Consider the following 1,075,209-nt stretch of genomic DNA (forward strand, 5'->3'; position numbering starts at 1 on the left):
CCAGACTCAGCGCCAAACCGAGTGCACCAGGTTCCCAGGGCCCCTGGCTGGGGTCTGCAGCCACCCACACCCGGAGGCTGACTCCCTGGACGCCCAGCAGCTGCCTCACACACGTAGCTTCCCTAGCGCTCTCCTCCCCAGCAGAGACGTGTGCAGCTGGTTGGGGCCTGCCCCTGCGTGCCTGGGCTCCCGCCCACAGCCCCAGCTCAGGGCAAGCAGCCCCTGAGCCAAGACCTGCAGGAGGCGCAGAGCGCCCCACCTGGAAGCCGAGTGAACAGCTGGCGGGGAGGCGAGCTTCCTCGAGGGAAGAAGAGGCAGCCCAGCCTCTTTGGCTCAAGCCCTACTTGGCTGGAGCCGAGTGCGCCTCAAGGACGGCAGAGCTCCAGCTCTGCTCAGAGGCCCGATCTGGCAGAGTTGCTGGCGCGAGGCTGCTCTGCCCTGGGCGAGCCTTGCCCAGACTTGCCTCGCTGCTAGGCTTCCTGCCCAGGAAGGAGCAGGCTGCGCGAGGCTGGGAGACGCCACTGGCGCCTTCCTGGCCTCAGCTCCGCTCCTGCCTTGCCTTTGCACGTAGGCCCCAGGCGTCCTTTGGGAGGGCTTAGGGGCTGGTGGCTTGCACACTGCCAAGGGCTCCAGCAAGGAGAGCTCTGTGCGAGGGAAGGGAAGGGCTAGTGCAGGGCTCCTCCAGTGGTTGCTTGGCCGCCCAGACTCAGCGCCGCAAGGAGTGCACCAGGTTCCCAGGGCCCCTGGCTGGGGTCTGCAGCCACGCACACCCGGAGGCTGACTCCTTGGGCCCCCAGCAGCTGCCTCACACACGTAGCTTCCCTAGCGCTCTCCTCCCCAGCAGAGACGTGTGCAGCTGGTTGGGGCCTGCCCCTGCGTGCCTGGGCTCCCGCCCACAGCCCCAGCTCAGGGCAAGCAGCCCCTGAGCCAAGACCTGCAGGAGGCGCAGAGCGCCCCCACCTGGAAGCCGAGTGAAGAGCTGGCGGGGAGGCGAGCCTCCTCGAGGGAAGAAGAGGCAGCCCAGCCTCGTTTGGCTCAAGCCCTACTTGGCTGGAGCCGAGTGCGCCTCCAGGATGGAAGAGCTCCAGCTCTGCTCAGAGGCCCAATCTGGCAGAGTTTCTGGCGCCAGGCTGCTCTGCCCTGGGCGAGCCTTGCCCAGACTTGCCTCGCTGCTAGGCTTCCTGCCCAAGAAGGAGCAGGCTGCGCGAGGCTGGGAGACGCCACTGGCGCCTTCCTGGCCTCAGCTCCGCTCCTGCCTTGCCTTTGCACCTAGGCCCCAGGTGTCCTTGGGAAAGGCTTAGGGTCCGCTGGCTTGCACACTGCCAAGGGCTCCAGCAGGGAGAGCTCTGTGCGATGGAAAGGAAGGGCAAGTGCAGGGCTCCTCCAGTGGTTGCTTGGCCGCCCAGACTCAGCGCCGCACGGAGTGCACCAGGTTCCCAGGGCCCCTGGCTGGGGTCTGCAGCCTCGCACACCCGGAGGCTGACTCCCTGGGCGCCCAGCAGCTGCCTCACACACGTAGCTTCCCTAGCGCGCTCCTCCCCAGCAGAGACGTGTGCAGCTGGTTGGGGCCTGCCCCTGCGTGCGTGGGCTCCCGCCCACAGCCCCAGCTCAGGGCAAGCAGCCCCTGAGCCAAGACCTGCAGGAGGCGCAGAGCGCCCCCACCTGGAAGCCGAGTGAACAGCTGGCGGGGAAGCGAGCCTCCTCGAGGGAAGAAGAGGCAGCCCAGCCTCGTTTGGCTCAAGCCCTACTTGGCTGGAGCCGAGTGCGCCTCCAGGACGGCAGAGCTCCAGCTCTGCTCAGAGGCCCGATCTGGCAGAGTTGCTGGCGCAAGGCTTCTCTGCCCTGGGCGAGCCTTTCCCAGACTTGCCTCCCTGCTAGGCTTTCCTCCCAGGAAGGAACCGGTGCGCGAGGCTGGGAGATGCCACGGGCCCCTTCCTGGCCTCAGCTCCGCTCCTGCCTTGCCTTTGCACCTAGGCCCCAGGTGTCCTTGGGGAGGGCTTAGGGGCCGGTGGCTTGCACACTGCCAAGGGCTCCAGCAGGAAGAGCTCTGTGTGAGGGAAGGGAAGGGCTAGTGCAGGGCTCCTCCAGCGGTTGCTTGGCCGCCAAGACTCAGCGCCAAACCGAGTGCACCAGGTTCCCAGGGCCCCTGGCTGGGGTCTGCAGCCACCCACACCCGGAGGCTGACTCCCTGGACGCCCAGCAGCTGCCTCACACACGTAGCTTCCCTAGCGCTCTCCTCCCCAGCAGAGACGTGTGCAGCTGGTTGGGGCCTGCCCCTGCGTGCCTGGGCTCCCGCCCACAGCCCCAGCTCAGGGCAAGCAGCCCCTGAGCCAAGACCTGCAGGAGGCGCAGAGCGCCCCACCTGGAAGCCGAGTGAACAGCTGGCGGGGAGGCGAGCTTCCTCGAGGGAAGAAGAGGCAGCCCAGCCTCTTTGGCTCAAGCCCTACTTGGCTGGAGCCGAGTGCGCCTCAAGGACGGCAGAGCTCCAGCTCTGCTCAGAGGCCCGATCTGGCAGAGTTGCTGGCGCGAGGCTGCTCTGCCCTGGGCGAGCCTTGCCCAGACTTGCCTCGCTGCTAGGCTTCCTGCCCAGGAAGGAGCAGGCTGCGCGAGGCTGGGAGACGCCACTGGCGCCTTCCTGGCCTCAGCTCTGCTCCTGCCTTGCCTTTGCACGTAGGCCCCAGGCGTCCTTTGGGAGGGCTTAGGGGCTGGTGGCTTGCACACTGCCAAGGGCTCCAGCAAGGAGAGCTCTGTGCGAGGGAAGGGAAGGGCTAGTGCAGGGCTCCTCCAGTGGTTGCTTGGCCGCCCAGACTCAGCGCCGCACGGAGTGCACCAGGTTCCCAGGGCCCCTGGCTGGGGTCTGCAGCCACGCACACCCGGAGGCTGACTCCTTGGGTGCCCAGCAGCTGCCTCACACACGTAGCTTCCCTAGCGCTCTCCTCCCCAGCAGAGACGTGTGCAGCTGGTTGGGGCCTGCCCCTGCGTGCCTGGGCTCCCGCCCACAGCCCCAGCTCAGGGCAAGCAGCCCCTGAACCGAGACCTGCTGGAGGCGCAGAGCGCCCCCACCTGGAAGCCGAGTGAACAGCTGGCGGGGAGGCGAGCCTCCTCGAGGGAAGAAGAGGCAGCCCAGCCTCGTTTGGCTCAAGCCCTACTTGGCTGGAGCCGAGTGCGCCTCCAGGACGGCAGAGCTCCAGCTCTGCTCAGAGGCCCGATCTGGCAGAGTTGCTGGCGCGAGGCTGCTCTGCCCTGGGCGAGCCTTGCCCAGACTTGCCTCGCTGCTAGGCTTCCTGCCCAGGAAGGAGCTGGCTGCGCGAGGCTGGGAGATGCCACTGGCGCATTCCTGGCCTCAGCTCCGCTCCTGCCTTGCCTTTGCACCTAGGCCCCAGGCGTCCTTTGGGAGGGCTTAGGGTCCGCTGGCTTGCACACTGCCAAGGGCTCCAGCAGGGAGAGCTCTGTGCGAGGGAAGGGAAGGGCTAGTGCAGGGCTCCTCCAGTGGTTGCTTAGCCGCCCAGACTCAGCGCCGCACGGAGTGCACCAGGTTCCCAGGGCCCCTGGCTGGGGTCTGCAGCCACGCACACCTGGAGGCTGACTCCCTGGGCGCCCAGCACCTGTTTCACACAGGTAGCTTCCCTAGCGCCCTCCTCCCCAGCAGAGACGTGTGCAGCTGGTTGGGGCCTGCCCCTGCGTGCCTGGGCTCCCGCCCACAGCCCCAGCTCAGGGCAAGCAGCCCCTGAGCCAAGACCTGCAGGAGGCGCAGAGCGCCCCCACCTGGAAGCCGAGTGAACAGCTGGCGGGGAGGCGAGCCTCCTCGAGGGAAGAAGAGGCAGCCCAGCCTCGTTTGGCTCAAGCCCTACTTGGCTGGAGCCGAGTGCGCCTCCTGGAGGGCAGAGCTCCAGCTCTGCTCAGAGGCCCGATCTGGCAGAGTTGCTGGCGCGAGGCTGCTCTGCCCTGGCCGAGCCTTGCCCAGACGTGCCTCGCTGCTAGGCTTCCTGCCCAGGAAGGAGTAGGCTGCGCGAGGCTGGGAGACGCCACTGGCGCCTTCCGGGCCTCAGCTCCGCTCCTGCCTTGCCTTTGCACCTAGGCCCCAGGCGTCCTTTGGGAGTGCTTAGGGGCCGGTGGCTTCCACACTGCCAAGGGCTCCAGCAGGGAGAGCTCTGTGCGAGGAAGGGAAGGGCTAGTGCAGGGCTCCTCCAGTGGTTGCTTGGCCGCCCAGACTCAGCGCCGCACGGAGTGCACCAGGTTCCCAGGGCCCCTGGCTGGGGTCTGCAGCCACGCACACCCGGAGGCTGACTCCCTGGGCGCCCAGCAGCTGCCTCACACACGTAGCTTCCCTAGCGCTCTCCTCCCCAGCAGAGACGTGTGCAGCTGGTTGGGGCCTGCCCATGCGGGCCTGGGCTCCCGCCCACAGCCCCAGCTCAGGGCAAGCAGCCCCTGAGCCAAGACATGCAGGAGGTGCAGAGCGCCCCCACCTGGAAGCCGAGTGAAGAGCTGGCGGGGAGGCGAGCCTCCTCGAGGGAAGAAGAGACAGCCCAGGCTCGTTTGGCTCAAGCCCTACTTGGCTGGAGCCGAGTGCGCCTCGAGGACGGCAGAGCTCCAGCTCTGCTCAGAGGCCCGATCTGGCAGAGTTGCTGGCGCGAGGCTGCTCTGCCCTGGGCGAGCCTTGCCCAGACTTGCCTCGCTGCTAGGCTTCCTGCCCAGGAAGGAGCCGGCTGCGCGAGGCTGGGAGATGCCACTGGCCCCTTCCTGGCCTCAGCTCCGCTCCTGCCTTGCCTTTGCACCTAGGTCCCAGGCGTCCTTTGGGAGGGCTTAGGGTCCGCTGGCTAGCACACTGCCAAGGGCTCCAGCAGGAAGAGCTCTGTGCGAGGGAAGGGAAGCGCTAGTGCAGGGCTCCTCCAGCGGTTGCTTGGCCGCCCAGACTCAACGCCAAACCGAGTGCACCAGGCTCCCAGGAACCCTGGCTGGGGTCTGCAGCCCGGCACACCCGGAGGCTGACTCCTTGGGCGCCCAGCAGCTGCCTCACACACGTAGCTTCCCTAGCGCTCTCCTCCCCAGTAGAGACGTGTGCAGCTGGTTGGGGCCTGCCCCTGCGTGCCTGGGCTCTCGCCCACAGCCCCAGCTCAGGGCAAGCAGCCCCTGAGCCAAAACCTGCAGGAGGCACAGAGCGCCCCAACCTGGAAGCCGAGTGAACAGCTGGCGGGGAGGCGAGCCTCTTCGAGGGAAGAAGTGGCAGCCAGCCTCGTTTGGCTCAAGACCTACTTGGCTGGAGCCGAGTGCGCCTCCAGGACGGCAGAGCTCCAGCTCTGCTCAGAGGCCCGATCTGGCAGAGTTGCTGGCGCGAGGCTGCTCTGCCCTGGGCGAGCCTTGCCCAGACTTGCCTCGCTGCTAGGCTTCCTGCCCAGGAAGGAGCCGGCTGCGCGAGGCTGGGAGACGCCACTGGCCCCTTCCGGGCCTCAGCTCCGCTCCTGCCTTGCCTTTGCACCTAGGTCCCAGGAGTCCTTTGGGAGGGCTTAGGGTCCGCTGGCTTGCACACTGCCAAGGGCTCCACCAGGGAGAGCTCTGTGCGAGGGAAGGGAAGGGCAAGTGCAGGGCTCCTCCAGTCGTTGCTTGGCCGCCCAGACTCAGCTCCGCACGGAGTGCACCAGGTTCCCAAGGCCCCTGGCTGGGGTCTGCAGCCCCTCACACCCGGAGGCTGACTCCCTGGGCGCCCAGCAGCTGCCTCCCCCTCGTAGCTTCCCTTGCGCTCTCCTCCCCAGCAGAGAGGTGTGCAGCTGGTTGGGGACTGCACCTGCGTGCCTGGGCTCTCGCCCACAGCCCCAGCTCAGGGCAAGCAGCCCCTGAGCCAAGACCTGCAGGAGGCGCAGAGCGCCCCCACCTGGAAGCCGAGTGAACAGCTGGCGGGGAGGCGAGCCTCCTCGAGGGAAGAAGAGGCAGCCCAGCCTCCTTTGGCTCAAGCCCTACTTGGCTGGAGCCGAGTGCGCCTCCAGGACGGCAGAGCTCCAGCTCTACTCAGAGGCCCGATCTGGCAGAGTTGCTGGCGCGAGGCTGCTCTGCCCTGGGCGAGACTTGCCCAGACTTGCCTCGCTGCTAGGCTTCCTGCCCAGGAAGGAGCCGGGTGCGCGAGGCTGGGAGACGCCACTGGCCCCTTCCTGGCCTCAGCTCCGCTCCTGCCTTGCCTTTGCACCTAGGCCCCAGGCGTCCTTTGGGAGGGCTTAGGGTCCGCTGGCTAGCACACTGACAAGGGCTCCAGCAGGAAGAGCTCTGTGCGACGGAAGGGAAGCGCTAGTGCAGGGCTCCTCCAGCGGTTGCTTGGCCGCCCAGACTCAACGCCAAACCGAGTGCACCAGGCTCCCAGGAACCCTGGCTGGGGTCTGCAGCCCGGCACACCCGGAGGCTGACTCCCTGGGCGCCCAGCAGCTGCCTCACACACGTAGATTCCCTAGTGCTCTCCTCCCCAGCAGAGACGTGTGCAGCTGGTTGGGGCCTGCCCCTGCGTGCCTGGGCTCTCGCCCTGAGCCCCAGCTCAGGGCAACAGCCCCTGAGCCAAGACCTGCAGGAGGCGCAGAGCTCCCCAACCTGGAAGCCGAGTGAACATCTGGCGGGGAGGTGAGCCTCCTCGAGGGAAGAAGAGGCAGCCCAGCCTCGTTTGGCTCAAGCCCTACTTGGCTGGAGCGGAGTGCGCCTCCAGGACGGCAGAGCTCCAGCTCTGCTCAGAGGCCCGATCTGGCAGAGTTGCTGGCGCGAGGCTGCTCTGCCCTGGGCGAGCCTTGCCCAGACTTGCCTCGCTGCTAGGCTTCCTGCCCAGGAAGGAGCCGGCTGCGCGAGGCTGGGGGACGCCACTGGCCCCTTCCTGGCCTCAGCTCCGCTTCTGCCTTGCCTTTGAACCTAGGCCCCAGGCGTCCTTGGGGAGGGCTTAGGGTCCGCTGGCTTGCACACTGCCAAGGGCTCCAGCAGGGAGAGCTCTGTGCGATGGAAGGGAAGGGCAAGTGCAGGGCTCCTCCAGTGGTTGCTTGGCCGCCCAGACTCAGCGCCAAACCGAGTGCACCAGGCTCCCAGGGCCCCTGGCTGGAGTCTGCAGCCACGCACACCCGGAGGCTGACTCCCTGGGCGCCCAGCAGCTGCCTCACACACGTAGCTTCCCTAGCGCTCTACTCCCCAGCAGAGACGTGTGCAGCTGGTTGGGGCCTGCCCCTGCGTGCCTGGGCTCCCGCCCACAGCCCCAGCTCAGGGCAAGCAGCCCCTGAGCCAAGACCTGAAGGAGGCGCAGAGCGCCCCCACCTGGAAGCCGAGTGAAAAGCTGGCGGGGAGGCGAGCCTCCTCCAGGGAAGAAGAGGCAGCCCAGCCTCGTTTGGCTCAAGCCCAACTTGGCTGGAGCCGAGTGTGCCTCCAGGACGGCAGAGCTCCAGCTCTGCTCAGAGGCCCGATCTGGCAGAGTTGCTGGCGCGAGGCTGCTCTGCCCTGGGCGAGCCTTGCCCAGACTTGCCTCGCTGCTAGGCTTCCTGCCCAGGAAGGAGCCGGCTGCGCTAGGCTGGGAGACGCCACTGGCCCCTTCCTGGCCTCAGCTCCGCTTCTGCCTTGCCTTTGCACCTAGGCCCCAGGCGTCCTTGGGGAGGGCTTAGGGTCCGCTGGCTTGCACACTGCCAAGGGCTCCAGCAGGGAGAGCTCTGTGCGATGGAAGGGAAGAGCAAGTGCAGGGCTCCTCCAGTGGTTGCTTGGCCGCCCAGACTCAGCGCCAAACCGAGTGCACCAGGCTCCCAGGGCCTCTGGCTGGGGTCTGCAGCCACGCACACCCGGAGGCTGACTCCCTGGGCGCCCAGCAGCTGCCTCACACACGTAGCTTCCCTAGCGCTCTCCTCCCCAGCAGAGACGTGTGCAGCTGGTTGGGGCCTGCCCCTGCGTGCCTGGGCTCCCGCCCACAGCCTCAGCTCAGGGCAAGCAGCCCCTGAGCCAAGACCTGCAGGAGGCGCAGAGCGCCCCCACCTGGAAGCCGAGTGAACAGCTGGCGGGGAGGCGAGCCTCCTCGAGGGAAGAAGAGGCAGCCCAGCCTCTTTGGCTCAAGCCCTACTTGGCTGGAGCCGAGTGCGCCTCCAGGACGGCAGAGCTTCAGCTCTGCTCAGAGGCTCGTTCTGGCAGAGTTGCTGGCGCGAGGCTGCTCTGCCCTGGGCGAGCCTTGCCCAGACTTGCCTCGCTGCTAGGCTTCCTGCCCAGGAAGGAGCCGGCTGCGCGAGGCTGGGAGACGCCACTGGCGCCTTCCTGGCCTCAGCTCCGCTCCTGCCTTTCCTTTGCACCTAGGCCCGAGGCGTCCTTGGGGAGGGCTTAGGGGCCGGTGGCTTGCACACTGCCAAGGGCTCCAGCAGGGAGAGCTCTGTGCGAGGGAGGGGAAGGGTTAGTGCAGGGCTCCTCCAGTGGTTGCTTGGCCGCCCAGACTCAGCGCAGCACGGAGTGCACCTGGTTCCCAGGGACCCTGGCTGGGGTCTGCAGCCCGGCACACCCGGAGGCTGACTCCCTTGGCGCCCAGAAGCTGCCTCACACACCTAGCTTCCCTAGCGCGCTCCTCCCCAGCAGAGACGTGTGCAGCTGGTTGGGGCCTGCCCCTGCGTGCCTGGGCTCCCGCCCACAGCCCCAGCTCAGGGCAAGCAGCCCCTGAGCCAAGACCTGCAGGAGGCGCAGAGCGCCCCCACCTGGAAGACGAGTGAACAGCTGGCGGGAGGCGAGCCTCCTCGAGGGAAGAAGAGGCAGCCCAGCCTCGTTTGGCTCAAGCCCTACTTGGCTGGAGCCGAGTGCGCCTCCAGGACGGCAGAGCTCCAGCTCTGCTCAGAGGCCCGATCTGACAGAGTTGCTGGCGCGAGGCTGCTCTGCCCTGGGCGAGACTTGCCCAGACTTGCCTCGCTGCTAGACTTCTTGCCCAGAAAGGAGCAGGCTGTGCGAGGCTGGGAGACGCCACTGGCGCCTTCCTGAACTCAGCTCCGCTCCTGCCTTGCCTTTGCACCTAGGCCCCAGGCGTCCTTGGGGAGGGCTTAGGGGCCGGTGGCTTGCACACTGCCAAGGGCTCCAGCAGGGAGAGCTCTGTGCGAGGAAAGGGAAGGGCTAGTGCAGGGCTCCTCCAGTGGATGCTTGGCCCCCCAGACTCAGCGCCGCACGGAGTGCACCAGGTTCCCAGGGCCCCTGGCTGGGGTCTGCAGCCACGCACACCGGGAGGCTGACTTCCTGGGCGCCCAGCAGCTGCCTCACACATGTAGCTTCCCTAGCGCTCTCCTCCCCAGCAGAGACGTGTGCAGCTGGTTGGGGCTTGCCCCTGCGTGCCTGGGCTCCCGCCACAGCCCCAGCTCAGGGCAAGCAGCCCCTGAGCCAAGACCTGCAGGAGGCGCAGAGCGCCCCCACCTGGAAGCCGAGTGAACAGCTGGCGGGGAGGCGAGCCTCCTCGAGGGAAGAAGTGGCAGCCAGCCTCGTTTGGCTCAAGCCCTACTAGGCTGGAGCCGAGGGCGCCTCCAGGACGGCAGAGCTTCAGCTCTGCTCAGAGGCCCGATCTGGCAGAGTTGCTGGCGCGAGGCTGCTCTGCCCTGGGCGAGCCTTGCCCAGACTTGCCTCGCTGCTAGGCTTCTTGCCCAGCAAGGAGCAGGCTGCGCGAGGCTGGGAGACGCCACTGGGCCTTACTGGCCTCAGCTCCGCTCCTGCCTTGCCTTTGCACCTAGGCCCCAGGCGTCCTTTGGGAGGGCTTAGGGGCCGGTGGCTTGCACACTGCCAAGGGCTCCAGCAGGGAGAGCTCTGTGCGAGGGAAGGGAAGGGCTAGTGCAGGGCTCCTCCAGTGGTTGCTTGGCCGCCCAGACTCAGCGCCAAACCGAGTGCACCAAGTTCCCAGGGCCCCTGGCTGGGGTCTGCAGCCCCGCACACCCGGAGGCTGACTCCCTGGGCGCCCAGCAGCTGCCTCACCCTCGTAGCTTCCCTAGCGCTCTCCTCCCCAGCAGAGACGTGTGCAGCTGGTTGGGGCCTGCCCCTGCGTGCCTGGGCTCCCGCCCACAGCCCCAGCTCAGGGCAAGCAGCCCCTGAGCCAAGACCTGCAGGAGGCGCAGAGCGCCCCCACCTGGAAGCCGAGTGAACAGCTGGCGGGGAGGCGAGCCTCCTCTAGGGAAGAATAGGCAGCCAACAGCGTGCTGCTCAAGCCCTGCTTGGCTGGAGCCGAGGGTGACTCCAGGGCGGCAGAGCTCCAGCTCTGTTAAGAGGTTGATCTGGCAGAGATGCTGGCGCGAGGCTGCTCTGCCCTGGGCGAGTCTTGCCCAGACTTGCCTCGCTGCTAGGCTTCCTGCCCAGGAAGGAGCAGGCTGCTCGAGGCTGGGAGACGCCACTGGCGCCTTCCTGGCCTCAGCTCCGCTCCTGCCTTGCCTTTGCACCTAGGCCCCAGGCGTCCTGTGGGAGGGCCTAGGGGCCGGTGGCTTGCACACTGCCAAAGGCTCCAGCAGGAAGAGCTCTGTGCGAGGGAAGGGAAGGGCTAGTGCAGTTCTCCTGGAGCGGTTGCTTGGCCACCCAGACAGCGCCAAACCGAGTGCACCAGGCTCCCAGGGCCCCTGGCTGGGGTCTGCAGCCCCGCACACCCGGAGGCTGACTCCCTGGGCGCCCAGCAGCTGCCTCACACACGGAGCTCCCCTTGCGCTCTCCTCCCCAGCAGAGACGTGTGCAGCTGCTTGGGGCCTGCCCCTGCGTGCCTGGGCTCCCGCCCACAGCCCCAGCTCAGGGGAAGCAGCCCCTGAGCCAAGACCTGCAGGAGGCACAGAGCCGCCCCGCCGGGAAACCGAGGGAACAGCAGGCTGGGAAGCGAGCCTCCTCGGGGGAAGAAGAGGCAGCCCAGCCGTGCGCGGTTCAAGCCCTGCTTGGCTGGAGCCGAATGTGCCACCAGGACGGCAGAGCTCCAGCTCTGCTCAGAGGCCCGATCTGGCAGAGTTTCTGGCTCGAGGCTGCTCTTCCCTGGGCGAGCCTTGCCCAGACTTGTCTCGCTGCTAGGCTTCCTGCCCAGGAAGGAGCAGGCTGCGGGAGGCTGGGAGACGCCACTGGCGCCTTCCTGGCCTCAGCTCCGCTCCTGCCTTTCCTTTGCACCTAGGTCCCAGGGGCCCTTAGCGAGGGCTTAGGGGCCTGTGGCTTTCACACTGCCAAAGGCTCCAGCAGGGAGAGCTCTGTCAGAGGGAAGGGAAGGGCAAGTGCAGGGCTCCTCCAGCGGTTGCTTGGCCGCCCAGATTCAGCGCCGCACGGAGTGCACCAGGCTCCCAGGGCCCCTGGCTGGGGTCTGCAGCCACCCACACCCGGAGGCTGACTCCCTGGACGCCCAGCAGCTGCCTCACACACGTAGCTTCCCTAGCGCTCTCCTCCCCAGCAGAGACGTGTGCAGCTGGTTGGGGCCTGCCCCTGCGTGCCTGGGCTCCCGCCCACAGCCCCAGCTCAGGGCAAGCAGCCCCTGAGCCAAGACCTGCAGGAGGCGCAGAGCGCCCCACCTGGAAGCCGAGTGAACAGCTGGCGGGGAGGCGAGCTTCCTCGAGGGAAGAAGAGGCAGCCCAGCCTCTTTGGCTCAAGCCCTACTTGGCTGGAGCCGAGTGCGCCTCAAGGACGGCAGAGCTCCAGCTCTGCTCAGAGGCCCGATCTGGCAGAGTTGCTGGCGCGAGGCTGCTCTGCCCTGGGCGAGCCTTGCCCAGACTTGCCTCGCTGCTAGGCTTCCTGCCCAGGAAGGAGCAGGCTGCGCGAGGCTGGGAGACGCCACTGGCGCCTTCCTGGCCTCAGCTCCGCTCCTGCCTTGCCTTTGCACGTAGGCCCCAGGCGTCCTTTGGGAGGGCTTAGGGGCTGGTGGCTTGCACACTGCCAAGGGCTCCAGCAAGGAGAGCTCTGTGCGAGGGAAGGGAAGGGCTAGTGCAGGGCTCCTCCAGTGGTTGCTTGGCCGCCCAGACTCAGCGCCGCAAGGAGTGCACCAGGTTCCCAGGGCCCCTGGCTGGGGTCTGCAGCCACGCACACCCGGAGGCTGACTCCTTGGGCCCCCAGCAGCTGCCTCACACACGTAGCTTCCCTAGCGCTCTCCTCCCCAGCAGAGACGTGTGCAGCTGGTTTGGGCCTGCCCCTGCGTGCCTGGGCTCCCGCCCACAGCCCCAGCTCAGGGCAAGCAGCCCCTGAGCCAAGACCTGCAGGAGGCGCAGAGCGCCCCCACCTGGAAGCCGAGTGAAGAGCTGGCGGGGAGGCGAGCCTCCTCGAGGGAAGAAGAGGCAGCCCAGCCTCGTTTGGCTCAAGCCCTACTTGGCTGGAGCCGAGTGCGCCTCCAGGATGGAAGAGCTCCAGCTCTGCTCAGAGGCCCAATCTGGCAGAGTTTCTGGCGCCAGGCTGCTCTGCCCTGGGCGAGCCTTGCCCAGACTTGCCTCGCTGCTAGGCTTCCTGCCCAAGAAGGAGCAGGCTGCGCGAGGCTGGGAGACGCCACTGGCGCCTTCCTGGCCTCAGCTCCGCTCCTGCCTTGCCTTTGCACCTAGGCCCCAGGTGTCCTTGGGAAAGGCTTAGGGTCCGCTGGCTTGCACACTGCCAAGGGCTCCAGCAGGGAGAGCTCTGTGCGATGGAAAGGAAGGGCAAGTGCAGGGCTCCTCCAGTGGTTGCTTGGCCGCCCAGACTCAGCGCCGCACGGAGTGCACCAGGTTCCCAGGGCCCCTGGCTGGGGTCTGCAGCCTCGCACACCCGGAGGCTGACTCCCTGGGCGCCCAGCAGCTGCCTCACACACGTAGCTTCCCTAGCGCGCTCCTCCCCAGCAGAGACGTGTGCAGCTGGTTGGGGCCTGCCCCTGCGTGCGTGGGCTCCCGCCCACAGCCCCAGCTCAGGGCAAGCAGCCCCTGAGCCAAGACCTGCAGGAGGCGCAGAGCGCCCCCACCTGGAAGCCGAGTGAACAGCTGGCGGGGAAGCGAGCCTCCTCGAGGGAAGAAGAGGCAGCCCAGCCTCGTTTGGCTCAAGCCCTACTTGGCTGGAGCCGAGTGCGCCTCCAGGACGGCAGAGCTCCAGCTCTGCTCAGAGGCCCGATCTGGCAGAGTTGCTGGCGCGAGGCTTCTCTGCCCTGGGCGAGCCTTTCCCAGACTTGCCTCCCTGCTAGGCTTTCCTCCCAGGAAGGAACCGGTGCGCGAGGCTGGGAGATGCCACGGGCCCCTTCCTGGCCTCAGCTCCGCTCCTGCCTTGCCTTTGCACCTAGGCCCCAGGTGTCCTTGGGGAGGGCTTAGGGGCCGGTGGCTTGCACACTGCCAAGGGCTCCAGCAGGAAGAGCTCTGTGTGAGGGAAGGGAAGGGCTAGTGCAGGGCTCCTCCAGCGGTTGCTTGGCCGCCAAGACTCAGCGCCAAACCGAGTGCACCAGGTTCCCAGGGCCCCTGGCTGGGGTCTGCAGCCACCCACACCCGGAGGCTGACTCCCTGGACGCCCAGCAGCTGCCTCACACACGTAGCTTCCCTAGCGCTCACCTCCCCAGCAGAGACGTGTGCAGCTGGTTGGGGCCTGCCCCTGCGTGCCTGGGCTCCCGCCCACAGCCCCAGCTCAGGGCAAGCAGCCCCTGAGCCAAGACCTGCAGGAGGCGCAGAGCGCCCCACCTGGAAGCCGAGTGAACAGCTGGCGGGGAGGCGAGCTTCCTCGAGGGAAGAAGAGGCAGCCCAGCCTCTTTGGCTCAAGCCCTACTTGGCTGGAGCCGAGTGCGCCTCAAGGACGGCAGAGCTCCAGCTCTGCTCAGAGGCCCGATCTGGCAGAGTTGCTGGCGCGAGGCTGCTCTGCCCTGGGCGAGCCTTGCCCAGACTTGCCTCGCTGCTAGGCTTCCTGCCCAGGAAGGAGCAGGCTGCGCGAGGCTGGGAGACGCCACTGGCGCCTTCCTGGCCTCAGCTCCGCTCCTGCCTTGCCTTTGCACGTAGGCCCCAGGCGTCCTTTGGGAGGGCTTAGGGGCTGGTGGCTTGCACACTGCCAAGGGCTCCAGCAAGGAGAGCTCTGTGCGAGGGAAGGGAAGGGCTAGTGCAGGGCTCCTCCAGTGGTTGCTTGGCCGCCCAGACTCAGCGCCGCAAGGAGTGCACCAGGTTCCCAGGGCCCCTGGCTGGGGTCTGCAGCCACGCACACCCGGAGGCTGACTCCTTGGGCCCCCAGCAGCTGCCTCACACACGTAGCTTCCCTAGCGCTCTCCTCCCCAGCAGAGACGTGTGCAGCTGGTTTGGGCCTGCCCCTGCGTGCCTGGGCTCCCGCCCACAGCCCCAGCTCAGGGCAAGCAGCCCCTGAGCCAAGACCTGCAGGAGGCGCAGAGCGCCCCCACCTGGAAGCCGAGTGAACAGCTGGCGGGGAGGCGAGCCTCCTCTAGGGAAGAAGAGGCAGCCCAGCCTCGTTTGGCTCAAGCCCTACTTGGCTCGAGCCGAGTGCGCCTCCAGGACGGCAGAGCTCCAGCTCTGCTCAGAGGCCCGATCTGGCAGAGTTGCTGGCGCGAGGCTGCTCTGCCCTGGGCGAGCCTTGCCCAGACTTGCCTTGCTGCTAGGCCTCCTGCCCAGGAAGGAGCAGGCTGCGCGAGGCTGGGAGACGCCACTGGCGCCTTCCTGGCCTCAGCTCCGCTCCTGCCTTGCCTTTGCACCTAGGCCCCAGGCGTCCTTTGGGAGGGCTTAGGGGCCGGTGGCTTGCACACTGCCAAGGGCTCCAGCAGGGAGAGCTCTGTGCGAGGAAGGGAAGGGCTAGTCAGGGCTCCTCCAGTGGTTGCTTGGCCGCCCAGACTCAGCGCCGCACGGAGTGCAGCAGGTTCCCAGGGCCCCTGGCTGGGGTCTGCAGCCACGCACCCCCGGAGGCTGACTCCTTGGGCCCCCAGCAGCTGCCTCACACACGTAGCTTCCCTAGCGCTCTCCTCCCCAGCAGAGACGTGTGCAGCTGGATTGGGCCTGCCCCTGCGTGCCTGGGCTCCCGCCCACAGCCCTAGCTCAGGGCAAGCAGCCCCTGAGCCAAGACCTGCAGGAGGCGCAGAGCGCCCCCACCTGGAAGCCGAGTGAACAGCTGGCGGGGAGGCGAGCCTCCTCGAGGGAAGAAGAGGCAGCCCAGCCTCGTTTGGCTCAAGCCCTACTTGGCTGGAGCCGAGTGCGCCTCCAGGACGGCAGAGCTCCAGCTCTGCTCAGAGGCCCGATCTGGCAGAGTTGCTGGCGCGAGGCTGCTCTGCCCTGGGCGAGCCTTGCCCAGACTTGCCTTGCTGCTAGGCCTCCTGCCCAGGAAGGAGCAGGCTGCGCGAGGCTGGGAGACGCCACTGGCGCCTTCCTGGCCTCAGTTCCGCTCCTGCCTTGCCTTTGCACCTAGGCCCCAGGCGTCCTTTGGGAGGGCTTAGGGGCCGGTGGCTTGCACACTGCCAAGGGCTCCAGCAGGGAGAGCTCTGTGCGAGGAAGGGAAGGGCTAGTGCAGGGCTCCTCCAGTGGTTGCTTGGCCGCCCAGACTCAGCGCCGCACGGAGTGCACCAGGTTCCCAGGGCCCCTGGCTGGGGTCTGCAGCCACGCACCCCCGGAGGCTGACTCCCTGGGCGCCCTGCAGCTGCCTCACACACGTAGCTTCCCTAGCGCTCTCCTCCCCAGCAGAGACGTGTGCAGCTGGTTGGGGCCTGCCCCTGCGTGCCTGGGCTCCCGCCCACAGCCCTAGCTCAGGGCAAGCAGCCCCTGAGCCAAGACCTGCAGGAGGCGCAGAGCGCCCCCACCTGGAAGCTGAGTGAACAGCTGGCGGGGAGGCGAGCCTCCTCGAGGGAAGAAGAGGCAGCCCAGCCTCTTTGGCTCAAGCCCTACTTGGCTGGAGCCGAGTGCGCCTCCAGGACGGCAGAGCTCCAGCTCTGCTCAGAGGCCCGATCTGGCAGAGTTGCTGGCGCGAGGCTGCTCTGCCCTGGGCGAGCCTTGCCTAGACTTGCCTCGCTGCTAGGCTTCCTGCCCAGGAAGGAGCAGGCTGCGCGAGGCTGGGAGACGCCACTGGCGCCTTCCTGGCCTCAGCTCCGCTCCTGCCTTGCCTTTGCACCTAGGCCCCAGGCGTCCTTTGGGAGGGTTTAGGGGCCGGTGGCTTGCACACTGCCAAGGGCTCCAGCAGGGAGAGCTCTGTGCGAGGAAGGGAAGGGCTAGTGCAGGGCTCCTCCAGTGGTTGCTTGGCCGCCCAGACTCAGCGCCGCACGGAGTGCACCAGGTTCCCAGGGCCCCTGGCTGGGGTCTGCAGCCACGCACACCCGGAGGCTGACTCCCTGGGCGCCCAGCAGCTGCCTCACACACGTAGCTTCCCTAGCGCTCTCCTCCCCAGCAGAGACGTGTGCAGCTGCTTGGGGCCTGCCCCTGCGTGCCTGGGCTCCCGCCCACAGCCCCAGCTCAGGGCAAGCAGCCCCTGAGCCAAGACCTGCAGGAGGCGCAGAGCGCCCCCACTTGGAAGCCGAGTGAACAGCTGGAGGGGAGGCGAGCCTCCTCGAGGGAAGAAGAGGCAGCCAAACCTCGTTTGGCTCAAGCCCTACTTGGCTGGAGCCGAGGGCGCCTCCAGGACGGCAGAGCTCCAGCTCTGCTCAGAGGCCCGATCTGGCAGAGTTGCTGGCGCGAGGCTGCTCTGCCCTGGGCGAGCCTTGCCCAGACTTGCCTCGCTGCTAGGCTTCCTGCCCAGGAAGGAGCAGGCTGCGCGAGGCTGGGAGACGCCACTGGCGCCTTCCTGCCCTCAGCTCCGCTCCTGCCTTGCCTTTGCACCTAGGCCCCAGGCGTCCTTTGGGAGGGCTTAGGGGCTGGTGGCTTGCACACTGCCAAGGGCTCCAGCAGGGAGAGCTCTGTGCGAGGGAAGGGAAGGGCTAGTGCAGGGCTCCTCCAGTGGTTGCTTGGCCGCCCAGACTCAGCGCCGCACGGAGTGCACCAGGTTCCCAGGGCCCCTGGCTGGGGTCTGCAGCCACGCACACCCGGAGGCTGACTCCTTGGGTGCCCAGCAGCTGCCTCACACACGTAGCTTCCCTAGCGCTCTCCTCCCCAGCAGAGACGTGTGCAGCTGGTTGGGGCCTGCCCCTGCGTGCCTGGGCTCCCGCCCACAGCCCCAGCTCAGGGCAAGCAGCCCCTGAACCGAGACCTGCTGGAGGCGCAGAGCGCCCCCACCTGGAAGCCGAGTGAACAGCTGGCGGGGAGGCGAGCCTCCTCGAGGGAAGAAGAGGCAGCCCAGCCTCGTTTGGCTCAAGCCCTACTTGGCTGGAGCCGAGTGCGCCTCCAGGACGGCAGAGCTCCAGCTCTGCTCAGAGGCCCGATCTGGCAGAGTTGCTGGCGCGAGGCTGCTCTGCCCTGGGCGAGCCTTGCCCAGACTTGCCTCGCTGCTAGGCTTCCTGCCCAGGAAGGAGCCGGCTGCGCGAGGCTGGGAGATGCCACTGGCGCATTCCTGGCCTCAGCTCCGCTCCTGCCTTGCCTTTGCACCTAGGCCCCAGGCGTCCTTTGGGAGGGCTTAGGGTCCGCTGGCTTGCACACTGCCAAGGGCTCCAGCAGGGAGAGCTCTGTGCGAGGGAAGGGAAGGGCTAGTGCAGGGCTCCTCCAGTGGTTGCTTAGCCGCCCAGACTCAGCGCCGCACGGAGTGCACCAGGTTCCCAGGGCCCCTGGCTGGGGTCTGCAGCCACGCACACCCGGAGGCTGACTCCCTGGGCGCCCAGCAGCTGCCTCACACACGTAGCTTCCCTAGCGCTCTCCTCCCGAGCAGAGACGTGTGCAGCTGGTTGGGGCCTGCCCATGCGTGCCTGGGCTCCCGCCCACAGCCCCAGCTCAGGGCAAGCAGCCCCTGAGCCAAGACCTGCAGGAGGCGCAGAGCGCCCCCACCTGGAAGCCGAGTGAACAGCTGGCGGGGAGGCGAGCCTCCTCGAGGGAAGAAGAGACAGCCAAACCTCGTTTGGCTCAAGCCCTACTTGGCTGGAGCCGAGGGCGCCTCCAGGACGGCAGAGCTCCAGCTCTGCTCAGAGGCCCGATCTGGCAGAGTTGCTGGCGCGAGGCTGCTCTGCCCTGGGCGAGCCTTGCCCAGACTTGCCTCGCTGCTAGGCTTCCTGCCCAGGAAGGAGCCGGCTGCGCGAGGCTGGGAGACGCCACTGGCGCCTTCCTGGCCTCAGCTCCGCTCCTGCCTTGCCTTTGTACCTAGGCCCCAGGCGTCCTTGGGGAGGGCTTAGGATCCGATGGCTTGCACACTGCCAAGGGCTCCAGCAGGGAGAGCTCTGTGCGAGGAAGGGAAGGGCTAGTGCAGGGCTCCTCCAGTGGTTGCTTGGCCGCCCAGACTCAGCGCCGCACGGAGTGCACCAGGTTCCCAGGGCACCTGGCTGGGGTCTGCAGCCACGTACACCTGGAGGCTGACTCCATGGGCGCTCAGCAGCTGCCTCACACACGTAGCTTCCCTAGCGCCCTCCTCCCCAGCAGAGACGTGTGCAGCTGGTTGGGGCCTGCCCCTGCGTGCCTGGGCTCCCGCCCACAGCCCCAGCTCAGGGCAAGCAGCCCCTGAGCCAAGCCCTGCAGGAGGCGCAGAGCGCCCCCACCTGGAAGCCGAGTGAACAGCTGGCGGGGAGGCGAGCCTCCTCGAGGGAAGAAGAGGCAGCCCAGGCTCGTTTGGCTCAAGCCCTACTTGGCTGGAGCCGAGTGGGCCTCCAGGACGGCAGAGCTCCAGCTCTGCTCAGAGGCCCGATCTGGCAGAGTTGCTGGCGCGAGGCTGCTCTGCCCTGGGCGAGCCTTGCCCAGACTTGCCTCGTTGCTAGGCTTCCTGCCCAGGAAGGAGCCGGCTGCGCGAGGCTGGGAGACGCCACTGGCGCCTTCCTGGCCTCAGCTCCGCTCCTGCCTTGCCTTTGCACCTAGGTCCCAGGCGTCCTTGGGGAGGGCTTAGGATCCGCTGGCTTGCACACTGCCAAGGGCTCCAGCAGGGAGAGCTCTGTGCGAGGAAGGGAAGCGCTAGTGCAGGGCTCCTCCAGTGGTTGCTTGGCCGCCCAGACTCAGCGCCGCACGGAGTGCACCAGGTTCCCAGGGCCCCTGGCTGGGGTCTGCAGCCACGTACACCTGGAGGCTGACTCCATGGGCGCCCAGCAGCTGCCTCACACACGTAGCTTCCCTAGTGGCCTCCTCCCCAGCAGAGACGTGTGCAGCTGGTTGGGGCCTGCCCCTGCGTGCCTGGGCTCCCGCCCACAGCCCCAGCTCAGGGCAAGCAGCCCCTGAGCCAAGCCCTGCAGGAGGCGCAGAGCGCCCCCACCTGGAAGCCGAGTGAAAAGCTGGCGGGGAGGCGAGCCTCCTCGAGGGAAGAAGAGGCAGCCCAGCCTCGTTTGGCTCAAGCCCTACTTGGCTGGAGCCGAGTGCGCCTCCAGGACGGCAGAGCTCCAGCTCTGCTCAGAGGCCCGATCTGGCAGAGTTGCTGGCGCGAGGCTGCTCTGCCCTGGGCGAGCCTTGCCCAGACTTGCCTCGCTGCTAGGCTTCCTGCCCAGGAAGGAGCCGGCTGCGCGAGGCTGGGAGACGCCACTGGCGCCTTCCTGGCCTCAGCTCCGCTCCTGCCTTGCCTTTGCACCTAGGCCCCAGGCGTCCTTGGGGAGGGCCAAGGGTTCGCTGGCTTGCACACTGCAAAGGGCTCCAGCAGGGAGAGCTCTGTGCGAGGGAAGGGAAGGGCTAGTGCAGGGCTCCTTCAGTGGTTGCTTGGCCGCCCAGACTCAGCCCCGCACGGAGTGCACCAGGTTCCCAGGGCCCCTGGCTGGGGTCTGCAGCCACGCACACCCGGAGGCTGACTCCCTGGGCTCCCAGCAGCTGCCTCACACACGTAGCTTCCCTAGCGCTCTCCTCCCCAGCAGAGACGTGTGCAGCTGGTTGGGGCCTGCCCCTGCGTGCCTGGGCTCCCGCCCACAGCCCCAGCTCAGGGCAAGCAGCCCCTGAGCCAAGACCTGCAGGAGGCGCAGAGCGCCCCCACCTGGAAGCCGAGTGAACAGCTGGCGGGGAGGCGAGCCTCCTCGAGGGAAGAAGAGGCAGCCCAGCCTCGTTTGGCTCAAGCCCTACTTGGCTGGAGCCGAGTGCGCCTCCAGGACGGCAGAGCTCCAGCTCTGCTCAGAGGCCCGATCTGGCAGAGTTGCTGGCGCGAGGCTGCTCTGCCCTGGGCGAGCCTTGCCCAGACTTTCCTCGCTGCTAGGCTTCCTGCCCAGGAAGGAGCAGGCTGCGCGAGGCTGGGAGACGCCACTGGCGCCTTCCTGGCCTCAGCTCCGCTCCTGCCTTGCCTTTGCACCTAGGCCCCAGGCGTCCTTGGGGAGGGCCAAGGGTCCGCTGGCTTGCACACTGCAAAGGGCTCCAGCAGGGAGAGCTCTGTGGGAGGGAAGGGAAAGGCTAGTGCAGGGCTCCTTCAGTGGTTGCTTGGCCGCCCAGACTCAGCCCCGCACGGAGTGCACCAGGTTCCCAGGGCCCCTGGCTGGGGTCTGCAGCCACGCACACCCGGAGGCTGACTCCCTGGGCTCCCAGCAGCTGCCTCACACACGTAGCTTCCCTAGCGCTCTCCTCCCCAGCAGAGACGTGTGCAGCTGGTTGGGGCCTGCCCCTGCGTGCCTGGGCTCCCGCCCACAGCCCCAGCTCAGGGCAAGCAGCCCCTGAGCCAAGACCTGCAGGAGGCGCAGAGCGCCCCCACCTGGAAGCCGAGTGAACAGCTGGCGGGGAGGCGAGCCTCCTCGAGGGAAGAAGAGGCAGCCCAGCCTCGTTTGGCTCAAGCCCTACTTGGCTGGAGCCGAGTGCGCCTCCAGGACGGCAGAGCTCCAGCTCTGCTCAGAGGCCCGATCTGGCAGAGTTGCTGGCGCGAGGCTGCTCTGCCCTGGGCGAGCCTTGCCCAGACTTTCCTCGCTGCTAGGCTTCCTGCCCAGGAAGGAGCAGGCTGCGCGAGGCTGGGAGACGCCACTGGCGCCTTCCTGGCCTCAGCTCCGCTCCTGCCTTGCCTTTGCACCTAGGCCCAAGTCGTCCTTGGGGAGGGCTTAGGGGCCGGTTGCTGCCACACTGCCAAGGGCTCCAGCAGGGAGAGCTCTGTGCGAGGAAGGGAAGGGCTAGTGCAGGGCTCCTCCAGTGGTTGCTTGGCCGCCCAGACTCAGCGCCGCACGGAGTGCACCAGGTTCCCAGGGCCCCTGGCTGGGGTCTGCAGCCACGCACACCCGGAGGCTGACTCCCTGGGCACCCAGCAGCTGCCTCACACACGTAGCTTCCCTAGCGCTCTCCTCCCCAGCAGAGAGGTGTGCAGCTGGTTGGGGCCTGCCCCTGCGTGCCTGGGCTCCCGCCCACAGCCCCAGCTCAGGGCAAGCAGCCCCTGAGCCAAGCCCTTCAGGAGGTGCAGAGCGCCCCCACCTGGAAGCCGAGTGAACAGCTGGCGGGGAGGCGAGCCTCCTCGAGGGAAGAAGAGGCAGCCCAGCCTCGTTTGGCTCAAGCCCTACTTGGCTGGAGCCGAGTGCCCCTCCAGGACGGCAGAGCTCCAGCTCTGCTCAGAGGCCCGATCTGGCAGAGTTGCTGGCGCGAGGCTGCTCTGCCCTGGGCAAGCCTTGCCCAGACTTGCCTCGCTGCTAGGCTTCCTGCCCAGGAAGGAGCCGGCTGCGCGAGGCTGGGAGACGCCACTGGCGCCTTCCTGGCCTCAGCTCCGCTCCTGCCTTGCCTTTGCACCTAGGCCCAAGGCGTCCTTGGGGAGGGCTTAGGGGCCGGTTGCTGCCATACTGCCAAGGGCTCCAGCAGGGAGAGCTCTGTGCGAGGAAGGGAAGGGCTAGTGCAGGGCTCCTCCAGTGGTTGCTTGGCCGCCCAGACTCAGCGCCGCACGGAGTGCACCAGGTTCCCAGGGCCCCTGGCTGCGGTCTGCAGCCACGCACACCCGGAGGCTGACTCCCTGGGCGCCCAGCAGCTGCCTCACACACGTAGCTTCCCTAGCGCTCTCCTCCCCAGTAGAGACGTGTGCAGTTGGTTGGGGCCTGCCCCTGCGTGCCTGGGCTCCCGCCCACAGCCCCAGCTCAGGGCAAGCAGCCCCTGAGCCAAGACCTGCAGGAGGCGCAGAGCGCCCCCACCTGGAAGCCGAGTGAACAGCTGGCGGGGAGGCGAGCCTCCTCGAGGGAAGAAGAGGCAGCCCAGCCTCGTTTGGCTCAAGCCCTACTTGGCTGGAGCCGAGTGCGCCTCCAGGACGGCAGAGCTCCAGCTCTGCTCAGAGGCCCGATCTGGCAGAGTTGCTGGCGCGAGGCTGCTCTGCCCTGAGCGAGCCTTGCCCAGACTTGCCTCGCTGCTAGGCTTCCTGCCCAGGAAGGAGCCGGCTGCGCGAGGCTGGGAGACGCCACTGGCGCCTTCCTGGCCTCAGCTCCGCTCCTGCCTTGCCTTTGCACCTAGGCCCCAGGCGTCCTTTGGGAGGGCTTAGGGGCCGGTGGCTTGCACACTGCCAAGGGCTCCAGCAGGGAGAGCTCTGTGCGAGGGAAGGGAAGGGCTAGTGCAGGGCTCCTCCAGTGGTTGCTTGGCCGCCCAGACTCAGCGCCGCACGGAGTGCACCAGGTTCCCAGGGCCCCTGGCTGGGGTCTGCAGCCACGCACACCCGGAGGCTGACTCCCTGGGCACCCAGCAGCTGCCTCACACACGTAGCTTCCCTAGCGCTCTCCTCCCCAGCAGAGACGTGTGCAGCTGGTTGGGGCCTGCCCCTGCGTGCCTGGGCTCCCGCCCACAGCCCCAGCTCAGGGCGAGCAGCCCCTGAGCCAAGCCCTGCAGGAGGCGAAGAGCGCCCCCACCTGGAAGCCGAGTGAACAGCTGGCGGGGAGGCGAGCCTCCTCTAGGGAAGAAGAGGCAGCCCAGCCTCGTTTGGCTCAAGCCCTACTTGGCTGGAGCCGAGTGCGCCTCCAGGACGGCAGAGCTCCAGCTCTGCTCAGAGGCCCGATCTGGCAGAGTTGCTGGCGCGAGGCTGCTCTGCCCTGGGCGAGCCTTGCCCAGACTTGCCTCTCTGCTAGGCTTCCTGCCCAGGAAGGAGCCGGCTGTGCGAGGCTGGGAGACGCCACTGGCGCCTTCCTGGCCTCAGCTCTGCTCCTGCCTTGCCTTTGCACCTAGGCCCCAGGCGTCCTTTGGGAGGGCTTAGGGTCCGCTGGCTTGCACACTGCAAAGGGCTCCAGCAGGGAGAGCTCCGTGCGAGGGAAGGGAAGGGCTAGTGCAGGGCTCCTTCAGTGGTTGCTTGGCCGCCCAGACTCAGCGCAGCACGGAGTGCACCAGGTTCCCAGGACCCCTGGCTGGGGTCTGCAGCCACGCACAACCGGAGGCTGACTCCCTGGGCGCACAGCAGCTGCCTCACACACGTAGCTTCCCTAGCGCTCTCCTCCCCAGCAGAGACGTGTGCAGCTGGTTGGGGCCTGCCCCTGCGTGCCTGGGCTCCCGCCCACAGCCCCAGCTCAGGGCAAGCAGCCCCTGAGCCAAGACCTGCAGGAGGCGCAGAGCGCCCCCACCTGGAAGACGAGTGAACAGCTGGCGGGGAGGCGAGCCTCCTCGAGGGAAGAAGAGGCAGCCCAGCCTAGTTTGGCTCAAGCCCTACTTGGCTGGAGCCGAGTGCGCCTCCAGGACGGCAGAGCTCCAGCTCTGCTCAGAGGCCTGATCTGGCAGAGTTGCTGGCGCGAGGCTGCTCTGCCCTGGGCGAGCCTTGCCCAGACTTGCCTCGCTGCTAGGCTTCCTGCCCAGGAAGGAGCAGGCTGCGCGAGGCTGGGAGACGCCACTGTCGCCTTACTGGCCTCAGCTCCGCTCCTGCCTTGCCTTTGCACCTAGGCCCAAGGCGTCCTTGGGGAGGGCTTAGGGGCCGGTTGCTGCCACACTGCCAAGGGCTCCAGCAGGTAGAGCTCTGTGCGAGGAAGGGAAGGGCTAGTGCAGGGCTCCTCCAGTGCTTGCTTGGCCGCCCAGACTCAGCCCCGCACCGAGTGCACCAGGTTCCCAGGGCCCCTGGCTGCGGTCTGCAGCCACGCACCCCCGGAGGCTGACTCCCTGGGCGCCCTGCAGCTGCCTCACACACGTAGCTTCCCTAGCGCTCTCCTCCCCAGCAGAGACGTGTGCAGCTGGTTGGGGCCTGCCCCTGCGTGCCTGGGCTCCCGCCCACAGCCCCAGCTCAGGGCAAGCAGCCCCTGAGCCAAGACCTGCAGGAGGCGCAGAGCGCCCCCACCTGGAAGCCGAGTGAACAGCTGGCGGGGAGGCGAGCCTCCTCGAGGGAAGAAGAGGCAGCCCAGCCTCGTTTGGCTCAAGCCCTACTTGGCTGGAGCCGAATGCGCCTCCAGGACGGCAGAGCTCCAGCCCTGCTCAGAGGCCCGATCTGGCAGAGTTGCTGGCGCGAGGCTGCTCTGCCCTGAGCGAGCCTTGCCCAGACTTGCCTCGCTGCTAGGCTTCCTGCCCAGGAAGGAGCCGGCTGCACGAGGCTGGGAGACGCCAGTGGGGCCTTCCTGGCCTCAGCTCCGCTCCTGCCTTGCCTTTGCACCTAGGCCCCAGGCGTCCTTGGGGAGGGCTTAGGGGCCGGTGGCTTGCACACTGCCAAGGGCTCCAGCAGGGAGAGCTCTGTGCGAGGGAAGGGAAGGGCTAGTGCAGGGCTCCTCCAGTGGTTGCTTGGCCGCCCAGACTCAGCGCCGCACGGAGTGCACCAGGTTCCCAGGGCCCCTGGCTGGGGTCTGCAGCCACGCACACCCGGAGGCTGACTCCCTGGGCACCCAGCAGCTGCCTCACACACATAGCTTCCCTAGCGCTCTCCTCCCCAGCAGAGACGTGTGCAGCTGGTTGGGGCCTGCCCCTGCGTGCCTGGGCTCCCGCCCACAGCCCCAGCTCAGGGCAAGCAGCCCCTGAGCCAAGACCTGCAGGAGGCGCAGAGCGCCCCCACGTGGAAGCCGAGTGAACAGCTGGCGGGGAGGCGAGCCTCCTCGAGGGAAGAAGAGGCAGCCCAGCCTCGTTTGGCTCAAGCCCTACTTGGCTGGAGCCGAGTGCGCCTCCAGGACGGCAGAGCTCCAGCTCTGCTCAGAGGCCCGATCTGGCAGAGTTGCTGGCGCGAGGCTGCTCTGCCCTGGGCGAGCCTTGCCCAGACTTGCCTCGCTGCTAGGCTTCCTGCCCAGGAAGGAGCCGGCTGCGCGAGGCTGGGAGACGCCACTGGCGCCTTCCTGGCCTCAGCTCCGCTCCTGCCTTGCCTTTGCACCTAGGCCCGAGGCGTCCTTGGGGACGGCTTAGGGTCCGCTGGCTTGCACACTGCCAAGGGCTCCAGCAGGGAGAGCTCTGTGCGAGGGAAGGGAAGGGCTAGTGCAGGGCTCCTCCAGTGGTTGCTTGGCCGCCCAGACTCAGCGCTGCACGGAGTGCACCAGGTTCCCAGGGCCCCTGGCTGGGGTCTGCAGCCACGCACACCCGGAGGCTGACTCCCTGGGCGCCCAGCAGCTGCCTCACACACGTAGCTTCCCTAGCGCTCTCCTCCCCAGCAGAGACGTGTGCAGCTGGTTGGGGCCTGCCCCTGCGTGCCTGGGCTCCCGCCCTCAGCCCCAGCTCAGGGCAAGCAGCCCCTGAGCCAAGACCTGCAGGAGGCGCAGAGCGCCCCCACCTGGAATCCGAAAGAACAGCTGGCGGGGAGGCGAGCCTCCTCGAGGGAAGAAGAGGCAGCCCAGCCTCGTTTGGCCAAGCCCTACTTGGCTGGAGCGGAGTGCGCCTCCAGGACGGCAGAGCTCCAGCTCTGCTCAGAGGCCCGATCTGGCAGAGTTGCAGGCGCGAGGCTGCTCTGCCCTGGGCGAGCCTTGCCCAGACTTGCCTCGCTGCTAGGCTTCCTGCCCAGGAAGGAGCCGGCTGCGCGAGGCTGGGAGACGCCACTGGCGCCTTCCTGGCCTCAGCTCCGCTCCTGCCTTGCCTTTGCACCTAGGCCCCAGGCGTCCTTGGGGAGGGCTTAGGGTCACCTGGCTTGCACACTGCCAAGGGCTCCAGCAGGGAGAGCTCTGTGCGAGGAAGGGAAGGGCTAGTGCAGGGCTCCTCCAGTGGTTGCTTGGCCGCCCAGACTCAGCGCCGCACGGAGTGCACCAGGTTCCCAGGGCCCCTGGCTGGGGTCTGCAGCCACGCACACCCGGAGGCTGACTCCCTGGGCGCCCAGCAGCTGCCTCACACACGTAGCTTCCCTAGCGCTCTCCTCCCCAGTAGAGACGTGTGCAGCTGGTTGGGGCCTGCCCCTGCGTGCCTGGGCTCCCGCCCACAGCCCCAGCTCAGGGCAAGCAGCCCCTGAGCCAAGACCTGCAGGAGGCGCAGAGCGCCCCCACCTGGAAGACGAGTGAACAGCTGGCGGGGAGGCGAGCCTCCTCGAGGGAAGAAGAGGCAGCCCAGCCTCGTTTGGCTCAAGCCCTACTTGGCTGGAGCCGAGTGCGCCTCCAGGACGGCAGAGCTCCAGCTCTGCTCAGAGGCCCGATCTGGCAGAGTTGCTGGCGCGAGGCTGCTCTGCCCTGGGCGAGCCTTGCCCAGACTTGCCTCGCTGCTAGGCTTCCTGCCCAGGAAGGAGCAGGATGCGCAAGGCTGGGAGACACCACTGGCGCCCTCCTGGCCTCAGCTCCGCTCCTGCCTTGCCTTGGCACCTAGGCCCCAGGCGTCCTTGGGGAGGGCTTAGGGTCCGCTTGCTTGCACACTGCCAAGGGCTCCAGCAGGGAGAGCTCTGTGTGAGGGAAGGGAAGGGCTAGTGCAGGGCTCCTCCAGTGGTTGCTTGGCCGCACAGACTCAGCGCCGCACGGAGTGCACCAGGTTCCCAGGGCCCCTTGCTGGGGTCTGCAGCCACGCACACCCGGAGGCTGACTCCCTGGGCACCCAGCAGCTGCCTCACACACGTAGCTTCCCTAGCGCTCTCCTCCCCAGCAGAGACGTGTGCAGCTGGTTGGGGCCTGCCCCTGCGTGCCTGGGCTCCCACCCACAGCCCCAGCTCAGGGCAAGCAGCCCCTGAGCCAAGACCTGCAGGAGGCCCAGAGCGCCCCCACCTGGAAGCCGAGTGAACAGCTGGCGGGGAGGCGAGCCTCCTCGAGGGAAGAAGAGGCAGCCCAGCCTCGTTTGGCTCAAGCCCTACTTGGCTGGAGCCGAGTGCGCCTCCAGGACGGCAGAGCTCCAGCTCTGCTCAGAGGCCCGATCTGGCAGAGTTGCTGGCGCGAGGCTGCTCTGCCCTGGGCGAGCCTTGCCCAGACTTGCCTCGCTGCTAGGCTTCCTGCCCAGGAAGGAGCCGGCTGCGCGAGGCTGGGAGACGCCACTGGCGCCTTCCTGGCCTCAGCTCCGCTCCTGCCATGCCTTTGCACCTAGGCCCCAGGCGTCCTTGGGGAGGGCTTAGGGGCCGGTGGCTTGCACACTGCCAAGGGCTCCAGCAGGGAGAGCTCTGTGCGAGGAAGGGAAGGGCTAGTGCAGGGCTCCTCCAGTGGTTGCTTGGCCGCCCAGACTCAGCGCCGCACGGAGTGCACCAGGTTCCCAGGGCCCCTGGCTGGGGTCTGCAGCCACGCACACCCGGAGGCTGACTCCCTGGGCGCCCAGCAGCTGACTCACACACGTAGCTTCCCTAGCGCTCTCCTACCCAGCAGAGACGTGTGCAGCTGGTTGGGGCCTGCCCCTGCGTGCCTGGGCTCCCGCCCACAGCCCCAGCTCAGGGCAAGCAGCCCCTGAGCCAAGACCTGCAGGAGGCGCAGAGCGCCCCCACCTGGAAGCCGAGTGAACAGCTGGCGGGGAGGCGAGCCTACTCGAGGGAAGAAGAGGCAGCCCAGCCTCGTTTGGCTCAAGCCCTACTTGGCTGGAGCCGAGTGCGCCTCCAGGACGGCAGAGCTCCAGCTCTGCTTAGAGGCCAGATCTGGCAGAGTTGCTGGCGCGAGGCTGCTCTGCCCTGGGCGAGCCTTGCCCAGACTTGCCTCGCTGCTAGGCTTCCTGCCCAGGAAGGAGCCGGCTGCGCGAGGCTGGGAGACGCCACTGGCGCCTTCCTGGCCCCAGCTCCGCTCCTGACTTGCCTTGGCACCTAGGCCCGAGGCGTCCTTGGGGAGGGCTTAGGGTCCGCTGGCTTGCACACTGCCAAGGGCTCCAGCAGGGAGAGCTCTGTGTGAGGGAAGGGAAGGGCTAGTGCAGGGCTCCTCCAGTGGTTGCTTGGCCGCCCAGACTCAGCGCCGCACGGAGTGCACCAGGTTCCCAGGGCCCCTGGCTGGGGTCTGTAGCCACGCACACCCGGAGGCTGACTCCCTGGGCACCCAGCAGCTGCCTCACACACGTAGCTTCCCTAGCGCTCTCCTCCCCAGCAGAGAGGTGTGCAGCTGGTTGGGGCCTGCCCCTGCGTGCCTGGGCTCCGCCCACAGCCCCAGCTCAGGGCAAGCAGCCCCTGAGCCAAGACCTGCAGGAGGCCCAGAGCGCCCCCACCTGGAAGCCGAGTGAACAGCTGGCGGGGAGGCGAGCCTCCTCGAGGGAAGAAGAGGTAGCCCAGCGTCGTTTGGCTCAAGCCCTACTTGGCTGGAGCCGAGTGCGCCTCCAGGACGGCAGAGCTCCAGCTCTGCTCAGAGGCCCGATCTGGCAGAGTTGCTGGCGCGAGGCTGCTCTGCCCTGGGCGAGCCTTGCCCAGACTTGCCTCGCTGCTAGGCTTCCTGCCCGGGAAGGAGCCGGCTGCGCGAGGCTGGGAGACGCCACTGGCGCCTTCCTGGCCTCAGCTCCGCTCCTGCCTTGCCTTTGCACCTCGGCCCCAGGCGTCCTTGGGGAGGGCTTAGGGTCCGCTGGCTTGCACACTGCCAAGGGCTCCAGCAGGGAGAGCTCTGTGCGAGGGAAGGGAAGGGCTAGTGCAGGGCTCCTCCAGTGGTTGCTTGGCCGCCCAGATTCAGCGCCGCACGGAGTGCACCAGGTTCCCAGGGCCCCTGGCTGGGGTCTGCAGCCACGCACACCCGGAGGCTGACTCCCTGGGCGCCCAGCAGCTGACTCACACACGTAGCTTCCCTAGCGCTCTCCTCCCCAGCAGAGACGTGTGCAGCTGGTTGGGGCCTGCCCCTGCGTGCCTGGGCTCCCGCCCACAGCCCCAGCTCAGGGCAAGCAGCCCCTGAGCCAAGCCCTGCAGGAGGCGCAGAGCGCCCCCACCTGGAAGCCGAGTGAACAGCTGGCGGGGAGGCGAGCCTCCTCGAGGGAAGAAGAGGCAGCCCAGCCTCGTTTGGCTCAAGCCCTACTTGGCTGGAGCCGAGTGCGCCTCCAGGACGGCAGAGCTCCAGCTATGCTCAGAGGCCCGATCTGGCAGAGTTGCTGGCGCGAGGCTGCTCTGCCCTGGGCGAGCCTTGCCCAGACTTGCCTTGCTGCTAGGCTTCCTGCCCAGGAAGGAGCCGGCTGCGCGAGCCTGGGAGACGCCACTGGCGCCTTCCTGGCCTCAGCTCCGCTCCTGCCTTGCCTTTGCACCTAGGCCCCAGGCGTCCTTGGGGAGGGCTTAGGGTCCGCTGGCTTGCACACTGCCAAGGGCTCCAGCAGGGAGAGCTCTGTGCGAGGGAAGGGAAGGGCTAGTGCAGGGCTCCTCCAGTGGTTGCTTGGCCGCCCAGACTCAGCGCCGCACGGAGTGCACCAGGTTCCCAGGGCCCCTGGCTGGGGTCTGCAGCCACGCACACCTGGAGGCTGACTCCATGGGCGCCCAGCAGCTGTTTCAAACACGTAGCTTCCCTAGCGCCCTCCTCCCCAGCAGAGACGTGTGCAGCTGGTTGGGGCCTGCCCCTGCGTGCCTGGGCTCCCGCCCACAGCCCCAGCTCAGGGCAAGCAGCCCCTGAGCCAAGACCTGCAGGAGGCGCAGAGCGCCCCCACCTGGAAGCCGAGTGAACAGCTGGCGGGGAGGCGAGCCTCCTCGAGGGAAGAAGAGGCAGCCCAGTCTCGTTTGGCTCAAGCCCTACTTGGCTGGAGCCGAGTGCGCCTCCAGGACGGCACAGATCCAGCTCTGCTCAGAGGCCCGATCTGGCAGAGTTGCTGGCGCGAGGCTGCTCTGCCCTGGGCGAGCCTTGCCCAGACTTGCCTCGCTGCTAGGCTTCCTGCCCAGGAAGGAGCAGGCTGCGCGAGGCTGGGAGACGCCACTGGCGCCTTCCTGGCCTCAGCTCCGCTCCTGCCTTGCCTTTGCACCTCGGCCCCAGGCGTCCTTTGGGAGGGCTTAGGGGCCGGTGGCTTGCACACTGCCAAGGGCTCCAGCAGGGAGAGCTCTGTGCGAGGAAGGGAAGGGCTAGTGCAGGGCTCCTCCAGTGGTTGCTTGGCCGCCCAGACTCAGCGCCGCACGGAGTGCACCAGGTTCCCAGGGCCCCTGGCTGGGGTCTGCAGCCACACACACCCGGAGGCTGACTCCCTGGGCGCCCAGCAGCTGCCTCACACACGTAGCTTCCCTAGCGCTCTCCTCCCCAGCAGAGACGTGTGCAGCTGGTTGGGGCCTGCCCCTGCGTGCCTGGGCTCCCGCCCACAGCCCCAGCTCAGGGCAAGCAGCCCCTGAGCCAAGACCTGCAGGAGGCGCAGAGCGCCCCCACCTGGAAGCCGAGTGAACAGCTGGCGGGGAGGCGAGCCTCCTCGAGGGAAGAAGAGGCAGCCCAGCCTCGTTTGGCTCAAGCCCTACTTGGCTGGAGCGGAGTGCGCCTCCAGGACGGCAGAGCTCCAGCTCTGCTCAGAGGCCCGATCTGGCAGAGTTGCTGGCGCGAGGCTGCTCTGCCCTGGGCGAGCCTTGCCCAGACTTGCCTCGCTGCTAGGCTTCCTGCCCAGGAAGGAGCCGGCTGCGCGAGGCTGGGAGACGCCACTGGCGCCTTCCTGGCCTCAGCTCCGCTCCTGCCTTGCCTTTGCACCTAGGCCCCAGGCGTCCTTGGGGAGGGCTTAGGGTCCGCTGGCTTGCACACTGCCAAGGGCTCCAGCAGGGAGAGCTCTGTGCGAGGGAAGGGAAGGGCTAGTGCAGGGCTCCTCCAGTGGTTGCTTGGCCGCCCAGACTCAGCGCCGCACGGAGTGCACCAGGTTCCCAGGGCCCCTGGCTGGGGTCTGCAGCCACGCACACCTGGAGGCTGACTCCCTGGGCACCCAGCAGCTGTTTCACACAGGTAGCTTCCCAGGCGCCCTCCTCCCCAGCAGAGACGTGTGCAGCTGGTTGGGGCCTGCCCCTGCGTGCCTGGGCTCCCGCCCACAGCCCCAGCTCAGGGCAAGCTGCCCCTGAGCAAAGCCCTGCAGGAGGCGCAGAGCGCCCCCACCTGGAAGCCGAGTGAACAGCTGGCGGGGAGGCGAGCCTCCTCGAGGGAAGAAGAGGCAGCCCAGCCTCGTTTGGCTCAAGCCCTACTTGGCTGGAGCCGAGTGCGCCTCCTGGACGGCAGAGCTCCAGCTCTGCTCAGAGGCCCGATCTGGCAGAGTTGCTGGCGCGAGGCTGCTCTGCCCTGGGCGAGCCTTGCCCAGACTTGCCTCGCTGCTAGGCTTCCTGCCCAGGAAGGAGCCGGCTGCGCGAGGCTGGGAGACGCCACTGGCGCCTTCCTGGCCTCAGCTCCGCTACTGCCTTGCCTTTGCACCTCGGCCCCAGGCGTCCTTGGGGAGGGCTTAGGGTCCGCTGGCTTGCACACTGCCAAGGGCTCCAGCAGGGAGAGCTCTGTGCGAGGAAGGGAAGGGCTAGTGCAGGGCTCCTCCAGTGGTTGCTTGGCCGCCCAGACTCAGCGCCGCACGGAGTGCACCAGGTTCCCAGGGCCCCTGGCTGGGGTCTGCAGCCACGCACACCCGGAGGCTGACTCCCTGGGCGCCCAGCAGCTGACTCACACACGTAGCTTCCCTAGCGCTCTCCTCCCCAGCAGAGACGTGTGCAGCTGGTTGGGGCCTGCCCCTGCGTGCCTGGGCTCCCGCCCACAGCCCCAGCTCAGGGCAAGCAGCCCCTGAGCCAAGACCTGCAGGAGGCGCAGAGCGCCCCCACCTGGAAGCCGAGTGAACAGCTGGCGGGGAGGCAAGCCTCCTCGAGCGAAGAAGAGGCAGCCCAGCCTCGTTTGGCTCAAGCCCTACTTGGCTGGAGCCGAGTGCGCCTCCAGGACGGCAGAGCTCCAGCTCTGCTCAGAGGCCCGATCTGGCAGAGTTGCTGGCGCGAAGCTGCTCTGCCCTGGGCGAGCCTTGCCCAGACTTGCCTCGCTGCTAGGCTTCCTGCCCAGGAAGGAGCCGGCTGCGCGAGGCTGGGAGACGCCACTGGCGCCTTCCTGGCCCCAGCTCCGCTCCTGCCTTGCCTTTGCACCTAGGCCCGAGGCGTCCTTGGGGAGGGCTTAGGGTCCGCTGGCTTGCACACTGCCAAGGGCTCCAGCAGGGAGAGCTCTGTGCGAGGGAAGGGAAGGGCTAGTGCAGGGCTCCTCCAGTGGTTGCTTGGCCGCCCAGACTCAGCGCCGCACGGAGTGCACCAGGTTCCCAGGGCCCCTGGCTGGGGTCTGCAGCCACGCACACCTGGAGGCTGACTCCTTGGGCTCCCAGCAGCTGTTTCACACAGGTAGCTTCCCTAGTGCCCTCCTCCCCAGCAGAGACGTGTGCAGCTGGTTGGGGCCTGCCCCTGCGTGCCTGGGCTCCCGCCCACAGCCCCAGCTCAGGGCAAGCTGCCCCTGATCCAAGCCCTGCAGGAGGCGCAGAGCGCCCCCACCTGGAAGCCGAGTGAACAGCTGGCGGGGAGGCGAGCCTCCTCGAGGGAAGAAGAGGCAGCCCAGCCTCGTTTGGCTCAAGCCCTACTTGGCTGGAGCCGAGTGCGCCTCCAGGACGGCAGAGCTCCAGCTATGCTCAGAGGCCCGATCTGGCAGAGTTGCTGGCGCGAGGCTGCTCTGCCCTGGGCGAGCCTTGCCCAGACTTGGCTCACTGCTAGGCTTCCTGCCCAGGAAGGAGCAGGCTGCGCGAGGCTGGGAGACGCAACTGGCGCCTTCCTGGCCTCAGCTCCGCTCCTGCCTTGCCTTTGCACCTTGGCCCCAGGCGTCCTTGGGGAGGGCTTAGGGTCCGCTGGCTTGCACACTGCCTAGGGCTCCAGCAGGGAGAGCTCTGTGCGAGGGAAGGGAAGGGCTAGTGCAGCGCTCCTCCAGTGGTTGCTTGGCCGCCCAGACTCAGCGCCGCACGGAGTGCACCAGGTTCCCAGGGCCCCTGGCTGGGGTCTGCAGCCACGCACACCCGGAGGCTGACTCCCTGGGCGCCCAGCAGCTGCCTCACACACGTAGCTTCCCTAGCGCTCTCCTCCCCAGCAGAGACGTGTGCAGCTGGTTGGGGCCTGCCCCTGCGTGCCTGGGCTCCCGCCCACAGCCCCAGCTCAGGGCAAGCAGCCCCTGAGCCAAGCCCTGCAGGAGGCGCAGAGCGCCCCCACCTGGAATCCGAAAGAACAGCTGGCGGGGAGGCGAGCCTCCTCGAGGGAAGAAGAGGCAGCCCAGCCTCGTTTGGCCAAGCCCTACTTGGCTGGAGCGGAGTGCGCCTCCAGGACGGCAGAGCTCCAGCTCTGCTCAGAGGCCCGATCTGGCAGAGTTGCAGGCGCGAGGCTGCTCTGCCCTGGGCGAGCCTTGCCCAGACTTGCCTCGCTGCTAGGCTTCCTGCCCAGGAAGGAGCCGGCTGCGCGAGGCTGGGAGACGCCACTGGCGCCTTCCTGGCCTCAGCTCCGCTCCTGCCTTGCCTTTGCACCTAGGCCCCAGGCGTCCTTGGGGAGGGCTTAGGGTCCCCTGGCTTGCACACTGACAAGGGCTCCAGCAGGGAGAGCTCTGTGCGAGGAAGGGAAGGGCTAGTGCAGGGCTCCTCCAGTGGTTGCTTGGCCGCCCAGACTCAGCGCCGCACGGAGTGCACCAGGTTCCCAGGGCCCCTGGCTGGGGTCTGCAGCCACGCACACCCGGAGGCTGACTCCCTGGGCGCCCAGCAGCTGCCTCACACACGTAGCTTCCCTAGCGCTCTCCTCCCCAGCAGAGACGTGTGCAGCTGGTTGGGGCCTGCCCCTGCGTGCCTGGGCTCCCGCCCACAGCCCCAGCTCAGGGCAAGCAGCCCCTGAGCCAAGACCTGCAGGAGGCGCAGAGCGCCCCCACCTGGAAGCCGAGTGAACAGCTGGCGGGGAGGCGAGCCTCCTCGAGGGAAGAAGAGGCAGCCCAGCCTCGTTTGGCTCCAGCCCTACTTGGCTGGAGCCGAGTGCGCCTCCAGGACGGCAGAGCTCCAGCTCTGCTCAGAGGCCCGATCTGGCAGAGTTGCTGGCGCGAGGCTGCTCTGCCCTGGGCGAGCCTTGCCCAGACTTGCCTCGCTGCTAGGCTTCCTGCCCAGGAAGGAGCAGGCTGCGCGAGGCTGGGAGACACCACTGGCGCCCTCCTGGCCTCAGCTCCGCTCCTGCCTTGCCTTTGCACCTAGGCCCTAGGCGTCCTTGGGGAGGGCTTAGGGTCCGCTTGCTTGCACACTGCCAAGGGCTCCAGCAGGGAGAGCTCTGTGTGAGGGAAGGGAAGGGCTAGTGCAGGGCTCCTCCAGTGGTTGCTTGGCCGCCCAGACTCAGCGCCGCACGGAGTGCACCAGGTTCCCAGGGCCCCTGGCTGGGGTCTGCAGCCACGCACACCTGGAGGCTGACTCCATGGGCGCCCAGAAGCTGCCTCACACACGTAGCTTCCCTAGCGCTCTCCTCCCCAGCAGAGACGTGTGCAGCTGGTTGGGGCCTGCCCCTGCGTGCCTGGGCTCCCGCCCACAGCCCCAGCTCAGGGCAAGCAGCCCCTGAGCCAAGACCTGCAGGAGGCGCAGAGCGCCCCCACCTGGAAGCCGAGTGAACAGCTGGCGGGGAGGCGAGCCTCCTCGAGGGAAGAAGAGGCAGCCCAGCCTCGTTTGGCTCAAGCCCTACTTGGCTGGAGCCGAGTGTGCCTCCAGGACGGCAGAGCTCCAGCTCTGCTCAGAGGCCCGATCTGGCAGAGTTGCTGGCGCGAGGCTGCTCTGCCCTGGGCGAGCCTTGCCCAGACTTGCCTCGCTGCTAGGCTTCCTGCCCAGGAAGGAGCCGGCTGCGCGAGGCTGGGAGACACCACTGGCGCCCTCCTGGCCTCAGCTCCGCTCCTGCCTTGCCTTTGCACCTAGGCCCCAGGCGACCTTTGGGAGGGCTTAGGGGCCGGTGGCTTCCACACTGCCAAGGGCTCCAGCAGGGAGAGCTCTGTGCGAGGAAGGGAAGGGCTAGTGCAGGGCTCCTCCAGTGGTTGCTTGGCCGCCCAGACTCAGCGCCGCACGGAGTGCTCCAGGTTCCCAGGGCCCCTGGCTGGGGTCTGCAGCCATGCACACCCGGAGGCTGACTCCCTGGGTGCCCAGCAGCTACCTCACACACGGAGCTTCCCTAGCGCTCTCCTCCCCAGCAGAGACGTGTGCAGCTGGTTGGGGCCTGCCCCTGTGTGCCTGGGCTCCCGCCCACAGCCCCAGCTCAGGGCAAGCAGCCCCTGAGCCAAGACCTGCAGGAGGCGCAGAGCGCCCCCACCTGGAAGCCAAGTGAACAGCTGGCGGGGAGGCGAGCCTCCTCGAGGGAAGAAGAGGCAGCCCAGCCTCGTTTGGCTCAAGCCCTACTTGGCTGGAGCCGAGTGCGCCTCCAGGACGGCAGAGCTCCAGCTCTGCTCAGAGGCCCGATCTGGCAGAGTTGCTGGCGCGAGGCTGCTCTGCCCTGGGCGAGCCTTGCCCAGACTTGCCTCGCTGCTAGGCTTCCTGCCCAGGAAGGAGCCGGCTGCGCGAGGCTGGGAGACGCCACTGGCGCCTTCCTGGCCTCAGCTCCGCTCCTGCCTTGCCTTTGCACCTAGGCCCCAGGCGTCCTTTGGGAGGGCTTAGGGGCCGGTGGCTTGCACACTGCCAAGGGCTCCAGCAGGGAGAGCTCTGTGCGAGGGAAGGGAAGGGCTAGTGCAGGGCTCCTCCAGTGGTTGCTTGGCCGCCCAGACTCAGCGCCGCACGGAGTGCACCAGGTTCCCAGGGCCCCTGGCTGGGGTCTGCAGCCACGCACACCCGGAGGCTGACTCCCTGGGCGCCCAGCAGCTGCCTCACACACGTAGCTTCCCTAGCGCTCTCCTCCCCAGCAGAGACGTGTGCAGCTGGTTGGGGCCTGCCCCTGCGTGCCTGGGCTCCCGCCCACAGCCCCAGCTCAGGGCAAGCAGCCCCTGAGCCCAGACCTGCAGGAGGCGCAGAGCGCCCCCACCTGGAAGCCGAGTGAACAGCTGGCGGGGAGGCGAGCCTCCTCGAGGGAAGAAGAGGCAGCCCAGCCTCGTTTGGCTCAAGCCCTACTTGGCTGGAGCCGAGTGCGCCTCCAGGACGGCAGAGCTCCAGCTCTGCTCAGAGGCCCGATCTGGCAGAGTTGCAGGCGCGAGGCTGCTCTGCCCTGGGCGAGCCTTGCCCAGACTTGCCTCGCTGCTAGGCTTCCTGCCCAGGAAGGAGCCGGCTGCGCGAGGCTGGGAGACGCCACTGGCGCCTTCCTGGCCTCAGCTCCGCTCCTGCCTTGCCTTTGCACCTAGGCCCCAGGCGTCCTTTGGGAGGGCTTAGGGGCCGGTGGCTTGCACACAGCCAAGGGCTCCAGCAGGGAGAGCTCTGTGTGAGGGAAGGGAAGGGCTAGTGCAGGGCTCCTCCAGTGGTTGCTTGGCCGCCCAGACTCAGCGCCGCACGGAGTGCACCAGGTTCCCAGGGCCCCTGGCTGGGGTCTGCAGCCACGCACACCTGGAGGCTGACTCCCTGGGCGCCCAGCAGCTGCCTCACACACGTAGCTTCCCTAGCGCTCTCCTCCCCAGCAGAGACGTGTGCAGCTGGTTGGGGCTTGCCCCTGCGTGCCTGGGCTCCCGCCCACAGCCCCAGCTCAGGGCAAGCAGCCCCTGAGCCAAGACCTGCAGGAGGCGCAGAGCGCCCCCACCTGGAAGCCGAGTGAACAGCTGGCGGGGAGGCGAGCCTCCTCGAGGGAAGAAGAGGCAGCCCAGCCTCGTTTGGCTCAAGCCCTACTTGGCTGGAGCCGAGTGCGCCTCCAGGACGGCAGAGCTCCAGCTCTGCTCAGAGGCCCGATCTGGCAGAGTTGCTGGCGCGAGGCTGCTCTGCCCTGGGCGAGCCTTGCCCAGACTTGCCTCGCTGCTAGGCTTCCTGCCCAGGAAGGAGCAGGCTGCGCGAGGCTGGGAGACACCACTGGCGCCCTCCTGGCCTCAGCTCCGCTCCTGCCTTGCCTTTGCACCTAGGCCCCAGGCGACCTTTGGGAGGGCTTAGGGGCCAGTGGCTTCCACACTGCCAAGGGCTCCAGCAGGGAGAGCTCTGTGCGAGGAAGGGAAGGGCTAGTGCAGGGCTCCTCCAGTGGTTGCTTGGCCGCCCAGACTCAGCGCCGCACGGAGTGCACCAGGTTCCCAGGGCCCCTGGCTGGGGTCTGCAGCCCGGCACACCCGGAGGCTGACTCCCTGGGTGCCCAGCAGCTGACTCACACACGTAGCTTCCCTAGCGCTCTCCTCCCCAGCAGAGACGTGTGCAGCTGGTTGGGGCCTGGCCCTGCGTGCCTGGGCTCCCGCCCACAGCCCCAGCTCAGGGCAAGCAGCCCCTGAGCCAAGACCTGCAGGAGGCGCAGAGCGCCCCCACCTGGAAGCCGAGTGAACAGCTGGCGGGGAGGCGAGCCTCCTCGAGGGAAGAAGAGGCAGCCCAGCCTCGTTTGGCTCAAGCCCTACTTGGCTGGAGCCGAGTGCGCCTGCAGGACGGCAGAGCTCCAGCTCTGCTCAGAGGCCCGATCTGGCAGAGTTGCTGGCGCGAGGCTGCTCTGCCCTGGGCGAGCCTTGCCCCGACTTGCCTCGCTGCTAGGCTTCCTGCCCAGGAAGGAGCCGGCTGCGCGAGGCTGGGAGACGCCACTGGCGCCTTCCTGGCCCCAGCTCCGCTCCTGCCTTGCCTTTGCACCTAGGCCCGAGGCGTCCTTGGGGAGGGCTTAGGGTCCGCTGGCTGGCACACTGCCAAGGGCTCCAGCAGGGAGAGCTCTGTGCGAGGGAAGGGAAGGGCTAGTGCAGGGCTCCTCCAGTGGTTGCTTGGCCGCCCAGACTCAGCGCCGCACGGAGTGCACCAGGTTCCCAGGGCCCCTGGCTGGGGTCTGCAGCCACGCACACCCGGAGGCTGACTCCCTGGGCGCCTAGCAGCTGACTCACACACAGCTTCCCTAGCGCTCTCCTCCCCAGCAGAGACGTGTGCAGCTGGTTGGGGCCTGCCCCTGCGTGCCTGGGCTCCCGCCCACAGCCCCAGCTCAGGGCAAGCAGCCCCTGAGCCAAGACCTGCAGGAGGCGCAGAGCGCCCCCACCTGGAAGCCGAGTGAACAGCTGGCGGGGAGGCGAGCCTCCTCGAGGGAAGAAGAGGCAGCCCAGCCTCGTTTGGCTCAAGCCCTACTTGGCTGGAGCCGAGTGCGCCTCCAGGACGGCAGAGCTCCAGCTCTGCTCAGAGGCCCGATCTGGCAGAGTTGCTGGCGCGAGGCTGCTCTGCCCTGGGCGAGCCTTGCCCAGACTTGCCTCGCTGCTAGGCTTCCTGCCCAGGAAGGAGCAGGCTGCGCGAGGCTGGGAGACGCCACTGGCGCCCTCCTGGCCTCAGCTCCCCTCATGCCTTGCCTTTGCACCTAGGCCCCAGGCGTCCTTGGGGAGGGCTTAGGGGCCGGTGGCTTGCACACTGCCAAGGGCTCCAGCAGGGAGAGCTCTGTGCGAGGAAGGGAAGGGCTAGTGCAGGGCTCCTCCAGTGGTTGCTTGGCCGCCCAGACTCAGCGCCGCACGGAGTGCACCAGGTTCCCAGGGCCCCTGGCTGGGGTCTGCAGCCACGCACACCTGGAGGCTGACTCCATGGGCGCCCAGCAGCTGTTTCACACACGTAGCTTCCCTAGCGCCCTCCTCCCCAGCAGAGACGTGTGCAGCTGGTTGGGGCCTGCCCCTGCGTGCCTGGGCTCCCGCCCACAGCCCCAGCTCAGGGCAAGCAGCCCCTGAGCCAAGACCTGCAGGAGGCGCAGAGCGCCCCCACCTGGAAGCCGAGTGAACAGCTGGCGGGGAGGCGAGCCTCCTCGAGGGAAGAAGAGGCAGCCCAGCCTCGTTTGGCTCAAGCCCTACTTGGCTGGAGCCGAGTGCGCCTCCTGGACGGCAGAGCTCCAGCTCTGCTCAGAGGCCCGATCTGGCAGAGTTGCTGGCCCGAGGCTGCTCTGCCCTGGGCGAGCGATGCCCAGACTTGCCTCGCTGCTAGGCTTCCTGCCCAGGAAGGAGCCGGCTGCGCGAGGCTGGGAGACGCCACTGGCGCCTTCCTGGCCTCAGCTCCGCTCCTGCCTTGCCTTTGCACCTAGGTCCCAGGCGTCCTTGGGGAGGGCTTAGGGTCCGCTGGCTTGCACACTGCCAAGGGCTCCAGCAGAGAGAGCTCTGTGCGAGGGAAGGGAAGGGCTAGTGCAGGGCTCCTCCAGTGGTTGCTTGGCCGCCCAGACTCAGCGCCGCACGGAGTGCACCAGGTTCCCAGGGCCCCTGGCTGGGGTCTGCAGCCACGCACACCTGGAGGCTGACTCCCTGGGCGCCCAGCAGCTGACTCACACACGTAGCTTCCCTAGCGCTCTCCTCCCCAGCAGAGAGGTGTGCAGCTGGTTGGGGCCTGCCCCTGCGTGCCTGGGCTCCCGCCCACAGCCCCAGCTCAGGGCAAGCAGCCCCTGAGCCAAGACCTGCAGGAGGCTCAGAGCGCCCCCACCTGGAAGCCGAGTGAACAGCTGGCGGGGAGGCGAGCCTCCTCGAGGGAAGAAGAGGCAGCCCAGCCTCGTTTGGCTCAAGCCCTACTTGGCTGGAGCCGAGTGCGCCTCCAGGACGGCAGAGCTCCAGCTCTGCTCAGAGGCCCGATCTGGCAGAGTTGCTGGCGCGAGGCTGCTCTGCCCTGGGCGAGCCTTGCCCAGACTTGCCTCGCTGCTAGGCTTCCTGCCCAGGAAGGAGCCGGCTGCGCGAGGCTGGGAGACACCACTGGTGCCTTCCTGGCCTCAGCTCCGCTCCTGCCTTGCCTTTGCACCTCGGCCCCAGGCGTCCTTGGGGAGGGCTTAGGGTCCGCTGGCTTGCACACTGCCAAGGGCTCCAGCAGGGAGAGCTCTGTGCGAGGGAAGGGAAGGGCTAGTGCAGGGCTCCTCCAGTGGTTGCTTGGCCGCCCAGACTCAGCGCCGCACGGAGTGCACCAGGTTCCCAGGGCCCCTGGCTGGGGTCTGCAGCCACGCACACCTGGAGGCTGACTCCCTGGATGCCCAGCAGCTGACTCACACACGTAGCATCCCTAGCGCTCTCCTCCCCAGCAGAGAGGTGTGCAGCTGGTTGGGGCCTGCCCCTGCGTGCCTGGGCTCCCGCCCACAGCCCCAGCTCAGGGCAAGCAGCCCCTGAGCCAAGCCCTGCAGGAGGCGCAGAGCGCCCCCACCTGGAAGCCGAGTGAACAGCTGGCGGGGAGGCGAGCCTCCTCGAGGGAAGAAGAGGCAGCCCAGCCTCGTTTGGCTCAAGCCCTACTTGGCTGGAGCCGAGTGCGCCTCCAGGACGGCAGAGCTCCAGCTCTGCTCAGAGGCCCGATCTGGCAGAGTTGCTGGCGCGAGGCTGCTCTGCCCTGGGCGAGCCTTGCCCAGACTTGCCTCGCTGCTAGGCTTCCTGCCCAGGAAGGAGCAGGCTGCGCGAGGCTGGGAGACGCCACTGGCGCCTTCCTGGCCTCAGCTCCGCTCCTGCCTTGCCTTTGCACCTCGGCCCCAGGCGTCCTTTGGGAGGGCTTAGGGGCCGGTGGCTTGCACACTGCCAAGGGCTCCAGCAGGGAGAGTTCTGTGCGAGGAAGGGAAGGGCTAGTGCAGGGCTCCTCCAGTGGTTGCTTGGCCGCCCAGACTCAGCGCCGCACGGAGTGCACCAGGTTCCCAGGGCCCCTGGCTGGGGTCTGCAGCCACGCACACCCGGAGGCTGACTCCCTGGGCGCCCAGCAGCTGCCTCACACACGTAGCTTCCCTAGCGCTCTCCTCCCCAGCAGAGACGTGTGCAGCTGGTTGGGGCCTGCCCCTGCGTGCCTGGGCTCCCGCCCACAGCCCCAGCTCAGGGCAAGCAGCCCCTGAGCCAAGCCCTGCAGGAGGCGCAGAGCGCCCCCACCTGGAAGCCGAGTGAACAGCTGGCGGGGAGGCGAGCCTCCTCGAGGGAAGAAGAGGCAGCCCAGCCTCGTTTGGCCCAAGCCCTACTTGGCTGGAGCCGAGTGCGCCTCCAGGACGGCAGAGCTCCAGCTCTGCTCAGAGGCCCGATCTGGCAGAGTTGCTGGCGCGAGGCTGCTCTGCCCTGGGCGAGCCTTGCCCAGACTTGCCTCGCTGCTAGGCTTCCTGCCCAGGAAGGAGCCGGCTGCGCGAGGCTGGGAGACGCCACTGGCGCCTTCCTGGCCTCAGCTCCGCTCCTGCCTTGCCTTTGCACCTAGGCCCCAGGCGTCCTTGGGGAGGGCTTAGGGTCCGCTGGCTTGCACACTGCCAAGGGCTCCAGCAGGGAGAGCTCTGTGCGAGGGAAGGGAAGGGCTAGTGCAGGGCTCCTCCAGTGGTTGCTTGGCCGCCCAGACTCAGCGCCGCACGGAGTGCACCAGGTTCCCAGGGCCCCTGGCTGGGGTCTGCAGCCACGCACACCTGGAGGCTGACTCCATGGGCGCCCAGCAGCTGTTTCACACAGGTAGCTTCCCTAGCGCCCTCCTCCCCAGCAGAGACGTGTGCAGCTGGTTGGGGCCTGCCCCTGCGTGCCTGGGCTCCCGCCCACAGCCCCAGCTCAGGGCAAGCAGCCCCTGAGCCAAGCCCTGCAGGAGGCGCAGAGCGCCCCCACCTGGAAGCCGAGTGAACAGCTGGCGGGGAGGCGAGCCTCCTCGAGGGAAGAAGAGGCAGCCCAGCCTCGTTTGGCTCAAGCCCTACTTGGCTGGAGCCGAGTGCGCCTCCTGGACGGCAGAGCTCCAGCTCTGCTCAGAGGCCCGATCTGGCAGAGTTGCTGGCGCGAGGCTGCTCTGCCCTGGGCGAGCCTTGCCCAGACTTGCCTCGCTGCTAGGCTTCCTGCCCAGGAAGGAGCCGGCTGCGCGAGGCTGGGAGACGCCACTGGCGCCTTCCTGGCCTCAGCTCCGCTCCTGCCTTGCCTTTGCACCTCGGCCCCAGGCGTCCTTTGGGAGTGCTTAGAGGCCGGTGGCTTGCACACTGCCAAGGGCTCCAGCAGGGAGAGCTCTGTGCGAGGAAGGGAAGGGCTAGTGCAGGGCTCCTCCAGTGGTTGCTTGGCCGCCCAGACTCAGCGCCGCACGGAGTGCACCAGGTTCCCAGGGCCCCTGGCTGGGGTCTGCAGCCACGCACACCCGGAGGCTGACTCCCTGGGCGCCCAGCAGCTGCCTCACACACGTAGCTTCCCTAGGGCTCTCCTCCCTAGCAGAGAGGTGTGCAGCTGGTTGGGGCCTGCCCCTGCGTGCCTGGGCTCCGCCCACAGCCCCAGCTCAGGGCAAGCAGCCCCTGAGCCAAGACCTGCAGGAGGCCCAGAGCGCCCCCACCTGGAAGCCGAGTGAACAGCTGGCGGGGAGGCGAGCCTCCTCGAGGGAAGAAGAGGTAGCCCAGCCTCGTTTGGCTCAAGCCCTACTTGGCTGGAGCCGAGTGCGCCTCCAGGACGGCAGAGCTCCAACTCTGCTCAGAGGCCCGATCTGGCAGAGTTGCTGGCGCGAGGCTGCTCTTCCCTGGGCGAGCCTTGCCCAGACTTGCCTCGCTGCTAGGCTTCCTGCCCAGGAAGGAGCCGGCTGCGCGAGGCTGGGAGATGCCACTGGCGCCTTCCTGGCCCCAGCTCCGCTCCTGCCTTGCCTTTGCACCTAGGCCCGAGGCGTCCTTGGGGAGGGCTTAGGGTCCGCTGGCTTGCACACTGCCAAGGGCTCTAGCAGGGAGAGCTCTGTGCGAGGGAAGGGAAGGGCTAGTGCAGGGCTCCTCCAGTGGTTGCTTGGCCGCCCAGACTCAGCGCCGCACGGAGTGCACCAGGTTCCCAGGGCCCCTGGCTGGGGTCTGCAGCCACGCACACCTGGAGGCTGACTCCATGGGCGCCCAGCAGCTGTTTCACACACGTAGCTTCCCAGCGCCCTCCTCCCCAGCAGAGACGTGTGCAGCTGGTTGGGGCCTGCCCCTGCGTGCCTGGGCTCCCGCCCACAGCCCCAGCTCAGGGCAAGCAGCCCCTGAGCCAAGCCCTGCAGGAGGCGCAGAGCGCCCCCACCTGGAAGCCGAGTGAACAGCTGGCGGGGAGGCGAGCCTCCTCGAGAGAAGAAGAGGCAGCCCAGCCTCGTTTGGCTCAAGCCCTACTTGGCTGGAGCCGAGTGCGCCTCCAGGACGGCAGAGCTCCAGCTCTGCTCAGAGGCCCGATCTGGCAGAGTTGCTGGCGCGAGGCTGCTCTGCCCTGGGCGAGCCTTGCCCAGACTTGCCTCGCTGCGAGGCTTCCTGCCCTGGAAGGAGCCGGCTGCGCGAGGCTGGGAGACGCCACTGGCGCCTTCCTGGCCTCAGCTCCGCTCCTGCCTTGCCTTTGCACCTCGGCCCCAGGCGTCCTTTGGGAGTGCTTAGAGGCCGGTGGCTTGCACACTGCCAAGGGCTCCAGCAGGGAGAGCTCTGTGCGAGGAAGGGAAGGGCTAGTGCAGGGCTCCTCCAGTGGTTGCTTGGGCGCCGAGACTCAGCGCCGCACGGAGTGCACCAGGTTCCCAGGGCCCCTGGCTGAGGGCTGCAGCCACGCACACCTGGAGGCTGACTCCCTGGGCGCCCAGCAGCTGCCTCACACACGTAGCTTCCCTAGCGCTCTCCTCCCCAGCAGAGACGTGTGCAGCTGGTTGGGGCCTGCCCCTGCGTGCCTGGTCTCCCGCCCACAGCCCCAGCTCAGGGCAAGCAGCCCCTGAGCCAAGACCTGCAGGAGGCGCAGAGCGCCCCCACCTGGAAGCCGAGTGAACAGCTGGCGGGGAGGCGAGCCTCCTCGAGGGAAGAAGAGGCAGCCCAGCCTCGTTTGGCTCAAGCCCTACTTGGCTGGAGCCGAGTGCGCCTCCAGGACGGCAGAGCTCCAGCTCTGCTCAGAGGCCCGATCTGGCAGAGTTGCTGGCGCGAGGCTGCTCTGCCCTGGGCGAGCCTTGCCCAGACTTGCCTCGCTGCTAGGCTTTCTGCCCAGGAAGGAGCCGGCTGCGCGAGGCTGGGAGACACCACTGGCGCCCTCCTGGCCTCAGCTCAGCTCCTGCCTTGCCTTTGCACCTAGGCCCCAGGCGACCTTGGGGAGGGCTTAGGGTCCGCTTGCTTGCACACTGCCAAGGGCTCCAGCAGGGAGAGCTCTGTGTGAGGGAAGGGAAGGGCTAGTGCAGGGCTCCTCCAGTGGTTGCTTGGCCGCCCAGACTCAGCGCCGCACGGAGTGCACCAGGTTCCCAGGGCCCCTGGCTGGGGTCTGCAGCCACGCACACCCGGAGGCTGACTCCCTGGGCGCCCAGCAGCTGACTCACACACGTAGCTTCCCTAGCGCTCTCCTCCCCAGCAGAGAGGTGTGCAGCTGGTTGGGGCCTGCCCCTGCGTGCCTGGGCTCCCGCCCACAGCCCCAGCTCAGGGCAAGCAGCCCCTGAGCCAAGACCTGCAGGAGGCGCAGAGCGCCCCCACCTGGAAGCCGAGTGAACAGCTGGCGGGGAGGCGAGCCTCCTCGAGGGAAGAAGAGGCAGCCCAGCCTCGTTTGGCTCAAGCCCTACTTGGCTGGAGCCGAGTGCGCCTCGAGGACGGCAGAGCTCCAGCTTTGCTCAGAGGCCCGATCTGGCAGAGTTGCTGGCGCGAGGCTGCTCTGCCCTGGGCGAGCCTTGCCCAGACTTGCCTCGCTGCTAGGCTTCCTGCCCAGGAAGGAGCAGGCTGCGCGAGGCTGGGAGACGCCACTGGCGCCCTCCTGGCCTCAGCTCCGCTCATGCCTTGCCTTTGCACCTAGGCCCCAGGCGTCCTTTGGGAGGGCTTAGGGGCCGGTGGCTTGCACACTGCCAAGGGCTCCAGCAGGGAGAGCTCTGTGCGAGGAAGGGAAGGGCTAGTGCAGGGCTCCTCCAGTGGTTGCTTGGCCGCCCAGACTCAGCGCCGCACGGAGTGCACCAGGTTCCCAGGGCCCCTGGCTGGGGTCTGCAGCCACGCACACCTGGAGGCTGACTCCATGGGCGCCCAGCAGCTGTTTCACACACGTAGCTTCCCAGCGCCCTCCTCCCCAGCAGAGACGTGTGCAGCTGGTTGGGGCCTGCCCCTGCGTGCCTGGGCTCCCGCCCACAGCCCCAGCTCAGGGCAAGCAGCCCCTGAGCCAAGCCCTGCAGGAGGCGCAGAGCGCCCCCACCTGGAAGCCGAGTGAACAGCTGGCGGGGAGGCGAGCCTCCTCGAGGGAAGAAGAGGCAGCCCAGCCTCGTTTGGCTCAAGCCCTACTTGGCTGGAGCCGAGTGCGCCTCCAGGACGGCAGAGCTCCAGCTCTGCTCAGAGGCCCGATCTGGCAGAGTTGCTGGCGCGAGGCTGCTCTGCCCTGGGCGAGCCTTGCCCAGACTTGCCTCGCTGCTAGGCTTCCTGCCCAGGAAGGAGCCGGCTGCGCGAGGCTGGGAGACGCCACTGGCGCCTTCCTGGCCTCAGCTCCGCTCCTGCCTTGCCTTTGCACCTCGGCCCCAGGCGTCCTTTGGGAGGGCTTAGGGGCCGGTGGCTTGCACACTGACAAGGGCTCCAGCAGGGAGAGCTCTGTGTGAGGGAAGGGAAGGGCTAGTGCAGGGCTCCTCCAGTGGTTGCTTGGCCGCCCAGACTCAGCGCCGCACGGAGTGCACCAGGTTCCCAGGGCCCCTGGCTGGGGTCTGCAGCCACGCACACCCGGAGGCTGACTCCCTGGGCGCCCAGCAGCTGCCTCACACACGTAGCTTCCCTAGCGCTCTCCTCCCCAGCAGAGAGGTGTGCAGCTGGTTGGGGCCTGACCCTGCGTGCCTGGGCTCCGCCCACAGCCCCAGCTCAGGGCAAGCAGCCCCTGAGCCAAGACCTGCAGGAGGCCCAGAGCGCCCCCACCTGGAAGCCGAGTGAACAGCTGGCGGGGAGGCGAGCCTCCTCGAGGGAAGAAGAGGTAGCCCAGCCTCGTTTGGCTCAAGCCCTACTTGGCTGGAGCCGAGTGCGCCTCCAGGACGGCAGAGCTCCAACTCTGCTCAGAGGCCCGATCTGGCAGAGTTGCTGGCGCGAGGCTGCTCTGCCCTGGGCGAGCCTTGCCCAGACTTGCCTCGCTGCTAGGTTTCCTGCCCAGGAAGGAGCCGGCTGCGCGAGGCTGGGAGACGCCACTGGCGCCTTCCTGGCCTCAGCTCCGCTCCTGCCTTGCCTTTGCACCTAGGCCCGAGGCGTCCTTGGGGAGGGCTTAGGGTCCGCTGGCTTGCACACTGCCAAGGGCTCCAGCAGGGAGAGCTCTGTGCGAGGGAAGGGAAGGGCTAGTGCAGGGCTCCTCCAGTGGTTGCTTGGCCACCCAGACTCAGCGCCGCACGGAGTGCACCAGGTTCCCAGGGCCCCTGGCTGGGGTCTGCAGCCACGCACACCTGGAGGCTGACTCCCTGGGCACCCAGCAGCTGTTTCACACAGGTAGCTTCCCTAGCACCCTCCTCCTCAGCAGAGACGTGTGCAGCTGGTTGGGGCCTGCCCCTTCGTGCCTGGGCTCCCGCCCACAGCCCCAGCTCAGGGCGAGCTGCCCCTGAGCCAAGCCCTGCAGGAGGCGCAGAGCGCCCCCACCTGGAAGCCGAGTGAACAGCTGGCGGGGAGGCGAGCCTCCTCGAGGGAAGAAGAGGCAGCCCAGCCTCGTTTGGCTCAAGCCCTACTTGGCTGGAGCCGAGTGCGCCTCGCGGACGGCAGAGCTCCAGCTCTGCTCAGAGGCCCGATCTGGCAGAGTTGCTGGCGCGAGGCTGTTCTGCCCTGGGCGAGCCTTGCCCAGACTTGCCTCGCTGCTAGGCTTCCTGCCCAGGAAGGAGCCGGCTGCGCGAGGCTGGGAGACGCCACTGGCGCCTTCCTGGCCTCAGCTCCGCTCCTGGCTTGCCTTTGCACCTAGGCCCGAGGCGTCCTTGGGGACGGCTTTGGGTCCGCTGGCTTGCACACTGCCAAGGGCTCCAGCAGGGAGAGCTCTGTGCGAGGGAAGGGAAGGGCTAGTGCAGGGCTCCTCCAGTGGTTGCTTGGCCGCCCAGACTCAGCGCCGCACAGAGTGCACCAGGTTCCCAGGGCCTCTGGCTGGGGTCTGCAGCCACGCACACCTGGAGGCTGACTCCATGGGCGCCCAGCAGCTGTTTCACACACGTAGCTTCCCTAGCGCTCTCCTCCCCAGCAGAGACGTGTGCAGCTGGTTGGGGCCTGCCCCTGCGTGCCTGGGCTCCCGCCCACAGCCCCAGCTCAGGGCAAGCAGCCCCTGAGCCAAGACCTGCAGGAGGCGCAGAGCGCCCCCACCTGGAAGCCGAGTGAACAGCTGGCGGGGAGGCGAGCCTCCTCGAGGGAAGAAGAGGCAGCCCAGCCTCGTTTGGCTCAAGCCCTACTTGGCTGGAACCGAGTGCGCCTCCAGGACGGCAGAGCTCCATCTCTGCTCAGAGGCCCGATCTGGCAGAGTTGCTGGCGCGAGGCTGCTCTGCCCTGGGCGAGCCTTGCCCAGACTTGCCTCGCTGTTAGGCTTCCTGCCCAGGAAGGAGCAGGCTGCGCGAGGCTGGGAGACGCCACTGGCGCCTTCCTGGCCTCAGCTCCGCTCCTGCCTTGCCTTTGCACCTCGGCCCCAGGCGTCCTTTGGGAGGGCTTAGGGGCCGGTGGCTTGCACACTGCCAAGGGCTCCAGCAGGGAGAGTTCTGTGCGAGGAAGGGAAGGGCTAGTGCAGGGCTCCTCCAGTGGTTGCTTGGCCGCCCAGACTCAGCGCCGCACGGAGTGCACCAGGTTCCCAGGGCCCCTGGCTGGGGTCTGCAGCCACGCACACCCGGAGGCTGACTCCCTGGGCGCCCAGCAGCTGCCTCACACACGTAGCTTCCCTAGCGCTCTCCTCCCCAGCAGAGACGTGTGCAGCTGGTTGGGGCCTGCCCCTGCGTGCCTGGGCTCCCGCCCACAGCCCCAGCTCAGGGCAAGCAGCCCCTGAGCCAAGCCCTGCAGGAGGCGCAGAGCGCCCCCACCTGGAAGCCGAGTGAACAGCTGGCGGGGAGGCGAGCCTCCTCGAGGGAAGAAGAGGCAGCCCAGCCTCGTTTGGCTCAAGCCCTACTTGGCTGGAGCCGAGTGCGCCTCCAGGACGGCAGAGCTCCAGCTCTGCTCAGAGGCCCGATCTTGCAGAGTTGCTGGCGCGAGGCTGCTCTGCCCTGGGCGAGCCTTGCCCAGACTTGCCTCGCTGCTAGGCTTCCTGCCCAGGAAGGAGCCGGCTGCGCGAGGCTGGGAGACGCCACTGGCGCCTTCCTGGCCTCAGCTCCGCTCCTGCCTTGACTTTGCACCCAGGCCCCAGGCGTCCTTGGGGAGGGCTTAGGGTCCGCTGGCTTGCACACTGCCAAGGGCTCCAGCAGGGAGAGCTCTGTGCGAGGGAAGGGAAGGGCTAGTGCAGGGCTCCTCCAGTGGTTGCTTGGCCGCCCAGACTCAGCGCCGCACGGAGTGCACCAGGTTCCCAGGGCCCCTGGCTGGGGTCTGCAGCCACGCACACCCGGAGGCTGACTCCTTGGGCTCCCAGCAGCTGCCTCACACACGTAGCTTCCCTAGCGCTCTCCTCCCCAGCAGAGACGTGTGCAGCTGGTTGGGGCCTGCCCCTGCGTGCCTGCGCTCCCGCCCACAGCCCCAGCTCAGGGCAAGCAGCCCCTGAGCCAAACCCTGCAGGAGGCGCAGAGCGCCCCCACCTGGAATCCGAAAGAGCAGCTGGCGGGGAGGCGAGCCTCCTCGAGGGAAGAAGAGGCAGCCCAGCCTCGTTTGGCTCAAGCCCTACTTGGCTGGAGCCGAGTGCGCCTCCAGGACGGCAGAGCTCCAGCTCTGCTCAGAGGCCCGATCTGGCAGAGTTGCTGGCGCGAGGCTGCTCTGCCCTGGGCGAGCCTTGCCCAGACTTGCCTCGCTGCTAGGCTTCCTGCCCAGGAAGGAGCCGGCTGCGCGAGGCTGGGAGATGCCACTGGCGCCTTCCTGCCCTCAGCTCGGCTCCTGCCTTGCCTTTGCACCTAGGCCCCAGGCGTCCTTGGGGAGGGCTTAGGGTCCGCTGGCTTGCACACTGCCAAGGGCTCCAGCAGGGAGAGCTCTGTGCGAGGGAAGGGAAGGGCTAGCGCAGGGCTCCACCAGTGGTTGCTTGGCCGCCCAGACTCAGCGCCGCACGGAGTGCACCAGGTTCCCAGGGCCCCTGGCTGGGGTCTGCAGCCACGCACACCTGGAGGCTGACTCCCTGGGCGCCCAGCAGCTGACTCACACACGTAGCTTCCCTAGCGCTCTCCTCCCCAGCAGAGAGGTGTGCAGCTGGTTGGGGCCTGCCCCTGCGTGCCTGGGCTCCCGCCCACAGCCCCAGCTCAGGGCAAGCAGCCCCTGAGCCAAGACCTGCAGGAGGCTCAGAGCGCCCCCACCTGGAAGCCGAGTGAACAGCTGGCGGGGAGGCGAGCCTCCTCGAGGGAAGAAGAGGCAGCCCAGCCTCGTTTGGCTCAAGCCCTACTTGGCTGGAGCCGAGTGCGCCTCCAGGACGGCAGAGCTCCAGCTCTGCTCAGAGGCCCGATCTGGCAGAGTTGCTGGCGCGAGGCTGCTCTGCCCTGGGCGAGCCTTGCCCAGACTTGCCTCGCTGCTAGGCTTCCTGCCCAGGAAGGAGCCGGCTGCGCGAGGCTGGGAGACACCACTGGTGCCTTCCTGGCCTCAGCTCCGCTCCTGCCTTGCCTTTGCACCTCGGCCCCAGGCGTCCTTGGGGAGGGCTTAGGGTCCGCTGGCTTGCACACTGCCAAGGGCTCCAGCAGGGAGAGCTCTGTGCGAGGGAAGGGAAGGGCTAGTGCAGGGCTCCTCCAGTGGTTGCTTGGCCGCCCAGACTCAGCGCCGCACGGAGTGCACCAGGTTCCCAGGGCCCCTGGCTGGGGTCTGCAGCCACGCACACCTGGAGGCTGACTCCCTGGACGCCCAGCAGCTGACTCACACACGTAGCATCCCTAGCGCTCTCCTCCCCAGCAGAGAGGTGTGCAGCTGGTTGGGGCCTGCCCCTGCGTGCCTGGGCTCCCGCCCACAGCCCCAGCTCAGGGCAAGCAGCCCCTGAGCCAAGCCCTGCAGGAGGCGCAGAGCGCCCCCACCTGGAAGCCGAGTGAACAGCTGGCGGGGAGGCGAGCCTCCTCGAGGGAAGAAGAGGCAGCCCAGCCTCGTTTGGCTCAAGCCCTACTTGGCTGGAGCCGAGTGCGCCTCCAGGACGGCAGAGCTCCAGCTCTGCTCAGAGGCCCGATCTGGCAGAGTTGCTGGCGCGAGGCTGCTCTGCCCTGGGCGAGCCTTGCCCAGACTTGCCTCGCTGCTAGGCTTCCTGCCCAGGAAGGAGCAGGCTGCGCGAGGCTGGGAGACGCCACTGGCGCCTTCCTGGCCTCAGCTCCGCTCCTGCCTTGCCTTTGCACCTCGGCCCCAGGCGTCCTTTGGGAGGGCTTAGGGGCCGGTGGCTTGCACACTGCCAAGGGCTCCAGCAGGGAGAGTTCTGTGCGAGGAAGGGAAGGGCTAGTGCAGGGCTCCTCCAGTGGTTGCTTGGCCGCCCAGACTCAGCGCCGCACGGAGTGCACCAGGTTCCCAGGGCCCCTGGCTGGGGTCTGCAGCCACGCACACCCGGAGGCTGACTCCCTGGGCGCCCAGCAGCTGCCTCACACACGTAGCTTCCCTAGCGCTCTCCTCCCCAGCAGAGACGTGTGCAGCTGGTTGGGGCCTGCCCCTGCGTGCCTGGGCTCCCGCCCACAGCCCCAGCTCAGGGCAAGCAGCCCCTGAGCCAAGCCCTGCAGGAGGCGCAGAGCGCCCCCACCTGGAAGCCGAGTGAACAGCTGGCGGGGAGGCGAGCCTCCTCGAGGGAAGAAGAGGCAGCCCAGCCTCGTTTGGCCCAAGCCCTACTTGGCTGGAGCCGAGTGCGCCTCCAGGACGGCAGAGCTCCAGCTCTGCTCAGAGGCCCGATCTGGCAGAGTTGCTGGCGCGAGGCTGCTCTGCCCTGGGCGAGCCTTGCCCAGACTTGCCTCGCTGCTAGGCTTCCTGCCCAGGAAGGAGCCGGCTGCGCGAGGCTGGGAGACGCCACTGGCGCCTTCCTGGCCTCAGCTCCGCTCCTGCCTTGCCTTTGCACCTAGGCCCGAGGCGTCCTTGGGGAGGGCTTAGGGTCCGCTGGCTTGCACACTGCCAAGGGCTCCAGCAGGGAGAGCTCTGTGCGAGGGAAGGGAAGGGCTAGTGCAGGGCTCCTCCAGTGGTTGCTTGGCCGCCCAGACTCAGCGCCGCACGGAGTGCACCAGGTTCCCAGGGCCCCTGGCTGGGGTCTGCAGCCACGCACACCTGGAGGCTGACTCCATGGGCGCCCAGCAGCTGTTTCACACAGGTAGCTTCCCTAGCGCCCTCCTCCCCAGCAGAGACGTGTGCAGCTGGTTGGGGCCTGCCCCTGCGTGCCTGGGCTCCCGCCCACAGCCCCAGCTCAGGGCAAGCAGCCCCTGAGCCAAGCCCTGCAGGAGGCGCAGAGCGCCCCCACCTGGAAGCCGAGTGAACAGCTGGCGGGGAGGCGAGCCTCCTCGAGGGAAGAAGAGGCAGCCCAGCCTCGTTTGGCTCAAGCCCTACTTGGCTGGAGCCGAGTGCGCCTCCTGGACGGCAGAGCTCCAGCTCTGCTCAGAGGCCCGATCTGGCAGAGTTGCTGGCGCGAGGCTGCTCTGCCCTGGGCGAGCCTTGCCCAGACTTGCCTCGCTGCTAGGCTTCCTGCCCAGGAAGGAGCCGGCTGCGCGAGGCTGGGAGACGCCACTGGCGCCTTCCTGGCCTCAGCTCCGCTCCTGCCTTGCCTTTGCACCTCGGCCCCAGGCGTCCTTTGGGAGTGCTTAGAGGCCGGTGGCTTGCACACTGCCAAGGGCTCCAGCAGGGAGAGCTCTGTGCGAGGAAGGGAAGGGCTAGTGCAGGGCTCCTCCAGTGGTTGCTTGGCCGCCCAGACTCAGCGCCGCACGGAGTGCACCAGGTTCCCAGGGCCCCTGGCTGGGGTCTGCAGCCACGCACACCCGGAGGCTGACTCCCTGGGCGCCCAGCAGCTGCCTCACACACGTAGCTTCCCTAGGGCTCTCCTCCCCAGCAGAGAGGTGTGCAGCTGGTTGGGGCCTGCCCCTGCGTGCCTGGGCTCCGCCCACAGCCCCAGCTCAGGGCAAGCAGCCCCTGAGCCAAGACCTGCAGGAGGCCCAGAGCGCCCCCACCTGGAAGCCGAGTGAACAGCTGGCGGGGAGGCGAGCCTCCTCGAGGGAAGAAGAGGTAGCCCAGCCTCGTTTGGCTCAAGCCCTACTTGGCTGGAGCCGAGTGCGCCTCCAGGACGGCAGAGCTCCAACTCTGCTCAGAGGCCCGATCTGGCAGAGTTGCTGGCGCGAGGCTGCTCTGCCCTGGGCGAGCCTTGCCCAGACTTGCCTCGCTGCTAGGCTTCCTGCCCAGGAAGGAGCCGGCTGCGCGAGGCTGGGAGATGCCACTGGCGCCTTCCTGGCCCCAGCTCCGCTCCTGCCTTGCCTTTGCACCTAGGCCCGAGGCGTCCTTGGGGAGGGCTTAGGGTCCGCTGGCTTGCACACTGCCAAGGGCTCTAGCAGGGAGAGCTCTGTGCGAGGGAAGGGAAGGGCTAGTGCAGGGCTCCTCCAGTGGTTGCTTGGCCGCCCAGACTCAGCGCCGCACGGAGTGCACCAGGTTCCCAGGGCCCCTGGCTGGGGTCTGCAGCCACGCACACCTGGAGGCTGACTCCATGGGCGCCCAGCAGCTGTTTCACACACGTAGCTTCCCAGCGCCCTCCTCCCCAGCACAGACGTGTGCAGCTGGTTGGGGCCTGCCCCTGCGTGCCTGGGCTCCCGCCCACAGCCCCAGCTCAGGGCAAGCAGCCCCTGAGCCAAGCCCTGCAGGAGGCGCAGAGCGCCCCCACCTGGAAGCCGAGTGAACAGCTGGCGGGGAGGCGAGCCTCCTCGAGAGAAGAAGAGGCAGCCCAGCCTCGTTTGGCTCAAGCCCTACTTGGCTGGAGCCGAGTGCGCCTCCAGGACGGCAGAGCTCCAGCTCTGCTCAGAGGCCCGATCTGGCAGAGTTGCTGGCGCGAGGCTGCTCTGCCCTGGGCGAGCCTTGCCCAGACTTGCCTCGCTGCGAGGCTTCCTGCCCTGGAAGGAGCCGGCTGCGCGAGGCTGGGAGACGCCACTGGCGCCTTCCTGGCCTCAGCTCCGCTCCTGCCTTGCCTTTGCACCTCGGCCCCAGGCGTCCTTTGGGAGTGCTTAGAGGCCGGTGGCTTGCACACTGCCAAGGGCTCCAGCAGGGAGAGCTCTGTGCGAGGAAGGGAAGGGCTAGTGCAGGGCTCCTCCAGTGGTTGCTTGGCCGCCGAGACTCAGCGCCGCACGGAGTGCACCAGGTTCCCAGGGCCCCTGGCTGAGGGCTGCAGCCACGCACACCTGGAGGCTGACTCCCTGGGCGCCCAGCAGCTGCCTCACACACGTAGCTTCCCTAGCGCTCTCCTCCCCAGCAGAGACGTGTGCAGCTGGTTGGGGCCTGCCCCTGCGTGCCTGGTCTCCCGCCCACAGCCCCAGCTCAGGGCAAGCAGCCCCTGAGCCAAGACCTGCAGGAGGCGCAGAGCGCCCCCACCTGGAAGCCGAGTGAACAGCTGGCGGGGAGGCGAGCCTCCTCGAGGGAAGAAGAGGCAGCCCAGCCTCGTTTGGCTCAAGCCCTACTTGGCTGGAGCCGAGTGCGCCTCCAGGACGGCAGAGCTCCAGCTCTGCTCAGAGGCCCGATCTGGCAGAGTTGCTGGCGCGAGGCTGCTCTGCCCTGGGCGAGCCTTGCCCAGACTTGCCTCGCTGCTAGGCTTCCTGCCCAGGAAGGAGCCGGCTGCGCGAGGCTGGGAGACACCACTGGCGCCCTCCTGGCCTCAGCTCAGCTCCTGCCTTGCCTTTGCACCTAGGCCCCAGGCGACCTTGGGGAGGGCTTAGGGTCCGTTTGCTTGCACACTGCCAAGGGCTCCAGCAGGGAGAGCTCTGTGTGAGGGAAGGGAAGGGCTAGTGCAGGGCTCCTCCAGTGGTTGCTTGGCCGCCCAGACTCAGCGCCGCACGGAGTGCACCAGGTTCCCAGGGCCCCTGGCTGGGGTCTGCAGCCACGCACACCCGGAGGCTGACTCCCTGGGCGCCCAGCAGCTGACTCACACACGTAGCTTCCCTAGCGCTCTCCTCCCCAGCAGAGAGGTGTGCAGCTGGTTGGGGCCTGCCCCTGCGTGCCTGGGCTCCCGCCCACAGCCCCAGCTCAGGGCAAGCAGCCCCTGAGCCAAGACCTGCAGGAGGCGCAGAGCGCCCCCACCTGGAAGCCGAGTGAACAGCTGGCGGGGAGGCGAGCCTCCTCGAGGGAAGAAGAGGCAGCCCAGCCTCGTTTGGCTCAAGCCCTACTTGGCTGGAGCCGAGTGCGCCTCGAGGACGGCAGAGCTCCAGCTTTGCTCAGAGGCCCGATCTGGCAGAGTTGCTGGCGCGAGGCTGCTCTGCCCTGGGCGAGCCTTGCCCAGACTTGCCTCGCTGCTAGGCTTCCTGCCCAGGAAGGAGCAGGCTGCGCGAGGCTGGGAGACGCCACTGGCGCCCTCCTGGCCTCAGCTCCGCTCATGCCTTGCCTTTGCACCTAGGCCCCAGGCGTCCTTTGGGAGGGCTTAGGGGCCGGTGGCTTGCACACTGCCAAGGGCTCCAGCAGGGAGAGCTCTGTGCGAGGAAGGGAAGGGCTAGTGCAGGGCTCCTCCAGTGGTTGCTTGGCCGCCCAGACTCAGCGCCGCACGGAGTGCACCAGGTTCCCAGGGCCCCTGGCTGGGGTCTGCAGCCACGCACACCTGGAGGCTGACTCCATGGGCGCCCAGCAGCTGTTTCACACACGTAGCTTCCCAGCGCCCTCCTCCCCAGCAGAGACGTGTGCAGCTGGTTGGGGCCTGCCCCTGCGTGCCTGGGCTCCCGCCCACAGCCCCAGCTCAGGGCAAGCAGCCCCTGAGCCAAGCCCTGCAGGAGGCGCAGAGCGCCCCCACCTGGAAGCCGAGTGAACAGCTGGCGGGGAGGCGAGCCTCCTCGAGGGAAGAAGAGGCAGCCCAGCCTCGTTTGGCTCAAGCCCTACTTGGCTGGAGCCGAGTGCGCCTCCAGGACGGCAGAGCTCCAGCTCTGCTCAGAGGCCCGATCTGGCAGAGTTGCTGGCGCGAGGCTGCTCTGCCCTGGGCGAGCCTTGCCCAGACTTGCCTCGCTGCTAGGCTTCCTGCCCAGGAAGGAGCCGGCTGCGCGAGGCTGGGAGACGCCACTGGCGCCTTCCTGGCCTCAGCTCCGCTCCTGCCTTGCCTTTGCACCTCGGCCCCAGGCGTCCTTTGGGAGGGCTTAGGGGCCGGTGGCTTGCACACTGACAAGGGCTCCAGCAGGGAGAGCTCTGTGTGAGGGAAGGGAAGGGCTAGTGCAGGGCTCCTCCAGTGGTTGCTTGGCCGCCCAGACTCAGCGCCGCACGGAGTGCACCAGGTTCCCAGGGCCCCTGGCTGGGGTCTGCAGCCACGCACACCCGGAGGCTGACTCCCTGGGCGCCCAGCAGCTGCCTCACACGCGTAGCTTCCCTAGCGCTCTCCTCCCCAGCAGAGAGGTGTGCAGCTGGTTGGGGCCTGACCCTGCGTGCCTGGGCTCCGCCCACAGCCCCAGCTCAGGGCAAGCAGCCCCTGAGCCAAGACCTGCAGGAGGCCCAGAGCGCCCCCACCTGGAAGCCGAGTGAACAGCTGGCGGGGAGGCGAGCCTCCTCGAGGGAAGAAGAGGTAGCCCAGCCTCGTTTGGCTCAAGCCCTACTTGGCTGGAGCCGAGTGCGCCTCCAGGACGGCAGAGCTCCAACTCTGCTCAGAGGCCCGATCTGGCAGAGTTGCTGGCGCGAGGCTGCTCTGCCCTGGGCGAGCCTTGCCCAGACTTGCCTCGCTGCTAGGTTTCCTGCCCAGGAAGGAGCCGGCTGCGCGAGGCTGGGAGACGCCACTGGCGCCTTCCTGGCCTCAGCTCCGCTCCTGCCTTGCCTTTGCACCTAGGCCCGAGGCGTCCTTGGGGAGGGCTTAGGGTCCGCTGGCTTGCACACTGCCAAGGGCTCCAGCAGGGAGAGCTCTGTGCGAGGGAAGGGAAGGGCTAGTGCAGGGCTCCTCCAGTGGTTGCTTGGCCACCCAGACTCAGCGCCGCACGGAGTGCACCAGGTTCCCAGGGCCCCTGGCTGGGGTCTGCAGCCACGCACACCTGGAGGCTGACTCCCTGGGCACCCAGCAGCTGTTTCACACAGGTAGCTTCCCTAGCACCCTCCTCCCCAGCAGAGACGTGTGCAGCTGGTTGGGGCCTGCCCCTTCGTGCCTGGGCTCCCGCCCACAGCCCCAGCTCAGGGCGAGCTGCCCCTGAGCCAAGCCCTGCAGGAGGCGCAGAGCGCCCCCACCTGGAAGCCGAGTGAACAGCTGGCGGGGAGGCGAGCCTCCTCGAGGGAAGAAGAGGCAGCCCAGCCTCGTTTGGCTCAAGCCCTACTTGGCTGGAGCCGAGTGCGCCTCCTGGACGGCAGAGCTCCAGCTCTGCTCAGAGGCCCGATCTGGCAGAGTTGCTGGCGCGAGGTTGCTCTGCCCTGGGAGAGCCTTGCCCAGACTTGCCTCGCTGCTAGGCTTCCTGCCCAGGAAGGAGCCGGCTGCGCGAGGCTGGGAGACACCACTGGCGCCTTCCTGGCCTCAGCTCCGCTCCTGCCTTGCCTTTGCACCTCGGCCCCAGGCGTCCTTGGGGAGGGCTTAGGGTCCGCTGGCTTGCACACTGCCAAGGGCTCCAGCAGGGAGAGCTCTGTGCGAGGGAAGGGAAGGGCTAGTGCAGGGCTCCTCCAGTGGTTGCTTGGCCGCCCAGACTCAGCGCCGCACGGAGTGCACCAGGTTCCCAGGGCCCCTGGCTGGGGTCTGCAGCCACGCACACCAGGAGGCTGACTCCCTGGGCGCCCAGCAGCTGCCTCACACACGTAGCTTCCCTAGCGCTCTCCTCCCCAGCAGAGACGTGTGCAGCTGGTTGGGGCCTGCCCCTGCGTGCCTGGGCTCCCGCCCACAGCCCCAGCTCAGGGCAAGCAGCCCCTGAGCCAAGCCCTGCAGGAGGCGCAGAGCGCCCCCACCTGGAAGCCGAGTGAACAGCTGGCGGGGAGGCGAGCCTCCTCGAGGGAAGAAGAGGCAGCCCAGCCTCGTTTGGCTCAAGCCCTACTTGGCTGGAGCCGAGTGCGCCTCCAGGACGGCAGAGCTCCAGCTCTGCTCAGAGGCCCGATCTTGCAGAGTTGCTGGCGCGAGGCTGCTCTGCCCTGGGCGAGCCTTGCCCAGACTTGCCTCGCTGCTAGGCTTCCTGCCCAGGAAGGAGCCGGCTGCGCGAGGCTGGGAGACGCCACTGGCGCCTTCCTGGCCTCAGCTCCGCTCCTGCCTTGACTTTGCACCCAGGCCCCAGGCGTCCTTGGGGAGGGCTTAGGGTCCGCTGGCTTGCACACTGCCAAGGGCTCCAGCAGGGAGAGCTCTGTGCGAGGGAAGGGAAGGGCTAGTGCAGGGCTCCTCCAGTGCTTGCTTGGCCGCCCAGACTCAGCGCCGCACGGAGTGCACCAGGTTCCCAGGGCCCCTGGCTGGGGTCTGCAGCCACGCACACCCGGAGGCTGACTCCTTGGGCGCCCAGCAGCTGCCTCACACACGTAGCTTCCCTAGCGCTCTCCTCCCCAGCAGAGACGTGTGCAGCTGGTTGGGGCCTGCCCCTGCGTGCCTGCGCTCCCGCCCACAGCCCCAGCTCAGGGCAAGCAGCCCCTGAGCCAAACCCTGCAGGAGGCGCAGAGCGCCCCCACCTGGAATCCGAAAGAGCAGCTGGCGGGGAGGCGAGCCTCCTCGAGGGAAGAAGAGGCAGCCCAGCCTCGTTTGGCTCAAGCCCTACTTGGCTGGAGCCGAGTGCGCCTCCAGGACGGCAGAGCTCCAGCTCTGCTCAGAGGCCCGATCTGGCAGAGTTGCTGGCGCGAGGCTGCTCTGCCCTGGGCGAGCCTTGCCCAGACTTGCCTCGCTGCTAGGCTTCCTGCCCAGGAAGGAGCCGGCTGCGCGAGGCTGGGAGATGCCACTGGCGCCTTCCTGCCCTCAGCTCGGCTCCTGCCTTGCCTTTGCACCTAGGCCCCAGGCGTCCTTGGGGAGGGCTTAGGGTCCGCTGGCTTGCACACTGCCAAGGGCTCCAGCAGGGAGAGCTCTGTGCGAGGGAAGGGAAGGGCTAGCGCAGGGCTCCACCAGTGGTTGCTTGGCCGCCCAGACTCAGCGCCGCACGGAGTGCACCAGGTTCCCAGGGCCCCTGGCTGGGGTCTGCAGCCACGCACACCCGGAGGCTGACTCCTTGGGCGCCCAGCAGCTGCCTCACACACGTAGCTTCCCTAGCGCTCTCCTCCCCAGCAGAGACGTGTGCAGCTGGTTGGGGCCTGCCCCTGCGTGCCTGGGCTCCCGCCCACAGCCCCAGCTCAGGGCAAGCAGCCCCTGAGCCAAGCCCTGCAGGAGGGGCAGAGCGCCCCCACCTGGAATCCGAAAGAACAGCTGGCGGGGAGGCGAGCCTCCTCGAGGGAAGAAGAGGCAGCCCAGCCTCGTTTGGATCAAGCCCTACTTGGCTGGAGCCGAGTGCGCCTCGAGGACGGCAGAGCTCCAGCTCTGCTCAGAGGCCCGATCTGGCAGAGTTGCTGGCACGAGGCTGCTCTGCCCTGGGCGAGCCTTGCCCAGACTTTCCTCGCTGCTAGGCTTCCTGCCCAGGAAGGAGCCGGCTGCGCGAGGCTGGGAGACGCCACTGGCGCCTTCCTGGCCTCAGCTCCGCTCCTGCCTTGCCTTTGCACCTCGGCCCCAGGCGTCCTTGGGGAGGGCTTAGGGTCCGCTGGCTTTCACACTGCCAAGGGCTCCAGCAGGGAGAGCTCTGTGCGAGGGAAGGGAAGGGCTAGTGCAGGGCTCCTCCAGTGCTTGCTTGGCCGCCCAGACTCAGCGCCGCACGGAGTGCACCAGGTTCCCAGGGCCCCTGGCTGGGGTCTGCAGCCACGCACACCCGGAGGCTGACTCCTTGGGCGCCCAGCAGCTGCCTCACACACGTAGCTTCCCTAGCGCTCTCCTCCCCAGCAGAGACGTGTGCAGCTGGTTGGGGCCTGCCCCTGCGTGCCTGGGCTCCCGCCCACAGCCCCAGCTCAGGTCAAGCAGCCCCTGAGCCAAACCTGCAGGAGCCGCAGAGCGCCCCCACCTGGAATCCGAAAGAACAGCTGGCGGGGAGGCGAGCCTCCTCGAGGGAAGAAGAGGCAGCCCAGCCTCGTTTGGCTCAAGCCCTACTTGGCTGGAGCCGAGTGCGCCTCGAGGACGGCAGAGCTCCAGCTCTGCTCAGAGGCCCGATCTGGCAGAGTTGCTGGCGCGAGGCTGCTCTGCCCTGGGCTAGCCTTGCCCAGACTTGCCTCGCTGCTAGGCTTCCTGCCCAGGAAGGAGCAGGCTGCGCGAGGCTGGGAGACGCCACTGGCGCCTTCCTGGCCTCAGCTCCGCTCCTGCCTTGCCTTTGCACCTCGGCCCCAGGCGTCCTTTGGGAGGGCTTAGGGGCCGGTGGCTTGCACACTGCCAAGGGCTCCAGCAGGGAGAGCTCTGTGCGAGGAAGGGAAGGGCTAGTGCAGGGCTCCTCCAGTGGTTGCTTGGCCGCCCAGACTCAGCGCCGCACGGAGTGCACCAGGTTCCCAGGGCCCCTGGCTGGGGTCTGCAGCCACACACACCCGGAGGCTGACTCCCTGGGCGCCCAGCAGCTGCCTCACACACGTAGCTTCCCTAGCGCTCTCCTCCCCAGCAGAGACGTGTGCAGCTGGTTGGGGCCTGCCCCTGCGTGCCTGGGCTCCCGCCCACAGCCCCAGCTCAGGGCAAGCAGCCCCTGAGCCAAGACCTGCAGGAGGCGCAGAGCGCCCCCACCTGGAAGCCGAGTGAACAGCTGGCGGGGAGGCGAGCCTCCTCGAGGGAAGAAGAGGCAGCCCAGCCTCGTTTGGCTCAAGCCCTACTTGGCTGGAGCGGAGTGCGCCTCCAGGACGGCAGAGCTCCAGCTCTGCTCAGAGGCCCGATCTGGCAGAGTTGCTGGCGCGAGGCTGCTCTGCCCTGGGCGAGCCTTGCCCAGACTTGCCTCGCTGCTAGGCTTCCTGCCCAGGAAGGAGCCGGCTGCGCGAGGCTGGGAGACGCCACTGGCGCCTTCCTGGCCTCAGCTCCGCTCCTGCCTTGCCTTTGCACCTAGGCCCCAGGCGTCCTTGGGGAGGGCTTAGGGTCCGCTGGCTTGCACACTGCCAAGGGCTCCAGCAGGGAGAGCTCTGTGCGAGGGAAGGGAAGGGCTAGTGCAGGGCTCCTCCAGTGGTTGCTTGGCCGCCCAGACTCAGCGCCGCACGGAGTGCACCAGGTTCCCAGGGCCCCTGGCTGGGGTCTGCAGCCACGCACACCTGGAGGCTGACTCCCTGGGCACCCAGCAGCTGTTTCACACAGGTAGCTTCCCAGGCGCCCTCCTCCCCAGCAGAGACGTGTGCAGCTGGTTGGGGCCTGCCCCTGCGTGCCTGGGCTCCCGCCCACAGCCCCAGCTCAGGGCAAGCTGCCCCTGAGCAAAGCCCTGCAGGAGGCGCAGAGCGCCCCCACCTGGAAGCCGAGTGAACAGCTGGCGGGGAGGCGAGCCTCCTCGAGGGAAGAAGAGGCAGCCCAGCCTCGTTTGGCTCAAGCCCTACTTGGCTGGAGCCGAGTGCGCCTCCTGGACGGCAGAGCTCCAGCTCTGCTCAGAGGCCCGATCTGGCAGAGTTGCTGGCGCGAGGCTGCTCTGCCCTGGGCGAGCCTTGCCCAGACTTGCCTCGCTGCTAGGCTTCCTGCCCAGGAAGGAGCCGGCTGCGCGAGGCTGGGAGACGCCACTGGCGCCTTCCTGGCCTCAGCTCCGCTCCTGCCTTGCCTTTGCACCTCGGCCCCAGGCGTCCTTGGGGAGGGCTTAGGGTCCGCTGGCTTGCACACTGCCAAGGGCTCCAGCAGGGAGAGCTCTGTGCGAGGAAGGGAAGGGCTAGTGCAGGGCTCCTCCAGTGGTTGCTTGGCCGCCCAGACTCAGCGCCGCACGGAGTGCACCAGGTTCCCAGGGCCCCTGGCTGGGGTCTGCAGCAAAGCACACCCGGAGGCTGACTCCCTGGGCACCCAGCAGCTGACTCACACACGTAGCTTCCCTAGCGCTCTCCTCCCCAGCAGAGACGTGTGCAGCTGGTTGGGGCCTGCCCCTGCGTGCCTGGGCTCCCGCCCACAGCCCCAGCTCAGGGCAAGCAGCCCCTGAGCCAAGACCTGCAGGAGGCGCAGAGCGCCCCCACCTGGAAGCCGAGTGAACAGCTGGCGGGGAGGCAAGCCTCCTCGAGCGAAGAAGAGGCAGCCCAGCCTCGTTTGGCTCAAGCCCTACTTGGCTGGAGCCGAGTGCGCCTCCAGGACGGCAGAGCTCCAGCTCTGCTCAGAGGCCCGATCTGGCAGAGTTGCTGGCGCGAGGCTGCTCTGCCCTGGGCGAGCCTTGCCCAGACTTGCCTCACTGCTAGGCTTCCTGCCCAGGAAGGAGCAGGCTGCGCGAGGCTGGGAGACGCCACTGGCGCCTTCCTGGCCTCAGCTCCGCTCCTGCCTTGCCTTTGCACCTCGGCCCCAGGCGTCCTTGGGGAGGGCTTAGGGTCCGCTGGCTTGCACACTGCCTAGGGCTCCAGCAGGGAGAGCTCTGTGCGAGGGAAGGGAAGGGCTAGTGCAGGGCTCCTCCAGTGGTTGCTTGGCCGCCCAGACTCAGCGCCGCACGGAGTGCACCAGGTTCCCAGGGCCCCTGGCTGGGGTCTGCAGCCACGCACACCCGGAGGCTGACTCCCTGGGCGCCCAGCAGCTGCCTCACACACGTAGCTTCCCTAGCGCTCTCCTCCCCAGCAGAGACGTGTGCAGCTGGTTGGGGCCTGCCCCTGCGTGCCTGGGCTCCCGCCCACAGCCCCAGCTCAGGGCAAGCAGCCCCTGAGCCAAGCCCTGCAGGAGGCGCAGAGCGCCCCCACCTGGAAGCCGAGTGAACAGCTGGCGGGGAGGCGAGCCTCCTCGAGGGAAGAAGAGGCAGCCCAGCCTCGTTTGGCCAAGCCCGACTTGGCTGGAGCGGAGTGCGCCTCCAGGATGGCAGAGCTCCAGCTCTGCTCAGAGGCCCGATCTGGCAGAGTTGCAGGCGCGAGGCTGCTCTGCCCTGGGCGAGCCTTGCCCAGACTTGCCTCGCTGCTAGGCTTCCTGCCCAGGAAGGAGCCGGCTGCGCGAGGCTGGGAGACGCCACTGGCGCCTTCCTGGCCTCAGCTCCGCTCCTGCCTTGCCTTTGCACCTTGGCCCCAGGCGTCCTTGGGGAGGGCTTAGGGTCCCCTGGCTTGCACACTGACAAGGGCTCCAGCAGGGAGAGCTCTGTGCGAGGAAGGGAAGGGCTAGTGCAGGGCTCCTCCAGTGGTTGCTTGGCCGCCCAGACTCAGCGCCGCACGGAGTGCACCAGGTTCCCAGGGCCCCTGGCTGGGGTCTGCAGCCACGCACACCCGGAGGCTGACTCCCTGGGCGCCCAGCAGCTGCCTCACACACGTAGCTTCCCTAGCGCTCTCCTCCCCAGCAGAGACGTGTGCAGCTGGTTGGGGCCTGCCCCTGCGTGCCTGGGCTCCCGCCCACAGCCCCAGCTCAGGGCAAGCAGCCCCTGAGCCAAGACCTGCAGGAGGCGCAGAGCGCCCCCACCTGGAAGCCGAGTGAACAGCTGGCGGGGAGGCGAGCCTCCTCGAGGGAAGAAGAGGCAGCCCAGCCTCGTTTGGCTCCAGCCCTACTTGGCTGGAGCCGAGTGCGCCTCCAGGACGGCAGAGCTCCAGCTCTGCTCAGAGGCCCGATCTGGCAGAGTTGCTGGCGCGAGGCTGCTCTGCCCTGGGCGAGCCTTGCCCAGACTTGCCTCGCTGCTAGGCTTCCTGCCCAGGAAGGAGCAGGCTGCGCGAGGCTGGGAGACACCACTGGCGCCCTCCTGGCCTCAGCTCCGCTCCTGCCTTGCCTTTGCACCTAGGCCCCAGGCGTCCTTGGGGAGGGCTTATGGTCCGCTTGCTTGCACACTGCCAAGGGCTCCAGCAGGGAGAGCTCTGTGTGAGGGAAGGGAAGGGCTAGTGCAGGGCTCCTCCAGTGGTTGCTTGGCCGCCCAGACTCAGCGCCGCACGGAGTGCACCAGGTTCCCAGGGCCCCTGGCTGGGGTCTGCAGCCACGCACACCCGGAGGCTGACTCCCTGGGCACCCAGCAGCTGCCTCACACACGTAGCTTCCCTAGCGCTCTCCTCCCCAGCAGAGAGGTGTGCAGCTGGTTGGGGCCTGCCCCTGCGTGCCTGGGCTCCCGCCCACAGCCCCAGCTCAGGGCAAGCAGCCCCTGAGCCAAGACCTGCAGGAGGCCCAGAGCGCCCCCACCTGGAAGCCGAGTGAACAGCTGGCGGGGAGGCGAGCCTCCTCGAGGGAAGAAGAGGCAGCCCAGCCTCGTTTGGCTCAAGCCCTACTTGGCTGGAGCCGAGTGCGCCTCCAGGACGGCAGAGCTCCAGCTCTGCTCAGAGGCCCGATCTGGCAGAGTTGCTGGCGCGAGGCTGCTCTGCCCTGGGCGAGCCTTGCCCAGACTTGCCTCGCTGCTAGGCTTCCTGCCCAGGAAGGAGCAGGCTGCGCGAGGCTGGGAGACACCACTGGCGCCCTCCTGGCCTCAGCTCCGCTCCTGCCTTGCCTTTGCACCTAGGCCCCAGGCGTCCTTGGGGAGGGCTTAGGGTCCGCTTGCTTGCACACTGCCAAGGGCTCCAGCAGGGAGAGCTCTGTGTGAGGGAAGGGAAGGGCTAGTGCAGGGCTCCTCCAGTGGTTGCTTGGCCGCCCAGACTCAGCGCCGCACGGAGTGCACCAGGTTCCCAGGGCCCCTGGCTGGGGTCTGCAGCCACACACACCTGGAGGCTGACTCCATGGGCGCCCAGAAGCTGCCTCACACACGTAGCTTCCCTAGCGCTCTCCTCCCCAGCAGAGACGTGTGCAGCTGGTTGGGGCCTGCCCCTGCATGCCTGGGCTCCCGCCCACAGCCCCAGCTCAGGGCAAGCAGCCCCTGAGCCAAGACCTGCAGGAGGCGCAGAGCGCCCCCACCTGGAAGCCGAGTGAACAGCTGGCGGGGAGGCGAGCCTCCTCGAGGGAAGAAGAGGCAGCCCAGCCTCGTTTGGCTCAAGCCCTACTTGGCTGGAGCCGAGTGCGCCTCCAGGACGGCAGAGCTCCAGCTCTGCTCAGAGGCCCGATCTGGCAGAGTTGCTGGCGCGAGGCTGCTCTGCCCTGGGCGAGCCTTGCCCAGACTTGCCTCGCTGCTAGGCTTCCTGCCCAGGAAGGAGCCGGCTGCGCGAGGCTGGGAGACACCACTGGCGCCCTCCTGGCCTCAGCTCCGCTCCTGCCTTGCCTTTGCACCTAGGCCCCAGGCGACCTTTGGGAGGGCTTAGGGGCCGGTGGCTTGCACACTGCCAAGGGCTCCAGCAGGGAGAGCTCTGTGCGAGGAAGGGAAGGGCTAGTGCAGGGCTCCTCCAGTGGTTGCTTGGCCGCCCAGACTCAGCGCCGCACGGAGTGCACCAGGTTCCCAGGGCCCCTGGCTGGGGTCTGCAGCCACGCACACCCGGAGGCTGACTCCCTGGGCGCCCAGCAGCTGACTCACACACGTAGCTTCCCTAGCGCTCTCCTCCCCAGCAGAGACGTGTGCAGCTGGTTGGGGCCTGCCCCTGCGTGCCTGGGCTCCCTCCCACAGCCCCAGCTCAGGGCAAGCAGCCCCTGAGCCAAGACCTGCAGGAGGCGCAGAGCGCCCCCACCTGGAAGCCGAGTGAACAGCTGGCGGGGAGGCGAGCCTCCTCGAGGGAAGAAGAGGCAGCCCAGCCTCGTTTGGCTCAAGCCCTACTTGGCTGGAGCCGAGTGCGCCTCCTGGACGGCAGAGCTCCAGCTCTGCTCAGAGGCCCGATCTGGCAGAGTTGCTGGCGCGAGGCTGCTCTGCCCTGGGCGAGCCTTGCCCAGACTTTCCTCGCTGCTAGGCTTCCTGCCCAGGAAGGAGCCGGCTGCGCGAGGCTGGGAGACGCCACTGGCGCCTTCCTGGCCCCAGCTCCGCTCCTGCCTTGCCTTTGCACCTAGGCCCGAGGCGTCCTTGGGGAGGGCTTAGGGTCCGCTGGCTGGCACACTGCCAAGGGCTCCAGCAGGGAGAGCTCTGTGCGAGGGAAGGGAAGGGCTAGTGCAGGGCTCCTCCAGTGGTTGCTTGGCCGCCCAGACTCAGCGCCGCACGGAGTGCTCCAGGTTCCCAGGGCCCCTGGCTGGGGTCTGCAGCCATGCACACCCGGAGGCTGACTCCCTGGGTGCCCAGCAGCTACCTCACACACGTAGCTTCCCTAGCGCTCTCCTCCCCAGCAGAGACGTGTGCAGCTGGTTGGGGCCTGCCCCTGTGTGCCTGGGCTCCCGCCCACAGCCCCAGCTCAGGGCAAGCAGCCCCTGAGCCAAGACCTGCAGGAGGCGCAGAGCGCCCCCACCTGGAAGCCAAGTGAACAGCTGGCGGGGAGGCGAGCCTCCTCGAGGGAAGAAGAGGCAGCCCAGCCTCGTTTGGCTCAAGCCCTACTTGGCTGGAGCCGAGTGCGCCTCGAGGACGGCAGAGCTCCAGCTCTGCTCAGAGGCCCGATCTGGCAGAGTTGCTGGCACGAGGCTGCTCTGCCCTGGGCGAGCCTTGCCCAGACTTTCCTCGCTGCTAGGCTTCCTGCCCAGGAAGGAGCCGGCTGCGCGAGGCTGGGAGACGCCACTGGCGCCTTCCTGGCCTCAGCTCCGCTCCTGCCTTGCCTTTGCACCTCGGCCCCAGGCGTCCTTGGGGAGGGCTTAGGGTCCGCTGGCTTTCACACTGCCAAGGGCTCCAGCAGGGAGAGCTCTGTGCGAGGGAAGGGAAGGGCTAGTGCAGGGCTCCTCCAGTGCTTGCTTGGCCGCCCAGACTCAGCGCCGCACGGAGTGCACCAGGTTCCCAGGGCCCCTGGCTGGGGTCTGCAGCCACGCACACCCGGAGGCTGACTCCTTGGGCGCCCAGCAGCTGCCTCACACACGTAGCTTCCCTAGCGCTCTCCTCCCCAGCAGAGACGTGTGCAGCTGGTTGGGGCCTGCCCCTGCGTGCCTGGGCTCCCGCCCACAGCCCCAGCTCAGGTCAAGCAGCCCCTGAGCCAAACCTGCAGGAGCCGCAGAGCGCCCCCACCTGGAATCCGAAAGAACAGCTGGCGGGGAGGCGAGCCTCCTCGAGGGAAGAAGAGGCAGCCCAGCCTCGTTTGGCTCAAGCCCTACTTGGCTGGAGCCGAGTGCGCCTCGAAGACGGCAGAGCTCCAGCTCTGCTCAGAGGCCCGATCTGGCAGAGTTGCTGGCGCGAGGCTGCTCTGCCCTGGGCGAGCCTTGCCCAGACTTGCCTCGCTGCTAGGCTTCCTGCCCAGGAAGGAGCAGGCTGCGCGAGGCTGGGAGACGCCACTGGCGCCTTCCTGGCCTCAGCTCCGCTCCTGCCTTGCCTTTGCACCTCGGCCCCAGGCGTCCTTTGGGAGGGCTTAGGGGCCGATGGCTTGCACACTGCCAAGGGCTCCAGCAGGGAGAGCTCTGTGCGAGGAAGGGAAGGGCTAGTGCAGGGCTCCTCCAGTGGTTGCTTGGCCGCCCAGACTCAGCGCCGCACGGAGTGCACCAGGTTCCCAGGGCCCCTGGCTGGGGTCTGCAGCCACACACACCCGGAGGCTGACTCCCTGGGCGCCCAGCAGCTGCCTCACACACGTAGCTTCCCTAGCGCTCTCCTCCCCAGCAGAGACGTGTGCAGCTGGTTGGGGCCTGCCCCTGCGTGCCTGGGCTCCCGCCCACAGCCCCAGCTCAGGGCAAGCAGCCCCTGAGCCAAGACCTGCAGGAGGCGCAGAGCGCCCCCACCTGGAAGCCGAGTGAACAGCTGGCGGGGAGGCGAGCCTCCTCGAGGGAAGAAGAGGCAGCCCAGCCTCGTTTGGCTCAAGCCCTACTTGGCTGGAGCGGAGTGCGCCTCCAGGACGGCAGAGCTCCAGCTCTGCTCAGAGGCCCGATCTGGCAGAGTTGCTGGCGCGAGGCTGCTCTGCCCTGGGCGAGCCTTGCCCAGACTTGCCTCGCTGCTAGGCTTCCTGCCCAGGAAGGAGCAGGCTGCGCGAGGCTGGGAGACGCCACTGGCGCCTTCCTGGCCTCAGCTCCGCTCCTGCCTTGCCTTTGCACCTAGGCCCCAGGCGTCCTTGGGGAGGGCTTAGGGTCCGCTGGCTTGCACACTGCCAAGGGCTCCAGCAGGGAGAGCTCTGTGCGAGGGAAGGGAAGGGCTAGTGCAGGGCTCCTCCAGTGGTTGCTTGGCCGCCCAGACTCAGCGCCGCACGGAGTGCACCAGGTTCCCAGGGCCCCTGGCTGGGGTCTGCAGCCACGCACACCTGGAGGCTGACTCCCTGGGCTCCCAGCAGCTGTTTCACACAGGTAGCTTCCCTAGTGCCCTCCTCCCCAGCAGAGACGTGTGCAGCTGGTTGGGGCCTGCCCCTGCGTGCCTGGGCTCCCGCCCACAGCCCCAGCTCAGGGCAAGCTGCCCCTGATCCAAGCCCTGCAGGAGGCGCAGAGCGCCCCCACCTGGAAGCCGAGTGAACAGCTGGCGGGGAGGCGAGCCTCCTCGAGGGAAGAAGAGGCAGCCCAGCCTCGTTTGGCTCAAGCCCTACTTGGCTGGAGCCGAGTGCGCCTCCAGGACGGCAGAGCTCCAGCTCTGCTCAGAGGCCCGATCTGGCAGAGTTGCTGGCGCGAGGCTGCTCTGCCCTGGGCGAGCCTTGCCCAGACTTGCCTCACTGCTAGGCTTCCTGCCCAGGAAGGAGCAGGCTGCGCGAGGCTGGGAGACGCCACTGGCGCCTTCCTGGCCTCAGCTCCGCTCCTGCCTTGCCTTTGCACCTCGGCCCCAGGCGTCCTTGGGGAGGGCTTAGGGTCCGCTGGCTTGCACACTGCCTAGGGCTCCAGCAGGGAGAGCTCTGTGCGAGGGAAGGGAAGGGCTAGTGCAGGGCTCCTCCAGTGGTTGCTTGGCCGCCCAGACTCAGCGCCGCACGGAGTGCACCAGGTTCCCAGGGCCCCTGGCTGGGGTCTGCAGCCACGCACACCCGGAGGCTGACTCCCTGGGCGCCCAGCAGCTGCCTCACACACGTAGCTTCCCTAGCGCTCTCCTCCCCAGCAGAGACGTGTGCAGCTGGTTGGGGCCTGCCCCTGCGTGCCTGGGCTCCCGCCCACAGCCCCAGCTCAGGGCAAGCAGCCCCTGAGCCAAGCCCTGCAGGAGGCGCAGAGCGCACCCACCTGGAAGCCGAGTGAACAGCTGGCGGGGAGGCGAGCCTCCTCGAGGGAAGAAGAGGCAGCCCAGCCTCGTTTGGCTCAAGCCCTACTTGGCTGGAGCCGAGTGCGCCTCCAGGACGGCAGAGCTCCAGCTATGCTCAGAGGCCCGATCTGGCAGAGTTGCTGGCGCGAGGCTGCTCTGCCCTGGGCGAGCCTTGCCCAGACTTGCCTTGCTGCTAGGCTTGCTGCCCAGGAAGGAGCCGGCTGCGCGAGGCTGGGAGACGCCACTGGCGCCTTCCTGGCCTCAGCTCCGCTCCTGCCTTGCCTTTGCACCTAGGCCCCAGGCGTCCTTGGGGAGGGCTTAGGGTCCGCTGGCTTGCACACTGCCAAGGGCTCCAGCAGGGAGAGCTCTGTGCGAGGGAAGGGAAGGGCTAGTGCAGGGCTCCTCCAGTGGTTGCTTGGCCGCCCAGACTCAGCGCCGCACGGAGTGCACCAGGTTCCCAGGGCCCCTGGATGGGGTCTGCAGCCACGCACACCTGGAGGCTGACTCCCTGGGCACCCAGCAGCTGTTTCACACAGGTAGCTTCCCAGGCGCCCTCCTCCCCAGCAGAGACGTGTGCAGCTGGTTGGGGCCTGCCCCTGCGTGCCTGGGCTCCCGCCCACAGCCCCAGCTCAGGGCAAGCTGCCCCTGAGCAAAGCCCTGCAGGAGGCGCAGAGCGCCCCCACCTGGAAGCCGAGTGAACAGCTGGCGGGGAGGCGAGCCTCCTCGAGGGAAGAAGAGGCAGCCCAGCCTCGTTTGGCTCAAGCCCTACTTGGCTGGAGCCGAGTGCGCCTCCTGGACGGCAGAGCTCCAGCTCTGCTCAGAGGCCCGATCTGGCAGAGTTGCTGGCGCGAGGCTGCTCTGCCCTGGGCGAGCCTTGCCCAGACTTGCCTCGCTGCTAGGCTTCCTGCCCAGGAAGGAGCCGGCTGCGCGAGGCTGGGAGACGCCACTGGCGCCTTCCTGGCCTCAGCTCCGCTCCTGCCTTGACTTTGCACCTCGGCCCCAGGCGTCCTTGGGGAGGGGTTAGGGTCCGCTGGCTTGCACACTGCCAAGGGCTCCAGCAGGGAGAGCTCTGTGCGAGGAAGGGAAGGGCTAGTGCAGGGCTCCTCCAGTGGTTGCTTGGCCGCCCAGACTCAGCGCCGCACGGAGTGCACCAGGTTCCCAGGGCCCCTGGCTGGGGTCTGCAGCAACGCACACCCGGAGGCTGACTCCCTGGGCACCCAGCAGCTGACTCACACACGTAGCTTCCCTAGCGCTCTCCTCCCCAGCAGAGACGTGTGCAGCTGGTTGGGGCCTGCCCCTGCGTGCCTGGGCTCCCGCCCACAGCCCCAGCTCAGGGCAAGCAGCCCCTGAGCCAAGACCTGCAGGAGGCGCAGAGCGCCCCCACCTGGAAGCCGAGTGAACAGCTGGCGGGGAGGCAAGCCTCCTCGAGCGAAGAAGAGGCAGCCCAGCCTCGTTTGGCTCAAGCCCTACTTGGCTGGAGCCGAGTGCGCCTCCGGGACGGCAGAGCTCCAGCTCTGCTCAGAGGCCCGATCTGGCAGAGTTGCTGGCGCGAAGCTGCTCTGCCCTGGGCGAGCCTTGCCCAGACTTGCCTCGCTGCTAGGCTTCCTGCCCAGGAAGGAGCCGGCTGCGCGAGGCTGGGAGACGCCACTGGCGCCTTCCTGGCCCCAGCTCCGCTCCTGCCTTGCCTTTGCACCTAGGCCCGAGGCGTCCTTGGGGAGGGCTTAGGGTCCGCTGGCTTGCACACTGCCAAGGGCTCCAGCAGGGAGAGCTCTGTGCGAGGGAAGGGAAGGGCTAGTGCAGGGCTCCTCCAGTGGTTGCTTGGCCGCCCAGACTCAGCGCCGCACGGAGTGCACCAGGTTCCCAGGGCCCCTGGCTGGGGTCTGCAGCCACGCACACCTGGAGGCTGACTCCCTGGGCTCCCAGCAGCTGTTTCACACAGGTAGCTTCCCTAGTGCCCTCCTCCCCAGCAGAGACGTGTGCAGCTGGTTGGGGCCTGCCCCTGCGTGCCTGGGCTCCCGCCCACAGCCCCAGCTCAGGGCAAGCTGCCCCTGATCCAAGCCCTGCAGGAGGCGCAGAGCGCCCCCACCTGGAAGCCGAGTGAACAGCTGGCCGGGAGGCGAGCCTCCTCGAGGGAAGAAGAGGCAGCCCAGCCTCGTTTGGCTCAAGCCCTACTTGGCTGGAGCCGAGTGCGCCTCCAGGACGGCAGAGCTCCAGCTCTGCTCAGAGGCCCGATCTGGCAGAGTTGCTGGCGCGAGGCTGCTCTGCCCTGGGCGAGCCTTGCCCAGACTTGCCTCACTGCTAGGCTTCCTGCCCAGGAAGGAGCAGGCTGCGCGAGGCTGGGAGACGCCACTGGCGCCTTCCTGGCCTCAGCTCCGCTCCTGCCTTGCCTTTGCACCTCGGCCCCAGGCGTCCTTGGGGAGGGCTTAGGGTCCGCTGGCTTGCACACTGCCTAGGGCTCCAGCAGGGAGAGCTCTGTGCGAGGGAAGGGAAGGGCTAGTGCAGGGCTCCTCCAGTGGTTGCTTGGCCGCCCAGACTCAGCGCCGCACGGAGTGCACCAGGTTCCCAGGGCCCCTGGCTGGGGTCTGCAGCCACGCACACCCGGAGGCTGACTCCCTGGGCGCCCAGCAGCTGCCTCACACACGTAGCTTCCCTAGCGCTCTCCTCCCCAGCAGAGACGTGTGCAGCTGGTTGGGGCCTGACCCTGCGTGCCTGGGCTCCCGCCCACAGCCCCAGCTCAGGGCAAGCAGCCCCTGAGCCAAGACCTGCAGGAGGCGCAGAGCGCCCCCACCTGGAAGCCGAGTGAACAGCTGGCGGGGAGGCGAGCCTCCTCGAGGGAAGAAGAGGCAGCCCAGCCTCGTTTGGCTCCAGCCCTACTTGGCTGGAGCCGAGTGCGCCTCCAGGACGGCAGAGCTCCAGCTCTGCTCAGAGGCCCGATCTGGCAGAGTTGCTGGCGCGAGGCTGCTCTGCCCTGGGCGAGCCTTGCCCAGACTTGCCTCGCTGCTAGGCTTCCTGCCCAGGAAGGAGCCGGCTGCGCGAGGCTGGGAGACGCCACTGGCGCCTTCCTGGCCTCAGCTCCGCTCCTGCCTTGCCTTTGCACCTCGGCCCCAGGCGTCCTTGGGGAGGGGTTAGGGTCCGCTGGCTTGCACACTGCCAAGGGCTCCAGCAGGGAGAGCTCTGTGCGAGGAAGGGAAGGGCTAGTGCAGGGCTCCTCCAGTGGTTGCTTGGCCGCCCAGACTCAGCGCCGCACGGAGTGCACCAGGTTCCCAGGGCCCCTGGCTGGGGTCTGCAGCAACGCACACCCGGAGGCTGACTCCCTGGGCACCCAGCAGCTGACTCACACACGTAGCTTCCCTAGCGCTCTCCTCCCCAGCAGAGACGTGTGCAGCTGGTTGGGGCCTGCCCCTGCGTGCCTGGGCTCCCGCCCACAGCCCCAGCTCAGGGCAAGCAGCCCCTGAGCCAAGACCTGCAGGAGGCGCAGAGCGCCCCCACCTGGAAGCCGAGTGAACAGCTGGCGGGGAGGCAAGCCTCCTCGAGCGAAGAAGAGGCAGCCCAGCCTCGTTTGGCTCAAGCCCTACTTGGCTGGAGCCGAGTGTGCCTCCGGGACGGCAGAGCTCCAGCTCTGCTCAGAGGCCCGATCTGGCAGAGTTGCTGGCGCGAAGCTGCTCTGCCCTGGGCGAGCCTTGCCCAGACTTGCCTCGCTGCTAGGCTTCCTGCCCAGGAAGGAGCCGGCTGCGCGAGGCTGGGAGACGCCACTGGCGCCTTCCTGGCCCCAGCTCCGCTCCTGCCTTGCCTTTGCACCTAGGCCCGAGGCGTCCTTGGGGAGGGCTTAGGGTCCGCTGGCTTGCACACTGCCAAGGGCTCCAGCAGGGAGAGCTCTGTGCGAGGGAAGGGAAGGGCTAGTGCAGGGCTCCTCCAGTGGTTGCTTGGCCGCCCAGACTCAGCGCCGCACGGAGTGCACCAGGTTCCCAGGGCCCCTGGCTGGGGTCTGCAGCCACGCACACCCGGAGGCTGACTCCCTGGGCGCCCAGCAGCTGCCTCACACACGTAGCTTCCCTAGCGCTCTCCTCCCCAGCAGAGACGTGTGCAGCTGGTTGGGGCCTGACCCTGCGTGCCTGGGCTCCCGCCCACAGCCCCAGCTCAGGGCAAGCAGCCCCTGAGCCAAGACCTGCAGGAGGCGCAGAGCGCCCCCACCTGGAAGCCGAGTGAACAGCTGGCGGGGAGGCGAGCCTCCTCGAGGGAAGAAGAGGCAGCCCAGCCTCGTTTGGCTCCAGCCCTACTTGGCTGGAGCCGAGTGCGCCTCCAGGACGGCAGAGCTCCAGCTCTGCTCAGAGGCCCGATCTGGCAGAGTTGCTGGCGCGAGGCTGCTCTGCCCTGGGCGAGCCTTGCCCAGACTTGCCTCGCTGCTAGGCTTCCTGCCCAGGAAGGAGCCGGCTGCGCGAGGCTGGGAGACGCCACTGGCGCCTTCCTGGCCTCAGCTCCGCTCCTGCCTTGCCTTTGCACCTCGGCCCCAGGCGTCCTTGGGGAGGGGTTAGGGTCCGCTGGCTTGCACACTGCCAAGGGCTCCAGCAGGGAGAGCTCTGTGCGAGGAAGGGAAGGGCTAGTGCAGGGCTCCTCCAGTGGTTGCTTGGCCGCCCAGACTCAGCGCCGCACGGAGTGCACCAGGTTCCCAGGGCCCCTGGCTGGGGTCTGCAGCAACGCACACCCGGAGGCTGACTCCCTGGGCACCCAGCAGCTGACTCACACACGTAGCTTCCCTAGCGCTCTCCTCCCCAGCAGAGACGTGTGCAGCTGGTTGGGGCCTGCCCCTGCGTGCCTGGGCTCCCGCCCACAGCCCCAGCTCAGGGCAAGCAGCCCCTGAGCCAAGACCTGCAGGAGGCGCAGAGCGCCCCCACCTGGAAGCCGAGTGAACAGCTGGCGGGGAGGCAAGCCTCCTCGAGCGAAGAAGAGGCAGCCCAGCCTCGTTTGGCTCAAGCCCTACTTGGCTGGAGCCGAGTGTGCCTCCGGGACGGCAGAGCTCCAGCTCTGCTCAGAGGCCCGATCTGGCAGAGTTGCTGGCGCGAAGCTGCTCTGCCCTGGGCGAGCCTTGCCCAGACTTGCCTCGCTGCTAGGCTTCCTGCCCAGGAAGGAGCCGGCTGCGCGAGGCTGGGAGACGCCACTGGCGCCTTCCTGGCCCCAGCTCCGCTCCTGCCTTGCCTTTGCACCTAGGCCCGAGGCGTCCTTGGGGAGGGCTTAGGGTCCGCTGGCTTGCACACTGCCAAGGGCTCCAGCAGGGAGAGCTCTGTGCGAGGGAAGGGAAGGGCTAGTGCAGGGCTCCTCCAGTGGTTGCTTGGCCGCCCAGACTCAGCGCCGCACGTAGTGCACCAGGTTCCCAGGGCCCCTGGCTGGGGTCTGCAGCCACGCACACCTGGAGGCTGACTCCCTGGGCTCCCAGCAGCTGTTTCACACAGGTAGCTTCCCTAGTGCCCTCCTCCCCAGCAGAGACGTGTGCAGCTGGTTGGGGCCTGCCCCTGCGTGCCTGGGCTCCCGCCCACAGCCCCAGCTCAGGGCAAGCTGCCCCTGATCCAAGCCCTGCAGGAGGCGCAGAGCGCCCCCACCTGGAAGCCGAGTGAACAGCTGGCGGGGAGGCGAGCCTCCTCGAGGGAAGAAGAGGCAGCCCAGCCTCGTTTGGCTCAAGCCCTACTTGGCTGGAGCCGAGTGCGCCTCCAGGACGGCAGAGCTCCAGCTCTGCTCAGAGGCCCGATCTGGCAGAGTTGCTGGCGCGAGGCTGCTCTGCCCTGGGCGAGCCTTGCCCAGACTTGCCTCACTGCTAGGCTTCCTGCCCAGGAAGGAGCAGGCTGCGCGAGGCTGGGAGACGCCACTGGCGCCTTCCTGGCCTCAGCTCCGCTCCTGCCTTGCCTTTGCACCTCGGCCCCAGGCGTCCTTGGGGAGGGCTTAGGGTCCGCTGGCTTGCACACTGCCTAGGGCTCCAGCAGGGAGAGCTCTGTGCGAGGGAAGGGAAGGGCTAGTGCAGGGCTCCTCCAGTGGTTGCTTGGCCGCCCAGACTCAGCGCCGCACGGAGTGCACCAGGTTCCCAGGGCCCCTGGCTGGGGTCTGCAGCCACGCACACCCGGAGGCTGACTCCCTGGGCGCCCAGCAGCTGCCTCACACACGTAGCTTCCCTAGCGCTCTCCTCCCCAGCAGAGACGTGTGCAGCTGGTTGGGGCCTGCCCCTGCGTGCCTGGGCTCCCGCCCACAGCCCCAGCTCAGGGCAAGCAGCCCCTGAGCCAAGCCCTGCAGGAGGCGCAGAGCGCCCCCACCTGGAATCCGAAAGAACAGCTGGCGGGGAGGCGAGCCTCCTCGAGGGAAGAAGAGGCAGCCCAGCCTCGTTTGGCCAAGCCCTACTTGGCTGGAGCGGAGTGCGCCTCCAGGATGGCAGAGCTCCAGCTCTGCTCAGAGGCCCGATCTGGCAGAGTTGCAGGCGCGAGGCTGCTCTGCCCTGGGCGAGCCTTGCCCAGACTTGCCTCGCTGCTAGGCTTCCTGCCCAGGAAGGAGCCGGCTGCGCGAGGCTGGGAGACGCCACTGGCGCCTTCCTGGCCTCAGCTCCGCTCCTGCCTTGCCTTTGCACCTAGGCCCCAGGCGTCCTTGGGGAGGGCTTAGGGTCCCCTGGCTTGCACACTGACAAGGGCTCCAGCAGGGAGAGCTCTGTGCGAGGAAGGGAAGGGCTAGTGCAGGGCTCCTCCAGTGGTTGCTTGGCCGACCAGACTCAGCGCCGCACGGAGTGCACCAGGTTCCCAGGGCCCCTGGCTGGGGTCTGCAGCCACGCACACCCGGAGGCTGACTCCCTGGGCGCCCAGCAGCTGCCTCACACACGTAGCTTCCCTAGCGCTCTCCTCCCCAGCAGAGACGTGTGCAGCTGGTTGGGGCCTGCCCCTGCGTGCCTGGGCTCCCGCCCACAGCCCCAGCTCAGGGCAAGCAGCCCCTGAGCCAAGACCTGCAGGAGGCGCAGAGCGCCCCCACCTGGAAGCCGAGTGAACAGCTGGCGGGGAGGCGAGCCTCCTCGAGGGAAGAAGAGGCAGCCCAGCCTCGTTTGGCTCCAGCCCTACTTGGCTGGAGCCGAGTGCGCCTCCAGGACGGCAGAGCTCCAGCTCTGCTCAGAGGCCCGATCTGGCAGAGTTGCTGGCGCGAGGCTGCTCTGCCCTGGGCGAGCCTTGCCCAGACTTGCCTCGCTGCTAGGCTTCCTGCCCAGGAAGGAGCAGGCTGCGCGAGGCTGGGAGACACCACTGGCGCCCTCCTGGCCTCAGCTCCGCTCCTGCCTTGCCTTTGCACCTAGGCCCCAGGCGTCCTTGGGGAGGGCTTATGGTCCGCTTGCTTGCACACTGCCAAGGGCTCCAGCAGGGAGAGCTCTGTGTGAGGGAAGGGAAGGGCTAGTGCAGGGCTCCTCCAGTGGTTGCTTGGCCGCCCAGACTCAGCGCCGCACGGAGTGCACCAGGTTCCCAGGGCCCCTGGCTGGGGTCTGCAGCCACGCACACCCGGAGGCTGACTCCCTGGGCGCCCAGCAGCTGCCTCACACACGTAGCTTCCCTAGCGCTCTCCTCCCCAGCAGAGACGTGTGCAGCTGGTTGGGGCCTGCCCCTGCGTGCCTGGGCTCCCGCCCACAGCCCCAGCTCAGGGCAAGCAGCCCCTGAGCCAAGCCCTGCAGGAGGCGCAGAGCGCCCCCACCTGGAAGCCGAGTGAACAGCTGGCGGGGAGGCGAGCCTCCTCGAGGGAAGAAGAGGCAGCCCAGCCTCGTTTGGCTCAAGCCCTACTTGGCTGGAGCCGAGTGCGCCTCCAGGACGGCAGAGCTCCAGCTATGCTCAGAGGCCCGATCTGGCAGAGTTGCTGGCGCGAGGCTGCTCTGCCCTGGGCGAGCCTTGCCCAGACTTGCCTTGCTGCTAGGCTTGCTGCCCAGGAAGGAGCCGGCTGCGCGAGCCTGGGAGACGCCACTGGCGCCTTCCTGGCCTCAGCTCCGCTCCTGCCTTGCCTTTGCACCTAGGCCCGAGGCGTCCTTGGGGAGGGCTTAGGGTCCGCTGGCTTGCACACTGCCAAGGGCTCCAGCAGGGAGAGCTCTGTGCGAGGGAAGGGAAGGGCTAGTGCAGGGCTCCTCCAGTGGTTGCTTGGCCGCCCAGACTCAGCGCCGCACGGAGTGCACCAGGTTCCCAGGGCCCCTGGCTGGGGTCTGCAGCCACGCACACCTGGAGGCTGACTCCTTGGGCGCCCAGCAGCTGTTTCAAACACGTAGCTTCCCTAGCGCCCTCCTCCCCAGCAGAGACGTGTGCAGCTGGTTGGGGCCTGCCCCTGCGTGCCTGGGCTCCCGCCCACAGCCCCAGCTCAGGGCAAGCAGCCCCTGAGCCAAGACCTGCAGGAGGCGCAGAGCGCCCCCACCTGGAAGCCGAGTGAACAGCTGGCGGGGAGGCGAGCCTCCTCGAGGGAAGAAGAGGCAGCCCAGTCTCGTTTGGCTCAAGCCCTACTTGGCTGGAGCCGAGTGCGCCTCCAGGACGGCAGAGCTCCAGCTCTGCTCAGAGGCCCGATCTGGCAGAGTTGCTGGCGCGAGGCTGCTCTGCCCTGGGCGAGCCTTGCCCAGACTTGCCTCGCTGCTAGGCTTCCTGCCCAGGAAGGAGCCGGCTGCGCGAGGCTGGGAGACGCCACTGGCGCCTTCCTGGCCTCAGCTCCGCTCCTGCCTTGCCTTTGCACCTCGGCCCCAGGCGTCCTTTGGGAGGGCTTAGGGGCCGGTGGCTTGCACACTGCCAAGGGCTCCAGCAGGGAGAGCTCTGTGCGAGGAAGGGAAGGGCTAGTGCAGGGCTCCTCCAGTGGTTGCTTGGCCGCCCAGACTCAGCGCCGCACGGAGTGCACCAGGTTCCCAGGGCCCCTGGCTGGGGTCTGCAGCCACACACACCCGGAGGCTGACTCCCTGGGCGCCCAGCAGCTGCCTCACACACGTAGCTTCCCTAGCGCTCTCCTCCCCAGCAGAGACGTGTGCAGCTGGTTGGGGCCTGCCCCTGCGTGCCTGGGCTCCCGCCCACAGCCCCAGCTCAGGGCAAGCTGCCCCTGATCCAAGCCCTGCAGGAGGCGCAGAGCGCCCCCACCTGGAAGCCGAGTGAACAGCTGGCGGGGAGGCGAGCCTCCTCGAGGGAAGAAGAGGCAGCCCAGCCTCGTTTGGCTCAAGCCCTACTTGGCTGGAGCCGAGTGCGCCTCCAGGACGGCAGAGCTCCAGCTCTGCTCAGAGGCCCGATCTGGCAGAGTTGCTGGCGCGAGGCTGCTCTGCCCTGGGCGAGCCTTGCCCAGACTTGCCTCACTGCTAGGCTTCCTGCCCAGGAAGGAGCAGGCTGCGCGAGGCTGGGAGACGCCACTGGCGCCTTCCTGGCCTCAGCTCCGCTCCTGCCTTGCCTTTGCACCTCGGCCCCAGGCGTCCTTGGGGAGGGCTTAGGGTCCGCTGGCTTGCACACTGCCTAGGGCTCCAGCAGGGAGAGCTCTGTGCGAGGGAAGGGAAGGGCTAGTGCAGGGCTCCTCCAGTGGTTGCTTGGCCGCCCAGACTCAGCGCCGCACGGAGTGCACCAGGTTCCCAGGGCCCCTGGCTGGGGTCTGCAGCCACGCACACCCGGAGGCTGACTCCCTGGGCGCCCAGCAGCTGCCTCACACACGTAGCTTCCCTAGCGCTCTCCTCCCCAGCAGAGACGTGTGCAGCTGGTTGGGGCCTGCCCCTGCGTGCCTGGGCTCCCGCCCACAGCCCCAGCTCAGGGCAAGCAGCCCCTGAGCCAAGCCCTGCAGGAGGCGCAGAGCGCCCCCACCTGGAATCCGAAAGAACAGCTGGCGGGGAGGCGAGCCTCCTCGAGGGAAGAAGAGGCAGCCCAGCCTCGTTTGGCCAAGCCCTACTTGGCTGGAGCGGAGTGCGCCTCCAGGATGGCAGAGCTCCAGCTCTGCTCAGAGGCCCGATCTGGCAGAGTTGCAGGCGCGAGGCTGCTCTGCCCTGGGCGAGCCTTGCCCAGACTTGCCTCGCTGCTAGGCTTCCTGCCCAGGAAGGAGCCGGCTGCGCGAGTCTGGGAGACGCCACTGGCGCCTTCCTGGCCTCAGCTCCGCTCCTGCCTTGCCTTTGCACCTAGGCCCCAGGCGTCCTTGGGGAGGGCTTAGGGTCCCCTGGCTTGCACACTGACAAGGGCTCCAGCAGGGAGAGCTCTGTGCGAGGAAGGGAAGGGCTAGTGCAGGGCTCCTCCAGTGGTTGCTTGGCCGCCCAGACTCAGCGCCGCACGGAGTGCACCAGGTTCCCAGGGCCCCTGGCTGGGGTCTGCAGCCACGCACACCCGGAGGCTGACTCCCTGGGCGCCCAGCAGCTGCCTCACACACGTAGCTTCCCTAGCGCTCTCCTCCCCAGCAGAGACGTGTGCAGCTGGTTGGGGCCTGACCCTGCGTGCCTGGGCTCCCGCCCACAGCCCCAGCTCAGGGCAAGCAGCCCCTGAGCCAAGACCTGCAGGAGGCGCAGAGCGCCCCCACCTGGAAGCCGAGTGAACAGCTGGCGGGGAGGCGAGCCTCCTCGAGGGAAGAAGAGGCAGCCCAGCCTCGTTTGGCTCCAGCCCTACTTGGCTGGAGCCGAGTGCGCCTCCAGGACGGCAGAGCTCCAGCTCTGCTCAGAGGCCCGATCTGGCAGAGTTGCTGGCGCGAGGCTGCTCTGCCCTGGGCGAGCCTTGCCCAGACTTGCCTCGCTGCTAGGCTTCCTGCCCAGGAAGGAGCCGGCTGCGCGAGGCTGGGAGACGCCACTGGCGCCTTCCTGGCCTCAGCTCCGCTCCTGCCTTGCCTTTGCACCTCGGCCCCAGGCGTCCTTGGGGAGGGGTTAGGGTCCGCTGGCTTGCACACTGCCAAGGGCTCCAGCAGGGAGAGCTCTGTGCGAGGAAGGGAAGGGCTAGTGCAGGGCTCCTCCAGTGGTTGCTTGGCCGCCCAGACTCAGCGCCGCACGGAGTGCACCAGGTTCCCAGGGCCCCTGGCTGGGGTCTGCAGCAACGCACACCCGGAGGCTGACTCCCTGGGCACCCAGCAGCTGACTCACACACGTAGCTTCCCTAGCGCTCTCCTCCCCAGCAGAGACGTGTGCAGCTGGTTGGGGCCTGCCCCTGCGTGCCTGGGCTCCCGCCCACAGCCCCAGCTCAGGGCAAGCAGCCCCTGAGCCAAGACCTGCAGGAGGCGCAGAGCGCCCCCACCTGGAAGCCGAGTGAACAGCTGGCGGGGAGGCAAGCCTCCTCGAGCGAAGAAGAGGCAGCCCAGCCTCGTTTGGCTCAAGCCCTACTTGGCTGGAGCCGAGTGCGCCTCCGGGACGGCAGAGCTCCAGCTCTGCTCAGAGGCCCGATCTGGCAGAGTTGCTGGCGCGAAGCTGCTCTGCCCTGGGCGAGCCTTGCCCAGACTTGCCTCGCTGCTAGGCTTCCTGCCCAGGAAGGAGCCGGCTGCGCGAGGCTGGGAGACGCCACTGGCGCCTTCCTGGCCCCAGCTCCGCTCCTGCCTTGCCTTTGCACCTAGGCCCGAGGCGTCCTTGGGGAGGGCTTAGGGTCCGCTGGCTTGCACACTGCCAAGGGCTCCAGCAGGGAGAGCTCTGTGCGAGGGAAGGGAAGGGCTAGTGCAGGGCTCCTCCAGTGGTTGCTTGGCCGCCCAGACTCAGCGCCGCACGTAGTGCACCAGGTTCCCAGGGCCCCTGGCTGGGGTCTGCAGCCACGCACACCTGGAGGCTGACTCCCTGGGCTCCCAGCAGCTGTTTCACACAGGTAGCTTCCCTAGTGCCCTCCTCCCCAGCAGAGACGTGTGCAGCTGGTTGGGGCCTGCCCCTGCGTGCCTGGGCTCCCGCCCACAGCCCCAGCTCAGGGCAAGCTGCCCCTGATCCAAGCCCTGCAGGAGGCGCAGAGCGCCCCCACCTGGAAGCCGAGTGAACAGCTGGCGGGGAGGCGAGCCTCCTCGAGGGAAGAAGAGGCAGCCCAGCCTCGTTTGGCTCAAGCCCTACTTGGCTGGAGCCGAGTGCGCCTCCAGGACGGCAGAGCTCCAGCTCTGCTCAGAGGCCCGATCTGGCAGAGTTGCTGGCGCGAGGCTGCTCTGCCCTGGGCGAGCCTTGCCCAGACTTGCCTCACTGCTAGGCTTCCTGCCCAGGAAGGAGCAGGCTGCGCGAGGCTGGGAGACGCCACTGGCGCCTTCCTGGCCTCAGCTCCGCTCCTGCCTTGCCTTTGCACCTCGGCCCCAGGCGTCCTTGGGGAGGGCTTAGGGTCCGCTGGCTTGCACACTGCCTAGGGCTCCAGCAGGGAGAGCTCTGTGCGAGGGAAGGGAAGGGCTAGTGCAGGGCTCCTCCAGTGGTTGCTTGGCCGCCCAGACTCAGCGCCGCACGGAGTGCACCAGGTTCCCAGGGCCCCTGGCTGGGGTCTGCAGCCACGCACACCCGGAGGCTGACTCCCTGGGCGCCCAGCAGCTGCCTCACACACGTAGCTTCCCTAGCGCTCTCCTCCCCAGCAGAGACGTGTGCAGCTGGTTGGGGCCTGCCCCTGCGTGCCTGGGCTCCCGCCCACAGCCCCAGCTCAGGGCAAGCAGCCCCTGAGCCAAGCCCTGCAGGAGGCGCAGAGCGCCCCCACCTGGAATCCGAAAGAACAGCTGGCGGGGAGGCGAGCCTCCTCGAGGGAAGAAGAGGCAGCCCAGCCTCGTTTGGCCAAGCCCTACTTGGCTGGAGCGGAGTGCGCCTCCAGGATGGCAGAGCTCCAGCTCTGCTCAGAGGCCCGATCTGGCAGAGTTGCAGGCGCGAGGCTGCTCTGCCCTGGGCGAGCCTTGCCCAGACTTGCCTCGCTGCTAGGCTTCCTGCCCAGGAAGGAGCCGGCTGCGCGAGGCTGGGAGACGCCACTGGCGCCTTCCTGGCCTCAGCTCCGCTCCTGCCTTGCCTTTGCACCTAGGCCCCAGGCGTCCTTGGGGAGGGCTTAGGGTCCCCTGGCTTGCACACTGACAAGGGCTCCAGCAGGGAGAGCTCTGTGCGAGGAAGGGAAGGGCTAGTGCAGGGCTCCTCCAGTGGTTGCTTGGCCGACCAGACTCAGCGCCGCACGGAGTGCACCAGGTTCCCAGGGCCCCTGGCTGGGGTCTGCAGCCACGCACACCCGGAGGCTGACTCCCTGGGCGCCCAGCAGCTGCCTCACACACGTAGCTTCCCTAGCGCTCTCCTCCCCAGCAGAGACGTGTGCAGCTGGTTGGGGCCTGCCCCTGCGTGCCTGGGCTCCCGCCCACAGCCCCAGCTCAGGGCAAGCAGCCCCTGAGCCAAGACCTGCAGGAGGCGCAGAGCGCCCCCACCTGGAAGCCGAGTGAACAGCTGGCGGGGAGGCGAGCCTCCTCGAGGGAAGAAGAGGCAGCCCAGCCTCGTTTGGCTCCAGCCCTACTTGGCTGGAGCCGAGTGCGCCTCCAGGACGGCAGAGCTCCAGCTCTGCTCAGAGGCCCGATCTGGCAGAGTTGCTGGCGCGAGGCTGCTCTGCCCTGGGCGAGCCTTGCCCAGACTTGCCTCGCTGCTAGGCTTCCTGCCCAGGAAGGAGCAGGCTGCGCGAGGCTGGGAGACACCACTGGCGCCCTCCTGGCCTCAGCTCCGCTCCTGCCTTGCCTTTGCACCTAGGCCCCAGGCGTCCTTGGGGAGGGCTTATGGTCCGCTTGCTTGCACACTGCCAAGGGCTCCAGCAGGGAGAGCTCTGTGTGAGGGAAGGGAAGGGCTAGTGCAGGGCTCCTCCAGTGGTTGCTTGGCCGCCCAGACTCAGCGCCGCACGGAGTGCACCAGGTTCCCAGGGCCCCTGGCTGGGGTCTGCAGCCACGCACACCCGGAGGCTGACTCCCTGGGCGCCCAGCAGCTGCCTCACACACGTAGCTTCCCTAGCGCTCTCCTCCCCAGCAGAGACGTGTGCAGCTGGTTGGGGCCTGCCCCTGCGTGCCTGGGCTCCCGCCCACAGCCCCAGCTCAGGGCAAGCAGCCCCTGAGCCAAGCCCTGCAGGAGGCGCAGAGCGCCCCCACCTGGAAGCCGAGTGAACAGCTGGCGGGGAGGCGAGCCTCCTCGAGGGAAGAAGAGGCAGCCCAGCCTCGTTTGGCTCAAGCCCTACTTGGCTGGAGCCGAGTGCGCCTCCAGGACGGCAGAGCTCCAGCTATGCTCAGAGGCCCGATCTGGCAGAGTTGCTGGCGCGAGGCTGCTCTGCCCTGGGCGAGCCTTGCCCAGACTTGCCTTGCTGCTAGGCTTGCTGCCCAGGAAGGAGCCGGCTGCGCGAGCCTGGGAGACGCCACTGGCGCCTTCCTGGCCTCAGCTCCGCTCCTGCCTTGCCTTTGCACCTAGGCCCGAGGCGTCCTTGGGGAGGGCTTAGGGTCCGCTGGCTTGCACACTGCCAAGGGCTCCAGCAGGGAGAGCTCTGTGCGAGGGAAGGGAAGGGCTAGTGCAGGGCTCCTCCAGTGGTTGCTTGGCCGCCCAGACTCAGCGCCGCACGGAGTGCACCAGGTTCCCAGGGCCCCTGGCTGGGGTCTGCAGCCACGCACACCTGGAGGCTGACTCCTTGGGCGCCCAGCAGCTGTTTCAAACACGTAGCTTCCCTAGCGCCCTCCTCCCCAGCAGAGACGTGTGCAGCTGGTTGGGGCCTGCCCCTGCGTGCCTGGGCTCCCGCCCACAGCCCCAGCTCAGGGCAAGCAGCCCCTGAGCCAAGACCTGCAGGAGGCGCAGAGCGCCCCCACCTGGAAGCCGAGTGAACAGCTGGCGGGGAGGCGAGCCTCCTCGAGGGAAGAAGAGGCAGCCCAGTCTCGTTTGGCTCAAGCCCTACTTGGCTGGAGCCGAGTGCGCCTCCAGGACGGCAGAGCTCCAGCTCTGCTCAGAGGCCCGATCTGGCAGAGTTGCTGGCGCGAGGCTGCTCTGCCCTGGGCGAGCCTTGCCCAGACTTGCCTCGCTGCTAGGCTTCCTGCCCAGGAAGGAGCCGGCTGCGCGAGGCTGGGAGACGCCACTGGCGCCTTCCTGGCCTCAGCTCCGCTCCTGCCTTGCCTTTGCACCTCGGCCCCAGGCGTCCTTTGGGAGGGCTTAGGGGCCGGTGGCTTGCACACTGCCAAGGGCTCCAGCAGGGAGAGCTCTGTGCGAGGAAGGGAAGGGCTAGTGCAGGGCTCCTCCAGTGGTTGCTTGGCCGCCCAGACTCAGCGCCGCACGGAGTGCACCAGGTTCCCAGGGCCCCTGGCTGGGGTCTGCAGCCACACACACCCGGAGGCTGACTCCCTGGGCGCCCAGCAGCTGCCTCACACACGTAGCTTCCCTAGCGCTCTCCTCCCCAGCAGAGACGTGTGCAGCTGGTTGGGGCCTGCCCCTGCGTGCCTGGGCTCCCGCCCACAGCCCCAGCTCAGGGCAAGCAGCCCCTGAGCCAAGCCCTGCAGGAGGCGCAGAGCGCCCCCACCTGGAAGCCGAGTGAACAGCTGGCGGGGAGGCGAGCCTCCTCGAGGGAAGAAGAGGCAGCCCAGCCTCGTTTGGCTCAAGCCCTACTTGGCTGGAGCGGAGTGCGCCTCCAGGACGGCAGAGCTCCAGCTCTGCTCAGAGGCCCGATCTGGCAGAGTTGCTGGCGCGAGGCTGCTCTGCCCTGGGCGAGCCTTGCCCAGACTTGCCTCGCTGCTAGTCTTCCTGCCCAGGAAGGAGCCGGCTGCGCGAGGCTGGGAGACGCCACTGGCGCCTTCCTGGCCTCAGCTCCGCTCCTGCCTTGCCTTTGCACCTAGGCCCCAGGCGTCCTTGGGGAGGGCTTAGGGTCCGCTGGCTTGCACACTGCCAAGGGCTCCAGCAGGGAGAGCTCTGTGCGAGGGAAGGGAAGGGCTAGTGCAGGGCTCCTCCAGTGGTTGCTTGGCCGCCCAGACTCAGCGCCGCACGGAGTGCACCAGGTTCCCAGGGCCCCTGGCTGGGGTCTGCAGCCACGCACACCTGGAGGCTGACTCCCTGGGCACCCAGCAGCTGTTTCACACAGGTAGCTTCCCAGGCGCCCTCCTCCCCAGCAGAGACGTGTGCAGCTGGTTGGGGCCTGCCCCTGCGTGCCTGGGCTCCCGCCCACAGCCCCAGCTCAGGGCAAGCTGCCCCTGAGCAAAGCCCTGCAGGAGGCGCAGAGCGCCCCCACCTGGAAGCCGAGTGAACAGCTGGCGGGGAGGCGAGCCTCCTCGAGGGAAGAAGAGGCAGCCCAGCCTCGTTTGGCTCAAGCCCTACTTGGCTGGAGCCGAGTGCGCCTCCTGGACGGCAGAGCTCCAGCTCTGCTCAGAGGCCCGATCTGGCAGAGTTGCTGGCGCGAGGCTGCTCTGCCCTGGGCGAGCCTTGCCCAGACTTGCCTCGCTGCTAGGCTTCCTGCCCAGGAAGGAGCCGGCTGCGCGAGGCTGGGAGACGCCACTGGCGCCTTCCTGGCCTCAGCTCCGCTCCTGCCTTGCCTTTGCACCTCGGCCCCAGGCGTCCTTGGGGAGGGCTTAGGGTCCGCTGGCTTGCACACTGCCAAGGGCTCCAGCAGGGAGAGCTCTGTGCGAGGAAGGGAAGGGCTAGTGCAGGGCTCCTCCAGTGGTTGCTTGGCCGCCCAGACTCAGCGCCGCACGGAGTGCACCAGGTTCCCAGGGCCCCTGGCTGGGGTCTGCAGCAACGCACACCCGGAGGCTGACTCCCTGGGCACCCAGCAGCTGACTCACACACGTAGCTTCCCTAGCGCTCTCCTCCCCAGCAGAGACGTGTGCAGCTGGTTGGGGCCTGCCCCTGCGTGCCTGGGCTCCCGCCCACAGCCCCAGCTCAGGGCAAGCAGCCCCTGAGCCAAGACCTGCAGGAGGCGCAGAGCGCCCCCACCTGGAAGCCGAGTGAACAGCTGGCGGGGAGGCAAGCCTCCTCGAGCGAAGAAGAGGCAGCCCAGCCTCGTTTGGCTCAAGCCCTACTTGGCTGGAGCCGAGTGCGCCTCCAGGACGGCAGAGCTCCAGCTCTGCTCAGAGGCCCGATCTGGCAGAGTTGCTGGCGCGAAGCTGCTCTGCCCTGGGCGAGCCTTGCCCAGACTTGCCTCGCTGCTAGGCTTCCTGCCCAGGAAGGAGCCGGCTGCGCGAGGCTGGGAGACGCCACTGGCGCCTTCCTGGCCCCAGCTCCGCTCCTGCCTTGCCTTTGCACCTAGGCCCGAGGCGTCCTTGGGGAGGGCTTAGGGTCCGCTGGCTTGCACACTGCCAAGGGCTCCAGCAGGGAGAGCTCTGTGCGAGGGAAGGGAAGGGCTAGTGCAGGGCTCCTCCAGTGGTTGCTTGGCCGCCCAGACTCAGCGCCGCACGGAGTGCACCAGGTTCCCAGGGCCCCTGGCTGGGGTCTGCAGCCACGCACACCTGGAGGCTGACTCCCTGGGCTCCCAGCAGCTGTTTCACACAGGTAGCTTCCCTAGTGCCCTCCTCCCCAGCAGAGACGTGTGCAGCTGGTTGGGGCCTGCCCCTGCGTGCCTGGGCTCCCGCCCACAGCCCCAGCTCAGGGCAAGCTGCCCCTGATCCAAGCCCTGCAGGAGGCGCAGAGCGCCCCCACCTGGAAGCCGAGTGAACAGCTGGCGGGGAGGCGAGCCTCCTCGAGGGAAGAAGAGGCAGCCCAGCCTCGTTTGGCTCAAGCCCTACTTGGCTGGAGCCGAGTGCGCCTCCAGGACGGCAGAGCTCCAGCTCTGCTCAGAGGCCCGATCTGGCAGAGTTGCTGGCGCGAGGCTGCTCTGCCCTGGGCGAGCCTTGCCCAGACTTGCCTCACTGCTAGGCTTCCTGCCCAGGAAGGAGCAGGCTGCGCGAGGCTGGGAGACGCCACTGGCGCCTTCCTGGCCTCAGCTCCGCTCCTGCCTTGCCTTTGCACCTCGGCCCCAGGCGTCCTTGGGGAGGGCTTAGGGTCCGCTGGCTTGCACACTGCCTAGGGCTCCAGCAGGGAGAGCTCTGTGCGAGGGAAGGGAAGGGCTAGTGCAGGGCTCCTCCAGTGGTTGCTTGGCCGCCCAGACTCAGCGCCGCACGGAGTGCACCAGGTTCCCAGGGCCCCTGGCTGGGGTCTGCAGCCACGCACACCCGGAGGCTGACTCCCTGGGCGCCCAGCAGCTGCCTCACACACGTAGCTTCCCTAGCGCTCTCCTCCCCAGCAGAGACGTGTGCAGCTGGTTGGGGCCTGCCCCTGCGTGCCTGGGCTCCCGCCCACAGCCCCAGCTCAGGGCAAGCAGCCCCTGAGCCAAGCCCTGCAGGAGGCGCAGAGCGCCCCCACCTGGAATCCGAAAGAACAGCTGGCGGGGAGGCGAGCCTCCTCGAGGGAAGAAGAGGCAGCCCAGCCTCGTTTGGCCAAGCCCTACTTGGCTGGAGCGGAGTGCGCCTCCAGGATGGCAGAGCTCCAGCTCTGCTCAGAGGCCCGATCTGGCAGAGTTGCAGGCGCGAGGCTGCTCTGCCCTGGGCGAGCCTTGCCCAGACTTGCCTCGCTGCTAGGCTTCCTGCCCAGGAAGGAGCCGGCTGCGCGAGGCTGGGAGACGCCACTGGCGCCTTCCTGGCCTCAGCTCCGCTCCTGCCTTGCCTTTGCACCTTGGCCCCAGGCGTCCTTGGGGAGGGCTTAGGGTCCCCTGGCTTGCACACTGACAAGGGCTCCAGCAGGGAGAGCTCTGTGCGAGGAAGGGAAGGGCTAGTGCAGGGCTCCTCCAGTGGTTGCTTGGCCGCCCAGACTCAGCGCCGCACGGAGTGCACCAGGTTCCCAGGGCCCCTGGCTGGGGTCTGCAGCCACGCACACCCGGAGGCTGACTCCCTGGGCGCCCAGCAGCTGCCTCACACACGTAGCTTCCCTAGCGCTCTCCTCCCCAGCAGAGACGTGTGCAGCTGGTTGGGGCCTGCCCCTGCGTGCCTGGGCTCCCGCCCACAGCCCCAGCTCAGGGCAAGCAGCCCCTGAGCCAAGACCTGCAGGAGGCCCAGAGCGCCCCCACCTGGAAGCCGAGTGAACAGCTGGCGGGGAGGCGAGCCTCCTCGAGGGAAGAAGAGGCAGCCCAGCCTCGTTTGGCTCAAGCCCTACTTGGCTGGAGCCGAGTGCGCCTCCAGGACGGCAGAGCTCCAGCTCTGCTCAGAGGCCCGATCTGGCAGAGTTGCTGGCGCGAGGCTGCTCTGCCCTGGGCGAGCCTTGCCCAGACTTGCCTCGCTGCTAGGCTTCCTGCCCAGGAAGGAGCAGGCTGCGCGAGGCTGGGAGACACCACTGGCGCCCTCCTGGCCTCAGCTCCGCTCCTGCCTTGCCTTTGCACCTAGGCCCCAGGCGTCCTTGGGGAGGGCTTAGGGTCCGCTTGCTTGCACACTGCCAAGGGCTCCAGCAGGGAGAGCTCTGTGTGAGGGAAGGGAAGGGCTAGTGCAGGGCTCCTCCAGTGGTTGCTTGGCCGCCCAGACTCAGCGCCGCACGGAGTGCACCAGGTTCCCAGGGCCCCTGGCTGGGGTCTGCAGCCACACACACCTGGAGGCTGACTCCATGGGCGCCCAGAAGCTGCCTCACACACGTAGCTTCCCTAGCGCTCTCCTCCCCAGCAGAGACGTGTGCAGCTGGTTGGGGCCTGCCCCTGCGTGCCTGGGCTCCCGCCCACAGCCCCAGCTCAGGGCAAGCAGCCCCTGAGCCAAGACCTGCAGGAGGCGCAGAGCGCCCCCACCTGGAAGCCGAGTGAACAGCTGGCGGGGAGGCGAGCCTCCTCGAGGGAAGAAGAGGCAGCCCAGCCTCGTTTGGCTCAAGCCCTACTTGGCTGGAGCCGAGTGCGCCTCCAGGACGGCAGAGCTCCAGCTCTGCTCAGAGGCCCGATCTGGCAGAGTTGCTGGCGCGAGGCTGCTCTGCCCTGGGCGAGCCTTGCCCAGACTTGCCTCGCTGCTAGGCTTCCTGCCCAGGAAGGAGCCGGCTGCGCGAGGCTGGGAGACACCACTGGCGCCCTCCTGGCCTCAGCTCCGCTCCTGCCTTGCCTTTGCACCTAGGCCCCAGGCGACCTTTGGGAGGGCTTAGGGGCCGGTGGCTTCCACACTGCCAAGGGCTCCAGCAGGGAGAGCTCTGTGCGAGGAAGGGAAGGGCTAGTGCAGGGCTCCTCCAGTGGTTGCTTGGCCGCCCAGACTCAGCGCCGCACGGAGTGCTCCAGGTTCCCAGGGCCCCTGGCTGGGGTCTGCAGCCATGCACACCCGGAGGCTGACTCCCTGGGTGCCCAGCAGCTACCTCACACACGTAGCTTCCCTAGCGCTCTCCTCCCCAGCAGAGACGTGTGCAGCTGGTTGGGGCCTGCCCCTGTGTGCCTGGGCTCCCGCCCACAGCCCCAGCTCAGGGCAAGCAGCCCCTGAGCCAAGACCTGCAGGAGGCGCAGAGCGCCCCCACCTGGAAGCCAAGTGAACAGCTGGCGGGGAGGCGAGCCTCCTCGAGGGAAGAAGAGGCAGCCCAGCCTCGTTTGGCTCAAGCCCTACTTGGCTGGAGCCGAGTGCGCCTCCAGGACGGCAGAGCTCCAGCTCTGCTCAGAGGCCCGATCTGGCAGAGTTGCTGGCGCGAGGCTGCTCTGCCCTGGGCGAGCCTTGCCCAGACTTGCCTCGCTGCTAGGCTTCCTGCCCAGGAAGGAGCCGGCTGCGCGAGGCTGGGAGACGCCACTGGCGCCTTCCTGGCCTCAGCTCCGCTCCTGCCTTGCCTTTGCACCTAGGCCCCAGGCGTCCTTTGGGAGGGCTTAGGGGCCGGTGGCTTGCACACTGCCAAGGGCTCCAGCAGGGAGAGCTCTGTGCGAGGGAAGGGAAGGGCTAGTGCAGGGGTCCTCCAGTGGTTGCTTGGCCGCCCAGACTCAGCGCCGCACGGAGTGCACCAGGTTCCCAGGGCCCCTGGCTGGGGTCTGCAGCCACGCACACCCGGAGGCTGACTCCCTGGGCGCCCAGCAGCTGCCTCACACACGTAGCTTCCCTAGCGCTCTCCTCCCCAGCAGAGACGTGTGCAGCTGGTTGGGGCCTGCCCCTGCGTGCCTGGGCTCCCGCCCACAGCCCCAGCTCAGGGCAAGCAGCCCCTGAGCCAAGACCTGCAGGAGGCGCAGAGCGCCCCCACCTGGAAGCCGAGTGAACAGCTGGCGGGGAGGCGAGCCTCCTCGAGGGAAGAAGAGGCAGCCCAGCCTCGTTTGGCTCAAGCCCTACTTGGCTGGAGCCGAGTGCGCCTCCAGGACGGCAGAGCTCCAGCTCTGCTCAGAGGCCCGATCTGGCAGAGTTGCTGGCGCGAGGCTGCTCTGCCCTGGGCGAGCCTTGCCCAGACTTGCCTCGCTGCTAGGCTTCCTGCCCAGGAAGGAGCAGGCTCCGCGAGGCTGGGAGACGCCACTGGCGCCCTCCTGGCCTCAGCTCCCCTCATGCCTTGCCTTTGCACCTAGGCCCCAGGCGTCCTTGGGGAGGGCTTAGGGGCCGGTGGCTTGCACACTGCCAAGGGCTCCAGCAGGGAGAGCTCTGTGCGAGGAAGGGAAGGGCTAGTGCAGGGCTCCTCCAGTGGTTGCTTGGCCGCCCAGACTCAGCGCCGCACGGAGTGCACCAGGTTCCCAGGGCCCCTGGCTGGGGTCTGCAGCCACGCACACCTGGAGGCTGACTCCATGGGCGCCCAGCAGCTTTCACACACGTAGCTTCCCTAGCGCCCTCCTCCCCAGCAGAGACGTGTGCAGCTGGTTGGGGCCTGCCCCTGCGTGCCTGGGCTCCCGCCCACAGCCCCAGCTCAGGGCAAGCAGCCCCTGAGCCAAGACCTGCAGGAGGCGCAGAGCGCCCCCACCTGGAAGCCGAGTGAACAGCTGGCGGGGAGGCGAGCCTCCTCGAGGGAAGAAGAGGCAGCCCAGCCTCGTTTGGCTCAAGCCCTACTTGGCTGGAGCCGAGTGCGCCTCCTGGACGGCAGAGCTCCAGCTCTGCTCAGAGGCCCGATCTGGCAGAGTTGCTGGCGCGAGGCTGCTCTGCCCTGGGCGAGCGATGCCCAGACTTGCCTCGCTGCTAGGCTTCCTGCCCAGGAAGGAGCCGGCTGCGCGAGGCTGGGAGACGCCACTGGCGCCTTCCTGGCCTCAGCTCCGCTCCTGCCTTGCCTTTGCACCTAGGTCCCAGGCGTCCTTGGGGAGGGCTTAGGGTCCGCTGGCTTGCACACTGCCAAGGGCTCCAGCAGGGAGAGCTCTGTGCGAGGGAAGGGAAGGGCTAGTGCAGGGCTCCTCCAGTGGTTGCTTGGCCGCCCAGACTCAGCGCCGCACGGAGTGCACCAGGTTCCCAGGGCCCCAGGCTGGGGTCTGCAGCCACGCACACCTGGAGGCTGACTCCCTGGGCGCCCAGCAGCTGACACACACGTAGCTTCCCTAGCGCTCTCCTCCCCAGCAGAGAGGTGTGCAGCTGGTTGGGGCCTGACCCTGCGTGCCTGGGCTCCGCCCACAGCCCCAGCTCAGGGCAAGCAGCCCCTGAGCCAAGACCTGCAGGAGGCGCAGAGCGCCCCCACCTGGAAGCCGAGTGAACAGCTGGCGGGGAGGCGAGCCTCCTCGAGGGAAGAAGAGGCAGCCCAGCCTCGTTTGGCTCAAGCCCTACTTGGCTGGAGCCGAGTGCGCCTCCAGGACGGCAGAGCTCCAGCTCTGCTCAGAGGCCCGATCTGGCAGAGTTGCTGGCGCGAGGCTGCTCTGCCCTGGGCGAGCCTTGCCCAGACTTGCCTCGCTGCTAGGCTTCCTGCCCAGGAAGGAGCCGGCTGCGCGAGGCTGGGAGACACCACTGGTGCCTTCCTGGCCTCAGCTCCGCTCCTGCCTTGCCTTTGCACCTCGGCCCCAGGCGTCCTTGGGGAGGGCTTAGGGTCCGCTGGCTTGCACACTGCCAAGGGCTCCAGCAGGGAGAGCTCTGTGCGAGGGAATGGAAGGGCTAGTGCAGGGCTCCTCCAGTGGTTGCTTGGCCGCCCAGACTCAGCGCCGCACGGAGTGCACCAGGTTCCCAGGGCCCCTGGCTGGGGTCTGCAGCCACGCACACCTGGAGGCTGACTCCCTGGGCGCCCAGCAGCTGACTCACACACGTAGCATCCCTAGCGCTCTCCTCCCCAGCAGAGAGGTGTGCAGCTGGTTGGGGCCTGCCCCTCCGTGCCTGGGCTCCCGCCCACAGCCCCAGCTCAGGGCAAGCAGCCCCTGAGCCAAGACCTGCAGGAGGCGCAGAGCGCCCCCACCTGGAAGCCGAGTGAACAGCTGGCGGGGAGGCGAGCCTCCTCGAGGGAAGAAGAGGCAGCCCAGCCTCGTTTGGCTCAAGCCCTACTTGGCTGGAGCCGAGTGCGCCTCGCGGACGGCAGAGCTCCAGCTCTGCTCAGAGGCCCGATCTGGCAGAGTTGCTGGCGCGAGGCTGCTCTGCCCTGGGCGAGCCTTGCCCAGACTTGCCTCGCTGCTAGGCTTCCTGCCCAGGAAGGAGCCGGCTGCGCGAGGCTGGGAGCCGCCACTGGCGCCTTCCTGGCCTCAGCTCCGCTCCTGCCTTGCCTTTGCACCTAGGCCCCAGGCGTCCTTGGGGAGGGCTTAGGGTCCGCTGGCTTGCACACTGCCAAGGGCTCCAGCAGGGAGAGCTCTGTGCGAGGGAAGGGAAGGGCTAGTGCAGGGCTCCTCCAGTGGTTGCTTGGCCGCCCAGACTCAGCGCCGCACGGAGTGCACCAGGTTCCCAGGGCCCCTGGCTGGGGTCTGCAGCCACGCACACCTGGAGGCTGACTCCCTGGGCGCCCAGCAGCTGTTTCACACACGTAGCTTCCCAGCGCCCTCCTCCCCAGCAGAGACGTGTGCAGCTGGTTGGGGCCTGCCCCTGCGTGCCTGGGCTCCCGCCCACAGCCCCAGCTCAGGGCAAGCAGCCCCTGAGCCAAGCCCTGCAGGAGGCGCAGAGCGCCCCCACCTGGAAGCCGAGTGAACAGCTGGCGGGGAGGCGAGCCTCCTCGAGGGAAGAAGAGGCAGCCCAGCCTCGTTTGGCTCAAGCCCTACTTGGCTGGAGCCGAGTGCGCCTCCTGGACGGCAGAGCTCCAGCTCTGCTCAGAGGCCCGATCTGGCAGAGTTGCTGGCGCGAGGCTGCTCTGCCCTGGGCGAGCCTTGCCCAGACTTGCCTCGCTGCTAGGCTTCCTGCCCAGGAAGGAGCCGGCTGCGCGAGGCTGGGAGACGCCACTGGCGCCTTCCTGGCCTCAGCTCCGCTCCTGCCTTGCCTTTGCACCTCGGCCCCAGGCGTCCTTTGGGAGTGCTTAGAGGCCGGTGGCTTGCACACTGCCAAGGGCTCCAGCAGGGAGAGCTCTGTGCGAGGAAGGGAAGGGCTAGTGCAGGGCTCCTCCAGTGGTTGCTTGGCCGCCCAGACTCAGCGCCGCACGGAGTGCACCAGGTTCCCAGGGCCCCTGGCTGGGGTCTGCAGCCACGCACACCCGGAGGCTGACTCCCTGGGCGCCCAGCAGCTGCCTCACACACGTAGCTTCCCTAGCGCTCTCCTCCCCAGCAGAGACGTGTGCAGCTGGTTGGGGCCTGCCCCTGCGTGCCTGGGCTCCGCCCACAGCCCCAGCTCAGGGCAAGCAGCCCCTGAGCCAAGACCTGCAGGAGGCCCAGAGCGCCCCCACCTGGAAGCCGAGTGAACAGCTGGCGGGGAGGCGAGCCTCCTCGAGGGAAGAAGAGGTAGCCCAGCCTCGTTTGGCTCAAGACCTACTTGGCTGGAGCCGAGTGCGCCTCCAGGTCGGCAGAGCTCCAACTCTGCTCAGAGGCCCGATCTGACAGAGTTGCTGGCGCGAGGCTGCTCTTCCCTGGGCGAGCCTTGCCCAGACTTGCCTCGCTGCTAGGCTTCCTGCCCAGGAAGGAGCCGGCTGCGCGAGGCTGGGAGACGCCACTGGCGCCTTCCTGGCCCCAGCTCCGCTCCTGCCTTGCCTTTGCACCTAGGCCCGAGGCGTCCTTGGGGAGGGCTTAGGGTCCGCTGGCTTGCACACTGCCAAGGGCTCCAGCAGGGAGAGCTCTGTGCGAGGGAAGGGAAGGGCTAGTGCAGGGCTCCTCCAGTGGTTGCTTGGCCGCCCAGACTCAGCGCCGCACGGAGTGCACCAGGTTCCCAGGGCCCCTGGCTGGGGTCTGCAGCCACGCACACCTGGAGGCTGACTCCCTGGGCACCCAGCAGCTGTTTCACACAGGTAGCTTCCCTAGCACCCTCCTCCCCAGCAGAGACGTGTGCAGCTGGTTGGGGCCTGCCCCTGCGTGCCTGGGCTCCCGCCCACAGCCCCAGCTCAGGGCAAGCTGCCCCTGAGCCAAGCCCTGCAGGAGGCGCAGAGCGCCCCCACCTGGAAGCCGAGTGAACAGCTGGCGGGGAGGCGAGCCTCCTCGAGGGAAGAAGAGGCAGCCCAGCCTCGTTTGGCTCAAGCCCTACTTGGCTGGAGCCGAGTGCGCCTCCTGGACGGCAGAGCTCCAGCTCTGCTCAGAGGCCCGATCTGGCAGAGTTGCTGGCGCGAGGCTGCTCTGCCCTGGGCGAGCCTTGCCCAGACTTGCCTCGCTGCTAGGCTTCCTGCCCAGGAAGGAGCCGGCTGCGCGAGGCTGGGAGACACCACTGGCGCCTTCCTGGCCTCAGCTCCGCTCCTGCCTTGCCTTTGCACCTCGGCCCCAGGCGTCCTTGGGGAGGGCTTAGGGTCCGGAGGCTTGCACACTGCCAAGGGCTCCAGCAGCGAGAGCTCTGTGCGAGGGAAGGGAAGGGCTAGTGCAGGGCTCCTCCAGTGGTTGCTTGGCCGCCCAGACTCAGCGCCGCACGGAGTGCACCAGGTTCCCAGGGCCCCTGGCTGGGGTCTGCAGCCACGCACACCCGGAGGCTGACTCCCTGGGCGCCCAGCAGCTGGCTCACACACGTAGCTTCCCTAGCGCTCTCCTCCCCAGCAGAGAGGTGTGCAGCTGGTTGGGGCCTGCCCCTGCGTGCCTGGGCTCCCGCCCACAGCCCCAGCTCAGGGCAAGCAGCCCCTGAGCCAAGACCTGCAGGAGGCGCAGAGCGCCCCCACCTGGAAGCCGAGTGAACAGCTGGCGGGGAGGCGAGCCTCCTCGAGGGAAGAAGAGGCAGCCCAGCCTCGTTTGGCTCAAGCCCTACTTGGCTGGAGCCGAGTGCGCCTCCAGGACGGCAGAGCTCCAGCTCTGCTCAGAGGCCCGATCTGGCAGAGTTGCTGGCGCGAGGCTGCTCTGCCCTGGGCGATCCTTGCCCAGACTTGCCTCGCTGCTAGGCTTCCTGCCCAGGAAGGAGCCGGCTGCGCGAGGCTGGGAGACGCCACTGGCGCCTTCCTGGCCTCAGCTCCGCTCCTGCCTTGCCTTTGCACCTAGGCCCCAGGCGTCCTTGGGGAGGGCTTAGGGGCCGCTGGCTTGCACACTGCCAAGGGCTCCAGCAGGGAGAGCTCTGTGCGAGGGAAGGGAAGGGCTAGTGCAGGGCTCCTCCAGTGGTTGCTTGGCCGCCCAGACTCAGCGCCGCACGGAGTGCACCAGGTTCCCAGGGCCCCTGGCTGGGGTCTGCAGCCACGCACACCTGGAGGCTGACTCCATGGGCGCCCAGCAGCTGTTTCACACACGTAGCTTCCCAGCGCCCTCCTCCCCAGCAGAGACGTGTGCAGCTGGTCGGGGCCTGCCCCTGCGTGCCTGGGCTCCCGCCCACAGCCCCAGCTCAGGGCAAGCAGCCCCTGAGCCAAGCCCTGCAGGAGGCGCAGAGCGCCCCCACCTGGAAGCCGAGTGAACAGCTGGCGGGGAGGCGAGCCTCCTCGAGGGAAGAAGAGGCAGCCCAGCCTCGTTTGGCTCAAGCCCTACTTGGCTGGAGCCGAGTGCGCCTCCAGGACGGCAGAGCTCCAGCTCTGCTCAGAGGCCCGATCTGGCAGAGTTGCTGGCGCGAGGCTGCTCTGCCCTGGGCGAGCCTTGCCCAGACTTGCCTCGCTGCTAGGCTTCCTGCCCAGGAAGGAGCCGGCTGCGCGAGGCTGGGAGACGCCACTGGCGCCTTCCTGGCCTCAGCTCCGCTCCTGCCTTGCCTTTGCACCTCGGCCCCAGGCGTCCTTTGGGAGTGCTTAGAGGCCGGTGGCTTGCACACTGCCAAGGGCTGCAGCAGGGAGAGCTCTGTGCGAGGAAGGGAAGGGCTAGTGCAGGGCTCCTCCAGTGGTTGCTTGGCCGCCGAGACTCAGCGCCGCACGGAGTGCACCAGGTTCCCAGGGCCCCTGGCTGAGGGCTGCAGCCACGCACACCCGGAGGCTGACTCCCTGGGCGCCCAGCAGCTGCCTCACACACGTAGCTTCCCTAGCGCTCTCCTCCCCAGCAGAGACGTGTGCAGCTGGTTGGGGCCTGCCCCTGCGTGCCTGGTCTCCCGCCCACAGCCCCAGCTCAGGGCAAGCAGCCCCTGAGCCAAGACCTGCAGGAGGCGCAGAGCGCCCCCACCTGGAAGCCGAGTGAACAGCTGGCGGGGAGGCGAGCCTCCTCGAGGGAAGAAGAGGCAGCCCAGCCTCGTTTGGCTCAAGCCCTACTTGGCTGGAGCCGAGTGCGCCTCGCGGACGGCAGAGCTCCAGCTCTGCTCAGAGGCCCGATCTGGCAGAGTTGCTGGCGCGAGGCTGCTCTGCCCTGGGCGAGCCTTGCCCAGACTTGCCTCGCTGCTAGGCTTCCTGCCCAGGAAGGAGCCGGCTGCGCGAGGCTGGGAGCCGCCACTGGCGCCTTCCTGGCCTCAGCTCCGCTCCTGCCTTGCCTTTGCACCTAGGCCCCAGGCGTCCTTGGGGAGGGCTTAGGGTCCGCTGGCTTGCACACTGCCAAGGGCTCCAGCAGGGAGAGCTCTGTGCGAGGGAAGGGAAGGGCTAGTGCAGGGCTCCTCCAGTGGTTGCTTGGCCGCCCAGACTCAGCGCCGCACGGAGTGCACCAGGTTCCCAGGGCCCCTGGCTGGGGTCTGCAGCCACGCACACCTGGAGGCTGACTCCATGGGCGCCCAGCAGCTGTTTCACACACGTAGCTTCCCAGCGCCCTCCTCCCCAGCAGAGACGTGTGCAGCTGGTTGGGGCCTGCCCCTGCGTGCCTGGGCTCCCGCCCACAGCCCCAGCTCAGGGCAAGCAGCCCCTGAGCCAAGCCCTGCAGGAGGCGCAGAGCGCCCCCACCTGGAAGCCGAGTGAACAGCTGGCGGGGAGGCGAGCCTCCTCGAGGGAAGAAGAGGCAGCCCAGCCTCGTTTGGCTCAAGCCCTACTTGGCTGGAGCCGAGTGCGCCTCCTGGACGGCAGAGCTCCAGCTCTGCTCAGAGGCCCGATCTGGCAGAGTTGCTGGCGCGAGGCTGCTCTGCCCTGGGCGAGCCTTGCCCAGACTTGCCTCGCTGCTAGGCTTCCTGCCCAGGAAGGAGCCGGCTGCGCGAGGCTGGGAGACGCCACTGGCGCCTTCCTGGCCTCAGCTCCGCTCCTGCCTTGCCTTTGCACCTCGGCCCCAGGCGTCCTTTGGGAGTGCTTAGAGGCCGGTGGCTTGCACACTGCCAAGGGCTCCAGCAGGGAGAGCTCTGTGCGAGGAAGGGAAGGGCTAGTGCAGGGCTCCTCCAGTGGTTGCTTGGCCGCCCAGACTCAGCGCCGCACGGAGTGCACCAGGTTCCCAGGGCCCCTGGCTGGGGTCTGCAGCCACGCACACCCGGAGGCTGACTCCCTGGGCGCCCAGCAGCTGCCTCACACACGTAGCTTCCCTAGGGCTCTCCTCCCCAGCAGAGAGGTGTGCAGCTGGTTGGGGCCTGCCCCTGCGTGCCTGGGCTCCGCCCACAGCCCCAGCTCAGGGCAAGCAGCCCCTGAGCCAAGACCTGCAGGAGGCCCAGAGCGCCCCCACCTGGAAGCCGAGTGAACAGCTGGCGGGGAGGCGAGCCTCCTCGAGGGAAGAAGAGGTAGCCCAGCCTCGTTTGGCTCAAGCCCTACTTGGCTGGAGCCGAGTGCGCCTCCAGGTCGGCAGAGCTCCAACTCTGCTCAGAGGCCCGATCTGACAGAGTTGCTGGCGCGAGGCTGCTCTTCCCTGGGCGAGCCTTGCCCAGACTTGCCTCGCTGCTAGGCTTCCTGCCCAGGAAGGAGCCGGCTGCGCGAGGCTGGGAGACGCCACTGGCGCCTTCCTGGCCCCAGCTCCGCTCCTGCCTTGCCTTTGCACCTAGGCCCGAGGCGTCCTTGGGGAGGGCTTAGGGTCCGCTGGCTTGCACACTGCCAAGGGCTCCAGCAGGGAGAGCTCTGTGCGAGGGAAGGGAAGGGCTAGTGCAGGGCTCCTCCAGTGGTTGCTTGGCCGCCCAGACTCAGCGCCGCACGGAGTGCACCAGGTTCCCAGGGCCCCTGGCTGGGGTCTGCAGCCACGCACACCTGGAGGCTGACTCCCTGGGCACCCAGCAGCTGTTTCACACAGGTAGCTTCCCTAGCACCCTCCTCCCCAGCAGAGACGTGTGCAGCTGGTTGGGGCCTGCCCCTGCGTGCCTGGGCTCCCGCCCACAGCCCCAGCTCAGGGCAAGCTGCCCCTGAGCCAAGCCCTGCAGGAGGCGCAGAGCGCCCCCACCTGGAAGCCGAGTGAACAGCTGGCGGGGAGGCGAGCCTCCTCGAGGGAAGAAGAGGCAGCCCAGCCTCGTTTGGCTCAAGCCCTACTTGGCTGGAGCCGAGTGCGCCTCCTGGACGGCAGAGCTCCAGCTCTGCTCAGAGGCCCGATCTGGCAGAGTTGCTGGCGCGAGGCTGCTCTGCCCTGGGCGAGCCTTGCCCAGACTTGCCTCGCTGCTAGGCTTCCTGCCCAGGAAGGAGCCGGCTGCGCGAGGCTGGGAGACACCACTGGCGCCTTCCTGGCCTCAGCTCCGCTCCTGCCTTGCCTTTGCACCTCGGCCCCAGGCGTCCTTGGGGAGGGCTTAGGGTCCGGAGGCTTGCACACTGCCAAGGGCTCCAGCAGCGAGAGCTCTGTGCGAGGGAAGGGAAGGGCTAGTGCAGGGCTCCTCCAGTGGTTGCTTGGCCGCCCAGACTCAGCGCCGCACGGAGTGCACCAGGTTCCCAGGGCCCCTGGCTGGGGTCTGCAGCCACGCACACCCGGAGGCTGACTCCCTGGGCGCCCAGCAGCTGGCTCACACACGTAGCTTCCCTAGCGCTCTCCTCCCCAGCAGAGAGGTGTGCAGCTGGTTGGGGCCTGCCCCTGCGTGCCTGGGCTCCCGCCCATAGCCCCAGCTCAGGGCAAGCAGCCCCTGAGCCAAGACCTGCAGGAGGCGCAGAGCGCCCCCACCTGGAAGCCGAGTGAACAGCTGGCGGGGAGGCGAGCCTCCTCGAGGGAAGAAGAGGCAGCCCAGCCTCGTTTGGCTCAAGCCCTACTTGGCTGGAGCCGAGTGCGCCTCCAGGACGGCAGAGCTCCAGCTCTGCTCAGAGGCCCGATCTGGCAGAGTTGCTGGCGCGAGGCTGCTCTGCCCTGGGCGATCCTTGCCCAGACTTGCCTCGCTGCTAGGCTTCCTGCCCAGGAAGGAGCCGGCTGCGCGAGGCTGGGAGACGCCACTGGCGCCTTCCTGGCCTCAGCTCCGCTCCTGCCTTGCCTTTGCACCTAGGCCCCAGGCGTCCTTGGGGAGGGCTTAGGGGCCGCTGGCTTGCACACTGCCAAGGGCTCCAGCAGGGAGAGCTCTGTGCGAGGGAAGGGAAGGGCTAGTGCAGGGCTCCTCCAGTGGTTGCTTGGCCGCCCAGACTCAGCGCCGCACGGAGTGCACCAGGTTCCCAGGGCCCCTGGCTGGGGTCTGCAGCCACGCACACCTGGAGGCTGACTCCATGGGCGCCCAGCAGCTGTTTCACACACGTAGCTTCCCAGCGCCCTCCTCCCCAGCAGAGACCTGTGCAGCTGGTCGGGGCCTGCCCCTGCGTGCCTGGGCTCCCGCCCACAGCCCCAGCTCAGGGCAAGCTGCCCCTGAGCCAAGCCCTGCAGGAGGCGCAGAGCGCCCCCACCTGGAAGCCGAGTGAACAGCTGGCGGGGAGGCGAGCCTCCTCGAGGGAAGAAGAGGCAGCCCAGCCTCGTTTGGCTCAAGCCCTACTTGGCTGGAGCCGAGTGCGCCTCCTGGACGGCAGAGCTCCAGCTCTGCTCAGAGGCCCGATCTGGCAGAGTTGCTGGCGCGAGGCTGCTCTGCCCTGGGCGAGCCTTGCCCAGACTTGCCTCGCTGCTAGGCTTCCTGCCCAGGAAGGAGCCGGCTGCGCGAGGCTGGGAGACACCACTGGCGCCTTCCTGGCCTCAGCTCCGCTCCTGCCTTGCCTTTGCACCTCGGCCCCAGGCGTCCTTGGGGAGGGCTTAGGGTCCGGAGGCTTGCACACTGCCAAGGGCTCCAGCAGCGAGAGCTCTGTGCGAGGGAAGGGAAGGGCTAGTGCAGGGCTCCTCCAGTGGTTGCTTGGCCGCCCAGACTCAGCGCCGCACGGAGTGCACCAGGTTCCCAGGGCCCCTGGCTGGGGTCTGCAGCCACGCACACCCGGAGGCTGACTCCCTGGGCGCCCAGCAGCTGGCTCACACACGTAGCTTCCCTAGCGCTCTCCTCCCCAGCAGAGAGGTGTGCAGCTGGTTGGGGCCTGCCCCTGCGTGCCTGGGCTCCCGCCCACAGCCCCAGCTCAGGGCAAGCAGCCCCTGAGCCAAGACCTGCAGGAGGCGCAGAGCGCCCCCACCTGGAAGCCGAGTGAACAGCTGGCGGGGAGGCGAGCCTCCTCGAGGGAAGAAGAGGCAGCCCAGCCTCGTTTGGCTCAAGCCCTACTTGGCTGGAGCCGAGTGCGCCTCCAGGACGGCAGAGCTCCAGCTCTGCTCAGAGGCCCGATCTGGCAGAGTTGCTGGCGCGAGGCTGCTCTGCCCTGGGCGATCCTTGCCCAGACTTGCCTCGCTGCTAGGCTTCCTGCCCAGGAAGGAGCCGGCTGCGCGAGGCTGGGAGACGCCACTGGCGCCTTCCTGGCCTCAGCTCCGCTCCTGCCTTGCCTTTGCACCTAGGCCCCAGGCGTCCTTGGGGAGGGCTTAGGGGCCGCTGGCTTGCACACTGCCAAGGGCTCCAGCAGGGAGAGCTCTGTGCGAGGGAAGGGAAGGGCTAGTGCAGGGCTCCTCCAGTGGTTGCTTGGCCGCCCAGACTCAGCGCCGCACGGAGTGCACCAGGTTCCCAGGGCCCCTGGCTGGGGTCTGCAGCCACGCACACCTGGAGGCTGACTCCATGGGCGCCCAGCAGCTGTTTCACACACGTAGCTTCCCAGCGCCCTCCTCCCCAGCAGAGACGTGTGCAGCTGGTCGGGGCCTGCCCCTGCGTGCCTGGGCTCCCGCCCACAGCCCCAGCTCAGGGCAAGCAGCCCCTGAGCCAAGCCCTGCAGGAGGCGCAGAGCGCCCCCACCTGGAAGCCGAGTGAACAGCTGGCGGGGAGGCGAGCCTCCTCGAGGGAAGAAGAGGCAGCCCAGCCTCGTTTGGCTCAAGCCCTACTTGGCTGGAGCCGAGTGCGCCTCCAGGACGGCAGAGCTCCAGCTCTGCTCAGAGGCCCGATCTGGCAGAGTTGCTGGCGCGAGGCTGCTCTGCCCTGGGCGAGCCTTGCCCAGACTTGCCTCGCTGCTAGGCTTCCTGCCCAGGAAGGAGCCGGCTGCGCGAGGCTGGGAGACGCCACTGGCGCCTTCCTGGCCTCAGCTCCGCTCCTGCCTTGCCTTTGCACCTCGGCCCCAGGCGTCCTTTGGGAGTGCTTAGAGGCCGGTGGCTTGCACACTGCCAAGGGCTGCAGCAGGGAGAGCTCTGTGCGAGGAAGGGAAGGGCTAGTGCAGGGCTCCTCCAGTGGTTGCTTGGCCGCCGAGACTCAGCGCCGCACGGAGTGCACCAGGTTCCCAGGGCCCCTGGCTGAGGGCTGCAGCCACGCACACCCGGAGGCTGACTCCCTGGGCGCCCAGCAGCTGCCTCACACACGTAGCTTCCCTAGCGCTCTCCTCCCCAGCAGAGACGTGTGCAGCTGGTTGGGGCCTGCCCCTGCGTGCCTGGTCTCCCGCCCACAGCCCCAGCTCAGGGCAAGCAGCCCCTGAGCCAAGACCTGCAGGAGGCGCAGAGCGCCCCCACCTGGAAGCCGAGTGAACAGCTGGCGGGGAGGCGAGCCTCCTCGAGGGAAGAAGAGGCAGCCCAGCCTCGTTTGGCTCAAGCCCTACTTGGCTGGAGCCGAGTGCGCCTCGCGGACGGCAGAGCTCCAGCTCTGCTCAGAGGCCCGATCTGGCAGAGTTGCTGGCGCGAGGCTGCTCTGCCCTGGGCGAGCCTTGCCCAGACTTGCCTCGCTGCTAGGCTTCCTGCCCAGGAAGGAGCCGGCTGCGCGAGGCTGGGAGCCGCCACTGGCGCCTTCCTGGCCTCAGCTCCGCTCCTGCCTTGCCTTTGCACCTAGGCCCCAGGCGTCCTTGGGGAGGGCTTAGGGTCCGCTGGCTTGCACACTGCCAAGGGCTCCAGCAGGGAGAGCTCTGTGCGAGGGAAGGGAAGGGCTAGTGCAGGGCTCCTCCAGTGGTTGCTTGGCCGCCCAGACTCAGCGCCGCACGGAGTGCACCAGGTTCCCAGGGCCCCTGGCTGGGGTCTGCAGCCACGCACACCTGGAGGCTGACTCCATGGGCGCCCAGCAGCTGTTTCACACACGTAGCTTCCCAGCGCCCTCCTCCCCAGCAGAGACGTGTGCAGCTGGTTGGGGCCTGCCCCTGCGTGCCTGGGCTCCCGCCCACAGCCCCAGCTCAGGGCAAGCAGCCCCTGAGCCAAGCCCTGCAGGAGGCGCAGAGCGCCCCCACCTGGAAGCCGAGTGAACAGCTGGCGGGGAGGCGAGCCTCCTCGAGGGAAGAAGAGGCAGCCCAGCCTCGTTTGGCTCAAGCCCTACTTGGCTGGAGCCGAGTGCGCCTCCTGGACGGCAGAGCTCCAGCTCTGCTCAGAGGCCCGATCTGGCAGAGTTGCTGGCGCGAGGCTGCTCTGCCCTGGGCGAGCCTTGCCCAGACTTGCCTCGCTGCTAGGCTTCCTGCCCAGGAAGGAGCCGGCTGCGCGAGGCTGGGAGACGCCACTGGCGCCTTCCTGGCCTCAGCTCCGCTCCTGCCTTGCCTTTGCACCTCGGCCCCAGGCGTCCTTTGGGAGTGCTTAGAGGCCGGTGGCTTGCACACTGCCAAGGGCTCCAGCAGGGAGAGCTCTGTGCGAGGAAGGGAAGGGCTAGTGCAGGGCTCCTCCAGTGGTTGCTTGGCCGCCCAGACTCAGCGCCGCACGGAGTGCACCAGGTTCCCAGGGCCCCTGGCTGGGGTCTGCAGCCACGCACACCCGGAGGCTGACTCCCTGGGCGCCCAGCAGCTGCCTCACACACGTAGCTTCCCTAGGGCTCTCCTCCCCAGCAGAGAGGTGTGCAGCTGGTTGGGGCCTGCCCCTGCGTGCCTGGGCTCCGCCCACAGCCCCAGCTCAGGGCAAGCAGCCCCTGAGCCAAGACCTGCAGGAGGCCCAGAGCGCCCCCACCTGGAAGCCGAGTGAACAGCTGGCGGGGAGGCGAGCCTCCTCGAGGGAAGAAGAGGTAGCCCAGCCTCGTTTGGCTCAAGCCCTACTTGGCTGGAGCCGAGTGCGCCTCCAGGTCGGCAGAGCTCCAACTCTGCTCAGAGGCCCGATCTGACAGAGTTGCTGGCGCGAGGCTGCTCTTCCCTGGGCGAGCCTTGCCCAGACTTGCCTCGCTGCTAGGCTTCCTGCCCAGGAAGGAGCCGGCTGCGCGAGGCTGGGAGACGCCACTGGCGCCTTCCTGGCCCCAGCTCCGCTCCTGCCTTGCCTTTGCACCTAGGCCCGAGGCGTCCTTGGGGAGGGCTTAGGGTCCGCTGGCTTGCACACTGCCAAGGGCTCCAGCAGGGAGAGCTCTGTGCGAGGGAAGGGAAGGGCTAGTGCAGGGCTCCTCCAGTGGTTGCTTGGCCGCCCAGACTCAGCGCCGCACGGAGTGCACCAGGTTCCCAGGGCCCCTGGCTGGGGTCTGCAGCCACGCACACCTGGAGGCTGACTCCCTGGGCACCCAGCAGCTGTTTCACACAGGTAGCTTCCCTAGCACCCTCCTCCCCAGCAGAGACGTGTGCAGCTGGTTGGGGCCTGCCCCTGCGTGCCTGGGCTCCCGCCCACAGCCCCAGCTCAGGGCAAGCTGCCCCTGAGCCAAGCCCTGCAGGAGGCGCAGAGCGCCCCCACCTGGAAGCCGAGTGAACAGCTGGCGGGGAGGCGAGCCTCCTCGAGGGAAGAAGAGGCAGCCCAGCCTCGTTTGGCTCAAGCCCTACTTGGCTGGAGCCGAGTGCGCCTCCTGGACGGCAGAGCTCCAGCTCTGCTCAGAGGCCCGATCTGGCAGAGTTGCTGGCGCGAGGCTGCTCTGCCCTGGGCGAGCCTTGCCCAGACTTGCCTCGCTGCTAGGCTTCCTGCCCAGGAAGGAGCCGGCTGCGCGAGGCTGGGAGACACCACTGGCGCCTTCCTGGCCTCAGCTCCGCTCCTGCCTTGCCTTTGCACCTCGGCCCCAGGCGTCCTTGGGGAGGGCTTAGGGTCCGGAGGCTTGCACACTGCCAAGGGCTCCAGCAGCGAGAGCTCTGTGCGAGGGAAGGGAAGGGCTAGTGCAGGGCTCCTCCAGTGGTTGCTTGGCCGCCCAGACTCAGCGCCGCACGGAGTGCACCAGGTTCCCAGGGCCCCTGGCTGGGGTCTGCAGCCACGCACACCCGGAGGCTGACTCCCTGGGCGCCCAGCAGCTGGCTCACACACGTAGCTTCCCTAGCGCTCTCCTCCCCAGCAGAGAGGTGTGCAGCTGGTTGGGGCCTGCCCCTGCGTGCCTGGGCTCCCGCCCACAGCCCCAGCTCAGGGCAAGCAGCCCCTGAGCCAAGACCTGCAGGAGGCGCAGAGCGCCCCCACCTGGAAGCCGAGTGAACAGCTGGCGGGGAGGCGAGCCTCCTCGAGGGAAGAAGAGGCAGCCCAGCCTCGTTTGGCTCAAGCCCTACTTGGCTGGAGCCGAGTGCGCCTCCAGGACGGCAGAGCTCCAGCTCTGCTCAGAGGCCCGATCTGGCAGAGTTGCTGGCGCGAGGCTGCTCTGCCCTGGGCGATCCTTGCCCAGACTTGCCTCGCTGCTAGGCTTCCTGCCCAGGAAGGAGCCGGCTGCGCGAGGCTGGGAGACGCCACTGGCGCCTTCCTGGCCTCAGCTCCGCTCCTGCCTTGCCTTTGCACCTAGGCCCCAGGCGTCCTTGGGGAGGGCTTAGGGGCCGCTGGCTTGCACACTGCCAAGGGCTCCAGCAGGGAGAGCTCTGTGCGAGGGAAGGGAAGGGCTAGTGCAGGGCTCCTCCAGTGGTTGCTTGGCCGCCCAGACTCAGCGCCGCACGGAGTGCACCAGGTTCCCAGGGCCCCTGGCTGGGGTCTGCAGCCACGCACACCTGGAGGCTGACTCCATGGGCGCCCAGCAGCTGTTTCACACACGTAGCTTCCCAGCGCCCTCCTCCCCAGCAGAGACGTGTGCAGCTGGTCGGGGCCTGCCCCTGCGTGCCTGGGCTCCCGCCCACAGCCCCAGCTCAGGGCAAGCAGCCCCTGAGCCAAGCCCTGCAGGAGGCGCAGAGCGCCCCCACCTGGAAGCCGAGTGAACAGCTGGCGGGGAGGCGAGCCTCCTCGAGGGAAGAAGAGGCAGCCCAGCCTCGTTTGGCTCAAGCCCTACTTGGCTGGAGCCGAGTGCGCCTCCAGGACGGCAGAGCTCCAGCTCTGCTCAGAGGCCCGATCTGGCAGAGTTGCTGGCGCGAGGCTGCTCTGCCCTGGGCGAGCCTTGCCCAGACTTGCCTCGCTGCTAGGCTTCCTGCCCAGGAAGGAGCCGGCTGCGCGAGGCTGGGAGACGCCACTGGCGCCTTCCTGGCCTCAGCTCCGCTCCTGCCTTGCCTTTGCACCTCGGCCCCAGGCGTCCTTTGGGAGTGCTTAGAGGCCGGTGGCTTGCACACTGCCAAGGGCTCCAGCAGGGAGAGCTCTGTGCGAGGAAGGGAAGGGCTAGTGCAGGGCTCCTCCAGTGGTTGCTTGGCCGCCGAGACTCAGCGCCGCACGGAGTGCACCAGGTTCCCAGGGCCCCTGGCTGAGGGCTGCAGCCACGCACACCCGGAGGCTGACTCCCTGGGCGCCCAGCAGCTGCCTCACACACGTAGCTTCCCTAGCGCTCTCCTCCCCAGCAGAGACGTGTGCAGCTGGTTGGGGCCTGCCCCTGCGTGCCTGGTCTCCCGCCCACAGCCCCAGCTCAGGGCAAGCAGCCCCTGAGCCAAGACCTGCAGGAGGCGCAGAGCGCCCCCACCTGGAAGCCGAGTGAACAGCTGGCGGGGAGGCGAGCCTCCTCGAGGGAAGAAGAGGCAGCCCAGCCTCGTTTGGCTCAAGCCCTACTTGGCTGGAGCCGAGTGCGCCTCGCGGACGGCAGAGCTCCAGCTCTGCTCAGAGGCCCGATCTGGCAGAGTTGCTGGCGCGAGGCTGCTCTGCCCTGGGCGAGCCTTGCCCAGACTTGCCTCGCTGCTAGGCTTCCTGCCCAGGAAGGAGCCGGCTGCGCGAGGCTGGGAGCCGCCACTGGCGCCTTCCTGGCCTCAGCTCCGCTCCTGCCTTGCCTTTGCACCTAGGCCCCAGGCGTCCTTGGGGAGGGCTTAGGGTCCGCTGGCTTGCACACTGCCAAGGGCTCCAGCAGGGAGAGCTCTGTGCGAGGGAAGGGAAGGGCTAGTGCAGGGCTCCTCCAGTGGTTGCTTGGCCGCCCAGACTCAGCGCCGCACGGAGTGCACCAGGTTCCCAGGGCCCCTGGCTGGGGTCTGCAGCCACGCACACCTGGAGGCTGACTCCATGGGCGCCCAGCAGCTGTTTCACACACGTAGCTTCCCAGCGCCCTCCTCCCCAGCAGAGACGTGTGCAGCTGGTTGGGGCCTGCCCCTGCGTGCCTGGGCTCCCGCCCACAGCCCCAGCTCAGGGCAAGCAGCCCCTGAGCCAAGCCCTGCAGGAGGCGCAGAGCGCCCCCACCTGGAAGCCGAGTGAACAGCTGGCGGGGAGGCGAGCCTCCTCGAGGGAAGAAGAGGCAGCCCAGCCTCGTTTGGCTCAAGCCCTACTTGGCTGGAGCCGAGTGCGCCTCCTGGACGGCAGAGCTCCAGCTCTGCTCAGAGGCCCGATCTGGCAGAGTTGCTGGCGCGAGGCTGCTCTGCCCTGGGCGAGCCTTGCCCAGACTTGCCTCGCTGCTAGGCTTCCTGCCCAGGAAGGAGCCGGCTGCGCGAGGCTGGGAGACGCCACTGGCGCCTTCCTGGCCTCAGCTCCGCTCCTGCCTTGCCTTTGCACCTCGGCCCCAGGCGTCCTTTGGGAGTGCTTAGAGGCCGGTGGCTTGCACACTGCCAAGGGCTCCAGCAGGGAGAGCTCTGTGCGAGGAAGGGAAGGGCTAGTGCAGGGCTCCTCCAGTGGTTGCTTGGCCGCCCAGACTCAGCGCCGCACGGAGTGCACCAGGTTCCCAGGGCCCCTGGCTGGGGTCTGCAGCCACGCACACCCGGAGGCTGACTCCCTGGGCGCCCAGCAGCTGCCTCACACACGTAGCTTCCCTAGCGCTCTCCTCCCCAGCAGAGAGGTGTGCAGCTGGTTGGGGCCTGCCCCTGCGTGCCTGGGCTCCGCCCACAGCCCCAGCTCAGGGCAAGCAGCCCCTGAGCCAAGACCTGCAGGAGGCCCAGAGCGCCCCCACCTGGAAGCCGAGTGAACAGCTGGCGGGGAGGCGAGCCTCCTCGAGGGAAGAAGAGGTAGCCCAGCCTCGTTTGGCTCAAGCCCTACTTGGCTGGAGCCGAGTGCGCCTCCAGGTCGGCAGAGCTCCAACTCTGCTCAGAGGCCCGATCTGACAGAGTTGCTGGCGCGAGGCTGCTCTTCCCTGGGCGAGCCTTGCCCAGACTTGCCTCGCTGCTAGGCTTCCTGCCCAGGAAGGAGCCGGCTGCGCGAGGCTGGGAGACGCCACTGGCGCCTTCCTGGCCCCAGCTCCGCTCCTGCCTTGCCTTTGCACCTAGGCCCGAGGCGTCCTTGGGGAGGGCTTAGGGTCCGCTGGCTGGCACACTGCCAAGGGCTCCAGCAGGGAGAGCTCTGTGCGAGGGAAGGGAAGGGCTAGTGCAGGGCTCCTCCAGTGGTTGCTTGGCCGCCCAGACTCAGCGCCGCACGGAGTGCACCAGGTTCCCAGGGCCCCTGGCTGGGGTCTGCAGCCACGCACACCTGGAGGCTGACTCCCTGGGCACCCAGCAGCTGTTTCACACAGGTAGCTTCCCTAGCACCCTCCTCCCCAGCAGAGACGTGTGCAGCTGGTTGGGGCCTGCCCCTGCGTGCCTGGGCTCCCGCCCACAGCCCCAGCTCAGGGCAAGCTGCCCCTGAGCCAAGCCCTGCAGGAGGCGCAGAGCGCCCCCACCTGGAAGCCGAGTGAACAGCTGGCGGGGAGGCGAGCCTCCTCGAGGGAAGAAGAGGCAGCCCAGCCTCGTTTGGCTCAAGCCCTACTTGGCTGGAGCCGAGTGCGCCTCCTGGACGGCAGAGCTCCAGCTCTGCTCAGAGGCCCGATCTGGCAGAGTTGCTGGCGCGAGGCTGCTCTGCCCTGGGCGAGCCTTGCCCAGACTTGCCTCGCTGCTAGGCTTCCTGCCCAGGAAGGAGCCGGCTGCGCGAGGCTGGGAGACACCACTGGCGCCTTCCTGGCCTCAGCTCCGCTCCTGCCTTGCCTTTGCACCTCGGCCCCAGGCGTCCTTGGGGAGGGCTTAGGGTCCGGAGGCTTGCACACTGCCAAGGGATCCAGCAGCGAGAGCTCTGTGCGAGGGAAGGGAAGGGCTAGTGCAGGGCTCCTCCAGTGGTTGCTTGGCCGCCCAGACTCAGCGCCGCACGGAGTGCACCAGGTTCCCAGGGCCCCTGGCTGGGGTCTGCAGCCACGCACACCCGGAGGCTGACTCCCTGGGCGCCCAGCAGCTGGCTCACACACGTAGCTTCCCTAGCGCTCTCCTCCCCAGCAGAGAGGTGTGCAGCTGGTTGGGGCCTGCCCCTGCGTGCCTGGGCTCCCGCCCACAGCCCCAGCTCAGGGCAAGCAGCCCCTGAGCCAAGCCCTGCAGGAGGCGCAGAGCGCCCCCACCTGGAAGCCGAGTGAACAGCTGGCGGGGAGGCGAGCCTCCTCGAGGGAAGAAGAGGCAGCCCACCCTCGTTTGGCTCAAGCCCTACTTGGCTGGAGCCGAGTGCGCCTCCAGGACGGCAGAGCTCCAGCTCTGCTCAGAGGCCCGATCTGGCAGAGTTGCTGGCGCGAGGCTGCTCTGCCCTGGGCGAGCCTTGCCCAGACTTGCCTCGCTGCTAGGCTTCCTGCCCAGGAAGGAGCCGGCTGCGCGAGGCTGGGAGACGCCACTGGCGCCTTCCTGGCCTCAGCTCCGCTCCTGCCTTGCCTTTGCACCTCGGCCCCAGGCGTCCTTTGGGAGTGCTTAGAGGCCGGTGGCTTGCACACTGCCAAGGGCTCCAGCAGGGAGAGCTCTGTGCGAGGAAGGGAAGGGCTAGTGCAGGGCTCCTCCAGTGGTTGCTTGGCCGCCGAGACTCAGCGCCGCACGGAGTGCACCAGGTTCCCAGGGCCCCTGGCTGAGGGCTGCAGCCACGCACACCCGGAGGCTGACTCCCTGGGCGCCCAGCAGCTGCCTCACACACGTAGCTTCCCTAGCGCTCTCCTCCCCAGCAGAGACGTGTGCAGCTGGTTGGGGCCTGCCCCTGCGTGCCTGGTCTCCCGCCCACAGCCCCAGCTCAGGGCAAGCAGCCCCTGAGCCAAGACCTGCAGGAGGCGCAGAGCGCCCCCACCTGGAAGCCGAGTGAACACCTGGCGGGGAGGCGAGCCTCCTCGAGGGAAGAAGAGGCAGCCCAGCCTCGTTTGGCTCAAGCCCTACTTGGCTGGAGCCGAGTGCGCCTCCAGGACGGCAGAGCTCCAGCTCTGCTCAGAGGCCCGATCTGGCAGAGTTGCTGGCGCGAGGCTGCTCTGCCCTGGGCGAGCCTTGCCCAGACTTGCCTCGCTGCTAGGCTTCCTGCCCAGGAAGGAGCCGGCTGCGCGAGGCTGGGAGACACCACTGGCGCCCTCCTGGCCTCAGCTCAGCTCCTGCCTTGCCTTTGCACCTAGGCCCCAGGCGACCTTGGGGAGGGCTTAGGGTCCGCTTGCTTGCACACTGCCAAGGGCTCCAGCAGGGAGAGCTCTGTGTGAGGGAAGGGAAGGGCTAGTGCAGGGCTCCTCCAGTGCTTGCTTGGCCGCCCAGACTCAGCGCCGCACGGAGTGCACCAGGTTCCCAGGGCCCCTGGCTGGGGTCTGCAGCCACGCACACGCGGAGGCTGACTCCCTGGGCGCCCAGCAGCTGCCTCACACACGTAGCTTCCCTAGCGCTCTCCTCCCCAGCAGAGAGGTGTGCAGCTGGTTGGGGCCTGCCCCTGCGTGCCTGGGCTCCCGCCCACAGCCCCAGCTCAGGGCAAGCAGCCCCTGAGCCAAGACCTGCAGGAGGCCCAGAGCGCCCCCACCTGGAAGCCGAGTGAACAGCTGGCGGGGAGGCGAGCCTCCTCGAGGGAAGAAGAGGTAGCCCAGCCTCGTTTGGCTCAAGCCCTACTTGGCTGGAGCCGAGTGCGCCTCCAGGACGGCAGAGCTCCAACTCTGCTCAGAGGCCCGATCTGGCAGAGTTGCTGGCGCGAGGCTGCTCTTCCCTGGGCGAGCCTTGCCCAGACTTGCCTCGCTGCTAGGCTTCCTGCCCAGGAAGGAGCCGGCTGCGCGAGGCTGGGAGACGCCACTGGCGCCTTCCTGGCCCCAGCTCCGCTCCTGCCTTGCCTTTGCACCTAGGCCCGAGGCGTCCTTGGGGAGGGCTTAGGGTCCGCTGGCTTGCACACTGCCAAGGGCTCCAGCAGGGAGAGCTCTGTGCGAGGGAAGGGAAGGGCTAGTGCAGGGCTCCTCCAGTGATTGCTTGGCCGCCCAGACTCAGCGCCGCACGGAGTGCACCAGGTTCCCAGGGCCCCTGGCTGGGGTCTGCAGCCACGCACACCTGGAGGCTGACTCCCTGGGCACCCAGCAGCTGTTTCACACAGGTAGCTTCCCTAGCACCCTCCTCCCCAGCAGAGACGTGTGCAGCTGGTTGGGGCCTGCCCCTGCGTGCCTGGGCTCCCGCCCACAGCCCCAGCTCAGGGCAAGCTGCCCCTGAGCCAAGCCCTGCAGGAGGCGCAGAGCGCCCCCACCTGGAAGCTGAGTGAACAGCTGGCGGGGAGGCGAGCCTCCTCGAGGGAAGAAGAGGCAGCCCAGCCTCGTTTGGCTCAAGCCCTACTTGGCTGGAGCCGAGTGCGCCTCCTGGACGGCAGAGCTCCAGCTCTGCTCAGAGGCCCGATCTGGCAGAGTTGCTGGCGCGAGGCTGCTCTGCCCTGGGCGAGCCTTGCCCAGACTTGCCTCGCTGCTAGGCTTCCTGCCCAGGAAGGAGCCGGCTGCGCGAGGCTGGGAGACACCACTGGCGCCTTCCTGGCCTCAGCTCCGCTCCTGCCTTGCCTTTGCACCTCGGCCCCAGGCGTCCTTGGGGAGGGCTTAGGGTCCGCTGGCTTGCACACTGCCAAGGGCTCCAGCAGGGAGAGCTCTGTGCGAGGGAAGGGAAGGGCTAGTGCAGGGCTCCTCCAGTGGTTGCTTGGCCGCCCAGACTCAGCGCCGCACGGAGTGCACCAGGTTCCCAGGGCCCCTGGCTGGGGTCTGCAGCCACGCACACCCGGAGGCTGACTCCATGGGCGCCCAGCAGCTGACTCACACACGTAGCTTCCCTAGCGCTCTCCTCCCCAGCAGAGAGGTGTGCAGCTGGTTGGGGCCTGCCCCTGCGTGCCTGGGCTCCCGCCCACAGCCCCAGCTCAGGGCAAGCAGCCCCTGAGCCAAGACCTGCAGGAGGCGCAGAGCGCCCCCACCTGGAAGCCGAGTGAACAGCTGGCGGGGAGGCGAGCCTCCTCGAGGGAAGAAGAGGCAGCCCAGCCTCGTTTGGCTCAAGCCCTACTTGGCTGGAGCCGAGTGCGCCTCCAGGACGGCAGAGCTCCAGCTTTGCTCAGAGGCCCGATCTGGCATAGTTGCTGGCGCGAGGCTGCTCTGCCCTGCGCGAGCCTTGCCCAGACTTGCCTCGCTGCTAGGCTTCCTGCCCAGGAAGGAGCAGGCTGCGCGAGGCTGGGAGACACCACTGGCGCCCTCCTGGCCTCAGCTCCGCTCATGCCTTGCCTTTGCACCTAGGCCCCAGGCGTCCTTTGGGAGGGCTTAGGGGCCGGTGGCTTGCACACTGCCAAGGGCTCCAGCAGGGAGAGCTCTGTGCGAGGAAGGGAAGGGCTAGTACAGGGCTCCTCCAGTGGTTGCTTGGCCGCCCAGACTCAGCGCCGCACGGAGTGCACCAGGTTCCCAGGGCCCCTGGCTGGGGTCTGCATCCACGCACACCTGGAGGCTGACTCCATGGGCGCCCAGCAGCTGTTTCACACACGTAGCTTCCCTAGCGCCCTCCTCCCCAGCAGAGACGTGTGCAGCTGGTTGGGGCCTGCCCCTGCGTGCCTGGGCTCCCGCCCACAGCCCCAGCTCAGGGCAAGCAGCCCCTGAGCCAAGCCCTGCAGGAGGCGCAGAGCGCCCCCACCTGGAAGCCGAGTGAATAGCTGGCGGGGAGGCGAGCCTCCTCGAGGGAAGAAGAGGCAGCCCAGCCTCGTTTGGCTCAAGCCCTACTTGGCTGGAGCCGAGTGCGCCTCCAGGACGGCAGAGCTCCATCTCTGCTCAGAAGCCCGATCTGGCAGAGTTGCTGGCGCGAGGCTGCTCTGCCCTGGGCGAGACTTGCCCAGACTTGCCTCGCTGCTAGGCTTCCTGCCCAGGAAGGAGCAGGCTGCGCGAGGCTGGGAGACGCCACTGGCGCCTTCCTGGCCTCCGCTCCGCTCCTGCCTTGCCTTTGCACCTCGGCCCCAGGCGTCCTTTGGGAGGGCTTAGGGGCCGGTGGCTTGCACACTGCCAAGGGCTCCAGCAGGGAGAGTTCTGTGCGAGGAAGGGAAGGGCTAGTGCAGGGCTCCTCCAGTGGTTGCTTGGCCGCCCAGACTCAGCGCCGCACGGAGTGCACCAGGTTCCCAGGGCCCCTGGCTGGGGTCTGCAGCCACGCACACCCGGAGGCTGACTCCCTGGGCGCCCAGCAGCTGCCTCACACACGTAGCTTCCCTAGCGCTCTCCTCCCCAGCAGAGACGTGTGCAGCTGGTTGGGGCCTGCCCCTGCGTGCCTGGGCTCCCGCCCACAGCCCCAGCTCAGGGCAAGCAGCCCCTGAGCCAAGCCCTGCAGGAGGTGCAGAGCGCCCCCACCTGGAAGCCGAGTGAACAGCTGGCGGGGAGGCGAGCCTCCTCGAGGGAAGAAGAGGCAGCCCAGCCTCGTTTGGCTCAAGCCCTACTTGGCTGGAGCCGAGTGCGCCTCCAGGACGGCAGAGCTCCAGCTCTGCTCAGAGGCCCGATCTGGCAGAGTTGCTGGCGCGAGGCTGCTCTGCCCTGGGCGAGCCTTGCCCAGACTTGCCTCGCTGCTAGGCTTCCTGCCCAGGAAGGAGCCGGCTGCGCGAGGCTGGGAGACGCCACTGGCGCCTTCCTGGCCTCAGCTCCGCTCCTGCCTTGCCTTTGCACCTAGGCCCCAGGCGTCCTTGGGGAGGGCTTAGGGTCCGCTGGCTTGCACACTGCCAAGGGCTCCAGCAGGGAGAGCTCTGTGCGAGGGAAGGGAAGGGCTAGTGCAGGGCTCCTCCAGTGGTTGCTTGGCCGCCCAGACTCAGCGCCGCACGGAGTGCACCAGGTTCCCAGGGCCCCTGGCTGGGGTCTGCAGCCACGCACACCCGGAGGCTGACTCCATGGGCGCCCAGCAGCTGTTTCACACACGTAGCTTCCCAGCGCCCTCCTCCCCAGCAGAGACGTGTGCAGCTGGTTGGGGCCTGCCCCTGCGTGCCTGGGCTCCCGCCCACAGCCCCAGCTCAGGGCAAGCAGCCCCTGAGCCAAGCCCTGCAGGAGGCGCAGAGCGCCCCCACCTGGAAGCCGAGTGAACAGCTGGCGGGGAGGCGAGCCTCCTCGAGGGAAGAAGAGGCAGCCCAGCCTCGTTTGGCTCAAGCCCTACTTGGCTGGAGCCGAGTGCGCCTCCAGGACGGCAGAGCTCCAGCTCTGCTCAGAGGCCCGGTCTGGCAGTTGCTGGCGCGAGGCTGCTCTGCCCTGGGCGAGCCTTGCCCAGACTTGCCTCGCTGCTAGGCTTCCTGCCCAGGAAGGAGCCGGCTGCGCGAGGCTGGGAGACGCCACTGGCGCCTTCCTGGCCTCAGCTCCGCTCCTGCCTTGCCTTTGCACCTAGGCCCCAGGCGTCCTTGGGGAGGGCTTAGGGTCCGCTGGCTTGCACACTGCCAAGGGCTCCAGCAGGGAGAGCTCTGTGCGAGGGAAGGGAAGGGCTAGTGCAGGGCTCCTCCAGTGGTTGCTTGGCCGCCCAGACTCAGCGCCGCACGGAGTGCACCAGGTTCCCAGGGCCCCTGGCTGGGGTCTGCAGCCACGCACACCCGGAGGCTGACTCCCTGGGCGCCCAGCAGCTGCCTCACACACGTAGCTTCCCTAGCGCTCTCCTCCCCAGCAGAGAGGTGTGCAGCTGGTTGGGGCCTGCCCCTGCGTGCCTGGGCTCCGCCCACAGCCCCAGCTCAGGGCAAGCAGCCCCTGAGCCAAGACCTGCAGGAGGCGCAGAGCGCCCCCACCTGGAAGCCGAGTGAACAGCTGGCGGGGAGGCGAGCCTCCTCGAGGGAAGAAGAGGTAGCCCAGCCTCGTTTGGCTCAAGCCCTACTTGGCTGGAGCCGAGTGCGCCTCCAGGACGGCAGAGCTCCAACTCTGCTCAGAGGCCCGATCTGGCAGAGTTGCTGGCGCGAGGCTGCTCTGCCCTGGGCGAGCCTTGCCCAGACTTGCCTCGCTGCTAGGCTTCCTGCCCAGGAAGGAGCCGGCTGCGCGAGGCTGGGAGACGCCACTGGCGCCTTCCTGGCCCCAGCTCCGCTCCTGCCTTGCCTTTGCACCTAGGCCCGAGGCGTCCTTGGGGAGGGATTAGGGTCCGCTGGCTTGCACACTGCCAAGGGCTCCAGCAGGGAGAGCTCTGTGTGAGGGAAGGGAAGGGCTAGTGCAGGGCTCCTCCAGTGATTGCTTGGCCGCCCAGACTCAGCGCCGCACGGAGTGCACCAGGTTCCCAGGGCCCCTGGCTGGGGTCTGCAGCCACGCACACCTGGAGGCTGACTCCCTGGGCACCCAGCAGCTGTTTCACACAGGTAGCTTCCCTAGCACCCTCCTCCCCAGCAGAGACGTGTGCAGCTGGTTGGGGCCTGCCCCTGCGTGCCTGGGCTCCCGCCCACAGCCCCAGCTCAGGGCAAGCTGCCCCTGAGCCAAGCCCTGCAGGAGGCGCAGAGCGCCCCCACCTGGAAGCCGAGTGAACAGCTGGCGGGGAGGCGAGCCTCCTCGAGGGAAGAAGAGGCAGCCCAGCCTCGTTTGGCTCAAGCCCTACTTGGCTGGAGCCGAGTGCGCCTCCTGGATGGCAGAGCTCCAGCTCTGCTCAGAGGCCCGATCTGGCAGAGTTGCTGGCGCGAGGCTGCTCTGCCCTGGGCGAGCCTTGCCCAGACTTGCCTCGCTGCTAGGCTTCCTGCCCAGGAAGGAGCCGGCTGCGCGAGGCTGGGAGACACCACTGGCGCCTTCCTGGCCTCAGCTCCGCTCCTGCCTTGCCTTTGCACCTAGGCCCCAGGCGTCCTTTGTGAGGGCTTAGGGGCCGGTGGCTTGCACACTGCCAAGGGCTCCAGCAGGGAGAGCTCTGTGCGAGGAAGGGAAGGGCTAGTGCAGGGCTCCTCCAGTGGTTGCTTGGCCGCCCAGACTAAGCGCCGCACGGAGTGCACCAGGTTCCCAGGGCCCCTGGCTGGGGTCTGCAGCCACGCACACCCGGAGGCTGACTCCCTGGGCGCCCAGCAGCTGCCTCACACACGTAGCTTCCCTAGCGCTCTCCTCCCCAGCAGAGACGTGTGCAGCTGTTTGGGGCCTGCCCCTGCCTGCCTGGGCTCCCGCCCACAGCCCCAGCTCAGGGCAAGCAGCCCCTGAGCCAAGACCTGCAGGAGGCGCAGAGCGCCCCCACCTGGAAGCCGAGTGAACAGCTGGCGGGGAGGCGAGCCTCCTCGAGGGAAGAAGAGGCAGCCCAGCCTCGTTTGGCTCAAGCCCTACTTGGCTGGAGCCGAGTGCGCCTCCAGGACGGCAGAGCTCCAGCTCTGCTCAGAGGCCCGGTCTGGCAGTTGCTGGCGCGAGGCTGCTCTGCCCTGGGCGAGCCTTCCCCAGACTTGCCTCGCTGCTAGGCTTCCTGCCCAGGAAGGAGCAGGCTGCGCGAGGCTGGGAGACGCCACTGGCGCCTTCCTGGCCTCAGCTACGCTCCTGCCTTGCCTTTGCACATAGGCCCAAGGCGTTCTTGGGGAGGGCTTAGGGGCCGGTGGCTTGCACACTGCCAAGGGCTCCAGCAGGGAGAGCTCTGTGCGAGGAAGGGAAGGGCTAGTGCAGGGCTCCTCCAGTGGTTGCTTGGCCGCCCAGACTCAGCGCCGCACGGAGTGCACCAGGTTCCCAGGGCCCCTGGCTGGGGTCTGCAGCCACGCACACCCGGAGGCTGACTCCCTGGGCGCCCAGCAGCTGCCTCACACACGTAGCTTCCCTAGCGCTCTCCTCCCCAGCAGAGACGTGTGCAGCTGGTTGGGGCCTGCCCCTGCGTGCCTGGGCTCCCGCCCACAGCCCCAGCTCAGGGCAAGCAGCCCCTCAGCCAAGACCTGCAGGAGGCGCAGAGCGCCCCCACCTGGAAGCCGAGTGAACAGCTGGCGGGGAGGCGAGCCTCCTCGAGGGAAGAAGAGGCAGCCCAGCCTCGTTTGGCTCAAGCCCTACTTGGCTGGAGCCGAGTGCTCCTCCAGGACGGCAGAGTTCCAGCTCTGCTCAGAGGCCCGATATGGCAGAGTTGCTGGCGCGAGGCTGCTCTGCCCTGGGCGAGCCTTGCCCAGACTTGCCTCGCTGCTAGGCTTCCTGCCCAGGAAGGAGCCGGCTGCGCAAGGCTGGGAGACGCCACTGGCGCCTTCCTGGCCTCAGCTCCGCTCCTGCCTTGCCTTTGCACCTAGGCCCCAGGCGTCCTTGGGGAGGGCTTAGGGTCCGCTGGCTTGCACACTGCCAAGGGCTCCAGCAGGGAGAGCTCTGTGCGAGGGAAGGGAAGGGCTAGTGCAGGGCTCCTCCAGTGGTTGCTTGGCCGCCAAGACTCAGCGCCGCACGGAGTGCACCAGGTTCCCAGGGCCCCTGGCTGGGGTCTGCAGCCACGCACACCTGGAGGCTGACTCCATGGGCGCCCAGCAGCTGTTTCACACACGTAGCTTCCCAGCGCCCTCCTCCCCAGCAGAGACGTGTGCAGCTGGTTGGGGCCTGCCCCTGCGTGCCTGGGCTCCCGCCCACAGCCCCAGCTCAGGGCAAGCAGCCCCTGAGCCAAGACCTGCAGGAGGCGCAGCGCGCCCCCACCTGGAAGCCGAGTGAACAGCTGGCGGGGAGGCGAGCCTCCTCAAGGGAAGAAGAGGCAGCCCAGCCTCGTTTGGCTCAAGCCCTACTTGGCTGGAGCCGAGTGCGCCTCCTGGACGGCAGAGCTCCAGCTCTGCTCAGAGGCCCGATCTGGCAGAGTTGCTGGCGCGAGGCTGCTCTGCCCTGGGCGAGCCTTGCCCAGACTTGCCTCGCTGCTAGGATTCCTGCCCAGGAAGGAGCCGGCTGCGCGAGGCTGGGAGATGCCACTGGCGCCTTCCTGGCCTCAGCTCCGCTCCTGCCTTGCCTTTGCACCTAGGCCCCAGGCGTCCTTTGGGAGTGCTTAGGGGCCGGTGGCTTCCACACTGCCAAGGGCTCCAGCAGGGAGAGCTCTGTGCGAGGAAGGGAAGGGCTAGTGCAGGGCTCCTCCAGTGGTTGCTTGGCCGCCCAGACTCAGCGCCGCACGGAGTGCACCAGGTTCCCAGGGCCCCTGGCTGGGGTCTGCAGCCACGCACACCCGGAGGCTGACTCCCTGGGCGCCCAGCAGCTGCCTCACACACGTAGCTTCCCTAGCGCTCTCCTCCCCAGCAGAGACGTGTGCAGCTGGTTGGGGCCTGCCCCTGCGTGCCTGGGCTCTCGCCCTGAGCCCCAGCTCAGGGCAACAGCCCCTGAGCCAAGACCTGCAGGAGGCGCAGAGCTCCCCAACCTGGAAGCCGAGTGAACATCTGGCGGGGAGGTGAGCCTCCTCGAGGGAAGAAGAGGCAGCCCAGCCTCGTTTGGCTCAAGCCCTACTTGGCTGGAGCCGAGTGCGCCTCCAGGACGGCAGAGCTCCAGCTCTGCTCAGAGGCCCGATCTGGCAGAGTTGCTGGCGCGAGGCTGCTCTGCCCTGGGCGAGCCTTGCCCAGACTTGCCTCGCTGCTAGGCTTCCTGCCCAGGAAGGAGCCGGCTGCGCGAGGCTGGGGGACACCACTGGCCCCTTCCTGGCCTCAGCTCCGCTTCTGCCTTGCCTTTGAACCTAGGCCCCAGGCGTCCTTGGGGAGGGCTTAGGGTCCGCTGGCTTGCACACTGCCAAGGGCTCCAGCAGGGAGAGCTCTGTGCGATGGAAGGGAAGGGCAAGTGCAGGGCTCCTCCAGTGGTTGCTTGGCCGCCCAGACTCAGCGCCAAACCGAGTGCACCAGGCTCCCAGGGCCCCTGGCTGGAGTCTGCAGCCACGCACACCCGGAGGCTGACTCCCTGGGCGCCCAGCAGCTGCCTCACACACGTAGCTTCCCTAGCGCTCTACTCCCCAGCAGAGACGTGTGCAGCTGGTTGGGGCCTGCCCCTGCGTGCCTGGGCTCCCGCCCACAGCCCCAGCTCAGGGCAAGCAGCCCCTGAGCCAAGACCTGAAGGAGGCGCAGAGCGCCCCCACCTGGAAGCCGAGTGAACAGCTGGCGGGGAGGCGAGCCTCCTCCAGGGAAGAAGAGGCAGCCCAGCCTCGTTTGGCTCAAGCCCAACTTGGCTGGAGCCGAGTGTGCCTCCAGGACGGCAGAGCTCCAGCTCTGCTCAGAGGCCCGATCTGGCAGAGTTGCTGGCGCGAGGCTGCTCTGCCCTGGGCGAGCCTTGCCCAGACTTGCCTCGCTGCTAGGCTTCCTGCCCAGGAAGGAGCCGGCTGCGCTAGGCTGGGAGACGCCACTGGCCCCTTCCTGGCCTCAGCTCCGCTTCTGCCTTGCCTTTGCACCTAGGCCCCAGGCGTCCTTGGGGAGGGCTTAGGGTCCGCTGGCTTGCACACTGCCAAGGGCTCCAGCAGGGAGAGCTCTGTGCGATGGAAGGGAAGAGCAAGTGCAGGGCTCCTCCAGTGGTTGCTTGGCCGCCCAGACTCAGCGCCAAACCGAGTGCACCAGGCTCCCAGGGCCTCTGGCTGGGGTCTGCAGCCACGCACACCCGGAGGCTGACTCCCTGGGCGCCCAGCAGCTGCCTCACACACGTAGCTTCCCTAGCGCTCTCCTCCCCAGCAGAGACGTGTGCAGCTGGTTGGGGCCTGCCCCTGCGTGCCTGGGCTCCCGCCCACAGCCTCAGCTCAGGGCAAGCAGCCCCTGAGCCAAGACCTGCAGGAGGCGCAGAGCGCCCCCACCTGGAAGCCGAGTGAACAGCTGGCGGGGAGGCGAGCCTCCTCGAGGGAAGAAGAGGCAGCCCAGCCTCTTTGGCTCAAGCCCTACTTGGCTGGAGCCGAGTGCGCCTCCAGGACGGCAGAGCTTCAGCTCTGCTCAGAGGCTCGTTCTGGCAGAGTTGCTGGCGCGAGGCTGCTCTGCCCTGGGCGAGCCTTGCCCAGACTTGCCTCGCTGCTAGGCTTCCTGCCCAGGAAGGAGCCGGCTGCGCGAGGCTGGGAGACGCCACTGGCGCCTTCCTGGCCTCAGCTCCGCTCCTGCCTTTCCTTTGCACCTAGGCCCGAGGCGTCCTTGGGGAGGGCTTAGGGGCCGGTGGCTTGCACACTGCCAAGGGCTCCAGCAGGGAGAGCTCTGTGCGAGGGAGGGGAAGGGTTAGTGCAGGGCTCCTCCAGTGGTTGCTTGGCCGCCCAGACTCAGCGCAGCACGGAGTGCACCTGGTTCCCAGGGACCCTGGCTGGGGTCTGCAGCCCGGCACACCCGGAGGCTGACTCCCTTGGCGCCCAGAAGCTGCCTCACACACCTAGCTTCCCTAGCGCGCTCCTCCCCAGCAGAGACGTGTGCAGCTGGTTGGGGCCTGCCCCTGCGTGCCTGGGCTCCCGCCCACAGCCCCAGCTCAGGGCAAGCAGCCCCTGAGCCAAGACCTGCAGGAGGCGCAGAGCGCCCCCACCTGGAAGACGAGTGAACAGCTGGCGGGGAGGCGAGCCTCCTCGAGGGAAGAAGAGGCAGCCCAGCCTCGTTTGGCTCAAGCCCTACTTGGCTGGAGCCGAGTGCGCCTCCAGGACGGCAGAGCTCCAGCTCTGCTCAGAGGCCCGATCTGACAGAGTTGCTGGCGCGAGGCTGCTCTGCCCTGGGCGAGACTTGCCCAGACTTGCCTCGCTGCTAGACTTCTTGCCCAGAAAGGAGCAGGCTGTGCGAGGCTGGGAGACGCCACTGGCGCCTTCCTGAACTCAGCTCCGCTCCTGCCTTGCCTTTGCACCTAGGCCCCAGGCGTCCTTGGGGAGGGCTTAGGGGCCGGTGGCTTGCACACTGCCAAGGGCTCCAGCAGGGAGAGCTCTGTGCGAGGAAAGGGAAGGGCTAGTGCAGGGCTCCTCCAGTGGATGCTTGGCCCCCCAGACTCAGCGCCCCACGGAGTGCACCAGGTTCCCAGGGCCCCTGGCTGGGGTCTGCAGCCACGCACACCGGGAGGCTGACTTCCTGGGCGCCCAGCAGCTGCCTCACACATGTAGCTTCCCTAGCGCTCTCCTCCCCAGCAGAGACGTGTGCAGCTGGTTGGGGCTTGCCCCTGCGTGCCTGGGCTCCCGCCACAGCCCCAGCTCAGGGCAAGCAGCCCCTGAGCCAAGACCTGCAGGAGGCGCAGAGCGCCCCCACCTGGAAGCCGAGTGAACAGCTGGCGGGGAGGCGAGCCTCCTCGAGGGAAGAAGTGGCAGCCAGCCTCGTTTGGCTCAAGCCCTACTAGGCTGGAGCCGAGGGCGCCTCCAGGACGGCAGAGCTTCAGCTCTGCTCAGAGGCCCGATCTGGCAGAGTTGCTGGCGCGAGGCTGCTCTGCCCTGGGCGAGCCTTGCCCAGACTTGCCTCGCTGCTAGGCTTCTTGCCCAGCAAGGAGCAGGCTGCGCGAGGCTGGGAGACGCCACTGGGCCTTACTGGCCTCAGCTCCGCTCCTGCCTTGCCTTTGCACATAGGCCCCAGGCGTCCTTTGGGAGGGCTTAGGGGCCGGTGGCTTGCACACTGCCAAGGGCTCCAGCAGGGAGAGCTCTGTGCGAGGGAAGGGAAGGGCTAGTGCAGGGCTCCTCCAGTGGTTGCTTGGCCGCCCAGACTCAGCGCCAAACCGAGTGCACCAAGTTCCCAGGGCCCCTGGCTGGGGTCTGCAGCCCCGCACACCCGGAGGCTGACTCCCTGGGCGCCCAGCAGCTGCCTCACCCTCGTAGCTTCCCTAGCGCTCTCCTCCCCAGCAGAGACGTGTGCAGCTGGTTGGGGCCTGCCCCTGCGTGCCTGGGCTCCCGCCCACAGCCCCAGCTCAGGGCAAGCAGCCCCTGAGCCAAGACCTGCAGGAGGCGCAGAGCGCCCCCACCTGGAAGCCGAGTGAACAGCTGGCGGGGAGGCGAGCCTCCTCTAGGGAAGAATAGGCAGCCAACAGCGTGCTGCTCAAGCCCTGCTTGGCTGGAGCCGAGGGTGACTCCAGGGCGGCAGAGCTCCAGCTCTGTTAAGAGGTTGATCTGGCAGAGATGCTGGCGCGAGGCTGCTCTGCCCTGGGCGAGTCTTGCCCAGACTTGCCTCGCTGCTAGGCTTCCTGCCCAGGAAGGAGCAGGCTGCTCGAGGCTGGGAGACGCCACTGGCGCCTTCCTGGCCTCAGCTCCGCTCCTGCCTTGCCTTTGCACCTAGGCCCCAGGCGTCCTGTGGGAGGGCCTAGGGGCCGGTGGCTTGCACACTGCCAAAGGCTCCAGCAGGAAGAGCTCTGTGCGAGGGAAGGGAAGGGCTAGTGCAGTTCTCCTGGAGCGGTTGCTTGGCCACCCAGACAGCGCCAAACCGAGTGCACCAGGCTCCCAGGGCCCCTGGCTGGGGTCTGCAGCCTCGCACACCCGGAGGCTGACTCCCTGGGCGCCCAGCAGCTGCCTCACACACGGAGCTCCCCTTGCGCTCTCCTCCCCAGCAGAGACGTGTGCAGCTGCTTGGGGCCTGCCCCTGCGTGCCTGGGCTCCCGCCCACAGCCCCAGCTCAGGGGAAGCAGCCCCTGAGCCAAGACCTGCAGGAGGCACAGAGCCGCCCCGCCGGGAAACCGAGGGAACAGCAGGCTGGGAAGCGAGCCTCCTCGGGGGAAGAAGAGGCAGCCCAGCCGTGCGCGGTTCAAGCCCTGCTTGGCTGGAGCCGAATGTGCCACCAGGACGGCAGAGCTCCAGCTCTGCTCAGAGGCCCGATCTGGCAGAGTTTCTGGCTCGAGGCTGCTCTTCCCTGGGCGAGCCTTGCCCAGACTTGTCTCGCTGCTAGGCTTCCTGCCCAGGAAGGAGCAGGCTGCGGGAGGCTGGGAGACGCCACTGGCGCCTTCCTGGCCTCAGCTCCGCTCCTGCCTTTCCTTTGCACCTAGGTCCCAGGGGCCCTTAGCGAGGGCTTAGGGGCCTGTGGCTTTCACACTGCCAAAGGCTCCAGCAGGGAGAGCTCTGTCAGAGGGAAGGGAAGGGCAAGTGCAGGGCTCCTCCAGCGGTTGCTTGGCCGCCCAGATTCAGCGCCGCACGGAGTGCACCAGGCTCCCAGGGCCCCTGGCTGGGGTCTGCAGCCACCCACACCCGGAGGCTGACTCCCTGGACGCCCAGCAGCTGCCTCACACACGTAGCTTCCCTAGCGCTCTCCTCCCCAGCAGAGACGTGTGCAGCTGGTTGGGGCCTGCCCCTGCGTGCCTGGGCTCCCGCCCACAGCCCCAGCTCAGGGCAAGCAGCCCCTGAGCCAAGACCTGCAGGAGGCGCAGAGCGCCCCACCTGGAAGCCGAGTGAACAGCTGGCGGGGAGGCGAGCTTCCTCGAGGGAAGAAGAGGCAGCCCAGCCTCTTTGGCTCAAGCCCTACTTGGCTGGAGCCGAGTGCGCCTCAAGGACGGCAGAGCTCCAGCTCTGCTCAGAGGCCCGATCTGGCAGAGTTGCTGGCGCGAGGCTGCTCTGCCCTGGGCGAGCCTTGCCCAGACTTGCCTCGCTGCTAGGCTTCCTGCCCAGGAAGGAGCAGGCTGCGCGAGGCTGGGAGACGCCACTGGCGCCTTCCTGGCCTCAGCTCCGCTCCTGCCTTGCCTTTGCACGTAGGCCCCAGGCGTCCTTTGGGAGGGCTTAGGGGCTGGTGGCTTGCACACTGCCAAGGGCTCCAGCAAGGAGAGCTCTGTGCGAGGGAAGGGAAGGGCTAGTGCAGGGCTCCTCCAGTGGTTGCTTGGCCGCCCAGACTCAGCGCCGCAAGGAGTGCACCAGGTTCCCAGGGCCCCTGGCTGGGGTCTGCAGCCACGCACACCCGGAGGCTGACTCCTTGGGCCCCCAGCAGCTGCCTCACACACGTAGCTTCCCTAGCGCTCTCCTCCCCAGCAGAGACGTGTGCAGCTGGTTTGGGCCTGCCCCTGCGTGCCTGGGCTCCCGCCCACAGCCCCAGCTCAGGGCAAGCAGCCCCTGAGCCAAGACCTGCAGGAGGCGCAGAGCGCCCCCACCTGGAAGCCGAGTGAAGAGCTGGCGGGGAGGCGAGCCTCCTCGAGGGAAGAAGAGGCAGCCCAGCCTCGTTTGGCTCAAGCCCTACTTGGCTGGAGCCGAGTGCGCCTCCAGGATGGAAGAGCTCCAGCTCTGCTCAGAGGCCCAATCTGGCAGAGTTTCTGGCGCCAGGCTGCTCTGCCCTGGGCGAGCCTTGCCCAGACTTGCCTCGCTGCTAGGCTTCCTGCCCAAGAAGGAGCAGGCTGCGCGAGGCTGGGAGACGCCACTGGCGCCTTCCTGGCCTCAGCTCCGCTCCTGCCTTGCCTTTGCACCTAGGCCCCAGGTGTCCTTGGGAAAGGCTTAGGGTCCGCTGGCTTGCACACTGCCAAGGGCTCCAGCAGGGAGAGCTCTGTGCGATGGAAAGGAAGGGCAAGTGCAGGGCTCCTCCAGTGGTTGCTTGGCCGCCCAGACTCAGCGCCGCACGGAGTGCACCAGGTTCCCAGGGCCCCTGGCTGGGGTCTGCAGCCTCGCACACCCGGAGGCTGACTCCCTGGGCGCCCAGCAGCTGCCTCACACACGTAGCTTCCCTAGCGCGCTCCTCCCCAGCAGAGACGTGTGCAGCTGGTTGGGGCCTGCCCCTGCGTGCGTGGGCTCCCGCCCACAGCCCCAGCTCAGGGCAAGCAGCCCCTGAGCCAAGACCTGCAGGAGGCGCAGAGCGCCCCCACCTGGAAGCCGAGTGAACAGCTGGCGGGGAAGCGAGCCTCCTCGAGGGAAGAAGAGGCAGCCCAGCCTCGTTTGGCTCAAGCCCTACTTGGCTGGAGCCGAGTGCGCCTCCAGGACGGCAGAGCTCCAGCTCTGCTCAGAGGCCCGATCTGGCAGAGTTGCTGGCGCGAGGCTTCTCTGCCCTGGGCGAGCCTTTCCCAGACTTGCCTCCCTGCTAGGCTTTCCTCCCAGGAAGGAACCGGTGCGCGAGGCTGGGAGATGCCACGGGCCCCTTCCTGGCCTCAGCTCCGCTCCTGCCTTGCCTTTGCACCTAGGCCCCAGGTGTCCTTGGGGAGGGCTTAGGGGCCGGTGGCTTGCACACTGCCAAGGGCTCCAGCAGGAAGAGCTCTGTGTGAGGGAAGGGAAGGGCTAGTGCAGGGCTCCTCCAGCGGTTGCTTGGCCGCCAAGACTCAGCGCCAAACCGAGTGCACCAGGTTCCCAGGGCCCCTGGCTGGGGTCTGCAGCCACCCACACCCGGAGGCTGACTCCCTGGACGCCCAGCAGCTGCCTCACACACGTAGCTTCCCTAGCGCTCACCTCCCCAGCAGAGACGTGTGCAGCTGGTTGGGGCCTGCCCCTGCGTGCCTGGGCTCCCGCCCACAGCCCCAGCTCAGGGCAAGCAGCCCCTGAGCCAAGACCTGCAGGAGGCGCAGAGCGCCCCACCTGGAAGCCGAGTGAACAGCTGGCGGGGAGGCGAGCTTCCTCGAGGGAAGAAGAGGCAGCCCAGCCTCTTTGGCTCAAGCCCTACTTGGCTGGAGCCGAGTGCGCCTCAAGGACGGCAGAGCTCCAGCTCTGCTCAGAGGCCCGATCTGGCAGAGTTGCTGGCGCGAGGCTGCTCTGCCCTGGGCGAGCCTTGCCCAGACTTGCCTCGCTGCTAGGCTTCCTGCCCAGGAAGGAGCAGGCTGCGCGAGGCTGGGAGACGCCACTGGCGCCTTCCTGGCCTCAGCTCCGCTCCTGCCTTGCCTTTGCACGTAGGCCCCAGGCGTCCTTTGGGAGGGCTTAGGGGCTGGTGGCTTGCACACTGCCAAGGGCTCCAGCAAGGAGAGCTCTGTGCGAGGGAAGGGAAGGGCTAGTGCAGGGCTCCTCCAGTGGTTGCTTGGCCGCCCAGACTCAGCGCCGCAAGGAGTGCACCAGGTTCCCAGGGCCCCTGGCTGGGGTCTGCAGCCACGCACACCCGGAGGCTGACTCCTTGGGCCCCCAGCAGCTGCCTCACACACGTAGCTTCCCTAGCGCTCTCCTCCCCAGCAGAGACGTGTGCAGCTGGTTTGGGCCTGCCCCTGCGTGCCTGGGCTCCCGCCCACAGCCCCAGCTCAGGGCAAGCAGCCCCTGAGCCAAGACCTGCAGGAGGCGCAGAGCGCCCCCACCTGGAAGCCGAGTGAACAGCTGGCGGGGAGGCGAGCCTCCTCTAGGGAAGAAGAGGCAGCCCAGCCTCGTTTGGCTCAAGCCCTACTTGGCTCGAGCCGAGTGCGCCTCCAGGACGGCAGAGCTCCAGCTCTGCTCAGAGGCCCGATCTGGCAGAGTTGCTGGCGCGAGGCTGCTCTGCCCTGGGCGAGCCTTGCCCAGACTTGCCTTGCTGCTAGGCCTCCTGCCCAGGAAGGAGCAGGCTGCGCGAGGCTGGGAGACGCCACTGGCGCCTTCCTGGCCTCAGCTCCGCTCCTGCCTTGCCTTTGCACCTAGGCCCCAGGCGTCCTTTGGGAGGGCTTAGGGGCCGGTGGCTTGCACACTGCCAAGGGCTCCAGCAGGGAGAGCTCTGTGCGAGGAAGGGAAGGGCTAGTCAGGGCTCCTCCAGTGGTTGCTTGGCCGCCCAGACTCAGCGCCGCACGGAGTGCAGCAGGTTCCCAGGGCCCCTGGCTGGGGTCTGCAGCCACGCACCCCCGGAGGCTGACTCCTTGGGCCCCCAGCAGCTGCCTCACACACGTAGCTTCCCTAGCGCTCTCCTCCCCAGCAGAGACGTGTGCAGCTGGATTGGGCCTGCCCCTGCGTGCCTGGGCTCCCGCCCACAGCCCTAGCTCAGGGCAAGCAGCCCCTGAGCCAAGACCTGCAGGAGGCGCAGAGCGCCCCCACCTGGAAGCCGAGTGAACAGCTGGCGGGGAGGCGAGCCTCCTCGAGGGAAGAAGAGGCAGCCCAGCCTCGTTTGGCTCAAGCCCTACTTGGCTGGAGCCGAGTGCGCCTCCAGGACGGCAGAGCTCCAGCTCTGCTCAGAGGCCCGATCTGGCAGAGTTGCTGGCGCGAGGCTGCTCTGCCCTGGGCGAGCCTTGCCCAGACTTGCCTTGCTGCTAGGCCTCCTGCCCAGGAAGGAGCAGGCTGCGCGAGGCTGGGAGACGCCACTGGCGCCTTCCTGGCCTCAGTTCCGCTCCTGCCTTGCCTTTGCACCTAGGCCCCAGGCGTCCTTTGGGAGGGCTTAGGGGCCGGTGGCTTGCACACTGCCAAGGGCTCCAGCAGGGAGAGCTCTGTGCGAGGAAGGGAAGGGCTAGTGCAGGGCTCCTCCAGTGGTTGCTTGGCCGCCCAGACTCAGCGCCGCACGGAGTGCACCAGGTTCCCAGGGCCCCTGGCTGGGGTCTGCAGCCACGCACCCCCGGAGGCTGACTCCCTGGGCGCCCTGCAGCTGCCTCACACACGTAGCTTCCCTAGCGCTCTCCTCCCCAGCAGAGACGTGTGCAGCTGGTTGGGGCCTGCCCCTGCGTGCCTGGGCTCCCGCCCACAGCCCTAGCTCAGGGCAAGCAGCCCCTGAGCCAAGACCTGCAGGAGGCGCAGAGCGCCCCCACCTGGAAGCTGAGTGAACAGCTGGCGGGGAGGCGAGCCTCCTCGAGGGAAGAAGAGGCAGCCCAGCCTCTTTGGCTCAAGCCCTACTTGGCTGGAGCCGAGTGCGCCTCCAGGACGGCAGAGCTCCAGCTCTGCTCAGAGGCCCGATCTGGCAGAGTTGCTGGCGCGAGGCTGCTCTGCCCTGGGCGAGCCTTGCCTAGACTTGCCTCGCTGCTAGGCTTCCTGCCCAGGAAGGAGCAGGCTGCGCGAGGCTGGGAGACGCCACTGGCGCCTTCCTGGCCTCAGCTCCGCTCCTGCCTTGCCTTTGCACCTAGGCCCCAGGCGTCCTTTGGGAGGGTTTAGGGGCCGGTGGCTTGCACACTGCCAAGGGCTCCAGCAGGGAGAGCTCTGTGCGAGGAAGGGAAGGGCTAGTGCAGGGCTCCTCCAGTGGTTGCTTGGCCGCCCAGACTCAGCGCCGCACGGAGTGCACCAGGTTCCCAGGGCCCCTGGCTGGGGTCTGCAGCCACGCACACCCGGAGGCTGACTCCCTGGGCGCCCAGCAGCTGCCTCACACACGTAGCTTCCCTAGCGCTCTCCTCCCCAGCAGAGACGTGTGCAGCTGCTTGGGGCCTGCCCCTGCGTGCCTGGGCTCCCGCCCACAGCCCCAGCTCAGGGCAAGCAGCCCCTGAGCCAAGACCTGCAGGAGGCGCAGAGCGCCCCCACTTGGAAGCCGAGTGAACAGCTGGAGGGGAGGCGAGCCTCCTCGAGGGAAGAAGAGGCAGCCAAACCTCGTTTGGCTCAAGCCCTACTTGGCTGGAGCCGAGGGCGCCTCCAGGACGGCAGAGCTCCAGCTCTGCTCAGAGGCCCGATCTGGCAGAGTTGCTGGCGCGAGGCTGCTCTGCCCTGGGCGAGCCTTGCCCAGACTTGCCTCGCTGCTAGGCTTCCTGCCCAGGAAGGAGCAGGCTGCGCGAGGCTGGGAGACGCCACTGGCGCCTTCCTGCCCTCAGCTCCGCTCCTGCCTTGCCTTTGCACCTAGGCCCCAGGCGTCCTTTGGGAGGGCTTAGGGGCTGGTGGCTTGCACACTGCCAAGGGCTCCAGCAGGGAGAGCTCTGTGCGAGGGAAGGGAAGGGCTAGTGCAGGGCTCCTCCAGTGGTTGCTTGGCCGCCCAGACTCAGCGCCGCACGGAGTGCACCAGGTTCCCAGGGCCCCTGGCTGGGGTCTGCAGCCACGCACACCCGGAGGCTGACTCCTTGGGTGCCCAGCAGCTGCCTCACACACGTAGCTTCCCTAGCGCTCTCCTCCCCAGCAGAGACGTGTGCAGCTGGTTGGGGCCTGCCCCTGCGTGCCTGGGCTCCCGCCCACAGCCCCAGCTCAGGGCAAGCAGCCCCTGAACCGAGACCTGCTGGAGGCGCAGAGCGCCCCCACCTGGAAGCCGAGTGAACAGCTGGCGGGGAGGCGAGCCTCCTCGAGGGAAGAAGAGGCAGCCCAGCCTCGTTTGGCTCAAGCCCTACTTGGCTGGAGCCGAGTGCGCCTCCAGGACGGCAGAGCTCCAGCTCTGCTCAGAGGCCCGATCTGGCAGAGTTGCTGGCGCGAGGCTGCTCTGCCCTGGGCGAGCCTTGCCCAGACTTGCCTCGCTGCTAGGCTTCCTGCCCAGGAAGGAGCCGGCTGCGCGAGGCTGGGAGATGCCACTGGCGCATTCCTGGCCTCAGCTCCGCTCCTGCCTTGCCTTTGCACCTAGGCCCCAGGCGTCCTTTGGGAGGGCTTAGGGTCCGCTGGCTTGCACACTGCCAAGGGCTCCAGCAGGGAGAGCTCTGTGCGAGGGAAGGGAAGGGCTAGTGCAGGGCTCCTCCAGTGGTTGCTTAGCGGCCCAGACTCAGCGCCGCACGGAGTGCACCAGGTTCCCAGGGCCCCTGGCTGGGGTCTGCAGCCACGCACACCCGGAGGCTGACTCCCTGGGCGCCCAGCAGCTGCCTCACACACGTAGCTTCCCTAGCGCTCTCCTCCCGAGCAGAGACGTGTGCAGCTGGTTGGGGCCTGCCCATGCGTGCCTGGGCTCCCGCCCACAGCCCCAGCTCAGGGCAAGCAGCCCCTGAGCCAAGACCTGCAGGAGGCGCAGAGCGCCCCCACCTGGAAGCCGAGTGAACAGCTGGCGGGGAGGCGAGCCTCCTCGAGGGAAGAAGAGACAGCCAAACCTCGTTTGGCTCAAGCCCTACTTGGCTGGAGCCGAGGGCGCCTCCAGGACGGCAGAGCTCCAGCTCTGCTCAGAGGCCCGATCTGGCAGAGTTGCTGGCGCGAGGCTGCTCTGCCCTGGGCGAGCCTTGCCCAGACTTGCCTCGCTGCTAGGCTTCCTGCCCAGGAAGGAGCCGGCTGCGCGAGGCTGGGAGACGCCACTGGCGCCTTCCTGGCCTCAGCTCCGCTCCTGCCTTGCCTTTGTACCTAGGCCCCAGGCGTCCTTGGGGAGGGCTTAGGATCCGATGGCTTGCACACTGCCAAGGGCTCCAGCAGGGAGAGCTCTGTGCGAGGAAGGGAAGGGCTAGTGCAGGGCTCCTCCAGTGGTTGCTTGGCCGCCCAGACTCAGCGCCGCACGGAGTGCACCAGGTTCCCAGGGCACCTGGCTGGGGTCTGCAGCCACGTACACCTGGAGGCTGACTCCATGGGCGCTCAGCAGCTGCCTCACACACGTAGCTTCCCTAGCGCCCTCCTCCCCAGCAGAGACGTGTGCAGCTGGTTGGGGCCTGCCCCTGCGTGCCTGGGCTCCCGCCCACAGCCCCAGCTCAGGGCAAGCAGCCCCTGAGCCAAGCCCTGCAGGAGGCGCAGAGCGCCCCCACCTGGAAGCCGAGTGAACAGCTGGCGGGGAGGCGAGCCTCCTCGAGGGAAGAAGAGGCAGCCCAGGCTCGTTTGGCTCAAGCCCTACTTGGCTGGAGCCGAGTGGGCCTCCAGGACGGCAGAGCTCCAGCTCTGCTCAGAGGCCCGATCTGGCAGAGTTGCTGGCGCGAGGCTGCTCTGCCCTGGGCGAGCCTTGCCCAGACTTGCCTCGTTGCTAGGCTTCCTGCCCAGGAAGGAGCCGGCTGCGCGAGGCTGGGAGACGCCACTGGCGCCTTCCTGGCCTCAGCTCCGCTCCTGCCTTGCCTTTGCACCTAGGTCCCAGGCGTCCTTGGGGAGGGCTTAGGATCCGCTGGCTTGCACACTGCCAAGGGCTCCAGCAGGGAGAGCTCTGTGCGAGGAAGGGAAGCGCTAGTGCAGGGCTCCTCCAGTGGTTGCTTGGCCGCCCAGACTCAGCGCCGCACGGAGTGCACCAGGTTCCCAGGGCCCCTGGCTGGGGTCTGCAGCCACGTACACCTGGAGGCTGACTCCATGGGCGCCCAGCAGCTGCCTCACACACGTAGCTTCCCTAGTGGCCTCCTCCCCAGCAGAGACGTGTGCAGCTGGTTGGGGCCTGCCCCTGCGTGCCTGGGCTCCCGCCCACAGCCCCAGCTCAGGGCAAGCAGCCCCTGAGCCAAGCCCTGCAGGAGGCGCAGAGCGCCCCCACCTGGAAGCCGAGTGAAAAGCTGGCGGGGAGGCGAGCCTCCTCGAGGGAAGAAGAGGCAGCCCAGCCTCGTTTGGCTCAAGCCCTACTTGGCTGGAGCCGAGTGCGCCTCCAGGACGGCAGAGCTCCAGCTCTGCTCAGAGGCCCGATCTGGCAGAGTTGCTGGCGCGAGGCTGCTCTGCCCTGGGCGAGCCTTGCCCAGACTTGCCTCGCTGCTAGGCTTCCTGCCCAGGAAGGAGCCGGCTGCGCGAGGCTGGGAGACGCCACTGGCGCCTTCCTGGCCTCAGCTCCGCTCCTGCCTTGCCTTTGCACCTAGGCCCCAGGCGTCCTTGGGGAGGGCCAAGGGTTCGCTGGCTTGCACACTGCAAAGGGCTCCAGCAGGGAGAGCTCTGTGCGAGGGAAGGGAAGGGCTAGTGCAGGGCTCCTTCAGTGGTTGCTTGGCCGCCCAGACTCAGCCCCGCACGGAGTGCACCAGGTTCCCAGGGCCCCTGGCTGGGGTCTGCAGCCACGCACACCCGGAGGCTGACTCCCTGGGCTCCCAGCAGCTGCCTCACACACGTAGCTTCCCTAGCGCTCTCCTCCCCAGCAGAGACGTGTGCAGCTGGTTGGGGCCTGCCCCTGCGTGCCTGGGCTCCCGCCCACAGCCCCAGCTCAGGGCAAGCAGCCCCTGAGCCAAGACCTGCAGGAGGCGCAGAGCGCCCCCACCTGGAAGCCGAGTGAACAGCTGGCGGGGAGGCGAGCCTCCTCGAGGGAAGAAGAGGCAGCCCAGCCTCGTTTGGCTCAAGCCCTACTTGGCTGGAGCCGAGTGCGCCTCCAGGACGGCAGAGCTCCAGCTCTGCTCAGAGGCCCGATCTGGCAGAGTTGCTGGCGCGAGGCTGCTCTGCCCTGGGCGAGCCTTGCCCAGACTTTCCTCGCTGCTAGGCTTCCTGCCCAGGAAGGAGCAGGCTGCGCGAGGCTGGGAGACGCCACTGGCGCCTTCCTGGCCTCAGCTCCGCTCCTGCCTTGCCTTTGCACCTAGGCCCCAGGCGTCCTTGGGGAGGGCCAAGGGTCCGCTGGCTTGCACACTGCAAAGGGCTCCAGCAGGGAGAGCTCTGTGGGAGGGAAGGGAAGGGCTAGTGCAGGGCTCCTTCAGTGGTTGCTTGGCCGCCCAGACTCAGCCCCGCACGGAGTGCACCAGGTTCCCAGGGCCCCTGGCTGGGGTCTGCAGCCACGCACACCCGGAGGCTGACTCCCTGGGCTCCCAGCAGCTGCCTCACACACGTAGCTTCCCTAGCGCTCTCCTCCCCAGCAGAGACGTGTGCAGCTGGTTGGGGCCTGCCCCTGCGTGCCTGGGCTCCCGCCCACAGCCCCAGCTCAGGGCAAGCAGCCCCTGAGCCAAGACCTGCAGGAGGCGCAGAGCGCCCCCACCTGGAAGCCGAGTGAACAGCTGGCGGGGAGGCGAGCCTCCTCGAGGGAAGAAGAGGCAGCCCAGCCTCGTTTGGCTCAAGCCCTACTTGGCTGGAGCCGAGTGCGCCTCCAGGACGGCAGAGCTCCAGCTCTGCTCAGAGGCCCGATCTGGCAGAGTTGCTGGCGCGAGGCTGCTCTGCCCTGGGCGAGCCTTGCCCAGACTTTCCTCGCTGCTAGGCTTCCTGCCCAGGAAGGAGCAGGCTGCGCGAGGCTGGGAGACGCCACTGGCGCCTTCCTGGCCTCAGCTCCGCTCCTGCCTTGCCTTTGCACCTAGGCCCAAGGCGTCCTTGGGGAGGGCTTAGGGGCCGGTTGCTGCCACACTGCCAAGGGCTCCAGCAGGGAGAGCTCTGTGCGAGGAAGGGAAGGGCTAGTGCAGGGCTCCTCCAGTGGTTGCTTGGCCGCCCAGACTCAGCGCCGCACGGAGTGCACCAGGTTCCCAGGGCCCCTGGCTGGGGTCTGCAGCCACGCACACCCGGAGGCTGACTCCCTGGGCACCCAGCAGCTGCCTCACACACGTAGCTTCCCTAGCGCTCTCCTCCCCAGCAGAGAGGTGTGCAGCTGGTTGGGGCCTGCCCCTGCGTGCCTGGGCTCCCGCCCACAGCCCCAGCTCAGGGCAAGCAGCCCCTGAGCCAAGCCCTGCAGGAGGTGCAGAGCGCCCCCACCTGGAAGCCGAGTGAACAGCTGGCGGGGAGGCGAGCCTCCTCGAGGGAAGAAGAGGCAGCCCAGCCTCGTTTGGCTCAAGCCCTACTTGGCTGGAGCCGAGTGCCCCTCCAGGACGGCAGAGCTCCAGCTCTGCTCAGAGGCCCGATCTGGCAGAGTTGCTGGCGCGAGGCTGCTCTGCCCTGGGCAAGCCTTGCCCAGACTTGCCTCGCTGCTAGGCTTCCTGCCCAGGAAGTAGCCGGCTGCGCGAGGCTGGGAGACGCCACTGGCGCCTTCCTGGCCTCAGCTCCGCTCCTGCCTTGCCTTTGCACCTAGGCCCAAGGCGTCCTTGGGGAGGGCTTAGGGGCCGGTTGCTGCCATACTGCCAAGGGCTCCAGCAGGGAGAGCTCTGTGCGAGGAAGGGAAGGGCTAGTGCAGGGCTCCTCCAGTGGTTGCTTGGCCGCCCAGACTCAGCGCCGCACGGAGTGCACCAGGTTCCCAGGGCCCCTGGCTGCGGTCTGCAGCCACGCACACCCGGAGGCTGACTCCCTGGGCGCCCAGCAGCTGCCTCACACACGTAGCTTCCCTAGCGCTCTCCTCCCCAGCAGAGACGTGTGCAGTTGGTTGGGGCCTGCCCCTGCGTGCCTGGGCTCCCGCCCACAGCCCCAGCTCAGGGCAAGCAGCCCCTGAGCCAAGACCTGCAGGAGGCGCAGAGCGCCCCCACCTGGAAGCCGAGTGAACAGCTGGCGGGGAGGCGAGCCTCCTCGAGGGAAGAAGAGGCAGCCCAGCCTCGTTTGGCTCAAGCCCTACTTGGCTGGAGCCGAGTGCGCCTCCAGGACGGCAGAGCTCCAGCTCTGCTCAGAGGCCCGATCTGGCAGAGTTGCTGGCGCGAGGCTGCTCTGCCCTGAGCGAGCCTTGCCCAGACTTGCCTCGCTGCTAGGCTTCCTGCCCAGGAAGGAGCCGGCTGCGCGAGGCTGGGAGACGCCACTGGCGCCTTCCTGGCCTCAGCTCCGCTCCTGCCTTGCCTTTGCACCTAGGCCCCAGGCGTCCTTTGGGAGGGCTTAGGGGCCGGTGGCTTGCACACTGCCAAGGGCTCCAGCAGGGAGAGCTCTGTGCGAGGGAAGGGAAGGGCTAGTGCAGGGCTCCTCCAGTGGTTGCTTGGCCGCCCAGACTCAGCGCCGCACGGAGTGCACCAGGTTCCCAGGGCCCCTGGCTGGGGTCTGCAGCCACGCACACCCGGAGGCTGACTCCCTGGGCACCCAGCAGCTGCCTCACACACGTAGCTTCCCTAGCGCTCTCCTCCCCAGCAGAGACGTGTGCAGCTGGTTGGGGCCTGCCCCTGCGTGCCTGGGCTCCCGCCCACAGCCCCAGCTCAGGGCGAGCAGCCCCTGAGCCAAGCCCTGCAGGAGGCGAAGAGCGCCCCCACCTGGAAGCCGAGTGAACAGCTGGCGGGGAGGCGAGCCTCCTCTAGGGAAGAAGAGGCAGCCCAGCCTCGTTTGGCTCAAGCCCTACTTGGCTGGAGCCGAGTGCGCCTCCAGGACGGCAGAGCTCCAGCTCTGCTCAGAGGCCCGATCTGGCAGAGTTGCTGGCGCGAGGCTGCTCTGCCCTGGGCGAGCCTTGCCCAGACTTGCCTCTCTGCTAGGCTTCCTGCCCAGGAAGGAGCCGGCTGTGCGAGGCTGGGAGACGCCACTGGCGCCTTCCTGGCCTCAGCTCTGCTCCTGCCTTGCCTTTGCACCTAGGCCCCAGGCGTCCTTTGGGAGGGCTTAGGGTCCGCTGGCTTGCACACTGCAAAGGGCTCCAGCAGGGAGAGCTCCGTGCGAGGGAAGGGAAGGGCTAGTGCAGGGCTCCTTCAGTGGTTGCTTGGCCGCCCAGACTCAGCGCAGCACGGAGTGCACCAGGTTCCCAGGACCCCTGGCTGGGGTCTGCAGCCACGCACAACCGGAGGCTGACTCCCTGGGCGCACAGCAGCTGCCTCACACACGTAGCTTCCCTAGCGCTCTCCTCCCCAGCAGAGACGTGTGCAGCTGGTTGGGGCCTGCCCCTGCGTGCCTGGGCTCCCGCCCACAGCCCCAGCTCAGGGCAAGCAGCCCCTGAGCCAAGACCTGCAGGAGGCGCAGAGCGCCCCCACCTGGAAGACGAGTGAACAGCTGGCGGGGAGGCGAGCCTCCTCGAGGGAAGAAGAGGCAGCCCAGCCTAGTTTGGCTCAAGCCCTACTTGGCTGGAGCCGAGTGCGCCTCCAGGACGGCAGAGCTCCAGCTCTGCTCAGAGGCCTGATCTGGCAGAGTTGCTGGCGCGAGGCTGCTCTGCCCTGGGCGAGCCTTGCCCAGACTTGCCTCGCTGCTAGGCTTCCTGCCCAGGAAGGAGCAGGCTGCGCGAGGCTGGGAGACGCCACTGTCGCCTTCCTGGCCTCAGCTCCGCTCCTGCCTTGCCTTTGCACCTAGGCCCAAGGCGTCCTTGGGGAGGGCTTAGGGGCCGGTTGCTGCCACACTGCCAAGGGCTCCAGCAGGTAGAGCTCTGTGCGAGGAAGGGAAGGGCTAGTGCAGGGCTCCTCCAGTGCTTGCTTGGCCGCCCAGACTCAGCCCCGCACCGAGTGCACCAGGTTCCCAGGGCCCCTGGCTGCGGTCTGCAGCCACGCACCCCCGGAGGCTGACTCCCTGGGCGCCCTGCAGCTGCCTCACACACGTAGCTTCCCTAGCGCTCTCCTCCCCAGCAGAGACGTGTGCAGCTGGTTGGGGCCTGCCCCTGCGTGCCTGGGCTCCCGCCCACAGCCCCAGCTCAGGGCAAGCAGCCCCTGAGCCAAGACCTGCAGGAGGCGCAGAGCGCCCCCACCTGGAAGCCGAGTGAACAGCTGGCGGGGAGGCGAGCCTCCTCGAGGGAAGAAGAGGCAGCCCAGCCTCGTTTGGCTCAAGCCCTACTTGGCTGGACCCGAATGCGCCTCCAGGACGGCAGAGCTCCAGCCCTGCTCAGAGGCCCGATCTGGCAGAGTTGCTGGCGCGAGGCTGCTCTGCCCTGAGCGAGCCTTGCCCAGACTTGCCTCGCTGCTAGGCTTCCTGCCCAGGAAGGAGCCGGCTGCACGAGGCTGGGAGACGCCAGTGGGGCCTTCCTGGCCTCAGCTCCGCTCCTGCCTTGCCTTTGCACCTAGGCCCCAGGCGTCCTTGGGGAGGGCTTAGGGGCCGGTGGCTTGCACACTGCCAAGGGCTCCAGCAGGGAGAGCTCTGTGCGAGGGAAGGGAAGGGCTAGTGCAGGGCTCCTCCAGTGGTTGCTTGGCCGCCCAGACTCAGCGCCGCACGGAGTGCACCAGGTTCCCAGGGCCCCTGGCTGGGGTCTGCAGCCACGCACACCCGGAGGCTGACTCCCTGGGCACCCAGCAGCTGCCTCACACACATAGCTTCCCTAGCGCTCTCCTCCCCAGCAGAGACGTGTGCAGCTGGTTGGGGCCTGCCCCTGCGTGCCTGGGCTCCCGCCCACAGCCCCAGCTCAGGGCAAGCAGCCCCTGAGCCAAGACCTGCAGGAGGCGCAGAGCGCCCCCACGTGGAAGCCGAGTGAACAGCTGGCGGGGAGGCGAGCCTCCTCGAGGGAAGAAGAGGCAGCCCAGCCTCGTTTGGCTCAAGCCCTACTTGGCTGGAGCCGAGTGCGCCTCCAGGACGGCAGAGCTCCAGCTCTGCTCAGAGGCCCGATCTGGCAGAGTTGCTGGCGCGAGGCTGCTCTGCCCTGGGCGAGCCTTGCCCAGACTTGCCTCGCTGCTAGGCTTCCTGCCCAGGAAGGAGCCGGCTGCGCGAGGCTGGGAGACGCCACTGGCGCCTTCCTGGCCTCAGCTCCGCTCCTGCCTTGCCTTTGCACCTAGGCCCGAGGCGTCCTTGGGGACGGCTTAGGGTCCGCTGGCTTGCACACTGCCAAGGGCTCCAGCAGGGAGAGCTCTGTGCGAGGGAAGGGAAGGGCTAGTGCAGGGCTCCTCCAGTGGTTGCTTGGCCGCCCAGACTCAGCGCTGCACGGAGTGCACCAGGTTCCCAGGGCCCCTGGCTGGGGTCTGCAGCCACGCACACCCGGAGGCTGACTCCCTGGGCTCCCAGCAGCTGCCTCACACACGTAGCTTCCCTAGCGCTCTCCTCCCCAGCAGAGACGTGTGCAGCTGGTTGGGGCCTGCCCCTGCGTGCCTGGGCTCCCGCCCTCAGCCCCAGCTCAGGGCAAGCAGCCCCTGAGCCAAGACCTGCAGGAGGCGCAGAGCGCCCCCACCTGGAATCCGAAAGAACAGCTGGCGGGGAGGCGAGCCTCCTCGAGGGAAGAAGAGGCAGCCCAGCCTCGTTTGGCCAAGCCCTACTTGGCTGGAGCGGAGTGCGCCTCCAGGACGGCAGAGCTCCAGCTCTGCTCAGAGGCCCGATCTGGCAGAGTTGCAGGCGCGAGGCTGCTCTGCCCTGGGCGAGCCTTGCCCAGACTTGCCTCGCTGCTAGGCTTCCTGCCCAGGAAGGAGCCGGCTGCGCGAGGCTGGGAGACGCCACTGGCGCCTTCCTGGCCTCAGCTCCGCTCCTGCCTTGCCTTTGCACCTAGGCCCCAGGCGTCCTTGGGGAGGGCTTAGGGTCACCTGGCTTGCACACTGCCAAGGGCTCCAGCAGGGAGAGCTCTGTGCGAGGAAGGGAAGGGCTAGTGCAGGGCTCCTCCAGTGGTTGCTTGGCCGCCCAGACTCAGCGCCGCACGGAGTGCACCAGGTTCCCAGGGCCCCTGGCTGGGGTCTGCAGCCACGCACACCCGGAGGCTGACTCCCTGGGCGCCCAGCAGCTGCCTCACACACGTAGCTTCCCTAGCGCTCTCCTCCCCAGTAGAGACGTGTGCAGCTGGTTGGGGCCTGCCCCTGCGTGCCTGGGCTCCCGCCCACAGCCCCAGCTCAGGGCAAGCAGCCCCTGAGCCAAGACCTGCAGGAGGCGCAGAGCGCCCCCACCTGGAAGACGAGTGAACAGCTGGCGGGGAGGCGAGCCTCCTCGAGGGAAGAAGAGGCAGCCCAGCCTCGTTTGGCTCAAGCCCTACTTGGCTGGAGCCGAGTGCGCCTCCAGGACGGCAGAGCTCCAGCTCTGCTCAGAGGCCCGATCTGGCAGAGTTGCTGGCGCGAGGCTGCTCTGCCCTGGGCGAGCCTTGCCCAGACTTGCCTCGCTGCTAGGCTTCCTGCCCAGGAAGGAGCAGGATGCGCAAGGCTGGGAGACACCACTGGCGCCCTCCTGGCCTCAGCTCCGCTCCTGCCTTGCCTTGGCACCTAGGCCCCAGGCGTCCTTGGGGAGGGCTTAGGGTCCGCTTGCTTGCACACTGCCAAGGGCTCCAGCAGGGAGAGCTCTGTGTGAGGGAAGGGAAGGGCTAGTGCAGGGCTCCTCCAGTGGTTGCTTGGCCGCACAGACTCAGCGCCGCACGGAGTGCACCAGGTTCCCAGGGCCCCTTGCTGGGGTCTGCAGCCACGCACACCCGGAGGCTGACTCCCTGGGCACCCAGCAGCTGCCTCACACACGTAGCTTCCCTAGCGCTCTCCTCCCCAGCAGAGACGTGTGCAGCTGGTTGGGGCCTGCCCCTGCGTGCCTGGGCTCCCACCCACAGCCCCAGCTCAGGGCAAGCAGCCCCTGAGCCAAGACCTGCAGGAGGCCCAGAGCGCCCCCACCTGGAAGCCGAGTGAACAGCTGGCGGGGAGGCGAGCCTCCTCGAGGGAAGAAGAGGCAGCCCAGCCTCGTTTGGCTCAAGCCCTACTTGGCTGGAGCCGAGTGCGCCTCCAGGACGGCAGAGCTCCAGCTCTGCTCAGAGGCCCGATCTGGCAGAGTTGCTGGCGCGAGGCTGCTCTGCCCTGGGCGAGCCTTGCCCAGACTTGCCTCGCTGCTAGGCTTCCTGCCCAGGAAGGAGCCGGCTGCGCGAGGCTGGGAGACGCCACTGGCGCCTTCCTGGCCTCAGCTCCGCTCCTGCCATGCCTTTGCACCTAGGCCCCAGGCGTCCTTGGGGAGGGCTTAGGGGCCGGTGGCTTGCACACTGCCAAGGGCTCCAGCAGGGAGAGCTCTGTGCGAGGAAGGGAAGGGCTAGTGCAGGGCTCCTCCAGTGGTTGCTTGGCCGCCCAGACTCAGCGCCGCACGGAGTGCACCAGGTTCCCAGGGCCCCTGGCTGGGGTCTGCAGCCACGCACACCCGGAGGCTGACTCCCTGGGCGCCCAGCAGCTGACTCACACACGTAGCTTCCCTAGCGCTCTCCTACCCAGCAGAGACGTGTGCAGCTGGTTGGGGCCTGCCCCTGCGTGCCTGGGCTCCCGCCCACAGCCCCAGCTCAGGGCAAGCAGCCCCTGAGCCAAGACCTGCAGGAGGCGCAGAGCGCCCCCACCTGGAAGCCGAGTGAACAGCTGGCGGGGAGGCGAGCCTACTCGAGGGAAGAAGAGGCAGCCCAGCCTCGTTTGGCTCAAGCCCTACTTGGCTGGAGCCGAGTGCGCCTCCAGGACGGCAGAGCTCCAGCTCTGCTTAGAGGCCAGATCTGGCAGAGTTGCTGGCGCGAGGCTGCTCTGCCCTGGGCGAGCCTTGCCCAGACTTGCCTCGCTGCTAGGCTTCCTGCCCAGGAAGGAGCCGGCTGCGCGAGGCTGGGAGACGCCACTGGCGCCTTCCTGGCCCCAGCTCCGCTCCTGACTTGCCTTGGCACCTAGGCCCGAGGCGTCCTTGGGGAGGGCTTAGGGTCCGCTGGCTTGCACACTGCCAAGGGCTCCAGCAGGGAGAGCTCTGTGTGAGGGAAGGGAAGGGCTAGTGCAGGGCTCCTCCAGTGGTTGCTTGGCCGCCCAGACTCAGCGCCGCACGGAGTGCACCAGGTTCCCAGGGCCCCTGGCTGGGGTCTGTAGCCACGCACACCCGGAGGCTGACTCCCTGGGCACCCAGCAGCTGCCTCACACACGTAGCTTCCCTAGCGCTCTCCTCCCCAGCAGAGAGGTGTGCAGCTGGTTGGGGCCTGCCCCTGCGTGCCTGGGCTCCGCCCACAGCCCCAGCTCAGGGCAAGCAGCCCCTGAGCCAAGACCTGCAGGAGGCCCAGAGCGCCCCCACCTGGAAGCCGAGTGAACAGCTGGCGGGGAGGCGAGCCTCCTCGAGGGAAGAAGAGGTAGCCCAGCGTCGTTTGGCTCAAGCCCTACTTGGCTGGAGCCGAGTGCGCCTCCAGGACGGCAGAGCTCCAGCTCTGCTCAGAGGCCCGATCTGGCAGAGTTGCTGGCGCGAGGCTGCTCTGCCCTGGGCGAGCCTTGCCCAGACTTGCCTCGCTGCTAGGCTTCCTGCCCGGGAAGGAGCCGGCTGCGCGAGGCTGGGAGACGCCACTGGCGCCTTCCTGGCCTCAGCTCCGCTCCTGCCTTGCCTTTGCACCTCGGCCCCAGGCGTCCTTGGGGAGGGCTTAGGGTCCGCTGGCTTGCACACTGCCAAGGGCTCCAGCAGGGAGAGCTCTGTGCGAGGGAAGGGAAGGGCTAGTGCAGGGCTCCTCCAGTGGTTGCTTGGCCGCCCAGATTCAGCGCCGCACGGAGTGCACCAGGTTCCCAGGGCCCCTGGCTGGGGTCTGCAGCCACGCACACCCGGAGGCTGACTCCCTGGGCGCCCAGCAGCTGACTCACACACGTAGCTTCCCTAGCGCTCTCCTCCCCAGCAGAGACGTGTGCAGCTGGTTGGGGCCTGCCCCTGCGTGCCTGGGCTCCCGCCCACAGCCCCAGCTCAGGGCAAGCAGCCCCTGAGCCAAGCCCTGCAGGAGGCGCAGAGCGCCCCCACCTGGAAGCCGAGTGAACAGCTGGCGGGGAGGCGAGCCTCCTCGAGGGAAGAAGAGGCAGCCCAGCCTCGTTTGGCTCAAGCCCTACTTGGCTGGAGCCGAGTGCGCCTCCAGGACGGCAGAGCTCCAGCTATGCTCAGAGGCCCGATCTGGCAGAGTTGCTGGCGCGAGGCTGCTCTGCCCTGGGCGAGCCTTGCCCAGACTTGCCTTGCTGCTAGGCTTCCTGCCCAGGAAGGAGCCGGCTGCGCGAGCCTGGGAGACGCCACTGGCGCCTTCCTGGCCTCAGCTCCGCTCCTGCCTTGCCTTTGCACCTAGGCCCGAGGCGTCCTTGGGGAGGGCTTAGGGTCCGCTGGCTTGCACACTGCCAAGGGCTCCAGCAGGGAGAGCTCTGTGCGAGGGAAGGGAAGGGCTAGTGCAGGGCTCCTCCAGTGGTTGCTTGGCCGCCCAGACTCAGCGCCGCACGGAGTGCACCAGGTTCCCAGGGCCCCTGGCTGGGGTCTGCAGCCACGCACACCGGGAGGCTGACTCCATGGGCGCCCAGCAGCTGTTTCAAACACGTAGCTTCCCTAGCGCCCTCCTCCCCAGCAGAGACGTGTGCAGCTGGTTGGGGCCTGCCCCTGCGTGCCTGGGCTCCCGCCCACAGCCCCAGCTCAGGGCAAGCAGCCCCTGAGCCAAGACCTGCAGGAGGCGCAGAGCGCCCCCACCTGGAAGCCGAGTGAACAGCTGGCGGGGAGGCGAGCCTCCTCGAGGGAAGAAGAGGCAGCCCAGTCTCGTTTGGCTCAAGCCCTACTTGGCTGGAGCCGAGTGCGCCTCCAGGACGGCAGAGATCCAGCTCTGCTCAGAGGCCCGATCTGGCAGAGTTGCTGGCGCGAGGCTGCTCTGCCCTGGGCGAGCCTTGCCCAGACTTGCCTCGCTGCTAGGCTTCCTGCCCAGGAAGGAGCAGGCTGCGCGAGGCTGGGAGACGCCACTGGCGCCTTCCTGGCCTCAGCTCCGCTCCTGCCTTGCCTTTGCACCTCGGCCCCAGGCGTCCTTTGGGAGGGCTTAGGGGCCGGTGGCTTGCACACTGCCAAGGGCTCCAGCAGGGAGAGCTCTGTGCGAGGAAGGGAAGGGCTAGTGCAGGGCTCCTCCAGTGGTTGCTTGGCCGCCCAGACTCAGCGCCGCACGGAGTGCACCAGGTTCCCAGGGCCCCTGGCTGGGGTCTGCAGCCACACACACCCGGAGGCTGACTCCCTGGGCGCCCAGCAGCTGCCTCACACACGTAGCTTCCCTAGCGCTCTCCTCCCCAGCAGAGACGTGTGCAGCTGGTTGGGGCCTGCCCCTGCGTGCCTGGGCTCCCGCCCACAGCCCCAGCTCAGGGCAAGCAGCCCCTGAGCCAAGACCTGCAGGAGGCGCAGAGCGCCCCCACCTGGAAGCCGAGTGAACAGCTGGCGGGGAGGCGAGCCTCCTCGAGGGAAGAAGAGGCAGCCCAGCCTCGTTTGGCTCAAGCCCTACTTGGCTGGAGCGGAGTGCGCCTCCAGGACGGCAGAGCTCCAGCTCTGCTCAGAGGCCCGATCTGGCAGAGTTGCTGGCGCGAGGCTGCTCTGCCCTGGGCGAGCCTTGCCCAGACTTGCCTCGCTGCTAGGCTTCCTGCCCAGGAAGGAGCCGGCTGCGCGAGGCTGGGAGACGCCACTGGCGCCTTCCTGGCCTCAGCTCCGCTCCTGCCTTGCCTTTGCACCTAGGCCCCAGGCGTCCTTGGGGAGGGCTTAGGGTCCGCTGGCTTGCACACTGCCAAGGGCTCCAGCAGGGAGAGCTCTGTGCGAGGGAAGGGAAGGGCTAGTGCAGGGCTCCTCCAGTGGTTGCTTGGCCGCCCAGACTCAGCGCCGCACGGAGTGCACCAGGTTCCCAGGGCCCCTGGCTGGGGTCTGCAGCCACGCACACCTGGAGGCTGACTCCCTGGGCACCCAGCAGCTGTTTCACACAGGTAGCTTCCCAGGCGCCCTCCTCCCCAGCAGAGACGTGTGCAGCTGGTTGGGGCCTGCCCCTGCGTGCCTGGGCTCCCGCCCACAGCCCCAGCTCAGGGCAAGCTGCCCCTGAGCAAAGCCCTGCAGGAGGCGCAGAGCGCCCCCACCTGGAAGCCGAGTGAACAGCTGGCGGGGAGGCGAGCCTCCTCGAGGGAAGAAGAGGCAGCCCAGCCTCGTTTGGCTCAAGCCCTACTTGGCTGGAGCCGAGTGCGCCTCCTGGACGGCAGAGCTCCAGCTCTGCTCAGAGGCCCGATCTGGCAGAGTTGCTGGCGCGAGGCTGCTCTGCCCTGGGCGAGCCTTGCCCAGACTTGCCTCGCTGCTAGGCTTCCTGCCCAGGAAGGAGCCGGCTGCGCGAGGCTGGGAGACGCCACTGGCGCCTTCCTGGCCTCAGCTCCGCTACTGCCTTGCCTTTGCACCTCGGCCCCAGGCGTCCTTGGGGAGGGCTTAGGGTCCGCTGGCTTGCACACTGCCAAGGGCTCCAGCAGGGAGAGCTCTGTGCGAGGAAGGGAAGGGCTAGTGCAGGGCTCCTCCAGTGGTTGCTTGGCCGCCCAGACTCTGCGCCGCACGGAGTGCACCAGGTTCCCAGGGCCCCTGGCTGGGGTCTGCAGCCACGCACACCCGGAGGCTGACTCCCTGGGCGCCCAGCAGCTGACTCACACACGTAGCTTCCCTAGCGCTCTCCTCCCCAGCAGAGACGTGTGCAGCTGGTTGGGGCCTGCCCCTGCGTGCCTGGGCTCCCGCCCACAGCCCCAGCTCAGGGCAAGCAGCCCCTGAGCCAAGACCTGCAGGAGGCGCAGAGCGCCCCCACCTGGAAGCCGAGTGAACAGCTGGCGGGGAGGCAAGCCTCCTCGAGCGAAGAAGAGGCAGCCCAGCCTCGTTTGGCTCAAGCCCTACTTGGCTGGAGCCGAGTGCGCCTCCAGGACGGCAGAGCTCCAGCTCTGCTCAGAGGCCCGATCTGGCAGAGTTGCTGGCGCGAAGCTGCTCTGCCCTGGGCGAGCCTTGCCCAGACTTGCCTCGCTGCTAGGCTTCCTGCCCAGGAAGGAGCCGGCTGCGCGAGGCTGGGAGACGCCACTGGCGCCTTCCTGGCCCCAGCTCCGCTCCTGCCTTGCCTTTGCACCTAGGCCCGAGGCGTCCTTGGGGAGGGCTTAGGGTCCGCTGGCTTGCACACTGCCAAGGGCTCCAGCAGGGAGAGCTCTGTGCGAGGGAAGGGAAGGGCTAGTGCAGGGCTCCTCCAGTGGTTGCTTGGCCGCCCAGACTCAGCGCCGCACGGAGTGCACCAGGTTCCCAGGGCCCCTGGCTGGGGTCTGCAGCCACGCACACCTGGAGGCTGACTCCTTGGGCTCCCAGCAGCTGTTTCACACAGGTAGCTTCCCTAGTGCCCTCCTCCCCAGCAGAGACGTGTGCAGCTGGTTGGGGCCTGCCCCTGCGTGCCTGGGCTCCCGCCCACAGCCCCAGCTCAGGGCAAGCTGCCCCTGATCCAAGCCCTGCAGGAGGCGCAGAGCGCCCCCACCTGGAAGCCGAGTGAACAGCTGGCGGGGAGGCGAGCCTCCTCGAGGGAAGAAGAGGCAGCCCAGCCTCGTTTGGCTCAAGCCCTACTTGGCTGGAGCCGAGTGCGCCTCCAGGACGGCAGAGCTCCAGCTATGCTCAGAGGCCCGATCTGGCAGAGTTGCTGGCGCGAGGCTGCTCTGCCCTGGGCGAGCCTTGCCCAGACTTGGCTCACTGCTAGGCTTCCTGCCCAGGAAGGAGCAGGCTGCGCGAGGCTGGGAGACGCAACTGGCGCCTTCCTGGCCTCAGCTCCGCTCCTGCCTTGCCTTTGCACCTTGGCCCCAGGCGTCCTTGGGGAGGGCTTAGGGTCCGCTGGCTTGCACACTGCCTAGGGCTCCAGCAGGGAGAGCTCTGTGCGAGGGAAGGGAAGGGCTAGTGCAGCGCTCCTCCAGTGGTTGCTTGGCCGCCCAGACTCAGCGCCGCACGGAGTGCACCAGGTTCCCAGGGCCCCTGGCTGGGGTCTGCAGCCACGCACACCCGGAGGCTGACTCCCTGGGCGCCCAGCAGCTGCCTCACACACGTAGCTTCCCTAGCGCTCTCCTCCCCAGCAGAGACGTGTGCAGCTGGTTGGGGCCTGCCCCTGCGTGCCTGGGCTCCCGCCCACAGCCCCAGCTCAGGGCAAGCAGCCCCTGAGCCAAGCCCTGCAGGAGGCGCAGAGCGCCCCCACCTGGAATCCGAAAGAACAGCTGGCGGGGAGGCGAGCCTCCTCGAGGGAAGAAGAGGCAGCCCAGCCTCGTTTGGCCAAGCCCTACTTGGCTGGAGCGGAGTGCGCCTCCAGGACGGCAGAGCTCCAGCTCTGCTCAGAGGCCCGATCTGGCAGAGTTGCAGGCGCGAGGCTGCTCTGCCCTGGGCGAGCCTTGCCCAGACTTGCCTCGCTGCTAGGCTTCCTGCCCAGGAAGGAGCCGGCTGCGCGAGGCTGGGAGACGCCACTGGCGCCTTCCTGGCCTCAGCTCCGCTCCTGCCTTGCCTTTGCACCTAGGCCCCAGGCGTCCTTGGGGAGGGCTTAGGGTCCCCTGGCTTGCACACTGACAAGGGCTCCAGCAGGGAGAGCTCTGTGCGAGGAAGGGAAGGGCTAGTGCAGGGCTCCTCCAGTGGTTGCTTGGCCGCCCAGACTCAGCGCCGCACGGAGTGCACCAGGTTCCCAGGGCCCCTGGCTGGGGTCTGCAGCCACGCACACCCGGAGGCTGACTCCCTGGGCGCCCAGCAGCTGCCTCACACACGTAGCTTCCCTAGCGCTCTCCTCCCCAGCAGAGACGTGTGCAGCTGGTTGGGGCCTGCCCCTGCGTGCCTGGGCTCCCGCCCACAGCCCCAGCTCAGGGCAAGCAGCCCCTGAGCCAAGACCTGCAGGAGGCGCAGAGCGCCCCCACCTGGAAGCCGAGTGAACAGCTGGCGGGGAGGCGAGCCTCCTCGAGGGAAGAAGAGGCAGCCCAGCCTCGTTTGGCTCCAGCCCTACTTGGCTGGAGCCGAGTGCGCCTCCAGGACGGCAGAGCTCCAGCTCTGCTCAGAGGCCCGATCTGGCAGAGTTGCTGGCGCGAGGCTGCTCTGCCCTGGGCGAGCCTTGCCCAGACTTGCCTCGCTGCTAGGCTTCCTGCCCAGGAAGGAGCAGGCTGCGCGAGGCTGGGAGACACCACTGGCGCCCTCCTGGCCTCAGCTCCGCTCCTGCCTTGCCTTTGCACCTAGGCCCCAGGCGACCTTTGGGAGGGCTTAGGGGCCAGTGGCTTCCACACTGCCAAGGGCTCCAGCAGGGAGAGCTCTGTGCGAGGAAGGGAAGGGCTAGTGCAGGGCTCCTCCAGTGGTTGCTTGGCCGCCCAGACTCAGCGCCGCACGGAGTGCACCAGGTTCCCAGGGCCCCTGGCTGGGGTCTGCAGCCCGGCACACCCGGAGGCTGACTCCCTGGGTGCCCAGCAGCTGACTCACACACGTAGCTTCCCTAGCGCTCTCCTCCCCAGCAGAGACGTGTGCAGCTGGTTGGGGCCTGGCCCTGCGTGCCTGGGCTCCCGCCCACAGCCCCAGCTCAGGGCAAGCAGCCCCTGAGCCAAGACCTGCAGGAGGCGCAGAGCGCCCCCACCTGGAAGCCGAGTGAACAGCTGGCGGGGAGGCGAGCCTCCTCGAGGGAAGAAGAGGCAGCCCAGCCTCGTTTGGCTCAAGCCCTACTTGGCTGGAGCCGAGTGCGCCTGCAGGACGGCAGAGCTCCAGCTCTGCTCAGAGGCCCGATCTGGCAGAGTTGCTGGCGCGAGGCTGCTCTGCCCTGGGCGAGCCTTGCCCCGACTTGCCTCGCTGCTAGGCTTCCTGCCCAGGAAGGAGCCGGCTGCGCGAGGCTGGGAGACGCCACTGGCGCCTTCCTGGCCCCAGCTCCGCTCCTGCCTTGCCTTTGCACCTAGGCCCGAGGCGTCCTTGGGGAGGGCTTAGGGTCCGCTGGCTGGCACACTGCCAAGGGCTCCAGCAGGGAGAGCTCTGTGCGAGGGAAGGGAAGGGCTAGTGCAGGGCTCCTCCAGTGGTTGCTTGGCCGCCCAGACTCAGCGCCGCACGGAGTGCACCAGGTTCCCAGGGCCCCTGGCTGGGGTCTGCAGCCACGCACACCCGGAGGCTGACTCCCTGGGCGCCTAGCAGCTGACTCACACACAGCTTCCCTAGCGCTCTCCTCCCCAGCAGAGACGTGTGCAGCTGGTTGGGGCCTGCCCCTGCGTGCCTGGGCTCCCGCCCACAGCCCCAGCTCAGGGCAAGCAGCCCCTGAGCCAAGACCTGCAGGAGGCGCAGAGCGCCCCCACCTGGAAGCCGAGTGAACAGCTGGCGGGGAGGCGAGCCTCCTCGAGGGAAGAAGAGGCAGCCCAGCCTCGTTTGGCTCAAGCCCTACTTGGCTGGAGCCGAGTGCGCCTCCAGGACGGCAGAGCTCCAGCTCTGCTCAGAGGCCCGATCTGGCAGAGTTGCTGGCGCGAGGCTGCTCTGCCCTGGGCGAGCCTTGCCCAGACTTGCCTCGCTGCTAGGCTTCCTGCCCAGGAAGGAGCAGGCTGCGCGAGGCTGGGAGACGCCACTGGCGCCCTCCTGGCCTCAGCTCCCCTCATGCCTTGCCTTTGCACCTAGGCCCCAGGCGTCCTTGGGGAGGGCTTAGGGGCCGGTGGCTTGCACACTGCCAAGGGCTCCAGCAGGGAGAGCTCTGTGCGAGGAAGGGAAGGGCTAGTGCAGGGCTCCTCCAGTGGTTGCTTGGCCGCCCAGACTCAGCGCCGCACGGAGTGCACCAGGTTCCCAGGGCCCCTGGCTGGGGTCTGCAGCCACGCACACCTGGAGGCTGACTCCATGGGCGCCCAGCAGCTGTTTCACACACGTAGCTTCCCTAGCGCCCTCCTCCCCAGCAGAGACGTGTGCAGCTGGTTGGGGCCTGCCCCTGCGTGCCTGGGCTCCCGCCCACAGCCCCAGCTCAGGGCAAGCAGCCCCTGAGCCAAGACCTGCAGGAGGCGCAGAGCGCCCCCACCTGGAAGCCGAGTGAACAGCTGGCGGGGAGGCGAGCCTCCTCGAGGGAAGAAGAGGCAGCCCAGCCTCGTTTGGCTCAAGCCCTACTTGGCTGGAGCCGAGTGCGCCTCCTGGACGGCAGAGCTCCAGCTCTGCTCAGAGGCCCGATCTGGCAGAGTTGCTGGCGCGAGGCTGCTCTGCCCTGGGCGAGCGATGCCCAGACTTGCCTCGCTGCTAGGCTTCCTGCCCAGGAAGGAGCCGGCTGCGCGAGGCTGGGAGACGCCACTGGCGCCTTCCTGGCCTCAGCTCCGCTCCTGCCTTGCCTTTGCACCTAGGTCCCAGGCGTCCTTGGGGAGGGCTTAGGGTCCGCTGGCTTGCACACTGCCAAGGGCTCCAGCAGGGAGAGCTCTGTGCGAGGGAAGGGAAGGGCTAGTGCAGGGCTCCTCCAGTGGTTGCTTGGCCGCCCAGACTCAGCGCCGCACGGAGTGCACCAGGTTCCCAGGGCCCCTGGCTGGGGTCTGCAGCCACGCACACCTGGAGGCTGACTCCCTGGGCGCCCAGCAGCTGACTCACACACGTAGCTTCCCTAGCGCTCTCCTCCCCAGCAGAGAGGTGTGCAGCTGGTTGGGGCCTGCCCCTGCGTGCCTGGGCTCCCGCCCACAGCCCCAGCTCAGGGCAAGCAGCCCCTGAGCCAAGACCTGCAGGAGGCTCAGAGCGCCCCCACCTGGAAGCCGAGTGAACAGCTGGCGGGGAGGCGAGCCTCCTCGAGGGAAGAAGAGGCAGCCCAGCCTCGTTTGGCTCAAGCCCTACTTGGCTGGAGCCGAGTGCGCCTCCAGGACGGCAGAGCTCCAGCTCTGCTCAGAGGCCCGATCTGGCAGAGTTGCTGGCGCGAGGCTGCTCTGCCCTGGGCGAGCCTTGCCCAGACTTGCCTCGCTGCTAGGCTTCCTGCCCAGGAAGGAGCCGGCTGCGCGAGGCTGGGAGACACCACTGGTGCCTTCCTGGCCTCAGCTCCGCTCCTGCCTTGCCTTTGCACCTCGGCCCCAGGCGTCCTTGGGGAGGGCTTAGGGTCCGCTGGCTTGCACACTGCCAAGGGCTCCAGCAGGGAGAGCTCTGTGCGAGGGAAGGGAAGGGCTAGTGCAGGGCTCCTCCAGTGGTTGCTTGGCCGCCCAGACTCAGCGCCGCACGGAGTGCACCAGGTTCCCAGGGCCCCTGGCTGGGGTCTGCAGCCACGCACACCTGGAGGCTGACTCCCTGGACGCCCAGCAGCTGACTCACACACGTAGCATCCCTAGCGCTCTCCTCCCCAGCAGAGAGGTGTGCAGCTGGTTGGGGCCTGCCCCTGCGTGCCTGGGCTCCCGCCCACAGCCCCAGCTCAGGGCAAGCAGCCCCTGAGCCAAGCCCTGCAGGAGGCGCAGAGCGCCCCCACCTGGAAGCCGAGTGAACAGCTGGCGGGGAGGCGAGCCTCCTCGAGGGAAGAAGAGGCAGCCCAGCCTCGTTTGGCTCAAGCCCTACTTGGCTGGAGCCGAGTGCGCCTCCAGGACGGCAGAGCTCCAGCTCTGCTCAGAGGCCCGATCTGGCAGAGTTGCTGGCGCGAGGCTGCTCTGCCCTGGGCGAGCCTTGCCCAGACTTGCCTCGCTGCTAGGCTTCCTGCCCAGGAAGGAGCAGGCTGCGCGAGGCTGGGAGACGCCACTGGCGCCTTCCTGGCCTCAGCTCCGCTCCTGCCTTGCCTTTGCACCTCGGCCCCAGGCGTCCTTTGGGAGGGCTTAGGGGCCGGTGGCTTGCACACTGCCAAGGGCTCCAGCAGGGAGAGTTCTGTGCGAGGAAGGGAAGGGCTAGTGCAGGGCTCCTCCAGTGGTTGCTTGGCCGCCCAGACTCAGCGCCGCACGGAGTGCACCAGGTTCCCAGGGCCCCTGGCTGGGGTCTGCAGCCACGCACACCCGGAGGCTGACTCCCTGGGCGCCCAGCAGCTGCCTCACACACGTAGCTTCCCTAGCGCTCTCCTCCCCAGCAGAGACGTGTGCAGCTGGTTGGGGCCTGCCCCTGCGTGCCTGGGCTCCCGCCCACAGCCCCAGCTCAGGGCAAGCAGCCCCTGAGCCAAGCCCTGCAGGAGGCGCAGAGCGCCCCCACCTGGAAGCCGAGTGAACAGCTGGCGGGGAGGCGAGCCTCCTCGAGGGAAGAAGAGGCAGCCCAGCCTCGTTTGGCCCAAGCCCTAATTGGCTGGAGCCGAGTGCGCCTCCAGGACGGCAGAGCTCCAGCTCTGCTCAGAGGCCCGATCTGGCAGAGTTGCTGGCGCGAGGCTGCTCTGCCCTGGGCGAGCCTTGCCCAGACTTGCCTCGCTGCTAGGCTTCCTGCCCAGGAAGGAGCCGGCTGCGCGAGGCTGGGAGACGCCACTGGCGCCTTCCTGGCCTCAGCTCCGCTCCTGCCTTGCCTTTGCACCTAGGCCCCAGGCGTCCTTGGGGAGGGCTTAGGGTCCGCTGGCTTGCACACTGCCAAGGGCTCCAGCAGGGAGAGCTCTGTGCGAGGGAAGGGAAGGGCTAGTGCAGGGCTCCTCCAGTGGTTGCTTGGCCGCCCAGACTCAGCGCCGCACGGAGTGCACCAGGTTCCCAGGGCCCCTGGCTGGGGTCTGCAGCCACGCACACCTGGAGGCTGACTCCATGGGCGCCCAGCAGCTGTTTCACACAGGTAGCTTCCCTAGCGCCCTCCTCCCCAGCAGAGACGTGTGCAGCTGGTTGGGGCCTGCCCCTGCGTGCCTGGGCTCCCGCCCACAGCCCCAGCTCAGGGCAAGCAGCCCCTGAGCCAAGCCCTGCAGGAGGCGCAGAGCGCCCCCACCTGGAAGCCGAGTGAACAGCTGGCGGGGAGGCGAGCCTCCTCGAGGGAAGAAGAGGCAGCCCAGCCTCGTTTGGCTCAAGCCCTACTTGGCTGGAGCCGAGTGCGCCTCCTGGACGGCAGAGCTCCAGCTCTGCTCAGAGGCCCGATCTGGCAGAGTTGCTGGCGCGAGGCTGCTCTGCCCTGGGCGAGCCTTGCCCAGACTTGCCTCGCTGCTAGGCTTCCTGCCCAGGAAGGAGCCGGCTGCGCGAGGCTGGGAGACGCCACTGGCGCCTTCCTGGCCTCAGCTCCGCTCCTGCCTTGCCTTTGCACCTCGGCCCCAGGTGTCCTTTGGGAGTGCTTAGAGGCCGGTGGCTTGCACACTGCCAAGGGCTCCAGCAGGGAGAGCTCTGTGCGAGGAAGGGAAGGGCTAGTGCAGGGCTCCTCCAGTGGTTGCTTGGCCGCCCAGACTCAGCGCCGCACGGAGTGCACCAGGTTCCCAGGGCCCCTGGCTGGGGTCTGCAGCCACGCACACCCGGAGGCTGACTCCCTGGGCGCCCAGCAGCTGCCTCACACACGTAGCTTCCCTAGGGCTCTCCTCCCCAGCAGAGAGGTGTGCAGCTGGTTGGGGCCTGCCCCTGCGTGCCTGGGCTCCGCCCACAGCCCCAGCTCAGGGCAAGCAGCCCCTGAGCCAAGACCTGCAGGAGGCCCAGAGCGCCCCCACCTGGAAGCCGAGTGAACAGCTGGCGGGGAGGCGAGCCTCCTCGAGGGAAGAAGAGGTAGCCCAGCCTCGTTTGGCTCAAGCCCTACTTGGCTGGAGCCGAGTGCGCCTCCAGGACGGCAGAGCTCCAACTCTGCTCAGAGGCCCGATCTGGCAGAGTTGCTGGCGCGAGGCTGCTCTTCCCTGGGCGAGCCTTGCCCAGACTTGCCTCGCTGCTAGGCTTCCTCCCCAGGAAGGAGCCGGCTGCGCGAGGCTGGGAGATGCCACTGGCGCCTTCCTGGCCCCAGCTCCGCTCCTGCCTTGCCTTTGCACCTAGGCCCGAGGCGTCCTTGGGGAGGGCTTAGGGTCCGCTGGCTTGCACACTGCCAAGGGCTCTAGCAGGGAGAGCTCTGTGCGAGGGAAGGGAAGGGCTAGTGCAGGGCTCCTCCAGTGGTTGCTTGGCCGCCCAGACTCAGCGCCGCACGGAGTGCACCAGGTTCCCAGGGCCCCTGGCTGGGGTCTGCAGCCACGCACACCTGGAGGCTGACTCCATGGGCGCCCAGCAGCTGTTTCACACACGTAGCTTCCCAGCGCCCTCCTCCCCAGCAGAGACGTGTGCAGCTGGTTGGGGCCTGCCCCTGCGTGCCTGGGCTCCCGCCCACAGCCCCAGCTCAGGGCAAGCAGCCCCTGAGCCAAGCCCTGCAGGAGGCGCAGAGCGCCCCCACCTGGAAGCCGAGTGAACAGCTGGCGGGGAGGCGAGCCTCCTCGAGAGAAGAAGAGGCAGCCCAGCCTCGTTTGGCTCAAGCCCTACTTGGCTGGAGCCGAGTGCGCCTCCAGGACGGCAGAGCTCCAGCTCTGCTCAGAGGCCCGATCTGGCAGAGTTGCTGGCGCGAGGCTGCTCTGCCCTGGGCGAGCCTTGCCCAGACTTGCCTCGCTGCGAGGCTTCCTGCCCTGGAAGGAGCCGGCTGCGCGAGGCTGGGAGACGCCACTGGCGCCTTCCTGGCCTCAGCTCCGCTCCTGCCTTGCCTTTGCACCTCGGCCCCAGGCGTCCTTTGGGAGTGCTTAGAGGCCGGTGGCTTGCACACTGCCAAGGGCTCCAGCAGGGAGAGCTCTGTGCGAGGAAGGGAAGGGCTAGTGCAGGGCTCCTCCAGTGGTTGCTTGGGCGCCGAGACTCAGCGCCGCACGGAGTGCACCAGGTTCCCAGGGCCCCTGGCTGAGGGCTGCAGCCACGCACACCTGGAGGCTGACTCCCTGGGCGCCCAGCAGCTGCCTCACACACGTAGCTTCCCTAGCGCTCTCCTCCCCAGCAGAGACGTGTGCAGCTGGTTGGGGCCTGCCCCTGCGTGCCTGGTCTCCCGCCCACAGCCCCAGCTCAGGGCAAGCAGCCCCTGAGCCAAGACCTGCAGGAGGCGCAGAGCGCCCCCACCTGGAAGCCGAGTGAACAGCTGGCGGGGAGGCGAGCCTCCTCGAGGGAAGAAGAGGCAGCCCAGCCTCGTTTGGCTCAAGCCCTACTTGGCTGGAGCCGAGTGCGCCTCCAGGACGGCAGAGCTCCAGCTCTGCTCAGAGGCCCGATCTGGCAGAGTTGCTGGCGCGAGGCTGCTCTGCCCTGGGCGAGCCTTGCCCAGACTTGCCTCGCTGCTAGGCTTTCTGCCCAGGAAGGAGCCGGCTGCGCGAGGCTGGGAGACACCACTGGCGCCCTCCTGGCCTCAGCTCAGCTCCTGCCTTGCCTTTGCACCTAGGCCCCAGGCGACCTTGGGGAGGGCTTAGGGTCCGCTTGCTTGCACACTGCCAAGGGCTCCAGCAGGGAGAGCTCTGTGTGAGGGAAGGGAAGGGCTAGTGCAGGGCTCCTCCAGTGGTTGCTTGGCCGCCCAGACTCAGCGCCGCACGGAGTGCACCAGGTTCCCAGGGCCCCTGGCTGGGGTCTGCAGCCACGCACACCCGGAGGCTGACTCCCTGGGCGCCCAGCAGCTGACTCACACACGTAGCTTCCCTAGCGCTCTCCTCCCCAGCAGAGAGGTGTGCAGCTGGTTGGGGCCTGCCCCTGCGTGCCTGGGCTCCCGCCCACAGCCCCAGCTCAGGGCAAGCAGCCCCTGAGCCAAGACCTGCAGGAGGCGCAGAGCGCCCCCACCTGGAAGCCGAGTGAACAGCTGGCGGGGAGGCGAGCCTCCTCGAGGGAAGAAGAGGCAGCCCAGCCTCGTTTGGCTCAAGCCCTACTTGGCTGGAGCCGAGTGCGCCTCGAGGACGGCAGAGCTCCAGCTTTGCTCAGAGGCCCGATCTGGCAGAGTTGCTGGCGCGAGGCTGCTCTGCCCTGGGCGAGCCTTGCCCAGACTTGCCTCGCTGCTAGGCTTCCTGCCCAGGAAGGAGCAGGCTGCGCGAGGCTGGGAGACGCCACTGGCGCCCTCCTGGCCTCAGCTCCGCTCATGCCTTGCCTTTGCACCTAGGCCCCAGGCGTCCTTTGGGAGGGCTTAGGGGCCGGTGGCTTGCACACTGCCAAGGGCTCCAGCAGGGAGAGCTCTGTGCGAGGAAGGGAAGGGCTAGTGCAGGGCTCCTCCAGTGGTTGCTTGGCCGCCCAGACTCAGCGCCGCACGGAGTGCACCAGGTTCCCAGGGCCCCTGGCTGGGGTCTGCAGCCACGCACACCTGGAGGCTGACTCCATGGGCGCCCAGCAGCTGTTTCACACACGTAGCTTCCCAGCGCCCTCCTCCCCAGCAGAGACGTGTGCAGCTGGTTGGGGCCTGCCCCTGCGTGCCTGGGCTCCCGCCCACAGCCCCAGCTCAGGGCAAGCAGCCCCTGAGCCAAGCCCTGCAGGAGGCGCAGAGCGCCCCCACCTGGAAGCCGAGTGAACAGCTGGCGGGGAGGCGAGCCTCCTCGAGGGAAGAAGAGGCAGCCCAGCCTCGTTTGGCTCAAGCCCTACTTGGCTGGAGCCGAGTGCGCCTCCAGGACGGCAGAGCTCCAGCTCTGCTCAGAGGCCCGATCTGGCAGAGTTGCTGGCGCGAGGCTGCTCTGCCCTGGGCGAGCCTTGCCCAGACTTGCCTCGCTGCTAGGCTTCCTGCCCAGGAAGGAGCCGGCTGCGCGAGGCTGGGAGACGCCACTGGCGCCTTCCTGGCCTCAGCTCCGCTCCTGCCTTGCCTTTGCACCTCGGCCCCAGGCGTCCTTTGGGAGGGCTTAGGGGCCGGTGGCTTGCACACTGACAAGGGCTCCAGCAGGGAGAGCTCTGTGTGAGGGAAGGGAAGGGCTAGTGCAGGGCTCCTCCAGTGGTTGCTTGGCCGCCCAGACTCAGCGCCGCACGGAGTGCACCAGGTTCCCAGGGCCCCTGGCTGGGGTCTGCAGCCACGCACACCCGGAGGCTGACTCCCTGGGCGCCCAGCAGCTGCCTCACACACGTAGCTTCCCTAGCGCTCTCCTCCCCAGCAGAGAGGTGTGCAGCTGGTTGGGGCCTGACCCTGCCTGCCTGGGCTCCGCCCACAGCCCCAGCTCAGGGCAAGCAGCCCCTGAGCCAAGACCTGCAGGAGGCCCAGAGCGCCCCCACCTGGAAGCCGAGTGAACAGCTGGCGGGGAGGCGAGCCTCCTCGAGGGAAGAAGAGGTAGCCCAGCCTCGTTTGGCTCAAGCCCTACTTGGCTGGAGCCGAGTGCGCCTCCAGGACGGCAGAGCTCCAGCTCTGCTCAGAGGCCCGATCTGGCAGAGTTGCTGGCGCGAGGCTGTTCTGCCCTGGGCGAGCCTTGCCCAGACTTGCCTCGCTGCTAGGCTTCCTGCCCAGGAAGGAGCCGGCTGCGCGAGGCTGGGAGACGCCACTGGCGCCTTCCTGGCCTCAGCTCCGCTCCTGGCTTGCCTTTGCACCTAGGCCCGAGGCGTCCTTGGGGACGGCTTTGGGTCCGCTGGCTTGCACACTGCCAAGGGCTCCAGCAGGGAGAGCTCTGTGCGAGGGAAGGGAAGGGCTAGTGCAGGGCTCCTCCAGTGGTTGCTTGGCCGCCCAGACTCAGCGCCGCACAGAGTGCACCAGGTTCCCAGGGCCTCTGGCTGGGGTCTGCAGCCACGCACACCTGGAGGCTGACTCCATGGGCGCCCAGCAGCTGTTTCACACACGTAGCTTCCCTAGCGCTCTCCTCCCCAGCAGAGACGTGTGCAGCTGGTTGGGGCCTGCCCCTGCGTGCCTGGGCTCCCGCCCACAGCCCCAGCTCAGGGCAAGCAGCCCCTGAGCCAAGACCTGCAGGAGGCGCAGAGCGCCCCCACCTGGAAGCCGAGTGAACAGCTGGCGGGGAGGCGAGCCTCCTCGAGGGAAGAAGAGGCAGCCCAGCCTCGTTTGGCTCAAGCCCTACTTGGCTGGAACCGAGTGCGCCTCCAGGACGGCAGAGCTCCATCTCTGCTCAGAGGCCCGATCTGGCAGAGTTGCTGGCGCGAGGCTGCTCTGCCCTGGGCGAGCCTTGCCCAGACTTGCCTCGCTGTTAGGCTTCCTGCCCAGGAAGGAGCAGGCTGCGCGAGGCTGGGAGACGCCACTGGCGCCTTCCTGGCCTCAGCTCCGCTCCTGCCTTGCCTTTGCACCTCGGCCCCAGGCGTCCTTTGGGAGGGCTTAGGGGCCGGTGGCTTGCACACTGCCAAGGGCTCCAGCAGGGAGAGTTCTGTGCGAGGAAGGGAAGGGCTAGTGCAGGGCTCCTCCAGTGGTTGCTTGGCCGCCCAGACTCAGCGCCGCACGGAGTGCACCAGGTTCCCAGGGCCCCTGGCTGGGGTCTGCAGCCACGCACACCCGGAGGCTGACTCCCTGGGCGCCCAGCAGCTGCCTCACACACGTAGCTTCCCTAGCGCTCTCCTCCCCAGCAGAGACGTGTGCAGCTGGTTGGGGCCTGCCCCTGCGTGCCTGGGCTCCCGCCCACAGCCCCAGCTCAGGGCAAGCAGCCCCTGAGCCAAGCCCTGCAGGAGGCGCAGAGCGCCCCCACCTGGAAGCCGAGTGAACAGCTGGCGGGGAGGCGAGCCTCCTCGAGGGAAGAAGAGGCAGCCCAGCCTCGTTTGGCTCAAGCCCTACTTGGCTGGAGCCGAGTGCGCCTCCAGGACGGCAGAGCTCCAGCTCTGCTCAGAGGCCCGATCTTGCAGAGTTGCTGGCGCGAGGCTGCTCTGCCCTGGGCGAGCCTTGCCCAGACTTGCCTCGCTGCTAGGCTTCCTGCCCAGGAAGGAGCCGGCTGCGCGAGGCTGGGAGACGCCACTGGCGCCTTCCTGGCCTCAGCTCCGCTCCTGCCTTGACTTTGCACCCAGGCCCCAGGCGTCCTTGGGGAGGGCTTAGGGTCCGCTGGCTTGCACACTGCCAAGGGCTCCAGCAGGGAGAGCTCTGTGCGAGGGAAGGGAAGGGCTAGTGCAGGGCTCCTCCAGTGGTTGCTTGGCCGCCCAGACTCAGCGCCGCACGGAGTGCACCAGGTTCCCAGGGCCCCTGGCTGGGGTCTGCAGCCACGCACACCCGGAGGCTGACTCCTTGGGCTCCCAGCAGCTGCCTCACACACGTAGCTTCCCTAGCGCTCTCCTCCCCAGCAGAGACGTGTGCAGCTGGTTGGGGCCTGCCCCTGCGTGCCTGCGCTCCCGCCCACAGCCCCAGCTCAGGGCAAGCAGCCCCTGAGCCAAACCCTGCAGGAGGCGCAGAGCGCCCCCACCTGGAATCCGAAAGAGCAGCTGGCGGGGAGGCGAGCCTCCTCGAGGGAAGAAGAGGCAGCCCAGCCTCGTTTGGCTCAAGCCCTACTTGGCTGGAGCCGAGTGCGCCTCCAGGACGGCAGAGCTCCAGCTCTGCTCAGAGGCCCGATCTGGCAGAGTTGCTGGCGCGAGGCTGCTCTGCCCTGGGCGAGCCTTGCCCAGACTTGCCTCGCTGCTAGGCTTCCTGCCCAGGAAGGAGCCGGCTGCGCGAGGCTGGGAGATGCCACTGGCGCCTTCCTGCCCTCAGCTCGGCTCCTGCCTTGCCTTTGCACCTAGGCCCCAGGCGTCCTTGGGGAGGGCTTAGGGTCCGCTGGCTTGCACACTGCCAAGGGCTCCAGCAGGGAGAGCTCTGTGCGAGGGAAGGGAAGGGCTAGCGCAGGGCTCCACCAGTGGTTGCTTGGCCGCCCAGACTCAGCGCCGCACGGAGTGCACCAGGTTCCCAGGGCCCCTGGCTGGGGTCTGCAGCCACGCACACCTGGAGGCTGACTCCCTGGGCGCCCAGCAGCTGACTCACACACGTAGCTTCCCTAGCGCTCTCCTCCCCAGCAGAGAGGTGTGCAGCTGGTTGGGGCCTGCCCCTGCGTGCCTGGGCTCCCGCCCACAGCCCCAGCTCAGGGCAAGCAGCCCCTGAGCCAAGACCTGCAGGAGGCTCAGAGCGCCCCCACCTGGAAGCCGAGTGAACAGCTGGCGGGGAGGCGAGCCTCCTCGAGGGAAGAAGAGGCAGCCCAGCCTCGTTTGGCTCAAGCCCTACTTGGCTGGAGCCGAGTGCGCCTCCAGGACGGCAGAGCTCCAGCTCTGCTCAGAGGCCCGATCTGGCAGAGTTGCTGGCGCGAGGCTGCTCTGCCCTGGGCGAGCCTTGCCCAGACTTGCCTCGCTGCTAGGCTTCCTGCCCAGGAAGGAGCCGGCTGCGCGAGGCTGGGAGACACCACTGGTGCCTTCCTGGCCTCAGCTCCGCTCCTGCCTTGCCTTTGCACCTCGGCCCCAGGCGTCCTTGGGGAGGGCTTAGGGTCCGCTGGCTTGCACACTGCCAAGGGCTCCAGCAGGGAGAGCTCTGTGCGAGGGAAGGGAAGGGCTAGTGCAGGGCTCCTCCAGTGGTTGCTTGGCCGCCCAGACTCAGCGCCGCACGGAGTGCACCAGGTTCCCAGGGCCCCTGGCTGGGGTCTGCAGCCACGCACACCTGGAGGCTGACTCCCTGGACGCCCAGCAGCTGACTCACACACGTAGCATCCCTAGCGCTCTCCTCCCCAGCAGAGAGGTGTGCAGCTGGTTGGGGCCTGCCCCTGCGTGCCTGGGCTCCCGCCCACAGCCCCAGCTCAGGGCAAGCAGCCCCTGAGCCAAGCCCTGCAGGAGGCGCAGAGCGCCCCCACCTGGAAGCCGAGTGAACAGCTGGCGGGGAGGCGAGCCTCCTCGAGGGAAGAAGAGGCAGCCCAGCCTCGTTTGGCTCAAGCCCTACTTGGCTGGAGCCGAGTGCGCCTCCAGGACGGCAGAGCTCCAGCTCTGCTCAGAGGCCCGATCTGGCAGAGTTGCTGGCGCGAGGCTGCTCTGCCCTGGGCGAGCCTTGCCCAGACTTGCCTCGCTGCTAGGCTTCCTGCCCAGGAAGGAGCAGGCTGCGCGAGGCTGGGAGACGCCACTGGCGCCTTCCTGGCCTCAGCTCCGCTCCTGCCTTGCCTTTGCACCTCGGCCCCAGGCGTCCTTTGGGAGGGCTTAGGGGCCGGTGGCTTGCACACTGCCAAGGGCTCCAGCAGGGAGAGTTCTGTGCGAGGAAGGGAAGGGCTAGTGCAGGGCTCCTCCAGTGGTTGCTTGGCCGCCCAGACTCAGCGCCGCACGGAGTGCACCAGGTTCCCAGGGCCCCTGGCTGGGGTCTGCAGCCACGCACACCCGGAGGCTGACTCCCTGGGCGCCCAGCAGCTGCCTCACACACGTAGCTTCCCTAGCGCTCTCCTCCCCAGCAGAGACGTGTGCAGCTGGTTGGGGCCTGCCCCTGCGTGCCTGGGCTCCCGCCCACAGCCCCAGCTCAGGGCAAGCAGCCCCTGAGCCAAGCCCTGCAGGAGGCGCAGAGCGCCCCCACCTGGAAGCCGAGTGAACAGCTGGCGGGGAGGCGAGCCTCCTCGAGGGAAGAAGAGGCAGCCCAGCCTCGTTTGGCCCAAGCCCTACTTGGCTGGAGCCGAGTGCGCCTCCAGGACGGCAGAGCTCCAGCTCTGCTCAGAGGCCCGATCTGGCAGAGTTGCTGGCGCGAGGCTGCTCTGCCCTGGGCGAGCCTTGCCCAGACTTGCCTCGCTGCTAGGCTTCCTGCCCAGGAAGGAGCCGGCTGCGCGAGGCTGGGAGACGCCACTGGCGCCTTCCTGGCCTCAGCTCCGCTCCTGCCTTGCCTTTGCACCTAGGCCCCAGGCGTCCTTGGGGAGGGCTTAGGGTCCGCTGGCTTGCACACTGCCAAGGGCTCCAGCAGGGAGAGCTCTGTGCGAGGGAAGGGAAGGGCTAGTGCAGGGCTCCTCCAGTGGTTGCTTGGCCGCCCAGACTCAGCGCCGCACGGAGTGCACCAGGTTCCCAGGGCCCCTGGCTGGGGTCTGCAGCCACGCACACCTGGAGGCTGACTCCATGGGCGCCCAGCAGCTGTTTCACACAGGTAGCTTCCCTAGCGCCCTCCTCCCCAGCAGAGACGTGTGCAGCTGGTTGGGGCCTGCCCCTGCGTGCCTGGGCTCCCGCCCACAGCCCCAGCTCAGGGCAAGCAGCCCCTGAGCCAAGCCCTGCAGGAGGCGCAGAGCGCCCCCACCTGGAAGCCGAGTGAACAGCTGGCGGGGAGGCGAGCCTCCTCGAGGGAAGAAGAGGCAGCCCAGCCTCGTTTGGCTCAAGCCCTACTTGGCTGGAGCCGAGTGCGCCTCCAGGACGGCAGAGCTCCAGCTCTGCTCAGAGGCCCGATCTGGCAGAGTTGCTGGCGCGAGGCTGCTCTGCCCTGGGCGAGCCTTGCCCAGACTTGCCTCGCTGCTAGGCTTCCTGCCCAGGAAGGAGCCGGCTGCGCGAGGCTGGGAGACGCCACTGGCGCCTTCCTGGCCTCAGCTCCGTTCATGCCTTGCCTTTGCACCTCGGCCCCAGGCGTCCTTTGGGAGTGCTTAGAGGCCGGTGGCTTGCACACTGCCAAGGGCTCCAGCAGGGAGAGCTCTGTGCGAGGAAGGGAAGGGCTAGTGCAGGGCTCCTCCAGTGGTTGCTTGGCCGCCCAGACTCAGCGCCGCACGGAGTGCACCAGGTTCCCAGGGCCCCTGGCTGGGGTCTGCAGCCACGCACACCCGGAGGCTGACTCCCTGGGCGCCCAGCAGCTGCCTCACACACGTAGCTTCCCTAGGGCTCTCCTCCCCAGCAGAGAGGTGTGCAGCTGGTTGGGGCCTGCCCCTGCGTGCCTGGGCTCCGCCCACAGCCCCAGCTCAGGGCAAGCAGCCCCTGAGCCAAGACCTGCAGGAGGCCCAGAGCGCCCCCACCTGGAAGCCGAGTGAACAGCTGGCGGGGAGGCGAGCCTCCTCGAGGGAAGAAGAGGTAGCCCAGCCTCGTTTGGCTCAAGCCCTACTTGGCTGGAGCCGAGTGCGCCTCCAGGACGGCAGAGCTCCAACTCTGCTCAGAGGCCCGATCTGGCAGAGTTGCTGGCGCGAGGCTGCTCTTCCCTGGGCGAGCCTTGCCCAGACTTGCCTCGCTGCTAGGCTTCCTGCCCAGGAAGGAGCCGGCTGCGCGAGGCTGGGAGATGCCACTGGCGCCTTCCTGGCCCCAGCTCCGCTCCTGCCTTGCCTTTGCACCTAGGCCCGAGGCGTCCTTGGGGAGGGCTTAGGGTCCGCTGGCTTGCACACTGCCAAGGGCTCTAGCAGGGAGAGCTCTGTGCGAGGGAAGGGAAGGGCTAGTGCAGGGCTCCTCCAGTGGTTGCTTGGCCGCCCAGACTCAGCGCCGCACGGAGTGCACCAGGTTCCCAGGGCCCCTGGCTGGGGTCTGCAGCCACGCACACCTGGAGGCTGACTCCATGGGCGCCCAGCAGCTGTTTCACACACGTAGCTTCCCAGCGCCCTCCTCCCCAGCAGAGACGTGTGCAGCTGGTTGGGGCCTGCCCCTGCGTGCCTGGGCTCCCGCCCACAGCCCCAGCTCAGGGCAAGCAGCCCCTGAGCCAAGCCCTGCAGGAGGCGCAGAGCGCCCCCACCTGGAAGCCGAGTGAACAGCTGGCGGGGAGGCGAGCCTCCTCGAGAGAAGAAGAGGCAGCCCAGCCTCGTTTGGCTCAAGCCCTACTTGGCTGGAGCCGAGTGCGCCTCCAGGACGGCAGAGCTCCAGCTCTGCTCAGAGGCCCGATCTGGCAGAGTTGCTGGCGCGAGGCTGCTCTGCCCTGGGCGAGCCTTGCCCAGACTTGCCTCGCTGCGAGGCTTCCTGCCCTGGAAGGAGCCGGCTGCGCGAGGCTGGGAGACGCCACTGGCGCCTTCCTGGCCTCAGCTCCGCTCCTGCCTTGCCTTTGCACCTCGGCCCCAGGCGTCCTTTGGGAGTGCTTAGAGGCCGGTGGCTTGCACACTGCCAAGGGCTCCAGCAGGGAGAGCTCTGTGCGAGGAAGGGAAGGGCTAGTGCAGGGCTCCTCCAGTGGTTGCTTGGCCGCCGAGACTCAGCGCCGCACGGAGTGCACCAGGTTCCCAGGGCCCCTGGCTGAGGGCTGCAGCCACGCACACCTGGAGGCTGACTCCCTGGGCGCCCAGCAGCTGCCTCACACACGTAGCTTCCCTAGCGCTCTCCTCCCCAGCAGAGACGTGTGCAGCTGGTTGGGGCCTGCCCCTGCGTGCCTGGTCTCCCGCCCACAGCCCCAGCTCAGGGCAAGCAGCCCCTGAGCCAAGACCTGCAGGAGGCGCAGAGCGCCCCCACCTGGAAGCCGAGTGAACAGCTGGCGGGGAGGCGAGCCTCCTCGAGGGAAGAAGAGGCAGCCCAGCCTCGTTTGGCTCAAGCCCTACTTGGCTGGAGCCGAGTGCGCCTCCAGGACGGCAGAGCTCCAGCTCTGCTCAGAGGCCCGATCTGGCAGAGTTGCTGGCGCGAGGCTGCTCTGCCCTGGGCGAGCCTTGCCCAGACTTGCCTCGCTGCTAGGCTTCCTGCCCAGGAAGGAGCCGGCTGCGCGAGGCTGGGAGACACCACTGGCGCCCTCCTGGCCTCAGCTCAGCTCCTGCCTTGCCTTTGCACCTAGGCCCCAGGCGACCTTGGGGAGGGCTTAGGGTCCGCTTGCTTGCACACTGCCAAGGGCTCCAGCAGGGAGAGCTCTGTGTGAGGGAAGGGAAGGGCTAGTGCAGGGCTCCTCCAGTGGTTGCTTGGCCGCCCAGACTCAGCGCCGCACGGAGTGCACCAGGTTCCCAGGGCCCCTGGCTGGGGTCTGCAGCCACGCACACCCGGAGGCTGACTCCCTGGGCGCCCAGCAGCTGACTCACACACGTAGCTTCCCTAGCGCTCTCCTCCCCAGCAGAGAGGTGTGCAGCTGGTTGGGGCCTGCCCCTGCGTGCCTGGGCTCCCGCCCACAGCCCCAGCTCAGGGCAAGCAGCCCCTGAGCCAAGACCTGCAGGAGGCGCAGAGCGCCCCCACCTGGAAGCCGAGTGAACAGCTGGCGGGGAGGCGAGCCTCCTCGAGGGAAGAAGAGGCAGCCCAGCCTCGTTTGGCTCAAGCCCTACTTGGCTGGAGCCGAGTGCGCCTCGAGGACGGCAGAGCTCCAGCTTTGCTCAGAGGCCCGATCTGGCAGAGTTGCTGGCGCGAGGCTGCTCTGCCCTGGGCGAGCCTTGCCCAGACTTGCCTCGCTGCTAGGCTTCCTGCCCAGGAAGGAGCAGGCTGCGCGAGGCTGGGAGACGCCACTGGCGCCCTCCTGGCCTCAGCTCCGCTCATGCCTTGCCTTTGCACCTAGGCCCCAGGCGTCCTTTGGGAGGGCTTAGGGGCCGGTGGCTTGCACACTGCCAAGGGCTCCAGCAGGGAGAGCTCTGTGCGAGGAAGGGAAGGGCTAGTGCAGGGCTCCTCCAGTGGTTGCTTGGCCGCCCAGACTCAGCGCCGCACGGAGTGCACCAGGTTCCCAGGGCCCCTGGCTGGGGTCTGCAGCCACGCACACCCGGAGGCTGACTCCCTGGGCGCCCAGCAGCTGCCTCACACACGTAGCTTCCCTAGCGCTCTCCTCCCCAGCAGAGACGTGTGCAGCTGGTTGGGGCCTGCCCCTGCGTGCCTGGGCTCCCGCCCACAGCCCCAGCTCAGGGCAAGCAGCCCCTGAGCCAAGCCCTGCAGGAGGCGCAGAGCGCCCCCACCTGGAAGCCGAGTGAACAGCTGGCGGGGAGGCGAGCCTCCTCGAGGGAAGAAGAGGCAGCCCAGCCTCGTTTGGCTCAAGCCCTACTTGGCTGGAGCCGAGTGCGCCTCCAGGACGGCAGAGCTCCAGCTCTGCTCAGAGGCCCGATCTTGCAGAGTTGCTGGCGCGAGGCTGCTCTGCCCTGGGCGAGCCTTGCCCAGACTTGCCTCGCTGCTAGGCTTCCTGCCCAGGAAGGAGCCGGCTGCGCGAGGCTGGGAGACGCCACTGGCGCCTTCCTGGCCTCAGCTCCGCTCCTGCCTTGACTTTGCACCCAGGCCCCAGGCGTCCTTGGGGAGGGCTTAGGGTCCGCTGGCTTGCACACTGCCAAGGGCTCCAGCAGGGAGAGCTCTGTGCGAGGGAAGGGAAGGGCTAGTGCAGGGCTCCTCCAGTGGTTGCTTGGCCGCCCAGACTCAGCGCCGCACGGAGTGCACCAGGTTCCCAGGGCCCCTGGCTGGGGTCTGCAGCCACGCACACCCGGAGGCTGACTCCTTGGGCTCCCAGCAGCTGCCTCACACACGTAGCTTCCCTAGCGCTCTCCTCCCCAGCAGAGACGTGTGCAGCTGGTTGGGGCCTGCCCCTGCGTGCCTGCGCTCCCGCCCACAGCCCCAGCTCAGGGCAAGCAGCCCCTGAGCCAAACCCTGCAGGAGGCGCAGAGCGCCCCCACCTGGAATCCGAAAGAGCAGCTGGCGGGGAGGCGAGCCTCCTCGAGGGAAGAAGAGGCAGCCCAGCCTCGTTTGGCTCAAGCCCTACTTGGCTGGAGCCGAGTGCGCCTCCAGGACGGCAGAGCTCCAGCTCTGCTCAGAGGCCCGATCTGGCAGAGTTGCTGGCGCGAGGCTGCTCTGCCCTGGGCGAGCCTTGCCCAGACTTGCCTCGCTGCTAGGCTTCCTGCCCAGGAAGGAGCCGGCTGCGCGAGGCTGGGAGATGCCACTGGCGCCTTCCTGCCCTCAGCTCGGCTCCTGCCTTGCCTTTGCACCTAGGCCCCAGGCGTCCTTGGGGAGGGCTTAGGGTCCGCTGGCTTGCACACTGCCAAGGGCTCCAGCAGGGAGAGCTCTGTGCGAGGGAAGGGAAGGGCTAGCGCAGGGCTCCACCAGTGGTTGCTTGGCCGCCCAGACTCAGCGCCGCACGGAGTGCACCAGGTTCCCAGGGCCCCTGGCTGGGGTCTGCAGCCACGCACACCCGGAGGCTGACTCCTTGGGCGCCCAGCAGCTGCCTCACACACGTAGCTTCCCTAGCGCTCTCCTCCCCAGCAGAGACGTGTGCAGCTGGTTGGGGCCTGCCCCTGCGTGCCTGGGCTCCCGCCCACAGCCCCAGCTCAGGGCAAGCAGCCCCTGAGCCAAGCCCTGCAGGAGGGGCAGAGCGCCCCCACCTGGAATCCGAAAGAACAGCTGGCGGGGAGGCGAGCCTCCTCGAGGGAAGAAGAGGCAGCCCAGCCTCGTTTGGATCAAGCCCTACTTGGCTGGAGCCGAGTGCGCCTCGAGGACGGCAGAGCTCCAGCTCTGCTCAGAGGCCCGATCTGGCAGAGTTGCTGGCACGAGGCTGCTCTGCCCTGGGCGAGCCTTGCCCAGACTTTCCTCGCTGCTAGGCTTCCTGCCCAGGAAGGAGCCGGCTGCGCGAGGCTGGGAGACGCCACTGGCGCCTTCCTGGCCTCAGCTCCGCTCCTGCCTTGCCTTTGCACCTCGGCCCCAGGCGTCCTTGGGGAGGGCTTAGGGTCCGCTGGCTTTCACACTGCCAAGGGCTCCAGCAGGGAGAGCTCTGTGCGAGGGAAGGGAAGGGCTAGTGCAGGGCTCCTCCAGTGCTTGCTTGGCCGCCCAGACTCAGCGCCGCACGGAGTGCACCAGGTTCCCAGGGCCCCTGGCTGGGGTCTGCAGCCACGCACACCCGGAGGCTGACTCCTTGGGCGCCCAGCAGCTGCCTCACACACGTAGCTTCCCTAGCGCTCTCCTCCCCAGCAGAGACGTGTGCAGCTGGTTGGGGCCTGCCCCTGCGTGCCTGGGCTCCCGCCCACAGCCCCAGCTCAGGTCAAGCAGCCCCTGAGCCAAACCTGCAGGAGCCGCAGAGCGCCCCCACCTGGAATCCGAAAGAACAGCTGGCGGGGAGGCGAGCCTCCTCGAGGGAAGAAGAGGCAGCCCAGCCTCGTTTGGCTCAAGCCCTACTTGGCTGGAGCCGAGTGCGCCTCGAGGACGGCAGAGCTCCAGCTCTGCTCAGAGGCCCGATCTGGCAGAGTTGCTGGCGCGAGGCTGCTCTGCCCTGGGCGAGCCTTGCCCAGACTTGCCTCGCTGCTAGGCTTCCTGCCCAGGAAGGAGCAGGCTGCGCGAGGCTGGGAGACGCCACTGGCGCCTTCCTGGCCTCAGCTCCGCTCCTGCCTTGCCTTTGCACCTCGGCCCCAGGCGTCCTTTGGGAGGGCTTAGGGGCCGGTGGCTTGCACACTGCCAAGGGCTCCAGCAGGGAGAGCTCTGTGCGAGGAAGGGAAGGGCTAGTGCAGGGCTCCTCCAGTGGTTGCTTGGCCGCCCAGACTCAGCGCCGCACGGAGTGCACCAGGTTCCCAGGGCCCCTGGCTGGGGTCTGCAGCCACGCACACCCGGAGGCTGACTCCCTGGGCGCCCAGCAGCTGCCTCACACACGTAGCTTCCCTAGCGCTCTCCTCCCCAGCAGAGAGGTGTGCAGCTGGTTGGGGCCTGCCCCTGCGTGCCTGGGCTCCGCCCACAGCCCCAGCTCAGGGCAAGCAGCCCCTGAGCCAAGACCTGCAGGAGGCCCAGAGCGCCCCCACCTGGAAGCCGAGTGAACAGCTGGCAGGGAGGCGAGCCTCCTCGAGGGAAGAAGAGGTAGCCCAGCCTCGTTTGGCTCAAGCCCTACTTGGCTGGAGCCGAGTGCGCCTCCAGGACGGCAGAGCTCCAACTCTGCTCAGAGGCCCGATCTGGCAGAGTTGCTGGCGCGAGGCTGCTCTGCCCTGGGCGAGCCTTGCCCAGACTTGCCTCGCTGCTAGGTTTCCTGCCCAGGAAGGAGCCGGCTGCGCGAGGCTGGGAGACGCCACTGGCGCCTTCCTGGCCTCAGCTCCGCTCCTGCCTTGCCTTTGCACCTAGGCCCGAGGCGTCCTTGGGGAGGGCTTAGGGTCCGCTGGCTTGCACACTGCCAAGGGCTCCAGCAGGGAGAGCTCTGTGCGAGGGAAGGGAAGGGCTAGTGCAGGGCTCCTCCAGTGGTTGCTTGGCCACCCAGACTCAGCGCCGCACGGAGTGCACCAGGTTCCCAGGGCCCCTGGCTGGGGTCTGCAGCCACGCACACCTGGAGGCTGACTCCCTGGGCACCCAGCAGCTGTTTCACACAGGTAGCTTCCCTAGCACCCTCCTCCCCAGCAGAGACGTGTGCAGCTGGTTGGGGCCTGCCCCTTCGTGCCTGGGCTCCCGCCCACAGCCCCAGCTCAGGGCGAGCTGCCCCTGAGCCAAGCCCTGCAGGAGGCGCAGAGCGCCCCCACCTGGAAGCCGAGTGAACAGCTGGCGGGGAGGCGAGCCTCCTCGAGGGAAGAAGAGGCAGCCCAGCCTCGTTTGGCTCAAGCCCTACTTGGCTGGAGCCGAGTGCGCCTCCAGGACGGCAGAGCTCCAGCTCTGCTCAGAGGCCCGATCTGGCAGAGTTGCTGGCGCGAGGTTGCTCTGCCCTGGGAGAGCCTTGCCCAGACTTGCCTCGCTGCTAGGCTTCCTGCCCAGGAAGGAGCCGGCTGCGCGAGGCTGGGAGACACCACTGGCGCCTTCCTGGCCTCAGCTCCGCTCCTGCCTTGCCTTTGCACCTCGGCCCCAGGCGTCCTTGGGGAGGGCTTAGGGTCCGCTGGCTTGCACACTGCCAAGGGCTCCAGCAGGGAGAGCTCTGTGCGAGGGAAGGGAAGGGCTAGTGCAGGGCTCCTCCAGTGGTTGCTTGGCCGCCCAGACTCAGCGCCGCACGGAGTGCACCAGGTTCCCAGGGCCCCTGGCTGGGGTCTGCAGCCACGCACACCAGGAGGCTGACTCCCTGGGCGCCCAGCAGCTGCCTCACACACGTAGCTTCCCTAGCGCTCTCCTCCCCAGCAGAGACGTGTGCAGCTGGTTGGGGCCTGCCCCTGCGTGCCTGGGCTCCCGCCCACAGCCCCAGCTCAGGGCAAGCAGCCCCTGAGCCAAGCCCTGCAGGAGGCGCAGAGCGCCCCCACCTGGAAGCCGAGTGAACAGCTGGCGGGGAGGCGAGCCTCCTCGAGGGAAGAAGAGGCAGCCCAGCCTCGTTTGGCTCAAGCCCTACTTGGCTGGAGCCGAGTGCGCCTCCAGGACGGCAGAGCTCCAGCTCTGCTCAGAGGCCCGATCTTGCAGAGTTGCTGGCGCGAGGCTGCTCTGCCCTGGGCGAGCCTTGCCCAGACTTGCCTCGCTGCTAGGCTTCCTGCCCAGGAAGGAGCCGGATGCGCGAGGCTGGGAGACGCCACTGGCGCCTTCCTGGCCTCAGCTCCGCTCCTGCCTTGACTTTGCACCCAGGCCCCAGGCGTCCTTGGGGAGGGCTTAGGGTCCGCTGGCTTGCACACTGCCAAGGGCTCCAGCAGGGAGAGCTCTGTGCGAGGGAAGGGAAGGGCTAGTGCAGGGCTCCTCCAGTGCTTGCTTGGCCGCCCAGACTCAGCGCCGCACGGAGTGCACCAGGTTCCCAGGGCCCCTGGCTGGGGTCTGCAGCCACGCACACCCGGAGGCTGACTCCTTGGGCGCCCAGCAGCTGCCTCACACACGTAGCTTCCCTAGCGCTCTCCTCCCCAGCAGAGACGTGTGCAGCTGGTTGGGGCCTGCCCCTGCGTGCCTGCGCTCCCGCCCACAGCCCCAGCTCAGGGCAAGCAGCCCCTGAGCCAAACCCTGCAGGAGGCGCAGAGCGCCCCCACCTGGAATCCGAAAGAGCAGCTGGCGGGGAGGCGAGCCTCCTCGAGGGAAGAAGAGGCAGCCCAGCCTCGTTTGGCTCAAGCCCTACTTGGCTGGAGCCGAGTGCGCCTCCAGGACGGCAGAGCTCCAGCTCTGCTCAGAGGCCCGATCTGGCAGAGTTGCTGGCGCGAGGCTGCTCTGCCCTGGGCGAGCCTTGCCCAGACTTGCCTCGCTGCTAGGCTTCCTGCCCAGGAAGGAGCCGGCTGCGCGAGGCTGGGAGATGCCACTGGCGCCTTCCTGCCCTCAGCTCGGCTCCTGCCTTGCCTTTGCACCTAGGCCCCAGGCGTCCTTGGGGAGGGCTTAGGGTCCGCTGGCTTGCACACTGCCAAGGGCTCCAGCAGGGAGAGCTCTGTGCGAGGGAAGGGAAGGGCTAGCGCAGGGCTCCACCAGTGGTTGCTTGGCCGCCCAGACTCAGCGCCGCACGGAGTGCACCAGGTTCCCAGGGCCCCTGGCTGGGGTCTGCAGCCACGCACACCCGGAGGCTGACTCCTTGGGCGCCCAGCAGCTGCCTCACACACGTAGCTTCCCTAGCGCTCTCCTCCCCAGCAGAGACGTGTGCAGCTGGTTGGGGCCTGCCCCTGCGTGCCTGGGCTCCCGCCCACAGCCCCAGCTCAGGGCAAGCAGCCCCTGAGCCAAGCCCTGCAGGAGGGGCAGAGCGCCCCCACCTGGAATCCGAAAGAACAGCTGGCGGGGAGGCGAGCCTCCTCGAGGGAAGAAGAGGCAGCCCAGCCTCGTTTGGATCAAGCCCTACTTGGCTGGAGCCGAGTGCGCCTCGAGGACGGCAGAGCTCCAGCTCTGCTCAGAGGCCCGATCTGGCAGAGTTGCTGGCACGAGGCTGCTCTGCCCTGGGCGAGCCTTGCCCAGACTTTCCTCGCTGCTAGGCTTCCTGCCCAGGAAGGAGCCGGCTGCGCGAGGCTGGGAGACGCCACTGGCGCCTTCCTGGCCTCAGCTCCGCTCCTGCCTTGCCTTTGCACCTCGGCCCCAGGCGTCCTTGGGGAGGGCTTAGGGTCCGCTGGCTTTCACACTGCCAAGGGCTCCAGCAGGGAGAGCTCTGTGCGAGGGAAGGGAAGGGCTAGTGCAGGGCTCCTCCAGTGCTTGCTTGGCCGCCCAGACTCAGCGCCGCACGGAGTGCACCAGGTTCCCAGGGCCCCTGGCTGGGGTCTGCAGCCACGCACACCCGGAGGCTGACTCCTTGGGCGCCCAGCAGCTGCCTCACACACGTAGCTTCCCTAGCGCTCTCCTCCCCAGCAGAGACGTGTGCAGCTGGTTGGGGCCTGCCCCTGCGTGCCTGGGCTCCCGCCCACAGCCCCAGCTCAGGTCAAGCAGCCCCTGAGCCAAACCTGCAGGAGCCGCAGAGCGCCCCCACCTGGAATCCGAAAGAACAGCTGGCGGGGAGGCGAGCCTCCTCGAGGGAAGAAGAGGCAGCCCAGCCTCGTTTGGCTCAAGCCCTACTTGGCTGGAGCCGAGTGCGCCTCGAGGACGGCAGAGCTCCAGCTCTGCTCAGAGGCCCGATCTGGCAGAGTTGCTGGCGCGAGGCTGCTCTGCCCTGGGCTAGCCTTGCCCAGACTTGCCTCGCTGCTAGGCTTCCTGCCCAGGAAGGAGCAGGCTGCGCGAGGCTGGGAGACGCCACTGGCGCCTTCCTGGCCTCAGCTCCGCTCCTGCCTTGCCTTTGCACCTCGGCCCCAGGCGTCCTTTGGGAGGGCTTAGGGGCCGGTGGCTTGCACACTGCCAAGGGCTCCAGCAGGGAGAGCTCTGTGCGAGGAAGGGAAGGGCTAGTGCAGGGCTCCTCCAGTGGTTGCTTGGCCGCCCAGACTCAGCGCCGCACGGAGTGCACCAGGTTCCCAGGGCCCCTGGCTGGGGTCTGCAGCCACACACACCCGGAGGCTGACTCCCTGGGCGCCCAGCAGCTGCCTCACACACGTAGCTTCCCTAGCGCTCTCCTCCCCAGCAGAGACGTGTGCAGCTGGTTGGGGCCTGCCCCTGCGTGCCTGGGCTCCCGCCCACAGCCCCAGCTCAGGGCAAGCAGCCCCTGAGCCAAGACCTGCAGGAGGCGCAGAGCGCCCCCACCTGGAAGCCGAGTGAACAGCTGGCGGGGAGGCGAGCCTCCTCGAGGGAAGAAGAGGCAGCCCAGCCTCGTTTGGCTCAAGCCCTACTTGGCTGGAGCGGAGTGCGCCTCCAGGACGGCAGAGCTCCAGCTCTGCTCAGAGGCCCGATCTGGCAGAGTTGCTGGCGCGAGGCTGCTCTGCCCTGGGCGAGCCTTGCCCAGACTTGCCTCGCTGCTAGGCTTCCTGCCCAGGAAGGAGCCGGCTGCGCGAGGCTGGGAGACGCCACTGGCGCCTTCCTGGCCTCAGCTCCGCTCCTGCCTTGCCTTTGCACCTAGGCCCCAGGCGTCCTTGGGGAGGGCTTAGGGTCCGCTGGCTTGCACACTGCCAAGGGCTCCAGCAGGGAGAGCTCTGTGCGAGGGAAGGGAAGGGCTAGTGCAGGGCTCCTCCAGTGGTTGCTTGGCCGCCCAGACTCAGCGCCGCACGGAGTGCACCAGGTTCCCAGGGCCCCTGGCTGGGGTCTGCAGCCACGCACACCTGGAGGCTGACTCCCTGGGCACCCAGCAGCTGTTTCACACAGGTAGCTTCCCAGGCGCCCTCCTCCCCAGCAGAGACGTGTGCAGCTGGTTGGGGCCTGCCCCTGCGTGCCTGGGCTCCCGCCCACAGCCCCAGCTCAGGGCAAGCTGCCCCTGAGCAAAGCCCTGCAGGAGGCGCAGAGCGCCCCCACCTGGAAGCCGAGTGAACAGCTGGCGGGGAGGCGAGCCTCCTCGAGGGAAGAAGAGGCAGCCCAGCCTCGTTTGGCTCAAGCCCTACTTGGCTGGAGCCGAGTGCGCCTCCTGGACGGCAGAGCTCCAGCTCTGCTCAGAGGCCCGATCTGGCAGAGTTGCTGGCGCGAGGCTGCTCTGCCCTGGGCGAGCCTTGCCCAGACTTGCCTCGCTGCTAGGCTTCCTGCCCAGGAAGGAGCCGGCTGCGCGAGGCTGGGAGACGCCACTGGCGCCTTCCTGGCCTCAGCTCCGCTCCTGCCTTGCCTTTGCACCTCGGCCCCAGGCGTCCTTGGGGAGGGCTTAGGGTCCGCTGGCTTGCACACTGCCAAGGGCTCCAGCAGGGAGAGCTCTGTGCGAGGAAGGGAAGGGCTAGTGCAGGGCTCCTCCAGTGGTTGCTTGGCCTCCCAGACTCAGCGCCGCACGGAGTGCACCAGGTTCCCAGGGCCCCTGGCTGGGGTCTGCAGCAAAGCACACCCGGAGGCTGACTCCCTGGGCACCCAGCAGCTGACTCACACACGTAGCTTCCCTAGCGCTCTCCTCCCCAGCAGAGACGTGTGCAGCTGGTTGGGGCCTGCCCCTGCGTGCCTGGGCTCCCGCCCACAGCCCCAGCTCAGGGCAAGCAGCCCCTGAGCCAAGACCTGCAGGAGGCGCAGAGCGCCCCCACCTGGAAGCCGAGTGAACAGCTGGCGGGGAGGCAAGCCTCCTCGAGCGAAGAAGAGGCAGCCCAGCCTCGTTTGGCTCAAGCCCTACTTGGCTGGAGCCGAGTGCGCCTCCAGGACGGCAGAGCTCCAGCTCTGCTCAGAGGCCCGATCTGGCAGAGTTGCTGGCGCGAGGCTGCTCTGCCCTGGGCGAGCCTTGCCCAGACTTGCCTCGCTGCTAGGCTTCCTGCCCAGGAAGGAGCCGGCTGCGCGAGGCTGGGAGACGCCACTGGCGCCTTCCTGGCCCCAGCTCCGCTCCTGCCTTGCCTTTGCACCTAGGCCCGAGGCGTCCTTGGGGAGGGCTTAGGGTCCGCTGGCTTGCACACTGCCAAGGGCTCCAGCAGGGAGAGCTCTGTGCGAGGGAAGGGAAGGGCTAGTGCAGGGCTCCTCCAGTGGTTGCTTGGCCGCCCAGACTCAGCGCCGCACGGAGTGCACCAGGTTCCCAGGGCCCCTGGCTGGGGTCTGCAGCCACGCACACCTGGAGGCTGACTCCCTGGGCTCCCAGCAGCTGTTTCACACAGGTAGCTTCCCTAGTGCCCTCCTCCCCAGCAGAGACGTGTGCAGCTGGTTGGGGCCTGCCCCTGCGTGCCTGGGCTCCCGCCCACAGCCCCAGCTCAGGGCAAGCTGCCCCTGATCCAAGCCCTGCAGGAGGCGCAGAGCGCCCCACCTGGAAGCCGAGTGAACAGCTGGCGGGGAGGCGAGCCTCCTCGAGGGAAGAAGAGGCAGCCCAGCCTCGTTTGGCTCAAGCCCTACTTGGCTGGAGCCGAGTGCGCCTCCAGGACGGCAGAGCTCCAGCTCTGCTCAGAGGCCCGATCTGGCAGAGTTGCTGGCGCGAGGCTGCTCTGCCCTGGGCGAGCCTTGCCCAGACTTGCCTCACTGCTAGGCTTCCTGCCCAGGAAGGAGCAGGCTGCGCGAGGCTGGGAGACGCCACTGGCGCCTTCCTGGCCTCAGCTCCGCTCCTGCCTTGCCTTTGCACCTCGGCCCCAGGCGTCCTTGGGGAGGGCTTAGGGTCCGCTGGCTTGCACACTGCCTAGGGCTCCAGCAGGGAGAGCTCTGTGCGAGGGAAGGGAAGGGCTAGTGCAGGGCTCCTCCAGTGGTTGCTTGGCCGCCCAGACTCAGCGCCGCACGGAGTGCACCAGGTTCCCAGGGCCCCTGGCTGGGGTCTGCAGCCACGCACACCCGGAGGCTGACTCCCTGGGCGCCCAGCAGCTGCCTCACACACGTAGCTTCCCTAGCGCTCTCCTCCCCAGCAGAGACGTGTGCAGCTGGTTGGGGCCTGCCCCTGCGTGCCTGGGCTCCCGCCCACAGCCCCAGCTCAGGGCAAGCAGCCCCTGAGCCAAGACCTGCAGGAGGCGCAGAGCGCCCCCACCTGGAAGCCGAGTGAACAGCTGGCGGGGAGGCGAGCCTCCTCGAGGGAAGAAGAGGCAGCCCAGCCTCGTTTGGCTCAAGCCCTACTTGGCTGGAGCGGAGTGCGCCTCCAGGACGGCAGAGCTCCAGCTCTGCTCAGAGGCCCGATCTGGCAGAGTTGCTGGCGCGAGGCTGCTCTGCCCTGGGCGAGCCTTGCCCAGACTTGCCTCGCTGCTAGGCTTCCTGCCCAGGAAGGAGCAGGCTGCGCGAGGCTGGGAGACGCCACTGGCGCCTTCCTGGCCTCAGCTCCGCTCCTGCCTTGCCTTTGCACCTAGGCCCCAGGCGTCCTTGGGGAGGGCTTAGGGTCCGCTGGCTTGCACACTGCCAAGGGCTCCAGCAGGGAGAGCTCTGTGCGAGGGAAGGGAAGGGCTAGTGCAGGGCTCCTCCAGTGGTTGCTTGGCCGCCCAGACTCAGCGCCGCACGGAGTGCACCAGGTTCCCAGGGCCCCTGGCTGGGGTCTGCAGCCACGCACACCTGGAGGCTGACTCCCTGGGCTCCCAGCAGCTGTTTCACACAGGTAGCTTCCCTAGTGCCCTCCTCCCCAGCAGAGACGTGTGCAGCTGGTTGGGGCCTGCCCCTGCGTGCCTGGGCTCCCGCCCACAGCCCCAGCTCAGGGCAAGCTGCCCCTGATCCAAGCCCTGCAGGAGGCGCAGAGCGCCCCCACCTGGAAGCCGAGTGAACAGCTGGCGGGGAGGCGAGCCTCCTCGAGGGAAGAAGAGGCAGCCCAGCCTCGTTTGGCTCAAGCCCTACTTGGCTGGAGCCGAGTGCGCCTCCAGGACGGCAGAGCTCCAGCTCTGCTCAGAGGCCCGATCTGGCAGAGTTGCTGGCGCGAGGCTGCTCTGCCCTGGGCGAGCCTTGCCCAGACTTGCCTCGCTGCTAGGCTTCCTGCCCAGGAAGGAGCCGGCTGCGCGAGGCTGGGAGACACCACTGGCGCCCTCCTGGCCTCAGCTCAGCTCCTGCCTTGCCTTTGCACCTAGGCCCCAGGCGACCTTGGGGAGGGCTTAGGGTCCGCTTGCTTGCACACTGCCAAGGGCTCCAGCAGGGAGAGCTCTGTGTGAGGGAAGGGAAGGGCTAGTGCAGGGCTCCTCCAGTGGTTGCTTGGCCGCCCAGACTCAGCGCCGCACGGAGTGCACCAGGTTCCCAGGGCCCCTGGCTGGGGTCTGCAGCCACGCACACCCGGAGGCTGACTCCCTGGGCGCCCAGCAGCTGACTCACACACGTAGCTTCCCTAGCGCTCTCCTCCCCAGCAGAGAGGTGTGCAGCTGGTTGGGGCCTGCCCCTGCGTGCCTGGGCTCCCGCCCACAGCCCCAGCTCAGGGCAAGCAGCCCCTGAGCCAAGACCTGCAGGAGGCGCAGAGCGCCCCCACCTGGAAGCCGAGTGAACAGCTGGCGGGGAGGCGAGCCTCCTCGAGGGAAGAAGAGGCAGCCCAGCCTCGTTTGGCTCAAGCCCTACTTGGCTGGAGCCGAGTGCGCCTCGAGGACGGCAGAGCTCCAGCTTTGCTCAGAGGCCCGATCTGGCAGAGTTGCTGGCGCGAGGCTGCTCTGCCCTGGGCGAGCCTTGCCCAGACTTGCCTCGCTGCTAGGCTTCCTGCCCAGGAAGGAGCAGGCTGCGCGAGGCTGGGAGACGCCACTGGCGCCCTCCTGGCCTCAGCTCCGCTCATGCCTTGCCTTTGCACCTAGGCCCCAGGCGTCCTTTGGGAGGGCTTAGGGGCCGGTGGCTTGCACACTGCCAAGGGCTCCAGCAGGGAGAGCTCTGTGCGAGGAAGGGAAGGGCTAGTGCAGGGCTCCTCCAGTGGTTGCTTGGCCGCCCAGACTCAGCGCCGCACGGAGTGCACCAGGTTCCCAGGGCCCCTGGCTGGGGTCTGCAGCCACGCACACCCGGAGGCTGACTCCCTGGGCGCCCAGCAGCTGCCTCACACACGTATCTTCCCTAGCGCTCTCCTCCCCAGCAGAGACGTGTGCAGCTGGTTGGGGCCTGCCCCTGCGTGCCTGGGCTCCCGCCCACAGCCCCAGCTCAGGGCAAGCAGCCCCTGAGCCAAGCCCTGCAGGAGGCGCAGAGCGCCCCCACCTGGAAGCCGAGTGAACAGCTGGCGGGGAGGCGAGCCTCCTCGAGGGAAGAAGAGGCAGCCCAGCCTCGTTTGGCTCAAGCCCTACTTGGCTGGAGCCGAGTGCGCCTCCAGGACGGCAGAGCTCCAGCTCTGCTCAGAGGCCCGATCTTGCAGAGTTGCTGGCGCGAGGCTGCTCTGCCCTGGGCGAGCCTTGCCCAGACTTGCCTCGCTGCTAGGCTTCCTGCCCAGGAAGGAGCCGGCTGCGCGAGGCTGGGAGACGCCACTGGCGCCTTCCTGGCCTCAGCTCCGCTCCTGCCTTGACTTTGCACCCAGGCCCCAGGCGTCCTTGGGGAGGGCTTAGGGTCCGCTGGCTTGCACACTGCCAAGGGCTCCAGCAGGGAGAGCTCTGTGCGAGGGAAGGGAAGGGCTAGTGCAGGGCTCCTCCAGTGGTTGCTTGGCCGCCCAGACTCAGCGCCGCACGGAGTGCACCAGGTTCCCAGGGCCCCTGGCTGGGGTCTGCAGCCACGCACACCCGGAGGCTGACTCCTTGGGCTCCCAGCAGCTGCCTCACACACGTAGCTTCCCTAGCGCTCTCCTCCCCAGCAGAGACGTGTGCAGCTGGTTGGGGCCTGCCCCTGCGTGCCTGCGCTCCCGCCCACAGCCCCAGCTCAGGGCAAGCAGCCCCTGAGCCAAACCCTGCAGGAGGCGCAGAGCGCCCCCACCTGGAATCCGAAAGAGCAGCTGGCGGGGAGGCGAGCCTCCTCGAGGGAAGAAGAGGCAGCCCAGCCTCGTTTGGCTCAAGCCCTACTTGGCTGGAGCCGAGTGCGCCTCCAGGACGGCAGAGCTCCAGCTCTGCTCAGAGGCCCGATCTGGCAGAGTTGCTGGCGCGAGGCTGCTCTGCCCTGGGCGAGCCTTGCCCAGACTTGCCTCGCTGCTAGGCTTCCTGCCCAGGAAGGAGCCGGCTGCGCGAGGCTGGGAGATGCCACTGGCGCCTTCCTGCCCTCAGCTCGGCTCCTGCCTTGCCTTTGCACCTAGGCCCCAGGCGTCCTTGGGGAGGGCTTAGGGTCCGCTGGCTTGCACACTGCCAAGGGCTCCAGCAGGGAGAGCTCTGTGCGAGGGAAGGGAAGGGCTAGCGCAGGGCTCCACCAGTGGTTGCTTGGCCGCCCAGACTCAGCGCCGCACGGAGTGCACCAGGTTCCCAGGGCCCCTGGCTGGGGTCTGCAGCCACGCACACCCGGAGGCTGACTCCTTGGGCGCCCAGCAGCTGCCTCACACACGTAGCTTCCCTAGCGCTCTCCTCCCCAGCAGAGACGTGTGCAGCTGGTTGGGGCCTGCCCCTGCGTGCCTGGGCTCCCGCCCACAGCCCCAGCTCAGGGCAAGCAGCCCCTGAGCCAAGCCCTGCAGGAGGGGCAGAGCGCCCCCACCTGGAATCCGAAAGAACAGCTGGCGGGGAGGCGAGCCTCCTCGAGGGAAGAAGAGGCAGCCCAGCCTCGTTTGGATCAAGCCCTACTTGGCTGGAGCCGAGTGCGCCTCGAGGACGGCAGAGCTCCAGCTCTGCTCAGAGGCCCGATCTGGCAGAGTTGCTGGCACGAGGCTGCTCTGCCCTGGGCGAGCCTTGCCCAGACTTTCCTCGCTGCTAGGCTTCCTGCCCAGGAAGGAGCCGGCTGCGCGAGGCTGGGAGACGCCACTGGCGCCTTCCTGGCCTCAGCTCCGCTCCTGCCTTGCCTTTGCACCTCGGCCCCAGGCGTCCTTGGGGAGGGCTTAGGGTCCGCTGGCTTTCACACTGCCAAGGGCTCCAGCAGGGAGAGCTCTGTGCGAGGGAAGGGAAGGGCTAGTGCAGGGCTCCTCCAGTGCTTGCTTGGCCGCCCAGACTCAGCGCCGCACGGAGTGCACCAGGTTCCCAGGGCCCCTGGCTGGGGTCTGCAGCCACGCACACCCGGAGGCTGACTCCTTGGGCGCCCAGCAGCTGCCTCACACACGTAGCTTCCCTAGCGCTCTCCTCCCCAGCAGAGACGTGTGCAGCTGGTTGGGGCCTGCCCCTGCGTGCCTGGGCTCCCGCCCACAGCCCCAGCTCAGGTCAAGCAGCCCCTGAGCCAAACCTGCAGGAGCCGCAGAGCGCCCCCACCTGGAATCCGAAAGAACAGCTGGCGGGGAGGCGAGCCTCCTCGAGGGAAGAAGAGGCAGCCCAGCCTCGTTTGGCTCAAGCCCTACTTGGCTGGAGCCGAGTGCGCCTCGAGGACGGCAGAGCTCCAGCTCTGCTCAGAGGCCCGATCTGGCAGAGTTGCTGGCGCGAGGCTGCTCTGCCCTGGGCGAGCCTTGCCCAGACTTGCCTCGCTGCTAGGCTTCCTGCCCAGGAAGGAGCAGGCTGCGCGAGGCTGGGAGACGCCACTGGCGCCTTCCTGGCCTCAGCTCCGCTCCTGCCTTGCCTTTGCACCTCGGCCCCAGGCGTCCTTTGGGAGGGCTTAGGGGCCGGTGGCTTGCACACTGCCAAGGGCTCCAGCAGGGAGAGCTCTGTGCGAGGAAGGGAAGGGCTAGTGCAGGGCTCCTCCAGTGGTTGCTTGGCCGCCCAGACTCAGCGCCGCACGGAGTGCACCAGGTTTCCAGGGCCCCTGGCTGGGGTCTGCAGCCACGCACACCCGGAGGCTGACTCCCTGGGCGCCCAGCAGCTGCCTCACACACGTAGCTTCCCTAGCGCTCTCCTCCCCAGCAGAGAGGTGTGCAGCTGGTTGGGGCCTGCCCCTGCGTGCCTGGGCTCCGCCCACAGCCCCAGCTCAGGGCAAGCAGCCCCTGAGCCAAGACCTGCAGGAGGCCCAGAGCGCCCCCACCTGGAAGCCGAGTGAACAGCTGGCAGGGAGGCGAGCCTCCTCGAGGGAAGAAGAGGTAGCCCAGCCTCGTTTGGCTCAAGCCCTACTTGGCTGGAGCCGAGTGCGCCTCCAGGACGGCAGAGCTCCAACTCTGCTCAGAGGCCCGATCTGGCAGAGTTGCTGGCGCGAGGCTGCTCTGCCCTGGGCGAGCCTTGCCCAGACTTGCCTCGCTGCTAGGTTTCCTGCCCAGGAAGGAGCCGGCTGCGCGAGGCTGGGAGACGCCACTGGCGCCTTCCTGGCCTCAGCTCCGCTCCTGCCTTGCCTTTGCACCTAGGCCCGAGGCGTCCTTGGGGAGGGCTTAGGGTCCGCTGGCTTGCACACTGCCAAGGGCTCCAGCAGGGAGAGCTCTGTGCGAGGGAAGGGAAGGGCTAGTGCAGGGCTCCTCCAGTGGTTGCTTGGCCACCCAGACTCAGCGCCGCACGGAGTGCACCAGGTTCCCAGGGCCCCTGGCTGGGGTCTGCAGCCACGCACACCTGGAGGCTGACTCCCTGGGCACCCAGCAGCTGTTTCACACAGGTAGCTTCCCTAGCACCCTCCTCCCCAGCAGAGACGTGTGCAGCTGGTTGGGGCCTGCCCCTTCGTGCCTGGGCTCCCGCCCACAGCCCCAGCTCAGGGCGAGCTGCCCCTGAGCCAAGCCCTGCAGGAGGCGCAGAGCGCCCCCACCTGGAAGCCGAGTGAACAGCTGGCGGGGAGGCGAGCCTCCTCGAGGGAAGAAGAGGCAGCCCAGCCTCGTTTGGCTCAAGCCCTACTTGGCTGGAGCCGAGTGCGCCTCCAGGACGGCAGAGCTCCAGCTCTGCTCAGAGGCCCGATCTGGCAGAGTTGCTGGCGCGAGGTTGCTCTGCCCTGGGAGAGCCTTGCCCAGACTTGCCTCGCTGCTAGGCTTCCTGCCCAGGAAGGAGCCGGCTGCGCGAGGCTGGGAGACACCACTGGCGCCTTCCTGGCCTCAGCTCCGCTCCTGCCTTGCCTTTGCACCTCGGCCCCAGGCGTCCTTGGGGAGGGCTTAGGGTCCGCTGGCTTGCACACTGCCAAGGGCTCCAGCAGGGAGAGCTCTGTGCGAGGGAAGGGAAGGGCTAGTGCAGGGCTCCTCCAGTGGTTGCTTGGCCGCCCAGACTCAGCGCCGCACGGAGTGCACCAGGTTCCCAGGGCCCCTGGCTGGGGTCTGCAGCCACGCACACCAGGAGGCTGACTCCCTGGGCGCCCAGCAGCTGCCTCACACACGTAGCTTCCCTAGCGCTCTCCTCCCCAGCAGAGACGTGTGCAGCTGGTTGGGGCCTGCCCCTGCGTGCCTGGGCTCCCGCCCACAGCCCCAGCTCAGGGCAAGCAGCCCCTGAGCCAAGCCCTGCAGGAGGCGCAGAGCGCCCCCACCTGGAAGCCGAGTGAACAGCTGGCGGGGAGGCGAGCCTCCTCGAGGGAAGAAGAGGCAGCCCAGCCTCGTTTGGCTCAAGCCCTACTTGGCTGGAGCCGAGTGCGCCTCCAGGACGGCAGAGCTCCAGCTCTGCTCAGAGGCCCGATCTTGCAGAGTTGCTGGCGCGAGGCTGCTCTGCCCTGGGCGAGCCTTGCCCAGACTTGCCTCGCTGCTAGGCTTCCTGCCCAGGAAGGAGCCGGATGCGCGAGGCTGGGAGACGCCACTGGCGCCTTCCTGGCCTCAGCTCCGCTCCTGCCTTGACTTTGCACCCAGGCCCCAGGCGTCCTTGGGGAGGGCTTAGGGTCCGCTGGCTTGCACACTGCCAAGGGCTCCAGCAGGGAGAGCTCTGTGCGAGGGAAGGGAAGGGCTAGTGCAGGGCTCCTCCAGTGCTTGCTTGGCCGCCCAGACTCAGCGCCGCACGGAGTGCACCAGGTTCCCAGGGCCCCTGGCTGGGGTCTGCAGCCACGCACACCCGGAGGCTGACTCCTTGGGCGCCCAGCAGCTGCCTCACACACGTAGCTTCCCTAGCGCTCTCCTCCCCAGCAGAGACGTGTGCAGCTGGTTGGGGCCTGCCCCTGCGTGCCTGCGCTCCCGCCCACAGCCCCAGCTCAGGGCAAGCAGCCCCTGAGCCAAACCCTGCAGGAGGCGCAGAGCGCCCCCACCTGGAATCCGAAAGAGCAGCTGGCGGGGAGGCGAGCCTCCTCGAGGGAAGAAGAGGCAGCCCAGCCTCGTTTGGCTCAAGCCCTACTTGGCTGGAGCCGAGTGCGCCTCCAGGACGGCAGAGCTCCAGCTCTGCTCAGAGGCCCGATCTGGCAGAGTTGCTGGCGCGAGGCTGCTCTGCCCTGGGCGAGCCTTGCCCAGACTTGCCTCGCTGCTAGGCTTCCTGCCCAGGAAGGAGCCGGCTGCGCGAGGCTGGGAGATGCCACTGGCGCCTTCCTGCCCTCAGCTCGGCTCCTGCCTTGCCTTTGCACCTAGGCCCCAGGCGTCCTTGGGGAGGGCTTAGGGTCCGCTGGCTTGCACACTGCCAAGGGCTCCAGCAGGGAGAGCTCTGTGCGAGGGAAGGGAAGGGCTAGCGCAGGGCTCCACCAGTGGTTGCTTGGCCGCCCAGACTCAGCGCCGCACGGAGTGCACCAGGTTCCCAGGGCCCCTGGCTGGGGTCTGCAGCCACGCACACCCGGAGGCTGACTCCTTGGGCGCCCAGCAGCTGCCTCACACACGTAGCTTCCCTAGCGCTCTCCTCCCCAGCAGAGACGTGTGCAGCTGGTTGGGGCCTGCCCCTGCGTGCCTGGGCTCCCGCCCACAGCCCCAGCTCAGGGCAAGCAGCCCCTGAGCCAAGCCCTGCAGGAGGGGCAGAGCGCCCCCACCTGGAATCCGAAAGAACAGCTGGCGGGGAGGCGAGCCTCCTCGAGGGAAGAAGAGGCAGCCCAGCCTCGTTTGGATCAAGCCCTACTTGGCTGGAGCCGAGTGCGCCTCGAGGACGGCAGAGCTCCAGCTCTGCTCAGAGGCCCGATCTGGCAGAGTTGCTGGCACGAGGCTGCTCTGCCCTGGGCGAGCCTTGCCCAGACTTTCCTCGCTGCTAGGCTTCCTGCCCAGGAAGGAGCCGGCTGCGCGAGGCTGGGAGACGCCACTGGCGCCTTCCTGGCCTCAGCTCCGCTCCTGCCTTGCCTTTGCACCTCGGCCCCAGGCGTCCTTGGGGAGGGCTTAGGGTCCGCTGGCTTTCACACTGCCAAGGGCTCCAGCAGGGAGAGCTCTGTGCGAGGGAAGGGAAGGGCTAGTGCAGGGCTCCTCCAGTGCTTGCTTGGCCGCCCAGACTCAGCGCCGCACGGAGTGCACCAGGTTCCCAGGGCCCCTGGCTGGGGTCTGCAGCCACGCACACCCGGAGGCTGACTCCTTGGGCGCCCAGCAGCTGCCTCACACACGTAGCTTCCCTAGCGCTCTCCTCCCCAGCAGAGACGTGTGCAGCTGGTTGGGGCCTGCCCCTGCGTGCCTGGGCTCCCGCCCACAGCCCCAGCTCAGGTCAAGCAGCCCCTGAGCCAAACCTGCAGGAGCCGCAGAGCGCCCCCACCTGGAATCCGAAAGAACAGCTGGCGGGGAGGCGAGCCTCCTCGAGGGAAGAAGAGGCAGCCCAGCCTCGTTTGGCTCAAGCCCTACTTGGCTGGAGCCGAGTGCGCCTCGAGGACGGCAGAGCTCCAGCTCTGCTCAGAGGCCCGATCTGGCAGAGTTGCTGGCGCGAGGCTGCTCTGCCCTGGGCTAGCCTTGCCCAGACTTGCCTCGCTGCTAGGCTTCCTGCCCAGGAAGGAGCAGGCTGCGCGAGGCTGGGAGACGCCACTGGCGCCTTCCTGGCCTCAGCTCCGCTCCTGCCTTGCCTTTGCACCTCGGCCCCAGGCGTCCTTTGGGAGGGCTTAGGGGCCGGTGGCTTGCACACTGCCAAGGGCTCCAGCAGGGAGAGCTCTGTGCGAGGAAGGGAAGGGCTAGTGCAGGGCTCCTCCAGTGGTTGCTTGGCCGCCCAGACTCAGCGCCGCACGGAGTGCACCAGGTTCCCAGGGCCCCTGGCTGGGGTCTGCAGCCACACACACCCGGAGGCTGACTCCCTGGGCGCCCAGCAGCTGCCTCACACACGTAGCTTCCCTAGCGCTCTCCTCCCCAGCAGAGACGTGTGCAGCTGGTTGGGGCCTGCCCCTGCGTGCCTGGGCTCCCGCCCACAGCCCCAGCTCAGGGCAAGCAGCCCCTGAGCCAAGACCTGCAGGAGGCGCAGAGCGCCCCCACCTGGAAGCCGAGTGAACAGCTGGCGGGGAGGCGAGCCTCCTCGAGGGAAGAAGAGGCAGCCCAGCCTCGTTTGGCTCAAGCCCTACTTGGCTGGAGCGGAGTGCGCCTCCAGGACGGCAGAGCTCCAGCTCTGCTCAGAGGCCCGATCTGGCAGAGTTGCTGGCGCGAGGCTGCTCTGCCCTGGGCGAGCCTTGCCCAGACTTGCCTCGCTGCTAGGCTTCCTGCCCAGGAAGGAGCCGGCTGCGCGAGGCTGGGAGACGCCACTGGCGCCTTCCTGGCCTCAGCTCCGCTCCTGCCTTGCCTTTGCACCTAGGCCCCAGGCGTCCTTGGGGAGGGCTTAGGGTCCGCTGGCTTGCACACTGCCAAGGGCTCCAGCAGGGAGAGCTCTGTGCGAGGGAAGGGAAGGGCTAGTGCAGGGCTCCTCCAGTGGTTGCTTGGCCGCCCAGACTCAGCGCCGCACGGAGTGCACCAGGTTCCCAGGGCCCCTGGCTGGGGTCTGCAGCCACGCACACCTGGAGGCTGACTCCCTGGGCACCCAGCAGCTGTTTCACACAGGTAGCTTCCCAGGCGCCCTCCTCCCCAGCAGAGACGTGTGCAGCTGGTTGGGGCCTGCCCCTGCGTGCCTGGGCTCCCGCCCACAGCCCCAGCTCAGGGCAAGCTGCCCCTGAGCAAAGCCCTGCAGGAGGCGCAGAGCGCCCCCACCTGGAAGCCGAGTGAACAGCTGGCGGGGAGGCGAGCCTCCTCGAGGGAAGAAGAGGCAGCCCAGCCTCGTTTGGCTCAAGCCCTACTTGGCTGGAGCCGAGTGCGCCTCCTGGACGGCAGAGCTCCAGCTCTGCTCAGAGGCCCGATCTGGCAGAGTTGCTGGCGCGAGGCTGCTCTGCCCTGGGCGAGCCTTGCCCAGACTTGCCTCGCTGCTAGGCTTCCTGCCCAGGAAGGAGCCGGCTGCGCGAGGCTGGGAGACGCCACTGGCGCCTTCCTGGCCTCAGCTCCGCTCCTGCCTTGCCTTTGCACCTCGGCCCCAGGCGTCCTTGGGGAGGGCTTAGGGTCCGCTGGCTTGCACACTGCCAAGGGCTCCAGCAGGGAGAGCTCTGTGCGAGGAAGGGAAGGGCTAGTGCAGGGCTCCTCCAGTGGTTGCTTGGCCTCCCAGACTCAGCGCCGCACGGAGTGCACCAGGTTCCCAGGGCCCCTGGCTGGGGTCTGCAGCAAAGCACACCCGGAGGCTGACTCCCTGGGCACCCAGCAGCTGACTCACACACGTAGCTTCCCTAGCGCTCTCCTCCCCAGCAGAGACGTGTGCAGCTGGTTGGGGCCTGCCCCTGCGTGCCTGGGCTCCCGCCCACAGCCCCAGCTCAGGGCAAGCAGCCCCTGAGCCAAGACCTGCAGGAGGCGCAGAGCGCCCCCACCTGGAAGCCGAGTGAACAGCTGGCGGGGAGGCAAGCCTCCTCGAGCGAAGAAGAGGCAGCCCAGCCTCGTTTGGCTCAAGCCCTACTTGGCTGGAGCCGAGTGCGCCTCCAGGACGGCAGAGCTCCAGCTCTGCTCAGAGGCCCGATCTGGCAGAGTTGCTGGCGCGAGGCTGCTCTGCCCTGGGCGAGCCTTGCCCAGACTTGCCTCGCTGCTAGGCTTCCTGCCCAGGAAGGAGCCGGCTGCGCGAGGCTGGGAGACGCCACTGGCGCCTTCCTGGCCCCAGCTCCGCTCCTGCCTTGCCTTTGCACCTAGGCCCGAGGCGTCCTTGGGGAGGGCTTAGGGTCCGCTGGCTTGCACACTGCCAAGGGCTCCAGCAGGGAGAGCTCTGTGCGAGGGAAGGGAAGGGCTAGTGCAGGGCTCCTCCAGTGGTTGCTTGGCCGCCCAGACTCAGCGCCGCACGGAGTGCACCAGGTTCCCAGGGCCCCTGGCTGGGGTCTGCAGCCACGCACACCTGGAGGCTGACTCCCTGGGCTCCCAGCAGCTGTTTCACACAGGTAGCTTCCCTAGTGCCCTCCTCCCCAGCAGAGACGTGTGCAGCTGGTTGGGGCCTGCCCCTGCGTGCCTGGGCTCCCGCCCACAGCCCCAGCTCAGGGCAAGCTGCCCCTGATCCAAGCCCTGCAGGAGGCGCAGAGCGCCCCACCTGGAAGCCGAGTGAACAGCTGGCGGGGAGGCGAGCCTCCTCGAGGGAAGAAGAGGCAGCCCAGCCTCGTTTGGCTCAAGCCCTACTTGGCTGGAGCCGAGTGCGCCTCCAGGACGGCAGAGCTCCAGCTCTGCTCAGAGGCCCGATCTGGCAGAGTTGCTGGCGCGAGGCTGCTCTGCCCTGGGCGAGCCTTGCCCAGACTTGCCTCACTGCTAGGCTTCCTGCCCAGGAAGGAGCAGGCTGCGCGAGGCTGGGAGACGCCACTGGCGCCTTCCTGGCCTCAGCTCCGCTCCTGCCTTGCCTTTGCACCTCGGCCCCAGGCGTCCTTGGGGAGGGCTTAGGGTCCGCTGGCTTGCACACTGCCTAGGGCTCCAGCAGGGAGAGCTCTGTGCGAGGGAAGGGAAGGGCTAGTGCAGGGCTCCTCCAGTGGTTTTTTGGCCGCCCAGACTCAGCGCCGCACGGAGTGCACCAGGTTCCCAGGGCCCCTGGCTGGGGTCTGCAGCCACGCACACCCGGAGGCTGACTCCCTGGGCGCCCAGCAGCTGCCTCACACACGTAGCTTCCCTAGCGCTCTCCTCCCCAGCAGAGACGTGTGCAGCTGGTTGGGGCCTGCCCCTGCGTGCCTGGGCTCCCGCCCACAGCCCCAGCTCAGGGCAAGCAGCCCCTGAGCCAAGACCTGCAGGAGGCGCAGAGCGCCCCCACCTGGAAGCCGAGTGAACAGCTGGCGGGGAGGCGAGCCTCCTCGAGGGAAGAAGAGGCAGCCCAGCCTCGTTTGGCTCAAGCCCTACTTGGCTGGAGCGGAGTGCGCCTCCAGGACGGCAGAGCTCCAGCTCTGCTCAGAGGCCCGATCTGGCAGAGTTGCTGGCGCGAGGCTGCTCTGCCCTGGGCGAGCCTTGCCCAGACTTGCCTCGCTGCTAGGCTTCCTGCCCAGGAAGGAGCAGGCTGCGCGAGGCTGGGAGACGCCACTGGCGCCTTCCTGGCCTCAGCTCCGCTCCTGCCTTGCCTTTGCACCTAGGCCCCAGGCGTCCTTGGGGAGGGCTTAGGGTCCGCTGGCTTGCACACTGCCAAGGGCTCCAGCAGGGAGAGCTCTGTGCGAGGGAAGGGAAGGGCTAGTGCAGGGCTCCTCCAGTGGTTGCTTGGCCGCCCAGACTCAGCGCCGCACGGAGTGCACCAGGTTCCCAGGGCCCCTGGCTGGGGTCTGCAGCCACGCACACCTGGAGGCTGACTCCCTGGGCTCCCAGCAGCTGTTTCACACAGGTAGCTTCCCTAGTGCCCTCCTCCCCAGCAGAGACGTGTGCAGCTGGTTGGGGCCTGCCCCTGCGTGCCTGGGCTCCCGCCCACAGCCCCAGCTCAGGGCAAGCTGCCCCTGATCCAAGCCCTGCAGGAGGCGCAGAGCGCCCCCACCTGGAAGCCGAGTGAACAGCTGGCGGGGAGGCGAGCCTCCTCGAGGGAAGAAGAGGCAGCCCAGCCTCGTTTGGCTCAAGCCCTACTTGGCTGGAGCCGAGTGCGCCTCCAGGACGGCAGAGCTCCAGCTCTGCTCAGAGGCCCGATCTGGCAGAGTTGCTGGCGCGAGGCTGCTCTGCCCTGGGCGAGCCTTGCCCAGACTTGCCTCACTGCTAGGCTTCCTGCCCAGGAAGGAGCAGGCTGCGCGAGGCTGGGAGACGCCACTGGCGCCTTCCTGGCCTCAGCTCCGCTCCTGCCTTGCCTTTGCACCTCGGCCCCAGGCGTCCTTGGGGAGGGCTTAGGGTCCGCTGGCTTGCACACTGCCTAGGGCTCCAGCAGGGAGAGCTCTGTGCGAGGGAAGGGAAGGGCTAGTGCAGGGCTCCTCCAGTGGTTGCTTGGCCGCCCAGACTCAGCGCCGCACGGAGTGCACCAGGTTCCCAGGGCCCCTGGCTGGGGTCTGCAGCCACGCACACCCGGAGGCTGACTCCCTGGGCGCCCAGCAGCTGCCTCACACACGTAGCTTCCCTAGCGCTCTCCTCCCCAGCAGAGACGTGTGCAGCTGGTTGGGGCCTGCCCCTGCGTGCCTGGGCTCCCGCCCACAGCCCCAGCTCAGGGCAAGCAGCCCCTGAGCCAAGCCCTGCAGGAGGCGCAGAGCGCACCCACCTGGAAGCCGAGTGAACAGCTGGCGGGGAGGCGAGCCTCCTCGAGGGAAGAAGAGGCAGCCCAGCCTCGTTTGGCTCAAGCCCTACTTGGCTGGAGCCGAGTGCGCCTCCAGGACGGCAGAGCTCCAGCTATGCTCAGAGGCCCGATCTGGCAGAGTTGCTGGCGCGAGGCTGCTCTGCCCTGGGCGAGCCTTGCCCAGACTTGCCTTGCTGCTAGGCTTGCTGCCCAGGAAGGAGCCGGCTGCGCGAGGCTGGGAGACGCCACTGGCGCCTTCCTGGCCTCAGCTCCGCTCCTGCCTTGCCTTTGCACCTAGGCCCCAGGCGTCCTTGGGGAGGGCTTAGGGTCCGCTGGCTTGCACACTGCCAAGGGCTCCAGCAGGGAGAGCTCTGTGCGAGGGAAGGGAAGGGCTAGTGCAGGGCTCCTCCAGTGGTTGCTTGGCCGCCCAGACTCAGCGCCGCACGGAGTGCACCAGGTTCCCAGGGCCCCTGGATGGGGTCTGCAGCCACGCACACCTGGAGGCTGACTCCCTGGGCACCCAGCAGCTGTTTCACACAGGTAGCTTCCCAGGCGCCCTCCTCCCCAGCAGAGACGTGTGCAGCTGGTTGGGGCCTGCCCCTGCGTGCCTGGGCTCCCGCCCACAGCCCCAGCTCAGGGCAAGCTGCCCCTGAGCAAAGCCCTGCAGGAGGCGCAGAGCGCCCCCACCTGGAAGCCGAGTGAACAGCTGGCGGGGAGGCGAGCCTCCTCGAGGGAAGAAGAGGCAGCCCAGCCTCGTTTGGCTCAAGCCCTACTTGGCTGGAGCCGAGTGCGCCTCCTGGACGGCAGAGCTCCAGCTCTGCTCAGAGGCCCGATCTGGCAGAGTTGCTGGCGCGAGGCTGCTCTGCCCTGGGCGAGCCTTGCCCAGACTTGCCTCGCTGCTAGGCTTCCTGCCCAGGAAGGAGCCGGCTGCGCGAGGCTGGGAGACGCCACTGGCGCCTTCCTGGCCTCAGCTCCGCTCCTGCCTTGACTTTGCACCTCGGCCCCAGGCGTCCTTGGGGAGGGGTTAGGGTCCGCTGGCTTGCACACTGCCAAGGGCTCCAGCAGGGAGAGCTCTGTGCGAGGAAGGGAAGGGCTAGTGCAGGGCTCCTCCAGTGGTTGCTTGGCCGCCCAGACTCAGCGCCGCACGGAGTGCACCAGGTTCCCAGGGCCCCTGGCTGGGGTCTGCAGCAACGCACACCCGGAGGCTGACTCCCTGGGCACCCAGCAGCTGACTCACACACGTAGCTTCCCTAGCGCTCTCCTCCCCAGCAGAGACGTGTGCAGCTGGTTGGGGCCTGCCCCTGCGTGCCTGGGCTCCCGCCCACAGCCCCAGCTCAGGGCAAGCAGCCCCTGAGCCAAGACCTGCAGGAGGCGCAGAGCGCCCCCACCTGGAAGCCGAGTGAACAGCTGGCGGGGAGGCAAGCCTCCTCGAGCGAAGAAGAGGCAGCCCAGCCTCGTTTGGCTCAAGCCCTACTTGGCTGGAGCCGAGTGCGCCTCCGGGACGGCAGAGCTCCAGCTCTGCTCAGAGGCCCGATCTGGCAGAGTTGCTGGCGCGAAGCTGCTCTGCCCTGGGCGAGCCTTGCCCAGACTTGCCTCGCTGCTAGGCTTCCTGCCCAGGAAGGAGCCGGCTGCGCGAGGCTGGGAGACGCCACTGGCGCCTTCCTGGCCCCAGCTCCGCTCCTGCCTTGCCTTTGCACCTAGGCCCGAGGCGTCCTTGGGGAGGGCTTAGGGTCCGCTGGCTTGCACACTGCCAAGGGCTCCAGCAGGGAGAGCTCTGTGCGAGGGAAGGGAAGGGCTAGTGCAGGGCTCCTCCAGTGGTTGCTTGGCCGCCCAGACTCAGCGCCGCACGGAGTGCACCAGGTTCCCAGGGCCCCTGGCTGGGGTCTGCAGCCACGCACACCTGGAGGCTGACTCCCTGGGCTCCCAGCAGCTGTTTCACACAGGTAGCTTCCCTAGTGCCCTCCTCCCCAGCAGAGACGTGTGCAGCTGGTTGGGGCCTGCCCCTGCGTGCCTGGGCTCCCGCCCACAGCCCCAGCTCAGGGCAAGCTGCCCCTGATCCAAGCCCTGCAGGAGGCGCAGAGCGCCCCCACCTGGAAGCCGAGTGAACAGCTGGCGGGGAGGCGAGCCTCCTCGAGGGAAGAAGAGGCAGCCCAGCCTCGTTTGGCTCAAGCCCTACTTGGCTGGAGCCGAGTGCGCCTCCAGGACGGCAGAGCTCCAGCTCTGCTCAGAGGCCCGATCTGGCAGAGTTGCTGGCGCGAGGCTGCTCTGCCCTGGGCGAGCCTTGCCCAGACTTGCCTCACTGCTAGGCTTCCTGCCCAGGAAGGAGCAGGCTGCGCGAGGCTGGGAGACGCCACTGGCGCCTTCCTGGCCTCAGCTCCGCTCCTGCCTTGCCTTTGCACCTCGGCCCCAGGCGTCCTTGGGGAGGGCTTAGGGTCCGCTGGCTTGCACACTGCCTAGGGCTCCAGCAGGGAGAGCTCTGTGCGAGGGAAGGGAAGGGCTAGTGCAGGGCTCCTCCAGTGGTTGCTTGGCCGCCCAGACTCAGCGCCGCACGGAGTGCACCAGGTTCCCAGGGCCCCTGGCTGGGGTCTGCAGCCACGCACACCCGGAGGCTGACTCCCTGGGCGCCCAGCAGCTGCCTCACACACGTAGCTTCCCTAGCGCTCTCCTCCCCAGCAGAGACGTGTGCAGCTGGTTGGGGCCTGCCCCTGCGTGCCTGGGCTCCCGCCCACAGCCCCAGCTCAGGGCAAGCAGCCCCTGAGCCAAGCCCTGCAGGAGGCGCAGAGCGCCCCCACCTGGAATCCGAAAGAACAGCTGGCGGGGAGGCGAGCCTCCTCGAGGGAAGAAGAGGCAGCCCAGCCTCGTTTGGCCAAGCCCTACTTGGCTGGAGCGGAGTGCGCCTCCAGGATGGCAGAGCTCCAGCTCTGCTCAGAGGCCCGATCTGGCAGAGTTGCAGGCGCGAGGCTGCTCTGCCCTGGGCGAGCCTTGCCCAGACTTGCCTCGCTGCTAGGCTTCCTGCCCAGGAAGGAGCCGGCTGCGCGAGGCTGGGAGACGCCACTGGCGCCTTCCTGGCCTCAGCTCCGCTCCTGCCTTGCCTTTGCACCTAGGCCCCAGGCGTCCTTGGGGAGGGCTTAGGGTCCCCTGGCTTGCACACTGACAAGGGCTCCAGCAGGGAGAGCTCTGTGCGAGGAAGGGAAGGGCTAGTGCAGGGCTCCTCCAGTGGTTGCTTGGCCGCCCAGACTCAGCGCCGCACGGAGTGCACCAGGTTCCCAGGGCCCCTGGCTGGGGTCTGCAGCCACGCACACCCGGAGGCTGACTCCCTGGGCGCCCAGCAGCTGCCTCACACACGTAGCTTCCCTAGCGCTCTCCTCCCCAGCAGAGACGTGTGCAGCTGGTTGGGGCCTGCCCCTGCGTGCCTGGGCTCCCGCCCACAGCCCCAGCTCAGGGCAAGCAGCCCCTGAGCCAAGCCCTGCAGGAGGCGCAGAGCGCCCCCACCTGGAATCCGAAAGAACAGCTGGCGGGGAGGCGAGCCTCCTCGAGGGAAGAAGAGGCAGCCCAGCCTCGTTTGGCCAAGCCCTACTTGGCTGGAGCGGAGTGCGCCTCCAGGATGGCAGAGCTCCAGCTCTGCTCAGAGGCCCGATCTGGCAGAGTTGCAGGCGCGAGGCTGCTCTGCCCTGGGCGAGCCTTGCCCAGACTTGCCTCGCTGCTAGGCTTCCTGCCCAGGAAGGAGCCGGCTGCGCGAGGCTGGGAGACGCCACTGGCGCCTTCCTGGCCTCAGCTCCGCTCCTGCCTTGCCTTTGCACCTAGGCCCCAGGCGTCCTTGGGGAGGGCTTAGGGTCCCCTGGCTTGCACACTGACAAGGGCTCCAGCAGGGAGAGCTCTGTGCGAGGAAGGGAAGGGCTAGTGCAGGGCTCCTCCAGTGGTTGCTTGGCCGCCCAGACTCAGCGCCGCACGGAGTGCACCAGGTTCCCAGGGCCCCTGGCTGGGGTCTGCAGCCACGCACACCCGGAGGCTGACTCCCTGGGCGCCCAGCAGCTGCCTCACACACGTAGCTTCCCTAGCGCTCTCCTCCCCAGCAGAGACGTGTGCAGCTGGTTGGGGCCTGACCCTGCGTGCCTGGGCTCCCGCCCACAGCCCCAGCTCAGGGCAAGCAGCCCCTGAGCCAAGACCTGCAGGAGGCGCAGAGCGCCCCCACCTGGAAGCCGAGTGAACAGCTGGCGGGGAGGCGAGCCTCCTCGAGGGAAGAAGAGGCAGCCCAGCCTCGTTTGGCTCCAGCCCTACTTGGCTGGAGCCGAGTGCGCCTCCAGGACGGCAGAGCTCCAGCTCTGCTCAGAGGCCCGATCTGGCAGAGTTGCTGGCGCGAGGCTGCTCTGCCCTGGGCGAGCCTTGCCCAGACTTGCCTCGCTGCTAGGCTTCCTGCCCAGGAAGGAGCCGGCTGCGCGAGGCTGGGAGACGCCACTGGCGCCTTCCTGGCCTCAGCTCCGCTCCTGCCTTGCCTTTGCACCTCGGCCCCAGGCGTCCTTGGGGAGGGGTTAGGGTCCGCTGGCTTGCACACTGCCAAGGGCTCCAGCAGGGAGAGCTCTGTGCGAGGGAAGGGAAGGGCTAGTGCAGGGCTCCTCCAGTGGTTGCTTGGCCGCCCAGACTCAGCGCCGCACGGAGTGCACCAGGTTCCCAGGGCCCCTGGCTGGGGTCTGCAGCAAGGCACACCCGGAGGCTGACTCCCTGGGCACCCAGCAGCTGACTCACACACGTAGCTTCCCTAGCGCTCTCCTCCCCAGCAGAGACGTGTGCAGCTGGTTGGGGCCTGCCCCTGCGTGCCTGGGCTCCCGCCCACAGCCCCAGCTCAGGGCAAGCAGCCCCTGAGCCAAGACCTGCAGGAGGCGCAGAGCGCCCCCACCTGGAAGCCGAGTGAACAGCTGGCGGGGAGGCAAGCCTCCTCGAGCGAAGAAGAGGCAGCCCAGCCTCGTTTGGCTCAAGCCCTACTTGGCTGGAGCCGAGTGCGCCTCCGGGACGGCAGAGCTCCAGCTCTGCTCAGAGGCCCGATCTGGCAGAGTTGCTGGCGCGAAGCTGCTCTGCCCTGGGCGAGCCTTGCCCAGACTTGCCTCGCTGCTAGGCTTCCTGCCCAGGAAGGAGCCGGCTGCGCGAGGCTGGGAGACGCCACTGGCGCCTTCCTGGCCCCAGCTCCGCTCCTGCCTTGCCTTTGCACCTAGGCCCGAGGCGTCCTTGGGGAGGGCTTAGGGTCCGCTGGCTTGCACACTGCCAAGGGCTCCAGCAGGGAGAGCTCTGTGCGAGGGAAGGGAAGGGCTAGTGCAGGGCTCCTCCAGTGGTTGCTTGGCCGCCCAGACTCAGCGCCGCACGGAGTGCACCAGGTTCCCAGGGCCCCTGGCTGGGGTCTGCAGCCACGCACACCTGGAGGCTGACTCCCTGGGCTCCCAGCAGCTGTTTCACACAGGTAGCTTCCCTAGTGCCCTCCTCCCCAGCAGAGACGTGTGCAGCTGGTTGGGGCCTGCCCCTGCGTGCCTGGGCTCCCGCCCACAGCCCCAGCTCAGGGCAAGCTGCCCCTGATCCAAGCCCTGCAGGAGGCGCAGAGCGCCCCCACCTGGAAGCCGAGTGAACAGCTGGCGGGGAGGCGAGCCTCCTCGAGGGAAGAAGAGGCAGCCCAGCCTCGTTTGGCTCAAGCCCTACTTGGCTGGAGCCGAGTGCGCCTCCAGGACGGCAGAGCTCCAGCTCTGCTCAGAGGCCCGATCTGGCAGAGTTGCTGGCGCGAGGCTGCTCTGCCCTGGGCGAGCCTTGCCCAGACTTGCCTCACTGCTAGGCTTCCTGCCCAGGAAGGAGCAGGCTGCGCGAGGCTGGGAGACGCCACTGGCGCCTTCCTGGCCTCAGCTCCGCTCCTGCCTTGCCTTTGCACCTCGGCCCCAGGCGTCCTTGGGGAGGGCTTAGGGTCCGCTGGCTTGCACACTGCCTAGGGCTCCAGCAGGGAGAGCTCTGTGCGAGGGAAGGGAAGGGCTAGTGCAGGGCTCCTCCAGTGGTTGCTTGGCCGCCCAGACTCAGCGCCGCACAGAGTGCACCAGGTTCCCAGGGCCCCTGGCTGGGGTCTGCAGCCACGCACACCCGGAGGCTGACTCCCTGGGCGCCCAGCAGCTGCCTCACACACGTAGCTTCCCTAGCGCTCTCCTCCCCAGCAGAGACGTGTGCAGCTGGTTGGGGCCTGCCCCTGCGTGCCTGGGCTCCCGCCCACAGCCCCAGCTCAGGGCAAGCAGCCCCTGAGCCAAGCCCTGCAGGAGGCGCAGAGCGCCCCCACCTGGAATCCGAAAGAACAGCTGGCGGGGAGGCGAGCCTCCTCGAGGGAAGAAGAGGCAGCCCAGCCTCGTTTGGCCAAGCCCTACTTGGCTGGAGCGGAGTGCGCCTCCAGGATGGCAGAGCTCCAGCTCTGCTCAGAGGCCCGATCTGGCAGAGTTGCAGGCGCGAGGCTGCTCTGCCCTGGGCGAGCCTTGCCCAGACTTGCCTCGCTGCTAGGCTTCCTGCCCAGGAAGGAGCCGGCTGCGCGAGGCTGGGAGACGCCACTGGCGCCTTCCTGGCCTCAGCTCCGCTCCTGCCTTGCCTTTGCACCTAGGCCCCAGGCGTCCTTGGGGAGGGCTTAGGGTCCCCTGGCTTGCACACTGACAAGGGCTCCAGCAGGGAGAGCTCTGTGCGAGGAAGGGAAGGGCTAGTGCAGGGCTCCTCCAGTGGTTGCTTGGCCGACCAGACTCAGCGCCGCACGGAGTGCACCAGGTTCCCAGGGCCCCTGGCTGGGGTCTGCAGCCACGCACACCCGGAGGCTGACTCCCTGGGCGCCCAGCAGCTGCCTCACACACGTAGCTTCCCTAGCGCTCTCCTCCCCAGCAGAGACGTGTGCAGCTGGTTGGGGCCTGCCCCTGCGTGCCTGGGCTCCCGCCCACAGCCCCAGCTCAGGGCAAGCAGCCCCTGAGCCAAGACCTGCAGGAGGCGCAGAGCGCCCCCACCTGGAAGCCGAGTGAACAGCTGGCGGGGAGGCGAGCCTCCTCGAGGGAAGAAGAGGCAGCCCAGCCTCGTTTGGCTCCAGCCCTACTTGGCTGGAGCCGAGTGCGCCTCCAGGACGGCAGAGCTCCAGCTCTGCTCAGAGGCCCGATCTGGCAGAGTTGCTGGCGCGAGGCTGCTCTGCCCTGGGCGAGCCTTGCCCAGACTTGCCTCGCTGCTAGGCTTCCTGCCCAGGAAGGAGCAGGCTGCGCGAGGCTGGGAGACACCACTGGCGCCCTCCTGGCCTCAGCTCCGCTCCTGCCTTGCCTTTGCACCTAGGCCCCAGGCGTCCTTGGGGAGGGCTTATGGTCCGCTTGCTTGCACACTGCCAAGGGCTCCAGCAGGGAGAGCTCTGTGTGAGGGAAGGGAAGGGCTAGTGCAGGGCTCCTCCAGTGGTTGCTTGGCCGCCCAGACTCAGCGCCGCACGGAGTGCACCAGGTTCCCAGGGCCCCTGGCTGGGGTCTGCAGCCACGCACACCCGGAGGCTGACTCCCTGGGCGCCCAGCAGCTGCCTCACACACGTAGCTTCCCTAGCGCTCTCCTCCCCAGCAGAGACGTGTGCAGCTGGTTGGGGCCTGCCCCTGCGTGCCTGGGCTCCCGCCCACAGCCCCAGCTCAGGGCAAGCAGCCCCTGAGCCAAGCCCTGCAGGAGGCGCAGAGCGCCCCCACCTGGAAGCCGAGTGAACAGCTGGCGGGGAGGCGAGCCTCCTCGAGGGAAGAAGAGGCAGCCCAGCCTCGTTTGGCTCAAGCCCTACTTGGCTGGAGCCGAGTGCGCCTCCAGGACGGCAGAGCTCCAGCTATGCTCAGAGGCCCGATCTGGCAGAGTTGCTGGCGCGAGGCTGCTCTGCCCTGGGCGAGCCTTGCCCAGACTTGCCTTGCTGCTAGGCTTGCTGCCCAGGAAGGAGCCGGCTGCGCGAGCCTGGGAGACGCCACTGGCGCCTTCCTGGCCTCAGCTCCGCTCCTGCCTTGCCTTTGCACCTAGGCCCGAGGCGTCCTTGGGGAGGGCTTAGGGTCCGCTGGCTTGCACACTGCCAAGGGCTCCAGCAGGGAGAGCTCTGTGCGAGGGAAGGGAAGGGCTAGTGCAGGGCTCCTCCAGTGGTTGCTTGGCCGCCCAGACTCAGCGCCGCACGGAGTGCACCAGGTTCCCAGGGCCCCTGGCTGGGGTCTGCAGCCACGCACACCTGGAGGCTGACTCCTTGGGCGCCCAGCAGCTGTTTCAAACACGTAGCTTCCCTAGCGCCCTCCTCCCCAGCAGAGACGTGTGCAGCTGGTTGGGGCCTGCCCCTGCGTGCCTGGGCTCCCGCCCACAGCCCCAGCTCAGGGCAAGCAGCCCCTGAGCCAAGCCCTGCAGGAGGCGCAGAGCGCCCCCACCTGGAAGCCGAGTGAACAGCTGGCGGGGAGGCGAGCCTCCTCGAGGGAAGAAGAGGCAGCCCAGCCTCGTTTGGCTCAAGCCCTACTTGGCTGGAGCGGAGTGCGCCTCCAGGACGGCAGAGCTCCAGCTCTGCTCAGAGGCCCGATCTGGCAGAGTTGCTGGCGCGAGGCTGCTCTGCCCTGGGCGAGCCTTGCCCAGACTTGCCTCGCTGCTAGGCTTCCTGCCCAGGAAGGAGCCGGCTGCGCGAGGCTGGGAGACGCCACTGGCGCCTTCCTGGCCTCAGCTCCGCTCCTGCCTTGCCTTTGCACCTAGGCCCCAGGCGTCCTTGGGGAGGGCTTAGGGTCCGCTGGCTTGCACACTGCCAAGGGCTCCAGCAGGGAGAGCTCTGTGCGAGGGAAGGGAAGGGCTAGTGCAGGGCTCCTCCAGTGGTTGCTTGGCCGCCCAGACTCAGCGCCGCACGGAGTGCACCAGGTTCCCAGGGCCCCTGGCTGGGGTCTGCAGCCACGCACACCTGGAGGCTGACTCCCTGGGCACCCAGCAGCTGTTTCACACAGGTAGCTTCCCAGGCGCCCTCCTCCCCAGCAGAGACGTGTGCAGCTGGTTGGGGCCTGCCCCTGCGTGCCTGGGCTCCCGCCCACAGCCCCAGCTCAGGGCAAGCTGCCCCTGAGCCAAGCCCTGCAGGAGGCGCAGAGCGCCCCCACCTGGAAGCCGAGTGAACAGCTGGCGGGGAGGCGAGCCTCCTCGAGGGAAGAAGAGGCAGCCCAGCCTCGTTTGGCTCAAGCCCTACTTGGCTGGAGCCGAGTGCGCCTCCTGGACGGCAGAGCTCCAGCTCTGCTCAGAGGCCCGATCTGGCAGAGTTGCTGGCGCGAGGCTGCTCTGCCCTGGGCGAGCCTTGCCCAGACTTGCCTCGCTGCTAGGCTTCCTGCCCAGGAAGGAGCCGGCTGCGCGAGGCTGGGAGACGCCACTGGCGCCTTCCTGGCCTCAGCTCCGCTCCTGCCTTGCCTTTGCACCTCGGCCCCAGGCGTCCTTGGGGAGGGCTTAGGGTCCGCTGGCTTGCACACTGCCAAGGGCTCCAGCAGGGAGAGCTCTGTGCGAGGAAGGGAAGGGCTAGTGCAGGGCTCCTCCAGTGGTTGCTTGGCCGCCCAGACTCAGCGCCGCACGGAGTGCACCAGGTTCCCAGGGCCCCTGGCTGGGGTCTGCAGCAACGCACACCCGGAGGCTGACTCCCTGGGCACCCAGCAGCTGACTCACACACGTAGCTTCCCTAGCGCTCTCCTCCCCAGCAGAGACGTGTGCAGCTGGTTGGGGCCTGCCCCTGCGTGCCTGGGCTCCCGCCCACAGCCCCAGCTCAGGGCAAGCAGCCCCTGAGCCAAGACCTGCAGGAGGCGCAGAGCGCCCCCACCTGGAAGCCGAGTGAACAGCTGGCGGGGAGGCAAGCCTCCTCGAGCGAAGAAGAGGCAGCCCAGCCTCGTTTGGCTCAAGCCCTACTTGGCTGGAGCCGAGTGCGCCTCCAGGACGGCAGAGCTCCAGCTCTGCTCAGAGGCCCGATCTGGCAGAGTTGCTGGCGCGAAGCTGCTCTGCCCTGGGCGAGCCTTGCCCAGACTTGCCTCGCTGCTAGGCTTCCTGCCCAGGAAGGAGCCGGCTGCGCGAGGCTGGGAGACGCCACTGGCGCCTTCCTGGCCCCAGCTCCGCTCCTGCCTTGCCTTTGCACCTAGGCCCGAGGCGTCCTTGGGGAGGGCTTAGGGTCCGCTGGCTTGCACACTGCCAAGGGCTCCAGCAGGGAGAGCTCTGTGCGAGGGAAGGGAAGGGCTAGTGCAGGGCTCCTCCAGTGGTTGCTTGGCCGCCCAGACTCAGCGCCGCACGGAGTGCACCAGGTTCCCAGGGCCCCTGGCTGGGGTCTGCAGCCACGCACACCTGGAGGCTGACTCCCTGGGCTCCCAGCAGCTGTTTCACACAGGTAGCTTCCCTAGTGCCCTCCTCCCCAGCAGAGACGTGTGCAGCTGGTTGGGGCCTGCCCCTGCGTGCCTGGGCTCCCGCCCACAGCCCCAGCTCAGGGCAAGCTGCCCCTGATCCAAGCCCTGCAGGAGGCGCAGAGCGCCCACACCTGGAAGCCGAGTGAACAGCTGGCGGGGAGGCGAGCCTCCTCGAGGGAAGAAGAGGCAGCCCAGCCTCGTTTGGCTCAAGCCCTACTTGGCTGGAGCCGAGTGCGCCTCCAGGACGGCAGAGCTCCAGCTCTGCTCAGAGGCCCGATCTGGCAGAGTTGCTGGCGCGAGGCTGCTCTGCCCTGGGCGAGCCTTGCCCAGACTTGCCTCACTGCTAGGCTTCCTGCCCAGGAAGGAGCAGGCTGCGCGAGGCTGGGAGACGCCACTGGCGCCTTCCTGGCCTCAGCTCCGCTCCTGCCTTGCCTTTGCACCTCGGCCCCAGGCGTCCTTGGGGAGGGCTTAGGGTCCGCTGGCTTGCACACTGCCTAGGGCTCCAGCAGGGAGAGCTCTGTGCGAGGGAAGGGAAGGGCTAGTGCAGGGCTCCTCCAGTGGTTGCTTGGCCGCCCAGACTCAGCGCCGCACGGAGTGCACCAGGTTCCCAGGGCCCCTGGCTGGGGTCTGCAGCCACGCACACCCGGAGGCTGACTCCCTGGGCGCCCAGCAGCTGCCTCACACACGTAGCTTCCCTAGCGCTCTCCTCCCCAGCAGAGACGTGTGCAGCTGGTTGGGGCCTGCCCCTGCGTGCCTGGGCTCCCGCCCACAGCCCCAGCTCAGGGCAAGCAGCCCCTGAGCCAAGCCCTGCAGGAGGCGCAGAGCGCCCCCACCTGGAATCCGAAAGAACAGCTGGCGGGGAGGCGAGCCTCCTCGAGGGAAGAAGAGGCAGCCCAGCCTCGTTTGGCCAAGCCCTACTTGGCTGGAGCGGAGTGCGCCTCCAGGATGGCAGAGCTCCAGCTCTGCTCAGAGGCCCGATCTGGCAGAGTTGCAGGCGCGAGGCTGCTCTGCCCTGGGCGAGCCTTGCCCAGACTTGCCTCGCTGCTAGGCTTCCTGCCCAGGAAGGAGCCGGCTGCGCGAGGCTGGGAGACGCCACTGGCGCCTTCCTGGCCTCAGCTCCGCTCCTGCCTTGCCTTTGCACCTTGGCCCCAGGCGTCCTTGGGGAGGGCTTAGGGTCCCCTGGCTTGCACACTGACAAGGGCTCCAGCAGGGAGAGCTCTGTGCGAGGAAGGGAAGGGCTAGTGCAGGGCTCCTCCAGTGGTTGCTTGGCCGCCCAGACTCAGCGCCGCACGGAGTGCACCAGGTTCCCAGGGCCCCTGGCTGGGGTCTGCAGCCACGCACACCCGGAGGCTGACTCCCTGGGCGCCCAGCAGCTGCCTCACACACGTAGCTTCCCTAGCGCTCTCCTCCCCAGCAGAGACGTGTGCAGCTGGTTGGGGCCTGCCCCTGCGTGCCTGGGCTCCCGCCCACAGCCCCAGCTCAGGGCAAGCAGCCCCTGAGCCAAGACCTGCAGGAGGCCCAGAGCGCCCCCACCTGGAAGCCGAGTGAACAGCTGGCGGGGAGGCGAGCCTCCTCGAGGGAAGAAGAGGCAGCCCAGCCTCGTTTGGCTCAAGCCCTACTTGGCTGGAGCCGAGTGCGCCTCCAGGACGGCAGAGCTCCAGCTCTGCTCAGAGGCCCGATCTGGCAGAGTTGCTGGCGCTAGGCTGCTCTGCCCTGGGCGAGCCTTGCCCAGACTTGCCTCGCTGCTAGGCTTCCTGCCCAGGAAGGAGCAGGCTGCGCGAGGCTGGGAGACACCACTGGCGCCCTCCTGGCCTCAGCTCCGCTCCTGCCTTGCCTTTGCACCTAGGCCCCAGGCGTCCTTGGGGAGGGCTTAGGGTCCGCTTGCTTGCACACTGCCAAGGGCTCCAGCAGGGAGAGCTCTGTGTGAGGGAAGGGAAGGGCTAGTGCAGGGCTCCTCCAGTGGTTGCTTGGCCGCCCAGACTCAGCGCCGCACGGAGTGCACCAGGTTCCCAGGGCCCCTGGCTGGGGTCTGCAGCCACACACACCTGGAGGCTGACTCCATGGGCGCCCAGAAGCTGCCTCACACACGTAGCTTCCCTAGCGCTCTCCTCCCCAGCAGAGACGTGTGCAGCTGGTTGGGGCCTGCCCCTGCGTGCCTGGGCTCCCGCCCACAGCCCCAGCTCAGGGCAAGCAGCCCCTGAGCCAAGACCTGCAGGAGGCGCAGAGCGCCCCCACCTGGAAGCCGAGTGAACAGCTGGCGGGGAGGCGAGCCTCCTCGAGGGAAGAAGAGGCAGCCCAGCCTCGTTTGGCTCAAGCCCTACTTGGCTGGAGCCGAGTGCGCCTCCAGGACGGCAGAGCTCCAGCTCTGCTCAGAGGCCCGATCTGGCAGAGTTGCTGGCGCGAGGCTGCTCTGCCCTGGGCGAGCCTTGCCCAGACTTGCCTCGCTGCTAGGCTTCCTGCCCAGGAAGGAGCCGGCTGCGCGAGGCTGGGAGACACCACTGGCGCCCTCCTGGCCTCAGCTCCGCTCCTGCCTTGCCTTTGCACCTAGGCCCCAGGCGACCTTTGGGAGGGCTTAGGGGCCGGTGGCTTCCACACTGCCAAGGGCTCCAGCAGGGAGAGCTCTGTGCGAGGAAGGGAAGGGCTAGTGCAGGGCTCCTCCAGTGGTTGCTTGGCCGCCCAGACTCAGCGCCGCACGGAGTGCACCAGGTTCCCAGGGCCCCTGGCTGGGGTCTGCAGCCACGCACACCCGGAGGCTGACTCCCTGGGCGCCCAGCAGCTGACTCACACACGTAGCTTCCCTAGCGCTCTCCTCCCCAGCAGAGACGTGTGCAGCTGGTTGGGGCCTGCCCCTGCGTGCCTGGGCTCCCGCCCACAGCCCCAGCTCAGGGCAAGCAGCCCCTGAGCCAAGACCTGCAGGAGGCGCAGAGCGCCCCCACCTGGAAGCCGAGTGAACAGCTGGCGGGGAGGCGAGCCTCCTCGAGGGAAGAAGAGGCAGCCCAGCCTCGTTTGGCTCAAGCCCTACTTGGCTGGAGCCGAGTGCGCCTCCTGGACGGCAGAGCTCCAGCTCTGCTCAGAGGCCCGATCTGGCAGAGTTGCTGGCGCGAGGCTGCTCTGCCCTGGGCGAGCCTTGCCCAGACTTTCCTCGCTGCTAGGCTTCCTGCCCAGGAAGGAGCCGGCTGCGCGAGGCTGGGAGACGCCACTGGCGCCTTCCTGGCCCCAGCTCCGCTCCTGCCTTGCCTTTGCACCTAGGCCCGAGGCGTCCTTGGGGAGGGCTTAGGGTCCGCTGGCTGGCACACTGCCAAGGGCTCCAGCAGGGAGAGCTCTGTGCGAGGGAAGGGAAGGGCTAGTGCAGGGCTCCTCCAGTGGTTGCTTGGCCGCCCAGACTCAGCGCCGCACGGAGTGCTCCAGGTTCCCAGGGCCCCTGGCTGGGGTCTGCAGCCATGCACACCCGGAGGCTGACTCCCTGGGTGCCCAGCAGCTACCTCACACACGTAGCTTCCCTAGCGCTCTCCTCCCCAGCAGAGACGTGTGCAGCTGGTTGGGGCCTGCCCCTGTGTGCCTGGGCTCCCGCCCACAGCCCCAGCTCAGGGCAAGCAGCCCCTGAGCCAAGACCTGCAGGAGGCGCAGAGCGCCCCCACCTGGAAGCCAAGTGAACAGCTGGCGGGGAGGCGAGCCTCCTCGAGGGAAGAAGAGGCAGCCCAGCCTCGTTTGGCTCAAGCCCTACTTGGCTGGAGCCGAGTGCGCCTGCAGGACGGCAGAGCTCCAGCTCTGCTCAGAGGCCCGATCTGGCAGAGTTGCTGGCGCGAGGCTGCTCTGCCCTGGGCGAGCCTTGCCCAGACTTGCCTCGCTGCTAGGCTTCCTGCCCAGGAAGGAGCCGGCTGCGCGAGGCTGGGAGACGCCACTGGCGCCTTCCTGGCCTCAGCTCCGCTCCTGCCTTGCCTTTGCACCTAGGCCCCAGGCGTCCTTTGGGAGGGCTTAGGGGCCGGTGGCTTGCACACTGCCAAGGGCTCCAGCAGGGAGAGCTCTGTGCGAGGGAAGGGAAGGGCTAGTGCAGGGGTCCTCCAGTGGTTGCTTGGCCGCCCAGACTCAGCGCCGCACGGAGTGCACCAGGTTCCCAGGGCCCCTGGCTGGGGTCTGCAGCCACGCACACCCGGAGGCTGACTCCCTGGGCGCCCAGCAGCTGCCTCACACACGTAGCTTCCCTAGCGCTCTCCTCCCCAGCAGAGACGTGTGCAGCTGGTTGGGGCCTGCCCCTGCGTGCCTGGGCTCCCGCCCACAGCCCCAGCTCAGGGCAAGCAGCCCCTGAGCCAAGACCTGCAGGAGGCGCAGAGCGCCCCCACCTGGAAGCCGAGTGAACAGCTGGCGGGGAGGCGAGCCTCCTCGAGGGAAGAAGAGGCAGCCCAGCCTCGTTTGGCTCAAGCCCTACTTGGCTGGAGCCGAGTGCGCCTCCAGGACGGCAGAGCTCCAGCTCTGCTCAGAGGCCCGATCTGGCAGAGTTGCTGGCGCGAGGCTGCTCTGCCCTGGGCGAGCCTTGCCCAGACTTGCCTCGCTGCTAGGCTTCCTGCCCAGGAAGGAGCAGGCTCCGCGAGGCTGGGAGACGCCACTGGCGCCCTCCTGGCCTCAGCTCCCCTCATGCCTTGCCTTTGCACCTAGGCCCCAGGCGTCCTTGGGGAGGGCTTAGGGGCCGGTGGCTTGCACACTGCCAAGGGCTCCAGCAGGGAGAGCTCTGTGCGAGGAAGGGAAGGGCTAGTGCAGGGCTCCTCCAGTGGTTGCTTGGCCGCCCAGACTCAGCGCCGCACGGAGTGCACCAGGTTCCCAGGGCCCCTGGCTGGGGTCTGCAGCCACGCACACCTGGAGGCTGACTCCATGGGCGCCCAGCAGCTTTCACACACGTAGCTTCCCTAGCGCCCTCCTCCCCAGCAGAGACGTGTGCAGCTGGTTGGGGCCTGCCCCTGCGTGCCTGGGCTCCCGCCCACAGCCCCAGCTCAGGGCAAGCAGCCCCTGAGCCAAGACCTGCAGGAGGCGCAGAGCGCCCCCACCTGGAAGCCGAGTGAACAGCTGGCGGGGAGGCGAGCCTCCTCGAGGGAAGAAGAGGCAGCCCAGCCTCGTTTGGCTCAAGCCCTACTTGGCTGGAGCCGAGTGCGCCTCCTGGACGGCAGAGCTCCAGCTCTGCTCAGAGGCCCGATCTGGCAGAGTTGCTGGCGCGAGGCTGCTCTGCCCTGGGCGAGCGATGCCCAGACTTGCCTCGCTGCTAGGCTTCCTGCCCAGGAAGGAGCCGGCTGCGCGAGGCTGGGAGACGCCACTGGCGCCTTCCTGGCCTCAGCTCCGCTCCTGCCTTGCCTTTGCACCTAGGTCCCAGGCGTCCTTGGGGAGGGCTTAGGGTCCGCTGGCTTGCACACTGCCAAGGGCTCCAGCAGGGAGAGCTCTGTGCGAGGGAAGGGAAGGGCTAGTGCAGGGCTCCTCCAGTGGTTGCTTGGCCGCCCAGACTCAGCGCCGCACGGAGTGCACCAGGTTCCCAGGGCCCCAGGCTGGGGTCTGCAGCCACGCACACCTGGAGGCTGACTCCCTGGGCGCCCAGCAGCTGACACACACGTAGCTTCCCTAGCGCTCTCCTCCCCAGCAGAGAGGTGTGCAGCTGGTTGGGGCCTGACCCTGCGTGCCTGGGCTCCGCCCACAGCCCCAGCTCAGGGCAAGCAGCCCCTGAGCCAAGACCTGCAGGAGGCGCAGAGCGCCCCCACCTGGAAGCCGAGTGAACAGCTGGCGGGGAGGCGAGCCTCCTCGAGGGAAGAAGAGGCAGCCCAGCCTCGTTTGGCTCAAGCCCTACTTGGCTGGAGCCGAGTGCGCCTCCAGGACGGCAGAGCTCCAGCTCTGCTCAGAGGCCCGATCTGGCAGAGTTGCTGGCGCGAGGCTGCTCTGCCCTGGGCGAGCCTTGCCCAGACTTGCCTCGCTGCTAGGCTTCCTGCCCAGGAAGGAGCCGGCTGCGCGAGGCTGGGAGACACCACTGGTGCCTTCCTGGCCTCAGCTCCGCTCCTGCCTTGCCTTTGCACCTCGGCCCCAGGCGTCCTTGGGGAGGGCTTAGGGTCCGCTGGCTTGCACACTGCCAAGGGCTCCAGCAGGGAGAGCTCTGTGCGAGGGAATGGAAGGGCTAGTGCAGGGCTCCTCCAGTGGTTGCTTGGCCGCCCAGACTCAGCGCCGCACGGAGTGCACCAGGTTCCCAGGGCCCCTGGCTGGGGTCTGCAGCCACGCACACCTGGAGGCTGACTCCCTGGGCGCCCAGCAGCTGACTCACACACGTAGCATCCCTAGCGCTCTCCTCCCCAGCAGAGAGGTGTGCAGCTGGTTGGGGCCTGCCCCTGCGTGCCTGGGCTCCCGCCCACAGCCCCAGCTCAGGGCAAGCAGCCCCTGAGCCAAGACCTGCAGGAGGCGCAGAGCGCCCCCACCTGGAAGCCGAGTGAACAGCTGGCGGGGAGGCGAGCCTCCTCGAGGGAAGAAGAGGCAGCCCAGCCTCGTTTGGCTCAAGCCCTACTTGGCTGGAGCCGAGTGCGCCTCCAGGACGGCAGAGCTCCAGCTCTGCTCAGAGGCCCGATCTGGCAGAGTTGCTGGCGCGAGGCTGCTCTGCCCTGGGCGAGCCTTGCCCAGACTTGCCTCGCTGCTAGGCTTCCTGCCCAGGAAGGAGCAGGCTGCGCGAGGCTGGGAGACGCCACTGGCGCCCTCCTGGCCTCAGCTCCGCTCATGCCTTGCCTTTGCACCTAGGCCCCAGGCGTCCTTTGGGAGGGCTTAGGGGCCGGTGGCTTGCACACTGCCAAGGGCTCCAGCAGGGAGAGCTCTGTGCGAGGAAGGGAAGGGCTAGTGCAGGGCTCCTCCAGTGGTTGCTTGGCCGCCCAGACTCAGCGCCGCACGGAGTGCACCAGGTTCCCAGGGCCCCTGGCTGGGGTCTGCAGCCACGCACACCTGGAGGCTGACTCCATGGGCGCCCAGCAGCTCTTTCACACACGTAGCTTCCCTAGCGCCCTCCTCCCCAGCAGAGACGTGTGCAGCTGGTTGGGGCCTGCCCCTGCGTGCCTGGGCTCCCGCCCACAGCCCCAGCTCAGGGCAAGCAGCCCCTGAGCCAAGCCCTGCAGGAGGCGCAGAGCGCCCCCACCTGGAAGCCGAGTGAACAGCTGGCGGGGAGGCGAGCCTCCTCGAGGGAAGAAGAGGCAGCCCAGCCTCGTTTGGCTCAAGCCCTACTTGGCTGGAGCCGAGTGCGCCTCCAGGACGGCAGAGCTCCATCTCTGCTCAGAGGCCCGATCTGGCAGAGTTGCTGGCGCGAGGCTGCTCTGCCCTGGGCGAGCCTTGCCCAGACTTGCCTCGCTGCTAGGCTTCCTGCCCAGGAAGGAGCAGGCTGCGCGAGGCTGGGAGACGCCACTGGCGCCTTCCTGGCCTCAGCTCCGCTCCTGCCTTGCCTTTGCACCTCGGCCCCAGGCGTCCTTTGGGAGGGCTTAGGGGTCGGTGGCTTGCACACTGCCAAGGGCTCCAGCAGGGAGAGTTCTGTGCGAGGAAGGGAAGGGCTAGTGCAGGGCTCCTCCAGTGGTTGCTTGGCCGCCCAGACTCAGCGCCGCACGGAGTGCACCAGGTTCCCAGGGCCCCTGGCTGGGGTCTGCAGCCACGCACACCCGGAGGCTGAATCCCTGGGCGCCCAGCAGCTGCCTCACACACGTAGCTTCCCTAGCGCTCTCCTCCCCAGCAGAGACGTGTGCAGCTGGTTGGGGCCTGCCCCTGCGTGCCTGGGCTCCCGCCCACAGCCCCAGCTCAGGGCAAGCAGCCCCTGAGCCAAGCCCTGCAGGAGGCGCAGAGCGCCCCCACCTGGAAGCCGAGTGAACAGCTGGCGGGGAGGCGAGCCTCCTCGAGGGAAGAAGAGGCAGCCCAGCCTCGTTTGGCTCAAGCCCTACTTGGCTGGAGCCGAGTGCGCCTCGCGGACGGCAGAGCTCCAGCTCTGCTCAGAGGCCCGATCTGGCAGAGTTGCTGGCGCGAGGCTGCTCTGCCCTGGGCGAGCCTTGCCCAGACTTGCCTCGCTGCTAGGCTTCCTGCCCAGGAAGGAGCCGGCTGCGCGAGGCTGGGAGCCGCCACTGGCGCCTTCCTGGCCTCAGCTCCGCTCCTGCCTTGCCTTTGCACCTAGGCCCCAGGCGTCCTTGGGGAGGGCTTAGGGTCCGCTGGCTTGCACACTGCCAAGGGCTCCAGCAGGGAGAGCTCTGTGCGAGGGAAGGGAAGGGCTAGTGCAGGGCTCCTCCAGTGGTTGCTTGGCCGCCCAGACTCAGCGCCGCACGGAGTGCACCAGGTTCCCAGGGCCCCTGGCTGGGGTCTGCAGCCACGCACACCTGGAGGCTGACTCCCTGGGCGCCCAGCAGCTGTTTCACACACGTAGCTTCCCAGCGCCCTCCTCCCCAGCAGAGACGTGTGCAGCTGGTTGGGGCCTGCCCCTGCGTGCCTGGGCTCCCGCCCACAGCCCCAGCTCAGGGCAAGCAGCCCCTGAGCCAAGCCCTGCAGGAGGCGCAGAGCGCCCCCACCTGGAAGCCGAGTGAACAGCTGGCGGGGAGGCGAGCCTCCTCGAGGGAAGAAGAGGCAGCCCAGCCTCGTTTGGCTCAAGCCCTACTTGGCTGGAGCCGAGTGCGCCTCCTGGACGGCAGAGCTCCAGCTCTGCTCAGAGGCCCGATCTGGCAGAGTTGCTGGCGCGAGGCTGCTCTGCCCTGGGCGAGCCTTGCCCAGACTTGCCTCGCTGCTAGGCTTCCTGCCCAGGAAGGAGCCGGCTGCGCGAGGCTGGGAGACGCCACTGGCGCCTTCCTGGCCTCAGCTCCGCTCCTGCCTTGCCTTTGCACCTCGGCCCCAGGCGTCCTTTGGGAGTGCTTAGAGGCCGGTGGCTTGCACACTGCCAAGGGCTCCAGCAGGGAGAGCTCTGTGCGAGGAAGGGAAGGGCTAGTGCAGGGCTCCTCCAGTGGTTGCTTGGCCGCCCAGACTCAGCGCCGCACGGAGTGCACCAGGTTCCCAGGGCCCCTGGCTGGGGTCTGCAGCCACGCACACCCGGAGGCTGACTCCCTGGGCGCCCAGCAGCTGCCTCACACACGTAGCTTCCCTAGCGCTCTCCTCCCCAGCAGAGACGTGTGCAGCTGGTTGGGGCCTGCCCCTGCGTGCCTGGGCTCCGCCCACAGCCCCAGCTCAGGGCAAGCAGCCCCTGAGCCAAGACCTGCAGGAGGCCCAGAGCGCCCCCACCTGGAAGCCGAGTGAACAGCTGGCGGGGAGGCGAGCCTCCTCGAGGGAAGAAGAGGTAGCCCAGCCTCGTTTGGCTCAAGACCTACTTGGCTGGAGCCGAGTGCGCCTCCAGGTCGGCAGAGCTCCAACTCTGCTCAGAGGCCCGATCTGACAGAGTTGCTGGCGCGAGGCTGCTCTTCCCTGGGCGAGCCTTGCCCAGACTTGCCTCGCTGCTAGGCTTCCTGCCCAGGAAGGAGCCGGCTGCGCGAGGCTGGGAGACGCCACTGGCGCCTTCCTGGCCCCAGCTCCGCTCCTGCCTTGCCTTTGCACCTAGGCCCGAGGCGTCCTTGGGGAGGGCTTAGGGTCCGCTGGCTTGCACACTGCCAAGGGCTCCAGCAGGGAGAGCTCTGTGCGAGGGAAGGGAAGGGCTAGTGCAGGGCTCCTCCAGTGGTTGCTTGGCCGCCCAGACTCAGCGCCGCACGGAGTGCACCAGGTTCCCAGGGCCCCTGGCTGGGGTCTGCAGCCACGCACACCTGGAGGCTGACTCCCTGGGCACCCAGCAGCTGTTTCACACAGGTAGCTTCCCTAGCACCCTCCTCCCCAGCAGAGACGTGTGCAGCTGGTTGGGGCCTGCCCCTGCGTGCCTGGGCTCCCGCCCACAGCCCCAGCTCAGGGCAAGCTGCCCCTGAGCCAAGCCCTGCAGGAGGCGCAGAGCGCCCCCACCTGGAAGCCGAGTGAACAGCTGGCGGGGAGGCGAGCCTCCTCGAGGGAAGAAGAGGCAGCCCAGCCTCGTTTGGCTCAAGCCCTACTTGGCTGGAGCCGAGTGCACCTCCTGGACGGCAGAGCTCCAGCTCTGCTCAGAGGCCCGATCTGGCAGAGTTGCTGGCGCGAGGCTGCTCTGCCCTGGGCGAGCCTTGCCCAGACTTGCCTCGCTGCTAGGCTTCCTGCCCAGGAAGGAGCCGGCTGCGCGAGGCTGGGAGACACCACTGGCGCCTTCCTGGCCTCAGCTCCGCTCCTGCCTTGCCTTTGCACCTCGGCCCCAGGCGTCCTTGGGGAGGGCTTAGGGTCCGGAGGCTTGCACACTGCCAAGGGCTCCAGCAGCGAGAGCTCTGTGCGAGGGAAGGGAAGGGCTAGTGCAGGGCTCCTCCAGTGGTTGCTTGGCCGCCCAGACTCAGCGCCGCACGGAGTGCACCAGGTTCCCAGGGCCCCTGGCTGGGGTCTGCAGCCACGCACACCCGGAGGCTGACTCCCTGGGCGCCCAGCAGCTGGCTCACACACGTAGCTTCCCTAGCGCTGTCCTCCCCAGCAGAGAGGTGTGCAGCTGGTTGGGGCCTGCCCCTGCGTGCCTGGGCTCCCGCCCACAGCCCCAGCTCAGGGCAAGCAGCCCCTGAGCCAAGACCTGCAGGAGGCGCAGAGCGCCCCCACCTGGAAGCCGAGTGAACAGCTGGCGGGGAGGCGAGCCTCCTCGAGGGAAGAAGAGGCAGCCCAGCCTCGTTTGGCTCAAGCCCTACTTGGCTGGAGCCGAGTGCGCCTCCAGGACGGCAGAGCTCCAGCTCTGCTCAGAGGCCCGATCTGGCAGAGTTGCTGGCGCGAGGCTGCTCTGCCCTGGGCGAGCCTTGCCCAGACTTGCCTCGCTGCTAGGCTTCCTGCCCAGGAAGGAGCCGGCTGCGCGAGGCTGGGAGACACCACTGGCGCCTTCCTGGCCTCAGCTCCGCTCCTGCCTTGCCTTTGCACCTCGGCCCCAGGCGTCCTTGGGGAGGGCTTAGGGTCCGGAGGCTTGCACACTGCCAAGGGCTCCAGCAGGGAGAGCTCTGTGCGAGGGAAGGGAAGGGCTAGTGCAGGGCTCCTCCAGTGGTTGCTTGGCCGCCCAGACTCAGCGCCGCACGGAGTGCACCAGGTTCCCAGGGCCCCTGGCTGGGGTCTGCAGCCACGCACACCCGGAGGCTGACTCCCTGGGCGCCCAGCAGCTGGCTCACACACGTAGCTTCCCTAGCGCTCTCCTCCCCAGCAGAGAGGTGTGCAGCTGGTTGGGGCCTGCCCCTGCGTGCCTGGGCTCCCGCCCACAGCCCCAGCTCAGGGCAAGCAGCCCCTGAGCCAAGACCTGCAGGAGGCGCAGAGCGCCCCCACCTGGAAGCCGAGTGAACAGCTGGCGGGGAGGCGAGCCTCCTCGAGGGAAGAAGAGGCAGCCCAGCCTCGTTTGGCTCAAGCCCTACTTGGCTGGAGCCGAGTGCGCCTCCAGGACGGCAGAGCTCCAGCTCTGCTCAGAGTCCCGATCTGGCAGAGTTGCTGGCGCGAGGCTGCTCTGCCCTGGGCGATCCTTGCCCAGACTTGCCTCGCTGCTAGGCTTCCTGCCCAGGAAGGAGCCGGCTGCGCGAGGCTGGGAGACGCCACTGGCGCCTTCCTGGCCTCAGCTCCGCTCCTGCCTTGCCTTTGCACCTAGGCCCCAGGCGTCCTTGGGGAGGGCTTAGGGGCCGCTGGCTTGCACACTGCCAAGGGCTCCAGCAGGGAGAGCTCTGTGCGAGGGAAGGGAAGGGCTAGTGCAGGGCTCCTCCAGTGGTTGCTTGGCCGCCCAGACTCAGCGCCGCACGGAGTGCACCAGGTTCCCAGGGCCCCTGGCTGGGGTCTGCAGCCACGCACACCTGGAGGCTGACTCCATGGGCGCCCAGCAGCTGTTTCACACACGTAGCTTCCCAGCGCCCTCCTCCCCAGCAGAGACGTGTGCAGCTGGTCGGGGCCTGCCCCTGCGTGCCTGGGCTCCCGCCCACAGCCCCAGCTCAGGGCAAGCAGCCCCTGAGCCAAGCCCTGCAGGAGGCGCAGAGCGCCCCCACCTGGAAGCCGAGTGAACAGCTGGCGGGGAGGCGAGCCTCCTCGAGGGAAGAAGAGGCAGCCCAGCCTCGTTTGGCTCAAGCCCTACTTGGCTGGAGCCGAGTGCGCCTCCAGGACGGCAGAGCTCCAGCTCTGCTCAGAGGCCCGATCTGGCAGAGTTGCTGGCGCGAGGCTGCTCTGCCCTGGGCGAGCCTTGCCCAGACTTGCCTCGCTGCTAGGCTTCCTGCCCAGGAAGGAGCCGGCTGCGCGAGGCTGGGAGACGCCACTGGCGCCTTCCTGGCCTCAGCTCCGCTCCTGCCTTGCCTTTGCACCTCGGCCCCAGGCGTCCTTTGGGAGTGCTTAGAGGCCGGTGGCTTGCACACTGCCAAGGGCTCCAGCAGGGAGAGCTCTGTGCGAGGAAGGGAAGGGCTAGTGCAGGGCTCCTCCAGTGGTTGCTTGGCCGCCGAGACTCAGCGCCGCACGGAGTGCACCAGGTTCCCAGGGCCCCTGGCTGAGGGCTGCAGCCACGCACACCCGGAGGCTGACTCCCTGGGCGCCCAGCAGCTGCCTCACACACGTAGCTTCCCTAGCGCTCTCCTCCCCAGCAGAGACGTGTGCAGCTGGTTGGGGCCTGCCCCTGCGTGCCTGGTCTCCCGCCCACAGCCCCAGCTCAGGGCAAGCAGCCCCTGAGCCAAGACCTGCAGGAGGCGCAGAGCGCCCCCACCTGGAAGCCGAGTGAACAGCTGGCGGGGAGGCGAGCCTCCTCGAGGGAAGAAGAGGCAGCCCAGCCTCGTTTGGCTCAAGCCCTACTTGGCTGGAGCCGAGTGCGCCTCGCGGACGGCAGAGCTCCAGCTCTGCTCAGAGGCCCGATCTGGCAGAGTTGCTGGCGCGAGGCTGCTCTGCCCTGGGCGAGCCTTGCCCAGACTTGCCTCGCTGCTAGGCTTCCTGCCCAGGAAGGAGCCGGCTGCGCGAGGCTGGGAGCCGCCACTGGCGCCTTCCTGGCCTCAGCTCCGCTCCTGCCTTGCCTTTGCACCTAGGCCCCAGGCGTCCTTGGGGAGGGCTTAGGGTCCGCTGGCTTGCACACTGCCAAGGGCTCCAGCAGGGAGAGCTCTGTGCGAGGGAAGGGAAGGGCTAGTGCAGGGCTCCTCCAGTGGTTGCTTGGCCGCCCAGACTCAGCGCCGCACGGAGTGCACCAGGTTCCCAGGGCCCCTGGCTGGGGTCTGCAGCCACGCACACCTGGAGGCTGACTCCATGGGCGCCCAGCAGCTGTTTCACACACGTAGCTTCCCAGCGCCCTCCTCCCCAGCAGAGACGTGTGCAGCTGGTTGGGGCCTGCCCCTGCGTGCCTGGGCTCCCGCCCACAGCCCCAGCTCAGGGCAAGCAGCCCCTGAGCCAAGCCCTGCAGGAGGCGCAGAGCGCCCCCACCTGGAAGCCGAGTGAACAGCTGGCGGGGAGGCGAGCCTCCTCGAGGGAAGAAGAGGCAGCCCAGCCTCGTTTGGCTCAAGCCCTACTTGGCTGGAGCCGAGTGCGCCTCCTGGACGGCAGAGCTCCAGCTCTGCTCAGAGGCCCGATCTGGCAGAGTTGCTGGCGCGAGGCTGCTCTGCCCTGGGCGAGCCTTGCCCAGACTTGCCTCGCTGCTAGGCTTCCTGCCCAGGAAGGAGCCGGCTGCGCGAGGCTGGGAGACGCCACTGGCGCCTTCCTGGCCTCAGCTCCGCTCCTGCCTTGCCTTTGCACCTCGGCCCCAGGCGTCCTTTGGGAGTGCTTAGAGGCCGGTGGCTTGCACACTGCCAAGGGCTCCAGCAGGGAGAGCTCTGTGCGAGGAAGGGAAGGGCTAGTGCAGGGCTCCTCCAGTGGTTGCTTGGCCGCCCAGACTCAGCGCCGCACGGAGTGCACCAGGTTCCCAGGGCCCCTGGCTGGGGTCTGCAGCCACGCACACCCGGAGGCTGACTCCCTGGGCGCCCAGCAGCTGCCTCACACACGTAGCTTCCCTAGCGCTCTCCTCCCCAGCAGAGAGGTGTGCAGCTGGTTGGGGCCTGCCCCTGCGTGCCTGGGCTCCGCCCACAGCCCCAGCTCAGGGCAAGCAGCCCCTGAGCCAAGACCTGCAGGAGGCCCAGAGCGCCCCCACCTGGAAGCCGAGTGAACAGCTGGCGGGGAGGCGAGCCTCCTCGAGGGAAGAAGAGGTAGCCCAGCCTCGTTTGGCTCAAGCCCTACTTGGCTGGAGCCGAGTGCGCCTCCAGGTCGGCAGAGCTCCAACTCTGCTCAGAGGCCCGATCTGACAGAGTTGCTGGCGCGAGGCTGCTCTTCCCTGGGCGAGCCTTGCCCAGACTTGCCTCGCTGCTAGGCTTCCTGCCCAGGAAGGAGCCGGCTGCGCGAGGCTGGGAGACGCCACTGGCGCCTTCCTGGCCCCAGCTCCGCTCCTGCCTTGCCTTTGCACCTAGGCCCGAGGCGTCCTTGGGGAGGGCTTAGGGTCCGCTGGCTGGCACACTGCCAAGGGCTCCAGCAGGGAGAGCTCTGTGCGAGGGAAGGGAAGGGCTAGTGCAGGGCTCCTCCAGTGGTTGCTTGGCCGCCCAGACTCAGCGCCGCACGGAGTGCACCAGGTTCCCAGGGCCCCTGGCTGGGGTCTGCAGCCACGCACACCTGGAGGCTGACTCCCTGGGCACCCAGCAGCTGTTTCACACAGGTAGCTTCCCTAGCACCCTCCTCCCCAGCAGAGACGTGTGCAGCTGGTTGGGGCCTGCCCCTGCGTGCCTGGGCTCCCGCCCACAGCCCCAGCTCAGGGCAAGCTGCCCCTGAGCCAAGCCCTGCAGGAGGCGCAGAGCGCCCCCACCTGGAAGCCGAGTGAACAGCTGGCGGGGAGGCGAGCCTCCTCGAGGGAAGAAGAGGCAGCCCAGCCTCGTTTGGCTCAAGCCCTACTTGGCTGGAGCCGAGTGCGCCTCCTGGACGGCAGAGCTCCAGCTCTGCTCAGAGGCCCGATCTGGCAGAGTTGCTGGCGCGAGGCTGCTCTGCCCTGGGCGAGCCTTGCCCAGACTTGCCTCGCTGCTAGGCTTCCTGCCCAGGAAGGAGCCGGCTGCACGAGGCTGGGAGACACCACTGGCGCCTTCCTGGCCTCAGCTCCGCTCCTGCCTTGCCTTTGCACCTCGGCCCCAGGCGTCCTTGGGGAGGGCTTAGGGTCCGGAGGCTTGCACACTGCCAAGGGCTCCAGCAGCGAGAGCTCTGTGCGAGGGAAGGGAAGGGCTAGTGCAGGGCTCCTCCAGTGGTTGCTTGGCCGCCCAGACTCAGCGCCGCACGGAGTGCACCAGGTTCCCAGGGCCCCTGGCTGGGGTCTGCAGCCACGCACACCCGGAGGCTGACTCCCTGGGCGCCCAGCAGCTGGCTCACACACGTAGCTTCCCTAGCGCTCTCCTCCCCAGCAGAGAGGTGTGCAGCTGGTTGGGGCCTGCCCCTGCGTGCCTGGGCTCCCGCCCACAGCCCCAGCTCAGGGCAAGCAGCCCCTGAGCCAAGCCCTGCAGGAGGCGCAGAGCGCCCCCACCTGGAAGCCGAGTGAACAGCTGGCGGGGAGGCGAGCCTCCTCGAGGGAAGAAGAGGCAGCCCACCCTCGTTTGGCTCAAGCCCTACTTGGCTGGAGCCGAGTGCGCCTCCAGGACGGCAGAGCTCCAGCTCTGCTCAGAGGCCCGATCTGGCAGAGTTGCTGGCGCGAGGCTGCTCTGCCCTGGGCGAGCCTTGCCCAGACTTGCCTCGCTGCTAGGCTTCCTGCCCAGGAAGGAGCCGGCTGCGCGAGGCTGGGAGACGCCACTGGCGCCTTCCTGGCCTCAGCTCCGCTCCTGCCTTGCCTTTGCACCTCGGCCCCAGGCGTCCTTTGGGAGTGCTTAGAGGCCGGTGGCTTGCACACTGCCAAGGGCTCCAGCAGGGAGAGCTCTGTGCGAGGAAGGGAAGGGCTAGTGCAGGGCTCCTCCAGTGGTTGCTTGGCCGCCGAGACTCAGCGCCGCACGGAGTGCACCAGGTTCCCAGGGCCCCTGGCTGAGGGCTGCAGCCACGCACACCCGGAGGCTGACTCCCTGGGCGCCCAGCAGCTGCCTCACACACGTAGCTTCCCTAGCGCTCTCCTCCCCAGCAGAGACGTGTGCAGCTGGTTGGGGCCTGCCCCTGCGTGCCTGGTCTCCCGCCCACAGCCCCAGCTCAGGGCAAGCAGCCCCTGAGCCAAGACCTGCAGGAGGCTCAGAGCGCCCCCACCTGGAAGCCGAGTGAACACCTGGCGGGGAGGCGAGCCTCCTCGAGGGAAGAAGAGGCAGCCCAGCCTCGTTTGGCTCAAGCCCTACTTGGCTGGAGCCGAGTGCGCCTCCAGGACGGCAGAGCTCCAGCTCTGCTCAGAGGCCCGATCTGGCAGAGTTGCTGGCGCGAGGCTGCTCTGCCCTGGGCGAGCCTTGCCCAGACTTGCCTCGCTGCTAGGCTTCCTGCCCAGGAAGGAGCCGGCTGCGCGAGGCTGGGAGACACCACTGGCGCCCTCCTGGCCTCAGCTCAGCTCCTGCCTTGCCTTTGCACCTAGGCCCCAGGCGACCTTGGGGAGGGCTTAGGGTCCGCTTGCTTGCACACTGCCAAGGGCTCCAGCAGGGAGAGCTCTGTGTGAGGGAAGGGAAGGGCTAGTGCAGGGCTCCTCCAGTGCTTGCTTGGCCGCCCAGACTCAGCGCCGCACGGAGTGCACCAGGTTCCCAGGGCCCCTGGCTGGGGTCTGCAGCCACGCACACGCGGAGGCTGACTCCCTGGGCGCCCAGCAGCTGCCTCACACACGTAGCTTCCCTAGCGCTCTCCTCCCCAGCAGAGAGGTGTGCAGCTGGTTGGGGCCTGCCCCTGCGTGCCTGGGCTCCCGCCCACAGCCCCAGCTCAGGGCAAGCAGCCCCTGAGCCAAGACCTGCAGGAGGCCCAGAGCGCCCCCACCTGGAAGCCGAGTGAACAGCTGGCGGGGAGGCGAGCCTCCTCGAGGGAAGAAGAGGTAGCCCAGCCTCGTTTGGCTCAAGCCCTACTTGGCTGGAGCCGAGTGCGACTCCAGGACGGCAGAGCTCCAACTCTGCTCAGAGGCCCGATCTGGCAGAGTTGCTGGCGCGAGGCTGCTCTTCCCTGGGCGAGCCTTGCCCAGACTTGCCTCGCTGCTAGGCTTCCTGCCCAGGAAGGAGCCGGCTGCGCGAGGCTGGGAGACGCCACTGGCGCCTTCCTGGCCCCAGCTCCGCTCCTGCCTTGCCTTTGCACCTAGGCCCGAGGCGTCCTTGGGGAGGGCTTAGGGTCCGCTGGCTTGCACACTGCCAAGGGCTCCAGCAGGGAGAGCTCTGTGCGAGGGAAGGGAAGGGCTAGTGCAGGGCTCCTCCAGTGATTGCTTGGCCGCCCAGACTCAGCGCCGCACGGAGTGCACCAGGTTCCCAGGGCCCCTGGCTGGGGTCTGCAGCCACGCACACCTGGAGGCTGACTCCCTGGGCACCCAGCAGCTGTTTCACACAGGTAGCTTCCCTAGCACCCTCCTCCCCAGCAGAGACGTGTGCAGCTGGTTGGGGCCTGCCCCTGCGTGCCTGGGCTCCCGCCCACAGCCCCAGCTCAGGGCAAGCTGCCCCTGAGCCAAGCCCTGCAGGAGGCGCAGAGCGCCCCCACCTGGAAGCTGAGTGAACAGCTGGCGGGGAGGCGAGCCTCCTCGAGGGAAGAAGAGGCAGCCCAGCCTCGTTTGGCTCAAGCCCTACTTGGCTGGAGCCGAGTGCGCCTCCTGGACGGCAGAGCTCCAGCTCTGCTCAGAGGCCCGATCTGGCAGAGTTGCTGGCGCGAGGCTGCTCTGCCCTGGGCGAGCCTTGCCCAGACTTGCCTCGCTGCTAGGCTTCCTGCCCAGGAAGGAGCCGGCTGCGCGAGGCTGGGAGACACCACTGGCGCCTTCCTGGCCTCAGCTCCGCTCCTGCCTTGCCTTTGCACCTCGGCCCCAGGCGTCCTTGGGGAGGGCTTAGGGTCCGCTGGCTTGCACACTGCCAAGGGCTCCAGCAGGGAGAGCTCTGTGCGAGGGAAGGGAAGGGCTAGTGCAGGGCTCCTCCAGTGGTTGCTTGGCCGCCCAGACTCAGCGCCGCACGGAGTGCACCAGGTTCCCAGGGCCCCTGGCTGGGGTCTGCAGCCACGCACACCCGGAGGCTGACTCCATGGGCGCCCAGCAGCTGACTCACACACGTAGCTTCCCTAGCGCTCTCCTCCCCAGCAGAGAGGTGTGCAGCTGGTTGGGGCCTGCCCCTGCGTGCCTGGGCTCCCGCCCACAGCCCCAGCTCAGGGCAAGCAGCCCCTGAGCCAAGACCTGCAGGAGGCGCAGAGCGCCCCCACCTGGAAGCCGAGTGAACAGCTGGCGGGGAGGCGAGCCTCCTCGAGGGAAGAAGAGGCAGCCCAGCCTCGTTTGGCTCAAGCCCTACTTGGCTGGAGCCGAGTGCGCCTCCAGGACGGCAGAGCTCCAGCTTTGCTCAGAGGCCCGATCTGGCATAGTTGCTGGCGCGAGGCTGCTCTGCCCTGGGCGAGCCTTGCCCAGACTTGCCTCGCTGCTAGGCTTCCTGCCCAGAAGGAGCAGGCTGCGCGAGGCTGGGAGACACCACTGGCGCCCTCCTGGCCTCAGCTCCGCTCATGCCTTGCCTTTGCACCTAGGCCCCAGGCGTCCTTTCGGAGGGCTTAGGGGCCGGTGGCTTGCACACTGCCAAGGGCTCCAGCAGGGAGAGCTCTGTGCGAGGAAGGGAAGGGCTAGTACAGGGCTCCTCCAGTGGTTGCTTGGCCGCCCAGACTCAGCGCCGCACGGAGTGCACCAGGTTCCCAGGGCCCCTGGCTGGGGTCTGCATCCACGCACACCTGGAGGCTGACTCCATGGGCGCCCAGCAGCTGTTTCACACACGTAGCTTCCCTAGCGCCCTCCTCCCCAGCAGAGACGTGTGCAGCTGGTTGGGGCCTGCCCCTGCGTGCCTGGGCTCCCGCCCACAGCCCCAGCTCAGGGCAAGCAGCCCCTGAGCCAAGCCCTGCAGGAGGCGCAGAGCGCCCCCACCTGGAAGCCGAGTGAATAGCTGGCGGGGAGGCGAGCCTCCTCGAGGGAAGAAGAGGCAGCCCAGCCTCGTTTGGCTCAAGCCCTACTTGGCTGGAGCCGAGTGCGCCTCCAGGACGGCAGAGCTCCATCTCTGCTCAGAAGCCCGATCTGGCAGAGTTGCTGGCGCGAGGCTGCTCTGCCCTGGGCGAGACTTGCCCAGACTTGCCTCGCTGCTAGGCTTCCTGCCCAGGAAGGAGCAGGCTGCGCGAGGCTGGGAGACGCCACTGGCGCCTTCCTGGCCTCAGCTCCGCTCCTGCCTTGCCTTTGCACCTCGGCCCCAGGCGTCCTTTGGGAGGGCTTAGGGGCCGGTGGCTTGCACACTGCCAAGGGCTCCAGCAGGGAGAGTTCTGTGCGAGGAAGGGAAGGGCTAGTGCAGGGCTCCTCCAGTGGTTGCTTGGCCGCCCAGACTCAGCGCCGCACGGAGTGCACCAGGTTCCCAGGGCCCCTGGCTGGGGTCTGCAGCCACGCACACCCGGAGGCTGACTCCCTGGGCGCCCAGCAGCTGCCTCACACACGTAGCTTCCCTAGCGCTCTCCTCCCCAGCAGAGACGTGTGCAGCTGGTTGGGGCCTGCCCCTGCGTGCCTGGGCTCCCGCCCACAGCCCCAGCTCAGGGCAAGCAGCCCCTGAGCCAAGCCCTGCAGGAGGTGCAGAGCGCCCCCACCTGGAAGCCGAGTGAACAGCTGGCGGGGAGGCGAGCCTCCTCGAGGGAAGAAGAGGCAGCCCAGCCTCGTTTGGCTCAAGCCCTACTTGGCTGGAGCCGAGTGCGCCTCCAGGACGGCAGAGCTCCAGCTCTGCTCAGAGGCCCGATCTGGCAGAGTTGCTGGCGCGAGGCTGCTCTGCCCTGGGCGAGCCTTGCCCAGACTTGCCTCGCTGCTAGGCTTCCTGCCCAGGAAGGAGCCGGCTGCGCGAGGCTGGGAGACGCCACTGGCGCCTTCCTGGCCTCAGCTCCGCTCCTGCCTTGCCTTTGCACCTAGGCCCCAGGCGTCCTTGGGGAGGGCTTAGGGTCCGCTGGCTTGCACACTGCCAAGGGCTCCAGCAGGGAGAGCTCTGTGCGAGGGAAGGGAAGGGCTAGTGCAGGGCTCCTCCAGTGGTTGCTTGGCCGCCCAGACTCAGCGCCGCACGGAGTGCACCAGGTTCCCAGGGCCCCTGGCTGGGGTCTGCAGCCACGCACACCCGGAGGCTGACTCCATGGGCGCCCAGCAGCTGTTTCACACACGTAGCTTCCCAGCGCCCTCCTCCCCAGCAGAGACGTGTGCAGCTGGTTGGGCCTGCCCCTGCGTGCCTGGGCTCCCGCCCACAGCCCCAGCTCAGGGCAAGCAGCCCCTGAGCCAAGCCCTGCAGGAGGCGCAGAGCGCCCCCACCTGGAAGCCGAGTGAACAGCTGGCGGGGAGGCGAGCCTCCTCGAGGGAAGAAGAGGCAGCCCAGCCTCGTTTGGCTCAAGCCCTACTTGGCTGGAGCCGAGTGCGCCTCCAGGACGGCAGAGCTCCAGCTCTGCTCAGAGGCCCGGTCTGGCAGTTGCTGGCGCGAGGCTGCTCTGCCCTGGGCGAGCCCTTGCCCAGACTTGCCTCGCTGCTAGGCTTCCTGCCCAGGAAGGAGCCGGCTGCGCGAGGCTGGGAGACGCCACTGGCGCCTTCCTGGCCTCAGCTCCGCTCCTGCCTTGCCTTTGCACCTAGGCCCCAGGCGTCCTTGGGGAGGGCTTAGGGTCCGCTGGCTTGCACACTGCCTAGGGGCTCCAGCAGGGAGAGCTCTGTGCGAGGGAAGGGAAGGGCTAGTGCAGGGCTCCTCCAGTGGTTGCTTGGCCGCCCAGACTCAGCGCCGCACGGAGTGCACCAGGTTCCCAGGGCCCCTGGCTGGGGTCTGCAGCCACGCACACCCGGAGGCTGACTCCCTGGGCGCCCAGCAGCTGCCTCACACACGTAGCTTCCCTAGCGCTCTCCTCCCCAGCAGAGAGGTGTGCAGCTGGTTGGGGCCTGCCCCTGCGTGCCTGGGCTCCGCCCACAGCCCCAGCTCAGGGCAAGCAGCCCCTGAGCCAAGACCTGCAGGAGGCGCAGAGCGCCCCCACCTGGAAGCCGAGTGAACAGCTGGCGGGGAGGCGAGCCTCCTCGAGGGAAGAAGAGGTAGCCCAGCCTCGTTTGGCTCAAGCCCTACTTGGCTGGAGCCGAGTGCGCCTCCAGGACGGCAGAGCTCCAACTCTGCTCAGAGGCCCGATCTGGCAGAGTTGCTGGCGCGAGGCTGCTCTGCCCTGGGCGAGCCTTGCCCAGACTTGCCTCGCTGCTAGGCTTCCTGCCCAGGAAGGAGCCGGCTGCGCGAGGCTGGGAGACGCCACTGGCGCCTTCCTGGCCCCAGCTCCGCTCCTGCCTTGCCTTTGCACCTAGGCCCGAGGCGTCCTTGGGGAGGGCTTAGGGTCCGCTGGCTTGCACACTGCCAAGGGCTCCAGCAGGGAGAGCTCTGTGTGAGGGAAGGGAAGGGCTAGTGCAGGGCTCCTCCAGTGGTTGCTTGGCCGCCCAAACTCAGCGCCGCACGGAGTGCACCAGGTTCCCAGGGCCCCTGGCTGGGGTCTGCAGCCACGCACACCCGGAGGCTGACTCCCTGGGCGCCCAGCAGCTGCCTCACACACGTAGCTTCCCTAGCGCTCTTCTCCCCAGCAGAGACGTGTGCAGCTGGTTGGGGCCTGCCCCTGCGTGCCTGGGCTCCCGCCCACAGCCCCAGCTCAGGGCAAGCAGCCCCTGAGCCAAGCCCTGCAGGAGGCGCAGAGCGCTGCCACCTGGAAGCCGAGTGAACAGCTGGCGGGGAGGCGAGCCTCCTCGAGGGAAGAAGAGGCAGCCCAGCCTCGTTTGGCTCAAGCCCTACTTGGCTGGAGCCGAGTGCGCCTCCAGGACGGCAGAGCTCCAGCTCTGCTCAGAGGCCCGATCTGGCAGAGTTGCTGGCGTGAGGCTGCTCTGCCCTGGGCGAGCCTTGCCCAGACTTGCCTCGCTGCTAGGCTTCCTGCCCAGGAAGGAGCCGGCTGCGGGAGGCTGGGAGACGCCACGGGCGCCTTCCTGGCCTCAGCTCCGCTCCTGCCTTGCCTTTGCACCTAGGCCCCAGGCGTCCTTTGGGAGGGCTTAGGGTCCGCTGGCTTGCACACTGCCAAGGGCTCCAGCAGGGAGAGATCTGTGCGAGGAAGGGAAGGGCTAGGGCAGGGCTCCTCCAGTGGTTGCTTGGCCGCCCAGACTCAGCGCCGCACGGAGTGCACCAGGTTCCCAGGGCCCCTGGCTGGGGTCTGCAGCCACGCACACACGGAGGCTGACTCCCTGGGCGCCCAGCAGCTGCCTCACACACGTAGCTTCCCTAGCGCTCTCCTCCCAGCAGAGACGTGTGCAGCTGGTTGGGGCCTGCCCCTGCGTGCCTGGGCTCCCGCCCACAGCCCCAGCTCAGGGCAAGCAGCCCCTGAGCCAAGACCTGCAGGAGGCGCAGAGCGCCCCCACCTGGAAGCCGAGTGAACAGCTGGCGGGGAGGCGAGCCTCCTCGAGGGAAGAAGAGGCAGCCCAGCCTCGTTTGGCTCAAGCCCTACTTGGCTGGAGCCGAGTGCGCCTCCAGGACGGCAGAGCTCCAGCTCTGCTCAGAGGCCCGATCTGGCAGAGTTGCTGGCGCGGGGCTGCTCTGCCCTGGGCGAGCCTTGCCCAGACTTGCCTCGCTGCTAGGCTTCCTGCCCAGGAAGGAGCCGGCTGCGCGAGGCTGGGAGACGCCACTGGCGCCTTACTGGCCTCAGCTCCGCTCCTGCCTTGCCTTTGCACCTAGGCCCCAGGGGTCCTTGGGGAGGGCTTAGGGGCCGGAGGCTTGCACACTGCCAAGGGCTCCAGCAGGGAGAGCTCTGTGCGAGGAAGGGAAGGGCTAGGGCAGGGCTCCTCCAGTGGTTGCTTGGCCGCCCAGACTCAGCGCCGCACGGAGTGCACCAGGTTCCCAGGGCCCCTGGCTGGGGTCTGCAGCCACGCACACCCGGAGGCTGACTCCCTGGGCGCCCAGCAGCTGCCTCACACACGTAGCTTCCCTAGCGCTCTCCTCCCCAGCAGAGACGTGTGCAGCTGGTTGGGGCCTGCCCCTGCGTGCCTGGGCTCCCGCCCACAGCCCCAGCTCAGGGAAAGCAGCCCCTGAGCCAAGACCTGCAGGAGGCGCAGAGCGCCGCCACCTGGAAGCCGAGTGAACAGCTGGCGGGGAGGCGAGCCTCCTCGAGGGAAGAAGAGGCAGCCCAGCCTCGTTTGGCTCAAGCCCTACTTGGCTGGAGCCGAGTGCGCCTCCAGGACGGCAGAGCTCCAGCTCTGCTCAGAGGCCCGATCTGGCAGAGTTGCTGGCGTGAGGCTGCTCTGCCCTGGGCGAGCCTTGCCCAGACTTGCCTCGCTGCTAGGCTTCCTGCCCAGGAAGGAGCCGGCTGCGCGAGGCTGGGAGACGCCACTGGAGCCTTCCTGGCCTCAGCTCCGCTCCTGCCTTGCCTTTGCACCTAGGCCCCAGGCGTCCTTTGGGAGGGCTTAGGGGCCGGAGGCTTGCACACTGCCAAGGGCTCCAGCAGGGAGAGCTCTGTGCGAGGAAGGGAAGGGCTAGTGCAGGGCTCCTCCAGTGGTTGCTTGGCCGCCCAGACTCAGCGCCGCACGGAGTGCACCAGGTTCCCAGGGCCCCTGGCTGGGGTCTGCAGCCACGCACACCCGGAGGCTGACTCCCTGGGCGCCCAGCAGCTGCCTCACACACGTAGCTTCCCTAGCGCTCTCCTCCCCAGCAGAGACGTGTGCAGCTGGTTGGGGCCTGCCCCTGCGTGCCTGGGCTCCCGCCCACAGCCCCAGCTCAGGGCAAGCAGCCCCTGAGCCAAGACCTGCAGGAGGCGCAGAGCGCCCCCACCTGGAAGCCGAGTGAACAGCTGGCGGGGAGGCGAGCCTCCTCGAGGGAAGAAGAGGCAGCCCAGCCTCGTTTGGCTCAAGCCCTACTTGGCTGGAGCCGAGTGCGCCTCCAGGACGGCAGAGCTCCAGCTCTGCTCAGAGGCCCGATCTGGCAGAGTTGCTGGCACGAGGCTGCTCTGCCCTGGGCGAGCCTTGCCCAGACTTGCCTCGCTGCTAGGCTTCCTGCCCAGGAAGGAGCCGGCTGCGCCAGGCTTGGAGACGCCACTGGCGCCTTCCTGGCCTCAGCTCCGCTCCTGCCTTGCCTTTGCAACTAGGCCCCAGGCGTCCTTGGGGAGGGCATAGGGGCCGGTGGCTTGCACACTGCCAAGGGCTCCAGCAGGGAGAGCTCTGTGAGAGGGAAGGGAAGGGCTAGTGCAGGGCTCCTCCAGTGGTTGCTTGGCCGCCCAGACTCAGCGCCGCACGGAGTGCACCAGGTTCCCAGGGCCCCTGGCTGGGGTCTGCAGCCACGCACACCCGGAGGCTGACTCCTTGGGCGCCCAGCAGCTGCCTCACACACGTAGCTTCCCTAGCGCTCTCCTCCCCAGCAGAGACGTGTGCAGCTGGTTGGGGCCTGCCCCTGCGTGCCTGGGCTCCCGCCCACAGCCCCAGCTCAGGGCAAGCAGCCCCTGAGCCAAGACCTGCAGGAGGCGCAGAGCGCCGCCACCTGGAAGCCGAGTGAACAGCTGGCGGGGAGGCGAGCCTCCTCGAGGGAAGAAGAGGCAGCCCAGCCTCGTTTGGCTCAAGCCCTACTTGGCTGGAGCCGAGTGCGCATCCAGGACGGCAGAGCTCCAGCTCTGCTCAGAGGCCCAATCCGGCAGAGTTGCTGGCGCGAGGCTGCTCTGCCCTGGGCGAGCCTTGCCCAGACTTGCCTCGCTGCTAGGCTTCCTGCCCAGGAAGGAGCCGGCTGCGCGAGGCTGGGAGACGCCACTGGCGCCTTCCTGGCCTCAGCTCCGCTCCTGCCTTGCCTTTGCACCTAGGCCCCAGGCTTCCTTTGGGAGGGCTTAGGGGCCGGTGGCTTGCACACTGCCATGGGCTCCAGCAGGGAGAGCTCTGTGCGAGGAAGGGAAGGGCTAGTGCAGGGCTCCTCCAGTGGTTGCTTGGCCGCCCAGACTCAGCGCCGCACGGAGTGCACCAGGTTCCCAGGGCCCCTGGCTGGGGTCTGCAGCCACGCACACCCGGAGGCTGACTCCCTGGGCGCCCAGCAGCTGCCTCACACACGTAGCTTCCCTAGCGCTCTCCTCCCCAGCAGAGACGTGTGCAGCTGGTTGGGGCCTGCCCCTGCGTGCCTGGGCTCCCGCCCACAGCCCCAGCTCAGGGCAAGCAGCCCCTGAGCCAAGACCTGCAGGAGGCGCAGAGCGCCCCCACCTGGAAGCCGAGTGAACAGCTGGCGGGGAGGCGAGCCTCCTCGAGGGAAGAAGAGGCAGCCCAGCCTCGTTTGGCTCAAGCCCTACTTGGCTGGAGCCGAGTGCGCCTCCAGGACGGCAGAGCTCCAGCTCTGCTCAGAGGCCCGATCTGGCAGAGTTGCTGGCGCGAGGCTGCTCTGCCCTGGGCGAGCCTTGCCCAGACTTGCCTCGCTGCTAGGCTTCCTGCCCAGGAAGGAGCCCGCTGCACGAGGCTGGGAGACGCCACTGGCGCCTTCCTGTCCTCAGCTCCGCTCCTGCCTTGCCTTTGCACCTAGGCCCCAGGCGTCCTTGGGGAGGGCTTAGGGTCCGCTGGCTTGCACACTGCCAAGGGCTCCAGCAGGGAGAGCTCTGTGCGAGGGAAGGGAAGGGCTAGTGCAGGGCTCCTCCAGTGGTTGCTTGGCCGCCCAGACTCAGCGCCGCACGGAGTACACCAGGTTCCCAGGGCCCCTGGCAGGGGTCTGCAGCCACGCACACCCGGAGGCTGACTCCTTGGGCGCCCAGCAGCTGCCTCACACACGTAGCTTCCCTAGCGCTCTCCTCCCCAGCAGAGACGTGTGCAGCTGGTTGGGGCCTGCCCCTGCGTGCCTGGGCTACCGCCCACAGCCCCAGCTCAGGGCAAGCAGCCCCTGAGCCAAGCCCTGCAGGAGGCGCAGAGCGCCCCCACCTGGAAGCCGAGTGAACAGCTGGCGGGGAGGCGAGCCTCCTCGAGGGAAGAAGAGGCAGCCCAGCCTCGTTTGGCTCAAGCCCTACTTGGCTGGAGCCGAGTGCCCCTCCAGGACGGCAGAGCTCCAGCTCTGCTCAGAGGCCCGATCTGGCAGAGTTGCTGGCGTGAGGCTGCTCTGCCCTGGGCGAGCCTTGCCCAGACTTGCCTCGCTGCTAGGCTTCCTGCCCAGGAAGGAGCCGGCTGCGCGAGGCTGGGAGACGCCACTGGAGCCTTCCTGGCCTCAGCTCCGCTCCTGCCTTGCCTTTGCACCTAGGCCCCAGGCGTCCTTTGGGAGGGCTTAGGGGCCGGAGGCTTGCACACTGCCAAGGGCTCCAGCAGGGAGAGCTCTGTGCGAGGAAGGGAAGGGCTAGTGCAGGGCTCCTCCAGTGGTTGCTTGGCCGCCCAGACTCAGCGCCGCACGGAGTGCACCAGGTTCCCAGGGCCCCTGGCTGGGGTCTGCAGCCACGCACACCCGGAGGCTGACTCCCTGGGCGCCCAGCAGCTGCCTCACACACGTAGCTTCCCTAGCGCTCTCCTCCCCAGCAGAGACGTGTGCAGCTGTTTGGGGCCTGCCCCTGCGTGCCTGGGCTCCCGCCCACAGCCCCAGCTCAGGGCAAGCAGCCCCTGAGCCAAGACCTGCAGGAGGCGCAGAGCGCCCCCACCTGGAAGCCGAGTGAACAGCTGGCGGGGAGGCGAGCCTCCTCGAGGGAAGAAGAGGCAGCCCAGCCTCGTTTGGCTCAAGCCCTACTTGGCTGGAGCCGAGTGCGCCTCCAGGACGGCAGAGCTCCAGCTCTGCTCAGAGGCCCGATCTGGCAGAGTTGCTGGCGCGAGGCTGCTCTGCCCTGGGCGAGCCTTGCCCAGACTTGCCTCGCTGCTAGGCTTCCTGCCCAGGAAGGAGCCGGCTGCGCGAGGCTTGGAGACGCCACTGGCGCCTTCCTGGCCTCAGCTCCGCTCCTGCCTTGCCTTTGCAACTAGGCCCCAGGCGTCCTTGGGGAGGGCATAGGGGCCGGTGGCTTGCACACTGCCAAGGGCTCCAGCAGGGAGAGCTCTGTGAGAGGGAAGGGAAGGGCTAGTGCAGGGCTCCTCCAGTGGTTGCTTGGCCGCCCAGACTCAGCGCCGCACGGAGTGCACCAGGTTCCCAGGGCCCCTGGCTGGGGTCTGCAGCCACGCACACCCGGAGGCTGACTCCTTGGGCGCCCAGCATCTGCCTCACACACGTAGCTTCCCTAGCGCTCTCCTCCCCAGCAGAGACGTGTGCAGCTGGTTGGGGCCTGCCCCTGCGTGCCTGGGCTCCCGCCCACAGCCCCAGCTCAGGGCAAGCAGCCCCTGAGCCAAGACCTGCAGGAGGCGCAGAGCGCCGCCACCTGGAAGCCGAGTGAACAGCTGGCGGGGAGGCGAGCCTCCTCGAGGGAAGAAGAGGCAGCCCAGCCTCGTTTGGCTCAAGCCCTACTTGGCTGGAGCCGAGTGCGCCTCCAGGACGGCAGAGCTCCAGCTCTGCTCAGAGGCCCAATCCGGCAGAGTTGCTGGCGCGAGGCTGCTCTGCCCTGGGCGAGACTTGCACAGACTTGCCTCGCTGCTAGGCTTCCTGCCCAGGAAGGAGCCGGCTGCGCGAGGCTGGGAGACGCCACTGGCGCCTTCCTGGCCTTAGCTCTGCTCCTGCCTTGCCTTTGCACCTAGGCCCCATTCGTCCTTTGGGAGGGCTTATGGGCCGGTGGCTTGCACACTGCCAAGGGCTCCAGCAGGGAGAGCTCTGTGCGAGGGAAGGGAAGGGCTAGTGCAGGGCTCCTCCAGTGGTTGCTTGGCCAGCCAGACTCAGCGCCGCACGGAGTGCACCAGGTTCCCAGGGCCCCTGGCTGGGGTCTGCAGCCACGCACACCCGGAGGCTGACTCCCTGGGCGCCCAGCATCTGCCTCACACACGTAGCTTCCCTAGCGCTATCCTCCCCAGCAGAGACGTGTGCAGCTGGTTGGGGCCTGCCCCTGCGTGCCTGGGCTCCCGCCCACAGCCCCAGCTCAGGGCAAGCAGCCCCTGAGCCAAGACCTGCAGGAGGCGCAGAGCGCCGCCACCTGGAAGCCGAGTGAACAGCTGGCGGGGAGGCGAGCCTCCTCGAGGGAAGAAGAGGCAGCCCAGCCTCGTTTGGCTCAAGCCCTACTTGGCTGGAGCCGAGTGCGCCTCCAGGACGGCAGAGCTCCAGCTCTGCTCAGAGGCCCGATCTGGCAGAGTTGCTGGCGCGAGGCTGCTCTGCCCTGGGCGAGCCTTGCCCAGACTTGCCTCGCTGCTAGGCTTCCTGCCCAGGTAGGAGCCGGCTGCGCGAGGCTGGGAGACGCCACTGGCGCCTTACTGGCCTCAGCTCCGCTCCTGCCTTGCCTTTGCACCTAGGCCCGAGGTGTCCTTGGGGAGGGCTTAGGGTCCGCTGGCTTGCACACTGCCAAGGGCTCCAGCAGGGAGAGCTCTGTGCGAGGGAAGGGAAGGGCTAGTGCAGGGCTCCTCCAGTGGTTGCTTGGCCGCCCAAACTCAGCGCCGCACGGAGTGCACCAGGTTCCCAGGGCCCCTGGCTGGGGTCTGCAGCCACGCACACCCGGAGGCTGACTCCCTGGGCGCCCAGCAGCTGCCTCACACACGTAGCTTCCCTAGCGCTCTTCTCCCCAGCAGAGACGTGTGCAGCTGGTTGGGGCCTGCCCCTGCGTGCCTGGGCTCCCGCCCACAGCCCCAGCTCAGGGCAAGCAGCCCCTGAGCCAAGCCCTGCAGGAGGCGCAGAGCGCTGCCACCTGGAAGCCGAGTGAACAGCTGGCGGGGAGGCGAGCCTCCTCGAGGGAAGAAGAGGCAGCCCAGCCTCGTTTGGCTCAAGCCCTACTTGGCTGGAGCCGAGTGCGCCTCCAGGACGGCAGAGCTCCAGCTCTGCTCAGAGGCCCGATCTGGCAGAGTTGCTGGCGTGAGGCTGCTCTGCCCTGGGCGAGCCTTGCCCAGACTTGCCTCGCTGCTAGGCTTCCTGCCCAGGAAGGAGCCGGCTGCGGGAGGCTGGGAGACGCCACTGGCGCCTTCCTGGCCTCAGCTCCGCTCCTGCCTTACCTTTGCACCTAGGCCCCAGGCGTCCTTTGGGAGGGCTTAGGGTCCACAGGCTTGCACACTGCCAAGGGCTCCAGCAGGGAGAGCTCTGTGCGAGGAAGGGAAGGGCTAGTGCAGGGCTCCTCCAGTGGTTGCTTGGCCGCCCAGACTCAGCGCCGCACGGAGTGCACCAGGTTCCCAGGGCCCCTGGCTGGGGTCTGCAGCCACGCACACCCGGAGGCTGACTCCCTGGGCGCCCAGCAGCTGCCTCACACACGTAGCTTCCCTAGCGCTCTCCTCCCCAGCAGAGACGTGTGCAGCTGGTTGGGGCCTGCCCCTGCGTGCCTGGGCTCCCGCCCACAGCCCCAGCTCAGGGCAAGCAGCCCCTGAGCCAAGACCTGCAGGAGGCGCAGAGCGCCCCCACCTGGAAGCCGAGTGAACAGCTGGCGGGGAGGCGAGCCTCCTCGAGGGAAGAAGAGGCAGCCCAGCCTCGTTTGGCTCAAGCCCTACTTGGCTGGAGCCGAGTGCGCCTCCAGGACGGCAGAGCTCCAGCTCTGCTCAGAGGCCCGATCTGGCAGAGTTGCTGGCGCGAGGCTGCTCTGACCTGGGCGAGCGTTGCCCAGACTTCCCTCGCTGCTAGGCTTCCTGCCCAGGTAGGAGCCGGCTGCGCGAGGCTGGGAGACGCCACTGGCGCCTTCCTGGCCTCAGCTCCGCTCCTGCCTTGCCTTTGCACCTAGGCCCGAGGCGTCCATGGGGAGGGCTTAGGGTCCACAGGCTTGCACACTGCCAAGGGCTCCAGCAGGGAGAGCTCTGTGCGAGGACGGGAAGGGCTAGGGCAGGGCTCCTCCAGTGGTTGCTTGGCCGCCCAGACTCAGCGCCGCACGGAGTGCACCAGGTTCCCAGGGCCCCTGGGTGGGGTCTGTAGCCACGCACACCCGGAGGCTGACTCCCTGGGCGCCCAGCAGCTGCCTCACACACGTAGCTTCCCTAGCGCTCTCCTCCCCAGCAGAGACGTGTGCAGCTGGTTGGGGCCTGCCCCTGCGTGCCTGGGCTCCCGCCCACAGCCCCAGCTCAGGGCAAGCAGCCCCTGAGCCAAGACCTGCAGGAGGCGCAGAGCGCCCCCACCTGGAAGCCGAGTGAACAACTGGCGGGGAGGCGAGCCTCCTCGAGGGAAGAAGAGGCAGCCCAGCCTCGTTTGGCTCAAGCCCTACTTGGCTGGAGCCGAGTGCGCCTCCAGGACGGCAGAGCTCCAGCTCTGCTCAGAGGCCCGATCTGGCAGAGTTGCTGGCGCGAGGCTGCTCTGCCCTGGGCGAGCCTTGCCCAGACTTGCCTCGCTGCTAGGCTTCCTGCCCAGGAAGGAGCCGGCTGCGCGAGGCTGGGAGACGCCACTGGCGCCTTCCTGGCATCAGCTCCTCTCCTGCCTTGCCTTTGCACCTAGGCCCCAGGCGTCCTTTGGGAGGGTTATGGGCCGGTGGCTTGCACACTGCCAAGGGCTCCAGCAGGGAGAGCTCTGTGCCAGGGAAGGGAAGGGCTAGTGCAGGGCTCCTCCAGTGGTTGCTTGGCCGCCCAGACTCAGCGCCGCACGGAGTGCACCAGGTTCCCAGGGCCCCTGGCTGGGGTCTGCAGCCACGCACACCCGGAGGCTGACTCCCTGGGCGCCCAGCAGCTGCCTCACACACGTAGTTTCCCTAGCGCTCTCCTCCCCAGCAGAGACGTGTGCAGCTGTTTGGGGCCTGCCCCTGCGTGCCTGGGCTCCCGCCCACAGCCCCAGCTCAGGGCAAGCAGCCCCTGAGCCAAGACCTGCAGGAGGCGCAGAGCGCCGCCACCTGGAAGCCGAGTGAACAGCTGGCGGGGAGGCGAGCCTCCTCGAGGGAAGAAGAGGCAGCCCAGCCTCGTTTGGCTCAAGCCCTACTTGGCTGGAGCCGAGTGCGCCTCCAGGACGGCAGAGCTCCAGCTCTGCTCAGAGGCCCGATCTGGCAGAGTTGCTGGCGCGAGGCTGCTCTGCCCTGGGCGAGCCTTGCCCAGACTTGCCTCGCTGCTAGGCTTCCTGCCCAGGAAGGAGCCGGCTGCGCGAGGCTGGGAGACGCCACTGGCGCCTTCCTGGCCTCAGCTCCGCTCCTGCCTTGCCTTTGCACCTAGGCCCCAGGCTTCCTTTGGGAGGGCTTATGGGCCGGTGGCTTGCACACTGCCAAGGGCTCCAGCAGGGAGAGCTCTGTGCGAGGAAGGGAAGGGCTAGTGCAGGGCTCCTCCAGTGGTTGCTTGGCCGCCCAGACTCAGCGCCGCACGGAGTGCACCAGGTTCCCAGGGCCCCGGGCTGGGGTCTGCAGCCACGCACACCCGGAGGCTGACTCACTGGGCGCCCAGCAGCTGCCTCACACACGTAGCTTCCCTAGCGCTCTCCTCCCCAGCAGAGACGTGTGCAGCTGGTTGGGGCCTGCCCCTGCGTGCCTGGGCTCCCGCCCACAGCCCCAGCTCAGGGCAAGCAGCCCCTGAGCCAAGACCTGCAGGAGGCGCAGAGCGCCCCCACCTGGAAGCCGAGTGAACAGCTGGCGGGGAGGCGAGCCTCCTCGAGGGAAGAAGAGGCCGCCCAGCCTCGTTTGGCTCAAGCCCTACTTGGCTGGAGCCGAGTGCGCCTCGAGGACGGCAGAGCTCCAGCTCTGCTCAGAGGCCCGATCTGGCAGAGTTGCTGGCGCGAGGCTGCTCTGCCCTGGGCGAGCCTTGCCCAGACTTGCCTCGCTGCTAGGCTTCCTGCCAAGGAAGGAGCAGGCTGCGCGAGGCTGGGAGACGCCACTGGCGCCTTCCTGGCCTCAGCTCCGCTCCTGCCTTGCCTTTGCACCTAGGCCCCAGGCGTCCTTGGGGAGGGCTTAGGGGCCGGTGGCTTGCACACTGCCAAGGGCTCCAGCAGGGAGAGCTCTGTGGGAGGAAGGGAAGGGCTAGTGCAGGGCTCCTCCAGTGGTTGCTTGGCCGCCCAGACTCAGCGCCGCACGGAGTGCACCAGGTTCCCAGGGCCCCTGGCTGGGGTCTGCAGCCACGCACACCCGGAGGCTGACTCCCTGGGCGCCCAGCAGCTGCCTCACACACGTAGCTTCCCTAGCGCTCTCCTCCCCAGCAGAGACGTGTGCAGCTGGTTGGGGCCTGCCCCTGCGTGCCTGGGCTCCCGCCCACAGCCCCAGCTCAGGGCAAGCAGCCCCTGAGCCAAGACCTGCAGGAGGCGCAGAGCGCCCCCACCTGGAAGCCGAGTGAACAGCTGGCGGGGAGGCGAGCCTCCTCGAGGGAAGAAGAGGCAGCCCAGCCTCGTTTGGCTCAAGCCCTACTTGGCTGGAGCCGAGTGCGCCTCCAGGACGGCAGAGCTCCAGCTCTGCTCAGAGGCCCGATCTGGCATAGTTGCTGGCGCGAGGCTGCTCTGCCCTGGGCGAGCCTTGCCCAGACTTGCCTCGCTGCTAGGCTTCCTGCCAAGGAAGGAGCAGGCTGCGCGAGGCTGGGAGACGCCACGGGCGCCTTCCTGGCCTCAGCTCCGCTCCTGCCTTGCCTTTGCACCTAGGCCCCAGGCGTCCTTTGGGAGGGCTTAGGGTCCGCTGGCTTGCACACTGCCAAGGGCTCCAGCAGGGAGAGCTCTGTGCGAGGAAGGGAAGGGCTAGGGCAGGGCTCCTCCAGTGGTTGCTTGGCCGCCCAGACTCAGCGCCGCACGGAGTGCACCAGGTTCCCAGGGCCCCTGGCTGGGGTCTGCAGCCACGCACACCCGGAGGCTGACTCCCTGGGCGCCCAGCAGCTGCCTCACACACGTAGCTTCCCTAGCGCTCTCCTCCCAGCAGAGACGTGTGCAGCTGGTTGGGGCCTGCCCCTGCGTGCCTGGGCTCCCGCCCACAGCCCCAGCTCAGGGCAAGCAGCCCCTGAGCCAAGACCTGCAGGAGGCGCAGAGCGCCCCCACCTGGAAGCCGAGTGAACAGCTGGCGGGGAGGCGAGCCTCCTCGAGGGAAGAAGAGGCAGCCCAGCCTCGTTTGGCTCAAGCCCTACTTGGCTGGAGCCGAGTGCGCCTCCAGGACGGCAGAGCTCCAGCTCTGCTCAGAGGCCCGATCTGGCAGAGTTGCTGGCGCGGGGCTGCTCTGCCCTGGGCGAGCCTTGCCCAGACTTGCCTCGCTGCTAGGCTTCCTGCCCAGGAAGGAGCCGGCTGCGCGAGGCTGGGAGACGCCACTGGCGCCTTACTGGCCTCAGCTCCGCTCCTGCCTTGCCTTTGCACCTAGGCCCCAGGGGTCCTTGGGGAGGGCTTAGGGGCCGGAGGCTTGCACACTGCCAAGGGCTCCAGCAGGGAGAGCTCTGTGCGAGGAAGGGAAGGGCTAGGGCAGGGCTCCTCCAGTGGTTGCTTGGCCGCCCAGACTCAGCGCCCCACGGAGTGCACCAGGTTCCCAGGGCCCCTGGCTGGGGTCTGCAGCCACGCACACCCGGAGGCTGACTCCCTGGGCGCCCAGCAGCTGCCTCACACACGTAGCTTCCCTAGCGCTCTCCTCCCCAGCAGAGACGTGTGCAGCTGGTTGGGGCCTGCCCCTGCGTGCCTGGGCTCCCGCCCACAGCCCCAGCTCAGGGCAAGCAGCCCCTGAGCCAAGACCTGCAGGAGGCGCAGAGCGCCGCCACCTGGAAGCCGAGTGAACAGCTGGCGGGGAGGCGAGCCTCCTCGAGGGAAGAAGAGGCAGCCCAGCCTCGTTTGGCTCAAGCCCTACTTGGCTGGAGCCGAGTGCGCCTCCAGGACGGCAGAGCTCCAGCTCTGCTCAGAGGCCCAATCCGGCAGAGTTGCTGGCGCGAGGCTGCTCTGCCCTGGGCGAGCCTTGTACAGACTTGCCTCGCTGCTAGGCTTCCTGCCCAGGAAGGAGCCGGCTGCGCGAGGCTGGGAGACGCCACTGGCGCCTTCCTGGCCTTAGCTCTGCTCCTGCCTTGCCTTTGCACCTAGGCCCCATTCGTCCTTTGGGAGGGCTTATGGGCCGGTGGCTTGCACACTGCCAAGGGCTCCAGCAGGGAGAGCTCTGTGCGAGGGAAGGGAAGGGCTAGTGCAGGGCTCCTCCAGTGGTTGCTTGGCCGCCCAGACTCAGCGCCGCACGGAGTGCACCAGGTTCCCAGGGCCCCTGGCTGGGGTCTGCAGCCACGCACACCCGGAGGCTGACTCCCTGGGCGCCCAGCATCTGCCTCACACACGTAGCTTCCCTAGCGCTATCCTCCCCAGCAGAGACGTGTGCAGCTGGTTGGGGCCTGCCCCTGCGTGCCTGGGCTCCCGCCCACAGCCCCAGCTCAGGGCAAGCAGCCCCTGAGCCAAGACCTGCAGGAGGCGCAGAGCGCCGCCACCTGGAAGCCGAGTGAACAGCTGGCGGGGAGGCGAGCCTCCTCGAGGGAAGAAGAGGCAGCCCAGCCTCGTTTGGCTCAAGCCCTACTTGGCTGGAGCCGAGTGCGCCTCCAGGACGGCAGAGCTCCAGCTCTGCTCAGAGGCCCGATCTGGCAGAGTTGCTGGCGCGAGGCTGCTCTGCCCTGGGCGAGCCTTGCCCAGACTTGCCTCGCTGCTAGGCTTCCTGCCCAGGTAGGAGCCGGCTGCGCGAGGCTGGGAGACGCCACTGGCGCCTTACTGGCCTCAGCTCCGCTCCTGCCTTGCCTTTGCACCTAGGCCCGAGGTGTCCTTGGGGAGGGCTTAGGGTCCGCTGGCTTGCACACTGCCAAGGGCTCCAGCAGGGAGAGCTCTGTGCGAGGGAAGGGAAGGGCTAGTGCAGGGCTCCTCCAGTGGTTGCTTGGCCGCCCAGACTCAGCGCCGCACGGAGTGCACCAGGTTCCCAGGGCCCCTGGCTGGGGTCTGCAGCCACGCACACCCGGAGGCTGACTCCCTGGGCGCCCAGCAGCTGCCTCACACACGTAGCTTCCCTAGCGCTCTCCTCCCAGCAGAGACGTGTGCAGCTGGTTGGGGCCTGCCCCTGCGTGCCTGGGCTCCCGCCCACAGCCCCAGCTCAGGGCAAGCAGCCCCTGAGCCAAGACCTGCAGGAGGCGCAGAGCGCCCCCACCTGGAAGCCGAGTGAACAGCTGGCGGGGAGGCGAGCCTCCTCGAGGGAAGAAGAGGCAGCCCAGCCTCGTTTGGCTCAAGCCCTACTTGGCTGGAGCCGAGTGCGCCTCCAGGACGGCAGAGCTCCAGCTCTGCTCAGAGGCCCGATCTGGCAGAGTTGCTGGCGCGGGGCTGCTCTGCCCTGGGCGAGCCTTGCCCAGACTTGCCTCGCTGCTAGGCTTCCTGCCCAGGAAGGAGCCGGCTGCGCGAGGCTGGGAGACGCCACTGGCGCCTTACTGGCCTCAGCTCCGCTCCTGCCTTGCCTTTGCACCTAGGCCCCAGGGGTCCTTGGGGAGGGCTTAGGGGCCGGAGGCTTGCACACTGCCAAGGGCTCCAGCAGGGAGAGCTCTGTGCGAGGAAGGGAAGGGCTAGGGCAGGGCTCCTCCAGTGGTTGCTTGGCCGCCCAGACTCAGCGCCGCACGGAGTGCACCAGGTTCCCAGGGCCCCTGGCTGGGGTCTGCAGCCACGCACACCCGGAGGCTGACTCCCTGGGCGCCCAGCAGCTGCCTCACACACGTAGCTTCCCTAGCGCTCTCCTCCCCAGCAGAGACGTGTGCAGCTGGTTGGGGCCTGCCCCTGCGTGCCTGGGCTCCCGCCCACAGCCCCAGCTCAGGGAAAGCAGCCCCTGAGCCAAGACCTGCAGGAGGCGCAGAGCGCCGCCACCTGGAAGCCGAGTGAACAGCTGGCGGGGAGGCGAGCCTCCTCGAGGGAAGAAGAGGCAGCCCAGCCTCGTTTGGCTCAAGCCCTACTTGGCTGGAGCCGAGTGCGCCTCCAGGACGGCAGAGCTCCAGCTCTGCTCAGAGGCCCGATCTGGCAGAGTTGCTGGCGCGAGGCTGCTCTGCCCTGGGCGAGCCTTGCCCAGACTTGCCTCGCTGCTAGGCTTCCTGCCCAGGAAGGAGCCCGCTGCACGAGGCTGGGAGACGCCACTGGCGCCTTCCTGTCCTCAGCTCCGCTCCTGCCTTGCCTTTGCACCTAGGCCCCAGGCGTCCTTGGGGAGGGCTTAGGGTCCGCTGGCTTGCACACTGCCAAGGGCTCCAGCAGGGAGAGCTCTGTGCGAGGGAAGGGAAGGGCTAGTGCAGGGCTCCTCCAGTGGTTGCTTGGCCGCCCAGACTCAGCGCCGCACGGAGTACACCAGGTTCCCAGGGCCCCTGGCAGGGGTCTGCAGCCACGCACACCCGGAGGCTGACTCCTTGGGCGCCCAGCAGCTGCCTCACACACGTAGCTTCCCTAGCGCTCTCCTCCCCAGCAGAGACGTGTGCAGCTGGTTGGGGCCTGCCCCTGCGTGCCTGGGCTACCGCCCACAGCCCCAGCTCAGGGCAAGCAGCCCCTGAGCCAAGCCCTGCAGGAGGCGCAGAGCGCCCCCACCTGAAGCCGAGTGAACAGCTGGCGGGGAGGCGAGCCTCCTCGAGGGAAGAAGAGGCAGCCCAGCCTCGTTTGGCTCAAGCCCTACTTGGCTGGAGCCGAGTGCGCCTCCAGGACGGCAGAGCTCCAGCTCTGCTCAGAGGCCCGATCTGGCAGAGTTGCTGGCGTGAGGCTGCTCTGCCCTGGGCGAGCCTTGCCCAGACTTGCCTCGCTGCTAGGCTTCCTGCCCAGGAAGGAGCCGGCTGCGCGAGGCTGGGAGACGCCACTGGAGCCTTCCTGGCCTCAGCTCCGCTCCTGCCTTGCCTTTGCACCTAGGCCCCAGGCGTCCTTTGGGAGGGCTTAGGGGCCGGAGGCTTGCACACTGCCAAGGGCTCCAGCAGGGAGAGCTCTGTGCGAGGAAGGGAAGGGCTAGTGCAGGGCTCCTCCAGTGGTTGCTTGGCCGCCCAGACTCAGCGCCGCACGGAGTGCACCAGGTTCCCAGGGCCCCTGGCTGGGGTCTGCAGCCACGCACACCCGGAGGCTGACTCCCTGGGCGCCCAGCAGCTGCCTCACACACGTAGCTTCCCTAGCGCTCTCCTCCCCAGCAGAGACGTGTGCAGCTGGTTGGGGCCTGCCCCTGCGTGCCTGGGCTCCCGCCCACAGCCCCAGCTCAGGGCAAGCAGCCCCTGAGCCAAGACCTGCAGGAGGCGCAGAGCGCCCCCACCTGGAAGCCGAGTGAACAGCTGGCGGGGAGGCGAGCCTCCTCGAGGGAAGAAGAGGCAGCCCAGCCTCGTTTGGCTCAAGCCCTACTTGGCTGGAGCCGAGTGCGCCTCCAGGACGGCAGAGCTCCAGCTCTGCTCAGAGGCCCGATCTGGCAGAGTTGCTGGCACGAGGCTGCTCTGCCCTGGGCGAGCCTTGCCCAGACTTGCCTCGCTGCTAGGCTTCCTGCCCAGGAAGGAGCCGGCTGCGCCAGGCTTGGAGACGCCACTGGCGCCTTCCTGGCCTCAGCTCCGCTCCTGCCTTGCCTTTGCAACTAGGCCCCAGGCGTCCTTGGGGAGGGCATAGGGGCCGGTGGCTTGCACACTGCCAAGGGCTCCAGCAGGGAGAGCTCTGTGAGAGGGAAGGGAAGGGCTAGTGCAGGGCTCCTCCAGTGGTTGCTTGGCCGCCCAGACTCAGCGCCGCACGGAGTGCACCAGGTTCCCAGGGCCCCTGGCTGGGGTCTGCAGCCACGCACACCCGGAGGCTGACTCCTTGGGCGCCCAGCAGCTGCCTCACACACGTAGCTTCCCTAGCGCTCTCCTCCCCAGCAGAGACGTGTGCAGCTGGTTGGGGCCTGCCCCTGCGTGCCTGGGCTCCCGCCCACAGCCCCAGCTCAGGGCAAGCAGCCCCTGAGCCAAGACCTGCAGGAGGCGCAGAGCGCCGCCACCTGGAAGCCGAGTGAACAGCTGGCGGGGAGGCGAGCCTCCTCGAGGGAAGAAGAGGCAGCCCAGCCTCGTTTGGCTCAAGCCCTACTTGGCTGGAGCCGAGTGCGCATCCAGGACGGCAGAGCTCCAGCTCTGCTCAGAGGCCCAATCCGGCAGAGTTGCTGGCGCGAGGCTGCTCTGCCCTGGGCGAGCCTTGCCCAGACTTGCCTCGCTGCTAGGCTTCCTGCCCAGGAAGGAGCCGGCTGCGCGAGGCTGGGAGACGCCACTGGCGCCTTCCTGGCCTCAGCTCCGCTCCTGCCTTGCCTTTGCACCTAGGCCCCAGGCTTCCTTTGGGAGGGCTTAGGGGCCGGTGGCTTGCACACTGCCATGGGCTCCAGCAGGGAGAGCTCTGTGCGAGGAAGGGAAGGGCTAGTGCAGGGCTCCTCCAGTGGTTGCTTGGCCGCCCAGACTCAGCGCCGCACGGAGTGCACCAGGTTCCCAGGGCCCCTGGCTGGGGTCTGCAGCCACGCACACCCGGAGGCTGACTCCCTGGGCGCCCAGCAGCTGCCTCACACACGTAGCTTCCCTAGCGCTCTCCTCCCCAGCAGAGACGTGTGCAGCTGGTTGGGGCCTGCCCCTGCGTGCCTGGGCTCCCGCCCACAGCCCCAGCTCAGGGCAAGCAGCCCCTGAGCCAAGACCTGCAGGAGGCGCAGAGCGCCCCCACCTGGAAGCCGAGTGAACAGCTGGCGGGGAGGCGAGCCTCCTCGAGGGAAGAAGAGGCAGCCCAGCCTCGTTTGGCTCAAGCCCTACTTGGCTGGAGCCGAGTGCGCCTCCAGGACGGCAGAGCTCCAGCTCTGCTCAGAGGCCCGATCTGGCAGAGTTGCTGGCGCGAGGCTGCTCTGCCCTGGGCGAGCCTTGCCCAGACTTGCCTCGCTGCTAGGCTTCCTGCCCAGGAAGGAGCCCGCTGCACGAGGCTGGGAGACGCCACTGGCGCCTTCCTGTCCTCAGCTCCGCTCCTGCCTTGCCTTTGCACCTAGGCCCCAGGCGTCCTTGGGGAGGGCTTAGGGTCCGCTGGCTTGCACACTGCCAAGGGCTCCAGCAGGGAGAGCTCTGTGCGAGGGAAGGGAAGGGCTAGTGCAGGGCTCCTCCAGTGGTTGCTTGGCCGCCCAGACTCAGCGCCGCACGGAGTACACCAGGTTCCCAGGGCCCCTGGCAGGGGTCTGCAGCCACGCACACCCGGAGGCTGACTCCTTGGGCGCCCAGCAGCTGCCTCACACACGTAGCTTCCCTAGCGCTCTCCTCCCCAGCAGAGACGTGTGCAGCTGGTTGGGGCCTGCCCCTGCGTGCCTGGGCTACCGCCCACAGCCCCAGCTCAGGGCAAGCAGCCCCTGAGCCAAGCCCTGCAGGAGGCGCAGAGCGCCCCCACCTGGAAGCCGAGTGAACAGCTGGCGGGGAGGCGAGCCTCCTCGAGGGAAGAAGAGGCAGCCCAGCCTCGTTTGGCTCAAGCCCTACTTGGCTGGAGCCGAGTGCCCCTCCAGGACGGCAGAGCTCCAGCTCTGCTCAGAGGCCCGATCTGGCAGAGTTGCTGGCGTGAGGCTGCTCTGCCCTGGGCGAGCCTTGCCCAGACTTGCCTCGCTGCTAGGCTTCCTGCCCAGGAAGGAGCCGGCTGCGCGAGGCTGGGAGACGCCACTGGAGCCTTCCTGGCCTCAGCTCCGCTCCTGCCTTGCCTTTGCACCTAGGCCCCAGGCGTCCTTTGGGAGGGCTTAGGGGCCGGAGGCTTGCACACTGCCAAGGGCTCCAGCAGGGAGAGCTCTGTGCGAGGAAGGGAAGGGCTAGTGCAGGGCTCCTCCAGTGGTTGCTTGGCCGCCCAGACTCAGCGCCGCACGGAGTGCACCAGGTTCCCAGGGCCCCTGGCTGGGGTCTGCAGCCACGCACACCCGGAGGCTGACTCCCTGGGCGCCCAGCAGCTGCCTCACACACGTAGCTTCCCTAGCGCTCTCCTCCCCAGCAGAGACGTGTGCAGCTGTTTGGGGCCTGCCCCTGCGTGCCTGGGCTCCCGCCCACAGCCCCAGCTCAGGGCAAGCAGCCCCTGAGCCAAGACCTGCAGGAGGCGCAGAGCGCCCCCACCTGGAAGCCGAGTGAACAGCTGGCGGGGAGGCGAGCCTCCTCGAGGGAAGAAGAGGCAGCCCAGCCTCGTTTGGCTCAAGCCCTACTTGGCTGGAGCCGAGTGCGCCTCCAGGACGGCAGAGCTCCAGCTCTGCTCAGAGGCCCGATCTGGCAGAGTTGCTGGCGCGAGGCTGCTCTGCCCTGGGCGAGCCTTGCCCAGACTTGCCTCGCTGCTAGGCTTCCTGCCCAGGAAGGAGCCGGCTGCGCGAGGCTTGGAGACGCCACTGGCGCCTTCCTGGCCTCAGCTCCGCTCCTGCCTTGCCTTTGCAACTAGGCCCCAGGCGTCCTTGGGGAGGGCATAGGGGCCGGTGGCTTGCACACTGCCAAGGGCTCCAGCAGGGAGAGCTCTGTGAGAGGGAAGGGAAGGGCTAGTGCAGGGCTCCTCCAGTGGTTGCTTGGCCGCCCAGACTCAGCGCCGCACGGAGTGCACCAGGTTCCCAGGGCCCCTGGCTGGGGTCTGCAGCCACGCACACCCGGAGGCTGACTCCCTGGGCGCCCAGCATCTGCCTCACACACGTAGCTTCCCTAGCGCTATCCTCCCCAGCAGAGACGTGTGCAGCTGGTTGGGGCCTGCCCCTGCGTGCCTGGGCTCCCGCCCACAGCCCCAGCTCAGGGCAAGCAGCCCCTGAGCCAAGACCTGCAGGAGGCGCAGAGCGCCGCCACCTGGAAGCCGAGTGAACAGCTGGCGGGGAGGCGAGCCTCCTCGAGGGAAGAAGAGGCAGCCCAGCCTCGTTTGGCTCAAGCCCTACTTGGCTGGAGCCGAGTGCGCCTCCAGGACGGCAGAGCTCCAGCTCTGCTCAGAGGCCCGATCTGGCAGAGTTGCTGGCGCGAGGCTGCTCTGCCCTGGGCGAGCCTTGCCCAGACTTGCCTCGCTGCTAGGCTTCCTGCCCAGGTAGGAGCCGGCTGCGCGAGGCTGGGAGACGCCACTGGCGCCTTACTGGCCTCAGCTCCGCTCCTGCCTTGCCTTTGCACCTAGGCCCGAGGTGTCCTTGGGGAGGGCTTAGGGTCCGCTGGCTTGCACACTGCCAAGGGCTCCAGCAGGGAGAGCTCTGTGCGAGGGAAGGGAAGGGCTAGTGCAGGGCTCCTCCAGTGGTTGCTTGGCCGCCCAAACTCAGCGCCGCACGGAGTGCACCAGGTTCCCAGGGCCCCTGGCTGGGGTCTGCAGCCACGCACACCCGGAGGCTGACTCCCTGGGCGCCCAGCAGCTGCCTCACACACGTAGCTTCCCTAGCGCTCTTCTCCCCAGCAGAGACGTGTGCAGCTGGTTGGGGCCTGCCCCTGCGTGCCTGGGCTCCCGCCCACAGCCCCAGCTCAGGGCAAGCAGCCCCTGAGCCAAGCCCTGCAGGAGGCGCAGAGCGCTGCCACCTGGAAGCCGAGTGAACAGCTGGCGGGGAGGCGAGCCTCCTCGAGGGAAGAAGAGGCAGCCCAGCCTCGTTTGGCTCAAGCCCTACTTGGCTGGAGCCGAGTGCGCCTCCAGGACGGCAGAGCTCCAGCTCTGCTCAGAGGCCCGATCTGGCAGAGTTGCTGGCGTGAGGCTGCTCTGCCCTGGGCGAGCCTTGCCCAGACTTGCCTCGCTGCTAGGCTTCCTGCCCAGGAAGGAGCCGGCTGCGGGAGGCTGGGAGACGCCACGGGCGCCTTCCTGGCCTCAGCTCCGCTCCTGCCTTACCTTTGCACCTAGGCCCCAGGCGTCCTTTGGGAGGGCTTAGGGTCCGCTGGCTTGCACACTGCCAAGGGCTCCAGCAGGGAGAGCTCTGTGCGAGGAAGGGAAGGGCTAGGGCAGGGCTCCTCCAGTGGTTGCTTGGCCGCCCAGACTCAGCGCCGCACGGAGTGCACCAGGTTCCCAGGGCCCCTGGCTGGGGTCTGCAGCCACGCACACCCGGAGGCTGACTCCCTGGGCGCCCAGCAGCTGCCTCACACACGTAGCTTCCCTAGCGCTCTCCTCCCAGCAGAGACGTGTGCAGCTGGTTGGGGCCTGCCCCTGCGTGCCTGGGCTCCCGCCCACAGCCCCAGCTCAGGGAAAGCAGCCCCTGAGCCAAGACCTGCAGGAGGCGCAGAGCGCCGCCACCTGGAAGCCGAGTGAACAGCTGGCGGGGAGGCGAGCCTCCTCGAGGGAAGAAGAGGCAGCCCAGCCTCGTTTGGCTCAAGCCCTACTTGGCTGGAGCCGAGTGCGCCTCCAGGACGGCAGAGCTCCAGCTCTGCTCAGAGGCCCGATCTGGCAGAGTTGCTGGCGCGAGGCTGCTCTGCCCTGGGCGAGCCTTGCCCAGACTTGCCTCGCTGCTAGGCTTCCTGCCCAGGAAGGAGCCCGCTGCACGAGGCTGGGAGACGCCACTGGCGCCTTCCTGTCCTCAGCTCCGCTCCTGCCTTGCCTTTGCACCTAGGCCCCAGGCGTCCTTGGGGAGGGCTTAGGGTCCGCTGGCTTGCACACTGCCAAGGGCTCCAGCAGGGAGAGCTCTGTGCGAGGGAAGGGAAGGGCTAGTGCAGGGCTCCTCCAGTGGTTGCTTGGCCGCCCAGACTCAGCGCCGCACGGAGTACACCAGGTTCCCAGGGCCCCTGGCAGGGGTCTGCAGCCACGCACACCCGGAGGCTGACTCCTTGGGCGCCCAGCAGCTGCCTCACACACGTAGCTTCCCTAGCGCTCTCCTCCCCAGCAGAGACGTGTGCAGCTGGTTGGGGCCTGCCCCTGCGTGCCTGGGCTACCGCCCACAGCCCCAGCTCAGGGCAAGCAGCCCCTGAGCCAAGCCCTGCAGGAGGCGCAGAGCGCCCCCACCTGAAGCCGAGTGAACAGCTGGCGGGGAGGCGAGCCTCCTCGAGGGAAGAAGAGGCAGCCCAGCCTCGTTTGGCTCAAGCCCTACTTGGCTGGAGCCGAGTGCCCCTCCAGGACGGCAGAGCTCCAGCTCTGCTCAGAGGCCCGATCTGGCAGAGTTGCTGGCGTGAGGCTGCTCTGCCCTGGGCGAGCCTTGCCCAGACTTGCCTCGCTGCTAGGCTTCCTGCCCAGGAAGGAGCCGGCTGCGCGAGGCTGGGAGACGCCACTGGAGCCTTCCTGGCCTCAGCTCCGCTCCTGCCTTGCCTTTGCACCTAGGCCCCAGGCGTCCTTTGGGAGGGCTTAGGGGCCGGAGGCTTGCACACTGCCAAGGGCTCCAGCAGGGAGAGCTCTGTGCGAGGAAGGGAAGGGCTAGGGCAGGGCTCCTCCAGTGGTTGCTTGGCCGCCCAGACTCAGCGCCGCACGGAGTGCACCAGGTTCCCAGGGCCCCTGGGTGGGGTCTGTAGCCACGCACACCCGGAGGCTGACTCCCTGGGCGCCCAGCAGCTGCCTCACACACGTAGCTTCCCTAGCGCTCTCCTCCCCAGCAGAGACGTGTGCAGCTGGTTGGGGCCTGCCCCTGCGTGCCTGGGCTCCCGCCCACAGCCCCAGCTCAGGGCAAGCAGCCCCTGAGCCAAGACCTGCAGGAGGCGCAGAGCGCCCCCACCTGGAAGCCGAGTGAACAACTGGCGGGGAGGCGAGCCTCCTCGAGGGAAGAAGAGGCAGCCCAGCCTCGTTTGGCTCAAGCCCTACTTGGCTGGAGCCGAGTGCGCCTCCAGGACGGCAGAGCTCCAGCTCTGCTCAGAGGCCCGATCTGGCAGAGTTGCTGGCGCGAGGCTGCTCTGCCCTGGGCGAGCCTTGCCCAGACTTGCCTCGCTGCTAGGCTTCCTGCCCAGGAAGGAGCCGGCTGCGCGAGGCTGGGAGACGCCACTGGCGCCTTCCTGGCATCAGCTCCTCTCCTGCCTTGCCTTTGCACCTAGGCCCCAGGCGTCCTTTGGGAGGGTTATGGGCCGGTGGCTTGCACACTGCCAAGGGCTCCAGCAGGGAGAGCTCTGTGCCAGGGAAGGGAAGGGCTAGTGCAGGGCTCCTCCAGTGGTTGCTTGGCCGCCCAGACTCAGCGCCGCACGGAGTGCACCAGGTTCCCAGGGCCCCTGGCTGGGGTCTGCAGCCACGCACACCCGGAGGCTGACTCCCTGGGCGCCCAGCAGCTGCCTCACACACGTAGTTTCCCTAGCGCTCTCCTCCCCAGCAGAGACGTGTGCAGCTGTTTGGGGCCTGCCCCTGCGTGGCTGGGCTCCCGCCCACAGCCCCAGCTCAGGGCAAGCAGCCCCTGAGCCAAGACCTGCAGGAGGCGCAGAGCGCCGCCACCTGGAAGCCGAGTGAACAGCTGGCGGGGAGGCGAGCCTCCTCGAGGGAAGAAGAGGCAGCCCAGCCTCGTTTGGCTCAAGCCCTACTTGGCTGGAGCCGAGTGCGCCTCCAGGACGGCAGAGCTCCAGCTCTGCTCAGAGGCCCGATCTGGCAGAGTTGCTGGCGCGAGGCTGCTCTGCCCTGGGCGAGCCTTGCCCAGACTTGCCTCGCTGCTAGGCTTCCTGCCCAGGAAGGAGCCGGCTGCGCGAGGCTGGGAGACGCCACTGGCGCCTTCCTGGCCTCAGCTCCGCTCCTGCCTTGCCTTTGCACCTAGGCCCCAGGCTTCCTTTGGGAGGGCTTATGGGCCGGTGGCTTGCACACTGCCAAGGACTCCAGCAGGGAGAGCTCTGTGCGAGGAAGGGAAGGGCTAGTGCAGGGCTCCTCCAGTGGTTGCTTGGCCGCCCAGACTCAGCGCCGCACGGAGTGCACCAGGTTCCCAGGGCCCCGGGCTGGGGTCTGCAGCCACGCACACCCGGAGGCTGACTCCCTGGGCGCCCAGCAGCTGCCTCACACACGTAGCTTCCCTAGCGCTCTCCTCCCCAGCAGAGACGTGTGCAGCTGGTTGGGGCCTGCCCCTGCGTGCCTGGGCTCCCGCCCACAGCCCCAGCTCAGGGCAAGCAGCCCCTGAGCCAAGACCTGCAGGAGGCGCAGAGCGCCCCCACCTGGAAGCCGAGTGAACAGCTGGCGGGGAGGCGAGCCTCCTCGAGGGAAGAAGAGGCCGCCCAGCCTCGTTTGGCTCAAGCCCTACTTGGCTGGAGCCGAGTGCGCCTCGAGGACGGCAGAGCTCCAGCTCTGCTCAGAGGCCCGATCTGGCAGAGTTGCTGGCGCGAGGCTGCTCTGCCCTGGGCGAGCCTTGCCCAGACTTGCCTCGCTGCTAGGCTTCCTGCCCAAGAAGGAGCCGGCTGCGCGAGGCTGGGAGACGCCACTGGCGCTTTCCTGGCCTCAGCTCCGCTCCTGCCTTGCCTTTGCACCTAGGCCCCAGGCGTCCTTTGGGAGGGCTTAGGGGCCGGTGGCTTGCACACTGCCAAGGGCTCCAGCAGGGAGAGCTCTGTGCGAGGGAAGGGAAGGGCTAGTGCAGGGCTCCTCCAGTGGTTGCTTGGCCGCCCAGACTCAGCGCCGCACGGAGTGCACCAGGTTCCCAGGGCCCCTGGCTGGGGTCTGCAGCCACGCACACCCGGAGGCTGACTCCCTGGGCGCCCAGCAGCTGCCTCACACACGTAGCTTCCCTAGCGCTCTCCTCCCCAGCAGAGACGTGTGCAGCTGGTTGGGGCCTGCCCCTGCGTGCCTGGGCTCCCGCCCACAGCCCCAGCTCAGGGCAAGCAGCCCCTGAGCCAAGACCTGCAGGAGGCGCAGAGCGCCCCCACCTGGAAGCCGAGTGAACAGCTGGCGGGGAGGCGAGCCTCCTCGAGGGAAGAAGAGGCAGCCCAGCCTCGTTTGGCTCAAGCCCTACTTGGCTGGAGCCGAGTGCGCCTCGAGGACGGCAGAGCTCCAGCTCTGCTCAGAGGCCCGATCTGGCAGAGTTGCTGGCGCGAGGCTGCTCTGCCCTGGGCGAGCCTTGCCCAGACTTGCCTCGCTGCTAGGCTTCCTGCCAAGGAAGGAGCAGGCTGCGCGAGGCTGGGAGACGCCACTGGCGCCTTCCTGGCCTCAGCTCCGCTCCTGCCTTGCCTTTGCACCTAGGCCCCAGGCGTCCTTGGGGAGGGCTTAGGGGCCGGTGGCTTGCACACTGCCAAGGGCTCCAGCAGGGAGAGCTCTGTGGGAGGAAGGGAAGGGCTAGTGCAGGGCTCCTCCAGTGGTTGCTTGGCCGCCCAGACTCAGCGCCGCACGGAGTGCACCAGGTTCCCAGGGCCCCTGGCTGGGGTCTGCAGCCACGCACACCCGGAGGCTGACTCCCTGGGCGCCCAGCAGCTGCCTCACACACGTAGCTTCCCTAGCGCTCTCCTCCCCAGCAGAGACGTGTGCAGCTGGTTGGGGCCTGCCCCTGCGTGCCTGGGCTCCCGCCCACAGCCCCAGCTCAGGGCAAGCAGCCCCTGAGCCAAGACCTGCAGGAGGCGCAGAGCGCCCCCACCTGGAAGCCGAGTGAACAGCTGGCGGGGAGGCGAGCCTCCTCGAGGGAAGAAGAGGCAGCCCAGCCTCGTTTGGCTCAAGCCCTACTTGGCTGGAGCCGAGTGCGCCTCCAGGACGGCAGAGCTCCAGCTCTGCTCAGAGGCCCGATCTGGCAGAGTTGCTGGCGCGAGGCTGCTCTGCCCTGGGCGAGCCTTGCCCAGACTTGCCTCGCTGCTAGGCTTCCTGCCAAGGAAGGAGCAGGCTGCGCGAGGCTGGGAGACGCCACTGGCGCCTTCCTGGCCTCAGCTCCGCTCCTGCCTTGCCTTTGCACCTAGGCCCCAGGCGTCCTTGGGGAGGGCTTAGGGGCCGGTGGCTTGCACACTGCCAAGGGCTCCAGCAGGGAGAGCTCTGTGGGAGGAAGGGAAGGGCTAGTGCAGGGCTCCTCCAGTGGTTGCTTGGCCGCCCAGACTCAGCGCCGCACGGAGTGCACCAGGTTCCCAGGGCCCCTGGCTGGGGTCTGCAGCCACGCACACCCGGAGGCTGACTCCCTGGGCGCCCAGCAGCTGCCTCACACACGTAGCTTCCCTAGCGCTCTCCTCCCCAGCAGAGACGTGTGCAGCTGGTTGGGGCCTGCCCCTGCGTGCCTGGGCTCCCGCCCACAGCCCCAGCTCAGGGCAAGCAGCCCCTGAGCCAAGCCCTGCAGGAGGCGCAGAGCGCTGCCACCTGGAAGCCGAGTGAACAGCTGGCGGGGAGGCGAGCCTCCTCGAGGGAAGAAGAGGCAGCCCAGCCTCGTTTGGCTCAAGCCCTACTTGGCTGGAGCCGAGTGCGCCTCGAGGACGGCAGAGCTCCAGCTCTGCTCAGAGGCCCGATCTGGCAGAGTTGCTGGCGCGAGGCTGCTCTGCCCTGGGCGAGCCTTGCCCAGACTTGCCTCGCTGCTAGGCTTCCTGCCCAGGAAGGAGCCGGCTGCGCGAGGCTGGGAGACGCCACTGGCGCCTTCCTGGCCTCAGCTCCGCTCCTGCCTTGCCTTTGCACCTAAGCCCCAGGCGTCCTTTGGGAGGGCTTAGGGGCCGGTGGCTTGCACACTGCCAAGGGCTCCAGCAGGGAGAGCTCTGTGCGAGGGAAGGGAAGGGCTAGTGCAGGGCTCCTCCAGTGGTTGCTTGGCCGCCCAGACTCAGCGCCGCACGGAGTGCACCAGGTTCCCAGGGCCCCTGGCTGGGGTCTGCAGCCACGCACACCCGGAGGCTGACTCCCTGGGCGCCCAGCAGCTGCCTCACACACGTAGCTTCCCTAGCGCTCTCCTCCCCAGCAGAGACGTGTGCAGCTGGTTGGGGCCTGCCCCTGCGTGCCTGGGCTCCCGCCCACAGCCCCAGCTCAGGGCAAGCAGCCCCTGAGCCAAGCCCTGCAGGAGGCGCAGAGCGCTGCCACCTGGAAGCCGAGTGAACAGCTGGCGGGGAGGCGAGCCTCCTCGAGGGAAGAAGAGGCAGCCCAGCCTCGTTTGGCTCAAGCCCTACTTGGCTGGAGCCGAGTGCGCCTCGAGGACGGCAGAGCTCCAGCTCTGCTCAGAGGCCCGATCTGGCAGAGTTGCTGGCGCGAGGCTGCTCTGCCCTGGGCGAGCCTTGCCCAGACTTGCCTCGCTGCTAGGCTTCCTGCCCAGGAAGGAGCCGGCTGCGCGAGGCTGGGAGACGCCACTGGCGCCTTCCTGGCCTCAGCTCCGCTCCTGCCTTGCCTTTGCACCTAGGCCCCAGGCGTCCTTTGGGAGGGCTTAGGGGCCGGAGGCTTGCACACTGCCAAGGGCTGCAGCAGGGAGAGCTCTGTGCGAGGAAGGGAAGGGCTAGTGCAGGGCTCCTCCAGTGGTTGCTTGGCCGCCCAGACTCAGCGCCGCACGGAGTGCACCAGGTTCCCAGGGCCCCTGGCTGGGGTCTGCAGCCACGCACACCCGGAGGCTGACTCCCTGGGCGCCCAGCAGCTGCCTCACACACGTAGCTTCCCTAGCGCTCTCCTCCCCAGCAGAGACGTGTGCAGCTGGTTGGGGCCTGCCCCTGCGTGCCTGGGCTCCCGCCCACAGCCCCAGCTCAGGGCAAGCAGCCCCTGAGCCAAAACCTGCAGGAGGCGCAGAGCGCCCCCACCTGGAAGCCGAGTGAACAGCTGGCGGGGAGGCGAGCCTCCTCGAGGGAAGAAGAGGCAGCCCAGCCTCGTTTGGCTCAAGCCCTACTTGGCTGGAGCCGAGTGCGCCTCCAGGACGGCAGAGCTCCAGGCTTTGCTCAGAGGCCCGATCTGGCAGAGTTGTTGGCGCGAGGCTGCTCTGCCCTGGGCGAGCCTTGCCCAGACTTGCCTCGCTGCTAGGCTTCCTGCCCAGGTAGGAGCTGGCTGCGCGAGGCTGGGAGACGCCACTGGCGCCTTACTGGCCTCAGCTCCGCTCCTGCCTTGCCTTTGCACCTAGGCCCGAGGTGTCTTTGGGGAGGGCTTAGGGTCCGCTGGCTTGCACACTGCCAAGGGCTCCAGCAGGGAGAGCTCTGTGCGAGGGAAGGGAAGGGCTAGTGCAGGGCTCCTCCAGTGGTTGCTTGGCCGCCCAGACTCAGTGCCGCACGGAGTGCACCAGGTTCCCAGGGCCCCTGGCTGGGGTCTGCAGCCACGCACACCCGGAGGCTGACTCCTTGGGCGCCCAGCAGCTGCCTCACACACGTAGCTTCCCTAGCTCTCTCCTCCCCAGCAGAGACGTGTGCAGCTGGTTGGGGCCTGCCCCTGCGTGCCTGGGCTCCCGCCCACCGCCCCAGCTCTGGGCAAGCAGCCCCTGAGCCAAGACCTGCAGGAGGCGCAGAGCGCCCCCACCTGGAAGCCGAGGGAACAGCTGGCGGGGAGGCGAGCCTCCTCGAGGGAAGAAGAGGCAGCCCAGCCTCGTTTGGCTCAAGCCCTACTTGGCTGGAGCCGAGTGCGCCTCCAGGACGGCAGAGCTCCAGCTCTGCTCAGAGGCCCGATCTGGCAGTTGCTGGCGCGAGGCTGCTCTGCCCTGGGCGAGCCTTGCCCAGACTTGCCTCACTGCTAGGCTTCCTGCCAAGGAAGGAGCAGGCTGCGCGAGGCTGGGAGACGCCACTGGCGCCTTCCTGGCCTCAGCTCCGCTCCTGCCTTGCCTTTGCACCTAGGCCCCAGGCGTCCTTTGTGAGGGCTTAGGGGCCGGTGGCTTGCACACTGCCAAGGGCTCCAGCAGGGAGAGCTCTGTGGGAGGAAGGGAAGGGCTAGTGCAGGGCTCCACCAGTGGTTGCTTGGCCGCCCAGACTCAGCGCCGCACGGAGTGCACCAGGTTCCCAGGGCCCCTGGCTGGGGTCTGCAGCCACGCACACCCGGAGGCTGACTCCCTGGGCGCGCAGCAGCTGCCTCACACACGTAGCTTCCCTAGCGCTCTCCTCCCCAGCAGAGACGTGTGCAGCTGGTTGGGGCCTGCCCCTGCGTGCCTGGGCTCCCGCCCACAGCCCCAGCTCAGGGCAAGCAGCCCCTGAGCCAAGACCTGCAGGAGGCGCAGAGCGCCCCCACCTGGAAGCCGAGTGAACAGCTGGCGGGGAGGCGAGCCTCCTCGAGGGAAGAAGAGGCAGCCCAGCCTCGTTTGGCTCAAGCCCTACTTGGCTGGAGCCGAGTGCGCCTCCAGGACGGCAGACCTCCAGCTCTGCTCAGAGGCCCGATCTGGCAGAGTTGCTGGCGCGAGGCTGCTCTGCCCTGGGCGAGCGTTGCCCAGACTTGCCTCGCTGCTAGGCTTCCTGCCCAGGAAGGAGCCGGCTGCGCGAGGCTGGGAGACGCCACTGGCGCCTTCCTGGCCTCAGCTCCGCTCCTGCCTTACCTTTGCACCTAGGCCCCAGGCGTCCTTGGGGAGGGCTTAGGGTCCGCTGGCTTGCACACTGCCAAGGGCTCCAGCAGGGAGAGCTCTGTGCGAGGAAGGGAAGGGCTAGAGCAGGGCTCCTCCAGTGGTTGCTTGGCCGCCCAGACTCAGCGCCCCACGGAGTGCACCAGGTTCCCAGGGCCCCTGGCTGGGGTCTGCAGCCACGCACACCCGGAGGCTGACTCCCTGGGCGCCCAGCAGCTGCCTCACACACGTAGCTTCCCTAGCGCTCTCCTCCCCAGCAGAGACGTGTGCAGCTGGTTGGGGCCTGCCCCTGCGTGCCTGGGCTCCCGCCCACAGCCCCAGCTCAGGGCAAGCAGCCCCTGAGCCAAGCCCTGCAGGAGGCGCAGAGCGCCCCCACCTGGAAGCCGAGTGAACAGCTGGCGGGGAGGCGAGCCTCCTCGAGGGAAGAAGAGGCAGCCCAGCCTCGTTTGGCTCAAGCCCTACTTGGCTGGAGCCGAGTGCGCCTCCAGGACGGCAGAGCTCCAGCTCTGCTCAGAGGCCCGATCTGGCAGAGTTGCTGGCGCGGGGCTGCTCTGCCCTGGGCGAGCCTTGCCCAGACTTGCCTCGCTGCTAGGCTTCCTGCCCAGGAAGGAGCCGGCTGCGCGAGGCTGGGAGACGCCACTGGCGCCTTCCTGGCCTCAGCTCCGCTCCTGCCTTGCCTTTGCACCTAGGCCCCAGGCGTCCTTTGGGAGGGCTTAGGGGCCGGTGGCTTGCACACTGCCAAGGGCTCCAGCAGGGAGAGCTCTGTGCGAGGGAAGGGAAGGGCTAGTGCAGGGCTCCTCCAGTGGTTGCTTGGCCGCCCAGACTCAGCGCCGCACGGAGTGCACCAGGTTCCCAGGGCCCCTGGCTGGGGTCTGCAGCCACGCACACCCGGAGGCTGACTCCCTGGGCGCCCAGCAGCTGCCTCACACACGTAGCTTCCCTAGCGCTCTCCTCCCCAGCAGAGACGTGTGCAGCTGGTTGGGGCCTGCCCCTGCGTGCCTGGGCTCCCGCCCACAGCCCCAGCTCAGGGCAAGCAGCCCCTGAGCCAAGACCTGCAGGAGGCGCAGAGCGCCCCCACCTGGAAGCCGAGTGAACAGCTGGCGGGGAGGCGAGCCTCCTCGAGGGAAGAAGAGGCAGCCCAGCCTCGTTTGGCTCAAGCCCTACTTGGCTGGAGCCGAGTGCGCCTCCAGGACGGCAGAGCTCCAGCTCTGCTCAGAGGCCCGATCTGGCAGAGTTGCTGGCGCGAGGCTGCTCTGCCCTGGGCGAGCGTTGCCCAGACTTGCCTCGCTGCTAGGCTTACGGCCCAGGAAGGAGCCGGCTGTGCGAGGCTGGGAGACGCCACTGGCGCCTTCCTGGCCTCAGCTCCGCTCCTGCCTTACCTTTGCACCTAGGCCCCAGGCGTCCTTGGGGAGGGCTTAGGGTCCGCTGGCTTGCACACTGCCAAGGGCTCCAGCAGGGAGAGCTCTGTGCGAGGAAGGGAAGGGCTAGGGCAGGGCTCCTCCTGTGGTTGCTTGGCCGCCCAGACTCAGCGCCCCACGGAGTGCACCAGGTTCCCAGGGCCCCTGGCTGGGGTCTGCAGCCACGCACACCCGGAGGCTGACTCCCTGGGCGCCCAGCAGCTGCCTCACACACGTAGCTTCCCTAGCGCTCTCCTCCCCAGCAGAGACGTGTGCAGCTGGTTGGGGCCTGCCCCTGCGTGCCTGGGCTCCCGCCCACAGCCCCAGCTCAGGGCAAGCAGCCCCTGAGCCAAGACCTGCAGGAGGCGCAGAGCGCCCCCACCTGGAAGCCGAGTGAACAGCTGGCGGGGAGGCGAGCCTCCTCGAGGGAAGAAGAGGCAGCCCAGCCTCGTTTGGCTCAAGCCCTACTTGGCTGGAGCCGAGTGCGCCTCGAGGACGGCAGAGCTCCAGCTCTGCTCAGAGGCCCGATCTGGCAGAGTTGCTGGCGCGGGGCTGCTCTGCCCTGGGCGAGCCTTGCCCAGACTTGCCTCGCTGCTAGGCTTCCTGCCCAGGAAGGAGCCGGCTGCGCGAGGCTGGGAGACGCCACTGGCGCCTTCCTGGCCTCAGCTCCGCTCCTGCCTTGCCTTTTCACCTAGGCCCCAGGCGTCCTTTGGGAGGGCTTAGGGGCCGGAGGCTTGCACACTGCCAAGGGCTGCAGCAGGGAGAGCTCTGTGCGAGGAAGGGAAGGGCTAGTGCAGGGCTCCTCCAGTGGTTGCTTGGACGCCCAGACTCAGCGCCGCACGGAGTGCACCAGGTTCCCAGGGCCCCTGGCTGGGGTCTGCAGCCACGCACACCCGGAGGCTGACTCCCTGGGCGCCCAGCAGCTGCCTCACACACGTAGCTTCCCTAGCGCTCTCCTCCCCAGCAGAGACGTGTGCAGCTGGTTGGGGCCTGCCCCTGCGTGCCTGGGATCCCGCCCACAGCCCCAGCTCAGGGCAAGCAGCCCCTGAGCCAAAACCTGCAGGAGGCGCAGAGCGCCCCCACCTGGAAGCCGAGTGAACAGCTGGCGGGGAGGCGAGCCTCCTCGAGGGAAGAAGAGGCAGCCCAGCCTCGTTTGGCTCAAGCCCTACTTGGCTGGAGCCGAGTCCGCCTCCAGGACGGCAGAGCTCCAGCTCTGCTCAGAGGCCCGATCTGGCAGAGTTGCTGGCGCGAGGCTGCTCTGCCCTGGGCGAGCCTTGCCCAGACTTGCCTCGCTGCTAGGCTTCCTGCCCAGGTAGGAGCCGGCTGCGCGAGGCTGGGAGACGCCACTGGCGCCTTCCTGGCCTCAGCTCCGCTCCTGCCTTGCCTTTGCACCTAGGCCCGAGGCGTCCTTGGGGAGGGCTTAGGGTCCGCTGCCTTGCACACTGCCAAGGGCTCCAGCAGGGAGAGCTCTGTGCGAGGAAGGGAAGGGCTAGGGCAGGGCTCCTCCAGTGGTTGCTTGGCCGCCCAGACTCAGCGCCGCACGGAGTGCACCAGGTTCCCAGGGCCCCTGGCTGGGGTCTGCAGCCACGCACACCCGGAGGCTGACTCCCTGGGCGCCCAGCAGCTGCCTCACACACGTAGCTTCCCTAGCGCTCTCCTCCCCAGCAGAGACGTGTGCAGCTGGTTGGGGCCTGCCCCTGCGTGCCTGGGCTCCCGCCCACAGCCCCAGCTCAGGGCAAGCAGCCCCTGAGCCAAGACCTGCAGGAGGCGCAGAGCGCCCCCACCTGGAAGCCGAGTGAACAGCTGGCGGGGAGGCGAGCCTCCTCGAGGGAAGAAGAGGCAGCCCAGCCTCGTTTGGCTCAAGCCCTACTTGGCTGGAGCCGAGTGCGCCTCCAGGACGGCAGAGCTCCAGCTCTGCTCAGAGGCCCGATCTGGCAGAGTTGCTGGCGCGAGGCTGCTCTGCCCTGGGCGAGCCTTGCCCAGACTTGCCTCGCTGCTAGGCTTCCTGCCCAGGTAGGAGCCGGCTGCGCGAGGCTGGGAGACGCCACTGGCGCCTTACTGGCCTCAGCTCCGCTCCTGCCTTGCCTTTGCACCTAGGCCCGAGGTGTCCTTGGGGAGGGCTTAGGGTCCGCTGGCTTGCACACTGCCAAGGGCTCCAGCAGGGAGAGCTCTGTGCGAGGGAAGGGAAGGGCTAGTGCAGGGCTCCTCCAGTGGTTGCTTGGCCGCCCAAACTCAGCGCCGCACGGAGTGCACCAGGTTCCCAGGGCCCCTGGCTGGGGTCTGCAGCCACGCACACCCGGAGGCTGACTCCCTGGGCGCCCAGCAGCTGCCTCACACACGTAGCTTCCCTAGCGCTCTCCTCCCAGCAGAGACGTGTGCAGCTGGTTGGGGCCTGCCCCTGCGTGCCTGGGCTCCCGCCCACAGCCCCAGCTCAGGGCAAGCAGCCCCTGAGCCAAGACCTGCAGGAGGCGCAGAGCGCCCCCACCTGGAAGCCGAGTGAACAGCTGGCGGGGAGGCGAGCCTCCTCGAGGGAAGAAGAGGCAGCCCAGCCTCGTTTGGCTCAAGCCCTACTTGGCTGGAGCCGAGTGCGCCTCCAGGACGGCAGAGCTCCAGCTCTGCTCAGAGGCCCGATCTGGCAGAGTTGCTGGCGCGGGGCTGCTCTGCCCTGGGCGAGCCTTGCCCAGACTTGCCTCGCTGCTAGGCTTCCTGCCCAGGAAGGAGCCGGCTGCGCGAGGCTGGGAGACGCCACTGGCGCCTTACTGGCCTCAGCTCCGCTCCTGCCTTGCCTTTGCACCTAGGCCCCAGTCGTCCTTTGGGAGGGCTTAGGGGCCGGAGGCTTGCACACTGCCAAGGGCTCCAGCAGGGAGAGCTCTGTGCGAGGAAGGGAAGGGCTAGGGCAGGGCTCCTCCAGTGGTTGCTTGGCCGCCCAGACTCAGCGCCGCACGGAGTGCACCAGGTTCCCAGGGCCCCTGGCTGGGGTCTGCAGCCACGCACACCCGGAGGCTGACTCCCTGGGCGCAGAGCAGCTGCCTCACACACGTAGCTTCCCTAGCGCTCTCCTCCCAGCAGAGACGTGTGCAGCTGGTTGGGGCCTGCCCCTGCGTGCCTGGGCTCCCGGCCACAGCCCCAGCTCAGGGAAAGCAGCCCCTGAGCCAAGACCTGCAGGAGGCGCAGATCGCCGCCACCTGGAAGCCGAGTGAACAGCTGGCGGGGAGGCGAGCCTCCTCGAGGGAAGAAGAGGCAGCCCAGCCTCGTTTGGCTCAAGCCCTACTTGGCTGGAGCCGAGTGCGCCTCCAGGACGGCAGAGCTCCAGCTCTGCTCAGAGGCCCGATCTGGCAGAGTTGCTGGCGCGAGGCTGCTCTGCCCTGGGCGAGCCTTGCCCAGACTTGCCTCGCTGCTAGGCTTCCTGCCCAGGAAGGAGCCCGCTGCACGAGGCTGGGAGACGCCACTGGCGCCTTCCTGTCCTCAGCTCCGCTCCTGCCTTGCCTTTGCACCTAGGCCCCAGGCGTCCTTGGGGAGGGCTTAGGGTCCGCTGGCTTGCACACTGCCAAGGGCTCCAGCAGGGAGAGCTCTGTGCGAGGGAAGGGAAGGGCTAGTGCAGGGCTCCTCCAGTGGTTGCTTGGCCGCCCAGACTCAGCGCCGCACGGAGTACACCAGGTTCCCAGGGCCCCTGGCAGGGGTCTGCAGCCACGCACACCCGGAGGCTGACTCCTTGGGCGCCCAGCAGCTGCCTCACACACGTAGCTTCCCTAGCGCTCTCCTCCCCAGCAGAGACGTGTGCAGCTGGTTGGGGCCTGCCCCTGCGTGCCTGGTCTACCGCCCACAGCCCCAGCTCAGGGCAAGCAGCCCCTGAGCCAAGCCCTGCAGGAGGCGCAGAGCGCCCCCACCTGGAAGCCGAGTGAACAGCTGGCGGGGAGGCGAGCCTCCTCGAGGGAAGAAGAGGCAGCCCAGCCTCGTTTGGCTCAAGCCCTACTTGGCTGGAGCCGAGTGCCCCTCCAGGACGGCAGAGCTCCAGCTCTGCTCAGAGGCCCGATCTGGCAGAGTTGCTGGCGTGAGGCTGCTCTGCCCTGGGCGAGCCTTGCCCAGACTTGCCTCGCTGCTAGGCTTCCTGCCCAGGAAGGAGCCGGCTGCGCGAGGCTGGGAGACGCCACTGGAGCCTTCCTGGCCTCAGCTCCGCTCCTGCCTTGCCTTTGCACCTAGGCCCCAGGCGTCCTTTGGGAGGGCTTAGGGGCCGGAGGCTTGCACACTGCCAAGGGCTCCAGCAGGGAGAGCTCTGTGCGAGGAAGGGAAGGGCTAGTGCAGGGCTCCTCCAGTGGTTGCTTGGCCGCCCAGACTCAGCGCCGCACGGAGTGCACCAGGTTCCCAGGGCCCCTGGCTGGGGTCTGCAGCCACGCACACCCGGAGGCTGACTCCCTGGGCGCCCAGCAGCTGCCTCACACACGTAGCTTCCCTAGCGCTCTCCTCCCCAGCAGAGACGTGTGCAGCTGGTTGGGGCCTGCCCCTGCGTGCCTGGGCTCCCGCCCACAGCCCCAGCTCAGGGCAAGCAGCCCCTGAGCCAAGACCTGCAGGAGGCGCAGAGCGCCGCCACCTGGAAGCCGAGTGAACAGCTGGCGGGGAGGCGAGCCTCCTCGAGGGAAGAAGAGGCAGCCCAGCCTCGTTTGGCTCAAGCCCTACTTGGCTGGAGCCGAGTGCGCCTCCAGGACGGCAGAGCTCCAGCTCTGCTCAGAGGCCCGATCTGGCAGAGTTGCTGGCGCGAGGCTGCTCTGCCCTGGGCGAGCCTTGCCCAGACTTGCCTCGCTGCTAGGCTTCCTGCCCAGGAAGGAGCCGGCTGCGCGAGGCTGGGAGACGCCACTGGCGCCTTCCTGGCCTCAGCTCCGCTCCTGCCTTGCCTTTGCACCTAGGCCCCAGGCTTCCTTTGGGAGGGCTTAGGGGCCGGTGGCTTGCACACTGCCATGGGCTCCAGCAGGGAGAGCTCTGTGCGAGGTAGGGAAGGGCTAGTGCAGGGCTCCTCCAGTGGTTGCTTGGCCGCCCAGACTCAGCGCCGCACGGAGTGCACCAGGTTCCCAGGGCCCCTGGCTGGGGTCTGCAGCCACGCACACCCGGAGGCTGACTCCCTGGGCGCCCAGCAGCTGCCTCACACACGTAGCTTCCCTAGCGCTCTCCTCCCCAGCAGAGACGTGTGCAGCTGGTTGGGGCCTGCCCCTGCGTGCCTGGGCTCCCGCCCACAGCCCCAGCTCAGGGCAAGCAGCCCCTGAGCCAAGACCTGCAGGAGGCGCAGAGCGCCCCCACCTGGAAGCCGAGTGAACAGCTGGCGGGGAGGCGAGCCTCCTCGAGGGAAGAAGAGGCAGCCCAGCCTCGTTTGGCTCAAGCCCTACTTGGCTGGAGCCGAGTGCGCCTCCAGGACGGCAGAGCTCCAGCTCTGCTCAGAGGCCCGATCTGGCAGAGTTGCTGGCGCGAGGCTACTCTGCCCTGGGCGAGCCTTGCCCAGACTTGCCTCGCTGCTAGGCTTCCTGCCCAGGAAGGAGCCGGCTGCGCGAGGCTGGGAGACGCCACTGGCGCCTTCCTGGCCTCAGCTCCGCTCCTGCCTTGCCTTTGCACCTAGGCCCCAGGCGTCCTTTGGGAGGTCTTATGGGCCGGTGGCTTGCACACTGCCAAGGGCTCCAGCAGGGAGAGCTCTGTGTGAGGGAAGGGAAGGGCTAGTGCAGGGCTCCTCCAGTGGTTGCTTGGCCGCCCAGACTCAGCGCCGCACGGAGTGCACCAGGTTCCCAGGGCCCCTGGCTGGGGTCTGCAGCCACGCACACCCGGAGGCTGACTCCCTGGGCGCCCAGCAGCTTCCTCACACACGTAGCTTCCCTAGCGCTCTCCTCCCCAGCAGAGACGTGTGCAGCTGGTTGGGGCCTGCCCCTGCGTGCCTGGGCTCCCGCCCACAGCCCCAGGTCAGGGCAAGCAGCCCCTGAGCCAAGACCTGCAGGAGGCGCAGAGCGCGCCCACCTGGAAGCCGAGTGAACAGCTGGCGGGGAGGCGAGCCTCCTCGAGGGAAGAAGAGGCAGCCCACCCTCGTTTGGCTCAAGCCCTACTTGGCTGGAGCCGAGTGCGCCTCCAGGACGGCAGAGCTCCAGCTCTGCTCAGAGGCCCGATCTGGCAGAGTTGCTGGCGCGAGGCTGCTCTGCCCTGGCGAGCCTTGCCCAGACTTGCCTCGCTGGTAGGCTTCCTGCCCAGGAAGGAGCCGGCTGCGCGAGGCTGGGAGACGCCACTGGCGCCTTCCTGGCCTCAGCTCCGCTCCTGCCTTGCCTTTGCACCTAGGCCCCAGGCGTCCTTTGGGAGGGCTTAGGGGCCGGTGGCTTGCACACTGCCAAGGGCTCCAGCAGGGAGAGCTCTGTGCGAGGGAAGGGAAGGGCTAGTGCAGGGCTCCTCCAGTGGTTGCTTGGCCGCCCAGACTCAGCGCCGCATGGAATGCACCAGGTTCCCAGGGCCCCTGGCTGGGGTCTGCAGCCACGCACACCCGGAGGCTGACTCCCTGGGCGCCCAGCAGCTGCCTCACACACGTAGCTTCCCTAGCGCTCTCCTCCCCAGCAGAGACGTGTGCAGCTGGTTGGGGCCTGCCCCTGCGTGCCTGGGCTACCGCCCACAGCCCCAGCTCAGGGCAAGCAGCCCCTGAGCCAAGCCCTGCAGGAGGCGCAGAGCGCCCCCACCTGGAAGCCGAGTGAACAGCTGGCGGGGAGGCGAGCCTCCTCGAGGGAAGAAGAGGCAGCCCAGCCTCGTTTGGCTCAAGCCCTACTTGGCTGGAGCCGAGTGCCCCTCCAGGACGGCAGAGCTCCAGCTCTGCTCAGAGGCCCGATCTGGCAGAGTTGCTGGCGTGAGGCTGCTCTGCCCTGGGCGAGCCTTGCCCAGATTTGCCTCGCTGCTAGGCTTCCTGCCCAGGAAGGAGCCGGCTGCGCGAGGCTGGGAGACGCCACTGGAGCCTTCCTGGCCTCAGCTCCGCTCCTGCCTTGCCTTTGCACCTAGGCCCCAGGCGTCCTTTGGGAGGGCTTAGGGGCCGGAGGCTTGCACACTGCCAAGGGCTCCAGCAGGGAGAGCTCTGTGCGAGGAAGGGAAGGGCTAGTGCAGGGCTCCTCCAGTGGTTGCTTGGCCGCCCAGACTCAGCGCCGCACGGAGTGCACCAGGTTCCCAGGGCCCCTGGCTGGGGTCTGCAGCCACGCACACCCGGAGGCTGACTCCCTGGGCGCCCAGCAGCTGCCTCACACACGTAGCTTCCCTAGCGCTCTCCTCCCCAGCAGAGACGTGTGCAGCTGGTTGGGGCCTGCCCCTGCGTGCCTGGGCTCCCGCCCACAGCCCCAGCTCAGGGCAAGCAGCCCCTGAGCCAAGACCTGCAGGAGGCGCAGAGCGCCCCCACCTGGAAGCCGAGTGAACAGCTGGCGGGGAGGCGAGCCTCCTCGAGGGAAGAAGAGGCAGCCCAGCCTCGTTTGGCTCAAGCCCTACTTGGCTGGAGCCGAGTGCGCCTCGAGGACGGCAGAGCTCCAGCTCTGCTCAGAGGCCCGATCTGGCAGAGTTGCTGGCGCGGGGCTGCTCTGCCCTGGGCGAGCCTTGCCCAGACTTGCCTCGCTGCTAGGCTTCCTGCCCAGGAAGGAGCCGGCTACGCGAGGCTGGGAGACGCCACTGGCGCCTTCCTGGCCTCAGCTCCGCTCCTGCCTTGCCTTTTCACCTAGGCCCCAGGCGTCCTTTGGGAGGGCTTAGGGGCCGGAGGCTTGCACACTGCCAAGGGCTGCAGCAGGGAGAGCTCTGTGCGAGGAAGGGAAGGGCTAGTGCAGGGCTCCTCCAGTGGTTGCTTGGCCGCCCAGACTCAGCGCCGCACGGAGTGCACCAGGTTCCCAGGGCCCCTGGCTGGGGTCTGCAGCCACGCACACCCGGAGGCTGACTCCCTGGGCGCCCAGCAGCTGCCTCACACACGTAGCTTCCCTAGCGCTCTCCTCCCCAGCAGAGACGTGTGCAGCTGGTTGGGGCCTGCCCCTGCGTGCCTGGGATCCCGCCCACAGCCCCAGCTCAGGGCAAGCAGCCCCTGAGCCAAAACCTGCAGGAGGCGCAGAGCGCCCCCACCTGGAAGCCGAGTGAACAGCTGGCGGGGAGGCGAGCCTCCTCGAGGGAAGAAGAGGCAGCCCAGCCTCGTTTGGCTCAAGCCCTACTTGGCTGGAGCCGAGTCCGCCTCCAGGACGGCAGAGCTCCAGCTCTGCTCAGAGGCCCGATCTGGCAGAGTTGCTGGCGCGAGGCTGCTCTGCCCTGGGCGAGCCTTGCCCAGACTTGCCTCGCTGCTAGGCTTCCTGCCCAGGTAGGAGCCGGCTGCGCGAGGCTGGGAGACGCCACTGGCGCCTTCCTGGCCTCAGCTCCGCTCCTGCCTTGCCTTTGCACCTAGGCCCGAGGCGTCCTTGGGGAGGCCTTAGGGTCCGCTGGCTTGCACACTGCCAAGGGCTCCAGCAGGGAGAGCTCTGTGCGAGGAAGGGAAGGGCTAGGGCAGGGCTCCTCCAGTGGTTGCTTGGCCGCCCAGACTCAGCGCCGCACGGAGTGCACCAGGTTCCCAGGGCCCCTGGCTGGGGTCTGCAGCCACGCACACCCGGAGGCTGACTCCCTGGGCGCCCAGCAGCTGCCTCACACACGTAGCTTCCCTAGCGCTCTCCTCCCCAGCAGAGACGTGTGCAGCTGGTTGGGGCCTGCCCCTGCGTGCCTGGGCTCCCGCCCACAGCCCCAGCTCAGGGCAAGCAGCCCCTGAGCCAAGACCTGCAGGAGGCCCAGAACGCCGCCACCTGGAAGCCGAGTGAACAGCTGGCGGGGAGGCGAGCCTCCTCGAGGGAAGAAGAGGCAGCCCAGCCTCGTTTGGCTCAAGCCCTACTTGGCTGGAGCCGAGTGCGCCTCCAGGACGGCAGAGCTCCAGCTCTGCTCAGAGGCCCGATCTGGCAGAGTTGCTGGCGCGACGCTGCTCTGCCCTGGGCGAGCCTTGCCCAGACTTGCCTCGCTGCTAGGCTTCCTGCCCAGGTAGGAGCCGGCTGCGCGAGGCTGGGAGACGCCACTGGCGCCTTACTGGCCTCAGCTCCGCTCCTGCCTTGCCTTTGCACCTAGGCCCGAGGTGTCCTTGGGGAGGGCTTAGGGTCCGCTGGCTTGCACACTGCCAAGGGCTCCAGCAGGGAGAGCTCTGTGCGAGGGAAGGGAAGGGCTAGTGCAGGGCTCCTCCAGTGGTTGCTTGGCCGCCCAGACTCAGCGCCCCACGGAGTGCATCAGGTTCCCAGGGCCCCTCGCTGGGGTCTGAAGCCACGCACACCCGGAGGCTGACTCCCTGGGCGCCCAGCAGCTGCCTCACACACGTAGCTTCCCTAGCGCTCTCCTCCCCAGCAGAGACGTGTGCAGCTGGTTGGGGCCTGCCCCTGCGTGCCTGGGCTCCCGCCCACAGCCCCAGCTCAGGGCAAGCAGCCCCTGAGCCAAGCCCTGCAGGAGGCGCAGAGCGCTGCCACCTGGAAGCCGAGTGAACAGCTGGCGGGGAGGCGAGCCTCCTCGAGGGAAGAAGAGGCAGCCCAGCCTCGTTTGGCTCAAGCCCTACTTGGCTGGAGCCGAGTGCGCCTCGAGGACGGCAGAGCTCCAGCTCTGCTCAGAGGCCCGATCTGGCAGAGTTGCTGGCGCGAGGCTGCTCTGACCTGGGCGAGCGTTGCCCAGACTTGCCTCGCTGCTAGGCTTCCTGCCCAGGAAGGAGCCGGCTGCGCGAGGCTGGGAGACGCCACTGGCGCCTTCCTGGCCTCAGCTCCGCTCCTGCCTTGCCTTTGCACCTAGGCCCCAGGCGTCCTTTGGGAGGGCTTAGGGGCCGGTGGCTTGCACACTGCCAAGGGCTCCAGCAGGGAGAGCTCTGTGCGAGGGAAGGGAAGGGCTAGTGCAGGGCTCCTCCAGTGGTTGCTTGGCCGCCCAGACTCAGCGCCGCACGGAGTGCACCAGGTTCCCAGGGCCCCTGGCTGGGGTCTGCAGCCACGCACACCCGGAGGCTGACTCCCTGGGCGTCCAGCAGCTGCCTCACACACGTAGCTTCCCTAGCGCTCTCCTCCCCAGCAGAGACGTGTGCAGCTGGTTGGGGCCTGACCCTGCGTGCCTGGGCTCCCGCCCACAGCCCCAACTCAGGGCAAGCAGCCCCTGCGCCAAGACCTGCAGGAGGCGCAGAGCGCCCCCACCTGGAAGCCGAGTGAACAGCTGGCGGGGAGGCGAGCCTCCTCGAGGGAAGAAGAGGCAGCCCAGCCTCGTTTGGCTCAAGCCCTACATGGCTGGAGCCGAGTGCGCCTCCAGGACGGCAGAGCTCCAGCTCTGCTCAGAGGCCCGATCTGGCAGAGTTGCTGGCGCGAGGCTGCTCTGCCCTGGCGAGCCTTGCCCAGACTTGCCTCGCTGCTAGGCTTCCTGCCCAGGAAGGAGCCGGCTGCGCGAGGCTGGGAGACGCCACTGGCGCCTTCCTGGCCTCAGCTCCGCTCCTGCCTTGCCTTTGCACCTAGGCCCCAGGCGGCCTTTGGGAGGGCTTAGGGGCCGGTGGCTTGCACACTGCCAAGGGCTCCAGCAGGGAGAGCTCTGTGCGAGGGAAGGGAAGGGCTAGTGCAGGGCTCCTCCAGTGGTTGCTTGGCCGCCCAGACTCAGCGCCCCACGGAGTGCACCAGGTTCCCAGGGCCCCTGGCTGGGGTCTGCAGCCACGCACACCCGGAGGCTGACTCCCTGGGCGCCCAGCAGCTGCCTCACACACGTAGCTTCCCTAGCGCTCTCCTCCCCAGCAGAGACGTGTGCAGCTGGTTGGGGCCTGCCCCTGCGTGCCTGGGCTCCCGCCCACAGCCCCAGCTCAGGGCAAGCAGCCCCTGAGCCAAGACCTGCAGGAGGCGCAGAGCGCCCCCACCTGGAAGCCGAGTGAACAGCTGGCGGGGAGGCGAGCCTCCTCGAGGGAAGAAGAGGCAGCCCACCCTCGTTTGGCTCAAGCCCTACTTGGCTGGAGCCGAGTGCGCCTCCAGGACGGCAGAGCTCCAGCTCTGCTCAGAGGCCCGATCTGGCAGAGTTGCTGGCGCGAGGCTGCTCTGCCCTGGGCGAGCCTTGCCCAGACTTGCCTCGCTGCTAGGCTTCCTGCCCAGGAAGGAGCCGGCTGCGCGAGGCTGGGAGACGCCACTGGCGCCTTCCTGGCCTCAGCTCCGCTCCTGCCTTGCCTTTGCACCTAGGCCCCAGGCGTCCTTTGGGAGGGCTTAGGGGCCGGTGGCTTGCACACTGCCAAGGGCTCCAGCAGGGAGAGCTCTGTGCGAGGGAAGGGAAGGGCTAGTGCAGGGCTCCTCCAGTGGTTGCTTGGCCGCCCAGACTCAGCGCCGCACGGAGTGCACCAGGTTCCCAGGGCCCCTGGCTGGGGTCTGCAGCCACGCACACCCGGAGGCTGACTCCCTGGGCGCCCAGCAGCTGCCTCACACACGTAGCTTCCCTAGCGCTCTCCTCCCCAGCAGAGACGTGTGCAGCTGGTTGGGGCCTGCCCCTGCGTGCCTGGGCTCCCGCCCACAGCCCCAGCTCAGGGCAAGCAGCCCCTGAGCCAAGACCTGCAGGTGGCGCAGAGCGCCGCCACCTGGAAGCCGAGTGAACAGCTGGCGGGGAGGCGAGCCTCCTCGAGGGAAGAAGAGGCAGCCCAGCCTCGTTTGGCTCAAGCCCTACTTGGCTGGAGCCGAGTGCGCCTCCAGGACGGCAGAGCTCCAGCTCTGCTCAGAGGCCCGATCTGGCAGAGTTGCTGGCGCGAGGCTGCTCTGCCCTGGGCGAGCCTTGCCCAGACTTGCCTCGCTGCTAGGCTTCCTGCCCAGGAAGGAGCCGGCTGCGCGAGGCTGGGAGACGCCACTGGCGCCTTCCTGGCCTCAGCTCCGCTCCTGCCTTGCCTTTGCACCTAGGCCCCAGGCGTCCTTGGGGAGGGCTTAGGTGCCGGTGGCTTGCACACTGCAAAGGGCTCCAGCAGGGAGAGCTCTGTGGGAGGAAGGGAAGGGCTAGTGCAGGGCTCCTCCAGTGGTTGCTTGGCCGCCCAGACTCAGCGCCGCACGGAGTGCACCAGGTTCCCAGGGCCCCTGGCTGGGGTCTGCAGCCACGCACACCCGGAGGCTGACTCCCTGGGCGCCCAGCAGCTGCCTCACACACGTAGCTTCCCTAGCGCTCTCCTCCCCAGCAGAGACGTGTGCAGCTGGTTGGGGCCTGCCCCTGCGTGCCTGGGCTCCTGCCCACAGCCCCAGCTCAGGGCAAGCAGCCCCTGAGCCAAGCCCTGCAGGAGGCGCAGAGCGCCCCCACCTGGAAGCCGAGTGAACAGCTGGCGGGGAGGCGAGCCTCCTCGAGGGAAGAAGAGGCAGCCCAGCCTCGTTTGGCTCAAGCCCTACATGGCTGGAGCCGAGTGCGCCTCCAGGACGGCAGAGCTCCAGCTCTGCTCAGAGGCCCGATCTGGCAGAGTTGCTGGCGCGAGGCTGCTCTGCCCTGGCGAGCCTTGCCCAGACTTGCCTCGCTGCTAGGCTTCCTGCCCAGGAAGGAGCCGGCTGCGCGAGGCTGGGAGACGCCACTGGCGCCTTCCTGGCCTCAGCTCCGCTCCTGCCTTGCCTTTGCACCTAGGCCCGAGGCGTCCTTGGGGAGGGCTTAGGGTCCGCTGGCTTGCACACTGCCAAGGGCTCCAGCAGGGAGAGCTCTGTGCGAGGGAAGGGAAGGGCTAGTGCAGGGCTCCTCCAGTGGTTGCTTGGCCGCCCAGACTCAGCGCCCCACGGAGTGCACCAGGTTCCCAGGGCCCCTGGCTGGGGTCTGCAGCCACGCACACCCGGAGGCTGACTCCCTGGGCGCCCAGCAGCTGCCTCACACACGTAGCTTCCCTAGCGCTCTCCTCCCCAGCAGAGACGTGTGCAGCTGGTTGGGGCCTGCCCCTGCGTGCCTGGGCTCCCGCCCACAGCCCCAGCTCAGGGCAAGCAGCCCCTGAGCCAAGACCTGCAGGAGGCGCAGAGCGCCCCCACCTGGAAGCCGAGTGAACAGCTGGCGGGGAGGCGAGCCTCCTCGAGGGAAGAAGAGGCAGCCCAGCCTCGTTTGGCTCAAGCCCTACTTGGCTGGAGCCGAGTGCGCCTCCAGGACGGCAGAGCTCCAGCTCTGCTCAGAGGCCCGATCTGGCAGAGTTGCTGGCGTGAGGCTGCTCTGACCTGGGCGAGCGTTGCCCAGACTTGCCTCGCTGCTAGGCTTCCTGCCCAGGAAGGAGCCGGCTGCGCGAGGCTGGGAGACGCCACTGGAGCCTTCCTGGCCTCAGCTCCGCTCCTGCCTTGCCTTTGCACCTAGGCCCCAGGCGTCCTTTGGGAGGGCTTAGGGGCCGGAGGCTTGCACACTGCCAAGGGCTCCAGCAGGGAGAGCTCTGTGCGAGGAAGGGAAGGGCTAGTGCAGGGCTCCTCCAGTGGTTGCTTGGCCGCCCAGACTCAGCGCCGCACGGAGTGCACCAGGTTCCCAGGGCCCCTGGCTGGGGTCTGCAGCCACGCACACCCGGAGGCTGACTCCCTGGGCGCCCAGCAGCTGCCTCACACACGTAGCTTCCCTAGCGCTCTCCTCCCCAGCAGAGACGTGTGCAGCTGGTTGGGGCCTGCCCCTGCGTGCCTGGGCTCCCGCCCACAGCCCCAGCTCAGGGCAAGCAGCCCCTGAGCCAAGACCTGCAGGAGGCGCAGAGCGCCCCCACCTGGAAGCCGAGTGAACAGCTGGCGGGGAGGCGAGCCTCCTCGAGGGAAGAAGAGGCAGCCCAGCCTCGTTTGGCTCAAGCCCTACTTGGCTGGAGCCGAGTGCGCCTCGAGGACGGCAGAGCTCCAGCTCTGCTCAGAGGCCCGATCTGGCAGAGTTGCTGGCGCGGGGCTGCTCTGCCCTGGGCGAGCCTTGCCCAGACTTGCCTCGCTGCTAGGCTTCCTGCCCAGGAAGGAGCCGGCTACGCGAGGCTGGGAGACGCCACTGGCGCCTTCCTGGCCTCAGCTCCGCTCCTGCCTTGCCTTTTCACCTAGGCCCCAGGCGTCCTTTGGGAGGGCTTAGGGGCCGGAGGCTTGCACACTGCCAAGGGCTGCAGCAGGGAGAGCTCTGTGCGAGGAAGGGAAGGGCTAGTGCAGGGCTCCTCCAGTGGTTGCTTGGCCGCCCAGACTCAGCGCCGCACGGAGTGCACCAGGTTCCCAGGGCCCCTGGCTGGGGTCTGCAGCCACGCACACCCGGAGGCTGACTCCCTGGGCGCCCAGCAGCTGCCTCACACACGTAGCTTCCCTAGCGCTCTCCTCCCCAGCAGAGACGTGTGCAGCTGGTTGGGGCCTGCCCCTGCGTGCCTGGGATCCCGCCCACAGCCCCAGCTCAGGGCAAGCAGCCCCTGAGCCAAAACCTGCAGGAGGCGCAGAGCGCCCCCACCTGGAAGCCGAGTGAACAGCTGGCGGGGAGGCGAGCCTCCTCGAGGGAAGAAGAGGCAGCCCAGCCTCGTTTGGCTCAAGCCCTACTTGGCTGGAGCCGAGTCCGCCTCCAGGACGGCAGAGCTCCAGCTCTGCTCAGAGGCCCGATCTGGCAGAGTTGCTGGCGCGAGGCTGCTCTGCCCTGGGCGAGCCTTGCCCAGACTTGCCTCGCTGCTAGGCTTCCTGCCCAGGTAGGAGCCGGCTGCGCGAGGCTGGGAGACGCCACTGGCGCCTTCCTGGCCTCAGCTCCGCTCCTGCCTTGCCTTTGCACCTAGGCCCGAGGCGTCCTTGGGGAGGCCTTAGGTTCCGCTGGCTTGCACACTGCCAAGGGCTCCAGCAGGGAGAGCTCTGTGCGAGGAAGGGAAGGGCTAGGGCAGGGCTCCTCCAGTGGTTGCTTGGCCGCCCAGACTCAGCGCCGCACGGAGTGCACCAGGTTCCCAGGGCCCCTGGCTGGGGTCTGCAGCCACGCACACCCGGAGGCTGACTCCCTGGGCGCCCAGCAGCTGCCTCACACACGTAGCTTCCCTAGCGCTCTCCTCCCCAGCAGAGACGTGTGCAGCTGGTTGGGGCCTGCCCCTGCGTGCCTGGGCTCCCGCCCACAGCCCCAGCTCAGGGCAAGCAGCCCCTGAGCCAAGCCCTGCAGGAGGCGCAGAGCGCTGCCACCTGGAAGCCGAGTGAACAGCTGGCGGGGAGGCGAGCCTCCTCGAGGGAAGAAGAGGCAGCCCAGCCTCGTTTGGCTCAAGCCCTACTTGGCTGGAGCCGAGTGCGCCTCGAGGACGGCAGAGCTCCAGCTCTGCTCAGAGGCCCGATCTGGCAGAGTTGCTGGCGCGAGGCTGCTCTGCCCTGGGCGAGCCTTGCCCAGACTTGCCTCGCTGCTAGGCTTCCTGCCCAGGAAGGAGCCGGCTGCGCGAGGCTGGGAGACGCCACTGGCGCCTTCCTGGCCTCAGCTCCGCTCCTGCCTTGCCTTTGCACCTAGGCCCCAGGCGTCCTTTGGGAGGGCTTAGGGGCCGGTGGCTTGCACACTGCCAAGGGCTCCAGCAGGGAGAGCTCTGTGCGAGGGAAGGGAAGGGCTAGTGCAGGGCTCCTCCAGTGGTTGCTTGGCCGCCCAGACTCAGCGCCGCACGGAGTGCACCAGGTTCCCAGGGCCCCTGGCTGGGGTCTGCAGCCACGCACACCCGGAGGCTGACTCCCTGGGCGTCCAGCAGCTGCCTCACACACGTAGCTTCCCTAGCGCTCTCCTCCCCAGCAGAGACGTGTGCAGCTGGTTGGGGCCTGACCCTGCGTGCCTGGGCTCCCGCCCACAGCCCCAACTCAGGGCAAGCAGCCCCTGCGCCAAGACCTGCAGGAGGCGCAGAGCGCCCCCACCTGGAAGCCGAGTGAACAGCTGGCGGGGAGGCGAGCCTCCTCGAGGGAAGAAGAGGCAGCCCAGCCTCGTTTGGCTCAAGCCCTACATGGCTGGAGCCGAGTGCGCCTCCAGGACGGCAGAGCTCCAGCTCTGCTCAGAGGCCCGATCTGGCAGAGTTGCTGGCGCGAGGCTGCTCTGCCCTGGCGAGCCTTGCCCAGACTTGCCTCGCTGCTAGGCTTCCTGCCCAGGAAGGAGCCGGCTGCGCGAGGCTGGGAGACGCCACTGGCGCCTTCCTGGCCTCAGCTCCGCTCCTGCCTTGCCTTTGCACCTAGGCCCCAGGCGGCCTTTGGGAGGGCTTAGGGGCCGGTGGCTTGCACACTGCCAAGGGCTCCAGCAGGGAGAGCTCTGTGCGAGGGAAGGGAAGGGCTAGTGCAGGGCTCCTCCAGTGGTTGCTTGGCCGCCCAGACTCAGCGCCCCACGGAGTGCACCAGGTTCCCAGGGCCCCTGGCTGGGGTCTGCAGCCACGCACACCCGGAGGCTGACTCCCTGGGCGCCCAGCAGCTGCCTCACACACGTAGCTTCCCTAGCGCTCTCCTCCCCAGCAGAGACGTGTGCAGCTGGTTGGGGCCTGCCCCTGCGTGCCTGGGCTCCCGCCCACAGCCCCAGCTCAGGGCAAGCAGCCCCTGAGCCAAGACCTGCAGGAGGCGCAGAGCGCCCCCACCTGGAAGCCGAGTGAACAGCTGGCGGGGAGGCGAGCCTCCTCGAGGGAAGAAGAGGCAGCCCAGCCTCGTTTGGCTCAAGCCCTACTTGGCTGGAGCCGAGTGCGCCTCCAGGACGGCAGAGCTCCAGCTCTGCTCAGAGGCCCGATCTGGCAGAGTTGCTGGCGCGAGGCTGCTCTGCCCTGGGCGAGCCTTGCCCAGACTTGCCTCGCTGCTAGGCTTCCTGCCCAGGAAGGAGCCGGCTGCGCGAGGCTGGGAGACGCCACTGGCGCCTTCCTGGCCTCAGCTCCGCTCCTGCCTTGCCTTTGCACCTAGGCCCCAGGCGTCCTTTGGGAGGGCTTAGGTGCCGGTGGCTTGCACACTGCAAAGGGCTCCAGCAGGGAGAGCTCTGTGGGAGGAAGGGAAGGGCTAGTGCAGGGCTCCTCCAGTGGTTGCTTGGCCGCCCAGACTCAGCGCCGCACGGAGTGCACCAGGTTCCCAGGGCCCCTGGCTGGGGTCTGCAGCCACGCACACCCGGAGGCTGACTCCCTGGGCGCCCAGCAGCTGCCTCACACACGTAGCTTCCCTAGCGCTCTCCTCCCCAGCAGAGACGTGTGCAGCTGGTTGGGGCCTGCCCCTGCGTGCCTGGGCTCCCGCCCACAGCCCCAGCTCAGGGCAAGCAGCCCCTGAGCCAAGCCCTGCAGGAGGCGCAGAGCGCCCCCACCTGGAAGCCGAGTGAACAGCTGGCGGGTAGGCGAGCCTCCTCGAGGGAAGAAGAGGCAGCCCAGCCTCGTTTGGCTCAAGCCCTACATGGCTGGAGCCGAGTGCGCCTCCAGGACGGCAGAGCTCCAGCTCTGCTCAGAGGCCCGATCTGGCAGAGTTGCTGGCGCGAGGCTGCTCTGCCCTGGCGAGCCTTGCCCAGACTTGCCTCGCTGCTAGGCTTCCTGCCCAGGAAGGAGCCGGCTGCGCGAGGCTGGGAGACGCCACTGGCGCCTTCCTGGCCTCAGCTCCGCTCCTGCCTTGCCTTTGCACCTAGGCCCGAGGCGTCCTTGGGGAGGGCTTAGGGTCCGCTGGCTTGCACACTGCCAAGGGCTCCAGCAGGGAGAGCTCTGTGCGAGGGAAGGGAAGGGCTAGTGCAGGGCTCCTCCAGTGGTTGCTTGGCCGCCCAGACTCAGCGCCCCACGGAGTGCACCAGGTTCCCAGGGCCCCTGGCTGGGGTCTGCAGCCACGCACACCCGGAGGCTGACTCCCTGGGCGCCCAGCAGCTGCCTCACACACGTAGCTTCCCTAGCGCTCTCCTCCCCAGCAGAGACGTGTGCAGCTGGTTGGGGCCTGCCCCTGCGTGCCTGGGCTCCCGCCCACAGCCCCAGCTCAGGGCAAGCAGCCCCTGAGCCAAGACCTGCAGGAGGCGCAGAGCGCCCCCACCTGGAAGCCGAGTGAACAGCTGGCGGGGAGGCGAGCCTCCTCGAGGGAAGAAGAGGCAGCCCAGCCTCGTTTGGCTCAAGCCCTACTTGGCTGGAGCCGAGTGCGCCTCCAGGACGGCAGAGCTCCAGCTCTGCTCAGAGGCCCGATCTGGCAGAGTTGCTGGCGCGAGGCTGCTCTGACCTGGGCGAGCGTTGCCCAGACTTGCCTCGCTGCTAGGCTTCCTGCCCAGGAAGGAGCCGGCTGCGCGAGGCTGGGAGACGCCACTGGCACCTTCCTGGCCTCAGCTCCGCTCCTGCCTTACCTTTGCACCTAGGCCCCAGGCGTCCTTGGGGAGGGCTTAGGGTCCGCTGGCTTGCACACTGCCAAGGGCTCCAGCAGGGAGAGCTCTGTGCGAGGAAGGGAAGGGCTAGGGCAGGGCTCCTCCAGTGGTTGCTTGGCCGCCCAGACTCAGCGCCGCACGGAGTGCACCAGGTTCCCAGGGCCCCTGGCTGGGGTCTGCAGCCACGCACAACCGGAGGCTGACTCCCTGGGCGCCCAGCAGCTGCCTCACACACGTAGCTTCCCTAGCGCTCTCCTCCCCAGGAGAGACGTGTGCAGCTGGTTGTGGCCTGCCCCTGCGTGCCTGGGCTCCCGGCCACAGCCCCAGCTCAGGGCAAGCAGCCCCTGAGCCAAGACCTGCAGGAGGCGCAGAGCGCCCCCACCTGGAAGCCGAGTGAACAGCTGGCGGGGAGGCGAGCCTACTCGAGGGAAGAAGAGGCAGCCCAGCCTCGTTTGGCTCAAGCCCTACTTGGCTGGAGCCGAGTGCGCCTCCAGGACGGCAGAGCTCCAGCTCTGCTCAGAGGCCCGATCTGGCAGAGTTGCTGGCGCGAGGCTGCTCTGCCCTGGGCGAGCCTTGCCCAGACTTGCCTCGCTGCTAGGCTTCCTGCCCAGGAAGGAGCCGGCTGCGCGAGGCTGGGAGACGCCACTGGCGCCTTACTGGCCTCAGCTCCGCTCCTGCCTTGCCTTTGCACCTAGGCCCCAGGCGTCCTTTGGGAGGGCTTATGGGCCGGTGGCTTGCACACTGCCAAGGGCTCCAGGAGGGAGAGCTCTGTGCGAGGGAAGGGAAGGGCTAGTGCAGGGCTCCTCCAGTGGTTGCTTGGCCGCCCAGACTCATCGCCCCACGGAGTGCACCAGGTTCCCTGGGCCCCTGGCTGGGGTCTGAAGCCACGCACACCCGGAGGCTGACTCCCTGGGCGCCCAGCAGCTGCCTCAACCACGTAGCTTCCCTAGCGCTCTCCTCCCCAGCAGAGACGTGTGCAGCTGGTTGGGGCCTGCCCCTGCGTGCCTGGGCTCCCGCCCACAGCCCCAGCTCAGGGCAAGCAGCCCCTGAGCCAAGCCCTGCAGGAGGCGCAGAGCGCTGCCACCTGGAAGCCGAGTGAACAGCTGGCGGGGAGGCGAGCCTCCTCGAGGGAAGAAGAGGCAGCCCAGCCTCGTTTGGCTCAAGCCCTACTTGGCTGGAGCCGAGTGCGCATCCAGGACGGCAGAGCTCCAGCTCTGCTCAGAGGCCCGATCTGGCAGAGTTGCTGGCGCGAGGCTGCTCTGCCCTGGGCGAGCCTTGCCCAGACTTGCCTCGCTGCTAGGCTTCCTGCCCAGGAAGGAGCCGGCTGCGCGAGGCTGGGAGACGCCACTGGCGCCTTCCTGGCCTCAGCTCCGCTCCTGCCTTGCCTTTGCACCTAGGCCCCAGGCGTCCTTGGGGAGGGCTTAGGTGCCGGTGGCTTGCACACTGCCAAGGGCTCCAGCAGGGAGAGCTCTGTGGGAGGAAGGGAAGGGCTAGTGCAGGGCTCCTCCAGTGGTTGCTTGGCCGCCCAGACTCAGCGCCCCACGGAGTGCACCAGGTTCCCAGGGCCCCTGGCTGGGGTCTGCAGCCACGCACACCCGGAGGCTGACTCCCTGGGCGCCCAGCAGCTGCCTCACACACGTAGCTTCCCTAGCGCTCTCCTCCCCAGCAGAGACGTGTGCAGCTGGTTGGGGCCTGCCCCTGCGTGCCTGGGCTCCCGCCCACAGCCCCAGCTCAGGGCAAGCAGCCCCTGAGCCAAGCCCTGCAGGAGGCGCAGAGCGCCCCCACCTGGAAGCCGAGTGAACAGCTGGCGGGAGGCGAGCCTCCTCGAGGGAAGAAGAGGCAGCCCAGCCTCGTTTGGCTCAAGCCCTACATGGCTGGAGCCGAGTGCGCCTCCAGGACGGCAGAGCTCCAGCTCTGCTCAGAGGCCCGATCTGGCAGAGTTGCTGGCGCGAGGCTGCTCTGCCCTGGCGAGCCTTGCCCAGACTTGCCTCGCTGCTAGGCTTCCTGCCCAGGAAGGAGCCGGCTGCGCGAGGCTGGGAGACGCCACTGGCGCCTTCCTGGCCTCAGCTCCGCTCCTGCCTTGCCTTTGCACCTAGGCCCGAGGCGTCCTTGGGGAGGGCTTAGGGTCCGCTGGCTTGCACACTGCCAAGGGCTCCAGCAGGGAGAGCTCTGTGCGAGGGAAGGGAAGGGCTAGTGCAGGGCTCCTCCAGTGGTTGCTTGGCCGCCCAGACTCAGCGCCCCACGGAGTGCACCAGGTTCCCAGGGCCCCTGGCTGGGGTCTGCAGCCACGCACACCCGGAGGCTGACTCCCTGGGCGCCCAGCAGCTGCCTCACACACGTAGCTTCCCTAGCGCTCTCCTCCCCAGCAGAGACGTGTGCAGCTGGTTGGGGCCTGCCCCTGCGTGCCTGGGCTCCCGCCCACAGCCCCAGCTCAGGGCAAGCAGCCCCTGAGCCAAGACCTGCAGGAGGCGCAGAGCGCCCCCACCTGGAAGCCGAGTGAACAGCTGGCGGGGAGGCGAGCCTCCTCGAGGGAAGAAGAGGCAGCCCAGCCTCGTTTGGCTCAAGCCCTACTTGGCTGGAGCCGAGTGCGCCTCCAGGACGGCAGAGCTCCAGCTCTGCTCAGAGGCCCGATCTGGCAGAGTTGCTGGCGCGAGGCTGCTCTGACCTGGGCGAGCGTTGCCCAGACTTGCCTCGCTGCTAGGCTTCCTGCCCAGGAAGGAGCCGGCTGCGCGAGGCTGGGAGACGCCACTGGCACCTTCCTGGCCTCAGCTCCGCTCCTGCCTTACCTTTGCACCTAGGCCCCAGGCGTCCTTGGGGAGGGCTTAGGGTCCGCTGGCTTGCACACTGCCAAGGGCTCCAGCAGGGAGAGCTCTGTGCGAGGAAGGGAAGGGCTAGGGCAGGGCTCCTCCAGTGGTTGCTTGGCCGCCCAGACTCAGCGCCCCACGGAGTGCACCAGGTTCCCAGGGCCCCTGGCTGGGGTCTGCAGCCACGCACACCCGGAGGCTGACTCCCTGGGCGCCCAGCAGCTGCCTCACACACGTAGCTTCCCTAGCGCTCTCCTCCCCAGGAGAGACGTGTGCAGCTGGTTGTGGCCTGCCCCTGCGTGCCTGGGCTCCCGGCCACAGCCCCAGCTCAGGGCAAGCAGCCCCTGAGCCAAGACCTGCAGGAGGCGCAGAGCGCCCCCACCTGGAAGCCGAGTGAACAGCTGGCGGGGAGGCGAGCCTACTCGAGGGAAGAAGAGGCAGCCCAGCCTCGTTTGGCTCAAGCCCTACTTGGCTGGAGCCGAGTGCGCCTCCAGGACGGCAGAGCTCCAGCTCTGCTCAGAGGCCCGATCTGGCAGAGTTGCTGGCGCGAGGCTGCTCTGCCCTGGGCGAGCCTTGCCCAGACTTGCCTCGCTGCTAGGCTTCCTGCCCAGGAAGGAGCCGGCTGCGCGAGGCTGGGAGACGCCACTGGCGCCTTCCTGGCCTCAGCTCCGCTCCTGCCTTGCCTTTGCACCTAGGCCCCAGGCGTCCTTTGGGAGGGCTTATGGGCCGGTGGCTTGCACACTGCCAAGGGCTCCAGCAGGGAGAGCTCTGTGCGAGGGAAGGGAAGGGCTAGTGCAGGGCTCCTCCAGTGGTTGCTTGGCCGCCCAGACTCATCGCCCCACGGAGTGCACCAGGTTCCCTGGGCCCCTGGCTGGGGTCTGAAGCCACGCACACCCGGAGGCTGACTCCCTGGGCGCCCAGCAGCTGCCTCAACCACGTAGCTTCCCTAGCGCTCTCCTCCCCAGCAGAGACGTGTGCAGCTGGTTGGGGCCTGCCCCTGCGTGCCTGGGCTCCCGCCCACAGCCCCAGCTCAGGGCAAGCAGCCCCTGAGCCAAGCCCTGCAGGAGGCGCAGAGCGCTGCCACCTGGAAGCCGAGTGAACAGCTGGCGGGGAGGCGAGCCTCCTCGAGGGAAGAAGAGGCAGCCCAGCCTCGTTTGGCTCAAGCCCTACTTGGCTGGAGCCGAGTGCGCATCCAGGACGGCAGAGCTCCAGCTCTGCTCAGAGGCCCGATCTGGCAGAGTTGCTGGCGCGAGGCTGCTCTGCCCTGGGCGAGCCTTGCCCAGACTTGCCTCGCTGCTAGGCTTCCTGCCCAGGAAGGAGCCGGCTGCGCGAGGCTGGGAGACGCCACTGGCGCCTTCCTGGCCTCAGCTCCGCTCCTGCCTTGCCTTTGCACCTAGGCCCCAGGCGTCCTTGGGGAGGGCTTAGGTGCCGGTGGCTTGCACACTGCCAAGGGCTCCAGCAGGGAGAGCTCTGTGGGAGGAAGGGAAGGGCTAGTGCAGGGCTCCTCCAGTGGTTGCTTGGCCGCCCAGACTCAGCGCCGCACGGAGTGCACCAGGTTCCCAGGGCCCCTGGCTGGGGTCTGCAGCCACGCACACCCGGAGGCTGACTCCCTGGGCGCCCAGCAGCTGCCTCACACACGTAGCTTCCCTAGCGCTCTCCTCCCCAGCAGAGACGTGTGCAGCTGGTTGGGGCCTGCCCCTGCGTGCCTGGGCTCCCGCCCACAGCCCCAGCTCAGGGCAAGCAGCCCCTGAGCCAAGCCCTGCAGGAGGCGCAGAGCGCCCCCACCTGGAAGCCGAGTGAACAGCTGGCGGGTAGGCGAGCCTCCTCGAGGGAAGAAGAGGCAGCCCAGCCTCGTTTGGCTCAAGCCCTACATGGCTGGAGCCGAGTGCGCCTCCAGGACGGCAGAGCTCCAGCTCTGCTCAGAGGCCCGATCTGGCAGAGTTGCTGGCGCGAGGCTGCTCTGCCCTGGCGAGCCTTGCCCAGACTTGCCTCGCTGCTAGGCTTCCTGCCCAGGAAGGAGCCGGCTGCGCGAGGCTGGGAGACGCCACTGGCGCCTTCCTGGCCTCAGCTCCGCTCCTGCCTTGCCTTTGCACCTAGGCCCGAGGCGTCCTTGGGGAGGGCTTAGGGTCCGCTGGCTTGCACACTGCCAAGGGCTCCAGCAGGGAGAGCTCTGTGCGAGGGAAGGGAAGGGCTAGTGCAGGGCTCCTCCAGTGGTTGCTTGGCCGCCCAGACTCAGCGCCCCACGGAGTGCACCAGGTTCCCAGGGCCCCTGGCTGGGGTCTGCAGCCACGCACACCCGGAGGCTGACTCCCTGGGCGCCCAGCAGCTGCCTCACACACGTAGCTTCCCTAGCGCTCTCCTCCCCAGCAGAGACGTGTGCAGCTGGTTGGGGCCTGCCCCTGCGTGCCTGGGCTCCCGCCCACAGCCCCAGCTCAGGGCAAGCAGCCCCTGAGCCAAGACCTGCAGGAGGCGCAGAGCGCCCCCACCTGGAAGCCGAGTGAACAGCTGGCGGGGAGGCGAGCCTCCTCGAGGGAAGAAGAGGCAGCCCAGCCTCGTTTGGCTCAAGCCCTACTTGGCTGGAGCCGAGTGCGCCTCCAGGACGGCAGAGCTCCAGCTCTGCTCAGAGGCCCGATCTGGCAGAGTTGCTGGCGCGAGGCTGCTCTGACCTGGGCGAGCGTTGCCCAGACTTGCCTCGCTGCTAGGCTTCCTGCCCAGGAAGGAGCCGGCTGCGCGAGGCTGGGAGACGCCACTGGCACCTTCCTGGCCTCAGCTCCGCTCCTGCCTTACCTTTGCACCTAGGCCCCAGGCGTCCTTGGGGAGGGCTTAGGGTCCGCTGGCTTGCACACTGCCAAGGGCTCCAGCAGGGAGAGCTCTGTGCGAGGAAGGGAAGGGCTAGGGCAGGGCTCCTCCAGTGGTTGCTTGGCCGCCCAGACTCAGCGCCCCACGGAGTGCACCAGGTTCCCAGGGCCCCTGGCTGGGGTCTGCAGCCACGCACACCCGGAGGCTGACTCCCTGGGCGCCCAGCAGCTGCCTCACACACGTAGCTTCCCTAGCGCTCTCCTCCCCAGGAGAGACGTGTGCAGCTGGTTGTGGCCTGCCCCTGCGTGCCTGGGCTCCCGGCCACAGCCCCAGCTCAGGGCAAGCAGCCCCTGAGCCAAGACCTGCAGGAGGCGCAGAGCGCCCCCACCTGGAAGCCGAGTGAACAGCTGGCGGGGAGGCGAGCCTACTCGAGGGAAGAAGAGGCAGCCCAGCCTCGTTTGGCTCAAGCCCTACTTGGCTGGAGCCGAGTGCGCCTCCAGGACGGCAGAGCTCCAGCTCTGCTCAGAGGCCCGATCTGGCAGAGTTGCTGGCGCGAGGCTGCTCTGCCCTGGGCGAGCCTTGCCCAGACTTGCCTCGCTGCTAGGCTTCCTGCCCAGGAAGGAGCCGGCTGCGCGAGGCTGGGAGACGCCACTGGCGCCTTCCTGGCCTCAGCTCCGCTCCTGCCTTGCCTTTGCACCTAGGCCCCAGGCGGCCTTTGGGAGGGCTTATGGGCCGGTGGCTTGCACACTGCCAAGGGCTCCAGCAGGGAGAGCTCTGTGCGAGGGAAGGGAAGGGCTAGTGCAGGGCTCCTCCAGTGGTTGCTTGGCCGCCCAGACTCATCACCCCACGGAGTGCACCAGGTTCCCTGGGCCCCTGGCTGGGGTCTGAAGCCACGCACACCCGGAGGCTGACTCCCTGGGCGCCCAGCAGCTGCCTCACACACGTAGCTTCCCTAGCGCTCTCCTCCCCAGCAGAGACGTGTGCAGCTGGTTGGGGCCTGCCCCTGCGTGCCTGGGCTCCCGCCCACAGCCCCAGCTCAGGGCAAGCAGCCCCTGAGCCAAGCCCTGCAGGAGGCGCAGAGCGCTGCCACCTGGAAGCCGAGTGAACAGCTGGCGGGGAGGCGAGCCTCCTCGAGGGAAGAAGAGGCAGCCCAGCCTCGTTTGGCTCAAGCCCTACTTGGCTGGAGCCGAGTGCGCCTCGAGGACGGCAGAGCTCCAGCTCTGCTCAGAGGCCCGATCTGGCAGAGTTGCTGGCGCGAGGCTGCTCTGCCCTGGGCGAGCCTTGCCCAGACTTGCCTCGCTGCTAGGCTTCCTGCCCAGGAAGGAGCCGGCTGCGCGAGGCTGGGAGACGCCACTGGCGCCTTCCTGGCCTCAGCTCCGCTCCTGCCTTGCCTTTGCACCTAGGCCCCAGGCGTCCTTTGGGAGGGCTTAGGGGCCGGTGGCTTGCACACTGCCAAGGGCTCCAGCAGGGAGAGCTCTGTGCGAGGGAAGGGAAGGGCTAGTGCAGGGCTCCTCCAGTGGTTGCTTGGCCGCCCAGACTCAGCGCCCCACGGAGTGCACCAGGTTCCCAGGGCCCCTGGCTGGGGTCTGCAGCCACGCACACCCGGAGGCTGACTCCCTGGGCGCCCAGCAGCTGCCTCACACACGTAGCATCCCTAGCGCTCTCCTCCCCAGCAGAGACGTGTGCAGCTGGTTGGGGCCTGCCCCTGCGTGCCTGGGCTCCCGCCCACAGCCCCAGCTCAGGGCAAGCAGCCCCTGAGCCAAGACCTGCAGGAGGCGCAGAGCGCCCCCACCTGGAAGCCGAGTGAACAGCTGGCGGGGAGGCGAGCCTCCTCGAGGGAAGAAGAGGCAGCCCAGCCTCGTTTGGCTCAAGCCCTACTTGGCTGGAGCCGAGTGCGCCTCTAGGACGGCAGAGCTCCAGCTCTGCTCAGAGGCCCGATCTGGCAGAGTTGCTGGCGCGAGGCTGCTCTGACCTGGGGGAGCGTTGCCCAGACTTGCCTCGCTGCTAGGCTTCCTGCCCAGGAAGGAGCCGGCTGCGCGAGGCTGGGAGACGCCACTGGCGCCTTCCTGGCCTCAGCTCCGCTCCTGCCTTACCTTTGCACCTAGGCCCCAGGCGTCCTTGGGGAGGGCTTAGGGTCCGCTGGCTTGCACACTGCCAAGGGCTCCAGCAGGGAGAGCTCTGTGCGAGGAAGGGAAGGGCTAGGGCAGGGCTCCTCCAGTGGTTGCTTGGCCGCCCAGACTCAGCGCCCCACGGAGTGCACCAGGTTCCCAGGGCCCCTGGCTGTGGTCTGCAGCCACGCACACCCGGAGGCTGACTCGCTGGGCGCCCAGCAGCTGCCTCACACACGTAGCTTCCCTAGCGCTCTCCTCCCCAGCAGAGACGTGTGCAGCTGGTTGGGGCCTGCCCCTGCGTGCCTGGGCTCCCGCCCACAGCCCCAGCTCAGGGCAAGCAGCCCCTGAGCCAAGCCCTGCAGGAGGCGCAGAGCGCTGCCACCTGGAAGCCGAGTGAACAGCTGGCGGGGAGGCGAGCCTCCTCGAGGGAAGAAGAGGCAGCCCAGCCTCGTTTGGCTCAAGCCCTACTTGGCTGGAGCCGAGTGCGCCTCGAGGACGGCAGAGCTCCAGCTCTGCTCAGAGGCCCGATCTGGCAGAGTTGCTGGCGCGAGGCTGCTCTGACCTGGGCGAGCGTTGCCCAGACTTGCCTCGCTGCTAGGCTTCCTGCCCAGGAAGGAGCCGGCTGCGCGAGGCTGGGAGACGCCACTGGCACCTTCCTGGCCTCAGCTCCGCTCCTGCCTTACCTTTGCACCTAGGCCCCAGGCGTCCTTGGGGAGGGCTTAGGGTCCGCTGGCTTGCACACTGCCAAGGGCTCCAGCAGGGAGAGCTCTGTGCGAGGAAGCGAAGGGCTAGGGCAGGGCTCCTCCAGTGGTTGCTTGGCCACCCAGACTCAGCGCCGCACGGAGTGCACCAGGTTCCCAGGGCCCCTGGCTGGGGTCTGCAGCCACGCACACCCGGAGGCTGACTCCCTGGGCGCCCAGCAGCTGCCTCACACACGTAGCTTCCCTAGCGCTCTCCTCCCCAGCAGAGACGTGTGCAGCTGGTTGGGGCCTGCCCCTGCGTGCCTGGGCTCCCGGCCACCGCCCCTGCTCAGGACAAGCAGCCCCTGAGCCAAGACCTGCAGGAGGCGCAGAGCGCCCCCACCTGGAAGCCGAGTGAACAGCTGGCGGGGAGGCGAGCCTACTCGAGGGAAGAAGAGGCAGCCCAGCCTCGTTTGGCTCAAGCCCTACTTGGCTGGAGCCGAGTGCGCCTCCAGGACGGCAGAGCTCCAGCTCTGCTCAGAGGCCCGATCTGGCAGAGTTGCTGGCGCGAGGCTGCTCTGCCCTGGGCGAGCCTTGCCCAGACTTGCCTCGCTGCTAGGCTTCCTGCCCAGGAAGGAGCCGGCTGCGCGAGGCTGGGAGACGCCACTGGCGCCTTCCTGGCCTCAGCTCCGCTCCTGCCTTGCCTTTGCACCTAGGCCCCAGGCGTCCTTTGGGAGGGCTTAGGGGCCGGTGGCTTGCACACTGCCAAGGGCTCCAGCAGGGAGAGCTCTGTGCGAGGGAAGGGAAGGGCTAGTGCAGGGCTCCTCCAGTGGTTGCTTGGCCGCCCAGACTCATCGCCCCACGGAGTGCACCAGGTTCCCAGGGCCCCTGGCTGGGGTCTGAAGCCACGCACACCCGGAGGCTGACTCCCTGGGCGCCCAGCAGCTGCCTCACACACGTAGCTTCCCTAGCGCTCTCCTCCCCAGCAGAGACGTGTGCAGCTGGTTGGGGCCTGCCCCTGCGTGCCTGGGCTCCCGCCCACAGCCCCAGCTCAGGGCAAGCAGCCCCTGAGCCAAGCCCTGCAGTAGGCGCAGAGCGCTGCCACCTGGAAGCCGAGTGAACAGCTGGCGGGGAGGCGAGCCTCCTCGAGGGAAGAAGAGGCAGCCCAGCCTCGTTTGGCTCAAGCCCTACTTGGCTGGAGCCGAGTGCGCCTCGAGGACGGCAGAGCTCCAGCTCTGCTCAGAGGCCCGATCTGGCAGAGTTGCTGGCGCGAGGCTGCTCTGCCCTGGGCGAGCCTTGCCCAGACTTGCCTCGCTGCTAGGCTTCCTGCCCAGGAAGGAGCCGGCTGCGCGAGGCTGGGAGACGCCACTGGCGCCTTCCTGGCCTCAGCTCCGCTCCTGCCTTGCCTTTGCACCTAGGCCCCAGGCGGCCTTTGGGAGGGCTTAGGGGCCGGTGGCTTGCACACTGCCAAGGGCTCCAGCAGGGAGAGCTCTGTGCGAGGGAAGGGAAGGGCTAGTGCAGGGCTCCTCCAGTGGTTGCTTGGCCGCCCAGACTCAGCGCCCCACGGAGTGCACCAGGTTCCCTGGGCCCCTGGCTGGGGTCTGCAGCCACGCACACCCGGAGGCTGACTCCCTGGGCGCCCAGCAGCTGCCTCACACACGTAGCTTCCCTAGCGCTCTCCTCCCCAGCAGAGACGTGTGCAGCTGGTTGGGGCCTGCCCCTGCGTGCCTGGGCTCCCGCCCACAGCCCCAGCTCAGGGCAAGCAGCCCCTGAGCCAAGACCTGCATGAGGCGCAGAGCGCCGCCACCTGGAAGCCGAGTGAACAGCTGGCGGGGAGGCGAGCCTCCTCGAGGGAAGAAGAGGCAGCCCAGCCTCGTTTGGCTCAAGCCCTACTTGGCTGGAGCCGAGTGCGCCTCCAGGACGGCAGAGCTCCAGCTCTGCTCAGAGGCCCGATCTGGCAGAGTTGCTGGCGCGAGGCTGCTCTGCCCTGGGCGAGCCTTGCCCAGACTTGCCTCGCTGCTAGGCTTCCTGCCAAGGAAGGAGCAGGCTGCGCGAGGCTGGGAGACGCCACTGGCGCCTTCCTGGCCTCAGCTCCGCTCCTGCCTTGCCTTTGCACCTAGGCCGCAGGCGTCCTTGGGGAGGGCTTAGGTGCCGGTGGCTTGCACACTGCCAAGGGCTCCAGCAGGGAGAGCTCTGTGGGAGGAAGGGAAGGGCTAGTGCAGGGCTCCTCCAGTGGTTGCTTGGCCGCCCAGACTCAGCGCCCCACGGAGTGCACCAGGTTCCCAGGGCCCCTGGCTGGGGTCTGCAGCCACGCACACCCGGAGGCTGACTCCCTGGGCGCCCAGCAGCTGCCTCACACACGTAGCTTCCCTAGCGCTCTCCTCCCCAGCAGAGACGTGTGCAGCTGGTTGGGGCCTGCCCCTGCGTGCCTGGGCTCCCGGCCACAGCCCCAGCTCAGGGCAAGCAGCCCCTGAGCCAAGACCTGCAGGAGGCGCAGAGCGCCCCCACCTGGAAGCCGAGTGAACAGCTGGCGGGGAGGCGAGCCTACTCGAGGGAAGAAGAGGCAGCCCAGCCTCGTTTGGCTCAAGCCCTACTTGGCTGGAGCCGAGTGCGCCTCCAGGACGGCAGAGCTCCAGCTCTGCTCAGAGGCCCGATCTGGCAGAGTTGCTGGCGCGAGGCTGCTCTGCCCTGGGCGAGCCTTGCCCAGACTTGCCTCGCTGCTAGGCTTCCTGCCCAGGAAGGAGCCGGCTGCGCGAGGCTGGGAGACGCCACTGGCGCCTTCCTGGCCTCAGCTCCGCTCCTGCCTTGCCTTTGCACCTAGGCCCCAGGCGTCCTTGGGGATGGCTTAGGGGCCGGTGGCTTGCACACTGCCAAGGGCTCCAGCAGGGAGAGCTCTGTGCGAGGGAAGGGAAGGGCTAGTGCAGGGCTCCTCCAGTGGTTGCTTGGCCTCCCAGACTCATCGCCCCACGGAGTGCACCAGGTTCCCAGGGCCCCTGGCTGGGGTCTGAAGCCACGCACACCCGGAGGCTGACTCCCTGGGCGCCCAGCAGCTGCCTCACACACGTAGCTTCCCTAGCGCTCTCCTCCCCAGCAGAGACGTGTGCAGCTGGTTGGGGCCTGCCCCTGCGTGCCTGGGCTCCCGCCCACAGCCCCAGCTCAGGGCAAGCAGCCCCTGAGCCAAGCCCTGCAGGAGGCGCAGAGCGCTGCCACCTGGAAGCCGAGTGAACAGCTGGCAGGGAGGCGAGCCTCCTCGAGGGAAGAAGAGGCAGCCCAGCCTCGTTTGGCTCAAGCCCTACTTGGCTGGAGCCGAGTGCGCCTCGAGGACGGCAGAGCTCCAGCTCTGCTCAGAGGCCCGATCTGGCAGAGTTGCTGGCGCGAGGCTGCTCTGCCCTGGGCGAGCCTTGCCCAGACTTGCCTCGCTGCTAGGCTTCCTGCCCAGGAAGGAGCCGGCTGTGCGAGGCTGGGAGACGCCACTGGCGCCTTCCTGGCCTCAGCTCCGCTCCTGCCTTGCCTTTGCACCTAGGCCGCAGGCGTCCTTGGGGAGGGCTTAGGTGCCGGTGGCTTGCACACTGCCAAGGGCTCCAGCAGGGAGAGCTCTGTGGGAGGAAGGGAAGGGCTAGTGCAGGGCTCCTCCAGTGGTTGCTTGGCCGCCCAGACTCAGCGCCCCACGGAGTGCACCAGGTTCCCAGGGCCCCTGGCTGGGGTCTGCAGCCACGCACACCCGGAGGCTGACTCCCTGGGCGCCCAGCAGCTGCCTCACACACGTAGCTTCCCTAGCGCTCTCCTCCCCAGCAGAGACGTGTGCAGCTGGTTGGGGCCTGCCCCTGCGTGCCTGGGCTCCCGGCCACAGCCCCAGCTCAGGGCAAGCAGCCCCTGAGCCAAGACCTGCAGGAGGCGCAGAGCGCCCCCACCTGGAAGCCGAGTGAACAGCTGGCGGGGAGGCGAGCCTACTCGAGGGAAGAAGAGGCAGCCCAGCCTCGTTTGGCTCAAGCCCTACTTGGCTGGAGCCGAGTGCGCCTCCAGGACGGCAGAGCTCCAGCTCTGCTCAGAGGCCCGATCTGGCAGAGTTGCTGGCGCGAGGCTGCTCTGCCCTGGGCGAGCCTTGCCCAGACTTGCCTCGCTGCTAGGCTTCCTGCCCAGGAAGGAGCCGGCTGCGCGAGGCTGGGAGACGCCACTGGCGCCTTCCTGGCCTCAGCTCCGCTCCTGCCTTGCCTTTGCACCTAGGCCCCAGGCGTCCTTGGGGATGGCTTAGGGGCCGGTGGCTTGCACACTGCCAAGGGCTCCAGCAGGGAGAGCTCTGTGCGAGGGAAGGGAAGGGCTAGTGCAGGGCTCCTCCAGTGGTTGCTTGGCCTCCCAGACTCATCGCCCCACGGAGTGCACCAGGTTCCCAGGGCCCCTGGCTGGGGTCTGAAGCCACGCACACCCGGAGGCTGACTCCCTGGGCGCCCAGCAGCTGCCTCACACACGTAGCTTCCCTAGCGCTCTCCTCCCCAGCAGAGACGTGTGCAGCTGGTTGGGGCCTGCCCCTGCGTGCCTGGGCTCCCGCCCACAGCCCCAGCTCAGGGCAAGCAGCCCCTGAGCCAAGCCCTGCAGGAGGCGCAGAGCGCTGCCACCTGGAAGCCGAGTGAACAGCTGGCAGGGAGGCGAGCCTCCTCGAGGGAAGAAGAGGCAGCCCAGCCTCGTTTGGCTCAAGCCCTACTTGGCTGGAGCCGAGTGCGCCTCGAGGACGGCAGAGCTCCAGCTCTGCTCAGAGGCCCGATCTGGCAGAGTTGCTGGCGCGAGGCTGCTCTGCCCTGGGCGAGCCTTGCCCAGACTTGCCTCGCTGCTAGGCTTCCTGCCCAGGAAGGAGCCGGCTGTGCGAGGCTGGGAGACGCCACTGGCGCCTTCCTGGCCTCAGCTCCGCTCCTGCCTTGCCTTTGCACCTAGGCCCCAGGCGTCCTTTGGGAGGGCTTAGGGGCCGGTGGCTTGCACACTGCCAAGGGCTCCAGCAGGGAGAGCTCTGTGCGAGGGAAGCGAAGGGCTAGTGCAGGGCTCCTCCAGTGGTTGCTTGGCCGCCCAGACTCAGCGCCCCACGGAGTGCACCAGGTTCCCAGGGCCCCTGGCTGGGGTCTGCAGCCACGCACACCCGGAGGCTGACTCCCTGGGCGCCCAGCAGCTGCCTCACACACGTAGCTTCCCTAGCGCTCTCCTCCCCAGCAGAGACGTGTGCAGCTGGTTGGGGCCTGCCCCTGCGTGCCTGGGCTCCCGCCCACAGCCCCAGCTCAGGGCAAGCAGCCCCTGAGCCAAGACCTGCAGGAGGCGCAGAGCGCCCCCACCTGGAAGCCGAGTGAACAGCTGGCGGGGAGGCGAGCCTCCTCGAGGGAAGAAGAGGCAGCCCAGCCTCGTTTGGCTCAAGCCCTACTTGGCTGGAGCCGAGTGCGCCTCCAGGACGGCAGAGCTCCAGCTCTGCTCAGAGGCCCGATCTGGCAGAGTTGCTGGCGCGAGGCTGCTCTGACCTGGGCGAGCGTTGCCCAGACTTGCCTCGCTGCTAGGCTTCCTGCCCAGGAAGGAGCCGGCTGCGCGAGGCTGGGAGACGCCACTGGCACCTTCCTGGCCTCAGCTCCGCTCCTGCCTTACCTTTGCACCTAGGCCCCAGGCGTCCTTGGGGAGGGCTTAGGGTCCGCTGGCTTGCACACTGCCAAGGGCTCCAGCAGGGAGAGCTCTGTGCGAGGAAGGGAAGGGCTAGGGCAGGGCTCCTCCAGTGGTTGCTTGGCCGCCCAGACTCAGCGCCCCACGGAGTGCACCAGGTTCCCAGGGCCCCTGGCTGGGGTCTGCAGCCACGCACACCCGGAGGCTGACTCCCTGGGCGCCCAGCAGCTGCCTCACACACGTAGCTTCCCTAGCGCTCTCCTCCCCAGCAGAGACGTGTGCAGCTGGTTGGGGCCTGCCCCTGCGTGCCTGGGCTCCCGCCCACAGCCCCAGCTCAGGGCAAGCAGCCCCTGAGCCAAGACCTGCAGGAGGCGCAGAGCGCTGCCACCTGGAAGCCGAGTGAACAGCTGGCGGGGAGGCGAGCCTCCTCGAGGGAAGAAGAGGCAGCCCAGCCTCGTTTGGCTCAAGCCCTACTTGGCTGGAGCCGAGTGCGCCTCCAGGACGGCAGAGCTCCAGCTCTGCTCAGAGGCCCGATCTGGCAGAGTTGCTGGCGCGAGGCTGCTCTGCCCTGGGCGAGCCTTGCCCAGACTTGCCTCGCTGCTAGGCTTCCTGCCCAGGAAGGAGCCGGCTGCGCGAGGCTGGGAGACGCCACTGGCGCCTTCCTGGCCTCAGCTCCGCTCCTGCCTTGCCTTTGCACCTAGGCCCCAGGCGTCCTTTGGGAGGGCTTAGGGGCCGGTGGCTTGCACACTGCCAAGGGCTCCAGCAGGGAGAGCTCTGTGCGAGGGAAGGGAAGGGCTAGTGCAGGGCTCCTCCAGTGGTTGCTTGGCCGCCCAGACTCAGCGCCGCACGGAGTGCACCAGGTTCCCAGGGCCCCTGGCTGGGGTCTGCAGCCACGCACACCCGGAGGCTGACTCCCTGGGCGCCCAGCAGCTGCCTCACACACGTAGCTTCCCTAGCGCTCTCCTCCCCAGCAGAGACGTGTGCAGCTGGTTGGGGCCTGCCCCTGCGTGCCTGGGCTCCCGCCCACAGCCCCAGCTCAGGGCAAGCTGCCCCTGAGCCAAGCCCTGCAGGAGGCGCAGAGCGCCCCCACCTGGAAGCCGAGTGAACAGCTGGCGGGGAGGCGAGCCTCCTCGAGGGAAGAAGAGGCAGCCCAGCCTCGTTTGGCTCAAGCCCTACTTGGCTGGAGCCGAGTGCGCCTCCAGGACGGCAGAGCTCCAGCTCTGCTCAGAGGCCCGATCTGGCAGAGTTGCTGGCGCGAGGCTGCTCTGCCCTGGGCGAGCCTTGCCCAGACTTGCCTCGCTGCTAGGCTTCCTGCCCAGGAAGGAGCCGGCTGCGCGAGGCTTGGAGACGCCACTGGAGCCTTCCTGGCCTCAGCTCCGCTCCTGCCTTGTCTTTGCACCTAGGCCCAAGGCGTCCGTGGGGAGGGCATAGGGGCCGGTGGCTTGCACACTGCCAAGGGCTCCAGCAGTGAGAGCTCTGTGCGAGGGAAGGGAAGGGCTAGTGCAGGGCTCCTCCAGTGGTTGCTTGGCCGCCCAGACTCAGCGCCGCACGGAGTGCACCAGGTTTCCAGGGCCCCTGGCTGGGGTCTGCAGCCACGCACACCCGGAGGCTGACTCCTTGGGCGCCCAGCAGCTGCCTCACACACGTAGCTTCCCTAGCGCTCTCCTCCCCAGCAGAGACGTGTGCAGCTGGTTGGGGCCTGCCCGTGCGTGCCTGGGCTCCCGCCCACAGCCCCAGCTCAGGGCAAGCAGCCCCTAGCCAAGACCTGCAGGAGGCGCAGAGCGCCACCACCTGGAAGCCGAGTGAACAGCTGGCGGGTAGGCGAGCCTCCTCGAGGGAAGAAGAGGCAGCCCAGCCTCGTTTGGCTCCAGCCCTACTTGGCTGGAGCCGAGTGTGCCTCCAGGACAGCACAGCTCCAGCTCTGCTCAGAGGCCCGATCTGGCAGAGTTGCTGGCGCGAGGCTGCTCTGCCCTGGTCGAGCGTTGCCCAGACTTGCCTCGCTGCTAGGCTTCCTGCCCAGGAAGGAGCCGGCTGCGCGAGGCTGGGAGAAGCCACTGGCACCTTCCTGGCCTCAGCTCCTCTCCTGCCTTGCCTTTGCACCTAGGCCCAAGGCGTCCTTGGGGAGGGCTGAGGGTCCGCTGGCTTGCACACTGCCAAGGGCTCCAGCAGGGAGAGCTCTGTGCGAGGGTAGGGAAAGGCTAGTGCAGGGCTACTCCAGTGGTTGCTTGGCCGCCCAGACTCAGCGCCGCACGGAGTGCACCAGGTTCCCAGGGCCCCTGGCTGGGGTCTGCAGCCACGCACACCCGGAGGCTGACTCCCTGGGCGCCCAGCAGCTGCCTCACACACGTAGCTTCCCTAGCGCTCTCCTCCCCAGCAGAGACGTGTGCAGCTGGTTGGGGCCTGCCCCTGCGTGCCTGGGCTCCCACCCACAGCCCCAGCTCAGGGCAAGCAGCCCCTGAGCCAAGCCCTGCAGGAGGCGCAGAGCGCCCCCACCTGGAAGCCGAGTGAACAGCTGGAGGGGAGGCGAGCCTCCTCGAGGGAAGAAGAGGCAGCCCAGCCTCGTTTGGCTCAAGCCCTACTTGGCTGGAGCCGAGTACACCTCCAGGACGGCAGAGCTCCAGCTCTGCTCAGAGGCCCGATCTGGCAGAGTTGCTGGCGCGAGGCTGCTCTGCCCTGGGCGAGCCTTGCCCAGACTTGCCTCGCTGCTAGGCTTCCTGCCCAGGAAGGAGCCGGCTGCGCGAGGCTTGGAGACGCCACTGGCGCCTTCCTGGCCTCAGCTCCGCTCCTGCCTTGCCTTTGCACCTAGGCCCGAGGCGTCCTTGGGGAGGGCTTAGGGTCCGCTGGCTTGCACACTGCCAAGGGCTCCAGCAGGGAGAGCTCTGTGCGAGGAAGGGAAGGGCTAGTGCAGGGCTCCTCCAGTGGTTGCTTGGCCGCCCAGACTCAGCGCCGCACGGAGTGCACCAGGTTCCCAGGGCCCCTGGCTGGGGTCTGCAGCCACGCACACCCGGAGGCTGACTCCCTGGGCGCCCAGCAGCTGCCTCACACACGTAGCTTCCCTAGCGCTCTCCTCCCCAGCAGAGACGTGTGCAGCTGTTGGGGCCTGCCCCTGCGTGCCTGGGCTCCCGCCCACAGCCCCAGCTCAGGGCAAGCAGCCCCTGAGCCAAGACCTGCAGGAGGCGCAGAGCGCCACCACCTGGAAGCCGAGTGAACAGCTGGCGGGGAGGCGAGCCTCCTCGAGGGAAGAAGAGGCAGCCCAGCTTCGTTTGGCTCAAGCCCTACTTGGCTGGAGCCGAGTGTGCCTCCAGGACAGCACAGCTCCAGCTCTGCTCAGAGGCCCGATCTGGCAGAGTTGCTGGCGCGAGGCTGCTCTGCCCTGGGCGAGCGTTGCCCAGACTTGCCTCGCTGCTAGGCTTCCTGCCCAGGAAGGAGCCGGCTGCGCGAGGCTGGGAGAAGCCACTGGCACTTTCCTGGCCTCAGCTCCTCTCCTGCCTTGCCTTTGCACCTAGGCCCAAGGCGTCCTTGGGAAGGGCTTAGGGTCCGCTGTCTTGCACACTGCCAAGGGCTCCAGCAGGGAGAGCTCTGTGCGAGGGAAGGTAAGGGCTAGTTCAGGGCTCCTCCAGTGGTTGCTTGGCCGCCCAGACTCAGCGCCGCACGGAGTGCACCAGGTTCCCAGGGCCCCTGGCTGGGGTCTGCAGCCGCGCACACCCGGAGGCTGACTCCCTGGGCGCCCAGCAGCTGCCTCACACACGTAGCTTCCCTAGCGCTCTCCTCCCCAGCAGAGACGTGTGCAGCTGGTTGGGGCCTGCCCCTGCGTGCCTGGGCTCCCGCCCACAGCCCCAGCTCAGGGCAAGCAGCCCCTGAGCCAAGACCTGCAGGAGGCGCAGAGCGCCCCCACCTGGAAGCCGAGTGAACAGCTGGCGGGGAGGCGAGCCTCCTCGAGGGAAGAAGAGGCAGCCCAGCCTCGTTTGGCTCAAGCCCTACTTGGCTGGAGCCGAGTGCGCCTCCAGGACGGCAGAGCTCCAGCTCTGCTCAGAGGCCCGATCTGGCAGAGTTGCTGGCGCGAGGCTGCTCTGCCCTGGGCGAGCCTTGCCCAGACTTGCCTCGCTGCTAGGCTTCCTGCCCAGGAAGGAGCCGGCTGCGCGAGGCTTGGAGACGCCACTGGCGCCTTCCTGGCCTCAGCTCCGCTCCTGCCTTGTCTTTGCACCTAGGCCCAAGGCGTCCTTGGGGAGGGCATAGGGGCCGGTGGCTTGCACACTGCCAAGGGCTCCAGCAGTGAGAGCTCTGTGCGAGGGAAGGGAAGGGCTAGTGCAGGGCTCCTCCAGTGGTTGCTTGGCCGCCCAGACTCAGCGCCGCACGGAGTGCACCAGGTTTCCAGGGCCCCTGGGTGGGGTCTGCAGCCACGCACACGCGGAGGCTGACTCCTTGGGCGCCCAGCAGCTGCCTCACACACGTAGCTTCCCTAGCGCTCTCCTCCCCAGCAGAGACGTGTGCAGCTGGTTGGGGCCTGCCCCTGCGTGCCTGGGCTCCCGCCCACCGCCCCAGCTCAGGGCAAGCAGCCCCTGAGCCAAGACCTGCAGGAGGCGCAGAGCGCCCCCACCTGGAAGCCGAGTGAACACCTGGCGGGGAGGCGAGCCTCCTCGAGGGAAGAAGAGGCAGCCCAGCCTCGTTTGGCTCAAGCCCTACTTGGCTGGAGCCGAGTGTGCCTCCAGGACGGCAGAGCTCCAGCTCTGCTCAGAGGCCCGATCTGGCAGAGTTGCTGGCGCGAGGCTGCTCTGACCTGGGCGAGCGTTGCCCAGACTTGCCTCCCTGCTAGGCTTCCTGCCCAGGAAGGAGCCGGCTGCGCGAGGCTGGGAGACGCCACTGGCGCCTTCCTGGCCTCAGCTCCGCTCCTGCCTTGCCTTTGCACCTAGGCCCGAGGCGTCCTTGGGGAGGGCTTAGGGTCCGCTGGCTTGCACACTGCCAAGGGCTCCAGCAGGGAGAGCTCTGTGCGAGGAAGGGAAGGGCTAGGGCAGGGCTCCTCCAGTGGTTGCTTGGCCGCCCAGACTCAGCGCCGCACGGAGTGCACCAGGTTCCCAGGGCCCCTGGCTGGGGTCTGCAGCCACGCACACCTGGAGGCTGACTCCCTGGGCGCCCAGCAGCTGCCTCACACACGTAGCTTCCCTAGCGCTCTCCTCCCCAGCAGAGACGTGTGCAGCTGGTTGGGGCCTGCCCCTGCGTGCCTGGTCTCCCGCCCACAGCCCCAGCTCAGGGCAAGCAGCCCCTGAGCCAAGACCTGCAGGAGGCGCAGAGCGCCCCCACCTGGAAGCCGAGTGAACAGCTGGCGGGGAGGCGAGCCTCCTCGAGGGAAGAAGAGGCAGCCCAGCCTCGTTTGGCTCAAGCCCTACTTGGCTGGAGCCGAGTGCGCCTGCAGGACGGCAGAGCTCCAGCTCTGCTCAGAGGCCCGATCTGGCAGAGTTGCTGGCGCGAGGCTGCTCTGCCCTGGGCGAGCCTTGCCCAGACTTGCCTTGCTGCTAGGCTTCCTGCCCAGGAAGGAGCCGGCTGCGCGAGGCTGGGAGACGCCACTGGCGCCTTCCTGGCCCCAGCTCCGCTCCTGCCTTGCCTTTGCACCTAGGCCCGAGGCGTCCTTGGGGAGGGCTTAGGGTCCGCTGGCTGGCACACTGCCAAGGGCTCCAGCAGGGAGAGCTCTGTGCGAGGGAAGGGAAGGGCTAGTGCAGGGCTCCTCCAGTGGTTGCTTGGCCGCCCAGACTCAGCGCCGCACGGAGTGCACCAGGTTCCCAGGGCCCCTGGCTGGGGTCTGCAGCCACGCACACCCGGAGGCTGACTCCCTGGGCGCCCAGCAGCTGACTCACACACAGCTTCCCTAGCGCTCTCCTCCCCAGCAGAGACGTGTGCAGCTGGTTGGGGCCTGCCCCTGCGTGCCTGGGCTCCCGCCCACAGCCCCAGCTCAGGGCAAGCAGCCCCTGAGCCAAGACCTGCAGGAGGCGCAGAGCGCCCCCACCTGGAAGCCGAGTGAACAGCTGGCGGGGAGGCGAGCCTCCTCGAGGGAAGAAGAGGCAGCCCAGCGTCGTTTGGCTCAAGCCCTACTTGGCTGGAGCCGAGTGCGCCTCCAGGACGGCAGAGCTCCAGCTCTGCTCAGAGGCCCGATCTGGCAGAGTTGCTGGCGCGAGGCTGCTCTGCCCTGGGCGAGCCTTGCCCAGACTTGCCTCGCTGCTAGGCTTCCTGCCCAGGAAGGAGCAGGCTGCGCGAGGCTGGGAGACGCCACTGGCGCCCTCCTGGCCTCAGCTCCCCTCATGCCTTGCCTTTGCACCTAGGCCCCAGGCGTCCTTTGGGAGGGCTTAGGGGCCGGTGGCTTGCACACTGCCAAGGGCTCCAGCAGGGAGAGCTCTGTGCGAGGAAGGGAAGGGCTAGTGCAGGGCTCCTCCAGTGGTTGCTTGGCCGCCCACACTCAGCGCCGCACGGAGTGCACCAGGTTCCCAGGGCCCCTGGCTGGGGTCTGCAGCCACGCACACCTGGAGGCTGACTCCATGGGCGCCCAGCAGCTGTTTCACACACCTAGCTTCCCTAGCGCCCTCCTCCCCAGCAGAGACGTGTGCAGCTGGTTGGGGCCTGCCCCTGCGTGCCTGGGCTCCCGCCCACAGCCCCAGCTCAGGGCAAGCAGCCCCTGAGCCAAGACCTGCAGGAGGCGCAGAGCGCCCCCACCTGGAAGCCGAGTGAACAGCTGGCGGGGAGGCGAGCCTCCTCGAGGGAAGAAGAGGCAGCCCAGCCTCGTTTGGCTCCAGCCCTACTTGGCTGGAGCTGAGTGCGCCTCCAGGACGGCAGAGCTCCAGCTCTGCTCAGAGGCCCGATCTGGCAGAGTTGCTGGCGTGAGGCTGCTCTGCCCTGGGCGAGCCTTGCCCAGACTTGCCTCGCTGCTAGGCTTCCTGCCCAGGAAGGAGCAGGCTGCGCGAGGCTGGGAGACACCACTTGCGCCCTCCTGGCCTCAGCTCCGCTCCTGCTTTGCCTTTGCACCTAGGCTCCAGGCGTCCTTGGGGAGGGCTTATGGTCCGCTTGCTTGCACACTGCCAAGGGCTCCAGCAGGGAGAGCTCTGTGTGAGGGAAGGGAAGGGCTAGTGCAGGGCTCCTCCAGTGGTTGCTTGGCCGCCCAGACTCAGCGCCGCACGGAGTGCACCAGGTTCCCAGGGCCCCTGGCTGGGGTCTGCAGCCACGCACACCCGGAGGCTGACTCCCTGGGCACCCAGCAGCTGCCTCACACACGTAGCTTCCCTAGCGCTCTCCTCCCCAGCAGAGAGGTGTGCAGCTGGTTGGGGCCTGCCCCTGCGTGCCTGGGCTCCCGCCCACAGCCCCAGCTCAGGGCAAGCAGCCCCTGAGCCAAGACCTGCAGGAGGCGCAGAGCGCCCCCACCTGGAAGCCGAGTGAACAGCTGGCGGGGAGGCGAGCCTCCTCGAGGGAAGAAGAGGCAGCCCAGCCTCGTTTGGCTCAAGCCCTACTTGGCTGGAGCCGAGTGCGCCTCCAGGACGGCAGAGCTCCAGCTCTGCTCAGAGGCCCGATCTGGCAGAGTTGCTGGCGCGAGGCTGCTCTGCCCTGGGCGAGCCTTGCCCAGACTTGCCTCGCTGCTAGGCTTCCTGCCCAGGAAGGAGCCGGCTGCGCGAGGCTGGGAGACGCCACTGGCGCCTTCCTGGCCTCAGCTCCGCTCCTGCCTTGCCTTTGCACCTAGGCCCCAGGCGTCCTTTGGGAGGGCTTAGGGGCCGGTGGCTTGCACACTGCCAAGGGCTCCAGCAGGGAGAGCTCTGTGTGAGGAAGGGAAGGGCTAGTGCAGGGCTCCTCCAGTGGTTGCTTGGCCGCCCAGACTCAGCGCCGCACGGAGTGCACCAGGTTCCCAGGGCCCCTGGCTGGGGTCTGCAGCCACGCACACCCGGAGGCTGACTCCCTGGGCGCCCAGCAGCTGCCTCACACACGTAGCTTCCCTAGCGCTCTCCTCCCCAGCAGAGACGAGTGCAGCTGGTTGGGGCCTGCCCCTGCGTGCCTGGGCTCCCGCCCACAGCCCCAGCTCAGGGCAAGCAGCCCCTGAGCCAAGACCTGCAGGAGGCGCAGAGCGCCCCCACCTGGAAGCCGAGTGAACAGCTGGCGGGGAGGCGAGCCTCCTCGAGGGAAGAAGAGGCAGCCCAGCCTCGTTTGGCTCAAGCCCTACTTGGCTGGAGCCGAGTGCGCCTCCAGGACGGCAGAGCTCCAGCTCTGCTCAGAGGCCCGATCTGGCAGAGTTGCTGGCGCGAGGCTGCTCTGCCCTGGGCGAGCCTTGCCCAGACTTGCCTCGCTGCTAGGCTTCCTGCCCAGGAAGGAGCAGGCTGCGCGAGGCTGGGAGACGCCACTGGCGCCTTCCTAGCCTCAGCTCCGCTCCTGCCTTGCCTTTGCACCTAGGCCCGAGGCGTCCTTGGGGAGGGCTTAGGGGCCGGTGGCTTGCACACTGCCAAGGGCTCCAGCAGGGAGAGCTCTGTGCGAGGAAGGGAAGGGCTAGGGCAGGGCTCCTCCAGTGGTTGCTTGGCCGCCCAGACTCAGCGCCGCACGGAGTGCACCAGGTTCCCAGGGCCCCTGGCTGGGGTCTGCAGCCACGCACCTGGAGGCTGACTCCCTGGGCGCCCAGCAGCTGCCTCACACACGTAGCTTCCCTAGCGCTCTCCTCCCCAGCAGAGACGTGTGCAGCTGGTTGGGGCCTGCCCCTGCGTGCCTGGGCTCCCGCCCACAGCCCCAGCTCAGGGCAAGCAGCCCCTGAGCCAAGACCTGCAGGAGGCGCAGAGCGCCCCCACCTGGAAGCCGAGTGAACAGCTGGCGGGGAGGCAAGCCTCCTCGAGGGAAGAAGAGGCAGCCCAGCCTCGTTTGGCTCAAGCCCTACTTGGCTGGAGCCGAGTGCGCCTCCAGGACGGCAGAGCTCCAGCTCTGCTCAGAGGCCCGATCTGGCAGAGTTGCTGGCGCGAGGCTGCTCTGCCCTGGGCGAGCGTTGCCCAGACTTGCCTCGCTGCTAGGCTTCCTGCCCAGGAAGGAGCCGGCTGCGCGAGGCTGGGAGAAGCCACTGGCACCTTCCTGGCCTCAGCTCCTCTCCTGCCTTGCCTTTGCACCTAGGCCCAAGGCGTCCTTGGGGAGGGCTTAGGGTCCGCTGGCCTGCACACTGCCAAGGGCTCCAGCAGGGAGAGCTCTGTGCGAGGAAGGGAAGGGCTAGTGCAGGGCTCCTCCAGTGGTTGCTTGGCCGCCCAGACTCAGCGCCGCACGGAGTGCACCAGGTTCCCAGGGCCCCTGGCTGGGGTTTGCAGCCACGCACACCCGGAGGCTGACTCCCTGGGCACCCAGCAGCTGTTTCACACAGGTAGCTTCCCTAGCGCCCTCCTCCCCAGCAGAGACGTGTGCAGCTGGTTGGGGCCTGCCCCTGCGTGCCTGGGCTCCCGCCCACAGCCCCAGCTCAGGGCAAGCTGCCCCTGAGCCAAGCCCTGCAGGAGGCGCAGAGCGCCCCCACCTGGAAGCCGAGTGAACAGCTGGCGGGGAGGCGAGCCTCCTCGAGGGAAGAAGAGGCAGCCCAGCCTCGTTTGGCTCAAGCCCTACTTGGCTGGAGCCGAGTGCGCCTCCAGGACGGCAGAGCTCCAGCTCTGCTCAGAGGCCCGATCTGGCAGAGTTGCTGGCGCGAGGCTGCTCTGCCCTGGGCGAGCCTTGCCCAGACTTGCCTCACTGCTAGGCTTCCTGCCCAGGAAGGAGCCGGCTGCGCGAGGCTGGGAGACGCCACTGGCGCCTTCCTGGCCTCAGCTCCGCTCCTGCCTTGCCTTTGCACCTCGGCCCCAGGCCTCCTTGGGGAGGGCTTAGGGTCCGCTGGCTTGCACACTGCCTAGGGCTCCAGCAGGGAGAGCTCTGTGCGAGGGAAGGGAAGGGCTAGTGCAGGGCTCCTCCAGTGGTTGCTTGGCCGCCCAGACTCAGCGCCGCACGGAGTGCACCAGGTTCCCAGGGCCCCTGGCTGGGGTCTGCAGCCCCGCACACCCGGAGGCTGACTCCCTGGGCGCCCAGCAGCTGCCTCACACACGTAGCTTCCCTAGCGCTCTCCTCCCCAGCAGAGACGTGTGCAGCTGGTTGGGGCCTGCCCCTGCGTGCCTGGGCTCCCGCCCACAGCCCCAGCTCAGGGCAAGCAGCCCCTGAGCCAAGACCTGCAGGAGGCGCAGAGCGCCCCCACCTGGAAGCCGAGTGAACAGCTGGCGGGGAGGCGAGCCTCCTCGAGGGAAGAAGAGGCAGCCCAGCCTCGTTTGGCTCAAGCCCTACTTGGCTGGAGCCGAGTGCGCCTCCAGGACGGCAGAGCTCCAGCTCTGCTCAGAGGCCCGATCTGGCAGAGTTGCTGGCGCGAGGCTGCTCTGCCCTGGGCGAGCCTTGCCCAGACTTGCCTCGCTGCTAGGCTTCCTGCCCAGGAAGGAGCAGGCTGCGCGAGGCTGGGAGACACCCCTGGCGCCCTCCTGGCCTCAGCTCCGCTCCTGCCTTGCCTTTGCACCTAGGCCCCAGGCGTCCTTGGGGAGGGCTTAGGGTCCGCTTGATTGCACACTGCCAAGGGCTCCAGCAGGGAGAGCTCTGTGTGAGGGAAGGGAAGGGCTAGTGCAGGGCTCCTCCAGTGGTTGCTTGGCCGCCCAGACTCAGCGCCGCACGGAGTGCACCAGGTTCCCAGGGCCCCTGGCTGGGGTCTGCAGCCATGCACACCTGGAGGCTGACTCCCTGGGCGCCCAGCAGCTGCCTCACACACGTAGCTTCCCTAGCACTCTCCTCCCCAGCAGAGACGTGTGCAGCTGGTTGGGGCCTGCCCCTGCGTGCCTGGGCTCCCGCCCACAGCCCCAGCTCAGGGCAAGCAGCCCCTGAGCCAAGACCTGCAGGAGGCGCACAGCGCCCCCGCCTGGAAGCCGAGTGAACAGCTGGCGGGGAGGCGAGCCTCCTCGAGGGAAGAAGAGGCAGCCCAGCCTCGTTTGGCTCAAGCCCTACTTGGCTGGAGCCGAGTGCGCCTCCAGGACGGCAGAGCTCCAGCTCTGCTCAGAGGCCCGATCTGGCAGAGTTGCTGGCGCGAGGCTGCTCTGCCCTGGGCGAGCCTTGCCCAGACTTGCCTCGCTGCTAGGCTTCCTGCCCAGGAAGGAGCCGGCTGCGCGAGGCTGGGAGACACCACTGGCGCCCTCCTTGCCTCAGCTCCGCTCCTGCCTTGCCTTTGCACCTAGGCCCCAGGCGACCTTTGGGCGGGCTTAGGGGCCGGTGGCTTCCACACTGCCAAGGGCTCCAGCAGGGAGAGCTCTGTGCGAGGAAGGGAAGGGCTAGTGCAGGGCTCCTCCAGTGGTTGCTTGGCCGCCCAGACTCAGCGCCGCACGGAGTGCACCAGGTTCCCAGGGCCCCTGGCTGGGGTCTGCAGCCACGCACACCCGGAGGCTGACTCCCTGGGCGCCCAGCAGCTGACTCACACACGTAGCTTCCCTAGCGCTCTCCTCCCCAGCAGAGACGTGTGCAGCTGGTTGGGGCCTGCCCCTGCGTGCCTGGGCTCCCGCCCACAGCCCCAGCTCAGGGCAAGCAGCCCCTGAGCCAAGACCTGCAGGAGGCGCAGAGCGCCCCCACCTGGAAGCCGAGTGAACAGCTGGCGGGGAGGCGAGCCTCCTCGAGGGAAGAAGAGGCAGCCCAGCCTCGTTTGGCTCAAGCCCTACTTGGCTGGAGCCGAGTGCGACTCCTGGACGGCAGAGCTCCAGCTCTGCTCAGAGGCCCGATCTGGCAGAGTTGCTGGCGCGAGGCTGCTCTGCCCTGGGCGAGCCTTGCCCAGACTTGCCTCGCTGCTAGGCTTCCTGCCCAGGAAGGAGCCGGCTGCGCGAGGCTGGGAGACGCCACTGGCGCCTTCCTGGCCTCAGCTCCGCTCCTGCCTTGCCTTTGCACCTAGGCCCGAGGCGTCCTTGGGGAGGGCTTAGGGTCCGCTGGCTGGCACACTGCCAAGGGCTCCAGCAGGGAGAGCTCTGTGCGAGGGAAGGGAAGGGCTAGTGCAGGGCTCCTCCAGTGGTTGCTTGGCCGCCCAGACTCAGCGCCGCACGGAGTGCACCAGGTTCCCAGGGCCCCTGGCTGGGGTCTGCAGCCACGCACACCCGGAGGCTGACTCCCTGGGCGCCCAGCAGCTGACTCACACACAGCTTCCCTAGCGCTCTCCTCCCCAGCAGAGACGTGTGCACCTGGTTGGGGCCTGCCCCTGCGTGCCTGGGCTCCCGCCCACAGCCCCAGCTCAGGGCAAGCAGCCCCTGAGCCGAGACCTGCAGGAGGCGCAGAGCGCCCCCACCTGGAAGCCGAGTGAACAGCTGGCGGGGAGGCGAGCCTCCTCGAGGGAAGAAGAGGCAGCCCAGCCTCGTTTGGCTCAAGCCCTACTTGGCTGGAGCCGAGTGCGCCTCCAGGACGGCAGAGCTCCAGCTCTGCTCAGAGGCCCGATCTGGCAGAGTTGCTGGCGCGAGGCTGCTCTGCCCTGGGCGAGCCTTGCCCAGACTTGCCTCGCTGCTAGTCTTCCTGCCCAGGAAGGAGCAGGCTGCGCGAGGCTGGGAGACGCCACTGGCGCCCTCCTGGCCTCAGCTCCCCTCATGCCTTGCCTTTGCACCTAGGCCCCAGGCGTCCTTTGGGAGGGCTTAGGGGCCGGTGGCTTGCACACTGCCAAGGGCTCCAGCAGGGAGAGCTCTGTGCGAGGAAGGGAAGGGCTAGTGCAGGGCTCCTCCAGTGGTTGCTTGGCCGCCCAGACTCAGCGCCGCACGGAGTGCACCAGGTTCCCAGGGCCCCTGGCTGGGGTCTGCAGCCACGCACACCTGGAGGCTGACTCCATGGGCGCCCAGCAGCTGTTTCACACACGTAGCTTCCCTAGCGCCCTCCTCCCCAGCAGAGACGTGTGCAGCTGGTTGGGGCCTGCCCCTGCGTGCCTGGGCTCCCGCCCACAGCCCCAGCTCAGGGCAAGCAGCCCCTGAGCCAAGACCTGCAGGAGGCGCAGAGCGCCCCCACCTGGAAGCCGAGTGAACACCTGGCGGGGAGGCGAGCCTCCTCGAGGGAAGAAGAGGCAGCCCAGCCTCGTTTGGCTCAAGCCCTACTTGGCTGGAGCCGAGTGCGCCTCCTGGACGGCAGAGCTCCAGCTCTGCTCAGAGGCCCGATCTGGCAGAGTTGCTGGCGCGAGGCTGCTCTGCCCTGGGCGAGCCTTGCCCAGACTTGCCTCGCTGCTAGGCTTCCTGCCCAGGAAGGAGCCGGCTGCGCGAGGCTGGGAGACGCCACTGGCGCCTTCCTGGCCTCAGCTCCGCTCCTGCCTTGCCTTTGCACCTAGGTCCCAGGCGTCCTTGGGGAGGGCTTAGGGTCCGCTGGCTTGCACACTGCCAAGGGCTCCAGCAGGGAGAGCTCTGTGCCAGGGAAGGGAAGGGCTAGTGCAGGGCTCCTCCAGTGGTTGCTTGGCCGCCCAGACTCAGCGCCGCACGGAGTGCACCAGGTTCCCAGGGCCCCTGGCTGGGGTCTGCAGCCACGCACACCCGGAGGCTGACTCCCTGGGCACCCAGCAGCTGCCTCACCCACGTAGCTTCCCTAGCGCTCTCCTCCCCAGCAGAGAGGTGTGCAGCTGGTTGGGGCCTGCCCCTGCGTGCCTGGGCTCCCGCCCACAGCCCCAGTTCAGGGCAAGCAGCCCCTGAGCCAAGACCTGCAGGAGGCCCAGAGCGCCCCCACCTGGAAGCCGAGTGAACAGCTGGCGGGGAGGCGAGCCTCCTCGAGGGAAGATGAGGCAGCCCAGCCTCGTTTGGCTAAAGCCCTACTTGGCTGGAGCCGAGTGCGCCTCCAGGACGGCAGAGCTCCAGCTCTGCTCAGAGGCCCGATCTGGCAGAGTTGCTGGCGCGAGGCTGCTCTGCCCTGGGCGAGCCTTGCCCAGACTTGCCTCGCTGCTAGGCTTCCTGCCCAGGAAGGAGCCGGCTGCGCGAGGCTGGGAGACGCCACTGGCGCCTTCCTGGCCTCAGCTCCGCTCCTGCCTTGCCTTTGCACCTAGGCCCCAGGCGTCCTTTGGGAGGGCTTAGGGTCCGCTGGCTGGCACACTGCCAAGGGCTCCAGCAGGGAGAGCTCTGTGCGAGGGAAGGGAAGGGCTAGTGCAGGGCTCCTCCAGTGGTTGCTTGGCCGCCCAGACTCAGCGCCCCACGGAGTGCACCAGGTTCCCAGGGCCCCTGGCTGGGGTCTGCAGCCACGCACACCCGGAGGCTGACTCCCTGGGCGCCCAGCAGCTGACTCACACACAGCTTCCCTAGCGCTCTCCTCCCCAGCAGAGACGTGTGCACCTGGTTGGGGCCTGCCCCTGCGTGCCTGGGCTCCCGCCCACAGCCCCAGCTCAGGGCAAGCAGCCCCTGAGCCAAGACCTGCAGGAGGCGCAGAGCGCCCCCACCTGGAAGCCGAGTGAACAGCTGGCGGGGAGGCGAGCCTCCTCGAGGGAAGAAGAGGCAGCCCAGCCTCGTTTGGCTCCAGCCCTACTTGGCTGGAGCCGAGTGCGCCTCCAGGACGGCAGAGCTCCAGCTCTGCTCAGAGGCCCGATCTGGCAGAGTTGCTGGCGCGAGGCTGCTCTGCCCTGGGCGAGCCTTGCCCAGACTTGCCTCGCTGCTAGGCTTCCTGCCCAGGAAGGAGCAGGCTGCGCGAGGCTGGGAGACACCACTGGCGCCCTCCTGGCCTCAGCTCCCCTCCTGCCTTGCCTTTGCACCTAGGCCCCAGGCGTCCTTGGGGAGGGCTTATGGTCCGCTTGCTTGCACACTGCCAAGGGCTCCAGCAGGGAGAGCTCTGTGTGAAGGAAGGGAAGGGCTAGTGCAGGGCTCCTCCAGTGGTTGTTTGGCCGCCCAGACTCAGCGCCGCACGGAGTGCACCAGGTTCCCAGGGCCCCTGGCTGGGGTCTGCAGCCACGCACACCCGGAGGCTGACTCCCTGGGCACCCAGCAGCTGCCTCACACACGTAGCTTCCCTAGCGCTCTCCTCCCCAGCAGAGAGGTGTGCAGCTGGTTGGGGCCTGCCCCTGCGTGCCTGGGCTCCCGCCCACAGCCCCAGTTCAGGGCAAGCAGCCCCTGAGCCAAGACCTGCAGGAGGCCCAGAGCGCCCCCACCTGGAAGCCGAGTGAACAGCTGGCGGGGAGGCGAGCCTCCTCGAGGGAAGATGAGGCAGCCCAGCCTCGTTTGGCTCAAGCCCTACTTGGCTGGAGCCGAGTGCGCCTCCAGGACGGCAGAGCTCCAGCTCTGCTCAGAGGCCCGATCTGGCAGAGTTGCTGGCGCGAGGCTGTTCTGCCCTGGGCGAGCCTTGCCCAGACTTGCCTCGCTGCTAGGCTTCCTGCCCAGGAAGGAGCCGGCTGCGCGAGGCTGGGAGACGCCACTGGCGCCTTCCTGGCCTCAGCTCCGCTCCTGCCTTGCCTTTGCACCTAGGCCCCAGGCGTCCTTTGGGAGGGCTTAGGGGCCGGTGGCTTGCACACTGCCAAGGGCTCCAGCAGGGAGAGCTCTGTGGGAGGAAGGGAAGGGCTAGTGCAGGGCTCCTCCAGTGGTTGCTTGGCCGCCCAGACTCAGCGCCGCACGGAGTGCACCAGGTTCCCAGGGCCCCTGGCTGGGGTCTGCAGCCACGCACACCCGGAGGCTGACTCCCTGGGCGCCCAGCAGCTGCCTCACACACGTAGCTTCCCTAGCGCTCTCCTCCCCAGCAGAGACGAGTGCAGCTGGTTGGGGCCTGCCCCTGCGTGCCTGGGCTCCCGCCCACAGCCCCAGCTCAGGGCAAGCAGCCCCTGAGCCAAGACCTGCAGGAGGCGCAGAGCGCCCCCACCTGGAAGCCGAGTGAACAGCTGGCGGGGAGGCGAGCCTCCTCGAGGGAAGAAGAGGCAGCCCAGCCTCGTTTGGCTCAAGCCCTACTTGGCTGGAGCCGAGTGCGCCTCCAGGACGGCAGAGCTCCAGCTCTGCTCAGAGGCCCGATCTGGCAGAGTTGCTGGCGCGAGGCTGCTCTGCACTGGGCGAGCCTTGCCCAGACTTGCCTCGCTGCTAGGCTTCCTGCCCAGGAAGGAGCAGGCTGCGCGAGGCTGGGAGACGCCACTGGCGCCCTCCTGGCCTCAGCTCCCCTCATGCCTTGCCTTTGCAGCTAGGCCCCAGGCGTCCTTTGGGAGGGCTTAGGGGCCGGTGGCTTGCACACTGCCAAGGGCTCCAGCAGGGAGAGCTCTGTGCGAGGAAGGGAAGGGCTAGTGCAGGGCTCCTCCAGTGGTTGCTTGGCCGCCCAGACTCAGCGCCGCACGGAGTGCACCAGGTTCCCAGGGCCCCTGGCTGGGGTCTGCAGCCACGCACACCTGGAGGCTGACTCCATGGGCGCCCAGCAGCTGCCTCACCCACGTAGCTTCCCTAGCGCCCTCCTCCCCAGCAGAGACGTGTGCAGCTGGTTGGGGCCTGCCCCTGCGTGCCTGGGCTCCCGCCCACAGCCCCAGCTCAGGGCAAGCAGCCCCTGAGCCAAGACCTGCAGGAGGCGCAGAGCGCCCCCACCTGGAAGCCGAGTGAACAGCTGGCGGGGAGGCGAGCCTCCTCGAGGGAAGAAGAGGCAGCCCAGCCTCGTTTGGCTCCAGCCCTACTTGGCTGGAGCCGAGTGCGCCTCCAGGACGGCAGAGCTCCAGCTCTGCTCAGAGGCCCGATCTGGCAGAGTTGCTGGCGCGAGGCTGCTCTGCCCTGGGCGAGCCTTGCCCAGACTTGCCTCGCTGCTAGGCTTCCTGCCCAGGAAGGAGCAGGCTGCGCGAGGCTGGGAGACACCACTGGCGCCCTCCTGGCCTCAGCTCCCCTCCTGCCTTGCCTTTGCACCTAGGCCCCAGGCGTCCTTGGGGAGGGCTTATGGTCCGCTTGCTTGCACACTGCCAAGGGCTCCAGCAGGGAGAGCTCTGTGTGAAGGAAGGGAAGGGCTAGTGCAGGGCTCCTCCAGTGGTTGTTTGGCCGCCCAGACTCAGCGCCGCACGGAGTGCACCAGGTTCCCAGGGCCCCTGGCTGGGGTCTGCAGCCACGCACACCCGGAGGCTGACTCCCTGGGCACCCAGCAGCTGCCTCACACACGTAGCTTCCCTAGCGCTCTCCTCCCCAGCAGAGAGGTGTGCAGCTGGTTGGGGCCTGCCCCTGCGTGCCTGGGCTCCCGCCCACAGCCCCAGTTCAGGGCAAGCAGCCCCTGAGCCAAGACCTGCAGGAGGCCCAGAGCGCCCCCACCTGGAAGCCGAGTGAACAGCTGGCGGGGAGGCGAGCCTCCTCGAGGGAAGATGAGGCAGCCCAGCCTCGTTTGGCTCAAGCCCTACTTGGCTGGAGCCGAGTGCGCCTCCAGGACGGCAGAGCTCCAGCTCTGCTCAGAGGCCCGATCTGGCAGAGTTGCTGGCGCGAGGCTGTTCTGCCCTGGGCGAGCCTTGCCCAGACTTGCCTCGCTGCTAGGCTTCCTGCCCAGGAAGGAGCCGGCTGCGCGAGGCTGGGAGACGCCACTGGCGCCTTCCTGGCCTCAGCTCCGCTCCTGCCTTGCCTTTGCACCTAGGCCCCAGGCGTCCTTTGGGAGGGCTTAGGGGCCGGTGGCTTGCACACTGCCAAGGGCTCCAGCAGGGAGAGCTCTGTGGGAGGAAGGGAAGGGCTAGTGCAGGGCTCCTCCAGTGGTTGCTTGGCCGCCCAGACTCAGCGCCGCACGGAGTGCACCAGGTTCCCAGGGCCCCTGGCTGGGGTCTGCAGCCACGCACACCCGGAGGCTGACTCCCTGGGCGCCCAGCAGCTGCCTCACACACGTAGCTTCCCTAGCGCTCTCCTCCCCAGCAGAGACGAGTGCAGCTGGTTGGGGCCTGCCCCTGCGTGCCTGGGCTCCCGCCCACAGCCCCAGCTCAGGGCAAGCAGCCCCTGAGCCAAGACCTGCAGGAGGCGCAGAGCGCCCCCACCTGGAAGCCGAGTGAACAGCTGGCGGGGAGGCGAGCCTCCTCGAGGGAAGAAGAGGCAGCCCAGCCTCGTTTGGCTCAAGCCCTACTTGGCTGGAGCCGAGTGCGCCTCCAGGACGGCAGAGCTCCAGCTCTGCTCAGAGGCCCGATCTGGCAGAGTTGCTGGCGCGAGGCTGCTCTGCACTGGGCGAGCCTTGCCCAGACTTGCCTCGCTGCTAGGCTTCCTGCCCAGGAAGGAGCAGGCTGCGCGAGGCTGGGAGACGCCACTGGCGCCCTCCTGGCCTCAGCTCCCCTCATGCCTTGCCTTTGCACCTAGGCCCCAGGCGTCCTTTGGGAGGGCTTAGGGGCCGGTGGCTTGCACACTGCCAAGGGCTCCAGCAGGGAGAGCTCTGTGCGAGGAAGGGAAGGGCTAGTGCAGGGCTCCTCCAGTGGTTGCTTGGCCGCCCAGACTCAGCGCCGCACGGAGTGCACCAGGTTCCCAGGGCCCCTGGCTGGGGTCTGCAGCCACGCACACCTGGAGGCTGACTCCATGGGCGCCCAGCAGCTGCCTCACCCACGTAGCTTCCCTAGCGCCCTCCTCCCCAGCAGAGACGTGTGCAGCTGGTTGGGGCCTGCCCCTGCGTGCCTGGGCTCCCGCCCACAGCCCCAGCTCAGGGCAAGCAGCCCCTGAGCCAAGACCTGCAGGAGGCGCAGAGCGCCCCCACCTGGAAGCCGAGTGAACAGCTGGCGGGGAGGCGAGCCTCCTCGAGGGAAGAAGAGGCAGCCCAGCCTCGTTTGGCTCAAGCCCTACTTGGCTGGAGCCGAGTGCGCCTCCTGGACGGCAGAGCTCCAGCTCTGCTCAGAGGCCCGATCTGGCAGAGTTGCTGGCGCGAGGCTGCTCTGCCCTGGGCGAGCCTTGCCCAGAATTGCCTCGCTGCTAGGCTTCCTGCCCAGGAAGGAGCCGGCTGCGCGAGGCTGGGAGACGCCACTGGCGCCTTCCTGGCCTCAGCTCCGCTCCTGCCTTGCCTTTGCACCTAGGCCCCAGGCGTCCTTTGGGAGGGCTTAGGGGCCGGTGGCTTGCACACTGCCAAGGGCTCCAGCAGGGAGAGCTCTGTGCGAGGAAGGGAAGGGCTAGTGCAGGGCTCCTCCAGTGGTTGCTTGGCCGCCCAGACTCAGCGCCGCACGGAGTGCACCAGGTTCCCAGGGCCCCTGGCTGGGGTCTGCAGCCATGCACACCCGGAGGCTGACTCCCTGGGCGCCCAGCAGCTGCCTCACACACGTAGCTTCCCTAGCGCTCTCCTCCCCAGCAGAGACGTGTGCAGCTGGTTGGGGCCTGCCCCTGCGTGCCTGGGCTCCCGCCCACAGCCCCAGCTCAGGGCAAGCAGCCCCTGAGCCAAGACCTGCAGGAGGCGCAGAGCGCCCCCACCTGGAAGCCGAGTGAACAGCTGGCGGGGAGGCGAGCCTCCTCGAGGGAAGAAGAGGCAGCCCAGCCTCGTTTGGCTCAAGCCCTACTTGGCTGGAGCCGAGTGCGCCTCCAGGACGGCAGAGCTCCAGCTCTGCTCAGAGGCCCGATCTGGCAGAGTTGCTGGCGCGAGGCTGCTCTGCCCTGGGCGAGCCTTGCCCAGACTTGCCTCGCTGCTAGGCTTCCTGCCCAGGAAGGAGCAGGCTGCGCGAGGCTGGGAGACGCCACTGGCGCCTTCCTAGCCTCAGCTCCGCTCCTGCCTTGCCTTTGCACCTAGGCCCGAGGCGTCCTTGGGGAGGGCTTAGGGTCCGCTGGCTGGCACACTGCCAAGGGCTCCAGCAGGGAGAGCTCTGTGCGAGGGAAGGGAAGGGCTAGTGCAGGGCTCCTCCAGTGGTTGCTTGGCCGCCCAGACTCAGCGCCGCACGGAGTGCACCAGGTTCCCAGGGCCCCTGGCTGGGGTCTGCAGCCACGCACACCCGGAGGCTGACTCCCTGGGCGCCCAGCAGCTGACTCACACACAGCTTCCCTAGCGCTCTCCTCCCCAGCAGAGACGTGTGCACCTGGTTGGGGCCTGCCCCTGCGTGCCTGGGCTCCCGCCCACAGCCCCAGCTCAGGGCAAGCAGCCCCTGAGCCGAGACCTGCAGGAGGCGCAGAGCGCCCCCACCTGGAAGCCGAGTGAACAGCTGGCGGGGAGGCGAGCCTCCTCGAGGGAAGAAGAGGCAGCCCAGCCTCGTTTGGCTCAAGCCCTACTTGGCTGGAGCCGAGTGCGCCTCCAGGACGGCAGAGCTCCAGCTCTGCTCAGAGGCCCGATCTGGCAGAGTTGCTGGCGCGAGGCTGCTCTGCCCTGGGCGAGCCTTGCCCAGACTTGCCTCGCTGCTAGTCTTCCTGCCCAGGAAGGAGCAGGCTGCGCGAGGCTGGGAGACGCCACTGGCGCCCTCCTGGCCTCAGCTCCCCTCATGCCTTGCCTTTGCACCTAGGCCCCAGGCGTCCTTTGGGAGGGCTTAGGGGCCGGTGGCTTGCACACTGCCAAGGGCTCCAGCAGGGAGAGCTCTGTGCGAGGAAGGGAAGGGCTAGTGCAGGGCTCCTCCAGTGGTTGCTTGGCCGCCCAGACTCAGCGCCGCACGGAGTGCACCAGGTTCCCAGGGCCCCTGGCTGGGGTCTGCAGCCACGCACACCCGGAGGCTGACTCCCTGGGCACCCAGCAGCTGCCTCACCCACGTAGCTTCCCTAGCGCTCTCCTCCCCAGCAGAGAGGTGTGCAGCTGGTTGGGGCCTGCCCCTGCGTGCCTGGGCTCCCGCCCACAGCCCCAGTTCAGGGCAAGCAGCCCCTGAGCCAAGACCTGCAGGAGGCCCAGAGCGCCCCCACCTGGAAGCCGAGTGAACAGCTGGCGGGGAGGCGAGCCTCCTCGAGGGAAGATGAGGCAGCCCAGCCTCGTTTGGCTAAAGCCCTACTTGGCTGGAGCCGAGTGCGCCTCCAGGACGGCAGAGCTCCAGCTCTGCTCAGAGGCCCGATCTGGCAGAGTTGCTGGCGCGAGGCTGCTCTGCCCTGGGCGAGCCTTGCCCAGACTTGCCTCGCTGCTAGGCTTCCTGCCCAGGAAGGAGCCGGCTGCGCGAGGCTGGGAGACGCCACTGGCGCCTTCCTGGCCTCAGCTCCGCTCCTGCCTTGCCTTTGCACCTAGGCCCCAGGCGTCCTTTGGGAGGGCTTAGGGTCCGCTGGCTGGCACACTGCCAAGGGCTCCAGCAGGGAGAGCTCTGTGCGAGGGAAGGGAAGGGCTAGTGCAGGGCTCCTCCAGTGGTTGCTTGGCCGCCCAGACTCAGCGCCCCACGGAGTGCACCAGGTTCCCAGGGCCCCTGGCTGGGGTCTGCAGCCACGCACACCCGGAGGCTGACTCCCTGGGCGCCCAGCAGCTGACTCACACACAGCTTCCCTAGCGCTCTCCTCCCCAGCAGAGACGTGTGCACCTGGTTGGGGCCTGCCCCTGCGTGCCTGGGCTCCCGCCCACAGCCCCAGCTCAGGGCAAGCAGCCCCTGAGCCAAGACCTGCAGGAGGCGCAGAGCGCCCCCACCTGGAAGCCGAGTGAACAGCTGGCGGGGAGGCGAGCCTCCTCGAGGGAAGAAGAGGCAGCCCAGCCTCGTTTGGCTCCAGCCCTACTTGGCTGGAGCCGAGTGCGCCTCCAGGACGGCAGAGCTCCAGCTCTGCTCAGAGGCCCGATCTGGCAGAGTTGCTGGCGCGAGGCTGCTCTGCCCTGGGCGAGCCTTGCCCAGACTTGCCTCGCTGCTAGGCTTCCTGCCCAGGAAGGAGCAGGCTGCGCGAGGCTGGGAGACACCACTGGCGCCCTCCTGGCCTCAGCTCCCCTCCTGCCTTGCCTTTGCACCTAGGCCCCAGGCGTCCTTGGGGAGGGCTTATGGTCCGCTTGCTTGCACACTGCCAAGGGCTCCAGCAGGGAGAGCTCTGTGTGAAGGAAGGGAAGGGCTAGTGCAGGGCTCCTCCAGTGGTTGTTTGGCCGCCCAGACTCAGCGCCGCACGGAGTGCACCAGGTTCCCAGGGCCCCTGGCTGGGGTCTGCAGCCACGCACACCCGGAGGCTGACTCCCTGGGCACCCAGCAGCTGCCTCACACACGTAGCTTCCCTAGCGCTCTCCTCCCCAGCAGAGAGGTGTGCAGCTGGTTGGGGCCTGCCCCTGCGTGCCTGGGCTCCCGCCCACAGCCCCAGTTCAGGGCAAGCAGCCCCTGAGCCAAGACCTGCAGGAGGCCCAGAGCGCCCCCACCTGGAAGCCGAGTGAACAGCTGGCGGGGAGGCGAGCCTCCTCGAGGGAAGATGAGGCAGCCCAGCCTCGTTTGGCTCAAGCCCTACTTGGCTGGAGCCGAGTGCGCCTCCAGGACGGCAGAGCTCCAGCTCTGCTCAGAGGCCCGATCTGGCAGAGTTGCTGGCGCGAGGCTGTTCTGCCCTGGGCGAGCCTTGCCCAGACTTGCCTCGCTGCTAGGCTTCCTGCCCAGGAAGGAGCCGGCTGCGCGAGGCTGGGAGACGCCACTGGCGCCTTCCTGGCCTCAGCTCCGCTCCTGCCTTGCCTTTGCACCTAGGCCCCAGGCGTCCTTTGGGAGGGCTTAGGGGCCGGTGGCTTGCACACTGCCAAGGGCTCCAGCAGGGAGAGCTCTGTGGGAGGAAGGGAAGGGCTAGTGCAGGGCTCCTCCAGTGGTTGCTTGGCCGCCCAGACTCAGCGCCGCACGGAGTGCACCAGGTTCCCAGGGCCCCTGGCTGGGGTCTGCAGCCACGCACACCCGGAGGCTGACTCCCTGGGCGCCCAGCAGCTGCCTCACACACGTAGCTTCCCTAGCGCTCTCCTCCCCAGCAGAGACGAGTGCAGCTGGTTGGGGCCTGCCCCTGCGTGCCTGGGCTCCCGCCCACAGCCCCAGCTCAGGGCAAGCAGCCCCTGAGCCAAGACCTGCAGGAGGCGCAGAGCGCCCCCACCTGGAAGCCGAGTGAACAGCTGGCGGGGAGGCGAGCCTCCTCGAGGGAAGAAGAGGCAGCCCAGCCTCGTTTGGCTCAAGCCCTACTTGGCTGGAGCCGAGTGCGCCTCCAGGACGGCAGAGCTCCAGCTCTGCTCAGAGGCCCGATCTGGCAGAGTTGCTGGCGCGAGGCTGCTCTGCACTGGGCGAGCCTTGCCCAGACTTGCCTCGCTGCTAGGCTTCCTGCCCAGGAAGGAGCAGGCTGCGCGAGGCTGGGAGACGCCACTGGCGCCCTCCTGGCCTCAGCTCCCCTCATGCCTTGCCTTTGCAGCTAGGCCCCAGGCGTCCTTTGGGAGGGCTTAGGGGCCGGTGGCTTGCACACTGCCAAGGGCTCCAGCAGGGAGAGCTCTGTGCGAGGAAGGGAAGGGCTAGTGCAGGGCTCCTCCAGTGGTTGCTTGGCCGCCCAGACTCAGCGCCGCACGGAGTGCACCAGGTTCCCAGGGCCCCTGGCTGGGGTCTGCAGCCACGCACACCTGGAGGCTGACTCCATGGGCGCCCAGCAGCTGCCTCACCCACGTAGCTTCCCTAGCGCCCTCCTCCCCAGCAGAGACGTGTGCAGCTGGTTGGGGCCTGCCCCTGCGTGCCTGGGCTCCCGCCCACAGCCCCAGCTCAGGGCAAGCAGCCCCTGAGCCAAGACCTGCAGGAGGCGCAGAGCGCCCCCACCTGGAAGCCGAGTGAACAGCTGGCGGGGAGGCGAGCCTCCTCGAGGGAAGAAGAGGCAGCCCAGCCTCGTTTGGCTCCAGCCCTACTTGGCTGGAGCCGAGTGCGCCTCCAGGACGGCAGAGCTCCAGCTCTGCTCAGAGGCCCGATCTGGCAGAGTTGCTGGCGCGAGGCTGCTCTGCCCTGGGCGAGCCTTGCCCAGACTTGCCTCGCTGCTAGGCTTCCTGCCCAGGAAGGAGCAGGCTGCGCGAGGCTGGGAGACACCACTGGCGCCCTCCTGGCCTCAGCTCCCCTCCTGCCTTGCCTTTGCACCTAGGCCCCAGGCGTCCTTGGGGAGGGCTTATGGTCCGCTTGCTTGCACACTGCCAAGGGCTCCAGCAGGGAGAGCTCTGTGTGAAGGAAGGGAAGGGCTAGTGCAGGGCTCCTCCAGTGGTTGTTTGGCCGCCCAGACTCAGCGCCGCACGGAGTGCACCAGGTTCCCAGGGCCCCTGGCTGGGGTCTGCAGCCACGCACACCCGGAGGCTGACTCCCTGGGCACCCAGCAGCTGCCTCACACACGTAGCTTCCCTAGCGCTCTCCTCCCCAGCAGAGAGGTGTGCAGCTGGTTGGGGCCTGCCCCTGCGTGCCTGGGCTCCCGCCCACAGCCCCAGTTCAGGGCAAGCAGCCCCTGAGCCAAGACCTGCAGGAGGCCCAGAGCGCCCCCACCTGGAAGCCGAGTGAACAGCTGGCGGGGAGGCGAGCCTCCTCGAGGGAAGATGAGGCAGCCCAGCCTCGTTTGGCTCAAGCCCTACTTGGCTGGAGCCGAGTGCGCCTCCAGGACGGCAGAGCTCCAGCTCTGCTCAGAGGCCCGATCTGGCAGAGTTGCTGGCGCGAGGCTGTTCTGCCCTGGGCGAGCCTTGCCCAGACTTGCCTCGCTGCTAGGCTTCCTGCCCAGGAAGGAGCCGGCTGCGCGAGGCTGGGAGACGCCACTGGCGCCTTCCTGGCCTCAGCTCCGCTCCTGCCTTGCCTTTGCACCTAGGCCCCAGGCGTCCTTTGGGAGGGCTTAGGGGCCGGTGGCTTGCACACTGCCAAGGGCTCCAGCAGGGAGAGCTCTGTGGGAGGAAGGGAAGGGCTAGTGCAGGGCTCCTCCAGTGGTTGCTTGGCCGCCCAGACTCAGCGCCGCACGGAGTGCACCAGGTTCCCAGGGCCCCTGGCTGGGGTCTGCAGCCACGCACACCCGGAGGCTGACTCCCTGGGCGCCCAGCAGCTGCCTCACACACGTAGCTTCCCTAGCGCTCTCCTCCCCAGCAGAGACGAGTGCAGCTGGTTGGGGCCTGCCCCTGCGTGCCTGGGCTCCCGCCCACAGCCCCAGCTCAGGGCAAGCAGCCCCTGAGCCAAGACCTGCAGGAGGCGCAGAGCGCCCCCACCTGGAAGCCGAGTGAACAGCTGGCGGGGAGGCGAGCCTCCTCGAGGGAAGAAGAGGCAGCCCAGCCTCGTTTGGCTCAAGCCCTACTTGGCTGGAGCCGAGTGCGCCTCCAGGACGGCAGAGCTCCAGCTCTGCTCAGAGGCCCGATCTGGCAGAGTTGCTGGCGCGAGGCTGCTCTGCACTGGGCGAGCCTTGCCCAGACTTGCCTCGCTGCTAGGCTTCCTGCCCAGGAAGGAGCAGGCTGCGCGAGGCTGGGAGACGCCACTGGCGCCCTCCTGGCCTCAGCTCCCCTCATGCCTTGCCTTTGCACCTAGGCCCCAGGCGTCCTTTGGGAGGGCTTAGGGGCCGGTGGCTTGCACACTGCCAAGGGCTCCAGCAGGGAGAGCTCTGTGCGAGGAAGGGAAGGGCTAGTGCAGGGCTCCTCCAGTGGTTGCTTGGCCGCCCAGACTCAGCGCCGCACGGAGTGCACCAGGTTCCCAGGGCCCCTGGCTGGGGTCTGCAGCCACGCACACCTGGAGGCTGACTCCATGGGCGCCCAGCAGCTGCCTCACCCACGTAGCTTCCCTAGCGCCCTCCTCCCCAGCAGAGACGTGTGCAGCTGGTTGGGGCCTGCCCCTGCGTGCCTGGGCTCCCGCCCACAGCCCCAGCTCAGGGCAAGCAGCCCCTGAGCCAAGACCTGCAGGAGGCGCAGAGCGCCCCCACCTGGAAGCCGAGTGAACAGCTGGCGGGGAGGCGAGCCTCCTCGAGGGAAGAAGAGGCAGCCCAGCCTCGTTTGGCTCAAGCCCTACTTGGCTGGAGCCGAGTGCGCCTCCTGGACGGCAGAGCTCCAGCTCTGCTCAGAGGCCCGATCTGGCAGAGTTGCTGGCGCGAGGCTGCTCTGCCCTGGGCGAGCCTTGCCCAGAATTGCCTCGCTGCTAGGCTTCCTGCCCAGGAAGGAGCCGGCTGCGCGAGGCTGGGAGACGCCACTGGCGCCTTCCTGGCCTCAGCTCCGCTCCTGCCTTGCCTTTGCACCTAGGCCCCAGGCGTCCTTTGGGAGGGCTTAGGGGCCGGTGGCTTGCACACTGCCAAGGGCTCCAGCAGGGAGAGCTCTGTGCGAGGAAGGGAAGGGCTAGTGCAGGGCTCCTCCAGTGGTTGCTTGGCCGCCCAGACTCAGCGCCGCACGGAGTGCACCAGGTTCCCAGGGCCCCTGGCTGGGGTCTGCAGCCATGCACACCCGGAGGCTGACTCCCTGGGCGCCCAGCAGCTGCCTCACACACGTAGCTTCCCTAGCGCTCTCCTCCCCAGCAGAGACGTGTGCAGCTGGTTGGGGCCTGCCCCTGCGTGCCTGGGCTCCCGCCCACAGCCCCAGCTCAGGGCAAGCAGCCCCTGAGCCAAGACCTGCAGGAGGCGCAGAGCGCCCCCACCTGGAAGCCGAGTGAACAGCTGGCGGGGAGGCGAGCCTCCTCGAGGGAAGAAGAGGCAGCCCAGCCTCGTTTGGCTCAAGCCCTACTTGGCTGGAGCCGAGTGCGCCTCCAGGACGGCAGAGCTCCAGCTCTGCTCAGAGGCCCGATCTGGCAGAGTTGCTGGCGCGAGGCTGCTCTGCCCTGGGCGAGCCTTGCCCAGACTTGCCTCGCTGCTAGGCTTCCTGCCCAGGAAGGAGCAGGCTGCGCGAGGCTGGGAGACGCCACTGGCGCCTTCCTAGCCTCAGCTCCGCTCCTGCCTTGCCTTTGCACCTAGGCCCGAGGCGTCCTTGGGGAGGGCTTAGGGGCCGGTGGCTTGCACACTGCCAAGGGCTCCAGCAGGGAGAGCTCTGTGCGAGGAAGGGAAGGGCTAGGGCAGGGCTCCTCCAGTGGTTGCTTGGCCGCCCAGACTCAGCGCCGCACGGAGTGCACCAGGTTCCCAGGGCCCCTGGCTGGGGTCTGCAGCCACGCACCTGGAGGCTGACTCCCTGGGCGCCCAGCAGCTGCCTCACACACGTAGCTTCCCTAGCGCTCTCCTCCCCAGCAGAGACGTGTGCAGCTGGTTGGGGCCTGCCCCTGCGTGCCTGGGCTCCCGCCCACAGCCCCAGCTCAGGGCAAGCAGCCCCTGAGCCAAGACCTGCAGGAGGCGCAGAGCGCCCCCACCTGGAAGCCGAGTGAACAGCTGGCGGGGAGGCAAGCCTCCTCGAGGGAAGAAGAGGCAGCCCAGCCTCGTTTGGCTCAAGCCCTACTTGGCTGGAGCCGAGTGCGCCTCCAGGACGGCAGAGCTCCAGCTCTGCTCAGAGGCCCGATCTGGCAGAGTTGCTGGCGCGAGGCTGCTCTGCCCTGGGCGAGCGTTGCCCAGACTTGCCTCGCTGCTAGGCTTCCTGCCCAGGAAGGAGCCGGCTGCGCGAGGCTGGGAGAAGCCACTGGCACCTTCCTGGCCTCAGCTCCTCTCCTGCCTTGCCTTTGCACCTAGGCCCAAGGCGTCCTTGGGGAGGGCTTAGGGTCCGCTGGCCTGCACACTGCCAAGGGCTCCAGCAGGGAGAGCTCTGTGCGAGGAAGGGAAGGGCTAGTGCAGGGCTCCTCCAGTGGTTGCTTGGCCGCCCAGACTCAGCGCCGCACGGAGTGCACCAGGTTCCCAGGGCCCCTGGCTGGGGTTTGCAGCCACGCACACCCGGAGGCTGACTCCCTGGGCACCCAGCAGCTGTTTCACACAGGTAGCTTCCCTAGCGCCCTCCTCCCCAGCAGAGACGTGTGCAGCTGGTTGGGGCCTGCCCCTGCGTGCCTGGGCTCCCGCCCACAGCCCCAGCTCAGGGCAAGCTGCCCCTGAGCCAAGCCCTGCAGGAGGCGCAGAGCGCCCCCACCTGGAAGCCGAGTGAACAGCTGGCGGGGAGGCGAGCCTCCTCGAGGGAAGAAGAGGCAGCCCAGCCTCGTTTGGCTCAAGCCCTACTTGGCTGGAGCCGAGTGCGCCTCCAGGACGGCAGAGCTCCAGCTCTGCTCAGAGGCCCGATCTGGCAGAGTTGCTGGCGCGAGGCTGCTCTGCCCTGGGCGAGCCTTGCCCAGACTTGCCTCACTGCTAGGCTTCCTGCCCAGGAAGGAGCCGGCTGCGCGAGGCTGGGAGACGCCACTGGCGCCTTCCTGGCCTCAGCTCCGCTCCTGCCTTGCCTTTGCACCTCGGCCCCAGGCCTCCTTGGGGAGGGCTTAGGGTCCGCTGGCTTGCACACTGCCTAGGGCTCCAGCAGGGAGAGCTCTGTGCGAGGGAAGGGAAGGGCTAGTGCAGGGCTCCTCCAGTGGTTGCTTGGCCGCCCAGACTCAGCGCCGCACGGAGTGCACCAGGTTCCCAGGGCCCCTGGCTGGGGTCTGCAGCCACGCACACCCGGAGGCTGACTCCCTGGGCGCCCAGCAGCTGCCTAACACACGTAGCTTCCCTAGCGCTCTCCTCCCCAGCAGAGACGTGTGCAGCTGGTTGGGGCCTGCCCCTGCGTGCCTGGGCTCCCGCCCACAGCCCCAGCTCAGGGCAAGCAGCCCCTGAGCCAAGACCTGCAGGAGGCGCAGAGCGCCCCCACCTGGAAGCCGAGTGAACAGCTGGCGGGGAGGCGAGCCTCCTCGAGGGAAGAAGAGGCAGCCCAGCCTCGTTTGGCTCAAGCCCTACTTGGCTGGAGCCGAGTGCGCCTCCAGGACGGCAGAGCTCCAGCTCTGCTCAGAGGCCCGATCTGGCAGAGTTGCTGGCGCGAGGCTGCTCTGCCCTGGGCGAGCCTTGCCCAGACTTGCCTCGCTGCTAGGCTTCCTGCCCAGGAAGGAGCAGGCTGCGCGAGGCTGGGAGACACCCCTGGCGCCCTCCTGGCCTCAGCTCCGCTCCTGCCTTGCCTTTGCACCTAGGCCCCAGGCGTCCTTGGGGAGGGCTTAGGGTCCGCTTGATTGCACACTGCCAAGGGCTCCAGCAGGGAGAGCTCTGTGTGAGGGAAGGGAAGGGCTAGTGCAGGGCTCCTCCAGTGGTTGCTTGGCCGCCCAGACTCAGCGCCGCACGGAGTGCACCAGGTTCCCAGGGCCCCTGGCTGGGGTCTGCAGCCATGCACACCTGGAGGCTGACTCCCTGGGCGCCCAGCAGCTGCCTCACACACGTAGCTTCCCTAGCACTCTCCTCCCCAGCAGAGACGTGTGCAGCTGGTTGGGGCCTGCCCCTGCGTGCCTGGGCTCCCGCCCACAGCCCCAGCTCAGGGCAAGCAGCCCCTGAGCCAAGACCTGCAGGAGGCGCACAGCGCCCCCGCCTGGAAGCCGAGTGAACAGCTGGCGGGGAGGCGAGCCTCCTCGAGGGAAGAAGAGGCAGCCCAGCCTCGTTTGGCTCAAGCCCTACTTGGCTGGAGCCGAGTGCGCCTCCAGGACGGCAGAGCTCCAGCTCTGCTCAGAGGCCCGATCTGGCAGAGTTGCTGGCGCGAGGCTGCTCTGCCCTGGGCGAGCCTTGCCCAGACTTGCCTCGCTGCTAGGCTTCCTGCCCAGGAAGGAGCCGGCTGCTCGAGGCTGGGAGACACCACTGGCGCCCTCCTTGCCTCAGCTCCGCTCCTGCCTTGCCTTTGCACCTAGGCCCCAGGCGACCTTTGGGCGGGCTTAGGGGCCGGTGGCTTCCACACTGCCAAGGGCTCCAGCAGGGAGAGCTCTGTGCGAGGAAGGGAAGGGCTAGTGCAGGGCTCCTCCAGTGGTTGCTTGGCCGCCCAGACTCAGCGCCGCACGGAGTGCACCAGGTTCCCAGGGCCCCTGGCTGGGGTCTGCAGCCACGCACACCCGGAGGCTGACTCCCTGGGCGCCCAGCAGCTGACTCACACACGTAGCTTCCCTAGCGCTCTCCTCCCCAGCAGAGACGTGTGCAGCTGGTTGGGGCCTGCCCCTGCGTGCCTGGGCTCCCGCCCACAGCCCCAGCTCAGGGCAAGCAGCCCCTGAGCCAAGACCTGCAGGAGGCGCAGAGCGCCCCCACCTGGAAGCCGAGTGAACAGCTGGCGGGGAGGCGAGCCTCCTCGAGGGAAGAAGAGGCAGCCCAGCCTCGTTTGGCTCAAGCCCTACTTGGCTGGAGCCGAGTGCGACTCCTGGACGGCAGAGCTCCAGCTCTGCTCAGAGGCCCGATCTGGCAGAGTTGCTGGCGCGAGGCTGCTCTGCCCTGGGCGAGCCTTGCCCAGACTTGCCTCGCTGCTAGGCTTCCTGCCCAGGAAGGAGCCGGCTGCGCGAGGCTGGGAGACGCCACTGGCGCCTTCCTGGCCTCAGCTCCGCTCCTGCCTTGCCTTTGCACCTAGGCCCGAGGCGTCCTTGGGGAGGGCTTAGGTTCCGCTGGCTGGCACACTGCCAAGGGCTCCAGCAGGGAGAGCTCTGTGCGAGGGAAGGGAAGGGCTAGTGCAGGGCTCCTCCAGTGGTTGCTTGGCCGCCCAGACTCAGCGCCACACGGAGTGCACCAGGTTCCCAGGGCCCCTGGCTGGGGTCTGCAGCCACGCACACCCGGAGGCTGACTCCCTGGGCGCCCAGCAGCTGACTCACACACAGCTTCCCTAGCGCTCTCCTCCCCAGCAGAGACGTGTGCAGCTGGTTGGGGCCTGCCCCTGCGTGCCTGGGCTCCCGCCCACAGCCCCAGCTCAGGGCAAGCAGCCCCTGAGCCAAGACCTGCAGGAGGCGCAGAGCGCCCCCACCTGGAAGCCGAGTGAACAGCTGGCGGGGAGGCGAGCCTCCTCGAGGGAAGAAGAGGCAGCCCAGCCTCGTTTGGCTCAAGCCCTACTTGGCTGGAGCCGAGTGCGCCTCCAGGACGGCAGAGCTCCAGCTCTGCTCAGAGGCCCGATCTGGCAGAGTTGCTGGCGCGAGGCTGCTCTGCCCTGGGCGAGCCTTGCCCAGACTTGCCTCGCTGCTAGTCTTCCTGCCCAGGAAGGAGCAGGCTGCGCGAGGCTGGGAGACGCCACTGGCGCCCTCCTGGCCTCAGCTCCCCTCATGCCTTGCCTTTGCACCTAGGCCCCAGGCGTCCTTTGGGAGGGCTTAGGGGCCGGTGGCTTGCACACTGCCAAGGGCTCCAGCAGGGAGAGCTCTGTGGGAGGAAGGGAAGGGCTAGTGCAGGGCTCCTCCAGTGGTTGCTTGGCCGCCCAGACTCAGCGCCGCACGGAGTGCACCAGGTTCCCAGGGCCCCTGGCTGGGGTCTGCAGCCACGCACACCCGGAGGCTGACTCCCTGGGCGCCCAGCAGCTGCCTCACACACGTAGCTTCCCTAGCGCTCTCCTCCCCAGCAGAGACGAGTGCAGCTGGTTGGGGCCTGCCCCTGCGTGCCTGGGCTCCCGCCCACAGCCCCAGCTCAGGGCAAGCAGCCCCTGAGCCAAGACCTGCAGGAGGCGCAGAGCGCCCCCACCTGGAAGCCGAGTGAACAGCTGGCGGGGAGGCGAGCCTCCTCGAGGGAAGAAGAGGCAGCCCAGCCTCGTTTGGCTCAAGCCCTACTTGGCTGGAGCCGAGTGCGCCTCCAGGACGGCAGAGCTCCAGCTCTGCTCAGAGGCCCGATCTGGCAGAGTTGCTGGCGCGAGGCTGCTCTGCACTGGGCGAGCCTTGCCCAGACTTGCCTCGCTGCTAGGCTTCCTGCCCAGGAAGGAGCAGGCTGCGCGAGGCTGGGAGACGCCACTGGCGCCCTCCTGGCCTCAGCTCCCCTCATGCCTTGCCTTTGCAGCTAGGCCCCAGGCGTCCTTTGGGAGGGCTTAGGGGCCGGTGGCTTGCACACTGCCAAGGGCTCCAGCAGGGAGAGCTCTGTGCGAGGAAGGGAAGGGCTAGTGCAGGGCTCCTCCAGTGGTTGCTTGGCCGCCCAGACTCAGCGCCGCACGGAGTGCACCAGGTTCCCAGGGCCCCTGGCTGGGGTCTGCAGCCACGCACACCTGGAGGCTGACTCCATGGGCGCCCAGCAGCTGCCTCACCCACGTAGCTTCCCTAGCGCCCTCCTCCCCAGCAGAGACGTGTGCAGCTGGTTGGGGCCTGCCCCTGCGTGCCTGGGCTCCCGCCCACAGCCCCAGCTCAGGGCAAGCAGCCCCTGAGCCAAGACCTGCAGGAGGCGCAGAGCGCCCCCACCTGGAAGCCGAGTGAACAGCTGGCGGGGAGGCGAGCCTCCTCGAGGGAAGAAGAGGCAGCCCAGCCTCGTTTGGCTCCAGCCCTACTTGGCTGGAGCCGAGTGCGCCTCCAGGACGGCAGAGCTCCAGCTCTGCTCAGAGGCCCGATCTGGCAGAGTTGCTGGCGCGAGGCTGCTCTGCCCTGGGCGAGCCTTGCCCAGACTTGCCTCGCTGCTAGGCTTCCTGCCCAGGAAGGAGCAGGCTGCGCGAGGCTGGGAGACACCACTGGCGCCCTCCTGGCCTCAGCTCCCCTCCTGCCTTGCCTTTGCACCTAGGCCCCAGGCGTCCTTGGGGAGGGCTTATGGTCCGCTTGCTTGCACACTGCCAAGGGCTCCAGCAGGGAGAGCTCTGTGTGAAGGAAGGGAAGGGCTAGTGCAGGGCTCCTCCAGTGGTTGTTTGGCCGCCCAGACTCAGCGCCGCACGGAGTGCACCAGGTTCCCAGGGCCCCTGGCTGGGGTCTGCAGCCACGCACACCCGGAGGCTGACTCCCTGGGCACCCAGCAGCTGCCTCACACACGTAGCTTCCCTAGCGCTCTCCTCCCCAGCAGAGAGGTGTGCAGCTGGTTGGGGCCTGCCCCTGCGTGCCTGGGCTCCCGCCCACAGCCCCAGTTCAGGGCAAGCAGCCCCTGAGCCAAGACCTGCAGGAGGCCCAGAGCGCCCCCACCTGGAAGCCGAGTGAACAGCTGGCGGGGAGGCGAGCCTCCTCGAGGGAAGATGAGGCAGCCCAGCCTCGTTTGGCTCAAGCCCTACTTGGCTGGAGCCGAGTGCGCCTCCAGGACGGCAGAGCTCCAGCTCTGCTCAGAGGCCCGATCTGGCAGAGTTGCTGGCGCGAGGCTGTTCTGCCCTGGGCGAGCCTTGCCCAGACTTGCCTCGCTGCTAGGCTTCCTGCCCAGGAAGGAGCCGGCTGCGCGAGGCTGGGAGACGCCACTGGCGCCTTCCTGGCCTCAGCTCCGCTCCTGCCTTGCCTTTGCACCTAGGCCCCAGGCGTCCTTTGGGAGGGCTTAGGGGCCGGTGGCTTGCACACTGCCAAGGGCTCCAGCAGGGAGAGCTCTGTGGGAGGAAGGGAAGGGCTAGTGCAGGGCTCCTCCAGTGGTTGCTTGGCCGCCCAGACTCAGCGCCGCACGGAGTGCACCAGGTTCCCAGGGCCCCTGGCTGGGGTCTGCAGCCACGCACACCCGGAGGCTGACTCCCTGGGCGCCCAGCAGCTGCCTCACACACGTAGCTTCCCTAGCGCTCTCCTCCCCAGCAGAGACGAGTGCAGCTGGTTGGGGCCTGCCCCTGCGTGCCTGGGCTCCCGCCCACAGCCCCAGCTCAGGGCAAGCAGCCCCTGAGCCAAGACCTGCAGGAGGCGCAGAGCGCCCCCACCTGGAAGCCGAGTGAACAGCTGGCGGGGAGGCGAGCCTCCTCGAGGGAAGAAGAGGCAGCCCAGCCTCGTTTGGCTCAAGCCCTACTTGGCTGGAGCCGAGTGCGCCTCCAGGACGGCAGAGCTCCAGCTCTGCTCAGAGGCCCGATCTGGCAGAGTTGCTGGCGCGAGGCTGCTCTGCACTGGGCGAGCCTTGCCCAGACTTGCCTCGCTGCTAGGCTTCCTGCCCAGGAAGGAGCAGGCTGCGCGAGGCTGGGAGACGCCACTGGCGCCCTCCTGGCCTCAGCTCCCCTCATGCCTTGCCTTTGCACCTAGGCCCCAGGCGTCCTTTGGGAGGGCTTAGGGGCCGGTGGCTTGCACACTGCCAAGGGCTCCAGCAGGGAGAGCTCTGTGCGAGGAAGGGAAGGGCTAGTGCAGGGCTCCTCCAGTGGTTGCTTGGCCGCCCAGACTCAGCGCCGCACGGAGTGCACCAGGTTCCCAGGGCCCCTGGCTGGGGTCTGCAGCCACGCACACCTGGAGGCTGACTCCATGGGCGCCCAGCAGCTGCCTCACCCACGTAGCTTCCCTAGCGCCCTCCTCCCCAGCAGAGACGTGTGCAGCTGGTTGGGGCCTGCCCCTGCGTGCCTGGGCTCCCGCCCACAGCCCCAGCTCAGGGCAAGCAGCCCCTGAGCCAAGACCTGCAGGAGGCGCAGAGCGCCCCCACCTGGAAGCCGAGTGAACAGCTGGCGGGGAGGCGAGCCTCCTCGAGGGAAGAAGAGGCAGCCCAGCCTCGTTTGGCTCAAGCCCTACTTGGCTGGAGCCGAGTGCGCCTCCTGGACGGCAGAGCTCCAGCTCTGCTCAGAGGCCCGATCTGGCAGAGTTGCTGGCGCGAGGCTGCTCTGCCCTGGGCGAGCCTTGCCCAGAATTGCCTCGCTGCTAGGCTTCCTGCCCAGGAAGGAGCCGGCTGCGCGAGGCTGGGAGACGCCACTGGCGCCTTCCTGGCCTCAGCTCCGCTCCTGCCTTGCCTTTGCACCTAGGCCCCAGGCGTCCTTTGGGAGGGCTTAGGGGCCGGTGGCTTGCACACTGCCAAGGGCTCCAGCAGGGAGAGCTCTGTGCGAGGAAGGGAAGGGCTAGTGCAGGGCTCCTCCAGTGGTTGCTTGGCCGCCCAGACTCAGCGCCGCACGGAGTGCACCAGGTTCCCAGGGCCCCTGGCTGGGGTCTGCAGCCATGCACACCCGGAGGCTGACTCCCTGGGCGCCCAGCAGCTGCCTCACACACGTAGCTTCCCTAGCGCTCTCCTCCCCAGCAGAGACGTGTGCAGCTGGTTGGGGCCTGCCCCTGCGTGCCTGGGCTCCCGCCCACAGCCCCAGCTCAGGGCAAGCAGCCCCTGAGCCAAGACCTGCAGGAGGCGCAGAGCGCCCCCACCTGGAAGCCGAGTGAACAGCTGGCGGGGAGGCGAGCCTCCTCGAGGGAAGAAGAGGCAGCCCAGCCTCGTTTGGCTCAAGCCCTACTTGGCTGGAGCCGAGTGCGCCTCCAGGACGGCAGAGCTCCAGCTCTGCTCAGAGGCCCGATCTGGCAGAGTTGCTGGCGCGAGGCTGCTCTGCCCTGGGCGAGCCTTGCCCAGACTTGCCTCGCTGCTAGGCTTCCTGCCCAGGAAGGAGCAGGCTGCGCGAGGCTGGGAGACGCCACTGGCGCCTTCCTAGCCTCAGCTCCGCTCCTGCCTTGCCTTTGCACCTAGGCCCGAGGCGTCCTTGGGGAGGGCTTAGGGGCCGGTGGCTTGCACACTGCCAAGGGCTCCAGCAGGGAGAGCTCTGTGCGAGGAAGGGAAGGGCTAGGGCAGGGCTCCTCCAGTGGTTGCTTGGCCGCCCAGACTCAGCGCCGCACGGAGTGCACCAGGTTCCCAGGGCCCCTGGCTGGGGTCTGCAGCCACGCACCTGGAGGCTGACTCCCTGGGCGCCCAGCAGCTGCCTCACACACGTAGCTTCCCTAGCGCTCTCCTCCCCAGCAGAGACGTGTGCAGCTGGTTGGGGCCTGCCCCTGCGTGCCTGGGCTCCCGCCCACAGCCCCAGCTCAGGGCAAGCAGCCCCTGAGCCAAGACCTGCAGGAGGCGCAGAGCGCCCCCACCTGGAAGCCGAGTGAACAGCTGGCGGGGAGGCAAGCCTCCTCGAGGGAAGAAGAGGCAGCCCAGCCTCGTTTGGCTCAAGCCCTACTTGGCTGGAGCCGAGTGCGCCTCCAGGACGGCAGAGCTCCAGCTCTGCTCAGAGGCCCGATCTGGCAGAGTTGCTGGCGCGAGGCTGCTCTGCCCTGGGCGAGCGTTGCCCAGACTTGCCTCGCTGCTAGGCTTCCTGCCCAGGAAGGAGCCGGCTGCGCGAGGCTGGGAGAAGCCACTGGCACCTTCCTGGCCTCAGCTCCTCTCCTGCCTTGCCTTTGCACCTAGGCCCAAGGCGTCCTTGGGGAGGGCTTAGGGTCCGCTGGCCTGCACACTGCCAAGGGCTCCAGCAGGGAGAGCTCTGTGCGAGGAAGGGAAGGGCTAGTGCAGGGCTCCTCCAGTGGTTGCTTGGCCGCCCAGACTCAGCGCCGCACGGAGTGCACCAGGTTCCCAGGGCCCCTGGCTGGGGTTTGCAGCCACGCACACCCGGAGGCTGACTCCCTGGGCACCCAGCAGCTGTTTCACACAGGTAGCTTCCCTAGCGCCCTCCTCCCCAGCAGAGACGTGTGCAGCTGGTTGGGGCCTGCCCCTGCGTGCCTGGGCTCCCGCCCACAGCCCCAGCTCAGGGCAAGCTGCCCCTGAGCCAAGCCCTGCAGGAGGCGCAGAGCGCCCCCACCTGGAAGCCGAGTGAACAGCTGGCGGGGAGGCGAGCCTCCTCGAGGGAAGAAGAGGCAGCCCAGCCTCGTTTGGCTCAAGCCCTACTTGGCTGGAGCCGAGTGCGCCTCCAGGACGGCAGAGCTCCAGCTCTGCTCAGAGGCCCGATCTGGCAGAGTTGCTGGCGCGAGGCTGCTCTGCCCTGGGCGAGCCTTGCCCAGACTTGCCTCACTGCTAGGCTTCCTGCCCAGGAAGGAGCCGGCTGCGCGAGGCTGGGAGACGCCACTGGCGCCTTCCTGGCCTCAGCTCCGCTCCTGCCTTGCCTTTGCACCTCGGCCCCAGGCCTCCTTGGGGAGGGCTTAGGGTCCGCTGGCTTGCACACTGCCTAGGGCTCCAGCAGGGAGAGCTCTGTGCGAGGGAAGGGAAGGGCTAGTGCAGGGCTCCTCCAGTGGTTGCTTGGCCGCCCAGACTCAGCGCCGCACGGAGTGCACCAGGTTCCCAGGGCCCCTGGCTGGGGTCTGCAGCCACGCACACCCGGAGGCTGACTCCCTGGGCGCCCAGCAGCTGCCTCACACACGTAGCTTCCCTAGCGCTCTCCTCCCCAGCAGAGACGTGTGCAGCTGGTTGGGGCCTGCCCCTGCGTGCCTGGGCTCCCGCCCACAGCCCCAGCTCAGGGCAAGCAGCCCCTGAGCCAAGACCTGCAGGAGGCGCAGAGCGCCCCCACCTGGAAGCCGAGTGAACAGCTGGCGGGGAGGCGAGCCTCCTCGAGGGAAGAAGAGGCAGCCCAGCCTCGTTTGGCTCAAGCCCTACTTGGCTGGAGCCGAGTGCGCCTCCAGGACGGCAGAGCTCCAGCTCTGCTCAGAGGCCCGATCTGGCAGAGTTGCTGGCGCGAGGCTGCTCTGCCCTGGGCGAGCCTTGCCCAGACTTGCCTCGCTGCTAGGCTTCCTGCCCAGGAAGGAGCAGGCTGCGCGAGGCTGGGAGACACCCCTGGCGCCCTCCTGGCCTCAGCTCCGCTCCTGCCTTGCCTTTGCACCTAGGCCCCAGGCGTCCTTGGGGAGGGCTTAGGGTCCGCTTGATTGCACACTGCCAAGGGCTCCAGCAGGGAGAGCTCTGTGTGAGGGAAGGGAAGGGCTAGTGCAGGGCTCCTCCAGTGGTTGCTTGGCCGCCCAGACTCAGCGCCGCACGGAGTGCACCAGGTTCCCAGGGCCCCTGGCTGGGGTCTGCAGCCATGCACACCTGGAGGCTGACTCCCTGGGCGCCCAGCAGCTGCCTCACACACGTAGCTTCCCTAGCACTCTCCTCCCCAGCAGAGACGTGTGCAGCTGGTTGGGGCCTGCCCCTGCGTGCCTGGGCTCCCGCCCACAGCCCCAGCTCAGGGCAAGCAGCCCCTGAGCCAAGACCTGCAGGAGGCGCACAGCGCCCCCACCTGGAAGCCGAGTGAACAGCTGGCGGGGAGGCGAGCCTCCTCGAGGGAAGAAGAGGCAGCCCAGCCTCGTTTGGCTCAAGCCCTACTTGGCTGGAGCCGAGTGCGCCTCCAGGACGGCAGAGCTCCAGCTCTGCTCAGAGGCCCGATCTGGCAGAGTTGCTGGCGCGAGGCTGCTCTGCCCTGGGCGAGCCTTGCCCAGACTTGCCTCGCTGCTAGGCTTCCTGCCCAGGAAGGAGCCGGCTGCGCGAGGCTGGGAGACACCACTGGCGCCCTCCTTGCCTCAGCTCCGCTCCTGCCTTGCCTTTGCACCTAGGCCCCAGGCGACCTTTGGGCGGGCTTAGGGGCCGGTGGCTTCCACACTGCCAAGGGCTCCAGCAGGGAGAGCTCTGTGCGAGGAAGGGAAGGGCTAGTGCAGGGCTCCTCCAGTGGTTGCTTGGCCGCCCAGACTCAGCGCCGCACGGAGTGCACCAGGTTCCCAGGGCCCCTGGCTGGGGTCTGCACCCACGCACACCCGGAGGCTGACTCCCTGGGCGCCCAGCAGCTGACTCACACACGTAGCTTCCCTAGCGCTCTCCTCCCCAGCAGAGACGTGTGCAGCTGGTTGGGGCCTGCCCCTGCGTGCCTGGGCTCCCGCCCACAGCCCCAGCTCAGGGCAAGCAGCCCCTGAGCCAAGACCTGCAGGAGGCGCAGAGCGCCCCCACCTGGAAGCCGAGTGAACAGCTGGCGGGGAGGCGAGCCTCCTCGAGGGAAGAAGAGGCAGCCCAGCCTCGTTTGGCTCAAGCCCTACTTGGCTGGAGCCGAGTGCGACTCCTGGACGGCAGAGCTCCAGCTCTGCTCAGAGGCCCGATCTGGCAGAGTTGCTGGCGCGAGGCTGCTCTGCCCTGGGCGAGCCTTGCCCAGACTTGCCTCGCTGCTAGGCTTCCTGCCCAGGAAGGAGCCGGCTGCGCGAGGCTGGGAGACGCCACTGGCGCCTTCCTGGCCTCAGCTCCGCTCCTGCCTTGCCTTTGCACCTAGGCCCGAGGCGTCCTTGGGGAGGGCTTAGGTTCCGCTGGCTGGCACACTGCCAAGGGCTCCAGCAGGGAGAGCTCTGTGCGAGGGAAGGGAAGGGCTAGTGCAGGGCTCCTCCAGTGGTTGCTTGGCCGCCCAGACTCAGCGCCACACGGAGTGCACCAGGTTCCCAGGGCCCCTGGCTGGGGTCTGCAGCCACGCACACCCGGAGGCTGACTCCCTGGGCGCCCAGCAGCTGACTCACACACAGCTTCCCTAGCGCTCTCCTCCCCAGCAGAGACGTGTGCAGCTGGTTGGGGCCTGCCCCTGCGTGCCTGGGCTCCCGCCCACAGCCCCAGCTCAGGGCAAGCAGCCCCTGAGCCAAGACCTGCAGGAGGCGCAGAGCGCCCCCACCTGGAAGCCGAGTGAACAGCTGGCGGGGAGGCGAGCCTCCTCGAGGGAAGAAGAGGCAGCCCAGCCTCGTTTGGCTCAAGCCCTACTTGGCTGGAGCCGAGTGCGCCTCCAGGACGGCAGAGCTCCAGCTCTGCTCAGAGGCCCGATCTGGCAGAGTTGCTGGCGCGAGGCTGCTCTGCCCTGGGCGAGCCTTGCCCAGACTTGCCTCGCTGCTAGTCTTCCTGCCCAGGAAGGAGCAGGCTGCGCGAGGCTGGGAGACGCCACTGGCGCCCTCCTGGCCTCAGCTCCCCTCATGCCTTGCCTTTGCACCTAGGCCCCAGGCGTCCTTTGGGAGGGCTTAGGGGCCGGTGGCTTGCACACTGCCAAGGGCTCCAGCAGGGAGAGCTCTGTGCGAGGAAGGGAAGGGCTAGTGCAGGGCTCCTCCAGTGGTTGCTTGGCCGCCCAGACTCAGCGCCGCACGGAGTGCACCAGGTTCCCAGGGCCCCTGGCTGGGGTCTGCAGCCACGCACACCTGGAGGCTGACTCCATGGGCGCCCAGCAGCTGTTTCACACACGTAGCTTCCCTAGCGCCCTCCTCCCCAGCAGAGACGTGTGCAGCTGGTTGGGGCCTGCCCCTGCGTGCCTGGGCTCCCGCCCACAGCCCCAGCTCAGGGCAAGCAGCCCCTGAGCCAAGACCTGCAGGAGGCGCAGAGCGCCCCCACCTGGAAGCCGAGTGAACAGCTGGCGGGGAGGTGAGCCTCCTCGAGGGAAGAAGAGGCAGCCCAGCCTCGTTTGGCTCAAGCCCTACTTGGCTGGAGCCGAGTGCGCCTCCTGGACGGCAGAGCTCCAGCTCTGCTCAGAGGCCCGATCTGGCAGAGTTGCTGGCGCGAGGCTGCTCTGCCCTGGGCGAGCCTTGCCCAGACTTGCCTCGCTGCTAGGCTTCCTGCCCAGGAAGGAGCCGGCTGCGCGAGGCTGGGAGACGCCACTGGCGCCTTCCTGGCCTCAGCTCCGCTCCTGCCTTGCCTTTGCACCTAGGTCCCAGGCGTCCTTGGGGAGGGCTTAGGGTCCGCTGGCTTGCACACTGCCAAGGGCTCCAGCAGGGAGATCTCTGTGCCAGGGAAGGGAAGGGCTAGTGCAGGGCTCCTCCAGTGGTTGCTTGGCCGCCCAGACTCAGCGCCGCACGGAGTGCACCAGGTTCCCAGGGCCCCTGGCTGGGGTCTGCAGCCACGCACACCCGGAGGCTGACTACCTGGGCGCCCAGCAGCTGACTCACACACGTAGCTTCCCTAGCGCTCTCCTCCCCAGCAGAGAGGTGTGCAGCTGGTTGGGGCCTGCCCCTGCGTGCCTGGGCTCCCGCCCACAGCCCCAGCTCAGGGCAAGCAGCCCCTGAGCCAAGACCTGCAGGAGGCGCAGAGCGCCCCCACCTGGAAGCCGAGTGAACAGCTGGCGGGGAGGCGAGCCTCCTCGAGGGAAGAAGAGGCAGCCCAGCCTCGTTTGGCTCAAGCCCTACTTGGCTGGAGCCGAGTGCGCCTCCAGGACGGCAGAGCTCCAGCTCTGCTCAGAGGCCCGATCTGGCAGAGTTGCTGGCGCGAGGCTGCTCTGCCCTGGGCGAGCCTTGCCCAGACTTGCCTCGCTGCTAGGCTTCCTGCCCAGGAAGGAGCAGGCTGCGCGAGGCTGGGAGACACCACTGGCGCCCTCCTGGCCTCAGCTCCGCTCCTGCCTTGCCTTTGCACCTAGGCCCCAGGCGTCCTTGGGGAGGGCTTATGGTCCGCTTGCTTGCACACTGCCAAGGGCTCCAGCAGGGAGAGCTCTGTGTGAGGGAAGGGAAGGGCTAGTGCAGGGCTCCTCCAGTGGTTGCTTGGCCGCCCAGACTCAGCGCCGCACGGAGTGCACCAGGTTCCCAGGGCCCCTGGCTGGGGTCTGCAGCCACGCACACCCGGAGGCTGACTCCCTGGGCACCCAGCAGCTGCCTCACCCACGTAGCTTCCCTAGCGCTCTCCTCCCCAGCAGAGAGGTGTGCAGCTAGTTGGGGCCTGCCCCTGCGTGCCTGGGCTCCCGCCCACAGCCCCAGTTCAGGGCAAGCAGCCCCTGAGCCAAGACCTGCAGGAGGCCCAGAGCGCCCCCACCTGGAAGCCGAGTGAACAGCTGGCGGGGAGGCGAGCCTCCTCGAGGGAAGATGAGGCAGCCCAGCCTCGTTTGGCTAAAGCCCTACTTGGCTGGAGCCGAGTGCGCCTCCAGGACGGCAGAGCTCCAGCTCTGCTCAGAGGCCCGATCTGGCAGAGTTGCTGGCGCGAGGCTGCTCTGCCCTGGGCGAGCCTTGCCCAGACTTGCCTCGCTGCTAGGCTTCCTGCCCAGGAAGGAGCCGGCTGCGCGAGGCTGGGAGACGCCACTGGCGCCTTCCTGGCCTCAGCTCCGCTCCTGCCTTGCCTTTGCACCTAGGCCCCAGGCGTCCTTTGGGAGGGCTTAGGGTCCGCTGGCTGGCACACTGCCAAGGGCTCCAGCAGGGAGAGCTCTGTGCGAGGGAAGGGAAGGGCTAGTGCAGGGCTCCTCCAGTGGTTGCTTGGCCGCCCAGACTCAGCGCCCCACGGAGTGCACCAGGTTCCCAGGGCCCCTGGCTGGGGTCTGCAGCCACGCACACCCGGAGGCTGACTCCCTGGGCGCCCAGCAGCTGACTCACACACAGCTTCCCTAGCGCTCTCCTCCCCAGCAGAGACGTGTGCACCTGGTTGGGGCCTGCCCCTGCGTGCCTGGGCTCCCGCCCACAGCCCCAGCTCAGGGCAAGCAGCCCCTGAGCCAAGACCTGCAGGAGGCGCAGAGCGCCCCCACCTGGAAGCCGAGTGAACAGCTGGCGGGGAGGCGAGCCTCCTCGAGGGAAGAAGAGGCAGCCCAGCCTCGTTTGGCTCCAGCCCTACTTGGCTGGAGCCGAGTGCGCCTCCAGGACGGCAGAGCTCCAGCTCTGCTCAGAGGCCCGATCTGGCAGAGTTGCTGGCGCGAGGCTGCTCTGCCCTGGGCGAGCCTTGCCCAGACTTGCCTCGCTGCTAGGCTTCCTGCCCAGGAAGGAGCAGGCTGCGCGAGGCTGGGAGACACCACTGGCGCCCTCCTGGCCTCAGCTCCCCTCCTGCCTTGCCTTTGCACCTAGGCCCCAGGCGTCCTTGGGGAGGGCTTATGGTCCGCTTGCTTGCACACTGCCAAGGGCTCCAGCAGGGAGAGCTCTGTGTGAAGGAAGGGAAGGGCTAGTGCAGGGCTCCTCCAGTGGTTGTTTGGCCGCCCAGACTCAGCGCCGCACGGAGTGCACCAGGTTCCCAGGGCCCCTGGCTGGGGTCTGCAGCCACGCACACCCGGAGGCTGACTCCCTGGGCACCCAGCAGCTGCCTCACACACGTAGCTTCCCTAGCGCTCTCCTCCCCAGCAGAGAGGTGTGCAGCTGGTTGGGGCCTGCCCCTGCGTGCCTGGGCTCCCGCCCACAGCCCCAGTTCAGGGCAAGCAGCCCCTGAGCCAAGACCTGCAGGAGGCCCAGAGCGCCCCCACCTGGAAGCCGAGTGAACAGCTGGCGGGGAGGCGAGCCTCCTCGAGGGAAGATGAGGCAGCCCAGCCTCGTTTGGCTCAAGCCCTACTTGGCTGGAGCCGAGTGCGCCTCCAGGACGGCAGAGCTCCAGCTCTGCTCAGAGGCCCGATCTGGCAGAGTTGCTGGCGCGAGGCTGTTCTGCCCTGGGCGAGCCTTGCCCAGACTTGCCTCGCTGCTAGGCTTCCTGCCCAGGAAGGAGCCGGCTGCGCGAGGCTGGGAGACGCCACTGGCGCCTTCCTGGCCTCAGCTCCGCTCCTGCCTTGCCTTTGCACCTAGGCCCCAGGCGACCTTTGGGAGGGCTTAGGGGCCGGTGGCTTGCACACTGCCAAGGGCTCCAGCAGGGAGAGCTCTGTGGGAGGAAGGGAAGGGCTAGTGCAGGGCTCCTCCAGTGGTTGCTTGGCCGCCCAGACTCAGCGCCGCACGGAGTGCACCAGGTTCCCAGGGCCCCTGGCTGGGGTCTGCAGCCACGCACACCCGGAGGCTGACTCCCTGGGCGCCCAGCAGCTGCCTCACACACGTAGCTTCCCTAGCGCTCTCCTCCCCAGCAGAGACGAGTGCAGCTGGTTGGGGCCTGCCCCTGCGTGCCTGGGCTCCCGCCCACAGCCCCAGCTCAGGGCAAGCAGCCCCTGAGCCAAGACCTGCAGGAGGCGCAGAGCGCCCCCACCTGGAAGCCGAGTGAACAGCTGGCGGGGAGGCGAGCCTCCTCGAGGGAAGAAGAGGCAGCCCAGCCTCGTTTGGCTCAAGCCCTACTTGGCTGGAGCCGAGTGCGCCTCCAGGACGGCAGAGCTCCAGCTCTGCTCAGAGGCCCGATCTGGCAGAGTTGCTGGCGCGAGGCTGCTCTGCCCTGGGCGAGCCTTGCCCAGACTTGCCTCGCTGCTAGGCTTCCTGCCCAGGAAGGAGCAGGCTGCGCGAGGCTGGGAGACGCCACTGGCGCCCTCCTGGCCTCAGCTCCGCTCATGCCTTGCCTTTGCACCTAGGCCCCAGGCGTCCTTTGGGAGGGCTTAGGGGCCGGTGGCTTGCACACTGCCAAGGGCTCCAGCAGGGAGAGCTCTGTGCGAGGAAGGGAAGGGCTAGTGCAGGGCTCCTCCAGTGGTTGCTTGGCCGCCCAGACTCAGCGCCGCACGGAGTGCACCAGGTTCCCAGGGCCCCTGGCTGGGGTCTGCAGCCACGCACACCTGGAGGCTGACTCCATGGGCGCCCAGCAGCTGCCTCACCCACGTAGCTTCCCTAGCGCCCTCCTCCCCAGCAGAGACGTGTGCAGCTGGTTGGGGCCTGCCCCTGCGTGCCTGGGCTCCCGCCCACAGCCCCAGCTCAGGGCAAGCAGCCCCTGAGCCAAGACCTGCAGGAGGCGCAGAGCGCCCCCACCTGGAAGCCGAGTGAACAGCTGGCGGGGAGGCGAGCCTCCTCGAGGGAAGAAGAGGCAGCCCAGCCTCGTTTGGCTCAAGCCCTACTTGGCTGGAGCCGAGTGCGCCTCCTGGACGGCAGAGCTCCAGCTCTGCTCAGAGGCCCGATCTGGCAGAGTTGCTGGCGCGAGGCTGCTCTGCCCTGGGCGAGCCTTGCCCAGACTTGCCTCGCTGCTAGGCTTCCTGCCCAGGAAGGAGCCGGCTGCGCGTGGCTGGGAGACGCCACTGGCGCCTTCCTGGCCTCAGCTCCGCTCCTGCCTTGCCTTTGCACCTAGGTCCCAGGCGTCCTTGGGGAGGGCTTAGGGTCCGCTGGCTTGCACACTGCCAAGGGCTCCAGCAGGGAGAGCTCTGTGCGAGGGAAGGGAAGGGCTAGTGCAGGGCTCCTCCAGTGGTTGCTTGGCCGCCCAGACTCAGCGCCGCACGGAGTGCACCAGGTTCCCAGGGCCCCTGGCTGGGGTCTGCAGCCACGCACACCCGGAGGCTGACTCCCTGGGCGCCCAGCAGCTGACTCACACACATAGCTTCCCTAGCGCTCTCCTCCCCAGCAGAGAGGTGTGCAGCAGGTTGGGGCCTGCCCCTGCGTGCCTGGGCTCCCGCCCACAGCCCCAGCTCAGGGCAAGCAGCCCCTGAGCCAAGACCTGCAGGAGGCGCAGAGCGCCCCCACCTGGAAGCCGAGTGAACAGCTGGCGGGGAGGCGAGCCTCCTCGAGGGAAGAAGAGGCAGCCCAGCCTCGTTTGGCTCAAGCCCTACTTGGCTGGAGCCGAGTGCGCCTCCAGGACGGCAGAGCTCCAGCTCTGCTCAGAGGCCCGATCTGGCAGAGTTGCTGGCGCGAGGCTGCTCTGCCCTGGGCGAGCCTTGCCCAGACTTGCCTCGCTGCTAGGCTTCCTGCCCAGGAAGGAGCCGGCTGCGCGAGGCTGGGAGACGCCACTGGCGCCTTACTGGCCTCAGCTCCGCTCCTGCCTTGCCTTTGCACCTAGGCCCCAGGCGTCCTTTGGGAGGGCTTAGGGGCCGGTGGCTTGCACACTGCCAAGGGCTCCAGCAGGGAGAGCTCTGTGCGAGGAAGGGAAGGGCTAGTGCAGGGCTCCTCCAGTGGTTGCTTGGCCGCCCAGACTCAGCGCCGCACGGAGTGCACCAGGTTCCCAGGGCCCCTGGCTGGGGTCTGCAGCCATGCACACCCGGAGGCTGACTCCCTGGGCGCCCAGCAGCTGCCTCACACACGTAGCTTCCCTAGCGCTCTCCTCCCCAGCAGAGACGTGTGCAGCTGGTTGGGGCCTGCCCCTGCGTGCCTGGGCTCCCGCCCACAGCCCCAGCTCAGGGCAAGCAGCCCCTGAGCCAAGACCTGCAGGAGGCGCAGAGCGCCCCCACCTGGAAGCCGAGTGAACAGCTGGCGGGGAGGCGAGCCTCCTCGAGGGAAGAAGAGGCAGCCCAGCCTCGTTTGGCTCAAGCCCTACTTGGCTGGAGCCGAGTGCGCCTCCAGGACGGCAGAACTCCAGCTCTGCTCAGAGGCCCGATCTGGCAGAGTTGCTGGCGCGAGGCTGCTCTGCCCTGGGCGAGCCTTGCCCAGACTTGCCTCGCTGCTAGGCTTCCTGCCCAGGAAGGAGCAGGCTGCCCGAGGCTGGGAGACACCACTGGCGCCCTCCTGGCCTCAGCTCCGCTCCTGCCTTGCCTTTGCACCTAGGCCCCAGGCGTCCTTGGGGAGGGCTTAGGGTCCGCTTGCTTGCACACTGCCAAGGGCTCCAGCAGGGAGAGCTCTGTGTGAGGGAAGGGAAGGGCTAGTGCAGGGCTCCTCCAGTGGTTGCTTGGCCGCCCAGACTCAGCGCCGCACGGAATGCACCAGGTTCCCAGGGCCCCTGGCTGGGGTCTGCAGCCACGCACACCCGGAGGCTGACTCCCTGGGCGCCCAGCAGCTGCCTCACACACGTAGCTTCCCTAGCGCTCTCCTCCCCAACAGAGACGTGTGCAGCTGGTTGGGGCCTGCCCCTGCGTGCCTGGGCTCCCGCCCACAGCCCCAGCTCAGGGCAAGCAGCCCCTGAGCCAAGACCTGCAGGAGGCGCAGAGCGCCCCCACCTGGAAGCCGAGTGAACAGCTGGCGGGGAGGCGAGCCTCCTCGAGGGAAGAAGAGGCAGCCCAGCCTCGTTTGGCTCAAGCCCTACTTGGCTGGGGCCGAGTGCGCCTCCAGGACGGCAGAGCTCCAGCTCTGCTCAGAGGCCCGATCTGGCAGAGTTGCTGGCGCGAGGCTGCTCTGCCCTGGGCGAGCCTTGCCCAGACTTGCCTCGCTGCTAGGCTTCCTGCCCAGGAAGGAGCCGGCTGCGCGAGGCTGGGAGACACCACTGGCGCCCTCCTGGCCTCAGCTCCGCTCCTGCCTTGCCTTTGCACCTAGGCCCCAGGCGACCTTTGGGAGGGCTTAGGGGCCGGTGGCTTCCACACTGCCAAGGGCTCCAGCAGGGAGAGCTCTGTGCGAGGGAAGGGAAGGGCTAGTGCAGGGCTCCTCCAGTGGTTGCTTGGCCGCCCAGACTCAGCGCCGCACGGAGTGCACCAGGTTCCCAGGGCCCCTGGCTGGGGTCTGCAGCCATGCACACCCGGAGGCTGACTCCCTGGGCGCCCAGCAGCTGCCTCACACACGTAGCTTCCCTAGCGCTCTCCTCCCCAGCAGAGAGGTGTGCAGCTGGTTGGGGCCTGCCCCTGCGTGCCTGGGCTCCCGCCCACAGCCCCAGCTCAGGGCAAGCAGCCCCTGAGCCAAGACCTGCAGGAGGCCCAGAGCGCCCCCACCTGGAAGCCGAGTGAACAGCTGGCGGGGAGGCGAGCCTCCTCGAGGGAAGAAGAGGCAGCCCAGCCTCGTTTGGCTCAAGCCCTACTTGGCTGGAGCCGAGTGCGCCTCCAGGACGGCAGAGCTCCAGCTCTGCTCAGAGGCCCGATCTGGCAGAGTTGCTGGCGCGAGGCTGCTCTGCCCTGGGCGAGCCTTGCCCAGACTTGCCTCGCTGCTAGGCTTCCTGCCCAGGAAGGAGCCGGCTGCGCGAGGCTGGGAGACGCCACTGGCGCCTTCCTGGCCTCAGCTCCGCTCCTGCCTTGCCTTTGCACCTAGGCCCCAGGCGTCCTTTGGGAGGGCTTAGGGGCCGGTGGCTTGCACACTGCCAAGGGCTCCAGCAGGGAGAGCTCTGTGTGAGGAAGGGAAGGGCTAGTGCAGGGCTCCTCCAGTGGTTGCTTGGCCGCCCAGACTCAGCGCCGCACGGAGTGCACCAGGTTCCCAGGGCCCCTGGCTGGGGTCTGCAGCCACGCACACCCGGAGGCTGACTCCCTGGGCGCCCAGCAGCTGACTCACACACGTAGCTTCCCTAGCGCTCTCCTCCCCAGCAGAGACGAGTGCAGCTGGTTGGGGCCTGCCCCTGCGTGCCTGGGCTCCCGCCCACAGCCCCAGCTCAGGGCAAGCAGCCCCTGAGCCAAGACCTGCAGGAGGCGCAGAGCGCCCCCACCTGGAAGCCGAGTGAACAGCTGGCGGGGAGGCGAGCCTCCTCGAGGGAAGAAGAGGCAGCCCAGCCTCGTTTGGCTCAAGCCCTACTTGGCTGGAGCCGAGTGCGCCTCCAGGACGGCAGAGCTCCAGCTCTGCTCAGAGGCCCGATCTGGCAGAGTTGCTGGCGCGAGGCTGCTCTGCCCTGGGCGAGCCTTGCCCAGACTTGCCTCGCTGCTAGGCTTCCTGCCCAGGAAGGAGCAGGCTGCGCGAGGCTGGGAGACGCCACTGGCGCCTTCCTGGCCTCAGCTCCGCTCCTGCCTTGCCTTTGCACCTAGGCCCGAGGCGTCCTTGGGGAGGGCTTAGGGTCCGGTGGCTTGCACACTGCCAAGGGCTCCAGCAGGGAGAGCTCTGTGCGAGGAAGGGAAGGGCTAGGGCAGGGCTCCTCCAGTGGTTGCTTGGCCGCCCAGACTCAGCGCCGCACGGAGTGCACCAGGTTCCCAGGGCCCCTGGCTGGGGTCTGCAGCCACGCACACCCGGAGGCTGACTCCCTGGGCGCCCAGCAGCTGCCTCACACACGTAGCTTCCCTAGCGCTCTCCTCCCCAGCAGAGACGTGTGCAGCTGGTTGGGGCCTGCCCCTGCGTGCCTGGGCTCCCGCCCACAGCCCCAGCTCAGGGCAAGCAGCCCCTGAGCCAAGACCTGCAGGAGGCGCAGAGCGCCCCCACCTGGAAGCCGAGTGAACAGCTGGCGGGGAGGCAAGCCTCCTCGAGGGAAGAAGAGGCAGCCCAGCCTCGTTTGGCTCAAGCCCTACTTGGCTGGAGCCGAGTGCGCCTCCTGGACGGCAGAGCTCCAGCTCTGCTCAGAGGCCCGATCTGGCAGAGTTGCTGGCGCGGGGCTGCTCTGCCCTGGGCGAGCCTTGCCCAGACTTGCCTCGCTGCTAGGCTTCCTGCCCAGGAAGGAGCCGGCTGCGCGAGGCTGGGAGACACCACTGGCGCCCTCCTGGCCTCAGCTCCGCTCCTGCCTTGCCTTTGCACCTAGGCCCCAGGCGACCTTTGGGAGGGCTTAGGGGCCGGTGGCTTCCACACTGCCAAGGGCTCCAGCAGGGAGAGCTCTGTGCGAGGGAAGGGAAGGGCTAGTGCAGGGCTCCTCCAGTGGTTGCTTGACCGCCCAGACTCAGCGCCGCACGGAGTGCACCAGGTTCCCAGGGCCCCTGGCTGGGGTCTGCAGCCATGCACACCCGGAGGCTGACTCCCTGGGCGCCCAGCAGCTGCCTCACACACGTAGCTTCCCTAGCGCTCTCCTCCCGAGCAGAGAGGTGTGCAGCTGGTTGGGGCCTGCCCCTGCGTGCCTGGGCTCCCGCCCACAGCCCCAGCTCAGGGCAAGCAGCCCCTGAGCCAAGACCTGCAGGAGGCCCAGAGCGCCCCCACCTGGAAGCCGAGTGAACAGCTGGCGGGGAGGCGAGCCTCCTCGAGGGAAGAAGAGGCAGCCCAGCCTCGTTTGGCTCAAGCCCTACTTGGCTGGAGCCGAGTGCGCCTCCAGGACGGCAGAGCTCCAGCTCTGCTCAGAGGCCCGATCTGGCAGAGTTGCTGGCGCGAGGCTGCTCTGCCCTGGGCGAGCCTTGCCCAGACTTGCCTCGCTGCTAGGCTTCCTGCCCAGGAAGGAGCCGGCTGCGCGAGGCTGGGAGACGCCACTGGCGCCTTCCTGGCCTCAGCTCCGCTCCTGCCTTGCCTTTGCACCTAGGCCCCAGGCGTCCTTTGGGAGGGCTTAGGGGCCGGTGGCTTGCACACTGCCAAGGGCTCCAGCAGGGAGAGCTCTGTGTGAGGAAGGGAAGGGCTAGTGCAGGGCTCCTCCAGTGGTTGCTTGGCCGCCCAGACTCAGCGCCGCACGGAGTGCACCAGGTTCCCAGGGCCCCTGGCTGGGGTCTGCAGCCACGCACACCCGGAGGCTGACTCCCTGGGCGCCCAGCAGCTGCCTCACACACGTAGCTTCCCTAGCGCTCTCCTCCCCAGCAGAGACGAGTGCAGCTGGTTGGGGCCTGCCCCTGCGTGCCTGGGCTCCCGCCCACAGCCCCAGCTCAGGGCAAGCAGCCCCTGAGCCAAGACCTGCAGGAGGCGCAGAGCGCCCCCACCTGGAAGCCGAGTGAACAGCTGGCGGGGAGGCGAGCCTCCTCGAGGGAAGAAGAGGCAGCCCAGCCTCGTTTGGCTCAAGCCCTACTTGGCTCGAGCCGAGTGCGCCTCCAGGACGGCAGAACTCCAGCTCTGCTCAGAGGCCCGATCTGGCAGAGTTGCTGGCGCGAGGCTGCTCTGCCCTGGGCGAGCCTTGCCCAGACTTGCCTCGCTGCTAGGCTTCCTGCCCAGGAAGGAGCAGGCTGCGCGAGGCTGGGAGACGCCACTGGCGCCCTCCTGGCCTCAGCTCCCCTCATGCCTTGCCTTTGCACCTAGGCCCCAGGCGTCCTTTGGGAGGGCTTAGGGGCCGGTGGCTTGCACACTGCCAAGGGCTCCAGCAGGGAGAGCTCTGTGCGAGGAAGGGAAGGGCTAGTGCAGGGCTCCTCCAGTGGTTGCTTGGCCGCCCACACTCAGCGCCGCACGGAGTGCACCAGGTTCCCAGGGCCCCTGGCTGGGGTCTGCAGCCACGCACACCTGGAGGCTGACTCCATGGGCGCCCAGCAGCTGCCTCACACACGTAGCTTCCCTAGCGCCCTCCTCCCCAGCAGAGACGTGTGCAGCTGGTTGGGGCCTGCCCCTGCGTGCCTGGGCTCCCGCCCACAGCCCCAGCTCAGGGCAAGCAGCCCCTGAGCCAAGACCTGCAGGAGGCGCAGAGCGCCCCCACCTGGAAGCCGAGTGAACAGCTGGCGGGGAGGCGAGCCTCCTCGAGGGAAGAAGAGGCAGCCCAGCCTCGTTTGGCTCAAGCCCTACTTGGCTGGAGCCGAGTGCGCCTCCAGGACGGCAGAGCTCCAGCTCTGCTCAGAGGCCCGATCTGGCAGAGTTGCTGGCGCGAGGCTGCTCTGCCCTGGGCGAGCCTGCTCTGCCCTGGGCGAGCCTTGCCCAGACTTGCCTCGCTGCTAGGCTTCCTGCCCAGGAAGGAGCCGGCTGCGCGAGGCTGGGAGACGCCACTGGCGCCTTCCTGGCCTCAGCTCCGCTCCTGCCTTGCCTTTGCACCTAGGTCCCAGGCGTCCTTGGGGAGGGCTTAGGGTCCGCTGGCTTGCACACTGCCAAGGGCTCCAGCAGGGAGAGCTCTGTGCGAGGGAAGGGAAGGGCTAGTGCAGGGCTCCTCCAGTGGTTGCTTGGCCGCCCAGACTCAGCGCCGCACGGAGTGCACCAGGTTCCCAGGGCCCCTGGCTGGGGTCTGCAGCCACGCACACCCGGAGGCTGACTCCCTGGGCGCCCAGCAGCTGACTCACACACGTAGCTTCCCTAGCGCTCTCCTCCCCAGCAGAGAGGTGTGCAGCAGGTTGGGGCCTGCCCCTGCGTGCCTGGGCTCCCGCCCACAGCCCCAGCTCAGGGCAAGCAGCCCCTGAGCCAAGACCTGCAGGAGGCGCAGAGCGCCCCCACCTGGAAGCCGAGTGAACAGCTGGCGGGGAGGCGAGCCTCCTCGAGGGAAGAAGAGGCAGCCCAGCCTCGTTTGGCTCAAGCCCTACTTGGCTGGAGCCGAGTGCGCCTCCAGGACGGCAGAGCTCCAGCTCTGCTCAGAGGCCCGATCTGGCAGAGTTGCTGGCGCGAGGCTGCTCTGCCCTGGGCGAGCCTTGCCCAGACTTGCCTCGCTGCTAGGCTTCCTGCCCAGGAAGGAGCCGGCTGCGCGAGGCTGGGAGACGCCACTGGCGCCTTCCTGGCCTCAGCTCCGCTCCTGCCTTGCCTTTGCACCTAGGCCCCAGGCGTCCTTTGGGAGGGCTTAGGGGCCGGTGGCTTGCGCACTGCCAAGGGCTCCAGCAGGGAGAGCTCTGTGCGAGGAAGGGAAGGGCTAGTGCAGGGCTCCTCCAGTGGTTGCTTGGCCGCCCAGACTCAGCGCCGCACGGAGTGCACCAGGTTCCCAGGGCCCCTGGCTGGGTTCTGCAGCCATGCACACCCGGAGGCTGACTCCCTGGGCGCCCAGCAGCTGCCTCACACACGTAGCTTCCCTAGCGCTCTCCTCCCCAGCAGAGACGTGTGCAGCTGGTTGGGGCCTGCCCCTGCGTGCCTGGGCTCCCGCCCACAGCCCCAGCTCAGGGCAAGCAGCCCCTGAGCCAAGACCTGCAGGAGGCGCAGAGCGCCCCCACCTGGAAGCCGAGTGAACAGCTGGCGGGGAGGCGAGCCTCCTCGAGGGAAGAAGAGGCAGCCCAGCCTCGTTTGGCTCAAGCCCTACTTGGCTGGAGCCGAGTGCGCCTCCAGGACGGCAGAACTCCAGCTCTGCTCAGAGGCCCGATCTGGCAGAGTTGCTGGCGCGAGGCTGCTCTGCCCTGGGCGAGCCTTGCCCAGACTTGCCTCGCTGCTAGGCTTCCTGCCCAGGAAGGAGCAGGCTGCCCGAGGCTGGGAGACACCACTGGCGCCCTCCTGGCCTCAGCTCCGCTCCTGCCTTGCCTTTGCACCTAGGCCCCAGGCGTCCTTGGGGAGGGCTTAGGGTCCGCTTGCTTGCACACTGCCAAGGGCTCCAGCAGGGAGAGCTCTGTGTGAGGGAAGGGAAGGGCTAGTGCAGGGCTCCTCCAGTGGTTGCTTGGCCGCCCAGACTCAGCGCCGCACGGAATGCACCAGGTTCCCAGGGCCCCTGGCTGGGGTCTGCAGCCACGCACACCCGGAGGCTGACTCCCTGGGCGCCCAGCAGCTGCCTCACACACGTAGCTTCCCTAGCGCTCTCCTCCCCAACAGAGACGTGTGCAGCTGGTTGGGGCCTGCCCCTGCGTGCCTGGGCTCCCGCCCACAGCCCCAGCTCAGGGCAAGCAGCCCCTGAGCCAAGACCTGCAGGAGGCGCAGAGCGCCCCCACCTGGAAGCCGAGTGAACAGCTGGCGGGGAGGCGAGCCTCCTCGAGGGAAGAAGAGGCAGCCCAGCCTCGTTTGGCTCAAGCCCTACTTGGCTGGAGCCGAGTGCGCCTCCAGGACGGCAGAGCTCCAGCTCTGCTCAGAGGCCCGATCTGGCAGAGTTGCTGGCGCGAGGCTGCTCTGCCCTGGGCGAGCCTTGCCCAGACTTGCCTCGCTGCTAGGCTTCCTGCCCAGGAAGGAGCCGGCTGCGCGAGGCTGGGAGACACCACTGGCGCCCTCCTGGCCTCAGCTCCGCTCCTGCCTTGCCTTTGCACCTAGGCCCCAGGCGACCTTTGGGAGGGCTTAGGGGCCGGTGGCTTCCACACTGCCAAGGGCTCCAGCAGGGAGAGCTCTGTGCGAGGGAAGGGAAGGGCTAGTGCAGGGCTCCTCCAGTGGTTGCTTGGCCGCCCAGACTCAGCGCCGCACGGAGTGCACCAGGTTCCCAGGGCCCCTGGCTGGGGTCTGCAGCCATGCACACCCGGAGGCTGACTCCCTGGGCGCCCAGCAGCTGCCTCACACAAGTAGCTTCCCTAGCGCTCTCCTCCCCAGCAGAGAGGTGTGCAGCTGGTTGGGGCCTGCCCCTGCGTGCCTGGGCTCCCGCCCACAGCCCCAGCTCAGGGCAAGCAGCCCCTGAGCCAAGACCTGCAGGAGGCCCAGAGCGCCCCCACCTGGAAGCCGAGTGAACAGCTGGCGGGGAGGCGAGCCTCCTCGAGGGAAGAAGAGGCAGCCCAGCCTCGTTTGGCTCAAGCCCTACTTGGCTGGAGCCGAGTGCGCCTCCAGGACGGCAGAGCTCCAGCTCTGCTCAGAGGCCCGATCTGGCAGAGTTGCTGGCGCGAGGCTGCTCTGCCCTGGGCGAGCCTTGCCCAGACTTGCCTCGCTGCTAGGCTTCCTGCCCAGGAAGGAGCCGGCTGCGCGAGGCTGGGAGACGCCACTGGCGCCTTCCTGGCCTCAGCTCCGCTCCTGCCTTGCCTTTGCACCTAGGCCCCAGGCGTCCTTTGGGAGGGCTTAGGGGCCGGTGGCTTGCACACTGCCAAGGGCTCCAGCAGGGAGAGCTCTGTGTGAGGAAGGGAAGGGCTAGTGCAGGGCTCCTCCAGTGGTTGCTTGGCCGCCCAGACTCAGCGCCGCACGGAGTGCACCAGGTTCCCAGGGCCCCTGGCTGGGGTCTGCAGCCATGCACACCCGGAGGCTGACTCCCTGGGCGCCCAGCAGCTGCCTCACACAAGTAGCTTCCCTAGCGCTCTCCTCCCCAGCAGAGAGGTGTGCAGCTGGTTGGGGCCTGCCCCTGCGTGCCTGGGCTCCCGCCCACAGCCCCAGCTCAGGGCAAGCAGCCCCTGAGCCAAGACCTGCAGGAGGCGCAGAGCGCCCCCACCTGGAAGCCGAGTGAACAGCTGGCGGGGAGGCGAGCCTCCTCGAGGGAAGAAGAGGCAGCCCAGCCTCGTTTGGCTCAAGCCCTACTTGGCTGGAGCCGAGTGCGCCTCCAGGACGGCAGAGCTCCAGCTCTGCTCAGAGGCCCGATCTGGCAGAGTTGCTGGCGCGAGGCTGCTCTGCCCTGGGCGAGCCTTGCCCAGACTTGCCTCGCTGCTAGGCTTCCTGCCCAGGAAGGAGCAGGCTGCGCGAGGCTGGGAGACGCCACTGGCGCCTTCCTGGCCTCAGCTCCGCTCCTGCCTTGCCTTTGCACCTAGGCCCGAGGCGTCCTTGGGGAGGGCTTAGGGGCCGGTGGCTTGCACACTGCCAAGGGCTCCAGCAGGGAGAGCTCTGTGCGAGGAAGGGAAGGGCTAGGGCAGGGCTCCTCCAGTGGTTGCTTGGCCGCCCAGACTCAGCGCCGCACGGAGTGCACCAGGTTCCCAGGGCCCCTGGCTGGGGTCTGCAGCCACGCACACCCGGAGGCTGACTCCCTGGGCGCCCAGCAGCTGCCTCACACACGTAGCTTCCCTAGCGCTCTCCTCCCCAGCAGAGACGTGTGCAGCTGGTTGGGGCCTGCCCCTGCGTGCCTGGGCTCCCGCCCACAGCCCCAGCTCAGGGCAAGCAGCCCCTGAGCCAAGACCTGCAGGAGGCGCAGAGCGCCCCCACCTGGAAGCCGAGTGAACAGCTGGCGGGGAGGCAAGCCTCCTCGAGGGAAGAAGAGGCAGCCCAGCCTCGTTTGGCTCAAGCCCTACTTGGCTGGAGCCGAGTGCGCCTCCTGGACGGCAGAGCTCCAGCTCTGCTCAGAGGCCCGATCTGGCAGAGTTGCTGGCGCGGGGCTGCTCTGCCCTGGGCGAGCCTTGCCCAGACTTGCCTCGCTGCTAGGCTTCCTGCCCAGGAAGGAGCCGGCTGCGCGAGGCTGGGAGACACCACTGGCGCCCTCCTGGCCTCAGCTCCGCTCCTGCCTTGCCTTTGCACCTAGGCCCCAGGCGACCTTTGGGAGGGCTTAGGGGCCGGTGGCTTCCACACTGCCAAGGGCTCCAGCAGGGAGAGCTCTGTGCGAGGGAAGGGAAGGGCTAGTGCAGGGCTCCTCCAGTGGTTGCTTGACCGCCCAGACTCAGCGCCGCACGGAGTGCACCAGGTTCCCAGGGCCCCTGGCTGGGGTCTGCAGCCATGCACACCCGGAGGCTGACTCCCTGGGCGCCCAGCAGCTGCCTCACACACGTAGCTTCCCTAGCGCTCTCCTCCCCAGCAGAGAGGTGTGCAGCTGGTTGGGGCCTGCCCCTGCGTGCCTGGGCTCCCGCCCACAGCCCCAGCTCAGGGCAAGCAGCCCCTGAGCCAAGACCTGCAGGAGGCCCAGAGCGCCCCCACCTGGAAGCCGAGTGAACAGCTGGCGGGGAGGCGAGCCTCCTCGAGGGAAGAAGAGGCAGCCCAGCCTCGTTTGGCTCAAGCCCTACTTGGCTGGAGCCGAGTGCGCCTCCAGGACGGCAGAGCTCCAGCTCTGCTCAGAGGCCCGATCTGGCAGAGTTGCTGGCGCGAGGCTGCTCTGCCCTGGGCGAGCCTTGCCCAGACTTGCCTCGCTGCTAGGCTTCCTGCCCAGGAAGGAGCCGGCTGCGCGAGGCTGGGAGACGCCACTGGCGCCTTCCTGGCCTCAGCTCCGCTCCTGCCTTGCCTTTGCACCTAGGCCCCAGGCGTCCTTTGGGAGGGCTTAGGGGCCGGTGGCTTGCACACTGCCAAGGGCTCCAGCAGGGAGAGCTCTGTGTGAGGAAGGGAAGGGCTAGTGCAGGGCTCCTCCAGTGGTTGCTTGGCCGCCCAGACTCAGCGCCGCACGGAGTGCACCAGGTTCCCAGGGCCCCTGGCTGGGGTCTGCAGCCACGCACACCCGGAGGCTGACTCCCTGGGCGCCCAGCAGCTGCCTCACACACGTAGCTTCCCTAGCGCTCTCCTCCCCAGCAGAGACGAGTGCAGCTGGTTGGGGCCTGCCCCTGCGTGCCTGGGCTCCCGCCCACAGCCCCAGCTCAGGGCAAGCAGCCCCTGAGCCAAGACCTGCAGGAGGCGCAGAGCGCCCCCACCTGGAAGCCGAGTGAACAGCTGGCGGGGAGGCGAGCCTCCTCGAGGGAAGAAGAGGCAGCCCAGCCTCGTTTGGCTCAAGCCCTACTTGGCTCGAGCCGAGTGCGCCTCCAGGACGGCAGAACTCCAGCTCTGCTCAGAGGCCCGATCTGGCAGAGTTGCTGGCGCGAGGCTGCTCTGCCCTGGGCGAGCCTTGCCCAGACTTGCCTCGCTGCTAGGCTTCCTGCCCAGGAAGGAGCAGGCTGCGCGAGGCTGGGAGACGCCACTGGCGCCCTCCTGGCCTCAGCTCCCCTCATGCCTTGCCTTTGCACCTAGGCCCCAGGCGTCCTTTGGGAGGGCTTAGGGGCCGGTGGCTTGCACACTGCCAAGGGCTCCAGCAGGGAGAGCTCTGTGCGAGGAAGGGAAGGGCTAGGGCAGGGCTCCTCCAGTGGTTGCTTGGCCGCCCAGACTCAGCGCCGCACGGAGTGCACCAGGTTCCCAGGGCCCCTGGCTGGGGTCTGCAGCCACGCACACCCGGAGGCTGACTCCCTGGGCGCCCAGCAGCTGCCTCACACACGTAGCTTCCCTAGCGCTCTCCTCCCCAGCAGAGACGTGTGCAGCTGGTTGGGGCCTGCCCCTGCGTGCCTGGGCTCCCGCCCACAGCCCCAGCTCAGGGCAAGCAGCCCCTGAGCCAAGACCTGCAGGAGGCGCAGAGCGCCCCCACCTGGAAGCCGAGTGAACAGCTGGCGGGGAGGCAAGCCTCCTCGAGGGAAGAAGAGGCAGCCCAGCCTCGTTTGGCTCAAGCCCTACTTGGCTGGAGCCGAGTGCGCCTCCTGGACGGCAGAGCTCCAGCTCTGCTCAGAGGCCCGATCTGGCAGAGTTGCTGGCGCGGGGCTGCTCTGCCCTGGGCGAGCCTTGCCCAGACTTGCCTCGCTGCTAGGCTTCCTGCCCAGGAAGGAGCCGGCTGCGCGAGGCTGGGAGACACCACTGGCGCCCTCCTGGCCTCAGCTCCGCTCCTGCCTTGCCTTTGCACCTAGGCCCCAGGCGACCTTTGGGAGGGCTTAGGGGCCGGTGGCTTCCACACTGCCAAGGGCTCCAGCAGGGAGAGCTCTGTGCGAGGGAAGGGAAGGGCTAGTGCAGGGCTCCTCCAGTGGTTGCTTGACCGCCCAGACTCAGCGCCGCACGGAGTGCACCAGGTTCCCAGGGCCCCTGGCTGGGGTCTGCAGCCATGCACACCCGGAGGCTGACTCCCTGGGCGCCCAGCAGCTGCCTCACACACGTAGCTTCCCTAGCGCTCTCCTCCCCAGCAGAGAGGTGTGCAGCTGGTTGGGGCCTGCCCCTGCGTGCCTGGGCTCCCGCCCACAGCCCCAGCTCAGGGCAAGCAGCCCCTGAGCCAAGACCTGCAGGAGGCCCAGAGCGCCCCCACCTGGAAGCCGAGTGAACAGCTGGCGGGGAGGCGAGCCTCCTCGAGGGAAGAAGAGGCAGCCCAGCCTCGTTTGGCTCAAGCCCTACTTGGCTGGAGCCGAGTGCGCCTCCAGGACGGCAGAGCTCCAGCTCTGCTCAGAGGCCCGATCTGGCAGAGTTGCTGGCGCGAGGCTGCTCTGCCCTGGGCGAGCCTTGCCCAGACTTGCCTCGCTGCTAGGCTTCCTGCCCAGGAAGGAGCCGGCTGCGCGAGGCTGGGAGACGCCACTGGCGCCTTCCTGGCCTCAGCTCCGCTCCTGCCTTGCCTTTGCACCTAGGCCCCAGGCGTCCTTTGGGAGGGCTTAGGGGCCGGTGGCTTGCACACTGCCAAGGGCTCCAGCAGGGAGAGCTCTGTGTGAGGAAGGGAAGGGCTAGTGCAGGGCTCCTCCAGTGGTTGCTTGGCCGCCCAGACTCAGCGCCGCACGGAGTGCACCAGGTTCCCAGGGCCCCTGGCTGGGGTCTGCAGCCACGCACACCCGGAGGCTGACTCCCTGGGCGCCCAGCAGCTGCCTCACACACGTAGCTTCCCTAGCGCTCTCCTCCCCAGCAGAGACGAGTGCAGCTGGTTGGGGCCTGCCCCTGCGTGCCTGGGCTCCCGCCCACAGCCCCAGCTCAGGGCAAGCAGCCCCTGAGCCAAGACCTGCAGGAGGCGCAGAGCGCCCCCACCTGGAAGCCGAGTGAACAGCTGGCGGGGAGGCGAGCCTCCTCGAGGGAAGAAGAGGCAGCCCAGCCTCGTTTGGCTCAAGCCCTACTTGGCTGGAGCCGAGTGCGCCTCCAGGACGGCAGAACTCCAGCTCTGCTCAGAGGCCCGATCTGGCAGAGTTGCTGGCGCGAGGCTGCTCTGCCCTGGGCGAGCCTTGCCCAGACTTGCCTCGCTGCTAGGCTTCCTGCCCAGGAAGGAGCAGGCTGCGCGAGGCTGGGAGACGCCACTGGCGCCCTCCTGGCCTCAGCTCCCCTCATGCCTTGCCTTTGCACCTAGGCCCCAGGCGTCCTTTGGGAGGGCTTAGGGGCCGGTGGCTTGCACACTGCCAAGGGCTCCAGCAGGGAGAGCTCTGTGCGAGGAAGGGAAGGGCTAGTGCAGGGCTCCTCCAGTGGTTGCTTGGCCGCCCACACTCAGCGCCGCACGGAGTGCACCAGGTTCCCAGGGCCCCTGGCTGGGGTCTGCAGCCACGCACACCTGGAGGCTGACTCCATGGGCGCCCAGCAGCTGCCTCACACACGTAGCTTCCCTAGCGCCCTCCTCCCCAGCAGAGACGTGTGCAGCTGGTTGGGGCCTGCCCCTGCGTGCCTGGGCTCCCGCCCACAGCCCCAGCTCAGGGCAAGCAGCCCCTGAGCCAAGACCTGCAGGAGGCGCAGAGCGCCCCCACCTGGAAGCCGAGTGAACAGCTGGCGGGGAGGCGAGCCTCCTCGAGGGAAGAAGAGGCAGCCCAGCCTCGTTTGGCTCAAGCCCTACTTGGCTGGAGCCGAGTGCGCCTCCTGGACGGCAGAGCTCCAGCTCTGCTCAGAGGCCCGATCTGGCAGAGTTGCTGGCGCGAGGCTGCTCTGCCCTGGGCGAGCCTTGCCCAGACTTGCCTCGCTGCTAGGCTTCCTGCCCAGGAAGGAGCCGGCTGCGCGAGGCTGGGAGACGCCACTGGCGCCTTCCTGGCCTCAGCTCCGCTCCTGCCTTGCCTTTGCACCTAGGTCCCAGGCGTCCTTGGGGAGGGCTTAGGGTCCGCTGGCTTGCACACTGCCAAGGGCTCCAGCAGGGAGAGCTCTGTGCGAGGGAAGGGAAGGGCTAGTGCAGGGCTCCTCCAGTGGTTGCTTGGCCGCCCAGACTCAGCGCCGCACGGAGTGCACCAGGTTCCCAGGGCCCCTGGCTGGGGTCTGCAGCCACGCACACCCGGAGGCTGACTCCCTGGGCGCCCAGCAGCTGACTCACACACGTAGCTTCCCTAGCGCTCTCCTCCCCAGCAGAGAGGTGTGCAGCTGGTTGGGGCCTGCCCCTGCGTGCCTGGGCTCCCGCCCACAGCCCCAGCTCAGGGCAAGCAGCCCCTGAGCCAAGACCTGCAGGAGGCGCAGAGCGCCCCCACCTGGAAGCCGAGTGAACAGCTGGCGGGAGGCGAGCCTCCTCGAGGGAAGAAGAGGCAGCCCAGCCTCGTTTGGCTCAAGCCCTACTTGGCTGGAGCCGAGTGCGCCTCCAGGACGGCAGAGCTCCAGCTCTGCTCAGAGGCCCGATCTGGCAGAGTTGCTGGCGCGAGGCTGCTCTGCCCTGGGCGAGCCTTGCCCAGACTTGCCTCGCTGCTAGGCTTCCTGCCCAGGAAGGAGCCGGCTGCGCGAGGCTGGGAGACACCACTGGCGCCCTCCTGGCCTCAGCTCCGCTCCTGCCTTGCCTTTGCACCTAGGCCCCAGGCGACCTTTGGGAGGGCTTAGGGGCCGGTGGCTTCCACACTGCCAAGGGCTCCAGCAGGGAGAGCTCTGTGCGAGGGAAGGGAAGGGCTAGTGCAGGGCTCCTCCAGTGGTTGCTTGGCCGCCCAGACTCAGCGCCGCACGGAGTGCACCAGGTTCCCAGGGCCCCTGGCTGGGGTCTGCAGCCATGCACACCCGGAGGCTGACTCCCTGGGCGCCCAGCAGCTGCCTCACACACGTAGCTTCCCTAGCGCTCTCCTCCCCAGCAGAGAGGTGTGCAGCTGGTTGGGGCCTGCCCCTGCGTGCCTGGGCTCCCGCCCACAGCCCCAGCTCAGGGCAAGCAGCCCCTGAGCCAAGACCTGCAGGAGGCCCAGAGCGCCCCCACCTGGAAGCCGAGTGAACAGCTGGCGGGGAGGCGAGCCTCCTCGAGGGAAGAAGAGGCAGCCCAGCCTCGTTTGGCTCAAGCCCTACTTGGCTGGAGCGGAGTGCGCCTCCAGGACGGCAGAGCTCCAGCTCTGCTCAGAGGCCCGATCTGGCAGAGTTGCTGGCGCGAGGCTGCTCTGCCCTGGGCGAGCCTTGCCCAGACTTGCCTCGCTGCTAGGCTTCCTGCCCAGGAAGGAGCAGGCTGCGCGAGGCTGGGAGACACCACTGGCGCCCTCCTGGCCTCAGCTCCGCTCCTGCCTTGCCTTTGCACCTAGGCCCCAGGCGTCCTTGGGGAGGGCTTAGGGTCCGCTTGCTTGCACACTGCCAAGGGCTCCAGCAGGGAGAGCTCTGTGTGAGGGAAGGGAAGGGCTAGTGCAGGGCTCCTCCAGTGGTTGCTTGGCCGCCCAGACTCAGCGCCGCACGGAGTGCACCAGGTTCCCAGGGCCCCTGGCTGGGGTCTGCAGCCACGCACACCTGGAGGCTGACTCCCTGGGCGCCCAGCAGCTGCCTCACACACGTAGCTTCCCTAGCGCTCTCCTCCCCAGCAGAGACGTGTGCAGCTGGTTGGGGCCTGCCCCTGCGTGCCTGGACTCCCGCCCACAGCCCCAGCTCAGGGCAAGCAGCCCCTGAGCCAAGACCTGCAGGAGGCGCAGAGCGCCCCCACCTGGAAGCCGAGTGAACAGCTGGCGGGGAGGCGAGCCTCCTCGAGGGAAGAAGAGGCAGCCCAGCCTCGTTTGGCTCAAGCCCTACTTGGCTGGAGCCGAGTGCGCCTCCAGGACGGCAGAGCTCCAGCTCTGCTCAGAGGCCCGATCTGGCAGAGTTGCTGGCGCGAGGCTGCTCTGCCCTGGGCGAGCCTTGCCCAGACTTGCCTCGCTGCTAGGCTTCCTGCCCAGGAAGGAGCCGGCTGCGCGAGGCTGGGAGACGCCACTGGCGCCTTCCTGGCCTCAGCTCCGCTCCTGCCTTGCCTTTGCACCTAGGCCCCAGGCGTCCTTTGGGAGGGCTTAGGGGCCGGTGGCTTGCACACTGCCAAGGGCTCCAGCAGGGAGAGCTCTGTGTGAGGAAGGGAAGGGCTAGTGCAGGGCTCCTCCAGTGGTTGCTTGGCCGCCCAGACTCAGCGCCGCACGGAGTGCACCAGGTTCCCAGGGCCCCTGGCTGGGGTCTGCAGCCACGCACACCCGGAGGCTGACTCCCTGGGCGCCCAGCAGCTGCCTCACACACGTAGCTTCCCTAGCGCTCTCCTCCCCAGCAGAGACGAGTGCAGCTGGTTGGGGCCTGCCCCTGCGTGCCTGGGCTCCCGCCCACAGCCCCAGCTCAGGGCAAGCAGCCCCTGAGCCAAGACCTGCAGGAGGCGCAGAGCGCCCCCACCTGGAAGCCGAGTGAACAGCTGGCGGGGAGGCGAGCCTCCTCGAGGGAAGAAGAGGCAGCCCAGCCTCGTTTGGCTCAAGCCCTACTTGGCTGGAGCCGAGTGCGCCTCCAGGACGGCAGAGCTCCAGCTCTGCTCAGAGGCCCGATCTGGCAGAGTTGCTGGCGCGAGGCTGCTCTGCCCTGGGCGAGTCTTGCCCAGACTTGCCTCGCTGCTAGGCTTCCTGCCCAGGAAGGAGAAGGCTGCGCGAGGCTGAGAGACGCCACTGGCGCCTTCCTGGCCTCAGCTCCGCTCCTGCCTTGCCTTTGCACCTAGGCCCCAGGCGTCCTTGGGGAGGGCTTAGGGGCCGGTGGCTTGCACACTGCCAAGGGCTCCAGCAGGGAGAGCTCTGTGCGAGGAAGGGAAGGGCTAGGGCAGGGCTCCTCCAGTGGTTGCTTGGCCGCCCAGACTCAGCGCCGCACGGAGTGCACCAGGTTCCCAGGGCCCCTGGCTGGGGTCTGCAGCCACGCACACCCGGAGGCTGACTCCCTGGGCGCCCAGCAGCTGCCTCACACACGTAGCTTCCCTAGCGCTCTCCTCCCCAGCAGAGACGAGTGCAGCTGGTTGGGGCCTGCCCCTGCGTGCCTGGGCTCCCGCCCACAGCCCCAGCTCAGGGCAAGCAGCCCCTGAGCCAAGACCTGCAGGAGGCGCAGAGCGCCCCCACCTGGAAGCCGAGTGAACAGCTGGCGGGGAGGCGAGCCTCCTCGAGGGAAGAAGAGGCAGCCCAGCCTCGTTTGGCTCAAGCCCTACTTGGCTGGAGCCGAGTGCGCCTCCAGGACGGCAGAGCTCCAGCTCTGCTCAGAGGCCCGATCTGGCAGAGTTGCTGGCGCGAGGCTGCTCTGCCCTGGGCGAGTCTTGCCCAGACTTGCCTCGCTGCTAGGCTTCCTGCCCAGGAAGGAGAAGGCTGCGCGAGGCTGAGAGACGCCACTGGCGCCTTCCTGGCCTCAGCTCCGCTCCTGCCTTGCCTTTGCACCTAGGCCCCAGGCGTCCTTGGGGAGGGCTTAGGGGCCGGTGGCTTGCACACTGCCAAGGGCTCCAGCAGGGAGAGCTCTGTGCGAGGAAGGGAAGGGCTAGGGCAGGGCTCCTCCAGTGGTTGCTTGGCCGCCCAGACTCAGCGCCGCACGGAGTGCACCAGGTTCCCAGGGCCCCTGGCTGGGGTCTGCAGCCACGCACACCCGGAGGCTGACTCCCTGGGCGCCCAGCAGCTGCCTCACACACGTAGCTTCCCTAGCGCTCTCCTCCCCAGCAGAGACGTGTGCAGCTGGTTGGGGCCTGCCCCTGCGTGCCTGGGCTCCCGCCCACAGCCCCAGCTCAGGGCAAGCAGCCCCTGAGCCAAGACCTGCAGGAGGCGCAGAGCGCCCCCACCTGGAAGCCGAGTGAACATCTGGCGGGGAGGCAAGCCTCCTCGAGGGAAGAAGAGGCAGCCCAGCCTCGTTTGGTTCAAGCCCTACTTGGCTGGAGCCGAGTGCGCCTCCAGGACGGCAGAGCTCCAGCTCTGCTCAGAGGCCCGATCTGGCAGAGTTGCTGGCGCGAGGCTGCTCTGCCCTGGGCGAGCCTTGCCCAGACTTGCCTCGCTGCTAGGCTTCCTGCCCAGGAAGGAGCCGGCTGCGCGAGGCTGGGAGACACCACTGGCGCCCTCCTGGCCTCAGCTCCGCTCCTGCCTTGCCTTTGCACCTAGGCCCCAGGCGACCTTTGGGAGGGCTTAGGGGCCGGTGGCTTCCACACTGCCAAGGGCTCCAGCAGGGAGAGCTCTGTGCGAGGGAAGGGAAGGGCTAGTGCAGGGCTCCTCCAGTGGTTGCTTGGCCGCCCAGACTCAGCGCCGCACGGAGTGCACCAGGTTCCCAGGGCCCCTGGCTGGGGTCTGCAGCCACGCACACCCGGAGGCTGACTCCCTGGGCGCCCAGCAGCTGCCTCACACACGTAGCTTCCCTAGCGCTCTCCTCCCCAGCAGAGACGTGTGCAGCTGGTTGGGGCCTGCCCCTGCGTGCCTGGGCTCCCGCCCACAGCCCCAGCTCAGGGCAAGCAGCCCCTGAGCCAAGACCTGCAGGAGGCGCAGAGCGCCCCCACCTGGAAGCCGAGTGAACAGCTGGCGGGGAGGCGAGCCTCCTCGAGGGAAGAAGAGGCAGCCCAGCCTCGTTTGGCTCAAGCCCTACTTGGCTGGAGCGGAGTGCGCCTCCAGGACGGCAGAGCTCCAGCTCTGCTCAGAGGCCCGATCTGGCAGAGTTGCTGGCGCGAGGCTGCTCTGCCCTGGGCGAGCCTTGCCCAGACTTGCCACGCTGCTAGGCTTCCTGCCCAGGAAGGAGCCGGCTGCGCGAGGCTGGGAGACACCACTGGCGCCCTCCTGGCCTCAGCTCCGCTCCTGCCTTGCCTTTGCACCTAGGCCCCAGGCGACCTTTGGGAGTGCTTAGGGGCCGGTGGCTTCCACACTGCCAAGGGCTCCAGCAGGGAGAGCTCTGTGCGAGGAAGGGAAGGGCTAGTGCAGGGCTCCTCCAGTGGTTGCTTGGCCGCCCAGACTCAGCGCCGCACGGAGTGCACCAGGTTCCCAGGGCCCCTGGCTGGGGTCTGCAGCCACGCACACCTGGAGGCTGACTCCCTGGGCGCCCAGCAGCTGCCTAACACACGTAGCTTCCCTAGCGCTCTCCTCCCCAGCAGAGACGTGTGCAGCTGTTTGGGGCCTGCCCCTGCGTGCCTGGGCTCCCGCCCACAGCCCCAGCTCAGGGCAAGCAGCCCCTGAGCCAAGACCTGCAGGAGGCGCAGAGCGCCCCCACCTGGAAGCCGAGTGAACAGCTGGCGGGGAGGCGAGCCTCCTCGAGGGAAGAAGAGGCAGCCCAGCCTCGTTTGGCTCAAGCCCTACTTGGCTGGAGCCGAGTGCGCCTCCAGGACGGCAGAGCTCCAGCTCTGCTCAGAGGCCCGATCTGGCAGAGTTGCTGGCGCGAGGCTGCTCTGCCCTGGGCGAGCCTTGCCCAGACTTGCCTCGCTGCTAGGCTTCCTGCCCAGGAAGGAGCAGGCTGCGCGAGGCTGGGAGACACCACTGGCGCCCTCCTGGCCTCAGCTCCGCTCCTGCCTTGCCTTTGCACCTAGGCCCCAGGCGTCCTTGGGGAGGGCTTAGGGTCCGCTTGCTTGCACACTGCCAAGGGCTCCAGCAGGGAGAGCTCTGTGTGAGGGAAGGGAAGGGCTAGTGCAGGGCTCCTCCAGTGGTTGCTTGGCCGCCCAGACTCAGCGCCGCACGGAGTGCACCAGGTTCCCAGGGCCCCTGGCTGGGGTCTGCAGCCACGCACACCTGGAGGCTGACTCCCTGGGCGCCCAGCAGCTGCCTCACACACGTAGCTTCCCTAGCGCTCTCCTCCCCAGCAGAGACGTGTGCAGCTGGTTGGGGCCTGCCCCTGCGTGCCTGGGCTCCCGCCCACAGCCCCAGCTCAGGGCAAGCAGCCCCTGAGCCAAGACCTGCAGGAGGCGCAGAGCGCCCCCACCTGGAAGCCGAGTGAACAGCTGGCGGGGAGGCGAGCCTCCTCGAGGGAAGAAGAGGCAGCCCAGCCTCGTTTGGCTCAAGCCCTACTTGGCTGGAGCCGAGTGCGCCTCCAGGACGGCAGAGCTCCAGCTCTGCTCAGAGGCCCGATCTGGCAGAGTTGCTGGCGCGAGGCTGCTCTGCCCTGGGCGAGCCTTGCCCAGACTTGCCTCGCTGCTAGGCTTCCTGCCCAGGAAGGAGCCGGCTGCGCGAGGCTGGGAGACACCACTGGCGCCCTCCTGGCCTCAGCTCCGCTCCTGCCTTGCCTTTGCACCTAGGCCCCAGGCGACCTTTGGGAGGGCTTAGGGGCCGGTGGCTTCCACACTGCCAAGGGCTCCAGCAGGGAGAGCTCTGTGCGAGGAAGGGAAGGGCTAGTGCAGGGCTCCTCCAGTGGTTGCTTGGCCGCCCAGACTCAGCGCCGCACGGAGTGCACCAGGTTCCCAGGGCCCCTGGCTGGGGTCTGCAGCCACGCACACCTGGAGGCTGACTCCCTGGGCGCCCAGCAGCTGCCTCACACACGTAGCTTCCCTAGCGCTCCCCTCCCCAGCAGAGACGTGTGCAGCTGGTTGGGGCCTGCCCCTGCGTGCCTGGGCTCCCGCCCACAGCCCCAGCTCAGGGCAAGCAGCCCCTGAGCCAAGACCTGCAGGAGGCGCAGAGCGCCCCCACCTGGAAGCCGAGTGAACAGCTGGCGGGGAGGCGAGCCTCCTCGAGGGAAGAAGAGGCAGCCCAGCCTCGTTTGGCTCAAGCCCTACTTGGCTGGAGCCGAGTGCGCCTCCAGGACGGCAGAGCTCCAGCTCTGCTCAGAGGCCCGATCTGGCAGAGTTGCTGGCGCGAGGCTGCTCTGCCCTGGGCGAGACTTGCCCAGACTTGCCTCGCTGCTAGGCTTCCTGCCCAGGAAGGAGCCGGCTGCGCGAGGCTGGGAGACACCACTGGCGCCCTCCTGGCCTCAGCTCCGCTCCTGCCTTGCCTTTGCACCTAGGCCCCAGGCGACCTTTGGGAGGGCTTAGGGGCCGGTGTCTTCCACACTGCCAAGGGCTCCAGCAGGGAGAGCTCTGTGCGAGGAAGGGAAGGGCTAGTGCAGGGCTCCTCCAGTGGTTGCTTGGCCGCCCAGACTCAGCGCCGCACGGAGTGCACCAGGTTCCCAGGGCCCCTGGCTGGGGTCTGCAGCCACGCACACCCGGAGGCTGACTCCCTGGGCGCCCAGCAGCTGACTCACACACGTAGCTTCCCTAGCGCTCTCCTCCCCAGCAGAGACGTGTGCAGCTGGTTGGGGCCTGCCCCTGCGTGCCTGGGCTCCCGCCCACAGCCCCAGCTCAGGGCAAGCAGCCCCTGAGCCAAGACCTGCAGGAGGCGCAGAGCGCCCCCACCTGGAAGCCGAGTGAACAGCTGGCGGGGAGGCGAGCCTCCTCGAGGGAAGAAGAGGCAGCCCAGCCTCGTTTGGCTCAAGCCCTACTTGGCTGGAGCCGAGTGCGCCTCCAGGACGGCAGAGCTCCAGCTCTGCTCAGAGGCCCGATCTGGCAGAGTTGCTGGCGCGAGGCTGCTCTGCCCTGGGCGAGCCTTGCCCAGACTTGCCTCGCTGCTAGGCTTCCTGCCCAGGAAGGAGCCGGCTGCGCGAGGCTGGGAGACACCACTGGCGCCCTCCTGGCCTCAGCTCCGCTCCTGCCTTGCCTTTGCACCTAGGCCCCAGGCGACCTTTGGGAGGGCTTAGGGGCCGGTGGCTTCCACACTGCCAAGGGCTCCAGCAGGGAGAGCTCTGTGCGAGGAAGGGAAGGGCTAGTGCAGGGCTCCTCCAGTGGTTGCTTGGCCGCCCAGACTCAGCGCCGCACGGAGTGCACCAGGTTCCCAGGGCCCCTGGCTGGGGTCTGCAGCCACGCACACCCGGAGGCTGACTCCCTGGGCGCCCAGCAGCTGCCTCACACACGTAGCTTCCCTAGCGCTCTCCTCCCCAGCAGAGACGTGTGCAGCTGGTTGGGGCCTGCCCCTGCGTGCCTGGGCTCCCGCCCACAGCCCCAGCTCAGGGCAAGCAGCCCCTGAGCCAAGACCTGCAGGAGGCGCAGAGCGCCCCCACCTGGAAGCCGAGTGAACAGCTGGCGGGGAGGCGAGCCTCCTCGAGGGAAGAAGAGGCAGCCCAGCCTCGTTTGGCTCAAGCCCTACTTGGCTGGAGCCGAGTGCGCCTCCAGGACGGCAGAGCTCCAGCTCTGCTCAGAGGCCCGATCTGGCAGAGTTGCTGGCGCGAGGCTGCTCTGCCCTGGGCGAGCCTTGCCCAGACTTGCCTCGCTGCTAGGCTTCCTGCCCAGGAAGGAGCCGGCTGCGCGAGGCTGGGAGACACCACTGGCGCCCTCCTGGCCTCAGCTCCGCTCCTGCCTTGCCTTTGCACCTAGGCCCCAGGCGACCTTTGGGAGGGCTTAGGGGCCGGTGGCTTCCACACTGCCAAGGGCTCCAGCAGGGAGAGCTCTGTGCGAGGAAGGGAAGGGCTAGTGCAGGGCTCCTCCAGTGGTTGCTTGGCCGCCCAGACTCAGCGCCGCACGGAGTGCACCAGGTTCCCAGGGCCCCTGGCTGGGGTCTGCAGCCACGCACACCCGGAGGCTGACTCCCTGGGCGCCCAGCAGCTGACTCACACACGTAGCTTCCCTAGCGCTCTCCTCCCCAGCAGAGACGTGTGCAGCTGGTTGGGGCCTGCCCCTGCGTGCCTGGGCTCCCGCCCACAGCCCCAGCTCAGGGCAAGCAGCCCCTGAGCCAAGACCTGCAGGAGGCGCAGAGCGCCCCCACCTGGAAGCCGAGTGAACAGCTGGCGGGGAGGCGAGCCTCCTCGAGGGAAGAAGAGGCAGCCCAGCCTCGTTTGGCTCAAGCCCTACTTGGCTGGAGCCGAGTGCGCCTCCTGGACGGCAGAGCTCCAGCTCTGCTCAGAGGCCCGATCTGGCAGAGTTGCTGGCGCGAGGCTGCTCTGCCCTGGGCGAGCCTTGCCCAGACTTGCCTCGCTGCTAGGCTTCCTGCCCAGGAAGGAGCCGGCTGCGCGAGGCTGGGAGACGCCACTGGCGCCTTCCTGGCCTCAGCTCCGCTCCTGCCTTGCCTTTGCACCTAGGCCCCAGGCGTCCTTGGGGAGGGCTTAGTGTCCGCTGGCTGGCACACTGCCAAGGGCTCCAGCAGGGAGAGCTCTGTGCGAGGGAAGGGAAGGGCTAGTGCAGGGCTCCTCCAGTGGTTGCTTGGCCGCCCAGACTCAGCGCCGCACGGAGTGCACCAGGTTCCCAGGGCCCCTGGCTGGGGTCTGCAGCCACGCACACCCGGAGGCTGACTCCCTGGGCGCCCAGCAGCTGACTCACACACAGCTTCCCTAGCGCTCTCCTCCCCAGCAGAGACGTGTGCAGCTGGTTGGGGCCTGCCCCTGCGTGCCTGGGCTCCCGCCCACAGCCCCAGCTCAGGGCAAGCAGCCCCTGAGCCAAGACCTGCAGGAGGCGCAGAGCGCCCCCACCTGGAAGCCGAGTGAACAGCTGGCGGTGAGGCGAGCCTCCTCGAGGGAAGAAGAGGCAGCCCAGCCTCGTTTGGCTCAAGCCCTACTTGGCTGGAGCCGAGTGCGCCTCCAGGACGGCAGAGCTCCAGCTCTGCTCAGAGGCCCGATCTGGCAGAGTTGCTGGCGCGAGGCTGCTCTGCCCTGGGCGAGCCTTGCCCAGACTTGCCTCGCTGCTAGGCTTCCTGCCCAGGAAGGAGCAGGCTGCGCGAGGCTGGGAGACGCCACTGGCGCCCTCCTGGCCTCAGCTCCCCTCATGCCTTGCCTTTGCACCTAGGCCCCAGGCGTCCTTTGGGAGGGCTTAGGGGCCGGTGGCTTGCACACTGCCAAGGGCTCCAGCAGGGAGAGCTCTGTGCGAGGAAGGGAAGGGCTAGTGCAGGGCTCCTCCAGTGGTTGCTTGGCCGCCCAGACTCAGCGCCGCACGGAGTGCACCAGGTTCCCAGGGCCCCTGGCTGGGGTCTGCAGCCACGCACACCTGGAGGCTGACTCCATGGGCGCCCAGCAGCTGTTTCACACACGTAGCTTCCCTAGCGCCCTCCTCCCCAGCAGAGACGTGTGCAGCTGGTTGGGGCCTGCCCCTGCGTGCCTGGGCTCCCGCCCACAGCCCCAGCTCAGGGCAAGCAGCCCCTGAGCCAAGACCTGCAGGAGGCGCAGAGCGCCCCCACCTGGAAGCCGAGTGAACAGCTGGCGGGGAGGCGAGCCTCCTCGAGGGAAGAAGAGGCAGCCCAGCCTCGTTTGGCTCAAGCCCTACTTGGCTGGAGCCGAGTGCGCCTCCAGGACGGCAGAGCTCCAGCTCTGCTCAGAGGCCCGATCTGGCAGAGTTGCTGGCGCGAGGCTGCTCTGCCCTGGGCGAGCCTTGCCCAGACTTGCCTCGCTGCTAGGCTTCCTGCCCAGGAAGGAGCAGGCTGCGCGAGGCTGGGAGACACCACTGGCGCCCTCCTTGCCTCAGCTCCGCTCCTGCCTTGCCTTTGCACCTCGGCCCCAGGCGTCCTTGGGGAGGGCATAGGGTCCGCTTGCTTGCACACTGCCAAGGGCTCCAGCAGGGAGAGCTCTGTGCGAGGGAAGGGAAGGGCTAGTGCAGGGCTCCTCCAGTGGTTGCTTGGCCGCCCAGACTCAGCGCCGCACGGAGTGCACCAGGTTCCCAGGGCCCCTGGCTGGGGTCTGCAGCCACGCACACCCGGAGGCTGACTCCCTGGGCGCCCAGCAGCTGACTCACACACGTAGCTTCCCTAGCGCTCTCCTCCCCAGCAGAGACGTGTGCAGCTGGTTGGGGCCTGCCCCTGCGTACCTGGGCTCCCGCCCACAGCCCCAGCTCAGGGCAAGCAGCCCCTGAGCCAAGACCTGCAGGAGGCGCAGAGCGCCCCCACCTGGAAGCCGAGTGAACAGCTGGCAGGGAGGCGAGCCTCCTCGAGGGAAGAAGAGGCAGCCCAGCCTCGTTTGGCTCAAGCCCTACTTGGCTGGAGCGGAGTGCGCCTCCAGGACGGCAGAGCTCCAGCTCTGCTCAGAGGCCCGATCTGGCAGAGTTGTTGGCGCGAGGCTGCTCTGCCCTGGGCGAGCCTTGCCCAGACTTGCCTCGCTGCTAGGCTTCCTGCCCAGGAAGGAGCAGGCTGCGCGAGGCTGGGAGACACCCCTGGCGCCCTCCTGGCCTCAGCTCCGCTCCTGCCTTGCCTTTGCACCTAGGCCCCAGGCGTCCTTGGGGAGGGCTTAGGGTCCGCTTGCTTGCACACTGCCAAGGGCTCCAGCAGGAAGAGCTCTGTGTGAGGGAAGGGAAGGGCTAGTGCAGGGCTCCTCCAGTGGTTGCTTGGCCGCCCAGACTCAGCGCCGCACGGAGTGCACCAGGTTCCCAGGGCCCCTGGCTGGGGTCTGCAGCCACGCACACCTGGAGGCTGACTCCCTGGGCGCCCAGCAGCTGCCTCACACACGTAGCTTCCCTAGCGCTCTCCTCCCCAGCAGAGACGTGTGCAGCTGGTTGGGGCCTGCCCCTGCGTGCCTGGGCTCCCGCCCACAGCCCCAGCTCAGGGCAAGCAGCCCCTGAGCCAAGACCTGCAGGAGGCGCAGAGCGCCCCCACCTGGAAGCCGAGTGAACAGCTGGCGGGGAGGCGAGCCTCCTCGAGGGAAGAAGAGGCAGCCCAGCCTCGTTTGGCTCAAGCCCTACTTGGCTGGAGCCGAGTGCGCCTCCAGGACGGCAGAGCTCCAGCTCTGCTCAGAGGCCCGATCTGGCAGAGTTGCTGGCGCGAGGCTGCTCTGCCCTGGGCGAGCCTTGCCCAGACTTGCCTCGCTGCTAGGCTTCCTGCCCAGGAAGGAGCCGGCTGCGCGAGGCTGGGAGACACCACTGGCGCCCTCCTGGCCTCAGCTCCGCTCCTGCCTTGCCTTTGCACCTAGGCCCCAGGCGACCTTTGGGAGTGCTTAGGGGCCGGTGGCTTCCACACTGCCAAGGGCTCCAGCAGGGAGAGCTCTGTGCGAGGAAGGGAAGGGCTAGTGCAGGGCTCCTCCAGTGGTTGCTTGGCCGCCCAGACTCAGCGCCGCACGGAGTGCACCAGGTTCCCAGGGCCCCTGGCTGGGGTCTGCAGCCACGCACACCTGGAGGCTGACTCCCTGGGCGCCCAGCAGCTGCCTAACACACGTAGCTTCCCTAGCGCTCTCCTCCCCAGCAGAGACGTGTGCAGCTGTTTGGGGCCTGCCCCTGCGTGCCTGGGCTCCCGCCCACAGCCCCAGCTCAGGGCAAGCAGCCCCTGAGCCAAGACCTGCAGGAGGCGCAGAGCGCCCCCACCTGGAAGCCGAGTGAACAGCTGGCGGGGAGGCGAGCCTCCTCGAGGGAAGAAGAGGCAGCCCAGCCTCGTTTGGCTCAAGCCCTACTTGGCTGGAGCGGAGTGCGCCTCCAGGACGGCAGAGCTCCAGCTCTGCTCAGAGGCCCGATCTGGCAGAGTTGCTGGCGCGAGGCTGCTCTGCCCTGGGCGAGCCTTGCCCAGACTTGCCTCGCTGCTAGGCTTCCTGCCCAGGAAGGAGCAGGCTGCGCGAGGCTGGGAGACACCCCTGGCGCCCTCCTGGCCTCAGCTCCGCTCCTGCCTTGCCTTTGCACCTAGGCCCCAGGCGTCCTTGGGGAGGGCTTAGGGTCCGCTTGCTTGCACACTGCCAAGGGCTCCAGCAGGGAGAGCTCTGTGTGAGGGAAGGGAAGGGCTAGTGCAGGGCTCCTCCAGTGGTTGCTTGGCCGCCCAGACTCAGCGCCGCACGGAGTGCACCAGGTTCCCAGGGCCCCTGGCTGGGGTCTGCAGCCACGCACACCTGGAGGCTGACTCCCTGGGCGCCCAGCAGCTGCCTCACACACGTAGCTTCCCTAGCGCTCTCCTCCCCAGCAGAGACGTGTGCAGCTGGTTGGGGCCTGCCCCTGCGTGCCTGGGCTCCCGCCCACAGCCCCAGCTCAGGGCAAGCAGCCCCTGAGCCAAGACCTGCAGGAGGCGCAGAGCGCCCCCACCTGGAAGCCGAGTGAACAGCTGGCGGGGAGGCGAGCCTCCTCGAGGGAAGAAGAGGCAGCCCAGCCTCGTTTGGCTCAAGCCCTACTTGGCTGGAGCCGAGTGCGCCTCCAGGACGGCAGAGCTCCAGCTCTGCTCAGAGGCCCGATCTGGCAGAGTTGCTGGCGCGAGGCTGCTCTGCCCTGGGCGAGCCTTGCCCAGACTTGCCTCGCTGCTAGGCTTCCTGCCCAGGAAGGAGCCGGCTGCGCGAGGCTGGGAGACACCACTGGCGCCCTCCTGGCCTCAGCTCCGCTCCTGCCTTGCCTTTGCACCTAGGCCCCAGGCGACCTTTGGGAGGGCTTAGGGGCCGGTGGCTTCCACACTGCCAAGGGCTCCAGCAGGGAGAGCTCTGTGCGAGGAAGGGAAGGGCTAGTGCAGGGCTCCTCCAGTGGTTGCTTGGCCGCCCAGACTCAGCGCCGCACGGAGTGCACCAGGTTCCCAGGGCCCCTGGCTGGGGTCTGCAGCCACGCACACCTGGAGGCTGACTCCCTGGGCGCCCAGCAGCTGCCTCACACACGTAGCTTCCCTAGCGCTCTCCTCCCCAGCAGAGACGTGTGCAGCTGGTTGGGGCCTGCCCCTGCGTGCCTGGGCTCCCGCCCACAGCCCCAGCTCAGGGCAAGCAGCCCCTGAGCCAAGACCTGCAGGAGGCGCAGAGCGCCCCCACCTGGAAGCCGAGTGAACAGCTGGCGGGGAGGCGAGCCTCCTCGAGGGAAGAAGAGGCAGCCCAGCCTCGTTTGGCTCAAGCCCTACTTGGCTGGAGCCGAGTGCGCCTCCAGGACGGCAGAGCTCCAGCTCTGCTCAGAGGCCCGATCTGGCAGAGTTGCTGGCGCGAGGCTGCTCTGCCCTGGGCGAGCCTTGCCCAGACTTGCCTCGCTGCTAGGCTTCCTGCCCAGGAAGGAGCCGGCTGCGCGAGGCTGGGAGACACCACTGGCGCCCTCCTGGCCTCAGCTCCGCTCCTGCCTTGCCTTTGCACCTAGGCCCCAGGCGACCTTTGGGAGGGCTTAGGGGCCGGTGGCTTCCACACTGCCAAGGGCTCCAGCAGGGAGAGCTCTGTGCGAGGAAGGGAAGGGCTAGTGCAGGGCTCCTCCAGTGGTTGCTTGGCCGCCCAGACTCAGCGCCGCACGGAGTGCACCAGGTTCCCAGGGCCCCTGGCTGGGGTCTGCAGCCACGCACACCCGGAGGCTGACTCCCTGGGCGCCCAGCAGCTGACTCACACACGTAGCTTCCCTAGCGCTCTCCTCCCCAGCAGAGACGTGTGCAGCTGGTTGGGGCCTGCCCCTGCGTGCCTGGGCTCCCGCCCACAGCCCCAGCTCAGGGCAAGCAGCCCCTGAGCCAAGACCTGCAGGAGGCGCAGAGCGCCCCCACCTGGAAGCCGAGTGAACAGCTGGCGGGGAGGCGAGCCTCCTCGAGGGAAGAAGAGGCAGCCCAGCCTCGTTTGGCTCAAGCCCTACTTGGCTGGAGCGGAGTGCGCCTCCAGGACGGCAGAGCTCCAGCTCTGCTCAGAGGCCCGATCTGGCAGAGTTGCTGGCGCGAGGCTGCTCTGCCCTGGGCGAGCCTTGCCCAGACTTGCCTCGCTGCTAGGCTTCCTGCCCAGGAAGGAGCAGGCTGCGCGAGCCTGGGAGACAACCCTGGCGCCCTCCTGGCCTCAGCTCCGCTCCTGCCTTGCCTTTGCACCTAGGCCCCAGGCGTCCTTGGGGAGGGCTTAGGGTCCGCTTGCTTGCACACTGCCAAGGGCTCCAGCAGGGAGAGCTCTGTGTGAGGGAAGGGAAGGGCTAGTGCAGGGCTCCTCCAGTGGTTGCTTGGCCGCCCAGACTCAGCGCCGCACGGAGTGCACCAGGTTCCCAGGGCCCCTGGCTGGGGTCTGCAGCCACGCACACCTGGAGGCTGACTCCATGGGCGCCCAGCAGCTGCCTCACACACGTAGCTTCCCTAGCGCTCTCCTCCCCAGCAGAGACGTGTGCAGCTGGTTGGGGCCTGCCCCTGCGTGCCTGGGCTCCCGCCCACAGCCCCAGCTCAGGGCAAGCAGCCCCTGAGCCAAGACCTGCAGGAGGCGCAGAGCGCCCCCACCTGGAAGCCGAGTGAACAGCTGGCGGGGAGGCGAGCCTCCTCGAGGGAAGAAGAGGCAGCCCAGCCTCGTTTGGCTCAAGCCCTACTTGGCTGGAGCCGAGTGCGCCTAGGGACGGCAGAGCTCCAGCTCTGCTCAGAGGCCCGATCTGGCAGAGTTGCTGGCGCGAGGCTGCTCTGCCCTGGGCGAGCCTTGCCCAGACTTGCCTCGCTGCTAGGCTTCCTGCCCAGGAAGGAGCCGGCTGCGCGAGGCTGGGAGACACCACTGGCGCCCTCCTGGCCTCAGCTCCGCTCCTGCCTTGCCTTTGCACCTAGGCCCCAGGCGACCTTTGGGAGGGCTTAGGGGCCGGTGGCTTCCACACTGCCAAGGGCTCCAGCAGGGAGAGCTCTGTGCGAGGAAGGGAAGGGCTAGTGCAGGGCTCCTCCAGTGGTTGCTTGGCCGCCCAGACTCAGCGCCGCACGGAGTGCACCAGGTTCCCAGGGCCCCTGGCTGGGGTCTGCAGCCACGCACACCTGGAGGCTGACTCCCTGGGCGCCCAGCAGCTGCCTCACACACGTAGCTTCCCTAGCGCTCTCCTCCCCAGCAGAGACGTGTGCAGCTGGTTGGGGCCTGCCCCTGCGTGCCTGGGCTCCCGCCCACAGCCCCAGCTCAGGGCAAGCAGCCCCTGAGCCAAGACCTGCAGGAGGCGCAGAGCGCCCCCACCTGGAAGCCGAGTGAACAGCTGGCGGTGAGGCGAGCCTCCTCGAGGGAAAAAGAGGCAGCCCAGCCTCGTTTGGCTCAAGCCCTACTTGGCTGGAGCCGAGTGCGCCTCCAGGACGGCAGAGCTCCAGCTCTGCTCAGAGGCCCGATCTGGCAGAGTTGCTGGCGCGAGGCTGCTCTGCCCTGGGCGAGCCTTGCCCAGACTTGCCTCGCTGCTAGGCTTCCTGCCCAGGAAGGAGCCGGCTGCGCGAGGCTGGGAGACACCACTGGCGCCCTCCTGGCCTCAGCTCCGCTCCTGCCTTGCCTTTGCACCTAGGCCCCAGGCGACCTTTGGGAGGGCTTAGGGGCCGGTGGCTTCCACACTGCCAAGGGCTCCAGCAGGGAGAGCTCTGTGCGAGGAAGGGAAGGGCTAGTGCAGGGCTCCTCCAGTGGTTGCTTGGCCGCCCAGACTCAGCGCCGCACGGAGTGCACCAGGTTCCCAGGGCCCCTGGCTGGGGTCTGCAGCCACGCACACCCGGAGGCTGACTCCCTGGGCGCCCAGCAGCTGACTCACACACGTAGCTTCCCTAGCGCTCTCCTCCCCAGCAGAGACGTGTGCAGCTGGTTGGGGCCTGCCCCTGCGTGCCTGGGCTCCCGCCCACAGCCCCAGCTCAGGGCAAGCAGCCCCTGAGCCAAGACCTGCAGGAGGCGCAGAGCGCCCCCACCTGGAAGCCGAGTGAACAGCTGGCGGGGAGGCGAGCCTCCTCGAGGGAAGAAGAGGCAGCCCAGCCTCGTTTGGCTCAAGCCCTACTTGGCTGGAGCCGAGTGCGCCTCCTGGACGGCAGAGCTCCAGCTCTGCTCAGAGGCCCGATCTGGCAGAGTTGCTGGCGCGAGGCTGCTCTGCCCTGGGCGAGCCTTGCCCAGACTTGCCTCGCTGCTAGGCTTCCTGCCCAGGAAGGAGCCGGCTGCGCGAGGCTGGGAGACGCCACTGGCGCCTTCCTGGCCTCAGCTCCGCTCCTGCCTTGCCTTTGCACCTAGGCCCGAGGCGTCCTTGGGGAGGGCTTAGGGTCCGCTGGCTGGCACACTGCCAAGGGCTCCAGCAGGGAGAGCTCTGTGCGAGGGAAGGGAAGGGCTAGTGCAGGGCTCCTCCAGTGGTTGCTTGGCCGCCCAGACTCAGCGCCGCACGGAGTGCACCAGGTTCCCAGGGCCCCTGGCTGGGGTCTGCAGCCACGCACACCCGGAGGCTGACTCCCTGGGCGCCCAGCAGCTGACTCACACACAGCTTCCCTAGCGCTCTCCTCCCCAGCAGAGACGTGTGCAGCTGGTTGGGGCCTGCCCCTGCGTGCCTGGGCTCCCGCCCACAGCCCCAGCTCAGGGCAAGCAGCCCCTGAGCCAAGACCTGCAGGAGGCGCAGAGCGCCCCCACCTGGAAGCCGAGTGAACAGCTGGCGGTGAGGCGAGCCTCCTCGAGGGAAGAAGAGGCAGCCCAGCCTCGTTTGGCTCAAGCCCTACTTGGCTGGAGCCGAGTGCGCCTCCAGGACGGCAGAGCTCCAGCTCTGCTCAGAGGCCCGATCTGGCAGAGTTGCTGGCGCGAGGCTGCTCTGCCCTGGGCGAGCCTTGCCCAGACTTGCCTCGCTGCTAGGCTTCCTGCCCAGGAAGGAGCAGGCTGCGCGAGGCTGGGAGACGCCACTGGCGCCCTCCTGGCCTCAGCTCCCCTCATGCCTTGCCTTTGCACCTAGGCCCCAGGTGTCCTTTGGGAGGGCTTAGGGGCCGGTGGCTTGCACACTGCCAAGGGCTCCAGCAGGGAGAGCTCTGTGCGAGGAAGGGAAGGGCTAGTGCAGGGCTCCTCCAGTGGTTGCTTGGCCGCCCAGACTCAGCGCCGCACGGAGTGCACCAGGTTCCCAGGGCCCCTGGCTGGGGTCTGCAGCCACGCACAACTGGAGGCTGACTCCATGGGCGCCCAGCAGCTGTTTCACACACGTAGCTTCCCTAGCGCCCTCCTCCCCAGCAGAGACGTGTGCAGCTGGTTGGGGCCTGCCCCTGCGTGCCTGGGCTCCCGCCCACAGCCCCAGCTCAGGGCAAGCAGCCCCTGAGCCAAGACCTGCAGGAGGCGCAGAGCGCCCCCACCTGGAAGCCGAGTGAACAGCTGGCGGGGAGGCGAGCCTCCTCGAGGGAAGAAGAGGCAGCCCAGCCTCGTTTGGCTCAAGCCCTACTTGGCTGGAGCCGAGTGCGCCTCCTGGACGGCAGAGCTCCAGCTCTGCTCAGAGGCCCGATCTGGCAGAGTTGCTGGCGCGAGGCTGCTCTGCCCTGGGCGAGCCTTGCCCAGACTTGCCTCGCTGCTAGGCTTCCTGCCCAGGAAGGAGCCGGCTGCGCGAGGCTGGGAGACGCCACTGGCGCCTTCCTGGCCTCAGCTCCGCTCCTGCCTTGCCTTTGCACCTAGGTCCCAGGCGTCCTTGGGGAGGGCTTAGGGTCCGCTGGCTTGCACACTGCCAAGGGCTCCAGCAGGGAGAGCTCTGTGCGAGGGAAGGGAAGGGCTAGTGCAGGGCTCCTCCAGTGGTTGCTTGGCCGCCCAGATTCAGCGCCGCACGGAGTGCACCAGGTTCCCAGGGCCCCTGGCTGGGGTCTGCAGCCACGCACACCCGGAGGCTGACTCCCTGGGCGCCCAGCAGCTGACTCACACACGTAGCTTCCCTAGCGCTCTCCTCCCCAGCAGAGAGGTGTGCAGCTGGTTGGGGCCTGCCCCTGCGTGCCTGGGCTCCCGCCCACAGCCCCAGCTCAGGGCAAGCAGCCCCTGAGCCAAGACCTGCAGGAGGCGCAGACCGCCCCCACCTGGAAGCCGAGTGAACAGCTGGCGGGGAGGCGAGCCTCCTCGAGGGAAGAAGAGGCAGCCCAGCCTCGTTTGGCTAAAGCCCTACTTGGCTGGAGCCGAGTGCGCCTCCAGGACGGCAGAGCTCCAGCTCTGCTCAGAGGCCCGATCTGGCAGAGTTGCTGGCCCGAGGCTGCTCTGCCCTGGGCGAGCCTTGCCCAGACTTGCCTCGCTGCTAGGCTTCCTGCCCAGGAAGGAGCCGGCTGCGCGAGGCTGGGAGACGCCACTGGCGCCTTCCTGGCCTCAGCTCCGCTCCTGCCTTGCCTTTGCACCTAGGCCCCAGGCGTCCTTTGGGAGGGCTTAGGGGCCGGTGGCTTGCACACTGCCAAGGGCTCCAGCAGGGAGAGCTCTGTGCGAGGAAGGGAAGGGCTAGTGCAGGGCTCCTCCAGTGGTTGCTTGGCCGCCCAGACTCAGCGCCGCACAGAGTGCACCAGGTTCCCAGGGCCCCTGGCTGGGGTCTGCAGCCATGCACACCCGGAGGCTGACTCCCTGGGCGCCCAGCAGCTGCCTCACACACGTAGCTTCCCTAGCGCTCTCCTCCCCAGCAGAGACGTGTGCAGCTGTTTGGGGCCTGCCCCTGCGTGCCTGGGCTCCCGCCCACAGCCCCAGCTCAGGGCAAGCAGCCCCTGAGCCAAGACCTGCAGGAGGCGCAGAGCGCCCCCACCTGGAAGCCGAGTGAACAGCTGGCGGGGAGGCGAGCCTCCTCGAGGGAAGAAGAGGCAGCCCAGCCTCGTTTGGCTCAAGCCCTACTTGGCTGGAGCCGAGTGCGCCTCCAGGACGGCAGAGCTCCAGCTCTGCTCAGAGGCCCGATCTGGCAGAGTTGCTGGCCCGAGGCTGCTCTGCCCTGGGCGAGCCTTGCCCAGACTTGCCTCGCTGCTAGGCTTCCTGCCCAGGAAGGAGCAGGCTGCGCGAGGCTGGGAGACACCACTGGCGCCCTCCTGGCCTCAGCTCCGCTCCTGCCTTGCCTTTGCACCTAGGCCCCAGGCGTCCTTGGGGAGGGCTTATGGTCCGCTTGCTTGCACACTGCCAAGGGCTCCAGCAGGGAGAGCTCTGTGTGAGGGAAGGGAAGGGCTAGTGCAGGGCTCCTCCAGTGGTTGCTTGGCCGCCCAGACTCAGCGCCGCACGGAGTGCACCAGGTTCCCAGGGCCCCTGGCTGGGGTCTGCAGCCACGCACACCTGGAGGCTGACTCCCTGGGCGCCCAGCAGCTGCCTCACACACGTAGCTTCCCTAGCGCTCTCCTCCCCAGCAGAGACGTGTGCAGCTGGTTGGGGCCTGCCCCTGCGTGCCTGGGCTCCCGCCCACAGCCCCAGCTCAGGGCAAGCAGCCCCTGAGCCAAGACCTGCAGGAGGCGCAGAGCGCCCCCACCTGGAAGCCGAGTGAACAGCTGGCGGGGAGGCGAGCCTCCTCGAGGGAAGAAGAGGCAGCCCAGCCTCGTTTGGCTCAAGCCCTACTTGGCTGGAGCCGAGTGCGCCTCCAGGACGGCAGAGCTCCAGCTCTGCTCAGAGGCCCGATCTGGCAGAGTTGCTGGCGCGAGGCTGCTCTGCCCTGGGCGAGCCTTGCCCAGACTTGCCTCGCTGCTAGGCTTCCTGCCCAGGAAGGAGCCGGCTGCGCGAGGCTGGGAGACACCACTGGCGCCCTCCTGGCCTCAGCTCCGCTCCTGCCTTGCCTTTGCACCTAGGCCCCAGGCGACCTTTGGGAGGGCTTAGGGGCCGGTGGCTTCCACACTGCCAAGGGCTCCAGCAGGGAGAGCTCTGTGCGAGGGAAGGGAAGGGCTAGTGCAGGGCTCCTCCAGTGGTTGCTTGGCCGCCCAGACTCAGCGCCGCACGGAGTGCACCAGGTTCCCAGGGCCCCTGGCTGGGGTCTGCAGCCATGCACACCCGGAGGCTGACTCCCTGGGCGCCCAGCAGCTGACTCACACACGTAGTTTCCCTAGCGCTCTCCTCCCCAGCAGAGACGTGTGCAGCTGGTTGGGGCCTGCCCCTGCGTGCCTGAGCTCCCGCCCACAGCCCCAGCTCAGGGCAAGCAGCCCCTGAGCCAAGACCTTCAGGAGGCGCAGAGCGCCCCCACCTGGAAGCCGAGTGAACAGCTGGCGGGGAGGCGAGCCTCCTCGAGGGAAGAAGAGGCAGCCCAGCCTCGTTTGGCTCAAGCCCTACTTGGCTGGAGCCGAGTGCGCCTCCAGGACGGCAGAGCTCCAGCTCTGCTCAGAGGCCCGATCTGGCAGAGTTGCTGGCGCGAGGCTGCTCTGCCCTGGGCGAGCCTTGCCCAGACTTGCCTCGCTGCTAGGCTTCCTGCCCAGGAAGGAGCAGGCTGCGCGAGGCTGGGAGACACCACTGGCGCCCTCCTGGCCTCAGCTCCGCTCCTGCCTTGCCTTTGCACCTAGGCCCCAGGCGTCCTTGGGGAGGGCTTAGGGTCCGCTGGCTTGCACACTGCCAAGGGCTCCAGCAGGGAGAGCTCTGTGTGAGGGAAGGGAAGGGCTAGTGCAGGGCTCCTCCAGTGGTTGCTTGGCCGCCCAGACTCAGCGCCGCACGGAGTGCACCAGGTTCCCAGGGCCCCTGGCTGGGGTCTGCAGCCACGCACACCTGGAGGCTGACTCCCTGGGCGCCCAGCAGCTGCCTCACACACGTAGCTTCCCTAGCGCTCTGCTCCCCAGCAGAGACGTGTGCAGCTGGTTGGGGCCTGCCCCTGCGTGCCTGGGCTCCCGCACACAGCCCCAGCTCAGGGCAAGCAGCCCCTGAGCCAAGACCTGCAGGAGGCGCAGAGCGCCCCCACCTGGAAGCCGAGTGAACAGCTGGCGGGGAGGCGAGCCTCCTCGAGGGAAGAAGAGGCAGCCCAGCCTCGTTTGGCTCAAGCCCTACTTGGCTGGAGCCGAGTGCGCCTCCAGGACGGCAGAGCTCCAGCTCTGCTCAGAGGCCCGATCTGGCAGAGTTGCTGGCGCGAGGCTGCTCTGCCCTGGGCGAGCCTTGCCCAGACTTGCCTCGCTGCTAGGCTTCCTGCCCAGGAAGGAGCCGGCTGCGCGAGGCTGGGAGACACCACTGGCGCCCTCCTGGCCTCAGCTCCCCTCCTGCCTTGCCTTTGCACCTAGGCCCCAGGCGACCTTTGGGAGGGCTTAGGGGCCGGTGGCTTCCACACTGCCAAGGGCTCCAGCAGGGAGAGCTCTGTGCGAGGGACGGGAAGGGCTAGTGCAGGGCTCCTCCAGTGGTTGCTTGGCCGCCCAGACTCAGCGCCGCACGGAGTGCACCAGGTTCCCAGGGCCCCTGGCTGGGGTCTGCAGCCATGCACACCCGGAGGCTGACTCCCTGGGCGCCCAGCAGCTGACTCACACACGTAGCTTCCCTAGCGCTCTCCTCCCCAGCAGAGACGTGTGCAGCTGGTTGGGGCCTGCCCCTGCGTGCCTGAGCTCCCGCCCACAGCCCCAGCTCAGGGCAAGCAGCCCCTGAGCCAAGACCTTCAGGAGGCGCAGAGCGCCCCCACCTGGAAGCCGAGTGAACAGCTGGCGGGGAGGCGAGCCTCCTCGAGGGAAGAAGAGGCAGCCCAGCCTCGTTTGGCTCAAGCCCTACTTGGCTGGAGCCGAGTGCGCCTCCAGGACGGCAGAGCTCCAGCTCTGCTCAGAGGCCCGATCTGGCAGAGTTGCTGGCGCGAGGCTGCTCTGCCCTGGGCGAGCCTTGCCCAGACTTGCCTCGCTGCTAGGCTTCCTGCCCAGGAAGGAGCAGGCTGCGCGAGGCTGGGAGACACCACTGGCGCCCTCCTGGCCTCAGCTCCGCTCCTGCCTTGCCTTTGCACCTAGGCCCCAGGCGTCCTTGGGGAGGGCTTAGGGTCCGCTTGCTTGCACACTGCCAAGGGCTCCAGCAGGGAGAGCTCTGTGTGAGGGAAGGGAAGGGCTAGTGCAGGGCTCCTCCAGTGGTTGCTTGGCCGCCCAGACTCAGCGCCACACGGAGTGCACCAGGTTCCCAGGGCCCCTGGCTGGGGTCTGCAGCCACGCACACCTGGAGGCTGACTCCCTGGGCGCCCAGCAGCTGCCTCACACACGTAGCTTCCCTAGCGCTCTCCTCCCCAGCAGAGACGTGTGCAGCTGGTTGGGGCCTGCCCCTGCGTGCCTGGGCTCCCGCCCACAGCCCCAGCTCAGGGCAAGCAGCCCCTGAGCCAAGACCTGCAGGAGGCGCAGAGCGCCCCCACCTGGAAGCCGAGTGAACAGCTGGCGGGGAGGCGAGCCTCCTCGAGGGAAGAAGAGGCAGCCCAGCCTCGTTTGGCTCAAGCCCTACTTGGCTGGAGCCGAGTGCGCCTCCAGGACGGCAGAGCTCCTGCTCTGCTCAGAGGCCCGATCTGGCAGAGTTGCTGGCGCGAGGCTGCTCTGCCCTGGGCGAGCCTTGCCCAGACTTGCCTCGCTGCTAGGCTTCCTGCCCAGGAAGGAGCCGGCTGCGCGAGGCTGGGAGACACCACTGGCGCCCTCCTGGCCTCAGCTCCCCTCCTGCCTTGCCTTTGCACCTAGGCCCCAGGCGACCTTTGGGAGGGCTTAGGGGCCGGTGGCTTCCACACTGCCAAGGGCTCCAGCAGGGAGAGCTCTGTGCGAGGGACGGGAAGGGCTAGTGCAGGGCTCCTCCAGTGGTTGCTTGGCCGCCCAGACTCAGCGCCGCACGGAGTGCACCAGGTTCCCAGGGCCCCTGGCTGGGGTCTGCAGCCATGCACACCCGGAGGCTGACTCCCTGGGCGCCCAGCAGCTGACTCACACACGTAGCTTCCCTAGCGCTCTCCTCCCCAGCAGAGACGTGTGCAGCTGGTTGGGGCCTGCCCCTGCGTGCCTGAGCTCCCGCCCACAGCCCCAGCTCAGGGCAAGCAGCCCCTGAGCCAAGACCTTCAGGAGGCGCAGAGCGCCCCCACCTGGAAGCCGAGTGAACAGCTGGCGGGGAGGCGAGCCTCCTCGAGGGAAGAAGAGGCAGCCCAGCCTCGTTTGGCTCAAGCCCTACTTGGCTTTAGCCGAGTGCGCCTGCAGGACGGCAGAGCTCCAGCTCTGCTCAGAGGCCCGATCTGGCAGAGTTGCTGGCGCGAGGCTGCTCTGCCCTGGGCGAGCCTTGCCCAGACTTGCCTCGCTGCTAGGCTTCCTGCCCAGGAAGGAGCCGGCTGCGCGAGGCTGGGAGACGCCACTGGCGCCTTCCTGGCCCCAGCTCCGCTCCTGCCTTGCCTTTGCACCTAGGCCCGAGGCGTCCTTGGGGAGGGCTTAGGGTCCGCTGGCTGGCACACTGCCAAGGGCTCCAGCAGGGAGAGCTCTGTGCGAGGGAAGGGAAGGGCTAGTGCAGGGGTCCTCCAGTGGTTGCTTGGCCGCCCAGACTCAGCGCCGCACGGAGTGCACCAGGTTCCCAGGGCCCCTGGCTGGGGTCTGCAGCCACGCACACCCGGAGGCTGACTCCCTGGGCGCCCAGCAGCTGCCTCACACACAGCTTCCCTAGCGCTCTCCTCCCCAGCAGAGACGTGTGCAGCTGGTTGGGGCCTGCCCCTGCGTGCCTGGGCTCCCGCCCACAGCCCCAGCTCAGGGCAAGCAGCCCCTGAGCCAAGACCTGCAGGAGGCGCAGAGCGCCCCCACCTGGAAGCCGAGTGAACAGCTGGCGGGGAGGCGAGCCTCCTCGAGGGAAGAAGAGGCAGCCCAGCCTCGTTTGGCTCAAGCCCTACTTGGCTGGAGCCGAGTGCGCCTCCAGGACGGCAGAGCTCCAGCTCTGCTCAGAGGCCCGATCTGGCAGAGTTGCTGGCGCGAGGCTGCTCTGCCCTGGGCGAGCCTTGCCCAGACTTGCCTCGCTGCTAGGCTTCCTGCCCAGGAAGGAGCAGGCTGCGCGAGGCTGGGAGACGCCACTGGCGCCCTCCTGGCCTCAGCTCCCCTCATGCCTTGCCTTTGCACCTAGGCCCCAGGCGTCCTTTGGGAGGGATTAGGGGCCGGTGGCTTGCACACTGCCAAGGGCTCCAGCAGGGAGAGCTCTGTGCGAGGAAGGGAAGGGCTAGTGCAGGGCTCCTCCAGTGGTTGCTTGGCCGCCCAGACTCAGCGCCGCACGGAGTGCACCAGGTTCCCAGGGCCCCTGGCTGGGGTTTGCAGCCACGCACACCTGGAGGCTGACTCCATGGGCGCCCAGCAGCTGTTTCACACACGTAGCTTCCCTAGCGCCCTCCTCCCCAGCAGAGACGTGTGCAGCTGGTTGGGGCCTGCCCCTGCGTGCCTGGGCTCCCGCCCACAGCCCCAGCTCAGGGCAAGCAGCCCCTGAGCCAAGACCTGCAGGAGGCGCAGAGCGCCCCCACCTGGAAGCCGAGTGAACAGCTGGCGGGGAGGCGAGCCTCCTCGAGGGAAGAAGAGGCAGCCCAGCCTCGTTTGGCTCAAGCCCTACTTGGCTGGAGCCGAGTGCGCCTCCTGGACGGCAGAGCTCCAGCTCTGCTCAGAGGCCCGATCTGGCAGAGTTGCTGGCGCGAGGCTGCTCTGCCCTGGGCGAGCCTTGCCCAGACTTGCCTCGCTGCTAGGCTTCCTGCCCAGGAAGGAGCCGGCTACGCGAGGCTGGGAGACGCCACTGGCGCCTTCCTGGCCTCAGCTCCGCTCCTGCCTTGCCTTTGCACCTAGGTCCCAGGCGTCCTTGGGGAGGGCTTAAGGTCCGCTGGCTTGCACACTGCCAAGGGCTCCAGCAGGGAGAGCTCTGTGCGAGGGAAGGGAAGGGCTAGTGCAGGGCTCCTCCAGTGGTTGCTTGGCCGCCCAGACTCAGCGCCGCACGGAGTGCACCAGGTTCCCAGGGCCCCTGGCTGGGGTCTGCAGCCACGCACACCTGGAGGCTGACTCCCTGGGCGCCCAGCAGCTGACTCACACACGTAGCTTCCCTAGCGCTCTCCTCCCCAGCAGAGAGGTATTCAGCTGGTTGGGGCCTGCCCCTGTGTGCCTGGGCTCCCGCCCACAGCCCCAGCTCAGGGCAGGCAGCCCCTGAGCCAAGACCTGCAGGAGGCGCAGAGCGCCCCCACCTGGAAGCCGAGTGAACAGCTGGCGGGGAGGCGAGCCTCCTCGAGGGAAGAAGAGGCAGCCCAGCCTCGTTTGGCTCAAGCCCTACTTGGCTGGAGCCGAGTGCGCCTCCAGGACGGCAGAGCTCCAGCTCTGCTCAGAGGCCCGATCTGGCAGAGTTGCTGGCGCGAGGCTGCTCTGCCCTAGGCGAGCCTTGCCCAGATTGCCTCGCTGCTAGGCTTCCTGCCCAGGAAGGAGCAGGCTGCGCGAGGCTGGGAGACGCCACTGGCGCCCTCCTGGCCTCAGCTCCGCTCATGCCTTGCCTTTGCACCTAGGCCCCAGGCGTCCTTTGGGAGGGTTTAGGGGCCGGTGGCTTGCACACTGCCAAGGGCTCCAGCAGGGAGAGCTCTGTGCGAGGGAAGGGAAGGGCTAGTGCAGGGCTCCTCCATTGGTTGCTTGGCCGCCCAGACTCAGCGCCGCACGGAGTGCACCAGGTTCCCAGGGCCCCTGGCTGGGGTCTGCAGCCACGCACACCTGGAGGCTGACTCCATGGGCGCCCAGCAGCTGTTTCACACACGTAGCTTCCCTAGCGCCCTCCTCCCCAGCAGAGACGTGTGCAGCTGGTTGGGGCCTGCCCCTGCGTGCCTGGGCTCCCGCACACAGCCCCAGCTCAGGGCAAGCAGCCCCTGAGCCAAGACCTGCAGGAGGCGCAGAGCGCCCCCACCTGGAAGCCGAGTGAACAGCTGGCGGGGAGGCGAGTCTCCTCGAGGGAAGAAGAGGCAGCCCAGCCTCGTTTGGCTCAAGCCCTACTTGGCTGGAGCCGAGTGCGCCTCCAGGACGGCAGAGCTCCAGCTCTGCTCAGAGGCCCTATCTGGCAGAGTTGCTGGCGCGAGGCTGCTCTGCCCAGGGCGAGCCTTGCCCAGACTTGCCTCGCTGCTAGGCTTCCTGCCCAGGAAGGAGCAGGCTGCGCGAGGCTGGGAGACGCCACTGGCGCCTTCCTGGCCTCAGCTCCGCTCCTGCCTTGCCTTTGCACCTCGGCCCCAGGCGTCCTTTGGGAGGGCTTAGGGGCCGGTGGCTTGCACACTGCCAAGGGCTCCAGCAGGGAGAGCTCTGTGCGAGGAAGGGAAGGGCTAGTGCAGGGCTCCTCCAGTGGTTGCTTGGCCGCCCAGACTCAGCGCCGCACGGAGTGCACCAGGTTCCCAGGGCCCCTATCTGGGGTCTGCAGCCACGCACACCCGGAGGCTGACTCCCTGGGCGCCCAGCAGCTGCCTCACACACGTAGCTTCCCTAGCGCTCTCCTCCCCAGCAGAGACGTGTGCAGCTGGTTGGGGCCTGCCCCTGCGTGCCTGGGCTCCCGCCCACAGCCCCAGCTCAGGGCAAGCAGCCCCTGAGCCAAGACCTGCAGGAGGCGCAGAGCGCCCCCACCTGGAAGCCGAGTGAACAGCTGGCGGGGAGGCGAGCCTCCTCTAGGGAAGAAGAGGCAGACCAGCCTCGTTTGGCTCAAGCCCTACTTGGCTGGAGCCGAGTGCGCCTCCAGGACGGCAGAGCTCCAGCTCTGCTCAGAGGCCCGATCTGGCAGAGTTGCTGGCGCGAGGCTGCTCTGCCCTGGGCGAGCCTTGGCCAGACTTGCCTCGCTGCTAGGCTTCCTGCCCAGGAAGGAGCCGGCTGCGCGAGGCTGGGAGACGCCACTGGCGCCTTCCTGGCCTCAGCTCCGCTCCTGCCTTGACTTTGCACCTAGGCCCCAGGCGTCCCTGGGGAGGGCTTAGGGTCCGCTGGCTTGCACACTGCCAAGGGCTCCAGCAGGGAGAGCTCTGTGCGAGGGAAGGGAAGGGCTAGTGCAGGGCTCCTCCAGTGGTTGCTTGGCCGCCCAGACTCAGCGCCGCACGGAGTGCACCAGGTTCCCAGGGCCCCTGGCTGGGGTCTGCAGCCATGCACACCCGGAGGCTGACTCCTTGGGCGCCCAGCAGCTGCCTCACACACGTAGCTTCCCTAGCGTCTCCTCCCCAGCAGAGACGTGTGCAGCTGGTTGGGGCCTGCCCCTGCGTGCCTGCGCTCCCGCCCACAGCCCCAGCTCAGGGCAAGCAGCCCCTGAGCCAAACCCTGCAGGAGGCGCAGAGCGCCCCCACCTGGAATCCGAAAGAACAGCTGGCGGGGAGGCGAGCCTCCTCGAGGGAAGAAGAGGCAGCCCAGCCTCGTTTGGCTCAAGCCCTACTTGGCTGGAGCCGAGTGCGCCTCCAGGACGGCAGAGCTCCAGCTCTGCTCAGAGGCCCGATCTGGCAGAGTTGCTGGCGCGAGGCTGCTCTGCCCTGGGCGAGCCTTGCCCAGACTTGCCTCGCTGCTAGGCTTCCTGCCCAGGAAGGAGCCGGCTGCGCAAGGCTGGGAGACGCCACTGGCGCCTTCCTGGCCTCAGCTCCGCTCCTGCCTTGCCTTTGCACCTAGGCCCCAGGCGTCCTTGCGGAGGGCTTAGGGTCCGCTGGCTTGCACACTGCCAAGGGCTCCAGCAGGGAGAGCTCTGTGCGAGGGAAGGGAAGGGCTAGTGCAGGGCTCCTCCAGTGGTTGCTTGGCCGCCCAGACTCAGCGCCGCACGGAGTGCACCAGGTTCCCAGGGCCCCTTTCTGGGGTCTGCAGCCTCGCACACCCGGAGGCTGACTCCTTGGGCGCCCAGCAGCTGCCTCACACACGTAGCTTCCCTAGCGCTCTCCTCCCCAGCAGAGACGTGTGCATCTGGTTGGGGCCTGCCCCTGCGTGCCTGGGCTCCCGCCCACAGCCCCAGCTCAGGGCAAGCAGCCCCTGAGCCAAGACCTGCAGGAGGCGCACAGCGCCCCCACCTGGAATCCGAAAGAACAGCTGGCGGGGAGGCGAGCCTCCTCGAGGGAAGAAGAGGCAGCCCAGCCTCGTTTGGCTCAAGCCCTACTTGGCTGGAGCCGAGTGCGCCTCCAGGACGGCAGAGCTCCAGCTCTGCTCAGAGGCCCGATCTGGCAGAGTTGCTGGCGCGAGGCTGCTCTGCCCTGGGCGAGCCTTGCCCAGACTTGCCTCGCTGCTAGGCTTCCTGCCCAGGAAGGAGCCGGCTGCGCGAGGCTGGGAGACACCACTGGCGCCCTCCTTGCCTCAGCTCCGCTCCTGCCTTGCCTTTGCACCTCGGCCCCAGGCGTCCTTGGGGAGGGCATAGGGTCCGCTTGCTTGCACACTGCCAAGGGCTCCAGCAGGGAGAGCTCTGTGCGAGGGAAGGGAAGGGCTAGTGCAGGGCTCCTCCAGTGGTTGCTTGGCCGCCCAGACTCAGCGCCGCACGGAGTGCACCAGGTTCCCAGGGCCCCTGGCTGGGGTCTGCAGCCACGCACACCCGGAGGCTGACTCCCTGGGCGCCCAGCAGCTGCCTCACACACGTAGCTTCCCTAGCGCTCTCCTCCCCAGCAGAGACGTGTGCAGCTGGTTGGGGCCTGCCCCTGCGTGCCTGGGCTCCCGCCCACAGCCCCAGCTCAGGGCAAGCAGCCCCTGAGCCAAGACCTGCAGGAGGCGCAGATCGCCACCACCTGGAAGCCGAGTGAACAGCTGGCAGGGAGGCGAGCCTCCTCGAGGGAAGAAGAGGCAGCCCAGCCTCGTTTGGCTCAAGCCCTACTTGGCTGGATCCGAGTGCGCCTCCAGGACGGCAGAGCTCCAGCTCTGCTCAGAAGCCCGATCTGGCAGAGTTGCTGGCACGAGGCTGCTCTGCCCTGGGCGAGCCTTGCCCAGACTTGCCTCGCTGCTAGGCTTCCTGCCCAGGAAGGAGCAGGCTGCGCGAGGCTGGGAGACGCCACTGGCGCCTTCCTGGCCTCAGCTCCGCTCCTGCCTTGCCTTTGCACCTAGGCCCCAGGCGTCCTTGGGGAGGGCTTAGGGGCCGGTGGCTTGCACACTGCCAAGGGCTCCAGCAGGAAGAGCCCTGTGCGAGGGAAGGGAAGGGCTAGTGCAGGGCTCCTCCAGTGGTTGCTTGGCCGCCCAGACTCAGCGCCGCACGGAGAGCACCAGGCTCCCAGGGCCCCTGGCTGGGGTCTGCAGCCCCGCACACCCGGAGGCTGACTCCCTGGGTGCCCGGCAGCTGCCTCACACACGTAGCTTCCCTAGCGCTCTCCTCCCCAGCAGAGACGTGTGCAGCTGGTTGGGGCCTGCCCCTGCGTGCCTGGGCTCCCGCACACAGCCCCAGCTCAGGGCAAGCAGCCCCTGAGCCAAGACCTGCAGGAGGCGCAGAGCGCCCCCACCTGGAAGCCGAAAGAACAGCTGGCGTGGAGGCGAGCCTCCTCGAGGGAAGAAGAGGCAGCCCAGCCTCGTTTGGCTCAAGCCCTACTTGGCTGGAGCCGAGTGCGCCTCCAAGACGGCAGAGCTCCAGCTCTGCTCAGAGGCCCGATCTGGCAGAGTTGCTGGCGCGAGGCTGCTCTGCCCTGGGCGAGCCTTGCCCAGACTTGCCTCGCTGCTAGGCTTCCTGCCCAGGAAGGAGCAGGCTGCGCGAGGCTGGGAGACACCACTGGCGCCCTCCTTGCCTCAGCTCCCCTCCTGCCTTGCCTTTGCACCTCGGCCCCAGGCGTCCTTGGGGAGGGCATAGGGTCCGCTTGCTTGCACACTGCCAAGGGCTCCAGCAGGGAGAGCTCTGTGCGAGGGAAGGGAAGGGCTAGTGCAGGGCTCCTCCAGTGGTTGCTTGGCCGCCCAGACTCAGCGCCGCACGGAGTGCACCAGGTTCCCAGGGCCCCTGGCTGGGGTCTGCAGCCACGCACACCCGGAGGCTGACTCCCTGGGCGCCCAGCAGCTGCCTCACACACGTAGCTTCCCTAGCGCTCTCCTCCCCAGCAGAGACGTGTGCAGCTGGTTGGGGCCTGCCCCTGCGTGCCTGGGCTCCCGCCCACAGCCCCAGCTCAGGGCAAGCAGCCCCTGAGCCAAGACCTGCAGGAGGCGCAGATCGCCACCACCTGGAAGCCGAGTGAACAGCTGGCAGGGAGGCGAGCCTCCTCGAGGGAAGAAGAGGCAGCCCAGCCTCGTTTGGCTCAAGCCCTACTTGGCTGGATCCGAGTGCGCCTCCAGGACGGCAGAGCTCCAGCTCTGCTCAGAAGCCCGATCTGGCAGAGTTGCTGGCACGAGGCTGCTCTGCCCTGGGCGAGCCTTGCCCAGACTTGCCTCGCTGCTAGGCTTCCTGCCCAGGAAGGAGCAGGCTGCGCGAGGCTGGGAGACGCCACTGGCGCCTTCCTGGCCTCAGCTCCGCTCCTGCCTTGCCTTTGCACCTAGGCCCCAGGCGTCCTTGGGGAGGGCTTAGGGGCCGGTGGCTTGCACACTGCCAAGGGCTCCAGCAGGAAGAGCCCTGTGCGAGGGAAGGGAAGGGCTAGTGCAGGGCTCCTCCAGTGGTTGCTTGGCCGCCCAGACTCAGCGCCGCACGGAGAGCACCAGGCTCCCAGGGCCCCTGGCTGGGGTCTGCAGCCCCGCACACCCGGAGGCTGACTCCCTGGGCGCCCGGCAGCTGCCTCACACACGTAGCTTCCCTAGCGCTCTCCTCCCCAGCAGAGACGTGTGCAGCTGGTTGGGGCCTGCCCCTGCGTGCCTGGGCTCCCGCACACAGCCCCAGCTCAGGGCAAGCAGCCCCTGAGCCAAGACCTGCAGGAGGCGCAGAGCGCCCCCACCTGGAAGCCGAAAGAACAGTTGGCGTGGAGGCGAGCCTCCTCAAGGGAAGAAGAGGCAGCCCAGCCTCGTTTGGCTCAAGCCCTACTTGGCTGGAGCCGAGTGCGCCTCGAGGACGGCAGAGCTCCAGCTCTGCTCAGAGGCCCGATCTGGCAGAGTTGCTGGCGCGAGGCTGCTCTGCCCTGGGCGAGCCTTGCCCAGACTTGCCTCGCTGCTAGGCTTCCTGCCCAGGAAGGAGCAGGCTGCGCGAGGCTGGGAGACACCACTGGCGCCTTCCTGGCCTCAGCTCCGCTCCTGCCTTGCCTTTGCACCTAGGCCCCAGGCGTCCTTGGGGAGGGCTTAGGGGCCGGTGGCTTGCACACTGCCAAGAGCTCCAGCAATGAGAGCTCTGTGCGAGGAAGGGAAGGGCTAGTGCAGGGCTCCTCCAGTGCTTGCTTGGCCGCCCAGACTCAGCGCCGCACGGAGTGCACCAGGTTCCCAGGGCCCCTGGCTGGGGTCTGCAGCCATGCACACCCGGAGGCTGACTCCCTGGGCGCCCAGCAGCTGCCTCACACACGTAGCTTCCCTAGCGCTCTCCTCCCCAGCAGAGACGTGTGCAGCTGGTTGGGGCCTGCCCCTGCGTGCCTGGGCTCCCGCCCACAGCCCCAGCTCAGGGCAAGCAGCCCCTGAGCCAAGACCTGCAGGAGGCGCAGAGCGCCCCCACCTGGAAGCCGAGTGAACAGCTGGCGGGGAGGCGAGCCTCCTCGAGGGAAGAAGAGGCAGCCCAGCCTCGTTTGGCTCAAGCCCTACTTGGCTGGAGCCGAGTGCGCCTCCAGGACGGCAGAGCTCCAGCTCTGCTCAGAGGCCCGATCTGGCAGAGTTGCTGGCGCGAGGCTGCTCTGCCCTGGGCGAGCCTTGCCCAGACTTGCCTCGCTGCTAGGCTTCCTGCCCAGGAAGGAGCAGGCTGCGCGAGGCTGGGAGACGCCACTGGCGCCTTCCTGGCCTCAGCTCCGCTCCTGCCTTGCCTTTGCACCTCGGCCCCAGGCGTCCTTGGGGAGGGCTTAGGGTCCGCTGGCTTGCACACTGCCAAGGGCTCCAGCAGGGAGAGCTCTGTGCGAGGGAAGGGAAGGGCTAGTGCAGGGCTCCTCCAGTGGTTGCTTGGCCGCCCAGACTCAGCGCCGCACGGAGTGCACCAGGTTCCCAGGGCCCCTGGCTGGGGTCTGCAGCCACGCACACCCGGAGGCTGACTCCCTGGGCGCCCAGCAGCTGAATCACACACGTAGCTTCCCTAGCGCTCTCCTCCCCAGCAGAGAGGTGTGCAGCTGGTTGGGGCCTGCCCCTGCGTGCCTGGGCTCCCGCCCACAGCCCCAGCTCAGGGCAAGCAGCCCCTGAGCCAAGACCTGCAGGAGGCGCAGAGCGCCCCCACCTGGAATCCGAGTTAACAGCTGGCGGGGAGGCGAGCCTCCTCGAGGGAAGAAGAGGCAGCCCAGCCTCGTTTGGCTCAAGCCCTACTTGGCTGGAGCCGAGTGCGCCTCCTGGACGGCAGAGCTCCAGCTCTGCTCAGAGGCCCGATCTGGCAGAGTTGCTGGCGCGAGGCTGCTCTGCCCTGGGCGAGCCTTGCCCAGACTTGCCTCGCTGCTAGGCTTCCTGCCCAGGAAGGAGCCGGCTGCGCGAGGCTGGGAGACGCCACTGGCGCCTTCCTGGCCTCAGCTCCGCTCCTGCCTTGCCTTTGCACCTAGGCCCCAGGCGTCCTTGGGGAGGGCTTAGGGTCCGCTGGCTTGCACACTGCCAAGGGCTCCAGCAGGGAGAGCTCTGTGCGAGGGAAGGGAAGGGCTAGTGCATGGCTCCTCCAGTGGTTGCTTGGCCGCCCAGACTCAGCGCCGCACGGAGTGCACCAGGTTCCCAGGGCCCCTGGCTGGGGTCTGCAGCCACGCACACCCGGAGGCTGACTCCCTGGGCGCCCAGCAGCTGACTCACACACGTAGCTTCCCTAGCGCTCTCCTCCCCAGCAGAGACGTGTGCAGCTGGTTGGGGCCTGCCCCTGCGTGCCTGCGCTCCCGCCGACAGCCCCAGCTCAGGGCAAGCAGCCCCTGAGCCAAACCCTCCAGGAGGCGCAGAGCGCCCCCACCTGGAATCCGAAAGAGCAGCTGGCGGGGAGGCGAGCCTCCTCGAGGGAAGAAGAGGCAGCCCAGCCTCGTTTGGCTCAAGCCCTACTTGGCTGGAGCCGAGTGCACCTGCAGGACGGCAGAGCTCCAGCTCTGCTCAGAGGCCCGATCTGGCAGAGTTGCTGGCGCGAGGCTGCTCTGCCCTGGGCGAGCCTTGCCCAGACTTGCCTCGCTGCTAGGCTTCCTGCCCAGGAAGGAGCCGGCTGCGCGAGGCTGGGAGATGCCACTGGCGCCTTCCTGGCCTCAGCTCCGCTCCTGCCTTGCCTTTGCACCTAGGCCCCAGGCGTCCTTGGGGAGGGCTTAGGGTCCGCTGGCTTGCACACTGCCAAGGGCTCCAGCAGGGAGAGCTCTGTGCGAGGGAAGGGAAGGGCTAGTGCAGGGCTCCTCCTGTGGTTGCTTGGCCGCCCAGACTCAGCGCCGCACGGAGTTCACCAGGTTCCCAGGGCCCCTGGCTGGGGTCTGCAGCCACGCACACCCGGAGGCTGACTCCTTGGGCGCCCAGCAGCTGCCTCACACACGTAGCTTCCCTAGCGCTCTCCTCCCCAGCAGAGACGTGTGCAGCTGGTTGGGGCCTGCCCCTGCGTGCCTGGGCTCCTGCCCACAGCCCCAGCTCAGGGCAAGCAGCCCCTGAGCCAAGCCCTGCAGGAGGGGCAGAGCGCCCCCACCTGGAATCCGAAAGAACAGCTGGCGGGGAGGCGAGCCTCCTCGAGGGAAGAAGAGGCAGCCCAGCCTCGTTTGGCTCAAGCCCTACTTGGCTGGAGCCGAGTGCGCCTCGAGGACGGCAGAGCTCCAGCTCTGCTCAGAGGCCCGATCTGGCAGAGTTGCTGGCGCGAGGCTGCTCTGCCCTGGGCGAGCCTTGCCCAGACTTGCCTCGCTGCTAGGCTTCCTGCCCAGGAAGGAGCCGGCTGCGCGAGGCTGGGAGACGCCACTGGCGCCTTCCTGGCCTCAGCTCCGCTCCTGCCTTGCCTTTGCACCTAGGTCCCAGGCGTCCTTGGGGAGGGCTTAAGGTCCGCTGGCTTGCACACTGCCAAGGGCTCCAGCAGGGAGAGCTCTGTGCGAGGGAAGGGAAGGGCTAGTGCAGGGCTCCTCCAGTGGTTGCTTGGCCGCCCAGACTCAGCGCCGCACGGAGTGCACCAGGTTCCCAGGGCCCCTGGCTGGGGTCTGCAGCCACGCACACCTGGAGGCTGACTCCCTGGGCGCCCAGCAGCTGACTCACACACGTAGCTTCCCTAGCGCTCTCCTCCCCAGCAGAGAGGTGTTCAGCTGGTTGGGGCCTGCCCCTGCGTGCCTGGGCTCCCGCCCACAGCCCCAGCTCAGGGCAAGCAGCCCCTGAGCCAAGACCTGCAGGAGGCGCAGAGCGCCCCCACCTGGAAGCCGAGTGAACAGCTGGCGGGGAGGCGAGCCTCCTCGAGGGAAGAAGAGGCAGCCCAGCCTCGTTTGGCTCAAGCCCTACTTGGCTGGAGCCGAGTGCGCCTCCAGGACGGCAGAGCTCCAGCTCTGCTCAGAGGCCCGATCTGGCAGAGTTGCTGGCGCGAGGCTGCTCTGCCCTGGGCGAGCCTTGCCCAGACTTGCCTCGCTGCTAGGCTTCCTGCCCAGGAAGGAGCAGGCTGCGCGAGGCTGGGAGACGCCACTGGCGCCCTCCTGGCCTCAGCTCCGCTCATGCCTTGCCTTTGCACCTAGGCCCCAGGCGTCCTTTGGGAGGGCTTAGGGGCCGGTGGCTTGCACACTGCCAAGGGCTCCAGCAGGGAGAGCTCTGTGCGAGGAAGGGAAGGGCTAGTGCAGGGCTCCTCCAGTGGTTGCTTGGCCGCCCAGACTCAGCGCCGCACGGAGTGCACCAGGTTCCCAGGGCCCCTGGCTGGGGTCTGCAGCCACGCACACCCGGAGGCTGACTCCCTGGGCGCCCAGCAGCTGCCTCACACACGTAGCTTCCCTAGCGCTCTCCTCCCCAGCAGAGACGTGTGCAGCTGGTTGGGGCCTGCCCCTGCGTGCCTGGGCTCCCGCCCACAGCCCCAGCTCAGGGCAAGCAGCCCCTGAGCCAAGACCTGCAGGAGGCGCAGAGCGCCCCCACCTGGAAGCCGAGTGAACAGCTGGCGGGGAGGCGAGCCTCCTCGAGGGAAGAAGAGGCAGCCCAGCCTCGTTTGGCTCAAGCCCTACTTGGCTGGAGCCGAGTGCGCCTCCAGGACGGCAGAGCTCCAGCTCTGCTCAGAGGCCCGATCTGGCAGAGTTGCTGGCGCGAGGCTGCTCTGCCCTGGGCGAGCCTTGGCCAGACTTGCCTCGCTGCTAGGCTTCCTGCCCAGGAAGGAGCCGGCTGCGCGAGGCTGGGAGACGCCACTGGCGCCTTCCTGGCCTCAGCTCCGCTCCTGCCTTGACTTTGCACCTAGGCCCCAGGCGTCCCTGGGGAGGGCTTAGGGTCCGCTGGATTGCACACTGCAAGGGCTCCAGCAGGGAGAGCTCTGTGCGAGGGAAGGGAAGGGCTAGTGCAGGGCTCCTCCAGTGGTTGCTTGGCCGCCCAGACTCAGCGCCGCACGGAGTGCACCAGGTTCCCAGGGCCCCTGGCTGGGGTCTGCAGCCACGCACACCCGGAGGCTGACTCCCTGGGCGCCCAGCAGCTGCCTCACACACGTAGCTTCCCTAGCGCTCTCCTCCCCAGCAGAGACGTGTGCAGCTGGTTGGGGCCTGCCCCTGCGTGCCTGGGCTCCCGCCCACAGCCCCAGCTCAGGGCAAGCAGCCCCTGAGCCAAGACCTGCAGGAGGCGCAGAGCGCCACCACCTGGAAGCCGAGTGAACAGCTGGCAGGGAGGCGAGCCTCCTCGAGGGAAGAAGAGGCAGCCCAGCCTCGTTTGGCTCAAGCCCTACTTGGCTGGATCCGAGTGCGCCTCCAGGACGGCAGAGCTCCAGCTCTGCTCCGAAGCCCGATCTGGCAGAGTTGCTGGCACGAGGCTGCTCTGCCCTGGGCGAGCCTTGCCCAGACTTGCCTCGCTGCTAGGCTTCCTGCCCAGGAAGGAGCAGGCTGCGCGAGGCTGGGAGACGCCACTGGCGCCTTCCTGGCCTCAGCTCCGCTCCTGCCTTGCCTTTGCACCTAGGCCCCAGGCGTCCTTGGGTAGGGCTTAGGGGCCGGTGGCTTGCACACTGCCAAGGGCTCCAGCAGGAAGAGCCCTGTGCGAGGGAAGGGAAGGGCTAGTGCAGGGCTCCTCCAGTGGTTGCTTGGCCGCCCAGACTCAGCGCCGCACGGAGAGCACCAGGCTCCCAGGGCCCCTGGCTGGGGTCTGCAGCCCCGCACACCCGGAGGCTGACTCCCTGGGCGCCCGGCAGCTGCCTCACACACGTAGCTTCCCTAGCGCTCTCCTCCCCAGCAGAGACGTGTGCAGCTGGTTGGGGCCTGCCCCTGCGTGCCTGGGCTCCCGCACACAGCCCCAGCTCAGGGCAAGCAGCCCCTGAGCCAAGACCTGCAGGAGGCGCAGAGCGCCCCCACCTGGAAGCCGAAAGAACAGCTGGCGTGGAGGCGAGCCTCCTCGAGGGAAGAAGAGGCAGCCCAGCCTCGTTTGGCTCAAGCCCTACTTGGCTGGAGCCGAGTGCGCCTCGAGGACGGCAGAGCTCCAGCTCTGCTCAGAGGCCCGATCTGGCAGAGTTGCTGGCGCGAGGCTGCTCTGCCCTGGGCGAGCCTTGCCCAGACTTGCCTCGCTGCTAGGCTTCCTGCCCAGGAAGGAGCAGGCTGCGCGAGGCTGGGAGACGCCACTGGCGCCTTCCTGGCCTCAGCTCCGCTCCTGCCTTGCCTTTGCACCTAGGCCCCAGGCGTCCTTGGGGAGGGCTTAGGGGCCGGTGGCTTGCACACTGCCAAGAGCTCCAGCAATGAGAGCTCTGTGCGAGGAAGGGAAGGGCTAGTGCAGGGCTCCTCCAGTGGTTGCTTGGCCGCCCAGACTCAGCGCCGCACGGAGTGCACCAGGTTCCCAGGGCCCCTGGCTGGGGTCTGCAGCCATGCACACCCGGAGGCTGACTCCCTGGGCGCCCAGCAGCTGCCTCACACACGTAGCTTCCCTAGCGCTCTCCTCCCCAGCAGAGACGTGTGCAGCTGGTTGGGGCCTGCCCCTGCGTGCCTGGGCTCCCGCCCACAGCCCCAGCTCAGGGCAAGCAGCCCCTGAGCCAAGACCTGCAGGAGGCGCAGAGCGCCCCCACCTGGAAGCCGAGTGAACAGCTGGCGGGGAGGCGAGCCTCCTCGAGGGAAGAAGAGGCAGCCCAGCCTCGTTTGGCTCAAGCCCTACTTGGCTGGAGCCGAGTGCGCCTCCAGGACGGCAGAGCTCCAGCTCTGCTCAGAGGCCCGATCTGGCAGAGTTGCTGGCGCGAGGCTGCTCTGCCCTGGGCGAGCCTTGCCCAGACTTGCCTCGCTGCTAGGCTTCCTGCCCAGGAAGGAGCAGGCTGCGCGAGGCTGGGAGACGCCACTGGCGCCTTCCTGGCCTCAGCTCCGCTCCTGCCTTGCCTTTGCACCTAGGCCCGAGGCGTCCTTGGGGACGGCTTAGGGTCCGCTGGCTTGCACACTGCCAAGGGCTCCAGCAGGGAGAGCTCTGTGCGAGGGAAGCGAAGGGCTAGTGCAGGGCTCCTCCAGTGGTTGCTTGGCCGCCCAGACTCAGCTCCGCACGGAGTGCACCAGGTTCCCAGGGCCCCTAGCTGGGGTCTGCAGCCACGCACACCCGGAGGCTGACTCCCTGGGCGCCCAGCAGCTGCCTCACACACGTAGCTTCCCTAGCGCTCTCCTCCCCAGCAGAGACGTGTGCAGCTGGTTGGGGCCTGCCCCTGCGTGCCTGGGCTCCCGCCCTCAGCCCCAGCTCAGGGCAAGCAGCCCCTGAGCCAAGACCTGCAGGATGCGCAGAGCGCCCCCACCTGGAATCCGAAAGAACAGCTGGCGGGGAGGCGAGCCTCCTCGAGGGAAGAAGAGGCAGCCCAGCCTCGTTTGGCCAAGCCCTACTTGGCTGGAGCGGAGTGCGCCTCCAGGACGGCAGAGCTCCAGCTCTGCTCAGAGGCCCGATCTGGCAGAGTTGCAGGCGCGAGGCTGCTCTGCCCTGGGCGAGCCTTGCCCAGACTTGCCTCGCTGCTAGGCTTCCTGCCCAGGAAGGAGCCGGCTGCGCGAGGCTGGGAGACGCCACTGGCGCCTTCCTGGCCTCAGCTCCGCTCCTGCCTTGCCTTTGCACCTCGGCCCCAGGCGTCCTTGGGGAGGGCTTAGGGTCCGCTGGCTTGCACACTGCCAAGGGCTCCAGCAGGGAGAGCTCTGTGCGAGGGAAGGGAAGGGCTAGTGCAGGGCTCCTCCAGTGGTTGCTTGGCCGCCCAGACTCAGCGCCGCACGGAGTGCACCAGGTTCCCAGGGCCCCTGGCTGGGGTCTGCAGCCACGCACACCCGGAGGCTGACTCCCTGGGCGCCCAGCAGCTGAATCACACACGTAGCTTCCCTAGCGCTCTCCTCCCCAGCAGAGAGGTGTGCAGCTGGTTGGGGCCTGCCCCTGCGTGCCTGGGCTCCCGCCCACAGCCCCAGCTCAGGGCAAGCAGCCCCTGAGCCAAGACCTGCAGGAGGCGCAGAGCGCCCCCACCTGGAATCCGAGTTAACAGCTGGCGGGGTGGCGAGCCTCCTCGAGGGAAGAAGAGGCAGCCCAGCCTCGTTTGGCTCAAGCCCTACTTGGCTGGAGCCGAGTGCGCCTCCTGGACGGCAGAGCTCCAGCTCTGCTCAGAGGCCCGATCTGGCAGAGTTGCTGGCGCGAGGCTGCTCTGCCCTGGGCGAGCCTTGCCCAGACTTGCCTCGCTGCTAGGCTTCCTGCCCAGGAAGGAGCCGGCTGCGCGAGGCTGGGAGACGCCACTGGCGCCTTCCTGGCCTCAGCTCCGCTCCTGCCTTGCCTTTGCACCTAGGCCCCAGGCGTCCTTGGGGAGGGCTTAGGGGCCGGTGGCTTGCACACTGCCAAGGGCTACAGCAGGGAGAGCTCTGTGCGAGGGAAGGGAAGGGCTAGTGCAGGGCTCCTCCAGCGGTTGCTTGGCCGCCCAGACTAAGCGCCGCACGGAGAGCACCAGGCTCCCAGGGCCCCTGGCTGGGGTCTGCAGCCACGCACACCCGGAGGCTGACTCCCTGGGCGCCCGGCAGCTGCCTCACACACGTAGCTTCCCTAGCGCTCTCCTCCCCAGCAGAGACGTGTGCAGCTGGTTGGGGCCTGCCCCTGCGTGCCTGGGCTCCCGCCCACAGCCCCAGCTCAGGGCAAGCAGCCCCTGAGCCAAGACCTGCAGGAGGCGCAGAGCGCCCCCACCTGGAATCCGAAAGAACAGCTGGCGGGGAGGCGAGCCTCCTCGAGGGAAGAAGAGGCAGCCCAGCCTCGTTTGGCTCAAGCCCTACTTGCCTGGAGCCGAGTGCGCCTCCAGGACGGCAGAGCTCCAGCTCTGCTCAGAGGCCCGATCTGGCAGAGTTGCTGGCGCGAGGCTGCTCTGCCCTGGGCGAGCCTTGCCCAGACTTGCCTCGCTGCTAGGCTTCCTGCCCAGGAAGGAGCCGGCTGCGCGAGGCTGGGAGACGCCACTGGCGCCTTCCTGGCCTCAGCTCCGCTCCTGACTTGCCTTTGCACCTAGGTCCCAGGCGTCCTTGGGGAGGGCTTAAGGTCCGCTGGCTTGCACACTGCCAAGGGCTCCAGCAGGGAGAGCTCTGTGCGAGGGAAGGGAAGGGCTAGTGCAGGGCTCCTCCAGTGGTTGCTTGGCCGCCCAGACTCAGCGCCGCACGGAGTGCACCAGGTTCCCAGGGCCCCTGGCTGGGGTCTGCAGCCACGCACACCTGGAGGCTGACTCCATGGGCGCCCAGCAGCTGTTTCACACACGTAGCTTCCCTAGCGCCCTCCTCCCCAGCAGAGACGTGTGCAGCTGGTTGGGGCCTGCCCCTGCGTGCCTGGGCTCCCGCACACAGCCCCAGCTCAGGGCAAGCAGCCCCTGAGCCAAGACCTGCAGGAGGCGCAGAGCGCCCCCACCTGGAAGCCGAGTGAACAGCTGGCGGGGAGGCGAGTCTCCTCGAGGGAAGAAGAGGCAGCCCAGCCTCGTTTGGCTCAAGCCCTACTTGGCTGGAGCCGAGTGCGCCTGCAGGACGGCAGAGCTCCAGCTCTGCTCAGAGGCCCGATCTGGCAGAGTTGCTGGCGCGAGGCTGCTCTGCCCTGGGCGAGCCTTGCCCAGACTTGCCTCGCTGCTAGGCTTCCTGCCCAGGAAGGAGCAGGCTGCGCGAGGCTGGGAGACGCCACTGGCGCCTTCCTGGCCTCAGCTCCGCTCCTGCCTTGCCTTTGCACCTCGGCCCCAGGCGTCCTTTGGGAGGGCTTAGGGGCCGGTGGCTTGCACACTGCCAAGGGCTCCAGCAGGGAGAGCTCTGTGCGAGGAAGGGAAGGGCTAGTGCAGGGCTCCTCCAGTGGTTGCTTGGCCGCCCAGACTCAGCGCCGCACGGAGTGCACCAGGTTCCCAGGGCCCCTGGCTGGGGTCTGCAGCCACGCACACCCGGAGGCTGACTCCCTGGGCGCCCAGCATCTGCCTCACACACGTAGCTTCCCTAGCGCTCTCCTCCCCAGCAGAGACGTGTGCAGCTGGTTGGGGCCTGCCCCTGCGTGCCTGGGCTCCCGCCCACAGCCCCAGCTCAGGGCAAGCAGCCCCTGAGCCAAGACCTGCAGGAGGCGCAGAGCGCCCCCACCTGGAAGCCGAGTGAACAGCTGGCGGGGAGGCGAGCCTCCTCGAGGGAAGAAGAGGCAGCCCAGCCTCGTTTGGCTCAAGCCCTACTTGGCTGGAGCCGAGTGCGCCTCCAGGACGGCAGAGCTCCAGCTCTGCTCAGAGGCCCGATCTGGCAGAGTTGCTGGCGCGAGGCTGCTCTGCCCTGGGCGAGCCTTGGCCAGACTTGCCTCGCTGCTAGGCTTCCTGCCCAGGAAGGAGCCGGCTGCGCGAGGCTGGGAGACGCCACTGGCGCCTTCCTGGCCTCAGCTCCGCTCCTGCCTTGACTTTGCACCTAGGCCCCAGGCGTCCCTGGGGAGGGCTTAGGGTCCGCTGGCTTGCACACTGCCAAGGGCTCCAGCAGGGAGAGCTCTGTGCGAGGGAAGGGAAGGGCTAGTGCAGGGCTCCTCCAGTGGTTGCTTGGCCGCCCAGACTCAGCGCCGCACGGAGTGCACCAGGTTCCCAGGGACCCTGGCTGGGGTCTGCAGCCATGCACACCCGGAGGCTGACTCCTTGGGCGCCCAGCAGCTGCCTCACACACGTAGCTTCCCTAGCGTCTCCTCCCCAGCAGAGACGTGTGCAGCTGGTTGGGGCCTGCCCCTGCGTGCCTGCGCTCCCGCCCACAGCCCCAGCTCAGGGCAAGCAGCCCCTGAGCCAAACCCTGCAGGAGGCGCAGAGCGCCCCGACCTGGAATCCGAAAGAACAGCTGGCGGGGAGGCGAGCCTCCTCGAGGGAAGAAGAGGCAGCCCAGCCTCGTTTGGCTCAAGCCCTACTTGGCTGGAGCCGAGTGCGCCTCCAGGACGGCAGAGCTCCAGCTCTGCTCAGAGGCCCGATCTGGCAGAGTTGCTGGCGCGAGGCTGCTCTGCCCTGGGCGAGCCTTGCCCAGACTTGCCTCGCTGCTAGGCTTCCTGCCCAGGAAGGAGCCGGCTGCGCAAGGCTGGGAGACGCCACTGGCGCCTTCCTGGCCTCAGCTCCGCTCCTGCCTTGCCTTTGCACCTAGGCCCCAGGCGTCCTTGGGGAGGGCTTCGGGTCCGCTGGCTTGCACACTGCCAAGGGCTCCAGCAGGGAGAGCTCTGTGCGAGGGAAGGGAAGGGCTAGTGCAGGGCTCCTCCAGTGGTTGCTTGGCCGCCCAGACTCAGCGCCGCACGGAGTGCACCAGGTTCCCAGGGCCCCTTTCTGGGGTCTGCAGCCTCGCACACCCGGAGGCTGACTCCTTGGGCGCCCAGCAGCTGCCTCACACACGTAGCTTCCCTAGCGCTCTCCTCCCCAGCAGAGACGTGTGCAGCTGGTTGGGGCCTGCCCCTGCGTGCCTGGGCTCCCGCCCACAGCCCCAGCTCAGGGCAAGCAGCCCCTGAGCCAAGACCTGCAGGAGGCGCAGAGCGCCCCCACCTGGAATCCGAAAGAACAGCTGGCGGGGAGGCGAGCCTCCTCGAGGGAAGAAGAGGCAGCCCAGCCTCGTTTGGCTCAAGCCCTACTTGGCTGGAGCCGAGTGCGCCTCCAGGACGGCAGAGCTCCAGCTCTGCTCAGAGGCCCGATCTGGCAGAGTTGCTGGCGCGAGGCTGCTCTGCCCTGGGCGAGCCTTGCCCAGACTTGCCTCGCTGCTAGGCTTCCTGCCCAGGAAGGAGCAGGCTGCGCGAGGCTGGGAGACACCACTGGCGCCCTCCTTGCCTCAGCTCCGCTCCTGCCTTGCCTTTGCACCTCGGCCCCAGGCGTCCTTGGGGAGGGCATAGGGTCCGCTTGCTTGCACACTGCCAAGGGCTCCAGCAGGGAGAGCTCTGTGCGAGGGAAGGGAAGGGCTAGTGCAGGGCTCCTCCAGTGGTTGCTTGGCCGCCCAGACTCAGCGCCGCACGGAGTGCACCAGGTTCCCAGGGCCCCTGGCTGGGGTCTGCAGCCACGCACACCCGGAGGCTGACTCCCTGGGCGCCCAGCAGCTGAATCACACACGTAGCTTCCCTAGCGCTCTCCTCCCCAGCAGAGAGGTGTGCAGCTGGTTGGGGCCTGCCCCTGCGTGCCTGGGCTCCCGCCCACAGCCCCAGCTCAGGGCAAGCAGCCCCTGAGCCAAGACCTGCAGGAGGCGCAGAGCGCCCCCACCTGGAATCGGAGTTAACAGCTGGCGGGGAGGCGAGCCTCCTCGAGGGAAGAAGAGGCAGCCCAGCCTTGTTTGGCTCAAGCCCTACTTGGCTGGAGCCGAGTGCGCCTCCAGGACGGCAGAGCTCCAGCTCTGCTCAGAGGCCCGATCTGGCAGAGTTGCTGGCGCGAGGCTGCTCTGCCCTGGGCGAGCCTTGCCCAGACTTGCCTCGCTGCTAGGCTTCCTGCCCAGGAAGGAGCCGGCTGCGCAAGGCTGGGAGACGCCACTGGCGCCTTCCTGGCCTCAGCTCCGCTCCTGCCTTGCCTTTGCACCTAGGCCCCAGGCGTCCTTGCGGAGGGCTTCGGGTCCGCTGGCTTGCACACTGCCAAGGGCTCCAGCAGGGAGAGCTCTGTGCGAGGGAAGGGAAGGGCTAGTGCAGGGCTCCTCCAGTGGTTGCTTGGCCGCCCAGACTCAGCGCCGCACGGAGTGCACCAGGTTCCCAGGGCCCCTTTCTGGGGTCTGCAGCCTCGCACACCCGGAGGCTGACTCCTTGGGCGCCCAGCAGCTGCCTCACACACGTAGCTTCCCTAGCGCTCTCCTCCCCAGCAGAGACGTGTGCAGCTGGTTGGGGCCTGCCCCTGCGTGCCTGGGCTCCCGCCCACAGCCCCAGCTCAGGGCAAGCAGCCCCTGAGCCAAGACCTGCAGGAGGCGCAGAGCGCCCCCACCTGGAATCCGAAAGAACAGCTGGCGGGGAGGCGAGCCTCCTCGAGGGAAGAAGAGGCAGCCCAGCCTCGTTTGGCTCAAGCCCTACTTGGCTGGAGCCGAGTGCGCCTCCAGGACGGCAGAGCTCCAGCTCTGCTCAGAGGCCCGATCTGGCAGAGTTGCTGGCGCGAGGCTGCTCTGCCCTGGGCGAGCCTTGCCCAGACTTGCCTCGCTGCTAGGCTTCCTGCCCAGGAAGGAGCAGGCTGCGCGAGGCTGGGAGACACCACTGGCGCCCTCCTTGCCTCAGCTCCGCTCCTGCCTTGCCTTTGCACCTCGGCCCCAGGCGTCCTTGGGGAGGGCATAGGGTCCGCTTGCTTGCACACTGCCAAGGGCTCCAGCAGGGAGAGCTCTGTGCGAGGGAAGGGAAGGGCTAGTGCAGGGCTCCTCCAGTGGTTGCTTGGCCGCCCAGACTCAGCGCCGCACGGAGTGCACCAGGTTCCCAGGGCCCCTGGCTGGGGTCTGCAGCCACGCACACCCGGAGGCTGACTCCCTGGGCGCCCAGCAGCTGAATCACACACGTAGCTTCCCTAGCGCTCTCCTCCCCAGCAGAGAGGTGTGCAGCTGGTTGGGGCCTGCCCCTGCGTGCCTGGGCTCCCGCCCACAGCCCCAGCTCAGGGCAAGCAGCCCCTGAGCCAAGACCTGCAGGAGGCGCAGAGCGCCCCCACCTGGAATCGGAGTTAACAGCTGGCGGGGAGGCGAGCCTCCTCGAGGGAAGAAGAGGCAGCCCAGCCTCGTTTGGCTCAAGCCCTACTTGGCTGGAGCCGAGTGCGCCTCCTGGACGGCAGAGCTCCAGCTCTGCTCAGAGGCCCGATCTGGCAGAGTTGCTGGCGCGAGGCTGCTCTGCCCTGGGCGAGCCTTGCCCAGACTTGCCTCGCTGCTAGGCTTCCTGCCCAGGAAGGAGCCGGCTGCGCGAGGCTGGGAGACGCCACTGGCGCCTTCCTGGCCTCAGCTCCGCTCCTGCCTTGCCTTTGCACCTAGGCCCCAGGCGTCCTTGGGGAGGGCTTAGGGGCCGGTGGCTTGCACACTGCCAAGGGCTACAGCAGGGAGAGCTCTGTGCGAGGGAAGGGAAGGGCTAGTGCAGGGCTCCTCCAGCGGTTGCTTGGCCGCCCAGACTAAGCGCCGCACGGAGAGCACCAGGCTCCCAGGGCCCCTGGCTGGGGTCTGCAGCCACGCACACCCGGAGGCTGACTCCCTGGGCGCCCGGCAGCTGCCTCACACACGTAGCTTCCCTAGCGCTCTCCTCCCCAGCAGAGACGTGTGCAGCTGGTTGGGGCCTGCCCCTGCGTGCCTGGGCTCCCGCCCACAGCCCCAGCTCAGGGCAAGCAGCCCCTGAGCCAAGACCTGCAGGAGGCGCAGAGCGCCCCCACCTGGAATCCGAAAGAACAGCTGGCGGGGAGGCGAGCCTCCTCGAGGGAAGAAGAGGCAGCCCAGCCTCGTTTGGCTCAAGCCCTACTTGCCTGGAGCCGAGTGCGCCTCGAGGACGGCAGAGCTCCAGCTCTGCTCAGAGGCCCGATCTGGCAGAGTTGCTGGCGCGAGGCTGCTCTGCCCTGGGCGAGCCTTGCCCAGACTTGCCTCGCTGCTAGGCTTCCTGCCCAGGAAGGAGCCGGCTGCGCGAGGCTGGGAGACGCCACTGGCGCCTTCCTGGCCTCAGCTCCGCTCCTGCCTTGCCTTTGCACCTAGGTCCCAGGCGTCCTTGGGGAGGGCTTAAGGTCCGCTGGCTTGCACACTGCCAAGGGCTCCAGCAGGGAGAGCTCTGTGCGAGGGAAGGGAAGGGCTAGTGCAGGGCTCCTCCAGTGGTTGCTTGGCCGCCCAGACTCAGCGCCGCACGGAGTGCACCAGGTTCCCAGGGCCCCTGGCTGGGGTCTGCAGCCACGCACACCTGGAGGCTGACTCCCTGGGCGCCCAGCAGCTGACTCACACACGTAGCTTCCCTAGCGCTCTCCTCCCCAGCAGAGACGTGTGCAGCTGGTTGGGGCCTGCCCCTGCGTGCCTGGGCTCCCGCCCACAGCCCCAGCTCAGGGCAAGCAGCCCCTGAGCCAAGACCTGCAGGAGGCGCAGAGCGCCCCCACCTGGAAGCCGAGTGAACAGCTGGCGGGGAGGCGAGCCTCCTCGAGGGAAGAAGAGGCAGCCCAGCCTCGTTTGGCTCAAGCCCTACTTGGCTGGAGCCGAGTGCGCCTCCAGGACGGCAGAGCTCCAGCTCTGCTCAGAGGCCCGATCTGGCAGAGTTGCTGGCGCGAGGCTGCTCTGCCCTGGGCGAGCCTTGCCCAGACTTGCCTCGCTGCTAGGCTTCCTGCCCAGGAAGGAGCAGGCTGCGCGAGGCTGGGAGACGCCACTGGCGCCCTCCTGGCCTCAGCTCCGCTCATGCCTTGCCTTTGCACCTAGGCCCCAGGCGTCCTTTGGGAGGGCTTAGGGGCCGGTGGCTTGCACACTGCCAAGGCCTCCAGCAGGGAGAGCTCTGTGCGAGGAAGGGAAGGGCTAGTGCAGGGCTCCTCCAGTGGTTGCTTGGCCGCCCAGACTCAGCGCCGCACGGAGTGCACCAGGTTCCCAGGGCCCCTGGCTGGGGTCTGCAGCCACGCACACCTGGAGGCTGACTCCATGGGCGCCCAGCAGCTGTTTCACACACGTAGCTTCCCTAGCGCCCTCCTCCCCAGCAGAGACGTGTGCAGCTGGTTGGGGCCTGCCCCTGCGTGCCTGGGCTCCCGCACACAGCCCCAGCTCAGGGCAAGCAGCCCCTGAGCCAAGACCTGCAGGAGGCGCAGAGCGCCCCCACCTGGAAGCCGAGTGAACAGCTGGCGGGGAGGCGAGTCTCCTCGAGGGAAGAAGAGGCAGCCCAGCCTCGTTTGGCTCAAGCCCTACTTGGCTGGAGCCGAGTGCGCCTGCAGGACGGCAGAGCTCCAGCTCTGCTCAGAGGCCCGATCTGGCAGAGTTGCTGGCGCGAGGCTGCTCTGCCCTGGGCGAGCCTTGCCCAGACTTGCCTCGCTGCTAGGCTTCCTGCCCAGGAAGGAGCAGGCTGCGCGAGGCTGGGAGACGCCACTGGCGCCTTCCTGGCCTCAGCTCCGCTCCTGCCTTGCCTTTGCACCTCGGCCCCAGGCGTCCTTTGGGAGGGCTTAGGGGCCGGTGGCTTGCACACTGCCAAGGGCTCCAGCAGGGAGAGCTCTGTGCGAGGAAGGGAAGGGCTAGTGCAGGGCTCCTCCAGTGGTTGCTTGGCCGCCCAGACTCAGCGCCGCACGGAGTGCACCAGGTTCCCAGGGCCCCTGGCTGGGGTCTGCAGCCACGCACACCCGGAGGCTGACTCCCTGGGCGCCCAGCAGCTGCCTCACACACGTAGCTTCCCTAGCGCTCTCCTCCCCAGCAGAGACGTGTGCAGCTGGTTGGGGCCTGCCCCTGCGTGCCTGGGCTCCCGCCCACAGCCCCAGCTCAGGGCAAGCAGCCCCTGAGCCAAGACCTGCAGGAGGCGCAGAGCGCCCCCACCTGGAAGCCGAGTGAACAGCTGGCGGGGAGGCGAGCCTCCTCGAGGGAAGAAGAGGCAGCCCAGCCTCGTTTGGCTCAAGCCCTACTTGGCTGGAGCCGAGTGCGCCTCCAGGACGGCAGAGCTCCAGCTCTGCTCAGAGGCCCGATCTGGCAGAGTTGCTGGCGCGAGGCTGCTCTGCCCTGGGCGAGCCTTGGCCAGACTTGCCTCGCTGCTAGGCTTCCTGCCCAGGAAGGAGCCGGCTGCGCGAGGCTGGGAGACGCCACTGGCGCCTTCCTGGCCTCAGCTCCGCTCCTGCCTTGACTTTGCACCTAGGCCCCAGGCGTCCCTGGGGAGGGCTTAGGGTCCGCTGGCTTGCACACTGCCAAGGGCTCCAGCAGGGAGAGCTCTGTGCGAGGGAAGGGAAGGGCTAGTGCAGGGCTCCTCCAGTGGTTGCTTGGCCGCCCAGACTCAGCGCCGCACGGAGTGCACCAGGTTCCCAGGGCCCCTGGCTGGGGTCTGCAGCCATGCACACCCGGAGGCTGACTCCTTGGGCGCCCAGCAGCTGCCTCACACACGTAGCTTCCCTAGCGTCTCCTCCCCAGCAGAGACGTGTGCAGCTGGTTGGGGCCTGCCCCTGCGTGCCTGCGCTCCCGCCCACAGCCCCAGCTCAGGGCAAGCAGCCCCTGAGCCAAACCCTGCAGGAGGCGCAGAGCGCCCCCACCTGGAATCCGAAAGAACAGCTGGCGGGGAGGCAAGCCTCCTCGAGGGAAGAAGAGGCAGCCCAGCCTCGTTTGGCTCAAGCCCTACTTGGCTGGAGCCGAGTGCGCCTCCAGGACGGCAGAGCTCCAGCTCTGCTCAGAGGCCCGATCTGGCAGAGTTGCTGGCGCGAGGCTGCTCTGCCCTGGGCGAGCCTTGCCCAGACTTGCCTCGCTGCTAGGCTTCCTGCCCAGGAAGGAGCCGGCTGCGCAAGGCTGGGAGACGCCACTGGCGCCTTCCTGGCCTCAGCTCCGCTCCTGCCTTGCCTTTGCACCTAGGCCCCAGGCGTCCTTGCGGAGGGCTTCGGGTCCGCTGGCTTGCACACTGCCAAGGGCTCCAGCAGGGAGAGCTCTGTGCGAGGGAAGGGAAGGGCTAGTGCAGGGCTCCTCCAGTGGTTGCTTGGCCGCCCAGACTCAGCGCCGCACGGAGTGCACCAGGTTCCCAGGGCCCCTTTCTGGGGTCTGCAGCCTCGCACACCCGGAGGCTGACTCCTTGGGCGCCCAGCAGCTGCCTCACACACGTAGCTTCCCTAGCGCTCTCCTCCCCAGCAGAGACGTGTGCAGCTGGTTGGGGCCTGCCCCTGCGTGCCTGGGCTCCCGCCCACAGCCCCAGCTCAGGGCAAGCAGCCCCTGAGCCAAGACCTGCAGGAGGCGCAGAGCGCCCCCACCTGGAATCCGAAAGAACAGCTGGCGGGGAGGCGAGCCTCCTCGAGGGAAGAAGAGGCAGCCCAGCCTCGTTTGGCTCAAGCCCTACTTGGCTGGAGCCGAGTGCGCCTCCAGGACGGCAGAGCTCCAGCTCTGCTCAGAGGCCCGATCTGGCAGAGTTGCTGGCGCGAGGCTGCTCTGCCCTGGGCGAGCCTTGCCCAGACTTGCCTCGCTGCTAGGCTTCCTGCCCAGGAAGGAGCAGGCTGCGCGAGGCTGGGAGACACCACTGGCGCCCTCCTTGCCTCAGCTCCGCTCCTGCCTTGCCTTTGCACCTCGGCCCCAGGCGTCCTTGGGGAGGGCATAGGGTCCGCTTGCTTGCACACTGCCAAGGGCTCCAGCAGGGAGAGCTCTGTGCGAGGGAAGGGAAGGGCTAGTGCAGGGCTCCTCCAGTGGTTGCTTGGCCGCCCAGACTCAGCGCCGCACGGAGTGCACCAGGTTCCCAGGGCCCCTGGCTGGGGTCTGCAGCCACGCACACCCGGAGGCTGACTCCCTGGGCGCCCAGCAGCTGAATCACACACGTAGCTTCCCTAGCGCTCTCCTCCCCAGCAGAGAGGTGTGCAGCTGGTTGGGGCCTGCCCCTGCGTGCCTGCGCTCCCGCCCACAGCCCCAGCTCAGGGCAAGCAGCCCCTGAGCCAAACCCTGCAGGAGGCGCAGAGCGCCCCCACCTGGAATCCGAAAGAACAGCTGGCGGGGAGGCGAGCCTCCTCGAGGGAAGAAGAGGCAGCCCAGCCTCGTTTGGCTCAAGCCCTACTTGGCTGGAGCCGAGTGCGCCTCCAGGACGGCAGAGCTCCAGCTCTGCTCAGAGGCCCGATCTGGCAGAGTTGCTGGCGCGAGGCTGCTCTGCCCTGGGCGAGCCTTGCCCAGACTTGCCTCGCTGCTAGGCTTCCTGCCCAGGAAGGAGCCGGCTGCGCAAGGCTGGGAGACGCCACTGGCGCCTTCCTGGCCTCAGCTCCGCTCCTGCCTTGCCTTTGCACCTAGGCCCCAGGCGTCCTTGCGGAGGGCTTCGGGTCCGCTGGCTTGCACACTGCCAAGGGCTCCAGCAGGGAGAGCTCTGTGCGAGGGAAGGGAAGGGCTAGTGCAGGGCTCCTCCAGTGGTTGCTTGGCCGCCCAGACTCAGCGCCGCACGGAGTGCACCAGGTTCCCAGGGCCCCTTTCTGGGGTCTGCAGCCTCGCACACCCGGAGGCTGACTCCTTGGGCGCCCAGCAGCTGCCTCACACACGTAGCTTCCCTAGCGCTCTCCTCCCCAGCAGAGACGTGTGCAGCTGGTTGGGGCCTGCCCCTGCGTGCCTGGGCTCCCGCCCACAGCCCCAGCTCAGGGCAAGCAGCCCCTGAGCCAAGACCTGCAGGAGGCGCAGAGCGCCCCCACCTGGAATCCGAAAGAACAGCTGGCGGGGAGGCGAGCCTCCTCGAGGGAAGAAGAGGCAGCCCAGCCTCGTTTGGCTCAAGCCCTACTTGGCTGGAGCCGAGTGCGCCTCCAGGACGGCAGAGCTCCAGCTCTGCTCAGAGGCCCGATCTGGCAGAGTTGCTGGCGCGAGGCTGCTCTGCCCTGGGCGAGCCTTGCCCAGACTTGCCTCGCTGCTAGGCTTCCTGCCCAGGAAGGAGCAGGCTGCGCGAGGCTGGGAGACACCACTGGCGCCCTCCTTGCCTCAGCTCCGCTCCTGCCTTGCCTTTGCACCTCGGCCCCAGGCGTCCTTGGGGAGGGCATAGGGTCCGCTTGCTTGCACACTGCCAAGGGCTCCAGCAGGGAGAGCTCTGTGCGAGGGAAGGGAAGGGCTAGTGCAGGGCTCCTCCAGTGGTTGCTTGGCCGCCCAGACTCAGCGCCGCACGGAGTGCACCAGGTTCCCAGGGCCCCTGGCTGGGGTCTGCAGCCACGCACACCCGGAGGCTGACTCCCTGGGCGCCCAGCAGCTGAATCACACACGTAGCTTCCCTAGCGCTCTCCTCCCCAGCAGAGAGGTGTGCAGCTGGTTGGGGCCTGCCCCTGCGTGCCTGGGCTCCCGCCCACAGCCCCAGCTCAGGGCAAGCAGCCCCTGAGCCAAGACCTGCAGGAGGCGCAGAGCGCCCCCACCTGGAATCGGAGTTAACAGCTGGCGGGGAGGCGAGCCTCCTCGAGGGAAGAAGAGGCAGCCCAGCCTCGTTTGGCTCAAGCCCTACTTGGCTGGAGCCGAGTGCGCCTCCTGGACGGCAGAGCTCCAGCTCTGCTCAGAGGCCCGATCTGGCAGAGTTGCTGGCGCGAGGCTGCTCTGCCCTGGGCGAGCCTTGCCCAGACTTGCCTCGCTGCTAGGCTTCCTGCCCAGGAAGGAGCCGGCTGCGCGAGGCTGGGAGACGCCACTGGCGCCTTCCTGGCCTCAGCTCCGCTCCTGCCTTGCCTTTGCACCTAGGCCCCAGGCGTCCTTGGGGAGGGCTTAGGGGCCGGTGGCTTGCACACTGCCAAGGGCTACAGCAGGGAGAGCTCTGTGCGAGGGAAGGGAAGGGCTAGTGCATTGCTCCTCCAGCGGTTGCTTGGCCGCCCAGACTAAGCGCCGCACGGAGAGCACCAGGCTCCCAGGGCCCCTGGCTGGGGTCTGCAGCCACGCACACCCGGAGGCTGACTCCCTGGGCGCCCGGCAGCTGCCTCACACACGTAGCTTCCCTAGCGCTCTCCTCCCCAGCAGAGACGTGTGCAGCTGGTTGGGGCCTGCCCCTGCGTGCCTGGGCTCCCGCCCACAGCCCCAGCTCAGGGCAAGCAGCCCCTGAGCCAAGACCTGCAGGAGGCGCAGAGCGCCCCCACCTGGAATCCGAAAGAACAGCTGGCGGGGAGGCGAGCCTCCTCGAGGGAAGAAGAGGCAGCCCAGCCTCGTTTGGCTCAAGCCCTACTTGCCTGGAGCCGAGTGCGCCTCGAGGACGGCAGAGCTCCAGCTCTGCTCAGAGGCCCCATCTGGCAGAGTTGCTGGCGCGAGGCTGCTCTGCCCTGGGCGAGCCTTGCCCAGACTTGCCTCGCTGCTAGGCTTCCTGCCCAGGAAGGAGCCGGCTGCGCGAGGCTGGGAGACGCCACTGGCGCCTTCCTGGCCTCAGCTCCGCTCCTGCCTTGCCTTTGCACCTAGGTCCCAGGCGTCCTTGGGGAGGGCTTAAGGTCCGCTGGCTTGCACACTGCCAAGGGCTCCAGCAGGGAGAGCTCTGTGCGAGGGAAGGGAAGGGCTAGTGCAGGGCTCCTCCAGTGGTTGCTTGGCCGCCCAGACTCAGCGCCGCACGGAGTGCACCAGGTTCCCAGGGCCCCTGGCTGGGGTCTGCAGCCATGCACACCCGGAGGCTGACTCCTTGGGCGCCCAGCAGCTGCCTCACACACGTAGCTTCCCTAGCGTCTCCTCCCCAGCAGAGACGTGTGCAGCTGGTTGGGGCCTGCCCCTGCGTGCCTGCGCTCCCGCCCACAGCCCCAGCTCAGGGCAAGCAGCCCCTGAGCCAAACCCTGCAGGAGGCGCAGAGCGCCCCCACCTGGAATCCGAAAGAACAGCTGGCAGGGAGGCGAGCCTCCTCGAGGGAAGAAGAGGCAGCCCAGCCTCGTTTGGCTCAAGCCCTACTTGGCTGGAGCCGAGTGCGCCTCCAGGACGGCAGAGCTCCAGCTCTGCTCAGAGGCCCGATCTGGCAGAGTTGCTGGCGCGAGGCTGCTCTGCCCTGGGCGAGCCTTGCCCAGACTTGCCTCGCTGCTAGGCTTCCTGCCCAGGAAGGAGCCGGCTGCGCAAGGCTGGGAGACGCCACTGGCGCCTTCCTGGCCTCAGCTCCGCTCCTGCCTTGCCTTTGCACCTAGGCCCCAGGCGTCCTTGGGGAGGGCTTCGGGTCCGCTGGCTTGCACACTGCCAAGGGCTCCAGCAGGGAGAGCTCTGTGCGAGGGAAGGGAAGGGCTAGTGCAGGGCTCCTCCAGTGGTTGCTTGGCCGCCCAGACTCAGCGCCGCACGGAGTGCACCAGGTTCCCAGGGCCCCTTTCTGGGGTCTGCAGCCTCGCACACCCGGAGGCTGACTCCTTGGGCGCCCAGCAGCTGCCTCACACACGTAGCTTCCCTAGCGCTCTCCTCCCCAGCAGAGACGTGTGCAGCTGGTTGGGGCCTGCCCCTGCGTGCCTGGGCTCCCGCCCACAGCCCCAGCTCAGGGCAAGCAGCCCCTGAGCCAAGACCTGCAGGAGGCGCAGAGCGCCCCCACCTGGAATCCGAAAGAACAGCTGGCGGGGAGGCGAGCCTCCTCGAGGGAAGAAGAGGCAGCCCAGCCTCGTTTGGCTCAAGCCCTACTTGGCTGGAGCCGAGTGCGCCTCCAGGACGGCAGAGCTCCAGCTCTGCTCAGAGGCCCGATCTGGCAGAGTTGCTGGCGCGAGGCTGCTCTGCCCTGGGCGAGCCTTGCCCAGACTTGCCTCGCTGCTAGGCTTCCTGCCCAGGAAGGAGCCGGCTGCGCGAGGCTGGGAGACGCCACTGGCGCCTTCCTGGCCTCAGCTCCGCTCCTGCCTTGCCTTTGCACCTAGGCCCCAGGCGTCCTTGGGGAGGGCTTAGGGTCCGCTGGCTTGCACACTGCCAAGGGCTCCAGCAGGGAGAGCTCTGTGCGAGGGAAGGGAAGGGCTAGTGCATGGCTCCTCCAGTGGTTGCTTGGCCGCCCAGACTCAGCGCCGCACGGAGTGCACCAGGTTCCCAGGGCCCCTGGCTGGGGTCTGCAGCCACGCACACCCGGAGGCTGACTCCCTGGGCGCCCAGCAGCTGACTCACACACGTAGCTTCCCTAGCGCTCTCCTCCCCAGCAGAGACGTGTGCAGCTGGTTGGGGCCTGCCCCTGCGTGCCTGCGCTCCCGCCGACAGCCCCAGCTCAGGGCAAGCAGCCCCTGAGCCAAACCCTCCAGGAGGCGCAGAGCGCCCCCACCTGGAATCCGAAAGAGCAGCTGGCGGGGAGGCGAGCCTCCTCGAGGGAAGAAGAGGCAGCCCAGCCTCGTTTGGCTCAAGCCCTACTTGGCTGGAGCCGAGTGCACCTGCAGGACGGCAGAGCTCCAGCTCTGCTCAGAGGCCCGATCTGGCAGAGTTGCTGGCGCGAGGCTGCTCTGCCCTGGGCGAGCCTTGCCCAGACTTGCCTCGCTGCTAGGCTTCCTGCCCAGGAAGGAGCCGGCTGCGCGAGGCTGGGAGATGCCACTGGCGCCTTCCTGGCCTCAGCTCCGCTCCTGCCTTGCCTTTGCACCTAGGCCCCAGGCGTCCTTGGGGAGGGCTTAGGGTCCGCTGGCTTGCACACTGCCAAGGGCTCCAGCAGGGAGAGCTCTGTGCGAGGGAAGGGAAGGGCTAGTGCAGGGCTCCTCCTGTGGTTGCTTGGCCGCCCAGACTCAGCGCCGCACGGAGTTCACCAGGTTCCCAGGGCCCCTGGCTGGGGTCTGCAGCCACGCACACCCGGAGGCTGACTCCTTGGGCGCCCAGCAGCTGCCTCACACACGTAGCTTCCCTAGCGCTCTCCTCCCCAGCAGAGACGTGTGCAGCTGGTTGGGGCCTGCCCCTGCGTGCCTGGGCTCCTGCCCACAGCCCCAGCTCAGGGCAAGCAGCCCCTGAGCCAAGCCCTGCAGGAGGGGCAGAGCGCCCCCACCTGGAATCCGAAAGAACAGCTGGCGGGGAGGCGAGCCTCCTCGAGGGAAGAAGAGGCAGCCCAGCCTCGTTTGGCTCAAGCCCTACTTGGCTGGAGCCGAGTGCGCCTCGAGGACGGCAGAGCTCCAGCTCTGCTCAGAGGCCCGATCTGGCAGAGTTGCTGGCGCGAGGCTGCTCTGCCCTGGGCGAGCCTTGCCCAGACTTGCCTCGCTGCTAGGCTTCCTGCCCAGGAAGGAGCCGGCTGCGCGAGGCTGGGAGACGCCACTGGCGCCTTCCTGGCCTCAGCTCCGCTCCTGCCTTGCCTTTGCACCTAGGTCCCAGGCGTCCTTGGGGAGGGCTTAAGGTCCGCTGGCTTGCACACTGCCAAGGGCTCCAGCAGGGAGAGCTCTGTGCGAGGGAAGGGAAGGGCTAGTGCAGGGCTCCTCCAGTGGTTGCTTGGCCGCCCAGACTCAGCGCCGCACGGAGTGCACCAGGTTCCCAGGGCCCCTGGCTGGGGTCTGCAGCCACGCACACCTGGAGGCTGACTCCCTGGGCGCCCAGCAGCTGACTCACACACGTAGCTTCCCTAGCGCTCTCCTCCCCAGCAGAGAGGTGTTCAGCTGGTTGGGGCCTGCCCCTGCGTGCCTGGGCTCCCGCCCACAGCCCCAGCTCAGGGCAAGCAGCCCCTGAGCCAAGACCTGCAGGAGGCGCAGAGCGCCCCCACCTGGAAGCCGAGTGAACAGCTGGCGGGGAGGCGAGCCTCCTCGAGGGAAGAAGAGGCAGCCCAGCCTCGTTTGGCTCAAGCCCTACTTGGCTGGAGCCGAGTGCGCCTCCAGGACGGCAGAGCTCCAGCTCTGCTCAGAGGCCCGATCTGGCAGAGTTGCTGGCGCGAGGCTGCTCTGCCCTGGGCGAGCCTTGCCCAGACTTGCCTCGCTGCTAGGCTTCCTGCCCAGGAAGGAGCAGGCTGCGCGAGGCTGGGAGACGCCACTGGCGCCCTCCTGGCCTCAGCTCCGCTCATGCCTTGCCTTTGCACCTAGGCCCCAGGCGTCCTTTGGGAGGGCTTAGGGGCCGGTGGCTTGCACACTGCCAAGGGCTCCAGCAGGGAGAGCTCTGTGCGAGGAAGGGAAGGGCTAGTGCAGGGCTCCTCCAGTGGTTGCTTGGCCGCCCAGACTCAGCGCCGCACGGAGTGCACCAGGTTCCCAGGGCCCCTGGCTGGGGTCTGCAGCCACGCACACCCGGAGGCTGACTCCCTGGGCGCCCAGCAGCTGCCTCACACACGTAGCTTCCCTAGCGCTCTCCTCCCCAGCAGAGACGTGTGCAGCTGGTTGGGGCCTGCCCCTGCGTGCCTGGGCTCCCGCCCACAGCCCCAGCTCAGGGCAAGCAGCCCCTGAGCCAAGACCTGCAGGAGGCGCAGAGCGCCCCCACCTGGAAGCCGAGTGAACAGCTGGCGGGGAGGCGAGCCTCCTCGAGGGAAGAAGAGGCAGCCCAGCCTCGTTTGGCTCAAGCCCTACTTGGCTGGAGCCGAGTGCGCCTCCAGGACGGCAGAGCTCCAGCTCTGCTCAGAGGCCCGATCTGGCAGAGTTGCTGGCGCGAGGCTGCTCTGCCCTGGGCGAGCCTTGGCCAGACTTGCCTCGCTGCTAGGCTTCCTGCCCAGGAAGGAGCCGGCTGCGCGAGGCTGGGAGACGCCACTGGCGCCTTCCTGGCCTCAGCTCCGCTCCTGCCTTGACTTTGCACCTAGGCCCCAGGCGTCCCTGGGGAGGGCTTAGGGTCCGCTGGATTGCACACTGCAAGGGCTCCAGCAGGGAGAGCTCTGTGCGAGGGAAGGGAAGGGCTAGTGCAGGGCTCCTCCAGTGGTTGCTTGGCCGCCCAGACTCAGCGCCGCACGGAGTGCACCAGGTTCCCAGGGCCCCTGGCTGGGGTCTGCAGCCACGCACACCCGGAGGCTGACTCCCTGGGCGCCCAGCAGCTGCCTCACACACGTAGCTTCCCTAGCGCTCTCCTCCCCAGCAGAGACGTGTGCAGCTGGTTGGGGCCTGCCCCTGCGTGCCTGGGCTCCCGCCCACAGCCCCAGCTCAGGGCAAGCAGCCCCTGAGCCAAGACCTGCAGGAGGCGCAGAGCGCCACCACCTGGAAGCCGAGTGAACAGCTGGCAGGGAGGCGAGCCTCCTCGAGGGAAGAAGAGGCAGCCCAGCCTCGTTTGGCTCAAGCCCTACTTGGCTGGATCCGAGTGCGCCTCCAGGACGGCAGAGCTCCAGCTCTGCTCCGAAGCCCGATCTGGCAGAGTTGCTGGCACGAGGCTGCTCTGCCCTGGGCGAGCCTTGCCCAGACTTGCCTCGCTGCTAGGCTTCCTGCCCAGGAAGGAGCAGGCTGCGCGAGGCTGGGAGACGCCACTGGCGCCTTCCTGGCCTCAGCTCCGCTCCTGCCTTGCCTTTGCACCTAGGCCCCAGGCGTCCTTGGGTAGGGCTTAGGGGCCGGTGGCTTGCACACTGCCAAGGGCTCCAGCAGGAAGAGCCCTGTGCGAGGGAAGGGAAGGGCTAGTGCAGGGCTCCTCCAGTGGTTGCTTGGCCGCCCAGACTCAGCGCCGCACGGAGAGCACCAGGCTCCCAGGGCCCCTGGCTGGGGTCTGCAGCCCCGCACACCCGGAGGCTGACTCCCTGGGCGCCCGGCAGCTGCCTCACACACGTAGCTTCCCTAGCGCTCTCCTCCCCAGCAGAGACGTGTGCAGCTGGTTGGGGCCTGCCCCTGCGTGCCTGGGCTCCCGCACACAGCCCCAGCTCAGGGCAAGCAGCCCCTGAGCCAAGACCTGCAGGAGGCGCAGAGCGCCCCCACCTGGAAGCCGAAAGAACAGCTGGCGTGGAGGCGAGCCTCCTCGAGGGAAGAAGAGGCAGCCCAGCCTCGTTTGGCTCAAGCCCTACTTGGCTGGAGCCGAGTGCGCCTCGAGGACGGCAGAGCTCCAGCTCTGCTCAGAGGCCCGATCTGGCAGAGTTGCTGGCGCGAGGCTGCTCTGCACTGGGCGAGCCTTGCCCAGACTTGCCTCGCTGCTAGGCTTCCTGCCCAGGAAGGAGCAGGCTGCGCGAGGCTGGGAGACGCCACTGGCGCCTTCCTGGCCTCAGCTCCGCTCCTGCCTTGCCTTTGCACCTAGGCCCCAGGCGTCCTTGGGGAGGGCTTAGGGGCCGGTGGCTTGCACACTGCCAAGAGCTCCAGCAATGAGAGCTCTGTGCGAGGAAGGGAAGGGCTAGTGCAGGGCTCCTCCAGTGGTTGCTTGGCCGCCCAGACTCAGCGCCGCACGGAGTGCACCAGGTTCCCAGGGCCCCTGGCTGGGGTCTGCAGCCATGCACACCCGGAGGCTGACTCCCTGGGCGCCCAGCAGCTGCCTCACACACGTAGCTTCCCTAGCGCTCTCCTCCCCAGCAGAGACGTGTGCAGCTGGTTGGGGCCTGCCCCTGCGTGCCTGGGCTCCCGCCCACAGCCCCAGCTCAGGGCAAGCAGCCCCTGAGCCAAGACCTGCAGGAGGCGCAGAGCGCCCCCACCTGGAAGCCGAGTGAACAGCTGGCGGGGAGGCGAGCCTCCTCGAGGGAAGAAGAGGCAGCCCAGCCTCGTTTGGCTCAAGCCCTACTTGGCTGGAGCCGAGTGCGCCTCCAGGACGGCAGAGCTCCAGCTCTGCTCAGAGGCCCGATCTGGCAGAGTTGCTGGCGCGAGGCTGCTCTGCCCTGGGCGAGCCTTGCCCAGACTTGCCTCGCTGCTAGGCTTCCTGCCCAGGAAGGAGCAGGCTGCGCGAGGCTGGGAGACGCCACTGGCGCCTTCCTGGCCTCAGCTCCGCTCCTGCCTTGCCTTTGCACCTAGGCCCGAGGCGTCCTTGGGGACGGCTTAGGGTCCGCTGGCTTGCACACTGCCAAGGGCTCCAGCAGGGAGAGCTCTGTGCGAGGGAAGCGAAGGGCTAGTGCAGGGCTCCTCCAGTGGTTGCTTGGCCGCCCAGACTCAGCTCCGCACGGAGTGCACCAGGTTCCCAGGGCCCCTAGCTGGGGTCTGCAGCCACGCACACCCGGAGGCTGACTCCCTGGGCGCCCAGCAGCTGCCTCACACACGTAGCTTCCCTAGCGCTCTCCTCCCCAGCAGAGACGTGTGCAGCTGGTTGGGGCCTGCCCCTGCGTGCCTGGGCTCCCGCCCTCAGCCCCAGCTCAGGGCAAGCAGCCCCTGAGCCAAGACCTGCAGGATGCGCAGAGCGCCCCCACCTGGAATCCGAAAGAACAGCTGGCGGGGAGGCGAGCCTCCTCGAGGGAAGAAGAGGCAGCCCAGCCTCGTTTGGCCAAGCCCTACTTGGCTGGAGCGGAGTGCGCCTCCAGGACGGCAGAGCTCCAGCTCTGCTCAGAGGCCCGATCTGGCAGAGTTGCAGGCGCGAGGCTGCTCTGCCCTGGGCGAGCCTTGCCCAGACTTGCCTCGCTGCTAGGCTTCCTGCCCAGGAAGGAGCCGGCTGCGCGAGGCTGGGAGACGCCACTGGCGCCTTCCTGGCCTCAGCTCCGCTCCTGCCTTGCCTTTGCACCTCGGCCCCAGGCGTCCTTGGGGAGGGCTTAGGGTCCGCTGGCTTGCACACTGCCAAGGGCTCCAGCAGGGAGAGCTCTGTGCGAGGGAAGGGAAGGGCTAGTGCAGGGCTCCTCCAGTGGTTGCTTGGCCGCCCAGACTCAGCGCCGCACGGAGTGCACCAGGTTCCCAGGGCCCCTGGCTGGGGTCTGCAGCCACGCACACCCGGAGGCTGACTCCCTGGGCGCCCAGCAGCTGAATCACACACGTAGCTTCCCTAGCGCTCTCCTCCCCAGCAGAGAGGTGTGCAGCTGGTTGGGGCCTGCCCCTGCGTGCCTGGGCTCCCGCCCACAGCCCCAGCTCAGGGCAAGCAGCCCCTGAGCCAAGACCTGCAGGAGGCGCAGAGCGCCCCCACCTGGAATCCGAGTTAACAGCTGGCGGGGTGGCGAGCCTCCTCGAGGGAAGAAGAGGCAGCCCAGCCTCGTTTGGCTCAAGCCCTACTTGGCTGGAGCCGAGTGCGCCTCCTGGACGGCAGAGCTCCAGCTCTGCTCAGAGGCCCGATCTGGCAGAGTTGCTGGCGCGAGGCTGCTCTGCCCTGGGCGAGCCTTGCCCAGACTTGCCTCGCTGCTAGGCTTCCTGCCCAGGAAGGAGCCGGCTGCGCGAGGCTGGGAGACGCCACTGGCGCCTTCCTGGCCTCAGCTCCGCTCCTGCCTTGCCTTTGCACCTAGGCCCCAGGCGTCCTTGGGGAGGGCTTAGGGGCCGGTGGCTTGCACACTGCCAAGGGCTACAGCAGGGAGAGCTCTGTGCGAGGGAAGGGAAGGGCTAGTGCAGGGCTCCTCCAGCGGTTGCTTGGCCGCCCAGACTAAGCGCCGCACGGAGAGCACCAGGCTCCCAGGGCCCCTGGCTGGGGTCTGCAGCCACGCACACCCGGAGGCTGACTCCCTGGGCGCCCGGCAGCTGCCTCACACACGTAGCTTCCCTAGCGCTCTCCTCCCCAGCAGAGACGTGTGCAGCTGGTTGGGGCCTGCCCCTGCGTGCCTGGGCTCCCGCCCACAGCCCCAGCTCAGGGCAAGCAGCCCCTGAGCCAAGACCTGCAGGAGGCGCAGAGCGCCCCCACCTGGAATCCGAAAGAACAGCTGGCGGGGAGGCGAGCCTCCTCGAGGGAAGAAGAGGCAGCCCAGCCTCGTTTGGCTCAAGCCCTACTTGCCTGGAGCCGAGTGCGCCTCCAGGACGGCAGAGCTCCAGCTCTGCTCAGAGGCCCGATCTGGCAGAGTTGCTGGCGCGAGGCTGCTCTGCCCTGGGCGAGCCTTGCCCAGACTTGCCTCGCTGCTAGGCTTCCTGCCCAGGAAGGAGCCGGCTGCGCGAGGCTGGGAGACGCCACTGGCGCCTTCCTGGCCTCAGCTCCGCTCCTGACTTGCCTTTGCACCTAGGTCCCAGGCGTCCTTGGGGAGGGCTTAAGGTCCGCTGGCTTGCACACTGCCAAGGGCTCCAGCAGGGAGAGCTCTGTGCGAGGGAAGGGAAGGGCTAGTGCAGGGCTCCTCCAGTGGTTGCTTGGCCGCCCAGACTCAGCGCCGCACGGAGTGCACCAGGTTCCCAGGGCCCCTGGCTGGGGTCTGCAGCCACGCACACCTGGAGGCTGACTCCATGGGCGCCCAGCAGCTGTTTCACACACGTAGCTTCCCTAGCGCCCTCCTCCCCAGCAGAGACGTGTGCAGCTGGTTGGGGCCTGCCCCTGCGTGCCTGGGCTCCCGCACACAGCCCCAGCTCAGGGCAAGCAGCCCCTGAGCCAAGACCTGCAGGAGGCGCAGAGCGCCCCCACCTGGAAGCCGAGTGAACAGCTGGCGGGGAGGCGAGTCTCCTCGAGGGAAGAAGAGGCAGCCCAGCCTCGTTTGGCTCAAGCCCTACTTGGCTGGAGCCGAGTGCGCCTGCAGGACGGCAGAGCTCCAGCTCTGCTCAGAGGCCCGATCTGGCAGAGTTGCTGGCGCGAGGCTGCTCTGCCCTGGGCGAGCCTTGCCCAGACTTGCCTCGCTGCTAGGCTTCCTGCCCAGGAAGGAGCAGGCTGCGCGAGGCTGGGAGACGCCACTGGCGCCTTCCTGGCCTCAGCTCCGCTCCTGCCTTGCCTTTGCACCTCGGCCCCAGGCGTCCTTTGGGAGGGCTTAGGGGCCGGTGGCTTGCACACTGCCAAGGGCTCCAGCAGGGAGAGCTCTGTGCGAGGAAGGGAAGGGCTAGTGCAGGGCTCCTCCAGTGGTTGCTTGGCCGCCCAGACTCAGCGCCGCACGGAGTGCACCAGGTTCCCAGGGCCCCTGGCTGGGGTCTGCAGCCACGCACACCCGGAGGCTGACTCCCTGGGCGCCCAGCATCTGCCTCACACACGTAGCTTCCCTAGCGCTCTCCTCCCCAGCAGAGACGTGTGCAGCTGGTTGGGGCCTGCCCCTGCGTGCCTGGGCTCCCGCCCACAGCCCCAGCTCAGGGCAAGCAGCCCCTGAGCCAAGACCTGCAGGAGGCGCAGAGCGCCCCCACCTGGAAGCCGAGTGAACAGCTGGCGGGGAGGCGAGCCTCCTCGAGGGAAGAAGAGGCAGCCCAGCCTCGTTTGGCTCAAGCCCTACTTGGCTGGAGCCGAGTGCGCCTCCAGGACGGCAGAGCTCCAGCTCTGCTCAGAGGCCCGATCTGGCAGAGTTGCTGGCGCGAGGCTGCTCTGCCCTGGGCGAGCCTTGGCCAGACTTGCCTCGCTGCTAGGCTTCCTGCCCAGGAAGGAGCCGGCTGCGCGAGGCTGGGAGACGCCACTGGCGCCTTCCTGGCCTCAGCTCCGCTCCTGCCTTGACTTTGCACCTAGGCCCCAGGCGTCCCTGGGGAGGGCTTAGGGTCCGCTGGCTTGCACACTGCCAAGGGCTCCAGCAGGGAGAGCTCTGTGCGAGGGAAGGGAAGGGCTAGTGCAGGGCTCCTCCAGTGGTTGCTTGGCCGCCCAGACTCAGCGCCGCACGGAGTGCACCAGGTTCCCAGGGACCCTGGCTGGGGTCTGCAGCCATGCACACCCGGAGGCTGACTCCTTGGGCGCCCAGCAGCTGCCTCACACACGTAGCTTCCCTAGCGTCTCCTCCCCAGCAGAGACGTGTGCAGCTGGTTGGGGCCTGCCCCTGCGTGCCTGCGCTCCCGCCCACAGCCCCAGCTCAGGGCAAGCAGCCCCTGAGCCAAACCCTGCAGGAGGCGCAGAGCGCCCCGACCTGGAATCCGAAAGAACAGCTGGCGGGGAGGCGAGCCTCCTCGAGGGAAGAAGAGGCAGCCCAGCCTCGTTTGGCTCAAGCCCTACTTGGCTGGAGCCGAGTGCGCCTCCAGGACGGCAGAGCTCCAGCTCTGCTCAGAGGCCCGATCTGGCAGAGTTGCTGGCGCGAGGCTGCTCTGCCCTGGGCGAGCCTTGCCCAGACTTGCCTCGCTGCTAGGCTTCCTGCCCAGGAAGGAGCCGGCTGCGCAAGGCTGGGAGACGCCACTGGCGCCTTCCTGGCCTCAGCTCCGCTCCTGCCTTGCCTTTGCACCTAGGCCCCAGGCGTCCTTGGGGAGGGCTTCGGGTCCGCTGGCTTGCACACTGCCAAGGGCTCCAGCAGGGAGAGCTCTGTGCGAGGGAAGGGAAGGGCTAGTGCAGGGCTCCTCCAGTGGTTGCTTGGCCGCCCAGACTCAGCGCCGCACGGAGTGCACCAGGTTCCCAGGGCCCCTTTCTGGGGTCTGCAGCCTCGCACACCCGGAGGCTGACTCCTTGGGCGCCCAGCAGCTGCCTCACACACGTAGCTTCCCTAGCGCTCTCCTCCCCAGCAGAGACGTGTGCAGCTGGTTGGGGCCTGCCCCTGCGTGCCTGGGCTCCCGCCCACAGCCCCAGCTCAGGGCAAGCAGCCCCTGAGCCAAGACCTGCAGGAGGCGCAGAGCGCCCCCACCTGGAATCCGAAAGAACAGCTGGCGGGGAGGCGAGCCTCCTCGAGGGAAGAAGAGGCAGCCCAGCCTCGTTTGGCTCAAGCCCTACTTGGCTGGAGCCGAGTGCGCCTCCAGGACGGCAGAGCTCCAGCTCTGCTCAGAGGCCCGATCTGGCAGAGTTGCTGGCGCGAGGCTGCTCTGCCCTGGGCGAGCCTTGCCCAGACTTGCCTCGCTGCTAGGCTTCCTGCCCAGGAAGGAGCAGGCTGCGCGAGGCTGGGAGACACCACTGGCGCCCTCCTTGCCTCAGCTCCGCTCCTGCCTTGCCTTTGCACCTCGGCCCCAGGCGTCCTTGGGGAGGGCATAGGGTCCGCTTGCTTGCACACTGCCAAGGGCTCCAGCAGGGAGAGCTCTGTGCGAGGGAAGGGAAGGGCTAGTGCAGGGCTCCTCCAGTGGTTGCTTGGCCGCCCAGACTCAGCGCCGCACGGAGTGCACCAGGTTCCCAGGGCCCCTGGCTGGGGTCTGCAGCCACGCACACCCGGAGGCTGACTCCCTGGGCGCCCAGCAGCTGAATCACACACGTAGCTTCCCTAGCGCTCTCCTCCCCAGCAGAGAGGTGTGCAGCTGGTTGGGGCCTGCCCCTGCGTGCCTGGGCTCCCGCCCACAGCCCCAGCTCAGGGCAAGCAGCCCCTGAGCCAAGACCTGCAGGAGGCGCAGAGCGCCCCCACCTGGAATCGGAGTTAACAGCTGGCGGGGAGGCGAGCCTCCTCGAGGGAAGAAGAGGCAGCCCAGCCTTGTTTGGCTCAAGCCCTACTTGGCTGGAGCCGAGTGCGCCTCCAGGACGGCAGAGCTCCAGCTCTGCTCAGAGGCCCGATCTGGCAGAGTTGCTGGCGCGAGGCTGCTCTGCCCTGGGCGAGCCTTGCCCAGACTTGCCTCGCTGCTAGGCTTCCTGCCCAGGAAGGAGCCGGCTGCGCAAGGCTGGGAGACGCCACTGGCGCCTTCCTGGCCTCAGCTCCGCTCCTGCCTTGCCTTTGCACCTAGGCCCCAGGCGTCCTTGCGGAGGGCTTCGGGTCCGCTGGCTTGCACACTGCCAAGGGCTCCAGCAGGGAGAGCTCTGTGCGAGGGAAGGGAAGGGCTAGTGCAGGGCTCCTCCAGTGGTTGCTTGGCCGCCCAGACTCAGCGCCGCACGGAGTGCACCAGGTTCCCAGGGCCCCTTTCTGGGGTCTGCAGCCTCGCACACCCGGAGGCTGACTCCTTGGGCGCCCAGCAGCTGCCTCACACACGTAGCTTCCCTAGCGCTCTCCTCCCCAGCAGAGACGTGTGCAGCTGGTTGGGGCCTGCCCCTGCGTGCCTGGGCTCCCGCCCACAGCCCCAGCTCAGGGCAAGCAGCCCCTGAGCCAAGACCTGCAGGAGGCGCAGAGCGCCCCCACCTGGAATCCGAAAGAACAGCTGGCGGGGAGGCGAGCCTCCTCGAGGGAAGAAGAGGCAGCCCAGCCTCGTTTGGCTCAAGCCCTACTTGGCTGGAGCCGAGTGCGCCTCCAGGACGGCAGAGCTCCAGCTCTGCTCAGAGGCCCGATCTGGCAGAGTTGCTGGCGCGAGGCTGCTCTGCCCTGGGCGAGCCTTGCCCAGACTTGCCTCGCTGCTAGGCTTCCTGCCCAGGAAGGAGCAGGCTGCGCGAGGCTGGGAGACACCACTGGCGCCCTCCTTGCCTCAGCTCCGCTCCTGCCTTGCCTTTGCACCTCGGCCCCAGGCGTCCTTGGGGAGGGCATAGGGTCCGCTTGCTTGCACACTGCCAAGGGCTCCAGCAGGGAGAGCTCTGTGCGAGGGAAGGGAAGGGCTAGTGCAGGGCTCCTCCAGTGGTTGCTTGGCCGCCCAGACTCAGCGCCGCACGGAGTGCACCAGGTTCCCAGGGCCCCTGGCTGGGGTCTGCAGCCACGCACACCCGGAGGCTGACTCCCTGGGCGCCCAGCAGCTGAATCACACACGTAGCTTCCCTAGCGCTCTCCTCCCCAGCAGAGAGGTGTGCAGCTGGTTGGGGCCTGCCCCTGCGTGCCTGGGCTCCCGCCCACAGCCCCAGCTCAGGGCAAGCAGCCCCTGAGCCAAGACCTGCAGGAGGCGCAGAGCGCCCCCACCTGGAATCGGAGTTAACAGCTGGCGGGGAGGCGAGCCTCCTCGAGGGAAGAAGAGGCAGCCCAGCCTCGTTTGGCTCAAGCCCTACTTGGCTGGAGCCGAGTGCGCCTCCTGGACGGCAGAGCTCCAGCTCTGCTCAGAGGCCCGATCTGGCAGAGTTGCTGGCGCGAGGCTGCTCTGCCCTGGGCGAGCCTTGCCCAGACTTGCCTCGCTGCTAGGCTTCCTGCCCAGGAAGGAGCCGGCTGCGCGAGGCTGGGAGACGCCACTGGCGCCTTCCTGGCCTCAGCTCCGCTCCTGCCTTGCCTTTGCACCTAGGCCCCAGGCGTCCTTGGGGAGGGCTTAGGGGCCGGTGGCTTGCACACTGCCAAGGGCTACAGCAGGGAGAGCTCTGTGCGAGGGAAGGGAAGGGCTAGTGCAGGGCTCCTCCAGCGGTTGCTTGGCCGCCCAGACTAAGCGCCGCACGGAGAGCACCAGGCTCCCAGGGCCCCTGGCTGGGGTCTGCAGCCACGCACACCCGGAGGCTGACTCCCTGGGCGCCCGGCAGCTGCCTCACACACGTAGCTTCCCTAGCGCTCTCCTCCCCAGCAGAGACGTGTGCAGCTGGTTGGGGCCTGCCCCTGCGTGCCTGGGCTCCCGCCCACAGCCCCAGCTCAGGGCAAGCAGCCCCTGAGCCAAGACCTGCAGGAGGCGCAGAGCGCCCCCACCTGGAATCCGAAAGAACAGCTGGCGGGGAGGCGAGCCTCCTCGAGGGAAGAAGAGGCAGCCCAGCCTCGTTTGGCTCAAGCCCTACTTGCCTGGAGCCGAGTGCGCCTCGAGGACGGCAGAGCTCCAGCTCTGCTCAGAGGCCCGATCTGGCAGAGTTGCTGGCGCGAGGCTGCTCTGCCCTGGGCGAGCCTTGCCCAGACTTGCCTCGCTGCTAGGCTTCCTGCCCAGGAAGGAGCCGGCTGCGCGAGGCTGGGAGACGCCACTGGCGCCTTCCTGGCCTCAGCTCCGCTCCTGCCTTGCCTTTGCACCTAGGTCCCAGGCGTCCTTGGGGAGGGCTTAAGGTCCGCTGGCTTGCACACTGCCAAGGGCTCCAGCAGGGAGAGCTCTGTGCGAGGGAAGGGAAGGGCTAGTGCAGGGCTCCTCCAGTGGTTGCTTGGCCGCCCAGACTCAGCGCCGCACGGAGTGCACCAGGTTCCCAGGGCCCCTGGCTGGGGTCTGCAGCCACGCACACCTGGAGGCTGACTCCCTGGGCGCCCAGCAGCTGACTCACACACGTAGCTTCCCTAGCGCTCTCCTCCCCAGCAGAGACGTGTGCAGCTGGTTGGGGCCTGCCCCTGCGTGCCTGGGCTCCCGCCCACAGCCCCAGCTCAGGGCAAGCAGCCCCTGAGCCAAGACCTGCAGGAGGCGCAGAGCGCCCCCACCTGGAAGCCGAGTGAACAGCTGGCGGGGAGGCGAGCCTCCTCGAGGGAAGAAGAGGCAGCCCAGCCTCGTTTGGCTCAAGCCCTACTTGGCTGGAGCCGAGTGCGCCTCCAGGACGGCAGAGCTCCAGCTCTGCTCAGAGGCCCGATCTGGCAGAGTTGCTGGCGCGAGGCTGCTCTGCCCTGGGCGAGCCTTGCCCAGACTTGCCTCGCTGCTAGGCTTCCTGCCCAGGAAGGAGCAGGCTGCGCGAGGCTGGGAGACGCCACTGGCGCCCTCCTGGCCTCAGCTCCGCTCATGCCTTGCCTTTGCACCTAGGCCCCAGGCGTCCTTTGGGAGGGCTTAGGGGCCGGTGGCTTGCACACTGCCAAGGCCTCCAGCAGGGAGAGCTCTGTGCGAGGAAGGGAAGGGCTAGTGCAGGGCTCCTCCAGTGGTTGCTTGGCCGCCCAGACTCAGCGCCGCACGGAGTGCACCAGGTTCCCAGGGCCCCTGGCTGGGGTCTGCAGCCACGCACACCTGGAGGCTGACTCCATGGGCGCCCAGCAGCTGTTTCACACACGTAGCTTCCCTAGCGCCCTCCTCCCCAGCAGAGACGTGTGCAGCTGGTTGGGGCCTGCCCCTGCGTGCCTGGGCTCCCGCACACAGCCCCAGCTCAGGGCAAGCAGCCCCTGAGCCAAGACCTGCAGGAGGCGCAGAGCGCCCCCACCTGGAAGCCGAGTGAACAGCTGGCGGGGAGGCGAGTCTCCTCGAGGGAAGAAGAGGCAGCCCAGCCTCGTTTGGCTCAAGCCCTACTTGGCTGGAGCCGAGTGCGCCTGCAGGACGGCAGAGCTCCAGCTCTGCTCAGAGGCCCGATCTGGCAGAGTTGCTGGCGCGAGGCTGCTCTGCCCTGGGCGAGCCTTGCCCAGACTTGCCTCGCTGCTAGGCTTCCTGCCCAGGAAGGAGCAGGCTGCGCGAGGCTGGGAGACGCCACTGGCGCCTTCCTGGCCTCAGCTCCGCTCCTGCCTTGCCTTTGCACCTCGGCCCCAGGCGTCCTTTGGGAGGGCTTAGGGGCCGGTGGCTTGCACACTGCCAAGGGCTCCAGCAGGGAGAGCTCTGTGCGAGGAAGGGAAGGGCTAGTGCAGGGCTCCTCCAGTGGTTGCTTGGCCGCCCAGACTCAGCGCCGCACGGAGTGCACCAGGTTCCCAGGGCCCCTGGCTGGGGTCTGCAGCCACGCACACCCGGAGGCTGACTCCCTGGGCGCCCAGCAGCTGCCTCACACACGTAGCTTCCCTAGCGCTCTCCTCCCCAGCAGAGACGTGTGCAGCTGGTTGGGGCCTGCCCCTGCGTGCCTGGGCTCCCGCCCACAGCCCCAGCTCAGGGCAAGCAGCCCCTGAGCCAAGACCTGCAGGAGGCGCAGAGCGCCCCCACCTGGAAGCCGAGTGAACAGCTGGCGGGGAGGCGAGCCTCCTCGAGGGAAGAAGAGGCAGCCCAGCCTCGTTTGGCTCAAGCCCTACTTGGCTGGAGCCGAGTGCGCCTCCAGGACGGCAGAGCTCCAGCTCTGCTCAGAGGCCCGATCTGGCAGAGTTGCTGGCGCGAGGCTGCTCTGCCCTGGGCGAGCCTTGGCCAGACTTGCCTCGCTGCTAGGCTTCCTGCCCAGGAAGGAGCCGGCTGCGCGAGGCTGGGAGACGCCACTGGCGCCTTCCTGGCCTCAGCTCCGCTCCTGCCTTGACTTTGCACCTAGGCCCCAGGCGTCCCTGGGGAGGGCTTAGGGTCCGCTGGCTTGCACACTGCCAAGGGCTCCAGCAGGGAGAGCTCTGTGCGAGGGAAGGGAAGGGCTAGTGCAGGGCTCCTCCAGTGGTTGCTTGGCCGCCCAGACTCAGCGCCGCACGGAGTGCACCAGGTTCCCAGGGCCCCTGGCTGGGGTCTGCAGCCATGCACACCCGGAGGCTGACTCCTTGGGCGCCCAGCAGCTGCCTCACACACGTAGCTTCCCTAGCGTCTCCTCCCCAGCAGAGACGTGTGCAGCTGGTTGGGGCCTGCCCCTGCGTGCCTGCGCTCCCGCCCACAGCCCCAGCTCAGGGCAAGCAGCCCCTGAGCCAAACCCTGCAGGAGGCGCAGAGCGCCCCCACCTGGAATCCGAAAGAACAGCTGGCGGGGAGGCGAGCCTCCTCGAGGGAAGAAGAGGCAGCCCAGCCTCGTTTGGCTCAAGCCCTACTTGGCTGGAGCCGAGTGCGCCTCCAGGACGGCAGAGCTCCAGCTCTGCTCAGAGGCCCGATCTGGCAGAGTTGCTGGCGCGAGGCTGCTCTGCCCTGGGCGAGCCTTGCCCAGACTTGCCTCGCTGCTAGGCTTCCTGCCCAGGAAGGAGCCGGCTGCGCAAGGCTGGGAGACGCCACTGGCGCCTTCCTGGCCTCAGCTCCGCTCCTGCCTTGCCTTTGCACCTAGGCCCCAGGCGTCCTTGCGGAGGGCTTCGGGTCCGCTGGCTTGCACACTGCCAAGGGCTCCAGCAGGGAGAGCTCTGTGCGAGGGAAGGGAAGGGCTAGTGCAGGGCTCCTCCAGTGGTTGCTTGGCCGCCCAGACTCAGCGCCGCACGGAGTGCACCAGGTTCCCAGGGCCCCTTTCTGGGGTCTGCAGCCTCGCACACCCGGAGGCTGACTCCTTGGGCGCCCAGCAGCTGCCTCACACACGTAGCTTCCCTAGCGCTCTCCTCCCCAGCAGAGACGTGTGCAGCTGGTTGGGGCCTGCCCCTGCGTGCCTGGGCTCCCGCCCACAGCCCCAGCTCAGGGCAAGCAGCCCCTGAGCCAAGACCTGCAGGAGGCGCAGAGCGCCCCCACCTGGAATCCGAAAGAACAGCTGGCGGGGAGGCGAGCCTCCTCGAGGGAAGAAGAGGCAGCCCAGCCTCGTTTGGCTCAAGCCCTACTTGGCTGGAGCCGAGTGCGCCTCCAGGACGGCAGAGCTCCAGCTCTGCTCAGAGGCCCGATCTGGCAGAGTTGCTGGCGCGAGGCTGCTCTGCCCTGGGCGAGCCTTGCCCAGACTTGCCTCGCTGCTAGGCTTCCTGCCCAGGAAGGAGCAGGCTGCGCGAGGCTGGGAGACACCACTGGCGCCCTCCTTGCCTCAGCTCCGCTCCTGCCTTGCCTTTGCACCTCGGCCCCAGGCGTCCTTGGGGAGGGCATAGGGTCCGCTTGCTTGCACACTGCCAAGGGCTCCAGCAGGGAGAGCTCTGTGCGAGGGAAGGGAAGGGCTAGTGCAGGGCTCCTCCAGTGGTTGCTTGGCCGCCCAGACTCAGCGCCGCACGGAGTGCACCAGGTTCCCAGGGCCCCTGGCTGGGGTCTGCAGCCACGCACACCCGGAGGCTGACTCCCTGGGCGCCCAGCAGCTGAATCACACACGTAGCTTCCCTAGCGCTCTCCTCCCCAGCAGAGAGGTGTGCAGCTGGTTGGGGCCTGCCCCTGCGTGCCTGCGCTCCCGCCCACAGCCCCAGCTCAGGGCAAGCAGCCCCTGAGCCAAACCCTGCAGGAGGCGCAGAGCGCCCCCACCTGGAATCCGAAAGAACAGCTGGCGGGGAGGCGAGCCTCCTCGAGGGAAGAAGAGGCAGCCCAGCCTCGTTTGGCTCAAGCCCTACTTGGCTGGAGCCGAGTGCGCCTCCAGGACGGCAGAGCTCCAGCTCTGCTCAGAGGCCCGATCTGGCAGAGTTGCTGGCGCGAGGCTGCTCTGCCCTGGGCGAGCCTTGCCCAGACTTGCCTCGCTGCTAGGCTTCCTGCCCAGGAAGGAGCCGGCTGCGCAAGGCTGGGAGACGCCACTGGCGCCTTCCTGGCCTCAGCTCCGCTCCTGCCTTGCCTTTGCACCTAGGCCCCAGGCGTCCTTGCGGAGGGCTTCGGGTCCGCTGGCTTGCACACTGCCAAGGGCTCCAGCAGGGAGAGCTCTGTGCGAGGGAAGGGAAGGGCTAGTGCAGGGCTCCTCCAGTGGTTGCTTGGCCGCCCAGACTCAGCGCCGCACGGAGTGCACCAGGTTCCCAGGGCCCCTTTCTGGGGTCTGCAGCCTCGCACACCCGGAGGCTGACTCCTTGGGCGCCCAGCAGCTGCCTCACACACGTAGCTTCCCTAGCGCTCTCCTCCCCAGCAGAGACGTGTGCAGCTGGTTGGGGCCTGCCCCTGCGTGCCTGGGCTCCCGCCCACAGCCCCAGCTCAGGGCAAGCAGCCCCTGAGCCAAGACCTGCAGGAGGCGCAGAGCGCCCCCACCTGGAATCCGAAAGAACAGCTGGCGGGGAGGCGAGCCTCCTCGAGGGAAGAAGAGGCAGCCCAGCCTCGTTTGGCTCAAGCCCTACTTGGCTGGAGCCGAGTGCGCCTCCAGGACGGCAGAGCTCCAGCTCTGCTCAGAGGCCCGATCTGGCAGAGTTGCTGGCGCGAGGCTGCTCTGCCCTGGGCGAGCCTTGCCCAGACTTGCCTCGCTGCTAGGCTTCCTGCCCAGGAAGGAGCAGGCTGCGCGAGGCTGGGAGACACCACTGGCGCCCTCCTTGCCTCAGCTCCGCTCCTGCCTTGCCTTTGCACCTCGGCCCCAGGCGTCCTTGGGGAGGGCATAGGGTCCGCTTGCTTGCACACTGCCAAGGGCTCCAGCAGGGAGAGCTCTGTGCGAGGGAAGGGAAGGGCTAGTGCAGGGCTCCTCCAGTGGTTGCTTGGCCGCCCAGACTCAGCGCCGCACGGAGTGCACCAGGTTCCCAGGGCCCCTGGCTGGGGTCTGCAGCCACGCACACCCGGAGGCTGACTCCCTGGGCGCCCAGCAGCTGAATCACACACGTAGCTTCCCTAGCGCTCTCCTCCCCAGCAGAGAGGTGTGCAGCTGGTTGGGGCCTGCCCCTGCGTGCCTGGGCTCCCGCCCACAGCCCCAGCTCAGGGCAAGCAGCCCCTGAGCCAAGACCTGCAGGAGGCGCAGAGCGCCCCCACCTGGAATCGGAGTTAACAGCTGGCGGGGAGGCGAGCCTCCTCGAGGGAAGAAGAGGCAGCCCAGCCTCGTTTGGCTCAAGCCCTACTTGGCTGGAGCCGAGTGCGCCTCCTGGACGGCAGAGCTCCAGCTCTGCTCAGAGGCCCGATCTGGCAGAGTTGCTGGCGCGAGGCTGCTCTGCCCTGGGCGAGCCTTGCCCAGACTTGCCTCGCTGCTAGGCTTCCTGCCCAGGAAGGAGCCGGCTGCGCGAGGCTGGGAGACGCCACTGGCGCCTTCCTGGCCTCAGCTCCGCTCCTGCCTTGCCTTTGCACCTAGGCCCCAGGCGTCCTTGGGGAGGGCTTAGGGGCCGGTGGCTTGCACACTGCCAAGGGCTACAGCAGGGAGAGCTCTGTGCGAGGGAAGGGAAGGGCTAGTGCATTGCTCCTCCAGCGGTTGCTTGGCCGCCCAGACTAAGCGCCGCACGGAGAGCACCAGGCTCCCAGGGCCCCTGGCTGGGGTCTGCAGCCACGCACACCCGGAGGCTGACTCCCTGGGCGCCCGGCAGCTGCCTCACACACGTAGCTTCCCTAGCGCTCTCCTCCCCAGCAGAGACGTGTGCAGCTGGTTGGGGCCTGCCCCTGCGTGCCTGGGCTCCCGCCCACAGCCCCAGCTCAGGGCAAGCAGCCCCTGAGCCAAGACCTGCAGGAGGCGCAGAGCGCCCCCACCTGGAATCCGAAAGAACAGCTGGCGGGGAGGCGAGCCTCCTCGAGGGAAGAAGAGGCAGCCCAGCCTCGTTTGGCTCAAGCCCTACTTGCCTGGAGCCGAGTGCGCCTCGAGGACGGCAGAGCTCCAGCTCTGCTCAGAGGCCCCATCTGGCAGAGTTGCTGGCGCGAGGCTGCTCTGCCCTGGGCGAGCCTTGCCCAGACTTGCCTCGCTGCTAGGCTTCCTGCCCAGGAAGGAGCCGGCTGCGCGAGGCTGGGAGACGCCACTGGCGCCTTCCTGGCCTCAGCTCCGCTCCTGCCTTGCCTTTGCACCTAGGTCCCAGGCGTCCTTGGGGAGGGCTTAAGGTCCGCTGGCTTGCACACTGCCAAGGGCTCCAGCAGGGAGAGCTCTGTGCGAGGGAAGGGAAGGGCTAGTGCAGGGCTCCTCCAGTGGTTGCTTGGCCGCCCAGACTCAGCGCCGCACGGAGTGCACCAGGTTCCCAGGGCCCCTGGCTGGGGTCTGCAGCCATGCACACCCGGAGGCTGACTCCTTGGGCGCCCAGCAGCTGCCTCACACACGTAGCTTCCCTAGCGTCTCCTCCCCAGCAGAGACGTGTGCAGCTGGTTGGGGCCTGCCCCTGCGTGCCTGCGCTCCCGCCCACAGCCCCAGCTCAGGGCAAGCAGCCCCTGAGCCAAACCCTGCAGGAGGCGCAGAGCGCCCCCACCTGGAATCCGAAAGAACAGCTGGCAGGGAGGCGAGCCTCCTCGAGGGAAGAAGAGGCAGCCCAGCCTCGTTTGGCTCAAGCCCTACTTGGCTGGAGCCGAGTGCGCCTCCAGGACGGCAGAGCTCCAGCTCTGCTCAGAGGCCCGATCTGGCAGAGTTGCTGGCGCGAGGCTGCTCTGCCCTGGGCGAGCCTTGCCCAGACTTGCCTCGCTGCTAGGCTTCCTGCCCAGGAAGGAGCAGGCTGCGCGAGGCTGGGAGACACCACTGGCGCCCTCCTTGCCTCAGCTCCGCTCCTGCCTTGCCTTTGCACCTCGGCCCCAGGCGTCCTTGGGGAGGGCATAGGGTCCGCTTGCTTGCACACTGCCAAGGGCTCCAGCAGGGAGAGCTCTGTGCGAGGGAAGGGAAGGGCTAGTGCAGGGCTCCTCCAGTGGTTGCTTGGCCGCCCAGACTCAGCGCCGCACGGAGTGCACCAGGTTCCCAGGGCCCCTGGCTGGGGTCTGCAGCCACGCACACCCGGAGGCTGACTCCTTGGGCGCCCAGCAGCTGCCTCACACACGTAGCTTCCCTAGCGCTCTCCTCCCCAGCAGAGAGGTGTGCAGCTGGTTGGGGCCTGCCCCTGCGTGCCTGGGCTCCCGCCCACAGCCCCAGCTCAGGGCAAGCAGCCCCTGAGCCAAGACCTGCAGGAGGCGCAGAGCGCCCCCACCTGGAATCGGAGTTAACAGCTGGCGGGGAGGCGAGCCTCCTCGAGGGAAGAAGAGGCAGCCCAGCCTCGTTTGGCTCAAGCCCTACTTGGCTGGAGCCGAGTGCGCCTCCAGGACGGCAGAGCTCCAGCTCTGCTCAGAGGCCCGATCTGGCAGAGTTGCTGGCGCGAGGCTGCTCTGCCCTGGGCGAGCCTTGCCCAGACTTGCCTCGCTGCTAGGCTTCCTGCCCAGGAAGGAGCCGGCTGCGCAAGGCTGGGAGACGCCACTGGCGCCTTCCTGGCCTCAGCTCCGCTCCTGCCTTGCCTTTGCACCTAGGCCCCAGGCGTCCTTGGGGAGGGCTTAGGGGCCGGTGGCTTGCACACTGCCAAGGGCTACAGCAGGGAGAGCTCTGTGCGAGGGAAGGGAAGGGCTAGTGCAGGGCTCCTCCAGCGGTTGCTTGGCCGCCCAGACTAAGCGCCGCACGGAGAGCACCAGGCTCCCAGGGCCCCTGGCTGGGGTCTGCAGCCACGCACACCCGGAGGCTGACTCCCTGGGCGCCCGGCAGCTGCCTCACACACGTAGCTTCCCTAGCGCTCTCCTCCCCAGCAGAGACGTGTGCAGCTGGTTGGGGCCTGCCCCTGCGTGCCTGGGCTCCCGCCCACAGCCCCAGCTCAGGGCAAGCAGCCCCTGAGCCAAGACCTGCAGGAGGCGCAGAGCGCCCCCACCTGGAATCCGAAAGAACAGCTGGCGGGGAGGCGAGCCTCCTCGAGGGAAGAAGAGGCAGCCCAGCCTCGTTTGGCTCAAGCCCTACTTGCCTGGAGCCGAGTGCGCCTCCAGGACGGCAGAGCTCCAGCTCTGCTCAGAGGCCCGATCTGGCAGAGTTGCTGGCGCGAGGCTGCTCTGCCCTGGGCGAGCCTTGCCCAGACTTGCCTCGCTGCTAGGCTTCCTGCCCAGGAAGGAGCCGGCTGCGCGAGGCTGGGAGACGCCACTGGCGCCTTCCTGGCCTCAGCTCCGCTCCTGACTTGCCTTTGCACCTAGGTCCCAGGCGTCCTTGGGGAGGGCTTAAGGTCCGCTGGCTTGCACACTGCCAAGGGCTCCAGCAGGGAGAGCTCTGTGCGAGGGAAGGGAAGGGCTAGTGCAGGGCTCCTCCAGTGGTTGCTTGGCCGCCCAGACTCAGCGCCGCACGGAGTGCACCAGGTTCCCAGGGCCCCTGGCTGGGGTCTGCAGCCACGCACACCTGGAGGCTGACTCCATGGGCGCCCAGCAGCTGTTTCACACACGTAGCTTCCCTAGCGCCCTCCTCCCCAGCAGAGACGTGTGCAGCTGGTTGGGGCCTGCCCCTGCGTGCCTGGGCTCCCGCACACAGCCCCAGCTCAGGGCAAGCAGCCCCTGAGCCAAGACCTGCAGGAGGCGCAGAGCGCCCCCACCTGGAAGCCGAGTGAACAGCTGGCGGGGAGGCGAGTCTCCTCGAGGGAAGAAGAGGCAGCCCAGCCTCGTTTGGCTCAAGCCCTACTTGGCTGGAGCCGAGTGCGCCTGCAGGACGGCAGAGCTCCAGCTCTGCTCAGAGGCCCGATCTGGCAGAGTTGCTGGCGCGAGGCTGCTCTGCCCTGGGCGAGCCTTGCCCAGACTTGCCTCGCTGCTAGGCTTCCTGCCCAGGAAGGAGCAGGCTGCGCGAGGCTGGGAGACGCCACTGGCGCCTTCCTGGCCTCAGCTCCGCTCCTGCCTTGCCTTTGCACCTCGGCCCCAGGCGTCCTTTGGGAGGGCTTAGGGGCCGGTGGCTTGCACACTGCCAAGGGCTCCAGCAGGGAGAGCTCTGTGCGAGGAAGGGAAGGGCTAGTGCAGGGCTCCTCCAGTGGTTGCTTGGCCGCCCAGACTCAGCGCCGCACGGAGTGCACCAGGTTCCCAGGGCCCCTGGCTGGGGTCTGCAGCCACGCACACCCGGAGGCTGACTCCCTGGGCGCCCAGCAGCTGCCTCACACACGTAGCTTCCCTAGCGCTCTCCTCCCCAGCAGAGACGTGTGCAGCTGGTTGGGGCCTGCCCCTGCGTGCCTGGGCTCCCGCCCACAGCCCCAGCTCAGGGCAAGCAGCCCCTGAGCCAAGACCTGCAGGAGGCGCAGAGCGCCCCCACCTGGAAGCCGAGTGAACAGCTGGCGGGGAGGCGAGCCTCCTCGAGGGAAGAAGAGGCAGCCCAGCCTCGTTTGGCTCAAGCCCTACTTGGCTGGAGCCGAGTGCGCCTCCAGGACGGCAGAGCTCCAGCTCTGCTCAGAGGCCCGATCTGGCAGAGTTGCTGGCGCGAGGCTGCTCTGCCCTGGGCGAGCCTTGGCCAGACTTGCCTCGCTGCTAGGCTTCCTGCCCAGGAAGGAGCCGGCTGCGCGAGGCTGGGAGACGCCACTGGCGCCTTCCTGGCCTCAGCTCCGCTCCTGCCTTGACTTTGCACCTAGGCCCCAGGCGTCCCTGGGGAGGGCTTAGGGTCCGCTGGCTTGCACACTGCCAAGGGCTCCAGCAGGGAGAGCTCTGTGCGAGGGAAGGGAAGGGCTAGTGCAGGGCTCCTCCAGTGGTTGCTTGGCCGCCCAGACTCAGCGCCGCACGGAGTGCACCAGGTTCCCAGGGCCCCTGGCTGGGGTCTGCAGCCATGCACACCCGGAGGCTGACTCCTTGGGCGCCCAGCAGCTGCCTCACACACGTAGCTTCCCTAGCGTCTCCTCCCCAGCAGAGACGTGTGCAGCTGGTTGGGGCCTGCCCCTGCGTGCCTGCGCTCCCGCCCACAGCCCCAGCTCAGGGCAAGCAGCCCCTGAGCCAAACCCTGCAGGAGGCGCAGAGCGCCCCCACCTGGAATCCGAAAGAACAGCTGGCGGGGAGGCGAGCCTCCTCGAGGGAAGAAGAGGCAGCCCAGCCTCGTTTGGCTCAAGCCCTACTTGGCTGGAGCCGAGTGCGCCTCCAGGACGGCAGAGCTCCAGCTCTGCTCAGAGGCCCGATCTGGCAGAGTTGCTGGCGCGAGGCTGCTCTGCCCTGGGCGAGCCTTGCCCAGACTTGCCTCGCTGCTAGGCTTCCTGCCCAGGAAGGAGCCGGCTGCGCAAGGCTGGGAGACGCCACTGGCGCCTTCCTGGCCTCAGCTCCGCTCCTGCCTTGCCTTTGCACCTAGGCCCCAGGCGTCCTTGCGGAGGGCTTCGGGTCCGCTGGCTTGCACACTGCCAAGGGCTCCAGCAGGGAGAGCTCTGTGCGAGGGAAGGGAAGGGCTAGTGCAGGGCTCCTCCAGTGGTTGCTTGGCCGCCCAGACTCAGCGCCGCACGGAGTGCACCAGGTTCCCAGGGCCCCTTTCTGGGGTCTGCAGCCTCGCACACCCGGAGGCTGACTCCTTGGGCGCCCAGCAGCTGCCTCACACACGTAGCTTCCCTAGCGCTCTCCTCCCCAGCAGAGACGTGTGCAGCTGGTTGGGGCCTGCCCCTGCGTGCCTGGGCTCCCGCCCACAGCCCCAGCTCAGGGCAAGCAGCCCCTGAGCCAAGACCTGCAGGAGGCGCAGAGCGCCCCCACCTGGAATCCGAAAGAACAGCTGGCGGGGAGGCGAGCCTCCTCGAGGGAAGAAGAGGCAGCCCAGCCTCGTTTGGCTCAAGCCCTACTTGGCTGGAGCCGAGTGCGCCTCCAGGACGGCAGAGCTCCAGCTCTGCTCAGAGGCCCGATCTGGCAGAGTTGCTGGCGCGAGGCTGCTCTGCCCTGGGCGAGCCTTGCCCAGACTTGCCTCGCTGCTAGGCTTCCTGCCCAGGAAGGAGCAGGCTGCGCGAGGCTGGGAGACACCACTGGCGCCCTCCTTGCCTCAGCTCCGCTCCTGCCTTGCCTTTGCACCTCGGCCCCAGGCGTCCTTGGGGAGGGCATAGGGTCCGCTTGCTTGCACACTGCCAAGGGCTCCAGCAGGGAGAGCTCTGTGCGAGGGAAGGGAAGGGCTAGTGCAGGGCTCCTCCAGTGGTTGCTTGGCCGCCCAGACTCAGCGCCGCACGGAGTGCACCAGGTTCCCAGGGCCCCTGGCTGGGGTCTGCAGCCACGCACACCCGGAGGCTGACTCCCTGGGCGCCCAGCAGCTGAATCACACACGTAGCTTCCCTAGCGCTCTCCTCCCCAGCAGAGAGGTGTGCAGCTGGTTGGGGCCTGCCCCTGCGTGCCTGCGCTCCCGCCCACAGCCCCAGCTCAGGGCAAGCAGCCCCTGAGCCAAACCCTGCAGGAGGCGCAGAGCGCCCCCACCTGGAATCCGAAAGAACAGCTGGCGGGGAGGCGAGCCTCCTCGAGGGAAGAAGAGGCAGCCCAGCCTCGTTTGGCTCAAGCCCTACTTGGCTGGAGCCGAGTGCGCCTCCAGGACGGCAGAGCTCCAGCTCTGCTCAGAGGCCCGATCTGGCAGAGTTGCTGGCGCGAGGCTGCTCTGCCCTGGGCGAGCCTTGCCCAGACTTGCCTCGCTGCTAGGCTTCCTGCCCAGGAAGGAGCCGGCTGCGCAAGGCTGGGAGACGCCACTGGCGCCTTCCTGGCCTCAGCTCCGCTCCTGCCTTGCCTTTGCACCTAGGCCCCAGGCGTCCTTGCAGAGGGCTTCGGGTCCGCTGGCTTGCACACTGCCAAGGGCTCCAGCAGGGAGAGCTCTGTGCGAGGGAAGGGAAGGGCTAGTGCAGGGCTCCTCCAGTGGTTGCTTGGCCGCCCAGACTCAGCGCCGCACGGAGTGCACCAGGTTCCCAGGGCCCCTTTCTGGGGTCTGCAGCCTCGCACACCCGGAGGCTGACTCCTTGGGCGCCCAGCAGCTGCCTCACACACGTAGCTTCCCTAGCGCTCTCCTCCCCAGCAGAGACGTGTGCAGCTGGTTGGGGCCTGCCCCTGCGTGCCTGGGCTCCCGCCCACAGCCCCAGCTCAGGGCAAGCAGCCCCTGAGCCAAGACCTGCAGGAGGCGCAGAGCGCCCCCACCTGGAATCCGAAAGAACAGCTGGCGGGGAGGCGAGCCTCCTCGAGGGAAGAAGAGGCAGCCCAGCCTCGTTTGGCTCAAGCCCTACTTGGCTGGAGCCGAGTGCGCCTCCAGGACGGCAGAGCTCCAGCTCTGCTCAGAGGCCCGATCTGGCAGAGTTGCTGGCGCGAGGCTGCTCTGCCCTGGGCGAGCCTTGCCCAGACTTGCCTCGCTGCTAGGCTTCCTGCCCAGGAAGGAGCAGGCTGCGCGAGGCTGGGAGACACCACTGGCGCCCTCCTTGCCTCAGCTCCGCTCCTGCCTTGCCTTTGCACCTCGGCCCCAGGCGTCCTTGGGGAGGGCATAGGGTCCGCTTGCTTGCACACTGCCAAGGGCTCCAGCAGGGAGAGCTCTGTGCGAGGGAAGGGAAGGGCTAGTGCAGGGCTCCTCCAGTGGTTGCTTGGCCGCCCAGACTCAGCGCCGCACGGAGTGCACCAGGTTCCCAGGGCCCCTGGCTGGGGTCTGCAGCCACGCACACCCGGAGGCTGACTCCCTGGGCGCCCAGCAGCTGAATCACACACGTAGCTTCCCTAGCGCTCTCCTCCCCAGCAGAGAGGTGTGCAGCTGGTTGGGGCCTGCCCCTGCGTGCCTGGGCTCCCGCCCACAGCCCCAGCTCAGGGCAAGCAGCCCCTGAGCCAAGACCTGCAGGAGGCGCAGAGCGCCCCCACCTGGAATCGGAGTTAACAGCTGGCGGGGAGGCGAGCCTCCTCGAGGGAAGAAGAGGCAGCCCAGCCTCGTTTGGCTCAAGCCCTACTTGGCTGGAGCCGAGTGCGCCTCCTGGACGGCAGAGCTCCAGCTCTGCTCAGAGGCCCGATCTGGCAGAGTTGCTGGCGCGAGGCTGCTCTGCCCTGGGCGAGCCTTGCCCAGACTTGCCTCGCTGCTAGGCTTCCTGCCCAGGAAGGAGCCGGCTGCGCGAGGCTGGGAGACGCCACTGGCGCCTTCCTGGCCTCAGCTCCGCTCCTGCCTTGCCTTTGCACCTAGGCCCCAGGCGTCCTTGGGGAGGGCTTAGGGGCCGGTGGCTTGCACACTGCCAAGGGCTACAGCAGGGAGAGCTCTGTGCGAGGGAAGGGAAGGGCTAGTGCATTGCTCCTCCAGCGGTTGCTTGGCCGCCCAGACTAAGCGCCGCACGGAGAGCACCAGGCTCCCAGGGCCCCTGGCTGGGGTCTGCAGCCACGCACACCCGGAGGCTGACTCCCTGGGCGCCCGGCAGCTGCCTCACACACGTAGCTTCCCTAGCGCTCTCCTCCCCAGCAGAGACGTGTGCAGCTGGTTGGGGCCTGCCCCTGCGTGCCTGGGCTCCCGCCCACAGCCCCAGCTCAGGGCAAGCAGCCCCTGAGCCAAGACCTGCAGGAGGCGCAGAGCGCCCCCACCTGGAATCCGAAAGAACAGCTGGCGGGGAGGCGAGCCTCCTCGAGGGAAGAAGAGGCAGCCCAGCCTCGTTTGGCTCAAGCCCTACTTGCCTGGAGCCGAGTGCGCCTCGAGGACGGCAGAGCTCCAGCTCTGCTCAGAGGCCCCATCTGGCAGAGTTGCTGGCGCGAGGCTGCTCTGCCCTGGGCGAGCCTTGCCCAGACTTGCCTCGCTGCTAGGCTTCCTGCCCAGGAAGGAGCCGGCTGCGCGAGGCTGGGAGACGCCACTGGCGCCTTCCTGGCCTCAGCTCCGCTCCTGCCTTGCCTTTGCACCTAGGTCCCAGGCGTCCTTGGGGAGGGCTTAAGGTCCGCTGGCTTGCACACTGCCAAGGGCTCCAGCAGGGAGAGCTCTGTGCGAGGGAAGGGAAGGGCTAGTGCAGGGCTCCTCCAGTGGTTGCTTGGCCGCCCAGACTCAGCGCCGCACGGAGTGCACCAGGTTCCCAGGGCCCCTGGCTGGGGTCTGCAGCCATGCACACCCGGAGGCTGACTCCTTGGGCGCCCAGCAGCTGCCTCACACACGTAGCTTCCCTAGCGTCTCCTCCCCAGCAGAGACGTGTGCAGCTGGTTGGGGCCTGCCCCTGCGTGCCTGCGCTCCCGCCCACAGCCCCAGCTCAGGGCAAGCAGCCCCTGAGCCAAACCCTGCAGGAGGCGCAGAGCGCCCCCACCTGGAATCCGAAAGAACAGCTGGCAGGGAGGCGAGCCTCCTCGAGGGAAGAAGAGGCAGCCCAGCCTCGTTTGGCTCAAGCCCTACTTGGCTGGAGCCGAGTGCGCCTCCAGGACGGCAGAGCTCCAGCTCTGCTCAGAGGCCCGATCTGGCAGAGTTGCTGGCGCGAGGCTGCTCTGCCCTGGGCGAGCCTTGCCCAGACTTGCCTCGCTGCTAGGCTTCCTGCCCAGGAAGGAGCCGGCTGCGCAAGGCTGGGAGACGCCACTGGCGCCTTCCTGGCCTCAGCTCCGCTCCTGCCTTGCCTTTGCACCTAGGCCCCAGGCGTCCTTGGGGAGGGCTTCGGGTCCGCTGGCTTGCACACTGCCAAGGGCTCCAGCAGGGAGAGCTCTGTGCGAGGGAAGGGAAGGGCTAGTGCAGGGCTCCTCCAGTGGTTGCTTGGCCGCCCAGACTCAGCGCCGCACGGAGTGCACCAGGTTCCCAGGGCCCCTTTCTGGGGTCTGCAGCCTCGCACACCCGGAGGCTGACTCCTTGGGCGCCCAGCAGCTGCCTCACACACGTAGCTTCCCTAGCGCTCTCCTCCCCAGCAGAGACGTGTGCAGCTGGTTGGGGCCTGCCCCTGCGTGCCTGGGCTCCCGCCCACAGCCCCAGCTCAGGGCAAGCAGCCCCTGAGCCAAGACCTGCAGGAGGCGCAGAGCGCCCCCACCTGGAATCCGAAAGAACAGCTGGCGGGGAGGCGAGCCTCCTCGAGGGAAGAAGAGGCAGCCCAGCCTCGTTTGGCTCAAGCCCTACTTGGCTGGAGCCGAGTGCGCCTCCAGGACGGCAGAGCTCCAGCTCTGCTCAGAGGCCCGATCTGGCAGAGTTGCTGGCGCGAGGCTGCTCTGCCCTGGGCGAGCCTTGCCCAGACTTGCCTCGCTGCTAGGCTTCCTGCCCAGGAAGGAGCAGGCTGCGCGAGGCTGGGAGACACCACTGGCGCCCTCCTTGCCTCAGCTCCGCTCCTGCCTTGCCTTTGCACCTCGGCCCCAGGCGTCCTTGGGGAGGGCATAGGGTCCGCTTGCTTGCACACTGCCAAGGGCTCCAGCAGGGAGAGCTCTGTGCGAGGGAAGGGAAGGGCTAGTGCAGGGCTCCTCCAGTGGTTGCTTGGCCGCCCAGACTCAGCGCCGCACGGAGTGCACCAGGTTCCCAGGGCCCCTGGCTGGGGTCTGCAGCCACGCACACCCGGAGGCTGACTCCCTGGGCGCCCAGCAGCTGAATCACACACGTAGCTTCCCTAGCGCTCTCCTCCCCAGCAGAGAGGTGTGCAGCTGGTTGGGGCCTGCCCCTGCGTGCCTGGGCTCCCGCCCACAGCCCCAGCTCAGGGCAAGCAGCCCCTGAGCCAAGACCTGCAGGAGGCGCAGAGCGCCCCCACCTGGAATCGGAGTTAACAGCTGGCGGGGAGGCGAGCCTCCTCGAGGGAAGAAGAGGCAGCCCAGCCTCGTTTGGCTCAAGCCCTACTTGGCTGGAGCCGAGTGCGCCTCCAGGACGGCAGAGCTCCAGCTCTGCTCAGAGGCCCGATCTGGCAGAGTTGCTGGCGCGAGGCTGCTCTGCCCTGGGCGAGCCTTGCCCAGACTTGCCTCGCTGCTAGGCTTCCTGCCCAGGAAGGAGCCGGCTGCGCAAGGCTGGGAGACGCCACTGGCGCCTTCCTGGCCTCAGCTCCGCTCCTGCCTTGCCTTTGCACCTAGGCCCCAGGCGTCCTTGGGGAGGGCTTAGGGGCCGGTGGCTTGCACACTGCCAAGGGCTACAGCAGGGAGAGCTCTGTGCGAGGGAAGGGAAGGGCTAGTGCAGGGCTCCTCCAGCGGTTGCTTGGCCGCCCAGACTAAGCGCCGCACGGAGAGCACCAGGCTCCCAGGGCCCCTGGCTGGGGTCTGCAGCCACGCACACCCGGAGGCTGACTCCCTGGGCGCCCGGCAGCTGCCTCACACACGTAGCTTCCCTAGCGCTCTCCTCCCCAGCAGAGACGTGTGCAGCTGGTTGGGGCCTGCCCCTGCGTGCCTGGGCTCCCGCCCACAGCCCCAGCTCAGGGCAAGCAGCCCCTGAGCCAAGACCTGCAGGAGGCGCAGAGCGCCCCCACCTGGAATCCGAAAGAACAGCTGGCGGGGAGGCGAGCCTCCTCGAGGGAAGAAGAGGCAGCCCAGCCTCGTTTGGCTCAAGCCCTACTTGCCTGGAGCCGAGTGCGCCTCCAGGACGGCAGAGCTCCAGCTCTGCTCAGAGGCCCGATCTGGCAGAGTTGCTGGCGCGAGGCTGCTCTGCCCTGGGCGAGCCTTGCCCAGACTTGCCTCGCTGCTAGGCTTCCTGCCCAGGAAGGAGCCGGCTGCGCGAGGCTGGGAGACGCCACTGGCGCCTTCCTGGCCTCAGCTCCGCTCCTGACTTGCCTTTGCACCTAGGTCCCAGGCGTCCTTGGGGAGGGCTTAAGGTCCGCTGGCTTGCACACTGCCAAGGGCTCCAGCAGGGAGAGCTCTGTGCGAGGGAAGGGAAGGGCTAGTGCAGGGCTCCTCCAGTGGTTGCTTGGCCGCCCAGACTCAGCGCCGCACGGAGTGCACCAGGTTCCCAGGGCCCCTGGCTGGGGTCTGCAGCCACGCACACCTGGAGGCTGACTCCATGGGCGCCCAGCAGCTGTTTCACACACGTAGCTTCCCTAGCGCCCTCCTCCCCAGCAGAGACGTGTGCAGCTGGTTGGGGCCTGCCCCTGCGTGCCTGGGCTCCCGCACACAGCCCCAGCTCAGGGCAAGCAGCCCCTGAGCCAAGACCTGCAGGAGGCGCAGAGCGCCCCCACCTGGAAGCCGAGTGAACAGCTGGCGGGGAGGCGAGTCTCCTCGAGGGAAGAAGAGGCAGCCCAGCCTCGTTTGGCTCAAGCCCTACTTGGCTGGAGCCGAGTGCGCCTGCAGGACGGCAGAGCTCCAGCTCTGCTCAGAGGCCCGATCTGGCAGAGTTGCTGGCGCGAGGCTGCTCTGCCCTGGGCGAGCCTTGCCCAGACTTGCCTCGCTGCTAGGCTTCCTGCCCAGGAAGGAGCAGGCTGCGCGAGGCTGGGAGACGCCACTGGCGCCTTCCTGGCCTCAGCTCCGCTCCTGCCTTGCCTTTGCACCTCGGCCCCAGGCGTCCTTTGGGAGGGCTTAGGGGCCGGTGGCTTGCACACTGCCAAGGGCTCCAGCAGGGAGAGCTCTGTGCGAGGAAGGGAAGGGCTAGTGCAGGGCTCCTCCAGTGGTTGCTTGGCCGCCCAGACTCAGCGCCGCACGGAGTGCACCAGGTTCCCAGGGCCCCTGGCTGGGGTCTGCAGCCACGCACACCCGGAGGCTGACTCCCTGGGCGCCCAGCAGCTGCCTCACACACGTAGCTTCCCTAGCGCTCTCCTCCCCAGCAGAGACGTGTGCAGCTGGTTGGGGCCTGCCCCTGCGTGCCTGGGCTCCCGCCCACAGCCCCAGCTCAGGGCAAGCAGCCCCTGAGCCAAGACCTGCAGGAGGCGCAGAGCGCCCCCACCTGGAAGCCGAGTGAACAGCTGGCGGGGAGGCGAGCCTCCTCGAGGGAAGAAGAGGCAGCCCAGCCTCGTTTGGCTCAAGCCCTACTTGGCTGGAGCCGAGTGCGCCTCCAGGACGGCAGAGCTCCAGCTCTGCTCAGAGGCCCGATCTGGCAGAGTTGCTGGCGCGAGGCTGCTCTGCCCTGGGCGAGCCTTGGCCAGACTTGCCTCGCTGCTAGGCTTCCTGCCCAGGAAGGAGCCGGCTGCGCGAGGCTGGGAGACGCCACTGGCGCCTTCCTGGCCTCAGCTCCGCTCCTGCCTTGCCTTTGCACCTAGGCCCCAGGCGTCCCTGGGGAGGGCTTAGGGTCCGCTGGCTTGCACACTGCCAAGGGCTCCAGCAGGGAGAGCTCTGTGCGAGGGAAGGGAAGGGCTAGTGCAGGGCTCCTCCAGTGGTTGCTTGGCCGCCCAGACTCAGCGCCGCACGGAGTGCACCAGGTTCCCAGGGACCCTGGCTGGGGTCTGCAGCCATGCACACCCGGAGGCTGACTCCTTGGGCGCCCAGCAGCTGCCTCACACACGTAGCTTCCCTAGCGTCTCCTCCCCAGCAGAGACGTGTGCAGCTGGTTGGGGCCTGCCCCTGCGTGCCTGCGCTCCCGCCCACAGCCCCAGCTCAGGGCAAGCAGCCCCTGAGCCAAACCCTGCAGGAGGCGCAGAGCGCCCCGACCTGGAATCCGAAAGAACAGCTGGCGGGGAGGCGAGCCTCCTCGAGGGAAGAAGAGGCAGCCCAGCCTCGTTTGGCTCAAGCCCTACTTGGCTGGAGCCGAGTGCGCCTCCAGGACGGCAGAGCTCCAGCTCTGCTCAGAGGCCCGATCTGGCAGAGTTGCTGGCGCGAGGCTGCTCTGCCCTGGGCGAGCCTTGCCCAGACTTGCCTCGCTGCTAGGCTTCCTGCCCAGGAAGGAGCCGGCTGCGCAAGGCTGGGAGACGCCACTGGCGCCTTCCTGGCCTCAGCTCCGCTCCTGCCTTGCCTTTGCACCTAGGCCCCAGGCGTCCTTGGGGAGGGCTTCGGGTCCGCTGGCTTGCACACTGCCAAGGGCTCCAGCAGGGAGAGCTCTGTGCGAGGGAAGGGAAGGGCTAGTGCAGGGCTCCTCCAGTGGTTGCTTGGCCGCCCAGACTCAGCGCCGCACGGAGTGCACCAGGTTCCCAGGGCCCCTTTCTGGGGTCTGCAGCCTCGCACACCCGGAGGCTGACTCCTTGGGCGCCCAGCAGCTGCCTCACACACGTAGCTTCCCTAGCGCTCTCCTCCCCAGCAGAGACGTGTGCAGCTGGTTGGGGCCTGCCCCTGCGTGCCTGGGCTCCCGCCCACAGCCCCAGCTCAGGGCAAGCAGCCCCTGAGCCAAGACCTGCAGGAGGCGCAGAGCGCCCCCACCTGGAATCCGAAAGAACAGCTGGCGGGGAGGCGAGCCTCCTCGAGGGAAGAAGAGGCAGCCCAGCCTCGTTTGGCTCAAGCCCTACTTGGCTGGAGCCGAGTGCGCCTCCAGGACGGCAGAGCTCCAGCTCTGCTCAGAGGCCCGATCTGGCAGAGTTGCTGGCGCGAGGCTGCTCTGCCCTGGGCGAGCCTTGCCCAGACTTGCCTCGCTGCTAGGCTTCCTGCCCAGGAAGGAGCAGGCTGCGCGAGGCTGGGAGACACCACTGGCGCCCTCCTTGCCTCAGCTCCGCTCCTGCCTTGCCTTTGCACCTCGGCCCCAGGCGTCCTTGGGGAGGGCATAGGGTCCGCTTGCTTGCACACTGCCAAGGGCTCCAGCAGGGAGAGCTCTGTGCGAGGGAAGGGAAGGGCTAGTGCAGGGCTCCTCCAGTGGTTGCTTGGCCGCCCAGACTCAGCGCCGCACGGAGTGCACCAGGTTCCCAGGGCCCCTGGCTGGGGTCTGCAGCCACGCACACCCGGAGGCTGACTCCCTGGGCGCCCAGCAGCTGAATCACACACGTAGCTTCCCTAGCGCTCTCCTCCCCAGCAGAGAGGTGTGCAGCTGGTTGGGGCCTGCCCCTGCGTGCCTGGGCTCCCGCCCACAGCCCCAGCTCAGGGCAAGCAGCCCCTGAGCCAAGACCTGCAGGAGGCGCAGAGCGCCCCCACCTGGAATCCGAAAGAACAGCTGGCGGGGAGGCGAGCCTCCTCGAGGGAAGAAGAGGCAGCCCAGCCTTGTTTGGCTCAAGCCCTACTTGGCTGGAGCCGAGTGCGCCTCCAGGACGGCAGAGCTCCAGCTCTGCTCAGAGGCCCGATCTGGCAGAGTTGCTGGCGCGAGGCTGCTCTGCCCTGGGCGAGCCTTGCCCAGACTTGCCTCGCTGCTAGGCTTCCTGCCCAGGAAGGAGCCGGCTGCGCAAGGCTGGGAGACGCCACTGGCGCCTTCCTGGCCTCAGCTCCGCTCCTGCCTTGCCTTTGCACCTAGGCCCCAGGCGTCCTTGCGGAGGGCTTCGGGTCCGCTGGCTTGCACACTGCCAAGGGCTCCAGCAGGGAGAGCTCTGTGCGAGGGAAGGGAAGGGCTAGTGCAGGGCTCCTCCAGTGGTTGCTTGGCCGCCCAGACTCAGCGCCGCACGGAGTGCACCAGGTTCCCAGGGCCCCTTTCTGGGGTCTGCAGCCTCGCACACCCGGAGGCTGACTCCTTGGGCGCCCAGCAGCTGCCTCACACACGTAGCTTCCCTAGCGCTCTCCTCCCCAGCAGAGACGTGTGCAGCTGGTTGGGGCCTGCCCCTGCGTGCCTGGGCTCCCGCCCACAGCCCCAGCTCAGGGCAAGCAGCCCCTGAGCCAAGACCTGCAGGAGGCGCAGAGCGCCCCCACCTGGAATCCGAAAGAACAGCTGGCGGGGAGGCGAGCCTCCTCGAGGGAAGAAGAGGCAGCCCAGCCTCGTTTGGCTCAAGCCCTACTTGGCTGGAGCCGAGTGCGCCTCCAGGACGGCAGAGCTCCAGCTCTGCTCAGAGGCCCGATCTGGCAGAGTTGCTGGCGCGAGGCTGCTCTGCCCTGGGCGAGCCTTGCCCAGACTTGCCTCGCTGCTAGGCTTCCTGCCCAGGAAGGAGCAGGCTGCGCGAGGCTGGGAGACACCACTGGCGCCCTCCTTGCCTCAGCTCCGCTCCTGCCTTGCCTTTGCACCTCGGCCCCAGGCGTCCTTGGGGAGGGCATAGGGTCCGCTTGCTTGCACACTGCCAAGGGCTCCAGCAGGGAGAGCTCTGTGCGAGGGAAGGGAAGGGCTAGTGCAGGGCTCCTCCAGTGGTTGCTTGGCCGCCCAGACTCAGCGCCGCACGGAGTGCACCAGGTTCCCAGGGCCCCTGGCTGGGGTCTGCAGCCACGCACACCCGGAGGCTGACTCCCTGGGCGCCCAGCAGCTGAATCACACACGTAGCTTCCCTAGCGCTCTCCTCCCCAGCAGAGAGGTGTGCAGCTGGTTGGGGCCTGCCCCTGCGTGCCTGGGCTCCCGCCCACAGCCCCAGCTCAGGGCAAGCAGCCCCTGAGCCAAGACCTGCAGGAGGCGCAGAGCGCCCCCACCTGGAATCGGAGTTAACAGCTGGCGGGGAGGCGAGCCTCCTCGAGGGAAGAAGAGGCAGCCCAGCCTCGTTTGGCTCAAGCCCTACTTGGCTGGAGCCGAGTGCGCCTCCTGGACGGCAGAGCTCCAGCTCTGCTCAGAGGCCCGATCTGGCAGAGTTGCTGGCGCGAGGCTGCTCTGCCCTGGGCGAGCCTTGCCCAGACTTGCCTCGCTGCTAGGCTTCCTGCCCAGGAAGGAGCCGGCTGCGCGAGGCTGGGAGACGCCACTGGCGCCTTCCTGGCCTCAGCTCCGCTCCTGCCTTGCCTTTGCACCTAGGCCCCAGGCGTCCTTGGGGAGGGCTTAGGGGCCGGTGGCTTGCACACTGCCAAGGGCTACAGCAGGGAGAGCTCTGTGCGAGGGAAGGGAAGGGCTAGTGCAGGGCTCCTCCAGCGGTTGCTTGGCCGCCCAGACTAAGCGCCGCACGGAGAGCACCAGGCTCCCAGGGCCCCTGGCTGGGGTCTGCAGCCACGCACACCCGGAGGCTGACTCCCTGGGCGCCCGGCAGCTGCCTCACACACGTAGCTTCCCTAGCGCTCTCCTCCCCAGCAGAGACGTGTGCAGCTGGTTGGGGCCTGCCCCTGCGTGCCTGGGCTCCCGCCCACAGCCCCAGCTCAGGGCAAGCAGCCCCTGAGCCAAGACCTGCAGGAGGCGCAGAGCGCCCCCACCTGGAATCCGAAAGAACAGCTGGCGGGGAGGCGAGCCTCCTCGAGGGAAGAAGAGGCAGCCCAGCCTCGTTTGGCTCAAGCCCTACTTGCCTGGAGCCGAGTGCGCCTCGAGGACGGCAGAGCTCCAGCTCTGCTCAGAGGCCCGATCTGGCAGAGTTGCTGGCGCGAGGCTGCTCTGCCCTGGGCGAGCCTTGCCCAGACTTGCCTCGCTGCTAGGCTTCCTGCCCAGGAAGGAGCCGGCTGCGCGAGGCTGGGAGACGCCACTGGCGCCTTCCTGGCCTCAGCTCCGCTCCTGCCTTGCCTTTGCACCTAGGTCCCAGGCGTCCTTGGGGAGGGCTTAAGGTCCGCTGGCTTGCACACTGCCAAGGGCTCCAGCAGGGAGAGCTCTGTGCGAGGGAAGGGAAGGGCTAGTGCAGGGCTCCTCCAGTGGTTGCTTGGCCGCCCAGACTCAGCGCCGCACGGAGTGCACCAGGTTCCCAGGGCCCCTGGCTGGGGTCTGCAGCCACGCACACCTGGAGGCTGACTCCCTGGGCGCCCAGCAGCTGACTCACACACGTAGCTTCCCTAGCGCTCTCCTCCCCAGCAGAGACGTGTGCAGCTGGTTGGGGCCTGCCCCTGCGTGCCTGGGCTCCCGCCCACAGCCCCAGCTCAGGGCAAGCAGCCCCTGAGCCAAGACCTGCAGGAGGCGCAGAGCGCCCCCACCTGGAAGCCGAGTGAACAGCTGGCGGGGAGGCGAGCCTCCTCGAGGGAAGAAGAGGCAGCCCAGCCTCGTTTGGCTCAAGCCCTACTTGGCTGGAGCCGAGTGCGCCTCCAGGACGGCAGAGCTCCAGCTCTGCTCAGAGGCCCGATCTGGCAGAGTTGCTGGCGCGAGGCTGCTCTGCCCTGGGCGAGCCTTGCCCAGACTTGCCTCGCTGCTAGGCTTCCTGCCCAGGAAGGAGCAGGCTGCGCGAGGCTGGGAGACGCCACTGGCGCCCTCCTGGCCTCAGCTCCGCTCATGCCTTGCCTTTGCACCTAGGCCCCAGGCGTCCTTTGGGAGGGCTTAGGGGCCGGTGGCTTGCACACTGCCAAGGGCTCCAGCAGGGAGAGCTCTGTGCGAGGAAGGGAAGGGCTAGTGCAGGGCTCCTCCAGTGGTTGCTTGGCCGCCCAGACTCAGCGCCGCACGGAGTGCACCAGGTTCCCAGGGCCCCTGGCTGGGGTCTGCAGCCACGCACACCTGGAGGCTGACTCCATGGGCGCCCAGCAGCTGTTTCACACACGTAGCTTCCCTAGCGCCCTCCTCCCCAGCAGAGACGTGTGCAGCTGGTTGGGGCCTGCCCCTGCGTGCCTGGGCTCCCGCACACAGCCCCAGCTCAGGGCAAGCAGCCCCTGAGCCAAGACCTGCAGGAGGCGCAGAGCGCCCCCACCTGGAAGCCGAGTGAACAGCTGGCGGGGAGGCGAGTCTCCTCGAGGGAAGAAGAGGCAGCCCAGCCTCGTTTGGCTCAAGCCCTACTTGGCTGGAGCCGAGTGCGCCTGCAGGACGGCAGAGCTCCAGCTCTGCTCAGAGGCCCGATCTGGCAGAGTTGCTGGCGCGAGGCTGCTCTGCCCTGGGCGAGCCTTGCCCAGACTTGCCTCGCTGCTAGGCTTCCTGCCCAGGAAGGAGCAGGCTGCGCGAGGCTGGGAGACGCCACTGGCGCCTTCCTGGCCTCAGCTCCGCTCCTGCCTTGCCTTTGCACCTCGGCCCCAGGCGTCCTTTGGGAGGGCTTAGGGGCCGGTGGCTTGCACACTGCCAAGGGCTCCAGCAGGGAGAGCTCTGTGCGAGGAAGGGAAGGGCTAGTGCAGGGCTCCTCCAGTGGTTGCTTGGCCGCCCAGACTCAGCGCCGCACGGAGTGCACCAGGTTCCCAGGGCCCCTGGCTGGGGTCTGCAGCCACGCACACCCGGAGGCTGACTCCCTGGGCGCCCAGCAGCTGCCTCACACACGTAGCTTCCCTAGCGCTCTCCTCCCCAGCAGAGACGTGTGCAGCTGGTTGGGGCCTGCCCCTGCGTGCCTGGGCTCCCGCCCACAGCCCCAGCTCAGGGCAAGCAGCCCCTGAGCCAAGACCTGCAGGAGGCGCAGAGCGCCCCCACCTGGAAGCCGAGTGAACAGCTGGCGGGGAGGCGAGCCTCCTCGAGGGAACAAGAGGCAGCCCAGCCTCGTTTGGCTCAAGCCCTACTTGGCTGGAGCCGAGTGCGCCTCCAGGACGGCAGAGCTCCAGCTCTGCTCAGAGGCCCGATCTGGCAGAGTTGCTGGCGCGAGGCTGCTCTGCCCTGGGCGAGCCTTGGCCAGACTTGCCTCGCTGCTAGGCTTCCTGCCCAGGAAGGAGCCGGCTGCGCGAGGCTGGGAGACGCCACTGGCGCCTTCCTGGCCTCAGCTCCGCTCCTGCCTTGACTTTGCACCTAGGCCCCAGGCGTCCTTGGGGAGGGCTTAGGGTCCGCTGGCTTGCACACTGCCAAGGGCTCCAGCAGGGAGAGCTCTGTGCGAGGGAAGGGAAGGGCTAGTGCAGGGCTCCTCCAGTGGTTGCTTGGCCGCCCAGACTCAGCGCCGCACGGAGTGCACCAGGTTCCCAGGGCCCCTGGCTGGGGTCTGCAGCCATGCACACCCGGAGGCTGACTCCTTGGGCGCCCAGCAGCTGCCTCACACACGTAGCTTCCCTAGCGTCTCCTCCCCAGCAGAGACGTGTGCAGCTGGTTGGGGCCTGCCCCTGCGTGCCTGCGCTCCCGCCCACAGCCCCAGCTCAGGGCAAGCAGCCCCTGAGCCAAACCCTGCAGGAGGCGCAGAGCGCCCCCACCTGGAATCCGAAAGAACAGCTGGCGGGGAGGCGAGCCTCCTCGAGGGAAGAAGAGGCAGCCCAGCCTCGTTTGGCTCAAGCCCTACTTGGCTGGAGCCGAGTGCGCCTCCAGGACGGCAGAGCTCCAGCTCTGCTCAGAGGCCCGATCTGGCAGAGTTGCTGGCGCGAGGCTGCTCTGCCCTGGGCGAGCCTTGCCCAGACTTGCCTCGCTGCTAGGCTTCCTGCCCAGGAAGGAGCCGGCTGCGCAAGGCTGGGAGACGCCACTGGCGCCTTCCTGGCCTCAGCTCCGCTCCTGCCTTGCCTTTGCACCTAGGCCCCAGGCGTCCTTGCGGAGGGCTTCGGGTCCGCTGGCTTGCACACTGCCAAGGGCTCCAGCAGGGAGAGCTCTGTGCGAGGGAAGGGAAGGGCTAGTGCAGGGCTCCTCCAGTGGTTGCTTGGCCGCCCAGACTCAGCGCCGCACGGAGTGCACCAGGTTCCCAGGGCCCCTTTCTGGGGTCTGCAGCCTCGCACACCCGGAGGCTGACTCCTTGGGCGCCCAGCAGCTGCCTCACACACGTAGCTTCCCTAGCGCTCTCCTCCCCAGCAGAGACGTGTGCAGCTGGTTGGGGCCTGCCCCTGCGTGCCTGGGCTCCCGCCCACAGCCCCAGCTCAGGGCAAGCAGCCCCTGAGCCAAGACCTGCAGGAGGCGCAGAGCGCCCCCACCTGGAATCCGAAAGAACAGCTGGCGGGGAGGCGAGCCTCCTCGAGGGAAGAAGAGGCAGCCCAGCCTCGTTTGGCTCAAGCCCTACTTGGGTGGAGCCGAGTGCGCCTCCAGGACGGCAGAGCTCCAGCTCTGCTCAGAGGCCCGATCTGGCAGAGTTGCTGGCGCGAGGCTGCTCTGCCCTGGGCGAGCCTTGCCCAGACTTGCCTCGCTGCTAGGCTTCCTGCCCAGGAAGGAGCAGGCTGCGCGAGGCTGGGAGACACCACTGGCGCCCTCCTTGCCTCAGCTCCGCTCCTGCCTTGCCTTTGCACCTCGGCCCCAGGCGTCCTTGGGGAGGGCATAGGGTCCGCTTGCTTGCACACTGCCAAGGGCTCCAGCAGGGAGAGCTCTGTGCGAGGGAAGGGAAGGGCTAGTGCAGGGCTCCTCCAGTGGTTGCTTGGCCGCCCAGACTCAGCGCCGCACGGAGTGCACCAGGTTCCCAGGGCCCCTGGCTGGGGTCTGCAGCCACGCACACCCGGAGGCTGACTCCCTGGGCGCCCAGCAGCTGAATCACACACGTAGCTTCCCTAGCGCTCTCCTCCCCAGCAGAGAGGTGTGCAGCTGGTTGGGGCCTGCCCCTGCGTGCCTGCGCTCCCGCCCACAGCCCCAGCTCAGGGCAAGCAGCCCCTGAGCCAAACCCTGCAGGAGGCGCAGAGCGCCCCCACCTGGAATCCGAAAGAACAGCTGGCGGGGAGGCGAGCCTCCTCGAGGGAAGAAGAGGCAGCCCAGCCTCGTTTGGCTCAAGCCCTACTTGGCTGGAGCCGAGTGCGCCTCCAGGACGGCAGAGCTCCAGCTCTGCTCAGAGGCCCGATCTGGCAGAGTTGCTGGCGCGAGGCTGCTCTGCCCTGGGCGAGCCTTGCCCAGACTTGCCTCGCTGCTAGGCTTCCTGCCCAGGAAGGAGCCGGCTGCGCAAGGCTGGGAGACGCCACTGGCGCCTTCCTGGCCTCAGCTCCGCTCCTGCCTTGCCTTTGCACCTAGGCCCCAGGCGTCCTTGCGGAGGGCTTCGGGTCCGCTGGCTTGCACACTGCCAAGGGCTCCAGCAGGGAGAGCTCTGTGCGAGGGAAGGGAAGGGCTAGTGCAGGGCTCCTCCAGTGGTTGCTTGGCCGCCCAGACTCAGCGCCGCACGGAGTGCACCAGGTTCCCAGGGCCCCTTTCTGGGGTCTGCAGCCTCGCACACCCGGAGGCTGACTCCTTGGGCGCCCAGCAGCTGCCTCACACACGTAGCTTCCCTAGCGCTCTCCTCCCCAGCAGAGACGTGTGCAGCTGGTTGGGGCCTGCCCCTGCGTGCCTGGGCTCCCGCCCACAGCCCCAGCTCAGGGCAAGCAGCCCCTGAGCCAAGACCTGCAGGAGGCGCAGAGCGCCCCCACCTGGAATCCGAAAGAACAGCTGGCGGGGAGGCGAGCCTCCTCGAGGGAAGAAGAGGCAGCCCAGCCTCGTTTGGCTCAAGCCCTACTTGGCTGGAGCCGAGTGCGCCTCCAGGACGGCAGAGCTCCAGCTCTGCTCAGAGGCCCGATCTGGCAGAGTTGCTGGCGCGAGGCTGCTCTGCCCTGGGCGAGCCTTGCCCAGACTTGCCTCGCTGCTAGGCTTCCTGCCCAGGAAGGAGCAGGCTGCGCGAGGCTGGGAGACACCACTGGCGCCCTCCTTGCCTCAGCTCCGCTCCTGCCTTGCCTTTGCACCTCGGCCCCAGGCGTCCTTGGGGAGGGCATAGGGTCCGCTTGCTTGCACACTGCCAAGGGCTCCAGCAGGGAGAGCTCTGTGCGAGGGAAGGGAAGGGCTAGTGCAGGGCTCCTCCAGTGGTTGCTTGGCCGCCCAGACTCAGCGCCGCACGGAGTGCACCAGGTTCCCAGGGCCCCTGGCTGGGGTCTGCAGCCACGCACACCCGGAGGCTGACTCCCTGGGCGCCCAGCAGCTGAATCACACACGTAGCTTCCCTAGCGCTCTCCTCCCCAGCAGAGAGGTGTGCAGCTGGTTGGGGCCTGCCCCTGCGTGCCTGGGCTCCCGCCCACAGCCCCAGCTCAGGGCAAGCAGCCCCTGAGCCAAGACCTGCAGGAGGCGCAGAGCGCCCCCACCTGGAATCGGAGTTAACAGCTGGCGGGGAGGCGAGCCTCCTCGAGGGAAGAAGAGGCAGCCCAGCCTCGTTTGGCTCAAGCCCTACTTGGCTGGAGCCGAGTGCGCCTCCTGGACGGCAGAGCTCCAGCTCTGCTCAGAGGCCCGATCTGGCAGAGTTGCTGGCGCGAGGCTGCTCTGCCCTGGGCGAGCCTTGCCCAGACTTGCCTCGCTGCTAGGCTTCCTGCCCAGGAAGGAGCCGGCTGCGCGAGGCTGGGAGACGCCACTGGCGCCTTCCTGGCCTCAGCTCCGCTCCTGCCTTGCCTTTGCACCTAGGCCCCAGGCGTCCTTGGGGAGGGCTTAGGGGCCGGTGGCTTGCACACTGCCAAGGGCTACAGCAGGGAGAGCTCTGTGCGAGGGAAGGGAAGGGCTAGTGCATTGCTCCTCCAGCGGTTGCTTGGCCGCCCAGACTAAGCGCCGCACGGAGAGCACCAGGCTCCCAGGGCCCCTGGCTGGGGTCTGCAGCCACGCACACCCGGAGGCTGACTCCCTGGGCGCCCGGCAGCTGCCTCACACACGTAGCTTCCCTAGCGCTCTCCTCCCCAGCAGAGACGTGTGCAGCTGGTTGGGGCCTGCCCCTGCGTGCCTGGGCTCCCGCCCACAGCCCCAGCTCAGGGCAAGCAGCCCCTGAGCCAAGACCTGCAGGAGGCGCAGAGCGCCCCCACCTGGAATCCGAAAGAACAGCTGGCGGGGAGGCGAGCCTCCTCGAGGGAAGAAGAGGCAGCCCAGCCTCGTTTGGCTCAAGCCCTACTTGCCTGGAGCCGAGTGCGCCTCGAGGACGGCAGAGCTCCAGCTCTGCTCAGAGGCCCCATCTGGCAGAGTTGCTGGCGCGAGGCTGCTCTGCCCTGGGCGAGCCTTGCCCAGACTTGCCTCGCTGCTAGGCTTCCTGCCCAGGAAGGAGCCGGCTGCGCGAGGCTGGGAGACGCCACTGGCGCCTTCCTGGCCTCAGCTCCGCTCCTGCCTTGCCTTTGCACCTAGGTCCCAGGCGTCCTTGGGGAGGGCTTAAGGTCCGCTGGCTTGCACACTGCCAAGGGCTCCAGCAGGGAGAGCTCTGTGCGAGGGAAGGGAAGGGCTAGTGCAGGGCTCCTCCAGTGGTTGCTTGGCCGCCCAGACTCAGCGCCGCACGGAGTGCACCAGGTTCCCAGGGCCCCTGGCTGGGGTCTGCAGCCATGCACACCCGGAGGCTGACTCCTTGGGCGCCCAGCAGCTGCCTCACACACGTAGCTTCCCTAGCGTCTCCTCCCCAGCAGAGACGTGTGCAGCTGGTTGGGGCCTGCCCCTGCGTGCCTGCGCTCCCGCCCACAGCCCCAGCTCAGGGCAAGCAGCCCCTGAGCCAAACCCTGCAGGAGGCGCAGAGCGCCCCCACCTGGAATCCGAAAGAACAGCTGGCAGGGAGGCGAGCCTCCTCGAGGGAAGAAGAGGCAGCCCAGCCTCGTTTGGCTCAAGCCCTACTTGGCTGGAGCCGAGTGCGCCTCCAGGACGGCAGAGCTCCAGCTCTGCTCAGAGGCCCGATCTGGCAGAGTTGCTGGCGCGAGGCTGCTCTGCCCTGGGCGAGCCTTGCCCAGACTTGCCTCGCTGCTAGGCTTCCTGCCCAGGAAGGAGCCGGCTGCGCAAGGCTGGGAGACGCCACTGGCGCCTTCCTGGCCTCAGCTCCGCTCCTGCCTTGCCTTTGCACCTAGGCCCCAGGCGTCCTTGGGGAGGGCTTCGGGTCCGCTGGCTTGCACACTGCCAAGGGCTCCAGCAGGGAGAGCTCTGTGCGAGGGAAGGGAAGGGCTAGTGCAGGGCTCCTCCAGTGGTTGCTTGGCCGCCCAGACTCAGCGCCGCACGGAGTGCACCAGGTTCCCAGGGCCCCTTTCTGGGGTCTGCAGCCTCGCACACCCGGAGGCTGACTCCTTGGGCGCCCAGCAGCTGCCTCACACACGTAGCTTCCCTAGCGCTCTCCTCCCCAGCAGAGACGTGTGCAGCTGGTTGGGGCCTGCCCCTGCGTGCCTGGGCTCCCGCCCACAGCCCCAGCTCAGGGCAAGCAGCCCCTGAGCCAAGACCTGCAGGAGGCGCAGAGCGCCCCCACCTGGAATCCGAAAGAACAGCTGGCGGGGAGGCGAGCCTCCTCGAGGGAAGAAGAGGCAGCCCAGCCTCGTTTGGCTCAAGCCCTACTTGGCTGGAGCCGAGTGCGCCTCCAGGACGGCAGAGCTCCAGCTCTGCTCAGAGGCCCGATCTGGCAGAGTTGCTGGCGCGAGGCTGCTCTGCCCTGGGCGAGCCTTGCCCAGACTTGCCTCGCTGCTAGGCTTCCTGCCCAGGAAGGAGCCGGCTGCGCAAGGCTGGGAGACGCCACTGGCGCCTTCCTGGCCTCAGCTCCGCTCCTGCCTTGCCTTTGCACCTAGGCCCCAGGCGTCCTTGCGGAGGGCTTCGGGTCCGCTGGCTTGCACACTGCCAAGGGCTCCAGCAGGGAGAGCTCTGTGCGAGGGAAGGGAAGGGCTAGTGCAGGGCTCCTCCAGTGGTTGCTTGGCCGCCCAGACTCAGCGCCGCACGGAGTGCACCAGGTTCCCAGGGCCCCTTTCTGGGGTCTGCAGCCTCGCACACCCGGAGGCTGACTCCTTGGGCGCCCAGCAGCTGCCTCACACACGTAGCTTCCCTAGCGCTCTCCTCCCCAGCAGAGACGTGTGCAGCTGGTTGGGGCCTGCCCCTGCGTGCCTGGGCTCCCGCCCACAGCCCCAGCTCAGGGCAAGCAGCCCCTGAGCCAAGACCTGCAGGAGGCGCAGAGCGCCCCCACCTGGAATCCGAAAGAACAGCTGGCGGGGAGGCGAGCCTCCTCGAGGGAAGAAGAGGCAGCCCAGCCTCGTTTGGCTCAAGCCCTACTTGGCTGGAGCCGAGTGCGCCTCCAGGACGGCAGAGCTCCAGCTCTGCTCAGAGGCCCGATCTGGCAGAGTTGCTGGCGCGAGGCTGCTCTGCCCTGGGCGAGCCTTGCCCAGACTTGCCTCGCTGCTAGGCTTCCTGCCCAGGAAGGAGCAGGCTGCGCGAGGCTGGGAGACACCACTGGCGCCCTCCTTTTCTCAGCTCCGCTCCTGCCTTGCCTTTGCACCTCGGCCCCAGGCGTCCTTGGGGAGGGCATAGGGTCCGCTTGCTTGCACACTGCCAAGGGCTCCAGCAGGGAGAGCTCTGTGCGAGGGAAGGGAAGGGCTAGTGCAGGGCTCCTCCAGTGGTTGCTTGGCCGCCCAGACTCAGCGCCGCACGGAGTGCACCAGGTTCCCAGGGCCCCTGGCTGGGGTCTGCAGCCACGCACACCCGGAGGCTGACTCCCTGGGCGCCCAGCAGCTGAATCACACACGTAGCTTCCCTAGCGCTCTCCTCCCCAGCAGAGAGGTGTGCAGCTGGTTGGGGCCTGCCCCTGCGTGCCTGGGCTCCCGCCCACAGCCCCAGCTCAGGGCAAGCAGCCCCTGAGCCAAGACCTGCAGGAGGCGCAGAGCGCCCCCACCTGGAATCGGAGTTAACAGCTGGCGGGGAGGCGAGCCTCCTCGAGGGAAGAAGAGGCAGCCCAGCCTCGTTTGGCTCAAGCCCTACTTGGCTGGAGCCGAGTGCGCCTCCTGGACGGCAGAGCTCCAGCTCTGCTCAGAGGCCCGATCTGGCAGAGTTGCTGGCGCGAGGCTGCTCTGCCCTGGGCGAGCCTTGCCCAGACTTGCCTCGCTGCTAGGCTTCCTGCCCAGGAAGGAGCCGGCTGCGCGAGGCTGGGAGACGCCACTGGCGCCTTCCTGGCCTCAGCTCCGCTCCTGCCTTGCCTTTGCACCTAGGCCCCAGGCGTCCTTGGGGAGGGCTTAGGGGCCGGTGGCTTGCACACTGCCAAGGGCTACAGCAGGGAGAGCTCTGTGCGAGGGAAGGGAAGGGCTAGTGCAGGGCTCCTCCAGCGGTTGCTTGGCCGCCCAGACTAAGCGCCGCACGGAGAGCACCAGGCTCCCAGGGCCCCTGGCTGGGGTCTGCAGCCACGCACACCCGGAGGCTGACTCCCTGGGCGCCCGGCAGCTGCCTCACACACGTAGCTTCCCTAGCGCTCTCCTCCCCAGCAGAGACGTGTGCAGCTGGTTGGGGCCTGCCCCTGCGTGCCTGGGCTCCCGCCCACAGCCCCAGCTCAGGGCAAGCAGCCCCTGAGCCAAGACCTGCAGGAGGCGCAGAGCGCCCCCACCTGGAATCCGAAAGAACAGCTGGCGGGGAGGCGAGCCTCCTCGAGGGAAGAAGAGGCAGCCCAGCCTCGTTTGGCTCAAGCCCTACTTGCCTGGAGCCGAGTGCGCCTCGAGGACGGCAGAGCTCCAGCTCTGCTCAGAGGCCCCATCTGGCAGAGTTGCTGGCGCGAGGCTGCTCTGCCCTGGGCGAGCCTTGCCCAGACTTGCCTCGCTGCTAGGCTTCCTGCCCAGGAAGGAGCCGGCTGCGCGAGGCTGGGAGACGCCACTGGCGCCTTCCTGGCCTCAGCTCCGCTCCTGCCTTGCCTTTGCACCTAGGTCCCAAGCGTCCTTGGGGAGGGCTTAAGGTCCGCTGGCTTGCACACTGCCAAGGGCTCCAGCAGGGAGAGCTCTGTGCGAGGAAGGGAAGGGCTAGTGCAGGGCTCCTCCAGTGGTTGCTTGGCCGCCCAGACTCAGCGCCGCACGGAGTGCACCAGGTTCCCAAGGCCCCTGGCTGGGGTCTGCAGCCACGCACACCTGGAGGCTGACTCCATGGGCGCCCAGCAGCTGTTTCACACACGTAGCTTCCCTAGCGCCCTCCTCCCCAGCAGAGACGTGTGCAGCTGGTTGGGGCCTGCCCCTGCGTGCCTGGGCTCCCGCACACAGCCCCAGCTCAGGGCAAGCAGCCCCTGAGCCAAGACCTGCAGGAGGCGCAGAGCGCCCCCACCTGGAAGCCGAGTGAACAGCTGGCGGGGAGGCGAGTCTCCTCGAGGGAAGAAGAGGCAGCCCAGCCTCGTTTGGCTCAAGCCCTACTTGGCTGGAGCCGAGTGCGCCTGCAGGACGGCAGAGCTCCAGCTCTGCTCAGAGGCCCGATCTGGCAGAGTTGCTGGCGCGATGCTGCTCTGCCCTGGGCGAGCCTTGCCCAGACTTGCCTCGCTGCTAGGCTTCCTGCCCAGGAAGGAGCAGGCTGCGCGAGGCTGGGAGACGCCACTGGCGCCTTCCTGGCCTCAGCTCCGCTCCTGCCTTGCCTTTGCACCTCGGCCCCAGGCGTCCTTTGGGAGGGCTTAGGGGCCGGTGGCTTGCACACTGCCAAGGGCTCCAGCAGGGAGAGCTCTGTGCGAGGAAGGGAAGGGCTAGTGCAGGGCTCCTCCAGTGGTTGCTTGGCCGCCCAGACTCAGCGCCGCACGGAGTGCACCAGGTTCCCAGGGCCCCTGGCTGGGGTCTGCAGCCACGCACACCCGGAGGCTGACTCCCTGGGCGCCCAGCAGCTGCCTCACACACGTAGCTTCCCTAGCGCTCTCCTCCCCAGCAGAGACGTGTGCAGCTGGTTGGGGCCTGCCCCTGCGTGCCTGGGCTCCCGCCCACAGCCCCAGCTCAGGGCAAGCAGCCCCTGAGCCAAGACCTGCAGGAGGCGCAGAGCGCCCCCACCTGGAAGCCGAGTGAACAGCTGGCGGGGAGGCGAGCCTCCTCGAGGGAAGAAGAGGCAGCCCAGCCTCGTTTGGCTCAAGCCCTACTTGGCTGGAGCCGAGTGCGCCTCCAGGACGGCAGAGCTCCAGCTCTGCTCAGAGGCCCGATCTGGCAGAGTTGCTGGCGCGAGGCTGCTCTGCCCTGGGCGAGCCTTGGCCAGACTTGCCTCGCTGCTAGGCTTCCTGCCCAGGAAGGAGCCGGCTGCGCGAGGCTGGGAGACGCCACTGGCGCCTTCCTGGCCTCATCTCCGCTCCTGCCTTGACTTTGCACCTAGGCCCCAGGCGTCCCTGGGGAGGGCTTAGGGTCCGCTGGCTTGCACACTGCCAAGGGCTCCAGCAGGGAGAGCTCTGTGCGAGGGAAGGGAAGGGCTAGTGCAGGGCTCCTCCAGTGGTTGCTTGGCCGCCCAGACTCAGCGCCGCACGGAGTGCACCAGGTTCCCAGGGCCCCTGGCTGGGGTCTGCAGCCATGCACACCCGGAGGCTGACTCCTTGGGCGCCCAGCAGCTGCCTCACACACGTAGCTTCCCTAGCGTCTCCTCCCCAGCAGAGACGTGTGCAGCTGGTTGGGGCCTGCCCCTGCGTGCCTGCGCTCCCGCCCACAGCCCCAGCTCAGGGCAAGCAGCCCCTGAGCCAAACCCTGCAGGAGGCGCAGAGCGCCCCCACCTGGAATCCGAAAGAACAGCTGGCGGGGAGGCGAGCCTCCTCGAGGGAAGAAGAGGCAGCCCAGCCTCGTTTGGCTCAAGCCCTACTTGGCTGGAGCCGAGTGCGCCTCCAGGACGGCAGAGCTCCAGCTCTGCTCAGAGGCCCGATCTGGCAGAGTTGCTGGCGCGAGGCTGCTCTGCCCTGGGCGAGCCTTGCCCAGACTTGCCTCGCTGCTAGGCTTCCTGCCCAGGAAGGAGCCGGCTGCGCAAGGCTGGGAGACGCCACTGGCGCCTTCCTGGCCTCAGCTCCGCTCCTGCCTTGCCTTTGCACCTAGGCCCCAGGCGTCCTTGCGGAGGGCTTCGGGTCCGCTGGCTTGCACACTGCCAAGGGCTCCAGCAGGGAGAGCTCTGTGCGAGGGAAGGGAAGGGCTAGTGCAGGGCTCCTCCAGTGGTTGCTTGGCCGCCCAGACTCAGCGCCGCACGGAGTGCACCAGGTTCCCAGGGCCCCTTTCTGGGGTCTGCAGCCTCGCACACCCGGAGGCTGACTCCTTGGGCGCCCAGCAGCTGCCTCACACACGTAGCTTCCCTAGCGCTCTCCTCCCCAGCAGAGACGTGTGCAGCTGGTTGGGGCCTGCCCCTGCGTGCCTGGGCTCCCGCCCACAGCCCCAGCTCAGGGCAAGCAGCCCCTGAGCCAAGACCTGCAGGAGGCGCAGAGCGCCCCCACCTGGAATCCGAAAGAACAGCTGGCGGGGAGGCGAGCCTCCTCGAGGGAAGAAGAGGCAGCCCAGCCTCGTTTGGCTCAAGCCCTACTTGGCTGGAGCCGAGTGCGCCTCCAGGACGGCAGAGCTCCAGCTCTGCTCAGAGGCCCGATCTGGCAGAGTTGCTGGCGCGAGGCTGCTCTGCCCTGGGCGAGCCTTGCCCAGACTTGCCTCGCTGCTAGGCTTCCTGCCCAGGAAGGAGCAGGCTGCGCGAGGCTGGGAGACACCACTGGCGCCCTCCTTGCCTCAGCTCCGCTCCTGCCTTGCCTTTGCACCTCGGCCCCAGGCGTCCTTGGGGAGGGCATAGGGTCCGCTTGCTTGCACACTGCCAAGGGCTCCAGCAGGGAGAGCTCTGTGCGAGGGAAGGGAAGGGCTAGTGCAGGGCTCCTCCAGTGGTTGCTTGGCCGCCCAGACTCAGCGCCGCACGGAGTGCACCAGGTTCCCAGGGCCCCTGGCTGGGGTCTGCAGCCACGCACACCCGGAGGCTGACTCCCTGGGCGCCCAGCAGCTGAATCACACACGTAGCTTCCCTAGCGCTCTCCTCCCCAGCAGAGAGGTGTGCAGCTGGTTGGGGCCTGCCCCTGCGTGCCTGGGCTCCCGCCCACAGCCCCAGCTCAGGGCAAGCAGCCCCTGAGCCAAGACCTGCAGGAGGCGCAGAGCGCCCCCACCTGGAATCGGAGTTAACAGCTGGCGGGGAGGCGAGCCTCCTCGAGGGAAGAAGAGGCAGCCCAGCCTCGTTTGGCTCAAGCCCTACTTGGCTGGAGCCGAGTGCGCCTCCTGGACGGCAGAGCTCCAGCTCTGCTCAGAGGCCCGATCTGGCAGAGTTGCTGGCGCGAGGCTGCTCTGCCCTGGGCGAGCCTTGCCCAGACTTGCCTCGCTGCTAGGCTTCCTGCCCAGGAAGGAGCCGGCTGCGCGAGGCTGGGAGACGCCACTGGCGCCTTCCTGGCCTCAGCTCCGCTCCTGCCTTGCCTTTGCACCTAGGCCCCAGGCTTCCTTTGGGAGGGCTTAGGGGCCGGTGGCTTGCACACTGCCAAGGGCTCCAGCAGGGAGAGCTCTGTGCGAGGAAGGGAAGGGCTAGTGCAGGGCTCCTCCAGTGGTTGCTTGGCTGCCCAGACTCAGCGCCGCACGGAGTGCACCAGGTTCCCAGGGCCCCTGTCTGGGGTCTGCAGCCACGCACACCCGGAGGCTGACTCCCTGGGCGCCCAGCAGCTGCCTCACACACGTAGCTTCCCTAGCGCTCTCCTCCCCAGCAGAGACGTGTGCAGCTGGTTGGGGCCTGCCCCTGCGTGCCTGGGCTCCCGCCCACAGCCCCAGCTCAGGGCAAGCAGCCCCTGAGCCAAGACCTGCAGGAGGCGCAGAGCGCCCCCACCTGGAAGCCGAGTGAACAGCTGGCGGGGAGGCGAGCCTCCTCGAGGGAAGAAGAGGCAGCCCAGCCTCGTTTGGCTCAAGCCCTGCTTGGCTGGAGCCGAGAGCGCCTCGAGGACGGCAGAGCTCCAGCTCTGCTCAGAGGCCCGATCTGGCAGAGTTGCTGGCGCGAGGCTGCTCTGCCCTGGGCGAGCCTTGCCCAGACTTGCCTCGCTGCTAGGCTTCCTGCCCAGGAAGGAGCCGGCTGCGCGAGGCTGGGAGACGCCACTGGCGCCTTCCTGGCCTCAGCTCCGCTCCTGCCTTGCCTTTGCACCTAGGCCCCAGGCGTCCTTGGGGAGGGCTTAGGGGCCGGTGGCTTGCACACTGCCAAGGGCTCCAGCAGGGAGAGCTCTGTGCGAGGGAAGGGAAGGGCTAGTGCAGGGCTCCTCCAGCGGTTGCTTGGCCGCCCAGGCTAAGCGCCGCACGGAGAGCACCAGGCTCCCAGGGCCCCTGGCTGGGGTCTGCAGCCACGCACACCCGGAGGCTGACTCCCTGGGCGCCCGGCAGCTGCCTCACACACGTAGCTTCCCTAGCGCTCTCCTCCCCAGCAGAGACGTGTGCAGCTGGTTGGGGCCTGCCCCTGCGTGCCTGGGCTCCCGCCCACAGCCCCAGCTCAGGGCAAGCAGCCCCTGAGCCAAGACCTGCAGGAGGCGCAGAGCGCCCCCACCTGGAATCCGAAAGAACAGCTGGCGGGGAGGCGAGCCTCCTCGAGGGAAGAAGAGGCAGCCCAGCCTCGTTTGGCTCAAGCCCTACTTGCCTGGAGCCGAGTGCGCCTCGAGGACGGCAGAGCTCCAGCTCTGCTCAGAGGCCCCATCTGGCAGAGTTGCTGGCGCGAGGCTGCTCTGCCCTGGGCGAGACTTGCCCAGACTTGCCTCGCTGCTAGGCTTCCTGCCCAGGAAGGAGCCGGCTGCGCGAGGCTGGGAGACGCCACTGGCGCCTTCCTGGCCTCAGCTCCGCTCCTGCCTTGCCTTTGCACCTAGGTCCCAGGCGTCCTTGGGGAGGGCTTAAGGTCCGCTGGCTTGCACACTGCCAAGGGCTCCAGCAGGGAGAGCTCTGTGCGAGGGAAGGGAAGGGCTAGTGCAGGGCTCCTCCAGTGGTTGCTTGGCCGCCCAGACTCAGCGCCGCACGGAGTGCACCAGGTTCCCAGGGCCCCTGGCTGGGGTCTGCAGCCACGCACACCTGGAGGCTGACTCCCTGGGCGCCCAGCAGCTGACTCACACACGTAGCTTCCCTAGCGCTCTCCTCCCCAGCAGAGACGTGTGCAGCTGGTTGGGGCCTGCCCCTGCGTGCCTGGGCTCCCGCCCACAGCCCCAGCTCAGGGCAAGCAGCCCCTGAGCCAAGACCTGCAGGAGGCGCAGAGCGCCCCCACCTGGAAGCCGAGTGAACAGCTGGCGGGGAGGCGAGCCTCCTCGAGGGAAGAAGAGGCAGCCCAGCCTCGTTTGGCTCAAGCCCTACTTGGCTGGAGCCGAGTGCGCCTCCAGGACGGCAGAGCTCCAGCTCTGCTCAGAGGCCCGATCTGGCAGAGTTGCTGGCGCGAGGCTGCTCTGCCCTGGGCGAGCCTTGCCCAGACTTGCCTCGCTGCTAGGCTTCCTGCCCAGGAAGGAGCAGGCTGCGCGAGGCTGGGAGACGCCACTGGCGCCCTCCTGGCCTCAGCTCCGCTCATGCCTTGCCTTTGCACCTAGGCCCCAGGCGTCCTTTGGGAGGGCTTAGGGGCCGGTGGCTTGCACACTGCCAAGGGCTCCAGCAGGGAGAGCTCTGTGCGAGGAAGGGAAGGGCTAGTGCAGGGCTCCTCCAGTGGTTGCTTGGCCGCCCAGACTCAGCGCCGCACGGAGTGCACCAGGTTCCCAGGGCCCCTGGCTGGGGTCTGCAGCCACGCACACCTGGAGGCTGACTCCATGGGCGCCCAGCAGCTGTTTCACACACGTAGCTTCCCTAGCGCCCTCCTCCCCAGCAGAGACGTGTGCAGCTGGTTGGGGCCTGCCCCTGCGTGCCTGGGCTCCCGCCCACAGCCCCAGCTCAGGGCAAGCAGCCCCTGAGCCAAGACCTGCAGGAGGCGCAGAGCGCCCCCACCTGGAAGCCGAGTGAACAGCTGGCGGGGAGGCGAGTCTCCTCGAGGGAAGAAGAGGCAGCCCAGCCTCGTTTGGCTCAAGCCCTACTTGGCTGGAGCCGAGTGCGCCTGCAGGACGGCAGAGCTCCAGCTCTGCTCAGAGGCCCGATCTGGCAGAGTTGCTGGCGCGAGGCTGCTCTGCCCTGGGCGAGCCTTGGCCAGACTTGCCTCGCTGCTAGGCTTCCTGCCCAGGAAGGAGCAGGCTGCGCGAGGCTGGGAGACGCCACTGGCGCCTTCCTGGCCTCAGCTCCGCTCCTGCCTTGCCTTTGCACCTCGGCCCCAGGCGTCCTTGGGGAGGGCTTAGGGGCCGGTGGCTTGCACACTGCCAAGGGCTCCAGCAGGGAGAGCTCTGTGCAAGGAAGGGAAGGGCTAGTGCAGGGCTCCTCCAGTGGTTGCTTGGCCGCCCAGACTCAGCGCCGCACGGAGTGCACCAGGTTCCCAGGGCCCCTTTCTGGGGTCTGCAGCCTCGCACACCCGGAGGCTGACTCCTTGGGCGCCCAGCAGCTGCCTCACACACGTAGCTTCCCTAGCGCTCTCCTCCCCAGCAGAGACGTGTGCAGCTGGTTGGGGCCTGCCCCTGCGTGCCTGGTCTCCCGCCCACAGCCCCAGCTCAGGGCAAGCAGCCCCTGAGCCAAGACCTGCAGGAGGCGCAGAGCGCCCCCACCTGGAATCCGAAAGAACAGCTGGCGGGGAGGCGAGCCTCCTCGAGGGAAGAAGAGGCAGCCCAGCCTCGTTTGGCTCAAGCCCTACTTGGCTGGAGCCGAGTGCGCCTCCAGGACGGCAGAGCTCCAGCTCTGCTCAGAGGCCCGATCTGGCAGAGTTGCTGGCGCGAGGCTGCTCTGCCCTGGGCGAGCCTTGCCCAGACTTGCCTCGCTGCTAGGCTTCCTGCCCAGGAAGGAGCAGGCTGCGCGAGGCTGGGAGACACCACTGGCGCCCTCCTTGCCTCAGCTCCGCTCCTGCCTTGCCTTTGCACCTCGGCCCCAGGCGTCCTTGGGGAGGGCATAGGGTCCGCTTGCTTGCACACTGCCAAGGGCTCCAGCAGGGAGAGCTCTGTGCGAGGGAAGGGAAGGGCTAGTGCAGGGCTCCTCCAGTGGTTGCTTGGCCGCCCAGACTCAGCGCCGCACGGAGTGCACCAGGTTCCCAGGGCCCCTGGCTGGGGTCTGCAGCCACGCACACCCGGAGGCTGACTCCCTGGGCACCCAGCAGCTGCCTCACACACGTAGCTTCCCTAGCGCTCTCCTCCCCAGCAGAGACGTGTGCAGCTGGTTGGGGCCTGCCCCTGCGTGCCTGGGCTCCCGCCCACAGCCCCAGCTCAGGGCAAGCAGCCCCTGAGCCAAGACCTGCAGGAGGCGCAGAGCGCCACCACCTGGAAGCCGAGTGAACAGCTGGCAGGGAGGCGAGCCTCCTCGAGGGAAGAAGAGGCAGCCCAGCCTCGTTTGGCTCAAGCCCTACTTGGCTGGATCCGAGTGCGCCTCCAGGACGGCAGAGCTCCAGCTCTGCTCAGAAGCCCGATCTGGCAGAGTTGCTGGCACGAGGCTGCTCTGCCCTGGGCGAGCCTTGCCCAGACTTGCCTCGCTGCTAGGCTTCCTGCCCAGGAAGGAGCAGGCTGCGCGAGGCTGGGAGACGCCACTGGCGCCTTCCTGGCCTCAGCTCCGCTCCTGCCTTGCCTTTGCACCTAGGCCCGAGGCGTCCTTGGGGACGGCTTAGGGTCCGCTGGCTTGCACACTGCCAAGGGCTCCAGCAGGGAGAGCTCTGTGCGAGGGAAGCGAAGGGCTAGTGCAGGGCTGCTCCAGTGGTTGCTTGGCCGCCCAGACTCAGCGCCGCACGGAGTGCACCAGGTTCCCAGGGCCCCTTTCTGGGGTCTGCAGCCTCGCACACCCGGAGGCTGACTCCTTGGGCGCCCAGCAGCTGCCTCACACACGTAGCTTCCCTAGCGCTCTCCTCCCCAGCAGAGACGTGTGCAGCTGGTTGGGGCCTGCCCCTGCGTGCCTGGGCTCCCGCCCACAGCCCCAGCTCAGGGCAAGCAGCCCCTGAGCCAAGACCTGCAGGAGGCGCAGAGCGCCCCCACCTGGAATCCGAAAGAACAGCTGGCGGGGAGGCGAGCCTCCTCGAGGGAAGAAGAGGCAGCCCAGCCTCGTTTGGCTCAAGCCCTACTTGGCTGGAGCCGAGTGCGCCTCCAGGACGGCAGAGCTCCAGCTCTGCTCAGAGGCCCGATCTGGCAGAGTTGCTGGCGCGAGGCTGCTCTGCCCTGGGCGAGCCTTGCCCAGACTTGCCTCGCTGCTAGGCTTCCTGCCCAGGAAGGAGCAGGCTGCGCGAGGCTGGGAGACACCACTGGCGCCCTCCTTGCCTCAGCTCCGCTCCTGCCTTGCCTTTGCACCTCGGCCCCAGGCGTCCTTGGGGAGGGCATAGGGTCCGCTTGCTTGCACACTGCCAAGGGCTCCAGCAGGGAGAGCTCTGTGCGAGGGAAGGGAAGGGCTAGTGCAGGGCTCCTCCAGTGGTTGCTTGGCCGCCCAGACTCAGCGCCGCACGGAGTGCACCAGGTTCCCAGGGCCCCTGGCTGGGGTCTGCAGCCACGCACACACGGAGGCTGACTCCCTGGGCGCCCAGCAGCTGAATCACACACGTAGCTTCCCTAGCGCTCTCCTCCCCAGCAGAGAGGTGTGCAGCTGGTTGGGGCCTGCCCCTGCGTGCCTGGGCTCCCGCCCACAGCCCCAGCTCAGGGCAAGCAGCCCCTGAGCCAAGACCTGCAGGAGGCGCAGAGCGCCCCCACCTGGAATCGGAGTTAACAGCTGGCGGGGAGGCGAGCCTCCTCGAGGGAAGAAGAGGCAGCCCAGCCTCGTTTGGCTCAAGCCCTACTTGGCTGGAGCCGAGTGCGCCTCCTGGACGGCAGAGCTCCAGCTCTGCTCAGAGGCCCGATCTGGCAGAGTTGCTGGCGCGAGGCTGCTCTGCCCTGGGCGAGCCTTGCCCAGACTTGCCTCGCTGCTAGGCTTCCTGCCCAGGAAGGAGCCGGCTGCGCGAGGCTGGGAGACGCCACTGGCGCCTTCCTGGCCTCAGCTCCGCTCCTGCCTTGCCTTTGCACCTAGGCCCCAGGCGTCCTTGGGGAGGGCTTAGGGGCCGGTGGCTTGCACACTGCCAAGGGCTACAGCAGGGAGAGCTCTGTGCGAGGGAAGGGAAGGGCTAGTGCAGGGCTCCTCCAGCGGTTGCTTGGCCGCCCAGACTAAGCGCCGCACGGAGAGCACCAGGCTCCCAGGGCCCCTGGCTGGGGTCTGCAGCCACGCACACCCGGAGGCTGACTCCCTGGGCGCCCGGCAGCTGCCTCACACACGTAGCTTCCCTAGCGCTCTCCTCCCCAGCAGAGACGTGTGCAGCTGGTTGGGGCCTGCCCCTGCGTGCCTGGGCTCCCGCCCACAGCCCCAGCTCAGGGCAAGCAGCCCCTGAGCCAAGACCTGCAGGAGGCGCAGAGCGCCCCCACCTGGAATCCGAAAGAACAGCTGGCGGGGAGGCGAGCCTCCTCGAGGGAAGAAGAGGCAGCCCAGCCTCGTTTGGCTCAAGCCCTACTTGCCTGGAGCCGAGTGCGCCTCGAGGACGGCAGAGCTCCAGCTCTGCTCAGAGGCCCCATCTGGCAGAGTTGCTGGCGCGAGGCTGCTCTGCCCTGGGCGAGCCTTGCCCAGACTTGCCTCGCTGCTAGGCTTCCTGCCCAGGAAGGAGCAGGCTGCGCGAGGCTGGGAGACGCCACTGGCGCCTTCCTGGCCTCAGCTCCGCTCCTGCCTTGCCTTTGCACCTAGGTCCCAGGCGTCCTTGGGGAGGGCTTAAGGTCCGCTGGCTTGCACACTGCCAAGGGCTCCAGCAGGGAGAGCTCTGTGCGAGGGAAGGGAAGGGCTAGTGCAGGGCTCCTCCAGTGGTTGCTTGGCCGCCCAGACTCAGCGCCGCACGGAGTGCACCAGGTTCCCAGGGCCCCTGGCTGGGGTCTGCAGCCACGCACACCTGGAGGCTGACTCCCTGGGCGCCCAGCAGCTGACTCACACACGTAGCTTCCCTAGCGCTCTCCTCCCCAGCAGAGACGTGTGCAGCTGGTTGGGGCCTGCCCCTGCGTGCCTGGGCTCCCGCCCACAGCCCCAGCTCAGGGCAAGCAGCCCCTGAGCCAAGACCTGCAGGAGGCGCAGAGCGCCCCCACCTGGAAGCCGAGTGAACAGCTGGCGGGGAGGCGAGCCTCCTCGAGGGAAGAAGAGGCAGCCCAGCCTCGTTTGGCTCAAGCCCTACTTGGCTGGAGCCGAGTGCGCCTCCAGGACGGCAGAGCTCCAGCTCTGCTCAGAGGCCCGATCTGGCAGAGTTGCTGGCGCGAGGCTGCTCTGCCCTGGGCGAGCCTTGCCCAGACTTGCCTCGCTGCTAGGCTTCCTGCCCAGGAAGGAGCAGGCTGCGCGAGGCTGGGAGACGCCACTGGCGCCCTCCTGGCCTCAGCTCCGCTCATGCCTTGCCTTTGCACCTAGGCCCCAGGCGTCCTTTGGGAGGGCTTAGGGGCCGGTGGCTTGCACACTGCCAAGGGCTCCAGCAGGGAGAGCTCTGTGCGAGGAAGGGAAGGGCTAGTGCAGGGCTCCTCCAGTGGTTGCTTGGCCGCCCAGACTCAGCGCCGCACGGAGTGCACCAGGTTCCCAAGGCCCCTGGCTGGGGTCTGCAGCCACGCACACCTGGAGGCTGACTCCATGGGCGCCCAGCAGCTGTTTCACACACGTAGCTTCCCTAGCGCCCTCCTCCCCAGCAGAGACGTGTGCAGCTGGTTGGGGCCTGCCCCTGCGTGCCTGGGCTCCCGCACACAGCCCCAGCTCAGGGCAAGCAGCCCCTGAGCCAAGACCTGCAGGAGGCGCAGAGCGCCCCCACCTGGAAGCCGAGTGAACAGCTGGCGGGGAGGCGAGTCTCCTCGAGGGAAGAAGAGGCAGCCCAGCCTCGTTTGGCTCAAGCCCTACTTGGCTGGAGCCGAGTGCGCCTGCAGGACGGCAGAGCTCCAGCTCTGCTCAGAGGCCCGATCTGGCAGAGTTGCTGGCGCGAGGCTGCTCTGCCCTGGGCGAGCCTTGCCCAGACTTGCCTCGCTGCTAGGCTTCCTGCCCAGGAAGGAGCAGGCTGCGCGAGGCTGGGAGACGCCACTGGCGCCTTCCTGGCCTCAGCTCCGCTCCTGCCTTGCCTTTGCACCTCGGCCCCAGGCGTCCTTTGGGAGGGCTTAGGGTCCGCTGGCTTGCACACTGCCAAGGGCTCCAGCAGGGAGAGCTCTGTGCGAGGGAAGGGAAGGGCTAGTGCAGGGCTCCTCCAGTGGTTGCTTGGCCGCCCAGACTCAGCGCCGCACGGAGTGCACCAGGTTCCCAGGGCCCCTGGCTGGGGTCTGCAGCCATGCACACCCGGAGGCTGACTCCTTGGGCGCCCAGCAGCTGCCTCACACACGTAGCTTCCCTAGCGTCTCCTCCCCAGCAGAGACGTGTGCAGCTGGTTGGGGCCTGCCCCTGCGTGCCTGCGCTCCCGCCCACAGCCCCAGCTCAGGGCAAGCAGCCCCTGAGCCAAACCCTGCAGGAGGCGCAGAGCGCCCCCACCTGGAATCCGAAAGAACAGCTGGCGGGGAGGCGAGCCTCCTCGAGGGAAGAAGAGGCAGCCCAGCCTCGTTTGGCTCAAGCCCTACTTGGCTGGAGCCGAGTGCGCCTCCAGGACGGCAGAGCTCCAGCTCTGCTCAGAGGCCCGATCTGGCAGAGTTGCTGGCGCGAGGCTGCTCTGCCCTGGGCGAGCCTTGCCCAGACTTGCCTCGCTGCTAGGCTTCCTGCCCAGGAAGGAGCCGGCTGCGCAAGGCTGGGAGACGCCACTGGCGCCTTCCTGGCCTCAGCTCCGCTCCTGCCTTGCCTTTGCACCTAGGCCCCAGGCGTCCTTGCGGAGGGCTTCGGGTCCGCTGGCTTGCACACTGCCAAGGGCTCCAGCAGGGAGAGCTCTGTGCGAGGGAAGGGAAGGGCTAGTGCAGGGCTCCTCCAGTGGTTGCTTGGCCGCCCAGACTCAGCGCCGCACGGAGTGCACCAGGTTCCCAGGGCCCCTTTCTGGGGTCTGCAGCCTCGCACACCCGGAGGCTGACTCCTTGGGCGCCCAGCAGCTGCCTCACACACGTAGCTTCCCTAGCGCTCTCCTCCCCAGCAGAGACGTGTGCAGCTGGTTGGGGCCTGCCCCTGCGTGCCTGGGCTCCCGCCCACAGCCCCAGCTCAGGGCAAGCAGCCCCTGAGCCAAGACCTGCAGGAGGCGCAGAGCGCCCCCACCTGGAATCCGAAAGAACAGCTGGCGGGGAGGCGAGCCTCCTCGAGGGAAGAAGAGGCAGCCCAGCCTCGTTTGGCTCAAGCCCTACTTGGCTGGAGCCGAGTGCGCCTCCAGGACGGCAGAGCTCCAGCTCTGCTCAGAGGCCCGATCTGGCAGAGTTGCTGGCGCGAGGCTGCTCTGCCCTGGGCGAGCCTTGCCCAGACTTGCCTCGCTGCTAGGCTTCCTGCCCAGGAAGGAGCCGGCTGCGCGAGGCTGGGAGACGCCACTGGCGCCTTCCTGGCCTCAGCTCCGCTCCTGCCTTGCCTTTGCACCTAGGCCCCAGGCTTCCTTTGGGAGGGCTTAGGGGCCGGTGGCTTGCACACTGCCAAGGGCTCCAGCAGGGAGAGCTCTGTGCGAGGAAGGGAAGGGCTAGTGCAGGGCTCCTCCAGTGGTTGCTTGGCTGCCCAGACTCAGCGCCGCACGGAGTGCACCAGGTTCCCAGGGCCCCTGTCTGGGGTCTGCAGCCACGCACACCCGGAGCCTGACTCCCTGGGCGCCCAGCAGCTGCCTCACACACGTAGCTTCCCTAGCGCTCTCCTCCCCAGCAGAGACGTGTGCAGCTGGTTGGGGCCTGCCCCTGCGTGCCTGGGCTCCCGCCCACAGCCCCAGCTCAGGGCAAGCAGCCCCTGAGCCAAGACCTGCAGGAGGCGCAGAGCGCCCCCACCTGGAAGCCGAGTGAACAGCTGGCGGGGAGGCGAGCCTCCTCGAGGGAAGAAGAGGCAGCCCAGCCTCGTTTGGCTCAAGCCCTGCTTGGCTGGAGCCGAGAGCGCCTCGAGGACGGCAGAGCTCCAGCTCTGCTCAGAGGCCCGATCTGGCAGAGTTGCTGGCGCGAGGCTGCTCTGCCCTGGGCGAGCCTTGCCCAGACTTGCCTCGCTGCTAGGCTTCCTGCCCAGGAAGGAGCCGGCTGCGCGAGGCTGGGAGACGCCACTGGCGCCTTCCTGGCCTCAGCTCCGCTCCTGCCTTGCCTTTGCACCTAGGCCCCAGGCGTCCTTGGGGAGGGCTTAGGGGCCGGCGGCTTGCACACTGCCAAGGGCTCCAGCAGGGAGAGCTCTGTGCGAGGGAAGGGAAGGGCTAGTGCAGGGCTCCTCCAGCGGTTGCTTGGCCGCCCAGGCTAAGCGCCGCACGGAGAGCACCAGGCTCCCAGGGCCCCTGGCTGGGGTCTGCAGCCATGCACACCCGGAGGCTGACTCCCTGGGCGCCCGGCAGCTGCCTCACACACGTAGCTTCCCTAGCGCTCTCCTCCCCAGCAGAGACGTGTGCAGCTGGTTGGGGCCTGCCCCTGCGTGCCTGGGCTCCCGCCCACAGCCCCAGCTCAGGGCAAGCAGCCCCTGAGCCAAGACCTGCAGGAGGCGCAGAGCGCCCCCACCTGGAATCCGAAAGAACAGCTGGCGGGGAGGCGAGCCTCCTCGAGGGAAGAAGAGGCAGCCCAGCCTCGTTTGGCTCAAGCCCTACTTGCCTGGAGCCGAGTGCGCCTCGAGGACGGCAGAGCTCCAGCTCTGCTCAGAGGCCCCATCTGGCAGAGTTGCTGGCGCGAGGCTGCTCTGCCCTGGGCGAGACTTGCCCAGACTTGCCTCGCTGCTAGGCTTCCTGCCCAGGAAGGAGCCGGCTGCGCGAGGCTGGGAGACGCCACTGGCGCCTTCCTGGCCTCAGCTCCGCTCCTGCCTTGCCTTTGCACCTAGGTCCCAGGCGTCCTTGGGGAGGGCTTAAGGTCCGCTGGCTTGCACACTGCCAAGGGCTCCAGCAGGGAGAGCTCTGTGCGAGGGAAGGGAAGGGCTAGTGCAGGGCTCCTCCAGTGGTTGCTTGGCCGCCCAGACTCAGCGCCGCACGGAGTGCACCAGGTTCCCAGGGCCCCTGGCTGGGGTCTGCAGCCACGCACACCTGGAGGCTGACTCCCTGGGCGCCCAGCAGCTGACTCACACACGTAGCTTCCCTAGCGCTCTCCTCCCCAGCAGAGACGTGTGCAGCTGGTTGGGGCCTGCCCCTGCGTGCCTGGGCTCCCGCCCACAGCCCCAGCTCAGGGCAAGCAGCCCCTGAGCCAAGACCTGCAGGAGGCGCAGAGCGCCCCCACCTGGAAGCCGAGTGAACAGCTGGCGGGGAGGCGAGCCTCCTCGAGGGAAGAAGAGGCAGCCCAGCCTCGTTTGGCTCAAGCCCTACTTGGCTGGAGCCGAGTGCGCCTCCAGGACGGCAGAGCTCCAGCTCTGCTCAGAGGCCCGATCTGGCAGAGTTGCTGGCGCGAGGCTGCTCTGCCCTGGGCGAGCCTTGCCCAGACTTGCCTCGCTGCTAGGCTTCCTGCCCAGGAAGGAGCAGGCTGCGCGAGGCTGGGAGACGCCACTGGCGCCCTCCTGGCCTCAGCTCCGCTCATGCCTTGCCTTTGCACCTAGGCCCCAGGCGTCCTTTGGGAGGGCTTAGGGGCCGGTGGCTTGCACACTGCCAAGGGCTCCAGCAGGGAGAGCTCTGTGCGAGGAAGGGAAGGGCTAGTGCAGGGCTCCTCCAGTGGTTGCTTGGCCGCCCAGACTCAGCGCCGCACGGAGTGCACCAGGTTCCCAGGGCCCCTGGCTGGGGTCTGCAGCCACGCACACCTGGAGGCTGACTCCATGGGCGCCCAGCAGCTGTTTCACACACGTAGCTTCCCTAGCGCCCTCCTCCCCAGCAGAGACGTGTGCAGCTGGTTGGGGCCTGCCCCTGCGTGCCTGGGCTCCCTCCCACAGCCCCAGCTCAGGGCAAGCAGCCCCTGAGCCAAGACCTGCAGGAGGCGCAGAGCGCCCCCACCTGGAAGCCGAGTGAACAGCTGGCGGGGAGGCGAGTCTCCTCGAGGGAAGAAGAGGCAGCCCAGCCTCGTTTGGCTCAAGCCCTACTTGGCTGGAGCCGAGTGCGCCTGCAGGACGGCAGAGCTCCAGCTCTGCTCAGAGGCCCGATCTGGCAGAGTTGCTGGCGCGAGGCTGCTCTGCCCTGGGCGAGCCTTGGCCAGACTTGCCTCGCTGCTAGGCTTCCTGCCCAGGAAGGAGCAGGCTGCGCGAGGCTGGGAGACGCCACTGGCGCCTTCCTGGCCTCAGCTCCGCTCCTGCCTTGCCTTTGCACCTCGGCCCCAGGCGTCCTTGGGGAGGGCTTAGGGGCCGGTGGCTTGCACACTGCCAAGGGCTCCAGCAGGGAGAGCTCTGTGCGAGGAAGGGAAGGGCTAGTGCAGGGCTCCTCCAGTGGTTGCTTGGCCGCCCAGACTCAGCGCCGCACGGAGTGCACCAGGTTCCCAGGGCCCCTGGCTGGGGTCTGCAGCCACGCACACCCGGAGGCTGACTCCCTGGGCGCCCAGCAGCTGCCTCACACACGTAGCTTCCCTAGCGCTCTCCTCCCCAGCAGAGACGTGTGCAGCTGGTTGGGGCCTGCCCCTGTGTGCCTGGGCTCCCGCCCACAGCCCCAGCTCAGGGCAAGCAGCCCCTGAGCCAAGACCTGCAGGAGGCGCATAGCGCCCCCACCTGGAATCCGAAAGAACAGCTGGCGGGGAGGCGAGCCTCCTCGAGGGAAGAAGAGGCAGCCCAGCCTCGTTTGGCTCAAGCCCTACTTGGCTGGAGCCGAGTGCGCCTCCAGGACGGCAGAGCTCCAGCTCTGCTCAGAGGCCCGATCTGGCAGAGTTGCTGGCGCGAGGCTGCTCTGCCCTGGGCGAGCCTTGCCCAGACTTGCCTCGCTGCTAGGCTTCCTGCCCAGGAAGGAGCCGGCTGCGCGAGGCTGGGAGACGCCACTGGCGCCTTCCTGGCCTCAGCTCCGCTCCTGCCTTGCCTTTGCACCTAGGCCCCAGGCGTCCTTGCGGAGGGCTTCGGGTCCGCTGGCTTGCACACTGCCAAGGGCTCCAGCAGGGAGAGCTCTGTGCGAGGGAAGGGAAGGGCTAGTGCAGGGCTCCTCCAGTGGTTGCTTGGCCGCCCAGACTCAGCGCCGCACGGAGTGCACCAGGTTCCCAGGGCCCCTTTCTGGGGTCTGCAGCCTCGCACACCCGGAGGCTGACTCCTTGGGCGCCCAGCAGCTGCCTCACACACGTAGCTTCCCTAGCGCTCTCCTCCCCAGCAGAGACGTGTGCAGCTGGTTGGGGCCTGCCCCTGCGTGCCTGGTCTCCCGCCCAAAGCCCCAGCTCAGGGCAAGCAGCCCCTGAGCCAAGACCTGCAGGAGGCGCAGAGCGCCCCCACCTGGAATCCGAAAGAACAGCTGGCGGGGAGGCGAGCCTCCTCGAGGGAAGAAGAGGCAGCCCAGCCTCGTTTGGCTCAAGCCCTACTTGGCTGGAGCCGAGTGCGCCTCCAGGACGGCAGAGCTCCAGCTCTGCTCAGAGGCCCGATCTGGCAGAGTTGCTGGCGCGAGGCTGCTCTGCCCTGGGCGAGCCTTGCCCAGACTTGCCTCGCTGCTAGGCTTCCTGCCCAGGAAGGAGCAGGCTGCGCGAGGCTGGGAGACACCACTGGCGCCCTCCTTGCCTCAGCTCCGCTCCTGCCTTGCCTTTGCACCTCGGCCCCAGGCGTCCTTGGGGAGGGCATAGGGTCCGCTTGCTTGCACACTGCCAAGGGCTCCAGCAGGGAGAGCTCTGTGCGAGGGAAGGGAAGGGCTAGTGCAGGGCTCCTCCAGTGGTTGCTTGGCCGCCCAGACTCAGCGCCGCACGGAGTGCACCAGGTTCCCAGGGCCCCTGGCTGGGGTCTGCAGCCACGCACACCCGGAGGCTGACTCCCTGGGCACCCAGCAGCTGCCTCACACACGTAGCTTCCCTAGCGCTCTCCTCCCCAGCAGAGACGTGTGCAGCTGGTTGGGGCCTGCCCCTGCGTGCCTGGGCTCCCGCCCACAGCCCCAGCTCAGGGCAAGCAGCCCCTGAGCCAAGACCTGCAGGAGGCGCAGAGCGCCACCACCTGGAAGCCGAGTGAACAGCTGGCAGGGAGGCGAGCCTCCTCGAGGGAAGAAGAGGCAGCCCAGCCTCGTTTGGCTCAAGCCCTACTTGGCTGGATCCGAGTGCGCCTCCAGGACGGCAGAGCTCCAGCTCTGCTCAGAAGCCCGATCTGGCAGAGTTGCTGGCACGAGGCTGCTCTGCCCTGGGCGAGCCTTGCCCAGACTTGCCTCGCTGCTAGGCTTCCTGCCCAGGAAGGAGCAGGCTGCGCGAGGCTGGGAGACGCCACTGGCGCCTTCCTGGCCTCAGCTCCGCTCCTGCCTTGCCTTTGCACCTAGGCCCGAGGCGTCCTTGGGGACGGCTTAGGGTCCGCTGGCTTGCACACTGCCAAGGGCTCCAGCAGGGAGAGCTCTGTGCGAGGGAAGCGAAGGGCTAGTGCAGGGCTGCTCCAGTGGTTGCTTGGCCGCCCAGACTCAGCGCCGCACGGAGTGCACCAGGTTCCCAGGGCCCCTGGCTGGGGTCTGCAGCCACGCACACCCGGAGGCTGACTCCCTGGGCGCCCAGCAGCTGCCTCACACACGTAGCTTCCCTAGCGCTCTCCTCCCCAGCAGAGACGTGTGCAGCTGGTTGGGGCCTGCCCCTGCGTGCCTGGGCTCCCGGCCACAGCCCCAGCTCAGGGCAAGCAGCCCCTGAGCCAAGACCTGCAGGAGGCGCAGAGCGCCCCCACCTGGAATCCGAAAGAACAGCTGGCAGGGAGGCGAGCCTCCTCGAGGGAAGAAGAGGCAGCCCAGCCTCGTTTGGCTCAAGCCCTACTTGGCTGGATCCGAGTGCGCCTCCAGGACGGCAGAGCTCCAGCTCTGCTCAGAAGAAAGATCTGGCAGAGTTGCTGGCACGAGGCTGCTCTGCCCTGGGCGAGCCTTGCCCAGACTTGCCTCGCTGCTAGGCTTCCTGCCCAGGAAGGAGCAGGCTGCGCGAGGCTGGGAGACGCCACTGGCGCCTTCCTGGCCTCAGCTCCGCTCCTGCCTTGCCTTTGCACCTAGGCCCGAGGCGTCCTTGGGGACGGCTTAGGGTCCGCTTGCTTGCACACTGCCAAGGGCTCCAGCAGGGAGAGCTCTGTGCGAGGGAAGGGAAGGGCTAGTGCAGGGCTCCTCCAGTGGTTGCTTGGCCGCCCAGACTCAGCGCCGCACGGAGTGCACCAGGTTCCCAGGGCCCCTGGCTGGGGTCTGCAGCCACGCACACCCGGAGGCTGACTCCCTGGGCGCCCAGCAGCTGAATCACACACGTAGCTTCCCTAGCGCTCTCCTCCCCAGCAGAGAGGTGTGCAGCTGGTTGGGGCCTGCCCCTGCGTGCCTGGGCTCCCGCCCACAGCCCCAGCTCAGGGCAAGCAGCCCCTGAGCCAAGACCTGCAGGAGGCGCAGAGCGCCCCCACCTGGAATCGGAGTTAACAGCTGGCGGGGAGGCGAGCCTCCTCGAGGGAAGAAGAGGCAGCCCAGCCTCGTTTGGCTCAAGCCCTACTTGGCTGGAGCCGAGTGCGCCTCCAGGACGGCAGAGCTCCAGCTCTGCTCAGAGGCCCGATCTGGCAGAGTTGCTGGCGCGAGGCTGCTCTGCCCTGGGCGAGCCTTGCCCAGACTTGCCTCGCTGCTAGGCTTCCTGCCCAGGAAGGAGCCGGCTGCGCAAGGCTGGGAGACGCCACTGGCGCCTTCCTGGCCTCAGCTCCGCTCCTGCCTTGCCTTTGCACCTAGGCCCCAGGCGTCCTTGCGGAGGGCTTCGGGTCCGCTGGCTTGCACACTGCCAAGGGCTCCAGCAGGGAGAGCTCTGTGCGAGGGAAGGGAAGGGCTAGTGCAGGGCTCCTCCAGTGGTTGCTTGGCCGCCCAGACTCAGCGCCGCACGGAGTGCACCAGGTTCCCAGGGCCCCTTTCTGGGGTCTGCAGCCTCGCACACCCGGAGGCTGACTCCTTGGGCGCCCAGCAGCTGCCTCACACACGTAGCTTCCCTAGCGCTCTCCTCCCCAGCAGAGACGTGTGCAGCTGGTTGGGGCCTGCCCCTGCGTGCCTGGGCTCCCGCCCACAGCCCCAGCTCAGGGCAAGCAGCCCCTGAGCCAAGACCTGCAGGAGGCGCAGAGCGCCCCCACCTGGAATCCGAAAGAACAGCTGGCGGGGAGGCGAGCCTCCTCGAGGGAAGAAGAGGCAGCCCAGCCTCGTTTGGCTCAAGCCCTACTTGGCTGGAGCCGAGTGCGCCTCCAGGACGGCAGAGCTCCAGCTCTGCTCAGAGGCCCGATCTGGCAGAGTTGCTGGCGCGAGGCTGCTCTGCCCTGGGCGAGCCTTGCCCAGACTTGCCTCGCTGCTAGGCTTCCTGCCCAGGAAGGAGCAGGCTGCGCGAGGCTGGGAGACACCACTGGCGCCCTCCTTGCCTCAGCTCCGCTCCTGCCTTGCCTTTGCACCTCGGCCCCAGGCGTCCTTGGGGAGGGCATAGGGTCCGCTTGCTTGCACACTGCCAAGGGCTCCAGCAGGGAGAGCTCTGTGCGAGGGAAGGGAAGGGCTAGTGCAGGGCTCCTCCAGTGGTTGCTTGGCCGCCCAGACTCAGCGCCGCACGGAGTGCACCAGGTTCCCAGGGCCCCTGGCTGGGGTCTGCAGCCACGCACACCCGGAGGCTGACTCCCTGGGCGCCCAGCAGCTGAATCACACACGTAGCTTCCCTAGCGCTCTCCTCCCCAGCAGAGAGGTGTGCAGCTGGTTGGGGCCTGCCCCTGCGTGCCTGGGCTCCCGCCCACAGCCCCAGCTCAGGGCAAGCAGCCCCTGAGCCAAGACCTGCAGGAGGCGCAGAGCGCCCCCACCTGGAATCGGAGTTAACAGCTGGCGGGGAGGCGAGCCTCCTCGAGGGAAGAAGAGGCAGCCCAGCCTCGTTTGGCTCAAGCCCTACTTGGCTGGAGCCGAGTGCGCCTCCTGGACGGCAGAGCTCCAGCTCTGCTCAGAGGCCCGATCTGGCAGAGTTGCTGGCGCGAGGCTGCTCTGCCCTGGGCGAGCCTTGCCCAGACTTGCCTCGCTGCTAGGCTTCCTGCCCAGGAAGGAGCCGGCTGCGCGAGGCTGGGAGACGCCACTGGCGCCTTCCTGGCCTCAGCTCCGCTCCTGCCTTGCCTTTGCACCTAGGCCCCAGGCGTCCTTGGGGAGGGCTTAGGGGCCGGTGGCTTGCACACTGCCAAGGGCTACAGCAGGGAGAGCTCTGTGCGAGGGAAGGGAAGGGCTAGTGCAGGGCTCCTCCAGCGGTTGCTTGGCCGCCGAGACTAAGCGCCGCACGGAGAGCACCAGGCTCCCAGGGCCCCTGGCTGGGGTCTGCAGCCACGCACACCCGGAGGCTGACTCCCTGGGCGCCCGGCAGCTGCCTCACACACGTAGCTTCCCTAGCGCTCTCCTCCCCAGCAGAGACGTGTGCAGCTGGTTGGGGCCTGCCCCTGCGTGCCTGGGCTCCCGCCCACAGCCCCAGCTCAGGGCAAGCAGCCCCTGAGCCAAGACCTGCAGGAGGCGCAGAGCGCCCCCACCTGGAATCCGAAAGAACAGCTGGCGGGGAGGCGAGCCTCCTCGAGGGAAGAAGAGGCAGCCCAGCCTCGTTTGGCTCAAGCCCTACTTGCCTGGAGCCGAGTGCGCCTCGAGGACGGCAGAGCTCCAGCTCTGCTCAGAGGCCCCATCTGGCAGAGTTGCTGGCGCGAGGCTGCTCTGCCCTGGGCGAGCCTTGCCCAGACTTGCCTCGCTGCTAGGCTTCCTGCCCAGGAAGGAGCCGGCTGCGCGAGGCTGGGAGACGCCACTGGCGCCTTCCTGGCCTCAGCTCCGCTCCTGCCTTGCCTTTGCACCTAGGTCCCAGGCGTCCTTGGGGAGGGCTTAAGGTCCGCTGGCTTGCACACTGCCAAGGGCTCCAGCAGGGAGAGCTCTGTGCGAGGGAAGGGAAGGGCTAGTGCAGGGCTCCTCCAGTGGTTGCTTGGCCGCCCAGACTCAGCGCCGCACGGAGTGCACCAGGTTCCCAGGGCCCCTGGCTGGGGTCTGCAGCCACGCACACCTGGAGGCTGACTCCCTGGGCGCCCAGCAGCTGACTCACACACGTAGCTTCCCTAGCGCTCTCCTCCCCAGCAGAGACGTGTGCAGCTGGTTGGGGCCTGCCCCTGCGTGCCTGGGCTCCCGCCCACAGCCCCAGCTCAGGGCAAGCAGCCCCTGAGCCAAGACCTGCAGGAGGCGCAGAGCGCCCCCACCTGGAAGCCGAGTGAACAGCTGGCGGGGAGGCGAGCCTCCTCGAGGGAAGAAGAGGCAGCCCAGCCTCGTTTGGCTCAAGCCCTACTTGGCTGGAGCCGAGTGCGCCTCCAGGACGGCAGAGCTCCAGCTCTGCTCAGAGGCCCGATCTGGCAGAGTTGCTGGCGCGAGGCTGCTCTGCCCTGGGCGAGCCTTGCCCAGACTTGCCTCGCTGCTAGGCTTCCTGCCCAGGAAGGAGCAGGCTGCGCGAGGCTGGGAGACGCCACTGGCGCCCTCCTGGCCTCAGCTCCGCTCATGCCTTGCCTTTGCACCTAGGCCCCAGGCGTCCTTTGGGAGGGCTTAGGGGCCGGTGGCTTGCACACTGCCAAGGGCTCCAGCAGGGAGAGCTCTGTGCGAGGAAGGGAAGGGCTAGTGCAGGGCTCCTCCAGTGGTTGCTTGGCCGCCCAGACTCAGCGCCGCACGGAGTGCACCAGGTTCCCAGGGCCCCTGGCTGGGGTCTGCAGCCACGCACACCTGGAGGCTGACTCCATGGGCGCCCAGCTGCTGTTTCACACACGTAGCTTCCCTAGCGCCCTCCTCCCCAGCAGAGACGTGTGCAGCTGGTTGGGGCCTGCCCCTGCGTGCCTGGGCTCCCGCACACAGCCCCAGCTCAGGGCAAGCAGCCCCTGAGCCAAGACCTGCAGGAGGCGCAGAGCGCCCCCACCTGGAAGCCGAGTGAACAGCTGGCGGGGAGGCGAGTCTCCTCGAGGGAAGAAGAGGCAGCCCAGCCTCGTTTGGCTCAAGCCCTACTTGGCTGGAGCCGAGTGCGCCTGCAGGACGGCAGAGCTCCAGCTCTGCTCAGAGGCCCGATCTGGCAGAGTTGCTGGCGCGAGGCTGCTCTGCCCTGGGCGAGCCTTGCCCAGACTTGCCTCGCTGCTAGGCTTCCTGCCCAGGAAGGAGCAGGCTGCGCGAGGCTGGGAGACGCCACTGGCGCCTTCCTGGCCTCAGCTCCGCTCCTGCCTTGCCTTTGCACCTAGGCCCCAGGCGTCCTTGCGGAGGGCTTAGGGGCCGGTGGCTTGCACACTGCCAAGGGCTCCAGCAGGGAGAGCTCTGTGCGAGGAAGGGAAGGGCTAGTGCAGGGCTCCTCCAGTGGTTGCTTGGCCGCCCAGACTCAGCGCCGCACGGAGTGCACCAGGTTCCCAGGGCCCCTGGCTGGGGTCTGCAGCCACGCACACCCGGAGGCTGACTCCCTGGGCGCCCAGCAGCTGCCTCACACACGTAGCTTCCCTAGCGCTCTCCTCCCCAGCAGAGACGTGTGCAGCTGGTTGGGGCCTGCCCCTGCGTGCCTGGGCTCCCGCCCACAGCCCCAGCTCAGGGCAAGCAGCCCCTGAGCCAAGACCTGCAGGAGGCGCAGAGCGCCCCCACCTGGAAGCCGAGTGAACAGCTGGCGGGGAGGCGAGCCTCCTCGAGGGAAGAAGAGGCAGCCCAGCCTCGTTTGGCTCAAGCCCTACTTGGCTGGAGCCGAGTGCGCCTCCAGGACGGCAGAGCTCCAGCTCTGCTCAGAGGCCCGATCTGGCAGAGTTGCTGGCGCGAGGCTGCTCTGCCCTGGGCGAGCCTTGGCCAGACTTGCCTCGCTGCTAGGCTTCCTGCCCAGGAAGGAGCCGGCTGCGCGAGGCTGGGAGACGCCACTGGCGCCTTCCTGGCCTCAGCTCCGCTCCTGCCTTGACTTTGCACCTAGGCCCAGGCGTCCCTGGGGAGGGCTTAGGGTCCGCTGGCTTGCACACTGCCAAGGGCTCCAGCAGGGAGAGCTCTGTGCGAGGGAAGGGAAGGGCTAGTGCAGGGCTCCTCCAGTGGTTGCTTGGCCGCCCAGACTCAGCGCCGCACGGAGTGCACCAGGTTCCCAGGGCCCCTGGCTGGGGTCTGCAGCCATGCACACCCGGAGGCTGACTCCTTGGGCGCCCAGCAGCTGCCTCACACACGTAGCTTCCCTAGCGTCTCCTCCCCAGCAGAGACGTGTGCAGCTGGTTGGGGCCTGCCCCTGCGTGCCTGCGCTCCCGCCCACAGCCCCAGCTCAGGGCAAGCAGCCCCTGAGCCAAACCCTGCAGGAGGCGCAGAGCGCCCCCACCTGGAATCCGAAAGAACAGCTGGCGGGGAGGCGAGCCTCCTCGAGGGAAGAAGAGGCAGCCCAGCCTCGTTTGGCTCAAGCCCTACTTGGCTGGAGCCGAGTGCGCCTCCAGGACGGCAGAGCTCCAGCTCTGCTCAGAGGCCCGATCTGGCAGAGTTGCTGGCGCGAGGCTGCTCTGCCCTGGGCGAGCCTTGCCCAGACTTGCCTCGCTGCTAGGCTTCCTGCCCAGGAAGGAGCCGGCTGCGCAAGGCTGGGAGACGCCACTGGCGCCTTCCTGGCCTCAGCTCCGCTCCTGCCTTGCCTTTGCACCTAGGCCCCAGGCGTCCTTGCGGAGGGCTTCGGGTCCGCTGGCTTGCACACTGCCAAGGGCTCCAGCAGGGAGAGCTCTGTGCGAGGGAAGGGAAGGGCTAGTGCAGGGCTCCTCCAGTGGTTGCTTGGCCGCCCAGACTCAGCGCCGCACGGAGTGCACCAGGTTCCCAGGGCCCCTTTCTGGGGTCTGCAGCCTCGCACACCCGGAGGCTGACTCTTTGGGCGCCCAGCAGCTGCCTCACACACGTAGCTTCCCTAGCGCTCTCCTCCCCAGCAGAGACGTGTGCAGCTGGTTGGGGCCTGCCCCTGCGTGCCTGGGCTCCCGCCCACAGCCCCAGCTCAGGGCAAGCAGCCCCTGAGCCAAGACCTGCAGGAGGCGCAGAGCGCCCCCACCTGGAATCCGAAAGAACAGCTGGCGGGGAGGCGAGCCTCCTCGAGGGAAGAAGAGGCAGCCCAGCCTCGTTTGGCTCAAGCCCTACTTGGCTGGAGCCGAGTGCGCCTCCTGGACGGCAGAGCTCCAGCTCTGCTCAGAGGCCCGATCTGGCAGAGTTGCTGGCGCGAGGCTGCTCTGCCCTGGGCGAGCCTTGCCCAGACTTGCCTCGCTGCTAGGCTTCCTGCCCAGGAAGGAGCCGGCTGCGCGAGGCTGGGAGACGCCACTGGCGCCTTCCTGGCCTCAGCTCCGCTCCTGCCTTGCCTTTGCACCTAGGCCCCAGGCTTCCTTTGGGAGGGCTTAGGGGCCGGTGGCTTGCACACTGCCAAGGGCTCCAGCAGGGAGAGCTCTGTGCGAGGAAGGGAAGGGCTAGTGCAGGGCTCCTCCAGTGGTTGCTTGGCTGCCCAGACTCAGCGCCGCACGGAGTGCACCAGGTTCCCAGGGCCCCTGTCTGGGGTCTGCAGCCACGCACACCCGGAGCCTGACTCCCTGGGCGCCCAGCAGCTGCCTCACACACGTAGCTTCCCTAGCGCTCTCCTCCCCAGCAGAGACGTGTGCAGCTGGTTGGGGCCTGCCCCTGCGTGCCTGGGCTCCCGCCCACAGCCCCAGCTCAGGGCAAGCAGCCCCTGAGCCAAGACCTGCAGGAGGCGCAGAGCGCCCCCACCTGGAAGCCGAGTGAACAGCTGGCGGGGAGGCGAGCCTCCTCGAGGGAAGAAGAGGCAGCCCAGCCTCGTTTGGCTCAAGCCCTACTTGGCTGGAGCCGAGAGCGCCTCGAGGACGGCAGAGCTCCAGCTCTGCTCAGAGGCCCGATCTGGCAGAGTTGCTGGCGCGAGGCTGCTCTGCCCTGGGCGAGCCTTGCCCAGACTTGCCTCGCTGCTAGGCTTCCTGCCCAGGAAGGAGCCGGCTGCGCGAGGCTGGGAGACGCCACTGGCGCCTTCCTGGCCTCAGCTCCGCTCCTGCCTTGCCTTTGCACCTAGGCCCCAGGCGTCCTTGGGGAGGGCTTAGGGGCCGGTGGCTTGCACACTGCCAAGGGCTCCAGCAGGGAGAGCTCTGTGCGAGGGAAGGGAAGGGCTAGTGCAGGGCTCCTCCAGCGGTTGCTTGGCCGCCCAGGCTAAGCGCCGCACGGAGAGCACCAGGCTCCCAGGGCCCCTGGCTGGGGTCTGCAGCCTCGCACACCCGGAGGCTGACTCCCTGGGCGCCCGTCAGCTGCCTCACACACGTAGCTTCCCTAGCGCTCTCCTCCCCAGCAGAGACGTGTGCAGCTGGTTGGGGCCTGCCCCTGCGTGCCTGGGCTCCCGCCCACAGCCCCAGCTCAGGGCAAGCAGCCCCTGAGCCAAGACCTGCAGGAGGCGCAGAGCGCCCCCACCTGGAATCCGAAAGAACAGCTGGCGGGGAGGCGAGCCTCCTCGAGGGAAGAAGAGGCAGCCCAGCCTCGTTTGGCTCAAGCCCTACTTGCCTGGAGCCGAGTGCGCCTCGAGGACGGCAGAGCTCCAGCTCTGCTCAGAGGCCCCATCTGGCAGAGTTGCTGGCGCGAGGCTGCTCTGCCCTGGGCGAGCCTTGCCCAGACTTGCCTCGCTGCTAGGCTTCCTGCCCAGGAAGGAGCCGGCTGCGCGAGGCTGGGAGACGCCACTGGCGCCTTCCTGGCCTCAGCTCCGCTCCTGCCTTGCCTTTGCACCTAGGTCCCAGGCGTCCTTGGGGAGGGCTTAAGGTCCGCTGGCTTGCACACTGCCAAGGGCTCCAGCAGGGAGAGCTCTGTGCGAGGGAAGGGAAGGGCTAGTGCAGGGCTCCTCCAGTGGTTGCTTGGCCGCCCAGACTCAGCGCCGCACGGAGTGCACCAGGTTCCCAGGGCCCCTGGCTGGGGTCTGCAGCCACGCACACCTGGAGGCTGACTCCCTGGGCGCCCAGCAGCTGACTCACACACGTAGCTTCCCTAGCGCTCTCCTCCCCAGCAGAGACGTGTGCAGCTGGTTGGGGCCTGCCCCTGCGTGCCTGGGCTCCCGCCCACAGCCCCAGCTCAGGGCAAGCAGCCCCTGAGCCAAGACCTGCAGGAGGCGCAGAGCGCCCCCACCTGGAAGCCGAGTGAACAGCTGGCGGGGAGGCGAGCCTCCTCGAGGGAAGAAGAGGCAGCCCAGCCTCGTTTGGCTCAAGCCCTACTTGGCTGGAGCCGAGTGCGCCTGCAGGACGGCAGAGCTCCAGCTCTGCTCAGAGGCCCGATCTGGCAGAGTTGCTGGCGCGAGGCTGCTCTGCCCTGGGCGAGCCTTGCCCAGACTTGCCTCGCTGCTAGGCTTCCTGCCCAGGAAGGAGCAGGCTGCGCGAGGCTGGGAGACGCCACTGGCGCCTTCCTGGCCTCAGCTCCGCTCCTGCCTTGCCTTTGCACCTCGGCCCCAGGCGTCCTTTGGGAGGGCTTAGGGGCCGGTGGCTTGCACACTGCCAAGGGCTCCAGCAGGGAGAGCTCTGTGCGAGGAAGGGAAGGGCTAGTGCAGGGCTCCTCCAGTGGTTGCTTGGCCGCCCAGACTCAGCGCCGCACGGAGTGCACCAGGTTCCCAGGGCCCCTGGCTGGGGTCTGCAGCCACGCACACCCGGAGGCTGACTCCCTGGGCGCCCAGCAGCTGCCTCACACACGTAGCTTGCCTAGCGCTCTCCTCCCCAGCAGAGACGTGTGCAGCTGGTTGGGGCCTGCCCCTGCGTGCCTGGGCTCCCGCCCACAGCCCCAGCTCAGGGCAAGCAGCCCCTGAGCCAAGACCTGCAGGAGGCGCAGAGCGCCCCCACCTGGAAGCCGAGTGAACAGCTGGCGGGGAGGCGAGCCTCCTCGAGGGAAGAAGAGGCAGCCCAGCCTCGTTTGGCTCAAGCCCTACTTGGCTGGAGCCGAGTGCGCCTCCAGGACGGCAGAGCTCCAGCTCTGCTCAGAGGCCCGATCTGGCAGAGTTGCTGGCGCGAGGCTGCTCTGCCCTGGGCGAGCCTTGGCCAGACTTGCCTCGCTGCTAGGCTTCCTGCCCAGGAAGGAGCCGGCTGCGCGAGGCTGGGAGACGCCACTGGCGCCTTCCTGGCCTCAGCTCCGCTCCTGCCTTGACTTTGCACCTAGGCCCCAGGCGTCCCTGGGGAGGGCTTAGGGTCCGCTGGCTTGCACACTGCCAAGGGCTCCAGCAGGGAGAGCTCTGTGCGAGGGAAGGGAAGGGCTAGTGCAGGGCTCCTCCAGTGGTTGCTTGGCCGCCCAGACTCAGCGCCGCACGGAGTGCACCAGGTTCCCAGGGCCCCTGGCTGGGGTCTGCAGCCATGCACACCCGGAGGCTGACTCCTTGGGCGCCCAGCAGCTGCCTCACACACGTAGCTTCCCTAGCGTCTCCTCCCCAGCAGAGACGTGTGCAGCTGGTTGGGGCCTGCCCCTGCGTGCCTGCGCTCCCGCCCACAGCCCCAGCTCAGGGCAAGCAGCCCCTGAGCCAAACCCTGCAGGAGGCGCAGAGCGCCCCCACCTGGAATCCGAAAGAACAGCTGGCGGGGAGGCGAGCCTCCTCGAGGGAAGAAGAGGCAGCCCAGCCTCGTTTGGCTCAAGCCCTACTTGGCTGGAGCCGAGTGCGCCTCCAGGACGGCAGAGCTCCAGCTCTGCTCAGAGGCCCGATCTGGCAGAGTTGCTGGCGCGAGGCTGCTCTGCCCTGGGCGAGCCTTGCCCAGACTTGCCTCGCTGCTAGGCTTCCTGCCCAGGAAGGAGCCGGCTGCGCAAGGCTGGGAGACGCCACTGGCGCCTTCCTGGCCTCAGCTCCGCTCCTGCCTTGCCTTTGCACCTAGGCCCCAGGCGTCCTTGCGGAGGGCTTCGGGTCCGCTGGCTTGCACACTGCCAAGGGCTCCAGCAGGGAGAGCTCTGTGCGAGGGAAGGGAAGGGCTAGTGCAGGGCTCCTCCAGTGGTTGCTTGGCCGCCCAGACTCAGCGCCGCACGGAGTGCACCAGGTTCCCAGGGCCCCTTTCTGGGGTCTGCAGCCTCGCACACCCGGAGGCTGACTCCTTGGGCGCCCAGCAGCTGCCTCACACACGTAGCTTCCCTAGCGCTCTCCTCCCCAGCAGAGACGTGTGCAGCTGGTTGGGGCCTGCCCCTGCGTGCCTGGGCTCCCGCCCACAGCCCCAGCTCAGGGCAAGCAGCCCCTGAGCCAAGACCTGCAGGAGGCGCAGAGCGCCCCCACCTGGAATCCGAAAGAACAGCTGGCGGGGAGGCGAGCCTCCTCGAGGGAAGAAGAGGCAGCCCAGCCTCGTTTGGCTCAAGCCCTACTTGGCTGGAGCCGAGTGCGCCTCCAGGACGGCAGAGCTCCAGCTCTGCTCAGAGGCCCGATCTGGCAGAGTTGCTGGCGCGAGGCTGCTCTGCCCTGGGCGAGCCTTGCCCAGACTTGCCTCGCTGCTAGGCTTCCTGCCCAGGAAGGAGCAGGCTGCGCGAGGCTGGGAGACACCACTGGCGCCCTCCTTGCCTCAGCTCCGCTCCTGCCTTGCCTTTGCACCTCGGCCCCAGGCGTCCTTGGGGAGGGCATAGGGTCCGCTTGCTTGCACACTGCCAAGGGCTCCAGCAGGGAGAGCTCTGTGCGAGGGAAGGGAAGGGCTAGTGCAGGGCTCCTCCAGTGGTTGCTTGGCTGCCCAGACTCAGCGCCGCACGGAGTGCACCAGGTTCCCAGGGCCCCTGGCTGGGGTCTGCAGCCACGCACACCCGGAGGCTGACTCCCTGGGCGCCCAGCAGCTGAATCACACACGTAGCTTCCCTAGCGCTCTCCTCCCCAGCAGAGAGGTGTGCAGCTGGTTGGGGCCTGCCCCTGCGTGCCTGGGCTCCCGCCCACAGCCCCAGCTCAGGGCAAGCAGCCCCTGAGCCAAGACCTGCAGGAGGCGCAGAGCGCCCCCACCTGGAATCGGAGTTAACAGCTGGCGGGGAGGCGAGCCTCCTCGAGGGAAGAAGAGGCAGCCCAGCCTCGTTTGGCTCAAGCCCTACTTGGCTGGAGCCGAGTGCGCCTCCTGGACGGCAGAGCTCCAGCTCTGCTCAGAGGCCCGATCTGGCAGAGTTGCTGGCGCGAGGCTGCTCTGCCCTGGGCGAGCCTTGCCCAGACTTGCCTCGCTGCTAGGCTTCCTGCCCAGGAAGGAGCCGGCTGCGCGAGGCTGGGAGACGCCACTGGCGCCTTCCTGGCCTCAGCTCCGCTCCTGCCTTGCCTTTGCACCTAGGCCCCAGGCTTCCTTTGGGAGGGCTTAGGGGCCGGTGGCTTGCACACTGCCAAGGGCTCCAGCAGGGAGAGCTCTGTGCGAGGAAGGGAAGGGCTAGTGCAGGGCTCCTCCAGTGGTTGCTTGGCTGCCCAGACTCAGCGCCGCACGGAGTGCACCAGGTTCCCAGGGCCCCTGTCTGGGGTCTGCAGCCACGCACACCCGGAGCCTGACTCCCTGGGCGCCCAGCAGCTGCCTCACACACGTAGCTTCCCTAGCGCTCTCCTCCCCAGCAGAGACGTGTGCAGCTGGTTGGGGCCTGCCCCTGCGTGCCTGGGCTCCCGCCCACAGCCCCAGCTCAGGGCAAGCAGCCCCTGAGCCAAGACCTGCAGGAGGCGCAGAGCGCCCCCACCTGGAAGCCGAGTGAACAGCTGGCGGGGAGGCGAGCCTCCTCGAGGGAAGAAGAGGCAGCCCAGCCTCGTTTGGCTCAAGCCCTACTTGGCTGGAGCCGAGAGCGCCTCGAGGACGGCAGAGCTCCAGCTCTGCTCAGAGGCCCGATCTGGCAGAGTTGCTGGCGCGAGGCTGCTCTGCCCTGGGAGAGCCTTGCCCAGACTTGCCTCGCTGCTAGGCTTCCTGCCCAGGAAGGAGCCGGCTGCGCGAGGCTGGGAGACGCCACTGGCGCCTTCCTGGCCTCAGCTCCGCTCCTGCCTTGCCTTTGCACCTAGGCCCCAGGCGTCCTTGGGGAGGGCTTAGGGGCCGGTGGCTTGCACACTGCCAAGGGCTCCAGCAGGGAGAGCTCTGTGCGAGGGAAGGGAAGGGCTAGTGCAGGGCTCCTCCAGCGGTTGCTTGGCCGCCCAGGCTAAGCGCCGCACGGAGAGCACCAGGCTCCCAGGGCCCCTGGCTGGGGTCTGCAGCCACGCACACCCGGAGGCTGACTCCCTGGGCGCCCGGCAGCTGCCTCACACACGTAGCTTCCCTAGCGCTCTCCTCCCCAGCAGAGACGTGTGCAGCTGGTTGGGGCCTGCCCCTGCGTGCCTGGGCTCCCGCCCACAGCCCCAGCTCAGGGCAAGCAGCCCCTGAGCCAAGACCTGCAGGAGGCGCAGAGCGCCCCCACCTGGAATCCGAAAGAACAGCTGGCGGGGAGGCGAGCCTCCTCGAGGGAAGAAGAGGCAGCCCAGCCTCGTTTGGCTCAAGCCCTACTTGCCTGGAGCCGAGTGCGCCTCGAGGACGGCAGAGCTCCAGCTCTGCTCAGAGGCCCCATCTGGCAGAGTTGCTGGCGCGAGGCTGCTCTGCCCTGGGCGAGCCTTGCCCAGACTTGCCTCGCTGCTAGGCTTCCTGCCCAGGAAGGAGCCGGCTGCGCGAGGCTGGGAGACGCCACTGGCGCCTTCCTGGCCTCAGCTCCGCTCCTGCCTTGCCTTTGCACCTAGGTCCCAGGCGTCCTTGGGGAGGGCTTAAGGTCCGCTGGCTTGCACACTGCCAAGGGCTCCAGCAGGGAGAGCTCTGTGCGAGGGAAGGGAAGGGCTAGTGCAGGGCTCCTCCAGTGGTTGCTTGGCCGCCCAGACTCAGCGCCGCACGGAGTGCACCAGGTTCCCAGGGCCCCTGGCTGGGGTCTGCAGCCACGCACACCTGGAGGCTGACTCCCTGGGCGCCCAGCAGCTGACTCACACACGTAGCTTCCCTAGCGCTCTCCTCCCCAGCAGAGACGTGTGCAGCTGGTTGGGGCCTGCCCCTGCGTGCCTGGGCTCCCGCCCACAGCCCCAGCTCAGGGCAAGCAGCCCCTGAGCCAAGACCTGCAGGAGGCGCAGAGCGCCCCCACCTGGAAGCCGAGTGAACAGCTGGCGGGGAGGCGAGCCTCCTCGAGGGAAGAAGAGGCAGCCCAGCCTCGTTTGGCTCAAGCCCTACTTGGCTGGAGCCGAGTGCGCCTCCAGGACGGCAGAGCTCCAGCTCTGCTCAGAGGCCCGATCTGGCAGAGTTGCTGGCGCGAGGCTGCTCTGCCCTGGGCGAGCCTTGCCCAGACTTGCCTCGCTGCTAGGCTTCCTGCCCAGGAAGGAGCAGGCTGCGCGAGGCTGGGAGACGCCACTGGCGCCCTCCTGGCCTCAGCTCCGCTCATGCCTTGCCTTTGCACCTAGGCCCCAGGCGTCCTTTGGGAGGGCTTAGGGGCCGGTGGCTTGCACACTGCCAAGGGCTCCAGCAGGGAGAGCTCTGTGCGAGGAAGGGAAGGGCTAGTGCAGGGCTCCTCCAGTGGTTGCTTGGCCGCCCAGACTCAGCGCCGCACGGAGTGCACCAGGTTCCCAGGGCCCCTGGCTGGGGTCTGCAGCCACGCACACCTGGAGGCTGACTCCATGGGCGCCCAGCAGCTGTTTCACACACGTAGCTTCCCTAGCGCCCTCCTCCCCAGCAGAGACGTGTGCAGCTGGTTGGGGCCTGCCCCTGCGTGCCTGGGCTCCCGCCCACAGCCCCAGCTCAGGGCAAGCAGCCCCTGAGCCAAGACCTGCAGGAGGCGCAGAGCGCCCCCACCTGGAAGCCGAGTGAACAGCTGGCGGGGAGGCGAGTCTCCTCGAGGGAAGAAGAGGCAGCCCAGCCTCGTTTGGCTCAAGCCCTACTTGGCTGGAGCCGAGTGCGCCTGCAGGACGGCAGAGCTCCAGCTCTGCTCAGAGGCCCGATCTGGCAGAGTTGCTGGCGCGAGGCTGCTCTGCCCTGGGCGAGCCTTGCCCAGACTTGCCTCGCTGCTAGGCTTCCTGCCCAGGAAGGAGCAGGCTGCGCGAGGCTGGGAGACGCCACTGGCGCCTTCCTGGCCTCAGCTCCGCTCCTGCCTTGCCTTTGCACCTCGGCCCCAGGCGTCCTTGGGGAGGGCTTAGGGGCCGGTGGCTTGCACACTGCCAAGGGCTCCAGCAGGGAGAGCTCTGTGCGAGGAAGGGAAGGGCTAGTGCAGGGCTCCTCCAGTGGTTGCTTGGCCGCCCAGACTCAGCGCCGCACGGAGTGCACCAGGTTCCCAGGGCCCCTGGCTGGGGTCTGCAGCCACGCACACCCGGAGGCTGACTCCCTGGGCGCCCAGCAGCTGCCTCACACACGTAGCTTCCCTAGCGCTCTCCTCCCCAGCAGAGACGTGTGCAGCTGGTTGGGGCCTGCCCCTGTGTGCCTGGGCTCCCGCCCACAGCCCCAGCTCAGGGCAAGCAGCCCCTGAGCCAAGACCTGCAGGAGGCGCAGAGCGCCCCCACCTGGAAGCCGAGTGAACAGCTGGCGGGGAGGCGAGCCTCCTCGAGGGAAGAAGAGGCAGCCCAGCCTCGTTTGGCTCAAGCCCTACTTGGCTGGAGCCGAGAGCGCCTCGAGGACGGCAGAGCTCCAGCTCTGCTCAGAGGCCCGATCTGGCAGAGTTGCTGGCGCGAGGCTGCTCTGCCCTGGGCGAGCCTTGCCCAGACTTGCCTCGCTGCTAGGCTTCCTGCCCAGGAAGGAGCCGGCTGCGCGAGGCTGGGAGACGCCACTGGCGCCTTCCTGGCCTCAGCTCCGCTCCTGCCTTGCCTTTGCACCTAGGCCCCAGGCGTCCTTGCGGAGGGCTTCGGGTCCGCTGGCTTGCACACTGCCAAGGGCTCCAGCAGGGAGAGCTCTGTGCGAGGGAAGGGAAGGGCTAGTGCAGGGCTCCTCCAGTGGTTGCTTGGCCGCCCAGACTCAGCGCCGCACGGAGTGCACCAGGTTCCCAGGGCCCCTTTCTGGGGTCTGCAGCCTCGCACACCCGGAGGCTGACTCCTTGGGCGCCCAGCAGCTGCCTCACACACGTAGCTTCCCTAGCGCTCTCCTCCCCAGCAGAGACGTGTGCAGCTGGTTGGGGCCTGCCCCTGCGTGCCTGGTCTCCCGCCCACAGCCCCAGCTCAGGGCAAGCAGCCCCTGAGCCAAGACCTGCAGGAGGCGCAGAGCGCCCCCACCTGGAATCCGAAAGAACAGCTGGCGGGGAGGCGAGCCTCCTCGAGGGAAGAAGAGGCAGCCCAGCCTCGTTTGGCTCAAGCCCTACTTGGCTGGAGCCGAGTGCGCCTCCAGGACGGCAGAGCTCCAGCTCTGCTCAGAGGCCCGATCTGGCAGAGTTGCTGGCGCGAGGCTGCTCTGCCCTGGGCGAGCCTTGCCCAGACTTGCCTCGCTGCTAGGCTTCCTGCCCAGGAAGGAGCAGGCTGCGCGAGGCTGGGAGACACCACTGGCGCCCTCCTTGCCTCAGCTCCGCTCCTGCCTTGCCTTTGCACCTCGGCCCCAGGCGTCCTTGGGGAGGGCATAGGGTCCGCTTGCTTGCACACTGCCAAGGGCTCCAGCAGGGAGAGCTCTGTGCGAGGGAAGGGAAGGGCTAGTGCAGGGCTCCTCCAGTGGTTGCTTGGCCGCCCAGACTCAGCGCCGCACGGAGTGCACCAGGTTCCCAGGGCCCCTGGCTGGGGTCTGCAGCCACGCACACCCGGAGGCTGACTCCCTGGGCACCCAGCAGCTGCCTCACACACGTAGCTTCCCTAGCGCTCTCCTCCCCAGCAGAGACGTGTGCAGCTGGTTGGGGCCTGCCCCTGCGTGCCTGGGCTCCCGCCCACAGCCCCAGCTCAGGGCAAGCAGCCCCTGAGCCAAGACCTGCAGGAGGCGCAGAGCGCCACCACCTGGAAGCCGAGTGAACAGCTGGCAGGGAGGCGAGCCTCCTCGAGGGAAGAAGAGGCAGCCCAGCCTCGTTTGGCCAAGCCCTACTTGGCTGGAGCGGAGTGCGCCTCCAGGACGGCAGAGCTCCAGCTCTGCTCAGAGGCCCGATCTGGCAGAGTTGCAGGCGCGAGGCTGCTCTGCCCTGGGCGAGCCTTGCCCAGACTTGCCTCGCTGCTAGGCTTCCTGCCCAGGAAGGAGCCGGCTGCGCGAGGCTGGGAGACGCCACTGGCGCCTTACTGGCCTCAGCTCCGCTCCTGCCTTGCCTTTGCACCTCGGCCCCAGGCGTCCTTGGGGAGGGCTTAGGGTCCGCTGGCTTGCACACTGCCAAGGGCTCCAGCAGGGAGAGCTCTGTGCGAGGGAAGGGAAGGGCTAGTGCAGGGCTCCTCCAGTGGTTGCTTGGCCGCCCAGACTCAGCGCCGCACGGAGTGCACCAGGTTCCCAGGGCCCCTGGCGGGGGTCTGCAGCCACGCACACCCGGAGGCTGACTCCCTGGGCGCCCAGCAGCTGAATCACACACGTAGCTTCCCTAGCGCTCTCCTCCCCAGCAGAGAGGTGTGCAGCTGGTTGGGGCCTGCCCCTGCGTGCCTGGGCTCCTGCCCACAGCCCCAGCTCAGGGCAAGCAGCCCCTGAGCCAAGACCTGCAGGAGGCGCAGAGCGCCCCCACCTGGAATCGGAGTTAACAGCTGGCGGGGAGGCGAGCCTCCTCGAGGGAAGAAGAGGCAGCCCAGCCTCGTTTGGCTCAAGCCCTACTTGGCTGGAGCCGAGTGCGCCTCCTGGACGGCAGAGCTCCAGCTCTGCTCAGAGGCCCGATCTGGCAGAGTTGCTGGCGCGAGGCTGCTCTGCCCTGGGCGAGCCTTGCCCAGACTTGCCTCGCTGCTAGGCTTCCTGCCCAGGAAGGAGCCGGCTGCGCGAGGCTGGGAGACGCCACTGGCGCCTTCCTGGCCTCAGCTCCGCTCCTGCCTTGCCTTTGCACCTAGGCCCCAGGCGTCCTTGGGGAGGGCTTAGGGTCCGCTGGCTTGCACACTGCCAAGGGCTCCAGCAGGGAGAGCTCTGTGCGAGGGAAGGGAAGGGCTAGTGCAGGGCTCCTCCAGTGGTTGCTTGGCCGCCCAGACTCAGCGCCGCACGGAGTGCACCAGGTTCCCAGGGCCCCTGGCTGGGGTCTGCAGCCACGCACACCCGGAGACTGACTCCTTGTGCGCCCAGCAGCTGCCTCACACACGTAGCTTCCCTAGCGCTCTCCTCCCCAGCAGAGACGTGTGCAGCTGGTTGGGGCCTGCCCCTGCGTGCCTGCGCTCCCGCCGACAGCCCCAGCTCAGGGCAAGCAGCCCCTGAGCCAAACCCTGCAGGAGGCGCAGAGCGCCCCCACCTGGAATCCGAAAGAGCAGCTGGCGGGGAGGCGAGCCTCCTCGAGGGAAGAAGAGGCAGCCCAGCCTCGTTTGGCTCAAGCCCTACTTGGCTGGCGCCGAGTGCACCTGCAGGACGGCAGAGCTCCAGCTCTGCTCAGAGGCCCGATCTGGCAGAGTTGCTGGCGCGAGGCTGCTCTGCCCTGGGCGAGCCTTGCCCAGACTTGCCTCGCTGCTAGGCTTCCTGCCCAGGAAGGAGCAGGCTGCGCGAGGCTGGGAGACGCCACTGGCGCCTTCCTGGCCTCAGCTCCGCTCCTGCCTTACCTTTGCACCTAGGCCCCAGGCGTCCTTGGGGAGGGCTTAGGGTCCGCTGGCTTGCACACTGCCAAGGGCTCCAGCAGGGAGAGCTCTGTGCGAGGGAAGGGAAGGGCTAGTGCAGGGCTCCTCCATTGGTTGCTTGGCTCTCCAGACTCAGCGCCGCACGGAGTGCACCAGGTTCCCAGGGCCCCTGGCTGGGGTCTGCAGCCACGCACACCCGGAGGCTGACTCCTTGGGCGCCCAGCAGCTGCCTCACACACGTAGCTTCCCTAGCGCTCTCCTCCCCAGCAGAGACGTGTGCAGCTGGTTGGGGCCTGCCCCTGCGTGCCTGCGCTCCCGCCCACAGCCCCAGCTCAGGGCATGCAGCCCCTGAGCCAAACCGTGCAGGAGGCGCAGAGCGCCCCCACCTGGAATCCGAAAGAGCAGCTGGCGGGGAGGCGAGCCTCCTCGAGGGAAGAAGAGGAAGCCCACGCTCGTTTGGCTCAAGCCCTACTTGGCTGGAGCCGAGTGCGCCTCCAGGACGGCAGAGCTCCAGTTCTGCTCAGAGGCCCGATCTGGCAGAGTTGCTGGCGCGAGGCTGCTCTGCCCTGGGCGAGCCTTGCCCAGACTTGCCTCGCTGCTAGGCTTCCTGCCCAGGAAGGAGCCGGCTGCGCGAGGCTGGGAGATGCCACTGGCGCCTTCCTGGCCTCAGCTCGGCTCCTGCCTTGCCTTTGCACCTAGGCCCCAGGCGTCCTTGGGGAGGGCTTAGGGTCCGCTGGCTTGCACACTGCCAAGGGCTCCAGCAGGGAGAGCTCTGTGCGAGGGAAGGGAAGGGCTAGTGCAGGGCTCCTCCAGTGGTTGCTTGGCCGCCCAGACTCAGCGCCGCACGGAGTGCACCAGGTTCCCAGGGCCCCTGGCTGGGGTCTGCAGCCACGCACACCCGGAGGCTGACTCCTTGGGCGCCCAGCAGCTGCCTCACACACGTAGCTTCCCTGGCGCTCTCCTCCCCAGCAGAGACGTGTGCAGCTGGTTGGGGCCTGCCCCTGCGTGCCTGGGCTCCCGCCCACATCCCCAGCTCAGGGCAAGCAGCCCCTGAGCCAAGCCCTGCAGGAGGGTCAGAGCGCCCCCACCTGGAATCCGAAAGAACAGCTGGCGGGGAGGCGAGCCTCCTCGAGGGAAGAAGAGGCAGCCCAGCCTCGTTTGGCTCAAGCCCTACTTGGCTGGAGCCGAGTGCGCCTCCAGGACGGCAGAGCTCCAGCTCTGCTCAGAGGCCCGATCTGGCAGAGTTGCTGGCGCGAGGCTGCTCTGACCTGGGCGAGCCTTGCCCAGACTTGCCTCGCTGCTAGGCTTCCTGCCCAGGAAGGAGCCGGCTGCGCGAGGCTGGGAGACGCCACTGGCGCCTTCCTGGCCTCAGCTCCGCTCCTGCCTTGCCTTTGCACCTAGGCCCCAGGCGTCCTTGGGGAGGGCTTAGGGTCCGCTGGCTTGCACACTGCCAAGGGCTCCAGCAGGGAGAGCTCTGTGCGAGGGAAGGGAAGGGCTAGTGCAGGGCTCCTCCAGTGGTTGCTTGGCCGCCCAGACTCAGCGCCGCACGGAGTGCACCAGGTTCCCAGGGCCCCTGGCTGGGGTCTGCAGCCACGCACACCCGGAGGCTGACTCCTTGGGCGCCCAGCAGCTGCCTCACACACGTAGCTTCCCTGGCGCTCTCCTCCCCAGCAGAGACGTGTGCAGCTGGTTGGGGCCTGCCCCTGCGTGCCTGGGCTCCCGCCCACATCCCCAGCTCAGGGCAAGCAGCCCCTGAGCCAAGCGTTGCAGGAGGGTCAGAGCGCCCCCACCTGGAATCCGAAAGAACAGCTGGCGGGGAGGCGAGCCTCCTCGAGGGAAGAAGAGGCAGCCCAGCCTCGTTTGGCTCAAGCCCTACTTGGCTGGAGCCGAGTGCGCCTCCAGGACGGCAGAGCTCCAGCTCTGCTCAGAGGCCCGATCTGGCAGAGTTGCTGGCGCGAGGCTGCTCTGCCCTGGGCGAGCCTTGCCCAGACTTGCCTCGCTGCTAGGCTTCCTGCCCAGGAAGGAGCCGGCTGCGCGAGGCTGGGAGACGCCACTGGCGCCTTCCTGGGCTCAGCTCCGCTCCTGCCTTGCCTTTGCACCTAGGCCCCAGGCGTCCTTGGGGAGGGCTTAGGGTCCGCTGGCTTGCACACTGCCAAGGGCTCCAGCAGGGAGAGCTCTGTGCGAGGGAAGGGAAGGGCTAGTGCAGGGCTCCTCCAGTGGTTGCTTGGCCGCCCAGACTCAGCGCCGCACGGAGTGCACCAGGTTCCCAGGGCCCCTGGCTGGGGTCTGCAGCCACGCACACCCGGAGGCTGACTCCTTGGGCGCCCAGCAGCTGCCTCACACACGTAGCTTCCCTAGCGCTCTCCTCCCCAGCAGAGACGTGTGCAGCTGGTTGGGGCCTGCCCCTGCGTGCCTGGGCTCCCGCCCACAGCCCCAGCTCAGGGCAAGCAGCCCCTGAGCCAAACCTGCAGGAGCCGCAGAGCGCCCCCACCTGGAAGCCGAGTGAACAGCTGGCGGGGAGGCGAGCCTCCTCGAGGGAAGAAGAGGCAGCCCAGCCTCGTTTGGCTCAAGCCCTACTTGGCTGGAGCCGAGTGCGCCTCCTGGACGGCAGAGCTCCAGCTCTGCTCAGAGGCCCGATCTGGCAGAGTTGCTGGCGCGAGGCTGCTCTGACCTGGGCGAGCCTTGCCCAGACTTGCCTCGCTGCTAGGCTTCCTGCCCAGGAAGGAGCCGGCTGCGCGAGGCTGGGAGACGCCACTGGCGCCTTCCTGGCCTCAGCTCCGCTCCTGCCTTGCCTTTGCACCTAGGCCCGAGGCGTCCTTTGGGAGGGCTTAGGGGCCGGTGGCTTGCACACTGCCAAGGGCTCCAGCAGGAAGAGCTCTGTGCGAGGGAAGGGAAGGGCTAGTGCAGGGCTCCTCCAGCGGTTGCTTGGCCGCCCAGACTCAGCGCCGCACGGAGAGCACCAGGCTCCCAGGGCCCCTGGCTGGGGTCTGCAGCCACGCACACCCGGAGGCTGACTCCTTGGGCGCCCACCAGCTGCCTCACACACGTAGCTTCCCTAGCGCTCTCCTCCCCAGCAGAGACGTGTGCAGCTGGTTGGGGCCTGCCCCTGCGTGCCTGGGCTCCGGCCCACAGTCCCAGCTCAGGGCAAGCAGCCCCTGAGCCAAGACCTGCAGGAGGCGCAGAGCGCCCCCACCTGGAAGCCGAGTGAACAGCTGGCGGGGAGGCGAGCCTCCTCGAGGGAAGAAGAGGCAGCCCAGCCTCGTTTGGCTCAATCCCTACTTGGCTGGAGCCGAGTGCGCCTCCAGGACGGCAGAGCTCCAGCTCTGCTCAGAGGCCCGATCTGGCAGAGTTGCTGGCGCGAGGCTGCTCTGCCCTGGGCGAGCCTTGCCCAGACTTGCCTCGCTGCTAGGCTTCCTGCCCAGGAAGGAGCCGGCTGCGCGAGGCTGGGAGACGCCACTGGCGCCTTCCTGGCCTCAGCTCCGCTCCTGCCTTGCCTTTGCACCTAGGCCCCAGGCGTCCTTGGGGAGGGCTTAGGGTCCGCTGGCTTGCACACTGCCAAGGGCTCCAGCAGGGAGAGCTCTGTGCGAGGGAAGGGAAGGGCTAGTGCAGGGCTCCTCCAGTGGTTGCTTGGCCGCCCAGACTCAGCGCCGCACGGAGTGCACCAGGTTCCCAGGGCCCCTGGCTGGGGTCTGCAGCCACGCACACCCGGAGGCTGACTCCCTGGGCGCCCAGCAGCTGCCTCACACACGTAGCTTCCCTAGCGCTCTCCTCCCCAGCAGAGACGTGTGCAGCTGGTTGGGGCCTGCCCCTGCGTGCCTGGGCTCCGGCCCACAGCCCCAGCTCAGGGCAAGCAGCCCCTGAGCCAAGACCTGCAGGAGGCGCAGAGCGCCCCCACCTGGAAGCCGAGTGAACAGCTGGCGGGGAGGCGAGCCTCCTCGAGGGAAGAAGAGGCAGCCCAGCCTCGTTTGGCTCAAGCCCTACTTGGCTGGAGCCGAGTGCGCCTCCAGGACGGCAGAGCTCCAGCTCTGCTCAGAGGCCCGATCTGGCAGAGTTGCTGGCGCGAGGCTGCTCTGCCCTGGGCGAGCCTTGCCCAGACTTGCCTCGCTGCTAGGCTTCCTGCCCAGGAAGGAGCCGGCTGCGCGAGGCTGGGAGACGCCACTGGCGCCTTCCTGGCCTCAGCTCCGCTCCTGCCTTGCCTTTGCACCTAGGCCCCAGGCGTCCTTGGGGAGGGCTTAGGGTCCGCTGGCTTGCACACTGCCAAGGGCTCCAGCAGGGAGAGCTCTGTGCGAGGGAAGGGAAGGGCTAGTGCAGGGCTCCTCCAGTGGTTGCTTGGCTCTCCAGACTCAGCGCCGCACGGAGTGCACCAGGTTCCCAGGGCCCCTGGCTGGGGTCTGCAGCCACGCACACCCGGAGGCTGACTCCTTGGGCGCCCAGCAGCTGCCTCACACACGTAGCTTCCCTAGCGCTCTCCTCCCCAGCAGAGACGTGTGCAGCTGGTTGGGGCCTGCCCCTGCGTGCCTGCGCTCCCGCCCACAGCCCCAGCTCAGGGCATGCAGCCCCTGAGCCAAACCGTGCAGGAGGCGCAGAGCGCCCCCACCTGGAATCCGAAAGAGCAGCTGGCGGGGAGGCGAGCCTCCTCGAGGGAAGAAGAGGCAGCCCACGCTCGTTTGGCTCAAGCCCTACTTGGCTGGAGCCGAGTGCGCCTCCAGGACGGCAGAGCTCCAGTTCTGCTCAGAGGCCCGATCTGGCAGAGTTGCTGGCGCGAGGCTGCTCTGCCCTGGGCGAGCCTTGCCCAGACTTGCCTCGCTGCTAGGCTTCCTGCCCAGGAAGGAGCCGGCTGCGCGAGGCTGGGAGATGCCACTGGCGCCTTCCTGGCCTCAGCTCGGCTCCTGCCTTGCCTTTGCACCTAGGCCCCAGGCGTCCTTGGGGAGGGCTTAGGGTCCGCTGGCTTGCACACTGCCAAGGGCTCCAGCAGGGAGAGCTCTGTGCGAGGGAAGGGAAGGGCTAGTGCAGGGCTCCTCCAGTGGTTGCTTGGCCGCCCAGACTCAGCGCCGCACGGAGTGCACCAGGTTCCCAGGGCCCCTGGCTGGGGTCTGCAGCCACGCACACCCGGAGGCTGACTCCTTGGGCGCCCAGCAGCTGCCTCACACACGTAGCTTCCCTGGCGCTCTCCTCCCCAGCAGAGACGTGTGCAGCTGGTTGGGGCCTGCCCCTGCGTGCCTGGGCTCCCGCCCACATCCCCAGCTCAGGGCAAGCAGCCCCTGAGCCAAGCCCTGCAGGAGGGTCAGAGCGCCCCCACCTGGAATCCGAAAGAACAGCTGGCGGGGAGGCGAGCCTCCTCGAGGGAAGAAGAGGCAGCCCAGCCTCGTTTGGCTCAAGCCCTACTTGGCTGGAGCCGAGTGCGCCTCCAGGACGGCAGAGCTCCAGCTCTGCTCAGAGGCCCGATCTGGCAGAGTTGCTGGCGCGAGGCTGCTCTGACCTGGGCGAGCCTTGCCCAGACTTGCCTCGCTGCTAGGCTTCCTGCCCAGGAAGGAGCCGGCTGCGCGAGGCTGGGAGACGCCACTGGCGCCTTCCTGGCCTCAGCTCCGCTCCTGCCTTGCCTTTGCACCTAGGCCCCAGGCGTCCTTGGGGAGGGCTTAGGGTCCGCTGGCTTGCACACTGCCAAGGGCTCCAGCAGGGAGAGCTCTGTGCGAGGGAAGGGAAGGGCTAGTGCAGGGCTCCTCCAGTGGTTGCTTGGCCGCCCAGACTCAGCGCCGCACGGAGTGCACCAGGTTCCCAGGGCCCCTGGCTGGGGTCTGCAGCCACGCACACCCGGAGGCTGACTCCTTGGGCGCCCAGCAGCTGCCTCACACACGTAGCTTCCCTGGCGCTCTCCTCCCCAGCAGAGACGTGTGCAGCTGGTTGGGGCCTGCCCCTGCGTGCCTGGGCTCCCGCCCACATCCCCAGCTCAGGGCAAGCAGCCCCTGAGCCAAGCCTTGCAGGAGGGTCAGAGCGCCCCCACCTGGAATCCGAAAGAACAGCTGGCGGGGAGGCGAGCCTCCTCGAGGGAAGAAGAGGCAGCCCAGCCTCGTTTGGCTCAAGCCCTACTTGGCTGGAGCCGAGTGCGCCTCCAGGACGGCAGAGCTCCAGCTCTGCTCAGAGGCCCGATCTGGCAGAGTTGCTGGCGCGAGGCTGCTCTGCCCTGGGCGAGCCTTGCCCAGACTTGCCTCGCTGCTAGGCTTCCTGCCCAGGAAGGAGCCGGCTGCGCGAGGCTGGGAGACGCCACTGGCGCCTTCCTGGCCTCAGCTCCGCTCCTGCCTTGCCTTTGCACCTAGGCCCCAGGCGTCCTTGGGGAGGGCTTAGGGTCCGCTGGCTTGCACACTGCCAAGGGCTCCAGCAGGGAGAGCTCTGTGCGAGGGAAGGGAAGGGCTAGTGCAGGGCTCCTCCAGTGGTTGCTTGGCCGCCCAGACTCAGCGCCGCACGGAGTGCACCAGGTTCCCAGGGCCCCTGGCTGGGGTCTGCAGCCACGCACACCCGGAGGCTGACTCCTTGGGCGCCCAGCAGCTGCCTCACACACGTAGCTTCCCTGGCGCTCTCCTCCCCAGCAGAGACGTGTGCAGCTGGTTGGGGCCTGCCCCTGCGTGCCTGGGCTCCCGCCCACATCCCCAGCTCAGGGCAAGCAGCCCCTGAGCCAAGCCTTGCAGGAGGGTCAGAGCGCCCCCACCTGGAATCCGAAAGAACAGCTGGCGGGGAGGCGAGCCTCCTCGAGGGAAGAAGAGGCAGCCCAGCCTCGTTTGGCTCAAGCCCTACTTGGCTGGAGCCGAGTGCGCCTCCAGGACGGCAGAGCTCCAGCTCTGCTCAGAGGCCCGATCTGGCAGAGTTGCTGGCGCGAGGCTGCTCTGACCTGGGCGAGCCTTGCCCAGACTTGCCTCGCTGCTAGGCTTCCTGCCCAGGAAGGAGCCGGCTGCGCGAGGCTGGGAGACGCCACTGGCGCCTTCCTGGCCTCAGCTCCGCTCCTGCCTTGCCTTTGCACCTAGGCCCGAGGCGTCCTTTGGGAGGGCTTAGGGGCCGGTGGCTTGCACACTGCCAAGGGCTCCAGCAGGAAGAGCTCTGTGCGAGGGAAGGGAAGGGCTAGTGCAGGGCTCCTCCAGCGGTTGCTTGGCCGCCCAGACTCAGCGCCGCACGGAGAGCACCAGGCTCCCAGGGCCCCTGGCTGGGGTCTGCAGCCACGCACACCCGGAGGCTGACTCCTTGGGCGCCCACCAGCTGCCTCACACACGTAGCTTCCCTAGCGCTCTCCTCCCCAGCAGAGACGTGTGCAGCTGGTTGGGGCCTGCCCCTGCGTGCCTGGGCTCCGGCCCACAGTCCCAGCTCAGGGCAAGCAGCCCCTGAGCCAAGACCTGCAGGAGGCGCAGAGCGCCCCCACCTGGAAGCCGAGTGAACAGCTGGCGGGGAGGCGAGCCTCCTCGAGGGAAGAAGAGGCAGCCCAGCCTCGTTTGGCTCAATCCCTACTTGGCTGGAGCCGAGTGCGCCTCCAGGACGGCAGAGCTCCAGCTCTGCTCAGAGGCCCGATCTGGCAGAGTTGCTGGCGCGAGGCTGCTCTGCCCTGGGCGAGCCTTGCCCAGACTTGCCTCGCTGCTAGGCTTCCTGCCCAGGAAGGAGCCGGCTGCGCGAGGCTGGGAGACGCCACTGGCGCCTTCCTGGCCTCAGCTCCGCTCCTGCCTTGCCTTTGCACCTAGGCCCCAGGCGTCCTTGGGGAGGGCTTAGGGTCCGCTGGCTTGCACACTGCCAAGGGCTCCAGCAGGGAGAGCTCTGTGCGAGGGAAGGGATGGGCTAGTGCAGGGCTCCTCCAGTGGTTGCTTGGCCGCCCAGACTCAGCGCCGCACGGAGTGCACCAGGTTCCCAGGGCCCCTGGCTGGGGTCTGCAGCCACGCACACCCGGAGGCTGACTCCCTGGGCGCCCAGCAGCTGCCTCACACACGTAGCTTCCCTAGCGCTCTCCTCCCCAGCAGAGACGTGTGCAGCTGGTTGGGGCCTGCCCCTGCGTGCCTGGGCTCCGGCCCACAGCCCCAGCTCAGGGCAAGCAGCCCCTGAGCCAAGACCTGCAGGAGGCGCAGAGCGCCCCCACCTGGAAGCCGAGTGAACAGCTGGCGGGGAGGCGAGCCTCCTCGAGGGAAGAAGAGGCAGCCCAGCCTCGTTTGGCTCAAGCCCTACTTGGCTGGAGCCGAGTGCGCCTCCAGGACGGCAGAGCTCCAGCTCTGCTCAGAGGCCCGATCTGGCAGAGTTGCTGGCGCGAGGCTGCTCTGCCCTGGGCGAGCCTTGCCCAGACTTGCCTCGCTGCTAGGCTTCCTGCCCAGGAAGGAGCCGGCTGCGCGAGGCTGGGAGACGCCACTGGCGCCTTCCTGGCCTCAGCTCCGCTCCTGCCTTGCCTTTGCACCTAGGCCCCAGGCGTCCTTGGGGAGGGCTTAGGGTCCGCTGGCTTGCACACTGCCAAGGGCTCCAGCAGGGAGAGCTCTGTGCGAGGGAAGGGAAGGGCTAGTGCAGGGCTCCTCCAGTGGTTGCTTGGCCGCCCAGACTCAGCGCCGCACGGAGTGCACCAGGTTCCCAGGGCCCCTGGCTGGGGTCTGCAGCCACGCACACCCGGAGGCTGACTCCTTGGGCGCCCAGCAGCTGCCTCACACACGTAGCTTCCCTAGCGCTCTCCTCCCCAGCAGAGACGTGTGCAGCTGTTTGGGGCCTGCCCCTGCGTGCCTGGGCTCCCGCCCACAGCCCCAGCTCAGGGCAAGCAGCCCCTGAGCCAAGACCTGCAAGAGGCGCAGAGCGCCCCCACCTGGAAGCCGAGTGAACAGCTGGCGGGGAGGCGAGCCTCCTCGAGGGAAGAAGAGGCAGCCCAGCCTCGTTTGGCTCAAGCCCTACTTGGCTGGAGCCGAGTGCGCCTCCTGGACGGCAGAGCTCCAGCTCTGCTCAGAGGCCCGATCTGGCAGAGTTGCTGGCGCGAGGCTGCTCTGACCTGGGCGAGCCTTGCCCAGACTTGCCTCGCTGCTAGGCTTCCTGCCCAGGAAGGAGCCGGCTGCGCGAGGCTGGGAGACGCCACTGGCGCCTTCCTGGCCTCAGCTCCGCTCCTGCCTTGCCTTTGCACCTAGGCCCGAGGCGTCCTTGGGGAGGGCTTCGGGGCCGGTGGCTTGCACACTGCCAAGGGCTCCAGCAGGAAGAGCTCTGTGCGAGGGAAGGGAAGGGCTAGTGCAGGGCTCCTCCAGCGGTTGCTTGGCCGCCCAGACTAAGCGCTGCACGGAGAGCACCAGGCTCCCAGGGCCCCTGGCTGGGGTCTGCAGCCCCGCACACCCGGAGGCTGACTCCCTCGGCGCCCGGCAGCTGCCTCACACACGTAGCTTCCCTAGCGCTCTCCTCCCCAGCAGAGACGTGTGCAGCTGGTTGGGGCCTGCCCCTGCGTGCCTGGGCTCCCGCCCTCAGCCCCAGCTCAGGGCAAGCAGCCCCTGAGCCAAGACCTGCAGGAGGCGCAGAGCGCCCCCACCTGGAATCCGAAAGAACAGCTGGCGGGGAGGCGAGCCTCCTCGAGGGAAGAAGAGGCAGCCCAGCCTCGTTTGGCCAAGCCCTACTTGGCTGGAGCGGAGTGCGCCTCCAGGCCGGCAGAGCTCCAGCTCTGCTCAGAGGCCCGATCTGGCAGAGTTGCAGGCGCGAGGCTGCTCTGCCCTGGGCGAGCCTTGCCCAGACTTGCCTCGCTGCTAGGCTTCCTGCCCAGGAAGGAGCCGGCTGCGCGAGGCTGGGAGACGCCACTGGCGCCTTCCTGGCCTCAGCTCCGCTCCTGCCTTGCCTTTGCACCTCGGCCCCAGGCGTCCTTGGGGAGGGCTTAGGGTCCGCTGGCTTGCACACTGCCAAGGGCTCCAGCAGGGAGAGCTCTGTGCGAGGGAAGGGAAGGGCTAGTGCAGGGCTCCTCCAGTGGTTGCTTGGCCGCCCAGACTCAGCGCCGCACGGAGTGCACCAGGTTCCCAGGGCCCCTGGCTGGGGTCTGCAGTCACGCACACCTGGAAGCTGACTCCCTGGGCACCCAGCAGCTGTTTCACACAGGTAGCTTCCCTTGCACCCTCCTCCCCAGCAGAGACGTGTGCAGCTGGTTGGGGCCTGCCCCTGCGTGCCTGGGCTCCCGCCCACAGCCCCAGCTCAGGGCAAGCTGCCCCTGAGCCAAGCCCTGCAGGAGGCGCAGAGCGCCCCCACCTGGAAGCCGAGTGAACAGCTGGCGGGGAGGCGAGCCTCCTCGAGGGAAGAAGAGGCAGCCCAGCCTCGTTTGGCTCAAGCCCTACTTGGCTGGAGCCGAGTGCGCCTCCTGGACGGCAGAGCTCCAGCTCTGCTCAGAGGCCCGATCTGGCAGAGTTGCTGGCGCGAGGCTGCTCTGCCCTGGGCGAGCCTTGCCCAGACTTGCCTCGCTGCTAGGCTTCCTGCCCAGGAAGGAGCAGGCTGCGCGAGGCTGGGAGACGCCACTGGCGCCTTCCTGGCCTCAGCTCCGCTCCTGCCTTACCTTTGCACCTAGGCCCCAGGCATCCTTGGGGAGGGCTTAGGGTCCGCTGGCTTGCACACTGCCAAGGGCTCCAGCAGGGAGAGCTCTGTGCGAGGGAAGGGAAGGGCTAGTGCAGGGCTCCTCCAGTGGTTGCTTGGCTCTCCAGACTCAGCGCCGCACGGAGTGCACCAGGTTCCCAGGGCCCCTGGCTGGGGTCTGCAGCCACGCACACCCGGAGGCTGACTCCTTGGGCGCCCAGCAGCTGCCTCACACACGTAGCTTCCCTAGCGCTCTCCTCCCCAGCAGAGACGTGTGCAGCTGGTTGGGGCCTGCCCCTGCGTGCCTGCGCTCCCGCCCACAGCCCCAGCTCAGGGCATGCAGCCCCTGAGCCAAACCGTGCAGGAGGCGCAGAGCGCCCCCACCTGGAATCCGAAAGAGCAGCTGGCGGGGAGGCGAGCCTCCTCGAGGGAAGAAGAGGCAGCCCACGCTCGTTTGGCTCAAGCCCTACTTGGCTGGAGCCGAGTGCGCCTCCAGGACGGCAGAGCTCCAGTTCTGCTCAGAGGCCCGATCTGGCAGAGTTGCTGGCGCGAGGCTGCTCTGCCCTGGGCGAGCCTTGCCCAGACTTGCCTCGCTGCTAGGCTTCCTGCCCAGGAAGGAGCCGGCTGCGCGAGGCTGGGAGATGCCACTGGCGCCTTCCTGGCCTCAGCTCGGCTCCTGCCTTGCCTTTGCACCTAGGCCCCAGGCGTCCTTGGGGAGGGCTTAGGGTCCGCTGGCTTGCACACTGCCAAGGGCTCCAGCAGGGAGAGCTCTGTGCGAGGGAAGGGAAGGGCTAGTGCAGGGCTCCTCCAGTGGTTGCTTGGCCGCCCAGACTCAGCGCCGCACGGAGTGCACCAGGTTCCCAGGGCCCCTGGCTGGGGTCTGCAGCCACGCACACCCGGAGGCTGACTCCTTGGGCGCCCAGCAGCTGCCTCACACACGTAGCTTCCCTGGCGCTCTCCTCCCCAGCAGAGACGTGTGCAGCTGGTTGGGGCCTGCCCCTGCGTGCCTGGGCTCCCGCCCACATCCCCAGCTCAGGGCAAGCAGCCCCTGAGCCAAGCCCTGCAGGAGGGTCAGAGCGCCCCCACCTGGAATCCGAAAGAACAGCTGGCGGGGAGGCGAGCCTCCTCGAGGGAAGAAGAGGCAGCCCAGCCTCGTTTGGCTCAAGCCCTACTTGGCTGGAGCCGAGTGCGCCTCCAGGACGGCAGAGCTCCAGCTCTGCTCAGAGGCCCGATCTGGCAGAGTTGCTGGCGCGAGGCTGCTCTGACCTGGGCGAGCCTTGCCCAGACTTGCCTCGCTGCTAGGCTTCCTGCCCAGGAAGGAGCCGGCTGCGCGAGGCTGGGAGACGCCACTGGCGCCTTCCTGGCCTCAGCTCCGCTCCTGCCTTGCCTTTGCACCTAGGCCCCAGGCGTCCTTGGGGAGGGCTTAGGGTCCGCTGGCTTGCACACTGCCAAGGGCTCCAGCAGGGAGAGCTCTGTGCGAGGGAAGGGAAGGGCTAGTGCAGGGCTCCTCCAGTGGTTGCTTGGCCGCCCAGACTCAGCGCCGCACGGAGTGCACCAGGTTCCCAGGGCCCCTGGCTGGGGTCTGCAGCCACGCACACCCGGAGGCTGACTCCTTGGGCGCCCAGCAGCTGCCTCACACACGTAGCTTCCCTGGCGCTCTCCTCCCCAGCAGAGACGTGTGCAGCTGGTTGGGGCCTGCCCCTGCGTGCCTGGGCTCCCGCCCACATCCCCAGCTCAGGGCAAGCAGCCCCTGAGCCAAGCCTTGCAGGAGGGTCAGAGCGCCCCCACCTGGAATCCGAAAGAACAGCTGGCGGGGAGGCGAGCCTCCTCGAGGGAAGAAGAGGCAGCCCAGCCTCGTTTGGCTCAAGCCCTACTTGGCTGGAGCCGAGTGCGCCTCCAGGACGGCAGAGCTCCAGCTCTGCTCAGAGGCCCGATCTGGCAGAGTTGCTGGCGCGAGGCTGCTCTGCCCTGGGCGAGCCTTGCCCAGACTTGCCTCGCTGCTAGGCTTCCTGCCCAGGAAGGAGCCGGCTGCGCGAGGCTGGGAGACGCCACTGGCGCCTTCCTGGCCTCAGCTCCGCTCCTGCCTTGCCTTTGCACCTAGGCCCCAGGCGTCCTTGGGGAGGGCTTAGGGTCCGCTGGCTTGCACAGTGCCAAGGGCTCCAGCAGGGAGAGCTCTGTGCGAGGGAAGGGAAGGGCTAGTGCAGGGCTCCTCCAGTGGTTGCTTGGCCGCCCAGACTCAGCGCCGCACGGAGTGCACCAGGTTCCCAGGGCCCCTGGCTGGGGTCTGCAGCCACGCACACCCGGAGGCTGACTCCTTGGGCGCCCAGCAGCTGCCTCACACACGTAGCTTCCCTGGCGCTCTCCTCCCCAGCAGAGACGTGTGCAGCTGGTTGGGGCCTGCCCCTGCGTGCCTGGGCTCCCGCCCACATCCCCAGCTCAGGGCAAGCAGCCCCTGAGCCAAGCCTTGCAGGAGGGTCAGAGCGCCCCCACCTGGAATCCGAAAGAACAGCTGGCGGGGAGGCGAGCCTCCTCGAGGGAAGAAGAGGCAGCCCAGCCTCGTTTGGCTCAAGCCCTACTTGGCTGGAGCCGAGTGCGCCTCCAGGACGGCAGAGCTCCAGCTCTGCTCAGAGGCCCGATCTGGCAGAGTTGCTGGCGCGAGGCTGCTCTGCCCTGGGCGAGCCTTGCCCAGACTTGCCTCGCTGCTAGGCTTCCTGCCCAGGAAGGAGCCGGCTGCGCGAGGCTGGGAGACGCCACTGGCGCCTTCCTGGCCTCAGCTCCGCTCCTGCCTTGCCTTTGCACCTAGGCCCCAGGCGTCCTTGGGGAGGGCTTAGGGTCCGCTGGCTTGCACACTGCCAAGGGCTCCAGCAGGGAGAGCTCTGTGCGAGGGAAGGGAAGGGCTAGTGCAGGGCTCCTCCAGTGGTTGCTTGGCCGCCCAGACTCAGCGCCGCACGGAGTGCACCAGGTTCCCAGGGCCCCTGGCTGGGGTCTGCAGCCACGCACACCCGGAGGCTGACTCCTTGGGCGCCCAGCAGCTGCCTCACACACGTAGCTTCCCTAGCGCTCTCCTCCCCAGCAGAGACGTGTGCAGCTGGTTGGGGCCTGCCCCTGCGTGCCTGGGCTCCCGCCCACAGCCCCAGCTCAGGGCAAGCAGCCCCTGAGCCAAACCTGCAGGAGCCGCAGAGCGCCCCCACCTGGAAGCCGAGTGAACAGCTGGCGGGGAGGCGAGCCTCCTCGAGGGAAGAAGAGGCAGCCCAGCCTCGTTTGGCTCAAGCCCTACTTGGCTGGAGCCGAGTGCGCCTCCTGGACGGCAGAGCTCCAGCTCTGCTCAGAGGCCCGATCTGGCAGAGTTGCTGGCGCGAGGCTGCTCTGACCTGGGCGAGCCTTGCCCAGACTTGCCTCGCTGCTAGGCTTCCTGCCCAGGAAGGAGCCGGCTGCGCGAGGCTGGGAGACGCCACTGGCGCCTTCCTGGCCTCAGCTCCGCTCCTGCCTTGCCTTTGCACCTAGGCCCGAGGCGTCCTTTGGGAGGGCTTAGGGGCCGGTGGCTTGCACACTGCCAAGGGCTCCAGCAGGAAGAGCTCTGTGCGAGGGAAGGGAAGGGCTAGTGCAGGGCTCCTCCAGCGGTTGCTTGGCCGCCCAGACTCAGCGCCGCACGGAGAGCACCAGGCTCCCAGGGCCCCTGGCTGGGGTCTGCAGCCACGCACACCCGGAGGCTGACTCCTTGGGCGCCCACCAGCTGCCTCACACACGTAGCTTCCCTAGCGCTCTCCTCCCCAGCAGAGACGTGTGCAGCTGGTTGGGGCCTGCCCCTGCGTGCCTGGGCTCCGGCCCACAGTCCCAGCTCAGGGCAAGCAGCCCCTGAGCCAAGACCTGCAGGAGGCGCAGAGCGCCCCCACCTGGAAGCCGAGTGAACAGCTGGCGGGGAGGCGAGCCTCCTCGAGGGAAGAAGAGGCAGCCCAGCCTCGTTTGGCTCAATCCCTACTTGGCTGGAGCCGAGTGCGCCTCCAGGACGGCAGAGCTCCAGCTCTGCTCAGAGGCCCGATCTGGCAGAGTTGCTGGCGCGAGGCTGCTCTGCCCTGGGCGAGCCTTGCCCAGACTTGCCTCGCTGCTAGGCTTCCTGCCCAGGAAGGAGCCGGCTGCGCGAGGCTGGGAGACGCCACTGGCGCCTTCCTGGCCTCAGCTCCGCTCCTGCCTTGCCTTTGCACCTAGGCCCCAGGCGTCCTTGGGGAGGGCTTAGGGTCCGCTGGCTTGCACACTGCCAAGGGCTCCAGCAGGGAGAGCTCTGTGCGAGGGAAGGGAAGGGCTAGTGCAGGGCTCCTCCAGTGGTTGCTTGGCCGCCCAGACTCAGCGCCGCACGGAGTGCACCAGGTTCCCAGGGCCCCTGGCTGGGGTCTGCAGCCACGCACACCCGGAGGCTGACTCCCTGGGCGCCCAGCAGCTGCCTCACACACGTAGCTTCCCTAGCGCTCTCCTCCCCAGCAGAGACGTGTGCAGCTGGTTGGGGCCTGCCCCTGCGTGCCTGGGCTCCGGCCCACAGCCCCAGCTCAGGGCAAGCAGCCCCTGAGCCAAGACCTGCAGGAGGCGCAGAGCGCCCCCACCTGGAAGCCGAGTGAACAGCTGGCGGGGAGGCGAGCCTCCTCGAGGGAAGAAGAGGCAGCCCAGCCTCGTTTGGCTCAAGCCCTACTTGGCTGGAGCCGAGTGCGCCTCCAGGACGGCAGAGCTCCAGCTCTGCTCAGAGGCCCGATCTGGCAGAGTTGCTGGCGCGAGGCTGCTCTGCCCTGGGCGAGCCTTGCCCAGACTTGCCTCGCTGCTAGGCTTCCTGCCCAGGAAGGAGCCGGCTGCGCGAGGCTGGGAGACGCCACTGGCGCCTTCCTGGCCTCAGCTCCGCTCCTGCCTTGCCTTTGCACCTAGGCCCCAGGCGTCCTTGGGGAGGGCTTAGGGTCCGCTGGCTTGCACACTGCCAAGGGCTCCAGCAGGGAGAGCTCTGTGCGAGGGAAGGGAAGGGCTAGTGCAGGGCTCCTCCAGTGGTTGCTTGGCCGCCCAGACTCAGCGCCGCACGGAGTGCACCAGGTTCCCAGGGCCCCTGGCTGGGGTCTGCAGCCACGCACACCCGGAGGCTGACTCCTTGGGCGCCCAGCAGCTGCCTCACACACGTAGCTTCCCTAGCGCTCTCCTCCCCAGCAGAGACGTGTGCAGCTGGTTGGGGCCTGCCCCTGCGTGCCTGGGCTCCCGCCCACAGCCCCAGCCCAGGGCAAGCAGCCCCTGAGCCAAGACCTGCAGGAGGCGCAGAGCGCCCCCACCTGGAAGCCGAGTGAACAGCTGGCGGGGAGGCGAGCCTCCTCGAGGGAAGAAGAGGCAGCCCAGCCTCGTTTGGCTCAAGCCCTACTTGGCTGGAGCCGAGTGCGCCTCCTGGACGGCAGAGCTCCAGCTCTGCTCAGAGGCCCGATCTGGCAGAGTTGCTGGCGCGAGGCTGCTCTGACCTGGGCGAGCCTTGCCCAGACTTGCCTCGCTGCTAGGCTTCCTGCCCAGGAAGGAGCCGGCTGCGCGAGGCTGGGAGACGCCACTGGCGCCTTCCTGGCCTCAGCTCCGCTCCTGCCTTGCCTTTGCACCTAGGCCCGAGGCGTCCTTGGGGAGGGCTTAGGGGCCGGTGGCTTGCACACTGCCAAGGGCTCCAGCAGGAAGAGCTCTGTGCGAGGGAAGGGAAGGGCTAGTGCAGGGCTCCTCCAGCGGTTGCTTGGCCGCCCAGACTAAGCGCTGCACGGAGAGCACCAGGCTCCCAGGGCCCCTGGCTGGGGTCTGCAGCCCCGCACACCCGGAGGCTGACTCCCTGGGCGCCCGGCAGCTGCCTCACACACGTAGCTTCCCTAGCGCTCTCCTCCCCAGCAGAGACGTGTGCAGCTGGTTGGGGCCTGCCCCTGCGTGCCTGGGCTCCCGCCCTCAGCCCCAGCTCAGGGCAAGCAGCCCCTGAGCCAAGACCTGCAGGAGGCGCAGAGCGCCCCCACCTGGAATCCGAAAGAACAGCTGGCGGGGAGGCGAGCCTCCTCGAGGGAAGAAGAGGCAGCCCAGCCTCGTTTGGCCAAGCCCTACTTGGCTGGAGCGGAGTGCGCCTCCAGGCCGGCAGAGCTCCAGCTCTGCTCAGAGGCCCGATCTGGCAGAGTTGCAGGCGCGAGGCTGCTCTGCCCTGGGCGAGCCTTGCCCAGACTTGCCTCGCTGCTAGGCTTCCTGCCCAGGAAGGAGCCGGCTGCGCGAGGCTGGGAGACGCCACTGGCGCCTTCCTGGCCTCAGCTCCGCTCCTGCCTTGCCTTTGCACCTCGGCCCCAGGCGTCCTTGGGGAGGGCTTAGGGTCCGCTGGCTTGCACACTGCCAAGGGCTCCAGCAGGGAGAGCTCTGTGCGAGGGAAGGGAAGGGCTAGTGCAGGGCTCCTCCAGTGGTTGCTTGGCCGCCCAGACTCAGCGCCGCACGGAGTGCACCAGGTTCCCAGGGCCCCTGGCTGGGGTCTGCAGTCACGCACACCTGGAGGCTGACTCCCTGGGCACCCAGCAGCTGTTTCACACAGGTAGCTTCCCTAGCACCCTCCTCCCCAGCAGAGACGTGTGCAGCTGGTTGGGGCCTGCCCCTGCGTGCCTGGGCTCCCGCCCACAGCCCCAGCTCAGGGCAAGCTGCCCCTGAGCCAAGCCCTGCAGGAGGCGCAGAGCGCCCCCACCTGGAAGCCGAGTGAACAGCTGGCGGGGAGGCGAGCCTCCTCGAGGGAAGAAGAGGCAGCCCAGCCTCGTTTGGCTCAAGCCCTACTTGGCTGGAGCCGAGTGCGCCTCCTGGACGGCAGAGCTCCAGCTCTGCTCAGAGGCCCGATCTGGCAGAGTTGCTGGCGCGAGGCTGCTCTGCCCTGGGCGAGCCTTGCCCAGACTTGCCTCGCTGCTAGGCTTCCTGCCCAGGAAGGAGCAGGCTGCGCGAGGCTGGGAGACGCCACTGGCGCCTTCCTGGCCTCAGCTCCGCTCCTGCCTTACCTTTGCACCTAGGCCCCAGGCGTCCTTGGGGAGGGCTTAGGGTCCGCTGGCTTGCACACTGCCAAGGGCTCCAGCAGGGAGAGCTCTGTGCGAGGGAAGGGAAGGGCTAGTGCAGGGCTCCTCCAGTGGTTGCTTGGCTCTCCAGACTCAGCGCCGCACGGAGTGCACCAGGTTCCCAGGGCCCCTGGCTGGGGTCTGCAGCCACGCACACCCGGAGGCTGACTCCTTGGGCGCCCAGCAGCTGCCTCACACACGTAGCTTCCCTAGCGCTCTCCTCCCCAGCAGAGACGTGTGCAGCTGGTTGGGGCCTGCCCCTGCGTGCCTGCGCTCCCGCCCACAGCCCCAGCTCAGGGCATGCAGCCCCTGAGCCAAACCGTGCAGGAGGCGCAGAGCGCCCCCACCTGGAATCCGAAAGAGCAGCTGGCGGGGAGGCGAGCCTCCTCGAGGGAAGAAGAGGCAGCCCACGCTCGTTTGGCTCAAGCCCTACTTGGCTGGAGCCGAGTGCGCCTCCAGGACGGCAGAGCTCCAGTTCTGCTCAGAGGCCCGATCTGGCAGAGTTGCTGGCGCGAGGCTGCTCTGCCCTGGGCGAGCCTTGCCCAGACTTGCCTCGCTGCTAGGCTTCCTGCCCAGGAAGGAGCCGGCTGCGCGAGGCTGGGAGATGCCACTGGCGCCTTCCTGGCCTCAGCTCGGCTCCTGCCTTGCCTTTGCACCTAGGCCCCAGGCGTCCTTGGGGAGGGCTTAGGGTCCGCTGGCTTGCACACTGCCAAGGGCTCCAGCAGGGAGAGCTCTGTGCGAGGGAAGGGAAGGGCTAGTGCAGGGCTCCTCCAGTGGTTGCTTGGCCGCCCAGACTCAGCGCCGCACGGAGTGCACCAGGTTCCCAGGGCCCCTGGCTGGGGTCTGCAGCCACGCACACCCGGAGGCTGACTCCTTGGGCGCCCAGCAGCTGCCTCACACACGTAGCTTCCCTGGCGCTCTCCTCCCCAGCAGAGACGTGTGCAGCTGGTTGGGGCCTGCCCCTGCGTGCCTGGGCTCCAGCCCACATCCCCAGCTCAGGGCAAGCAGCCCCTGAGCCAAGCCCTGCAGGAGGGTCAGAGCGCCCCCACCTGGAATCCGAAAGAACAGCTGGCGGGGAGGCGAGCCTCCTCGAGGGAAGAAGAGGCAGCCCAGCCTCGTTTGGCTCAAGCCCTACTTGGCTGGAGCCGAGTGCGCCTCCAGGACGGCAGAGCTCCAGCTCTGCTCAGAGGCCCGATCTGGCAGAGTTGCTGGCGCGAGGCTGCTCTGACCTGGGCGAGCCTTGCCCAGACTTGCCTCGCTGCTAGGCTTCCTGCCCAGGAAGGAGCCGGCTGCGCGAGGCTGGGAGACGCCACTGGCGCCTTCCTGGCCTCAGCTCCGCTCCTGCCTTGCCTTTGCACCTAGGCCCCAGGCGTCCTTGGGGAGGGCTTAGGGTCCGCTGGCTTGCACACTGCCAAGGGCTCCAGCAGGGAGAGCTCTGTGCGAGGGAAGGGAAGGGCTAGTGCAGGGCTCCTCCAGTGGTTGCTTGGCCGCCCAGACTCAGCGCCGCACGGAGTGCACCAGGTTCCCAGGGCCCCTGGCTGGGGTCTGCAGCCACGCACACCCGGAGGCTGACTCCTTGGGCGCCCAGCAGCTGCCTCACACACGTAGCTTCCCTGGCGCTCTCCTCCCCAGCAGAGACGTGTGCAGCTGGTTGGGGCCTGCCCCTGCGTGCCTGGGCTCCCGCCCACATCCCCAGCTCAGGGCAAGCAGCCCCTGAGCCAAGACTTGCAGGAGGGTCAGAGCGCCCCCACCTGGAATCCGAAAGAACAGCTGGCGGGGAGGCGAGCCTCCTCGAGGGAAGAAGAGGCAGCCCAGCCTCGTTTGGCTCAAGCCCTACTTGGCTGGAGCCGAGTGCGCCTCCTGGACGGCAGAGCTCCAGCTCTGCTCAGAGGCCCGATCTGGCAGAGTTGCTGGCGCGAGGCTGCTCTGCCCTGGGCGAGCCTTGCCCAGACTTGCCTCGCTGCTAGGCTTCCTGCCCAGGAAGGAGCCGGCTGCGCGAGGCTGGGAGACGCCACTGGCGCCTTCCTGGCCTCAGCTCCGCTCCTGCCTTGCCTTTGCACCTAGGCCCCAGGCGTCCTTGGGGAGGGCTTAGGGTCCGCTGGCTTGCACACTGCCAAGGGCTCCAGCAGGGAGAGCTCTGTGCGAGGGAAGGGAAGGGCTAGTGCAGGGCTCCTCCAGTGGTTGCTTGGCCGCCCAGACTCAGCGCCGCACGGAGTGCACCAGGTTCCCAGGGCCCCTGGCTGGGGTCTGCAGCCACGCACACCCGGAGGCTGACTCCTTGGGCGCCCAGCAGCTGCCTCACACACGTAGCTTCCCTAGCGCTCTCCTCCCCAGCAGAGACGTGTGCAGCTGGTTGGGGCCTGCCCCTGCGTGCCTGGGCTCCCGCCCACAGCCCCAGCTCAGGGCAAGCAGCCCCTGAGCCAAACCTGCAGGAGCCGCAGAGCGCCCCCACCTGGAAGCCGAGTGAACAGCTGGCGGGGAGGCGAGCCTCCTCGAGGGAAGAAGAGGCAGCCCAGCCTCGTTTGGCTCAAGCCCTACTTGGCTGGAGCGGAGTGCGCCTCCAGGCCGGCAGAGCTCCAGCTCTGCTCAGAGGCCCGATCTGGCAGAGTTGCAGGCGCGAGGCTGCTCTGCCCTGGGCGAGCCTTGCCCAGACTTGCCTCGCTGCTAGGCTTCCTGCCCAGGAAGGAGCCGGCTGCGCGAGGCTGGGAGACGCCACTGGCGCCTTCCTGGCCTCAGCTCCGCTCCTGCCTTGCCTTTGCACCTCGGCCCCAGGCGTCCTTGGGGAGGGCTTAGGGTCCGCTGGCTTGCACACTGCCAAGGGCTCCAGCAGGGAGAGCTCTGTGCGAGGGAAGGGAAGGGCTAGTGCAGGGCTCCTCCAGTGGTTGCTTGGCCGCCCAGACTCAGCGCCGCACGGAGTGCACCAGGTTCCCAGGGCCCCTGGCTGGGGTCTGCAGTCACGCACACCTGGAGGCTGACTCCCTGGGCACCCAGCAGCTGTTTCACACAGGTAGCTTCCCTAGCACCCTCCTCCCCAGCAGAGACGTGTGCAGCTGGTTGGGGCCTGCCCCTGCGTGCCTGGGCTCCCGCCCACAGCCCCAGCTCAGGGCAAGCTGCCCCTGAGCCAAGCCCTGCAGGAGGCGCAGAGCGCCCCCACCTGGAAGCCGAGTGAACAGCTGGCGGGGAGGCGAGCCTCCTCGAGGGAAGAAGAGGCAGCCCAGCCTCGTTTGGCTCAAGCCCTACTTGGCTGGAGCCGAGTGCGCCTCCTGGACGGCAGAGCTCCAGCTCTGCTCAGAGGCCCGATCTGGCAGAGTTGCTGGCGCGAGGCTGCTCTGCCCTGGGCGAGCCTTGCCCAGACTTGCCTCGCTGCTAGGCTTCCTGCCCAGGAAGGAGCAGGCTGCGCGAGGCTGGGAGACGCCACTGGCGCCTTCCTGGCCTCAGCTCCGCTCCTGCCTTACCTTTGCACCTAGGCCCCAGGCGTCCTTGGGGAGGGCTTAGGGTCCGCTGGCTTGCACACTGCCAAGGGCTCCAGCAGGGAGAGCTCTGTGCGAGGGAAGGGAAGGGCTAGTGCAGGGCTCCTCCAGTGGTTGCTTGGCTCTCCAGACTCAGCGCCGCACGGAGTGCACCAGGTTCCCAGGGCCCCTGGCTGGGGTCTGCAGCCACGCACACCCGGAGGCTGACTCCTTGGGCGCCCAGCAGCTGCCTCACACACGTAGCTTCCCTAGCGCTCTCCTCCCCAGCAGAGACGTGTGCAGCTGGTTGGGGCCTGCCCCTGCGTGCCTGCGCTCCCGCCCACAGCCCCAGCTCAGGGCATGCAGCCCCTGAGCCAAACCGTGCAGGAGGCGCAGAGCGCCCCCACCTGGAATCCGAAAGAGCAGCTGGCGGGGAGGCGAGCCTCCTCGAGGGAAGAAGAGGCAGCCCACGCTCGTTTGGCTCAAGCCCTACTTGGCTGGAGCCGAGTGCGCCTCCAGGACGGCAGAGCTCCAGTTCTGCTCAGAGGCCCGATCTGGCAGAGTTGCTGGCGCGAGGCTGCTCTGCCCTGGGCGAGCCTTGCCCAGACTTGCCTCGCTGCTAGGCTTCCTGCCCAGGAAGGAGCCGGCTGCGCGAGGCTGGGAGATGCCACTGGCGCCTTCCTGGCCTCAGCTCGGCTCCTGCCTTGCCTTTGCACCTAGGCCCCAGGCGTCCTTGGGGAGGGCTTAGGGTCCGCTGGCTTGCACACTGCCAAGGGCTCCAGCAGGGAGAGCTCTGTGCGAGGGAAGGGAAGGGCTAGTGCAGGGCTCCTCCAGTGGTTGCTTGGCCGCCCAGACTCAGCGCCGCACGGAGTGCACCAGGTTCCCAGGGCCCCTGGCTGGGGTCTGCAGCCACGCACACCCGGAGGCTGACTCCTTGGGCGCCCAGCAGCTGCCTCACACACGTAGCTTCCCTGGCGCTCTCCTCCCCAGCAGAGACGTGTGCAGCTGGTTGGGGCCTGCCCCTGCGTGCCTGGGCTCCCGCCCACATCCCCAGCTCAGGGCAAGCAGCCCCTGAGCCAAGCCCTGCAGGAGGGTCAGAGCGCCCCCACCTGGAATCCGAAAGAACAGCTGGCGGGGAGGCGAGCCTCCTCGAGGGAAGAAGAGGCAGCCCAGCCTCGTTTGGCTCAAGCCCTACTTGGCTGGAGCCGAGTGCGCCTCCAGGACGGCAGAGCTCCAGCTCTGCTCAGAGGCCCGATCTGGCAGAGTTGCTGGCGCGAGGCTGCTCTGACCTGGGCGAGCCTTGCCCAGACTTGCCTCGCTGCTAGGCTTCCTGCCCAGGAAGGAGCCGGCTGCGCGAGGCTGGGAGACGCCACTGGCGCCTTCCTGGCCTCAGCTCCGCTCCTGCCTTGCCTTTGCACCTAGGCCCCAGGCGTCCTTGGGGAGGGCTTAGGGTCCGCTGGCTTGCACACTGCCAAGGGCTCCAGCAGGGAGAGCTCTGTGCGAGGGAAGGGAAGGGCTAGTGCAGGGCTCCTCCAGTGGTTGCTTGGCCGCCCAGACTCAGCGCCGCACGGAGTGCACCAGGTTCCCAGGGCCCCTGGCTGGGGTCTGCAGCCACGCACACCCGGAGGCTGACTCCTTGGGCGCCCAGCAGCTGCCTCACACACGTAGCTTCCCTGGCGCTCTCCTCCCCAGCAGAGACGTGTGCAGCTGGTTGGGGCCTGCCCCTGCGTGCCTGGGCTCCCGCCCACATCCCCAGCTCAGGGCAAGCAGCCCCTGAGCCAAGCCTTGCAGGAGGGTCAGAGCGCCCCCACCTGGAATCCGAAAGAACAGCTGGCGGGGAGGCGAGCCTCCTCGAGGGAAGAAGAGGCAGCCCAGCCTCGTTTGGCTCAAGCCCTACTTGGCTGGAGCCGAGTGCGCCTCCTGGACGGCAGAGCTCCAGCTCTGCTCAGAGGCCCGATCTGGCAGAGTTGCTGGCGCGAGGCTGCTCTGCCCTGGGCGAGCCTTGCCCAGACTTGCCTCGCTGCTAGGCTTCCTGCCCAGGAAGGAGCCGGCTGCGCGAGGCTGGGAGACGCCACTGGCGCCTTCCTGGCCTCAGCTCCGCTCCTGCCTTGCCTTTGCACCTAGGCCCCAGGCGTCCTTGGGGAGGGCTTAGGGTCCGCTGGCTTGCACACTGCCAAGGGCTCCAGCAGGGAGAGCTCTGTGCGAGGGAAGGGAAGGGCTAGTGCAGGGCTCCTCCAGTGGTTGCTTGGCCGCCCAGACTCAGCGCCGCACGGAGTGCACCAGGTTCCCAGGGCCCCTGGCTGGGGTCTGCAGCCACGCACACCCGGAGGCTGACTCCTTGGGCGCCCAGCAGCTGCCTCACACACGTAGCTTCCCTAGCGCTCTCCTCCCCAGCAGAGACGTGTGCAGCTGGTTGGGGCCTGCCCCTGCGTGCCTGGGCTCCCGCCCACAGCCCCAGCTCAGGGCAAGCAGCCCCTGAGCCAAACCTGCAGGAGCCGCAGAGCGCCCCCACCTGGAAGCCGAGTGAACAGCTGGCGGGGAGGCGAGCCTCCTCGAGGGAAGAAGAGGCAGCCCAGCCTCGTTTGGCTCAAGCCCTACTTGGCTGGAGCGGAGTGCGCCTCCAGGCCGGCAGAGCTCCAGCTCTGCTCAGAGGCCCGATCTGGCAGAGTTGCAGGCGCGAGGCTGCTCTGCCCTGGGCGAGCCTTGCCCAGACTTGCCTCGCTGCTAGGCTTCCTGCCCAGGAAGGAGCCGGCTGCGCGAGGCTGGGAGACGCCACTGGCGCCTTCCTGGCCTCAGCTCCGCTCCTGCCTTGCCTTTGCACCTCGGCCCCAGGCGTCCTTGGGGAGGGCTTAGGGTCCGCTGGCTTGCACACTGCCAAGGGCTCCAGCAGGGAGAGCTCTGTGCGAGGGAAGGGAAGGGCTAGTGCAGGGCTCCTCCAGTGGTTGCTTGGCCGCCCAGACTCAGCGCCGCACGGAGTGCACCAGGTTCCCAGGGCCCCTGGCTGGGGTCTGCAGTCACGCACACCTGGAGGCTGACTCCCTGGGCACCCAGCAGCTGTTTCACACAGGTAGCTTCCCTAGCACCCTCCTCCCCAGCAGAGACGTGTGCAGCTGGTTGGGGCCTGCCCCTGCGTGCCTGGGCTCCCGCCCACAGCCCCAGCTCAGGGCAAGCTGCCCCTGAGCCAAGCCCTGCAGGAGGCGCAGAGCGCCCCCACCTGGAAGCCGAGTGAACAGCTGGCGGGGAGGCGAGCCTCCTCGAGGGAAGAAGAGGCAGCCCAGCCTCGTTTGGCTCAAGCCCTACTTGGCTGGAGCCGAGTGCGCCTCCTGGACGGCAGAGCTCCAGCTCTGCTCAGAGGCCCGATCTGGCAGAGTTGCTGGCGCGAGGCTGCTCTGCCCTGGGCGAGCCTTGCCCAGACTTGCCTCGCTGCTAGGCTTCCTGCCCAGGAAGGAGCAGGCTGCGCGAGGCTGGGAGACGCCACTGGCGCCTTCCTTGCCTCAGCTCCGCTCCTGCCTTACCTTTGCACCTAGGCCCCAGGCGTCCTTGGGGAGGGCTTAGGGTCCGCTGGCTTGCACACTGCCAAGGGCTCCAGCAGGGAGAGCTCTGTGCGAGGGAAGGGAAGGGCTAGTGCAGGGCTCCTCCAGTGGTTGCTTGGCTCTCCAGACTCAGCGCCGCACGGAGTGCACCAGGTTCCCAGGGCCCCTGGCTGGGGTCTGCAGCCACGCACACCCGGAGGCTGACTCCTTGGGCGCCCAGCAGCTGCCTCACACACGTAGCTTCCCTGGCGCTCTCCTCCCCAGCAGAGACGTGTGCAGCTGGTTGGGGCCTGCCCCTGCGTGCCTGGGCTCCTGCCCACATCCCCAGCTCAGGGCAAGCAGCCCCTGAGCCAAGCCCTGCAGGAGGGTCAGAGCGCCCCCACCTGGAATCCGAAAGAACAGCTGGCGGGGAGGCGAGCCTCCTCGAGGGAAGAAGAGGCAGCCCAGCCTCGTTTGGCTCAAGCCCTACTTGGCTGGAGCCGAGTGCGCCTCCAGGACGGCAGAGCTCCAGCTCTGCTCAGAGGCCCGATCTGGCAGAGTTGCTGGCGCGAGGCTGCTCTGCCCTGGGCGAGCCTTGCCCAGACTTGCCTCGCTGCTAGGCTTCCTGCCCAGGAAGGAGCCGGCTGCGCGAGGCTGGGAGACGCCACTGGCGCCTTCCTGGCCTCAGCTCCGCTCCTGCCTTGCCTTTGCACCTCGGCCCCAGGCGTCCTTGGGGAGGGCTTAGGGTCCGCTGGCTTGCACACTGCCAAGGGCTCCAGCAGGGAGAGCTCTGTGCGAGGGAAGGGAAGGGCTAGTGCAGGGCTCCTCCAGTGGTTGCTTGGCCGCCCAGACTCAGCGCCGCACGGAGTGCACCAGGTTCCCAGGGCCCCTGGCTGGGGTCTGCAGCCACGCACACCCGGAGGCTGACTCCTTGGGCGCCCAGCAGCTGCCTCACACACGTAGCTTCCCTAGCGCTCTCCTCCCCAGCAGAGACGTGTGCAGCTGGTTGGGGCCTGCCCCTGCGTGCCTGCGCTCCCGACCACAGCCCCAGCTCAGGGCATGCAGCCCCTGAGCCAAACCGTGCAGGAGGCGCAGAGCGCCCCCACCTGGAATCCGAAAGAGCAGCTGGCGGGGAGGCGAGCCTCCTCGAGGGAAGAAGAGGCAGCCCACGCTCGTTTGGCTCAAGCCCTACTTGGCTGGAGCCGAGTGCGCCTCCAGGACGGCAGAGCTCCAGTTCTGCTCAGAGGCCCGATCTGGCAGAGTTGCTGGCGCGAGGCTGCTCTGCCCTGGGCGAGCCTTGCCCAGACTTGCCTCGCTGCTAGGCTTCCTGCCCAGGAAGGAGCCGGCTGCGCGAGGCTGGGAGATGCCACTGGCGCCTTCCTGGCCTCAGCTCGGCTCCTGCCTTGCCTTTGCACCTAGGCCCCAGGCGTCCTTGGGGAGGGCTTAGGGTCCGCTGGCTTGCACACTGCCAAGGGCTCCAGCAGGGAGAGCTCTGTGCGAGGGAAGGGAAGGGCTAGTGCAGGGCTCCTCCAGTGGTTGCTTGGCCGCCCAGACTCAGCGCCGCACGGAGTGCACCAGGTTCCCAGGGCCCCTGGCTGGGGTCTGCAGCCACGCACACCCGGAGGCTGACTCCTTGGGCGCCCAGCAGCTGCCTCACACACGTAGCTTCCCTGGCGCTCTCCTCCCCAGCAGAGACGTGTGCAGCTGGTTGGGGCCTGCCCCTGCGTGCCTGGGCTCCCGCCCACATCCCCAGCTCAGGGCAAGCAGCCCCTGAGCCAAGCCCTGCAGGAGGGTCAGAGCGCCCCCACCTGGAATCCGAAAGAACAGCTGGCGGGGAGGCGAGCCTCCTCGAGGGAAGAAGAGGCAGCCCAGCCTCGTTTGGCTCAAGCCCTACTTGGCTGGAGCCGAGTGCGCCTCCAGGACGGCAGAGCTCCAGCTCTGCTCAGAGGCCCGATCTGGCAGAGTTGCTGGCGCGAGGCTGCTCTGACCTGGGCGAGCCTTGCCCAGACTTGCCTCGCTGCTAGGCTTCCTGCCCAGGAAGGAGCCGGCTGCGCGAGGCTGGGAGACGCCACTGGCGCCTTCCTGGCCTCAGCTCCGCTCCTGCCTTGCCTTTGCACCTAGGCCCCAGGCGTCCTTGGGGAGGGCTTAGGGTCCGCTGGCTTGCACACTGCCAAGGGCTCCAGCAGGGAGAGCTCTGTGCGAGGGAAGGGAAGGGCTAGTGCAGGGCTCCTCCAGTGGTTGCTTGGCCGCCCAGACTCAGCGCCGCACGGAGTGCACCAGGTTCCCAGGGCCCCTGGCTGGGGTCTGCAGCCACGCACACCCGGAGGCTGACTCCTTGGGCGCCCAGCAGCTGCCTCACACACGTAGCTTCCCTGGCGCTCTCCTCCCCAGCAGAGACGTGTGCAGCTGGTTGGGGCCTGCCCCTGCGTGCCTGGGCTCCCGCCCACATCCCCAGCTCAGGGCAAGCAGCCCCTGAGCCAAGCCTTGCAGGAGGGTCAGAGCGCCCCCACCTGGAATCCGAAAGAACAGCTGGCGGGGAGGCGAGCCTCCTCGAGGGAAGAAGAGGCAGCCCAGCCTCGTTTGGCTCAAGCCCTACTTGGCTGGAGCCGAGTGCGCCTCCTGGACGGCAGAGCTCCAGCTCTGCTCAGAGGCCCGATCTGGCAGAGTTGCTGGCGCGAGGCTGCTCTGCCCTGGGCGAGCCTTGCCCAGACTTGCCTCGCTGCTAGGCTTCCTGCCCAGGAAGGAGCCGGCTGCGCGAGGCTGGGAGACGCCACTGGCGCCTTCCTGGCCTCAGCTCCGCTCCTGCCTTGCCTTTGCACCTAGGCCCCAGGCGTCCTTGGGGAGGGCTTAGGGTCCGCTGGCTTGCACACTGCCAAGGGCTCCAGCAGGGAGAGCTCTGTGCGAGGGAAGGGAAGGGCTAGTGCAGGGCTCCTCCAGTGGTTGCTTGGCCGCCCAGACTCAGCGCCGCACGGAGTGCACCAGGTTCCCAGGGCCCCTGGCTGGGGTCTGCAGCCACGCACACCCGGAGGCTGACTCCTTGGGCGCCCAGCAGCTGCCTCACACACGTAGCTTCCCTAGCGCTCTCCTCCCCAGCAGAGACGTGTGCAGCTGGTTGGGGCCTGCCCCTGCGTGCCTGGGCTCCCGCCCACAGCCCCAGCTCAGGGCAAGCAGCCCCTGAGCCAAACCTGCAGGAGCCGCAGAGCGCCCCCACCTGGAAGCCGAGTGAACAGCTGGCGGGGAGGCGAGCCTCCTCGAGGGAAGAAGAGGCAGCCCAGCCTCGTTTGGCTCAAGCCCTACTTGGCTGGAGCGGAGTGCGCCTCCAGGCCGGCAGAGCTCCAGCTCTGCTCAGAGGCCCGATCTGGCAGAGTTGCTGGCGCGAGGCTGCTCTGCCCTGGGCGAGCCTTGCCCAGACTTGCCTCGCTGCTAGGCTTCCTGCCCAGGAAGGAGCCGGCTGCGCGAGGCTGGGAGACGCCACTGGCGCCTTCCTGGCCTCAGCTCCGCTCCTGCCTTGCCTTTGCACCTCGGCCCCAGGCGTCCTTGGGGAGGGCTTAGGGTCCGCTGGCTTGCACACTGCCAAGGGCTCCAGCAGGGAGAGCTCTGTGCGAGGGAAGGGAAGGGCTAGTGCAGGGCTCCTCCAGTGGTTGCTTGGCCGCCCAGACTCAGCGCCGCACGGAGTGCACCAGGTTCCCAGGGCCCCTGGCTGGGGTCTGCAGTCACGCACACCTGGAGGCTGACTCCCTGGGCACCCAGCAGCTGTTTCACACAGGTAGCTTCCCTAGCACCCTCCTCCCCAGCAGAGACGTGTGCAGCTGGTTGGGGCCTGCCCCTGCGTGCCTGGGCTCCCGCCCACAGCCCCAGCTCAGGGCAAGCAGCCCCTGAGCCAAGCCCTGCAGGAGGCGCAGAGCGCCCCCACCTGGAAGCCGAGTGAACAGCTGGCGGGGAGGCGAGCCTCCTCGAGGGAAGAAGAGGCAGCCCAGCCTCGTTTGGCTCAAGCCCTACTTGGCTGGAGCCGAGTGCGCCTCCTGGACGGCAGAGCTCCAGCTCTGCTCAGAGGCCCGATCTGGCAGAGTTGCTGGCGCGAGGCTGCTCTGCCCTGGGCGAGCCTTGCCCAGACTTGCCTCGCTGCTAGGCTTCCTGCCCAGGAAGGAGCAGGCTGCGCGAGGCTGGGAGACGCCACTGGCGCCTTCCTGGCCTCAGCTCCGCTCCTGCCTTACCTTTGCACCTAGGCCCCAGGCGTCCTTGGGGAGGGCTTAGGGTCCGCTGGCTTGCACACTGCCAAGGGCTCCAGCAGGGAGAGCTCTGTGCGAGGGAAGGGAAGGGCTAGTGCAGGGCTCCTCCAGTGGTTGCTTGGCTCTCCAGACTCAGCGCCGCACGGAGTGCACCAGGTTCCCAGGGCCCCTGGCTGGGGTCTGCAGCCACGCACACCCGGAGGCTGACTCCTTGGGCGCCCAGCAGCTGCCTCACACACGTAGCTTCCCTAGCGCTCTCCTCCCCAGCAGAGACGTGTGCAGCTGGTTGGGGCCTGCCCCTGCGTGCCTGCGCTCCCGCCCACAGCCCCAGCTCAGGGCATGCAGCCCCTGAGCCAAACCGTGCAGGAGGCGCAGAGCGCCCCCACCTGGAATCCGAAAGAGCAGCTGGCGGGGAGGCGAGCCTCCTCGAGGGAAGAAGAGGCAGCCCACGCTCGTTTGGCTCAAGCCCTACTTGGCTGGAGCCGAGTGCGCCTCCAGGACGGCAGAGCTCCAGCTCTGCTCAGAGGCCCGATCTGGCAGAGTTGCTGGCGCGAGGCTGCTCTGCCCTGGGCGAGCCTTGCCCAGACTTGCCTCGCTGCTAGGCTTCCTGCCCAGGAAGGAGCCGGCTGCGCGAGGCTGGGAGACGCCACTGGCGCCTTCCTGGCCTCAGCTCCGCTCCTGCCTTGCCTTTGCACCTAGGCCCCAGGCGTCCTTGGGGAGGGCTTAGGGTCCGCTGGCTTGCACACTGCCAAGGGCTCCAGCAGGGAGAGCTCTGTGCGAGGGAAGGGAAGGGCTAGTGCAGGGCTCCTCCAGTGGTTGCTTGGCCGCCCAGACTCAGCGCCGCACGGAGTGCACCAGGTTCCCAGGGCCCCTGGCTGGGGTCTGCAGCCACGCACACCCGGAGGCTGACTCCTTGGGCGCCCAGCAGCTGCCTCACACACGTAGCTTCCCTGGCGCTCTCCTCCCCAGCAGAGACGTGTGCAGCTGGTTGGGGCCTGCCCCTGCGTGCCTGGGCTCCCGCCCACATCCCCAGCTCAGGGCAAGCAGCCCCTGAGCCAAGCCTTGCAGGAGGGTCAGAGCGCCCCCACCTGGAATCCGAAAGAACAGCTGGCGGGGAGGCGAGCCTCCTCGAGGGAAGAAGAGGCAGCCCAGCCTCGTTTGGCTCAAGCCCTACTTGGCTGGAGCCGAGTGCGCCTCCAGGACGGCAGAGCTCCAGCTCTGCTCAGAGGCCCAATCTGGCAGAGTTGCTGGCGCGAGGCTGCTCTGCCCTGGGCGAGCCTTGCCCAGACTTGCCTCGCTGCTAGGCTTCCTGCCCAGGAAGGAGCCGGCTGCGCGAGGCTGGGAGACGCCACTGGCGCCTTCCTGGCCTCAGCTCCGCTCCTGCCTTGCCTTTGCACCTAGGCCCCAGGCGTCCTTGGGGAGGGCTTAGGGTCCGCTGGCTTGCACACTGCCAAGGGCTCCAGCAGGGAGAGCTCTGTGCGAGGGAAGGGAAGGGCTAGTGCAGGGCTCCTCCAGTGGTTGCTTGGCCGCCCAGACTCAGCGCCGCACGGAGTGCACCAGGTTCCCAGGGCCCCTGGCTGGGGTCTGCAGCCACGCACACCCGGAGGCTGACTCCTTGGGCGCCCAGCAGCTGCCTCACACACGTAGCTTCCCTGGCGCTCTCCTCCCCAGCAGAGACGTGTGCAGCTGGTTGGGGCCTGCCCCTGCGTGCCTGGGCTCCCGCCCACATCCCCAGCTCAGGGCAAGCAGCCCCTGAGCCAAGCCTTGCAGGAGGGTCAGAGCGCCCCCACCTGGAATCCGAAAGAACAGCTGGCGGGGAGGCGAGCCTCCTCGAGGGAAGAAGAGGCAGCCCAGCCTCGTTTGGCTCAAGCCCTACTTGGCTGGAGGCGAGTGCGCCTCCAGGACGGCAGAGCTCCAGCTCTGCTCAGAGGCCCGATCTGGCAGAGTTGCTGGCGCGAGGCTGCTCTGCCCTGGGCGAGCCTTGCCCAGACTTGCCTCGCTGCTAGGCTTCCTGCCCAGGAAGGAGCCGGCTGCGCGAGGCTGGGAGACGCCACTGGCGCCTTCCTGGCCTCAGCTCCGCTCCTGCCTTGCCTTTGCACCTAGGCCCCAGGCGTCCTTGGGGAGGGCTTAGGGTCCGCTGGCTTGCACACTGCCAAGGGCTCCAGCAGGGAGAGCTCTGTGCGAGGGAAGGGAAGGGCTAGTGCAGGGCTCCTCCAGTGGTTGCTTGGCCGCCCAGACTCAGCGCCGCACGGAGTGCACCAGGTTCCCAGGGCCCCTGGCTGGGGTCTGCAGCCACGCACACCCGGAGGCTGACTCCTTGGGCGCCCAGCAGCTGCCTCACACACGTAGCTTCCCTAGCGCTCTCCTCCCCAGCAGAGACGTGTGCAGCTGGTTGGGGCCTGCCCCTGCGTGCCTGGGCTCCCGCCCACAGCCCCAGCTCAGGGCAAGCAGCCCCTGAGCCAAACCTGCAGGAGCCGCAGAGCGCCCCCACCTGGAAGCCGAGTGAACAGCTGGCGGGGAGGCGAGCCTCCTCGAGGGAAGAAGAGGCAGCCCAGCCTCGTTTGGCTCAAGCCCTACTTGGCTGGAGCCGAGTGCGCCTCCTGGACGGCAGAGCTCCAGCTCTGCTCAGAGGCCCGATCTGGCAGAGTTGCTGGCGCGAGGCTGCTCTGACCTGGGCGAGCCTTGCCCAGACTTGCCTCGCTGCTAGGCTTCCTGCCCAGGAAGGAGCCGGCTGCGCGAGGCTGGGAGACGCCACTGGCGCCTTCCTGGCCTCAGCTCCGCTCCTGCCTTGCCTTTGCACCTAGGCCCGAGGCGTCCTTTGGGAGGGCTTAGGGGCCGGTGGCTTGCACACTGCCAAGGGCTCCAGCAGGAAGAGCTCTGTGCGAGGGAAGGGAAGGGCTAGTGCAGGGCTCCTCCAGCGGTTGCTTGGCCGCCCAGACTCAGCGCCGCACGGAGAGCACCAGGCTCCCAGGGCCCCTGGCTGGGGTCTGCAGCCACGCACACCCGGAGGCTGACTCCTTGGGCGCCCACCAGCTGCCTCACACACGTAGCTTCCCTAGCGCTCTCCTCCCCAGCAGAGACGTGTGCAGCTGGTTGGGGCCTGCCCCTGCGTGCCTGGGCTCCGGCCCACAGTCCCAGCTCAGGGCAAGCAGCCCCTGAGCCAAGACCTGCAGGAGGCGCAGAGCGCCCCCACCTGGAAGCCGAGTGAACAGCTGGCGGGGAGGCGAGCCTCCTCGAGGGAAGAAGAGGCAGCCCAGCCTCGTTTGGCTCAATCCCTACTTGGCTGGAGCCGAGTGCGCCTCCAGGACGGCAGAGCTCCAGCTCTGCTCAGAGGCCCGATCTGGCAGAGTTGCTGGCGCGAGGCTGCTCTGCCCTGGGCGAGCCTTGCCCAGACTTGCCTCGCTGCTAGGCTTCCTGCCCAGGAAGGAGCCGGCTGCGCGAGGCTGGGAGACGCCACTGGCGCCTTCCTGGCCTCAGCTCCGCTCCTGCCTTGCCTTTGCACCTAGGCCCCAGGCGTCCTTGGGGAGGGCTTAGGGTCCGCTGGCTTGCACACTGCCAAGGGCTCCAGCAGGGAGAGCTCTGTGCGAGGGAAGGGAAGGGCTAGTGCAGGGCTCCTCCAGTGGTTGCTTGGCCGCCCAGACTCAGCGCCGCACGGAGTGCACCAGGTTCCCAGGGCCCCTGGCTGGGGTCTGCAGCCACGCACACCCGGAGGCTGACTCCCTGGGCGCCCAGCAGCTGCCTCACACACGTAGCTTCCCTAGCGCTCTCCTCCCCAGCAGAGACGTGTGCAGCTGGTTGGGGCCTGCCCCTGCGTGCCTGGGCTCCGGCCCACAGCCCCAGCTCAGGGCAAGCAGCCCCTGAGCCAAGACCTGCAGGAGGCGCAGAGCGCCCCCACCTGGAAGCCGAGTGAACAGCTGGCGGGGAGGCGAGCCTCCTCGAGGGAAGAAGAGGCAGCCCAGCCTCGTTTGGCTCAAGCCCTACTTGGCTGGAGCCGAGTGCGCCTCCAGGACGGCAGAGCTCCAGCTCTGCTCAGAGGCCCGATCTGGCAGAGTTGCTGGCGCGAGGCTGCTCTGCCCTGGGCGAGCCTTGCCCAGACTTCCCTCGCTGCTAGGCTTCCTGCCCAGGAAGGAGCCGGCTGCGCGAGGCTGGGAGACGCCACTGGCGCCTTCCTGGCCTCAGCTCCGCTCCTGCCTTGCCTTTGCACCTAGGCCCCAGGCGTCCTTGGGGAGGGCTTAGGGTCCGCTGGCTTGCACACTGCCAAGGGCTCCAGCAGGGAGAGCTCTGTGCGAGGGAAGGGAAGGGCTAGTGCAGGGCTCCTCCAGTGGTTGCTTGGCCGCCCAGACTCAGCGCCGCACGGAGTGCACCAGGTTCCCAGGGCCCCTGGCTGGGGTCTGCAGCCACGCACACCCGGAGGCTGACTCCTTGGGCGCCCAGCAGCTGCCTCACACACGTAGCTTCCCTAGCGCTCTCCTCCCCAGCAGAGACGTGTGCAGCTGGTTGGGGCCTGCCCCTGCGTGCCTGGGCTCCCGCCCACAGCCCCAGCCCAGGGCAAGCAGCCCCTGAGCCAAGACCTGCAGGAGGCGCAGAGCGCCCCCACCTGGAAGCCGAGTGAACAGCTGGCGGGGAGGCGAGCCTCCTCGAGGGAAGAAGAGGCAGCCCAGCCTCGTTTGGCTCAAGCCCTACTTGGCTGGAGCCGAGTGCGCCTCCTGGACGGCAGAGCTCCAGCTCTGCTCAGAGGCCCGATCTGGCAGAGTTGCTGGCGCGAGGCTGCTCTGACCTGGGCGAGCCTTGCCCAGACTTGCCTCGCTGCTAGGCTTCCTGCCCAGGAAGGAGCCGGCTGCGCGAGGCTGGGAGACGCCACTGGCGCCTTCCTGGCCTCAGCTCCGCTCCTGCCTTGCCTTTGCACCTAGGCCCGAGGCGTCCTTGGGGAGGGCTTAGGGGCCGGTGGCTTGCACACTGCCAAGGGCTCCAGCAGGAAGAGCTCTGTGCGAGGGAAGGGAAGGGCTAGTGCAGGGCTCCTCCAGCGGTTGCTTGGCCGCCCAGACTAAGCGCTGCACGGAGAGCACCAGGCTCCCAGGGCCCCTGGCTGGGGTCTGCAGCCCCGCACACCCGGAGGCTGACTCCCTGGGCGCCCGGCAGCTGCCTCACACACGTAGCTTCCCTAGCGCTCTCCTCCCCAGCAGAGACGTGTGCAGCTGGTTGGGGCCTGCCCCTGCGTGCCTGGGCTCCCGCCCTCAGCCCCAGCTCAGGGCAAGCAGCCCCTGAGCCAAGACCTGCAGGAGGCGCAGAGCGCCCCCACCTGGAATCCGAAAGAACAGCTGGCGGGGAGGCGAGCCTCCTCGAGGGAAGAAGAGGCAGCCCAGCCTCGTTTGGCCAAGCCCTACTTGGCTGGAGCGGAGTGCGCCTCCAGGCCGGCAGAGCTCCAGCTCTGCTCAGAGGCCCGATCTGGCAGAGTTGCAGGCGCGAGGCTGCTCTGCCCTGGGCGAGCCTTGCCCAGACTTGCCTCGCTGCTAGGCTTCCTGCCCAGGAAGGAGCCGGCTGCGCGAGGCTGGGAGACGCCACTGGCGCCTTCCTGGCCTCAGCTCCGCTCCTGCCTTGCCTTTGCACCTCGGCCCCAGGCGTCCTTGGGGAGGGCTTAGGGTCCGCTGGCTTGCACACTGCCAAGGGCTCCAGCAGGGAGAGCTCTGTGCGAGGGAAGGGAAGGGCTAGTGCAGGGCTCCTCCAGTGGTTGCTTGGCCGCCCAGACTCAGCGCCCCACGGAGTGCACCAGGTTCCCAGGGCCCCTGGCTGGGGTCTGCAGTCACGCACACCTGGAGGCTGACTCCCTGGGCACCCAGCAGCTGTTTCACACAGGTAGCTTCCCTAGCACCCTCCTCCCCAGCAGAGACGTGTGCAGCTGGTTGGGGCCTGCCCCTGCGTGCCTGGGCTCCCGCCCACAGCCCCAGCTCAGGGCAAGCTGCCCCTGAGCCAAGCCCTGCAGGAGGCGCAGAGCGCCCCCACCTGGAAGCCGAGTGAACAGCTGGCGGGGAGGCGAGCCTCCTCGAGGGAAGAAGAGGCAGCCCAGCCTCGTTTGGCTCAAGCCCTACTTGGCTGGAGCCGAGTGCGCCTCCTGGACGGCAGAGCTCCAGCTCTGCTCAGAGGCCCGATCTGGCAGAGTTGCTGGCGCGAGGCTGCTCTGCCCTGGGCGAGCCTTGCCCAGACTTGCCTCGCTGCTAGGCTTCCTGCCCAGGAAGGAGCAGGCTGCGCGAGGCTGGGAGACGCCACTGGCGCCTTCCTGGCCTCAGCTCCGCTCCTGCCTTACCTTTGCACCTAGGCCCCAGGCGTCCTTGGGGAGGGCTTAGGGTCCGCTGGCTTGCACACTGCCAAGGGCTCCAGCAGGGAGAGCTCTGTGCGAGGGAAGGGAAGGGCTAGTGCAGGGCTCCTCCAGTGGTTGCTTGGCTCTCCAGACTCAGCGCCGCACGGAGTGCACCAGGTTCCCAGGGCCCCTGGCTGGGGTCTGCAGCCACGCACACCCGGAGGCTGACTCCTTGGGCGCCCAGCAGCTGCCTCACACACGTAGCTTCCCTAGCGCTCTCCTCCCCAGCAGAGACGTGTGCAGCTGGTTGGGGCCTGCCCCTGCGTGCCTGCGCTCCCGCCCACAGCCCCAGCTCAGGGCATGCAGCCCCTGAGCCAAACCGTGCAGGAGGCGCAGAGCGCCCCCACCTGGAATCCGAAAGAGCAGCTGGCGGGGAGGCGAGCCTCCTCGAGGGAAGAAGAGGCAGCCCACGCTCGTTTGGCTCAAGCCCTACTTGGCTGGAGCCGAGTGCGCCTCCAGGACGGCAGAGCTCCAGTTCTGCTCAGAGGCCCGATCTGGCAGAGTTGCTGGCGCGAGGCTGCTCTGCCCTGGGCGAGCCTTGCCCAGACTTGCCTCGCTGCTAGGCTTCCTGCCCAGGAAGGAGCCGGCTGCGCGAGGCTGGGAGATGCCACTGGCGCCTTCCTGGCCTCAGCTCGGCTCCTGCCTTGCCTTTGCACCTAGGCCCCAGGCGTCCTTGGGGAGGGCTTAGGGTCCGCTGGCTTGCACACTGCCAAGGGCTCCAGCAGGGAGAGCTCTGTGCGAGGGAAGGGAAGGGCTAGTGCAGGGCTCCTCCAGTGGTTGCTTGGCCGCCCAGACTCAGCGCCGCACGGAGTGCACCAGGTTCCCAGGGCCCCTGGCTGGGGTCTGCAGCCACGCACACCCGGAGGCTGACTCCTTGGGCGCCCAGCAGCTGCCTCACACACGTAGCTTCCCTGGCGCTCTCCTCCCCAGCAGAGACGTGTGCAGCTGGTTGGGGCCTGCCCCTGCGTGCCTGGGCTCCCGCCCACATCCCCAGCTCAGGGCAAGCAGCCCCTGAGCCAAGCCCTGCAGGAGGGTCAGAGCGCCCCCACCTGGAATCCGAAAGAACAGCTGGCGGGGAGGCGAGCCTCCTCGAGGGAAGAAGAGGCAGCCCAGCCTCGTTTGGCTCAAGCCCTACTTGGCTGGAGCCGAGTGCGCCTCCAGGACGGCAGAGCTCCAGCTCTGCTCAGAGGCCCGATCTGGCAGAGTTGCTGGCGCGAGGCTGCTCTGACCTGGGCGAGCCTTGCCCAGACTTGCCTCGCTGCTAGGCTTCCTGCCCAGGAAGGAGCCGGCTGCGCGAGGCTGGGAGACGCCACTGGCGCCTTCCTGGCCTCAGCTCCGCTCCTGCCTTGCCTTTGCACCTAGGCCCCAGGCGTCCTTGGGGAGGGCTTAGGGTCCGCTGGCTTGCACACTGCCAAGGGCTCCAGCAGGGAGAGCTCTGTGCGAGGGAAGGGAAGGGCTAGTGCAGGGCTCCTCCAGTGGTTGCTTGGCCGCCCAGACTCAGCGCCGCACGGAGTGCACCAGGTTCCCAGGGCCCCTGGCTGGGGTCTGCAGCCACGCACACCCGGAGGCTGACTCCTTGGGCGCCCAGCAGCTGCCTCACACACGTAGCTTCCCTGGCGCTCTCCTCCCCAGCAGAGACGTGTGCAGCTGGTTGGGGCCTGCCCCTGCGTGCCTGGGCTCCCGCCCACATCCCCAGCTCAGGGCAAGCAGCCCCTGAGCCAAGCCTTGCAGGAGGGTCAGAGCGCCCCCACCTGGAATCCGAAAGAACAGCTGGCGGGGAGGCGAGCCTCCTCGAGGGAAGAAGAGGCAGCCCAGCCTCGTTTGGCTCAAGCCCTACTTGGCTGGAGCCGAGTGCGCCTCCTGGACGGCAGAGCTCCAGCTCTGCTCAGAGGCCCGATCTGGCAGAGTTGCTGGCGCGAGGCTGCTCTGCCCTGGGCGAGCCTTGCCCAGACTTGCCTCGCTGCTAGGCTTCCTGCCCAGGAAGGAGCCGGCTGCGCGAGGCTGGGAGACGCCACTGGCGCCTTCCTGGCCTCAGCTCCGCTCCTGCCTTGCCTTTGCACCTAGGCCCCAGGCGTCCTTGGGGAGGGCTTAGGGTCCGCTGGCTTGCACACTGCCAAGGGCTCCAGCAGGGAGAGCTCTGTGCGAGGGAAGGGAAGGGCTAGTGCAGGGCTCCTCCAGTGGTTGCTTGGCCGCCCAGACTCAGCGCCGCACGGAGTGCACCAGGTTCCCAGGGCCCCTGGCTGGGGTCTGCAGCCACGCACACCCGGAGGCTGACTCCTTGGGCGCCCAGCAGCTGCCTCACACACGTAGCTTCCCTAGCGCTCTCCTCCCCAGCAGAGACGTGTGCAGCTGGTTGGGGCCTGCCCCTGCGTGCCTGGGCTCCCGCCCACAGCCCCAGCTCAGGGCAAGCAGCCCCTGAGCCAAACCTGCAGGAGCCGCAGAGCGCCCCCACCTGGAAGCCGAGTGAACAGCTGGCGGGGAGGCGAGCCTCCTCGAGGGAAGAAGAGGCAGCCCAGCCTCGTTTGGCTCAAGCCCTACTTGGCTGGAGCGGAGTGCGCCTCCAGGCCGGCAGAGCTCCAGCTCTGCTCAGAGGCCCGATCTGGCAGAGTTGCAGGCGCGAGGCTGCTCTGCCCTGGGCGAGCCTTGCCCAGACTTGCCTCGCTGCTAGGCTTCCTGCCCAGGAAGGAGCCGGCTGCGCGAGGCTGGGAGACGCCACTGGCGCCTTCCTGGCCTCAGCTCCGCTCCTGCCTTGCCTTTGCACCTCGGCCCCAGGCGTCCTTGGGGAGGGCTTAGGGTCCGCTGGCTTGCACACTGCCAAGGGCTCCAGCAGGGAGAGCTCTGTGCGAGGGAAGGGAAGGGCTAGTGCAGGGCTCCTCCAGTGGTTGCTTGGCCGCCCAGACTCAGCGCCGCACGGAGTGCACCAGGTTCCCAGGGCCCCTGGCTGGGGTCTGCAGTCACGCACACCTGGAGGCTGACTCCCTGGGCACCCAGCAGCTGTTTCACACAGGTAGCTTCCCTAGCACCCTCCTCCCCAGCAGAGACGTGTGCAGCTGGTTGGGGCCTGCCCCTGCGTGCCTGGGCTCCCGCCCACAGCCCCAGCTCAGGGCAAGCTGCCCCTGAGCCAAGCCCTGCAGGAGGCGCAGAGCGCCCCCACCTGGAAGCCGAGTGAACAGCTGGCGGGGAGGCGAGCCTCCTCGAGGGAAGAAGAGGCAGCCCAGCCTCGTTTGGCTCAAGCCCTACTTGGCTGGAGCCGAGTGCGCCTCCTGGACGGCAGAGCTCCAGCTCTGCTCAGAGGCCCGATCTGGCAGAGTTGCTGGCGCGAGGCTGCTCTGCCCTGGGCGAGCCTTGCCCAGACTTGCCTCGCTGCTAGGCTTCCTGCCCAGGAAGGAGCAGGCTGCGCGAGGCTGGGAGACGCCACTGGCGCCTTCCTGGCCTCAGCTCCGCTCCTGCCTTACCTTTGCACCTAGGCCCCAGGCGTCCTTGGGGAGGGCTTAGGGTCCGCTGGCTTGCACACTGCCAAGGGCTCCAGCAGGGAGAGCTCTGTGCGAGGGAAGGGAAGGGCTAGTGCAGGGCTCCTCCAGTGGTTGCTTGGCTCTCCAGACTCAGCGCCGCACGGAGTGCACCAGGTTCCCAGGGCCCCTGGCTGGGGTCTGCAGCCACGCACACCCGGAGGCTGACTCCTTGGGCGCCCAGCAGCTGCCTCACACACGTAGCTTCCCTAGCGCTCTCCTCCCCAGCAGAGACGTGTGCAGCTGGTTGGGGCCTGCCCCTGCGTGCCTGCGCTCCCGCCCACAGCCCCAGCTCAGGGCATGCAGCCCCTGAGCCAAACCGTGCAGGAGGCGCAGAGCGCCCCCACCTGGAATCCGAAAGAGCAGCTGGCGGGGAGGCGAGCCTCCTCGAGGGAAGAAGAGGCAGCCCACGCTCGTTTGGCTCAAGCCCTACTTGGCTGGAGCCGAGTGCGCCTCCAGGACGGCAGAGCTCCAGTTCTGCTCAGAGGCCCGATCTGGCAGAGTTGCTGGCGCGAGGCTGCTCTGCCCTGGGCGAGCCTTGCCCAGACTTGCCTCGCTGCTAGGCTTCCTGCCCAGGAAGGAGCCGGCTGCGCGAGGCTGGGAGATGCCACTGGCGCCTTCCTGGCCTCAGCTCGGCTCCTGCCTTGCCTTTGCACCTAGGCCCCAGGCGTCCTTGGGGAGGGCTTAGGGTCCGCTGGCTTGCACACTGCCAAGGGCTCCAGCAGGGAGAGCTCTGTGCGAGGGAAGGGAAGGGCTAGTGCAGGGCTCCTCCAGTGGTTGCTTGGCCGCCCAGACTCAGCGCCGCACGGAGTGCACCAGGTTCCCAGGGCCCCTGGCTGGGGTCTGCAGCCACGCACACCCGGAGGCTGACTCCTTGGGCGCCCAGCAGCTGCCTCACACACGTAGCTTCCCTGGCGCTCTCCTCCCCAGCAGAGACGTGTGCAGCTGGTTGGGGCCTGCCCCTGCGTGCCTGGGCTCCCGCCCACATCCCCAGCTCAGGGCAAGCAGCCCCTGAGCCAAGCCTTGCAGGAGGGTCAGAGCGCCCCCACCTGGAATCCGAAAGAACAGCTGGCGGGGAGGCGAGCCTCCTCGAGGGAAGAAGAGGCAGCCCAGCCTCGTTTGGCTCAAGCCCTACTTGGCTGGAGCCGAGTGCGCCTCCAGGACGGCAGAGCTCCAGCTCTGCTCAGAGGCCCGATCTGGCAGAGTTGCTGGCGCGAGGCTGCTCTGCCCTGGGCGAGCCTTGCCCAGACTTGCCTCGCTGCTAGGCTTCCTGCCCAGGAAGGAGCCGGCTGCGCGAGGCTGGGAGACGCCACTGGCGCCTTCCTGGCCTCAGCTCCGCTCCTGCCTTGCCTTTGCACCTAGGCCCCAGGCGTCCTTGGGGAGGGCTTAGGGTCCGCTGGCTTGCACACTGCCAAGGGCTCCAGCAGGGAGAGCTCTGTGCGAGGGAAGGGAAGGGCTAGTGCAGGGCTCCTCCAGTGGTTGCTTGGCCGCCCAGACTCAGCGCCGCACGGAGTGCACCAGGTTCCCAGGGCCCCTGGCTGGGGTCTGCAGCCACGCACACCCGGAGGCTGACTCCCTGGGCGCCCAGCAGCTGCCTCACACACGTAGCTTCCCTAGCGCTCTCCTCCCCAGCAGAGACGTGTGCAGCTGGTTGGGGCCTGCCCCTGCGTGCCTGGGCTCCGGCCCACAGCCCCAGCTCAGGGCAAGCAGCCCCTGAGCCAAGACCTGCAGGAGGCGCAGAGCGCCCCCACCTGGAAGCCGAGTGAACAGCTGGCGGGGAGGCGAGCCTCCTCGAGGGAAGAAGAGGCAGCCCAGCCTCGTTTGGCTCAAGCCCTACTTGGCTGGAGCCGAGTGCGCCTCCAGGACGGCAGAGCTCCAGCTCTGCTCAGAGGCCCGATCTGGCAGAGTTGCTGGCGCGAGGCTGCTCTGCCCTGGGCGAGCCTTGCCCAGACTTGCCTCGCTGCTAGGCTTCCTGCCCAGGAAGGAGCCGGCTGCGCGAGGCTGGGAGACGCCACTGGCGCCTTCCTGGCCTCAGCTCCTCTCCTGCCTTGCCTTTGCACCTAGGCCCCAGGCGTCCTTGGGGAGGGCTTAGGGTCCGCTGGCTTGCACACTGCCAAGGGCTCCAGCAGGGAGAGCTCTGTGCGAGGGAAGGGAAGGGCTAGTGCAGGGCTCCTCCAGTGGTTGCTTGGCCGCCCAGACTCAGCGCCGCACGGAGTGCACCAGGTTCCCAGGGCCCCTGGCTGGGGTCTGCAGCCACGCACACCCGGAGGCTGACTCCTTGGGCGCCCAGCAGCTGCCTCACACACGTAGCTTCCCTAGCGCTCTCCTCCCCAGCAGAGACGTGTGCAGCTGGTTGGGGCCTGCCCCTGCGTGCCTGGGCTCCCGCCCACAGCCCCAGCTCAGGGCAAGCAGCCCCTGAGCCAAGACCTGCAGGAGGCGCAGAGCGCCCCCACCTGGAAGCCGAGTGAACAGCTGGCGGGGAGGCGAGCCTCCTCGAGGGAAGAAGAGGCAGCCCAGCCTCGTTTGGCTCAAGCCCTACTTGGCTGGAGCCGAGTGCGCCTCCTGGACGGCAGAGCTCCAGCTCTGCTCAGAGGCCCGATCTGGCAGAGTTGCTGGCGCGAGGCTGCTCTGACCTGGGCGAGCCTTGCCCAGACTTGCCTCGCTGCTAGGCTTCCTGCCCAGGAAGGAGCCGGCTGCGCGAGGCTGGGAGACGCCACTGGCGCCTTCCTGGCCTCAGCTCCGCTCCTGCCTTGCCTTTGCACCTAGGCCCGAGGCTTCCTTGGGGAGGGCTTAGGGGCCGGTGGCTTGCACACTGCCAAGGGCTCCAGCAGGAAGAGCTCTGTGCGAGGGAAGGGAAGGGCTAGTGCAGGGCTCCTCCAGCGGTTGCTTGGCCGCCCAGACTAAGCGCTGCACGGAGAGCACCAGGCTCCCAGGGCCCCTGGCTGGGGTCTGCAGCCCCGCACACCCGGAGGCTGACTCCCTGGGCGCCCGGCAGCTGCCTCACACACGTAGCTTCCCTAGCGCTCTCCTCCCCAGCAGAGACGTGTGTAGCTGGTTGGGGCCTGCCCCTGCGTGCCTGGGCTCCCGCCCACAGCCCCAGCTCTGGGCAAGCAGCCCCTGAGCCAAGACCTGCAGGAGGCGCAGAGCGCCCCCACCTGGAAGCCGAGTGAACAGCTGGCGGGGAGGCGAGCCTCCTCGAGGGAAGAAGAGGCAGCCCAGCCTCGTTTGGCTCAAGCCCTACTTGGCTGGAGCCGAGTGCGCCTCCAGGACGGCAGAGCTCCAGGTCTGCTCAGAGGCCCGATCTGGCAGAGTTGCTGGCGCGAGGCTGCTCTGCCCTGGGCGAGCCTTGCCCAGACTTGCCTCGCTGCTAGGCTTCCTGCCCAGGAAGGAGCCGGCTGCGCGAGGCTGGGAGACGCCACTGGCGCCTTCCTGGCCTCAGCTCCGCTCCTGGCTTGCCTTTGCACCTAGGCCCGAGGTGTCCTTGGGGACGGCTTAGGGTCCGCTGGCTTGCACACTGCCAAGGGCTCCAGCAGGGAGAGCTCTGTGCGAGGGAAGGGAAGGGCTAGTGCAGGGCTCCTCCAGTGGTTGCTTGGCCGCCCAGACTCAGCGCCGCACGGAGTGCACCAGGTTCCCAGGGCCCCTGGCTGGGGTTTGCAGCCACGCACACCCGGAGGCTGACTCCTTGGGCGCCCAGCAGCTGCCTCACACACGTAGCTTCCCTAGCGCTCTCCTCCCCAGCAGAGACGTGTGCAGCTGGTTGGGGCCTGCCCCTGCGTGCCTGGGCTCCCGCCCACAGCCCCAGCTCAGGGCAAGCAGCCCCTGAGCCAAGACCTGCAGGAGGCGCAGAGCGCCCCCACCTGGAAGCCGAGTGAACAGCTGGCGGGGAGGCGAGCCTCCTCGAGGGAAGAAGAGGCAGCCCAGCCTCGTTTGGCTCAAGCCCTACTTGGCTGGAGCCGAGTGCGCCTCCTGGACTGCAGTGCTCCAGCTCTGCTCAGAGGCCCGATCTGGCAGAGTTGCTGGCGCGAGGCTGCTCTGACCTGGGCGAGCCTTGCCCAGACTTGCCTCGCTGCTAGGCTTCCTGCCCAGGAAGGAGCCGGCTGCGCGAGGCTGGGAGACGCCACTGGCGCCTTCCTGGCCTCAGCTCCGCTCCTGCCTTGCCTTTGCACCTAGGCCCGAGGCTTCTTTGGGGAGGGCTTAGGGGCCGGTGGCTTGCACACTGCCAAGGGCTCCAGCAGGAAGAGCTCTGTGCGAGGGAAGGGAAGGGCTAGTGCAGGGCTCCTCCAGCGGTTGCTTGGCCGCCCAGACTCAGACCCGCACGGAGAGCACCAGGCTCCCAGGGCCCCTGGCTGGGGTCTGCAGCCACGCACACCCGGAGGCTGACTCCTTGGGCGCCCACCAGCTGCCTCACACACGTAGCTTCCCTAGCGCTCTCCTCCCCAGCAGAGACGTGTGCAGCTGGTTGGGGCCTGCCCCTGCGTGCCTGGGCTCCCGCCCACAGCCCCAGCTCAGGGCAAGCAGCCCCTGAGCCAAGACCTGCAGGAGGCGCAGAGCGCCCCCACCTGGAAGCCGAGTGAACAGCTGGCGGGGAGGCGAGCCTCCTCGAGGGAAGAAGAGGCAGCCCAGCCTCGTTTGGCTCAAGCCCTACTTGGCTGGAGCCGAGTGCGCCTCCTGGACGGCAGAGCTCCAGCTCTGCTCAGAGGCCCGATCTGGCAGAGTTGCTGGCGCGAGGCTGCTCTGCCCTGGGCGAGCCTTGCCCAGACTTGCCTCGCTGCTAGGCTTCCTGCCCAGGAAGGAGCCGGCTGCGCGAGGCTGGGAGACGCCACTGGCGCATTCCTGGCCTCAGCTCCGCTCCTGCCTTGCCTTTGCACCTAGGCCCCAGGCGTCCTTGGGGAGGGCTTAGGGTCCGCTGGCTTGCACACTGCCAAGGGCTCCAGCAGGGAGAGCTCTGTGCGAGGGAAGGGAAGGGCTAGTGCAGGGCTCCTCCAGTGGTTGCTTGGCCGCCCAGACTCAGCGCCGCACGGAGTGCACCAGGTTCCCAGGGCCCCTGGCTGGGGTCTGCAGCCACGCACACCCGGAGGCTGACTCCCTGGGCGCCCAGCAGCTGCCTCACACACGTAGATTCCCTAGCGCTCTCCTCCCCAGCAGAGACGTGTGCAGCTGGTTGGGGCCTGCCCCTGCGTGCCTGGGCTCCCGCCCACAGCCCCAGCTCAGGGCAAGCAGCCCCTGAGCCAAGCCCTGCAGGAGGCGCAGAGCGCCCCCACCTGGAAGCCGAGTGAACAGCTGGCGGGGAGGCGAGTCTCCTTGAGGGAAGAAGAGGCAGCCCAGCCTCGTTTGGCTCAAGCCCTACTTGGCTGGAGCCGAGTGCGCCTCCTGGACGGCAGAGCTCCAGCTCTGCTCAGAGGCCCGATCTGGCAGAGTTGCTGGCGCGAGGCTGCTCTGACCTGGGCGAGCCTTGCCCAGACTTGCCTCGCTGCTAGGCTTCCTGCCCAGGAAGGAGCCGGCTGCGCGAGGCTGGGAGACGCCACTGGCGCCTTCCAGGCCTCAGCTCCGCTCCTGCCTTGCCTTTGCACCTAGGCCCCAGGCTTCCTTTGGGAGGGCTTAGGGGCCGGTGGCTTGCACACTGCCAAGGGCTCCAGCAGGGAGAGCTCTGTGCGAGGAAGGGAAGGGCTAGTGCAGGGCTCCTCCAGTGGTTGCTTGGCCGCCCAGACTCAGCGCCGCACGGAGTGCACCAGGTTCCCAGGGCCCCTGGCTGGGGTCTGCAGCCACGCACACCCGGAGGCTGACTCCCTGGGCGCCCAGCAGCTGCCTCACACACGTAGCTTCCCTAGCGCTCTCCTCCCCAGCAGAGACGTGTGCAGCTGGTTGGGGCCTGCCCCTGCGTGCCTGGGCTCCCGCCCACCGCCCCAGCTCTGGGCAAGCAGCCCCTGAGCCAAGACCTGCAGGAGGCGCAGAGCGCCCCCACCTGGAAGCCGAGTGAACAGCTGGTGGGGAGGCGAGCCTCCTCGAGGGAAGAAGAGGTAGCCCAGCCTCGTTTGGCTCAAGCCCTACTTGGCTGGAGCCGAGTGCGCCTCCAGGACGGAAGAGCTCCAGCTCTGCTCAGAGGCCCGATCTGGCAGTTGCTGGCGCGAGGCTGCTCTGCCTTGGGCGAGCCTTGCCCAGACTTGCCTCGCTGCTAGGCTTCCTGCCAAGGAAGGAGCAGGCTGCGCGAGGCTGGGAGACGCCACTGGCGCCTTCCTGGCCTCAGCTCCGCTCCTGCCTTGCCTTTGTACCTAGGCCCCAGGCGTCCTTGGGGAGGGCTTAGGATCCGCTGGCTTGCACACTGCCAAGGGCTCCAGCAGGGAGAGCTCTGTGCGAGGAAGGGAAGGGCTAGTGCAGGGCTCCTCCAGTGGTTGCTTGGCCGCCCAGACTCAGCGCCGCACGGAGTGCACCAGGTTCCCAGGGCCCCTGGCTGGGGTCTGCAGCCACGTACACCTGGAGGCTGACTCCATGGGCGCCCAGCAGCTGCCTCACACACGTAGCTTCCCTAGCGCCCTCCTCCCCAGCAGAGACGTGTGCAGCTGGTTGGGGCCTGCCCCTGCGTGCCTGGGCTCCCGCCCACAGCCCCAGCTCAGGGCAAGCAGCCCCTGAGCCAAGACCTGCAGGAGGCGCAGAGCGCCCCCACCTGGAAGCCGAGTGAAAAGCTGGCGGGGAGGCGAGCCTCCTCGAGGGAAGAAGAGGCAGCCCAGCCTCGTTTGGCTCAAGCCCTACTTGGCTGGGGCCGAGTGCACCTCCAGGACGGCAGAGCTCCAGCTCTGCTCAGAGGCCCGATCTGGCAGAGTTGCTGGCGCGAGGCTGCTCTGCCCTGGGCGAGCCTTGCCCAGACTTGCCTCGCTGCTAGGCTTCCTGCCCAGGAAGGAGCCGGCTGCGCGAGGCTGGGAGACGCCACTGGCGCCTTCCTGGCCTCAGCTCCGCTCCTACCTTGCTTTGCACCTAGGCCCGAGGCGTCCTTGGGGAGGGCTTAGGGTCCGCTGGCTTGCACACTGCCAAGGGCTCCAGCAGGGAGAGCTCTGTGCGAGGGAAGGGAAGGGCTAGTGCAGGGCTCCTCCAGTGGTTGCTTGGCCGCCCAGACTCAGCGCCGCACGGAGTGCTCCAGGTTCTCAGGGCCCCTGGCTGGGGTCTGCAGCCACGCACACCTGGAGGCTGACTCCCTGGGCGCTCAGCAGCTGTTTCACACAGGTAGCTTCCCTAGCGCCCTCCGCCCCAGCAGAGACGTGTGCAGCTGGTTGGGGCCTGCCCCTGCGTGCCTGGGCTCCCGCCCACAGCCCCAGCTCAGGGCAAGCAGCCCCTGAGCCAAGACCTGCAGGAGGCGCAGAGCGCCCCCACCTGGAAGCCGAGTGAACAGCTGGCGGGGAGGCGAGCCTCCTCAAGGGAAGAAGAGGCAGCCCAGCCTCGTTTGGCTCAAGCCCTACTTGGCTGGAGCCGAGTGCGCCTCCTGGACGGCAGAGCTCCAGCTCTGCTCAGAGGCCCGATCTGGCAGAGTTGCTGGCGCGAGGCTGCTCTGCCCTGGGCGAGCCTTGCCCAGACTTGCCTCGATGCTAGGCTTCCTGCCCAGGAAGGAGCAGGCTGCGCGAGGCTGGGAGACGCCACTGGCGCCTTCCTGGCCTCAGCTCCGCTCCTGCCTTGCCTTTGCACCTCGGCCCCAGGCGTCCTTTGGGAGTGCTTAGAGGCCGGTGGCTTGCACACTGCCAAGGGCTCCAGCAGGGAGAGCTCTGTGTGAGGAAGGGAAGGGCTAGTGTAGGGCTCCTCCAGTGGTTGCTTGGCCGCCCAGACTCAGCGCCGCACGGAGTGCACCAGGTTCCCAGGGCCCCTGGCTGGGGTCTGCAGCCACGCACACCCGGAGGCTGACTCCCTGGGCGCCCAGCAGCTGCCTCACACACGTAGATTCCCTAGCGCTCTCCTCCCCAGCAGAGACGTGTGCAGCTGTTTGGGGCCAGCCCCTGCGTGCCTGGGCTCCCGCCCACAGCCCCAGCTCAGGGCAAGCAGCCCCTGAGCCAAGACCTGCAGGAGGCGCAGAGCGCCCCCACCTGGAAGCCGAGTGAACAGCTGGCGGGGAGGCGAGCCTCCTCGAGGGAAGAAGAGGCAGCCCAGCCTCGTTTGGCCCAAGCCCTACTTGGCTGGAGCCGAGTGTGCCTCCAGGACGGCAGAGCTCCAGCTCTGCTCAGAGGCCCGATCTGGCAGAGTTGCTGGCGCGAGGCTGCTCTGCCCTGGGCGAGCCTTGCCCAGACTTGCCTCGCTGCTAGGCTTCCTGCCCAGGAAGGAGCCGGCTGCGCGAGGCTGGGAGACGCCACTGGCGCCTTCCTGGCCTCAGCTCCGCTCCTGCCTTGCCTTTGCACCTAGGCCCGAGGCGTCCTTGGGGAGGGCTTAGGGTCCGCTGTCTTGCACACTGCCAAGGGCTCCAGCAGGGAGAGCTCTGTGGGAGGAAGGGAAGGGCTAGGGCAGGGCTCCTCCAGTGGTTGCTTGGCCGCCCAGACTCAGCGCCGCACGGAGTGCACCAGGTTCCCAGGGCCCCTGGCTGGGGTCTGCACCCACGCACACCCGGAGGCTGACTCCCTGGGCGCCCAGCAGCTGCCTCACACACGTAGCTTCCCTAGCGCTCTCCTCCCCAGCAGAGACGTGTGCAGCTGGTTGGGGCCTGCCCCTGCGTGCCTGGGCTCCCGCCCACAGCCCCAGCTCAGGGCAAGCAGCCCCTGAGCCAAGACCTGCAGGAGGCGCAGAGCGCCCCCACCTGGAAGCCGAGTGAACAGCTGGCGGGGAGGCGAGCCTCCTCGAGGGAAGAAGAGGCAGCCCAGCCTCGTTTGGCTCAAGCCCTACTTGGCTGGAGCCGAGTGCGCCTCCAGGACGGCAGAGCTCCAGCTCTGCTCAGAGGCCCGATCTGGCAGAGTTGCTGGCGCGAGGCTGCTCTGCCCTGGGCGAGCCTTGCCCAGACTTGCCTCGCTGCTAGGCTTCCTGCCCAGGAAGGAGCCGGCTGCGCGAGGCTGGGAGAGGCCACTGGCGCCTTCCTGGCCTCAGCTCCGCTCCTGCCTTGCCTTTGCACCTAGGCCCCAGGTGTCCTTGGGGAGGGCTTAGGGTCCCCTGGCTTGCACACTGCCAAGGGCTCCAGCAGGGAGAGCTCTGTGCGAGGGAAGGGAAGGGCTAGTGCAGGGCTCCTCCAGCGGTTGCTTGGCCGCCCAGACTCAGCGCCGCACGGAGTGCACCAGGTTCCCAGGGCCCCTGGCTGGGGACTGCAGCCACGCACACCCGGAGGCTGACTCCCTGGGCGCCCAGCAGCTGCCTCACACACGTAGCTTCCTTAGCGCTCTCCTCCCCAGCAGAGACGTGTGCAGCTGGTTGGGGCCTGCCCCTGCGTGCCTGGGCTCCCGCCCACAGCCCCAGCTCAGGGCAAGCAGCCCCTGAGCCAAGACCTGCAGGAGGCGCAGAGCGCCCCCACCTGGAAGCCGAGTGAACAGCTGGCGGGGAGGCGAGCCTCCTCGAGGGAAGAAGAGGCAGCCCAGCCACGTTTGGCTCAAGCCCTACTTGGCTGGAGCCGAGTGCGCCTCCAGGACGGCAGAGCTCCAGCTCTGCTCAGAGGCCCGATCTGGCAGAGTTGCTGGCGCGAGGCTGCTCTGCCCTGGGCGAGCCTTGCCCAGACTTGCCTCGCTGCTAGGCTTCCTGCCCAAGAAGGAGCAGGCTGCGCGAGGCTGGGAGACCCCACTGGCGCCCTCCTGGCCTCAGCTCCGCTCCTGCCTTGCCTTTGCACATAGGCCCCAGGAGTCCTTTGGGAGTGCTTAGAGGCCGGTGGCTTGCACACTGCCAAGGGCTCCAGCAGGGAGAGCTCTGTGCGAGGAAGGGAAGGGCTAGTGCAGGGCTCCTCCAGTGGTTGCTTGGCCGCCCAGACTCAGCGCCGCACGGAGTGCACCAGGTTCCCAGGGCCCCTGGCTGGGGTCTGCAGCCACGCACACCCGGAGGCTGACTCCTTGGGCGCCCAGCAGCTGCCTCACACACGTAGCTTCCCTAGCGCTCTCCTCCCCAGCAGAGACGTGTGCAGCTGGTTGGGGCCTGCCCCTGCGTGCCTGGGCTCCCGCCCACAGCCCCAGCTCAGGGCAAGCAGCCCCTGAGACAAGACCTGCAGGAGGCGCAGAGCGCCCCCACCTGGAAGCCGAGTGAACAGCTGGCGGGGAGGCGAGCCTCCTCGAGGCAAGAAGAGGCAGCCCAGCCTCGTTTGGCTCAAGCCCTACTTGGCTGGAGCCGAGTGCACCTCCAGGACGGCAGAGCTCCAGCTCTGCTCAGAGGCCCCATCTGGCAGACTTGCTGGCGCGAGGCTGCTCTGCCCTGGGCGAGCCTTGCCCAGACTTGCCTCGCTGCTAGGCTTCCTGCCCAGGAAGGAGCCGGCTGCGCGAGGCTGGGAGACGCCACTGGCGCCTTCCTGGCCTCAGCTCCGCTCCTGCCTTGACTTTGCACCTAGGCCCCAGGCGTCCTTGGGGAGGGCTTAGGGTCCGCTGGCTTGCACACTGCCAAGGGCTCCAGCAGGGAGAGCTCTGTGCGAGGGAAGGGAAGGGCTAGTGCAGGGCTCCTCCAGTGGTTGCTTGGCCGCCCAGACTCAGCGCCGCACGGAGTGCACCAGGTTCCCAGGGCCCATGGCTGGGGTCTGCAGCCACGCACACCCGGAGGCTGACTCCTTTGGCGCCCAGCAGCTGCGTCACACACGTAGCTTCCCTAGCGCTCTCCTCCCCAGCAGAGACGTGTGCAGCTGGTTGGGGCCTGCCCCTGCGTGCCTGGGCTCCCGCCCACAGCCCCAGCTCAGGGCAAGCAGCCCCTGAGCCAAGACCTGCAGGAGGCGCAGAGCGCCCCCACCTGGAAGCCGAGTGAACAGCTGGCGGGGAGGCGAGCCTCCTCGAGGGAAGAAGAGGCAGCCCAGGCTCGTTTGGCTCAAGCCCTACTTGGCTGGAGCAGAGTGCGCCTCCAGGACGGCAGAGCTCCAGCTCTGCTCAGAGGCCCGATCTGGCAGAGTTGCTGGCGCGAGGCTGCTCTGCCCTGGGCGAGCCTTGCCCAGACTTGCCTCGCTGCTAGGCTTCCTGCCCAGGAAGGAGCCGGCTGCGCGAGGCTGGGAGACGCCACTGGCGCCTTCCTGGCCTCAGCTCCGCTCCTGCCTTGCCTTTGTACCTAGGCCCCTGGCGTCCTTGGGGAGGGCTTAGGATCCGCTGGCTTGCACACTGCCAAGGGCTCCAGCAGGGAGAGCTCTGTACGAGGAAGGGAAGGGCTAGTGCAGGGCTCCTCCAGTGGTTGCTTGGCCGCCCAGACTCAGCGCCGCACGGAGTGCACCAGGTTCCCAGGGCCCCTGGCTGGGGTCTGCAGCCACGTACACCTGGAGGCTGACTCCATGGGCGCCCAGCAGCTGCCTCACACACGTAGCTTCCCTAGCGCCCTCCTCCCCAGCAGAGACGTGTGCAGCTGGTTGGGGCCTGCCCCTGCGTGCCTGGCCTCCCGCCCACAGCCCCAGCTCAGGGCAAGCAGCCCCTGAGCCAAGCCCTGCAGGAGGCGCAGAGCGCCCCCACCTGGAAGCCGAGTGAACAGCTGGCGGGGAGGCGAGCCTCCTCGAGGGAAGAAGAGGCAGCCCACGCTCGTTTGGCTCAAGCCCTACTTGGCTGGAGCCGAGTGCGCCTCCAGGACGGCAGAGCTCCAGCTCTGCTCAGAGGCCCGATCTGGCAGAGTTGCTGGCGCGAGGCTGCTCTGCCCTGGGCGAGCCTTGCCCAGACTTGCCTCGCTGCTAGGCTTCCTGCCCAGGAATGAGCCGGCTGCGCGAGGCTGGGAGACGCCACTGGCGCCTTCCTGGCCTCAGCTCCGCTCCTGCCTTGCCTTTGTACATAGGCCCCAGGCGTCCTTGGGGAGGGCTTAGGGTCCGCTGGCTTGCACACTGCCAAGGGCTCCAGCAGGGAGAGCTCTGTGCGAGGAAGGGAAGGGCTAGTGCAGGGCTCCTCCAGTGGTTGCTTGTCCGCCCAGACTCAGCGCCGCACGGAGTGCACCAGGTTCCCAGGGCCCCTGGCTGGGGTCTGCAGCCACGTACACCTGGAGGCTGACTCCATGGGCGCCCAGCAGCTGCCTCACACACGTAGCTTCCCTAGCGCCCTCCTCCCCAGCAGAGACGTGTGCAGCTGGTTGGGGCCTGCCCCTGCGTGCCTGGGCTCCCGCCCACAGCCCCAGCTCAGGGCAAGCAGCCCCTGAGCCAAGACCTGCAGGAGGCGCAGAGCGCCCCCACCTGGAAGCCGAGTGAAGAGCTGGCGGGGAGGCGAGCCTCCTCGAGGGAAGAAGAGGCAGCCCAGGCTCGTTTGGCTCAAGCCCTACTTGGCTGGAGCCGAGTGCGCCTCCAGGACGGCAGAGCTCCAGCTCTGCTCAGAGGCCCGATCTGGCAGAGTTGCTGGCGCGAGGCTGCTCTGCCCTGGGCGAGCCTTGCCCAGACTTGCCTCGCTGCTAGGCTTCCTGCCCAGGAAGGAGCCGGCTGCGCGAGGCTGGGAGACGCCACTGGCGCCTTCCTGGCCTCAGCTCCGCTCCTGCCTTGCCTTTGCACCTAGGCCCCAGGCGTCCTTGGGGAGGGCTTAGGATCCGCTGGCTTGCACACTGCCAAGGGCTCCAGCAGGGAGAGCTCTGTGCGAGGAAGGGAAGGGCTAGTGCAGGGCTCCTCCAGTGGTTGCTTGGCCGCCCAGACTCAGCGCCGCACGGAGTGCACCAGGTTCCCAGGGCCCCTGGCTGGGGTCTGCAGCCACGTACACCTGGAGGCTGACTCCATGGGCGCCCAGCAGCTGCCTCACACAAGTAGCTTCCCTAGCGCCCTCCTCCCCAGTAGAGACGTGTGCAGCTGGTTGGGGCCTGCCCCTGCGTGCCTGGTCTCCCGCCCACAGCCCCAGCTCAGGGCAAGCAGCCCCTGAGCCAAGCCCTGCAGGAGGCGCAGTGGGCCCCCACCTGGAAGCCGAGTGAAAAGCTGGCGGGGAGGCGAGCCTCCTCGAGGGAAGAAGAGGCAGCCCAGCCTCGTTTGGCTCAAGCCCTACTTGGCTGGAGCCGAGTGCGCCTCCAGGACGGCAGAGCTCCAGCTTTGCTCAGAGGCCCGATCTGGCAGAGTTGCTGGCGCGAGGCTGCTCTGCCCTGGGCGAGCCTTGCCCAGACTTGCCTCGCTGCTAGGCTTCCTGCCCAGGAAGGAGCAGGCTGCGCGAGGCTGGGAGACGCCACTGGCGCCTTCCTGGCCTCAGCTCCGCTCCTGCCTTGCCTTTGCACCTAGGCCCAAGGCGTCCTTGGGGAGGGCTTAGGATCCGCTGGCTTGCACACTGCCAAGGGCTCCAGCAGGGAGAGCTCTGTGCGACGAAGGGAAGGGCTAGTGCAGGGCTCCTCCAGTGGTTGCTTGTCCGCCCAGACTCAGCGCCGCACGGAGTGCACCAGGTTCCCAGGGCCCCTGGCTGGGGTCTGCAGCCACGTACACCTGGAGGCTGACTCCATGGGCGCCCAGCACCTGCCTCACACACGTAGCTTCCCTAGCGCCCTCCTCCCCAGCAGAGACGTGTGCAGCTGGTTGGGGCCTGCCCCTGCGTGCCTGGGCTCCCGCCCACAGCCCCAGCTCAGGGCAAGCAGCCCCTGAGCCAAGCCCTGCAGGAGGCGCAGAGCGCCCCCACCTGGAAGCCGAGTGAAAAGCTGGCGGGGAGGCGAGCCTCCTCGAGGGAAGAAGAGGCAGCCCAGGCTCGTTTGGCTCAAGCCCTACTTGGCTGGATCCGAGTGCGCCTCCAGGACGGCAGAGCTCCAGCTCTGCTCAGAGGCCCGATCTGGCAGAGTTGCTGGCGCGAGGCTGCTCTGCCCTGGGCGAGCCTTGCCCAGACTTGCCTCGCTGCTAGGCTTCCTGCCCAGGAAGGAGCCGGCTGCGCGAGGCTGGGAGACGCCACTGGCGCCTTCCTGGCCTCAGCTCCGCTCCTGCCTTGCCTTTGCACCTAGGCCCCAGGCGTCCTTGGGGAGGGCTTAGGATCCGCTGGCTTGCACACTGCCAAGGGCTCCAGCAGGGAGAGCTCTGTGCGAGGAAGGGAAGGACTAGTGCAGGGCTCCTCCAGTGGTTGCTTGGCCGCCCAGACTCAGCGCCGCACGGAGTGCACCAGGTTCCCAGGGCCCCTGGCTGGGGTCTGCAGCCACGTACACCTGGAGGCTGACTCCATGGGCGCCCAGCAGCTGCCACACACAAGTAGCTTCCCTAGCGCCCTCCTCCCCAGTAGAGACGTGTGCAGCTGGTTGGGGCCTGCCCCTGCGTGCCTGGTCTCCCGCCCACAGCCCCAGCTCAGGGCAAGCAGCCCCTGAGCCAAGCCCTGCAGGAGGCGCAGTGGGCCCCCACCTGGAAGCCGAGTGAAAACCTGGCGGGGAGGCGAGCCTCCTCGAGGGAAGAAGAGGCAGCCCAGCCTCGTTTGGCTCAAGCCCTACTTGGCTGGAGCCGAGTGCGCCTCCAGGACGGCAGAGCTCCAGCTTTGCTCAGAGGCCCGATCTGGCAGAGTTGCTGGCGCGAGGCTGCTCTGCCCTGGGCGAGCCTTGCCCAGACTTGCCTCGCTGCTAGGCTTCCTGCCCAGGAAGGAGCAGGCTGCGCGAGGCTGGGAGACGCCACTGGCGCCTTCCTGGCCTCAGCTCCGCTCCTGCCTTGCCTTTGCACCTAGGCCCAAGGCGTCCTTGGGGAGGGCTTAGGGGCCGGTGGCTTGCACACTGCCAAGGGCTCCAGCAGGGAGAACTCTGTGTGAGGAAGGGAAGGGCTAGTGCAGGGCTCCTCCAGTGGTTGCTTGGCCGCCCAGACTCAGCGCCGCACGGAGTGCACCAGGTTCCCAGGGCCCCTGGCTGGGGTCTGCAGCCACGCACACCTGGAGGCTGACTCCCTGGGCGTCCAGCAGCTGCCTCACACACGTAGCTTCCCTAGCGCTCTCCTCCCCAGCCGAGACGTGTGCAGCTGGTTGGGGCCTGCCCCTGCGTGCCTGGGCTCCCGCCCACAGCCCCAGCTCAGGGCAAGCAGCCCCTGATCCAAGACCTGCAGGAGGCGCAGAGCGCCCCCACCTGGAAGCCGAGTGAACAGCTGCCGGGGAGGCGAGCCTCCTCAAGGGAAGAAGAGGCAGCCCAGCCTCGTTTGGCTCAAGCCCTACTTGGCTGGAGCCGAGTGCGCCTCCAGGACGGCAGAGCTCCAGCTCTGCTCAGAGGCCCGATCTGGCAGAGTTGCTGGCGCGAGGCTGCTCTGCCCTGGGCGAGCCTTGCCCAGACTTGCCTCGCTGCTAGGCTTCCTGCCCAGGAAGGAGCCGGCTGCGCAAGGCTGGGAGACGCCACTGGCGCCTTCCTGGCCTCAGCTCCGCTCCTGCCTTGCCTTTGCACCTAGGCCCCAGGCGTCCTTGCGGAGGGCTTCGGGTCCGCTGGCTTGCACACTGCCAAGGGCTCCAGCAGGGAGAGCTCTGTGCGAGGGAAGGGAAGGGCTAGTGCAGGGCTCCTCCAGTGGTTGCTTGGCCGCCCAGACTCAGCGCCGCACGGAGTGCACCAGGTTCCCAGGGCCCCTTTCTGGGGTCTGCAGCCTCGCACACCCGGAGGCTGACTCCTTGGGCGCCCAGCAGCTGCCTCACACACGTAGCTTCCCTAGCGCTCTCCTCCCCAGCAGAGACGTGTGCAGCTGGTTGGGGCCTGCCCCTGCGTGCCTGGGCTCCCGCCCACAGCCCCAGCTCAGGGCAAGCAGCCCCTGAGCCAAGACCTGCAGGAGGCGCAGAGCGCCCCCACCTGGAATCCGAAAGAACAGCTGGCGGGGAGGCGAGCCTCCTCGAGGGAAGAAGAGGCAGCCCAGCCTCGTTTGGCTCAAGCCCTACTTGGCTGGAGCCGAGTGCGCCTCCAGGACGGCAGAGCTCCAGCTCTGCTCAGAGGCCCGATCTGGCAGAGTTGCTGGCGCGAGGCTGCTCTGCCCTGGGCGAGCCTTGCCCAGACTTGCCTCGCTGCTAGGCTTCCTGCCCAGGAAGGAGCAGGCTGCGCGAGGCTGGGAGACACCACTGGCGCCCTCCTTGCCTCAGCTCCGCTCCTGCCTTGCCTTTGCACCTCGGCCCCAGGCGTCCTTGGGGAGGGCATAGGGTCCGCTTGCTTGCACACTGCCAAGGGCTCCAGCAGGGAGAGCTCTGTGCGAGGGAAGGGAAGGGCTAGTGCAGGGCTCCTCCAGTGGTTGCTTGGCCGCCCAGACTCAGCGCCGCACGGAGTGCACCAGGTTCCCAGGGCCCCTGGCTGGGGTCTGCAGCCACGCACACCCGGAGGCTGACTCCCTGGGCACCCAGCAGCTGCCTCACACACGTAGCTTCCCTAGCGCTCTCCTCCCCAGCAGAGACGTGTGCAGCTGGTTGGGGCCTGCCCCTGCGTGCCTGGGCTCCCGCCCACAGCCCCAGCTCAGGGCAAGCAGCCCCTGAGCCAAGACCTGCAGGAGGCGCAGAGCGCCACCACCTGGAAGCCGAGTGAACAGCTGGCAGGGAGGCGATCCTCCTCGAGGGAAGAAGAGGCAGCCCAGCCTCGTTTGGCTCAAGCCCTACTTGGCTGGATCCGAGTGCGCCTCCAGGACGGCAGAGCTCCAGCTCTGCTCAGAAGCCCGATCTGGCAGAGTTGCTGGCACGAGGCTGCTCTGCCCTGGGCGAGCCTTGCCCAGACTTGCCTCGCTGCTAGGCTTCCTGCCCAGGAAGGAGCAGGCTGCGCGAGGCTGGGAGACGCCACTGGCGCCTTCCTGGCCTCAGCTCCGCTCCTGCCTTGCCTTTGCACCTAGGCCCGAGGCGTCCTTGGGGACGGCTTAGGGTCCGCTGGCTTGCACACTGCCAAGGGCTCCAGCAGGGAGAGCTCTGTGCGAGGGAAGCGAAGGGCTAGTGCAGGGCTGCTCCAGTGGTTGCTTGGCCGCCCAGACTCAGCGCCGCACGGAGTGCACCAGGTTCCCAGGGCCCCTGGCTGGGGTCTGCAGCCACGCACACCCGGAGGCTGACTCCCTGGGCGCCCAGCAGCTGCCTCACACACGTAGCTTCCCTAGCGCTCTCCTCCCCAGCAGAGACGTGTGCAGCTGGTTGGGGCCTGCCCCTGCGTGCCTGGGCTCCCGCCCTCAGCCCCAGCTCAGGGCAAGCAGCCCCTGAGCCAAGACCTGCAGGAGGCGCAGAGCGCCCCCACCTGGAATCCGAAAGAACAGCTGGCGGGGAGGCGAGCCTCCTCTAGGGAAGAAGAGGCAGCCCAGCCTCGTTTGGCCAAGCCCTACTTGGCTGGAGCGGAGTGCGCCTCCAGGACGGCAGAGCTCCAGCTCTGCTCAGAGGCCCGATCTGGCAGAGTTGCAGGCGCGAGGCTGCTCTGCCCTGGGCGAGCCTTGCCCAGACTTGCCTCGCTGCTAGGCTTCCTGCCCAGGAAGGAGCCGGCTGCGCGAGGCTGGGAGACGCCACTGGCGCCTTCCTGGCCTCAGCTCCGCTCCTGCCTTGCCTTTGCACCTCGGCCCCAGGCGTCCTTGGGGAGGGCTTAGGGTCCGCTGGCTTGCACACTGCCAAGGGCTCCAGCAGGGAGAGCTCTGTGCGAGGGAAGGGAAGGGCTAGTGCAGGGCTCCTCCAGTGGTTGCTTGGCCGCCCAGACTCAGCGCCGCACGGAGTGCACCAGGTTCCCAGGGCCCCTGGCGGGGGTCTGCAGCCACGCACACCCGGAGGCTGACTCCCTGGGCGCCCAGCAGCTGAATCACACACGTAGCTTCCCTAGCGCTCTCCTCCCCAGCAGAGAGGTGTGCAGCTGGTTGGGGCCTGCCCCTGCGTGCCTGGGCTCCCGCCCACAGCCCCAGCTCAGGGCAAGCAGCCCCTGAGCCAAGACCTGCAGGAGGCGCAGAGCGCCCCCACCTGGAATCGGAGTTAACAGCTGGCGGGGAGGCGAGCCTCCTCGAGGGAAGAAGAGGCAGCCCAGCCTCGTTTGGCTCAAGCCCTACTTGGCTGGAGCCGAGTGCGCCTCCTGGACGGCAGAGCTCCAGCTCTGCTCAGAGGCCCGATCTGGCAGAGTTGCTGGCGCGAGGCTGCTCTGCCCTGGGCGAGCCTTGCCCAGACTTGCCTCGCTGCTAGGCTTCCTGCCCAGGAAGGAGCAGGCTGCGCGAGGCTGGGAGACGCCACTGGCGCCTTCCTGGCCTCAGCTCCGCTCCTGCCTTGCCTTTGCACCTAGGCCCCAGGCTTCCTTTGGGAGGGCTTAGGGGCCGGTGGCTTGCACACTGCCAAGGGCTCCAGCAGGGAGAGCTCTGTGCGAGGAAGGGAAGGGCTAGTGCAGGGCTCCTCCAGTGGTTGCTTGGCCGCCCAGACTCAGCGCCGCACGGAGTGCACCAGGTTCCCAGGGCCCCTGGCTGGGGTCTGCAGCCACGCACACCCGGAGGCTGACTCCCTGGGCGCCCAGCAGCTGCCTCACACACGTAGCTTCCCTAGCGCTCTCCTCCCCAGCAGAGACGTGTGCAGCTGGTTGGGGCCTGCCCCTGCGTGCCTGGGCTCCGGCCCTCAGCCCCAGCTCAGGGCAAGCAGCCCCTGAGCCAAGACCTGCAGGAGGCGCAGAGCGCCCCCACCTGGAATCCGAAAGAACAGCTGGCGGGGAGGCGAGCCTCCTCGAGGGAAGAAGAGGCAGCCCAGCCTCGTTTGGCCAAGCCCTACTTGGCTGGAGCGGAGTGCGCCTCCAGGCCGGCAGAGCTCCAGCTCTGCTCAGAGGCCCGATCTGGCAGAGTTGCAGGCGCGAGGCTGCTCTGCCCTGGGCGAGCCTTGCCCAGACTTGCCTCGCTGCTAGGCTTCCTGCCCAGGAAGGAGCCGGCTGCGCGAGGCTGGGAGACGCCACTGGCGCCTTCCTGGCCTCAGCTCCGCTCCTGCCTTGCCTTTGCACCTCGGCCCCAGGCGTCCTTGGGGAGGGCTTAGGGTCCGCTGGCTTGCACACTGCCAAGGGCTCCAGCAGGGAGAGCTCTGTGCGAGGGAAGGGAAGGGCTAGTGCAGGGCTCCTCCAGTGGTTGCTTGGCCGCCCAGACTCAGCGCCGCACGGAGTGCACCAGGTTCCCAGGGCCCCTGGCTGGGGTCTGCAGTCACGCAAACCTGGAGGCTGACTCCCTGGGCACCCAGCAGCTGTTTCACACAGGTAGCTTCCCTAGCACCCTCCTCCCCAGCAGAGACGTGTGCAGCTGGTTGGGGCCTGCCCCTGCGTGCCTGGGCTCCCGCCCACAGCCCCAGCTCAGGGCAAGCTGCCCCTGAGCCAAGCCCTGCAGGAGGCGCAGAGCGCCCCCACCTGGAAGCCGAGTGAACAGCTGGCGGGGAGGCGAGCCTCCTCGAGGGAAGAAGAGGCAGCCCAGCCTCGTTTGGCTCAAGCCCTACTTGGCTGGAGCCGAGTGCGCCTCCAGGACGGCAGAGCTCCAGCTCTGCTCAGAGGCCCGATCTGGCAGAGTTGCTGGCGCGAGGCTGCTCTGACCTGGGCGAGCCTTGCCCAGACTTGCCTCGCTGCTAGGCTTCCTGCCCAGGAAGGAGCAGGCTGCGCGAGGCTGGGAGACGCCACTGGCGCCTTCCTGGCCTCAGCTCCGCTCCTGCCTTACCTTTGCACCTAGGCCCCAGGCGTCCTTGGGGAGGGCTTAGGGTCCGCTGGCTTGCACACTGCCAAGGGCTCCAGCAGGGAGAGCTCTGTGCGAGGGAAGGGAAGGGCTAGTGCAGGGCTCCTCCAGTGGTTGCTTGGCTCTCCAGACTCAGCGCCGCACGGAGTGCACCAGGTTCCCAGGGCCCCTGGCTGGGGTCTGCAGCCACGCACACCCGGAGGCTGACTCCTTGGGCGCCCAGCAGCTGCCTCACACACGTAGCTTCCCTAGCGCTCTCCTCCCCAGCAGAGACGTGTGCAGCTGGTTGGGGCCTGCCCCTGCGTGCCTGCGCTCCCGCCCACAGCCCCAGCTCAGGGCATGCAGCCCCTGAGCCAAACCGTGCAGGAGGCGCAGAGCGCCCCCACCTGGAATCCGAAAGAGCAGCTGGCGGGGAGGCGAGCCTCCTCGAGGGAAGAAGAGGCAGCCCACGCTCGTTTGGCTCAAGCCCTACTTGGCTGGAGCCGAGTGCGCCTCCAGGACGGCAGAGCTCCAGCTCTGCTCAGAGGCCCGATCTGGCAGAGTTGCTGGCGCGAGGCTGCTCTGCCCTGGGCGAGCCTTGCCCAGACTTGCCTCGCTGCTAGGCTTCCTGCCCAGGAAGGAGCCGGCTGCGCGAGGCTGGGAGATGCCACTGGCGCCTTCCTGGACTCAGCTCGGCTCCTGCCTTGCCTTTGCACCTAGGCCCCAGGCGTCCTTGGGGAGGGCTTAGGGTCCGCTGGCTTGCACACTGCCAAGGGCTCCAGCAGGGAGAGCTCTGTGCGAGGGAAGGGAAGGGCTAGTGCAGGGCTCCTCCAGTGGTTGCTTGGCCGCCCAGACTCAGCGCCGCACGGAGTGCACCAGGTTCCCAGGGCCCCTGGCTGGGGTCTGCAGCCACGCACACCCGGAGGCTGACTCCTTGGGCGCCCAGCAGCTGCCTCACACACGTAGCTTCCCTGGCGCTCTCCTCCCCAGCAGAGACGTGTGCAGCTGGTTGGGGCCTGCCCCTGCGTGCCTGGGCTCCCGCCCACATCCCCAGCTCAGGGCAAGCAGCCCCTGAGCCAAGCCCTGCAGGAGGGTCAGAGCGCCCCCACCTGGAATCCGAAAGAACAGCTGGCGGGGAGGCGAGCCTCCTCGAGGGAAGAAGAGGCAGCCCAGCCTCGTTTGGCTCAAGCCCTACTTGGCTGGAGCCGAGTGCGCCTCCAGGACGGCAGAGCTCCAGCTCTGCTCAGAGGCCCGATCTGGCAGAGTTGCTGGCGCGAGGCTGCTCTGACCTGGGCGAGCCTTGCCCAGACTTGCCTCGCTGCTAGGCTTCCTGCCCAGGAAGGAGCCGGCTGCGCGAGGCTGGGAGACGCCACTGGCGCCTTCCTGGCCTCAGCTCCGCTCCTGCCTTGCCTTTGCACCTAGGCCCCAGGCGTCCTTGGGGAGGGCTTAGGGTCCGCTGGCTTGCACACTGCCAAGGGCTCCAGCAGGGAGAGCTCTGTGCGAGGGAAGGGAAGGGCTAGTGCAGGGCTCCTCCAGTGGTTGCTTGGCCGCCCAGACTCAGCGCCGCACGGAGTGCACCAGGTTCCCAGGGCCCCTGGCTGGGGTCTGCAGCCACGCACACCCGGAGGCTGACTCCTTGGGCGCCCAGCAGCTGCCTCACACACGTAGCTTCCCTGGCGCTCTCCTCCCCAGCAGAGACGTGTGCAGCTGGTTGGGGCCTGCCCCTGCGTGCCTGGGCTCCCGCCCACATCCCCAGCTCAGGGCAAGCAGCCCCTGAGCCAAACCTGCAGGAGCCGCAGAGCGCCCCCACCTGGAAGCCGAGTGAACAGCTGGCGGGGAGGCGAGCCTCCTCGAGGGAAGAAGAGGCAGCCCAGCCTCGTTTGGCTCAAGCCCTACTTGGCTGGAGCCGAGTGCGCCTCCTGGACGGCAGAGCTCCAGCTCTGCTCAGAGGCCCGATCTGGCAGAGTTGCTGGCGCGAGGCTGCTCTGACCTGGGCGAGCCTTGCCCAGACTTGCCTCGCTGCTAGGCTTCCTGCCCAGGAAGGAGCCGGCTGCGCGAGGCTGGGAGACGCCACTGGCGCCTTCCTGGCCTCAGCTCCGCTCCTGCCTTGCCTTTGCACCTAGGCCCGAGGCGTCCTTTGGGAGGGCTTAGGGGCCGGTGGCTTGCACACTGCCAAGGGCTCCAGCAGGAAGAGCTCTGTGCGAGGGAAGGGAAGGGCTAGTGCAGGGCTCCTCCAGCGGTTGCTTGGCCGCCCAGACTCAGCGCCGCACGGAGAGCACCAGGCTCCCAGGGCCCCTGGCTGGGGTCTGCAGCCACGCACACCCGGAGGCTGACTCCTTGGGCGCCCACCAGCTGCCTCACACACGTAGCTTCCCTAGCGCTCTCCTCCCCAGCAGAGACGTGTGCAGCTGGTTGGGGCCTGCCCCTGCGTGCCTGGGCTCCGGCCCACAGTCCCAGCTCAGGGCAAGCAGCCCCTGAGCCAAGACCTGCAGGAGGCGCAGAGCGCCCCCACCTGGAAGCCGAGTGAACAGCTGGCGGGGAGGCGAGCCTCCTCGAGGGAAGAAGAGGCAGCCCAGCCTCGTTTGGCTCAATCCCTACTTGGCTGGAGCCGAGTGCGCCTCCAGGACGGCAGAGCTCCAGCTCTGCTCAGAGGCCCGATCTGGCAGAGTTGCTGGCGCGAGGCTGCTCTGCCCTGGGCGAGCCTTGCCCAGACTTGCCTCGCTGCTAGGCTTCCTGCCCAGGAAGGAGCCGGCTGCGCGAGGCTGGGAGACGCCACTGGCGCCTTCCTGGCCTCAGCTCCGCTCCTGCCTTGCCTTTGCACCTCGGCCCCAGGCGTCCTTGGGGAGGGCTTAGGGTCCGCTGGCTTGCACACTGCCAAGGGCTCCAGCAGGGAGAGCTCTGTGCGAGGGAAGGGAAGGGCTAGTGCAGGGCTCCTCCAGTGGTTGCTTGGCCGCCCAGACTCAGCGCCGCACGGAGTGCACCAGGTTCCCAGGGCCCCTGGCTGGGGTCTGCAGCCACGCACACCCGGAGGCTGACTCCCTGGGCGCCCAGCAGCTGCCTCACACACGTAGCTTCCCTAGCGCTCTCCTCCCCAGCAGAGACGTGTGCAGCTGGTTGGGGCCTGCCCCTGCGTGCCTGGGCTCCGGCCCACAGCCCCAGCTCAGGGCAAGCAGCCCCTGAGCCAAGACCTGCAGGAGGCGCAGAGCGCCCCCACCTGGAAGCCGAGTGAACAGCTGGCGGGGAGGCGAGCCTCCTCGAGGGAAGAAGAGGCAGCCCAGCCTCGTTTGGCCAAGCCCTACTTGGCTGGAGCGGAGTGCGCCTCCAGGCCGGCAGAGCTCCAGCTCTGCTCAGAGGCCCGATCTGGCAGAGTTGCAGGCGCGAGGCTGCTCTGCCCTGGGCGAGCCTTGCCCAGACTTGCCTCGCTGCTAGGCTTCCTGCCCAGGAAGGAGCCGGCTGCGCGAGGCTGGGAGACGCCACTGGCGCCTTCCTGGCCTCAGCTCCGCTCCTGCCTTGCCTTTGCACCTCGGCCCCAGGCGTCCTTGGGGAGGGCTTAGGGTCCGCTGGCTTGCACACTGCCAAGGGCTCCAGCAGGGAGAGCTCTGTGCGAGGGAAGGGAAGGGCTAGTGCAGGGCTCCTCCAGTGGTTGCTTGGCCGCCCAGACTCAGCGCCGCACGGAGTGCACCAGGTTCCCAGGGCCCCTGGCTGGGGTCTGCAGTCACGCACACCTGGAGGCTGACTCCCTGGGCACCCAGCAGCTGTTTCACACAGGTAGCTTCCCTAGCACCCTCCTCCCCAGCAGAGACGTGTGCAGCTGGTTGGGGCCTGCCCCTGCGTGCCTGGGCTCCCGCCCACAGCCCCAGCTCAGGGCAAGCTGCCCCTGAGCCAAGCCCTGCAGGAGGCGCAGAGCGCCCCCACCTGGAAGCCGAGTGAACAGCTGGCGGGGAGGCGAGCCTCCTCGAGGGAAGAAGAGGCAGCCCAGCCTCGTTTGGCTCAAGCCCTACTTGGCTGGAGCCGAGTGCGCCTCCTGGACGGCAGAGCTCCAGCTCTGCTCAGAGGCCCGATCTGGCAGAGTTGCTGGCGCGAGGCTGCTCTGCCCTGGGCGAGCCTTGCCCAGACTTGCCTCGCTGCTAGGCTTCCTGCCCAGGAAGGAGCCGGCTGCGCGAGGCTGGGAGACGCCACTGGCGCCTTCCTGGCCTCAGCTCCGCTCCTGCCTTACCTTTGCACCTAGGCCCCAGGCGTCCTTGGGGAGGGCTTAGGGTCCGCTGGCTTGCACACTGCCAAGGGCTCCAGCAGGGAGAGCTCTGTGCGAGGGAAGGGAAGGGCTAGTGCAGGGCTCCTCCAGTGGTTGCTTGGCTCTCCAGACTCAGCGCCGCACGGAGTGCACCAGGTTCCCAGGGCCCCTGGCTGGGGTCTGCAGCCACGCACACCCGGAGGCTGACTCCTTGGGCGCCCAGCAGCTGCCTCACACACGTAGCTTCCCTAGCGCTCTCCTCCCCAGCAGAGACGTGTGCAGCTGGTTGGGGCCTGCCCCTGCGTGCCTGCGCTCCCGCCCACAGCCCCAGCTCAGGGCATGCAGCCCCTGAGCCAAACCGTGCAGGAGGCGCAGAGCGCCCCCACCTGGAATCCGAAAGAGCAGCTGGCGGGGAGGCGAGCCTCCTCGAGGGAAAAAGAGGCAGCCCACGCTCGTTTGGCTCAAGCCCTACTTGGCTGGAGCCGAGTGCGCCTCCAGGACGGCAGAGCTCCAGTTCTGCTCAGAGGCCCGATCTGGCAGAGTTGCTGGCGCGAGGCTGCTCTGCCCTGGGCGAGCCTTGCCCAGACTTGCCTCGCTGCTAGGCTTCCTGCCCAGGAAGGAGCCGGCTGCGCGAGGCTGGGAGATGCCACTGGCGCCTTCCTGGCCTCAGCTCGGCTCCTGCCTTGCCTTTGCACCTAGGCCCCAGGCGTCCTTGGGGAGGGCTTAGGGTCCGCTGGCTTGCACACTGCCAAGGGCTCCAGCAGGGAGAGCTCTGTGCGAGGGAAGGGAAGGGCTAGTGCAGGGCTCCTCCAGTGGTTGCTTGGCCGCCCAGACTCAGCGCCGCACGGAGTGCACCAGGTTCCCAGGGCCCCTGGCTGGGGTCTGCAGCCACGCACACCCGGAGGCTGACTCCTTGGGCGCCCAGCAGCTGCCTCACACACGTAGCTTCCCTGGCGCTCTCCTCCCCAGCAGAGACGTGTGCAGCTGGTTGGGGCCTGCCCCTGCGTGCCTGGGCTCCCGCCCACATCCCCAGCTCAGGGCAAGCAGCCCCTGAGCCAAGCCCTGCAGGAGGGTCAGAGCGCCCCCACCTGGAATCCGAAAGAACAGCTGGCGGGGAGGCGAGCCTCCTCGAGGGAAGAAGAGGCAGCCCAGCCTCGTTTGGCTCAAGCCCTACTTGGCTGGAGCCGAGTGCGCCTCCAGGACGGCAGAGCTCCAGCTCTGCTCAGAGGCCCGATCTGGCAGAGTTGCTGGCGCGAGGCTGCTCTGACCTGGGCGAGCCTTGCCCAGACTTGCCTCGCTGCTAGGCTTCCTGCCCAGGAAGGAGCCGGCTGCGCGAGGCTGGGAGACGCCACTGGCGCCTTCCTGGCCTCAGCTCCGCTCCTGCCTTGCCTTTGCACCTAGGCCCCAGGCGTCCTTGGGGAGGGCTTAGGGTCCGCTGGCTTGCACACTGCCAAGGGCTCCAGCAGGAAGAGCTCTGTGCGAGGGAAGGGAAGGGCTAGTGCAGGGCTCCTCCAGTGGTTGCTTGGCCGCCCAGACTCAGCGCCGCACGGAGTGCACCAGGTTCCCAGGGCCCCTGGCTGGGGTCTGCAGCCACGCACACCCGGAGGCTGACTCCTTGGGCGCCCAGCAGCTGCCTCACACACGTAGCTTCCCTGGCGCTCTCCTCCCCAGCAGAGACGTGTGCAGCTGGTTGGGGCCTGCCCCTGCGTGCCTGGGCTCCCGCCCACATCCCCAGCTCAGGGCAAGCAGCCCCTGAGCCAAGCCTTGCAGGAGGGTCAGAGCGCCCCCACCTGGAATCCGAAAGAACAGCTGGCGGGGAGGCGAGCCTCCTCGAGGGAAGAAGAGGCAGCCCAGCCTCGTTTGGCTCAAGCCCTACTTGGCTGGAGCCGAGTGCGCCTCCAGGACGGCAGAGCTCCAGCTCTGCTCAGAGGCCCGATCTGGCAGAGTTGCTGGCGCGAGGCTGCTCTGCCCTGGGCGAGCCTTGCCCAGACTTGCCTCGCTGCTAGGCTTCCTGCCCAGGAAGGAGCCGGCTGCGCGAGGCTGGGGGACGCCACTGGCGCCTTCCTGGCCTCAGCTCCGCTCCTGCCTTGCCTTTGCACCTAGGCCCCAGGCGTCCTTGGGGAGGGCTTAGGGTCCGCTGGCTTGCACACTGCCAAGGGCTCCAGCAGGGAGAGCTCTGTGCGAGGGAAGGGAAGGGCTAGTGCAGGGCTCCTCCAGTGGTTGCTTGGCCGCCCAGACTCAGCGCCGCACGGAGTGCACCAGGTTCCCAGGGCCCCTGGCTGGGGTCTGCAGCCACGCACACCCGGAGGCTGACTCCTTGGGCGCCCAGCAGCTGCCTCACACACGTAGCTTCCCTAGCGCTCTCCTCCCCAGCAGAGACGTGTGCAGCTGGTTGGGGCCTGCCCCTGCGTGCCTGGGCTCCCGCCCACAGCCCCAGCTCAGGGCAAGCAGCCCCTGAGCCAAACCTGCAGGAGCCGCAGAGCGCCCCCACCTGGAAGCCGAGTGAACAGCTGGCGGGGAGGCGAGCCTCCTCGAGGGAAGAAGAGGCAGCCCAGCCTCGTTTGGCTCAAGCCCTACTTGGCTGGAGCGGAGTGCGCCTCCAGGACGGCAGAGCTCCAGCTCTGCTCAGAGGCCCGATCTGGCAGAGTTGCAGGCGCGAGGCTGCTCTGCCCTGGGCGAGCCTTGCCCAGACTTGCCTCGCTGCTAGGCTTCCTGCCCAGGAAGGAGCCGGCTGCGCGAGGCTGGGAGACGCCACTGGCGCCTTCCTGGCCTCAGCTCCGCTCCTGCCTTGCCTTTGCACCTCGGCCCCAGGCGTCCTTGGGGAGGGCTTAGGGTCCGCTGGCTTGCACACTGCCAAGGGCTCCAGCAGGGAGAGCTCTGTGCGAGGGAAGGGAAGGGCTAGTGCAGGGCTCCTCCAGTGGTTGCTTGGCCGCCCAGACTCAGCGCCGCACGGAGTGCACCAGGTTCCCAGGGCCCCTGGCTGGGGTCTGCAGTCACGCACACCTGGAGGCTGACTCCCTGGGCACCCAGCAGCTGTTTCACACAGGTAGCTTCCCTAGCACCCTCCTCCCCAGCAGAGACGTGTGCAGCTGGTTGGGGCCTGCCCCTGCGTGCCTGGGCTCCCGCCCACAGCCCCAGCTCAGGGCAAGCTGCCCCTGAGCCAAGCCCTGCAGGAGGCGCAGAGCGCCCCCACCTGGAAGCCGAGTGAACAGCTGGCGGGGAGGCGAGCCTCCTCGAGGGAAGAAGAGGCAGCCCAGCCTCGTTTGGCTCAAGCCCTACTTGGCTGGAGCCGAGTGCGCCTCCTGGACGGCAGAGCTCCAGCTCTGCTCAGAGGCCCGATCTGGCAGTGTTGCTGGCGCGAGGCTGCTCTGCCCTGGGCGAGCCTTGCCCAGACTTGCCTCGCTGCTAGGCTTCCTGCCCAGGAAGGAGCAGGCTGCGCGAGGCTGGGAGACGCCACTGGCGCCTTCCTGGCCTCAGCTCCGCTCCTGCCTTACCTTTGCACCTAGGCCCCAGGCGTCCTTGGGGAGGGCTTAGGGTCCGCTGGCTTGCACACTGCCAAGGGCTCCAGCAGGGAGAGCTCTGTGCGAGGGAAGGGAAGGGCTAGTGCAGGGCTCCTCCAGTGGTTGCTTGGCTCTTCAGACTCAGCGCCGCACGGAGTGCACCAGGTTCCCAGGGCCCCTGGCTGGGGTCTGCAGCCACGCACACCCGGAGGCTGACTCCTTGGGCGCCCAGCAGCTGCCTCACACACGTAGCTTCCCTAGCGCTCTCCTCCCCAGCAGAGACGTGTGCAGCTGGTTGGGGCCTGCCCCTGCGTGCCTGCGCTCCCGCCCACAGCCCCAGCTCAGGGCATGCAGCCCCTGAGCCAAACCGTGCAGGAGGCGCAGAGCGCCCCCACCTGGAATCCGAAAGAGCAGCTGGCGGGGAGGCGAGCCTCCTCGAGGGAAGAAGAGGCAGCCCACGCTCGTTTGGCTCAAGCCCTACTTGGCTGGAGCCGAGTGCGCCTCCAGGACGGCAGAGCTCCAGTTCTGCTCAGAGGCCCGATCTGGCAGAGTTGCTGGCGCGAGGCTGCTCTGCCCTGGGCGAGCCTTGCCCAGACTTGCCTCGCTGCTAGGCTTCCTGCCCAGGAAGGAGCCGGCTGCGCGAGGCTGGGAGATGCCACTGGCGCCTTCCTGGCCTCAGCTCGGCTCCTGCCTTGCCTTTGCACCTAGGCCCCAGGCGTCCTTGGGGAGGGCTTAGGGTCCGCTGGCTTGCACACTGCCAAGGGCTCCAGCAGGGAGAGCTCTGTGCGAGGGAAGGGAAGGGCTAGTGCAGGGCTCCTCCAGTGGTTGCTTGGCCGCCCAGACTCAGCGCCGCACGGAGTGCACCAGGTTCCCAGGGACCCTGGCTGGGGTCTGCAGCCACGCACACCCGGAGGCTGACTCCTTGGGCGCCCAGCAGCTGCCTCACACACGTAGCTTCCCTGGCGCTCTCCTCCCCAGCAGAGACGTGTGCAGCTGGTTGGGGCCTGCCCCTGCGTGCCTGGGCTCCCGCCCACATCCCCAGCTCAGGGCAAGCAGCCCCTGAGCCAAGCCCTGCAGGAGGGTCAGAGCGCCCCCACCTGGAATCCGAAAGAACAGCTGGCGGGGAGGCGAGCCTCCTCGAGGGAAGAAGAGGCAGCCCAGCCTCGTTTGGCTCAAGCCCTACTTGGCTGGAGCCGAGTGCGCCTCCAGGACGGCAGAGCTCCAGCTCTGCTCAGAGGCCCGATCTGGCAGAGTTGCTGGCGCGAGGCTGCTCTGACCTGGGCGAGCCTTGCCCAGACTTGCCTCGCTGCTAGGCTTCCTGCCCAGGAAGGAGCCGGCTGCGCGAGGCTGGGAGACGCCACTGGCGCCTTCCTGGCCTCAGCTCCGCTCCTGCCTTGCCTTTGCACCTAGGCCCCAGGCGTCCTTGGGGAGGGCTTAGGGTCCGCTGGCTTGCACACTGCCAAGGGCTCCAGCAGGGAGAGCTCTGTGCGAGGGAAGGGAAGGGCTAGTGCAGGGCTCCTCCAGGGGTTGCTTGGCCGCCCAGACTCAGCGCCGCACGGAGTGCACCAGGTTCCCAGGGCCCCTGGCTGGGGTCTGCAGCCACGCACACCCGGAGGCTGACTCCTTGGGCGCCCAGCAGCTGCCTCACACACGTAGCTTCCCTGGCGCTCTCCTCCCCAGCAGAGACGTGTGCAGCTGGTTGGGGCCTGCCCCTGCGTGCCTGGGCTCCCGCCCACATCCCCAGCTCAGGGCAAGCAGCCCCTGAGCCAAGCCTTGCAGGAGGGTCAGAGCGCCCCCACCTGGAATCCGAAAGAACAGCTGGCGGGGAGGCGAGCCTCCTCGAGGGAAGAAGAGGCAGCCCAGCCTCGTTTGGCTCAAGCCCTACTTGGCTGGAGCCGAGTGCGCCTCCAGGACGGCAGAGCTCCAGCTCTGCTCAGAGGCCCGATCTGGCAGAGTTGCTGGCGCGAGGCTGCTCTGCCCTGGGCGAGCCTTGCCCAGACTTGCCTCGCTGCTAGGCTTCCTGCCCAGGAAGGAGCCGGCTGCGCGAGGCTGGGAGACGCCACTGGCGCCTTCCTGGCCTCAGCTCCGCTCCTGCCTTGCCTTTGCACCTAGGCCCCAGGCGTCCTTGGGGAGGGCTTAGGGTCCGCTGGCTTGCACACTGCCAAGGGCTCCAGCAGGGAGAGCTCTGTGCGAGGGAAGGGAAGGGCTAGTGCAGGGCTCCTCCAGTGGTTGCTTGGCCGCCCAGACTCAGCGCCGCACGGAGTGCACCAGGTTCCCAGGGCCCCTGGCTGGGGTCTGCAGCCACGCACACCCGGAGGCTGACTCCTTGGGCGCCCAGCAGCTGTCTCACACACGTAGCTTCCCTAGCGCTCTCCTCCCCAGCAGAGACGTGTGCAGCTGGTTGGGGCCTGCCCCTGCGTGCCTGGGCTCCCGCCCACAGCCCCAGCTCAGGGCAAGCAGCCCCTGAGCCAAACCTGCAGGAGCCGCAGAGCGCCCCCACCTGGAAGCCGAGTGAACAGCTGGCGGGGAGGCGAGCCTCCTCGAGGGAAGAAGAGGCAGCCCAGCCTCGTTTGGCTCAAGCCCTACTTGGCTGGAGCCGAGTGCGCCTCCTGGACGGCAGAGCTCCAGCTCTGCTCAGAGGCCCGATCTGGCAGAGTTGCTGGCGCGAGGCTGCTCTGACCTGGGCGAGCCTTGCCCAGACTTGCCTCGCTGCTAGGCTTCCTGCCCAGGAAGGAGCCGGCTGCGCGAGGCTGGGAGACGCCACTGGCGCCTTCCTGGCCTCAGCTCCGCTCCTGCCTTGCCTTTGCACCTAGGCCCCAGGCGTCCTTGGGGAGGGCTTAGGGGCCGGTGGCTTGCACACTGCCAAGGGCTCCAGCAGGAAGAGCTCTGTGCGAGGGAAGGGAAGGGCTAGTGCAGGGCTCCTCCAGCGGTTGCTTGGCCGCCCAGACTCAGCGCCGCACGGAGAGCACCAGGCTCCCAGGGCCCCTGGCTGGGGTCTGCAGCCACGCACACCCGGAGGCTGACTCCTTGGGCGCCCACCAGCTGCCTCACACACGTAGCTTCCCTAGCGCTCTCCTCCCCAGCAGAGACGTGTGCAGCTGGTTGGGGCCTGCCCCTGCGTGCCTGGGCTCCGGCCCACAGTCCCAGCTCAGGGCAAGCAGCCCCTGAGCCAAGACCTGCAGGAGGCGCAGAGCGCCCCCACCTGGAAGCCGAGTGAACAGCTGGCGGGGAGGCGAGCCTCCTCGAGGGAAGAAGAGGCAGCCCAGCCTCGTTTGGCTCAATCCCTACTTGGCTGGAGCCGAGTGCGCCTCCAGGACGGCAGAGCTCCAGCTCTGCTCAGAGGCCCGATCTGGCAGAGTTGCTGGCGCGAGGCTGCTCTGCCCTGGGCGAGCCTTGCCCAGACTTGCCTCGCTGCTAGGCTTCCTGCCCAGGAAGGAGCCGGCTGCGCGAGGCTGGGAGACGCCACTGGCGCCTTCCTGGCCTCAGCTCCGCTCCTGCCTTGCCTTTGCACCTAGGCCCCAGGCGTCCTTGGGGAGGGCTTAGGGTCCGCTGGCTTGCACACTGCCAAGGGCTCCAGCAGGGAGAGCTCTGTGCGAGGGAAGGGAAGGGCTAGTGCAGGGCTCCTCCAGTGGTTGCTTGGCCGCCCAGACTCAGCGCCGCACGGAGTGCACCAGGTTCCCAGGGCCCCTGGCTGGGGTCTGCAGCCACGCACACCCGGAGGCTGACTCCCTGGGCGCCCAGCAGCTGCCTCACACACGTAGCTTCCCTAGCGCTCTCCTCCCCAGCAGAGACGTGTGCAGCTGGTTGGGGCCTGCCCCTGCGTGCCTGGGCTCCGGCCCACAGCCCCAGCTCAGGGCAAGCAGCCCCTGAGCCAAGACCTGCAGGAGGCGCAGAGCGCCCCCACCTGGAAGCCGAGTGAACAGCTGGCGGGGAGGCGAGCCTCCTCGAGGGAAGAAGAGGCAGCCCAGCCTCGTTTGGCTCAAGCCCTACTTGGCTGGAGCCGAGTGCGCCTCCAGGACGGCAGAGCTCCAGCTCTGCTCAGAGGCCCGATCTGGCAGAGTTGCTGGCGCGAGGCTGCTCTGCCCTGGGCGAGCCTTGCCCAGACTTGCCTCGCTGCTAGGCTTCCTGCCCAGGAAGGAGCCGGCTGCGCGAGGCTGGGAGACGCCACTGGCGCCTTCCTGGCCTCAGCTCCGCTCCTGCCTTGCCTTTGCACCTAGGCCCCAGGCGTCCTTGGGGAGGGCTTAGGGTCCGCTGGCTTGCACACTGCCAAGGGCTCCAGCAGGGAGAGCTCTGTGCGAGGGAAGGGAAGGGCTAGTGCAGGGCTCCTCCAGTGGTTGCTTGGCCGCCCAGACTCAGCGCCGCACGGAGTGCACCAGGTTCCCAGGGCCCCTGGCTGGGGTCTGCAGCCACGCACACCCGGAGGCTGACTCCCTGGGCGCCCAGCAGCTGCCTCACACACGTAGCTTCCCTAGCGCTCTCCTCCCCAGCAGAGACGTGTGCAGCTGGTTGGGGCCTGCCCCTGCGTGCCTGGGCTCCGGCCCACAGCCCCAGCTCAGGGCAAGCAGCCCCTGAGCCAAGACCTGCAGGAGGCGCAGAGCGCCCCCACCTGGAAGCCGAGTGAACAGCTGGCGGGGAGGCGAGCCTCCTCGAGGGAAGAAGAGGCAGCCCAGCCTCGTTTGGCTCAAGCCCTACTTGGCTGGAGCCGAGTGCGCCTCCAGGACGGCAGAGCTCCAGCTCTGCTCAGAGGCCCGATCTGGCAGAGTTGCTGGCGCGAGGCTGCTCTGCCCTGGGCGAGCCTTGCCCAGACTTGCCTCGCTGCTAGGCTTCCTGCCCAGGAAGGAGCCGGCTGCGCGAGGCTGGGAGACGCCACTGGCGCCTTCCTGGCCTCAGCTCCTCTCCTGCCTTGCCTTTGCACCTAGGCCCCAGGCGTCCTTGGGGAGGGCTTAGGGTCCGCTGGCTTGCACACTGCCAAGGGCTCCAGCAGGGAGAGCTCTGTGCGAGGGAAGGGAAGGGCTAGTGCAGGGCTCCTCCAGTGGTTGCTTGGCCGCCCAGACTCAGCGCCGCACAGAGTGCACCAGGTTCCCAGGGCCCCTGGCTGGGGTCTGCAGCCACGCACACCCGGAGGCTGACTCCTTGGGCGCCCAGCAGCTGCCTCACACACGTAGCTTCCCTAGCGCTCTCCTCCCCAGCAGAGACGTGTGCAGCTGGTTGGGGCCTGCCCCTGCGTGCCTGGGCTCCCGCCCACAGCCCCAGCTCAGGGCAAGCAGCCCCTGAGCCAAGACCTGCAGGAGGCGCAGAGCGCCCCCACCTGGAAGCCGAGTGAACAGCTGGCGGGGAGGCGAGCCTCCTCGAGGGAAGAAGAGGCAGCCCAGCCTCGTTTGGCTCAAGCCCTACTTGGCTGGAGCCGAGTGCGCCTCCTGGACGGCAGAGCTCCAGCTCTGCTCAGAGGCCCGATCTGGCAGAGTTGCTGGCGCGAGGCTGCTCTGACCTGGGCGAGCCTTGCCCAGACTTGCCTCGCTGCTAGGCTTCCTGCCCAGGAAGGAGCCGGCTGCGCGAGGCTGGGAGACGCCACTGGCGCCTTCCTGGCCTCAGCTCCGCTCCTGCCTTGCCTTTGCACCTAGGCCCGAGGCTTCCTTGGGGAGGGCTTAGGGGCCGGTGGCTTGCACACTGCCAAGGGCTCCAGCAGGAAGAGCTCTGTGCGAGGGAAGGGAAGGGCTAGTGCAGGGCTCCTCCAGCGGTTGCTTGGCCGCCCAGACTAAGCGCTGCACGGAGAGCACCAGGCTCCCAGGGCCCCTGGCTGGGGTCTGCAGCCCCGCACACCCGGAGGCTGACTCCCTGGGCGCCCGGCAGCTGCCTCACACACGTAGCTTCCCTAGCGCTCTCCTCCCCAGCAGAGACGTGTGTAGCTGGTTGGGGCCTGCCCCTGCGTGCCTGGGCTCCCGCCCACAGCCCCAGCTCTGGGCAAGCAGCCCCTGAGCCAAGACCTGCAGGAGGCGCAGAGCGCCCCCACCTGGAAGCCGAGTGAACAGCTGGCGGGGAGGCGAGCCTCCTCGAGGGAAGAAGAGGCAGCCCAGCCTCGTTTGGCTCAAGCCCTACTTGGCTGGAGCCGAGTGCGCCTCCAGGACGGCAGAGCTCCAGGTCTGCTCAGAGGCCCGATCTGGCAGAGTTGCTGGCGCGAGGCTGCTCTGCCCTGGGCGAGCCTTGCCCAGACTTGCCTCGCTGCTAGGCTTCCTGCCCAGGAAGGAGCCGGCTGCGCGAGGCTGGGAGACGCCACTGGCGCCTTCCTGGCCTCAGCTCCGCTCCTGGCTTGCCTTTGCACCTAGGCCCGAGGTGTCCTTGGGGACGGCTTAGGGTCCGCTGGCTTGCACACTGCCAAGGGCTCCAGCAGGGAGAGCTCTGTGCGAGGGAAGGGAAGGGCTAGTGCAGGGCTCCTCCAGTGGTTGCTTGGCCGCCCAGACTCAGCGCCGCACGGAGTGCACCAGGTTCCCAGGGCCCCTGGCTGGGGTTTGCAGCCACGCACACCCGGAGGCTGACTCCTTGGGCGCCCAGCAGCTGCCTCACACACGTAGCTTCCCTAGCGCTCTCCTCCCCAGCAGAGACGTGTGCAGCTGGTTGGGGCCTGCCCCTGCGTGCCTGGGCTCCCGCCCACAGCCCCAGCTCAGGGCAAGCAGCCCCTGAGCCAAGACCTGCAGGAGGCGCAGAGCGCCCCCACCTGGAAGCCGAGTGAACAGCTGGCGGGGAGGCGAGCCTCCTCGAGGGAAGAAGAGGCAGCCCAGCCTCGTTTGGCTCAAGCCCTACTTGGCTGGAGCCGAGTGCGCCTCCTGGACTGCAGTGCTCCAGCTCTGCTCAGAGGCCCGATCTGGCAGAGTTGCTGGCGCGAGGCTGCTCTGACCTGGGCGAGCCTTGCCCAGACTTGCCTCGCTGCTAGGCTTCCTGCCCAGGAAGGAGCCGGCTGCGCGAGGCTGGGAGACGCCACTGGCGCCTTCCTGGCCTCAGCTCCGCTCCTGCCTTGCCTTTGCACCTAGGCCCGAGGCTTCTTTGGGGAGGGCTTAGGGGCCGGTGGCTTGCACACTGCCAAGGGCTCCAGCAGGAAGAGCTCTGTGCGAGGGAAGGGAAGGGCTAGTGCAGGGCTCCTCCAGCGGTTGCTTGGCCGCCCAGACTCAGACCCGCACGGAGAGCACCAGGCTCCCAGGGCCCCTGGCTGGGGTCTGCAGCCACGCACACCCGGAGGCTGACTCCTTGGGCGCCCACCAGCTGCCTCACACACGTAGCTTCCCTAGCGCTCTCCTCCCCAGCAGAGACGTGTGCAGCTGGTTGGGGCCTGCCCCTGCGTGCCTGGGCTCCCGCCCACAGCCCCAGCTCAGGGCAAGCAGCCCCTGAGCCAAGACCTGCAGGAGGCGCAGAGCGCCCCCACCTGGAAGCCGAGTGAACAGCTGGCGGGGAGGCGAGCCTCCTCGAGGGAAGAAGAGGCAGCCCAGCCTCGTTTGGCTCAAGCCCTACTTGGCTGGAGCCGAGTGCGCCTCCTGGACGGCAGAGCTCCAGCTCTGCTCAGAGGCCCGATCTGGCAGAGTTGCTGGCACGAGGCTGCTCTGCCCTGGGCGAGCCTTGCCCAGACTTGCCTCGCTGCTAGGCTTCCTGCCCAGGAAGGAGCCGGCTGCGCGAGGCTGGGAGACGCCACTGGCGCATTCCTGGCCTCAGCTCCGCTCCTGCCTTGCCTTTGCACCTAGGCCCCAGGCGTCCTTGGGGAGGGCTTAGGGTCCGCTGGCTTGCACACTGCCAAGGGCTCCAGCAGGGAGAGCTCTGTGCGAGGGAAGGGAAGGGCTAGTGCAGGGCTCCTCCAGTGGTTGCTTGGCCGCCCAGACTCAGCGCCGCACGGAGTGCACCAGGTTCCCAGGGCCCCTGGCTGGGGTCTGCAGCCACGCACACCCGGAGGCTGACTCCCTGGGCGCCCAGCAGCTGCCTCACACACGTAGCTTCCCTAGCGCTCTCCTCCCCAGCAGAGACGTGTGCAGCTGGTTGGGGCCTGCCCCTGCGTGCCTGGGCTCCCGCCCACAGCCCCAGCTCAGGGCAAGCAGCCCCTGAGCCAAGCCCTGCAGGAGGCGCAGAGCGCCCCCACCTGGAAGCCGAGTGAACAGCTGGCGGGGAGGCGAGTCTCCTTGAGGGAAGAAGAGGCAGCCCAGCCTCGTTTGGCTCAAGCCCTACTTGGCTGGAGCCGAGTGCGCCTCCTGGACGGCAGAGCTCCAGCTCTGCTCAGAGGCCCGATCTGGCAGAGTTGCTGGCGCGAGGCTGCTCTGACCTGGGCGAGCCTTGCCCAGACTTGCCTCGCTGCTAGGCTTCCTGCCCAGGAAGGAGCCGGCTGCGCGAGGCTGGGAGACGCCACTGGCGCCTTCCAGGCCTCAGCTCCGCTCCTGCCTTGCCTTTGCACCTAGGCCCCAGGCTTCCTTTGGGAGGGCTTAGGGGCCGGTGGCTTGCACACTGCCAAGGGCTCCAGCAGGGAGAGCTCTGTGCGAGGAAGGGAAGGGCTAGTGCAGGGCTCCTCCAGTGGTTGCTTGGCCGCCCAGACTCAGCGCCGCACGGAGTGCACCAGGTTCCCAGGGCCCCTGGCTGGGGTCTGCAGCCACGTACACCTGGAGGCTGACTCCATGGGCGCCCAGCAGCTGCCTCACACAAGTAGCTTCCCTAGCGACCTCCTCCCCAGCAGAGTCGTGTGCAGCTGGTTGGGGCCTGCCCCTGCGTGCCTGGTCTCCCGCCCACAGCCCCAGCTCAGGGCAAGCAGCCCCTGAGCCAAGCCCTGCAGGAGGCGCAGAGCGCTGCCACCTGGAAGCCGAGTGAATAGCTGGCGGGGAGGCGAGCCTCCTCGAGGGAAGAAGAGGCAGCCCAGCCTCGTTTGGCTCAAGCCCTACTTGGCTGGAGCCGAGTGCGCCTCCAGGACGGCAGAGCTCCAGCTCTGCTCAGAGGCCCGATCTGGCAGAGTTGCTGGCGCGAGGCTGCTCTGCCCTGGGCGAGCCTTGCCCAGACTTGCCTCGCTGCTAGGCTTCCTGCCCAGGAAGGAGCCGGCTGCGCGAGGCTGGGAGACGCCACTGGCGCCTTCCTGGCCTCAGCTCCGCTCCTGCCTTGCCTTTGCACCTAGGCCCCAGGCGTCCTTTGGGAGGGCTTATGGGCCGGTGGCTTGCACACTGCCAAGGGCTCCAGCAGGGAGAGCTCTGTGCGAGGGAAGGGAAGGGCTAGTGCAGGGCTCCTCCAGTGGTTGCTTGGCCGCCCAGACTCAGCGCCGCACGGAGTGCACCAGGTTCCCAGGGCCCCTGGCTGGGGTCTGCAGCCACGCACACCCGGAGGCTGACTCCCTGGGCGCCCAGCAGCTGCCTCACACACGTAGCTTCCCTAGCGCTCTCCTCCCCAGCAGAGACGTGTGCAGCTGGTTGGGGCCTGCCCCTGCGTGCCTGGGCTCCCGCCCACCGCCCCAGCTCTGGGCAAGCAGCCCCTGAGCCAAGACCTGCAGGAGGCGCAGAGCGCCCCCACCTGGAAGCCGAGTGAACAGCTGGCGGGGAGGCGAGCCTCCTCGAGGGAAGAAGAGGTAGCCCAGCCTCGTTTGGCTCAAGCCCTACTTGGCTGGAGCCGAGTGCGCCTCCAGGACGGAAGAGCTCCAGCTCTGCTCAGAGGCCCGATCTGGCAGTTGCTGGCGCGAGGCTGCTCTGCCTTGGGCGAGCCTTGCCCAGACTTGCCTCGCTGCTAGGCTTCCTGCCAAGGAAGGAGCAGGCTGCGCGAGGCTGGGAGACGCCACTGGCGCCTTCCTGGCCTCAGCTCCGCTCCTGCCTTGCCTTTGTACCTAGGCCCCAGGCGTCCTTGGGGAGGGCTTAGGATCCGCTGGCTTGCACACTGCCAAGGGCTCCAGCAGGGAGAGCTCTGTGCGAGGAAGGGAAGGGCTAGTGCAGGGCTCCTCCAGTGGTTGCTTGGCCGCCCAGACTCAGCGCCGCACGGAGTGCACCAGGTTCCCAGGGCCCCTGGCTGGGGTCTGCAGCCACGTACACCTGGAGGCTGACTCCATGGGCGCCCAGCAGCTGCCTCACACACGTAGCTTCCCTAGCGCCCTCCTCCCCAGCAGAGACGTGTGCAGCTGGTTGGGGCCTGCCCCTGCGTGCCTGGGCTCCCGCCCACAGCCCCAGCTCAGGGCAAGCAGCCCCTGAGCCAAGACCTGCAGGAGGCGCAGAGCGCCCCCACCTGGAAGCCGAGTGAACAGCTGGCGGGGAGGCGAGCCTCCTCGAGGGAAGAAGAGGCAGCCCAGCCTCGTTTGGCTCAAGCCCTACTTGGCTGGGGCCGAGTGCACCTCCAGGACGGCAGAGCTCCAGCTCTGCTCAGAGGCCCGATCTGGCAGAGTTGCTGGCGCGAGGCTGCTCTGCCCTGGGCGAGCCTTGCCCAGACTTGCCTCGCTGCTAGGCTTCCTGCCCAGGAAGGAGCCGGCTGCGCGAGGCTGGGAGACGCCACTGGCGCCTTCCTGGCCTCAGCTCCGCTCCTACCTTGCTTTGCACCTAGGCCCGAGGCGTCCTTGGGGAGGGCTTAGGGTCCGCTGGCTTGCACACTGCCAAGGGCTCCAGCAGGGAGAGCTCTGTGCGAGGGAAGGGAAGGGCTAGTGCAGGGCTCCTCCAGTGGTTGCTTGGCCGCCCAGACTCAGCGCCGCACGGAGTGCTCCAGGTTCTCAGGGCCCCTGGCTGGGGTCTGCAGCCACGCACACCTGGAGGCTGACTCCCTGGGCGCTCAGCAGCTGTTTCACACAGGTAGCTTCCCTAGCGCCCTCCGCCCCAGCAGAGACGTGTGCAGCTGGTTGGGGCCTGCCCCTGCGTGCCTGGGCTCCCGCCCACAGCCCCAGCTCAGGGCAAGCAGCCCCTGAGCCAAGACCTGCAGGAGGCGCAGAGCGCCCCCACCTGGAAGCCGAGTGAACAGCTGGCGGGGAGGCGAGCCTCCTCAAGGGAAGAAGAGGCAGCCCAGCCTCGTTTGGCTCAAGCCCTACTTGGCTGGAGCCGAGTGCGCCTCCTGGACGGCAGAGCTCCAGCTCTGCTCAGAGGCCCGATCTGGCAGAGTTGCTGGCGCGAGGCTGCTCTGCCCTGGGCGAGCCTTGCCCAGACTTGCCTCGATGCTAGGCTTCCTGCCCAGGAAGGAGCAGGCTGCGCGAGGCTGGGAGACGCCACTGGCGCCTTCCTGGCCTCAGCTCCGCTCCTGCCTTGCCTTTGCACCTCGGCCCCAGGCGTCCTTTGGGAGTGCTTAGAGGCCGGTGGCTTGCACACTGCCAAGGGCTCCAGCAGGGAGAGCTCTGTGTGAGGAAGGGAAGGGCTAGTGTAGGGCTCCTCCAGTGGTTGCTTGGCCGCCCAGACTCAGCGCCGCACGGAGTGCACCAGGTTCCCAGGGCCCCTGGCTGGGGTCTGCAGCCACGCACACCCGGAGGCTGACTCCCTGGGCGCCCAGCAGCTGCCTCACACACGTAGATTCCCTAGCGCTCTCCTCCCCAGCAGAGACGTGTGCAGCTGTTTGGGGCCAGCCCCTGCGTGCCTGGGCTCCCGCCCACAGCCCCAGCTCAGGGCAAGCAGCCCCTGAGCCAAGACCTGCAGGAGGCGCAGAGCGCCCCCACCTGGAAGCCGAGTGAACAGCTGGCGGGGAGGCGAGCCTCCTCGAGGGAAGAAGAGGCAGCCCAGCCTCGTTTGGCCCAAGCCCTACTTGGCTGGAGCCGAGTGTGCCTCCAGGACGGCAGAGCTCCAGCTCTGCTCAGAGGCCCGATCTGGCAGAGTTGCTGGCGCGAGGCTGCTCTGCCCTGGGCGAGCCTTGCCCAGACTTGCCTCGCTGCTAGGCTTCCTGCCCAGGAAGGAGCCGGCTGCGCGAGGCTGGGAGACGCCACTGGCGCCTTCCTGGCCTCAGCTCCGCTCCTGCCTTGCCTTTGCACCTAGGCCCGAGGCGTCCTTGGGGAGGGCTTAGGGTCCGCTGTCTTGCACACTGCCAAGGGCTCCAGCAGGGAGAGCTCTGTGGGAGGAAGGGAAGGGCTAGGGCAGGGCTCCTCCAGTGGTTGCTTGGCCGCCCAGACTCAGCGCCGCACGGAGTGCACCAGGTTCCCAGGGCCCCTGGCTGGGGTCTGCACCCACGCACACCCGGAGGCTGACTCCCTGGGCGCCCAGCAGCTGCCTCACACACGTAGCTTCCCTAGCGCTCTCCTCCCCAGCAGAGACGTGTGCAGCTGGTTGGGGCCTGCCCCTGCGTGCCTGGGCTCCCGCCCACAGCCCCAGCTCAGGGCAAGCAGCCCCTGAGCCAAGACCTGCAGGAGGCGCAGAGCGCCCCCACCTGGAAGCCGAGTGAACAGCTGGCGGGGAGGCGAGCCTCCTCGAGGGAAGAAGAGGCAGCCCAGCCTCGTTTGGCTCAAGCCCTACTTGGCTGGAGCCGAGTGCGCCTCCAGGACGGCAGAGCTCCAGCTCTGCTCAGAGGCCCGATCTGGCAGAGTTGCTGGCGCGAGGCTGCTCTGCCCTGGGCGAGCCTTGCCCAGACTTGCCTCGCTGCTAGGCTTCCTGCCCAGGAAGGAGCCGGCTGCGCGAGGCTGGGAGAGGCCACTGGCGCCTTCCTGGCCTCAGCTCCGCTCCTGCCTTGCCTTTGCACCTAGGCCCCAGGTGTCCTTGGGGAGGGCTTAGGGTCCCCTGGCTTGCACACTGCCAAGGGCTCCAGCAGGGAGAGCTCTGTGCGAGGGAAGGGAAGGGCTAGTGCAGGGCTCCTCCAGCGGTTGCTTGGCCGCCCAGACTCAGCGCCGCACGGAGTGCACCAGGTTCCCAGGGCCCCTGGCTGGGGACTGCAGCCACGCACACCCGGAGGCTGACTCCCTGGGCGCCCAGCAGCTGCCTCACACACGTAGCTTCCTTAGCGCTCTCCTCCCCAGCAGAGACGTGTGCAGCTGGTTGGGGCCTGCCCCTGCGTGCCTGGGCTCCCGCCCACAGCCCCAGCTCAGGGCAAGCAGCCCCTGAGCCAAGACCTGCAGGAGGCGCAGAGCGCCCCCACCTGGAAGCCGAGTGAACAGCTGGCGGGGAGGCGAGCCTCCTCGAGGGAAGAAGAGGCAGCCCAGCCACGTTTGGCTCAAGCCCTACTTGGCTGGAGCCGAGTGCGCCTCCAGGACGGCAGAGCTCCAGCTCTGCTCAGAGGCCCGATCTGGCAGAGTTGCTGGCGCGAGGCTGCTCTGCCCTGGGCGAGCCTTGCCCAGACTTGCCTCGCTGCTAGGCTTCCTGCCCAAGAAGGAGCAGGCTGCGCGAGGCTGGGAGACCCCACTGGCGCCCTCCTGGCCTCAGCTCCGCTCCTGCCTTGCCTTTGCACATAGGCCCCAGGAGTCCTTTGGGAGTGCTTAGAGGCCGGTGGCTTGCACACTGCCAAGGGCTCCAGCAGGGAGAGCTCTGTGCGAGGAAGGGAAGGGCTAGTGCAGGGCTCCTCCAGTGGTTGCTTGGCCGCCCAGACTCAGCGCCGCACGGAGTGCACCAGGTTCCCAGGGCCCCTGGCTGGGGTCTGCAGCCACGCACACCCGGAGGCTGACTCCTTGGGCGCCCAGCAGCTGCCTCACACACGTAGCTTCCCTAGCGCTCTCCTCCCCAGCAGAGACGTGTGCAGCTGGTTGGGGCCTGCCCCTGCGTGCCTGGGCTCCCGCCCACAGCCCCAGCTCAGGGCAAGCAGCCCCTGAGACAAGACCTGCAGGAGGCGCAGAGCGCCCCCACCTGGAAGCCGAGTGAACAGCTGGCGGGGAGGCGAGCCTCCTCGAGGCAAGAAGAGGCAGCCCAGCCTCGTTTGGCTCAAGCCCTACTTGGCTGGAGCCGAGTGCACCTCCAGGACGGCAGAGCTCCAGCTCTGCTCAGAGGCCCCATCTGGCAGACTTGCTGGCGCGAGGCTGCTCTGCCCTGGGCGAGCCTTGCCCAGACTTGCCTCGCTGCTAGGCTTCCTGCCCAGGAAGGAGCCGGCTGCGCGAGGCTGGGAGACGCCACTGGCGCCTTCCTGGCCTCAGCTCCGCTCCTGCCTTGACTTTGCACCTAGGCCCCAGGCGTCCTTGGGGAGGGCTTAGGGTCCGCTGGCTTGCACACTGCCAAGGGCTCCAGCAGGGAGAGCTCTGTGCGAGGGAAGGGAAGGGCTAGTGCAGGGCTCCTCCAGTGGTTGCTTGGCCGCCCAGACTCAGCGCCGCACGGAGTGCACCAGGTTCCCAGGGCCCATGGCTGGGGTCTGCAGCCACGCACACCCGGAGGCTGACTCCTTTGGCGCCCAGCAGCTGCGTCACACACGTAGCTTCCCTAGCGCTCTCCTCCCCAGCAGAGACGTGTGCAGCTGGTTGGGGCCTGCCCCTGCGTGCCTGGGCTCCCGCCCACAGCCCCAGCTCAGGGCAAGCAGCCCCTGAGCCAAGACCTGCAGGAGGCGCAGAGCGCCCCCACCTGGAAGCCGAGTGAACAGCTGGCGGGGAGGCGAGCCTCCTCGAGGGAAGAAGAGGCAGCCCAGGCTCGTTTGGCTCAAGCCCTACTTGGCTGGAGCAGAGTGCGCCTCCAGGACGGCAGAGCTCCAGCTCTGCTCAGAGGCCCGATCTGGCAGAGTTGCTGGCGCGAGGCTGCTCTGCCCTGGGCGAGCCTTGCCCAGACTTGCCTCGCTGCTAGGCTTCCTGCCCAGGAAGGAGCCGGCTGCGCGAGGCTGGGAGACGCCACTGGCGCCTTCCTGGCCTCAGCTCCGCTCCTGCCTTGCCTTTGTACCTAGGCCCCTGGCGTCCTTGGGGAGGGCTTAGGATCCGCTGGCTTGCACACTGCCAAGGGCTCCAGCAGGGAGAGCTCTGTACGAGGAAGGGAAGGGCTAGTGCAGGGCTCCTCCAGTGGTTGCTTGGCCGCCCAGACTCAGCGCCGCACGGAGTGCACCAGGTTCCCAGGGCCCCTGGCTGGGGTCTGCAGCCACGTACACCTGGAGGCTGACTCCATGGGCGCCCAGCAGCTGCCTCACACACGTAGCTTCCCTAGCGCCCTCCTCCCCAGCAGAGACGTGTGCAGCTGGTTGGGGCCTGCCCCTGCGTGCCTGGCCTCCCGCCCACAGCCCCAGCTCAGGGCAAGCAGCCCCTGAGCCAAGCCCTGCAGGAGGCGCAGAGCGCCCCCACCTGGAAGCCGAGTGAACAGCTGGCGGGGAGGCGAGCCTCCTCGAGGGAAGAAGAGGCAGCCCACGCTCGTTTGGCTCAAGCCCTACTTGGCTGGAGCCGAGTGCGCCTCCAGGACGGCAGAGCTCCAGCTCTGCTCAGAGGCCCGATCTGGCAGAGTTGCTGGCGCGAGGCTGCTCTGCCCTGGGCGAGCCTTGCCCAGACTTGCCTCGCTGCTAGGCTTCCTGCCCAGGAATGAGCCGGCTGCGCGAGGCTGGGAGACGCCACTGGCGCCTTCCTGGCCTCAGCTCCGCTCCTGCCTTGCCTTTGTACATAGGCCCCAGGCGTCCTTGGGGAGGGCTTAGGGTCCGCTGGCTTGCACACTGCCAAGGGCTCCAGCAGGGAGAGCTCTGTGCGAGGAAGGGAAGGGCTAGTGCAGGGCTCCTCCAGTGGTTGCTTGTCCGCCCAGACTCAGCGCCGCACGGAGTGCACCAGGTTCCCAGGGCCCCTGGCTGGGGTCTGCAGCCACGTACACCTGGAGGCTGACTCCATGGGCGCCCAGCAGCTGCCTCACACACGTAGCTTCCCTAGCGCCCTCCTCCCCAGCAGAGACGTGTGCAGCTGGTTGGGGCCTGCCCCTGCGTGCCTGGGCTCCCGCCCACAGCCCCAGCTCAGGGCAAGCAGCCCCTGAGCCAAGACCTGCAGGAGGCGCAGAGCGCCCCCACCTGGAAGCCGAGTGAAGAGCTGGCGGGGAGGCGAGCCTCCTCGAGGGAAGAAGAGGCAGCCCAGGCTCGTTTGGCTCAAGCCCTACTTGGCTGGAGCCGAGTGCGCCTCCAGGACGGCAGAGCTCCAGCTCTGCTCAGAGGCCCGATCTGGCAGAGTTGCTGGCGCGAGGCTGCTCTGCCCTGGGCGAGCCTTGCCCAGACTTGCCTCGCTGCTAGGCTTCCTGCCCAGGAAGGAGCCGGCTGCGCGAGGCTGGGAGACGCCACTGGCGCCTTCCTGGCCTCAGCTCCGCTCCTGCCTTGCCTTTGCACCTAGGCCCCAGGCGTCCTTGGGGAGGGCTTAGGATCCGCTGGCTTGCACACTGCCAAGGGCTCCAGCAGGGAGAGCTCTGTGCGAGGAAGGGAAGGGCTAGTGCAGGGCTCCTCCAGTGGTTGCTTGGCCGCCCAGACTCAGCGCCGCACGGAGTGCACCAGGTTCCCAGGGCCCCTGGCTGGGGTCTGCAGCCACGTACACCTGGAGGCTGACTCCATGGGCGCCCAGCAGCTGCCTCACACAAGTAGCTTCCCTAGCGCCCTCCTCCCCAGTAGAGACGTGTGCAGCTGGTTGGGGCCTGCCCCTGCGTGCCTGGTCTCCCGCCCACAGCCCCAGCTCAGGGCAAGCAGCCCCTGAGCCAAGCCCTGCAGGAGGCGCAGTGGGCCCCCACCTGGAAGCCGAGTGAAAAGCTGGCGGGGAGGCGAGCCTCCTCGAGGGAAGAAGAGGCAGCCCAGCCTCGTTTGGCTCAAGCCCTACTTGGCTGGAGCCGAGTGCGCCTCCAGGACGGCAGAGCTCCAGCTTTGCTCAGAGGCCCGATCTGGCAGAGTTGCTGGCGCGAGGCTGCTCTGCCCTGGGCGAGCCTTGCCCAGACTTGCCTCGCTGCTAGGCTTCCTGCCCAGGAAGGAGCAGGCTGCGCGAGGCTGGGAGACGCCACTGGCGCCTTCCTGGCCTCAGCTCCGCTCCTGCCTTGCCTTTGCACCTAGGCCCAAGGCGTCCTTGGGGAGGGCTTAGGATCCGCTGGCTTGCACACTGCCAAGGGCTCCAGCAGGGAGAGCTCTGTGCGACGAAGGGAAGGGCTAGTGCAGGGCTCCTCCAGTGGTTGCTTGTCCGCCCAGACTCAGCGCCGCACGGAGTGCACCAGGTTCCCAGGGCCCCTGGCTGGGGTCTGCAGCCACGTACACCTGGAGGCTGACTCCATGGGCGCCCAGCAGCTGCCTCACACACGTAGCTTCCCTAGCGCCCTCCTCCCCAGCAGAGACGTGTGCAGCTGGTTGGGGCCTGCCCCTGCGTGCCTGGGCTCCCGCCCACAGCCCCAGCTCAGGGCAAGCAGCCCCTGAGCCAAGCCCTGCAGGAGGCGCAGAGCGCCCCCACCTGGAAGCCGAGTGAAAAGCTGGCGGGGAGGCGAGCCTCCTCGAGGGAAGAAGAGGCAGCCCAGGCTCGTTTGGCTCAAGCCCTACTTGGCTGGATCCGAGTGCGCCTCCAGGACGGCAGAGCTCCAGCTCTGCTCAGAGGCCCGATCTGGCAGAGTTGCTGGCGCGAGGCTGCTCTGCCCTGGGCGAGCCTTGCCCAGACTTGCCTCGCTGCTAGGCTTCCTGCCCAGGAAGGAGCCGGCTGCGCGAGGCTGGGAGACGCCACTGGCGCCTTCCTGGCCTCAGCTCCGCTCCTGCCTTGCCTTTGCACCTAGGCCCCAGGCGTCCTTGGGGAGGGCTTAGGATCCGCTGGCTTGCACACTGCCAAGGGCTCCAGCAGGGAGAGCTCTGTGCGAGGAAGGGAAGGACTAGTGCAGGGCTCCTCCAGTGGTTGCTTGGCCGCCCAGACTCAGCGCCGCACGGAGTGCACCAGGTTCCCAGGGCCCCTGGCTGGGGTCTGCAGCCACGTACACCTGGAGGCTGACTCCATGGGCGCCCAGCAGCTGCCACACACAAGTAGCTTCCCTAGCGCCCTCCTCCCCAGTAGAGACGTGTGCAGCTGGTTGGGGCCTGCCCCTGCGTGCCTGGTCTCCCGCCCACAGCCCCAGCTCAGGGCAAGCAGCCCCTGAGCCAAGCCCTGCAGGAGGCGCAGTGGGCCCCCACCTGGAAGCCGAGTGAAAACCTGGCGGGGAGGCGAGCCTCCTCGAGGGAAGAAGAGGCAGCCCAGCCTCGTTTGGCTCAAGCCCTACTTGGCTGGAGCCGAGTGCGCCTCCAGGACGGCAGAGCTCCAGCTTTGCTCAGAGGCCCGATCTGGCAGAGTTGCTGGCGCGAGGCTGCTCTGCCCTGGGCGAGCCTTGCCCAGACTTGCCTCGCTGCTAGGCTTCCTGCCCAGGAAGGAGCAGGCTGCGCGAGGCTGGGAGACGCCACTGGCGCCTTCCTGGCCTCAGCTCCGCTCCTGCCTTGCCTTTGCACCTAGGCCCAAGGCGTCCTTGGGGAGGGCTTAGGGGCCGGTGGCTTGCACACTGCCAAGGGCTCCAGCAGGGAGAACTCTGTGTGAGGAAGGGAAGGGCTAGTGCAGGGCTCCTCCAGTGGTTGCTTGGCCGCCCAGACTCAGCGCCGCACGGAGTGCACCAGGTTCCCAGGGCCCCTGGCTGGGGTCTGCAGCCACGCACACCTGGAGGCTGACTCCCTGGGCGTCCAGCAGCTGCCTCACACACGTAGCTTCCCTAGCGCTCTCCTCCCCAGCCGAGACGTGTGCAGCTGGTTGGGGCCTGCCCCTGCGTGCCTGGGCTCCCGCCCACAGCCCCAGCTCAGGGCAAGCAGCCCCTGATCCAAGACCTGCAGGAGGCGCAGAGCGCCCCCACCTGGAAGCCGAGTGAACAGCTGCCGGGGAGGCGAGCCTCCTCAAGGGAAGAAGAGGCAGCCCAGCCTCGTTTGGCTCAAGCCCTACTTGGCTGGAGCCGAGTGCGCCTCCAGGACGGCAGAGCTCCAGCTCTGCTCAGAGGCCCGATCTGGCAGAGTTGCTGGCGCGAGGCTGCTCTGCCCTGGGCGAGCCTTGCCCAGACTTGCCTCGCTGCTAGGCTTCCTGCCCAGGAAGGAGCCGGCTGCGCAAGGCTGGGAGACGCCACTGGCGCCTTCCTGGCCTCAGCTCCGCTCCTGCCTTGCCTTTGCACCTAGGCCCCAGGCGTCCTTGCGGAGGGCTTCGGGTCCGCTGGCTTGCACACTGCCAAGGGCTCCAGCAGGGAGAGCTCTGTGCGAGGGAAGGGAAGGGCTAGTGCAGGGCTCCTCCAGTGGTTGCTTGGCCGCCCAGACTCAGCGCCGCACGGAGTGCACCAGGTTCCCAGGGCCCCTTTCTGGGGTCTGCAGCCTCGCACACCCGGAGGCTGACTCCTTGGGCGCCCAGCAGCTGCCTCACACACGTAGCTTCCCTAGCGCTCTCCTCCCCAGCAGAGACGTGTGCAGCTGGTTGGGGCCTGCCCCTGCGTGCCTGGGCTCCCGCCCACAGCCCCAGCTCAGGGCAAGCAGCCCCTGAGCCAAGACCTGCAGGAGGCGCAGAGCGCCCCCACCTGGAATCCGAAAGAACAGCTGGCGGGGAGGCGAGCCTCCTCGAGGGAAGAAGAGGCAGCCCAGCCTCGTTTGGCTCAAGCCCTACTTGGCTGGAGCCGAGTGCGCCTCCAGGACGGCAGAGCTCCAGCTCTGCTCAGAGGCCCGATCTGGCAGAGTTGCTGGCGCGAGGCTGCTCTGCCCTGGGCGAGCCTTGCCCAGACTTGCCTCGCTGCTAGGCTTCCTGCCCAGGAAGGAGCAGGCTGCGCGAGGCTGGGAGACACCACTGGCGCCCTCCTTGCCTCAGCTCCGCTCCTGCCTTGCCTTTGCACCTCGGCCCCAGGCGTCCTTGGGGAGGGCATAGGGTCCGCTTGCTTGCACACTGCCAAGGGCTCCAGCAGGGAGAGCTCTGTGCGAGGGAAGGGAAGGGCTAGTGCAGGGCTCCTCCAGTGGTTGCTTGGCCGCCCAGACTCAGCGCCGCACGGAGTGCACCAGGTTCCCAGGGCCCCTGGCTGGGGTCTGCAGCCACGCACACCCGGAGGCTGACTCCCTGGGCACCCAGCAGCTGCCTCACACACGTAGCTTCCCTAGCGCTCTCCTCCCCAGCAGAGACGTGTGCAGCTGGTTGGGGCCTGCCCCTGCGTGCCTGGGCTCCCGCCCACAGCCCCAGCTCAGGGCAAGCAGCCCCTGAGCCAAGACCTGCAGGAGGCGCAGAGCGCCACCACCTGGAAGCCGAGTGAACAGCTGGCAGGGAGGCGATCCTCCTCGAGGGAAGAAGAGGCAGCCCAGCCTCGTTTGGCTCAAGCCCTACTTGGCTGGATCCGAGTGCGCCTCCAGGACGGCAGAGCTCCAGCTCTGCTCAGAAGCCCGATCTGGCAGAGTTGCTGGCACGAGGCTGCTCTGCCCTGGGCGAGCCTTGCCCAGACTTGCCTCGCTGCTAGGCTTCCTGCCCAGGAAGGAGCAGGCTGCGCGAGGCTGGGAGACGCCACTGGCGCCTTCCTGGCCTCAGCTCCGCTCCTGCCTTGCCTTTGCACCTAGGCCCGAGGCGTCCTTGGGGACGGCTTAGGGTCCGCTGGCTTGCACACTGCCAAGGGCTCCAGCAGGGAGAGCTCTGTGCGAGGGAAGCGAAGGGCTAGTGCAGGGCTGCTCCAGTGGTTGCTTGGCCGCCCAGACTCAGCGCCGCACGGAGTGCACCAGGTTCCCAGGGCCCCTGGCTGGGGTCTGCAGCCACGCACACCCGGAGGCTGACTCCCTGGGCGCCCAGCAGCTGCCTCACACACGTAGCTTCCCTAGCGCTCTCCTCCCCAGCAGAGACGTGTGCAGCTGGTTGGGGCCTGCCCCTGCGTGCCTGGGCTCCCGCCCTCAGCCCCAGCTCAGGGCAAGCAGCCCCTGAGCCAAGACCTGCAGGAGGCGCAGAGCGCCCCCACCTGGAATCCGAAAGAACAGCTGGCGGGGAGGCGAGCCTCCTCTAGGGAAGAAGAGGCAGCCCAGCCTCGTTTGGCCAAGCCCTACTTGGCTGGAGCGGAGTGCGCCTCCAGGACGGCAGAGCTCCAGCTCTGCTCAGAGGCCCGATCTGGCAGAGTTGCAGGCGCGAGGCTGCTCTGCCCTGGGCGAGCCTTGCCCAGACTTGCCTCGCTGCTAGGCTTCCTGCCCAGGAAGGAGCCGGCTGCGCGAGGCTGGGAGACGCCACTGGCGCCTTCCTGGCCTCAGCTCCGCTCCTGCCTTGCCTTTGCACCTCGGCCCCAGGCGTCCTTGGGGAGGGCTTAGGGTCCGCTGGCTTGCACACTGCCAAGGGCTCCAGCAGGGAGAGCTCTGTGCGAGGGAAGGGAAGGGCTAGTGCAGGGCTCCTCCAGTGGTTGCTTGGCCGCCCAGACTCAGCGCCGCACGGAGTGCACCAGGTTCCCAGGGCCCCTGGCGGGGGTCTGCAGCCACGCACACCCGGAGGCTGACTCCCTGGGCGCCCAGCAGCTGAATCACACACGTAGCTTCCCTAGCGCTCTCCTCCCCAGCAGAGAGGTGTGCAGCTGGTTGGGGCCTGCCCCTGCGTGCCTGGGCTCCCGCCCACAGCCCCAGCTCAGGGCAAGCAGCCCCTGAGCCAAGACCTGCAGGAGGCGCAGAGCGCCCCCACCTGGAATCGGAGTTAACAGCTGGCGGGGAGGCGAGCCTCCTCGAGGGAAGAAGAGGCAGCCCAGCCTCGTTTGGCTCAAGCCCTACTTGGCTGGAGCCGAGTGCGCCTCCTGGACGGCAGAGCTCCAGCTCTGCTCAGAGGCCCGATCTGGCAGAGTTGCTGGCGCGAGGCTGCTCTGCCCTGGGCGAGCCTTGCCCAGACTTGCCTCGCTGCTAGGCTTCCTGCCCAGGAAGGAGCAGGCTGCGCGAGGCTGGGAGACGCCACTGGCGCCTTCCTGGCCTCAGCTCCGCTCCTGCCTTGCCTTTGCACCTAGGCCCCAGGCTTCCTTTGGGAGGGCTTAGGGGCCGGTGGCTTGCACACTGCCAAGGGCTCCAGCAGGGAGAGCTCTGTGCGAGGAAGGGAAGGGCTAGTGCAGGGCTCCTCCAGTGGTTGCTTGGCCGCCCAGACTCAGCGCCGCACGGAGTGCACCAGGTTCCCAGGGCCCCTGGCTGGGGTCTGCAGCCACGCACACCCGGAGGCTGACTCCCTGGGCGCCCAGCAGCTGCCTCACACACGTAGCTTCCCTAGCGCTCTCCTCCCCAGCAGAGACGTGTGCAGCTGGTTGGGGCCTGCCCCTGCGTGCCTGGGCTCCGGCCCTCAGCCCCAGCTCAGGGCAAGCAGCCCCTGAGCCAAGACCTGCAGGAGGCGCAGAGCGCCCCCACCTGGAATCCGAAAGAACAGCTGGCGGGGAGGCGAGCCTCCTCGAGGGAAGAAGAGGCAGCCCAGCCTCGTTTGGCCAAGCCCTACTTGGCTGGAGCGGAGTGCGCCTCCAGGCCGGCAGAGCTCCAGCTCTGCTCAGAGGCCCGATCTGGCAGAGTTGCAGGCGCGAGGCTGCTCTGCCCTGGGCGAGCCTTGCCCAGACTTGCCTCGCTGCTAGGCTTCCTGCCCAGGAAGGAGCCGGCTGCGCGAGGCTGGGAGACGCCACTGGCGCCTTCCTGGCCTCAGCTCCGCTCCTGCCTTGCCTTTGCACCTCGGCCCCAGGCGTCCTTGGGGAGGGCTTAGGGTCCGCTGGCTTGCACACTGCCAAGGGCTCCAGCAGGGAGAGCTCTGTGCGAGGGAAGGGAAGGGCTAGTGCAGGGCTCCTCCAGTGGTTGCTTGGCCGCCCAGACTCAGCGCCGCACGGAGTGCACCAGGTTCCCAGGGCCCCTGGCTGGGGTCTGCAGTCACGCAAACCTGGAGGCTGACTCCCTGGGCACCCAGCAGCTGTTTCACACAGGTAGCTTCCCTAGCACCCTCCTCCCCAGCAGAGACGTGTGCAGCTGGTTGGGGCCTGCCCCTGCGTGCCTGGGCTCCCGCCCACAGCCCCAGCTCAGGGCAAGCTGCCCCTGAGCCAAGCCCTGCAGGAGGCGCAGAGCGCCCCCACCTGGAAGCCGAGTGAACAGCTGGCGGGGAGGCGAGCCTCCTCGAGGGAAGAAGAGGCAGCCCAGCCTCGTTTGGCTCAAGCCCTACTTGGCTGGAGCCGAGTGCGCCTCCAGGACGGCAGAGCTCCAGCTCTGCTCAGAGGCCCGATCTGGCAGAGTTGCTGGCGCGAGGCTGCTCTGACCTGGGCGAGCCTTGCCCAGACTTGCCTCGCTGCTAGGCTTCCTGCCCAGGAAGGAGCAGGCTGCGCGAGGCTGGGAGACGCCACTGGCGCCTTCCTGGCCTCAGCTCCGCTCCTGCCTTACCTTTGCACCTAGGCCCCAGGCGTCCTTGGGGAGGGCTTAGGGTCCGCTGGCTTGCACACTGCCAAGGGCTCCAGCAGGGAGAGCTCTGTGCGAGGGAAGGGAAGGGCTAGTGCAGGGCTCCTCCAGTGGTTGCTTGGCTCTCCAGACTCAGCGCCGCACGGAGTGCACCAGGTTCCCAGGGCCCCTGGCTGGGGTCTGCAGCCACGCACACCCGGAGGCTGACTCCTTGGGCGCCCAGCAGCTGCCTCACACACGTAGCTTCCCTAGCGCTCTCCTCCCCAGCAGAGACGTGTGCAGCTGGTTGGGGCCTGCCCCTGCGTGCCTGCGCTCCCGCCCACAGCCCCAGCTCAGGGCATGCAGCCCCTGAGCCAAACCGTGCAGGAGGCGCAGAGCGCCCCCACCTGGAATCCGAAAGAGCAGCTGGCGGGGAGGCGAGCCTCCTCGAGGGAAGAAGAGGCAGCCCACGCTCGTTTGGCTCAAGCCCTACTTGGCTGGAGCCGAGTGCGCCTCCAGGACGGCAGAGCTCCAGCTCTGCTCAGAGGCCCGATCTGGCAGAGTTGCTGGCGCGAGGCTGCTCTGCCCTGGGCGAGCCTTGCCCAGACTTGCCTCGCTGCTAGGCTTCCTGCCCAGGAAGGAGCCGGCTGCGCGAGGCTGGGAGATGCCACTGGCGCCTTCCTGGACTCAGCTCGGCTCCTGCCTTGCCTTTGCACCTAGGCCCCAGGCGTCCTTGGGGAGGGCTTAGGGTCCGCTGGCTTGCACACTGCCAAGGGCTCCAGCAGGGAGAGCTCTGTGCGAGGGAAGGGAAGGGCTAGTGCAGGGCTCCTCCAGTGGTTGCTTGGCCGCCCAGACTCAGCGCCGCACGGAGTGCACCAGGTTCCCAGGGCCCCTGGCTGGGGTCTGCAGCCACGCACACCCGGAGGCTGACTCCTTGGGCGCCCAGCAGCTGCCTCACACACGTAGCTTCCCTGGCGCTCTCCTCCCCAGCAGAGACGTGTGCAGCTGGTTGGGGCCTGCCCCTGCGTGCCTGGGCTCCCGCCCACATCCCCAGCTCAGGGCAAGCAGCCCCTGAGCCAAGCCCTGCAGGAGGGTCAGAGCGCCCCCACCTGGAATCCGAAAGAACAGCTGGCGGGGAGGCGAGCCTCCTCGAGGGAAGAAGAGGCAGCCCAGCCTCGTTTGGCTCAAGCCCTACTTGGCTGGAGCCGAGTGCGCCTCCAGGACGGCAGAGCTCCAGCTCTGCTCAGAGGCCCGATCTGGCAGAGTTGCTGGCGCGAGGCTGCTCTGACCTGGGCGAGCCTTGCCCAGACTTGCCTCGCTGCTAGGCTTCCTGCCCAGGAAGGAGCCGGCTGCGCGAGGCTGGGAGACGCCACTGGCGCCTTCCTGGCCTCAGCTCCGCTCCTGCCTTGCCTTTGCACCTAGGCCCCAGGCGTCCTTGGGGAGGGCTTAGGGTCCGCTGGCTTGCACACTGCCAAGGGCTCCAGCAGGGAGAGCTCTGTGCGAGGGAAGGGAAGGGCTAGTGCAGGGCTCCTCCAGTGGTTGCTTGGCCGCCCAGACTCAGCGCCGCACGGAGTGCACCAGGTTCCCAGGGCCCCTGGCTGGGGTCTGCAGCCACGCACACCCGGAGGCTGACTCCTTGGGCGCCCAGCAGCTGCCTCACACACGTAGCTTCCCTGGCGCTCTCCTCCCCAGCAGAGACGTGTGCAGCTGGTTGGGGCCTGCCCCTGCGTGCCTGGGCTCCCGCCCACATCCCCAGCTCAGGGCAAGCAGCCCCTGAGCCAAACCTGCAGGAGCCGCAGAGCGCCCCCACCTGGAAGCCGAGTGAACAGCTGGCGGGGAGGCGAGCCTCCTCGAGGGAAGAAGAGGCAGCCCAGCCTCGTTTGGCTCAAGCCCTACTTGGCTGGAGCCGAGTGCGCCTCCTGGACGGCAGAGCTCCAGCTCTGCTCAGAGGCCCGATCTGGCAGAGTTGCTGGCGCGAGGCTGCTCTGACCTGGGCGAGCCTTGCCCAGACTTGCCTCGCTGCTAGGCTTCCTGCCCAGGAAGGAGCCGGCTGCGCGAGGCTGGGAGACGCCACTGGCGCCTTCCTGGCCTCAGCTCCGCTCCTGCCTTGCCTTTGCACCTAGGCCCGAGGCGTCCTTTGGGAGGGCTTAGGGGCCGGTGGCTTGCACACTGCCAAGGGCTCCAGCAGGAAGAGCTCTGTGCGAGGGAAGGGAAGGGCTAGTGCAGGGCTCCTCCAGCGGTTGCTTGGCCGCCCAGACTCAGCGCCGCACGGAGAGCACCAGGCTCCCAGGGCCCCTGGCTGGGGTCTGCAGCCACGCACACCCGGAGGCTGACTCCTTGGGCGCCCACCAGCTGCCTCACACACGTAGCTTCCCTAGCGCTCTCCTCCCCAGCAGAGACGTGTGCAGCTGGTTGGGGCCTGCCCCTGCGTGCCTGGGCTCCGGCCCACAGTCCCAGCTCAGGGCAAGCAGCCCCTGAGCCAAGACCTGCAGGAGGCGCAGAGCGCCCCCACCTGGAAGCCGAGTGAACAGCTGGCGGGGAGGCGAGCCTCCTCGAGGGAAGAAGAGGCAGCCCAGCCTCGTTTGGCTCAATCCCTACTTGGCTGGAGCCGAGTGCGCCTCCAGGACGGCAGAGCTCCAGCTCTGCTCAGAGGCCCGATCTGGCAGAGTTGCTGGCGCGAGGCTGCTCTGCCCTGGGCGAGCCTTGCCCAGACTTGCCTCGCTGCTAGGCTTCCTGCCCAGGAAGGAGCCGGCTGCGCGAGGCTGGGAGACGCCACTGGCGCCTTCCTGGCCTCAGCTCCGCTCCTGCCTTGCCTTTGCACCTAGGCCCCAGGCGTCCTTGGGGAGGGCTTAGGGTCCGCTGGCTTGCACACTGCCAAGGGCTCCAGCAGGGAGAGCTCTGTGCGAGGGAAGGGAAGGGCTAGTGCAGGGCTCCTCCAGTGGTTGCTTGGCCGCCCAGACTCAGCGCCGCACGGAGTGCACCAGGTTCCCAGGGCCCCTGGCTGGGGTCTGCAGCCACGCACACCCGGAGGCTGACTCCCTGGGCGCCCAGCAGCTGCCTCACACACGTAGCTTCCCTAGCGCTCTCCTCCCCAGCAGAGACGTGTGCAGCTGGTTGGGGCCTGCCCCTGCGTGCCTGGGCTCCGGCCCACAGCCCCAGCTCAGGGCAAGCAGCCCCTGAGCCAAGACCTGCAGGAGGCGCAGAGCGCCCCCACCTGGAAGCCGAGTGAACAGCTGGCGGGGAGGCGAGCCTCCTCGAGGGAAGAAGAGGCAGCCCAGCCTCGTTTGGCCAAGCCCTACTTGGCTGGAGCGGAGTGCGCCTCCAGGCCGGCAGAGCTCCAGCTCTGCTCAGAGGCCCGATCTGGCAGAGTTGCAGGCGCGAGGCTGCTCTGCCCTGGGCGAGCCTTGCCCAGACTTGCCTCGCTGCTAGGCTTCCTGCCCAGGAAGGAGCCGGCTGCGCGAGGCTGGGAGACGCCACTGGCGCCTTCCTGGCCTCAGCTCCGCTCCTGCCTTGCCTTTGCACCTCGGCCCCAGGCGTCCTTGGGGAGGGCTTAGGGTCCGCTGGCTTGCACACTGCCAAGGGCTCCAGCAGGGAGAGCTCTGTGCGAGGGAAGGGAAGGGCTAGTGCAGGGCTCCTCCAGTGGTTGCTTGGCCGCCCAGACTCAGCGCCGCACGGAGTGCACCAGGTTCCCAGGGCCCCTGGCTGGGGTCTGCAGTCACGCACACCTGGAGGCTGACTCCCTGGGCACCCAGCAGCTGTTTCACACAGGTAGCTTCCCTAGCACCCTCCTCCCCAGCAGAGACGTGTGCAGCTGGTTGGGGCCTGCCCCTGCGTGCCTGGGCTCCCGCCCACAGCCCCAGCTCAGGGCAAGCTGCCCCTGAGCCAAGCCCTGCAGGAGGCGCAGAGCGCCCCCACCTGGAAGCCGAGTGAACAGCTGGCGGGGAGGCGAGCCTCCTCGAGGGAAGAAGAGGCAGCCCAGCCTCGTTTGGCTCAAGCCCTACTTGGCTGGAGCCGAGTGCGCCTCCTGGACGGCAGAGCTCCAGCTCTGCTCAGAGGCCCGATCTGGCAGAGTTGCTGGCGCGAGGCTGCTCTGCCCTGGGCGAGCCTTGCCCAGACTTGCCTCGCTGCTAGGCTTCCTGCCCAGGAAGGAGCCGGCTGCGCGAGGCTGGGAGACGCCACTGGCGCCTTCCTGGCCTCAGCTCCGCTCCTGCCTTACCTTTGCACCTAGGCCCCAGGCGTCCTTGGGGAGGGCTTAGGGTCCGCTGGCTTGCACACTGCCAAGGGCTCCAGCAGGGAGAGCTCTGTGCGAGGGAAGGGAAGGGCTAGTGCAGGGCTCCTCCAGTGGTTGCTTGGCTCTCCAGACTCAGCGCCGCACGGAGTGCACCAGGTTCCCAGGGCCCCTGGCTGGGGTCTGCAGCCACGCACACCCGGAGGCTGACTCCTTGGGCGCCCAGCAGCTGCCTCACACACGTAGCTTCCCTAGCGCTCTCCTCCCCAGCAGAGACGTGTGCAGCTGGTTGGGGCCTGCCCCTGCGTGCCTACGCTCCCGCCCACAGCCCCAGCTCAGGGCATGCAGCCCCTGAGCCAAACCGTGCAGGAGGCGCAGAGCGCCCCCACCTGGAATCCGAAAGAGCAGCTGGCGGGGAGGCGAGCCTCCTCGAGGGAAAAAGAGGCAGCCCACGCTCGTTTGGCTCAAGCCCTACTTGGCTGGAGCCGAGTGCGCCTCCAGGACGGCAGAGCTCCAGTTCTGCTCAGAGGCCCGATCTGGCAGAGTTGCTGGCGCGAGGCTGCTCTGCCCTGGGCGAGCCTTGCCCAGACTTGCCTCGCTGCTAGGCTTCCTGCCCAGGAAGGAGCCGGCTGCGCGAGGCTGGGAGATGCCACTGGCGCCTTCCTGGCCTCAGCTCGGCTCCTGCCTTGCCTTTGCACCTAGGCCCCAGGCGTCCTTGGGGAGGGCTTAGGGTCCGCTGGCTTGCACACTGCCAAGGGCTCCAGCAGGGAGAGCTCTGTGCGAGGGAAGGGAAGGGCTAGTGCAGGGCTCCTCCAGTGGTTGCTTGGCCGCCCAGACTCAGCGCCGCACGGAGTGCACCAGGTTCCCAGGGCCCCTGGCTGGGGTCTGCAGCCACGCACACCCGGAGGCTGACTCCTTGGGCGCCCAGCAGCTGCCTCACACACGTAGCTTCCCTGGCGCTCTCCTCCCCAGCAGAGACGTGTGCAGCTGGTTGGGGCCTGCCCCTGCGTGCCTGGGCTCCCGCCCACATCCCCAGCTCAGGGCAAGCAGCCCCTGAGCCAAGCCCTGCAGGAGGGTCAGAGCGCCCCCACCTGGAATCCGAAAGAACAGCTGGCGGGGAGGCGAGCCTCCTCGAGGGAAGAAGAGGCAGCCCAGCCTCGTTTGGCTCAAGCCCTACTTGGCTGGAGCCGAGTGCGCCTCCAGGACGGCAGAGCTCCAGCTCTGCTCAGAGGCCCGATCTGGCAGAGTTGCTGGCGCGAGGCTGCTCTGACCTGGGCGAGCCTTGCCCAGACTTGCCTCGCTGCTAGGCTTCCTGCCCAGGAAGGAGCCGGCTGCGCGAGGCTGGGAGACGCCACTGGCGCCTTCCTGGCCTCAGCTCCGCTCCTGCCTTGCCTTTGCACCTAGGCCCCAGGCGTCCTTGGGGAGGGCTTAGGGTCCGCTGGCTTGCACACTGCCAAGGGCTCCAGCAGGAAGAGCTCTGTGCGAGGGAAGGGAAGGGCTAGTGCAGGGCTCCTCCAGTGGTTGCTTGGCCGCCCAGACTCAGCGCCGCACGGAGTGCACCAGGTTCCCAGGGCCCCTGGCTGGGGTCTGCAGCCACGCACACCCGGAGGCTGACTCCTTGGGCGCCCAGCAGCTGCCTCACACACGTAGCTTCCCTGGCGCTCTCCTCCCCAGCAGAGACGTGTGCAGCTGGTTGGGGCCTGCCCCTGCGTGCCTGGGCTCCCGCCCACATCCCCAGCTCAGGGCAAGCAGCCCCTGAGCCAAGCCTTGCAGGAGGGTCAGAGCGCCCCCACCTGGAATCCGAAAGAACAGCTGGCGGGGAGGCGAGCCTCCTCGAGGGAAGAAGAGGCAGCCCAGCCTCGTTTGGCTCAAGCCCTACTTGGCTGGAGCCGAGTGCGCCTCCAGGACGGCAGAGCTCCAGCTCTGCTCAGAGGCCCGATCTGGCAGAGTTGCTGGCGCGAGGCTGCTCTGCCCTGGGCGAGCCTTGCCCAGACTTGCCTCGCTGCTAGGCTTCCTGCCCAGGAAGGAGCCGGCTGCGCGAGGCTGGGGGACGCCACTGGCGCCTTCCTGGCCTCAGCTCCGCTCCTGCCTTGCCTTTGCACCTAGGCCCCAGGCGTCCTTGGGGAGGGCTTAGGGTCCGCTGGCTTGCACACTGCCAAGGGCTCCAGCAGGGAGAGCTCTGTGCGAGGGAAGGGAAGGGCTAGTGCAGGGCTCCTCCAGTGGTTGCTTGGCCGCCCAGACTCAGCGCCGCACGGAGTGCACCAGGTTCCCAGGGCCCCTGGCTGGGGTCTGCAGCCACGCACACCCGGAGGCTGACTCCTTGGGCGCCCAGCAGCTGCCTCACACACGTAGCTTCCCTAGCGCTCTCCTCCCCAGCAGAGACGTGTGCAGCTGGTTGGGGCCTGCCCCTGCGTGCCTGGGCTCCCGCCCACAGCCCCAGCTCAGGGCAAGCAGCCCCTGAGCCAAACCTGCAGGAGCCGCAGAGCGCCCCCACCTGGAAGCCGAGTGAACAGCTGGCGGGGAGGCGAGCCTCCTCGAGGGAAGAAGAGGCAGCCCAGCCTCGTTTGGCTCAAGCCCTACTTGGCTGGAGCGGAGTGCGCCTCCAGGACGGCAGAGCTCCAGCTCTGCTCAGAGGCCCGATCTGGCAGAGTTGCAGGCGCGAGGCTGCTCTGCCCTGGGCGAGCCTTGCCCAGACTTGCCTCGCTGCTAGGCTTCCTGCCCAGGAAGGAGCCGGCTGCGCGAGGCTGGGAGACGCCACTGGCGCCTTCCTGGCCTCAGCTCCGCTCCTGCCTTGCCTTTGCACCTCGGCCCCAGGCGTCCTTGGGGAGGGCTTAGGGTCCGCTGGCTTGCACACTGCCAAGGGCTCCAGCAGGGAGAGCTCTGTGCGAGGGAAGGGAAGGGCTAGTGCAGGGCTCCTCCAGTGGTTGCTTGGCCGCCCAGACTCAGCGCCGCACGGAGTGCACCAGGTTCCCAGGGCCCCTGGCTGGGGTCTGCAGTCACGCACACCTGGAGGCTGACTCCCTGGGCACCCAGCAGCTGTTTCACACAGGTAGCTTCCCTAGCACCCTCCTCCCCAGCAGAGACGTGTGCAGCTGGTTGGGGCCTGCCCCTGCGTGCCTGGGCTCCCGCCCACAGCCCCAGCTCAGGGCAAGCTGCCCCTGAGCCAAGCCCTGCAGGAGGCGCAGAGCGCCCCCACCTGGAAGCCGAGTGAACAGCTGGCAGGGAGGCGAGCCTCCTCGAGGGAAGAAGAGGCAGCCCAGCCTCGTTTGGCTCAAGCCCTACTTGGCTGGAGCCGAGTGCGCCTCCTGGACGGCAGAGCTCCAGCTCTGCTCAGAGGCCCGATCTGGCAGTGTTGCTGGCGCGAGGCTGCTCTGCCCTGGGCGAGCCTTGCCCAGACTTGCCTCGCTGCTAGGCTTCCTGCCCAGGAAGGAGCAGGCTGCGCGAGGCTGGGAGACGCCACTGGCGCCTTCCTGGCCTCAGCTCCGCTCCTGCCTTACCTTTGCACCTAGGCCCCAGGCGTCCTTGGGGAGGGCTTAGGGTCCGCTGGCTTGCACACTGCCAAGGGCTCCAGCAGGGAGAGCTCTGTGCGAGGGAAGGGAAGGGCTAGTGCAGGGCTCCTCCAGTGGTTGCTTGGCTCTTCAGACTCAGCGCCGCACGGAGTGCACCAGGTTCCCAGGGCCCCTGGCTGGGGTCTGCAGCCACGCACACCCGGAGGCTGACTCCTTGGGCGCCCAGCAGCTGCCTCACACACGTAGCTTCCCTAGCGCTCTCCTCCCCAGCAGAGACGTGTGCAGCTGGTTGGGGCCTGCCCCTGCGTGCCTGCGCTCCCGCCCACAGCCCCAGCTCAGGGCATGCAGCCCCTGAGCCAAACCGTGCAGGAGGCGCAGAGCGCCCCCACCTGGAATCCGAAAGAGCAGCTGGCGGGGAGGCGAGCCTCCTCGAGGGAAGAAGAGGCAGCCCACGCTCGTTTGGCTCAAGCCCTACTTGGCTGGAGCCGAGTGCGCCTCCAGGACGGCAGAGCTCCAGTTCTGCTCAGAGGCCCGATCTGGCAGAGTTGCTGGCGCGAGGCTGCTCTGCCCTGGGCGAGCCTTGCCCAGACTTGCCTCGCTGCTAGGCTTCCTGCCCAGGAAGGAGCCGGCTGCGCGAGGCTGGGAGATGCCACTGGCGCCTTCCTGGCCTCAGCTCGGCTCCTGCCTTGCCTTTGCACCTAGGCCCCAGGCGTCCTTGGGGAGGGCTTAGGGTCCGCTGGCTTGCACACTGCCAAGGGCTCCAGCAGGGAGAGCTCTGTGCGAGGGAAGGGAAGGGCTAGTGCAGGGCTCCTCCAGTGGTTGCTTGGCCGCCCAGACTCAGCGCCGCACGGAGTGCACCAGGTTCCCAGGGACCCTGGCTGGGGTCTGCAGCCACGCACACCCGGAGGCTGACTCCTTGGGCGCCCAGCAGCTGCCTCACACACGTAGCTTCCCTGGCGCTCTCCTCCCCAGCAGAGACGTGTGCAGCTGGTTGGGGCCTGCCCCTGCGTGCCTGGGCTCCCGCCCACATCCCCAGCTCAGGGCAAGCAGCCCCTGAGCCAAGCCCTGCAGGAGGGTCAGAGCGCCCCCACCTGGAATCCGAAAGAACAGCTGGCGGGGAGGCGAGCCTCCTCGAGGGAAGAAGAGGCAGCCCAGCCTCGTTTGGCTCAAGCCCTACTTGGCTGGAGCCGAGTGCGCCTCCAGGACGGCAGAGCTCCAGCTCTGCTCAGAGGCCCGATCTGGCAGAGTTGCTGGCGCGAGGCTGCTCTGACCTGGGCGAGCCTTGCCCAGACTTGCCTCGCTGCTAGGCTTCCTGCCCAGGAAGGAGCCGGCTGCGCGAGGCTGGGAGACGCCACTGGCGCCTTCCTGGCCTCAGCTCCGCTCCTGCCTTGCCTTTGCACCTAGGCCCCAGGCGTCCTTGGGGAGGGCTTAGGGTCCGCTGGCTTGCACACTGCCAAGGGCTCCAGCAGGGAGAGCTCTGTGCGAGGGAAGGGAAGGGCTAGTGCAGGGCTCCTCCAGGGGTTGCTTGGCCGCCCAGACTCAGCGCCGCACGGAGTGCACCAGGTTCCCAGGGCCCCTGGCTGGGGTCTGCAGCCACGCACACCCGGAGGCTGACTCCTTGGGCGCCCAGCAGCTGCCTCACACACGTAGCTTCCCTGGCGCTCTCCTCCCCAGCAGAGACGTGTGCAGCTGGTTGGGGCCTGCCCCTGCGTGCCTGGGCTCCCGCCCACATCCCCAGCTCAGGGCAAGCAGCCCCTGAGCCAAGCCTTGCAGGAGGGTCAGAGCGCCCCCACCTGGAATCCGAAAGAACAGCTGGCGGGGAGGCGAGCCTCCTCGAGGGAAGAAGAGGCAGCCCAGCCTCGTTTGGCTCAAGCCCTACTTGGCTGGAGCCGAGTGCGCCTCCAGGACGGCAGAGCTCCAGCTCTGCTCAGAGGCCCGATCTGGCAGAGTTGCTGGCGCGAGGCTGCTCTGCCCTGGGCGAGCCTTGCCCAGACTTGCCTCGCTGCTAGGCTTCCTGCCCAGGAAGGAGCCGGCTGCGCGAGGCTGGGAGACGCCACTGGCGCCTTCCTGGCCTCAGCTCCGCTCCTGCCTTGCCTTTGCACCTAGGCCCCAGGCGTCCTTGGGGAGGGCTTAGGGTCCGCTGGCTTGCACACTGCCAAGGGCTCCAGCAGGGAGAGCTCTGTGCGAGGGAAGGGAAGGGCTAGTGCAGGGCTCCTCCAGTGGTTGCTTGGCCGCCCAGACTCAGCGCCGCACGGAGTGCACCAGGTTCCCAGGGCCCCTGGCTGGGGTCTGCAGCCACGCACACCCGGAGGCTGACTCCTTGGGCGCCCAGCAGCTGTCTCACACACGTAGCTTCCCTAGCGCTCTCCTCCCCAGCAGAGACGTGTGCAGCTGGTTGGGGCCTGCCCCTGCGTGCCTGGGCTCCCGCCCACAGCCCCAGCTCAGGGCAAGCAGCCCCTGAGCCAAACCTGCAGGAGCCGCAGAGCGCCCCCACCTGGAAGCCGAGTGAACAGCTGGCGGGGAGGCGAGCCTCCTCGAGGGAAGAAGAGGCAGCCCAGCCTCGTTTGGCTCAAGCCCTACTTGGCTGGAGCCGAGTGCGCCTCCTGGACGGCAGAGCTCCAGCTCTGCTCAGAGGCCCGATCTGGCAGAGTTGCTGGCGCGAGGCTGCTCTGACCTGGGCGAGCCTTGCCCAGACTTGCCTCGCTGCTAGGCTTCCTGCCCAGGAAGGAGCCGGCTGCGCGAGGCTGGGAGACGCCACTGGCGCCTTCCTGGCCTCAGCTCCGCTCCTGCCTTGCCTTTGCACCTAGGCCCCAGGCGTCCTTGGGGAGGGCTTAGGGGCCGGTGGCTTGCACACTGCCAAGGGCTCCAGCAGGAAGAGCTCTGTGCGAGGGAAGGGAAGGGCTAGTGCAGGGCTCCTCCAGCGGTTGCTTGGCCGCCCAGACTCAGCGCCGCACGGAGAGCACCAGGCTCCCAGGGCCCCTGGCTGGGGTCTGCAGCCACGCACACCCGGAGGCTGACTCCTTGGGCGCCCACCAGCTGCCTCACACACGTAGCTTCCCTAGCGCTCTCCTCCCCAGCAGAGACGTGTGCAGCTGGTTGGGGCCTGCCCCTGCGTGCCTGGGCTCCGGCCCACAGTCCCAGCTCAGGGCAAGCAGCCCCTGAGCCAAGACCTGCAGGAGGCGCAGAGCGCCCCCACCTGGAAGCCGAGTGAACAGCTGGCGGGGAGGCGAGCCTCCTCGAGGGAAGAAGAGGCAGCCCAGCCTCGTTTGGCTCAATCCCTACTTGGCTGGAGCCGAGTGCGCCTCCAGGACGGCAGAGCTCCAGCTCTGCTCAGAGGCCCGATCTGGCAGAGTTGCTGGCGCGAGGCTGCTCTGCCCTGGGCGAGCCTTGCCCAGACTTGCCTCGCTGCTAGGCTTCCTGCCCAGGAAGGAGCCGGCTGCGCGAGGCTGGGAGACGCCACTGGCGCCTTCCTGGCCTCAGCTCCGCTCCTGCCTTGCCTTTGCACCTAGGCCCCAGGCGTCCTTGGGGAGGGCTTAGGGTCCGCTGGCTTGCACACTGCCAAGGGCTCCAGCAGGGAGAGCTCTGTGCGAGGGAAGGGAAGGGCTAGTGCAGGGCTCCTCCAGTGGTTGCTTGGCCGCCCAGACTCAGCGCCGCACGGAGTGCACCAGGTTCCCAGGGCCCCTGGCTGGGGTCTGCAGCCACGCACACCCGGAGGCTGACTCCCTGGGCGCCCAGCAGCTGCCTCACACACGTAGCTTCCCTAGCGCTCTCCTCCCCAGCAGAGACGTGTGCAGCTGGTTGGGGCCTGCCCCTGCGTGCCTGGGCTCCGGCCCACAGCCCCAGCTCAGGGCAAGCAGCCCCTGAGCCAAGACCTGCAGGAGGCGCAGAGCGCCCCCACCTGGAAGCCGAGTGAACAGCTGGCGGGGAGGCGAGCCTCCTCGAGGGAAGAAGAGGCAGCCCAGCCTCGTTTGGCTCAAGCCCTACTTGGCTGGAGCCGAGTGCGCCTCCAGGACGGCAGAGCTCCAGCTCTGCTCAGAGGCCCGATCTGGCAGAGTTGCTGGCGCGAGGCTGCTCTGCCCTGGGCGAGCCTTGCCCAGACTTGCCTCGCTGCTAGGCTTCCTGCCCAGGAAGGAGCCGGCTGCGCGAGGCTGGGAGACGCCACTGGCGCCTTCCTGGCCTCAGCTCCGCTCCTGCCTTGCCTTTGCACCTAGGCCCCAGGCGTCCTTGGGGAGGGCTTAGGGTCCGCTGGCTTGCACACTGCCAAGGGCTCCAGCAGGGAGAGCTCTGTGCGAGGGAAGGGAAGGGCTAGTGCAGGGCTCCTCCAGTGGTTGCTTGGCCGCCCAGACTCAGCGCCGCACGGAGTGCACCAGGTTCCCAGGGCCCCTGGCTGGGGTCTGCAGCCACGCACACCCGGAGGCTGACTCCCTGGGCGCCCAGCAGCTGCCTCACACACGTAGCTTCCCTAGCGCTCTCCTCCCCAGCAGAGACGTGTGCAGCTGGTTGGGGCCTGCCCCTGCGTGCCTGGGCTCCGGCCCACAGCCCCAGCTCAGGGCAAGCAGCCCCTGAGCCAAGACCTGCAGGAGGCGCAGAGCGCCCCCACCTGGAAGCCGAGTGAACAGCTGGTGGGGAGGCGAGCCTCCTCGAGGGAAGAAGAGGCAGCCCAGCCTCGTTTGGCTCAAGCCCTACTTGGCTGGAGCCGAGTGCGCCTCCAGGACGGCAGAGCTCCAGCTCTGCTCAGAGGCCCGATCTGGCAGAGTTGCTGGCGCGAGGCTGCTCTGCCCTGGGCGAGCCTTGCCCAGACTTGCCTCGCTGCTAGGCTTCCTGCCCAGGAAGGAGCAGGCTGCGCGAGGCTGGGAGACGCCACTGGCGCCTTCCTGGCCTCAGCTCCTCTCCTGCCTTGCCTTTGCACCTAGGCCCCAGGCGTCCTTGGGGAGGGCTTAGGGTCCGCTGGCTTGCACACTGCCAAGGGCTCCAGCAGGGAGAGCTCTGTGCGAGGGAAGGGAAGGGCTAGTGCAGGGCTCCTCCAGTGGTTGCTTGGCCGCCCAGACTCAGCGCCGCACGGAGTGCACCAGGTTCCCAGGGCCCCTGGCTGGGGTCTGCAGCCACGCACACCCGGAGGCTGACTCCTTGGGCGCCCAGCAGCTGCATCACACACGTAGCTTCCCTAGCGCTCTCCTCCCCAGCAGAGACGTGTGCAGCTGGTTGGGGCCTGCCCCTGCGTGCCTGGGCTCCCGCCCACAGCCCCAGCTCAGGGCAAGCAGCCCCTGAGCCAAGACCTGCAGGAGGCGCAGAGCGCCCCCACCTGGAAGCCGAGTGAACAGCTGGCGGGGAGGCGAGCCTCCTCGAGGGAAGAAGAGGCAGCCCAGCCTCGTTTGGCTCAAGCCCTACTTGGCTGGAGCCGAGTGCGCCTCCTGGACGGCAGAGCTCCAGCTCTGCTCAGAGGCCCGATCTGGCAGAGTTGCTGGCGCGAGGCTGCTCTGACCTGGGCGAGCCTTGCCCAGACTTGCCTCGCTGCTAGGCTTCCTGCCCAGGAAGGAGCCGGCTGCGCGAGGCTGGGAGACGCCACTGGCGCCTTCCTGGCCTCAGCTCCGCTCCTGCCTTGCCTTTGCACCTAGGCCCGAGGCTTCCTTGGGGAGGGCTTAGGGGCCGGTGGCTTGCACACTGCCAAGGGCTCCAGCAGGAAGAGCTCTGTGCGAGGGAAGGGAAGGGCTAGTGCAGGGCTCCTCCAGCGGTTGCTTGGCCGCCCAGACTAAGCGCTGCACGGAGAGCACCAGGCTCCCAGGGCCCCTGGCTGGGGTCTGCAGCCCCGCACACCCGGAGGCTGACTCCCTGGGCGCCCGGCAGCTGCCTCACACACGTAGCTTCCCTAGCGCTCTCCTCCCCAGCAGAGACGTGTGTAGCTGGTTGGGGCCTGCCCCTGCGTGCCTGGGCTCCCGCCCACAGCCCCAGCTCTGGGCAAGCAGCCCCTGAGCCAAGACCTGCAGGAGGCGAAGAGCGCCCCCACCTGGAAGCCGAGTGAACAGCTGGCGGGGAGGCGAGCCTCCTCGAGGGAAGAAGAGGCAGCCCAGCCTCGTTTGGCTCAAGCCCTACTTGGCTGGAGCCGAGTGCGCCTCCAGGACGGCAGAGCTCCAGGTCTGCTCAGAGGCCCGATCTGGCAGAGTTGCTGGCGCGAGGCTGCTCTGCCCTGGGCGAGCCTTGCCCAGACTTGCCTCGCTGCTAGGCTTCCTGCCCAGGAAGGAGCCGGCTGCGCGAGGCTGGGAGACGCCACTGGCGCCTTCCTGGCCTCAGCTCCGCTCCTGGCTTGCCTTTGCACCTAGGCCCGAGGTGTCCTTGGGGACGGCTTAGGGTCCGCTGGCTTGCACACTGCCAAGGGCTCCAGCAGGGAGAGCTCTGTGCGAGGGAAGGGAAGGGCTAGTGCAGGGCTCCTCCAGTGGTTGCTTGGCCGCCCAGACTCAGCGCCGCACGGAGTGCACCAGGTTCCCAGGGCCCCTGGCTGGGGTTTGCAGCCACGCACACCCGGAGGCTGACTCCTTGGGCGCCCAGCAGCTGCCTCACACACGTAGGTTCCCTAGCGCTCTCCTCCCCAGCAGAGACGTGTGCAGCTGGTTGGGGCCTGCCCCTGCGTGCCTGCGCTCCCGCCCACAGCCCCAGCTCAGGGCAAGCAGCCCCTGAGCCAAACCTGCAGGAGCCGCAGAGCGCCCCCACCTGGAATCCGAAAGAACAGCTGGCGGGGAGGCGAGCCTCCTCGAGGGAAGAAGAGGCAGCCCAGCCTCGTTTGGCTCAAGCCCTACTTGGCTGGAGCCGAGTGCGCCTCGAGGACGGCAGAGCTCCAGCTCTGCTCAGAGGCCCGATCTGGCAGAGTTGCTGGCGCGAGGCTGCTCTGCCCTGGGCTAGCCTTGCCCAGACTTGCCTCGCTGCTAGGCTTCCTGCCCAGGAAGGAGCAGGCTGCGCGAGGCTGGGAGACGCCACTGGCGCCTTCCTGGCCTCAGCTCCGCTCCTGCCTTGCCTTTGCACCTAGGCCCCAGGCTTCCTTTGGGACGGCTTATGGGCCGGTGGCTTGCACACTGCCAAGGGCTCCAGCAGGGAGAGCTCTGTGCGAGGGAAGGGAAGGGCTAGTGCAGGGCTCCTCCAGTGGTTGCTTGGCCGCCCAGACTCAGCGCCGCACGGAGTGCACCAGGTTCCCAGGGCCCCTGGCTGGGGTCTGCAGCCACGCACACCCGGAGGCTGACTCCCTGGGCGCCCAGCAGCTGCCTCACACACGTAGCTTCCCTAGCGCTCTCCTCCCCAGCAGAGACGTGTGCAGCTGGTTGGGGCCTGCCCCTGCGTGCCTGGGCTCCCGCCCACAGCCCCAGCTCAGGGCAAGCAGCCCCTGAGCCAAGCCCTGCAGGAGGCGCAGAGCGCCCCCACCTGGAAGCCGAGTGAACAGCTGGCGGGGAGGCGAGTCTCCTTGAGGGAAGAAGAGGCAGCCCAGCCTCGTTTGGCTCAAGCCCTACTTGGCTGGAGCCGAGTGCGCCTCCTGGACGGCAGAGCTCCAGCTCTGCTCAGAGGCCCGATCTGGCAGAGTTGCTGGCGCGAGGCTGCTCTGACCTGGGCGAGCCTTGCCCAGACTTGCCTCGCTGCTAGGCTTCCTGCCCAGGAAGGAGCCGGCTGCGCGAGGCTGGGAGACGCCACTGGCGCCTTCCTGGCCTCAGCTCCGCTCCTGCCTTGCCTTTGCACCTAGGCCCGAGGCGTCCTTGGGGACGGCTTTGGGTCCGCTGGCTTGCACACTGCCAAGGGCTCCAGCAGGGAGAGCTCTGTGCGAGGGAATGGAAGGGCTAGTGCAGGGCTCCTCCAGTGGTTGCTTGGCCGCCCAGACTCAGCGCCGCACGGAGTGCACCAGGTTCCCAGGGCCCCTGGCTGGGGTCTGCAGCCACGCACACCCGGAGGCTGACTCCCTGGGCGCCCAGCAGCTGCCTCACACACGTAGCTTCCCTAGCGCTCTCCTCCCCCGCAGAGACGTGTGCAGCTGGTTGGGGCCTGCCCCTGCGTGCCTGGGCTCCCGCCCACAGCCCCAGCTCAGGGCAAGCAGCGCCTGAGCCAAGCCCTGCAGGAGGCGCAGAGCGCCCCCACCTGGAATCCGAAAGAACAGCTGACGGGGAAGCGAGCCTCCTCGAGGGAAGAAGAGGCAGCCCAGCCTCGTTTGGCTCAAGCCCTACTTGGCTGGAGCCGAGTGCGCCTCCAGGACGGCAGAGCTCCAGCTCTGCTCAGAGGCCCGATCTGGCAGAGTTGCTGGCGCGAGGCTGCTCTGCCCTGGGCGAGCCTTGCCCAGACTTGCCTCGCTGCTAGGCTTCCTGCCCAGGAAGGAGCCGGCTGCGCGAGGCTGGGAGACGCCACTGGCGCCTTCCAGGCCTCAGCTCCGCTCCTGCCTTGCCTTTGCACCTAGGCCCCAGGCTTCCTTTGGGAGGGCTTAGGGGCCGGTGGCTTGCACACTGCCAAGGGCTCCAGCAGGGAGAGCTCTGTGCGAGGGAAGGGAAGGGCTAGTGCAGGGCTCCTCCAGTGGTTGCTTGGCCGCCCAGACTCAGCGCCGCACGGAGTGCACCAGGTTCCCAGGGCCCCTGGCTGGGGTCTGCAGCCATGCACACCCGGAGGCTGACTCCCTGGGCGCCCAGCAGCTGCCTCACACACGTAGCTTCCCTAGCGCTCTCCTCCCCGGCAGAGACGTGTGCAGCTGGTTGGGGCCTGCCCCTGCGTGCCTGGGCTCCCGCCCACAGCCCCAGCTCAGGGCAAGCAGCCCCTGAGCCAAGACCTGCAGGAGGCGCAGAGCGCCCCCACCTGGAAGCCGAGTGAACAGCTGGCGGGGAGGCGAGCCTCCTCGAGGGAAGAAGAGGCAGCCCAGCCTCGTTTGGCTCAAGCCCTACTTGGCTGGAGCCGAGTGCGCCTCCAGGACGGCAGAGCTCCAGCTCTGCTCAGAGGCCCGATCTGGCAGAGTTGCTGGCGCGAGGCTGCTCTGCCCTGGGCGAGCCTTGCCCAGACTTGCCTCGCTGCTAGGCTTCCTGCCCAGGAAGGAGCCGGCTGCGCGAGGCTGGGAGACGCCACTGGCGCCTTCCTGGCCTCAGCTCCGCTCCTGCCTTGCCTTTGCACCTAGGCCCCAGGCGTCCTTGGGGAGGGCTTAGGATCCGCTGGCTTGCACACTGCCAAGGGCTCCAGCAGGGAGAGCTCTGTGCGAGGAAGGGAAGGGCTAGTGCAGGGCTCCTCCAGTGGTTGCTTGGCCGCCCAGACTCAGCGCCGCACGGAGTGCACCAGGTTCCCAGGGCCCCTGGCTGGGGTCTGCAGCCACGTACACCTGGAGGCTGACTCCATGGGCGCCCAGCAGCTGCCTCACACAAGTAGCTTCCCTAGCGACCTCCTCCCCAGCAGAGTCGTGTGCAGCTGGTTGGGGCCTGCCCCTGCGTGCCTGGTCTCCCGCCCACAGCCCCAGCTCAGGGCAAGCAGCCCCTGAGCCAAGACCTGCAGGAGGCGCAGAGCGCTGCCACCTGGAAGCCGAGTGAATAGCTGGCGGGGAGGCGAGCCTCCTCGAGGGAAGAAGAGGCAGCCCAGCCTCGTTTGGCTCAAGCCCTACTTGGCTGGAGCCGAGTGCGCCTCCAGGACGGCAGAGCTCCAGCTCTGCTCAGAGGCCCGATCTGGCAGAGTTGCTGGCGCGAGGCTGCTCTGCCCTGGGCGAGCCTTGCCCAGACTTGCCTCGCTGCTAGGCTTCCTGCCCAGGAAGGAGCCGGCTGCGCGAGGCTGGGAGACGCCACTGGCGCCTTCCTGGCCTCAGCTCCGCTCCTGCCTTGCCTTTGCACCTAGGCCCCAGGCGTCCTTTGGGAGGGCTTATGGGCCGGTGGCTTGCACACTGCCAAGGGCTCCAGCAGGGAGAGCTCTGTGGGAGGGAAGGGAAGGGCTAGTGCAGGGCTCCTCCAGTGGTTGCTTGGCCGCCCAGACTCAGCGCCGCACGGAGTGCACCAGGTTCCCAGGGCCCCTGGCTGGGGTCTGCAGCCACGCACACCCGGAGGCTGACTCCCTGGGCGCCCAGCAGCTGCCTCACACACGTAGCTTCCCTAGCGCTCTCCTCCCCAGCAGAGACGTGTGCAGCTGGTTGGGGCCTGCCCCTGCGTGCCTGGGCTCCCGCCCACCGCCCCAGCTCTGGGCAAGCAGCCCCTGAGCCAAGACCTGCAGGAGGCGCAGAGCGCCCCCACCTGGAAGCCGAGTGAACAGCTGGCGGGGAGGCGAGCCTCCTCGAGGGAAGAAGAGGTAGCCCAGCCTCGTTTGGCTCAAGCCCTACTTGGCTGGAGCCGAGTGCGCCTCCAGGACGGAAGAGCTCCAGCTCTGCTCAGAGGCCCGATCTGGCAGTTGCTGGCGCGAGGCTGCTCTGCCTTGGGCGAGCCTTGCCCAGACTTGCCTCGCTGCTAGGCTTCCTGCCAAGGAAGGAGCAGGCTGCGCGAGGCTGGGAGACGCCACTGGCGCCTTCCTGGCCTCAGCTCCGCTCCTGCCTTGCCTTTGTACCTAGGCCCCAGGCGTCCTTGGGGAGGGCTTAGGATCCGCTGGCTTGCACACTGCCAAGGGCTCCAGCAGGGAGAGCTCTGTGCGAGGAAGGGAAGGGCTAGTGCAGGGCTCCTCCAGTGGTTGCTTGGCCGCCCAGACTCAGCGCCGCACGGAGTGCACCAGGTTCCCAGGGCCCCTGGCTGGGGTCTGCAGCCACGTACACCTGGAGGCTGACTCCATGGGCGCCCAGCAGCTGCCTCACACACGTAGCTTCCCTAGCGCCCTCCTCCCCAGAAGAGACGTGTGCAGCTGGTTGGGGCCTGCCCCTGCGTGCCTGCGCTCCCGCCCACAGCCCCAGCTCTGGGCAAGCAGCCCCTGAGCCAAGACCTGCAGGAGGCGCAGAGCGCCCCCACCTGGAAGCCGAGTGAACAGCTGGCGGGGAGGCGAGCCTCCTCGAGGGAAGAAGAGGCAGCCCAGCCTCGTTTGGCTCAAGCCCTACTTGGCTGGAGCCGAGTGCGCCTCCAGGACGGCAGAGCTCCAGGTCTGCTCAGAGGCCCGATCTGGCAGAGTTGCTGGCGCGAGGCTGCTCTGCCCTGGGCGAGCCTTGCCCAGACTTGCCTCGCTGCTAGGCTTCCTGCCCAGGAAGGAGCCGGCTGCGCGAGGCTGGGAGACGCCACTGGCGCCTTCCTGGCCTCAGCTCCGCTCCTGGCTTGCCTTTGCACCTAGGCCCGAGGTGTCCTTGGGGACGGCTTAGGGTCCGCTGGCTTGCACACTGCCAAGGGCTCCAGCAGGGAGAGCTCTGTGCGAGGGAAGGGAAGGGCTAGTGCAGGGCTCCTCCAGTGGTTGCTTGGCCGCCCAGACTCAGCGCCGCACGGAGTGCACCAGGTTCCCAGGGCCCCTGGCTGGGGTTTGCAGCCACGCACACCCGGAGGCTGACTCCTTGGGCGCCCAGCAGCTGCCTCACACACGTAGGTTCCCTAGCGCTCTCCTCCCCAGCAGAGACGTGTGCAGCTGGTTGGGGCCTGCCCCTGCGTGCCTGCGCTCCCGCCCACAGCCCCAGCTCAGGGCAAGCAGCCCCTGAGCCAAACCTGCAGGAGCCGCAGAGCGCCCCCACCTGGAATCCGAAAGAACAGCTGGCGGGGAGGCGAGCCTCCTCGAGGGAAGAAGAGGCAGCCCAGCCTCGTTTGGCTCAAGCCCTACTTGGCTGGAGCCGAGTGCGCCTCGAGGACGGCAGAGCTCCAGCTCTGCTCAGAGGCCCGATCTGGCAGAGTTGCTGGCGCGAGGCTGCTCTGCCCTGGGCGAGCCTTGCCCAGACTTGCCTCGCTGCTAGGCTTCCTGCCCAGGAAGGAGCCGGCTGCGCGAGGCTGGGAGACGCCACTGGCGCCTTCCTGGCCTCAGCTCCGCTCCTGCCTTGCCTTTGCACCTAGGCCCCAGGCTTCCTTTGGGACGGCTTATGGGCCGGTGGCTTGCACACTGCCAAGGGCTCCAGCAGGGAGAGCTCTGTGCGAGGAAGGGAAGGGCTAGTGCAGGGCTCCTCCAGTGGTTGCTTGGCCGCCCAGACTCAGCGCCGCACGGAGTGCACCAGGTTCCCAGGGCCCCTGGCTGGGGTCTGCAGCCACGCACACCCGGAGGCTGACTCCCTGGGCGCCCAGCAGCTGCCTCACACACGTAGCTTCCCTAGCGCTCTCCTCCCCAGCAGAGACGTGTGCAGCTGGTTGGGGCCTGCCCCTGCGTGCCTGGGCTCCCGCCCACAGCCCCAGCTCAGGGCAAGCAGCCCCTGAGCCAAGACCTGCAGGAGGCGCAGAGCGCCCCCACCTGGAAGCCGAGTGAACAGCTGGCGGGGAGGCGAGCCTCCTCGAGGGAAGAAGAGGCAGCCCAGCCTCGTTTGGCTCAAGCCCTACTTGGCTGGAGCCGAGTGCGCCTCCTCGACTGCAGAGCTCCAGCTCTGCTCAGAGGCCCGATCTGGCAGAGTTGCTGGCGCGAGGCTGCTCTGACCTGGGCGAGCCTTGCCCAGACTTGCCTCGCTGCTAGGCTTCCTGCCCAGGAAGGAGCCGGCTGCGCGAGGCTGGGAGACGCCACTGGCGCCTTCCTGGCCTCAGCTCCGCTCCTGCCTTGCCTTTGCACCTAGGCCCGAGGCTTCTTTGGGGAGGGCTTAGGGGCCGGTGGCTTGCACACTGCCAAGGGCTCCAGCAGGAAGAGCTCTGTGCGAGGGAAGGGAAGGGCTAGTGCAGGGCTCCTCCAGCGGTTGCTTGGCCGCCCAGACTCAGACCCGCACGGAGAGCACCAGGCTCCCAGGGCCCCTGGCTGGGGTCTGCAGCCACGCACACCCGGAGGCTGACTCCTTGGGCGCCCACCAGCTGCCTCACACACGTAGCTTCCCTAGCGCTCTCCTCCCCAGCAGAGACGTGTGCAGCTGGTTGGGGCCTGCCCCTGCGTGCCTGGGCTCCCGCCCACAGCCCCAGCTCAGGGCAAGCAGCCCCTGAGCCAAGACCTGCAGGAGGCGCAGAGCGCCCCCACCTGGAAGCCGAGTGAACAGCTGGCGGGGAGGCGAGCCTCCTCGAGGGAAGAAGAGGCAGCCCAGCCTCGTTTGGCTCAAGCCCTACTTGGCTGGAGCCGAGTGCGCCTCCAGGACGGCAGAGCTCCAGCTCTGCTCAGAGGCCCGATCTGGCAGAGTTGCTGGCGCGAGGCTGCTCTGCCCTGGGCGAGCCTTGCCCAGACTTGCCTCGCTGCTAGGCTTCCTGCCCAGGAAGGAGCCGGCTGCGCGAGGCTGGGAGACGCCACTGGCGCATTCCTGGCCTCAGCTCCGCTCCTGCCTTGCCTTTGCACCTAGGCCCCAGGCGTCCTTGGGGAGGGCTTAGGGTCCGCTGGCTTGCACACTGCCAAGGGCTCCAGCAGGGAGAGCTCTGTGCGAGGGAAGGGAAGGGCTAGTGCAGGGCTCCTCCAGTGGTTGCTTGGCCGCCCAGACTCAGCGCCGCACGGAGTGCACCAGGTTCCCAGGGCCCCTGGCTGGGGTCTGCAGCCACGCACACCCGGAGGCTGACTCCCTGGGCGCCCAGCAGCTGCCTCACACACGTAGCTTCCCTAGCGCTCTCCTCCCCAGCAGAGACGTGTGCAGCTGGTTGGGGCCTGCCCCTGCGTGCCTGGGCTCCCGCCCACAGCCCCAGCTCAGGGCAAGCAGCCCCTGAGCCAAGCCCTGCAGGAGGCGCAGAGCGCCCCCACCTGGAAGCCGAATGAACAGCTGGCGGGGAGGCGAGTCTCCTTGAGGGAAGAAGAGGCAGCCCAGCCTCGTTTGGCTCAAGCCCTACTTGGCTGGAGCCGAGTGCGCCTCCTGGACGGCAGAGCTCCAGCTCTGCTCAGAGGCCCGATCTGGCAGAGTTGCTGGCGCGAGGCTGCTCTGACCTGGGCGAGCCTTGCCCAGACTTGCCTCGCTGCTAGGCTTCCTGCCCAGGAAGGAGCCGGCTGCGCGAGGCTGGGAGACGCCACTGGCGCCTTCCTGGCCTCAGCTCCGCTCCTGCCTTGCCTTTGCACCTAGGCCCGAGGCGTCCTTGGGGACGGCTTTGGGTCCGCTGGCTTGCACACTGCCAAGGGCTCCAGCAGGGAGAGCTCTGTGCGAGGGAATGGAAGGGCTAGTGCAGGGCTCCTCCAGTGGTTGCTTGGCCGCCCAGACTCAGCGCCGCACGGAGTGCACCAGGTTCCCAGGGCCCCTGGCTGGGGTCTGCAGCCACGCACACCCGGAGGCTGACTCCCTGGGCGCCCAGCAGCTGCCTCACACACGTAGCTTCCCTAGCGCTCTCCTCCCCAGCAGAGACGTGTGCAGCTGGTTGGGGCCTGCCCCTGCGTGCCTGGGCTCCCGCCCACAGCCCCAGCTCAGGGCAAGCAGCGCCTGAGCCAAGCCCTGCAGGAGGCGCAGAGCGCCCCCACCTGGAATCCGAAAGAACAGCTGACGGGGAAGCGAGCCTCCTCGAGGGAAGAAGAGGCAGCCCAGCCTCGTTTGGCTCAAGCCCTACTTGGCTGGAGCCGAGTGCGCCTCCAGGACGGCAGAGTTCCAGCTCTGCTCAGAGGCCCGATCTGGCAGAGTTGCTGGCGCGAGGCTGCTCTGCCCTGGGCGAGCCTTGCCCAGACTTGCCTCGCTGCTAGGCTTCCTGCCCAGGAAGGAGCCGGCTGCGCGAGGCTGGGAGACGCCACTGGCGCCTTCCAGGCCTCAGCTCCGCTCCTGCCTTGCCTTTGCACCTAGGCCCCAGGCTTCCTTTGGGAGGGCTTAGGGGCCGGTGGCTTGCACACTGCCAAGGGCTCCAGCAGGGAGAGCTCTGTGCGAGGGAAGGGAAGGGCTAGTGCAGGGCTCCTCCAGTGGTTGCTTGGCCGCCCAGACTCAGCGCCGCACGGAGTGCACCAGGTTCCCAGGGCCCCTGGCTGGGGTCTGCAGCCATGCACACCCGGAGGCTGACTCCCTGGGCGCCCAGCAGCTGCCTCACACACGTAGCTTCCCTAGCGCTCTCCTCCCCGGCAGAGACGTGTGCAGCTGGTTGGGGCCTGCCCCTGCGTGCCTGGGCTCCCGCCCACAGCCCCAGCTCAGGGCAAGCAGCCCCTGAGCCAAGACCTGCAGGAGGCGCAGAGCGCCCCCACCTGGAAGCCGAGTGAACAGCTGGCGGGGAGGCGAGCCTCCTCGAGGGAAGAAGAGGCAGCCCAGCCTCGTTTGGCTCAAGCCCTACTTGGCTGGAGCCGAGTGCGCCTCCAGGACGGCAGAGCTCCAGCTCTGCTCAGAGGCCCGATCTGGCAGAGTTGCTGGCGCGAGGCTGCTCTGCCCTGGGCGAGCCTTGCCCAGACTTGCCTCGCTGCTAGGCTTCCTGCCCAGGAAGGAGCCGGCTGCGCGAGGCTGGGAGACGCCACTGGCGCCTTCCTGGCCTCAGCTCCGCTCCTGCCTTGCCTTTGCACCTAGGCCCCAGGCGTCCTTGGGGAGGGCTTAGGATCCGCTGGCTTGCACACTGCCAAGGGCTCCAGCAGGGAGAGCTCTGTGCGAGGAAGGGAAGGGCTAGTGCAGGGCTCCTCCAGTGGTTGCTTGGCCGCCCAGACTCAGCGCCGCACGGAGTGCACCAGGTTCCCAGGGCCCCTGGCTGGGGTCTGCAGCCACGTACACCTGGAGGCTGACTCCATGGGCGCCCAGCAGCTGCCTCACACAAGTAGCTTCCCTAGCGACCTCCTCCCCAGCAGAGTCGTGTGCAGCTGGTTGGGGCCTGCCCCTGCGTGCCTGGTCTCCCGCCCACAGCCCCAGCTCAGGGCAAGCAGCCCCTGAGCCAAGCCCTGCAGGAGGCGCAGAGCGCTGCCACCTGGAAGCCGAGTGAATAGCTGGCGGGGAGGCGAGCCTCCTCGAGGGAAGAAGAGGCAGCCCAGCCTCGTTTGGCTCAAGCCCTACTTGGCTGGAGCCGAGTGCGCCTCCAGGACGGCAGAGCTCCAGCTCTGCTCAGAGGCCCGATCTGGCAGAGTTGCTGGCGCGAGGCTGCTCTGCCCTGGGCGAGCCTTGCCCAGACTTGCCTCGCTGCTAGGCTTCCTGCCCAGGAAGGAGCCGGCTGCGCGAGGCTGGGAGACGCCACTGGCGCCTTCCTGGCCTCAGGTCCGCTCCTGCCTTGCCTTTGCACCTAGGCCCCAGGCGTCCTTTGGGAGGGCTTATGGGCCGGTGGCTTGCACACTGCCAAGGGCTCCAGCAGGGAGAGCTCTGTGCGAGGGAAGGGAAGGGCTAGTGCAGGGCTCCTCCAGTGGTTGCTTGGCCGCCCAGACTCAGCGCCGCACGGAGTGCACCAGGTTCCCAGGGCCCCTGGCTGGGGTCTGCAGCCACGCACACCCGGAGGCTGACTCCCTGGGCGCCCAGCAGCTGCCTCACACACGTAGCTTCCCTAGCGCTCTCCTCCCCAGCAGAGACGTGTGCAGCTGGTTGGGGCCTGCCCCTGCGTGCCTGGGCTCCCGCCCACCGCCCCAGCTCTGGGCAAGCAGCCCCTGAGCCAAGACCTGCAGGAGGCGCAGAGCGCCCCCACCTGGAAGCCGAGTGAACAGCTGGCGGGGAGGCGAGCCTCCTCGAGGGAAGAAGAGGTAGCCCAGCCTCGTTTGGCTCAAGCCCTACTTGGCTGGAGCCGAGTGCGCCTCCAGGACGGAAGAGCTCCAGCTCTGCTCAGAGGCCCGATCTGGCAGTTGCTGGCGCGAGGCTGCTCTGCCTTGGGCGAGCCTTGCCCAGACTTGCCTCGCTGCTAGGCTTCCTGCCAAGGAAGGAGCAGGCTGCGCGAGGCTGGGAGACGCCACTGGCGCCTTCCTGGCCTCAGCTCCGCTCCTGCCTTGCCTTTGTACCTAGGCCCCAGGCGTCCTTGGGGAGGGCTTAGGATCCGCTGGCTTGCACACTGCCAAGGGCTCCAGCAGGGAGAGCTCTGTGCGAGGAAGGGAAGGGCTAGTGCAGGGCTCCTCCAGTGGTTGCTTGGCCGCCCAGACTCAGCGCCGCACGGAGTGCACCAGGTTCCCAGGGCCCCTGGCTGGGGTCTGCAGCCACGTACACCTGGAGGCTGACTCCATGGGCGCCCAGCAGCTGCCTCACACACGTAGCTTCCCTAGCGCCCTCCTCCCCAGCAGAGACGTGTGCAGCTGGTTGGGGCCTGCCCCTGCGTGCCTGGGCTCCCGCCCACAGCCCCAGCTCAGGGCAAGCAGCCCCTGAGCCAAGACCTGCAGGAGGCGCAGAGCGCCCCCACCTGGAAGCCGAGTGAAAAGCTGGCGGGGAGGCGAGCCTCCTCGAGGGAAGAAGAGGCAGCCCAGCCTCGTTTGGCTCAAGCCCTACTTGGCTGGGGCCGAGTGCACCTCCAGGACGGCAGAGCTCCAGCTCTGCTCAGAGGCCCGATCTGGCAGAGTTGCTGGCGCGAGGCTGCTCTGCCCTGGGCGAGCCTTGCCCAGACTTGCCTCGCTGCTAGGCTTCCTGCCCAGGAAGGAGCCGGCTGCGCGAGGCTGGGAGACGCCACTGGCGCCTTCCTGGCCTCAGCTCCTCTCCTGCCTTGCCTTTGCACCTAGGCCCCAGGCGTCCTTGGGGAGGGCTTAGGGTCCGCTGGCTTGCACACTGCCAAGGGCTCCAGCAGGGAGAGCTCTGTGCGAGGGAAGGGAAGGGCTAGTGCAGGGCTCCTCCAGTGGTTGCTTGGCCGCCCAGACTCAGCGCCGCACGGAGTGCACCAGGTTCCCAGGGCCCCTGGCTGGGGTCTGCAGCCACGCACACCCGGAGGCTGACTCCTTGGGCGCCCAGCAGCTGCCTCACACACGTAGCTTCCCTAGCGCTCTCCTCCCCAGCAGAGACGTGTGCAGCTGGTTGGGGCCTGCCCCTGCGTGCCTGCGCTCCCGCCCACAGCCCCAGCTCAGGGCAAGCAGCCCCTGAGCCAAACCTGCAGGAGCCGCAGAGCGCCCCCACCTGGAATCCGAAAGAACAGCTGGCGGGGAGGCGAGCCTCCTCGAGGGAAGAAGAGGCAGCCCAGCCTCGTTTGGCTCAAGCCCTACTTGGCTGGAGCCGAGTGCGCCTCGAGGACGGCAGAGCTCCAGCTCTGCTCAGAGGCCCGATCTGGCAGAGTTGCTGGCGCGAGGCTGCTCTGCCCTGGGCTAGCCTTGCCCAGACTTGCCTCGCTGCTAGGCTTCCTGCCCAGGAAGGAGCAGGCTGCGCGAGGCTGGGAGACGCCACTGGCGCCTTCCTGGCCTCAGCTCCGCTCCTGCCTTGCCTTTGCACCTAGGCCCCAGGCTTCCTTTGGGAGGGCTTATGGGCCGGTGGCTTGCACACTGCCAAGGGCTCCAGCAGGGAGAGCTCTGTGCGAGGAAGGGAAGGGCTAGTGCAGGGCTCCTCCAGTGGTTGCTTGGCCGCCCAGACTCAGCGCCGCACGGAGTGCACCAGGTTCCCAGGGCCCCTGGCTGGGGTCTGCAGCCACGCACACCCGGAGGCTGACTCCCTGGGCGCCCAGCAGCTGCCTCACACACGTAGCTTCCCTAGCGCTCTCCTCCCCAGCAGAGACGTGTGCAGCTGGTTGGGGCCTGCCCCTGCGTGCCTGGGCTCCCGCCCACAGCCCCAGCTCAGGGCAAGCAGCCCCTGAGCCAAGACCTGCAGGAGGCGCAGAGCGCCCCCACCTGGAAGCCGAGTGAACAGCTGGCGGGGAGGCGAGCCTCCTCGAGGGAAGAAGAGGCAGCCCAGCCTCGTTTGGCTCAAGCCCTACTTGGCTGGAGCCGAGTGCGCCTCCTGGACTGCAGAGCTCCAGCTCTGCTCAGAGGCCCGATCTGGCAGAGTTGCTGGCGCGAGGCTGCTCTGACCTGGGCGAGCCTTGCCCAGACTTGCCTCGCTGCTAGGCTTCCTGCCCAGGAAGGAGCCGGCTGCGCGAGGCTGGGAGACGCCACTGGCGCCTTCCTGGCCTCAGCTCCGCTCCTGCCTTGCCTTTGCACCTAGGCCCGAGGCTTCTTTGGGGAGGGCTTAGGGGCCGGTGGCTTGCACACTGCCAAGGGCTCCAGCAGGAAGAGCTCTGTGCGAGGGAAGGGAAGGGCTAGTGCAGGGCTCCTCCAGCGGTTGCTTGGCCGCCCAGACTCAGACCCGCACGGAGAGCACCAGGCTCCCAGGGCCCCTGGCTGGGGTCTGCAGCCACGCACACCCGGAGGCTGACTCCTTGGGCGCCCACCAGCTGCCTCACACACGTAGCTTCCCTAGCGCTCTCCTCCCCAGCAGAGACGTGTGCAGCTGGTTGGGGCCTGCCCCTGCGTGCCTGGGCTCCCGCCCACAGCCCCAGCTCAGGGCAAGCAGCCCCTGAGCCAAGACCTGCAGGAGGCGCAGAGCGCCCCCACCTGGAAGCCGAGTGAACAGCTGGCGGGGAGGCGAGCCTCCTCGAGGGAAGAAGAGGCAGCCCAGCCTCGTTTGGCTCAAGCCCTACTTGGCTGGAGCCGAGTGCGCCTCCAGGATGGCAGAGCTCCAGCACAGCTCAGAGGCCCGATCTGGCAGAGTTGCTGGCGCGAGGCTGCTCTGCCCTGGGCGAGCCTTGCCCAGACTTGCCTCGCTGCTAGGCTTCCTGCCCAGGAAGGAGCCGGCTGCGCGAGGCTGGGAGACGCCACTGGCGCATTCCTGGCCTCAGCTCCGCTCCTGCCTTGCCTTTGCACCTAGGCCCCAGGCGTCCTTGGGGAGGGCTTAGGGTCCGCTGGCTTGCACACTGCCAAGGGCTCCAGCAGGGAGAGCTCTGTGCGAGGGAAGGGAAGGGCTAGTGCAGGGCTCCTCCAGTGGTTGCTTGGCCGCCCAGACTCAGCGCCGCACGGAGTGCACCAGGTTCCCAGGGCCCCTGGCTGGGGTCTGCAGCCACGCACACCCGGAGGCTGACTCCCTGGGCGCCCAGCAGCTGCCTCACACACGTAGCTTCCCTAGCGCTCTCCTCCCCAGCAGAGACGTGTGCAGCTGGTTGGGGCCTGCCCCTGCGTGCCTGGGCTCCCGCCCACAGCCCCAGCTCAGGGCAAGCAGCCCCTGAGCCAAGACCTGCAGGAGGCGCAGAGCGCCCCCACCTGGAAGCCGAGTGAACAGCTGGCGGGGAGGCGAGTCTCCTTGAGGGAAGAAGAGGCAGCCCAGCCTCGTTTGGCTCAAGCCCTACTTGGCTGGAGCCGAGTGCGCCTCCAGGACGGCAGAGCTCCAGCTCTGCTCAGAGGCCCGATCTGGCAGAGTTGCTGGCGCGAGGCTGCTCTGCCCTGGGCGAGCCTTGCCCAGACTTGCCTCGCTGCTAGGCTTCCTGCCCAGGAAGGAGCCGGCTGCGCGAGGCTGGGAGACGCCACTGGCGCCTTCCTGGCCTCAGCTCCGCTCCTGCCTTGCCTTTGCACCTAGGCCCGAGGCGTCCTTGGGGAGGGCTTAGGGTCCGCTGTCTTGCACACTGCCAAGGGCTCCAGCAAGTAGAGCTCTGTGGGAGGAAGGGAAGGGCTAGGGCAGGGCTCCTCCAGTGGTTGCTTGGCCGCCCAGACTCAGCGCCGCACGGAGTGCACCAGGTTCCCAGGGCCCCTGGCTGGGGTCTGCACCCACGCACACCCGGAGGCTGACTCCCTGGGCGCCCAGCAGCTGCCTCACACACGTAGCTTCCCTAGCGCTCTCCTCCCCAGCAGAGACGTGTGCAGCTGGTTGGGGCCTGCCCCTGCGTGCCTGGGCTCCCGCCCACAGCCCCAGCTCAGGGCAAGCAGCCCCTGAGCCAAGACCTGCAGGAGGCGCAGAGCGCCCCCACCTGGAAGCCGAGTGAACAGCTGGCGGGGAGGCGAGCCTCCTCGAGGGAAGAAGAGGCAGCCCAGCCTCGTTTGGCTCAAGCCCTACTTGGCTGGAGCCGAGTGCGCCTCCAGGACGGCAGAGCTCCAGCTCTGCTCAGAGGCCCGATCTGGCAGAGTTGCTGGCGCGAGGCTGCTCTGCCCTGGGCGAGCCTTGCCCAGACTTGCCTCGCTGCTAGGCTTCCTGCCCAGGAAGGAGCCGGCTGCGCGAGGCTGGGAGAGGCCACTGGCGCCTTCCTGGCCTCAGCTCCGCTCCTGCCTTGCCTTTGCACCTAGGCCCCAGGTGTCCTTGGGGAGGGCTTAGGGTCCCCTGGCTTGCACACTGCCAAGGGCTCCAGCAGGGAGAGCTCTGTGCGAGGGAAGGGAAGGGCTAGTGCAGGGCTCCTCCAGTGGTTGCTTGGCCGCCCAGACTCAGCGCTGCACGGAGTGCACCAGGTTCCCAGGGCCCCTGGCTGGGGACTGCAGCCACGCACACCCGGAGGCTGACTCCCTGGGCGCCCAGCAGCTGCCTCACACACGTAGCTTCCTTAGCGCTCTCCTCCCCAGCAGAGACGTGTGCAGCTGGTTGGGGCCTGCCCCTGCGTGCCTGGGCTCCCGCCCACAGCCCCAGCTCAGGGCAAGCAGCCCCTGAGCCAAGACCTGCAGGAGGCGCAGAGCGCCCCCACCTGGAAGCCGAGTGAACAGCTGGCGGGGAGGCGAGCCTCCTCGAGGGAAGAAGAGGCAGCCCAGCCTCGTTTGGCTCAAGCCCTACTTGGCTGGAGCCGAGTGCGCCTCCAGGACGGCAGAGCTCCAGCTCTGCTCAGAGGCCCTATCTGGCAGAGTTGCTGGCGCGAGGCTGCTCTGCCCTGGGCGAGCCTTGCCCAGACTTGCCTCGCTGCTAGGCTTCCTGCCCAAGAAGGAGCAGGCTGCGCGAGGCTGGGAGACCCCACTGGCGCCCTCCTGGCCTCAGCTCCGCTCCTGCCTTGCCTTTGCACATAGGCCCCAGGAGTCCTTTGGGAGTGCTTAGAGGCCGGTGGCTTGCACACTGCCAAGGGCTCCAGCAGGGAGAGCTCTGTGCGAGGAAGGGAAGGGCTAGTGCAGGGCTCCTCCAGTGGTTGCTTGGCCGCCCAGACTCAGCGCCGCACGGAGTGCACCAGGTTCCCAGGGCCCCTGGCTGGGGTCTGCAGCCACGCACACCCGGAGGCTGACTCCTTGGGCGCCCAGCAGCTGCCTCACACACGTAGCTTCCCTAGCGCTCTCCTCCCCAGCAGAGACGTGTGCAGCTGGTTGGGGCCTGCCCCTGCGTGCCTGGGCTCCCGCCCACAGCCCCAGCTCAGGGCAAGCAGCCCCTGAGACAAGACCTGCAGGAGGCGCAGAGCGCCCCCACCTGGAAGCCGAGTGAACAGCTGGCGGGGAGGCGAGCCTCCTCGAGGCAAGAAGAGGCAGCCCAGCCTCGTTTGGCTCAAGCCCTACTTGGCTGGAGCCGAGTGCACCTCCAGGACGGCAGAGCTCCAGCTCTGCTCAGAGGCCCCATCTGGCAGACTTGCTGGCGCGAGGCTGCTCTGCCCTGGGCGAGCCTTGCCCAGACTTGCCTCGCTGCTAGGCTTCCTGCCCAGGAAGGAGCCGGCTGCGCGAGGCTGGGAGACGCCACTGGCGCCTTCCTGGCCTCAGCTCCGCTCCTGCCTTGACTTTGCACCTAGGCCCCAGGCGTCCTTGGGGAGGGCTTAGGGTCCGCTGGCTTGCACACTGCCAAGGGCTCCAGCAGGGAGAGCTCTGTGTGAGGGAAGGGAAGGGCTAGTGCAGGGCTCCTCCAGTGGTTGCTTGGCCGCCCAGACTCAGCGCCGCACGGAGTGCACCAGGTTCCCAGGGCCCATGGCTGGGGTCTGCAGCCACGCACACCCGGAGGCTGACTCCTTTGGCGCCCAGTAGCTGCGTCACACACGTAGCTTCCCTAGCGCTCTCCTCCCCAGCAGAGACGTGTGCAGCTGGTTGGGGCCTGCCCCTGCGTGCCTGGGCTCCCGCCCACAGCCCCAGCTCAGGGCAAGCAGCCCCTGAGCCAAGACCTGCAGGAGGCGCAGAGCGCCCCCACCTGGAAGCCGAGTGAACAGCTGGCGGGGAGGCGAGCCTCCTCGAGGGAAGAAGAGGCAGCCCAGGCTCGTTTGGCTCAAGCCCTACTTGGCTGGAGCAGAGTGCGCCTCCAGGACGGCAGAGCTCCAGCTCTGCTCAGAGGCCCGATCTGGCAGAGTTGCTGGCGCGAGGCTGCTCTGCCCTGGGCGAGCCTTGCCCAGACTTGCCTCGCTGCTAGGCTTCCTGCCCAGGAAGGAGCCGGCTGCGCGAGGCTGGGAGACGCCACTGGCGCCTTCCTGGCCTCAGCTCCGCTCCTGCCTTGCCTTTGTACCTAGGCCCCTGGCGTCCTTGGGGAGGGCTTAGGATCCGCTGGCTTGCACACTGCCAAGGGCTCCAGCAGGGAGAGCTCTGTACGAGGAAGGGAAGGGCTAGTGCAGGGCTCCTCCAGTGGTTGCTTGGCCGCCCAGACTCAGCGCCGCACGGAGTGCACCAGGTTCCCAGGGCCCCTGGCTGGGGTCTGCAGCCACGTACACCTGGAGGCTGACTCCATGGGCGCCCAGCAGCTGCCTCACACACGTAGCTTCCCTAGCGCCCTCCTCCCCAGCAGAGACGTGTGCAGCTGGTTGGGGCCTGCCCCTGCGTGCCTGATCTCCCGCCCACAGCCCCAGCTCAGGGCAAGCAGCCCCTGAGCCAAGCCCTGCAGGAGGCGCAGAGCGCCCCCACCTGGAAGCCGAGTGAGCAGCTGGCGGGGAGGCGAGCCTCCTCGAGGGAAGAAGAGGCAGCCCACGCTCGTTTGGCTCAAGCCCTACTTGGCTGGAGCCGAGTGCGCCTCCAGGACGGCAGAGCTCCAGCTCTGCTCAGAGGCCCGATCTGGCAGAGTTGCTGGCGCGAGGCTGCTCTGCCCTGGGCGAGCCTTGCCCAGACTTGCCTCGCTGCTAGGCTTCCTGCCCAGGAATGAGCCGGCTGCGCGAGGCTGGGAGACGCCACTGGCGCCTTCCTGGCCTCAGCTCCGCTCCTGCCTTGCCTTTGTACATAGGCCCCAGGCGTCCTTGGGGAGGGCTTAGGGTCCGCTGGCTTGCACACTGCCAAGGGCTCCAGCAGGGAGAGCTCTGTACGAGGAAGGGAAGGGCTAGTGCAGGGCTCCTCCAGTGGTTGCTTGGCCGCCCAGACTCAGCGCCGCACGGAGTGCACCAGGTTCCCAGGGCCCCTGGCTGGGGTCTGCAGCCACGTACACCTGGAGGCTGACTCCATGGGCGCCCAGCAGCTGCCTCACACACGTAGCTTCCCTAGCGCCCTCCTCCCCAGCAGAGACGTGTGCAGCTGGTTGGGGCCTGCCCCTGCGTGCCTGGGCTCCCGCCCACAGCCCCAGCTCAGGGCAAGCAGCCCCTGAGCCAAGACCTGCAGGAGGCGCAGAGCGCCCCCACCTGGAAGCCGAGTGAACAGCTGGCGGGGAGGCGAGCCTCCTCGAGGGAAGAAGAGGCAGCCCAGGCTCGTTTGGCTCAAGCCCTACTTGGCTGGAGCCGAGTGCGCCTCCAGGACGGCAGAGCTCCAGCTCTGCTCAGAGGCCCGATCTGGCAGAGTTGCTGGCGCGAGGCTGCTCTGCCCTGGGCGAGCCTTGCCCAGACTTGCCTCGCTGCTAGGCTTCCCGCCCAGGAAGGAGCCGGCTGCGCGAGGCTGGGAGACGCCACTGGCGCCTTCCTGGCCTCAGCTCCGCTCCTGCCTTGCCTTTGCACCTAGGCCCCAGGCGTCCTTGGGGAGGGCTTAGGATCCGCTGGCTTGCACACTGCCAAGGGCTCCAGCAGGGAGAGCTCTGTGCGAGGAAGGGAAGGGCTAGTGCAGGGCTCCTCCAGTGGTTGCTTGGCCGCCCAGACTCAGCGCCGCACGGAGTGCACCAGGTTCCCAGGGCCCCTGGCTGGGGTCTGCAGCCACGTACACCTGGAGGCTGACTCCATGGGCGCCCAGCAGCTGCCTCACACAAGTAGCTTCCCTAGCGCCCTCCTCCCCAGTAGAGACGTGTGCAGCTGGTTGGGGCCTGCCCCTGCGTGCCTGGTCTCCCGCCCACAGCCCCAGCTCAGGGCAAGCAGCCCCTGAGCCAAGCCCTGCAGGAGGCGCAGTGGGCCCCCACCTGGAAGCCGAGTGAACAGCTGGCGGGGAGGCGAGCCTCCTCGAGGGAAGAAGAGGCAGCCCAGCCTCGTTTGGCTCAAGCCCTACTTGGCTGGAGCCGAGTGCGCCTCCAGGACGGCAGAGCTCCAGCTTTGCTCAGAGGCCCGATCTGGCAGAGTTGCTGGCGCGAGGCTGCTCTGCCCTGGGCGAGCCTTGCCCAGACTTGCCTCGCTGCTAGGCTTCCTGCCCAGGAAGGAGCAGGCTGCGCGAGGCTGGGAGACGCCACTGGCGCCTTCCTGGCCTCAGCTCCGCTCCTGCCTTGCCTTTGCACCTAGGCCCAAGGCGTCCTTGGGGAGGGCTTAGGATCCGCTGGCTTGCACACTGCCAAGGGCTCCAGCAGGGAGAGCTCTGTGCGAGGAAGGGAAGGGCTAGTGCAGGGCTCCTCCAGTGGTTGCTTGTCCGCCCAGACTCAGCGCCGCACGGAGTGCACCAGGTTCCCAGGGCCCCTGGCTGGGGTCTGCAGCCACGTACACCTGGAGGCTGACTCCATGGGCGCCCAGCAGCTGCCTCACACACGTACTTCCCTAGCGCCCTCCTCCCCAGCAGAGACGTGTGCAGCTGGTTGGGGCCTGCCCCTGCGTGCCTGGGCTCCCGCCCACAGCCCCAGCTCAGGGCAAGCAGCCCCTGAGCCAAGCCCTGCAGGAGGCGCAGAGCGCCCCCACCTGGAAGCCGAGTGAAAAGCTGGCGGGGAGGCGAGCCTCCTCGAGGGAAGAAGAGGCAGCCCAGGCTCGTTTGGCTCAAGCCCTACTTGGCTGGAGCCGAGTGCGCCTCCAGGACGGCAGAGCTCCAGCTCTGCTCAGAGGCCCGATCTGGCAGAGTTGCTGGCGCGAGGCTGCTCTGCCCTGGGCGAGCCTTGCCCAGACTTGCCTCGCTGCTAGGCTTCCTGCCCAGGAAGGAGCCGGCTGCGCGAGGCTGGGAGACGCCACTGGCGCCTTCCTGGCCTCAGCTCCGCTCCTGCCTTGCCTTTGCACCTAGGCCCCAGGCGTCCTTGGGGAGGGCTTAGGATCCGCTGGCTTGCACACTGCCAAGGGCTCCAGCAGGGAGAGCTCTGTGCGAGGAAGGGAAGGGCTAGTGCAGGGCTCCTCCAGTGGTTGCTTGGCCGCCCAGACTCAGCGCCGCACGGAGTGCACCAGGTTCCCAGGGCCCCTGGCTGGGGTCTGCAGCCACGTACACCTGGAGGCTGACTCCATGGGCGCCCAGCAGCTGCCACACACAAGTAGCTTCCCTAGCGCCCTCCTCCCCAGTAGAGACGTGTGCAGCTGGTTGGGGCCTGCCCCTGCGTGCCTGGTCTCCCGCCCACAGCCCCAGCTCAGGGCAAGCAGCCCCTGAGCCAAGCCCTGCAGGAGGCGCAGTGGGCCCCCACCTGGAAGCCGAGTGAAAACCTGGCGGGGAGGCGAGCCTCCTCGAGGGAAGAAGAGGCAGCCCAGCCTCGTTTGGCTCAAGCCCTACTTGGCTGGAGCCGAGTGCGCCTCCTGGACGGCAGAGCTCCAGCTTTGCTCAGAGACCCGATCTGGCAGAGTTGCTGGCGCGAGGCTGCTCTGCCCTGGGCGAGCCTTGCCCAGACTTGCCTCGCTGCTAGGCTTCCTGCCCAGGAAGGAGCAGGCTGCGCGAGGCTGGGAGACGCCACTGGCGCCTTCCTGGCCTCAGCTCCGCTCCTGCCTTGCCTTTGCACCTAGGCCCAAGGCGTCCTTGGGGAGGGCTTAGGGGCCGGTGGCTTGCACACTGCCAAGGGCTCCAGCAGGGAGAACTCTGTGTGAGGAAGGGAAGGGCTAGTGCAGGGCTCCTCCAGTGGTTGCTTGGCCGCCCAGACTCAGCGCCGCACGGAGTGCACCAGGTTCCCAGGGCCCCTGGCTGGGGTCTGCAGCCACGCACACCTGGAGGCTGACTCCCTGGGCGTCCAGCAGCTGCCTCACACACGTAGCTTCCCTAGCGCTCTCCTCCCCAGCCGAGACGTGTGCAGCTGGTTGGGGCCTGCCCCTGCGTGCCTGGGCTCCCGCCCACAGCCCCAGCTCAGGGCAAGCAGCCCCTGATCCAAGACCTGCAGGAGGCGCAGAGCGCCCCCACCTGGAAGCCGAGTGAACAGCTGCCGGGGAGGCGAGCCTCCTCAAGGGAAGAAGAGGCAGCCCAGCCTCGTTTGGCTCAAGCCCTACTTGGCTGGAGCCGAGTGCGCCTCCTGGACGGCAGAGCTCCAGCTCTGCTCAGAGGCCCGATCTGGCAGAGTTGCTGGCGCGAGGCTGCTCTGCCCTGGGCGAGCCTTGCCCAGACTTGCCTCGCTGCTAGGCTTCCTGCCCAGGAAGGAGCCGGCTGCGCGAGGCTGGGAGACGCCACTGGCGCCTTCCTGGCCTCAGCTCCGCTCCTGCCTTGCCTTTGCACCTAGGCCCCAGGCGTCCTTTGGGAGTGCTTAGGGGCCGGTGGCTTGCACACTGCCAAGGGCTCCAGCAGGGAGAGCTCTGTGCGAGGAAGGGAAGGGCTAGTGCAGGGCTCCTCCAGTGGTTGCTTTGCCGCCCAGACTCAGCGCCGCACGGAGTGCACCAGGTTCCCAGGGCCCCTGGCAGGGGTCTGCAGCCACGCACACCCGGAGGCTGACTCCCTGGGCGCCCAGCAGCTGCCTCACACACGTAGCTTCCCTAGCACTCTCCTCCCCAGCAGAGACGTGTGCAGCTGGTTGGGGCCTGCCCCTGCGTGCCTGGGCTCCAACCCACAGCCCCAGCTCAGGGCAAGCAGCCCATGAGCCAAGACCTGCAGGAGGCGCAGAGCGCCCCCAACTGGAAGCCGACTGAACAGCTGGCGGGGAGGCGAGCCTCCGCGAGGGAAGAAGAGGCAGCCCAGCCTCGTTTGGCTCAAGCCCTACTTGGCTGGAGCCGAGTGCACCTCCAGGACGGCAGAGCTCCTGCTCTGCTCAGAGGCCCCATCTGGCAGAGTTGCTGGCACGAGGCTGCTCTGCCCTGGGCGAGCCTTGCCCAGACATGCCTCGCTGCTAGGCTTCCTGCCCAGGTAGGAGCCGGCTGCGCGAGGCTGGGAGACGCCACTGGCGCCTTACTGGCCTCAACTCCGCTCCTCCCTTGCCTTTGCACCTAGGCCCCAGGCGTCCTTGGGGAGGGCTTAGGGTCCGCTGGCTTGCACACTGCCAAGGGCTCCAGCAGGGAGAGCTCTGTGCGAGGGAAGGGAAGGGCTAGTGCAGGGCTCCTCCAGTGGTTGCTTGGCCGCCCAGACTCAGCGCCGCACGGAGTTCACCAGGTTCCCAGGGCCCCTGGCTGGGGTCTGCAGCCACGCACACCCGGAGGCTGACTCCTTGGGCGCCCAGCAGCTTCCTCACACACGTAGCTTCCCTAGCTCTCTCCTCCCCAGCAGAGACGTGTGCAGCTGGTTGGGGCCTGCCCCTGCGTTCCTGGGCTCCCGCCCACCGCCCCAGCTCTGGGCAAGCAGCCCCTGAGTCAAGACCTGCAGGAGGCGCCGAGCGCCCCCACCTGGAAGCCGAGTGAACAGCTGGCGGGGAGGCGAGCCTCCTCGAGGGAAGAAGAGGCAGCCCAGCCTCGTTTGGCTCAAGCCCTACTTGGCTGGAGCCGAGTGCGCATCCAGGACGGCAGAGCTCCAGCTCTGCTCAGAGGCCCGATCTGGCAGTTGCTGGCGCGAGGCTGCTCTGCCCTGGGCGAGCCTTGCCCAGACTTGCCTCGCTGCTAGGCTTCCTGCCAAGGAAGAGCAGGCTGCGCGAGGCTGGGAGACGCCACTGGCGCCTTCCTGGCCTCAGCTCCGCTCCTGCCTTGCCTTTGCACCTCGGCCCCAGGCGTCCTTTGGGAGTGCTTAGAGGCCGGTGGCTTGCACACTGCCAAGGGCTCCAGCAGGGAGAGCTCTGTGTGAGGAAGGGAAGGGCTAGTGTAGGGCTCCTCCAGTGGTTGCTTGGCCGCCAAGACTCAGCGCCGCACGGAGTGCACCAGGTTCCCAGGGCCCCTGGCTGGGGTCTGCAGCCACGCACACCCGGAGGCTGACTCCCTGGGCGCCCAGCAGCTGCCTCACACACGTAGATTCCCTAGCGCTCTCCTCCCCAGCAGAGACGTGTGCAGCTGTTTGGGGCCAGCCCCTGCGTGCCTGGGCTCCCGCCCACAGCCCCAGCTCAGGGCAAGCAGCCCCTGAGCCAAGACCTGCAGGAGGCGCAGAGCGCCCCCACCTGGAAGCCGAGTGAACAGCTGGCGGGGAGGCGAGCCTCCTCGAGGGAAGAAGAGGCAGCCCAGCCTCGTTTGGCTCAAGCCCTACTTGGCTGGAGCCGAGTGTGCCTCCAGGACGGCAGAGCTCCAGCTCTGCTCAGAGGCCCGATCTGGCAGAGTTGCTGGCGCGAGGCTGCTCTGCCCTGGGCGAGCCTTGCCCAGACTTGCCTCGCTGCTAGGCTTCCTGCCCAGGAAGGAGCCGGCTGCGCGAGGCTGGGAGACGCCACTGGCGCCTTCCTGGCCTCAGCTCCGCTCCTGCCTTGCCTTTGCACCTAGGCCCGAGGCGTCCTTGGGGAGGGCTTAGGGTCCGCTGTCTTGCACACTGCCAAGGGCTCCAGCTGGGAGAGCTCTGTGGGAGGAAGGGAAGGGCTAGGGCAGGGCTCCTCCAGTGGTTGCTTGGCCGCCCAGACTCAGCGCCGCACGGAGTGCACCAGGTTCCCAGGGCCCCTGGCTGGGGTCTGCACCCACGCACACCCGGAGGCTGACTCCCTGGGCGCCCAGCAGCTGCCTCACACACGTAGCTTCCCTAGCGCTCTCCTCCCCAGCAGAGACGTGTGCAGCTGGTTGGGGCCTGCCCCTGCGTGCCTGGGCTCCCGCCCACAGCCCCAGCTCAGGGCAAGCAGCCCCTGAGCCAAGACCTGCAGGAGGCGCAGAGCGCCCCCACCTGGAAGCCGAGTGAACAGCTGGCGGGGAGGCGAGCCTCCTCGAGGGAAGAAGAGGCAGCCCAGCCTCGTTTGGCTCAAGCCCTACTTGGCTGGAGCCGAGTGCGCCTCCAGGACGGCAGAGCTCCAGCTCTGCTCAGAGGCCCGATCTGGCAGAGTAACTGGCGCGAGGCTGCTCTGCCCTGGGCGAGCCTTGCCCAGACTTGCCTCGCTGCTAGGCTTCCTGCCCAGGAAGGAGCCGGCTGCGCGAGGCTGGGAGAGGCCACTGGCGCCTTCCTGGCCTCAGCTCCGCTCCTGCCTTGCCTTTGCACCTAGGCCCCAGGTGTCCTTGGGGAGGGCTTAGGGTCCCCTGGCTTGCACACTGCCAAGGGCTCCAGCAGGGACAGCTCTGTGCGAGGGAAGGGAAGGGCTAGTGCAGGGCTCCTCCAGTGGTTGCTTGGCCGCCCAGACTCAGCGCTGCACGGAGTGCACCAGGTTCCCAGGGCCCCTGGCTGGGGACTGCAGCCACGCACACCCGGAGGCTGACTCCCTGGGCGCCCAGCAGCTGCCTCACACACGTAGCTTCCTTAGCGCTCTCCTCCCCAGCAGAGACGTGTGCAGCTGGTTGGGGCCTGCCCCTGCGTGCCTGGGCTCCCGCCCACAGCCCCAGCTCAGGGCAAGCAGCCCCTGAGCCAAGACCTGCAGGAGGCGCAGAGCGCCCCCACCTGGAAGCCGAGTGAACAGCTGGCGGGGAGGCGAGCCTCCTCGAGGGAAGAAGAGGCAGCCCAGCCTCGTTTGGCTCAAGCCCTACTTGGCTGGAGCCGAGTGCGCCTCCAGGACGGCAGAGCTCCAGCTCTGCTCAGAGGCCCGATCTGGCAGAGTTGCTGGCGCGAGGCTGCTCTGCCCTGGGCGAGCCTTGCCCAGACTTGCCTCGCTGCTAGGCTTCCTGCCCAAGAAGGAGCAGGCTGCGCGAGGCTGGGAGACCCCACTGGCGCCCTCCTGGCCTCAGCTCCGCTCCTGCCTTGCCTTTGCACATAGGCCCCAGGAGTCCTTTGGGAGTGCTTAGAGGCCGGTGGCTTGCACACTGCCAAGGGCTCCAGCAGGGAGAGCTCTGTGCGAGGAAGGGAAGGGCTAGTGCAGGGCTCCTCCAGTGGTTGCTTGGCCGCCCAGACTCAGCGCCGCACGGAGTGCACCAGGTTCCCAGGGCCCCTGGCTGGGGTCTGCAGCCACGCACACCCGGAGGCTGACTCCTTGGGCGCCCAGCAGCTGCCTCACACACGTAGCTTCCCTAGCGCTCTCCTCCCCAGCAGAGACGTGTGCAGCTGGTTGGGGCCTGCCCCTGCGTGCCTGGGCTCCCGCCCACAGCCCCAGCTCAGGGCAAGCAGCCCCTGAGACAAGACCTGCAGGAGGCGCAGAGCGCCCCCACCTGGAAGCCGAGTGAACAGCTGGCGGGGAGGCGAGCCTCCTCGAGGCAAGAAGAGGCAGCCCAGCCTCGTTTGGCTCAAGCCCTACTTGGCTGGAGCCGAGTGCACCTCCAGGACGGCAGAGCTCCAGCTCTGCTCAGAGGCCCCATCTGGCAGACTTGCTGGCGCGAGGCTGCTCTGCCCTGGGCGAGCCTTGCCCACACTTGCCTCGCTGCTAGGCTTCCTGCCCAGGAAGGAGCCGGCTGCGCGAGGCTGGGAGACGCCACTGGCGCCTTCCTGGCCTCAGCTCCGCTCCTGCCTTGACTTTGCACCTAGGCCCCAGGCGTCCTTGGGGAGGGCTTAGGGTCCGCTGGCTTGCACACTGCCAAGGGCTCCAGCAGGGAGAGCTCTGTGCGAGGGAAGGGAAGGGCTAGTGCAGGGCTCCTCCAGTGGTTGCTTGGCCGCCCAGACTCAGCGCCGCACGGAGTGCACCAGGTTCCCAGGGCCCATGGCTGGGGTCTGCAGCCACGCACACCCGGAGGCTGACTCCTTTGGCGCCCAGTAGCTGCGTCACACACGTAGCTTCCCTAGCGCTCTCCTCCCCAGCAGAGACGTGTGCAGCTGGTTGGGGCCTGCCCCTGCGTGCCTGGGCTCCCGCCCACAGCCCCAGCTCAGGGCAAGCAGCCCCTGAGCCAAGACCTGCAGGAGGCGCAGAGCGCCCCCACCTGGAAGCCGAGTGAACAGCTGGCGGGGAGGCGAGCCTCCTCGAGGGAAGAAGAGGCAGCCCAGGCTCGTTTGGCTCAAGCCCTACTTGGCTGGAGCAGAGTGCGCCTCCAGGACGGCAGAGCTCCTGCTCTGCTCAGAGGCCCGATCTGGCAGAGTTGCTGGCGCGAGGCTGCTCTGCCCTGGGCGAGCCTTGCCCAGACTTGCCTCGCAGCTAGGCTTCCTGCCCAGGAAGGAGCCGGCTGCGCGAGGCTGGGAGACGCCACTGGCGCCTTCCTGGCCTCAGCTCCGCTCCTGCCTTGCCTTTGTACCTAGGCCCCTGGCGTCCTTGGGGAGGGCTTAGGATCCGCTGGCTTGCACACTGCCAAGGGCTCCAGCAGGGAGAGCTCTGTACGAGGAAGGGAAGGGCTAGTGCAGGGCTCCTCCAGTGGTTGCTTGGCCGCCCAGACTCAGCGCCGCACGGAGTGCACCAGGTTCCCAGGGCCCCTGGCTGGGGTCTGCAGCCACGTACACCTGGAGGCTGACTCCATGGGCGCCCAGCAGCTGCCTCACACACGTAGCTTCCCTAGCGCCCTCCTCCCCAGCAGAGACGTGTGCAGCTGGTTGGGGCCTGCCCCTGCGTGCCTGGCCTCCCGCCCACAGCCCCAGCTCAGGGCAAGCAGCCCCTGAGCCAAGCCCTGCAGGAGGCGCAGAGCGCCCCCACCTGGAAGCCGAGTGAACAGCTGGCGGGGAGGCGAGCCTCCTCGAGGGAAGAAGAGGCAGCCCACGCTCGTTTGGCTCAAGCCCTACTTGGCTGGAGCCGAGTGCGCCTCCAGGACGGCAGAGCTCCAGCTCTGCTCAGAGGCCCGATCTGGCAGAGTTGCTGGCGCGAGGCTGCTCTGCCCTGGGCGAGCCTTGCCCAGACTTGCCTCGCTGCTAGGCTTCCTGCCCAGGAATGAGCCGGCTGCGCGAGGCTGGGAGACGCCACTGGCGCCTTCCTGGCCTCAGCTCCGCTCCTGCCTTGCCTTTGTACATAGGCCCCAGGCGTCCTTGGGGAGGGCTTAGGGTCCGCTGGCTTGCACACTGCCAAGGGCTCCAGCAGGGAGAGCTCTGTACGAGGAAGGGAAGGGCTAGTGCAGGGCTCCTCCAGTGGTTGCTTGGCCGCCCAGACTCAGCGCCGCACGGAGTGCACCAGGTTCCCAGGGCCCCTGGCTGGGGTCTGCAGCCACGTACACCTGGAGGCTGACTCCATGGGCGCCCAGCAGCTGCCTCACACACGTAGCTTCCCTAGCGCCCTCCTCCCCAGCAGAGACGTGTGCAGCTGGTTGGGGCCTGCCCCTGCGTGCCTGGGCTCCCGCCCACAGCCCCAGCTCAGGGCAAGCAGCCCCTGAGCCAAGACCTGCAGGAGGCGCAGAGCGCCCCCACCTGGAAGCCGAGTGAACAGCTGGCGGGGAGGCGAGCCTCCTCGAGGGAAGAAGAGGCAGCCCAGGCTCGTTTGGCTCAAGCCCTACTTGGCTGGAGCCGAGTGCGCCTCCAGGACGGCAGAGCTCCAGCTCTGCTCAGAGGCCCGATCTGGCAGAGTTGCTGGCGCGAGGCTGCTCTGCCCTGGGCGAGCCTTGCCCAGACTTGCCTCGCTGCTAGGCTTCCCGCCCAGGAAGGAGCCGGCTGCGCGAGGCTGGGAGACGCCACTGGCGCCTTCCTGGCCTCAGCTCCGCTCCTGCCTTGCCTTTGCACCTAGGCCCCAGGCGTCCTTGGGGAGGGCTTAGGATCCGCTGGCTTGCACACTGCCAAGGGCTCCAGCAGGGAGAGCTCTGTGCGAGGAAGGGAAGGGCTAGTGCAGGGCTCCTCCAGTGGTTGCTTGGCCGCCCAGACTCAGCGCCGCACGGAGTGCACCAGATTCCCAGGGCCCCTGGCTGGGGTCTGCAGCCACGTACACCTGGAGGCTGACTCCCTGGGCGCCCAGCAGCTGCCTCACACAAGTAGCTTCCCTAGCGCCCTCCTCCCCAGTAGAGACGTGTGCAGCTGGTTGGGGCCTGCCCCTGCGTGCCTGGTCTCCCGCCCACAGCCCCAGCTCAGGGCAAGCAGCCCCTGAGCCAAGCCCTGCAGGAGGCGCAGTGGGCCCCCACCTGGAAGCCGAGTGAAAAGCTGGCGGGGAGGCGAGCCTCCTCGAGGGAAGAAGAGGCAGCCCAGCCTCGTTTGGCTCAAGCCCTACTTGGCTGGAGCCGAGTGCGCCTCCAGGACGGCAGAGCTCCAGCTTTGCTCAGAGGCCCGATCTGGCAGAGTTGCTGGCGCGAGGCTGCTCTGCCCTGGGCGAGCCTTGCCCAGACTTGCCTCGCTGCTAGGCTTCCTGCCCAGGAAGGAGCAGGCTGCGCGAGGCTGGGAGACGCCACTGGCGCCTTCCTGGCCTCAGCTCCGCTCCTGCCTTGCCTTTGCACCTAGGCCCAAGGCGTCCTTGGGGAGGGCTTAGGATCCGCTGGCTTGCACACTGCCAAGGGCTCCAGCAGGGAGAGCTCTGTGCGAGGAAGGGAAGGGCTAGTGCAGGGCTCCTCCAGTGGTTGCTTGTCCGCCCAGACTCAGCGCCGCACGGAGTGCACCAGGTTCCCAGGGCCCCTGGCTGGGGTCTGCAGCCACGTACACCTGGAGGCTGACTCCATGGGCGCCCAGCAGCTGCCTCACACACGTAGCTTCCCTAGCGCCCTCCTCCCCAGCAGAGACGTGTGCAGCTGGTTGGGGCCTGCCCCTGCGTGCCTGGGCTCCCGCCCACAGCCCCAGCTCAGGGCAAGCAGCCCCTGAGCCAAGCCCTGCAGGAGGCGCAGAGCGCCCCCACCTGGAAGCCGAGTGAAAAGCTGGCGGGGAGGCGAGCCTCCTCGAGGGAAGAAGAGGCAGCCCAGGCTCGTTTGGCTCAAGCCCTACTTGGCTGGAGCCGAGTGCGCCTCCAGGACGGCAGAGCTCCAGCTCTGCTCAGAGGCCCGATCTGGCAGAGTTGCTGGCGCGAGGCTGCTCTGCCCTGGGCGAGCCTTGCCCAGACTTGCCTCGCTGCTAGGCTTCCTGCCCAGGAAGGAGCCGGCTGCGCGAGGCTGGGAGACGCCACTGGCGCCTTCCTGGCCTCAGCTCCGCTCCTGCCTTGCCTTTGCACCTAGGCCCCAGGCGTCCTTGGGGAGGGCTTAGGATCCGCTGGCTTGCACACTGCCAAGGGCTCCAGCAGGGAGAGCTCTGTGCGAGGAAGGGAAGGGCTAGTGCAGGGCTCCTCCAGTGGTTGCTTGGCCGCCCAGACTCAGCGCCGCACGGAGTGCACCAGGTTCCCAGGGCCCCTGGCTGGGGTCTGCAGCCACGTACACCTGGAGGCTGACTCCATGGGCGCCCAGCAGCTGCCACACACAAGTAGCTTCCCTAGCGCCCTCCTCCCCAGTAGAGACGTGTGCAGCTGGTTGGGGCCTGCCCCTGCGTGCCTGGTCTCCCGCCCACAGCCCCAGCTCAGGGCAAGCAGCCCCTGAGCCAAGCCCTGCAGGAGGCGCAGTGGGCCCCCACCTGGAAGCCGAGTGAAAACCTGGCGGGGAGGCGAGCCTCCTCGAGGGAAGAAGAGGCAGCCCAGCCTCGTTTGGCTCAAGCCCTACTTGGCTGGAGCCGAGTGCGCCTCCAGGACGGCAGAGCTCCAGCTTTGCTCAGAGACCCGATCTGGCAGAGTTGCTGGCGCGAGGCTGCTCTGCCCTGGGCGAGCCTTGCCCAGACTTGCCTCGCTGCTAGGCTTCCTGCCCAGGAAGGAGCAGGCTGCGCGAGGCTGGGAGACGCCACTGGCGCCTTCCTGGCCTCAGCTCCGCTCCTGCCTTGCCTTTGCACCTAGGCCCAAGGCGTCCTTGGGGAGGGCTTAGGGGCCGGTGGCTTGCACACTGCCAAGGGCTCCAGCAGGGAGAACTCTGTGTGAGGAAGGGAAGGGCTAGTGCAGGGCTCCTCCAGTGGTTGCTTGGCCGCCCAGACTCAGCGCCGCACGGAGTGCACCAGGTTCCCAGGGCCCCTGGCTGGGGTCTGCAGCCACGCACACCTGGAGGCTGACTCCCTGGGCGTCCAGCAGCTGCCTCACACACGTAGCTTCCCTAGCGCTCTCCTCCCCAGCCGAGACGTGTGCAGCTGGTTGGGGCCTGCCCCTGCGTGCCTGGGCTCCCGCCCACAGCCCCAGCTCAGGGCAAGCAGCCCCTGATCCAAGACCTGCAGGAGGCGCAGAGCGCCCCCACCTGGAAGCCGAGTGAACAGCTGCCGGGGAGGCGAGCCTCCTCAAGGGAAGAAGAGGCAGCCCAGCCTCGTTTGGCTCAAGCCCTACTTGGCTGGAGCCGAGTGCGCCTCCTGGACGGCAGAGCTCCAGCTCTGCTCAGAGGCCCGATCTGGCAGAGTTGCTGGCGCGAGGCTGCTCTGCCCTGGGCGAGCCTTGCCCAGACTTGCCTCGCTGCTAGGCTTCCTGCCCAGGAAGGAGCCGGCTGCGCGAGGCTGGGAGACGCCACTGGCGCCTTCCTGGCCTCAGCTCCGCTCCTGCCTTGCCTTTGCACCTAGGCCCCAGGCGTCCTTTGGGAGTGCTTAGGGGCCGGTGGCTTGCACACTGCCAAGGGCTCCAGCAGGGAGAGCTCTGTGCGAGGAAGGGAAGGGCTAGTGCAGGGCTCCTCCAGTGGTTGCTTTGCCGCCCAGACTCAGCGCCGCACGGAGTGCACCAGGTTCCCAGGGCCCCTGGCAGGGGTCTGCAGCCACGCACACCCGGAGGCTGACTCCCTGGGCGCCCAGCAGCTGCCTCACACACGTAGCTTCCCTAGCACTCTCCTCCCCAGCAGAGACGTGTGCAGGTGGTTGGGGCCTGCCCCTGCGTGCCTGGGCTCCAACCCACAGCCCCAGCTCAGGGCAAGCAGCCCATGAGCCAAGACCTGCAGGAGGCGCAGAGCGCCCCCAACTGGAAGCCGACTGAACAGCTGGCGGGGAGGCGAGCCTCCTCGAGGGAAGAAGAGGCAGCCCAGCCTCGTTTGGCTCAAGCCCTACTTGGCTGGAGCCGAGTGCACCTCCAGGACGGCAGAGCTCCAGCTCTGCTCAGAGGCCCCATCTGGCAGAGTTGCTGGCACGAGGCTGCTCTGCCCTGGGCGAGCCTTGCCCAGACATGCCTCGCTGCTAGGCTTCCTGCCCAGGTAGGAGCCGGCTGCGCGAGGCTGGGAGACGCCACTGGCGCCTTACTGGCCTCAACTCCGCTCCTGCCTTGCCTTTGCACCTAGGCCCCAGGCGTCCTTGGGGAGGGCTTAGGGTCCGCTGGCTTGCACACTGCCAAGGGCTCCAGCAGGGAGAGCTCTGTGCGAGGGAAGGGAAGGGCTAGTGCAGGGCTCCTCCAGTGGTTGCTTGGCCGCCCAGACTCAGCGCCGCACGGAGTTCACCAGGTTCCCAGGGCCCCTGGCTGGGGTCTGCAGCCACGCACACCCGGAGGCTGACTCCTTGGGCGCCCAGCAGCTTCCTCACACACGTAGCTTCCCTAGCTCTCTCCTCCCCAGCAGAGACGTGTGCAGCTGGTTGGGGCCTGCCCCTGCGTTCCTGGGCTCCCGCCCACCGCCCCAGCTCTGGGCAAGCAGCCCCTGAGTCAAGACCTGCAGGAGGCGCCGAGCGCCCCCACCTGGAAGCCGAGTGAACAGCTGGCGGGGAGGCGAGCCTCCTCGAGGGAAGAAGAGGCAGCCCAGCCTCGTTTGGCTCAAGCCCTACTTGGCTGGAGCCGAGTGCGCATCCAGGACGGCAGAGCTCCAGCTCTGCTCAGAGGCCCGATCTGGCAGTTGCTGGCGCGAGGCTGCTCTGCCCTGGGCGAGCCTTGCCCAGACTTGCCTCGCTGCTAGGCTTCCTGCCAAGGAAGAGCAGGCTGCGCGAGGCTGGGAGACGCCACTGGCGCCTTCCTGGCCTCAGCTCCGGTCCTGCCTTGCCTTTGCACCTAGGCCCCAGGCGTCCTTTGTGAGGGCTTAGGGGCCGGTGGCTTGCACACTGCCAAGGGCTCCAGCAGGGAGAGCTCTGTGGGAGGAAGGGAAGGGCTAGTGCAGGGCTCCTCCAGTGGTTGCTTGGCCGCCCAGACTCAGCGCCGCACGGAGTGCACCAGGTTCCCAGGGCCCCTGGCTGGGGTCTGCAGCCACGCACACCCGGAGGCTGACTCCCTGGGCGCCCAGCAGCTGCGTCACACACGTAGCTTCCCTAGCGCTCTCCTCCCCAGCAGAGACGTGTGCAGCTGGTTGGGGCCTGCCCCTGCGTGCCTGGGCTCCCGCCCACAGCCCCAGCTCAGGGCAAGCAGCCCCTGAGCCAAGACCTGCAGGAGGCGCAGAGCGCCCCCACCTGGAAGCCGAGTGAACAGCTGGCGGGGAGGCGAGCCTCCTCGAGGGAAGAAGAGGCAGCCCAGCCTCGTTTGGCTCAAGCCCTACTTGGCTGGAGCCGAGTGCGCCTCCAGGACGGCAGAGCTCCAGCTCTGCTCAGAGGCCCGATCTGGCAGAGTTGCTGGCGCGAGGCTGCTCTGCCCTGGGCGAGCCTTGCCCAGACTTGCCTCGCTGCTAGGCTTCCTGCCCAGGAAGGAGCAGGCTGCGCGAGGAAGGGAGACGCCACTGGCGCCCTCCTGGCCTCAGCTCCGCTCCTGCCTTGCCTTTGCACATAGGCCCCAGGAGTCCTTTGGGATTGCTTAGAGGCCGGTGGCTTGCACACTGCCAAGGGCTCCAGCAGGGAGAGCTCTGTGCGAGGGAAGGGAAGGGCTAGTGCAGGGCTCCTCCAGTGGTTGCTTGGCCGCCCAGACTCAGCGCCGCACGGAGTGCACCAGGTTCCCAGGGCCCCTGGCTGGGGTCTGCAGCAACGTACACCTGGAGGCTGACTCCATGGGCGCCCAGCAGCTGCCTCACACACGTAGCTTCCCTAGCGCCCTCCTCCCCAGCAGAGACGTGTGCAGCTGGTTGGGGCCTGCCCCTGCGTGCCTGGGCTCCCGCCCACAGCCCCAGCTCAGGGCAAGCAGCCCCTGAGCCAAGACCTGCAGGAGGCGCAGAGCGCCCCCACCTGGAAGCCGAGTGAACAGCTGGCGGGGAGACGAGCCTCCTCGAGGGAAGAAGAGGCAGCCCAGCCTCGTTTGGCTCAGGCCCTACTTGGCTGGAGCCGAGTGCGCCTCCAGGACGGCAGAGCTCCAGCTCTGCTCAGAGGCCCGATCTGGCAGAGTTGCTGGCGCGAGGCTGCTCTGCCCTGGGCGAGCCTTGCCCAGACTTGCCTCGCTGCTAGGCTTCCTGCCCAGGAAGGAGCCGGCTGCGCCAGGCTGGGAGACGCCACTGGCGCCTTCCTGGCCTCAGCTCCGCTCCTGCCTTGCCTTTGCACCTAGGCCCCAGGCGTCCTTGGGGAGGGCTTAGGGGCCGGTGGCTTGCACACTGCCAAGGGCTCCAGCAGGGAGAGATCTGTGCGAGGGAAGGGAAGGGCTAGTGCAGGGCTCCTCCAGTGGTTGCTTGGCCGCCCAGACTCAGCGCCGCACGGAGTGCACCAGGTTCCCAGGGCCCCTGGGTGGGGTCTGCAGCCACGCACACCCGGAGGCTGACTCCCTGGGCGCCCAGCAGCTGCCTCACACACGTAGCTTCCCTAGCGCTCTCCTCCCCAGCAGAGACGTGTGCAGCTGGTTGGGGCCTGCCCCTGCGTGCCTGGGCTCCCGCCCACAGCCCCAGCTCAGGACAAGCAGCCCCTGAGCCAAGACCTGCAGGAGGCGCAGAGCGCCCCCACCTGGAAGCCGAGTGAACAGCTGGCGGGGAGGCGAGCCTCCTCGAGGGAAGAAGAGGCAGCCCAGCCTCGTTTGGCTCAAGCCCTACTTGGCTGGAGCCGAGTGCACCTCCAGGACGGCAGAGCTCCAGCTCTGCTCAGAGGCCCCATCTGGCAGAGTTGCTGGCACGAGGCTGCTCTGCCCTGGGCGAGCCTTGCCCAGACTTGCCTCGCTGCTAGGCTTCCTGCCCAGGAAGGAGCCGGCTGCGCGAGGCTGGGAGACGCCACTGGCGCCTTACTGGCCTCAACTCCGCTCCTGCCTTGCCTTTGCACCTAGGCCCGAGGCGTCCTTGGGGAGGGCTTAGGGTCCGCTGGCTTGCACACTGCCAAGGGCTCCAGCAGGGAGAGCTCTGTGGGAGGAAGGGAAGGGCTAGTGCAGGGCTCCTCCAGTGGTTGCTTGGCCGCCCAGACTCAGCGCCGCACGGAGTGCACCAGGTTCCCAGGGCCCCTGGCTGGGGTCTGCAGCCACGCACACCCGGAGGCTGACTCCCTGGGCGCCCAGCAGCTGCCTCACACACGTAGCTTCCCTAGCGCTCTCCTCCCCAGCAGAGACGTGTGCAGCTGGTTGGGGCCTGCCCCTGCGTGCCTGGGCTCCCGCCCACAGCCCCAGCTCAGGGCAAGCAGCCCCTGAGCCAAGACCTGCAGGAGGCGCAGAGCGCCCCCACCTGGAAGCCGAGTGAACAGCTGGCGGGGAGGCGAGCCTCCTCGAGGGAAGAAGAGGCAGCCCAGCCTCGTTTGGCTCAAGCCCTACTTGGCTGGAGCTGAGTGCGCCTCCAGGACGGCAGAGCTCCAGCTCTGCTCAGAGGCCCGATCTGGCAGAGTTGCTGGCGCGAGGCTGCTCTGCCCTGGGCGAGCCTTGCCCAGACTTGCCTCGCTGCTAGGCTTCCTGCCCAGGAAGGAGCAGGCTGCGCGAGGATGGGAGACGCCACTGGCGCCCTCCTGGCCTCAGCTCCGCTCCTGCCTTGCCTTTGCACCTAGGCCCCAGGCGTCCTTTGTGAGGGCTTAGGGGCCGGTGGCTTGCACACTGCCAAGGGCTCCAGCAGGGAGAGCTCTGTGGGAGGAAGGGAAGGGCTAGTGCAGGGCTCCTCCAGTGGTTGCTTGGCCGCCCAGACTCAGCGCCGCACGGAGTGCACCAGGTTCCCAGGGCCCCTGGCTGGGGTCTGCAGCCACGCACACCCGGAGGCTGACTCCCTGGGCGCCCAGCAGCTGCGTCACACACGTAGCTTCCCTAGCGCTCTCCTCCCCAGCAGAGACGTGTGCAGCTGGTTGGGGCCTGCCCCTGCGTGCCTGGGCTCCCGCCCACAGCCCCAGCTCAGGGCAAGCAGCCCCTGAGCCAAGACCTGCAGGAGGCGCAGAGCGCCCCCACCTGGAAGCCGAGTGAACAGCTGGCGGGGAGGCGAGCCTCCTCGAGGGAAGAAGAGGCAGCCCAGCCTCGTTTGGCTCAAGCCCTACTTGGCTGGAGCCGAGTGCGCCTCCAGGACGGCAGAGCTCCAGCTCTGCTCAGAGGCCCGATCTGGCAGAGTTGCTGGCGCGAGGCTGCTCTGCCCTGGGCGAGCCTTGCCCAGACTTGCCTCGCTGCTAGGCTTCCTGCCCAGGAAGGAGCAGGCTGCGCGAGGAAGGGAGACGCCACTGGCGCCCTCCTGGCCTCAGCTCCGCTCCTGCCTTGCCTTTGCACATAGGCCCCAGGAGTCCTTTGGGATTGCTTAGAGGCCGGTGGCTTGCACACTGCCAAGGGCTCCAGCAGGGAGAGCTCTGTGCGAGGGAAGGGAAGGGCTAGTGCAGGGCTCCTCCAGTGGTTGCTTGGCCGCCCAGACTCAGCGCCGCACGGAGTGCACCAGGTTCCCAGGGCCCCTGGCTGGGGTCTGCAGCAACGTACACCTGGAGGCTGACTCCATGGGCGCCCAGCAGCTGCCTCACACACGTAGCTTCCCTAGCGCCCTCCTCCCCAGCAGAGACGTGTGCAGCTGGTTGGGGCCTGCCCCTGCGTGCCTGGGCTCCCGCCCACAGCCCCAGCTCAGGGCAAGCAGCCCCTGAGCCAAGACCTGCAGGAGGCGCAGAGCGCCCCCACCTGGAAGCCGAGTGAACAGCTGGCGGGGAGACGAGCCTCCTCGAGGGAAGAAGAGGCAGCCCAGCCTCGTTTGGCTCAGGCCCTACTTGGCTGGAGCCGAGTGCGCCTCCAGGACGGCAGAGCTCCAGCTCTGCTCAGAGGCCCGATCTGGCAGAGTTGCTGGCGCGAGGCTGCTCTGCCCTGGGCGAGCCTTGCCCAGACTTGCCCTGCTGCTAGGCTTCCTGCCCAGGAAGGAGCCGGCTGCGCCAGGCTGGGAGACGCCACTGGCGCCTTCCTGGCCTCAGCTCCGCTCCTGCCTTGCCTTTGCACCTAGGCCCCAGGCGTCCTTGGGGAGGGCTTAGGGGCCGGTGGCTTGCACACTGCCAAGGGCTCCAGCAGGGAGAGATCTGTGCGAGGGAAGGGAAGGGCTAGTGCAGGGCTCCTCCAGTGGTTGCTTGGCCGCCCAGACTCAGCGCCGCACGGAGTGCACCAGGTTCCCAGGGCCCCTGGCTGGGGTCTGCAGCCACGCACACCCGGAGGCTGACTCCCTGGGCGCCCAGCAGCTGCCTCACACACGTAGCTTCCCTAGCGCTCTCCTCCCCAGCAGAGACGTGTGCAGCTGGTTGGGGCCTGCCCCTGCGTGCCTGGGCTCCCGCCCACAGCCCCAGCTCAGGACAAGCAGCCCCTGAGCCAAGACCTGCAGGAGGCGCAGAGCGCCCCCACCTGGAAGCCGAGTGAACAGCTGGCGGGGAGGCGAGCCTCCTCGAGGGAAGAAGAGGCAGCCCAGCCTCGTTTGGCTCAAGCCCTACTTGGCTGGAGCCGAGTGCACCTCCAGGACGGCAGAGCTCCAGCTCTGCTCAGAGGCCCCATCTGGCAGAGTTGCTGGCACGAGGCTGCTCTGCCCTGGGCGAGCCTTGCCCAGACTTGCCTCGCTGCTAGGCTTCCTGCCCAGGAAGGAGCCGGCTGCGCGAGGCTGGGAGACGCCACTGGCGCCTTACTGGCCTCAACTCCGCTCCTGCCTTGCCTTTGCACCTAGGCCCGAGGCGTCCTTGGGGAGGGCTTAGGGTCCGCTGGCTTGCACACTGCCAAGGGCTCCAGCAGGGAGAGCTCTGTGGGAGGAAGGGAAGGGCTAGTGCAGGGCTCCTCCAGTGGTTGCTTGGCCGCCCAGACTCAGCGCCGCACGGAGTGCACCAGGTTCCCAGGGCCCCTGGCTGGGGTCTGCAGCCACGCACACCCGGAGGCTGACTCCCTGGGCGCCCAGCAGCTGCCTCACACACGTAGCTTCCCTAGCGCTCTCCTCCCCAGCAGAGACGTGTGCAGCTGGTTGGGGCCTGCCCCTGCGTGCCTGGGCTCCCGCCCACAGCCCCAGCTCAGGGCAAGCAGCCCCTGAGCCAAGACCTGCAGGAGGCGCAGAGCGCCCCCACCTGGAAGCCGAGTGAACAGCTGGCGGGGAGGCGAGCCTCCTCGAGGGAAGAAGAGGCAGCCCAGCCTCGTTTGGCTCAAGCCCTACTTGGCTGGAGCTGAGTGCGCCTCCAGGACGGCAGAGCTCCAGCTCTGCTCAGAGGCCCGATCTGGCAGAGTTGCTGGCGCGAGGCTGCTCTGCCCTGGGCGAGCCTTGCCCAGACTTGCCTCGCTGCTAGGCTTCCTGCCCAGGAAGGAGCAGGCTGCGCGAGGATGGGAGACGCCACTGGCGCCCTCCTGGCCTCAGCTCCGCTCCTGCCTTGCCTTTGCACATAGGCCCCAGGAGTCCTTTGGGAGTGCTTAGAGGCCGGTGGCTTGCACACTGCCAAGGGCTCCAGCAGGGAGAGCTCTGTGCGAGGGAAGGGAAGGGCTAGTGCAGGGCTCCTCCAGTGGTTGCTTGGCCGCCCAGACTCAGCGCCGCACGGAGTGCACCAGGTTCCCAGGGCCCCTGGCTGGGGTCTGCAGCAACGTACACCTGGAGGCTGACTCCATGGGCGCCCAGCAGCTGCCTCACACACGTAGCTTCCCTAGCGCCCTCCTCCCAAGCAGAGACGTGTGCAGCTGGTTGGGGCCTGCCCCTGCGTGCCTGGGCTCCCTCCCACAGCCCCAGCTCAGGGCAAGCAGCCCCTGAGCCAAGACCTGCAGGAGGCGCAGAGCGCCCCCACCTGGAAGCCGAGTGAACAGCTGGCGGGGAGACGAGCCTCCTCGAGGGAAGAAGAGGCAGCCCAGCCTCGTTTGGCTCAAGTCCTACTTGGCTGGAGCCGAGTGCGCCTCCAGGACGGCAGAGCTCCAGCTCTGCTCAGAGGCCCGATCTGGCAGTTGCTGGCGCGAGGCTGCTCTGCCCTGGGCGAGCCTTGCCCAGACTTGCCTCGCTGCTAGGCTTCCTGCCCAGGTAGGAGCCGGCTGCGCGAGGCTGGGAGACGCCACTGGCGCCTTACTGGCCTCAACTCCGCTCCTGCCTTGCCTTTGTACCTAGGCCCCAGGCGTCCTTGGGGAGGGCTTAGGGTCCGCTGGCTTGCACACTGCCAAGGGCTCCAGCAGGGAGAGCTCTGTGCGAGGGAAGGGAAGGGCTAGTGCAGGGCTCCTCCAGTGGTTGCTTGGCCGCCCAGACTCAGCGCCGCACGGAGTTCACCAGGTTCCCAGGGCCCCTGGCTGGGGTCTGCAGCCACGCACACCCGGAGGCTGACTCCTTGGGCGCCCAGCAGCTTCCTCACACACGTAGCTTCCCTAGCTCTCTCCTCCCCAGCAGAGACGTGTGCAGCTGGTTGGGGCCTGCCCCTGCGTTCCTGGGCTCCCGCCCACCGCCCCAGCTCTGGGCAAGCAGCCCCTGAGTCAAGACCTGCAGGAGGCGCAGAGCGCCCCCACCTGGAAGCCGAGTGAACAGCTGGCGGGGAGGCGAGCCTCCTCGAGGGAAGAAGAGGCAGCCCAGCCTCGTTTGGCTCAAGCCCTACTTGGCTGGAGCCGAGTGCGCATCCAGGACGGCAGAGCTCCAGCTCTGCTCAGAGGCCCGATCTGGCAGTTGCTGTCGCGAGGCTGCTCTGCCCTGGGCGAGCCTTGCCCAGACTTGCCTCGCTGCTAGGCTTCCTGCCAAGGAAGAGCAGGCTGCGCGAGGCTGGGAGACGCCACTGGCGCCTTCCTGGCCTCAGCTCCGGTCCTGCCTTGCCTTTGCACCTAGGCCCCAGGCGTCCTTTGTGAGGGCTTAGGGGCCGGTGGCTTGCACACTGCCAAGGGCTCCAGCAGGGAGAGCTCTGTGGGAGGAAGGGAAGGGCTAGTGCAGGGCTCCTCCAGTGGTTGCTTGGCCGCCCAGACTCAGCGCCGCACGGAGTGCACCAGGTTCCCAGGGCCCCTGGCTGGGGTCTGCAGCCACGCACACCCGGAGGCTGACTCCCTGGGCGCCCAGCAGCTGCGTCACACACGTAGCTTCCCTAGCGCTCTCCTCCCCAGCAGAGACGTGTGCAGCTGGTTGGGGCCTGCCCCTGCGTGCCTGGGCTCCCGCCCACAGCCCCAGCTCAGGGCAAGCAGCCCCTGAGCCAAGACCTGCAGGAGGCGCAGAGCGCCCCCACCTGGAAGCCGAGTGAACAGCTGGCGGGGAGGCGAGCCTCCTCGAGGGAAGAAGAGGCAGCCCAGCCTCGTTTGGCTCAAGCCCTACTTGGCTGGAGCCGAGTGCGCCTCCAGGACGGCAGAGCTCCAGCTCTGCTCAGAGGCCCGATCTGGCAGAGTTGCTGGCGCGAGGCTGCTCTGCCCTGGGCGAGCCTTGCCCAGACTTGCCTCGCTGCTAGGCTTCCTGCCCAGGAAGGAGCAGGCTGCGCGAGGATGGGAGACGCCACTGGCGCCCTCCTGGCCTCAGCTCCGCTCCTGCCTTGCCTTTGCACATAGGCCCCAGGAGTCCTTTGGGATTGCTTAGAGGCCGGTGGCTTGCACACTGCCAAGGGCTCCAGCAGGGAGAGCTCTGTGCGAGGGAAGGGAAGGGCTAGTGCAGGGCTCCTCCAGTGGTTGCTTGGCCGCCCAGACTCAGCGCCGCACGGAGTGCACCAGGTTCCCAGGGCCCCTGGCTGGGGTCTGCAGCAACGTACACCTGGAGGCTGACTCCATGGGCGCCCAGCAGCTGCCTCACACACGTAGCTTCCCTAGCGCCCTCCTCCCCAGCAGAGACGTGTGCAGCTGGTTGGGGCCTGCCCCTGCGTGCCTGGGCTCCCGCCCACAGCCCCAGCTCAGGGCAAGCAGCCCCTGAGCCAAGACCTGCAGGAGGCGCAGAGCGCCCCCACCTGGAAGCCGAGTGAACAGCTGGCGGGGAGACGAGCCTCCTCGAGGGAAGAAGAGGCAGCCCAGCCTCGTTTGGCTCAAGCCCTACTTGGCTGGAGCCGAGTGCGCCTCCAGGACGGCAGAGCTCCAGCTCTGCTCAGAGGCCCGATCTGGCAGAGTTGCTGGCGCGAGGCTGCTCTGCCCTGGGCGAGCCTTGCCCAGACTTGCCTCGCTGCTAGGCTTCCTGCCCAGGAAGGAGCCGGCTGCGCCAGGCTGGGAGACGCCACTGGCGCCTTCCTGGCCTCAGCTCCGCTCCTGCCTTGCCTTTGCACCTAGGCCCCAGGCGTCCTTGGGGAGGGCTTAGGGGCCGGTGGCTTGCACACTGCCAAGGGCTCCAGCAGGGAGAGATCTGTGCGAGGGAAGGGAAGGGCTAGTGCAGGGCTCCTCCAGTGGTTGCTTGGCCGCCCAGACTCAGCGCCGCACGGAGTGCACCAGGTTCCCAGGGCCCCTGGCTGGGGTCTGCAGCCACGCACACCCGGAGGCTGACTCCCTGGGCGCCCAGCAGCTGCCTCACACACGTAGCTTCCCTAGCGCTCTCCTCCCCAGCAGAGACGTGTGCAGCTGGTTGGGGCCTGCCCCTGCGTGCCTGGGCTCCCGCCCACAGCCCCAGCTCAGGACAAGCAGCCCCTGAGCCAAGACCTGCAGGAGGCGCAGAGCGCCCCCACCTGGAAGCCGAGTGAACAGCTGGCGGGGAGGCGAGCCTCCTCGAGGGAAGAAGAGGCAGCCCAGCCTCGTTTGGCTCAAGCCCTACTTGGCTGGAGCCGAGTGCACCTCCAGGACGGCAGAGCTCCAGCTCTGCTCAGAGGCCCGATCTGGCAGAGTTGCTGGCGCGAGGCTGCTCTGCCCTGGGCGAGCCTTGCCCAGACATGCCTCGCTGCTAGGCTTCCTGCCCAGGTAGGAGCCGGCTGCGCGAGGCTGGGAGACGCCACTGGCGCCTTACTGGCCTCAACTCCGCTCCTGCCTTGCCTTTGCACCTAGGCCCGAGGCGTCCTTGGGGAGGGCTTAGGGTCCGCTGGCTTGCACACTGCCAAGGGCTCCAGCAGGGAGAGCTCTGTGGGAGGAAGGGAAGGGCTAGTGCAGGGCTCCTCCAGTGGTTGCTTGGCCGCCCAGACTCAGCGCCGCACGGAGTGCACCAGGTTCCCAGGGCCCCTGGCTGGGGTCTGCAGCCACGCACACCCGGAGGCTGACTCCCTGGGCGCCCAGCAGCTGCCTCACACACGTAGCTTCCCTAGCGCTCTCCTCCCCAGCAGAGACGTGTGCAGCTGGTTGGGGCCTGCCCCTGCGTGCCTGGGCTCCCGCCCACAGCCCCAGCTCAGGGCAAGCAGCCCCTGAGCCAAGACCTGCAGGAGGCGCAGAGCGCCCCCACCTGGAAGCCGAGTGAACAGCTGGCGGGGAGGCGAGCCTCCTCGAGGGAAGAAGAGGCAGCCCAGCCTCGTTTGGCTCAAGCCCTACTTGGCTGGAGCCGAGTGCGCCTCCAGGACGGCAGAGCTCCAGCTCTGCTCAGAGGCCCGATCTGGCAGAGTTGCTGGCGCGAGGCTGCTCTGCCCTGGGCGAGCCTTGCCCAGACTTGCCTCGCTGCTAGGCTTCCTGCCCAGGAAGGAGCAGGCTGCGCGAGGATGGGAGACGCCACTGGCGCCCTCCTGGCCTCAGCTCCGCTCCTGCCTTGCCTTTGCACATAGGCCCCAGGAGTCCTTTGGGAGTGCTTAGAGGCCGGTGGCTTGCACACTGCCAAGGGCTCCAGCAGGGAGAGCTCTGTGCGAGGGAAGGGAAGGGCTAGTGCAGGGCTCCTCCAGTGGTTGCTTGGCCGCCCAGACTCAGCGCCGCACGGAGTGCACCAGGTTCCCAGGGCCCCTGGCTGGGGTCTGCAGCAACGTACACCTGGAGGCTGACTCCATGGGCGCCCAGCAGCTGCCTCACACACGTAGCTTCCCTAGCGCTCTCCTCCCCAGCAGAGACGTGTGCAGCTGGTTGGGGCCTGCCCCTGCGTGCCTGGGCTCCCTCCCACAGCCCCAGCTCAGGGCAAGCAGCCCCTGAGCCAAGACCTGCAGGAGGCGCAGAGCGCCCCCACCTGGAAGCCGAGTGAACAGCTGGCGGGGAGGCGAGCCTCCTCGAGGGAAGAAGAGGCAGCCCAGCCTCGTTTGGCTCAAGCCCTACTTGGCTGGAGCCGAGTGCGCCTCCAGGACGGCAGAGCTCCAGCTCTGCTCAGAGGCCCGATCTGGCAGAGTTGCTGGCGCGAGGCTGCTCTGCCCTGGGCGAGCCTTGCCCAGACTTGCCTCGCTGCTAGGCTTCCTGCCCAGGTAGGAGCCGGCTGCGCGAGGCTGGGAGACGCCACTTGCGCCTTACTGGCCTCAGCTCCGCTCCTGCCTTGCCTTTGCACCTAGGCCCGAGGTGTCCTTGGGGAGGGCTTAGGGTCCGCTGGCTTGCACACTGCCAAGGGCTCCAGCAGGGAGAGCTCTGTGCGAGGGAAGGGAAGGGCTAGTGCAGGGCTCCTCCAGTGGTTGCTTGGCCGCCCAGACTCAGCGCCGCACGGAGTGCACCAGGTTCCCAGGGCCCCTGGCTGGGGTCTGCAGCCACGCACACCCGGAGGCTGACTCCCTGGGCGCCCAGCAGCTGCCTCACACACGTAGCTTCCCTAGCGCCCTCCTCCCCAGCAGAGACGTGTGCAGCTGGTTGGGGCCTGCCCCTGCGTGCCTGGGCTCCCGCCCACAGCCCCAGCTCAGGGCAAGCAGCCCCTGAGCCAAGCCCTGCAGGAGGCGCAGAGCGCCCCCACCTGGAAGCCGAGTGAAAAGCTGGCGGGGAGGCGAGCCTCCTCGAGGGAAGAAGAGGCAGCCCAGGCTCGTTTGGCTCAAGCCCTACTTGGCTGGAGCCGAGTGCGCCTCCAGGACGGCAGAGCTCCAGCTCTGCTCAGAGGCCCGATCTGGCAGAGTTGCTGGCGCGAGGCTGCTCTGCCCTGGGCGACCGTTGCCCAGACTTGCCTCGCTGCTAGGCTTCCTGCCCAGGAAGGAGCCGGCTGCGCGAGGCTGGGAGACGCCACTGGCGCCTTCCTGGCCTCAGCTCCGATCCTGCCTTGCCTTTGCACCTAGGCCCCAGGCGTCCTTGGGGAGGGCTTAGGATCCGCTGGCTTGCACACTGCCAAGGGCTCCAGCAGGGAGAGCTCTGTGCGAGGAAGGGAAGGGCTAGTGCAGGGCTCCTCCAGTGGTTGCTTGGCCGCCCAGACTCAGCGACGCACGGAGTGCACCAGGTTCCCAGGGCCCCTGGCTGGGGTCTGCAGCCACGTACACCTGGAGGCTGACTCCATGGGCGCCCAGCAGCTGCCTCACACAAGTAGCTTCCCTAGCGCCCTCCTCCCCAGCAGAGACGTGTGCAGCTGGTTGGGGCCTGCCCCTGCGTGCCTGGTCTCCCGCCCACAGCCCCAGCTCAGGGCAAGCAGCCCCTGAGCCAAGCCCTGCAGGAGGCGCAGAGGGCCCCCACCTGGAAGCCGAGTGAAAAGCTGGCGGGGAGGCGAGCCTCCTCGAGGGAAGAAGAGGCAGCCCAGGCTCGTTTGGCTCAAGCCCTACTTGGCTGGAGCCGAGTGCGCCTCCAGGACGGCAGAGCTCCAGCTTTGCTCAGAGGCCCGATCTGGCAGAGTTGCTGGCGCGAGGCTGCTCTGCCCTGGGCGAGCCTTGCCCAGACTTGCCTCGCTGCTAGGCTTCCTGCCCAGGAAGGAGCAGGCTGCGCGAGGCTGGGAGACGCCACTGGCGCCTTCCTGGCCTCAGCTCCGCTCCTGCCTTGCCTTTGCACCTAGGCCCAAGGCGTCCTTGGGGAGGGCTTAGGGGCCGGTGGCTTGCACACTGCCAAGGGCTCCAGCAGGGAGAACTCTGTGTGAGGAAGGGAAGGGCTAGTGCAGGGCTCCTCCAGTGGTTGCTTGGCCGCCCAGACTCAGCGCCGCACGGAGTTCACCAGGTTCCCAGGGCCCCTGGCTGGGGTCTGCAGCCACGCACACCCGGAGGCTGACTCCTTGGGCGCCCAGCAGCTTCCTCACACACGTAGCTTCCCTAGCTCTCTCCTCCCCAGCAGAGACGTGTGCAGCTGGTTGGGGCCTGCCCCTGCGTTCCTGGGCTCCCGCCCACCGCCCCAGCTCTGGGCAAGCAGCCCCTGAGTCAAGACCTGCAGGAGGCGCAGAGCGCCCCCACCTGGAAGCCGAGTGAACAGCTGGCGGGGAGGCGAGCCTCCTCGAGGGAAGAAGAGGCAGCCCAGCCTCGTTTGGCTCAAGCCCTACTTGGCTGGAGCCGAGTGCGCATCCAGGACGGCAGAGCTCCAGCTCTGCTCAGAGGCCCGATCTGGCAGTTGCTGTCGCGAGGCTGCTCTGCCCTGGGCGAGCCTTGCCCAGACTTGCCTCGCTGCTAGGCTTCCTGCCAAGGAAGAGCAGGCTGCGCGAGGCTGGGAGACGCCACTGGCGCCTTCCTGGCCTCAGCTCCGGTCCTGCCTTGCCTTTGCACCTAGGCCCCAGGCGTCCTTTGTGAGGGCTTAGGGGCCGGTGGCTTGCACACTGCCAAGGGCTCCAGCAGGGAGAGCTCTGTGGGAGGAAGGGAAGGGCTAGTGCAGGGCTCCTCCAGTGGTTGCTTGGCCGCCCAGACTCAGCGCCGCACGGAGTGCACCAGGTTCCCAGGGCCCCTGGCTGGGGTCTGCAGCCACGCACACCCGGAGGCTGACTCCCTGGGCGCCCAGCAGCTGCGTCACACACGTAGCTTCCCTAGCGCTCTCCTCCCCAGCAGAGACGTGTGCAGCTGGTTGGGGCCTGCCCCTGCGTGCCTGGGCTCCCGCCCACAGCCCCAGCTCAGGGCAAGCAGCCCCTGAGCCAAGACCTGCAGGAGGCGCAGAGCGCCCCCACCTGGAAGCCGAGTGAACAGCTGGCGGGGAGGCGAGCCTCCTCGAGGGAAGAAGAGGCAGCCCAGCCTCGTTTGGCTCAAGCCCTACTTGGCTGGAGCCGAGTGCGCCTCCAGGACGGCAGAGCTCCAGCTCTGCTCAGAGGCCCGATCTGGCAGAGTTGCTGGCGCGAGGCTGCTCTGCCCTGGGCGAGCCTTGCCCAGACTTGCCTCGCTGCTAGGCTTCCTGCCCAGGAAGGAGCAGGCTGCGCGAGGATGGGAGACGCCACTGGCGCCCTCCTGGCCTCAGCTCCGCTCCTGCCTTGCCTTTGCACATAGGCCCCAGGAGTCCTTTGGGATTGCTTAGAGGCCGGTGGCTTGCACACTGCCAAGGGCTCCAGCAGGGAGAGCTCTGTGCGAGGGAAGGGAAGGGCTAGTGCAGGGCTCCTCCAGTGGTTGCTTGGCCGCCCAGACTCAGCGCCGCACGGAGTGCACCAGGTTCCCAGGGCCCCTGGCTGGGGTCTGCAGCAACGTACACCTGGAGGCTGACTCCATGGGCGCCCAGCAGCTGCCTCACACACGTAGCTTCCCTAGCGCCCTCCTCCCCAGCAGAGACGTGTGCAGCTGGTTGGGGCCTGCCCCTGCGTGCCTGGGCTCCCTCCCACAGCCCCAGCTCAGGGCAAGCAGCCCCTGAGCCAAGACCTGCAGGAGGCGCAGAGCGCCCCCACCTGGAAGCCGAGTGAACAGCTGGCGGGGAGACGAGCCTCCTCGAGGGAAGAAGAGGCAGCCCAGCCTCGTTTGGCTCAAGCCCTACTTGGCTGGAGCCGAGTGCGCCTCCAGGACGGCAGAGCTCCAGCTCTGCTCAGAGGCCCGATCTGGCAGAGTTGCTGGCGCGAGGCTGCTCTGCCCTGGGCGAGCCTTGCCCAGACTTGCCTCGCTGCTAGGCTTCCTGCCCAGGAAGGAGCCGGCTGCGCCAGGCTGGGAGACGCCACTGGCGCCTTCCTGGCCTCAGCTCCGCTCCTGCCTTGCCTTTGCACCTAGGCCCCAGGCGTCCTTGGGGAGGGCTTAGGGGCCGGTGGCTTGCACACTGCCAAGGGCTCCAGCAGGGAGAGATCTGTGCGAGGGAAGGGAAGGGCTAGTGCAGGGCTCCTCCAGTGGTTGCTTGGCCGCCCAGACTCAGCGCCGCACGGAGTGCACCAGGTTCCCAGGGCCCCTGGCTGGGGTCTGCAGCCACGCACACCCGGAGGCTGACTCCCTGGGCGCCCAGCAGCTGCCTCACACACGTAGCTTCCCTAGCGCCCTCCTCCCCAGCAGAGACGTGTGCAGCTGGTTGGGGCCTGCCCCTGCGTGCCTGGGCTCCCGCCCACAGCCCCAGCTCAGGGCAAGCAGCCCCTGAGCCAAGCCCTGCAGGAGGCGCAGAGCGCCCCCACCTGGAAGCCGAGTGAAAAGCTGGCGGGGAGGCGAGCCTCCTCGAGGGAAGAAGAGGCAGCCCAGGCTCGTTTGGCTCAAGCCCTACTTGGCTGGAGCCGAGTGCGCCTCCAGGACGGCAGAGCTCCAGCTCTGCTCAGAGGCCCGATCTGGCAGAGTTGCTGGCGCGAGGCTGCTCTGCCCTGGGCGACCGTTGCCCAGACTTGCCTCGCTGCTAGGCTTCCTGCCCAGGAAGGAGCCGGCTGCGCGAGGCTGGGAGACGCCACTGGCGCCTTCCTGGCCTCAGCTCCGATCCTGCCTTGCCTTTGCACCTAGGCCCCAGGCGTCCTTGGGGAGGGCTTAGGATCCGCTGGCTTGCACACTGCCAAGGGCTCCAGCAGGGAGAGCTCTGTGCGAGGAAGGGAAGGGCTAGTGCAGGGCTCCTCCAGTGGTTGCTTGGCCGCCCAGACTCAGCGCCGCACGGAGTGCACCAGGTTCCCAGGGCCCCTGGCTGGGGTCTGCAGCCACGTACACCTGGAGGCTGACTCCATGGGCGCCCAGCAGCTGCCTCACACAAGTAGCTTCCCTAGCGCCCTCCTCCCCAGCAGAGACGTGTGCAGCTGGTTGGGGCCTGCCCCTGCGTGCCTGGTCTCCCGCCCACAGCCCCAGCTCAGGGCAAGCAGCCCCTGAGCCAAGCCCTGCAGGAGGCGCAGAGGGCCCCCACCTGGAAGCCGAGTGAAAAGCTGGCGGGGAGGCGAGCCTCCTCGAGGGAAGAAGAGGCAGCCCAGCCTCGTTTGGCTCAAGCCCTACTTGGCTGGAGCCGAGTGCGCCTCCAGGACGGCAGAGCTCCAGCTTTGCTCAGAGGCCCGATCTGGCAGAGTTGCTGGCGCGAGGCTGCTCTGCCCTGGGCGAGCCTTGCCCAGACTTGCCTCGCTGCTAGGCTTCCTGCCCAGGAAGGAGCAGGCTGCGCGAGGCTGGGAGACGCCACTGGCGCCTTCCTGGCCTCAGCTCCGCTCCTGCCTTGCCTTTGCACCTAGGCCAAGGCGTCCTTGGGGAGGGCTTAGGGGCCGGTGGCTTGCACACTGCCAAGGGCTCCAGCAGGGAGAACTCTGTGTGAGGAAGGGAAGGGCTAGTGCAGGGCTCCTCCAGTGGTTGCTTGGCCGCCCAGACTCAGCGCCGCACGGAGTGCACCAGGTTCCCAGGGCCCCTGGCTGGGGTCTGCAGCCACGCACACCCGGAGGCTGACTCCCTGGGCGTCCAGCAGCTGCCTCATACACGTAGCTTCCCTAGCGCTCTCCTCCCCAGCCGAGACGTGTGCAGCTGGTTGGGGCCTGCCCCTACGTGCCTGGGCTCCCGCCCACAGCCCCAGCTCAGGGCAAGCAGCCCCTGATCCAAGACCTGCAGGAGGCGCAGAGCGCCCCCACCTGGAAGCCGAGTGAACAGCTGGCGGGGAGGCGAGCCTCCTCAAGGGAAGAAGAGGCAGCCCAGCCTCGTTTGGCTCAAGCCCTACTTGGCTGGAGCCGAGTGCGCCTCCTGGACGGCAGAGCTCCAGCTCTGCTCAGAGGCCCGATCTGGCAGAGTTGCTGGCGCGAGGCTGCTCTGCCCTGGGCGAGCCTTGCCCAGACTTGCCTCGATGCTAGGCTTCCTGCCCAGGAAGGAGCCGGCTGCGCGAGGCTGGGAGACGCCACTGGCGCCTTCCTGGCCTCAGCTCCGCTCCTGCCTTGCCTTTGCACCTAGGCCCCAGGCGTCCTTTGGGAGTGCTTAGGGGCCGGTGGCTTCCACACTGCCAAGGGCTCCAGCAGGGAGAGCTCTGTGCGAGGAAGGGAAGGGCTAGTGCAGGGCTCCTCCAGTGGTTGCTTTGCCGCCCAGACTCAGCGCCGCACGGAGTGCACCAGGTTCCCAGGGCCCCTGGCTGGGGTCTGCAGCCACGCACACCCGGAGGCTGACTCCCTGGGCGCCCAGCAGCTGCCTCACACACGTAGCTTCCCTAGCACTCTCCTCCCCAGCAGAGACGTGTGCAGCTGGTTGGGGCCTGCCCCTGCGTGCCTTGGCTCCAGCCCACAGCTCCAGCTCAGGGCAAGCAGCCCATGAGCCAAGACCTGCAGGAGGCGCAGAGCGCCCCCAACTGGAAGCCGACTGAACAGCTGGCGGGGAGGCGAGCCTCCTCGAGGGAAGAAGAGGCAGCCCAGCCTCGTTTGGCTCAAGCCCTACTTGGCTGGAGGCGAGTGCGCCTCCAGGACGGCAGAGCTCCAGCTCTGCTCAGAGGCCCGATCTGGCAGAGTTGCTGGCGCGAGGCTGCTCTGCCCTGGGCGAGCCTTGCCCAGACTTGCCTCGCTGCTAGGCTTCCTGCCCAGGAAGGAGCCGGCTGCGCGAGGATGGGAGACGCAACTGGCGCCTTCCTGGCCTCAGCTCCGCTCCTGCCTTGCTTTGCACCTAGGCCCGAGGCGTCCTTGGGGAGGGCTTAGGGTCCGCTGGCTTGCACACTGCCAAGGGCTCCAGCAGGGAGAGCTCTGTGCGAGGGAAGGGAAGGGCTAGTGCAGGGCTCCTCCAGTGGTTGATTGGCCGCCCAGACTCAGCTCCGCACGGAGTGCACCAGGTTCCCAGGGCCCCTGGCTGGGGTCTGCAGCCACACACAACCGGAGGCTGACTCCCTGGGCGCCCAGCAGCTGCCTCACACACGTAGCTTCCCTAGCGCTCTCCTCCCCAGCAGAGACGTGTGCAGCTGGTTGGGGCCTGCCCCTGCGTGCCTGGGCTCCCGCCCACAGCCCCAGCTCAGGGCAAGCAGCCCCTGAGCCAAGCCCTGCAGGAGGCGCAGACCGCTGCCACCTGGAAGCCGAGTGAACAGCTGGCGGGGAGGCGAGCCTCCTCGAGGGAAGAAGAGGCAGCCCAGCCTCGTTTGGCTCAAGCCCTACTTGGCTGGAGCCGAGTGCGCCTCCAGGACGGCAGAGCTCCAGCTCTGCTCAGAGGCCCGATCTGGCAGAGTTGCTGGCGCGAGGCTGCTCTGCCCTGGGCGAGCCTTGCCCAGACTTGCCTCGCTGCTAGGCTTCCTGCCCAGGAAGGAGCCGGCTGCGCCAGGCTGGGAGACGCCACTGGCGCCTTCCTGGCCTCAGCTCCGCTCCTGCCTTGCCTTTGCACCTAGGCCCCAGGCGTCCTTGGGGAGGGCTTAGGGGCCGGTGGCTTGCACACTGCCAAGGGCTCCAGCAGGGAGAGCTCTGTGCGAGGGAAGGGAAGGGCTAGTGCAGGGCTCCTCCAGTGGTTGCTTGGCCGCCCAGACTCAGCGCCGCACGGAGTGCACCAGGTTCCCAGGGCCCCTGGCTGGGGTCTGCAGCCACGCACACCCGGAGGCTGACTCCCTGGGCGCCCAGCAGCTGCCTCACACACGTAGCTTCCCTAGCGCTCTCCTCCCCAGCAGAGACGTGTGCAGCTGGTTGGGGCCTGCCCCTGCGTGCCTGGGCTCCCGCCCACAGCCCCAGCTCAGGACAAGCAGCCCCTGAGCCAAGACCTGCAGGAGGCGCAGAGCGCCCCCACCTGGAAGCCGAGTGAACAGCTGGCGGGGAGGCGAGCCTCCTCGAGGGAAGAAGAGGCAGCCCAGCCTCGTTTGGCTCAAGCCCTACTTGGCTGGAGCCGAGTGCGCCTCCAGGACGGCAGAGCTCCAGCTCTGCTCAGAGGCCCGATCTGGCAGAGTTGCTGGCGCGAGGCTGCTCTGCCCTGGGCGAGCCTTGCCCAGAATTGCCTCGCTGCTAGGCTTCCTGCCCAGGAAGGAGCCGGCTGCGCCAGGCTGGGAGACGCCACTGGCGCCTTCCTGGCCTCAGCTCCGCTCCTGCCTTGCCTTTGCACCTAGGCCCCAGGCGTCCTTGGGGAGGGCTTAGGGGCCGGTGGCTTGCACACTGCCAAGGGCTCCAGCAGGGAGAGATCTGTGCGAGGGAAGGGAAGGGCTAGTGCAGGGCTCCTCCAGTGGTTGCTTGGCCGCCCAGACTCAGCGCCGCACGGAGTGCACCAGGTTCCCAGGGCCCCTGGCTGGGGTCTGCAGCCACGCACACCCGGAGGCTGACTCCCTGGGCGCCCAGCAGCTGCCTCACACACGTAGCTTCCCTAGCGCTCTCCTCCCCAGCAGAGACGTGTGCAGCTGGTTGGGGCCTGCCCCTGCGTGCCTGGGCTCCCGCCCACAGCCCCAGCTCAGGACAAGCAGCCCCTGAGCCAACACCTGCAGGAGGCGCAGAGCGCCCCCACCTGGAAGCCGAGTGAACAGCTGGCGGGGAGGCGAGCCTCCTCGAGGGAAGAAGAGGCAGCCCAGCCTCGTTTGGCTCAAGCCCTACTTGGCTGGAGCCGAGTGCACCTCCAGGACGGCAGAGCTCCAGCTCTGCTCAGAGGCCCCATCTGGCAGAGTTGCTGGCACGAGGCTGCTCTGCCCTGGGCGAGCCTTGCCCAGACATGCCTCGCTGCTAGGCTTCCTGCCCAGGTAGGAGCCGGCTGCGCGAGGCTGGGAGACGCCACTGGCGCCTTACTGGCCTCAACTCCGCTCCTGCCTTGCCTTTGCACCTAGGCCCCAGGCGTCCTTTGTGAGGGATTAGGGGCCGGTGGCTTGCACACTGCCAAGGGCTCCAGCAGGGAGAGCTCTGTGCGAGGAAGGGAAGGGCTAGTGCAGGGCTCCTCCAGTGGTTGCTTGGCCGCCCAGACTCAGCGCCGCACGGAGTGCACCAGGTTCCCAGGGCCCCTGGCTGGGGTCTGCAGCCACCCACACCCGGAGGCTGACTCCTTGGGCGCCCAGCAGCTGCCTCACACACGTAGCTTCCCTAGCGCTCTCCTCCCCAGCAGAGACGTGTGCAGCTGTTTGGGGCCTGCCCCTGCGTGCCTGGGCTCCCGCCCACAGCCCCAGCTCAGGGCAAGCAGCCCCTGAGCCAAGACCTGCAGGAGGCGCAGAGCGCCCCCACCTGGAAGCCGAGTGAACAGCTGGCGGGGAGGCGAGCCTCCTCGAGGGAAGAAGAGGCAGCCCAGCCTCGTTTGGCTCAAGCCCTACTTGGCTGGAGCCGAGTGCGCCTCCAGGACGGCAGAGCTCCAGCTCTGCTCAGAGGCCCGATCTGGCAGAGTTGCTGGCGCGAGGCTGCTCTGCCCTGGGCGAGCCTTGCCCAGACTTGCCTCGCTGCTAGGCTTCCTGCCCAGGTAGGAGCCGGCTGCGCGAGGCTGGGAGACGCCACTTGCGCCTTACTGGCCTCAGCTCCGCTCCTGCCTTGCCTTTGCACCTAGGCCCGAGGTGTCCTTGGGGAGGGCTTAGGGTCCGCTGGCTTGCACACTGCCAAGGGCTCCAGCAGGGAGAGCTCTGTGCGAGGGAAGGGAAGGGCTAGTGCAGGGCTCCTCCAGTGGTTGCTTGGCCGCCCAGACTCAGCGCCGCACGGAGTGCACCAGGTTCCCAGGGCCCCTGGCTGGGGTCTGCAGCCACGCACACCCGGAGGCTGACTCCCTGGGCGCCCAGCAGCTGCCTCACACACGTAGCTTCCCTAGCGCCCTCCTCCCCAGCAGAGACGTGTGCAGCTGGTTGGGGCCTGCCCCTGCGTGCCTGGGCTCCCGCCCACAGCCCCAGCTCAGGGCAAGCAGCCCCTGAGCCAAGCCCTGCAGGAGGCGCAGAGCGCCCCCACCTGGAAGCCGAGTGAAAAGCTGGCGGGGAGGCGAGCCTCCTCGAGGGAAGAAGAGGCAGCCCAGGCTCGTTTGGCTCAAGCCCTACTTGGCTGGAGCCGAGTGCGCCTCCAGGACGGCAGAGCTCCAGCTCTGCTCAGAGGCCCGATCTGGCAGAGTTGCTGGCGCGAGGCTGCTCTGCCCTGGGCGACCGTTGCCCAGACTTGCCTCGCTGCTAGGCTTCCTGCCCAGGAAGGAGCCGGCTGCGCGAGGCTGGGAGGCGCCACTGGCGCCTTCCTGGCCTCAGCTCCGATCCTGCCTTGCCTTTGCACCTAGGCCCCAGGCGTCCTTGGGGAGGGCTTAGGATCTGCTGGCTTGCACACTGCCAAGGGCTCCAGCAGGGAGAGCTCTGTGCGAGGAAGGGAAGGGCTAGTGCAGGGCTCCTCCAGTGGTTGCTTGGCCGCCCAGACTCAGCGCCGCACGGAGTGCACCAGGTTCCCAGGGCCCCTGGCTGGGGTCTGCAGCCACGTACACCTGGAGGCTGACTCCATGGGCGCCCAGCAGCTGCCTCACACAAGTAGCTTCCCTAGCGCCCTCCTCCCCAGCAGAGACGTGTGCAGCTGGTTGGGGCCTGCCCCTGCGTGCCTGGTCTCCCGCCCACAGCCCCAGCTCAGGGCAAGCAGCCCCTGAGCCAAGACCTGCAGGAGGCGCAGAGGGCCCCCACCTGGAAGCCGAGTGAACAGCTGGCGGGGAGGCGAGCCTCCTCGAGGGAAGAAGAGGCAGCCCAGCCTCGTTTGGCTCAAGCCCTACTTGGCTGGAGCCGAGTGCGCCTCCAGGACGGCAGAGCTCCAGCTTTGCTCAGAGGCCCGATCTGGCAGAGTTGCTGGCGCGAGGCTGCTCTGCCCTGGGCGAGCCTTGCCCAGACTTGCCTCGCTGCTAGGCTTCCTGCCCAGGAAGGAGCAGGCTGCGCGAGGCTGGGAGACGCCACTGGCGCCTTCCTGGCCTCAGCTCCGCTCCTGCCTTGCCTTTGCACCTAGGCCCAAGGCTTCCTTGGGGAGGGCTTAGGGGCCGGTGGCTTGCACACTGCCAAGGGCTCCAGCAGGGAGAACTCTGTGTGAGGAAGGGAAGGGCTAGTGCAGGGCTCCTCCAGTGGTTGCTTGGCCGCCCAGACTCAGCGCCGCACGGAGTGCACCAGGTTCCCAGGGCCCCTGGCTGGGGTCTGCAGCCACGCACACCCGGAGGCTGACTCCCTGGGCGTCCAGCAGCTGCCTCACACACGTAGCTTCCCTAGCGCTCTCCTCCCCAGCCGAGACGTGTGCAGCTGGTTGGGGCCTGCCCCTACGTGCCTGGGCTCCCGCCCACAGCCCCAGCTCAGGGCAAGCAGCCCCTGATCCAAGACCTGCAGGAGGCGCAGAGCGCCCCCACCTGGAAGCCGAGTGAACAGCTGGCGGGGAGGCGAGCCTCCTCAAGGGAAGAAGAGGCAGCCCAGCCTCGTTTGGCTCAAGCCCTACTTGGCTGGAGCCGAGTGCGCCTCCTGGACGGCAGAGCTCCAGCTCTGCTCAGAGGCCCGATCTGGCAGAGTTGCTGGCGCGAGGCTGCTCTGCCCTGGGCGAGCCTTGCCCAGACTTGCCTCGATGCTAGGCTTCCTGCCCAGGAAGGAGCCGGCTGCGCGAGGCTGGGAGACGCCACTGGCGCCTTCCTGGCCTCAGCTCCGCTCCTGCCTTGCCTTTGCACCTAGGCCCCAGGCGTCCTTTGGGAGTGCTTAGGGGCCGGTGGCTTCCACACTGCCAAGGGCTCCAGCAGGGAGAGCTCTGTGCCAGGAAGGGAAGGGCTAGTGCAGGGCTCCTCCAGTGGTTGCTTTGCCGCCCAGACTCAGCGCCGCACGGAGTGCACCAGGTTCCCAGGGCCCCTGGCTGGGGTCTGCAGCCACGCACACCCGGAGGCTGACTCCCTGGGCGCCCAGCAGCTGCCTCACACACGTAGCTTCCCTAGCACTCTCCTCCCCAGCAGAGACGTGTGCAGCTGGTTGGGGCCTGCCCCTGCGTGCCTTGGCTCCAGCCCACAGCTCCAGCTCAGGGCAAGCAGCCCATGAGCCAAGACCTGCAGGAGGCGCAGAGCGCCCCCAACTGGAAGCCGACTGAACAGCTGGCGGGGAGGCGAGCCTCCTCGAGGGAAGAAGAGGCAGCCCAGCCTCGTTTGGCTCAAGCCCTACTTGGCTGGAGGCGAGTGCGCCTCCAGGACGGCAGAGCTCCAGCTCTGCTCAGAGGCCCGATCTGGCAGAGTTGCTGGCGCGAGGCTGCTCTGCCCTGGGCGAGCCTTGCCCAGACTTGCCTCGCTGCTAGGCTTCCTGCCCAGGAAGGAGCCGGCTGCGCGAGGATGGGAGACGCCACTGGCGCCTTCCTGGCCTCAGCTCCGCTCCTGCCTTGCTTTGCACCTAGGCCCGAGGCGTCCTTGGGGAGGGCTTAGGGTCCGCTGGCTTGCACACTGCCAAGGGCTCCAGCAGGGAGAGCTCTGTGCGAGGGAAGGGAAGGGCTAGTGCAGGGCTCCTCCAGTGGTTGATTGGCCGCCCAGACTCAGCTCCGCACGGAGTGCACCAGGTTCCCAGGGCCCCTGGCTGGGGTCTGCAGCCACACACAACCGGAGGCTGACTCCCTGGGCGCCCAGCAGCTGCCTCACACACGTAGCTTCCCTAGCGCCCTCCTCCCCAGCAGAGACGTGTGCAGCTGGTTGGGGCCTGCCCCTGCGTGCCTGGGCTCCCGCCCACAGCCCCAGCTCAGGGCAAGCAGCCCCTGAGCCAAGCCCTGCAGGAGGCGCAGAGCGCTGCCACCTGGAAGCCGAGTGAACAGCTGGCGGGGAGGCGAGCCTCCTCGAGGGAAGAAGAGGCAGCCCAGCCTCGTTTGGCTCAAGCCCTACTTGGCTGGAGCCGAGTGCGCCTCCAGGACGGCAGAGCTCCAGCTCTGCTCAGAGGCCCGATCTGGCAGAGTTGCTGGCGCGAGGCTGCTCTGCCCTGGGCGAGCCTTGCCCAGACTTGCCTCGCTGCTAGGCTTCCTGCCCAGGAAGGAGCCGGCTGCGCCAGGCTGGGAGACGCCACTGGTGCCTTCCTGGCCTCAGCTCCGCTCCTGCCTTGCCTTTGCACCTAGGCCCCAGGCGTCCTTGGGGAGGGCTTAGGGGCCGGTGGCTTGCACACTGCCAAGGGCTCCAGCAGGGAGAGCTCTGTGCGAGGGAAGGGAAGGGCTAGTGCAGGGCTCCTCCAGTGGTTGCTTGGCCGCCCAGACTCAGCGCCGCACGGAGTGCACCAGGTTCCCAGGGCCCCTGGCTGGGGTCTGCAGCCACGCACACCCGGAGGCTGACTCCCTGGGCGCCCAGCAGCTGCCTCACACACGTAGCTTCCCTAGCGCTCTCCTCCCCAGCAGAGACGTGTGCAGCTGGTTGGGGCCTGCCCCTGCGTGCCTGGGCTCCCGCCCACAGCCCCAGCTCAGGACAAGCAGCCCCTGAGCCAAGACCTGCAGGAGGCGCAGAGCGCCCCCACCTGGAAGCCGAGTGAACAGCTGGCGGGGAGGCGAGCCTCCTCGAGGGAAGAAGAGGCAGCCCAGCCTCGTTTGGCTCAAGCCCTACTTGGCTGGAGCCGAGTGCGCCTCCAGGACGGCAGAGCTCCAGCTCTGCTCAGAGGCCCGATCTGGCAGAGTTGCTGGCGCGAGGCTGCTCTGCCCTGGGCGAGCCTTGCCCAGACATGCCTCGCTGCTAGGCTTCCTGCCCAGGTAGGAGCCGGCTGCGCGAGGCTGGGAGACGCCACTGGCGCCTTACTGGCCTCAACTCTGCTCCTGCCTTGCCTTTGAACCTAGGCCCGAGGCGTCCTTGGGGAGGGCTTAGGGTCCGCTGGCTTGCACACTGCCAAGGGCTCCAGCAGGGAGAGCTCTGTGCGAGGGAAGGGAAGGGCTAGTGCAGGGCTCCTCCAGTGGTTGCTTGGCCGCCCAGACTCAGCGCCGCACGGAGTTCACCAGGTTCCCAGGGCCCCTGGCTGGGGTCTGCAGCCACGCACACCCGGAGGCTGACTCCTTGGGCGCCCAGCAGCTGCCTCACACACGTAGCTTCCCTAGCGCTCTCCTCCCCAGCAGAGACGTGTGCAGCTGTTTGGGGCCTGCCCCTGCGTTCCTGGGCTCCCGCCCACCGCCCCAGCTCTGGGCAAGCAGCCCCTGAGTCAAGACCTGCAGGAGGCGCAGAGCGCCCCCACCTGGAAGCCGAGTGAACAGCTGGCGGGGAGGCGAGCCTCCTCGAGGGAAGAAGAGGCAGCCCAGCCTCGTTTGGCTCAAGCCCTACTTGGCTGGAGCCGAGTGCGCCTCCAGGACGGCAGAGCTCCAGCTCTGCTCAGAGGCCCGATCTGGCAGAGTTGCTGGCGCGAGGCTGCTCTGCACTGGGCGAGCCTTGCCCAGACTTGCCTCGCTGCTAGGCTTCCTGCCCAGGAAGGAGCAGGCTGCGCGAGGATGGGAGACGCCACTGGCGCCCTCCTGGCCTCAGCTCCGCTCCTGCCTTGCCTTTGCATATAGGCCCCAGGAGTCCTTTGGGAGTGCTTAGAGGCCGGTGGCTTGCACACTGCCAAGGGCTCCAGCAGGGAGAGCTCTGTGCGAGGGAAGGGAAGGGCTAGTGCAGGGCTCCTCCAGTGGTTGCTTGGCCGCCCAGACTCAGCGCCGCACGGAGTGCACCAGGTTCCCAGGGCCCCTGGCTGGGGTCTGCAGCAACGTACACCTGGAGGCTGACTCCATGGGCGCCCAGCAGCTGCCTCACACACGTAGCTTCCCTAGCGCCCTCCTCCCCAGCAGAGACGTGTGCAGCTGGTTGGGGCCTGCCCCTGCGTGCCTGGGCTCCCTCCCACAGCCCCAGCTCAGGGCAAGCAGCCCCTGAGCCAAGACCTGCAGGAGGCGCAGAGCGCCCCCACCTGGAAGCCGAGTGAACAGCTGGCGGGGAGACGAGCCTCCTCGAGGGAAGAAGAGGCAGCCCAGCCTCGTTTGGCTCAAGTCCTACTTGGCTGGAGCCGAGTGCGCCTCCAGGACGGCAGAGCTCCAGCTCTGCTCAGAGGCCCGATCTGGCAGAGTTGCTGGCGCGAGGCTGCTCTGCCCTGGGCGAGCCTTGCCCAGACTTGCCTCGCTGCTAGGCTTCCTGCCCAGGTAGGAGCCGGCTGCGCGAGGCTGGGAGACGCCACTGGCGCCTTCCTGGCCTCAGCTCCGCTCCTGCCTTGCCTTTGCAACTAGGCCCGAGGCATCCTTGGGGAGGGCTTAGGGTCCGCTGGCTTGCACACTGCCAAGGGCTCCAGCAGGTAGAGCTCTGTGCGAGGGAAGGGAAGGGCTAGTGCAGGGCTCCTCCAGTGGTTGCTTGGCCGCCCAGACTCAGCGCCGCACGGAGTGCACCAGGTTCCCAGGGCCCCTGGCTGGGGTCTGCAGCCACGCACACCCGGAGGCTGACTCCTTGGGCGCCCAGCAGCTGCCTCACACACGTAGCTTCCCTAGCTCTCTCCTCCCCAGCAGAGACGTGTGCAGCTGGTTGGGGCCTGCCCCTACGTGCCTGGGCTCCCGCCCACCGCCCCAGCTCAGGGCAAGCAGCCCCTGAGCCAAGACCTGCAGGAGGCGCAGAGCGCCCCCACCTGGAAGCCGAGTGAACAGCTGGCGGGGAGGCGAGCCTCCTCGAGGGAAGAAGAGGCAGCCCAGCCTCGTTTGGCTCAAGCCCTACTTGGCTGGAGCCGAGTGCGCCTCCAGGACGGCAGAGCTCCAGCTCTGCTCAGAGGCCCGATCTGGCAGTTGCTGGCGCGAGGCTGCTCTGCCCTGGGCGAGCCTTGCCCAGACTTGCCTCGCTGCTAGGCTTCCTGCCAAGGAAGGAGCAGGCTGCGCGAGGCTGGGAGACGCCACTGGCGCCTTCCTGGCCTCAGCTCCGCTCCTGCCTTGCCTTTGCACCTAGGCCCCAGGCGTCCTTTGTGAGGGCTTAGGGGCCGGTGGCTTGCACACTGCCAAGGGCTCCAGCAGGGAGAGCTCTGTGCGAGGAAGGGAAGCGCTAGTGCAGGGCTCCTCCAGTGGTTGCTTGGCCGCCCAGACTCAGCGCCGCACGGAGTGCACCAGGTTCCCAGGGCCCCTGGCTGGGGTCTGCAGCCACGCACACCCGGAGGCTGACTCCTTGGGCGCCCAGCAGCTGCCTCACACACGTAGCTTCCCTAGCGCTCTCCTCCCCAGCAGAGACGTGTGCAGCTGTTTGGGGCCTGCCCCTGCGTGCCTGGGCTCCCGCCCACAGCCCCAGCTCAGGGCAAGCAGCCCCTGAGCCAAGCCCTGCAGGAGGCGCAGAGCGCCCCCACCTGGAAGCCGAGTGAACAGCTGGCGGGGAGGCGAGCCTCCTCGAGGGAAGAAGAGGCAGCCCAGCCTCGTTTGGCTCAAGCCCTACTTGGCTGGAGCCGAGTGCGCCTCCAGGACGGCAGAGCTCCAGCTCTGCTCAGAGGCCCGATCTGGCAGAGTTGCTGGCGCGAGGCTGCTCTGCCCTGGGCGAGCCTTGCCCAGACTTGCCTCGCTGCTAGGCTTCCTGCCCAGGAAGGAGCCGGCTGCGCGAGGCTGGGAGACGCCACTGGCGCCTTCCTGGCCTCAGCTCCGCTCCTGCCTTGCCTTTGCACCTAGGCCCCAGGCGTCCTTTGGGAGGGCTTAGGGGCCGGTGGCTTGCACACTGCCAAGGGCTCCAGCAGGGAGAGCTCTGTGCGAGGAAGGGAAGGGCTAGTGCAGGGCTCCTCCAGTGGTTGCTTGGCCGCCCAGAATCAGCTCCGCACGGAGTGCACCAGGTTCCCAGGGCCCCTGGCTGGGGTCTGCAGCCACGCACACCCGGAGGCTGACTCCCTGGGCGCCCAGCAGCTGCCTCACACACGTAGCTTCCCTAGCGCTCTCCTCCCCAGCAGAGACGTGTGCAGCTGGTTGGGGCCTGCCCCTGCGTGCCGGGGCTCCCGCCCACAGCCCCAGCTTAGGGCAAGCAGCCCCTGAGCCAAGACCTGCAGGAGGCGCAGAGCGCCCCCACCTGGAAGCCGAGTGAACAGCTGGTGGGGAGGCGAGCCTCCTCGAGGGAAGAAGAGGCAGCCCAGCCTCGTTTGGCTCAAGCCCTACTTGGCTGGAGCCGAGTGCGCCTCCAGGACGGCAGAGCTCCAGCTCTGCTCAGAGGCCCGATCTGGCAGTTGCTGGCGCGAGGCTGCTCTGCCCTGGGCGAGCCTTGCCCAGACTTGCCTCGCTGCTAGGCTTCCTGCCAAGGAAGGAGCAGGCTGCGCGAGGCTGGGAGACGCCACTGGCGCCTTCCTGGCCTCAGCTCCGCTCCTGCCTTGCCTTTGCACCTAGGCCCCAGGCGTCCTTTTTGAGGGCTTAGGGGCCGGTGGCTTGCACACTGCCAAGGGCTCCAGCAGGGAGAGCTCTGTGCGAGGAAGGGAAGCGCTAGTGCAGGGCTCCTCCAGTGGTTGCTTGGCCGCCCAGACTCAGCGCCGCACGGAGTGCACCAGGTTCCCAGGGCCCCTGGCTGGGGTCTGCAGCCACGCACACCCGGAGGCTGACTCCTTGGGCGCCCAGCAGCTGCCTCACACACGTAGCTTCCCTAGCGCTCTCCTCCCCAGCAGAGACGTGTGCAGCTGTTTGGGGCCTGCCCCTGCGTGCCTGGGCTCCCGCCCACAGCCCCAGCTCAGGGCAAGCAGCCCCTGAGCCAAGCCCTGCAGGAGGCGCAGAGCGCCCCCACCTGGAAGCCGAGTGAACAGCTGGCGGGGAGGCGAGCCTCCTCGAGGGAAGAAGAGGCAGCCCAGCCTCGTTTGGCTCAAGCCCTACTTGGCTGGAGCCGAGTGCGCCTCCAGGACGGCAGAGCTCCAGCTCTGCTCAGAGGCCCGATCTGGCAGAGTTGCTGGCGCGAGGCTGCTCTGCCCTGGGCGAGCCTTGCCCAGACTTGCCTCGCTGCTAGGCTTCCTGCCCAGGAAGGAGCCGGCTGCGCGAGGCTGGGAGACGCCACTGGCGCCTTCCTGGCCTCAGCTCCGCTCCTGCCTTGCCTTTGCACCTAGGCCCCAGGCGTCCTTTGGGAGGGCTTAGGGGCCGGTGGCTTGCACACTGCCAAGGGCTCCAGCAGGGAGAGCTCTGTGCGAGGAAGGGAAGGGCTAGTGCAGGGCTCCTCCAGTGGTTGCTTGGCCACCCAGAATCAGCTCCGCACGGAGTGCACCAGGTTCCCAGGGCCCCTGGCTGGGGTCTGCAGCCACGCACACCCGGAGGCTGACTCCCTGGGCGCCCAGCAGCTGCCTCACACACGTAGCTTCCCTAGCGCTCTCCTCCCCAGCAGAGACGTGTGCAGCTGGTTGGGGCCTGCCCCTGCGTGCCGGGGCTCCCGCCCACAGCCCCAGCTCAGGGCAAGCAGCCCCTGAGCCAAGACCTGCAGGAGGCGCAGAGCGCCCCCACCTGGAAGCCGAGTGAACAGCTGGCGGGGAGGCGAGCCTCCTCGAGGGAAGAAGAGGCAGCCCAGCCTCATTTGGCTCAAGCCCTACTTGGCTGGAGCCGAGTGCGCCTCCAGGACGGCAGAGCTCCAGCTCTGCTCAGAGGCCCGATCTGGCAGAGTTGCTGGCGCGAGGCTGCTCTGCCCTGGGCGAGCCTTGCCCAGACTTGCCTCGCTGCTAGGCTTCCTGCCCAGGAAGGAGCCGGCTGCGCGAGGCTGGGAGACGCCACTGGCGCCTTCCTGGCCTCAGCTCCGCTCCTGCCTTGCCTTTGCACCTAGGCCCCAAGCGTCCTTGCGGAGGGCTTAGGGGCCGGTGGCTTGCACACTGCCAAGGGCTCCAGCAGGGAGAGCTCTGTGCGAGGGAAGGGAAGGGCTAGTGCAGGGCTCCTCCAGTGGTTGCTTGGCCGCCCAGACTCAGCGCCGCACGGAGTGCACCAGGTTCCCAGGGCCCCTGGCTGGGGTCTGCAGCCACGCACACCCGGAGGCTGACTCCCTGGGCGCCCAGCAGCTGCCTCACACACGTAGCTTCCCTAGCGCTCTCCTCCCCAGCAGAGACGTGTGCAGCTGGTTGGGGCCTGCCCCTGCGTGCCTGGGCTCCCGCCCACAGCCCCAGCTCAGGGCAAGCAGCCCCTGAGCCAAGACCTGCAGGAGGCGCAGAGCGCCCCCACCTGGAAGCCGAGTGAACAGCTGGCGGGGAGGCGAGCCTCCTCGAGGGAAGAAGAGGCAGCCCAGCCTCGTTTGGCTCAAGCCCTACTTGGCTGGAGCCGAGTGCGCCTCGAGGACGGCAGAGCTCCAGCTCTGCTCAGAGGCCCGATCTGGCAGAGTTGCTGGCGCGAGGCTGCTCTGCCCTGGGCGAGCCTTGCCCAGACTTGCCTCGCTGCTAGGCTTCCTGCCCAGGTAGGAGCCGGCTGCGCGAGGCTGGGAGACGCCACTGGCACCTTACTGGCCTCAGCTCCGCTCCTGCCTTGCCTTTGCACCTAGGCCCGAGGCATCCTTGGGGAGGGCTTAGGGTCCGCTGGCTTGCACACTGCCAAGGGCTCCAGCAGGTAGAGCTCTGTGCGAGGGAAGGGAAGGGCTAGTGCAGGGCTCCTCCAGTGGTTGCTTGGCCGCCCAGACTCAGCGCCGCACGGAGTGCACCAGGTTCCCAGGGCCCCTGGCTGGGGTCTGCAGCCACGCACACCCGGAGGCTGACTCCTTGGGCGCCCAGCAGCTGCGTCACACACGTAGCTTCCCTAGCTCTCTCCTCCCCAGCAGAGACGTGTGCAGCTGGTTGGGGCCTGCCCCTACGTGCCTGGGCTCCCGCCCACCGCCCCAGCTCTGGGCAAGCAGCCCCTGAGCTAAGACCTGCAGGAGGCGCAGAGCGCCCCCGCCTGGAAGCCGAGTGAACAGCTGGCGGGGAGGCGAGCCTCCTCGAGGGAAGAAGAGGCAGCCCAGCCTCGTTAGGCTCAAGCCCTACTTGGCTGGAGCCGAGTGCGCCTCCAGGACGGCAGAGCTCCAGCTCTGCTCAGAGGCCCGATCTGGCAGTTGCTGGCGCGAGGCTGCTCTGCCCTGGGCGAGCCTTGCCCAGACTTGCCTCGCTGCTAGGCTTCCTGCCAAGGAAGGAGCAGGCTGCGCGAGGCTGGGAGACGCCACTGGCGCCTTCCTGGCCTCAGCTCCGCTCCTGCCTTGCCTTTGCACCTAGGCCCCAGGCGTCCTTTGTGAGGGCTTAGGGGCCGGTGGCTTGCACACTGCCAAGGGCTCCAGCAGGTAGAGCTCTGTGCGAGGGAAGGGAAGGGCTAGTGCAGGGCTCCTCCAGTGGTTGCTTGGCCGCCCAGACTCAGCGCCGCACGGAGTGCACCAGGTTCCCAGGGCCCCTGGCTGGGGTCTGCAGCCACGCACACCCGGAGGCTGACTCCTTGGGCGCCCAGCAGCTGCCTCACACACGTAGCTTCCCTAGCTCTCTCCTCCCCAGCAGAGACGTGTGCAGCTGGTTGGGGCCTGCCCCTACGTGCCTGGGCTCCCGCCCACCGCCCCAGCTCTGGGCAAGCAGCCCCTGAGCCAAGACCTGCAGGAGGCGCAGAGCGCCCCCGCCTGGAAGCCGAGTGAACAGCTGGCGGGGAGGCGAGCCTCCTCGAGGGAAGAAGAGGCAGCCCAGCCTCGCTTGGCTCAAGCCCTACTTGGCTGGAGCCGAGTGCGCCTCCAGGACGGCAGAGCTCCAGCTCTGCTCAGAGGCCCGATCTGGCAGTTGCTGGCGCGAGGCTGCTCTGCCCTGGGCGAGCCTTGCCCAGACTTGCCTCGCTGCTAGGCTTCCTGCCAAGGAAGGAGCAGGCTGCGCGAGGCTGGGAGACGCCACTGGCGCCTTCCTGGCCTCAGCTCCGCTCCTGCCTTGCCTTTGCACCTAGGCCCCAGGCGTCCTTTGGGAGGGCTTAGGGGCCGGTGGCTTGCACACTGCCAAGGGCTCCAGCAGGGAGAGCTCTGTGGGAGGAAGGGAAGGGCTAGTGCAGGGCTCCTCCAGTGGTTGCTTGGCCGCCCAGACTCAGCGCCGCACGGAGTGCACCAGGTTCCCAGGGCCCCTGGATGGGGTCTGCAGCCACGCACACCCGGAGGCTGACTCCCTGGGCGCCCAGCAGCTGCCTCACACACGTAGCTTCCCTAGCGCTCTCCTCCCCAGCAGAGACGTCTGCAGCTGTTTGGGGCATGCTCCTGCGTGCCTGGGCTCCCGCCCACAGCCCCAGCTCAGGGCAAGCAGCCCCTGAGCCAAGACCTGCAGGAGGCGCAGAGCGCCCCCACCTGGAAGCCGAGTGAACAGCTGGCGGGGAAGCGAGCCTCCTCGAGGGAAGAAGAGGCAGCCCAGCCTCGTTTGGCTCAAGCCCTACTTGGCTGGAGCCGAGTGCGCCTCCAGGACGGCAGAGCTCCAGCTCTGCTCAGAGGCCCGATCTGGCAGAGTTGCTGGCGCGAGGCTGCTCTGCCCTGGGCGAGCCTTGCCCAGACTTGCCTCGCTGCTAGGCTTCCTGCCCAGGTAGGAGCCGGCTGCGCGAGGCTGGGAGACGCCACTGGCGCCTTACTGGCCTCAGCTCCGCTCCTGCCTTGCCTTTGAACCTAGGCCCGAGGTGTCCTTGGGGAGGGCTTAGGGTCCGCTGGCTTGCACACTGCCAAGGGCTCCAGCAGGGAGAGCTCTGTGCGCGGGAAGGGAAGGGCTAGTGCAGGGCTCCTCCAGTGGTTGCTTGGCCGCCCAGACTCAGCGCCGCACGGAGTGCACCAGGTTCCCAGGGCCCCTGGCTGGGGTCTGCAGCCACGCACACCCGGAGGCTGACTCCTCGGGCGCCCAGCAGCTGCCTCACACACGTAGCTTCCCTAGCTCTCTCCTCCCCAGCAGAGACGTGTGCAGCTGGTTGGGGCCTGCCCCTGCGTGCCTGGGCTCCCTCCCACCGCCCCAGCTCTGGGCAAGCATCCCCTGAGCCAAGCCCTGCAGGAGGCGCAGAGCGCCCCCACCTGGAAGCCGAGTGAACAGCTGGCGGGGAGGCGAGCCTCCTCGAGGGAAGAAGAGGCAGCCCAGCCTCGTTTGGCTCAAGCCCTACTTGGCTGGAGCCGAGTGCGCCTCCAGGACGGCAGAGCTCCAGCTCTGCTCAGAGGCCCGATCTGGCAGTTGCTGGCGCGAGGCTGCTCTGCCCTGGGCGAGCCTTGCCCAGACTTGCCTCGCTGCTAGGCTTCCTGCCAAGGAAGGAGCAGGCGGCGAGAGGCTGGGAGACGCCACTGGCGCCTTCCTGGCCTCAGCTCCGCTCCTGCCTTGCCTTTGCACCTAGGCCCCAGGCGTCCTTTGGGAGGGCTTAGGGGCCGGTGGCTTGCACACTGCCAAGGGCTCCAGCAGGGAGAGCTCTGTGCGAGGGAAGGGAAGGGCTAGTGCAGGGCTCCTCCAGTGGTTGCTTGGCCGCCCAGACTCAGCGCCGCACGGAGTGCACCAGGTTCCCAGGGCCCCTGGCTGGGGTCTGCAGCCACGCACACCCGGAGGCTGACTCCCTGGGCGCCCAGCAGCTGCCTCACACACGTAGCTTCCCTAGCGCTCTCCTCCCCAGCAGAGACGTGTGCAGCTGGTTGGGGCCTGCCCCTGCGAGCCTGGGCTCCCGCCCACAGCCCCAGCTCAGGGCAAGCAGCCCCTGAGCCAAGACCTGCAGGAGGCGCAGAGCGCCGCCACCTGGAAGCCGAGTGAGCAGCTGGCGGGGAGGCGAGGCTCCTCGAGGGAAGAAGAGGCAGCCCAGCCTCGTTTGGCTCAAGCCCTACTTGGCTGGAGCCGAGTGCGCCTCCAGGACGGCAGAGCTCCAGCTCTGCTCAGAGGCCCGATCTGGCAGAGTTGCTGGCGCGAGGCTGCTCTGCCCTGGGCGAGCCTTGCCCAGACTTGCCTCGCTGCTAGGCTTCCTGCCCAGGAAGGAGCCGGCTGCGCGAGGCTGGGAGACGCCACTGGCGCCTTCCTGGCCTCAGCTCCGCTCCTGCCTTGCCTTTGCACCTAGGCCCCAGGCGTCCTTTGGGAGGGCTTAGGGGCCGGTGGCTTGCACACTGCCAAGGGCTCCAGCAGGGAGAGCTCTGTGCGAGGGAAGGGAAGGGCTAGTGCAGGGCTCCTCCAGTGGTTGCTTGGCCGCCCAGACTCAGCGCCGCACGGAGTGCACCAGGTTCCCAGGGCCCCTGGCTGGGGTCTGCAGCCACGCACACCCGCAGGCTGACTCCCTGGGCGCCCAGCAGCTGCCTCACACACGTAGCTTCTCTAGCGCTCTCCTCCCCAGCAGAGACGTGTGCAGCTGGTTAGGGCCTGCCCCTGCGTGCCTGGGCTCCCGCCCACAGCCCCAGCTCAGGGCAAGCAGCCCCTGAGCCAAGACCTGCAGGAGGCGCAGAGCGCCCCCACCTGGAAGCCGAGTGAACAGCTGGCGGGGAGGCGAGCCTCCTCGAGGGAAGAAGAGGCAGCCCAGCCTCGTTTGGCTCAAGCCCTACATGGCTGGAGCCGAGTGCGCCTCCTGGACGGCAGAGCTCCAGCTCTGCTCAGAGGCCCGATCTGGCAGAGTTGCTGGCGCGAGGCTGCTCTGCCCTGGCGAGCCTTGCCCAGACTTGCCTCGCTGCTAGGCTTCCTGCCCAGGAAGGAGCCGGCTGCGCGAGGCTGGGAGACGCCACTGGCGCCTTCCTGGCCTCAGCTCCGCTCCTGCCTTGCCTTTGCACCTAGGCCCCAGGCGTCCTTTGGGAGGGCTTAGGGGCCGGTGGCTTGCACACTGCCAAGGGCTCCAGCAGGGAGAGCTCTGTGCGAGGGAAGGGAAGGGCTAGTGCAGGGCTCCTCCAGTGGTTGCTTGGCCGCCCAGACTCAGCGCCGCACGGAGTGCACCAGGTTCCCAGGGCCCCTGGCTGGGGTCTGCAGCCATGCACACCCGGAGGCTGACTCCCTGGGCGCCCAGCAGCTGCCTCACACACGTAGCTTCCCTAGCGCTCTCCTCCCCAGCAGAGACGTGTGCAGCTGGTTGGGGCCTGCCCCTGCGTGCCTGGGCTCCCGCCCACAGCCCCAGCTCAGGGCAAGCAGCCCCTGAGCCAAGACCTGCAGGAGGCGCAGAGCGCCCCCACCTGGAAGCCGAGTGAACAGCTGGCGGGGAGGCGAGCCTCCTCGAGGGAAGAAGAGGCAGCCCAGCCTCGTTTGGCTCAAGCCCTACTTGGCTGGAGCCGAGTGCGCCTCCAGGACGGCAGAGCTCCAGCTCTGCTCAGAGGCCCGATCTGGCAGAGTTGCTGGCGCGAGGCTGCTCTGCCCTGGGCGAGCCTTGCCCAGACTTGCCTCGCTGCTAGGCTTCCTGCCCAGGAAGGAGCCGGCTGCGCGAGGCTGGGAGACGCCACTGGCGCCTTCCTGGCCTCAGCTCCGCTCCTGCCTTGCCTTTGCACCTAGGCCCCAGGCGTCCTTTGGGAGGGCTTAGGGGCCGGTGGCTTGCACACTGCCAAGGGCTCCAGCAGGGAGAGCTCTGTGCGAGGAAGGGAAGGGCTAGTGCAGGGCTCCTCCAGTGGTTGCTTGGCCGCCCAGACTCAGCGCCGCACGGAGTGCACCAGGTTCCCAGGGCCCCTGGCTGGGGTCTGCAGCCACGCACACCCGGAGGCTGACTCCCTGGGCGTCCAGCAGCTGCCTCACACACGTAGCTTCCCTAGCGCTCTCCTCCCCAGCAGAGACGTGTGCAGCTGGTTGGGGCCTGCCCCTGCGTGCCTGGGCTCCCGCCCACAGCCCCAGCTCAGGGCAAGCAGCCCCTGAGCCAAGCCCTGCATGAGGCGCAGAGCGCCCCCACCTGGAAGCCGAGTGAACAGCTGGCGGGGAGGCGAGCCTCCTCGAGGGAAGAAGAGGCAGCCCAGCCTCGTTTGGCTCAAGCCCTACTTGGCTGGAGCCGAGTGCGCCTCCAGGACGGCAGAGCTCCAGCTCTGCTCAGAGGCCCGATCTGGCAGAGTTGCTGGCGCGAGGCTGCTCTGCCCTGGGCGAGCCTTGCCCAGACTTGCCTCGCTGCTAGGCTTCCTGCCCAGGAAGGAGCCGGCTGCGCGAGGCTGGGAGACGCCACTGGCGCCTTCCTGGCCTCAGCTCCGCTCCTGCCTTGCCTTTGCACCTAGGCCCCAGTCTTCCTTTGGGAGGGCTTAGGGGCCGATGGCTTGCACACTGCCAAGGGCTCCAGCAGGGAGAGCTCTGTGCGAGGGAAGGGAAGGGCTAGTGCAGGGCTCCTCCAGTGGTTGCTTGGCCGCCCAGACTCAGCGCCCCACGGAGTGCACCAGGTTCCCAGGGCCCCTGGCTGGGGTCTGCAGCCACGCACACCCGGAGGCTGACTCCCTGGGCGCCCAGCAGCTGCCTCACACACGTAGCTTCCCTAGCGCTCTCCTCCCCAGCAGAGACGTGTGCAGCTGGTTGGGGCCTGCCCCTGCGTGCCTGGGCTCCCGCCCACAGCCCCAGCTCAGGGCAAGCAGCCCCTGAGCCAAGACCTGCAGGAGGCGCAGAGCGCCCCCACCTGGAAGCCGAGTGAACAGCTGGCGGGGAGGCGAGCCTCCTCGAGGGAAGAAGAGGCAGCCCAGCCTCGTTTGGCTCAAGCCCTACTTGGCTGGAGCCGAGTGCGCCTCCAGGACGGCAGAGCTCCAGCTCTGCTCAGAGGCCCGATCTGGCAGAGTTGCTGGCGCGAGGCTGCTCTGCCCTGGGCGAGCCTTGCCCAGACTTGCCTCGCTGCTAGGCTTCCTGCCCAGGAAGGAGCCGGCTGCGCGAGGCTGGGAGACGCCACTGGCGCCTTCCTGGCCTCAGCTCCGCTCCTGCCTTGCCTTTGCACCTAGGCCCCAGGCGTCCTTTGGGAGGGCTTAGGGGCCGGAGGCTTGCACACTGCCAAGGGCTGCAGCAGGGAGAGCTCTGTGCGAGGAAGGGAAGGGCTAGTGCAGGGCTCCTCCAGTGGTTGCTTGGCCGCCCAGACTCAGCGCCGCACGGAGTGCACCAGGTTCCCAGGGCCCCTGGCTGGGGTCTGCAGCCACGCACACCCGGAGGCTGACTCCCTGGGCGCCCAGCAGCTGCCTCACACACGTAGCTTCCCTAGCGCTCTCCTCCCCAGCAGAGACGTGTGCAGCTGGTTGGGGCCTGCCCCTGCGTGCCTGGGCTCCCGCCCACAGCCCCAGCTCAGGGCAAGCAGCCCCTGAGCCAAAACCTGCAGGAGGCGCAGAGCGCCCCCACCTGGAAGCCGAGTGAACAGCTGGCGGGGAGGCGAGCCTCCTCGAGGGAAGAAGAGGCAGCCCAGCCTCGTTTGGCTCAAGCCCTACTTGGCTGGAGCCGAGTGCGCCTCCAGGACGGCAGAGCTCCAGCTCTGCTCAGAGGCCCGATCTGGCAGAGTTGCTGGCGCGAGGCTGCTCTGCCCTGGGCGAGCCTTGCCCAGACTTGCCTCGCTGCTAGGCTTCCTGCCCAGGTAGGAGCCGGCTGCGCGAGGCTGGGAGACGCCACTGGCGCCTTACTGGCCTCAGCTCCGCTCCTGCCTTGCCTTTGCACCTAGGCCCGAGGCGTCCTTGGGGAGGGCTTAGGGTCCGCTGGCTTGCACACTGCCAAGGGCTCCAGCAGGTAGAGCTCTGTGCGAGGGAAGGGAAGGGCTAGTGCAGGGCTCCTCCAGTGGTTGCTTGGCCGCCCAGACTCAGCGCCGCACGGAGTACACCAGGTTCCCAGGGCCCCTGGCAGGGGTCTGCAGCCACGCACACCCGGAGCCTGACTCCTTGGGCGCCCAGCAGCTGCCTCACACACGTAGCTTCCCTAGCGCTCTCCTCCCCAGCAGAGACGTGTGCAGCTGGTTGGGGCCTGCCCCTGCGTGCCTGGGCTCCCGCCCACAGCCCCAGCTCAGGGCAAGCAGCCCCTGAGCCAAGCCCTGCAGGAGGCGCAGAGCGCCCCCACCTGGAAGCCGAGTGAACAGCTGGCGGGGAGGCGAGCCTCCTCGAGGGAAGAAGAGGCAGCCCAGCCTCGTTTGGCTCAAGCCCTACTTGGCTGGAGCCGAGTGCGCCTCCAGGACGGCAGAGCTCCAGCTCTGCTCAGAGGCCCGATCTGGCAGAGTTGCTGGAGTGAGGCTGCTCTGACCTGGGCGAGCCTTGCCCAGACTTCCCTCGCTGCTAGGCTTCCTGCCAAGGAAGGAGCCGGCTGCGCGAGGCTGGGAGACGCCACTGGCGCCTTCCTGGCCTCAGCTCCGCTCCTGCCTTTCCTTTGCACCTAGGCCCCAGGCGTCCTTTGGGAGGGCATAGGGGCCGGTGGCTTGCACACTGCCAAGGGCTCCAGCAGGGAGAGCTCTGTGAGAGGGAAGGGAAGGGCTAGTGCAGGGCTCCTCCAGTGGTTGCTTGGCCGCCCAGACTCAGCGCCGCACGGAGTGCACCAGGTTCCCAGGGCCCCTGGCTGGGGTCTGCAGCCACGCACACCCGGAGGCTGACTCCTTGGGCGCCCAGCAGCTGCCTCACACACGTAGCTTCCCTAGCGCTCTCCTCCCCAGCAGAGACGTGTGCAGCTGGTTGGGGTCTGCCCCTGCGTGCCTGGGCTCCCGCCCACAGCCCCAGCTCAGGGCAAGCAGCCCCTGAGCCAAGACCTGCAGGAGGCGCAGAGCGCCCCCACCTGGAAGCTGAGTGAACAGATGGCTGGGAGGCGAGCCTCCTCGAGGGAAGAAGAGGCAGCCCAGCCTCGTTTGGCTCAGGCCCTACTTGGCTGGAGCCGAGTGCGCCTCCAGGACGGCAGAGCTCCAGCTCTGCTCAGAGGCCCAATCCGGCAGAGTTGCTGGCGCGAGGCTGCTCTGCCCTGGGCGAGCCTTGCCCAGACTTGCCTCGCTGCTAGGCTTCCTGCCTAGGAAGGAGCCGGCTGCGCGAGGCTGGGAGACGCCACTGTCGCCTTCCTGGCCTTAGCTCCGCTCCTGCCTTGCCTTTGCACCTAGGCCCCATTCGTCCTTTGGGAGGGCTTATGGGCCGGTGGCTTGCACACTGCCAAGGGATCCAGCAGGGAGAGCTCTGTGCGAGGGAAGGGAAGGGCTAGTGCAGGGCTCCTCCAGTGGTTGCTTGGCCGCCCAGACTCAGCGCCGCACGGAGTGCACCAGGTTCCCAGGGCCCCTGGCTGGGGTCTGCAGCCACGCACACCCGGAGGCTGACTCCCTGGGCGCCCAGCAGCTGCCTCACACACGTAGCTTCCCTAGCGCTCTCCTCCCCAGCAGAGACGTGTGCAGCTGGTTGGGGCCTGCCCCTGCGTGCCTGTGCTCCCACCCACAGCCCCAGCTCAGGGCAAGCAGCCCCTGAGCCAAGACCTGCAGGAGGCGCAGAGCGCCCCCACCTGGAAGCCGAGTGAACAGCTGGCGGGGAGGCGAGCCTCCTCGAGGGAAGAAGAGGCAGCCCAGCCTCGTTTGGCTCAAGCCCTACTTGGCTGGAGCCGAGTGCGCCTCCAGGACGGCAGAGCTCCAGCTCTTCTCAGAGGCCCGATCTGGCAGAGTTGCTGGCGCGAGGCTGCTCTGCCCTGGGCGAGCCTTGCCCAGACTTGCCTCGCTGCTAGGCTTCCTGCCCAGGAAGGAGCCGGCTGCGCGAGCCTGGGAGACGCCACTGGCGCCTTCCTGGCCTCAGCTCCGCTCCTGCCTTGCCTTTGCACCTAGGCCCCAGGCGTCCTTTGGGAGGGCTTAGGGGCCGGTGGCTTGCACACTGCCAAGGGCTCCAGCAGGGAGAGCTCTGTGCGAGGGAAGGGAAGGGCTAGTGCAGGGCTCCTCCAGTGGTTGCTTGGCCGCCCAGACTCAGCGCCGCACGGAGTGCACCAGGTTCCCAGGGCCCGTGGCTGGGGTCTGCAGCCACGCACACCCGGAGGCTGACTCCCTGGGCGCCCAGCAGCTGCCTCACACACGTAGCTTCCCTAGCGCTCTCCTCCCCAGCAGAGACGTGTGCAGCTGGTTGGGGCCTGCCCCTGCGTGCCTGGGCTCCCGCCCACAGCCCCAGCTCAGGGCAAGCAGCCCCTGAGCCAAGACCTGCAGGAGGCGCAGAGCGCCCCCACCTGGAAGCCGAGTGAACAGCTGGCGGGGAGGCGAGCCTCCTCAAGGGAAGAAGAGGCAGCCCAGCCTCGTTTGGCTCAAGCCCTACTTGGCTGGAGCCGAGTGCGCCTCCTGGACGGCAGAGCTCCAGCTCTGCTCAGAGGCCCGATCTGGCAGAGTTGCTGGCGCGAGGCTGCTCTGCCCTGGGCGAGCCTTGCCCAGACTTGCCTCGGTGCTAGGCTTCCTGCCCAGGAAGGAGCAGGCTGCGCGAGGCTGGGAGACGCCACTGGCGCCTTCCTGGCCTCAGCTCCGCTCCTGCCTTGCCTTTGCACCTCGACCCCAGGCGTCCTTTGGGAGTGCTTAGAGGCCGGTGGCTTGCACACTGCCAAGGGCTCGAGCAGGGAGAGCTCTGTGTGAGGAAGGGAAGGGCTAGTGTAGGGCTCCTCCAGTGGTTGATTGGCCGCCCAGACTCAGCGCCGCACGGAGTGCACCAGGTTCCCAGGGCCCCTGGCTGGGGTCTGCAGCCACGCACAACCGGAGGCTGACTCCCTGGGCGCCCAGCAGCTGCCTCACACACGTAGCTTCCCTAGCGCTCTCCTCCCCAGCAGAGACGTGTGCAGCTGGTTGGGGCCTGCCCCTGCGTGCCTGGGCTCCCGCCCACCGCCCCAGCTCAGGGCAAGCAGCCCCTGAGCCAAGCCCTGCAGGAGGCGCAGAGCGCTGCCACCCGGAAGCCGAGTGAACAGCTGGCGGGGAGGCGAGCCTCCTCGAGGGAAGAAGAGGCAGCCCAGCCTCGTTTGGCTCAAGCCCTACTTGGGTGGAGCCGAGTGCGCCTCCAGGACGGCAGAGCTCCAGCTCTGCTCAGAGGCCCGATCTGGCAGAGTTGCTGGCGCGAGGCTGCTATGCCCTGGGCGAGCCTTGCCCAGACTTGCCTCGCTGCTAGGCTTACTGCCCAGGAAGGAGCCGGCTGCGCCAGGCTGGGAGACGCCACTGGCGCCTTCCTGGCCTCAGCTCCGCTCCTGCCTTGCCTTTGCACCTATGCCCCAGGCGTCCTTGGGGAGGGCTTAGGGGCCGGTGGCTTGCACACTGCCAAGGGCTCCAGCAGGGAGAGCTCTGTGCGAGGGAAGGGAAGGGCTAGTGCAGGGCTCCTCCAGTGGTTGCTTGGCCGCCCAGACTCAGCGCCGCACGGAGTGCACCAGGTTCCCAGGGCCCCTGGCTGGGGTCTGCAGCCACGCACACCCGCAGGCTGACTCCCTGGGCGCCCAGCAGCTGCCTCACACACGTAGCTTCTCTAGCGCTCTCCTCCCCAGCAGAGACGTGTGCAGCTGGTTGGGGCCTGCCCCTGCGTGCCTGGGCTCCCGCCCACAGCCCCAGCTCAGGGCAAGCAGCCCCTGAGCCAAGACCTGCAGGAGGCGCAGAGCGCCCCCACCTGGAAGCCGAGTGAACAGCTGGCGGGGAGGCGAGCCTCCTCGAGGGAAGAAGAGGCAGCCCAGCCTCGTTTGGCTCAAGCCCTACATGGCTGGAGCCGAGTGCGCCTCCTGGACGGCAGAGCTCCAGCTCTGCTCAGAGGCCCGATCTGGCAGAGTTGCTGGCGCGAGGCTGCTCTGCCCTGGCGAGCCTTGCCCAGACTTGCCTCGCTGCTAGGCTTCCTGCCCAGGAAGGAGCCGGCTGCGCGAGGCTGGGAGACGCCACTGGCGCCTTCCTGGCCTCAGCTCCGCTCCTGCCTTGCCTTTGCACCTAGGCCCCAGGCGTCCTTTGGGAGGGCTTAGGGGCCGGTGGCTTGCACACTGCCAAGGGCTCCAGCAGGGAGAGCTCTGTGCGAGGGAAGGGAAGGGCTAGTGCAGGGCTCCTCCAGTGGTTGCTTGGCCGCCCAGACTCAGCGCCGCACGGAGTGCACCAGGTTCCCAGGGCCCCTGGCTGGGGTCTGCAGCCATGCACACCCGGAGGCTGACTCCCTGGGCGCCCAGCAGCTGCCTCACACACGTAGCTTCCCTAGCGCTCTCCTCCCCAGCAGAGACGTGTGCAGCTGGTTGGGGCCTGCCCCTGCGTGCCTGGGCTCCCGCCCACAGCCCCAGCTCAGGGCAAGCAGCCCCTGAGCCAAGACCTGCAGGAGGCGCAGAGCGCCCCCACCTGGAAGCCGAGTGAACAGCTGGCGGGGAGGCGAGCCTCCTCGAGGGAAGAAGAGGCAGCCCAGCCTCGTTTGGCTCAAGCCCTACTTGGCTGGAGCCGAGTGCGCCTCCAGGACGGCAGAGCTCCAGCTCTGCTCAGAGGCCCGATCTGGCAGAGTTGCTGGCGCGAGGCTGCTCTGCCCTGGGCGAGCCTTGCCCAGACTTGCCTCGCTGCTAGGCTTCCTGCCCAGGAAGGAGCCGGCTGCGCGAGGCTGGGAGACGCCACTGGCGCCTTCCTGGCCTCAGCTCCGCTCCTGCCTTGCCTTTGCACCTAGGCCCCAGGCGTCCTTTGGGAGGGCTTAGGGGCCGGTGGCTTGCACACTGCCAAGGGCTCCAGCAGGGAGAGCTCTGTGCGAGGAAGGGAAGGGCTAGTGCAGGGCTCCTCCAGTGGTTGCTTGGCCGCCCAGACTCAGCGCCGCACGGAGTGCACCAGGTTCCCAGGGCCCCTGGCTGGGGTCTGCAGCCACGCACACCCGGAGGCTGACTCCCTGGGCGTCCAGCAGCTGCCTCACACACGTAGCTTCCCTAGCGCTCTCCTCCCCAGCAGAGACGTGTGCAGCTGGTTGGGGCCTGCCCCTGCGTGCCTGGGCTCCCGCCCACAGCCCCAGCTCAGGGCAAGCAGCCCCTGAGCCAAGCCCTGCATGAGGCGCAGAGCGCCCCCACCTGGAAGCCGAGTGAACAGCTGGCGGGGAGGCGAGCCTCCTCGAGGGAAGAAGAGGCAGCCCAGCCTCGTTTGGCTCAAGCCCTACTTGGCTGGAGCCGAGTGCGCCTCCAGGACGGCAGAGCTCCAGCTCTGCTCAGAGGCCCGATCTGGCAGAGTTGCTGGCGCGAGGCTGCTCTGCCCTGGGCGAGCCTTGCCCAGACTTGCCTCGCTGCTAGGCTTCCTGCCCAGGAAGGAGCCGGCTGCGCGAGGCTGGGAGACGCCACTGGCGCCTTCCTGGCCTCAGCTCCGCTCCTGCCTTGCCTTTGCACCTAGGCCCCAGGCGTCCTTTGGGAGGGCTTAGGGGCCGGAGGCTTGCACACTGCCAAGGGCTGCAGCAGGGAGAGCTCTGTGCGAGGAAGGGAAGGGCTAGTGCAGGGCTCCTCCAGTGGTTGCTTGGCCGCCCAGACTCAGCGCCGCACGGAGTGCACCAGGTTCCCAGGGCCCCTGGCTGGGGTCTGCAGCCACGCACACCCGGAGGCTGACTCCCTGGGCGCCCAGCAGCTGCCTCACACACGTAGCTTCCCTAGCGCTCTCCTCCCCAGCAGAGACGTGTGCAGCTGGTTGGGGCCTGCCCCTGCGTGCCTGGGCTCCCGCCCACAGCCCCAGCTCAGGGCAAGCAGCCCCTGAGCCAAGTCCTGCAGGAGGCGCAGAGCGCTGCCACCTGGAAGCCGAGTGAACAGCTGGCGGGGAGGCGAGCCTCCTCGAGGGAAGAAGAGGCAGCCCAGCCTCTTTTGGCTCAAGCCCTACTTGGCTGGAGCCGAGTGCGCCTCCAGGACGGCAGAGCTCCAGCTCTTCTCAGAGGCCCGATCTGGCAGAGTTGCTGGCGCGAGGCTGCTCTGCCCTGGGCGAGCCTTGCCCAGACTTGCCTCGCTGCTAGGCTTCCTGCCCAGGAAGGAGCCGGCTGCGCGAGCCTGGGAGACGCCACTGGCGCCTTCCTGGCCTCAGCTCCGCTCCTGCATTGCCTTTGCACCTAGGCCCCAGGCGTCCTTTGGGAGGGCTTAGGGGCCGGTGGCTTGCACACTGCCAAGGGCTCCAGCAGGGAGAGCTCTGTGCGAGGGAAGGGAAGGGCTAGTGCAGGGCTCCTCCAGTGGTTGCTTGGCCGCCCAGACTCAGCGCCGCACGGAGTGCACCAGGTTCCCAGGGCCCGTGGCTGGGGTCTGCAGCCACGCACACCCGGAGGCTGACTCCCTGGGCGCCCAGCAGCTGCCTCACACACGTAGCTTCCCTAGCGCTCTCCTCCCCAGCAGAGACGTGTGCAGCTGGTTGGGGCCTGCCCCTGCGTGCCTGGGCTCCCGCCCACAGCCCCAGCTCAGGGCAAGCAGCCCCTGAGCCAAGACCTGCAGGAGGCGCAGAGCGCCCCCACCTGGAAGCCGAGTGAACAGCTGGCGGGGAGGCGAGCCTCCTCAAGGGAAGAAGAGGCAGCCCAGCCTCGTTTGGCTCAAGCCCTACTTGGCTGGAGCCGAGTGCGCCTCCTGGACGGCAGAGCTCCAGCTCTGCTCAGAGGCCCGATCTGGCAGAGTTGCTGGCGCGAGGCTGCTCTGCCCTGGGCGAGCCTTGCCCAGACTTGCCTCGGTGCTAGGCTTCCTGCCCAGGAAGGAGCAGGCTGCGCGAGGCTGGGAGACGCCACTGGCGCCTTCCTGGCCTCAGCTCCGCTCCTGCCTTGCCTTTGCACCTCGACCCCAGGCGTCCTTTGGGAGTGCTTAGAGGCCGGTGGCTTGCACACTGCCAAGGGCTCGAGCAGGGAGAGCTCTGTGTGAGGAAGGGAAGGGCTAGTGTAGGGCTCCTCCAGTGGTTGATTGGCCGCCCAGACTCAGCGCCGCACGGAGTGCACCAGGTTCCCAGGGCCCCTGGCTGGGGTCTGCAGCCACGCACAACCGGAGGCTGACTCCCTGGGCGCCCAGCAGCTGCCTCACACACGTAGCTTCCCTAGCGCTCTCCTCCCCAGCAGAGACGTGTGCAGCTGGTTGGGGCCTGCCCCTGCGTGCCTGGGCTCCCGCCCACCGCCCCAGCTCAGGGCAAGCAGCCCCTGAGCCAAGCCCTGCAGGAGGCGCAGAGCGCTGCCACCCGGAAGCCGAGTGAACAGCTGGCGGGGAGGCGAGCCTCCTCGAGGGAAGAAGAGGCAGCCCAGCCTCGTTTGGCTCAAGCCCTACTTGGCTGGAGCCGAGTGCGCCTCCAGGACGGCAGAGCTCCAGCTCTGCTCAGAGGCCCGATCTGGCAGAGTTGCTGGCGCGAGGCTGCTATGCCCTGGGCGAGCCTTGCCCAGACTTGCCTCGCTGCTAGGCTTACTGCCCAGGAAGGAGCCGGCTGCGCCAGGCTGGGAGACGCCACTGGCGCCTTCCTGGCCTCAGCTCCGCTCCTGCCTTGCCTTTGCACCTAGGCCCCAGGCGTCCTTGGGGAGGGCTTAGGGGCCGGTGGCTTGCACACTGCCAAGGGCTCCAGCAGGGAGAGCTCTGTGCGAGGGAAGGGAAGGGCTAGTGCAGGGCTCCTCCAGTGGTTGCTTGGCCGCCCAGACTCAGCGCCACACGGAGTGCACCAGGTTCCCAGGGCCCCTGGCTGGGGTCTGCAGCCACGCACACCCGGAGGCTGACTCCCTGGGCGCCCAGCAGCTGCCTCACACACGTAGCTTCCCTAGCGCTCTCCTCCCCAGCAGAGACGTGTGCAGCTGGTTGGGGCCTGCCCCTGCGTGCCTGGGCTCCCGCCCACAGCCCCAGCTCAGGACAAGCAGCCCCTGAGCCAAGACCTGCAGGAGGCGCAGAGCGCCCCCACCTGGAAGCCGAGTGAACAGCTGGCGGGGAGGCGAGCCTCCTCGAGGGAAGAAGAGGCAGCCCAGCCTCGTTTGGCTCAAGCCCTACTTGGCTGGAGCCGAGTGCGCCTCCAGGACGGCAGAGCTCCAGCTCTGCTCAGAGGCCCGATCTGGCAGTTGCTGGCGCGAGGCTGCTCTGCCCTGGGCGAGCCTTGCCCAGACTTGCCTCGCTGCTAGGCTTCCTGCCCAGGAAGGAGCAGGCTGCGCGAGGCTGGGAGACGCCACTGGCGCCTTCCTGGCCTCAGCTCCGCTCCTGCCTTGCCTTTGCACCTAGGCCCCAGGCGTCCTTTGTGAGGGCTTAGGGGCCGGTGGCTTGCACACTGCCAAGGGCTCCAGCAGGGAGAGCTCTGTGGGAGGAAGGGAAGGGCTAGTGCAGGGCTCCTCCAGTGGTTGCTTGGCCGCCCAGACTCAGCGCCGCACGGAGTGCACCAGGTTCCCAGGGCCCCTGGCTGGGATCTGCAGCCACGCACACCCGGAGGCTGACTCCCTGGGCGCCCAGCAGCTGCCTCACACACGTAGCTTCCCTAGCGCTCTCCTCCCCAGCAGAGACGTGTGCAGCTGGTTGGGGCCTGCCCCTGCGTGCCTGGGCTCCCGCCCACAGCCCCAGCTCAGGGCAAGCAGCCCCTGAGCCAAGACCTGCAGGAGGCGCAGAGCGCCGCCACCTGGAAGCCGAGTGAACAGCTGGCGGGGAGGCGAGCCTCCTCGAGGGAAGAAGAGGCAGCCCAGCCTCGTTTCGCTCAAGCCCTACTTGGCTGGAGCCGAGTGCGCCTCCAGGACGGCAGAGCTCCAGCTCTGCTCAGAGGCCCGATCTGGCAGAGTTGCTGGCGCGAGGCTGCTCTGCCCTGGGCGAGCCTTGCCCAGACTTGCCTCGCTGCTAGGCTTCCTGCCCAGGTAGGAGCCGGCTGCGCGAGGCTGGGAGACGCCACTGGCGCCTTACTGGCCTCAGCTCCGCTCCTGCCTTGCCTTTGCACCTAGGCCCGAGGCGTCCTTGGGGAGGGCTTAGGGTCCGCTGGCTTGCACACTGCCAAGGGCTCCAGCAGGGAGAGCTCTGTGCGAGGGAAGGGAAGGGCTAGTGCAGGGCTCCTCCAGTGGTTGCTTGGCCGCCCAGACTCAGCGCCGCACGGAGTACACCAGGTTCCCAGGGCCCCTGGCTGGGGTCTGCAGCCACGCACACCCGGAGCGTGACTCCTTGGGCGCCCAGCAGCTGCCTCACACACGTAGCTTCCCTAGCGCTCTCCTCCCCAGCAGAGACGTGTGCAGCTGGTTGGGGCCTGCCCCTGCGTGCCTGGGCTCCCGCCCACAGCCCCAGCTCAGGGCAAGCAGCCCCTGAGCCAAGCCCTGCAGGAGGCGCAGAGCGCCCCCACCTGGAAGCCGAGTGAACAGCTGGCGGGGAGGCGAGCCTCCTCGAGGGAAGAAGAGGCAGCCCAGCCTCGTTTGGCTCAAGCCCTACTTGGCTGGAGCCGAGTGCGCCTCCAGGACGGCAGAGCTCCAGCTCTGCTCAGAGGCCCGATCTGGCAGAGTTGCTGGAGTAAGGCTGCTCTGACCTGGGCGAGCCTTGCCCAGACTTCCCTCGCTGCTAGGCTTCCTGCCCAGGAAGGAGCCGGCTGCGCGAGGCTGGGAGACGCCACTGGCGCCTTCCTGGCCTCAGCTCCGCTCCTGCCTTGCCTTTGCACCTAGGCCCCAGGCGTACTTTGGGAGGGCATAGGGGCCGGTGGCTTGCACACTGCCAAGGGCTCCAGCAGGGAGAGCTCTGTGAGAGGGAAGGGAAGGGCTAGTGCAGGGCTCCTCCAGTGGTTGCTTGGCCGCCCAGACTCAGCGCCGCACGGAGTGCACCAGGTTCCCAGGGCCCCTGGCTGGGGTCTGCAGCCACGCACACCCGGAGGCTGACTCCTTGGGCGCCCAGCAGCTGCCTCACACACGTAGCTTCCCTAGCGCTCTCCTCCCCAGCAGAGACGTGTGCAGCTGGTTGGGGTCTGCCCCTGCGTGCCTGGGCTCCCGCCCACAGCCCCAGCTCAGGGCAAGCAGCCCCTGAGCCAAGACCTGCAGGAGGCGCAGAGCGCCCCCACCTGGAAGCCGAGTGAACAGATGGCTGGGAGGCGAGCCTCCTCGAGGGAAGAAGAGGCAGCCCAGCCTCGTTTGGCTCAGGCCCTACTTGGCTGGAGCCGAGTGCGCCTCCAGGACGGCAGAGCTCCAGCTCTGCTCAGAGGCCCAATCCGGCAGAGTTGCTGGCGCGAGGCTGCTCTGCCCTGGGCGAGCCTTGCCCAGACTTGCCTCGCTGCTAGGCTTCCTGCCTAGGAAGGAGCCGGCTGCGCGAGGCTGGGAGACGCCACTGGCGCCTTCCTGGCCTTAGCTCCGCTCCTGCCTTGCCTTTGCACCTAGGCCCCATTCGTCCTTTGGGAGGGCTTATGGGCCGGTGGCTTGCACACTGCCAAGGGATCCAGCAGGGAGAGCTCTGTGCGAGGGAAGGGAAGGGCTAGTGCAGGGCTCCTCCAGTGGTTGCTTGGCCGCCCAGACTCAGCGCCGCACGGAGTGCACCAGGTTCCCAGGGCCCCTGGCTGGGGTCTGCAGCCACGCACACCCGGAGGCTGACTCCCTGGGCGCCGAGCAGCTGCCTCACACACGTAGCTTCCCTAGCGCTCTCCTCCCCAGCAGAGACGTGTGCAGCTGGTTGGGGCCTGCCCCTGCGTGCCTGGGCTCCCGCCCACAGCCCCAGCTCAGGGCAAGCAGCCCCTGAGCCAAGACCTGCAGGAGGCGCAGAGCGCCCCCACCTGGAAGCCGAGTGAACAGCTGGCGGGGAGGCGAGCCTCCTCGAGGGAAGAAGAGGCAGCCCAGCCTCGTTTGGCTCAAGCCCTACTTGGCTGGAGCCGAGTGCGCCTCCAGGACGGCAGAGCTCCAGCTCTGCTCAGAGGCCCGATCTGGCAGAGTTGCTGGCACGAGGCTGCTCTGCCCTGGGCGAGCCTTGCCCAGACATGCCTCGCTGCTAGGCTTCCTGCCCAGGAAGGAGCAGGCTGCGCGAGGATGGGAGACGCCACTGGCGCCCTCCTGGCCTCAGCTCCGCTCCTGCCTTGCCTTTGCACATAGGCCCCAGGAGTCCTTTGGGAGTGCTTAGAGGCCGGTGGCTTGCACACTGCCAAGGGCTCCAGCAGGGAGAGCTCTGTGCGAGGGAAGGGAAGGGCTAGTGCAGGGCTCCTCCAGTGGTTGCTTGGCCGCCCAGACTCAGCGCCGCACGGAGTGCACCAGGTTCCCAGGGCCCCTGGCTGGGGTCTGCAGCAACGTACACCTGGAGGCTGACTCCATGGGCGCCCAGCAGCTGCCTCACACACGTAGCTTCCCTAGCGCCCTCCTCCCCAGCAGAGACGTGTGCAGCTGGTTGGGGCCTGCCCCTGCGTGCCTGGGCTCCCTCCCACAGCCCCAGCTCAGGGCAAGCAGCCCCTGAGCCAAGCCCTGCAGGAGGCGCAGAGCGCCCCCACCTGGAAGCCGAGTGAACAGCTGGCGGGGAGGCGAGCCTCCTCGAGGGAAGAAGAGGCAGCCCAGCCTCGTTTGGCTCAAGCCCTACTTGGCTGGAGCCGAGTGCGCCTCCAGGACGGCAGAGCTCCAGCTCTGCTCAGAGGCCCGATCTGGCAGAGTTGCTGGAGTGAGGCTGCTCTGACCTGGGCGAGCCTTGCCCAGACTTCCCTCGCTGCTAGGCTTCCTGCCAAGGAAGGAGCAGGCTGCGCGAGGCTGGGAGACGCCACTGGCGCCTTCCTGGCCTCAGCTCCGCTCCTGCCTTTCCTTTGCACCTAGGCCCCAGGCGTCCTTTGGGAGGGCATAGGGGCCGGTGGCTTGCACACTGCCAAGGGCTCCAGCAGGGAGAGCTCTGTGAGAGGGAAGGGAAGGGCTAGTGCAGGGCTCCTCCAGTGGTTGCTTGGCCGCCCAGACTCAGCGCCGCACGGAGTGCACCAGGTTCCCAGGGCCCCTGGCTGGGGTCTGCAGCCACGCACACCCGGAGGCTGACTCCTTGGGCGCCCAGCAGCTGCCTCACACACGTAGCTTCCCTAGCGCTCTCCTCCCCAGCAGAGACGTGTGCAGCTGGTTGGGGTCTGCCCCTGCGTGCCTGGGCTCCCGCCCACAGCCCCAGCTCAGGGCAAGCAGCCCCTGAGCCAAGACCTGCAGGAGGCGCAGAGCGCCCCCACCTGGAAGCTGAGTGAACAGATGGCTGGGAGGCGAGCCTCCTCGAGGGAAGAAGAGGCAGCCCAGCCTCGTTTGGCTCAGGCCCTACTTGGCTGGAGCCGAGTGCGCCTCCAGGACGGCAGAGCTCCAGCTCTGCTCAGAGGCCCAATCCGGCAGAGTTGCTGGCGCGAGGCTGCTCTGCCCTGGGCGAGCCTTGCCCAGACTTGCCTCGCTGCTAGGCTTCCTGCCTAGGAAGGAGCCGGCTGCGCGAGGCTGGGAGACGCCACTGTCGCCTTCCTGGCCTTAGCTCCGCTCCTGCCTTGCCTTTGCACCTAGGCCCCATTCGTCCTTTGGGAGGGCTTATGGGCCGGTGGCTTGCACACTGCCAAGGGATCCAGCAGGGAGAGCTCTGTGCGAGGGAAGGGAAGGGCTAGTGCAGGGCTCCTCCAGTGGTTGCTTGGCCGCCCAGACTCAGCGCCGCACGGAGTGCACCAGGTTCCCAGGGCCCCTGGCTGGGGTCTGCAGCCACGCACACCCGGAGGCTGACTCCCTGGGCGCCCAGCAGCTGCCTCACACACGTAGCTTCCCTAGCGCTCTCCTCCCCAGCAGAGACGTGTGCAGCTGGTTGGGGCCTGCCCCTGCGTGTCTGTGCTCCCACCCACAGCCCCAGCTCAGGGCAAGCAGCCCCTGAGCCAAGACCTGCAGGAGGCGCAGAGCGCCCCCACCTGGAAGCCGAGTGAACAGCTGGCGGGGAGGCGAGCCTCCTCGAGGGAAGAAGAGGCAGCCCAGCCTCGTTTGGCTCAAGCCCTACTTGGCTGGAGCCGAGTGCGCCTCCAGGACGGCAGAGCTCCAGCTCTGCTCAGAGGCCCGATCTGGCAGAGTTGCTGGCGCGAGGCTGCTCTGACCTGGGCGAGCGTTGCCCAGACTTGCCTCGCTGCTAGGCTTCCTGCCCAGGAAGGAGCCGGTTGCGCGAGGCTGGGTGACGCCACTGGCGCCTTCCTGGCCTCAGCTCCGCTCCTGCCTTGCCTTTGCACCTAGGCCCCAGGCGTCCTTTGGGAGGGCTTAGGGGCCGGTGGCTTGCACACTGCCAAGGGCTCCAGCAGGGAGAGCTCTGTGCGAGGGAAGGGAAGGGCTAGTGCAGGGCTCCTCCAGTGGTTGCTTGGCCGCCCAGACTCAGCGCCGCACGGAGTGCACCAGGTTCCCAGGGCCCCTGGCTGGGGTCTGCAGCCACGCACACCAGGAGGCTGACTCCCTGGGCGCCCAGCAGCTGCGTCACACACGTAGCTTCCCTAGCGCTCTCCTCCCCAGCAGAGACGTGTGCAGCTGGTTGGGGCCTGCCCCTGCGTGCCTGGGCTCCCGCCCACAGCCCCAGCTCAGGGCAAGCAGCCCCTGAGCCAAGTCCTGCAGGAGGCGCAGAGCGCTGCCACCTGGAAGCCGAGTGAACAGCTGGCGGGGAGGCGAGCCTCCTCGAGGGAAGAAGAGGCAGCCCAGCCTCTTTTGGCTCAAGCCCTACTTGGCTGGAGCCGAGTGCGCCTCCAGGACGGCAGAGCTCCAGCTCTTCTCAGAGGCCCGATCTGGCAGAGTTGCTGGCGCGAGGCTGCTCTGCCCTGGGCGAGCCTTGCCCAGACTTGCCTCGCTGCTAGGCTTCCTGCCCAGGAAGGAGCCGGCTGCGCGAGCCTGGGAGACGCCACTGGCGCCTTCCTGGCCTCAGCTCCGCTCCTGCCTTGCCTTTGCACCTAGGCCCCAGGCGTCCTTTGGGAGGGCTTAGGGGCCGGTGGCTTGCACACTGCCAAGGGCTCCAGCAGGGAGAGCTCTGTGCGAGGGAAGGGAAGGGCTAGTGCAGGGCTCCTCCAGTGGTTGCTTGGCCGCCCAGACTCAGCGCCGCACGGAGTGCACCAGGTTCCCAGGGCCCGTGGCTGGGGTCTGCAGCCACGCACACCCGGAGGCTGACTCCCTGGGCGCCCAGCAGCTGCCTCACACACGTAGCTTCCCTAGCGCTCTCCTCCCCAGCAGAGACGTGTGCAGCTGGTTGGGGCCTGCCCCTGCGTGCCTGGGCTCCCGCCCACAGCCCCAGCTCAGGGCAAGCAGCCCCTGAGCCAAGACCTGCAGGAGGCGCAGAGCGCCCCCACCTGGAAGCCGAGTGAACAGCTGGCGGGGAGGCGAGCCTCCTCAAGGGAAGAAGAGGCAGCCCAGCCTCGTTTGGCTCAAGCCCTACTTGGCTGGAGCCGAGTGCGCCTCCTGGACGGCAGAGCTCCAGCTCTGCTCAGAGGCCCGATCTGGCAGAGTTGCTGGCGCGAGGCTGCTCTGCCCTGGGCGAGCCTTGCCCAGACTTGCCTCGGTGCTAGGCTTCCTGCCCAGGAAGGAGCAGGCTGCGCGAGGCTGGGAGACGCCACTGGCGCCTTCCTGGCCTCAGCTCCGCTCCTGCCTTGCCTTTGCACCTCGACCCCAGGCGTCCTTTGGGAGTGCTTAGAGGCCGGTGGCTTGCACACTGCCAAGGGCTCGAGCAGGGAGAGCTCTGTGTGAGGAAGGGAAGGGCTAGTGTAGGGCTCCTCCAGTGGTTGATTGGCCGCCCAGACTCAGCGCCGCACGGAGTGCACCAGGTTCCCAGGGCCCCTGGCTGGGGTCTGCAGCCACGCACAACCGGAGGCTGACTCCCTGGGCGCCCAGCAGCTGCCTCACACACGTAGCTTCCCTAGCGCTCTCCTCCCCAGCAGAGACGTGTGCAGCTGGTTGGGGCCTGCCCCTGCGTGCCTGGGCTCCCGCCCACCGCCCCAGCTCAGGACAAGCAGCCCCTGAGCCAAGCCCTGCAGGAGGCGCAGAGCGCTGCCACCCGGAAGCCGAGTGAACAGCTGGCGGGGAGGCGAGCCTCCTCGAGGGAAGAAGAGGCAGCCCAGCCTCGTTTGGCTCAAGCCCTACTTGGCTGGAGCCGAGTGCGCCTCCAGGACGGCAGAGCTCCAGCTCTGCTCAGAGGCCCGATCTGGCAGAGTTGCTGGCGCGAGGCTGCTATGCCCTGGGCGAGCCTTGCCCAGACTTGCCTCGCTGCTAGGCTTACTGCCCAGGAAGGAGCCGGCTGCGCCAGGCTGGGAGACGCCACTGGCGCCTTCCTGGCCTCAGCTCCGCTCCTGCCTTGCCTTTGCACCTAGGCCCCAGGCGTCCTTGGGGAGGGCTTAGGGGCCGGTGGCTTGCACACTGCCAAGGGCTCCAGCAGGGAGAGCTCTGTGCGAGGGAAGGGAAGGGCTAGTGCAGGGCTCCTCCAGTGGTTGCTTGGCCGCCCAGACTCAGCGCCACACGGAGTGCACCAGGTTCCCAGGGCCCCTGGCTGGGGTCTGCAGCCACGCACACCCGGAGGCTGACTCCCTGGGCGCCCAGCAGCTGCCTCACACACGTAGCTTCCCTAGCGCTCTCCTCCCCAGCAGAGACGTGTGCAGCTGGTTGGGGCCTGCCCCTGCGTGCCTGGGCTCCCGCCCACAGCCCCAGCTCAGGACAAGCAGCCCCTGAGCCAAGACCTGCAGGAGGCGCAGAGCGCCCCCACCTGGAAGCCGAGTGAACAGCTGGCGGGGAGGCGAGCCTCCTCGAGGGAAGAAGAGGCAGCCCAGCCTCGTTTGGCTCAAGCCCTACTTGGCTGGAGCCGAGTGCGCCTCCAGGATGGCAGAGCTCCAGCTCTGCTCAGAGGCCCGATCTGGCAGTTGCTGGCGCGAGGCTGCTCTGCCCTGGGCGAGCCTTGCCCAGACTTGCCTCGGTGCTAGGCTTCCTGCCCAGGAAGGAGCAGGCTGCGCGAGGCTGGGAGACGCCACTGGCGCCTTCCTGGCCTCAGCTCCGCTCCTGCCTTGCCTTTGCACCTAGGCCCCAGGCGTCCTTGGGGAGGGCTTAGGGGCCGGTGGCTTGCACACTGCCAAGGGCTCCAGCAGGGAGAGCTCTGTGCGAGGGAAGGGAAGGGCTAGTGCAGGGCTCCTCCAGTGGTTGCTTGGCCGCCCAGACTCAGCGCCACACGGAGTGCACCAGGTTCCCAGGGCCCCTGGCTGGGGTCTGCAGCCACGCACACCCGGAGGCTGACTCCCTGGGCGCCCAGCAGCTGCCTCACACACGTAGCTTCCCTAGCGCTCTCCTCCCCAGCAGAGACGTGTGCAGCTGGTTGGGGCCTGCCCCTGCGTGCCTGGGCTCCCGCCCACAGCCCCAGCTCAGGACAAGCAGCCCCTGAGCCAAGACCTGCAGGAGGCGCAGAGCGCCCCCACCTGGAAGCCGAGTGAACAGCTGGCGGGGAGGCGAGCCTCCTCGAGGGAAGAAGAGGCAGCCCAGCCTCGTTTGGCTCAAGCCCTACTTGGCTGGAGCCGAGTGCGCCTCCAGGATGGCAGAGCTCCAGCTCTGCTCAGAGGCCCGATCTGGCAGTTGCTGGCGCGAGGCTGCTCTGCCCTGGGCGAGCCTTGCCCAGACTTGCCTCGGTGCTAGGCTTCCTGCCCAGGAAGGAGCAGGCTGCGCGAGGCTGGGAGACGCCACTGGCGCCTTCCTGGCCTCAGCTCCGCTCCTGCCTTGCCTTTGCACCTCGACCCCAGGCGTCCTTTGGGAGTGCTTAGAGGCCGGTGGCTTGCACACTGCCAAGGGCTCGAGCAGGGAGAGCTCTGTGTGAGGAAGGGAAGGGCTAGTGTAGGGCTCCTCCAGTGGTTGATTGGCCGCCCAGACTCAGCGCCGCACGGAGTGCACCAGGTTCCCAGGGCCCCTGGCTGGGGTCTGCAGCCACGCACAACCGGAGGCTGACTCCCTGGGCGCCCAGCAGCTGCCTCACACACGTAGCTTCCCTAGCGCTCTCCTCCCCAGCAGAGACGTGTGCAGCTGGTTGGGGCCTGCCCCTGCGTGCCTGGGCTCCCGCCCACAGCCCCAGCTCAGGGCAAGCAGCCCCTGAGCCAAGCCCTGCAGGAGGCGCAGAGCGCTGCCACCCGGAAGCCGAGTGAACAGCTGGCGGGGAGGCGAGCCTCCTCGAGGGAAGAAGAGGCAGCCCAGCCTCGTTTGGCTCAAGCCCTACTTGGCTGGAGCCGAGTGCGCCTCCAGGACGGCAGAGCTCCATCTCTGCTCAGAGGCCCGATCTGGCAGAGTTGCTGGCGCGAGGCTGCTATGCCCTGGGCGAGCCTTGCCCAGACTTGCCTCGCTGCTAGGCTTACTGCCCAGGAAGGAGCCGGCTGCGCCAGGCTGGGAGACGCCACTGGCGCCTTCCTGGCCTCAGCTCCGCTCCTGCCTTGCCTTTGCACCTAGGCCCCAGGCGTCCTTGGGGAGGGCTTAGGGGCCGGTGGCTTGCACACTGCCAAGGGCTCCAGCAGGGAGAGCTCTGTGCGAGGGAAGGGAAGGGCTAGTGCAGGGCTCCTCCAGTGGTTGCTTGGCCGCCCAGACTCAGCGCCACACGGAGTGCACCAGGTTCCCAGGGCCCCTGGCTGGGGTCTGCAGCCACGCACACCCGGAGGCTGACTCCCTGGGCGCCCAGCAGCTGCCTCACACACGTAGCTTCCCTAGCGCTCTCCTCCCCAGCAGAGACGTGTGCAGCTGGTTGGGGCCTGCCCCTGCGTGCCTGGGCTCCCGCCCACAGCCCCAGCTCAGGACAAGCAGCCCCTGAGCCAAGACCTGCAGGAGGCGCAGAGCGCCCCCACCTGGAAGCCGAGTGAACAGCTGGCGGGGAGGCGAGCCTCCTCGAGGGAAGAAGAGGCAGCCCAGCCTCGTTTGGCTCAAGCCCTACTTGGCTGGAGCCGAGTGCGCCTACAGGACGGCAGAGCTCCAGCTCTGCTCAGAGGCCCGATCTGGCAGTTGCTGGCGCGAGGCTGCTCTGCCCTGGGCGAGCCTTGCCCAGACTTGCCTCGCTGCTAGGCTTCCTGCCCAGGAAGGAGCAGGCTGCGCGAGGCTGGGAGACGCCACTGGCGCCTTCCTGGCCTCAGCTCCGCTCCTGCCTTGCCTTTGCACCTAGGCCCCAGGCGTCCTTTGTGAGGGCTTAGGGGCCGGTGGCTTGCACACTGCCAAGGGCTCCAGCAGGGAGAGCTCTGTGGGAGGAAGGGAAGGGCTAGTGCAGGGCTCCTCCAGTGGTTGCTTGGCCGCCCAGACTCAGCGCCGCACGGAGTGCACCAGGTTCCCAGGGCCCCTGGCTGGGATCTGCAGCCACGCACACCCGGAGGCTGACTCCCTGGGCGCCCAGCAGCTGCCTCACACACGTAGCTTCCCTAGCGCTCTCCTCCCCAGCAGAGACGTGTGCAGCTGGTTGGGGCCTGCCCCTGCGTGCCTGGGCTCCCGCCCACAGCCCCAGCTCAGGGCAAGCAGCCCCTGAGCCAAGACCTGCAGGAGGCGCAGAGCGCCGCCACCTGGAAGCCGAGTGAACAGCTGGCGGGGAGGCGAGCCTCCTCGAGGGAAGAAGAGGCAGCCCAGCCTCGTTTCGCTCAAGCCCTACTTGGCTGGAGCCGAGTGCGCCTCCAGGACGGCAGAGCTCCAGCTCTGCTCAGAGGCCCGATCTGGCAGAGTTGCTGGCGCGAGGCTGCTCTGCCCTGGGCGAGCCTTGCCCAGACTTGCCTCGCTGCTAGGCTTCCTGCCCAGGTAGGAGCCGGCTGCGCGAGGCTGGGAGACGCCACTGGCGCCTTACTGGCCTCAGCTCCGCTCCTGCCTTGCCTTTGCACCTAGGCCCGAGGTGTCCTTGGGGAGGGCTTAGGGTCCGCTGGCTTGCACACTGCCAAGGGCTCCAGCAGGGAGAGCTCTGTGCGAGGGAAGGGAAGGGCTAGTGCAGGGCTCCTCCAGTGGTTGCTTGGCCGCCCAGACTCAGCGCCGCACGGAGTACACCAGGTTCCCAGGGCCCCTGGCTGGGGTCTGCAGCCACGCACACCCGGAGCGTGACTCCTTGGGCGCCCAGCAGCTGCCTCACACACGTAGCTTCCCTAGCGCTCTCCTCCCCAGCAGAGACGTGTGCAGCTGGTTGGGGCCTGCCCCTGCGTGCCTGGGCTCCCGCCCACAGCCCCAGCTCAGGGCAAGCAGCCCCTGAGCCAAGCCCTGCAGGAGGCGCAGAGCGCCCCCACCTGGAAGCCGAGTGAACAGCTGGCGGGGAGGCGAGCCTCCTCGAGGGAAGAAGAGGCAGCCCAGCCTCGTTTGGCTCAAGCCCTACTTGGCTGGAGCCGAGTGCGCCTCCAGGACGGCAGAGCTCCAGCTCTGCTCAGAGGCCCGATCTGGCAGAGTTGCTGGAGTAAGGCTGCTCTGACCTGGGCGAGCCTTGCCCAGACTTCCCTCGCTGCTAGGCTTCCTGCCCAGGAAGGAGCCGGCTGCGCGAGGCTGGGAGACGCCACTGGCGCCTTCCTGGCCTCAGCTCCGCACCTGCCTTGCCTTTGCACCTAGGCCCCAGGCGTACTTTGGGAGGGCATAGGGGCCGGTGGCTTGCACACTGCCAAGGGCTCCAGCAGGGAGAGCTCTGTGAGAGGGAAGGGAAGGGCTAGTGCAGGGCTCCTCCAGTGGTTGCTTGGCCGCCCAGACTCAGCGCCGCACGGAGTGCACCAGGTTCCCAGGGCCCCTGGCTGGGGTCTGCAGCCACGCACACCCGGAGGCTGACTCCTTGGGCGCCCAGCAGCTGCCTCACACACGTAGCTTCCCTAGCGCTCTCCTCCCCAGCAGAGACGTGTGCAGCTGGTTGGGGTCTGCCCCTGCGTGCCTGGGCTCCCGCCCACAGCCCCAGCTCAGGGCAAGCAGCCCCTGAGCCAAGACCTGCAGGAGGCGCAGAGCGCCCCCACCTGGAAGCCGAGTGAACAGATGGCTGGGAGGCGAGCCTCCTCGAGGGAAGAAGAGGCAGCCCAGCCTCGTTTGGCTCAGGCCCTACTTGGCTGGAGCCGAGTGCGCCTCCAGGACGGCAGAGCTCCAGCTCTGCTCAGAGGCCCAATCCGGCAGAGTTGCTGGCGCGAGGCTGCTCTGCCCTGGGCGAGCCTTGCCCAGACTTGCCTCGCTGCTAGGCTTCCTGCCTAGGAAGGAGCCGGCTGCGCGAGGCTGGGAGACGCCACTGGCGCCTTCCTGGCCTTAGCTCCGCTCCTGCCTTGCCTTTGCACCTAGGCCCCATTCGTCCTTTGGGAGGGCTTATGGGCCGGTGGCTTGCACACTGCCAAGGGATCCAGCAGGGAGAGCTCTGTGCGAGGGAAGGGAAGGGCTAGTGCAGGGCTCCTCCAGTGGTTGCTTGGCCGCCCAGACTCAGCGCCGCACGGAGTGCACCAGGTTCCCAGGGCCCCTGGCTGGGGTCTGCAGCCACGCACACCCGGAGGCTGACTCCCTGGGCGCCGAGCAGCTGCCTCACACACGTAGCTTCCCTAGCGCTCTCCTCCCCAGCAGAGACGTGTGCAGCTGGTTGGGGCCTGCCCCTGCGTGCCTGGGCTCCCGCCCACAGCCCCAGCTCAGGGCAAGCAGCCCCTGAGCCAAGACCTGCAGGAGGCGCAGAGCGCCCCCACCTGGAAGCCGAGTGAACAGCTGGCGGGGAGGCGAGCCTCCTCGAGGGAAGAAGAGGCAGCCCAGCCTCGTTTGGCTCAAGCCCTACTTGGCTGGAGCCGAGTGCGCCTCCAGGACGGCAGAGCTCCAGCTCTGCTCAGAGGCCCGATCTGGCAGAGTTGCTGGCACGAGGCTGCTCTGCCCTGGGCGAGCCTTGCCCAGACATGCCTCGCTGCTAGGCTTCCTGCCCAGGAAGGAGCAGGCTGCGCGAGGATGGGAGACGCCACTGGCGCCCTCCTGGCCTCAGCTCCGCTCCTGCCTTGCCTTTGCACATAGGCCCCAGGAGTCCTTTGGGAGTGCTTAGAGGCCGGTGGCTTGCACACTGCCAAGGGCTCCAGCAGGGAGAGCTCTGTGCGAGGGAAGGGAAGGGCTAGTGCAGGGCTCCTCCAGTGGTTGCTTGGCCGCCCAGACTCAGCGCCGCACGGAGTGCACCAGGTTCCCAGGGCCCCTGGCTGGGGTCTGCAGCAACGTACACCTGGAGGCTGACTCCATGGGCGCCCAGCAGCTGCCTCACACACGTAGCTTCCCTAGCGCCCTCCTCCCCAGCAGAGACGTGTGCAGCTGGTTGGGGCCTGCCCCTGCGTGCCTGGGCTCCCTCCCACAGCCCCAGCTCAGGGCAAGCAGCCCCTGAGCCAAGACCTGCAGGAGGCGCAGAGCGCCCCCACCTGGAAGCCGAGTGAACAGCTGGCGGGGAGACGAGCCTCCTCGAGGGAAGAAGAGGCAGCCCAGGCTCGTTTGGCTCAAGTCCTACTTGGCTGGAGCCGAGTGCGCCTCCAGGACGGCAGAGCTCCAGCTCTGCTCAGAGGCCCGATCTGGCAGAGTTGCTGGCGCGAGGCTGCTCTGCCCTGGGCGAGCCTTGCCCAGACTTGCCTCGCTGCTAGGCTTCCTGCCCAGGTAGGAGCCGGCTGCGCGAGGCTGGGAGACGCCACTGGCGCCTTACTGGCCTCAGCTCCGCTCCTGCCTTGCCTTTGCACCTAGGCCCGAGGCGTCCTTGGGGAGGGCTTAGGGTCCGCTGGCTTGCACACTGCCAAGGGCTCCAGCAGGTAGAGCTCTGTGCGAGGGAAGGGAAGGGCTAGTGCAGGGCTCCTCCAGTGGTTGCTTGGCCGCCCAGACTCAGCGCCGCACGGAGTGCACCAGGTTCCCAGGGCCCCTGGCTGGGGTCTGCAGCCACGCACACCCGGAGCGTGACTCCTTGGGCGCCCAGCAGCTGCCTCACACACGTAGCTTCCCTAGCGCTCTCCTCCCCAGCAGAGACGTGTGCAGCTGGTTGGGGCCTGCCCCTGCGTGCCTGGGCTCCCGCCCACAGCCCCAGCTCAGGGCAAGCAGCCCCTGAGCCAAGCCCTGCAGGAGGCGCAGAGCGCTGCCACCTGGAAGCCGAGTGAACAGCTGGCGGGGAGGCGAGCCTCCTCGAGGGAAAAAGAGGCAGCCCAGCCTCTTTTGGCTCAAGCCCTACTTGGCTGGAGCCGAGTGCGCCTCCAGGACGGCAGAGCTCCAGCTCTGCTCAGAGGCCCGATCTGGCAGAGTTGCTGGCGCGAGGCTGCTCTGCCCTGGGCGAGCCTTGCCCAGACTTGCCTCGCGGCTAGGCTTCCTGCCCAGGAAGGAGCCGGCTGCGCGAGGCTGGGAGACGCCACTGGCGCCTTCCTGGCCTCAGCTCCGCTCCTGCCTTGCCTTTGCACCTAGGCCCCAGGCGTCCTTTGGGAGGGCTTAGGGGCCGGTGGCTTGCACACTGCCAAGGGCTCCAGCAGGGAGAGCTCTGTGCGAGGGAAGGGAAGGGCTAGTGCAGGGCTCCTCCAGTGGTTGCTTGGCCGCCCAGACTCAGCGCCGCACGGAGTGCACCAGGTTCCCAGGGCCCCTGGCTGGGGTCTGCAGCCACGCACACCCGGAGGCTGACTCCCTGGGCGCCCAGCAGCTGCCTCACACACGTAGCTTCCCTAGCGCTCTCCTCCCCAGCAGAGACGTGTGCAGCTGGTTGGGGCCTGCCCCTGCGTGCCTGGGCTCCCGCCCACAGCCCCAGCTCAGGGCAAGCAGCCCCTGAGCCAAGACCTGCAGGAGGCGCAGAGCGCCCCCACCTGGAAGCCGAGTGAACAGCTGGCGGGGAGGCGAGCCTCCTCGAGGGAAGAAGAGGCAGCCCAGCCTCGTTTGGCTCAAGCCCTACATGGCTGGAGCCGAGTGCGCCTCCAGGACGGCAGAGCTCCAGCTCTGCTCAGAGGCCCGATCTGGCAGAGTTGCTGGCGCGAGGCTGCTCTGCCCTGGCGAGCCTTGCCCAGACTTGCCTCGCTGCTAGGCTTCCTGCCCAGGAAGGAGCCGGCTGCGCGAGGCTGGGAGACGCCACTGGCGCCTTCCTGGCCTCAGCTCCGCTCCTGCCTTGCCTTTGCACCTAGGCCCCAGGCGTCCTTTGGGAGGGCTTAGGGGCCGGAGGCTTGCACACTGCCAAGGGCTCCAGCAGGGAGAGCTCTGTGCGAGGGAAGGGAAGGGCTAGTGCAGGGCTCCTCCAGTGGTTGCTTGGCCGCCCAGACTCAGCGCCCCACGGAGTGCACCAGGTTCCCAGGGCCCCTGGCTGGGGTCTGCAGCCACGCACACCCGGAGGCTGACTCCCTGGGGGCCCAGCAGCTGCCTCACACACGTAGCTTCCCTAGCGCCCTCCTCCCCAGCAGAGACGTGTGCAGCTGGTTGGGGCCTGCCCCTGCGTGCCTGGGCTCCCGCCCACAGCCCCAGCTCAGGGCAAGCAGCCCCTGAGCCAAGACCTGCAGGAGGCGCAGAGCGCCCCCACCTGGAAGCCGAGTGAACAGCTGGCGGGGAGGCGAGCCTCCTCGAGGGAAGAAGAGGCAGCCCAGCCTCGTTTGGCTCAAGCCCTACTTGGCTGGAGCCGAGTGAGCCTCCAGGACGGCAGAGCTCCAGCTCTGCTCAGAGGCCCGATCTGGCAGAGTTGCTGGCGCGAGGCTGCTCTGCCCTGGGCGAGCCTTGCCCAGACTTGCCTCGCTGCTAGGCTTCCTCCCCAGGAAGGAGCAGGCTGCGCGAGGCTGGGAGACGCCACTGGCGCCTTCCTGGCCTCAGCTCCGCTCCTGCCTTGCCTTTGCACCTAGGCCCCAGGCGTCCTTGGGGAGGGCTTAGGGGCCGGTGGATTGCACACTGCCAAGGGCTCCAGGAGGGAGACCTCTGTGCGAGGGAAAGAAGGGTTAGTGCAGGGCTCCTCCAGTGGTTGCTTGGCCGCCCAGACTCAGCGCCGCACGGAGTGCACCAGGTTCCCAGGGCCCCTGGCTGGGGTCTGCAGCCACGCACACCCGCAGGCTGACTCCCTGGGCGCCCAGCAGCTGCCTCAAACACGTAGCTTCCCTAGCGCTCTCCTCCCCAGCAGAGACGTGTGCAGCTGGTTGGGGCCTGCCCCTGCGTGCCTGGGCTCCCGCCCACAGCCCCAGCTCAGGGCAAGCAGCCCCTGAGCCAAGACCTGCAGGAGGCGCAGAGCGCCCCCACCTGGAAGCCGAGTGAACAGCTGGCGGGGAGGCGAGCCTCCTCGAGGGAAGAAGAGGCAGCCCAGCCTCGTTTGGCTCAAGCCGTACTTGGCTGGAGCCGAGTGCGCCTCCAGGACGGCAGAGCTCCAGCTCTGCTCAGAGGCCAGATCTGGCAGAGTTGCTGGTGCGAGGCTGCTCTGCCCTGGGCGAGCCTTGCCCAGACTTGCTTCGCTGCTAGGCTTCCTCCCCAGGAAGGAGCATGCTGCGCGAGGCTGGGAGACGCCACTGGCGCCTTCCTGGCCTCAGCTCCTCTCCTGCCTTTCCTTTTCACCTAGGCCCCAGGCGTCCTTGGGGAGGGCTTAGGGGCCGGTGGCTTGCACACTGCCAAGGGCTCCAGGAGGGAGAGCTCTGTGCGAGGAAGGGAAGGGCTAGTGCATGGCTCCTCCAGTGGTTGCTTGGCCGCCCAGACTCAGCGCCGCACGGAGTGCACCAGGTTCCCAGGGCCCCTGGCTGGGGTCTGCAGCCACGCACACCCGGAGGCTGACTCCCTGGGCGCCCAGCAGCTGCCTCACACACGTAGATTCCCTAGCGCTCTCCTCCCCAGCAGAGACGTCTGCAGCTGGTTGGGGCCTGCCCCTGCGTGCCTGGGCTCCCGCCCACAGCCCCAGCTCAAGGCAAGCAGCCCCTGAGCCAAGACCTGCAGGAGGCGCAGAGCGCCCCCACCTGGAAGCCGAGTGAACAGCTGGCGGGGAGGCGAGCCTCCTCGAGGGAAGAAGAGGCAGCCCAGCCTCGTTTGGCTCAAGCCCTACTTGGCTGGAGCCGAGTGCGCCTCCAGGACGGCAGAGCTCCAGCTCTGCTCAGAGGCCCGATCTGGCAGAGTTGCTGGCGCGAGGCTACTCTGCCCTGGGCGAGCCTTGTCCAGACTTGCCTCGCTGCTAGGCTTCCTCCCCAGGAAGGAGCAGGCTGCGCGAGGCTGGGAGACGCCACTGTCACCTTCCTGGCCTCAGCTCCTCTCCTGCCTTGCCTTTGCACCTAGGCCCCAGGCGTCCTTGGGGAGGGCTTAGGGTCCGCTGGCTTGCACACTGCCAAGGGCTCCAGCAGGGAGAGCTCTGTGCGAGGGAAAGGAAGGGCTAGTGCAGGGCTCCTCCAGTGGTTGCTTGGCCGCCCAGACTCAGCGCCGCACGGAGTGCACCAGGTTCCCAGGGCCCCTGGCTGGGGTCTGCAGCCACGCACACCCGGAAGCTGACTCCCTGGGCGCCCAGCAGCTGCCTCACACACGTAGCTTCCCTAGCGCTCTCCTCCCCAGCAGAGACGTGTGCAGCTGGTTGGGGCCTGCCCCTGCGTGCCTGGGCTCCCGCCCACAGCCCCAGCTCAGGGCAAGCAGCCCCTGAGCCAAGACCTGCAGGAGGCGCAGAGCGCCCCCACCTGGAAGCCGAGTGAACAGCTGGCGGGGAGGCGAGCCTCCTCGAGGGAAGAAGAGGCAGCCCAGCCTCGTTTGGCTCAAGCCCTACTTGGCTGGAGCCGAGTGCGCCTCCAGGACGGCAGAGCTCCAGCTCTGCTCAGAGGCCCGATCTGGCAGAGTTGCTGGCGCGAGGCTGCTCTGCCCTGGGCGAGCCTTGCCCAGACTTGCTTCGCTGCTAGGCTTCCTGCCCAGGAAGGGGCAGGCTGCGCGAGGCTGGGAGACGCCACTGGCCCTTCCTGGCCTCGGCTCCGCTCCTGCCTTGCCTTTGCACCTAGGCCCCAGGGGTCCTTGGGGAGGGCTTAGGGTCCGCTGGCCTACACACTGCCAAGGGCTCCAGCAGGGAGAGCTCTGTGCGAGGAAGGGAAGGGCTAGTGCAGGGCTCCTCCAGTGGTTGCTTGGCCGCCCAGACTCAGCGCCGCACGGAGTGCACCAGGTTCCCAGGGCCCCTGGCTGGGGTCTGCAGCCACGCACACCCGGAGGCTGACTCCCTGGGCGCCCAGCAGCTGCCTCACACACGTAGCTTCCCTAGCGCTCTCCTCCCCAGCAGAGACGTGTGCAGCTGGTTGGGGCCTGCCCCTGCGTGCCTGGGCTCCCGCCCACAGGCCCAGCTCAGGGCAAGCAGCCCCTGAGCCAAGACCTGCAGGAGGCGCAGAGCGCCCCCACCTGGAAGCCGCGTGAACAGCTGGCGGGGAGGCGAGCCTCCTTGAGGGAAGAAGAGGCAGCCCAGCCTAATTTGGCTCAAGCCCTACTTGGCTGGAGCCGAGTGCGCCTCCAGGACGGCAGAGCTCCAGCTCTGCTCAGAGGCCCGATCTGGCAGAGTTGCTGGTGCGAGGCTGCTCTGCCCTGGGCGAGCCTTGCCCAGACTTGCTTCGCTGCTAGGCTTCCTGCCCAGGAAGGAGCAGGCTGCGCGAGGCTGGGAGACGCCACTGGCGCCTTCCTGGCCTCAGCTCCGCTCCTGCCTTTCCTTTGCACCTAGGCCCCAGGCGTCCTTGGGGATGGCTTCGGGTCTGCTGGCTTGCACACTGCCAAGGGCTCCAGCAGGGAGAGCTCTGTGCGAGGGAAGGGAAGGGCTAGTGCAGGGCTCATCCAGTGGTTGCTTGGCCGCCCAGACTCAGCGCCGCATGGAGTGCACCAGGTTCCCAGGGCCCCTGGCTGGGGTCTGCAGCCACGCACACCCGGAGGCTGACTCCCTGGGCGCCCAGCAGCTGCCTCACACACGTAGCTTCCCTAGCGCTCTCCTCCCCAGCAGAGACGTGTGCAGCTGGTTGGGGCCTGCCCCTGCGTGCCTGGGCTCCCGCCCACAGCCCCAGCTCAGGGCAAGCAGCCCCTGAGCCAAGACCTGCAGGAGGCGCAGAGCGCCCCCACCTGGAAGCCGAGTGAACAGCTGGCGGGGAGGCGAGCCTCCTCGAGGGAAGAAGAGGCAGCCCAGCCTCGTTTGGCTCAAGCCCTACTTGGCTGGAGCCGAGTGCGCCTCCAGGACGGCAGAGCTCCAGCTCTGCTCAGAGGTCCGATCTGGCAGAGTTGCTGGCGCGAGGCTGCTCTGCCCTGGCGAGCCTTGCCCAGACTTGCCTCGCTGCTAGGCTTCCTGCCCAGGAAGGAGCCGGCTGCGCGAGGCTGGGAGACGCCACTGGCGCCTTCCTGGCCTCAGCTCCGCTCCTGCCTTGCCTTTGCACCTAGGCCCCAGGCGTCCTTTGGGAGGGCTTAGGGGCCGGTGGCTTGCACACTGCCAAGGGCTCCAGCAGGGAGAGTTCTGTGCGAGGGAAGGGAAGGGCTAGTGCAGGGCTCCTCCAGTGGTTGCTTGGCCGCCCAGACTCAGCGCCCCACGGAGTGCACCAGGTTCCCAGGGCCCCTGGCTGGGGTCTGCAGCCACGCACACCCGGAGGCTGACTCCCTGGGCGCCCAGCAGCTGCCTCACACACGTAGCTTCCCTAGCGCCCTCCTCCCCAGCAGAGACGTGTGCAGCTGGTTGGGGCCTGCCCCTGCGTGCCTGGTCTCCCGCCCACAGCCCCAGCTCAGGGCAAGCAGCCCCTGAGCCAAGCCCTGCAGGAGGCGCAGAGGGCCCCCACCTGGAAGCCGAGTGAAAAGCTGGCGGGGAGGCGAGCCTCCTCGAGGGAAGAAGAGGCAGCCCAGCCTCGTTTGGCTCAAGCCCTACTTGGCTGGAGCCGAGTGCGCCTCCAGGACGGCAGAGCTCCAGCTTTGCTCAGAGGCCCGATCTGGCAGAGTTGCTGGCGCGAGGCTGCTCTGCCCTGGGCGAGCCTTGCCCAGACTTGCCTCGCTGCTAGGCTTCCTGCCCAGGAAGGAGCAGGCTGCGCGAGGCTGGGAGACGCCACTGGCGCCTTCCTGGCCTCAGCTCCGCTCCTGCCTTGCCTTTGCACCTAGGCCCAAGGCGTCCTTGGGGAGGGCTTAGGGGCCGGTGGCTTGCACACTGCCAAGGGCTCCAGCAGGGAGAACTCTGTGTGAGGAAGGGAAGGGCTAGTGCAGGGCTCCTCCAGTGGTTGATTGGCCGCCCAGACTCAGCGCCGCACGGAGTGCACCAGGTTCCCAGGGCCCCTGGCTGGGGTCTGCAGCCACGCACAACCGGAGGCTGACTCCCTGGGCGCCCAGCAGCTGCCTCACACACGTAGCTTCCCTAGCGCTCTCCTCCCCAGCAGAGACGTGTGCAGCTGGTTGGGGCCTGCCCCTGCGTGCCTGGGCTCCCGCCCACAGCCCCAGCTCAGGACAAGCAGCCCCTGAGCCAAGCCCTGCAGGAGGCGCAGAGCGCCCCCACCTGGAAGCCGAGTGAACAGCTGGCGGGGAGGCGAGCCTCCTCGAGGAAAGAAGAGGCAGCCCAGCCTCGTTTGGCTCAAGCCCTACTTGGCTGGAGCCGAGTGCGCCTCCAGGACGGCAGAGCTCCAGCTCTGCTCAGAGGCCCGATCTGGCAGAGTTGCTGGCGCGAGGCTGCTCTGCCCTGGGCGAGCCTTGCCCAGACATGCCTCGCTGCTAGGCTTCCTGCCCAGGTAGGAGCCGGCTGCGCGAGGCTGGGAGACGCCACTGGCGCCTTACTGGCCTCAACTCCGCTCCTGCCTTGCCTTTGCACCTAGGCCCGAGGCGTCCTTGGGGAGGGCTTAGGGTCCGCTGGCTTGCACACTGCCAAGGGCTCCAGCAGGGAGAGCTCTGTGCGAGGAAGGGAAGGGCTAGTGCAGGGCTCCTCCAGTGGTTGCTTGGCCGCCCAGAATCAGCTCCGCACGGAGTGCACCAGGTTCCCAGGGCACCTGGCTGGGGTCTGCAGCCACGCACACCCGGAGGCTGACTACTTGGGCGCCCAGCACCTGCCTCACACACGTAGCTTCCCTAGCTCTCTCCTCCCCAGCAGAGACGTGTGCAGCTGGTTGGGGCCTGCCCCTGCGTGCCTGGGCTCCCGCCCACCGCCCCAGCTCTGGGCAAGCAGCCCCTGAGCCAAGACCTGCAGGAGGCGCAAAGCGCCCCCACCTGGAAGCCGAGTGAACAGCTGGCGGGGAGGCGAGCCTCCTCGAGGGAAGAAGAGGCAGCCCAGCCTCGTTTGGCTCAAGCCCTACTTGGCTGGAGCCGAGTGCGCCTCCAGGACGGCAGAGCTCCAGCTCTGCTCAGAGGCCCGATCTGGCAGTTGCTGGCGCGAGGCTGCTCTGCCCTGGGCGAGCCTTGCCCAGACTTGCCTCGCTGCTAGGCTTCCTGCCCAGGAAGGAGCCGGCTGCGCGAGGCTGGGAGACGCCACTGGCGCCTTCCTGGCCTCAGCTCCGCTCCTGCCTTGCCTTTGCACCTAGGCCCCAGGCCTCCTTTGTGAGGGCTTAGGGTCCGCTGGCTTGCACACTGCCAAGGGCTCCAGCAGGGAGAGCTCTGTGCGAGGGAAGGGAAGGGCTAGTGCAGGGCTCCTCCAGTGGTTGCTTGGCCGCCCAGACTCAGCGCCACACGGAGTGCACCAGGTTTCCAGGGCCCCTGGCTGGGGTCTGCAGCCACGCACACCCGGAGGCTGACTCCTCGGGCGCCCAGCAGCTGCCTCACACACGTAGCTTCCCTAGCTCTCTCCTCCCCAGCAGAGACGTGTGCAGCTGGTTGGGGCCTGCCCCTGCGTGCTTGGGCTCCCGCCCACAGCCCCAGCTCAGGGCAAGCAGCCCCTGAGCCAAGCCCTGCAGGAGGCGCAGAGCGCTGCCACCTGGAAGCCGAGTGAACAGCTGGCGGGGAGGCGAGCCTCCTCGAGGGAAGAAGAGGCAGCCCAGCCTCGTTTGGCTCAAGCCCTACTTGGCTGGAGCCGAGTGCGCCTCCAGGACGGCAGAGCTCCAGCTCTGCTCAGAGGCCCGATCTGGCAGAGTTGCTGGCGCGAGGCTGCTCTGCCCTGGGCGAGCCTTGCCCAGACTTGCCTCGCTGCTAGGCTTCCTGCCCAGGAAGGAGCCGGCTGCGCGAGGCTGGGAGACGCCACTGGCGCCTTCCTGGCCTCAGCTCCGCTCCTGCCTTGCCTTTGCACCTAGGCCCCAGTCTTCCTTTGGGAGGGCTTAGGGGCCGATGGCTTGCACACTGCCAAGGGCTCCAGCAGGGAGAGCTCTGTGCGAGGGAAGGGAAGGGCTAGTGCAGGGCTCCTCCAGTGGTTGCTTGGCCGCCCAGACTCAGCGCCCCACGGAGTGCACCAGGTTCCCAGGGCCCCTGGCTGGGGTCTGCAGCCACGCACACCCGGAGGCTGACTCCCTGGGCGCCCAGCAGCTGCCTCACACACGTAGCTTCCCTAGCGCTCTCCTCCCCAGCAGAGACGTGTGCAGCTGGTTGGGGCCTGCCCCTGCGTGCCTGGGCTCCCGCCCACAGCCCCAGCTCAGGGCAAGCAGCCCCTGAGCCAAGACCTGCAGGAGGCGCAGAGCGCCCCCACCTGGAAGCCGAGTGAACAGCTGGCGGGGAGGCGAGCCTCCTCGAGGGAAGAAGAGGCAGCCCAGCCTCGTTTGGCTCAAGCCCTACTTGGCTGGAGCCGAGTGCGCCTCCAGGACGGCAGAGCTCCAGCTCTGCTCAGAGGCCCGATCTGGCAGAGTTGCTGGCGCGAGGCTGCTCTGCCCTGGGCGAGCCTTGCCCAGACTTGCCTCGCTGCTAGGCTTCCTGCCCAGGAAGGAGCCGGCTGCGCGAGGCTGGGAGACGCCACTGGCGCCTTCCTGGCCTCAGCTCCGCTCCTGCCTTGCCTTTTCACCTAGGCCCCAGGCGTCCTTTGGGAGGGCTTAGGGGCCGGAGGCTTGCACACTGCCAAGGGCTGCAGCAGGGAGAGCTCTGTGCGAGGAAGGGAAGGGCTAGTGCAGGGCTCCTCCAGTGGTTGCTTGGCCGCCCAGACTCAGCGCCGCACGGAGTGCACCAGGTTCCCAGGGCCCCTGGCTGGGGTCTGCAGCCACGCACACCCGGAGGCTGACTCTCTGGGCGCCCAGCAGCTGCCTCACACACGTAGCTTCCCTAGCGCTCTCCTCCCCAGCAGAGACGTGTGCAGCTGGTTGGGGCCTGCCCCTGCGTGCCTGGGCTCCCGCCCACAGCCCCAGCTCAGGGCAAGCAGCCCCTGAGCCAAAACCTGCAGGAGGCGCAGAGCGCCCCCACCTGGAAGCCGAGTGAACAGCTGGCGGGGAGGCGAGCCTCCTCGAGGGAAGAAGAGGCAGACCAGCCTCGTTTGGCTCAAGCCCTACTTGGCTGGAGCCGAGTGCGCCTCCAGGACGGCAGAGCTCCAGCTCTGCTCAGAGGCCCGATCTGGCAGAGTTGCTGGCGCGAGGCTGCTCTGCCCTGGGCGAGCCTTGCCCAGACTTGCCTCGCTGCTAGGCTTCCTGCCCAGGAAGGAGCCGGCTGCGCGAGGCTGGGAGACGCCACTGGCGCCTTCCTGGCCTCAGCTCCGCTCCTGCCTTGCCTTTGCACCTAGGCCCCAGGCGTCCTTGGGGAGGGCATAGGGGCCGGTGGCTTGCACACTGCCAAGGGCTCCAGCAGGGAGAGCTCTGTGCGAGGGAAGGGAAGGGCTAGTGCAGGGCTCCTCCAGTGGTTGCTTGGCCGCCCAGACTCAGCGCCGCACGGAGTGCACCAGGTTCCCAAGGCCCCTGGCTGGGGTCTGCAGCCACGCACACCCGGAGGCTGACTCCCTGGGCGCCCAGCAGCTGCCTCACACACGTAGCTTCCCTAGCGCTCTCCTCCCCAGCAGAGACGTGTGCAGCTGGTTGGGGCCTGCCCCTGCGTGCCTGGGCTCCCGCCCACAGCCCCAGCTCAGGGCAAGCAGCCCCTGAGCCAAGACCTGCAGGAGGCGCAGAGCGCCCCCACCTGGAAGCCGAGTGAACAGCTGGCGGGGAGGCGAGCCTCCTCGAGGGAAGAAGAGGCAGCCCAGCCTCGTTTGGCTCAAGCCCTACTTGGCTGGAGCCGAGTGCGCCTCCAGGACGGCAGAGCTCCAGCTCTGCTCAGAGGCCCGATCTGACAGAGTTGCTGGTGCGAGGCTGCTCTGCCATGGGCGAGCCTTGCCCCGACTTGCCTCGCTGCTAGGCTTCCTGCCCAGGAAGGAGCAGGCTGCGCGAGGCTGGGAGACCCCACTGGCGTCCTCCTGGCCTCAGCTCCGCTCCTGCCTTGCCTTTGCACCTAGGCCCCAGGCGTCCTTGGGGAGGGCTTAGGGTCCGCTGGCTTGCACACTGCCAAGGGCTACAGCAGGGAGAGCTCTGTGCGAGGGAAGGGAAGGGCTAGTGCAGGGCTCCTCCAGTGGTTGCTTGGCCGCCCAGACTCAGCGCCGCACGGAGTGCACCAGGTTCCCAGGGCCCCTGGCTGGGGTCTGCAGCCACGCACACCCGGAGGCTGACTCCCTGGGCGCCCAGCAGCTGCCTCACACACGTAGCTTCCCTAGCGCTCTCCTCCCCAGCAGAGACGTGTGCAGCTGGTTGGGGCCTGCCCCTGCGTGCCTGGGCTCCCGCCCACAGCCCCAGCTCAGGGCAAGCAGCCCCTGAGCCAAGACCTGCAGGAGGCGCAGAGCGCCCCCACCTGGAAGCCGAGTGAACAGCTGGCGGGGAGGCGAGCCTCCTCGAGGGAAGAAGAGGCAGCCCAGCCTCGTTTGGCTCAAGCCCTACTTGGCTGGAGCCGAGTGCGCCTCCTGGACGGCAGAGCTCCAGCTCTGCTCAGAGGCCCGATCTGGCAGAGTTGCTGGCGCGAGGCTGCTCTGCCCTGGGCGAGCCTTGCCCAGACTTGCCTCGCTGCTAGGCTTCCTCCCCAGGAAGGAGCAGGCTGCGTGAGGCTGGGAGACGCCACTGGCGCCTTCCTGGCCTCAGCTCCGCTACTGCCTTGCCTTTGCACCTAGGCCCCAGGCGTCCTTGGGGAGGGCTTAGGGGCCGGTGGCTTGCACGCTGCCAAGGGCTCCAGCAGGGAGAGCTCTGTGGGAGGAAGGGAAGGGCTAGTGCAGGGCTCCTCCAGTGGTTGCTTGGCCGCCCAGACTCAGCGCCGCACGGAGTGCACCAGGTTCCCAGGGGCCCTGGCTGGGGTCTGCAGCCACGCACACCCGGAGGCTGACTCCCTGGGCGCCCAGCAGCTGCCTCACACACGTAGCTTCCCTAGCGCTCTCCTCCCCAGCAGAGACGTGTGCAGCTGGTTGGGGCCTGCCCCTGCGTGCCTGGGCTCCCGCCCACAGCCCCAGCTCAGGGCAAGCAGCCCCTGAGCCAAGACCTGCAGGAGGCGCAGAGCGCCCCCACCTGGAAGCCGAGTGAACAGCTGGCGGGGAGGCGAGCCTCCTCGAGGGAAGAAGAGGCAGCCCAGCCTCGTTTGGCTCAAGCCCTACTTGGCTGGAGCCGAGTGCGCCTCCAGGACGGCAGAGCTCCAGCTCTGCTCAGAGGCCCGATCTGGCAGAGTTGCTGGCGCGATGCTGCTCTGCCCTGGGCGAGCCTTGCCCAGACTTGCCTCGCTGCTAGGCTTCCTCCCCAGGAAGGAGCAGGCTGCGTGAGGCTGGGAGACGCCGCTGGCGCCTTCCTGGCCTCAGCTCCGCTACTGCCTTGCCTTTGCACCTAGGCCCCAGGCGTCCTTGGGGAGGGCTTAGGGGCCGGTGGCTTGCACGCTGCCAAGGGCTCCAGGCGGGAGAGCTCTGTGCGAGGAAGGGAAGGGCTAGTGCAGGGCTCCTCCAGTGGTTGCTTGGCCGCCCAGACTCAGCGCCGCACGGAGTGCACCAGGTTCCCAGGGGCCCTGGCTGGGGTCTGCAGCCACGCACACCCGGAGGCTGACTCCCTGGGCGCCCAGCAGCTGCCTCACACACGTAGCTTCCCTAGCGCTCTCCTCCCCAGCAGAGACGTGTGCAGCTGGTTGGGGCCTGCCCCTGCGTGCCTGGGCTCCCGCCCACAGCCCCAGCTCAGGGCAAGCAGCCCCTGAGCCAAGACCTGCAGGAGGCGCAGAGCGCCCCCACCTGGAAGCCGAGTGAACAGCTGGCGGGGAGGCGAGCCTCCTCGAGGGAAGAAGAGGCAGGCCAGCCTCGTTTGGCTCAAGCCCTACTTGGCTGGAGCCGAGTGCGCCTCCAGGACGGCAGAGCTCCAGCTCTGCTCAGAGGCCCGATCTGGCAGAGTTGTTGGCGCGAGGCTGCTCTGCCCTGGGCGAGCCTTACCCAGACTTGCCTCGCTGCTAGGCTTCCTGCCCAGGAAGGAGCAGGCTGCGCGAGGCTGGGAGACGCCACTGGCGCCTTCCTGGCCTCAGCTCCGCTCCTGCCTTGCCTTTGCACCTAGGCCCCAGGCGTCCTTGGGGAGGGCATAGGGGCCGGTGGCTTGCACACTGCCAAGGGCTCCAGCAGGGAGAGCTCTGTGCGAGGGAAGGGAAGGGCTAGTGCAGGGCTCCTCCAGTGGTTGCTTGGCCGCCCAGACTCAGCGCCGCACGGAGTGCACCAGGTTCCCAAGGCCCCTGGCTGGGGTCTGCAGCCACGCACACCCGGAGGCTGACTCCCTGGGCGCCCAGCAGCTGCCTCACACACGTAGCTTCCCTAGCGCTCTCCTCCCCAGCAGAGACGTGTGCAGCTGGTTGGGGCCTGCCCCTGCGTGCCTGGGCTCCCGCCCACAGCCCCAGCTCAGGGCAAGCAGCCCCTGAGCCAAGACCTGCAGGAGGCGCAGAGCGCCCCCACCTGGAAGCCGAGTGAACAGCTGGCGGGGAGGCGAGCCTCCTCGAGGGAAGAAGAGGCAGCCCAGCCTCGTTTGGCTCAAGCCCTACTTGGCTGGAGCCGAGTGCGCCTCCAGGACGGCAGAGCTCCAGCTCTGCTCAGAGGCCCGATCTGGCAGAGTTGCTGGTGCGAGGCTGCTCTGCCATGGGCGAGCCTTGCCCCGACTTGCCTCGCTGCTAGGCTTCCTGCCCAGGAAGGAGCAGGCTGCGCGAGGCTGGGAGACCCCACTGGCGCCCTCCTGGCCTCAGCTCCGCTCCTGCCTTGCCTTTGCACCTAGGCCCCAGGCGTCCTTGGGGAGGGCTTAGGGTCCGCTGGCTTGCACACTGCCAAGGGCTACAGCAGGGAGAGCTCTGTGCGAGGGAAGGGAAGGGCTAGTGCAGGGCTCCTCCAGTGGTTGCTTGGCCGCCCAGACTCAGCGCCGCACGGAGTGCACCAGGTTCCCAGGGCCCCTGGCTGGGGTCTGCAGCCACGCACACCCGGAGGCTGACTCCCTGGGCGCCCAGCAGCTGCCTCACACACGTAGCTTCCCTAGCGCTCTCCTCCCCAGCAGAGACGTGTGCAGCTGGTTGGGGCCTGCCCCTGCGTGCCTGGGCTCCCGCCCACAGCCTCAGCTCAGGGCAAGCAGCCCCTGAGCCAAGACCTGCAGGAGGCGCAGAGCGCCCCCACCTGGAAGCCGAGTGAACAGCTGGCGGGGAGGCGAGCCTCCTCGAGGGAAGAAGAGGCAGCCCAGCCTCGTTTGGCTCAAGCCCTACTTGGCTGGAGCCGAGTGCGCCTCCAGGACGGCAGAGCTCCAGCTCTGCTCAGAGGCCCGATCTGGCAGAGTTGCTGGTGCGAGGCTGCTCTGCCCTGGGCGAGCCTTGCCCAGACTTGCTTCGCTGCTAGGCTTCCTGCCCAGGAAGGAGCAGGCTGCGCGAGGCTGGGAGACGCCACGGGCGCCTTCCTGGCCTCAGCTCCGCTCCTGCCTTTCCTTTGCACCTAGGCCCCAGGCGTCCTTGGCGATGGCTTAGGGTCCGCTGGCTTGCACACTGCCAAGGGCTCCAGCAGGGAGAGCTCTGTGCGAGGGAAGGGAAGGGCTAGTGCAGGGCTCATCCAGTGGTTGCTTGGCCGCCCAGACTCAGCGCCGCATGGAGTGCACCAGGTTCCCAGGGCCCCTGGCTGGGGTCTGCAGCCACGCACACCCGGAGGCTGACTCCCTGGGCGCCCAGCAGCTGCCTCACACACGTAGCTTCCCTAGCGCTCTCCTCCCCAGCAGAGACGTGTGCAGCTGTTTGGGGCCTGCCCCTGCGTGCCTGGGCTCCCACCCACAGCCCCAGCTCAGGGCAAGCAGCCCCTGAGCCAAGACCTGCAGGAGGCGCAGAGCGCCCCCACCTGGAAGCCGAGTGAACAGCTGGCGGGGAGGCGAGCCTCCTCGAGGGAAGAAGAGGCAGGCCAGCCTCGTTTGGCTCAAGCCCTACTTGGCTGGAGCCGAGTGCGCCTCCAGGACGGCAGAGCTCCAGCTCTGCTCGAGGCCTGATCTGGCAGAGTTGCTGGCGCAAGGCTGCTCTGCCCTGGGCGAGCCTTGCCCAGACTTGCCTCGCTGCTAGTCTTCCTGCCCAGGAAGGAGCCGGCTGCGCGAGGCTGGGAGACGCCACTGACACCTTCCTGGCCTCAGCTCCTCTCCTGCCTTGCCTTTGCACCTAGGCCCCAGGCGTCCTTGGGGAGGGCTTAGGGTCCGCTGGCTTGCACACTGCCAAGGGCTCCAGCAGGGAGAGCTCTGTGCGAGGGAAGGGAAGGGCTAGTGCAGGGCTCTTCCAGTGGTTGCTTGGCCGCCCAGACTCAGGGCCGCACGGAGTGCACCAGGTTCCCAGGGCCCCTGGCTGGGGTCTGCAGCCACGCACACCCGGAGGCTGACTCCCTGGGCGCCCAGCAGCTGCCTCACACACGTAGCTTCCCTAGCGCTCTCCTCCCCAGCAGAGACGTGTGCAGCTGGTTGGGGCCTGCCCCTGCGTGCCTGGGCTCCCGCCCACAGCCCCAGCTCAGGGCAAGCAGCCCCTGAGCCAAGACCTGCAGGAGGCGCAGAGCGCCCCCACCTGGAAGCCGAGTGAACAGCTGGCGGGGAGGCGAGCCTCCTCGAGGGAAGAAGAGGCAGGCCAGCCTCGTTTGGCTCAAGCCCTACTTGGCTGGAGCCGAGTGCGCCGCCAGGACGGCAGAGCTCCAGCTCTGCTCAGAGGCCCGATCTGGCAGAGTTGCTGGCGCGAGGCTGCTCTGCCCTGGGCGAGCTTGCCCAGACTTGCCTCTCTGCTAGGCTTCCTGCCCAGGAAGGAGCAGGCTGCGCAAGGCTGGGAGACTCCACTGGCCCTTCCTGGCCTCGGCTCCGCTCCTGCCTTGCCTTTGCACCTAGGCCCCAGGCGTCCTTGGGGAGTGGTTAGGGTCCGCTGGCCTGCACACTGCCAAGGGCTCCAGCAGGGAGAGCTCTGTGCGAGGGAAGGGAAGGGCTAGTGCAGGGCTCATCCAGTGATTGCTTGGCCGCCCAGACTCAGGGCCGCACGGAGTGCACCAGGCTCCCAGGGCCCCTGGCTGGGGTCTGCAGCCACGCACACCCGGAGGCTGACTCCCTGGGCGCCCAGCAGCTGCCTCACACACGTAGCTTCTCTAGTGCTCTCCTCCCCAGCAGAGACGTGTGCAGCTGGTTGCGGCCTGCCCCTGCGTGCCTGGGCTCCCGCCCACAGCCCCAGCTCAGGGCAAGCAGCCCCTGAGCCAAGACCTGCAGGAGGCGCAGAGCGCCCCCACCTGGAAGCCGACTGAACAGCTGGCCGAGAGGCGAGCCTTCTCGAGGGAAGAAGAGGCAGCCCAGCCTCGTTTCGCTCAAGCCCTACTTGGCTGGAGCCGAGTGCGCCTCCAGGACGGCGGAGCTCCAGCTCTGCTCAGAGGCCCGATCTGGCAGAGTTGCTGGCGCGATGCTGCTCTGCCCTGGGCGAGCCTTGCCCAGACTTGCCTCGCTGCTAGGCTTCCTGCCCAGGAAGGAGCAGGCTGCGCGAGGCTGGGAGACGCCACTGGCGCCTTCCTGGCCTCAGCTCCGCTCCTGCCTTGCCTTTGCACCTAGGCCCCAGGCGTCCTTGGGGAGGGCATAGGGGCCGGTGGCTTGCACACTGCCAAGGGCTCCAGCAGGGAGAGCTCTGTGCGAGGGAAGGGAAGGGCTAGTGCAGGGCTCCTCCAGTGGTTGCTTGGCCGCCCAGACTCAGCGCCGCACGGAGTGCACCAGGTTCCCAAGGCCCCTGGCTGGGGTCTGCAGCCACGCACACCCGGAGGCTGACTCCCTGGGCGCCCAGCAGCTGCCTCACACACGTAGCTTCCCTAGCGCTCTCCTCCCCAGCAGAGACGTGTGCAGCTGGTTGGGGCCTGCCCCTGCGTGCCTGGGCTCCCGCCCACAGCCCCAGCTCAGGGCAAGCAGCCCCTGAGCCAAGACCTGCAGGAGGCGCAGAGCGCCCCCACCTGGAAGCCGAGTGAACAGCTGGCGGGGAGGCGAGCCTCCTCGAGGGAAGAAGAGGCAGCCCAGCCTCGTTTGGCTCAAGCCCTACTTGGCTGGAGCCGAGTGCGCCGCCAGGACGGCAGAGCTCCAGCTCTGCTCAGAGGCCCGATCTGGCAGAGTTGCTGGCGCGAGGCTGCTCTGCCCTGGGCGAGCCTTGCCCAGACTTGCCTCTCTGCTAGGCTTCCTGCCCAGGAAGGAGCAGGCTGCGCAAGGCTGGGAGACTCCACTGGCCCTTCCTGGCCTCGGCTCCGCTCCTGCCTTGCCTTTGCACCTAGGCCCCAGGCGTCCTTGGGGAGGGCTTAGGGTCCGCTGGCCTGCACACTGCCAAGGGCTCCAGCAGGGAGAGCTCTGTGCGAGGGAAGGGAAGGGCTAGTGCAGGGCTCCTCCAGTGGTTGCTTGGCCGCCCAGACTCAGCGCCGCACGGAGTGCACCAGGCTCCCAGGGCCCCTGGCTGGGGTCTGCAGCCACGCACACCCGGAGGCTGACTCCCTGGGCGCCCAGCAGCTGCCTCACACACGTAGCTTCCCTAGTGCTCTCCTCCCCAGCAGAGACGTGTGCAGCTGGTTGGGGCCTGCCCCTGCGTGCCTGGGCTCCCGCCCACAGCCCCAGCTCAGGGCAAGCAGCCCCTGAGCCAAGACCTGCAGGAGGCGCTGAGCGCCCCCACCTGGAAGCCGACTGAACAGCTGCCGGGAGGCGAGCCTTCTCGAGGGAAGAAGAGGCAGCCCAGCCTCGTTTCGCTCAAGCCCTACTTGGCTGGAGCCGAGTGCGCCTCCAGGACGGCAGAGCTCCAGCTCTGCTCAGAGGCCCGATCTGGCAGAGTTGCTGGCGCGAGGCTGCTCTGCCCTGGGCGAGCCTTGCCCAGACTTGCCTCGCTTCTAGGCTTCCTGCCCAGGAAGGAGCAGGCTGCGGGGGCTGGGAGTTGCCACTGGCGCCTTCCTGGCCTCAGCTCCGCTCCTGCCTTGCCTTTGCACCTAGGCCCCAGGCGTCCTTGGGGAGGGCTTAGGGTCCGCTGGCTTGCACACTGCCAAGGGCTCCAGCAGGGAGAGCTCTGTGCGAGGGAAGGGAAGGGCTAGTGCAGGGCTCATCCAGTGGTTGCTTGGCCGCCCAGACTCAGCGCCGCATGGAGTGCACCAGGTTCCCAGGGCCCCTGGCTGGAGTCTGCAGCCACGCACACCCGGAGGCTGACTCCCTGGGCGCCCAGCAGCTGCCTCACACACGTAGCTTCCCTAGCGCTCTCCTCCCCAGCAGAGACGTGTGCAGCTGGTTGGGGCCTGCCCCTGCGTGCCTGGGCTCCCACCCACAGCCCCAGCTCAGGGCAAGCAGCCCCTGAGCCAAGACCTGCAGGAGGCGCAGAGCGCCCCCACCTGGAAGCCGAGTGAACAGCTGGCGGGGAGGCGAGCCTCCTCGAGGGAAGAAGAGGCAGCCCAGCCTCGTTTGGCTCAAGCCCTACTTGGCTGGAGCCGAGTGCGCCTCCAGGACGGCAGAGCTCCAGCTCTGCTCGAGGCCTGATCTGGCAGAGTTGCTGGCGCGAGGCTGCTCTGCCCTGGGCGAGCCTTGCCCAGACTTGCCTCGCTGCTAGGCTTCCTGCCCAGGAAGGAGCCGGCTGCGCGAGGCTGGGAGACGCCACTGACACCTTCCTGGCCTCAGCTCCTCTCCTGCCTTGCCTTTGCACCTAGGCCCCAGGCGTCCTTTGTGAGGGCTTAGGGTCCGCTGGCTTGCACACTGCCAAGGGCTCCAGCAGGGAGAGCTCTGTGCGAGGGAAGGGAAGGGCTAGTGCAGGGCTCTTCCAGTGGTTGCTTGGCCGCCCAGACTCAGGGCCGCACGGAGTGCACCAGGTTTCCAGGGCCCCTGGCTGGGGTCTGCAGCCACGCACACCCGGAGGCTGACTCCCTGGGCGCCCAGCAGCTGCCTCACACACGTAGCTTCCCTAGCGCTCTCCTCCCCAGCAGAGACGTGTGCAGCTGGTTGGGGCCTGCCCCTGCGTGCCTGGGCTCCCGCCCACAGCCCCAGCTCAGGGCAAGCAGCCCCTGAGCCAAGACCTGCAGGAGGCGCAGAGCGCCCCCACCTGGAAGCCGAGTGAACAGCTGGCGGGGAGGCGAGCCTCCTCGAGGGAAGAAGAGGCAGCCCAGCCTCGTTTGGCTCAAGCCGTACTTGGCTGGAGCCGAGTGCGCCTCCTGGACGGCAGAGCTCCAGCTCTGCTCAGAGGCCCGATCTGGCAGAGTTGCTGGCGCGAGGCTGCTCTGCCCTGGGCGAGCCTTGCCCAGACTTGCCTCGCTGCTAGGCTTCCTCCCCAGGAAGGAGCAGGCTGCGTGAGGCTGGGAGACGCCACTGGCGCCTTCCTGGCCTCAGCTCCGCTACTGCCTTGCCTTTGCACCTAGGCCCCAGGCGTCCTTGGGGAGGGCTTAGGGGCCGGTGGCTTGCACGCTGCCAAGGGCTCCAGGCGGGAGAGCTCTGTGCGAGGAAGGGAAGGGCTAGTGCAGGGCTCCTCCAGTGGTTGCTTGGCCGCCCAGACTCAGCGCCGCACGGAGTGCACCAGGTTCCCAGGGGCCCTGGCTGGGGTCTGCAGCCACGCACACCCGGAGGCTGACTCCCTGGGCGCCCAGCAGCTGCCTCACACACGTAGCTTCCCTAGCGCTCTCCTCCCCAGCAGAGACGTGTGCAGCTGGTTGGGGCCTGCCCCTGTGTGCCTGGGCTCCCGCCCACAGCCCCAGCTCAGGGCAAGCAGCCCCTGAGCCAAGACCTGCAGGAGGCGCAGAGCGCCCCCACCTGGAAGCCGAGTGAACAGCTGGCGGGGAGGCGAGCCTCCTCGAGGGAAGAAGAGGCAGCCCAGCCTCGTTTGGCTCAAGCCCTACTTGGGTGGAGCCGAGTGCGCCTCCAGGACGGCAGAGCTCCAGCTCTGCTCAGAGGCCCGATCTGGCAGAGTTGCTGGCGCGAGGCTGCTCTGCCCTGGGCGAGCCTTGCCCAGACTTGCCTCGCTGCTAGGCTTCCTCCCCAGGAAGGAGCAGGCTGCGTGAGGCTGGGAGACGCCACTGGCGCCTTCCTGGCCTCAGCTCCGCTACTGCCTTGCCTTTGCACCTAGGCCCCAGGCGTCCTTGGGGAGGGCTTAGGGGCCGGTGGCTTGCACGCTGCCAAGGGCTCCAGGCGGGAGAGCTCTGTGCGAGGAAGGGAAGGGCTAGTGCAGGGCTCCTCCAGTGGTTGCTTGGCCGCCCAGACTCAGCGCCGCACGGAGTGCACCAGGTTCCCAGGGGCCCTGGCTGGGGTCTGCAGCCACGCACACCCGGAGGCTGACTCCCTGGGCGCCCAGCAGCTGCCTCACACACGTAGCTTCCCTAGCGCTCTCCTCCAAAGCAGAGACGTGTGCAGCTGGTTGGGGCCTACCCCTGCGTGCCTGGGTTCCCGCCCACAGCCCCAGCTCAGGGCAAGCAGCCCCTGAGCCAAGACCTGCAGGAGGCGCAGAGCGCCCCCACCTGGAAGCCGAGTGAACAGCTGGTGGGGAGGCGAGCCTCCTCGAGGGAAGAAGAGGCAGGCCAGCCTCGTTTGGCTCAAGCCCTACTTGGCTGGAGCCGAGTGCGCCTCCAGGACGGCAGAGCTCCAGCTCTGCTCAGAGGCCCGATCTGGCAGAGTTGTTGTCGCGAGGCTGCTCTGCCCTGGGCGAGCCTTTCCCAGACTTGCCTCGCTGCTAGGCTTCCTGCCCAGGAAGGAGCAGGCTGCGCGAGGCTGGGAGACGCCACTGGCGCCTTCCTGGCCTCAGCTCCGCTCCTGCCTTGCCTTTGCACCTAGGCCCCAGGCGTCCTTGGGGAGGGCATAGGGGCCGGTGGCTTGCACACTGCCAAGGGCTCCAGCAGGGAGAGCTCTGTGCGAGGGAAGGGAAGGGCTAGTGCAGGGCTCCTCCAGTGGTTGCTTGGCCGCCCAGACTCAGCGCCGCACGGAGTGCACCAGGTTCCCAAGGCCCCTGGCTGGGGTCTGCAGCCACGCACACCCGGAGGCTGACTCCCTGGGCGCCCAGCAGCTGCCTCACACACGTAGCTTCCCTAGCGCTCTCCTCCCCAGCAGAGACGTGTGCAGCTGGTTGGGGCCTGCCCCTGCGTGCCTGGGCTCCCGCCCACAGCCCCAGCTCAGGGCAAGCAGCCCCTGAGCCAAGACCTGCAGGAGGCGCAGAGCGCCCCCACCTGGAAGCCGAGTGAACAGCTGGCGGGGAGGCGAGCCTCCTCGAGGGAAGAAGAGGCAGCCCAGCCTCGTTTCGCTCAAGCCCTACTTGGCTGGAGCCGAGTGCGCCTCCAGGACGGCAGAGCTCCAGCTCTGCTCAGAGGCCCGATCTGGCAGAGTTGCTGGCGCGAGGCTGCTCTGCCCTGGGCGAGCCTTGCCCAGACTTGCCTCTCTGCTAGGCTTCCTCCCCAGGAAGGAGCCGGCTGCGCGAGGCTGGGAGACGCCATTGGCGCCTTCCTGGCCTCAGCTCCGCTCCTGCCTTGCCTTTGCACCTAGGCCCCAGGCGTCCTTGGGGAGGTCTTAGGGGCCGGTGGCTTGCACACTGCCAAGGGCTCCAGGAGGGAGAGCTCTGTGCGAGGAAGGGAAGGGCTAGTGCAGGGCTCCTCCAGGGGTTGCTTGGCCGCCCAGACTCAGCGCCGCACGGAGTGCACCAGGTTCCCAGGGCCCCTGGCTGGGGTCTGCAGCCACGCACACCCGGAGGCTGACTCCCTGGGCGCCCAGCAGCTGCCTCACACACGTAGCTTCCCTAGCGCTCTCCTCCCCAGCAGAGACGTGTGCAGCTGGTTGGGGCCTGCCCCTGCGTGCCTGGGCTCCCGCCCACAGCCCCAGCTCAGGGCAAGCAGCCCCTGAGCCAAGACCTGCAGTAGGCGCAGAGCGCCCCCACCTGGAAGCCGAGTGAACAGCTGGCGGGGAGGCGAGCCTCCTCGAGGGAAGAAGAGGCAGCCCAGCCTCGTTTGGCTCAAGCCCTACTTGGCTGGAGCCGAGTGCGCCTCCAGGACGGCAGAGCTCCAGCTCTGCTCAGAGGCCCGATCTGGCAGAGTTGCTGGTGCGAGGCTGCTCTGCCCTTGGCGAGCCTTGCCCAGACTTGCTTCGCTGCTAGGCTTCCTGCCCAGGAAGGAGCAGGCTGCGCGAGGCTGGGAGACGCCACTGGCGCCTTCCTGGCCTCAGCTCCGCTCCTGCCTTGCCTTTGCACCTAGGCCCCAGGAGTCCTTGGGGATGGCTTAGGGTCCGCTGGCTTGCACACTGCCAAGGGCTCCAGCAGGGAGAACTCTGTGCGAGGAAAGGGAACGGCTAGTGCAGGGCTCATCCAGTGGTTGCTTGGCCGCCCAGACTCAGCGCCGCACGGAGTGCACCAGGTTCCCAGGGCCCCTGGCTGGGGTCTGCAGCCACGCACACCCGGAGGCTGACTCCCTGGGCGCCCAGCAGCTGCCTCACACACGTAGCTTCCCTAGCGCTCTCCTCCCCAGCAGAGACCTGTGCAGCTGGTTGGGGCCTGCCCCTGCGTGCCTGGGCTCCCGCCCACAGCCCCAGCTCAGGGCAAGCAGCCCCTGAGCCAAGACCTGCAGGAGGCGCAGAGCGCCCCCACCTGGAAGCCGAGTGAACAGCTGGCGGGGAGGCGAGCCTCCTCGAGGGAAGAAGAGGCAGCCCAGCCTCGTTTGGCTCAAGCCCTACTTGGCTGGAGCCGAGTGCGCCTCCAGGACGGCAGAGCTCCACCTCTGCTCAGAGGCCCGATCTGGCAGAGTTGCTGGCGCGAGGCTGCTCTGCCCTGGGCGAGCCTTGCCCAGGCTTGCCTCTCTGCTAGGCTTCCTGCCCAGGAAGGAGCAGGCTGCGGGGGCTGGGAGTCGCCACTGGCGCCTTCCTGGCCTCAGCTCCGCTCCTGCCTTGCCTTTGCACCTAGGCCCCAGGCGTCCTTGGGGAGGGCTTAGGGTCCGCTGGCTTGCACACTGCCAAGGGCTCCAGCAGGGAGAGCTCTGTGCGAGAGAAGGAAGGGCTAGTGCAGGGCTCCTCCAGTGGTTGCTTGGCCGCCCAGACTCAGCGCCGCACGGAGTGCACCAGGTTCCCAGGGCCCCTGGCTGGGGTCTGCAGCCACGCACACCCGGAGGCTGACTCCCTGGGCGCCCAGCAGCTGCCTCACACACGTAGCTTCCCTAGCGCTCTCCTCCCCAGCAGAGACGTGTGCAGCTGGTTGGGGCCTGCCCCTGCGTGCCTGGGCTCCCGCCCACAGCCCCAGCTCAGGGCAAGCAGCCCCTGAGCCAAGACCTGCAGGAGGCGCAGAGCGCCCCCACCTGGAAGCCGAGTGAACAGCTGGCGGGGAGGCGAGCCTCCTCGAGGGAAGAAGAGGCAGCCCAGCCTCGTTTGGCTCAAGCCCTACTTGGCTGGAGCCGAGTGCGCCGCCAGGACGGCAGAGCTCCAGCTCTGCTCAGAGGCCCGATCTGGCAGAGTTGCTGGCGCGAGGCTGCTCTGCCCTGGGCGAGCCTTGCCCAGACTTGCCTCTCTGCTAGGCTTCCTGCCCAGGAAGGAGCAGGCTGCGCAAGGCTGGGAGACTCCACTGGCCCTTCCTGGCCTCGGCTCCGCTCCTGCCTTGCCTTTGCACCTAGGCCCCAGGCGTCCTTGGGGAGGGCTTAGGGTCCGCTGGCCTGCACACTGCCAAGGGCTCCAGCAGGGAGAGCTCTGTGCGAGGGAAGGGAAGGGCTAGTGCAGGGCTCCTCCAGTGGTTGCTTGGCCGCCCAGACTCAGCGCCGCACGGAGTGCACCAGGCTCCCAGGGCCCCTGGCTGGGGTCTGCAGCCACGCACACCCGGAGGCTGACTCCCTGGGCGCCCAGCAGCTGCCTCACACACGTAGCTTCCCTAGTGCTCTCCTCCCCAGCAGAGACGTGTGCAGCTGGTTGGGGCCTGCCCCTGCGTGCCTGGGCTCCCGCCCACAGCCCCAGCTCAGGGCAAGCAGCCCCTGAGCCAAGACCTGCAGGAGGCGCAGAGCGCCCCCACCTGGAAGCCGACTGAACAGCTGCCGGGAGGCGAGCCTTCTCGAGGGAAGAAGAGGCAGCCCAGCCTCGTTTCGCTCAAGCCCTACTTGGCTGGAGCCGAGTGCGCCTCCAGGACGGCAGAGCTCCAGCTCTGCTCAGAGGCCCGATCTGGCAGAGTTGCTGGCGCGAGGCTGCTCTGCCCTGGGCGAGCCTTGCCCAGACTTGCCTCGCTGCTAGGCTTCCTGCCCAGGAAGGAGCAGGCTGCAAGGGCTGGGAGTCGCCACTGGCGCCTTCCTGGCCTCAGCTCCGCTCCTGCCTTGCCTTTGCACCTGGGCCCCAGGAGTCCTTGGGGATGGCTTAGGGTCCGCTGGCTTGCACACTGCCAAGGGCTCCAGGAGGGAGAGCTCTGTGCGAGGAAAGGGAACGGCTAGTGCAGGGCTCATCCAGTGGTTGCTTGGCCGCCCAGACTCAGCGCCGCACGGAGTGCACCAGGTTCCCAGGGCCCCTGGCTGGGGTCTGCAGCCACGCACACCCGGAGGCTGACTCCCTGGGCGCCCAGCAGCTGCCTCACACACGTAGCTTCCCTAGCGCTCTCCTCCCCAGCAGAGACGTGTGCAGCTGGTTGGGGCCTGCCCCTGCGTGCCTGGGCTCCCGCCCACAGCCCCAGCTCAGGGCAAGCAGCCCCTGAGCCAAGACCTGCAGGAGGCGCAGAGCGCCCCCACCTGGAAGCCGAGTGAACAGCTGGCGGGGAGGCGAGCCTCCTCGAGGGAAGAAGAGGCAGCCCAGCCTCGTTTGGCTCAAGCCCTACTTGGCTGGAGCCGAGTGCGCCTCCAGGACGGCAGAGCTCCAGCTCTGCTCGAGGCCTGATCTGGCAGAGTTGCTGGCGCGAGGCTGCTCTGCCCTGGGCGAGCCTTGCCCAGACTTGCCTCGCTGCTAGGCTTCCTGCCCAGGAAGGAGCCGGCTGCGCGAGGCTGGGAGACGCCACTGACACCTTCCTGGCCTCAGCTCCTCTCCTGCCTAGCCTTTGCACCTAGGCCCCAGGCGTCCTTGGGGAGGGCTTAGGGTCCGCTGGCTTGCACACTGCCAAGGGCTCCAGCAGGGAGAGCTCTGTGCGAGGGAAGGGAAGGGCTAGTGCAGGGCTCTTCCAGTGGTTGCTTGGCCGCCCAGACTCAGCGCCTCACGGAGTGCACCAGGTTCCCAGGGCCCCTGGCTGGGGTCTGCAGCCACGCACACCCGGAGGCTGACTCCCTGGGCGCCCAGCAGCTGCCTCACACACGTAGCTTCCCTAGCGCTCTCCTCCCCAGCAGAGACGTGTGCAGCTGGTTGGGGCCTGCCCCTGCGTGCCTGGGCTCCCGCCCACAGCCCCAGCTCAGGGCAAGCAGCCCCTGAGCCAAGACCTGCAGGAGGCGCAGAGCGCCCCCACCTGGAAGCCGAGTGAACACCTGGCGGGGAGGCGAGCCTCCTCGAGGGAAGAAGAGGCAGCCCAGCCTCGTTTGGCTCAAGCCCTACTTGGCTGGAGCCGAGTGCGCCTCCAGGACGGCAGAGCTCCAGCTCTGCTCAGAGGCCCGATCTGGCAGAGTTGCTGGCGCGAGGCTGCTCTGCCCTGGGCGAGCCTTGCCCAGACTTGCCTCTCTGCTAGGCTTCCTGCCCAGGAAGGAGCAGGCTGCGCAAGGCTGGGAGACTCAACTGGCCCTTCCTGGCCTCGGCTCCGCTCCTGCCTTGCCTTTGCACCTAGGCCCCAGGCGTCCTTGGGGAGGGCTTAGGGTCCGCTGGCCTGCACACTGCCAAGGGCTCCAGCAGGGAGAGCTCTGTGCGAGGGAAGGGAAGGGCTAGTGCAGGGCTCATCCAGTGGTTGCTTGGCCGCCCAGACTCAGCGCCGCACGGAGTGCACCAGGCTCCCAGGGCCCCTGGCTGGGGTCTGCAGCCACGCACACCCGGAGGCTGACTCCCTGGGCGCCCAGCAGCTGCCTCACACACGTAGCTTCTCTAGTGCTCTCCTCCCCAGCAGAGACGTGTGCAGCTGGTTGCGGCCTGCCCCTGCGTGCCTGGGCTCCCGCCCACAGCCCCAGCTCAGGGCAAGCAGCCCCTGAGCCAAGACCTGCAGGAGGCGCAGAGCGCCCCCACCTGGAAGCCGACTGAACACCTGGCCGGGAGGCGAGCCTTCTCGAGGGAAGAAGAGGCAGCCCAGCCTCGTTTCGCTCAAGCCCTACTTGGCTGGAGCCGAGTGCGCCTCCAGGACGGCAGAGCTCCAGCTCTGCTCAGAGGCCCGATCTGGCAGAGTTGCTGGCGCGAGGCTGCTCTGCCCTGGGCGAGCCTTGCCCAGACTTGCCTCGCTGCTAGGCTTCCTGCCCAGGAAGGAGCAGGCTGCGCGAGGCTGGGAGACGACACTGGCGCCTTCCTGGCCTCAGCTCCGCTCCTGCCTTGCCTTTGCACCTAGGCCCCAGGCGTCCTTGGGGAGGGCATAGGGGCCGGTGGCTTGCACACTGCCAAGGGCTGCAGCAGGGAGAGCTCTGTGCGAGGGAAGGGAAGGGCTAGTGCAGGGCTCCTCCAGTGGTTGCTTGGCCGCCCAGACTCAGCGCCGCACGGAGTGCACCAGGTTCCCAAGGCCCCTGGCTGGGGTCTGCAGCCACGCACACCCGGAGGCTGACTCCCTGGGCGCCCAGCAGCTGCCTCACAAACGTAGCTTCCCTAGCGCTCTCCTCCCCAGCAGAGACGTGTGCAGCTGGTTGGGGCCTGCCCCTGCGTGCCTGGGCTCCCCCCCACAGCCCCAGCTCAGGGCAAGCAGCCCCTGAGCCAAGACCTGCAGGGGGCGCAGAGCGCCCCCACCTGGAAGCCGAGTGAACAGCTGGCGGGGAGGCGAGCCTCCTCGAGGGAAGAAGAGGCAGCCCAGCCTCGTTTGGCTCAAACCCTACTTGGCTGGAGCCGAGTGCGCCTCCAGGACGGCAGAGCTCCACCTCTGCTCAGAGGCCCGATCTGGCAGAGTTGCTGGCGCGAGGCTGCTCTGCCCTGGGCGAGCCTTGCCCAGACTTGCCTCGCTGCTAGGCTTCCTCCCCAGGAAGGAGCCGGCTGCGCGAGGCTGGGAGACGCCACTGGCGCCTTCCTGGCCTCAGCTCCGCTCCTGCCTTGCCTTTGCACCTAGGCCCCAGGCGTCCTTGGGGAGGTCTTAGGGGCCGGTGGCTTGCACACTGCCAAGGGCTCCAGGAGGGAGAGCTCTGTGCGAGGAAGGGAAGGGCTAGTGCAGGGCTCCTCCAGTGGTTGCTTGGCCGCCCAGACTCAGCGCCGCACGGAGTGCACCAGGTTCCCAGGGCCCCTGGCTGGGGTCTGCAGCCACGCACACCCGGAGGCTGACTCCCTGGGCGCCCAGCAGCTGCCTCACACACGTAGCTTCCCTAGCGCTCTCCTCCCCAGCAGAGACCTGTGCAGCTGGTTGGGGCCTGCCCCTGCGTGCCTGGGCTCCCGCCCACAGCCCCAGCTCAGGGCAAGCAGCCCCTGAGCCAAGACCTGCAGGAGGCGCAGAGCGCCCCCACCTGGAAGCCGAGTGAACAGCTGGCGGGTAGGCGAGCCTCCTCGAGGGAAGAAGAGGCAGCCCAGCCTCGTTTGGCTCAAGCCCTACTTGGCTGGAGCCGAGTGCGCCTCCAGGACGGCAGAGCTCCAGCTCTGCTCAGAGGCCCGATCTGGCAGAGTTGCTGGTGCGAGGCTGCTCTGCCCTTGGCGAGCCTTGCCCAGACTTGCTTCGCTGCTAGGCTTCCTGCACAGGAAGGAGCAGGCTGCGCGAGGCTGGGAGACGCCACTGGCGCCTTCCTGGCCTCAGCTCCGCTCCTGCCTTGCCTTTGCACCTGGGCCCCAGGAGTCCTTGGGGATGGCTTAGGGTCCGCTGGCTTGCACACTGCCAAGGGCTCCAGCAGGGAGAGCTCTGTGCGAGGAAAGGGAACGGCTAGTGCAGGGCTCATCCAGTGGTTGCTTGGCCGCCCAGACTCAGCTCCGCACGGAGTGCACCAGGTTCCCAGGGCCCCTGGCTGGGGTCTGCAGCCACGCACACCCGGAGGCTGACTCCCTGGGCGCCCAGCAGCTGCCTCACACACGTAGCTTCCCTAGCGCTCTCCTCCCCAGCAGAGACGTGTGCAGCTGGTTGGGGCCTGCCCCTGCGTGCCTGGGCTCCCGCCCACAGCCCCAGCTCAGGGCAAGCAGCCCCTGAGCCAAGACCTGCAGGAGGCGCAGAGCGCCCCCACCTGGAAGCCGAGTGAACAGCTGGCGGGGAGGCGAGCCTCCTCGAGGGAACAAGAGGCAGCCCAGCCTCGTTTGGCTCAAGCCCTACTTGGCTGGAGCCGAGTGCGCCGCCAGGACGGCAGAGCTCCAGCTCTGCTCAGAGGCCCGATCTGGCAGAGTTGCTGGCGCGAGGCTGCTCTGCCCTGGGCGAGCCTTGCCCAGACTTGCCTCTCTGCTAGGCTTCCTGCCCAGGAAGGAGCAGGCTGCGCAAGGCTGGGAGACTCCACTGGCCCTTCCTGGCCTCGGCTCCGCTCCTGCCTTGCCTTTGACCTAGGCCCCAGGCGTCCTTGGGGAGGGCTTAGGGTCCGCTGGCCTGCACACTGCCAAGGGCTCCAGCAGGGAGAGCTCTGTGCGAGGGAAGGGAAGGGCTAGTGCAGGGCTCCTCCAGTGGTTGCTTGGCCGCCCAGACTCAGCGCCGCACGGAGTGCACCAGGTTCCCAGGGCCCCTGGCTGGGGTCTGCAGCCACGCACACCCGGAGGCTGACTCCCTGGGCGCCCAGCAGCTGCCTCACACACGTAGCTTCCCTAGCGCTCTCCTCCCCAGCAGAGACGTGTGCAGCTGGTTGGGGCCTGCCCCTGCGTGCCTGGGCTCCCGCCCACAGCCCCAGCTCAGGGCAAGCAGCCCCTGAGCCAAGACCTGCAGGAGGCGCAGAGCGCCCCCCACCTGGAAGCCGAGTGAACAGCTGGCGGGGAGGCGAGCCTCTTCGAGGGAACAAGAGGCAGGCCAGCCTCGTTTGGCTCAAGCCCTACTTGGCTGGAGCCGAGTGCGCCTCCAGGAGGGCAGAGCTCCAGCTCTGCTCAGAGGCCCGATCTGGCAGAGTTGCTTCCGCGAGGCTGCTCTGCCCTGGGCGAGCCTTGCCCAGACTTGCCTCGCTGCTAGGCTTCCTGCCCAGGGAGGAGCCGGCTGCGCGAGGCTGGGGGACGCCACTGACTCCTTCCTGGCCTCAGCTCCTCTCCTGCCTTGCCTTTTCACCTAGGCCCTAGGCGTCCTTGGGGAGGGCTTAGGGTCCGCTGGCTTGCACACTGCCAAGGGCTCCAGCAGGGAGAGCTCTGTGCGAGGGAAGGGAAGGGCTAGTGCAGGGCTCCTCCAGTGGTTGCTTGGCCGCCCAGACTCAGCGCCGCACGGAGTGCACCAGGTTCCCATGGCCCCTGGCTGGGGTCTGCAGCCACGCACACCCGGGGGCTGACTCCCTGGGCGCCCAGCAACTGCCTCACACACGTAGCTTCCCTAGCGCTCTCCTCCCCAGCAGAGACCTGTGCAGCTGGTTGGGGCCTGCCCCTGCGTGCCTGGGCTCCCGCCCACAGCCCCAGCTCAGGGCAAGCAGCCCCTGAGCCAAGACCTGCAGGAGGCGCAGAGCGCCCCCACCTGGAAGCCGAGTGAACACCTGGCGGGGAGGCGAGCCTCCTCGAGGGAAGAAGAGGCAGCCCAGCCTCGTTTGGCTCAAGCCCTACTTGGCTGGAGCCGAGTGCGCCTCCAGGACGGGAGAGCTCCAGCTCTGCTCAGAGGCCCGATCTGGCAGAGTTGCTGGCGCGAGGCTGCTCTGCCCTGGGCGAGCCTTGCCCAGACTTGCCTCTCTGCTAGGCTTCCTGCCCAGGAAGGAGCAGGCTGCGCAAGGCTGGGAGACTCCACTGGCCCTTCCTGGCCTCGGCTCCGCTCCTGCCTTGCCTTTGCACCTAGGCCCCAGGCGTCCTTGGGGAGGGCTTAGGGTCCGCTGGCCTGCACACTGCCAAGGGCTCCAGCAGGGAGAGCTCTGTGCGAGGGAAGGGAAGGTCTAGTGCAGGGCTCATCCAGTGGTTGCTTGGCCGCCCAGACTCAGCGCCGCACGGAGTGCACCAGGCTCCCAGGGCCCCTGGCTGGGGTCTGCAGCCACGCACACCCGGAGGCTGACTCCCTGGGCGCCCAGCAGCTGCCTCACACACGTAGCTTCTCTAGCGCTCTCCTCCCCAGCAGAGACGTGTGCAGCTGGTTGCGGCCTGCCCCTGCGTGCCTGGGCTCCCGCCCACAGCCCCAGCTCAGGGCAAGCAGGCCCTGAGCCAAGACCTGCAGGAGGCGCAGAGCGCCCCCACCTGGAAGCCGACTGAACACCTGGCGGGGAGGCGAGCCTCCTCGAGGGAACAAGAGGCAGCCCAGCCTCGTTTGGCTCAAGCCCTACTTGGCTGGAGCCGAGTGCGCCTCCAGGACGGCAGAGCTCCAGCTCTGCTCAGAGGCCCGATCTGGCAGAGTTGCTGGCGCGAGGCTGCTCTGCCCTGGGCGAGCCTTGCCCAGACTTGCCTCTCTGCTAGGCTTCCTGCCCAGGAAGGAGCAGGCTGCGCAAGGCTGGGAGACGCCACTGGCCCTTCCTGGCCTCGGCTCCGCTCCTGCCTTGCCTTTCAACCTAGGCCCCAGGCGTCCTTGGGGAGGGCTTAGGGTCCGCTGGCCTGCACACTGCCAAGGGCTCCAGCAGGGAGAGCTCTGTGCGAGGGAAGGGAAGGGCTAGTGCAGGGCTCATCCAGTGGTTGCTTGGCCACCCAGAGTCAGCGCCGCACGGAGTGCACCAGGTTCCCAGGGCCCCTGGCTGGGGTCTGCAGCCACGCACACCCGTAGGGTGACTCCCTGGGCGCCCAGCAGCTGCCTCACACACGTAGCTTCCCTAGCGCTCTACTCCCCAGCAGAGACGTGTGCAGCTGGTTGGGGCCTGCCCCTGCGTGCCTGGGCTCCCGCCCACAGCCCCAGCTCAGGGCAAGCAGCCCCTGAGCCAAGACATGCAGGAGGCGCAGAGCGCCCCCACCTGGAAGCCGAGTGAACAGCTGGCGGGGAGGCGAGCCTCCTCGAGGGAAGAAGAGGCAGCCCAGCCTCGTTTGGCTCAAGCCCTACTTGGCTGGAGCCGAGTGCGCCTCCAGGACGGCAGAGCTCCAGCTCTGCTCAGAGGCCCGATCTGGCAGAGTTGCTGGCGCGAGGCTGCTCTGCCCTGGGCGAGCCTTGCCCAGACTTGCCTCGCTGCCAGGCTTCCTGCCCAGGGAGGAGCCGGCTGCGCGAGGCTGGGGGACGCCACTGACACCTTCCTGGCCTCAGCTCCTCTCCTGCCTTGCCTTTTCACCTAGGCCCTAGGCGTCCTTGGGGAGGGCTTAGGGTCCGCTGGCTTGCACACTGCCAAGGGCTCCAGCAGGGAGAGCTCTGTGCGAGGGAAGGGAAGGGCTAGTGCAGGGCTCCTCCAGTGGTTGCTTGGCCGCCCAGACTCAGCGCCGCACGGAGTGCACCAGGTTCCCATGGCCCCTGGCTGGGGTCTGCAGCCACGCACACCCGGAGGCTGACTCCCTGGGCGCCCAGCAACTGCCTCACACACGTAGCTTCCCTAGCGCTCTCCTCCCCAGCAGAGACCTGTGCAGCTGGTTGGGGCCTGCCCCTGCGTGCCTGGGCTCCCGCCCACAGCCCCAGCTCAGGGCAAGCAGCCCCTGAGCCAAGACCTGCAGGAGGCGCAGAGCGCCGCCACCTGGAAGCCGAGTGAACAGCTGGCGGGGAGGCGAGCCTCCTCGAGGGAAGAAGAGGCAGCCCAGCCTCGTTTGGCTCAAGCCCTACTTGGCTGGAGCCGAGTGCGCCTCCAGGACGGCAGAGCTCCACCTCTGCTCAGAGGCCCGATCTGGCAGAGTTGCTGGCGCGAGGCTGCTCTGCCCTGGGCGAGCCTTGCCCAGGCTTGCCTCTCTGCTAGGCTTCCTGCCCAGGAAGGAGCAGGCTGCGGGGGCTGGGAGTCGCCACTGGCGCCTTCCTGGCCTCAGCTCCGCTCCTGCCTTGCCTTTGCACCTAGGCCCCAGGCGTCCTTGGGGAGGGCTTAGGGTCCGCTGGCTTGCACACTGCCAAGGGCTCCAGCAGGGAGAGCTCTGTGCGAGAGAAGGAAGGGCTAGTGCAGGGCTCCTCCAGTGGTTGCTTGGCCGCCCAGACTCAGCGCCGCACGGAGTGCACCAGGTTCCCAGGGCCCCTGGCTGGGGTCTGCAGCCACGCACACCCGGAGGCTGACTCCCTGGGCGCCCAGCAGCTGCCTCACACACGTAGCTTCCCTAGCGCTCTCCTCCCCAGCAGAGACGTGTGCAGCTGGTTGGGGCCTGCCCCTGCGTGCCTGGGCTCCCGCCCACAGCCCCAGCTCAGGGCAAGCAGCCCCTGAGCCAAGACCTGCAGGAGGCGCAGAGCGCCCCCACCTGGAAGCCGAGTGAACAGCTGGCGGGGAGGCGAGCCTCCTCGAGGGAAGAAGAGGCAGCCCAGCCTCGTTTGGCTCAAGCCCTACTTGGCTGGAGCCGAGTGCGCCGCCAGGACGGCAGAGCTCCAGCTCTGCTCAGAGGCCCGATCTGGCAGAGTTGCTGGCGCGAGGCTGCTCTGCCCTGGGCGAGCCTTGCCCAGACTTGCCTCTCTGCTAGGCTTCCTGCCCAGGAAGGAGCAGGCTGCGCAAGGCTGGGAGACTCCACTGGCCCTTCCTGGCCTCGGCTCCGCTCCTGCCTTGCCTTTGCACCTAGGCCCCAGGCGTCCTTGGGGAGGGCTTAGGGTCCGCTGGCCTGCACACTGCCAAGGGCTCCAGCAGGGAGAGCTCTGTGCGAGGGAAGGGAAGGGCTAGTGCAGGGCTCCTCCAGTGGTTGCTTGGCCGCCCAGACTCAGCGCCGCACGGAGTGCACCAGGCTCCCAGGGCCCCTGGCTGGGGTCTGCAGCCACGCACACCCGGAGGCTGACTCCCTGGGCGCCCAGCAGCTGCCTCACACACGTAGCTTCCCTAGTGCTCTCCTCCCCAGCAGAGACGTGTGCAGCTGGTTGGGGCCTGCCCCTGCGTGCCTGGGCTCCCGCCCACAGCCCCAGCTCAGGGCAAGCAGCCCCTGAGCCAAGACCTGCAGGAGGCGCAGAGCGCCCCCACCTGGAAGCCGACTGAACAGCTGCCGGGAGGCGAGCCTTCTCGAGGGAAGAAGAGGCAGCCCAGCCTCGTTTCGCTCAAGCCCTACTTGGCTGGAGCCGAGTGCGCCTCCAGGACGGCAGAGCTCCAGCTCTGCTCAGAGGCCCGATCTGGCAGAGTTGCTGGCGCGAGGCTGCTCTGCCCTGGGCGAGCCTTGCCCAGACTTGCCTCGCTGCTAGGCTTCCTGCCCAGGAAGGAGCAGGCTGCAAGGGCTGGGAGTCGCCACTGGCGCCTTCCTGGCCTCAGCTCCGCTCCTGCCTTGCCTTTGCACCTGGGCCCCAGGAGTCCTTGGGGATGGCTTAGGGTCCGCTGGCTTGCACACTGCCAAGGGCTCCAGGAGGGAGAGCTCTGTGCGAGGAAAGGGAACGGCTAGTGCAGGGCTCATCCAGTGGTTGCTTGGCCGCCCAGACTCAGCGCCGCACGGAGTGCACCAGGTTCCCAGGGCCCCTGGCTGGGGTCTGCAGCCACGCACACCCGGAGGCTGACTCCCTGGGCGCCCAGCAGCTGCCTCACACACGTAGCTTCCCTAGCGCTCTCCTCCCCAGCAGAGACGTGTGCAGCTGGTTGGGGCCTGCCCCTGCGTGCCTGGGCTCCCGCCCACAGCCCCAGCTCAGGGCAAGCAGCCCCTGAGCCAAGACCTGCAGGAGGCGCAGAGCGCCCCCACCTGGAAGCCGAGTGAACAGCTGGCGGGGAGGCGAGCCTCCTCGAGGGAAGAAGAGGCAGCCCAGCCTCGTTTGGCTCAAGCCCTACTTGGCTGGAGCCGAGTGCGCCTCCAGGACGGCAGAGCTCCAGCTCTGCTCGAGGCCTGATCTGGCAGAGTTGCTGGCGCGAGGCTGCTCTGCCCTGGGCGAGCCTTGCCCAGACTTGCCTCGCTGCTAGGCTTCCTGCCCAGGAAGGAGCCGGCTGCGCGAGGCTGGGAGACGCCACTGACACCTTCCTGGCCTCAGCTCCTCTCCTGCCTAGCCTTTGCACCTAGGCCCCAGGCGTCCTTGGGGAGGGCTTAGGGTCCGCTGGCTTGCACACTGCCAAGGGCTCCAGCAGGGAGAGCTCTGTGCGAGGGAAGGGAAGGGCTAGTGCAGGGCTCTTCCAGTGGTTGCTTGGCCGCCCAGACTCAGCGCCTCACGGAGTGCACCAGGTTCCCAGGGCCCCTGGCTGGGGTCTGCAGCCACGCACACCCGGAGGCTGACTCCCTGGGCGCCCAGCAGCTGCCTCACACACGTAGCTTCCCTAGCGCTCTCCTCCCCAGCAGAGACGTGTGCAGCTGGTTGGGGCCTGCCCCTGCGTGCCTGGGCTCCCGCCCACAGCCCCAGCTCAGGGCAAGCAGCCCCTGAGCCAAGACCTGCAGGAGGCGCAGAGCGCCCCCACCTGGAAGCCGAGTGAACACCTGGCGGGGAGGCGAGCCTCCTCGAGGGAAGAAGAGGCAGCCCAGCCTCGTTTGGCTCAAGCCCTACTTGGCTGGAGCCGAGTGCGCCTCCAGGACGGCAGAGCTCCAGCTCTGCTCAGAGGCCCGATCTGGCAGAGTTGCTGGCGCGAGGCTGCTCTGCCCTGGGCGAGCCTTGCCCAGACTTGCCTCTCTGCTAGGCTTCCTGCCCAGGAAGGAGCAGGCTGCGCAAGGCTGGGAGACTCAACTGGCCCTTCCTGGCCTCGGCTCCGCTCCTGCCTTGCCTTTGCACCTAGGCCCCAGGCGTCCTTGGGGAGGGCTTAGGGTCCGCTGGCCTGCACACTGCCAAGGGCTCCAGCAGGGAGAGCTCTGTGCGAGGGAAGGGAAGGGCTAGTGCAGGGCTCCTCCAGTGGTTGCTTGGCCGCCCAGACTCAGCGCCGCACGGAGTGCACCAGGTTCCCATGGCCCCTGGCTGGGGTCTGCAGCCACGCACACCCGGAGGCTGACTCCCTGGGCGCCCAGCAACTGCCTCACACACGTAGCTTCCCTAGCGCTCTCCTCCCCAGCAGAGACCTGTGCAGCTGGTTGGGGCCTGCCCCTGCGTGCCTGGGCTCCCGCCCACAGCCCCAGCTCAGGGCAAGCAGCCCCTGAGCCAAGACCTGCAGGAGGCGCAGAGCGCCCCCACCTGGAAGCCGAGTGAACAGCTGGCGGGGAGGCGAGCCTCCTCGAGGGAAGAAGAGGCAGCCCAGCCTCGTTTCGCTCAAGCCCTACTTGGCTGGAGCCGAGTGTGCCTCCAGGACGGCAGAGCTCCACCTCTGCTCAGAGGCCCGATCTGGCAGAGTTGCTGGCGCGAGGCTGCTCTGCCCTGGGCGAGCCTTGCCCAGACTTGCCTCGCTGCTAGGCTTCCTCCCCAGGAAGGAGCCGGCTGCGCGAGGCTGGGAGACGCCACTGGCGCCTTCCTGGCCTCAGCTCCGCTCCTGCCTTGCCTTTGCACCTAGGCCCCAGGCGTCCTTGGGGAGGTCTTAGGGGCCGGTGGCTTGCACACTGCCAAGGGCTCCAGGAGGGAGAGCTCTGTGCGAGGAAGGGAAGGGCTAGTGCAGGGCTCCTCCAGTGGTTGCTTGGCCGCCCAGACTCAGCGCCGCACGGAGTGCACCAGGTTCCCAGGGCCCCTGGCTGGGGTCTGCAGCCACGCACACCCGGAGGCTGACTCCCTGGGCGCCCAGCAGCTGCCTCACACACGTAGCTTCCCTAGCGCTCTCCTCCCCAGCAGAGACGTGTGCAGCTGGTTGGGGCCTGCCCCTGCGTGCCTGGGCTCCCGCCCACAGCCCCAGCTCAGGGCAAGCAGCCCCTGAGCCAAGACCTGCAGGAGGCGCAGAGCGCCCCCACCTGGAAGCCGAGTGAACAGCTGGCGGGGAGGCGAGCCTCCTCGAGGGAAGAAGAGGCAGCCCAGCCTCGTTTGGCTCAAGCCCTACTTGGCTGGAGCCGAGTGCGCCTCCAGGACGGCAGAGCTCCAGCTCTGCTCAGAGGCCCGATCTGGCAGAGTTGCTGGTGCGAGGCTGCTCTGCCCTTGGCGAGCCTTGCCCAGACTTGCTTCGCTGCTAGGCTTCCTGCCCAGGAAGGAGCAGGCTGCGCGAGGCTGGGAGACGCCACTGGCGCCTTCCTGGCCTCAGCTCCGCTCCTGCCTTGCCTTTGCACCTGGGCCCCAGGAGTCCTTGGGGATGGCTTAGGGTCCGCTGGCTTGCACACTGCCAAGGGCTCCAGCAGGGAGAGCTCTGTGCGAGGAAAGGGAACGGCTAGTGCAGGGCTCATCCAGTGGTTGCTTGGCCGCCCAGACTCAGCTCCGCACGGAGTGCACCAGGTTCCCAGGGCCCCTGGCTGGGGTCTGCAGCCACGCACACCCGGAGGCTGACTCCCTGGGCGCCCAGCAGCTGCCTCACACACGTAGCTTCCCTAGCGCTCTCCTCCCCAGCAGAGACGTGTGCAGCTGGTTGGGGCCTGCCCCTGCGTGCCTGGGCTCCCGCCCACAGCCCCAGCTCAGGGCAAGCAGCCCCTGAGCCAAGACCTGCAGGAGGCGCAGAGCGCCCCCACCTGGAAGCCGAGTGAACAGCTGGCGGGGAGGCGAGCCTCCTCGAGGGAACAAGAGGCAGCCCAGCCTCGTTTGGCTCAAGCCCTACTTGGCTGGAGCCGAGTGCGCCGCCAGGACGGCAGAGCTCCAGCTCTGCTCAGAGGCCCGATCTGGCAGAGTTGCTGGCGCGAGGCTGCTCTGCCCTGGGCGAGCCTTGCCCAGACTTGCCTCTCTGCTAGGCTTCCTGCCCAGGAAGGAGCAGGCTGCGCAAGGCTGGGAGACTCCACTGGCCCTTCCTGGCCTCGGCTCCGCTCCTGCCTTGCCTTTGACCTAGGCCCCCAGCGTCCTTGGGGAGGGCTTAGGGTCCGCTGGCCTGCACACTGCCAAGGGCTCCAGCAGGGAGAGCTCTGTGCGAGGGAAGGGAAGGGCTAGTGCAGGGCTCCTCCAGTGGTTGCTTGGCCGCCCAGACTCAGCGCCGCACGGAGTGCACCAGGTTCCCAGGGCCCCTGGCTGGGGTCTGCAGCCACGCACACCCGGAGGCTGACTCCCTGGGCGCCCAGCAGCTGCCTCACACACGTAGCTTCCCTAGCGCTCTCCTCCCCAGCAGAGACGTGTGCAGCTGGTTGGGGCCTGCCCCTGCGTGCCTGGGCTCCCGCCCACAGCCCCAGCTCAGGGCAAGCAGCCCCTGAGCCAAGACCTGCAGGAGGCGCAGAGCGCCCCCCACCTGGAAGCCGAGTGAACAGCTGGCGGGGAGGCGAGCCTCTTCGAGGGAACAAGAGGCAGGCCAGCCTCGTTTGGCTCAAGCCCTACTTGACTGGAGCCGAGTGCGCCTCCAGGAGGGCAGAGCTCCAGCTCTGCTCAGAGGCCCGATCTGGCAGAGTTGCTTCCGCGAGGCTGCTCTGCCCTGGGCGAGCCTTGCCCAGACTTGCCTCGCTGCTAGGCTTCCTGCCCAGGGAGGAGCCGGCTGCGCGAGGCTGGGGGACGCCACTGACACCTTCCTGGCCTCAGCTCCTCTCCTGCCTTGCCTTTTCACCTAGGCCCTAGGCGTCCTTGGGGAGGGCTTAGGGTCCGCTGGCTTGCACACTGCCAAGGGCTCCAGCAGGGAGAGCTCTGTGCGAGGGAAGGGAAGGGCTAGTGCAGGGCTCCTCCAGTGGTTGCTTGTCCGCCCAGACTCAGCGCCGCACGGAGTGCACCAGGTTCCCATGGCCCCTGGCTGGGGTCTGCAGCCACGCACACCCGGAGGCTGACTCCCTGGGCGCCCAGCAACTGCCTCACACACGTAGCTTCCCTAGCGCTCTCCTCCCCAGCAGAGACCTGTGCAGCTGGTTGGGGCCTGCCCCTGCGTGCCTGGGCTCCCGCCCACAGCCCCAGCTCAGGGCAAGCAGCCCCTGAGCCAAGACCTGCAGGAGGCGCAGAGCGCCCCCACCTGGAAACCGAGTGAACAGCTGGCGGGGAGGCGAGCCTCCTCGAGGGAAGAAGAGGCAGCCCAGCCTCGTTTGGCTCAAGCTCTACTTGGCTGGAGCCGAGTGCGCCTCCAGGACGGCAGAGCTCCAGCTCTGCTCAGAGGCCCGATCTGGCAGAGTTGCTGGCGCGAGGCTGCTCTGCCCTGGGCGAGCCTTGCCCAGACTTGCCTCGCTGCTAGGCTTCCTGCCCAGGGAGGAGCCGGCTGCGCGAGGCTGGGGGACGCCACTGACACCTTCCTGGCCTCAGCTCCTCTCCTGCCTTGCCTTTTCACCTAGGCCCTAGGCGTCCTTGGGGAGGGCTTAGGGTCCGCTGGCTTGCACACTGCCAAGGGCTCCAGCAGGGAGAGCTCTGTGCGAGGGAAGGGATGGGCTAGTGCAGGGCTCCTCCAGTGGTTGCTTGGCCGCCCAGACTCAGCGCCGCACGGAGTGCACCAGGTTCCCATGGCCCCTGGCTGGGGTCTGCAGCCACGCACACCCGGAGGCTGACTCCCTGGGCGCCCAGCAACTGCCTCACACACGTAGCTTCCCTAGCGCTCTCCTCCCCAGCAGAGACCTGTGCAGCTGGTTGGGCCCTGCCCCTGCGTGACTGGGCTCCCGCCCACAGCCCCAGCTCAGGGCAAGCAGCCCCTGAGCCAAGACCTGCAGGAGGCGCAGAGCGCCCCCACCTGGAAGCCGAGTGAACAGCTGGCGGGGAGGCGAGCCTCCTCGAGGGAAGAAGAGGCAGCCCAGCCTCGTTTGGCTCAAGCCCTACTTGGCTGGAGCCGAGTGCGCCTCCAGGACGGCAGAGCTCCAGCTCTGCTCAGAGGCCCGATCTGGCAGAGTTGCTGGCGCGAGGCTGCTCTGCCCTGGGCGAGCCTTGCCCAGACTTGCCTCGCTGCTAGGCTTCCTGCCCAGGAAGGAGCAGGCTGCGCGAGGCTGGGAGACGCCCCTGGCGCCTTCCTGGCCTCTGCTTCGCTCCTGCCTTGCCTTTGCACCTAGGCCCCAGGCGTCCTTGGGGAGGGCTTAGGGGCCGGTGGCTTGCACACTGCCAAGGGCTCCAGCAGGGAGAGCTCTGTGCGAGGGAAGGGAAGGGCTAGTGCAGGGCTCCTCCAGTGGTTGCTTGGCCGCCCAGACTCAGCGCCGCACGGAGTGCACCAGGTTCCCATGGCCCCTGGCTGGGGTCTGCAGCCACGCACACCCGGAGGCTGACTCCCTGGGCGCCCAGCAACTGCCTCACACACGTAGCTTCCCTAGCGCTCTCCTCCCCAGCAGAGACCTGTGCAGCTGGTTGGGGCCTGCCCCTGCATGCCTGGGCTCCCGCCCACAGCCCCAGCTCAGGGCAAGCAGCCCCTGAGCCAAGACCTGCAGGAGGCGCAGAGCGCCCCCACCTGGAAGCCGAGTGAACAGCTGGCGGGGAGGCGAGCCTCCTCGAGGGAACAAGAGGCAGCCCAGCCTCGTTTGGCTCAAGCCCTACTTGGCTGGAGCCGAGTGCGCCTCCAGGACGGCAGAGCTCCAGCTCTGCTCAGAGGCCCGATCTGGCAGAGTTGCTGGCGCGAGGCTGCTCTGCCCTGGGCGAGCCTTGCCCAGACTTGCCTCTCTGCTAGGCTTCCTGCCCAGGAAGGAGCAGGCTGCGCAAGGCTGGGAGACGCCACTGGCCCTTCCTGGCCTCGGCTCCGCTCCTGCCTTGCCTTTCAACCTAGGCCCCAGGCGTCCTTGGGGAGGGCTTAGGGTCCGCTGGCCTGCACACTGCCAAGGGCTCCAGCAGGGAGAGCTCTGTGCGAGGGAAGGGAAGGGCTAGTGCAGGGCTCATCCAGTGGTTGCTTGGCCGCCCAGACTCAGCGCCGCACGGAGTGCACCAGGTTCCCAGGGCCCCTGGCTGGGGTCTGCAGCCACGCACACCCGGAGGGTGACTCCCTGGGCGCCCAGCAGCTGCCTCACACACGTAGCTTCCCTAGCGCTCTACTCCCCAGCAGAGACGTGTGCAGCTGGTTGGGGCCTGCCCCTGCGTGCCTGGGCTCCCGCCCACAGCCCCAGCTCAGGGCAAGCAGCCCCTGAGCCAAGACCTGCAGGAGGCGCAGAGCGCCCCCACCTGGAAGCCGAGTGAACAGCTGGCGGGGAGGCGAGCCTCCTCGAGGGAAGAAGAGGCAGCCCAGCCTCGTTTGGCTCAAGCCCTACTTGGCTGGAGCCGAGTGCGCCTCCAGGACGGCAGAGCTCCAGCTCTGCTCAGAGGCCCGATCTGGCAGAGTTGCTGGCGCGAGGCTGCTCTGCCCTGGGCGAGCCTTGCCCAGACTTGCCTTGCTGCTAGGCTTCCTGCCCAGGAAGGAGCTGGCTGCGCGAGGCTGGGAGACACCACTGACACCTTCCTGGCCTCAGCTCCGCTCCTGCCTTGCCTTTGCACCTAGGCCCCAGGCGTCCTTGGGGAGGGCTTAAGGTCCGCTGGCTTGCACACTGCCAAGGGCTCCAGCAGGGAGAGCTCTGTGCGAGGGAAGGGAAGGGCTAGTGCAGGGCTCCTCCAGTGGTTGCTTGGCCGCCCAGACTCAGCGCCGCACGGAGTGCACCAGGTTCCCAGGGCCCCTGGCTGGGGTCTGCAGCCACGCACACCCGGAGGCTGACTCCCTGGGCGCCCAGCAGCTGCCTCACACACGTAGCTTCCCTAGCGCTCTCCTCCCCAGCAGAGACGTGTGCAGCTGGTTGGGGCCTGCCCCTGCGTGCCTGGGCTCCCGCCCACAGCCCCAGCTCAGGGCAAGCAGCCCCTGAGCCAAGACCTGCAGGAGGCGCAGAGCGCCCCCCACCTGGAAGCCGAGTGAACAGCTGGCGGGGAGGCGAGCCTCTTCGAGGGAACAAGAGGCAGCCCAGCCTCGTTTGGCTCAAGCCCTACTTGGCTGGAGCCGAGTGCGCCTCCAGGAGGGCAGAGCTCCAGCTCTGCTCAGAGGCCCGATCTGGCAGAGTTGCTGGCGCGAGGCTGCTCTGCCCTGGGCGAGCCTTGCCCAGACTTGCCTCGCTGCTAGGCTTCCTGCCCAGGGAGGAGCCGGCTGCGCGAGGCTGGGGGACGCCACTGACACCTTCCTGGCCTCAGCTCCTCTCCTGCCTTGCCTTTTCACCTAGGCCCTAGGTGTCCTTGGGGAGGGCTTAGGGTCCGCTGGCTTGCACACTGCCAAGGGCTCCAGCAGGGAGAGCTCTGTGCGAGGGAAGGGAAGGGCTAGTGCAGGGCTCCTCCAGTGGTTGCTTGGCCGCCCAGACTCAGCGCCGCACGGAGTGCACCAGGTTCCCATGGCCCCTGGCTGGGGTCTGCAGCCACGCACACCCGGAGGCTGACTCCCTGGGCGCCCAGCAACTGCCTCACACACGTAGCTTCCCTAGCGCTCTCCTCCCCAGCAGAGACCTGTGCAGCTGGTTGGGGCCTGCCCCTGCGTGCCTGGGCTCCCGCCCACAGCCCCAGCTCAGGGCAAGCAGCCCCTGAGCCAAGACCTGCAGGAGGCGCAGAGCGCCCCCACCTGGAAGCCGAGTGAACAGCTGGCGGGGAGGCGAGCCTCCTCGAGGGAAGAAGAGGCAGCCCAGCCTCGTTTGGCTCAAGCCCTACTTGGCTGGAGCCGAGTGCGCCTCCAGGACGGCAGAGCTCCAGCTCTGTTCAGAGGCCCGATCTGGCAGAGTTGCTGGCGCGAGGCTGCTCTGCCCTGGGCGAGCCTTGCCCAGACTTGCCTCGCTGCTAGGCTTCCTGCCCAGGAAGGAGCAGGCTGCGCGAGGCTGGGAGACGCCACTGGCGCCTTCCTGGCCTCTGCTTCGCTCCTGCCTTGCCTTTGCACCTAGGCCCCAGGCGTCCTTGGGGAGGGCTTAGGGGCCGGTGGCTTGCACACTGCCAAGGGCTCCAGCAGGGAGAGCTCTGTGCGAGGGAAGGGAAGGGCTAGTGCAGGGCTCCTCCAGTGGTTGCTTGGCCGCCCAGACTCAGCGCCGCACGGAGTACACCAGGTTCCCATGGCCCCTGGCTGGGGTCTGCAGCCACGCACACCCGGAGGCTGACTCCCAGGGCGCCCAGCAACTGCCTCACACACGTAGATTCCCTAGCGCTCTCCTCCCCAGCAGAGACCTGTGCAGCTGGTTGGGGCCTGCCCCTGCATGCCTGGGCTCCCGCCCACAGCCCCAGCTCAGGGCAAGCAGCCCCTGAGCCAAGACCTGCAGGAGGCGCAGAGCGCCCCCACCTGGAAGCCGAGTGAACACCTGGCGTGGAGGCGAGCCTCCTCGAGGGAACAAGAGGCAGCCCAGCCTCGTTTGGCTCAAGCCCTACTTGGCTGGAGCCGAGTGCGCCTCCAGGATGGCAGAGCTCCAGCTCTGCTCAGAGGCCCGATCTGGCAGAGTTGCTGGCGCGAGGCTGCTCTGCCCTGGGCGAGCCTTGCCCAGACTTGCCTCTCTGCTAGGCTTCCTGCCCAGGAAGGAGCAGGCTGCGCAAGGCTGGGAGACGCCACTGGCCCTTCCTGGCCTCGGCTCCGCTCCTGCCTTGCCTTTCAACCTAGGCCCCAGGCGTCCTTGGGGAGGGCTTAGGGTCCGCTGGCCTGCACACTGCCAAGGGCTCCAGCAGGGAGAGCTCTGTGCGAGGGAAGGGAAGGGCTAGTGCAGGGCTCCTCCAGTGGTTGCTTGGCCGCCCAGACTCAGCGCCGCACGGAGTGCACCAGGTTCCCAGGGCCCCTGGCTGGGGTCTGCAGCCACGCACACCCGGAGGCTGACTCCCTGGGCGCCCAGCAGCTGCCTCACACACGTAGCTTCCCTAGCGCTCTCCTCCCCAGCAGAGACGTGTGCAGCTGGTTGGGGCCTGCCCCTGCGTGCCTGGGCTCCCGCCCACAGCCCCAGCTCAGGGCAAGCAGCCCCTGAGCCAAGACCTGCAGGAGGCGCAGAGCGCCCCCCACCTGGAAGCCGAGTGAACAGCTGGCGGGGAGGCGAGCCTCTTCGAGGGAACAAGAGGCAGCCCAGCCTCGTTTGGCTCAAGCCCTACTTGGCTGGAGCCGAGTGCGCCTCCAGGAGGGCAGAGCTCCAGCTCTGCTCAGAGGCCCGATCTGGCAGAGTTGCTGGCGCGAGGCTGCTCTGCCCTGGGCGAGCCTTGCCCAGACTTGCCTCGCTGCTAGGCTTCCTGCCCAGGGAGGAGCCGGCGGCGCGAGGCTGGGGGACGCCACTGACACCTTCCTGGCCTCAGCTCCTCTCCTGCCTTGCCTTTTCACCTAGGCCCTAGGTGTCCTTGGGGAGGGCTTAGGGTCCGCTGGCTTGCACACTGCCAAGGGCTCCAGCAGGGAGAGCTCTGTGCGAGGGAAGGGAAGGGCTAGTGCAGGGCTCCTCCAGTGGTTGCTTGGCCGCCCAGACTCAGCGCCGCACGGAGTGCACCAGGTTCCCATGGCCCCTGGCTGGGGTCTGCAGCCACGCACACCCGGAGGCTGACTCCCTGGGCGCCCAGCAACTGCCTCACACACGTAGCTTCCCTAGCGCTCTCCTCCCCAGCAGAGACCTGTGCAGCTGGTTGGGGCCTGCCCCTGCGTGCCTGGGCTCCCGCCCACAGCCCCAGCTCAGGGCAAGCAGCCCCTGAGCCAAGACCTGCAGGAGGCGCAGAGCGCCCCCACCTGGAAGCCGAGTGAACAGCTGGCGGGGAGGCGAGCCTCCTCGAGGGAAGAAGAGGCAGCCCAGCCTCGTTTGGCTCAAGCCCTACTTGGCTGGAGCCGAGTGCGCCTCCAGGACGGCAGAGCTCCAGCTCTGTTCAGAGGCCCGATCTGGCAGAGTTGCTGGCGCGAGGCTGCTCTGCCCTGGGCGAGCCTTGCCCAGACTTGCCTCGCTGCTAGGCTTCCTGCCCAGGAAGGAGCAGGCTGCGCGAGGCTGGGAGACGCCACTGGCGCCTTCCTGGCCTCTGCTTCGCTCCTGCCTTGCCTTTGCACCTAGGCCCCAGGCGTCCTTGGGGAGGGCTTAGGGGCCGGTGGCTTGCACACTGCCAAGGGCTCCAGCAGGGAGAGCTCTGTGCGAGGGAAGGGAAGGGCTAGTGCAGGGCTCCTCCAGTGGTTGCTTGGCCGCCCAGACTCAGCGCCGCACGGAGTACACCAGGTTCCCATGGCCCCTGGCTGGGGTCTGCAGCCACGCACACCCGGAGGCTGACTCCCAGGGCGCCCAGCAACTGCCTCACACACGTAGATTCCCTAGCGCTCTCCTCCCCAGCAGAGACCTGTGCAGCTGGTTGGGGCCTGCCCCTGCATGCCTGGGCTCCCGCCCACAGCCCCAGCTCAGGGCAAGCAGCCCCTGAGCCAAGACCTGCAGGAGGCGCAGAGCGCCCCCACCTGGAAGCCGAGTGAACACCTGGCGTGGAGGCGAGCCTCCTCGAGGGAACAAGAGGCAGCCCAGCCTCGTTTGGCTCAAGCCCTACTTGGCTGGAGCCGAGTGCGCCTCCAGGATGGCAGAGCTCCAGCTCTGCTCAGAGGCCCGATCTGGCAGAGTTGCTGGCGCGAGGCTGCTCTGCCCTGGGCGAGCCTTGCCCAGACTTGCCTCTCTGCTAGGCTTCCTGCCCAGGAAGGAGCAGGCTGCGCAAGGCTGGGAGACGCCACTGGCCCTTCCTGGCCTCGGCTCCGCTCCTGCCTTGCCTTTCAACCTAGGCCCCAGGCGTCCTTGGGGAGGGCTTAGGGTCCGCTGGCCTGCACACTGCCAAGGGCTCCAGCAGGGAGAGCTCTGTGCGAGGGAAGGGAAGGGCTAGTGCAGGGCTCATCCAGTGGTTGCTTGGCCACCCAGACTCAGCGCCGCACGGAGTGCACCAGGTTCCCAGGGCCCCTGGCTGGGGTCTGCAGCCACGCACACCCGTAGGGTGACTCCCTGGGCGCCCAGCAGCTGCCTCACAAACGTAGCTTCCCTAGCGCTCTCCTCCCCAGCAGAGACGTGTGCAGCTGGTTGGGGCCTGCCCCTGCGTGCCTGGGCTCCCGCCCACAGCCCCAGCTCAGGGCAAGCAGCCCCTGAGCCAAGACATGCAGGAGGCGCAGAGCGCCCCCACCTGGAAGCCGAGTGAACAGCTGGCGGGGAGGCGAGCCTCCTCGAGGGAAGAAGAGGCAGCCCAGCCTCGTTTGGCTCAAGCCCTACTTGGCTGGAGCCGAGTGCGCCTCCAGGACGGCAGAGCTCCAGCTCTGCTCAGAGGCCCGATCTGGCAGAGTTGCTGGCGCGAGGCTGCTCTGCCCTGGGCGAGCCTTGCCCAGACTTGCCTTGCTGCTAGGCTTCCTGCCCAGGAAGGAGCTGGCTGCGCGAGGCTGGGAGACGCCACTGACACCTTCCTGGCCTCAGCTCCTCTCCTGCCTTGCCTTTGCACCTAAGCCCCAGGCGTCCTTGGGGAGGGCTTAGGGTCCGCTGGCTTGCACACTGCCAAGGGCTCCAGCAGGGAGAGCTCTGTGCGAGGGAAGGGAAGGGCTAGTGCAGGGCTCCTCCAGTGGTTGCTTGGCCGCCCAGACTCAGCGCCGCGCGGAGTGCACCAGGTTCCCAGGGCCCCTGGCTGGGGTCTGCAACCACGCACACCCGGAGGCTGACTCCCTGGGCGCCCAGCAGCTGCCTCACACACGTAGCTTCCCTAGCGCTCTCCTCCCCAGCAGAGACGTGTGCAGCTGGTTGGGGCCTGCCCCTGCGTGCCTGGGCTCCCGCCCACAGCCCCAGCTCAGGGCAAGCAGCCCCTGAGCCAAGACCTGCAGGAGGCGCAGAGCGCCCCCACCTGGAAGCCGAGTGAACAGCTGGCGGGGACCGAGCCTCCTCGAGGGAAGAAGAGGCAGCCCAGCCTCGTTTGGCTCAAGCCCTACTTGGCTGGAGCCGAGTGCGCCTCCAGGACGGCAGAGCTCCAGCTCTGCTCAGAGGCCCGATCTGGCAGAGTTGCTGGCGCGAGGCTGCTCTGCCCTGGGCGAGCCTTGCCCCGACTTGCCTCTCTGCTAGGCTTCCTGCCCAGGAAGGAGCAGGCTGCGCGAGGCTGGGAGACGCCACTGGCGCCTTCCTGGCCTCAGCCCCGCTCCTGCCTTGCCTTTGCACCTAGGCCCCAGGCCTCCTTGGGGAGGGCTTAGGGTCCGCTGGCTTGCACACTGACAAGGGCTCCAGCAGGGAGAGCTCTGTGCGAGGGAAGGGAAGGGCTAGTGCAGGGCTCCTCCAGTGGTTGCTTGGCCGCCCAGACTCAGCGCCGCACGGAGTGCACCAGGTTCCCAGGGCCCCTGGCTGGGGTCTGCAGCCACGCACACCCGGAGGCTGACTCCCTGGGCGCCCAGCAGCTGCCTCACACACGTAGCTTCCCTAGCGCTCTCCTCCCCAGCAGAGACGTGTGCAGCTGGTTGGGGCCTGCCCCTGCGTGCCTGGGCTCCCGCCCACAGCCCCAGCTCAGGGCAAGCAGCCCCTGAGCCAAGACCTGCAGGAGGCGCAGAGCGCCCCCACCTGGAAGCCGAGTGAACACCTGGCGGGGAGGCGAGCCTCCTCGAGGGAACAAGAGGCAGCCCAGCCTCGTTTGGCTCAAGCCCTACTTGGCTGGAGCCGAGTGCGCGTCCAGGACGGCAGAGCTCCAGCTCTGCTCAGAGGCCCGATCTGGCAGAGTTGCTGGCGCGAGGCTGCTCTGCCCTGGGCGAGCCTTGCCCAGACTTGCCTCGCTGCTAGGCTTCCTGCCCAGGAAGGAGCCGGCTGCGCGAGGCTGGGAGACGCCACTGACACCTTCCTGGCCTCAGCTCCTCTCCTGCCTTGCCTTTGCACCTAGGCCCCAGGCGTCCTTAGAGAGGGCTTAGGGTCCGCTGGCTTGCACACTGCCAAGGGCTAGAGCAGGGAGAGCTCTGTGCGAGGGAAGGGAAGGGCTATTGCAGGGCTCCTCCAGTGGTTGCTTGGCCGCCCAGACTCAGCGCCGCACGGAGTGCACCAGGTTCCCAGGGCCCCTGGCTGGGGTCTGCAGCCACACACACCCGGAGGCTGACTCCCTGGGCGCCCAGCAGCTGCCTCACACACGTAGCTTCCCTAGCGCTCTCCTCCCCAGCAGAGACGTGTGCAGCTGGTTGGGGCCTGCCCCTGCGGGCCTGGGCTCCCGCCCACAGCCCCAGCTCAGGGCAAGCAGCCCCTGAGCCCAGACCTGCAGGAGGCGCAGAGCGCCCCCACCTGGAAGCCGAGTGAACAGCTGGCGGGGAGGCGAGCCTCCTCGAGGGAAGAAGAGGCAGCCCAGCCTCGTTTGGCTCAAGCCCTACTTGGCTGGAGCCGAGTGCGCCTCCAGGACGGCAGAGCTCCAGCTCTGCTCAGAGGCCCGATCTGGCAGAGTTGCTGGCGCGAGGCTGCTCTGCCCTGGGCGAGCCTTGCCCAGACTTGCCTCGCTGCTAGGCTTCCTGCCCAGGAAGGAGCCGGCTGCGCGAGGCTGGGAGACGCCACTGGCGCCTTCCTGGCCTCAGCTCCTCTCCTGCCTTGCCTTTGCACCTAGGCCCCAGGAGTCCTTGGAGAGGGCTTAGGGTCCGCTGGCTTGCACACTGCCAAGGGCTAGAGCAGGGAGAGCTCTGTGCGAGGGAAGGGAAGGGCTAGTGCAGGGCTCCTCCAGTGGTTGCTTGGCCGCCCAGACTCATCGCCGCACGGAGTGCACCAGGTTCCCAGGGCCCCTGGCTGGGGTCTGCAGCCACGCACACCCGGAGGCTGACTCCCTGGGCGCCCAGCAGCTGCCTCACACACGTAGCTTCCCTAGCGCTCTCCTCCCCAGCAGAGACGTGTGCAGCTGGTTGGGGCCTGCCCCTGCGTGCCTGGGCTCCCGCCCACAGCCCCAGCTCAGGGCAAGCAGCCCCTGAGCCAAGACCTGCAGGAGGCGCAGAGCGCCCCCACCTGGAAGCCGAGTGAACAGCTGGCGGGGAGGCGAGCCTCCTCGAGGGAAGAAGAGGCAGCCCAGCCTCGTTTGGCTCAAGCCCTACTTGGCTGGAGCCGAATGTGCCTCCAGGACGGCAGAGCTCCAGCTCTGCTCAGAGGCCCGATCTGGCAGAGTTGCTGGCGCGAGGCTGCTCTGCCCTGGGCGAGCTTTGCCCAGACTTGCCTCACTGCTAGGCTTCCTGCCCAGGAAGGAGCCGGCTGCGCGAGGCTGGGAGACGCCACTGGCGCCTTCCTGGCCTCAGCTTCGCGCCTGCATTGCCTTTGCACCTAGGCCCCAGGCGTCCTTTGGGAGGGCTTAGGGTCCGCTGGCTTGCACACTGCCAAGGGCTCCAGCAGGGAGAGCTCTGTCCGAGGAAGGGAAGGGCTAGTGCAGGGCTCCTCCAGTGGTTGCTTGGCCGCCCAGACTCAGCGCCGCACGGAGTGCACCAGGATCCCAGGGCCCCTGGCTGGGGTCTGCAGCCACGCACACCTGGAGGCTGACTCCCTGGGCGCCCAGCAGCTGCCTCACACACGTAGCTTCCCTAGCGCTCTCCTCCCCAGCAGAGACGTGTGCAGCTGGTTGGGGCCTGCCCCTGCGTGCCTGGGCTCCCGCCCACAGCCCCAGCTCAGGGCAAGCAGCCCCTGAGCCAAGACCTGCAGGAGGCGCAGAGCGCCCCCACCTGGAAGCCGAGTGAACACCTGGCGGGGAGGCGAGCCTCCTCGAGGGAACAAGAGGCAGCCCAGCCTCGTTTGGCTCAAGCCCTACTTGGCTGGAGCCGAGTGCGCCTCCAGGACGGCAGAGCTCCAGCTCTGCTCAGAGGCCCGATCTGGCAGAGTTGCTGGCGCGAGGCTGCTCTGCCCTGGGCGAGCCTTGCCCAGACTTGCCTTGCTGCTAGGCTTCCTGCCCAGGAAGGAGCCGGCTGCGCGAGGCTGGGAGATGCCACTGACACCTTCCTGGCCTCAGCTCCTGTCCTGCCTTGCCTTTGCACCTAGGCCCCAGGCGTCCTTGGGGAGGGCTTAGGGTCCGCTGGCTTGCACACTGCCAAGGGCTCCAGCAGGGAGAGCTCTGTGCGAGGGAAGGGAAGGGCTAGTGCAGGGCTCCTCCAGTGGTTGCTTGGCCGCCCAGACTCAGCGCCGCACGGAGTGCACCAGGTTCCCAGGGCCCCTGGCTGGGGTCTGCAGCCACGCTCACCCGGAGGCTGACTCCCTGGGCGCCCAGCAGCTGCCTCACACACGTAGCTTCCCTAGCGCTCTCCTCCCCAGCAGAGACGTGTGCAGCTGGTAGGGGCCTGCCCCTGCGGGCCTGGGCTCCCGCCCACAGCCCCAGCTCAGGGCAAGCAGCCCCTGAGCCAAGACCTGCAGGAGGCGCAGAGCGCCCCCACCTGGAAGCCGAGTGAAGAGCTGGCGGGGAGGCGAGCCTCCTCGAGGGAAGAAGAGGCAGCCCAGCCTCGTTTGGCTCAAGCCCTACTTGGCTGGATCCGAGTGCGCCTCCAGGACGGCAGAGATCCAGCTCTGCTCAGAGGCCCGATCTGGCAGAGTTGCTGGCGTGAGGCTGCTCTGCCCTGGGCGAGCCTTGCCCCGACTTGCCTCGCTGCTAGGCTTCCTGCCCAGGAAGGAGCAGGCTGCGCGAGGCTGGGAGACGCCACTGGCGCCTTCCTGGCCTCAGCTCCGCTCTTGCCTTGCCTTTGCACCTAGGCCCCAGGCGTCCTTGGGGAGGGCTTAGGGGCCGGTGGCTTCCACACTGCCAAGGGCTCCAGCAGGGAGAGCTCTGTGCGAGGTAGGGAAGGGCTAGTGCAGGGCTCCTCCAGTGGTTGCTTGGCCGCCCAGACTCAGCGCCCCACGGAGTGCACCAGGTTCCTAGGGCCCCTGGCTGGGGTCTGCAGCCACGCACACCCGGAGGCTGACTCCCTGGGCGCCCAGCAGCTGCCTCACACACGTAGCTTCCCTAGCGCTCTCCTCCCCAGCAGAGACGTGTGCAGCTGGTTGGGGCCTGCCCCTGCGGGCCTGGGCTCCCGCCTACAGCCCCAGCTCAGGGCAAGCAGCCCCTGAGCCCAGACCTGCAGGAGGCTCAGAGCGCCCAGACCTGGAAGCCGAGTGAACAGCTGGCGGGGAGGCGAGCCTCCTCGAGGGAAGAAGAGGCAGCCCAGCCTCGTTTGGCTCAAGCCCTACTTGGCTGGAGCCCAGTGCGCCTCCAGGACGGCAGAGCTCCAGCTCTGCTCCGAGGCCTGATCTGGCAGAGTTGCTGGAGCGAGGCTGCTCTGCCCTGGGCGAGCCTTGCCCAGACTTGCCTCGCTGCTAGGCTTCCTGCCCAGGAAGGAGCAGGCTGCGCGAGGCTGGGAGACGCCACTGGCGCCTTCCTGGCCTCAGCTCCGCTCCTGCCTTGCCTTTGCACCTAGGCCCCTGGCGTCCTTGGGGAGGGCTTAGGGTCCGCTGGCTTGCACACTGCCAAGGGCTCCAGCAGGGAGAGCTCTGTGCGAGGGAAGGGAAGGGCTAGTGCAGGGCTCCTCCAGTGGTTGCTTGGCCGCCCAGACTCAGCGCCGCACGGAGTGCACCAGGTTCCCAGGGCCCCTGGCTGGGGTCTGCAGCCACGCACACCCGGAGGCTGACTCCCTGGGCGCCCAGCAGCTGCCTCACACACGTAGCTTCCCTAGCGCTCTCCTCCCCAGCAGAGACGTGTGCAGCTGGTTGGGGCCTGCCCCTGCGTGCCTGGGCTCCCGCCCACAGCCCCAGCTCAGGGCAAGCAGCCCCTGAGCCAAGACCTGCAGGAGGCGCAGAGCGCCCCCACCTGGAAGCCGAGTGAACACCTGGCGGGGAGGCGAGCCTCCTCGAGGGAACAAGAGGCAGCCCAGCCTCGTTTGGCTCAAGCCCTACTTGGCTGGAGCCGAGTGCGCGTCCAGGACGGCAGAGCTCCAGCTCTGCTCAGAGGCCCGATCTGGCAGAGTTGCTGGCGCGAGGCTGCTCTGCCCTGGGCGAATCTTGCCCAGACTTGCCTCGCTGCTAGGCTTCCTGCCCAGGAAGGAGCCGGCTGCGCGAGGCTGGGAGACGCCACTGACACCTTCCTGGCCTCAGCTCCTCTCCTGCCTTGTCTTTGCACCTAGGCCCCAGGCGTCCTTGGAGAGGGCTTAGGGTCCGCTGGCTTGCACACTGCCAAGGGCTAGAGCAGGGAGAGCTCTGTGCGAGGGAAGGGAAGGGCTATTGCAGGGCTCCTCCAGTGGTTGCTTGGCCGCCCAGACTCAGCGCCGCACGGAGTGCACCAGGTTCCCAGGGCCCCTGGCTGGGGTCTGCAGCCACACACACCCGGAGGCTGACTCCCTGGGCGCCCAGCAGCTGCCTCACACACGTAGCTTCCCTAGCGCTCTCCTCCCCAGCAGAGACGTGTGCAGCTGGTTGGGGCCTGCCCCTGCGTGCCTGGGCTCCCGCCCACAGCCCCAGCTCAGGGCAAGCAGCCCCTGAGCCAAGACATGCAGGAGGCGCAGAGCGCCCCCACCTGGAAGCCGAGTGAACAGCTGGCGGGGAGGCGAGCCTCCTCGAGGGAACAAGAGGCAGCCCAGCCTCGTTTGGCTCAAGCCCTACTTGGCTGGACCCGAATGTGCCTCCAGGATGGCAGAGCTCCAGCTCTGCTCCGAGGCCCGATCTGGCAGAGTTGCTGGCGCGAGGCTGCTCTGCCCTGGGCGAGCCTTGCCCAGACTTGCCTCGCTGCTAGGCTTCCTGCCCAGGAAGGAGCAGGCTGCGCGAGGCTGGGAGACGCCACTGGCGCCTTCCTGGCCTCAGCTTCGCTCCTGCCTTGCCTTTGCACCTAGGCCCCAGGCGTCCTTTGGGAGGGCTTAGGGTCCGCTGGCTTGCACACTGCCAAGGGCTCCAGCAGGGAGAGCTCTGTGCGAGGAAGGGAAGGGCTAGTGCAGGGCTCCTCCAGTGGTTGCTTGGCCGCCCAGACTCAGCGCCGCACGGAGTGCACCAGGTTCCCAGGGCCCCTGGCTGGGGTCTGCAGCCACGCACACCCGGAGGCTGACTCCCTGGGCGCCCAGCAGCTGCCTCACACACGTAGCTTCCCTAGCGCTCTCCTCCCCAGCAGAGACGTGTGCAGCTGGTTGGGGCCTGCCCCTGCGTGCCTGGGCTCCCGCCCACAGCCCCAGCTCAGGGCAAGCAGCCCCTGAGCCAAGACCTGCAGGAGGCGCAGAGCGCCCCCACCTGGAAGCCGAGTGAACAGCTGGCGGGGAGGCGAGCCTCCTCGAGGGAAGAAGAGGCAGCCCAGCCTCGTTTGGCTCAAGCCCTACTTGGCTGGAGCCGACTGTGCCTCCAGGATGGCAGAGCTCCAGCTCTGCTCAGAGGCCCGATCTGGCAGAGTTGCTGGCGCGAGGCTGCTCTGCCCTGGGCGAGCCTTGCCCAGACTTGCCTCGCTGCTAGGCTTCCTGCCCAGGAAGGAGCAGGCTGCGCGAGGCTGGGAGACGCCACTGGCGCCTTCCTGGCCTCAGCTTCGCTCCTGCCTTGCCTTTGCACCTAGGCCCCAGGCGTCCTTTGGGAGGGCTTAGGGTCCGCTGGCTTGCACACTGCCAAGGGCTCCAGCAGGGAGAGCTCTGTGCGAGGAAGGGAAGGGCTAGTGCAGGGCTCCTCCAGTGGTTGCTTGGCCGCCCAGACTCAGCGCCGCACGGAGTGCACCAGGTTCCCAGGGCCCCTGGCTGGGGTCTGCAGCCACGCACACCCGGAGGCTGACTCCCTGGGCGCCCAGCAGCTGCCTCACACACGTAGCTTCCCTAGCGCTCTCCTCCCCAGCAGAGACGTGTGCAGCTGGTTGGGGCCTGCCCCTGCGTGCCTGGGCTCCCGCCCACAGCCCCAGCTCAGGGCAAGCAGCCCCTGAGCCAAGACCTGCAGGAGGCGCAGAGCGCCCCCACCTGGAAGCCGAGTGAACACCTGGCGGGGAGGCGAGCCTCCTCGAGGGAACAAGAGGCAGCCCAGCCTCGTTTGGCTCAAGCCCTACTTGGCTGGAGCCGAGTGCGCCTCCAGGACGGCAGAGCTCCAGCTCTGCTCAGAGGCCCGATCTGGCAGAGTTGCTGGCGCGAGGCTGCTCTGCCCTGGGCGAGCCTTGCCCAGACTTGCCTCTCTGCTAGGCTTCCTGCCCAGGAAGGAGCAGGCTGCGCAAGGCTGGGAGACGCCACTGGCCCTTCCTGGCCTCGGCTCCGCTCCTGCCTTGCCTTTGCACCTAGGCCCCAGGCGTCCTTGGGGAGGGCTTAGGGTCCGCTGGCTTGCACACTGCCAAGGGCTCCAGCAGGGAGAGCTCTGTGCGAGGGAAGGGAAGGGCTAGTGCAGGGCTCCTCCAGTGGTTGCTTGGCCGCCCAGACTCAGCGCCGCACGGAGTGCACCAGGTTCCCAGGGCCCCTGGCTGGGGTCTGCAGCCACGCACACCCGGAGGCTGACTCCCTGGGCGCCCAGCAGCTGCCTCACACACGTAGCTTCCCTAGCGCTCTCCTCCCCAGCAGAGACGTGTGCAGCTGGTTGGGGCCTGCCCCTGCGTGCCTGGGCTCCCGCCCACAGCCCCAGCTCAGGGCAAGCAGCCCCTGAGCCAAGACCTGCAGGAGGCGCAGAGCGCCCCCACCTGGAAGCCGAGTGAACAGCTGGCGGGGAGGCGAGCCTCCTCGAGGGAAGAAGAGGCAGCCCAGCCTCGTTTGGCTCAAGCCCTACTTGGCAGGAGCCGAATGTGCCTCCAGGATGGCAGAGCTCCAGCTCTGCTCAGAGGCCCGATCTGGCAGAGTTGCTGGCGCGAGGCTGCTCTGCCCTGGGCGAGCCTTGCCCAGACTTGCCTCGCTGCTAGGCTTCCTGCCCAGGAAGGAGCAGGCTGCGCGAGGCTGGGAGACGCCACTGGCGCCTTCCTGGCCTCAGCTCCGCTCCTGCCTTGCCTTTGCACCTAGGCCCCAGGCGTCCTTGGGGAGGGCTTAGGGTCCGCTGGCTTGCACACTGCCAAGGGCTCCAGCAGGGAGAGCTCTGTGCGAGGGAAGGGAAGGGCTAGTGCAGGGCTCCTCCAGTGGTTGCTTGGCCGCCCAGACTCAGCGCCGCACGGAGTGCACCAGGTTCCCAGGGCCCCTGGCTGGGGTCTTCAGCCACGCACACCTGGAGGCTGACTCCCTGGGCGCCCAGCAGCTGCCTCACACACGTAGCTTCCCTAGCGCTCTCCTCCCCAGCAGAGACGTGTGCAGCTGGTTGGGACCTGCCCCTGCGTGCCTGGGCTCCCGCCCACAGCCCCAGCTCAGGGCAAGCAGCCCCTGAGCCAAGACCTGCAGGAGGCGCAGAGCGCCCCCACCTGGAAGCCGAGTGAACAGCTGGCGGGGAGGCGAGCCTCCTCGAGGGAACAAGAGGCAGCCCAGCCTCGTTTGGCTCAAGCCCTACTTGGCTGGAGCCGAGTGCGCCTCCAGGACGGCAGAGCTCCAGCTCTGCTCAGAGGCCCGATCTGGCAGAGTTGCTGGCGCGAGGCTGCTCTGCCCTGGGCGAGCCTTGCCCAGACTTGCCTCGCTGCTAGGCTTCCTGCCCAGGAAGGAGCAGGCTGCGCGAGGCTGGGAGACGCCACTGACACCTTCCTGGCCTCAGCTCCTCTCCTGCCTTGCCTTTGCACCTAGGCCCCAGGCGTCCTTGGAGAGGGCTTAGGGTCCGCTGGCTTGCACACTGCCAAGGGCTAGAGCAGGCAGAGCTCTGTGCGAGGGAAGGGAAGGGCTAGTGCAGGGCTCCTCCAGTGGTTGCTTGGCCGCCCAGACTCAGCGCCGCACGGAGTGCACCAGGTTCCCAGGGCCCCTGGCTGGGGTCTGCAGCCACACACACCCGGAGGCTGACTCCCTGGGCGCCCAGCAGCTGCCTCACACACGTAGCTTCCCTAGCGCTCTCCTCCCCAGCAGAGACGTGTGCAGCTGGTTGGGGCCTGCCCCTGCGTGCCTGGGCTCCCGCCCACAGCCCCAGCTCAGGGCAAGCAGCCCCTGAGCCAAGACCTGCAGGAGGCGCAGAGCGCCCCCACCTGGAAGCCGAGTGAACAGCTGGCGGGGAGGCGAGCCTCCTCGAGGGAAGAAGAGGCAGCCCAGCCTCGTTTGGCTCAAGCCCTACTTGGCTGGAGCCGACTGTGCCTCCAGGATGGCAGAGCTCCAGCTCTGCTCAGAGGCCCGATCTGGCAGAGTTGCTGGCGCGAGGCTGCTCTGCCCTGGGCGAGCCTTGCCCAGACTTGCCTCGCTGCTAGGCTTCCTGCCCAGGAAGGAGCAGGCTGCGCGAGGCTGGGAGACGCCACTGGCGCCTTCCTGGCCTCAGCTTCGCTCCTGCCTTGCCTTTGCACCTAGGCCCCAGGCGTCCTTTGGGAGGGCTTAGGGTCCGCTGGCTTGCACACTGCCAAGGGCTCCAGCAGGGAGAGCTCTGTGCGAGGAAGGGAAGGGCTAGTGCAGGGCTCCTCCAGTGGTTGCTTGGCCGCCCAGACTCAGCGCCGCACGGAGTGCACCAGGTTCCCAGGGCCCCTGGCTGGGGTCTGCAGCCACGCACACCCGGAGGCTGACTCCCTGGGCGCCCAGCAGCTGCCTCACACACGTAGCTTCCCTAGCGCTCTCCTCCCCAGCAGAGACGTGTGCAGCTGGTTGGGGCCTGCCCCTGCGTGCCTGGGCTCCCGCCCACAGCCCCAGCTCAGGGCAAGCAGCCCCTGAGCCAAGACCTGCAGGAGGCGCAGAGCGCCCCCACCTGGAAGCCGAGTGAACACCTGGCGGGGAGGCGAGCCTCCTCGAGGGAACAAGAGGCAGCCCAGCCTCGTTTGGCTCAAGCCCTACTTGGCTGGAGCCGAGTGCGCCTCCAGGACGGCAGAGCTCCAGCTCTGCTCAGAGGCCCGATCTGGCAGAGTTGCTGGCGCGAGGCTGCTCTGCCCTGGGCGAGCCTTGCCCAGACTTGCCTCTCTGCTAGGCTTCCTGCCCAGGAAGGAGCAGGCTGCGCAAGGCTGGGAGACGCCACTGGCCCTTCCTGGCCTCGGCTCCTCTCCTGCCTTGCCTTTGCACCTAGGCCCCAGGCGTCCTTGGGGAGGGCTTAGGGTCCGCTGGCTTGCACACTGCCAAGGGCTCCAGCAGGGAGAGCTCTGTGCGAGGGAAGGGAAGGGCTAGTGCAGGGCTCCTCCAGTGGTTGCTTGGCCGCCCAGACTCAGCGCCGCACGGAGTGCACCAGGTTCCCAGGGCCCCTGGCTGGGGTCTGCAGCCACGCACACCCGGAGGCTGACTCCCTGGGCGCCCAGCAGCTGCCTCACACACGTAGCTTCCCTACCGCTCTCCTCCCCAGCAGAGACGTGTGCAGCTGGTTGGGGCCTGCCCCTGCGTGCCTGGGCTCCCGCCCACAGCCCCAGCTCAGGGCAAGCAGCCCCTGAGCCAAGACCTGCAGGAGGCGCAGAGCGCCCCCACCTGGAAGCCGAGTGAACAGCTGGCGGGGAGGCGAGCCTCCTCGAGGGAAGAAGAGGCAGCCCAGCCTCGTTTGGCTCAAGCCCTACTTGGCAGGAGCCGAATGTGCCTCCAGGATGGCAGAGCTCCAGCTCTGCTCAGAGGCCCGATCTGGCAGAGTTGCTGGCGCGAGGCTGCTCTGCCCTGGGCGAGCCTTGCCCAGACTTGCCTCGCTGCTAGGCTTCCTGCCCAGGAAGGAGCAGGCTGCGCGAGGCTGGGAGACGCCACTGGCGCCTTCCTGGCCTCAGCTTCGCTCCTGCCTTGCCTTTGCACCTAGGCCCCAGGCGTCCTTTGGGAGGGCTTAGGGTCCGCTGGCTTGCACACTGCCAAGGGCTCCAGCAGGGAGAGCTCTGTGCGAGGAAGGGAAGGGCTAGTGCAGGGCTCCTCCAGTGGTTGCTTGGCCGCCCAGACTCAGCGCCGCACGGAGTGCACCAGGTTCCCAGGGCCCCTGGCTGGGGTCTGCAGCCACGCACACCCGGAGGCTGACTCCCTGGGCGCCCAGCAGCTGCCTCACACACGTAGCTTCCCTAGCGCTCTCCTCCCCAGCAGAGACGTGTGCAGCTGGTTGGGGCCTGCCCCTGCGTGCCTGGGCTCCCGCCCACAGCCCCAGCTCAGGGCAAGCAGCCCCTGAGCCAAGACCTGCAGGAGGCGCAGAGCGCCCCCACCTGGAAGCCGAGTGAACAGCTGGCGGGGAGGCGAGCCTCCTCGAGGGAAGAAGAGGCAGCCCAGCCTCGTTTGGCTCAAGCCCTACTTGGCTGGAGCCGACTGTGCCTCCAGGATGGCAGAGCTCCAGCTCTGCTCAGAGGCCCGATCTGGCAGAGTTGCTGGCGCGAGGCTGCTCTGCCCTGGGCGAGCCTTGCCCAGACTTGCCTCGCTGCTAGGCTTCCTGCCCAGGAAGGAGCAGGCTGCGCGAGGCTGGGAGACGCCACTGGCGCCTTCCTGGCCTCAGCTTCGCTCCTGCCTTGCCTTTGCACCTAGGCCCCAGGCGTCCTTTGGGAGGGCTTAGGGTCCGCTGGCTTGCACACTGCCAAGGGCTCCAGCAGGGAGAGCTCTGTGCGAGGAAGGGAAGGGCTAGTGCAGGGCTCCTCCAGTGGTTGCTTGGCCGCCCAGACTCAGCGCCGCACGGAGTGCACCAGGTTCCCAGGGCCCCTGGCTGGGGTCTGCAGCCACGCACACCCGGAGGCTGACTCCCTGGGCGCCCAGCAGCTGCCTCACACACGTAGCTTCCCTAGCGCTCTCCTCCCCAGCAGAGACGTGTGCAGCTGGTTGGGGCCTGCCCCTGCGTGCCTGGGCTCCCGCCCACAGCCCCAGCTCAGGGCAAGCAGCCCCTGAGCCAAGACCTGCAGGAGGCGCAGAGCGCCCCCACCTGGAAGCCGAGTGAACACCTGGCGGGGAGGCGAGCCTCCTCGAGGGAACAAGAGGCAGCCCAGCCTCGTTTGGCTCAAGCCCTACTTGGCTGGAGCCGAGTGCGCCTCCAGGACGGCAGAGCTCCAGCTCTGCTCAGAGGCCCGATCTGGCAGAGTTGCTGGCGCGAGGCTGCTCTGCCCTGGGCGAGCCTTGCCCAGACTTGCCTCTCTGCTAGGCTTCCTGCCCAGGAAGGAGCAGGCTGCGCAAGGCTGGGAGACGCCACTGGCCCTTCCTGGCCTCGGCTCCGCTCCTGCCTTGCCTTTGCACCTAGGCCCCAGGCGTCCTTGGGGAGGGCTTAGGGTCCGCTGGCTTGCACACTGCCAAGGGCTCCAGCAGGGAGAGCTCTGTGCGAGGGAAGGGAAGGGCTAGTGCAGGGCTCCTCCAGTGGTTGCTTGGCCGCCCAGACTCAGCGCCGCACGGAGTGCACCAGGTTCCCAGGGCCCCTGGCTGGGGTCTGCAGCCACGCACACCCGGAGGCTGACTCCCTGGGCGCCCAGCAGCTGCCTCACACACGTAGCTTCCCTAGCGCTCTCCTCCCCAGCAGAGACGTGTGCAGCTGGTTGGGGCCTGCCCCTGCGTGCCTGGGCTCCCGCCCACAGCCCCAGCTCAGGGCAAGCAGCCCCTGAGCCAAGACCTGCAGGAGGCGCAGAGCGCCCCCACCTGGAAGCCGAGTGAACAGCTGGCGGGGAGGCGAGCCTCCTCGAGGGAAGAAGAGGCAGCCCAGCCTCGTTTGGCTCAAGCCCTACTTGGCAGGAGCCGAATGTGCCTCCAGGATGGCAGAGCTCCAGCTCTGCTCAGAGGCCCGATCTGGCAGAGTTGCTGGCGCGAGGCTGCTCTGCCCTGGGCGAGCCTTGCCCAGACTTGCCTCGCTGCTAGGCTTCCTGCCCAGGAAGGAGCAGGCTGCGCGAGGCTGGGAGACGCCACTGGCGCCTTCCTGGCCTCAGCTCCGCTCCTGCCTTGCCTTTGCACCTAGGCCCCAGGCGTCCTTGGGGAGGGCTTAGGGTCCGCTGGCTTGCACACTGCCAAGGGCTCCAGCAGGGAGAGCTCTGTGCGAGGGAAGGGAAGGGCTAGTGCAGGGCTCCTCCAGTGGTTGCTTGGCCGCCCAGACTCAGCGCCGCACGGAGTGCACCAGGTTCCCAGGGCCCCTGGCTGGGGTCTTCAGCCACGCACACCTGGAGGCTGACTCCCTGGGCGCCCAGCAGCTGCCTCACACACGTAGCTTCCCTAGCGCTCTCCTCCCCAGCAGAGACGTGTGCAGCTGGTTGGGACCTGCCCCTGCGTGCCTGGGCTCCCGCCCACAGCCCCAGCTCAGGGCAAGCAGCCCCTGAGCCAAGACCTGCAGGAGGCGCAGAGCGCCCCCACCTGGAAGCCGAGTGAACAGCTGGCGGGGAGGCGAGCCTCCTCGAGGGAACAAGAGGCAGCCCAGCCTCGTTTGGCTCAAGCCCTACTTGGCTGGAGCCGAGTGCGCCTCCAGGACGGCAGAGCTCCAGCTCTGCTCAGAGGCCCGATCTGGCAGAGTTGCTGGCGCGAGGCTGCTCTGCCCTGGGCGAGCCTTGCCCAGACTTGCCTCGCTGCTAGGCTTCCTGCCCAGGAAGGAGCAGGCTGCGCGAGGCTGGGAGACGCCACTGACACCTTCCTGGCCTCAGCTCCTCTCCTGCCTTGCCTTTGCACCTAGGCCCCAGGCGTCCTTGGAGAGGGCTTAGGGTCCGCTGGCTTGCACACTGCCAAGGGCTAGAGCAGGCAGAGCTCTGTGCGAGGGAAGGGAAGGGCTAGTGCAGGGCTCCTCCAGTGGTTGCTTGGCCGCCCAGACTCAGCGCCGCACGGAGTGCACCAGGTTCCCAGGGCCCCTGGCTGGGGTCTGCAGCCACACACACCCGGAGGCTGACTCCCTGGGCGCCCAGCAGCTGCCTCACACACGTAGCTTCCCTAGCGCTCTCCTCCCCAGCAGAGACGTGTGCAGCTGGTTGGGGCCTGCCCCTGCGTGCCTGGGCTCCCGCCCACAGCCCCAGCTCAGGGCAAGCAGCCCCTGAGCCAAGACCTGCAGGAGGCGCAGAGCGCCCCCACCTGGAAGCCGAGTGAACAGCTGGCGGGGAGGCGAGCCTCCTCGAGGGAAGAAGAGGCAGCCCAGCCTCGTTTGGCTCAAGCCCTACTTGGCTGGAGCCGACTGTGCCTCCAGGATGGCAGAGCTCCAGCTCTGCTCAGAGGCCCGATCTGGCAGAGTTGCTGGCGCGAGGCTGCTCTGCCCTGGGCGAGCCTTGCCCAGACTTGCCTCGCTGCTAGGCTTCCTGCCCAGGAAGGAGCAGGCTGCGCGAGGCTGGGAGACGCCACTGGCGCCTTCCTGGCCTCAGCTTCGCTCCTGCCTTGCCTTTGCACCTAGGCCCCAGGCGTCCTTTGGGAGGGCTTAGGGTCCGCTGGCTTGCACACTGCCAAGGGCTCCAGCAGGGAGAGCTCTGTGCGAGGAAGGGAAGGGCTAGTGCAGGGCTCCTCCAGTGGTTGCTTGGCCGCCCAGACTCAGCGCCGCACGGAGTGCACCAGGTTCCCAGGGCCCCTGGCTGGGGTCTGCAGCCACGCACACCCGGAGGCTGACTCCCTGGGCGCCCAGCAGCTGCCTCACACACGTAGCTTCCCTAGCGCTCTCCTCCCCAGCAGAGACGTGTGCAGCTGGTTGGGGCCTGCCCCTGCGTGCCTGGGCTCCCGCCCACAGCCCCAGCTCAGGGCAAGCAGCCCCTGAGCCAAGACCTGCAGGAGGCGCAGAGCGCCCCCACCTGGAAGCCGAGTGAACACCTGGCGGGGAGGCGAGCCTCCTCGAGGGAACAAGAGGCAGCCCAGCCTCGTTTGGCTCAAGCCCTACTTGGCTGGAGCCGAGTGCGCCTCCAGGACGGCAGAGCTCCAGCTCTGCTCAGAGGCCCGATCTGGCAGAGTTGCTGGCGCGAGGCTGCTCTGCCCTGGGCGAGCCTTGCCCAGACTTGCCTCTCTGCTAGGCTTCCTGCCCAGGAAGGAGCAGGCTGTGCAAGGCTGGGAGACGCCACTGGCCCTTCCTGGCCTCGGCTCCGCTCCTGCCTTGCCTTTGCACCTAGGCCCCAGGCGTCCTTGGGGAGGGCTTAGGGTCCGCTGGCTTGCACACTGCCAAGGACTCCAGCAGGGAGAGCTCTGTGCGAGGGAAGGGAAGGGCTAGTGCAGGGCTCCTCCAGTGGTTGCTTGGCCGCCCAGACTCAGCGCCGCACGGAGTGCACCAGGTTCCCAGGGCCCCTGGCTGGGGTCTGCAGCCACGCACACCCGGAGGCTGACTCCCTGGGCGCCCAGCAGCTGCCTCACACACGTAGCTTCCCTAGCGCTCTCCTCCCCAGCAGAGACGTGTGCAGCTGGTTGGGGCCTGCCCCTGCGTGCCTGGGCTCCCGCCCACAGCCCCAGCTCAGGGCAAGCAGCCCCTGAGCCAAGACCTGCAGGAGGCGCAGAGCGCCCCCACCTGGAAGCCGAGTGAACAGCTGGCGGGGAGGCGAGCCTCCTCGAGGGAAGAAGAGGCAGCCCAGCCTCGTTTGGCTCAAGCCCTACTTGGCAGGAGCCGAATGTGCCTCCAGGATGGCAGAGCTCCAGCTCTGCTCAGAGGCCCGATCTGGCAGAGTTGCTGGCGCGAGGCTGCTCTGCCCTGGGCGAGCCTTGCCCAGACTTGCCTCGCTGCTAGGCTTCCTGCCCAGGAAGGAGCAGGCTGCGCGAGGCTGGGAGACGCCACTGGCGCCTTCCTGGCCTCAGCTCCGCTCCTGCCTTGCCTTTGCACCTAGGCCCCAGGCGTCCTTGGGGAGGGCTTAGGGTCCGCTGGCTTGCACACTGCCAAGGGCTCCAGCAGGGAGAGCTCTGTGCGAGGTAAGGGAAGGGCTAGTGCAGGGCTCCTCCAGTGGTTGCTTGGCCGCCCAGACTCAGCGCCGCACGGAGTGCACCAGGTTCCCAGGGCCCCTGGCTGGGGTCTTCAGCCACGCACACCTGGAGGCTGACTCCCTGGGCGCCCAGCAGCTGCCTCACACACGTAGCTTCCCTAGCGCTCTCCTCCCCAGCAGAGACGTGTGCAGCTGGTTGGGACCTGCCCCTGCGTGCCTGGGCTCCCGCCCACAGCCCCAGCTCAGGGCAAGCAGCCCCTGAGCCAAGACCTGCAGGAGGCGCAGATCGCCCCCACCTGGAAGCCGAGTGAACAGCTGGCGGGGAGGCGAGCCTCCTCGAGGGAACAAGAGGCAGCCCAGCCTCGTTTGGCTCAAGCCCTACTTGGCTGGAGCCGAGTGCGCCTCCAGGACGGCAGAGCTCCAGCTCTGCTCAGAGGCCCGATCTGGCAGAGTTGCTGGCGCGAGGCTGCTCTGCCCTGGGCGAGCCTTGCCCAGACTTGCCTCGCTGCTAGGCTTCCTGCCCAGGAAGGAGCCGGCTGCGCGAGGCTGGGAGACGCCACTGGCGCCTTCCTGGCCTCAGCTCCTCTCCTGCCTTGCCTTTGCACCTAGGCCCCAGGAGTCCTTGGAGAGGGCTTAGGGTCCGCTGGCTTGCACACTGCCAAGGGCTAGAGCAGGGAGAGCTCTGTGCGAGGGAAGGGAAGGGCTAGTGCAGGGCTCCTCCAGTGGTTGCTTGGCCGCCCAGACTCATCGCCGCACGGAGTGCACCAGGTTCCCAGGGCCCCTGGCTGGGGTCTGCAGCCACGCACACCCGGAGGCTGACTCCCTGGGCGCCCAGCAGCTGCCTCACACACGTAGCTTCCCTAGCGCTCTCCTCCCCAGCAGAGACGTGTGCAGCTGGTTGGGGCCTGCCCCTGCGTGCCTGGGCTCCCGCCCACAGCCCCAGCTCAGGGCAAGCAGCCCCTGAGCCAAGACCTGCAGGAGGCGCAGAGCGCCCCCACCTGGAAGCCGAGTGAACAGCTGGCGGGGAGGCGAGCCTCCTCGAGGGAAGAAGAGGCAGCCCAGCCTCGTTTGGCTCAAGCCCTACTTGGCTGGAGCCGACTGTGCCTCCAGGATGGCAGAGCTCCAGCTCTGCTCAGAGGCCCGATCTGGCAGAGTTGCTGGCGCGAGGCTGCTCTGCCCTGGGCGAGCTTTGCCCAGACTTGCCTCACTGCTAGGCTTCCTGCCCAGGAAGGAGCCGGCTGCGCGAGGCTGGGAGACGCCACTGGCGCCTTCCTGGCCTCAGCTTCGCTCCTGCCTTGCCTTTGCACCTAGGCCCCAGGCGTCCTTTGGGAGGGCTTAGGGTCCGCTGGCTTGCACACTGCCAAGGGCTCCAGCAGGGAGAGCTCTGTCCGAGGAAGGGAAGGGCTAGTGCAGGGCTCCTCCAGTGGTTGCTTGGCCGCCCAGACTCAGCGCCGCACGGAGTGCACCAGGATCCCAGGGCCCCTGGCTGGGGTCTGCAGCCACGCACACCTGGAGGCTGACTCCCTGGGCGCCCAGCAGCTGCCTCACACACGTAGCTTCCCTAGCGCTCTCCTCCCCAGCAGAGACGTGTGCAGCTGGTTGGGGCCTGCCCCTGCGTGCCTGGGCTCCCGCCCACAGCCCCAGCTCAGGGCAAGCAGCCCCTGAGCCAAGACCTGCAGGAGGCGCAGATCGCCCCCACCTGGAAGCCGAGTGAACACCTGGCGGGGAGGCGAGCCTCCTCGAGGGAACAAGAGGCAGCCCAGCCTCGTTTGGCTCAAGCCCTACTTGGCTGGAGCCGAGTGCGCCTCCAGGACGGCAGAGCTCCAGCTCTGCTCAGAGGCCCGATCTGGCAGAGTTGCTGGCGCGAGGCTGCTCTGCCCTGGGCGAGCCTTGCCCAGACTTGCCTCGCTGCTAGGCTTCCTGCCCAGGAAGGAGCAGGCTGCGCGAGGCTGGGAGACGCCACTGGCGCCTTCCTGGCCTCAGCTTCGCTCCTGCCTTGCCTTTGCACCTAGGCCCCAGGCGTCCTTTGGGAGGGCTTAGGGTCCGCTGGCTTGCACACTGCCAAGGGCTCCAGCAGGGAGAGCTCTGTGCGAGGAAGGGAAGGGCTAGTGCAGGGCTCCTCCAGTGGTTGCTTGGCCGCCCAGACTCAGCGCCGCACGGAGTGCACCAGGTTCCCAGGGCCCCTGGCTGGGGTCTGCAGCCACGCACACCCGGAGGCTGACTCCCTGGGCGCCCAGCAGCTGCCTCACACACGTAGCTTCCCTAGCGCTCTCCTCCCCAGCAGAGACGTGTGCAGCTGGTTGGGGCCTGCCCCTGCGTGCCTGGGCTCCCGCCCACAGCCCCAGCTCAGGGCAAGCAGCCCCTGAGCCAAGACCTGCAGGAGGCGCAGAGCGCCCCCACCTGGAAGCCGAGTGAACACCTGGCGGGGAGGCGAGCCTCCTCGAGGGAACAAGAGGCAGCCCAGCCTCGTTTGGCTCAAGCCCTACTTGGCTGGAGCCGAGTGCGCCTCCAGGACGGCAGAGCTCCAGCTCTGCTCAGAGGCCCGATCTGGCAGAGTTGCTGGCGCGAGGCTGCTCTGCCCTGGGCGAGCCTTGCCCAGACTTGCCTCTCTGCTAGGCTTCCTGCCCAGGAAGGAGCAGGCTGCGCAAGGCTGGGAGACGCCACTGGCCCTTCCTGGCCTCGGCTCCGCTCCTGCCTTGCCTTTGCACCTAGGCCCCAGGCGTCCTTGGGGAGGGCTTAGGGTCCGCTGGCTTGCACACTGCCAAGGACTCCAGCAGGGAGAGCTCTGTGCGAGGGAAGGGAAGGGCTAGTGCAGGGCTCCTCCAGTGGTTGCTTGGCCGCCCAGACTCAGCGCCGCACGGAGTGCACCAGGTTCCCAGGGCCCCTGGCTGGGGTCTGCAGCCACGCACACCCGGAGGCTGACTCCCTGGGCGCCCAGCAGCTGCCTCACACACGTAGCTTCCCTAGCGCTCTCCTCCCCAGCAGAGACGTGTGCAGCTGGTTGGGGCCTGCCCCTGCGTGCCTGGGCTCCCGCCCACAGCCCCAGCTCAGGGCAAGCAGCCCCTGAGCCAAGACCTGCAGGAGGCGCAGAGCGCCCCCACCTGGAAGCCGAGTGAACAGCTGGCGGGGAGGCGAGCCTCCTCGAGGGAAGAAGAGGCAGCCCAGCCTCGTTTGGCTCAAGCCCTACTTGGCAGGAGCCGAATGTGCCTCCAGGATGGCAGAGCTCCAGCTCGGCTCAGAGGCCCGATCTGGCAGAGTTGCTGGCGCGAGGCTGCTCTGCCCTGGGCGAGCCTTGCCCAGACTTGCCTCGCTGCTAGGCTTCCTGCCCAGGAAGGAGCAGGCTGCGCGAGGCTGGGAGACGCCACTGGCGCCTTCCTGGCCTCAGCTCCGCTCCTGCCTTGCCTTTGCACCTAGGCCCCAGGCGTCCTTGGGGAGGGCTTAGGGTCCGCTGGCTTGCACACTGCCAAGGGCTCCAGCAGGGAGAGCTCTGTGCGAGGTAAGGGAAGGGCTAGTGCAGGGCTCCTCCAGTGGTTGCTTGGCCGCCCAGACTCAGCGCCGCACGGAGTGCACCAGGTTCCCAGGGCCCCTGGCTGGGGTCTTCAGCCACGCACACCTGGAGGCTGACTCCCTGGGCGCCCAGCAGCTGCCTCACACACGTAGCTTCCCTAGCGCTCTCCTCCCCAGCAGAGACGTGTGCAGCTGGTTGGGACCTGCCCCTGCGTGCCTGGGCTCCCGCCCACAGCCCCAGCTCAGGGCAAGCAGCCCCTGAGCCAAGACCTGCAGGAGGCGCAGATCGCCCCCACCTGGAAGCCGAGTGAACAGCTGGCGGGGAGGCGAGCCTCCTCGAGGGAACAAGAGGCAGCCCAGCCTCGTTTGGCTCAAGCCCTACTTGGCTGGAGCCGAGTGCGCCTCCAGGACGGCAGAGCTCCAGCTCTGCTCAGAGGCCCGATCTGGCAGAGTTGCTGGCGCGAGGCTGCTCTGCCCTGGGTGAGCCTTGCCCAGACTTGCCTCGCTGCTAGGCTTCCTGCCCAGGAAGGAGCCGGCTGCGCGAGGCTGGGAGACGCCACTGGCGCCTTCCTGGCCTCAGCTCCTCTCCTGCCTTGCCTTTGCACCTAGGCCCCAGGAGTCCTTGGAGAGGGCTTAGGGTCCGCTGGCTTGCACACTGCCAAGGGCTAGAGCAGGGAGAGCTCTGTGCGAGGGAAGGGAAGGGCTAGTGCAGGGCTCCTCCAGTGGTTGCTTGGCCGCCCAGACTCATCGCCGCACGGAGTGCACCAGGTTCCCAGGGCCCCTGGCTGGGGTCTGCAGCCACGCACACCCGGAGGCTGACTCCCTGGGCGCCCAGCAGCTGCCTCACACACGTAGCTTCCCTAGCGCTCTCCTCCCCAGCAGAGACGTGTGCAGCTGGTTGGGGCCTGCCCCTGCGTGCCTGGGCTCCCGCCCACAGCCCCAGCTCAGGGCAAGCAGCCCCTGAGCCAAGACCTGCAGGAGGCGCAGAGCGCCCCCACCTGGAAGCCGAGTGAACAGCTGGCGGGGAGGCGAGCCTCCTCGAGGGAAGAAGAGGCAGCCCAGCCTCGTTTGGCTCAAGCCCTACTTGGCTGGAGCCGACTGTGCCTCCAGGATGGCAGAGCTCCAGCTCTGCTCAGAGGCCCGATCTGGCAGAGTTGCTGGCGCGAGGCTGCTCTGCCCTGGGCGAGCTTTGCCCAGACTTGCCTCACTGCTAGGCTTCCTGCCCAGGAAGGAGCCGGCTGCGCGAGGCTGGGAGACGCCACTGGCGCCTTCCTGGCCTCAACTTCGCTCCTGCCTTGCCTTTGCACCTAGGCCCCAGGCGTCCTTTGGGAGGGCTTAGGGTCCGCTGGCTTGCACACTGCCAAGGGCTCCAGCAGGGAGAGCTCTGTCCGAGGAAGGGAAGGGCTAGTGCAGGGCTCCTCCAGTGGTTGCTTGGCCGCCCAGACTCAGCGCCGCACGGAGTGCACCAGGATCCCAGGGCCCCTGGCTGGGGTCTGCAGCCACGCACACCTGGAGGCTGACTCCCTGGGCGCCCAGCAGCTGCCTCACACACGTAGCTTCCCTAGCGCTCTCCTCCCCAGCAGAGACGTGTGCAGCTGGTTGGGGCCTGCCCCTGCGTGCCTGGGCTCCCGCCCACAGCCCCAGCTCAGGGCAAGCAGCCCCTGAGCCAAGACCTGCAGGAGGCGCAGAGCGCCCCCACCTGGAAGCCGAGTGAACACCTGGCGGGGAGGCGAGCCTCCTCGAGGGAACAAGAGGCAGCCCAGCCTCGTTTGGCTCAAGCCCTACTTGGCTGGAGCCGAGTGCGCCTCCAGGACGGCAGAGCTCCAGCTCTGCTCAGAGGCCCGATCTGGCAGAGTTGCTGGCGCGAGGCTGCTCTGCCCTGGGCGAGCCTTGCCCAGACTTGCCTTGCTGCTAGGCTTCCTGCCCAGGAAGGAGCCGGCTGCGCGAGGCTGGGAGATGCCACTGACACCTTCCTGGCCTCAGCTCCTCTCCTGCCTTGCCTTTGCACCTAGGCCCCAGGCGTCCTTGGGGAGGGCTTAGGGTCCGCTGGCTTGCACACTGCCAAGGGCTCCAGCAGGGAGAGCTCTGTGCGAGGGAAGGGAAGGGCTAGTGCAGGGCTCCTCCAGTGGTTGCTTTGCCGCCCAGACTCAGCGCCGCACGGAGTGCACCAGGTTCCCAGGGCCCCTGGCTGGGGTCTGCAGCCACGCTCACCCGGAGGCTGACTCCCTGGGCGCCCAGCAGCTGCCTCACACACGTAGCTTCCCTAGCGCTCTCCTCCCCAGCAGAGACGTGTGCAGCTGGTAGGGGCCTGCCCCTGCGGGCCTGGGCTCCCGCCCACAGCCCCAGCTCAGGGCAAGCAGCCCCTGAGCCAAGACCTGCAGGAGGCGCAGAGCGCCCCCACCTGGAAGCCGAGTGAACAGCTGGCGGGGAGGCGAGCCTCCTCGAGGGAAGAAGAGGCAGCCCAGCCTCGTTTGGCTCAAGCCCTACTTGGCTGGATCCCAGTGCGCCTCCAGGACGGCAGAGATCCAGCTCTGCTCAGAGGCCCGATCTGGCAGAGTTGCTGGCGTGAGGCTGCTCTGCCCTGGGCGAGCCTTGCCCCGACTTGCCTCGCTGCTAGGCTTCCTGCCCAGGAAGGAGCAGGCTGCGCGAGGCTGGGAGACGCCACTGGCGCCTTCCTGGCCTCAGCTCCGCTCTTGCCTTGCCTTTGCACCTAGGCCCCAGGCGTCCTTGGGGAGGGCTTAGGGGCCGGTGGCTTCCACACTGCCAAGGGCTCCAGCAGGGAGAGCTCTGTGCGAGGTAGGGAAGGGCTAGTGCAGGGCTCCTCCAGTGGTTGCTTGGCCGCCCAGACTCAGCGCCGCACGGAGTGCACCAGGTTCCTAGGGCCCCTGGCTGGGGTCTGCAGCCACGCACACCCGGAGGCTGACTCCCTGGGCGCCCAGCAGCTGCCTCACACACGTAGCTTCCCTAGCGCTCTCCTCCCCAGCAGAGACGTGTGCAGCTGGTTGGGGCCTGCCCCTGCGGGCCTGGGCTCCCGCCCACAGCCCCAGCTCAGGGCAAGCAGCCCCTGAGCCCAGACCTGCAGGAGGCTCAGAGCGCCCCCACCTGGAAGCCGAGTGAACAGCTGGCGGGGAGGCGAGCCTCCTCGAGGGAAGAAGAGGCAGCCCAGCCTCGTTTGGCTCAAGCCCTACTTGGCTGGAGCCCAGTGCGCCTCCAGGACGGCAGAGCTCCAGCTCTGCTCCGAGGCCTGATCTGGCAGAGTTGCTGGCGCGAGGCTGCTCTGCCCTGGGCGAGCCTTGCCCAGACTTGCCTCGCTGCTAGGCTTCCTGCCCAGGAAGGAGCAGGCTGCGCGAGGCTGGGAGACGCCACTGGCGCCTTCCTGGCCTCAGCTCCGCTCCTGCCTTGCCTTTGCACCTAGGCCCCTGGCGTCCTTGGGGAGGGCTTAGGGTCCGCTGGCTTGCACACTGCCAAGGGCTCCAGCAGGGAGAGCTCTGTGCGAGGGAAGGGAAGGGCTAGTGCAGGGCTCCTCCAGTGGTTGCTTGGCCGCCCAGACTCAGCGCCGCACGGAGTGCACCAGGTTCCCAGGGCCCCTGGCTGGGGTCTGCAGCCACGCACACCCGGAGGCTGACTCCCTGGGCGCCCAGCAGCTGCCTCACACACGTAGCTTCCCTAGCGCTCTCCTCCCCAGCAGAGACGTGTGCAGCTGGTTGGGGCCTGCCCCTGCGTGCCTGGGCTCCCGCCCACAGCCCCAGCTCAGGGCAAGCAGCCCCTGAGCCAAGACCTGCAGGAGGCGCAGAGCGCCCCCACCTGGAAGCCGAGTGAACACCTGGCGGGGAGGCGAGCCTCCTCGAGGGAACAAGAGGCAGCCCAGCCTCGTTTGGCTCAAGCCCTACTTGGCTGGAGCCGAGTGCGCGTCCAGGACGGCAGAGCTCCAGCTCTGCTCAGAGGCCCGATCTGGCAGAGTTGCTGGCGCGAGGCTGCTCTGCCCTGGGCGAATCTTGCCCAGACTTGCCTCGCTGCTAGGCTTCCTGCCCAGGAAGGAGCCGGCTGCGCGAGGCTGGGAGACGCCACTGACACCTTCCTGGCCTCAGCTCCTCTCCTGCCTTGCCTTTGCACCTAGGCCCCAGGCGTCCTTGGAGAGGGCTTAGGGTCCGCTGGCTTGCACACTGCCAAGGGCTAGAGCAGGGAGAGCTCTGTGCGAGGGAAGGGAAGGGCTATTGCAGGGCTCCTCCAGTGGTTGCTTGGCCGCCCAGACTCAGCGCCGCACGGAGTGCACCAGGTTCCCAGGGCCCCTGGCTGGGGTCTGCAGCCACACACACCCGGAGGCTGACTCCCTGGGCGCCCAGCAGCTGCCTCACACACGTAGCTTCCCTAGCGCTCTCCTCCCCAGCAGAGACGTGTGCAGCTGGTTGGGGCCTGCCCCTGCGTGCCTGGGCTCCCGCCCACAGCCCCAGCTCAGGGCAAGCAGCCCCTGAGCCAAGACCTGCAGGAGGCGCAGAGCGCCTCCACCTGGAAGCCGAGTGAACAGCTGGCGGGGAGGCGAGCCTCCTCAAGGGAACAAGAGGCAGCCCAGCCTCGTTTGGCTCAAGCCCTACTTGGCTGGAGCCGAGTGCGCCTCCAGGACGGCAGAGCTCCAGCTCTGCTCAGAGGCCCGATCTGGCAGAGTTGCTGGCGCGAGGCTGCTCTGCCCTGGGCGAGCCTTGCCCAGACTTGCCTCGCTGCTAGGCTTCCTGCCCAGGAAGGAGCCGGCTGCGCGAGGCTGGGAGACGCCACTGACACCTTCCTGGCCTCAGCTCCTCTCCTGCCTTGCCTTTGCACCTAGGCCCCAGGCGTCCTTGGAGAGGGCTTAGCGTCCGCTGGCTTGCACACTGCCAAGGGCTAGAGCAGGGAGAGCTCTGTGCGAGGGAAGGGAAGGGCTAGTGCAGGGCTCCTCCAGTGGTTGCTTGGCCGCCCAGACTCAGCGCCGCACGGAGTGCACCAGGTTCCCAGGGCCCCTGGCTGGGGTCTGCAGCCACACACACCCGGAGGCTGACTCCCTGGGCGCCCAGCAGCTGCCTCACACACGTAGCTTCCCTGGCGCTCTCCTCCCCAGCAGAGACGTGTGCAGCTGGTTGGGGCCTGCCCCTGCGTGCCTGGGCTCCCGCCCACAGCCCCAGCTCAGGGCAAGCAGCCCCTGAGCCAAGACCTGCAGGAGGCGCAGAGCGCCCCCACCTGGAAGCCGAGTGAACAGCTGGCGGGGAGGCGAGCCTCCTCGAGGGAAGAAGAGGCAGCCCAGCCTCGTTTGGCTCAAGCCCTACTTGGCTGGAGCCGAGTGCGCCTCCAGGACGGCAGAGCTCCAGCTCTGCTCAGAGGCCCGATCTGGCAGAGTTGCTGGCGCGAGGCTGCTCTGCCCTGGACGAGCCTTGCCCAGACTTGCCTCGCTGCTAGGCTTCCTGCCCAGGAAGGAGCCGGCTGCGCGAGGCTGGGAGACGCCACTGACACCTTCCTGGCCTCAGCTCCTCTCCTGCCTTGCCTTTGCACCTAGGCCCCAGGCGTCCTTGGAGAGGGCTTAGCGTCCGCTGGCTTGCACACTGCCAAGGGCTAGAGCAGGGAGAGCTCTGTGCGAGGGAAGGGAAGGGCTATTGCAGGGCTCCTCCAGTGGTTGCTTGGCCGCCCAGACTCAGCGCCGCACGGAGTGCACCAGGTTCCCAGGGCCCCTGGCTGGGGTCTGCAGCCACACACACCCGGAGGCTGACTCCCTGGGCGCCCAGCAGCTGCCTCACACACGTAGCTTCCCTAGCGCTCTCCTCCCCAGCAGAGACGTGTGCAGCTGGTTGGGGCCTGCCCCTGCGTGCCTGGGCTCCCGCCCACAGCCCCAGCTCAGGGCAAGCAGCCCCTGAGCCAAGACCTGCAGGAGGCGCAGAGCGCCCCCACCTGGAAGCCGAGTGAACAGCTGGCGGGGAGGCGAGCCTCCTCGAGGGAAGAAGAGGCAGCCCAGCCTCGTTTGGCTCAAGCCCTACTTGGCTGGAGCCGACTGTGCCTCCAGGATGGCAGAGCTCCAGCTCTGCTCAGAGGCCCGATCTGGCAGAGTTGCTGGCGCGAGGCTGCTCTGCCCTGGGCGAGCCTTGCCCAGACTTGCCTCGCTGCTAGGCTTCCTGCCCAGGAAGGAGCAGGCTGCGCGAGGCTGGGAGACGCCACTGGCGCCTTCCTGGCCTCAGCTTCGCTCCTGCCTTGCCTTTGCACCTAGGCCCCAGGCGTCCTTTGGGAGGGCTTAGGGTCCGCTGGCTTGCACACTGCCAAGGGCTCCAGCAGGGAGAGCTCTGTGCGAGGAAGGGAAGGGCTAGTGCAGGGCTCCTCCAGTGGTTGCTTGGCCGCCCAGACTCAGCGCCGCACGGAGTGCACCAGGTTCCCAGGGCCCCTGGCTGGGGTCTGCAGCCACACACACCCGGAGGCTGACTCCCTGGGCGCCCAGCAGCTGCCTCACACACGTAGCTTCCCTAGCGCTCTCCTCCCCAGCAGAGACGTGTGCAGCTGGTTGGGGCCTGCCCCTGCGTGCCTGGGCTCCCGCCCACAGCCCCAGCTCAGGGCAAGCAGCCCCTGAGCCAAGACATGCAGGAGGCGCAGAGCGCCCCCACCTGGAAGCCGAGTGAACAGCTGGCGGGGAGGCGAGCCTCCTCGAGGGAACAAGAGGCAGCCCAGCCTCGTTTGGCTCAAGCCCTACTTGGCTGGAGCCGAATGTGCCTCCAGGATGGCAGAGCTCCAGCTCTGCTCAGAGGCCCGATCTGGCAGAGTTGCTGGCGCGAGGCTGCTCTGCCCTGGGCGAGCCTTGCCCAGACTTGCCTCGCTGCTAGGCTTCCTGCCCAGGAAGGAGCAGGCTGCGCGAGGCTGGGAGACGCCACTGGCGCCTTCCTGGCCTCAGCTCCGCTCCTGCCTTGCCTTTGCACCTAGGCCCCAGGCGTCCTTGGGGAGGGCTTAGGGTCCGCTGGCTTGCACACTGCCAAGGGCTCCAGCAGGGAGAGCTCTGTGCGAGGAAGGGAAGGGCTAGTGCAGGGCTCCTCCAGTGGTTGCTTGGCCGCCCAGACTCAGCGCCGCACGGAGTGCACCAGGTTCCCAGGGCCCCTGGCTGGGGTCTGCAGCCACGCACACCCGGAGGCTGACTCCCTGGGCGCCCAGCAGCTGCCTCACACACGTAGCTTCCCTAGCGCTCTCCTCCCCAGCAGAGACGTGTGCAGCTGGTTGGGGCCTGCCCCTGCGTGCCTGGGCTCCCGCCCACAGCCCCAGCTCAGGGCAAGCAGCCCCTGAGCCAAGACCTGCAGGAGGCGCAGAGCGCCCCCACCTGGAAGCCGAGTGAAGAGCTGGCGGGGAGGCGAGCCTCCTCGAGGGAAGAAGAGGCAGCCCAGCCTCGTTTGGCTCAAGCCCTACTTGGCTGGAGCCGAGTGCGCCTCCAGGACGGCAGAGCTCCAGCTCTGCTCAGAGGCCCGATCTGGCAGAGTTGCTGGCGCGAGGCTGCTCTGCCCTGGGCGAGCCTTGCCCAGACTTGCCTCGCTGCTAGGCTTCCTGCCCAGGAAGGAGCCGGCTGCGCGAGGCTGGGAGACGCCACTGACACCTTCCTGGCCTCAGCTCCTCTCCTGCCTTGCCTTTGCACCTAGGCCCCAGGCGTCCTTGGAGAGGGCTTAGCGTCCGCTGGCTTGCACACTGCCAAGGGCTAGAGCAGGGAGAGCTCTGTGCGAGGGAAGGGAAGGGCTAGTGCAGGGCTCCTCCAGTGGTTGCTTGGCCGCCCAGACTCAGCGCCGCACGGAGTGCACCAGGTTCCCAGGGCCCCTGGCTGGGGTCTGCAGCCACACACACCCGGAGGCTGACTCCCTGGGCGCCCAGCAGCTGCCTCACACACGTAGCTTCCCTAGCGCTCTCCTCCCCAGCAGAGACGTGTGCAGCTGGTTGGGGCCTGCCCCTGCGTGCCTGGGCTCCCGCCCACAGCCCCAGCTCAGGGCAAGCAGCCCCTGAGCCAAGACCTGCAGGAGGCGCAGAGCGCCCCCACCTGGAAGCCGAGTGAACACCTGGCGGGGAGGCGAGCCTCCTCGAGGGAACAAGAGGCAGCCCAGCCTCGTTTGGCTCAAGCCCTACTTGGCTGGAGCCGAGTGCGCCTCCAGGACGGCAGAGCTCCAGCTCTGCTCAGAGGCCCGATCTGGCAGAGTTGCTGGCGCGAGGCTGCTCTGCCCTGGGCGAGCCTTGCCCAGACTTGCCTCTCTGCTAGGCTTCCTGCCCAGGAAGGAGCAGGCTGCGCAAGGCTGGGAGACGCCACTGGCCCTTCCTGGCCTCGGCTCCGCTCCTGCCTTGCCTTTGCACCTAGGCCCCAGGCGTCCTTGGGGAGGGCTTAGGGTCCGCTGGCTTGCACACTGCCAAGGGCTCCAGCAGGGAGAGCTCTGTGCGAGGGAAGGGAAGGGCTAGTGCAGGGCTCCTCCAGTGGTTGCTTGGCCGCCCAGACTCAGCGCCGCACGGAGTGCACCAGGTTCCCAGGGCCCCTGGCTGGGGTCTGCAGCCACGCACACCCGGAGGCTGACTCCCTGGGCGCCCAGCAGCTGCCTCACACACGTAGCTTCCCTAGCGCTCTCCTCCCCAGCAGAGACGTGTGCAGCTGGTTGGGGCCTGCCCCTGCGTGCCTGGGCTCCCGCCCACAGCCCCAGCTCAGGGCAAGCAGCCCCTGAGCCAAGACCTGCAGGAGGCGCAGAGCGCCCCCACCTGGAAGCCGAGTGAACAGCTGGCGGGGACCGAGCCTCCTCGAGGGAAGAAGAGGCAGCCCAGCCTCGTTTGGCTCAAGCCCTACTTGGCTGGAGCCGAGTGCGCCTCCAGGACGGCAGAGCTCCAGCTCTGCTCAGAGGCCCGATCTGGCAGAGTTGCTGGCGCGAGGCTGCTCTGCCCTGGGCGAGCCTTGCCCCGACTTGCCTCGCTGCTAGGCTTCCTGCCCAGGAAGGAGCAGGCTGCGCGAGGCTGGGAGACGCCACTGGCGCCTTCCTGGCCTCAGCTCCGCTCTTGCCTTGCCTTTGCACCTAGGCCCCAGGCGTCCTTGGGGAGGGCTTAGGGTCCGCTGGCTTCCACACTGCCAAGGGCTCCAGCAGGGAGAGCTCTGTGCGAGGAAGGGAAGGGCTAGTGCAGGGCTCCTCCAGTGGTTGCTTGGCCGCCCAGACTCAGCGCCGCACGGAGTGCACCAGGTTCCTAGGGCCCCTGGCTGGGGTCTACAGCCACGCACACCCGGAGGCTGACTCCCTGGGCGCCCAGCAGCTGCCTCACACACGTAGCTTCCCTAGCGCTCTCCTCCCCAGCAGAGACGTGTGCAGCTGGTTGGGGCCTGCCCCTGCGTGCCTGGGCTCCCGCCCACAGCCCCAGCTCAGGGCAAGCAGCCCCTGAGCCAAGACCTGCAGGAGGCGCAGAGCGCCCCCACCTGGAAGCCGAGTGAACAGCTGGCGGGGAGGCGAGCCTCCTCGAGGGAAGAAGAGGCAGCCCAGCCTCGTTTGGCTCAAGCCCTACGGGGCTGGAGCCGAGTGCGCCTCCAGGACGGCAGAGCTCCATCTCTGCTCCGAGGCCTGATCTGGCAGAGTTGCTGGCGCTAGGATGCTCTGCCCTGGGCGAGCCTTGCCCAGACTTGCCTCGCTGCTAGGCTTCCTGCCCAGGAAGGAGCAGGCTGCGCGAGGCTGGGAGACGCCACTGGCGCCTTCCTGGCCTCAGCCCCGCTCCTGCCTTGCCTTTGCACCTAGGCCCCAGGCGTCCTTGGGGAGGGCTTAGGGTCCGCTGGCTTGCACACTGACAAGGGCTCCAGCAGGGAGAGCTCTGTGCGAGGGAAGGGAAGGGCTAGTGCAGGGCTCCTCCAGTGGTTGCTTGGCCGCCCAGACTCAGCGCCGCACGGAGTGCACCAGGTTCCCAGGGCCCCTGGCTGGGGTCTGCAGCCACGCACACCCGGAGGCTGACTCCCTGGGCGCCCAGCAGCTGCCTCACACACGTAGCTTCCCTAGCGCTCTCCTCCCCAGCAGAGACGTGTGCAGCTGGTTGGGGCCTGCCCCTGCGTGCCTGGGCTCCCGCCCACAGCCCCAGCTCAGGGCAAGCAGCCCCTGAGCCAAGACCTGCAGGAGGCGCAGAGCGCCCCCACCTGGAAGCCGAGTGAACAGCTGGCTGGGAGGCGAGCCTCCTCGAGGGAAGAAAAGGCAGCCCAGCCTCGTTTGGCTCAAGCCCTACTTGGCTGGAGCCCAGTGCGCCTCCAGGACGGCAGAGCTCCAGCTCTGCTCCGAGCCCTGATCTGGCAGAGTTGCTGGCACGAGGCTGCTCTGCCCTGGGCGAGCCTTGCCCAGACTTGCCTCGCTGCTAGGCTTCCTGCCCAGGAAGGAGCAGGCTGCGCGAGGCTGGGAGACGCCACTGGCGCCTTCCTGGCCTCAGCTCCGCTCCTGCCTTGCCTTTGCACCTAGGCCCCAGGCGTCCTTGGGGAGGGCTTAGGGTCCGCTGGCTTGCACACTGCCAAGGGTTCCAGCAGGCAGAGCTCTGTGCGAGGGAAGGGAAGGGCTAGTGCAGGGCTCCTCCAGTGGTTGCTTGGCCGCCCAGACTCAGCGCCGCACGGAGTGCACCAGGTTCCCAGGGCCCCTGGCTGGGGTCTGCAGCCACGCACACCCGGAGGCTGACTCCCTGGGCGCCCAGCAGCTGCCTCACACACGTAGCTTCCCTAGCGCTCTCCTCCCCAGCAGAGACGTGTGCAGCTGGTTGGGGCCTGCCCCTGCGTGCCTGGGCTCCCGCCCACAGCCCCAGCTCAGGGCAAGCAGCCCCTGAGCCAAGACCTGCAGGAGGCGCAGAGCGCCCCCACCTGGAAGCCGAGTGAACAGCTGGCGGGGAGGCGAGCCTCCTCGAGGGAAGAAGAGGCAGCCCAGCCTCGTTTGGCTCAAGCCCTACTTGGCTGGAGCCGACTGTGCCTCCAGGATGGCAGAGCTCCAGCTCTGCTCAGAGGCCCGATCTGGCAGAGTTGCTGGCGCGAGGCTGCTCTGCCCTGGGCGAGCCTTGCCCAGACTTGCCTCGCTGCTAGGCTTCCTGCCCAGGAAGGAGCAGGCTGCGCGAGGCTGGGAGACGCCACTGGCGCCTTCCTGGCCTCAGCTTCGCTCCTGCCTTGCCTTTGCACCTAGGCCCCAGGCGTCCTTTGGGAGGGCTTAGGGTCCGCTGGCTTGCACACTGCCAAGGGCTCCAGCAGGGAGAGCTCTGTGCGAGGAAGGGAAGGGCTAGTGCAGGGCTCCTCCAGTGGTTGCTTGGCCGCCCAGACTCAGCGCCGCACGGAGTGCACCAGGTTCCCAGGGCCCCTGGCTGGGGTCTGCAGCCACGCACACCCGGAGGCTGACTCCCTGGGCGCCCAGCAGCTGCCTCACACACGTAGCTTCCCTAGCGCTCTCCTCCCCAGCAGAGACGTGTGCAGCTGGTTGGGGCCTGCCCCTGCGTGCCTGGGCTCCCGCCCACAGCCCCAGCTCAGGGCAAGCAGCCCCTGAGCCAAGACCTGCAGGAGGCGCAGAGCGCCCCCACCTGGAAGCCGAGTGAACACCTGGCGGGGAGGCGAGCCTCCTCGAGGGAACAAGAGGCAGCCCAGCCTCGTTTGGCTCAAGCCCTACTTGGCTGGAGCCGAGTGCGCCTCCAGGACGGCAGAGCTCCAGCTCTGCTCAGAGGCCCGATCTGGCAGAGTTGCTGGCGCGAGGCTGCTCTGCCCTGGGCGAGCCTTGCCCAGACTTGCCTCTCTGCTAGGCTTCCTGCCCAGGAAGGAGCAGGCTGCGCAAGGCTGGGAGACGCCACTGGCCCTTCCTGGCCTCGGCTCCGCTCCTGCCTTGCCTTTGCACCTAGGCCCCAGGCGTCCTTGGGGAGGGCTTAGGGTCCGCTGGCTTGCACACTGCCAAGGGCTCCAGCAGGGAGAGCTCTGTGCGAGGGAAGGGAAGGGCTAGTGCAGGGCTCCTCCAGTGGTTGCTTGGCCGCCCAGACTCAGCGCCGCACGGAGTGCACCAGGTTCCCAGGGCCCCTGGCTGGGGTCTGCAGCCACGCACACCCGGAGGCTGACTCCCTGGGCGCCCAGCAGCTGCCTCACACACGTAGCTTCCCTAGCGCTCTCCTCCCCAGCAGAGACGTGTGCAGCTGGTTGGGGCCTGCCCCTGCCTGCCTGGGCTCCCGCCCACAGCCCCAGCTCAGGGCAAGCAGCCCCTGAGCCAAGACCTGCAGGAGGCGCAGAGCGCCCCCACCTGGAAGCCGAGTGAACAGCTGGCGGGGAGGCGAGCCTCCTCGAGGGAAGAAGAGGCAGCCCAGCCTCGTTTGGCTGAAGCCCTACTTGGCAGGAGCCGAATGTGCCTCCAGGATGGCAGAGCTCCAGCTCTGCTCAGAGGCCCGATCTGGCAGAGTTGCTGGCGCGAGGCTGCTCTGCCCTGGGCGAGCCTTGCCCAGACTTGCCTCGCTGCTAGGCTTCCTGCCCAGGAAGGAGCAGGCTGCGCGAGGCTGGGAGACGCCACTGGCGCCTTCCTGGCCTCAGCTCCGCTCCTGCCTTGCCTTTGCACCTAGGCCCCAGGCGTCCTTGGGGAGGGCTTAGGGTCCGCTGGCTTGCACACTGCCAAGGGCTCCAGCAGGGAGAGCTCTGTGCGAGGGAAGGGAAGGGCTAGTGCAGGGCCCCTCCAGTGGTTGCTTGGCCGCCCAGACTCAGCGCCGCACGGAGTGCACCAGGTTCCCAGGGCCCCTGGCTGGGGTCTGCAGCCACGCACACCCGGAGGCTGACTCCCTGGGCGCCCAGCAGCTGCCTCACACACGTAGCTTCCCTAGCGCTCTCCTCCCCAGCAGAGACGTGTGCAGCTGGTTGGGGCCTGCCCCTGCGTGCCTGGGCTCCCGCCCACAGCCCCAGCTCAGGGCAAGCAGCCCCTGAGCCAAGACCTGCAGGAGGCGCAGAGCGCCCCCACCTGGAAGCCGAGTGAACAGCTGGCGGGGAGGCGAGCCTCCTCGAGGGAAGAAGAGGCAGCCCAGCCTCGTTTGGCTCAAGCCCTACTTGGCTGGAGCCGACTGTGCCTCCAGGATGGCAGAGCTCCAGCTCTGCTCAGAGGCCCGATCTGGCAGAGTTGCTGGCGCGAGGCTGCTCTGCCCTGGGCGAGCCTTGCCCAGACTTGCCTCGCTGCTAGGCTTCCTGCCCAGGAAGGAGCAGGCTGCGCGAGGCTGGGAGACGCCACTGGCGCCTTCCTGGCCTCAGCTTCGCTCCTGCCTTGCCTTTGCACCTAGGCCCCAGGCGTCCTTTGGGAGGGCTTAGGGTCCGCTGGCTTGCACACTGCCAAGGGCTCCAGCAGGGAGAGCTCTGTGCGAGGAAGGGAAGGGCTAGTGCAGGGCTCCTCCAGTGGTTGCTTGGCCGCCCAGACTCAGCGCCGCACGGAGTGCACCAGGTTCCCAGGGCCCCTGGCTGGGGTCTGCAGCCACGCACACCCGGAGGCTGACTCCCTGGGCGCCCAGCAGCTGCCTCACACACGTAGCTTCCCTAGCGCTCTCCTCCCCAGCAGAGACGTGTGCAGCTGGTTGGGGCCTGCCCCTGCGTGCCTGGGCTCCCGCCCACAGCCCCAGCTCAGGGCAAGCAGCCCCTGAGCCAAGACCTGCAGGAGGCGCAGAGCGCCCCCACCTGGAAGCCGAGTGAACAGCTGGCGGGGAGGCGAGCCTCCTCGAGGGAACAAGAGGCAGCCCAGCCTCGTTTGGCTCAAGCCCTACTTGGCTGGAGCCGAGTGCGCCTCCAGGACGGCAGAGCTCCAGCTCTGCTCAGAGGCCCGATCTGGCAGAGTTGCTGGCGCGAGGCTGCTCTGCCCTGGGCGAGCCTTGCCCAGACTTGCCTCTCTGCTAGGCTTCCTGCCCAGGAAGGAGCAGGCTGCGCAAGGCTGGGAGACGCCACTGGCCCTTCCTGGCCTCGGCTCCGCTCCTGCCTTGCCTTTGCACCTAGGCCCCAGGCGTCCTTGGGGAGGGCTTAGGGTCCGCTGGCTTGCACACTGCCAAGGGCTCCAGCAGGGAGAGCTCTGTGCGAGGGAAGGGAAGGGCTAGTGCAGGGCTCCTCCAGTGGTTGCTTGGCCGCCCAGACTCAGCGCCGCACGGAGTGCACCAGGTTCCCAGGGCCCCTGGCTGGGGTCTGCAGCCACGCACACCCGGAGGCTGACTCCCTGGGCGCCCAGCAGCTGCCTCACACACGTAGCTTCCCTAGCGCTCTCCTCCCCAGCAGAGACGTGTGCAGCTGGTTGGGGCCTGCCCCTGCGTGCCTGGGCTCCCGCCCACAGCCCCAGCTCAGGGCAAGCAGCCCCGGAGCCAAGACCTGCAGGAGGCGCAGAGCGCCCCCACCTGGAAGCCGAGTGAACAGCTGGCGGGGACCGAGCCTCCTCGAGGGAAGAAGAGGCAGCCCAGCCTCGTTTGGCTCAAGCCCTACTTGGCTGGAGCCGAGTGCGCCTCCAGGACGGCAGAGCTCCAGCTCTGCTCAGAGGCCCGATCTGGCAGAGTTGCTGGCGCGAGGCTGCTCTGCCCTGGGCGAGCCTTGCCCCGACTTGCCTCGCTGCTAGGCTTCCTGCCCAGGAAGGAGCAGGCTGCGCGAGGCTGGGAGACGCCACTGGCGCCTTCCTGGCCTCAGCTCCGCTCTTGCCTTGCCTTTGCACCTAGGCCCCAGGCGTCCTTGGGGAGGGCTTAGGGTCCGCTGGCTTCCACACTGCCAAGGGCTCCAGCAGGGAGAGCTCTGTGCGAGGAAGGGAAGGGCTAGTGCAGGGCTCCTCCAGTGGTTGCTTGGCCGCCCAGACTCAGCGCCGCACGGAGTGCACCAGGTTCCTAGGGCCCCTGGCTGGGGTCTACAGCCACGCACACCCGGAGGCTGACTCCCTGGGCGCCCAGCAGCTGCCTCACACACGTAGCTTCCCTAGCGCTCTCCTCCCCAGCAGAGACGTGTGCAGCTGGTTGGGGCCTGCCCCTGCGTGCCTGGGCTCCCGCCCACAGCCCCAGCTCAGGGCAAGCAGCCCCTGAGCCAAGACCTGCAGGAGGCGCAGAGCGCCCCCACCTGGAAGCCGAGTGAACAGCTGGCGGGGAGGCGAGCCTCCTCGAGGGAAGAAGAGGCAGCCCAGCCTCGTTTGGCTCAAGCCCTACTTGGCTGGAGCCGACTGTGCCTCCAGGATGGCAGAGCTCCAGCTCTGCTCAGAGGCCCGATCTGGCAGAGTTGCTGGCGCGAGGCTGCTCTGCCCTGGGCGAGCCTTGCCCAGACTTGCCTCGCTGCTAGGCTTCCTGCCCAGGAAGGAGCAGGCTGCGCGAGGCTGGGAGACGCCACTGGCGCCTTCCTGGCCTCAGCTTCGCTCCTGCCTTGCCTTTGCACCTAGGCCCCAGGCGTCCTTTGGGAGGGCTTAGGGTCCGCTGGCTTGCACACTGCCAAGGGCTCCAGCAGGGAGAGCTCTGTGCGAGGAAGGGAAGGGCTAGTGCAGGGCTCCTCCAGTGGTTGCTTGGCCGCCCAGACTCAGCGCCGCACGGAGTGCACCAGGTTCCCAGGGCCCCTGGCTGGGGTCTGCAGCCACGCACACCCGGAGGCTGACTCCCTGGGCGCCCAGCAGCTGCCTCACACACGTAGCTTCCCTAGCGCTCTCCTCCCCAGCAGAGACGTGTGCAGCTGGTTGGGGCCTGCCCCTGCGTGCCTGGGCTCCCGCCCACAGCCCCAGCTCAGGGCAAGCAGCCCCTGAGCCAAGACCTGCAGGAGGCGCAGAGCGCCCCCACCTGGAAGCCGAGTGAACAGCTGGCGGGGAGGCGAGCCTCCTCGAGGGAACAAGAGGCAGCCCAGCCTCGTTTGGCTCAAGCCCTACTTGGCTGGAGCCGAGTGCGCCTCCAGGACGGCAGAGCTCCAGCTCTGCTCAGAGGCCCGATCTGGCAGAGTTGCTGGCGCGAGGCTGCTCTGCCCTGGGCGAGCCTTGCCCAGACTTGCCTCTCTGCTAGGCTTCCTGCCCAGGAATGAGCAGGCTGCGCAAGGCTGGGAGACGCCACTGGCCCTTCCTGGCCTCGGCTCCGCTCCTGCCTTGCCTTTGCACCTAGGCCCCAGGCGTCCTTGGGGAGGGCTTAGGGTCCGCTGGCTTGCACACTGCCAAGGGCTCCAGCAGGGAGAGCTCTGTGCGAGGGAAGGGAAGGGCTAGTGCAGGGCTCCTCCAGTGGTTGCTTGGCCGCCCAGACTCAGCGCCGCACGGAGTGCACCAGGTTCCCAGGGCCCCTGGCTGGGGTCTGCAGCCACGCACACCCGGAGGCTGACTCCCTGGGCGCCCAGCAGCTGCCTCACACACGTAGCTTCCCTAGCGCTCTCCTCCCCAGCAGAGACGTGTGCAGCTGGTTGGGGCCTGCCCCTGCGTGCCTGGGCTCCCGCCCACAGCCCCAGCTCAGGGCAAGCAGCCCCTGAGCCAAGACCTGCAGGAGGCGCAGAGCGCCCCCACCTGGAAGCCGAGTGAACAGCTGGCGGGGAGGCGAGCCTCCACGAGGGAAGAAGAGGCAGCCCAGCCTCGTTTGGCTGAAGCCCTACTTGGCAGGAGCCGAATGTGCCTCCAGGATGGCAGAGCTCCAGCTCTGCTCAGAGGCCCGATCTGGCAGAGTTGCTGGCGCGAGGCTGCTCTGCCCTGGGCGAGCCTTGCCCAGACTTGCCTCGCTGCTAGGCTTCCTGCCCAGGAAGGAGCCGGCTGCGCGAGGCTGGGAGACGCCACTGACACCTTCCTGGCCTCAGCTCCTCTCCTGCCTTGCCTTTGCACCTAGGCCCCAGGCGTCCTTGGAGAGGGCTTAGTGTCCGCTGGCTTGCACACTGCCAAGGGCTAGAGCAGGGAGAGCTCTGTGCGAGGGAAGGGAAGGGCTAGTGCAGGGCTCCTCCAGTGGTTGCTTGGCCGCCCAGACTCAGCGCCGCACGGAGTGCACCAGGTTCCCAGGGCCCCTGGCTGGGGTCTGCAGCCACACACACCCGGAGGCTGACTCCCTGGGCGCCCAGCAGCTGCCTCACACACGTAGCTTCCCTAGCGCTCTCCTCCCCAGCAGAGACGTGTGCAGCTGGTTGGGGCCTGCCCCTGCGTGCCTGGGCTCCCGCCCACAGCCCCAGCTCAGGGCAAACAGCCCCTGAGCCAAGACCTGCAGGAGGCGCAGAGCGCCCCCACCTGGAAGCCGAGTGAACAGCTGGCGGGGAGGCGAGCCTCCTCGAGGGAAGAAGAGGCAGCCCAGCCTCGTTTGGCTCAAGCCCTACTTGGCTGGAGCGGAATGTGCCTCCAGGATGGCAGAGCTCCAGCTCTGCTCAGAGGCCCGATCTGGCAGAGTTGCTGGCGCGAGGCTGCTCTGCCCTGGGCGAGCCTTGCCCAGACTTCCCTCGCTGCTAGGCTTCCTGCCCAGGAAGGAGCAGGCTGCGCGAGGATGGGAGACGCCACTGGCGCCTTCCTGGCCTCAGCTTCGCTCCTGCCTTGCCTTTGCACCTAGGCCCCAGGCGTCCTTTGGGAGGGCTTAGGGGCCGGTGGCTTGCACACTGCCAAGGGCTCCAGGAGGGAGAGCTCTGTGCGAGGAAGGGAAGGGCTAGTGCAGGGCTCCTCCAGTGGTTGCTTGGCCGCCCAGACTCAGCGCCGCACGGAGTGCACCAGGTTCCCAGGGCCCCTGGCTGCGGTCTGCAGCCACGCACACCCGGAGGCTGACTCCCTGGGCGCCCAGCAGCTGCCTCACACACGTAGCTTCCCTAGCGCTCTCCTCCCCAGCAGAGACGTGTGCAGCTGGTTGGGGCCTGCCCCTGCGTGCCTGGGCTCCCGCCCACAGCCCCAGCTCAGGGCAAGCAGCCCCTGAGCCAAGACCTGCAGGAGGCGCAGAGCGCCCCCACCTGGAAGCCGAGTGAACAGCTGGCTGGGAGGCGAGCCTCCTCGAGGGAAGAAGAGGCAGCCCAGCCTCGTTTGGCTCAAGCCCTACTTGGCTGGAGCCCAGTGCGCCTCCAGGACGGCAGAGCTCCAGCTCTGCTCCGAGCCCTGATCTGGCAGAGTTGCTGGCACGAGGCTGCTCTGCCCTGGGCGAGCCTTGCCCAGACTTGCCTCGCTGCTAGGCTTCCTGCCCAGGAAGGAGCAGGCTGCGCGAGGCTGGGAGACGCCACTGGCGCCTTCCTGGCCTCAGCTCCGCTCCTGCCTTGCCTTTGCACCTAGGCCCCAGGCGTCCTTGGGGAGGGCTTAGGGTCCGCTGGCTTGCACACTGCCAAGGGTTCCAGCAGGCAGAGCTCTGTGCGAGGGAAGGGAAGGGCTAGTGCAGGGCTCCTCCAGTGGTTGCTTGGCCGCCCAGACTCAGCGCCGCACGGAGTGCACCAGGTTCCCAGGGCCCCTGGCTGGGGTCTGCAGCCACGCACACCCGGAGGCTGACTCCCTGGGCGCCCAGCAGCTGCCTCACACACGTAGCTTCCCTAGCGCTCTCCTCCCCAGCAGAGACGTGTGCAGCTGGTTGGGGCCTGCCCCTGCGTGCCTGGGCTCCCGCCCACAGCCCCAGCTCAGGGCAAGCAGCCCCTGAGCCAAGACCTGCAGGAGGCGCAGAGCGCCCCCACCTGGAAGCCGAGTGAACAGCTGGCGGGGAGGCGAGCCTCCTCGAGGGAAGAAGAGGCAGCCCAGCCTCGTTTGGCTCAAGCCCTACTTGGCTGGAGCCGACTGTGCCTCCAGGATGGCAGAGCTCCAGCTCTGCTCAGAGGCCCGATCTGGCAGAGTTGCTGGCGCGAGGCTGCTCTGCCCTGGGCGAGCCTTGCCCAGACTTGCCTCGCTGCTAGGCTTCCTGCCCAGGAAGGAGCAGGCTGCGCGAGGCTGGGAGACGCCACTGGCGCCTTCCTGGCCTCAGCTTCGCTCCTGCCTTGCCTTTGCACCTAGGCCCCAGGCGTCCTTTGGGAGGGCTTAGGGTCCGCTGGCTTGCACACTGCCAAGGGCTCCAGCAGGGAGAGCTCTGTGCGAGGAAGGGAAGGGCTAGTGCAGGGCTCCTCCAGTGGTTGCTTGGCCGCCCAGACTCAGCGCCGCACGGAGTGCACCAGGTTCCCAGGGCCCCTGGCTGGGGTCTGCAGCCACGCACACCCGGAGGCTGACTCCCTGGGCGCCCAGCAGCTGCCTCACACACGTAGCTTCCCTAGCGCTCTCCTCCCCAGCAGAGACGTGTGCAGCTGGTTGGGGCCTGCCCCTGCGTGCCTGGGCTCCCGCCCACAGCCCCAGCTCAGGGCAAGCAGCCCCTGAGCCAAGACCTGCAGGAGGCGCAGAGCGCCCCCACCTGGAAGCCGAGTGAACACCTGGCGGGGAGGCGAGCCTCCTCGAGGGAACAAGAGGCAGCCCAGCCTCGTTTGGCTCAAGCCCTACTTGGCTGGAGCCGAGTGCGCCTCCAGGACGGCAGAGCTCCAGCTCTGCTCAGAGGCCCGATCTGGCAGAGTTGCTGGCGCGAGGCTGCTCTGCCCTGGGCGAGCCTTGCCCAGACTTGCCTCTCTGCTAGGCTTCCTGCCCAGGAAGGAGCAGGCTGCGCAAGGCTGGGAGACGCCACTGGCCCTTCCTGGCCTCGGCTCCGCTCCTGCCTTGCCTTTGCACCTAGGCCCCAGGCGTCCTTGGGGAGGGCTTAGGGTCCGCTGGCTTGCACACTGCCAAGGGCTCCAGCAGGGAGAGCTCTGTGCGAGGGAAGGGAAGGGCTAGTGCAGGGCTCCTCCAGTGGTTGCTTGGCCGCCCAGACTCAGCGCCGCACGGAGTGCACCAGGTTCCCAGGGCCCCTGGCTGGGGTCTGCAGCCACGCACACCCGGAGGCTGACTCCCTGGGCGCCCAGCAGCTGCCTCACACACGTAGCTTCCCTAGCGCTCTCCTCCCCAGCAGAGACGTGTGCAGCTGGTTGGGGCCTGCCCCTGCGTGCCTGGGCTCCCGCCCACAGCCCCAGCTCAGGGCAAGCAGCCCCTGAGCCAAGACCTGCAGGAGGCGCAGAGCGCCCCCACCTGGAAGCCGAGTGAACAGCTGGCGGGGAGGCGAGCCTCCACGAGGGAAGAAGAGGCAGCCCAGCCTCGTTTGGCTGAAGCCCTACTTGGCAGGAGCCGAATGTGCCTCCAGGATGGCAGAGCTCCAGCTCTGCTCAGAGGCCCGATCTGGCAGAGTTGCTTCCGCGAGGCTGCTCTGCCCTGGGCGAGCCTTGCCCAGACTTGCCTCGCTGCTAGGCTTCCTGCCCAGGAAGGAGCAGGCTGCGCGAGGCTGGGAGACGCCACTGGCGCCTTCCTGGCCTCAGCTCCGCTCCTGCCTTGCCTTTGCACCTAGGCCCCAGGCGTCCTTGGGGAGGGCTTAGGGTCCGCTGGCTTGCACACTGCCAAGGGCTCCAGCAGGGAGAGCTCTGTGCGAGGGAAGGGAAGGGCTAGTGCAGGGCCCCTCCAGTGGTTGCTTGGCCGCCCAGACTCAGCGCCGCACGGAGTGCACCAGGTTCCCAGGGCCCCTGGCTGGGGTCTGCAGCCACGCACACCCGGAGGCTGACTCCCTGGGCGCCCAGCAGCTGCCTCACACACGTAGCTTCCCTAGCGCTCTCCTCCCCAGCAGAGACGTGTGCAGCTGGTTGGGGCCTGCCCCTGCGTGCCTGGGCTCCCGCCCACAGCCCCAGCTCAGGGCAAGCAGCCCCTGAGCCAAGACCTGCAGGAGGCGCAGAGCGCCCCCACCTGGAAGCCGAGTGAACAGGTGGCGGGGAGGCGAGCCTCCTCGAGGGAAGAAGAGGCAGCCCAGCCTCGTTTGGCTCAAGCCCTACTTGGCTGGAGCCGACTGTGCCTCCAGGATGGCAGAGCTCCAGCTCTGCTCAGAGGCCCGATCTGGCAGAGTTGCTGGCGCGAGGCTGCTCTGCCCTGGGCGAGCCTTGCCCAGACTTGCCTCGCTGCTAGGCTTCCTGCCCAGGAAGGAGCAGGCTGCGCGAGGCTGGGAGACGCCACTGGCGCCTTCCTGGCCTCAGCTTCGCTCCTGCCTTGCCTTTGCACCTAGGCCCCAGGCGTCCTTTGGGAGGGCTTAGGGTCCGCTGGCTTGCACACTGCCAAGGGCTCCAGCAGGGAGAGCTCTGTGCGAGGAAGGGAAGGGCTAGTGCAGGGCTCCTCCAGTGGTTGCTTGGCCGCCCAGACTCAGCGCCGCACGGAGTGCACCAGGTTCCCAGGGCCCCTGGCTGGGGTCTGCAGCCACGCACACCCGGAGGCTGACTCCCTGGGCGCCCAGCAGCTGCCTCACACACGTAGCTTCCCTAGCGCTCTCCTCCCCAGCAGAGACGTGTGCAGCTGGTTGGGGCCTGCCCCTGCGTGCCTGGGCTCCCGCCCACAGCCCCAGCTCAGGGCAAGCAGCCCCTGAGCCAAGACCTGCAGGAGGCGCAGAGCGCCCCCACCTGGAAGCCGAGTGAACACCTGGCGGGGAGGCGAGCCTCCTCGAGGGAACAAGAGGCAGCCCAGCCTCGTTTGGCTCAAGCCCTACTTGGCTGGAGCCGAGTGCGCGTCCAGGACGGCAGAGCTCCAGCTCTGCTCAGAGGCCCGATCTGGCAGAGTTGCTGGCGCGAGGCTGCTCTGCCCTGGGCGAGCCTTGCCCAGACTTGCCTCTCTGCTAGGCTTCCTGCCCAGGAAGGAGCAGGCTGCGCAAGGCTGGGAGACGCCACTGGCCCTTCCTGGCCTCGGCTCCGCTCCTGCCTTGCCTTTGCACCTAGGCCCCAGGCGTCCTTCTGGAGGGCTTAGGGTCCGCTGGCTTGCACACTGCCAAGGGCTCCAGCAGGGAGAGCTCTGTGCGAGGGAAGGGAAGGGCTAGTGCAGGGCTCCTCCAGTGGTTGCTTGGCCGCCCAGACTCAGCGCCGCACGGAGTGCACCAGGTTCCCAGGGCCCCTGGCTGGGGTCTGCAGCCACGCACACCCGGAGGCTGACTCCCTGGGCGCCCAGCAGCTGCCTCACACACGTAGCTTCCCTAGCGCTCTCCTCCCCAGCAGAGACGTGTGCAGCTGGTTGGGGCCTGCCCCTGCGTGCCTGGGCTCCCGCCCACAGCCCCAGCTCAGGGCAAGCAGCCCCTGAGCCAAGACCTGCAGGAGGCGCAGAGCGCCCCCACCTGGAAGCCGAGTGAACAGCTGGCGGGGACCGAGCCTCCTCGAGGGAAGAAGAGGCAGCCCAGCCTCGTTTGGCTCAAGCCCTACTTGGCTGGAGCCGAGTGCGCCTCCAGGACGGCAGAGCTCCAGCTCTGCTCAGAGGCCCGATCTGGCAGAGTTGCTGGCGCGAGGCTGCTCTGCCCTGGGCGAGCCTTGCCCCGACTTGCCTCGCTGCTAGGCTTCCTGCCCAGGAAGGAGCAGGCTGCGCGAGGCTGGGAGACGCCACTGGCGCCTTCCTGGCCTCAGCTCCGCTCTTGCCTTGCCTTTGCACCTAGGCCCCAGGCGTCCTTGGGGAGGGCTTAGGGTCCGCTGGCTTCCACACTGCCAAGGGCTCCAGCAGGGAGAGCTCTGTGCGAGGAAGGGAAGGGCTAGTGCAGGGTTCCTCCAGTGGTTGCTTGGCCGCCCAGACTCAGCGCCGCACGGAGTGCACCAGGTTCCTAGGGCCCCTGGCTGGGGTCTACAGCCACGCACACCCGGAGGCTGACTCCCTGGGCGCCCAGCAGCTGCCTCACACACGTAGCTTCCCTAGCGCTCTCCTCCCCAGCAGAGACGTGTGCAGCTGGTTGGGGCCTGCCCCTGCGTGCCTGGGCTCCCGCCCACAGCCCCAGCTCAGGGCAAGCAGCCCCTGAGCCAAGACCTGCAGGAGGCGCAGAGCGCCCCCACCTGGAAGCCGAGTGAACAGCTGGCGGGGAGGCGAGCCTCCTCGAGGGAAGAAGAGGCAGCCCAGCCTCGTTTGGCTCAAGCCCTACGGGGCTGGAGCCGAGTGCGCCTCCAGGACGGCAGAGCTCCATCTCTGCTCCGAGGCCTGATCTGGCAGAGTTGCTGGCGCTAGGATGCTCTGCCCTGGGCGAGCCTTGCCCAGACTTGCCTCGCTGCTAGGCTTCCTGCCCAGGAAGGAGCAGGCTGCGCGAGGCTGGGAGACGCCACTGGCGCCTTCCTGGCGTCAGCCCCGCTCCTGCCTTGCCTTTGCACCTAGGCCCCAGGCTTCCTTGGGGAGGGCTTAGGGTCCGCTGGCTTGCACACTGACAAGGGCTCCAGCAGGGAGAGCTCTGTGCGAGGGAAGGGAAGGGCTAGTGCAGGGCTCCTCCAGTGGTTGCTTGGCCGCCCAGACTCAGCGCCGCACGGAGTGCACCAGGTTCCCAGGGCCCCTGGCTGGGGTCTGCAGCCACGCACACCCGGAGGCTGACTCCCTGGGCGCCCAGCAGCTGCCTCACACACGTAGCTTCCCTAGCGCTCTCCTCCCCAGCAGAGACGTGTGCAGCTGGTTGGGGCCTGCCCCTGCGTGCCTGGGCTCCCGCCCACAGCCCCAGCTCAGGGCAAGCAGCCCCTGAGCCAAGACCTGCAGGAGGCGCAGAGCGCCCCCACCTGGAAGCCGAGTGAACACCTGGCGGGGAGGCGAGCCTCCTCGAGGGAACAAGAGGCAGCCCAGCCTCGTTTGGCTCAAGCCCTACTTGGCTGGAGCCGAGTGCGCCTCCAGGACGGCAGAGCTCCTGCTCTGCTCAGAGGCCCGATCTGGCAGAGTTGCTGGCGCGAGGCTGCTCTGCCCTGGGCGAGCCTTGCCCAGACTTGCCTCGCTGCTAGGCTTCCTGCCCAGGAAGGAGCAGGCTGCGCGAGGATGGGAGACGCCACTGGCGCCTTCCTGGCCTCAGCTTCGCTCCTGCCTTGCCTTTGCACCTAGGCCCCAGGCGTCCTTTGGGAGGGCATAGGGGCCGGTGGCTTGCACACTGCCAAGGGCTCCAGGAGGGAGAGCTCTGTGCGAGGAAGGGAAGGGCTAGTGCAGGGCTCCTCCAGTGGTTGCTTGGCCGCCCAGACTCAGCGCCGCACGGAGTGCACCAGGTTCCCAGGGCCCCTGGCTGGGGTCTGCAGCCACGCACACCCGGAGGCTGACTCCCTGGGCGCCCAGCAGCTGCCTCACACACGTAGCTTCCCTAGCGCTCTCCTCCCCAGCAGAGACGTGTGCAGCTGGTTGGGGCCTGCCCCTGCGTGCCTGGGCTCCCGCCCACAGCCCCAGCTCAGGGCAAGCAGCCCCTGAGCCAAGACCTGCAGGAGGCGCAGAGCGCCCCCACCTGGAAGCCGAGTGAACAGCTGGCTGGGAGGCGAGCCTCCTCGAGGGAAGAAGAGGCAGCCCAGCCTCGTTTGGCTCAAGCCCTACTTGGCTGGAGCCCAGTGCGCCTCCAGGACGGCAGAGCTCCAGCTCTGCTCCGAGCCCTGATCTGGCAGAGTTGCTGGCACGAGGCTGCTCTGCCCTGGGCGAGCCTTGCCCAGACTTGCCTCGCTGCTAGGCTTCCTGCCCAGGAAGGAGCAGGCTGCGCGAGGCTGGGAGACGCCACTGGCGCCTTCCTGGCCTCAGCTCCGCTCCTGCCTTGCCTTTGCACCTAGGCCCCAGGCGTCCTTGGGGAGGGCTTAGGGTCCGCTGGCTTGCACACTGCCAAGGGTTCCAGCAGGCAGAGCTCTGTGCGAGGGAAGGGAAGGGCTAGTGCAGGGCTCCTCCAGTGGTTGCTTGGCCGCCCAGACTCAGCGCCGCACGGAGTGCACCAGGTTCCCAGGGCCCCTGGCTGGGGTCTGCAGCCACGCACACCCGGAGGCTGACTCCCTGGGCGCCCAGCAGCTGCCTCACACACGTAGCTTCCCTAGCGCTCTCCTCCCCAGCAGAGACGTGTGCAGCTGGTTGGGGCCTGCCCCTGCGTGCCTGGGCTCCCGCCAACAGCCACAGCTCAGGGCAAGCAGCCCCTGAGCCAAGACCTGCAGGAGGCGCAGAGCGCCCCCACCTGGAAGCCGAGTGAACAGCTAGCGGGGAGGCGAGCCTCCTCGAGGGAACAAGAGGCAGCCCAGCCTCGTTTGGCTCAAGCCCTACTTGGCTGGAGCCGAGTGCGCCTCCAGGACGGCAGAGCTCCAGCTCTGCTCAGAGGCCCGATCTGGCAGAGTTGCTGGCGCGAGGCTGCTCTGCCCTGGGCGAGCCTTGCCCAGACTTGCCTCGCTGCTAGGCTTCCTGCCCAGGAAGGAGCCGGCTGCGCGAGGCTGGGAGACGCCACTGACACCTTCCTGGCCTCAGCTCCTCTCCTGCCTTGCCTTTGCACCTAGGCCCCAGGCGTCCGAGGAGTCGGCTTAGGGTCCGCTGGCTTGCACACTGCCAAGGGCTAGAGCAGGGAGAGCTCTGTGCGAGGGAAGGGAAGGGCTAGTGCAGGGCTCCTCCAGTGGTTGCTTGGCCGCCCAGACTCAGCGCCGCACGGAGTGCACCAGGTTCCCAGGGCCCCTGGCTGGGGTCTGCAGCCACACACACCCGGAGGCTGACTCCCTGGGCGCCCAGCAGCTGCCTCACACACGTAGCTTCCCTAGCGCTCTCCTCCCCAGCAGAGACGTGTGCAGCTGGTTGGGGCCTGCCCCTGCCTGCCTGGGCTCCCGCCCACAGCCCCAGCTCAGGGCAAGCAGCCCCTGAGCCAAGACCTGCAGGAGGCGCAGAGCGCCCCCACCTGGAAGCCGAGTGAACAGCTGGCGGGGAGGCGAGCCTCCTCGAGGGAAGAAGAGGCAGCCCAGCCTCGTTTGGCTCAAGCCCTACTTGGCTGGAGCCGACTGTGCCTCCAGGATGGCAGAGCTCCAGCTCTGCTCAGAGGCCCGATCTGGCAGAGTTGCTGGCGCGAGGCTGCTCTGCCCTGGGCGAGCCTTGCCCAGACTTGCCTCGCTGCTAGGCTTCCTGCCCAGGAAGGAGCAGGCTGCGCGAGGCTGGGAGACGCCACTGGCGCCTTCCTGGCCTCAGCTTCGCTCCTGCCTTGCCTTTGCACCTAGGCCCCAGGCGTCCTTTGGGAGGGCTTAGGGTCCGCTGGCTTGCACTCTGCCAAGGGCTCCAGCAGGGAGAGCTCTGTGCGAGGAAGGGAAGGGCTAGTGCAGGGCTCCTCCAGTGGTTGCTTGGCCGCCCAGACTCAGCGCCGCACGGAGTGCACCAGGTTCCCAGGGCCCCTGGCTGGGGTCTGCAGCCACGCACACCCGGAGGCTGACTCCCTGGACGCCCAGCAGCTGCCTCACACACGTAGCTTCCCTAGCGCTCTCCTCCCCAGCAGACACGTGTGCAGCTGGTTGGGGCCTGCCCCTGCGTGCCTGGGCTCCCGCCCACAGCCCCAGCTCAGGGCAAGCAGCCCCTGAGCCAAGACCTGCAGGAGGCGCAGAGCGCCCCCACCTGGAAGCCGAGTGAACACCTGGCGGGGAGGCGAGCCTCCTCGAGGGAACAAGAGGCAGCCCAGCCTCGTTTGGCTCAAGCCCTACTTGGCTGGAGCCGAGTGCGCGTCCAGGACGGCAGAGCTCCAGCTCTGCTCAGAGGCCCGATCTGGCAGAGTTGCTGGCGCGAGGCTGCTCTGCCCTGGGCGAGCCTTGCCCAGACTTGCCTCTCTGCTAGGCTTCCTGCCCAGGAAGGAGCAGGCTGCGCAAGGCTGGGAGACGCCACTGGCCCTTCCTGGCCTCGGCTCCGCTCCTGCCTTGCCTTTGCACCTAGGCCCCAGGCGTCCTTCTGGAGGGCTTAGGGTCCGCTGGCTTGCACACTGCCAAGGGCTCCAGCAGGGAGAGCTCTGTGCGAGGGAAGGGAAGGGCTAGTGCAGGGCTCCTCCAGTGGTTGCTTGGCCGCCCAGACTCAGCGCCGCACGGAGTGCACCAGGTTCCCAGGGCCCCTGGCTGGGGTCTGCAGCCACGCACACCCGGAGGCTGACTCCCTGGGCGCCCAGCAGCTGCCTCACACACGTAGCTTCCCTAGCGCTCTCCTCCCCAGCAGAGACGTGTGCAGCTGGTTGGGGCCTGCCCCTGCGTGCCTGGGCTCCCGCCCACAGCCCCAGCTCAGGGCAAGCAGCCCCTGAGCCAAGACCTGCAGGAGGCGCAGAGCGCCCCCACCTGGAAGCCGAGTGAACAGCTGGCGGGGACCGAGCCTCCTCGAGGGAAGAAGAGGCAGCCCAGCCTCGTTTGGCTCAAGCCCTACTTGGCTGGAGCCGAGTGCGCCTCCAGGACGGCAGAGCTCCAGCTCTGCTCAGAGGCCCGATCTGGCAGAGTTGCTGGCGCGAGGCTGCTCTGCCCTGGGCGAGCCTTGCCCCGACTTGCCTCGCTGCTAGGCTTCCTGCCCAGGAAGGAGCAGGCTGCGCGAGGCTGGGAGACGCCACTGGCGCCTTCCTGGCCTCAGCTCCGCTCTTGCCTTGCCTTTGCACCTAGGCCCCAGGCGTCCTTGGGGAGGGCTTAGGGTCCGCTGGCTTCCACACTGCCAAGGGCTCCAGCAGGGAGAGCTCTGTGCGAGGAAGGGAAGGGCTAGTGCAGGGTTCCTCCAGTGGTTGCTTGGCCGCCCAGACTCAGCGCCGCACGGAGTGCACCAGGTTCCTAGGGCCCCTGGCTGGGGTCTACAGCCACGCACACCCGGAGGCTGACTCCCTGGGCGCCCAGCAGCTGCCTCACACACGTAGCTTCCCTAGCGCTCTCCTCCCCAGCAGAGACGTGTGCAGCTGGTTGGGGCCTGCCCCTGCGTGCCTGGGCTCCCGCCCACAGCCCCAGCTCAGGGCAAGCAGCCCCTGAGCCAAGACCTGCAGGAGGCGCAGAGCGCCCCCACCTGGAAGCCGAGTGAACAGCTGGCGGGGAGGCGAGCCTCCTCGAGGGAAGAAGAGGCAGCCCAGCCTCGTTTGGCTCAAGCCCTACGGGGCTGGAGCCGAGTGCGCCTCCAGGACGGCAGAGCTCCATCTCTGCTCCGAGGCCTGATCTGGCAGAGTTGCTGGCGCTAGGATGCTCTGCCCTGGGCGAGCCTTGCCCAGACTTGCCTCGCTGCTAGGCTTCCTGCCCAGGAAGGAGCAGGCTGCGCGAGGCTGGGAGACGCCACTGGCGCCTTCCTGGCGTCAGCCCCGCTCCTGCCTTGCCTTTGCACCTAGGCCCCAGGCTTCCTTGGGGAGGGCTTAGGGTCCGCTGGCTTGCACACTGACAAGGGCTCCAGCAGGGAGAGCTCTGTGCGAGGGAAGGGAAGGGCTAGTGCAGGGCTCCTCCAGTGGTTGCTTGGCCGCCCAGACTCAGCGCCGCACGGAGTGCACCAGGTTCCCAGGGCCCCTGGCTGGGGTCTGCAGCCACGCACACCCGGAGGCTGACTCCCTGGGCGCCCAGCAGCTGCCTCACACACGTAGCTTCCCTAGCGCTCTCCTCCCCAGCAGAGACGTGTGCAGCTGGTTGGGGCCTGCCCCTGCGTGCCTGGGCTCCCGCCCACAGCCCCAGCTCAGGGCAAGCAGCCCCTGAGCCAAGACCTGCAGGAGGCGCAGAGCGCCCCCACCTGGAAGCCGAGTGAACACCTGGCGGGGAGGCGAGCCTCCTCGAGGGAACAAGAGGCAGCCCAGCCTCGTTTGGCTCAAGCCCTACTTGGCTGGAGCCGAGTGCGCCTCCAGGACGGCAGAGCTCCTGCTCTGCTCAGAGGCCCGATCTGGCAGAGTTGCTGGCGCGAGGCTGCTCTGCCCTGGGCGAGCCTTGCCCAGACTTGCCTCGCTGCTAGGCTTCCTGCCCAGGAAGGAGCAGGCTGCGCGAGGATGGGAGACGCCACTGGCGCCTTCCTGGCCTCAGCTTCGCTCCTGCCTTGCCTTTGCACCTAGGCCCCAGGCGTCCTTTGGGAGGGCATAGGGGCCGGTGGCTTGCACACTGCCAAGGGCTCCAGGAGGGAGAGCTCTGTGCGAGGAAGGGAAGGGCTAGTGCAGGGCTCCTCCAGTGGTTGCTTGGCCGCCCAGACTCAGCGCCGCACGGAGTGCACCAGGTTCCCAGGGCCCCTGGCTGGGGTCTGCAGCCACGCACACCCGGAGGCTGACTCCCTGGGCGCCCAGCAGCTGCCTCACACACGTAGCTTCCCTAGCGCTCTCCTCCCCAGCAGAGACGTGTGCAGCTGGTTGGGGCCTGCCCCTGCGTGCCTGGGCTCCCGCCCACAGCCCCAGCTCAGGGCAAGCAGCCCCTGAGCCAAGACCTGCAGGAGGCGCAGAGCGCCCCCACCTGGAAGCCGAGTGAACAGCTGGCTGGGAGGCGAGCCTCCTCGAGGGAAGAAGAGGCAGCCCAGCCTCGTTTGGCTCAAGCCCTACTTGGCTGGAGCCCAGTGCGCCTCCAGGACGGCAGAGCTCCAGCTCTGCTCCGAGCCCTGATCTGGCAGAGTTGCTGGCACGAGGCTGCTCTGCCCTGGGCGAGCCTTGCCCAGACTTGCCTCGCTGCTAGGCTTCCTGCCCAGGAAGGAGCAGGCTGCGCGAGGCTGGGAGACGCCACTGGCGCCTTCCTGGCCTCAGCTCCGCTCCTGCCTTGCCTTTGCACCTAGGCCCCAGGCGTCCTTGGGGAGGGCTTAGGGTCCGCTGGCTTGCACACTGCCAAGGGTTCCAGCAGGCAGAGCTCTGTGCGAGGGAAGGGAAGGGCTAGTGCAGGGCTCCTCCAGTGGTTGCTTGGCCGCCCAGACTCAGCGCCGCACGGAGTGCACCAGGTTCCCAGGGCCCCTGGCTGGGGTCTGCAGCCACGCACACCCGGAGGCTGACTCCCTGGGCGCCCAGCAGCTGCCTCACACACGTAGCTTCCCTAGCGCTCTCCTCCCCAGCAGAGACGTGTACAGCTGGTTGGGGCCTGCCCCTGCGTGCCTGGGCTCCCGCCAACAGCCACAGCTCAGGGCAAGCAGCCCCTGAGCCAAGACCTGCAGGAGGCGCAGAGCGCCCCCACCTGGAAGCCGAGTGAACAGCTAGCGGGGAGGCGAGCCTCCTCGAGGGAACAAGAGGCAGCCCAGCCTCGTTTGGCTCAAGCCCTACTTGGCTGGAGCCGAGTGCGCCTCCAGGACGGCAGAGCTCCAGCTCTGCTCAGAGGCCCGATCTGGCAGAGTTGCTGGCGCGAGGCTGCTCTGCCCTGGGCGAGCCTTGCCCAGACTTGCCTCGCTGCTAGGCTTCCTGCCCAGGAAGGAGCCGGCTGCGCGAGGCTGGGAGACGCCACTGACACCTTCCTGGCCTCAGCTCCTCTCCTGCCTTGCCTTTGCACCTAGGCCCCAGGCGTCCGAGGAGTCGGCTTAGGGTCCGCTGGCTTGCACACTGCCAAGGGCTAGAGCAGGGAGAGCTCTGTGCGAGGGAAGGGAAGGGCTAGTGCAGGGCTCCTCCAGTGGTTGCTTGGCCGCCCAGACTCAGCGCCGCACGGAGTGCACCAGGTTCCCAGGGCCCCTGGCTGGGGTCTGCAGCCACACACACCCGGAGGCTGACTCCCTGGGCGCCCAGCAGCTGCCTCACACACGTAGCTTCCCTAGCGCTCTCCTCCCCAGCAGAGACGTGTGCAGCTGGTTGGGGCCTGCCCCTGCCTGCCTGGGCTCCCGCCCACAGCCCCAGCTCAGGGCAAGCAGCCCCTGAGCCAAGACCTGCAGGAGGCGCAGAGCGCCCCCACCTGGAAGCCGAGTGAACAGCTGGCGGGGAGGCGAGCCTCCTCGAGGGAAGAAGAGGCAGCCCAGCCTCGTTTGGCTCAAGCCCTACTTGGCTGGAGCCGAATGTGCCTCCAGGATGGCAGAGCTCCAGCTCTGCTCAGAGGCCCGATCTGGCAGAGTTGCTGGCGCGAGGCTGCTCTGCCCTGGGCGAGCCTTGCCCAGACTTGCCTCGCTGCTAGGCTTCCTGCCCAGGAAGGAGCAGGCTGCGCGAGGCTGGGAGACGCCACTGGCGCCTTCCTGGCCTCAGCTTCGCTCCTGCCTTGCCTTTGCACCTAGGCCCCAGGCGTCCTTTGGGAGGGCTTAGGGTCCGCTGGCTTGCACTCTGCCAAGGGCTCCAGCAGGGAGAGCTCTGTGCGAGGAAGGGAAGGGCTAGTGCAGGGCTCCTCCAGTGGTTGCTTGGCCGCCCAGACTCAGCGCCGCACGGAGTGCACCAGGTTCCCAGGGCCCCTGGCTGGGGTCTGCAGCCACGCACACCCGGAGGCTGACTCCCTGGACGCCCAGCAGCTGCCTCACACACGTAGCTTCCCTAGCGCTCTCCTCCCCAGCAGACACGTGTGCAGCTGGTTGGGGCCTGCCCCTGCGTGCCTGGGCTCCCGCCCACAGCCCCAGCTCAGGGCAAGCAGCCCCTGAGCCAAGACCTGCAGGAGGCGCAGAGCGCCCCCAACTGGAAGCCGCGTGAACAGCTGGCGGGGAGGCTAGCCTCCTCGAGGGAACAAGAGGCAGCCCAGCCTCGTTTGGCTCAAGCCCTACTTGGCTGGAGCCAAGTGCGCCTCCAGGACGGCAGAGCTCCAGCTCTGCTCAGAGGCCCGATCTGGCAGAGTTGCTGGCGCGAGGCTGCTCTGCCCTGGGCGAGCCTTGCCCAGACTTGCCTCTCTGCTAGGCTTCCTGCCCAGGAAGGAGCAGGCTGCGCAAGGCTGGGAGACGCCACTGGCCCTTCCTGGCCTCGGCTCCGCTCCTGCCTTGCCTTTGCACCTAGGCCCCAGGCGTCCTTGGGGAGGGCTTAGGGTCCGCTGGCTTGCACACTGCCAAGGGCTCCAGCAGGGAGAGCTCTGTGCGAGGGAAGGGAAGGGCTAGTGCAGGGCCCCTCCAGTGGTTGCTTGGCCGCCCAGACTCAGCGCCGCACGGAGTGCACCAGGTTCCCAGGGCCCCTGGCTGGGGTCTGCAGCCACGCACACCCGGAGGCTGACTCCCTGGGCGCCCAGCAGCTGCCTCACACACGTAGCTTCCCTAGCGCTCTCCTCCCCAGCAGAGACGTGTGCAGCTGGTTGGGGCCTGCCCCTGCGTGCCTGGGCTCCCGCCCACAGCCCCAGCTCAGGGCAAGCAGCCCCTGAGCCAAGACCTGCAGGAGGCGCAGAGCGCCCCCACCTGGAAGCCGAGTGAACAACTGGCGGGGAGGCGAGCCTCCTCGAGGGAAGAAGAGGCAGCCCAGCCTCGTTTGGCTCAAGCCCTACGGGGCTGGAGCCGAGTGCGCCTCCAGGACGGCAGAGCTCCATCTCTGCTCCGAGGCCTGATCTGGCAGAGTTGCTGGCGCTAGGATGCTCTGCCCTGGGCGAGCCTTGCCCAGACTTGCCTCGCTGCTAGGCTTCCTGCCCAGGAAGGAGCAGGCTGCGCGAGGCTGGGAGACGCCACTGGCGCCTTCCTGGCCTCAGCCCCGCTCCTGCCTTGCCTTTGCACCTAGGCCCCAGGCGTCCTTGGGGAGGGCTTAGGGTCCGCTGGCTTGCACACTGACAAGGGCTCCAGCAGGGAGAGCTCTGTGCGAGGGAAGGGAAGGGCTAGTGCAGGGCTCCTCCAGTGGTTGCTTGGCCGCCCAGACTCAGCGCCGCACGGAGTGCACCAGGTTCCCAGGGCCCCTGGCTGGGGTCTGCAGCCACGCACACCCGGAGGCTGACTCCCTGGGCGCCCAGCAGCTGCCTCACACACGTAGCTTCCCTAGCGCTCTCCTCCCCAGCAGAGACGTGTGCAGCTGGTTGGGGCCTGCCCCTGCGTGCCTGGGCTCCCGCCCACAGCCCCAGCTCAGGGCAAGCAGCCCCTGAGCCAAGACCTGCAGGAGGCGCAGAGCGCCCCCACCTGGAAGCCGAGTGAACACCTGGCGGGGAGGCGAGCCTCCTCGAGGGAACAAGAGGCAGCCCAGCCTCGTTTGGCTCAAGCCCTACTTGGCTGGAGCCGAGTGCGCCTCCAGGACGGCAGAGCTCCTGCTCTGCTCAGAGGCCCGATCTGGCAGAGTTGCTGGCGCGAGGCTGCTCTGCCCTGGGCGAGCCTTGCCCAGACTTGCCTCGCTGCTAGGCTTCCTGCCCAGGAAGGAGCCGGCTGCGCGAGGCTGGGAGACGCCACTGACACCTTCCTGGCCTCAGCTCCTCTCCTGCCTTGCCTTTGCACCTAGGCCCCAGGCGTCCTTGGAGAGGGCTTAGTGTCCGCTGGCTTGCACACTGCCAAGGGCTAGAGCAGGGAGAGCTCTGTGCGAGGGAAGGGAAGGGCTAGTGCAGGGCTCCTCCAGTGGTTGCTTGGCCGCCCAGACTCAGCGCCGGACGGAGTGCACCAGGTTCCCAGGGCCCCTGGCTGGGGTCTGCAGCCACACACACCCGGAGGCTGACTCCCTGGGCGCCCAGCAGCTGCCTCACACACGTAGCTTCCCTAGCGCTCTCCTCCCCAGCAGAGACGTGTGCAGCTGGTTGGGGCCTGCCCCTGCGTGCCTGGGCTCCCGCCCACAGCCCCAGCTCAGGGCAAACAGCCCCTGAGCCAAGACCTGCAGGAGGCGCAGAGCGCCCCCACCTGGAAGCCGAGTGAACAGCTGGCGGGGAGGCGAGCCTCCTCGAGGGAAGAAGAGGCAGCCCAGCCTCGTTTGGCTCAAGCCCTACTTGGCTGGAGCGGAATGTGCCTCCAGGATGGCAGAGCTCCAGCTCTGCTCAGAGGCCCGATCTGGCAGAGTTGCTGGCGCGAGGCTGCTCTGCCCTGGGCGAGCCTTGCCCAGACTTCCCTCGCTGCTAGGCTTCCTGCCCAGGAAGGAGCAGGCTGCGCGAGGATGGGAGACGCCACTGGCGCCTTCCTGGCCTCAGCTTCGCTCCTGCCTTGCCTTTGCACCTAGGCCCCAGGCGTCCTTTGGGAGGGCTTAGGGGCCGGTGGCTTGCACACTGCCAAGGGCTCCAGGAGGGAGAGCTCTGTGCGAGGAAGGGAAGGGCTAGTGCAGGGCTCCTCCAGTGGTTGCTTGGCCGCCCAGACTCAGCGCCGCACGGAGTGCACCAGGTTCCCAGGGCCCCTGGCTGGGGTCTGCAGCCACGCACACCCGGAGGCTGACTCCCTGGGCGCCCAGCAGCTGCCTCACACACGTAGCTTCCCTAGCGCTCTCCTCCCCAGCAGAGACGTGTGCAGCTGGTTGGGGCCTGCCCCTGCGTGCCTGGGCTCCCGCCCACAGCCCCAGCTCAGGGCAAGCAGCCCCTGAGCCAAGACCTGCAGGAGGCGCAGAGCGCCCCCACCTGGAAGCCGAGTGAACAGCTGGCTGGGAGGCGAGCCTCCTCGAGGGAAGAAGAGGCAGCCCAGCCTCGTTTGGCTCAAGCCCTACTTGGCTGGAGCCCAGTGCGCCTCCAGGACGGCAGAGCTCCAGCTCTGCTCCGAGCCCTGATCTGGCAGAGTTGCTGGCACGAGGCTGCTCTGCCCTGGGCGAGCCTTGCCCAGACTTGCCTCGCTGCTAGGCTTCCTGCCCAGGAAGGAGCAGGCTGCGCGAGGCTGGGAGACGCCACTGGCGCCTTCCTGGCCTCAGCTCCGCTCCTGCCTTGCCTTTGCACCTAGGCCCCAGGCGTCCTTGGGGAGGGCTTAGGGTCCGCTGGCTTGCACACTGCCAAGGGTTCCAGCAGGCAGAGCTCTGTGCGAGGGAAGGGAAGGGCTAGTGCAGGGCTCCTCCAGTGGTTGCTTGGCCGCCCAGACTCAGCGCCGCACGGAGTGCACCAGGTTCCCAGGGCCCCTGGCTGGGGTCTGCAGCCACGCACACCCGGAGGCTGACTCCCTGGGCGCCCAGCAGCTGCCTCACACACGTAGCTTCCCTAGCGCTCTCCTCCCCAGCAGAGACGTGTGCAGCTGGTTGGGGCCTGCCCCTGCGTGCCTGGGCTCCCGCCAACAGCCACAGCTCAGGGCAAGCAGCCCCTGAGCCAAGACCTGCAGGAGGCGCAGAGCGCCCCCACCTGGAAGCCGAGTGAACAGCTAGCGGGGAGGCGAGCCTCCTCGAGGGAACAAGAGGCAGCCCAGCCTCGTTTGGCTCAAGCCCTACTTGGCTGGAGCCGAGTGCGCCTCCAGGACGGCAGAGCTCCAGCTCTGCTCAGAGGCCCGATCTGGCAGAGTTGCTGGCGCGAGGCTGCTCTGCCCTGGGCGAGCCTTGCCCAGACTTGCCTCGCTGCTAGGCTTCCTGCCCAGGAAGGAGCCGGCTGCGCGAGGCTGGGAGACGCCACTGACACCTTCCTGGCCTCAGCTCCTCTCCTGCCTTGCCTTTGCACCTAGGCCCCAGGCGTCCGAGGAGACGGCTTAGGGTCCGCTGGCTTGCACACTGCCAAGGGCTAGAGCAGGGAGAGCTCTGTGCGAGGGAAGGGAAGGGCTATTGCAGGGCTCCTCCAGTGGTTGCTTGGCCGCCCAGACTCAGCGCCGCACGGAGTGCACCAGGTTCCCAGGGCCCCTGGCTGGGGTCTGCAGCCACACACACCCGGAGGCTGACTCCCTGGGCGCCCAGCAGCTGCCTCACACACGTAGCTTCCCTAGCGCTCTCCTCCCCAGCAGAGACGTGTGCAGCTGGTTGGGGCCTGCCCCTGCCTGCCTGGGCTCCCGCCCACAGCCCCAGCTCAGGGCAAGCAGCCCCTGAGCCAAGACCTGCAGGAGGCGCAGAGCGCCCCCACCTGGAAGCCGAGTGAACAGCTGGCGGGGAGGCGAGCCTCCTCGAGGGAAGAAGAGGCAGCCCAGCCTCGTTTGGCTCAAGCCCTACTTGGCTGGAGCCGAATGTGCCTCCAGGATGGCAGAGCTCCAGCTCTGCTCAGAGGCCCGATCTGGCAGAGTTGCTGGCGCGAGGCTGCTCTGCCCTGGGCGAGCCTTGCCCAGACTTGCCTCGCTGCTAGGCTTCCTGCCCAGGAAGGAGCAGGCTGCGCGAGGCTGGGAGACGCCACTGGCGCCTTCCTGGCCTCAGCTTCGCTCCTGCCTTGCCTTTGCACCTAGGCCCCAGGCGTCCTTTGGGAGGGCTTAGGGTCCGCTGGCTTGCACTCTGCCAAGGGCTCCAGCAGGGAGAGCTCTGTGCGAGGAAGGGAAGGGCTAGTGCAGGGCTCCTCCAGTGGTTGCTTGGCCGCCCAGACTCAGCGCCGCACGGAGTGCACCAGGTTCCCAGGGCCCCTGGCTGGGGTCTGCAGCCACGCACACCCGGAGGCTGACTCCCTGGACGCCCAGCAGCTGCCTCACACACGTAGCTTCCCTAGCGCTCTCCTCCCCAGCAGACACGTGTGCAGCTGGTTGGGGCCTGCCCCTGCGTGCCTGGGCTCCCGCCCACAGCCCCAGCTCAGGGCAAGCAGCCCCTGAGCCAAGACCTGCAGGAGGCGCAGAGCGCCCCCACCTGGAAGCCGCGTGAACAGCTGGCGGGGAGGCTAGCCTCCTCGAGGGAACAAGAGGCAGCCCAGCCTCGTTTGGCTCAAGCCCTACTTGGCTGGAGCCAAGTGCGCCTCCAGGACGGCAGAGCTCCAGCTCTGCTCAGAGGCCCGATCTGGCAGAGTTGCTGGCGCGAGGCTGCTCTGCCCTGGGCGAGCCTTGCCCAGACTTGCCTCTCTGCTAGGCTTCCTGCCCAGGAAGGAGCAGGCTGCGCAAGGCTGGGAGACGCCACTGGCCCTTCCTGGCCTCGGCTCCGCTCCTGCCTTGCCTTTGCACCTAGGCCCCAGGCGTCCTTGGGGAGGGCTTAGGGTCCGCTGGCTTGCACACTGCCAAGGGCTCCAGCAGGGAGAGCTCTGTGCGAGGGAAGGGAAGGGCTAGTGCAGGGCCCCTCCAGTGGTTGCTTGGCCGCCCAGACTCAGCGCCGCACGGAGTGCACCAGGTTCCCAGGGCCCCTGGCTGGGGTCTGCAGCCACGCACACCCGGAGGCTGACTCCCTGGGCGCCCAGCAGCTGCCTCACACACGTAGATTCCCTAGCGCTCTCCTCCCCAGCAGAGACGTGTGCAGCTGGTTGGGGCCTGCCCCTGCGTGCCTGGGCTCCCGCCCACAGCCCCAGCTCAGGGCAAGCAGCCCCTGAGCCAAGCCCTGCAGGAGGCGCAGAGCGCCCCCACCTGGAAGCCGAGTGAACAGCTGGCGGGGAGGCGAGCCTCCTCGAGGGAAGAAGAGGCAGCCCAGCCTCGTTTGGCTCAAGCCCTACTTGGCTGGAGCCGACTGTGCCTCCAGGATGGCAGAGCTCCAGCTCTGCTCAGAGGCCCGATCTGGCAGAGTTGCTGGCGCGAGGCTGCTCTGCCCTGGGCGAGCCTTGCCCAGACTTGCCTCGCTGCTAGGCTTCCTGCCCAGGAAGGAGCAGGCTGCGCGAGGCTGGGAGACGCCACTGGCGCCTTCCTGGCCTCAGCTTCGCTCCTGCCTTGCCTTTGCACCTAGGCCCCAGGCGTCCTTTGGGAGGGCTTAGGGTCCGCTGGCTTGCACACTGCCAAGGGCTCCAGCAGGGAGAGCTCTGTGCGAGGAAGGGAAGGGCTAGTGCAGGGCTCCTCCAGTGGTTGCTTGGCCGCCCAGACTCAGCGCCGCACGGAGTGCACCAGGTTCCCAGGGCCCCTGGCTGGGGTCTGCAGCCACGCACACCCGGAGGCTGACTCCCTGGGCGCCCAGCAGCTGCCTCACACACGTAGCTTCCCTAGCGCTCTCCTCCCCAGCAGAGACGTGTGCAGCTGGTTGGGGCCTGCCCCTGCGTGCCTGGGCTCCCGCCCACAGCCCCAGCTCAGGGCAAGCAGCCCCTGAGCCAAGACCTGCAGCAGGCGCAGAGCGCCCCCACCTGGAAGCCGAGTGAACACCTGGCGGGGAGGCGAGCCTCCTCGAGGGAACAAGAGGCAGCCCAGCCTCGTTTGGCTCAAGCCCTACTTGGCTGGAGCCGAGTGCGCCTCCAGGACGGCAGAGCTCCAGCTCTGCTCAGAGGCCCGATCTGGCAGAGTTGCTGGCGCGAGTCTGCTCTGCCCTGGGCGAGCCTTGCCCAGACTTGCCTCTCTGCTAGGCTTCCTGCCCAGGAAGGAGCAGGCTGCGCAAGGCTGGGAGACGCCACTGGCCCTTCCTGGCCTCGGCTCCGCTCCTGCCTTGCCTTTGCACCTAGGCCCCAGGCGTCCTTGGGGAGGGCTTAGGGTCCGCTGGCTTGCACACTGCCAAGGGCTCCAGCAGGGAGAGCTCTGTGCGAGGGAAGGGAAGGGCTAGTGCAGGGCCCCTCCAGTGGTTGCTTGGCCGCCCAGACTCAGCGCCGCACGGAGTGCACCAGGTTCCCAGGGCCCCTGGCTGGGGTCTGCAGCCACGCACACCCGGAGGCTGACTCCCTGGGCGCCCAGCAGCTGCCTCACACACGTAGCTTCCCTAGCGCTCTCCTCCCCAGCAGAGACGTGTGCAGCTGGTTGGGGCCTGCCCCTGCGTGCCTGGGCTCCCGCCCACAGCCCCAGCTCAGGGCAAGCAGCCCCTGAGCCAAGACCTGCAGGAGGCGCAGAGCGCCCCCACCTGGAAGCCGAGTGAACAGCTGGCGGGGAGGCGAGCCTCCTCGAGGGAAGAAGAGGCAGCCCAGCCTCGTTTGGCTCAAGCCCTACTTGGCTGGAGCCGACTGTGCCTCCAGGATGGCAGAGCTCCAGCTCTGCTCAGAGGCCCGATCTGGCAGAGTTGCTGGCGCGAGGCTGCTCTGCCCTGGGCGAGCCTTGCCCAGACTTGCCTCGCTGCTAGGCTTCCTGCCCAGGAAGGAGCAGGCTGCGCGAGGCTGGGAGACGCCACTGGCGCCTTCCTGGCCTCAGCTTCGCTCCTGCCTTGCCTTTGCACCTAGGCCCCAGGCGTCCTTTGGGAGGGCTTAGGGTCCGCTGGCTTGCACACTGCCAAGGGCTCCAGCAGGGAGAGCTCTGTGCGAGGAAGGGAAGGGCTAGTGCAGGGCTCCTCCAGTGGTTGCTTGGCCGCCCAGACTCAGCGCCGCACGGAGTGCACCAGGTTCCCAGGGCCCCTGGCTGGGGTCTGCAGCCACGCACACCCGGAGGCTGACTCCCTGGGCGCCCAGCAGCTGCCTCACACACGTAGCTTCCCTAGCGCTCTCCTCCCCAGCAGAGACGTGTGCAGCTGGTTGGGGCCTGCCCCTGCGTGCCTGGGCTCCCGCCCACAGCCCCAGCTCAGGGCAAGCAGCCCCTGAGCCAAGACCTGCAGGAGGCGCAGAGCGCCCCCACCTGGAAGCCGAGTGAACACCTGGCGGGGAGGCGAGCCTCCTCGAGGGAACAAGAGGCAGCCCAGCCTCGTTTGGCTCAAGCCCTACTTGGCTGGAGCCGAGTGCGCCTCCAGGACGGCAGAGCTCCAGCTCTGCTCAGAGGCCCGATCTGGCAGAGTTGCTGGCGCGAGGCTGCTCTGCCCTGGGCGAGCCTTGCCCAGACTTGCCTCTCTGCTAGGCTTCCTGCCCAGGAAGGAGCAGGCTGCGCAAGGCTGGGAGACGCCACTGGCCCTTCCTGGCCTCGGCTCCGCTCCTGCCTTGCCTTTGCACCTAGGCCCCAGGCGTCCTTGGGGAGGGCTTAGGGTCCGCTGGCTTGCACACTGCCAAGGGCTCCAGCAGGGAGAGCTCTGTGCGAGGGAAGGGAAGGGCTAGTGCAGGGCTCCTCCAGTGGTTGCTTGGCCGCCCAGACTCAGCGCCGCACGGAGTGCACCAGGTTCCCAGGGCCCCTGGCTGGGGTCTGCAGCCACGCACACCCGGAGGCTGACTCCATGGGCGCCCAGCAGCTGCCTCACACACGTAGCTTCCCTAGCGCTCTCCTCCCCAGCAGAGACGTGTGCAGCTGGTTGGGGCCTGCCCCTGCGTGCCTGGGCTCCCGCCCACAGCCCCAGCTCAGGGCAAGCAGCCCCTGAGCCAAGACCTGCAGGAGGCGCAGAGCGCCCCCACCTGGAAGCCGAGTGAACAGCTGGCGGGGAGGCGAGCCTCCTCGAGGGAACAAGAGGCAGCCCAGCCTCGTTTGGCTCAAGCCCTACTTGGCTGGAGCCGAGTGCGCCTCCAGGACGGCAGAGATCCAGCTCTGCTCAGAGGCCCGATCTGGCAGAGTTGCTGGCGTGAGGCTGCTCTGCCCTGGGCGAGCCTTGCCCGACTTGCCTCGCTGCTAGGCTTCCTGCCCAGGAAGGAGCAGGCTGCGCGAGGCTGGGAGACGCCACTGGCGCCTTCCTGGCCTCAGCTCCGCTCTTGCCTTGCCTTTGCACCTAGGCCCCAGGCGTCCTTGGGGAGGGCTTAGGGGCCGGTGGCTTCCACACTGCCAAGGGCTCCAGCAGGGAGAGCTCTGTGCGAGGAAGGGAAGGGCTAGTGCAGGGCTCCTCCAGTGGTTGCTTGGCCGCCCAGACTCAGCGCCGCACGGAGTGCACCAGGTTCCCAGGGCCCCTGGCTGGGGTCTGCAGCCACACACACCCGGAGGCTGACTCCCTGGGCGCCCAGCAGCTGCCTCACACACGTAGCTTCCCTAGCGCTCTCCTCCCCAGCAGAGACGTGTGCAGCTGGTTGGGGCCTGCCCCTGCGTGCCTGGGCTCCCGCCCACAGCCCCAGCTCAGGGCAAGCAGCCCCTGAGCCAAGACCTGCAGGAGGCGCAGAGCGCCCCCACCTGGAAGCCGAGTGAACAGCTGGCGGGGAGGAGAGCCTCCTCGAGGGAAGAAGAGGCAGCCCAGCCTCGTTTGGCTCAAGCCCTACTTGGCTGGAGCCCAGTGCGCCTCCAGGACGGCAGAGCTCCAGCTCTGCTCCGAGGCCTGATCTGGCAGAGTTGCTGGCGCGAGGCTGCTCTGCCCTGGGCGAGCCTTGCCCAGACTTGCCTCGCTGCTAGGCTTCCTGCCCAGGAAGGAGCAGGCTGCGCGAGGCTGGGAGACGCCACTGGCGCCTTCCTGGCCTCAGCTCCGCTCCTGCCTTGCCTTTGCACCTAGGCCCCAGGCGTCCTTGGGGAGGGCTTAGGGTCCGCTGGCTTGCACACTGCCAAGGGCTCCAGCAGGGAGAGCTCTGTGCGAGGGAAGGGAAGGGCTAGTGAAGGGCTCCTCCAGTGGTTGCTTGGCCGCCCAGACTCAGCGCCGCACGGAGTGCACCAGGTTCCCAGGGCCCCTGGCTGGGGTCTGCAGCCACGCACACCAGGAGGCTGACTCCCTGGGCGCCCAGCAGCTGCCTCACACACGTAGCTTCCCTAGCGCTCTCCTCCCCAGCAGAGACGTGTGCAGCTGGTTGGGGCCTGCCCCTGCGTGCCTGGGCTCCCGCCCACAGCCCCAGCTCAGGGCAAGCAGCCCCTGAGCCAAGACCTGCAGGAGGCGCAGAGCGCCCCCACCTGGAAGCCGAGTGAACACCTGGCGGGGAGGCGAGCCTCCTCGAGGGAACAAGAGGCAGCCCAGCCTCGTTTGGCTCAAGCCCTACTTGGCTGGAGCCGAGTGCGCCTCCAGGACGGCAGAGCTCCAGCTCTGCTCAGAGGCCCGATCTGGCAGAGTTGCTGGCGCGAGGCTGCTCTGCCCTGGGCGAATCTTGCCCAGACTTGCCTCGCTGCTAGGCTTCCTGCCCAGGAAGGAGCCGGCTGCGCGAGGCTGGGAGACGCCACTGACACCTTCCTGGCCTCAGCTCCTCTCCTGCCTTGCCTTTGCACCTAGGCCCCAGGCGTCCTTAGAGAGGGCTTAGGGTCCGCTGGCTTGCACACTGCCAAGGGCTAGAGCAGGGAGAGCTCTGTGCGAGGGAAGGGAAGGGCTATTGCAGGGCTCCTCAAGTGGTTGCTTGGCCGCCCAGACTCAGCGCCGCACGGAGTGCACCAGGTTCCCTGGGCCCCTGGCTGGGGTCTGCAGCCACACACACCCGGAGGCTGACTCCCTGGGCGCCCAGCAGCTGCCTCACACACGTAGCTTCCCTAGCGCTCTCCTCCCCAGCAGAGACGTGTGCAGCTGGTTGGGGCCTGCCCCTGCGGGCCTGGGCTCCCGCCCACAGCCCCAGCTCAGGGCAAGCAGCCCCTGAGCCCAGACCTGCAGGAGGCGCAGAGCGCCCCCACCTGGAAGCCGAGTGAACAGCTGGCGGGGAGGCGAGCCTCCTCGAGGGAAGAAGAGGCAGCCCAGCCTCGTTTGGCTCAAGCCCTACTTGGCTGGAGCCGAGTGCGCCTCCAGGACGGCAGAGCTCCAGCTCTGCTCAGAGGCCCGATCTGGCAGAGTTGCTGGCGCGAGGCTGCTCTGCCCTGGGTGAGCCTTGCCCAGACTTGCCTCGCTGCTAGGCTTCCTGCCCAGGAAGGAGCCGGCTGCGCGAGGCTGGGAGACGCCACTGGCGCCTTCCTGGCCTCAGCTCCTCTCCTGCCTTGCCTTTGCACCTAGGCCCCAGGAGTCCTTGGAGAGGGCTTAGGGTCCGCTGGCTTGCACACTGCCAAGGGCTAGAGCAGGGAGAGCTCTGTGCGAGGGAAGGGAAGGGCTAGTGCAGGGCTCCTCCAGTGGTTGCTTGGCCGCCCAGACTCATCGCCGCACGGAGTGCACCAGGTTCCCAGGGCCCCTGGCTGGGGTCTGCAGCCACGCACACCCGGAGGCTGACTCCCTGGGCGCCCAGCAGCTGCCTCACACACGTAGCTTCCCTAGCGCTCTCCTCCCCAGCAGAGACGTGTGCAGCTGGTTGGGGCCTGCCCCTGCGTGCCTGGGCTCCCGCCCACAGCCCCAGCTCAGGGCAAGCAGCCCCTGAGCCAAGACCTGCAGGAGGCGCAGAGCGCCCCCACCTGGAAGCCGAGTGAACAGCTGGCGGGGAGGCGAGCCTCCTCGAGGGAAGAAGAGGCAGCCCAGCCTCGTTTGGCTCAAGCCCTACTTGGCAGGAGCCGAATGTGCCTCCAGGATGGCAGAGCTCCAGCTCTGCTCAGAGGCCCGATCTGGCAGAGTTGCTGGCGCGAGGCTGCTCTGCCCTGGGCGAGCCTTGCCCAGACTTGCCTCACTGCTAGGCTTCCTGCCCAGGAAGGAGCAGGCTGCGCGAGGCTGGGAGACGCCACTGGCGCCTTCCTGGCCTCAGCTCCGCTCCTGCCTTGCCTTTGCACCTAGGCCCCAGGCGTCCTTGGAGAGGGCTTAGGGTCCGCTGGCTTGCACACTGCCAAGGGCTAGAGCAGGCAGAGCTCTGTGCGAGGGAAGGGAAGGGCTAGTGCAGGGCTCCTCCAGTGGTTGCTTGGCCGCCCAGACTCAGCGCCGCACGGAGTGCACCAGGTTCCCAGGGCCCCTGGCTGGGGTCTGCAGCCACACACACCCGGAGGCTGACTCCCTGGGCGCCCAGCAGCTGCCTCACACACGTAGCTTCCCTAGCGCTCTCCTCCCCAGCAGAGACGTGTGCAGCTGGTTGGGGCCTGCCCCTGCGTGCCTGGGCTCCCGCCCACAGCCCCAGCTCAGGGCAAGCAGCCCCTGAGCCAAGACCTGCAGGAGGCGCAGAGCGCCCCCACCTGGAAGCCGAGTGAACAGCTGGTGGGGAGGCGAGCCTCCTCGAAGGAAGAAGAGGCAGCCCAGCCTCGTTTGGCTCAAGCCCTACTTGGCTGGAGCCGAATGTGCCTCCAGGATGGCAGAGCTCCAGCTCTGCTCAGAGGCCCGATCTGGCAGAGTTGCTGGCGCGAGGCTGCTCTGCCCTGGGCGAGCCTTGCCCAGACTTGCCTCGCTGCTAGGCTTCCTGCCCAGGAAGGAGCAGGCTGCGCGAGGCTGGGAGACGCCACGGGCGCCTTCCTGGCCTCAGCTTCGCTCCTGCCTTGCCTTTGCACCTAGGCCCCAGGCGTCCTTTGGGAGGGCTTAGGGTCCGCTGGCTTGCACACTGCCAAGGGCTCCAGCAGGGAGAGCTCTGTGCGAGGAAGGGAAGGGCTAGTGCAGGGCTCCTCCAGTGGTTGCTTGGCCGCCCAGACTCAGCGCCGCACGGAGTGCACCAGGTTCCCAGGGCCCCTGGCTGGGGTCTGCAGCCACGCACTCCCGGAGGCTGACTCCCTGGGCGCCCAGCAGCTGCCTCACACACGTAGCTTCCCTAGCGCTCTCCTCCCCAGCAGAGACGTGTGCAGCTGGTTGGGGCCTGCCCCTGCGTGCCTGGGCTCCCGCCCACAGCCCCAGCTCAGGGCAAGCAGCCCCTGAGCCAAGACCTGCAGGAGGCGCAGAGCGCCCCCACCTGGAAGCCGAGTGAACACCTGGCGGGGAGGCGAGCCTCCTCGAGGGAACAAGAGGCAGCCCAGCCTCGTTTGGCTCAAGCCCTACTTGGCTGGAGCCGAGTGCGCCTCCAGGACGGCAGAGCTCCAGCTCTGCTCAGAGGCCCGATCTGGCAGAGTTGCTGGCGCGAGGCTGCTCTGCCCTGGGCGAGCCTTGCCCAGACTTGCCTCTCTGCTAGGCTTCCTGCCCAGGAAGGAGCAGGCTGCGCAAGGCTGGGAGACGCCACTGGCCCTTCCTGGCCTCGGCTCCGCTCCTGCCTTGCCTTTGCACCTAGGCCCCAGGCGTCCTTGGGGAGGGCTTAGGGTCCGCTGGCTTGCACACTGCCAAGGGCTCCAGCAGGGAGAGCTCTGTGCGAGGGAAGGGAAGGGCTAGTGCAGGGCTCCTCCAGTGGTTGCTTGGCCGCCCAGACTCAGCGCCGCACGGAGTGCACCAGGTTCCCAGGGCCCCTGGCTGGGGTCTGCAGCCACGCATACCCGGAGGGTGACTCCCTGGGGGCCCAGCAGCTGCCTCACACACGTAGCTTCCCTAGCGCTCTCCTCCCCAGCAGAGACGTGTGCAGCTGGTTGGGGCCTGCCCCTGCGTGCCTGGGCTCCCGCCCACAGCCCCAGCTCAGGGCAAGCAGCCCCTGAGCCAAGACCTGCAGGAGGCGCAGAGCGCCCCCACCTGGAAGCCGAGTGAACAGCTGGCGGGGAGGCGAGCCTCCTCGAGGGAAGAAGAGGCAGCCCAGCCTCGTTTGGCTCAAGCCCTACTTGGCAGGAGCCGAATGTGCCTCCAGGATGGCAGAGCTCCAGCTCTGCTCAGAGGCCCGATCTGGCAGAGTTGCTGGCGCGAGGCTGCTCTGCCCTGGGCGAGCCTTGCCCAGACTTGCCTCGCTGCTAGGCTTCCTGCCCAGGAAGGAGCAGGCTGCGCGAGGCTGGGAGACGCCACTGGCGCCTTCCTGGCCTCAGCTCCGCTCCTGCCTTGCCTTTGCACCTAGGCCCCAGGCGTCCTTGGGGAGGGCTTAGGGTCCGCTGGCTTGCACACTGCCAAGGGCTCCAGCAGGGAGAGCTCTGTGCGAGGGAAGGGAAGGGCTAGTGCAGGGCCCCTCCAGTGGTTGCTTGGCCGCCCAGACTCAGCGCCGCACGGAGTGCACCAGGTTCCCAGGGCCCCTGGCTGGGGTCTGCAGCCACGCACACCCGGAGGCTGACTCCCTGGGCGCCCAGCAGCTGCCTCACACACGTAGCTTCCCTAGCGCTCTCCTCCCCAGCAGAGACGTGTGCAGCTGGTTGGGGCCTGCCCCTGCGTGCCTGGGCTCCCGCCCACAGCCCCAGCTCAGGGCAAGCAGCCCCTGAGCCAAGACCTGCAGGAGGCGCAGAGCGCCCCCACCTGGAAGCCGAGTGAACAGCTGGCGGGGAGGCGAGCCTCCTCGAGGGAAGAAGAGGCAGCCCAGCCTCGTTTGGCTCAAGCCCTACTTGGCTGGAGCCGACTGTGCCTCCAGGATGGCAGAGCTCCAGCTCTGCTCAGAGGCCCGATCTGGCAGAGTTGCTGGCGCGAGGCTGCTCTGCCCTGGGCGAGCCTTGCCCAGACTTGCCTCGCTGCTAGGCTTCCTGCCCAGGAAGGAGCAGGCTGCGCGAGGCTGGGAGACGCCACTGGCGCCTTCCTGGCCTCAGCTTCGCTCCTGCCTTGCCTTTGCACCTAGGCCCCAGGCGTCCTTTGGGAGGGCTTAGGGTCCGCTGGCTTGCACACTGCCAAGGGCTCCAGCAGGGAGAGCTCTGTGCGAGGAAGGGAAGGGCTAGTGCAGGGCTCCTCCAGTGGTTGCTTGGCCGCCCAGACTCAGCGCCGCACGGAGTGCACCAGGTTCCCAGGGCCCCTGGCTGGGGTCTGCAGCCACGCACACCCGGAGGCTGACTCCCTGGGCGCCCAGCAGCTGCCTCACACACGTAGCTTCCCTAGCGCTCTCCTCCCCAGCAGAGACGTGTGCAGCTGGTTGGGGCCTGCCCCTGCGTGCCTGGGCTCCCGCCCACAGCCCCAGCTCAGGGCAAGCAGCCCCTGAGCCAAGACCTGCAGGAGGCGCAGAGCGCCCCCACCTGGAAGCCGAGTGAACACCTGGCGGGGAGGCGAGCCTCCTCGAGGGAACAAGAGGCAGCCCAGCCTCGTTTGGCTCAAGCCCTACTTGGCTGGAGCCGAGTGCGCCTCCAGGACGGCAGAGCTCCAGCTCTGCTCAGAGGCCCGATCTGGCAGAGTTGCTGGCGCGAGGCTGCTCTGCCCTGGGCGAGCCTTGCCCAGACTTGCCTCTCTGCTAGGCTTCCTGCCCAGGAAGGAGCAGGCTGCACAAGGCTGGGAGACGCCACTGGCCCTTCCTGGCCTCGGCTCCGCTCCTGCCTTGCCTTTGCACCTAGGCCCCAGGCGTCCTTGGGGAGGGCTTAGGGTCCGCTGGCTTGCACACTGCCAAGGGCTCCAGCAGGGAGAGCTCTGTGCGAGGGAAGGGAAGGGCTAGTGCAGGGCTCCTCCAGTGGTTGCTTGGCCGCCCAGACTCAGCGCCGCACGGAGTGCACCAGGTTCCCAGGGCCCCTGGCTGGGGTCTGCAGCCACGCACACCCGGAGGCTGACTCCCTGGGCGCCCAGCAGCTGCCTCACACACGTAGCTTCCCTAGCGCTCTCCTCCCCAGCAGAGACGTGTGCAGCTGGTTGGGGCCTGCCCCTGCGTGCCTGGGCTCCCGCCCACAGCCCCAGCTCAGGGCAAGCAGCCCCTGAGCCAAGACCTGCAGGAGGCGCAGAGCGCCCCCACCTGGAAGCCGAGTGAACAGCTGGCGGGGAGGCGAGCCTCCTCGAGGGAAGAAGAGGCAGCCCAGCCTCGTTTGGCTCAAGCCCTACTTGGCAGGAGCCGAATGTGCCTCCAGGATGGCAGAGCTCCAGCTCTGCTCAGAGGTCCGATCTGGCAGAGTTGCTGGCGCGAGGCTGCTCTGCCCTGGGCGAGCCTTGCCCAGACTTGCCTCGCTGCTAGGCTTCCTGCCCAGGAAGGAGCAGGCTGCGCGAGGCTGGGAGACGCCACTGGCGCCTTCCTGGCCTCAGCTCCGCTCCTGCCTTGCCTTTGCACCTAGGCCCCAGGCGTCCTTGGGGAGGGCTTAGGGTCCGCTGGCTTGCACACTGCCAAGGGCTCCAGCAGGGAGAGCTCTGTGCGAGGGAAGGGAAGGGCTAGTGCAGGGCCCCTCCAGTGGTTGCTTGGCCGCCCAGACTCAGCGCCGCACGGAGTGCACCAGGTTCCCAGGGCCCCTGGCTGGGGTCTGCAGCCACGCACACCCGGAGGCTGACTCCCTGGGCGCCCAGCAGCTGCCTCACACACGTAGCTTCCCTAGCGCTCTCCTCCCCAGCAGAGACGTGTGCAGCTGGTTGGGGCCTGCCCCTGCGTGCCTGGGCTCCCGCCCACAGCCCCAGCTCAGGGCAAGCAGCCCCTGAGCCAAGACCTGCAGGAGGCGCAGAGCGCCCCCACCTGGAAGCCGAGTGAACACCTGGCGGGGAGGCGAGCCTCCTCGAGGGAACAAGAGGCAGCCCAGCCTCGTTTGGCTCAAGCCCTACTTGGCTGGAGCCGAGTGCGCCTCCAGGACGGCAGAGCTCCAGCTCTGCTCAGAGGCCCGATCTGGCAGAGTTGCTGGCGCGAGGCTGCTCTGCCCTGGGCGAGCCTTGCCCAGACTTGCCTCGCTGCTAGGCTTCCTGCCCAGGAAGGAGCCGGCTGCGCGAGGCTGGGAGACGCCACTGACACCTTCCTGGCCTCAGCTCCTCTCCTGCCTTGCCTTTGCACCTAGGCCCCAGGCGTCCTTGGAGAGGGCTTAGCGTCCGCTGGCTTGCACACTGCCAAGGGCTAGAGCAGGGAGAGCTCTGTGCGAAGGGGAAGGGAAGGGCTAGTGCAGGGCTCCTCCAGTGGTTGCTTGGCCGCCCAGACTCAGCGCCGCACGGAGTGCACCAGGTTCCCAGGGCCCCTGGCTGGGGTCTGCAGCCACACACACCCGGAGGCTGACTCCCTGGGCGCCCAGCAGCTGCCTCACACACGTAGCTTCCCTAGCGCTCTCCTCCCCAGCAGAGACGTGTGCAGCTGGTTGGGGCCTGCCCCTGCGTGCCTGGGCTCCCGCCCACAGCCCCAGCTCAGGGCAAGCAGCCCCTGAGCCAAGACCTGCAGGAGGCGCAGAGCGCCCCCACCTGGAAGCCGAGTGAACAGCTGGCGGGGAGGCGAGCCTCCTCGAGGGAAGAAGAGGCAGCCCAGCCTCGTTTGGCTCAAGCCCTACTTGGCTGGAGCCGACTGTGCCTCCAGGATGGCAGAGCTCCAGCTCTGCTCAGAGGCCCGATCTGGCAGAGTTGCTGGCGCGAGGCTGCTCTGCCCTGGGCGAGCCTTGCCCAGACTTGCCTCGCTGCTAGGCTTCCTGCCCAGGAAGGAGCAGGCTGCGCGAGGCTGGGAGACGCCACTGGCGCCTTCCTGGCCTCAGCTTCGCTCCTGCCTTGCCTTTGCACCTAGGCCCCAGGCGTCCTTTGGGAGGGCTTAGGGTCCGCTGGCTTGCACACTGCCAAGGGCTCCAGCAGGGAGAGCTCTGTGCGAGGAAGGGAAGGGCTAGTGCAGGGCTCCTCCAGTGGTTGCTTGGCCGCCCAGACTCAGCGCCGCACGGAGTGCACCAGGTTCCCAGGGCCCCTGGCTGGGGTCTGCAGCCACGCACACCCGGAGGCTGACTCCCTGGGCGCCCAGCAGCTGCCTCACACACGTAGCTTCCCTAGCGCTCTCCTCCCCAGCAGAGACGTGTGCAGCTGGTTGGGGCCTGCCCCTGCGTGCCTGGGCTCCCGCCCACAGCCCCAGCTCAGGGCAAGCAGCCCCTGAGCCAAGACCTGCAGGAGGCGCAGAGCGCCCCCACCTGGAAGCCGAGTGAACACCTGGCGGGGAGGCGAGCCTCCTCGAGGGAACAAGAGGCAGCCCAGCCTCGTTTGGCTCAAGCCCTACTTGGCTGGAGCCGAGTGCGCCTCCAGGACGGCAGAGCTCCAGCTCTGCTCAGAGGCCCGATCTGGCAGAGTTGCTGGCGCGAGGCTGCTCTGCCCTGGGCGAGCCTTGCCCAGACTTGCCTCTCTGCTAGGCTTCCTGCCCAGGAAGGAGCAGGCTGCGCAAGGCTGGGAGACGCCACTGGCCCTTCCTGGCCTCGGCTCCGCTCCTGCCTTGCCTTTGCACCTAGGCCCCAGGCGTCCTTGGGGAGGGCTTAGGGTCCGCTGGCTTGCACACTGCCAAGGGCTCCAGCAGGGAGAGCTCTGTGCGAGGGAAGGGAAGGGCTAGTGCAGGGCTCCTCCAGTGGTTGCTTGGCCGCCCAGACTCAGCGCCGCACGGAGTGCACCAGGTTCCCAGGGCCCCTGGCTGGGGTCTGCAGCCACGCACACCCGGAGGCTGACTCCATGGGCGCCCAGCAGCTGCCTCACACACGTAGCTTCCCTAGCGCTCTCCTCCCCAGCAGAGACGTGTGCAGCTGGTTGGGGCCTGCCCCTGCGTGCCTGGGCTCCCGCCCACAGCCCCAGCTCAGGGCAAGCAGCCCCTGAGCCAAGACCTGCAGGAGGCGCAGAGCGCCCCCACCTGGAAGCCGAGTGAACAGCTGGCGGGGAGGCGAGCCTCCTCGAGGGAACAAGAGGCAGCCCAGCCTCGTTTGGCTCAAGCCCTACTTGGCTGGAGCCGAGTGCGCCTCCAGGACGGCAGAGATCCAGCTCTGCTCAGAGGCCCGATCTGGCAGAGTTGCTGGCGTGAGGCTGCTCTGCCCTGGGCGAGCCTTGCCCGACTTGCCTCGCTGCTAGGCTTCCTGCCCAGGAAGGAGCAGGCTGCGCGAGGCTGGGAGACGCCACTGGCGCCTTCCTGGCCTCAGCTCCGCTCCTGCCTTGCCTTTGCACCTAGGCCCCAGGCGTCCTTGGGGAGGGCTTAGGGTCCGCTGGCTTGCACACTGCCAAGGGCTCCAGCAGGGAGAGCTCTGTGCGAGGGAAGGGAAGGGCTAGTGCAGGGCCCCTCCAGTGGTTGCTTGGCCGCCCAGACTCAGCGCCGCACGGAGTGCACCAGGTTCCCAGGGCCCCTGGCTGGGGTCTGCAGCCACGCACACCCGGAGGCTGACTCCCTGGGCGCCCAGCAGCTGCCTCACACACGTAGCTTCCCTAGCGCTCTCCTCCCCAGCAGAGACGTGTGCAGCTGGTTGGGGCCTGCCCCTGCGTGCCTGGGCTCCCGCCCACAGCCCCAGCTCAGGGCAAGCAGCCCCTGAGCCAAGACCTGCAGGAGGCGCAGAGCGCCCCCACCTGGAAGCCGAGTGAACAGCTGGCGGGGAGGCGAGCCTCCTCGAGGGAAGAAGAGGCAGCCCAGCCTCGTTTGGCTCAAGCCCTACTTGGCTGGAGCCGACTGTGCCTCCAGGATGGCAGAGCTCCAGCTCTGCTCAGAGGCCCGATCTGGCAGAGTTGCTGGCGCGAGGCTGCTCTGCCCTGGGCGAGCCTTGCCCAGACTTGCCTCGCTGCTAGGCTTCCTGCCCAGGAAGGAGCAGGCTGCGCGAGGCTGGGAGACGCCACTGGCGCCTTCCTGGCCTCAGCTTCGCTCCTGCCTTGCCTTTGCACCTAGGCCCCAGGCGTCCTTTGGGAGGGCTTAGGGTCCGCTGGCTTGCACACTGCCAAGGGCTCCAGCAGGGAGAGCTCTGTGCGAGGAAGGGAAGGGCTAGTGCAGGGCTCCTCCAGTGGTTGCTTGGCCGCCCAGACTCAGCGCCGCACGGAGTGCACCAGGTTCCCAGGGCCCCTGGCTGGGGTCTGCAGCCACGCACACCCGGAGGCTGACTCCCTGGGCGCCCAGCAGCTGCCTCACACACGTAGCTTCCCTAGCGCTCTCCTCCCCAGCAGAGACGTGTGCAGCTGGTTGGGGCCTGCCCCTGCGTGCCTGGGCTCCCGCCCACAGCCCCAGCTCAGGGCAAGCAGCCCCTGAGCCAAGACCTGCAGGAGGCGCAGAGCGCCCCCACCTGGAAGCCGAGTGAACACCTGGCGGGGAGGCGAGCCTCCTCGAGGGAACAAGAGGCAGCCCAGCCTCGTTTGGCTCAAGCCCTACTTGGCTGGAGCCGAGTGCGCCTCCAGGACGGCAGAGCTCCAGCTCTGCTCAGAGGCCCGATCTGGCAGAGTTGCTGGCGCGAGGCTGCTCTGCCCTGGGCGAGCCTTGCCCAGACTTGCCTCTCTGCTAGGCTTCCTGCCCAGGAAGGAGCAGGCTGCACAAGGCTGGGAGACGCCACTGGCCCTTCCTGGCCTCGGCTCCGCTCCTGCCTTGCCTTTGCACCTAGGCCCCAGGCGTCCTTGGGGAGGGCTTAGGGTCCGCTGGCTTGCACACTGCCAAGGGCTCCAGCAGGGAGAGCTCTGTGCGAGGGAAGGGAAGGGCTAGTGCAGGGCTCCTCCAGTGGTTGCTTGGCCGCCCAGACTCAGCGCCGCACGGAGTGCACCAGGTTCCCAGGGCCCCTGGCTGGGGTCTGCAGCCACGCACACCCGGAGGCTGACTCCCTGGGCGCCCAGCAGCTGCCTCACACACGTAGCTTCCCTAGCGCTCTCCTCCCCAGCAGAGACGTGTGCAGCTGGTTGGGGCCTGCCCCTGCGTGCCTGGGCTCCCGCCCACAGCCCCAGCTCAGGGCAAGCAGCCCCTGAGCCAAGACCTGCAGGAGGCGCAGAGCGCCCCCACCTGGAAGCCGAGTGAACAGCTGGCGGGGAGGCGAGCCTCCTCGAGGGAAGAAGAGGCAGCCCAGCCTCGTTTGGCTCAAGCCCTACTTGGCAGGAGCCGAATGTGCCTCCAGGATGGCAGAGCTCCAGCTCTGCTCAGAGGTCCGATCTGGCAGAGTTGCTGGCGCGAGGCTGCTCTGCCCTGGGCGAGCCTTGCCCAGACTTGCCTCGCTGCTAGGCTTCCTGCCCAGGAAGGAGCAGGCTGCGCGAGGCTGGGAGACGCCACTGGCGCCTTCCTGGCCTCAGCTCCGCTCCTGCCTTGCCTTTGCACCTAGGCCCCAGGCGTCCTTGGGGAGGGCTTAGGGTCCGCTGGCTTGCACACTGCCAAGGGCTCCAGCAGGGAGAGCTCTGTGCGAGGGAAGGGAAGGGCTAGTGCAGGGCCCCTCCAGTGGTTGCTTGGCCGCCCAGACTCAGCGCCGCACGGAGTGCACCAGGTTCCCAGGGCCCCTGGCTGGGGTCTGCAGCCACGCACACCCGGAGGCTGACTCCCTGGGCGCCCAGCAGCTGCCTCACACACGTAGCTTCCCTAGCGCTCTCCTCCCCAGCAGAGACGTGTGCAGCTGGTTGGGGCCTGCCCCTGCGTGCCTGGGCTCCCGCCCACAGCCCCAGCTCAGGGCAAGCAGCCCCTGAGCCAAGACCTGCAGGAGGCGCAGAGCGCCCCCACCTGGAAGCCGAGTGAACACCTGGCGGGGAGGCGAGCCTCCTCGAGGGAACAAGAGGCAGCCCAGCCTCGTTTGGCTCAAGCCCTACTTGGCTGGAGCCGAGTGCGCCTCCAGGACGGCAGAGCTCCAGCTCTGCTCAGAGGCCCGATCTGGCAGAGTTGCTGGCGCGAGGCTGCTCTGCCCTGGGCGAGCCTTGCCCAGACTTGCCTCGCTGCTAGGCTTCCTGCCCAGGAAGGAGCCGGCTGCGCGAGGCTGGGAGACGCCACTGACACCTTCCTGGCCTCAGCTCCTCTCCTGCCTTGCCTTTGCACCTAGGCCCCAGGCGTCCTTGGAGAGGGCTTAGCGTCCGCTGGCTTGCACACTGCCAAGGGCTAGAGCAGGGAGAGCTCTGTGCGAAGGGGAAGGGAAGGGCTAGTGCAGGGCTCCTCCAGTGGTTGCTTGGCCGCCCAGACTCAGCGCCGCACGGAGTGCACCAGGTTCCCAGGGCCCCTGGCTGGGGTCTGCAGCCACACACACCCGGAGGCTGACTCCCTGGGCGCCCAGCAGCTGCCTCACACACGTAGCTTCCCTAGCGCTCTCCTCCCCAGCAGAGACGTGTGCAGCTGGTTGGGGCCTGCCCCTGCGTGCCTGGGCTCCCGCCCACAGCCCCAGCTCAGGGCAAGCAGCCCCTGAGCCAAGACCTGCAGGAGGCGCAGAGCGCCCCCACCTGGAAGCCGAGTGAACAGCTGGCGGGGAGGCGAGCCTCCTCGAGGGAAGAAGAGGCAGCCCAGCCTCGTTTGGCTCAAGCCCTACTTGGCTGGAGCCGACTGTGCCTCCAGGATGGCAGAGCTCCAGCTCTGCTCAGAGGCCCGATCTGGCAGAGTTGCTGGCGCGAGGCTGCTCTGCCCTGGGCGAGCCTTGCCCAGACTTGCCTCGCTGCTAGGCTTCCTGCCCAGGAAGGAGCAGGCTGCGCGAGGCTGGGAGACGCCACTGGCGCCTTCCTGGCCTCAGCTTCGCTCCTGCCTTGCCTTTGCACCTAGGCCCCAGGCGTCCTTTGGGAGGGCTTAGGGTCCGCTGGCTTGCACACTGCCAAGGGCTCCAGCAGGGAGAGCTCTGTGCGAGGAAGGGAAGGGCTAGTGCAGGGCTCCTCCAGTGGTTGCTTGGCCGCCCAGACTCAGCGCCGCACGGAGTGCACCAGGTTCCCAGGGCCCCTGGCTGGGGTCTGCAGCCACGCACACCCGGAGGCTGACTCCCTGGGCGCCCAGCAGCTGCCTCACACACGTAGCTTCCCTAGCGCTCTCCTCCCCAGCAGAGACGTGTGCAGCTGGTTGGGGCCTGCCCCTGCGTGCCTGGGCTCCCGCCCACAGCCCCAGCTCAGGGCAAGCAGCCCCTGAGCCAAGACCTGCAGGAGGCGCAGAGCGCCCCCACCTGGAAGCCGAGTGAAAACCTGGCGGGGAGGCGAGCCTCCTCGAGGGAACAAGAGGCAGCCCAGCCTCGTTTGGCTCAAGCCCTACTTGGCAGGAGCCGAATGTGCCTCCAGGATGGCAGAGCTCCAGCTCTGCTCAGAGGCCCGATCTGGCAGAGTTGCTGGCGCGAGGCTGCTCTGCCCTGGGCGAGCCTTGCCCAGACTTGCCTCGCTGCTAGGCTTCCTGCCCAGGAAGGAGCAGGCTGCGCGAGGCTGGGAGACGCCACTGGCGCCTTCCTGGCCTCAGCTCCGCTCCTGCCTTGCCTTTGCACCTAGGCCCCAGGCGTCCTTGGGGAGGGCTTAGGGTCCGCTGGCTTGCACACTGCCAAGGGCTCCAGCAGGGAGAGCTCTGTGCGAGGGAAGGGAAGGGCTAGTGCAGGGCCCCTCCAGTGGTTGCTTGGCCGCCCAGACTCAGCGCCGCACGGAGTGCACCAGGTTCCCAGGGCCCCTGGCTGGGGTCTGCAGCCACGCACACCCGGAGGCTGACTCCCTGGGCGCCCAGCAGCTGCCTCACACACGTAGCTTCCCTAGCGCTCTCCTCCCCAGCAGAGACGTGTGCAGCTGGTTGGGGCCTGCCCCTGCGTGCCTGGGCTCCCGCCCACAGCCCCAGCTCAGGGCAAGCAGCCCCTGAGCCAAGACCTGCAGGAGGCGCAGAGCGCCCCCACCTGGAAGCCGAGTGAACAGCTGGCGGGGAGGCGAGCCTCCTCGAGGGAAGAAGAGGCAGCCCAGCCTCGTTTGGCTCAAGCCCTACTTGGCTGGAGCCGACTGTGCCTCCAGGATGGCAGAGCTCCAGCTCTGCTCAGAGGCCCGATCTGGCAGAGTTGCTGGCGCGAGGCTGCTCTGCCCTGGGCGAGCCTTGCCCAGACTTGCCTCGCTGCTAGGCTTCCTGCCCAGGAAGGAGCAGGCTGCGCGAGGCTGGGAGACGCCACTGGCGCCTTCCTGGCCTCAGCTTCGCTCCTGCCTTGCCTTTGCACCTAGGCCCCAGGCGTCCTTTGGGAGGGCTTAGGGTCCGCTGGCTTGCACACTGCCAAGGGCTCCAGCAGGGAGAGCTCTGTGCGAGGAAGGGAAGGGCTAGTGCAGGGCTCCTCCAGTGGTTGCTTGGCCGCCCAGACTCAGCGCCGCACGGAGTGCACCAGGTTCCCAGGGCCCCTGGCTGGGGTCTGCAGCCACGCACACCCGGAGGCTGACTCCCTGGGCGCCCAGCAGCTGCCTCACACACGTAGCTTCCCTAGCGCTCTCCTCCCCAGCAGAGACGTGTGCAGCTGGTTGGGGCCTGCCCCTGCGTGCCTGGGCTCCCGCCCACAGCCCCAGCTCAGGGCAAGCAGCCCCTGAGCCAAGACCTGCAGGAGGCGCAGAGCGCCCCCACCTGGAAGCCGAGTGAACAGCTGGCGGGGAGGCGAGCCTCCTCGAGGGAAGAAGAGGCAGCCCAGCCTCGTTTGGCTCAAGCCCTACTTGGCTGGAGCCGAGTGCGCCTCCAGGACGGCAGAGCTCCAGCTCTGCTCAGAGGCCCGATCTGGCAGAGTTGCTGGCGCGAGGCTGCTCTGCCCTGGGCGAGCCTTGCCCAGACTTGCCTCTCTGCTAGGCTTCCTGCCCAGGAAGGAGCAGGCTGCGCAAGGCTGGGAGACGCCACTGGCCCTTCCTGGCCTCGGCTCCGCTCCTGCCTTGCCTTTGCACCTAGGCCCCAGGCGTCCTTGGGGAGGGCTTAGGGTCCGCTGGCTTGCACACTGCCAAGGGCTCCAGCAGGGAGAGCTCTGTGCGAGGGAAGGGAAGGGCTAGTGCAGGGCTCCTCCAGTGGTTGCTTGGCCGCCCAGACTCAGCGCCGCACGGAGTGCACCAGGTTCCCAGGGCCCCTGGCTGGGGTCTGCAGCCACGCACACCCGGAGGCTGACTCCCTGGGCGCCCAGCAGCTGCCTCACACACGTAGCTTCCCTAGCGCTCTCCTCCCCAGCAGAGACGTGTGCAGCTGGTTGGGGCCTGCCCCTGCGTGCCTGGGCTCCCGCCCACAGCCCCAGCTCAGGGCAAGCAGCCCCTGAGCCAAGACCTGCAGGAGGCGCAGAGCGCCCCCACCTGGAAGCCGAGTGAACAGCTGGCGGGGAGGCGAGCCTCCTCGAGGGAAGAAGAGGCAGCCCAGCCTCGTTTGGCTCAAGCCCTACTTGGCAGGAGCCGAATGTGCCTCCAGGATGGCAGAGCTCCAGCTCTGCTCAGAGGCCCGATCTGGCAGAGTTGCTGGCGCGAGGCTGCTCTGCCCTGGGCGAGCCTTGCCCAGACTTGCCTCGCTGCTAGGCTTCCTGCCCAGGAAGGAGCAGGCTGCGCGAGGCTGGGAGACGCCACTGGCGCCTTCCTGGCCTCAGCTCCGCTCCTGCCTTGCCTTTGCACCTAGGCCCCAGGCGTCCTTGGGGAGGGCTTAGGGTCCGCTGGCTTGCACACTGCCAAGGGCTCCAGCAGGGAGAGCTCTGTGCGAGGGAAGGGAAGGGCTAGTGCAGGGCCCCTCCAGTGGTTGCTTGGCCGCCCAGACTCAGCGCCGCACGGAGTGCACCAGGTTCCCAGGGCCCCTGGCTGGGGTCTGCAGCCTCGCACACCCGGAGGCTGACTCCCTGGGCGCCCAGCAGCTGCCTCACACACGTAGCTTCCCTAGCGCTCTCCTCCCCAGCAGAGACGTGTGCAGCTGGTTGGGGCCTGCCCCTGCGTGCCTGGGCTCCCGCCCACAGCCCCAGCTCAGGGCAAGCAGCCCCTGAGCCAAGACCTGCAGGAGGCGCAGAGCGCCCCGACCTGGAAGCCGAGTGAACAGCTGGAGGGGAGGCGAGCCTCCTCGAGGGAACAAGAGGCAGCCCAGCCTCGTTTGGCTCAAGCCCTACTTGGCTGGAGCCGAGTGCGCCTCCAGGACGGCAGAGCTCCAGCTCTGCTCAGAGGCCCGATCTGGCAGAGTTGCTGGCGCGAGGCTGCTCTGCCCTGGGCGAGCCTTGCCCAGACTTGCCTCGCTGCTAGGCTTCCTGCCCAGGAAGGAGCCGGCTGCGCGAGGCTGGGAGACGCCACTGACACCTTCCTGGCCTCAGCTCCTCTCCTGCCTTGCCTTTGCACCTAGGCCCCAGGCGTCCTTGGAGAGGGCTTAGCGTCCGCTGGCTTGCACACTGCCAAGGGCTAGAGCAGGGAGAGCTCTGTGCGAAGGGGAAGGGAAGGGCTAGTGCAGGGCTCCTCCAGTGGTTGCTTGCCGCCCAGACTCAGCGCCGCACGGAGTGCACCAGGTTCCCAGGGCCCCTGGCTGGGGTCTGCAGCCACACACACCCGGAGGCTGACTCCCTGGGCGCCCAGCAGCTGCCTCACACACGTAGCTTCCCTAGCGCTCTCCTCCCCAGCAGAGACGTGTGCAGCTGGTTGGGGCCTGCCCCTGCGTGCCTGGGCTCCCGCCCACAGCCCCAGCTCAGGGCAAGCAGCCCCTGAGCCAAGACCTGCAGGAGGCGCAGAGCGCCCCCACCTGGAAGCCGAGTGAACAGCTGGCGGGGAGGCGAGCCTCCTCGAGGGAAGAAGAGGCAGCCCAGCCTCGTTTGGCTCAAGCCCTACTTGGCTGGAGCCGACTGTGCCTCCAGGATGGCAGAGCTCCAGCTCTGCTCAGAGGCCCGATCTGGCAGAGTTGCTGGCGCGAGGCTGCTCTGCCCTGGGCGAGCCTTGCCCAGACTTGCCTCGCTGCTAGGCTTCCTGCCCAGGAAGGAGCAGGCTGCGCGAGGCTGGGAGACGCCACTGGCGCCTTCCTGGCCTCAGCTTCGCTCCTGCCTTGCCTTTGCACCTAGGCCCCAGGCGTCCTTTGGGAGGGCTTAGGGTCCGCTGGCTTGCACACTGCCAAGGGCTCCAGCAGGGAGAGCTCTGTGCGAGGAAGGGAAGGGCTAGTGCAGGGCTCCTCCAGTGGTTGCTTGGCCGCCCAGACTCAGCGCCGCACGGAGTGCACCAGGTTCCCAGGGCCCCTGGCTGGGGTCTGCAGCCACGCACACCTGGAGGCTGACTCCCTGGGCGCCCAGCAGCTGCCTCACACACGTAGCTTCCCTAGCGCTCTCCTCCCCAGCAGAGACGTGTGCAGCTGGTTGGGGCCTGCCCCTGCGTGCCTGGGCTCCCGCCCACAGCCCCAGCTCAGGGCAAGCAGCCCCTGAGCCAAGACCTGCAGGAGGCGCAGAGCGCCCCCACCTGGAAGCCGAGTGAACACCTGGCGGGGAGGCGAGCCTCCTCGAGGGAACAAGAGGCAGCCCAGCCTCGTTTGGCTCAAGCCCTACTTGGCTGGAGCCGAGTGCGCCTCCAGGACGGCAGAGCTCGAGCTCTGCTCAGAGGCCCGATCTGGCAGAGTTGCTGGCGCGAGGCTGCTCTGCCCTGGGCGAGCCTTGCCCAGACTTGCCTCTCTGCTAGGCTTCCTGCCCAGGAAGGAGCAGGCTGCGCAAGGCTGGGAGACGCCACAGGCCCTTCCTGGCCTCGGCTCCGCTCCTGCCTTGCCTTTGCACCTAGGCCCCAGGCGTCCTTGGGGAGGGCTTAGGGTCCGCTGGCTTGCACACTGCCAAGGGCTCCAGCAGGGAGAGCTCTGTGCGAGGGAAGGGAAGGGCTAGTGCAGGGCTCCTCCAGTGGTTGCTTGGCCGCCCAGACTCAGCGCCGCATGGAGTGCACCAGGTTCCCAGGGCCCCTGGCTGGGGTCTGCAGCCACGCACACCCGGAGGCTGACTCCCTGGGCGCCCAGCAGCTGCCTCACACACGTAGCTTCCCTAGCGCTCTCCTCCCCAGCAGAGACGTGTGCAGCTGGTTGGGGCCTGCCCCTGCGTGCCTGGGCTCCCGCCCACAGCCCCAGCTCAGGGCAAGCAGCCCCTGAGCCAAGACCTGCAGGAGGCGCAGAGCGCCCCCACCTGGAAGCCGAGTGAACAGCTGGCGGGGAGGCGAGCCTCCTCGAGGGAAGAAGAGGCAGCCCAGCCTCGTTTGGCTCAAGCCCTACTTGGCAGGAGCCGAATGTGCCTCCAGGATGGCAGAGCTCCAGCTCTGCTCAGAGGCCCGATCTGGCAGAGTTGCTGGCGCGAGGCTGCTCTGCCCTGGGCGAGCCTTGCCCAGACTTGCCTCGCTGCTAGGCTTCCTGCCCAGGAAGGAGCAGGCTGCGCGAGGCTGGGAGACGCCACTGGCGCCTTCCTGGCCTCAGCTCCGCTCCTGCCTTGCCTTTGCACCTAGGCCCCAGGCGTCCTTGGGGAGGGCTTAGGGTCCGCTGGCTTGCACACTGCCAAGGGCTCCAGCAGGGAGAGCTCTGTGCGAGGGAAGGGAAGGGCTAGTGCAGGGCTCCTCCAGTGGTTGCTTGGCCGCCCAGACTCAGCGCCGCACGGAGTGCACCAGGTTCCCAGGGCCCCTGGCTGGGGTCTGCAGCCACGCACACCCGGAGGCTGACTCCCTGGGCGCCCAGCAGCTGCCTCACACACGTAGCTTCCCTAGCGCTCTCCTCCCCAGCAGAGACGTGTGCAGCTGGTTGGGGCCTGCCCCTGCGTGCCTGGGCTCCCGCCCACAGCCCCAGCTCAGGGCAAGCAGCCCCTGAGCCAAGACCTGCAGGAGGCGCAGAGCGCCCCCACCTGGAAGCCGAGTGAACAGCTGGCGGGGAGGCGAGCCTCCTCGAGGGAAGAAGAGGCAGCCCAGCCTCGTTTGGCTCAAGCCCTACTTGGCAGGAGCCGAATGTGCCTCCAGGATGGCAGAGCTCCAGCTCTGCTCAGAGGCCCGATCTGGCAGAGTTGCTGGCGCGAGGCTGCTCTGCCCTGGGCGAGCCTTGCCCAGACTTGCCTCGCTGCTAGGCTTCCTGCCCAGGAAGGAGCAGGCTGCGCGAGGCTGGGAGACGCCACTGGCGCCTTCCTGGCCTCAGCTCCGCTCCTGCCTTGCCTTTGCACCTAGGCCCCAGGCGTCCTTGGGGAGGGCTTAGGGTCCGCTGGCTTGCACACTGCCAAGGGCTCCAGCAGGGAGAGCTCTGTGCGAGGTAAGGGAAGGGCTAGTGCAGGGCTCCTCCAGTGGTTGCTTGGCCGCCCAGACTCAGCGCCGCACGGAGTGCACCAGGTTCCCAGGGCCCCTGGCTGGGGTCTTCAGCCACGCACACCTGGAGGCTGACTCCCTGGGCGCCCAGCAGCTGCCTCACACACGTAGCTTCCCTAGCGCTCTCCTCCCCAGCAGAGACGTGTGCAGCTGTTTGGGACCTGCCCCTGCGTGCCTGGGCTCCCGCCCACAGCCCCAGCTCAGGGCAAGCAGCCCCTGAGCCAAGACCTGCAGGAGGCGCAGAGCGCCCCCACCTGGAAGCCGAGTGAACAGCTGGCGGGGAGGCGAGCCTCCTCGAGGGAACAAGAGGCAGCCCAGCCTCGTTTGGCTCAAGCCCTACTTGGCTGGAGCCGAGTGCGCCTCCAGGACGGCAGAGCTCCAGCTCTGCTCAGAGGCCCGATCTGGCAGAGTTGCTGGCGCGAGGCTGCTCTGCCCTGGGCGAGCCTTGCCCAGACTTGCCTCTCTGCTAGGCTTCCTGCCCAGGAAGGAGCAGGCTGCTCAAGGCTGGGAGACGCCACTGGCCCTTCCTGGCCTCGGCTCCGCTCCTGCCTTGCCTTTGCACCTAGGCCCCAGGCGTCCTTGGGGAGGGCTTAGGGTCCGCTGGCTTGCACACTGCCAAGGGCTCCAGCAGGGAGAGCTCTGTGCGAGGGAAGGGAAGGGCTAGTGCAGGGCTCCTCCAGTGGTTGCTTGGCCGCCCAGACTCAGCGCCGCACGGAGTGCACCAGGTTCCCAGGGCCCCTGGCTGGGGTCTGCAGCCACGCACACCCGGAGGCTGACTCCCTGGGCGCCCAGCAGCTGCCTCACACACGTAGCTTCCCTAGCGCTCTCCTCCCCAGCAGAGACGTGTGCAGCTGGTTGGGGCCTGCCCCTGCGTGCCTGGGCTCCCGCCCACAGCCCCAGCTCAGGGCAAGCAGCCCCTGAGCCAAGACCTGCAGGAGGCGCAGAGCGCCCCCACCTGGAAGCCGAGTGAACAGCTGGCGGGGAGGCGAGCCTCCTCGAGGGAAGAAGAGGCAGCCCAGCCTCGTTTGGCTCAAGCCCTACTTGGCAGGAGCCGAATGTGCCTCCAGGATGGCAGAGCTCCAGCTCTGCTCAGAGGCCCGATCTGGCAGAGTTGCTGGCGCGAGGCTGCTCTGCCCTGGGCGAGCCTTGCCCAGACTTGCCTCGCTGCTAGGCTTCCTGCCCAGGAAGGAGCAGGCTGCGCGAGGCTGGGAGACGCCACTGGCGCCTTCCTGGCCTCAGCTCCGCTCCTGCCTTGCCTTTGCACCTAGGCCCCAGGCGTCCTTGGGGAGGGCTTAGGGTCCGCTGGCTTGCACACTGCCAAGGGCTCCAGCAGGGAGAGCTCTGTGCGAGGGAAGGGAAGGGCTAGTGCAGGGCTCCTCCAGTGGTTGCTTGGCCGCCCAGACTCAGCGCCGCACGGAGTGCACCAGGTTCCCAGGGCCCCTGGCTGGGGTCTGCAGCCACGCACACCCGGAGGCTGACTCCCTGGGCGCCCAGCAGCTGCCTCACACACGTAGCTTCCCTAGCGCTCTCCTCCCCAGCAGAGACGTGTGCAGCTGGTTGGGGCCTGCCCCTGCGTGTTTGGGCTCCCGCCCACAGCCCCAGCTCAGGGCAAGCAGCCCCTGAGCCAAGACCTGCAGGAGGCGCAGAGCGCCCCCACCTGGAAGCCGAGTGAACAGTTGGCGGGGAGGCGAGCCTCCTCGAGGGAAGAAGAGGCAGCCCAGCCTCGTTTGGCTCAAGCCCTACTTGGCAGGAGCCGAATGTGCCTCCAGGATGGCAGAGCTCCAGCTCTGCTCAGAGGCCCGATCTGGCAGAGTTGCTGGCGCGAGGCTGCTCTGCCCTGGGCGAGCCTTGCCCAGACTTGCCTCGCTGCTAGGCTTCCTGCCCAGGAAGGAGCAGGCTGCGCGAGGCTGGGAGACGCCACTGGCGCCTTCCTGGCCTCAGCTCCGCTCCTGCCTTGCCTTTGCACCTAGGCCCCAGGCGTCCTTGGGGAGGGCTTAGGGTCCGCTGGCTTGCACACTGCCAAGGGCTCCAGCAGGGAGAGCTCTGTGCGAGGTAAGGGAAGGGCTAGTGCAGGGCTCCTCCAGTGGTTGCTTGGCCGCCCAGACTCAGCGCCGCACGGAGTGCACCAGGTTCCCAGGGCCCCTGGCTGGGGTCTTCAGCCACGCACACCTGGAGGCTGACTCCCTGGGCGCCCAGCAGCTGCCTCACACACGTAGCTTCCCTAGCGCTCTCCTCCCCAGCAGAGACGTGTGCAGCTGGTTGGGACCTGCCCCTGCGTGCCTGGGCTCCCGCCCACAGCCCCAGCTCAGGGCAAGCAGCCCCTGAGCCAAGACCTGCAGGAGGCGCAGAGCGCCCCCACCTGGAAGCCGAGTGAACAGCTGGCGGGGAGGCGAGCCTCCTCGAGGGAACAAGAGGCAGCCCAGCCTCGTTTGGCTCAAGCCCTACTTGGCTGGAGCCGAGTGCGCCTCCAGGACGGCAGAGCTCCAGCTCTGCTCAGAGGCCCGATCTGGCAGAGTTGCTGGCGCGAGGCTGCTCTGCCCTGGGCGAGCCTTGCCCAGACTTGCCTCGCTGCTAGGCTTCCTGCCCAGGAAGGAGCCGGCTGCGCGAGGCTGGGAGACGCCACTGGCGCCTTCCTGGCCTCAGCTCCTCTCCTGCCTTGCCTTTGCACCTAGGCCCCAGGAGTCCTTGGAGAGGGCTTAGGGTCCGCTGGCTTGCACACTGCCAAGGGCTAGAGCAGGGAGAGCTCTGTGCGAGGGAAGGGAAGGGCTAGTGCAGGGCTCCTCCAGTGGTTGCTTGGCCGCCCAGACTCAGCGCCGCACGGAGTGCACCAGGTTCCCAGGGCCCCTGGCTGGGGTCTGCAGCCACGCACACCCGGAGGCTGACTCCCTGGGCGCCCAGCAGCTGCCTCACACACGTAGCTTCCCTAGCGCTCTCCTCCCCAGCAGAGACGTGTGCAGCTGGTTGGGGCCTGCCCCTGCGTGCCTGGGCTCCCGCCCACAGCCCCAGCTCAGGGCAAGCAGCCCCTGAGCCAAGACCTGCAGGAGGCGCAGAGCGCCCCCACCTGGAAGCCGAGTGAACAGCTGGCGGGGAGGCGAGCCTCCTCGAGGGAAGAAGAGGCAGCCCAGCCTCGTTTGGCTCAAGCCCTACTTGGCTGGAGCCGAATGTGCCTCCAGGATGGCAGAGCTCCAGCTCTGCTCAGAGGCCCGATCTGGCAGAGTTGCTGGCGCGAGGCTGCTCTGCCCTGGGCGAGCTTTGCCCAGACTTGCCTCACTGCTAGGCTTCCTGCCCAGGAAGGAGCCGACTGCGCGAGGCTGGGAGACGCCACTGGCGCCTTCCTGGCCTCAGCTTCGCTCCTGCCTTGCCTTTGCACCTAGGCCCCAGGCGTCCTTTGGGAGGGCTTAGGGTCCGCTGGCTTGCACACTGCCAAGGGCTCCAGCAGGGAGAGCTCTGTCCGAGGAAGGGAAGGGCTAGTGCAGGGCTCCTCCAGTGGTTGCTTGGCCGCGCAGACTCAGCGCCGCACGGAGTGCACCAGGATCCCAGGGCCCCTGGCTGGGGTCTGCAGCCACGCACACCTGGAGGCTGACTCCCTGGGCGCCCAGCAGCTGCCTCACACACGTAGCTTCCCTAGCGCTCTCCTCCCCAGCAGAGACGTGTGCAGCTGGTTGGGGCCTGCCCCTGCGTGCCTGGGCTCCCGCCCACAGCCCCAGCTCAGGGCAAGCAGCCCCTGAGCCAAGACCTGCAGGAGGCGCAGAGCGCCCCCACCTGGAAGCCGAGTGAACACCTGGCGGGGAGGCGAGCCTCCTCGAGGGAACAAGAGGCAGCCCAGCCTCGTTTGGCTCAAGCCCTACTTGGCTGGAGCCGAGTGCGCCTCCAGGACGGCAGAGCTCCAGCTCTGCTCAGAGGCCCGATCTGGCAGAGTTGCTGGCGCGAGGCTGCTCTGCCCTGGGCGAGCCTTGCCCAGACTTGCCTCGCTGCTAGGCTTCCTGCCCAGGAAGGAGCCGGCTGCGCGAGGCTGGGAGACGCCACTGACACCTTCCTGGCCTCAGCTCCTCTCCTGCCTTGCCTTTGCACCTAGGCCCCAGGCGTCCTTGGAGAGGGCTTAGCGTCCGCTGGCTTGCACACTGCCAAGGGCTAGAGCAGGGAGAGCTCTGTGCGAAGGGGAAGGGAAGGGCTAGTGCAGGGCTCCTCCAGTGGTTGCTTGGCCGCCCAGACTCAGCGCCGCACGGAGTGCACCAGGTTCCCAGGGCCCCTGGCTGGGGTCTGCAGCCACACACACCCGGAGGCTGACTCCCTGGGCGCCCAGCAGCTGCCTCACACACGTAGCTTCCCTAGCGCTCTCCTCCCCAGCAGAGACGTGTGCAGCTGGTTGGGGCCTGCCCCTGCGTGCCTGGGCTCCCGCCCACAGCCCCAGCTCAGGGCAAGCAGCCCCTGAGCCAAGACCTGCAGGAGGCGCAGAGCGCCCCCACCTGGAAGCCGAGTGAACAGCTGGCGGGGAGGCGAGCCTCCTCGAGGGAAGAAGAGGCAGCCCAGCCTCGTTTGGCTCAAGCCCTACTTGGCTGGAGCCGACTGTGCCTCCAGGATGGCAGAGCTCCAGCTCTGCTCAGAGGCCCGATCTGGCAGAGTTGCTGGCGCGAGGCTGCTCTGCCCTGGGCGAGCCTTGCCCAGACTTGCCTCGCTGCTAGGCTTCCTGCCCAGGAAGGAGCAGGCTGCGCGAGGCTGGGAGACGCCACTGGCGCCTTCCTGGCCTCAGCTTCGCTCCTGCCTTGCCTTTGCACCTAGGCCCCAGGCGTCCTTTGGGAGGGCTTAGGGTCCGCTGGCTTGCACACTGCCAAGGGCTCCAGCAGGGAGAGCTCTGTGCGAGGAAGGGAAGGGCTAGTGCAGGGCTCCTCCAGTGGTTGCTTGGCCGCCCAGACTCAGCGCCGCACGGAGTGCACCAGGTTCCCAGGGCCCCTGGCTGGGGTCTGCAGCCACGCACACCCGGAGGCTGACTCCCTGGGCGCCCAGCAGCTGCCTCACACACGTAGCTTCCCTAGCGCTCTCCTCCCCAGCAGAGACGTGTGCAGCTGGTTGGGGCCTGCCCCTGCGTGCCTGGGCTCCCGCCCACAGCCCCAGCTCAGGGCAAGCAGCCCCTGAGCCAAGACCTGCAGGAGGCGCAGAGCGCCCCCACCTGGAAGCCGAGTGAAAACCTGGCGGGGAGGCGAGCCTCCTCGAGGGAAGAAGAGGCAGCCCAGCCTCGTTTGGCTCAAGCCCTACTTGGCAGGAGCCGAATGTGCCTCCAGGATGGCAGAGCTCCAGCTCTGCTCAGAGGCCCGATCTGGCAGAGTTGCTGGCGCGAGGCTGCTCTGCCCTGGGCGAGCCTTGCCCAGACTTGCCTCGCTGCTAGGCTTCCTGCCCAGGAAGGAGCAGGCTGCGCGAGGCTGGGAGACGCCACTGGCGCCTTCCTGGCCTCAGCTCCGCTCCTGCCTTGCCTTTGCACCTAGGCCCCAGGCGTCCTTGGGGAGGGCTTAGGGTCCGCTGGCTTGCACACTGCCAAGGGCTCCAGCAGGGAGAGCTCTGTGCGAGGGAAGGGAAGGGCTAGTGCAGGGCCCCTCCAGTGGTTGCTTGGCCGCCCAGACTCAGCGCCGCACGGAGTGCACCAGGTTCCCAGGGCCCCTGGCTGGGGTCTGCAGCCACGCACACCCGGAGGCTGACTCCCTGGGCGCCCAGCAGCTGCCTCACACACGTAGCTTCCCTAGCGCTCTCCTCCCCAGCAGAGACGTGTGCAGCTGGTTGGGGCCTGCCCCTGCGTGCCTGGGCTCCCGCCCACAGCCCCAGCTCAGGGCAAGCAGCCCCTGAGCCAAGACCTGCAGGAGGCGCAGAGCGCCCCCACCTGGAAGCCGAGTGAACAGCTGGCGGGGAGGCGAGCCTCCTCGAGGGAAGAAGAGGCAGCCCAGCCTCGTTTGGCTCAAGCCCTACTTGGCTGGAGCCGACTGTGCCTCCAGGATGGCAGAGCTCCAGCTCTGCTCAGAGGCCCGATCTGGCAGAGTTGCTGGCGCGAGGCTGCTCTGCCCTGGGCGAGCCTTGCCCAGACTTGCCTCGCTGCTAGGCTTCCTGCCCAGGAAGGAGCAGGCTGCGCGAGGCTGGGAGACGCCACTGGCGCCTTCCTGGCCTCAGCTTCGCTCCTGCCTTGCCTTTGCACCTAGGCCCCAGGCGTCCTTGGGGAGGGCTTAGGGTCCGCTGGCTTGCACACTGCCAAGGGCTCCAGCAGGGAGAGCTCTGTGCGAGGAAGGGAAGGGCTAGTGCAGGGCTCCTCCAGTGGTTGCTTGGCCGCCCAGACTCAGCGCCGCACGGAGTGCACCAGGTTCCCAGGGCCCCTGGCTGGGGTCTGCAGCCACGCACACCCGGAGGCTGACTCCCTGGGCGCCCAGCAGCTGCCTCACACACGTAGCTTCCCTAGCGCTCTCCTCCCCAGCAGAGACGTGTGCAGCTGGTTGGGGCCTGCCCCTGCGTGCCTGGGCTCCCGCCCACAGCCCCAGCTCAGGGCAAGCAGCCCCTGAGCCAAGACCTGCAGGAGGCGCAGAGCGCCCCCACCTGGAAGCCGAGTGAACACCTGGCGGGGAGGCGAGCCTCCTCGAGGGAACAAGAGGCAGCCCAGCCTCGTTTGGCTCAAGCCCTACTTGGCTGGAGCCGAGTGCGCCTCCAGGACGGCAGAGCTCCAGCTCTGCTCAGAGGCCCGATCTGGCAGAGTTGCTGGCGCGAGGCTGCTCTGCCCCTGGGCGAGCCTTGCCCAGACTTGCCTCTCTGCTAGGCTTCCTGCCCAGGAAGGAGCAGGCTGCGCAAGGCTGGGAGACGCCACTGGCCCTTCCTGGCCTCGGCTCCGCTCCTGCCTTGCCTTTGCACCTAGGCCCCAGGCGTCCTTGGGGAGGGCTTAGGGTCCGCTGGCTTGCACACTGCCAAGGGCTCCAGCAGGGAGAGCTCTGTGCGAGGGAAGGGAAGGGCTAGTGCAGGGCTCCTCCAGTGGTTGCTTGGCCGCCCAGACTCAGCGCCGCACGGAGTGCACCAGGTTCCCAGGGCCCCTGGCTGGGGTCTGCAGCCACGCACACCCGGAGGCTGACTCCCTGGGCGCCCAGCAGCTGCCTCACACACGTAGCTTCCCTAGCGCTCTCCTCCCCAGCAGAGACGTGTGCAGCTGGTTGGGGCCTGCCCCTGCGTGCCTGGGCTCCCGCCCACAGCCCCAGCTCAGGGCAAGCAGCCCCTGAGCCAAGACCTGCAGGAGGCGCAGAGCGCCCCCACCTGGAAGCCGAGTGAACAGCTGGCGGGGAGGCGAGCCTCCTCGAGGGAAGAAGAGGCAGCCCAGCCTCGTTTGGCTCAAGCCCTACTTGGCAGGAGCCGAATGTGCCTCCAGGATGGCAGAGCTCCAGCTCTGCTCAGAGGCCCGATCTGGCAGAGTTGCTGGCGCGAGGCTGCTCTGCCCTGGGCGAGCCTTGCCCAGACTTGCCTCGCTGCTAGGCTTCCTGCCCAGGAAGGAGCAGGCTGCGCGAGGCTGGGAGACGCCACTGGCGCCTTCCTGGCCTCAGCTCCGCTCCTGCCTTGCCTTTGCACCTAGGCCCCAGGCGTCCTTGGGGAGGGCTTAGGGTCCGCTGGCTTGCACACTGCCAAGGGCTCCAGCAGGGAGAGCTCTGTGCGAGGGAAGGGAAGGGCTAGTGCAGGGCCCCTCCAGTGGTTGCTTGGCCGCCCAGACTCAGCGCCGCACGGAGTGCACCAGGTTCCCAGGGCCCCTGGCTGGGGTCTGCAGCCTCGCACACCCGGAGGCTGACTCCCTGGGCGCCCAGCAGCTGCCTCACACACGTAGCTTCCCTAGCGCTCTCCTCCCCAGCAGAGACGTGTGCAGCTGGTTGGGGCCTGCCCCTGCGTGCCTGGGCTCCCGCCCACAGCCCCAGCTCAGGGCAAGCAGCCCCTGAGCCAAGACCTGCAGGAGGCGCAGAGCGCCCCGACCTGGAAGCCGAGTGAACAGCTGGAGGGGAGGCGAGCCTCCTCGAGGGAACAAGAGGCAGCCCAGCCTCGTTTGGCTCAAGCCCTACTTGGCTGGAGCCGAGTGCGCCTCCAGGACGGCAGAGCTCCAGCTCTGCTCAGAGGCCCGATCTGGCAGAGTTGCTGGCGCGAGGCTGCTCTGCCCTGGGCGAGCCTTGCCCAGACTTGCCTCGCTGCTAGGCTTCCTGCCCAGGAAGGAGCCGGCTGCGCGAGGCTGGGAGACGCCACTGACACCTTCCTGGCCTCAGCTCCTCTCCTGCCTTGCCTTTGCACCTAGGCCCCAGGCGTCCTTGGAGAGGGCTTAGCGTCCGCTGGCTTGCACACTGCCAAGGGCTAGAGCAGGGAGAGCTCTGTGCGAAGGGGAAGGGAAGGGCTAGTGCAGGGCTCCTCCAGTGGTTGCTTGGCCGCCCAGACTCAGCGCCGCACGGAGTGCACCAGGTTCCCAGGGCCCCTGGCTGGGGTCTGCAGCCACACACACCCGGAGGCTGACTCCCTGGGCGCCCAGCAGCTGCCTCACACACGTAGCTTCCCTAGCGCTCTCCTCCCCAGCAGAGACGTGTGCAGCTGGTTGGGGCCTGCCCCTGCGTGCCTGGGCTCCCGCCCACAGCCCCAGCTCAGGGCAAGCAGCCCCTGAGCCAAGACCTGCAGGAGGCGCAGAGCGCCCCCACCTGGAAGCCGAGTGAACAGCTGGCGGGGAGGCGAGCCTCCTCGAGGAAGAAGAGGCAGCCCAGCCTCGTTTGGCTCAAGCCCTACTTGGCTGGAGCCGACTGTGCCTCCAGGATGGCAGAGCTCCAGCTCTGCTCAGAGGCCCGATCTGGCAGAGTTGCTGGCGCGAGGCTGCTCTGCCCTGGGCGAGCCTTGCCCAGACTTGCCTCGCTGCTAGGCTTCCTGCCCAGGAAGGAGCAGGCTGCGCGAGGCTGGGAGACGCCACTGGCGCCTTCCTGGCCTCAGCTTCGCTCCTGCCTTGCCTTTGCACCTAGGCCCCAGGCGTCCTTTGGGAGGGCTTAGGGTCCGCTGGCTTGCACACTGCCAAGGGCTCCAGCAGGGAGAGCTCTGTGCGAGGAAGGGAAGGGCTAGTGCAGGGCTCCTCCAGTGGTTGCTTGGCCGCCCAGACTCAGCGCCGCACGGAGTGCACCAGGTTCCCAGGGCCCCTGGCTGGGGTCTGCAGCCACGCACACCTGGAGGCTGACTCCCTGGGCGCCCAGCAGCTGCCTCACACACGTAGCTTCCCTAGCGCTCTCCTCCCCAGCAGAGACGTGTGCAGCTGGTTGGGGCCTGCCCCTGCGTGCCTGGGCTCCCGCCCACAGCCCCAGCTCAGGGCAAGCAGCCCCTGAGCCAAGACCTGCAGGAGGCGCAGAGCGCCCCCACCTGGAAGCCGAGTGAACACCTGGCGGGGAGGCGAGCCTCCTCGAGGGAACAAGAGGCAGCCCAGCCTCGTTTGGCTCAAGCCCTACTTGGCTGGAGCCGAGTGCGCCTCCAGGACGGCAGAGCTCGAGCTCTGCTCAGAGGCCCGATCTGGCAGAGTTGCTGGCGCGAGGCTGCTCTGCCCTGGGCGAGCCTTGCCCAGACTTGCCTCTCTGCTAGGCTTCCTGCCCAGGAAGGAGCAGGCTGCGCAAGGCTGGGAGACGCCACAGGCCCTTCCTGGCCTCGGCTCCGCTCCTGCCTTGCCTTTGCACCTAGGCCCCAGGCGTCCTTGGGGAGGGCTTAGGGTCCGCTGGCTTGCACACTGCCAAGGGCTCCAGCAGGGAGAGCTCTGTGCGAGGGAAGGGAAGGGCTAGTGCAGGGCTCCTCCAGTGGTTGCTTGGCCGCCCAGACTCAGCGCCGCACGGAGTGCACCAGGTTCCCAGGGCCCCTGGCTGGGGTCTTCAGCCACGCACACCTGGAGGCTGACTCCCTGGGCGCCCAGCAGCTGCCTCACACACGTAGCTTCCCTAGCGCTCTCCTCCCCAGCAGAGACGTGTGCAGCTGTTTGGGACCTGCCCCTGCGTGCCTGGGCTCCCGCCCACAGCCCCAGCTCAGGGCAAGCAGCCCCTGAGCCAAGACCTGCAGGAGGCGCAGAGCGCCCCCACCTGGAAGCCGAGTGAACAGCTGGCGGGGAGGCGAGCCTCCTCGAGGGAACAAGAGGCAGCCCAGCCTCGTTTGGCTCAAGCCCTACTTGGCTGGAGCCGAGTGCGCCTCCAGGACGGCAGAGCTCCAGCTCTGCTCAGAGGCCCGATCTGGCAGAGTTGCTGGCGCGAGGCTGCTCTGCCCTGGGCGAGCCTTGCCCAGACTTGCCTCTCTGCTAGGCTTCCTGCCCAGGAAGGAGCAGGCTGCTCAAGGCTGGGAGACGCCACTGGCCCTTCCTGGCCTCGGCTCCGCTCCTGCCTTGCCTTTGCACCTAGGCCCCAGGCGTCCTTGGGGAGGGCTTAGGGTCCGCTGGCTTGCACACTGCCAAGGGCTCCAGCAGGGAGAGCTCTGTGCGAGGGAAGGGAAGGGCTAGTGCAGGGCTCCTCCAGTGGTTGCTTGGCCGCCCAGACTCAGCGCCGCACGGAGTGCACCAGGTTCCCAGGGCCCCTGGCTGGGGTCTGCAGCCACGCACACCCGGAGGCTGACTCCCTGGGCGCCCAGCAGCTGCCTCACACACGTAGCTTCCCTAGCGCTCTCCTCCCCAGCAGAGACGTGTGCAGCTGGTTGGGGCCTGCCCCTGCGTGCCTGGGCTCCCGCCCACAGCCCCAGCTCAGGGCAAGCAGCCCCTGAGCCAAGACCTGCAGGAGGCGCAGAGCGCCCCCACCTGGAAGCCGAGTGAACAGCTGGCGGGGAGGCGAGCCTCCTCGAGGGAAGAAGAGGCAGCCCAGCCTCGTTTGGCTCAAGCCCTACTTGGCAGGAGCCGAATGTGCCTCCAGGATGGCAGAGCTCCAGCTCTGCTCAGAGGCCCGATCTGGCAGAGTTGCTGGCGCGAGGCTGCTCTGCCCTGGGCGAGCCTTGCCCAGACTTGCCTCGCTGCTAGGCTTCCTGCCCAGGAAGGAGCAGGCTGCGCGAGGCTGGGAGACGCCACTGGCGCCTTCCTGGCCTCAGCTCCGCTCCTGCCTTGCCTTTGCACCTAGGCCCCAGGCGTCCTTGGGGAGGGCTTAGGGTCCGCTGGCTTGCACACTGCCAAGGGCTCCAGCAGGGAGAGCTCTGTGCGAGGGAAGGGAAGGGCTAGTGCAGGGCTCCTCCAGTGGTTGCTTGGCCGCCCAGACTCAGCGCCGCACGGAGTGCACCAGGTTCCCAGGGCCCCTGGCTGGGGTCTGCAGCCACGCACACCCGGAGGCTGACTCCTGGGCGCCCAGCAGCTGCCTCACACACGTAGCTTCCCTAGCGCTCTCCTCCCCAGCAGAGACGTGTGCAGCTGGTTGGGGCCTGCCCCTGCGTGTTTGGGCTCCCGCCCACAGCCCCAGCTCAGGGCAAGCAGCCCCTGAGCCAAGACCTGCAGGAGGCGCAGAGCGCCCCCACCTGGAAGCCGAGTGAACAGTTGGCGGGGAGGCGAGCCTCCTCGAGGGAAGAAGAGGCAGCCCAGCCTCGTTTGGCTCAAGCCCTACTTGGCAGGAGCCGAATGTGCCTCCAGGATGGCAGAGCTCCAGCTCTGCTCAGAGGCCCGATCTGGCAGAGTTGCTGGCGCGAGGCTGCTCTGCCCTGGGCGAGCCTTGCCCAGACTTGCCTCGCTGCTAGGCTTCCTGCCCAGGAAGGAGCAGGCTGCGCGAGGCTGGGAGACGCCACTGGCGCCTTCCTGGCCTCAGCTCCGCTCCTGCCTTGCCTTTGCACCTAGGCCCCAGGCGTCCTTGGGAGGGCTTAGGGTCCGCTGGCTTGCACACTGCCAAGGGCTCCAGCAGGGAGAGCTCTGTGCGAGGTAAGGGAAGGGCTAGTGCAGGGCTCCTCCAGTGGTTGCTTGGCCGCCCAGACTCAGCGCCGCACGGAGTGCACCAGGTTCCCAGGGCCCCTGGCTGGGGTCTTCAGCCACGCACACCTGGAGGCTGACTCCCTGGGCGCCCAGCAGCTGCCTCACACACGTAGCTTCCCTAGCGCTCTCCTCCCCAGCAGAGACGTGTGCAGCTGGTTGGGACCTGCCCCTGCGCGCCTGGGCTCCCGCCCACAGCCCCAGCTCAGGGCAAGCAGCCCTGAGCCAAGACCTGCAGGAGGCGCAGAGCGCCCCCACCTGGAAGCCGAGTGAACAGCTGGCGGGGAGGCGAGCCTCCTCGAGGGAACAAGAGGCAGCCCAGCCTCGTTTGGCTCAAGCCCTACTTGGCTGGAGCCGAGTGCGCCTCCAGGACGGCAGAGCTCCAGCTCTGCTCAGAGGCCCGATCTGGCAGAGTTGCTGGCGCGAGGCTGCTCTGCCCTGGGCGAGCCTTGCCCAGACTTGCCTCGCTGCTAGGCTTCCTGCCCAGGAAGGAGCCGGCTGCGCGAGGCTGGGAGACGCCACTGGCGCCTTCCTGGCCTCAGCTCCTCTCCTGCCTTGCCTTTGCACCTAGGCCCCAGGAGTCCTTGGAGAGGGCTTAGGGTCCGCTGGCTTGCACACTGCCAAGGGCTAGAGCAGGGAGAGCTCTGTGCGAGGGAAGGGAAGGGCTAGTGCAGGGCTCCTCCAGTGGTTGCTTGGCCGCCCAGACTCAGCGCCGCACGGAGTGCACCAGGTTCCCAGGGCCCCTGGCTGGGGTCTGCAGCCACGCACACCCGGAGGCTGACTCCCTGGGCGCCCAGCAGCTGCCTCACACACGTAGCTTCCCTAGCGCTCTCCTCCCCAGCAGAGACGTGTGCAGCTGGTTGGGGCCTGCCCCTGCGTGCCTGGGCTCCCGCCCACAGCCCCAGCTCAGGGCAAGCAGCCCCTGAGCCAAGACCTGCAGGAGGCGCAGAGCGCCCCCACCTGGAAGCCGAGTGAACAGCTGGCGGGGAGGCGAGCCTCCTCGAGGGAAGAAGAGGCAGCCCAGCCTCGTTTGGCTCAAACCCTACTTGGCTGGAGCCGAATGTGCCTCCAGGATGGCAGAGCTCCAGCTCTGCTCAGAGGCCCGATCTGGCAGAGTTGCTGGCGCGAGGCTGCTCTGCCCTGGGCGAGCTTTGCCCAGACTTGCCTCACTGCTAGGCTTCCTGCCCAGGAAGGAGCCGACTGCGCGAGGCTGGGAGACGCCACTGGCGCCTTCCTGGCCTCAGCTTCGCTCCTGCCTTGCCTTTGCACCTAGGCCCCAGGCGTCCTTTGGGAGGGCTTAGGGTCCGCTGGCTTGCACACTGCCAAGGGCTCCAGCAGGGAGAGCTCTGTCCGAGGAAGGGAAGGGCTAGTGCAGGGCTCCTCCAGTGGTTGCTTGGCCGCGCAGACTCAGCGCCGCACGGAGTGCACCAGGATCCCAGGGCCCCTGGCTGGGGTCTGCAGCCACGCACACCTGGAGGCTGACTCCCTGGGCGCCCAGCAGCTGCCTCACACACGTAGCTTCCCTAGCGCTCTCCTCCCCAGCAGAGACGTGTGCAGCTGGTTGGGGCCTGCCCCTGCGTGCCTGGGCTCCCGCCCACAGCCCCAGCTCAGGGCAAGCAGCCCCTGAGCCAAGACCTGCAGGAGGCGCAGAGCGCCCCCACCTGGAAGCCGAGTGAACACCTGGCGGGGAGGCGAGCCTCCTCGAGGGAACAAGAGGCAGCCCAGCCTCGTTTGGCTCAAGCCCTACTTGGCTGGAGCCGAGTGCGCCTCCAGGACGGCAGAGCTCCAGCTCTGCTCAGAGGCCCGATCTGGCAGAGTTGCTGGCGCGAGGCTGCTCTGCCCTGGGCGAGCCTTGCCCAGACTTGCCTTGCTGCTAGGCTTCCTGCCCAGGAAGGAGCCGGCTGCGCGAGGCTTGGAGATGCCACTGACACCTTCCTGGCCTCAGCTCCTCTCCTGCCTTGCCTTTGCACCTAGGCCCCAGGCGTCCTTGGGGAGGGCTTAGGGTCCGCTGGCTTGCACACTGCCAAGGGCTCCAGCAGGGAGAGCTCTGTGCGAGGGAAGGGAAGGGCTAGTGCAGGGCTCCTCCAGTGGTTGCTTGGCCGCCCAGACTCAGCGCCGCACGGAGTGCACCAGGTTCCTAGGGCCCCTGGCTGGGGTCTGCAGCCACGCACACTCGGAGGCTGACTCCCTGGGCGCCCAGCAGCTGCCTCACACACGTAGCTTCCCTAGCGCTCTCCTCCCCAGCAGAGACGTGTGCAGCTGGTTGGGGCCTGCCCCTGCGGGCCTGGGCTCCCGCCCACAGCCCCAGCTCAGGGCAAGCAGCCCCTGAGCCCAGACCTGCAGGAGGCTCAGAGCGCCCCCACCTGGAAGCCGAGTGAACAGCTGGCGGGGAGGCGAGCCTCCTCGAGGGAAGAAGAGGCAGCCCAGCCTCGTTTGGCTCAAGCCCTACTTGGCTGGAGCCCAGTGCGCCTCCAGGACGGCAGAGCTCCAGCTCTGCTCCGAGGCCTGATCTGGCAGAGTTGCTGGCGCGAGGCTGCTCTGCCCTGGGCGAGCCTTGCCCAGACTTGCCTCGCTGCTAGGCTTCCTGCCCAGGAAGGAGCAGGCTGCGCGAGGCTGGGAGACGCCACTGGCGCCTTCCTGGCCTCAGCTCCGCTCCTGCCTTGCCTTTGCACCTAGGCCCCTGGCGTCCTTGGGGAGGGCTTAGGGTCCGCTGGCTTGCACACTGCCAAGGGCTCCAGCAGGGAGAGCTCTGTGCGAGGGAAGGGAAGGGCTAGTGCAGGGCTCCTCCAGTGGTTGCTTGGCCGCCCAGACTCAGCGCCGCACGGAGTGCACCAGGTTCCCAGGGCCCCTGGCTGGGGTCTGCAGCCACGCACACCCGGAGGCTGACTCCCTGGGCGCCCAGCAGCTGCCTCACACACGTAGCTTCCCTAGCGCTCTCCTCCCCAGCAGAGACGTGTGCAGCTGGTTGGGGCCTGCCCCTGCGTGCCTGGGCTCCCGCCCACAGCCCCAGCTCAGGGCAAGCAGCCCTGAGCCAAGACCTGCAGGAGGCGCAGAGCGCCCCCACCTGGAAGCCGAGTGAACACCTGGCGGGGAGGCGAGCCTCCTCGAGGGAAGAAGAGGCAGCCCAGCCTCGTTTGGCTCAAGCCCTACTTGGCTGGAGCCGAGTGCGCGTCCAGGACGGCAGAGCTAAAGCTCTGCTCAGAGGCCCGATCTGGCAGAGTTGCTGGCGCGAGGCTGCTCTGCCCTGGGCGAGCCTTGCCCAGACTTGCCTCGCTGCTAGGCTTCCTGCCCAGGAAGGAGCCGGCTGCGCGAGGCTGGGAGACGCCACTGACACCTTACTGGCCTCAGCTCCTCTCCTGCCTTGCCTTTGCACCTAGGCCCCAGGCGTCCTTGGAGAGGGCTTAGGGTCCGCTGGCTTGCACACTGCCAAGGGCTAGAGCAGGGAGAGCTCTGTGCGAGGGAAGGGAAGGGCTATTGCAGGGCTCCTCCAGTGGTTGCTTGGCCGCCCAGACTCAGCGCCGCACGGAGTGCACCAGGTTCCCAGGGCCCCTGGCTGGGGTCTGCAGCCACACACACCCGGAGGCTGACTCCCTGGGCGCCCAGCAGCTGCCTCACACACGTAGCTTCCCTAGCGCTCTCCTCCCCAGCAGAGACGTGTGCAGCTGGTTGGGGCCTGCCCCTGCGTGCCTGGGCTCCCGCCCACAGCCCCAGCTCAGGGCAAGCAGCCCCTGAGCCAAGACATGCAGGAGGGGCAGAGCGCCCCCACCTGGAAGACGAGTGAACAGCTGGCGGGGAGGCGAGCCTCCTCGAGGGAACAAGAGGCAGCCCAGCCTCGTTTGGCTCAAGCCCTACTTGGCTGGAGCCGACTGTGCCTCCAGGATGGCAGAGCTCCAGCTCTGCTCAGAGGCCCGATCTGGCAGAGTTGCTGGCGCGAGGCTGCTCTGCCCTGGGCGAGCCTTGCCCAGACTTGCCTCTCTGCTAGGCTTCCTGCCCAGGAAGGAGCCGGCTGCGCGAGGCTGGGAGACGCCACTGGCGCCTTCCTGGCCTCAGCTTCGCTCCTGCCTTGCCTTTGCACCTAGGCCCCAGGCGTCCTTGGGGAGGGCTTAGGGTCCGCTGGCTTGCACACTGCCAAGGGCTCCAGCAGGGAGAGCTCTGTGCGAGGAAGGGAAGGGCTAGTGCAGGGCTCCTCCAGTGGTTGCTTGGCCGCCCAGACTCAGCGCCGCACGGAGTGCACCAGGTTCCCAGGGCCCCTGGCTGGGGTCTGCAGCCACGCACACCCGGAGGCTGACTCCCTGGGCGCCCAGCAGCTGCCTCACACACGTAGCTTCCCTAGCGCTCTCCTCCCCAGCAGAGACGTGTGCAGCTGGTTGGGGCCTGCCCCTGCGTGCCTGGGCTCCCGCCCACAGCCCCAGCTCAGGGCAAGCAGCCCCTGAGCCAAGACCTGCAGGAGGCGCAGAGCGCCCCCACCTGGAAGCCGAGTGAACACCTGGCGGGGAGGCGAGCCTCCTCGAGGGAACAAGAGGCAGCCCAGCCTCGTTTGGCTCAAGCCCTACTTGGCTGGAGCCGAGTGCGCCTCCAGGACGGCAGAGCTCCAGCTCTGCTCAGAGGCCCGATCTGGCAGAGTTGCTGGCGCGAGGCTGCTCTGCCCTGGGCGAGCCTTGCCCAGACTTGCCTCTCTGCTAGGCTTCCTGCCCAGGAAGGAGCAGGCTGCGCAAGGCTGGGAGACGCCACTGGCCCTTCCTGGCCTCGGCTCCGCTCCTGCCTTGCCTTTGCACCTAGGCCCCAGGCGTCCTTGGGGAGGGCTTAGGGTCCGCTGGCTTGCACACTGCCAAGGGCTCCAGCAGGGAGAGCTCTGTGCGAGGGAAGGGAAGGGCTAGTGCAGGGCTCCTCCAGTGGTTGCTTGGCCGCCCAGACTCAGCGCCGCACGGAGTGCACCAGGTTCCCAGGGCCCCTGGCTGGGGTCTGCAGCCACGCACACCCGGAGGCTGACTCCCTGGGCGCCCAGCAGCTGCCTCACACACGTAGCTTCCCTAGCGCTCTCCTCCCCAGCAGAGACGTGTGCAGCTGGTTGGGGCCTGCCCCTGCGTGCCTGGGCTCCCGCCCACAGCCCCAGCTCAGGGCAAGCAGCCCCTGAGCCAAGACCTGCAGGAGGCGCAGAGCGCCCCCACCTGGAAGCCGAGTGAACAGCTGGCGGGGAGGCGAGCCTCCTCGAGGGAAGAAGAGGCAGCCCAGCCTCGTTTGGCTGAAGCCCTACTTGGCAGGAGCCGAATGTGCCTCCAGGATGGCAGAGCTCCAGCTCTGCTCAGAGGCCCGATCTGGCAGAGTTGCTGGCGCGAGGCTGCTCTGCCCTGGGCGAGCCTTGCCCAGACTTGCCTCGCTGCTAGGCTTCCTGCCCAGGAAGGAGCAGGCTGCGCGAGGCTGGGAGACGCCACTGGCGCCTTCCTGGCCTCAGCTCCGCTCCTGCCTTGCCTTTGCACCTAGGCCCCAGGCGTCCTTGGGGAGGGCTTAGGGTCCGCTGGCTTGCACACTGCCAAGGGCTCCAGCAGGGAGAGCTCTGTGCGAGGGAAGGGAAGGGCTAGTGCAGGGCCCCTCCAGTGGTTGCTTGGCCGCCCAGACTCAGCGCCGCACGGAGTGCACCAGGTTCCCAGGGCCCCTGGCTGGGGTCTGCAGCCACGCACACCCGGAGGCTGACTCCCTGGGCGCCCAGCAGCTGCCTCACACACGTAGCTTCCCTAGCGCTCTCCTCCCCAGCAGAGACGTGTGCAGCTGGTTGGGGCCTGCCCCTGCGTGCCTGGGCTCCCGCCCACAGCCCCAGCTCAGGGCAAGCAGCCCCTGAGCCAAGACCTGCAGGAGGCGCAGAGCGCCCCCACCTGGAAGCCGAGTGAACAGGTGGCGGGGAGGCGAGCCTCCTCGAGGGAAGAAGAGGCAGCCCAGCCTCGTTTGGCTCAAGCCCTACTTGGCTGGAGCCGACTGTGCCTCCAGGATGGCAGAGCTCCAGCTCTGCTCAGAGGCCCGATCTGGCAGAGTTGCTGGCGCGAGGCTGCTCTGCCCTGGGCGAGCCTTGCCCAGACTTGCCTCGCTGCTAGGCTTCCTGCCCAGGAAGGAGCAGGCTGCGCGAGGCTGGGAGACGCCACTGGCGCCTTCCTGGCCTCAGCTTCGCTCCTGCCTTGCCTTTGCACCTAGGCCCCAGGCGTCCTTGGGGAGGGCTTAGGGTCCGCTGGCTTGCACACTGCCAAGGGCTCCAGCAGGGAGAGCTCTGTGCGAGGGAAGGGAAGGGCTAGTGCAGGGCTCCTCCAGTGGTTGCTTGGCCGCCCAGACTCAGCGCCGCACGGAGTGCACCAGGTTCCCAGGGCCCCTGGCTGGGGTCTGCAGCCACGCACACCCGGAGGCTGACTCCCTGGGCGCCCAGCAGCTGCCTCACACACGTAGCTTCCCTAGCGCTCTCCTCCCCAGCAGAGACGTGTGCAGCTGGTTGGGGCCTGCCCCTGCGTGCCTGGGCTCCCGCCCACAGCCCCAGCTCAGGGCAAGCAGCCCCTGAGCCAAGACCTGCAGGAGGCGCAGAGCGCCCCCACCTGGAAGCCGAGTGAACAGCTGGCGGGGAGGCGAGCCTCCTCGAGGGAAGAAGAGGCAGCCCAGCCTCGTTTGGCTCAAGCCCTACTTGGCAGGAGCCGAATGTGCCTCCAGGATGGCAGAGCTCCAGCTCTGCTCAGAGGCCCGATCTGGCAGAGTTGCTGGCGCGAGGCTGCTCTGCCCTGGGCGAGCCTTGCCCAGACTTGCCTCGCTGCTAGGCTTCCTGCCCAGGAAGGAGCAGGCTGCGCGAGGCTGGTAGACGCCACTGGCGCCTTCCTGGCCTCAGCTCCGCTCCTGCCTTGCCTTTGCACCTAGGCCCCAGGCGTCCTTGGGGAGGGCTTAGGGTCCGCTGGCTTGCACACTGCCAAGGGCTCCAGCAGGGAGAGCTCTGTGCGAGGGAAGGGAAGGGCTAGTGCAGGGCCCCTCCAGTGGTTGCTTGGCCGCCCAGACTCAGCGCCGCACGGAGTGCACCAGGTTCCCAGGGCCCCTGGCTGGGGTCTGCAGCCACGCACACCCGGAGGCTGACTCCCTGGGCGCCCAGCAGCTGCCTCACACACGTAGCTTCCCTAGCGCTCTCCTCCCCAGCAGAGACGTGTGCAGCTGGTTGGGGCCTGCCCCTGCGTGCCTGGGCTCCCGCCCACAGCCCCAGCTCAGGGCAAGCAGCCCCTGAGCCAAGACCTGCAGGAGGCGCAGAGCGCCCCGACCTGGAAGCCGAGTGAACAGCTGGCGGGGAGGCGAGCCTCCTCGAGGGAACAAGAGGCAGCCCAGCCTCGTTTGGCTCAAGCCCTACTTGGCTGGAGCCGAGTGCGCCTCCAGGACGGCAGAGCTCCAGCTCTGCTCAGAGGCCCGATCTGGCAGAGTTGCTGGCGCGAGGCTGCTCTGCCCTGGGCGAGCCTTGCCCAGACTTGCCTCGCTGCTAGGCTTCCTGCCCAGGAAGGAGCCGGCTGCGCGAGGCTGGGAGACGCCACTGACACCTTCCTGGCCTCAGCTCCTCTCCTGCCTTGCCTTTGCACCTAGGCCCCAGGCGTCCTTGGAGAGGGCTTAGCGTCCGCTGGCTTGCACACTGCCAAGGGCTAGAGCAGGGAGAGCTCTGTGCGAAGGGGAAGGGAAGGGCTAGTGCAGGGCTCCTCCAGTGGTTGCTTGGCCGCCCAGACTCAGCGCCGCACGGAGTGCACCAGGTTCCCAGGGCCCCTGGCTGGGGTCTGCAGCCACACACACCCGGAGGCTGACTCCCTGGGCGCCCAGCAGCTGCCTCACACACGTAGCTTCCCTAGCGCTCTCCTCCCCAGCAGAGACGTGTGCAGCTGGTTGGGGCCTGCCCCTGCGTGCCTGGGCTCCCGCCCACAGCCCCAGCTCAGGGCAAGCAGCCCCTGAGCCAAGACCTGCAGGAGGCGCAGAGCGCCCCCACCTGGAAGCCGAGTGAACAGCTGGCGGGGAGGCGAGCCTCCTCGAGGGAAGAAGAGGCAGCCCAGCCTCGTTTGGCTCAAGCCCTACTTGGCTGGAGCCGACTGTGCCTCCAGGATGGCAGAGCTCCAGCTCTGCTCAGAGGCCCGATCTGGCAGAGTTGCTGGCGCGAGGCTGCTCTGCCCTGGGCGAGCCTTGCCCAGACTTGCCTCGCTGCTAGGCTTCCTGCCCAGGAAGGAGCAGGCTGCGCGAGGCTGGGAGACGCCACTGGCGCCTTCCTGGCCTCAGCTTCGCTCCTGCCTTGCCTTTGCACCTAGGCCCCAGGCGTCCTTTGGGAGGGCTTAGGGTCCGCTGGCTTGCACACTGCCAAGGGCTCCAGCAGGGAGAGCTCTGTGCGAGGAAGGGAAGGGCTAGTGCAGGGCTCCTCCAGTGGTTGCTTGGCCGCCCAGACTCAGCGCCGCACGGAGTGCACCAGGTTCCCAGGGCCCCTGGCTGGGGTCTGCAGCCACGCACACCCGGAGGCTGACTCCCTGGGCGCCCAGCAGCTGCCTCACACACGTAGCTTCCCTAGCGCTCTCCTCCCCAGCAGAGACGTGTGCAGCTGGTTGGGGCCTGCCCCTGCGTGCCTGGGCTCCCGCCCACAGCCCCAGCTCAGGGCAAGCAGCCCCTGAGCCAAGACCTGCAGGAGGCGCAGAGCGCCCCCACCTGGAAGCCGAGTGAACTCCTGGCGGGGAGGCGAGCCTCCTCGAGGGAACAAGAGGCAGCCCAGCCTCGTTTGGCTCAAGCCCTACTTGGCTGGAGCCGAGTGCGCCTCCAGGACGGCAGAGCTCCAGCTCTGCTCAGAGGCCCGATCTGGCAGAGTTGCTGGCGCGAGGCTGCTCTGCCCTGGGCGAGCCTTGCCCAGACTTGCCTCTCTGCTAGGCTTCCTGCCCAGGAAGGAGCAGGCTGCGCAAGGCTGGGAGACGCCACTGGCCCTTCCTGGCCTCGGCTCCGCTCCTGCCTTGCCTTTGCACCTAGGCCCCAGGCGTCCTTGGGGAGGGCTTAGGGTCCGCTGGCTTGCACACTGCCAAGGGCTCCAGCAGGGAGAGCTCTGTGCGAGGGAAGGGAAGGGCTAGTGCAGGGCTCCTCCAGTGGTTGCTTGGCCGCCCAGACTCAGCGCCGCACGGAGTGCACCAGGTTCCCAGGGCCCCTGGCTGGGGTCTGCAGCCACGCACACCCGGAGGCTGACTCCCTGGGCGCCCAGCAGCTGCCTCACACACGTAGCTTCCCTAGCGCTCTCCTCCCCAGCAGAGACGTGTGCAGCTGGTTGGGGCCTGCCCCTGCGTGCCTGGGCTCCCGCCCACAGCCCCAGCTCAGGGCAAGCAGCCCCTGAGCCAAGACCTGCAGGAGGCGCAGAGCGCCCCCACCTGGAAGCCGAGTGAACAGCTGGCGGGGAGGCGAGCCTCCTCGAGGGAACAAGAGGCAGCCCAGCCTCGTTTGGCTCAAGCCCTACTTGGCTGGAGCCGAATGTGCCTCCAGGATGGCAGAGCTCCAGCTCTGCTCAGAGGCCCGATCTGGCAGAGTTGCTGGCGCGAGGCTGCTCTGCCCTGGGCGAGCCTTGCCCAGACTTGCCTCGCTGCTAGGCTTCCTGCCCAGAAAGGAGCAGGCTGCCCGAGGCTGGGAGACGCCACTGGCGCCTTCCTGGCCTCAGCTCCGCTCCTGCCTTGCCTTTGCACCTAGGCCCCAGGCGTCCTTGGGGAGGGCTTAGGGTCCGCGGCTTGCACACTGCCAAGGGCTCCAGCAGGGAGAGCTCTGTGCGAGGGAAGGGAAGGGCTAGTGCAGGGCTCCTCCAGTGGTTGCTTGGCCGCCCAGACTCAGCGCCGCACGGAGTGCACCAGGTTCCCAGGGCCCCTGGCTGGGGTCTGCAGCCACGCACACCCGGAGGCTGACTCCCTGGGCGCCCAGCAGCTGCCTCACACACGTAGCTTCCCTAGCGCTCTCCTCCCCAGCAGAGAGGTGTGCAGCTGGTTGGGGCCTGCCCCTGCGTGCCTGGGCTCCCGCCCACAGCCCCAGCTCAGGGCAAGCAGCCCCTGAGCCAAGACCTGCAGGAGGCGCAGAGCGCCCCCACCTGGAAGCCGAGTGAACAGCTGGCGGGGAGGCGAGCCTCCTCGAGGGAAGAAGAGGCAGCCCAGCCTCGTTTGGCTCAAGCCCTACTTGGCAGGAGCCGAATGTGCCTCCAGGATGGCAGAGCTCCAGCTCTGCTCAGAGGCCCGATCTGGCAGAGTTGCTGGCGCGAGGCTGCTCTGCCCTGGGCGAGCCTTGCCCAGACTTGCCTCGCTGCTAGGCTTCCTGCCCAGGAAGGAGCAGGCTGCGCGAGGCTGGGAGACGCCACTGGCGCCTTCCTGGCCTCAGCTCCGCTCCTGCCTTGCCTTTGCACCTAGGCCCCAGGCGTCCTTGGGGAGGGCTTAGGGTCCGCTGGCTTGCACACTGCCAAGGGCTCCAGCAGGGAGAGCTCTGTGCGAGGGAAGGGAAGGGCTAGTGCAGGGCTCCTCCAGTGGTTGCTTGGCCGCCCAGACTCAGCGCCGCACGGAGTGCACCAGGTTCCCAGGGCCCCTGGCTGGGGTCTTCAGCCACGCACACCTGGAGGCTGACTCCCTGGGCGCCCAGCAGCTGCCTCACACACGTAGCTTCCCTAGCGCTCTCCTCCCCAGCAGAGACGTGTGCAGCTGGTTGGGACCTGCCCCTGCGTGCCTGGGCTCCCGCCCACAGCCCCAGCTCAGGGCAAGCAGCCCCTGAGCCAAGACCTGCAGGAGGCGCAGAGCGCCCCCACCTGGAAGCCGAGTGAACAGCTGGCGGGGAGGCGAGCCTCCTCGAGGGAACAAGAGGCAGCCCAGCCTCGTTTGGCTCAAGCCCTACTTGGCTGGAGCCGAGTGCGCCTCCAGGACGGCAGAGCTCCAGCTCTGCTCAGAGGCCCGATCTGGCAGAGTTGCTGGCGCGAGGCTGCTCTGCCCTGGGCGAGCCTTGCCCAGACTTGCCTCGCTGCTAGGCTTCCTGCCCAGGAAGGAGCAGGCTGCGCGAGGCTGGGAGACGCCACTGACACCTTCCTGGCCTCAGCTCCTCTCCTGCCTTGCCTTTGCACCTAGGCCCCAGGCGACCTTGGAGAGGGCTTAGGGTCCGCTGGCTTGCACACTGCCAAGGGCTAGAGCAGGCAGAGCTCTGTGCGAGGGAAGGGAAGGGCTAGTGCAGGGCTCCTCCAGTGGTTGCTTGGCCGCCCAGACTCAGCGCCGCACGGAGTGCACCAGGTTCCCAGGGCCCCTGGCTGGGGTCTGCAGCCACACACACCCGGAGGCTGACTCCCTGGGCGCCCAGCAGCTGCCTCACACACGTAGCTTCCCTAGCGCTCTCCTCCCCAGCAGAGACGTGTGCAGCTGGTTGGGGCCTGCCCCTGCGTGCCTGGGCTCCCGCCCACAGCCCCAGCTCAGGGCAAGCAGCCCCTGAGCCCAGACCTGCAGGAGGCGCAGAGCGCCCCCACCTGGAAGCCGAGTGAACAGCTGGCGGGGAGGCGAGCCTCCTCGAGAGAAGAAGAGGCAGCCCAGCCTCGTTTGGCTCAAGCCCTACTTGGCTGGAGCCGACTGTGCCTCCAGGATGGCAGAGCTCCAGCTCTGCTCAGAGGCCCGATCTGGCAGAGTTGCTGGCGCGAGGCTGCTCTGCCCTGGGCGAGCCTTGCCCAGACTTGCCTCGCTGCTAGGCTTCCTGCCCAGGAAGGAGCAGGCTGCGCGAGGCTGGGAGACGCCACTGGCGCCTTCCTGGCCTCAGCTCCGCTCCTGCCTTGCCTTTGCACCTAGGCCCCAGGCGTCCTTGGGGAGGGCTTAGGGTCCGCTGGCTTGCACACTGCCAAGGGCTCCAGCAGGGAGAGCTCTGTGCGAGGGAAGGGAAGGGCTAGTGCAGGGCTCCTCCAGTGGTTGCTTGGCCGCCCAGACTCAGCGCCGCACGGAGTGCACCAGGTTCCCAGGGCCCCTGGCTGGGGTCTGCAGCCACGCACACCCGGAGGCTGACTCCCTGGGCGCCCAGCAGCTGCCTCACACACGTAGCTTCCCTAGCGCTCTCCTCCCCAGCAGAGACGTGTGCAGCTGGTTGGGACCTGCCCCTGCGTGCCTGGGCTCCCGCCCACAGCCCCAGCTCAGGGCAAGCAGCCCCTGAGCCAAGACCTGCAGGAGGCGCAGAGCGCCCCCACCTGGAAGCCGAGTGAACAGCTGGCGGGGAGGCGAGCCTCCTCGAGGGAACAAGAGGCAGCCCAGCCTCGTTTGGCTCAAGCCCTACTTGGCTGGAGCCGAGTGCGCGTCCAGGACGGCAGAGCTCCAGCTCTGCTCAGAGGCCCGATCTGGCAGAGTTGCTGGCGCGAGGCTGCTCTGCCCTGGGCGAGCCTTGCCCAGACTTGCCTCGCTGCTAGGCTTCCTGCCCAGGAAGGAGCAGGCTGCGCGAGGCTGGGAAACGCCACTGACACCTTCCTGGCCTCAGCTCCTCTCCTGCCTTGCCTTTGCACCTAGGCCCCAGGCGTCCTTGGAGAGGGCTTAGGGTCCGCTGGCTTGCACACTGCCAAGGGCTAGAGCAGGCAGAGCTCTGTGCGAGGGAAGGGAAGGGCTAGTGCAGGGCTCCTCCAGTGGTTGCTTGGCCGCCCAGACTCAGCGCCGCACGGAGTGCACCAGGTTCCCAGGGCCCCTGGCTGGGGTCTGCAGCCACGCACACCCGGAGGCTGACTCCCTGGGCGCCCAGCAGCTGCCTCACACACGTAGCTTCCCTAGCGCTCTCCTCCCCAGCAGAGACGTGTGCAGCTGGTTGGGGCCTGCCCCTGCGTGCCTGGGCTCCCGCCCACAGCCCCAGCTCAGGGCAAGCAGCCCCTGAGCCAAGACCTGCAGGAGGCGCAGAGCGCCCCCACCTGGAAGCCGAGTGAACAGCTGGCGGGGAGGCGAGCCTCCTCGAGGGAACAAGAGGCAGCCCAGCCTCGTTTGGCTCAAGCCCTACTTGGCTGGAGCCGAGTGCGCCTCCAGGACGGCAGAGCTCCAGCTCTGCTCAGAGGCCCGATCTGGCAGAGTTGCTGGCGCGAGGCTGCTCTGCCCTGGGCGAGCCTTGCCCAGACTTGCCTCTCTGCTAGGCTTCCTGCCCAGGAAGGAGCAGGCTGCGCAAGGCTGGGAGACGCCACTGGCCCTTCCTGGCCTCGGCTCCGCTCCTGCCTTGCCTTTGCACCTAGGCCCCAGGCGTCCTTGGGGAGGGCTTAGGGTCCGCTGGCTTGCACACTGCCAAGGGCTCCAGCAGGGAGAGCTCTGTGCGAGGGAAGGGAAGGGCTAGTGCAGGGCTCCTCCAGTGGTTGCTTGGCCGCCCAGACTCAGCGCCGCACGGAGTGCACCAGGTTCCCAGGGCCCCTGGCTGGGGTCTGCAGCCACGCACACCCGGAGGCTGACTCCCTGGGCGCCCAGCAGCTGCCTCACACACGTAGCTTCCCTAGCGCTCTCCTCCCCAGCAGAGACGTGTGCAGCTGGTTGGGGCCTGCCCCTGCGTGCCTGGGCTCCCGCCCACAGCCCCAGCTCAGGGCAAGCAGCCCCTGAGCCAAGACCTGCAGGAGGCGCAGAGCGCCCCCACCTGGAAGCCGAGTGAACAGCTGGCGGGGAGGCGAGCCTCCTCGAGGGAAGAAGAGGCAGCCCAGCCTCGTTTGGCTCAAGCCCTACTTGGCAGGAGCCGAATGTGCCTCCAGGATGGAAGAGCTCCAGCTCTGCTCAGAGGCCCGATCTGGCAGAGTTGCTGGCGCGAGGCTGCTCTGCCCTGGGCGAGCCTTGCCCAGACTTGCCTCGCTGCTAGGCTTCCTGCAGAGGAAGGAGCAGGCTGCGCGAGGCTGGGAGACGCCACTGGCGCCTTCCTGGCCTCAGCTCCGCTCCTGCCTTGCCTTTGCACCTAGGCCCCAGGCGTCCTTGGGGAGGGCTTAGGGTCCGCTGGCTTGCACACTGCCAAGGGCTCCAGCAAGGAGAGCTCTGTGCGAGGGAAGGGAAGGGCTAGTGCAGGGCTCCTCCAGTGGTTGCTTGGCCGCCCAGACTCAGCGCCGCACGGAGTGCACCAGGTTCCCAGGGCCCCTGGCTGGGGTCTGCAGCCACGCACACCCGGAGGCTGACTCCCTGGGCGCCCAGCAGCTGCCTCACACACGTAGCTTCCCTAGCGCTCTCCTCCCCAGCAGAGACGTGTGCAGCTGGTTGGGGCCTGCCCCTGCGTGCCTGGGCTCCCGCCCACAGCCCCAGCTCAGGGCAAGCAGCCCCTGAGCCAAGACCTGCAGGAGGCGCAGAGCGCCCCCACCTGGAAGCCGAGTGAACAGCTGGCGGGGAGGCGAGCCTCCTCGAGGGAAGAAGAGGCAGCCCAGCCTCGTTTGGCTCAAGCCCTACTTGGCAGGAGCCGAATGTGCCTCCAGGATGGCAGAGCTCCAGCTCTGCTCAGAGGCCCGATCTGGCAGAGTTGCTGGCGCGAGGCTGCTCTGCCCTGGGCGAGCCTTGCCCAGACTTGCCTCGCTGCTAGGCTTCCTGCCCAGGAAGGAGCAGGCTGCGCGAGGCTGGGAGACGCCACTGGCGCCTTCCTGGCCTCAGCTCCGCTCCTGCCTTGCCTTTGCACCTAGGCCCCAGGCGTCCTTGGGGAGGGCTTAGGGTCCGCTGGCTTGCACACTGCCAAGGGCTCCAGCAAGGAGAGCTCTGTGCGAGGGAAGGGAAGGGCTAGTGCAGGGCTCCTCCAGTGGTTGCTTGGCCGCCCAGACTCAGCGCCGCACGGAGTGCACCAGGTTCCCAGGGCCCCTGGCTGGGGTCTGCAGCCACACACACCCGGAGGCTGACTCCCTGGGCGCCCAGCAGCTGCCTCACACACGTAGCTTCCCTAGCGCTCTCCTCCCCAGCAGAGACGTGTGCAGCTGGTTGGGGCCTGCCCCTGCGTGCCTGGGCTCCCGCCCACAGCCCCAGCTCAGGGCAAGCAGCCCCTGAGCCAAGACCTGCAGGAGGCGCAGAGCGCCCCCACCTGGAAGCCGAGTGAACAGCTGGTGGGGAGGCGAGCCTCCTCGAAGGAAGAAGAGGCAGCCCAGCCTCGTTTGGCTCAAGCCCTACTTGGCTGGAGCCGAATGTGCCTCCAGGATGGCAGAGCTCCAGCTCTGCTCAGAGGCCCGATCTGGCAGAGTTGCTGGCGCGAGGCTGCTCTGCCCTGGGCGAGCCTTGCCCAGACTTGCCTCGCTGCTAGGCTTCCTGCCCAGGAAGGAGCAGGCTGCGCGAGGCTGGGAGACGCCACGGGCGCCTTCCTGGCCTCAGCTTCGCTCCTGCCTTGCCTTTGCACCTAGGCCCCAGGCGTCCTTTGGGAGGGCTTAGGGTCCGCTGGCTTGCACACTGCCAAGGGCTCCAGCAGGGAGAGCTCTGTGCGAGGAAGGGAAGGGCTAGTGCAGGGCTCCTCCAGTGGTTGCTTGGCCGCCCAGACTCAGCGCCGCACGGAGTGCACCAGGTTCCCAGGGCCCCTGGCTGGGGTCTGCAGCCACGCACACCCGGAGGCTGACTCCCTGGGCGCCCAGCAGCTGCCTCACACACGTAGCTTCCCTAGCGCTCTCCTCCCCAGCAGAGACGTGTGCAGCTGGTTGGGGCCTGCCCCTGCGTGCCTGGGCTCCCGCCCACAGCCCCAGCTCAGGGCAAGCAGCCCCTGAGCCAAGACCTGCAGGAGGCGCAGAGCGCCCCCACCTGGAAGCCGAGTGAACACCTGGCGGGGAGGCGAGCCTCCTCGAGGGAACAAGAGGCAGCCCAGCCTCGTTTGGCTCAAGCCCTACTTGGCTGGAGCCGAGTGCGCCTCCAGGACGGCAGAGCTCCAGCTCTGCTCAGAGGCCCGATCTGGCAGAGTTGCTGGCGCGAGGCTGCTCTGCCCTGGGCGAGCCTTGCCCAGACTTGCCTCTCTGCTAGGCTTCCTGCCCAGGAAGGAGCAGGCTGCGCAAGGCTGGGAGACGCCACTGGCCCTTCCTGGCCTCGGCTCCGCTCCTGCCTTGCCTTTGCACCTAGGCCCCAGGCGTCCTTGGGGAGGGCTTAGGGTCCGCTGGCTTGCACACTGCCAAGGGCTCCAGCAGGGAGAGCTCTGTGCGAGGGAAGGGAAGGGCTAGTGCAGGGCTCCTCCAGTGGTTGCTTGGCCGCCCAGACTCAGCGCCGCACGGAGTGCACCAGGTTCCCAGGGCCCCTGGCTGGGGTCTGCAGCCACGCACACCCGGAGGGTGACTCCCTGGGGGCCCAGCAGCTGCCTCACACACGTAGCTTCCCTAGCGCTCTCCTCCCCAGCAGAGACGTGTGCAGCTGGTTGGGGCCTGCCCCTGCGTGCCTGGGCTCCCGCCCACAGCCCCAGCTCAGGGCAAGCAGCCCCTGAGCCAAGACCTGCAGGAGGCGCAGAGCGCCCCCACCTGGAAGCCGAGTGAACAGCTGGCGGGGAGGCGAGCCTCCTCGAGGGAAGAAGAGGCAGCCCAGCCTCGTTTGGCTCAAGCCCTACTTGGCAGGAGCCGAATGTGCCTCCAGGATGGCAGAGCTCCAGCTCTGCTCAGAGGCCCGATCTGGCAGAGTTGCTGGCGCGAGGCTGCTCTGCCCTGGGCGAGCCTTGCCCAGACTTGCCTCCCTGCTAGGCTTCCTGCCCAGGAAGGAGCAGGCTGCGCGAGGCTGGGAGACGCCACTGGCGCCTTCCTGGCCTCAGCTCCGCTCCTGCCTTGCCTTTGCACCTAGGCCCCAGGCGTCCTTGGGGAGGGCTTAGGGTCCGCTGGCTTGCACACTGCCAAGGGCTCCAGCAGGGAGAGCTCTGTGCGAGGGAAGGGAAGGGCTAGTGCAGGGCCCCTCCAGTGGTTGCTTGGCCGCCCAGACTCAGCGCCGCACGGAGTGCACCAGGTTCCCAGGGCCCCTGGCTGGGGTCTGCAGCCACGCACACCCGGAGGCTGACTCCCTGGGCGCCCAGCAGCTGCCTCACACACGTAGCTTCCCTAGCGCTCTCCTCCCCAGCAGAGACGTGTGCAGCTGGTTGGGGCCTGCCCCTGCGTGCCTGGGCTCCCGCCCACAGCCCCAGCTCAGGGCAAGCAGCCCCTGAGCCAAGACCTGCAGGAGGCGCAGAGCGCCCCCACCTGGAAGCCGAGTGAACAGCTGGCGGGGAGGCGAGCCTCCTCGAGGGAAGAAGAGGCAGCCCAGCCTCGTTTGGCTCAAGCCCTACTTGGCTGGAGCCGACTGTGCCTCCAGGATGGCAGAGCTCCAGCTCTGCTCAGAGGCCCGATCTGGCAGAGTTGCTGGCGCGAGGCTGCTCTGCCCTGGGCGAGCCTTGCCCAGACTTGCCTCGCTGCTAGGCTTCCTGCCCAGGAAGGAGCAGGCTGCGCGAGGCTGGGAGACGCCACTGGCGCCTTCCTGGCCTCAGCTTCGCTCCTGCCTTGCCTTTGCACCTAGGCCCCAGGCGTCCTTTGGGAGGGCTTAGGGTCCGCTGGCTTGCACACTGCCAAGGGCTCCAGCAGGGAGAGCTCTGTGCGAGGAAGGGAAGGGCTAGTGCAGGGCTCCTCCAGTGGTTGCTTGGCCGCCCAGACTCAGCGCCGCACGGAGTGCACCAGGTTCCCAGGGCCCCTGGCTGGGGTCTGCAGCCACGCACACCCGGAGGCTGACTCCCTGGGCGCCCAGCAGCTGCCTCACACACGTAGCTTCCCTAGCGCTCTCCTCCCCAGCAGAGACGTGTGCAGCTGGTTGGGGCCTGCCCCTGCGTGCCTGGGCTCCCGCCCACAGCCCCAGCTCAGGGCAAGCAGCCCCTGAGCCAAGACCTGCAGGAGGCGCAGAGCGCCCCCACCTGGAAGCCGAGTGAACACCTGGCGGGGAGGCGAGCCTCCTCGAGGGAACAAGAGGCAGCCCAGCCTCGTTTGGCTCAAGCCCTACTTGGCTGGAGCCGAGTGCGCCTCCAGGACGGCAGAGCTCCAGCTCTGCTCAGAGGCCCGATCTGGCAGAGTTGCTGGCGCGAGGCTGCTCTGCCCTGGGCGAGCCTTGCCCAGACTTGCCTCTCTGCTAGGCTTCCTGCCCAGGAAGGAGCAGGCTGCGCAAGGCTGGGAGACGCCACTGGCCCTTCCTGGCCTCGGCTCCGCTCCTGCCTTGCCTTTGCACCTAGGCCCCAGGCGTCCTTGGGGAGGGCTTAGGGTCCGCTGGCTTGCACACTGCCAAGGGCTCCAGCAGGGAGAGCTCTGTGCGAGGGAAGGGAAGGGCTAGTGCAGGGCTCCTCCAGTGGTTGCTTGGCCGCCAAGACTCAGCGCCGCACGGAGTGCACCAGGTTCCCAGGGCCCCTGGCTGGGGTCTGCAGCCACGCACACCCGGAGGCTGACTCCCTGGGCGCCCAGCAGCTGCCTCACACACGTAGCTTCCCTAGCGCTCTCCTCCCCAGCAGAGACGTGTGCAGCTGGTTGGGGCCTGCCCCTGCGTGCCTGGGCTCCCGCCCACAGCCCCAGCTCAGGGCAAGCAGCCCCTGAGCCCAGACCTGCAGGAGGCGCAGAGCGCCCCCACCTGGAAGCCGAGTGAACAGCTGGCGGGGAGGCGAGCCTCCTCGAGAGAAGAAGAGGCAGCCCAGCCTCGTTTGGCTCAAGCCCTACTTGGCTGGAGCCGACTGTGCCTCCAGGATGGCAGAGCTCCAGCTCTGCTCAGAGGCCCGATCTGGCAGAGTTGCTGGCGCGAGGCTGCTCTGCCCTGGGCGAGCCTTGCCCAGACTTGCCTCGCTGCTAGGCTTCCTGCCCAGGAAGGAGCAGGCTGCGCGAGGCTGGGAGACGCCACTGGCGCCTTCCTGGCCTCAGCTCCGCTCCTGCCTTGCCTTTGCACCTAGGCCCCAGGCGTCCTTGGGGAGGGCTTAGGGTCCGCTGGCTTGCACACTGCCAAGGGCTCCAGCAGGGAGAGCTCTGTGCGAGGGAAGGGAAGGGCTAGTGCAGGGCTCCTCCAGTGGTTGCTTGGCCGCCCAGACTCAGCGCCGCACGGAGTGCACCAGGTTCCCAGGGCCCCTGGCTGGGGTCTGCAGCCACGCACACCCGGAGGCTGACTCCCTGGGCGCCCAGCAGCTGCCTCACACACGTAGCTTCCCTAGCGCTCTCCTCCCCAGCAGAGACGTGTGCAGCTGGTTGGGACCTGCCCCTGCGAGCCTGGGCTCCCGCCCACAGCCCCAGCTCAGGGCAAGCAGCCCCTGAGCCAAGACCTGCAGGAGGCGCAGAGCGCCCCCACCTGGAAGCCGAGTGAACAGCTGGCGGGGAGGCGAGCCTCCTCGAGGGAACAAGAGGCAGCCCAGCCTCGTTTGGCTCAAGCCCTACTTGGCTGGAGCCGAGTGCGCGTCCAGGACGGCAGAGCTCCAGCTCTGCTCAGAGGCCCGATCTGGCAGAGTTGCTGGCGCGAGGCTGCTCTGCCCTGGGCGAGCCTTGCCCAGACTTGCCTCGCTGCTAGGCTTCCTGCCCAGGAAGGAGCAGGCTGCGCGAGGCTGGGAGACGCCACTGACACCTTCCTGGCCTCAGCTCCTCTCCTGCCTTGCCTTTGCACCTAGGCCCCAGGCGTCCTTGGAGAGGGCTTAGGGTCCGCTGGCTTGCACACTGCCAAGGGCTAGAGCAGGCAGAGCTCTGTGCGAGGGAAGGGAAGGGCTAGTGCAGGGCTCCTCCAGTGGTTGCTTGGCCGCCCAGACTCAGCGCCGCACGGAGTGCACCAGGTTCCCAGGGCCCCTGGCTGGGGTCTGCAGCCACACACACCCGGAGGCTGACTCCCTGGGCGCCCAGCAGCTGCCTCACACACGTAGCTTCCCTAGCGCTCTCCTCCCCAGCAGAGACGTGTGCAGCTGGTTGGGGCCTGCCCCTGCGTGCCTGGGCTCCCGCCCACAGCCCCAGCTCAGGGCAAGCAGCCCCTGAGCCCAGACCTGCAGGAGGCGCAGAGCGCCCCCACCTGGAAGCCGAGTGAACAGCTGGCGGGGAGGCGAGCCTCCTCGAGAGAAGAAGAGGCAGCCCAGCCTCGTTTGGCTCAAGCCCTACTTGGCTGGAGCCGACTGTGCCTCCAGGATGGCAGAGCTCCAGCTCTGCTCAGAGGCCCGATCTGGCAGAGTTGCTGGCGCGAGGCTGCTCTGCCCTGGGCGAGCCTTGCCCAGACTTGCCTCGCTGCTAGGCTTCCTGCCCAGGAAGGAGCAGGCTGCGCGAGGCTGGGAGACGCCACTGGCGCCTTCCTGGCCTCAGCTTCGCTCCTGCCTTGCCTTTGCACCTAGGCCCCAGGCGTCCTTTGGGAGGGCTTAGGGTCCGCTGGCTTGCACACTGCCAAGGGCTCCAGCAGGGAGAGCTCTGTGCGAGGAAGGGAAGGGCTAGTGCAGGGCTCCTCCAGTGGTTGCTTGGCCGCCCAGACTCAGCGCCGCACGGAGTGCACCAGGTTCCCAGGGCCCCTGGCTGGGGTCTGCAGCCACGCACACCCGGAGGCTGACTCCCTGGGCGCCCAGCAGCTGCCTCACACACGTAGCTTCCCTAGCGCTCTCCTCCCCAGCAGAGACGTGTGCAGCTGGTTGGGGCCTGCCCCTGCGTGCCTGGGCTCCCGCCCACAGCCCCAGCTCAGGGCAAGCAGCCCCTGAGCCAAGACCTGCAGGAGGCGCAGAGCGCCCCCACCTGGAAGCCGAGTGAACACCTGGCGGGGAGGCGAGCCTCCTCGAGGGAACAAGAGGCAGCCCAGCCTCGTTTGGCTCAAGCCCTACTTGGCTGGAGCCGAGTGCGCCTCCAGGACGGCAGAGCTCCAGCTCTGCTCAGAGGCCCGATCTGGCAGAGTTGCTGGCGCGAGGCTGCTCTGCCCTGGGCGAGCCTTGCCCAGACTTGCCTCTCTGCTAGGCTTCCTGCCCAGGAAGGAGCAGGCTGCGCAAGGCTGGGAGACGCCACTGGCCCTTCCTGGCCTCGGCTCCGCTCCTGCCTTGCCTTTGCACCTAGGCCCCAGGCGTCCTTGGGGAGGGCTTAGGGTCCGCTGGCTTGCACACTGCCAAGGGCTCCAGCAGGGAGAGCTCTGTGCGAGGGAAGGGAAGGGCTAGTGCAGGGCTCCTCCAGTGGTTGCTTGGCCGCCCAGACTCAGCGCCGCACGGAGTGCACCAGGTTCCCAGGGCCCCTGGCTGGGGTCTGCAGCCACGCACACCCGGAGGGTGACTCCCTGGGGGCCCAGCAGCTGCCTCACACACGTAGCTTCCCTAGCGCTCTCCTCCCCAGCAGAGACGTGTGCAGCTGGTTGGGGCCTGCCCCTGCGTGCCTGGGCTCCCGCCCACAGCCCCAGCTCAGGGCAAGCAGCCCCTGAGCCAAGACCTGCAGGAGGCGCAGAGCGCCCCCACCTGGAAGCCGAGTGAACAGCTGGCGGGGAGGCGAGCCTCCTCGAGGGAAGAAGAGGCAGCCCAGCCTCGTTTGGCTCAAGCCCTACTTGGCAGGAGCCGAATGTGCCTCCAGGATGGCAGAGCTCCAGCTCTTCTCAGAGGCCCGATCTGGCAGAGTTGCTGGCGCGAGGCTGCTCTGCCCTGGGCGAGCCTTGCCCAGACTTGCCTCGCTGCTAGGCTTCCTGCCCAGGAAGGAGCAGGCTGCGCGAGGCTGGGAGACGCCACTGGCGCCTTCCTGGCCTCAGCTCCGCTCCTGCCTTGCCTTTGCACCTAGGCCCCAGGCGTCCTTGGGGAGGGCTTAGGGTCCGCTGGCTTGCACACTGCCAAGGGCTCCAGCAGGGAGAGCTCTGTGCGAGGGAAGGGAAGGGCTAGTGCAGGGCTCCTCCAGTGGTTGCTTGGCCGCCCAGACTCAGCGCCGCACGGAGTGCACCAGGTTCCCAGGGCCCCTGGCTGGGGTCTGCAGCCACGCACACCCGGAGGCTGACTCCCTGGGCGCCCAGCAGCTGCCTCACACACGTAGCTTCCCTAGCGCTCTCCTCCCCAGCAGAGACGTGTGCAGCTGGTTGGGGCCTGCCCCTGCGTGCCTGGGCTCCCGCCCACAGCCCCAGCTCAGGGCAAGCAGCCCCTGAGCCAAGACCTGCAGGAGGCGCAGAGCGCCCCCACCTGGAAGCCGAGTGAACAGCTGGCGGGGAGGCGAGCCTCCTCGAGGGAAGAAGAGGCAGCCCAGCCTCGTTTGGCTCAAGCCCTACTTGGCTGGAGCCGACTGTGCCTCCAGGATGGCAGAGCTCCAGCTCTGCTCAGAGGCCCGATCTGGCAGAGTTGCTGGCGCGAGGCTGCTCTGCCCTGGGCGAGCCTTGCCCAGACTTGCCTCGCTGCTAGGCTTCCTGCCCAGGAAGGAGCAGGCTGCGCGAGGCTGGGAGACGCCACTGGCGCCTTCCTGGCCTCAGCTTCGCTCCTGCCTTGCCTTTGCACCTAGGCCCCAGGCGTCCTTTGGGAGGGCTTAGGGTCCGCTGGCTTGCACACTGCCAAGGGCTCCAGCAGGGAGAGCTCTGTGCGAGGAAGGGAAGGGCTAGTGCAGGGCTCCTCCAGTGGTTGCTTGGCCGCCCAGACTCAGCGCCGCACGGAGTGCACCAGGTTCCCAGGGCCCCTGGCTGGGGTCTGCAGCCACGCACACCCGGAGGCTGACTCCCTGGGCGCCCAGCAGCTGCCTCACACACGTAGCTTCCCTAGCGCTCTCCTCCCCAGCAGAGACGTGTGCAGCTGGTTGGGGCCTGCCCCTGCGTGCCTGGGCTCCCGCCCACAGCCCCAGCTCAGGGCAAGCAGCCCCTGAGCCCAGACCTGCAGGAGGCGCAGAGCGCCCCCACCTGGAAGCCGAGTGAACAGCTGGCGGGGAGGCGAGCCTCCTCGAGAGAAGAAGAGGCAGCCCAGCCTCGTTTGGCTCAAGCCCTACTTGGCAGGACCCGAATGTGCCTCCAGGATGGCAGAGCTCCAGCTCTGCTCAGAGGCCCGATCTGGCAGAGTTGCTGGCGCGAGGCTGCTCTGCCCTGGGCGAGCCTTGCCCAGACTTGCCTCGCTGCTAGGCTTCCTGCCCAGGAAGGAGCAGGCTGCGCGAGGCTGGGAGACGCCACTGGCGCCTTCCTGGCCTCAGCTCCGCTCCTGCCTTGCCTTTGCACCTAGGCCCCAGGCGTCCTTGCGGAGGGCTTAGGGTCCGCTGGCTTGCACACTGCCAAGGGCTCCAGCAGGGAGAGCTCTGTGCGAGGGAAGGGAAGGGCTAGTGCAGGGCTCCTCCAGTGGTTGCTTGGCCGCCCAGACTCAGCGCCGCACGGAGTGCACCAGGTTCCCAGGGCCCCTGGCTGGGGTCTGCAGCCACGCACACCCGGAGGCTGACTCCCTGGGCGCCCAGCAGCTGCCTCACACACGTAGCTTCCCTAGCGCTCTCCTCCCCAGCAGAGACGTGTGCAGCTGGTTGGGACCTGCCCCTGCGTGCCTGGGCTCCCGCCCACAGCCCCAGCTCAGGGCAAGCAGCCCCTGAGCCAAGACCTGCAGGAGGCGCAGAGCGCCCCCACCTGGAAGCCGAGTGAACAGCTGGCGGGGAGGCGAGCCTCCTCGAGGGAACAAGAGGCAGCCCAGCCTCGTTTGGCTCAAGCCCTACTTGGCTGGAGCCGAGTGCGCGTCCAGGACGGCAGAGCTCCAGCTCTGCTCAGAGGCCCGATCTGGCAGAGTTGCTGGCGCGAGGCTGCTCTGCCCTGGGCGAGCCTTGCCCAGACTTGCCTCGCTGCTAGGCTTCCTGCCCAGGAAGGAGCAGGCTGCGCGAGGCTGGGAGACGCCACTGACACCTTCCTGGCCTCAGCTCCTCTCCTGCCTTGCCTTTGCACCTAGGCCCCAGGCGTCCTTGGAGAGGGCTTAGGGTCCGCTGGCTTGCACACTGCCAAGGGCTAGAGCAGGCAGAGCTCTGTGCGAGGGAAGGGAAGGGCTAGTGCAGGGCTCCTCCAGTGGTTGCTTGGCCGCCCAGACTCAGCGCCGCACGGAGTGCACCAGGTTCCCAGGGCCCCTGGCTGGGGTCTGCAGCCACACACACCCGGAGGCTGACTCCCTGGGCGCCCAGCAGCTGCCTCACACACGTAGCTTCCCTAGCGCTCTCCTCCCCAGCAGAGACGTGTGCAGCTGGTTGGGGCCTGCCCCTGCGTGCCTGGGCTCCCGCCCACAGCCCCAGCTCAGGGCAAGCAGCCCCTGAGCCCAGACCTGCAGGAGGCGCAGAGCGCCCCCACCTGGAAGCCGAGTGAACAGCTGGCGGGGAGGCGAGCCTCCTCGAGAGAAGAAGAGGCAGCCCAGCCTCGTTTGGCTCAAGCCCTACTTGGCTGGAGCCGACTGTGCCTCCAGGAATGCAGAGCTCCAGCTCTGCTCAGAGGCCCGATCTGGCAGAGTTGCTGGCGCGAGGCTGCTCTGCCCTGGGCGAGCCTTGCCCAGACTTGCCTCGCTGCTAGGCTTCCTGCCCAGGAAGGAGCAGGCTGCGCGAGGCTGGGAGACGCCACTGGCGCCTTCCTGGCCTCAGCTTCGCTCCTGCCTTGCCTTTGCACCTAGGCCCCAGGCGTCCTTTGGGAGGGCTTAGGGTCCGCTGGCTTGCACACTGCCAAGGGCTCCAGCAGGGAGAGCTCTGTGCGAGGAAGGGAAGGGCTAGTGCAGGGCTCCTCCAGTGGTTGCTTGGCCGCCCAGACTCAGCGCCGCACGGAGTGCACCAGGTTCCCAGGGCCCCTGGCTGGGGTCTGCAGCCACGCACACCCGGAGGCTGACTCCCTGGGCGCCCAGCAGCTGCCTCACACACGTAGCTTCCCTAGCGCTCTCCTCCCCAGCAGAGACGTGTGCAGCTGGTTGGGGCCTGCCCCTGCGTGCCTGGGCTCCCGCCCACAGCCCCAGCTCAGGGCAAGCAGCCCCTGAGCCAAGACCTGCAGGAGGCGCAGAGCGCCCCCACCTGGAAGCCGAGTGAACACCTGGCGGGGAGGCGAGCCTCCTCGAGGGAACAAGAGGCAGCCCAGCCTCGTTTGGCTCAAGCCCTACTTGGCTGGAGCCGAGTGCGCCTCCAGGACGGCAGAGCTCCAGCTCTGCTCAGAGGCCCGATCTGGCAGAGTTGCTGGCGCGAGGCTGCTCTGCCCTGGGCGAGCCTTGCCCAGACTTGCCTCTCTGCTAGGCTTCCTGCCCAGGAAGGAGCAGGCTGCGCAAGGCTGGGAGACGCCACTGGCCCTTCCTGGCCTCGGCTCCGCTCCTGCCTTGCCTTTGCACCTAGGCCCCAGGCGTCCTTGGGGAGGGCTTAGGGTCCGCTGGCTTGCACACTGCCAAGGGCTCCAGCAGGGAGAGCTCTGTGCGAGGGAAGGGAAGGGCTAGTGCAGGGCTCCTCCAGTGGTTGCTTGGCCGCCCAGACTCAGCGCCGCACGGAGTGCACCAGGTTCCCAGGGCCCCTGGCTGGGGTCTGCAGCCACGCACACCCGGAGGCTGACTCCCTGGGCGCCCAGCAGCTGCCTCACACACGTAGCTTCCCTAGCGCTCTCCTCCCCAGCAGAGACGTGTGCAGCTGGTTGGGGCCTGCCCCTGCGTGCCTGGGCTCCCGCCCACAGCCCCAGCTCAGGGCAAGCAGCCCCTGAGCCAAGACCTGCAGGAGGCGCAGAGCGCCCCCACCTGGAAGCCGAGTGAACAGCTGGCGGGGAGGCGAGCCTCCTCGAGGGAAGAAGAGGCAGCCCAGCCTCGTTTGGCTCAAGCCCTACTTGGCAGGAGCCGAATGTGCCTCCAGGATGGCAGAGCTCCAGCTCTGCTCAGAGGCCCGATCTGTCAGAGTTGCTGGCGCGAGGCTGCTCTGCCCTGGGCGAGCCTTGCCCAGACTTGCCTCGCTGCTAGGCTTCCTGCCCAGGAAGGAGCAGGCTGCGCGAGGCTGGGAGACGCCACTGGCGCCTTCCTGGCCTCAGCTCCGCTCCTGCCTTGCCTTTGCACCTAGGCCCCAGGCGTCCTTGGGGAGGGCTTAGGGTCCGCTGGCTTGCACACTGCCAAGGGCTCCAGCAGGGAGAGCTCTGTGCGAGGGAAGGGAAGGGCTAGTGCAGGGCTCCTCCAGTGGTTGCTTGGCCGCCCAGACTCAGCGCCGCACGGAGTGCACCAGGTTCCCAGGGCCCCTGGCTGGGGTCTGCAGCCACGCACACCCGGAGGCTGACTCCCTGGGCGCCCAGCAGCTGCCTCACACACGTAGCTTCCCTAGCGCTCTCCTCCCCAGCAGAGACGTGTGCAGCTGGTTGGGGCCTGCCCCTGCGTGCCTGGGCTCCCGCCCACAGCCCCAGCTCAGGGCAAGCAGCCCCTGAGCCAAGACCTGCAGGAGGCGCAGAGCGCCCCCACCTGGAAGCCGAGTGAACAGCTGGCGGGGAGGCGAGCCTCCTCGAGGGAAGAAGAGGCAGCCCAGCCTCGTTTGGCTCAAGCCCTACTTGGCAGGAGCCGAATGTGCCTCCAGGATGGCAGAGCTCCAGCTCTGCTCAGAGGCCCGATCTGGCAGAGTTGCTGGCGCGAGGCTGCTCTGCCCTGGGCGAGCCTTGCCCAGACTTGCCTCGCTGCTAGGCTTCCTGCCCAGGAAGGAGCAGGCTGCGCGAGGCTGGGAGACGCCACTGGCGCCTTCCTGGCCTCAGCTCCGCTCCTGCCTTGCCTTTGCACCTAGGCCCCAGGCGTCCTTGGGGAGGGCTTAGGGTCCGCTGGCTTGCACACTGCCAAGGGCTCCAGCAGGGAGAGCTCTGTGCGAGGTAAGGGAAGGGCTAGTGCAGGGCTCCTCCAGTGGTTGCTTGGCCGCCCAGACTCAGCGCCGCACGGAGTGCACCAGGTTCCCAGGGCCCCTGGCTGGGGTCTTCAGCCACGCACACCTGGAGGCTGACTCCCTGGGCGCACAGCAGCTGCCTCACACACGTAGCTTCCCTAGCGCTCTCCTCCCCAGCAGAGACGTGTGCAGCTGGTTGGGACCTGCCCCTGCGTGCCTGGGCTCCCGCCCACAGCCCAGCTCAGGGCAAGCAGCCCCTGAGCCAAGACCTGCAGGAGGCGCAGAGCGCCCCCACCTGGAAGCCGAGTGAACAGCTGGCGGGGAGGCGAGCCTCCTCGAGGGAACAAGAGGCAGCCCAGCCTCGTTTGGCTCAAGCCCTACTTGGCTGGAGCCGAGTGCGCCTCCAGGACGGCAGAGCTCCAGCTCTGCTCAGAGGCCCGATCTGGCAGAGTTGCTGGCGCGAGGCTGCTCTGCCCTGGGCGAGCCTTGCCCAGACTTGCCTCGCTGCTAGGCTTCCTGCCCAGGAAGGAGCAGGCTGCGCGAGGCTGGGAGACGCCACTGACACCTTCCTGGCCTCAGCTCCTCTCCTGCCTTGCCTTTGCACCTAGGCCCCAGGCGTCCTTGGAGAGGGCTTAGGGTCCGCTGGCTTGCACACTGCCAAGGGCTAGAGCAGGCAGAGCTCTGTGCGAGGGAAGGGAAGGGCTAGTGCAGGGCTCCTCCAGTGGTTGCTTGGCCGCCCAGACTCAGCGCCGCACGGAGTGCACCAGGTTCCCAGGGCCCCTGGCTGGGGTCTGCAGCCACACACACCCGGAGGCTGACTCCCTGGGCGCCCAGCAGCTGCCTCACACACGTAGCTTCCCTAGCGCTCTCCTCCCCAGCAGAGACGTGTGCAGCTGGTTGGGGCCTGCCCCTGCGTGCCTGGGCTCCCGCCCACAGCCCCAGCTCAGGGCAAGCAGCCCCTGAGCCAAGACCTGCAGGAGGCGCAGAGCGCCCCCACCTGGAAGCCGAGTGAACAGCTGGTGGGGAGGCGAGCCTCCTCGAAGGAAGAAGAGGCAGCCCAGCCTCGTTTGGCTCAAGCCCTACTTGGCTGGAGCCGAATGTGCCTCCAGGATGGCAGAGCTCCAGCTCTGCTCAGAGGCCCGATCTGGCAGAGTTGCTGGCGCGAGGCTGCTCTGCCCTGGGCGAGCCTTGCCCAGACTTGCCTCGCTGCTAGGCTTCCTGCCCAGGAAGGAGCAGGCTGCGCGAGGCTGGGAGACGCCACGGGCGCCTTCCTGGCCTCAGCTTCGCTCCTGCCTTGCCTTTGCACCTAGGCCCCAGGCGTCCTTTGGGAGGGCTTAGGGTCCGCTGGCTTGCACACTGCCAAGGGCTCCAGCAGGGAGAGCTCTGTGCGAGGAAGGGAAGGGCTAGTGCAGGGCTCCTCCAGTGGTTGCTTGGCCGCCCAGACTCAGCGCCGCACGGAGTGCACCAGGTTCCCAGGGCCCCTGGCTGGGGTCTGCAGCCACGCACACCCGGAGGCTGACTCCCTGGGCGCCCAGCAGCTGCCTCACACACGTAGCTTCCCTAGCGCTCTCCTCCCCAGCAGAGACGTGTGCAGCTGGTTGGGGCCTGCCCCTGCGTGCCTGGGCTCCCGCCCACAGCCCCAGCTCAGGGCAAGCAGCCCCTGAGCCAAGACCTGCAGGAGGCGCAGAGCGCCCCCACCTGGAAGCCGAGTGAACACCTGGCGGGGAGGCGAGCCTCCTCGAGGGAACAAGAGGCAGCCCAGCCTCGTTTGGCTCAAGCCCTACTTGGCTGGAGCCGAGTGCGCCTCCAGGACGGCAGAGCTCCAGCTCTGCTCAGAGGCCCGATCTGGCAGAGTTGCTGGCGCGAGGCTGCTCTGCCCTGGGCGAGCCTTGCCCAGACTTGCCTCTCTGCTAGGCTTCCTGCCCAGGAAGGAGCAGGCTGCGCAAGGCTGGGAGACGCCACTGGCCCTTCCTGGCCTCGGCTCCGCTCCTGCCTTGCCTTTGCACCTAGGCCCCAGGCGTCCTTGGGGAGGGCTTAGGGTCCGCTGGCTTGCACACTGCCAAGGGCTCCAGCAGGGAGAGCTCTGTGCGAGGGAAGGGAAGGGCTAGTGCAGGGCTCCTCCAGTGGTTGCTTGGCCGCCCAGACTCAGCGCCGCACGGAGTGCACCAGGTTCCCAGGGCCCCTGGCTGGGGTCTGCAGCCACGCATACCCGGAGGGTGACTCCCTGGGGGCCCAGCAGCTGCCTCACACACGTAGCTTCCCTAGCGCTCTCCTCCCCAGCAGAGACGTGTGCAGCTGGTTGGGGCCTGCCCCTGCGTGCCTGGGCTCCCGCCCACAGCCCCAGCTCAGGGCAAGCAGCCCCTGAGCCAAGACCTGCAGGAGGCGCAGAGCGCCCCCACCTGGAAGCCGAGTGAACAGCTGGCGGGGAGGCGAGCCTCCTCGAGGGAAGAAGAGGCAGCCCAGCCTCGTTTGGCTCAAGCCCTACTTGGCAGGAGCCGAATGTGCCTCCAGGATGGCAGAGCTCCAGCTCTGCTCAGAGGCCCGATCTGGCAGAGTTGCTGGCGCGAGGCTGCTCTGCCCTGGGCGAGCCTTGCCCAGACTTGCCTCTCTGCTAGGCTTCCTGCCCAGGAAGGAGCAGGCTGCGCGAGGCTGGGAGACGCCACTGGCGCCTTCCTGGCCTCAGCTCCGCTCCTGCCTTGCCTTTGCACCTAGGCCCCAGGCGTCCTTGCGGAGGGCTTAGGGTCCGCTGGCTTGCACACTGCCAAGGGCTCCAGCAGGGAGAGCTCTGTGCGAGGGAAGGGAAGGGCTAGTGCAGGGCCCCTCCAGTGGTTGCTTGGCCGCCCAGACTCAGCGCCGCACGGAGTGCACCAGGTTCCCAGGGCCCCTGGCTGGGGTCTGCAGCCACGCACACCCGGAGGCTGACTCCCTGGGCGCCCAGCAGCTGCCTCACACACGTAGCTTCCCTAGCGCTCTCCTCCCCAGCAGAGACGTGTGCAGCTGGTTGGGGCCTGCCCCTGCGTGCCTGGGCTCCCGCCCACAGCCCCAGCTCAGGGCAAGCAGCCCCTGAGCCAAGACCTGCAGGAGGCGCAGAGCGCCCCCACCTGGAAGCCGAGTGAACAGCTGGCGGGGAGGCGAGCCTCCTCGAGGGAAGAAGAGGCAGCCCAGCCTCGTTTGGCTCAAGCCCTACTTGGCTGGAGCCGACTGTGCCTCCAGGATGGCAGAGCTCCAGCTCTGCTCAGAGGCCCGATCTGGCAGAGTTGCTGGCGCGAGGCTGCTCTGCCCTGGGCGAGCCTTGCCCAGACTTGCCTCGCTGCTAGGCTTCCTGCCCAGGAAGGAGCAGGCTGCGCGAGGCTGGGAGACGCCACTGGCGCCTTCCTGGCCTCAGCTTCGCTCCTGCCTTGCCTTTGCACCTAGGCCCCAGGCGTCCTTTGGGAGGGCTTAGGGTCCGCTGGCTTGCACACTGCCAAGGGCTCCAGCAGGGAGAGCTCTGTGCGAGGAAGGGAAGGGCTAGTGCAGGGCTCCTCCAGTGGTTGCTTGGCCGCCCAGACTCAGCGCCGCACGGAGTGCACCAGGTTCCCAGGGCCCCTGGCTGGGGTCTGCAGCCACGCACACCCGGAGGCTGACTCCCTGGGCGCCCAGCAGCTGCCTCACACACGTAGCTTCCCTAGCGCTCTCCTCCCCAGCAGAGACGTGTGCAGCTGGTTGGGGCCTGCCCCTGCGTGCCTGGGCTCCCGCCCACAGCCCCAGCTCAGGGCAAGCAGCCCCTGAGCCAAGACCTGCAGGAGGCGCAGAGCGCCCCCACCTGGAAGCCGAGTGAACAGCTGGCGGGGAGGCGAGCCTCCTCGAGGGAACAAGAGGCAGCCCAGCGTCGTTTGGCTCAAGCCCTACTTGGCTGGAGCCGAGTGCGCCTCCAGGACGGCAGAGCTCCAGCTCTGCTCAGAGGCCCGATCTGGCAGAGTTGCTGGCGCGAGGCTGCTCTGCCCTGGGCGAGCCTTGCCCAGACTTGCCTCTCTGCTAGGCTTCCTGCCCAGGAAGGAGCAGGCTGCGCAAGGCTGGGAGACGCCACTGGCCCTTCCTGGCCTCGGCTCCGCTCCTGCCTTGCCTTTGCACCTAGGCCCCAGGCGTCCTTGGGGAGGGCTTAGGGTCCGCTGGCTTGCACACTGCCAAGGGCTCCAGCAGGGAGAGCTCTGTGCGAGGGAAGGGAAGGGCTAGTGCAGGGCTCCTCCAGTGGTTGCTTGGCCGCCCAGACTCAGCGCCGCACGGAGTGCACCAGGTTCCCAGGGCCCCTGGCTGGGGTCTGCAGCCACGCACACCCGGAGGCTGACTCCCTGGGCGCCCAGCAGCTGCCTCACACACGTAGCTTCCCTAGCGCTCTCCTCCCCAGCAGAGACGTGTGCAGCTGGTTGGGGCCTGCCCCTGCGTGCCTGGGCTCCCGCCCACAGCCCCAGCTCAGGGCAAGCAGCCCCTGAGCCAAGACCTGCAGGAGGCGCAGAGCGCCCCCACCTGGAAGCCGAGTGAACAGCTGGCGGGGAGGCGAGCCTCCTCGAGGGAAGAAGAGGCAGCCCAGCCTCGTTTGGCTCAAGCCCTACTTGGCAGGAGCCGAATGTGCCTCCAGGATGGCAGAGCTCCAGCTCTGCTCAGAGGCCCGATCTGGCAGAGTTGCTGGCGCGAGGCTGCTCTGCCCTGGGCGAGCCTTGCCCAGACTTGCCTCGCTGCTAGGCTTCCTGCCCAGGAAGGAGCAGGCTGCGCGAGGCTGGGAGACGCCACTGGCGCCTTCCTGGCCTCAGCTCCGCTCCTGCCTTGCCTTTGCACCTAGGCCCCAGGCGTCCTTGGGGAGGGCTTAGGGTCCGCTGGCTTGCACACTGCCAAGGGCTCCAGCAGGGAGAGCTCTGTGCGAGGGAAGGGAAGGGCTAGTGCAGGGCCCCTCCAGTGGTTGCTTGGCCGCCCAGACTCAGCGCCGCACGGAGTGCACCAGGTTCCCAGGGCCCCTGGCTGGGGTCTGCAGCCACGCACACCCGGAGGCTGACTCCCTGGGCGCCCAGCAGCTGCCTCACACACGTAGCTTCCCTAGCGCTCTCCTCCCCAGCAGAGACGTGTGCAGCTGGTTGGGGCCTGCCCCTGCGTGCCTGGGCTCCCGCCCACAGCCCCAGCTCAGGGCAAGCAGCCCCTGAGCCAAGACCTGCAGGAGGCGCAGAGCGCCCCCACCTGGAAGCCGAGTGAACACCTGGCGGGGAGGCGAGCCTCCTCGAGGGAACAAGAGGCAGCCCAGCCTCGTTTGGCTCAAGCCCTACTTGGCTGGAGCCGAGTGCGCCTCCAGGACGGCAGAGCTCCAGCTCTGCTCAGAGGCCCGATCTGGCAGAGTTGCTGGCGCGAGGCTGCTCTGCCCTGGGCGAGCCTTGCCCAGACTTGCCTCGCTGCTAGGCTTCCTGCCCAGGAAGGAGCCGGCTGCGCGAGGCTGGGAGACGCCACTGACACCTTCCTGGCCTCAGCTCCTCTCCTGCCTTGCCTTTGCACCTAGGCCCCAGGCGTCCTTGGAGAGGGCTTAGCGTCCGCTGGCTTGCACACTGCCAAGGGCTAGAGCAGGGAGAGCTCTGTGCGAAGGGGAAGGGAAGGGCTAGTGCAGGGCTCCTCCAGTGGTTGCTTGGCCGCCCAGACTCAGCGCCGCACGGAGTGCACCAGGTTCCCAGGGCCCCTGGCTGGGGTCTGCAGCCACACACACCCGGAGGCTGACTCCCTGGGCGCCCAGCAGCTGCCTCACACACGTAGCTTCCCTAGCGCTCTCCTCCCCAGCAGAGACGTGTGCAGCTGGTTGGGGCCTGCCCCTGCGTGCCTGGGCTCCCGCCCACAGCCCCAGCTCAGGGCAAGCAGCCCCTGAGCCAAGACCTGCAGGAGGCGCAGAGCGCCCCCACCTGGAAGCCGAGTGAACAGCTGGCGGGGAGGCGAGCCTCCTCGAGGGAAGAAGAGGCAGCCCAGCCTCGTTTGGCTCAAGCCCTACTTGGCTGGAGCCGACTGTGCCTCCAGGATGGCAGAGCTCCAGCTCTGCTCAGAGGCCCGATCTGGCAGAGTTGCTGGCGCGAGGCTGCTCTGCCCTGGGCGAGCCTTGCCCAGACTTGCCTCGCTGCTAGGCTTCCTGCCCAGGAAGGAGCAGGCTGCGCGAGGCTGGGAGACGCCACTGGCGCCTTCCTGGCCTCAGCTTCGCTCCTGCCTTGCCTTTGCAACTAGGCCCCAGGCGTCCTTTGGGAGGGCTTAGGGTCCGCTGGCTTGCACACTGCCAAGGGCTCCAGCAGGGAGAGCTCTGTGCGAGGAAGGGAAGGGCTAGTGCAGGGCTCCTCCAGTGGTTGCTTGGCCGCCCAGACTCAGCGCCGCACGGAGTGCACCAGGTTCCCAGGGCCCCTGGCTGGGGTCTGCAGCCACGCACACCCGGAGGCTGACTCCCTGGGCGCCCAGCAGCTGCCTCACACACGTAGCTTCCCTAGCGCTCTCCTCCCCAGCAGAGACGTGTGCAGCTGGTTGGGGCCTGCCCCTGCGTGCCTGGGCTCCCGCCCACAGCCCCAGCTCAGGGCAAGCAGCCCCTGAGCCAAGACATGCAGGAGGCGCAGAGCGCCCCCACCTGGAAGCCGAGTGAAAACCTGGCGGGGAGGCGAGCCTCCTCGAGGGAACAAGAGGCAGCCCAGCCTCGTTTGGCTCAAGCCCTACTTGGCTGGAGCCGAGTGCGCCTCCAGGACGGCAGAGCTCCAGCTCTGCTCAGAGGCCCGATCTGGCAGAGTTGCTGGCGCGAGGCTGCTCTGCCCTGGGCGAGCCTTGCCCAGACTTGCCTCTCTGCTAGGCTTCCTGCCCAGGAAGGAGCAGGCTGCGCAAGGCTGGGAGACGCCACTGGCCCTTCCTGGCCTCGGCTCCGCTCCTGCCTTGCCTTTGCACCTAGGCCCCAGGCGTCCTTGGGGAGGGCTTAGGGTCCGCTGGCTTGCACACTGCCAAGGGCTCCAGCAGGGAGAGCTCTGTGCGAGGGAAGGGAAGGGCTAGTGCAGGGCTCCTCCAGTGGTTGCTTGGCCGCCCAGACTCAGCGCCGCACGGAGTGCACCAGGTTCCCAGGGCCCCTGGCTGGGGTCTGCAGCCACGCACACCCGGAGGCTGACTCCCTGGGGGCCCAGCAGCTGCCTCACACACGTAGCTTCCCTAGCGCTCTCCTCCCCAGCAGAGACGTGTGCAGCTGGTTGGGGCCTGCCCCTGCGTGCCTGGGCTCCCGCCCACAGCCCCAGCTCAGGGCAAGCAGCCCCTGAGCCAAGACCTGCAGGAGGCGCAGAGCGCCCCCACCTGGAAGCCGAGTGAACAGCTGGCGGGGAGGCGAGCCTCCTCGAGGGAAGAAGAGGCAGCCCAGCCTCGTTTGGCTCAAGCCCTACTTGGCAGGAGCCGAATGTGCCTCCAGGATGGCAGAGCTCCAGCTCTGCTCAGAGGCCCGATCTGGCAGAGTTGCTGGCGCGAGGCTGCTCTGCCCTGGGCGAGCCTTGCCCAGACTTGCCTCGCTGCTAGGCTTCCTGCCCAGGAAGGAGCAGGCTGCGCGAGGCTGGGAGACGCCACTGGCGCCTTCCTGGCCTCAGCTCCGCTCCTGCCTTGCCTTTGCACCTAGGCCCCAGGCGTCCTTGGGGAGGGCTTAGGGTCCGCTGGCTTGCACACTGCCAAGGGCTCCAGCAGGGAGAGCTCTGTGCGAGGGAAGGGAAGGGCTAGTGCAGGGCTCCTCCAGTGGTTGCTTGGCCGCCCAGACTCAGCGCCGCACGGAGTGCACCAGGTTCCCAGGGCCCCTGGCTGGGGTCTTCAGCCACGCACACCTGGAGGCTGACTCCCTGGGCGCCCAGCAGCTGCCTCACACACGTAGCTTCCCTAGCGCTCTCCTCCCCAGCAGAGACGTGTGCAGCTGGTTGGGACCTGCCCCTGCGTGCCTGGGCTCCCGCCCACAGCCCCAGCTCAGGGCAAGCAGCCCCTGAGCCAAGACCTGCAGGAGGCGCAGAGCGCCCCCACCTGGAAGCCGAGTGAACAGCTGGCGGGGAGGCGAGCCTCCTCGAGGGAACAAGAGGCAGCCCAGCCTCGTTTGGCTCGAGCCCTACTTGGCTGGAGCCGAGTGCGCCTCCAGGACGGCAGAGCTCCAGCTCTGCTCAGAGGCCCGATCTGGCAGAGTTGCTGGCGCGAGGCTGCTCTGCCCTGGGCGAGCCTTGCCCAGACTTGCCTCGCTGCTAGGCTTCCTGCCCAGGAAGGAGCCGGCTGCGCGAGGCTGGGAGACGCCACTGACACCTTCCTGGCCTCAGCTCCTCTCCTGCCTTGCCTTTGCACCTAGGCCCCAGGCGTCCTTGGAGAGGGCTTAGGGTCCGCTGGCTTGCACACTGCCAAGGGCTAGAGCAGGGAGAGCTCTGTGCGAGGGAAGGGAAGGGCTAGTGCAGGGCTCCTCCAGTGGTTGCTTGGCCGCCCAGACTCAGCGCCGCACGGAGTGCACCAGGTTCCCAGGGCCCCTGGCTGGGGTCTGCAGCCACACACACCTGGAGGCTGACTCCCTGGGCGCCCAGCAGCTGCCTCACACACGTAGCTTCCCTAGCGCTCTCCTCCCCAGCAGAGACGTGTGCAGCTGGTTGGGGCCTGCCCCTGCGTGCCTGGGCTCCCGCCCACAGCCCCAGCTCAGGGCAAGCAGCCCCTGAGCCAAGACCTGCAGGAGGCGCAGAGCGCCCCCACCTGGAAGCCGAGTGAACAGCTGGCGGGGAGGCGAGCCTCCTCGAAGGAAGAAGAGGCAGCCCAGCCTCGTTTGGCTCAAGCCCTACTTGGCTGGAGCCGAATGTGCCTCCAGGATGGCAGAGCTCCAGCTCTGCTCAGAGGCCCGATCTGGCAGAGTTGCTGGCGCGAGGCTGCTCTGCCCTGGGCGAGCCTTGCCCAGACTTGCCTCGCTGCTAGGCTTCCTGCCCAGGAAGGAGCAGGCTGCGCGAGGCTGGGAGACGCCACTGGCGCCTTCCTGGCCTCAGCTTCGCTCCTGCCTTGCCTTTGCACCTAGGCCCCAGGCGTCCTTTGGGAGGGCTTAGGGTCCGCTGGCTTGCACACTGCCAAGGGCTCCAGCAGGGAGAGCTCTGTGCGAGGAAGGGAAGGGCTAGTGCAGGGCTCCTCCAGTGGTTGCTTGGCCGCCCAGACTCAGCGCCGCACGGAGTGCACCAGGTTCCCAGGGCCCCTGGCTGGGGTCTGCAGCCACGCACACCCGGAGGCTGACTCCCTGGGCGCCCAGCAGCTGCCTCACACACGTAGCTTCCCTAGCGCTCTCCTCCCCAGCAGAGACGTGTGCAGCTGGTTGGGGCCTGCCCCTGCGTGCCTGGGCTCCCGCCCACAGCCCCAGCTCAGGGCAAGCAGCCCCTGAGCCAAGACCTGCAGGAGGCGCAGAGCGCCCCCACCTGGAAGCCGAGTGAACACCTGGCGGGGAGGCGAGCCTCCTCGAGGGAACAAGAGGCAGCCCAGCCTCGTTTGGCTCAAGCCCTACTTGGCTAGAGCCGAGTGCGCCTCCAGGACGGCAGAGCTCCAGCTCTGCTCAGAGGCCCGATCTGGCAGAGTTGCTGGCGCGAGGCTGCTCTGCCCTGGGCGAGCCTTGCCCAGACTTGCCTCTCTGCTAGGCTTCCTGCCCAGGAAGGAGCAGGCTGCGCAAGGCTGGGAGACGCCACTGGCCCTTCCTGGCCTCGGCTCCGCTCCTGCCTTGCCTTTGCACCTAGGCCCCAGGCGTCCTTGGGGAGGGCTTAGGGTCCGCTGGCTTGCACACTGCCAAGGGCTCCAGCAGGGAGAGCTCTGTGCGAGGGAAGGGAAGGGCTAGTGCAGGGCTCCTCCAGTGGTTGCTTGGCCGCCCAGACTCAGCGCCGCACGGAGTGCACCAGGTTCCCAGGGCCCCTGGCTGGGGTCTGCAGCCACGCACACCCGGAGGCTGACTCCATGGGCGCCCAGCAGCTGCCTCACACACGTAGCTTCCCTAGCGCTCTCCTCCCCAGCAGAGACGTGTGCAGCTGGTTGGGGCCTGCCCCTGCGTGCCTGGGCTCCCGCCCACAGCCCCAGCTCAGGGCAAGCAGCCCCTGAGCCAAGACCTGCAGGAGGCGCAGAGCGCCCCCACCTGGAAGCCGAGTGAACAGCTGGCGGGGAGGCGAGCCTCCTCGAGGGAACAAGAGGCAGCCCAGCCTCGTTTGGCTCAAGCCCTACTTGGCTGGAGCCGAGTGCGCCTCCAGGACGGCAGAGCTCCAGCTCTGCTCAGAGGCCCGATCTGGCAGAGTTGCTGGCGCGAGGCTGCTCTGCCCTGGGCGAGCCTTGCCCAGACTTGCCTTGCTGCTAGGCTTCCTGCCCAGGAAGGAGCCGGCTGCGCGAGGCTGGGAGACGCCACTGACACCTTCCTGGCCTCAGCTCCTCTCCTGCCTTGCCTTTGCACCTAGGCCCCAGGCGTCCTTGGGGAGGGCTTAGGGTCCGCTGGCTTGCACACTGCCAAGGGCTCCAGCAGGGAGAGCTCTGTGCGAGGGAAGGGAAGGGCTAGTGCAGGGCTCCTCCAGTGGTTGCTTGGCCGCCCAGACTCAGCGCCGCACGGAGTGCACCAGGTTCCCAGGGCCCCTGGCTGGGGTCTGCAGCCACGCACACCCGGAGGCTGACTCCCTGGGCGCCCAGCAGCTGCCTCACACACGTAGCTTCCCTAGCGCTCTCTTCCCCAGCAGAGACGTGTGCAGCTGGTAGGGGCCTGCCCCTGCGGGCCTGGGCTCCCGCCCACAGCCCCAGCTCAGGGCAAGCAGCCCCTGAGCCAAGACCTGCAGGAGGCGCAGAGCGCCCCCACCTGGAAGCCGAGTGAACAGCTGGCGGGGAGGCGAGCCTCCTCGAGGGAAGAAGAGGCAGCCCAGCCTCGTTTGGCTCAAGCCCTACTTGGCTGGAGACGAGTGCGCCTCCAGGACGGCAGAGATCCAGCTCTGCTCAGAGGCCCGATCTGGCAGAGTTGCTGGCGTGAGGCTGCTCTGCCCTGGACGAGCCTTGCCCCGACTTGCCTCGCTGCTAGGCTTTCTGCCCAGGAAGGAGCAGGCTGCGCGAGGCTGAGAGACGCCACTGGCGCCTTCCTGGCCTCAGCTCCGCTCTTGCCTTGCCTTTGCACCAAGGCCCCAGGCGTCCTTGGGGAGGGCTTAGGGGCCGGTGGCTTCCACACTGCCAAGGGCTCCAGCAGGGAGAGCTCTGTGCGAGGAAGGGAAGGGCTAGTGCAGGGCTCCTCCAGTGGTTGCTTGGCCGCCCAGACTCAGCGCCGCACGGAGTGCACCAGGTTCCTAGGGCCCCTGGCTGGGGTCTGCAGCCACGCACACCCGGAGGCTGACTCCCTGGGCGCCCAGCAGCTGCCTCACACACGTAGCTTCCCTAGCGCTCTCCTCCCCAGCAGAGACGTGTGCAGCTGGTTGGGGCCTGCCCCTGCGGGCCTGGGCTCCCGCCCACAGCCCCAGCTCAGGGCAAGCAGGCCCTGAGCCCAGACCTGCAGGAGGCGCAGAGCGCCCCCACCTGGAAGCCGAGTGAACAGCTGGCGGGGAGGCGAGCCTCCTCGAGGGAAGAAGAGGCAGCCCAGCCTCGTTTGGCTCAAGCCCTACTTGGCTGGAGCCCAGTGCGCCTCCAGGACGGCAGAGCTCCAGCACTGCTCCGAGGCCTGATCTGGCAGAGTTGCTGGCGCGAGGCTGCTCTGCCCTGGGCGAGCCTTGCCCGGACTTGCCTCGCTGCTAGGCTTCCTGCCCAGGAAGGAGCAGGCTGCGCGAGGCTGGGAGACGCCACTGGCGCCTTCCTGGCCTCAGCTCCGCTCCTGCCTTGCCTTTGCACCTAGGCCCCAGGCGTCCTTGGGGAGGGCTTAGGGTCCGCTGGCTTGCACACTGCCAAGGGCTCCAGCAGGGAGAGCTCTGTGCGAGGTAAGGGAAGGGCTAGTGCAGGGCTCCTCCAGTGGTTGCTTGGCCGCCCAGACTCAGCGCCGCACGGAGTGCACCAGGTTCCCAGGGCCCCTGGCTGGGGTCTGCAGCCACGCACACCCGGAGGCTGACTCCCTGGGCGCCCAGCAGCTGCCTCACACACGTAGCTTCCCTAGCGCTCTCCTCCCCAGCAGAGACGTGTGCACCTGCTTGGGGCCTGCCCCTGCGTGCCTGGGCTCCCGCCCACAGCCCCATCTCAGGGCAAGCAGCCCCTGAGCCAAGACCTGCAGGAGGCGCAGAGCGCCCCCACCTGGAAGCCGAGTGAACAGCTGGCGGGGAGGCGAGCCTCCTCGAGGGAAGAAGAGGCAGCCCAGCCTCGTTTGGCTCAAGCCCTACTTGGCAGGAGCCGAATGTGCCTCCAGGATGGCAGAGCTCCAGCTCTGCTCAGAGGCCCGATCTGGCAGAGTTGCTGGCGCGAGGCTGCTCTGCCCTGGGCGAGCCTTGCCCAGACTTGCCTCGCTGCTAGGCTTCCTGCCCAGGAAGGAGCAGGCTGCGCGAGGCTGGGAGACGCCACTGGCGCCTTCCTGGCCTCAGCTCCGCTCCTGCCTTGCCTTTGCACCTAGGCCCCAGGCGTCCTTGGGGAGGGCTTAGGGTCCGCTGGCTTGCACACTGCCAAGGGCTCCAGCAGGGAGAGCTCTGTGCGAGGGAAGGGAAGGGCTAGTGCAGGGCTCCTCCAGTGGTTGCTTGGCCGCCCAGACTCAGCGCCGCACGGAGTGCACCAGGTTCCCAGGGCCCCTGGCTGGGGTCTTCAGCCACGCACACCTGGAGGCTGACTCCCTGGGCGCCCAGCAGCTGCCTCACACACGTAGCTTCCCTAGCGCTCTCCTCCCCAGCAGAGACGTGTGCAGCTGGTTGGGACCTGCCCCTGCGTGCCTGGGCTCCCGCCCACAGCCCCAGCTCAGGGCAAGCAGCCCCTGAGCCAAGACCTGCAGGAGGCGCAGAGCGCCCCCACCTGGAAGCCGAGTGAACAGCTGGCGGGGAGGCGAGCCTCCTCGAGGGAACAAGAGGCAGCCCAGCCTCGTTTGGCTCAAGCCCTACTTGGCTGGAGCCGAGTGCGCCTCCAGGACGGCAGAGCTCCAGCTCTGCTCAGAGGCCCGATCTGGCAGAGTTGCTGGCGCGAGGCTGCTCTGCCCTGGGCGAGCCTTGCCCAGACTTGCCTCGCTGCTAGGCTTCCTGCCCAGGAAGGAGCAGGCTGCGCGAGGCTGGGAGACGCCACTGACACCTTCCTGGCCTCAGCTCCTCTCCTGCCTTGCCTTTGCACCTAGGCCCCAGGCGTCCTTGGAGAGGGCTTAGGGTCCGCTGGCTTGCACACTGCCAAGGGCTAGAGCAGGCAGAGCTCTGTGCGAGGGAAGGGAAGGGCTAGTGCAGGGCTCCTCCAGTGGTTGCTTGGCCGCCCAGACTCAGCGCCGCACGGAGTGCACCAGGTTCCCAGGGCCCCTGGCTGGGGTCTGCAGCCACACACACCCGGAGGCTGACTCCCTGGGCGCCCAGCAGCTGCCTCACACACGTAGCTTCCCTAGCGCTCTCCTCCCCAGCAGAGACGTGTGCAGCTGGTTGGGGCCTGCCCCTGCGTGCCTGGGCTCCCGCCCACAGCCCCAGCTCAGGGCAAGCAGCCCCTGAGCCCAGACCTGCAGGAGGCGCAGAGCGCCCCCACCTGGAAGCCGAGTGAACAGCTGGCGGGGAGGCGAGCCTCCTCGAGAGAAGAAGAGGCAGCCCAGCCTCGTTTGGCTCAAGCCCTACTTGGCTGGAGCCGACTGTGCCTCCAGGATGGCAGAGCTCCAGCTCTGCTCAGAGGCCCGATCTGGCAGAGTTGCTGGCGCGAGGCTGCTCTGCCCTGGGCGAGCCTTGCCCAGACTTGCCTCGCTGCTAGGCTTCCTGCCCAGGAAGGAGCAGGCTGCGCGAGGCTGGGAGACGCCACTGGCGCCTTCCTGGCCTCAGCTCCGCTCCTGCCTTGCCTTTGCACCTAGGCCCCAGGCGTCCTTGGGGAGGGCTTAGGGTCCGCTGGCTTGCACACTGCCAAGGGCTCCAGCAGGGAGAGCTCTGTGCGAGGGAAGGGAAGGGCTAGTGCAGGGCTCCTCCAGTGGTTGCTTGGCCGCCCAGACTCAGCGCCGCACGGAGTGCACCAGGTTCCCAGGGCCCCTGGCTGGGGTCTGCAGCCACGCACACCCGGAGGCTGACTCCCTGGGCGCCCAGCAGCTGCCTCACACACGTAGCTTCCCTAGCGCTCTCCTCCCCAGCAGAGAGGTGTGCAGCTGGTTGGGGCCTACCCCTGCGTGCCTGGGCTCCCGCCCACAGCCCCAGCTCAGGGCAAGCAGCCCCTGAGCCAAGACCTGCAGGAGGCGCAGAGCGTCCCCACCTGGAAGCCGAGTGAACAGCTGGCGGGGAGGCGAGCCTCCTCGAGGGAAGAAGAGGCAGCCCAGCCTCGTTTGGCTCAAGCCCTACTTGGCAGGAGCCGAATGTGCCTCCAGGATGGCAGAGCTCCAGCTCTGCTCAGAGGCCCGATCTGGCAGAGTTGCTGGCGCGAGGCTGCTCTGCCCTGGGCGAGCCTTGCCCAGACTTGCCTCGCTGCTAGGCTTCCTGCCCAGGAAGGAGCAGGCTGCGCGAGGCTGGGAGACGCCACTGGCGCCTTCCTGGCCTCAGCTCCGCTCCTGCCTTGCCTTTGCACCTAGGCCCCAGGCGTCCTTGGGGAGGGCTTAGGGTCCGCTGGCTTGCACACTGCCAAGGGCTCCAGCAGGGAGAGCTCTGTGCGAGGGAAGGGAAGGGCTAGTGCAGGGCTCCTCCAGTGGTTGCTTGGCCGCCCAGACTCAGCGCCGCACGGAGTGCACCAGGTTCCCAGGGCCCCTGGCTGGGGTCTTCAGCCACGCACACCTGGAGGCTGACTCCCTGGGCGCCCAGCAGCTGCCTCACACACGTAGCTTCCCTAGCGCTCTCCTCCCCAGCAGAGAGGTGTGCAGCTGGTTGGGGCCTACCCCTGCGTGCCTGGGCTCCCGCCCACAGCCCCAGCTCAGGGCAAGCAGCCCCTGAGCCAAGACCTGCAGGAGGCGCAGAGCGTCCCCACCTGGAAGCCGAGTGAACAGCTGGCGGGGAGGCGAGCCTCCTCGAGGGAAGAAGAGGCAGCCCAGCCTCGTTTGGCTCAAGCCCTACTTGGCAGGAGCCGAATGTGCCTCCAGGATGGCAGAGCTCCAGCTCTGCTCAGAGGCCCGATCTGGCAGAGTTGCTGGCGCGAGGCTGCTCTGCCCTGGGCGAGCCTTGCCCAGACTTGCCTCGCTGCTAGGCTTCCTGCCCAGGAAGGAGCAGGCTGCGCGAGGCTGGGAGACGCCACTGGCGCCTTCCTGGCCTCAGCTCCGCTCCTGCCTTGCCTTTGCACCTAGGCCCCAGGCGTCCTTGGGGAGGGCTTAGGGTCCGCTGGCTTGCACACTGCCAAGGGCTCCAGCAGGGAGAGCTCTGTGCGAGGGAAGGGAAGGGCTAGTGCAGGGCTCCTCCAGTGGTTGCTTGGCCGCCCAGACTCAGCGCCGCACGGAGTGCACCAGGTTCCCAGGGCCCCTGGCTGGGGTCTTCAGCCACGCACACCTGGAGGCTGACTCCCTGGGCGCCCAGCAGCTGCCTCACACACGTAGCTTCCCTAGCGCTCTCCTCCCCAGCAGAGACGTGTGCAGCTGGTTGGGACCTGCCCCTGCGTGCCTGGGCTCCCGCCCACAGCCCCAGCTCAGGGCAAGCAGCCCCTGAGCCAAGACCTGCAGGAGGCGCAGAGCGCCCCCACCTGGAAGCCGAGTGAACAGCTGGCGGGGAGGCGAGCCTCCTCGAGGGAACAAGAGGCAGCCCAGCCTCGTTTGGCTCAAGCCCTACTTGGCTGGAGCCGAGTGCGCGTCCAGGACGGCAGAGCTCCAGCTCTGCTCAGAGGCCCGATCTGGCAGAGTTGCTGGCGCGAGGCTGCTCTGCCCTGGGCGAGCCTTGCCCAGACTTGCCTCGCTGCTAGGCTTCCTGCCCAGGAAGGAGCAGGCTGCGCGAGGCTGGGAGACGCCACTGACACCTTCCTGGCCTCAGCTCCTCTCCTGCCTTGCCTTTGCACCTAGGCCCCAGGCGTCCTTGGAGAGGGCTTAGGGTCCGCTGGCTTGCACACTGCCAAGGGCTAGAGCAGGCAGAGCTCTGTGCGAGGGAAGGGAAGGGCTAGTGCAGGGCTCCTCCAGTGGTTGCTTGGCCGCCCAGACTCAGCGCCGCACGGAGTGCACCAGGTTCCCAGGGCCCCTGGCTGGGGTCTGCAGCCACACACACCCGGAGGCTGACTCCCTGGGCGCCCAGCAGCTGCCTCACACACGTAGCTTCCCTAGCGCTCTCCTCCCCAGCAGAGACGTGTGCAGCTGGTTGGGGCCTGCCCCTGCGTGCCTGGGCTCCCGCCCACAGCCCCAGCTCAGGGCAAGCAGCCCCTGAGCCCAGACCTGCAGGAGGCGCAGAGCGCCCCCACCCGGAAGCCGGGTGAACAGCTGGCGGGGAGGCGAGCCTCCTCGAGAGAAGAAGAGGCAGCCCAGCCTCGTTTGGCTCAAGCCCTACTTGGCTGGAGCCGACTGTGCCTCCAGGATGGCAGAGCTCCAGCTCTGCTCAGAGGCCCGATCTGGCAGAGTTGCTGGCGCGAGGCTGCTCTGCCCTGGGCGAGCCTTGCCCAGACTTGCCTCGCTGCTAGGCTTCCTGCCCAGGAAGGAGCAGGCTGCGCGAGGCTGGGAGACGCCACTGGCGCCTTCCTGGCCTCAGCTTCGCTCCTGCCTTGCCTTTGCACCTAGGCCCCAGGCGTCCTTTGGGAGGGCTTAGGGTCCGCTGGCTTGCACACTGCCAAGGGCTCCAGCAGGGAGAGCTCTGTGCGAGGAAGGGAAGGGCTAGTGCAGGGCTCCTCCAGTGGTTGCTTGGCCGCCCAGACTCAGCGCCGCACGGAGTGCACCAGGTTCCCAGGGCCCCTGGCTGGGGTCTGCAGCCACGCACACCCGGAGGCTGACTCCCTGGGCGCCCAGCAGCTGCCTCACACACGTAGCTTCCCTAGCGCTCTCCTCCCCAGCAGAGACGTGTGCAGCTGGTTGGGGCCTGCCCCTGCGTGCCTGGGCTCCCGCCCACAGCCCCAGCTCAGGGCAAGCAGCCCCTGAGCCAAGACCTGCAGGAGGCGCAGAGCGCCCCCACCTGGAAGCCGAGTGAACACCTGGCGGGGAGGCGAGCCTCCTCGAGGGAACAAGAGGCAGCCCAGCCTCGTTTGGCTCAAGCCCTACTTGGCTGGAGCCGAGTGCGCCTCCAGGACGGCAGAGCTCCAGCTCTGCTCAGAGGCCCGATCTGGCAGAGTTGCTGGCGCGAGGCTGCTCTGCCCTGGGCGAGCCTTGCCCAGACTTGCCTCTCTGCTAGGTTTCCTGCCCAGGAAGGAGCAGGCTGCGCAAGGCTGGGAGACGCCACTGGCCCTTCCTGGCCTCGGCTCCGCTCCTGCCTTGCCTTTGCACCTAGGCCCCAGGCGTCCTTGGGGAGGGCTTAGGGTCCGCTGGCTTGCACACTGCCAAGGGCTCCAGCAGGGAGAGCTCTGTGCGAGGGAAGGGAAGGGCTAGTGCAGGGCTCCTCCAGTGGTTGCTTGGCCGCCCAGACTCAGCGCCGCACGGAGTGCACCAGGTTCCCAGGGCCCCTGGCTGGGGTCTGCAGCCACGCACACCCGGAGGCTGACTCCCTGGGCGCCCAGCAGCTGCCTCACACACGTAGCTTCCCTAGCGCTCTCCTCCCCAGCAGAGACGTGTGCAGCTGGTTGGGGCCTGCCCCTGCGTGCCTGGGCTCCCGCCCACAGCCCCAGCTCAGGGCAAGCAGCCCCTGAGCCAAGACCTGCAGGAGGCGCAGAGCGCCCCCACCTGGAAGCCGAGTGAACAGCTGGCGGGGAGGCGAGCCTCCTCGAGGGAAGAAGAGGCAGCCCAGCCTCGTTTGGCTCAAGCCCTACTTGGCAGGAGCCGAATGTGCCTCCAGGATGGCAGAGCTCCAGCTCTGCTCAGAGGCCCGATCTGGCAGAGTTGCTGGCGCGAGGCTGCTCTGCCCTGGGCGAGCCTTGCCCAGACTTGCCTCGCTGCTAGGCTTCCTGCCCAGGAAGGAGCAGGCTGCGCGAGGCTGGGAGACGCCACTGGCGCCTTCCTGGCCTCAGCTCCGCTCCTGCCTTGCCTTTGCACCTAGGCCCCAGGCGTCCTTGGGGAGGGCTTAGGGTCCGCTGGCTTGCACACTGCCAAGGGCTCCAGCAGGGAGAGCTCTGTGCGAGGGAAGGGAAGGGCTAGTGCAGGGCTCCTCCAGTGGTTGCTTGGCCGCCCAGACTCAGCGCCGCACGGAGTGCACCAGGTTCCCAGGGCCCCTGGCTGGGGTCTGCAGCCACGCACACCCGGAGGCTGACTCCCTGGGCGCCCAGCAGCTGCCTCACACACGTAGCTTCCCTAGCGCTCTCCTCCCCAGCAGAGACGTGTGCAGCTGGTTGGGGCCTGCCCCTGCGTGCCTGGGCTCCCGCCCACAGCCCCAGCTCAGGGCAAGCAGCCCCTGAGCCAAGACCTGCAGGAGGCGCAGAGCGCCCCCACCTGGAAGCCGAGTGAACAGCTGGCGGGGAGGCGAGCCTCCTCGAGGGAAGAAGAGGCAGCCCAGCCTCGTTTGGCTCAAGCCCTACTTGGCAGGAGCCGAATGTGCCTCCAGGATGGCAGAGCTCCAGCTCTGCTCAGAGGCCCGATCTGGCAGAGTTGCTGGCGCGAGGCTGCTCTGCCCTGGGCGAGCCTTGCCCAGACTTGCCTCGCTGCTAGGCTTCCTGCCCAGGAAGGAGCAGGCTGCGCGAGGCTGGGAGACGCCACTGGCGCCTTCCTGGCCTCAGCTCCGCTCCTGCCTTGCCTTTGCACCTAGGCCCCAGGCGTCCTTGGGGAGGGCTTAGGGTCCGCTGGCTTGCACACTGCCAAGGGCTCCAGCAGGGAGAGCTCTGTGCGAGGTAAGGGAAGGGCTAGTGCAGGGCTCCTCCAGTGGTTGCTTGGCCGCCCAGACTCAGCGCCGCACGGAGTGCACCAGGTTCCCAGGGCCCCTGGCTGGGGTCTTCAGCCACGCACACCTGGAGGCTGACTCCCTGGGCGCACAGCAGCTGCCTCACACACGTAGCTTCCCTAGCGCTCTCCTCCCCAGCAGAGACGTGTGCAGCTGGTTGGGACCTGCCCCTGCGTGCCTGGGCTCCCGCCCACAGCCCCAGCTCAGGGCAAGCAGCCCCTGAGCCAAGACCTGCAGGAGGCGCAGAGCGCCCCCACCTGGAAGCCGAGTGAACAGCTGGCGGGGAGGCGAGCCTCCTCGAGGGAACAAGAGGCAGCGCAGCCTCGTTTGGCTCAAGCCCTACTTGGCTGGAGCCGAGTGCGCCTCCAGGACGGCAGAGCTCCAGCTCTGCTCAGAGGCCCGATCTGGCAGAGTTGCTGGCGCGAGGCTGCTCTGCCCTGGGCGAGCCTTGCCCAGACTTGCCTCGCTGCTAGGCTTCCTGCCCAGGAAGGAGCAGGCTGCGCGAGGCTGGGAGACGCCACTGACACCTTCCTGGCCTCAGCTCCTCTCCTGCCTTGCCTTTGCACCTAGGCCCCAGGCGTCCTTGGAGAGGGCTTAGGGTCCGCTGGCTTGCACACTGCCAAGGGCTAGAGCAGGCAGAGCTCTGTGCGAGGGAAGGGAAGGGCTAGTGCAGGGCTCCTCCAGTGGTTGCTTGGCCGCCCAGACTCAGCGCCGCACGGAGTGCACCAGGTTCCCAGGGCCCCTGGCTGGGGTCTGCAGCCACACACACCCGGAGGCTGACTCCCTGGGCGCCCAGCAGCTGCCTCACACACGTAGCTTCCCTAGCGCTCTCCTCCCCAGCAGAGACGTGTGCAGCTGGTTGGGGCCTGCCCCTGCGTGCCTGGGCTCCCGCCCACAGCCCCAGCTCAGGGCAAGCAGCCCCTGAGCCAAGACCTGCAGGAGGCGCAGAGCGCCCCCACCTGGAAGCCGAGTGAACAGCTGGTGGGGAGGCGAGCCTCCTCGAAGGAAGAAGAGGCAGCCCAGCCTCGTTTGGCTCAAGCCCTACTTGGCTGGAGCCGACTGTGCCTCCAGGATGGCAGAGCTCCAGCTCTGCTCAGAGGCCCGATCTGGCAGAGTTGCTGGCGCGAGGCTGCTCTGCCCTGGGCGAGCCTTGCCCAGACTTGCCTCGCTGCTAGGCTTCCTGCCCAGGAAGGAGCAGGCTGCGCGAGGCTGGGAGACGCCACGGGCGCCTTCCTGGCCTCAGCTTCGCTCCTGCCTTGCCTTTGCACCTAGGCCCCAGGCGTCCTTTGGGAGGGCTTAGGGTCCGCTGGCTTGCACACTGCCAAGGGCTCCAGCAGGGAGAGCTCTGTGCGAGGAAGGGAAGGGCTAGTGCAGGGCTCCTCCAGTGGTTGCTTGGCCGCCCAGACTCAGCGCCGCACGGAGTGCACCAGGTTCCCAGGGCCCCTGGCTGGGGTCTGCAGCCACGCACACCCGGAGGCTGACTCCCTGGGCGCCCAGCAGCTGCCTCACACACGTAGCTTCCCTAGCGCTCTCCTCCCCAGCAGAGACGTGTGCAGCTGGTTGGGGCCTGCCCCTGCGTGCCTGGGCTCCCGCCCACAGCCCCAGCTCAGGGCAAGCAGCCCCTGAGCCAAGACCTGCAGGAGGCGCAGAGCGCCCCCACCTGGAAGCCGAGTGAACACCTGGCGGGGAGGCGAGCCTCCTCGAGGGAACAAGAGGCAGCCCAGCCTCGTTTGGCTCAAGCCCTACTTGGCTGGAGCCGAGTGCGCCTCCAGGACGGCAGAGCTCCAGCTCTGCTCAGAGGCCCGATCTGGCAGAGTTGCTGGCGCGAGGCTGCTCTGCCCTGGGCGAGCCTTGCCCAGACTTGCCTCTCTGCTAGGCTTCCTGCCCAGGAAGGAGCAGGCTGCGCAAGGCTGGGAGACGCCACTGGCCCTTCCTGGCCTCGGCTCCGCTCCTGCCTTGCCTTTGCACCTAGGCCCCAGGCGTCCTTGGGGAGGGCTTAGGGTCCGCTGGCTTGCACACTGCCAAGGGCTCCAGCAGGGAGAGCTCTGTGCGAGGGAAGGGAAGGGCTAGTGCAGGGCTCCTCCAGTGGTTGCTTGGCCGCCCAGACTCAGCGCCGCACGGAGTGCACCAGGTTCCCAGGGCCCCTGGCTGGGGTCTGCAGCCACGCACACCCGGAGGGTGACTCCCTGGGGGCCCAGCAGCTGCCTCACACACGTAGCTTCCCTAGCGCTCTCCTCCCCAGCAGAGACGTGTGCAGCTGGTTGGGGCCTGCCCCTGCGTGCCTGGGCTCCCGCCCACAGCCCCAGCTCAGGGCAAGCAGCCCCTGAGCCAAGACCTGCAGGAGGCGCAGAGCGCCCCCACCTGGAAGCCGAGTGAACAGCTGGCGGGGAGGCGAGCCTCCTCGAGGGAAGAAGAGGCAGCCCAGCCTCGTTTGGCTCAAGCCCTACTTGGCAGGAGCCGAATGTGCCTCCAGGATGGCAGAGCTCCAGCTCTGCTCAGAGGCCCGATCTGGCAGAGTTGCTGGCGCGAGGCTGCTCTGCCCTGGGCGAGCCTTGCCCAGACTTGCCTCGCTGCTAGGCTTCCTGCCCAGGAAGGAGCAGGCTGCGCGAGGCTGGGAGACGCCACTGGCGCCTTCCTGGCCTCAGCTCCGCTCCTGCCTTGCCTTTGCACCTAGGCCCCAGGCGTCCTTGGGGAGGGCTTAGGGTCCGCTGGCTTGCACACTGCCAAGGGCTCCAGCAGGGAGAGCTCTGTGCGAGGGAAGGGAAGGGCTAGTGCAGGGCCCCTCCAGTGGTTGCTTGGCCGCCCAGACTCAGCGCCGCACGGAGTGCACCAGGTTCCCAGGGCCCCTGGCTGGGGTCTGCAGCCACGCACACCCGGAGGCTGACTCCCTGGGCGCCCAGCAGCTGCCTCACACACGTAGCTTCCCTAGCGCTCTCCTCCCCAGCAGAGACGTGTGCAGCTGGTTGGGGCCTGCCCCTGCGTGCCTGGGCTCCCGCCCACAGCCCCAGCTCAGGGCAAGCAGCCCCTGAGCCAAGACCTGCAGGAGGCGCAGAGCGCCCCCACCTGGAAGCCGAGTGAACAGCTGGCGGGGAGGCGAGCCTCCTCGAGGGAAGAAGAGGCAGCCCAGCCTCGTTTGGCTCAAGCCCTACTTGGCTGGAGCCGACTGTGCCTCCAGGATGGCAGAGCTCCAGCTCTGCTCAGAGGCCCGATCTGGCAGAGTTGCTGGCGCGAGGCTGCTCTGCCCTGGGCGAGCCTTGCCCAGACTTGCCTCGCTGCTAGGCTTCCTGCCCAGGAAGGAGCAGGCTGCGCGAGGCTGGGAGACGCCACTGGCGCCTTCCTGGCCTCAGCTTCGCTCCTGCCTTGCCTTTGCACCTAGGCCCCAGGCGTCCTTTGGGAGGGCTTAGGGTCCGCTGGCTTGCACACTGCCAAGGGCTCCAGCAGGGAGAGCTCTGTGCGAGGAAGGGAAGGGCTAGTGAAGGGCTCCTCCAGTGGTTGCTTGGCCGCCCAGACTCAGCGCCGCACGGAGTGCACCAGGTTCCCAGGGCCCCTGGCTGGGGTCTGCAGCCACGCACACCCGGAGGCTGACTCCCTGGGCGCCCAGCAGCTGCCTCACACACGTAGCTTCCCTAGCGCTCTCCTCCCCAGCAGAGACGTGTGCAGCTGGTTGGGGCCTGCCCCTGCGTGCCTGGGCTCCCGCCCACAGCCCCAGCTCAGGGCAAGCAGCCCCTGAGCCAAGACCTGCAGGAGGCGCAGAGCGCCCCCACCTGGAAGCCGAGTGAACACCTGGCGGGGAGGCGAGCCTCCTCGAGGGAACAAGAGGCAGCCCAGCCTCGTTTGGCTCAAGCCCTACTTGGCTGGAGCCGAGTGCGCCTCCAGGACGGCAGAGCTCCAGCTCTGCTCAGAGGCCCGATCTGGCAGAGTTGCTGGCGCGAGGCTGCTCTGCCCTGGGCGAGCCTTGCCCAGACTTGCCTCTCTGCTAGGCTTCTTGCCCAGGAAGGAGCAGGCTGCGCAAGGCTGGGAGACGCCACTGGCCCTTCCTGGCCTCGGCTCCGCTCCTGCCTTGCCTTTGCACCTAGGCCCCAGGCGTCCTTGGGGAGGGCTTAGGGTCCGCTGGCTTGCACACTGCCAAGGGCTCCAGCAGGGAGAGCTCTGTGCGAGGGAAGGGAAGGGCTAGTGCAGGGCTCCTCCAGTGGTTGCTTGGCCGCCAAGACTCAGCGCCGCACGGAGTGCACCAGGTTCCCAGGGCCCCTGGCTGGGGTCTGCAGCCACGCACACCCGGAGGCTGACTCCCTGGGCGCCCAGCAGCTGCCTCACACACGTAGCTTCCCTAGCGCTCTCCTCCCCAGCAGAGACGTGTGCAGCTGGTTGGGGCCTGCCCCTGCGTGCCTGGGCTCCCGCCCACAGCCCCAGCTCAGGGCAAGCAGCCCCTGAGCCAAGACCTGCAGGAGGCGCAGAGCGCCCCCACCTGGAAGCCGAGTGAACAGCTGGCGGGGAGGCGAGCCTCCTCGAGGGAAGAAGAGGCAGCCCAGCCTCGTTTGGCTCAAGCCCTACTTGGCAGGAGCCGAATGTGCCTCCAGGATGGCAGAGCTCCAGCTCTGCTCAGAGGCCCGATCTGGCAGAGTTGCTGGCGCGAGGCTGCTCTGCCCTGGGCGAGCCTTGCCCAGACTTGCCTCGCTGCTAGGCTTCCTGCCCAGGAAGGAGCAGGCTGCGCGAGGCTGGGAGACGCCACTGGCGCCTTCCTGGCCTCAGCTCCGCTCCTGCCTTGCCTTTGCACCTAGGCCCCAGGCGTCCTTGGGGAGGGCTTAGGGTCCGCTGGCTTGCACACTGCCAAGGGCTCCAGCAGGGAGAGCTCTGTGCGAGGGAAGGGAAGGGCTAGTGCAGGGCCCCTCCAGTGGTTGCTTGGCCGCCCAGACTCAGCGCCGCACGGAGTGCACCAGGTTCCCAGGGCCCCTGGCTGGGGTCTGCAGCCACGCACACCCGGAGGCTGACTCCCTGGGCGCCCAGCAGCTGCCTCACACACGTAGCTTCCCTAGCGCTCTCCTCCCCAGCAGAGACGTGTGCAGCTGGTTGGGGCCTGCCCCTGCGTGCCTGGGCTCCCGCCCACAGCCCCAGCTCAGGGCAAGCAGCCCCTGAGCCAAGACCTGCAGGAGGCGCAGAGCGCCCCGACCTGGAAGCCGAGTGAACAGCTGGCGGGGAGGCGAGCCTCCTCGAGGGAACAAGAGGCAGCCCAGCCTCGTTTGGCTCAAGCCCTACTTGGCTGGAGCCGAGTGCGCCTCCAGGACGGCAGAGCTCCAGCTCTGCTCAGAGGCCCGATCTGGCAGAGTTGCTGGCGCGAGGCTGCTCTGCCCTGGGCGAGCCTTGCCCAGACTTGCCTCGCTGCTAGGCTTCCTGCCCAGGAAGGAGCCGGCTGCGCGAGGCTGGGAGACGCCACTGACACCTTCCTGGCCTCAGCTCCTCTCCTGCCTTGCCTTTGCACCTAGGCCCCAGGCGTCCTTGGAGAGGGCTTAGCGTCCGCTGGCTTGCACACTGCCAAGGGCTAGAGCAGGGAGAGCTCTGTGCGAAGGGGAAGGGAAGGGCTAGTGCAGGGCTCCTCCAGTGGTTGCTTGGCCGCCCAGACTCAGCGCCGCACGGAGTGCACCAGGTTCCCAGGGCCCCTGGCTGGGGTCTGCAGCCACACACACCCGGAGGCTGACTCCCTGGGCGCCCAGCAGCTGCCTCACACACGTAGCTTCCCTAGCGCTCTCCTCCCCAGCAGAGACGTGTGCAGCTGGTTGGGGCCTGCCCCTGCGTGCCTGGGCTCCCGCCCACAGCCCCAGCTCAGGGCAAGCAGCCCCTGAGCCAAGACCTGCAGGAGGCGCAGAGCGCCCCCACCTGGAAGCCGAGTGAACAGCTGGCGGGGAGGCGAGCCTCCTCGAGGGAAGAAGAGGCAGCCCAGCCTCGTTTGGCTCAAGCCCTACTTGGCTGGAGCCGACTGTGCCTCCAGGATGGCAGAGCTCCAGCTCTGCTCAGAGGCCCGATCTGGCAGAGTTGCTGGCGCGAGGCTGCTCTGCCCTGGGCGAGCCTTGCCCAGACTTGCCTCGCTGCTAGGCTTCCTGCCCAGGAAGGAGCAGGCTGCGCGAGGCTGGGAGACGCCACTGGCGCCTTCCTGGCCTCAGCTTCGCTCCTGCCTTGCCTTTGCACCTAGGCCCCAGGCGTCCTTTGGGAGGGCTTAGGGTCCGCTGGCTTGCACACTGCCAAGGGCTCCAGCAGGGAGAGCTCTGTGCGAGGAAGGGAAGGGCTAGTGAAGGGCTCCTCCAGTTGTTGCTTGGCCGCCCAGACTCAGCGCCGCACGGAGTGCACCAGGTTCCCAGGGCCCCTGGCTGGGGTCTGCAGCCACGCACACCCGGAGGCTGACTCCCTGGGCGCCCAGCAGCTGCCTCACACACGTAGCTTCCCTAGCGCTCTCCTCCCCAGCAGAGACGTGTGCAGCTGGTTGGGGCCTGCCCCTGCGTGCCTGGGCTCCCGCCCACAGCCCCAGCTCAGGGCAAGCAGCCCCTGAGCCAAGACCTGCAGGAGGCGCAGAGCGCCCCCACCTGGAAGCCGAGTGAAAACCTGGCGGGGAGGCGAGCCTCCTCGAGGGAACAAGAGGCAGCCCAGCCTCGTTTGGCTCAAGCCCTACTTGGCTGGAGCCGAGTGCGCCTCCAGGACGGCAGAGCTCCAGCTCTGCTCAGAGGCCCGATCTGGCAGAGTTGCTGGCGCGAGGCTGCTCTGCCCTGGGCGAGCCTTGCCCAGACTTGCCTCTCTGCTAGGCTTCCTGCCCAGGAAGGAGCAGGCTGCGCAAGGCTGGGAGACGCCACTGGCCCTTCCTGGCCTCGGCTCCGCTCCTGCCTTGCCTTTGCACCTAGGCCCCAGGCGTCCTTGGGGAGGGCTTAGGGTCCGCTGGCTTGCACACTGCCAAGGGCTCCAGCAGGGAGAGCTCTGTGCGAGGGAAGGGAAGGGCTAGTGCAGGGCTCCTCCAGTGGTTGCTTGGCCGCCCAGACTCAGCGCCGCACGGAGTGCACCAGGTTCCCAGGGCCCCTGGCTGGGGTCTGCAGCCACGCACACCCGGAGGGTGACTCCCTGGGGGCCCAGCAGCTGCCTCACACACGTAGCTTCCCTAGCGCTCTCCTCCCCAGCAGAGACGTGTGCAGCTGGTTGGGGCCTGCCCCTGCGTGCCTGGGCTCCCGCCCACAGCCCCAGCTCAGGGCAAGCAGCCCCTGAGCCAAGACCTGCAGGAGGCGCAGAGCGCCCCCACCTGGAAGCCGAGTGAACAGCTGGCGGGGAGGCGAGCCTCCTCGAGGGAAGAAGAGGCAGCCCAGCCTCGTTTGGCTCAAGCCCTACTTGGCTGGAGCCGAGTGCGCCTCCAGGACGGCAGAGCTCCAGCTCTGCTCAGAGGCCCGATCTGGCAGAGTTGCTGGCGCGAGGCTGCTCTGCCCTGGGCGAGCCTTGCCCAGACTTGCCTCGCTGCTAGGCTTCCTGCCCAGGAAGGAGCCGGCTGCGCGAGGCTGGGAGACGCCACTGACACCTTCCTGGCCTCAGCTCCTCTCCTGCCTTGCCTTTGCACCTAGGCCCCAGGCGTCCTTGGAGAGGGCTTAGGGTCCGCTGGCTTGCACACTGCCAAGGGCTAGAGTAGGCAGAGCTCTGTGCGAGGGAAGGGAAGGGCTAGTGCAGGGCTCCTCCAGTGGTTGCTTGGCCGCCCAGACTCAGCGCCGCACGGAGTGCACCAGGTTCCCAGGGCCCCTGGCTGGGGTCTGCAGCCACACACACCTGGAGGCTGACTCCCTGGGCGCCCAGCAGCTGCCTCACACACGTAGCTTCCCTAGCGCTCTCCTCCCCAGCAGAGACGTGTGCAGCTGGTTGGGGCCTGCCCCTGCGTGCCTGGGCTCCCGCCCACAGCCCCAGCTCAGGGCAAGCAGCCCCTGAGCCAAGACCTGCAGGAGGCGCAGAGCGCCCCCACCTGGAAGCCGAGTGAACAGCTGGCGGGGAGGCGAGCCTCCTCGAAGGAAGAAGAGGCAGCCCAGCCTCGTTTGGCTCAAGCCCTACTTGGCTGGAGCCGAGTGCGCCTCCAGGACGGCAGAGCTCCAGCTCTGCTCAGAGGCCCGATCTGGCAGAGTTGCTGGCGCGAGGCTGCTCTGCCCTGGGCGAGCCTTGCCCAGACTTGCCTCGCTGCTAGGCTTCCTGCCCAGGAAGGAGCCGGCTGCGCGAGGCTGGGAGACGCCACTGACACCTTCCTGGCCTCAGCTCCTCTCCTGCCTTGCCTTTGCACCTAGGCCCCAGGCGTCCTTGGAGAGGGCTTAGCGTCCGCTGGCTTGCACACTGCCAAGGGCTAGAGCAGGGAGAGCTCTGTGCGAAGGGGAAGGGAAGGGCTAGTGCAGGGCTCCTCCAGTGGTTGCTTGGCCGCCCAGACTCAGCGCCGCACGGAGTGCACCAGGTTCCCAGGGCCCCTGGCTGGGGTCTGCAGCCACACACACCCGGAGGCTGACTCCCTGGGCGCCCAGCAGCTGCCTCACACACGTAGCTTCCCTAGCGCTCTCCTCCCCAGCAGAGACGTGTGCAGCTGGTTGGGGCCTGCCCCTGCGTGCCTGGGCTCCCGCCCACAGCCCCAGCTCAGGGCAAGCAGCCCCTGAGCCAAGACCTGCAGGAGGCGCAGAGCGCCCCCACCTGGAAGCCGAGTGAACAGCTGGCGGGGAGGCGAGCCTCCTCGAGGGAAGAAGAGGCAGCCCAGCCTCGTTTGGCTCAAGCCCTACTTGGCTGGAGCCGACTGTGCCTCCAGGATGGCAGAGCTCCAGCTCTGCTCAGAGGCCCGATCTGGCAGAGTTGCTGGCGCGAGGCTGCTCTGCCCTGGGCGAGCCTTGCCCAGACTTGCCTCGCTGCTAGGCTTCCTGCCCAGGAAGGAGCAGGCTGCGCGAGGCTGGGAGACGCCACTGGCGCCTTCCTGGCCTCAGCTTCGCTCCTGCCTTGCCTTTGCACCTAGGCCCCAGGCGTCCTTTGGGAGGGCTTAGGGTCCGCTGGCTTGCACACTGCCAAGGGCTCCAGCAGGGAGAGCTCTGTGCGAGGAAGGGAAGGGCTAGTGCAGGGCTCCTCCAGTGGTTGCTTGGCCGCCCAGACTCAGCGCCGCACGGAGTGCACCAGGTTCCCAGGGCCCCTGGCTGGGGTCTGCAGCCACGCACACCCGGAGGCTGACTCCCTGGGCGCCCAGCAGCTGCCTCACACACGTAGCTTCCCTAGCGCTCTCCTCCCCAGCAGAGACGTGTGCAGCTGGTTGGGGCCTGCCCCTGCGTGCCTGGGCTCCCGCCCACAGCCCCAGCTCAGGGCAAGCAGCCCCTGAGCCAAGACCTGCAGGAGGCGCAGAGCGCCCCCACCTGGAAGCCGAGTGAACAGCTGGCGGGGAGGCGAGCCTCCTCGAGGGAACAAGAGGCAGCCCAGCCTCGTTTGGCTCAAGCCCTACTTGGCTGGACCCGAGTGCGCCTCCAGGACGGCAGAGCTCCAGCTCTGCTCAGAGGCCCGATCTGGCAGAGTTGCTGGCGCGAGGCTGCTCTGCCCTGGGCGAGCCTTGCCCAGACTTGCCTCGCTGCTAGGCTTCCTGCCCAGGAAGGAGCAGGCTGCGCAAGGCTGGGAGACGCCACTGGCCCTTCCTGGCCTCGGCTCCGCTCCTGCCTTGCCTTTGCACCTAGGCCCCAGGCGTCCTTGGGGAGGGCTTAGGGTCCGCTGGCTTGCACACTGCCAAGGGCTCCAGCAGGGAGAGCTCTGTGCGAGGGAAGGGAAGGGCTAGTGCAGGGCTCCTCCAGTGGTTGCTTGGCCGCCCAGACTCAGCGCCGCACGGAGTGCACCAGGTTCCCAGGGCCCCTGGCTGGGGTCTGCAGCCACGCACACCCGGAGGGTGACTCCCTGGGGGCCCAGCAGCTGCCTCACACACGTAGCTTCCCTAGCGCTCTCCTCCCCAGCAGAGACGTGTGCAGCTGGTTGGGGCCTGCCCCTGCGTGCCTGGGCTCCCGCCCACAGCCCCAGCTCAGGGCAAGCAGCCCCTGAGCCAAGACCTGCAGGAGGCGCAGAGCGCCCCCACCTGGAAGCCGAGTGAACAGCTGGCGGGGAGGCGAGCCTCCTCGAGGGAAGAAGAGGCAGCCCAGCCTCGTTTGGCTCAAGCCCTACTTGGCAGGAGCCGAATGTGCCTCCAGGATGGCAGAGCTCCAGCTCTGCTCAGAGGCCCGATCTGGCAGAGTTGCTGGCGTGAGGCTGCTCTGCCCTGGGCGAGCCTTGCCCAGACTTGCCTCGCTGCTAGGCTTCCTGCCCAGGAAGGAGCAGGCTGCGCGAGGCTGGGAGACGCCACTGGCGCCTTCCTGGCCTCAGCTCCGCTCCTGCCTTGCCTTTGCACCTAGGCCCCAGGCGTCCTTGGGGAGGGCTTAGGGTCCGCTGGCTTGCACACTGCAAAGGGCTCCAGCAGGGAGAGCTCTGTGCGAGGGAAGGGAAGGGCTAGTGCAGGGCTCCTCCAGTGGTTGCTTGGCCGCCCAGACTCAGCGCCGCACGGAGTGCACCAGGTTCCCAGGGCCCCTGGCTGGGGTCTTCAGCCACGCACACCTGGAGGCTGACTCCCTGGGCGCCCAGCAGCTGCCTCACACACGTAGCTTCCCTAGCGCTCTCCTCCCCAGCAGAGACGTGTGCAGCTGGTTGGGACCTGCCCCTGCGTGCCTGGGCTCCCGCCCACAGCCCCAGCTCAGGGCAAGCAGCCCCTGAGCCAAGACCTGCAGGAGGCGCAGAGCGCCCCCACCTGGAAGCCGAGTGAACAGCTGGCGGGGAGGCGAGCCTCCTCGAGGGAACAAGAGGCAGCCCAGCCTCGTTTGGCTCAAGCCCTACTTGGCTGGAGCCGAGTGCGCCTCCAGGACGGCAGAGCTCCAGCTCTGCTCAGAGGCCCGATCTGGCAGAGTTGCTGGCGCGAGGCTGCTCTGCCCTGGGCGAGCCTTGCCCAGACTTGCCTCGCTGCTAGGCTTCCTGCCCAGGAAGGAGCCGGCTGCGCGAGGCTGGGAGACGCCACTGACACCTTCCTGGCCTCAGCTCCTCTCCTGCCTTGCCTTTGCACCTAGGCCCCAGGCGTCCTTGGAGAGGGCTTAGGGTCCGCTGGCTTGCACACTGCCAAGGGCTAGAGCAGGCAGAGCTCTGTGCGAGGGAAGGGAAGGGCTAGTGCAGGGCTCCTCCAGTGGTTGCTTGGCCGCCCAGACTCAGCGCCGCACGGAGTGCACCAGGTTCCCAGGGCCCCTGGCTGGGGTCTGCAGCCACACACACCTGGAGGCTGACTCCCTGGGCGCCCAGCAGCTGCCTCACACACGTAGCTTCCCTAGCGCTCTCCTCCCCAGCAGAGACGTGTGCAGCTGGTTGGGGCCTGCCCCTGCGTGCCTGGGCTCCCGCCCACAGCCCCAGCTCAGGGCAAGCAGCCCCTGAGCCAAGACCTGCAGGAGGCGCAGAGCGCCCCCACCTGGAAGCCGAGTGAACAGCTGGCGGGGAGGCGAGCCTCCTCGAAGGAAGAAGAGGCAGCCCAGCCTCGTTTGGCTCAAGCCCTACTTGGCTGGAGCCGAATGTGCCTCCAGGATGGCAGAGCTCCAGCTCTGCTCAGAGGCCCGATCTGGCAGAGTTGCTGGCGCGAGGCTGCTCTGCCCTGGGCGAGCCTTGCCCAGACTTGCCTCGCTGCTAGGCTTCCTGCCCAGGAAGGAGCAGGCTGCGCGAGGCTGGGAGACGCCACTGGCGCCTTCCTGGCCTCAGCTTCGCTCCTGCCTTGCCTTTGCACCTAGGCCCCAGGCGTCCTTTGGGAGGGCTTAGGGTCCGCTGGCTTGCACACTGCCAAGGGCTCCAGCAGGGAGAGCTCTGTGCGAGGAAGGGAAGGGCTAGTGCAGGGCTCCTCCAGTGGTTGCTTGGCCGCCCAGACTCAGCGCCGCACGGAGTGCACCAGGTTCCCAGGGCCCCTGGCTGGGGTCTGCAGCCACGCACACCCGGAGGCTGACTCCCTGGGCGCCCAGCAGCTGCCTCACACACGTAGCTTCCCTAGCGCTCTCCTCCCCAGCAGAGACGTGTGCAGCTGGTTGGGGCCTGCCCCTGCGTGCCTGGGCTCCCGCCCACAGCCCCAGCTCAGGGCAAGCAGCCCCTGAGCCAAGACCTGCAGGAGGCGCAGAGCGCCCCCACCTGGAAGCCGAGTGAACACCTGGCGGGGAGGCGAGCCTCCTCGAGGGAACAAGAGGCAGCCCAGCCTCGTTTGGCTCAAGCCCTACTTGGCTAGAGCCGAGTGCGCCTCCAGGACGGCAGAGCTCCAGCTCTGCTCAGAGGCCCGATCTGGCAGAGTTGCTGGCGCGAGGCTGCTCTGCCCTGGGCGAGCCTTGCCCAGACTTGCCTCTCTGCTAGGCTTCCTGCCCAGGAAGGAGCAGGCTGCGCAAGGCTGGGAGACGCCACTGGCCCTTCCTGGCCTCGGCTCCGCTCCTGCCTTGCCTTTGCACCTAGGCCCCAGGCGTCCTTGGGGAGGGCTTAGGGTCCGCTGGCTTGCACACTGCCAAGGGCTCCAGCAGGGAGAGCTCTGTGCGAGGGAAGGGAAGGGCTAGTGCAGGGCTCCTCCAGTGGTTGCTTGGCCGCCCAGACTCAGCGCCGCACGGAGTGCACCAGGTTCCCAGGGCCCCTGGCTGGGGTCTGCAGCCACGCACACCCGGAGGCTGACTCCATGGGCGCCCAGCAGCTGCCTCACACACGTAGCTTCCCTAGCGCTCTCCTCCCCAGCAGAGACGTGTGCAGCTGGTTGGGGCCTGCCCCTGCGTGCCTGGGCTCCCGCCCACAGCCCCAGCTCAGGGCAAGCAGCCCCTGAGCCAAGACCTGCAGGAGGCGCAGAGCGCCCCCACCTGGAAGCCGAGTGAACAGCTGGCGGGGAGGCGAGCCTCCTCGAAGGAAGAAGAGGCAGCCCAGCCTCGTTTGGCTCAAGCCCTACTTGGCTGGAGCCGAATGTGCCTCCAGGACGGCAGAGCTCCAGCTCTGCTCAGAGGCCCGATCTGGCAGAGTTGCTGGCGCGAGGCTGCTCTGCCCTGGGCGAGCCTTGCCCAGACTTGCCTCGCTGCTAGGCTTCCTGCCCAGGAAGGAGCCGGCTGCGCGAGGCTGGGAGACGCCACTGACACCTTCCTGGCCTCAGCTCCTCTCCTGCCTTGCCTTTGCACCTAGGCCCCAGGCGTCCTTGGAGAGGGCTTAGCGTCCGCTGGCTTGCACACTGCCAAGGGCTAGAGCAGGGAGAGCTCTGTGCGAAGGGGAAGGGAAGGGCTAGTGCAGGGCTCCTCCAGTGGTTGCTTGGCCGCCCAGACTCAGCGCCGCACGGAGTGCACCAGGTTCCCAGGGCCCCTGGCTGGGGTCTGCAGCCACACACACCCGGAGGCTGACTCCCTGGGCGCCCAGCAGCTGCCTCACACACGTAGCTTCCCTAGCGCTCTCCTCCCCAGCAGAGACGTGTGCAGCTGGTTGGGGCCTGCCCCTGCGTGCCTGGGCTCCCGCCCACAGCCCCAGCTCAGGGCAAGCAGCCCCTGAGCCAAGACCTGCAGGAGGCGCAGAGCGCCCCCACCTGGAAGCCGAGTGAACAGCTGGCGGGGAGGCGAGCCTCCTCGAGGGAAGAAGAGGCAGCCCAGCCTCGTTTGGCTCAAGCCCTACTTGGCTGGAGCCGACTGTGCCTCCAGGATGGCAGAGCTCCAGCTCTGCTCAGAGGCCCGATCTGGCAGAGTTGCTGGCGCGAGGCTGCTCTGCCCTGGGCGAGCCTTGCCCAGACTTGCCTCGCTGCTAGGCTTCCTGCCCAGGAAGGAGCAGGCTGCGCGAGGCTGGGAGACGCCACTGGCGCCTTCCTGGCCTCAGCTTCGCTCCTGCCTTGCCTTTGCACCTAGGCCCCAGGCGTCCTTTGGGAGGGCTTAGGGTCCGCTGGCTTGCACACTGCCAAGGGCTCCAGCAGGGAGAGCTCTGTGCGAGGAAGGGAAGGGCTAGTGCAGGGCTCCTCCAGTGGTTGCTTGGCCGCCCAGACTCAGCGCCGCACGGAGTGCACCAGGTTCCCAGGGCCCCTGGCTGGGGTCTGCAGCCACGCACACCCGGAGGCTGACTCCCTGGGCGCCCAGCAGCTGCCTCACACACGTAGCTTCCCTAGCGCTCTCCTCCCCAGCAGAGACGTGTGCAGCTGGTTGGGGCCTGCCCCTGCGTGCCTGGGCTCCCGCCCACAGCCCCAGCTCAGGGCAAGCAGCCCCTGAGCCAAGACCTGCAGGAGGCGCAGAGCGCCCCCACCTGGAAGCCGAGTGAACAGCTGGCGGGGAGGCGAGCCTCCTCGAGGGAACAAGAGGCAGCCCAGCCTCGTTTGGCTCAAGCCCTACTTGGCTGGACCCGAGTGCGCCTCCAGGACGGCAGAGCTCCAGCTCTGCTCAGAGGCCCGATCTGGCAGAGTTGCTGGCGCGAGGCTGCTCTGCCCTGGGCGAGCCTTGCCCAGACTTGCCTCGCTGCTAGGCTTCCTGCCCAGGAAGGAGCAGGCTGCGCAAGGCTGGGAGACGCCACTGGCCCTTCCTGGCCTCGGCTCCGCTCCTGCCTTGCCTTTGCACCTAGGCCCCAGGCGTCCTTGGGGAGGGCTTAGGGTCCGCTGGCTTGCACACTGCCAAGGGCTCCAGCAGGGAGAGCTCTGTGCGAGGGAAGGGAAGGGCTAGTGCAGGGCTCCTCCAGTGGTTGCTTGGCCGCCCAGACTCAGCGCCGCACGGAGTGCACCAGGTTCCCAGGGCCCCTGGCTGGGGTCTGCAGCCACGCACACCCGGAGGGTGACTCCCTGGGGGCCCAGCAGCTGCCTCACACACGTAGCTTCCCTAGCGCTCTCCTCCCCAGCAGAGACGTGTGCAGCTGGTTGGGGCCTGCCCCTGCGTGCCTGGGCTCCCGCCCACAGCCCCAGCTCAGGGCAAGCAGCCCCTGAGCCAAGACCTGCAGGAGGCGCAGAGCGCCCCCACCTGGAAGCCGAGTGAACAGCTGGCGGGGAGGCGAGCCTCCTCGAGGGAAGAAGAGGCAGCCCAGCCTCGTTTGGCTCAAGCCCTACTTGGCAGGAGCCGAATGTGCCTCCAGGATGGCAGAGCTCCAGCTCTGCTCAGAGGCCCGATCTGGCAGAGTTGCTGGCGTGAGGCTGCTCTGCCCTGGGCGAGCCTTGCCCAGACTTGCCTCGCTGCTAGGCTTCCTGCCCAGGAAGGAGCAGGCTGCGCGAGGCTGGGAGACGCCACTGGCGCCTTCCTGGCCTCAGCTCCGCTCCTGCCTTGCCTTTGCACCTAGGCCCCAGGCGTCCTTGGGGAGGGCTTAGGGTCCGCTGGCTTGCACACTGCAAAGGGCTCCAGCAGGGAGAGCTCTGTGCGAGGGAAGGGAAGGGCTAGTGCAGGGCTCCTCCAGTGGTTGCTTGGCCGCCCAGACTCAGCGCCGCACGGAGTGCACCAGGTTCCCAGGGCCCCTGGCTGGGGTCTTCAGCCACGCACACCTGGAGGCTGACTCCCTGGGCGCCCAGCAGCTGCCTCACACACGTAGCTTCCCTAGCGCTCTCCTCCCCAGCAGAGACGTGTGCAGCTGGTTGGGACCTGCCCCTGCGTGCCTGGGCTCCCGCCCACAGCCCCAGCTCAGGGCAAGCAGCCCCTGAGCCAAGACCTGCAGGAGGCGCAGAGCGCCCCCACCTGGAAGCCGAGTGAACAGCTGGCGGGGAGGCGAGCCTCCTCGAGGGAACAAGAGGCAGCCCAGCCTCGTTTGGCTCAAGCCCTACTTGGCTGGAGCCGAGTGCGCCTCCAGGACGGCAGAGCTCCAGCTCTGCTCAGAGGCCCGATCTGGCAGAGTTGCTGGCGCGAGGCTGCTCTGCCCTGGGCGAGCCTTGCCCAGACTTGCCTCGCTGCTAGGCTTCCTGCCCAGGAAGGAGCCGGCTGCGCGAGGCTGGGAGACGCCACTGACACCTTCCTGGCCTCAGCTCCTCTCCTGCCTTGCCTTTGCACCTAGGCCCCAGGCGTCCTTGGAGAGGGCTTAGGGTCCGCTGGCTTGCACACTGCCAAGGGCTAGAGCAGGCAGAGCTCTGTGCGAGGGAAGGGAAGGGCTAGTGCAGGGCTCCTCCAGTGGTTGCTTGGCCGCCCAGACTCAGCGCCGCACGGAGTGCACCAGGTTCCCAGGGCCCCTGGCTGGGGTCTGCAGCCACACACACCTGGAGGCTGACTCCCTGGGCGCCCAGCAGCTGCCTCACACACGTAGCTTCCCTAGCGCTCTCCTCCCCAGCAGAGACGTGTGCAGCTGGTTGGGGCCTGCCCCTGCGTGCCTGGGCTCCCGCCCACAGCCCCAGCTCAGGGCAAGCAGCCCCTGAGCCAAGACCTGCAGGAGGCGCAGAGCGCCCCCACCTGGAAGCCGAGTGAACAGCTGGCGGGGAGGCGAGCCTCCTCGAAGGAAGAAGAGGCAGCCCAGCCTCGTTTGGCTCAAGCCCTACTTGGCTGGAGCCGAATGTGCCTCCAGGATGGCAGAGCTCCAGCTCTGCTCAGAGGCCCGATCTGGCAGAGTTGCTGGCGCGAGGCTGCTCTGCCCTGGGCGAGCCTTGCCCAGACTTGCCTCGCTGCTAGGCTTCCTGCCCAGGAAGGAGCAGGCTGCGCGAGGCTGGGAGACGCCACTGGCGCCTTCCTGGCCTCAGCTTCGCTCCTGCCTTGCCTTTGCACCTAGGCCCCAGGCGTCCTTTGGGAGGGCTTAGGGTCCGCTGGCTTGCACACTGCCAAGGGCTCCAGCAGGGAGAGCTCTGTGCGAGGAAGGGAAGGGCTAGTGCAGGGCTCCTCCAGTGGTTGCTTGGCCGCCCAGACTCAGCGCCGCACGGAGTGCACCAGGTTCCCAGGGCCCCTGGCTGGGGTCTGCAGCCACGCACACCCGGAGGCTGACTCCCTGGGCGCCCAGCAGCTGCCTCACACACGTAGCTTCCCTAGCGCTCTCCTCCCCAGCAGAGACGTGTGCAGCTGGTTGGGGCCTGCCCCTGCGTGCCTGGGCTCCCGCCCACAGCCCCAGCTCAGGGCAAGCAGCCCCTGAGCCAAGACCTGCAGGAGGCGCAGAGCGCCCCCACCTGGAAGCCGAGTGAACACCTGGCGGGGAGGCGAGCCTCCTCGAGGGAACAAGAGGCAGCCCAGCCTCGTTTGGCTCAAGCCCTACTTGGCTAGAGCCGAGTGCGCCTCCAGGACGGCAGAGCTCCAGCTCTGCTCAGAGGCCCGATCTGGCAGAGTTGCTGGCGCGAGGCTGCTCTGCCCTGGGCGAGCCTTGCCCAGACTTGCCTCTCTGCTAGGCTTCCTGCCCAGGAAGGAGCAGGCTGCGCAAGGCTGGGAGACGCCACTGGCCCTTCCTGGCCTCGGCTCCGCTCCTGCCTTGCCTTTGCACCTAGGCCCCAGGCGTCCTTGGGGAGGGCTTAGGGTCCGCTGGCTTGCACACTGCCAAGGGCTCCAGCAGGGAGAGCTCTGTGCGAGGGAAGGGAAGGGCTAGTGCAGGGCTCCTCCAGTGGTTGCTTGGCCGCCCAGACTCAGCGCCGCACGGAGTGCACCAGGTTCCCAGGGCCCCTGGCTGGGGTCTGCAGCCACGCACACCCGGAGGCTGACTCCATGGGCGCCCAGCAGCTGCCTCACACACGTAGCTTCCCTAGCGCTCTCCTCCCCAGCAGAGACGTGTGCAGCTGGTTGGGGCCTGCCCCTGCGTGCCTGGGCTCCCGCCCACAGCCCCAGCTCAGGGCAAGCAGCCCCTGAGCCAAGACCTGCAGGAGGCGCAGAGCGCCCCCACCTGGAAGCCGAGTGAACAGCTGGCGGGGAGGCGAGCCTCCTCGAAGGAAGAAGAGGCAGCCCAGCCTCGTTTGGCTCAAGCCCTACTTGGCTGGAGCCGAATGTGCCTCCAGGACGGCAGAGCTCCAGCTCTGCTCAGAGGCCCGATCTGGCAGAGTTGCTGGCGCGAGGCTGCTCTGCCCTGGGCGAGCCTTGCCCAGACTTGCCTTGCTGCTAGGCTTCCTGCCCAGGAAGGAGCCGGCTGCGCGAGGCTGGGAGACGCCACTGACACCTTCCTGGCCTCAGCTCCTCTCCTGCCTTGCCTTTGCACCTAGGCCCCAGGCGTCCTTGGGGAGGGCTTAGGGTCCGCTGGCTTGCACACTGCCAAGGGCTCCAGCAGGGAGAGCTCTGTGCGAGGGAAGGGAAGGGCTAGTGCAGGGCTCCTCCAGTGGTTGCTTGGCCGCCCAGACTCAGCGCCGCACGGAGTGCACCAGGTTCCCAGGGCCCCTGGCTGGGGTCTGCAGCCACGCACACCCGGAGGCTGACTCCCTGGGCGCCCAGCAGCTGCCTCACACACGTAGCTTCCCTAGCGCTCTCTTCCCCAGCAGAGACGTGTGCAGCTGGTAGGGGCCTGCCCCTGCGGGCCTGGGCTCCCGCCCACAGCCCCAGCTCAGGGCAAGCAGCCCCTGAGCCAAGACCTGCAGGAGGCGCAGAGCGCCCCCACCTGGAAGCCGAGTGAACAGCTGGCGGGGAGGCGAGCCTCCTCGAGGGAAGAAGAGGCAGCCCAGCCTCGTTTGGCTCAAGCCCTACTTGGCTGGAGCCGAGTGCGCCTCCAGGACGGCAGAGATCCAGCTCTGCTCAGAGGCCCGATCTGGCAGAGTTGCTGGCGTGAGGCTGCTCTGCCCTGGGCGAGCCTTGCCCCGACTTGCCTCGCTGCTAGGCTTTCTGCCCAGGAAGGAGCAGGCTGCGCGAGGCTGAGAGACGCCACTGGCGCCTTCCTGGCCTCAGCTCCGCTCTTGCCTTGCCTTTGCACCAAGGCCCCAGGCGTCCTTGGGGAGGGCTTAGGGGCCGGTGGCTTCCACACTGCCAAGGGCTCCAGCAGGGAGAGCTCTGTGCGAGGAAGGGAAGGGCTAGTGCAGGGCTCCTCCAGTGGTTGCTTGGCCGCCCAGACTCAGCGCCGCACGGAGTGCACCAGGTTCCTAGGGCCCCTGGCTGGGGTCTGCAGCCACGCACACCCGGAGGCTGACTCCCTGGGCGCCCAGCAGCTGCCTCACACACGTAGCTTCCCTAGCGCTCTCCTCCCCAGCAGAGACGTGTGCAGCTGGTTGGGGCCTGCCCCTGCGGGCCTGGGCTCCCGCCCACAGCCCCAGCTCAGGGCAAGCAGGCCCTGAGCCCAGACCTGCAGGAGGCGCAGAGCGCCCCCACCTGGAAGCCGAGTGAACAGCTGGCGGGGAGGCGAGCCTCCTCGAGGGAAGAAGAGGCAGCCCAGCCTCGTTTGGCTCAAGCCCTACTTGGCTGGAGCCCAGTGCGCCTCCAGGACGGCAGAGCTCCAGCTCTGCTCAGAGGCCTGATCTGGCAGAGTTGCTGGCGGGAGGCTGCTCTGCCCTGGGCGAGCCTTGCCCGGACTTGCCTCGCTGCTAGGCTTCCTGCCCAGGAAGGAGCAGGCTGCGCGAGGCTGGGAGACGCCACTGGCGCCTTCCTGGCCTCAGCTCCGCTCCTGCCTTGCCTTTGCACCTAGGCCCCAGGCGTCCTTGGGGAGGGCTTAGGGTCCGCTGGCTTGCACACTGCCAAGGGCTCCAGCAGGGAGAGCTCTGTGCGAGGTAAGGGAAGGGCTAGTGCAGGGCTCCTCCAGTGGTTGCTTGGCCGCCCAGACTCAGCGCCGCACGGAGTGCACCAGGTTCCCAGGGCCCCTGGCTGGGGTCTGCAGCCACGCACACCCGGAGGCTGACTCCCTGGGCGCCCAGCAGCTGCCTCACACACGTAGCTTCCCTAGCGCTCTCCTCCCCAGCAGAGACGTGTGCAGCTGGTTGGGGCCTGCCCCTGCGTGCCTGGGCTCCCGCCCACAGCCCCAGCTCAGGGCAAGCAGCCCCTGAGCCAAGACCTGCAGGAGGCGCAGAGCGCCCCCACCTGGAAGCCGAGTGAACAGCTGGCGGGGAGGCGAGCCTCCTCGAGGGAAGAAGAGGCAGCCCAGCCTCGTTTGGCTCAAGCCCTACTTGGCAGGAGCCGAATGTGCCTCCAGGATGGCAGAGCTCCAGCTCTGCTCAGAGGCCCGATCTGGCAGAGTTGCTGGCGCGAGGCTGCTCTGCCCTGGGCGAGCCTTGCCCAGACTTGCCTCGCTGCTAGGCTTCCTGCCCAGGAAGGAGCAGGCTGCGCGAGGCTGGGAGACGCCACTGGCGCCTTCCTGGCCTCAGCTCCGCTCCTGCCTTGCCTTTGCACCTAGGCCCCAGGCGTCCTTGGGGAGGGCTTAGGGTCCGCTGGCTTGCACACTGCCAAGGGCTCCAGCAGGGAGAGCTCTGTGCGAGGGAAGGGAAGGGCTAGTGCAGGGCTCCTCCAGTGGTTGCTTGGCCGCCCAGACTCAGCGCCGCACGGAGTGCACCAGGTTCCCAGGGCCCCTGGCTGGGGTCTTCAGCCACGCACACCTGGAGGCTGACTCCCTGGGCGCCCAGCAGCTGCCTCACACACGTAGCTTCCCTAGCGCTCTCCTCCCCAGCAGAGACGTGTGCAGCTGGTTGGGACCTGCCCCTGCGTGCCTGGGCTCCCGCCCACAGCCCCAGCTCAGGGCAAGCAGCCCCTGAGCCAAGACCTGCAGGAGGCGCAGAGCGCCCCCACCTGGAAGCCGAGTGAACAGCTGGCGGGGAGGCGAGCCTCCTCGAGGGAACAAGAGGCAGCCCAGCCTCGTTTGGCTCAAGCCCTACTTGGCTGGAGCCGAGTGCGCCTCCAGGACGGCAGAGCTCCAGCTCTGCTCAGAGGCCCGATCTGGCAGAGTTGCTGGCGCGAGGCTGCTCTGCCCTGGGCGAGCCTTGCCCAGACTTGCCTCGCTGCTAGGCTTCCTGCCCAGGAAGGAGCAGGCTGCGCGAGGCTGGGAGACGCCACTGACACCTTCCTGGCCTCAGCTCCTCTCCTGCCTTGCCTTTGCACCTAGGCCCCAGGCGTCCTTGGAGAGGGCTTAGGGTCCGCTGGCTTGCACACTGCCAAGGGCTAGAGCAGGCAGAGCTCTGTGCGAGGGAAGGGAAGGGCTAGTGCAGGGCTCCTCCAGTGGTTGCTTGGCCGCCCAGACTCAGCGCCGCACGGAGTGCACCAGGTTCCCAGGGCCCCTGGCTGGGGTCTGCAGCCACACACACCCGGAGGCTGACTCCCTGGGCGCCCAGCAGCTGCCTCACACACGTAGCTTCCCTAGCGCTCTCCTCCCCAGCAGAGACGTGTGCAGCTGGTTGGGGCCTGCCCCTGCGTGCCTGGGCTCCCGCCCACAGCCCCAGCTCAGGGCAAGCAGCCCCTGAGCCAAGACCTGCAGGAGGCGCAGAGCGCCCCCACCTGGAAGCCGAGTGAACACCTGGCGGGGAGGCGAGCCTCCTCGAGGGAACAAGAGGCAGCCCAGCCTCGTTTGGCTCAAGCCCTACTTGGCTGGAGCCGAGTGCGCCTCCAGGACGGCAGAGCTCCAGCTCTGCTCAGAGGCCCGATCTGGCAGAGTTGCTGGCGCGAGGCTGCTCTGCCCTGGGCGAGCCTTGCCCAGACTTGCCTCTCTGCTAGGCTTCCTGCCCAGGAAGGAGCAGGCTGCGCAAGCCTGGGAGACGCCACTGGCCCTTCCTGGCCTCGGCTCCGCTCCTGCCTTGCCTTTGCACCTAGGCCCCAGGCGTCCTTGGGGAGGGCTTAGGGTCCGCTGGCTTGCACACTGCCAAGGGCTCCAGCAGGGAGAGCTCTGTGCGAGGGAAGGGAAGGGCTAGTGCAGGGCTCCTCCAGTGGTTGCTTGGCCGCCCAGACTCAGCGCCGCACGGAGTGCACCAGGTTCCCAGGGCCCCTGGCTGGGGTCTGCAGCCACGCACACCCGGAGGCTGACTCCCTGGGCGCCCAGCAGCTGCCTCACACACGTAGCTTCCCTAGCGCTCTCCTCCCCAGCAGAGACGTGTGCAGCTGGTTGGGGCCTGCCCCTGCGTGCCTGGGCTCCCGCCCACAGCCCCAGCTCAGGGCAAGCAGCCCCTGATCCAAGACCTGCAGGAGGCGCAGAGCGCCCCCACCTGGAAGCCGAGTGAACAGCTGGCGGGGAGGCGAGCCTCCTCGAGGGAAGAAGAGGCAGCCCAGCCTCGTTTGGCTCAAGCCCTACTTGGCAGGACCCGAATGTGCCTCCAGGATGGCAGAGCTCCAGCTCTGCTCAGAGGCCCGATCTGGCAGAGTTGCTGGCGCGAGGCTGCTCTGCCCTGGGCGAGCCTTGCCCAGACTTGCCTCGCTGCTAGGCTTCCTGCCCAGGAAGGAGCAGGCTGCGCGAGGCTGGGAGACGCCACTGGCGCCTTCCTGGCCTCAGCTCCGCTCCTGCCTTGCCTTTGCACCTAGGCCCCAGGCGTCCTTGGGGAGGGCTTAGGGTCCGCTGGCTTGCACACTGCCAAGGGCTCCAGCAGGGAGAGCTCTGTGCGAGGTAAGGGAAGGGCTAGTGCAGGGCTCCTCCAGTGGTTGCTTGGCCGCCCAGACTCAGCGCCGCACGGAGTGCACCAGGTTCCCAGGGCCCCTGGCTGGGGTCTTCAGCCACGCACACCTGGAGGCTGACTCCCTGGGCGCCCAGCAGCTGCCTCACACACGTAGCTTCCCTAGCGCTCTCCTCACCAGCAGAGACGTGTGCAGCTGGTTGGGACCTGCCCCTGCGTGCCTGGGCTCCCGCCCACAGCCCCAGCTCAGGGCAAGCAGCCCCTGAGCCAAGACCTGCAGGAGGCGCAGAGCGCCCCCACCTGGAAGCTGAGTGAACAGCTGGCGGGGAGGCGAGCCTCCTCGAGGGAACAAGAGGCAGCCCAGCCTCGTTTGGCTCAAGCCCTACTTGGCTGGAGCCGAGTGCGCCTCCAGGACGGCAGAGCTCCAGCTCTGCTCAGAGGCCCGATCTGGCAGAGTTGCTGGCGCGAGGCTGCTCTGCCCTGGGCGAGCCTTGCCCAGACTTGCCTCGCTGCTAGGCTTCCTGCCCAGGAAGGAGCAGGCTGCGCGAGGCTGGGAGACGCCACTGACACCTTCCTGGCCTCAGCTCCTCTCCTGCCTTGCCTTTGCACCTAGGCCCCAGGCGTCCTTGGAGAGGGCTTAGGGTCCGCTGGCTTGCACACTGCCAAGGGCTAGAGCAGGCAGAGCTCTGTGCGAGGGAAGGGAAGGGCTAGTGCAGGGCTCCTCCAGTGGTTGCTTGGCCGCCCAGACTCAGCGCCGCACGGAGTGCACCAGGTTCCCAGGGCCCCTGGCTGGGGTCTGCAGCCACACACACCCGGAGGCTGACTCCCTGGGCGCCCAGCAGCTGCCTCACACACGTAGCTTCCCTAGCGCTCTCCTCCCCAGCAGAGACGTGTGCAGCTGGTTGGGGCCTGCCCCTGCGTGCCTGGGCTCCCGCCCACAGCCCCAGCTCAGGGCAAGCAGCCCCTGAGCCAAGACCTGCAGGAGGCGCAGAGCGCCCCCACCTGGAAGCCGAGTGAACAGCTGGCGGGGAGGCGAGCCTCCTCGAGGGAACAAGAGGCAGCCCAGCCTCGTTTGGCTCAAGCCCTACTTGGCTGGAGCCGAATGTGCCTCCAGGATGGCAGAGCTCCAGCTCTGCTCAGAGGCCCGATCTGGCAGAGTTGCTGGCGCGAGGCTGCTCTGCCCTGGGCGAGCCTTGCCCAGACTTGCCTCGCTGCTAGGCTTCCTGCCCAGGAAGGAGCAGGCTGCGCGAGGCTGGGAGACGCCACTGGCGCCTTCCTGGCCTCAGCTTCGCTCCTGCCTTGCCTTTGCACCTAGGCCCCAGGCGTCCTTTGGGAGGGCTTAGGGTCCGCTGGCTTGCACACTGCCAAGGGCTCCAGCAGGGAGAGCTCTGTGCGAGGAAGGGAAGGGCTAGTGCAGGGCTCCTCCAGTGGTTGCTTGGCCGCCCAGACTCAGCGCCGCACGGAGTGCACCAGGTTCCCAGGGCCCCTGGCTGGGGTCTGCAGCCACGCACACCCGGAGGCTGACTCCCTGGGCGCCCAGCAGCTGCCTCACACACGTAGCTTCCCTAGCGCTCTCCTCCCCAGCAGAGACGTGTGCAGCTGGTTGGGGCCTGCCCCTGCGTGCCTGGGCTCCCGCCCACAGCCCCAGCTCAGGGCAAGCAGCCCCTGAGCCAAGACCTGCAGGAGGCGCAGAGCGCCCCCACCTGGAAGCCGAGTGAAAACCTGGCGGGGAGGCGAGCCTCCTCGAGGGAACAAGAGGCAGCCCAGCCTCGTTTGGCTCAAGCCCTACTTGGCTGGAGCCGAGTGCGCCTCCAGGACGGCAGAGCTCCAGCTCTGCTCAGAGGCCCGATCTGGCAGAGTTGCTGGCGCGAGGCTGCTCTGCCCTGGGCGAGCCTTGCCCAGACTTGCCTCTCTGCTAGGCTTCCTGCCCAGGAAGGAGCAGGCTGCGCAAGGCTGGGAGACGCCACTGGCCCTTCCTGGCCTCGGCTCCGCTCCTGCCTTGCCTTTGCACCTAGGCCCCAGGCGTCCTTGGGGAGGGCTTAGGGTCCGCTGGCTTGCACACTGCCAAGGGCTCCAGCAGGGAGAGCTCTGTGCGAGGGAAGGGAAGGGCTAGTGCAGGGCTCCTCCAGTGGTTGCTTGGCCGCCCAGACTCAGCGCCGCACGGAGTGCACCAGGTTCCCAGGGCCCCTGGCTGGGGTCTGCAGCCACGCACACCCGGAGGGTGACTCCCTGGGGGCCCAGCAGCTGCCTCACACACGTAGCTTCCCTAGCGCTCTCCTCCCCAGCAGAGACGTGTGCAGCTGGTTGGGGCCTGCCCCTGCGTGCCTGGGCTCCCGCCCACAGCCCCAGCTCAGGGCAAGCAGCCCCTGAGCCAAGACCTGCAGGAGGCGCAGAGCGCCCCCACCTGGAAGCCGAGTGAACAGCTGGCGGGGAGGCGAGCCTCCTCGAGGGAAGAAGAGGCAGCCCAGCCTCGTTTGGCTCAAGCCCTACTTGGCAGGAGCCGAATGTGCCTCCAGGATGGCAGAGCTCCAGCTCTGCTCAGAGGCCCGATCTGGCAGAGTTGCTGGCGCGAGGCTGCTCTGCCCTGGGCGAGCCTTGCCCAGACTTGCCTCGCTGCTAGGCTTCCTGCCCAGGAAGGAGCAGGCTGCGCGAGGCTGGGAGACGCCACTGGCGCCTTCCTGGCCTCAGCTCCGCTCCTGCCTTGCCTTTGCACCTAGGCCCCAGGCGTCCTTGGGGAGGGCTTAGGGTCCGCTGGCTTGCACACTGCCAAGGGCTCCAGCAGGGAGAGCTCTGTGCGAGGGAAGGGAAGGGCTAGTGCAGGGCTCCTCCAGTGGTTGCTTGGCCGCCCAGACTCAGCGCCGCACGGAGTGCACCAGGTTCCCAGGGCCCCTGGCTGGGGTCTGCAGCCACACACACCTGGAGGCTGACTCCCTGGGCGCCCAGCAGCTGCCTCACACACGTAGCTTCCCTAGCGCTCTCCTCCCCAGCAGAGACGTGTGCAGCTGGTTGGGGCCTGCCCCTGCGTGCCTGGGCTCCCGCCCACAGCCCCAGCTCAGGGCAAGCAGCCCCTGAGCCAAGACCTGCAGGAGGCGCAGAGCGCCCCCACCTGGAAGCCGAGTGAACAGCTGGCGGGGAGGCGAGCCTCCTCGAAGGAAGAAGAGGCAGCCCAGCCTCGTTTGGCTCAAGCCCTACTTGGCTGGAGCCGAATGTGCCTCCAGGATGGCAGAGCTCCAGCTCTGCTCAGAGGCCCGATCTGGAAGAGTTGCTGGCGCGAGGCTGCTCTGCCCTGGGCGAGCCTTGCCCAGACTTGCCTCGCTGCTAGGCTTCCTGCCCAGGAAGGAGCAGGCTGCGCGAGGCTGGGAGACGCCACTGGCGCCTTCCTGGCCTCAGCTTCGCTCCTGCCTTGCCTTTGCACCTAGGCCCCAGGCGTCCTTTGGGAGGGCTTAGGGTCCGCTGGCTTGCACACTGCCAAGGGCTCCAGCAGGGAGAGCTCTGTGCGAGGAAGGGAAGGGCTAGTGCAGGGCTCCTCCAGTGGTTGCTTGGCCGCCCAGACTCAGCGCCGCACGGAGTGCACCAGGTTCCCAGGGCCCCTGGCTGGGGTCTGCAGCCACGCACACCCGGAGGCTGACTCCCTGGGCGCCCAGCAGCTGCCTCACACACGTAGCTTCCCTAGCGCTCTCCTCCCCAGCAGAGACGTGTGCAGCTGGTTGGGGCCTGCCCCTGCGTGCCTGGGCTCCCGCCCACAGCCCCAGCTCAGGGCAAGCAGCCCCTGAGCCAAGACCTGCAGGAGGCGCAGAGCGCCCCCACCTGGAAGCCGAGTGAACACCTGGCGGGGAGGCGAGCCTCCTCGAGGGAACAAGAGGCAGCCCAGCCTCGTTTGGCTCAAGCCCTACTTGGCTAGAGCCGAGTGCGCCTCCAGGACGGCAGAGCTCCAGCTCTGCTCAGAGGCCCGATCTGGCAGAGTTGCTGGCGCGAGGCTGCTCTGCCCTGGGCGAGCCTTGCCCAGACTTGCCTCTCTGCTAGGCTTCCTGCCCGGGAAGGAGCAGGCTGCGCAAGGCTGGGAGACGCCACTGGCCCTTCCTGGCCTCGGCTCCGCTCCTGCCTTGCCTTTGCACCTAGGCCCCAGGCGTCCTTGGGGAGGGCTTAGGGTCCGCTGGCTTGCACACTGCCAAGGGCTCCAGCAGGGAGAGCTCTGTGCGAGGGAAGGGAAGGGCTAGTGCAGGGCTCCTCCAGTGGTTGCTTGGCCGCCCAGACTCAGCGCCGCACGGAGTGCACCAGGTTCCCAGGGCCCCTGGCTGGGGTCTGCAGCCACGCACACCCGGAGGCTGACTCCATGGGCGCCCAGCAGCTGCCTCACACACGTAGCTTCCCTAGCGCTCTCCTCCCCAGCAGAGACGTGTGCAGCTGGTTGGGGCCTGCCCCTGCGTGCCTGGGCTCCCGCCCACAGCCCCAGCTCAGGGCAAGCAGCCCCTGAGCCAAGACCTGCAGGAGGCGCAGAGCGCCCCCACCTGGAAGCCGAGTGAACAGCTGGCGGGGAGGCGAGCCTCCTCGAGGGAACAAGAGGCAGCCCAGCCTCGTTTGGCTCAAGCCCTACTTGGCTGGAGCCGAGTGCGCCTCCAGGACGGCAGAGCTCCAGCTCTGCTCAGAGGCCCGATCTGGCAGAGTTGCTGGCGCGAGGCTGCTCTGCCCTGGGCGAGCCTTGCCCAGACTTGCCTCGCTGCTAGGCTTCCTGCCCAGGAAGGAGCAGGCTGCGCGAGGCTGGGAGACGCCACTGGCGCCTTCCTGGCCTCAGCTCCGCTCCTGCCTTGCCTTTGCACCTAGGCCCCAGGCGTCCTTGGGGAGGGCTTAGGGTCCGCTGGCTTGCACACTGCCAAGGGCTCCAGCAGGGAGAGCTCTGTGCGAGGGAAGGGAAGGGCTAGTGCAGGGCTCCTCCAGTGGTTGCTTGGCCGCCCAGACTCAGCGCCGCACGGAGTGCACCAGGTTCCCAGGGCCCCTGGCTGGGGTCTTCAGCCACGCACACCTGGAGGCTGACTCCCTGGGCGCCCAGAAGCTGCCTCACACACGTAGCTTCCCTAGCGCTCTCCTCCCCAGCAGAGACGTGTGCAGCTGGTTGGGACCTGCCCCTGCGTGCCTGGGCTCCCGCCCACAGCCCCAGCTCAGGGCAAGCAGCCCCTGAGCCAAGACCTGCAGGAGGCGCAGAGCGCCCCCACCTGGAAGCCGAGTGAACAGCTGGCGGGGAGGCGAGCCTCCTCGAGGGAACAAGAGGCAGCCCAGCCTCGTTTGGCTCAAGCCCTACTTGGCTGGAGCCGAGTGCGCCTCCAGGACGGCAGAGCTCCAGCTCTGCTCAGAGGCCCGATCTGGCAGAGTTGCTGGCGCGAGGCTGCTCTGCCCTGGGCGAGCCTTGCCCAGACTTGCCTCGCTGCTAGGCTTCCTGCCCAGGAAGGAGCCGGCTGCGCGAGGCTGGGAGACGCCACTGACACCTTCCTGGCCTCAGCTCCTCTCCTGCCTTGCCTTTGCACCTAGGCCCCAGGCGTCCTTGGAGAGGGCTTAGGGTCCGCTGGCTTGCACACTGCCAAGGGCTAGAGCAGGGAGAGCTCTGTGCGAGGGAAGGGAAGGGCTAGTGCAGGGCTCCTCCAGTGGTTGCTTGGCCGCCCAGACTCAGCGCCGCACGGAGTGCACCAGGTTCCCAGGGCCCCTGGCTGGGGTCTGCAGCCACACACACCTGGAGGCTGACTCCCTGGGCGCCCAGCAGCTGCCTCACACACGTAGCTTCCCTAGCGCTCTCCTCCCCAGCAGAGACGTGTGCAGCTGGTTGGGGCCTGCCCCTGCGTGCCTGGGCTCCCGCCCACAGCCCCAGCTCAGGGCAAGCAGCCCCTGAGCCAAGACCTGCAGTAGGCGCAGAGCGCCCCCACCTGGAAGCCGAGTGAACAGCTGGCGGGGAGGCGAGCCTCCTCGAAGGAAGAAGAGGCAGCCCAGCCTCGTTTGGCTCAAGCCCTACTTGGCTGGAGCCGAATGTGCCTCCAGGATGGCAGAGCTCCAGCTCTGCTCAGAGGCCCGATCTGGCAGAGTTGCTGGCGCGAGGCTGCTCTGCCCTGGGCGAGCCTTGCCCAGACTTGCCTCGCTGCTAGGCTTCCTGCCCAGGAAGGAGCAGGCTGCGCGAGGCTGGGAGACGCCACTGGCGCCTTCCTGGCCTCAGCTTCGCTCCTGCCTTGCCTTTGCACCTAGGCCCCAGGCGTCCTTTGGGAGGGCTTAGGGTCCGCTGGCTTGCACACTGCCAAGGGCTCCAGCAGGGAGAGCTCTGTGCGAGGAAGGGAAGGGCTAGTGCAGGGCTCCTCCAGTGGTTGCTTGGCCGCCCAGACTCAGCGCCGCACGGAGTGCACCAGGTTCCCAGGGCCCCTGGCTGGGGTCTGCAGCCACGCACACCCGGAGGCTGACTCCCTGGGCGCCCAGCAGCTGCCTCACACACGTAGCTTCCCTAGCGCTCTCCTCCCCAGCAGAGACGTGTGCAGCTGGTTGGGGCCTGCCCCTGCGTGCCTGGGCTCCCGCCCACAGCCCCAGCTCAGGGCAAGCAGCCCCTGAGCCAAGACCTGCAGGAGGCGCAGAGCGCCCCCACCTGGAAGCCGAGTGAACACCTGGCGGGGAGGCGAGCCTCCTCGAGGGAACAAGAGGCAGCCCAGCCTCGTTTGGCTCAAGCCCTACTTGGCTAGAGCCGAGTGCGCCTCCAGGACGGCAGAGCTCCAGCTCTGCTCAGAGGCCCGATCTGGCAGAGTTGCTGGCGCGAGGCTGCTCTGCCCTGGGCGAGCCTTGCCCAGACTTGCCTCTCTGCTAGGCTTCCTGCCCAGGAAGGAGCAGGCTGCGCAAGGCTGGGAGACGCCACTGGCCCTTCCTGGCCTCGGCTCCGCTCCTGCCTTGCCTTTGCACCTAGGCCCCAGGCGTCCTTGGGGAGGGCTTAGGGTCCGCTGGCTTGCACACTGCCAAGGGCTCCAGCAGGGAGAGCTCTGTGCGAGGGAAGGGAAGGGCTAGTGCAGGGCTCCTCCAGTGGTTGCTTGGCCGCCCAGACTCAGCGCCGCACGGAGTGCACCAGGTTCCCAGGGCCCCTGGCTGGGGTCTGCAGCCACGCACACCCGGAGGCTGACTCCATGGGCGCCCAGCAGCTGCCTCACACACGTAGCTTCCCTAGCGCTCTCCTCCCCAGCAGAGACGTGTGCAGCTGGTTGGGGCCTGCCCCTGCGTGCCTGGGCTCCCGCCCACAGCCCCAGCTCAGGGCAAGCAGCCCCTGAGCCAAGACCTGCAGGAGGCGCAGAGCGCCCCCACCTGGAAGCCGAGTGAACAGCTGGCGGGGAGGCGAGCCTCCTCGAGGGAACAAGAGGCAGCCCAGCCTCGTTTGGCTCAAGCCCTACTTGGCTGGAGCCGAGTGCGCCTCCAGGACGGCAGAGCTCCAGCTCTGCTCAGAGGCCCGATCTGGCAGAGTTGCTGGCGCGAGGCTGCTCTGCCCTGGGCGAGCCTTGCCCAGACTTGCCTTGCTGCTAGGCTTCCTGCCCAGGAAGGAGCCGGCTGCGCGAGGCTGGGAGACGCCACTGACACCTTCCTGGCCTCAGCTCCTCTCCTGCCTTGCCTTTGCACCTAGGCCCCAGGCGTCCTTGGGGAGGGCTTAGGGTCCGCTGGCTTGCACACTGCCAAGGGCTCCAGCAGGGAGAGCTCTGTGCGAGGGAAGGGAAGGGCTAGTGCAGGGCTCCTCCAGTGGTTGCTTGGCCGCCCAGACTCAGCGCCGCACGGAGTGCACCAGGTTCCCAGGGCCCCTGGCTGGGGTCTGCAGCCACGCACACCCGGAGGCTGACTCCCTGGGCGCCCAGCAGCTGCCTCACACACGTAGCTTCCCTAGCGCTCTCTTCCCCAGCAGAGACGTGTGCAGCTGGTAGGGGCCTGCCCCTGCGGGCCTGGGCTCCCGCCCACAGCCCCAGCTCAGGGCAAGCAGCCCCTGAGCCAAGACCTGCAGGAGGCGCAGAGCGCCCCCACCTGGAAGCCGAGTGAACAGCTGGCGGGGAGGCGAGCCTCCTCGAGGGAAGAAGAGGCAGCCCAGCCTCGTTTGGCTCAAGCCCTACTTGGCTGGAGCCGAGTGCGCCTCCAGGACGGCAGAGATCCAGCTCTGCTCAGAGGCCCGATCTGGCAGAGTTGCTGGCGTGAGGCTGCTCTGCCCTGGGCGAGCCTTGCCCCGACTTGCCTCGCTGCTAGGCTTTCTGCCCAGGAAGGAGCAGGCTGCGCGAGGCTGAGAGACGCCACTGGCGCCTTCCTGGCCTCAGCTCCGCTCTTGCCTTGCCTTTGCACCAAGGCCCCAGGCGTCCTTGGGGACGGCTTAGGGGCCGGTGGCTTCCACACTGCCAAGGGCTCCAGCAGGGAGAGCTCTGTGCGAGGAAGGGAAGGGCTAGTGCAGGGCTCCTCCAGTGGTTGCTTGGCCGCCCAGACTCAGCGCCGCACGGAGTGCACCAGGTTCCTAGGGCCCCTGGCTGGGGTCTGCAGCCACGCACACCCGGAGGCTGACTCCCTGGGCGCCCAGCAGCTGCCTCACACACGTAGCTTCCCTAGCGCTCTCCTCCCCAGCAGAGACGTGTGCAGCTGGTTGGGGCCTGCCCCTGCGGGTCTGGGCTCCCGCCCACAGCCCCAGCTCAGGGCAAGCAGGCCCTGAGCCCAGACCTGCAGGAGGCACAGAGCGCCCGCACCTGGAAGCCGAGTGAACAGCTGGCGGGGAGGCGAGCCTCCTCGAGGGAAGAAGAGGCAGCCCAGCCTCGTTTGGCTCAAGCCCTACTTGGCTGGAGCCGAGTGCGCCTCCAGGACGGCAGAGATCCAGCTCTGCTCAGAGGCCCGATCTGGCAGAGTTGCTGGCGTGAGGCTGCTCTGCCCTGGGCGAGCCTTGCCCGGACTTGCCTCGCTGCTAGGCTTCCTGCCCAGGAAGGAGCAGGCTGCGCGAGGCTGGGAGACGCCACTGGCGCCTTCCTGGCCTCAGCTCCGCTCCTGCCTTGCCTTTGCACCTAGGCCCCAGGCGTCCTTGGGGAGGGCTTAGGGTCCGCTGGCTTGCACACTGCCAAGGGCTCCAGCAGGGAGAGCTCTGTGCGAGGTAAGGGAAGGGCTAGTGCAGGGCTCCTCCAGTGGTTGCTTGGCCGCCCAGACTCAGCGCCGCACGGAGTGCACCAGGTTCCCAGGGCCCCTGGCTGGGGTCTGCAGCCACGCACACCCGGAGGCTGACTCCCTGGGCGCCCAGCAGCTGCCTCACACACGTAGCTTCCCTAGCGCTCTCCTCCCCAGCAGAGACGTGTGCAGCTGGTTGGGGCCTGCCCCTGCGTGTCTGGGCTCCCGCCCACAGCCCCAGCTCAGGGCAAGCAGCCCCTGAGCCAAGACCTGCAGGAGGCGCAGAGCGCCCCCACCTGGAAGCCGAGTGAACAGCTGGCGGGGAGGCGAGCCTCCTCGAGGGAAGAAGAGGCAGCCCAGCCTCGTTTGGCTCAAGCCCTACTTGGCTGGAGCCGAGTGCGCCTCCAGGACGGCAGAGCTCCAGCTCTGCTCAGAGGCCCGATCTGGCAGAGTTGCTGGCGCGAGGCTGCTCTGCCCTGGGCGAGCCTTGCCCGACTTGCCTCGCTGCTAGGCTTCCTGCCCAGGAAGGAGCAGGCTGCGCAAGGCTGGGAGACGCCACTGGCCCTTCCTGGCCTCGGCTCCGCTCCTGCCTTGCCTTTGCACCTAGGCCCCAGGCGTCCTTGGGGAGGGCTTAGGGTCCGCTGGCTTGCACACTGCCAAGGGCTCCAGCAGGGAGAGCTCTGTGCGAGGGAAGGGAAGGGCTAGTGCAGGGCTCCTCCAGTGGTTGCTTGGCCGCCCAGACTCAGCGCCGCACGGAGTGCACCAGGTTCCCAGGGCCCCTGGCTGGGGTCTGCAGCCACGCACACCCGGAGGCTGACTCCCTGGGCGCCCAGCAGCTGCCTCACACACGTAGCTTCCCTAGCGCTCTCCTCCCCAGCAGAGACGTGTGCAGCTGGTTGGGGCCTGCCCCTGCGTGCCTGGGCTCCCGCCCACAGCCCCAGCTCAGGGCAAGCAGCCCCTGAGCCAAGACCTGCAGGAGGCGCAGAGCGCCCCCACCTGGAAGCCGAGTGAACAGCTGGCGGGGAGGCGAGCCTCCTCGAGGGAACAAGAGGCAGCCCAGCCTCGTTTGGCTCAAGCCCTACTTGGCAGGACCCGAATGTGCCTCCAGGATGGCAGAGCTCCAGCTCTGCTCAGAGGCCCGATCTGGCAGAGTTGCTGGCGCGAGGCTGCTCTGCCCTGGGCGAGCCTTGCCCAGACTTGCCTCGCTGCTAGGCTTCCTGCCCAGGAAGGAGCAGGCTGCGCGAGGCTGGGAGACGCCACTGGCGCCTTCCTGGCCTCAGCTCCGCTCCTGCCTTGCCTTTGCACCTAGGCCCCAGGCGTCCTTGGGGAGGGCTTAGGGTCCGCTGGCTTGCACACTGCCAAGGGCTCCAGCAGGGAGAGCTCTGTGCGAGGTAAGGGAAGGGCTAGTGCAGGGCTCCTCCAGTGGTTGCTTGGCCGCCCAGACTCAGCGCCGCACGGAGTGCACCAGGTTCCCAGGGCCCCTGGCTGGGGTCTTCAGCCACGCACACCTGGAGGCTGACTCCCTGGGCGCCCAGCAGCTGCCTCACACGCGTAGCTTCCCTAGCGCTCTCCTCCCCAGCAGAGACGTGTGCAGCTGGTTGGGACCTGCCCCTGCGTGCCTGGACTCCCGCCCACAGCCCCAGCTCAGGGCAAGCAGCCCCTGAGCCAAGACCTGCAGGAGGCGCAGAGCGCCCCCACCTGGAAGCCGAGTGAACAGCTGGCGGGGAGGCGAGCCTCCTCGAGGGAACAAGAGGCAGCCCAGCCTCGTTTGGCTCAAGCCCTACTTGGCTGGAGCCGAGTGCGCCTCCAGGACGGCAGAGCTCCAGCTCTGCTCAGAGGCCCGATCTGGCAGAGTTGCTGGCGCGAGGCTGCTCTGCCCTGGGCGAGCCTTGCCCGACTTGCCTCGCTGCTAGGCTTCCTGCCCAGGAAGGAGCAGGCTGCGCAAGGCTGGGAGACGCCACTGGCCCTTCCTGGCCTCGGCTCCGCTCCTGCCTTGCCTTTGCACCTAGGCCCCAGGCGTCCTTGGGGAGGGCTTAGGGTCCGCTGGCTTGCACACTGCCAAGGGCTCCAGCAGGGAGAGCTCTGTGCGAGGGAAGGGAAGGGCTAGTGCAGGGCTCCTCCAGTGGTTGCTTGGCCGCCCAGACTCAGCGCCGCACGGAGTGCACCAGGTTCCCAGGGCCCCTGGCTGGGGTCTGCAGCCACGCACACCCGGAGGCTGACTCCCTGGGCGCCCAGCAGCTGCCTCACACACGTAGCTTCCCTAGCGCTCTCCTCCCCAGCAGAGACGTGTGCAGCTGGTTGGGGCCTGCCCCTGCGTGCCTGGGCTCCCGCCCACAGCCCCAGCTCAGGGCAAGCAGCCCCTGAGCCAAGACCTGCAGGAGGCGCAGAGCGCCCCCACCTGGAAGCCGAGTGAACAGCTGGCGGGGAGGCGAGCCTCCTCGAGGGAACAAGAGGCAGCCCAGCCTCGTTTGGCTCAAGCCCTACTTGGCAGGACCCGAATGTGCCTCCAGGATGGCAGAGCTCCAGCTCTGCTCAGAGGCCCGATCTGGCAGAGTTGCTGGCGCGAGGCTGCTCTGCCCTGGGCGAGCCTTGCCCAGACTTGCCTCGCTGCTAGGCTTCCTGCCCAGGAAGGAGCAGGCTGCGCGAGGCTGGGAGACGCCACTGGCGCCTTCCTGGCCTCAGCTCCGCTCCTGCCTTGCCTTTGCACCTAGGCCCCAGGCGTCCTTGGGGAGGGCTTAGGGTCCGCTGGCTTGCACACTGCCAAGGGCTCCAGCAGGGAGAGCTCTGTGCGAGGTAAGGGAAGGGCTAGTGCAGGGCTCCTCCAGTGGTTGCTTGGCCGCCCAGACTCAGCGCCGCACGGAGTGCACCAGGTTCCCAGGGCCCCTGGCTGGGGTCTTCAGCCACGCACACCTGGAGGCTGACTCCCTGGGCGCCCAGCAGCTGCCTCACACGCGTAGCTTCCCTAGCGCTCTCCTCCCCAGCAGAGACGTGTGCAGCTGGTTGGGACCTGCCCCTGCGTGCCTGGGCTCCCGCCCACAGCCCCAGCTCAGGGCAAGCAGCCCCTGAGCCAAGACCTGCAGGAGGCGCAGAGCGCCCCCACCTGGAAGCCGAGTGAACAGCTGGCGGGGAGGCGAGCCTCCTCGAGGGAACAAGAGGCAGCCCAGCCTCGTTTGGCTCAAGCCCTACTTGGCTGGAGCCGAGTGCGCCTCCAGGACGGCAGAGCTCCAGCTCTACTCAGAGGCCCGATCTGGCAGAGTTGCTGGCGCGAGGCTGCTCTGCCCTGGGCGAGCCTTGCCCAGACTTGCCTCGCTGCTAGGCTTCCTGCCCAGGAAGGAGCAGGCTGCGCGAGGCTGGGAGACGCCACTGACACCTTCCTGGCCTCAGCTCCTCTCCTGCCTTGCCTTTGCACCTAGGCCCCAGGCGTCCTTGGAGAGGGCTTAGGGTCCGCTGGCTTGCACACTGCCAAGGGCTAGAGCAGGCAGAGCTCTGTGCGAGGGAAGGGAAGGGCTAGTGCAGGGCTCCTCCAGTGGTTGCTTGGCCGCCCAGACTCAGCGCCGCACGGAGTGCACCAGGTTCCCAGGGCCCCTGGCTGGGGTCTGCAGCCACACACACCCGGAGGCTGACTCCCTGGGCGCCCAGCAGCTGCCTCACACACGTAGCTTCCCTAGCGCTCTCCTCCCCAGCAGAGACGTGTGCAGCTGGTTGGGGCCTGCCCCTGCGTGCCTGGGCTCCCGCCCACAGCCCCAGCTCAGGGCAAGCAGCCCCTGAGCCAAGACCTGCAGGAGGCGCAGAGCGCCCCCACCTGGAAGCCGAGTGAACAGCTGGCGGGGAGGCGAGCCTCCTCGAGGGAACAAGAGGCAGCCCAGCCTCGTTTGGCTCAAGCCCTACTTGGCTGGAGCCGAATGTGCCTCCAGGATGGCAGAGCTCCAGCTCTGCTCAGAGGCCCGATCTGGCAGAGTTGCTGGCGCGAGGCTGCTCTGCCCTGGGCGAGCCTTGCCCAGACTTGCCTCGCTGCTAGGCTTCCTGCCCAGGAAGGAGCAGGCTGCGCGAGGCTGGGAGACGCCACTGGCGCCTTCCTGGCCTCAGCTTCGCTCCTGCCTTGCCTTTGCACCTAGGCCCCAGGCGTCCTTTGGGAGGGCTTAGGGTCCGCTGGCTTGCACACTGCCAAGGGCTCCAGCAGGGAGAGCTCTGTGCGAGGAAGGGAAGGGCTAGTGCAGGGCTCCTCCAGTGGTTGCTTGGCCGCCCAGACTCAGCGCCGCACGGAGTGCACCAGGTTCCCAGGGCCCCTGGCTGGGGTCTGCAGCCACGCACAACCGGAGGCTGACTCCCTGGGCGCCCAGCAGCTGCCTCACACACGTAGCTTCCCTAGCGCTCTCCTCCCCAGCAGAGACGTGTGCAGCTGGTTGGGGCCTGCCCCTGCGTGCCTGGGCTCCCGCCCACAGCCCCAGCTCAGGGCAAGCAGCCCCTGAGCCAAGACCTGCAGGAGGCGCAGAGCGCCCCCACCTGGAAGCCGAGTGAAAACCTGGCGGGGAGGCGAGCCTCCTCGAGGGAACAAGAGACAGCCCAGCCTCGTTTGGCTCAAGCCCTACTTGGCTGGAGCCGAGTGCGCCTCCAGGACGGCAGAGCTCCAGCTCTGCTCAGAGGCCCGATCTGGCAGAGTTGCTGGCGCGAGGCTGCTCTGCCCTGGGCGAGCCTTGCCCAGACTTGCCTCGCTGCTAGGCTTCCTGCCCAGGAAGGAGCAGGCTGCGCGAGGCTGGGAGACGCCACTGGCGCCTTCCTGGCCTCAGCTCCGCTCCTGCCTTGCCTTTGCACCTAGGCCCCAGGCGTCCTTGGGGAGGGCTTAGGGTCCGCTGGCTTGCACACTGCCAAGGGCTCCAGCAGGGAGAGCTCTGTGCGAGGGAAGGGAAGGGCTAGTGCAGGGCTCCTCCAGTGGTTGCTTGGCCGCCCAGACTCAGCGCCGCACGGAGTGCACCAGGTTCCCAGGGCCCCTGGCTGGGGTCTTCAGCCACGCACACCTGGAGGCTGACTCCCTGGGCGCCCAGCAGCTGCCTCACACACGTAGCTTCCCTAGCGCTCTCCTCCCCAGCAGAGACGTGTGCAGCTGGTTGGGACCTGCACCTGCGTGCCTGGGCTCCCGCCCACAGCCCCAGCTCAGGGCAAGCAGCCCCTGAGCCAAGACCTGCAGGAGGCGCAGAGCGCCCCCACCTGGAAGCCGAGTGAACAGCTGGCGGGGAGGCGAGCCTCCTCGAGGGAACAAGAGGCAGCCCAGCCTCGTTTGGCTCAAGCCCTACTTGGCTGGAGCCGAGTGCGCCTCCAGGACGGCAGAGCTCCAGCTCTGCTCAGAGGCCCGATCTGGCAGAGTTGCTGGCGCGAGGCTGCTCTGCCCTGGGCGAGCCTTGCCCAGACTTGCCTCGCTGCTAGGCTTCCTGCCCAGGAAGGAGCCGGCTGCGCGAGGCTGGGAGACGCCACTGACACCTTCCTGGCCTCAGCTCCTCTCCTGCCTTGCATTTGCACCTAGGCCCCAGGCGTCCTTGGAGAGGGCTTAGGGTCCGCTGGCTTGCACACTGCCAAGGGCTAGAGCAGGGAGAGCTCTGTGCGAGGGAAGGGAAGGGCTAGTGCAGGGCTCCTCCAGTGGTTGCTTGGCCGCCCAGACTCAGCGCCGCACGGAGTGCACCAGGTTCCCAGGGCCCCTGGCTGGGGTCTGCAGCCACACACACCTGGAGGCTGACTCCCTGGGCGCCCAGCAGCTGCCTCACACACGTAGCTTCCCTAGCGCTCTCCTCCCCAGCAGAGACGTGTGCAGCTGGTTGGGGCCTGCCCCTGCGTGCCTGGGCTCCCGCCCACAGCCCCAGCTCAGGGCAAGCAGCCCCTGAGCCAAGACCTGCAGGAGGCGCAGAGCGCCCCCACCTGGAAGCCGAGTGAACAGCTGGCGGGGAGGCGAGCCTCCTCGAAGGAAGAAGAGGCAGCCCAGCCTCGTTTGGCTCAAGCCCTACTTGGCTGGAGCCGAATGTGCCTCCAGGATGGCAGAGCTCCAGCTCTGCTCAGAGGCCCGATCTGGCAGAGTTGCTGGCGCGAGGCTGCTCTGCCCTGGGCGAGCCTTGCCCAGACTTGCCTCGCTGCTTGGCTTCCTGCCCAGGAAGGAGCAGGCTGCGCGAGGCTGGGAGACGCCACTGGCGCCTTCCTGGCCTCAGCTTCGCTCCTGCCTTGCCTTTGCACCTAGGCCCCAGGCGTCCTTTGGGAGGGCTTAGGGTCCGCTGGCTTGCACACTGCCAAGGGCTCCAGCAGGGAGAGCTCTGTGCGAGGAAGGGAAGGGCTAGTGCAGGGCTCCTCCAGTGGTTGCTTGGCCGCCCAGACTCAGCGCCGCACGGAGTGCACCAGGTTCCCAGGGCCCCTGGCTGGGGTCTGCAGCCACGCACACCCGGAGGCTGACTCCCTGGGCGCCCAGCAGCTGCCTCACACACGTAGCTTCCCTAGCGCTCTCCTCCCCAGCAGAGACGTGTGCAGCTGGTTGGGGCCTGCCCCTGCGTGCCTGGGCTCCCGCCCACAGCCCCAGCTCAGGGCAAGCAGCCCCTGAGCCAAGACCTGCAGGAGGCGCAGAGCGCCCCCACCTGGAAGCCGAGTGAACACCTGGCGGGGAGGCGAGCCTCCTCGAGGGAACAAGAGGCAGCCCAGCCTCGTTTGGCTCAAGCCCTACTTGGCTAGAGCCGAGTGCGCCTCCAGGACGGCAGAGCTCCAGCTCTGCTCAGAGGCCCGATCTGGCAGAGTTGCTGGCGCGAGGCTGCTCTGCCCTGGGCGAGCCTTGCCCAGACTTGCCTCTCTGCTAGGCTTCCTGCCCAGGAAGGAGCAGGCTGCGCAAGGCTGGGAGACGCCACTGGCCCTTCCTGGCCTCGGCTCCGCTCCTGCCTTGCCTTTGCACCTAGGCCCCAGGCGTCCTTGGGGAGGGCTTAGGGTCCGCTGGCTTGCACACTGCCAAGGGCTCCAGCAGGGAGAGCTCTGTGCGAGGGAAGGGAAGGGCTAGTGCAGGGCTCCTCCAGTGGTTGCTTGGCCGCCCAGACTCAGCGCCGCACGGAGTGCACCAGGTTCCCAGGGCCCCTGGCTGGGGTCTGCAGCCACGCACACCCGGAGGCTGACTCCATGGGCGCCCAGCAGCTGCCTCACACACGTAGCTTCCCTAGCGCTCTCCTCCCCAGCAGAGACGTGTGCAGCTGGTTGGGGCCTGCCCCTGCGTGCCTGGGCTCCCGCCCACAGCCCCAGCTCAGGGCAAGCAGCCCCTGAGCCAAGACCTGCAGGAGGCGCAGAGCGCCCCCACCTGGAAGCCGAGTGAACAGCTGGCGGGGAGGCGAGCCTCCTCGAGGGAACAAGAGGCAGCCCAGCCTCGTTTGGCTCAAGCCCTACTTGGCTGGAGCCGAGTGCGCCTCCAGGACGGCAGAGCTCCAGCTCTGCTCAGAGGCCCGATCTGGCAGAGTTGCTGGCGCGAGGCTGCTCTGCCCTGGGCGAGCCTTGCCCAGACTTGCCTTGCTGCTAGGCTTCCTGCCCAGGAAGGAGCCGGCTGCGCGAGGCTGGGAGACGCCACTGACACCTTCCTGGCCTCAGCTCCTCTCCTGCCTTGCCTTTGCACCTAGGCCCCAGGCGTCCTTGGGGAGGGCTTAGGGTCCGCTGGCTTGCACACTGCCAAGGGCTCCAGCAGGGAGAGCTCTGTGCGAGGGAAGGGAAGGGCTAGTGCAGGGCTCCTCCAGTGGTTGCTTGGCCGCCCAGACTCAGCGCCGCACGGAGTGCACCAGGTTCCCAGGGCCCCTGGCTGGGGTCTGCAGCCACGCACACCCGGAGGCTGACTCCCTGGGCGCCCAGCAGCTGCCTCACACACGTAGCTTCCCTAGCGCTCTCTTCCCCAGCAGAGACGTGTGCAGCTGGTAGGGGCCTGCCCCTGCGGGCCTGGGCTCCCGCCCACAGCCCCAGCTCAGGGCAAGCAGCCCCTGAGCCAAGACCTGCAGGAGGCGCAGAGCGCCCCCACCTGGAAGCCGAGTGAACAGCTGGCGGGGAGGCGAGCCTCCTCGAGGGAAGAAGAGGCAGCCCAGCCTCGTTTGGCTCAAGCCCTACTTGGCTGGAGCCGAGTGCGCCTCCAGGACGGCAGAGATCCAGCTCTGCTCAGAGGCCCGATCTGGCAGAGTTGCTGGCGTGAGGCTGCTCTGCCCTGGGCGAGCCTTGCCCCGACTTGCCTCGCTGCTAGGCTTTCTGCCCAGGAAGGAGCAGGCTGCGCGAGGCTGAGAGACGCCACTGGCGCCTTCCTGGCCTCAGCTCCGCTCTTGCCTTGCCTTTGCACCAAGGCCCCAGGCGTCCTTGGGGAGGGCTTAGGGGCCGGTGGCTTCCACACTGCCAAGGGCTCCAGCAGGGAGAGCTCTGTGCGAGGAAGGGAAGGGCTAGTGCAGGGCTCCTCCAGTGGTTGCTTGGCCGCCCAGACTCAGCGCCGCACGGAGTGCACCAGGTTCCTAGGGCCCCTGGCTGGGGTCTGCAGCCACGCACACCCGGAGGCTGACTCCCTGGGCGCCCAGCAGCTGCCTCACACACGTAGCTTCCCTAGCGCTCTCCTCCCCAGCAGAGACGTGTGCAGCTGGTTGGGGCCTGCCCCTGCGGGCCTGGGCTCCCGCCCACAGCCCCAGCTCAGGGCAAGCAGGCCCTGAGCCCAGACCTGCAGGAGGCGCAGAGCGCCCCCACCTGGAAGCCGAGTGAACAGCTGGCGGGGAGGCGAGCCTCCTCGAGGGAAGAAGAGGCAGCCCAGCCTCGTTTGGCTCAAGCCCTACTTGGCTGGAACCCAGTGCGCCTCCAGGACGGCAGAGCTCCAGCACTGCTCCGAGGCCTGATCTGGCAGAGTTGCTGGCGCGAGGCTGCTCTGCCCTGGGCGAGCCTTGCCCGGACTTGCCTCGCTGCTAGGCTTCCTGCCCAGGAAGGAGCAGGCTGCGCGAGGCTGGGAGACGCCACTGGCGCCTTCCTGGCCTCAGCTCCGCTCCTGCCTTGCCTTTGCACCTAGGCCCCAGGCGTCCTTGGGGAGGGCTTAGGGTCCGCTGGCTTGCACACTGCCAAGGGCTCCAGCAGGGAGAGCTCTGTGCGAGGGAAGGGAAGGGCTAGTGCAGGGCTCCTCCAGTGGTTGCTTGGCCGCCCAGACTCAGCGCCGCACGGAGTGCACCAGGTTCCCAGGGCCCCTGGCTGGGGTCTGCAGCCACGCACACCCGGAGGCTGACTCCCTGGGCGCCCAGCAGCTGCCTCACACACGTAGCTTCCCTAGCGCTCTCCTCCCCAGCAGAGACGTGTGCAGCTGGTTGGGGCCTGCACCTGCGTGTCTGGGCTCCCGCCCACAGCCCCAGCTCAGGGCAAGCAGCCCCTGAGCCAAGACCTGCAGGAGGCGCAGAGCGCCCCCACCTGGAAGCCGAGTGAACAGCTGGCGGGGAGGCGAGCCTCCTCGAGGGAAGAAGAGGCAGCCCAGCCTCGTTTGGCTCAAGCCCTACTTGGCTGGAGCCGAGTGCGCCTCCAGGACGGCAGAGCTCCAGCTCTGCTCAGAGGCCCGATCTGGCAGAGTTGCTGGCGCGAGGCTGCTCTGCCCTGGGCGAGCCTTGCCCAGACTTGCCTCGCTGCTAGGCTTCCTGCCCAGGAAGGAGCCGGCTGCGCGAGGCTGGGAGACGCCACTGGCGCCTTCTTGGCCTCAGCTCCGCTCCTGCCTTGCCTTTGCACCTAGGCCCCAGGCGTCCTTGGGGACGGCTTAGGGTCCGCTGGCTTGCACACTGCCAAGGGCTCCAGCAGGGAGAGCTCTGTGCGAGGGAAGGGAAAGGCTAGTGCAGGGCTCATCCAGTGGTTGCTTGGCCGCCCAGACTCAGCGCCGCACGGAGTGCACCAGGTTCCCAGGGCCCCTGGCTGGGGTCTGCAGCCACGCACACCCGGAGGCTGACTCCCTGGGCGCCCAGCAGCTGCCTCACACACGTAGCTTCCCTAGCGCTCTCCTCCCCAGCAGAGACGTGTGCAGCTGGTTGGGGCCTGCCCCTGCGTGCCTGGGCTCCCGCCCACAGCCCCAGCTCAGGGCAAGCAGCCCCTGAGCCAAGACCTGCAGGAGGCGCAGAGCGCCCCCACCTGGAAGCAGAGTGAACAGCTGGTGGGGAGGCGAGCCTCCTCGAGGGAACAAGAGGCAGCCCAGTCTCGTTTGGCTCAAGCCCTACTTGGCTGGAGCCGAGTGCGCCTCCAGGACGGCAGAGCTCCAGCTCTGCTCAGAGGCCTGATCTGGCAGAGTTGCTGGCGCGAGGCTGCTCTGCCCTGGGCGAGCCTTGCCCAGACTTGCCTCGCTGCTAGGCTTCCTGCCCAGGAAGGAGCAGGCTGCGCGAGGCTGGGAGACGCCACTGGCGCCCTCCTGGCCTCAGCTCCGCTCCTGTCTTGCCTTTGCACCTAGGCCCCACGCGTCCTTCGGGAGGGCTTAGGGGCCGGTGGCTTGCACACTGCCAAGGGCTCCAGCAGGGAGAGCTCTGTGCGAGGAAGGGAAGGGCTAGTGCAGGGCTCCTCCAGTGGTTGCTTGGCCGCCCAGACTCAGCGCCGCACGGAGTGCACCAGGTTCCCAGGGCCCCTGGCTGGGGTCTGCAGCCACGCACACCCGGAGGGTGACTCCCTGGGCGCCCAGCAGCTGCCTCACACACGTAGCTTCCCTAGCGCTCTCCTCCCCAGCAGAGACGTGTGCAGCTGGTTGGGGCCTGCCCCTGCGTGCCTGGGCTACCGCCCACAGCCCCAGCTCAGGGCAAGCAGCCCCTGAGCCAAGACCTGCAGGAGGCGCAGAGCGCCCCCACCTGCAAGATGAGTGAACAGCTGGCGGGGAGGCGAGCCTCCTCGAGGGAAGAAGAGGCAGCCCAGCCTCGTTTGCTTCAAGCCCTACTTGGCTGGAGCCGAGTGCGCCTCCAGGACGGCAGAGCTCCAGCTCTGCTCAGAGGCCCGATCTGGCAGAGTTGCTGGCGCGAGGCTGCTCTGCCCTGGGCGAGCCTTGCCCAGACTTGCCTCTCTGCTAGGCTTCCTGCCCAGGAACGAGCAGGCTGCGCAAGGCTGGGAGACGCCACTGGCCCTTCCTGGCCTCGGCTCCGCTCCTGCCTTGCCTTTGCACCTAGGCCCCAGGCGTCCTTGGGGAGGGCTTAGGGTCCGCTGGCTTGCACACTGCCAAGGGCTCCAGCAGGGAGAGCTCTGTGCGAGGAAGGGAAGGGCTAGTGCAGGGCTCCTCCAGTGGTTGCTTGGCCGCCCAGACTCAGCGCCGCACGGAGTGCACCAGGTTCCCAGGGCCCCTGGCTGGGGTCTGCAGCCACGCACACCCGGAGGCTGACTCCCTGGGCGCCCAGCAGCTGCCTCACACACGTAGCTTCCCTAGCGCTCTCCTCCCCAGCAGAGACGTGTGCAGCTGGTTGGGGCCTACCCCTGCGTGCCTGGGCTACCGCCCACAGCCCCAGCTCAGGGCAAGCAGCCCCTGAGCCAAGACCTGCAGGAGGCGCAGAGCGCCCCCACCTGCAAGATGAGTGAACAGCTGGCGGGGAGGCGAGCCTCCTCGAGGGAACAAGAGGCAGCCCAGCCTCGTTTGCTTCAAGCCCTACTTGGCTGGAGCCGAGTGCGCCTCCAGGACGGCAGAGCTCCAGCTCTGCTCAGAGGCCCGATCTGGCAGAGTTGCTGGCGCGAGGCTGCTCTGCCCTGGGCGAGCCTTGCCCAGACTTGCCTCTCTGCTAGGCTTCCTGCCCAGGAACGAGCAGGCTGCGCAAGGCTGGGAGACGCCACTGGCCCTTCCTGGCCTCGGCTCCGCTCCTGCCTTGCCTTTGCACCTAGGCCCCAGGCGTCCTTGGGGAGGGCTTAGGGTCCGCTGGCTTGCACACTGCCAAGGGCTCCAGCAGGGAGAGCTCTGTGCGAGGAAGGGAAGGGCTAGTGCAGGGCTCCTCCAGTGGTTGCTTGGCCGCGCAGACTCAAAGCCACAAGGAGTGCACCAGGTTCCCAGGGCCCCTGGCTGGGGTCTGCAACCACGCACACCCGAAGGCTGACTCCTTGGGCGTCCAGCAGCTGCATCACACACGTAGCATCCCTAGCGCTCTCCTCCCCAGCAGAGACGTGTGCAGCTGGTTGGGGCCTGCCCCTGCGTGCCTGGGCTCCCGCTCACAGCCCCAGCTCAGGGCAAGCAGGCCCCGAACCAAGACCTGCAGGAGGCGCAGAGCGACCCCACCTGTAAGCTGAGTGAACAGCTGGCGGGGAGGCGAGCCTCCTCGAGGGAACAAGAGGCAGCCCAGCCTCGTTTGGCTCAAGCCCTACTTGGCTGGAGCCGAGTGCGCCTCCAGGACGGCAGAGCTCCAGCTCTGCTCAGAGGCCCGATCTGGCAGAGTTGCTGGCGCGAGGCTGCTCTGCCCTGGGCGAGCCTTGCCCAGACTTGCCTCGCTGCTAGGCTTCCTGCCCAGGAAGGAGCCGGCTGCGCGAGGCTGGGAGACGCCACTGGCGCCCTCCTGGCCTCAGCTCCGCTCCTGTCTTGCCTTTGCACCTAGGCCCCCCGCGTCCTTCGGGAGGGCTTAGGGGCCGGTGGCTTGCACACTGCCAAGGGCTCCAGCAGGGAGAGCTCTGTGCGAGGAAGGGAAGGGCTAGTGCAGGGCTCCTCCAGTGGTTGCTTGGCCGCCCAGACTCAGCGCCGCACGGAGTGCACCAGGTTCCCAGGGCCCCTGTTTGGGGTCTGCAGCCACGTACACACGGAGGCTGACTCCCTGGGCGCCCTGCAGCTGCCTCACACACGTAGCTTCCCTAGCGCTCTCCTCCCCAGCAGAGACGTGTGCAGCTGGTTGGGGCCTGCCCCTGCGTGCCTGGGCTCCCGCTCACAGCCCCAGCTCAGGGCAAGCAGCCCCTGAGCCAAGACCTGCAGGAGGCGCAGAGCGCCCCCACCTGTAAGCCGAGTGTAGAGCTGGCGGGGAGGAGAGCCTCCTCGAGGGAAGAAGAGGCAGCCCAGCCTCGTTTGGCTCAAGCCCTACTTGGCTGGAGCCGAGTGCGCCTCCAGGACAGCAGAGCTCCAGCTCTGCTCAGAGGCCCGATCTGGCAGAGTTGCTGGCGCGAGGCTGTTCTGCCCTGGGCGAGCCTTGCCCAGACTTGCCTCGCTGCTAGGCTTCCTGCCCAGGAAGGAGCAGGCTGCGCGAGGCTGGGAGACGCCACTGGCGCCCTCCTGGCCTCAGCTCCGCTCCTGCCTTGCCTTTGCACCTAGGCCCCAGGCGTCCTTGGGGAGGGCTTTGGGTCCGGTGGCTTGCACACTGCCAAAGACTCCAGCAGGGAGAGCTCTGTGCGAGGAAGGGAAGGGCTAGTGCAGGGCTCCTTCAGTGGTTGTTTGGCCGCCCAGACTCAGCGTCGCACGGAGTGCACCAGGTTCCCAGGGCCCCTGGCTGTGGTTTGCAGCCACGCACACCCGGAGGCTGACTCCCTGGGCGCCCAGCAGCTGCCTCACACACGTAGCTTCCCTAGCGCTCTCCTCCCCAGCAGAGACGTGTGCAGCTGGTTGGGGCCTGCCCCTGCGTGCCTGGGCTCCCGCCCACAGCCCCAGCTCAGGGCAAGCAGCCCCTGAGCCAAGACCTGCAGGAGGCGCAGAGCGCCCCCACCTGGAAGCCGAGTGAACAGCTGGCGGGGAGGCGAGCCTCCTCGAGGGAAGAAGAGGCAGCCCAGCCTCGTTTGGCTCAAGCCCTACTTGGCTGGAGCCGAGTGCGCTTCCAGGACGGCAGAGCTCCAGCTCTGCTCAGAGGCCCGATCTGGCAGAGTTGCTGGCGCGAGGCTGCTCTGCCCTGGGCGAGCCTTGCCCAGACTTGCCTCGCTGCTAGGCTTCCTGCCCAGGAAGGAGCCGGCTGCGCGAGGCTGGGAGACGCCACTGGCGCCTTCCTGGCCTCATCTCCGCTCCTGCCTTGCCTTTGCACCTAGGCCCCAGGCGTCCTTGGGGAGGGCTTAGGGTCCGCTGGCTTGCACACTGCCAAGGGCTCCAGCAGGGAGAGCTCTGTGCGAGGGAAGGGAAGGGCTAGTGCAGGGCTCCTCCAGTGGTTGCTTGGCCGCCCAGACTCAGCGCCGCACGGAGTGCACCAGGTTCCCAGGGCCCATGGCTGGGGTCTGCAGCCACGCACACCCGGAGGCTGACTCCCTGGGCGCCCAGCAGCTGCCTCACACACGTAGCTTCCCTAGTGCTCTCCTCCCCAGCAGAGACGTGTGCAGCTGGTTGGGGCCTGCCCCTGCGTGCCTGGGCTCCCGCCCACAGTTCCAGCTCAGGGCAAGCAGCCCCTGAGCCAAGACCTGCAGGAGGCGCAGAGCGCCCCCACCTGGAAGCCGAGTGAACAGCTGGCGGGGAGGCGAGCCTCCACGAGGGAAGAAGAGTAAGCCCAGCCTCGTTTGGCTCAAGCCCTACTTGGCTGGAGCCGAGTGCGCCTCCAGGACGGCAGAGCTCCAGCTCTGCTCAGAGGCCCGATCTGGCAGAGTTGCTGGCGCGAGGCTGCTCTGCCCTGGGCGAGCCTTGCCCAGACTTGCCTCGCTGCTAGGCTTCCTGCCCAGGAAGGAGGCGGCTGCGCGAGGCTGGGAGACGCCACTGGCGCCTTCCTGGCCTCAGCTCCGCTCCTGCCTTGCCTTTGCACCTAGGCCCCAGGCGTCCTTGGGCAGGGCTTAGGGTCCGCTGGCTTGCACACTGCCAAGGGCTCCAGCAGGGAGAGCTCTGTGCGAGGGAAGGGAAGGGCTAGTGCAGGGCTCCTCCAGTGGTTGCTTGGCCGCCCAGACTCAGCGCCGCACGGAGTGCACCAGGTTCCCAGGGCCCCTGGCTGGGGTCTGCAGCCACGCACACCCGGAGGCTGACTCCCTGGGCGCCCAGCAGCTGCCTCACACACGTAGCTTCCCTAGCGCTCTCCTCCCCAGCAGAGACGTGTGCAGCTGGTTGGGGCCTGCCCCTGCGTGCCTGGGCTCCCGCCCACAGCCCCAGCTCAGGGCAAGCAGCCCCTGAGCCAAGACCTGCAGGAGGCGCAGAGCGCCCCCACCTGGAAGCCGAGTGAACAGCTGGCGGGGAGGCGAGCCTCCTCGAGGGAAGAAGAGGCAGCCCAGTCTCGTTTGGCTCAAGCCCTACTTGGCTGGAGCCGAGTGCGCCTCCAGGACCGCAGAGCTCCAGCTCTGCTCAGAGGCCCGATCTGGCAGAGTTGCTGGCGCGAGGCTGCTCTGCCCTGGGCGAGCCTTGCCCAGACTTGCCTCGCTGCTAGGCTTCCTGCCCAGGAAGGAGCAGGCTGCGCGAGGCTGGGAGACGCCACAAGCGCCCTCCTGGCCTCAGCTCCGCTCCTGTCTTGCCTTTGCACCTAGGCCCCACGCGTCCTTCTGGAGGGCTTAGGGGCCGGTGGCTTGCACACTGCCAAGGGCTCCAGCAGGGAGAGCTCTGTGCGAGGAAGGGAAGGGCTAGTGCAGGGCTCCTCCAGTGGTTGCTTGGCCGCCCAGACTCAGCGCCGCACGGAGTGCACCAGGTTCCCAGGGCCCTGGCTGGGGTCTGCAGCCACGTACACACGGAGGCTGACTCCCTGGGCGCCCAGCAGCTGCCTCACACACGTAGCTTCCCTAGCGCTCTCCTCCCCAGCAGAGACGTGTGCAGCTGGTTGGGGCCTGCCCCTGCGTGCCTGGGCTCCCGCCCAAAGCCCCAGGTCAGGGCAAGCAGCCCCTGAGCCAAGACCTGCAGGAGGCGCAGAGCGCCCCCACCTGGAAGCCGAGTGAACAGCTGGCGGGGAGGCGAGCCTCCTCGAGGGAAGAAGAGGCAGCCCAGCCTCGTTTGGCTCAAGCCCTACTTGGCTGGAGCCGAGTGCGCCTCCAGGACGGCAGAGCTCCAGCTCTGCTCAGAGGCACGATCTGGAAGAGTTGCTGGTGCGAGGCTGCTCTGCCCTGGGCGAGCCTTGCCCAGACTTGCTTCGCTGCTAGGCTTCCTGCCCAGGAAGGAGCAGGCTGCGCGAGGCTGGGAGACGCCACTGGCGCCTTCCTGGCCTCAGCTCCGCTCCTGCCTTGCCTTTGCACCTAGGCCCCAGGAGTCCTTGGGGATGGCTTAGGGTCCGCTGGCTTGCACACTGCCAAGGGCTCCAGCAGGGAGAGCTCTGTGCGAGGGAAGGGAAGGGCTAGTGCAGGGCTCATCCAGTGGTGGCTTGGCCGCCCAGACTCAGCGCCGCACGGAGTGCACCAGGTTCCCAGGGCCCCTGGCTGGGGTCTGCAGCCACGCACACCCGGAGGGTGACTCCCTGGGCGCCCAGCAGCTGCCTCACACACGTAGCTTCCCTAGCGCTCTCCTCCCCAGCAGAGACGTGTGCAGCTGGTTGGGGCCTGCCCCTGCGTGCCTGGGCTACCGCCCACAGCCCCAGCTCAGGGCAAGCAGCCCCTGAGCCAAGACCTGCAGGAGGCGCAGAGCGCCCCCACCTGCACGATGAGTGAACAGCTGGCGGGGAGGCGAGCCTCCTCGAGGGAAGAAGAGGCAGCCCAGCCTCGTTTGCTTCAAGCCCTACTTGGCTGGAGCCGAGTGCGCCTCCAGGACGGCAGAGCTCCAGCTCTGCTCAGAGGCCCGATCTGGCAGAGTTGCTGGCGCGAGGCTGCTCTGCCCTGGGCGAGCCTTGCCCAGACTTGCCTCTCTGCTAGGCTTCCTGCCCAGGAAGGAGCCGGCTGCGCAAGGCTGGGAGACGCCACTGGCCCTTCCTGGCCTCGGCTCCGCTCCTGCCTTGCCTTTGCACCTAGGCCCCAGGCGTCCTTGGGGAGGGCTTAGGGTCCGCTGGCTTGCACACTGCCAAGGGCTCCAGCAGGGAGAGCTCTGTGCGAGGAAGGGAAGGGCTAGTGCAGGGCTCCTCCAGTGGTTGCTTGGCCGCCCAGACTCAGCGCCGCACGGAGTGCACCAGGTTCCCAGGGCCCCTGGCTGGGGTCTGCAGCCACGCACACCCGGAGGCTGACTCCCTGGGCGCCCAGCAGCTGCCTCACACACGTAGCTTCCCTAGCGCTCTCCTCCCCAGCAGAGACGTGTGCAGCTGGTTGGGGCCTGCCCCTGCGTGCCTGGGCTCCCGCCCACAGCCCCAGCTCAGGGCAAGCAGCCCCTGAGCCAAGACCTGCAGGAGGCGCAGAGCGCCCCCACCTGGAAGCCGAGTGAACAGCTGGCGGGGAGGAGAGCCTCCTCGAGGGAAGAAGAGGCAGCCCAGCCTCGTTTGGCTCAAGCCCTACTTGGCTGGAGCCGAGTGCGCCTCCAGGACGGCAGAGCTCCAGCTCTGCTCAGAGGCCCGATCTGGCAGAGTTGCTGGCGCGAGGCTGCTCTGCCCTGGGCGAGCCTTGCCCAGACTTGCCTTGCTGCTAGGCTTCCTGCCCAGGAAGGAGCCGGCTGCGCGAGGCTGGGAGACGCCACTGACACCTTCCTGGCCTCAGCTCCTCTCCTGCCTTGCCTTTGCACCTAGGCCCCAGGCGTCCTTGGGGAGGGCTTAGGGTCCGCTGGCTTGCACACTGCCAAGGGCTCCAGCAGGGAGAGCTCTGTGGGAGGGAAGGGAAGGGCTAGTGCAGGGCTCCTCCAGTGGTTGCTTGGCCGCCCAGACTCAGCGCCGCACGGAGTGCACCAGGTTCCCAGGGCCCCTGGCTGGGGTCTGCAGCCACGCACACCCGGAGGATGACTCCCTGGGCGCCCAGCAGCTGCCTCACACACGTAGCTTCCCTAGCGCTCTCCTCCCCAGCAGAGACGTGTGCAGCTGGTAGGGGCCTGCCCCTGCGGGCCTGGGCTCCCGCCCACAGCCCCAGCTCAGGGCAAGCAGCCCCTGAGCCAAGACCTGCAGGAGGCGCAGAGCGCCCCCACCTGGAAGCCGAGTGAACAGCTGGCGGGGAGGCGAGCCTCCTCGAGGGAAGAAGAGGCAGCCCAGCCTCGTTTGGCTCAAGCCCTACTTGGCTGGAGCCGAGTGCGCCTCCAGGACGGCAGAGATCCAGCTCTGCTCAGAGGCCCGATCTGGCAGAGTTGCTGGCGTGAGGCTGCTCTGCCCTGGGCGAGCCTTGCCCCGACTTGCCTCGCTGCTAGGCTTCCTGCCCAGGAAGGAGCAGGCTGCGCGAGGCTGGGAGACGCCACTGGCGCCTTCCTGGCCTCAGCTCCGCTCTTGCCTTGCCTTTGCACCTAGGCCCCACGCGTCCTTCGGGAGGGCTTAGGGGCCGGTGGCTTGCACACTGCCAAGGGCTCCAGCAGGGAGAGCTCTGTGCGAGGAAGGGAAGGGCTAGTGCAGGGCTCCTCCAGTGGTTGCTTGGCCGCCCAGACTCAGCGCCGCACGGAGTGCACCAGGTTCCCAGGGCCCCTGGCTGGGGTCTGCAGCCACGCACACCCGGAGGCTGACTCCCTGGGCGCCCAGCAGCTGCCTCACACACGTAGCTTCCCTAGCGCTCTCCTCCCCAGCAGAGACGTGTGCAGCTGGTTGGGGCCTGCCCCTGCGTGCCTGGGCTCCCGCCCACAGCCCCAGCTCAGGGCAAGCAGCCCCTGAGCCAAGACCTGCAGGAGGCGCAGAGCGCCCCCACCTGGAAGCCGAGTGAACAGCTGGCGGGGAGGCGAGCCTCCTCGAGGGAAGAAGAGGCAGCCCAGGCTCGTTTGGCTCAAGCCCTACTTGGCTGGAGCCGAGTGCGCCTCCAGGACGGCAGAGCTCCAGCTCTGCTCAGAGGCCCGATCTGGCAGAGTTGCTGGCGCGAGGCTGCTCTGCCCTGGGCGAGCCTTGCCCAGACTTGCCTCGCTGCTAGGCTTCCTGCCCAGGAAGGAGCCGGCTGCGCGAGGCTGGGAGACGCCACTGGCGCCTTCCTGGCCTCATCTCCGCTCCTGCCTTGCCTTTGCACCTAGGCCCCAGGCGTCCTTGGGGAGGGCTTAGGGTCCGCTGGCTTGCACACTGCCAAGGGCTCCAGCAGGGAGAGCTCTGTGCGAGGGAAGGGAAGGGCTAGTGCAGGGCTCCTCCAGTGGTTGCTTGGCCGCCCAGACTCAGCGCCGCACGGAGTGCACCAGGTTCCCAGGGCCCATGGCTGGGGTCTGCAGCCACGCACACCCGGAGGCTGACTCCCTGGGCGCCCAGCAGCTGCCTCACACACGTAGCTTCCCTAGTGCTCTCCTCCCCAGCAGAGACGTGTGCAGCTGGTTGGGGCCTGCCCCTGCGTGCCTGGGCTCCCGCCCACAGTTCCAGCTCAGGGCAAGCAGCCCCTGAGCCAAGACCTGCAGGAGGCGCAGAGCGCCCCCACCTGGAAGCCGAGTGAACAGCTGGCGGGGAGGCGAGCCTCCTCGAGGGAAGAAGAGTAAGCCCAGCCTCGTTTGGCTCAAGCCCTACTTGGCTGGAGCCGAGTGCGCCTCCAGGACGGCAGAGCTCCAGCTCTGCTCAGAGGCCCGATCTGGCAGAGTTGCTGGCGCGAGGCTGCTCTGCCCTGGGCGAGCCTTGCCCAGACTTGCCTCGCTGCTAGGCTTCCTGCCCAGGAAGGAGGCGGCTGCGCGAGGCTGGGAGACGCCACTGGCGCCTTCCTGGCCTCAGCTCCGCTCCTGCCTTGCCTTTGCACCTAGGCCCCAGGCGTCCTTGGGCAGGGCTTAGGGTCCGCTGGCTTGCACACTGCCAAGGGCTCCAGCAGGGAGAGCTCTGTGCGAGGGAAGGGAAGGGCTAGTGCAGGGCTCCTCCAGTGGTTGCTTGGCCGCCCAGACTCAGCGCCGCACGGAGTGCACCAGGTTCCCAGGGCCCCTGGCTGGGGTCTGCAGCCACGCACACCCGGAGGCTGACTCCCTGGGCGCCCAGCAGCTGCCTCACACACGTAGCTTCCCTAGCGCTCTCCTCCCCAGCAGAGACGTGTGCAGCTGGTTGGGGCCTGCCCCTGCGTGCCTGGGCTCCCGCCCACAGCCCCAGCTCAGGGCAAGCAGCCCCTGAGCCAAGACCTGCAGGAGGCGCAGAGCGCCCCCACCTGGAAGCCGAGTGAACAGCTGGCGGGGAGGCGAGCCTCCTCGAGGGAAGAAGAGGCAGCCCAGTCTCGTTTGGCTCAAGCCCTACTTGGCTGGAGCCGAGTGCGCCTCCAGGACCGCAGAGCTCCAGCTCTGCTCAGAGGCCCGATCTGGCAGAGTTGCTGGCGCGAGGCTGCTCTGCCCTGGGCGAGCCTTGCCCAGACTTGCCTCGCTGCTAGGCTTCCTGCCCAGGAAGGAGCAGGCTGCGCGAGGCTGGGAGACGCCACAAGCGCCCTCCTGGCCTCAGCTCCGCTCCTGTCTTGCCTTTGCACCTAGGCCCCACGCGTCCTTCTGGAGGGCTTAGGGGCCGGTGGCTTGCACACTGCCAAGGGCTCCAGCAGGGAGAGCTCTGTGCGAGGAAGGGAAGGGCTAGTGCAGGGCTCCTCCAGTGGTTGCTTGGCCGCCCAGACTCAGCGCCGCACGGAGTGCACCAGGTTCCCAGGGCCCTGGCTGGGGTCTGCAGCCACGTACACACGGAGGCTGACTCCCTGGGCGCCCAGCAGCTGCCTCACACACGTAGCTTCCCTAGCGCTCTCCTCCCCAGCAGAGACGTGTGCAGCTGGTTGGGGCCTGCCCCTGCGTGCCTGGGCTCCCGCCCAAAGCCCCAGGTCAGGGCAAGCAGCCCCTGAGCCAAGACCTGCAGGAGGCGCAGAGCGCCCCCACCTGGAAGCCGAGTGAACAGCTGGCGGGGAGGCGAGCCTCCTCGAGGGAAGAAGAGGCAGCCCAGCCTCGTTTGGCTCAAGCCCTACTTGGCTGGAGCCGAGTGCGCCTCCAGGACGGCAGAGCTCCAGCTCTGCTCAGAGGCACGATCTGGAAGAGTTGCTGGTGCGAGGCTGCTCTGCCCTGGGCGAGCCTTGCCCAGACTTGCTTCGCTGCTAGGCTTCCTGCCCAGGAAGGAGCAGGCTGCGCGAGGCTGGGAGACGCCACTGGCGCCTTCCTGGCCTCAGCTCCGCTCCTGCCTTGCCTTTGCACCTAGGCCCCAGGAGTCCTTGGGGATGGCTTAGGGTCCGCTGGCTTGCACACTGCCAAGGGCTCCAGCAGGGAGAGCTCTGTGCGAGGGAAGGGAAGGGCTAGTGCAGGGCTCATCCAGTGGTGGCTTGGCCGCCCAGACTCAGCGCCGCACGGAGTGCACCAGGTTCCCAGGGCCCCTGGCTGGGGTCTGCAGCCACGCACACCCGGAGGGTGACTCCCTGGGCGCCCAGCAGCTGCCTCACACACGTAGCTTCCCTAGCGCTCTCCTCCCCAGCAGAGACGTGTGCAGCTGGTTGGGGCCTGCCCCTGCGTGCCTGGGCTACCGCCCACAGCCCCAGCTCAGGGCAAGCAGCCCCTGAGCCAAGACCTGCAGGAGGCGCAGAGCGCCCCCACCTGCACGATGAGTGAACAGCTGGCGGGGAGGCGAGCCTCCTCGAGGGAAGAAGAGGCAGCCCAGCCTCGTTTGCTTCAAGCCCTACTTGGCTGGAGCCGAGTGCGCCTCCAGGACGGCAGAGCTCCAGCTCTGCTCAGAGGCCCGATCTGGCAGAGTTGCTGGCGCGAGGCTGCTCTGCCCTGGGCGAGCCTTGCCCAGACTTGCCTCTCTGCTAGGCTTCCTGCCCAGGAAGGAGCAGGCTGCGCAAGGCTGGGAGACGCCACTGGCCCTTCCTGGCCTCGGCTCCGCTCCTGCCTTGCCTTTGCACCTAGGCCCCAGGCGTCCTTGGGGAGGGCTTAGGGTCCGCTGGCTTGCACACTGCCAAGGGCTCCAGCAGGGAGAGCTCTGTGCGAGGAAGGGAAGGGCTAGTGCAGGGCTCCTCCAGTGGTTGCTTGGCCGCCCAGACTCAGCGCCGCACGGAGTGCACCAGGTTCCCAGGGCCCCTGGCTGGGGTCTGCAGCCACGCACACCCGGAGGCTGACTCCCTGGGCGCCCAGCAGCTGCCTCACACACGTAGCTTCCCTAGCGCTCTCCTCCCCAGCAGAGACGTGTGCAGCTGGTTGGGGCCTGCCCCTGCGTGCCTGGGCTCCCGCCCACAGCCCCAGCTCAGGGCAAGCAGCCCCTGAGCCAAGACCTGCAGGAGGCGCAGAGCGCCCCCACCTGGAAGCCGAGTGAACAGCTGGCGGGGAGGAGAGCCTCCTCGAGGGAAGAAGAGGCAGCCCAGCCTCGTTTGGCTCAAGCCCTACTTGGCTGGAGCCGAGTGCGCCTCCAGGACGGCAGAGCTCCAGCTCTGCTCAGAGGCCCGATCTGGCAGAGTTGCTGGCGCGAGGCTGCTCTGCCCTGGGCGAGCCTTGCCCAGACTTGCCTTGCTGCTAGGCTTCCTGCCCAGGAAGGAGCCGGCTGCGCGAGGCTGGGAGACGCCACTGACACCTTCCTGGCCTCAGCTCCTCTCCTGCCTTGCCTTTGCACCTAGGCCCCAGGCGTCCTTGGGGAGGGCTTAGGGTCCGCTGGCTTGCACACTGCCAAGGGCTCCAGCAGGGAGAGCTCTGTGGGAGGGAAGGGAAGGGCTAGTGCAGGGCTCCTCCAGTGGTTGCTTGGCCGCCCAGACTCAGCGCCGCACGGAGTGCACCAGGTTCCCAGGGCCCCTGGCTGGGGTCTGCAGCCACGCACACCCGGAGGATGACTCCCTGGGCGCCCAGCAGCTGCCTCACACACGTAGCTTCCCTAGCGCTCTCCTCCCCAGCAGAGACGTGTGCAGCTGGTAGGGGCCTGCCCCTGCGGGCCTGGGCTCCCGCCCACAGCCCCAGCTCAGGGCAAGCAGCCCCTGAGCCAAGACCTGCAGGAGGCGCAGAGCGCCCCCACCTGGAAGCCGAGTGAACAGCTGGCGGGGAGGCGAGCCTCCTCGAGGGAAGAAGAGGCAGCCCAGCCTCGTTTGGCTCAAGCCCTACTTGGCTGGAGCCGAGTGCGCCTCCAGGACGGCAGAGATCCAGCTCTGCTCAGAGGCCCGATCTGGCAGAGTTGCTGGCGTGAGGCTGCTCTGCCCTGGGCGAGCCTTGCCCCGACTTGCCTCGCTGCTAGGCTTCCTGCCCAGGAAGGAGCAGGCTGCGCGAGGCTGGGAGACGCCACTGGCGCCTTCCTGGCCTCAGCTCCGCTCTTGCCTTGCCTTTGCACCTAGGCCCCACGCGTCCTTCGGGAGGGCTTAGGGGCCGGTGGCTTGCACACTGCCAAGGGCTCCAGCAGGGAGAGCTCTGTGCGAGGAAGGGAAGGGCTAGTGCAGGGCTCCTCCAGTGGTTGCTTGGCCGCCCAGACTCAGCGCCGCACGGAGTGCACCAGGTTCCCAGGGCCCCTGGCTGGGGTCTGCAGCCACGCACACCCGGAGGCTGACTCCCTGGGCGCCCAGCAGCTGCCTCACACACGTAGCTTCCCTAGCGCTCTCCTCCCCAGCAGAGACGTGTGCAGCTGGTTGGGGCCTGCCCCTGCGTGCCTGGGCTCCCGCCCACAGCCCCAGCTCAGGGCAAGCAGCCCCTGAGCCAAGACCTGCAGGAGGCGCAGAGCGCCCCCACCTGGAAGCCGAGTGAACAGCTGGCGGGGAGGCGAGCCTCCTCGAGGGAAGAAGGGGCAGCCCAGCCTCGTTTGGCTCAAGCCCTACTTGGCTGGAGCCGAGTGCGCCTCCAGGACGGCAGAGCTCCAGCTCTGCTCAGAGGCCCGATCTGGCAGAGTTGCTGGCGCGAGGCTGCTCTGCCCTGGGCGAGCCTTGCCCAGACTTGCCTCGCTGCTAGGCTTCCTGCCCAGGAAGGAGGCGGCTGCGCGAGGCTGGGAGACGCCACTGGCACCTTCCTGGCCTCAGCTCCGCTCCTGCCTTGCCTTTGCACCTAGGCCCCAGGCGTCCTTGGGCAGGGCTTAGGGTCCGCTGGCTTGCACACTGCCAAGGGCTCCAGCAGGGAGAGCTCTGTGCGAGGGAAGGGAAGGGCTAGTGCAGGGCTCCTCCAGTGGTTGCTTGGCCGCGCAGACTCAAAGCCACAAGGAGTGCACCAGGTTCCCAGGGCCCCTGGCTGGGGTCTGCAACCACGCACACCCGAAGGCTGACTCCTTGGGCGTCCAGCAGCTGCATCACACACGTAGCATCCCTAGCGCTCTCCTCCCCAGCAGAGACGTGTGCAGCTGGTTGGGGCCTGCCCCTGCGTGCCTGGGCTCCCGCTCACAGCCCCAGCTCAGGGCAAGCAGGCCCCGAGCCAAGACCTGCAGGAGGCGCAGAGCGCCCCCACCTGTAAGCCGAGTGAACAGCTGGCGGGGAGGCGAGCCTCCTCGAGGGAACAAGAGGCAGCCCAGCCTCGTTTGGCTCAAGCCCTACTTGGCTGGAGCCGAGTGCGCCTCCAGGACGGCAGAGCTCCAGCTCTGCTCAGAGGCCCGATCTGGCAGAGTTGCTGGCGCGAGGCTGCTCTGCCCTGGGCGAGCCTTGCCCAGACTTGCCTCGCTGCTAGGCTTCCTGCCCAGGAAGGAGCCGGCTGCGCGAGGCTGGGAGACGCCACTGGCGCCCTCCTGGCCTCAGCTCCGCTCCTGTCTTGCCTTTGCACCTAGGCCCCCCGCGTCCTTCGGGAGGGCTTAGGGGCCGGTGGCTTGCACACTGCCAAGGGCTCCAGCAGGGAGAACTCTGTGCGAGGAAGGGAAGGGCTAGTGCAGGGCTCCTCCAGTGGTTGCTTGGCCGCCCAGACTCAGCGCCGCACGGAGTGCACCAGGTTCCCAGGGCCCCTGTTTGGGGTCTGCAGCCACGTACACACGGAGGCTGACTCCCTGGGCGCCCAGCAGCTGCCTCACACACGTAGCTTCCCTAGCGCTCTCCTCCCCAGCAGAGACGTGTGCAGCTGGTTGGGGCCTGCCCCTGCGTGCCTGGGCTCCCGCCCACAGCCCCAGCTCAGGGCAGGCAGCCCCTGAGCCAAGACCTGCAGGAGGCGCAGAGCGCCCCCACCTGGAAGCCGAGTGAACAGCTGGCGGGGAGGCGAGCCTCCTCGAGGGAAGAAGAGGCAGCCCAGCCTCGTTTGGCTCAAGCCCTACTTGGCTGGAGCCGAGTGCGCCTCCAGGACGGCAGAGCTCCAGCTCTGCTCAGAGGCCCGATCTGGCAGAGTTGCTGGCGCGAGGCTGCTCTGCCCTGGGCGAGCCTTGCCCAGACTTGCCTCGCTGCTAGGCTTCCTGCCCAGGAAGGAGCCGGCTGCGCGAGGCTGGGAGACGCCACTGGCGCCTTCCTGGCCTCAGCTCCGCTCCTGCCTTGCCTTTGCACCTAGGCCCCAGGCGTCCTTGGGGAGGGCTTAGGGTCCGCTGGCTTGCACACTGCCAAGGGCTCCAGCAGGGAGAGCTCTGTGCGAGGGAAGGGAAGGGCTAGTGCAGGGCTCCTCCAGGGGTTGCTTGGCCGCCCAGACTCAGCGCCGCGCGGAGTGCACCAGGTTCCCAGGGCCCATGGCTGGGGTCTGCAGCCACGCACACCCGGAGGCTGACTCCCTGGGCGCCCAGCAGCTGCCTCATACACGTAGCTTCCCTAGTGCTCTCCTCCCCAGCAGAGACGTGTGCAGCTGGTTGGGGCCTGCCCCTGCGTGCCTGGGCTCCCGCCCACAGCCCCAGCTCAGGGCAAGCAGCCCCTGAGCCAAGACCTGCAGGAGGCGCAGAGCGCCCCCACCTGGAAGCCGAGTGAACAGCTGGCGGGGAGGCGAGCCTCCTCGAGGGAAGAAGAGTAAGCCCAGCCTCGTTTGGCTCAAGCCCTACTTGGCTGGAGCCGAGTGCGCCTCCAGGACGGCAGAGCTCCAGCTCTGCTCAGAGGCCCGATCTGGCAGAGTTGCTGGCGCGAGGCTGCTCTGCCCTGGGCGAGCCTTGCCCAGACTTGCCTCGCTGCTAGGCTTCCTGCCCAGGAAGGAGCCGGCTGCGCGAGGCTGGGAGACGCCACTGGCGCCTTCCTGGCCTCAGCTCCGCTCCTGCCTTGCCTTTGCACCTAGGCCCCAGGCGTCCTTGGACAGGGCTTAGGGTCCGCTGGCTTGCACACTGCCAAGGGCTCCAGCAGGGAGAGCTCTGTGCGAGGGAAGGGAAGGGCTAGTGCAGGGCTCCTCCAGTGGTTGCTTGGCCGCCCAGACTCAGCGCCGCACGGAGTGCACCAGGTTCCCAGGGCCCCTGGCTGGGGTCTGCAGCCACGCACACCCAGAGGCTGACTCCCTGGGCGCCCAGCAGCTGCCTCACACACGTAGCTTCCCTAGCGCTCTCCTCCCCAGCAGACACGTGTGCAGCTGGTTGGGGCCTGCCCCTGCGTGCCTGGGCTCCCGCCCACAGCCCCAGCTCAGGGCAAGCAGCCCTTGAGCCAAGACCTGCAGGAGGCGCAGAGCGCCCACACCTGGAAGCCGAGTGAACAGCTGGCGGGGAGGCGAGCCTCCTCCAATGAAGAAGAGGCAGCCCAGCCTCGTTTGGCTCAAGCCCTACTTGGCTGGAGCCGAGTGCGCCTCCAAGACGGCAGAGCTCCAGCTCTGCTCAGAGGCCCGATCTGGCAGAGTTGCTGGCGCGAGGCTGCTCTGCCCTGGGCGAGCCTTGCCCAGACTTGCCTCGCTGCTAGGCTTCCTGCCCAGGAAGGAGCAGGCTGCGCGAGGCTGGGAGACGCCACTGGCGCCTTCCTGGCCTCAGCTCCGCTCCTGCCTTGCCTTTTCACCTAGGCCCCAGGCGTCCTTGGGGAGGGCTTAGGGTCCGCTGTCTTGCACACTGCCAAGGGCTCCAGCAGGGAGAGCTCTGTGAGAGGGAAGGGAAGGTCTAGTGCAGGGCTCTTCCAGTGGTTGCTTGGCCGCCCAGACTCAGCGCCGCACGGAGTGCACCAGGCTCCCAGGGCCCCTGGCTGGGGTCTGCAGCCACGCACACCCGGAGGCTGACTCCCTGGGCGCCCAGCAGCTGCCTCACACACGTAGCTTCCCTAGCGCTCTCCTCCCCAGCAGAGACGTGTGCAGCTGGTTGGGGCCTGCCCCTGCGTGCCTGGGCTCCCGCCCACAGCCCCAGCTCAGGGCAAGCAGCCCCTGAGCCAAGACCTGCAGGAGGCGCAGAGCGCCCCCACCTGGAAGCCGAATGAACAGCTGGCGGGGAGGCGAGCCTCCTCGAGGGAAGAAGAGTAAGCCCAGCCTCGTTTGGCTCAAGCCCTACTTGGCTGGAGCCGAGTGCGCCTCCAGGACGGCAGAGCTCCAGCTCTGCTCAGAGGCCCGATCTGGCAGAGTTGCTGGCGCGAGGCTGCTCTGCCCTGGGCGAGCCTTGCCCACACTTGCCTCGCTGCTAGGCTTCCTGCCCAGGAAGGAGCCGGCTGCGCGAGGCTGGGAGACGCCACTGGCGCCTTCCTGGCCTCAGCTCCGCTCCTGCCTTGCCTTTGCACCTAGGCCCCAGGCGTCCTTGGGGAGGGCTTAGGGTCCGCTGGCTTGCACACTGCCAAGGGCTCCAGCAGGGAGAGCTCTGTGCGAGGGAAGGGAAGGGCTAGTGCAGGGCTCCTCCAGTGGTTGCTTGGCCGCCCAGACTCAGCGCCGCACGGAGTGCACCAGGTTCCCAGGGCCCCTGGCTGGGGTCTGCAGCCACGCACACCCGGAGGCTGACTCCCTGGGCGCCCAGCAGCTGCCTCACACACGTAGCTTCCCTAGCGCTCTCCTCCCCAGCAGAGACGTGTGCAGCTGGTTGGGGCCTGCCCCTGCGTGCCTGGGCTCCCGCCCACAGCCCCAGCTCAGGGCAAGCAGCCCCTGAGCCAAGACCTGCAGGAGGCGCAGAGCGCCCCCACCTGGAAGCCGAGTGAACAGCTGGCGGGGAGGCGAGCCTCCTCAAGGGAACAAGAGGCAGCCCAGCCTCGTTTGGCTCAAGCCCTACTTGGCTGGAGCCGAGTGCGCCTCCAGGACGGCAGAGCTCCAGCTCTGCTCAGAGGCCCGATCTGGCAGAGTTGCTGGCGCGAGGCTGCTCTGCCCTGGGCGAGCCTTGCCCAGACTTGCCTCGCTGCTAGGCTTCCTGCCCAGGAAGGAGCCGGCTGCGCGAGGCTGGGAGACGCCACTGGCACCTTCCTGGCCTCAGCTCCGCTCCTGCCTTGCCTTTGCACCTAGGCCCCAGGCGTCCTTGGGGAGGGCTTAGGGTCCGCTGGCTTGCACACTGCCAAGGGCTCCAGCAGGGAGAGCTCTGTGCGAGGAAGGGAAGGGCTAGTGCAGGGCTCCTCCAGTGGTTGCTTGGCCGCCCAGACTCAGCGTCGCGCGGAGTGCACCAGGTTCCCAGGGCCCATGGCTGGGGTCTGCAGCCACGCACACCCGGAGGCTGACTCCCTGGGCGCCCAGCATCTGCCTCACACACGTAGCTTCCCTAGTGCTCTCCTCCCCAGCAGAGACGTGTGCAGCTGGTTGGGGCCTGCCCCTGCGTGCCTGGGCTCCCGCCAACAGCCCCAGCTCAGGGCAAGCAGCCCCTGAGCCAAGACCTGCAGGAGGCGCAGAGCGCCCCCACCTGGAAGCCGAGTGAACAGCTGGCGGGGAGGCGAGCCTCCTCGAGGGAAGAAGAGGCAGCCCAGCCTCGTTTGGCTCAAGCCCTACTTGGCTGGAGCCGAGTGCGCCTCCAGGACGGCAGAGCTCCATCTCTGCTCAGAGGCCCGATCTGGCAGAGTTGCTGGCGCGAGGCTGCTCTGCCCTGGGCGAGCCTTGCCCAGACTAGCCTCACTGCTAGGCTTCCTGCCCAGGAAGGAGCCGGCTGCGCGAGGCTGGGAGACGCCACTGGCACCTTCCTGGCCTCAGCTCCGCTCCTGCCTTGCCTTTGCACCTAGGCCCCAGGCGTCCTTGGGGAGTGCTTAGGGTCCGCTGGCTTGCACACTGCCAAGGGCTCCAGCAGGGAGAGCTCTGTGCGAGGAAGGGAAGGGCTAGTGCAGGGCTCCTCCAGTGGTTGCTTGGCCGCCCAGACTCAGCGCCGCGCGGAGTGCACCAGGTTCCCAGGGCCCATGGCTGGGGTCTGCAGCCACGCACACCCGGAGGCTGACTCCCTGGGCGCCCAGCAGCTGCCTCACACACGTAGCTTCCCTAGTGCTCTCCTCCCCAGCAGACACGTGTGCAGCTGGTTGGGGCCTGCCCCTGCGTGCCTGGGCTCCCGCCCACAGCCCCAGCTCAGGGCAAGCAGCCCCTGAGCCAAGACCTGCAGGAGTTGCAGAGCTCCCCCACCTGGAAGCCGAGTGAACAGCTGGCGGGGAGGCGAGCCTCCTCGAGGGAATAAGAGTAAGCCCAGCCTCGTTTGGCTCAAGCCCTACTTGGCTGGAGCCGAGTGCGCCTCCAGGACGGCAGAGCTCCAGCTCTGCTCAGAGGCCCGATCTGGCAGAGTTGCTGGCGCGAGGCTGCTCTGCCCTGGGCGAGCCTTGCCCAGACTTGCCTCGCTGCTAGGCTTCCTGCCCAGGAAGGAGCCGGCTGCGCGAGGCTGGGAGACGCCACTGGCGCCTTCCTGGCCTCAGCTCCGCTCCTGCCTTGCCTTTGCACCTAGGCCCCAGGCGTCCTTGGGCAGGGCTTAGGGTCCGCTGGCTTGCACACTGCCAAGGGCTCCAGCAGGGAGAGCTCTGTGCGAGGGAAGGGAAGGGCTAGTGCAGGGCTCCTCCAGTGGTTGCTTGGCCGCCCAGACTCAGCGCCGCACGGAGTGCACCAGGTTCCCAGGGCCCCTGGCTGGGGTCTGCAGCCACGCACACCCGGAGGCTGACTCCCTGGGCGCCCAGCAGCTGCCTCACACACGTAGCTTCCCTAGCGCTCTCCTCCCCAGCAGAGACGTGTGCAGCTGGTTGGGGCCTGCCCCTGCGTGCCTGGGCTCCCGCCCACAGCCCCAGCTCAGGGCAAGCAGCCCCTGAGCCAAGACCTGCAGGAGGCGCAGAGCGCCCCCACCTGGAAGCCGAGTGAACAGCTGGCGAGGAGGCTAGCCTCCTCGAGGGAAGAAGAGGCAGCCCAGACTCGTTTGGCTCCAGCCCTACTTGGCTGGAGCCGAGTGCGCCTCCAGGACGGCAGAGCTCCAGCTCTGCTCAGAGGCCCGATCTGGCAGAGTTGCTGGCGCGAGGCTGCTCTGCCCTGGGCGAGACTTGCCCAGACCTGCGTCGCTGCTAGGCTTCCTGCCCAGGAAGGAGGCGGCTGCGCGAGGCTGGGAGACGCCACTGGCGCCTTCCTGGCCTCAGCTCCGCTCCTGCCTTGCCTTTGCACCTAGGCCCCAGGCGTCCTTTGGGAAGGCTTAGGGGCCGGTGGCTTGCACACTGCCAAGGGCTCCAGCAGGGAGAGCTCTGTGCGAGGAAGGGAAGGGCTAGTGCAGGGCTCCTCCAGTGGTTGCTTGGCCGCCCAGACTCAGCGCCGCGCGGAGTGCACCAGGTTCCCAGGGCCCCTGGCTGGGGTCTGCAGCCACGCACACCCGGAGGCTGACTCCCTGGGCGCCCAGCAGCTGCCTCACACACGTAGCTTCCCTAGCGCTCTCCTCCCCAGCAGAGACGTGTGCAGCTGGTTGGGGCCTGCCCCTGCGTGCCTTGGCTCCCGCCCACAGCCCCAGCTCAGGGCAAGCAGCCCCTGAGCCAAGACCTGCAGGAGGCGCAGAGCGCCCCCACCTGGAAGCCGAGTGAACAGCTGGCGGGGAGGCGAGCCTCCTCGAGGGAAGAAGAGGCAGCCCAGCCTCGTTTCGCTCAAGCCCTACTTGGCTGGAGCCGAGTGCGCCTCCAGGACGGCAGAGCTCCAGCTCTGCTCAGAAGCCCGATCTGGCAGAGTTGCTGGCGCGAGGCTGCTCTGCCCTGGGCGAGCCTTGCCCAGACTTGCCTCGCTGCTAGGCTTCCTGCCCAGGAAGGAGCAGGCTGCGCGAGGCTGGGAGACACCACTGGCGCCCTCCTGGCCTCAGCTCCGCTCCTGCCTTGCCTTTGCACCTAGGCCCCAGGCGTCCTTGGGGAGGGCTTAGGGGCCGGTGGCTTGCACACTGCCAAGGGCTCCAGCAGGGAGAGCTCTGTGCGAGGAAGGGAAGGGCTAGTGCAGGGCTCCTCCAGTGGTTGCTTGGCCGCGCAGACTCAAAGCCACAAGGAGTGCACCAGGTTCCCAGGGCCCCTGGCTGGGGTCTGCAACCACGCACACCCGAAGGCTGACTCCTTGGGCGTCCAGCAGCTGCATCACACACGTAGCATCCCTAGCGCTCTCCTCCCCAGCAGAGACGTGTGCAGCTGGTTGGGGCCTGCCCCTGCGTGCCTGGGCTCCCGCCCACAGCCCCAGCTCAGGGCAAGCAGGCCCCGAGCCAAGACCTGCAGGAGGCGCAGAGCGCCCCCACCTGTAAGCCGAGTGAACAGCTGGCGGGGAGGCGAGCCTCCTCGAGGGAAGAAGAGGCAGCCCAGCCTCGTTTGGCTCAAGCCCTACTTGGCTGGAGCCGAGTGCGCCTCCAGGACGGCAGAGCTCCAGCTCTGCTCAGAGGCCCGATCTGGCAGAGTTGCTGGCGCGAGGCTGCTCTGCCCTGGGCGAGCCTTGCCCAGACTTGCCTCGCTGCTAGGCTTCCTGCCCAGGAAGGAGGCGGCTGCGCGAGGCTGGGAGACGCCACTGGCGCCTTCCTGGCCTCGGCTCCGCTCCTGCCTTGCCTTTGTACCTAGGCCCCAGGAGTCCTTGGGGAGGGCTTAGGGTCCGCTGGCTTGCACACTGCCAAGGGCTCCAGCAGGGAGAGCTCTGTGAGAGGGAAGGGAAGGGCGAGTGCAGGGCTCCTCCAGTGGTTGCTTGGCCGCGCAGACTCAAAGCCGCACGGAGTGCACCAGGTTCCCAGGGCCCCTGGCTGGGGTCTGCAACCACGCACACCCGGAGGCTGACTCCTTGGGCGTCCAGCAGCTGCCTCACACACGTAGCTTCCCTAGCGCTCTCCTCCCCAGCAGAGACGTGTGCAGCTGGTTGGGGCCTGCCCCTGCGTGCCTGGGCTCCCGCTCACAGCCCCAGCTCAGGGCAAGCAGCCCCCGAGCCAAGACCTGCAGGAGGCGCAGAGCGCCCCCACCTGGAAGCCGAGTGAACAGCTGGCGGGGAGGCGAGCCTCCACGAGGGAACAAGAGGCAGCCCAGCCTCGTTTGGCTCAAGCCCTACTTGGCTGGAGCCGAGGGTGCCTCCAGGACGGCAGAGCTCCAGCTCTGCTCAGAGGCCCGATCTGGCAGAGATGCTGGCGCGAGGCTGCTCTGCCCTGGGCGAGCCTTGCCCAGACTTGTCTCGATGCTAGGCTTCCTGCCGAGGAAGGAGCAGGCTGCGCGAGGCTGGGAGACGCCACTGACGCCTTCCTGGCCTCAGCTCCGCTCCTGCCTTGCCCTTGCACCTAGGGCCCAGGCGTCCTTGGGGAGGGCTTAGGGGCCGGTGGCTTGCACACTGCCAAGGGCTCCAGCAGGGAGAGCTCTGTGCGAGGAAGGGAAGGGCTAGTGCAGGGCTCCTCCAGTGGTTGCTTGGCCGCCCAGACTCAGCGACGCACGGAGTGCACCAGGTTCCCAGGGCCCCTGGCTGGGGTCTGCAGCCACGCACACCCGGAGGCTGACTCCCTGGGCACCCAGCAACTGCCTCACACACGTAGCTTCTCTAGCGCTCTCCTCCCCAGCAGACACGTGTGCAGCTGGTTGGGGCCTGCCCCTGCGTGCCTGGGCTCCCGCCCACAGCCCCAGCTCAGGGCAAGCAGCCCCTGAGCCAAGACCTGCAGGAGGCGCAGAGTGCCCCCACCTGGAAGCCGAGTGAACAGCTGGCGGGGAGGCGAGCCTCCTCGAGGGAACAAGAGGCAGCCCAGCCTCGTTTGGCTCAAGCCCTACTTGGCTGGAGCCGAGTGCGCCTCCAGGACGGCAGAGCTCCAGCTCTTCTCAGAGGCCCGATCTGGCAGAGTTGCTGGCGCGAGGCTGCTCTGCCCTGGGCGAGCCTTGCCCAGATTTGCCTCGCTGCTAGGCTTCCTGCCCAGGAAGGAGCCGGCTGCGCGAGGCTGGGAGACGCCACTGGCGCCTTCCTGGCCTCAGCTCCGCTCCTGCCTTGCCTTTGCACCTAGGCCCCAGGCGTCCTTGGGGAGGGCTTAGGGTCCGCTGGCTTGCACACTGCCAAGGGCTCCAGCAGGAAGAGCTCTGTGTGAGGGAAGGGAAGGGCTAGTGCAGGGCTCCTCCAGTGGTTGCTTGGCCGCCCAGACTCAGCGCCAAACCGAGTGCACCAGGCTCCCAGGGCCCCTGGCTGGGGTCTGCAGCCCCGCACACCCGGAGGCTGACTCCCTGGGCGCCCAGCAACTGCCTCACACACGTAGCTTCTCTAGCGCTCTCCTCCCCAGCAGACACGTGTGCAGCTGGTTGGGGCCTGCCCCTGCGTGCCTGGGCTCCCGCCCGCAGCCCCAGCTCAGGGCAAGCAGCCCCTGAGCCAAGACCTGCAGGAGGCGCAGAGTGCCCCCACCTGGAAGCCGAGTGAACAGCTGGCGGGGAGGCGAGCCTCCTCGAGGGAACAAGAGGCAGCCCAGCCTCGTTTGGCTCAAGCCCTACTTGGCTGGAGCCGAGTGCGCCTCCAGGACGGCAGAGCTCCAGCTCTGCTCAGAGGCCCGATCTGGCAGAGTTGCTGGCGCGAGGCTGCTCTGCCCTGGGCGAGCCTTGCCCAGATTTGCCTCGCTGCTAGGCTTCCTGCCCAGGAAGGAGCCGGCTGCGCGAGGCTGGGAGACGCCACTGGCGCCTTCCTGGCCTCAGCTCCGCTCCTGCCTTGCCTTTGCACCTAGGCCCCAGACGTCCTTGGGGAGGGCTTAGGGGCCGGTGGCTTGCACACTGCCAAGGGCTCCCGCAGGAAGAGCTCTGTGCGAGGGAAGGGAAGGGCTAGTGCAGGGCTCCTCCAGCGGTTGCTTGGCCGCCCAAACTCAGCGCCAAACCGAGTGCACCAGGCTCCCAGGGCCCCTGGCTGGGGTCTGCAGCCCCGCACACCTGGAGACTGACTCCCTGTGCGCCCAGCAGCTGCCTCACACACGTAGCTTCCCTAGCGCTCTCCTCCCCAGCAGAGACGTGTGCAGCTGGTTGGGGCCTGCCCCTGCGTGCCGGGGCTCCCGCCCACAGCCCCAGATCAGGGCAAGCAGCCCCTGAACCAAGACCTGCAGGAGGCGCAGAGCGCCCCCACCTGGAAGCCGAGTGAAGAGCAGGCGGGCAGGCGAGCCTCCACAAGGGAAGAAGAGGCAGCCCAGCCTCGTTTGGCTCAAGCCCTACTTGGCTGGAGCCGAGTGCGCCTCCAGGACGGCAGAGCTCCAGCTCTGCTCAGAGGCCCGATCTGGCAAAGTTGCTGGCGCGAGGCTGCTCTGCCCTGGGCGAGCCTTGCCAAGACTTCCTCGCTGCTAGGCTTCCTGCCCAGGAAGGAGCAGGCTTCGCGAGGAAGGGAGACGCCACTGGCGCCTTCCTGGCCTCAGCTCTGCTCCTGCCTTGCCTTTGCACCTAGGCCCCAGGCGTCCTTTGGGAGGGCTTAGGGGCTGGTGGCTTGCACACTGCCAAGGGCTCCAGCAGGAAGAGCTCTGTGCGAGGGAAGGGAAGGGCAAGTGCAGGGCTCCTCCAGTGGTTGCTTGGCCGCCCAGACTCAGCACCGCACGGAGTGCGCCAGGTTCCTTGGGGCCCTGGCTGGAGTCTTCAGCCAGGTCCACCCGGAGGCTGACTCCCTGGGCGCCCAGCAGCTGCCTCACACACGTAGTTTCCCTAGCGCTCTCCTCCCCAGCAGAGACGTGTGCAGCTGGTTGGGGCCTGCCCCTGCATGCCTGGGCTCCCGCCCACAGCCCCAGTTCAGGGCAAGCAGCCCCTGAGCGAAGACCTGCAGGACGCCCAGAGCGCCCCCACCTGGAAGCCGAGTGAACAGCTGGCGGGGAGGTGAGCCTCCTCGAGGGAAGAAGAGGCAGCCCAGCCTCGTTTGGCTCAAGCCCTACTTGGCTGGAGCCGAGTGCGCCTCCAGGACGGCAGAGCTCCACTCTGCTCAGAGGCCCGTTCTGGCAGAGTTGCTGCTGAGAGGCTACTCTGCCCTGGGCGAGCCTTGCCCAGACTTTCCTCGCTACTAGGCTTCCTGCCCAGGAAGGAGCCGGCTTCGCGAGGCTGGGAGACGCCACTGGCCCCTTCCTGGCCTCAGCTCCGCGCCTGCCTTGTCTTTGCACCTAGGCCCCAGGCTTCCTTGGGGAGGGCTCAGGGGATGGTGGCTTGCACACTGCCAAGGGCTCCAGTAGGAAGAGCTCTTTGTGAGGGAAGGAAGGGCTAGTGCAGGGCTCCTCCAGCGGTTGCTTGGCCGCCCAGACTCAGCGCCAAACCGAGTGCACCAGGCTCCCAGGGCCCCTGGCTGGGGTCTGCAGCCCCGCACACCAAGAGGCTGACTCCCTGGGCGCCCAGCAACGGCCTCACACACGTAGCTTCCCTAGCGCTCTCCTCCCCAGCAGACACGTGTGCAGCTGGTTGGGGCCTGCCCCTGCGTGCCTGGGCTCCCGCCCACAGCCCCAGCTCAGGGCAAGCAGCCCCTGAGCCAAGACCTGCAGGAGGCGCAGAGCCGCCCTGCTGGCAAGCCGAGGGAACAGCATCTGGGAAGCAAGCCTCCTCCGGGAAGAAGAGGCAGCCCAGCCGCGTGCGGCTCAAGCCCTGCTTGGCTGCAGCCGAGTGTGCCTTCAGGACGGCAGAGCTCCAGCTCTGCTCAGAGGCCCGATGTGGCAGAGATGCTGGCGCGTGGCTGCTCTGCCCTTGGCGAGCCTTGCCCAGACTTGCGTCTCTGCTAGGCTTCCTGCCCAGGAAGAGGCAGGCTGCGCGAGGCTGGGAGACGCCCCTGGCGCCTTCCTGGCCTCAGCTCCGCTCCTGCCTTGCCTTTGCACCTAGGCCCCAGGCGCCCTTGGCGAGGGCTTAGTGGCCGGTGGCTTGCACACTGCCAAAGGCCTCAGCAGGGAGAGCTCTGTGAGAGGGAAGGGAAGGGCAAGTGCAGGGCTCCTCCAGCGGTTGCTTGGCCGCCCAGACTCAGCGCCGCACGGAGTGCACCATGCTCCCAGGGCCCCTGGCTGGGGTCTGCAGCCCCGCACACCCGGAGGCTGACTCCCTGGGCGCCCAGCAGCTGCCTCACACACGTAGTTTCCCTAGCGCTCTCCTCCCCAGCAGACACGTGTGCAGCTGGTTGGGGCCTGCCCCTGCATGCCTGGGCTCCCGCCCACAGCCCCAGTTCAGGGCAAGCAGCCCCTGAGCGAAGAGCTGCAGGACGCCCAGAGCGCCCCCACCTGGAAGCCGAGTGAACAGCTGGCGGGGAGGTGAGCCTCCTCGAGGGAAGAAGAGGCAGCCCAGCCTCGTTTGGCTCAAGCCCTACTTGGCTGGAGCCGAGTGCGCCTCCAGGACGGCAGAGCTCCACTCTGCTCAGAGGCCCGATCTGGCAGAGTTGCTGCTGCGAGGCTGCTCTGCCCTGGGCGAGCCTTGCCCAGACTTTCCTCGCTACTAGGCTTCCTGCCCAGGAAGGAGCCGGCTTCGCGAGGCTGGGAGACGCCACTGGCCCCTTCCTGGCCTCAGCTCCGCGCCTGCCTTGTCTTTGCACCTAGGCCCCAGGCTTCCTTGGGGAGGGCTCAGGGGCCGGTGGCTTGCACACTGCCAAGGGCTCCAGCAGGAAGAGCTCTGTGCGAGGGAAGGAAGGGCTAGTGCAGGGCTCCTCCAGCGGTTGCTTGGCCGCCCAGACACAGCGCCAAACCGAGTGCACCAGGCTCCCAGGGCCCCTGGCTGGGGTCTGCAGCCCCGCACACCCAGAGGCTGACTCCCTGGGCGCCCAGCAGCTGCCTCACACACGTAGCTTCCCTAGCGCTCTCCTCCCCAGCAGACACGTGTGCAGCTGGTTGGGGCCTGCCCCTGCGTGCCTGGGCTCCCGCCCACAGCCCTAGTTCAGGGCAAGCAGCCCCTGAGCGAAGACCTACAGGACGGGAAGAGCGCCCCCACCTGGAAGCCCAGTGAACAGCTGGCGGGGAGGTGAGCCTCCTCGAGGGAAGAAGAGGCAGCCCAGCCTCGTTTGGCTCAAGCCCTACTTGGCTGGAGCCGAGTGCGCCTCCCGGACGGCAGAGCTCCAGCTCTGCTCAGAGGTCCGAAATGGCAGAGTTGCTGGCGCGAGGCTGCTCTGCACTGGGCGAGCCTTGCCCAGACTTGCCTCGCTGCTAGGCTTCCTGCCCAGGAAGGATCCGGCTTCGCGAGGCTGGGAGACACCACTGGCCCCTTCCTGGCCTCAGCTCCGATCCTGCCTTGCCTTTGCACCTAGCCCCCAGGCGTCCTTGGGGAGGGCTTAGGGGCCGGTGGCTTGCACACTGCCAAGGGCTCCCGCAGGAAGAGCTCTGTGCGAGGGAAGGGAAGGGCTAGTGCAGGGCTCTTCCAGCGGTTGCTTGGCTGCCCCGACTCAGCGCCAAACCGAGTGCACCAGGCTCCCAGGGCCCCTGGCTGGGGTCTGCAGCCCCGCACACCCGGAGGCTGACTCCCTGGGCGCCCAGCAACTGCCTCACACACGTAGCTTCTCTAGCGCTCTCCTCCCCAGCAGACACGTGTGCAGCTGGTTGGGGCCTGCCCCTGCGTGCCTGGGCTCCCGCCCACAGCCCCAGCTCAGGGCAAGCAGCCCCTGAGCCAAAATCTGCAGGAGGCACAGAGCGCCCCCACCTGGAAGCCGAGTGAACAGCTGACAGGGAGGCGAGCCTCCTCGAGGGAACAAGAGGCAGCCCAGCCTCGTTTGGCTCAAGCCCTACTTGGCTGGAGCCGAGTGCGCCTCCAGGACGGCAGAGCTCCAGCTCTGCTCAGAGGCCCGATCCGACAGAGTTGCTGGCGCAAGGCTGCTCTGCCCTGGGCGAGCCTTGCCCAGACTTGCCTCGCTGCTAGGCTTCCTGCCCAGGAAGAAGCCGGCTGCGCGAGGCTGGGAGACGCCACTGGCGCCTTCCTGGCCTCAGCTACGCTCCTGCCTTGCCTTTGCACCTAGGCCCCAGGCGTCCTTGGGGAGGGCTTAGGGTCTGCTGGCTTGCACACTGCCAAGGGCTCCAGCAGGAAGAGCTCTGTGTGAGGGAAGGGAAGGGCTAGTGCAGGGCTCCTCCAGTGGTTGCTTGGCCGCCCAGACTCAGCGCCAAACCGAGTGCACCAGGCTCCCAGGGCCCCTGGCTGGTGTCTGCAGCCCCGCACACCCGGAGGCTGACTCCCTGGACGCCCAGCAGCTGCCTCACACACGTAGCTTCCCTAGCGCTCTCCTCCCCAGCAGACACGTGTGCAGCTGTTTGGGGCCTGCCCCTGCGTGCCTGGGCTCCCGCCCAGAGCCCTAGTTCAGGGCAAGCAGCCCCTGAGCGAAGACCTACAGGACGGGAAGAGCGCCCCCACCTGGAAGCCGAGTGAACAGCTAGCGGGGAGTTGAGCCTCCTCGAGGGAAGAAGAGGCAGCCCAGCCTCGTTTGGCTCAAGCCCTACTTGGCTGGAGCCGAGTGCGCCTCCAGGACGGCAGAGCTCCAGCTCTGCTCAGAGGTCCGATCTGGCAGAGTTGCTGGCGCGAGGCTGCTCTGCCTTGGACGAGCCTTGCCCAGACTTGCCTCGCTGCTAGGCTTCCTGCCCAGGAAGGAGCCGGCTACGGGAGGCTGGGAGACACCACTGGCCCCTTCCTGGCCTCAGCTCCGATCCTGCCTTGCCTTTGCACCTAGGCCCCAGACGTCCTTGGGGAGGGCTTAGGGGCCGGTGGCTTGCACACTGCCAAGGGCTCCCGCAGGAAGAGCTCTGTGCGAGGGAAGGGAAGGGCTAGTGCAGGGCTCCTCCAGCGGTTGCTTGGCCGCCCAAACTCAGCGCCAAACCGAGTGCACCAGGCTCCCAGGGCCCCTGGCTGGGGTCTGCAGCCCCGCACACCTGGAGACTGACTCCCTGTGCGCCCAGCAGCTGCCTCACACACGTAGCTTCCCTAGCGCTCTCCTCCCCAGCAGAGACGTGTGCAGCTGGTTGGGGCCTGCCCCTGCGTGCCTGGGCTCCCGCCCAGAGCCCTAGTTCAGGGCAAGCAGCCCCTGAGCGAAGACCTACAGGACGGGAAGAGCGCCCCCACCTGGAAGCCGAGTGAACAGCTAGCGGGGAGTTGAGCCTCCTCGAGGGAAGAAGAGGCAGCCCAGCCTCGTTTGGCTCAAGCCCTACTTGGCTGGAGCCGAGTGCGCCTCCAGGACGGCAGAGCTCCAGCTCTGCTCAGAGGTCCGATCTGGCAGAGTTGCTGGCGCGAGGCTGCTCTGCCTTGGACGAGCCTTGCCCAGACTTGCCTCGCTGCTAGGCTTCCTGCCCAGGAAGGAGCCGGCTACGGGAGGCTGGGAGACACCACTGGCCCCTTCCTGGCCTCAGCTCCGATCCTGCCTTGCCTTTGCACCTAGGCCCCAGACGTCCTTGGGGAGGGCTTAGGGGCCGGTGGCTTGCACACTGCCAAGGGCTCCCGCAGGAAGAGCTCTGTGCGAGGGAAGGGAAGGGCTAGTGCAGGGCTCCTCCAGCGGTTGCTTGGCCGCCCAAACTCAGCGCCAAACCGAGTGCACCAGGCTCCCAGGGCCCCTGGCTGGGGTCTGCAGCCCCGCACACCTGGAGACTGACTCCCTGTGCGCCCAGCAGCTGCCTCACACACGTAGCTTCCCTAGCGCTCTCCTCCCCAGCAGAGACGTGTGCAGCTGGTTGGGGCCTGCCCCTGCGTGCCGGGGCTCCCGCCCACAGCCCCAGATCAGGGCAAGCAGCCCCTGAGCCAAGACCTGCAGGAGGCGCAGAGTGCCCCCACCTGGAAGCTGAGTGAACAGCTGGCGGGGAGGCGAGCCTCCTCGAGGGAAGAAGAGGCAGCCTAGCCTCGTTTGGCTCAAGCCCTACTTGGCTGGAGCCGAGTGCTCCTCCAAGACGGCAGAGCTCCACTCTGCTCAGAGGCCCGATCTGGCAGAGTTGCTGCTGCGAGGCTGCTCTGCCCTGGGCGAGCCTTGCCCAGACTTTCCTCGCTACTAGGCTTCCTGCCCAGGAAGGAGCCGGCTTCGCGAGGCTGGGAGACGCCACTGGCCCCTTCCTGGCCTCAGGTCCGAGCCTGCCTTGCCTTTGCACCTAGGCCCCAGGCTTCCTTGGGGAGGGCTCAGGGGCCGGTGGCTTGCACACTGCCAAGTGCTCCATCAGGAAGAGCTCTGCGAGGGAAGGAAGGGCTAGTGCAGGGCTCCTCCAGCGGTTGCTTGGCCGCCCAGACTCAGCGCCAAACCGAGTGCACCAGGCTCCCAGGGCCCCTGGCTGTGGTCTGCAGCCCCGCACACCCGGAGGCTGACTCCCTGGGCGCCCAGCAACTGCCTCACACACGTAGCTTCTCTAGCGCTCTCCTCCCCAGCAGACACGTGTGCAGCTGGTTGGGGCCTGCCCCTGCGGGCCTGGGCTCCCGCCCACAGCCCTAGTTCAGGGCAAGCAGCCCCTGAGCGAAGACCTACAGGACGGGAAGAGCGCCCCCACCTGGAAGCCGAGTGAACAGCTGACATGGAGGCGAGCCTCCTCGAGGGAACAAGAGGCAGCCCAGCCTCGTTTGGCTCAAGCCCTACTTGGCTGGAGCCGAATGCGCCTCCAGGACGGCAGAGCTCCAGCTCTGCTCAGAGGCCCGATCTGGCAGAGTTGCTGGTGCGAGGCTGCTCTGCCCTGGGCGAGCCTTGCCTAGACTTGCCTCGCTGCTAGGCTTCCTGCCCAGGAAGGAGCCGGCTGCGCGAGGCTGGGAGACGCCACTGGCCCCTTCCTGGCCTCAGCTCCGCGCCTGCCTTGTCTTTGCACCTAGGCCCCAGGCGTCCTTGAGGAGGGCTTAGGGGCCGGTGGCTTGCCCACTGCCAAGGGCTCCAGCAGGAAGAGCTCTGTGTGAGGGAAGGGAAGTGCTAGTGCAGGGCTCCAACAGCGGTTGCTTGGCCGCCCAGACTCAGCGCCAAACCGAGTGCACCAGGCTCCCAGGGCCCCTGGCTGGGGTCTGCAGCCCCGCACACCCAGAGGCTGACTCCCTGGGCGCCCAGCAGCTGCCTCACACACGTAGCTTCCCTAGCGCTCTCCTCCCCAGCAGACACGTGTGCAGCTGGTTGGGGCCTGCCCCTGCGTGCCTGGGCTCCCGCCCACAGCCCCAGTTCAGGGCAAGCAGCCCCTGAGCCAAGACCTGCAGGAGGCGCAGAGTGCCCCCACCTGGAAGCTGAGTGAACAGCTGGCGGGGAGGCGAGCCTCCTCGAGGGAAGAAGAGGCAGCCTAGCCTCGTTTGGCTCAAGCCCTACTTGGCTGGAGCCGAGTGCGCCTCCAGGACGGCAGAGCTCCAGCTCTGCTCAGAGGCCCGATCCGACAGAGTTGCTGGCGCGAGGCTGCTCTGCCCTGGGCGAGCCTTGCCCAGACTTGCCTCGCTGCTAGGCTTCCTGCCCAGGAAGGAGCCGGCTTCGCGAGGCTGGGAGACGCCACTGGCCCCTTCCTGGCCTCAGCTCCGCGCCTGCCTTGTCTTTGCACCTAGGCCCCAGGCTTCCTTGGGGAGGGCTCAGGGGCCGGTGGCTTGCACACTGCCAAGGGCTCCAGCAGGAAGAGCTCTGTGCGAGGGAAGGAAGGGCTAGTGCAGGGCTCCTCCAGCGGTTGCTTGGCCGCCCAGACACAGCGCCAAACCGAGTGCACCAGGCTCCCAGGGCCCCTGGCTGGGGTCTGCAGCCCCACACACCCAGAGGCTGACTCCCTGGGCGCCCAGCAGCTGCCTCACACACGTAGCTTCCCTAGCGCTCTCCTCCCCAGCAGACACGTGTGCAGCTGGTTGGGGCCTGCCCCTGCGTGCCTGGGCTCCCGCCCACAGCCCTAGTTCAGGGCAAGCAGCCCCTGAGCGAAGACTTACAGGACGGGAAGAGCGCCCCCACCTGGAAGCCCAGTGAACAGCTGGCGGGGAGGTGAGCCTCCTCGAGGGAAGAAGAGGCAGCCCAGCCTCGTTTGGCTCAAGCCCTACTTGGCTGGAGCCGAGTGCGCCTCCCGGACGGCAGAGCTCCAGCTCTGCTCAGAGGTCCGAAATGGCAGAGTTGCTGGCGCGATGGTGCTCTGCACTGGGCGAGCCTTGCCCAGACTTGCCTCGCTGCTAGGCTTCCTGCCCAGGAAGGAGCCGGCTTCGCGAGGCTGGGAGACACCACTGGCCCCTTCCTGGCCTCAGCTCCGATCCTGCCTTGCCTTTGCACCTAGCCCCAAGGCGTCCTTGGAGAGGGCTTAGGGGCCGGTGGCTTGCACACTGCCAAGGGCTCCCGCAGGAAGAGCTCTGTGGGAGGGAAGGGAAGGGCTAGTGCAGGGCTCTTCCAGCGGTTGCTTGGCTGCCCCGACTCAGCGCCAAACCGAGTGCACCAGGCTCCCAGGGCCCCTGGCTGGGGTCTGCAGCCCCGCACACCCGGAGGCTGACTCCCTGGGCGCCCAGCAACTGCCTCACACACGTAGCTTCTCTAGCGCTCTCCTCCCCAGCAGACACGTGTGCAACTGGTTGGGGCCTGCCCCTGCGTGCCTGGGCTCCCGCCCACAGCCCCAGCTCAGGGCAAGCAGCCCCTGAGCCAAAATCTGCAGGAGGCACAGAGCGCCCCCACCTGGAAGCCGAGTGAACAGCTGACAGGGAGGCGAGCCTCCTCGAGGGAACAAGAGGCAGCCCAGCCTTGTTTGGCTCAAGCCCTACTTGGCTGGAGCCGAGTGCGCCTCCAGGACGGCAGAGCTCCAGCTCTGCTCAGAGGCCCGATCCGACAGAGTTGCTGGCGCAAGGCTGCTCTGCCCTGGGGGAGCCTTGCCCAGACTTGCCTCGCTGCTAGGCTTCCTGCCCAGGAAGAAGCCGGCTGCGCGAGGCTGGGAGACGCCACTGGCGCCTTCCTGGCCTCAGCTCCGCTCCTGCCTTGCCTTTGCACCTAGGCCCCAGGCGTCCTTGGGGAGGGCTTAGGGTCCGCTGGCTTGCACACTGCCAAGGGCTCCAGCAGGAAGAGCTCTGTGTGAGGGAAGGGAAGGGCTAGTGCAGGGCTCCTCCAGTGGTTGCTTGGCCGCCCCGACTCAGCGCCAAACCGAGTGCACCAGGCTCCCAGGGCCCCTGGCTGGTGTCTGCAGCCCCGCACACCCGGAGGCTGACTCCCTGGACGCCCAGCAGCTGCCTCACACACGTAGCTTCCCTAGCGCTCTCCTCCCCAGCAGACACGTGTGCAGCTGTTTGGGGCTTGCCCCTGCGTGCCTGGGCTCCCGCCCACAGCCCTAGTTCAGGGCAAGCAGCCCCTGAGCGAAGACCTACAGGACGGGAAGAGCGCCCCCACCTGGAAGCCGAGTGAACAGCTAGCGGGGAGGTGAGCCTCCTCGAGGGAAGAAGAGGCAGCCCAGCCTCGTTTGGCTCAAGCCCTACTTGGCTGGAGCCGAGTGCGCCTCCAGGACGGCAGAGCTCCAGCTCTGCTCAGAGGTCCGATCTGGCAGAGTTGCTGGCGCGAGGCTGCTCTGCCTTGGACGAGCCTTGCCCAGACTTGTCTCGCTGCTAGGCTTCCTGCCCAGGAAGGAGCCGGCTACGGGAGGCTGGGAGACACCACTGGCCCCTTCCTGGCCTCAGCTCCGATCCTGCCTTGCCTTTGCACCTAGGCCCCAGACGTCCTTGGGGAGGGCTTAGGGGCCGCTGGCTTGCACACTGCCAAGGGCTCCAGCAGGAAGAGCTCTGTGCGAGGGAAGGGAAGGGCTAGTGCAGGGCTCCTCCAGCGGTTGCTTGGCCGCCCAGACTCAGCGCCAAACCGAGTGCACCAGGCTCCCAGGGCCCCTGGCTGGGGTCTGCAGCCCCGCACACCTGGAGACTGACTCCCTGTGCGCCCAGCAGCTGCCTCACACACGTAGCTTCCCTAGCGCTCTCCTCCCCAGCAGAGAAGTGTGCAGCTGGTTGGGGCCTGCCCCTGCGTGCCGGGGCTCCCGCCCACAGCCCCAGATCAGGGCAAGCAGCCCCTGAGCCAAGACCTGCAGGAGGCGCAGAGCGCCCCCACCTGGAAGCCGAGTGAAGAGCAGGCGGGCAGGCGAGCCTCCACAAGGGAAGAAGAGGCAGCCCAGCCTCGTTTGGCTCAAGCCCTACTTGGCTGGAGCCGAGTGCGCCTCCAGGACGGCAGAGCTCCAGCTCTGCTCAGAGGCCCGATCTGGCAAAGTTGCTGGCGCGAGGCTGCTCTGCCCTGGGCGAGCCTTGCCAAGACTTCCTCGCTGCTAGGCTTCCTGCCCAGGAAGGAGCAGGCTTCGCGAGGAAGGGAGACGCCACTGGCGCCTTCCTGGCCTCAGCTCTGCTCCTGCCTTGCCTTTGCACCTAGGCCCCAGGCGTCCTTTGGGAGGGCTTAGGGGCTGGTGGCTTGCACACTGCCAAGGGCTCCAGCAGGAAGAGCTCTGTGCGAGGGAAGGGAAGGGCAAGTGCAGGGCTCCTCCAGTGGTTGCTTGGCCGCCCAGACTCAGCACCGCACGGAGTGCGCCAGGTTCCTTGGGGCCCTGGCTGGAGTCTTCAGCCAGGTCCACCCGGAGGCTGACTCCCTGGGCGCCCAGCAGCTGCCTCACACACGTAGTTTCCCTAGCGCTCTCCTCCCCAGCAGAGACGTGTGCAGCTGGTTGGGGCCTGCCCCTGCATGCCTGGGCTCCCGCCCACAGCCCCAGTTCAGGGCAAGCAGCCCCTGAGCGAAGACCTGCAGGACGCCCAGAGCGCCCCCACCTGGAAGCCGAGTGAACAGCTGGCGGGGAGGTGAGCCTCCTCGAGGGAAGAAGAGGCAGCCCAGCCTCGTTTGGCTCAAGCCCTACTTGGCTGGAGCCGAGTGCGCCTCCAGGACGGCAGAGCTCCACTCTGCTCAGAGGCCCGTTCTGGCAGAGTTGCTGCTGAGAGGCTACTCTGCCCTGGGCGAGCCTTGCCCAGACTTTCCTCGCTACTAGGCTTCCTGCCCAGGAAGGAGCCGGCTTCGCGAGGCTGGGAGACGCCACTGGCCCCTTCCTGGCCTCAGCTCCGCGCCTGCCTTGTCTTTGCACCTAGGCCCCAGGCTTCCTTGGGGAGGGCTCAGGGGCTGGTGGCTTGCACACTGCCAAGGGCTCCAGTAGGAAGAGCTCTTTGTGAGGGAAGGAAGGGCTAGTGCAGGGCTCCTCCAGCGGTTGCTTGGCCGCCCAGACTCAGCGCCAAACCGAGTGCACCAGGCTCCCAGGGCCCCTGGCTGGGGTCTGCAGCCCCGCACACCCAGAGGCTGACTCCCTGGGCGCCCAGCAGCGGCCTCACACACGTAGCTTCCCTAGCGCTCTCCTCCCCAGCAGACACGTGTGCAGCTGGTTGGGGCCTGCCCCTGCGTGCCTGGGCTCCCGCCCACAGCCCCAGCTCAGGGCAAGGAGCCCCTGAGCCAAGACCTGCAGGAGGCGCAGAGCCGCCCTGCTGGCAAGCCGAGGGAACAGCATCTGGGAAGCAAGCCTCCTCCGGGAAGAAGAGGCAGCCCAGCCGCGTGCGGCTCAAGCCCTGCTTGGCTGCAGCCGAGTGTGCCTTCAGGACGGCAGAGCTCCAGCTCTGCTCAGAGGCCCGATGTGGCAGAGATGCTGGCGCGTGGCTGCTCTGCCCTTGGCGAGCCTTGCCCAGACTTGCGTCTCTGCTAGGCTTCCTGCCCAGGAAGAGGCAGGCTGCGCGAGGCTGGGAGACGCCCCTGGCGCCTTCCTGGCCTCAGCTCCGCTCCTGCCTTGCCTTTGCACCTAGGCCCCAGGCGCCCTTGGCGAGGGCTTAGTGGCCGGTGGCTTGCACACTGCCAAAGGCCTCAGCAGGGAGAGCTCTGTGAGAGGGAAGGGAAGGGCAAGTGCAGGGCTCCTCCAGCGGTTGCTTGGCCGCCCAGACTCAGCGCCGCACGGAGTGCACCATGCTCCCAGGGCCCCTGGCTGGGGTCTGCAGCCCCGCACACCCGGAGGCTGACTCCCTGGGCGCCCAGCAGCTGCCTCACACACGTAGTTTCCCTAGCGCTCTCCTCCCCAGCAGACACGTGTGCAGCTGGTTGGGGCCTGCCCCTGCATGCCTGGGCTCCCGCCCACAGCCCCAGTTCAGGGCAAGCAGCCCCTGAGCGAAGAGCTGCAGGACGCCCAGAGCGCCCCCACCTGGAAGCCGAGTGAACAGCTGGCGGGGAGGTGAGCCTCCTCGAGGGAAGAAGAGGCAGCCCAGCCTCGTTTGGCTCAAGCCCTACTTGGCTGGAGCCGAGTGCGCCTCCAGGACGGCAGAGCTCCACTCTGCTCAGAGGCCCGATCTGGCAGAGTTGCTGCTGCGAGGCTGCTCTGCCCTGGGCGAGCCTTGCCCAGACTTTCCTCGCTACTAGGCTTCCTGCCCAGGAAGGAGCCGGCTTCGCGAGGCTGGGAGACGCCACTGGCCCCTTCCTGGCCTCAGCTCCGCGCCTGCCTTGTCTTTGCACCTAGGCCCCAGGCGTCCTTGGGGAGGGCTTAGGGTCCGCTGGCTTGCACACTGCCAAGGGCTCCAGCAGGGAGAGCTCTGTGGGAGGGAAGGGAAGGGCTAGTGCAGGGCTCCTCCAGTGGTTGCTTGGCCGCCCAGACTCAGCGCCGCACGGAGTGCACCAGGTTCCCAGGGCCCCTGGCTGGGGTCTGCAGCCACGCACACCCGGAGGATGACTCCCTGGGCGCCCAGCAGCTGCCTCACACACGTAGCTTCCCTAGCGCTCTCCTCCCCAGCAGAGACGTGTGCAGCTGGTAGGGGCCTGCCCCTGCGGGCCTGGGCTCCCGCCCACAGCCCCAGCTCAGGGCAAGCAGCCCCTGAGCCAAGACCTGCAGGAGGCGCAGAGCGCCCCCACCTGGAAGCCGAGTGAACAGCTGGCGGGGAGGCGAGCCTCCTCGAGGGAAGAAGAGGCAGCCCAGCCTCGTTTGGCTCAAGCCCTACTTGGCTGGAGCCGAGTGCGCCTCCAGGTCGGCAGAGATCCAGCTCTGCTCAGAGGCCCGATCTGGCAGAGTTGCTGGCGTGAGGCTGCTCTGCCCTGGGCGAGCCTTGCCCCGACTTGCCTCGCTGCTAGGCTTCCTGCCCAGGAAGGAGCAGGCTGCGCGAGGCTGGGAGACGCCACTGGCGCCTTCCTGGCCTCAGCTCCGCTCTTGCCTTGCCTTTGCACCTAGGCCCCACGCGTCCTTCGGGAGGGCTTAGGGGCCGGTGGCTTGCACACTGCCAAGGGCTCCAGCAGGGAGAGCTCTGTGCGAGGAAGGGAAGGGCTAGTGCAGGGCTCCTCCAGTGGTTGCTTGGCCGCCCAGACTCAGCGCCGCACGGAGTGCACCAGGTTCCCAGGGCCCCTGGCTGGGGTCTGCAGCCACGCACACCCGGAGGCTGACTCCCTGGGCGCCCAGCAGCTGCCTCACACACGTAGCTTCCCTAGCGCTCTCCTCCCCAGCAGAGACGTGTGCAGCTGGTTGGGGCCTGCCCCTGCGTGCCTGGGCTCCCGCCCACAGCCCCAGCTCAGGGCAAGCAGCCCCTGAGCCAAGACCTGCAGGAGGCGCAGAGCGCCCCCACCTGGAAGCCGAGTGAACAGCTGGCGGGGAGGCGAGCCTCCTCGAGGGAAGAAGAGGCAGCCCAGCCTCGTTTGGCTCAAGCCCTACTTGGCTGGAGCCGAGTGCGCCTCCAGGACGGCAGAGCTCCAGCTCTGCTCAGAGGCCCGATCTGGCAGAGTTGCTGGCGCGAGGCTGCTCTGCCCTGGGCGAGCCTTGCCCAGACTTGCCTCGCTGCTAGGCTTCCTGCCCAGGAAGGAGCCGGCTGCGCGAGGCTGGGAGACGCCACTGGCGCCTTCCTGGCCTCATCTCCGCTCCTGCCTTGCCTTTGCACCTAGGCCCCAGGCGTCCTTGGGGAGGGCTTAGGGTCCGCTGGCTTGCACACTGCCAAGGGCTCCAGCAGGGAGAGCTCTGTGCGAGGGAAGGGAAGGGCTAGTGCAGGGCTCCTCCAGTGGTTGCTTGGCCGCCCAGACTCAGCGCCGCACGGAGTGCACCAGGTTCCCAGGGCCCATGGCTGGGGTCTGCAGCCACGCACACCCGGAGGCTGACTCCCTGGGCGCCCAGCAGCTGCCTCACACACGTAGCTTCCCTAGTGCTCTCCTCCCCAGCAGAGACGTGTGCAGCTGGTTGGGGCCTGCCCCTGCGTGCCTGGGCTCCCGCCCACAGTTCCAGCTCAGGGCAAGCAGCCCCTGAGCCAAGACCTGCAGGAGGCGCAGAGCGCCCCCACCTGGAAGCCGAGTGAACAGCTGGCGGGGAGGCGAGCCTCCTCGAGGGAAGAAGAGTAAGCCCAGCCTCGTTTGGCTCAAGCCCTACTTGGCTGGAGCCGAGTGCGCCTCCAGGACGGCAGAGCTCCAGCTCTGCTCAGAGGCCCGATCTGGCAGAGTTGCTGGCGCGAGGCTGCTCTGCCCTGGGCGAGCCTTGCCCAGACTTGCCTCGCTGCTAGGCTTCCTGCCCAGGAAGGAGCCGGCTGCGCGAGGCTGGGAGACGCCACTGGCGCCTTCCTGGCCTCAGCTCCGCTCCTGCCTTGCCTTTGCACCTAGGCCCCAGGCGTCCTTGGGCAGGGCTTAGGGTCCGCTGGCTTGCACACTGCCAAGGGCTCCAGCAGGGAGAGCTCTGTGCGAGGGAAGGGAAGGGCTAGTGCAGGGCTCCTCCAGTGGTTGCTTGGCCGCCCAGACTCAGCGCCGCACGGAGTGCACCAGGTTCCCAGGGCCCCTGGCTGGGGTCTGCAGCCACGCACACCCGGAGGCTGACTCCCTGGGCGCCCAGCAGCTGCCTCACACACGTAGCTTCCCTAGCGCTCTCCTCCCCAGCAGAGACGTGTGCAGCTGGTTGGGGCCTGCCCCTGCGTGCCTGGGCTCCCGCCCACAGCCCCAGCTCAGGGCAAGCAGCCCCTGAGCCAAGACCTGCAGGAGGCGCAGAGCGCCCCCACCTGGAAGCCGAGTGAACAGCTGGCGGGGAGGCGAGCCTCCTCGAGGGAAGAAGAGGCAGCCCAGTCTCGTTTGGCTCAAGCCCTACTTGGCTGGAGCCGAGTGCGCCTCCAGGACCGCAGAGCTCCAGCTCTGCTCAGAGGCCCGATCTGGCAGAGTTGCTGGCGCGAGGCTGCTCTGCCCTGGGCGAGCCTTGCCCAGACTTGCCTCGCTGCTAGGCTTCCTGCCCAGGAAGGAGCAGGCTGCGCGAGGCTGGGAGACGCCACAAGCGCCCTCCTGGCCTCAGCTCCGCTCCTGTCTTGCCTTTGCACCTAGGCCCCACGCGTCCTTCTGGAGGGCTTAGGGGCCGGTGGCTTGCACACTGCCAAGGGCTCCAGCAGGGAGAGCTCTGTGCGAGGAAGGGAAGGGCTAGTGCAGGGCTCCTCCAGTGGTTGCTTGGCCGCCCAGACTCAGCGCCGCACGGAGTGCACCAGGTTCCCAGGGCCCTGGCTGGGGTCTGCAGCCACGTACACACGGAGGCTGACTCCCTGGGCGCCCAGCAGCTGCCTCACACACGTAGCTTCCCTAGCGCTCTCCTCCCCAGCAGAGACGTGTGCAGCTGGTTGGGGCCTGCCCCTGCGTGCCTGGGCTCCCGCCCAAAGCCCCAGGTCAGGGCAAGCAGCCCCTGAGCCAAGACCTGCAGGAGGCGCAGAGCGCCCCCACCTGGAAGCCGAGTGAACAGCTGGCGGGGAGGCGAGCCTCCTCGAGGGAAGAAGAGGCAGCCCAGCCTCGTTTGGCTCAAGCCCTACTTGGCTGGAGCCGAGTGCGCCTCCAGGACGGCAGAGCTCCAGCTCTGCTCAGAGGCACGATCTGGAAGAGTTGCTGGTGCGAGGCTGCTCTGCCCTGGGCGAGCCTTGCCCAGACTTGCTTCGCTGCTAGGCTTCCTGCCCAGGAAGGAGCAGGCTGCGCGAGGCTGGGAGACGCCACTGGCGCCTTCCTGGCCTCAGCTCCGCTCCTGCCTTGCCTTTGCACCTAGGCCCCAGGAGTCCTTGGGGATGGCTTAGGGTCCGCTGGCTTGCACACTGCCAAGGGCTCCAGCAGGGAGAGCTCTGTGCGAGGGAAGGGAAGGGCTAGTGCAGGGCTCATCCAGTGGTGGCTTGGCCGCCCAGACTCAGCGCCGCACGGAGTGCACCAGGTTCCCAGGGCCCCTGGCTGGGGTCTGCAGCCACGCACACCCGGAGGGTGACTCCCTGGGCGCCCAGCAGCTGCCTCACACACGTAGCTTCCCTAGCGCTCTCCTCCCCAGCAGAGACGTGTGCAGCTGGTTGGGGCCTGCCCCTGCGTGCCTGGGCTACCGCCCACAGCCCCAGCTCAGGGCAAGCAGCCCCTGAGCCAAGACCTGCAGGAGGCGCAGAGCGCCCCCACCTGCACGATGAGTGAACAGCTGGCGGGGAGGCGAGCCTCCTCGAGGGAAGAAGAGGCAGCCCAGCCTCGTTTGCTTCAAGCCCTACTTGGCTGGAGCCGAGTGCGCCTCCAGGACGGCAGAGCTCCAGCTCTGCTCAGAGGCCCGATCTGGCAGAGTTGCTGGCGCGAGGCTGCTCTGCCCTGGGCGAGCCTTGCCCAGACTTGCCTCGCTGCTAGGCTTCCTGCCCAGGAAGGAGCCGGCTGCGCGAGGCTGGGAGACGCCACTGGCGCCTTCCTGGCCTCAGCTCCGCTCCTGCCTTGCCTTTGCACCTAGGCCCCAGGCGTCCTTGGGGAGGGCTTAGGGTCCGCTGGCTTGCACACTGCCAAGGGCTCCAGCAGGGAGAGCTCTGTGCGAGGGAAGGGAAGGGCTAGTGCAGGGCTCCTCCAGGGGTTGCTTGGCCGCCCAGACTCAGCGCCGCGCGGAGTGCACCAGGTTCCCAGGGCCCATGGCTGGGGTCTGCAGCCACGCACACCCGGAGGCTGACTCCCTGGGCGCCCAGCAGCTGCCTAATACACGTAGCTTCCCTAGTGCTCTCCTCCCCAGCAGAGACCTGTGCAGCTGGTTGGGGCCTGCCCCTGCGTGCCTGGGCTCCCGCCCACAGCCCCAGCTCAGGGCAAGCAGCCCCTGAGCCAAGACCTGCAGGAGGCGCAGAGCGCCCCCACCTGGAAGCCGAGTGAACAGCTGGCGGGGAGGCGAGCCTCCTCGAGGGAAGAAGAGTAAGCCCAGCCTCGTTTGGCTCAAGCCCTACTTGGCTGGAGCCGAGTGCGCCTCCAGGACGGCAGAGCTCCAGCTCTGCTCAGAGGCCCGATCTGGCAGAGTTGCTGGCGCGAGGCTGCTCTGCCCTGGGCGAGCCTTGCCCAGACTTGCCTCGCTGCTAGGCTTCCTGCCCAGGAAGGAGCCGGCTGCGCGAGGCTGGGAGACGCCACTGGCGCCTTCCTGGCCTCAGCTCCGCTCCTGCCTTGCCTTTGCACCTAGGCCCCAGGCGTCCTTGGACAGGGCTTAGGGTCCGCTGGCTTGCACACTGCCAAGGGCTCCAGCAGGGAGAGCTCTGTGCGAGGGAAGGGAAGGGCTAGTGCAGGGCTCCTCCAGTGGTTGCTTGGCCGCCCAGACTCAGCGCCGCACGGAGTGCACCAGGTTCCCAGGGCCCCTGGCTGGGGTCTGCAGCCACGCACACCCAGAGGCTGACTCCCTGGGCGCCCAGCAGCTGCCTCACACACGTAGCTTCCCTAGCGCTCTCCTCCCCAGCAGACACGTGTGCAGCTGGTTGGGGCCTGCCCCTGCGTGCCTGGGCTCCCGCCCACAGCCCCAGCTCAGGGCAAGCAGCCCTTGAGCCAAGACCTGCAGGAGGCGCAGAGCGCCCACACCTGGAAGCCGAGTGAACAGCTGGCGGGGAGGCGAGCCTCCTCCAATGAAGAAGAGGCAGCCCAGCCTCGTTTGGCTCAAGCCCTACTTGGCTGGAGCCGAGTGCGCCTCCAAGACGGCAGAGCTCCAGCTCTGCTCAGAGGCCCGATCTGGCAGAGTTGCTGGCGCGAGGCTGCTCTGCCCTGGGCGAGCCTTGCCCAGACTTGCCTCGCTGCTAGGCTTCCTGCCCAGGAAGGAGCAGGCTGCGCGAGGCTGGGAGACGCCACTGGCGCCTTCCTGGCCTCAGCTCCGCTCCTGCCTTGCCTTTTCACCTAGGCCCCAGGCGTCCTTGGGGAGGGCTTAGGGTCCGCTGTCTTGCACACTGCCAAGGGCTCCAGCAGGGAGAGCTCTGTGAGAGGGAAGGGAAGGTCTAGTGCAGGGCTCTTCCAGTGGTTGCTTGGCCGCCCAGACTCAGCGCCGCACGGAGTGCACCAGGCTCCCAGGGCCCCTGGCTGGGGTCTGCAGCCACGCACACCCGGAGGCTGACTCCCTGGGCGCCCAGCAGCTGCCTCACACACGTAGCTTCCCTAGCGCTCTCCTCCCCAGCAGAGACGTGTGCAGCTGGTTGGGGCCTGCCCCTGCGTGCCTGGGCTCCCGCCCACAGCCCCAGCTCAGGGCAAGCAGCCCCTGAGCCAAGACCTGCAGGAGGCGCAGAGCGCCCCCACCTGGAAGCCGAATGAACAGCTGGCGGGGAGGCGAGCCTCCTCGAGGGAAGAAGAGTAAGCCCAGCCTCGTTTGGCTCAAGCCCTACTTGGCTGGAGCCGAGTGCGCCTCCAGGACGGCAGAGCTCCAGCTCTGCTCAGAGGCCCGATCTGGCAGAGTTGCTGGCGCGAGGCTGCTCTGCCCTGGGCGAGCCTTGCCCACACTTGCCTCGCTGCTAGGCTTCCTGCCCAGGAAGGAGCCGGCTGCGCGAGGCTGGGAGACGCCACTGGCGCCTTCCTGGCCTCAGCTCCGCTCCTGCCTTGCCTTTGCACCTAGGCCCCAGGCGTCCTTGGGGAGGGCTTAGGGTCCGCTGGCTTGCACACTGCCAAGGGCTCCAGCAGGGAGAGCTCTGTGCGAGGGAAGGGAAGGGCTAGTGCAGGGCTCCTCCAGTGGTTGCTTGGCCGCCCAGACTCAGCGCCGCACGGAGTGCACCAGGTTCCCAGGGCCCCTGGCTGGGGTCTGCAGCCACGCACACCCGGAGGCTGACTCCCTGGGCGCCCAGCAGCTGCCTCACACACGTAGCTTCCCTAGCGCTCTCCTCCCCAGCAGAGACGTGTGCAGCTGGTTGGGGCCTGCCCCTGCGTGCCTGGGCTCCCGCCCACAGCCCCAGCTCAGGGCAAGCAGCCCCTGAGCCAAGACCTGCAGGAGGCGCAGAGCGCCCCCACCTGGAAGCCGAGTGAACAGCTGGCGGGGAGGCGAGCCTCCTCAAGGGAACAAGAGGCAGCCCAGCCTCGTTTGGCTCAAGCCCTACTTGGCTGGAGCCGAGTGCGCCTCCAGGACGGCAGAGCTCCAGCTCTGCTCAGAGGCCCGATCTGGCAGAGTTGCTGGCGCGAGGCTGCTCTGCCCTGGGCGAGCCTTGCCCAGACTTGCCTCGCTGCTAGGCTTCCTGCCCAGGAAGGAGGCGGCTGCGCGAGGCTGGGAGACGCCACTGGCACCTTCCTGGCCTCAGCTCCGCTCCTGCCTTGCCTTTGCACCTAGGCCCCAGGCGTCCTTGGGGAGGGCTTAGGGTCCGCTGGCTTGCACACTGCCAAGGGCTCCAGCAGGGAGAGCTCTGTGCGAGGAAGGGAAGGGCTAGTGCAGGGCTCCTCCAGTGGTTGCTTGGCCGCCCAGACTCAGCGTCGCGCGGAGTGCACCAGGTTCCCAGGGCCCATGGCTGGGGTCTGCAGCCACGCACACCCGGAGGCTGACTCCCTGGGCGCCCAGCATCTGCCTCACACACGTAGCTTCCCTAGTGCTCTCCTCCCCAGCAGAGACGTGTGCAGCTGGTTGGGGCCTGCCCCTGCGTGCCTGGGCTCCCGCCCACAGCCCCAGCTCAGGGCAAGCAGCCCCTGAGCCAAGACCTGCAGGAGTTGCAGAGCTCCCCCACCTGGAAGCCGAGTGAACAGCTGGCGGGGAGGCGAGCCTCCTCGAGGGAATAAGAGTAAGCCCAGCCTCGTTTGGCTCAAGCCCTACTTGGCTGGAGCCGAGTGCGCCTCCAGGACGGCAGAGCTCCAGCTCTGCTCAGAGGCCCGATCTGGCAGAGTTGCTGGCGCGAGGCTGCTCTGCCCTGGGCGAGCCTTTCCCAGACTTGCCTCGCTGCTAGGCTTCCTGCCCAGGAAGGAGCCGGCTGCGCGAGGCTGGGAGACGCCACTGGCGCCTTCCTGGCCTCAGCTCCGCTCCTGCCTTGCCTTTGCACCTAGGCCCCAGGCGTCCTTGGGCAGGGCTTAGGGTCCGCTGGCTTGCACACTGCCAAGGGCTCCAGCAGGGAGAGCTCTGTGGGAGGGAAGGGAAGGGCTAGTGCAGGGCTCCTCCAGTGGTTGCTTGGCCGCCCAGACTCAGCGCCGCACGGAGTGCACCAGGTTCCCAGGGCCCCTGGCTGGGGTCTGCAGCCACGCACACCCAGAGGCTGACTCCCTGGGCGCCCAGCAGCTGCCTCACACACGTAGCTTCCCTAGCGCTCTCCTCCCCAGCAGACACGTGTGCAGCTGGTTGGGGCCTGCCCCTGCGTGCCTGGGCTCCCGCCCACAGCCCCAGCTCAGGGCAAGCAGCCCTTGAGCCAAGACCTGCAGGAGGCGCAGAGCGCCCACACCTGGAAGCCGAGTGAACAGCTGGCGGGGAGGCGAGCCTCCTCCAATGAAGAAGAGGCAGCCCAGCCTCGTTTGGCTCAAGCCCTACTTGGCTGGAGCCGAGTGCGCCTCCAAGACGGCAGAGCTCCAGCTCTGCTCAGAGGCCCGATCTGGCAGAGTTGCTGGCGCGAGGCTGCTCTGCCCTGGGCGAGCCTTGCCCAGACTTGCCTCGCTGCTAGGCTTCCTGCCCAGGAAGGAGCAGGCTGCGCGAGGCTGGGAGACGCCACTGGCGCCTTCCTGGCCTCAGCTCCGCTCCTGCCTTGCCTTTTCACCTAGGCCCCAGGCGTCCTTGGGGAGGGCTTAGGGTCCGCTGTCTTGCACACTGCCAAGGGCTCCAGCAGGGAGAGCTCTGTGAGAGGGAAGGGAAGGTCTAGTGCAGGGCTCTTCCAGTGGTTGCTTGGCCGCCCAGACTCAGCGCCGCACGGAGTGCACCAGGCTCCCAGGGCCCCTGGCTGGGGTCTGCAGCCACGCACACCCGGAGGCTGACTCCCTGGGCGCCCAGCAGCTGCCTCACACACGTAGCTTCCCTAGCGCTCTCCTCCCCAGCAGAGACGTGTGCAGCTGGTTGGGGCCTGCCCCTGCGTGCCTGGGCTCCCGCCCACAGCCCCAGCTCAGGGCAAGCAGCCCCTGAGCCAAGACCTGCAGGAGGCGCAGAGCGCCCCCACCTGGAAGCCGAATGAACAGCTGGCGGGGAGGCGAGCCTCCTCGAGGGAAGAAGAGTAAGCCCAGCCTCGTTTGGCTCAAGCCCTACTTGGCTGGAGCCGAGTGCGCCTCCAGGACGGCAGAGCTCCAGCTCTGCTCAGAGGCCCGATCTGGCAGAGTTGCTGGCGCGAGGCTGCTCTGCCCTGGGCGAGCCTTGCCCACACTTGCCTCGCTGCTAGGCTTCCTGCCCAGGAAGGAGCCGGCTGCGCGAGGCTGGGAGACGCCACTGGCGCCTTCCTGGCCTCAGCTCCGCTCCTGCCTTGCCTTTGCACCTAGGCCCCAGGCGTCCTTGGGGAGGGCTTAGGGTCCGCTGGCTTGCACACTGCCAAGGGCTCCAGCAGGGAGAGCTCTGTGCGAGGGAAGGGAAGGGCTAGTGCAGGGCTCCTCCAGTGGTTGCTTGGCCGCCCAGACTCAGCGCCGCACGGAGTGCACCAGGTTCCCAGGGCCCCTGGCTGGGGTCTGCAGCCACGCACACCCGGAGGCTGACTCCCTGGGCGCCCAGCAGCTGCCTCACACACGTAGCTTCCCTAGCGCTCTCCTCCCCAGCAGAGACGTGTGCAGCTGGTTGGGGCCTGCCCCTGCGTGCCTGGGCTCCCGCCCACAGCCCCAGCTCAGGGCAAGCAGCCCCTGAGCCAAGACCTGCAGGAGGCGCAGAGCGCCCCCACCTGGAAGCCGAGTGAACAGCTGGCGGGGAGGCGAGCCTCCTCAAGGGAACAAGAGGCAGCCCAGCCTCGTTTGGCTCAAGCCCTACTTGGCTGGAGCCGAGTGCGCCTCCAGGACGGCAGAGCTCCAGCTCTGCTCAGAGGCCCGATCTGGCAGAGTTGCTGGCGCGAGGCTGCTCTGCCCTGGGCGAGCCTTGCCCAGACTTGCCTCGCTGCTAGGCTTCCTGCCCAGGAAGGAGCCGGCTGCGCGAGGCTGGGAGACGCCACTGGCACCTTCCTGGCCTCAGCTCCGCTCCTGCCTTGCCTTTGCACCTAGGCCCCAGGCGTCCTTGGGGAGGGCTTAGGGTCCGCTGGCTTGCACACTGCCAAGGGCTCCAGCAGGGAGAGCTCTGTGCGAGGAAGGGAAGGGCTAGTGCAGGGCTCCTCCAGTGGTTGCTTGGCCGCCCAGACTCAGCGTCGCGCGGAGTGCACCAGGTTCCCAGGGCCCATGGCTGGGGTCTGCAGCCACGCACACCCGGAGGCTGACTCCCTGGGCGCCCAGCATCTGCCTCACACACGTAGCTTCCCTAGTGCTCTCCTCCCCAGCAGAGACGTGTGCAGCTGGTTGGGGCCTGCCCCTGCGTGCCTGGGCTCCCGCCCACAGCCCCAGCTCAGGGAAGCAGCCCCTGAGCCAAGACCTGCAGGAGGCGCAGAGCGCCCCCACCTGGAAGCCGAGTGAACAGCTGGCGGGGAGGCGAGCCTCCTCGAGGGAAGAAGAGGCAGCCCAGCCTCGTTTGGCTCAAGCCCTACTTGGCTGGAGCCGAGTGCGCCTCCAGGACGGCAGAGCTCCAGCTCTGCTCAGAGGCCCGATCTGGCAGAGTTGCTGGCGCGAGGCTGCTCTGCCCTGGGCGAGCCTTGCCCAGACTAGCCTCACTGCTAGGCTTCCTGCCCAGGAAGGAGCCGGCTGCGCGAGGCTGGGAGACGCCACTGGCACCTTCCTGGCCTCAGCTCCGCTCCTGCCTTGCCTTTGCACCTAGGCCCCAGGCGTCCTTGGGGAGTGCTTAGGGTCCGCTGGCTTGCACACTGCCAAGGGCTCCAGCAGGGAGAGCTCTGTGCGAGGAAGGGAAGGGCTAGTGCAGGGCTCCTCCAGTGGTTGCTTGGCCGCCCAGACTCAGCGCCGCGCGGAGTGCACCAGGTTCCCAGGGCCCATGGCTGGGGTCTGCAGCCACGCACACCCGGAGGCTGACTCCCTGGGCGCCCAGCAGCTGCCTCACACACGTAGCTTCCCTAGTGCTCTCCTCCCCAGCAGAGACGTGTGCAGCTGGTTGGGGCCTGCCCCTGCGTGCCTGGGCTCCCGCCCACAGCCCCAGCTCAGGGCAAGCAGCCCCTGAGCCAAGACCTGCAGGAGTTGCAGAGCTCCCCCACCTGGAAGCCGAGTGAACAGCTGGCGGGGAGGCGAGCCTCCTCGAGGGAATAAGAGTAAGCCCAGCCTCGTTTGGCTCAAGCCCTACTTGGCTGGAGCCGAGTGCGCCTCCAGGACGGCAGAGCTCCAGCTCTGCTCAGAGGCCCGATCTGGCAGAGTTGCTGGCGCGAGGCTGCTCTGCCCTGGGCGAGCCTTTCCCAGACTTGCCTCGCTGCTAGGCTTCCTGCCCAGGAAGGAGCCGGCTGCGCGAGGCTGGGAGACGCCACTGGCGCCTTCCTGGCCTCAGCTCCGCTCCTGCCTTGCCTTTGCACCTAGGCCCCAGGCGTCCTTGGGCAGGGCTTAGGGTCCGCTGGCTTGCACACTGCCAAGGGCTCCAGCAGGGAGAGCTCTGTGCGAGGGAAGGGAAGGGCTAGTGCAGGGCTCCTCCAGTGGTTGCTTGGCCGCCCAGACTCAGCGCCGCACGGAGTGCACCAGGTTCCCAGGGCCCCTGGCTGGGGTCTGCAGCCACGCACACCCGGAGGCTGACTCCCTGGGCGCCCAGCAGCTGCCTCACACACGTAGCTTCCCTAGCGCTCTCCTCCCCAGCAGAGACGTGTGCAGCTGGTTGGGGCCTGCCCCTGCGTGCCTGGGCTCCCGCCCACAGCCCCAGCTCAGGGCAAGCAGCCCCTGAGCCAAGACCTGCAGGAGGCGCAGAGCGCCCCCACCTGGAAGCCGAGTGAACAGCTGGCGAGGAGGCTAGCCTCCTCGAGGGAAGAAGAGGCAGCCCAGACTCGTTTGGCTCCAGCCCTACTTGGCTGGAGCCGAGTGCGCCTCCAGGACGGCAGAGCTCCAGCTCTGCTCAGAGGCCCGATCTGGCAGAGTTGCTGGCGCGAGGCTGCTCTGCCCTGGGCGAGACTTGCCCAGACCTGCGTCGCTGCTAGGCTTCCTGCCCAGGAAGGAGGCGGCTGCGCGAGGCTGGGAGACGCCACTGGCGCCTTCCTGGCCTCAGCTCCGCTCCTGCCTTGCCTTTGCACCTAGGCCCCAGGCGTCCTTTGGGAAGGCTTAGGGGCCGGTGGCTTGCACACTGCCAAGGGCTCCAGCAGGGAGAGCTCTGTGCGAGGAAGGGAAGGGCTAGTGCAGGGCTCCTCCAGTGGTTGCTTGGCCGCGCAGACTCAAAGCCACAAGGAGTGCACCAGGTTCCCAGGGCCCCTGGCTGGGGTCTGCAACCACGCACACCCGAAGGCTGACTCCTTGGGCGTCCAGCAGCTGCATCACACACGTAGCATCCCTAGCGCTCTCCTCCCCAGCAGAGACGTGTGCAGCTGGTTGGGGCCTGCCCCTGCGTGCCTGGGCTCCCGCCCACAGCCCCAGCTCAGGGCAAGCAGGCCCCGAGCCAAGACCTGCAGGAGGCGCAGAGCGCCCCCACCTGTAAGCCGAGTGAACAGCTGGCGGGGAGGCGAGCCTCCTCGAGGGAAGAAGAGGCAGCCCAGCCTCGTTTGGCTCAAGCCCTACTTGGCTGGAGCCGAGTGCGCCTCCAGGACGGCAGAGCTCCAGCTCTGCTCAGAGGCCCGATCTGGCAGAGTTGCTGGCGCGAGGCTGCTCTGCCCTGGGCGAGCCTTGCCCAGACTTGCCTCGCTGCTAGGCTTCCTGCCCAGGAAGGAGCAGGCTGCGCGAGGCTGGGAGACGCCACTGGCGCCTTCCTGGCCTCGGCTCCGCTCCTGCCTTGCCTTTGTACCTAGGCCCCAGGAGTCCTTGGGGAGGGCTTAGGGTCCGCTGGCTTGCACACTGCCAAGGGCTCCAGCAGGGAGAGCTCTGTGAGAGGGAAGGGAAGGGCGAGTGCAGGGCTCCTCCAGTGGTTGCTTGGCCGCGCAGACTCAAAGCCGCACGGAGTGCACCAGGTTCCCAGGGCCCCTGGCTGGGGTCTGCAACCACGCACACCCGGAGGCTGACTCCTTGGGCGTCCAGCAGCTGCCTCACACACGTAGCTTCCCTAGCGCTCTCCTCCCCAGCAGAGACGTGTGCAGCTGGTTGGGGCCTGCCCCTGCGTGCCTGGGCTCCCGCTCACAGCCCCAGCTCAGGGCAAGCAGCCCCCGAGCCAAGACCTGCAGGAGGCGCAGAGCGCCCCCACCTGGAAGCCGAGTGAACAGCTGGCGGGGAGGCGAGCCTCCACGAGGGAACAAGAGGCAGCCCAGCCTCGTTTGGCTCAAGCCCTACTTGGCTGGAGCCGAGGGTGCCTCCAGGACGGCAGAGCTCCAGCTCTGCTCAGAGGCCCGATCTGGCAGAGATGCTGGCGCGAGGCTGCTCTGCCCTGGGCGAGCCTTGCCCAGACTTGCCTCGCTGCTAGGCTTCCTGCCCAGGAAGGAGCCGGCTGCGCGAGGCTGGGAGACGCCACTGGCACCTTCCTGGCCTCAGCTCCGCTCCTGCCTTGCCTTTGCACCTAGGCCCCAGGCGTCCTTGGGGAGGGCTTAGGGTCCGCTGGCTTGCACACTGCCAAGGGCTCCAGCAGGGAGAGCTCTGTGCGAGGAAGGGAAGGGCTAGTGCAGGGCTCCTCCAGTGGTTGCTTGGCCGCCCAGACTCAGCGTCGCGCGGAGTGCACCAGGTTCCCAGGGCCCATGGCTGGGGTCTGCAGCCACGCACACCCGGAGGCTGACTCCCTGGGCGCCCAGCATCTGCCTCACACACGTAGCTTCCCTAGTGCTCTCCTCCCCAGCAGAGACGTGTGCAGCTGGTTGGGGCCTGCCCCTGCGTGCCTGGGCTCCCGCCCACAGCCCCAGCTCAGGGCAAGCAGCCCCTGAGCCAAGACCTGCAGGAGGCGCAGAGCGCCCCCACCTGGAAGCCGAGTGAACAGCTGGCGGGGAGGCGAGCCTCCTCGAGGGAAGAAGAGGCAGCCCAGCCTCGTTTGGCTCAAGCCCTACTTGGCTGGAGCCGAGTGCGCCTCCAGGACGGCAGAGCTCCAGCTCTGCTCAGAGGCCCGATCTGGCAGAGTTGCTGGCGCGAGGCTGCTCTGCCCTGGGCGAGCCTTGCCCAGACTAGCCTCACTGCTAGGCTTCCTGCCCAGGAAGGAGCCGGCTGCGCGAGGCTGGGAGACGCCACTGGCACCTTCCTGGCCTCAGCTCCGCTCCTGCCTTGCCTTTGCACCTAGGCCCCAGGCGTCCTTGGGGAGTGCTTAGGGTCCGCTGGCTTGCACACTGCCAAGGGCTCCAGCAGGGAGAGCTCTGTGCGAGGAAGGGAAGGGCTAGTGCAGGGCTCCTCCAGTGGTTGCTTGGCCGCCCAGACTCAGCGCCGCGCGGAGTGCACCAGGTTCCCAGGGCCCATGGCTGGGGTCTGCAGCCACGCACACCCGGAGGCTGACTCCCTGGGCGCCCAGCAGCTGCCTCACACACGTAGCTTCCCTAGTGCTCTCCTCCCCAGCAGAGACGTGTGCAGCTGGTTGGGGCCTGCCCCTGCGTGCCTGGGCTCCCGCCCACAGCCCCAGCTCAGGGCAAGCAGCCCCTGAGCCAAGACCTGCAGGAGTTGCAGAGCTCCCCCACCTGGAAGCCGAGTGAACAGCTGGCGGGGAGGCGAGCCTCCTCGAGGGAATAAGAGTAAGCCCAGCCTCGTTTGGCTCAAGCCCTACTTGGCTGGAGCCGAGTGCGCCTCCAGGACGGCAGAGCTCCAGCTCTGCTCAGAGGCCCGATCTGGCAGAGTTGCTGGCGCGAGGCTGCTCTGCCCTGGGCGAGCCTTTCCCAGACTTGCCTCGCTGCTAGGCTTCCTGCCCAGGAAGGAGCCGGCTGCGCGAGGCTGGGAGACGCCACTGGCGCCTTCCTGGCCTCAGCTCCGCTCCTGCCTTGCCTTTGCACCTAGGCCCCAGGCGTCCTTGGGCAGGGCTTAGGGTCCGCTGGCTTGCACACTGCCAAGGGCTCCAGCAGGGAGAGCTCTGTGCGAGGGAAGGGAAGGGCTAGTGCAGGGCTCCTCCAGTGGTTGCTTGGCCGCCCAGACTCAGCGCCGCACGGAGTGCACCAGGTTCCCAGGGCCCCTGGCTGGGGTCTGCAGCCACGCACACCCGGAGGCTGACTCCCTGGGCGCCCAGCAGCTGCCTCACACACGTAGCTTCCCTAGCGCTCTCCTCCCCAGCAGAGACGTGTGCAGCTGGTTGGGGCCTGCCCCTGCGTGCCTGGGCTCCCGCCCACAGCCCCAGCTCAGGGCAAGCAGCCCCTGAGCCAAGACCTGCAGGAGGCGCAGAGCGCCCCCACCTGGAAGCCGAGTGAACAGCTGGCGAGGAGGCTAGCCTCCTCGAGGGAAGAAGAGGCAGCCCAGACTCGTTTGGCTCCAGCCCTACTTGGCTGGAGCCGAGTGCGCCTCCAGGACGGCAGAGCTCAGCTCTGCTCAGAGGCCCGATCTGGCAGAGTTGCTGGCGCGAGGCTGCTCTGCCCTGGGCGAGACTTGCCCAGACCTGCGTCGCTGCTAGGCTTCCTGCCCAGGAAGGAGGCGGCTGCGCGAGGCTGGGAGACGCCACTGGCGCCTTCCTGGCCTCAGCTCCGCTCCTGCCTTGCCTTTGCACCTAGGCCCCAGGCGTCCTTTGGGAAGGCTTAGGGGCCGGTGGCTTGCACACTGCCAAGGGCTCCAGCAGGGAGAGCTCTGTGCGAGGAAGGGAAGGGCTAGTGCAGGGCTCCTCCAGTGGTTGCTTGGCCGCGCAGACTCAAAGCCACAAGGAGTGCACCAGGTTCCCAGGGCCCCTGGCTGGGGTCTGCAACCACGCACACCCGAAGGCTGACTCCTTGGGCGTCCAGCAGCTGCATCACACACGTAGCATCCCTAGCGCTCTCCTCCCCAGCAGAGACGTGTGCAGCTGGTTGGGGCCTGCCCCTGCGTGCCTGGGCTCCCGCCCACAGCCCCAGCTCAGGGCAAGCAGGCCCCGAGCCAAGACCTGCAGGAGGCGCAGAGCGCCCCCACCTGTAAGCCGAGTGAACAGCTGGCGGGGAGGCGAGCCTCCTCGAGGGAAGAAGAGGCAGCCCAGCCTCGTTTGGCTCAAGCCCTACTTGGCTGGAGCCGAGTGCGCCTCCAGGACGGCAGAGCTCCAGCTCTGCTCAGAGGCCCGATCTGGCAGAGTTGCTGGCGCGAGGCTGCTCTGCCCTGGGCGAGCCTTGCCCAGACTTGCCTCGCTGCTAGGCTTCCTGCCCAGGAAGGAGCAGGCTGCGCGAGGCTGGGAGACGCCACTGGCGCCTTCCTGGCCTCGGCTCCGCTCCTGCCTTGCCTTTGTACCTAGGCCCCAGGAGTCCTTGGGGAGGGCTTAGGGTCCGCTGGCTTGCACACTGCCAAGGGCTCCAGCAGGGAGAGCTCTGTGAGAGGGAAGGGAAGGGCGAGTGCAGGGCTCCTCCAGTGGTTGCTTGGCCGCGCAGACTCAAAGCCGCACGGAGTGCACCAGGTTCCCAGGGCCCCTGGCTGGGGTCTGCAACCACGCACACCCGGAGGCTGACTCCTTGGGCGTCCAGCAGCTGCCTCACACACGTAGCTTCCCTAGCGCTCTCCTCCCCAGCAGAGACGTGTGCAGCTGGTTGGGGCCTGCCCCTGCGTGCCTGGGCTCCCGCTCACAGCCCCAGCTCAGGGCAAGCAGCCCCCGAGCCAAGACCTGCAGGAGGCGCAGAGCGCCCCCACCTGGAAGCCGAGTGAACAGCTGGCGGGGAGGCGAGCCTCCACGAGGGAACAAGAGGCAGCCCAGCCTCGTTTGGCTCAAGCCCTACTTGGCTGGAGCCGAGGGTGCCTCCAGGACGGCAGAGCTCCAGCTCTGCTCAGAGGCCCGATCTGGCAGAGATGCTGGCGCGAGGCTGCTCTGCCCTGGGCGAGCCTTGCCCAGACTTGTCTCGATGCTAGGCTTCCTGCCGAGGAAGGAGCAGGCTGCGCGAGGCTGGGAGACGCCACTGACGCCTTCCTGGCCTCAGCTCCGCTCCTGCCTTGCCCTTGCACCTAGGGCCCAGGCGTCCTTGGGGAGGGCTTAGGGGCCGGTGGCTTGCACACTGCCAAGGGCTCCAGCAGGGAGAGCTCTGTGCGAGGAAGGGAAGGGCTAGTGCAGGGCTCCTCCAGTGGTTGCTTGGCCGCCCAGACTCAGCGACGCACGGAGTGCACCAGGTTCCCAGGGCCCCTGGCTGGGGTCTGCAGCCACGCACACCCGGAGGCTGACTCCCTGGGCGCCCAGCAACTGCCTCACACACGTAGCTTCTCTAGCGCTCTCCTCCCCAGCAGACACGTGTGCAGCTGGTTGGGGCCTGCCCCTGCGTGCCTGGGCTCCCGCCCACAGCCCCAGCTCAGGGCAAGCAGCCCCTGAGCCAAGACCTGCAGGAGGCGCAGAGTGCCCCCACCTGGAAGCCGAGTGAACAGCTGGCGGGGAGGCGAGCCTCCTCGAGGGAACAAGAGGCAGCCCAGCCTCGTTTGGCTCAAGCCCTACTTGGCTGGAGCCGAGTGCGCCTCCAGGACGGCAGAGCTCCAGCTCTTCTCAGAGGCCCGATCTGGCAGAGTTGCTGGCGCGAGGCTGCTCTGCCCTGGGCGAGCCTTGCCCAGATTTGCCTCGCTGCTAGGCTTCCTGCCCAGGAAGGAGCCGGCTGCGCGAGGCTGGGAGACGCCACTGGCGCCTTCCTGGCCTCAGCTCCGCTCCTGCCTTGCCTTTGCACCTAGGCCCCAGGCTTCCTTGGGGAGGGCTTAGGGTCCGCTGGCTTGCACACTGCCAAGGGCTCCAGCAGGAAGAGCTCTGTGTGAGGGAAGGGAAGGGCTAGTGCAGGGCTCCTCCAGTGGTTGCTTGGCCGCCCAGACTCAGCGCCAAACCGAGTGCACCAGGCTCCCAGGGCCCCTGGCTGGAGTCTGCAGCCCCGCACACCCGGAGGCTGACTCCCTGGGCGCCCAGCAGCTGCCTCACACACGTAGCTTCCCTAGCGCTCTCCTCCCCAGCAGACACGTGTGCAGCTGGTTGGGGCCTGCCCCTGCGTGCCTGGGCTCCCGCCCACAGCCCTAGTTCAGGGCAAGCAGCCCCTGAGCGAAGACCTACAGGACGGGAAGAGCGCCCCCACCTGGAAGCCCAGTGAACAGCTGGCGGGGAGGTGAGCCTCCTCGAGGGAAGAAGAGGCAGCCCAGCCTCGTTTGGCTCAAGCCCTACTTGGCTGGAGCCGAGTGCGCCTCCAGGACGGCAGAGCTCCAGCTCTGCTCAGAGGTCCGATCTGGCAGAGTTGCTTGTGCGAGGCTGCTCTGCACTGGGCGAGACTTGCCCAGACTTGCCTCGCTGCTAGGCTTCCTGCCCAGGAAGGAGCCGGCTGCGCGAGGCTGGGAGACACCACTGGCCCCTTCCTGGCCTCAGCTCCGATCCTGCCTTGCCTTTGCACCTAGCCCCAAGGCGTCCTTGGGGAGGGCTTAGGGGCCGGTGGCTTGCACACTGCCAAGGGCTCCCGCAGGAAGAGCTCTGTGCGAGGGAAGGGAAGGGCTAGTGCAGGGCTCCTCCAGCGGTTGCTTGGCTGCCCCGACTCAGCGCCAAACCGAGTGCACCAGGCTCCCAGGGCCCCTGGCTGGGGTCTGCAGCCCCGCACACCCGGAGGCTGACTCCCTGGGCGCCCAGCAACTGCATCACACACGTAGCTTCTCTAGCGCTCTCCTCCCCAGCAGACACTTGTGCAGCTGGTTGGGGCCTGCCCCTGCGTGCCTGGGCTCCCGCCCACAGCCCCAGCTCAGGGCATGCAGCCCCTGAGCCAAAACCTGCAGGAGGCACAGAGCGCCCCCACCTGGAAGCCGAGTGAACAGCTGACAGGGAGGCGAGCCTCCTCGAGGAAACAAGAGGCAGCCCAGCCTCGTTTGGCTCAAGCCCTACTTGGCTGGAGCCGAGTGCGCCTCCCGGACGGCAGAGCTCCAGCTCTGCTCAGAGGCCCGATCTGGCAGAGTTGCTGGCGCGAGGCTGCTCTGCCCTGGGCGAGCCTTTCCCAGATTTGCCTCGCTGCTAGGCTTCCTGCCCAGGAAGAAGCCGGCTGCGCGAGGCTGGGAGACGCCACTGGCGCCTTCCTGGCCTCAGCTCCGCTCCTGCCTTGCCTTTGCACCTAGGCCCCAGGCGTCCTTGGGGAGGGCTTAGGGTCCGCTGGCTTGCACACTGCCAAGGGCTCCAGCAGGAAGAGCTCTGTGTGAGGGAAGGGAAGGGCTAGTGCAGGGCTCCTCCAGTGGTTGCTTGGCCGCCCCGACTCAGCGCCAAACCGAGTGCACCAGGCTCCCAGGGCCCCTGGCTGGAGTCTGCAGCCCCGCACACCCGGAGGCTGACTCCCTGGGCGCCCAGCAACTGCCTCACACACGTAGCTTCCCTAGCGCTCTCCTCCCCAGCAGACACGTGTGCAGCTGGTTGGGGCCTGCCCCTGCGTGCCTGGGCTCCCGCCCACAGCCCTAGTTCAGGGCAAGCAGCCCCTGAGCGAAGACCTACAGGACGGGAAGAGCGCCCCCACCTGGAGCCCAGTGAACAGCTGGCGGGGAGGTGAGCCTCCTCGAGGGAAGAAGAGGCAGCCCAGCCTCGTTTGGCTCAAGCCCTACTTGGCTGGAGCCGAGTGCGCCTCCAGAACGGCAGAGCTCCAGCTCTGCTCAGAGGTCCGATCTGGCAGAGTTGCTGGCGCGAGGCTGCTCTGCACTGGGCGAGCCTTGCCCAGACTTGCCTCGCTGCTAGGCTTTCTGCCCAGGAAGGAGCCGGCTTCGCGAGGCTGGGAGACGCCACTGGCCCCTTCCTGGCCTCAGCTCCGCGCCTGCCTTGCCTTTGCACCTAGGCCCCAGGTTTCCTTGGGGAGGGCTCAGGGGTCGGTAGCTTGCACACTGCCAAGTGCTCCAGCAGGAAGAGCTCTGTGCGAGGGAAGGAAGGGCTAGTGCAGGGCTCCTCCAGCGGTTGCTTGGCCGCCCCGACTCAGCGCCAAACCGAGTGCACCAGGCTCCCAGGGCCCCTGGCTGGGGTCTGCAGCCCCGCACACCCGGAGGCTGACTCCCTGGGCGCCCAGCAACTGCCTCACACACGTAGCTTCTCTAGCGCTCTCCTCCCCAGCAGACACGTGTGCAGCTGGTTGGGGCCTGCCCCTGCGTGCCTGGGCTCCCGCCCGCAGCCCCAGCTCAGGGCAAGCAGCCCCTGAGCCAAGACCTGCAGGAGGCGCAGAGTGCCCCCACCTGGAAGCCGAATGAACAGCTGGCGGGGAGGCGAGCCTCCTCGAGGGAACAAGAGGCAGCCCAGCCTCGTTTGGCTCAAGCCCTACTTGGCTGGAGCCGAGTGCGCCTCCAGGACGGCAGAGCTCCAGCTCTGCTCAGAGGCCCGATCTGGCAGAGTTGCTGGCGCGAGGCTGCTCTGCCCTGGGCGAGCCTTGCCCAGATTTGCCTCGCTGCTAGGCTTCCTGCCCAGGAAGGAGCCGGCTGCGCGAGGCTGGGAGACGCCACTGGCGCCTTCCTGGCCTCAGCTCCGCTCCTGCCTTGCCTTTGCACCTAGGCCCCAGACGTCCTTGGGGAGGGCTTAGGGGCCGGTGGCTTGCACACTGCCAAGGGCTCCCGCAGGAAGAGCTCTGTGCGAGGGAAGGGAAGGGCTAGTGCAGGGCTCCTCCAGCGGTTGCTTGGCCGCCCAAACTCAGCGCCAAACCGAGTGCACCAGGCTCCCAGGGCCCCTGGCTGGGGTCTGCAGCCCCGCACACCTGGAGACTGACTCCCTGTGCGCCCAGCAGCTGCCTCACACACGTAGCTTCCCTAGCGCTCTCCTCCCCAGCAGAGACGTGTGCAGCTGGTTGGGGCCTGCCCCTGCGTGCCGGGGCTCCCGCCCACAGCCCCAGATCAGGGCAAGCAGCCCCTGAACCAAGACCTGCAGGAGGCGCAGAGCGCCCCCACCTGGAAGCCGAGTGAAGAGCAGGCGGGCAGGCGAGCCTCCACAAGGGAAGAAGAGGCAGCCCAGCCTCGTTTGGCTCAAGCCCTACTTGGCTGGAGCCGAGTGCGCCTCCAGGACGGCAGAGCTCCAGCTCTGCTCAGAGGCCCGATCTGGCAAAGTTGCTGGCGCGAGGCTGCTCTGCCCTGGGCGAGCCTTGCCAAGACTTCCTCGCTGCTAGGCTTCCTGCCCAGGAAGGAGCAGGCTTCGCGAGGAAGGGAGACGCCACTGGCGCCTTCCTGGCCTCAGCTCTGCTCCTGCCTTGCCTTTGCACCTAGGCCCCAGGCGTCCTTTGGGAGGGCTTAGGGGCTGGTGGCTTGCACACTGCCAAGGGCTCCAGCAGGAAGAGCTCTGTGCGAGGGAAGGGAAGGGCAAGTGCAGGGCTCCTCCAGTGGTTGCTTGGCCGCCCAGACTCAGCACCGCACGGAGTGCGCCAGGTTCCTTGGGGCCCTGGCTGGAGTCTTCAGCCAGGTCCACCCGGAGGCTGACTCCCTGGGCGCCCAGCAGCTGCCTCACACACGTAGTTTCCCTAGCGCTCTCCTCCCCAGCAGAGACGTGTGCAGCTGGTTGGGGCCTGCCCCTGCATGCCTGGGCTCCCGCCCACAGCCCCAGTTCAGGGCAAGCAGCCCCTGAGCGAAGACCTGCAGGACGCCCAGAGCGCCCCCACCTGGAAGCCGAGTGAACAGCTGGCGGGGAGGTGAGCCTCCTCGAGGGAAGAAGAGGCAGCCCAGCCTCGTTTGGCTCAAGCCCTACTTGGCTGGAGCCGAGTGCGCCTCCAGGACGGCAGAGCTCCACTCTGCTCAGAGGCCCGTTCTGGCAGAGTTGCTGCTGAGAGGCTACTCTGCCCTGGGCGAGCCTTGCCCAGACTTTCCTCGCTACTAGGCTTCCTGCCCAGGAAGGAGCCGGCTTCGCGAGGCTGGGAGACGCCACTGGCCCCTTCCTGGCCTCAGCTCCGCGCCTGCCTTGTCTTTGCACCTAGGCCCCAGGCTTCCTTGGGGAGGGCTCAGGGGATGGTGGCTTGCACACTGCCAAGGGCTCCAGTAGGAAGAGCTCTTTGTGAGGGAAGGAAGGGCTAGTGCAGGGCTCCTCCAGCGGTTGCTTGGCCGCCCAGACTCAGCGCCAAACCGAGTGCACCAGGCTCCCAGGGCCCCTGGCTGGGGTCTGCAGCCCCGCACACCAAGAGGCTGACTCCCTGGGCGCCCAGCAACGGCCTCACACACGTAGCTTCCCTAGCGCTCTCCTCCCCAGCAGACACGTGTGCAGCTGGTTGGGGCCTGCCCCTGCGTGCCTGGGCTCCCGCCCACAGCCCCAGCTCAGGGCAAGCAGCCCCTGAGCCAAGACCTGCAGGAGGCGCAGAGCCGCCCTGCTGGCAAGCCGAGGGAACAGCATCTGGGAAGCAAGCCTCCTCCGGGAAGAAGAGGCAGCCCAGCCGCGTGCGGCTCAAGCCCTGCTTGGCTGCAGCCGAGTGTGCCTTCAGGACGGCAGAGCTCCAGCTCTGCTCAGAGGCCCGATGTGGCAGAGATGCTGGCGCGTGGCTGCTCTGCCCTTGGCGAGCCTTGCCCAGACTTGCGTCTCTGCTAGGCTTCCTGCCCAGGAAGAGGCAGGCTGCGCGAGGCTGGGAGACGCCCCTGGCGCCTTCCTGGCCTCAGCTCCGCTCCTGCCTTGCCTTTGCACCTAGGCCCCAGGCGCCCTTGGCGAGGGCTTAGTGGCCGGTGGCTTGCACACTGCCAAAGGCCTCAGCAGGGAGAGCTCTGTGAGAGGGAAGGGAAGGGCAAGTGCAGGGCTCCTCCAGCGGTTGCTTGGCCGCCCAGACTCAGCGCCGCACGGAGTGCACCATGCTCCCAGGGCCCCTGGCTGGGGTCTGCAGCCCCGCACACCCGGAGGCTGACTCCCTGGGCGCCCAGCAGCTGCCTCACACACGTAGTTTCCCTAGCGCTCTCCTCCCCAGCAGACACGTGTGCAGCTGGTTGGGGCCTGCCCCTGCATGCCTGGGCTCCCGCCCACAGCCCCAGTTCAGGGCAAGCAGCCCCTGAGCGAAGAGCTGCAGGACGCCCAGAGCGCCCCCACCTGGAAGCCGAGTGAACAGCTGGCGGGGAGGTGAGCCTCCTCGAGGGAAGAAGAGGCAGCCCAGCCTCGTTTGGCTCAAGCCCTACTTGGCTGGAGCCGAGTGCGCCTCCAGGACGGCAGAGCTCCAGCTCTGCTCAGAGGCCCGATCCGACAGAGTTGCTGGCGCGAGGCTGCTCTGCCCTGGGCGAGCCTTGCCCAGACTTGCCTCGCTGCTAGGCTTCCTGCCCAGGAAGGAGCCGGCTTCGCGAGGCTGGGAGACGCCACTGGCCCCTTCCTGGCCTCAGCTCCGCGCCTGCCTTGTCTTTGCACCTAGGCCCCAGGCTTCCTTGGGGAGGGCTCAGGGGCCGGTGGCTTGCACACTGCCAAGGGCTCCAGCAGGAAGAGCTCTGTGCGAGGGAAGGAAGGGCTAGTGCAGGGCTCCTCCAGCGGTTGCTTGGCCGCCCAGACACAGCGCCAAACCGAGTGCACCAGGCTCCCAGGGCCCCTGGCTGGGGTCTGCAGCCCCACACACCCAGAGGCTGACTCCCTGGGCGCCCAGCAGCTGCCTCACACACGTAGCTTCCCTAGCGCTCTCCTCCCCAGCAGACACGTGTGCAGCTGGTTGGGGCCTGCCCCTGCGTGCCTGGGCTCCCGCCCACAGCCCTAGTTCAGGGCAAGCAGCCCCTGAGCGAAGACTTACAGGACGGGAAGAGCGCCCCCACCTGGAAGCCCAGTGAACAGCTGGCGGGGAGGTGAGCCTCCTCGAGGGAAGAAGAGGCAGCCCAGCCTCGTTTGGCTCAAGCCCTACTTGGCTGGAGCCGAGTGCGCCTCCCGGACGGCAGAGCTCCAGCTCTGCTCAGAGGTCCGAAATGGCAGAGTTGCTGGCGCGATGGTGCTCTGCACTGGGCGAGCCTTGCCCAGACTTGCCTCGCTGCTAGGCTTCCTGCCCAGGAAGGAGCCGGCTTCGCGAGGCTGGGAGACACCACTGGCCCCTTCCTGGCCTCAGCTCCGATCCTGCCTTGCCTTTGCACCTAGCCCCAAGGCGTCCTTGGAGAGGGCTTAGGGGCCGGTGGCTTGCACACTGCCAAGGGCTCCCGCAGGAAGAGCTCTGTGGGAGGGAAGGGAAGGGCTAGTGCAGGGCTCTTCCAGCGGTTGCTTGGCTGCCCCGACTCAGCGCCAAACCGAGTGCACCAGGCTCCCAGGGCCCCTGGCTGGGGTCTGCAGCCCCGCACACCCGGAGGCTGACTCCCTGGGCGCCCAGCAACTGCCTCACACACGTAGCTTCTCTAGCGCTCTCCTCCCCAGCAGACACGTGTGCAACTGGTTGGGGCCTGCCCCTGCGTGCCTGGGCTCCCGCCCACAGCCCCAGCTCAGGGCAAGCAGCCCCTGAGCCAAAATCTGCAGGAGGCACAGAGCGCCCCCACCTGGAAGCCGAGTGAACAGCTGACAGGGAGGCGAGCCTCCTCGAGGGAACAAGAGGCAGCCCAGCCTTGTTTGGCTCAAGCCCTACTTGGCTGGAGCCGAGTGCGCCTCCAGGACGGCAGAGCTCCAGCTCTGCTCAGAGGCCCGATCCGACAGAGTTGCTGGCGCAAGGCTGCTCTGCCCTGGGCGAGCCTTGCCCAGACTTGCCTCGCTGCTAGGCTTCCTGCCCAGGAAGAAGCCGGCTGCGCGAGGCTGGGAGACGCCACTGGCGCCTTCCTGGCCTCAGCTCCGCTCCTGCCTTGCCTTTGCACCTAGGCCCCAGGCGTCCTTGGGGAGGGCTTAGGGTCCGCTGGCTTGCACACTGCCAAGGGCTCCAGCAGGAAGAGCTCTGTGTGAGGGAAGGGAAGGGCTAGTGCAGGGCTCCTCCAGTGGTTGCTTGGCCGCCCCGACTCAGCGCCAAACCGAGTGCACCAGGCTCCCAGGGCCCCTGGCTGGTGTCTGCAGCCCCGCACACCCGGAGGCTGACTCCCTGGACGCCCAGCAGCTGCCTCACACACGTAGCTTCCCTAGCGCTCTCCTCCCCAGCAGACACGTGTGCAGCTGTTTGGGGTTTGCCCCTGCGTGCCTGGGCTCCCGCCCACAGCCCTAGTTCAGGGCAAGCAGCCCCTGAGCGAAGACCTACAGGACGGGAAGAGCGCCCCCACCTGGAAGCCGAGTGAACAGCTAGCGGGGAGGTGAGCCTCCTCGAGGGAAGAAGAGGCAGCCCAGCCTCGTTTGGCTCAAGCCCTACTTGGCTGGAGCCGAGTGCGCCTCCAGGACGGCAGAGCTCCAGCTCTGCTCAGAGGTCCGATCTGGCAGAGTTGCTGGCGCGAGGCTGCTCTGCCTTGGACGAGCCTTGCCCAGACTTGTCTCGCTGCTAGGCTTCCTGCCCAGGAAGGAGCCGGCTACGGGAGGCTGGGAGACACCACTGGCCCCTTCCTGGCCTCAGCTCCGATCCTGCCTTGCCTTTGCACCTAGGCCCCAGACGTCCTTGGGGAGGGCTTAGGGGCCGCTGGCTTGCACACTGCCAAGGGCTCCAGCAGGAAGAGCTCTGTGCGAGGGAAGGGAAGGGCTAGTGCAGGGCTCCTCCAGCGGTTGCTTGGCCGCCCAGACTCAGCGCCAAACCGAGTGCACCAGGCTCCCAGGGCCCCTGGCTGGGGTCTGCAGCCCCGCACACCTGGAGACTGACTCCCTGTGCGCCCAGCAGCTGCCTCACACACGTAGCTTCCCTAGCGCTCTCCTCCCCAGCAGAGAAGTGTGCAGCTGGTTGGGGCCTGCCCCTGCGTGCCGGGGCTCCCGCCCACAGCCCCAGATCAGGGCAAGCAGCCCCTGAGCCAAGACCTGCAGGAGGCGCAGAGTGCCCCCACCTGGAAGCTGAGTGAACAGCTGGCGGGGAGGCGAGCCTCCTCGAGGGAAGAAGAGGCAGCCTAGCCTCGTTTGGCTCAAGCCCTACTTGGCTGGAGCCGAGTGCGCCTCCAAGACGGCAGAGCTCCACTCTGCTCAGAGGCCCGATCTGGCAGAGTTGCTGCTGCGAGGCTGCTCTGCCCTGGGCGAGCCTTGCCCAGACTTTCCTCGCTACTAGGCTTCCTGCCCAGGAAGGAGCCGGCTTCGCGAGGCTGGGAGACGCCACTGGCCCCTTCCTGGCCTCAGGTCCGCGCCTGCCTTGCCTTTGCACCTAGGCCCCAGGCTTCCTTGGGGAGGGCTCAGGGGCCGGTGGCTTGCACACTGCCAAGTGCTCCATCAGGAAGAGCTCTGCGAGGGAAGGAAGGGCTAGTGCAGGGCTCCTCCAGCGGTTGCTTGGCCGCCCAGACTCAGCGCCAAACCGAGTGCACCAGGCTCCCAGGGCCCCTGGCTGTGGTCTGCAGCCCCGCACACCCGGAGGCTGACTCCCTGGGCGCCCAGCAACTGCCTCACACACGTAGCTTCTCTAGCGCTCTCCTCCCCAGCAGACACGTGTGCAGCTGGTTGGGGCCTGCCCCTGCGGGCCTGGGCTCCCGCCCACAGCCCTAGTTCAGGGCAAGCAGCCCCTGAGCGAAGACCTACAGGACGGGAAGAGCGCCCCCACCTGGAAGCCGAGAGAACAGCTGACATGGAGGCGAGCCTCCTCGAGGGAACAAGAGGCAGCCCAGCCTCGTTTGGCTCAAGCCCTACTTGGCTGGAGCCGAATGAGCCTCCAGGACGGCAGAGCTCCAGCTCTGCTCAGAGGCCCGATCTGGCAGAGTTGCTGGTGCGAGGCTGCTCTGCCCTGGGCGAGCCTTGCCTAGACTTGCCTCGCTGCTAGGCTTCCTGCCCAGGAAGGAACCGGCTGCGCGAGGCTGGGAGACGCCACTGGCCCCTTCCTGGCCTCAGCTCCGCTCCTGCCTTGTCTTTGCACCTAGGCCCCAGGCGTCCTTGAGGAGGGCTTAGGGGCCGGTGGCTTGCACACTGCCAAGGGCTCCAGCAGGAAGAGCTCTGTGTGAGGGAAGGGAAGTGCTAGTGCAGGGCTCCAACAGCGGTTGCTTGGCCGCCCAGACTCAGCGCCAAACCGAGTGCACCAGGCTCCCAGGGCCCCTGGCTGGGGTCTGCAGCCCCGCACACCCAGAGGCTGACTCCCTGGGCGCCCAGCAGCTGCCTCACACACGTAGCTTCCCTAGCGCTCTCCTCCCCAGCAGACACGTGTGCAGCTGGTTGGGGCCTGCCCCTGCGTGCCTGGGCTCCCGCCCACAGCCCCAGCTCAGGGCAAGCAGCCCCTGAACCAAGACCTGCAGGAGGCGCAGAGCGCCCCCACCTGGAAGCCGAGTGAAGAGCAGGCGGGCAGGCGAGCCTCCACAAGGGAAGAAGAGGCAGCCCAGCCTCGTTTGGCTCAAGCCCTACTTGGCTGGAGCCGAGTGCGCCTCCAGGACGGCAGAGCTCCAGCTCTGCTCAGAGGCCCGATCTGGCAAAGTTGCTGGCGCGAGGCTGCTCTGCCCTGGGCGAGCCTTGCCAAGACTTCCTCGCTGCTAGACTTCCTGCCCAGGAAGGAGCAGGCTTCGCGAGGAAGGGAGACGCCACTGGCGCCTTCCTGGCCTCAGCTCTGCTCCTGCCTTGCCTTTGCACCTAGGCCCCAGGCGTCCTTTGGGAGGGCTTAGGGGCTGGTGGCTTGCACACTGCCAAGGGCTCCAGCAGGAAGAGCTCTGTGCGAGGGAAGGGAAGGGCAAGTGCAGGGCTCCTCCAGTGGTTGCTTGGCCGCCCAGACTCAGCACCGCACGGAGTGCGCCAGGTTCCTTGGGGCCCTGGCTGGAGTCTTCAGCCAGGTCCACCCGGAGGCTGACTCCCTGGGCGCCCAGCAGCTGCCTCACACACGTAGTTTCCCTAGCGCTCTCCTCCCCAGCAGAGACGTGTGCAGCTGGTTGGGGCCTGCCCCTGCATGCCTGGGCTCCCGCCCACAGCCCCAGTTCAGGGCAAGCAGCCCCTGAGCGAAGACCTGCAGGACGCCCAGAGCGCCCCCACCTGGAAGCCGAGTGAACAGCTGGCGGGGAGGTGAGCCTCCTCGAGGGAAGAAGAGGCAGCCCAGCCTCGTTTGGCTCAAGCCCTACTTGGCTGGAGCCGAGTGCGCCTCCAGGACGGCAGAGCTCCACTCTGCTCAGAGGCCCGTTCTGGCAGAGTTGCTGCTGAGAGGCTACTCTGCCCTGGGCGAGCCTTGCCCAGACTTTCCTCGCTACTAGGCTTCCTGCCCAGGAAGGAGCCGGCTTCGCGAGGCTGGGAGACGCCACTGGCCCCTTCCTGGCCTCAGCTCCGCGCCTGCCTTGTCTTTGCACCTAGGCCCCAGGCTTCCTTGGGGAGGGCTCAGGGGCTGGTGGCTTGCACACTGCCAAGGGCTCCAGTAGGAAGAGCTCTTTGTGAGGGAAGGAAGGGCTAGTGCAGGGCTCCTCCAGCGGTTGCTTGGCCGCCCAGACTCAGCGCCAAACCGAGTGCACCAGGCTCCCAGGGCCCCTGGCTGGGGTCTGCAGCCCCGCACACCCAGAGGCTGACTCCCTGGGCGCCCAGCAGCGGCCTCACACACGTAGCTTCCCTAGCGCTCTCCTCCCCAGCAGACACGTGTGCAGCTGGTTGGGGCCTGCCCCTGCGTGCCTGGGCTCCCGCCCACAGCCCCAGCTCAGGGCAAGGAGCCCCTGAGCCAAGACCTGCAGGAGGCGCAGAGCCGCCCTGCTGGCAAGCCGAGGGAACAGCATCTGGGAAGCAAGCCTCCTCCGGGAAGAAGAGGCAGCCCAGCCGCGTGCGGCTCAAGCCCTGCTTGGCTGCAGCCGAGTGTGCCTTCAGGACGGCAGAGCTCCAGCTCTGCTCAGAGGCCCGATGTGGCAGAGATGCTGGCGCGTGGCTGCTCTGCCCTTGGCGAGCCTTGCCCAGACTTGCGTCTCTGCTAGGCTTCCTGCCCAGGAAGAGGCAGGCTGCGCGAGGCTGGGAGACGCCCCTGGCGCCTTCCTGGCCTCAGCTCCGCTCCTGCCTTGCCTTTGCACCTAGGCCCCAGGCGCCCTTGGCGAGGGCTTAGTGGCCGGTGGCTTGCACACTGCCAAAGGCCTCAGCAGGGAGAGCTCTGTGAGAGGGAAGGGAAGGGCAAGTGCAGGGCTCCTCCAGCGGTTGCTTGGCCGCCCAGACTCAGCGCCGCACGGAGTGCACCATGCTCCCAGGGCCCCTGGCTGGGGTCTGCAGCCCCGCACACCCGGAGGCTGACTCCCTGGGCGCCCAGCAGCTGCCTCACACACGTAGTTTCCCTAGCGCTCTCCTCCCCAGCAGACACGTGTGCAGCTGGTTGGGGCCTGCCCCTGCATGCCTGGGCTCCCGCCCACAGCCCCAGTTCAGGGCAAGCAGCCCCTGAGCGAAGAGCTGCAGGACGCCCAGAGCGCCCCCACCTGGAAGCCGAGTGAACAGCTGGCGGGGAGGTGAGCCTCCTCGAGGGAAGAAGAGGCAGCCCAGCCTCGTTTGGCTCAAGCCCTACTTGGCTGGAGCCGAGTGCGCCTCCAGGACGGCAGAGCTCCACTCTGCTCAGAGGCCCGATCTGGCAGAGTTGCTGCTGCGAGGCTGCTCTGCCCTGGGCGAGCCTTGCCCAGACTTTCCTCGCTACTAGGCTTCCTGCCCAGGAAGGAGCCGGCTTCGCGAGGCTGGGAGACGCCACTGGCCCCTTCCTGGCCTCAGCTCCGCGCCTGCCTTGTCTTTGCACCTAGGCCCCAGGCTTCCTTGGGGAGGGCTCAGGGGCCGGTGGCTTGCACACTGCCAAGGGCTCCAGCAGGAAGAGCTCTGTGCGAGGGAAGGAAGGGCTAGTGCAGGGCTCCTCCAGCGGTTGCTTGGCCGCCCAGACACAGCGCCAAACCGAGTGCACCAGGCTCCCAGGGCCCCTGGCTGGGGTCTGCAGCCCCGCACACCCAGAGGCTGACTCCCTGGGCGCCCAGCAGCTGCCTCACACACGTAGCTTCCCTAGCGCTCTCCTCCCCAGCAGACACGTGTGCAGCTGGTTGGGGCCTGCCCCTGCGTGCCTGGGCTCCCGCCCACAGCCCTAGTTCAGGGCAAGCAGCCCCTGAGCGAAGACCTACAGGACGGGAAGAGCGCCCCCACCTGGAAGCCCAGTGAACAGCTGGCGGGGAGGTGAGCCTCCTCGAGGGAAGAAGAGGCAGCCCAGCCTCGTTTGGCTCAAGCCCTACTTGGCTGGAGCCGAGTGCGCCTCCCGGACGGCAGAGCTCCAGCTCTGCTCAGAGGTCCGAAATGGCAGAGTTGCTGGCGCGAGGCTGCTCTGCACTGGGCGAGCCTTGCCCAGACTTGCCTCGCTGCTAGGCTTCCTGCCCAGGAAGGAGCCGGCTACGGGAGGCTGGGAGACACCACTGGCCCCTTCCTGGCCTCAGCTCCGATCCTGCCTTGCCTTTGCACCTAGGCCCCAGACGTCCTTGGGGAGGGCTTAGGGGCCGGTGGCTTGCACACTGCCAAGGGCTCCCGCAGGAAGAGCTCTGTGCGAGGGAAGGGAAGGGCTAGTGCAGGGCTCCTCCAGCGGTTGCTTGGCCGCCCAAACTCAGCGCCAAACCGAGTGCACCAGGCTCCCAGGGCCCCTGGCTGGGGTCTGCAGCCCCGCACACCTGGAGACTGACTCCCTGTGCTCCCAGCAGCTGCCTCACACACGTAGCTTCCCTAGCGCTCTCCTCCCCAGCAGAGACCTGTGCAGCTGGTTGGGGCCTGCCCCTGCGTGCCGGGGCTCCCGCCCACAGCCCCAGATCAGGGCAAGCAGCCCCTGAGCCAAGACCTGCAGGAGGCGCAGAGTGCCCCCACCTGGAAGCTGAGTGAACAGCTGGCGGGGAGGCGAGCCTCCTCGAGGGAAGAAGAGGCAGCCTAGCCTCGTTTGGCTCAAGCCCTACTTGGCTGGAGCCGAGTGCGCCTCCAAGACGGCAGAGCTCCACTCTGCTCAGAGGCCCGATCTGGCAGAGTTGCTGCTGCGAGGCTGCTCTGCCCTGGGCGAGCCTTGCCCAGACTTTCCTCGCTACTAGGCTTCCTGCCCAGGAAGGAGCCGGCTTCGCGAGGCTGGGAGACGCCACTGGCCCCTTCCTGGCCTCAGGTCCGCGCCTGCCTTGCCTTTGCACCTAGGCCCCAGGCTTCCTTGGGGAGGGCTCAGGGGCCGGTGGCTTGCACACTGCCAAGTGCTCCATCAGGAAGAGCTCTGCGAGGGAAGGAAGGGCTAGTGCAGGGCTCCTCCAGCGGTTGCTTGGCCGCCCAGACTCAGCGCCAAACCGAGTGCACCAGGCTCCCAGGGCCCCTGGCTGTGGTCTGCAGCCCCGCACACCCGGAGGCTGACTCCCTGGGCGCCCAGCAGCTGCCTCACACACGTAGCTTCCCTAGCGCTCTCCTCCCCAGCAGACACGTGTGCAGCTGGTTGGGGCCTGCCCCTGCGTGCCTGGGCTCCCGCCCACAGCCCCAGCTCAGGGCAAGCAGCCCCTGAACCAAGACCTGCAGGAGGCGCAGAGCGCCCCCACCTGGAAGCCGAGTGAAGAGCAGGCGGGCAGGCGAGCCTCCACAAGGGAAGAAGAGGCAGCCCAGCCTCGTTTGGCTCAAGCCCTACTTGGCTGGAGCCGAGTGCGCCTCCAGGACGGCAGAGCTCCAGCTCTGCTCAGAGGCCCGATCTGGCAAAGTTGCTGGCGCGAGGCTGCTCTGCCCTGGGCGAGCCTTGCCAAGACTTCCTCGCTGCTAGGCTTCCTGCCCAGGAAGGAGCAGGCTTCGCGAGGAAGGGAGACGCCACTGGCGCCTTCCTGGCCTCAGCTCTGCTCCTGCCTTGCCTTTGCACCTAGGCCCCAGGCGTCCTTTGGGAGGGCTTAGGGGCTGGTGGCTTGCACACTGCCAAGGGCTCCAGCAGGAAGAGCTCTGTGCGAGGGAAGGGAAGGGCAAGTGCAGGGCTCCTCCAGTGGTTGCTTGGCCGCCCAGACTCAGCACCGCACGGAGTGCGCCAGGTTCCTTGGGGCCCTGGCTGGAGTCTTCAGCCAGGTCCACCCGGAGGCTGACTCCCTGGGCGCCCAGCAGCTGCCTCACACACGTAGTTTCCCTAGCGCTCTCCTCCCCAGCAGAGACGTGTGCAGCTGGTTGGGGCCTGCCCCTGCATGCCTGGGCTCCCGCCCACAGCCCCAGTTCAGGGCAAGCAGCCCCTGAGCGAAGACCTGCAGGACGCCCAGAGCGCCCCCACCTGGAAGCCGAGTGAACAGCTGGCGGGGAGGTGAGCCTCCTCGAGGGAAGAAGAGGCAGCCCAGCCTCGTTTGGCTCAAGCCCTACTTGGCTGGAGCCGAGTGCGCCTCCAGGACGGCAGAGCTCCACTCTGCTCAGAGGCCCGTTCTGGCAGAGTTGCTGCTGAGAGGCTACTCTGCCCTGGGCGAGCCTTGCCCAGACTTTCCTCGCTACTAGGCTTCCTGCCCAGGAAGGAGCCGGCTTCGCGAGGCTGGGAGACGCCACTGGCCCCTTCCTGGCCTCAGCTCCGCGCCTGCCTTGTCTTTGCACCTAGGCCCCAGGCTTCCTTGGGGAGGGCTCAGGGGCTGGTGGCTTGCACACTGCCAAGGGCTCCAGTAGGAAGAGCTCTTTGTGAGGGAAGGAAGGGCTAGTGCAGGGCTCCTCCAGCGGTTGCTTGGCCGCCCAGACTCAGCGCCAAACCGAGTGCACCAGGCTCCCAGGGCCCCTGGCTGGGGTCTGCAGCCCCGCACACCCAGAGGCTGACTCCCTGGGCGCCCAGCAACGGCCTCACACACGTAGCTTCCCTAGCGCTCTCCTCCCCAGCAGACACGTGTGCAGCTGGTTGGGGCCTGCCCCTGCGTGCCTGGGCTCCCGCCCACAGCCCCAGCTCAGGGCAAGCAGCCCCTGAGCCAAGACCTGCAGGAGGCGCAGAGCCGCCCTGCTGGCAAGCCGAGGGAACAGCATCTGGGAAGCAAGCCTCCTCCGGGAAGAAGAGGCAGCCCAGCCGCGTGCGGCTCAAGCCCTGCTTGGCTGCAGCCGAGTGTGCCTTCAGGACGGCAGAGCTCCAGCTCTGCTCAGAGGCCCGATGTGGCAGAGATGCTGGCGCGTGGCTGCTCTGCCCTTGGCGAGCCTTGCCCAGACTTGCGTCTCTGCTAGGCTTCCTGCCCAGGAAGAGGCAGGCTGCGCGAGGCTGGGAGACGCCCCTGGCGCCTTCCTGGCCTCAGCTCCGCTCCTGCCTTGCCTTTGCACCTAGGCCCCAGGCGCCCTTGGCGAGGGCTTAGTGGCCGGTGGCTTGCACACTGCCAAAGGCCTCAGCAGGGAGAGCTCTGTGAGAGGGAAGGGAAGGGCAAGTGCAGGGCTCCTCCAGCGGTTGCTTGGCCGCCCAGACTCAGCGCCGCACGGAGTGCACCATGCTCCCAGGGCCCCTGGCTGGGGTCTGCAGCCCCGCACACCCGGAGGCTGACTCCCTGGGCGCCCAGCAGCTGCCTCACACACGTAGTTTCCCTAGCGCTCTCCTCCCCAGCAGACACGTGTGCAGCTGGTTGGGGCCTGCCCCTGCATGCCTGGGCTCCCGCCCACAGCCCCAGTTCAGGGCAAGCAGCCCCTGAGCGAAGAGCTGCAGGACGCCCAGAGCGCCCCCACCTGGAAGCCGAGTGAACAGCTGGCGGGGAGGTGAGCCTCCTCGAGGGAAGAAGAGGCAGCCCAGCCTCGTTTGGCTCAAGCCCTACTTGGCTGGAGCCGAGTGCGCCTCCAGGACGGCAGAGCTCCACTCTGCTCAGAGGCCCGATCTGGCAGAGTTGCTGCTGCGAGGCTGCTCTGCCCTGGGCGAGCCTTGCCCAGACTTTCCTCGCTACTAGGCTTCCTGCCCAGGAAGGAGCCGGCTTCGCGAGGCTGGGAGACGCCACTGGCCCCTTCCTGGCCTCAGCTCCGCGCCTGCCTTGTCTTTGCACCTAGGCCCCAGGCTTCCTTGGGGAGGGCTCAGGGGCCGGTGGCTTGCACACTGCCAAGGGCTCCAGCAGGAAGAGCTCTGTGCGAGGGAAGGAAGGGCTAGTGCAGGGCTCCTCCAGCGGTTGCTTGGCCGCCCAGACACAGCGCCAAACCGAGTGCACCAGGCTCCCAGGGCCCCTGGCTGGGGTCTGCAGCCCCGCACACCCAGAGGCTGACTCCCTGGGCGCCCAGCAGCTGCCTCACACACGTAGCTTCCCTAGCGCTCTCCTCCCCAGCAGACACGTGTGCAGCTGGTTGGGGCCTGCCCCTGCGTGCCTGGGCTCCCGCCCACAGCCCTAGTTCAGGGCAAGCAGCCCCTGAGCGAAGACCTACAGGACGGGAAGAGCGCCCCCACCTGGAAGCCCAGTGAACAGCTGGCGGGGAGGTGAGCCTCCTCGAGGGAAGAAGAGGCAGCCCAGCCTCGTTTGGCTCAAGCCCTACTTGGCTGGAGCCGAGTGCGCCTCCCGGACGGCAGAGCTCCAGCTCTGCTCAGAGGTCCGAAATGGCAGAGTTGCTGGCGCGAGGCTGCTCTGCACTGGGCGAGCCTTGCCCAGACTTGCCTCGCTGCTAGGCTTCCTGCCCAGGAAGGAGCCGGCTACGGGAGGCTGGGAGACACCACTGGCCCCTTCCTGGCCTCAGCTCCGATCCTGCCTTGCCTTTGCACCTAGGCCCCAGACGTCCTTGGGGAGGGCTTAGGGGCCGGTGGCTTGCACACTGCCAAAGGCTCCCGCAGGAAGAGCTCTGTGCGAGGGAAGGGAAGGGCTAGTGCAGGGCTCCTCCAGCGGTTGCTTGGCCGCCCAAACTCAGCGCCAAACCGAGTGCACCAGGCTCCCAGGGCCCCTGGCTGGGGTCTGCAGCCCCGCACACCTGGAGACTGACTCCCTGTGCGCCCAGCAGCTGCCTCACACACGTAGCTTCCCTAGCGCTCTCCTCCCCAGCAGAGACGTGTGCAGCTGGTTGGGGCCTGCCCCTGCGTGCCGGGGCTCCCGCCCACAGCCCCAGATCAGGGCAAGCAGCCCCTGAGCCAAGACCTGCAGGAGGCGCAGAGTGCCCCCACCTGGAAGCTGAGTGAACAGCTGGCGGGGAGGCGAGCCTCCTCGAGGGAAGAAGAGGCAGCCTAGCCTCGTTTGGCTCAAGCCCTACTTGGCTGGAGCCGAGTGCACCTCCAAGACGGCAGAGCTCCACTCTGCTCAGAGGCCCGATCTGGCAGAGTTGCTGCTGCGAGGCTGCTCTGCCCTGGGCGAGCCTTGCCCAGACTTTCCTCGCTACTAGGCTTCCTGCCCAGGAAGGAGCCGGCTTCGCGAGGCTGGGAGACGCCACTGGCCCCTTCCTGGCCTCAGGTCCGCGCCTGCCTTGCCTTTGCACCTAGGCCCCAGGCTTCCTTGGGGAGGGCTCAGGGGCCGGTGGCTTGCACACTGCCAAGTGCTCCATCAGGAAGAGCTCTGCGAGGGAAGGAAGGGCTAGTGCAGGGCTCCTCCAGCGGTTGCTTGGCCGCCCAGACTCAGCGCCAAACCGAGTGCACCAGGCTCCCAGGGCCCCTGGCTGTGGTCTACAGCCCCGCACACCCGGAGGCTGACTCCCTGGGCGCCCAGCAACTGCCTCACACACGTAGCTTCTCTAGCGCTCTCCTCCCCAGCAGACACGTGTGCAGCTGGTTGGGGCCTGCCCCTGCGGGCCTGGGCTCCCGCCCACAGCCCTAGTTCAGGGCAAGCAGCCCCTGAGCGAAGACCTACAGGACGGGAAGAGCGCCCCCACCTGGAAGCCGAGTGAACAGCTGACATGGAGGCGAGCCTCCTCGAGGGAACAAGAGGCAGCCCAGCCTCGTTTGGCTCAAGCCCTACTTGGCTGGAGCCGAATGCGCCTCCAGGACGGCAGAGCTCCAGCTCTGCTCAGAGGCCCGATCTGGCAGAGTTGCTGGTGCGAGGCTGCTCTGCCCTGGGCGAGCCTTGCCTAGACTTGCCTCGCTGCTAGGCTTCCTGCCCAGGAAGGAGCCGGCTGCGCGAGGCTGGGAGACGCCACTGGCCCCTTCCTGGCCTCAGCTCCGCGCCTGCCTTGTCTTTGCACCTAGGCCCCAGGCTTCCTTGGGGAGGGCTCAGGGGCTGGTGGCTTGCACACTGCCAAGGGCTCCAGTAGGAAGAGCTCTTTGTGAGGGAAGGAAGGGCTAGTGCAGGGCTCCTCCAGCGGTTGCTTGGCCGCCCAGACTCAGCGCCAAACCGAGTGCACCAGGCTCCCAGGGCCCCTGGCTGGGGTCTGCAGCCCCGCACACCCAGAGGCTGACTCCCTGGGCGCCCAGCAACGGCCTCACACACGTAGCTTCCCTAGCGCTCTCCTCCCCAGCAGACACGTGTGCAGCTGGTTGGGGCCTGCCCCTGCGTGCCTGGGCTCCCGCCCACAGCCCCAGCTCAGGGCAAGCAGCCCCTGAGCCAAGACCTGCAGGAGGCGCAGAGCCGCCCTGCTGGCAAGCCGAGGGAACAGCATCTGGGAAGCAAGCCTCCTCCGGGAAGAAGAGGCAGCCCAGCCGCGTGCGGCTCAAGCCCTGCTTGGCTGCAGCCGAGTGTGCCTTCAGGACGGCAGAGCTCCAGCTCTGCTCAGAGGCCCGATGTGGCAGAGATGCTGGCGCGTGGCTGCTCTGCCCTTGGCGAGCCTTGCCCAGACTTGCGTCTCTGCTAGGCTTCCTGCCCAGGAAGAGGCAGGCTGCGCGAGGCTGGGAGACGCCCCTGGCGCCTTCCTGGCCTCAGCTCCGCTCCTGCCTTGCCTTTGCACCTAGGCCCCAGGCGCCCTTGGCGAGGGCTTAGTGGCCGGTGGCTTGCACACTGCCAAAGGCCTCAGCAGGGAGAGCTCTGTGAGAGGGAAGGGAAGGGCAAGTGCAGGGCTCCTCCAGCGGTTGCTTGGCCGCCCAGACTCAGCGCCGCACGGAGTGCACCATGCTCCCAGGGCCCCTGGCTGGGGTCTGCAGCCCCGCACACCCGGAGGCTGACTCCCTGGGCGCCCAGCAGCTGCCTCACACACGTAGTTTCCCTAGCGCTCTCCTCCCCAGCAGACACGTGTGCAGCTGGTTGGGGCCTGCCCCTGCATGCCTGGGCTCCCGCCCACAGCCCCAGTTCAGGGCAAGCAGCCCCTGAGCGAAGAGCTGCAGGACGCCCAGAGCGCCCCCACCTGGAAGCCGAGTGAACAGCTGGCGGGGAGGTGAGCCTCCTCGAGGGAAGAAGAGGCAGCCCAGCCTCGTTTGGCTCAAGCCCTACTTGGCTGGAGCCGAGTGCGCCTCCAGGACGGCAGAGCTCCACTCTGCTCAGAGGCCCGATCTGGCAGAGTTGCTGCTGCGAGGCTGCTCTGCCCTGGGCGAGCCTTGCCCAGACTTTCCTCGCTACTAGGCTTCCTGCCCAGGAAGGAGCCGGCTTCGCGAGGCTGGGAGACGCCACTGGCCCCTTCCTGGCCTCAGCTCCGCGCCTGCCTTGTCTTTGCACCTAGGCCCCAGGCTTCCTTGGGGAGGGCTCAGGGGCCGGTGGCTTGCACACTGCCAAGGGCTCCAGCAGGAAGAGCTCTGTGCGAGGGAAGGAAGGGCTAGTGCAGGGCTCCTCCAGCGGTTGCTTGGCCGCCCAGACACAGCGCCAAACCGAGTGCACCAGGCTCCCAGGGCCCCTGGCTGGGGTCTGCAGCCCCGCACACCCAGAGGCTGACTCCCTGGGCGCCCAGCAGCTGCCTCACACACGTAGCTTCCCTAGCGCTCTCCTCCCCAGCAGACACGTGTGCAGCTGGTTGGGGCCTGCCCCTGCGTGCCTGGGCTCCCGCCCACAGCCCTAGTTCAGGGCAAGCAGCCCCTGAGCGAAGACCTACAGGACGGGAAGAGCGCCCCCACCTGGAAGCCCAGTGAACAGCTGGCGGGGAGGTGAGCCTCCTCGAGGGAAGAAGAGGCAGCCCAGCCTCGTTTGGCTCAAGCCCTACTTGGCTGGAGCCGAGTGCGCCTCCAGGACGGCAGAGCTCCAGCTCTGCTCAGAGGCCCGATCTGGCAGAGTTGCTGGCGCGAGGCTGCTCTGCCCTGGGCGAGCCTTGCCCAGACTTGCCTCGCTGCTAGGCTTCCTGCCCAGGAAGGAGCCGGCTGCGCGAGGCTGGGAGACGCCACTGGCGCCCTCCTGGCCTCAGCTCCGCTCCTGTCTTGCCTTTGCACCTAGGCCCCCCGCGTCCTTCGGGAGGGCTTAGGGGCCGGTGGCTTGCACACTGCCAAGGGCTCCAGCAGGGAGAGCTCTGTGCGAGGAAGGGAAGGGCTAGTGCAGGGCTCCTCCAGTGGTTGCTTGGCCGCCCAGACTCAGCGCCGCACGGAGTGCACAAGGTTCCCAGGGCCCCTGTTTGGGGTCTGCAGCCACGTACACACGGAGGCTGACTCCCTGGGCGCCCTGCAGCTGCCTCACACACGTAGCTTCCCTAGCGCTCTCCTCCCCAGCAGAGACGTGTGCAGCTGGTTGGGGCCTGCCCCTGCGTGCCTGGGCTCCCGCTCACAGCCCCAGCTCAGGGCAAGCAGCCCCTGAGCCAAGACCTGCAGGAGGCGCAGAGCGCCCCCACCTGTAAGCCGAGTGTAGAGCTGGCGGGGAGGAGAGCCTCCTCGAGGGAAGAAGAGGCAGCCCAGCCTCGTTTGGCTCAAGCCCTACTTGGCTGGAGCCGAGTGCGCCTCCAGGACGGCAGAGCTCCAGCTCTGCTCAGAGGCCCGATCTGGCAGAGTTGCTGGCGCGAGGCTGTTCTGCCCTGGGCGAGCCTTGCCCAGACTTGCCTCGCTGCTAGGCTTCCTGCCCAGGAAGGAGCAGGCTGCGCGAGGCTGGGAGACGCCACTGGCGCCCTCCTGGCCTCAGCTCCGCTCCTGCCTTGCCTTTGCACCTAGGCCCCAGGCGTCCTTGGGGAGGGCTTTGGGTCCGGTGGCTTGCACACTGCCAAAGACTCCAGCAGGGAGAGCTCTGTGCGAGGAAGGGAAGGGCTAGTGCAGGGCTCCTTCAGTGGTTGCTTGGCCGCCCAGACTCAGCGTCGCACGGAGTGCAACAGGTTCCCAGGGCCCCTGGCTGTGGTTTGCAGCCACGCACACCCGGAGGCTGACTCCCTGGGCGCCCAGCAGCTGCCTCACACACGTAGCTTCCCTAGCGCTCTCCTCCCCAGCAGAGACGTGTGCAGCTGGTTGGGGCCTGCCCCTGCGTGCCTGGGCTCCCGCCCACAGCCCCAGCTCAGGGCAAGCAGCCCCTGAGCCAAGACCTGCAGGAGGCGCAGAGCGCCCCCACCTGGAAGCCGAGTGAACAGCTGGCGGGGAGGCGAGCCTCCTCGAGGGAAGAAGAGGCAGCCCAGCCTCGTTTGGCTCAAGCCCTACTTGGCTGGAGCCGAGTGCGCTTCCAGGACGGCAGAGCTCCAGCTCTGCTCAGAGGCCCGATCTGGCAGAGTTGCTGGCGCGAGGCTGCTCTGCCCTGGGCGAGCCTTGCCCAGACTTGCCTCGCTGCTAGGCTTCCTGCCCAGGAAGGAGCCGGCTGCGCGAGGCTGGGAGACGCCACTGGCGCCTTCCTGGCCTCATCTCCGCTCCTGCCTTGCCTTTGCACCTAGGCCCCAGGCGTCCTTGGGGAGGGCTTAGGGTCCGCTGGCTTGCACACTGCCAAGGGCTCCAGCAGGGAGAGCTCTGTGCGAGGGAAGGGAAGGGCTAGTGCAGGGCTCCTCCAGTGGTTGCTTGGCCGCCCAGACTCAGCGCCGCACGGAGTGCACCAGGTTCCCAGGGCCCATGGCTGGGGTCTGCAGCCACGCACACCCGGAGGCTGACTCCCTGGGCGCCCAGCAGCTGCCTCACACACGTAGCTTCCCTAGTGCTCTCCTCCCCAGCAGAGACGTGTGCAGCTGGTTGGGGCCTGCCCCTGCGTGCCTGGGCTCCCGCCCACAGTTCCAGCTCAGGGCAAGCAGCCCCTGAGCCAAGACCTGCAGGAGGCGCAGAGCGCCCCCACCTGGAAGCCGAGTGAACAGCTGGCGGGGAGGCGAGCCTCCTCGAGGGAAGAAGAGTAAGCCCAGCCTCGTTTGGCTCAAGCCCTACTTGGCTGGAGCCGAGTGCGCCTCCAGGACGGCAGAGCTCCAGCTCTGCTCAGAGGCCCGATCTGGCAGAGTTGCTGGCGCGAGGCTGCTCTGCCCTGGGCGAGCCTTGCCCAGACTTGCCTCGCTGCTAGGCTTCCTGCCCAGGAAGGAGCCGGCTGCGCGAGGCTGGGAGACGCCACTGGCGCCTTCCTGGCCTCAGCTCCGCTCCTGCCTTGCCTTTGCACCTAGGCCCCAGGCGTCCTTGGGCAGGGCTTAGGGTCCGCTGGCTTGCACACTGCCAAGGGCTCCAGCAGGGAGAGCTCTGTGCGAGGGAAGGGAAGGGCTAGTGCAGGGCTCCTCCAGTGGTTGCTTGGCCGCCCAGACTCAGCGCCGCACGGAGTGCACCAGGTTCCCAGGGCCCCTGGCTGGGGTCTGCAGCCACGCACACCCGGAGGCTGACTCCCTGGGCGCCCAGCAGCTGCCTCACACACGTAGCTTCCCTAGCGCTCTCCTCCCCAGCAGAGACGTGTGCAGCTGGTTGGGGCCTGCCCCTGCGTGCCTGGGCTCCCGCCCACAGCCCCAGCTCAGGGCAAGCAGCCCCTGAGCCAAGACCTGCAGGAGGCGCAGAGCGCCCCCACCTGGAAGCCGAGTGAACAGCTGGCGGGGAGGCGAGCCTCCTCGAGGGAAGAAGAGGCAGCCCAGTCTCGTTTGGCTCAAGCCCTACTTGGCTGGAGCCGAGTGCGCCTCCAGGACCGCAGAGCTCCAGCTCTGCTCAGAGGCCCGATCTGGCAGAGTTGCTGGCGCGAGGCTGCTCTGCCCTGGGCGAGCCTTGCCCAGACTTGCCTCGCTGCTAGGCTTCCTGCCCAGGAAGGAGCAGGCTGCGCGAGGCTGGGAGACGCCACAAGCGCCCTCCTGGCCTCAGCTCCGCTCCTGTCTTGCCTTTGCACCTAGGCCCCACGCGTCCTTCTGGAGGGCTTAGGGGCCGGTGGCTTGCACACTGCCAAGGGCTCCAGCAGGGAGAGCTCTGTGCGAGGAAGGGAAGGGCTAGTGCAGGGCTCCTCCAGTGGTTGCTTGGCCGCCCAGACTCAGCGCCGCACGGAGTGCACCAGGTTCCCAGGGCCCTGGCTGGGGTCTGCAGCCACGTACACACGGAGGCTGACTCCCTGGGCGCCCAACAGCTGCCTCACACACGTAGCTTCCCTAGCGCTCTCCTCCCCAGCAGAGACGTGTGCAGCTGGTTGGGGCCTGCCCCTGCGTGCCTGGGCTCCCGCCCAAAGCCCCAGGTCAGGGCAAGCAGCCCCTGAGCCAAGACCTGCAGGAGGCGCAGAGCGCCCCCACCTGGAAGCCGAGTGAACAGCTGGCGGGGAGGCGAGCCTCCTCGAGGGAAGAAGAGGCAGCCCAGCCTCGTTTGGCTCAAGCCCTACTTGGCTGGAGCCGAGTGCGCCTCCAGGACGGCAGAGCTCCAGCTCTGCTCAGAGGCACGATCTGGAAGAGTTGCTGGTGCGAGGCTGCTCTGCCCTGGGCGAGCCTTGCCCAGACTTGCTTCGCTGCTAGGCTTCCTGCCCAGGAAGGAGCAGGCTGCGCGAGGCTGGGAGACGCCACTGGCGCCTTCCTGGCCTCAGCTCCGCTCCTGCCTTGCCTTTGCACCTAGGCCCCAGGAGTCCTTGGGGATGGCTTAGGGTCCGCTGGCTTGCACACTGCCAAGGGCTCCAGCAGGGAGAGCTCTGTGCGAGGGAAGGGAAGGGCTAGTGCAGGGCTCATCCAGTGGTGGCTTGGCCGCCCAGACTCAGCGCCGCACGGAGTGCACCAGGTTCCCAGGGCCCCTGGCTGGGGTCTGCAGCCACGCACACCCGGAGGGTGACTCCCTGGGCGCCCAGCAGCTGCCTCACACACGTAGCTTCCCTAGCGCTCTCCTCCCCAGCAGAGACGTGTGCAGCTGGTTGGGGCCTGCCCCTGCGTGCCTGGGCTACCGCCCACAGCCCCAGCTCAGGGCAAGCAGCCCCTGAGCCAAGACCTGCAGGAGGCGCAGAGCGCCCCCACCTGCACGATGAGTGAACAGCTGGCGGGGAGGCGAGCCTCCTCGAGGGAAGAAGAGGCAGCCCAGCCTCGTTTGCTTCAAGCCCTACTTGGCTGGAGCCGAGTGCGCCTCCAGGACGGCAGAGCTCCAGCTCTGCTCAGAGGCCCGATCTGGCAGAGTTGCTGGCGCGAGGCTGCTCTGCCCTGGGCGAGCCTTGCCCAGACTTGCCTCTCTGCTAGGCTTCCTGCCCAGGAAGGAGCAGGCTGCGCAAGGCTGGGAGACGCCACTGGCCCTTCCTGGCCTCGGCTCCGCTCCTGCCTTGCCTTTGCACCTAGGCCCCAGGCGTCCTTGGGGAGGGCTTAGGGTCCGCTGGCTTGCACACTGCCAAGGGCTCCAGCAGGGAGAGCTCTGTGCGAGGAAGGGAAGGGCTAGTGCAGGGCTCCTCCAGTGGTTGCTTGGCCGCCCAGACTCAGCGCCGCACGGAGTGCACCAGGTTCCCAGGGCCCCTGGCTGGGGTCTGCAGCCACGCACACCCGGAGGCTGACTCCCTGGGCGCCCAGCAGCTGCCTCACACACGTAGCTTCCCTAGCGCTCTCCTCCCCAGCAGAGACGTGTGCAGCTGGTTGGGGCCTGCCCCTGCGTGCCTGGGCTCCCGCCCACAGCCCCAGCTCAGGGCAAGCAGCCCCTGAGCCAAGACCTGCAGGAGGCGCAGAGCGCCCCCACCTGGAAGCCGAGTGAACAGCTGGCGGGGAGGAGAGCCTCCTCGAGGGAAGAAGAGGCAGCCCAGCCTCGTTTGGCTCAAGCCCTACTTGGCTGGAGCCGAGTGCGCCTCCAGGACGGCAGAGCTCCAGCTCTGCTCAGAGGCCCGATCTGGCAGAGTTGCTGGCGCGAGGCTGCTCTGCCCTGGGCGAGCCTTGCCCAGACTTGCCTTGATGCTAGGCTTCCTGCCCAGGAAGGAGCCGGCTGCGCGAGGCTGGGAGACGCCACTGACACCTTCCTGGCCTCAGCTCCTCTCCTGCCTTGCCTTTGCACCTAGGCCCCAGGCGTCCTTGGGGAGGGCTTAGGGTCCGCTGGCTTGCACACTGCCAAGGGCTCCAGCAGGGAGAGCTCTGTGGGAGGGAAGGGAAGGGCTAGTGCAGGGCTCCTCCAGTGGTTGCTTGGCCGCCCAGACTCAGCGCCGCACGGAGTGCACCAGGTTCCCAGGGCCCCTGGCTGGGGTCTGCAGCCACGCACACCCGGAGGATGACTCCCTGGGCGCCCAGCAGCTGCCTCACACACGTAGCTTCCCTAGCGCTCTCCTCCCCAGCAGAGACGTGTGCAGCTGGTAGGGGCCTGCCCCTGCGGGCCTGGGCTCCCGCCCACAGCCCCAGCTCAGGGCAAGCAGCCCCTGAGCCAAGACCTGCAGGAGGCGCAGAGCGCCCCCACCTGGAAGCCGAGTGAACAGCTGGCGGGGAGGCGAGCCTCCTCGAGGGAAGAAGAGGCAGCCCAGCCTCGTTTGGCTCAAGCCCTACTTGGCTGGAGCCGAGTGCGCCTCCAGGACGGCAGAGATCCAGCTCTGCTCAGAGGCCCGATCTGGCAGAGTTGCTGGCGTGAGGCTGCTCTGCCCTGGGCGAGCCTTGCCCCGACTTGCCTCGCTGCTAGGCTTCCTGCCCAGGAAGGAGCAGGCTGCGCGAGGCTGGGAGACGCCACTGGCGCCTTCCTGGCCTCAGCTCCGCTCTTGCCTTGCCTTTGCACCTAGGCCCCACGCGTCCTTCGGGAGGGCTTAGGGGCCGGTGGCTTGCACACTGCCAAGGGCTCCAGCAGGGAGAGCTCTGTGCGAGGAAGGGAAGGGCTAGTGCAGGGCTCCTCCAGTGGTTGCTTGGCCGCCCAGACTCAGCGCCGCACGGAGTGCACCAGGTTCCCAGGGCCCCTGGCTGGGGTCTGCAGCCACGCACACCCGGAGGCTGACTCCCTGGGCGCCCAGCAGCTGCCTCACACACGTAGCTTCCCTAGCGCTCTCCTCCCCAGCAGAGACGTGTGCAGCTGGTTGGGGCCTGCCCCTGCGTGCCTGGGCTCCCGCCCACAGCCCCAGCTCAGGGCAAGCAGCCCCTGAGCCAAGACCTGCAGGAGGCGCAGAGCGCCCCCACCTGGAAGCCGAGTGAACAGCTGGCGGGGAGGCGAGCCTCCTCGAGGGAAGAAGAGGCAGCCCAGCCTCGTTTGGCTCAAGCCCTACTTGGCTGGAGCCGAGTGCGCCTCCAGGACGGCAGAGCTCCAGCTCTGCTCAGAGGCCCGATCTGGCAGAGTTGCTGGCGCGAGGCTGCTCTGCCCTGGGCGAGCCTTGCCCAGACTTGCCTCGCTGCTAGGCTTCCTGCCCAGGAAACAGCCGGCTGCGCGAGGCTGGGAGACGCCACTGGCGCCTTCCTGGCCTCATCTCCGCTCCTGCCTTGCCTTTGCACCTAGGCCCCAGGCGTCCTTGGGGAGGGCTTAGGGTCCGCTGGCTTGCACACTGCCAAGGGCTCCAGCAGGGAGAGCTCTGTGCGAGGGAAGGGAAGGGCTAGTGCAGGGCTCCTCCAGTGGTTGCTTGGCCGCCCAGACTCAGCGCCGCACGGAGTGCACCAGGTTCCCAGGGCCCATGGCTGGGGTCTGCAGCCACGCACACCCGGAGGCTGACTCCCTGGGCGCCCAGCAGCTGCCTCACACACGTAGCTTCCCTAGTGCTCTCCTCCCCAGCAGAGACGTGTGCAGCTGGTTGGGGCCTGCCCCTGCGTGCCTGGGCTCCCGCCCACAGTTCCAGCTCAGGGCAAGCAGCCCCTGAGCCAAGACCTGCAGGAGGCGCAGAGCGCCCCCACCTGGAAGCCGAGTGAACAGCTGGCGGGGAGGCGAGCCTCCTCGAGGGAAGAAGAGTAAGCCCAGCCTCGTTTGGCTCAAGCCCTACTTGGCTGGAGCCGAGTGCGCCTCCAGGACGGCAGAGCTCCAGCTCTGCTCAGAGGCCCGATCTGGCAGAGTTGCTGGCGCGAGGCTGCTCTGCCCTGGGCGAGCCTTGCCCAGACTTGCCTCGCTGCTAGGCTTCCTGCCCAGGAAGGAGGCGGCTGCGCGAGGCTGGGAGACGCCACTGGCGCCTTCCTGGCCTCAGCTCCGCTCCTGCCTTGCCTTTGCACCTAGGCCCCAGGCGTCCTTGGGCAGGGCTTAGGGTCCGCTGGCTTGCACACTGCCAAGGGCTCCAGCAGGGAGAGCTCTGTGCGAGGGAAGGGAAGGGCTAGTGCAGGGCTCCTCCAGTGGTTGCTTGGCCGCCCAGACTCAGCGCCGCACGGAGTGCACCAGGTTCCCAGGGCCCCTGGCTGGGGTCTGCAGCCACGCACACCCGGAGGCTGACTCCCTGGGCGCCCAGCAGCTGCCTCACACACGTAGCTTCCCTAGCGCTCTCCTCCCCAGCAGAGACGTGTGCAGCTGGTTGGGGCCTGCCCCTGCGTGCCTGGGCTCCCGCCCACAGCCCCAGCTCAGGGCAAGCAGCCCCTGAGCCAAGACCTGCAGGAGGCGCAGAGCGCCCCCACCTGGAAGCCGAGTGAACAGCTGGCGGGGAGGCGAGCCTCCTCGAGGGAAGAAGAGGCAGCCCAGTCTCGTTTGGCTCAAGCCCTACTTGGCTGGAGCCGAGTGCGCCTCCAGGACCGCAGAGCTCCAGCTCTGCTCAGAGGCCCGATCTGGCAGAGTTGCTGGCGCGAGGCTGCTCTGCCCTGGGCGAGCCTTGCCCAGACTTGCCTCGCTGCTAGGCTTCCTGCCCAGGAAGGAGCAGGCTGCGCGAGGCTGGGAGACGCCACAAGCGCCCTCCTGGCCTCAGCTCCGCTCCTGTCTTGCCTTTGCACCTAGGCCCCACGCGTCCTTCTGGAGGGCTTAGGGGCCGGTGGCTTGCACACTGCCAAGGGCTCCAGCAGGGAGAGCTCTGTGCGAGGAAGGGAAGGGCTAGTGCAGGGCTCCTCCAGTGGTTGCTTGGCCGCCCAGACTCAGCGCCGCACGGAGTGCACCAGGTTCCCAGGGCCCTGGCTGGGGTCTGCAGCCACGTACACACGGAGGCTGACTCCCTGGGCGCCCAGCAGCTGCCTCACACACGTAGCTTCCCTAGCGCTCTCCTCCCCAGCAGAGACGTGTGCAGCTGGTTGGGGCATGCCCCTGCGTGCCTGGGCTCCCGCCCAAAGCCCCAGGTCAGGGCAAGCAGCCCCTGAGCCAAGACCTGCAGGAGGCGCAGAGCGCCCCCACCTGGAAGCCGAGTGAACAGCTGGCGGGGAGGCGAGCCTCCTCGAGGGAAGAAGAGGCAGCCCAGCCTCGTTTGGCTCAAGCCCTACTTGGCTGGAGCCGAGTGCGCCTCCAGGACGGCAGAGCTCCAGCTCTGCTCAGAGGCACGATCTGGAAGAGTTGCTGGTGCGAGGCTGCTCTGCCCTGGGCGAGCCTTGCCCAGACTTGCTTCGCTGCTAGGCTTCCTGCCCAGGAAGGAGCAGGCTGCGCGAGGCTGGGAGACGCCACTGGCGCCTTCCTGGCCTCAGCTCCGCTCCTGCCTTGCCTTTGCACCTAGGCCCCAGGAGTCCTTGGGGATGGCTTAGGGTCCGCTGGCTTGCACACTGCCAAGGGCTCCAGCAGGGAGAGCTCTGTGCGAGGGAAGGGAAGGGCTAGTGCAGGGCTCATCCAGTGGTGGCTTGGCCGCCCAGACTCAGCGCCGCACGGAGTGCACCAGGTTCCCAGGGCCCCTGGCTGGGGTCTGCAGCCACGCACACCCGGAGGGTGACTCCCTGGGCGCCCAGCAGCTGCCTCACACACGTAGCTTCCCTAGCGCTCTCCTCCCCAGCAGAGACGTGTGCAGCTGGTTGGGGCCTGCCCCTGCGTGCCTGGGCTACCGCCCACAGCCCCAGCTCAGGGCAAGCAGCCCCTGAGCCAAGACCTGCAGGAGGCGCAGAGCGCCCCCACCTGCACGATGAGTGAACAGCTGGCGGGGAGGCGAGCCTCCTCGAGGGAAGAAGAGGCAGCCCAGCCTCGTTTGCTTCAAGCCCTACTTGGCTGGAGCCGAGTGCGCCTCCAGGACGGCAGAGCTCCAGCTCTGCTCAGAGGCCCGATCTGGCAGAGTTGCTGGCGCGAGGCTGCTCTGCCCTGGGCGAGCCTTGCCCAGACTTGCCTCTCTGCTAGGCTTCCTGCCCAGGAAGGAGCAGGCTGCGCAAGGCTGGGAGACGCCACTGGCCCTTCCTGGCCTCGGCTCCGCTCCTGCCTTGCCTTTGCACCTAGGCCCCAGGCGTCCTTGGGGAGGGCTTAGGGTCCGCTGGCTTGCACACTGCCAAGGGCTCCAGCAGGGAGAGCTCTGTGCGAGGAAGGGAAGGGCTAGTGCAGGGCTCCTCCAGTGGTTGCTTGGCCGCCCAGACTCAGCGCCGCACGGAGTGCACCAGGTTCCCAGGGCCCCTGGCTGGGGTCTGCAGCCACGCACACCCGGAGGCTGACTCCCTGGGCGCCCAGCAGCTGCCTCACACACGTAGCTTCCCTAGCGCTCTCCTCCCCAGCAGAGACGTGTGCAGCTGGTTGGGGCCTGCCCCTGCGTGCCTGGGCTCCCGCCCACAGCCCCAGCTCAGGGCAAGCAGCCCCTGAGCCAAGACCTGCAGGAGGCGCAGAGCGCCCCCACCTGGAAGCCGAGTGAACAGCTGGCGGGGAGGAGAGCCTCCTCGAGGGAAGAAGAGGCAGCCCAGCCTCGTTTGGCTCAAGCCCTACTTGGCTGGAGCCGAGTGCGCCTCCAGGACGGCAGAGCTCCAGCTCTGCTCAGAGGCCCGATCTGGCAGAGTTGCTGGCGCGAGGCTGCTCTGCCCTGGGCGAGCCTTGCCCAGACTTGCCTTGCTGCTAGGCTTCCTGCCCAGGAAGGAGCCGGCTGCGCGAGGCTGGGAGACGCCACTGACACCTTCCTGGCCTCAGCTCCTCTCCTGCCTTGCCTTTGCACCTAGGCCCCAGGCGTCCTTGGGGAGGGCTTAGGGTCCGCTGGCTTGCACACTGCCAAGGGCTCCAGCAGGGAGAGCTCTGTGGGAGGGAAGGGAAGGGCTAGTGCAGGGCTCCTCCAGTGGTTGCTTGGCCGCCCAGACTCAGCGCCGCACGGAGTGCACCAGGTTCCCAGGGCCCCTGGCTGGGGTCTGCAGCCACGCACACCCGGAGGATGACTCCCTGGGCGCCCAGCAGCTGCCTCACACACGTAGCTTCCCTAGCGCTCTCCTCCCCAGCAGAGACGTGTGCAGCTGGTAGGGGCCTGCCCCTGCGGGCCTGGGCTCCCGCCCACAGCCCCAGCTCAGGGCAAGCAGCCCCTGAGCCAAGACCTGCAGGAGGCGCAGAGCGCCCCCACCTGGAAGCCGAGTGAACAGCTGGCGGGGAGGCGAGCCTCCTCGAGGGAAGAAGAGGCAGCCCAGCCTCGTTTGGCTCAAGCCCTACTTGGCTGGAGCCGAGTGCGCCTCCAGGACGGCAGAGATCCAGCTCTGCTCAGAGGCCCGATCTGGCAGAGTTGCTGGCGTGAGGCTGCTCTGCCCTGGGCGAGCCTTGCCCCGACTTGCCTCGCTGCTAGGCTTCCTGCCCAGGAAGGAGCAGGCTGCGCGAGGCTGGGAGACGCCACTGGCGCCTTCCTGGCCTCAGCTCCGCTCTTGCCTTGCCTTTGCACCTAGGCCCCACGCGTCCTTCGGGAGGGCTTAGGGGCCGGTGGCTTGCACACTGCCAAGGGCTCCAGCAGGGAGAGCTCTGTGCGAGGAAGGGAAGGGCTAGTGCAGGGCTCCTCCAGTGGTTGCTTGGCCGCCCAGACTCAGCGCCGCACGGAGTGCACCAGGTTCCCAGGGCCCCTGGCTGGGGTCTGCAGCCACGCACACCCGGAGGCTGACTCCCTGGGCGCCCAGCAGCTGCCTCACACACGTAGCTTCCCTAGCGCTCTCCTCCCCAGCAGAGACGTGTGCAGCTGGTTGGGGCCTGCCCCTGCGTGCCTGGGCTCCCGCCCACAGCCCCAGCTCAGGGCAAGCAGCCCCTGAGCCAAGACCTGCAGGAGGCGCAGAGCGCCCCCACCTGGAAGCCGAGTGAACAGCTGGCGGGGAGGCGAGCCTCCTCGAGGGAAGAAGGGGCAGCCCAGCCTCGTTTGGCTCAAGCCCTACTTGGCTGGAGCCGAGTGCGCCTCCAGGACGGCAGAGCTCCAGCTCTGCTCAGAGGCCCGATCTGGCAGAGTTGCTGGCGCGAGGCTGCTCTGCCCTGGGCGAGCCTTGCCCAGACTTGCCTCGCTGCTAGGCTTCCTGCCCAGGAAGGAGGCGGCTGCGCGAGGCTGGGAGACGCCACTGGCACCTTCCTGGCCTCAGCTCCGCTCCTGCCTTGCCTTTGCACCTAGGCCCCAGGCGTCCTTGGGCAGGGCTTAGGGTCCGCTGGCTTGCACACTGCCAAGGGCTCCAGCAGGGAGAGCTCTGTGCGAGGGAAGGGAAGGGCTAGTGCAGGGCTCCTCCAGTGGTTGCTTGGCCGCGCAGACTCAAAGCCACAAGGAGTGCACCAGGTTCCCAGGGCCCCTGGCTGGGGTCTGCAACCACGCACACCCGAAGGCTGACTCCTTGGGCGTCCAGCAGCTGCATCACACACGTAGCATCCCTAGCGCTCTCCTCCCCAGCAGAGACGTGTGCAGCTGGTTGGGGCCTGCCCCTGCGTGCCTGGGCTCCCGCTCACAGCCCCAGCTCAGGGCAAGCAGGCCCCGAGCCAAGACCTGCAGGAGGCGCAGAGCGCCCCCACCTGTAAGCCGAGTGAACAGCTGGCGGGGAGGCGAGCCTCCTCGAGGGAACAAGAGGCAGCCCAGCCTCGTTTGGCTCAAGCCCTACTTGGCTGGAGCCGAGTGCGCCTCCAGGACGGCAGAGCTCCAGCTCTGCTCAGAGGCCCGATCTGGCAGAGTTGCTGGCGCGAGGCTGCTCTGCCCTGGGCGAGCCTTGCCCAGACTTGCCTCGCTGCTAGGCTTCCTGCCCAGGAAGGAGCCGGCTGCGCGAGGCTGGGAGACGCCACTGGCGCCCTCCTGGCCTCAGCTCCGCTCCTGTCTTGCCTTTGCACCTAGGCCCCCCGCGTCCTTCGGGAGGGCTTAGGGGCCGGTGGCTTGCACACTGCCAAGGGCTCCAGCAGGGAGAACTCTGTGCGAGGAAGGGAAGGGCTAGTGCAGGGCTCCTCCAGTGGTTGCTTGGCCGCCCAGACTCAGCGCCGCACGGAGTGCACCAGGTTCCCAGGGCCCCTGTTTGGGGTCTGCAGCCACGTACACACGGAGGCTGACTCCCTGGGTGCCCAGCAGCTGCCTCACACACGTAGCTTCCCTAGCGCTCTCCTCCCCAGCAGAGACGTGTGCAGCTGGTTGGGGCCTGCCCCTGCGTGCCTGGGCTCCCGCCCACAGCCCCAGCTCAGGGCAGGCAGCCCCTGAGCCAAGACCTGCAGGAGGCGCAGAGCGCCCCCACCTGGAAGCCGAGTGAACAGCTGGCGGGGAGGCGAGCCTCCTCGAGGGAAGAAGAGGCAGCCCAGCCTCGTTTGGCTCAAGCCCTACTTGGCTGGAGCCGAGTGCGCCTCCAGGACGGCAGAGCTCCAGCTCTGCTCAGAGGCCCGATCTGGCAGAGTTGCTGGCGCGAGGCTGCTCTGCCCTGGGCGAGCCTTGCCCAGACTTGCCTCGCTGCTAGGCTTCCTGCCCAGGAAGGAGCCGGCTGCGCGAGGCTGGGAGACGCCACTGGCGCCTTCCTGGCCTCAGCTCCGCTCCTGCCTTGCCTTTGCACCTAGGCCCCAGGCGTCCTTGGGGAGGGCTTAGGGTCCGCTGGCTTGCACACTGCCAAGGGCTCCAGCAGGGAGAGCTCTGTGCGAGGGAAGGGAAGGGCTAGTGCAGGGCTCCTCCAGGGGTTGCTTGGCCGCCCAGACTCAGCGCCGCGCGGAGTGCACCAGGTTCCCAGGGCCCATGGCTGGGGTCTGCAGCCACGCACACCCGGAGGCTGACTCCCTGGGCGCCCAGCAGCTGCCTCATACACGTAGCTTCCCTAGTGCTCTCCTCCCCAGCAGAGACGTGTGCAGCTGGTTGGGGCCTGCCCCTGCGTGCCTGGGCTCCCGCCCACAGCCCCAGCTCAGGGCAAGCAGCCCCTGAGCCAAGACCTGCAGGAGGCGCAGAGCGCCCCCACCTGGAAGCCGAGTGAACAGCTGGCGGGGAGGCAAGCCTCCTCGAGGGAAGAAGAGTAAGCCCAGCCTCGTTTGGCTCAAGCCCTACTTGGCTGGAGCCGAGTGCGCCTCCAGGACGGCAGAGCTCCAGCTCTGCTCAGAGGCCCGATCTGGCAGAGTTGCTGGCGCGAGGCTGCTCTGCCCTGGGCGAGCCTTGCCCAGACTTGCCTCGCTGCTAGGCTTCCTGCCCAGGAAGGAGCCGGCTGCGCGAGGCTGGGAGACGCCACTGGCGCCTTCCTGGCCTCAGCTCCGCTCCTGCCTTGCCTTTGCACCTAGGCCCCAGGCGTCCTTGGACAGGGCTTAGGGTCCGCTGGCTTGCACACTGCCAAGGGCTCCAGCAGGGAGAGCTCTGTGCGAGGGAAGGGAAGGGCTAGTGCAGGGCTCCTCCAGTGGTTGCTTGGCCGCCCAGACTCAGCGCCGCACGGAGTGCACCAGGTTCCCAGGGCCCCTGGCTGGGGTCTGCAGCCACGCACACCCAGAGGCTGACTCCCTGGGCGCCCAGCAGCTGCCTCACACACGTAGCTTCCCTAGCGCTCTCCTCCCCAGCAGACACGTGTGCAGCTGGTTGGGGCCTGCCCCTGCGTGCCTGGGCTCCCGCCCACAGCCCCAGCTCAGGGCAAGCAGCCCTTGAGCCAAGACCTGCAGGAGGCGCAGAGCGCCCACACCTGGAAGCCGAGTGAACAGCTGGCGGGGAGGCGAGCCTCCTCCAATGAAGAAGAGGCAGCCCAGCCTCGTTTGGCTCAAGCCCTACTTGGCTGGAGCCGAGTGCGCCTCCAAGACGGCAGAGCTCCAGCTCTGCTCAGAGGCCCGATCTGGCAGAGTTGCTGGCGCGAGGCTGCTCTGCCCTGGGCGAGCCTTGCCCAGACTTGCCTCGCTGCTAGGCTTCCTGCCCAGGAAGGAGCAGGCTGCGCGAGGCTGGGAGACGCCACTGGCGCCTTCCTGGCCTCAGCTCCGCTCCTGCCTTGCCTTTTCACCTAGGCCCCAGGCGTCCTTGGGGAGGGCTTAGGGTCCGCTGTCTTGCACACTGCCAAGGGCTCCAGCAGGGAGAGCTCTGTGAGAGGGAAGGGAAGGTCTAGTGCAGGGCTCTTCCAGTGGTTGCTTGGCCGCCCAGACTCAGCGCCGCACGGAGTGCACCAGGCTCCCAGGGCCCCTGGCTGGGGTCTGCAGCCACGCACACCCGGAGGCTGACTCCCTGGGCGCCCAGCAGCTGCCTCACACACGTAGCTTCCCTAGCGCTCTCCTCCCCAGCAGAGACGTGTGCAGCTGGTTGGGGCCTGCCCCTGCGTGCCTGGGCTCCCGCCCACAGCCCCAGCTCAGGGCAAGCAGCCCCTGAGCCAAGACCTGCAGGAGGCGCAGAGCGCCCCCACCTGGAAGCCGAATGAACAGCTGGCGGGGAGGCGAGCCTCCTCGAGGGAAGAAGAGTAAGCCCAGCCTCGTTTGGCTCAAGCCCTACTTGGCTGGAGCCGAGTGCGCCTCCAGGACGGCAGAGCTCCAGCTCTGCTCAGAGGCCCGATCTGGCAGAGTTGCTGGCGCGAGGCTGCTCTGCCCTGGGCGAGCCTTGCCCACACTTGCCTCGCTGCTAGGCTTCCTGCCCAGGAAGGAGCCGGCTGCGCGAGGCTGGGAGACGCCACTGGCGCCTTCCTGGCCTCAGCTCCGCTCCTGCCTTGCCTTTGCACCTAGGCCCCAGGCGTCCTTGGGGAGGGCTTAGGGTCCGCTGGCTTGCACACTGCCAAGGGCTCCAGCAGGGAGAGCTCTGTGCGAGGGAAGGGAAGGGCTAGTGCAGGGCTCCTCCAGTGGTTGCTTGGCCGCCCAGACTCAGCGCCGCACGGAGTGCACCAGGTTCCCAGGGCCCCTGGCTGGGGTCTGCAGCCACGCACACCCGGAGGCTGACTCCCTGGGCGCCCAGCAGCTGCCTCACACACGTAGCTTCCCTAGCGCTCTCCTCCCCAGCAGAGACGTGTGCAGCTGGTTGGGGCCTGCCCCTGCGTGCCTGGGCTCCCGCCCACAGCCCCAGCTCAGGGCAAGCAGCCCCTGAGCCAAGACCTGCAGGAGGCGCAGAGCGCCCCCACCTGGAAGCCGAGTGAACAGCTGGCGGGGAGGCGAGCCTCCTCAAGGGAACAAGAGGCAGCCCAGCCTCGTTTGGCTCAAGCCCTACTTGGCTGGAGCCGAGTGCGCCTCCAGGACGGCAGAGCTCCAGCTCTGCTCAGAGGCCCGATCTGGCAGAGTTGCTGGCGCGAGGCTGCTCTGCCCTGGGCGAGCCTTGCCCAGACTTGCCTCGCTGCTAGGCTTCCTGCCCAGGAAGGAGCCGGCTGCGCGAGGCTGGGAGACGCCACTGGCACCTTCCTGGCCTCAGCTCCGCTCCTGCCTTGCCTTTGCACCTAGGCCCCAGGCGTCCTTGGGGAGGGCTTAGGGTCCGCTGGCTTGCACACTGCCAAGGGCTCCAGCAGGGAGAGCTCTGTGCGAGGAAGGGAAGGACTAGTGCAGGGCTCCTCCAGTGGTTGCTTGGCCGCCCAGACTCAGCGTCGCGCGGAGTGCACCAGGTTCCCAGGGCCCATGGCTGGGGTCTGCAGCCACGCACACCCGGAGGCTGACTCCCTGGGCGCCCAGCATCTGCCTCACACACGTAGCTTCCCTAGTGCTCTCCTCCCCAGCAGAGACGTGTGCAGCTGGTTGGGGCCTGCCCCTGCGTGCCTGGGCTCCCGCCCACAGCCCCAGCTCAGGGCAAGCAGCCCCTGAGCCAAGACCTGCAGGAGGCGCAGAGCGCCCCCACCTGGAAGCCGAGTGAACAGCTGGCGGGGAGGCGAGCCTCCTCGAGGGAAGAAGAGGCAGCCCAGCCTCGTTTGGCTCAAGCCCTACTTGGCTGGAGCCGAGTGCGCCTCCAGGACGGCAGAGCTCCATCTCTGCTCAGAGGCCCGATCTGGCAGAGTTGCTGGCGCGAGGCTGCTCTGCCCTGGGCGAGCCTTGCCCAGACTAGCCTCACTGCTAGGCTTCCTGCCCAGGAAGGAGCCGGCTGCGCGAGGCTGGGAGACGCCACTGGCACCTTCCTGGCCTCAGCTCCGCTCCTGCCTTGCCTTTGCACCTAGGCCCCAGGCGTCCTTGGGGAGTGCTTAGGGTCCGCTGGCTTGCACACTGCCAAGGGCTCCAGCAGGGAGAGCTCTGTGCGAGGAAGGGAAGGGCTAGTGCAGGGCTCCTCCAGTGGTTGCTTGGCCGCCCAGACTCAGCGCCGCGCGGAGTGCACCAGGTTCCCAGGGCCCATGGCTGGGGTCTGCAGCCACGCACACCCGGAGGCTGACTCCCTGGGCGCCCAGCAGCTGCCTCACACACGTAGCTTCCCTAGTGCTCTCCTCCCCAGCAGACACGTGTGCAGCTGGTTGGGGCCTGCCCCTGCGTGCCTGGGCTCCCGCCCACAGCCCCAGCTCAGGGCAAGCAGCCCCTGAGCCAAGACCTGCAGGAGTTGCAGAGCTCCCCCACCTGGAAGCCGAGTGAACAGCTGGCGGGGAGGCGAGCCTCCTCGAGGGAATAAGAGTAAGCCCAGCCTCGTTTGGCTCAAGCCCTACTTGGCTGGAGCCGAGTGCGCCTCCAGGACGGCAGAGCTCCAGCTCTGCTCAGAGGCCCGATCTGGCAGAGTTGCTGGCGCGAGGCTGCTCTGCCCTGGGCGAGCCTTGCCCAGACTTGCCTCGCTGCTAGGCTTCCTGCCCAGGAAGGAGCCGGCTGCGCGAGGCTGGGAGACGCCACTGGCGCCTTCCTGGCCTCAGCTCCGCTCCTGCCTTGCCTTTGCACCTAGGCCCCAGGCGTCCTTGGGCAGGGCTTAGGGTCCGCTGGCTTGCACACTGCCAAGGGCTCCAGCAGGGAGAGCTCTGTGCGAGGGAAGGGAAGGGCTAGTGCAGGGCTCCTCCAGTGGTTGCTTGGCCGCCCAGACTCAGCGCCGCACGGAGTGAACCAGGTTCCCAGGGCCCCTGGCTGGGGTCTGCAGCCACGCACACCCGGAGGCTGACTCCCTGGGCGCCCAGCAGCTGCCTCACACACGTAGCTTCCCTAGCGCTCTCCTCCCCAGCAGAGACGTGTGCAGCTGGTTGGGGCCTGCCCCTGCGTGCCTGGGCTCCCGCCCACAGCCCCAGCTCAGGGCAAGCAGCCCCTGAGCCAAGACCTGCAGGAGGCGCAGAGCGCCCCCACCTGGAAGCCGAGTGAACAGCTGGCGAGGAGGCTAGCCTCCTCGAGGGAAGAAGAGGCAGCCCAGACTCGTTTGGCTCCAGCCCTACTTGGCTGGAGCCGAGTGCGCCTCCAGGACGGCAGAGCTCCAGCTCTGCTCAAAGGCCCGATCTGGCAGAGTTGCTGGCGCGAGGCTGCTCTGCCCTGGGCGAGACTTGCCCAGACCTGCGTCGCTGCTAGGCTTCCTGCCCAGGAAGGAGGCGGCTGCGCGAGGCTGGGAGACGCCACTGGCGCCTTCCTGGCCTCAGCTCCGCTCCTGCCTTGCCTTTGCACCTAGGCCCCAGGCGTCCTTTGGGAAGGCTTAGGGGCCGGTGGCTTGCACACTGCCAAGGGCTCCAGCAGGGAGAGCTCTGTGCGAGGAAGGGAAGGGCTAGTGCAGGGCTCCTCCAGTGGTTGCTTGGCCGCCCAGACTCAGCGCCGCGCGGAGTGCACCAGGTTCCCAGGGCCCCTGGCTGGGGTCTGCAGCCACGCACACCCGGAGGCTGACTCCCTGGGCGCCCAGCAGCTGCCTCACACACGTAGCTTCCCTAGCGCTCTCCTCCCCAGCAGAGACGTGTGCAGCTGGTTGGGGCCTGCCCCTGCGTGCCTGGGCTCCCGCCCACAGCCCCAGCTCAGGGCAAGCAGCCCCTGAGCCAAGACCTGCAGGAGGCGCAGAGCGCCCCCACCTGGAAGCCGAGTGAACAGCTGGCGGGGAGGCGAGCCTCCTCGAGGGAAGAAGAGGCAGCCCAGCCTCGTTTCGCTCAAGCCCTACTTGGCTGGAGCCGAGTGCGCCTCCAGGACGGCAGAGCTCCAGCTCTGCTCAGAAGCCCGATCTGGCAGAGTTGCTGGCGCGAGGCTGCTCTGCCCTGGGCGAGCCTTGCCCAGACTTGCCTCGCTGCTAGGCTTCCTGCCCAGGAAGGAGCAGGCTGCGCGAGGCTGGGAGACACCACTGGCGCCCTCCTGGCCTCAGCTCCGCTCCTGCCTTGCCTTTGCACCTAGGCCCCAGGCGTCCTTGGGGAGGGCTTAGGGGCCGGTGGCTTGCACACTGCCAAGGGCTCCAGCAGGGAGAGCTCTGTGCGAGGAAGGGAAGGGCTAGTGCAGGGCTCCTCCAGTGGTTGCTTGGCCGCCCAGACTCAAAGCCACAAGGAGTGCACCAGGTTCCCAGGGCCCCTGGCTGGGGTCTGCAACCACGCACACCCGAAGGCTGACTCCTTGGGCGTCCAGCAGCTGCATCACACACGTAGCATCCCTAGCGCTCTCCTCCCCAGCAGAGACGTGTGCAGCTGGTTGGGGCCTGCCCCTGCGTGCCTGGGCTCCCGCCCACAGCCCCAGCTCAGGGCAAGCAGGCCCCGAGCCAAGACCTGCAGGAGGCGCAGAGCGCCCCCACCTGTAAGCCGAGTGAACAGCTGGCGGGGAGGCGAGCCTCCTCGAGGGAAGAAGAGGCAGCCCAGCCTCGTTTGGCTCAAGCCCTACTTGGCTGGAGCCGAGTGCGCCTCCAGGACGGCAGAGCTCCAGCTCTGCTCAGAGGCCCGATCTGGCAGAGTTGCTGGCGCGAGGCTGCTCTGCCCTGGGCGAGCCTTGCCCAGACTTGCCTCGCTGCTAGGCTTCCTGCCCAGGAAGGAGCAGGCTGCGCGAGGCTGGGAGACGCCACTGGCGCCTTCCTGGCCTCGGCTCCGCTCCTGCCTTGCCTTTGTACCTAGGCCCCAGGAGTCCTTGGGGAGGCCTTAGGGTCCGCTGGCTTGCACACTGCCAAGGGCTCCAGCAGGGAGAGCTCTGTGCGAGGGAAGGGAAGGGCTAGTGCAGGGCTCCTCCAGCGGTTGCTTGGCCGCCCAAACTCAGCGCCAAACCGAGTGCACCAGGCTCCCAGGGCCCCTGGCTGGGGTCTGCAGCCCCGCACACCTGGAGACTGACTCCCTGTGCGCCCAGCAGCTGCCTCACACACGTAGCTTCCCTAGCGCTCTCCTCCCCAGCAGAGACGTGTGCAGCTGGTTGGGGCCTGCCCCTGCGTGCCAGGGCTCCCGCCCACAGCCCCAGATCAGGGCAAGCAGCCCCTGAACCAAGACCTGCAGGAGGCGCAGAGCGCCCCCACCTGGAAGCCGAGTGAAGAGCAGGCGGGCAGGCGAGCCTCCACAAGGGAAGAAGAGGCAGCCCAGCCTCGTTTGGCTCAAGCCCTACTTGGCTGGAGCCGAGTGCGCCTCCAGGACGGCAGAGCTCCAGCTCTGCTCAGAGGCCCGATCTGGCAAAGTTGCTGGCGCGAGGCTGCTCTGCCCTGGGCGAGCCTTGCCAAGACTTCCTCGCTGCTAGGCTTCCTGCCCAGGAAGAAGCAGGCTTCGCGAGGAAGGGAGACGCCACTGGCGCCTTCCTGGCCTCAGCTCTGCTCCTGCCTTGCCTTTGCACCTAGGCCCCAGGCGTCCTTTGGGAGGGCTTAGGGGCTGGTGGCTTGCACACTGCCAAGGGCTCCAGCAGGAAGAGCTCTGTGCGAGGGAAGGGAAGGGCAAGTGCAGGGCTCCTCCAGTGGTTGCTTGGCCGCCCAGACTCAGCACCGCACGGAGTGCGCCAGGTTCCTTGGGGCCCTGGCTGGAGTCTTCAGCCAGGTCCACCCGGAGGCTGACTCCCTGGGCGCCCAGCAGCTGCCTCACACACGTAGTTTCCCTAGCGCTCTCCTCCCCAGCAGAGACGTGTGCAGCTGGTTGGGGCCTGCCCCTGCATGCCTGGGCTCCCGCCCACAGCCCCAGTTCAGGGCAAGCAGCCCCTGAGCGAAGACCTGCAGGACGCCCAGAGCGCCCCCACCTGGAAGCCGAGTGAACAGCTGGCGGGGAGGTGAGCCTCCTCGAGGGAAGAAGAGGCAGCCCAGCCTCGTTTGGCTCAAGCCCTACTTGGCTGGAGCCGAGTGCGCCTCCAGGACGGCAGAGCTCCACTCTGCTCAGAGGCCCGTTCTGGCAGAGTTGCTGCTGAGAGGCTACTCTGCCCTGGGCGAGCCTTGCCCAGACTTTCCTCGCTACTAGGCTTCCTGCCCAGGAAGGAGCCGGCTTCGCGAGGCTGGGAGACGCCACTGGCCCCTTCCTGGCCTCAGCTCCGCGCCTGCCTTGTCTTTGCACCTAGGCCCCAGGCTTCCTTGGGGAGGGCTCAGGGGATGGTGGCTTGCACACTGCCAAGGGCTCCAGTAGGAAGAGCTCTTTGTGAGGGAAGGAAGGGCTAGTGCAGGGCTCCTCCAGCGGTTGCTTGGCCGCCCAGACTCAGCGCCAAACCGAGTGCACCAGGCTCCCAGGGCCCCTGGCTGGGGTCTGCAGCCCCGCACACCAAGAGGCTGACTCCCTGGGCGCCCAGCAACGGCCTCACACACGTAGCTTCCCTAGCGCTCTCCTCCCCAGCAGACACGTGTGCAGCTGGTTGGGGCCTGCCCCTGCGTGCCTGGGCTCCCGCCCACAGCCCCAGCTCAGGGCAAGCAGCCCCTGAGCCAAGACCTGCAGGAGGCGCAGAGCCGCCCTGCTGGCAAGCCGAGGGAACAGCATCTGGGAAGCAAGCCTCCTCCGGGAAGAAGAGGCAGCCCAGCCGCGTGCGGCTCAAGCCCTGCTTGGCTGCAGCCGAGTGTGCCTTCAGGACGGCAGAGCTCCAGCTCTGCTCAGAGGCCCGATGTGGCAGAGATGCTGGCGCGTGGCTGCTCTGCCCTTGGCGAGCCTTGCCCAGACTTGCGTCTCTGCTAGGCTTCCTGCCCAGGAAGAGGCAGGCTGCGCGAGGCTGGGAGACGCCCCTGGCGCCTTCCTGGCCTCAGCTCCGCTCCTGCCTTGCCTTTGCACCAAGGCCCCAGGCGCCCTTGGCGAGGGCTTAGTGGCCGGTGGCTTGCACACTGCCAAAGGCCTCAGCAGGGAGAGCTCTGTGAGAGGGAAGGGAAGGGCAAGTGCAGGGCTCCTCCAGCGGTTGCTTGGCCGCCCAGACTCAGCGCCGCACGGAGTGCACCATGCTCCCAGGGCCCCTGGCTGGGGTCTGCAGCCCCGCACACCCGGAGGCTGACTCCCTGGGCGCCCAGCAGCTGCCTCACACACGTAGTTTCCCTAGCGCTCTCCTCCCCAGCAGACACGTGTGCAGCTGGTTGGGGCCTGCCCCTGCATGCCTGGGCTCCCGCCCACAGCCCCAGTTCAGGGCAAGCAGCCCCTGAGCGAAGAGCTGCAGGACGCCCAGAGCGCCCCCACCTGGAAGCCGAGTGAACAGCTGGCGGGGAGGTGAGCCTCCTCGAGGGAAGAAGAGGCAGCCCAGCCTCGTTTGGCTCAAGCCCTACTTGGCTGGAGCCGAGTGCGCCTCCAGGACGGCAGAGCTCCACTCTGCTCAGAGGCCCGATCTGGCAGAGTTGCTGCTGCGAGGCTGCTCTGCCCTGGGCGAGCCTTGCCCAGACTTTCCTCGCTACTAGGCTTCCTGCCCAGGAAGGAGCCGGCTTCGCGAGGCTGGGAGACGCCACTGGCCCCTTCCTGGCCTCAGCTCCGCGCCTGCCTTGTCTTTGCACCTAGGCCCCAGGCTTCCTTGGGGAGGGCTCAGGGGCCGGTGGCTTGCACACTGCCAAGGGCTCCAGCAGGAAGAGCTCTGTGCGAGGGAAGGAAGGGCTAGTGCAGGGCTCCTCCAGCGGTTGCTTGGCCGCCCAGACACAGCGCCAAACCGAGTGCACCAGGCTCCCAGGGCCCCTGGCTGGGGTCTGCAGCCCCGCACACCCAGAGGCTGACTCCCTGGGCGCCCAGCAGCTGCCTCACACACGTAGCTTCCCTAGCGCTCTCCTCCCCAGCAGACACGTGTGCAGCTGGTTGGGGCCTGCCCCTGCGTGCCTGGGCTCCCGCCCACAGCCCTAGTTCAGGGCAAGCAGCCCCTGAGCGAAGACCTACAGGACGGGAAGAGCGCCCCCACCTGGAAGCCCAGTGAACAGCTGGCGGGGAGGTGAGCCTCCTCGAGGGAAGAAGAGGCAGCCCAGCCTCGTTTGGCTCAAGCCCTACTTGGCTGGAGCCGAGTGCGCCTCCCGGACGGCAGAGCTCCAGCTCTGCTCAGAGGTCCGAAATGGCAGAGTTGCTGGCGCGAGGCTGCTCTGCACTGGGCGAGCCTTGCCCAGACTTGCCTCGCTGCTAGGCTTCCTGCCCAGGAAGGATCCGGCTTCGCGAGGCTGGGAGACACCACTGGCCCCTTCCTGGCCTCAGCTCCGATCCTGCCTTGCCTTTGCACCTAGCCCCCAGGCGTCCTTGGGGAGGGCTTAGGGGCCGGTGGCTTGCACACTGCCAAGGGCTCCCGCAGGAAGAGCTCTGTGCGAGGGAAGGGAAGGGCTAGTGCAGGGCTCTTCCAGCGGTTGCTTGGCTGCCCCGACTCAGCGCCAAACCGAGTGCACCAGGCTCCCAGGGCCCCTGGCTGGGGTCTGCAGCCCCGCACACCCGGAGGCTGACTCCCTGGGCGCCCAGCAACTGCCTCACACACGTAGCTTCTCTAGCGCTCTCCTCCCCAGCAGACACGTGTGCAGCTGGTTGGGGCCTGCCCCTGCGTGCCTGGGCTCCCGCCCACAGCCCCAGCTCAGGGCAAGCAGCCCCTGAGCCAAAATCTGCAGGAGGCACAGAGCGCCCCCACCTGGAAGCCGAGTGAACAGCTGACAGGGAGGCGAGCCTCCTCGAGGGAACAAGAGGCAGCCCAGCCTCGTTTGGCTCAAGCCCTACTTGGCTGGAGCCGAGTGCGCCTCCAGGACGGCAGAGCTCCAGCTCTGCTCAGAGGCCCGATCCGACAGAGTTGCTGGCGCAAGGCTGCTCTGCCCTGGGCGAGCCTTGCCCAGACTTGCCTCGCTGCTAGGCTTCCTGCCCAGGAAGAAGCCGGCTGCGCGAGGCTGGGAGACGCCACTGGCGCCTTCCTGGCCTCAGCTACGCTCCTGCCTTGCCTTTGCACCTAGGCCCCAGGCGTCCTTGGGGAGGGCTTAGGGTCTGCTGGCTTGCACACTGCCAAGGGCTCCAGCAGGAAGAGCTCTGTGTGAGGGAAGGGAAGGGCTAGTGCAGGGCTCCTCCAGTGGTTGCTTGGCCGCCCAGACTCAGCGCCAAACCGAGTGCACCAGGCTCCCAGGGCCCCTGGCTGGTGTCTGCAGCCCCGCACACCCGGAGGCTGACTCCCTGGACGCCCAGCAGCTGCCTCACACACGTAGCTTCCCTAGCGCTCTCCTCCCCAGCAGACACGTGTGCAGCTGTTTGGGGCCTGCCCCTGCGTGCCTGGGCTCCCGCCCAGAGCCCTAGTTCAGGGCAAGCAGCCCCTGAGCGAAGACCTACAGGACGGGAAGAGCGCCCCCACCTGGAAGCCGAGTGAACAGCTAGCGGGGAGTTGAGCCTCCTCGAGGGAAGAAGAGGCAGCCCAGCCTCGTTTGGCTCAAGCCCTACGTGGCTGGAGCCGAGTGCGCCTCCAGGACGGCAGAGCTCCAGCTCTGCTCAGAGGTCCGATCTGGCAGAGTTGCTGGCGCGAGGCTGCTCTGCCTTGGACGAGCCTTGCCCAGACTTGCCTCGCTGCTAGGCTTCCTGCCCAGGAAGGAGCCGGCTACGGGAGGCTGGGAGACACCACTGGCCCCTTCCTGGCCTCAGCTCCGATCCTGCCTTGCCTTTGCACCTAGGCCCCAGACGTCCTTGGGGAGGGCTTAGGGGCCGGTGGCTTGCACACTGCCAAGGGCTCCCGCAGGAAGAGCTCTGTGCGAGGGAAGGGAAGGGCTAGTGCAGGGCTCCTCCAGCGGTTGCTTGGCCGCCCAAACTCAGCGCCAAACCGAGTGCACCAGGCTCCCAGGGCCCCTGGCTGGGGTCTGCAGCCCCGCACACCTGGAGACTGACTCCCTGTGCGCCCAGCAGCTGCCTCACACACGTAGCTTCCCTAGCGCTCTCCTCCCCAGCAGAGACGTGTGCAGCTGGTTGGGGCCTGCCCCTGCGTGCCGGGGCTCCCGCCCACAGCCCCAGATCAGGGCAAGCAGCCCCTGAGCCAAGACCTGCAGGAGGCGCAGAGTGCCCCCACCTGGAAGCTGAGTGAACAGCTGGCGGGGAGGCGAGCCTCCTCGAGGGAAGAAGAGGCAGCCTAGCCTCGTTTGGCTCAAGCCCTACTTGGCTGGAGCCGAGTGCGCCTCCAAGACGGCAGAGCTCCACTCTGCTCAGAGGCCCGATCTGGCAGAGTTGCTGCTGCGAGGCTGCTCTGCCCTGGGCGAGCCTTGCCCAGACTTTCCTCGCTACTAGGCTTCCTGCCCAGGAAGGAGCCGGCTTCGCGAGGCTGGGAGACGCCACTGGCCCCTTCCTGGCCTCAGGTCCGCGCCTGCCTTGCCTTTGCACCTAGGCCCCAGGCTTCCTTGGGGAGGGCTCAGGGGCCGGTGGCTTGCACACTGCCAAGTGCTCCATCAGGAAGAGCTCTGCGAGGGAAGGAAGGGCTAGTGCAGGGCTCCTCCAGCGGTTGCTTGGCCGCCCAGACTCAGCGCCAAACCGAGTGCACCAGGCTCCCAGGGCCCCTGGCTGTGGTCTGCAGCCCCGCACACCCGGAGGCTGACTCCCTGGGCGCCCAGCAACTGCCTCACACACGTAGCTTCTCTAGCGCTCTCCTCCCCAGCAGACACGTGTGCAGCTGGTTGGGGCCTGCCCCTGCGGGCCTGGGCTCCCGCCCACAGCCCTAGTTCAGGGCAAGCAGCCCCTGAGCGAAGACCTACAGGACGGGAAGAGCGCCCCCACCTGGAAGCCGAGTGAACAGCTGACATGGAGGCGAGCCTCCTCGAGGGAACAAGAGGCAGCCCAGCCTCGTTTGGCTCAAGCCCTACTTGGCTGGAGCCGAATGCGCCTCCAGGACGGCAGAGCTCCAGCTCTGCTCAGAGGCCCGATCTGGCAGAGTTGCTGGTGCGAGGCTGCTCTGCCCTGGGCGAGCCTTGCCTAGACTTGCCTCGCTGCTAGGCTTCCTGCCCAGGAAGGAGCCGGCTGCGCGAGGCTGGGAGACGCCACTGGCCCCTTCCTGGCCTCAGCTCCGCGCCTGCCTTGTCTTTGCACCTAGGCCCCAGGCGTCCTTGAGGAGGGCTTAGGGGCCGGTGGCTTGCCCACTGCCAAGGGCTCCAGCAGGAAGAGCTCTGTGTGAGGGAAGGGAAGTGCTAGTGCAGGGCTCCAACAGCGGTTGCTTGGTCGCCCAGACTCAGCGCCAAACCGAGTGCACCAGGCTCCCAGGGCCCCTGGCTGGGGTCTGCAGCCCCGCACACCCAGAGGCTGACTCCCTGGGCGCCCAGCAGCTGCCTCACACACGTAGCTTCCCTAGCGCTCTCCTCCCCAGCAGACACGTGTGCAGCTGGTTGGGGCCTGCCCCTGCGTGCCTGGGCTCCCGCCCACAGCCCCAGTTCAGGGCAAGCACCCCTGAGCCAAGACCTGCAGGAGGCGCAGAGTGCCCCCACCTGGAAGCTGAGTGAACAGCTGGCGGGGAGGCGAGCCTCCTCGAGGGAAGAAGAGGCAGCCTAGCCTCGTTTGGCTCAAGCCCTACTTGGCTGGAGCCGAGTGCGCCTCCAGGACGGCAGAGCTCCAGCTCTGCTCAGAGGCCCGATCCGACAGAGTTGCTGGCGCGAGGCTGCTCTGCCCTGGGCGAGCCTTGCCCAGACTTGCCTCGCTGCTAGGCTTCCTGCCCAGGAAGGAGCCGGCTTCGCGAGGCTGGGAGACGCCACTGGCCCCTTCCTGGCCTCAGCTCCGCGCCTGCCTTGTCTTTGCACCTAGGCCCCAGGCTTCCTTGGGGAGGGCTCAGGGGCCGGTGGCTTGCACACTGCCAAGGGCTCCAGCAGGAAGAGCTCTGTGCGAGGGAAGGAAGGGCTAGTGCAGGGCTCCTCCAGCGGTTGCTTGGCCGCCCAGACACAGCGCCAAACCGAGTGCACCAGGCTCCCAGGGCCCCTGGCTGGGGTCTGCAGCCCCACACACCCAGAGGCTGACTCCCTGGGCGCCCAGCAGCTGCCTCACACACGTAGCTTCCCTAGCGCTCTCCTCCCCAGCAGACACGTGTGCAGCTGGTTGGGGCCTGCCCCTGCGTGCCTGGGCTCCCGCCCACAGCCCTAGTTCAGGGCAAGCAGCCCCTGAGCGAAGACTTACAGGACGGGAAGAGCGCCCCCACCTGGAAGCCCAGTGAACAGCTGGCGGGGAGGTGAGCCTCCTCGAGGGAAGAAGAGGCAGCCCAGCCTCGTTTGGCTCAAGCCCTACTTGGCTGGAGCCGAGTGCGCCTCCCGGACGGCAGAGCTCCAGCTCTGCTCAGAGGTCCGAAATGGCAGAGTTGCTGGCGCGATGGTGCTCTGCACTGGGCGAGCCTTGCCCAGACTTGCCTCGCTGCTAGGCTTCCTGCCCAGGAAGGAGCCGGCTTCGCGAGGCTGGGAGACACCACTGGCCCCTTCCTGGCCTCAGCTCCGATCCTGCCTTGCCTTTGCACCTAGCCCCAAGGCGTCCTTGGAGAGGGCTTAGGGGCCGGTGGCTTGCACACTGCCAAGGGCTCCCGCAGGAAGAGCTCTGTGGGAGGGAAGGGAAGGGCTAGTGCAGGGCTCTTCCAGCGGTTGCTTGGCTGCCCCGACTCAGCGCCAAACCGAGTGCACCAGGCTCCCAGGGCCCCTGGCTGGGGTCTGCAGCCCCGCACACCCGGAGGCTGACTCCCTGGGCGCCCAGCAACTGCCTCACACACGTAGCTTCTCTAGCGCTCTCCTCCCCAGCAGACACGTGTGCAACTGGTTGGGGCCTGCCCCTGCGTGCCTGGGCTCCCGCCCACAGCCCCAGCTCAGGGCAAGCAGCCCCTGAGCCAAAATCTGCAGGAGGCACAGAGCGCCCCCACCTGGAAGCCGAGTGAACAGCTGACAGGGAGGCGAGCCTCCTCGAGGGAACAAGAGGCAGCCCAGCCTTGTTTGGCTCAAGCCCTACTTGGCTGGAGCCGAGTGCGCCTCCAGGACGGCAGAGCTCCAGCTCTGCTCAGAGGCCCGATCCGACAGAGTTGCTGGCGCAAGGCTGCTCTGCCCTGGGCGAGCCTTGCCCAGACTTGCCTCGCTGCTAGGCTTCCTGCCCAGGAAGAAGCCGGCTGCGCGAGGCTGGGAGACGCCACTGGCGCCTTCCTGGCCTCAGCTCCGCTCCTGCCTTGCCTTTGCACCTAGGCCCCAGGCGTCCTTGGGGAGGGCTTAGGGTCCGCTGGCTTGCACACTGCCAAGGGCTCCAGCAGGAAGAGCTCTGTGTGAGGGAAGGGAAGGGCTAGTGCAGGGCTCCTCCAGTGGTTGCTTGGCCGCCCCGACTCAGGGCCAAACCGAGTGCACCAGGCTCCCAGGGCCCCTGGCTGGTGTCTGCAGCCCCGCACACCCGGAGGCTGACTCCCTGGACGCCCAGCAGCTGCCTCACACACGTAGCTTCCCTAGCGCTCTCCTCCCCAGCAGACACGTGTGCAGCTGTTTGGGGCTTGCCCCTGCGTGCCTGGGCTCCCGCCCACAGCCCTAGTTCAGGGCAAGCAGCCCCTGAGCGAAGACCTACAGGACGGGAAGAGCGCCCCCACCTGGAAGCCGAGTGAACAGCTAGCGGGGAGGTGAGCCTCCTCGAGGGAAGAAGAGGCAGCCCAGCCTCGTTTGGCTCAAGCCCTACTTGGCTGGAGCCGAGTGCGCCTCCAGGACGGCAGAGCTCCAGCTCTGCTCAGAGGTCCGATCTGGCAGAGTTGCTGGCGCGAGGCTGCTCTGCCTTGGACGAGCCTTGCCCAGACTTGTCTCGCTGCTAGGCTTCCTGCCCAGGAAGGAGCCGGCTACGGGAGGCTGGGAGACACCACTGGCCCCTTCCTGGCCTCAGCTCCGATCCTGCCTTGCCTTTGCACCTAGGCCCCAGACGTCCTTGGGGAGGGCTTAGGGGCCGCTGGCTTGCACACTGCCAAGGGCTCCAGCAGGAAGAGCTCTGTGCGAGGGAAGGGAAGGGCTAGTGCAGGGCTCCTCCAGCGGTTGCTTGGCCGCCCAGACTCAGCGCCAAACCGAGTGCACCAGGCTCCCAGGGCCCCTGGCTGGGGTCTGCAGCCCCGCACACCTGGAGACTGACTCCCTGTGCGCCCAGCAGCTGCCTCACACACGTAGCTTCCCTAGCGCTCTCCTCCCCAGCAGAGAAGTGTGCAGCTGGTTGGGGCCTGCCCCTGCGTGCCGGGGCTCCCGCCCACAGCCCCAGATCAGGGCAAGCAGCCCCTGAGCCAAGACCTGCAGGAGGCGCAGAGTGCCCCCACCTGGAAGCTGAGTGAACAGCTGGCGGGGAGGCGAGCCTCCTCGAGGGAAGAAGAGGCAGCCTAGCCTCGTTTGGCTCAAGCCCTACTTGGCTGGATCCGAGTGCGCCTCCAAGACGGCAGAGCTCCACTCTGCTCAGAGGCCCGATCTGGCAGAGTTGCTGCTGCGAGGCTGCTCTGCCCTGGGCGAGCCTTGCCCAGACTTTCCTCGCTACTAGGCTTCCTGCCCAGGAAGGAGCCGGCTTCGCGAGGCTGGGAGACGCCACTGGCCCCTTCCTGGCCTCAGGTCCGCGCCTGCCTTGCCTTTGCACCTAGGCCCCAGGCTTCCTTGGGGAGGGCTCAGGGGCCGGTGGCTTGCACACTGCCAAGTGCTCCATCAGGAAGAGCTCTGCGAGGGAAGGAAGGGCTAGTGCAGGGCTCCTCCAGCGGTTGCTTGGCCGCCCAGACTCAGCGCCAAACCGAGTGCACCAGGCTCCCAGGGCCCCTGGCTGTGGTCTGCAGCCCCGCACACCCGGAGGCTGACTCCCTGGGCGCCCAGCAGCTGCCTCACACACGTGGCTTCCCTAGCGCTCTCCTCCCCAGCAGACACGTGTGCAGCTGGTTGGGGCCTGCCCCTGCGTGCCTGGGCTCCCGCCCACAGCCCCAGCTCAGGGCAAGCAGCCCCTGAACCAAGACCTGCAGGAGGCGCAGAGCGCCCCCACCTGGAAGCCGAGTGAAGAGCAGGCGGGCAGGCGAGCCTCCACAAGGGAAGAAGAGGCAGCCCAGCCTCGTTTGGCTCAAGCCCTACTTGGCTGGAGCCGAGTGCGCCTCCAGGACGGCAGAGCTCCAGCTCTGCTCAGAGGCCCGATCTGGCAAAGTTGCTGGCGCGAGGCTGCTCTGCCCTGGGCGAGCCTTGCCAAGACTTCCTCGCTGCTAGGCTTCCTGCCCAGGAAGGAGCAGGCTTCGCGAGGAAGGGAGACGCCACTGGCGCCTTCCTGGCCTCAGCTCTGCTCCTGCCTTGCCTTTGCACCTAGGCCCCAGGCGTCCTTTGGGAGGGCTTAGGGGCTGGTGGCTTGCACACTGCCAAGGGCTCCAGCAGGAAGAGCTCTGTGCGAGGGAAGGGAAGGGCAAGTGCAGGGCTCCTCCAGTGGTTGCTTGGCCGCCCAGACTCAGCACCGCACGGAGTGCGCCAGGTTCCTTGGGGCCCTGGCTGGAGTCTTCAGCCAGGTCCACCCGGAGGCTGACTCCCTGGGCGCCCAGCAGCTGCCTCACACACGTAGTTTCCCTAGCGCTCTCCTCCCCAGCAGAGACGTGTGCAGCTGGTTGGGGCCTGCCCCTGCATGCCTGGTCTCCCGCCCACAGCCCCAGTTCAGGGCAAGCAGCCCCTGAGCCAAGACCTGCAGGAGGCGCAGAGTGCCCCCACCTGGAAGCTGAGTGAACAGCTGGCGGGGAGGCGAGCCTCCTCGAGGGAAGAAGAGGCAGCCCAGCCTCGTTTGGCTCAAGCCCTACTTGGCTGGAGCCGAGTGCGCCTCCAGGACGGCAGAGCTCCAGCTCTGCTCAGAGGCCCGATCCGACAGAGTTGCTGGCGCGAGGCTGCTCTGCCCTGGGCGAGCCTTGCCCAGACTTGCCTCGCTGCTAGGCTTCCTGCCCAGGAAGGAGCCGGCTTCGCGAGGCTGGGAGACGCCACTGGCCCCTTCCTGGCCTCAGCTCCGCGCCTGCCTTGTCTTTGCACCTAGGCCCCAGGCTTCCTTGGGGAGGGCTCAGGGGCCGGTGGCTTGCACACTGCCAAGGGCTCCAGCAGGAAGAGCTCTGTGCGAGGGAAGGAAGGGCTAGTGCAGGGCTCCTCCAGCGGTTGCTTGGCCGCCCAGACACAGCGCCAAACCGAGTGCACCAGGCTCCCAGGGCCCCTGGCTGGGGTCTGCAGCCCCACACACCCAGAGGCTGACTCCCTGGGCGCCCAGCAGCTGCCTCACACACGTAGCTTCCCTAGCGCTCTCCTCCCCAGCAGACACGTGTGCAGCTGGTTGGGGCCTGCCCCTGCGTGCCTGGGCTCCCGCCCACAGCCCTAGTTCAGGGCAAGCAGCCCCTGAGCGAAGACTTACAGGACGGGAAGAGCGCCCCCACCTGGAAGCCCAGTGAACAGCTGGCGGGGAGGTGAGCCTCCTCGAGGGAAGAAGAGGCAGCCCAGCCTCGTTTGGCTCAAGCCCTACTTGGCTGGAGCCGAGTGCGCCTCCCGGACGGCAGAGCTCCAGCTCTGCTCAGAGGTCCGAAATGGCAGAGTTGCTGGCGCGATGGTGCTCTGCACTGGGCGAGCCTTGCCCAGACTTGCCTCGCTGCTAGGCTTCCTGCCCAGGAAGGAGCCGGCTTCGCGAGGCTGGGAGACACCACTGGCCCCTTCCTGGCCTCAGCTCCGATCCTGCCTTGCCTTTGCACCTAGCCCCAAGGCGTCCTTGGAGAGGGCTTAGGGGCCGGTGGCTTGCACACTGCCAAGGGCTCCCGCAGGAAGAGCTCTGTGGGAGGGAAGGGAAGGGCTAGTGCAGGGCTCTTCCAGCGGTTGCTTGGCTGCCCCGACTCAGCGCCAAACCGAGTGCACCAGGCTCCCAGGGCCCCTGGCTGGGGTCTGCAGCCCCGCACACCCGGAGGCTGACTCCCTGGGCGCCCAGCAACTGCCTCACACACGTAGCTTCTCTAGCGCTCTCCTCCCCAGCAGACACGTGTGCAACTGGTTGGGGCCTGCCCCTGCGTGCCTGGGCTCCCGCCCACAGCCCCAGCTCAGGGCAAGCAGCCCCTGAGCCAAAATCTGCAGGAGGCACAGAGCGCCCCCACCTGGAAGCCGAGTGAACAGCTGACAGGGAGGCGAGCCTCCTCGAGGGAACAAGAGGCAGCCCAGCCTTGTTTGGCTCAAGCCCTACTTGGCTGGAGCCGAGTGCGCCTCCAGGACGGCAGAGCTCCAGCTCTGCTCAGAGGCCCGATCCGACAGAGTTGCTGGCGCAAGGCTGCTCTGCCCTGGGCGAGCCTTGCCCAGACTTGCCTCGCTGCTAGGCTTCCTGCCCAGGAAGAAGCCGGCTGCGCGAGGCTGGGAGACGCCACTGGCGCCTTCCTGGCCTCAGCTCCGCTCCTGCCTTGCCTTTGCACCTAGGCCCCAGGCGTCCTTGGGGAGGGCTTAGGGTCCGCTGGCTTGCACACTGCCAAGGGCTCCAGCAGGAAGAGCTCTGTGTGAGGGAAGGGAAGGGCTAGTGCAGGGCTCCTCCAGTGGTTGCTTGGCCGCCCCGACTCAGCGCCAAACCGAGTGCACCAGGCTCCCAGGGCCCCTGGCTGGTGTCTGCAGCCCCGCACACCCGGAGGCTGACTCCCTGGACGCCCAGCAGCTGCCTCACACACGTAGCTTCCCTAGCGCTCTCCTCCCCAGCAGACACGTGTGCAGCTGTTTGGGGCTTGCCCCTGCGTGCCTGGGCTCCCGCCCACAGCCCTAGTTCAGGGCAAGCAGCCCCTGAGCGAAGACCTACAGGACGGGAAGAGCGCCCCCACCTGGAAGCCGAGTGAACAGCTAGCGGGGAGGTGAGCCTCCTCGAGGGAAGAAGAGGCAGCCCAGCCTCGTTCGGCTCAAGCCCTACTTGGCTGGAGCCGAGTGCGCCTCCAGGACGGCAGAGCTCCAGCTCTGCTCAGAGGTCCGATCTGGCAGAGTTGCTGGCGCGAGGCTGCTCTGCCTTGGACGAGCCTTGCCCAGACTTGTCTCGCTGCTAGGCTTCCTGCCCAGGAAGGAGCCGGCTACGGGAGGCTGGGAGACACCACTGGCCCCTTCCTGGCCTCAGCTCCGATCCTGCCTTGCCTTTGCACCTAGGCCCCAGACGTCCTTGGGGAGGGCTTAGGGGCCGCTGGCTTGCACACTGCCAAGGGCTCCAGCAGGAAGAGCTCTGTGCGAGGGAAGGGAAGGGCTAGTGCAGGGCTCCTCCAGCGGTTGCTTGGCCGCCCAGACTCAGCGCCAAACCGAGTGCACCAGGCTCCCAGGGCCCCTGGCTGGGGTCTGCAGCCCCGCACACCTGGAGACTGACTCCCTGTGCGCCCAGCAGCTGCCTCACACACGTAGCTTCCCTAGCGCTCTCCTCCCCAGCAGAGAAGTGTGCAGCTGGTTGGGGCCTGCCCCTGCGTGCCGGGGCTCCCGCCCACAGCCCCAGATCAGGGCAAGCAGCCCCTGAGCCAAGACCTGCAGGAGGCGCAGAGTGCCCCCACCTGGAAGCTGAGTGAACAGCTGGCGGGGAGGCGAGCCTCCTCGAGGGAAGAAGAGGCAGCCTAGCCTCGTTTGGCTCAAGCCCTACTTGGCTGGATCCGAGTGCGCCTCCAAGACGGCAGAGCTCCACTCTGCTCAGAGGCCCGATCTGGCAGAGTTGCTGCTGCGAGGCTGCTCTGCCCTGGGCGAGCCTTGCCCAGACTTTCCTCGCTACTAGGCTTCCTGCCCAGGAAGGAGCCGGCTTCGCGAGGCTGGGAGACGCCACTGGCCCCTTCCTGGCCTCAGGTCCGCGCCTGCCTTGCCTTTGCACCTAGGCCCCAGGCTTCCTTGGGGAGGGCTCAGGGGCCGGTGGCTTGCACACTGCCAAGTGCTCCATCAGGAAGAGCTCTGCGAGGGAAGGAAGGGCTAGTGCAGGGCTCCTCCAGCGGTTGCTTGGCCGCCCAGACTCAGCGCCAAACCGAGTGCACCAGGCTCCCAGGGCCCCTGGCTGTGGTCTGCAGCCCCGCACACCCGGAGGCTGACTCCCTGGGCGCCCAGCAACTGCCTCACACACGTAGCTTCTCTAGCGCTCTCCTCCCCAGCAGACACGTGTGCAGCTGGTTGGGGCCTGCCCCTGCGGGCCTGGGCTCCCGCCCACAGCCCTAGTTCAGGGCAAGCAGCCCCTGAGCGAAGACCTACAGGACGGGAAGAGCGCCCCCACCTGGAAGCCGAGAGAACAGCTGACATGGAGGCGAGCCTCCTCGAGGGAACAAGAGGCACCCCAGCCTCGTTTGGCTCAAGCCCTACTTGGCTGGAGCCGAATGAGCCTCCAGGACGGCAGAGCTCCAGCTCTGCTCAGAGGCCCGATCTGGCAGAGTTGCTGGTGCGAGGCTGCTCTGCCCTGGGCGAGCCTTGCCTAGACTTACCTCGCTGCTAGGTTTCCTGCCCAGGAAGGAACCGGCTGCGCGAGGCTGGGAGACGCCACTGGCCCCTTCCTGGCCTCAGCTCCGCTCCTGCCTTGTCTTTGCACCTAGGCCCCAGGCGTCCTTGAGGAGGGCTTAGGGGCCGGTGGCTTGCACACTGCCAAGGGCTCCAGCAGGAAGAGCTCTGTGTGAGGGAAGGGAAGTGCTAGTGCAGGGCTCCAACAGCGGTTGCTTGGCCGCCCAGACTCAGCGCCAAACCGAGTGCACCAGGCTCCCAGGGCCCCTGGCTGGGGTCTGCAGCCCCGCACACCCAGAGGCTGACTCCCTGGGCGCCCAGCAGCTGCCTCACACACGTAGCTTCCCTAGCGCTCTCCTCCCCAGCAGACACGTGTGCAGCTGGTTGGGGCCTGCCCCTGCGTGCCTGGGCTCCCGCCCACAGCCCCAGCTCAGGGCAAGCAGCCCCTGAACCAAGACCTGCAGGAGGCGCAGAGCGCCCCCACCTGGAAGCCGAGTGAAGAGCAGGCGGGCAGGCGAGCCTCCACAAGGGAAGAAGAGGCAGCCCAGCCTCGTTTGGCTCAAGCCCTACTTGGCTGGAGCCGAGTGCGCCTCCAGGACGGCAGAGCTCCAGCTCTGCTCAGAGGCCCGATCTGGCAAAGTTGCTGGCGCGAGGCTGCTCTGCCCTGGGCGAGCCTTGCCAAGACTTCCTCGCTGCTAGGCTTCCTGCCCAGGAAGGAGCAGGCTTCGCGAGGAAGGGAGACGCCACTGGCGCCTTCCTGGCCTCAGCTCTGCTCCTGCCTTGCCTTTGCACCTAGGCCCCAGGCGTCCTTTGGGAGGGCTTAGGGGCTGGTGGCTTGCACACTGCCAAGGGCTCCAGCAGGAAGAGCTCTGTGCGAGGGAAGGGAAGGGCAAGTGCAGGGCTCCTCCAGTGGTTGCTTGGCCGCCCAGACTCAGCACCGCACGGAGTGCGCCAGGTTCCTTGGGGCCCTGGCTGGAGTCTTCAGCCAGGTCCACCCGGAGGCTGACTCCCTGGGCGCCCAGCAGCTGCCTCACACACGTAGTTTCCCTAGCGCTCTCCTCCCCAGCAGAGACGTGTGCAGCTGGTTGGGGCCTGCCCCTGCATGCCTGGGCTCCCGCCCACAGCCCCAGTTCAGGGCAAGCAGCCCCTGAGCGAAGACCTGCAGGACGCCCAGAGCGCCCCCACCTGGAAGCCGAGTGAACAGCTGGCGGGGAGGTGAGCCTCCTCGAGGGAAGAAGAGGCAGCCCAGCCTCGTTTGGCTCAAGCCCTACTTGGCTGGAGCCGAGTGCGCCTCCAGGACGGCAGAGCTCCACTCTGCTCAGAGGCCCGTTCTGGCAGAGTTGCTGCTGAGAGGCTACTCTGCCCTGGGCGAGCCTTGCCCAGACTTTCCTCGCTACTAGGCTTCCTGCCCAGGAAGGAGCCGGCTTCGCGAGGCTGGGAGACGCCACTGGCCCCTTCCTGGCCTCAGCTCCGCGCCTGCCTTGTCTTTGCACCTAGGCCCCAGGCTTCCTTGGGGAGGGCTCAGGGGCTGGTGGCTTGCACACTGCCAAGGGCTCCAGTAGGAAGAGCTCTTTGTGAGGGAAGGAAGGGCTAGTGCAGGGCTCCTCCAGCGGTTGCTTGGCCGCCCAGACTCAGCGCCAAACCGAGTGCACCAGGCTCCCAGGGCCCCTGGCTGGGGTCTGCAGCCCCGCACACCCAGAGGCTGACTCCCTGGGCGCCCAGCAGCGGCCTCACACACGTAGCTTCCCTAGCGCTCTCCTCCCCAGCAGACACGTGTGCAGCTGGTTGGGGCCTGCCCCTGCGTGCCTGGGCTCCCGCCCACAGCCCCAGCTCAGGGCAAGGAGCCCCTGAGCCAAGACCTGCAGGAGGCGCAGAGCCGCCCTGCTGGCAAGCCGAGGGAACAGCATCTGGGAAGCAAGCCTCCTCCGGGAAGAAGAGGCAGCCCAGCCGCGTGCGGCTCAAGCCCTGCTTGGCTGCAGCCGAGTGTGCCTTCAGGACGGCAGAGCTCCAGCTCTGCTCAGAGGCCCGATGTGGCAGAGATGCTGGCGCGTGGCTGCTCTGCCCTTGGCGAGCCTTGCCCAGACTTGCGTCTCTGCTAGGCTTCCTGCCCAGGAAGAGGCAGGCTGCGCGAGGCTGGGAGACGCCCCTGGCGCCTTCCTGGCCTCAGCTCCGCTCCTGCCTTGCCTTTGAACCTAGGCCCCAGGCGCCCTTGGCGAGGGCTTAGTGGCCGGTGGCTTGCACACTGCCAAAGGCCTCAGCAGGGAGAGCTCTGTGAGAGGGAAGGGAAGGGCAAGTGCAGGGCTCCTCCAGCGGTTGCTTGGCCGCCCAGACTCAGCGCCGCACGGAGTGCACCATGCTCCCAGGGCCCCTGGCTGGGGTCTGCAGCCCCGCACACCCGGAGGCTGACTCCCTGGGCGCCCAGCAGCTGCCTCACACACGTAGTTTCCCTAGCGCTCTCCTCCCCAGCAGACACGTGTGCAGCTGGTTGGGGCCTGCCCCTGCATGCCTGGGCTCCCGCCCACAGCCCCAGTTCAGGGCAAGCAGCCCCTGAGCGAAGAGCTGCAGGACGCCCAGAGCGCCCCCACCTGGAAGCCGAGTGAACAGCTGGCGGGGAGGTGAGCCTCCTCGAGGGAAGAAGAGGCAGCCCAGCCTCGTTTGGCTCAAGCCCTACTTGGCTGGAGCCGAGTGCGCCTCCAGGACGGCAGAGCTCCACTCTGCTCAGAGGCCCGATCTGGCAGAGTTGCTGCTGCGAGGCTGCTCTGCCCTGGGCGAGCCTTGCCCAGACTTTCCTCGCTACTAGGCTTCCTGCCCAGGAAGGAGCCGGCTTCGCGAGGCTGGGAGACGCCACTGGCCCCTTCCTGGCCTCAGCTCCGCGCCTGCCTTGTCTTTGCACCTAGGCCCCAGGCGTCCTTGGGGAGGGCTTAGGGTCCGCTGGCTTGCACACTGCCAAGGGCTCCAGCAGGGAGAGCTCTGTGGGAGGGAAGGGAAGGGCTAGTGCAGGGCTCCTCCAGTGGTTGCTTGGCCGCCCAGACTCAGCGCCGCACGGAGTGCACCAGGTTCCCAGGGCCCCTGGCTGGGGTCTGCAGCCACGCACACCCGGAGGATGACTCCCTGGGCGCCCAGCAGCTGCCTCACACACGTAGCTTCCCTAGCGCTCTCCTCCCCAGCAGAGACTTGTGCAGCTGGTAGGGGCCTGCCCCTGCGGGCCTGGGCTCCCGCCCACAGCCCCAGCTCAGGGCAAGCAGCCCCTGAGCCAAGACCTGCAGGAGGCGCAGAGCGCCCCCACCTGGAAGCCGAGTGAACAGCTGGCGGGGAGGCGAGCCTCCTCGAGGGAAGAAGAGGCAGCCCAGCCTCGTTTGGCTCAAGCCCTACTTGGCTGGAGCCGAGTGCGCCTCCAGGACGGCAGAGATCCAGCTCTGCTCAGAGGCCCGATCTGGCAGAGTTGCTGGCGTGAGGCTGCTCTGCCCTGGGCGAGCCTTGCCCCGACTTGCCTCGCTGCTAGGCTTCCTGCCCAGGAAGGAGCCGGCTGCGCGAGGCTGGGAGACGCCACTGGCGCCTTCCTGGCCTCATCTCCGCTCCTGCCTTGCCTTTGCACCTAGGCCCCAGGCGTCCTTGGGGAGGGCTTAGGGTCCGCTGGCTTGCACACTGCCAAGGGCTCCAGCAGGGAGAGCTCTGTGCGAGGGAAGGGAAGGGCTAGTGCAGGGCTCCTCCAGTGGTTGCTTGGCCGCCCAGACTCAGCGCCGCACGGAGTGCACCAGGTTCCCAGGGCCCATGGCTGGGGTCTGCAGCCACGCACACCCGGAGGCTGACTCCCTGGGCGCCCAGCAGCTGCCTCACACACGTAGCTTCCCTAGTGCTCTCCTCCCCAGCAGAGACGTGTGCAGCTGGTTGGGGCCTGCCCCTGCGTGCCTGGGCTCCCGCCCACAGTTCCAGCTCAGGGCAAGCAGCCCCTGAGCCAAGACCTGCAGGAGGCGCAGAGCGCCCCCACCTGGAAGCCGAGTGAACAGCTGGCGGGGAGGCGAGCCTCCTCGAGGGAAGAAGAGTAAGCCCAGCCTCGTTTGGCTCAAGCCCTACTTGGCTGGAGCCGAGTGCGCCTCCAGGACGGCAGAGCTCCAGCTCTGCTCAGAGGCCCGATCTGGCAGAGTTGCTGGCGCGAGGCTGCTCTGCCCTGGGCGAGCCTTGCCCAGACTTGCCTCGCTGCTAGGCTTCCTGCCCAGGAAGGAGCCGGCTGCGCGAGGCTGGGAGACGCCACTGGCGCCTTCCTGGCCTCAGCTCCGCTCCTGCCTTGCCTTTGCACCTAGGCCCCAGGCGTCCTTGGGCAGGGCTTAGGGTCCGCTGGCTTGCACACTGCCAAGGGCTCCAGCAGGGAGAGCTCTGTGCGAGGGAAGGGAAGGGCTAGTGCAGGGCTCCTCCAGTGGTTGCTTGGCCGCCCAGACTCAGCGCCGCACGGAGTGCACCAGGTTCCCAGGGCCCCTGGCTGGGGTCTGCAGCCACGCACACCCGGAGGCTGACTCCCTGGGCGCCCAGCAGCTGCCTCACACACGTAGCTTCCCTAGCGCTCTCCTCCCCAGCAGAGACGTGTGCAGCTGGTTGGGGCCTGCCCCTGCGTGCCTGGGCTCCCGCCCACAGCCCCAGCTCAGGGCAAGCAGCCCCTGAGCCAAGACCTGCAGGAGGCGCAGAGCGCCCCCACCTGGAAGCCGAGTGAACAGCTGGCGGGGAGGCGAGCCTCCTCGAGGGAAGAAGAGGCAGCCCAGTCTCGTTTGGCTCAAGCCCTACTTGGCTGGAGCCGAGTGCGCCTCCAGGACCGCAGAGCTCCAGCTCTGCTCAGAGGCCCGATCTGGCAGAGTTGCTGGCGCGAGGCTGCTCTGCCCTGGGCGAGCCTTGCCCAGACTTGCCTCGCTGCTAGGCTTCCTGCCCAGGAAGGAGCAGGCTGCGCGAGGCTGGGAGACGCCACAAGCGCCCTCCTGGCCTCAGCTCCGCTCCTGTCTTGCCTTTGCACCTAGGCCCCACGCGTCCTTCTGGAGGGCTTAGGGGCCGGTGGCTTGCACACTGCCAAGGGCTCCAGCAGGGAGAGCTCTGTGCGAGGAAGGGAAGGGCTAGTGCAGGGCTCCTCCAGTGGTTGCTTGGCCGCCCAGACTCAGCGCCGCACGGAGTGCACCAGGTTCCCAGGGCCCTGGCTGGGGTCTGCAGCCACGTACACACGGAGGCTGACTCCCTGGGCGCCCAGCAGCTGCCTCACACACGTAGCTTCCCTAGCGCTCTCCTCCCCAGCAGAGACGTGTGCAGCTGGTTGGGGCCTGCCCCTGCGTGCCTGGGCTCCCGCCCAAAGCCCCAGGTCAGGGCAAGCAGCCCCTGAGCCAAGACCTGCAGGAGGCGCAGAGCGCCCCCACCTGGAAGCCGAGTGAACAGCTGGCGGGGAGGCGAGCCTCCTCGAGGGAAGAAGAGGCAGCCCAGCCTCGTTTGGCTCAAGCCCTACTTGGCTGGAGCCGAGTGCGCCTCCAGGACGGCAGAGCTCCAGCTCTGCTCAGAGGCACGATCTGGAAGAGTTGCTGGTGCGAGGCTGCTCTGCCCTGGGCGAGCCTTGCCCAGACTTGCTTCGCTGCTAGGCTTCCTGCCCAGGAAGGAGCAGGCTGCGCGAGGCTGGGAGACGCCACTGGCGCCTTCCTGGCCTCAGCTCCGCTCCTGCCTTGCCTTTGCACCTAGGCCCCAGGAGTCCTTGGGGATGGCTTAGGGTCCGCTGGCTTGCACACTGCCAAGGGCTCCAGCAGGGAGAGCTCTGTGCGAGGGAAGGGAAGGGCTAGTGCAGGGCTCATCCAGTGGTGGCTTGGCCGCCCAGACTCAGCGCCGCACGGAGTGCACCAGGTTCCCAGGGCCCCTGGCTGGGGTCTGCAGCCACGCACACCCGGAGGGTGACTCCCTGGGCGCCCAGCAGCTGCCTCACACACGTAGCTTCCCTAGCGCTCTCCTCCCCAGCAGAGACGTGTGCAGCTGGTTGGGGCCTGCCCCTGCGTGCCTGGGCTACCGCCCACAGCCCCAGCTCAGGGCAAGCAGCCCCTGAGCCAAGACCTGCAGGAGGCGCAGAGCGCCCCCACCTGCACGATGAGTGAACAGCTGGCGGGGAGGCGAGCCTCCTCGAGGGAAGAAGAGGCAGCCCAGCCTCGTTTGCTTCAAGCCCTACTTGGCTGGAGCCGAGTGCGCCTCCAGGACGGCAGAGCTCCAGCTCTGCTCAGAGGCCCGATCTGGCAGAGTTGCTGGCGCGAGGCTGCTCTGCCCTGGGCGAGCCTTGCCCAGACTTGCCTCTCTGCTAGGCTTCCTGCCCAGGAAGGAGCAGGCTGCGCAAGGCTGGGAGACGCCACTGGCCCTTCCTGGCCTCGGCTCCGCTCCTGCCTTGCCTTTGCACCTAGGCTCCAGGCGTCCTTGGGGAGGGCTTAGGGTCCGCTGGCTTGCACACTGCCAAGGGCTCCAGCAGGGAGAGCTCTGTGCGAGGAAGGGAAGGGCTAGTGCAGGGCTCCTCCAGTGGTTGCTTGGCCGCCCAGACTCAGCGCCGCACGGAGTGCACCAGGTTCCCAGGGCCCCTGGCTGGGGTCTGCAGCCACGCACACCCGGAGGCTGACTCCCTGGGCGCCCAGCAGCTGCCTCACACACGTAGCTTCCCTAGCGCTCTCCTCCCCAGCAGAGACGTGTGCAGCTGGTTGGGGCCTGCCCCTGCGTGCCTGGGCTCCCGCCCACAGCCCCAGCTCAGGGCAAGCAGCCCCTGAGCCAAGACCTGCAGGAGGCGCAGAGCGCCCCCACCTGGAAGCCGAGTGAACAGCTGGCGGGGAGGAGAGCCTCCTCGAGGGAAGAAGAGGCAGCCCAGCCTCGTTTGGCTCAAGCCCTACTTGGCTGGAGCCGAGTGCGCCTCCAGGACGGCAGAGCTCCAGCTCTGCTCAGAGGCCCGATCTGGCAGAGTTGCTGGCGCGAGGCTGCTCTGCCCTGGGCGAGCCTTGCCCAGACTTGCCTTGCTGCTAGGCTTCCTGCCCAGGAAGGAGCCGGCTGCGCGAGGCTGGGAGACGCCACTGACACCTTCCTGGCCTCAGCTCCTCTCCTGCCTTGCCTTTGCACCTAGGCCCCAGGCGTCCTTGGGGAGGGCTTAGGGTCCGCTGGCTTGCACACTGCCAAGGGCTCCAGCAGGGAGAGCTCTGTGGGAGGGAAGGGAAGGGCTAGTGCAGGGCTCCTCCAGTGGTTGCTTGGCCGCCCAGACTCAGCGCCGCACGGAGTGCACCAGGTTCCCAGGGCCCCTGGCTGGGGTCTGCAGCCACGCACACCCGGAGGATGACTCCCTGGGCGCCCAGCAGCTGCCTCACACACGTAGCTTCCCTAGCGCTCTCCTCCCCAGCAGAGACGTGTGCAGCTGGTAGGGGCCTGCCCCTGCGGGCCTGGGCTCCCGCCCACAGCCCCAGCTCAGGGCAAGCAGCCCCTGAGCCAAGACCTGCAGGAGGCGCAGAGCGCCCCCACCTGGAAGCCGAGTGAACAGCTGGCGGGGAGGCGAGCCTCCTCGAGGGAAGAAGAGGCAGCCCAGCCTCGTTTGGCTCAAGCCCTACTTGGCTGGAGCCGAGTGCGCCTCCAGGACGGCAGAGATCCAGCTCTGCTCAGAGGCCCGATCTGGCAGAGTTGCTGGCGTGAGGCTGCTCTGCCCTGGGCGAGCCTTGCCCCGACTTGCCTCGCTGCTAGGCTTCCTGCCCAGGAAGGAGCAGGCTGCGCGAGGCTGGGAGACGCCACTGGCGCCTTCCTGGCCTCAGCTCCGCTCTTGCCTTGCCTTTGCACCTAGGCCCCACGCGTCCTTCGGGAGGGCTTAGGGGCCGGTGGCTTGCACACTGCCAAGGGCTCCAGCAGGGAGAGCTCTGTGCGAGGAAGGGAAGGGCTAGTGCAGGGCTCCTCCAGTGGTTGCTTGGCCGCCCAGACTCAGCGCCGCACGGAGTGCACCAGGTTCCCAGGGCCCCTGGCTGGGGTCTGCAGCCACGCACACCCGGAGGCTGACTCCCTGGGCGCCCAGCAGCTGCCTCACACACGTAGCTTCCCTAGCGCTCTCCTCCCCAGCAGAGACGTGTGCAGCTGGTTGGGGCCTGCCCCTGCGTGCCTGGGCTCCCGCCCACAGCCCCAGCTCAGGGCAAGCAGCCCCTGAACCAAGACCTGCAGGAGGCGCAGAGCGCCCCCACCTGGAAGCCGAGTGAACAGCTGGCGGGGAGTCGAGCCTCCTCGAGGGAAGAAGGGGCAGCCCAGCCTCGTTTGGCTCAAGCCCTACTTGGCTGGAGCCGAGTGCGCCTCCAGGACGGCAGAGCTCCAGCTCTGCTCAGAGGCCCGATCTGGCAGAGTTGCTGGCGCGAGGCTGCTCTGCCCTGGGCGAGCCTTGCCCAGACTTGCCTCGCTGCTAGGCTTCCTGCCCAGGAAGGAGGCGGCTGCGCGAGGCTGGGAGACGCCACTGGCACCTTCCTGGCCTCAGCTCCGCTCCTGCCTTGCCTTTGCACCTAGGCCCCAGGCGTCCTTGGGCAGGGCTTAGGGTCCGCTGGCTTGCACACTGCCAAGGGCTCCAGCAGGGAGAGCTCTGTGCGAGGGAAGGGAAGGGCTAGTGCAGGGCTCCTCCAGTGGTTGCTTGGCCGCGCAGACTCAAAGCCACAAGGAGTGCACCAGGTTCCCAGGGCCCCTGGCTGGGGTCTGCAACCACGCACACCCGAAGGCTGACTCCTTGGGCGTCCAGCAGCTGCATCACACACGTAGCATCCCTAGCGCTCTCCTCCCCAGCAGAGACGTGTGCAGCTGGTTGGGGCCTGCCCCTGCGTGCCTGGGCTCCCGCTCACAGCCCCAGCTCAGGGCAAGCAGGCCCCGAGCCAAGACCTGCAGGAGGCGCAGAGCGCCCCCACCTGTAAGCCGAGTGAACAGCTGGCGGGGAGGCGAGCCTCCTCGAGGGAACAAGAGGCAGCCCAGCCTCGTTTGGCTCAAGCCCTACTTGGCTGGAGCCGAGTGCGCCTCCAGGACGGCAGAGCTCCAGCTCTGCTCAGAGGCCCGATCTGGCAGAGTTGCTGGCGCGAGGCTGCTCTGCCCTGGGCGAGCCTTGCCCAGACTTGCCTCGCTGCTAGGCTTCCTGCCCAGGAAGGAGCCGGCTGCGCGAGGCTGGGAGACGCCACTGGCGCCCTCCTGGCCTCAGCTCCGCTCCTGTCTTGCCTTTGCACCTAGGCCCCCCGCGTCCTTCGGGAGGGCTTAGGGGCCGGTGGCTTGCACACTGCCAAGGGCTCCAGCAGGGAGAACTCTGTGCGAGGAAGGGAAGGGCTAGTGCAGGGCTCCTCCAGTGGTTGCTTGGCCGCCCAGACTCAGCGCCGCACGGAGTGCACCAGGTTCCCAGGGCCCCTGTTTGGGGTCTGCAGCCACGTACACACGGAGGCTGACTCCCTGGGCGCCCAGCAGCTGCCTCACACACGTAGCTTCCCTAGCGCTCTCCTCCCCAGCAGAGACGTGTGCAGCTGGTTGGGGCCTGCCCCTGCGTGCCTGGGCTCCCGCCCACAGCCCCAGCTCAGGGCAGGCAGCCCCTGAGCCAAGACCTGCAGGAGGCGCAGAGCGCCCCCACCTGGAAGCCGAGTGAACAGCTGGCGGGGAGGCGAGCCTCCTCGAGGGAAGAAGAGGCAGCCCAGCCTCGTTTGGCTCAAGCCCTACTTGGCTGGAGCCGAGTGCGCCTCCAGGACGGCAGAGCTCCAGCTCTGCTCAGAGGCCCGATCTGGCAGAGTTGCTGGCGCGAGGCTGCTCTGCCCTGGGCGAGCCTTGCCCAGACTTGCCTCGCTGCTAGGCTTCCTGCCCAGGAAGGAGCCGGCTGCGCGAGGCTGGGAGACGCCACTGGCGCCTTCCTGGCCTCAGCTCCGCTCCTGCCTTGCCTTTGCACCTAGGCCCCAGGCGTCCTTGGACAGGGCTTAGGGTCCGCTGGCTTGCACACTGCCAAGGGCTCCAGCAGGGAGAGCTCTGTGCGAGGGAAGGGAAGGGCTAGTGCAGGGCTCCTCCAGTGGTTGCTTGGCCGCCCAGACTCAGCGCCGCACGGAGTGCACCAGGTTCCCAGGGCCCCTGGCTGGGGTCTGCAGCCACGCACACCCAGAGGCTGACTCCCTGGGCGCCCAGCAGCTGCCTCACACACGTAGCTTCCCTAGCGCTCTCCTCCCCAGCAGACACGTGTGCAGCTGGTTGGGGCCTGCCCCTGCGTGCCTGGGCTCCCGCCCACAGCCCCAGCTCAGGGCAAGCAGCCCTTGAGCCAAGACCTGCAGGAGGCGCAGAGCGCCCACACCTGGAAGCCGAGTGAACAGCTGGCGGGGAGGCGAGCCTCCTCCAATGAAGAAGAGGCAGCCCAGCCTCGTTTGGCTCAAGCCCTACTTGGCTGGAGCCGAGTGCGCCTCCAAGACGGCAGAGCTCCAGCTCTGCTCAGAGGCCCGATCTGGCAGAGTTGCTGGCGCGAGGCTGCTCTGCCCTGGGCGAGCCTTGCCCAGACTTGCCTCGCTGCTAGGCTTCCTGCCCAGGAAGGAGCAGGCTGCGCGAGGCTGGGAGACGCCACTGGCGCCTTCCTGGCCTCAGCTCCGCTCCTGCCTTGCCTTTTCACCTAGGCCCCAGGCGTCCTTGGGGAGGGCTTAGGGTCCGCTGTCTTGCACACTGCCAAGGGCTCCAGCAGGGAGAGCTCTGTGAGAGGGAAGGGAAGGTCTAGTGCAGGGCTCTTCCAGTGGTTGCTTGGCCGCCCAGACTCAGCGCCGCACGGAGTGCACCAGGCTCCCAGGGCCCCTGGCTGGGGTCTGCAGCCACGCACACCCGGAGGCTGACTCCCTGGGCGCCCAGCAGCTGCCTCACACACGTAGCTTCCCTAGCGCTCTCCTCCCCAGCAGAGACGTGTGCAGCTGGTTGGGGCCTGCCCCTGCGTGCCTGGGCTCCCGCCCACAGCCCCAGCTCAGGGCAAGCAGCCCCTGAGCCAAGACCTGCAGGAGGCGCAGAGCGCCCCCACCTGGAAGCCGAATGAACAGCTGGCGGGGAGGCGAGCCTCCTCGAGGGAAGAAGAGTAAGCCCAGCCTCGTTTGGCTCAAGCCCTACTTGGCTGGAGCCGAGTGCGCCTCCAGGACGGCAGAGCTCCAGCTCTGCTCAGAGGCCCGATCTGGCAGAGTTGCTGGCGCGAGGCTGCTCTGCCCTGGGCGAGCCTTGCCCACACTTGCCTCGCTGCTAGGCTTCCTGCCCAGGAAGGAGCCGGCTGCGCGAGGCTGGGAGACGCCACTGGCGCCTTCCTGGCCTCAGCTCCGCTCCTGCCTTGCCTTTGCACCTAGGCCCCAGGCGTCCTTGGGGAGGGCTTAGGGTCCGCTGGCTTGCACACTGCCAAGGGCTCCAGCAGGGAGAGCTCTGTGCGAGGGAAGGGAAGGGCTAGTGCAGGGCTCCTCCAGTGGTTGCTTGGCCGCCCAGACTCAGCGCCGCACGGAGTGCACCAGGTTCCCAGGGCCCCTGGCTGGGGTCTGCAGCCACGCACACCCGGAGGCTGACTCCCTGGGCGCCCAGCAGCTGCCTCACACACGTAGCTTCCCTAGCGCTCTCCTCCCCAGCAGAGACGTGTGCAGCTGGTTGGGGCCTGCCCCTGCGTGCCTGGGCTCCCGCCCACAGCCCCAGCTCAGGGCAAGCAGCCCCTGAGCCAAGACCTGCAGGAGGCGCAGAGCGCCCCCACCTGGAAGCCGAGTGAACAGCTGGCGGGGAGGCAAGCCTCCTCAAGGGAACAAGAGGCAGCCCAGCCTCGTTTGGCTCAAGCCCTACTTGGCTGGAGCCGAGTGCGCCTCCAGGACGGCAGAGCTCCAGCTCTGCTCAGAGGCCCGATCTGGCAGAGTTGCTGGCGCGAGGCTGCTCTGCCCTGGGCGAGCCTTGCCCAGACTTGCCTCGCTGCTAGGCTTCCTGCCCAGGAAGGAGGCGGCTGCGCGAGGCTGGGAGACGCCACTGGCACCTTCCTGGCCTCAGCTCCGCTCCTGCCTTGCCTTTGCACCTAGGCCCCAGGCGTCCTTGGGGAGGGCTTAGGGTCCGCTGGCTTGCACACTGCCAAGGGCTCCAGCAGGGAGAGCTCTGTGCGAGGAAGGGAAGGGCTAGTGCAGGGCTCCTCCAGTGGTTGCTTGGCCGCCCAGACTCAGCGTCGCGCGGAGTGCACCAGGTTCCCAGGGCCCATGGCTGGGGTCTGCAGCCACGCACACCCGGAGGCTGACTCCCTGGGCGCCCAGCATCTGCCTCACACACGTAGCTTCCCTAGTGCTCTCCTCCCCAGCAGAGACGTGTGCAGCTGGTTGGGGCCTGCCCCTGCGTGCCTGGGCTCCCGCCCACAGCCCCAGCTCAGGGCAAGCAGCCCCTGAGCCAAGACCTGCAGGAGGCGCAGAGCGCCCCCACCTGGAAGCCGAGTGAACAGCTGGCGGGGAGGCGAGCCTCCTCGAGGGAAGAAGAGGCAGCCCAGCCTCGTTTGGCTCAAGCCCTACTTGGCTGGAGCCGAGTGGGCCTCCAGGACGGCAGAGCTCCAGCTCTGCTCAGAGGCCCGATCTGGCAGAGTTGCTGGCGCGAGGCTGCTCTGCCCTGGGCGAGCCTTGCCCAGACTAGCCTCACTGCTAGGCTTCCTGCCCAGGAAGGAGCCGGCTGCGCGAGGCTGGGAGACGCCACTGGCACCTTCCTGGCCTCAGCTCCGCTCCTGGCTTGCCTTTGCACCTAGGCCCCAGGCGTCCTTGGGGAGTGCTTAGGGTCCGCTGGCTTGCACACTGCCAAGGGCTCCAGCAGGGAGAGCTCTGTGCGAGGAAGGGAAGGGCTAGTGCAGGGCTCCTCCAGTGGTTGCTTGGCCGCCCAGACTCAGCGCCGCGCGGAGTGCACCAGGTTCCCAGGGCCCATGGCTGGGGTCTGCAGCCACGCACACCCGGAGGCTGACTCCCTGGGCGCCCAGCAGCTGCCTCACACACGTAGCTTCCCTAGTGCTCTCCTCCCCAGCAGAGACGTGTGCAGCTGGTTGGGGCCTGCCCCTGCGTGCCTGGGCTCCCGCCCACAGCCCCAGCTCAGGGCAAGCAGCCCCTGAGCCAAGACCTGCAGGAGTTGCAGAGCTCCCCCACCTGGAAGCCGAGTGAACAGCTGGCGGGGAGGCGAGCCTCCTCGAGGGAATAAGAGTAAGCCCAGCCTCGTTTGGCTCAAGCCCTACTTGGCTGGAGCCGAGTGCGCCTCCAGGACGGCAGAGCTCCAGCTCTGCTCAGAGGCCCGATCTGGCAGAGTTGCTGGCGCGAGGCTGCTCTGCCCTGGGCGAGCCTTGCCCAGACTTGCCTCGCTGCTAGGCTTCCTGCCCAGGAAGGAGCCGGCTGCGCGAGGCTGGGAGACGCCACTGGCGCCTTCCTGGCCTCAGCTCCGCTCCTGCCTTGCCTTTGCACCTAGGCCCCAGGCGTCCTTGGGCAGGGCTTAGGGTCCGCTGGCTTGCACACTGCCAAGGGCTCCAGCAGGGAGAGCTCTGTGCGAGGGAAGGGAAGGGCTAGTGCAGGGCTCCTCCAGTGGTTGCTTGGCCGCCCAGACTCAGCGCCGCACGGAGTGCACCAGGTTCCCAGGGCCCCTGGCTGGGGTCTGCAGCCACGCACACCCAGAGGCTGACTCCCTGGGCGCCCAGCAGCTGCCTCACACACGTAGCTTCCCTAGCGCTCTCCTCCCCAGCAGACACGTGTGCAGCTGGTTGGGGCCTGCCCCTGCGTGCCTGGGCTCCCGCCCACAGCCCCAGCTCAGGGCAAGCAGCCCTTGAGCCAAGACCTGCAGGAGGCGCAGAGCGCCCACACCTGGAAGCCGAGTGAACAGCTGGCGGGGAGGCGAGCCTCCTCCAATGAAGAAGAGGCAGCCCAGCCTCGTTTGGCTCAAGCCCTACTTGGCTGGAGCCGAGTGCGCCTCCAAGACGGTAGAGCTCCAGCTCTGCTCAGAGGCCCGATCTGGCAGAGTTGCTGGCGCGAGGCTGCTCTGCCCTGGGCGAGCCTTGCCCAGACTTGCCTCGCTGCTAGGCTTCCTGCCCAGGAAGGAGCAGGCTGCGCGAGGCTGGGAGACGCCACTGGCGCCTTCCTGGCCTCAGCTCCGCTCCTGCCTTGCCTTTTCACCTAGGCCCCAGGCGTCCTTGGGGAGGGCTTAGGGTCCGCTGTCTTGCACACTGCCAAGGGCTCCAGCAGGGAGAGCTCTGTGAGAGGGAAGGGAAGGTCTAGTGCAGGGCTCTTCCAGTGGTTGCTTGGCCGCCCAGACTCAGCGCCGCACGGAGTGCACCAGGCTCCCAGGGCCCCTGGCTGGGGTCTGCAGCCACGCACACCCGGAGGCTGACTCCCTGGGCGCCCAGCAGCTGCCTCACACACGTAGCTTCCCTAGCGCTCTCCTCCCCAGCAGAGACGTGTGCAGCTGGTTGGGGCCTGCCCCTGCGTGCCTGGGCTCCCGCCCACAGCCCCAGCTCAGGGCAAGCAGCCCCTGAGCCAAGACCTGCAGGAGGCGCAGAGCGCCCCCACCTGGAAGCCGAATGAACAGCTGGCGGGGAGGCGAGCCTCCTCGAGGGAAGAAGAGTAAGCCCAGCCTCGTTTGGCTCAAGCCCTACTTGGCTGGAGCCGAGTGCGCCTCCAGGACGGCAGAGCTCCAGCTCTGCTCAGAGGCCCGATCTGGCAGAGTTGCTGGCGCGAGGCTGCTCTGCCCTGGGCGAGCCTTGCCCACACTTGCCTCGCTGCTAGGCTTCCTGCCCAGGAAGGAGCCGGCTGCGCGAGGCTGGGAGACGCCACTGGCGCCTTCCTGGCCTCAGCTCCGCTCCTGCCTTGCCTTTGCACCTAGGCCCCAGGCGTCCTTGGGGAGGGCTTAGGGTCCGCTGGCTTGCACACTGCCAAGGGCTCCAGCAGGGAGAGCTCTGTGCGAGGGAAGGGAAGGGCTAGTGCAGGGCTCCTCCAGTGGTTGCTTGGCCGCCCAGACTCAGCGCCGCACGGAGTGCACCAGGTTCCCAGGGCCCCTGGCTGGGGTCTGCAGCCACGCACACCCGGAGGCTGACTCCCTGGGCGCCCAGCAGCTGCCTCACACACGTAGCTTCCCTAGCGCTCTCCTCCCCAGCAGAGACGTGTGCAGCTGGTTGGGGCCTGCCCCTGCGTGCCTGGGCTCCCGCCCACAGCCCCAGCTCAGGGCAAGCAGCCCCTGAGCCAAGACCTGCAGGAGGCGCAGAGCGCCCCCACCTGGAAGCCGAGTGAACAGCTGGCGGGGAGGCGAGCCTCCTCAAGGGAACAAGAGGCAGCCCAGCCTCGTTTGGCTCAAGCCCTACTTGGCTGGAGCCGAGTGCGCCTCCAGGACGGCAGAGCTCCAGCTCTGCTCAGAGGCCCGATCTGGCAGAGTTGCTGGCGCGAGGCTGCTCTGCCCTGGGCGAGCCTTGCCCAGACTTGCCTCGCTGCTAGGCTTCCTGCCCAGGAAGGAGCCGGCTGCGCGAGGCTGGGAGACGCCACTGGCACCTTCCTGGCCTCAGCTCCGCTCCTGCCTTGCCTTTGCACCTAGGCCCCAGGCGTCCTTGGGGAGGGCTTAGGGTCCGCTGGCTTGCACACTGCCAAGGGCTCCAGCAGGGAGAGCTCTGTGCGAGGAAGGGAAGGGCTAGTGCAGGGCTCCTCCAGTGGTTGCTTGGCCGCCCAGACTCAGCGTCGCGCGGAGTGCACCAGGTTCCCAGGGCCCATGGCTGGGGTCTGCAGCCACGCACACCCGGAGGCTGACTCCCTGGGCGCCCAGCATCTGCCTCACACACGTAGCTTCCCTAGTGCTCTCCTCCCCAGCAGAGACGTGTGCAGCTGGTTGGGGCCTGCCCCTGCGTGCCTGGGCTCCCGCCCACAGCCCCAGCTCAGGGCAAGCAGCCCCTGAGCCAAGACCTGCAGGAGGCGCAGAGCGCCCCCACCTGGAAGCCGAGTGAACAGCTGGCGGGGAGGCGAGCCTCCTCGAGGGAAGAAGAGGCAGCCCAGCCTCGTTTGGCTCAAGCCCTACTTGGCTGGAGCCGAGTGCGCCTCCAGGACGGCAGAGCTCCAGCTCTGCTCAGAGGCCCGATCTGGCAGAGTTGCTGGCGCGAGGCTGCTCTGCCCTGGGCGAGCCTTGCCCAGACTAGCCTCACTGCTAGGCTTCCTGCCCAGGAAGGAGCCGGCTGCGCGAGGCTGGGAGACGCCACTGGCACCTTCCTGGCCTCAGCTCCGCTCCTGCCTTGCCTTTGCACCTAGGCCCCAGGCGTCCTTGGGGAGTGCTTAGGGTCCGCTGGCTTGCACACTGCCAAGGGCTCCAGCAGGGAGAGCTCTGTGCGAGGAAGGGAAGGGCTAGTGCAGGGCTCCTCCAGTGGTTGCTTGGCCGCCCAGACTCAGCGCCGCGCGGAGTGCACCAGGTTCCCAGGGCCCATGGCTGGGGTCTGCAGCCACGCACACCCGGAGGCTGACTCCCTGGGCGCCCAGCAGCTGCCTCACACACGTAGCTTCCCTAGTGCTCTCCTCCCCAGCAGAGACGTGTGCAGCTGGTTGGGGCCTGCCCCTGCGTGCCTGGGCTCCCGCCCACAGCCCCAGCTCAGGGCAAGCAGCCCCTGAGCCAAGACCTGCAGGAGTTGCAGAGCTCCCCCACCTGGAAGCCGAGTGAACAGCTGGCGGGGAGGCGAGCCTCCTCGAGGGAATAAGAGTAAGCCCAGCCTCGTTTGGCTCAAGCCCTACTTGGCTGGAGCCGAGTGCGCCTCCAGGACGGCAGAGCTCCAGCTCTGCTCAGAGGCCCGATCTGGCAGAGTTTCTGGCGCGAGGCTGCTCTGCCCTGGGCGAGCCTTTCCCAGACTTGCCTCGCTGCTAGGCTTCCTGCCCAGGAAGGAGCCGGCTGCGCGAGGCTGGGAGACGCCACTGGCGCCTTCCTGGCCTCAGCTCCGCTCCTGCCTTGCCTTTGCACCTAGGCCCCAGGCGTCCTTGGGCAGGGCTTAGGGTCCGCTGGCTTGCACACTGCCAAGGGCTCCAGCAGGGAGAGCTCTGTGCGAGGGAAGGGAAGGGCTAGTGCAGGGCTCCTCCAGTGGTTGCTTGGCCGCCCAGACTCAGCGCCGCACGGAGTGCACCAGGTTCCCAGGGCCCCTGGCTGGGGTCTGCAGCCACGCACACCCGGAGGCTGACTCCCTGGGCGCCCAGCAGCTGCCTCACACACGTAGCTTCCCTAGCGCTCTCCTCCCCAGCAGAGACGTGTGCAGCTGGTTGGGGCCTGCCCCTGCGTGCCTGGGCTCCCGCCCACAGCCCCAGCTCAGGGCAAGCAGCCCCTGAGCCAAGACCTGCAGGAGGCGCAGAGCGCCCCCACCTGGAAGCCGAGTGAACAGCTGGCGAGGAGGCTAGCCTCCTCGAGGGAAGAAGAGGCAGCCCAGACTCGTTTGGCTCCAGCCCTACTTGGCTGGAGCCGAGTGCGCCTCCAGGACGGCAGAGCTCCAGCTCTGCTCAGAGGCCCGATCTGGCAGAGTTGCTGGCGCGAGGCTGCTCTGCCCTGGGCGAGACTTGCCCAGACCTGCGTCGCTGCTAGGCTTCCTGCCCAGGAAGGAGGCGGCTGCGCGAGGCTGGGAGACGCCACTGGCGCCTTCCTGGCCTCAGCTCCGCTCCTGCCTTGCCTTTGCACCTAGGCCCCAGGCGTCCTTTGGGAAGGCTTAGGGGCCGGTGGCTTGCACACTGCCAAGGGCTCCAGCAGGGAGAGCTCTGTGCGAGGAAGGGAAGGGCTAGTGCAGGGCTCCTCCAGTGGTTGCTTGGCCGCGCAGACTCAAAGCCACAAGGAGTGCACCAGGTTCCCAGGGCCCCTGGCTGGGGTCTGCAACCACGCACACCCGAAGGCTGACTCCTTGGGCGTCCAGCAGCTGCATCACACACGTAGCATCCCTAGCGCTCTCCTCCCCAGCAGAGACGTGTGCAGCTGGTTGGGGCCTGCCCCTGCGTGCCTGGGCTCCCGCCCACAGCCCCAGCTCAGGGCAAGCAGGCCCCGAGCCAAGACCTGCAGGAGGCGCAGAGCGCCCCCACCTGTAAGCCGAGTGAACAGCTGGCGGGGAGGCGAGCCTCCTCGAGGGAAGAAGAGGCAGCCCAGCCTCGTTTGGCTCAAGCCCTACTTGGCTGGAGCCGAGTGCGCCTCCAGGACGGCAGAGCTCCAGCTCTGCTCAGAGGCCCGATCTGGCAGAGTTGCTGGCGCGAGGCTGCTCTGCCCTGGGCGAGCCTTGACCAGACTTGCCTCGCTGCTAGGCTTCCTGCCCAGGAAGGAGCAGGCTGCGCGAGGCTGGGAGACGCCACTGGCGCCTTCCTGGCCTCGGCTCCGCTCCTGCCTTGCCTTTGTACCTAGGCCCCAGGAGTCCTTGGGGAGGGCTTAGGGTCCGCTGGCTTGCACACTGCCAAGGGCTCCAGCAGGGAGAGCTCTGTGAGAGGGAAGGGAAGGGCGAGTGCAGGGCTCCTCCAGTGGTTGCTTGGCCGCGCAGACTCAAAGCCGCACGGAGTGCACCAGGTTCCCAGGGCCCCTGGCTGGGGTCTGCAACCACGCACACCCGGAGGCTGACTCCTTGGGCGTCCAGCAGCTGCCTCACACACGTAGCTTCCCTAGCGCTCTCCTCCCCAGCAGAGACGTGTGCAGCTGGTTGGGGCCTGCCCCTGCGTGCCTGGGCTCCCGCTCACAGCCCCAGCTCAGGGCAAGCAGCCCCCGAGCCAAGACCTGCAGGAGGCGCAGAGCGCCCCCACCTGGAAGCCGAGTGAACAGCTGGCGGGGAGGCGAGCCTCCACGAGGGAACAAGAGGCAGCCCAGCCTCGTTTGGCTCAAGCCCTACTTGGCTGGAGCCGAGGGTGCCTCCAGGACGGCAGAGCTCCAGCTCTGCTCAGAGGCCCGATCTGGCAGAGATGCTGGCGCGAGGCTGCTCTGCCCTGGGCGAGCCTTGCCCAGACTTGTCTCGATGCTAGGCTTCCTGCCGAGGAAGGAGCAGGCTGCGCGAGGCTGGGAGACGCCACTGACGCCTTCCTGGCCTCAGCTCCGCTCCTGCCTTGCCCTTGCACCTAGGGCCCAGGCGTCCTTGGGGAGGGCTTAGGGGCCGGTGGCTTGCACACTGCCAAGGGCTCCAGCAGGGAGAGCTCTGTGCGAGGAAGGGAAGGGCTAGTGCAGGGCTCCTCCAGTGGTTGCTTGGCCGCCCAGACTCAGCGACGCACGGAGTGCACCAGGTTCCCAGGGCCCCTGGCTGGGGTCTGCAGCCACGCACACCCGGAGGCTGACTCCCTGGGCACCCAGCAACTGCCTCACACACGTAGCTTCTCTAGCGCTCTCCTCCCCAGCAGACACGTGTGCAGCTGGTTGGGGCCTGCCCCTGCGTGCCTGGGCTCCCGCCCACAGCCCCAGCTCAGGGCAAGCAGCCCCTGAGCCAAGACCTGCAGGAGGCGCAGAGTGCCCCCACCTGGAAGCCGAGTGAACAGCTGGCGGGGAGGCGAGCCTCCTCGAGGGAACAAGAGGCAGCCCAGCCTCGTTTGGCTCAAGCCCTACTTGGCTGGAGCCGAGTGCGCCTCCAGGACGGCAGAGCTCCAGCTCTTCTCAGAGGCCCGATCTGGCAGAGTTGCTGGCGCGAGGCTGCTCTGCCCTGGGCGAGCCTTGCCCAGATTTGCCTCGCTGCTAGGCTTCCTGCCCAGGAAGGAGCCGGCTGCGCGAGGCTGGGAGACGCCACTGGCGCCTTCCTGGCCTCAGCTCCGCTCCTGCCTTGCCTTTGCACCTAGGCCCCAGGCGTCCTTGGGGAGGGCTTAGGGTCCGCTGGCTTGCACACTGCCAAGGGCTCCAGCAGGAAGAGCTCTGTGTGAGGGAAGGGAAGGGCTAGTGCAGGGCTCCTCCAGTGGTTGCTTGGCCGCCCAGACTCAGCGCCAAACCGAGTGCACCAGGCTCCCAGGGCCCCTGGCTGGAGTCTGCAGCCCCGCACACCCGGAGGCTGACTCCCTGGGCGCCCAGCAGCTGCCTCACACACGTAGCTTCCCTAGCGCTCTCCTCCCCAGCAGACACGTGTGCAGCTGGTTGGGGCCTGCCCCTGCGTGCCTGGGCTCCCGCCCACAGCCCTAGTTCAGGGCAAGCAGCCCCTGAGCGAAGACCTACAGGACGGGAAGAGCGCCCCCACCTGGAAGCCCAGTGAACAGCTGGCGGGGAGGTGAGCCTCCTCGAGGGAAGAAGAGGCAGCCCAGCCTCGTTTGGCTCAAGCCCTACTTGGCTGGAGCCGAGTGCGCCTCCAGGACGGCAGAGCTCCAGCTCTGCTCAGAGGTCCGATCTGGCAGAGTTGCTGGCGCGAGGCTGCTCTGCACTGGGCGAGACTTGCCCAGACTTGCCTCGCTGCTAGGCTTCCTGCCCAGGAAGGAGCCGGCTGCGCGAAGCTGGGAGACACCACTGGCCCCTTCCTGGCCTCAGCTCCGATCCTGCCTTGCCTTTGCACCTAGCCCCAAGGCGTCCTTGGGGAGGGCTTAGGGGCCGGTGGCTTGCACACTGCCAAGGGCTCCCGCAGGAAGAGCTCTGTGCGAGGGAAGGGAAGGGCTAGTGCAGGGCTCCTCCAGCGGTTGCTTGGCTGCCCCGACTCAGCGCCAAACCGAGTGCACCAGGCTCCCAGGGCCCCTGGCTGGGGTCTGCAGCCCCGCACACCCGGAGGCTGACTCCCTGGGCGCCCAGCAACTGCATCACACACGTAGCTTCTCTAGCGCTCTCCTCCCCAGCAGACACTTGTGCAGCTGGTTGGGGCCTGCCCCTGCGTGCCTGGGCTCCCGCCCACAGCCCCAGCTCAGGGCATGCAGCCCCTGAGCCAAAACCTGCAGGAGGCACAGAGCGCCCCCACCTGGAAGCCGAGTGAACAGCTGACAGGGAGGCGAGCCTCCTCGAGGAAACAAGAGGCAGCCCAGCCTCGTTTGGCTCAAGCCCTACTTGGCTGGAGCCGAGTGCGCCTCCCGGACGGCAGAGCTCCAGCTCTGCTCAGAGGCCCGATCTGGCAGAGTTGCTGGCGCGAGGCTGCTCTGCCCTGGGCGAGCCTTTCCCAGATTTGCCTCGCTGCTAGGCTTCCTGCCCAGGAAGAAGCCGGCTGCGCGAGGCTGGGAGACGCCACTGGCGCCTTCCTGGCCTCAGCTCCGCTCCTGCCTTGCCTTTGCACCTAGGCCCCAGGCGTCCTTGGGGAGGGCTTAGGGTCCGCTGGCTTGCACACTGCCAAGGGCTCCAGCAGGAAGAGCTCTGTGTGAGGGAAGGGAAGGGCTAGTGCAGGGCTCCTCCAGTGGTTGCTTGGCCGCCCCGACTCAGCGCCAAACCGAGTGCACCAGGCTCCCAGGGCCCCTGGCTGGAGTCTGCAGCCCCGCACACCCGGAGGCTGACTCCCTGGGCGCCCAGCAACTGCCTCACACACGTAGCTTCCCTAGCGCTCTCCTCCCCAGCAGACACGTGTGCAGCTGGTTGGGGCCTGCCCCTGCGTGCCTGGGCTCCCGCCCACAGCCCTAGTTCAGGGCAAGCAGCCCCTGAGCGAAGACCTACAGGACGGGAAGAGCGCCCCCACCTGGAGCCCAGTGAACAGCTGGCGGGGAGGTGAGCCTCCTCGAGGGAAGAAGAGGCAGCCCAGCCTCGTTTGGCTCAAGCCCTACTTGGCTGGAGCCGAGTGCGCCTCCAGAACGGCAGAGCTCCAGCTCTGCTCAGAGGTCCGATCTGGCAGAGTTGCTGGCGCGAGGCTGCTCTGCACTGGGCGAGCCTTGCCCAGACTTGCCTCGCTGCTAGGCTTTCTGCCCAGGAAGGAGCCGGCTTCGCGAGGCTGGGAGACGCCACTGGCCCCTTCCTGGCCTCAGCTCCGCGCCTGCCTTGCCTTTGCACCTAGGCCCCAGGTTTCCTTGGGGAGGGCTCAGGGGTCGGTAGCTTGCACACTGCCAAGTGCTCCAGCAGGAAGAGCTCTGTGCGAGGGAAGGAAGGGCTAGTGCAGGGCTCCTCCAGCGGTTGCTTGGCCGCCCCGACTCAGCGCCAAACCGAGTGCACCAGGCTCCCAGGGCCCCTGGCTGGGGTCTGCAGCCCCGCACACCCGGAGGCTGACTCCCTGGGCGCCCAGCAACTGCCTCACACACGTAGCTTCTCTAGCGCTCTCCTCCCCAGCAGACACGTGTGCAGCTGGTTGGGGCCTGCCCCTGCGTGCCTGGGCTCCCGCCCGCAGCCCCAGCTCAGGGCAAGCAGCCCCTGAGCCAAGACCTGCAGGAGGCGCAGAGTGCCCCCACCTGGAAGCCGAGTGAACAGCTGGCGGGGAGGCGAGCCTCCTCGAGGGAACAAGAGGCAGCCCAGCCTCGTTTGGCTCAAGCCCTACTTGGCTGGAGCCGAGTGCGCCTCCAGGACGGCAGAGCTCCAGCTCTGCTCAGAGGCCCGATCTGGCAGAGTTGCTGGCGCGAGGCTGCTCTGCCCTGGGCGAGCCTTGCCCAGATTTGCCTCGCTGCTAGGCTTCCTGCCCAGGAAGGAGCAGGCTTCGCGAGGAAGGGAGACGCCACTGGCGCCTTCCTGGCCTCAGCTCTGCTCCTGCCTTGCCTTTGCACCTAGGCCCCAGGCGTCCTTTGGGAGGGCTTAGGGGCTGGTGGCTTGCACACTGCCAAGGGCTCCAGCAGGAAGAGCTCTGTGCGAGGGAAGGGAAGGGCAAGTGCAGGGCTCCTCCAGTGGTTGCTTGGCCGCCCAGACTCAGCACCGCACGGAGTGCGCCAGGTTCCTTGGGGCCCTGGCTGGAGTCTTCAGCCAGGTCCACCCGGAGGCTGACTCCCTGGGCGCCCAGCAGCTGCCTCACACACGTAGTTTCCCTAGCGCTCTCCTCCCCAGCAGAGACGTGTGCAGCTGGTTGGGGCCTGCCCCTGCATGCCTGGGCTCCCGCCCACAGCCCCAGTTCAGGGCAAGCAGCCCCTGAGCGAAGACCTGCAGGACGCCCAGAGCGCCCCCACCTGGAAGCCGAGTGAACAGCTGGCGGGGAGGTGAGCCTCCTCGAGGGAAGAAGAGGCAGCCCAGCCTCGTTTGGCTCAAGCCCTACTTGGCTGGAGCCGAGTGCGCCTCCAGGACGGCAGAGCTCCACTCTGCTCAGAGGCCCGTTCTGGCAGAGTTGCTGCTGAGAGGCTACTCTGCCCTGGGCGAGCCTTGCCCAGACTTTCCTCGCTACTAGGCTTCCTGCCCAGGAAGGAGCCGGCTTCGCGAGGCTGGGAGACGCCACTGGCCCCTTCCTGGCCTCAGCTCCGCGCCTGCCTTGTCTTTGCACCTAGGCCCCAGGCTTCCTTGGGGAGGGCTCAGGGGCTGGTGGCTTGCACACTGCCAAGGGCTCCAGTAGGAAGAGCTCTTTGTGAGGGAAGGAAGGGCTAGTGCAGGGCTCCTCCAGCGGTTGCTTGGCCGCCCAGACTCAGCGCCAAACCGAGTGCACCAGGCTCCCAGGGCCCCTGGCTGGGGTCTGCAGCCCCGCACACCCAGAGGCTGACTCCCTGGGCGCCCAGCAGCGGCCTCACACACGTAGCTTCCCTAGCGCTCTCCTCCCCAGCAGACACGTGTGCAGCTGGTTGGAGCCTGCCCCTGCGTGCCTGGGCTCCCGCCCACAGCCCCAGCTCAGGGCAAGGAGCCCCTGAGCCAAGACCTGCAGGAGGCGCAGAGCCGCCCTGCTGGCAAGCCGAGGGAACAGCATCTGGGAAGCAAGCCTCCTCCGGGAAGAAGAGGCAGCCCAGCCGCGTGCGGCTCAAGCCCTGCTTGGCTGCAGCCGAGTGTGCCTTCAGGACGGCAGAGCTCCAGCTCTGCTCAGAGGCCCGATGTGGCAGAGATGCTGGCGCGTGGCTGCTCTGCCCTTGGCGAGCCTTGCCCAGACTTGCGTCTCTGCTAGGCTTCCTGCCCAGGAAGAGGCAGGCTGCGCGAGGCTGGGAGACGCCCCTGGCGCCTTCCTGGCCTCAGCTCCGCTCCTGCCTTGCCTTTGCACCTAGGCCCCAGGCGCCCTTGGCGAGGGCTTAGTGGCCGGTGGCTTGCACACTGCCAAAGGCCTCAGCAGGGAGAGCTCTGTGAGAGGGAAGGGAAGGGCAAGTGCAGGGCTCCTCCAGCGGTTGCTTGGCCGCCCAGACTCAGCGCCGCACGGAGTGCACCATGCTCCCAGGGCCCCTGGCTGGGGTCTGCAGCCCCGCACACCCGGAGGCTGACTCCCTGGGCGCCCAGCAGCTGCCTCACACACGTAGTTTCCCTAGCGCTCTCCTCCCCAGCAGACACGTGTGCAGCTGGTTGGGGCCTGCCCCTGCATGCCTGGGCTCCCGCCCACAGCCCCAGTTCAGGGCAAGCAGCCCCTGAGCGAAGAGCTGCAGGACGCCCAGAGCGCCCCCACCTGGAAGCCGAGTGAACAGCTGGCGGGGAGGTGAGCCTCCTCGAGGGAAGAAGAGGCAGCCCAGCCTCGTTTGGCTCAAGCCCTACTTGGCTGGAGCCGAGTGCGCCTCCAGGACGGCAGAGCTCCACTCTGCTCAGAGGCCCGATCTGGCAGAGTTGCTGCTGCGAGGCTGCTCTGCCCTGGGCGAGCCTTGCCCAGACTTTCCTCGCTACTAGGCTTCCTGCCCAGGAAGGAGCCGGCTTCGCGAGGCTGGGAGACGCCACTGGCCCCTTCCTGGCCTCAGCTCCGCGCCTGCCTTGTCTTTGCACCTAGGCCCCAGGCTTCCTTGGGGAGGGCTCAGGGGCCGGTGGCTTGCACACTGCCAAGGGCTCCAGCAGGAAGAGCTCTGTGCGAGGGAAGGAAGGGCTAGTGCAGGGCTCCTCCAGCGGTTGCTTGGCCGCCCAGACACAGCGCCAAACCGAGTGCACCAGGCTCCCAGGGCCCCTGGCTGGGGTCTGCAGCCCCGCACACCCAGAGGCTGACTCCCTGGGCGCCCAGCAGCTGCCTCACACACGTAGCTTCCCTAGCGCTCTCCTCCCCAGCAGACACGTGTGCAGCTGGTTGGGGCCTGCCCCTGCGTGCCTGGGCTCCCGCCCACAGCCCTAGTTCAGGGCAAGCAGCCCCTGAGCGAAGACCTACAGGACGGGAAGAGCGCCCCCACCTGGAAGCCCAGTGAACAGCTGGCGGGGAGGTGAGCCTCCTCGAGGGAAGAAGAGGCAGCCCAGCCTCGTTTGGCTCAAGCCCTACTTGGCTGGAGCCGAGTGCGCCTCCCGGACGGCAGAGCTCCAGCTCTGCTCAGAGGTCCGAAATGGCAGAGTTGCTGGCGCGAGGCTGCTCTGCACTGGGCGAGCCTTGCCCAGACTTGCCTCGCTGCTAGGCTTCCTGCCCAGGAAGGAGCCGGCTACGGGAGGCTGGGAGACACCACTGGCCCCTTCCTGGCCTCAGCTCCGATCCTGCCTTGCCTTTGCACCTAGGCCCCAGACGTCCTTGGGGAGGGCTTAGGGGCCGGTGGCTTGCACACTGCCAAGGGCTCCCGCAGGAAGAGCTCTGTGCGAGGGAAGGGAAGGGCTAGTGCAGGGCTCCTCCAGCGGTTGCTTGGCCGCCCAAACTCAGCGCCAAACCGAGTGCACCAGGCTCCCAGGGCCCCTGGCTGGGGTCTGCAGCCCCGCACACCTGGAGACTGACTCCCTGTGCGCCCAGCAGGTGCCTCACACACGTAGCTTCCCTAGCGCTCTCCTCCCCAGCAGAGACCTGTGCAGCTGGTTGGGGCCTGCCCCTGCGTGCCGGGGCTCCCGCCCACAGCCCCAGATCAGGGCAAGCAGCCCCTGAGCCAAGACCTGCAGGAGGCGCAGAGTGCCCCCACCTGGAAGCTGAGTGAACAGCTGGCGGGGAGGCGAGCCTCCTCGAGGGAAGAAGAGGCAGCCTAGCCTCGTTTGGCTCAAGCCCTACTTGGCTGGAGCCGAGTGCGCCTCCAAGACGGCAGAGCTCCACTCTGCTCAGAGGCCCGATCTGGCAGAGTTGCTGCTGCGAGGCTGCTCTGCCCTGGGCGAGCCTTGCCCAGACTTTCCTCGCTACTAGGCTTCCTGCCCAGGAAGGAGCCGGCTTCGCGAGGCTGGGAGACGCCACTGGCCCCTTCCTGGCCTCAGGTCCGCGCCTGCCTTGCCTTTGCACCTAGGCCCCAGGCTTCCTTGGGGAGGGCTCAGGGGCCGGTGGCTTGCACACTGCCAAGTGCTCCATCAGGAAGAGCTCTGGGAGGGAAGGAAGGGCTAGTGCAGGGCTCCTCCAGCGGTTGCTTGGCCGCCCAGACTCAGCGCCAAACCGAGTGCACCAGGCTCCCAGGGCCCCTGGCTGTGGTCTGCAGCCCCGCACACCCGGAGGCTGACTCCCTGGGCGCCCAGCAGCTGCCTCACACACGTAGCTTCCCTAGCGCTCTCCTCCCCAGCAGACACGTGTGCAGCTGGTTGGGGCCTGCCCCTGCGTGCCTGGGCTCCCGCCCACAGCCCCAGCTCAGGGCAAGCAGCCCCTGAACCAAGACCTGCAGGAGGCGCAGAGCGCCCCCACCTGGAAGCCGAGTGAAGAGCAGGCGGGCAGGCGAGCCTCCACAAGGGAAGAAGAGGCAGCCCAGCCTCGTTTGGCTCAAGCCCTACTTGGCTGGAGCCGAGTGCGCCTCCAGGACGGCAGAGCTCCAGCTCTGCTCAGAGGCCCGATCTGGCAAAGTTGCTGGCGCGAGGCTGCTCTGCCCTGGGCGAGCCTTGCCAAGACTTCCTCGCTGCTAGGCTTCCTGCCCAGGAAGGAGCAGGCTTCGCGAGGAAGGGAGACGCCACTGGCGCCTTCCTGGCCTCAGCTCTGCTCCTGCCTTGCCTTTGCACCTAGGCCCCAGGCGTCCTTTGGGAGGGCTTAGGGGCTGGTGGCTTGCACACTGCCAAGGGCTCCAGCAGGAAGAGCTCTGTGCGAGGGAAGGGAAGGGCAAGTGCAGGGCTCCTCCAGTGGTTGCTTGGCCGCCCAGACTCAGCACCGCACGGAGTGCGCCAGGTTCCTTGGGGCCCTGGCTGGAGTCTTCAGCCAGGTCCACCCGGAGGCTGACTCCCTGGGCGCCCAGCAGCTGCCTCACACACGTAGTTTCCCTAGCGCTCTCCTCCCCAGCAGAGACGTGTGCAGCTGGTTGGGGCCTGCCCCTGCATGCCTGGGCTCCCGCCCACAGCCCCAGTTCAGGGCAAGCAGCCCCTGAGCGAAGACCTGCAGGACGCCCAGAGCGCCCCCACCTGGAAGCCGAGTGAACAGCTGGCGGGGAGGTGAGCCTCCTCGAGGGAAGAAGAGGCAGCCCAGCCTCGTTTGGCTCAAGCCCTACTTGGCTGGAGCCGAGTGCGCCTCCAGGACGGCAGAGCTCCACTCTGCTCAGAGGCCCGTTCTGGCAGAGTTGCTGCTGAGAGGCTACTCTGCCCTGGGCGAGCCTTGCCCAGACTTTCCTCGCTACTAGGCTTCCTGCCCAGGAAGGAGCCGGCTTCGCGAGGCTGGGAGACGCCACTGGCCCCTTCCTGGCCTCAGCTCCGCGCCTGCCTTGTCTTTGCACCTAGGCCCCAGGCTTCCTTGGGGAGGGCTCAGGGGCTGGTGGCTTGCACACTGCCAAGGGCTCCAGTAGGAAGAGCTCTTTGTGAGGGAAGGAAGGGCTAGTGCAGGGCTCCTCCAGCGGTTGCTTGGCCGCCCAGACTCAGCGCCAAACCGAGTGCACCAGGCTCCCAGGGCCCCTGGCTGGGGTCTGCAGCCCCGCACACCCAGAGGCTGACTCCCTGGGCGCCCAGCAACGGCCTCACACACGTAGCTTCCCTAGCGCTCTCCTCCCCAGCAGACACGTGTGCAGCTGGTTGGGGCCTGCCCCTGCGTGCCTGGGCTCCCGCCCACAGCCCCAGCTCAGGGCAAGCAGCCCCTGAGCCAAGACCTGCAGGAGGCGCAGAGCCGCCCTGCTGGCAAGCCGAGGGAACAGCATCTGGGAAGCAAGCCTCCTCCGGGAAGAAGAGGCAGCCCAGCCGCGTGCGGCTCAAGCCCTGCTTGGCTGCAGCCGAGTGTGCCTTCAGGACGGCAGAGCTCCAGCTCTGCTCAGAGGCCCGATGTGGCAGAGATGCTGGCGCGTGGCTGCTCTGCCCTTGGCGAGCCTTGCCCAGACTTGCGTCTCTGCTAGGCTTCCTGCCCAGGAAGAGGCAGGCTGCGCGAGGCTGGGAGACGCCACTGGCCCCTTCCTGGCCTCAGCTCCGCGCCTGCCTTGTCTTTGCACCTAGGCCCCAGGCTTCCTTGGGGAGGGCTCAGGGGCCGGTGGCTTGCACACTGCCAAGGGCTCCAGCAGGAAGAGCTCTGTGCGAGGGAAGGAAGGGCTAGTGCAGGGCTCCTCCAGCGGTTGCTTGGCCGCCCAGACACAGCGCCAAACCGAGTGCACCAGGCTCCCAGGGCCCCTGGCTGGGGTCTGCAGCCCCGCACACCCAGAGGCTGACTCCCTGGGCGCCCAGCAGCTGCCTCACACACGTAGCTTCCCTAGCGCTCTCCTCCCCAGCAGACACGTGTGCAGCTGGTTGGGGCCTGCCCCTGCGTGCCTGGGCTCCCGCCCACAGCCCTAGTTCAGGGCAAGCAGCCCCTGAGCGAAGACCTACAGGACGGGAAGAGCGCCCCCACCTGGAAGCCCAGTGAACAGCTGGCGGGGAGGTGAGCCTCCTCGAGGGAAGAAGAGGCAGCCCAGCCTCGTTTGGCTCAAGCCCTACTTGGCTGGAGCCGAGTGCGCCTCCCGGACGGCAGAGCTCCAGCTCTGCTCAGAGGTCCGAAATGGCAGAGTTGCTGGCGCGAGGCTGCTCTGCACTGGGCGAGCCTTGCCCAGACTTGCCTCGCTGCTAGGCTTCCTGCCCAGGAAGGAGCCGGCTACGGGAGGCTGGGAGACACCACTGGCCCCTTCCTGGCCTCAGCTCCGATCCTGCCTTGCCTTTGCACCTAGGCCCCAGACGTCCTTGGGGAGGGCTTAGGGGCCGGTGGCTTGCACACTGCCAAGGGCTCCCGCAGGAAGAGCTCTGTGCGAGGGAAGGGAAGGGCTAGTGCAGGGCTCCTCCAGCGGTTGCTTGGCCGCCCAAACTCAGCGCCAAACCGAGTGCACCAGGCTCCCAGGGCCCCTGGCTGGGGTCTGCAGCCCCGCACACCTGGAGACTGACTCCCTGTGCGCCCAGCAGCTGCCTCACACACGTAGCTTCCCTAGCGCTCTCCTCCCCAGCAGAGACGTGTGCAGCTGGTTGGGGCCTGCCCCTGCGTGCCGGGGCTCCCGCCCACAGCCCCAGATCAGGGCAAGCAGCCCCTGAGCCAAGACCTGCAGGAGGCGCAGAGTGCCCCCACCTGGAAGCTGAGTGAACAGCTGGCGGGGAGGCGAGCCTCCTCGAGGGAAGAAGAGGCAGCCTAGCCTCGTTTGGCTCAAGCCCTACTTGGCTGGAGCCGAGTGCACCTCCAAGACGGCAGAGCTCCACTCTGCTCAGAGGCCCGATCTGGCAGAGTTGCTGCTGCGAGGCTGCTCTGCCCTGGGCGAGCCTTGCCCAGACTTTCCTCGCTACTAGGCTTCCTGCCCAGGAAGGAGCCGGCTTCGCGAGGCTGGGAGACGCCACTGGCCCCTTCCTGGCCTCAGGTCCGCGCCTGCCTTGCCTTTGCACCTAGGCCCCAGGCTTCCTTGGGGAGGGCTCAGGGGCCGGTGGCTTGCACACTGCCAAGTGCTCCATCAGGAAGAGCTCTGCGAGGGAAGGAAGGGCTAGTGCAGGGCTCCTCCAGCGGTTGCTTGGCCGCCCAGACTCAGCGCCAAACCGAGTGCACCAGGCTCCCAGGGCCCCTGGCTGTGGTCTGCAGCCCCGCACACCCGGAGGCTGACTCCCTGGGCGCCCAGCAACTGCCTCACACACGTAGCTTCTCTAGCGCTCTCCTCCCCAGCAGACACGTGTGCAGCTGGTTGGGGCCTGCCCCTGCGGGCCTGGGCTCCCGCCCACAGCCCTAGTTCAGGGCAAGCAGCCCCTGAGCGAAGACCTACAGGACGGGAAGAGCGCCCCCACCTGGAAGCCGAGTGAACAGCTGACATGGAGGCGAGCCTCCTCGAGGGAACAAGAGGCAGCCCAGCCTCGTTTGGCTCAAGCCCTACTTGGCTGGAGCCGAATGCGCCTCCAGGACGGCAGAGCTCCAGCTCTGCTCAGAGGCCCGATCTGGCAGAGTTGCTGGTGCGAGGCTGCTCTGCCCTGGGCGAGCCTTGCCTAGACTTGCCTCGCTGCTAGGCTTCCTGCCCAGGAAGGAGCCGGCTGCGCGAGGCTGGGAGACGCCACTGGCCCCTTCCTGGCCTCAGCTCCGCGCCTGCCTTGTCTTTGCACCTAGGCCCCAGGCTTCCTTGGGGAGGGCTCAGGGGCTGGTGGCTTGCACACTGCCAAGGGCTCCAGTAGGAAGAGCTCTTTGTGAGGGAAGGAAGGGCTAGTGCAGGGCTCCTCCAGCGGTTGCTTGGCCGCCCAGACTCAGCGCCAAACCGAGTGCACCAGGCTCCCAGGGCCCCTGGCTGGGGTCTGCAGCCCCGCACACCCAGAGGCTGACTCCCTGGGCGCCCAGCAACGGCCTCACACACGTAGCTTCCCTAGCGCTCTCCTCCCCAGCAGACACGTGTGCAGCTGGTTGGGGCCTGCCCCTGCGTGCCTGGGCTCCCGCCCACAGCCCCAGCTCAGGGCAAGCAGCCCCTGAGCCAAGACCTGCAGGAGGCGCAGAGCCGCCCTGCTGGCAAGCCGAGGGAACAGCATCTGGGAAGCAAGCCTCCTCCGGGAAGAAGAGGCAGCCCAGCCGCGTGCGGCTCAAGCCCTGCTTGGCTGCAGCCGAGTGTGCCTTCAGGACGGCAGAGCTCCAGCTCTGCTCAGAGGCCCGATGTGGCAGAGATGCTGGCGCGTGGCTGCTCTGCCCTTGGCGAGCCTTGCCCAGACTTGCGTCTCTGCTAGGCTTCCTGCCCAGGAAGAGGCAGGCTGCGCGAGGCTGGGAGACGCCCCTGGCGCCTTCCTGGCCTCAGCTCCGCTCCTGCCTTGCCTTTGCACCTAGGCCCCAGGCGCCCTTGGCGAGGGCTTAGTGGCCGGTGGCTTGCACACTGCCAAAGGCCTCAGCAGGGAGAGCTCTGTGAGAGGGAAGGGAAGGGCAAGTGCAGGGCTCCTCCAGCGGTTGCTTGGCCGCCCAGACTCAGCGCCGCACGGAGTGCACCATGCTCCCAGGGCCCCTGGCTGGGGTCTGCAGCCCCGCACACCCGGAGGCTGACTCCCTGGGCGCCCAGCAGCTGCCTCACACACGTAGTTTCCCTAGCGCTCTCCTCCCCAGCAGACACGTGTGCAGCTGGTTGGGGCCTGCCCCTGCATGCCTGGGCTCCCGCCCACAGCCCCAGTTCAGGGCAAGCAGCCCCTGAGCGAAGAGCTGCAGGACGCCCAGAGCGCCCCCACCTGGAAGCCGAGTGAACAGCTGGCGGGGAGGTGAGCCTCCTCGAGGGAAGAAGAGGCAGCCCAGCCTCGTTTGGCTCAAGCCCTACTTGGCTGGAGCCGAGTGCGCCTCCAGGACGGCAGAGCTCCACTCTGCTCAGAGGCCCGATCTGGCAGAGTTGCTGCTGCGAGGCTGCTCTGCCCTGGGCGAGCCTTGCCCAGACTTTCCTCGCTACTAGGCTTCCTGCCCAGGAAGGAGCCGGCTTCGCGAGGCTGGGAGACGCCACTGGCCCCTTCCTGGCCTCAGCTCCGCGCCTGCCTTGTCTTTGCACCTAGGCCCCAGGCTTCCTTGGGGAGGGCTCAGGGGCCGGTGGCTTGCACACTGCCAAGGGCTCCAGCAGGAAGAGCTCTGTGCGAGGGAAGGAAGGGCTAGTGCAGGGCTCCTCCAGCGGTTGCTTGGCCGCCCAGACACAGCGCCAAACCGAGTGCACCAGGCTCCCAGGGCCCCTGGCTGGGGTCTGCAGCCCCGCACACCCAGAGGCTGACTCCCTGGGCGCCCAGCAGCTGCCTCACACACGTAGCTTCCCTAGCGCTCTCCTCCCCAGCAGACACGTGTGCAGCTGGTTGGGGCCTGCCCCTGCGTGCCTGGGCTCCCGCCCACAGCCCTAGTTCAGGGCAAGCAGCCCCTGAGCGAAGACCTACAGGACGGGAAGAGCGCCCCCACCTGGAAGCCCAGTGAACAGCTGGCGGGGAGGTGAGCCTCCTCGAGGGAAGAAGAGGCAGCCCAGCCTCGTTTGGCTCAAGCCCTACTTGGCTGGAGCCGAGTGCGCCTCCCGGACGGCAGAGCTCCAGCTCTGCTCAGAGGTCCGAAATGGCAGAGTTGCTGGCGCGAGGCTGCTCTGCACTGGGCGAGCCTTGCCCAGACTTGCCTCGCTGCTAGGCTTCCTGCCCAGGAAGGAGCCGGCTACGGGAGGCTGGGAGACACCACTGGCCCCTTCCTGGCCTCAGCTCCGATCCTGCCTTGCCTTTGCACCTAGGCCCCAGACGTCCTTGGGGAGGGCTTAGGGGCCGGTGGCTTGCACACTGCCAAGGGCTCCCGCAGGAAGAGCTCTGTGCGAGGGAAGGGAAGGGCTAGTGCAGGGCTCCTCCAGCGGTTGCTTGGCCGCCCAAACTCAGCGCCAAACCGAGTGCACCAGGCTCCCAGGGCCCCTGGCTGGGGTCTGCAGCCCCGCACACCTGGAGACTGACTCCCTGTGCGCCCAGCAGCTGCCTCACACACGTAGCTTCCCTAGCGCTCTCCTCCCCAGCAGAGACGTGTGCAGCTGGTTGGGGCCTGCCCCTGCGTGCCGGGGCTCCCGCCCACAGCCCCAGATCAGGGCAAGCAGCCCCTGAGCCAAGACCTGCAGGAGGCGCAGAGTGCCCCCACCTGGAAGCTGAGTGAACAGCTGGCGGGGAGGCGAGCCTCCTCGAGGGAAGAAGAGGCAGCCTAGCCTCGTTTGGCTCAAGCCCTACTTGGCTGGAGCCGAGTGCGCCTCCAAGACGGCAGAGCTCCACTCTGCTCAGAGGCCCGATCTGGCAGAGTTGCTGCTGCGAGGCTGCTCTGCCCTGGGCGAGCCTTGCCCAGACTTTCCTCGCTACTAGGCTTCCTGCCCAGGAAGGAGCCGGCTTCGCGAGGCTGGGAGACGCCACTGGCCCCTTCCTGGCCTCAGGTCCGCGCCTGCCTTGCCTTTGCACCTAGGCCCCAGGCTTCCTTGGGGAGGGCTCAGGGGCCGGTGGCTTGCACACTGCCAAGTGCTCCATCAGGAAGAGCTCTGCGAGGGAAGGAAGGGCTAGTGCAGGGCTCCTCCAGCGGTTGCTTGGCCGCCCAGACTCAGCGCCAAACCGAGTGCACCAGGCTCCCAGGGCCCCTGGCTGTGGTCTGCAGCCCCGCACACCCGGAGGCTGACTCCCTGGGCGCCCAGCAACTGCCTCACACACGTAGCTTCTCTAGCGCTCTCCTCCCCAGCAGACACGTGTGCAGCTGGTTGGGGCCTGCCCCTGCGGGCCTGGGCTCCCGCCCACAGCCCTAGTTCAGGGCAAGCAGCCCCTGAGCGAAGACCTACAGGACGGGAAGAGCGCCCCCACCTGGAAGCCGAGTGAACAGCTGACATGGAGGCGAGCCTCCTCGAGGGAACAAGAGGCAGCCCAGCCTCGTTTGGCTCAAGCCCTACTTGGCTGGAGCCGAATGCGCCTCCAGGACGGCAGAGCTCCAGCTCTGCTCAGAGGCCCGATCTGGCAGAGTTGCTGGTGCGAGGCTGCTCTGCCCTGGGCGAGCCTTGCCTAGACTTGCCTCGCTGCTAGGCTTCCTGCCCAGGAAGGAGCCGGCTGCGCGAGGCTGGGAGACGCCACTGGCCCCTTCCTGGCCTCAGCTCCGCGCCTGCCTTGTCTTTGCACCTAGGCCCCAGGCGTCCTTGAGGAGGGCTTAGGGGCCGGTGGCTTGCACACTGCCAAGGGCTCCAGCAGGAAGAGCTCTGTGTGAGGGAAGGGAAGTGCTAGTGCAGGGCTCCAACAGCGGTTGCTTGGCCGCCCAGACTCAGCGCCAAACCGAGTGCACCAGGCTCCCAGGGCCCCTGGCTGGGGTCTGCAGCCCCGCACACCCAGAGGCTGACTCCCTGGGCGCCCAGCAGCTGCCTCACACACGTAGCTTCCCTAGCGCTCTCCTCCCCAGCAGACACGTGTGCAGCTGGTTGGGGCCTGCCCCTGCGTGCCTGGGCTCCCGCCCACAGCCCCAGCTCAGGGCAAGCAGCCCCTGAACCAAGACCTGCAGGAGGCGCAGAGCGCCCCCACCTGGAAGCCGAGTGAAGAGCAGGCGGGCAGGCGAGCCTCCACAAGGGAAGAAGAGGCAGCCCAGCCTCGTTTGGCTCAAGCCCTACTTGGCTGGAGCCGAGTGCGCCTCCAGGACGGCAGAGCTCCAGCTCTGCTCAGAGGCCCGATCTGGCAAAGTTGCTGGCGCGAGGCTGCTCTGCCCTGGGCGAGCCTTGCCAAGACTTCCTCGCTGCTAGGCTTCCTGCCCAGGAAGGAGCAGGCTTCGCGAGGAAGGGAGACGCCACTGGCGCCTTCCTGGCCTCAGCTCTGCTCCTGCCTTGCCTTTGCACCTAGGCCCCAGGCGTCCTTTGGGAGGGCTTAGGGGCTGGTGGCTTGCACACTGCCAAGGGCTCCAGCAGGAAGAGCTCTGTGCGAGGGAAGGGAAGGGCAAGTGCAGGGCTCCTCCAGTGGTTGCTTGGCCGCCCAGACTCAGCACCGCACGGAGTGCGCCAGGTTCCTTGGGGCCCTGGCTGGAGTCTTCAGCCAGGTCCACCCGGAGGCTGACTCCCTGGGCGCCCAGCAGCTGCCTCACACACGTAGTTTCCCTAGCGCTCTCCTCCCCAGCAGAGACGTGTGCAGCTGGTTGGGGCCTGCCCCTGCATGCCTGGGCTCCCGCCCACAGCCCCAGTTCAGGGCAAGCAGCCCCTGAGCGAAGACCTGCAGGACGCCCAGAGCGCCCCCACCTGGAAGCCGAGTGAACAGCTGGCGGGGAGGTGAGCCTCCTCGAGGGAAGAAGAGGCAGCCCAGCCTCGTTTGGCTCAAGCCCTACTTGGCTGGACCCGAGTGCGCCTCCAGGACGGCAGAGCTCCACTCTGCTCAGAGGCCCGTTCTGGCAGAGTTGCTGCTGAGAGGCTACTCTGCCCTGGGCGAGCCTTGCCCAGACTTTCCTCGCTACTAGGCTTCCTGCCCAGGAAGGAGCCGGCTTCGCGAGGCTGGGAGACGCCACTGGCCCCTTCCTGGCCTCAGCTCCGCGCCTGCCTTGTCTTTGCACCTAGGCCCCAGGCTTCCTTGGGGAGGGCTCAGGGGATGGTGGCTTGCACACTGCCAAGGGCTCCAGTAGGAAGAGCTCTTTGTGAGGGAAGGAAGGGCTAGTGCAGGGCTCCTCCAGCGGTTGCTTGGCCGCCCAGACTCAGCGCCAAACCGAGTGCACCAGGCTCCCAGGGCCCCTGGCTGGGGTCTGCAGCCCCGCACACCCAGAGGCTGACTCCCTGGGCGCCCAGCAACGGCCTCACACACGTAGCTTCCCTAGCGCTCTCCTCCCCAGCAGACACGTGTGCAGCTGGTTGGGGCCTGCCCCTGCGTGCCTGGGCTCCCGCCCACAGCCCCAGCTCAGGGCAAGCAGCCCCTGAGCCAAGACCTGCAGGAGGCGCAGAGCCGCCCTGCTGGCAAGCCGAGGGAACAGCATCTGGGAAGCAAGCCTCCTCCGGGAAGAAGAGGCAGCCCAGCCGCGTGCGGCTCAAGCCCTGCTTGGCTGCAGCCGAGTGTGCCTTCAGGACGGCAGAGCTCCAGCTCTGCTCAGAGGCCCGATGTGGCAGAGATGCTGGCGCGTGGCTGCTCTGCCCTTGGCGAGCCTTGCCCAGACTTGCGTCTCTGCTAGGCTTCCTGCCCAGGAAGAGGCAGGCTGCGCGAGGCTGGGAGACGCCCCTGGCGCCTTCCTGGCCTCAGCTCCGCTCCTGCCTTGCCTTTGCACCTAGGCCCCAGGCGCCCTTGGCGAGGGCTTAGTGGCCGGTGGCTTGCACACTGCCAAAGGCCTCAGCAGGGAGAGCTCTGTGAGAGGGAAGGGAAGGGCAAGTGCAGGGCTCCTCCAGCGGTTGCTTGGCCGCCCAGACTCAGCGCCGCACGGAGTGCACCATGCTCCCAGGGCCCCTGGCTGGGGTCTGCAGCCCCGCACACCCGGAGGCTGACTCCCTGGGCGCCCAGCAGCTGCCTCACACACGTAGTTTCCCTAGCGCTCTCCTCCCCAGCAGACACGTGTGCAGCTGGTTGGGGCCTGCCCCTGCATGCCTGGGCTCCCGCCCACAGCCCCAGTTCAGGGCAAGCAGCCCCTGAGCGAAGAGCTGCAGGACGCCCAGAGCGCCCCCACCTGGAAGCCGAGTGAACAGCTGGCGGGGAGGTGAGCCTCCTCGAGGGAAGAAGAGGCAGCCCAGCCTCGTTTGGCTCAAGCCCTACTTGGCTGGAGCCGAGTGCGCCTCCAGGACGGCAGAGCTCCACTCTGCTCAGAGGCCCGATCTGGCAGAGTTGCTGCTGCGAGGCTGCTCTGCCCTGGGCGAGCCTTGCCCAGACTTTCCTCGCTACTAGGCTTCCTGCCCAGGAAGGAGCCGGCTTCGCGAGGCTGGGAGACGCCACTGGCCCCTTCCTGGCCTCAGCTCCGCGCCTGCCTTGTCTTTGCACCTAGGCCCCAGGCTTCCTTGGGGAGGGCTCAGGGGCCGGTGGCTTGCACACTGCCAAGGGCTCCAGCAGGAAGAGCTCTGTGCGAGGGAAGGAAGGGCTAGTGCAGGGCTCCTCCAGCGGTTGCTTGGCCGCCCAGACACAGCGCCAAACCGAGTGCACCAGGCTCCCAGGGCCCCTGGCTGGGGTCTGCAGCCCCGCACACCCAGAGGCTGACTCCCTGGGCGCCCAGCAGCTGCCTCACACACGTAGCTTCCCTAGCGCTCTCCTCCCCAGCAGACACGTGTGCAGCTGGTTGGGGCCTGCCCCTGCGTGCCTGGGCTCCCGCCCACAGCCCTAGTTCAGGGCAAGCAGCCCCTGAGCGAAGACCTACAGGACGGGAAGAGCGCCCCCACCTGGAAGCCCAGTGAACAGCTGGCGGGGAGGTGAGCCTCCTCGAGGGAAGAAGAGGCAGCCCAGCCTCGTTTGGCTCAAGCCCTACTTGGCTGGAGCCGAGTGCGCCTCCCGGACGGCAGAGCTCCAGCTCTGCTCAGAGGTCCGAAATGGCAGAGTTGCTGGCGCGAGGCTGCTCTGCACTGGGCGAGCCTTGCCCAGACTTGCCTCGCTGCTAGGCTTCCTGCCCAGGAAGGAGCCGGCTACGGGAGGCTGGGAGACACCACTGGCCCCTTCCTGGCCTCAGCTCCGATCCTGCCTTGCCTTTGCACCTAGGCCCCAGACGTCCTTGGGGAGGGCTTAGGGGCCGGTGGCTTGCACACTGCCAAGGGCTCCCGCAGGAAGAGCTCTGTGCGAGGGAAGGGAAGGGCTAGTGCAGGGCTCCTCCAGCGGTTGCTTGGCCGCCCAAACTCAGCGCCAAACCGAGTGCACCAGGCTCCCAGGGCCCCTGGCTGGGGTCTGCAGCCCCGCACACCTGGAGACTGACTCCCTGTGCGCCCAGCAGCTGCCTCACACACGTAGCTTCCCTAGCGCTCTCCTCCCCAGCAGAGACCTGTGCAGCTGGTTGGGGCCTGCCCCTGCGTGCCGGGGCTCCCGCCCACAGCCCCAGATCAGGGCAAGCAGCCCCTGAGCCAAGACCTGCAGGAGGCGCAGAGTGCCCCCACCTGGAAGCTGAGTGAACAGCTGGCGGGGAGGCGAGCCTCCTCGAGGGAAGAAGAGGCAGCCTAGCCTCGTTTGGCTCAAGCCCTACTTGGCTGGAGCCGAGTGCGCCTCCAAGACGGCAGAGCTCCACTCTGCTCAGAGGCCCGATCTGGCAGAGTTGCTGCTGCGAGGCTGCTCTGCCCTGGGCGAGCCTTGCCCAGACTTTCCTCGCTACTAGGCTTCCTGCCCAGGAAGGAGCCGGCTTCGCGAGGCTGGGAGACGCCACTGGCCCCTTCCTGGCCTCAGGTCCGCGCCTGCCTTGCCTTTGCACCTAGGCCCCAGGCTTCCTTGGGGAGGGCTCAGGGGCCGGTGGCTTGCACACTGCCAAGTGCTCCATCAGGAAGAGCTCTGCGAGGGAAGGAAGGGCTAGTGCAGGGCTCCTCCAGCGGTTGCTTGGCCGCCCAGACTCAGCGCCAAACCGAGTGCACCAGGCTCCCAGGGCCCCTGGCTGTGGTCTGCAGCCCCGCACACCCGGAGGCTGACTCCCTGGGCGCCCAGCAACTGCCTCACACACGTAGCTTCTCTAGCGCTCTCCTCCCCAGCAGACACGTGTGCAGCTGGTTGGGGCCTGCCCCTGCGGGCCTGGGCTCCCGCCCACAGCCCTAGTTCAGGGCAAGCAGCCCCTGAGCGAAGACCTACAGGACGGGAAGAGCGCCCCCACCTGGAAGCCGAGTGAACAGCTGACATGGAGGCGAGCCTCCTCGAGGGAACAAGAGGCAGCCCAGCCTCGTTTGGCTCAAGCCCTACTTGGCTGGAGCCGAATGCGCCTCCAGGACGGCAGAGCTCCAGCTCTGCTCAGAGGCCCGATCTGGCAGAGTTGCTGGTGCGAGGCTGCTCTGCCCTGGGCGAGCCTTGCCTAGACTTGCCTCGCTGCTAGGCTTCCTGCCCAGGAAGGAGCCGGCTGCGCGAGGCTGGGAGACGCCACTGGCCCCTTCCTGGCCTCAGCTCCGCGCCTGCCTTGTCTTTGCACCTAGGCCCCAGGCGTCCTTGAGGAGGGCTTAGGGGCCGGTGGCTTGCACACTGCCAAGGGCTCCAGCAGGAAGAGCTCTGTGTGAGGGAAGGGAAGTGCTAGTGCAGGGCTCCAACAGCGGTTGCTTGGCCGCCCAGACTCAGCGCCAAACCGAGTGCACCAGGCTCCCAGGGCCCCTGGCTGGGGTCTGCAGCCCCGCACACCCAGAGGCTGACTCCCTGGGCGCCCAGCAGCTGCCTCACACACGTAGCTTCCCTAGCGCTCTCCTCCCCAGCAGACACGTGTGCAGCTGGTTGGGGCCTGCCCCTGCGTGCCTGGGCTCCCGCCCACAGCCCCAGCTCAGGGCAAGCAGCCCCTGAACCAAGACCTGCAGGAGGCGCAGAGCGCCCCCACCTGGAAGCCGAGTGAAGAGCAGGCGGGCAGGCGAGCCTCCACAAGGGAAGAAGAGGCAGCCCAGCCTCGTTTGGCTCAAGCCCTACTTGGCTGGAGCCGAGTGCGCCTCCAGGACGGCAGAGCTCCAGCTCTGCTCAGAGGCCCGATCTGGCAAAGTTGCTGGCGCGAGGCTGCTCTGCCCTGGGCGAGCCTTGCCAAGACTTCCTCGCTGCTAGGCTTCCTGCCCAGGAAGGAGCAGGCTTCGCGAGGAAGGGAGACGCCACTGGCGCCTTCCTGGCCTCAGCTCTGCTCCTGCCTTGCCTTTGCACCTAGGCCCCAGGCGTCCTTTGGGAGGGCTTAGGGGCTGGTGGCTTGCACACTGCCAAGGGCTCCAGCAGGAAGAGCTCTGTGCGAGGGAAGGGAAGGGCAAGTGCAGGGCTCCTCCAGTGGTTGCTTGGCCGCCCAGACTCAGCACCGCACGGAGTGCGCCAGGTTCCTTGGGGCCCTGGCTGGAGTCTTCAGCCAGGTCCACCCGGAGGCTGACTCCCTGGGCGCCCAGCAGCTGCCTCACACACGTAGTTTCCCTAGCGCTCTCCTCCCCAGCAGAGACGTGTGCAGCTGGTTGGGGCCTGCCCCTGCATGCCTGGGCTCCCGCCCACAGCCCCAGTTCACGGCAAGCAGCCCCTGAGCGAAGACCTGCAGGACGCCCAGAGCGCCCCCACCTGGAAGCCGAGTGAACAGCTGGCGGGGAGGTGAGCCTCCTCGAGGGAAGAAGAGGCAGCCCAGCCTCGTTTGGCTCAAGCCCTACTTGGCTGGAGCCGAGTGCGCCTCCAGGACGGCAGAGCTCCACTCTGCTCAGAGGCCCGTTCTGGCAGAGTTGCTGCTGAGAGGCTACTCTGCCCTGGGCGAGCCTTGCCCAGACTTTCCTCGCTACTAGGCTTCCTGCCCAGGAAGGAGCCGGCTTCGCGAGGCTGGGAGACGCCACTGGCCCCTTCCTGGCCTCAGCTCCGCGCCTGCCTTGTCTTTGCACCTAGGCCCCAGGCTTCCTTGGGGAGGGCTCAGGGGCTGGTGGCTTGCACACTGCCAAGGGCTCCAGTAGGAAGAGCTCTTTGTGAGGGAAGGAAGGGCTAGTGCAGGGCTCCTCCAGCGGTTGCTTGGCCGCCCAGACTCAGCGCCAAACCGAGTGCACCAGGCTCCCAGGGCCTCTGGCTGGGGTCTGCAGCCCCGCACACCCAGAGGCTGACTCCCTGGGCGCCCAGCAACGGCCTCACACACGTAGCTTCCCTAGCGCTCTCCTCCCCAGCAGACACGTGTGCAGCTGGTTGGGGCCTGCCCCTGCGTGCCTGGGCTCCCGCCCACAGCCCCAGCTCAGGGCAAGCAGCCCCTGAGCCAAGACCTGCAGGAGGCGCAGAGCCGCCCTGCTGGCAAGCCGAGGGAACAGCATCTGGGAAGCAAGCCTCCTCCGGGAAGAAGAGGCAGCCCAGCCGCGTGCGGCTCAAGCCCTGCTTGGCTGCAGCCGAGTGTGCCTTCAGGACGGCAGAGCTCCAGCTCTGCTCAGAGGCCCGATGTGGCAGAGATGCTGGCGCGTGGCTGCTCTGCCCTTGGCGAGCCTTGCCCAGACTTGCGTCTCTGCTAGGCTTCCTGCCCAGGAAGAGGCAGGCTGCGCGAGGCTGGGAGACGCCCCTGGCGCCTTCCTGGCCTCAGCTCCGCTCCTGCCTTGCCTTTGCACCTAGGCCCCAGGCGCCCTTGGCGAGGGCTTAGTGGCCGGTGGCTTGCACACTGCCAAAGGCCTCAGCAGGGAGAGCTCTGTGAGAGGGAAGGGAAGGGCAAGTGCAGGGCTCCTCCAGCGGTTGCTTGGCCGCCCAGACTCAGCGCCGCACGGAGTGCACCATGCTCCCAGGGCCCCTGGCTGGGGTCTGCAGCCCCGCACACCCGGAGGCTGACTCCCTGGGCGCCCAGCAGCTGCCTCACACACGTAGTTTCCCTAGCGCTCTCCTCCCCAGCAGACACGTGTGCAGCTGGTTGGGGCCTGCCCCTGCATGCCTGGGCTCCCGCCCACAGCCCCAGTTCAGGGCAAGCAGCCCCTGAGCGAAGAGCTGCAGGACGCCCAGAGCGCCCCCACCTGGAAGCCGAGTGAACAGCTGGCGGGGAGGTGAGCCTCCTCGAGGGAAGAAGAGGCAGCCCAGCCTCGTTTGGCTCAAGCCCTACTTGGCTGGAGCCGAGTGCGCCTCCAGGACGGCAGAGCTCCACTCTGCTCAGAGGCCCGATCTGGCAGAGTTGCTGCTGCGAGGCTGCTCTGCCCTGGGCGAGCCTTGCCCAGACTTTCCTCGCTACTAGGCTTCCTGCCCAGGAAGGAGCCGGCTTCGCGAGGCTGGGAGACGCCACTGGCCCCTTCCTGGCCTCAGCTCCGCGCCTGCCTTGTCTTTGCACCTAGGCCCCAGGCTTCCTTGGGGAGGGCTCAGGGGCCGGTGGCTTGCACACTGCCAAGGGCTCCAGCAGGAAGAGCTCTGTGCGAGGGAAGGAAGGGCTAGTGCAGGGCTCCTCCAGCGGTTGCTTGGCCGCCCAGACACAGCGCCAAACCGAGTGCACCAGGCTCCCAGGGCCCCTGGCTGGGGTCTGCAGCCCCGCACACCCAGAGGCTGACTCCCTGGGCGCCCAGCAGCTGCCTCACACACGTAGCTTCCCTAGCGCTCTCCTCCCCAGCAGACACGTGTGCAGCTGGTTGGGGCCTGCCCCTGCGTGCCTGGGCTCCCGCCCACAGCCCTAGTTCAGGGCAAGCAGCCCCTGAGCGAAGACCTACAGGACGGGAAGAGCGCCCCCACCTGGAAGCCCAGTGAACAGCTGGCGGGGAGGTGAGCCTCCTCGAGGGAAGAAGAGGCAGCCCAGCCTCGTTTGGCTCAAGCCCTACTTGGCTGGAGCCGAGTGCGCCTCCCGGACGGCAGAGCTCCAGCTCTGCTCAGAGGTCCGAAATGGCAGAGTTGCTGGCGCGAGGCTGCTCTGCACTGGGCGAGCCTTGCCCAGACTTGCCTCGCTGCTAGGCTTCCTGCCCAGGAAGGAGCCGGCTACGGGAGGCTGGGAGACACCACTGGCCCCTTCCTGGCCTCAGCTCCGATCCTGCCTTGCCTTTGCACCTAGGCCCCAGACGTCCTTGGGGAGGGCTTAGGGGCCGGTGGCTTGCACACTGCCAAGGGCTCCCGCAGGAAGAGCTCTGTGCGAGGGAAGGGAAGGGCTAGTGCAGGGCTCCTCCAGCGGTTGCTTGGCCGCCCAAACTCAGCGCCAAACCGAGTGCACCAGGCTCCCAGGGCCCCTGGCTGGGGTCTGCAGCCCCGCACACCTGGAGACTGACTCCCTGTGCGCCCAGCAGCTGCCTCACACACGTAGCTTCCCTAGCGCTCTCCTCCCCAGCAGAGACGTGTGCAGCTGGTTGGGGCCTGCCCCTGCATGCCGGGGCTCCCGCCCACAGCCCCAGATCAGGGCAAGCAGCCCCTGAGCCAAGACCTGCAGGAGGCGCAGAGTGCCCCCACCTGGAAGCTGAGTGAACAGCTGGCGGGGAGGCGAGCCTCCTCGAGGGAAGAAGAGGCAGCCTAGCCTCGTTTGGCTCAAGCCCTACTTGGCTGGAGCCGAGTGCACCTCCAAGACGGCAGAGCTCCACTCTGCTCAGAGGCCCGATCTGGCAGAGTTGCTGCTGCGAGGCTGCTCTGCCCTGGGCGAGCCTTGCCCAGACTTTCCTCGCTACTAGGCTTCCTGCCCAGGAAGGAGCCGGCTTCGCGAGGCTGGGAGACGCCACTGGCCCCTTCCTGGCCTCAGGTCCGCGCCTGCCTTGCCTTTGCACCTAGGCCCCAGGCTTCCTTGGGGAGGGCTCAGGGGCCGGTGGCTTGCACACTGCCAAGTGCTCCATCAGGAAGAGCTCTGCGAGGGAAGGAAGGGCTAGTGCAGGGCTCCTCCAGCGGTTGCTTGGCCGCCCAGACTCAGCGCCAAACCGAGTGCACCAGGCTCCCAGGGCCCCTGGCTGTGGTCTGCAGCCCCGCACACCCGGAGGCTGACTCCCTGGGCGCCCAGCAACTGCCTCACACACGTAGCTTCTCTAGCGCTCTCCTCCCCAGCAGACACGTGTGCAGCTGGTTGGGGCCTGCCCCTGCGGGCCTGGGCTCCCGCCCACAGCCCTAGTTCAGGGCAAGCAGCCCCTGAGCGAAGACCTACAGGACGGGAAGAGCGCCCCCACCTGGAAGCCGAGTGAACAGCTGACATGGAGGCGAGCCTCCTCGAGGGAACAAGAGGCAGCCCAGCCTCGTTTGGCTCAAGCCCTACTTGGCTGGAGCCGAATGCGCCTCCAGGACGGCAGAGCTCCAGCTCTGCTCAGAGGCCCGATCTGGCAGAGTTGCTGGTGCGAGGCTGCTCTGCCCTGGGCGAGCCTTGCCTAGACTTGCCTCGCTGCTAGGCTTCCTGCCCAGGAAGGAGCCGGCTGCGCGAGGCTGGGAGACGCCACTGGCCCCTTCCTGGCCTCAGCTCCGCGCCTGCCTTGTCTTTGCACCTAGGCCCCAGGCTTCCTTGGGGAGGGCTCAGGGGCTGGTGGCTTGCACACTGCCAAGGGCTCCAGTAGGAAGAGCTCTTTGTGAGGGAAGGAAGGGCTAGTGCAGGGCTCCTCCAGCGGTTGCTTGGCCGCCCAGACTCAGCGCCAAACCGAGTGCACCAGGCTCCCAGGGCCCCTGGCTGGGGTCTGCAGCCCCGCACACCCAGAGGCTGACTCCCTGGGCGCCCAGCAACGGCCTCACACACGTAGCTTCCCTAGCGCTCTCCTCCCCAGCAGACACGTGTGCAGCTGGTTGGGGCCTGCCCCTGCGTGCCTGGGCTCCCGCCCACAGCCCCAGCTCAGGGCAAGCAGCCCCTGAGCCAAGACCTGCAGGAGGCGCAGAGCCGCCCTGCTGGCAAGCCGAGGGAACAGCATCTGGGAAGCAAGCCTCCTCCGGGAAGAAGAGGCAGCCCAGCCGCGTGCGGCTCAAGCCCTGCTTGGCTGCAGCCGAGTGTGCCTTCAGGACGGCAGAGCTCCAGCTCTGCTCAGAGGCCCGATGTGGCAGAGATGCTGGCGCGTGGCTGCTCTGCCCTTGGCGAGCCTTGCCCAGACTTGCGTCTCTGCTAGGCTTCCTGCCCAGGAAGAGGCAGGCTGCGCGAGGCTGGGAGACGCCCCTGGCGCCTTCCTGGCCTCAGCTCCGCTCCTGCCTTGCCTTTGCACCTAGGCCCCAGGCGCCCTTGGCGAGGGCTTAGTGGCCGGTGGCTTGCACACTGCCAAAGGCCTCAGCAGGGAGAGCTCTGTGAGAGGGAAGGGAAGGGCAAGTGCAGGGCTCCTCCAGCGGTTGCTTGGCCGCCCAGACTCAGCGCCGCACGGAGTGCACCATGCTCCCAGGGCCCCTGGCTGGGGTCTGCAGCCCCGCACACCCGGAGGCTGACTCCCTGGGCGCCCAGCAGCTGCCTCACACACGTAGTTTCCCTAGCGCTCTCCTCCCCAGCAGACACGTGTGCAGCTGGTTGGGGCCTGCCCCTGCATGCCTGGGCTCCCGCCCACAGCCCCAGTTCAGGGCAAGCAGCCCCTGAGCGAAGAGCTGCAGGACGCCCAGAGCGCCCCCACCTGGAAGCCGAGTGAACAGCTGGCGGGGAGGTGAGCCTCCTCGAGGGAAGAAGAGGCAGCCCAGCCTCGTTTGGCTCAAGCCCTACTTGGCTGGAGCCGAGTGCGCCTCCAGGACGGCAGAGCTCCACTCTGCTCAGAGGCCCGATCTGGCAGAGTTGCTGCTGCGAGGCTGCTCTGCCCTGGGCGAGCCTTGCCCAGACTTTCCTCGCTACTAGGCTTCCTGCCCAGGAAGGAGCCGGCTTCGCGAGGCTGGGAGACGCCACTGGCCCCTTCCTGGCCTCAGCTCCGCGCCTGCCTTGTCTTTGCACCTAGGCCCCAGGCTTCCTTGGGGAGGGCTCAGGGGCCGGTGGCTTGCACACTGCCAAGGGCTCCAGCAGGAAGAGCTCTGTGCGAGGGAAGGAAGGGCTAGTGCAGGGCTCCTCCAGCGGTTGCTTGGCCGCCCAGACACAGCGCCAAACCGAGTGCACCAGGCTCCCAGGGCCCCTGGCTGGGGTCTGCAGCCCCGCACACCCAGAGGCTGACTCCCTGGGCGCCCAGCAGCTGCCTCACACACGTAGCTTCCCTAGCGCTCTCCTCCCCAGCAGACACGTGTGCAGCTGGTTGGGGCCTGCCCCTGCGTGCCTGGGCTCCCGCCCACAGCCCTAGTTCAGGGCAAGCAGCCCCTGAGCGAAGACCTACAGGACGGGAAGAGCGCCCCCACCTGGAAGCCCAGTGAACAGCTGGCGGGGAGGTGAGCCTCCTCGAGGGAAGAAGAGGCAGCCCAGCCTCGTTTGGCTCAAGCCCTACTTGGCTGGAGCCGAGTGCGCCTCCCGGACGGCAGAGCTCCAGCTCTGCTCAGAGGTCCGAAATGGCAGAGTTGCTGGCGCGAGGCTGCTCTGCACTGGGCGAGCCTTGCCCAGACTTGCCTCGCTGCTAGGCTTCCTGCCCAGGAAGGAGCCGGCTACGGGAGGCTGGGAGACACCACTGGCCCCTTCCTGGCCTCAGCTCCGATCCTGCCTTGCCTTTGCACCTAGGCCCCAGACGTCCTTGGGGAGGGCTTAGGGGCCGGTGGCTTGCACACTGCCAAGGGCTCCCGCAGGAAGAGCTCTGTGCGAGGGAAGGGAAGGGCTAGTGCAGGGCTCCTCCAGCGGTTGCTTGGCCGCCCAAACTCAGCGCCAAACCGAGTGCACCAGGCTCCCAGGGCCCCTGGCTGGGGTCTGCAGCCCCGCACACCTGGAGACTGACTCCCTGTGCGCCCAGCAGCTGCCTCACACACGTAGCTTCCCTAGCGCTCTCCTCCCCAGCAGAGACGTGTGCAGCTGGTTGGGGCCTGCCCCTGCGTGCCGGGGCTCCCGCCCACAGCCCCAGATCAGGGCAAGCAGCCCCTGAGCCAAGACCTGCAGGAGGCGCAGAGTGCCCCCACCTGGAAGCTGAGTGAACAGCTGGCGGGGAGGCGAGCCTCCTCGAGGGAAGAAGAGGCAGCCTAGCCTCGTTTGGCTCAAGCCCTACTTGGCTGGAGCCGAGTGCGCCTCCAAGACGGCAGAGCTCCACTCTGCTCAGAGGCCCGATCTGGCAGAGTTGCTGCTGCGAGGCTGCTCTGCCCTGGGCGAGCCTTGCCCAGACTTTCCTCGCTACTAGGCTTCCTGCCCAGGAAGGAGCCGGCTTCGCGAGGCTGGGAGACGCCACTGGCCCCTTCCTGGCCTCAGGTCCGCGCCTGCCTTGCCTTTGCACCTAGGCCCCAGGCTTCCTTGGGGAGGGCTCAGGGGCCGGTGGCTTGCACACTGCCAAGTGCTCCATCAGGAAGAGCTCTGCGAGGGAAGGAAGGGCTAGTGCAGGGCTCCTCCAGCGGTTGCTTGGCCGCCCAGACTCAGCGCCAAACCGAGTGCACCAGGCTCCCAGGGCCCCTGGCTGTGGTCTGCAGCCCCGCACACCCGGAGGCTGACTCCCTGGGCGCCCAGCAACTGCCTCACACACGTAGCTTCTCTAGCGCTCTCCTCCCCAGCAGACACGTGTGCAGCTGGTTGGGGCCTGCCCCTGCGGGCCTGGGCTCCCGCCCACAGCCCTAGTTCAGGGCAAGCAGCCCCTGAGCGAAGACCTACAGGACGGGAAGAGCGCCCCCACCTGGAAGCCGAGTGAACAGCTGACATGGAGGCGAGCCTCCTCGAGGGAACAAGAGGCAGCCCAGCCTCGTTTGGCTCAAGCCCTACTTGGCTGGAGCCGAATGCGCCTCCAGGACGGCAGAGCTCCAGCTCTGCTCAGAGGCCCGATCTGGCAGAGTTGCTGGTGCGAGGCTGCTCTGCCCTGGGCGAGCCTTGCCTAGACTTGCCTCGCTGCTAGGCTTCCTGCCCAGGAAGGAGCCGGCTGCGCGAGGCTGGGAGACGCCACTGGCCCCTTCCTGGCCTCAGCTCCGCGCCTGCCTTGTCTTTGCACCTAGGCCCCAGGCGTCCTTGAGGAGGGCTTAGGGGCCGGTGGCTTGCACACTGCCAAGGGCTCCAGCAGGAAGAGCTCTGTGTGAGGGAAGGGAAGTGCTAGTGCAGGGCTCCAACAGCGGTTGCTTGGCCGCCCAGACTCAGCGCCAAACCGAGTGCACCAGGCTCCCAGGGCCCCTGGCTGGGGTCTGCAGCCCCGCACACCCAGAGGCTGACTCCCTGGGCGCCCAGCAGCTGCCTCACACACGTAGCTTCCCTAGCGCTCTCCTCCCCAGCAGACACGTGTGCAGCTGGTTGGGGCCTGCCCCTGCGTGCCTGGGCTCCCGCCCACAGCCCCAGCTCAGGGCAAGCAGCCCCTGAACCAAGACCTGCAGGAGGCGCAGAGCGCCCCCACCTGGAAGCCGAGTGAAGAGCAGGCGGGCAGGCGAGCCTCCACAAGGGAAGAAGAGGCAGCCCAGCCTCGTTTGGCTCAAGCCCTACTTGGCTGGAGCCGAGTGCGCCTCCAGGACGGCAGAGCTCCAGCTCTGCTCAGAGGCCCGATCTGGCAAAGTTGCTGGCGCGAGGCTGCTCTGCCCTGGGCGAGCCTTGCCAAGACTTCCTCGCTGCTAGGCTTCCTGCCCAGGAAGGAGCAGGCTTCGCGAGGAAGGGAGACGCCACTGGCGCCTTCCTGGCCTCAGCTCTGCTCCTGCCTTGCCTTTGCACCTAGGCCCCAGGCGTCCTTTGGGAGGGCTTAGGGGCTGGTGGCTTGCACACTGCCAAGGGCTCCAGCAGGAAGAGCTCTGTGCGAGGGAAGGGAAGGGCAAGTGCAGGGCTCCTCCAGTGGTTGCTTGGCCGCCCAGACTCAGCACCGCACGGAGTGCGCCAGGTTCCTTGGGGCCCTGGCTGGAGTCTTCAGCCAGGTCCACCCGGAGGCTGACTCCCTGGGCGCCCAGCAGCTGCCTCACACACGTAGTTTCCCTAGCGCTCTCCTCCCCAGCAGAGACGTGTGCAGCTGGTTGGGGCCTGCCCCTGCATGCCTGGGCTCCCGCCCACAGCCCCAGTTCAGGGCAAGCAGCCCCTGAGCGAAGACCTGCAGGACGCCCAGAGCGCCCCCACCTGGAAGCCGAGTGAACAGCTGGCGGGGAGGTGAGCCTCCTCGAGGGAAGAAGAGGCAGCCCAGCCTCGTTTGGCTCAAGCCCTACTTGGCTGGACCCGAGTGCGCCTCCAGGACGGCAGAGCTCCACTCTGCTCAGAGGCCCGTTCTGGCAGAGTTGCTGCTGAGAGGCTACTCTGCCCTGGGCGAGCCTTGCCCAGACTTTCCTCGCTACTAGGCTTCCTGCCCAGGAAGGAGCCGGCTTCGCGAGGCTGGGAGACGCCACTGGCCCCTTCCTGGCCTCAGCTCCGCGCCTGCCTTGTCTTTGCACCTAGGCCCCAGGCTTCCTTGGGGAGGGCTCAGGGGCTGGTGGCTTGCACACTGCCAAGGGCTCCAGTAGGAAGAGCTCTTTGTGAGGGAAGGAAGGGCTAGTGCAGGGCTCCTCCAGCGGTTGCTTGGCCGCCCAGACTCAGCGCCAAACCGAGTGCACCAGGCTCCCAGGGCCCCTGGCTGGGGTCTGCAGCCCCGCACACCCAGAGGCTGACTCCCTGGGCGCCCAGCAACGGCCTCACACACGTAGCTTCCCTAGCGCTCTCCTCCCCAGCAGACACGTGTGCAGCTGGTTGGGGCCTGCCCCTGCGTGCCTGGGCTCCCGCCCACAGCCCCAGCTCAGGGCAAGCAGCCCCTGAGCCAAGACCTGCAGGAGGCGCAGAGCCGCCCTGCTGGCAAGCCGAGGGAACAGCATCTGGGAAGCAAGCCTCCTCCGGGAAGAAGAGGCAGCCCAGCCGCGTGCGGCTCAAGCCCTGCTTGGCTGCAGCCGAGTGTGCCTTCAGGACGGCAGAGCTCCAGCTCTGCTCAGAGGCCCGATGTGGCAGAGATGCTGGCGCGTGGCTGCTCTGCCCTTGGCGAGCCTTGCCCAGACTTGCGTCTCTGCTAGGCTTCCTGCCCAGGAAGAGGCAGGCTGCGCGAGGCTGGGAGACGCCCCTGGCGCCTTCCTGGCCTCAGCTCCGCTCCTGCCTTGCCTTTGCACCTAGGCCCCAGGCGCCCTTGGCGAGGGCTTAGTGGCCGGTGGCTTGCACACTGCCAAAGGCCTCAGCAGGGAGAGCTCTGTGAGAGGGAAGGGAAGGGCAAGTGCAGGGCTCCTCCAGCGGTTGCTTGGCCGCCCAGACTCAGCGCCGCACGGAGTGCACCATGCTCCCAGGGCCCCTGGCTGGGGTCTGCAGCCCCGCACACCCGGAGGCTGACTCCCTGGGCGCCCAGCAGCTGCCTCACACACGTAGTTTCCCTAGCGCTCTCCTCCCCAGCAGACACGTGTGCAGCTGGTTGGGGCCTGCCCCTGCATGCCTGGGCTCCCGCCCACAGCCCCAGTTCAGGGCAAGCAGCCCCTGAGCGAAGAGCTGCAGGACGCCCAGAGCGCCCCCACCTGGAAGCCGAGTGAACAGCTGGCGGGGAGGTGAGCCTCCTCGAGGGAAGAAGAGGCAGCCCAGCCTCGTTTGGCTCAAGCCCTACTTGGCTGGAGCCGAGTGCGCCTCCAGGACGGCAGAGCTCCAGCTCTGCTCAGAGGCCCGATCCGACAGAGTTGCTGCTGCGAGGCTGCTCTGCCCTGGGCGAGCCTTGCCCAGACTTGCCTCGCTGCTAGGCTTCCTGCCCAGGAAGAAGCCGGCTGCGCGAGGCTGGGAGACGCCACTGGCGCCTTCCTGGCCTCAGCTCCGCTCCTGCCTTGCCTTTGCACCTAGGCCCCAGGCGTCCTTGGGGAGGGCTTAGGGTCCGCTGGCTTGCACACTGCCAAGGGCTCCAGCAGGAAGAGCTCTGTGTGAGGGAAGGGAAGGGCTAGTGCAGGGCTCCTCCAGTGGTTGCTTGGCCGCCCAGACTCAGCGCCAAACCGAGTGCACCAGGCTCCCAGGGCCCCTGGCTGGTGTCTGCAGCCCCGCACACCCGGAGGCTGACTCCCTGGACGCCCAGCAGCTGCCTCACACACGTAGCTTCCCTAGCGCTCTCCTCCCCAGCAGACACGTGTGCAGCTGGTTGGGGCCTGCCCCTGCGTGCCTGGGCTCCCGCCCACAGCCCTAGTTCAGGGCAAGCAGCCCCTGAGCGAAGACCTACAGGACGGGAAGAGCGCCCCCACCTGGAAGCCGAGTGAACAGCTAGCGGGGAGTTGAGCCTCCTCGAGGGAAGAAGAGGCAGCCCAGCCTCGTTTGGCTCAAGCCCTACTTGGCTGGAGCCGAGTGCGCCTCCAGGACGGCAGAGCTCCAGCTCTGCTCAGAGGTCCGATCTGGCAGAGTTGCTGGCGCGAGGCTGCTCTGCCTTGGACGAGCCTTGCCCAGACTTGTCTCGCTGCTAGGCTTCCTGCCCAGGAAGGAGCCGGCTACGGGAGGCTGGGAGACACCACTGGCCCCTTCCTGGCCTCAGCTCCGATCCTGCCTTGCCTTTGCACCTAGGCCCCAGACGTCCTTGGGGAGGGCTTAGGGGCCGGTGGCTTGCACACTGCCAAGGGCTCCCGCAGGAAGAGCTCTGTGCGAGGGAAGGGAAGGGCTAGTGCAGGGCTCCTCCAGCGGTTGCTTGGCCGCCCAAACTCAGCGCCAAACCGAGTGCACCAGGCTCCCAGGGCCCCTGGCTGGGGTCTGCAGCCCCGCACACCTGGAGACTGACTCCCTGTGCGCCCAGCAGCTGCCTCACACACGTAGCTTCCCTAGCGCTCTCCTCCCCAGCAGAGACGTGTGCAGCTGGTTGGGGCCTGCCCCTGCGTGCCGGGGCTCCCGCCCACAGCCCCAGATCAGGGCAAGCAGCCCCTGAGCCAAGACCTGCAGGAGGCGCAGAGTGCCCCCACCTGGAAGCTGAGTGAACAGCTGGCGGGGAGGCGAGCCTCCTCGAGGGAAGAAGAGGCAGCCTAGCCTCGTTTGGCTCAAGCCCTACTTGGCTGGAGCCGAGTGCGCCTCCAAGACGGCAGAGCTCCACTCTGCTCAGAGGCCCGATCTGGCAGAGTTGCTGCTGCGAGGCTGCTCTGCCCTGGGCGAGCCTTGCCCAGACTTTCCTCGCTACTAGGCTTCCTGCCCAGGAAGGAGCCGGCTTCGCGAGGCTGGGAGACGCCACTGGCCCCTTCCTGGCCTCAGGTCCGCGCCTGCCTTGCCTTTGCACCTAGGCCCCAGGCTTCCTTGGGGAGGGCTCAGGGGCCGGTGGCTTGCACACTGCCAAGTGCTCCATCAGGAAGAGCTCTGCGAGGGAAGGAAGGGCTAGTGCAGGGCTCCTCCAGCGGTTGCTTGGCCGCCCAGACTCAGCGCCAAACCGAGTGCACCAGGCTCCCAGGGCCCCTGGCTGTGGTCTGCAGCCCCGCACACCCGGAGGCTGACTCCCTGGGCGCCCAGCAACTGCCTCACACACGTAGCTTCTCTAGCGCTCTCCTCCCCAGCAGACACGTGTGCAGCTGGTTGGGGCCTGCCCCTGCGGGCCTGGGCTCCCGCCCACAGCCCTAGTTCAGGGCAAGCAGCCCCTGAGCGAAGACCTACAGGACGGGAAGAGCGCCCCCACCTGGAAGCCGAGTGAACAGCTGACATGGAGGCGAGCCTCCTCGAGGGAACAAGAGGCAGCCCAGCCTCGTTTGGCTCAAGCCCTACTTGGCTGGAGCCGAATGCGCCTCCAGGACGGCAGAGCTCCAGCTCTGCTCAGAGGCCCGATCTGGCAGAGTTGCTGGTGCGAGGCTGCTCTGCCCTGGGCGAGCCTTGCCTAGACTTGCCTCGCTGCTAGGCTTCCTGCCCAGGAAGGAGCCGGCTGCGCGAGGCTGGGAGACGCCACTGGCCCCTTCCTGGCCTCAGCTCCGCGCCTGCCTTGTCTTTGCACCTAGGCCCCAGGCGTCCTTGAGGAGGGCTTAGGGGCCGGTGGCTTGCACACTGCCAAGGGCTCCAGCAGGAAGAGCTCTGTGTGAGGGAAGGGAAGTGCTAGTGCAGGGCTCCAACAGCGGTTGCTTGGCCGCCCAGACTCAGCGCCAAACCGAGTGCACCAGGCTCCCAGGGCCCCTGGCTGGGGTCTGCAGCCCCGCACACCCAGAGGCTGACTCCCTGGGCGCCCAGCAGCTGCCTCACACACGTAGCTTCCCTAGCGCTCTCCTCCCCAGCAGACACGTGTGCAGCTGGTTGGGGCCTGCCCCTGCGTGCCTGGGCTCCCGCCCACAGCCCCAGCTCAGGGCAAGCAGCCCCTGAACCAAGACCTGCAGGAGGCGCAGAGCGCCCCCACCTGGAAGCCGAGTGAAGAGCAGGCGGGCAGGCGAGCCTCCACAAGGGAAGAAGAGGCAGCCCAGCCTCGTTTGGCTCAAGCCCTACTTGGCTGGAGCCGAGTGCGCCTCCAGGACGGCAGAGCTCCAGCTCTGCTCAGAGGTCCGATCTGGCAGAGTTGCTGGCGCGAGGCTGCTCTGCCTTGGACGAGCCTTGCCCAGACTTGCCTCGCTGCTAGGCTTCCTGCCCAGGAAGGAGCCGGCTACGGGAGGCTGGGAGACACCACTGGCCCCTTCCTGGCCTCAGCTCCGATCCTGCCTTGCCTTTGCACCTAGGCCCCAGACGTCCTTGGGGAGGGCTTAGGGGCCGGTGGCTTGCACACTGCCAAGGGCTCCCGCAGGAAGAGCTCTGTGCGAGGGAAGGGAAGGGCTAGTGCAGGGCTCCTCCAGCGGTTGCTTGGCCGCCCAAACTCAGCGCCAAACCGAGTGCACCAGGCTCCCAGGGCCCCTGGCTGGGGTCTGCAGCCCCGCACACCTGGAGACTGACTCCCTGTGCGCCCAGCAGCTGCCTCACACACGTAGCTTCCCTAGCGCTCTCCTCCCCAGCAGAGACGTGTGCAGCTGGTTGGGGCCTGCCCCTGCGTGCCGGGGCTCCCGCCCACAGCCCCAGATCAGGGCAAGCAGCCCCTGAGCCAAGACCTGCAGGAGGCGCAGAGTGCCCCCACCTGGAAGCTGAGTGAACAGCTGGCGGGGAGGCGAGCCTCCTCGAGGGAAGAAGAGGCAGCCTAGCCTCGTTTGGCTCAAGCCCTACTTGGCTGGAGCCGAGTGCGCCTCCAAGACGGCAGAGCTCCACTCTGCTCAGAGGCCCGATCTGGCAGAGTTGCTGCTGCGAGGCTGCTCTGCCCTGGGCGAGCCTTGCCCAGACTTTCCTCGCTACTAGGCTTCCTGCCCAGGAAGGAGCCGGCTTCGCGAGGCTGGGAGACGCCACTGGCCCCTTCCTGGCCTCAGGTCCGCGCCTGCCTTGCCTTTGCACCTAGGCCCCAGGCTTCCTTGGGGAGGGCTCAGGGGCCGGTGGCTTGCACACTGCCAAGTGCTCCATCAGGAAGAGCTCTGTGCGAGGGAAGGAAGGGCTAGTGCAGGGCTCCTCCAGCGGTTGCTTGGCCGCCCAGACTCAGCGCCAAACCGAGTGCACCAGGCTCCCAGGGCCCCTGGCTGTGGTCTGCAGCCCCGCACACCCGGAGGCTGACTCCCTGGGCGCCCAGCAACTGCCTCACACACGTAGCTTCTCTAGCGCTCTCCTCCCCAGCAGACACGTGTGCAGCTGGTTGGGGCCTGCCCCTGCGGGCCTGGGCTCCCGCCCACAGCCCTAGTTCAGGGCAAGCAGCCCCTGAGCGAAGACCTACAGGACGGGAAGAGCGCCCCCACCTGGAAGCCGAGTGAACAGCTGACATGGAGGCGAGCCTCCTCGAGGGAACAAGAGGCAGCCCAGCCTCGTTTGGCTCAAGCCCTACTTGGCTGGAGCCGAATGCGCCTCCAGGACGGCAGAGCTCCAGCTCTGCTCAGAGGCCCGATCTGGCAGAGTTGCTGGTGCGAGGCTGCTCTGCCCTGGGCGAGCCTTGCCTAGACTTGCCTCGCTGCTAGGCTTCCTGCCCAGGAAGGAGCCGGCTGCGCGAGGCTGGGAGACGCCACTGGCCCCTTCCTGGCCTCAGCTCCGCGCCTGCCTTGTCTTTGCACCTAGGCCCCAGGCGTCCTTGAGGAGGGCTTAGGGGCCGGTGGCTTGCACACTGCCAAGGGCTCCAGCAGGAAGAGCTCTGTGTGAGGGAAGGGAAGTGCTAGTGCAAGGCTCCAACAGCGGTTGCTTGGCCGCCCAGACTCAGCGCCAAACCGAGTGCACCAGGCTCCCAGGGCCCCTGGCTGGGGTCTGCAGCCCCGCACACCCAGAGGCTGACTCCCTGGGCGCCCAGCAGCTGCCTCACACACGTAGCTTCCCTAGCGCTCTCCTCCCCAGCAGACACGTGTGCAGCTGGTTGGGGCCTGCCCCTGCGGGCCTGGGCTCCCGCCCACAGCCCCAGCTCAGGGCAAGCAGCCCCTGAACCAAGACCTGCAGGAGGCGCAGAGCGCCCCCACCTGGAAGCCGAGTGAAGAGCAGGCGGGCAGGCGAGCCTCCACAAGGGAAGAAGAGGCAGCCCAGCCTCGTTTGGCTCAAGCCCTACTTGGCTGGAGCCGAGTGCGCCTCCAGGACGGCAGAGCTCCAGCTCTGCTCAGAGGCCCGATCTGGCAAAGTTGCTGGCGCGAGGCTGCTCTGCCCTGGGCGAGCCTTGCCAAGACTTCCTCGCTGCTAGGCTTCCTGCCCAGGAAGGAGCAGGCTTCGCGAGGAAGGGAGACGCCACTGGCGCCTTCCTGGCCTCAGCTCTGCTCCTGCCTTGCCTTTGCACCTAGGCCCCAGGCGTCCTTTGGGAGGGCTTAGGGGCTGGTGGCTTGCACACTGCCAAGGGCTCCAGCAGGAAGAGCTCTGTGCGAGGGAAGGGAAGGGCAAGTGCAGGGCTCCTCCAGTGGTTGCTTGGCCGCCCAGACTCAGCACCGCACGGAGTGCGCCAGGTTCCTTGGGGCCCTGGCTGGAGTCTTCAGCCAGGTCCACCCGGAGGCTGACTCCCTGGGCGCCCAGCAGCTGCCTCACACACGTAGTTTCCCTAGCGCTCTCCTCCCCAGCAGAGACGTGTGCAGCTGGTTGGGGCCTGCCCCTGCATGCCTGGGCTCCCGCCCACAGCCCCAGTTCAGGGCAAGCAGCCCCTGAGCCAAGACCTGCAGGAGGCGCAGAGTGCCCCCACCTGGAAGCTGAGTGAACAGCTGGCGGGGAGGCGAGCCTCCTCGAGGGAAGAAGAGGCAGCCTAGCCTCGTTTGGCTCAAGCCCTACTTGGCTGGAGCCGAGTGCGCCTCCAGGACGGCAGAGCTCCAGCTCTGCTCAGAGGCCCGATCCGACAGAGTTGCTGGCGCGAGGCTGCTCTGCCCTGGGCGAGCCTTGCCCAGACTTGCCTCGCTGCTAGGCTTCCTGCCCAGGAAGGAGCCGGCTTCGCGAGGCTGGGAGACGCCACTGGCCCCTTCCTGGCCTCAGCTCCGCGCCTGCCTTGTCTTTGCACCTAGGCCCCAGGCTTCCTTGGGGAGGGCTCAGGGGCCGGTGGCTTGCACACTGCCAAGGGCTCCAGCAGGAAGAGCTCTGTGCGAGGGAAGGAAGGGCTAGTGCAGGGCTCCTCCAGCGGTTGCTTGGCCGCCCAGACACAGCGCCAAACCGAGTGCACCAGGCTCCCAGGGCCCCTGGCTGGGGTCTGCAGCCCCACACACCCAGAGGCTGACTCCCTGGGCGCCCAGCAGCTGCCTCACACACGTAGCTTCCCTAGCGCTCTCCTCCCCAGCAGAGACGTGTGCAGCTGGTTGGGGCCTGCCCCTGCGTGCCTGGGCTCCCGCCCACAGCCCTAGTTCAGGGCAAGCAGCCCCTGAGCGAAGACTTACAGGACGGGAAGAGCGCCCCCACCTGGAAGCCCAGTGAACAGCTGGCGGGGAGGTGAGCCTCCTCGAGGGAAGAAGAGGCAGCCCAGCCTCGTTTGGCTCAAGCCCTACTTGGCTGGAGCCGAGTGCGCCTCCCGGACGGCAGAGCTCCAGCTCTGCTCAGAGGTCCGAAATGGCAGAGTTGCTGGCGCGAGGCTGCTCTGCACTGGGCGAGCCTTGCCCAGACTTGCCTCGCTGCTAGGCTTCCTGCCCAGGAAGGAGCCGGCTTCGCGAGGCTGGGAGACACCACTGGCCCCTTCCTGGCCTCAGCTCCGATCCTGCCTTGCCTTTGCACCTAGCCCCAAGGCGTCCTTGGAGAGGGCTTAGGGGCCGGTGGCTTGCACACTGCCAAGGGCTCCCGCAGGAAGAGCTCTGTGGGAGGGAAGGGAAGGGCTAGTGCAGGGCTCTTCCAGCGGTTGCTTGGCTGCCCCGACTCAGCGCCAAACCGAGTGCACCAGGCTCCCAGGGCCCCTGGCTGGGGTCTGCAGCCCCGCACACCTGGAGGCTGACTCCCTGGGCGCCCAGCAACTGCCTCACACACGTAGCTTCTCTAGCGCTCTCCTCCCCAGCAGACACGTGTGCAACTGGTTGGGGCCTGCCCCTGCGTGCCTGGGCTCCCGCCCACAGCCCCAGCTCAGGGCAAGCAGCCCCTGAGCCAAAATCTGCAGGAGGCACAGAGCGCCCCCACCTGGAAGCCGAGTGAACAGCTGACAGGGAGGCGAGCCTCCTCGAGGGAACAAGAGGCAGCCCAGCCTTGTTTGGCTCAAGCCCTACTTGGCTGGAGCCGAGTGCGCCTCCAGGACGGCAGAGCTCCAGCTCTGCTCAGAGGCCCGATCCGACAGAGTTGCTGGCGCAAGGCTGCTCTGCCCTGGGCGAGCCTTGCCCAGACTTGCCTCCCTGATAGGCTTCCTGCCCAGGAAGAAGCCGGCTGCGCGAGGCTGGGAGACGCCACTGGCGCCTTCCTGGCCTCAGCTCCGCTCCTGCCTTGCCTTTGCACCTAGGCCCCAGGCGTCCTTGGGGAGGGCTTAGGGTCCGCTGGCTTGCACACTGCCAAGGGCTCCAGCAGGAAGAGCTCTGTGTGAGGGAAGGGAAGGGCTAGTGCAGGGCTCCTCCAGTGGTTGCTTGGCCGCCCCGACTCAGCGCCAAACCGAGTGCACCAGGCTCCCAGGGCCCCTGGCTGGTGTCTGCAGCCCCGCACACCCGGAGGCTGACTCCCTGGACGCCCAGCAGCTGCCTCACACACGTAGCTTCCCTAGCGCTCTCCTCCCCAGCAGACACGTGTGCAGCTGTTTGGGGCTTGCCCCTGCGTGCCTGGGCTCCCGCCCACAGCCCTAGTTCAGGGCAAGCAGCCCCTGAGCGAAGACCTACAGGACGGGAAGAGCGCCCCCACCTGGAAGCCGAGTGAACAGCTAGCGGGGAGGTGAGCCTCCTCGAGGGAAGAAGAGGCAGCCCAGCCTCGTTTGGCTCAAGCCCTACTTGGCTGGAGCCGAGTGCGCCTCCAGGACGGCAGAGCTCCAGCTCTGCTCAGAGGTCCGATCTGGCAGAGTTGCTGGCGCGAGGCTGCTCTGCCTTGGACGAGCCTTGCCCAGACTTGTCTCGCTGCTAGGCTTCCTGCCCAGGAAGGAGCCGGCTACGGGAGGCTGGGAGACACCACTGGCCCCTTCCTGGCCTCAGCTCCGATCCTGCCTTGCCTTTGCACCTAGGCCCCAGACGTCCTTGGGGAGGGCTTAGGGGCCGCTGGCTTGCACACTGCCAAGGGCTCCAGCAGGAAGAGCTCTGTGCGAGGGAAGGGAAGGGCTAGTGCAGGGCTCCTCCAGCGGTTGCTTGGCCGCCCAGACTCAGCGCCAAACCGAGTGCACCAGGCTCCCAGGGCCCCTGGCTGGGGTCTGCAGCCCCGCACACCTGGAGACTGACTCCCTGTGCGCCCAGCAGCTGCCTCACACACGTAACTTCCCTAGCGCTCTCCTCCCCAGCAGAGAAGTGTGCAGCTGGTTGGGGCCTGCCCCTGCGTGCCGGGGCTCCCGCCCACAGCCCCAGATCAGGGCAAGCAGCCCCTGAGCCAAGACCTGCAGGAGGCGCAGAGTGCCCCCACCTGGAAGCTGAGTGAACAGCTGGCGGGGAGGCGAGCCTCCTCGAGGGAAGAAGAGGCAGCCTAGCCTCGTTTGGCTCAAGCCCTACTTGGCTGGAGCCGAGTGCGCCTCCAAGACGGCAGAGCTCCACTCTGCTCAGAGGCCCGATCTGGCAGAGTTGCTGCTGCGAGGCTGCTCTGCCCTGGGCGAGCCTTGCCCAGACTTTCCTCGCTACTAGGCTTCCTGCCCAGGAAGGAGCCGGCTTCGCGAGGCTGGGAGACGCCACTGGCCCCTTCCTGGCCTCAGGTCCGCGCCTGCCTTGCCTTTGCACCTAGGCCCCAGGCTTCCTTGGGGAGGGCTCAGGGGCCGGTGGCTTGCACACTGCCAAGTGCTCCATCAGGAAGAGCTCTGCGAGGGAAGGAAGGGCTAGTGCAGGGCTCCTCCAGCGGTTGCTTGGCCGCCCAGACTCAGCGCCAAACCGAGTGCACCAGGCTCCCAGGGCCCCTGGCTGTGGTCTGCAGCCCCGCACACCCGGAGGCTGACTCCCTGGGCGCCCAGCAACTGCCTCACACACGTAGCTTCTCTAGCGCTCTCCTCCCCAGCAGACACGTGTGCAGCTGGTTGGGGCCTGCCCCTGCGGGCCTGGGCTCCCGCCCACAGCCCTAGTTCAGGGCAAGCAGCCCCTGAGCGAAGACCTACAGGACGGGAAGAGCGCCCCCACCTGGAAGCCGAGAGAACAGCTGACATGGAGGCGAGCCTCCTCGAGGGAACAAGAGGCAGCCCAGCCTCGTTTGGCTCAAGCCCTACTTGGCTGGAGCCGAATGAGCCTCCAGGACGGCAGAGCTCCAGCTCTGCTCAGAGGCCCGATCTGGCAGAGTTGCTGGTGCGAGGCTGCTCTGCCCTGGGCGAGCCTTGCCTAGACTTGCCTCGCTGCTAGGCTTCCTGCCCAGGAAGGAGCCGGCTGCGCGAGGCTGGGAGACGCCACTGGCCCCTTCCTGGCCTCAGCTCCGCGCCTGCCTTGTCTTTGCACCTAGGCCCCAGGCGTCCTTGAGGAGGGCTTAGGGGCCGGTGGCTTGCACACTGCCAAGGGCTCCAGCAGGAAGAGCTCTGTGTGAGGGAAGGGAAGTGCTAGTGCAGGGCTCCAACAGCGGTTGCTTGGCCGCCCAGACTCAGCGCCAAACCGAGTGCACCAGGCTCCCAGGGCCCCTGGCTGGGGTCTGCAGCCCCGCACACCCAGAGGCTGACTCCCTGGGCGCCCAGCAGCTGCCTCACACACGTAGCTTCCCTAGCGCTCTCCTCCCCAGCAGACACGTGTGCAGCTGGTTGGGGCCTGCCCCTGCGTGCCTGGGCTCCCGCCCACAGCCCCAGCTCAGGGCAAGCAGCCCCTGAACCAAGACCTGCAGGAGGCGCAGAGCGCCCCCACCTGGAAGCCGAGTGAAGAGCAGGCGGGCAGGCGAGCCTCCACAAGGGAAGAAGAGGCAGCCCAGCCTCGTTTGGCTCAAGCCCTACTTGGCTGGAGCCGAGTGCGCCTCCAGGACGGCAGAGCTCCAGCTCTGCTCAGAGGCCCGATCTGGCAAAGTTGCTGGCGCGAGGCTGCTCTGCCCTGGGCGAGCCTTGCCAAGACTTCCTCGCTGCTAGGCTTCCTGCCCAGGAAGGAGCAGGCTTCGCGAGGAAGGGAGACGCCACTGGCGCCTTCCTGGCCTCAGCTCTGCTCCTGCCTTGCCTTTGCACCTAGGCCCCAGGCGTCCTTTGGGAGGGCTTAGGGGCTGGTGGCTTGCACACTGCCAAGGGCTCCAGCAGGAAGAGCTCTGTGCGAGGGAAGGGAAGGGCAAGTGCAGGGCTCCTCCAGTGGTTGCTTGGCCGCCCAGACTCAGCACCGCACGGAGTGCGCCAGGTTCCTTGGGGCCCTGGCTGGAGTCTTCAGCCAGGTCCACCCGGAGGCTGACTCCCTGGGCGCCCAGCAGCTGCCTCACACACGTAGTTTCCCTAGCGCTCTCCTCCCCAGCAGAGACGTGTGCAGCTGGTTGGGGCCTGCCCCTGCATGCCTGGGCTCCCGCCCACAGCCCCAGTTCAGGGCAAGCAGCCCCTGAGCGAAGACCTGCAGGACGCCCAGAGCGCCCCCACCTGGAAGCCGAGTGAACAGCTGGCGGGGAGGTGAGCCTCCTCGAGGGAAGAAGAGGCAGCCCAGCCTCGTTTGGCTCAAGCCCTACTTGGCTGGAGCCGAGTGCGCCTCCAGGACGGCAGAGCTCCACTCTGCTCAGAGGCCCGTTCTGGCAGAGTTGCTGCTGAGAGGCTACTCTGCCCTGGGCGAGCCTTGCCCAGACTTTCCTCGCTACTAGGCTTCCTGCCCAGGAAGGAGCCGGCTTCGCGAGGCTGGGAGACGCCACTGGCCCCTTCCTGGCCTCAGCTCCGCGCCTGCCTTGTCTTTGCACCTAGGCCCCAGGCTTCCTTTGGGAGGGCTCAGGGGCTGGTGGCTTGCACACTGCCAAGGGCTCCAGTAGGAAGAGCTCTTTGTGAGGGAAGGAAGGGCTAGTGCAGGGCTCCTCCAGCGGTTGCTTGGCCGCCCAGACTCAGCGCCAAACCGAGTGCACCAGGCTCCCAGGGCCCCTGGCTGGGGTCTGCAGCCCCGCACACCCAGAGGCTGACTCCCTGGGCGCCCAGCAACGGCCTCACACACGTAGCTTCCCTAGCGCTCTCCTCCCCAGCAGACACGTGTGCAGCTGGTTGGGGCCTGCCCCTGCGTGCCTGGGCTCCCGCCCACAGCCCCAGCTCAGGGCAAGCAGCCCCTGAGCCAAGACCTGCAGGAGGCGCAGAGCCGCCCTGCTGGCAAGCCGAGGGAACAGCATCTGGGAAGCAAGCCTCCTCCGGGAAGAAGAGGCAGCCCAGCCGCGTGCGGCTCAAGCCCTGCTTGGCTGCAGCCGAGTGTGCCTTCAGGACGGCAGAGCTCCAGCTCTGCTCAGAGGCCCGATGTGGCAGAGATGCTGGCGCGTGGCTGCTCTGCCCTTGGCGAGCCTTGCCCAGACTTGCGTCTCTGCTAGGCTTCCTGCCCAGGAAGAGGCAGGCTGCGCGAGGCTGGGAGACGCCCCTGGCGCCTTCCTGGCCTCAGCTCCGCTCCTGCCTTGCCTTTGCACCTAGGCCCCAGGCGCCCTTGGCGAGGGCTTAGTGGCCGGTGGCTTGCACACTGCCAAAGGCCTCAGCAGGGAGAGCTCTGTGAGAGGGAAGGGAAGGGCAAGTGCAGGGCTCCTCCAGCGGTTGCTTGGCCGCCCAGACTCAGCGCCGCACGGAGTGCACCATGCTCCCAGGGCCCCTGGCTGGGGTCTGCAGCCCCGCACACCCGGAGGCTGACTCCCTGGGCGCCCAGCAGCTGCCTCACACACGTAGTTTCCCTAGCGCTCTCCTCCCCAGCAGACACGTGTGCAGCTGGTTGGGGCCTGCCCCTGCATGCCTGGGCTCCCGCCCACAGCCCCAGTTCAGGGCAAGCAGCCCCTGAGCGAAGACCTGCAGGACGCCCAGAGCGCCCCCACCTGGAAGCCGAGTGAACAGCTGGCGGGGAGGTGAGCCTCCTCGAGGGAAGAAGAGGCAGCCCAGCCTCGTTTGGCTCAAGCCCTACTTGGCTGGAGCCGAGTGCGCCTCCAGGACGGCAGAGCTCCACTCTGCTCAGAGGCCCGATCTGGCAGAGTTGCTGCTGCGAGGCTGCTCTGCCCTGGGCGAGCCTTGCCCAGACTTTCCTCGCTACTAGGCTTCCTGCCCAGGAAGGAGCCGGCTTCGCGAGGCTGGGAGACGCCACTGGCCCCTTCCTGGCCTCAGCTCCGCGCCTGCCTTGTCTTTGCACCTAGGCCCCAGGCTTCCTTGGGGAGGGCTCAGGGGCCGGTGGCTTGCACACTGCCAAGGGCTCCAGCAGGAAGAGCTGTGTGCGAGGGAAGGAAGGGCTAGTGCAGGGCTCCTCCAGCGGTTGCTTGGCCGCCCAGACACAGCGCCAAACCGAGTGCACCAGGCTCCCAGGGCCCCTGGCTGGGGTCTGCAGCCCCGCACACCCAGAGGCTGACTCCCTGGGCGCCCAGCAGCTGCCTCACACACGTAGCTTCCCTAGCGCTCTCCTCCCCAGCAGACACGTGTGCAGCTGGTTGGGGCCTGCCCCTGCGTGCCTGGGCTCCCGCCCACAGCCCTAGTTCAGGGCAAGCAGCCCCTGAGCGAAGACCTACAGGACGGGAAGAGCGCCCCCACCTGGAAGCCCAGTGAACAGCTGGCGGGGAGGTGAGCCTCCTCGAGGGAAGAAGAGGCAGCCCAGCCTCGTTTGGCTCAAGCCCTACTTGGGTGGAGCCGAGTGCGCCTCCCGGACGGCAGAGCTCCAGCTCTGCTCAGAGGTCCGAAATGGCAGAGTTGCTGGCGCGAGGCTGCTCTGCACTGGGCGAGCCTTGCCCAGACTTGCCTCGCTGCTAGGCTTCCTGCCCAGGAAGGAGCCGGCTACGGGAGGCTGGGAGACACCACTGGCCCCTTCCTGGCCTCAGCTCCGATCCTGCCTTGCCTTTGCACCTAGGCCCCAGACGTCCTTGGGGAGGGCTTAGGGGCCGGTGGCTTGCACACTGCCAAGGGCTCCCGCAGGAAGAGCTCTGTGCGAGGGAAGGGAAGGGCTAGTGCAGGGCTCCTCCAGCGGTTGCTTGGCCGCCCAAACTCAGCGCCAAACCGAGTGCACCAGGCTCCCAGGGCCCCTGGCTGGGGTCTGCAGCCCCGCACACCTGGAGACTGACTCCCTGTGCGCCCAGCAGCTGCCTCACACACGTAGCTTCCCTAGCGCTCTCCTCCCCAGCAGAGACGTGTGCAGCTGGTTGGGGCCTGCCCCTGCGTGCCGGGGCTCCCGCCCACAGCCCCAGATCAGGGCAAGCAGCCCCTGAGCCAAGACCTGCAGGAGGCGCAGAGTGCCCCCACCTGGAAGCTGAGTGAACAGCTGGCGGGGAGGCGAGCCTCCTCGAGGGAAGAAGAGGCAGCCTAGCCTCGTTTGGCTCAAGCCCTACTTGGCTGGAGCCGAGTGCGCCTCCAAGACGGCAGAGCTCCACTCTGCTCAGAGGCCCGATCTGGCAGAGTTGCTGCTGCGAGGCTGCTCTGCCCTGGGCGAGCCTTGCCCAGACTTTCCTCGCTACTAGGCTTCCTGCCCAGGAAGGAGCCGGCTTCGCGAGGCTGGGAGACGCCACTGGCCCCTTCCTGGCCTCAGGTCCGCGCCTGCCTTGCCTTTGCACCTAGGCCCCAGGCTTCCTTGGGGAGGGCTCAGGGGCCGGTGGCTTGCACACTGCCAAGTGCTCCATCAGGAAGAGCTCTGCGAGGGAAGGAAGGGCTAGTGCAGGGCTCCTCCAGCGGTTGCTTGGCCGCCCAGACTCAGCGCCAAACCGAGTGCACCAGGCTCCCAGGGCCCCTGGCTGTGGTCTGCAGCCCCGCACACCCGGAGGCTGACTCCCTGGGCGCCCAGCAACTGCCTCACACACGTAGCTTCTCTAGCGCTCTCCTCCCCAGCAGACACGTGTGCAGCTGGTTGGGGCCTGCCCCTGCGGGCCTGGGCTCCCGCCCACAGCCCTAGTTCAGGGCAAGCAGCCCCTGAGCGAAGACCTACAGGACGGGAAGAGCGCCCCCACCTGGAAGCCGAGTGAACAGCTGACATGGAGGCGAGCCTCCTCGAGGGAACAAGAGGCAGCCCAGCCTCGTTTGGCTCAAGCCCTACTTGGCTGGAGCCGAATGCGCCTCCAGGACGGCAGAGCTCCAGCTCTGCTCAGAGGCCCGATCTGGCAGAGTTGCTGGTGCGAGGCTGCTCTGCCCTGGGCGAGCCTTGCCTAGACTTGCCTCGCTGCTAGGCTTCCTGCCCAGGAAGGAGCCGGCTGCGCGAGGCTGGGAGACGCCACTGGCCCCTTCCTGGCCTCAGCTCCGCGCCTGCCTTGTCTTTGCACCTAGGCCCCAGGCGTCCTTGAGGAGGGCTTAGGGGCCGGTGGCTTGCACACTGCCAAGGGCTCCAGCAGGAAGAGCTCTGTGTGAGGGAAGGGAAGGGCTAGTGCAGGGCTCCTCCAGTGGTTGCTTGGCCGCCCAGACTCAGCGCCAAACCGAGTGCACCAGGCTCCCAGGGCCCCTGGCTGGGGTCTGCAGCCCCGCACACCCAGAGGCTGACTCCCTGGGCGCCCAGCAGCTGCCTCACACACGTAGCTTCCCTAGCGCTCTCCTCCCCAGCAGACACGTGTGCAGCTGGTTGGGGCCTGCCCCTGCGTGCCTGGGCTCCCGCCCACAGCCCCAGCTCAGGGCAAGCAGCCCCTGAACCAAGACCTGCAGGAGGCGCAGAGCGCCCCCACCTGGAAGCCGAGTGAAGAGCAGGCGGGCAGGCGAGCCTCCACAAGGGAAGAAGAGGCAGCCCAGCCTCGTTTGGCTCAAGCCCTACTTGGCTGGAGCCGAGTGCGCCTCCAGGACGGCAGAGCTCCAGCTCTGCTCAGAGGCCCGATCTGGCAAAGTTGCTGGCGCGAGGCTGCTCTGCCCTGGGCGAGCCTTGCCAAGACTTCCTCGCTGCTAGGCTTCCTGCCCAGGAAGGAGCAGGCTTCGCGAGGAAGGGAGACGCCACTGGCGCCTTCCTGGCCTCAGCTCTGCTCCTGCCTTGCCTTTGCACCTAGGCCCCAGGCGTCCTTTGGGAGGGCTTAGGGGCTGGTGGCTTGCACACTGCCAAGGGCTCCAGCAGGAAGAGCTCTGTGCGAGGGAAGGGAAGGGCAAGTGCAGGGCTCCTCCAGTGGTTGCTTGGCCGCCCAGACTCAGCACCGCACGGAGTGCGCCAGGTTCCTTGGGGCCCTGGCTGGAGTCTTCAGCCAGGTCCACCCGGAGGCTGACTCCCTGGGCGCCCAGCAGCTGCCTCACACACGTAGTTTCCCTAGCGCTCTCCTCCCCAGCAGAGACGTGTGCAGCTGGTTGGGGCCTGCCCCTGCATGCCTGGGCTCCCGCCCACAGCCCCAGTTCAGGGCAAGCAGCCCCTGAGCGAAGACCTGCAGGACGCCCAGAGCGCCCCCACCTGGAAGCCGAGTGAACAGCTGGCGGGGAGGTGAGCCTCCTCGAGGGAAGAAGAGGCAGCCCAGCCTCATTTGGCTCAAGCCCTACTTGGCTGGAGCCGAGTGCGCCTCCAGGACGGCAGAGCTCCACTCTGCTCAGAGGCCCGTTCTGGCAGAGTTGCTGCTGAGAGGCTACTCTGCCCTGGGCGAGCCTTGCCCAGACTTTCCTCGCTACTAGGCTTCCTGCCCAGGAAGGAGCCGGCTTCGCGAGGCTGGGAGACGCCACTGGCCCCTTCCTGGCCTCAGCTCCGCGCCTGCCTTGTCTTTGCACCTAGGCCACAGGCTTCCTTGGGGAGGGCTCAGGGGCTGGTGGCTTGCACACTGCCAAGGGCTCCAGTAGGAAGAGCTCTTTGTGAGGGAAGGAAGGGCTAGTGCAGGGCTCCTCCAGCGGTTGCTTGGCCGCCCAGACTCAGCGCCAAACCGAGTGCACCAGGCTCCCAGGGCCCCTGGCTGGGGTCTGCAGCCCCGCACACCCAGAGGCTGACTCCCTGGGCGCCCAGCAACGGCCTCACACACGTAGCTTCCCTAGCGCTCTCCTCCCCAGCAGACACGTGTGCAGCTGGTTGGGGCCTGCCCCTGCGTGCCTGGGCTCCCGCCCACAGCCCCAGCTCAGGGCAAGCAGCCCCTGAGCCAAGACCTGCAGGAGGCGCAGAGCCGCCCTGCTGGCAAGCCGAGGGAACAGCATCTGGGAAGCAAGCCTCCTCCGGGAAGAAGAGGCAGCCCAGCCGCGTGCGGCTCAAGCCCTGCTTGGCTGCAGCCGAGTGTGCCTTCAGGACGGCAGAGCTCCAGCTCTGCTCAGAGGCCCGATGTGGCAGAGATGCTGGCGCGTGGCTGCTCTGCCCTTGGCGAGCCTTGCCCAGACTTGCGTCTCTGCTAGGCTTCCTGCCCAGGAAGAGGCAGGCTGCGCGAGGCTGGGAGACGCCCCTGGCGCCTTCCTGGCCTCAGCTCCGCTCCTGCCTTGCCTTTGCACCTAGGCCCCAGGCGCCCTTGGCGAGGGCTTAGTGGCCGGTGGCTTGCACACTGCCAAAGGCCTCAGCAGGGAGAGCTCTGTGAGAGGGAAGGGAAGGGCAAGTGCAGGGCTCCTCCAGCGGTTGCTTGGCCGCCCAGACTCAGCGCCGCACGGAGTGCACCATGCTCCCAGGGCCCCTGGCTGGGGTCTGCAGCCCCGCACACCCGGAGGCTGACTCCCTGGGCGCCCAGCAGCTGCCTCACACACGTAGTTTCCCTAGCGCTCTCCTCCCCAGCAGACACGTGTGCAGCTGGTTGGGGCCTGCCCCTGCATGCCTGGGCTCCCGCCCACAGCCCCAGTTCAGGGCAAGCAGCCCCTGAGCGAAGAGCTGCAGGACGCCCAGAGCGCCCCCACCTGGAAGCCGAGTGAACAGCTGGCGGGGAGGTGAGCCTCCTCGAGGGAAGAAGAGGCAGCCCAGCCTCGTTTGGCTCAAGCCCTACTTGGCTGGAGCCGAGTGCGCCTCCAGGACGGCAGAGCTCCAGCTCTGCTCAGAGGTCCGAAATGGCAGAGTTGCTGGCGCGAGGCTGCTCTGCACTGGGCGAGCCTTGCCCAGACTTGCCTCGCTGCTAGGCTTCCTGCCCAGGAAGAAGCCGGCTGCGCGAGGCTGGGAGACACCACTGGCCCCTTCCTGGCCTCAGCTCCGATCCTGCCTTGCCTTTGCACCTAGGCCCCAGGCGTCCTTGGGGAGGGCTTAGGGGCCGGTGGCTTGCACACTGCCAAGGGCTCCCGCAGGAAGAGCTCTGTGCGAGGGAAGGGAAGGGCTATTGCAGGGCTCTTCCAGCGGTTGCTTGGCTGCCCCGACTCAGCGCCAAACCGAGTGCACCAGGCTCCCAGGGCCCCTGGCTGGGGTCTGCAGCCCCGCACACCCGGAGGCTGACTCCCTGGGCGCCCAGCAACTGCCTCACACACGTAGCTTCTCTAGCGCTCTCCTCCCCAGCAGACACGTGTGCAGCTGGTTGGGGCCTGCCCCTGCGTGCCTGGGCTCCCGCCCACAGCCCCAGCTCAGGGCAAGCAGCCCCTGAGCCAAAATCTGCAGGAGGCACAGAGCGCCCCCACCTGGAAGCCGAGTGAACAGCTGACAGGGAGGCGAGCCTCCTCGAGGGAACAAGAGGCAGCCCAGCCTCGTTTGGCTCAAGCCCTACTTGGCTGGAGCCGAGTGCGCCTCCAGGACGGCAGAGCTCCAGCTCTGCTCAGAGGCCCGATCCGACAGAGTTGCTGGCGCAAGGCTGCTCTGCCCTGGGCGAGCCTTGCCCAGACTTGCCTCGCTGCTAGGCTTCCTGCCCAGGAAGAAGCCGGCTGCGCGAGGCTGGGAGACGCCACTGGCGCCTTCCTGGCCTCAGCTCCGCTCCTGCCTTGCCTTTGCACCTAGGCCCCAGGCGTCCTTGGGGAGGGCTTAGGGTCCGCTGGCTTGCACACTGCCAAGGGCTCCAGCAGGAAGAGCTCTGTGTGAGGGAAGGGAAGGGCTAGTGCAGGGCTCCTCCAGTGGTTGCTTGGCCGCCCAGACTCAGCGCCAAACCGAGTGCACCAGGCTCCCAGGGCCCCTGGCTGGTGTCTGCAGCCCCGCACACCCGGAGGCTGACTCCCTGGACGCCCAGCAGCTGCCTCACACACGTAGCTTCCCTAGCGCTCTCCTCCCCAGCAGACACGTGTGCAGCTGTTTGGGGCCTGCCCCTGCGTGCCTGGGCTCCCGCCCAGAGCCCTAGTTCAGGGCAAGCAGCCTCTGAGCGAAGACCTACAGGACGGGAAGAGCGCCCCCACCTGGAAGCCGAGTGAACAGCTAGCGGGGAGTTGAGCCTCCTCGAGGGAAGAAGAGGCAGCCCAGCCTCGTTTGGCTCAAGCCCTACTTGGCTGGAGCCGAGTGCGCCTCCAGGACGGCAGAGCTCCAGCTCTGCTCAGAGGTCCGATCTGGCAGAGTTGCTGGCGCGAGGCTGCTCTGCCTTGGACGAGCCTTGCCCAGACTTGCCTCGCTGCTAGGCTTCCTGCCCAGGAAGGAGCCGGCTACGGGAGGCTGGGAGACACCACTGGCCCCTTCCTGGCCTCAGCTCCGATCCTGCCTTGCCTTTGCACCTAGGCCCCAGACGTCCTTGGGGAGGGCTTAGGGGCCGGTGGCTTGCACACTGCCAAGGGCTCCCGCAGGAAGAGCTCTGTGCGAGGGAAGGGAAGGGCTAGTGCAGGGCTCCTCCAGCGGTTGCTTGGCCGCCCAAACTCAGCGCCAAACCGAGTGCACCAGGCTCCCAGGGCCCCTGGCTGGGGTCTGCAGCCCCGCACACCTGGAGACTGACTCCCTGTGCGCCCAGCAGCTGCCTCACACACGTAGCTTCCCTAGCGCTCTCCTCCCCAGCAGAGACGTGTGCAGCTGGTTGGGGCCTGCCCCTGCGTGCCGGGGCTCCCGCCCACAGCCCCAGATCAGGGCAAGCAGCCCCTGAGCCAAGACCTGCAGGAGGCGCAGAGTGCCCCCACCTGGAAGCTGAGTGAACAGCTGGCGGGGAGGCGAGCCTCCTCGAGGGAAGAAGAGGCAGCCTAGCCTCGTTTGGCTCAAGCCCTACTTGGCTGGAGCCGAGTGCGCCTCCAAGACGGCAGAGCTCCACTCTGCTCAGAGGCCCGATCTGGCAGAGTTGCTGCTGCGAGGCTGCTCTGCCCTGGGCGAGCCTTGCCCAGACTTTCCTCGCTACTAGGCTTCCTGCCCAGGAAGGAGCCGGCTTCGCGAGGCTGGGAGACGCCACTGGCCCCTTCCTGGCCTCAGGTCCGCGCCTGCCTTGCCTTTGCACCTAGGCCCCAGGCTTCCTTGGGGAGGGCTCAGGGGCCGGTGGCTTGCACACTGCCAAGTGCTCCATCAGGAAGAGCTCTGCGAGGGAAGGAAGGGCTAGTGCAGGGCTCCTCCAGCGGTTGCTTGGCCGCCCAGACTCAGCGCCAAACCGAGTGCACCAGGCTCCCAGGGCCCCTGGCTGTGGTCTGCAGCCCCGCACACCCGGAGGCTGACTCCCTGGGCGCCCAGCAACTGCCTCACACACGTAGCTTCTCTAGCGCTCTCCTCCCCAGCAGACACGTGTGCAGCTGGTTGGGGCCTGCCCCTGCGGGCCTGGGCTCCCGCCCACAGCCCTAGTTCAGGGCAAGCAGCCCCTGAGCGAAGACCTACAGGACGGGAAGAGCGCCCCCACCTGGAAGCCGAGTGAACAGCTGACATGGAGGCGAGCCTCCTCGAGGGAACAAGAGGCAGCCCAGCCTCGTTTGGCTCAAGCCCTACTTGGCTGGAGCCGAATGCGCCTCCAGGACGGCAGAGCTCCAGCTCTGCTCAGAGGCCCGATCTGGCAGAGTTGCTGGTGCGAGGCTGCTCTGCCCTGGGCGAGCCTTGCCTAGACTTGCCTCGCTGCTAGGCTTCCTGCCCAGGAAGGAGCCGGCTGCGCGAGGCTGGGAGACGCCACTGGCCCCTTCCTGGCCTCAGCTCCGCGCCTGCCTTGTCTTTGCACCTAGGCCCCAGGCGTCCTTGAGGAGGGCTTAGGGGCCGGTGGCTTGCACACTGCCAAGGGCTCCAGCAGGAAGAGCTCTGTGTGAGGGAAGGGAAGTGCTAGTGCAGGGCTCCAACAGCGGTTGCTTGGCCGCCCAGACTCAGCGCCAAACCGAGTGCACCAGGCTCCCAGGGCCCCTGGCTGGGGTCTGCAGCCCCGCACACCCAGAGGCTGACTCCCTGGGCGCCCAGCAGCTGCCTCACACACGTAGCTTCCCTAGCGCTCTCCTCCCCAGCAGACACGTGTGCAGCTGGTTGGGGCCTGCCCCTGCGTGCCTGGGCTCCCGCCCACAGCCCCAGCTCAGGGCAAGCAGCCCCTGAACCAAGACCTGCAGGAGGCGCAGAGCGCCCCCACCTGGAAGCCGAGTGAAGAGCAGGCGGGCAGGCGAGCCTCCACAAGGGAAGAAGAGGCAGCCCAGCCTCGTTTGGCTCAAGCCCTACTTGGCTGGAGCCGAGTGCGCCTCCAGGACGGCAGAGCTCCAGCTCTGCTCAGAGGTCCGATCTGGCAGAGTTGCTGGCGCGAGGCTGCTCTGCCTTGGACGAGCCTTGCCCAGACTTGCCTCGCTGCTAGGCTTCCTGCCCAGGAAGGAGCCGGCTACGGGAGGCTGGGAGACACCACTGGCCCCTTCCTGGCCTCAGCTCCGATCCTGCCTTGCCTTTGCACCTAGGCCCCAGACGTCCTTGGGGAGGGCTTAGGGGCCGGTGGCTTGCACACTGCCAAGGGCTCCCGCAGGAAGAGCTCTGTGCGAGGGAAGGGAAGGGCTAGTGCAGGGCTCCTCCAGCGGTTGCTTGGCCGCCCAAACTCAGCGCCAAACCGAGTGCACCAGGCTCCCAGGGCCCCTGGCTGGGGTCTGCAGCCCCGCACACCTGGAGACTGACTCCCTGTGCGCCCAGCAGCTGCCTCACACACGTAGCTTCCCTAGCGCTCTCCTCCCCAGCAGAGACGTGTGCAGCTGGTTGGGGCCTGCCCCTGCGTGCCGGGGCTCCCGCCCACAGCCCCAGATCAGGGCAAGCAGCCCCTGAGCCAAGACCTGCAGGAGGCGCAGAGTGCCCCCACCTGGAAGCTGAGTGAACAGCTGGCGGGGAGGCGAGCCTCCTCGAGGGAAGAAGAGGCAGCCTAGCCTCGTTTGGCTCAAGCCCTACTTGGCTGGAGCCGAGTGCGCCTCCAAGACGGCAGAGCTCCACTCTGCTCAGAGGCCCGATCTGGCAGAGTTGCTGCTGCGAGGCTGCTCTGCCCTGGGCGAGCCTTGCCCAGACTTTCCTCGCTACTAGGCTTCCTGCCCAGGAAGGAGCCGGCTTCGCGAGGCTGGGAGACGCCACTGGCCCCTTCCTGGCCTCAGGTCCGCGCCTGCCTTGCCTTTGCACCTAGGCCCCAGGCTTCCTTGGGGAGGGCTCAGGGGCCGGTGGCTTGCACACTGCCAAGTGCTCCATCAGGAAGAGCTCTGCGAGGGAAGGAAGGGCTAGTGCAGGGCTCCTCCAGCGGTTGCTTGGCCGCCCAGACTCAGCGCCAAACCGAGTGCACCAGGCTCCCAGGGCCCCTGGCTGTGGTCTGCAGCCCCGCACACCCGGAGGCTGACTCCCTGGGCGCCCAGCAACTGCCTCACACACGTAGCTTCTCTAGCGCTCTCCTCCCCAGCAGACACGTGTGAAGCTGGTTGGGGCCTGCCCCTGCGGGCCTGGGCTCCCGCCCACAGCCCCAGCTCAGGGCAAGCAGCCCCTGAGCGAAGACCTACAGGACGGGAAGAGCGCCCCCACCTGGAAGCCGAGTGAACAGCTGACATGGAGGCGAGCCTCCTCGAGGGAACAAGAGGCAGCCCAGCCTCGTTTGGCTCAAGCCCTACTTGGCTGGAGCCGAATGCGCCTCCAGGACGGCAGAGCTCCAGCTCTGCTCAGAGGCCCGATCTGGCAGAGTTGCTGGTGCGAGGCTGCTCTGCCCTGGGCGAGCCTTGCCTAGACTTGCCTCGCTGCTAGGCTTCCTGCCCAGGAAGGAGCCGGCTGCGCGAGGCTGGGAGACGCCACTGGCCCCTTCCTGGCCTCAGCTCCGCGCCTGCCTTGTCTTTGCACCTAGGCCCCAGGCGTCCTTGAGGAGGGCTTAGGGGCCGGTGGCTTGCACACTGCCAAGGGCTCCAGCAGGAAGAGCTCTGTGTGAGGGAAGGGAAGTGCTAGTGCAGGGCTCCAACAGCGGTTGCTTGGCCGCCCAGACTCAGCGCCAAACCGAGTGCACCAGGCTCCCAGGGCCCCTGGCTGGGGTCTGCAGCCCCGCACACCCAGAGGCTGACTCCCTGGGCGCCCAGCAGCTGCCTCACACACGTAGCTTCCCTAGCGCTCTCCTCCCCAGCAGACACGTGTGCAGCTGGTTGGGGCCTGCCCCTGCGTGCCTGTGCTCCCGCCCACAGCCCCAGCTCAGGGCAAGCAGCCCCTGAACCAAGACCTGCAGGAGGCGCAGAGCGCCCCCACCTGGAAGCCGAGTGAAGAGCAGGCGGGCAGGCGAGCCTCCACAAGGGAAGAAGAGGCAGCCCAGCCTCGTTTGGCTCAAGCCCTACTTGGCTGGAGCCGAGTGCGCCTCCAGGACGGCAGAGCTCCAGCTCTGCTCAGAGGCCCGATCTGGCAAAGTTGCTGGCGCGAGGCTGCTCTGCCCTGGGCGAGCCTTGCCAAGACTTCCTCGCTGCTAGGCTTCCTGCCCAGGAAGGAGCAGGCTTCGCGAGGAAGGGAGACGCCACTGGCGCCTTCCTGGCCTCAGCTCTGCTCCTGCCTTGCCTTTGCACCTAGGCCCCAGGCGTCCTTTGGGAGGGCTTAGGGGCTGGTGGCTTGCACACTGCCAAGGGCTCCAGCAGGAAGAGCTCTGTGCGAGGGAAGGGAAGGGCAAGTGCAGGGCTCCTCCAGTGGTTGCTTGGCCGCCCAGACTCAGCACCGCACGGAGTGCGCCAGGTTCCTTGGGGCCCTGGCTGGAGTCTTCAGCCAGGTCCACCCGGAGGCTGACTCCCTGGGCGCCCAGCAGCTGCCTCACACACGTAGTTTCCCTAGCGCTCTCCTCCCCAGCAGAGACGTGTGCAGCTGGTTGGGGCCTGCCCCTGCATGCCTGGGCTCCCGCCCACAGCCCCAGTTCAGGGCAAGCAGCCCCTGAGCCAAGACCTGCAGGAGGCGCAGAGTGCCCCCACCTGGAAGCTGAGTGAACAGCTGGCGGGGAGGCGAGCCTCCTCGAGGGAAGAAGAGGCAGCCTAGCCTCGTTTGGCTCAAGCCCTACTTGGCTGGAGCCGAGTGCGCCTCCAAGACGGCAGAGCTCCACTCTGCTCAGAGGCCCGATCTGGCAGAGTTGCTGCTGCGAGGCTGCTCTGCCCTGGGCGAGCCTTGCCCAGACTTTCCTCGCTACTAGGCTTCCTGCCCAGGAAGGAGCCGGCTTCGCGAGGCTGGGAGACGCCACTGGCCCCTTCCTGGCCTCAGGTCCGCGCCTGCCTTGCCTTTGCACCTAGGCCCCAGGCTTCCTTGGGGAGGGCTCAGGGGCCGGTGGCTTGCACACTGCCAAGTGCTCCATCAGGAAGAGCTCTGCGAGGGAAGGAAGGGCTAGTGCAGGGCTCCTCCAGCGGTTGCTTGGCCGCCCAGACTCAGCGCCAAACCGAGTGCACCAGGCTCCCAGGGCCCCTGGCTGTGGTCTGCAGCCCCGCACACCCGGAGGCTGACTCCCTGGGCGCCCAGCAACTGCCTCACACACGTAGCTTCTCTAGCGCTCTCCTCCCCAGCAGACACGTGTGCAGCTGGTTGGGGCCTGCCCCTGCGGGCCTGGGCTCCCGCCCACAGCCCTAGTTCAGGGCAAGCAGCCCCTGAGCGAAGACCTACAGGACGGGAAGAGCGCCCCCACCTGGAAGCCGAGTGAACAGCTGACATGGAGGCGAGCCTCCTCGAGGGAACAAGAGGCAGCCCAGCCTCGTTTGGCTCAAGCCCTACTTGGCTGGAGCCGAATGCGCCTCCAGGACGGCAGAGCTCCAGCTCTGCTCAGAGGCCCGATCTGGCAGAGTTGCTGGTGCGAGGCTGCTCTGCCCTGGGCGAGCCTTGCCTAGACTTGCCTCGCTGCTAGGCTTCCTGCCCAGGAAGGAGCCGGCTGCGCGAGGCTGGGAGACGCCACTGGCCCCTTCCTGGCCTCAGCTCCGCGCCTGCCTTGTCTTTGCACCTAGGCCCCAGGCGTCCTTGAGGAGGGCTTAGGGGCCGGTGGCTTGCACACTGCCAAGGGCTCCAGCAGGAAGAGCTCTGTGTGAGGGAAGGGAAGTGCTAGTGCAGGGCTCCAACAGCGGTTGCTTGGCCGCCCAGACTCAGCGCCAAACCGAGTGCACCAGGCTCCCAGGGCCCCTGGCTGGGGTCTGCAGCCCCGCACACCCAGAGGCTGACTCCCTGGGCGCCCAGCAGCTGCCTCACACACGTAGCTTCCCTAGCGCTCTCCTCCCCAGCAGACACGTGTGCAGCTGGTTGGGGCCTGCCCCTGCGTGCCTGGGCTCCCGCCCACAGCCCCAGCTCAGGGCAAGCAGCCCCTGAACCAAGACCTGCAGGAGGCGCAGAGCGCCCCCACCTGGAAGCCGAGTGAAGAGCAGGCGGGCAGGCGAGCCTCCACAAGGGAAGAAGAGGCAGCCCAGCCTCGTTTGGCTCAAGCCCTACTTGGCTGGAGCCGAGTGCGCCTCCAGGACGGCAGAGCTCCAGCTCTGCTCAGAGGTCCGATCTGGCAGAGTTGCTGGCGCGAGGCTGCTCTGCCTTGGACGAGCCTTGCCCAGACTTGCCTCGCTGCTAGGCTTCCTGCCCAGGAAGGAGCCGGCTACGGGAGGCTGGGAGACACCACTGGCCCCTTCCTGGCCTCAGCTCCGATCCTGCCTTGCCTTTGCACCTAGGCCCCAGACGTCCTTGGGGAGGGCTTAGGGGCCGGTGGCTTGCACACTGCCAAGGGCTCCCGCAGGAAGAGCTCTGTGCGAGGGAAGGGAAGGGCTAGTGCAGGGCTCCTCCAGCGGTTGCTTGGCCGCCCAAACTCAGCGCCAAACCGAGTGCACCAGGCTCCCAGGGCCCCTGGCTGGGGTCTGCAGCCCCGCACACCTGGAGACTGACTCCCTGTGCGCCCAGCAGCTGCCTCACACACGTAGCTTCCCTAGCGCTCTCCTCCCCAGCAGAGACGTGTGCAGCTGGTTGGGGCCTGCCCCTGCGTGCCGGGGCTCCCGCCCACAGCCCCAGATCAGGGCAAGCAGCCCCTGAGCCAAGACCTGCAGGAGGCGCAGAGTGCCCCCACCTGGAAGCTGAGTGAACAGCTGGCGGGGAGGCGAGCCTCCTCGAGGGAAGAAGAGGCAGCCTAGCCTCGTTTGGCTCAAGCCCTACTTGGCTGGAGCCGAGTGCGCCTCCAAGACGGCAGAGCTCCACTCTGCTCAGAGGCCCGATCTGGCAGAGTTGCTGCTGCGAGGCTGCTCTGCCCTGGGCGAGCCTTGCCCAGACTTTCCTCGCTACTAGGCTTCCTGCCCAGGAAGGAGCCGGCTTCGCGAGGCTGGGAGACGCCACTGGCCCCTTCCTGGCCTCAGGTCCGCGCCTGCCTTGCCTTTGCACCTAGGCCCCAGGCTTCCTTGGGGAGGGCTCAGGGGCCGGTGGCTTGCACACTGCCAAGTGCTCCATCAGGAAGAGCTCTGCGAGGGAAGGAAGGGCTAGTGCAGGGCTCCTCCAGCGGTTGCTTGGCCGCCCAGACTCAGCGCCAAACCGAGTGCACCAGGCTCCCAGGGCCCCTGGCTGTGGTCTGCAGCCCCGCACACCCGGAGGCTGACTCCCTGGGCGCCCAGCAACTGCCTCACACACGTAGCTTCTCTAGCGCTCTCCTCCCCAGCAGACACGTGTGCAGCTGGTTGGGGCCTGCCCCTGCGGGCCTGGGCTCCCGCCCACAGCCCTAGTTCAGGGCAAGCAGCCCCTGAGCGAAGACCTACAGGACGGGAAGAGCGCCCCCACCTGGAAGCCGAGTGAACAGCTGACATGGAGGCGAGCCTCCTCGAGGGAACAAGAGGCAGCCCAGCCTCGTTTGGCTCAAGCCCTACTTGGCTGGAGCCGAATGCGCCTCCAGGACGGCAGAGCTCCAGCTCTGCTCAGAGGCCCGATCTGGCAGAGTTGCTGGTGCGAGGCTGCTCTGCCCTGGGCGAGCCTTGCCTAGACTTGCCTCGCTGCTAGGCTTCCTGCCCAGGAAGGAGCCGGCTGCGCGAGGCTGGGAGACGCCACTGGCCCCTTCCTGGCCTCAGCTCCGCGCCTGCCTTGTCTTTGCACCTAGGCCCCAGGCGTCCTTGAGGAGGGCTTAGGGGCCGGTGGCTTGCACACTGCCAAGGGCTCCAGCAGGAAGAGCTCTGTGTGAGGGAAGGGAAGTGCTAGTGCAGGGCTCCAACAGCGGTTGCTTGGCCGCCCAGACTCAGCGCCAAACCGAGTGCACCAGGCTCCCAGGGCCCCTGGCTGGGGTCTGCAGCCCCGCACACCCAGAGGCTGACTCCCTGGGCGCCCAGCAGCTGCCTCACACACGTAGCTTCCCTAGCGCTCTCCTCCCCAGCAGACACGTGTGCAGCTGGTTGGGGCCTGCCCCTGCGTGCCTGGGCTCCCGCCCACAGCCCCAGCTCAGGGCAAGCAGCCCCTGAACCAAGACCTGCAGGAGGCGCAGAGCGCCCCCACCTGGAAGCCGAGTGAAGAGCAGGCGGGCAGGCGAGCCTCCACAAGGGAAGAAGAGGCAGCCCAGCCTCGTTTGGCTCAAGCCCTACTTGGCTGGAGCCGAGTGCGCCTCCAGGACGGCAGAGCTCCAGCTCTGCTCAGAGGCCCGATCTGGCAAAGTTGCTGGCGCGAGGCTGCTCTGCCCTGGGCGAGCCTTGCCAAGACTTCCTCGCTGCTAGGCTTCCTGCCCAGGAAGGAGCAGGCTTCGCGAGGAAGGGAGACGCCACTGGCGCCTTCCTGGCCTCAGCTCTGCTCCTGCCTTGCCTTTGCACCTAGGCCCCAGGCGTCCTTTGGGAGGGCTTAGGGGCTGGTGGCTTGCACACTGCCAAGGGCTCCAGCAGGAAGAGCTCTGTGCGAGGGAAGGGAAGGGCAAGTGCAGGGCTCCTCCAGTGGTTGCTTGGCCGCCCAGACTCAGCACCGCACGGAGTGCGCCAGGTTCCTTGGGGCCCTGGCTGGAGTCTTCAGCCAGGTCCACCCGGAGGCTGACTCCCTGGGCGCCCAGCAGCTGCCTCACACACGTAGTTTCCCTAGCGCTCTCCTCCCCAGCAGAGACGTGTGCAGCTGGTTGGGGCCTGCCCCTGCATGCCTGGGCTCCCGCCCACAGCCCCAGTTCACGGCAAGCAGCCCCTGAGCGAAGACCTGCAGGACGCCCAGAGCGCCCCCACCTGGAAGCCGAGTGAACAGCTGGCGGGGAGGTGAGCCTCCTCGAGGGAAGAAGAGGCAGCCCAGCCTCGTTTGGCTCAAGCCCTACTTGGCTGGAGCCGAGTGCGCCTCCAGGACGGCAGAGCTCCACTCTGCTCAGAGGCCCGTTCTGGCAGAGTTGCTGCTGAGAGGCTACTCTGCCCTGGGCGAGCCTTGCCCAGACTTTCCTCGCTACTAGGCTTCCTGCCCAGGAAGGAGCCGGCTTCGCGAGGCTGGGAGACGCCACTGGCCCCTTCCTGGCCTCAGCTCCGCGCCTGCCTTGTCTTTGCACCTAGGCCCCAGGCTTCCTTGGGGAGGGCTCAGGGGCTGGTGGCTTGCACACTGCCAAGGGCTCCAGTAGGAAGAGCTCTTTGTGAGGGAAGGAAGGGCTAGTGCAGGGCTCCTCCAGCGGTTGCTTGGCCGCCCAGACTCAGCGCCAAACCGAGTGCACCAGGCTCCCAGGGCCCCTGGCTGGGGTCTGCAGCCCCGCACACCCAGAGGCTGACTCCCTGGGCGCCCAGCAACGGCCTCACACACGTAGCTTCCCTAGCGCTCTCCTCCCCAGCAGACACGTGTGCAGCTGGTTGGGGCCTGCCCCTGCGTGCCTGGGCTCCCGCCCACAGCCCCAGCTCAGGGCAAGCAGCCCCTGAGCCAAGACCTGCAGGAGGCGCAGAGCCGCCCTGCTGGCAAGCCGAGGGAACAGCATCTGGGAAGCAAGCCTCCTCCGGGAAGAAGAGGCAGCCCAGCCGCGTGCGGCTCAAGCCCTGCTTGGCTGCAGCCGAGTGTGCCTTCAGGACGGCAGAGCTCCAGCTCTGCTCAGAGGCCCGATGTGGCAGAGATGCTGGCGCGTGGCTGCTCTGCCCTTGGCGAGCCTTGCCCAGACTTGCGTCTCTGCTAGGCTTCCTGCCCAGGAAGAGGCAGGCTGCGCGAGGCTGGGAGACGCCCCTGGCGCCTTCCTGGCCTCAGCTCCGCTCCTGCCTTGCCTTTGCACCTAGGCCCCAGGCGCCCTTGGCGAGGGCTTAGTGGCCGGTGGCTTGCACACTGCCAAAGGCCTCAGCAGGGAGAGCTCTGTGAGAGGGAAGGGAAGGGCAAGTGCAGGGCTCCTCCAGCGGTTGCTTGGCCGCCCAGACTCAGCGCCGCACGGAGTGCACCATGCTCCCAGGGCCCCTGGCTGGGGTCTGCAGCCCCGCACACCCGGAGGCTGACTCCCTGGGCGCCCAGCAGCTGCCTCACACACGTAGTTTCCCTAGCGCTCTCCTCCCCAGCAGACACGTGTGCAGCTGGTTGGGGCCTGCCCCTGCATGCCTGGGCTCCCGCCCACAGCCCCAGTTCAGGGCAAGCAGCCCCTGAGCGAAGAGCTGCAGGACGCCCAGAGCGCCCCCACCTGGAAGCCGAGTGAACAGCTGGCGGGGAGGTGAGCCTCCTCGAGGGAAGAAGAGGCAGCCCAGCCTCGTTTGGCTCAAGCCCTACTTGGCTGGAGCCGAGTGCGCCTCCAGGACGGCAGAGCTCCACTCTGCTCAGAGGCCCGATCTGGCAGAGTTGCTGCTGCGAGGCTGCTCTGCCCTGGGCGAGCCTTGCCCAGACTTTCCTCGCTACTAGGCTTCCTGCCCAGGAAGGAGCCGGCTTCGCGAGGCTGGGAGACGCCACTGGCCCCTTCCTGGCCTCAGCTCCGCGCCTGCCTTGTCTTTGCACCTAGGCCCCAGGCTTCCTTGGGGAGGGCTCAGGGGCCGGTGGCTTGCACACTGCCAAGGGCTCCAGCAGGAAGAGCTCTGTGCGAGGGAAGGAAGGGCTAGTGCAGGGCTCCTCCAGCGGTTGCTTGGCCGCCCAGACACAGCGCCAAACCGAGTGCACCAGGCTCCCAGGGCCCCTGGCTG

Source organism: Ovis canadensis, chromosome X (genome assembly GCF_042477335.2).
Source record: "Ovis canadensis isolate MfBH-ARS-UI-01 breed Bighorn chromosome X, ARS-UI_OviCan_v2, whole genome shotgun sequence".
Lineage (NCBI taxonomy): Eukaryota > Metazoa > Chordata > Mammalia > Artiodactyla > Bovidae > Ovis > Ovis canadensis.